At 38.4% G+C, this 1153433-nt stretch overlaps 2 long non-coding RNA genes and 2 other non-coding genes across 4 annotated transcripts; 2 read left to right on the plus strand and 2 right to left on the minus strand.

Moving 5' to 3' along the window:
- Positions 1–54335: 54335 nt before the first annotated feature.
- LOC136794242 (uncharacterized) lies at positions 54336–634004 on the plus strand. The gene is made up of 3 exons (XR_010840673.1): positions 54336–54657; positions 440329–440397; positions 633943–634004. It is a non-coding gene; the product is annotated as an uncharacterized lncRNA (long non-coding RNA).
- Positions 634005–714752: 80748 nt separating this feature from the next.
- On the minus strand, positions 714753–714856 carry LOC131757854 (U6 spliceosomal RNA). The gene has a single exon (XR_009336005.1). It is a non-coding gene; the product is annotated as a U6 spliceosomal RNA (small nuclear RNA).
- Positions 714857–767168: 52312 nt separating this feature from the next.
- LOC136794243 (uncharacterized) lies at positions 767169–899231 on the plus strand. The gene is made up of 3 exons (XR_010840674.1): positions 767169–767213; positions 767420–767596; positions 899159–899231. It is a non-coding gene; the product is annotated as an uncharacterized lncRNA (long non-coding RNA).
- A 184669-nt stretch (positions 899232–1083900) lies between these two features.
- Positions 1083901–1084002, minus strand: LOC131757931 (U6 spliceosomal RNA). The gene has a single exon (XR_009336075.1). It is a non-coding gene; the product is annotated as a U6 spliceosomal RNA (small nuclear RNA).
- Positions 1084003–1153433: the final 69431 nt, after the last annotated feature.

The following is a 1153433-nucleotide window of genomic DNA, read 5'->3' on the forward strand; positions in this document are numbered from 1 at the left end:
GCAAGCTCTAAAAACTATACTAAAAAAAAGAAAAAAAAAAAAAAAAAAAAAAGGGACCAGCAGAACCCTAGGACAAATGGTAAAAGCAAAGGTATACAGAGGAAATCACACACAGAAGCATACACATACACACTCGCAAAAATAGAAAAAGGAGAAAAATATATATCATTGGTCCGAAAGTCCACCTCCTCAATTTGGGATGATTTGTTGTCTATTCAGGTATTCAACAGATGCAGGGTACATCAAGTTGATTGTGGAGATTTAATCAGCTGCTCCTGAGGTTGCTGGGAGAGATTTCCCTTTCTCTTCTCTGTTCGCACAGCTCCAGCGGTTCAACTTTGGATTTGGCCCCGCCTCTGCGTTTAGGTCGCCTGAGGGCGTCTGTTCTTCGCTCAGACAGGATGGGGTTAAAGGAGCAGCTGATTCTGGGGCTCTGGCTCACTCAGGCTGGGGAGAGGGAGGGGCACAGAGTGTGGGGCGAGCCTGCGGCGGCAGAGGCCGGCATGACGTTGCACCAGCCAGAGGCGCGCCGTGTGTTCTCCTGGGGAAGTTGTCCCTGCGTCCTGGGACCCTGGCAATGGCGGGCTGCACAGGCTCCCGGGAGAGGAGGTGTGGAGAGTGGCCTGTGCTCGCACACAGGCTTCCTGGTGGCTGCAGTAGCAGCCTTAGCGTCTCATGTCCGTCTCTGGTGTTTGCGCTGATAGCCGCGGCTCACGCCCGTTTCTGGAGCTCCTTTAAGCGGCACTCTTAATCCCTTCTCCTCGCGCACCAGGAAACACAGAGGCAAAAAAAGTCTTTTGCCTCTTCGGCATCTCCAGACTTTTTCCCGGACTCCCTCCCGGCCAGCCGTGGTGCACTAACCTCTTCAGGCTGTGTTCAGGCCACCAGTCCTCTCCCTGCGATCCGACTGAAGCCCGAGCCTCAGGTCCCAGGCCCCGCCCGTCCCGGCGGGTGAGCAGACAAGCCTCTCGGGCTGGTGAGTGCTGGTCTGCCGATCCTCTGTGCGGGAATCTCTCTTCTTTGCCCTCCGCACCCCTGTTGCTGTGCTCTCCTCCATGGCTCCGAAGCTTCCCCCCTCCTCCACCCGTAGTCTCTGCCCGTGAAGGCCCTTCCTAGTGTGTGGAAACATTTCCTCCTTCACAGCTCCCTCCCAGAGGTGCAGGTCCCGTGCCTATTCTTTTGTCTCTATTTTTTCTTTATTTCTTTTGCCCTACCCAGGTACGTGGGGAGTTTCTTGCCTTTTGGGAGGTCTGAGTTCTTCTTCCAGCATTCAGTAGGTGTTCTGGAGGAGTTGTACCACATGTAGATGTATTTCTGATGTATTTTGGGGGAGGAAGGTGATGTGATCTCCACGTCTTACTCTTCCGCCATCTTGAAGCTCCTCTGTTATACAATTTTTAAAGGTTGCTTTCGATTTACAGTTTTTACAAAACATTGGCTATATTCCCTGTTTTGTACAATACATCTTTGAGCCTGTCTTACACCTAATGGTTTGTATCTCCCACTCTGCAGACCCTATATTGCCCCTCCCCACCCTCCCCACTGATAACCACTAGTTTGTTCTCTATATCTGTGAGTCTGCTTCCTTTTTGTTATATTTACTCTTCTGTTATATTTTTTAGACTCCACATATAAGTGATATCATACATTATTTGTCTTTCTCTGACTTATTTCACTTAGCATGATGCCCTCCAAGTCCATCCATGTTGCTGCAAATGGCAAAATTTTATTCTTTTTCATAGCTGAGTGGTATATATATATACCACGTCTTCTTTACTTATATGTTGATGGACACTTGGGTTGCTTCCATATCTTGGCAACTGTAAATAATGTTGCTATGAACACATTAGGGTGCATGTATCTTTTTGAATTAGTGTTTTTGTTTGTTTTTTGTTGTTTTGGATATATACACAGGAGTGGAATTGGGTCATATGATAGTTCTATTTTTGGTTTTTTGAAAAACCTCCATACTGTTTTCCACAGTAGCTGTACCAATTTACATTTCCACCAGCAACGTATGAGTGTTCCCTTTTCTCCATATCCTTGCCAACATTTGTTATTTGTGTTCTTTTTTTAAAAATAGCTCATATTTTGTGGGGTGATAGGGATTTAATGCATTTACCATTTGAAGTGCCTCACATAAATGAGGGTAATTTTTTTATATATGTATTTATTTTTATTTATTTATTTTTGGCTGCATTGGGTTTTGTTGCGGTGTGCGGGCTTCTCATTGTGGTGGCTTCTCTTGTTGTGGAGCATGGGCTCTAGGTGCAAGCTCTAGGGCTTCAGTAGTTGTGGCTCGTGAGCTCTAGAGTGCAGGCTCAGTAGTTGTGGCACATGGGCTTAGTTGCTCCATGGCATGTGGGATCTTCCCGGACCAGGGTTTGAACCTGTGTCACCTGCATTGGCAAGTGGATTCTTAACCACTGCTCCACCAGGGAAGCCCTTTGTGTTCTTTTTGATGATAGCCATTCTGACAGGTAGGAGGTGATATCTCATTGTGGTTTTGATTTGCATTTCCCTGATGATTACCTATGTTGAGCATCTTTTCATGTGCCTGTTGGCCATCTGCATTTTCTCTTTGTTAAATTGTTCAGTTCTGCCCATTTTCAAATTGGGTTGTTTCTTTTTTTGATGTTTAGTTGTATGAGCTGTTTATATATGTGGGATATTAATCCCTTCTCAGTCATATCATTTCCAAATATTTTCTCCCATTCAGTAGGTTGTCTGTTTGTCTTGTTGATGGTTTTCTTTGCTGTGCAAAAGCTTTTAAGTTTAATTAGGTCCCATTTGTTTGTTTGCTTTTATTTCCTTTTCTTTAGAAGGCAGATCTAAAAAAATATTGCTGTGATTTATGTCAAAGAGTGTTCTGCCTATGTTTTCCTCTAGGAGTTTTATGGTATATGTTCTTATACTTAGGTCTTTAATCCATTTTGAGTTTATTTTTTTATGGTGTTAGAGAATGTTCTAATCTAATTTCATTCTTTTTTTTTTTTTTTTTTTTTTTTTGCGGTACACAGGCCTCTCACTGTTGTGGCCTCTCCCGTTGCGGAGCACAGGCTCCAGACGTGCAGGCTCAGTGGCCACGGCTCACGGGCCTAGCCGCTTTGCGGCATGTGGGATCCTCCCGGACCGGCACAAAAGCCCATGTCCACTGCATCGGCAGGCGGACTCTCAACCACTGCGCCACCAGGGAAGCCCTAATTTCATTCTTTTACACGTAGCTGTTCAGTTTTCCCAGCACCACTTATTGAAGAGACTGTTTTTTCTCCATTGTATTGGGTTGGTCAAAAGGTTTGTTTGGGTTTTTCCATAAAATGTTATGGAAAATGACCATTATATCCAAGGCAATCTACAGATTTAATGCAATCCCTATCAAAACACCCATGACATTTTTCATGCAACTAGAACAAATAATTTTAAAATTTGTTTGGATGTAAAAAAGACCCTGAATAGCTAAAACAGGCTTAAGAAAGAAGAACAGAGCTGGAGTGATCACACTCCCTGACTTCTGATTATACTACAAAGCTACAGTAATCAATACAGCAGGGTACTGGCACAAAAACAGACACATAAATTAATGGAACAGCATAGAGAGCCCACGAATAAACCCATATACTTATGGTCAATTAATATAAAACAAAGAAGGCAAGAATGTACAATGGAGAAAAGACAGTCACTTAGGGTCTTTTCTTAGGGGTCTTCTGGGCTCCTTCCTTCATTAATGGAGTTCCAGGTCTGTGAACTGACTCAGGTCTGGGCATTGGTTATTGGGTTTTGACTGTATTGTGGCAGCTCATTTTTATGCCTTTGTTCTCCAGAATAAGAAGCTTTTATTGTTTTGCTGTTATTTATTTTTGTTTTGTGTTTTATATCAAAAAAGATCTTAATGGTTTGCCCCTATATTTTTGTACTGGGAATCGTGTAACAAGTTAGCACTTATGTATCATATGACTCTTGTGATGGCCTAATTGTCTATTACTATAACCATGTCCACCTTTTCTCTTGAAGTGAAAAACTGCTGTTAGACTTCTGTCAACCAAAGGTCTGCTCATCAGAGAGCACATTTCCGTGGCAGAGTCCCTTGCCCACAGAGAATAGCACTTTTCAAAGATGCTGGCCTTCTACTTGCCAATCTATTTTTCAATGGTATGGTAAAAGGAGTTTCTTCTGGGCCACAGTGTGTGTGTGTGTGTGTGTGTGTGTGTGTGTGTGTGTGTGTGTGTGTATTCATATGTGTGTGAGTGGTTTACAAATTATAAATATTCACCAACATTCTTATCTAACCCAAATCTTTGTATTTCTTCCTGTTCATAATATCAGACAACTTCTTTTACATCTTCATTTATGGAAGACCATCACTGAATCCAGGTTTCAGTGAGCTAACTGAGCAAAACTTTAAACTCTAAATATTTGACTTAGCATATTGACTCCAGAATCTGTAGTAAGTGCATTCGTTTCAATAACTCAGACCAATCTAAATTTACATTCACTGGCCTAAGTACTAAGCTACTAATGCTGTATAACAAGCTATCCCAAAGTCAGTGCCATAAAATTTTTTTTGGTTAAGCTCATGGATTCTGAGAGTCAGGAATTCAGAAAGGGTATAGTGAAGACAGCTTTGCTCCATGACGTTGGAGGCCTCAGCTGGAGAGATTTGGAAGCTGGAGTGTGGTGGGGAGCTGAATAAAGGCCTACTAACTCACCTGTCAGGTGACTGATGCAAGACTTTGCCTGGGATTTCAGCTGAGGCCATGGGTCCAGAGCCCTGCATGTGACTTCCTCATGTGGTTGCTTGGACTACCACACAGCATGGTGTCTAGATTCTAAGGGTGAGTATTCCAAAGAAAGCCAGGTGGAAACCACTGCCCTTTATGCTGCAGCCTCGAAGTCACACAACTTTACAAAATTTCACTTCTGCCATAAGCCCACTCAAATTCAAGAGGAAGGAGAAGAGACCTAAACTCTTGATGGGAGAAGAGTCATAGAGGAGCATGTGAAATGGAGGTTATTGTTCTGCCATCACTGGAAAATCTATCTATGTCAAGCATGCTGAAAACCCATTCCCACATATATTCCCCAGATTTTTGCTGTTATATATTAGCAAAATCTTGCTTACTTGTGTGTGTGTGTGCATGCATGTATACATTCATGTATGTATGCTTTTTCCTTCCTGGTTTGACTTTGTAATTGGCCCCTGGAAATTTCTAATTATAAGTCTGTAGGCAATGAGGATTTTCAGGGGAGGAGAATGAGGAGAAGTAGATTTCCCTTACAAAGGAATTGCCTCTGTCTAGGCCATTACATACATGGAATTCACAAAAGACAGAGGCATCCTCATCAGATAGTTCAGGAAGGGCTGGTTCAGCTGGCACGGGAGTGCTCAGTGAAACTAGGCAACTTAGAGTACAGTGAATCACCAGACTCCTCCCGTATGTCTCATTCTAATTGTTAGGGGTCTGTGGGGTGGTATTACTCTTCCCTAAACAATAGCTTCATTTTCATATAAGAGAAACAATGAGACTATGAAATCAGCTGATGTAATCCAACAATCCATAGGATAATACTGTGTGTTACGTTTTCAGTTGTAACAGCACTGTGGCCACATAAGGCATTTTTTTAGGGCATATGTAGCTTTACCATCATAACTTGATCCAGGTCATGGTAAACTTTAAGTCTATTTGTACTAGTCAGAGTTCTCCAGAGAAACAGAAGCAATAGGATTGTGTGTGTGTGTGTGTGTGTGTGTGTGTGTGTGTGTGTGTGTGTGTTTATGTAGGCATACATTGACCAAATAGCTGGGTACCATGACCTAGCCTACCTGACACATAAAATTAACCATCACACTTCCTTTTTGTTCCCATAATAATTAGAAGCATCTAGACTTATCTTCAGTCTTTTCTTCCACATGCCTTCCTACCCTAACAAAACTGCAACTATTTGGTCCCTGAAAGTTTTGCATTGATAGGCTCCTCATTCCATGTGACCAAGTGGTAATATAAGTAACTCTCTCCACTGCTGCCATGGATTCTCGTTGCCTTTTAACCTGACCACATCAAATAAGCAGCCACACATTCTCATTTCGTGAAAGGTTTCTTGTCCACCATCACATCTGCCATTATTTACTGAATTGGTCAATGTTCTTATTTGCAAATAAAAGAATTCACTCAAGCTAGTTTTTACTGAAATAGATCTAATAAAGGATATTAGGTAGCTTAAGAAGTAACTGGGAAGGCAGAAGAAAACTGCTAAGTTTCCATAAGTGAAGTCTAGACCCAAACTGAAGAACCAGCCTAATGAAGGACTTGCCCTTATTGCTGCCAGCTCCAGAACCACGCAGCACAACTGGCCTGCGGAGAAGACTCCTGGGTGCCAACCCCATGAATGGAGGTATGAAAGTACAATGCTTATGGCATGTATACAAAAGTGTAGACTAGGAAGGAATGCTTAATCTCCTTTTATTCTAGTTTGATGGAACAGTCATCCTAAAGTGTTGAACACGTAACTTCAAAACAGTGCAGTGCTGACAATGATATTTCCAGATAATTAGGTAAGAATATAGGCATTACCTTTCTCTTCATAGGAAGGAATTCCTCTGAATTAAAGTAAGTATTATAGGCCTTCCCTGGTGGCGCAGTAGTTAAGAATCCTGGTCCGGGAAGATCCCACATGCTGCGGAGTAGCTAAACCTGTGCACCACAACTACTGAGCCCGCGCTCTAGAGCTCACAAGCCACAGCTACTGAGCTCCCGTGTCACAACTACTGAAGCCCGTGTGCCTAGAGCCCGTGCTCTGCAACAAGAGAAGCCACCGCAATGAGAAGCTCATGCTCTGCCACAAAGAGTAGCCCCCGCTCGCCGCAAGTAGAGAAAACCCGCATACAGCAACAGAGACCCAATGCAGCCAAAAATAAATAAATAAAATAATAAATTTTTAAAAACACAAAGCATTATAACCACTTCTCTAAGCAACAAAATGCTCTAGGTTGTTGTGACGGAAGGGATTCTGAGATGACCCCAAGATTCTGTCCCCTGGTACACATACCTTCTAAAATTCCCTCCCTCAGAGTGTGGATAGGAGCAGTGAATATGATGGGATATCACTCCTATGATTAGGTTACTAACTGACATTGAGTTATTCACAAGGGAGATTATACTGGGTGGGCCTGACTTATCAAATGAGCTCCTTACAAGAAGGTAAAGCATTAGTAAAATGTTTTCCTGCTGGTTTGAGGACAAGCAAACTGCCAAGTTGCGAGAGAAGGAGGCACATGACTAGAACCTGAAGACCCTGGCTGACAGCCAGCAAGTCATGGGGACCTACACTGCAAAGAGCTGGATTTTACCGACAATCCAAGTGAGCTTGGAAGAGGGTCCCAAGCTCCAGATGAGACTGTGGCTTGACAGACACTTTGATTTCAACCTTGTGAGACCCTGAGCTGATAACCCAGTGTGGCTTACTGGACTTCTGACCTACTGAACGTGTGAGGTGACAGTGGGTATTGTGTAAGTCACTAGTGTGTGATAATTTATTGTACAGCAATAGATAAGGAATACAGTTGTGGTTAGGAGCAACCACTGAGAGAATTTTTAATCACATAAAATGCCTCTCCAAATCTCTACTTTATTCTTTTCTACAAAAGAAGAATAAACTTGGCAACCCATCAATAAATCCACTGAACACCTCTCTTCTCCAGGCATAGGATCCTTCCGCTCTAATGATTTAGAGCAATAAAACCTAGATTTTGAAGTTAGTCAAAAGGCCTGCTTCTAAGTCCCAAGATCTACTACAGAACTCGGCCCATTAAAAATAGTAGCTATATTGCATGAACAAACCATGCAGTTTGGTCAGCTTCTGACACACTTGGATACCACACAGCAGATGATTGCTTGTTCCCTCAAGGACAATGCTACCCTCTTGATCCAGGTGCAGATAACGATGTGTGAAAACCTGTCCACAGTTGAAGGGAACTTTGTCAACATTGATGAATGGATGAAGAAACTGGAAAAGTAAGCACCTTTGGGAAATGGAGAACAGGGGTAATCCCAACCCCTTTGAACCCCATTAACACCTTACACAGGGTTTCCCCTTAATCATAACTCTCACATCCCATTTGATACTGGGGGCAAAGGGTTCTTCTTGCATGTGGGGCTTACACTCCTCCTCTGAAGAGTAGTGGAACCTGGGGCATATTAGATGGTGGTCTCCCCTCAGGCCACAGGGATGAAGACATGGGCCCAGCCATATGCCAGCTCCTGCCCTCCAGCACAGCTTCTGTGACTGATTGTAACACTGTACAACTGTTTCTGACCATTAAATGTTGTTGTACTCTGAAAAAAAAATAGTAGCAATTATCACTATTGTCACATGTACATACATATAGGAAAAACATTATTATTAGTACTTTTCCTACTTTTTTCAATTCTGTAATTTAGAGGTTCCTATTGCTTCCATTGTTAAAGCTAAGTCCATTTACTTGTGTGACAATACTACAGATATTCCTGAGCACAAGAAATCTTCATGCTAAAAATTCCCAACCTTTTTGTACTTCTTGTCAATTTCCACAGGAAAAAGAAAATCATAGTGCATGTCTTCTTTTTGATGTCCAAACTTATTTTACTGAAATAAATGGAGACTGGATGGTTGCATTAGTATTTTCGTCTTAATAACTAGATCATATTTTCAAATGATTGATCTGAATCACCAACAGATGATTTGATTTCAAATATTATTTGAAAATACCTAATGGCTATATAACAGAATGTTTAACCATGCTTTGTAGACCTATCCCAATTTTTAAGCTTCAAGATGTTGAAAACCTTTATATCCTCTGCTGCTCTTTTCTGATCACTTAGGAGTCAGAAAATTTACTTGGCTGTGAGTAATGGAAACCAGAAAAACAGAAGCTTAAACAAATGAAGGCCTTTATTTTCTTCACATTACATGATGTCTGGAGCTAGACAGTACAGGGCTGGTATGGTGGCTCCCTGCTACCAGTACAATCTTGGTTCCTTCTGTGCTTCCATTCAGCTGTCCTTAATGGATGCTCGTTACCTCATGCGCCCAAACTTACGGCATAACTCCTGGCATCACAGCTACTCTCCAGAAAGGAAGAAGGAAAGGGCAAGGGAAAATATTTTTAGCTGAGTCTGGACTGCTTTTAAAGAGGATTCTTAAAAGTCTCACCCAGTGACATCCACTTATACCTCATTGGTCAGAACACATGGCCACTTCTATGTGTTAAGAAATTTTGTTAGTTTTTGCTTTTATCAGTCAATCACTTTGTTGTTCCAAATAGAAAAAGGTGAGAATGGAGAAAATTATGAATTTTTGCCACATATAGCATACAGGAAAATTAATATTATTTAAAGAAAAGCAATTTGGACTGTCCAACTTTGAATTGTAAAGCAACAACACTATTTCAACCTTTGCATGGCAGAATTGGATACTGTAAAACAATGTGATAATACAACATGATAATATTGTCTTGACACTAAAAAGTTGTAAAATCTTTGGAATTATTCTAAGAAAACAGGGAGTTATAAATAAATTCCACTTGAAGAGCTGGCTCATAACTAAAATGATCAAAATCCAATTCAAATTTTGTGGGTTCTTTGTTAACTATTGATTCTCATTAAGTACATATTTTGAAAGATAAGTATTCACTTTTTTCTAAAACAAGGATCAATCTTAGTATTCCAGTTCTTATGGAAATTTATATGGCAATAAACCAGATGTTTTAAGGAAATAAAAACTGTGGAGTGATAATAAACAGATGAACAACATGATGAAATATTTCAACACAGAGATGTGCTTCATAAAACATGAAGACACCATTTTCCTGAACAGAACACTTGATCCAACTGAAAATAATGTGACTTTTAGGTACAAGCCCAGCAGAACTGGATAATTTATTTTTACCTGCTGAGGAAGCAGGTTAATTTCAGTGGAGTATAGTTTCAGGTGGGAGGGAAATGATGAGTGAAATGTGAATGCTCACACTTCATTAATTATCATTCAGCATACCACCAGCAAAAAGATCTCTAGACGGTGGCATTTTTCATACATACTAAAATATATTTAGTCTACTAACAAGCATGTAAAATATATTTATGCCTTTGGTTTCCTTGCCTGTAACATGGAAAAAACAATTGTACCTACTTCATATAGTTGTAAGAATTTTAGAAGAGTTAATATGTAAAAATCACACAGAATGGTGTTGGAACACAGTAAATGCTATATGAGTTTGCTATTATTCATTATTAAAGTAAATCCAAAAATAGGGTTAATAACATCCATTCTCTAGATGGAGTTAGCATAGGTTGTCAAATGGTGATTTATTCTTCCTGGTAAGGATGAGGAATGGTGATTTAAAATTAAATTTCTACCACCCAGTGTTTTTTTTTTGTTGACAATGATAAGGTCATTTCACTTTTATTCACTTGTGGGGCTTAGCAGGACTGTTGGAGAAGGATTGAGAGAGGGAGTTACATTCACTGAGTCAATAAGAATGAGCTCTCATTATCTGGACCCTCATTTCCTCTACTTATTTGTAAAGCTCCTTTTATCCTTGTTGGTTCTAAAAGATTTCTGCCTTTAAGTTTCAGGACTATAAATTCCCTTCTGAACCTACTAAAGAGAAAGAAATCATTGCTTCCAGAAAATGTGTCATGCTCTTAAGCTCCCAGGCTAAGTGAAGGTTGCTGTTGTGGTAGATGCTGATGATCATTGGACCGACAGCATTATCTTAACAGAAGCAAAATTAGTAACTATTCTGAAGAAGGAAACTACAAAAGGACATGAAATAAAATGTCACATTTCACACTGTGATATCTCTACTCTCTTATAAAGTATTCAAGTTCTGACAAAGACACCTTTAGGATGGATGAGGAGAGCTGTATGGTTAGAACACTAGATGCAAGGCTCAGCTCTGCTTCTTACTATGTTTCCTTCAAGGAACTTGGCATCTATGAGGATGGCCACTGTACTCGACAGGGCTCCACCTAAGCTTCGTAACAAACAGTACCCAACATACGTTGGCTTACACAAAGTAGATGCTTATCTCTTTCTCTGCAGAAGCCCAGAGATAGGTAGTCCACCTTTGGGTTTAAGGTGCCTGCTTTTGTTCTAGCCATGCTATAGCCATCAAGAAGGAAGTACAGGGTCAGAAACATACATCAATCTTTGTTAGGGCGAACTGAGAAAAATGACACAAAGCACTTTCTCACATTCCATTGGCCAGAACCAGTGGTCACATGACTGCTTCTAGCTTCAGGAATGGTTTGGTAAGGTAGTGGTCTTTAGCTAAGTAGCCATGTGTACAGGTAAAACTCTATTACTATGGAAGGAGAGGATGGACATCAAAAGATAACTAGCAATATGCCTTATCTGCTCCACCTACCTCACAGTGTTTGGGAGAGGATAAAATCATAACCAGATAGACAAAGCACAGGACTGGCTTTATCCCATTTTTGTGGTGCCACCAATATGCTATGTGAGCAATCCACTCAGCCTGATTGTTGTGGGTAAGAAGGCATGGGCTGCAACAAGGACATTGGGCTAAAGGGATCTATAATTCCTCTGCATAATTGTATAAAAGGGTATTTTGCTCTGGGGCTGGGAAAATTTTGCAGGTTAGGATGGCTTTAGGAAAGTGACATTTTGTTTCTTCTTGAGAGTGTGTGCATGTATGTGCATGTGTGCATATTTAAAAAGTGACCCAGATATTTAAAAAATTATAAATCACTATGTTGTACACCTGAAACTTATATAATATTGAACATCAACTATATACCTCAATAAAAATAAATACATAAATAAAGTGGCCCAGAGACAAACAGGAGTAGAGATAGAGAATAAAGAGATATAGCTTCACCTTATACTTGCAGAAATAGATAGGATATGGAAGTAGATAGGAAATAGATAGGATAGGATATGGAAATCTGGAATCTGCCCCAAACTGTCTTCATATCCCCTGCTCTCCAGTGTGGGTGATACTCTCAGAGTGCTGCTACAGATCATGTATCCTATAGACTGTCCTGAGGTACATGCATGTAGGCTGTGTACATGCATGCATGTGTGTATGTGTGTGTGTGTGTTGGGGAGCAACGTGGGTGTGGTTGAGACACACTCTAGGGTAAATGTAATTAATCTGTGGCGTGGAGGGTTCTTATTCATACAGTGAAGGATCATGGAGGGGCTCTCTTTGAAGACCTCAAGAGATAGAACCAAGGCTAGGAACCAGAGTCTTTCCATGAGGAAACCCCTATCCTGTGTTTGAAATCCCCTTTCCTTCAACTTTTATATTTGGCATCCAGTTGTAAATCTATTTCCTCTAATTATCCCCTGATCTTCATACAGTCTATTTACATAGTAGCCTGTGTTAATAGTGATGTAGGGAATTAAGGGATGATGAGGTGCTGAGAAGCCCAGTGTTCTGGGTGACCCCTTCCTTTGAGGCCAGCGTCACCAACAGCAGCATTATTCCAAATGAAAAGAGTGATCTTCTAGTTCTAAGATCAGCAGAAAAGAAATCAGAGACCAAGGCAGAGGGGTTTGGAGTCAAGTCACTGGAGAGACAGGATATAGCTACATGGTTTCTGGAAAGGAAGTCATGAGACAAACCATGAGATTGTTTGGAGACAATCTCCAGATTTTGAAAGATAAATATTTAAATTTTTTGAGACAAAATGGAAGGGGGGTAAATCTCATATACAAGTGGGGAGCATAACTGTGAATGTTAAAAGAAAGGGTGGTACCAGCAGAGTAGAGGGCTGGGATACTTCCAAGGAGCAGACCTGTGCATTCCACATATAGTTACATGGACGTGCTGGCAAGTCTAGAGTGGATAAGTGGGTCTAGCTGATCCTGGAGTCCAGGCCATATGGAGAGGAACAGCACATTGTATGAAGCATACCCATGGTTAGGGAAGGAAACAAGGACCTGAAGGAGGCCCTGTGGGCAAAGAGTAAGTTGCGTGGGAGTGCCTGAGCAAAAGCTGACAGTCGGCAAGGGAGCAGAGACCACGCCGTGAGTTGTGCTTTCCTAACCAGCTAGTCAAACATGACATTACAGAGCAATGCACCTTCAAAACCTCGTGGTCTCAAAGGTGAATGGAAATTTAATTTTTGGTTGAAGTTTTTCCTTTATGCCAGAGAACTGACATTCCTTGATTATGATGAAAAGAGAAAACTTTCCTGACAATATTGAGATCTTCTCTGGCATAGGTGATGAATGGCCCACATAGGTTTACTCTTTTTTTTTTTTTTTTTTAAATATTTATTTATTTGGCTGCGCTGGGTCTTAGTTGTGGCATGCGGGATCTTTTTTTTTTTTTTTTTTTTCCTGCTCTGAGGTGATACCTCATTCTTTTTTAAACATCTTTATTGGAGTATAATTGCTTTACAATGGTGTGTTAGTTTCTGCTTTATAACAAAGTGAATCAGTTATACATATACATATGTTCCCATAGCTTCTCCCTCTTGCGTCTCCCTCCCTCCCACCCTCCTTATCCCACCCCACTAGGTGGTCACAAACCACCTAGCTGATCTCCCTGTGCTATGCAGCTGCTTCCCACTAGCTATCCACCCTATGTTTGGTAGTGTGTATATGTCCATGCCACTCTCTCACTTCGTCACAGCTTACCCTTCCCCCTCCCCATATCCTCAAGTCCATGCTTTAGTAGGTCTGTGTCTTTATTCCCGTCCTACCCCTAGGCTCTTCATGACATTTTTTTTTCTTAGATTCCATATATATGTGTTAGCATACGGTATTTGTTTTTCTCCTACTGACTTACTTCACTCTGTATGACAGACTCCAGGTCCATCCACCTCATTACAAATAACTCAGTTTCATTTCTTTTTATGGCTGAGTAATATTCCACTGTATATATGTGCCACATCTTCTTTATCTATTCATCCGATGATGGACACTTAGGTTGCTTCCATCTCCTGGCTATTGTAAATAGAGCTGCAGTGAACATTTTGGTACATGACTCTTTTTGAATTATGGTTTTCTCAGGGTATATGCCCAGTAGTGGGATTGCTGGGTCATATGGTAGTTCTATTTGTAGTCTTTTAAGGAACCTCCATACTGTTCTCCATAGTGGCTGTATCAATTTACATTCCCACCAGCAGTGCAAGAGGGTTCCCTTTTCTCCACACCCTCTCCAGCATTTATTGTTTCTAGATTTTTTGATGATGGCCATTCTGACTGGTGTGCTTCGTTGCAGCAGGAGGGAATTTTAGTTGCAGCATGTGGGATCTAGTTCCCTGACCAGGGATCGAACCCAGGCCCCTGCATTGAGAGTGTGGAGACTTAGCCACTGGACCACCAGGGAAGTCCCTAGGTTTACTCTTTACTGCCCCTGTGAGAGGACATCCTTGGCCCATTCTATCCAGCAAGGGTTTCCCAAACTTCACTAATCACCTGGGTTTCATCCCACACCAACTGAATCAGAATCTGCAAAGAAGGGAATCTAAGGATCTGCATTTTTAACAAGGGCTTCTGTGAATTCTTGACCAGGTACATTTGGGAAATATGATGTTCTCCAAGCAGTGGTTAGAATGGTAGTGTGGTTCTGGATGCAGTAAGCAGTTGTAAGTCTATGGACTTAGGATGGGATATGAAAGGAGGCTGGAATCCAGGCAGAAATGAAAGTTAAACTGAGATGAGGAACGTAGACATTCTATAAGTAGCAGAACCACATAAGTGGATTTCCTGGTTCTTAGTCATTTTGCTTTCCGGGCCTCATTTCCTCACATGCAAAATGATAGGTTACCCCACTTTTAGAGCCCTGTTGGGAAGACCCCCTCAGGCTTAATCACAATCTCCTTTTCAACCAAAGCAAATCTGGATGGATTTGCTTTGCTCATCGGGCTTCTATATTAGAGTTCATTTAAATAAATTGTTCAGTACCATTTTCCCAAAGTTTGAAAACTGCTGCACTAAATGATTTCTAAGGTCCTTTGAGCTCTAGGATATAAAGTGTGTCTGCAGCTGCAATGCCAACAACACAGATCATTAGCACAGAAAAGGGCACCAGGGGCCTTAGGAAGCAGGCCACATTTTGAGGCCTAGTTTTTTTTTTTAAATATTGACTCCTGCTGTTCAAGCCTGCTGGCTTCCTTGTTGTGGGCTGATATTTAACTGGAGAGGAAATAATTGTGGTATCTCCATGAATTTAGCAACTCAACTCAAAGACAAAAATCTACCCCAGAGGTTGTTTATCATTGTGTAGACAAAATAATAACTGGTTAGTTGTCTGAATTTCCCCTCTTTTCACTAGTTATTTTAGTATCAAGTAGCTATAATCAAATGTTGTAAGTCCTATTGAGTGAGCTGGCATAAGACCAGCTGTGCATTTAGAAGCAGATGTAGCCAGTGGCAAGCCAGGTGACTGGTGGGAGAGCTTATCAGCAGTTTAGAGATGCCACTTCCTCTATCTGGACACTACACACCAGTAAATCTTCAGAAACAAGCATCTGTTTAAAATGCTTATAACCTTTGCCTTTCTACTTACCCTTCAACCCAGGAAAGACTGCTAAGTATATGTGGCAAAACTTGGGTTCAAGTCCAGCTCTGTACTTACTGTGTACTTTGGATAAATCACCTCTTATCTAATGTGGAGGATAATAATATCTACTTTGCAGCACTGCTGTGAGAATTAAATAAGATGATGCATGTGAAAGCATTTTGCAAATAGCACAAAGTCATATAAAGGTGCATTTATCATAATGAATAATGGCACCATATTCGAGAAAACAACATTAGGAAAAATACACTATTACATTCACAAGCTCTGGAAATGCTTTTTTTTTTTTTTTTTTTTTTTGCGGTACGCGGGCCTCTCACTGTTGTGGCCTCTCCCATTGCAGAGCGCAGGCTCAGCGGCCATGGCTCACGGGCCCAGCCGCTCTGCGGCATGTGGGATCTTCCTGGACCGGGGCACGAACCCGTGGTCCCCTGCATCAGCAGGCGAACCCTCAACCACTGCGCCACCAGGGAAGCCCTACAAATGCTTTTATATATAATCAGACAATATGTATCTATTAACATATCCATTTATTCATTCATTCACTCACTAGTTCCTGCCTGTATAGCACCAGTCCCTGTGGGAGACAAGAAGCAACTGAAGGAGGATGGTTAGATGAAAAATACACTTAGGGTTTGATGATTTGCTTGATGTTTGATGACAGTTCAATGTGTATTGAACCACTATTACGTTCCAGGAATTAGGCTTCTCCCTGTGGGAACCTAAATTGTTAAGGTCCTATTTCCCCAGTGGAGAAGCTCATAGTCACAGAAGAGAGATGGTGGCTCAGTAAGTCTGAAAAATCCAGAGGGCATCCGGAGCTGGCCCCCAGCTTGGCAAATGAATGCTGACTGAACACACATTTTATCTTAAGAGATTTTAATCTTAGGGTCACATTCCAGAATGTTCATTGCTCTCCCCATTCCCCATTTAACCACACTCAGTCATACCTTGCCTGGATGCCCAGGAGTCTCCCAAATGCCTTGAATAAATTGCACAGTATCTCTTCAGGGCTGAGCCCAGTTTGGCCTTTCAGAGTAGAATGATTAGACTCATAGACTAGTAGAGTGACAGTCCTCAGAGCTTCTTAACCTAGTGCTAAAGGGAAAATGACCTTTTTTCAAAAAAAAATAATTAATTATTATTTTTGGCTGTGTTGGGTCTCCGTTGCTGTGCACGGTCTTCTTCTCTAGTTGCAGCGAGCAGGGGCTACTCTTCCTTGTGGTGTGCGGGCTCCTCATCATGGTGGTTTCTCTTGTTGCGGAGCACGGGCTCTAGGCGTGCACGCTTCAGTAGTTGTGGGACACGGGCTCTAGAGTACAGGCTCAGTAGTTGTGGCTCACGGGCCCAGCCGCTCCGCGGCATGTGGGATCTTCCTGGACCAGGGCTCGAACCCATGTCCCCTGCACTGGCAGGCAGATTCCTAACCACTGTGCCACCAGGGAAGCCCGAAAATGACTTTTTGATAAAGAATAAAAGTCAGTGTGCCTCCCATTGAACACGTTTTTTAAACTATAGAAGAATATACTTCAATGATTTATTACGTACATGTATGGTTATGCTGAGAAAATATGCAAAATGAAATAGCAGAAATAAGTGGATCTGGGCAGCCTGTTGGCAAGTTAACTGACACTTGGTTTACCTGTGTCACATTGCACCAATTCCACCCAGGCATTAGTCACCCACATACTGATTACTGAGCTCAGTGCTTTTACTTACACACGGTTAATTCCAAACTTGCTTTTGCTTTTTTTTTTTTTTTTTTTTTTCCTTGTGGTACGCGGGCCTCTCACTGTTGTGGCCTCTCCCGTTGTGAAGCACAGGCTCCGGACGTGCAGGCTCAACAGCCATGGATCTCGAGCCCAGCCGCTCTGTGGCATGTGGGATCCTCCCAGACCGGGGCACAAACCCGTGTCCCCTGCATCGGCAGGTGGACTCCCAACCACTGCGCCACCAGGGAAGTCCATCTTGCTTTTAATAAATGCAAATAAAAACAAATGTAAGCTTGGCCATATAATGTCTTACAGGAAGGCTGAATTTGTATGGTAACTACTAGAGTTTTCCAGTCTAAGTGAAACCCTTTCCTTTGATCTCTCTCACTTCTCTCAGAAAACGATGACAATGAAGATTAAAGTTTTCCCTCTATTAAGTACTCCTCTCCCACCCCATTTCCCTCTTTCTTAAGGGCTCATAGGTCAGAGAAGAGCATGGCATATATTTTGCAATCCGAGGAGGTCAAGCAAGGATAAAGGGCAGAGTTTCCTACAGGAGGAACCCTCCAATGCCGGCAACCTTTTCTGTGAGTCTCTGTAAGATGCTCCTTGACATCCCCTGACATTCTCTGTGTCTTTGACTTTAATTAGGTCCAGTGACTCCTGTTGGGGGAACCACCTGGTGTGTATTTGTCCTCTGTGTGTTAGAAAGGCTCTCAGGCACCACGTGGTGTTGAAGTGGGTGCCTCGTGGTCCCTTATCGAATGCCTCCTTGGAGAAAGGCCATTTCCTCTTCCACAGTCTTTGGGGGTGAAAGTCCTTTTGCTCTGGACACGGTTTTGCCAGGCCTGTGGTAATGCCTGTGCCTTAGTTCCATGGTACTTTGTAGTCTCCATTTGTTTATCTAGCTGATTTTGTGGGGTTTTTTTGTGGTACGCGGGCCTCTCACTGTTGTGGCCTCTCCCGTTGCGGAGCACAGGCTCCAGACGTGCAGGCTCAGCGGCCATGGCTCACGGGCCCAGCTGCTCTGCGGCATGTGGGATCTTCCCGGATCCCTCACCCACTTTGGAATAAAAAAGGATTAAATTTGAAGAGATCAGGAATGGATGGGAATTGGAAGATTGCTTTAGAGAGTGCTGTCAGTATGCTGTTAGTACCCTTTACCCGTGGAGAGGGGAAAGGAGGTGCTTTTCACTCATCCCATGACCCGTGAGCAGGGCTTCAGGGAGACCACCTGGACTACTTGATTTGTGTCCCCTGCAGTTTGAAGAGACCCTGTGGACCTGCATCTGACTTCACTTTGAGAGATCTAGAGCCAGCGGCTGGCTTCCACCTGGAATGGCAGACTGTGGTTTAGGAAGTAACTGCACTCCCTTTGAGTGAAAGGCTAAAGGTGCATGCTTCTTGTGGACCAGATGCAGGCTTGGAAAGAGAAAGAACTAGCTTGGGGTTGCCTTAGATTCCACCTAAGAGAGCTCCCTAGGGTGGCAAGGAGACCTCAATAGAAAAGGCTGGAGGTAGGGACTGATGAAAGACTCATTAGAAACCAGTTTGAAGACATTCACTTACCTTTGTCACAGGAACAGCAAGTATAAGTCCATCATAGAGAGAGAATCTTCCAAGAACTATAACAACACCCCAGGAAAGAGTCAACTTTAAACAGTTAATAGGCCCAGTGAACATCTGTGTCACCGACGACATGAGCAAGAATTTCCTTGACTCTTTGCCTCCCCTCTTTCTCCTGACCCTTTAATTCTGGAGGTGTCAGAAACTCCATTAATTAGCTGGGGCAAAGCAAGTGGAACAAGAAGGTGGGAAGCTAAAGAATCAGCCAGCCCAAAGCCCCTTCCCCACCGGCCCCTTTGCCAGACCCAGCTTAAAGCCGTCTTCACTGGGGAGTAAAGAAGCATAAACTTGGAAAGGAGCTCAGAGTTTTGGTTACACTTAAGTCATCCGATTAATAACTGAACCGAAATTGTCTGGAGGAGTACAGTGAGCAAAGGACTTTCTTATTTTCTTGGTTAAGTCTGAGAATGACCAGAAAAGGCTGGCACTGAATTACATCCAAAGGACAGGGAACACCAGCCCCAAAGAACTGGCATGCAGGGGCAGTGAGGAGAAAGGAATAAAGTTATTTTCTGCTACCTTTCCTGGGTCCTGAATACTGAACACAATGGTAACATCTATACACTAAAAATAATGTTATTGTTCTTTGTTCCCGATAAATTGATTTGAAAAAGAGTTCTCAATTTCAAAAGCTTGAAAATCGCAAAAACTCAGTGATATCGAAAGCCACTTCCAACGCTGGCATCAATGTCAGTACAGAGTGGGAAAAAAGTGGTGGAACATTCTTTATTTTTCCCTTCCCCACTGTGTTCACATCCATGTAGATCTTATGGCATGAAATGAAAGGAATTGAAATTGTTTCCTTCTCTATGAAGAAGAGTGGACACATTTTTGATCCTGATCCCTCCCAGCTCCCCCCACCTCCCAGCACATAGACAATAATAAACCTTACATCTAAATTAGGGGGAGAATGGAAGAGGAAATCAAGAGAATGAGCGGAGCGGGCAACAAAAATGAAGTTAAGGAACAGAAAAAAAAAAGAGGAAGTGGAGGGAAAGGTTACTGTGGCCACAGAGCAGCCTTCCTGCTCAGAAAGGAAAGGGAATTCGAGCCTCCGAAGAAGAACCGGGACTGCCTCTTCCCTGACCGGGTCCCACAGCACCACTTCCTCAGCTCTGCTCCCTTTCTCCCACTTGCTGGGGGTGGGGTGAACACCCCACTTGACTGAGCCTGCCCCACAGTTACAAACACATCCTTGGCCTCCGTATAATTGCTCTGGTTCTCACCTACCTCCTCTTTCAGTGACTTTCCTCTGTCTGACTTCCTCCTTGGGGTCTTACCAAAGTCCTTCCCCAAGGCTGGCTCCTCATCCAGCTGGACAATGTGACACAGGGGCCCCTACAGCCACTATAAAGTAGTGCATCGTCTTATAGTATCGATTGTATTTGCTGTCAAGCAATAAAAATTTCCTTTCTTTTTCTGCAAAAATGCTTTATTGTTTCCATTTGGTCCACGGCTTGGGAGAGGGCTCCAAGGTGGTTAAAAAGCTGCCCAGGGGCTGCAGGGAGAGGCTCAGGCCCAAGCCCTGACACCAGGGGGATGCGGAGGGGCCCCTCAAGAGCCTCTGGGTTCCTGCGGCACTAGTTCTGCTTGAGGGTGAGCCTTTCAAAGAACTATTTGCCCCGTCCTGCCCTGGGGCCGGCAGCTCTCGAGGTCAGCCAGGTGGTCGCCATCTTCCTGATGAGTTTCACCTGTTCACCTGGGAGCGGCTCTCCCGGAAGTCAGAAGCGGGGGCCTGCGCAGCAGCGGCCGGGGCGCACAGGTCCGGAAGGGCCCGACTCAGGTTCTTCTCCAGGGCCGTGGAGGCTTTCACAGCACCCGGGCTTTCGCCCCCCTCATCATGGGACGCCGTCTGCACGTCCTGGAAGAGGGTTTCACATCGTCCTGCGCCGCGCTGGTTTTGCATCTTCAAGAGATGCTGCATGCCCTTGCGCTTCTCCTCGGCCCCCTGGTGAAGGTGCCCATGGCCAACAGAGCCTGAAGTAGAAGCGCGAGGAGAGGTAGGTGTAGGAGGCCCGCAGATGCAGGTTGACCAGGCGGTTATCCGTGGCCTTCCGCTAGGTGGAATAATTCTGACAAACCTGGGAGCTCGTGGTTGATCCACCCTAAGGAGCTAAGCTCAAAAAAAGAAAAAAAAAAAAAAAAAAAAAAGTTGTTGCCTGGTCCCAGAGGCCGAGCATGGCTACGTGCTTGGTTCTGAAGGTTGGGACTGGAAAAGAGGTTGGAGGGTGGTGGGAAGCTGCAAGAAGCGGAATCCCTGGGTCTGTGCGGCCCAAACACTGTTGAAGAAAGAGATTAGCTACCGCCGGGCACTCGGCCTAAGACAGTTTTATATTAAAGCAAACTTGAGTGGGGCTTCCCTGGTGGCGCAGTGGTTGAGAGTCCGCCTGCCGATGCAGGGGTCGCGAGTTTGTGCCCCAGTCCGGGAGGATCCCACATGGTGCGAAGCGGCTGGGCCCGTGAGCCATGGCCGCTGAGCCTGCGCGTCAGGAGCCTGTGCTCCGCAACGGGAGAGGCCACAGCAGTGAGAGGCCCGCGTACCACAGGGGGAAAAAAAAAAAAAACCAAACCAAACAAAACTTGGGTGTATTATAGTGTAGAATGTAAAATGTATATGAATGTCAAATCCAGCAGGAGACTTGATTTATCAATGTTGAGCTTTCAGCTGCTTCAAGGTCGGTTCACTCAGACCCTCGGGGTTCTCAGTTCACCCTCTTCTGCTGCTAGGGGTGTTTTCCTACAGGGGCTTGAGGAAATCTGGCCTCATTTGTTTCTCTTCTTAGGAGCATCTGTGTTGGGAATGGCAAAAAGTATTCAAGAACCAAAGAAATGGCACTTTACTGATAGAAATGAAGGTGGTTTGATGGGAGGTGGAAGAGATCCTTTGGTGGGTGTGTGAAGCAACTCTAATTTCACACACTCTGCCAAATGATGGGGCCAGCTCTTTATAAATCTCTATGTGGGCCAGGTAATACAAATAGGAAGGATTTAATGAGAGTTTATTAGATTGGCTTTCCCCAAGGTATGTTTTATGGTATTCTAGTCTGGTAAAATGCCTCAAAAAAGAAGAGTTCCATGGTACTCAGATAAGTTTGGGAGACACCATCTTGGAAATTCACCAAATACAAAGATGTTAAAGGCTATGAGAAAACATGTAGCAAAAGAAACAAGTTTGTGTGACCCAGCGTTTCCCAAATATAGGTATTTTTTCCTACGTAACTTTTTTATAACTCCACTGTAATACCTCAGAATTAGTATTTGAGGGAACATACCTATGGACACACCTTATAGGTTATATTACAGGCTAGAAGTTACCAATCTTTTCCTCACCCAGGATTCCTTTTTTGGTTTTCCCCTTTTATCTCATGTTTTGAACATTTTTCCTAGTAAATAAAACCATACTTATCTCACTCAAATGAAGTTATGTAAGCATAGGAATGTATAAGCAATATTCCCTGCTGCAGATTCCTTAGTTTTGGCTACCAACCTGTACCTGTTCCTAGGTCCATTCTGCTGTGGGTATTCAGTTTGGATATTATAACCTGATAACAGTCTGAGCCCTCAGTTTCATCAGAGAAATTCCTATGGTATCATCAATAGCCAATCAGAACTTTTGAGCAACTTGAGCTAGACAGCTGCCAGACTGAACATCTGATATGATTCTAGCCCAAAACAAAGAAGATGTTATAGTTAACTTGTGTAAATAAATGTATGGTGCATATACAGTTGTCTTTAGAAGTTGAAAAATATTTAAAATAGCCCCAGGATTTCTTGCTAACTTCACAGATCCCTAAGCATCCAGGTATTACAGATTTAGATGTACAATAGGCCATTTTACAAATGTTATTATCGCACTTCTCTGACATGTTACTTTTGTATTCAAAGTTCTATTAATGTAACGATGACTTCATATTATATAGATAAATCTCAAGATCGCCAAAAGTGATAACATATTACAAAACATATGAAGAGTAAGAAGATTGTGAAACATGAAAAACCCTTTGCTCTTTAAGCAGAAATTTTTATTCCAAGTTAATTGAATGTAAAGACTTTAGAAGAATCACATTTATGCATTGTATTTTGCAGATGACAAGGCATTTCTGCATTAATCATCTCACTTAATTCTCCCAGTAATCAGATGATGTTTTTATCAGCACACCGTGTGGCATTGGCCACATTATATAATTTTTAGAACCTTTTGGTTGCAAATGTTAGAAACCCAAAATAAATTACCTTATGCAAGAAAGAATTTGTTGGAAGGTTACTGATGGGTTTTTTTCCATCAACTTCTAGGAAGCATTGAATATCAAAACACAGGAAGAGCAGAGATGCAGCTGGGTTATAAACACTTTGAGCCAGGGACTAGAAGGCTGTCAAGATTTTTCTCAGTCTCACATGCCTCTCTGGATATTGGCTTTACTCTCTCTGATTTCAGACTGCCTTTCTCTACTCGTTGGAAGACTTGCTTACCAGAAGCATTTGAGTTTTATATCAAAGTATGGAGCCACTGGAGAGAGATTAGTTCAACTTGTACCTAATTCCAAGGCCACAGGCCACAAAAAGGACTGTGGCTCAGCTTAAGTCCAGTGCTTACCTGTAAAGGAATGAACAGTAGCCAGGGAGCTGGGGCCTAATGTACACATACAGTGGCTCATGTAGCAAAAAATATAGGTGAGGAGGAGTTGTGTCTTAGAAAAGATGGGCTAGGCAGGTGATTCCATAGGTATGTACTTCATGTCATGAACTAGTGGCCTGTCAGCAAAACCCCTAAGTCCACATTAGCTGAATTTATGCTCAACTATATCAGGGAAGGATCATATAATAATAGAAACTGCATGGGTCATTACCTTCAAGGAGGCCAAATCTTCCCCATTTCACACCAAAAGAAATTAAACCATGTTCTGTTCAGGCCTGGGGTAAACATGGCAGGGATTTGTTCTTGAGCTCCCATTTTAGGGGTAAAACTGGTTAAGAAAGAGCTGTGAGAAAATAACTCGTGATCTGAGGAAGAGAGGCATCTCTGTGCCTGAACTATTACCTTATATGACAATTGACAGTGAGATAAGGATGAGGGTTTTGGCTGGACTTTAAACGGCAATGACCTAACCCGTTACCTTCCCAGGAAGGTCTGTCTGTCCCCAGATACCTCAACCCCTCTTCCAGGAGGGAGGAGGAGTGAAAAAAGGTGTGGGAAGAAAAGCAACAATTCTAGGAATTAAAAAGAGGAATTGTTTGGTTCTCAGGCAGGTGTCAGATATATATACAACTATAAACAAGTATACAATTGCAAAACCAGAAATCTGTTTTTTTAGGAACTTAGCAACTTGTTTGAATTATCTGTAATCATTTCCTTTTATTTCTCTTGGTATTGTTCTTGAAATTGACTGCGAATTTCAGCTGTGCTAAGGGGAACTTCCACCCTCCCCACCCCTCCCCTAAACCCTCTGTGCCCAAATTTTCTGGGGGGAGCCTAATATCCCTGGAGCCGGTTTTGGTGATGGCTCTAGAATAAAGAGGCCAAGGGCCAACAGAAACTCCTCCTTTTGTGGTTGGTAGTGGTGGCAGGAGGAGGAGGCTATATTGGAAGGTGTGATGGTTAATTTTATATATTAACTTGGCTAGGCTGTGGTGCTCAGATAGTTGGCCAAACATTATTCTGGATATTTTTGTGATTTTTCTTTTTTTTTTTTTTTTTTTTTTTTTTGGTTTGGATGAGATTAGCATTTAACTTGGTGGACTTTGAGTAAAGCAGATTGCCCTCCATAATGTGGGTGGACCTCATCCAAACAGTTGAAGGCTTGAGTAGAACAAAGACTGACCTCCCTGAACAAGAAGGAATTCTACCAGCAGACTGCCTTTGTACTCTTTCCTGGGTCTTTGGCCTGCCCTATAGATTTTGGACTTACCAGGCCTCTCCAATTATGTGAATACACACACATACACATTCTGTTGGATCTGCTTCTGTGGATAGAAGTTTTTCCTACAGCCAGACTTTACATGGAGATTGCCCAGAGCTCTTCTTAAATCACGGAGGCTAATTCTGAACAACGTGAATGGAACTAGAGAGTATTATGCTTAATGGAGTAAGTCAGAGAAAGATAAATACTCTATGTTATCACTTACATGTGGAATCTAAAAAATAAACGAATGTATATAACAAAACAGACGCACAGATATAGAAAACAAACTAGTGGTTATTGGTGGGGAGAAGGAAGGGGAGAGGAGCAAGATAGGGGTGGGGGATTAAGAGACACAAGCTACTATGTATAAAATAAATAAGCAACAAGGATATATTGTACAGCACAGGGAAATATAGTCATGGTTTTGTAATAACTTTAAATGGAGTATAATCTATAAACATATTGAATCTCTATGTTGTACAGCTGAAACTAATATAATATTGTAAATCAACTTTAAAAAACAATTATGGAGGCTGTACATAGCCCTATTTTTGAAAAACATAACAAGAGACAAGAAATTAATTATCCAGATATCAGTGACTGTTTATCATTTATTAAGGGCCTCTTTCTGCTAGGTCTTTTTTTTTAAACATCTTTATTGGAGTAAAATTGCTTTACAATGGTGTGTTAGTTTCTGCTTTAAACAAAGTGAATCAGTTACACATATACACCTTCCCATATCTCTTCCCACTTGTGTCTCCCTCCCTCCCACCCTCCCTATCCCACCCCTCTAGGTGGTCACAAACCACCTAGCTGATCTCCCTGTGCTATGCGGCTGCTTCCCACTAGCTATCTATTCTACGTTTGGTAGTGTATATATGTCCATGCCACTCTCTCACTTTGTCACAGCCTACCCTTCCCCCTCCCCACATCCTCAGTCCATTCTCTAGTAGGTCTGTGTCTCCATTCCCGTCTTAGCCCTAGGTTCTTAATTTTTTTTTCTTAGATTCCATATATATGTGTTAGCATATGGTATTTGTTTTTCTCTTTCTGACTTACTTCACTCTGTATGACAGAATCTAGGTCCATCCACCTCACTACAAATAGCTCCATTTTGTTTCTTTTTATGGTTGAGTAATATTCCATTGTATATATATATGTGCCACATCTTCTTTATCCATTCATGTGATGATGGACACTTAGGTTGCTTCCATCTCCTGGCTATTGTAAATGGAGCTGCAATGAACATTTTGGTACATGACTCTTTTTGAATTATGGTTTTCTCAGGGCATATGCCCAGTAGTGGGATTGCTGGGTCGTATGGTAGTTCTATTTTGAGTTTTTTAAGGAAGCTCCATACTGTTCTTCATAGTGGCTGTATCAATTTACATTCTCACCAGCAGTGCAAGAGTGTTCCCTTTTCTCCACACCCTCTCCAGCATTTATTGTTTGTAGATTTTTTGATGATGGCCATTCTGACCGGTGTGAGATGATATCTCATTGTAGTTTTGATTTGCATTTCTCTAATGATTAATGATGTTGAGCATTCTTTCATGTGGTTGTCGGCAATTTGTATATCTTGTTTGGAGAAATGTCTATTTAGGTCTTCTGCCCATTTTTGGATTGGGTTGCTTGTTTTTTTGATATTGAGCTGCATGAGCTGCTTATAGATTTTGATTAATCCTTTGTCCGTTGCTTCCTTTGCAAATATTTTCTCCCATTCTGAGGGTTGTCTTGGTCTTGTTTATGCTTTCCTTTGCTGTGCAAAAGCTTTGAAGTTTCATTAGGTCCCATTTGTTTATTTTTGTTTTTACTACCATTTCTCTAGGAGGTGGGTCAAAAAGGATCTTGCTGTGATTTATGTCAAAGAGTGTTCTGCCTATGTTTTCCTCGAAGAGTTTGATAGTGTCTGGCCTTACATTTAGGTCTTTAATCCATTTTGAGCTTATTTTTGTGTATAGTATTAGGGAGTGTTCTAATCTCATACTTTTACATGTACCTGTCCAGTTTTCCTAGCACCACTTATTGAAGAGGCTGTCTTTTCTCCACTGTATATTCTTGCTTCCTTTATCAAAGATAAGGTGACCATATGGGCATGGGTTTATCTCTGGACTTTCTATCCTGTTCCATTGATCTATATTTGTTTTTGTGCCAGTACCATACTGTCTTGATTACTGCAGCTTTGTAGTGTAGTCTGAAGTCAGGAAGCCTGATTCCTCCAGTTCCATTTTTCGTTCTCAAGATTGCTTTGGCTATTCGGGGTCTTTTGTGTTTCCATACAAATTGTGAAATTTTTTGATCTAGGTCTGTGAAAAATGCCAGTGGTAGTTTGATAGGGATTGCATTGAATCTGTAGACTGCTTTGGGTAGTAGAGTCATTTTCACAATGTTGATTCTTCCAATCCAAGAACATGGTATATCTCTACATCTATTTGTATCATCTTTAATTTCCTTTCATCAGTGTCTTATAATATTCTGCATACTGGTCTTTTGTCTCCTTAGGTAGGTTTATTCCTAGATATTTTATTCTTTTTGTTGCAATGGTAAATGGGAGTGTTTTCTTAATTTCACTCTCAGATTTTTCCTCATTAGTGTATAAGAATGGCAGAGATTTCTGTGCATCAATTTTGTATCCTGCTACTTTACCAAATTCATTGATTAGCTCTAGTAGTTTTCTGGTAGCATCTTTAGGATTCTCTATGTATAGTATCACGTCATCTGCAAACAGTGACAGCTTACTTCTTCTTTTCCGATTTGGATTCCTTTTATTTCTGTTTCTTCTCTGATTGCTGTGGCTAAAACTTCCAAAACTATGTTGAATAAGAGTGGTGAGAGTGGGCAACCTTGTCTTGTTCCTGATCTTTGTGGAAATGGTTTCAGTTTTTCACCATTGAGGACAATGTTGGCTGTGGGTTTGTCATATATGACCTATATTATGTTGAGGAAAGTTCCCTCTATGCCTACTTTCTGCAGTGTTTTTATCATAAATGTATGCTGAATTTTGTCAAAAGCTTTCTCTGCATCTATTGAGATGATCATATGGTTTTTCTTCTTCAATTTGTTAATATGGCGTATCACGATTGATTTGCGTGTATTGAAGAATCCTTGCATTCCTGGAATTAACCCCACTTGATCATGGTGTATGATCCTTTTAATGTGCTGTTGGGTTCTGTTTGCTAGTATTTTGTTGAGGATTTTTGCATCTATGTTCATCAGTGATATTGGCCTGTAGTTTTCTTTCTTTGTGTCATCTTTGTCTGGTTTTGGTATCAGGGTGATGGCGGCCTTATAGAATGAGTTTGGGAGTGTTCCTCCCTCTGCCATATATTGGAAGAGTTTGAGAAAGATAGGTGTTAGCTCTTCTCTAAATGTTTGATAGAATTCGCCTGTGAAGCCATCTGGTCCTGGGCTTTTGTTTGTTGGAAGATTTTTAATCACAGTTTCAATTTCAGTGGTTGTGATTGGTCTGTTCATATTTTCTATTTCTTCCCGATTCAGTCTTGGCAGGTTGTGCATTTCTAAGAATTTGTCCATTTCTTCCAGGTTGTCCATTTTATTGGCATACAGTTGCTTGTAGTAATCTCTCAAGATCTTTGGTATGTCTACAGTGTCAGTTGTTACTTCTCCCTTTTCATTTCTAATTCTACTGATTTGAGTTTTCTCCCTTTTTTTCTTGATGAGTCTGGCTAATGGTTTATCAATGTTGTTTATCTTCTCAAAGAACCAGCTTTCAGTTTTATTGATCTTTGCTATCATTTCCTTCATTTCTTTTTTAATTGTTTCTTATCTGATCTTTATGATTTCTTTCCTTCTGCTAACTTTGGAGTTTTTTTGTTCTTCTTTCTCTAATTGCTTTAGGTGCAAGGTTAGGTTGTTTATTTGAGATGTTTCCTACTTCTTAAGGTAGGATTGTATTGCTATAAACTTCCCTCTTATAACTGCTTTTGCTGCATCCCATAGCTTTTGGGTCGTTGTGTTTCCATTGTCATTTGTTTCTAGGTATTTTTTGATTTCTTCTTTGATTTCTTCAGTGATCACTTCGTTATTAAGTAGTGTATTGTTTAGCCTCCATGTGTTTGTATTTTTTGCAGATCTTTTCCTGTAATTGATATCTAGTCTCATAGCTTTGGGTTGGAAAAGATACTTGATACAATTTCAGTTTTCTTAAATTTACCAAGGCTTGATTTGTGACCCAAGATATGATTTATCCTGGAGAATGTTCCATGAGCACTTGAGAAAAATGTGTATTCTGTTGTTTTTGGATGGAATGTGCTATAAATATCAATTAACTCCATCTTATTTAATGTATCATTTAAAGCTTGTGTTTTCTTATTTATTTTCATTTTGGATGATCTGTCCATTGTTGAAAGTGGGGTGTTAAAGTCCCCTACTATGAATATGTTACTGTTGATTTCCCCTTTTATGGCTGTTAGCATTTGCCCTATGTATTGAGGTGCTCCTATGTTGGGTGCATAAATATTTACAATTGTTATATCTTCTTGGATCGACCTCTTGATCATTATGTAGTGTCCTTCTTTATCTCTTGTAATAGTCCTTATTTTAAAGTGTATTTTGTCTGATATGAGAATTGCTACTGTAGCTTTCTTTTGATTTCCATTTGCATGGAATATCTTTTTCCATCCCCTCACTTTCAGTCTGTATGTGTCTCTAGGTCTGAAGTGGGTCTGTTGTAGACAGCATATATATGGGTCTTGTTTTTGTAGCCATTCAGCCAGGTTGTGTCTTTTGTGGGAGCTTTTAATCCATTTACATTTAAGGTAGTTATCAGTATGTATGTTCCTATTCCCATTTGCTTAATTGTTTTGCGTTTGTTATTGTAGGCCTTTTCCTTCTCTTGTGTTTCTTGCCTAGAGAAGTTCCTTTAGAATTTGTTGTAAAGCTGGTTTGGTGGTGCTGAACTCTCTTAGTTTTTGCTTATCTGTAAAGGTCTTAATTTCTCCATCAAATCTGAATGAGATCCTTGCTGGGTAGAGTAATCTTGGTTGTAGGTTTTTCTCCTTTATCACTTTAAATAGGTCCTGCCACTCCCTTCTGGCTTGCAGAGTTTCTGCTGAAAGATCACCTGGTAACCTTATGGGGATTCCCTTGTGTGTTATTTGTTGTTTTTCCCTTGCTGCTTTTAATATGTTTTCTTTGTATTTAATTTTTGACAGTTTGATTAATATGTGTCTTGGCGTGTTTCTCCTTGGATTTTTTTTTTTCTTTTCTTTTTTTTTTTTTGGTGGTATGCGGGCCTCTCACTGTTGTGGCTTCTCCCATTGCAGAGCACAGGCTCCAGATGCACAGGCTCAGCGGCCATGGCTCACGGGCCCAGCTACTCCACGGCATGTGGGATCTTCCCGGACCAGGGCACGAACCCGTGTCCCCTACATCGGCAGGCGGATTCTCAACCACTGCGCCACCAGGGAAGCCCCTTCTCCTTGGATTTATCCTGTATGGGTCTCTCTGTGCTTCCTGGACTTGATTAACTATTTCCTTTCCAATATTAGGGAAGTTTTCAACTATAATCTCTTCAAATATTTTCTCAGTCCCTTTCTTTTTCTCTTCTTCTGGGACCTCTATAATTCGAATGTTTGTGCATTTAATGTTGCCCCAGAGGTCTCTGAGACTGTCCTCATTTCTTTTCATTCTTTTTTCTTTATTCTGCTCTGCAGTAGTTATTTCCAGTATTTTATCTTCCAGGTCACTTATCCCTTCTTCTGTCTCAGTTATTCTGCTATTGATCCCATCTAGAGTATTTTAAATTTCATTTATTGTGGTGTTCATCGTTGCTTGTTTCCTCTTTAGTTCTTCTAGGTCCTTGTTAAATGTTTCTTGCATTTTCTCTATTCTATTTCCAAGATTTTGGATCATCTTTACTATCATTATTCTGAATTCTTTTTCAGGTAGACTGCCTATTTCCTCTTCATTTGTTAGGTCAGGTGGGTTTTTATCTTGTTCCTTCATCTGCTGTGTGTTTTTCTGTCTTCTCATTTTGGTTATCTTACTGTTTTGGGGGTCTCCTTTTTGCAGGCTGCTGGGTCGTAGTTCCCATTGTTTTTGGTGTCTGTCCCCAGTGGCTAAAGTTGGTTCAGTGGGTTGTGTAGGCTTCCTGGTGGATGGGACTAGTGCCTGTGTTCTGGTGGATGAGGCTGGATCTTGTGTTTCTGTTGGGGAGCTCCACGTTTGGTGGTGTGTTTTAGGGTGTCTGTCGCCTTGTTATGATTTTAGGCAGCCTCTCTGCTAATGGGTGGGGTTGTGTTCCTATCTTGCTAGTTGTTTGGCATAGGGTTTCCAGCACTGTAGCTTGCTGGTCATTGAGTGAAGCTGGGTGTTGGTGTTGAGATGGAGATCTCTGGGAGATTTTCGCCATTTGATATTACATGGAGCTGGGATGTCTCTTGTGGACCAGTGTCCTGAAGTTGGCTCTCCCACCTCAGAGGCACAGCACTGACTCCTGGCTGCAGCACCAAGAGCCTTTCATCCACACAGCTCAGAATAAAAGGGAGAAAAAGTAGAAAGAAAGAAAAAGATAAAATAAAATAAAGTAAGGTAAAATAAAATAAAGTTATTAAAATTAAAAATAATTATTAAGAATAAAATTTTTTTTTAAAGTAACAAAAACGGACAGACAGAACCCTAGGACAAATAGTGAAAGCAAAGCTATACAGACGAAATCTCACACAGAAGCATATACATATACACAAAAAGAGAAAAGGGGAAAAAATATATCTTGCTCTCAAAGTCCACCTCCTCGATTTGGGATGATTTGTTGTCTATTCAGGTATTCCACTGATGCAGGGTACGTCAAGTAGATTGTGGAGATTTAGCTCCTGAGGCTGCTGGGAGAAATTTCCCTTTTTTTTTTTTTTTTTTTTTTCAGTACGTGGGCCTCTCACTGTTGTGGCCTCTCCGGCTGCAGAGCACAGGCTCCGGGGCCATGGCTCATGGGCCTGGCCGCTCCGCGGCATGTGGGATCTTCCCGAACTGGGGCATGAACCCATGTCCCCTGCATCGGCAGGCGGACTCCCAACCACTGCGCCACCAGGGAAGCCCCCTTTATCTTCTTTGTTCCGACAGCTCCTGGGGTTCAGCTTTGGATTTGGCCCTGTCTCTGCATATAGGTCACTGGAGAGCGTCTGTTCTTCTCTCAGACAGGATGGGGTTAAAGGAGCAGCTGATTCTGGGGCTCTGGCTCACTCAGGCCGCGGCATGGGGGTGGGGCACAGCGTGCGGGGCGAGCCTGTGGTGGCAGAGGCCGGCGTGACGTTGCACCAGCCTGTGGTGCGCCGTGCGTTCTTCCGGGGAAGTTGTCCCTGGATTCCGGGACTTTGGCAGTGGCGGCTGCACAGGTTCCTGGGAGGGGAAGTATGGACAGTGACCTGTACTCGCACACAGGCTTTTTGGTGTCTGCAGCAGCAGCCTTAGCGTCTCACGCCTGTCCCTGGTGTCTGCCCTGATACCGCGGCTCGCGCCCGTCTCTGGAGCTCCTTTAAGCGGTGCTCTTAATCCCCTCTCCTCACACACCAGGAAACAAAGAGGGATGAAAAAGTCTCTTGCCTCTTCGGCAGGTCCATACTTCCCCTCCCGGCTAGCCGTGGCGCACTAGCCCCCTTCAGGCTGTGTTCACGCCACCAACCCCAGTCCTCTCCCGGCTTCTGACCGAAGCCCGAGCCTCAGCTCCCTGCCCACACCCGCCCCGGCGGGTAAGCAGACAAGCCTCTCGGGCTGGTGAGTGCTGGTCGGCACCGATCCTCTGCGGAAATCTCTCTGCTTTGCCCTCCGCACCCTGTTACTGCGCTCTCCTCCGTGGCTCCGAAACTCCCCACTCCGCCACCCACAGTCTCCGCCTGTGAAGGGGCTTCTAGCGTGTGGAAACCTTTCCTCCTTCACAGCTCCCTCCCACTGGTGCAGGTCCTGTCCCTATTCTTTTGTCTGTTTATTCTTTTTTCTTTTGCCCTACCCAGGTATGTGGGGAGTTTCTTGCCTTTTGGGAGGTCTGAGGTCTTCTGCCAGCGTTCAGTGGGTGTTCTGTAGGAGCTGTTCCATGTGTAAATGTATTTCTGATGTATCTGTGAGGAGGAAGGTGATCTCCGCATCTTACTCTTCCGCCATCTTCCCAGCTCTCCCTCTGCTTAGTCTTAAAATCCAGCAAGGTAGAACTTAGCTTTGGAGGGATGAGAGTGAAAGGGGCTCCAGATTAATAGAACAACTTGTATGGGGAGCATGTAGGGATGTGAGGGGGGAGTGGATGAGTTTGGTAGGTACCCAGGAAATATGAAGGGATTTTAGAAATATTATATTGGAAAAGATTTGTATGGCCTTGATTGCCAGGCTAAAGAGGCCTTTTTCTGTACAGGCAAATAGAAGCCAATGAGGATTTTTGAATGAGGGAGTGAAATATTTGGAGGGGAGGAAACTGGCAATGATGTGACATTGAGTGACTTGGAAGGAAGAGATTGGGATAAGAAATCCATTTGGAAAGTTATTGTAATTATCTCTGTATTAATTCCTTTATTCTTTTATTCACCGAATACTTATGCAGCCCCTGTTAGTGCCAGACATTGTACAGCTTACAGAGAAGTAAGATGGAGACTGTGCCTCTGAAAACTCTACCCTTCTGGAGGGATATACGAGTGGTGGAAGAAATGTAAGCAATGCTTGTGGAAATATTTCCCAGCCTCTAGTATTTAGGCCTGAGGCCTGACCCACATCAGATTTTGACACAGAACTGAGACATCAGAGTTTTTTAGCGTGCCTCATAAAGTAGTACATAGTACTTTTGTACCTTGTTTATACATGGTCTCATAATAAGAGAAGACAAAGGTCTAAATTGAAGGAGGGAAAATAATCCCAGGAATAATGGACCTGATATATATATATATATATATCTGGTAAACTTGGTGCTCCTGACTCAGATGATGGGCTCCATGAACATAAGAGATTGGACTTGGACCTGCAGCCAGAACACAGGATTTTCTTATCTTTCATCTCCACAAAGCATGTGTTATTCTTCTCTCACAAAAGCCCAGCCTAAGGTGCGCTGCCTATTTTATTAAGGAATGATTCCTTTTGCACAGCTGTGTGACCTGTAAATGCCCTCCTCTGAAGGACCAGGCATGCAGAGCAGGGCTCATGCTCTGGGAAGCTGGCCTACAGAGCGTTTCTGTGGCCCAGTGATAAAAGCAGAGTCACACCCTGTGGTGCCAGGGTTCAGTGAAGGGCTGGGAGGGGTTTTCATTTTGGTCATTCATTCACCCGGAAAGATTCAGCACAATCTCACAAACCTGTTTTCTGAGAAGTCAGGCAACCTGATTGCACTTTACAGCTTGGTCAATGATATCGTCTAAGGGCTCATAAAAATTAATCTAGACACATGCTACAAAGCTGACACCATGAAATGAAAGAATGAGCAAAGGGCTTTTTTCTTCTTGAGTCCAGGATAGGTGACACTGCGTGAGGGGCCACAGAGTGCCGAGGAGGAAAGAGGCTTCTTCTGCTGCTTTGCCTGGTTACAACTGGCATGTCTAACTCCCCTGAGAAGGGTCCATTCTGCAACCATAGACACAAATAACTGAATAGATGTCATGGGAGTGGCAAAAACTGCCTTTCGAGAGGTTTCTAGTTTCCCCCAACTGGGTTCTTCCTCCAGTTCTTCCTTTCAATGAAATGAAATAATTGTTTTGAAAGTATTAATAGCTATTATTTACTGAGGACCTAATATGTGCCAATTTATTTGCACATGTTGTCTGTTTAATGTCTCCCATCTCATATCATGTTCAGTATTATTATCCCCTAAGAATCTGATAGAAGATCTTGTCATGGTCATATAGCTAGAGAATGAGGGAGTCGGTATATTGATACAAACCTAGATCTACCTACTGCCACTTCCCACACTTTTATGAATTCAGTCTTATTTAGGACAGTATCTGGGTCATTTTAATTTATTTACTGTGGAGGTAAAATGCAGGTGCTGCAGTCATTTACGTTCAGTGGAAGGAGGTAATAGGTCTAATTTTCTTCCTTCTAAATCTTCTCTAGCTCTCTCCATTGAGAGAGAGTGCAGGGGAAGTTATGTGAAAGAATTTTGAGTCATCCTTTTAAAATACTGTGTCAAATTTTTAATAGCAAGACAATAGCTATGGAGCAACTTGATATTTTTAGAAATTGAAAATTTGTATGAAAAACAAATGAAGAATAATAGGATATATTCCCATTCCTGTTAAGATCTTTGCATGTTAGCTACTAGTATTTTTTAAAAAAGAAAAACTGCATTAGTGTTTTAAAAATAATTCAAACTATTTAGGAAAGTAAAAATGAACAGTAAGAGTGAATCAACTGGAATGCTACCATCCAGAAATTGCCACAGTTGGTGCTGGATGGACCTGGATTTTTCTATGCATACAGTCAAATAGATATACTTTATAAAAATGGCATTGTGATATAAGTGCTGTTTCTCAATTTTAAAAAAAGCCTTTGAATTTTTTAGAAAAATTTATTTATTTTTAAAAATTTATTTTTGGCTGCACTGGATCTTTGTTGCGGTGAGCAGGCTTTCTCATTGCAGTGGCTTCTTTTGTTGCGGAGCACGGGCTCTAGGTGCACGGGCTTCCGTAGTTGTGGCATGTGGGTTCTAGAGTGCACGTTCCGTAGTTGTGGCACACGGGCTTAGTTGCTCCGCAGCATGTGGGATCTTCCCGGACCAGGGCTCGAACCTGTGTCCCCTGCATTGGCAGGCGGATTCTTAACCACCGCACCACCAGGGAAACCCCAAACCTTTGAATTTAATAGAAGAAAAATCAAATGAAACACAACTGGAGGAATTGTTAAACTTCAAGTAAGTGTTTTTCTTCTTCTCCATTAGGGATATTTCCTAAATATCCCTCTAATGTTACAAAAGAAGTTGTGAAGAACATTTAAATGTATTTTCCCCCAATTTTAGGTGGTATAAAATGAAAACATGAACATCATCACTCTTCCATCTCCCCTTTGCCCATCTCTCAAATGCTGTTATATTATTTTCAAAATATCCAGATTGATAATGTTTACTTTCTGCAATTATAATTTCATTGTTTTAGTGTAACTTCTTTATTTAAATGGAAGTGTTGTTCCTCACCAGTCTTTGTACTATCATTTCTTTGATCTTTAATTCATCTCTTATTTGTTTGGATTTCATTGTCAGATAATTTTTTCAAAAGGGACACATTGGTACCATGTTCCTGGTTCTTTCATGTTTGAAAATATCTGTTGTTTTATACTAGAAAGGTATGACCGAATGAATGATACTGGTCAGTTTCTTTTCACTAGAATTTTATGGCTATTTCTCTAGTCTTTGGCTGTTGTATATTATTGGAAGACATATGAGATGAGGCCAGTCTGATCTGTTTCTTCTTTGTAGGTGTATGAGAGGTCTCCAGAGAAACAGAACTGAAAAGAGAGAGAGAGATATCCTATATATGATATTTATAGAGATTTATTATAAGGAATTGACTCATGTGGTTACGGAGCCTGAGAAGTCCCAAGTGGGAGACCCAGGAGAGCTGATGTATGGTTCCATTCTGTGTCCAAAGGTCTGAGAAGTAGGAGAGCTGATGGTGTAAGGTCAAGTCTGAAAGCCGGCAGGCTCAAGACCCAAGCAGTCAGGTAGAAGTACCCTCTTACTTAGCTTTTTTGTTCTATTCAGGTCTTCAGTTGATTGGATGAGAGGTACCCACATTGGGGAGGGCATTCTGATTTAGTTAGTCTACGGATTCAAATGTTAACCTCATCCAGAAACACCTTCACAAACTACCCAGAATAACGTTTAGCCAAATGTCTGGGGAGTCAAGTTGACACGTAAAATTAACCATCACAGTAGTAGTATGCTTTCCGGGGACATCTAAAGAATTCTTTCTTTGTTCCTGATGCTCAGTAGCTGACCAGGTAGTGTCTATATCAAATTTTCTTGGAACTGACTTGCATATCCAGTTTTTCCTTCACTTGGGGTGATGGTATGGGGGAATATTTTGCAACTATACCTTTCACCACAGCTTCTGCTTTATTTGTAGTTTCTATAGCACAGAAACACCAGTTATCATTATTTGGGATTTAAATTTTTTATTTTCTCTATATTTGTTAGTGTTGTTCTAATTGAATTTTTATTTGTCTTTTAAATTTCATATTCATTGGTGTCTATTCTTCCTTGTCGTCTCTGGTTTATCAATTAGTTTTATGATAATATCATTTCAGTTAAATCTTCCTTTTACTCTTGTGTTTTTGTCAGTTTATCTTTGAGCTCATACTTTGTTGAATGCATATTTTCCTTAAGTTATGTTATGGCATGAAGCAAATGTTAATGATTTCCTTCTAGATCTTTTCTGTCTTTTCTTCCTCCCTTCCTTCCGTCTTTCCCTGTATTTTGTTTTCAGATTTTTACATTTATTTTCAGTCTGTTCTTGCCTGGATCAGTTCTGTCCAGGCTTGCCTCTGTTACAGCATGGGAGACTTCTTGACTCAATTCCCACATGACTTCCTCTCTGAGCAAGGGTTCTAAGCTGAGTACCTTTTCTTCTGTTTAATTTATGAAGCTAATATGACTTTGAGGGTCTGATCTTAGAGTCTGTAGCTGAGTTAGACGATCTCTCTCTTGTTTCTCTCAGAATCTTCTCTCTCTTTCCCTGGCCATTAATTTTTGATATATGGAATCTGGTTACACCTCTTTCTTTTCTTGGTTGACTTTGGTGAACCTATGCCTAAAATGTTTTTGAATCTGTATTTTAATGAAATTTAATGTGTTGGGGGAGGGAAATTCTTTCTTTTGTTTCCTTTCATATCTTTTTAGAAGTCAACCCAGAAGTTGGAATAACATGAGAGGGAACTAAATGAAAAAACTGACTTGCATATAAGTCAGAGCAACTTTTTTTTTTTTAAATTAAATTGAGGGAGCACCGTCTCATTATGACATTGGAGACTGTATTATACAGGAGAAGGAGAACCAAACTGAGCATCAGGTAACCTTAAATTCTAGCCCTCAGCTCTAGCATATACAGCTAGAATAGCATATGCAGCATAAACTGGGGAAAACCCTTGATTTCTTTGACCCTGTAAAACGGGATGCCTACTTCACAGAATTGCTGTGAGGCTCAAAAGAGACAATTATGGGACTTCCCTGGCAGTCCAGTGGTTAAGAATCCGTGCTCCCAATGCAGGGGCCTGGGTTTGATCCCTGATCAGGGAGCTAGATCCTGTATGCCTCAGTTAAGAGCCCACATGCTGCAACTAAAGATCCCACATGCGACAATGAAGATCCCACATGTGACAATGAAGGTCCTGCATGCTGCAACTAAGACCTGGTGCAGCCAAATAAATAAATAAATAAATATTTTTAAAAAGAGAGACAAATAAAAGGGCTTTGTAAATAGCAAGGTGACACAATATAAGAATTTGTCATTATTTTATTATCATTATTATTATTGAATCTTTATTCGTAGAGATTATCATGAAGATGGTTAGATGAGAGTTCTTAGGAAGGGGGAGTGGGGGGGTGACCTTCTGATTAAGCTTGGGTATTTTCCCAACCATTCATATTTCCCCTGATAGGGAGAGGGAATGTGCATAGTTTGAAGGATGTTTTCAGATTATTCCATATTCCATCTCTCGTCTCCATTGAGAAGTAATAGTTTTAGACATTCATCCACCTGAAGACAGGTAACTAAATCTCTCTTATAACTCTCTGTTTTTGTAAATATTGATAAAATGTTCAAGCAATCCTTGCATTTAAACAATTAATAGTATTAATCCTACTTTAATAAATTTTTATGGTTCATTTTGGATTTCAGGAGATTTGCACTGTCGTTTTTAATTTTGATTAAGATTCTTTTCAAAACACAGGCATGAAAATTATGTTCTCTACTGACTTGAAGGAGAACTGTGAAAGCTTTGATCAAAAGTCAGACTGAGTAATAAACCTTGTTTATAATAAAGCTAAACCTGAATCATGCAAACCAAGTGGTTTATTTGCTTATGAGTTTAATTTTGAAAGCTAAAATTTTATTTATTCAATCTCAACATTACTGATATAAAAAAATTTTCCCTTTTAAAAATGCATGTTTAAAAAAAGCAGCTCATACACAGCACTAGGTTTCATATCCTCACACGTGCTGTAAGGTAAAATAAGCTCATTGACATCATTGATTTTGCATTTCACTTTATTCATGCTTTCAAAATAATCTTGGTTTGGGTAGAAGCAATATTGGATTGAAGAGTTTTAAAAGAAACTATTTATCAATATATAGTGATCACAATTTTTAGTTTTAGTTTAAAAAGTTGATAATACTGCTTTTATACTCATTTAGCCTACTCTAACGAAAAAAACCTATAAAATATTTTTTTGCTACATAACTTTGGAACTCAGTGGCAGCCACAGAAATGGAGTAGTGAGATACCAAGTAGCGGACCGAACATTTGTAAGTACTAGCTTGATATGAAATGTTAAAGCTGGTCAGAGCCTATGACTGCTCTTGTACTTGAAGAATGGCAGCTTCACTGTACACAGGTTTAGCTCTGCTGCCATCCGAAGTCACACCTGTGTTAATGAAATGGTCCTTTCAACTTAACACTTAAATGTTTACCATAGAAATAGTATTCCTACTGATATAGTTCAGAGAACCATACACTGAAATTTATAGCCAAGTTCTGCAGTATATTTTGTTGGTGTTTGTTTTTAGGGCTCATGTTATATTGAAATAAATACATCATGTTATTTGGAAATATCCCTTATATGTCTGTTTTCTTTACTACTTATCAGCATAATCATTTCAAATCTGAAACAGATTGAAATTGGAGCATTTGATTTCAGTTTACAGTAATGAAGGCCATTATCACAGAATTCATTATACCATCTTTCCACCATTAAAATGAAAAGAGAAAGGGGAGAAAGAGGCCTTTCCAGAAGAATAAGATATTTCTTCAGCCTTCAGCTGATTTGGCAGGATATGCAGGGTGTGGTGTTTTTAATTCACTGAAACTAATAAGTTGTTTTTATTTCAAATTCAGCATATCTGAAGTTCATTCCCTGGGTTGTCTTCATGTATCAGAAACCCCCAAATGTCCAATACAGATTGAAGAAAACAAATACTAATGAACATTAGTGGAAATAATCAACTCAAATACCTAACATTTACTTTTATCTTGGGTAAAAAAATAGATTTGTGGTTAGGTTTGTCAAGATACGCTCATTATTCTTTTTTGAATTTCTTCACTCTCTTTTTCTGATATAACAATTGATAGTATTCGTATGCTTCCCATATTTTTCTATTCTCAGCAGCATGGTGGAGTTAATATTGAGTAAAACAATCTAGAGTTCAGTAACAGGTCAGTAACTTGTGTGCATCACTTGGTCTTTTTATCCTCAGTTCTCCATCTGGGAAGGAGGAATTCTGGGTTGGGAGTGGGTCACGCAGAGGTGCCCTGAGCCGCTGTTGCTGCAGGACCTACTCAGGGGGACAGGCAGGGAGGAATCGAGGCTCTCCCACTCCCACTTTAACCAGAGCACTGTTACTTTTATCTATTCATTATATTCAGCTTAACTGTAAGTTTCTCTGTATAAAAGAGGTTTTGCTGAGAAAACAAATTAACAAAACTTGAAACCCGTTGTTATCTGGTTTTGATTTGCTTTTTTACTACCTTTTTTGAATTAATTGAGTATTTTTATGACAGTTTCATCCCCTTTATTACCTTATTAGCTGTATATCTATGTTATGGTATTTAAGTGGTTTCTTTATGGTTTATAGTATACATCTTTAAATTATCACCATCTACCTTCAGGTGATATGATTCTACTTCACATATAGTGTACCAACCTTGCTGCGCTATACTTTCATTTCTTTCTCCCCAGGCTTTAAAAAATGTCATATATTTAAAGTCTCCATGTACTGTATACCCACAATACACGGTTATTATTTTTGTTTTAAACAGTCAATGTCTTTTAATGATACTTTAAAAAATGACAAAAATGTTTTATATTTACCAATGTATTTTCCATTTCTGGTGCTCTTCATTCCTTTGTGTAGGCAAAATATAGTATCATTTTCCTTCTCATTAAAATGCCTTTTTTTTTTTTTTTTTTTTTGTGGTACGCGGGCCTCTCACTGTTGTGGTCTCTCCCGTTGCGGGGCACAGGCTCCGGACGCGCAGGCTCAGCGGCCATGGCTCACGGGCCCAGCCGCTCCGCGGCATGTGGGATCTTCCCGTACCGGGGCACGAACCCGTATCCCCTGCATCGGCAGGCGGATTCTCAACCACTGCGCCACCAGGGAAGCCCTAAAATGCCTTTTTTGACATTTATTGTAGTGCATGTCTGCTGATGATAAAGCTGTTTTGTGTTTGAAAAAGGTTTTATTTTGCCTTCTTTTTTGAAAGATATTTTCACTGGTAAAGTATTCTAGGTTGACCATTTTTTCTTTCAGTACTTTAATGATGATGCCCCAGTATCTTTTAGATTGTATTGTTTCCAATGAGAAATCTTTCATATATCTATGTATATGTGTATATATATATATATATATATATGAAAATGTATATTTGTTCTCATGCTTGTAATGTATTTTTTGTCTCTGGCTGTTTTTATGATTTTCTAATAATCACTGGTTTTATGTAATTTGATTATGATGTGCTTTGATGCAGTTTTATTCATGCATCTTCTACTTGAGGTTTTTTTTTCAGTTTCTGAATCTGTGAGTTAATAGTTTTCATCAAATTTGGAATTTTAGCCATTTTTTTTCCTTTCCCCCTTTCCTTTGGGAATTAGTGTATTAGTCCTGTTAAAGTTGTCCCACAGCTCACTGTAGCTCTTTTTATTTCATTTTTCAGACCTTTAAATCTCACTGTGTTTCATTTTGGAGCGTTTCTATTGTTAGGTATTCAAATTCAGTAATGTTTTCTTCTGCAGTGTCTAATCTGCCATTAATTCCATCTAGTACATTTTTCATCTCAGATACTGTAATTTTCATCTCTAGAAATTCAATTTGAGTCTTTATATATTCCATGTCTCTAGTTAATGTTTAATCATTCCTCTAGCTTCTTGAACACGTATAATACAGCTATAATAACTGTTCTAATATCGTTATCCACTAAATATGTCATCTACATGAATTGTTGGTCGATTTTGATTGATTTCTAGTCTTCATGGCCCATATTTTCTGCTTCTTTTCTTGCTTTGTAACTTTTGGTTTGATGTCAGGCATGTGATTTTACCTTGTTGGATATTTTAATATTCCTATAAATATTTGTGAGCTTTATTCTGGGTTGTGCCTAAATTCCTTTGAAATAGTAGCTACTTTTGTGGCTGGCTTTAAAACTTTGTTAAGCAGGACCAAAACAATGTTTAATCTAGGACTAGTTTTTCCCTGTTACTTGGGCAAAGCCCCGTTTAACTATTCTCATTGATGCCCCCATGAATTATGAGGCTTTCTAATTTGGCAGATGGGAACAGGCAATTTTTTCAGTCCACCTGAGAATAGGGTATTAGTCCCTTTAATATTTTCAGTTTTGTTTTGTGTTTTTAGCTTGGCCTCACCCGCATGCAGTGATCAGCACTCGGCTGAACACCAAGGGTTACACTCTGCAGATGTCCAGCTCTTTTCCCTCTGGTAATCTGCACTGTGAATTCTAGATGCTTTGGCTTCCTCACACTCACAATTCTGTCTCCTCAACTCAGGGAGACAGTGAGGCTCCACTTGGATTCCCCTCCCTGTGCCAAGCATGAAAATTTTTTCTAAGTGCAAAGCTAAGGCAGTCATAGTGCCAATCTTATTTGTTTCCTGTCTGTCAAGGATCACTGTCCTCTATTGCCTGATGACCAAAATTTTGTGAACCGTTGTTTCATATGAAGAAATGTTTATTTGTTTGAGGATAAATTCAGTTACAGGCATCCCCAGGAATGGGAATGGGTGTTCGGATTGATTCCAAGCCCCATCCCTCCTTCCTGTGGATAATACCACAATCTGTGGATTCTCAAGTTTCCTATATAAAATGGTACATCCTTCCGTATACTTTAAATCATCTCTAGATTACTTCTAATACCTAATACAATGTAAATGCTAGGTAAATAGCCGTAGTAAATACAGTGTAAATGCTGTGTAAATAGTTACCTGTGTGTGGCAATTTCAAGTTTTGATTTTGGAACTTTCTGGAATTGTTTTGCTGAATATTTTCTTTTTTAAAAAAACACCCTTTCATTTATTTGTTTACTTATTTATTTATTTTTGGTTGCGTTGGGTCTTTGTTGCCGTGCACAGGCTTTTTCTAGTTGCGTCAAGCGGGGGTTATTCTTGGTTGCAGTGTGTGGGCTTCTCATTGCGGTGGCTTCTCTTGTTGCGGAGCACGGGCTCTAGGGTGTGAGGGCTTTACTAGTTGTGTCACGCAGGCTCAGTAGTTGTGGCGTATGGGCTTAGTTGCTCCACGGCATGTAGGATCTTCCTGGACTAGAGATCGAACCCATGTCCCCTGCATTGGCAGGCGTATCTTAACCACTGTGCCACCAGGGAAGTCCTTGTTGAATATTTTCAATCTGCAGTTGGTTAAATCTTTGAATGTGGAACTCACAGTCACATGGCACCAACTATACTGTTATTTTGTGTTGGCCAGAAAGAGAAGTCTATTCAGAGTCCTTTAAAATATTATTCTTGAAAGGAAAAGATGACCTTAATAGGACAAAGTCATTGGTAATATAATAGAATATATACATTTGAGGAATGTTTCATAGGCTCTCTGGGACTTGGTATCTAATGAAGCACAGGCAGTAAGGGAAAATTTCCAGCCCTCATGATAATATGACTATGTGGATGGCAGTTGCATTTTCTGAGTTTAGGAGCCCTAAAGGAAGAAGTAGGTTGGAGGTAGGGTGGGGAAAATGAGTTCCTGTGAGTCATCCAGATGGAGATGAGCAGGAGGCTGGTAGAAATATGGATCTGGAGCTTAGGAAAGAGAGAGCATGGCTAGAACTATAGATTCTAGAGAAATCCTCAGAAAGACTAGTGCCCAACAGAAAAGAACTATTTCAAGTTTTGTGACTAGAAATTAAATGTGAATAACTTGGTAATGGATAAAATCATTCCATTGTAAAAGGATTTATTTATATCAACACTGGGTTCTGTTCACTGCAGTGTGTGTGTGTGTGTGTGTGTGTGTGTGTGTGTGTGTGTCTGTGTCTGTGTGCATTTTATTTTTCTGTATTAGGTTGGCAGGAAACAGAAACGACAACCCTAAAGATTGTAACGTCCTATCATATAGACTAGCATCTCCAAGTCTACTTTAGAATTTGTAACAATAAGTAAAAAGAGTAGGCTAAATGATCTGCTTTTCTCCCAGTTTCTAAAATTCCATGTTGGTAGGCCAATATAAATAACATATATCAAAAATTTTATAAAAATACTGAAAAAAAAGATTGTTAGGTACTTTGATATATCATGTAGCTCTTGAATTCACTGGAATTAAATGAATAAACGATACTATTATTAATATAAGTCTCATGATATTTCAAAACTTGGCTCAAGTTGAAACTTTCAGTATTATAAATTTTTACTTTCAATATTATATATTTCTCCAGTCAGTGGTTTGGAACCTGTGTCAAAAGGATGAGAAAAAGTAGGGTAAAACCTATTCATTTAAAATAGCAGTTCAACAATTTATATAGAAATTAGATATATTTAATTTAGATTATATGAGAACTTGGATCAGTGTATTTCTTTTATTAGAAGAAAAGTTCAGGACATAGTATCATACAGCTGTCAGGCCACACCAGTCAAGGATCATCTCATGTCAAGTCCACCCCGGTCATTTGGAAAATGAGCATTTTAAAGATAGTTTTGTATTTTCAGGGATGTGAAAAACTATAGGGGGAAGGTCAGTAGTCAGTGCTACCTAATATTCTTGCATTTTATTTAGCATGCAGTCCAGCTGACCTTCATTAGGCCATGCTCCCTCTCAAGTCACAATAGTCTGGGTACTAATTAGGCAAGTTTAGTTATTTGAATGAAGATAGTAGCCTGCATATTGTTCCTTCAGCTCAGTGATATCTCCAGAGCTTATTTTTAAAGGCTAATTATACTTTTCTTAGGGAATGCCCTTTTTATTTATTTATTTTTTTTATTATTATTTTTTTTTTGCGATACGCGGGCCTCTCACTGTTGTGGCCTCTCCCGTTGCGGAGCACAGGCTCCGGACGCGCAGGCTCAGCGGCCATGGCTCACGGGCCCAGCCGCTCCGCGGCATGTGGGATCTTCCCGGACCGGGGCACGAACCCGTGTCTCCTGCATCGGCAGGCGGACTCTCAACCACTGCGCCACCAGGGAAGCCCGGGAATGCCCTTTTTAAAGCAAGTTCATAATAAAGCTTAATTCTATTTCCTAATAATTCATTTATTATTTGGTTAAGAAAATCATGGGTTTGTCTCTCATACTCTTGCAGCAAAGAAATATCTCATGAAGTACTACATTTTGTGTGTGTGTGTGTGTGTGTGTGTGTGTGTGTGTGTGAGTGAGAGAGAGAGATAACTGAAGACACTTACTGAAATTTTAACAATTTAATTCACTTTGGATACAAATCATTCTAAAATGTACTACATAGTTTTGTGTCCTTTGGAACATCACAAGGAAAATGAAAAAGGATAAATTCCCCATCTCCTGCTGCATAAAAACTGATTCCATTTTTTCATTTTCTCAAACTTTGTGCCATTTTCATGCAGAGTTGTACAATAGGAATTATTTAAAATACATTTGATATGACCTAATAATCTCAGGGTAGTTCAAGATGTTTAATATGAACACCGTGTTTCAATAGGGCTTATGATTTTTATTTCAATAACATTATTACACAGGAAACACTGCAAACATTGGATTTTAATTCCAACAAGGCATTTGACAAGTCTCTTAAGATATCCTTTTGGGCAAAATGGAGAAATGTTAGTAAGACCAGGGTTAATTTAGGTGTATTTATGACTGAAGAAATGACTACAGGAGTTTCAAAAAAATTTAAATAACATTGTGTGCTATTCCTTTATTAAAAAAGTAATATGTGTTATCTGTAGACATTTTGGAAAGTACAGCCAAGTACAAGGAAGAAAATGAAAACCACAAACAACACCAAATCCAAATGTACATTTAGCCACTCTCCACACTTTGGTATATATGTTAATATAACATGAAATCATGCTGTAATCTTCTGGGAAAGTTTTTTTTTCTACTTAGTACATCTTGAGTATGTTTCCATGTCACTGTTCTCTCTTAACATCATTTTAAACAAATGCATGATATTTTATCAGGTGGAGATACTTAAATACATTTACCAGATCCTCTGTTGTTTCCAATATTTTTGTTGTTAAAGTCAGGACAACATATTGAACTTTTCAAAGACCTTTTTAGGGTCTATTAAGTTGATTAAATGATTTTTCTCCGTTAACTTTTTGTCATGGTGTGAAGTATTTTAACTTTCAAATGATTTTTGAATTTCTGAAAACTCGCTTATTTGGTCGTGGTGTTTATTTTTATTTCATTTTAGTTATGAAAATTTTCAAAGAAACTTCAAAGTGTAGAGAATAACATAACGAATCCTCATATAATCTATACCCAAATTCCATAATTGTCAACATTCTTGATGCAATTATTCTGTCCTTCCCTTTGTGGTGGAATGTTTTAAAGCAAACTCTACGACAATCTATCATTTTACCCATAAATACTATAATGTGGCTCTCTAACAGATAAGGACTTAAAAATGCAAGTTCTATGTCATTATGATATCTAACAAAAGTACCAATTAATACTGTTTTCTTAGAGACATCTAATAACCTGTCCAAGTTCAGTTTTCTCCAATTGCCACAAATATTGAGCTTTTTCTAATTGTTGGTTTAAGAAGTCTCTTAATCAACAAGATCTCTTCCTTTCTTTTTATATTTTTCATGCTTTGTTAAAGAAATGGGGTCATTTGTTGGCCTCCTTCATTCAAGATTCAATTGACTGCATCCTGTGGTTGTAAACAGTCTCCTTTCCCTCACATTTCCTACAACTGGTGGTTAGACCTACAGCCTTGATTAGACTCAAGTTCAAATTTTAAGCAAGAGTATGTCAGAGGTGATGCTGTATCCTTGATTTTGCACCACATTAGGAGGCACATGCAACTTGGTTGTCCTATGTTTAGTGATTGATCAATGGTTTCAAGTGTTGCAGTCTGTTCCCTCTATTATAAAGGTCCCCATCATTTGTGGATCCTTTCAATCCAGTGCTAGATTTGATTGACCACTATTTTATTTAGGCTTTTTTATTGACAGTTCATAAGTGAGCTAGTTCTCTTGATTTCTTTCTGTGCAATTATGTTTGACATGTACAGGCCACAGATCAAAGAGTAGGTAATCCAAAGAGGATGGTGCTTGGATGTCAGGCACCCTGGTTTCCATCTCAGAAGGCTCTAATCACCTGTCTGAGATAGGCCCAAAACTCCAAAGCCTGAGGGAGAAACTGGCAAGAGTATGATCAGAACCAAATTGGAAGCCTGTCCCGAAAAAAGGGAGCATAATTTAGAGTGATCTCCAGTGTTCAGGCAGCATTTCAGTCTCCTACTAGTCCCTGGGGTCTTCATTTCCAAATCTAGTTAGTGTTGAGAGACTCTGAGGGGAACCATGCGGGGGAGCCAACTCCAGCCTGGCTAGCTAGGATAGCCCTCCTCATATACATAAATATAAAAGGGCATTTCATTCTTTCTAAATAACAAACAATCATTTTGAATGGGTGTTATTTCAGGACTTCAACTATTCATGATTTTTTTCTCTCTGTTTTTTGTCTGAGGTTTTGTTTTTGTTTTTGTTTTCCTTTGCTAGTAATACTTTAAGAAATATTTCTCATTGGGCTTCCCTGGTGGTGCAGTGGTTAAGAATCCTCCTGCCAATGCAGGGGACACGGGTTCAAGCCCTGGTCTGGGAAGATCACACGTGCCCGTGTGGCAGCTAAGCCTGTGGGCCACAACTACTGAGCCTGCACTCTAGAGCCCGCGAGCCACAACTACTGAGCCTGCGAGCCACAACTACTGAAGTGCCTAGAGCCTGTGCTCTGCAGCAAGAGAAGCCACAGCAACGAGAAGCCCATGCACCGCCACGAAGAGTAGCCCCTGCTCGCCGCAACTGGAGAAAGCCTGCACACAGCAACGAAGCCCCAACACAGCCAAAAATAAAATAAATAAAAATAAATAAATTAAAGAAAAAGAAGTCAGCCTCTGGCAATGAGAAATATTTCCTTTTTAAAAAAATTACTTAATTAATTAATTTTTGGCTGTGTTGGGTCTTTGTTGCTGCCCGCGGGCTTTCTCTAGTTGTGGCCAGCGGGACTACTCTTCGTTGCGGTGCGCAGGCTTCTCATTGCGGTGGCTTGTCTTGTTGTGGAGCATGGGCTCTAGGCATGCGGGCTTCAGTAGTTGTGGCATGCAGGCTCTAGAGCTCAGGCTCAGTAGTTGTGGCGCACAGGCTTAGTTCCTCCATGGCATGTGGGATCTTGCTGGACCAGGACTCGAACCGATGTCCCCTGCTTTGGCAGGTGGATTCTTAACCACTGCGCCATGAGGGAAGCCTGAAGGCTGACTTCTTGATAGGAAAGACATTTTATTTTGCACACGTACGTGTGTGCGCATATAATCATGTACTTGGGGTGATCTTAGCAGTTGATATCCTAAGGCTTAAAGGAAGGGAGGTGAGAGATGGCTTTCAGAGGTAAGGTCTTTGGGGCTACAGGACACATCAAGTCAGCAGGAAGCCCTTTCCTCTATGTTCCCCTTCCTTCATCGTGTTCTTGACCTGGGGCCCCTGGCTTCTTTATCATTCCTTTTCCTATTGCTAAAATCCTGAAACTTTAGGTAATGTGCATTAACAATGTTCTGAACCAACCTCTGCCAACAATTTCATTCTGAATATCCAGGCAGGTTCATTACTGAGGTTAAGACCTAGTTTCCAAGCATGCCTCCTTTGTTCAATCATTACTTGATCATCATTCATTGAACCCTCTGGTGCCAGGCATTGGCTAATGCTGGGCATACACCAAGATGAATAGATGTGTTTCCTGCCTTCCAGCAAAGAGACAGTTTTAAGCAAGTAATTACAACAGATGTGGAAGTGGAGTATGGAGAAGGAGAAACTAATTATCTCTGGAGGAGGTGATATTTCTCTTAGGTTCCAGTGATTTTTCTGGTCCTCCCAAACCTCAAATCTCCACTCTCAGTGGCACAACCTAATCTGTTCTTCTGGTTTGGAGCAGGAAGAAGATCTAGGTAAAGTACCTCTAGAAAGACTAGCCACCTAGGAAAAGCAGTATCCTTTATCAATATTCCTGTGCTCTTTCCTCATTAAAAAAAAATCTTCCCTCTTAGACCTCATCTGTAGGCCAATGGCCAAAACAGCTGTTCTTATAATAAGCAACAGTTCACATTAAAAATGGTGGCCTTGTCCCTTTTTTAAATATTTAAAATCAGCTAGATTTATTTTTCTCCTCTTCATTCTTTTTTTCTGTAGCCTGACAATTACTAAAGCTGTGTGACTAGTAACATGACAAGTTAAAGAAGGGTCAGAGCCTCCTTTAAAATAAGAGCCCAGGGGCTTCTTTGGTGGCGCAGTGGTTGCGAGTCCACCTGCCGATGCAGGGGACACGGGTTCGTGCCCCGGTCCGGGAAGATCCCACATGCCGCAGAGCGGCTGGGCCGCTGAGCCTGTGCTTCCGGAGCCTATGCTCCTCAACGGGAGAGGCCACAACAGTGAGAGGCCTGCGTACTGCAAAATAAATAAATAAATAAATAAATAAATAAAATAAGAGCCCATTAGAAATATGCTAAGAGGAGGCCCATGATGGCAGTGTGAACGATCTTATTATCTTGATCTTGCCCATCTTATTATCTTGCTTGTTACCCATCTGCAGAAGCAAGGATGACACTAAACTCAAGTCCCAGTCTCCCAGTACAATGGAAAGTTGCCATCTCTACCTCTGTGGGATGAACGTAATAAGTAATGGAAAAGAAAATGTATTACTGAGAAGTTTTCCATTGCTTGTTTATCCACAATAAGAATTCCAATATCCATGGTTGTGGGAGCCCTCACTTTATCCTAGAGGCTCCCTTTCACCTTGCTTTTCAAAGGAGCTTCCACATGGAAACTATGTCATGTCCTTATGTACAGGTGCTGATTGGGGGTGGGTCACAGAAATAAAATGGAAAGCAAAGGAGGAACACCTTATTGTTCTGCTCACTGTGCTATTTTGAAAATACTTCAGTTGTAAAGAACTTTTAGGAAGTCTGTAAATGTTATCACATTCCCAAGGAAGAGTGTTTTTTCTCAGAAGCCAGTCCTTCACAAATTTTCTTCCAAGTAGCATTAGCACACATGTCTGCCCAAATTGCTGTTCTCATCATGACATTTGATAGAACTAGGAAGTTCACATTTCAGTCTGAAGATTGACCCACATGACCCCCACCAAAAGACAGGAAGTGGCTCACTGTGTTTTTATAGCATATGATCTGAGAAGTGGAAAGCATTCTGTGTAATACGCACATGCTGAGACTGCAATTTTTGAAAAAAGTCGTTGTTTTGACTTCCTGACAATCACATCTAAACAGTGGTTTTAGTCTCTGTTCTCAGCACTCTAGGAGGGGATATGTATCCTGTTTCTGTGTTTGAGGGAATAAGACTAGAAGCTGGGTAAAATGCCACTTGGTAGACTGTCATACAATTATGTGATCCCAAGGGAAACTGAGGTTTCACACTATCCAGGGATAGAAAGAGGTCAAATTCTGGAGGAGGTTTAATTCTTTAAAACTCAGAATAATAAAAGATGTTTATAAATATTAAATATTTTCATTTTGGCTTGTGTTGAAACATTTTTTATTATCAACTTTTAATTTATATTGTATCTGTTAGGGTCTAGTTAGGAAAACAGAAACCACAGTAGGTATTTTAAACAGAGGGGATTCAATACAAGGGATTAATAGCCTGAAAGAAAGGAAAAGGATGGTAAGCTAACCCAGAGGTCAGTAAATCAGAAGTAGCTACCACCCCTAGGGCTAGGAGAAAAAAAAAAACACAGGTAGAGACAGCAGAAGTGAGGAGCAGAGGTAAGGAGTGTGGTGGGAGAGGCCACGGCTTAGCTGTGCTGAGTTGGCTGAGTGGAGGCCATGCAGCTGTGCTCAGACCTCTGAGGCGGTACAGCTAGTGCTGGGGCTCCTGGGACTTCTGAGAGGGCAGCATGGCTGTGTCTAGCCCCTGCGGGGGTTCTGCATGGCTGTCCTGGGGTGCCAAAAGATGTGAGAGTCTTTGCTGCCTATTTGTGCTGGAGAGATGCTGACAGCTGCTGGAGGTGGGAAAAATCTCCTCTCTTCTCCTCCAGTTCAGTCTCCCCACATAATACCTCTCACTGGCAGAATCTAACTGGAACATGCTGCAAAAACAGTCTTAGAAATGTGGTCCTCATATCACCAGCCCCAGCCTCACAGGGCACAACGTAGAGAGGTGAGAGACAGTACATGAATAAAGGATCACAGATCCCCCCACCCTTTGGCTACCAATTCCCGCCACACTCTCTTCTACCCATTTTAAAACTTTTATACGACAATAACAATGTCATGCTTCTGCCTAGTAAGTTAAAACTTCCCTTTGTAAATACATACTCTCACCTTCTTACCCCCCAAAATGGACACACAAATCTCTAATGCTCTTCATGTCCATCTTCAAGTGATGTTAATTATCTTTTTTTCATTGAAGACTATTATAAATTTAATTGTCACCAACACTTTTTATATAAAATAATAGGGAGTTAAGAGAAAGAAAACGAATGGAAACAAGTGAGGAAGAAACAATTCACATCTGTAACTTTATTTCTGGAACTGGTCACAAAGCCACAGATGATATTTATAAATTCCTTTTTCTACCACCCATTCTATATTTCCTTTGCCTTCAGCCAGCTGGTCAGTGTTCTTTACCTGATGAGGTGACCCATACCTTCATTCATCAATGGTCTAAATTATTTTTCAGTCCTGTCTTTTTTTTTGCACATAATGAATGACTAAGAGATGCCTTAGAGAGTCTTCTCAGTTCTAGACCTCGTCAGATCACTGATAACCAGATCACAATTGGTGATGGGACCTCCATGTTGTTGGGCCCGTATGCAACCCCCGTTCCTGATGCTATGTCTTGTGTACGTGAACCTATCGACTAAGTACCTGAGTGTTTGGAGAAAGAAACTGACAGACATCCATTGAATAGGCTTTCTTTTCTACCTGATTATTGAGAGCTTCGTCTCTAGCATATGACTTTGTGAGCAGCCACATAACACTTAACATTCACATAAATATCCTCATGCTCTGTGAGGATTTAAGAGGTCCATCTACATACTACCTTGCAGACAATCGTTCCATCCTTTCTTTCCAAATCCACGATGATCCAGCCAAACCATTAGTCATTCCGCATGAAGCAGTGTAAGTCTGTTGTATTTGGGGCCATCTCTCAGTCCAGTCTAAGTGGGCATTGCAATATATTGCTTAAGATTTTCCTAATGAGAGCATTTCCCTTCTCCAGTGTTTTTGTTTGTTTGTTTTGTTTTTTTAAGCACACTCCCAATTGTGGCTATGGCGCTCTATTCCTAGTTTACCAGTATAATGAGAAAAAAGTCTGTAAACCAGACCCTTCTTCAGTCATTTTTTCACAGGCAGATCTCCATAAAAACCTAGCAGTGGATGAAAGAAGGATGGCAGTGCAGCAGAAGAATGTGCTATAAAAGCCTGAGCTATCCGCACTTGTGACTTCATTGTTCCTTTGGGATCTGTTTGAGCCTGATTTTACACATACCATTTCCACTGGGGGATGAAGTGCTGCTGTACATGCTTAATTTTGTGACCTAATGAATCAGATAATACCCAGTCAGTTATGGGCAGCTCAAGTCACAGGGCCAGGTGTTCATTCTCTATCAGGTCCAATAGCAAGGCAGAGAAGTTTCTCAAAAGAACAATTATCTGGAAAAGAGGGCACCTCTTTACTTCAAACCCTCAGGGTGTGCACCATGGTTATCCTTTGGGAGTTTGCCGTGAGCTCCATGCAGGATCCCTATTTACCATGGAAACATCAAGTGCAACTGGATCTGCTGGGTCATAAGGCCCATGTAGCAGTATAGCTTGTGCCAGATTAGTCTACAGTCTACATCCTGGACTAGTTGCAAAGACTTTTTTTACTTGGTCACCATGCATATCTGGCTGCATTGTGGATTATATACCAAATTGGTCAGAGGACCACACTCAAATGTGCCATATGTTGTCTCCACAATACAGAGAGTTGGGCTTCCCTGGTGGCGCAGTGGTTGAGAGTCTGCCTGCCGAAGCAGGGGACAGGGGTTCGTGCCCCGGTCCAGGAAGATCCCACATGCCGCGGAGCGGCTGGGCCCGTGAGCCATGGCCGCTGAGCCTGCGCATCCGGAGCCTGTGCTCCGCAACGGGAGAGGCCACAGCAGTGAGAGGCCCGCGTACCACACACACACAATACAGAGAGCCATCACATGATCAAAATTATTCTGGGTTATAGTTGGTGCAAGGTGCAACAACTTTTCTTTCACTTTGGAGGGAATATCCTAGTATGATCCAGAATATTGGACTCCTAGAAACATCATCTAGGTGGCTGACTCCTAGCTGTCAAGGGTTGTTACTTCTCCCCTTTGGTAAGTGTGTGTCTTAGGCATCTAATGTAGTACATGCTACTATTAGTCATCAGTTTCAAACATCATGATGTTCGCTATGCAGTGAACCAGTTTGATCTCTTGTGGGATCAAGGTCCCTGCAGATGAGATTATGCCCAGAGGCTTAACATAGCCCTAAGACAAGATGGTGAAGGCGTTCTTTGGTAGCCCTTTCATTTTAAAATTGATATAAAGTAAAAAGCATTTGTTAGATTAACAGCTGCCCAAATATAGGGCCATCATTTAGAAGTTTGGATTTGAGCATGAGAGATAATGGGAAAATAATTGGAATAAAGTTCTTCACAATTAGTAGAATGTAGGAATATGTGATATGCCATGTAGTAGTTGAGGGCAGGCATGGAAGAAAATTTTAAAAATATATCAAGATATGATTACTGGGTTTTCATTTAAAAAGGACATTCTATAACTTTTGTTCCATTCTTTGCTCATTGTAAAACACCATCACATCTTTGACAGTGTTTGAGGATGACATAGAAGATATGTGAAATAGTAATGGAATACAGACTCTATAAATAATGCAGTCATTGCTGTTTACTTTAGTCCTCATCATAGGCTTGTACATAAAATAGTCAGCCTATAGTGTATTCCCATTGTGTAGATAAGGAAACTGAGGCTTTCTGATTTTAGGTAGCTTATATGAGTACTCACAGCTGATCAGCAATAGAGTTTCAAATCAAAACCAGCTATATCAGCGTATATGATATGTTGATACAGGTGATATTGTTAGGATATGTGCATATGTTTGCATAATTGAAATGTCAATTTACATATTCTTGTTTTATTTTCTCTCCTCCTTTCCTCCTCCCCAAACCCTATCCTAGGGGAGATAGAAGCAGAGAGAAAGAGAAACTCTTTAAGACTGCGAAAGAATGGTGGTCTTTGGTTTGTTCTTCATGTAGCAGAGACGCATGCCCAGCTCCCTTGAAGCACCCTGGGGAAGAACTTGGAGAAGAAAGACTGTGTGGTGCCCCTAGACAGACTGGACTTCAGACTCTGGGCCTTTCAGCCCTGGCAAAGAGTTTTGTGCAAACTTGGCTGGAATCAGCTGCCTGAACTTAAGGGAGTGCAAGAGCTCGGACAGTGAACACATGGATGGTGATTGGTGTGGACTGAAGACAAGAGGGCTTCATCCAACTGACGTGATCTAGGTAAGTTCTCAGGGGCTTTCTCACAACACTGAGAGGCCCAGTGAGATGAGGACTTATCTTCAGATCTATTTTGATTTAGGAACAAAATGAAGTATTGGGACATTTCACATAAACCCTTCCGTATGGACTAAAAGTCATACCTCCTACTTGTATATTTGTTTTGAGGGCGCACAGAAGGCAAAAGCAGGGCAGCAGTAAGGATGGAACTGTGATTCCATCCTTAGAGAGCTTGAAAATTTGCTTCATATCACCAAGGGATTAAAGGGAAAAGAATGGCCTTCTGTGCACCTTAATATCACTCTCAACCCGATGTGTTTTTGGTTTATCATTTATATGTGCCAGCGGCTGATTCACTTAGCTGTTTGGAAGAGAGTGCTAATGAGGCCAAGGTCAGGGTTCTCATTTCCATACAGGCAAATATACTTAGTGAAAGAGAGCCTCAGCTCCAGTCACCACAGATTAAATCCCTAACCTGCACCAACTGCTTTACGGATATATGTGCTGGGAGGTCAGGTGAGAGGGTGTGAATGAGTCAGCATAAAGCCTCACCACCTCCAAGGGCAATAACTCAAAACAGATGTCTTTTACATATTCCTGAAATCTGTGTGAGTGCTTATGAAGGAGCCACCTGAACTAATTCACAAAAAGGGAATATATCAAACCAAGTTCCTCTGGTTTCTGAATAGTCTAATAGGGCAAAGGCTCTATCATTAGTTGGTTTAGTGCCATATCTGATCTGCACTAAACATTTTACTTTTATACGTATTGTGGTGTAATTTACAAAAATAATACAGATTTTAAGAAACGTAAAAAATTCTGTAATATGAAGATGAGGATCTTAAGATTACATTTTAAATAAAAATTCTGTGAAGGAATCCATAATTAGAAGATATGCAGTATTCATAAGGCTTTTTTTCTATTATTGTGGTATAATTTACATACAATGCAGTAATCTTAAGGGCTTAGTGCAGTGAATTTTGACGATTGTATATATCCATGTAATTACCACTGAAAACAAGATATTAGAACATTTCATCATCCCAGAAAGTTCCTTTCTGCTCTTTCCCAGTCAGTTCCTCTTCTACTTTCCAAGGTGACCACTGTTCTGTCGCATATATTATTTTTGCCTTTGCTTGAACTTTGTATAGATGTAATCAATCAGTATGAACTTTTTTGTGTCTGGCATTTTTCACTCAACATAATGTTCTTGAGGATCATGCATGTCGTTACATTGTATCAGAAGTTTATTTCTTTTTATTTTAGTGTAAAATTATTAGAATTCGTCCATCAACCTGTTGATGAATATTTGGGTTGTTTCTTGTTTTCAACTATTAGGACTAAGGCTGCTATAAATATTTTTCCAAAATTATTAAGATTCATGTTTAAATTACCATTTTTCATGCTAAATCTCTGAGAACAGAAAAAGTTCTTTATAGTAACTGCTACAAACTCTTTTCTAGTTCCTTCACTTTGCCGTGATTTTCTTTAATTTTTATCAAGATCCAGGAGTTTAAAAAAGCTAAGTTTTCCCAAGTGATGGATAAGTTATAGGTATAGTACCAAGAAGGACGAAACAAAAAAGCAGGTTCCCTGCACCCAGGTGGGCATCAGCTTCAACTTCCTGCCTAGTTAAATCAAACATGTATTTTTTTCCATTCTGTTTTCCAAAGCCTCTCCTATTTGTCAACATGAATTCATTCAGTTTGTTTGGTTTTTTTTTTTTTTTTTTTTTTTTTTTTAACATCTTTATTGGAGTATAATTGTTTTACAATAGTGTGTTAGTTTTCCTTCTACAACAAACTAAATCAGTTATACATACACACATGCTCCCACATCTCCTCCCTCTTGCATCACCCTCTCTCCCACCCTCCGTATCCCACCCCCCCAGGCGGTCACACAGCACAGAGGTGATCTCCCTGTGCTATGCAGCAGCTTCCCACCAGCTATCTAATTTACATTTGATAGTGTATATATGTCCCTGCCACTCCCCCACTTCGTCACAGCCCACCCCTCCCCCTCCCCATATCCTCAAGTCCATGCTCGAGTGAGTCTGTATTTTATTCCCGTCCTACCACTAATCTCTTCATGACATTTTTTTCCCTTAGAGTCCATATATATGTGTTAGCATACGGTATTTGTTTTTCTCCTTCTGACTTACTTCACTCTGTATGACAGACTCCAGGTCCATCCACCTCATTATAAATAACTCAGTTTCATTTCTTTTTATGGCTGAGTAATATTCCATTGTATATATGTGCCACATCTTCTTTATCCATTCATCTGTTGATGGACACTTAGGTTGCTTCCATGTCCTGGCTATTGTAAATAGAGCTGCAATGAACATTTTGGTACATGAGTCTTTCTGAATTATAGTTTTCTCAGGGTATATTCCCAGTAGTGGGATTGCTGGGTCGTATGGTAGTTCTATTTGTAGTTTTTTAAGGAACCTCCATACTGTTCTCCATAGCGGCTGTATCAATTTACATTCCCACCAGCAGTGCAAGAGGGTTCCCTTTTCTCCACACCCTCTCCAGCATTTATTGTTTCTAGAGTTTTTGATGATGGCCAATCTGACCGGTGTGAGATGATATCTCATTGTAGTTTTGATTTGCATTTCTCTAATGATTAATGAGGTTGAGCATTCTTTCATGTGTTTGTTAGCAATCTGTATATCTTCTTTGGAGAAATGTCTATTTAGTTCTTCTGCCCATTTTTGGATTGGGTTGTTTGTTTTTTTGTTATTGAGCTGCATGAGTTGCTTATAAATTTTGGAGATTAATCCTTTGTCAGTTGCTTCATTTGCAAATATTTTCTCCCATTCTGAGGGTTGTCTTTTGGTCTTGTTTATGGTATCCTTTGCTGTGCAAAAGCTTTGTTTGGTTTTTTATTCAATCAAAGTGTGTCAGACTCTTACTATATATTTGTTGGGCTTGTGCTGGGCTCTGCATTCATTATGGCAAGGGTTACATTGGGATCAGAACCCAGGCAATAATGCTCGGTGTGCCTAGCACAATGCCAAGCACGTAATGGAAACTAAATGTGTGTTTTTGAACGAATGAAGGAACTCCCAGTTTAGTGTGGAGATTGACCCGAATACAAATAAACTGGTATAGTGGAAGTATGGAGAGAGTACTGTGGAAATATCAAGATCATAAATAGATGTTCTTGTTTTTACCTGAGCCCATTTGATCATATTGCTCTATTGACACTTTCTCTGTTGGACTGTAATTTGTCTATTCATGGCTTTCTCCCCCATTTCAGGGCAGAACAGAGACTATTTCCTATTAGTCTTGGTAGCTCTAGCACTCAGTCCATGGCCTGGCACTCAGAAGGGACTAACTCTGTTTAGGTTTGCCAAAAAAAATTAATCAGGAAAAGGGACATTTGAGATGGGCCTTGGAGAGGAGATCCTGGTGGTAGAGGGTGGTGAGGGATGGTATTCCAAACAATAAGAAACTGTGGTCCTTTGGGTACTAATTTTTTTCTGTCTTGGAAAATGGTCCCATTTGATTTCCTGAATCACCATCATGATTTTGAATCCCTTTTAGCAATTCAGTTTTTAATTAACTTTTTAAAAGCCCTTACTACATACACATCTACATAGCAAAATGGTCCCGAGCCAAGATTTTTTTCTTACTTAAGATTATGTTCTTGTTCTTATCATTTCTTTGAACAATTATTCTGTTGAATGTCTTGAACACGAAAGAATATGACAAAAACAAAATAGTTGCCTAACATTTCAACAAAGGTTTTTATCCTGAACAGAATGAATAAAGGGAATTGTTATTATTATGATTTTTAGCCATTTCAGGTAGAAGAATGATCTATTTTTCAAATAATTAAAAAAATTAAATGGTATCTTCTTCATAATTGATGATCAAATCCAGCTAATGTAATTTATTGTTGAGGTTTATGCATCCCATTGGTTTAAAGAGAATATTAACAAATTAGAATCTCTTTATTTCATTTATTATACAGGTGGAAACTGCATAATTCAGGAAGAGTATTTTAGCATTATTTTTTTTTTTCCTTTATGCTTACAGGCTTTGAGTAAATTGCATAGGAAACTTCTCTGATTGAATGTTGGAGGTCATCTTTTAGCAAGCATGGCATAAAATGATTCTAGGCATTATGAATTCTAGGATGTAAATTACAGGAGCTTTGAAGATAGGAATGATTCTCCTAGGTAATGCATTGCACAAGGAGCAGAGTGGAAGTGTCATCATTTATGTTTTATCTTAGAGAAGATCATCCCCTCAATTCTTTCTTTTCCTACTTTGCTTTCACAGATTTTGACATAAAAGAAAACTTATATTCTATGTAGATATAACGTGGAAGTCTAATATTTCAGAATTTAGAATAAAACTTTCAATGCTTTTAATATGATCTTAAAGCATTTAAGAAACATTAATTAAGCTTTAGAAAGCAACTCTAAGATGATTTGATCAATTCAAAAACAGTCATAAAGTCTGTACTCAACTTTCAATTACTGTATGTCCCAGTGGAGAAAAAGCACAGTTAATACAAACCACAGATAATACCTGTAACACTTCTACTCAATGAACAAGGGCACAGATATTTTTTAAAATGCAGCTAGTCCAAAATCCTTTATTTTTGATCTTAGAATGAGTTACATGATTTTTAAAATGAAGTCATATGAAAATATACTATCATAGTTACGCTTTAATTAAATGGAGTCTACAGTGAATTCAGTCTCCTTGTATATATGCTGATTACTGGAAGGAAGAAATGTCTATGTGTCAGGCTATTGGTCAGAAGTGGTCCAGAGATGTGTATTTTTGCCTGTCTACAGTTTGCAAAGTGAAATCACCTACATAAGTTTGTATTTCATATTACTTTAGAGACAGGGGAGTTCTCCTCTTAGATAAACCACATCAGCATGAGACCAGCTCATCTGATAGGTAAAAATGAGGCCTACCATAGTGACAAATGACTTGCTAGCGATGGTTAATAACGTTATTATTTACAATAGAGAGGAGAGAGAGAGGGAACTAAATTTTTCACAATTAAAGAACATTTGAGTAAATTATGTCCCATCAACCTCATGTCATTCAACTACCACTGAAAAATTATAGCTAGATGGCAACAGTCTCAACTGAGACATCTCTTCTTCTAGGCTGTGTCTTCCTCTGTTTCCCATATCTGGGTTCGATGCCTCTTCTGCATTCTACCTTTGAGACTGAATATGACCTATTGTATGCATATGCTTCATTGTATTTCCTCTGAGAGATCCTAGCTCTTTGACAGCTGGGACCATGGCAATATTATTTATCATTTAATTTCCAGATCCTAGCCAGGTATCTGGCCCATGATTATGATTTACTAAATACTAGTTTCAGTCAAATAGAATGTTATTCATACAAAAAAGGAAAATCAAAAATAAATGTATTCACAACTACAAACACAGTCACCTACTCTCAGGCTTTCTCCTTTCTCTGCCCACCCTCTTCAACATTTAGCCCTGACTCTTTCCTAGTTGGTTTCCTCGCTTGTTATCCAAGCACCAGAGTGAATGACTTAAGAGTGGCAAGATGCTGGGCTGTCACAGATAAGGTACAAAGTATACATGACATTTAGATGTAGTAGTTTTGGTGGAGAAGCAGCTTTTTTTTTTTTTAACATCTTTATGGGAGTATAATTGCTTTACAGTGGTGTGTTAGTTTCTGCTTTATAACAGAGTGAATCAGCTATACATATACCTATATTCCCATATCCCCTCCCTCTTGCGTCTCCCTCCCACCCTCCCTATCCCACCCCTCTAGGTGGTCACAAAGCACCGAGCTGATCTCCCTGTGCTATGCAGCAGCTTCCCACTAGCTATCTATTTTACATTTGGTAGTGTATATATGTCCATGCCACTCTCTCATTTTGTCCCAGCTTACCCTTCCCCCTCCCTGTGTCCTCAAGTGAAGCAACTTTTTGATATTAAAAAATAAAACACTAAATTTTCAGCTTTCAAAAAGAATCAGTGAATGTGCTCAACAGACACTGTCATCCCACAGCTGAGCCTCACTTCAAACCTAAGAAAATCAGACTTCCTCAGTGACCTTAAGAGAGTGACACAGGCAACAAGGTTAGTGGTTGAGCTAGGGCCCAAGTTTCTTGACCTACAGCAGTGCCTTCTGAGTGCTCCATTGCCTTAATCAGTTCCGGCTACCACAGCACATGACCATAGACTAAGTGACTTAAACATCAGACATTTATTACTCATGGTTTTGACAGTTCTGGAGGCTGAGAAGTCCAAGATCATGGTGCTAGCAGGATCGGTGTCTGGTGAGTGTCTGCTTCCTGAATTGCAGACAGACACCTTTTCACTATATCAGAGAGAGACAGAGAGAGGGAGAGAGAGAACTCCATCATGGGGACTCCACCCTCATGACCTCCTCTAAAACTAATTGTCTCCTAAGGTTCCATCTCCAAATACCATCACATTGGAGGTTAGTGCTTCCCCATATGAATTTGAGAGGGACACATTCAAATTTGGGTGGTTGGCATCTGGAGTATTTATCTTCTGATGCCAGGTCCTCTACCACCTGACTGGGGCTTCAAGGGCTCTTAAAGTATCCTGACTTTCTCCTTCCCAGCTCTTAACACTGGTTGTAATTATACACCTATTTGTGTGATTTTATTTTTCCTGTCTCCACTTAGGCAAACACCATGCATTTTTGTCTTGTTTTGTCATTGCTACTCTATCCTCAAGCTTAGCACAGTGTTTGGCACATAATATGCACATGTATATATTTCTTGACTGGATAAATTAATTCACTCGAGTTCATTGCATGCATTCCCAGTGGACTGAGTTAGCAGGTAGAGTAATTACACAGAGCTTCATCTATGGGGAAGAAGGCAAAAACATAGTTATCAAATGAAGATGGGTTGGGGCCAGAAAAGGAAGCCACAGATGCGGAGACTCAGAATCTTTGTCTCTCCTGCCTAAGGTAACATTGGGTCTTAGGGCTTTTGGATTAGGGCTGAGCAGAGGTGTCCATAGGTGTTTCAGTAGCATGGAAGGGTCTTGGGGCTATGTTGCCTGGAAGCAACAGAGAGCTGACATAGTGTGTTTTGAACATATTTGGTTCAATTCATCACTAAGCTCAGAAGGCTAATATAGATCTCTCTCAGAATTGAGTGTATACAAGATTGTTCCCCTACCTAAATTCTTTGGTCTAGCCTGTATTGTGATATCTGAAGTTAAGGAAACACCAGCAATCATCTGAAAACGTTATCAACACCATGCCCATCCCTACTTCTCCAAACAACATTAGTGTTCTTTTGGCCTGCCCCCCCGACCCCGGCTCGGCTCGCTGGGTGGAAACCTATAGGTTTGTGCACAGAAAGCACATCGGGGAAAGCAATACTCAGGGTCCTTCCGCCTTCCTTGAGCAGATCTTCATAAAAGAGTCATTTCTGTTCCCCCTGTAGAAAGTTGTGGAGGGAGGCCTAATGGGATTCTTCTACAGTTACCCCTGTATAGAGGTGAATCGTACATCAGTCAGATCAAGACTTACATTCAGTGACTAAGGTCTCTCACGTTGTCCTCTGTCCCCTTACCCTGGGCTGATGCTCAGCGGTGGCACTCAGCCTCTCTCATTCACAGGAAGGCGGGTGCTGTCTTCCAATCAAGTTCTCTCTGCAATAAACCACTCTGCTTAGGGCTCACCCTTGTGTGATAAAACTGTGGCAGGCCTAATAATAGAAACCACAAATCCTGCCTGCCAATCCTGCATTCTAACCTCTAATCCACTTGCAGCAAGGACAAATGTTTTCAGGAAAATAAAATGACACTGCATAGAACACTGTGACACAACTGCTCCTGTTGTCAGATCTTCTACTGAAAAGCCTAGAAATAAGGGACCGGATTCCACCCTCCTCTCCTTGGTCACCATATACCTAGTTTCCATCTTCTAATTTCTAATACAGCCCGAGTTACAAAAGCAATGAAAAAGAAATGAAAAGAGGACACAGGCAGGAGGGGGAAAGAGCCATACAAGTTCATCATTGTTACAACTTACTTAATGATGGGAATTTGATTTTGTGTTTCAGTACAAGGCAAAGAGCCTAACAGAAGTTCAAAGTTAGATTAATAGGACTCTCTGGTTTGTCAAATGGAAAGTTGGCTAAGTGGGTGAATTCCTTAACTGAGTGACTGGATGGAAGATCCGAGGCAGCCAGCTCAGTGGAAAGTATCCTCAGAAAACCTAAGTGTGAGTTCCAGATCGCCACCTGCCACTCATATCTGGTTCAAAGAAACCAACTCTATCATCCCCCAAGCCTTGGAGCTCTTACCTCTAAAACAGCATTGAAAGTAACAGCCCTTTTTGCTACACGGAGCTGCTTTTGAAGCTCACTGAGAGAAAATGTATAGGAAATGCTGTGTAAACTGTAAATCTGTCTATAACTAGGAGGAATTATTATCACTGGACTCAAATCCATTTATTGTTTCTGATTGGCTGTACACATACTTCACATTCCCCAGAAAATAGCTCAGCCTTCATTTCCAGCTGTGTGTGGTACGCAGCTTCTGAACCATTCTACTCAAACCTTGCCTCTTAACCTTCAGTCTTGAGGGTCTACAGAGAGCTCTGGCTCTTTGTTAATGGTTAATGGTTACATCCTCAGCCAGCTGCAGGGCAGGAATTCCTGGTTTGATTTGTGTTTTAACCAGCTCAGCCCTTCTGCGCCTTGGCCATCAGCGTGCTTTCACAAAGACACAAACCGGAGTGGAATCAAACGCGAACTTTGGTGAGAGAGGAGTTCTGGGAGGAATCTGAGTTAACAAATGATATATGTAAACAGGACTAAGGAAGCTGTGGCTGCAGACTTCTCCTAGGAGCTTTAGCTTTCTCAGTTGTGAAACACCATGTTTGCTTTCCTGTGTGGTAAATGTCAGTGAATTAACAACATAGATTGAGATTCCTCAGCTTGTAGTGTGATAAAATTTTAAATATTATTCTCATTCAGTATCATTTTGTAATTTTCTTAGCATTAATGAAATGAATGAGAAACAACTTATGCTGCTGGGGAGGGAGGGTGACTGTATTTTCAGCCTGAGTTTTGGGGGCAGTTCAGTCTTCTCTAATTAAATGCATGACAATAGATTTATTATTGAAGAAATAAAGAGGTCAGGCAAAATTAGCAATTGATCCTTGGAAGATGGCCATTTACTTTTTTTTTTCTTTACAGATTACAATTTAGTAGTTTCTTATGTATCTTTCTGATATTTTTATACACATATAGGCAAATACAAATACATATTCATATCTCCCCTTCCCCCCACTTCTCAAAAGGTAAGTCATCCAGTCTTTTTATGTCAGAAAGTTTATAGCCCTGTTTAAATAATAATAATAAACAGCTATAAGAGGGTAGATGTTTTAGGCCTGGACTTTTGCTGGTTATAACTTCTGAATGTGAGGGTCCTAGTGGTTACAGATACATGCCTTGCTGTAGTAGCTGCTAATCAGTTTACCCTTGGTTCCCAGAGTCTACCAAATAATACACATTTGCCTTCACCCTGCTCTGCAGTGAAAATAAAATCAGAAGAGAAAGAAGAAGCTATGAAGTGGAACAATGTGGTTGGGAAATTCCCACACCTTTACCCTAGAAAAAAAAAGAAAAAGAAACTGTCTTATAAGTAAGGCCAAAGAATATTAAATGCATACTGTATGAGTCAAAGAAAATCGTATTCACATTTATTTATCAAAGTGGATCGTTGATCTTGGCTGCATATGTGAAATTTAAGAGTGGCAGCCTGGGCTCTGTGTCTGCATTTGTATCAAACCACAGGTGTCTGAGTTCTTATTGCTTAAGTGCCTAGTTTCTAGAGTGTTTTTGTTTTGGTTTTTTTTTTTCCTTGTTTTTGGCCCTTGAGGATCCAAAGAATGATTTCTTAACAAAAAATAAGACTAGCCAATAAATGAAGAAAAAATAGAAAATTCCTCCATGATTGACGACACAACTTAAATATTTTTTTTAGTTTTTTCTCTCTCCAAGCAGATTTAATGTAGAAGTATGAACCAAGAAAAATTACAACATCGTGCTCTGGCCAGCTTGCCTCACATAATGGCTTGTGTGACCGCTGGAAGTCTGGGGGGAAGGGAAATTCAGAGAGCAATGAGGAACTTCTCTGTCATCTCAGGGTTTCACAATATATGCAGGAAACATTTGTAGCTGGCTCTCTGTTAGCCCCAAAGATTAGCTAATCCCTTGTTTCACCATAAAATGCATTTTCAGCACAAGGTCCTGAACTGCAAGCAAAGACTGGGTGTGGCAGGCGCACAGTCCTCCTGGATTACAGTTGAAAGATGCTTTACACTGTACATGCAGACTTGGGCAGTCAGGAACTTGGGATGGTTCCCGGGGGTGTGCTAGGTGGACCTGAGCCTTTTCGTAGCCCACCAGTGGAGCAAGCTGAGTCCCATGTCCAGGATGCCTTGTGAATTCTGCAACAGTGTTCTCAGAGTGTATCAGATTCCTGAAGCCCAGAGATGGCTCCAGCCAAATTCCGACCCAAATTAATACATCCTGTGGATACAACCTTTCACCTCTGTATAGTGGAACTGTGACCTCCTGTTGCTCACAGAGGCAAGATAAGCAGCTACATTTTACCATGGTGGTTTCAAAATACCTTTACCACTAGCATCAGCCTGCTTCACCATTTGTGCGTTGTCCACTGGCTCTTTTTTTCTCGACATAGTCATTTATTTCAAAAATGCTTGGTGGAGTTTTTGAAATTATAATTAATTTGTATAAAGAACTCATAACAGATTTATTGTGCCAGAAGAGGCTTTAGAGATCACCTAGTCCCATGGTCCAGTGCCTTTTATTTTTAAGATAAATACATGGGAAGCCCAGAGAAAGTTAGTGCCTTGCTCAAGTTCACTCAGCTAGTTAGCCCCAGTAAATTTGCTGTGTGAACACAAGGTGAATTCCTATACTATTACCATAGGTTCCACGTTTCCACAGCTCCTCATTAAGCAAAGGCCCTAACTAAGAGAGCAGTTTTGTCACTCATGCTACACCCAGCACTCTTCACCTCTAAGACCTGGTGGGGATCCCACCAAGAATGCCACTGGCCTGAGATCAGCTCGGAGGGTCAGCTGCTCACAGAGTTTCCTCTGCACTGAGGCAGCGTGACAGCTGGGCAGTAGCTATCACATTTGTCTTTCTGAAAAACCCGCATAACTAAGCTGGAATTTAGCATAGATTCCAAATCACAAATATGACCAAATTAATGTGCTTTACCCATCTTGCACCACAAGGTTTTTTCTATATATATAAAATACAGAAATATAAAATAAACTCTAGGAACAATTAGGGTGAAGGGAAAATTGTTTTGTTTTTGATAGGAAAATAATAAAGATAGGTCGAATTTGTACACGGAGATAAATATTATAGAGTCCCTGTTCAGTGTCTGGCGAAGGGTATCAACTTTGGCTCTGAGTTGCTTAGTGGCCTTAGCAAAGTGGGACAGATGATTTATTGTAAGATTCAGAATATTCATAAGATTAAAAAAATCAATTCAAGGGAAGCATAGCTTTTACTCAGAGTGTGGGGAAAAGTTCTTCCCTTAATACCATCCTCTCAGTAGATATAACGGTGAATTTCATACAGCTGTGTCTCATTATATTCCTCAATGCAAGCCAAAGGCACAACTCATGCAAATTAGAAAACATGTTTCCAGGATATTGAATGTGGGTGCAGAACAGTGGATCTAAGTACACACCTAGACGTTTAGAAATCATTAGATTATATGTCCTTCAAGAAATCTTCTGTAGCTACTATTCCTTAAGACGTTTTTATAATAATTATTGGGCAGCAGGGAGAGAAAGAATTAAAGAGTGAGTCCAGTGAAAATATTGGTTCCTGAGGCAGAGGCTGCTCATGGTCTCTGTATGGTCAGGCCATTTGAGATGGCTGTTCTCTTGCTCTCTGTCCATCCCCTGCTTGACCAGGCCCTGCTTCACTCACATGACTCTCCAATCCTCTTAATTACAGGGCTTAATCAGTAATTGCCTGCCGTGCTTGCCCTCTGCCCCAGCTGCTGGTTTCCCTGGTAACCGGTAAGCCCACCTGACATCAATTACCCTTACAAATGGTGGCCTTCTCCCCTGAGGAGTGAAGACTGCTGCCATGGCCTGCCTGCTGTAGGCTGTACACCATGGGGGTGTCACTCCAGGACCTTTTGCTTCAGACGCATAAGATCCCCTGTCCAATAAACCCCTGATGTCTCTGTGGCTGTATCTGGGCTCTTTCTTTGGTCACACGGTTGGGCAGCTACAAGGCTTGCAGACCTGCGGGGTACGGCCCAACAGTCCCCAGTATCCGTTTCCCTGCTTTTTGGACTGCAGCTAGATTGACTACCTTTCTCAGTCACATTTGCAATAGGTGTAACCATGTGACTGAACTGGCCTGGCTCAAACTTGCTCCATTCTTTCTCTTTTCCCATATACCCTTTGAATCCGGAGGACTCCAAAGATCTCAAGGAGACCAGAGCTACAAGATGGAAGGCACCTAACTTCCCCAAACCTCAGATCCCCCATCTACAAAATGGGGATAATAGGGCTTCCCTGGTGGCGCAGTGGTTGAGAGTCCGCCTGCCGATGCAGGGGACACGGGTTCGTGCCCCGGTCCGGGAAGATCCCACATGCCGCGGAGCGGCTGGGCCCGTGAGCCATGGCCGCGGAGCCTGTGCTCCGCAACGGGAGAGGCCACTACAGTGAGAGGCCCGTATACCGCAAAAAAAAAAAAAAAAAAAAAGATTAAAAAAAAAAAAAAAAGATAAAAAAAAAAAAATGGGGATAATAACTGACCTGCTCTCAGAGTTGTTGGAGGGAGAAAGTGCTCAGCCGGGACTTAGCATCTAGCAAGCACATGATTGATGTTACTTCGTAATATTGCTGTTCTTTAAAAATGTATACTCATTTGTTGGCTTACAGGAGAAAGGCCCAAGGCAGGACAAGGTGAATCTGTGCAAAGCTGCCTAAGTTTCTAACAGAAAAGCAGTTCAGAGCATCCAGGCTGTCCTTCCCACCCCACCTTCTTCTCTGTCGCCTGCCCCTGCTTTGTCAAGCCAAGCAATAGCCCATTCAACCTTCAAACTTTGAAGCAGGCTGTCATAATATGAGACCTGCTCAATCCATCTGAAATTTTTTTGGGGGGGTGGTACGTGGGCCTCTCACTATTGTGGCCTCTCCATTGAGGAGCACTGGCTCTGGATGCGCAGGCTCAGCGGCCATGGCTCACGGGCCCAACCGCTCCACAGCATGTGGGATCTTCCTGGACTGGGGCACGAACCGGTGTCCCCTGCATCGGCAGATGGACTCTCAACCACTATGCCACCAGGGAAGCCCTATCTGAAATTTTTGAACAACTTTCATATGATCCTTCTGGAAAAAGAGGATGAAATAACAGCTATAATAATTCCTGATAATAAGTACAGGCTTTTGAGTGTATATTCTTTCTTTTCTTTTTTTTTTTCATTTAAAAAGCCTATGATGATTCTATCAGAGAATTTTTTGTTGTTGGAAAAGTCTTACAATATTCCTTGATAAGGCATGGAAAGATCATTTCTGGATCTTCTGGAAAGATCATTTCACAAAAATAGACATTTTTGTATTGAAACAGAAAATAACTCAATTTCTGCACTAGGTAAATCTTTCTTGAGGTATTTAGTGTCTTTTTTCCTTGTCCCTGACTGGAAATACAAACATAGCTAGAGTCTTGGCTAATAATAACATCACAGTGTGTACAGACCTGGCCTTCCTCAACAGCTTGCTGAGTTATTTGTGTCAGAAAGGATTTTATCATAAGTACATTTCTTCTCTTGCTATCACATGATGCACCATTGAATTTCCCATCACACAGACGTTCTAACCTCATTTACAGTCACAGAGGTTGAAAATAGATAATTAATCAGCATTCAAGTACCTTACAATCTGTAAAGTAAACGAGATATGGCAAGGCTGGAAGCAACGTGGAGCATGGCGCTAGGTCTGGACTGGGGGCTAGTCAGCTGTTAATGAGTCCTGTGACTTTCCATGGCTCCTGGATTTCTTTGTGATCCAGAGAAATTGAGTTTGTTTCTCTCAGTATCTCTCCAATCCTCAGGCAGTAGGATGAGCATCATAGTTATAAGTACTTCAGCCCAATTTATAATACTGTCTTCATTCATGATGCAAAACGGACTAGGGTCACATACAGGATTGCTGTGGCTTTTTCTGAACCTAGGAAATACAAACAGGGAGACCTGCCAGTTTCCTTATTTTTAATCTTCTTCAATTCTTCCAAATGTTCCCAGAGCAACAAGTTATACAGGAGTTGACCTGGGCTACTTTATTCCTGTTTCTTCCTCCCTTCGTCCCCCTCCACTCCTCCCTTCCTCTCTCTCTCTCTCTCTCTTCATTCATTCATTCATTCATTCATTCATTTTAACATTTAATTCCCATGGCACTAAATGAAACTTCTCTTCTGAGAATTATCTATTAGGCAAGTAGTAAACTGATCCAATGACTAAATATGACTTTAAGACCTGTTTGAGCTCCTCACCAGTTCCTTAAATCTATTTAGAGTCTAGCTATTTCCTTCATCTGACTGGTTGATAATTGACTCATTAATAGTTATTCTTTGTCATAGGATTACCCTTCACTCATCAAGTGTACTGTGAGTGTAATTGGAAACAAAGGGGCACTTGAGGATGGATTTAGAGAACTGGAGGTACCTTTACATTTGCAAGATGCTGACAAACAGAAAAATGCAAGTTGAAAAAGAATGGGGTGATTTAGAAAGCTGAAGTTCTTTGACTCAAAGAAGATGAGGCTTTACCAAGGAAAGTGGAAGGGTGGAGTTGTGTTTCCTGTTTAAGAACTGGCTGAGTCGTGTCATCTACATGCCATCTGAGAGAATGTTTTATAACAGGAGGAGCTCTGCGATGCAGGCAAGACCCAGCCTGACCAGACAGTATGTGACACCCTGACTCGAACCCAGGTCCATGCAAACCTCAGTTGTAACTTGACTCCCAGCCTGTTTGATTTCTGTCATAGTGCTCAGTGTGGTGTGCCATTTGCCAGTTTGATTATTTTGGAGGGTAGGAAGTGAACTGATAGCCAAGAGCTAATTACAGCTGCACTCCCCCATTCAGTCCCATGTACAGTGGAGGTGCTTGGTGTGCAAAGGTCTGAAGGTCCCTGTACTCTCTAGGTTTTGGTTCTGTTGTTATTGTTATTGTCCTTCTTTCTGTTTTGCCGTCAATGGTGGCAGAGGTTATTGGATAGGCCTTGGCCAGCTCTCTAGGGCTGCTGCTTTGCCCAGTGACTGTATCTTTCCTGTTAGCATACTGATCATAGTTGGAAATTATGAGTCAGTGAAACGTAGCCATGAGCAGTGGGGGGTGGGTAGATTACCAGGGAAAGTGCAGCCAAAACTTCCTGTACCAACTCAGGGTCATTATCTTTGGGGAAAGTTAGGGACTCACTCTGACAATAGGAACACCCATATTCACCTGGCATTTGCTGTGTACAGAATGGATTTAGGGAGAGTACAGGGGCACACATGAAAAAAGAAACAAAGCTGCTTTTGCAGACATCAGGGTGGAGCTTTGTGAGCCTGTTATAATATCACTGTTATTGACACCTTCCACTTGCTAGTAGTTTGTGACACTCATTAACTATTCACATTTGTCTGCCCTCATTCAACTCCTAGCAACTGCAGTTACAGTCCTATTTAAAATAATAGAGTGAGATTGGTAACATTACTGATTTAACAGGAAATTAGAGGACTTACATTCACAGAGCTTTGGTAACTGACACCAGCAGCACTTTTCTTGTAATTTATGCACTCTGATTGATTTCATTCCCCAGCTAGTCCTAAAAGAATCTCTGAAGCATATTCAGCCATCAGATTACTGTGCAAAAGAATTAAATGAGTATTACCCTGCTTGCTATCTATTCCAGAGCTGGCAAAAAGTTTCCAAGCGGTTTGGAACTCAGGAGTCAGTCTAAAATTATAACGCTAATATAAAAGAGTTCGGCCTCAGAGCATTTCTTTGTGACAGCTGGGAATGCATATGAAGAAATCTTCTTACTGATAACAAGAACACAATGAATGGGTCACTTATTTGTGCTTTTAAGAATATTTTTATAAATTTATGTAGGTATGTATTCCCTGGAATATCCTAAAAAATATTTGCACTCCAATAGTGCTGTTATAAATGATCCATTTCCAGATGTTCATTCAGCATGGTATTTGCATCATAATATATGACCAAGGGGCTTCTCTGGTGGCACAGTGGTTAAGAATCCACCTGCTAATGCAGGGGACATGAGTTCGAGCCCTGGTCCGGGAAGATCCCACATGCCGTTGAGCAGCTAAGCCCGTGCACCACAACTACTGAGCCTGTGTGCCTAGAGCCCGTGCTCCACAACAAGAGAAGCCACTACAGTGAGAAGCCCGCGCACCACAATGAAGAGTAGCCCCCGCTCACTGCAACTAGAGAAAGCCCACGTTCAGCAACTAAGACCCAGCGCAGCCAAAAATAAATAAATTTATTAAAAAAATATATATATATATCACCATGCCTCATTCCCACCCCCACATATAATTAACAATGCTGAGTATAGGACATTTGATAAATGAGGAAGAAATGCTGAATCCATGTGTTCTACCCTGGAAATCTCATGAAACTATATGGCAAAGAGAGGCAATAAACCTACAGTGTTCAAATAAATTACTACTGCTATTTTTTGGCTATTTATTTAGCAGAGTAGGCATGTCTGGGATCTACCTGCCTATTTCTATAGCTTCAAATGCCATCGTATTCCCTCATACTTTTATTCAGTCGCATGGAATGGTCCAGAATTCCTCACGCACACCACCTGTGTTATATACCGGGGCTGCTGGCCTGGCTCGTTCTTCTCCGCAGCATGTCCTTCTGTTTCTTCACTTAGTAACGACTGCTCATCCTTCAAAACTCAGCTCAAAGGTCACCGCCTCCAAAATCTCTGCAATTCCACAGTCTCTTTCAAGTCTTTGTCCTCCGTGTTCCCTTGGCAGCCTGTGATCGAACCCATCCTAACCTTCGTCACACATGGTTAGTGTGATTCATGCGTTTATCGTTCCATCAGACTGTAAGTTCCTTGAGGGCAGAGATCACAAGTTAATTAACCGTGAATAACAGCAGCTATAACAATACTGGACACAGAATGGTGGTTGATAAATGCTTCCCAAATGATTTATGAATGTAGAATGCAGTTCTTTGAGAGGCCAAGTTTAAGTGATGCTACTCTTTTCCAGTTAAACCTAAAATTCAGTCCTAAACATTTTTGTTACACGCACGCACATGCATGAGTGATTGCAGATGAGCATGCAGTTTTATTAGTGACCATATCTACACTGTCAAACTGGTTGAAATTCTCTAAGAAATTGTAGGGATGCTCAGTGCATCCCAGGTAAAATATAGTCATAGAGTTCTTGGATTCCCAGGAGTGCAGGGACCCCAGGGATACCCTGGGCTTAAGATTTTTCATTGTAAAGACCAGGGAACAAGGTGGCCTGGAGGTCTAGCAATGTCTGAAGTTTGGCATGGGGACCCTCAAACTCGCAGCAGGGGGGGCTCAAAACCACTCATCCATTCTCATTCTCATCCCTCCCTGCTTCTGGTGACTAGAAAGCTAAGAACTACATTTCTCAGAGTCCCTTGCAGCTAGGGTTCCATCAATCAGATAAACTCAGAATTTAAAGGTAAGAGATGCAGGTTTGTGGTGGGGATGGCCTGGTTCTGGAGCCACTAGCTGAGCTGTGGCCTCCTGATCTGCCAGGAAGTCTCCTGCTTCAGCACCTTCTGCACCAATGGAAACAGACTTCTTCCCATGGGGCAGAGGCAGTTGGATCTAGCATCTGGGAGTTGTGCCTGAGAGAGCAGCCCGACTACAGCAATGTTTTTCAAACTATAGGTAATAGAATCTATTTAGTGCTATGGGACAGGCATTAAAAAAGAAAGAAAGAAAGAAAATAGAATAAAGTAAAATGGAATAGAAAAAGTATCTGAGTACATTGTCCCTAGTAAAGGTTAATTTGTTTTATGCAACTAGTAGTTCAGTTTCATACGTGTGTGTACATACATTTACGTATGTGTATTCTGAGTCATAATGTAAAATGTATTTCTAGCTATGCGTTTTAGTCATGGAAGTTCAAGAACATCTGGCCTAGAGCCTTACCTCCAGCATTTTCAGTAATCTTCTTAATCCCTTCCTTTTAAAACTATCCAGAGGGGTCTTTTTTTTATTGGTAGAACATCTGTTCTGCTGCCCATCAGGTAGCATAACGGTGTACAGATTTTCTCTTTTTTTTTTAAAAGTTGTTAGTTGCAGAAAAAGGTACATGGCACTTTATTTGAACTGACAGTTTCCTCCTATGTTTTTAGGGACACTCCAATAACTTCTTTAATAAGAACAAGATAAAAGTGTAAGATACGAATATATGTTTGGGGATTCCTGATTTTTTCTGGTTTCACAGCATGTTCTTGGGACCACAGGGGGAAATTTATGCTTGAACCATCCTAACAAACTGCTTGAGAACTCCTCTTTCCTCTCTGGGCCCTCCTTGGTGAGAAGGGGCTGGGGCCCAGCCTGAGGAGACCAATCCATACCTACATGCTTCCAGGACTCTGGGGCTCCCTGTACACAGCTCAGAAGGGGGTATCCCCAGAGATGACCAGGCTCTAAGAATCCTAGGAGGGACTGACCCAGGGTAACCATCAAGGTAGTAACAGGTGTTGGGTGAAGTGGTCCTGCAAAATATTTTTAATATGATAAAGAAGCAGAATAAAGATATGACAGCCATCTGTGGAAAAGTAAAATCCTGTGAAGATTGAGACAGGAACAGGTTTAAACCCTCTCTTATTTGCTGCTTTGGGAAAAAAGTCAGCTGATTACCTAGGATCAAAAAATTAGGTACCCCAACAATTCTTCTGATTCTTTTTAATTAACTTAATGCTTCCTTTATGCCAGTCTTTTGCTCAGAGGCCATCCTGACTGGGGGCCTGGTTGTCCCCACGGAGGGGAACTGGATAGCTGGTGGACACAGGTGGAAGAGAGACTCTTCTCTCTGTCCTTTCACACTGTTTGTATTTAATATCGTATACAAGTATTACCTATTTAAAACCAAATTAAATAGCCCCAACACTTATTCTCCAATCCATATTCTCAGCTGATGACCTTGTCTTTTACTTCAGGGAGAAAACTGAACATTCAAAACACTTTCCTCAGAGTCCCATAGTCAACCAATGCTAAAACGGTGCCTGAAATGCTGTAGCCAACTCCCTACATGTATGCTGAGTGACAACAGGCTTTCTGCAACCTCCCAGGGTTCTCCCAGAGCCTGTCTTGTAAGTCTTTCCTGAACAGTCTCCACGTGCTGTCCGGAGCACATGTTTTCCATTTCTACAGACAGAGACACCCTTGCCCTATTCCAGCCATCCTCATCCTAAACACATTTTTTTTTTTTTTTTTTCTGCCGTGCCACGTAGCTTGCAGGAGGGATCAAATCCCGGGCCCCAGCAGTGGAAGCACTGAGTCCTAACCACTGGACTGCCAGGGAATCCCCCTAACCACATTCTCTAATACAGCTCCTTTCTCACCTCTCAGTTAAGCCTCTTCTATCCTTTCCAATTGCTCAACCATTTCTTTTCCTCTTAACACCTAGATATTATTTAGGACCTGTAGTGACCTCAATAAAATAAATGAGAATGGGAATTTTGTTTTATACCATGTTGCGGCTCCCTCAGCACTTACATGGTGCCCTACACATAGCAGACACTCAATAAATGCCTTTTGACTGGCTAAGGACATCTTTATAAATTCATGTAGAATTCAGCAACTGGAAATACTGTGGGAGAAACGGGGCCTAAATTCCCCCTCCCCCAGCCACCCTCATGGAAATCTGAATTTCTTAAATGAAATTTAAGAGAGCCTCAGGTTCACTCTCCTTATTTCTGCCAAGTTTTAATTATGTGTGGAATCTAAGGGGACTTCCACATATGGATTATGTGGGGTATTATGAGAGGACATTTACCAAGACAGCTGTGTGGCAGGAAGATATTTCTTCCTCAACTTTCAAAGACCTACGATTCTCTAATTTGCTTTTGGTGGAAAGATCTTTTCACTCATATGTTTCATTTGTGCTGATTGAAAAAGGAGAGAATATTTCCAAGAAAAGCAGTTTTTCTGATTAACTCTTTGCATTATTGGGATTCAAAAAAAAAATAATGAAAATTCTCAGTCATTTTCTCTGAACTATAACTGCTAAAATATTATAGTTCCTGACATTGCTAAATCTTCATCTAGCAAAAAACCAACCACTGAGTGTGTAAAAGTATCTGATTCCAAAATATTTCTAAAAATATTGATTGTTTTTTAAAAAAACCGTAACATGTGGAGTGACCATGATGTAATAGGATAAACCAGACAGACTATATTGTCTGTCCTGTGTAGTCACTTGGGAGACAACTTTCTCCAACTCAAACGTTTATTCCAACTTTGCTGTCATTGCTCAAGAAATGAGACTGGGTTGCCTTTGAAGCCACTTTTCCAGAGATATAAGGAACATCACTCATCCTTTTATAGTCACGCCTCAGTTTTTTTTTTACTCTTAATCTAAACTATATTAGCTTGATCATGTACCTCATTCAACAGATCTGGCACCAGATGATTTGGACTGTTTCCCCAAAATCAAACCAAACAATGAACATTTTCTAACATTAAAACTATTTGGGAAAAGCAAGCAACACAGGTCCTGAAGGTAATTTCAAAAGAAGAGCCACAGACGAGTTTTGAGTAATGGAAGGAGTGTATTGATGCCTGGGGTAGCTTTTATAATTGGGACAACACTCATTTTGATGTGGTAGAGTTCATATATTCCTCTAAAATCAGTCTCCTCGTTTTATAGTCACATCTGATATTTGAAAACTCACTTTGAACTAAGAATATGGTCTTAGTGGATGAAGACTCTGGGCCATTTCTTAAAATTTGGGGGAGAAATTACATGCTGCCGAATTGAAAGAAAGATGAGGAGCAGGGAAAACATCATTAAAAAGAGCCAGATGGTGGGAACTACTGGTACCACATAGACCTAGACTCAAACTTTGCTTTGCTAGAAATTGTTTGCTACTTTGGGCTTGTTATTTAACTTTCTTAAGATTCCGTTTGCTGGTCTACATGATGGTGGTCTATTAAATGGGCACATGTTAATCATTTAGTATAGAGCCTGACAAACATTTAAATGTTAGGCACTCAAAAGTTGTCATTTTCCTTCTTTTCATTGGAGAACAAAACATAATTTTTGTTTTGTTCTTCTTTTGCAGAAAGAAGACCCTCTAGGAACTTAAAAGTCCCAAGTGCTAGTCCCAGCTTATCAGCTAGGTGACCTTGAGCAAGTCATTCAAACTTTCTCGAGAGCAGTCTTCAAATTATCTTTGTAAAATTATGATATTATCTACTGTGGTGGTTAATTTTATGTGTCAGCTTGGTTGGGTCATGGTGCCCAGTTATTTGGTCAGGCATTATTCTGGATGTTTCTATGAGGATGTTTTTGGATGAGATTAACATTTAAATTGGATGGACTCTGAGTAAAGCAGATGGCCCCTGGTAAATGTAGGTGGGCCCTGAACAGAAAAAAAAATAGACTCCCCCCAGGTGAGAAGGAATTGGGCTAGCAGATGACCTTTGCACTTGAACAGCAACATCAGCTCTTCCCTGAGTCTCCAGTCTCACATCCCATCCTGCAGAGGCCTCCATAATCTCGTGAGCCACTTCTTTAAACTAAGTCTCTCTCTTCATATATACATATCCTATTGGTTCTGTTCCTTGGAGAACTCTAATACATTGACCTTAAAGATTTTTTTTTTTTTCCTATGGAGAGGAATAAAGGAAGTCACGTATGGAACACTGTCTGCCACAGGTCTGTATCGTGGCATCAGCTTTGAAAGTATCCTTTTTCTTTCCCTTTGCTGTTGAGCCTCAGTTTTCTCATCTGGAAAATGAAGAAGTTAGGCTCACTAGATAATGTCTAAAGCTGCTTCCAGCTATGGAAGTCTATGTATCTGTATGAAAGTCCTTGCTTGGGCCATGACATTCAAATACAGTCATGGCCAAACTGGGTTTCTGCCAAGGAAGAAAGGCATGCGGGGTGTACAAAGACTATTTATGTAAAAATGAACCCTTTCAGCGGTGTGCAAAGAGTTTGGGGGACTAATGGGGAACTCCTGGTAGCCCTATAAATATTCTTACAAGCCTGAATGCTTTCTCGGTGGTTGGGGGAAGCTAAGTGCGATCTCTTACTCCATGCAGAAGTAACTGGGGAAAGTACCTATTTTACCTGTTAGTGCCTTTATGTGAGTCTCTGTGAACATACTCAAGGGACTCAACTGCAGAGAGGAGAGTCATTTGATGGATTCTAAAGAACGTATGGAATCAGGTTGAACAACATCACTCACTTGTGATCTCTGAAATTTTCAGATGCAATATGGTGTTTGTTACAAGAAGAAAAGAAGTGCCCCAGATTGTGTTTTAACTATGTTCTTAGCAATTCACCAGAAAAGTTCCCTAGTGAATTTCAGGACATAAGTGTTATTTCCTTTCTTAACCTGTGAAGTGGTTAGATACTTAAACATACTGGCTAGAGTACTTTAGGTCTTTTGAGTCTTTAGATGAAATAGTTGGAAAAATCCTTTGTAAGCTCTACGGTGCTATGTAAGGGTAAGCGATTATTATTCTTACAATATATACTCCAAGTGATACCCGTAGTTCGAGGCTCAGGTGAAAGAAATCTGGTGAAGAGGGCCTCCTTCCCAACATTTGCATTCCATGTATTCTTTCTGGCACACGTGGGGAGCCCTTGTCAGGTAAGCAACGAGCAAAGTTAGCAACTGCTCACACAGCTTGAATTGAGGGGCTCAGACGAGGCTTCTTGCTCATCAGTCCAACTGCCCACAGCCTGCCACCCAGGCTCTGGGCCACCAGGCTCTACCCTACTCTTCTCCATGATGCATCCAGAGCCACTTTAGGCACATTCACTGTCATGAGAGTTCACTGCTTAAAAATGTTTAATGCTACTCCACTGCATGTAAAATAAAATCCAAACAACTTAGCATAGCGTAAGAGGCCTTTGAAAAATATGGCTTCCACTTATTTTTCCAGTCCTATCTCTGCTGTGATTATTGCCCAGTCTTCTACAGTACAGTTCTAGGTAATTAACCACTGATTATGGTAAGTGTTGTGTAGGTCACAAACTGGGTGATGTGAGATGTGGTGGTCATGAAGGCCTCTCTAGGGAAGTGACAGCTACACTGAAACCTGAAGGATACTGCTATGGACCGAATGTTTGTGTCCCCCCCACCAAATTCATGTGCTAAAGCCCTAATCCCCAAAATGATGGTATTTGGAGGTAGGGCCTTTGGGACGTAATTAGGTCATGAGTGTGGAGCCCTCAGGAGTGGTATTAGTGCCCTTATAAGAAGAGACATGAGAGAGATGCTCTCTCTCCTCTATGTGAGGACACAACAAGAAGGCTTCTGTCTGCAAACAATGAAGTGGGCCCTCACCAGACACCGAATCTGCTGGCACCTTGACTTGGACTTCCCAGCCTCCTGAACTGTGAGAAATAAATTTCTGGTGTGTAAGCCACCCAATCAATGGTAGTTTGTTATAGCAGCCAGAATGGACTAAGACAGATACAGAGGGGCCAGTCCCAGGAAGTGCCAGAAGAGTCTCCCAGTCAGAAGGAATCAAGTCCAAGAGCAGACACCTTAAGGTAGGAAGGGAAGAGGTGGTAGAAGAAGAAAAAGAGGGTCTCATGTGGCTGGAGGGTGTGAGCTGGGGAAGGTGGTGTGAATGGGAAAAGGGACCAGATTACAGAAGGTCTAGGAGGCCTGAGCAGGGGCATGAGTGAGAGGTAAGCTGTGGCAGTGTAGACCGGGAGAAGCCCATGGGTGGAGATAGCTTTTGCAGGTAAACACGCTAATGGACTGAATGTGGCGAATGGAGAAAAGAACAGAGTAAGGATTGCTTCTTTGGTGTGAGCACCAGGTGGATGTGGTACCATTACCAAGAAGAGAAAGATATCTGGAAGAGGGAGACTGGGAGATGATGTGGGGGCAGGGAGCAGAGAACTGGTTGGAAAATGTTCAGAGGGTGACATCCAGGAAGCCTCTTGAGAGTGAGTGTGTCAAGAAGTTGGACAGTCAGCCAGGTAAAGTGCTGCTGAGAGATGGTGAGGGATGGTGACAAAAAGATCATTAGTCTTCGGGTGAACTCCTCTGTAGCTCTCAAAACGTGTCTGACAGTGATTCTTTCCAGTTCTTCTCCTTCATTATTTGACAGATTGTTAGAGGTTTTGGACCTCCTTTTATAAATATAAGTTCACCTTTGTATCCCTGGGCTCAACAGGGTGCCTTGAAAACAGAGTAGACTGCATGGAGAGTTCCAGATTGAAAGTAACCCTGGGAGGAAAACACTCCAAGATGCTATCGGTTGAGAGATCAGCTGCCAGATGCCAGAGGGAGTTGGGAGGGCCCAGCACTACTCCCTGGTGTGTAACAGGTTCCACTCAGTGCTTCATAGGCTGAAAAGTGTTCTGTCTTCTTGGAGCTAGAAAGGGTTTTTCATGATAAGGCAGGGTGGGGACCTGACTCACTGACACACAATTAGCCAGCTTTTGTCTTTGGATCTGCCTGGAAGTGACTCATGGGCTGGAAAAAAAACCTTTTGGAAACAAATGAGGGGGAAAAAAAAGAGGTTAAGTCACTACAGCATTTTATTCTCTGATAAAATGTGGATCTGCTGTCCCATAAATGTTGAATACTGTACATTCTTCAGCCTCTCTCCAACAAAAACCCAGGGGGAATTATTAAGCCTGACAATTCACTCATTTTCTCCAAGATTTTTATTAAATGCAATTTAGAGGGGATAAAGTTTCTTCTCTTCTTTCTTTCTGTTCACTGGAAAAAACACTAATTACCACCAGGGCAGAATAAATGGGCTTCCAGGAGACTACAACAATAGGTAATGTTTCCCCTTTAAACGAACCACTGGAAGCCTCCCTTTCCAACAGCCACTTCCTGTCCACTCACACCTTGCTCAATTCAATAAAAAAAGCTTTAATGGAGCCCCTCCTTATGAGGTACTAACTGTAGGGCTAGGGGTGGGGGAGGTAAAAGACACAGCTCTGCCCTCTGGGGGTGTGTGGTAGAGGTGGGGAGCTAGTCTTTAACTCAACTAAGAAATGGTACAAGTTAGGCTAATAAATGCCATGTTGGTGTATTATTAGGGCTTTCTTGGTTGCAAGGACTAAACATGCAAACTGAATTAAACAACAAGAGGAATCTGTTGTAAAAACGCCTGGGTTGTCACCAAGAACCTGGGGCAGAAGCGACTGTATCAGGGGCATAGGAAGTAGCACGGCCAACGTCAGACCTCTCTGGGCCATTCAGCAGCGCTCTCCCAGCCCGTCTTTATCTCTGGCTCTCTACCTCCACCTCTGTCTTCAGATTGGCCTTTCCTCCACTTGATGGGAAACATGGTCGTAGAGAAGGCTCGCACCTTTATAACATCTTACAATTTTACCCCTGGGGAGAAACTGACTTACTAACTTCCAGTGTCAAAATTCTCCAAGAAGACTTTTTTTTTTTTTTTTAACATCTTTATTGGAGTATAACTGTTTTACAATGGTGTGTTAATTTCTCCTTTACAACAAAGTGAATCAGTTATACATATACATATGTTCCCAGTCTCCCTCCCTCCCACCCCTCTAGGTGGTCACAAAGCACTGAGCTGATCTCCCTGTGCCATGCGGCTGCTTCCCACTAGCTATCCACCCTACGTTTGGTAATGTATGTATGTCCATGCCACTCTCTCACTTCGTCACAGCTTACCCTTCCCCCTCCCCATATCCTCAAGTCCATGCTCTAGTAGGTCGGTGTTTTATTCCCATCCTACCCTAGTCTCTTCATGACATTTTTTTTTCTTAGATTCCATATATATGTGTTAGCATATGGTATTTGTTTTTCTCCTTCTGACTTACTTCACTCTGTATGACAGACTCCAGGTCTATCCACCTCATTACAAATAACTCAGTTTCATTTCTTTTTATGGCTGAGTAATATTCCATTGTATATATGTGCCACATCTTCTTTATCCATTCATCTGTTGATGGATACTTAGGTTGCTTCCATGTCCTGGCTATTGTAAATAGAGCTGCAATGAACATTTTGGTACATGACTCTTTTTGAATTATGGTTTTCTCAGGGTATACGCCCAGTAGTGGGATTGCTGGGTTGTATGGTAGTTCTTTTTAGTTTTTTAAGGAACCTCCATACTGTTCTCCATAGTGGCTGTATCAATTTACATTCTCACCAGCAGTGCTAGAGCGTTCCCTTTTCTCCACACCCTCTCCAGCATTTATTGTTTGTAGATTTTTTGATGATGGCCATTCTGACTGGTGTGAGGTGATGCCTCCTTGTAGTTTTGATTTGCATTTCTCTACTGATTAATGATGTTGAGCATTCTTTCATGTGTTTGTTGGCAATCTGTGTATTCCAAGAAGACTTCTGATTGGACTAAAAGTGTTAGCTTTTCACTTCTGGACCAATCCCATGGGGCAAGGTGGGGGAGGAGAGGATTTGGGAAAAGGCTGTGAATGGTCAACCTTCGGTCAGAGGCACATTCCCCACGCCACCCTGGCAATAAAATGGCTCGTCTCAGGGTCCCCGTCGGGGTGGGTCGGGGCAGAGGCAGCGGGCTTCAGAAAGCCCGGAGAGTAGGGGAAACAGTGGGTCCAGCACTTCAGCTGACCGCATTTTCAGAACCACCACAGGGACTCTGGCCTGACAAGTGACACTACTAATGAGGGCAAAAGACTAGAATATTCTAGGACAGGCGTCTCTTAACGAAATCCGGCTTTCATTTAATCCTCCCAACAGTGCGGGGATTACTGCTACCCTCTTTTCATGGAAGAGGGATACAGAGAGGTTAAGCACTCTGCCACACTCACACAGCTAATAAGGGGCAGTACAGGATGCGGAGCCAGGTGGCTGCACAGCCTGTGTGAGGTTTGCCCCGCACTGGGCTTCCAGAAACACAACTCCGTGAGGTGGGCGATGGGGGAGAGGGAGGCAGGAGCTCCAAGGAGGACCAGTCCAGCCCTGGGGCCTGGTGCTGAAGTTCTGCGCCGGACCTGGACTTCCTGGGAGGGTTTCAGAAGGTTTGGGAGAGGGAGTAAGGCAGCTGCGCCAGCGGGCAGAGGTCTGGGTGCCTAGTCCCAAAAGGGCGAGTAGCGAAGCCGGGTGGGCCTGAGGGAGGAGGGCGGGGTAGCAGCTGCGAGTCCTGAAAGGAAGGCCCAGGCCCAGTGGGGACGGCCACGCCTCAGTTTGGAGTGCTCCTCTTCACAAACGGCCTCTAAATGCAATTCCATTTAAGGGCAACTTTGCCTGGTTCACACCTAGCCTTGAAGACTACAACGCTCTGTGGTCAATTTGCAGGGTGAGAAAGGGAACCTACAACCCTGCAGCTGCACTTCCAGCGCCATAAAAGAAGCCAATCGCATCCCATAAAAATAGCACTACAGCTGAGGTGCAATTTCCAGGGGGGTCTCCCGCAGAGGGAAATACACCACGGCCCGCGACCCCGGGATCTGCGAAATCACCGCAGCCGGGGCGGAAGGCTCTGGTGGGGGAGGGGCAAGGGGCCCCCTTTCTTGCCCTCTGCTCCCCGCTTTGTAATCCGGCTCGGCCACGTGGTGAAAGCTTCCGGGGGCAGGGGGGTGGCTTGAGTGGTTTCTGGCGGAGGGGTGTTTGACCAAACGTAAACAGCGTAGGAGCGGGAGCCGCGACGAGGCTGGGATGCGGCGAGCAGCGACCCCGACACCGCCTCGGCGGAGCCTGAGCGCTGAGCAGCTGCCGCCCCTCCCCCACCCTGCCCGCGAGCCCATTTTCGCTTGGCCGGTCCCCGCGCTGCCGGATGGATCGCGCCCCACCCCCGCTCCTCTGCTCAGTCATTCAGACTTGGAAAGTCAATAACACGCTGACATCATCAGGGGTTTGTGTATTATTACACGGCTACTTTCCAGAGTACCTGGCATTATCTAAGAGAGGAGCACTCTGGCTGCCCAAGGAAGGACCTGGGACGCGGGCCTGGGGAGGAGCGGCTGCCCAAGCCAGGCCTTTTCCTCCCGGGGAGCATTTTCAGGGCACCGATTAGAAACAGATTATGAGTTTTTGCTGCTCTAAATGCAGATGCACTTTAGCTATCGATACACGCTTCATTTTGGCTGGGGGCGCACTTATAAATCATTCCTAAGTGACCTCTGTGTCTACCAAAGACATCCACTGGGTCTTTAAGAAGCATTTTTAGTGATCCTTACAAAGGGGGGGAAAAAGGCATATTTTATGACAGGAAGCCAAAGGCTGATTCTTTTGAGACTCTTGGGGTTTGTGTGTGTGTGAATCTCTATTATGTAATCGCCATCACGGGTGATTAGGTCTTCTCTTTCCCTGCAGGGTTGGTCTGGGTGGTTTGGTTGCTGTGTTTTTCTTAAGCCTCATGCAGAGCAAACACACACACAAAAACATGTCCCAGATTTACAGTGCAAAACTGCTCTCCAAGCAAACTGCCTTAGAAGAGTGTCTCATTTTGAAGGAGGGAAATATATGAATTTATTTTTAATTAAGACTCCTTATCTTACTACTCTGGCATTTCCTTTTCCTAGAATGAGTTTTTAAAAATCATTTTAGATGTTCTCTTCCCTCCCTCCTGCTGCAGTGGTACTCGTAATGGATTAAATAACTAATTGTATAGATTACTGCACTTTTGTTCTGTTGATACACACACCTCTCAGTTAAAATATGTAAAATTCAATAGCTTCCACAACATGGTACCTTTTCTGTTTGGCCAAACAGATTATTTCTTTTTTATTACACACACAGGGCTGATCTCATTTAAATTTTCTTAGTATTTTAAATTGCAAAAAATGACAACTGGCTGGGAACTGGCTACCTGGAGAATTACAAGGAAAATGCAGTTCTTCACTGGCCTGATCTCATCCATCTGTACCCCAGGCAGGGAGAGATCACCTATTGATATAAAAGTCTTTGGAACTCCTGGGGAGGAAGCAAGGCAGCCATGTTTCTCAGCAATGTAACACTTTCCCTCTGTGTACTTGATCGGTTCAGGAGAACTTGGAGTGGATTATGACCACTTCCCTCTAGACGGTTTGAGGAAAAATTCCCCCGCCAGGCTTGCACTTATAAAATCACCTTCACAAGCCTGCCCTACAGCTCTCCCACTCCCACCTCCAATTTTGCCCCGGAAATTTACGAGGTGTTGACAGCTGGCGAGGTCCAGCGCACCAGCCCTCCAAGGTGGTTCAGTAGGTGTTCATTCTGCAGAGCTTGGGCTGCTGAAGAGGGTTCCGGCTGGAGTTCTCCCCCCACCAGTGCAATGTTTACTTAGGAGCTTTCCCTCAACTCCTGAGAGAGGAGTGTGCAGACCCCTGAGTTTGTCCCTTTGGTTGTCAAGATGAAGAGGCTCTCAAAGCACTTCTGTTTTCTTGCCTACCGGCCCTCTGGCCTTTGTCTAAGCCCCTTCTAGGCATGACTGACCCAAATAGGGGTCCTTACTAGACAAGGAAATCAACCACCTCATTCTAGGTGTTGAGCTCTGATAGCTGGCAACCACCTTCCTACCCTGGAGCTTCTGCCTAAGCAGGGGAGTGCAAAGGTCAGAGAACCACTCGGGGACTACTTGGGCAGAAGCTCCAGGACAGGAAGCTGGTTGTCAGCTATCAAAGCTCCAGAACTAGGTGACTGACACTTTTGCTAAGCAAGGAGCCTATACTGTCTAGGAAGAGGAGAGAATTCAGTGCAATGGAACTAAGCTGGGGAGACCAGGAAGCAGGATTCTTGGTCCTAGAGGAGCTTAGTATGTTCCAAGAGGCAGACACACAAACAACAGCCAGAGAGCACGCCCAGTGCACCAAGGTGAGGGCCTTTCCTGGGTTGGTCCTTGTGTACTGGTGGAGGGAGGAGGAACTCCATGTGACCTTGTGGCATCTGGCCACTCCTCCCACAACTGACCCTGGAGGAAATTTGGTGTCCTTATGGGTTCAGGAGCAGTCCTGCAGGAGTGACATGATATTTCCCCATTCCTCTAGGGAAAAGAGGTCAGCTTCTAGGCCTTTACTGCCAGACATCTGTCAGCTGATTAGAACTGGGTACATTTTAACTCATAGGCTTTTGTAGTAATATGAAGATTCCAGAGACTAAATTCAGTTATCAAGCCCTGATTTGGTTTAGAAAGTACAGCATCTTCAAATAGACCCTTTACTTTGATGACAACAGTGGTTAAACTATCTGTGGACAAGATTTCTAATCCATTGCTCACTGATATTTTTGCTTAGAAACATTAAATAAATTACAAAATATATAAAAATACAAGACCAATTTTTATTACTAGAGAGAGAAAATTATATTCACAAAATCACTCTGTCAAACTACTGTAGATGTTTCTAAATGTTATTCTCAGTTGCTATGCACATCTCATCTGGAATGTAACAAACAGTTCTTGGATCTGGGATGTGCTTTGAGTAGCATGGAACAGAGATTGCATACTGCAGGTCTAAGGGCTAAATTCAGCTCACATTTGTGTGTAGGTTGGCCCAAACATTTTTTTTTTAAATGGATGAAAAATCCAGAGATTTTAACATAAAAATCCAGCTTTTCCTGAAAAGCTTTTTTCCTCAAGCCATGTCAACAATTGGGTAGAGCTGTCTCTTTAAGCCCAGGACACAGCCTGCTATTGGCCACAGTTCCAACCTACCCCTAGGCAGGGTTACTGATTTGAACTACAGGCTTGGCTTGGCTGCAAAAAGCATTTGAATCTGTGTACTCCTTCTAAAGGTTTCCCCTTGAAATAGGCCTCATGGGTATTTCCTAGCCTTCTCCTAGGGAAAGACCACCCTGCAAAGGTCATAGGACCCCAACCAGGGCAATGTGGTTCTAAGACTAGAGGCTGTGGTTACAGAGTTTCTGTGAATCCTTGTGTGCCTCAAACATTCTCTCTGGATTAGTGGATAATACACCTCAAATCTTTATGGGTTAAAGTCTTCAGATGCATGCAGATGCTATTTTGATGAATATAAAATTCATTTAATAATTTATAAATGTTACTGATAAGTGTTACTACTAGTTTTTTGTGACTTAATTTTTCTTGGTTAATAGACATAGAAAGTAAAACTACTAATGCCTTACTACCTTTAAAAAAAATTTTCAAGAAGGGATGCTCCCTCATGAAAAAGTTAGGGGACTGCTGTTCTATAATAGTTGTCATCTTCATGGACTTCCCTGGTGGAACAGTGGTTAAGAATCCGCCTGCCAATGCAGGGGACATGGGTTTGATCCCTGGTCTGGGAAGATCCCACATGCTGCAGAGCAACTAAGCCCGTGCTCCACAACTACTGAGCTTATGTGCCACAACTACTGAAGCCCTCATGCCTAGAGACCATGCTCTGCAACAAGAGAAGCCACTGCCATGAGAAGCCCATGCACCGCAATGAAGAGTAGCCCTCGCTCACTGCAACTAGAGAAAGAGCTTGTGCGCGGCAGCAAAGAGCCAATGAAGTAAAAAAAAAAAAATTGTTGTCATCTTCAGACTCTTGTTCATGTACCCCCTAAAAATGAAAGCTACAGTTTTGCAACATAAGTTGAAGTTGTTGTAAAGGGTATAATATCCAGTGTACTACAAAAATTTAGAATAAAGCTGTTACATCACTTAAAAAAATATATATCCAGTGGGATCCAAATACCATAGCAATCAGATACCCATCATCACTTACTTAAAAAATACATGAACAAGCTTTTCTTAAACACCGGCAGGCTTTACATATATTTTTCATTGACTTTATATGGCCATCCTTATAGGCCTAACAAAATTAATGTAGGTTTTAATTTAAAAAAATTCTATGTGATTAAATGGCTTTTAGTGTTAAATTTTTATTGATTATATATTCTAATAAGGTGACTATGGCTTTTCTTCCATTTAGCTTATTCATGGATGACTACTGCTTCTTATTACTAGAGTGAGCATTGATGCTCTTCTAGTTTTTGTTCATACACTTGTGTGTGCACAAGAACGGTTATCATGTGACCAGGTAGATGGAAATGGAAGCAGTGTTTTTAATAGTAATATCATCTTCACGTTTCTCGTTTGCTGCTTTTCATTCTTTATCTCCTTATGAATCATTTGCCAAAGATCTCATCTTGGGCTTACCAGAAAGCATCTGTGATTAGATACTACTTTGATCTTTGGGGAGCAAGAAATAAGAAGCCATGTTCTGTAGCCTGAATGTCTGTGTGTTTCCCCCACCGCCCCCCGCAATTCATACGTTGAAACCTAATCTCCAGTGTAATCATATTTTGAAGTGGTGCCTTTGGGAGGTGATTAGGTCATGAGGCTGGAAGCTTCGGGAATGATATTAGAGTCCTTATAAGAGAGACCCCAAGGAAAACCCTCACTCCTCCTGCCATGCGAGGACATCGTGAAAAGATGGCCATCTGTGAACCAAAGCAGGCTCACACCAGACACTATGTTTGCTGGTGCTTTGATCTTGGACAGCCAGCCTCCAGAACTGTAAGAAATGAATTCTGTTGTTTATAAAGCATCTAATCTATGATGTGATATTACAGCAGCCTGAACTAAGACACCACCTGACTAGCAAAGGTATTTATTTCAAGTCATTAAAATTATTTGCTTCCTCTATACCTATTCTAAGACTTAAGTCTTTGCTCTGCATATGTTGGTGCCTCAGGGCAGTGTCCCGCAGGACTGGGAACAGGTATAAGGTATGCATTTCTTTCTGCTTTTTTTTCTGGGTAGTGGAAATTTTACTTATTTACTTATTTATTATATTTCTGCTTATCTATATTGTCTAATTAAAAAAATTGAGATATAATTGACATATAGCATTATGTTAGTTTCAGGTGCAAATATAATAATGTGATGTTTGTATGTATTATGAGGTGACCACCACAGTAAGTCTGATTAACATCCACGATCACATATAGTTACAATTGTTTTTCTTGTGATGAGAACTTTGAAGATCTACTCTGTTAGCAACTTTCAAATATACAGTATAGTATTAATAACTACAGTCACCATGCTGTACATCCAAAGGACTTATTTATCTTATAATTGGACGTTTGTACCCTTTGACCACCTTCACTCATTTTCTCCACCCTCACTCCCACCTCTGGCAACCACCAATCTGTTCTCTGTAACTATGAGTTTGGTTTTTTTGTTTTGTATATTTTTAGTTTCCACATATAAGTGAGATCATATGGTATTTGTCTTTCTTTGTCTGACTTATTCACTTAGCATAATGCCCTCAAGGTCTGTCCATGTTGTTGCAAATGGCAAGATTTCCTTCTTTTTTCTGGCTGAATAATTCCTTCTTTTTTGGGGGTATGCATTTCTTTAGTAAAGTGGAAGACAGGGAGATGAAGATGTCATCTTGATATCAAGCTCTTTTTCAGCCAGATAGTACTGATAGAAGTTGACGAAATTGATGATCTTAAAACTTTTCTGTGCACCTCTTGGAAAGTCTATATGTACCTACAGGGGTATATGTATACCCCAGCTTGAAGGTGGCTGCCCTGGAAAAAAGTCAGGCCTGGGTTCTTGCAGTGAAGGGACGATACTGGGAGGTCTATGCTGCCAGTGACTGTACTAAAAACATATTCATTATGTTGGGATTGTAGGCCCCATTATATCTTGCAGCCTATTCTATGGGAGCTCCCTGTCAGGGCTCCACTAAGGAAATTGTGAAGGGCATCTTTACCGAGAGCCTCTGGCTCCTTGTGAGGGCTGCTGGTGGCTGGTAGCTGGACTATAGCACCAGCAACATGGGGTTTCATAAGTTATGCTCAGCTTGGTTCTTCCTTTTTCATGGGGAGTCTAGTGAGGATTGCTTCCCTCCACCTCACCCTTGCCCCCAGCCCTGGATTTAAAGAACAATGGCTCTTTCTTCCTAGGAGTAGTCAACTGCTTCCCCCATCCCCATCCCCTTCCCCACCCCCCATTGCACAAACTTCCTTTCCAGTTTGTTGTTGTTTTGAAAGAAAGCCAGGAATTTTTAGAGGAGATAGCTGATAATATTCAAAGAGTCCTCTTTGTTCTCCATTTCCTTTTTCTTCTCCTTTGTTCTGGTGCTTTGTGAGAATTTCACATATGAGCTAAAGTTACCTCTGGAGGGTAAACCAGTCCTCACTGCTTCTGGCCATTTAATTTAATCTCACCAATGAGAATTTTGAGGGCCTTAAGCAGTCAGGGCCACTCTTGAGGTACCCTAGGGGTTTGGGTCCATACACCTGAGAACTTCAGTCTAGGACACTTGAAACATGTGAGATAATTTTAAGCCAAATTTAATCTCTTACAGGTCTACTGGAACATTTCTCATCTGGAATCATATTGGATTTTTCTAGATATTTCATTCTGTACCAGAAGGCTTCAGTTGCCTCAAAATTGTGGGGAAAAGAGAGAATGGTGGGAAATTTTTTAAAATAAATATTTTTTTTGTTGAATTTTTTGAGCATCCAGCCTATGCCAGGCATTTTGTGCACATTGTCTCATTAAATTCTTCCAATATTCATGTGAGGTAGGTATTACTACCCCATGTTGCAGGTGAAGAAAGTCTCAGAAAGCAGGGAAGCTCAACACTTGTGCCATCCTTTGCTCTGTGTTTGCCTGATTGACCCTGGCAATACTTATTACTCAACCTTAATCGCACAATATATAAGGAAGAACAGAATTTGGGCATAGATCTACTTTATAAAATACAGTGTATGTGATTACATGTGAGTAAATCTTTCTAGGGTAATGTCAGGCTATCCCAAATTGGGGTCCATCTAATCCTTCTGGTTCCTAAAAGATATTGATTTGGATTTTTAGTGGCACTTCAGCAAGGTAGTGAATGTTACTAATATCTCTTGAAGTATTTTGTTGAACGTTTTATGTACCATTTAGGTTTGTTATGTATCTTCCAAAGTAGTTAATGAGACATTTTATTTATCTAACATGATTGACATTTAAAGTCATATGAACAGTAGGGTGAAAAGAGTGAATCTGCACTAATTAGATCAGAATAGGGATAAATAAGTATAAAACTCTTAAGATACTGAACACTTTGCCTACACTGATGCTGGTGTCCTTCAGAATAACAAAGCTAAGTAGACTTTGGCTTTATCCAACAAGATGGTAAACCCAGGAGAGAGAACAAGTTTGAACAGAGAGATGAGTCTGGTTTTAGACACGTTGAGCTTAGGTAGCTTCTGGAAGAGCCAGATGGTGATGCTTATTGGATCTAAGGTTCTAAAACTTAGCAGGAGAGCCAGACTATGATAGTCATTCACACATAAATGGTTATTGAATCTATTGGAGAGGATGACATCACTGGGAGAGTGTGTATAAGGAGAAGAGAAGAGAGCCAGAAAACACACCCAGGGATCATATTAATACTTAATACTTAAAATACATAATACTTAAAAAAAAAAAAAAAGCCAGTAAAAGAGATTGAGAAGTAGCCAGAGAAGAGTAAAAACCAAAAAAAAATTCTTTTTCCTTTTTTTTTTTTGCAAGGAAGTTAAGGGTAGTGGGAGAGTTGAACAATACTGAAAGCAGCTAAGAGATCATGGAAATAAAAACCACTCAATTTGGCCTATGGAGATCACTAGCCATCTTGGCAGGAGTGGTTCCTTGGGAGAAGTAGGGGCAGGTGTGAAACTGCCGTGGCTGAGAAGGGAGTAGATGGTGAGGCTGAGGAGGCAGTGATTGGACATAGCTTTAAAAAAAATTTTTTTATACAATTTTTAAAGGTTACTTTACATTTACAGTTATTACAAAATATTGGCTATATTCCTCATGTGGTACAATACACTTCTGAGCCTATCTTACACCTGGTAGTTTATACCTCCCACTTCCCACCCCTATACTGCACCACCCCCACTCCCGCTGGTGACCACTAGTTTGTTCTCTATATCTATGAGTCTGCTTCTTGTTTTGTTATATTCACTAGATTGTATTTTTTAGATTCCACATATAAATGATAGCATACAGTTTTTGTCTTTCTCTGTCTGACTTATTTCACTTACCATAATGCCCTCTAAGTCCATCCGTGTTGCTGCAAATGGCAAAATTTTGTTCTTTATGGCTAAGGAGTATTCCATTCTATATACATACCACATCTTCTTTATCCATTCATCTGTTGATGGACACTTAGCTTGCTTCCATATCTTGGCAATTGTAAATAATGCTGCTATGAACATTTGGGTGCATATATATTTTTGAATTAGTGTTTTTTGGGTTTTTTTGGGTACATACCTAGGAGTGGAATTGCTGGATCATATGGTAGTTCTATTTTTAATGTTTTGAGAAACCTTCATACTGTTTTCCACATTGGCTACACAAATTTACATTCCCATCAACAGTGTAGGAGCATTCCCTTTTCTCCAGATCTTGCCAACATTTGTTACTTGTGTTGGACGTAGCTTTTAATGAAGTTTGAGTTGTGAAGGGCAGTGGTTACAACAGAAATTTATTTTATTTTATTTTTTTGAAGGAGACTACATTAGCATGCTTACAATGTGATGATGGCAAAGACCCAGCAGAGAGGATGAGCTGAAAGATGTAAAGAGAGCCGGGACGTGTAATAGATTGAGGAGGGAGAAAATGTCAGAAAGGAAGCACTGGAGGACTCCTCTCTTCTTTTTACATACTGTTAAAGAACTGAATATGGCATCTTGTACGATGCTGTCACAGGTTGGTGGTCTGTCTAACTTACGAGTTTTGGAGCTGTTGCAGGAAGGCACTATACATAGTTAGCTCTGTATTTCCACTTCTTAACTCACTTCTATACTCGGTAGGCATTCTGATTATTAAGTGGAATTTTAGTCCTTACTTGTCCCATCAAAAAAGTTAATATATTTTTTTAGACAGAAGGGCAGAGCATCAGGCTGCATTTGTAAGAGAAAAAAATCCCCAAGCCAGGGAATGGAGGATGAAAGAGAGTGGTTCCTACCAAGTTTCAGGCCTGGCTGTATTTCGCCTATCCAGATGTATAGCAGTTGAATCAATCGATCAGGAAACAACCCGGGTGCATCATTAACTGACTTCACTTTCCAGGTCAGCTGTGCTGGTTTGGCTGCATACAGCCGTGATTTTAAATTTCTTATTTCCGCAGAGAAATTCAAAGACAGTGGATGTATTCAGAATCCTCGCATTACATACACACAACCCCAAATACACTGTGGAGATATTAAATTATTCTGGCTCACAAGAACAATAAGATATATTTAGATGTTCTTCACAAAATTCTTTTTTAAAAAAAAAAAATAAATTTATTTTCAGCTGCATTGGGTCTGTTGCTGTGCATGGGCTTTCTCTAGTTGCAGCAAGCAGGGGCTAATCTTCGTTGTGGTGCACGGGCTTCTCATTGCAGTGGCTTCTCTTCTCCATGCTCTGTGTGGAGCACGGGCTCTAGGTGCGTGGGCTTCAGTAGTTGTGGCTCACGGGCTCTAGAGTGCAGGCTCAGTAGTTGTGGCACGTGGGATTTGTTGCTCCAAGGCACGTGGGATCTTCCGGACCAGGGCTCGAACCCATGTCCCCTGCGCTGACATGTGGATTCCTAACCACTGTGCCACCAGGGAAGTCCCACAAAATTCTTTAGCTTGTTGTTTTTTGCCAAATGGCTTGACCCTCATAGAACCATTTTGTTATGTGCCTGTTCCTGCAGAATGTGGACTAGTTACCAATCTGCCGCATTAGGAGTATGGGCAACTGTGTAAACTGCATAAACTGTCTAAGTGAGAACACCCTGAACCATAGGGCTGTCAGGGATTTAACTGGATCCATTTATTAGCCTCTCCTGTCAGCACATGCTCCTAAAATTATGTGCAAGAATGTGAATATATATCCAGGGCTAGAAAGTTCATGATTGTGTCGATTAAAAGGAAGTTTACTGTTTTAAACTTTGATGATAGAATTCCATCCATACATTTTTGGCTAGAGTTACAGACTGACTGGCAGGATGTGTTCATTCAAATTGGTTTTACTGGTCAAATTTTCAGTTGAAGTCTGTGAGAAATCCACCCAATGAAGGGTAAAGAATCAGGTGCCATCCCAACATGTAATTTGGAAGTATCCTAACTGATTATTATTGTTTGTGGGGCAGCTCTTCAGCTGGTAACCAGGCCTGTTCAATTCTATTTTAAACTACCACTTTCATCCACTCATTTTCTCCATCCCTTCTTTTACCACCAGGTCTGTGCCTTCATATCTTACCTGCCAGTTACCTCCACAGCTCTCAGCTGGTCTCTCTAGTATCTCCCAACTTCAATCTGGCTATGTCAAGGGAATATTTTATAAATCACTACCTCCCTCATATCATTTCCATGTTTAAAAATCTAGGTGCTTTGATATTGCTTCCTGAATCAAGTAGGAATTTTTATTTTGAGTAAAAATTATTAACATAACCAGGATTGTGTGCCTTGATTAAAAGTGACATCAAAAGTAGGAACACTGGGTTCCCTCTAGACATTAAGGAACTGTAAGAAATGAAAAAGATCACAGTTCACGTTAGGGTCATCCAGGGCCTGAAGCTTATATGACTTGGGGGACTCTAAGAAAACAGAATAGAAAATATCTAATTACAAAATTAGATATAGGCCTTGGAAGGGATCAGTAAAGTGAGGGGCCTCAAAGCTGAAGCTTTATTACCTTCATAGTAAATGTATTTCTGAGTCAAACCAATGTGGCCTAATAACTAAGTTTATTTCTCTTGAATGTTCATATTTGGACCTAAGTAATGCATTCACATGTTATCAACTCAAATAGTGCAGAAGAGCTTAGGATGAGAAACAGCATTCTCTGATCTCCAGCCCTCTTTATCTTTGGTTTCATTCCCAGAGACAAGCTATTTTAACTTTATCTTTCCTTCGCTATTTACCCTCAAAGGTCTAATAATACATGCTTATATTTTTTCTCTGATTAAGCAAATGTACATAGTATCTATTGGCTCCTTGCTGTCACAGATGAGGATTTATCTTATTTTATGCCGCTTATTCCCAATATTTGGTAGTGATATTATTTTTAGTTCTAGTTTTTAGTAACTTACACTAGTGACTAACTTTTGTTTTAGTCTCATGTAATTTAGAACTCGCTCGGTAATCTCAGTCCACTGCCCCTCAGTGTGATGCATCTCTTCTCTGCTGGCTTCTTTGTTGTTTCCTTTGTACAATAGGGTCATAGTACCTCTCCCTTCTAGCCCTGCCCCCCTTTGTGTATTTCAGTCCTTGCCATCCTTCAAAGCCCAGATCAATTGTTACCTCATCCATAAATCTCAGCTGTTCCAATATACTTTGGTATCTCTCTCTGAATGCTTCTCAATTGTCTTCTGCAACACACAATTTAGCGCTTAATTATAAAGCTTATTGTTTGTTTTTGAGCCTAGCTCTCTCCTGCTCCCTGGAGCCAATCACTGTATCTCGTGCAAGGTTGGCTCTCAATAACTGTTCATTGAACTGAATCATTCTGTTCTCTAATTGTTTCAGGTTTTTGCATCTTACCTGTCTTACTAGATTAAAAATTTCATATGCTTTTGTATTTTCCCATAGTTTTAAACACAGAGTAGACACTCAACAATACATAGTAATTCTGCTCTTTTGCTTCACCCACATTAGTAGCATTTCTCCTGCATTTAGTGGAGGATAGTAGAAGGTAGGAGAAAATGGCCTGTTTAGTGTTAATTCTGGGCTATATAAAGTATATATTTTTCCTGCCTTTTCTTTGGGAGCATAATTCTTTTTCTCCAATCACTCTCTAAGCTCTGAAGGATGTTGTTAAACGTGGCTTTTTTTTTTTTTAGGTACAAAAGTGAGTACTTATGTAGACTGAGAAAAGAAATCACAATATTATAAGTTATTAAATGTTGAAAAATATCACAAATAATGCAAAATTTGAAAATAACAAAATATTTTCATTAATTAACTGCCAAGCATGCCTCTAAATGTGGCTTTAAAAAATATCCTTTAAGGCAATTTTTGTGTGCAGAAAAGATTACTCAGAGGTTTTTTTTTAAAAAAATTAATAACCCATTAATTGTTATGAATCCACAAATGTAACTCTTATTTTTTTAGCTTTTAAGTTCAGTTTAAAAATCTTATTTTTCTGTTTATAAGTCCAGCAAATTTTAATCACTTTTAAGGGGGCCTTTGACTAATGCTTGGTCCCATTTACATATTTAAATAGCCTGAAATATTTTAAATTTCATTTATAATTTAAATATGCTTGATTTTCTTTGTATAGACTATGATTTTTTTTTAACTAACAAAACTCTCCCTAAGTACTTAAATAACTATTATTAATCTCACAAATCCAATTCACAGATATGGGAACACTAAAATCTCTTAAATCTTCCAATATTATAGTATTTTCACAATCACAACTCTAAATCAATAATGCAATTACATATTTTAAATTGGAACTACAAGGTTGAACTTTATTTGAAGAGGCCAAATTGTCACATGAATATTTAAAATTTTAAATTTACTATATCAATTAATATAAAATTATAAATATTACACGTTTGATTTTATTAAACATTTATTAAATTAAATTTAAAAATTCCTGAAGATTAAAAGATGCTTATCCATTGTGGGAAAAAATGTGTTACTCAGATGAGTTTTGGGGTTTGACTTCTTTCTTGATTTTGGGACTTGCCTTCTCAGCTTGTTAAAGGTACTTAATGCCTGGAGATGTTGGCTTGGACATAAAGAAACCCTCTTCTGGGACTGAAATGGTCTGGTGGAGCCCCTTTTCATACTTAACTGGGTGAATGGCCTCCATTTGGAGTGATCTCATAGCCGATGTCCACTGGATTCAACTAAAAATTTTTCTACCTTTGTCTGTATGGGAAGTCTGCTGTTTGACTTTTGTAGATATAATTCTGTAATATCTAATTGTACCAAGCTAAAGCAAGGGCTCAGGTAGCAATCTTGCTTGACTGGACTTTTCATTTCTTTAGCCCTTAGGATATGTAAATATCTTTGCATCTAACTCTAAAGACCTTTGAACTGGAGAGAATCATGCATTCTTCTAATATATTTCTTATCTAGAAAATCCACAGTTTCTACACATATTAAAATATCATCCATTTGAATTAGGGACATGTCTTGGCTGACTGGTTTGTGGTCACAATGTCTAAGAATATTTTGTTACCAAATGTGAGCTGGGTATAGATTTATAAAATAAAGTCTAGAAGTGGGTACTTTGTACAAACCAGTGATATTACTTTGCCCAATACTTCCATGCTGCAGGGGGGAACAGAGAGCTAATGATGGAGCAGAATGTGGCCCCAACTAAGCTGTTTACAACTGTAAAACGTCTATAAAAGGGCACAGCTGTGCTGCATCTGAAACTTTGTCTAGAGGTCAGGAGAGTGGCTTATGTCCTACAGGGTAGTTTTCATAAAATGGAGTGCATGTCTGCCTTGCTTAGGGTGGTATCCTCAATGCCCAGGACAATGTGATGTAGGCTAGTAATAAAAATATTTTGAATGGATGGATGGATGCCAAGCAGGTTGCCCCAGGCAGGTCCTCTCCTTTGCATGTAAAGAACATATGTAGGAGACTGTTCATCTGGTTGCCATTTGACGTTGAGCTAGAGCCCAGTAAACTGCAAAATTCATAAGTGGAACAGAAGAAGCTGACTCCCTTGGGAAAGACTTGAGATGGTTTTATAAAAACTCAAGGTAATGCATCAGAACAATAACAATGACAACAAAGTAAAAGCCCTAGGACCTGGCTGTCATGGGCAAGGAGAGAGACCCTTAACTGTGCTCTTGACATAATGAGTATGATGTATGAATTACATTTCAAAAAAGTGATCCTGATTTTCTCCAGTCAGTCTCTCATATTTTCTTGTGAGCATAGATGAGTGTAACCTATGCCTACAACACCAGTGAGGACAGGCACGCAGGCAGGACACTTTGTCCTTGCTTGTGGTCGCTGAAATAGCAAGTTTTCAGTCTGGTTTTTCTCCCTAGACTCTCTTAAATGCCATACCAAGTTAACGCTGTAGACAGGAAGCTAAAGCAGCAATGGAGATTCTTTCTAACACAGCAGATGGGCTCCTATTTTCTTACTGTATTTCTTGCTGTATAGTTATGGGGAAAAAACAATTGAAAGAGGAACAAACATAAAATAAAATCTTTGTTATCCATAGGCAAAGAAGTACATGAATTTTGTGGGGTGTTGTGCAAAGAGGAATCATAGGAATTACATGGTAGGGTGTATGTGTAGGGGAGAGAGATTAAAAGGCATTTCTTAGGTGGACATAGGATTTTAGGAGCTGCTAAATCAGAAAGAAGATGGTGCCTTAGTTACAGGGTTGGATCTGAGGCGTTGTGGAAGGATTGAATGAATGGGGCATTGGAAGGTACAGAGGCAACTGTCGGGCAATGAGAGAACTTACTTTTGTTAAGAGGCATTAGTCTTTAATGTTGAGGGGATTGGAAAAGGCTTGGATGTTAAATCATACCAAAGAGCTAACCAACAAGTATTTTTTGGAGCACCAGTTGTGTGTAAGGAACTGGAACATTCTGTATTTTCCCCTTATGTTCACAATTGCTTCTCCCGAAATGAACGTGGGTGAAAAAAGAAGAGTTAAACTATCTCTGCGTGACTTTGGACTTTTTTGTCAAGGGAGCACAGATAGTCCAAGACTGAGCCAGCCTGGAGAAAACAATGCATTTGCGGCCTCTCCTCCATTACCGGTTTTATTCTTTTAAACTAAAACTTAAGTACTATGACATACCATATCACTCCCCACAGCTCTTCACAGTATGACAATTACTGAAATGTTTTCTTTCCCATTATGCCCCCAAAAAGCAGTGAGGTTGTGAGGTAGGCACAGCAGGAGCAAACAATATTTAATTCGGTTTAGAAGGGTGCCGTGGGAATAAAGATATCCTTCTTTTCCCCTGAGGTTTAAATACAGGGACACAACCAAAAAAGGCAGGAGTGACGCCGCACACCAAACAAGCCCACACTTCCCCACTAATTAAATCATTTTAATCTAATGAATATAAGCCACAAAATAAATTGGCACAGCAGCGACTCAGGGAGTGATTCCACTGAAGCAACTGCATAGCTGGTGCTGCCTCGCCGGGACAAGCAGAGCCTTTCCGCTTCCTTGCAAGCGATGCACTGTTTGCACTCTGGCCCTGGCTGAGGAGGCCTGAGATGGCGGCTTTGCCTGGCAGTCTCCCAAAGGCGACTGGACCTCCTGTACAGCGTCACCTCTTCCCTGGAGAAACCTGTGGCTTTTAGCAACCAGAGAATGTTGAGTGGGGTCCCCAGGGTGGTGGGTTTCCCCAGCTGGCCTAGAGTCTGGGGTAACAGACTGTTTACGAAGACAAATGCCAGGTTCCTTGATCTTGATAATGATAGATGGAAAAAGTTCACGGTGTTATTCTGTGTTGTTTTGACATGAGATCAAAGATAACCTGCATTCCATCTCAAGAGAGTGAGGGCTATTTTGGAAATGTTTCGAGAACAATTTTTCAGCCTTTACCATTTCATTTGAGTTTTCCCTTTAAAACTACCTTTTTTGCTTCCTGCCCTTGTTATAGGAATAAAAGAAAAAAAAATAGTCAGTTGACCACAACGATAGGCTAGTGCATTTTAATGTGGAAAAAACAAGACTTTTGGAGTAACAGGTTTTCCCCCCTCTCCATATGAAATTAGAGCCTGCCTATGAAAACTTTCCTAAGTCGAAATGGCGTCAAGAACCTTAGGACACACCTTGCTAACGGATACACAAAATAAATTGAGATAAAAGCCCAGATGCTCACAGACAGAGTTCAAAGCTATGGTGGCTGGATGCCGAGATGCTGAGTGTGGTGACAAATGATTTCTTCCTTCAAAGTTTGGGAGAATTTTTGTGTAAAGCCATCTGAGCCTAGTGTTTTCATTGTAGGAATATTTTAAAACGTTGTGTCAATTTCTTTAAGAGTTGTAACATTATTCAGGCTTTGCATTTTTGCTTAAAACAATCTCAGGAAGTTGTGTTTTCCTGGCTCTCAACCTCCCTTATTCCTGCATCTATTTCAAATACCTTTCAACCAGATTTCCTGCTATCTTCATTTCTTTCAATTAACATTGACTCTCAACACACTGAAAGGTGATTCTACTTCCTCTGAAGCTGCTTTGACAAGGTTGCTAATGGAACTCCAGGATGCCAACTCCAAAGGATTCTTTTTAGTTCTTTTGACTTTTATGCTTTGAGACTGTTTACTGGTCATTGCTTCCAGAAACTTTCTACTCCTTGGCTTCTGTGACAAAATTCTTTTCTGATCTCTGCCTGTCTCTGATCCTATTCTAAAAATCCCATTCATAAACTCCTTCCTCTTTCTCTCCTACCTTGTGAATATTGACACTTTCAGATTTTCATTCTAAGTTCACTGCTCTTTTCATTCTATACAATCTCCTCAGGTCATCTTATCTACTCTAATGATTTAAACATTACCCAGGGTAGGCCCAGGTTTTGTGGGGTCTGAAGCTTATACAACTTTGGGGTCTCTCTTTAAGGAAAAGAATGCAAAATTAAGCACCGGGCCTCATCCATAAAGTAAATTGCCAGAAACTTAAGCTTTATTAAAATTACAGTAAATGTATCTTTGTCTATGTCTATAGATAGATGACTCCCAAGTTGACATACCTTCTTTGACCTCATTCCTAAACTTAAGGTTTGTAAGTTAAATTACTTATTGAACTTTACTCCCACAGTGGGACTTAAGGTGTCCCACAGTGTGGAGGTTTTAAAACATGGCCCCCGAATTATTCAACATGTCTTCCATTGAGAATTGGGGTTTATGTCCCTCTCTTTGAGTCTGGGCTTTGCGACTGCCTGACCAATAGAATGTAGTGGAAGCGGCATGGTGCCACGTTCTGGGCCCAGGCCTTAAGAAACTGACAGCTTCCACTTCTCATGTTTTGGAATGTTTGCTTTTGGAACCCAGGCACCCTTTTGTGAAAAAGTCAGGTAGCCACATGAGAGCCCACTGAGGTCCTGGTAGGCAACCAGCACAGACTTGCCAGGCAAATGAGCGAGTGATCTTGAAAGTGAATCCTCCAGCTCCCTTTCAAGCTGCCCTAGTTGACACCACGTGGAGCACAGAAGAGATCCCCCCTGAGCTCTGCCCAAATTGCAGATTGGCGAGATTTAAAAAAAAGATTGTGATTTCAAAACTTTGAGTTTGGGGATGGTTTGTTACACAGCAATAGATAGGTAGAACACACAGCTACATCAACTTACTACTTCCCCTATATGCCCAATCATAATTAGTGATGGTATCAGTGACACTGTCACCCTTACATTATATGAGCATTCATTCTAAATTTTTCCTATTCCTTCTTTCCTCATATTCAATGAATCACTAAGTCATGTAGTTTCAGATTTTACCTCTTAGGTATTTTTTCCATCTACTTCCTTTTCTCTATCCCTTTGTAATGCTCTCTGTATCTCTGGATGTTTTGCAGAAGACTCCTTGTATATTTTCCAGCATCAATTTTTGTCCTGCTCAAAAGCCATTCTCTGCACTGCCACAGAAATGTTCACAAAATAAATTCCAACCATGCTACTTCTCTGCTTAAATCCTTTTGATGAAATAAATGGAAAATAATAAAGATATGGTATAATTATATCATTTCTCTACTGAAGAAAGACCTAAGTTTTCAGATTAAAAAATCACAACACTAACATATAGTTAACTTATTATAAAATTTCCTACAGATGTCCTAACCTTCATTTTGCCCTCACCTCTGCTTCCATCAAACAGCCACAACAGTAACAATGTGTTACCTACAATAGATTAAAAAGCATGGTGCCTTGGATTTCCAATCTGCCAGTGGTAGAAAATAAAAAACAACAGAACAATGTCTGTGGGATTTGAGGGGATATAGTAGTTAGTCAAAATTTTAATACCCAGCTAAATCGTCATTTGTAGGTGAGTGAAATAGAAGTGCAAGAGCTTAAAAAAGAATATCACACATAGGGCTTCCCTGGTGGCACAGTGGTTGAGAGTCTGCCTGCCAATGCAGGGCACACGAGTTCGTGCCCTGGTCGGGGAGGATCCCACATGCCATGGAGCAGCTGGGCCCGTGAGCCATGGCCGCTGAGCCTGCGTGTCTGGAGCCTGTGCTCTGCAACGGGAGGGGCCACGGCAGTGAGAGGCCCGCGTACCGCAAAAAAAAAAAAAAAAAAAAAAAAAAAAAAAAAAATCACCCACATATGCTTTTTATTTATTTATTTATTTTTGGCTGCGTTGGGTCTTTGTTGCTGTGCGCAGGCTTTCTCTAGTTGTGGTGAGCGGGGGCTACTCTTTGTTGTGGTGTGCAGGCTTCTTATTGTGGTGGCTTCTCTTGTTGCGGAGAACGGGCTCTAGGGTACACGGGCTTCAGTAGTGTGGCTCGTGGGCTCTAGAGCACAGGTTCAGTAGTTGTGGTGCATGGGGCATAGTTGCTCTGTGGCATGTGGGATCTTCCTGGACCAGGGCTCGAACCCGTGTCCCCTGCCCTGGCAGGCGGATTCTTAACCACTGTGCCACCAGGGAAGTCCCACATATGCTTTCTAGAAGTAAAAATGGTTCTCTGTATTATTTTAGTCTATCTTGTCCTATTTACAATGAAACGTTCTGTGCCCAGTTATGTCATGGGATTGGATAATATTGCAATAGCTACTATACTGTAGCAATGATAATTATAGTAGCATTAGTAAACACTTTCCAAATATCTAGTAGTTCAGCAACATTGTAAGATAAATTGAGTTCTAAAGGCTAGTTTAGGGGGACTAACTGCTATTTTAAAATCTTATTTCAATGAGAAAATTTATTTCCAACTTCCATACATCTAAGTTAATTTTTGGAGCATAATATAGAAATATCTAAAGTAATTTGTCTTTCTGTCATACAAATGATTTCTTGGGTCTGAAGATATTACAGTATAGCCAAAATTCATATTCTTGGTATTTAAAAGACACACGTATTTATGAGAATGTTAAAGAATGTTTTCTTGAAAAATATTCATTTTATTCCTTGCAATTTCTCCAAAACAGTAAAATGTTTTGAGATTGGATTCTGAGTCTGTTTCAAAGTGTGACACCCAAGAATTGGCTTCATTTTGACATTAACTGGCATTTCTTTTTGTTTCCAGGTTGCCTTGGGTCTGAATTATCATAGCAAATGACTCTCTTAAATCAGTAGGAGGCAGGTATGGAGATTTATAAAGTGATAATATTAATATTTCAACATGATAAAGAATTTAATACTTGGAGTATCAAATAACAGTTATGTATGGTACCAGTGACTTTCCCAGAATCACATTTTTTTTTAAACTTTTTTTTTTCACTTGTTATTATTTATTTTGTCTTTTTCAACAATAATAATGTCTATTTTTACATAACACTTTAAACTGCTCTTTTTTTCTATTAACATAATGTGAATTATTTCCCCATGTCATTCAATATCCTTTTGCAATATTATATTCAGTTATTCAATAATATTCCCTCATATGGCTAGAACAATTTATAAACAATTCCTTCTTGTTAAGCATTTGTCAATTATTTACCAATTTTTCTAGTATTTACTCTTTTTTATTTTATTTTATTTTTTTTTTAACATCTTTATTGGAGTATAATTGTTTTACAATAGTGTGTTAGTTTTTCCTTTACAACAAACTGAATCAGTTATACATATACATATGTTCCCATATCTCTTCCCTCTTGCATCACCCTCTCTCCCACCCTCCCTATCCCACCCCTCTAGGTGGTCACAAAGCACAGAGGTGATCTCCCTGTGCTATGCAGCAGCTTCCCACTAGCTATCTAATTTACATTTGATAGTGTATATATGTCCCTGCCACTCTCTCACTTCGTCACAGCCCACCCTTCCCCCTCCCCATACCAGAATCACATTTTAATTACAGGAATATCTGGGTATTATGCATTCAGAGTAGCTTGCAAGTAATTGCAGCGCTTAAATGGTTTTTCTTTAGGTAGAGATTTTAGCCATTTTGGTTTTTTCTCAGGTTGTTACCACAGAGGTAGTTATGTTGGAGTGTGTGTGTGTGTTTGCAGGTGACATAATTCTAAACCAGATTCCACCTCCAATCCAGAAATACTTTTACCAGGTAATCAGGTAACAGGTGTAACAGACAGGAACAAATGAAGGTGGGTACAATTACCCCCATGGTGAGGAGTGTTGTATGTAAATGGGTCGTAGATTGAACCTTACTTTTTAACTTTTTCTCTTAAAAAATTCTTCGTGTTCATAATTCTGGGAGAAAGAGGAAAAAAGAGAACTAGTTGTTTCTTAGTGTATACATCCTTTTAAAAAACATGGGAAGTTGTAAAAGCTATCGTATGTTTTTCTAAAGACTTAAGTTACTAGAAATCTTGAGAAAGTTTTGTTTTTGGAGCACTTAGTGTTTGCTCTCCATTAAACAGATGGAAAGGAGAGAAGGGTTGAAAAACTGTGTCAAATGTCAAATGACCCAACTGTTAGGGTCCTGGGTTGAAGTGGCTGCAAGGACCAGGTATTCAGCAGGCACAGCTCCTGAGTTAGGCATTGGTCTCATATTTTCCTCCTTTTTAGTTGTGAGTCTTAGAAAAAAAAAAAAAAAATCTGGGCAAGGAAGGGCCAGGCAGGACGGATCATGCAGAGAAAGGAAGATCTCATCCTACAACTTAATTTGGTTTCAACATAACCTCAGTGAAACCACAAAAGATTTATGTAACATGAGATTTCTTGTGCCTGGGGTCTGTCAGTTCCTAGTTCTATGCAACCTAGAAAAAAATCCTAAAATTCTAACATTATTTTGCTAAGTCCCCACAGTCATCTCTTTACCATAATGTGACTGCATAAAACATGAATGTTGGAGGGTTTTCCGGGTTTGTCAGCTGCGGCTCGTTTTCTTTCTTCCAATCTTCTCAGTGATCGTCATCATTATTGTCTAATCGACTCTAAGTCTTCTACTCCCTAGTCACACAAAAAGTATCTTGTAGGCAGGTTACTTGAAGACTGTGAAGCTTGAAAGTAATTATATGAATCGTACTATCTTTAACCTCACCTTATTGTGTAAGCAGCTGGATTGCTTAGCTGTTTGTTAATAGTCTAGGGTTATCCATGAGTGGTACTGTTCTGCCAAATTTTAAGCTTAATCCCCATATTATCATCTTGATGCTTTGGCCAAACTACTAGCCATGGCCTTATACTGATTTATTTCTGCCAACTCTGGACTTCCTCCTGAGTCCAGACAGTTCAAGTAACTCATTAGAGAATCTCAAAAACCTTCTTGAGGTATTCCTTAAAAATCTTAAATGGTTCAAGTAAACTTGATTAGATAAAATTCTTGTGGTTGAAATTTTGCTGCTATATAGCTCATAATTATCCAGAAAAGTACTAAGCAAATTTGTGTTTTACTGTGTGGCCCTTTAACAAAGAGACTTACCTAAGTCGACTGTGGCTTGACTGCTGAAATGGGGCTCTGCTTGGCTGAGGTAGTGTGTACAATCACAGGCAAGGCGTTATGGGGTTTAGGCATCCAATTATCAAGGGTGGGAGGAAACCTGTACTTTCTCTATGCTATTCCATGAACCATTAAAACTTATTTTCCTTGAATAAAAGGGTAACATTTTAAAAATTGGACTACAGGGTGGCAAGAGCATCCTTGATCTAGATCAGGCCGAGGGTGGGTAATAGCTGCTGTTCTCACATCTGGGGCACATACTCTGTGCCTAATAATTTGAGATTTACAAACATTATATCTAAAACTTACACCAATGTAGGTATAATCAGCACCATCTTACAGGTCAGGAGGATGGTCCCTGGAAAAGACTGGTGGAGGGACAGAATCCTGAATGTGCAAGTCATCTCTTGAAATGGCTGTAAAAAAAATTTACGGAATTAACTGGAAGTGATGAGCCAGAAGTGACTAGATCACATTTCCTGCATCAAAAAGTATGGTGCTTGACAAAGAAACAAAGGTGGGCTTTAGGGGGGAAAAAGATTTTATGTTTTGCACACCAGTGGTTGAGATTTGTGAAATTAGTATCCACAACATATATACCTTTATGTGGATCTTTACTGTGACTAAGTGGTAAGCTCATTAAATACTTATTGAGTAGCTACAATGTGCATGACATTTTGCTAAAGTAGGGGCTTTCATTAGTTCGTGGTCAAATTATTTGGAGGCCCTTTCTCTTCCCACCTGTGTGTCTGGGAACTCCTATTCGTGCTTTAAGAAGCAGCTCATCCTTCGTCTCTTTGAAGCCCTGCCTGAATGCACCAATCAGACATTAGTCAACCCCCTCGCTGTAAATTTTTGTCTATAGTACACCTTTTATGTAACTTATCTCGCTGACCATGTTCATTTGTTAACATTCCTGTCCCTTTCTGCTGGATTGTGAATTCTGTGCCACAGGGACTATTTCCTTCCCCACTCCCTCCCAGCACACACACTAATTCCCCAGTGGTTATGTCAGCCTGGCTCTTAGTAGCAACATAGCAGTTCAATAAAACTTGCTCAATGCATGAATGACTGTATACCAGTGAAGCAGAAAGTTATTCTCCTTCAAAGTCACTCACAGTTAGAAGAGGTGTCACTAACTGAGCCCTTGCTGCCCCATACTTTACCTACATTATCTAATTGAATCTTACTGCAACTCTATTAGGTTGCTGTTCTTTCATTGGCTCCTTCTACAAGGCTATGCTCACAGATACTAAGTAGTAAGCCCAACATCACTGAGCTAGTAAGTAGTAGAACAGGAAAGGAACCTAGTCTGCCTGACTCTGAAGCCATGCTTATTCCACTAAGTTACACTGAGTCTCATAAAAAAAGGATGACTGACACCTTAACAAGGTTATGATCTATTTGCTTCTTTACATTATTTCAACAACATATAATAGCGTATTGTACAAACACTGACTTTCCTAGCACTGGGAACATGCCACCTATTAGTATGTCATTGGAGAGAGAATATCTCAGTATCCTTCCAGTATAATAATATGCTCAGCATCCACCAAGCTTTCAAGCATGCTAAAGAGGAGGGCACACACAGTGTCTGAAATGTCCTTAGAGCTTCAGATTTTAGGCTCAAAAGATTCCAGGAAAATGCCCAAGTGCCTCGTGGATATGACAGGTAGATTTGAGTGTGTTTATTTTGATAAACCTTATCCCAGAAAAATCTGAGGTAAGTTCTCAGTTCCTCAATAGGGAGAGATATGCAGCCTGGAAGATAAACATGGAAGACAGATGCCCTTGTGGGAGGCTTCCTTGGGATGGAGGATATTAACTCAGGGAAATTGTGAGCTCTCATTTGGATAAAAGGCTCCCTCAGGGCAGTGATGACATGTCTCACCATAATTCCTGGCTCACAGTGTGAGGTGCTCATCACACCTGCTCCGTAAGTTTTTTGCTTACGAAGCACTATCCGTTGTCATATGCGTCAGCTAGAGCCCTATCCCAAAAGGATATTGTCATGAAAAAAAATTGACTACTACAGATTTGAAAATAAGGTATAGATTATGCTCAGGAAGCTTAAGGGAGAGGAGATGCTTTCGGAATCAGAATATCTGCATACAAATTTAGACATCATCTTTTAAAGAGATTGTAACAGCTTGGAGGAGAAATCGGCATGGCTCTATTAATAGTTAGTGAAATGGCAGGGCATACACTCTGTAGAATAGCTCCATATGGTGAGAGGGAAGACATCTTTTATTACCACACATTTCCCAACAGCTAAACTGATAGCCTTGTAGTGAAGAGCTACCAAAGGCACACTACAAAATGACAAAAGCCCCACAGCACACTGAACTGCTAGATTGTATTCTTGCTCTGCAGAGAGCAGGGAAATCCCACTTATAATGTAATCATATCCACGTGTTGTCCTATGTGTGTGAAGTTCAGCCTACCGCCTGAGATTCTACAGCTGAAATCAAAGGGAACTGGGCATATGTCTGAAGGCAGGAAAGGAAATACAAGGAGAACCACAATTTCTCATAAACCAGCCATAAAAGGTCCTTTTCCTTACCAAACCTATTAATCTATTTAGCTCTTTGAATTAATCCATTTGATTCTTTGAAACGATAAAAATGTTTAAGAATCTTGGAAGCACCAAGGAAAGGATCAGCTTTCCTTTTTAAATCAAGAATGCTAAGATCATTGCAGATATATGACATTAACATTAAATATTTTTGTTTCAAAAGCTATGCATTGTGATTTATAGAAATAATTTGAAAAGACAGGAAGTTTTAAGAAATACTGATATTCCCACCCCTAATAGATAATTACTCTTAAAAATTTGGTGAATATAATTGTGGACCCATGAAAATGGGCTTATGCTGTGAATATTGTTTTATAACATTTTTTCACTTGTAAATATATTGGGAACAAATATCCATGACAATATATGTTTTTTTAATTAATTAAGATGACATAAGACAAGCACAAATATTGTATCATATCAAGGCATGTATTTTAATGTCATTTTTAATGTCTGTATAGTATTCCATTCTATGGGTATGTCATAATGTATGTAACTAGTGTTTTTTTTTTTTTTTTTTGCGGTACGCGGGCCTCTCACTGCTGTGGCCTCTCCCGCTGCAGAGCACAGGCTCCGCACGCGCAGGCCCAGCGGCCACGGCTCACGGGCCCAGCCGCTCCGCAGCATGTGGGATCTTCCCGGACCGGGGCACGAACCCGCGTCCCCTGCATCGGCAGGCGGACTCTCAACCACTGCGCCACCAGGGAAGCCCTAGTGTTTTGGTTTTAGAAATACAAGATTTCGCTTTTCTGGTAAGTGGCTTGAGGTGACCTCCAAAAATGGTTTGCTATTCATTTGACCCAGATAACTGCACAAAATCATGCAAATCGAGAGCTTCAAATCTTCACGTTCACTTTAAAAACACTCGTGAAACTGCCCATGCCATTAAGGGTATGCATATCTGAAAAACCACCAAGTGTATGAAGGATGTCACTTTACAGAAGCAATGTGTGCCATTCTGTTGCTACAGTGATGGAGTTGACAGGTGTGCCCAGGCCAAACACTGGGGCTAGATGCAGGGTCGGTGGCCCAAATAGAGTGCTAAATTTTTACTGCACATGCTCAAAAATGTAGAGAGTAATGCTGAACTTAAGGGCTTAGATTGAGCACATCCAAGTGAACAATGCCCCCAAGGTGCAACGTGGGACTTAACAGAGTTCATGGTCAGATCAACCCATACACAAGCTCTCCCTGCCATATTGAGATGATCCTTACTGAAAAAGAACAGATTGTTCCTAAATCAGAAGAGGAGGTTGCACAGAAGGAAAAGATATCCCAGAAGAAACTGAAGAAATAAAAACTTATGGCCCAGGAATAAATGCTGCAAAAAAATAAATGCAAATAAAAGTAAAAGAAAAAAATAAAGAAGTACAAAATTTCCCCACATTTTCTCCTACTGTTATAAACAATGGGCAAAAGAATTATCAATGGACATATATCTTTACACTAATTTATTTATTTATTTATCTCTAATTTATTTCCTAAGGATTACTTACTACAATTGGCATTACTGGGTTACATGAGATGAGCTTTCTGAAGCCTTTCCTCATTGCTTCCAGAGTGGCTATGCCCAGATGTACTCCCACCCACAGTGCATGAGCATGTATGAAGGAGGGGTTGGAGTTTCATATATAAGTTTCAAAGAGTTTTTTCCTCCAGAAGTTATTTGTATTTATTCAAGAGTGAATTGCATGATTCATATCCTTTGATTTTGTTTTTTTCTATTGGGGTGTTTGCATTTTATTTTTAATTTACAAAATCTCTTTGTGTAGTGATTAATACCTTTTTCATCTGACATATATGAAGGAATTCCCATTTTGTCATTTGCTTTTGAAATGTGTGTGTTTATATACAGTCAACTTCATTATTGATGGATTCTGCATTTGCAAATTTGCCTACTCACTAAAATTTCCTTGTAACCCCAAATCAATATTTGTGGTGTTTTCTGTGGTCATTTGTGGACATGTGCAGAGCACTGAAAAATTTGAATCTCATGACTCGATAATTCCCAGCTGAGGTCCAATAGGGCAACCTTCAACCTTCTCGTTTTACATCTCATACTGTAAATGAGTGTCCTTTTCACAGTCTATTTAGTGCCATGTTTCTCACATTTTGATGCTTTTTGTTGGCGATTTCACTGTTTAAAATGGCCCCCAAAAGGTAGTGCTGAAGCGCTGTCTAGTGTTCCTCAGTGCAAGCAGGCTGTGATGTGCCTTGCAGAGAAAATACGTGTTAGATAAGCTTTGTTCAGGCATGAGTTATAGTAGCTGTTGGCCATGGGTTCAGTATTAATGAATCAACAGTGTATATTAAATAAGGTCTCTTTAAACAGTAGTATGTATAAGGTTATGTATTAATTGGTTGACAAAAATGTTGGGGTTAGAGGCTTGCAGGAACCTAGGCGTATATTTCCTCCAGGAGCAATGCTTCAGTATTTGCTAATTCAGTGTTCATGGTGACATTATAGAACATTAACTACAGGATATAGCAATAATTGAATATATATATATTTTTTTCTTCTTCTTCACATGTAGACATTTATAGTTTTTATCTACTCAAGTATTTCAATCTGTTCTTTGTGGACTGTGACTTGGTGTTGTGCTTGTTACTGGGAGAACATTTATTCTCTACTCTTCATGTTTTTCATGTGGGAGGGCCTCTACCAGAGTAGCACACCTGGCTCCTCTTTGGGCTGACACTTACCTGAGTGGTGAATTTGGGAGAAGAGACAGCTACCTTTACCCTTGGCCTTGAGTCTGTCCCCCTTCTGCAAACAGCACAATCCTTTGATCCTTGTTTTATAGGGTGTCTGCCCAAAGGTGCAGGCCTGCAGGTGGTCAGCACTGCCTGTAACTGGGAAAGTCAACTTCTGGGATACACTACGAGCATGTCCATTGTCATGACTGACTTAAACTATGTTCCCTGACATCTGCTGTATCAGTGAAAATGTTCATCATCTCTCTGACTCCGGGGTCTATCTCTCAGTTGGTTACAAACTAAAGTAGGGAAATAAGGAGTGTTTTTGTAGTAGCCCTCTTCTCTTAAAACGTTCTTTTTACTTTAAAAATGATATAAATATTCACATATTGTTTCTTCTAGTTCTTCTTTGGCTCTTTTTTTACTCTTAACTTTTCGTTTCAGAGTAGCTGATATTGCTGTTGGATTTCTCTGTTTCTAAATAAGGCACTGCCATCCAGGTAAAAGGAATCAGATCCTGTTAGCCCTGGTACCTGGAGTGGGGACTGTTCTTCTCTTGTTCCTACCAGCCTTATTTTCTGAGGTCTGAGTCCAGCTTCTATTTACCTTGGCTTGATATCAGACAGAATTTTTAATCTTGATTCTTGAAGTGTTTGACACTCAGCCTGTTTGGACATGGCCACTGTCTCTTATTCCCATTGACTCTGTTCTTTGAAATTCATGTTTCTGCCCCTCCTTTCCTGCATCGATATCCCTTAGATCTTAGGTGTTTGACTCAGATTTGAGCCAAAGTGTAGTGACTCTGTTCAAACTTAGTCTCAAAGTTCTAGATTTCTATTTCCTAAGGTCCTATTAACTTCACATTGATTTTTTTCCCTAAATGCCATCACCCATTGCTTTGTGTGCCGTGTAGCAGCAACTTGTGTACTCTTGCCTTGTAGGATATAAACATGACAAATATGCCCAGTTCTGCTCAGGTACTGCGATGGCTTTGAAGATGTCATAGATCTCGCATGGGATCCAGCTATTGGGTATGTGGACAGCTGCCCTCTCTAGCTCCTTGGGATTACCATGGTGGGTATCACCACTCCAGGGAGGGGATGGAAGGCACTAAGGCAGTACATTAAGGAAGAACAAGCTATAGGACTAGAACTCAATTCACCTGTCATTACCAATACCGATTCAGAAACCTGGCCTGTGGCACATACTTTCAGTGACACTGGGCATGGATATGCTTTTTCTGTCGATCAAACTATACTGCTGCCCAGAAGGGTCCTAAGAACACCATCATCAGAGCCATGAGTGGCTACACTCAGATTTGGGATGGGTTCCTGTGGCTTACACCAGCTTATGGACATATGAGCACTCATGCACCCCTGTGTTGGGAACAGAAAAACCAATTCAGTGGCATGAGGAATATGGGATGGATATCACTGGAACTGTGCAGTCATTCTGTCACATTAAAGGATAGTGACTGTTTGGCACTGACTGGTTGTGCTGTCCAGGTATTTATTAGGTAGCTGTGAAGGGGACCCAGTGGTTGTGTGGGACAAATCTTTGGGCATGGCTTCTACCTGGATGGTTGGACCCCTGTACCCTGGGTTTTCCCTGGGCTCAGGGGAGAATCTGCCCCACGGTAATAACAATTGCTTACCTCCCTCTCCTCAAGGCCAGATGGGCATGCGCTGTTTTCTACTGATGTGATCATTTGGCCACCATCTTTCTCCCCTCCACTGTCCCAGAGGACATTGTAGCACACATAGAAGCCCTTACTAAATTCACCCAGCAAGACTTAAATGGTAGCCGGCAAAGCTTATCCTTACTGAATGCTGAAATGTCTCTTGTGAGAAAAGCTGTCTTCCAGAATAGAATGGCCTTGGACATTATCACTGCCTTGCAAGGAGGCACCTGTGCCATTATTCAAGCAGAATGTTGTGTGTTCCCTGATGAGTCAGCTAAGGTATCATCTTTATTAAATCACATGAGGACACAGGTAAAGGCCCTGAGTGATCCAACCCCCAGCCTAGGGGACTTAATAAATCAGTGGTTCTGATCATGGGGCTCTTGGTGGAAAAAATTTTTACTGATTTTGGGAATCATTTCAATTTGTGTTTTCTCTTGCATGTGCCTGTATTGTTACTGTTGTATCTGCCTCCACTGCAGCCAGACAGCTGCCAAACAAATCATGTGGCTCAGTAGGGTTGAGAAGGGACTAGAATATCACTGAACCAAAATGCTTCAGCCAAAATTTCAAATGGCTGTTTGTCTTCATAATAAACAGCTTGGGATAAATAAACCTAATTTGTATAATATACACTGAGCTCTCTGGTGGGAGTCAGAGAGTGGGCGTATAACCTTATGTGTATATTTTCCCCTAGGTATATTAATGAATATTAAATTTGGTTTATTGAAAAAGCCTTGGAAACAACAATATTTCTTTGAAAACTGAAACCCCTAATGTGTTTTCTTTGTGTCTTCTACAGTTAAGATGTTTGTCACCTCAACGATCTGTCTTATTTTTAAATTAAGGGAAGCAACTGATTGAATAAATAAATATACTGGGAAGAAGAGACAATTCTTTCTTACAGTATAATTCCTAGATACTCTCCTCCATAAGTAATATGTGTGGACACTTCCCTCTCCAGGAGATTCTCGCCTGCCACCTCTCTTGAGTGTGGGCTGGGCTTAGTGACTCTCCTGCAAACAATAAATAAAGGAAAGGGAAAGATAGTAAAACCGAGAGTGGGGAAACTTGGCAAACTCTGCCTTAACCAAGGATGAAGGCTAATGGCTTCGGTGACATCATATGGATATCAGGTACCCCTGGTATGAAGTGATGAGAAGGGCACTTCACCTCTGTGTTATTTTTTTCTAAAACCCCATCACCCCAGTCTAATCTCAAGAAAAAAAAAATAATGAGAAATTCAGATTGTGAAACATGTGACAGGATATCTGAGCGGTATGCAAAACAGCCAACGTGATGAAAAACAAGGAAAGACTGAGAAACTGTCACAGATTGGGGAAGACTGGAGAGACGTGTAACTCAGTGCAGCATGGTACCAGAGGGTGGGTGGTGGAACAGAGAGATGACAGTAATGCAAAAGCTGGTGACATCTAGATAAAGCCTAGAGTTTAATTAATAGCAATCTATCAAAGTCAGTTTCTTAGTTTTGATGAAGGTACCATACTAATGTAAGATGTAAAAAATCGGAAACTGGGTAAGGGGTATATGGGAACTTCCTGTGTTTCCTTTACAAATTTTCTGTATATCTAAAATTATTCCAAAATAATTTATTTAAAAATAAGGGAAGCAGATGCCTTAGTCACTTAGTTTTTTAAAGCCATTGTCAAATGATATAAACACCTTCAGAGGTAGAGAGGGGAAGATGAGACTTTGTGAATTGCTTTGTATAGGGAAATTCCTGCTGAATTATAAATTAACTCCTATTGTACCAAAAACTTCCCAAGGGAAAAATCACTAAATTAGGAAAAAAATGGAAAGGAAATATACATATTTTGCAGGTTATGTAATCTATGCTGGCATTTTTACAAGGTAAAGGTGAATTTCTTTTGTGCAGTAAAGCTCAGCCACACAAGGTGGTAGATGTTTCCCTCTTTTAAAAGCACCATTGTCTTGCTTTGGGGGGTGCTTTAGTTGTTACTTTCCTGGATTTAACAATTAAGGCTTTGGTGATCTGTTAGGACAATGGGTTAAATAACGCGTTTATTCGCCAACAAGTGCAATATATATTTTGGCAAACATTAACTTTAAAAAAAATCTATTCATTTATTTTTAAATTTTTGTCAGCGTTGGGTCTTTGTTGCTCTGCGCAGGCTTTTTCTAGTTGCGGCCGGCGGGGGCTACTCTTCGTTGCGGTGTGGTGCGGTGCGGTGCAGTGCGTGGGCTTCTCATTGTGGTGGCTTCTCTTGTTGCGGAGCAGGGGCTCTAGGCGCGCGGGCTCAGTAGTTGTGGCGCACGGGCTTAGTTGCCCCGTGGCATGTGGGATCTTCCCAGACCAGGGCTCGAACCCATGTCCCTTGCATTGGCAGGCAGATTCTTAACCACTGCGCCACCAGGGAAGTCCCAAACATTGACTTTTTAATATATAATTTGGAAATTTAAAAAAAGTATGGTAGACAATTCTCTGGCGATCTACGAAGGCTCAAGGAGGGAGAAGGTGAATTTTCTTACGTACAGACTAAAAATACTTTGTCCAAATCACCATTCTAGAGATGTGATTAGGCAGAGAAGGAAATTTAACAATGTTTACCTCTTTGGTTTTTTTCATTGGCAGTCCAGCATCAGCTCAGTGTACATATCCGTTTTCATCCTTAAATGCACATGAAACCAAACCGGGGTTCCACGGAGCTCTGATTGCTGTATGATTTGATGTTACTGTGCAGTGAAGCTGTGCTAGTTAATTGTTTTTCTGACTGAATTTCCATCTCTTTTTCTCCCCCCTGCCCCCATTCTGCCCGAAGGAACCTATAAAGCAAAAAACAAACAAACAAAAATCTCTCAGAAGAGCATCTTTCACTTTCAGAAGCATCATTTGCAGTGGGTAGCAGCCTCATCATAATATGGGTGATAATGATGACGGATAATTGTAATTCTTAAGTGGTTTCAGCTTATGGTTATTCAGGGAGGGAGCAAAGTGAGGATGAGTATGTGGAAGAGAAATAGGGTTTGCTATGTTTGAATTGCTTTTTCCCCCCGAACAATAGAATGAGGAAGTCATCTCTTTGCATCTCTTGCTGATTCTATTCTAGGGTGGGTGTGTGGCTGTGGATTACAGCCCATTGGAACATTGTGTGATACGTATCATGATTACTAGAGGAAAACTCATGGAAACAAATTAGATGCTTGATTAACCACTTTAAATAATGATCGATTTATATGGCTTCCTGTACACTGCCCTTTTCACACTAATCAATAGCTCAGGCAATATATAAACAACAGCTTTCTGTAATAAATAATTGCATTGTATAATGCTAGTTAAATTTAGAAATTTCTATTTTTATTGCAGTTCTCACTCATAAAATGGAGTGCCAAAGAGTAATTGAGATTGAGTTAGAGTCTCATAATGCTTTGATTCACAATCCAATCTAGGAATTGTTTCTCTCTGAAGACCAGTAGAAAGAGACCCCCTGGGTAATGATGGATGGCTGAGGAGGACCAGGATAGGGAGGTGGGGAAGGGGGAGAAAAGAAAAAGGGTCTAAATGAGACTGGAGGGGAGCAGGGGAAGGTGCGGGGTGGTGGGGGCGGGGGAAGAAAATAAAAAGCTTGATGTGGCAGCTTGCTTCTTTTGGATCCCAGTAAACCATTTTAATATAAATGGGCGAGAGGCAAGGAAGAGCCAGTTGGAAAAGACTGAGAAGCAGGCCCTATGTCCTCAGGAGAACAAAATGTCTCAGACAATAAGATGGGAGATTTATTATGAAGAAACAGAATGTGCTGTTTTCCTCTCCCTGGTTCATCTAAAGCCCTTAGCCTGACAGGAGAATGTAGGCTCCAGTTAGCTCTAGTCGCTTCAGGAATGTCACTGGTTGCTTTGAGACTAAATGTCTACTGGCTATGAATCAATTAGCTCCTTGTCCCCATCCCCAAGGATAAGTGTATTCCCTTATTCCTCAGATACGTCCATCATCATCTCCAAGAAAAATGAAGATCTCCCACATGGCTAGAAGCAGAGAGGAAATTGGAGCTCTGTTACATTAATTTTATAATTGGAAAGTGCGCCCTCATCCCAATGCAGAGAGTGAGAAACAGCATTCCTTGTGGCAGAGCCATTTGGAAGGGTAAGACTTCCCATTGAAAAATATATGTAACTGTATTTTGAACATTCTTTACAAACCCCAATAAATGTGCTTTCAAAATTATAGATCAAAATATAACTGGGAAAGTAAGACCCATGTGGAAGGGGAAAGAATCAAATGAAGTCCGATTGGTAAATAAGGAAAGCAAAACTTTGGAGCTGCTTCTGCAAAACTATTTAAGTTGTGTGGTCTTGGAAGAATTGTGCTTCCTTTCCTGGAGTATCTGTCAGCGTCTCTTAAGACAACCAGAGTGACGAAAGAACTCTAATATTAGCTCAGAACGACTATGGCTAGTTCTGTCTACCATCTTCTTTCTCTTCTCCTCAACCTGGAATGAGCTCTCTCAGTTTTTTCTCTTCATTAAATTTTACCTCCTCTTCAAGATCAGCTCAGATTCTACCTCTGCTTTAACAAACCCCACTCTCAGTGTTCTCTTCCTTTTTGAACTTCTATTAGTCCTGCCAAATGATTTGATTATAAGGATTCTTTCATTTTTTATGAGTGTCTTATCCTTCCAACTAAAGAGTAGGTTCTTTGAGAGCAGCAAACAGGTCTTGGTTTCTTTTGTGGTTTCACCAATAAACTTGTCATAATGATGAACTCATAGGTGATGACTAAAAAATACTTGTTACTTGATTGATTCAAAAACATGAAGGCCTATCTACAAACAATAAATGTTGGAGAGGGTGTGGAGAAAAGGGAACCCTCTGGCACTGTTGGTGGGAATGTAAATTGATACAGCCACTATGGAGAACAGTATGGAGGTTCCTTAAAACACTAAAAATAGAACTACTACACGATCCAGCAATCGCACTACTGGGCATATACCCCGAGAAAACCATAATTCAAAAAGAGTCATGTACCACAATGTTCATCGCAGCTCTACTTACAATAGCCAGAACATGGATGTGTCCTAAGTGTCCATCAACAGATGAATGGATAAAGAAGATGTGGCACATATATACAATGGAATATTACTCAGCCATAAAAAGAAACGAAATGGAGTTATTTGTAGTGAGGTGGATGGACCTAGAGTCTGTCATACAGAGTGAAGTAAGTCAGAAAGAGAGGAAGCAAATACCTTATGCTAACACATATATATGGAATCTAAGGAAAAAAAGAAAAAAAAAGAAAAAGGTCATGAAGAACCTAGGGGCAAGATGGGAATAAAGACACAGACTTACTAGAGAATGGACTTGAGGATATGGGGAGGGGGAAGGGTAAGCTGTGACAAAGTGAGAGAGTGGCATGGACATATATACATTACCAAATGTAAATTAGATAGCTAGTGGGAAGCAGCCGCATAGCACAGGGAGATCAGCTCAGTGCTTTGTGACCACCTGGAGGGGTGGGATAGGGAGGGTGGGAGGGAGGGAGATGCAAGAGGGAAGAGATATGGGAACATATGTATATGTATAACTGATTCACTGTTATAAAGCAGAAACTAACACACCATTGTAAAGCAATTATACTCCAATAAAGATGTTAAAAAAAACAAAAAAAACACATGAAGGCCTTCTCCACATGTTTCCAGTCTAGCACAGGACATTTTCGTATGGCAGGTATAATCATTTAGGAAAAGTGTTGGAATGATCATGCATCATTAAGTTCCAGATTACTGCCCAGACGTGGGGTGATGTGCTTAATCAGTCTGTCAATCAGGATCCAACCAGGGGAATCTTGAACACAGAATTTAGAGTGTATTTGCTTCCACACCCTGAGCAAGGCCCTAATCAGAGCTCCTCTCAAGTGATTCCTCTTCAGGCAGATGTACCTTCCTCTTGGACATCCCTTTCCTCTGCTGACCATTTGGAATAGACCAATCAACCTGGCTTTGCTGGGGCTGTATTACTGAATCAACAATTAAAGATTTAAATAACTTGAATAGGGATAGCTTTGGGAGAATTTTGGGGTCCCTCAAAAGTGAAATCACGGGCTTCCCTGGTGGTGCAGTGGTTGAGAGTCTGCCTGCCAATGCAGGAGATGTGGGTTTGTACCCCAGTCCGGGAAGATCCCACATGCCGCAGAGTGGCTAGGCCCATGAGCCATGGCCGCTGAGCCTACGTGTCCAGTGCCTGTGCTCTGCAACGGGAGACACCACAACAGTGAGAGGCCCGCGTACCGCAAAAAAAAAAAAAAAAAAAAAAGTGAAATCTCTTAATGATTTGTAGACCTGGGATAAACTTGGTACCAAAAAGCATAATTATGTTTTGTAGTTACAAATTGCAAACCAGAGAGGCAAGCCAATGCAAACACACAGCTCAATCTTGCATGTATATAGTCATATCTTGTCGAACACTGCAGCCTAGAATGATGGACTCAAGAATGCCTAATAAGAAGGCTCAGGTTCAAGCCTTCATCAGCATCATGAATGGAAACCCAGTCCTCAAAGTTCTCTGTCATTGGCAGGGACCCCAGGATGGTTGAAATGTTTTCAGGGTAGCATTAATATTCCTCTCTTTGTTAACATGAAGTCATCATTCATCCTGTCCACTTATACCATGGCTTTGCTAGTTAAGATGTTGTTACTGCCTCTATTGAACCCTACTGATCATAGGGCCCCAGGCACTGCCTTGTTGATCAACTCTGGGCTTCCAATTTGGGATTCAGGAATTTTATAGGTGTCACACATCTCTTCCAATTCATTAAAAAAAAATAACTGATTGTTTGGCTGTTATTCATTCATGCATGCATTCATTCATTAATTCATTCAGCACCTCATTCTGTAAGAGACTAGAGACAGTGTAATAAATTAAGGAAAGAATGAAAGAAATAGCTTTGGAAATCAGAACCAAAGGAGAATATAGGTAGGAAACTAATAAAGCAAGGAGTGAGCATAGTATACAAAAAGACTTACTATGGGTATATGGTCCTGGAGAGTTTCTAGATGTGGGATATAAATTTGCCTTAATAATTCCTAATAGCCATAACAAAGATGGAAACCAAACAGGAACAGAATTTACTCTGTTCACATTTGTAAACAAAGTGACTATTTAGAAGAATACAGCTTTTCCTGATACTGAGAGTAACAGGAAATGTTTCCCCATGGGTCTTGGTAAGGAGGATACTGTGTCAAGGCAGTGGATGCTGCCTTCAACAGCGTCTTTGTGTTAGATTTGTTTTGCCCTTCAGTGTTAGATTATAATGTCCTTCAGTGTCAAGCTGATGGCTGTATAGCTTGCTAGAGTTCTTTCTTGATCCAAGGCTGAAATTTGAAATATCTGGGGGAATTGACAGACTGTATATTCTCCAGACACCCTTCCATCAATATTATTTTGGGAAAGTGCTTCCTTCCTGTCTTAACTCCTAAGAGGCAGTATAGTGAGTGGTTAAGCATGCAGGCTCTGGAATCAGACTCCCTGGGTTCAAGTCTCAGCTATACTACTATGACCCCAGTTTCTTTATTATGAAAAAAGGCTAATGTATTCCTCAGAGATGTTATCAGTATGAAATGAGATAGTGTATGAAAGTGCTAAGCCCTGGGAGTGCTCAATAAACATGAGCCTTTACGATTAGACCACAAACAGAGAGGCTTTACAGTCTCAGTGCCTCTCAGGGGGACATAGTTCACGTTTTAAATTTACCTCTCTTTTGTCCCCTCCAGTGTAGGAAGGGAAGCAGAATGCCGCCATATGGCCTTGACTCCTCTTGCTGGCATACAGCAGGGTGCCCAGACTGAGCTCACGGCCCAGATCCTTTATCCCCTCTTCATTTGGCACCCAGGGCAGGTGTTTAAGGGACAGCCCTTTTCTCCTTCTTGTAGAATTTTCAGACCTGAGTTTTTTGGTGGACATTTCCCTTCATTCTGCTTGAAGTTTGTCAGTTCCTTTTGTAAAGAAAACTCTGGCTAGTGTGCCTTGACCTACCTATATTCCTGAGTGTAAGCCTTCTTCTGAGACACCTGATAATCATAAACTGGTAGCGCACAAACCACTCTAGGCCCAGAGATTGCACTGTGGCCCCCCATTCAGGCAGCTCAGCGTCATATAAGGAACACTCTCTAATTTCCGTTGGTCCCAACATGGGTTGCATTCATGCATTTGGAGCTGTCAGAGCCATATTGGAGTTGTGGCAAAAGGAAAAACCGATATAATACTGATCCTGTCCTTACTGAAGATCTTAATATTTTGTTCAAAATGGATGGATTTTTGCATTAATTTTACTTTATTAAAACATCATTTATCTTGATTACTGAGTTTTTGGCATCCCTCTAAATTTTGCATCCAAGGCCAATGCCTCATTCTCCTCACCCAAGTCCTGGCCCTATGTGCAGATTCGGTAATTTGTTGCTGTCCTGACTCTTAGAGATATTTGACCTCTAGACCCTAGGGCAGTTGCTCCAGGAAATTCTACACGTGTGTGAACCTCTGCTCTGGGAGCTTGGTTGTCCCTCCCACCCTAGGACAGATTAGAAGGAGTATGGACCAAAGGAGTGGTGACTGGAAGTCCTTGGCAGGGGTGGGAGGTGAGGATGGTGACCAAGAGGAAACTAGGCACGTGCTAGGGATAACGGATGTGGATGGGTGATACCCTCCTATGTGTTCAACCAGGACAGGCTCTCATGGATGCAGAGGCCCAGAGGCAGCTGCCAGGACACGGAAACAGGTCAAAACCAAGAGCAAATGTTGAGCTGCAGTGGTAGAGGGGAGCTGTGTGCATGTGAATTCTCAAGAGAATTCTGCTAGAGGACCAGTTGTTTTCCAACTGGTCCGTATTCCTGCTCTCTCCTCAGAGAGATTTAAATGCACCAAGCTGCAACCTTGGAGAGATTTTCTTAGGAGAAGAAAGATATTTTCTAGTTTATCTAGTGAAGTTGTAAAACCAAGAAGGATCAGGATGAATATGGAACAATTCCTGGAAAGCTAGAGCCACAGTCTCTCATTATAGTCATTAAAAGAAGCCTAACTTAACATAGCAGGTATCAGACAAACGATACTCACCAAGGAGAGTGATAGCCTGAGAATGCAAATTAGTACCAAGGCTTGTATTTACATGAAGTTGCAGATGTTTGTCAGAATGATCTCCCTCTTTGAAAAAGTAGAGATTTTATTTTTCTTACTGTTGCTCATTATCTTTTTTTTGGGGGGGGGCGCGTTGGACATAGTTTGAAGTTGGGATCAGATGACTGGAGCATAAGTTTCGGCTTTTTCATATACTTTGGTAGCTGTATTACTTTAAGCAGGTCACAGTATTCCCTGAGGCCTCGTCTTCTTCCTCTATAAAAAGGAGTTGAATTTTATTAGATTTTCTTGAATTCCAAAATGTTATGATTTGTTGTGATTTTTATGATGACCTGGAGGGAACATATACATGTTCCTATAAAGCATTTCTTTTTGTCCCCTTTCAAGTTCAGAAAAATGCCCTGGATCAGAGCTGCCAGCAGGGGAATTTCCATCTTCAGTTTGGAAATATTTGCTGTGCAGTTTCTTATATTATTAAGTTATTTAGGACTATAAGAAGGCCGTTGAATTTCTCTGGGTCTCGATCTGCTACATCTATAAGGCCCTGTGTTCTTATTCCTGCATCACAATCTTGATGTCTTCTGGGTGAAAAAATTAACTCTTTGTTTTATATGTTAACATCAATGTTAACAAATAAATAGAGATAGCGACGCTGTGAAGTACGGTTCCCTTAGCGGGCTGTACACAACAGTACTAGCCCCAGTACCTCCCCAGGGAAATCTCTTCCATTCCGTGGACCAAAGCACCTAGAAGTGCACTATTTATTCTGTGCTTTAGGAATTTCCCCTCTCTCTGGGCTGCCCTTTAACCAGTTATGCCTTTTGATGTTTTTGTTTTTCTCCCTTTACCAGTCAAGGTGGTCTTAGTCATACATGTATCCATCACACGTGCATGGCTCTCTTCCAAAGTGCTCCTGTTCTCTGTGTGTCCTACTGATGCTATACTGAGCAGAGAGGCTGTGTTCCGCTCACCCAGAATTCCAGGTCCCAGACCATGGACATTTTCTACTGAAGAGTCTCCAAAGTTCCAAGGGCCATAAAAGTTTCAAATAAAAACACTCTCAAGAGAGGCAATTCAGAGGGTAGCTAATTCTTTAACTTGATATAGAAGAGATCACTAACATTTGACTAGGTCTGCTCCTGTTGCTTTGTGAATGCAATAAAACTCACTAGATCATAATTGTGTAGTCTTTGTCTATCTTAAGCTGACACCGTAGAAAAGATAGAATTCTCAGCACTAACTTTATATCTCATTGCTTTTTTTTTTTTTTTTTTTTTAAATAAGCTGTCTATTTTAAGAATGTATTTTCTTGACTTAGTCTTTTTCCTGGTGATAAGATGGGGGTGGAAAAAATAGTTACACTTGAACATAATATCATTTCCTAGAGGCAGCTGTTTGCCAATTAAGCAGGAGTACTGTAAAACAGCAGGTGGATATTTACCCAAAAGCAACAGGGAACTGAGGAGACAGAAAAGGGCCTCAGGAAAGAAGTTGTTATTGTCAATAAGAAAATGATCAGCGACTTGGGTTGTCTTCATGAAATGATTTTATCCCCATATTTTGCTGAAAAGTCCTAACCTGCTGTTTTCCAACTCTTCCTATATTTAAAGTAAATCCACTCATATCTTCACTTATACTTACTTTGAAGGCTCAGGAATAGCTTGTGGGTTGGAACATCTCCAGTGTTTACATCCTTCACTGAACCTGTGTTACCCTCTCTCTGAGCCTTCTCTGACTTTCCAGGCAGAGTTTGTCATTTCCTCTCTGTGCTCCCTCACTCTGTGCCTATTTCTATCATGGCACTGATCGTAGCACATGGTAATTATTTGTTTAACGTGTCTGTCTCCCTGACTATTAGCTCTTCAGGGGCAAAGAACCTGGAAGATGGAAGTTCTCAACGTTGGATGAATGAATCAATACATGAATGAATGAATGATGGAAGAGTGAGCTATCTCCTTATCAGCAGCTCCCTTTCTGAGCCACTGTCCATCACAATGGAGACCCCTCAAAATTCGGTGTTAGGCTGATCACCTCAGTTCAGCATAGTCAAAGGACTGCCCTGTGCCATGATCTACAGTGAGGCTTTAGTTGCAAATCATAAACAATCTGTTCTTACAGCTTTTTTCACAAGGGATGAGTGGGTGCATTTCCCCGCTCATTTAGCAGTCCATGGGGCATGGCCAGCTGGCTTATCACAGCCACAGCCTGCAGTGAGTCTTGACCACATCTGCACTGTGACTTGTAAGATTCTGACCCTGAGATCCACATCCCAAGGAGACTTGAGCTGTTGGGTCATGGATGGAGGGGTGTCTTTGGGAGAAGAAAGGGTCAGCTTTTCCAGTTGGCCCCAAAGAAGTTTAAAGTTCATAACTAACATAGTACCTAACACCTAACAGACACTTACTAAATATTTTAGGATGAGTGAATGAATGAATCCCAGTGCCAGACCATTGACTTCATCCTACACCAAAGCAAACTCATTCTCTCCCACGGAGCACTCAGGCATCATGATGCTTTTGCTGACTTCTTGGCTTTTATGAACTAAAGGAAGCTGATGTCCAATTTGCTCTGATATAATACAGATTCCAATGTGCTTTATGTGGGTAATGATACTGGGTAGGGAGGTGGTCGGGGGAGCCTGACTTTACCACGTAATTTCCCCTAGGGTTTCACTTGGACTCCACTCTGGATAGGCAGATCTTAGAGCAGACTACTTTGGGCCTCTGAATGGGGTTTAGAGAGCGACTGATGCCAAGAGATGCTGGGTTTTGCCTGGTGTCTCACTTAGACAAGGATAACGTGCAGGTCAGTAGGGACACAGAGGGAACATCACTGACATGAGGCAGGCTTAGCCTGGATTCCATGATCAGTTTAGACTTTGGAACAGTTCTGCTCAGAGTTCTATTTTCTGCAGAAAATTCCTCCTCTAAACCGGAGTGTCCTCTAGTTGTTTTCGACCCAACATTTAGGAGTTTTTGTGAAATTTATTATTTTTTTTAAAAAAGGAAGCCTTCTTTATTATTTAATGAGAATGGCATGTTTAACTAAAAATCAAAAACTTGTCTTATTTGTGTTAGGTCTTGAAGACCACCAAATGAGAGGGAGAAAATGGTGCCTTGGGACAAGTAACCATGAAGATTTTCTCATAAGGTTGACTTGTTTGTTGATTGATTGGCTCATTTATTGAGAGCCTTTGTACAAAGCACTAGTCAGGAAATGGGGATACAGAGAGGGGCTGGATGTGGACTCAGCCCTCAAGGACCTTATTGTTTAGTACAGCAGGTAAGGCATAGATATAGGTGACTTTTTTACAAGAGAGGTCATAGTAAGGGCCAAAGACACAAGTATAAGGTACCATGGAATTACAGAGAAGGCAGGCAAGGCTCTCTGCTGGGAAAAAGAGGGATGAGCCATGGAAGGTGCAGCCCTTGAAGGATGAATAGAAATGGTGTGCAGGAAGTTCCATGACAAAGTGGGAAAGCAAGAATGTGTGTTTTCATTTGACTTGAGTACAGTATGATTGACCAGAGGGAAGACACACACACACACACACACACACACACACACACACACACACACACACACACACACACACACACACACACACACACACAGAAATGAATCAATCGTAGGCACCTGGGACCAGAACCACTGGATTAAGTCACCACAAACCCATCCAACTTCTGTTCACCCAGTTATATGAGAAAATGTTTCCTTCTGTTTAGACCAGTTTGAGTTGGGATTTCTGTTAGTCGTTACAGAAATTATCCAAACTGATGATAAAATTTTATTGGAAAGAGAGATTGAAGCCAGACTGTTGAGGAATTTAGACACTATTTCAAAGGCAATGTGGAGCCATTTAAGCTTTTTCAGCTGAGGAATGAGGTAATTATAACTTTAAGAAGGTTAATCTGGCAGATGTACATAGGATGGTTTAGAGGAGGGAAGAGAATATCCATGAGGAGGTGGTGCCCTCCCTCCAGTAAAAGTCTCTACATGTGGAATTATAGTGATTAGAGAATCTAGTCTTCATTTTACATCAAGTGAAATTTTGCATATTAAAATGTAAAATGAATCTCTGTATAGCTAAAGAGAAACCCTAGATTATCAAACTTCCATTTGGTCCTTGCACTGATTTGCATGGTGTAGTTGTGGTTTGCCTTGTTCTAATCAGATCTGTGTATTCTTAGTTACCCTATACAAGAAAGAAAGAGCAATCTATGTCAGCAGGCTCCTACCTGCAATAGGCATCCTTTCCTCAACCAGCAGTTTTCGACTTCCAGAGGTTTCTAGATTGACCTCCAACATCAGTGGTATTCATCAGTGAACATTCGCACAAGTTTTGAAAACAGCAAACAATAAATCACAGAGTACCTGGCACCTGGCATCTGATTCTGCCACTTATTCTGTGACCTTGAAAAAATTAATTCATTCCTTAAGCCTCAGTTTTGTCAACTGTAAAATAGAGATGGTACAACACCCACTTGGAGGGTTGTTGTGAGGATTAATGAAATAATATAAGCAAACTCCAATAAATTTAGTTGTGTTTTTATTTGCTACTTGTTTTCATTACCAAGAGGCAGGGAATGGGAGATTAAAGCATGTTCCCATAGGAAGCATGAGGTCTACTAGCTTGTGTAGATTGGTGATTTTAGATACCAGTTCAGTGGGCACTGAGGAAACAAACATTTTATATCTGATTCTGAAAGGGCAAACAAAAGAATTGGGCAATAATAAAGACACTTTTGGGGGTATTTAAAATACAAAGGACTTTGATCTTTAATTTTTGTTGACTTACAGATATGACTTGAAAAAAAAAGAAGATTGTTGAGATAAAAAAAGGAATTGAACCAATGAACTGGAATGGGGAAATTATGGTTTTTGAACAGTGACAATTCAAAAGAGAAATGTTGAATGTTGGTAATATCTGTGAATGTTCTGTGGCTGTGTGCTGAAAACTAGTATGCTATGTTCCCGTATGTTTGCTTTAATCTAATTTTAGCCTAACAAGTTGTAAAACTAATATTTTCTATTCAAATAGGAGAAGGAAATATAGGACTGAGACCTTTCCTGCCTAGGCTGTCTTGGGGACTTCCCAATAATCACTAACCCCAAGTACCTAGGCTTGTCCAGTCTTGCTTTATATTTAAACTTTCTATTTTTAAATGATTTTAGATGTATAAGTAAATTGCAAAAATAGTACAGAGTTCCATATACCTTTCACCCAGCTTATTCTAATGTTACTATCTTATATAACCATGTAACCACGATCAAAACTAAGACATTAATATTAGGATAATGCTCTTAGTTCAACTACCGACTTTTTTTTTTTTCTTTTCTGTGGTACATGGGCCTCTCACTGTTGTGGCCTCTCCCGTTGTGGAGCCTGTCGAATGCACAGGCTCAGCAGCCATGGCTCATGGGCCCAGCCGATCTGCAGCATGCGGGATCTTCCCGGACCGGGGCAGGAACCTGCACCCCCTGCATCGGCAGGCGGATGCTCAACCACTGCGCCACCAGGGAAGCCCCATCAACTGCTGACTTTACTTGGATTTCCCCAGTTCCTCCACTAGTTTCCTTTAGCTCCTCTAAGAGCCAAACTAGGATCTCACATTACACTTAGTTGTCATGTCTCCTTTGTCTCTTTCAGTCTATGAAAGTTCCTTGGTCTTTCCTTATCTTTCAGAACTGGTCAGGTAGTCTACAGACTATCTTTCAATTTGAGTTTGTCTGATGTGTTCCCCACGGTGAGATGGAAGTTGTGCCTTTTTTGGCAAGAGTACTACAGAAGTCACATGTGCTTCTCATGCAGGACATCACATCAGGGGGTTCATTCATGGTGTTGATGTGTCTCATTGCTGGTCATGTTAATCTTGGTCACGTGGTCATGTTGTTAAGCTGCTGTCTGCCAGTCGTTTCCATGGTAAAGCTACTGTTTTCCCCTTAGTAATTAATAGCTGTCTTGAGGGAGATCCTTTGAGACAATGTAACTATTCTACTTGAACTTTCACCCACAAATTTGAGCATCCAGTGGTGGATCTTGCCTGCAGCAATTATTACTGTGTTTTTTTCTATCGTGATTTTCTATTCCCCTCACCCCTTCTACATTACTACTTGGTATTCTTCTGTGAGGGGATCATCTTGATTTTTGATAATTACCTGATAAAATTTACCTATGACTTCCCAAGGAGGGTTTGCACTAAAAGTGACATCGTGAAAAAATTTTTTTTGCTTATTGCAAACACAATACATATTCAATACAAAAAGCCAAAGAAATACAGGTTAAAAAAATATCTCACAGACAATGATCTTAATATCGAGTCCATCTTTTCACATATTTTGCTATGCATATATATGCATGTATAAACAAAAAGTAGATTATGCTGTGCATACTAGTTTGTAAGCCTGCTTTTTTCACTTGATGATACATTGTAAATATCTTTCTATAGCAAAATAGATATATTTCCATAACATTTTTAAAGGACAGCTTAATATTCATTATATGGGTACATCATAATTTGTTTAATGCTTCACTTATTACTAGTTTCATTGCATTTTTAGCTTTTCCCTTGTACAAACAATGGTGTGATGACCATCCTTGTACCATCATCTTTATGTACCTTGCCAGGTGTACTGGTGTGGAGCATTTCCATACTTTTATCTTCATAACAGCCTTGTGTGACGGCTATTCCTATTACCCCCATTTCTCACAGGGTGTTGAAGTTCACCTTCAGTAACTTGTCCAAAATTTCATTCAGCTCATCAGTGGAATCAGGACCTGAATCCAGATTCTACTGACATCAAGGATTGGCTCTTAACCACTACACTATATTGGTCTATCTAACTACTGCCTTAAGCAAATTTCTAGACCTCGAGTTTCTGGTTAAGAAGGTATGCACATTTTTTTTTTTTTTTTGCGGTACGCGGGCCTCTCACTGCCGTGGCCTCTCGCGTTGCGGAGCACAGGCTCCAGACGCGCAGGCTCAGCGGCCATGGCTCACGGGCCCAGCCGCTCCGCGGCATGTGGGATCTTCCCGGACCGGGGCACGAACCCGCGTTCCCTGCATCGGCAGGCGGACTCTCAACCACTGCGCCACCAGGGAAGCCCCAGTATGCACATTTTAAAGGCTTTTGATACAGAGTATATAATTGCCTTCCAGAAAAGCCACTCACATTTACATTCTAGTCCCAGTGCAGTGGTGGGTGTGTGTGCTCATTTCCCTGCCACAGTGGCAATACTGGCTTTTATAGTTTAAAAAAAAAAAAAAAATCTCGTTGTTAAGGAAGTTTTTTTAAAAGGGGCTGTCTATCTAGAGGAAAGTCTGGTGTGGTTGTTCTTGGCTTCCCAAACTTCCTCTTGGCTCCCTGATTCAGAATTCCAGGGCTTGGGGGTGTGGAGCACAAAGAAGACAGTTGTTGAGTAACTGAATGACGGAATGCATAGATACACCTGCCTCTGCTGGTGGCCTCACCTTGGCCACTTCCCACTACAGTGGCTTTGGAAGGAGACCTCAGGGAGTGGCCATCGCTCTTGCCCTGGCCTCATTGAAAGAAGGGACCTTGCCAACCTGAGGAGAGAATAAACGAAACCTAAGAGATGGCTTTTTCTTTCCCAGTCACCCACTCAGATGTGCAAAACTGTCTTATCTTCTTACAATAAATGTAATTTTTGACGCACCAGAACGTTTTGAATTTAGTCATTTCTGAGTAAACTCAAACTAATTCAGACACTTCTCAGCAAGTTCAGGTTTATAATTCAGTCACCTTCAAGTTAAAATTACCCCTCAGATTTTCTTCTTCTTCCTCCCCCTCCTCCCTGGGGTGGATTCTAATCTCTTAGATGTTGATGCAACTGCCTCGGTGATATTGGAGAAGGACACTTCTGCCTCTTCATTTCGACTGCTTTTGAACTTTTGGGGCCCTTCCTCTCCAGGCACATCCTTGGATGCCCCCGGGCTGTCCGTAGGGTCCCCTGGTCTCCTGGGCTCTTGCTCAGGTACAGTCTCACATGTGCCTAAGTGCTATGTGATCCAGAGCTGGCGCCTTCTTCAGATGAACTTCCCTCCTTCCAGCCTTAGCACTTCCTGTCAGCATCCCTGTTTTTGTAGCTTTTTTGTCATCCTAGGAGCCCAAGGCAGCCTGCTTTATAAATACATTTACAACGCAGAAAAAATATTTTCTCAAATCACATGCTCTGGGCTTCCCTAGTGGTGCAGTGGTTGCGAGTCCGCCTGCCGATGCAGGGGACACGGGTTCGTGCCCCGGTCCAGGAGGATCCCACATGCCGCAGAGCGGCTGGGCCCGTGAGCCATGGCCACTGAGCTGCGCGTCTGGAGCCTGTGCTCCACAACAGGAGAGGCCACAACAGTGAGAGGCCCACGTACCGCAAAAAACAAACAAACAAAAATCACATGCTCTGATTTTGACTCAGAAAAATCTGTTTATGATACCTATTGCTGACTTTGAAATATAGGGGGCTGTAGAGATATTGTTTCAAAGATAGATTTTTATCTATCACGTTTACACATAAATGCAACTGCATGTTTCTCTCACTTGGACTCATGTTGTCGGCACAAATGTTCATTCTGATATATGAATGCATCCTTGGCATTCATGGATTTAACATTCCCCGCTTCAGCTATTTGCAGATGACCCAGAAGATTTATGACGCATAGCAATTTGTTTTTCTGCTCAAGCACAGATTTGAATCACATGCTGTCTGGCCGCAGTGGCCCAGGAGTCACTTAGCTGGTGTGTAAACTTAGCTGGCTGCCCAGCATCCCTCTCTTGCAGGTTCACGCTTTCCATTCCTCCTTACATAGTCCATTATTTTCATTAAGCAATTCATTACAATGTTCTAGTTCCTTTCACTGAATTTAATGGGAAAAATTCTATTATATGCAATGGTAGAATTCATAGATCTAGGCGTTTGACAAGTACTCACATGTACTCCTAGGTGATACATCTACAAGGGCTGCTGCACTACAGAGTTTGCCCCCATGGCCAGCACAGGTCCCCTCCTGCCAGGAACGAGGGTGTGCTTGTAGAAATGCTCCCAGGAATCCAGGAATGTAGGAATGCAGGAGTGGCCGCCTGAGTACCTGGGAGGGGCCAGACATCACTCAACTCTCTCTGCAAGGTGAGTGGTCAGCCTGGGAACCCTGCAGCCTGGGCTTCTCCCTTCGGAAGCCAATAAAGTGCCCACAAGCCTGAGCTGAGAAGGTGAACAGGTCGGGGGGCGGGGGTGGCGGGGGCTGGTGGTTGTGGGGACAGCTTGCAGACTCCAGCCCCAGCCAACCAGGAAATTCCGGGTAGCCAGTGGCCAAGGCCAGCTTTCTGTTTACCAGGACTCCACCTGTGACTCTTACCCCTGGCTCCTAGAATCCCAGGAGGAGGTTGTTTAAAAATACAGGTACTCGAGTTTCAGTCTATCAGAGTCTCTAGGGATTAGAAAGCCCATCTTGACTTAGAAACGTCTTGACTGAAAAATTGGGAAGGATAACAGCAGGGAGAGCTGCTTCCTCCCAGGTGTCCGCAGAGTGCTTTCTAGACTTGAACCAAGACAGCTGAGAAGAGTTCTAATGGAACATGCCTGTAGAGTGGAGCTGAGTGCCCTGAGTTTGTTCATGTTCCTCAGTGATTATATGCGACTGAGAGAGCAGCTATTTTAAATACATGGGGGGAGAGCAAAAATGTTTTGGCAATTAAAATATATGCCTTAAGGAACTGTTCCAAACCATATTTTAAGTTTCTCCTTTTAAATGAAAATATTAGAAATGGATATGAATTCTCACTAATGTCATCTTTTCGTACTCCTCTCTTGACTGTCTTTTGTTTTAAATTGAATTAGGCAAGCTGCTGGTTCAGAACACCACCTAATTATTTTTGCAGTCCTTTCATTCTACAAACATTTATTAAGCACTTATTAGTTGCAAGTCACTGTGGCAAGTATAAGTGGGAGAAAACCAAATGAATAAAATGAAGTCTCAGCCCCAGAGAGATTTGCGGTTCAGTAGGAGAAATATAAAATATGATTAAAGATAACAAATATTTAATACTGGGTAAAAACCATATGGGTATGTGTGGATCTTAAATGTAAATCTGCTGAGATACTTGGGCTGTGCAAAGTGAGAAGCCGAGCCAGGATAACACAAACAAAATGAACCTTCCCCACAGATAGCAGTGCACCCCGGAGAGAGGGGTTTTCTGAGCCAGTGGTCTAAGTCAGTGTTTTTCAAAGTCCGGTTGGAAGAGTGCCCCCAGTCAGAATAACCTGGGACATTTGCTAAAAGGCACACCAGCCTCTCAGCCCGAAAGGGAAACTCCAAGGCAGGACCCAATGCTCTGCCTATGGGTTTTTCCATAAAGTGTACTTTGGTGTCCTCTGTAGCCCTGTGTATATGGGGTTCGGCATGGCAAAGGGTCTTCAAGAATCTGGAAACAGTAGCCCGAGCATTCTTATCTGGAAGCAGCCCCTGAACTATGTCTGGTATACAAGGATTTTAAAACATGATATAAGATGCATTCCTTAAGGGCTTCCCTGGTGGCGCAGTGGTTGAGAATCCGCCTGCCGATGCAGGGGACACGGGTTCGTGCCCCGGTCCGGGAAGATCCCACATGCCGCCGAGCGGCTGGGTCCGTGAGCCATGGCCACTGAGCCTGAGCGTCCGGAGCCTGTGCTCCGCAACGGGAGAGGCCACAGCAGTGAGAGGCCCGCGTATCACACACACACACAAAAAAGATGCATTCCTTAAATCTCTAAATCAAATATAAATTTCTCTGAACTCACTCTACTTTGACTGGTGGAAGACTCAAACTCTGATTGCCTTTTCTTTGAGATTGCACAGAAACTGAGTTTATTAGGGGCTTATGGGGCACAATGGGATGGGCAGCATTGGTCCATGGTGCTGCCCTTATTACTCCTTCCCGTGTTGGGGCTCATCTCCTGACTATACTGGGAGTTCAGGCAGACGTTTTGCTCCCTAGCGACTGCTCAGGGGTTCCACCCCCTGCTGTGCTCTCACAGTGTCTCCCTTCTAAAGGCACACTGTGATGTAGGAGTGATGCATAAAGAAGGACCTGTCTCTACACCATGCATGAATTCCCCACCCACTCAAAAACTCAAATCCAAAGAAAAAAGCCTTCCCGTTCTAAGGCTCTTCAACTCTCACCTCCCCAGTGCTGGATCTTGCTGCCTCAGCCTAATCAATATTAACCAATTTTCTCTGTCTCCAAATCTCACCATCCCCTCTATATTCAGGGGAGATCTCAGAGCAGTTTCTCTTCCTGAATGAAGTATAAGAGACCTGAGACATTTAGAAGTACAACACTTTCCTCTTTGAGGGACTAGGACTGAGGTGGGAGGGGCTAGGAAAAGGAGATGCAAATATCAGTGAATTTCTTTCCTAGTAACACACCCATTTGTTTCCTTCTGTACCAGTCCTTGCAAGGAAATGCCCCAGCTGCTTCGTGGTTGACATGACTCCATCCTTCTTTAGAAACTAGTTCTCTTGCTGAAGACAAAATTTAGGAAGGGATGAGTCCTGCAGAAACAGTGGATGTCCATACACTATTTGAAGAACTGTATTGGAATCCTTAGTCTTTTCAAGTAGAATCTATTTTTTTTCTTACCCATTGTTCTCCAGAGTGTTATTTGGATATGAAAAGGTAGTTTCAGACCAAATGTTGAAGGGCCTTGTGCTAAGGAGTCTGGGCTATAATTTTCTAAGCAATGGAGAGCTTTGTGCAGGAGAGCGAAACAAGTAGACTTTTATATTGGGTAACTAACTCAGGCAGCCATGAGGAGGATGGATTAGAAGAGGAGTCTGGAGGTGGAAGCCTGTTGTTGGCGGCTGCAACAATTTACACAATCCTGTTTCAGATTCTTTATGCACATACCTGCTTATCTTTCTAGATTGTGATCTCCTCAAAAATAGGGATTGTAAGGTTCAATTTTTATTCCCTCCCCCTCAACTCCCAAATTATCAAATATATTAGTTTTCACATTTTTGACACTTAATACATATTGATTAAATTAGATTGGCCCCAAATGAGCTCTTAGAATAAGAACACTGAAAAACAGAGAATCTCCATTTTCACAAGATTTTCACTGTGGTGTACTATTGGTGTGAAAGCAGGGCTCTTTATTTTGGCAGTAAAACTGATGAGAGCTGTAAACCTTTCTTCCCCTCCCCTTCCTATTAGCACCCAGAAACTAATTCTCTACTCTGATTTATAATATCTATTCATGACAATAGAATATTAAATCTATATTCCAAAGTCATAAATATTATAAACCACATTTTTACATGGTATTGCATAGCCACTGTCTTTTGTAACAATTTGGCATGGAATTACAAGTAGCGTGCATTAAATTTCATATGCTCTTTAATTTTCTTATCTCTTCATTTGCATATATATATTTTATAATCATTCATTCTAGTAATAAACCCCACAGGATTTTAAATTGAACTGAATGAAGTTCCAGATGCTTTAAAAGAATTTCTGTTGCATAATTCTACTGGTTTGCTTGAAAACAAACAATAATGTATGACTTAAATATTCTGCTCAGGAGAGGAGTCAAACTCTTCCTTAAAATTCTCTGGCTTCTATTGACTGGTGAGAAAAAGATTCCACAAACCAAAGTGAGTATAAAAATGATGGAGCAAGGGAAAGAGAGACAGTAGTGGCTTTCTGAAGATTCCACTATCTAGAACCACATACATATTTCTAGTGAAAGTATTTGTGAATTAGCCTTAGAACTTACTCCCCAGCCAGAGACGGGGAGTTAGTGTATTGACAAAAATGTTTATGGAAGGCAAAGGAGAAGAATTGTTTTTCCCCTGGTGGGACCACCTGAGTGGGCCAAGGTAGAAGAAATGTTTAGTACTTGGAGAGAATTCTCAGGGCTTGAATTTGTTATCTGTTGCTGCACAACAAATTGCACCTAAACATATCAGCTTAAAATAACAATTTTGTTTTCCTGTGGATGAGGAATCTAGGAGCAGTTTAGCTAGGTGGTTCTGGTCCTGGGTTTCTCATGAGGTTGCATGCAAGTGTTTGCCAGGGCTGCAGTCTCATCTGAACACTTGCTTGGGGGAAGGAGTCTTTTCTAAGCTCATCTGCATGGTTGTTGACAGACTGTTTCCTTGTTGGCTGTTGGCTGGAGACTTTAGTGCATCTAAAGTCTCTGTAGGCATCTACAGAGCATCTCTGTAGGCTACCCAAGTGTTTTTGTGACATGGAAGAGTGTGTGATCCAAGACAGAGAGAGAGAGAGAGAGAGAGAGAGAGAGAGAGAGAGAGAGAGGGGATGTGTGTGGGGGGAGCACACTCAAGACAGAAATTGCATTTTTAAAATAACCTACCTAGACCAATGCAGGTACAACGGGAGAGAGTACAAGAGTATGAATACTAACAGGTGGGGGTCATTGGCAGCCACCTTAGGCGCTGCCTACCCTAGTACTGGACTTGGTAGGGGCAGTGACTCAGGACCACAACCTGAAGATGGCTCTGAATCATGTGCTTGGTTGATGAAGGCAGAGAAGAAGATTGGAAAGGGTTGAGGTAATAAGAGTGCACTCAGCTGCCCTCCCTTCTCATTACCTACCCAGTGCCACATCTCTACAGCTTTTTCTCTGAGCTGTTCCTGCATAATTGGTGGAGAGAGCACTTCTTTAGGAGTTAGGTGTCATGTGATTTGGGTTTAAATGTGGCTTGACTACTAAAAATTTGGAGGCAGTAAGATATATTTTTAAACAAGTATAGACTTTGGAGTTTAATAAATTTCACTCAAAGCCAGGACTCAGCTCTCATTGGTAATGTGATCTTTGGTAAACCATAGGCAAGCCTTGTGAGGCTTAGTTTCCTTTTATAGGAAATGGGGACGACATTTTACCTTTTAGGGTAGTTGAAAAGATGAAATAAAATGCTATTTTCCTTGCCCTTTCCTTGTATGACATTAAATTCTCACTTCACTCCTCTGGATTTTTTCTCAATGGGAAAATGGCAGAGATGAGGAATTTTACCCAGTGGAGTCACTGATGTGCTCTCTGTGGTTCTGAGCTGTGCCTTACCTGGTTCTGAGTCTGAGCAGGGCACCAGGCTGGGGTGGGACACATGATCAAGCCTACATCATGGTGAAGATGGGGGTGGATGGATGCAGGGTGAGGAGAAGGACTGAGAGTTGTGCTTTTTCTCATGCATGCAAAATATTTTTGCCCAGTGCTTAAAGGGAACATAGAGGAGGAAGTATGACTGATGGTTTGTATATTGTTGGTGCTGCAGAAATAAGGAAGAAAAAATGTCTAGCAAATAAAAACCAACCAACCAAACAAGCACAAAAACTTGGGCAAAAAGGAATGGTAAATCACTCTTGTGAGAATGCATGAATGTTAGTCCATGTTTTCAATTCTTGACAGTGTTCTTTCAGACATGGAACAGATATCCACCAGCTCAAGTACAAAAAGGGAGATGGTGGAAGAAGGGGTTAAATAAGGAGCTCATAGAATCCATCTGGAGTTGGGAGTTGGAAATGAAAAATGAAGCTACTGTCATGGTTTCTGAGGAGTCTTTTTCTCTCTGTACATCCACCCTGATGTTTGTCTTGAGCAGCTTGCCCTCCTCACCTTACATGTGGCTCTGTATGACTTCAATAGCCCCAACTTTGTATCCTGGTCTCTTGGGCCCAGTACCCACCACAGACCAGCTTTATGTCCTGTTCGCACAGATTCAAAGAGAGGGGATCTTGTTGGTAATTGGTTAGGAAATGAGTTGGCTGGCCTTGGGGTAGATGTCAATCTTAGAACTGGCTGCATTGCAGTTTTCTAGAAGGGACTATGAGAGAGTCAATGAAATTGCATCTATTACATCATTTCTCCCTGGAATAGATGGTCTACTATTCCATTGTGATGCAGAAAGTGGTTACCTGGTTACCCCTTTGCATTTAGGGGATTGTGGAGGATGGAAGAGTTTGAAAAGAAAAGTTTGAAGTAGAGAAGCAGCCAATAGACTCTCTGTCCTCCCAGGAGCGACAAACCTGGGGATGCGAAAAGAGAAAGCTCCTTTTTTCTTGTACCTGAAGTAATGCACATTCTGTAAGTCAGTAGTTTCCAGACTTAGAGCGTTTACAGAGCAATAAAATTAGACAAGAGTGGGGACTGACATAAGATTGTGGACTTTATATTTTGCCAAGTAAAGACCCTAAAAAGCTCCAACAATTAGTACTTTTAAAAATCATTTCATGAAAGAAAAGATATTACCACCTCAATGAAATACAACGGACATACTCTCAGACTACAGGAGAGTCCTTTAAATTAGGTACATTTAGCTTTATGGGAAACCAGCTAGCTATATTGTCCTTCCTTATTTCCTCTCATTGTATGCAAGGTCTTGAAAGTTTCATCACAGGCTGACACTAGTTGATGGGTTGGTATTCATCAGCTGACTTGTGTTTGGGAACTGTTGCTATAGTTTAACAGGAACACATAGGTCATAAAAGGTTAGAGTGAGCCATCAAGTGACAGGGTGAGAAATCAGCATTATTTGATCATTTATTCATTCATTCATTCATTGAACAAATATTTGGTGAGCAGGACTGTGTGATTCATAGATATCAAACAACTTGTTCAAGATTACTCATTAATTTTAGTTAGTTAATTGCAGAATTGGGTAAACAATCAGTAATCTTTCTACTTTTGACTTTTCAAAAGTAATCTTTTGACTTTCAATTGGACAGATTGTGGGAGATTAAATAGAATTATTAAACATGTAGAAGCAAGACTTTGAATTTTTCAAAGAAGGAGTCATGGCCAAATTAAACCTCTAGGGGAAAAAAAAAAAGGTTAAACTAGCTATTGCTATTCAAATTTTTTTAAAAAATTGCTTTTGCCAGTGTACTAAAATGTAAAAACCTGAATCATTTTCATTAAATTAAATCTTTAATTTAACATTTCTTTCAGTTTTTTCTTCTTGATAGATATTTCTTTTATAAATGCACATATATGGAAAACATTTTTATTTCAAGGAAGACTGCTTAGATAGCTATATTTTTGTTCATAACAATCTCCCCCTCATTCTTCAAGGCATTATATCATTTCTGTGGGTGTTTGGAAAATTTCTAATTCTTAGGATTTCTGATCATGACCAAATTTCATTCAGGTGCTGTTCCTCTTCAAATAAAAAAGTTTGAATAAAACCTTTATCTTGGTTTGACAGAGAGAAAAAGTAAAGGGAGAGGTGTCCCAATTCTCTCAGTTTCCATTAACTTGAAGCAGAAGCTTTGCCTGTGGAAAAGAAGATATTCCGATGGCAAAAGGACTGGGGAGATTAAGTGGCTTTCACACCACCATGTAGGATGTCAGTCACTGAATATCTAGATAACCTGATTTCCAGATCCACCCTTCCCTACATTACAGGTAACTTACAGTGCCAGTGATTTGCACTTTAATGGAGTTGCAAAGTCTGTGAACTTCATTCCTCTGCATTCCATTCCCATTGCCTATAGCTTATATTTAATATTGTAAATGTGCTCTGGGTCACTTCCCCTTCTTAGATGCATTTATAGGATTGAAGGATTTACATGAAATTATGTTTGGCTTTAAATTATGAAAAATTTGGTAAATACAGAAAAGAACATAAATACAAATTAAAATTACCAGAAATTCAATTTCCCAAAGAAAACCACTGTTAGCATTTTGGCATATGGCCCTCTCCCTACCCCCCTGCAAAATGGAAAGAAAAAAATGCTATTTAGAATAGCAGTGACTACAGAAGCTTCTGCATTCTATAGGAGTGGCTAATTCATCTCAGGTGAGGTTTTTTTTGTTGTTTTCAATTCTGATTCTGGACATTAGAACCCAAATCAGTCCCATAGTTAAGACTTGATACATACATGAAAAAGTTGGTATTAGTCTACAAACAACTTGCAAGAAGTAAAAATTCGCACTGCATACAAGGGACAAAAAAGGAGAAGCGTAATTCATTCAAATTGCAGTATTGTGTCTGTTTAGATACACTATCCTATCGCAGCTACCTCTGTTTATTGTCATGCCCATTCAGGCTATAACAATGTTATTGCTTTTTGGCTTGCGTATTGATATACAGTGTTTTTCACTGTGATCAAGAACTGGGTGGTGGGGGGTTGGAAGGAGAGAGATTTAGCGAGCTGTGACACAACTAAGATTTTACATTGCAATGTCTCTTTGGTTTGTTGTGTTTTGTCAAAGATGTGTCTGGTATCTATTGTTTTTATTATTTCCAGCTGTCCTAATTATTTCTCTCATTTGATTTTAATTCTGCTTTCAAAGAGGAGCTGGCTTGCCAGGTGGTTATTATTTTTTCTAAACTCTTTCAGCTCTAATTAAAAAAATGTCCAAAGAAAGTCATTATTTCAGCATTTACTTGTAACATGTTTATGTCCTCATTGAAAAGGGAAGTCACATGTTCCTAATGCTGATTTCTATTGTTGGCACTGCCACCCACACCCAAGGAGAGAAGAAATAGTACAACCTTTCAGAATGTGTGTGTATTTTTTCTTAAAAGAAAAGAAAAAGCATTGTGTTCTTAACTGGAAATAAAATGTTGAAGTGAGACAAATGTTGCATATGAACACCCTTAAAAAAATAATCCTAACTAACATTGACTGCTTGTTAGTAGTTTTAGTTTTCACAAGCTAGGTTTTTTTGCATTACATTTTAATAACCCACAATTTAAGTTAGTAAAAAAGGAATAAAAGACTGAATCTTGAGGCAAAGGGAAATATGAAGCCAAGGTCAGCTCCATAGGCTTTGATGGTCAGTTTATTTTTCTGTGAGAGGTGAAGCAAATAAATGGCTGTTCTTCATGTTTTAGTGAGAGAAAAATTAAAATGCTCTTGGCAGTTTTCCTTTGGAAAACTTTGCTCCATCAACCTTTTCCCCAAACTCGCCTCATTGGCAGAAGGGACCTGGGTGACCTCAGTCCCATTTGGAGCCAGGTTCCCCAACCTTTGCCCTGTGCCCTGGATACCCCTTCACGCACTGCCCTTCACCAACTTCGTCCAGACACTCTGTCTCAGTCGAGGTCACGTCGCCTTTCACTCTTCCTCCAAGGAATTTCCAAAGCTGGCTGCTCAGCGGTGGGTGGTACCCTGAGACATGGGTGTTGCTGCTTTGAAAGTCAGCCTGCGGCCTCTCGGTGTACGCAGACACTTCACAGTGTAGTCCACAGCCTGGCTACCCCAGAGGGGCAGAGTCTGCAGGTCGCATCTGCACTGCTTCTGAAAACCTTATCAGATGCTCCTAAAATCTGTGCCGAGCACACGAAAGCGCTGATCACGTTCCTGATGCTCTCTGCCTGCCTTTCTCAAGGCACACATAGTAAAATCACTTTGCAAGAGGGGGTCATGTGAAGGTGGAGGCCCTGAGCCTTGACGTCCTCCTCCGAACATTGGGTTCCTTTTGCTGGGTGAATGCGAAGGCTCAGTGTATTTGTGAAAGTGCCAGTTACAGAGCTGTTGTCAATAAATACGAGTTTGCTGCCCTTCCTCCCCCAGGTAAATATTCCAACCCCGGATCATTTCTCTAAGGTAGGCCAGTGGAGCGTATGGGTAGAGTCTTTATGTATGACTGTTGTTACATGACGCCTGCTCCATGAGGTCCCTGCTAGATGCATCACTGGAAATGGAAGTCATGATTAAAAAACAAGTGGTGGTAGGAACAGTTTTCTAGGAATGCTTGGGCTATGATGGCCATTTTATCCTTCTTAAAAAGAAACCTAAGGCTAGAATTATGGACATGGCCTTTTTCCTTTCTGAGGAATAGGAGCACAGTTTCTGGAAGAAGCAGCACAAAGCATAAAAACTCTCCTAGACCCATAATTGTAAAATATATTTTAGAACTGGTCTAGATCTAGCTTCAATATATGCCCCCTGACACAAAAGGGGTGCCGCCTTTGTCCCTTCACTTCATGCCTCCCAGACACAGCATAGCCGCGTGCATCCACGGGCAACCATGATTCCCGCCATTTGTAGCCTGCTGTGGGCTGCTCCCCGTAGCAGCAGTGGCCAAAGCCTACCGTCTTATCTGCTCCCTTTGCTGCATTGTGACCAGGAATAGCTCCATCCTGAACCACAGAAGCTCTTCTTAACCCTAGGACTGAGAATCCTGCCTGCCCTCCCTCAGTGAGCACCCAGCTAGTGGATGGAGAGAAGGTCAGAGGTGGGTGGGTTCCAGTTATTCTTCATTTATAGAACTTGGATCCTCTCTATACAGAATAGCCAAGCACCTTGAAAACCCTATCTCCTCAACTTCCCCGCTCTCATCATTTGGAAGTGAGGGCTTCATTACCAGAATCTTCAGGTTCCTGGCACTGTGATCCAGGAATGATTCTTAGAGACTATTTCTATAGCACAGCCTAGAGAGAAATGGTTGTCTAATCCTGAATTTACATAAAAAGATAATTCTGTACACCATTGGGATTACTAAAATAATTTTTAAAAAGTGTACTTAAAGCTATTTTAGGCATCTCTATGTGCTAATGGTACAACGGCCTTTGTGAATAAAAGTGAAGTGTAATTATTTGATAATCACTTGGAGCAGCTTTCCCCTTTGTGCCTGCTTAACTCCTGCTCATCTTCAGGTCTCAGCTCTAATGTCCCCTTCTCAGGGAGGCCTTCCCGGACCCCCTGGGCCAGGTTACTTCCCTTTGCATCATTTATCTTAATTAATATTAAAGACTTATGGGTGTCAAAGAAGCAGCAAAGAGGCTCCAGAATCATATGGCTCATGTTGGAAGCTTGGCTCCGTCTCTTACTTGCTTTGTGATATTGGGCAATTTATTTAACTTTTCTGCATCTCTGTCTTAGTCCATTCGGGCTGCTAGAACAAATCCCACATACTGGGTGGCTTATAAACAGCAAACATTTATTTCTTATAGTTCTGGAGGCTGGAAGTGCAGGAACAGAATGACAGCATGGGGGTGGTTCTGGTGGAGGTGCTCTTCTGGGCCCTCCCCTTGCTGTGTCCTCCCATGGTGGAAACAGCAAGACAGCACTCTGGGGCCTCTTATAAGGGCACTAATCCCATTCATGAGGGGTCCACCCTATGACCTAAACACTTCCCCAAAGCCTCACCTCCTAATGACATCACATTGGGGGTTAGGATTTCAACATATAAATTTTGGAGGGACACAAACACTCAGTCTATAGCAATAGGCAGTGTTTCATCTTGTCACTTCACTATGTAATGGGGATTCCCTGTTACATGTCATATAAGACCATGCTCCCCAGCCTGGCTCAAACCATAGACAAATAGACACATGAAGGATGATACACATTTACATTTTTTAAAAAAATGCATGTTTACCACTAGGTATAGATTTCCTTTTTAAGAATTTGGCAGTATGAATATGTGATGACCTGAATTCTCACTAGACATTTTTTTTTCTTTTTCTGCTCATCCTAATGAGCAACAATTTAATTTTTGCCATGCTCTTTTCCTCATACATCTTTGTCTTGTTTGCCAATTTTTCTTCCCATACCTTTGGAAATGGACTTTGCTATCAGCTATTACCTTCTTTAGTTACTTTCCCAGGTGTGTTCAATTTTTTTTACTTGTTTTTAAATAGAATTGTCTGCTTTTCTTTTTCCACTTCTTGACTCCTATTACTCTTCCTAGTCAAGAGCTCTTGAGCCCAATATACCATCTGCCTCCTTCTCCTATTTTAGCCATCTCAAATCTTATATAGGCTCATAACTTCAACATGTTAGAGTTGAATGGGACCTTAGGGAACAAGGACCAGCTCCATCATTTTACAAATGAGAAATCTGAGCCTCAGAAAAAGAAGTAATTTTGCCCAACATGGTGGAGCTAGTTAGTGGAAGGGCTGGGATCAGACCTCTGGACTCTGAATCTGACACTTCTGCAATGGGCCACATCCCTGCCACTTTGCATTCACATCACTCAACTCTTTCATTTTCTTTAACACATTATAAACTCTCTTTTACTAGAGAACCTTAACATTTCCTTTAAGAAACCTAAGACTAGCTATGTTTTTCTGCTTTCTTTTCTCTTCTTTTCCCTTACTTAAGGAATGTATTTAGGTTGCTCTTTGGGTCTGAACTTGATCTATAGACTGAATTGTTTGGTGAAGTTAGACTAATATTTGGCTAGAAAATAACCAAAGCATATTGTGCAATGCTCTGCTCAGATAGTTAGCAATGATGACCCAAATTCCCAGACTAGACAGAAACACTGAGATCCAACATTTGGCCTTTCTGAAATGAATTTTAGACAGTTTTTCTCAAAATGAATTTTAGACAGTCTTTCCCTGGGTCATTCTCTCAAGGATTACTTTTATAGTTACATGGAAAAAGAAAAGGTACAATGTTACTGATTTTAAATAAAAGCTGGATTAAAAATCTGAAGCATCACCATATATTTTAGTAGGCAATTCACAAGTAGAGTAAATTTGCAAATAGAATTAACTAACTGAATGGATAAGAAACATTTATGGCCTTTGTATCAAGCATGCTATGGTATAAAGGACTAGGCTGGCTGCCTTTTAGAGAAGTTATATAAATATATGGATGAGCAGGGTCATCCATCCTCCCCAATGGCCTCATAGGAACAGGCCATTGAGAAGGAACAGGTCATCCTCAACTTATTTATAAAATGTGCCAGGAAGACATTACATTTATTAATCAACCAAAAAAAAAATCACTAATAGCATGCCATTAAAAAACCTAATAAATGAAACCTCAAAGATGTAAAGAAAAAGAGAACTTTATGGTCAAAGCATAAAATATGGTATAAGTAAGAGATTGCTAAATTTATGTAGTAGCCATTTTTTAAACTCATCTAAATGTCACAGCAGAAACACTATATCACAGCAGAAACTAATCTTTCCCCGTGCAAAATGTGACATTATCTAAGGCCCCTTTATTAGGGTATCTACTATCAGAGGCACTTGCTAATATTGTGGGTGTGTTCTTAACGGCTAATTAAAGGGGCAAAATTCCAAGCTCTCTTATAATCCAGTTGACACATGCAATATTTATTACAGAGCAGTGGGAGTTCATTATTTCATCAATAGGCTGAAAGATTGGAAGATTTTTTTTAATTGAGTCACTGGTTTACAATAATGGAATTCAATAGCAGATATGGAGCAACCCAGTGGACCCCTCTCTTTTTATAATTCCAGTTAGTTCAGTAAACAAGGTGTCAAACTTATGTGATGAACGGGATGGAAAGAGCCTGCCCTTTTAATGGCTTCCAACAGTGGTTTACCAAGTTACTTGAGACTATAAAGCAAACACTGAGAAGGCTACCCTTGTCAGATTTCTTGTTCTTATGTGGCCAGAATTTATAGCAATGGGAAAAGAAAATTAAGGCAGCTAAAAGTAGGTGTCTCCGTTGCTTTTTTCAGAGTAATTTTAACATTTTCCCCATATTACATGAATAATTTGCACTTAACAGCTGCAAATGTTGCCTCCTGCAAGTATAACTGAAGTGGTGTTGTGGATAAGCACAGTGATGCTCTGATACCTGCAGGAGCTCCCAGAAAGCAGGGGTGATAGTCAAAATATCTAACAACTAATAGGATATAGGTTCTGACCAATTCATTTGGACCCCAGCTGGGATGCTTTACCTGCCTGCTAAACAGAAGCCCTGTTGGAAGTGTCCTCTGTTGAGGTATCTTGGAATTCATGGGGCGACTATCCACAACTAATGGCTTGGAGTCCTCCTCTCTGGGTCCACCAACTTTATAAAGATGCTCAGATGATTCAGAATCTGGGGATTACCCAAGAGTTGCATATTCACTCCTGTACAGTTTTGTGTTGTGATTAAAAAAAAAAGGGGGGACAGGGACTTCCCTGGTGTTCCAGTGGCTAAGACTCTGAGCTCCCAATGCAGGGGGCCCAGGTTCGATCACTGGTCAGGGAAGTAGATCCCACATGCCGAAACGACAAATTCACATGCTGCAACTAAAGATCCTGCATGCTGCAACTAAGACCCAGTACAACCAAATAAATAAATAAATAAATAAATAAATAATTTAGAAGACAACAACAACAAAAACAAAAAACAAAACAGGGACAGCATGAGATGTTGGCAAGAGCTTTGGATTGAATGACCAAAAGATTCTGAATTCGTGTCCCAACTCTGCTGCTTACCAGCTGCATGACCGTGGATGATACCCATGGTCTCCCACTTAACTATAGAATGAAGGTACTGGACTAAATCTCCTTTCTCTTCCATGATTCATTTCACCTTAACACTCATGCCTGCTCATAGGTGATTAATAAAACCTGCCAGCTTTCTGAATTGTGAAAGTACACAGTCTCCTTTCAGTGGAAATTAGAGTTTGCTATGCAAGTCACTCCACCTTCATGAGATTCATAGTGTTGGTTGTTGAGTACTATTAAGTAAAAAATGTTGTCAGGTCAGGCATTTAGTATTCTCTTACATCTTATAGACTTCAATATCATGTTACATGAAATTGACACAGTTTCTTAAATGCAAAACATTGCATGTCTGGGGTTCAGACTATATCTCTAAAGAAGAAATGCCACATGGGCAGAAAGTTGTGAAGCCAGTGTGCTGGAGTTAGTTATCTCCTTTATATGCTGCCAGTCTTATTCTGCAGATTGTGAAAGAGGAATAAGTACACGGATTTTGTAATGTTTCATGTGTCTCTTAAAAACACCATGTTTATCCATTACTATAAGGAGGGGGAAGCAAAGACTTCTGTTGTTAATGCCTCTGGCCTAGCTGCTGTGCAGGCGACCAACAAGCACCTACCTTGCCCCTTCCTGCCACTACATTTTATTGAGAGTTTAAAATGCCCATTTCCTAAAAATTGTGGCAAGGAAGAAGCATTGTCTCTGCCTTCTTCACATGTGGGTAGGTAGACAAGGCTTGCTTGCCGAGTCAAAATCTTTGTGTGGGGTAAATTCCTCCTTACGCTGATCGTAAAGTAAGCCTCTGACATTTCCTGCAAATGCTCTATTTCTTCATACAGAATTAACCTCCCAGAAACATTGTGTTTACAATCTAAATATTTGGATCATAGGCCAAAAGGGTGGGGGAGTCTGTCTTCCTCAATATTTTGCACAGTAATGTGTCCAATAAATGTTAATTATGACAATAATAAATAATCAAAAAAGAGCATGTTGAGGGGGAAAGTGTGAGGAGTCAGGAATGGTAAATTGCATTAGTTGTGAGAATTATTTCGAGGAAAAAAATGAAAAAAATACCTCCTGACTGCCTGTCCCGCTGCAGACATTTTCCTAGTTTTGGAGCCCAAAGGACATGCTTCATACTGAGAGACAGGTGAGGATTGTAAAGATGACTGGAGGGTTTAGGCTGGAACTACAGTCGGGGGTGTGAAGCTTCCTAAAGGTCTAATGGGCATTATGTTTGGTCCAGGAGCAGATTCAAATCCCAGAGCACTGTCTCTGGAATTGGGAAAACTTGGGTTCTGGTCCAGGTTCTAATAGTTCTAAGTGATCTCTCTCCACGCCTATTTTCTCATCTGTAAAACAGAGTTAACAAAGGCTTCTGTCGAGGCTTTTATGAGTGTTAAATGAGGTTGTGCACAGAAAGTACTTGGCATGATACCTGAACATAGTAAGCACTCCAGAAATGTAGCTATGATGGTGATGATCATTGGAATTCCCCTCCTTTAATTGACAGCTACACTGGGCCTGCCCTGATGCCCTGGGCAAGCCTTCTGTCATGCCTTCGCTCCTGCAGAGGAATGCCTGCTTCATTCCTGGACCATATGTCTCTTTTTCTGAGACAGCCTCAGTTTCAAATATTCTGACCCATTGTCTCCACAAATCAATAAAATACTGAGAAATCCCAGTATTTGATAAATAGTAACTGAATGACTCAGGGCAAGTAATATAATAACAATATATGTGTCATAAAACTTGAGTCATAGGCTGAAGGAACTCAGGGATTAATGAAGATACATGTGCATGCTAGCCCACATTTAATACAGTTATGAGTATACATGTGCTGGTGTTTTAGTTGTAAATTTGGAGAATACTGTACTTATAAAATCCTGTCAAACTGGGGGCCAGGTGATGGACTGCAGTGGGGATAGGAGACAGTGACTCTTCCCAGGTGCTATTGAATGTAGTTAGGAAATTTAAAATCAGTTCAAAATTGTTTCAGAGGGTCAGAACTATTGTCTTTTAAATTTATATTTTATTTTAACATCAAAATGTGAAGCTATGGCCACAATTTGATTGGATAAGACATTTTATAAGAAATGATAAAATCAGGCCAAATTTAATCTCAGAAACTATGTCTAGAGTTTTGTTTTGAAAATTGTGGTTAACATATTGATAATCAAAATTCCTGAGGCAGAAGACTGTCAATACTGAAGACATACAAAGAAACGGGCAATGTATTTATTCCTGCACTGATGGCCACAAAGCATGTGTGACTCATATTCAATAGAATGATAATGGAGTTGCCTTCTTCAGCCAGTGACTAATTGCAACAAGCCTTAGAAAGCCACTTAAAAAGCTGTGCTTTGTCGAGAGTGTTTATTTCTTTGATTTAAAAATTGTTCTAATTGCAAAACTCTCCCAGGGCAAACATTCAAATCGTTAATACATCATTTATATGGAAAATAACCTAGAATAGCAACTAAATAATACTAACAGCAAATAGTTACCTTCATACCAACACCCTGTACAAGACCAACTAGAATAAGAAGATGTTGAACTTGAGGATTTCCTTCTTGGCATTGTGTTCACACATGGTGATAAAGTAAGGTATCCTCAGAGCTTTGTACTATAGCACCCCTCTGGGGGTTGAGATAGAAATTTCACTAATAATGATTGAGACTAACCATCTTCAGTAGTAATGGAAGGGACTGGCTGGTCTATACGTAGATGGCTGCGATTTGGAAACCTGCGAGGACAGCCAAAGTGGTTTGAGTGTGGTCTCAGCTACAATGGAATCTAGTAGCTTAACCCAAGCTGACCACATTTCATCATCTGAAGAACTAGATGTTAACAGGAGTGTGATGAGCTAAGGAGACGAGAAGACGGAGAGAGGGCCTGGGCTGCAACCTGAGCATTTGGGGCTGTTTTGTACCATCAGACTGTGATTGCTTGGAGAACCAACAGGTAGTATCCTCCCATTAGTTCCCCTTGCTTTAATTTCATGTTTGTTGAGCACTACTGATTATATAAAAAGTTTCCAGTTTAAGTTTTCAAACAGGGGACTCTGTAGCGACCCATGTTTGGAGTGTCTGATCATCTGGGCAGTTAGTGTTCTCAATGGAAATTAATTACCTGCCTGGGTGAAGGGGAGAATGAAGTGACTTATTCATGCCAAGGAGAAGCGGAGTGAAAAACAGGCTTCAGAGGGTTTGGAATCCCAGGCCCACTCTGCGACTGATCCATAACATACTTCCATTGGCCTCTAGAAGCTTGACAGATACACACATACGTCGTACATCTTCTGGCTTCTTGGTGTGCACTTGTGTGAGTGTGTGAGCTCGTGCATGTGAACATGTTGGGAGAGGATCCCCCTTCCCCTCTACCCAGCAGTTTTTCTCCTCTCTTTAGGTCTTCATAGGCAGGCCCAAGTGCCCATGGATGGAATATTGTGTACAAAAGTGAGCTGCTGAGTCGAGGGAGTGGATCATGGAGTCCAAAGCATGCTTCAGACACCAGTCACTGTATTTACTTTATACCATAATCTAACTCCCAAAAGATGTCCCATCTTCCTGGGGGATTGATTGCAGATCGTATTTATATTCTTTTAACACATTATTTACTGGTGAGGAAACAATTTATTTTCTTATTGGAAAATAAATAGACTAACCCAATAAAACCAAAGCCTCCAAACTACTGCCATTTTATTTTTAAATTGATTTTTTTTTTTTTTTTTTTTTTTTGGTACGCGGGCCTCTCACTGTTATGGCCTCTCCCATTGCGGAGCACAGGCTCCGGACGTGCAGCCTCAGCGGCCATGGCTCATGGACCCAGCCGGTCCGCGGCATGTGGGATCGATCTTCCCGGACCGGGGCACAAACCTGTGTCCCCTGCATCGGCAGGCGGACTCTCAACCACTGTGCCACCAGGGAAGCCCCTTAAATTGATTTTTATTTATTTTTTAAAGGACTTCAAAGAGCCTTTAATCAAAATATTTAGAGGATATATATTCTCCAATAATTTTAGAATCACCATTTAAAAACATTTTTTCTAAAGGATTAATTGCCAAAATATACAAGCAGCTCATGCAGCTCAATATTAAAAAAAAAAACCCAATCCAAAAATGGGCAGAAGACCTAAATAGACATTTCTCCAAAGAAGATATAGAGATTGCCAACAAACACATTAAAGGATTCTCAACATCACTAATCATTAGAGAAATGCAAATCAAAACTACAGTGAGGTATCACCTCACACCGGTCAGAATGGGCATCATCAGAAAATCTACAAACAACAAATGCTGGGGAGGGTGTGGAGAATTGGGAACCCTCTTGCACTATTGGTGGGAATGTAAATTGATACAGCCACTATGGAGAACAGTATGGAGGTTCCTTAAAACTAAAAATAGAACTACCCTATGACCCACAATCCCACTACTGGGCATATACACAGAGAAAACCATAATTCAAAAAGACACATGCACCCCAATGTTCACTGCAGCACTATTTACAATAGCCAGGTCAGGGAAGCAACTTAAATGCCCATAGACAGATGAATGGATAAAGAAGAGGTGGTACATATATACAATGGAATATTACTCAGCCATAAAAAGGAACAAAATTGAGTCATTTGTTGAGATGTGAATGGATCTAGAGTCTGTCATACAGAGGGAAGTAAGTCAGAAAGAGAAAAACAAATATTGTATGCTAACATATATATATGGAATCTTAAAAAAAAAAAAGGTTCTGAAGAGCCTAGGGGCAGGACAGGAATAAAGATGCAGACGTAGAGAATGAACTTGAGGACATGGGGAGGGGGAAGGGTAAGCTGGGATGAAATGAGAGAGTGGCATGGACATATATACACTACCAAATGTAAAATAGCTAGCTAGTGGGAAGCAGCCGCACAACACAGGGAGATCAGCTCAGTGCTCTGTGACCACCTAGAGGGGTGGGATAGGGAGGGTGGGAGGGAGACGCAAGAGGGAGGGGATCTGGGGATATGTGTATACGTATAGCTGATTCACTTTGTTATAAAGCAGAAACGAACACAACATTGTAAAGCAATTATTCTCCAATAAAGATGACAAAAGCAAAAAAAAAAACCCCCAAACCACATTTTTCTAAGCTTACTTTACCTATTCACTAAATAAATTTCTGTAGCTTAATCCAAACTAAAAACTACTGGCCTTTAAAATCCCAGTTCTACAGACTTTGGAGACTTATTGAACTATAGGCTTTCTAGTTAAAAGGGACCTTAAAAATCTTCTATTCCAAATGAGAACAAAAAGAAATACATTTTATATTGCAACCCAGTTTACACACATATGTACACAGGCAGAGATAGATATACACACATACACATAGCTGAAATAAAGTTTAATGAAATAATATTTTGCTTACTGATATTTTCTATTCTATTTCATGAAAAATATTACTGGTCACTAACATGCTAAGTTGATTTTACAGTTGATAGCGGGGTGTGTGTGTGTGACTTGCTGAGTACAACCCTTATCTTCTGCTTGAGTCCCGTCTCCAATCCTTCCCTTCCACCAATTGTAGGAACAGTGACCTGATGGGAGTTATCCAACTTATCTGTCACTGAACTGGGATGTTATGACGACTGATGCACGAGGGACACAAAGAAAGTTAGGAAGGCTGGTTTGGAAGCAGAGAAATGAAGTGAGTGCCTGAGGGCAGAAACAAGCTTGGTAGGCAGTAATGCAGCCTCAGGCAGGCATAGGAAGAATGTTTTGAGCATCCTTAGAGGTCTTCAAGGCTGTCAGCTTTCTGTGTGTCTTTGAGCTCCAATTCCATCACTCTGGGCACAGCAAGGCTCTCTAAGGGAAACTAATGCTGCTGCCTGAATGTCATGGCTGAAACCATGGTGTGCGCTCACCCCCAGGGTCACATTCTTTGTGATGTAATAATTATAATAGAAATAGCAATGATAATAAAAATAATAACTTCCATGATTTCTTGGGTGATTATTATATACAGTATGTTATGTACATAATCTAATTTAAGTTTTGCACAAATTCTATGAATTAGGCAGTATTTCCTCTATTTTTCAAACAAAGACATGGAGGTGTGTAAAGAATAAAATAGTAAGCGGCAGAGCGAGGATGTGAACTTCAGTCTGTATGATCCGATGTGTCTACTCAACCACAGTACATTTGTCTTAAGGAACGGGCCAGATGACCTTTTGATCTGAGGGAGTGCTTTCCCTAGGAGGTTGTGTCTCCCTCTCATTTCAGAATTTCCTGTGTTTTCTGGACTACTGCTTCTGAAACTGATTTAGATATCCTGTTATTCCAGAGACATGCAGAGAAACCAGACTAAAGATAGTAACCTTTCTTTCAAAGAATGCTTTTTGAAGATAATAGGGAAAGTACAAAATTTTCTACATTGAAAGCATCAATCTTTCTATTTGCATGGCACCAGCAAAGACTGGATACAAGCTAATGTTTATGGGGGGCAAAAATCCATGCATTATACATTTGCACTTCAATTTTCAGAAGATATTATTTAAGAAGAATTTTTTTGTAAATTAAAGTGTAAACAAAACTGAGCTTTTATATTGAAAATGAAAAATGGGAGATAAAAACATAAATTATGAAAGGCAGACATACTTTTATTTACTTAGTGCCATATTATAATCACTGTGATTTAGGCCATGGGCTTTACTTAAATGAAAGACCTTGGGAATGTAAGTTCAACTCTTTAATTTGCTAATTATGCTTCCCCTTGATAGAAAGAGGCTTATCATTTGTGTGGGTGGTGTTTTATTATGTTACTTTATTAATATGAGAAGAAGAGACTATAAAATGGTGTAATATTCCTGCTTAATATACAGATATTTTAAGCCTGAAGTTAGTAATTATGAATACAATTAAAGTCCATTGCATATTAGTTATAGAAAATAATATACAAATTTAATTATATCTTCTAGGTAGCAGTTGTTTATTCTGTTCCATACTATTCATCATTAGAAAAATGAAATACTTGGCAAAGCAGTAAATTTGAAAAAGATAGTGGTAGAATTTTAGGCCTTTAGAGCTAGGACAGATTATCTTAAAGGTAACCTAGTTTTTGTTATTTTGTGACAGGGAGGTAGAGGCTGAGAGAGCTCTGGTAATTCACACAGCAAGGCAGCGGAAAGATGGGAGGGCCAGCGTGTCCTTATGTCCAGGCTGGTGAGTGTCGCAGGAAGCTGTTATTCAACCAGTTAGCTTCGGCAGGCTCTGGACCATAAAGCAAAAAGGGGCTTTGATAATAGCAATCAAGAGACCAAAAAGCAAAATCACAAGTCCTTCCTGATAGAATCACACAAAAATATTTTCTCCAGTGTTTCAGTTTACATGTCCTGTGGCACTACATAAATACAATATATTTTGGGAACCAAGAGGAGTTTCCTATGCAACACATCACAAGAATGCCTGCTAGTCTTATGAGTTAACGGTGAAAGGATCACTGACCTCAGGATGGCTTGACAATAAGCACCATTAAACACCCCAACTCTTTGTAGTTATGCACACCAACATGGAGGAAAAATAATGTTCTCTCCAAGTTGATGACCTTTTTGTGAGTAAACAGAATCTCGGACAGTGAGCCTCAGCACATGGTTTTCTAGACATGTGAGCCACTGTTTTTGAAATAGAGTGACATGCTGAAAGCCTCAGGGAAAAATAGCACTTAAAATATAAAAACACAGCACTTCCTATTGAGAAATCCATCCCTATTCGTGTACCAGATCCAGAACCACATGTGTTAATGGCCTACAACGTGCACATGGGGTTATGATGGATGAGATACTGAATGCAAGTACCTCTGAAAGAAATTAAAGATGAAAATACCAAGCCAATCCTGTCCTCCCAAGAAACTCAAACCTTAAACCCCCATTGATTTTTCTCTCTTTCATAAAAGCCTCGGAATTAATAGCTACCCTTTACTGAATAGGCTTCACTGTGTACCAGGGGCATTTGTGCTACTTGTAGTGTAAGTGAGCCTCTGAGAGAGTCTTTATTACCCCAATTTTACAGATGAGGCTTGGAGAGGTTAAGTAATTTGCTACAATGTTACAGAGCTGACATACAAACCCAGGTGTGTTGAAAAACATAATCATCCTTTTAACTACACAACAAATGAAAAGTAGCATTTTTGCTTTTATTATTATTACCTTTTAGAAATAATTAACTTTAAAACGTAGTGTTTTCCCTGACATTAGATCACCAGCCTAGTCAGTAGCAGAGGAATTGATGGGCCCTGGAAACCTAATATTAATTCCATACCTCTTTCTTTTTTTTTTCTTCAGCACATTTCAATGCTTTATCAACATTTATTTATCCAACTTCACTCCAGATAGAAACGTAAATAAATTTTACTTACACAAAGTTAAGTCCAAGGGTAATTTTTAGTTTAGCATACCTCATGCTGGTGGAAACACTGAGAACAGATCAGATAGTAATTCTCTATGGAGAATCATAAAGAAAATCTCCTTGTAAAATTAGAGATAAAAAATCGTAACCCTGATGATACTAGAATTATGATAATATTATTTTTTAGTAATATATAGGACAGTGTTTGAAAACATACATTTTATCCATATATGTATTCATTCAACTGGCATATATTGAGAACCTCCTTTGAATTAACCACTGTTCTTTGTTTGGTCATTGTAGAGATGAATATGGAATAATCCCTGCCATCAGGAGGCTCAAACAGAATTATTTTACTCTCTTCAAAAAATAGATTTCTAAATAAAAAAGGGAAAAACCAAAGGTTATGGATTACATAGGAAATTACATTATAGTTACCAAAACAGAAAATAACAGCATTTACATATTTGAAAATTGCGAACATAGTAAATCTTAAAAGTTCTCATCACAATAAAAAAATTGTAACTATGTGTGGTGATGGATTTTTCTTATTTAAAAAAATTTTTTTAACATCTTTATTGGAGTATAACTGTTTTACAATAGTGTGTTAGTTTCTCCTTTACAACAAAATGAGTCAGTTATACATATACATATGTTCCCATATTTCTTCCGTCTTGTGTCACCCTCCCTCCCACTCTCCCTATCCCACCCCTCTAGGTGATCACAAAGCACAGAGGTGATCTCCCTGTGCTATGCGGCAGCTTCCCACTAGCTATCTAATTTACATTCCGTAGTGTATATATGTCCCTGCCACTCTCTCACTTTGTCACAGCTTACCCTTCCCCCTCCCCATATCCTCAAGTCCATGCTTTAGTAGGTCTGTGTTTTATTCCCATCCTATCAGTAATCTCTTCATGACATTTTTTTTTCTTAGATTCCATATATATGTGTTAGCATACGGTATTTGTTTTTCTCCTTCTGACTTTCTTCACTCTGTATGACAGACTCCAGGTCTATCCACCTCATTACAAATAACTCAGTTTCATTTCTTTTTATGGCTGAGTAATATTCCATTGTATATATGTGCCACATCTTCTTTATCCATTCATCTGTTGATGGACACTTAGGTTGCTTCCATGTCCTGGCTATTGTAAATAGAGCTGCAATGAACATTTTGGTACATGACTCTTTTTGAATTATGGTTTTCTCAGGGTATACGCCCAGTAGTGGGATTGCAGGGTCGTATGGTAGTTCTATTTGTAGTTTTTTAAGGAACCTCCATACTGTTCTCCATAGTGGCTGTATCAATCTACATTCCCACCAGCAGTGCAAGAGTGTTCCCTTTTCTCAACACCCTCTTCAGCATTTATTGTTTCTAGAGTTTTTGATGATGGCCAATCTGACCAGTGTGAGATGATATCTCATTGTAGTTTTGATTTGCATTTCTCTAATGATTAATGATGTTGAGCATTCTTTCATGTGTTTTATGGCAATCTGTATATCTTCTTTGGAGAAATGTCTATTTAGTTCTTCTGCCCATTTTTGGATTGGGTTGTTTGTTTTTTTGTTATTGAGCTGCATGAGTTGCTTATAAATTTTGGAGATTAATCCTTTGTCAGTTGCTTCATTTGCAAATATTTTCTCCCATTCTGAGGGTTGTCTTTTGGTCTTGTTTATGGTATCCTTTGCTGTGCAAAAAGCTTTTAAGTTTCATTAGGTCCCATTTGTTTATTTTTGTTTTTATTTCCATTTCTCTAGGAGATGGGTCTAAAAGGATCTTGCTGTGATTTATATCATAGAGTGTTCTGCCTATGTTGTCCTCTAAGAGTTTGATAGTGTCTGGCCTTACGTTTAGGTCTTTAATCCATTTTGAGTTTATTTTTGTGTGTGGCGTTAGGGAGTGTTCTAATTTCATACTTTTACATGTATCTGTCCAGTTTTCCCAGCACCACTTATTGAAGAGGCTGTCTTTTCTCCACTGTATATCTTTCCCTCCTTTATCAAAGATAAGGTGACCATATGTGTGTGGGTTTATCTCTGGGCTTTCTGTCCTGTTCCATTGATCCATATTTCTGTTTTTGTGCCAGTACCATACTGTCATGATTACTGTAGGCTTGTAGTATAGTCTGAAGTCAGGGAGCCTGATTCCTCCAGCTCCATTTTTCATTCTCAAGATTGCTTTGGCTATTCAGGGTGTTTTGTGTTTCCATACAAATTGTGAAATTTTTTGTTCTAGTTCTGTAAAAAATGCCAGTGGTAATTTGATAGGGATTGCATTGAATCTGTAGATTGCTTTGGGTAGTAGAGTCATTTTCACAATGTTGATTCTTCCAATCCAAGAACATAGTATATTTCTCCACCTATTTGTATCATCTTTAATTTCTTTCATCAGTGTCTTATAGTTTTCTGCATACAAATCTTTTTTCTCCTTAGGTAGGTTTATTCCTAGATATTTTATTCTTTTTGTTGCATTGGTAAATGGGAGTGTTTTCTTAATTTCACTCTCAGATTTTTCATCATTAGTGTATAAGAATGCCAGAGATTTCTGTGCATTAATTTTGTATCCTGTTACTTTACGAAATTCATTGATTAGCTCTAGTAGTTTTCTGATGACATCTTTGGGATTCCCTATGTATAGTATCATGTCATCTGCAAACAGTGACAGCTTTACTTCTTCTTTTCCTATTTGGATTCCTTTTATTTCTTTTTTTTCTCTGATTGCTGTGGCTAGAGCTTCCAAAACTATGTTGAATAAGAGTGGTGAGAGTGGGCAACTTGTCTTGTTCCTGATCTTAGTGGAAAATGTTTCAGTTTTTCACCATTGAGAACAACGCTGGCTGTGGGTTTGTCATATATGGCCTTTATTATGTTGAGGAAAGTTCCCTCTATGCCTACTTTCTGTAGGGTTTTTATCATAAATGGGTGTTGAATTTCGTCAAAAGCTTTCTCTGCATCTATTGAGAAGATCATATGGTTTTTCTCCTTCAGTTTGTTGATATGGTGTATCACGTTGATTGATTTGCATATATTGAAGAATCGTTGCATTCCTGGAATAAACCCCACTTGATCATGGTGTATGATCCTTTTAATGTGCTGTTGGATTCTGTATGCTAGTATTTTGTTGAGGATTTTTGCATCTATGTTCATCAGTGATATTGGCCTGTAGTTTTCTTTCTTTGTGACATCTTTGTCTGGTTTTGGTATCAGGGTGATGGTGGCCTCATAGAATGAGTTTGGGAGTGTTCCTCCCTCTGCTATCTTTTGGAAGAGTTTGAGAAAGATAGGTGTTAGCTCTTCTCTAAATGTTTGATAGAATTCGCCTGTGAAGCCATCTGGTCCTGGGCTTTTGTTTGTTGGAAGATTTTTAATCACAGTTTCAATTTCAGTGCTTGTGATTGGTCTGTTCATATTTTCTATTTCTTCCTGGTTCAGTTTCGGCAGCTTGCGCATTTCTAAGAATTCGTCCATTTCTTCCAGGTTGTCCATTTTATTGGCATACAGTTGCTTGTAGTAATCTCTAGTAATCTTTTGTATTTCTGCAGTGTCAGTTGTTACATCTCCTTTTTTATTCTAATTCTATTGATTTGAGTCTTCTCCCTTTTTTTCTTGATGAGTCTGGCTAATGGTTTATCAATTTTATTTATCTTCGCAAAGAACAAGCTTTTACTTTTATTGATCTTTGCTATCGTTTCCTTCATTTCTTTTTCATTTATTTCTGATCTGATCTTTATGATTTCTACTGCTAAATTTGGGTTTTTTTTGTTCTTTCTCTAATTGCTTTAGGTGCAAAGTTAGGTTGTTTATTTGAGATGTTTCCTGTTTCTTAAGGTATGATTGTATTGCTATAAACTTCCCTCTTAGAACTGCTTTTGCAGTATCCCATCGGTTTTGGGTCATCGTGTCTCCATTGTCATTTGTTTCTAAGTATTTTTTGATTTCCTCTGATTTCTTCAGTGATCACTTCGTTATTAAGTAGTGTATTGTTTAGCCTCCATGTGTTTGTATTTTTTACAGATCTTTTCCTGTAATTGATCTAGTCTCATAGTGTTGTGGTCGGAAAAGATACTTGATACGATTTCAATTTTCTTAAATTTGCCAAGGCTAGATTTGTGACCCAGTATATGATCTATCCTGGAGAGTGTTCCATGAGCACTTGAGAAAAATGTGTATTCTGTTGTTTTTGGATGGAATGTCCTATAAATATCAAGTAAGTCCATCTTGTGTAATGTATCATTTAAAGCTTGTGTTTCCTTATTTATTTTCATTTTGGATGATCTGTCCATTGGTGAAAGTGGGGTGTTAAAGTCCCCTATTATGATTGTGTTACTGTCAATTTCCCCTTTTATGGCTGTTAGTATTTGCCTTATGTATTGAGGTGCTCCTATGTTGGGTGCATAAATATTTACAATTGTTATATCTTCTTCATGGATCGATCCCTTGATCATTATGTAGTGCCCTTCTTTGTCTCTTGTAATAGTCTTTATTTTAAATTCTATTTTGTCTGATATGAGAATTTCTACTCCAGCTTTCTTCTGATTTCCATTTGCATGGAATATCATTTTCCATCCCCTCACTTTCAGTCTGTATGTGTCCCTAGGTCTGAAGTGGTTCTTTTGTAGACAGCATATATATGGGTCTTGTTTTTGTATCCATTCAGCCAGTCTGTGTCTTTTGGTGGGAGCATTTAATCCATTTACATTTAAGGTAATTATCGATATGTATGTTCCTATTACCATTTACTTAATTGTTTCGGGTTGTTCTTGTAGGTTTTTTCCTTATCTTGTGTTTCTTGCCTAGAGAAGTTCCTTTAGCATTTGTTGTAGAGCTGGTTTGGTGGTGCTGAACTCTCTCAGCTTTTGCTTGTCTGTAAAGGTTTTAATTTCTCTATCAAATCTGAATGAGATCCTTGCTGGGTAATCTTAGTTGTAGGTTTATTTCCTTCATCAGTTCAAATATGTCCTGCCACTCCCTTCTGGCTTGTAGGTTTTCTGCTGAAAGATCAGATGTTAAACCTTATGGGGATTCCCTTGTGTGTTATTTGTTTTTCCTTTGCTGCTTTTAATATGTTTTCTTTGTATTTAATTTTTGACAGTTTGATTATTATGTGTCTTGGCGTGTTTATCCTTGGATTTATCCTGTATGGGACTCTGTGCTTCCTGGACTTGATTGACTATTTCCTTTCCTATATTAGGGAAGTTTTCAACTATAATCTCTTCAAATATTTTCTCAGTCCCTTTCTTTTTCTCCTCTTCTTCTGGGACCCCTATAATTCGAATGTTGGTGCATTTAATGTTGTCCCAGAGGTCTCTGAGACTGTCCTCAGTTCTTTTCATTCTTTTTTCTTTATTCTGTTCTGCAGTAGTTATTTCCACTATTTTATTTTCCAGGTCACTTATCCGTCCTTCTGCCTCAGTTATACTGCTATTGACCCCATCTAGAGTATTTTTCATTTCATTTATTGTGTTGCTCATCGTTGCTTGCTTCCTCTTTATTTCTTCTAGGTCCTTGTTAACTGTTTCTTGCAATTTGTCTATTCTATTTCCAAGATTTTGAATCATCTTTACTATCATTATTCTGAATACTTTTGCAGGTAGACTGCCTATTTCCTCTTCATTTGTTAGGTCTGGTGTGTTTTTATCTTGCTCCTTCATCTGCTGTGTGTTTTTCTGTCTTCTCATTTCGCTTATCTTACTGTGTTTGGGGTCTCCTTTTTGCAGGCTGCAGGTTCGTAGTTCCTGTTGTTTTTGGTGGCTGTCCCCAGAGGCTAAGGTTGGTTCAGTGGGTTGAGTAGGTTTCTGGGTTGGGGGGACTAGTGCATCTGTTCTGGTGGATGAGGCTGGATCTTGTCTTTCTGGTGGGCAGGTCCACGTCTGGTGGTGTGTTTGGGGATGTTGGTAGCCTTATTATGATTTTAGGCAGCCTCTCTGCTAATGGATGGGGCTGTAGACCTGTCTTGCTCTTTGTTGGTCATAGGGTATCCAGCACTGTTCATTGCTGGTCCTTGAGTGAAGCTGGGTCTTGGTGTTGAGATGGAGATCTCTGGGAGATTTTTGCCGTTTGATATTGCATGGAGCTGGGAGGTCTGTTGTGGACCAGTGTCCTGAGGTTGGTTCTCCCACCTCAGAGACACAGCCCTGCTGCCTGGCTGGAGCGCCAAGAGCCTTTAATCCACACGGTTCAAAAGAAAAGGGAGAAAAAATATAAAGGAAAGAAAGGAAGCAAGGAAGGAAGGAGGGAGGGAGGGAAGGAAGGAAGAAAGAAAGGAAGGGAGGAAGGAAGAAAGGAAGGAAGAAATGAAGGAAGGAAGAAAGCAAGAAAGGAAGGAAGGAAGGAGGAGAGGAAGAAAGGGAGGAAGGAAGAGAGGAAGGAAGAGAGGAAGAAAGGAAGGAAGGAGGGAAGAAAGGTAGGAAGAAAGGAAGAAAGAAAGGGAGAAGACAAAATAAAGTAGGATAAAATATAGTTATTAAAATAAAAATAGTTATTAATAAGAAAAATTTCTATTAAAAAAAAAACAACAAAAAAAAGGGTCGGTCTAACCCTAGGACAAATGGTGCAAGCAAAGCTATACAGACAAAATCTCACACAGCAGCACACACATACACACTCACAAAAAGAAAAGAGGGGAAAATAATAGTATATCTTGCTCCCAAAGTTCACTTCCTCAACTTGGGCTATTTCGCTGTCTAGTCAGGTTTTCCACAGATGCAGGGCACTTCAAGTTGATTGTGGAGCTTTAATCCGCTGCTTCTGAGGCTGCTGGGAGAGACCTCCCCCTCTCCTCTTTGTTCGCACAGCTCCTGGGGTTCAGCTTTGGACTTGGCCCCGCCTCTGCATGTAGGTCGTCCGAGGGCGTCTGCCCTTCGCTCAGACAGGACGGGGTTAAAGGAGCAGCTGATTCGGGGGATCTGGCACAGGCCGAGCGGGGGGAGGGGCACGGATGCGGGGTGAGCCCGCAGCGGCAGAGGCCGTTGTGATGCTGCACCGGCCCGAGGCGCACCGTGCGTTCTCCCGGGGAAGGTGTCCCTGGATCCCGGGACCCCGGCAGTGGCGGGCTGCACGGGCTCCCGGAAGTGTGGAGAGTGACCTGTGCTCACACACAGGCCTTTTGGTGGCGGCAGCAGCAACCCTAGTGTCCCACACCCGTCTCTACTGTCCGTGCCGACAGCCGCGGCTCGCACCCGTTTCTGGAGCTCCTTTACGCGGTGCCCTTAATCCCCTCTCCTCGCGCCCCAGGAAGCAAGGAGGCAAGAAAATGTTTCCTGTCTCTTCGGCAGCTCCGCGCCCGTTTCTGGAGCTCCTTTAAGCGGCGCGCTTAAACCCCTCTCCTCGCGCACCAGGAAGCAAAGAGGCAAGAAAATGTCTCTTGCCTCTTTGGCAGCTCCAGACTTCAACCGGACTCCCTCCCGGCTAGCCGTGGTGCACTAACCCCTTCAGGCTATTTTCACTCTGCCAACTCCAGACCTTTCCCTGGGATCCGACCGAAGCCAGAGCCTCAGCTCCCCGCCCCTGCCCGTGAGCAGACAAGCCTCTCGGGCTGGTGAGTGCCGGTAGGCACTGATCCTCTGTGCGGGAATCTCTCCGCTTTGCCCTCCGCACCCTGTTGCTGCGCTCTTCTCCGCGGCTCCGGAGCTTCCCCCTCCGCCACCCGCAGTCTCCGCCCGCGAAGGGGCTTCTAGTGGGTGGGAATCTTTCCTCCTTCACGGCTCCCTCACACTGGTGTAGGTCCCGTCCCTATTCTTTGTCTTTGTTTATTCTTTTTTCTTTTGCCCTACCCAGGTACGTGGGGAGTTTCTTGCCTTTTGGGAGGTCTGAGGTCTTCTGCCAGCGTTCGGTGGGTGTTCTATAGGAGAAGTTCCACGTGTAGATGTATTTCTGATGTATCTGTGATGAGGAAGGTGATCTCCGCGTCTTAACTCTTCTGCCATCTTCTCTGATGGATGTTAACTAGACCTAGAGTTAAGGGATTTGGCTAGCATCTCAATAAGTGACCAGTTTGTCTCCAGAAATCCTGCTAGTGATGGTGGGTCTCTGGCAGAGGTGGGGGGTGGCTGTGTCTCACCAAGAGGACAAGGACACTGGCAGAAGAAGTTCTGGGAAGTACTGCTTGGCATGAGCCCTCCCAGACTCTGCAATTTGCCCCACCAAAGAGCCTGTGTAGGCTCGAGGGTTGAGTCCCATACGTCTTTCTGAACTGAACAATATTGAGACTCAGGCAGCAATCTCTATTTAGCCACTTGGATGAATGTACTGTTATTTTATAATAAAAAGTTTATATGCTTTTTTATGTCAGAAATGTGCTTAGTTATTTGGTGGCTTTCTGACTACTGGATGACGCAGTAGCTCTTCAGCTGGTTCAGACTGATTATCTCCGGTTTATAGCTCTAGAGCTTAATTAATTTGCACATTCCGTATGGAATTTGGAGAAGAAAATTCTTAAAAGTTAATGGGCTAGTTTTATATTTAGTCAATATATCTTTAGTACAATGCTGGGCAATGTTTCATGTTATATAGCTTAGTGCAATAATAATAGTCAAAGAGAGGTTGTTGACAGCTATTACTAAGGTTTACATTCTAGCTCAAAGCTTTTTCTTTCTGTTTGTTAATAATGAGCCTGATCTTCCTTGGTGGTGGAGGGATTTTTGAGGCGCGGACAAAGGTGGAGGTGGGAGGTAAAGATATGGTAAAGTGGGTGATTAGAATCTGATTGAGAAGTTTGGCTTGGTGTTAGTCCTGGGTTCAGATTCTTGCTTTGCCACTTTTTAGAGCTGTTTTACCTAGAACAGTTTGAACTGTCTGTGCCAAAGTTTCCACATCTGTAAAATGGAAATCATAATTACTACTTGATCAGGTTCTTGCAAAGACTGAATGTGCTCAGCTTGCCCTAAAGCAAGGGCTCAGTAAATGGTAGTTACTATTGGGAGGTGCTTATGTAAAAGATTTGGAAACTGCCTCTTGAAAGTGAGGGAGGCTCCAGCATCTGAAAGGAAGAAGAACCTGGACAAGAACCCATGATTGTTCTTGTCTGTTCCCCTCCCCCATTGTCCATAGAGCTCATTGCTTGGGCTGCACTTACCAGGGGCACAAAGAAATATGATGTAGATTATAAGTCCTATGATTTGGGCACAGATCTTTTCATTTTCAGATCAACTTGTGTTATATCGAGCACACCATATTTGCAGGGTAAATATGTACTGATTTTATTGAGCTATAATACAAGGCAGAGTTTCTCTTTCCTGGCTATGGGTTGGGGATGGTAATAGGTAGTTGAGTCTGCATGGTAGAGAATATGGGGCATATGGAAAGAGAAAAAGGAATGAATCTTCCCAAGAGCAAGCTTGTGAAATAAGATTTTCCTATAAACCTAATGCTGTTATAAAAATGAAAAAGTAAACCCAATAAACATCTTATTAACTAAACTAACATGAATTTGAAACTTGTGGAAATTTGATATGAGTTGAACTATACTGCACTTTGGTAACATTTAACCTCTTCAACAGAACAAAGCATTTCTGAAGCAATTATTTTCATAATAAAGCTGGGCTAATTGCACATGATTTTTATTCATTTCTCTCTACTTGGCAACACTCAGCTAAGCTAATTTGAGTTAGTGGATGCAGGATGTTAAAAACTTCTAAAGCTAGGTTTCTTTAAAATCCGAAAAATTTTAGGTTCACATAGCTTACAGTTTTGCTGTCAAAAATGAATAGAGCCTAAAATATTTCTTTCTTTTCTTTTCTTTTTTTTTTTTTTATAAAAAACACACTGATGGGTAAAAACAAAGCTACAAACACCTATAGGGGAAAGCCAACTGATTGGGTAGAGGCCAGTGGATTTTTCAAGTTTTTGTAAAGATTTCTTCAGGTGACAAACTTTATCAGAAACATGTTTTTTTCTGATTAACAGTAGTGATAGGTTTGTAGATAAACTGTAATTCAGGTGCTTACTCATACTTTAATACAACCTCTTGAAATGTTATGACTGTCTTGAGAATAGATTTCCACACTATGACATACTGAGCACTTCCTGTTTTAGGTTAAATTATAACTACCTTGAAATGATCTACTAGAAAAATTGGGGTTCTTCCAGTGCCAGGGGAAAGGACTGAATAAATTAAACATATACACAGATGTAGAAGGCAACTTGGAAAAAAGGAGAAAAGAGCAAATAAAGAACCCGATGGTCCTCTGTTTTTGAAGTGTAAGAGAATGACGTTTTAGATTTAATGTGGTTTTGCCTGAGCTCAATCAAAGAGTTCATTTATTCTACTTAAATGTAATCATTAGTTTTGGTTCTGCTGATGTTATTGCCACACGCATGGCTAAGAGTTTGCAGAAGGAAGTCATAGGGATTTCCAGGAAAGGTGAGCTCACCACAGAAGCAAGGAGGCTGAGAAAGACTTCAGGGCATGAAGTTCATGGCATGAATTCCTGTAGATATCCTCAATACTTTGTAAACAGGGCCAGACTTGCAACAGAATGGAAGCAATGAACAAAGGCAAATGTGAGACTGTGGTTGAGTCCTGTTCATTGCAACTTTGGACAAATCATTTTACTTCTCAAGGCCTTTATTTCCTTCTGACACAACGTGGCAGTTGGACTTAATGGATGTCTAAGTTTTCCTTCTCAATGTTATGCTCTGGGTGACTAGGCCAATAGTGACCCCATCGCTATTATGCAAGATCAAAGCTGAGGGCCTTGCACCACCGCCTGCTAGGGCAGCCTTTGGCTGTTAACCCTGTCCGAAAAGAGAGGATATGGTGGGAAAATTGCATAGCAATGAGGAAAATTGAAGAATAGACCTCAGTCCTCTTCAGTAAATTGGAGAATTTTTATCTCCTTGTATACTTGTATCAGCTAAAAAAATTAAGTTCTTTATTATTAATAATAAAAAGTCAACATCTCTTGAGTGGTTACTGTGAGCTAGGAGAGAGGCTATGGATTTTATGTGCTCTGTCTCATTTAGTTCTCACAATAATACTTTAAAGGAGATGCTAGCTTGTCCCCATTTTTATAGACAGAGAAAGCTTAGAGACAGAGTAATCCACCAGAGTTCCCTGGACCAGTAATGGCAGAACTCAGGTTGTAACCCAGTTTATTTGCACAGCCTGGGCTAGTAACCACTTCTTTATGCTGCCTTTTAAAGTTTCATGGTCCACCAGATGCAAGTGAAGTAGGCACAAATCACCCGATGCAATTCCATCCCTTGGCAAATAGGAAGATTATGCGTGCAACAGAGAAAATGCCTTTGTTAAGTGAAAAAATACAGTGACAAGAAAGTGTATTTCAGGGCTTCCCTGGTGGCGCAATGGTTGAGAATCCGCCTGCCGATGCAGGCGACACGGGTTCGTGCCCCGGTCCGGGAAGATCCCACGTGCCGCGGAGCGGCTGGGCCCGTGAGCCATGGCCGCTGAGCCTGCGTGCCCGGAGCCTGTGCTCCGCAATGGGAGAGGCCACAACAGTGAGAGGCCCGCGTACCGCAAAAAAAAAAAAAAAAAAAAAGAAAGTGTATTTCAGCCCCATCAGGTCCTGTGGAAAAATAATGCATGGGCACAGGCAAATGGAAATATTTTAATTCATTGGATGGCAGGATTATGGTTGATGACCCTTTCCTCTTCCACTTGGTATCCCATTACTGTTGTTCATGTACTAACATAAAAAGTAAATGATGATTTTTTTTAAAAAATGAAAGAAATGGAGTTATTGATCATTATACTCCTTGTACAAATTGGGTTTCCTGTTGCTAAGGAAGAGCAGAGAAGTTAGAGTTACCTGTAACACACACCATGGCACTCATGTCAGAGAGGAGCTCATTCACATTTCTCAACAACCCCTGTGTGCCAAGCTCTGTATATGTAAGAGAAGGACATGCAGTGTTGGGTCACTTTGGCTGGTTACCCCTTGGGTGAGCAGTATGGGTATTTTGACCGTCCTTTGGATTCTGGTTGAGACTGCTTGCCACCAGCAGCTCTTAGTAGATTGCTTTGTGGCTTATGCAGGTCTAAAGGGGACCAAAGATCATTTATCTTCAAACCAGGAAAGAGATGAAAGCAGCTAGGTAGTAAAATTTCCTGTGGAGTTAGATGAGAGCATCAAAGGGAAAAAATGTCATTGTTTCATGAAAAACTAGGAAACGTGAGTCAGTTTCTAATGTCGCAAGTATTTTCCTGTGAAGAGTTCATGTTTTTGAAAATTCTCCACTAAAGGATAAAAACAACTGAAGCAGTGAATTAGCATGATTCAAAAGCTTTACCACAAAACATGGCCTTTTCCAGAAGGTTAAAATGAAAGTAAAGGATAAAGAAGTGGCGAAAGTCATAAGCTGACTTAAGCCATTTGTAATTATTTTTCCCACGATTAAATCTATTTTTCTGCCCTTGCTTAAATATTTGAGTACTCTTCTTACTTGAAAAGGAAAAAAATATTCCTCAAAATGGATGCTTCTGTAGCTTGCACATCCTTTGTTCTTTCACATTCCTCATACGCCATGGCTTTGTGTTCATTGTTCCTCCAACTGCTCTATGCTGTCTGCTAATGTGTACCATGGTCTCTGGGTTTGTGGTATGTTGAGTCCTACTCCTACTCTCTTTAAATGTGTTCCACAGATTCAGAGATATTTAAAACACTATGATGCCTGGAGAAAAAAATTGTTGTGATCAGGCTATTTGTTACTGTGCATAGGAATATAAGATTCCCACCAGACAGAAAAGATATTATGGGTTTCTCTCTGGCTACTGTACATGCCATAAGTAAAACAATGATGCATGAAGTTGAAGTGACTGCCAAAAATAGATCAGGAAGAAAAATTTCTCCCATGACAATTGGCTGTGATCCTAGGGATTTTCCCTTTTACTCTGAAACCTTGAATAACAATATTTTTTTGTTCACTCTCTTTTTCTCTTCCTTCCTTTCTTCTTTTCTTATTTCCTTCCCCCTTCTTTTCCTCCCTCCTTCTCTCTCTCCCTTTCTTTCTTTCCCTCCCTCCCTCCCTTCCTTCCTCCCCTCCTTCTTTCCTTCCTTTCTTTTTCTTTCTTTCTTTCTTTCTTTCTTTCTTTCTTTCTTTCTTTCTTTCTTTCTTTCTTTCTTTCTTTTTCTTTCTTTCTTTCTTTCTTTTTCTTTCTTTCTTTCTTTCTTTCTTTCTTTCTTTCTTTCTTTCTTTCTTTCTTTCTTTCTTTCTTTCTTTTTCTTTCTTTCTTTCTTTCTTTCTCTTTCTCTTTCTTTCTCTCTTTCTTTCTTTCTCTCTCTCTTTCTTTCTTTCTTTCTTTCTTTCTTTCTTTCTTTCTTTCTTTCTTTCTTTCTTTCTTTCTTTCTTTCTTTCTCTCTCTCTCTCTCTCTCTCTCTCTCTCTCTCTCTCTCTCTCTCCCTCCCTCCCTCCCTCCCTCCCTCCCTCTCTCTCTCTCTCTTTCTCTCTTTCTCTCTTCCAGCACACTGACTTTTGCTTTGAAATCCTCAGCAAACTATATAGCAAAACTGGTGTGTGGATCTTATCCACTTAGTCTGAATGAAGAGCCACTGCATTGGCTTTCCAGTGAAATATGTTCTTCTCACTCCTAGTACTCAGACCTCCATTTCTGACTCAGAAGAACCTGGCAGCCTTGGGGTGATGTCATTTTTTAAAGCAATATTATTAAATAACTGGGATGAGAAAGGAGTCCTTCCAAATGTATATGCTCTACCCAGAAATATCATTATTACCCAGCCAGAGGTTTACAGCTAAACTCAGACATCAAGAACACTGAGAAAATACCACTACTACACCACTGTCATAACCCAAACCTCAAAACCAAAAATTCTACAACTCCTCAGAGCATCAATATAGGTCACTAAACTGTGCTGTCTGCAAAACTGTCATTCATAAATATATGGAGGGTCTGGAAGTTGACACCATCTGGAATTGTCCCAACTACAGTAGAAACGAAGGAGTTTGGGGACACTATGTTATGTGGGCTCTGGCAACCGATGGAACTGGGCTAGAATCTTAATTTTGACACTCACTGCATGTTAACTTTTAAGCAAGTTACTCAGCTTTGTTTTTAGTCTCAAATTCCTCATCTGTAAAATCCCTCATCCCTGTTCTGAAGCCCTAGAGGAGCTGTGATTTGTATTATCCCATTGGCTCTCTTTTCCTGCTGGTTACTTTTCTTTGCATTTATGCCTTGTCTTCCTACTAAGATTGTGGGAGCCTGTGTCTTTGTGTTCCTTAAAGTGCCCACCATGGTCCTTTCTATTTAGATTCACAGAGTGAAAGCATCAGATGAGATCTAGGAGAGAAGCGTTTTTAGTAGTTTTAAATTGTGTTTGAAACTTGTCAAACTGATTAAAAGGTGGGGATAGAATGTGAGAGAGTCTATTTGTGCTACTCCCCCAGTGTGACAACCCCAAGTGTGCCTGGAGTGGTAGAAATGATGGAGAGAAAGACAGACACATCAGTGAAGTAAGCAGGAGAATTGATAGGCTTGAGTAAGGGGCATGAAGGAAGAAAGAGGGAAAGAGGTCTGCTAGTTTAGATCTAGACAGGGAAGATGGTGGTACCTTGAGCAGAAATAAGGAACACAAGCGGGCACACAGATTCTGGATTTGCAGTTCTGAGCTTGGGGTTCAGGGAATTGTGTGGGTGTTGCTGGTTGGCAGACAGCTAAGAATGCAGATTAGGAGCTGGGGAAGAGGTCATGGTTAGAGAGACTTAGGAATCACATGTATTAGGTGAATGTTGAAGCTGTGGAATTAGATGAGATCATCTAGGGGGAGAGTAGTGAGAGAAGAAAGGTCAGAGAAAAGAACTTTGGGTGAAGCTTTTATTTAGCCAGCAAGAAGGAAAATAGAAGCCAGGAGAGAAAGTGGTTTTTGTATAACACCTCGGAGAGATTTTTCACTGTCTCTCTGGAAGGAAACAATAAATCCTTGGAGAAATGATTTCTGTAAATGGTCGTGTACCTCACTTATACACATGCCTGTATGCATTTGACAAAAAGACCGTTTTGCAGGATGCAAATGTGAAAAGTGGAGAGATTGGGAGAGGCCTTCTGGTTAACTTGCAGAAACAAAGATAGTGCTGAATGATTTTTCAGAAATGCAAGAAACAGCCAAAGGTAAAGCAGACCACTATAATGGCACAAGAGACTTCCTACAAGATCTGTGTGTAGTTGTCAAGCAGAATTAGCCATGGAACATTATCACGCATTTAAGTCCAGTTGGAGGACATGTATTTTTTTTTGCCATTCCAAAACTACCCCCTCTTATTTTGGTGAAGGGGCTTAAGTTTAGAACATTCTAAATTGTTCAAATGTTACATTTTTTGGTACTGTGTATCTGGATTGTTTTTATTGATACCTATACTAGTCTCTTTAATTTGGTTAAATGTCATATCATCCATGCGAGATAGGTGTCACCACTCATTTTTACAGGTAAAGAAGCTGAAGTTTGGACACCTGCCTAAAGTCACACGGAGCTCGCAAGTGGCTGGGCTAGGTTTGGGACACAGGTCTCCTGATAACAAATCTCAGGTCTTTCCCACCACACCTCACTGAGATTCATTAGTGATGGCTCTTGGACTTGAGCATCCATTCAGGTTATTGCTAAGGTGCAGACTTTAGTGCCAGTGAGAGCTGGTTGGAAGCCCAACTCTCTCACTTATCAGCTGTGTGCATCACTTGACCTCTCCAGGTTTCATTTTTCCATGTGTGTCAAATAGAGATAATGATACCTATTTTGTAAGGCTGTTGTGAGAATTAGAGGTTATGTATATCAAGCATGAACAGCATAGGCACTTGTTTGATGAGAAAGAACCAATTGGAAGGCTCAGTTATGGTTTTCAGGGCAGGGAGCACTCTTTCCAATGTTTTACTCCCCCTGTACTGTCTTCCCATTTTCCTCATGTGCCAACTATCAGCACACTGCTGAGGGCATAGTAGGTGCTCTGTAAATAATTAAATTCCATTAAGCTTTAATTTGATGCCATGGACTCGGCAGGTTTTGCCAGCCATGGCCTTGAGTGTGGAAATTTCAGTGTGGCACAGGGTGGGACAAGGGGAGGGAGGGGGGAGGAGGAAGAGGAGCTAGCTTTGTGTACATTTGCAGCAGAGGCGACTCCGAAGAGGGGAGCACTTTTATTTCCCCTGTGAACTGGCCGTTCATTTTGCTGGAGCAGCTGCTAATGGAATATAATAAAACCCATTTTCGTCAGGCAGTATCTGGAACACTTACAGGTCAATTCAATGCTCAAAATAGATCTTTACAGAGCACATTAGTTCGTGGTCAACATCCACTTTGGTCAGGGGATTTTTGCCATTGGAAATTGAATTTATAGGTCATGGTCTGTTATGATTCCTGAAAATCATTGAATTTTTGTAAGTTAGTGGAAGCATATAGCCAATTATAAGTGAACACAAATAATCCTTCCATTTGTTAAAGTCACAAAGGTAGCAAATTAAGCTGTGGAAGAATTGAGAACTAGGGCAGCTGCAAAAATATGACTTCACTAATATTAAACCTATGTTCTGCCTGTTAATTAAAGAATTTGGTCTCAGTTCCATAATAAATCCCATCCTGTAATACAACACCGGAAGGGAATGTCAGCACTATTTTTTTAAAGTGCTAAAGCCAATGCATGAGATGAAATTCAAGGTGTGTTTGTTTGCTGCCGCTCCCATACTTAAGTGCACTTGTGTTAGGACAATTGTTTCCAAATGCAGAGTTAAATGAAGTCAGCTGGAATTTTCAAACACAATACCCATAATGTGGTTGCCTGGTCTGGTGGAAAGAACTCTGGGCATGGGGTACTAATTTTTCTAACTGTTGGACCTTGGGCAAGCCACTTAACTTCTCTGGGCCTTCCTTCCCTCCCCTGCAATGTAAGGATTTTGGATTGGATGTTCTCTAAGAACATTTTCCTGTATATTTAAAAAATTGTTTCTTGTTTTCTTCTAATTACATAAAAGTATATATGTATTCATGGTGATCTCCCAAAATAAAGATAAGCAAAAAAAGAGAAAGTCAAACTCACATATAATGCTACAATCCAGAGATATATACAGTTAATATTTCAATGTATATTCTTCCAGCCTTTATATGTTCACACATACATATATATACATATACAAATACTTGTGTACATTTAAATCTACACACAAAAATGGAACCATTCTACATACATACCATTTTGATACCTACTCTTTTTCATTTAACAATGTGAACATCTTTCTTTCATGATTTTTTAAGATGGAATCCTAATGTATGAATAAGCCATTAAGTTATTTACCAATCCCCTACGAATAGATAACTCAGTATTTTCAATCCCTTGCAATTTTTCACAAGGTTATGATGAAAATCTTCATGGCTAAATCTCTGTAAATACTTCTTGTCTCAGGGTAAGTTGCCCAAAACAGAAGTGGTGGCTCAAAAGGTACACATGTTTCTTAGGTGTTGAATATATTGCTGAATTCAGGTAAAGTTTTAATTATATGGTGTGCTTTGTCTTTGGAGACAATGAGTTACAGCTGGACTCAGGCATCCTCTGAGTGTGAACACTCCTTTATAATAAGGCATGTCTGGGTGCACTTATACATGTACATACTTACATATGGGCAGTTTTGATATTATTCCATTTTGTGATTACTTGGGAGGAATTGCAGTGTACATTTATATGACCATCTTCTTGCTTCCTCCCAGGCGTTATTATAGAAAGAAAAAAAGTCACTATACATTTCTGAGTTTCCAGAGACTTTCCAACTGATTCTCTCTCTTTTTTTTAATAGATCTTTATTGGAGTATGATTGCTTCACAACGCTGTGTTAGTTTCTGTTGTACAACAAAGTAAATCACCCATATGCATACATATATCCCCATATCCCCTTCCTCTTGAGCCTCCCTCCCCCCCTCTCCCAACTGATTCTCTAAGACCCTTTCTCGCTCTAATAGTTTGAGAGTACTCAGTTTATCTTAACATATTTATTGAGCACCTACTATGTGCTTAGTCACGAAGCCTTTGGCATTAAGAAGCACAAAGTTTGGGAAAAAGAGAATCACACAACAATGGCAGACATACGGTGTCAGCGGCTAGTTGTGTAGGATTGGCAGCAACGCTGTAGGCACTGAGAGAAGTCAGGATGTCCCGTAAAGCAGGGAGAAAAGGAATTGAGTGATGTTGCCAAAGATGCTGTGTTAACCAGAACTCTCTGATCGCACCTGGGAGAGAAGAAGCACCTCAAGTCAGCGTAGCACATAGGGTTACACTTACTGACTACTATAATCAGCTCCCAGGAAGACCAGGGATTCTTTCTCTTTCTTTCTTTTGTTTTCTTCCCTCTGTGGGTTGGCTTCATTCTCAAAATTCTCTAAGTTAGTGGCTGGAACTAGGGCTGCTAGGTTCTTATGCTTACATCTTTAAACTCTTAAATTCAGAGGGAAAAAAGCATCTTTCCAAGCTCTAGTTTGAAAAATCTTAAGCAGCACTCTGATTGGCTTAGCCGGGGTGATGGGCCTGTACGTGGAGCAGCAGTGGGCCAAGAGGAGAAATCATGATTGGCCAACTTGTGTCAAATGTCCACAGGGGTTTGTGCTATTACCTTAAGAAAAGGGAAGAAGCTCACGTGTGTAGAATCTGAAAAAGCCGAATTCACAGAAGCAGATGTTTCTATGATAGTTACAGGGGCTGGGGGTTGGGGAGATGGGGACAAATGGTATACAAACTTCCAATTATAAGTGGAATACGTTCTAGGAATCTAATGTACAGCATGGTGGCTATAGTTAACAATACTGTACTATATACTTGAAAGTTGCTGAGAGTAGATTTTAAATGTTCTCACCATAGCAATAGTCAAAATGGTAGTTATGTGAGTTGAAGGATGTGTTAACCTTATTGTGTAAACACTTGGCAATATATACATGTATCAAATCATATTATAGGCCTTAAACATATACAATATTGTGTCAATTATATGTCAGTAAAGCTGGGGGGGAAAGAGGGAAAACAGCACTGGGCAGACTAAAACATGAACAGCATTTTAAGATGGGCAGGCTTTATATGGATAAAATGTTTAATAGACCATGTCAGTAGCAAATGACCAAAATATATGAATTGAATGAATAAACAGTTGAATGAAAGGGAGTGCATAGGAGTACAAGAGAAAGTTTCCTCTTTGATTAGCAGAATTTTACATTAATTATTCATTTCATCTTCATAAAATATTTCAGATGTATGTTCACATTTTGCAGATAAGGAAAGTAAAGAGGTTAAATCCAAGTGCTTCGTTAATAGCTAGTATGATTCTAATATAACTGATAAGATTCTTCTAAAGCCATGACCCATGTGCCCTGTCTTAGGCAGAGGTAGGTTAAAAATCAAGGAAAACAAAACAAGCAAACAACAATAAACTAATGTATAAGCGAAAAAAAAAGTTTCACAATAACTGAATCTTCTTGGGTTTCTAGAATGCCATGAAGATCAATCCCTATAACTTTCTGTGATTTCATCATGCACTAGTTTTGAGCCTCGTTTATCTCAGTGCTCCTGACCTAGTTTGTGGGACTCTAGTCTTTCTCTTCCCTGCCCCCATGCTGAGTCTGCATTCGAAAGCCCCAAATAACTAGTCTTGAAGAGTAAGACTTCCCTTGGACTTATGGGAAGACAAGCTGGAATCTGTTTTAATGGATGAGCTGGGGAAAGGCTGTGAAAATTTCTGCATTTCTAATTTGGCTACAACACACGTTTTAGTGGAGCTGTGATTCTGCCTAGGATCTCTTTCCAAGATTTGTGTGTGTGTGTGTGCGTGTGTGTGTGTGTGCATGCGTGCGTGTGTGTGTGTGTGTGTGTGTGTGTGTGAGACGCCCCTCCTCCATTCTATCTGGGGAGAGCAGTGAAATAACATGAGCAAAGTCTGATTACCCCAGGTCCTGCCTTCTTGATCTCTGCTGTACTAAAATATGAAATCTCTAGTACTTAATAAAATACCAAATGATACATAGTAATCTACATTTCTCATTGTTTTCTGTTTTACTTAGGTCAACACAGCATATGGTGTTCCCTCAGCCTGGGTACTCTTTCCCTGCTTGTCATCTGGTAAATGTCTACTTATCCCTGAAAGCCCGGCTGATGTGTTGTCTTCTCTGTGATGCCTTTGCTTAGGATTCACCGAATTCCGTGCATGTATCTTTAGTGTTGACTTATCACAGTGTGTTGTAATTACTGTTTACTCATTTGGCAACTCCGGCAATCTGCTTCTCTAGGGTGGGGACTGCACCTTATTCATCTGTGCATGCTCCAGTGTCCAACATGGCTTCTGCCACTTAGTCGGTGTGCAAACATTTTTTAAATCAATAAAAAATACTCAGTTATTCCTATGTGTAGTGGAGGGCTGTGTACCAAATGGGATGTTCAGTAAGACTAGCTGATTGATTGATCTGAGAGCAGGAGAGAGATGCTGTATGTCCTTGAGCAGAGGATGACATGGTAAAATTCATGTTTCAGAAGAATGGATGTGGCAGCAAGATCCGTTATTTGAGATTTTCAGGCCTTGAAGGTAATTGCCAGTGTTTTGATGTTCTTCTGTAGCTTTGGGGAAACAAATGAAACTAATGGGAAAGAAACTCTTCTGGGAACTTCTCAGAAGTGGTACTGATTCAGCAAAACGAGGCTTCAGAAAGGATCCTAGCATTTTACCTCACTCCCCCAGGCTCTGAGAGTATGAAGGAAGGAGCTCTTTCTTCCTGAGTTAAGTGCCAGGAATTCTGAACCAACAGATCCTCTCCTTTTGTTTCCTTGTGTTTTGTCTCCCTTCTGCTTCAAGTGTTCACTGGTGTACACTCCACAACTGAAGGTACTATTGACGCTAGGTTCTGATCTATCTTATATTTACAGTTCTACTAATTTTTCTTAATAGTAAACTGGTTCTTTTACAGCTGGCTCCATTTGACACGATAATTTCAACCATCCCGTGAGGACTCTTTAGAGTCTCCAGAGCTGGGTTACTGTTGCCTGGATCATTGCACATGAGTCCGGCCAGCCTGTCTTGGCACGCTCTAGAGTTCTGTGCCTTCTCACATGAAACCACCAAGGCAGAGTTTATAGATGGTGAAACAGAGAAAACTGAGGTTCAGTGATGTTAAATGATGGCCTAAGGTCATACAGCTCTAGGATCCCCAGATTTAAAAAAACGCATTTCAGGAGAAACTGGAAAAAGGGAGACTAGCTGAAAAATGGTGAGTTTAGAATTACATAGGGTCATTTAAAACTCAGGAAAGAGTCCACATGTCTAGTGCTCAGTATGTGCTGAATGACGCCAACCACTGAAATCACTTGAGAATCTTCTAGGACTTAAGAGTTTTGGTTTGACATACAGAAAGGCAACAGAATCAGCTTTCTCTTGGGCAGGAATGATAGTTTGTTCAATACTAATGGCCTTAATTTACACAATTTTGTGTGTGTGTTGGGCTCTTCTGGTGGTTTTTAGCTGGGTATTGTTATCTGCAAATGTGGTTTTTTTCAGATTAAAACATTAACTTAACCTGACATAATATGATCTTATGCCCCAATTTACATATCATTTATCTGAGCATTTATTTATAAAGATGAAAACATTCAATTTGGGTAATCAAGCTTTTATTGGGTGTCATTATGTGTTAGATGTGTGCCAGGGGATAAAGATACATCAGAGACCTAGGCCCTGTCCTCAAGGAGCTCTCGGTTCAGATAAAGGGTCGGAAACTTCAGTGATCATAGCAGTGACACGGTTATTATGCACAGGGAGCTAGAGAAGGGTGGAGGCGGTGAAAATAGCCCAACGTGGAAATCTGGGAGGTCACTGAGTTATGTCTTGAAGAATGTGTAAGAGTTATTTGGGTAAAGGAAGGTAGAAAGAATGTTGCACAGACAAGAACAGTGAGACAGATGTAAACAGACGCTATTTTAACATGAGTCATCAAACAAATTAACAGCAGAGGTGTTTATTTTGGGGGAAGTTTTCATTCACTTCTAGTCATATATTTTATATGTTCATGAAAACCATCTTTTCCTATTTCTTCGATCTGGTTGCCTTTGCTGTTGCCCTTTCATTTCTTCTATTCATATTAAATGTGCCTCATCAATTTTCATCAGTAGGGGAGACAGTATTACAACCAGGAAAAAAAAAAAAAAAGACAACATTGATTAACATTTCACACTGAAAAAGACTTAAGGAGGCAGTTTATTTCAGATTCGTGTAAATCTAATGCATGGAAATGATGTACCAGTCTCCAATGTGAAAAGTCAACTGGAAAATGCTTAGGTTTAGGTTTTGCCTCTGGCATTTAGTTATTTGTTTTTTGTGGCTTGCCCACTTCCCAAGGCTCATATTCCATAATAAGTTGACTATGGCTATTTTAATATTGGCAGCTACAATTTTAGGGAGGCTCATGGATTTTGGGGTTCACATAGATGTGAATTTTAATCAGTTTAACTCACTGCTGTTTGAACTTTGAACTTATAACTTCTCTGAACTTCAGTTTCCCTATTCATAGAATGGGAGAGGAATACCTAAGTCTACTTTGGGATTAAATGAAATAACGTTTAGTAATGCTAAGTACAGTACTTGAAACATAATATGTGCTAAATGAATTTCTTATTTGCTACTCTGATTCCCTCAACAGTATTGTATTGCTTAGGGAATAAATACGTGACCTCCAGAGTGTCCTACTTCATAGTTTGAAGTACAAATTAGACACTAGGGTGAGAAGCTCAGTTGCTCTGTTGGTCAGTAAGAGCAGAAAGTCTAGAAGTCCAGTCTGCCCTCTCCAATGACTCAACTCCTTCCCAGTTATATATCCCGATATTTTCTGGGTTTGTCAGTGTCTTGGGGACCACCTGGTCCAGCTTTGCCCTGTTGTGATATGCTTGCCTGGTGATTGTGGTTGTTGGTTAAAGCTAGCACCAGTAAGTTGAATGTGAAGTGGAGGAGACCTGTGAGGTTGTCAGCTGGTCAGGTGGCAGCAGCTGTGAGGGAAGCATTACCCTGCAGCAGCTGCAATACTTTCATGGGGAAGGGGTGGCTCCCATTTCCCCAGTGCTCCTGGCACTTCTCTCAGCAAAGCAGAGAGAACAACCAACCAACCAACCAAACTCAATCTTCCTCCTCACTAAATAAACAATAAATCGTTAAAACATTTTGTTGGGCAAACAAGATGCTGTAGCAGGTGCTTGGTCCCCCATGGCCCATGGCATTGCAGGAGAGCATACTTCCATTTACCGTCTCTCTTCTCCTGGAGGGGAACCAGGTTCTGGGACTTTAGGGCTTTTCAGTTACATGAATAGGAAGCACCAGCCCCTCTCTTGGCATGTTCAAGGCTTGGGATTCAATAGCAAAATGGCCTGGCAGGACCTTGACTCCATCTTTATCCTGCCAGCCCAGGGGTTATAACTGGAGAATTATTAGCTCCTCCCTTGCCAGAACTGGGGCTGGGGTCCAATCCTGGAGGGTCGTGGCTGGTATGACATGGTGGGCTTAAACTCTAACTCACCAGTGTTAATGGTTGGGGAAGATTTTGCCCCTCCTCTGGTGCAATTGGTGAGGGTGGGGTCCAAGCCTTGTAGGTGACTGAAATTGATTGCTTCAAGTGCTCAGCAGCTACTGCTTTCCATGGCTACATGCTGGTGGCCTGCTCCTCTTCTAAGAGGCCAGCTTGCAGGTAACCAGATAAGGTAACCCCTAACACTCTCATGCACATAAAATAATGACAGACTATTGGTTTTACAGTCTTATATTAAAACTGGAATTGCTTGCTTCCATTTTGTTAGCCATTAAATATAAAATTTATTTTTCCCCCTTCAAGCAAAATATAATTGGGGGCTGTAGGAGTTTCCTTGTAATCCTGATTTTGATCCTTGGGCTTGTAGTAGGACCTTGGTAGCTTCCATGGTAATCGATCTGATACTAATTCATGACACCCTTGTTAAAGATATAGAGGCAAGTCCCTGTGGACTTCAAGGTAGTCCATTCATTCATTCATTAATAAAACCTACATTTACTCAAGATCTGCTGATTACTTGGAGCAGACTTATGGACAAACACTATTTGAGGAATTAATAGTCTGCTTGGAGAGAAAGGAAGGTCAGCTCACAACTGTAACCAAGGTAAAACATGCTACAGCAGAAGCAACTGCAAAGTTCTTCTGGAACATACAGGTAGGAGTAACTAATGTGTTCTGAATAACTGGGGAACATTTCTCAGTGGATATACTATTCAAGTTAGGTCTTGAAATGTGAATAAGAGTTTCACTGGTGGAGAAGAGGTGGAAGAACTCTCTGGGCAGGCAGCATAATTTGTGCAAAGGCCTGGAGGTGGGAGAAGCCTGGCTTGGTTAGGGAGTGGTAACAGGCTGGTGGGGCTAGAAGGTTTGAGGCTCAGAGGGTGTGGAAAGAAAAGTTGAGTAAGGGTCAGCGTGGAGCTGGGAATATGGGAACATCTATAACGTGAAGAGAATGTTTAACAACGTGGGGAGAAGGTGTCCAACTATGGGAGGGAAGTCAGAAGTCTGTTTTTCTAAGACAGAATTTCCCAAAGCATATCCCATAAAGCACCAGCCCTTGAGACATTCATGGACTAATTTGCAGACAAACAAATGAACAAGTGTGCAAAACACTACAAAATACTGTACTCTGTGTGTGTGTATAACACTATTATAGAAGCTCTGACAAGTCATGTAGGAAAGAAACCTGTTTAACTCTGTTAAACCTAATGTTCTTCTGATTTCTTTGACCATGATAATATTGTTTTATGAGTTATTAATAGCATCTTGAGTAATTTCCATATTACACATGTGGGAAATGCTATTCTACAAATATGTAAACTCTGAAAGTAGGTCTGGAATGGGGAGAAGACAGATAGACCAGTCAGATCTGTTACCCAAGGACCCCAAAGACCACTTTCTCTGAAGTTCTGGGCTGATGATTAATGAGGGTGCCCAAGGTAGGTACGCAGGAGAAGTAAGAGACTGTCTTTAGTACTTAGGAGCAATGTTGAGGACCTGGCCAGAGGGGAAGTGACTTTAAGGGGGAGGCACTGGCCACTACTGCACAAGACAGTGATGTTGGACATTGATATATCTAAGTAAGAGCTGGGAACATGTTACATGAGACTTCTTATAAAGCACAGATTCTGAAGCACATCTGACTGTGAGGAGTAGGGGTAGGGTGGGGGCGTTGATGGACAAGAAGATTTGATCTTCTTGGAGCCTAGAGAACCAGGAGAACATTAAGCACCATCCAGTCTCATTCTCTTTTCTCTACAGGCTCCATGTCCATTGCTCTCATGATGGATTTCTGTCCTTAACTTGGCCTACAAGGTCCCTCCTATTCTGTTCCCTACTTTCTCCTTCAGTGCCTAGTTCCAGATTCTCACCTGATGCTCCAAAACTCCTTGTCACTCACCAGCACGTCACACCCCCTCTAGTGCTATTAAAAGTGATCACTTTTAAAATTTATTTTATTTTTATTTTTATTTTTTGCGGTACACGGGCCTCTCACTGTTGTGGCCTCTCCCGTTGCGGAGCACAGGCTCCAGACGCGCAGGCTCAGTGGCCATGGCTCACGGGCCTAGCTGCTCTGCGGCATGTGGGATCTTCCTGGACCGGGGCACGAACCCATGTCCCCTGCATGAGCAGGCAGATGCTCAACCACTGCGCCACCAGGGAAGCCCATATTTTTTGAATTTTATTTTATTTATTTTTTTATACAACAGGTTCTTATTAGTTATCTATTTTATACATATTCGTGTATATATGTCAGTCCCAATCTCCCAATTCATCCTCCCCCCCACTGCTTTCCCCCCTTGGTGTCCATATGATTATTCTCTATATCTGTGTCTCAATTTCTGCCTTGCACATTGGTTCATGGGTACCATTTTTCTAGGTTCTACATATATGCGTTAATACACGATATTTCTTTTTCTCTTTCTGATTTACTTCACTCTGTATGACAATCTCTAGATCCATCCACATCTCTACAAATGACCCAATTTTGTTCCTTTTTATGGCTGAGCAATATTCCATTGTATGTATGTACCACATCTTTATCCATTCGTCTGTTGATGGGCATTTAGGTTGCTTCCATGACCTGGCTATTGTGAATAGTGCTGCAATGAACATTGGGGTGCATGTGTCTTTTTTGAATTATGGCTTTCTCTGGGTATATGCCCAATAGTGGGATTGCTGGGTCATAGGGTAATTCTATTTTTAGTTTTTTAAGGAACCTCCATACTGTTCTCCATAGTGGCTGTATTAATTTACATTCCCACCAACAGTGCTAGAGGGTTCCATTTTCTCTACACCCTCTCCAGCATTTGTTGTTTGTAGATTTTCTGATGATGCCTGTTTAACTGGTGTGAGGTGATACCTCATTGTAGTTTTTTTTTTTTTTTTTTTTTGTAGTACGCGGGCCTCTCACTGTTGTGGCCTCTCCCGCTGCGGAGCGCAGGCTCTGGACGCGCAAGCTCCGGACGCGCAGGGTCAGCGGCCATGGCTCACGCGCCCAGCCACTCCGCGGCATGTGGGATCTTCCTGGACCGGGACACGAACCTGCGTCCCCTGCAACGGCAGGCAGACTCCCAACCACTGTGCCACCAGGGAAGGCCCCCTCATTGTAGTTTTGATTTGCATTTCTCTAATAATTAGTGATGTTGAGCAGCTTTTCATGTGTTTCTTGGCCATCTGTATATCTTCTTTGGAGAAACGTCTATTTAGGTCTGCCCGTTTTTGGATTGGGTTGTTTGTTTTTTTGATATTGAGCTGCATGAGCTGTTTATATATTTTGGAGATTAATCCTTTCCGTTGATTTGTTTGCAAATATTTTCTCCCATTTTGAGGGTTGTCTTTTTGTCTTGTTTGTAGCTTCCTTTGCTGTGTAAAAGCTCTTAAGTTTCATTAGGTCCCATTTGTTTATTTTTGTTTTTATTTCCATTACTCTAGGAGGTGGATCAAATAAGATCTTGCTGTGCTTTACATCCAAGAGTGTTCTTCCTATGTTTTCCTCTAAGAGTTTTATAGTGTCCAGTCTTATACTTAGGTCTCCAATCCACTTTGAGTTTATTTTTGTGTATGGTGTTAGGGAGTGTTCTAATTTCATTCTTTTACGTGTAGCTGTCCAATTCTCCCAGAACCACTTACCAAAGAGACTGTCTTTTTTCCATTGTATATCCTTGTCTCTTCTGTCATAGATTAGTTGACCATAGGTACGTGGGTTTATCTCTGGGCTTTCTATCCTGTTCCATTGATCTATATTTCTGTTTTTGTGCCAGTACCATATTGTCTTGATTACTATAGCTTTGTATTATAGTCTCAAGTCAGGAAGTGTGATTCCTCCAGTTCCATTTTTTTTCCCTCAAGACTGCTTTGGCTATTTGGGGTCTTTTGTGTCTCCATACAAATTTTAACATTTTTTGTTCTAGTTCTGTAAAAAATGCCACTGGTAATTTGATAGGGATTGCACTGAATCTGTAGATTGCTTTGGGTAATAGAGTCATTTTCACAATATTGATTCTTCCAATCCAAGAACATGGTATATCTCTCCATCTGTTTGTATCATCTTTAATTTCTTTCATCAGTGTCTTATAGTTTTCTGCATACATGTCTTTTGTCTCCCTAGGTAGGTTTATTCCTAGGTATTTTATTCATTTTGTTGCACTGGTAAATGGGAGTGTTTCCTTAATTTCTCTTTCAGACTTTTCATCATTAGTGTATAGGAATGCAAGAGATTTGTATGCATTAATTTTGTGTCCTGCAACTTTACCAAATTCATTGATTAGCTCTAGTAGTTTTCTGGTGGCATCTTTAGGATTCTCTATGTATAGTATCATGTCATCTGCAAACTGACAGTTTTACTTCTTCTTTTCCAATTTGTATCCCCTTTATTTCTTCTCTGATTGCCGTGGCTAGGACTTCCAAAACTATGTTGAATAATAGTGGTGAGAATGGACATCCTTGTCTGGTTCCTGATCTTAGAGGAAATGCTTTCTGTTTTTCACCATTGAGAATGATGTTTGCTGTGGGTTTGTCATATATGGCCTTTATTATGTTGAGGTAGGTTCCCTCTATGCCCACTTTCTGGAGAGTTTTTATTGTAAATGGGTGTTGAATTTTGTCAAAAGCCTTTTCTGCATCTATTGAGATGATCATATGGTTTTTCTTTTTCAATTTGTTAATATGGTTTATCACATTGATTGATATGTGTATATTGAAGAATCCTTGCATCCCTGGGATAAATCCCACTTGTCATGGTGTACGACCCTTTTAATGTGTTGTTGGATTCTGTTTGCTAGTATTTTGTTGAGGATTTTTGCATTATATTCATCAGTGATATTGGCCTGTAATTTTCTTTTTTTGTAGTATCTTTGTCTGGTTTTGGTATCAGGGTGATGGTGGCTTCATAGAATGAGTTTGGGAGTGTTCCTTCCTCTGCAATTTTTTGGAAGCGTTTGAGAAGGATGGGTGTTAACTCTTCTCTAAATGTTTGATAGAATTCACCTGTGAAGCCATCTGGTCCTGGACTTTTGTTTGTTGGAAGATTTTTAATCACAGTTTCAATTTCATTACTTGTGATTGGTCTGTTCATATTTTCTGTTTCTTCCTGGTTCAGTCCTTGAAGGTTATACCTTTCTAAGAACGTCCATTTCTTCCAGGTTGTCCATTTTATTAGCAAAGGGTTGCTTGTAGTAGTCTCTTAGGATGCTTTGTATTTCTGTGGTGTCTGTTGTAACTTCTCCTTTTTCATTTCTAATTTTATTGATTTGAGTCCTCTCCCTCTTTTTCTTGATGAGTCTGGCTAATGCATTATCAATTTTGTTTATCTTCTCAAGGAACCACCTTTTAGTTTTATTAATCTTTGCTATTGTTTTCTTTGTTTCTATTTCATTTATTTCTGATCTGATCTTTATGATTTCTTTCCTTCTGCCAGCTTTGGCTTTTGATTGTTCTTCTTTCTCTAGTTTCTTTAGGTGTAAGGTTAGATTGTTTATTTGAGATTTTTCTTGTTTCTTGAGGTCGGCTTGTATAGCTATAAACTTCCCTCTTAGAACTCTTTTTGCTGCATCCCATAGGTTTTGGATCATCGTGTTTTCATTGTCATTTGTCTCTAGGTATTTTTTGATTTCCTCTTTGATTTCTTCAGTGATCTCTTGGTTTTTTAGTAACATATTGTTTAGCCTCCATGTGTTTGTGCTTTTTACGTTTTTTTCCCCCTGTGATTCATTTCTAATCTCATAGTGTTGTGGTCAGAAAAGATGCTTGATGTGATTTCAATTTTTTTTAATTTACTGAGGCTTGATTTGTGACCCAAGAAGTGATCTATCCTGGAGAATGTTCCGTGTGCACTTGAGAAGAAAGTGTAATCTGCTGTTTTTGGATGGAGTGTCCTATAAATATCAATTAAATCTCTCTGATCTATTGTGTCATTTGAAGCTTCTGTTTCCTTATTCATTTTCATTTTGGATGATCTATTGGTGTAAGTGAGGTGTTAAAGTCCCCCACTATTATTGTGTTACTGTCGATTTCCTCTTTTAGAGCTGTTATCAGTTGCCTTATGTATTGAGGTGCTCCTATATTGGGTACATATATGTTTATAATTGTTATATCTTCTTCTTGGATTGATCCCTTGATCATTATGTAGTGTCCTTCCTTGTCTCTTGTAACATTCTTTATTTTAAAGTCTATTTTATCTGATATGAGTATTGTTACTCCAGCTTTCTTTTGATTTCCATTTGCATGGAATATCTTTTTCCATCCCCTCACTTTCAGTCTATGTATTCCTAGGTCTGAAGTGGGTCTCTTGTAGACAGTATATATATTGGTCTTGTTTTTGTATCCATTCAGCGAGCCTGTGTCTTTTGGTTGGAGCATTTAATCCATTCACGTTTTAAGGTAATTATTGATAGTATGCCCCATTACCATTTTCTTAATTGTTTTGGGTTTTTGTAGGGCCTTTGCTTCTCTGTGTTTCCCACTTAATGAAGCTCCTTTAGCATTTGTTATAGAGGTGGTTTGGTGGTGCTGAATTCTCTTACCTTTTGCTTGTCTGTAAAGCTTTGGATTTCTCCATCCGATCTGAATGAGATCCTTGCCAGGTAGAGGAATCTTGGTTGTAGGTTCTTCCCTTTCATCACTTTAAATATGTCATGCCACTCCTTTCGGCCTGTAGAGTTTCTCCTGAGAAATCAACTTTAACCTCATGGGAGTTCCCTTGTATGTTATGTCTCATTTTTCTCTTGCTGCTTTCAATAATTTTTCTTTGTCTTTAATTTTTGCCAACTTGATTACTATGTGTCTTAGTGTGTTTCTCCTTGGGTTTATCCTGTATGGGACTCTCTGTGCTTCCTGGACTTGGGTGGCTATTTCCTTTCCCATGTTAGGAAAGTTTTTGACTATAATCTCTTCAAATATTTTCTCAGGTCCTTTCTCTCTCTCTTCTCCTTCTGGGACCCCTATAATGCGAATGTTGCTGCACTTAATGTTGTCCCAGAGGTCTCTTAGGCTGTCTTCATTTCTTTTTGTTCTTTTTTCTTTATTCTGTTCCGCAGCAGTGAATTCCACCATTCTGTCTTCCAGCTCACTTATCCGTTCTTCTGCCTCAGTTATTCTGTTATTGATTCCTTCTAATGTATTTTTCATTTCAGTTATTGTATTGTTCATCTCTGTTCTTTAATTCTTCTATGTCTTTGTTAAACATTTCTTGCATCTTCTCGATCTTTGCCTCCATTCTTTTTCCGAGGTCCTGGATCATCTTCACTATCATTATTCTGAATTCTTTTTCTGGAAGGTTGCCTATCTCCACTTCATTTAGTTGTTTTTCTGGGGTTTTACCTTTTTCTTCATCTGGTACATAGCCCTCTGCTTTTCCATCTTTCTTTTTTTTTTTTTGCGGTATGCAGGCCTCTCATGTTGTGGCCTCTCCCGTTGCGGGGCACAGGCTCTGGACGCGCAGGGTCAGCAGCCATGGCTCACGGGCCTAGCCGCTCCGCGGCACGTGGGATCTTCCCAGGCTGGGGCATGAACCCATTTCCCCTGCATCAGCAGGCGGACTCTCAACCAGTGCGCCACCAGGGAAGCCCTTTTCTATCTTTCTGTGAATGTGGTTTTTGTTTCACAGGCTGCAGGATTGTAGTTCTTCTTGCTTCTGCTGTCTGCCCTCTATTGGATGAGGCTATTTGCAATCACTTATTGAATCCTTACAATGTATTAAGTCCTGTGACATATGTGATTTATCTTTATTATTTACAGTAATCCTATAAGGTAGAGTCACTTTGAAATGTATTTGGTGGTAAATAATAGAACACCCAATAACAGTGGCTTAAACATGTATGGATAATTTCTTCCATATACAAAGTCCAGAGAATGGCAGTTGTTGAATTGAGTCTCAGTGAGGCCACTGAAGTCTCCAGACTCTTTCTAGCTTCCCAGTCCATCTTCCTCAGTCTTTGTCAACTGCCTTCATGTTTTGGCCTCATGGTTGCAAAGTGGGCATTGTATCTGTAGGCATCATGTTGACATTCGCTTTGTCTAGGGTGTACAAGCTGCTTTATCTAGTACGCAAAGAGTTCCTAGAAACTTTTCAGCTATTTCTGTCTTTGTCTCACTGGCAAGAAGTGTGGCCCCATGACCTTTTCAGCAGGGAGGAGGCTGGGAAGTTGAGGATTTAGCCTTCTAGTCATTACAGTTGAGGAAGTCAAGAGTGAAACTGGGTTAGCCAACTTATAGGGCCTGCCACGGTAGGCACTGTTATCTCTGCATAGATGACAAAGTAGCTGAGGAGGCTAAGTTAACTTGCGTGGGGTCTCATAGCTGGTGTCACAGCCAGATTCTGAGCTGATTTAGTCTGACTCAAAACCCTGCATGGATTCCAGTATTCCACATAGTCCCCTTCTCAAAATTTTAAAGTTCAGTTCAATTCAGTCTATTTACTGAGCATGTACTATACTCAAAGCACTGTATTGGGATCACAGATGGACACACAGATAAACAAAACATTGTTTCTGCTTTCCAGAAATTAATCACCTTGATGGAGTGAGATGTACACATATCACCAATTCAAGGTAGATTTTAATGACTAATGGCACTGGGGCATATGTTGTAAGTTGTGGGTATGCTGGGGAGGGAGAGAGGAATTCTGCCTAGGGGATTCTGAGAAGGCTCCCTGGAGGAGGAGAGATTTTATTTGGGCCACCTGTTTGTAGATGTTTCTTTTATGAAAATTGTGGTTTTTGTTTTTTTAAACCTTGGTTAACTTTAACATCATGTCCAAGGTCATCTCAGGTATAGTTTATATACGGAAATTCACACAGAGACACAATCTTTGAAAATAAATCAACTGACTATGTTTTCTGTTTTTATTTTAGTATCTCCAAAAAACCCCATAATCTTGTACTTTAAACCAAAATGATGTCTAGTCTACCAAACTAAAATCCATGAAGTAAAACATTCCAAAACAGTAATAAACACAAGGCAATGTAATATAAGCATAACCTATTATATACTTTCCTAAACAAGTTAAAGTGTCAGGTTGCATTCCATAAAGAAAAGTTTTTATATTCTAATTACACAGGAATAAAATGACAGATGAACCATTTTTTATCCTGACACCTAAGGTAATGTAATGTATTGTTCTTTCAGTGGGAGAAAAATTAGTTCTAATGAACTTGAATGGAAGTGAAGTGAGAATATTTTAATTATAGATCTTAGCAAAAGAAATCAAAAGATAAAAGTGCAAAGGACATGATCAGAATGTTCACAAAAGAGCAAAACAAATGGGTAAAGGCATGTGAAAAATTGAGCAATAGAGAAACGCACAGTAAAACAAGAAGCCATTAGTTTCTTTTTGTCTGTTAAATTAGCAAAGAATTAAAAAGGAGAAATCCTCTGGCAAGAATTGGTAACACTGGGGTCTCATCTGCTTGTTGTAGGACTGCAAAGTGTTTTTATCTTTCCAGGAGCAATCGAATAGTTCATATCAAGAACCGAAAAACACACAATTTAACCCAGTAATTCCATATCTAGAAATAGAAATTTTCCTAAGGAAATAATTTGAAATGTGGATAAAGATGCATATACACAAAGATAGTTATTACAGAATTAATTATAATAAAAATGAAAATGCCCACGAATAGGGGATTAGTTAAGCACATCACAGTATACTTATAGGATGAAATGATCTGGCCATTATGAAAAACATCAGAATGGGGAATTTCTGATGCAATGTTAAATATATAAATAGTTCCATTACAACTGTACCAAAAAAATCCTAATTCTGGAAGGAAATATCAAAATATTAATACTTCTTACTGAGTTGTGGCATTTGGGAAATTTTGTTTTATATATTTTCTAAATTTTCTACTTGGAGTACATGTGATGTTTATGATAGAAAAGAAGAATGATAACAAGCACGGGCCCTGAGTCTGCCAGGTGAGACTGGGTGCTCTTAGTTTTCTCTGAGGCATCAGCTTTGCTGCCAAGCCTCGTAGGCAGATGACAATCTGGGCTTGAAGGTGCCTGTTCAGAGCTTTCTGCTGGGGAGGCAATGGCCGCTCCATTTATCTGACAGCACAGGGTTCTTGAAGAAATCCTCCCAGGATCGCCTGTTTCAAAGGCAAGGCAAGACAGCCTATGGCAGCCATTACTGAGACCTCTCCTGTTTCTCACTGAGGTCAGGATGCCGGCTGTCCCTGGTCTGGCCTCGCAATGGAGCAGAGTTGTGCGCAGTGTGCTCGGGATACAAACGTGCTGTGAGGCCTCCGAGCTGCTGGAGAAGGCAGCTTTGCAGAGAGTCAGCACGCGCACCTGGAGGAGGGCGTTAGCACGACGGTGTGACAGCTACACCTGGGAAGAGCTCTGCCTCCCACCAGCTGGTGAACTGTCTCGCTCTGAGCAGATGGTGCTACCACGGAGGTCACGACAGCCCTGGAGCTGTGACAGGGTAGCAGGCCTAGTATGGGCAGCACTGACTTCCCTATGTTACCGAACCCTCCCAAGTCAGTCCCCAACATGGGTCCTCCCGCCTGGTGTCCTTCAAGCCAGTAGAAGGAGACCAAGTTCAGTTCAGAAGCGAAGGAAGGCTTCCTTCTTTGATCAGATAACGGCCAAGTTTGCGCTCGCACTCCCGCTCTAGAGCACACGCTCTCCCTATAGGCGTGGGTGGGGGTGGGGGCGGGGCTGCTTTATGGGATCTCCGTGGGGGAGGGGCGGAGATCTCGCGGGGCTAGCCCAGCCGTGCTGCTCACCGCTCCAGATGGCAGTGACGGGTTTAGGCTCTCTGCACACGGCCCGCCGTGGCCATCTTGATTTCAGTGTCTTGTGCGCCGCGCTTCTGCACAAGGCCCCGGAGCTGAGGTGAACCACGCACAGCCATTTCGCACGAGGAACTCTGGTCTGAAGTAACTGGTGCCTGAAGTACCCTGTGAGCCAGCAAAACTAGACAAAGTCCAAAGGGAAAAAAAAAGGTTAGACTTTATTTTGTTACTCACATTCTATTTTTATTCTCCGGGAATTGTTAATGGACTTTGCTGGTGACAGCTAGTCTAGAGTCTGAGTGTGACTCCTCTCTAAATGGCATCAGCCAAGTTTGCTTGATAGGACTGGTTTTATTCCGTCTATTGAATCTATCCAGGCAGTTATAATAATAATGATAGTCAGCAGATATGCTAGGCCCTTTACCTATAGTATTTCATTTAATTGAAACTTTGCTTCTCTGTGGTGACTGTCATTATCCTCACCTCATAGGTGAGGAAACAGACCGAAGTCTCACTCAATTACAAGCCAGATTCAGGATTCAAGGTCAATTCCTTTCAGCTCCAAAGCCTATCATGCTTGTAACCAGTACACTGATGTTTCCCAAACTGGAGTCATTTAAAATGTGTCGCTATTTTTACCAAAGCCATGAACCATCAGTTTTTCTTTATGTCAATTAACTTTTTTCCAATTAAATTTAGCCTCATCTTAATCAATAATAGGCAGGGAATCATCATTTTAATGTGATGTGTGTGTGTGTGTGTGTGTGTGTGTTTCAAATGCATACACTTGAAAAAAAAACCCCACATAATTTAAACAGAGGCTTATCCCTAAACCTTTTAAAATACTTGCAACACCAGAGGACATGTAGCATTTTGGGAAACTAACATTCATGCTACTTTCCTTAGACTGGACCATAAGTGTTAATAGGCCACTAACCAGTTGCTATTCACTAGTCGTCTTATCTTCCTGCCTTTGGTATAATCTGACTGGCACTAACTGCTTCTTGATGTATTTATCCCAAGGCAAAGACCGTCTCCTCTGGTCTTCCTTTCGGAGCCGGGGTATCCAACGTGTGCTGCACCCAGGCCCTTGCAGCATTGCATGGGGCTGACCAGCCTGTGCACCAAGTGTGTCAGGCTTTTAGGGACAATAACAGTGGGTTTGGCTTGTTCACAGGTGGTTCACAGAATTCCTTTTAATACTGTAATTTGCAGTGTCGGTGTTAGGGAGGAGATTGGGAACCTCCTAGGACCACTTTATTTTACTTTACAGTGTGGGACCTGGCTAGATTGCTGAATGCTGTCAGTCATGCACTCAGCCATAAAACATTTATCTGCGAGAAAGTCCTTCAGGGAAAAATGAATATCACTTCACCTCTGCGCTATAAACTATGTTGGTGCTATATGCAGTCTGAGAAAAACCTGGAAAGCTGCAAACGTGCTTCCTATGCAGAGCACTGAACTAGGAATCAGCAGGCCTTAGTTCTCACCCCAGTTCTGCCAGCTGTGTGACTTCAGCAGAGTTCCATCTTTTCTAGGCTTCTGTTTACTCCTCTGTAATAATACCTCCCCATAGGGCTGCTGAGGTGTACCTTGAGGGTGTGAAAGTGAGCAGTCATTTAGAATCTTTCTGCTGAGGTAGTTACTGTGACTCATCTATAAAATAAGGGAGTCAGATCCATGAATTTTATACTTTTCCCAGGCCTAGGATGCCGACTCTGGGAAGGAGGGAAAGGGACAGAGGGTTCTGAGCACATCACCTGGGTTTGTTTGGTTAGTGGAGTAAAAAAGAGTGATGGTGGTGTCTTCTGTTTCAGAACTTGTCTGCGAGATATGGATTTGGTAACCGCACTGAGGCAGAAATAGGAGAGGAGTGAAGGAACATCAAGAATAGGCCAGGATAGGGAGGGTGGGAGGGAGGGAGACGCAAGAGGGAAGAGATATGGGAACATATGTATATGTATAGCTGATTCACTTTGTTGTAAAGCAGAAACTAACACACCATTGTAAAACAGTTATACTCCAATAAAGATGTTAAAAAAAAAAAAAAAAAAGAATAGGCCAGTCATCTTTACCCTGAGGAAAATGGAAGGAAACCTGTGTGGCCAGGAAGGGTAATAGCACCAGGGAGAACCACCAAATATCTTGGTCATTGGTCCAGAAAAACCCCAAATGTGCTGAAAAATAGGGTGGTGAGACCCAGTCATTGCAAGACTCTGTATTCTGATGAGATGGCAATAAGGAGTCATTTGAACTTTATTTGTGGTCATCCTGTCTGGAGAAATTTAACTTTGGTATCATGTTAGCCCTGAATAGCCCCCCGATTTAGGCCATGATTTTAATAATAGTTGCTATGCTTTTACTAGGAATAGCTAATGCAAAGCACTGTAACAGAGAAATTAGTTCTCTCAAATCCTTATTACCATGCTGTGGGTGGGTCGCATTACTGCCATTTTACTGACGAGAAGACAAGGGAGGGGAAGGTTCAGTGCCATTCCTGAGGCTGGCTGCTTAATACATGGCACAGCCAGGATGCAGATTTTGGTCTGTTTGACTCCACACTCAAGCTTGTTGTATGCTACTTTTCTCTACACTCAGTAATTCTTCTGGAGGTGTTAAGGTTTAAGAAACTGGTTTTTACTGACCCAAGTGCCAAGCCTTGACAGACCATTAAGAGAAGTAGGAAGAAACATGTCACTGAACAAGGAGTTTGAAGTTTATTACATTAGTTATCATCCAAATAGGTTTTGGAAATCACTTATCTAATTAGCCATTATGATTATTAGTCAGTTGTTTCTATGGAAACAACTCTATCTTATTACTCAGAATAGACAATTGTTTATGTGCTTATTTCTGTACAGTCTAAACGTCAGCATCACAGTTCTGGCAACAGGAGGAAGGATTCATATTCTTTCGGTGTGACGTCTGTAGGTTACCCTGAGCCCTGTCTTGTCTTGTTAATACTCGTATTGGACCACCTCCAGCTCAGCCCTCATCAATTTCATAGATGGAGAGCAGTGGCTCTCAAACTTGGCTACACATTGGAGTCATTTGGAAGTGATTGTCCACTCCCAGAATATCAGAATCCTGGAAGGTGAGACGCAGGTATCAGCATTCTTAAAATTCCCCAGGTGTCTCCAATGGATATGTAAGTTTGAATGCCAAGGGCTCTTAGTGTAATCAGTCACAAGTATTTCTAGGCAAATACGCACAAAATTCTCTCTCCGCAGGCATGCCAGAACATGGAACAGTGATTCTCAAACCAGGTTGTACACTAGAAGCACCTGTGGAGGAGGGGCTCAAAAACCCAATAGTGCCTGGGCCCCATTCTCACCAGATGTTTTATTAAATGGCCCCTGGAGGGGGCTGCTCAAACATCAGGATTTTAAAAAAGCCTTCCTGGCCATGCTAGTATGCAACCAGGTTTTGAACCACTGATTCACACCTACTAATCTTGGGAGGAGGCCTCTGGCCCAAGTTTATTATGTTTCTGCTACATTAATTTCCAGTAAGCCTTGATGCTTTTCACCAGACATCTTCCAGGTTCTGACATTAAGAGCTGAATAGGGAAAAATTCAATTTAAATAAGATTTTCCAGCAGCATAGGGTTGAACATCTTGCCAGCCTGAGTTACTGAATACCGATGCTAGCAATTATTGAAGAAGCAGCATAGGGGGTATCTGTGAAGGGTGGGGAAGTCTAGTTTGGTTGATCTATTTGGCCTGTTTCCTACAATTTGAAGCCTTATTTCCCTCATAGGAATGAAGGGTTTAAAACAACAAAACAGTGACCATATCACTTTATATTAGAACATTAAAAATAAGCTGCTTAATAATGTAAAATAACCATGCTTGTATTAACTATTCAATAGTAAGCAGCTATCTGTAATTTGAATTTCTTCCCATTATTTCAGCCCAGTGGTAATTCTCTCTGCTTTTAGTGTGTATAGCTTGCTTGTTTATTCCCTTTCCCTCTTCAGATTGTAATAGTTCTGAGTCCACAGTGGCCCCTTCATCATAACGAGAGAGAAGTTTTCTAATGACTCAGATTTCTAAATTGAACCTAAAATGTTTACTGTAAAGATGCCAGGCACACATTATGCATCACTGTTGCTATACAGTAATATAATTCAGATAGAAATTATCTTTGCAAACGGCAATCAATTTTTGCTACTACTTCTTGTTTTCTTAGTCTGGTCAGTGGGCTGTGGAAAAGTGCTTTTACTTGGTTACTTACACTGTTGATAATCATTGTGGGTTTTGGCAGAGCTAAGGCATTATTTCACAGACCTGCACTGCAATGGGGAATGGGTGTAACTTTAAAATACAGCCAAAGTTCCTGTGGCCTTAGCCGACACCAAGGAATGTACAAACTCAAGCACATTTCTTATGAGACTTCATTTTTTTACGGTGGTTTGCCATGGGCCAGTCCACACATGGGGACAGGGTAAGCAAATATGGAACCATGGAGGTCTGAGGTTCCCCTGTACCTCAAAGAGTCTCTTGCTGTGGAGGCCTCTGGGAACACCCTGTATATCTCATGTAATGCCCAGGACAAATATCCTTCCACTTGGAACTTTGGGTTTGAAAGGAGGGACACATGTTTTATATATATATATATATACACATATAAAATCCAAAAACCTGTGGTGACACTGTGTTATCTTCCAAAGGCAGAGAGATCCACTACTGCAGGCTGAATGCTTTATCTGGATCTAAATTTTGACAAAGAAATGAAAGAGACAGAGACACGAAATGTGGCAGATACCTTTTTGGAAGTGACATTATGAGAATAAAGAAGGATGGATGGAAGCAGAAAGAGCTATATTAAATGATTGCTTTTATCACTTTTTGCCAACTCCTATCCTTGACTTTAAAAATTTTTAAACATTTCAAGCAAATCAGCTACTCTGTGGTTGAATGCTTTTGGAAGAAAATGACTCTGATTAGTCCAAAACCACCTCAGCAGGCAACTCAAGGGCAAGAACTGGTTTAATTTCATAAAAAATCAACAAGAATATCATTTATAAAGAGGAACACCTGTCTTGCTAGAACTTAAACTAAGACCTCTAATTCCTTGTACATAAGTCATAGAACAGCTGTCAGATATGGGAACAAATTTTGGACATTTGAGAACTGTGACTTTGAACTAGTGACCTGGAGGTCCTTTGTCCTTATTATCACTCCCCTGAGCCATCTGTTCTGGCAGACCACACAGTCATTATAGAAAATGGCATCACCCAGTTTTGAGAATCCATCAACGTGTTTTCAGAATTTTCAGTATCTGTCTAGTTCAAGTGGTACTTACTTTTGATTGCTTTTGGTCTTGATGTCCCCATGCTATTTAGTGACACCACCATCCACCAAGTCATTAAAATCAGAAATCGTCATTATCTTTTAGTTGGTAAGCCTTGTTAATCTACCTCTGTGCCTCATGAATCCTTCGTCTTGTCTGTTACCGTCACCTGACTTCGGGCTTCTTGAATAGCTCAGGAGCCTTTTAGCTCATTCTCCTCCCCAGCACACATCTGTTCTTCACTTTGCTGCCAGATTTTCATCTTAAACTAGAGATCAAATCTCATTGCGATGCTAAGTTTTTCTGTGGCTCCTCAATTACGTTCCGATTCCTTATGTTATCCCTCAACCCCGTCATCTGAGACTGCTCTGGCAGCTCTGCCTCCCGACTCACGTATCTGCTCTTCTCAGCTGTAGCTCTGCTGGGTTGCCCTTTCTTCTAATAGCATATGTAGGATCCTTCCATGTTTACAGCCAGTTGCTCCTGCTACAGTTCTGCCTTTCTCTTTTTCTTGAGTGATCATAGTTCACTCCTCTTGCAAGGCCCATATCAAATGTCCCTGCTCAGAAGTCTTTCCTGTCTCAAGAGAGATGGGATACTCCTTCCTTTGTTCCTTTAACACTTAGTGTATCTATCCTCACACTCCTCCCCAGGCCAACTCATTCCACAAATATTTGTGTACTTATGTGGTTTTAACATGAGTTCCCTGGGGACTGGACATCTTTTTCACTCTTATCTTCCCAATAATTAGCACTGTATCTGTCCAAGGTAGGGGCTCAATCAACATTAGATTGAATTAGGATTATGGAGCACAGCCTTTCTGCATGGTAGCTCATGGGAAGCACTGTAGATTGGGTAACGGAGATTCCAGCCAATTCCTTATCAGGTCTGCCTTTACGTATTACATGGGTTGATCTGTGTGCCCCTTGAGTTCTTTGTGAGCTTAAAAATTGGGAATAAGCCTAAAAGTGGACAAGTATTTCTCTCCTGTACCGTTTGCTCAGTCTGGCCTCTTCATAACTCCCATACCTTCTAACCTCTTCCTCCTGTTCTCACTTTTGCTCTTGTATCGGTACTGTCACAGCCATTCCAAAGGCCAGCTCACAATGCACCTTCTACTGCCAACCTTGCTTGTGTCTTCCAGTCTGGATTTTCTCTTTTGCTGAATCTCTCTGGGACTTTAGAATCTCTTTTCCACTATTCAGCATTTTATTATATACAGTTCTGCACTGTTTGCTAGTTATTTGACTTGGTAAGTTTTTTTCTGCTCAATTCAACTGAGAACTACTTTAGTGTAGCTTGAAGTTGTTGCCAGCAGAGGCATTCCAGTGTCTTTCCTGGAGGCCCTGGCTCTACCATACCAGATATGTAACTGTGGGCAAGTTTTAAAAACTGCCTAAACTTCAAATATAAAATGGAAAAAATAATAGTGCCTATTATTTTGCCTGACAGATGTCTTCGTATGTGATAGTTACTATTATTAAGAACAGTTTTAATCAGAACCTGTTGAAACTGATTTATCTTCTTCCCAAAGCCTACATAAGTAATGACTGATACTTTGAAGTCTTTATCATGTTGCTGGACAATTAGGATGATTCGTTTGGCAAAAAGTCCCACCCTGCATGGTTCTTGGAACCATTCTTCCACAAGGAGTGCAGAACAGCCAATGCAGGCACTGACACTGTGGTTTATTCAGTGATGTCTTGTGGACCAAATGAACCACAGAGCTTATGAATTGTCCTAAAACACACAAAATGTGATTCATTAGACATTAACTAATAAACTAAGTATATTTTTGGTGCCATCATACCCAGACTATAAGGTCATTGAGATAAATCTGAGGCATATCTCCTGAAAGATGTCTAATCACTCTGCCAGAAGAAAAAAAATACAACCCTATCTCCTCAACACAATAACATAGGAAGTATTTGTTTTATAACCATTCCATTTTGCTTTCTTAATTTCTTGTATCTCATCTCAGAAACTCAGAATTAACATGGCAAAAGTCCACTGTTTTAAGTTTAGGAAAAACAATATAATTCTTCTATATCTCTCATAGACTTTGCTGGTTGGGCCAGAAGCCTGACTCATTTTGACACAGCTGTACTCTGAACTTACATCACTAGTTAACATTTCCACTTCTAGGCATTCATTTGGCTTATTTGTTCCAGAAAGTTTTCTGTTCCCTGATTAAATGTTTCGCTGTGCTGTACCCACAGATTCATAAACTATTTCAGTGGCTGATTTTTCAAGACTGTAACTTAAAGAGCCCGTGACCTATTGAAAAAGCTTCATCTTTTTTCACCATTGGAAATGAGGCCTGCCCTGTACACAATCTCAGTGTAAGTTAGGTTTTGTCTTTGGCTCTAAACTTCCTCTTATGGGGCTGTTTCCACCCCTAGGGAGCTAAATCTGCAGGATTCATCTGGTGTCCCATTCTTAATCTAGGTAGCTGTATCCTAATCCTTATTAAGGTGTTAATAGCTCATTATGAGTTGACTATTTGCACCTGAAGCTTGTGTGACTGAAATTTGTAAATATTTTAAGACACCCCCTCCAAGAATAAAATTATAATGACAGAATGAGCTGGGTGAATCAGGTTTTGTGATAGTAACAATTTTATCAGTTATAGTATTCGGGGCAACAGGACTAGATCCTTATTTCCCAAATTGAGTTTGTCTTGTTGGAATCTATACTTACTATAGACTTCTGTTGGTATGTTTCCCATGAAGAATGACCAAGAGTCAACTAGTTGGTCATTGATTTGGAGTTGTTCATTGATTAAAACATGAGTAGTACAGAAGAAACAACTCTGTCCACAGGAGAAGAGTTAAATCTGGTACTACTCACTTCAGGGTGGTGTGAGGAACTGAGAGCTGGGGCAGCACAGGAGCATGATGCTGGTGACTATAGTTGTGCTGGTGAGACATGACATCTCTGTGTGGAAACATCTCTATTTCACAGATGAAGAAACAGATTACCCTGGTTCTGGTGACCTCATGTCTCTCACTTCTCTTTGTGCTTCTATGAGATTCAGGGTATGGGAAGGATGATTTGCAAGTTTCCTTCCTTTTCACTTTGATCCATACTGTCTACTGGGACAGTTTTTGTCCAGTATACTAGAGATGCTTCTAGTATACTAGAGAGAAGCTTGCCTGTAATGGACAAGCAGGACGGGGCTGTGTGGGGCAGTGAGATTGGCTGGAAAACTCTCTGAGCTGTGTGCCAGGTTGCTCTGCTGACATCTGGCTGAGGCCAAACAGCTCTGCTTAAGGCCAGGACCCTGACTTAGGAAGGGTGGATCCTGAGAGCTCACTGCTATGACACATAGCCATCCAGGTCACTGGTTCCTTGAGTCATGTTGCCACTTGCTGCTCCACATCCAATCCTCCTGTTCTCAGGCACGCCCAACGAATGACTGGGTCAACAGTTGAGGTCTATAAATCTGGCAGACCTTTTTCAGGGATTAAAGGGCAGTCCATTCTGTGGCTACTGTGGTGCCTGGCGTGTTCCCTAGGATGGTGGTGCACAGGAAATACACTTCTACAATAGAGACTATCTAGTATTTTATGTTAACTCTGGTGTGTGGTTCCTATGGAATATTGGTAAGATGAGGAAAATAGAAGGCATGACATTTTAATACATGTCATAACATCTTTAAAGGATGAGAAAAGCCTCTAGTTAGCTAGCACCTATTTGGAATGATTCCAGAAGTCATGTGTTACCTCTCATAAGACATTGTTAGAGAGCCTGGCCAGAGTTATACTCCTGCATTTTTAGAGTACTTATAAAGTAGAGTGTTTTCTCCATGAGAATGTGAGTTACTCTGGGAGACTTGGTTATTTCTTCTTAAGAGTCTAATAGCATTGTTCAGTAGAACTTTTTGTTATAATGGAAATGTTCTATAATTAGCCACTAGCCTCATATGGCTATTGGGTGCCTTGAAATGTGGCTAGTGTGACTAGGAACTGGATTTTTAGTTTTTAAAATTTTAATTAAATAGCCATATGTGAATATTGGCTACCATGCTGTACAGCACAGGTCTAGAATACTACTGCCTGGCTTATGGGAGGCAGACTCAGTCATTGTCTGTTAAATTGAATTGAACTTACCATACTTCAGGGCACTTGCTGTGTGTTTTTCAAATTTCTAACATAATTTATTCTCAGTAATTCTAGATTTTCTATTCATATGACACTTCAACTAAAAACTTATTCTACATCTGGACCTAAACCGTCATTATTACTAGAACAGTGTTTCAGAGACCCCAGGGCTTAGGGAAAGAAGAATCCCCACAATGATGCACAACAGTTCTGCTGTTTCCATAAATATACTTTATAGATCCTCTCTGCCTTCCACAGTGCTTCCTAGATCATTTCCCAGTGAAAGTAGGAAACTGGATAGTTCATGAATATTTCCACTTTCTCTCTGCTGCTGGGGAGGAAAGAGAGTAAGTAGCACTTGCCATTCGGAGATGTCTGGGTTTGAATCCCAGATCTGTGACTTTGGAAAAATCATTTAAATGTTTATAACTTCAATTTTTCTTATCAAATGAGAATGAAAAGAATTCTTTCAGCCCTAGGTGTCTTTCAGAGTTGAAGTGTCAGAATCTTTGATTTAAAGTGTGTGCAAATCTTTCTGAGCTGTGAAACACTGTACAAATACTTATGGCTATGGCTATTGTTGTTATCTCAATTGAAACTGAAGCATTTGTATTGGCCTCCATGGCATATTTTTCCATGCCCGAAACTAATCATTCAGCCACTGCCTCTGATCGAGCCTTATCACTGAAAATACTCAGGCTCTTAATATACTACATTGTATGCCTCATAATCATGAAGTTGCATTTGTTAAATGCCAGTCTGCATGGTATAGAGCTGATCTCTGTGTAGTAGATTGGCTAAATGAAGCCAATTTTCCTATGCCAGGAGAAAATTTGAAGAGTTCCCACTCGTATTCAATATTGGCTTTATGATATAGTTGCTTCCTGAGATAGGGAGATATTTTGGTTCTGGTCCTATCTACAAGACAGATTCATTGCCTGACTTACAAAATTTATTTAATCTACTTATAGAGTGTCTAGAAAAGAAACTAAGTTTGTGATAGCAATTTTTGATCTGTCAAGTGATTGTGCCTGGATTTCTTAAATCTGCTTTTAAACTTGAAGATCAGGGGCATACCTAGTTCTTCATTCTTTCTGAAAACTGTGCTCCTGGAATCAACTGTTTAGAAGTATAGTACATTTATAGTGAATTGCTAATTTAACTCACACTACATGCAGATGCACAAGGAAAAGTGCAGCTTCTTTATTTTTCTATAGCTGACCTGATCTTTCTCTTGAACTTTTAATTTGTTTGGTAATGAAGAATGTATTAGTTATCAATTGCTGCATAACTAATTACCCTAAAGTGTAGCAGTTTAAAACAACACACTTTTATTATCTCATGATTTCTAGGTCACAAATCTGGGTGTGGCTTTGCTTGGTCATCTGGTTCAGGGTCTTTCAGAAGGCTACATTCAAGGTGTCATCTAGGGCTAGATCTAGGGTGACCAACTGTGTGGGATTGCTCAAGACTGAGTGGTTTCCTGGGATGTGGAACTTTCAGTGCTCACACTAGGAAAGTCTTGGGAAAACCGAAATGAATTTGTTACTTTAGCTGGGTTCCATCTGAAGTCTAGACTGAGGGACAATCTGTCAAGCTCATCCATGTCAGGTGGCAGGATTTAGTTCCTTGTGAATTGTAGGACTGAGGGCCTCAGTTCTTTTCTGGCTATTGTTCAGAAGCTTCCTGAGTTCCTTGCCACATGGGCCTCTCCATTGTGCAGTTTACAACATGGTATCTTGTTTAATCAGAACAAGCAGAGGAGAGAGGAAGAGAGGTAAGCAAACTGGAAACCAAATACTCTTTCAAACCAAATCTTCAAAGTCACAACCCAACAGTTTTGCTGTATTGTTTATGAGAAGCAAGTCATTAGGTCCAAACCATACTCAAGCACAAGTACAAGGCCATGAATGCTAGGAAGTGGGGATCCCTGGGAGAAATCTTTAGAAGCTGCCTACTACAAAGGGAAAAAAGTAAAATTTAGCCTGGTTTGGCAAATGTGGGTAACAGTAACTTTCGGGTAGTCATTCAGAATTTAAAAATTTTTTTCTCTTTCTTTTCTGAGATGGTTTCTCAGTATATGGCAAGAATAAGGCCTTCTGACCTGATGGCAGTGGGAAAGAGACACCTCAGACCCATCTGTACTATCCTGGCTCCTCTGCTCTCTGCAGTGATGTCCTTTTTATGCCTGGTGACGGCCGCTCAACAGCTGAAGTTAGCAGCTGGTGGACACATGCTCTGTAATCTTGTGGTTCACTTGGGGGCTTGACTGTCCTCTCTGCTGATTTGGTATCACTTCCATTCTTTTCCCTTCCATCTGACCCTCTAGCCTAGCACGCTCCCCTGTGGCCCCTTAAAGTGACCCTCTGGTAAGCTCTCCACCTAGTATCATCAGATATAGCCTGCTTCATTTCTCAGGGCATCTGGAAACTTCTAGACATTTTTGATGTCATATGAGGGCCAAGGGAGTCTCTGAAGGGTTAAACTGAGCGTCCTCCCCCTGCGTTCCCCATACAATCATGTTGTATACAACCAGCATTCCTCTGCTACAGCCATTCTGTGGCAAGTTGCTCTGAGTCCCAAATGGGAAAGGAGGCAAAAGCACCTCTCTGTCTATGTAAATCCCCTTCTAGGCTCACATCCCAGTTTTGTGGGGAGGGGTAAGCATGGGGTAGGGAGGAGGCTATGATGCTCAGTCGCATTTGCAGCCTCCTGTGTTCTGTCCTGAGTTCTCTCTACCCTAGGCCTGTGGTGAGACCCCCCCACCGCCGGTGGGCCAGGTCTGGCTCTTACTATGTTAAATGAGGTCAGGGCAACATGGAGTGGTTTTCTTTTCTTTCTTTTTTTTCTCTTTACCCAAAGCTTGGCTTTCATAACTGTTGTCTTGATGTGGATTTGTAAATGTCAGATTTATGACTCAAAGATGATCAATGGCCTGTTATTCCTTGGAGCAATAAGCTTTTTGGCTAAGCTGGGATGCCAGAGCTGCAGAGGAGCATAATTTAAGGGGGAATATATATTCAAAATGCCAAAAATACTATCCTCATTATATGCATTGGTTTTTACAGCTGCAGGTGACTTCCTGGAGTGACCAACAGCCCTGGCTTAGGGGTTCAAAGGTCTACTCATTCTAAAAACAGAGGACTTATTTTTAAAAAATGTTTTTCTAGTGGCACTGCTCTGAATCCAGTATTTTACTGCCAAAAAGATAGGTTTTCTGGGGTTAAGTGAGTAACCCCACACATTGAGAGAGCTGAAAAAAAGCATGTGTGTGTGTGGAGATGGGGGTGCTTAAAAAGGGAACAAGGACAGAAAGTGAAATGTAGTATGCAGGGAAAAGAAAAAGCATAAAATGTATGTTGTGGGAACAAAATGGTTAATAATTCTTCTCTTCCCAACCCTCCCAAGCAGCTGCATCCAGGGGAGGGAAGTTTGCCATGGAAACACAGGAAGTATCAGAGATCTGGGCAACAAGGGAAGCTTTTCTTTTACTATCCAAACTGGAAGTAGCTCTTTTCCTACCAAAATGCCTGGGGCTATACAACACTTCTCTTTGCTGTGGCACAGGATGTAGAGACTGAGTGCTATTTATGGCAGGAGGCAGCCAGAGATAGCAGTTTGTAGAACATACTTGGAGAAAGCAACCTCTGAAAAATAGAGTTGATGAGGAATTTGAATTAAAAGTGAGCTTTGAGTAGTTACAGATAGATGGCATTAAATAATTGGCATTAAGTCTTGACACGGGAGAGTGGCCACTTAAACCCAGACAGAGCAAGACACGGACACATACAGAAGGGGGCTCAGCATGGGGCAATGGATCTGAAAGAAGAAGGACATGTAAATAGGACCATGGCAGAGATACTCGCCTCAGCCACAACTGGCCAAGGGTTATGAAAAATTTCTTAGTGATGAGGGATTGTAAATTATCATCAGCCCTACATTGAATTAAATATACACTAAACTGCAAATAACATTCAGCTTAAGTTATTCAAGTGTGAATGGTTTATAGTTCGTTTTCCACAATGGGGTTTGAGTCATTCTCAATGCATTCTTTTTTATTTAATTTTTAAATGAAATCTGCAGTTAAAGACCCCTCCTGATAATGTTACATCTGATTGCTTCACAGGGAGGGTCTAAATAATAAAATTTGGGTACACAGTATGGGCCAACCAGGCCAACACCTCCCCTTACAGAAAGCAGCTAAGGGAAGCTAACCCCCACCTGGATATACCATGCTTTACAAACGCAGAGGACAAAGCGGAAGGCAAGAGATGAGAGAGACTGACCAGAATATAAAATCAGAGTAGGAAGTGCAGAAAAGAGTGAGCATGTAAAGGGTAGCGTGACTTTTGCAAGTCAGGAGAGTCTGTAAAGCCATGGATGGATCTGAGAAGAAGGAACTTGCATAAGTTGTATGTATTTTTGCTTTTGGTTGAAGAAAGAGGAAGGAATGTTTGGGTGAGGTAGGAGGGATGGTTATGGGAGTGGGCAGTGTTCTATCCTGTCTTCAAAGACTGATGGTACAAGCCCCCTGGAGAAAGAAGTTACTAGCAAAAGCAGAAGAAACTGTTTTCCTATGTGACCCAAGTGAAATGGTGAAGGACTTGAATATTGTTCCTCTCAGGCATCCTGAAGGATTGTTGCTACCGTCTCATTAGAAGACAGCCTTCTCCTGGGGGAGCACCTATGGCTGAAGTACTGATGAGGCATGGCCCTCAGGTGACTTCTGGAGGCATCTGCCAAGGGGGGGGGGCATCTGGATCAGAAGAGGAAGCTAAGGGGGGCATCCATGGTGATGTATCTGTAGGAGCTCATGTGGTACCACTTGAAAACATCTAGTTATAATTAGACCAAAGTTCCTAGGATGCTGCTTAAAAATATGGAGTCAGGTATCAGTGGTACTTTGTATATTTCTATTAATAAGCCCCTTCTGTACCAGGTTCTAGAAGCATACTGTTGTCTCCATTTCAGTAGTTAAGAAACTGAGTCTTTGCAGTTAAGTAATGCATTTACTGTATTAAAACAAGAAGTGTTAAAGCCAGGATTTAAACCCTGTTTCTCTGCCTCCAGAGCTTATTCATGTTGCCACCACACTGTAGGAGACCCTCTAGGCTCTTCTACCAAGCCAATACAGTCCCAGAAGCTGTTAAAATAAGAACTTTAAAAGGGCAGGTCATGTGCCAGATATTACACATTGAAACTTGGGATAATGGCCAGATCAACTTAGAAAGGTCAACAGAATCCTGAAAGCAGTGGCTCTGGGTACAGAACCAAAATCATCTCTGGTTATGGGAGGAGGAATTCTTTGTCTAAGCAAAACTCAAATATGGGTAAGTTTACTAATGGTTGTTCTTATGATCAAGTGTTCAGGCATTATGTGTGTTAAGGGTGGGCACTGGTTCACCAATGGTTGTTATCTTGGTCAAGTTGCTTCACTTGCCTAAAATCCATTTTCCATCTATAAGATGAAGAATGTGAAAGCATCTGTTTCGTAAGATTATTGTGAGAATTCACCACAAATAAATACTGTGGCAGATTGTATTTTCCAAAGCTGACCACACCAATATACATATCGCAATCCCACATGAATTTCTTAAATGTGACTGACATCCTCTCACTAAAAGTTGAGGTGTATATTCTCTGTTTGAATCTGGGCAGACTTGAGTTCTCTGATCAATGGATGTGGCAGGAGAGACAGCTATGTGACTTCCAAGGCTCAGTCATGAAAATGATACAGTTTCCATCTGTTCCCCTTCTTAGGACACTTGCCCTTAGAACTCAGCTACCATGCTGTGAGGAAGCACAGACTAACTCACATGGAGAGGTCAATGTGGAGCGCAAACACGGCCCCCAGTAGACAGCCACCACCAAACACCAGACATCAGTGAAGAAGCTTTCAGACAGTTTCAGCTCCTAGCCTTTGAGTTTTCCATCGGCAGCTCCAGACATCAGAGCAGAGACCAGCTGGGCCTATTGTGCCCCCATCCAAATTCCTGACCCACAGTATCAGTGAGCATGACTTGTAACTGTTCTGTGCCACTGAATTTGGGGGTAATTTGTTATGCATGCATTGGTAGTAACTGGAACAGATTTTGATACCATGCAAATAATAAAAAGAAAAATAAGATAGCCAGGGAATTTAAGTTAACTCATTTCCTGTTCATTAATTTAATACGCATTGCTAGACCAAGTGGACTCAATCAAGAGTCAATTCTGGAATCTAACAACTTAGTAACCAAATTGTCAGAGAAATACAACCAAAATAGAGAGGCACAGTGATACTTTCTATCTACAGATTAAACATGGTCCCTGGTCCCTTTTAGCTTTTGACAGAGGAAACAAACTTCTGTTTACTGATCTCTAACAAATGTTTTAGCTGAGTGCTCACTGATTTACTTTTAACTAAAGCTCTTTTCAGGAATGAGGAAATTCTAATAAGTAGCTCAGGGGTGGCTAACCTTAGCTCTTGTAATAATAATAGAACTTTATATTTATAGATGGTCTTACATGGGGTTTTTACATCCTTAATGTCAAGTGGGGTTTATTAATGCATTTGTATAGGCTTAGCATAGATGTGTACAGTAGCCATAGAATATAATCTGTGTTTGCTTCTGCTTACAGTTGTTGAGGTATGAGTTTATGCATATCAAAGAGAAATATGTGTAACTGAGGATGAAACAAAGAAACCAGTGACCACTTTTGGCACCTATGTACTTGTATTAAGAAACACAGTTCTGGGATAGAACCCGGAGAGGATCTGTAAATTGGCCCTTGCCCAGTTGCTATGTGGATACATGGCAACCATCACCCTTGGAGAAATATATACCATGGAAGCATTGGGCAGGCATAGAAAGACATTATATAACTGCCGAGGACTGTGAAGGTCTAAGATTTTACTCTGCTTGCAAGCTAACAGGTTAGCTTGCTGTGGTTTCAAGGATGCTAGTAGAGTTGAGACTGAGCCAGAGGCAAAGGACAGTATGTTACTCACAGCAGTAGCAGATGCCAGAGAATCAGCATTTTTGCACCAGTTCCCAAGCCCAATTTCTGATGGGATGTCTTGAGGAGGGCAGACAATACCTGTGAATGCAGTGGGTTTGTTACAGAAGAACAGGGTTTGTTAGGGAACCTGAATCTTGTATAATATGCAGTCAGCGTGCTTGACCTCTGCTTCAGGGGGAGACATTTTCTTTATTATACTAACTGGACAGTAAGCATGCCTGCCCTTTGCTTCATGAGAAACACTACCTCTATCTTCCAAGGCAGTAAGCAAACCTAATCTTTGCTCTAGAGGAAGATACATGTACATTTCAAGGCTGTTTGCTATATGAATATCCTTGAAAAAACAGTTCAGAGCAAAGGGAAGTCAATATCTATGCAATCAAGATCTGCAGAAATATTGAGATTCAAGGAAAATTGTCTCCCAATAATAACCCCCAGTCTTGAAAGATCCAAAAAAATTGCAAAACAACTTATGGTTTGACCAGTGATTAAAGGTCAATGACATCTATATGCATCAGGGAAAGTAGAGATAAATGTGCACCATAATTTGGATTTGCTTATTTTTTTTCCCTCTGGACTATAATATACTTCACGGTGGTCCGCATCACTGGGATAGCAAAGATAACCTTAAAAAATTCAGTTTCCCTTCAGTTCAAGTCTGTCTTTTCATACTGGTTTGGGGACTAGGTGGCTATTGACACTCTGAGCATCATAATTCACAATGACACTGTGAAATAAACAGAGTAGGTGTTTATTCTCTCCAGCTGATGGAACAGGAAATTAGTCCATGGCTCGTATGAGGGAAGAGAACACAGAGTGACAGGTTGGTAGTGGCAAATGCAGAAAGATAGTAAGAAAAGCTGAGTTCCTGAGACTTGCCTAAAAGAATCAAAGGGCCTTACTGGGGCTCAGCTGCTTTGGGTTATAGAGGATGTTAATCACTCACTGCTTTCAAATCTATTCTCCACCTTTTCACTGCTATGGTCTGCTAATTGGCTGCATCTTTGTGAAAAAGAAACTAGACAAAATGCTTATTGGCCCAGGGAGATGTCAAGAAAGATGGCTTTTTGCCTGAGCTCTTGCTGGAAACAAAACCAAAATCTCCTTGACAAATTAACATCCAAATTATACCATCTTTGTGGTCTAGAAATCATGATACTGAGAAATTTCATATAAATTATCTCTGGCTAGTGAGTTACCAGGGACCTCTGGAGAAACAAATACAAAGCCACTCTGAAGGACTACTTTCATAGCCCAGTTTGCAAAGGATTCCAAAAGATTTTGACTCAAGATGAGCTCACAATACAAAATTATGAAATAGGCAGCGTAAGAATTCACCATAAGCAGTAACTTGAGATCATAGAACATTGTGATAGAGAAAATAAAACAATTTTGCTTCAAATAATTAGATAAAAAGAAGAAATAGAACCTATAAGAAAAGAATAAGATAAAATGAAAAATATATAGGAAAAGTTGAAAAAACAATCAAATAGTTGAATTCTGCTGCTGGCCAAGATGGTATAGCCTATTTCTTAGTGATTACAGCTAATGCTCTGTACAAAGCACAAAGAACAAGTACCTGAAAACCTGAAAACTTAGCAAAAGCAGACAGATTGGGGAAGGGAGTCAAAATTTGAAGAAGTGACCTATGCAGACGTAAATTTCCGATTTTTTCCTCTTAAGTTCTGCATCTTGCATTGAGATGGGGCCCCAGTTGAAGATCTGTAGCTGCTACTTAAACAGTGAGATAAACCACATATTTCTGGCCAGCAGTTTAGAAAAAGAGGTACCAGAGAGTGTGTAGGGAATGTCAAAGGAGAGAGCTGAAGAAAGGGACCCCCAAATATGTGTTTGAACCGGACCAAATTCCAGGCTCATGCTGGAGCTGCGCAGATATGAGGCAGACCCAGAGCAGTATGGCAGCAGCTTTGAAAACTGAGCTGATAGTGGAGCCATTGTCCAGGGACAGTGAGACAGACTTGCACTCTAAACCTAACTGGGTTGATTGCCTGCAAAACAAACAAGTACTCCAGGAGTTTAGCAGGACCTAATGTCTTACAATATAACTCATTATGTCCCACATACAATTAAAAATTACACAACATACCAAAAACAAAAAAAAAGGCCCCAGGAAAATGTGATGAATTCTCAAGGGAAAAAAACAATAAAGATAAAACCCCAAGATGACCTAGAGTTTAGAGATCAAAGACTCTAAATCAGCTATTACTATGCTCCATATCAAGATAGAAATACTCAATGAATGGAAATATAGAAGTTCTATGCAGGTAAATAGGAAAATATAAAATAGAACCAAGCAGACATTTTAGACCTGAAGTACAATATCAGAAATTAAAAAAAAAAAAATCTATGGATGGGCTCAGTAGCAGAATGCAGATGATCAAAAAAATCAGTGAACTTAAAGATAGATCAGTAATAATTATCCAATCTTAACAGAGCAAAAAAAAAAAAAATCACCTAAAAAATGAATAGAGGCTTAGGGATATTGGAGACAATGGCAATATGTGTAACGTTTTCGTCATCTGAGTTCCAGAAGGAAAGGAAAGAGATTGGTGCAAAAAAAATACTGAAGAAATAATGACTGAAACCTTCCCAAATTTGAGAGACACAAATTTACAGATTTAAGAAGCTCAGCAAAACCCAAGCAGGGTAAACTCAAAGAAAAATGAGCCCGGATACATCATAATCAAATTGCTGAAAACCAAAAATAGGAAAAAAACCCTTGAAATAACACATTACATAGAGGAAGACAAGAATTCAAATAACCGAAGATTTCTCTTAGGTGATGGAGATCAGAAGACAGTGAAACTATATGTTTAAAGTGCTGAAGAAAAAAGTACTGTCAGGGCTTCCCTCGTGGCACAGTGGTTAAGAACCTGCCTGCTAATGCAGGGGACATGGGTTCGAGCCCTGGTCTGGGAAGATCCCACATGCCATGGAGCAGCTGGGCCTGGGTGCCACAGCTGCTGAGCCTGTGCTCTGGAGTCTGTGAGCCACAACTATGGAAGCCCGTGTGCCTAGAGCCTGTGCTCCACAACAAGAGAAGCCACCGCAATGAGAAGCCCACGCACCGCAACAAAGACCCAATGCAACCAAAAATAAATAATAAATAAATTAATTAATTTAAAAAAATACTGTCAATCCAGAATTCTATATTCAGTAAAAATGTATCAGGAAGCATGATAACATGAGTTTGTTACCAGCAGATCTGCTCTAAGAGAAATGTGAAAGGAAGTTAATTAGGCTGAGAGGAAATGATACTGAAGGGAAACTTGGAACTCCAGGAATGAAAGAAGAACAGTAAAAATAGTAAATATCTGGGTAAATTTAAGGCTGTCCTCAAGTTCTTTAAATTATGACAGTTGACAGCAAAAATTATAACTGATGGAGTTTTCAATACATATAGATGTAAAGCATTATGACAGCTATACTATAAAAGGGAGAAGGCAAACAGACCTATATGGTTGTAAGGCTTCTATATTTTACTTGCAGTGCTAAAATATTAAATCAAAATAGACTAAAAACTAGATATGCCATTTTGTTTGTAGGGCAGCCATGAAAAATTATGCAAAGGGCTATAGTCCAAACACCAACACAAGTTTAATTGGAATACTAAAAAAATTTAAAAATAACCAAATAAGTTTTGTAGAATTGTAAAATAGTCATTGAAATAGAAACTCAGAACATGGTTTAATCATCTGGTTAAAGACAACTAAAGAAAACATAATAAATTGAAAACTAGATATAAGAAAATTGTCCAAGATACAGCACAGAGAGATAAAGCAATCAGTTTTATTGACAAGGAGAGGCAAATGTCTTTTGAAAGGTTTAAAATTATATCTAAAGTGAAGTAATTGAATAATGTAATCATTCATCAGTCTATTCAGTTTCATCAGTTCACTGTTCATATTTTTAAAAAGATTATAAAATATTTGTTAATGCCTATGAATTTGGACCATCTGCTTGGGATAGGATTTTTATGCACTTGTATATTTGTGTACACTAGAAGGTGATAAAATGACATTGGTGTTTTGGAGTCTGCTCTGAAGTATGAAGAAAACTTGACTATGGTGTTTTATCCAAGGTGTCCTCATTTTGGTGGGCACAAATATCCATTGTTACTAATTCGAGGAAACTGATTCTATAATTTCTGCATCTACCTGCTGTGAATTGCAAAATTCCTTGGCAACACTTTAAATTCATTCAGCAGCTCAAAAAGACATGAGTCACCAGGCAGAATGTGGAGCCCAGCCAAATCTTGGTGGGATCACAGAAAATGCGCTCACCTCTTGCTTTGAGGGAGCTGCCTGCTAGGAAGAGCAGAGGAGCCCCTGGGCAGTACAACTCCCTGTGGATCTGGAGAGGGAGGCTGAGCTTAAAATGCATTGGAAACAGAATTTGTCAGTGATGAGATACTTGGTGACTTGTTGTCCAATGTTAGCAGGTTACATGGTAGTCAAACAAGAGCAAACCTTGTAATAAGAAATATAACAAATTTGCCATTTATCTAGACAAGCACTGTTCTTCTCTTTAATCCTCTCAACAACCCTGAATGGCAGGCAATATCATCAACATTTTACTGATGAGGAAACTGAGGTTCAGGGAAAGATGAAGTCAAAATTTTGTGACAGAACTTCCCTGGTGGTGCAGTTTAAGAATCCGCCTGCCAATGCAGGGCACACAGGTTTGAGCCTGGTCTGGGAAGATCCCACATGCCCCAGAGCAACTAAGCCCGTGTGCCACAACTACTGAGCCTGCGCTCTAGAGCCCGTGAACGACAACTACTGAACCCGCGTGCCACAACTACTGAAGCCCGCACGCCTAGAGCCCGTGCTCTACAGCAAGAGAAGCCACCGCATTAAGAAGCACGTGCACTGCAAGGAAGAGTAGTCCCTGCTCACCGCAACTAGAGAAAGCCACGCACAGCAACGAAGACCCAACACAACCAAAAAAAAAAAAAATTATATATATTAAAAAAAAAAAAAAAATATATATATATATATATGCACAACTGTAAATGATAGAATAAAAAAAATTATGTGACAGATCTGTCTGGCTCCAAGGCCTATTACAACCTATATAATTCTCAGCATTATTGATGTCAATGGACATCTTAATAGCTAACATTTGTTTTCTATTCAGGTGTTGATAATATATACATATATGCACACCTATAGAGGAACCCTTGAATTATATCCATGATGAAAAACATTCTTATTTGAATGAGACATAATGCAATGTGGAGTCCCACCATTGTATATGTCATAGATTCTCTTTGAAGGAGCATCTTTATACTTAAGGCTAGCTTATTTAGTGAAGGGGTCTGTGGTCAGCTTTAGGGAATAGGGTTAGGTTACATTCATTACCCTATCTGTTAGTCAGGCTTTGTGTGTGGTCCTATTGTTAGCTTATTCATCAGAGTTCATTTTACACATGTGTGTGCATACACACACACATATACACTATCACTGTCTCAGGTTCTATGAAGTTAAATAAGTCACTAGACTGCTGAGGTTAATTATCTATTTACCCTAGAACCCAAGTAAGGACAAGCCAATAGATGATCATAAACCTACGTCCTTCAGAGAACACCAGGCCCTGCTGAGCTCAGCAGCTGGTGGATCAGTCCTGTGTTTGTGCCTTATGCACAAACACAGAAAAGGGAGATGCCTAAAAGGTGTGTTTCAGGAGATACTAAAAGGCCATCTTTATAATACAACACATTCTATTGGACAAATATTTACCTAATGAGTCCTGTGTGTTAGGTAATACATCAGGCTCTGGGTGCAACAAAGATGAAGAAATCAAAGTCCATGATTTCTCAGCTCTCCCCATCCAGTCACAAAGAAGGACCAGAAACAAAATAATGGAGCTGTAACCATCAGGGTAGTAGGCTGCACAAGGACCCAGATCAGCACATACTTAATGCTGTGGTGTGAGGTGGGAGGGGAAAGCCATGGAAAGCTGTAGGAAGATATTAGAGTTGGATTTAATGGTTGAGTTAGAATTCAGGGTTACGAGAGCACAGGGCACTGCATAGGGAAGTGTGAGGGCAGAGCTGTGCCAGTGAACTTTGCTCCTGGCCAGTGAGAAGGAGTGTGTGGCTTGAGCTTGGGAGGGTTCGGAGAGGATGGGGTAGAAGTGAGGAAGCAGAGGCTGGAAAGGGTCAAAGACCACATCGCAAGGAATGTGGCTTTGTCCTGTTGGCTACAGTCAGGGTGATGATGTAATTTATTGTTTAAACTGGGACTTTTTTGAGAGTAAAAGGGAGATGCTAAAAATCATTGGAATTAAAAAATTTTGAATATTCATTGATTGTCAAATTGATTCTATTAAACTTTCTGAAGAGAAAATTCTTTCTAAAAATATAAAAAAATTTATATATTAAAACCAAAATTAAAACTCTCTATGTGAACAATAAAAATAACATGAGCGAAAATTATTCTTGCTATAGCCGTATATTTTAATCTGCTTGTTTATCTCTAATACCATGCCGCTAGTATTTTTCTTAGAATATATTTTTCAATATAATCTTATTTTTCATGTTTTAATAAAACAGCAAAAAGCTGCTTAAAGCTCTGTTTTATGGTATGTAGATTAGAATGTTTGATAACTCCAGTGAACACTTCTCTTTTCTTAATTGAGAAAATATTCTCCCTTCAGGCACTGAGAAATGTTCAAACAAATTATGCTAAATGGAGGATATTCTCAATTCAGTTTTTTTCATATTAAAGTGTGTAAACATCTCTGGCTGTTTTCTTCTCCTATTCAGTGTACCTTTCTTCAATAATTATTTTTTTATAAAATAAAACTCATCAAATAAGTTGTCTCTGTTTATGATGTTTTAGAATTTTTGCCAAATATAAATGTTGCAAATTATAGGCTTTCTCAATTTCATTCCATTTCAGAACAGAATAAAATTTATCCATTGAAAAATAGTAGCTCTACCAAATGACACTCCCTACAAGTAATATATTTTAAAGGACAATTATAGAATTTTAAAAACTGAAACTTATGTACCCTTTAAGCCCTTGTCATTTAATCAGTTTTTCCTTTACTTTTGGAGGGTAAGTTTCAATGACTTCCTTTTTGTAAGCTTTGTTTTTAGTAATCAAAATTCACTAAAAGCTTCAAAAACTGAAGTGTTTGGACATTTTCTTTATTTCCAACTAATCTTGAACAAAATGCAAACAAAAATTAGAGCACATGTTTATAAAAAAGTTCAATTCCATTGTACACTTAGGTTGACATAAAAAAACCCCACAACTATTCAAAGGCTCAAACATTTCTACCATCCAATTGAATGTAGGCAGCAAAACAAGAAAGTATGTATTGCCATGTGAAAATTTTTTTGTCTTCAGTACCTGTCATTACAAGTTTTTATGCAGTTAAATCATTTAAACTATGTATATAAGTATACATGTGTAAAATTTGAGAACTACAGTTCTCAAATACTATTGTATTTTAAAGAGTAGGATATCTTAGCTTATTTTGACAAACTTATGAACTATATGTGTACCACAATCCTGAGTTCTGCATAATTCCAATCTTTTTAATTTGTTTCTTTAGATCTTTGTTTTTAACATGATACTGGGTTCCATCAGTTTCTAATTGTTTTACCACAACAAAAACAAATAGTCATTTTTAATATTGAAAATTTTAACTCAATTTACAATAGCATCTGCAAAAATCAGTTGTTTCAACTATGCCTGAATGAACTACTTTATTTCATAAGTCGATGAAAACAGTTGAACCACTTTTGAATTAACTGATTTTTCTGTTTGAAGCTGAAGACTGATGCAAAACTTCTACTATTGAACTATTTGGGGTTTTTCTTCTAATGGAGATAGCACATTGACAACTATCACTTTATTTTTATACTTGCATAAGGAAACTTGGAATAAAAAGTGAATAATATTAATTTAGAAGAGCCATGGTGATCTAAATGAAAAGTGATGCTTTACAGTGTGTTATGGAAACTCACCTTCTATGGCTGCATGTATTAAATCACCATGTTTGGGAAAAGTCTTTTATTAACGTTGGGAAGAGTTGCTAATGTTTACTCAGAAGTTTTGTGTCTTCTGGTTTATATGTGGCCAGTGATACCAGTAGCTTACACATGGATGGTAATTCTCAACAAATATTTGGTGTGAGTTACTTTTTAATCATCAACTTTCTTAAGAAATGGAAATTTAGTCTTAATTTTTCATTAAGCTTGAATTTTCTTTTTTTAGCTATTGCCACCGAAAAGGTTTATTGCAAAATAAAAATACATTAACAACAATAAAATATATAGTTCTATATTATACAATAAATGACAAACTTTTGTAGTAAGAATATTCAGACTATTCTCTAGTTGCTCAGTCTCTATTTCTCGCACATATTTTCATTTTTATTTAACTTATTTTCATGTTTCCCACTTGACTAGCCAGCTGCTAGCCTGGTGACTTCCTATACCTTGAAGGCACTGCCCCTGAACTAGAAGGAGTTAACTGACTCCCAAATATATCAAAGTGCAGTTCAATTTATGAATGAATTATGAATGAATAATTATGAATGAATAGCCCCATATGCTGTCCTTGGAAAGGAGATATAACTTAAGTTGGATCTTGATGGGATTGGGAAGGGCAAGTTGAATTGTCACTGGTTATCTTTCAGAGTTAACCAAATGTCAAAGTAAATCTATTCATTGCACATGCTTCTCACATAGTACTATAAGAGTCTCTACAAGTATAAAGTAGAGGTCCATTAAACACATTATGGCTTATTTTAATACAAATATTAAGATCATTTTGGCAAAAAGTTAAAATCCAAGACAAGTGCTAAACGTGATGGGACACTAAGCAAGAGGCAGAAATCAAGACTGCCTTCGGCCAATGGAGACATAGTTTCTCTAGCCAGAGAGTACTGTTACTCCCTTAAGCAAGGAAATTCTATAATTAGATTTGTGCTTTATAGGATAAATTTGGAATTCAGGCAATGAGCAGTATAATTATAGTAGAAAGAATTTATAAAATACAATTTCAGAGATTTTTGGCAATAGTAAACAATTATCTGCTTCTAAATACTTTGCTATAGTTTATTGTTTGGTCAGTGTCACCTAGAAACTAGAGAATAGGATTCAACAGAAATGTAACTAGACAGGAAAGTTTTAACAGGGATTCAAGGTGAGGTTGCACTAGAGTATGCAGCAGTCTTACAGAAGTGAGAAAAAAAAGATCTCTGTCAGAGATTGCTAGTTCATCGCCAATAACCACCACCCCCTTCCTCTGTAATAGAATTCCTGGTTTTCAGCTGCAATATGTCTTCTCAACCTCTCTTGCAACTAGATAATGTCATATATCTAACCTCTGGCTAATACATGTCACCAGGAGTGCAGTACAATTCCTGGAAGTATTTTGAAAGGGAGGGTAAATGCCCCCTTCCATCCTCTTTCTCACTGGGATGCAGAGATGATCGCAGAGCTCAGGCAGCCAACCTGGATCGTGAGTAGGGGAAGTTGGGTGCTAAGAATGGCAGAGCATCAAGAGAAAAAACATCAAAAGAGTTTGGGTTGCATTCTGTGGCCATGATGGTGACCCTGGAAAGCTTCCTCCAGAATTTGTTTCACATGAGAAGGAAGTGAAATTCTGACTGTGTCATAGGTAGTGTTTAAGCCATTATCATTTTGGGCTGTCCTTTAAATTTGCTGAACTTAATTCTAACTGGCACAAGGAGATCACATAATGTTCACTTAAGAAAAGTATTATATGACTTTTAAAATTTGATCTTTATAAAACTTTTAGGCAAGTAGGGTAGGTGAACCTCCTCTTACCAGAGAGAGGAAACTGATGTTCATACATGATAATTTGCTTAGGGTCACATAGCTAGATAGGAATAGGTCCAATATGTAATTGGAGACCACTTCAAATTCAGTTGCCTTCTTAAGTGTGGAGTTGACACAACACTGATAAAAAAGAGAGGAGATTTGTAAGGGGGGGAGACCATGAAATATTAATTTTATCTAGGACTAGCGTAAAAGGGGCAACATATCAAATATGTAAAAGTTAAAAAGTGATATAGTTAATGTCTTAACTGCTTAATAAATACTGAATAAAAATGTCTATTGGTATTGTCATGACTTATTTCAGTCCTTTGAGATCCTAAAGCAGAGCATCCTGTCAGGTCAGTGTAGGCAAGTGGGTATCTTATTTAAAATTCTTGAGAGTGATAAACTTCATGTATCTTGGAGAGTTTTGTTTTTAGGTGATCTTTTATTAATTATGTACCTGTTAGAGTAGCAGTAACATTAATTTTTTACCTTGAGAGGTTAAAAATGGGTGAAGGGATATGAATCATCAATATGTACCAACATCAAACCTCAGCTGTGCTAATACATGTTAATCTAATGGTAGGCTGGAGGATCTAAAAATCCAGTACATTATTGGTTGGAAGAAATTTTAGTGATATCTTTTATAGGCTCCAGTAACCTGAAAATATGCTCTGGTTTATATTTACATATCATTTTTAAACTAGTTTGATTGAATTATGGAGCTAATTCTCTACAACATGAAGGCAGTTATTTTCATTGCCAGTAAAATTTACTTTGAAGAATCTTTAAGTTCAAACTGAAAGGTTTGTTTAGAGGCGATGTTCTCGTCAACTGTAAGATAATTAATACATGTTTTTAATGATCTGGAAACCAAAGGGTGGAAAGGGACAAGAAGAGATCTAATGTTAGTCTTCTCAGTATTTTATGGAATATTCCATGGTTTCTTCAAGGTCCTCTCAACATTCAGTTTCAAAATGTGGTAACTGTGTAAAGTCAACAATCAGTGGCCTAGAAAATACTCATTTTACTCAATTAATCAGTCCAGAGACTCTTGGGATGGCAGGTCATGAATCCATCTTCTAGGATTCTGTCAGTGCTTAACCATGCCAGCAGATCATGCAAACCCACTGAAAATTGAAGGAGAGAAGGGAAAATAAAAAGTTTCTAACCTTGCAAAATAACTATGTTGTATTATCTATTTTAAAATTATGTTTAATATGTTATATGTTTATATTTACTATGTTAATCATTATGTATTGTAATAAAATTTTCAACATGTTGGAAAGAATATTTAAGTGGGTTGCACCATTATTTCTCTTTTGAGATATATCATGCTAAATATGTCCTCTATGCTTTATAAAGCCATCACATGTCCAGGCTATAAGGTAGTTTTGAAAGAGTTAAAAGCTCCTCCAGAGAAGTCCAGTGGCTATAGTTAATTATTAGCAAGCTCTCTTCTTATCAGATGCTTTTTTAACATTAAGAAAAATCGCTCCTCCTATTTTCCTCTAATCAAAAGGCATAAAGGTTTGATGCCTCCGAATGCTGATGGTGGCCTGTGGGGAAATACAATGCCAGGACTTTCAATTTTATCATGTATTTTTGATGTATGCTCAAAGGTTACATTGTGGGCTTTAACGTCTGTTAGTATTTGCAACACAGGGGACTGCTAAGTCACCACCATTACCTAATTCTAAGTTTTCCTTCTGTTATAAACAACTCTGAGAACATAATGTTTCACTGCTGTTGGCCGAGGAAGTTACTGCTAGCCCTTTGCTGACATTTTCCAATGATAGCAATGAATGACAACAATCGGAAATAGGCTATTTTTAAATTTTAGAGCAAAATGTTTAAATGATCCTCAGAGACTAAAACTTGTACATGAAGTGGTTTGAGGAAGCTAATTTTCAGAGGAGAAAAACCCTGAACCTATAATAGAGATATGGAATTGGTCACTTTCTAGCTGAAGCCGTTAGACCCAGTCAGTAACTTTATTGGAAATATCACAGATGTTCAAGGCTTACTTGTGTTCTGTGGAAACCTTCAAGTCTTTGAGCATCTATGGAGCACCTGCTTCTCTTAGAGCAGAGGGTGTGCACACACAGGACTGTGATGATACTCTTTGTCAGTCAATGAGGGCCTGTCTGGTTTACTTGGCTCTGTCCAAAATGTGGCTGAAGTGCCTTGACCCTTGGCCCTGATGAAACCAAGGGGACTCTAGTGGCATGGTCAGGGATAGTCTCCCTCATTCTAAAACAACATGATGGGATCTGGGACCATCTTGGGGGTGGAGGGGGAGGATGGTGCTTTGAAAGAGTGCTGGCTTACTTAGGAGGAAAGAAAGTCCCAGTTTGAGTGTTTTTTTTCCGTGAAGTTGAGGGGAAGCAGCAATTTCTGTTCTCTGCCTTTTCTTCTCTTGTGACATGATACACATATGTTTGTTCAAACAGTTACAAAATGAGCATGAAGAGTTCTAATAGGGGGGCTTTCTTGCCTGTCTTCTTTACTGCCTCCCCTCACAAAAAGCAGAGGAAACAGCTAGATAGGTAATTGTAGGCTGTTGGAAGATTCAAGGCAATTGTGTGCTGTGATAGTGTGCTGTGGTCCTAACAAGGCAGAGGTGAGAGGGACGGGGAATTGGGTGGTGACATGGGAATTGCTTTGAGGTCTTCTCCAAATAGTCCCAGAGATGTGAAGTTAGTTGAGGGGCTGATCATCTCCACTGAGCCTTGTGAATTGGAGTTGGGGTTTCTCTGATGTTTCTTTCAATCACTCAAGGGGCTGAGGGTTGTAATGTATGAGTATGATGCTAGGAATATCTCCAGTCATCACAGAAAACAGTATTTTCCCCATTTATTTTCATGAAGTGGTCATCTTAAACATGCTGATAAAAATATTTCAGGAAGTCCTGAAGTCAGAGGGGAATGTTCTGCCTGGATGCTATTGCCTGACTAACCCTTACAGACCTCTGCTCACTGACTCATCTCTGTTCAGCTTTTCCTAACACCCGCCTTGTCCTTTGGAGTTAGTTATGCCCTCCTCTGTGCTCCAGAAGCACTTACCATGTTGAACACTAACTCTGTTTTTTATCTTTCTCCTATTGGATTGTGAACTGCTTGAGATCAGACACTTTTGTTTTATTTATATTTCTATAAATTATAAATATGTGGGAGTGCCTAGTAGTGCTTAACACATAGTTGGTATCAATAAGTGAATGTTCCAGAGTAACCTTTTGATATAGGTTATAATTTACTTATAAAGGAAAGGGCTTACCATAGAAAAAATTTGGAAAATGTAGATAAAAAGAAATAAAATAACTTACTATCCTGTGACTCAGGGTGAGCACTGTTAACATTGATGTGTATCCTGCCAAACTTTATTCCAGGTTTGTGACTGTAAATTGAAAAGAAAAAGGAAAAGAAAAAATGGCATTATATAATACATACTCTAAGCTGCTTAAAATGCCATTATATTGTGAATATTTTCCATATCGTATATTCTTCTACTTACAGTGTTCTTAATGATTATTGAGTTCCTTTGTATGAATGTACCATAACTTACGTGACCATTCTTCTATTTTTGGAAATTTATGTGGGTTCCAATATTTCCCATGGATAAAGACTACTACAGTGAGCACTCTATGTGCATCCCTAGTGACTTCCTTAGGATAAATTCTTGGTAGTGGAATTGCAGACAAAAATACCCAAATTGCAGATAAATACCCCAAAGTGGGATTGCTGGAATACATAGGATAGTACTATTACTAATTTTTTGAGGAACCTCCATACTCTTTTCTATAATGGCTGCATTCCCATTAACATTCCCATCAACAGTGCATAAACATTCCCTTTTCTCCACCTCCTTGCCAATGCTTGCTATTTCTTTTTGGTAATAGCTATTCTAACACTATGCATGTCAGGTGCTATCGCATTGTGGTTTTGGTTTCCATTGCTGATGGTTAATGTTGAGCATCTTTTTATGACCCTGTGGGACATCTGTGTGTCTTCTTTGGAAAAATGGCTATTCAAATCTTTTGCCCATTTTTAAATTGGATTGTTTGTTTTTTTAGTTTTGAGTTTTATGAGTTCTTTATATATTTTGGAGATTAACCTCTTATCAGGTATATGATTTGCAAATATATTATCCTATTCAGTAGGTTGCCTTTCCATTTAGTTGATGTCTCCTTTGCTGTGCAGAAGCTTTTAATTTTGATATAGTCCTACTTATTTCTTTCTTTTTTTTTTTTTTTGCGGTACGCGGGCCTCTCACTGTTGTGGCCTCTCCCATTGCGGAGCACAGGCTCCAGACGCGCAGGCTCAGTGGCCATGGCTCACGGGCCCAGCTGCTCCGCGGCATGTGGGATCTTCCCGGACCGGGGCACGAACCCGTGTCCCCTGCATCGGCAGGCGGACTCTCAACCACTGCGCCACCAGGGAAGCCCAGTCCTACTTATTTATTTTTGCTTTTTTTTGCTTTTGCTTTTGGTGTCAGATTTAAAAAATCATTGCCAAGTCCAACATCAGGAGCTTACTGTTTGTTTTCTTCTAGGAGACTTATGATTTCAGGTCTTACATTCAAATCTTTTATTTATTTTGAGTTATTTTTTGTTTATAATAAAATGTGTAAGATAGTGGTTGAGTTTCATTCTTTTACATGTGGCTGTCCAGTTTTTCCAGCACCATTTATTGAAGAGACTGTCCTTTCCCCATAGTATGTTCTTGCCTCCTTTGTTGTTTTTATGCCAGCACCATAATGTTTTGTAATAGTACCATACTATAGCTTTGTAATATAGTTTGAAATCAGGGTGCATAATGTCTCCAGATGTTTTCTCCTTAAGATTGCTTTGGCTCTTTGGGGTTTTTTTTTGTGGTTCCATACAAATTTTAGAATTACTTGTTCTATTCCTTTGAAAAATGCCATTGGAATTTTGATAGGGATCAAATTGAATCTGTAGAGTACTTTAGGTAGTATGGATCATTTTAACAATATTGATTCTTCCAATCTAGGGACAGAATATCTTTCCATTCATTTATGGCCTCTTCAGTTTCTTTTGTTAATGTCATAGTTTTCAGTATACAGATCTTTCACATCCTTGGTTAAATTTATTCCTAGGTATTTTATTCTTTTTGATGCAATTGTACATGGGATTGTTTTCTTTATTTCTCTTTCTGAGATTTTGTTATTAGTTTATAGAAATGCAACAGATTTTTGTGTATTGATTTGTATCCTGCAACTTTACTGAATTTATTTATTCTAAAAGTTTTTTGATGGAGTCTTTAGGGTTTTCTATATATATAATATCATGTCATCTGCAAATCGTGATAGTTTTACTACTTCCTTTCCAATTTCAATGCCATTTCTTCTTTCCTTTATTCCTCCCTCCCTCCCTCCCTCCTTTCCTTCCTTCCTTCCTTCCTTCCTTCCTTCCTTCCTTCCTTCCTTCCTTTTGTCTGAATATTCTGGCTATATTGAATGGAAGTTGCAAGAGTGGGCATCCTTGTCTTGTTCTTGATCTTAGAGGAAAGGCTTCAGCTTTTTACTGGTGAGTATGATGTTAGCATTGGGCTTGTCATATGTGGCCTTTATTATGTTGAAATACATTCCCTCTTCCCACTTTGTTGAGAGTTTTTATCATAAATGGATGATGAATTTTGTCATATGCTTTTACTGCATTTATTGAGATGATCATATGATTTTTATCCTACATTTTGTCAGTGTGTGGTACATCATGTTGACTGATTTGTGGGTATTGAACCATCCTTGGATCCCTGGAATAAGTCACACTTGGTCATGAAGTATGATCCTTTTAATGTATTATTGAATACAGTTTGCTAATATTGAATATTGTGTTGAGGATTTTTGCATCTTTGTTCAACAGGGATATTGACCTGTAATTTTCTTTTCTTGTGACATCCTTGTCTGGTTTTGTTATCAGGGTAATGCTGGGTGGTACATGCATTTTAAAGGTATTTGGATTACATTACAAAATTGTAATAACTTACATTCTTATCAGTAGCATTTGACAATTTCCCTTTCTCTGCATGCTTGTTATCACCAGGTGTTATTATATATACATGTAAAAAATTGTCAATTTAAAGGTCTAAAAACCACATAAAAATCAAGATGACAAAATGCTGTATCACTGAAATCACCCACAAAGGCTTAGCATTGCTGGAACCCATGAGTGTATCTGGGGGTAACAGGGGTCAGCTTAAAATCTGCTGCTGGTATAGCTACTGGCAACAAAGAAGAGGGGTTTTCTAGTCAAGGGCTGATGTAGCAGGGGAAGAGAGGTTTGGGGGAGAAGGAGAAGACAGCGGACACCTCTGGGAAGTCTAGAACCTAAATAGGCCAGGTGGTGACCATTGTAATGGCCATCTCGGAGCCCAAGGAAGAGATGCTGAGTCAGTTCAGAGAACAAGGAACTGAGGAACCAAAGAAAAGACATGTTATGCCAAATACTGAGAAGTCAGGAGAAAGACTGGAAATATATGAAAGGATTTTAAGTCTGGGAGAGAAGGTTTTAGAAGCCCACACTTGAGCTGAGAGTATCAGTTGGATCAGGATTCATGAGCAGGTGGAATGTTGATGTTGTTCTGGAGACAAGGGAGAGATGAACTTTCAGAATCAGTCAGGGCTGGCTTAGAGTTTTGGCTTTGCCACCCACTGGGTGACTTTGAGCATGGCATTGAGGCTCAGGGGTCTCAAGTTTCCCCTCTGTTTAAAAAAAGGAGGACTTAACAGTATGTTTAAAATGATCTCTAAGAGTCCTTCCAGCCCAGAAATTCTCTGCTTCTATCTCAAATGAAAATATTGCCGGGGCAGAGGGGTGTGGTGTGGTGGTGAGAACATTGTGCAACCATGGATTTAGCTTATATTTAGATTTATGCTTTGGGGTTATTACTTCTGACAACAAATCATCGCCCAGAAGTCCACTAATATGTTGAAATAAATACTCTGTTTTGAAATTCTAAACTGTGATGCCACTTCAGTTTACTTGAATGAACAGTGGTGATATAATCAGCTGCAAATATTTCTTTTCTACCCAAGACATCTGTCATGTTCGACTCCTAACAGTAATCCATAAATGTAGAAAGCTGTGCTGTTAAGCATTTTCATTTCTCTGTCACTAATGAGAACTTTGAGTTGAAAGGGACTGGAAATCTGAGGAAAGTATGGGACCAAAACCCCAGCAAATGTAAAGCGATAACTGCTTAATTTGAAGTGATGGTTTTCTGTGTTTGGCTTTTCCAGCACTGCAAGTTGGGATGTTTGCCACTAGAAAGTTAAAAATGCCTGCAAAAACAAATGCCCAGTTTTCAAATATCTGGTCTGTATCATTTATTTTTAATACTAAATGTGACATAGTGTAATGTTCTATCGATTAAATTAAACTGCATGGGTGAGGGAGATAAAATTTCAATCGAATTCTTAGATGAAAAATGAGCTGCTTGTCGCAGGGTTTTCCTGGCAGTCATCTAACATCCTGAGAGATATTGGCTGGCTCCACTTAAACAGCTGGAACCTTGCAGCCATCAAGCTATGTCTATACGAGGGGCACCCCCCCCACTCAGGGAAAAAAGTCTTGGGCCTTTAAAGAAAAGGGAAAGAATTGCTTGGCTAGTTGGGAGCTTTAATAATTGTTTTCTTTCCCCCCACGTGATTGACATCTTTTTGGAAATTTTGCATGCTTTTTTTGTGAGGTCATTATGATATGTTGCAGAGCTACAATGTATGTTTAGAAGAGGCATTTTGCACTCAATTCTTCTACCACCAACTGCCTAGGAAACAAGGAAGCCTATTCATATTGCTATCTGCTGTTTAAATAGTGTTAATGTGTTTGGGGCTGGTATCATCCAAATATGATGCTGTGGGAAGGTGTTAACAGAATTTAAGATCCTAAGGAGACTTTTCTGGTGGGATAGCAGCAGTTCAAAGGGGAATTATACTTTCTGTGTTAGTGTAATTTATTTTGTTCTTTGTCCCAAGAACATGGCATAAGAATAATGTTTTTCACAGACCTAGATTTCTGCACAAGGAAGGGTGGGGTAGGGTGAGAACCTCCTTAGTAATCTTAGCTCAGAAGTTCTTCCTTCTTGGAAACTTAGGACAAAATGAATAAAGTTCCTCTGGAACGTGATGACACCTGGGAGGCAGAGACTTTGAGAGAGATAGTATGAGGCCATTCTGGGTCCAGCAGTTATGGTCACTTGAACTAGAATATTATAACCAGTGAGGTCTCTGACTTTGTAGCAGTGCAGCTAGGGTGCAGTCCCTAGAGAACGCCCAAGGCCTGCTGCCTGTCCTTTAGGGATAGATGGTCAAAGATGAAATGCAGCCTGGAGAATCCAAAGCAAGAGCATCATGGGAAGGGAGCATGGTCAGCAAAGCCAAGTGATGGTGCATGTCTCTGGAAGCAGAGCCTGGCACAGGGGGATGAATGCACGAAGTACAGGAGACAGAGGAGACATGAGTTTCCCTGGGAGGACAGTAAGGAGGGCCCTTTCAGCTGTGTAAAGCAATGCATGAAGTGCAAAGTCAGAAAGACAAAGATAGACTGAATATACGAAAGTATAACCAGTAAAGAGCAATGGTAGTGGTAGGAACAACTAGAGCAGTCAGATCTATGCATTGGAAACTGAGCTTAAATAAATTCAGAAGGAGTAAACCATGATAAACTTGAACTCCAAAGAAAAGATGATGCAAAGAGAGAAACACATTTAAAAGAAGGTATATATGATAAACAAAATGAAAAGATAACCTGTGAACTGGGAGAAAATATTTGTAAACAATGTGACCAACATGGGCTTAGTTTCCAAAATATACAAGCAGCACATAAAACTCAATATATATATATATATATATATATGAAAAAAAAACCAAATCAAAAAATGGACAGAAGACCTAAATAGAAATTTCTCCAAAGAAGACATACAGATGGCCAACAGACACATGAAAAGATGCTCAACATCACTAATTATTAGAGAAATGCAAATCAAGACTACAATGAGGTATCAACCTCATACCAGTCAGAAGGCCATCATCAAAAAGTCTATAAATAATCAATGCTGGAGAGGGTGTAAGAAATGGGAACTCTCTTACACTGTTGGTGGGAATGTAATTAGTATGACCACTATGGAGAACAGTGTGGAGGTTCCTCAAAAAATTAAAAATAGAGCTACTATATGATTGAGCAATCCCACTCCTGGGCATATACCCAGAGAGAACACTAACTTGAAAAGATACATGCACCCCAGTGTTCATAGCAGCACTATTTACAATAGCCAAGCCATGGAAGCAAACTAAATGTCTATTGACAGATGAATAAAGAAGATATGCTATATATATATATATATATATATATATATATATATATATATATATGTATGTATATATATATAATATATATGTATGTGTTATATATATATATATACACAATGAAATATTACTTAGGCATAAAAAATGAAATAATACTATTTGCAGCAACATAGATGGACCTAGAGATTATCATACTAAGTAAAATAAGTCAAAGACAAATATGATATCACTTATATGTGGAATCTTAAAAAATGATACAAATGAACTTATTTGCAAAACAGTAACAGACTCACATACACAGAAAACAAATTTATGGTTACCAAAAGGGAAAGGTGGGGGGCAGAGGAATAAATTAGGAGTTTGGGATTAGTAGATACACACTACTATAATATAAAATAGATAAAAAACAAGGACCTACTGTATAGCACAGGGAACTATATTCAATATTTTGTAATAACCTGTAATGGAAAATAATCTGAAAAAGAAATATATACAATGTGTATATATACACATATATGTATATATGTATAACTGAATCACTTTGCTGTACACCTGAAACTAACAAAACTTGTAAATCAACTATACTTCAATTAAAAAAAACAAGATAACAGCAAAAAAAAAATGTTTGTTTTCATATAAATGTCAGACATATCTCAATTGAAAACATGTTACAGATGGTATACTATGATCAATTTGTGAAAACATGTATATGTTTGTATATATGTGTGTATGAATACATGTGTGATTGTATGCATTTATATGTGTAATATTTTTCTATGCATATATATTTTTAAGTGATATAGGGAACATTTTTGAAGTTTCCACACACCTACTAATAGTGATTTCCTCTAGGAAGCAGATTAGGGAAGGTCAAGCTGGGGCTGGGGAAAGGATAGGAAAGAATAAGAAAATGTTGCTTTTAACTTTATCTCCTTATGTTGTTTGCATTTTTTTTTACCATTAGCATGTACTACTTTAGTAGTGATAACAATATTAATGGTGATGATAATGGCAACAATAAATTACAAAGAAAGCGAACTATATAGAAAGTAAGTTGAAATTGTTTCTAGTCTAGTCAAAGGAAGCTAGAAGAATTTAACAATCGCTTAGTGACAAGTAATTCATCTAGCTGGGTGTTACTCATTAGAAAGTTCTAGAGAGTAGACTAAATTATGTTTTGAGAGTACTTGGAAATCATATTAAGTGTTTTCATCTGTCAGTAAATTTTTTTTTTTTTTTTGTGGTACGCGGGCCTCTCCCTGTTGTGGCCTCTCCCGTTGCGGAGCACAGGCTCCGGACGCACAGGCTCCGGACGCACAGGCTCAGCGGCCATGGCTCACGCACCCAGCCGCTCTGCGGCATGTGGGATCTTCCCGGACCGGGGCACGAACCAGTGTCCCCTGCATTGGCAGGCGGACTCGCAACCACTGCGCCACCAGGGAAGCCCCCATCTGTCAGTAAATTTTTTTTCTTTTTCCTGAAGTCCTGACTGCACCTTAGATGCCACCAGGGGAAATACTTTGGCAGAGTCGACCCTGGACAGCCTCGCTGCATCAATGCATGCGTCCAGATAGGGCCGTGTTGATTCTGGCTGGGGTGTTTGTAGTCACATAGATTCCAGCCACACAGCTGGTGCTTGAACAGGGTCTGTCTATGGTCTGGCTCTCCAGTTAAGTCAGTACTATATAGGGAAGAGGGGGTGCTACCAGCTCAGCAGATCACTGAAATGGGACGTGAACACAATGGAACTCTGTGGCTGTCCTCTTATCCTTTTGATGCAGGAATATCTCATTGATACATCAATGGACTTGAGTCTCCCCTTCAAGTGTGGGAGCACATGAACTACTTACATAGCTTCTTCAGCAGGAAGGAGGGAGGCACTTCTTAAAAACTATTCCTGAATGTCTTCCTCTTGTGATTAGAAGGGAGGAGGCTGGCTGGGGATGGAGGCGGATAACATTCTTCAGCTTCTGGCTGGGCTGCTAGCCCAAAAATCTTTTTTTTTTCCTCCTGCACCATATGGATACAGGAAAAATATAAAGGATATTTATATTGCCCTTGAGGAATTTATAATCTGGTTGGGGGGCAGCCAAACTGCTGCTGGGTAGGCTTGGATCAGCTGCACCATGAGCTGGTGTGATGCAGCTTGTGCTGTCCCAGCAGGCCCCAAGCTGTTCCTCTTTCTAGAGGTCCAGGCCTGAGCCAGGCCATAGGTCAGTGGGCTGCAGCGAGAGGCACTATCCTCATTTCTTTTGTTTTGTACATAGCATTGGTTTTGGCCACCAGTTACAGGAATTTCTCAAACTAAAAACTTCTGGTGAACTGTCTCTGGTTCGTTAGCAAGCCACATCATTAATAAATGGTTGTTTTTCTTGTCAGGGAAAATACAGAGAGATATAAACATACAAAAAAATACACACACACATATGCATGTACACACTAGCGACTATAAAATCGCTCCCTTTGGGGGTCCTAGCATTTTAGAATTGGAAAAGACTGTAGAAATCACCAGGTTAAGCCCTGTCATTTTAGCTTCAGAATGAGAAGCAAAGGCACGCATTCTGTTGACGATGGACATTTAGTAAATAGGTCGTATTTTCTAATTCCTAAAACAGTATTCTTTCCGATCGTGGAATTTGGGAATGCCTGCTAATGTGGACTAAGTTCGTGTTATTTCATCTTTTCTAATGAGAAGAGATGAATTTCCAAGTGATATCTTCATTTTACTTGTGTGACTACCTAATGTCCACATGGGCAGTTGGCAAAAGAAACTTAATCTCATCTGTGTTTTCATGTCTGTCAGGTATGAGAACAGAGATAAGATCGGCTAGACCAGGGATGGGGAAGGAGAAGAGCCTTGGTTTGGAGATTAGTTGACCAGTCAGAACAAGTTAGGGGCTGGCATAGGCTTATCATTGGGAAAGAGGCAGATAACAGTAAGTGGAGGGGGAAGAGGGCAGGCGCTGATGCCCAAGAGGTCTGACAGAGGCAGCAGGGAGCAGGGATCTGTTGTGAAGACAACCAGCAAGACTCCAGTTCAAAAGGAGCTGTGCCCAAGACAGGGACTCAGCAAAGGGGAATGAGGTCCAGATCCTAAAGTGGTTGGTGACATCAGGGCTTAGTTATCAGAGGTAAAACAATTATAGAGGCCTGCCTGCATCAACAGTAAGACTGACTTGATGTGGAATCTAGAATCCGTCAGCTTAAGATTCTTTTTTTTTTTTTTTTTTTTTTTGCGGTACGCGGGCCTCTCCCTGCTGTGGCTTCTCCCGTTGCGGAGCGCAGGCTCAGCGGCCATGGCTCACAGGCCCAGCCGCTCCACGGCATGTGGCATCTTCCCAGACAGGGGCACGAACCCGTGTCCCCTGCATCGGCAGGCGGACTCTCAATCACTGCCACCAGGGAAGCCCCTAAGATTCTTTAATTTCCTTCAGACCATTAAAAAATTCTGGTCTAAGGTTTAAGTTAGCAGGGGATTCCAGGCTGGTCAGTGTAGGAGGCAGTGGGGGTAATGCCCAGAATTTGGAAATGGGTAAATTAAGGCAACCTGACAGTTTAGTGAAGAAGGGACTAGAGGAGAGCAGGTCCAAAGTCAGCAAGACTTGACTTTGCAACCTGGTTCTCTAACTTAAAAATTTTCTTAAAAACTTATTAATTTGAATGGTTATTGGTCAGTGTATAGAAAATAGAACAACTTTGGAGGTCAGTAAGATTTTCATAAGTGCTATAAGAAGTCAGAGTGCTTAATTTGGTGGGGGGATTGGTGAAGGCATCTCAAAAAAAGGCAAATTCCAAATAGGGACCCAAAGGACTTGTTAGGAGTTGGGGAGAGTGTTGTGGAGAGATAAGAATGAAGGAATTTCAATGAGAAGGCTGAGCAGGGAGGTGGGGGTGTTTGTAACCCCTTCTTGGGGAGTGACCTCTGGTGGTCTACCCAATGAAGGGGGAAAGGGACTATGTTTTCTCAGGCTATTTTCAAATCCTTGAAAGCCCAGAGATTTGGCCTTTGCTTCTTTCTACCTAACACTTTTCTTCATCACTGAAGAATACATCAGCATTTATTAGGTAAAATAGGTGACAATCTGGTTGCTTAGTATGTAGAAAATACATGTTTTTTTTTTTCTCCTTGAATCAGAAAAAAAACTGAAATGAAGGATCTAAGAAGGACTTAGAAAAAGGGGTTTCTTTTCCATGACTTTGGAGTTTATGAAGTCTGTGAGTGGTTCATTGTCAATTCATGCTCTTTGCTTAAAGGGGTGAGTTGGTGAAGGATATGGTATGGAAACATAGGTAAAGAAAAATCAGCAAGTGCCTGAAAGTAAATCTCACCATGTCCATAGCTAGGAAGGTCTTGAAACCATATCAGAACATGTACATGTTTGTATTTGGCTCAGCACACTTTCAATTATTAGTACTCACATACAGGTCGTGTTGTATGATACAGCTGGATGATAGAGAGAGGCCAATTAGCCCTAGAGAATCAGTCACCTGAGGAAGATCACAGGATGAACTTTCCTTGTCATGGAGCTTGGTGGTAAAGAATGCTACACCTTTTTTTTTTTTGGAACTACATTGACAGATATCCCCTCAAATACATTAACATTCCCCTCTCTGACTCATCTGATGGGAACAATCAGTTCACAAACCAATATGTGGGCTAACCCATATGGCCAAAAATTACAGAGAATATCTTTTTTCCCCATATGCTAACAAGTGATGGGGAGAAGGGAGTCATTCCACCTACCCCACCCCCTGTCTTTTAGACATCAATTGCCCAACATTCATTGATGTTCTGGTGATCATAAATGTGCTACATATGTACTGAAATAGTAGCAGGTAGAGAACAGGGATGGAGGGGTTAGGAAGAGGAAAGGAGTGGGGAGACATTTCATTATTCAACATATTTTGCCAAAGATCACAGAATAAGTCAAAGCAGAACATTTTCTATCACAGAGACAATTATTGGACACCTTACGTTTAATACAAAATAGAAAAAAATTAATATTTTGAACACATTTGCACAAGGATAAATGTTGAAATGGTGAATTATTTATTCACATCCACCTATCTGTCTCTTTCCATGAAGAGCATTTTGGAGCCCATTAGAGATTATTTCTCTGTATCATAAGAAATTCACCAGGTGAAGACAGTAAGTTGGGCCAACTTGTATCATTAACTAGGGAAGAAATAATGTTTATACAGGCATTTGATTTATGAAATTATAAATCTTTTGCTTTACAGCTTTTATTAACTATTATTGTCCAACAAAACAAATCAGTTGGCTTTAGCTGTAGGTGGCTTGTTTACCAACTGCTTCTTTCTTCTTGTGACTTAAGAGACAAATGTAACTTAAAATGAGGATTAGAAATAACTGCCCTGAAATCCATGTAATTCTGGCTTTGCTTATGGTAAAGGTTATTGTATAATTAGCTGATTCATAATGCACTGTAAGTATCATATGGGAAAATAGAACCCTTTGGAAACAAATGACAGATGATGTACAAATAGATAGCCTAGCAATGTAAACATTAGTAGGGGGAATTTATTAAGTGTCTGTTAAAAGCATTTGACTTAATTTTGCCTATCTTTTATCAGACTTTTTTCATGTGTAAACCAAAATGACAAATGATAATTATCTTGAAGGCATGTGGCATGATAAATCTGAAAATACATGGAGTGTTTTCTCACTTTTTTACAGAATCTTTTTTTTTGTCTAGTTTGTTGTATTATAAAAAGATATGATTTTTTTTCACCCATAGTTTATCTCCTGGGAAGCACCGTAATTAAGGTCTCAAGAATTAAATAGGCTGACACAGTCATCAAGTGACAATGAGCCATTCATGGTGTTGGGACATCAATCTAATAACATAAAAACTATTGGCTTTGAAAATCTTCCTCTCTTTCAATATAATCATCATTTCCACTTGTATAAAACTGAGGTTAATTTACGATATGTTTATTTCTAGCCAATCCCACTAATGTTCCAGGACTGTCCATATTCTGTATCATTTGATATGTATTATCATAAAGCTTTTGTATTTTTCAAACACTTCAGCAATCTTATGCATTGAGTTTGTTATTAAACAACATTGTGCCACTTCATGGGATCCTATTTAAAGAAAGTTAGTAGCTAGGGAAAGAGATGAGAAACATTTATAATTTGACCCCAACCAAACTCAAGGGTAATATGGCACTTAGTAAAGAGAATTTATAAATTTCTCAGGTGCTCTTCATAAAAAATAAAGCCAAAATACAAGAATACAAAAAGCAAACCTAAGATGAAAACAAACCAAATAAAAATTTTACTTGGTAATCACTTAGTACCAGTTACTGGGTTTTATGAGTATGAAATTCTAGACCAAGGTGTCATGTTATGGAACAACCCTTCCTATATTTCACAGTTATTTAAAGTCTAGCTCAAATGTCCCTTTCTCATCTTCAAGGCAGAATTAGGGACACTTATACCCATAATATCATAGAATTTTGTTCATGTTTTTTCTCGCATGGTCATTTGGCTAGTTTTGTATATGATTGACATCCACTCGTACTGGAATCCATGAAGAACAAGGACTTTGATTTACCCATACTTGTTTTTCCAGCATCTAAGACCTGGTGCATGGAAAGAGCTCAAACATCATTTTTTTTTTTTTTTTTTTTTTTTTTTTGCGGTATGCGGGCCTCTCACTGTTGTGGCCTCTCCCGTTGCGGAGCACAGGCTCCGGACGCACAGGCTCAGCGGCCATGGCTCACGGGCTTAGTTGCTCCGCGGCATGTGGGATCTTCCCGGACCAGGGCACGAACCCGTGTCTCCTGCATCGGCAGGCGGATTCTCAACCACTGCGCCACCAGGGAAGCCCACATCATTTTTAAAATAACAGTTTTTGCAACTTCAGGTCTCATGCAATGATGACACAGTTCTTAGTAACATGAGAAGGGAAAGATCTAATTGGATCATTCCCTCCCAATAACTCCCTAAATGGTTTAGTGGCAGGATGGCTGTGTGTACATAGCAGAAATGGAGTAGAGATTTGTCATTAACTTAGTGTTTTATAAATAATGCAAACCAAGGAATTTATACAATACAGATATGTGAAGCCTTTTCCATTTGAGCCTTTCCAGGATCAAAAAGATTTGTGTAAAATTAAATTTTTTTTTACTGGAAATCCCTGTTTCCCCAGTTGTTTCAGCTACCTTTTTTTGAAGCAGTTGTAGTTGGTGTCTTCCCTGAGAAAAGGTAAGCTGGACGCTCTTTCAAGTTGGGCCTCAGCACAAGCTGTGTAGGCAGTCACTATTGTGGTAAACAATCTGAGAAATATCAAAATACTCTTGTCCCAAAATATTTCCTGGAACTCATCCCTTTGTGATGACATGCTCCTCTCTGAGGATAGAAATAGCAAGTTTTTGGATATTTTTTACTGGTCTTCAGAGTTGGTTCCCCAGCACTTGCTTGGCTCTGGTTTCTGGGTATGGCCCCTTCCGGGAAAAGATTGAATCACTGATCTGAAAGCACCCATCTGACCTTGGAGACTCTCTGTTCATCTGATCCTAACTTTAGACTTCTAAGAAGGAAGGTCTCTTGTTCACACTTGGCCACTATCACCTGTCACCTGGAGGTGGGAGTGCACACTCTAGTTCCTCCCAGTGCTGTGTCTTCCTGTCATTTTCCCCTCGGTTTGCCTCATTCTTTAAACTACTTGTTGGGCTCCTACAGGCATTTGGGTTAGCACTCTGTGCGTTGTATCTCTGACTTGTAAATCTGTTCTTTGGGACAGTCATGCTTTCCGTGTTATGGTTGCTGCCATTCATAAAATAATATTTAGACCCTAAATGGTCATACTGAAAGTGAGATAATCAACTGTTATGTTCATAGTTGAGCTTAACAGGAAAAGTATATTCTTTTAATGTTTTTCTTTTATTGAAGGAATGGTTAAGATAAAGATGAAGCTACAGTTGGCAACTGTACATAAAGATTATGCGGTTTCTGCACAATGTTGGGTGAAACCAAAACTGCAGATAGAAATAAACACAACAGGTTGGGAGAAGATGGAACTTCACACAGTGTTTGGGGAGGATGTCTGGAGAAATCGTGTCAGTGGCACCCTGGACCTTCTTTTGGTGGCTTTAATTCCCCCAGCCCTGTTCCTGAGCCAGAGAGCATCTTGAATCGATGCCTAGCAGCTCCTTTTCACCCCCTTCTCCAACAAAGAAGATACAGAGGAGAATTAGGAGGGGCATATATGCTGGTTTTCTTTTTCTTTTTAAAATCTCATTGCAATCCTAAAAGGTATGCTTTCTGTCTGTGTGATATACAAATCATTTTGCTCTCTTTTGGGAATGGCCTATTATGAGAAAAAAATTATGGTTCAATATTCTACTTTTTATTTAAGTTGAAATAATTACTCTCGGTAATTAAGGAGAATAGTTAAAAAAACAGTTTTAAATGGGCATACAGGTTAAAGAGGTGCTTTAGCAATGAAAATGGACAAAATGATTTAACTCTTTGCAAAATCACATTCTGACCTCATTCTTATACATGCCATCAGTAAATTAAGTTTGAGATGCATTCTATTTATGACTGATTTGCTCACAAGGGACACTAGAGCCTTGAAAGAAATTCTGTTTTTTGGTTCCTTTCTTTGCAGTTGAACCAGAGGGGTGAGCACAAGGACGAGAAAGACAGTTCAGGTGTGGTTTGACCGTGTCCTTTTCACTGCCTTGTTCTTACATGTGGCATTTATAAATTATGTGAGGAAGGTAATATTTAGACTGATCATTGGAAGACAGATCAGCATGTCCTTAGGAAAGTTTGCTTCTAAAAAACTTTGTAACTTGGCTAAAGAAAAGGTCCAATAGGACTTCAGACATCTTGGAGATGAGGAAGTGTCCTCTGTGGTTACCAGTATGGGTATAATTTTGATGGGTGAACGTGGTGAATGTTGTCTGGCTTCCAGAAATCCTGGACAGAAGCGGGCAAATGTACTGGGAGAAAAGAGGGTGAAGGCAGTCTTTCTGTTTTTCCTGCCTTTCCTGCTAACAGAAATTGGGTGTCTGTTGGGGAGCTCATGTATCATATTTGTGTGCAAAGATGGTAGAGAAGAATGGGTGGCATCAGGAGTGGGGAGCCTTGAGCCAGGGGAAGTGCTCCAGACAGTATCGGCTGTGTGTCAGCATTGCCTTTTGGTAGAACATGTCATTGCCACAAAAGCATTATGCCGTAAAACCTTGAGAATCCTCAGCTGTGTCAATATATTTTTTATAGTTAGTTTTACAGTTTTTAAAATTAAAAATTTTTCCTGTTGCAAGAACAATTTAATTTTATTCTTTGAATTATAAATGTGAAAGTACAGAAAAAGAAAAAGAAGGCTAAAAACACCTGTAATCCCACTCAGAAGAGTTAAGCACTGTTAACACTTTGGGGTGGATGTATACTTCCCTGCTCCAAGATTGCTTTGTAACATTTTCCATTTAATAATACATTGTGGACATAATTCCTATGGATCAGTGCTCATCTAAGTTAGATCTCAGTGCTCTATAGTTTGTTTTTCTTTTTTCTACAGAATTCAGAGACTGTTATCAATACTCTTAGACTTAGACAAGGGTAGGTGGATCTGTGGCCAGGGCAGAAAGTTGGAATAGATGATCATGGAACTATGAAATGTTAGTTTGGTGTTAATTTGAAGGCGGAGATCTTGGCTTTATCTATCTAACCCAAAAACCCTGAGCAAAAAGCTAGCAAACAAACAACAAAAAAACCCAGTCCAAAATGGGGATGTTTGGTCTTTATTGTTCTAAATCAGCTCTACCAGCTTATATGCTGCATGATCCTAGGTAAGTTACTCACTCACCTGTTTCCCCATCTGTAAAATGGGAATAATAGTTGCTCAGAGATTTTCTTATAAGAATTAAATAAGATAATCTATGTACAGTGATGAACATTGTTCCTGACACAAAAGTCTTGGTAAACTTTGCATCATTGGCCCTCAGTGTATATTTGCTAAGTGACTGAATTACCAATTGATCTCTTAGGTAGCTCAGAATTAGTACCCGTTGTATGCTCAAATGAATCTTTCTGTATTCATCTTTGTTTATAAAGTATTGTTTGGAAAGTTGAATTATATGAAATCTTGTTTCTTCATTTTTACCTTCTGTAAATAGACTGTCTGACTATATCCCTTCTCACATGTTCCCTTTGTGTTTGGATAGTAATAGTAAAACCAGTGCTAAGTGGTGACTACAAAATGAATATAAGCAGCTAGCATCTCCATAGAATTTTTTAAAAGTTCATCTGATAGCAGTGCTTTTGCCTACCTTTCCCCTGGGAAGAGAATTCAGCCTGAGGAAGGACAAGGCTCTTCTCTGAAGCCCCAGAGACAACAGCTCAGGCAGAAATAGACACAGGTCTTCTGGTGCAACCTAGTTCCACCATGAAGCAGAGCAAAATCACCTTCTTCTAATTTGTTTTCTTTTGAAAGGCAAAAGGGCTGTATTACAAATATTCAGCCATTTTCACCAATGGGGAAAAAGGTCTGTTTCTGTGTTCCGTTAACACAGGAGAAGGCTGCGGTGTTGAAATGATGACAATGGGAGTTTCTGCATTAAGTTAATAGAGATGACGATGGGCCTAAAACCTGGGTGAGGTGTCAAGAGTGGGAACAGGTTGGATGATGATGTAATCCAGTTCCTCAGATTAAAATGAGGAGAGGTTAAGGGATAAATGTCACATGCTGCCAGCAAAGAGCAGTACAGTGTGGCAGTGTGGTTGTCGAGGGCACACATCTAGAAGCCAGGCTCTTGGGACAGGCAAGCCCTGCCATCTGTCAGCTGTGGACCCCTGGGCAGTGACTTACCCTCTTTGTGTCTTGGTTTCCTTCCATGTAAAACAGGGGTAATAGTACTTACTTCACAAGTGTGGAATGAGGATGAAATCACTTAATGTGTGCAAAGCATTTAGAACTTAGGCTGATCCATGGTGATTATTCAGTATATATTAGCTGTTAGTGGTGGAAGAGGGGAAAGAGCCTGGCATTATTCCCCTCTGAAGGGAGGAGACAGGTTATCACTGGTACACAGAGAATTGCTGTTTGGGGACTGTACGGCAGTGAGGGGCCAAGGTAGGGTGGGGGTGGGAGGGATGGGCTGGAGGTGGTCCTTTAAAAGGGTAGGAGCTATGCACACGGTGTGTTTTTGAAGACTGGGGGAGATGTTCTCCCATTAAAAACTTTCTGGTGTAACAGTCCGTGAAGTCCCACCTTTGAACAACTTCTTTGGGCCTATCATGACCTCTTCTTGTCAGTTGTCATTTATAATGAAGACATTTGGCAATGGGGTTAAGGATGACCTCAAGTTATTAGCATATTAGCACAAAGCTTGAACTAGTTTATTCAAGGCTTTCAAACATTGAGACCTCTGAGGGAGGTGATGGATGCTAGAAGAATACAAAAAAGGAGGTGCCAAAGTCAACATTTACCTCCATCTCAATTTTGTTTTCCTGAACTTGCAGGGCTGAGAAGGGCAAGGGTAGGGCATGACAGGCCTCCTGGGCCCGGGGCTTGGCTTTTCTTAATGCTGACAGAGACAGCTGAGAGTGGGCTCCCCAGACTCAAGCCCTGGCCACCCCCGTGCAGCTGAGGGCATGATGATAGCTCCTAAAGCCTGAAGCACCCGAGATGCCTGGTGGTAAAAGAAATCTAGAATTTGGGGGGCGGGGGATGTATAGTTCTGCTCTTACAACTTGCTTGCCACCACTATATTTATCTGTGAATAAATTCATATAGCTGCTGTATGGTGCACAAAATGGTATTTTAGCTGCCACAAAGGATTAGAAACGGAGAATCTTCTTATTTATTCTTACAGTACATTTTAAAATTGCTAAGTCAATGCATATTCTAAATTAAGACTAGAAAGAAAAGGCTCTTTGGGTGAAGTTCTGTATGTCAGGCTTGATCAAGAATTGAAATTGTATACAGAGATTTAGAAACATCTGGTAATGTGTTATTAATAAGTTAGCAGAAATGAATCAACAGTTTCAACTGAGAAACATTAATTTGCATAAAACACTCAATTAGAAAGAATGCATAATATACATTTTTCATCATATACAATAATTGTGCAATCCAAACATTTAAAAGCATACCAACCAACCAGGAAATTTATACATTGTTGAAAACTAGATTAGATTTATAAATGAAGAGAAAAATCTGTTTGTTTTAAACATTATGTTTATTATAGCTTACAAATAAATTACCATATTAACTGTGGTACAGAATCAGATAACAAATAAATCAGTTCTAAGTCCTTTTGAAGTGAAACAATTGTTCCTTCTACAAATAAAAAGAACATGAATGCATAGTTAAAAACATAGCTCAGACTCCTATTCAGACTTACACACTGAAACGCAAGCAAAATCTGAGTTTGAGTTTTATAATCTGAGTTAGATGTTTTATAAGGAGTATGTGTATCATTTGGTTTGCATTCTAAAGCAGTGCTGAGCTTCAGAAGTCGAATGACGTGAACATGCTGTGAAGAGGTCAGCTGAGTGGCTCTGGAGTGGGTCATTCACTTCACAACATTCTAACTGTATCCAGGTGTGTGGAGCAGCACAGAAGAGCCAGCTGTGCTCATCTCTTTCCAGCTCTGCATTCAGTGATGCCACACTGGGAGCTTGTAACTGTCTGTGGTGGAAGGATTTACGCCAAGGAAAATGGCGTCATGCTATGAATTGGGATTTTGTTCCTGAAGAGCTAATTGTGAAATATTAAAAGTATTCTGTGTGACCATGAGCAAGTTGCTAAGCCTCTTTGGTCCTTTGTTTCTTCATCTCTGAAATGGAAGAAAATAATATTTCAACCTGGTGTGATTTTGATGTGGTTTAAATGAGATAATTTATATAATTCCTTAATATCTAGCACATGGTTCTTAATAAGTGTTAGTGTGATTATATTTGGGGCCTATGTCTTCTAGTGGGGAAATCAACCTGGCAAGTTCCTTTTTGGTAAATGAGATGAATCACAACAGTTAAATAATTATTGAACATTTGCTATGTGCCAGGCACAATTCTAAGTACATTCTAAATATTATATAATTAAGTCCCCACCCCAACCCAGTGAGAGAGGTACTCATTTTGTCCCCATTCCACAAATGATGAAACTGAGGTTCATCAAGGAACTTACTCAAAGATGTAAATAGTAAGTGGTAAATCTGGGATATGAACCCTGGTAATTTGGCTGTGGACCCCATGCTCTTAAGACTATACTCTTTTGCTTCTAGTAAAGTCTCATAGGACATTAGAAAAGGACAGGACCTTAGATCAACCTGGTCCAGGACGCTGTGTTTACAGATGAGGGGGGAGAGACAGACAGACAGACAGACTTATCCAGGGTCACATACAAGCTTTTGTGTTTCCTGATTCCAGTTAAACCTTCTTTTTGTTTTAAAAGGAGATAGCAAGACAAGCCTACACTCAAATATAAGTGGGAAAAACACGCACACTGGAAGGGAATCTGAAAAATAAGGAATATGTGAAAAAATGTCTGGTGTTCGTAGAGAATGGACTTGAGGACACGGGGAGTGGGAAGGGTAAGCTGGGATGAAGTGAGAGAGTGGCATGGACATATATACACTACCAAATGTAAAATAGATAGCTAGTGGGAAGCAGCCGCATAACACAGGGAGAACAGCTTGGTGGTTTGTGACCACCTAGAGGGGTGGGATAAGGAGGGTGGGAGGGAGACACAAGAGGGAGGAGATATGGGGATATATGTAAATGTATAGCTGATTCACTTTGTTATACAGCAGAAACTAACACACCATTGTAAAGCAATTATACTCCAATAAAGATGTTAAGAAAAAAAAATCTGCCTGCTAATGCAGGGGACACGGGTTCGAGCCCTGGTCCAGGAAGATCCCACATGCCGCGGAGCAACTAAGCCCGTGTGCCACAACTACTGAGCCTGTGCTCTAGAACCCGCCAGCTACTGCTATTGAAGCCTGTGCACCTAGAGCCCGTGCTCTGCAGCAAAAGAAGCCACCACAATGAGAAGCCCATGCACTGCAAGGAAGAGTAGCCCCCTCTCGCCGCAACTAGAGAAAGCCCACTGCGCAGCAATGGATACCCAACACAGCCAAAAATAAAATAAATAAATTTATTTTAAAAAAATTTCTGGTGTTTTGGGATCTGTTTCATCTGTGGCTTAATTTCCCTTCCCTGGGCTAGACAGTGAGTCTTTTAATAGCTCCAATGAGATGGGGTTGTCATTGCAGCAAGAGTCGGAAGCTGGTCAAAGGGCTTCATAGAAACTTTTAAAGACCTTACAGTAGAATCAGTGGAAATACTCAAACCTTATGTAGAAAGGAAAATGCAATGCTTTTCAGCCCTTCTGCTTGAAGGGGGAAAACTTCTCAGTGTCCAAGCATCCTCCCCTGCCAGCCCTTGATCCTTCCTAGGCTGGAGCTGCTTGTTTATGTTGGGCCTGAGGGTGTGTGTGTGCGTATGTGCACATGTATGCATGCAGTCATACATGTGCACCTACACTTAACCTCTGAAAGAAGTGTCCAGTCTCCATGTTCCCACATCTGGATGGGTGGCCTGTTTTCAGGGCCAAGAAAGCAGAGTAATCTTCACTAGGCAATTGTCCTGGCCCAGGTCATCTTATTAGATGTTAAACCATGGGTAGGCCTGCTCTTCAATGCCCTAAGGGAAGAGAGTGATGCAGGAGGGTCCTAAACTAAGGCATATTCATTCTTTTTTTAAACATAGATCTGTATTGGAGTATAATTGCTTCACAATACTGTGTTAGTTTCTGTTGAAAAACAAAGTGAATCAGCCATGTGCATACACGTCCCCATATCCCCTCCCTCTTGAGCCTCCCTCCCATCCTCCCTATCCCACCCGTCTAGGTCATTGCAAAGCACCCAGCTGATCCCCCTGTGCTATGCTGCTGCTTCCCACCAGCCAACTATTTTACATTTGGTAGTATATATATGACGATGCTAATCTCACTTTGCCCCAGGTTCGCACTCCCACCCCATGTCCTCAAGTCCATTTTCTATGTCTACCTCTTTATTCCTGCCCTGCAACTAGGTTCATCAGTACCATTTTATTTTATTTTATTTTATTTTTAGATTCCATATATATACATTAGCATATGGTATTTGTTTTTCTCTTTCTGACTTACTTCACTCTATGACAGACTCTAGGTCCATCCACCTCACTACAAATAACTCAATTTCATTTCTTTTTATGGCTGAGTATTATTCCATTGTATATATGTGCCACATCTTTATCCATTCACCTGTTGATGGACATTTAGGTTGGTCCCATGTCCAGGCAATTGTAGATAGAGCTGCAATGAACATAGTGGTACATGTCTCTTTTTGAGTTATAGTTTCTTCAGGGTATATGCCCAGTAGTAGGATTGCTGGGTCATATGGTAGTTCTATTTTTAGTTTTTTAAGGAACCTCCATACTGTTTTCCATAGTGGTTGTATCAATTTACATTCCCACCAACAGTGCAGGAGGGTTCCCTTTTCACTACACCCTTTCCAGCATTTATTGTTTCTAGAGTTTTTGATGATGGCCATTCTGACTGGTATGAGATGATACCTCATTGTAGTTTTGATTTGCATTTCTCTAATAATTAGTGATGTTGAGCATCTTTTCATGTGCCTCTTGGCCATCTGTATGTCTTCCATGGTTAAATGTCTATTTCGGTCTTCCGCCCATTTTCTAACTGGATTGTTTGTTATTTTTGATATTGAGCTCCATGAGCTGTTTGTATATTTTGGAGATTAATCCTTTGTCTGTTGTTTCATTTGCAAACATTTTCTCCCATGCTGAAGGTTGTCTTTTTGTCTTGTTTATGGTTTCCTTTGCTGTGCAAAAGCTTTTAAGTTTAATTAAGTCTCCTTTGTTTTTTTTTGTTTTTACTTCCGTTACTCTAGGAGGTGGGTCAAAAAAGATCTTGCTGTGGTTTATGTCAAAGAGCGTTTTTCCTATGCTTTCCTCTAAGAGTTTTATAGTGTCTGGTCTTATATTTAAGTTTTTAATCCATTTGGAGTTTATTTTTGTGTATGGTATTAGGGAATGTTCTAATTTCATTCTTTTAAATGTAACTGTCCAGTTTTCCCAGCACCACTTATTGAAGAGGGTGCTCCATTGTATATTCTTGCCTCCTTTGTCGTAAATTAGGTGCCCATATGTGCGTGGGTTTATCTCTGGGCATTCTGTCTTGTACCATTGATCTATATTTCTGTTTTTGTGCCAGTACCATACTGTCTTGATTACTGTAGCTTTGTAGTATAGTTTGAAGTCAGGGCGCCTGATTCCTCCAACTCCATTTTTCTTTCTCAAGATTGCTTTGGCTATTCGGGGTCTTCTGTGTTTCCATATAAATTGTAAAATTGTTTGTTTTAACTCTGCGAAGAATGCCACTGGTAGTTTGATAGGGATTGTATTGAGTCTGTAGATTGCTTTGGGTAGTATAGTCATTTTCACAATGTTGATTCTTCCAATCCAAGGACATGGTATATTTCTCCATCTATTTATGTCATCTTTGATTTCTTTCATCAGTGTTTTATAGTTTTCTGAGTACAAGTCATTCACCTCCTTAGGCAGGTTTATTCCTAGGTATTTTATTCTTTTAGTTGCAAAGGTAAATGGGACTGTTTTCTTAATTTCTCCCTCTGACTTTTTGTTGTTGGTGTAGGAATGCCAGAGATTTCTGTGCATTAATTATTTTGTATCCTGCAACCTTACAAAATTCATTGATTAGTCCTAGTAGTTTTCCGATAGCATCTTTAGGATTTTCTATGTATAGTATCATGTCATCGGCAAACAGTGACAGTTTTACTTCTTCTTTTCCAATTTATATTCCTTTTATATCTTTTTCTTCTCTGATTGCTGTGGCTAGGACTTCCAAAACTATTTTGAATAAGAGTGGTGAGAGTGGACATCCTTGTTCTGTTCCTGATCTTAGTGGAAATGCTTTCAGTTTTTCACCATTGCGTATGATGTTTGCTTTGGATTTGTCATATATGGCCTTTATTATGCCGAGGTAGGTTCCCTCTATGCCCATTTTCTGGAGTTTTTATCATAAATAGTTGTTGAATATTGTCAAAAGTTTTTCTGCATATATTGAGATGATCATATGGTTTTTATTCCTTAATTTGTTTATGTGGTGTATCACGTTGATTGATTTGCATATATTAGAGAATCCTTGCATCGCTGGGATAAATCCCACTTGATCATGGTGTGTGATCCTTTTAATGTGCTGTTGGATTCTGTTTGGTAGTATTTTGTTTACGATTTTTGCATTTATGTTCATCAGCAGTATTGGTCTATAATTTTCTTTTTTTGTGATATCTTTTTCTGGTTTTGGTATCAGGGTGATGGTGGCCTCGTAGAACGAGTTTGGGAGTGTTCCTCCCTCTGCTCTATTTTGAAACAGTTTGAGAAGGATAGGTGTTAGCTCGTCTCTAAACGTTTGGTAGAATTCACCTGGGCTTTTGTTTGTTGGAAGATTTTTAGTCACAGTTTCAATTTCAATGCTTGTGATTGGTCTGTTTATATTTTCTATTTCTTCCTGGTTCAGTCTCAGAAGGTTGTGTTTTTCTAAGACTTTGTCCATTTCTTCCAGGTTGTCCATTTTATTTGCATATAGTTGCTTGTAGTAATCTCTCAGAATCCTTTGTATTTCTGCATTATCAGTTGTTACTTCTCCTTTTTCATTTCTAATACTGTCAATTTGAGTCTTCTTCCTTTTTTTCTTGATGAGTCTGGCTAATGGTTTATCAATTTTGTTTATCTTCTCAAAGAGCCAGCTTTTAATTTTATTGATCTTTGCTATTGTTTCCTTCATTTCATTTTCATTTATTTCTGATCTGATCTCTATGATTTCTTTCCTTCTGCTAACTTTGGGTTTTTTTGGTCCTTCTTTCTCTAATTGCTTTAGGTGTATGGTTAGGTTGTTTATTTGAGCTTTTTCTTGTTTTTTGAGGTAGTATTGTATTGCTATAAACTTCCCTCTTAGAACTGCTTTTGTCGCATCCCTTAGGTTTTGGGTCATTGTGTTTTCATTGTCATTTGTTTCTAGGTATTTTTAAAATTTCCTCTTTGATTATTCAGTGATCTCTTGGTCATTTAGTTGTGTATTATTTAACCTCCATGTATTTGTATTTTTTACAGATTTTTTTCCTGTAATTGATATCTAGTCTCATAGCCTTCTGGTCGGAAATCGTACTTGATATGATTTCAGTTTTCTTAAATTTACCAAGGCTTGATTGGTGATCCAAGAAATGATCTATCCTGGAGAATGGTCCATGAGCACTTGAGAAGAAAGTGTATTCTGTTGTGTTTGGATGGAATGTCCTATAAATATCAATTAAGTCCATCTTGTTTCGTGTATCGTGTAAAGCCTGTGTTTCCTTATTTATTTTCATTTTGGGTGATGTGTCCATTCGTGAGTGTAGGGTGTTAAAGTCCCCTACTGTTATTGTGTTACTGTCGATTTCTCCTTTCATGGCTGTTAGCATTTGCCTTGAGGTGCTCCTATGTTGGGTGCATAAATATTTACAATTGTCATATCTTTTTCTTGGATTGATACCTTGATCATTATGTAGTGTCCTTCTTTGTCTCTTGTAGTAGTCTTTATTTTAAAGTCTATTTTGTCTGATAGGAGAATTGCTACTCCAGCTTTCTTTTCTTTTCCATTTGCATGGAAATATCTTTTTCCTTCCCCTCACTTTCAGTCTGTGTGTGTCCCTAGGTCTGAAGTGGGTCTCTTGTAGACAGCATATATACGGGTCTTGTTTTTGTATCCATTCAGCCAGTCTGTGTCTTTTGGTTGGAGCATTTAATCCATTTACATTTAAGGTAATCATCAATATGTGTGTTCCTATTACCATTTTCTTAATTGTTTGGGTTTGTTATTGTAGGTCTTTTCCTTCTCTTGTGTTTCCTGCCTAGAGAAGTTCCTTTAGCATTTGTTGTAAAGCTGGTTTGGTGGTGCTGAATTCTCTTAGCTTTTGCTTGTGTGTAAAGGTTTTAATTTCTCCATCGAATCTGAATGAGATCCTTGCTAGGTAGAGTAATCTTGGTTGTAGGTTTTTCCCTTTCATCACTTTAAACATGTCCTGCCACTCCCTTCTGGCTTGCAGAGTTTCTGATTAAAGATCAGCTGTTAACATTATGGGGATTCCTTTGTATGTTATTTGTTGCTTTTCCCTTGCTGCTTTTAATATGTTTTCTTTGAATTTAATTTTTGTTAGTCTCATTAATATGTGTCTTGGTGGGTTTTTCCTAGGGTTTATCCTGTTTGGGACTCTCTGTGCTTCCTGGACTTGGGTGACTCTTTTCTTTCCCATATTAGGGAAGTTTTCAACTATAGTCTCTTCAAATATTTTCTCAGACCCTTTCTTTTTCTCCTCTTCTTCTGGGACCCCTATAATTCGAATGTTGGTGCAGTTAGTGTTGTCCCAGAGGTCTCTGTGATTGTCTTCAGTTCTTTTCATTCTTCTTTCTTTATTCTGCTCCTTGGCAGTTATTTCTACCATTTTGTCTTCCAGTTCACTTATTCATTCTTCTGCCTCAGTTATTCTGTTATTGATTCCTTCTAGTGTATTTTTCATTTCAGCTGTTGTGTTGTTCTTCTCTGTTTCTTCTTTTGTTCTTCTAGATCTTCGTTAAAATTTCTTGTATTTTTTCAATCTGTGCCTCCATTCTATTTCTGAGATTCTGTATCATCTTTATTATCATTACTCTGAATTCTTTTTCAGGTAAATTGCTTATTTCCTCTTCATTTATTTGGTCTTGTAGGTTTTTACCTTGGTCCTTCATCTGTGACATATATTTTTTGCCATCTCATTTTTAAAAATTTTTATATTTTATGAGTGGGATTGTGTTCCTTCCTGTCTTACTGCTTGTTTGGCCTGAGGCTTCCAACACTGGGTTTTGAAGGCTATTGGATAGAGCTGAGTCTTTGTGCTGAGATGAGGAACTCTGTGAGACCTCAGTCTGATGAATATTCCTAGAACCTAGAGTATTCTAGGTTCTGAGATTCTCTGTTAGTCCAGCAGTCCGGACTTGGAGCTTCCACCGCAGGAGCTTCAGCCCGACCCCGGGCTTGTGAACCAAGATACCACAAGCCTCCTGGGGTGGCAAAAAAAAAAAAAAAAAAAAAAAAAAGTAAAAAATAAAATTTGACTAGGAAAGTAACAGATATGTTAGGAAGAATATAAAAATAAAAATATAGATTAACCAACAACTGGAAGGTACATCAGTACCACAATAGTAAAAAAGAGGAGGGAAAAGAAATAAAAAAGAAAAAAGGGGGAGGAAGTACTTGGCTGTGGAGGGCGGGGCCTAAGCACGGGCGAGGTTTGGGTGGTGGGAGGGGCCAGTGCTCAGGACCCACAGGGCTGGAAAAGGCCCTGGGGGCTGTGGGAGGTGGGGCTTAGGCACAAGGAACAGAAGGGGCCCAGGTGTGCCCCCCACCACTGGTCTCAGAGGGCAGGGGATCTCACTTGGGAGCCCAGCAGGCTTCCTGGGCTCTAGTGGGCAGGGCAAACACCCTCCTCTCCTGCTCCTCGGGTCTGGGGTCTGGGAGGATCCCTCCTGCCTGCCTCTCCCCATCTCCCTGGCCTCAGGGGCGTGGATCCTGTCTGGTCTCCACTTCTCCTCCCACCTCAGTCCCCCTCCGACCTACCAGTTCACTTTGGGGTTCCTCCCGTCTCCTTGGGTGTCAGAGTCCCCTACCAGGTGCCAGCAGGTGCCCTAGCTGTGGGGAGATGCTACGTCCGCGTCTTCCCACACCGCCATCTTGACTCTTACTACTACGTATTTGTTCTTCCTAGTGCACAATCTGCAGCTATGTTGGCAGAACAAAATCCAGTAAACTTTTGGTATAACATGCTCAGGAAAATAAGTTATGAATATTTTCTATTTTTATAGGTAGGTAAAATGTTATATGGTGATTGAAAATAACACCTGGCACCTTGCATAGAAGTTTGGAGTGGGTCAGGCTGAGAAGTCTTATGCAGGGGAAGTCTAGAGGCAGAGGGTGGGATGAGGTGAATGAAAAGAGTCCTGGCTCTGGGAGAACAGCTAATATCATTGTCTTAGTTTCTAGAAGCAGAGCCTGAGACAGGGATTCTTGTGTACATGATTTATTGAGGTGATTCTCTCAGGAGAAGGGGAAGAAAGCTAGGAAGGATGTTTTCAGCTGTAGCCTAACTTCACAGGGACCTATGGTGAGCTGTGGGTAACAAATTGCACCCCAGAGATGGCTGCCCCTCAAAGCAAAGGGCCAACCTTTTGTACCCTAGGTAGTCAGTCACTGGCCACTGGCATAACTTCCATAACTTCCAAGGTGAGGCAGCTCCCTTTGGCCTAGGGCAGTTCTCTGAGATGGGCATAGCTGTGCATCTTTTGCAGCCAACAGCCACTACAGCTGGGACTGGGTACATCAGCCTGGTGCAAGGAATAGGTAAGCAGCAAAGTGCAGCAAAGCATACACAGATGTGTGGTATTGGGAATTTGTGTCCAATCAAAATCGTGTTGGGGATAAAGGTTATGAGGGCCCCACTAGAAATCCTAAGTAGTGGAACATACAAGTTTCAGAACAGAATGCAGCAGCTGGAGTCTACTAGCCCCTGATGGGATTCGAGTTACCTGGGTGTTGGCAGTGAGTGGCCTGAGGGCCACGTAGGACTCCAGGTTCAGAGGTTGCCCACTTCTGTCAAGTGCTGGCTAGAAAACCGTCTTGGAGTTTACTGGCTGCTAAAGGGATCATTATTGTTTTAGGATTTGGGAATTCTCTAATGTTTTGTGGGAAGGGAAATTGAGGACTGAAAGGGGTTCAGTTTTTCCATGGGGCTGTGATGGTGCCCTTGGGGTAGTGATGATGCTGGTGCTGTGAGGGTAGAGTGGAAGGGGGAAGAAAGAGGATGGAGTTCCACTTCTGGACTTAAGAAGCTTCATCGTTGTCCTCCTAAACAGAGGCCTAAGTTCCTGTCCTGGCTGAGTCCAAGTCCTGGCCACTTAACAACGGCATGGCCTTGCTTAACCTTTCTGTGCCTCTCTTTCTCCACCACCAAAATGAGGTCAAAAACACTTAACTCGTGGTTTCTGTGAGGACTCTATAAGCTAATATATTTAAAGTTCATTGCATGTAGTCAGTGCCAATAAATTGTATCTTTATATGAGATATTATTATTAGATGTTAATGGATTTTGTTACTAGTGAAAAATTGAATCTCTCTCTCTCTCCTTCCCTCCCTCTCCTTCCTATAAATCATATACTCTGAATGTGTTCAGATTATTTTTTAATATCTAAACATAAGGGAATTCTTAAAAAAGAGAGAATTTGGAATGTCACAAAAGAACAGATATTTAACATGCATTTTTCTGCATATGTTATTGCCATCCAGTGTGGTAATCTTTTACTCTGCATGCTTGCATTTGTGAAACCAATTTGGGGGTCCGGAGAGCCCGGGAGATGAAACAGAGAGGAAGTAAGAGCTCCTTAGTTACCATGTAAGGGGCAGGCAAAATTTGACTTTGAATTAGCCAGGTTAAAATGAGCTTGTATTTTAATAAAATAACAGTAAGACAGTCTAGGCAGCTGGGGAGTGGGAATTGTTTTGAATTACATACTATTTGGAGAAAAAAGAGCTGTGATCAGAATAACAAGGTTTTACTGTACATCACATATTGTACAAATTCTGCTGTCTCTTAGAAATCCTCTTTGTGTCTTCAGTCTTTTATGATTGTTGTGCCATTCTGGGAGCCACTCAGTCCTTTGTGTTATTCTGTTGTCAGCCATAATGAAATAATTGGGATGACAATTATTTGCTTGTTTGGTTTCAAAAGTTTTCTGTGTTCAATTCCTTCTATTGTCTGTCTCATGGTACCATGGTGTGATATATCATGCCAGCCTAGTTTCCAAGAACAAAAAATCATGCTTTCCACCCGCCCAGGAGAAGTACCTCCTTAAACACACTTTAATGGAGATATATTAAAAGTACTACAGTGAACATTAAGAATAATTGCAGCCATCCATGACTCAAATAGTTTAAACATACCAAGATGGTAGATGATGTCACAGTCTTCCATGGAATTTAGCAGTCTAATTTCATAAACCTCAAATCAAATAGATAGACTGACAATGAGAGATAGGATTTGAGATTAGACTTGTTAAAAAACTCAGGAAATATGGCAGCTTGAAACACAATAATACAGGTTGTGCTCATCCCACCCTAGCCATTCAAGTGACATGTGCTGATGGTTGTGAAAGCAGGGTAACATTGGCTCCTTCTCCTTCTCTAACCTTGCCCAGAGATGTTAGGGAATTAACTAAGGTTCTAGCAGTGTAGGTTTGGATCGGCACAGGGGTGGTTGCCACTGTCACACCAGCCTGGATGACACGCACTGCGGGTGCTCCAGTGCCATTTGGAGGAGGATGGCCAGATGTGTCCCAGACAAGACAGGGTAGTGGCTTTATTATGAGGCATGTTTTGAAGCCAGACTTGTCTTCAAATACAAACATTACCACTTACCAGTTACTCAACTTTTCTGAGTCCCCTTATTTATGTAAATAAAAAAAAAATCCAAAACAAAAAGAGGGATTAGGAAATAATAGTTTTTTTTTTTTTTCTCGGATGTGGGCCTCTCACTGTTGTGGCCTCTCCCGTTGCGGAGCACAGACTCCGGACGCGCAGCCTCAGCGACCATGGCTCACGGGCCCAGCCGCTCCGCGGCATGTGGGATCTTCCCGGACCGGGGCACGAACCCGTGTCCCCTGCATTGGCAGGCAGACTGTTAACCACCTGGGAAGCCCCTAGGAGATAATAGTTTTTGCCTCATGGAGTTATTTTGAGGTTCAAATGAGATGATGCAGGTAAAAACACTAAGCCTGGTGCATAATAAGTGCTTCTTAAATAGTAACGTTGTATTTCATGATTCTTCTAGCTCAGGCTGCATTCTCCTAGGTGTGCCTGTCTACCAGCATTTGCTCAGGGTCAGAACTCTTGACTGGATTTCAGGCAGTGGGACTGCCAGTTCCATTCCTTGGCTTTACCGGGCTGACCTCTCAGTTTTGCTCCCTAGCCTGACTCTGAGGGGTGCATGGGCACAGATGGAAAAGAGCTGTAGATTGTTACAAATGTCCAGCAGGAGGTGAAGGAAGAGTCTGACCCTGCATTTTTTATTTGAAACAGTTGCTTAAATCTGTCATTTTAGAAACACATGTGCTTATGCAAACACGTGCATATACTATGCACATCCACGTGTAAAGCTCAGATATTGTCCATAGGAGAACAAAATATCTTGATGAAAATGAGTAATTCAGCTAATCACCCAGATGTGTTAGCTATGGTGCCACACAGCTGGGTGATCTAAAACAGCTAGCTGTTTGGTGACTTGCAAATAAAGCATCTAGATAATGGAATCTCCCTTTTTTCCTCCAGATTTTTGGCATCATTTAGACATAATCTAAATGATATGGCAACATATGGTAAAATCTCTCACATTCAAAGGCATGCAAGCAGCAAGCTAACACTTTCTACTAAAAGAATTTGCTCATAGGTATTTTGATGAATCTAAAATTCTTACAAAGCACATCGTTTGAAAGAAATATGGCAGCAAAACAAACTGCTGCATTCAAAGCAGGGGTGTTGAAAAGTGTCAGGCAAACATTTTTAACCTCATGTTTGTGTGCAGTCTGGTCAAAATAGAATAGATTTTCTTTTATGGAAGTAGTTTTAAAAAGGGGCTAAAAGACAAAGATTTAGTGTTTGCAGGTCCTTCAGGTTTGCCTGAGCTTCAAGAATTCCATCTTTGGCATCCACCTATTTTCATTAAATAAGCATTTTCAGTTTCTGATGTGTCCGGTTCGAAGGAACCAGTTTAATGTCATGCTTTGAAATTAATTACTGTGGAAAGTCTATTTAAATGTACTGTAAAACAGAAATTAAGTTGGACAGGAAGCAAAGTGGATGAGTGGAAAGCTAAAATAAACACCACAGCTATATGTAAGAGGTGAAAGTTTTTAGACCATCAGTATGTTAGTTTTGATTTCTAGACTCAAATCTTTAAGTGCTTTTCTCCAACTAATGGGATGATTGAAATTAGAGGGCAAGAAGAGAATCAATGTGCTGGATATTTCATTCTAGCTGCAGAGTTTTAAAGAATTATGGAGTCTAAGAACTGAATGGGATGGTAGAGAACAGCTATCCAGGGTCACAAGTGTAAATGCTCAAGAGCCCATGTAGGTAATTCATGGGAATGAAGCAGGGCAGAGAGTAGGCACATAAGCACACACTGGGCAGCTCCAGGCAAGTCTAGGGAGAGGTGAGCATACCCTGGTGCAAATAATCAGCTGTAGCCTATTGCTGCCATGCAGGAAGCTGACCCAGCATTAGGGGCTGCTTCAACTTTTCAAGAAAATCTGGAATTCTAGATTTTATGTAATGTTTCCAAAATATTTAAGATTTGACTCATTCAGTGATAAGCCTACTGATCTCTAGCTTGCTACTTTCCATCTAGTCTAACCACATATCTTATAGATGTGGAAACCAGACCCAGAGAAGTGAGTGCCATAATGAAAGTGCAATGGCTAGGTGGCAGCACTGGAACTCGAACCCAGATCATCTGCCTTTTCTCCTGCATTACTTCCACAGTGAACACAGTGTCCTACCCATAATAGGGTTCAACAAGGGCTTGTTAGATGAATTCCATGGATTCTTAAAGGTTTTAATAGATAAGCTCTAGTACACCCCTGGCAATATTCCTAAGATAATTATTTACTCAACAAATTTTGGTCATTTGTCTTTCTTTTTCTTTTAAAATTTTAATTTTATATTGGACTACAGATGATTAACAATATTGTGATAGTTTCAGGTGCACAGCAAAGCAACTCAGCCATACATATACATGTATCCATTCTCCCCCAAACTCCCCTCCCATCCAGGCTGCCACATAACATTGAACAGAGTTCCCCGTGCTATATACAGTAAGTCCTTGTTTTTCTTTGTTTTACTTCATTCAGCTCGTTTTTTTTCTTTACCTATATTTAACATTTTTTCTTTGTTGAACAATGCTTCCACATTCTCTATATTTCACATGTATCATCTAAGTTCCTATATTTGACTCTTATTCCTTACAACTCGGTCTCTCAAGGTCTGAAAGTATCTTTAACTGATTATATCTCTACTATGTATTGCTATGCATTCATCAGAGGGGATAAAATATAAATTTGTAAATCAGAACATTATATTACTGGAGTCAGTTAAGAGAATCCATTTTCCATGAAGGATGCCACTACGTATTCCGCACAGAATATAAGGAGAATATCCACCTGTCTTCAAGCCTTCAGATCTTGGACTCAACGCTTATAAGAGAAGAAACACTTATACAAAGAAGCAGACACATACTCTGGCTGGGACTTCTTTCTGTGGCTTCAAATAATATTTGGAAGAGTTTATTTCCAAAGGCATAAGGTGTAGGGAAAGGAAAACTGCTCTTGTGAGGACAAGGGGTGAAACACAGTAAAGGGTCTATTTCTATGGGATTCTTAGCCACACCCACACCATAGCACCAGACTAGGGATTCTGTTGCTCACATTTCTATTTAGGCTTGATGGGAAGCTATGCCCTGATTCTGTTACTGATAGTCTCCTACACTTGAATGGCACGTTCGTTCCCAAAGAACTTCCACATGGTGCATTTCTTATTTTATAGTGGGAAAACTGAGGCTCAGAGAGGGTGAGTAACTTGCTCAATGCCTCACAGCCAGGTCAAAGAAGAGATAGACTAGAACTTGATCAACTCCAGTGCTCTTTCTCTGAGCACTCTCTTAGCTTTAGCATTGCTCTAACTAGCCTCCAGGTCATGATGACCCATGTTAGATGACCTGCTGGTATAATTTTGCATATTTCACTACCCTAGGTAGTGCTGCTATGAAGGCAATGGCTATACATAGAAGCAATTATAAACATTAATAGAAGATCTCTAACTCTCAGACTCTCAATTATTTGTGCATGAAGTCTGTTATGGTAGAAAAGGAAGAAACGTTTTCCTGGCTGGGATTCTCATACTAGCAAATTGGCTATTCTGACTTAAATTCATATTGTTACTAATTGGTGTTCGAATTTGTGTTCTGAGCTGTGCATATGCTAAGTAGTGATTTTCCCTACTTGTTTGATTATGGAATAGTGCACACATTGTACCTTATGAAAGAAGGAAACAGCTTGTGCTGCCTCAGGAGGAGATATCTCATCTAATAATTACGCTTTGAGGCATTGGCATAGCTAAATGCTGACCCATGAGCAGGCTGTGGAAAGAACCACAGAAAAAAGTAGCTTTGTTCAGGGCTTTTTCCTCAACTGGATTTAAAAAACAAATGTCTTTAGGGCAAAGCACTGAAGGGTGAGAGGCAGCAAAGAGGCAGATTATTAAAGCATTCATCATGAAGTTACACGCGGGCCTAGGAAGGGTGCCAGTCCTGCTGGCAAGGCTGTCTGGCCGAAAATTTCTTGTAACTTTTCAAGAGTTCCCAAAAGAAATCTCTAGGCAGGAAGAAGGAAAGGGCAGAGTGACTCTCTTGCAACTCTACTTCAATAGTTGCTGAACCTGTAGCTTCAGAAACCTGTCAAGGAGAGGGTCGGTTACGTGCGGGAGGCTGAATTTTGGGGATTGGAAGACTAGATATTTAGGATTATTGCAGTGATGGTACCCTGAGCATGGATTTTTATAGACTTGTTTGATTATATGAATGAGAACTAAGCGTTTACAATGTCAGGTTCTTTTTCTTGTCTGATGAAATGATAAGAGTATGTCTTTTTGTATTTATAGATTCACTTTCTGTTTTCAGTCTGTAATTCAGTTCAGTTCCTATAGGAATATAGTAAATTTTTGCTTCAACCTTAGTACAGTGTTTGGCCAAATTGTCTATTTGCCTTTAGCTTTGGCCTTAACCCCATGACCTTTAAGGCTGAGTAACCACAGTCCTACTTCAATGTTGTTGATGACATCTCTGAACTTGGGATGATCAATGATTGAGTGATTATGTTAGTCATCATCATGTATAATCAGCATAATAAACTCAGTAATAGGTACAAAGCATGTCTATCTGAATAATCTCATTAAGATACAGGTAAATATTCTACATGTAATGTGCTTTATATATTGAAATCTCCATTTAAAATACAAACATTTATTATCATAAGAGTATTTCAATTATTGATGATAAATATTGATAATTTCATGAACAAAACAGTTAAGAACCTTCAAATAAATAGGGATATGAGTTGACAGTTAATAGATAGTAGATTATCTCCCTGGCTTTAAAGATTCATATCCTATTTGAACCAGCAAATGTTTATACACAAAAAATAATTCAAAAAAACCCCATAAGAATAGAGATTGCATTATATCATGGTTATCTTCTTTGTAGAACTGTTTGTCTGCATTGGAAAAATGAAACAAAATAAAACTTTAAGAATTATATTTGATTTTTAGTTATTTAATTCTATTTAAATATTCATTTTTCAAAAATAGTCCTACTTAGGAAATTCTTCAAAGAGATATCGTTATTCCTGCCAAACTTTAAAAATCTGATTAGTAGCATTCTTAAAGTCAGGCTTATTAATGTATGATCTATGTACAGTGAAAGCCACCCTCTGTAAGTATATAATTAGATGAGTTTTGACAAATTTAAAATAGTCATGTAATCACCATCACAATAAAAATATAGACTATATCTGTATTAGTTTCCTAAGCCTGCCACTACAAAGTACCGCAGACTAGGTAGGTGACTTAAACAGCAGAAATTTGTTTTCTCAGTTCTGGAGGCTGGAGGTCCAAGATCAAGACGTCGGCAGGTTTGGTTCTTCTGAGGCCTTGCTCGTTGGCTTACAGGTGGCACCTTCTTTCTGTGTCCTCACATGGTCTTTCCTCTGTGTAGGTATATCCCTGGTGTCTCCAGTGACCAAGTTTCCTCCTCTTATGAGGACACCAATCATATAGGTTTAGGGCCTTCCCTAATTGCCTCTTTTTAGATTAATCATCTCTTTATTTAAAGGCTCTGTCTTCAAATACAGTTACATTCTGAGGTACTGAAAGGTTAGGGCTTCAACATATTTGTGGGGGGACAATTCAGCTCATGGTATTACCATCACCCCAGAAAGTTCCCTTGTGCCCCTTTCCAGTCAGTCCCCTTCCCTGACCCCAGCCCTTGGCAACATTGATATTTCCCATCCCTATAGTTTGCCTTTTCCAGAATGTCATGTAAATGAAATCTCCAGAGCTGTCCTGAGGGATACTTGCTTGCCACATGGAAGTGGGGACATCATCCTGGTGTAGGGATCTCCCTAGTGCAGGACCACTCACATGGAGATGGTAGGTCCAGATCCCAGAACTGTCAGTGTTCTCAGAGTTGGTTGGATTGCTGAGCAGGACACACACACACTCTCACCAGGAGCAACTGTGTCCACCATGTGCCCCCTCCTGGGTTACCCAGTGCAGGGCATCCCTCCTAGAAAGAAAGGGTGATGACAGTTAGGCTGCTGGGTGAGGTGGATTAGCTGATTCTGGTCGAGGCAAGAAAAGCCTAATGGGCAGCCCTTCTCAAACGGGTGCACATTTCCAGTGTCCTGAGAGCCGGATGATCCTCGTTAGCTGTCCCTTTCCTAGAGGCCAGGAATGTCATCCTCCTTATACAAGGCTTTTCTTCAGATAGTTTACAAGGTGATTGATGAAACTATTATCTTAAATAATACTAACGGCCGTTGCCATTTGCAGACCACTCATAATATGACAGTTATCAGTTTAAACGCTTTTAGGAAAGTTATAGTGAATCCCCATAATAGTACAATTCTTTCTCATTCAGCTAGGCCTTATTCACATGTTTCTGTCTAACTTTGTATGTATGTGTTTCTCTAATTTTGGAGATACATAAATGGAAATTTAAAGTGCTTAAGGTATTTGCCAAACTCTTACATCCTTTTTACATTCAAACTTATTTTCTGATACCAAAAACCTAATGTGTAGATTGGACTTCCCAAATTTTCTCACTGTTTATTTTAAGAGGTGTCATGAAAATCATCTTCATGAACTCCCCCCATCCTCACCTTCAACAGAGGTCAAGCTGCCCTGTGCCTATGATGAGGAAAAAGATGGAGGATGAGATGTTAATGATGATAAATAATAAACATAAAGTCATTTCCTGTCTCTTTTCTAGAACATACTACAACAAACAAGGTATTCAAAAATTTGTGGTCTCATTTTATCCTCTCAGCAGAGTTTGTATTGATCTTTCTAAAGGAAACCCTCTGATACGGGTCCTGTATAACTGGAAGACACAAGAGAAATTCATTTTCTTTAATGTCATAACATTTTAGAGAGAAACATCTTAGCCTGAAGGCCATGGAATTAATAAAATTCTTTTTAAAAAAAGAACAAATGAAGAAGCTGTAGCCAGGAAAATTTCCATAACTTGATCAGAGTCACGGAAATGGCTTCCTGACTGACTGATTCTTGATTTACTGCCTGCTCTATGCCTCCACCCCTCCTCTTAGAAGTAGAGTGTCAGGTGAAATTCCCACCATTAGAGTTACATTTTTTTCTGGCCTAAGGCAGGGTTGACATATGGGATTCATTTTATGTTCCAACTTGAGTATATTTGAAATGGTTACCAAAAGCACTATGTTGAGCAGGATTTCGAATGCACATCCGGGCTTACTGGAAAAGGGTGTCATAATTGATTTCTGATGTCTGCCATGGGTATAGGTTGGGGATAATGGCAACACCTGTATCTGCCAACCCTGGGTTAAGGCATTGCCACTCTGGGAGGTTTTTTTTTAAGAAACATCTTTTAGAATAATACATCAATGTTAACAACTTGTGGTAAATATATCTTACCAGCAGTTAGTAACTACTGGAGATAGGTGAGATTGAAGAAAAACAAGACCTATGGATCTGGCGCTTGGGGTTGCTCAGAGAGGGCAGGCTCAGTTGGGGAGCTGCTGAAGTGGTAGGTGGGAGTCTGGGCCAGCAACAACTGTCAGGGCAGAATGAGGGCCTTTGATGTCTATAGCAGAGCTATGGCTAGCACCAACCAGCAGAAAGGATTCAGAAATTGGAGGTGGGAAAGCACTAGAATGACCAATTGTCCCAGTTTTAAAACAGAGGTAGTCCTGGGCAGACTAGGAGCATTGGTCACTTTACAAAGCACTAAGAAAAATTTTGCATATGTCATAGTTTATGGTGAACCATTGGTCAGTGTATTATTAAGCTATTGCTGCAATAATGCTACACAACAACCCCCCCCCCCCCCATTCTTAGTGGCTTACAACCACAAACATTTCTCTTTTGTGGCTCTGTAGATGTGCTATGGTTTGGCTAATCAAGCCTGGGCTCAGGTGGACTACAAGTCTCCCCTGTATGATTGTCATTCTGTTTGAACTCCTGTGGTTTTCAGAGCAATTTCTCCTTATAGAAATGGAGAAGACAAGAGGCCGAGGCAAATTGTGCAAATACACTTAAAGCCTTGGCTTGTGTCAAATGCACTAAAGTTCCATTGGCTTAAGCAAAGTCATGTGGCCAAGCCCAGCATCAGTGGGGTAGAGAAATATACTCCACACTTTCTCTAACGCCATATTCCTGAAGGTCATGTGGCAAAGTTCATGGATGGATATTCCTTCTATAAGGAGGGAGTGAGGAGTAGGAACAACATTCAGTCTATGAAGTCAGTAAGTAATTTGTGTCCAGATCCAAACAAATGTATCTGTCTTTCTCCAGTGCTGGCATATTAGGTGCCCCATAACTGTTTGACAAATGAATGAATACCTCTAAAATAGCATTTTCTATAATAAAGTGGTGCATGTTCCCATTTTTTAAAAAGTCACCTGGCCCCTGTATTATTAGATATTAGGAGCCTCCTGAGGGCTGCTATAGATCAGATGTCCTAAATGGCTGTTAAGAAATCTTTCCTTACTCTGACCTACAATTACCCCTTGTCTGTGAGGTTTTTTTCCCTCAGCGTTTCTCATCCTCCAGCTAGACAGCAGGCTCCTGGAAGACAGGAGAAGTATGAGAGCTGTCCTCGGCCCTTCCCATACCAGGGAGACATAGTGCCCTGCATATTCCAGGGACTGGTGTTAATTGTCTTTGATCTCTCTTGTCCCCTCCAGCTCTCTTCCTCAGCACCTCTCACCCCCCAGTGGTTGGCACATGGTTGGCTGGTGTTCCAAAAATATTTCTTGACTTGAAAGTGAGGCATGTGATTTTTAAACTTTTTTATATTTCAGAATTAAATGCAGACATTATTGCCACCCTCCCTTCCCCCACCCTATGTTCCCGTAGTCAGTGTGTGTGTATATGTATGTGTGTAGTGGATTTGATGAAATCATTCTAAATGTTTGCTATGATCCTAGCATTACATTTCTAATTTTGGATATGTTTGAATTTTTTTTTTTTACTAAGCAATGAAAAGAAGAGCTAGATGTGGGGGGGGGGGAAAGTACATGAAAAGTTAGCCTAATATTAGATGATCCTGCATGGAAGCCGAGCCTTCTCTGGCACACAAAGGAATTCAGAAGCCCCTATTTCCCTTACCAAACACTCAGGTGGTGTTCTTTTATACTTAGGGTTCAAAGTACCCAGAAAAGAGTCACAGAGCACCTCTGGTCAAACCTGGCTTTCAGCTCTGAAGACTTCCAACAAAAAAGTCTGAGCTCGTTGCACAGCAGAAGCCACAGTTTCCTTTCAAGCTAGACAATTTATTCAGAGGCTCAAAGTGAAGCCAGCTGTGCTCCCTGTATAGGCACAGGATACCAGTGTTTACTCCTCTTTACACAAAGTTGAAGGAATGCAGCCAAACACAGGTGTCTCTCCCTATTTAAAGTAGACATGTTTCTGAAGAGTTGGCTGTGTCAACATTCACTCTGAAATTTTGAAATTTTATTTGGAATTAATTGTTGCTGTGTACTAAGAAGTTGGCCTAAATAAAATCCTCCAAAGTATTAAAAAAAGAAAAGTTGGCTGTGTCATAAATTTCATCACGTAGAATTGTACTTTTTCACTGACTTCAATAAAACAGTGGAAAAGACTTTCCAAAAACATGTGGCCTCTTAATGCTGTAATACCACACGACAGAATGAGAGACTGAGAGGAAATAGGAAGTTAATTGCACTTAAAGAGAATTACAGATTATAAAGGCTTTACCTGGATGCTGATCCATAGAAGTTGTTTTATGATGTATTGCTGACACATATTAAAATCTCAAGGATGAAATTGGGGTGGGGTCAGCTCAGGGATTTGCTTTCCTTCTATTGAGGTGTTTCAGAGTTGTAATTTTTCCCTCCCCATGCTGCCTTCCTCTCCCCTTTACCTCCTATTGTTCTAGCCAGGTACACTGAGAGAAAATTTGAGTTCTTTTCAGCACTTTTGACCTTTTTTCTATCTTCAAACCTTGAGGAATATAACACATTCCTGTCATTATCAATAACCCACGGTGACTGATTTTTCACTGGGTGAATGTCTACAGGGGGTTCCTGTGTAGTTAGAAAAAAGTAACTTCCCTTCCCCCACTCCATGTGATCACTGTTTGTGACATACATAAATCAATTCCTATTTGTTTATACTGTCTCTGTTCTCTGATTAACTTGGTCAGTCACTCTTTATACCTTTATACCATCGTAAAGTGGACATAGGGATACTTGCTCTACCAAAAAGTGGGGTAGTTCTGTCTCCTACATGGCAATTAGAAATGTGTGGGATGTTGTTTGGGTGTTACAAGGACTGGGTAGCTCCTGGTATTAGTGGGAGGGGGCCAGAGATGCTAAATATCCTACAATGCACAGGAAAGTCCACATAATAACTAGTTGCAAAATGAGCAACATTGCAAACAGATATGAACATTCTGTGAGAAGTCTAAAATTGCATATGAATGCAGAGGAGTCCATAGCTCATGTCACTGTGCCAGTATTCCTGAGGGTACTGATGCCTTGTGATGAGACTGGCTTCAGCTATGCTCTTACCCATCTTCAAGAGGGAAAATCTTTCTTGCTGCTTGTTGTGAGATGAGTGAGTTCATTTTCTATTCATCTAAGCCCATTTAAGAAAATAATACTGCTAGTAATCACCATGATAAGAATAACTATTCTTAAAGGAGCACTTACCATTCTCTAGGTACAGAACCATGAAATTTTCATGCTTTAACCCATTTATTCTTCAGGACAAACCTTGGAGCAGATGATAAGATTATCTAGCACAGAGATAAGGAAGTTTTGGCTACCAAACCCTGCATACTTGATTTTGAATTAAGAACCAGATCTTCAAGGGGAGGAGAGGGTGGCTCATTGCTTGGGTAACAAAATGTGCCTCCTCTCCTTTTTTTGCTACCTCTAGCCCTTCCAAACGATAGTAAGCAAATAAACTAGTAAAACAAAGTATGAACTTCTTAGCAAAAGCATTCAGGGCTACCACTTTAGTTTGCATACGTAGTGTTCTTCCCATCTCTGGAGATCACCCAACACGTAAGGCCTAGGTGTGATTGATGCTCCCAGGAGCAGTGCAGTGTGGCCTTCCCGAGACTCCTCGATGGTATCACTTGTCTGAAATGTATATGGTCTCCAACTCCCACAGCCCCCTTTGATGTGCCATGATGATGCTTTGGGACACTCCCATCTGTACTGTGGAGGTTGCTTTTTGCTTTGTCCTGGTCTGGCAGGTGGGGTCAAAATGGCACCTAGAATTTTCGTATGTTAAAGATAACATGTATCTGTAAACACTCCTTTTGAGTGTTTCTACTCTAATTTGTGAACTGGGAGGTGTCTGTAAGTTGAGTTATTTATCATTACAAATATTTCTTTCTCTGTGAAGAGGAACCGCCTTATATGAAGATCAAATTTAATTATAAGAATCTATGATGTCATTATGATATGGGTTTGTTGAAAGCCTAATAACTGGATTATCACTGTGGGCTGTCATTAAGTAGAACGTCACGGTAGATTACAGGAGTGGCTTAACTTGAGTCATGGAGCATTTTCTGGGTTTGTTTTCCCCAGAGAGTCAGGCCACCCTCTTGTCTGAGGTAACTTTTTTTCACAGGTTGTGTACTGGGATGTGCCATGTCTGCATTTGTCCATTTTTATTCCAACAAATAAGAAAAGCTGCTTTTTAATCTGTTTAATTCATTTTCACAGATCAGTGCATTTGCAAAAGTAGAGAGCAGAGACATGAGGTGAAATGGGGAGTCTTGACAAAAGCAATTGGCAAAGGCACAATTTATAATAAATGAGAATCTTGGAATTCTATTGCCAAATTATGCAGACCTTTCCAGAAAGAGTAAGTCAAAGCAGATCAGATAACCCGCTCACAATTAACAGTGACAAAGAGCAGCATTGCTCCCGTCCTGCCCTCTCTATTGGTTTTCCCTTGGGTGTCCACGTGGAGAAGCCTCTGGGTCTTTGGAGGGGATTAGTGTGACTGGAAAGGAGGGGCTGGGTGTGAAGGGAGGAGGACCTGTTGTTGAGCCCCCTTTGAGGACTTCATTCCTGTTGCCTAGCTGCCCAAGGTCTGCTGGATGTGCCAAAAGCCAGAAGGTGCTGCAAAAATACCTTAGTTGGACCCAAGTGAATTAAAATGACTAGTTCAGTCATTATCAGGACTTCTGACAACAAAAGAGACACTCAAGTCCACACAAGGAAAAATACTCTGTGGTAGAAGGAAGAAAATCTCTGTAGTATAATCCCTATGTTTTTGCACCTGAGAGTTCAAACAGTGATGCAGTTGAGACCTGAATGACTCAAAGATGTTCCCGTAACCACACAAATGTGTACTCTGGGGGCCTGGCCATAACCTTGATATGTGAGACTGTGGCCAGTGCAGTGTTCCAACCCTGGCCTGGATCTCTGCCTCTGTGTCCTGTTGGGCTTCCGCCTGGGTCCATTCTGCCTCCTTTCATTTCTGGCACAACGCTGTTGTTTTCCAGTCCAGAACCCGATGTGGTCTTTGCAAATCGGAGTGCCATATGGATAGGAAAGGAGGTAACATTGAGCCATCTCATTTGTCCTCACAGCATTCGTTTGAGGTAGGGAAGGACAGGGATTAAAAATGACATTTTAGAGAGACACAGTGAAGCAGGAGGAAATCAAGGATGAAGATCAGGAGATGGTGGTGATGGGGGACAAAACCCAGACTTTTAACAGCCAATCTTAGACCCTTGGACTGGATGAAGCTGCTAGCGTACAACAGGGAAACAGAAAAGCTATGTTAGTAGTTTTGTTTGTTTGTTTGTTTTTAATAATCAATAGACCACATCCCAGCTAAAATTAATGGGCAAATAGAACCTATTTCTCTCTTTGTAACACTTGTCAAGTCAGATTTTTTTTTAAAGTGCCCTGCTTGGTCAAAAGCATCTGGAGAAGCAGCCAAGCCATTTCCCACTGTTTCCCTTTAGTTCTGACAAAATAGAATTGCAAACAGAATGTGCATGCCACCTCCGAGAGCATTACTGCTCTAGTCCCCAGGCCCTCAGAGCTGCCTTGTAGCACTGAGCTAGCCCTGTCTGCTCAAGATCAGTGGTCACCTGGGTGCTACCAGGCTCTGCCAGGGAAGGGTCTCAATACAAATGTCAGTCAACACAGCTCACCAACCCAGGCTCCATCCCCAAGTGCTCAGCGCAAGTGTTCTATAAAGATTCCTAGGGAGGGAGCATTTACTTGCAGAAATATTGTTGGCACAAAAGAGCCCGCTCCAAGATTTTAGGATCCTTATATATTTCACGTCTATTACAATGGTCTTGGATCTCTTCCTCTTAATTGCCATTCATTGTCTCTCCCTAGAAGCCTCTTACATTGACCCTCTTGATGGCAGAGCATTATAATGGAAAGAAAAAAATCTTTGCACTGAGAGCTCTGAGACCTGCATTCCTTTTGATGGATTTAATATATTTTTTCATTGTTAAGCCATTGGTCTGGTAGGATGAGGGATGTCTCCTGATTTTATTATGGGAAATGTCATTTTTAATTAAACATTGGTCCTAGCCTCAAGGAACTTCCAATCTAACTTAAGGAAAAAAGACATACATCATTATTCTTTAGTTACCTAAGAAATTAATATTTGCAGAATGACTTTTGGGTGGTCAGTGGAAGGGTTGCTTTTGCTTGCCAAGTTAATCCAATTTCAATGCCTTATTTTTTTTTAAACCCTATTGAAACACCTTGTTTTGTCTTTGCAGCACAGCCATTGCTTAATTGTAGACTTTCAGAGCTAAGGGGACTTGGAGTTTAGTTCTTTTTGTAGATAAGGATATTCAGACCCAGACACATCACCACATTTGTAGGTGTATAAGAGACATCCTTCCCCAGTGTATCAAAAACTTAATTGCATCTTATGAGTCATGGTTGCTGACTGAAGGAAGATGTAAATATTGAATTTGCTTTAGAGCAGTTATGTCGTCAAAAGAAAAAATACGTTATGTTGTTCATATAAGTATAGTATAATGCATTTTCATTAGAAAATTAGAAGTGAATATATAGTAATATGTAATCTGAAAAAGGTAAATTTTGAAAAATAGTTGTGTTCACGCAAGCAGTATTGCTTATCACTTCCAATAAATACGTAATGAAAGTATAGAAGATGACCCCTCCCCAGAATTCTTCAGTGAAATTATACATGCATTATGCACATGAGCAAATATGTTCAAATAACCTTTTAAAGTCTCACATAACCCAGCTGTGCTTTGCAAACACCGGGAGCCCCTTCAGAAAGAATCACTTGTAAACAATTTTCAGAACTGCTAAAAGGATTTCAAAGGTTTTTTTTTCTCCTTTACCAAAGAAAGCCATGTGAGAGGAAGAGGAGCAGGCAGGGGTGGGGAGTGTCAGAGATAAGAGCTACTGCTGCTAGAACCCCACGCCCAGTGGCTGGTTAGTGACTCAGTGTGGAGGGCAATTGACAGAGAAGCTCAGCTGGTGCCTTAAAAAAAAAAAGGGGAGTGCAAATCTGCTCTCAGCAAGTAACAGCCTCCATCACTTTAACCTGGGCCCAGTGGGAGGAACTGCCCTCCCTCACAGCCCCTGCAGTCCTCTGGCTACCCTTGACTTTCTGATTTTATCAACAGAAAACAAAGAAAGGGCACTGGGTGGAATGGTGGGAACTGCCCCAGGCTGCACCCTAGGCCCGGATCTGAATGGGAAGTGGGCTATTAGTCCCTGAAATTGCTCTCTGGGTTTGCCTTGTAACTGTACAGTTCTTTTTTGTACTTACATACTTTTTTCTTTTTCTTTTTTTAAAATAACTTGGTTTTGAATTGGCCAGTGGACCTGTCTGTTTGCTCAGCTTGATCTAAATTGGCTTTTGGTTCAAACTTCAGGTGGTTTTTCAGTTGACTATGCTCCTCTCCCTCCAGGAAGACAAGTTCGCCCCTATTTAGCATTTTTGCTGACAGAGAACCAGCAGGCTTGCTGTTTGAATCTACATCTGAATGTACTATTGGCCAAAAAAATAAAATAAAATACAAAATCACTCTTTTAGATTCGTGGAATTTGGTTGCTTTATTTTTGGCCCCAATGCTTCTCTGTCATGTTTTACATTTCTCTGGAATTCACTCTTCTGTGGCTCTTTCAGCAAATTTTCTCTGCATTGCCAGCTTTTATGAACAAATGGGAGGCAGTTTGAGTTTTGAATAGAGTGTTCATCCACCACAGTACAGTGACAGGAAGCACCTATGTAGGAGGCACCACACATAGATACTACCTCTGGAGGATTGCAGAAATTGTCTTGAAAACAAAATTATCCCTTAATCTCCTAACTCAATCAAACCTCCACACTTAGTAGTGTGTCAATGATGAACCTATGTATGCTCCTAATAAAGTAATAATTATCATTACTTTGCAGATGCAGTGTTACATATTAAGCCGGGGTAGTTCAGAACAATCCACAGAACAAAATAAAAGCTAGTAGCTCTCCTTCCCATAAGACAATTTCAAGCAACATTTTTCTGTAAACTTAATTTGGGGATTCTGTATTTGATTTCATGTTGATAAACAAGTTTGGGAGAACAGAGGTTCACAAAAATTGTGCTTTACAGAATTGCCCGGGTAATTGTGGTTATGTATTGATCTAGCTTAGAAGTTGTAAGTGAAACCAGGTGGCACGAGTGGATGGACAAAGAGAGACAGTATAAAGAATTACTGCTGTTAAAGAAAAAACACAGCTTGACAGTAAAATGGCCAAAACAGATTTTATTCAGGAACTACTGCAGTAAGGGTAAAGAGACCTCAGTATAGAACCGGACTCAATTCTAAATACACCATGGACAAGTGGGGATTTATAGCCAAGGAGCAGGATGGGGTCAGTGGATGGAAAATTACTAAGAGAAAGCATGGGGTGGGGAAGGATATTGGTTATGGGGTGGGGAAGGATATTGGTTAAACAGACCTAACAGGATTCTTGAAGGCAGGCCAGGGTGATCAGGTATCACCTGGGGAATGGTGTGGGAAGAAAATTTGATCAGATATGGAGGGTGATCAGATACTAGGATGAGGGATTCTCTCTAAATTGACTTAGCAGGATTCCTGCTAAAACTGGGCGATAGAGGCCCAAGAAAGAGGTATACTAAGGCCAAGGCCCAGAGGTATCAAAGCCTGATTAAAGTTTAGTCAAGGACAGAATTTTGTCACTGCAAAGATGTCTGATTATTGCTTTAACTGGGCTAAGCTAGGTATATTGTGGTTAAAAAAACCCAAAATTTCTTTCTTGCTGACCTTTGTATGTGGGCGGGAAAGGAAAAAGTTTGTTTATATGATCACTCAAAGAACCTAGCTGATACAATTTTTTTTAATTGAAAAAATATATATATATATATTTTTTGACCACACCATGAGGCTTACGGGATCTTAGTTCCCAGACCAGGGATTGAACCTGGGCCATGGCAGTGAAAGTGCTGAGTCTTAACCACTGGACTGCCAGGGAACTCCCTACAGTCTTATGACTGGATTTTCTGAAACCATCTGCCCCCTTTGCTTACCAGGGCAGGGAAAGAGACTAGAGAGCTGTGCGAAGGCTTTGCATTGTCTCACCCAGAAGGGACACTGCCACGTCCTCTTACAGCCCATTGGCCAGAACCAGTCACATGGTCCCATCAAATTTTAGACCCTGGGGCTGGAAAGAGTATGTGATAGGAGTATACTTAATGAGGATTGCTGTGTGTTCCACATTTACACTTAAATGTATATGCTTTACATTTCTTTTAGGAGCAAGGGCAAGAGAAATATTGCAAATATGGAGTACAAATACAGGGAAACTCTTAAATTGCCTGGGATGTTTCTTGTTGTAGTTTCAATTCAGTACAATTATTAGAACATATTTAAAGCATCAAGCAAAATAGTTACATGGAATTTCATTAATCCAGGCACAAAAATTCTCATATAATGGATATTGAGATTTCCTATTTCCAGGAGTTAGTGTCCTTTGGACTTTAGTTCCAAAAACATTTTGAAAGGGGACAACTTAGGAATATTCTTTTTAGAGTATCCCTGTTTTGGGGAAGTGCTATAGGGAGGGGTTATGAACTGTACCTGGAGCTGCAATAGACTAGCAGTATTGGTGCTTTTGGCCATATATATATATATATATATATATATATATATATACGTATGTATATATGTGTATACAGTTGACCTTGAACAATGCAGGGGTTAGGGGCACCGACCCTCCATGCAGTAAAAATCTCCTGTATAATTTACAGTCAGCCTATCACACCCCACTTCCTATGCACCTGAAGATTCAACCATCCCCAGATCGTGTAGTACTGTATTATTTTCTATTTAAAAAAATTCACATATAAATGGACCCATGCAGTTTAAACCTGTGTTGTTCAACGGTCAACGGTATATGTGTATATATATTATATATGTGTGTATGTGTGTGTATAAAATTGAATGTGTGTAGGTGGGTCGTGCTTCCTGCAGGATGGCATAGGCCCAGTGACTCCCTATTGTATACCCCAGTTCATTTCGTAATTTTGTTATCTGATGGGACTCCTGGACTTGTTTACCCCTGTGGAAATGGTTGAAGAAAGCCCCTCTGTGGGACTCTTTCTCTAGCAGTCGTTGGAAGTATGTAAAAGAACTGGTTGCCTTTTAGTAGTTTCTTAGCAAACAATAGGGAGATTTACGAGTTATTTCAGAGAAGTGAGTGAATAAATTGGACATGCAGTACGAACCATGCTAACTCTGGCAGTATTGGACATTTAAAAGGTCAAAAAAGCCTCTATTATGGCAAAAGGAAAATTGCAATTATGTAAATAAGGGGTTTCACTATATTACTTGTGTTAATCTCTTATCCCCAAAGGGGTAAATGGTTTTAGTGTATGGTGTACAACACAGAGCCATTAAGTCCATAAAAGCAGTATTTACTGGGAGAAATAGAAAAGTCTAATTTAATTTAAAATTGATACATCATGGGGAGCGTCTGGCTTTTCAATATCATGCTTCAGAGCCATGAAGTGGAGCAGATAAGGTTCCCCTGCTGCATGTGAGGCAATGAGGCCCACTCATACCGTGAGCCCTCAAAGACCCACAGGGCAGCGTCCACGTTATGATGTGTCTGGAGCCAGACCATTTCTCTTTAACCAAAACACACGATTGGGAACAGAAAATTTTTGATATCCACATGTCAAGTCGGTTAGAATTAACTAGTTTGCTGAGCAGCTGAACCAAATTTTACAAACTTGAGCTCGTTTGGGGTCCTAGATTCCTTTCCGGCATGCTGATTTTCAAGCTGGAGCCCATTATGCTGCTCGTATTAAAATGCTATGAAAGCAAAGCATTTTGTGTTGAGTAGTTGAGCAAACTCTATTATACAGTAATTATACTATCAGTATAGAATCTAATTTTATATGGAGGAGGGGGTTTTAACCAAATGAAAGAGGAAAACTAACGAACAGAATTTTTTCATTATCACTATGGGATGGTAAAATTGCAGAACTGTGCTCACTTGGGAGGCATTTTTAAGCCTATTTCTACTAAATAAAATTAACTCCAATTTTGCTGGATTTTAACAAAACTTAGCCACTATAACAATGAGTGTAAATTCCAAGGGGTTGCCTCCATTCGATGCTTATTGAGCAGGCAAGAATGTCTCTGTCAACGACCAGTCATAGGCACCATGCTATGTTAAGCATCATTGAGACTCTAGGCTTCAGGTCACAAGTGAGTAGGACCATCTCAGATGTAATTCATGCCGACTATGGGGATGTTGGAAGATGAGGGAGGGGGAGGGGAGGACCTAGTTAGCTGTAGTATCAACTGACATACTCAAATTACTTATGAAATAATAAGATTGGTTATATCATTTACTGGATTTAATTAAATACTTATTATTAAAAGCCTACCATGTGCAGGGCATCCTGTTAGGGACTGTAGGTAAGAGTAGGGAATATATAATCTACTGTATGTCATTTTATTTGTTTATTGGTTGCTATATAAATATTAGGAATTAAAGTAATTACAAAGAAAGGGATTATCCAGTATGTGGATTATCCAGGCTCTTTACTGCTCCCTTTCCTCTACTTTACAATTCAAATATACCTCTTCAGGGAGAAAGATGAAAAAATAAATGGAAACAAAACACAAAAGCTCATTTCCTGCTTGTTAGCAAACCTGGAAAACTGGGTAGTTTGGAGCAAAAGAATGTGCCAGTTAAGAGTTATAGACTAAGCAGTTTTTGTTTGTTTGATGCTTATTGACAGATAAATAAAGTATGTATTCACTTGCTATACACACAATATATGTGCAAAGACATTCATATATGCAAACATATGGATATTAAGAATATATGGTACATATCCTCACATGCTTAGGGTTGTGTGTAGCATAATGTCTATGGTCTGTTACAGCTACAGCAAGAGAAAAAGTAATCAGGTTTCAGTCTGCATTTCCACAGTAAAGGGCTATTATTTATTTGAAGCTCTACACTTGGATGCAGGGTCAACACTTTGAGTCTGTGTGCCTTCTGTGAAATGTGTGGTTTGCACAATAAAACATACTTGTGGAAAGCAGATTTTCATTTATTTAATGAGTATTAATGCATTAATATACATTGGGGACCTTAACCAAAAAAATCTTCACAATAAAATAAAATCAGAAACTGGGTGAACTCATTTGCTGCATTGTCCTTCTCTGATACGCTTCGTGGTGGTGAGTCTTCTGCCAAGAAATATGCCATTTTTTGCTGGTGTCCTTCACACTGGGTTCTACTTTTCTTTTTCAAACTTGAAGAGAAGCTCTACTTCCAGCAGGAGTTCTGAAGGTTTCCCAGTTGGCTGGAATCTCAGGGGAGGAGGGGCTACCCCTGGGGAGAGGGTCGGGACAAAAAGGGGAGGTTGCTATTACCTACCCTTTCCTTTTGCATCGAATGGCCACATCCCCGCAGAGGAAACTTGGCAAGTCTTGCAGCCAAGGGCTCTTCCTGTCAAAATTTGATCCTCTTATCTTAAGCCAGTAGTTTCCAATCTTTTGAGATATGAATGATAGCACTTTTCAACCTAAAAATGTTTGTGAACTCCTATATGATAGCAGGTTTCAAGTTTTTATCATCCTTTGAAGTCATGATCCTAGAGAAAGAGCTTCCTTCTCCCCATACTCAGGAAAGCTATGGGAACGATTTGTATTAATTTGTGTCACATATCTATTCATTCCTCAAACATCAGGTCCAGCTCTCTGATGGATCAGCCCCATCTAAACCACATGGAATGGGCCCCTGACAAAAAAGAGCAGTTTTTTAACCAGAATAAAGGAGATGGGATGATGAGCTGGCCAAAAAAGTGTATGTTTACCCACATTTACAAAAGTACTTTGAAAAATCATGAAACAATATACAAATGTATAGCGTTGGTTTCCTCCTTTTGTTCTGCTGTATATTTAAAATAATGCTAAAAAAAATCGAGCAATTATGTTAAATGTAGCATACATGTTAGCATTGTGTTGTACTTTACCAGTTTTTAATGTGTTGTAGAGTCAAATCTCTCCCTTTTCTTTTTAGTAGTTCAAATGCCCACCTGCTTTTAACAACAGAAATCCTAAAACATCTCTCTTGGACTTCCTATTAACCCCAATTTGTCCAGAATGTTCCCAAATTGGTTCTATCCAAAGAGAGTCAATCCCTGATATCCTTAGGTATTCTTCCTTGCTTTTGCTCTTATTGCCATTTAGTGTTACTGTGGAAAACCCGTCCTGCATGTCCTAATGATGTTTGTCTCTTCCTTGTGTTGGATCTGCTGCTTCACCCCTGCTTGCTGGAGCTTCAGTGGGCTGTGTCTTGGACTCCAGGGCTCCAACTCACATGCACAAATACTATTTACCAACACTTAGGACAGAAAGGACTGATTTCCAACTTCAGTTTAATGCTGTGCAGGAGCTGGCCATTTCGCATGGGTTTTTTGGCCAGCAGGATAGATTGCAAGACCATAAGCCCCTGTTTCTGGTAAGTTTTCCTCTGGAACTCTTGGGGTCCTACCTTGGCCATGCCCTGCAGTTCTTGACCAGTTGTGTCTATACCTTTGAGTCTTGGTAGGAACCTGAGTAAGTTTCTCTCAGAAGCCATATGGGCTCCTTAAGCAAATTGGTTTATCTTCTCATATACTAAAGAGAGGAACTGCTTTTCCTCCCAAGTCTTTGGGAGGGGGAAATTTTTTTCTCAGGGCAACAGGGTACTTTTTAACTTAAATTTTTACAGAACAGCCAGACTACTCTTCCAAGAACAACAACAAAATCTTCCCCAAGGAGACTTTCTCTTTCCAGATGGTAAAAGGCTGGCATAATTATTAAAAAATCTCCCTCCCTGGGAATTCTCTTAGCACAAATGTAAACCTGGATTTCTGCCTCAAATTTGCCCCTGCTGATGTGTTCCCCGTTTATGAATGAATGGCATCTCTTTCTACCCAGTTGACCAAGGCAGAAAGCTGAAAGTCAGGTTAGGCTCTTTCTCCTTTTTTTTTTCTTTTCCTTTTTTTTTTCCTTTCTTTCCTTTCCTTTTCTTTTCTTTTCCTTCCCTACTGCATTCAAGTAATTAGCAAGTGTTGTCATTTCTACTTCCTAAATATCAATTGATTCTATCCATTCCATCCTCTTTCTTAATCTTTCCTCTGGATTTCTACAGTAGGTCCTTCTGACCTAGTGTCCATACTGCAGCCTGGGCTTTCACTAAAATGCAAATGTGATCATGTGATTCCCCTATGTACAATTTACAGGTGGCCTCCCATTGTCTTTAGGGAGGATTCCAGAAGCTATCTGGCATCTTTCTCATCTCTCCAGCCTGTCTCTCACTATTTCCTTTATCACGATCTTTGTTCTGCTTATACCAAGTCCTCACTCTTACGTGAGGCTCCAGGCTCTCTGACTTCCAGACCCATTGCTGTGTAGTTCCCACTCTCTGGAATCTTTGCTCCCCAGTTCCCTGTCCTCCGTGTTATATGTGTTTCTACCTAAGTTCAGATTGTCAACATCCCCCAGCCTGGTTGAGATGCCCCTACCATGGAACCTGTATATTCTCTACCATGTCACCCTATGCACCACTGCTCTTTAAAGTACCTTTCCTGTCAAGAAGACAGCAAGCTTCATGAAGACACCCACCATGTCTGCTCATGCACTGTCAGGCTCCCAGAGGTTAGAACAGAACCTGGTACATGATGGGCACCCATTACATATTTGTTGTAGCAAATACCTTAAATACATCTTGGAAGGCAGCATGGTCCAGGGGAGAGAGTTTTCACTGACAGTCAGGAGGTGTAAATTTTTGCCACGTTTTTTTACTCCCTGTATGATTTTTACGTAAGATACTACATTAATTTTCCACCCAGAGGAGGGAACATGCCCTGTTGGGATAGAATGTGGTCCTTAGTCAGGGGCTCCTGGCAGAGAGCTGGGCTTCTGGAGGCAGCACTCAGCAACTCTTTTTGATTAACTCTCACATTTTCTACCTGTGGCTCTAGCTACTAAGGGAAAATGTGAATGCCACACAGGCACCTCAGAATATGAAAAAAAATGTATTTGAAGGCCCCTGAGTGAGATGACTGATTAGGCTAACTCTGAATTTCCAGTACACTTGAATTGAAATAATAGTCCCAAAGGTAAAATTATACAACAGGAATAATGTTGCAAGCTGATAACATCAACTTTCTGACCTAAGGATTGTCTCTTTTCCTTCTGGAAACCATATTTCCACCAATAACATTCAGAAAGCTGCTTATCTGGGCTGGAGTTCATGTGATTAGGTTAGACACAGGGTATGCTGGCAGTGGTTATATGTACTGATTTCTCCTCTTAAAAAATGCATTTAGAAAATGATTCAGTTCCTGTAAAGTAAAATACACATCTATCTTTTTACAGTGCATTTTTAAAATGGCAAATCACAAACTACTGACCTTAAGAGGAATTCAATAAATCATTAAAATGCTGCTGCTTGCAAGCCCAGTTCTGACTAATCCCTCACACTTGGCATTATCAGATACATTAAGACTTTAGTCACCCTTACCAACCACCTAAATATTGCACACCCTGGCAGCCTTCCGCTAAATGTAAGCCTCTGAAGCAGGGCGATAGGATTTTCTTTTGGTACCAGATGTATTATTTATGTGTTTATTTTCTGGGGTGGAACCCAAATCCCTGGTTTCTCTGCAGCCCGTGTGCTGGAGTGTGCCCATTTGCCGAGAGGCACTCCCGGCTGCAGGATGGCTGGTGGGCCTCTCATACAGGGAAAGTGAGTGTTAGATCCTCAACTTAATTGTTCGTACCTGAGAAAGTAATAGAAGGATTGACGGAGCCAAGACTGTCACCCTCAGACTAGTATCATTTTGAGGTGGATGTAAAGATAAATTCTTTTGTTTTACTTTTTTTTGGATGGTGGTGATTTTTAAATTTCAGTCATTTGAATTAGAAAACTAATCATCTCTCATTTTAATAATTCAAATACTGCAGATATATATAAGGTAACAAAAGTCTTCTCAAGTTGTCTCCTCGCCCACTCATATGCCACCATATACTTTTCTAATTTTTATTTTGTTGTGATTATAGGCACATGTATGGGATCTTTGTTTACTTTCTATTTAAAAATATTTATGTAAGAGGGTTATAGTAAACATACTATACTGTAACTTGCTTTTTTGTTTATTTATTTATCTATCTATTATTTATTAACTTAATATGTCATGAATTTCTCCAGTCATTCTCTCTTCTGAATTCTGTTACAAGACATCTGCTCTGTGTCATGAATCTGGCATCTGTGGACCCTGGTATGGTCCTGTGTTTACTATCTCAGTTCATGTACTTCTGTTTCCTCTCTCCAACTACGTTTAAAGACAAAGATGGCATCATTTTTCTCTTAGTGCTCACCACTCAGTAACTGATCATTTAGAGCTGTTTTTAACCAACTCTTAGGGCTGAATTTCAGTTTAAATAGATTCCTTTTTGTAGACACATGCTTTGGAGCCATGCGTTTTGTGTTCTCTGGCCGTGAACCAATTATCACACCTATGTGCAGAGCTAAATATCTGTGCAGCCAAAGTGAAGCAGATAATTATGCAATTACTCAGATAATTCAGGGAAAGAAGGGAGTCTGCCTGAATGACTCAGGTGATCCTGGCTACTGTACCTTGAATAGAAGGAAGGGAATCCTTTCCTTTAAGATGTTTCAAAGTTATGGGGATGAACCCTCTTGGGGGTGGAGTGAGTTTTGTGGATGAGCAAGAATTCTTTGTAAAGGCTTCCCAGGTAATTGTGAAAGTCACCTTCTCTATTTGAAGATTATTGTTACAGAAAGTGGTTATGTAACCTGGCATTGTGCTGGAGGTTGGGAAGGCAACGATGAGTAAAAATACTCCCTCTAAGGCCTTTGGGAAAGGACGTGTCCTTGTCTCTCCTTAGTGTCTGGAAGCCCCAGGTGTCCCTTGGATTGTGGTAGCATAACTCCAGTCTGTCTCCATCTTCACATGAACATCTTCCCTTTGTGTCTGTCTTCACAGGTGCTCTCCCTGTGTTCTGTGAGCAAAGTTCCCTCTTACAAGGACACTGGTCATGCTGGATTAAGGCCAACTCTAATGACCTCGTGTTACCTTGCTTACATTTGCAAAGTCCCTAGTCACAAATAAGATCACATTCATAGGTACTGGGTGGGTAGCACTTCAACCTATCTTTTCTGAGGGGACACAGTGAAACCCATAACAGAGTCTAAGGCTTTACTCCAGTGGGGCAGACAGACATTTACTCAAATCATCAGAGAAACAGATACAAAATAACCAAGAGAGAAGGGGAGAGAGACAGGGTGCTCCAAAATCTCACTCAATGAGGGTTAGACTTGGTCTGGATTCTGGGACAAGTATGCTTGGGCTGAGTAAGTGTTATCTAGGTGCAGAGGGGAAGGCAGAGCAATCAGCACATGCAAAAATACCTGGAGAGAAGGATGTAAGTACCAGAGCCTAGAGGGGCTGGAGTGGAGAGAGCAAAGCGCTAAGGTGAGGATGATCAGTGCCAAGAGGTTAGCTATTATCAGACCATGCAGGGCCTGGAGATTAACATTGGGCATTTGTATCCTCATCCTAAAACAAGCCGGAAACTATGAAGGGTTTAAGCTGTGCTGGAGGTTGGGAAGACAATGATACCTTAAGGGTGACCTCATCTGATTTGCATGTCATAACCATCACTCCAGCTGGAGCATGGAGAACAGCTGGGGGCAAAGCAGACTGGATGAGGGCACATTCAGTCACACAGGAAGCTCTGGCAGGTGAGAGATTGTGTAGCTTACACTGGGGAGGTAGAGCTGGAGATCTGCAGAAGAGGGAAAATTTTGAAAAAAATATTTGGAGGATGAAACAGAAATTGGGGGTTGATTGGACATGGTGAGAAGCTAGTTAAGGATGGCATGAAGGTTCTTGGCCTGGGAAGGCTGGTGATGGCTCCTCTGAGAGAGGGAGCCCTGGAAGATGACCCGATTTGGGGAGGGAAGATTATGAGAAGAGCTTCCTTTGAAGTGACATTAAGACAGCCAACAAGAGGCATCAAACAGGCAGTTGGATATACAGGGCCCTGTTTGAGGCAGGTAACACTTTGTTCAGCCCTGAACAAATATATTGGGTGGGAGTCTGGTCTCCCCTGCTCATGCCAAGGGGAGAATTCTGGGGCTTTAGGGCTTCCAAAAGAGGTTTTAAAAACACAAGGCAGATCATTCCCTTCTAGCCATAATAACTCTAATTTTGGTAGCTACCATAGGGCAATGTTTGGGAGAGTCTGCTAATTGGTAAAAAGGCCCAATGAGTGGAGTATTTTAGACATCGTTAACTGAGGGGACAGAAATGGCACACAATTCAGCAAATTTCAATTTTTCCATGAAATATATTACTAAAATAACAGGGTAAGTAATTAGTGATCTCTAATTACTGTTTTTTTGTTTGTTTTTGTCTTGTATCAGAGATCAAGAGTAAAATACTTTTGGAAAAGGCAAGTGAAGTGCCACTTCTTTTAACCTTACAAGCATCCTCTCAACTTAATATAACTTTACTTTTCTTTCTGCCTCTTGAAAACATCTACTACCTCTCACCTATAAAATTTCTCAGCATTTTCCCTCAGACTGGGAGGCCCTTGTAATTTGAGTATTAAAAAATGTTTGTTGCCCTTTTTCTTGCTGCTTGAATTCATCCAGGCTCATGGGCCAATGGCTTCCTTACTCAGCTGTTGTGCTTGGATATCACTAATTAGCCAGCTCTCTCCTGGAAGAGAGCTCATTGCTTTTTCTTGGGGATGATGTCACTCTGTGCTGGGAAGCTCTGCACCATCTTTTATTCCTAGAGCCTCTTTCTTGCACCCCACCTTCCTTTGATTATTCAGACTTTTTCCAAGACTGAAAGAGAAAAGCTGATAATATATCTCTTTCTCTAAAGGCTGGCTCTAATCCTGAGACAATTTCTTTCCAACTGGGAGGAAAGTTACCTTAGCAACTAAGCAACTAATTAACTCAATTAACTTTTCCCCTCCTCTTTTATCAATATTCAATTAATGTTCAATCACTTCTTTGCTCTGCTCTGTAGTTTTATAACCTTCTGAACAAATAGCTGAAGTGGGCCAAGGACTGCAAGGAGATGCATGAGGAATGTCTCAGAGGGGCCAAAATGTGCAGATAAAGACTCAGAACCTGAATGCATCTTCTTCATTCCCCACCTTCCCTTGGCATATTTTAAGACCCCTGCATACAATTTAGATGCAGCTGTTGGGAATGGAGGGGACAGGGACAAAACTCTGAAGTGACCAAGTTGAAGTTTCTAGCATTCAGTAGAATGGGGCTCAGGAGCAGAAATAGGTAGATATAAGGAAAAACAAAGTTACATGTTTTGAATTCTGAGTTTATGGACAGAGATTCATATTACAGTTGTCAAAAGTAATGGAGGACAATGAAGCAACACCACCACATTTTTTTTAAAAAACCTGTTTTTACTATGAAGGTCAAGAAGTAAAAAGGTAGACTTTCCCTAAAAGAATCAAAGGAGAAATGAGGTGGATACTAGCCTTATTCCTGTAAGCTGGTTTGGAAATCCACATATTTTCCTCCCCTTTTCCAAATGCAGAAACAAGTTGCTCAATTGGAAATTCTCAGGGCTACATCTATGACTGCCTTTGCTTCCTTAACCTCATTATCACCTGCCCTAGACAGTTTCTCCATCCTGAACATGGCATATACTTCTTATCTACATCCTCCTTTCTGGGAATGAATGGGGGTAAGAATAAATGCATTTATTCTATTCTATCAAATTAATCATTTAGGCAAAATGAGTGAATTGATACATAAGCAATGCAAAATCACCTCAGTGACCCTTGTTGGGTGCTTACTACCTGTCATACTCAATGTACTTTGACAATCTCATTAAGAATACCCCAGGAAGTAGATGCTATTGCCCACATTTTACAAATGAGGGAATTGAGGCTTGAATATGTATGTACCTTGGTTAATACCACACACTGAGTCACCAAAGATCTGGGATTTGGATCCAGATCAGTTGAATGCCAAAGATACTTACTCAGTTACTATGCTGTCTGCATGAGCAGGGAAGAGAAATAATTCACCTACTTAAGCACATGCCTTCAAATGCCATGTCCAGGGACACTCTGACCTTGACAAGTTATCAAGTAAAGCTTATGCTTCCAGAGGTACAAAGTCAAGTGTGTATAAAAGAGCCTGATCCTACATAAAATTCCTAGTGGTGAGGTTCATCTCTTATTGTATAAAACAGCTGTTTGTTTATGAGCAGCAACCCTGGGACTCAGGGCTGCTGGATTTAGCAAATAAAATGACAAGGTGAACATTTAAACTTCAGATAAACAACAAAAAATGCTTAGTGTAAGTATATCCTTTGCAATATTTGGGATATAATTATATTAATAAATGCATTGTTTATCTGAAATTCAAATTTTACTGGGTGTCCTGAATTTTATCAGGCAACGCTACAGGGACTAGGTTCTGTCATTGCAAAGCATGTGCTTATTCTTCACTGTCCTGCCTAATACTGAGCCCTACTACTCTGGGTAAGACCAGAAAAAAAAAAATCACACACACACACACAGCTGCTGCCAACATGCACATTGTGATCCAGAGTAGTGCCTGGGAGGGTAGCAATGTGAGGATTTTGCCTTGGGCTGGTCTTTCCCAGCACCTCTTCTCTCCCACTTGGAGATCCCTGGCTGAAGAGCCGCACAATGCGAATCACACTTGGTTCTCCTCCTTCTCTCTCATCTATACTTCCCGCCCTGATCCTAAACATACCCATCACTGCCTTCACATTCAGTACCTGGGCATACATGAGGCTGGAGTCAGAATTTAGATCTGGTAAGACTCCTGGAGGTTATTTCGCAAGCGGGGAAACTGAGGACCTCATAGACAAAAAAACCCAAATTACTTGTTCAAAGTCACACAGCTAGAAAGGGGCAGGACTGGCATGGGAACTGATGCTCAGCCAGGATTTTTTCTGCCTTGTGTGATTTTGCTTTACCACGGTGTGGGATCAAAGTTCTACCCCTCTGCTTCCTTCCACAATTGCTCCCCTTCTCTGATGGTGATGATGATAATGATTATGACAACAGTTGATTTCTTCAGTCCTAAGCATTTTACACATAGTATTTTATTTAATAATTAAAATAACCAGTAAGGTAGCTATTTGTTGCTAAGGTTGATCCACTAGGTTTTCATGCTGCTAACTCCAATTTTTACTCCCCCCAAGAATACCTCAAGAACAACAGAACCCATCTTAAAATAAGTTAAATTTTCAGAGAGTTTGGTAAGCCCATATTTGTGCTTGTTACACCTGACAACTCTTTTTGCCTCTCGTTTCCAAGGAGTGGGACGATACTGCAACTGGGGAGGCAACCTATCTAACTGGTACTGATCCAACATACATAGTCTCCAGAGCCTTCCTAAATTTCCCTCCCTTCATTTTCTATTTATGCCAACATGCTTTGCAACTTGTGTGTGTTTATTTTATTGCTTTGAAAAGGTGGAGATATTTGATTGTATATTGTTTTTAAGGAAGAATGAAGGAAGAATATAATGCAAACACTCAAGAGGAATTTCCTTTATGTTACATGTTTACAAATAGTTTTATTTGATAAGATTAATTTGGAAAGAACTTGCAATTTATTGGAACACATGGGAATATAATAATTACTACCATTTATTGAGCACTAACTATGGGCTAGACACCGTGTAAGGTGTGTTACCTAGTATACTTAGTGTCCTCCAACAACCATGGAAATAGGCTTTATTATCCTAGTTTCACAAAATAGAAAACATGAGTATCTGAGGGGTTAAGGAATTTCCCTGTGATCACATAGGAAGTGAAAATGTTGAGTATGGGACTCGGGATTGTCCAACTTGAGAGTCAATGTGCTTTCCAAATATTGTTTAAATAGAAGTGTAGTTGTATGTTTGGGAAAATACTTTATTTCCTCTTAGAGTTTCACAATGCCCACCAGCATATTAAAGAGTGAAAATTCCTGCAACAAAGAAGTCTGTTTGATTTTTTTTAAGCTTAGAGTTTGCATAATAGAACTTATTTGATCAAAGAGGGTTGTTTTTTTTTTTAAGGGTACATCTATTAACTCCCTAGGGAACCAGTTTGGAATTACTTTACCCATCCCATAGTAGGGACCATGGATATACCTAAGATTATACAGAACTTAACACGGTACCATTTGAGGCTCAGTTAATGGCTTTTAAGAGAAACTATTACAATATAGAAAAGAAAATTAAAGGGCAGAAAAAATATGATAATATTTTGAAATTCTGAAATGCTGTCATGTGAGAGACCAGATTGTGTCAAACATCCATAAAGGGTAGAAATAGAACCAATGCTCAGATGACACAGGGAGATAGATTTTGGTTCTACTTAGGAAGACTTCCTAATAGAACTGCCAAAAAATGGACTAGACCATGTGTTATTGGAAGTGAATGACTGTAGGCTCCATGGCTACTTGGTGAAAATAGCTGAGTACTTGAATTAGATAACCTTTAAGGGTTTTGCCAACTAAGATTCTGTTTTTATTTAAACTGGTTAATCTCATTCAAAATATATCCATTTAATGATGAACAGTTGATCCACCAGTTTATATTTGTCTCTATAAACATAAAAATGGCCAATTGTGTAGCAAACAACAAATTACATGCTAATTAAAAAAAAAGAAAACTCGAATTTTGGTCGTACATGCTAGAGTATATCAATGCGAAAGTTCACATTTCCTTCCAGAGATGGATGTTTTTTCTTAGTGTGTGTTTCACTTTATGAGGGGTGGGGGTGTTGTCTCTGATTTAGAGGCCTGGGATTAGGAGCAGTGCTGATGGGCTAAGGGGATGATTTTCTGTTGTGTTGGTGAGTCAAGGTGAGTGCTTTTGTTCTGTTCAGGAGTGACAAATTTCTGAGAGGATAGGTCTAGGTTAGCAGGTGAAGTTTCAAATCTCTTAGCTATATTACTTAATTAAACTCACATTAAGTATATTTATAGTGTTTTAAATTACATATGCTGTCCAAACTCTCGTAGAAGAAATTGTGAAAACATTAAAACTCTCTAGTCCCCAGGAATGTAAACACCCACCATAACCTAAAATGCTACAACACCTTCAGGGGACAGAGCATTTGGGAGTTTTGTTGCTATTTATGGAACACAATGATATGGTGATGGACATGATTCCATTAGATAAGCTACAAATAATTTCAAAGTCAGGAAGTATGCATATATTATAAAACCATGACCACAAGTATGAATATAACCCAAGCTACAAAACTGGTTTTTTCCTTATTAATGTGTGTTTGCTGCCTTTTGTTTTTTGATGTCTACTAACTTGCCCAAAGACAAGCAGTATCAGGCACTGAAGTTTTAAAAAATTATGAAAAAGACTGAGTAATCTGAGGGCCAGGTTTTCAACATTCCCTATTGTAGGAAATTCCATTCCTTCTTGGATACCTGAGGATTCCTGGAGAGTGCTTTCATGTCCTGATCATCTCTTGTCACGGTCTCCCTAACCACCCCCCAGCCATACTCTGAACTGCTGCTCCAGTCTCAGTTCTGTAGATTTTTTTTACTCAGCATATGCCCCACCCTCGCCAGTAGGTAGGGATTTCCTGGTCCCACCTCAGCCTGCTGAATCAGAATCTGAACTTCAGTGAGTTCCCCAGGGATTTGCACCTACATTACAGTTTGAGAAGCTATGTTCTGGGTCACCTTTTGGCATCTCATAAAGATGTTTTTTCCTTGTCCTTCTTTGTCCCAAGCATGGACCAGGGGCTTCCTTGTCCCTGTTCATGGGACACGGAACTAAGGGCTTCCAGGGACTAAGGAGGAAAATCAAAGAGTGGATTTAGGACATCTCTACTCCCAAGCTTGTTCAGGCATTTTATAGGGTCCTGTAGTGGCTGTCTCCCTCCTTAAACCTTAGTCTAATGCTACATTGTTTTTAAAAATTGAGATATAGTTGTTTTACAATGTTATGTTAGTTTCTACTGTACAGTGAAGTGAAGTAGGGTTCCTTGTGCTATACAGCAGGTTCTTATTAGTTAATGCGACAATTTTAGGGCGTACTTGCAGCTCAGATTAAAGTCACCTTTTTCATATATTTTCCCTTTAAAACCCCAGGACTCTAAGTCTCCTGCCTCTGGTACCCTCAGAGTAGGCCCCAAGTTAACATCATAACCACCTTTGTCCCCATTCCATTCTCCTGGGCACTTCAGCTCTCCTGGTTCAACTTCTCTGTCTAGGCCTCGGCTGCCTTTTCACAGGCATAGCCAAAAATCTCATCCCAACATTTTCCCAAGCAAAACAGCAGACTTCCTCCAAGGATAAATCATATACCGTACTGAAAGGTGGAAACAGCTACAGGAAGATTTAAATGAATATATATGTATATATGTGTGTGTGTATATATCTTGCTACACTTTAAGTAGAAAAAAACCTGTAAATCTATTTTTTTTTTTTTTACAAATTCAGAAAAGAATGCTAGTAATTGAATACCAGGTTTTATGGGGAGTATTGTTTCAAAACAATTGTCTTACTCTTTTTATCTCATTGCCTAGTTTCACTTAAGTTTAGGCCTCCAAATTTATATCTCAGGTGATTATACTAAATTATCTCAGAGTTTCTTAGGAGATAGACATCATTTTCTCATAAAAGAAATTTGAAGGTAAAATTCAGATTTCATTTCTGTTGCCTTCACATCTCTTTTTAGTGGTTCCTTTGTTCAGTTTCTCTTTAGCTAGAGTATGAGATATTTGAAGCTGGGCACTGGGTTCTTTCATTGAGTAGTTTTTGGGCTTTTTGTATGTGTCTCATTTTACATTTAATCAGTACAACATGTTTGTGATGTTATTTATTTCAAAGTCAATCAGTTAACAGATATTAATTGCACTCCTGCTGTATGCCAGAGAGTAAGACAGAGTCCTGCCCTTAAGGAGCTTACATTCAGTACACAGCCCAACTGCCTCATTTTATATGTAAAGACACTGAAGCTCCAAGAGTTTAAGTGTCTTGTCCTTGGTCAGCCAGCTAGTAAGGTCAGAGCCAGGACTGAACCTAGTCTGACTTTGAGGGTTATGCCCTCTTAATAATGCAGAATTGAGTTGTACAGACTACAGCTTCTCAGTAGATGTTTGTGTAATGAATGGTGGAGAATTTGTTTGGAAGAAATGCTTATAAGCTGCTGAGGAGTGGAAATGGAGACCTCAGCGACATATTCAAACAATAAAATATTCTAATAATTAGTTAGGAAAGGCTTCCCCCTCCCGTCCTTCTGAGAAGAAGAAAAAAAAAAAAGATGAAAAAGAAGACATAAAGGGAAATAGAGGGGGGAGGAAGGGGAGTCAACAAGGAGGCTCAGGGCAGACTCTAGGTCAGTTCCATGATTTTTAACTCCTGAAGTTTCCAGTGATGTTTGCTGAGGTATCCAGGAGCACTTGGTGTGAGAAGAGCCAGGTTCTGAGAAGCCTGAAGGTTATATAATTCCAGAGGCCTTCTTTCTGAAAAAGAGCCTAAAGTTACAAATGAAGCAAATAGGAACAGATTCTTAAAAGGGGCCTGTGTAAGTGAGAGGTTCTGAAGCTTAAGCATCATCAGCTCATCAACTTTAAGGTAAATCTACCTATGAGAGGACCTGGTGTATTTAAGCGTATGTATGCAATAGTGAAGGACTGAGCAGAATATCTGGGTTTAGGTGGGGCAAAGCAGAGACCATGTACACCTACTGAATATAGGAACCAGGAGGTGGGGAGAGGAGTTGGCATGAGAACACAGGTCTCATGCATTAACAGAAATTTGGAGAGGGCTTTGGACCTCCTTACGAAGTTGAATTGGGCGTGTGTGTATGTCGGAGGTGGGGCAGAGTTGAGTCAATAGTGTCTATAGCTCTCAAGAGACCCTTGCTATCATCAGTTCTTTTTAAAATAAATTAACAGATGAAATACTATTTATTTTCATGCCTTCTATGCTCCAATTAAATTGGAATGCTCATTATTTTAATAATGTGCCCTAATATAATTATACACCTGAACAATTCAGACTGATAATAAGATGCATTATAGGAAAGTCCCCAGTGGAGGTGAGAAAATTATTAGGGAATTTGAACTAACGGAAATGGGGACTGATTCTCAAAGTGAAGACTGGTAATAACTTTTATGGGTAGGAATTTAATGGACTGATCATTGTTAGGTGCCAAATTAATTTATACCGAAAATCTTCTTGAGCACTTAGCTGTGTTCTAGACACTAGCAATTAAAAAAAAAAAAAGAACAAGACAAAACTTCTTCCCTCAAAGAGAAGACAGACCAGTTAGTGGCTATCTCAGTGTTTTGGGGCAAGGCAGCAGGATAGGATGGAAAAATCACTGTGGTAAGGAGATCCAAAATTCTTTTAGAAATCTTGCCATTAACTAGCGGTTTGAACTTGGCAAAGTCACATTTGCAGTGGCTTCTTTCATGGAGTGACAGAGAAGTGAGAAAGGGAGGATGTGTCATGATCACTCCTGCAGGATTGTGAATCTTGTGTAGAAGACAGAGGAAGAAGAACAATTAATAGACTGTAATTATCATAGGAGCTATTGAAACTCATCATCTGGCATGTTACCATATACATGGTACCAACAGGTCAAATAACATGCTGGCAAAGGATATGTATACTTTGGATAATTGGGGCTTGGCTACTTAAATTCATTCGACATTGTAATGGAGGTTAGCTAGCTGTTACCCAAGTCTATTTCCTGTTTCTCTTGAGCACATGGCAAAACGAGGTTTCCCACCCTGTCTTGCAGTTAAATGTGCTGATGTGAATGGGTTCTGAACAATGGAAGTTGTACCCAGAAGGACTTGCTCATAAGAACCTCCCCATGCAATGCTCCATATTCTTTTTGCTACAATGGCAATCTTAAAAGCTTTGTGAGAAAATGAAGGAGCTAGGAGGTAGAAGGCATCTGTATCCCTGAATCATGACTTGGAAAGTAAAAATAGATGTCCATGAATCAAGAATACCTATTTGGGACATGTGTGAGAAAGAAAAGTCTGTTTCATTAATAACTAAGATTTTAAGTTTGTTTTTGCAGAGGCTAATTATCCTAATTCAGAGGTCGACAGACTATGGCCCACAGGTCAAATCTAGCTCATGGCTTATTGTTGCACAGCCCATATAGTTTAAAATTATTTTTTACATTTTTTAAAAAAATTGAAGTATAGTTGATTTACAATATTGTGTTAGTTTCAGGTATACCTCAAAGTGATTCAGTTATTTTTTTCAGATTATATTCCATTATATGTTATTACAAGATATTGAATATAGTTCCCTGTGCTATATGGTAAATCCTTGTTGCTTATCTATGTTGTGTGTGGTATTTTGTATCTGTTAATCCCATTCTCCTAATTTGTTCCTCTCTTCCTCTCTCTCCCCTTTGGTAACCATAGTTTGTTTTCTCTGTGAGTCTGTATCTTTAAAAGGTTGTTTTTTTAAAAAAGAATATGCAACAAGGGACCATATGTGGCCCACAAAGTCTAAAATATTTACTATCTGGCTCTTTATAGAAAAAAATTTACCAATCCCTGTTTAACCAATACAGAAATTTTATATGGCAGAGACCTTGGATTCTAGGCAGGTAAAAAGTCTTCTAATTACAAATAACTTTTCATATATAAATATGTATAATATACTGAAAAAAGAACTATAGACTTCCACTTCCAGAAAAAAAAAGGAATAACAGGGGCTAATTTTACCTTCTGAACTGAAACAATTAAAAGAAAAAAAAAAGCCTCCAAATGTATAAATGGTTTTCAAGACAACAAATAATCAGGCAATGAAGAACAGTGATCCCTGAAAGATGGGAAACAAATAAGGTGAGTTCTGTGATGGCCCTCATTTTACTGCCTGGAGAGAATTGCCACACCTTGTTACAGAGAGGGAGAACCCAGGAGATGCCTGACAGCCTCTTTGAACAGAGGAGACTAAACTGGGCACCTGAGAGGCCAAGGTGGCTTGCCTTCACAAGAGAACCAGATTGGATATAACGCTGGGGAGGAGCAGAGTCCCCTCAAGTATGTGGTTGAACACTGATTCATACATGCATGTGAGGAAATTACGTGAGTCTGAGAAAAGAACCACTCGAAAGAATTAAGGGAAATAATTCCTGAAGCTAGTGCAGGCAGAGCTGGGGATAGTTTCTATTCCCAATAGAGTAGAAAACCTCATAATACCTGGAACCTTTAGAGTACTCAGAAGGGGTTTGCCTTAAGAGTAGGGCAAAATAGTCCTAGAATACCGCTCTGGTTCTACCTCACAGAGTTTAAAGCAAGATCCAAAAGGATTAAACTTTTAACATGTAATTTACCTGCATCCCAGAACAAAACTCAAAATACTTGTAGGAATACAAAAGTAATCAATTCTAAAAAGGTAAAATTTACAATATCAGGCATTCAATAAAAAAATTACCATGTCAATTAAAAAAATGAGTTGAGAACTTTGATAGTTCATCAGAGAAGATATAGGGATGGTAACTAACTGTGTGAAAGATGTTCCAATGCATTAGTCATTAGGGAAACACAAGTTAAAACCACAACAATGTGCTGCTGTATACCTATGAAAATGTCTAAATTTAAAAGGATTGCCTATACTAAGTTTTGGAAAGGATGTAGAATAATTGGAACTCTCACATATAAAATAATATAAAGTACTGAATGTAAAATAGTACTACCACTTTTGAAAACTGGTGGTTTATTACTGGGGTGGCCAAAAAATTCATTTGGGTTTTTCCTGTACCATCTTACCAAAAACCCGAACGAACTTTTTGTCCAAGCCAATATAACACTTGCCATATGACCTAGGCCTAAATACCTTGGTATTTACCCAAGAGAAGTAATAGCTTATATCTGTACAAAGATTTGTACAGGAATTTTCGTAGTAGCTTTACTTGTAATAACTCTAAACTAGAAACAACCCATCAACAGGATAACAAAAAAATTATAGTAAATCTATATGTATTAGTTTACTAGGGCTGCCATAACAATACCACAGACCTGGTGGCTAAAACAACACAAATGTATTTTCTGACAGTTCTGGAAGCTAGAAGTCCAAGAGCAAGGTGTTGGCAGATTTGGTTTCTCTCCTTGGCTTATAGGTGGCTGTCTTCTTGCCTTGTCCTAACATGGTCTTTCCTCTGTGTGTGCGCATCCCTCTGTATATCCTAATTTCCTTTTCTTATAAGGACACGAATCATATCGGATCAGGAACCAACCTAAAGACCCCATTTTAAGTTAACTACCTCTTTAAAAGGCGTATTTCCAAATGCATTCTTGGAGCAATGAATTAATAGAGGTTAGGCTTCAACATGTGAATTGGGAAGGGAGGGGATGGGGCACAATAAGTCTGTATGCAATAGAACCCTACTTAGCAATGGAAAGAAAGAAACTATTGATACATGGCACAACATGGGTTAATCTCAAATAATTATGCTGAGTGAGGTAAATCAGACAAGAAAGAGTACATACTGTGTGACTCCATTTATCCAAAATTCTAGGAACTGCAAACTATAGTGACAGAAAGTAGATTATTTATTGTGTTGAGATTTAAGGGGGATTTGAAGAGAAGTAAGAAAGGACTACAGGGTACAGGAGGAAACTTTTGGAGGTTATGGATGGGTTCATTTTCTTATTGTAGTGATGATTTCATGGTTATACATATGTGTCAAAATGTTTCACATTATACATTTTAATATGTATAGTTCATTGCATTTCCACTATACCTTAGTAATTTTTTTTTTTTTTACAAAATGCTATAAACAGGTCATAGCTCCATTTATAACCTGTGGCAGGCTTAAATTCACATTGCCATTTTACTATAATAATAATACTAATGATACCTACTAACAAAATGACTTGTTTGCATGTACCATCACTGTTTTAGTTTTTATCTGTTGTGAGTGCCTGCTACTTTGTGCTGCACCCCCTTCTCCTTCCTTCTGGAGAAAGCACCTCCATTCTTCTGGTAATTATTTCTTTCCTTGCTCTAATTTTGGGGATGCAGGAGGAATACCTGCTCCTCTAGACACAGTTGATGGGTGGGCACTTGAATCTAGTTAGGTTACTCACTGGGGTTTTTGTTACTAAAACTGGGATGAGTTGACTCTTTTTAGAGAGAAAAGATGTAGGATGAGGGGTTTTCAGTTGTGGTATCCATGTTTTCTTCCACATAGAGGAAGTCAGTGGGGTAGAATGAAGTCACCACCTAGAAAAGCAGAAATGAGAGCTAGGGAGAGAATTGGCATTGCTTGAGGTTCTGGTTCTGGTTCCAGTTGTTCCTGAGAACCAACGATAGGCCTGACCTTTCCCTGTATTTCTTTTTTCCATTTTCCTTATATTTTGTGTGCTAATAATTTCCTCATTTATCAAGTTACTTTAAATTAGGCTTCTGTCATACTAAATACTATTAACAGTTTACTATGTATTTAAGAAGTCTGTTTCTAATTTCTCTTTCTTTCAGTGCCTGAGATCTTGGCATAGCCCTGAGTCAATAATTGGTATAGGTCTTACCAAATCAACAACTTTCCTTTAACATGTATACGAAATACCTACTAAGCCCAAGGCATTGTATTTCATGCTGAAAGACTTTCTTATCAAGAGTGCATTTAACCAGCCACTCAAATTTTGAACAGCTAAGTAATTTTGAGGCTCCCCACTGTAAATAATTTTGTGGCAAAACTCCCACGTGTACATTGCTGAAAAAAATAGATGGAGCCCCAAATTGAACTCATTAGAATTATGTGACCACAGGGAAATGAAAAGCATTAAATGATAACTTTTATCTTAGAATCCTTTGGATACTAAATCAACTGTGGACTAGAAACTGGCTCCTAGACTTTATCTTTTATGGTAATGTACACCATAATCAAGAGAGTGCTTTTTTGGTTCTGAGGAATTTTAATTTAACAAAATACTCTGAATTCAGTCATCTATTTCCCTCTATTGGTGCAAACCAGTGAGAGGTAAAGAAACTGAGCACATGTTATAGCTCTTCCTTACAGTGTTTTTGTTTTATTTATTTGTTTTGTTTTTAATTTGCCTTTTGTGTTGCACATTGCAGTTGATGGCTTATTTTTCTGAGTAGTTTAAGGAGTAAAAGTAGGTCTTTCCCTGTTACTGGAGGGTCCTTTTTCTACAGTGTAGTGGTGCTTCTTAAGAGTTAAGTGCAAAGTACCCTCTTACCCTTCATACAGGTTGAATAGTCCTGAGGAAAATGTCTTAGGAATGATTAGATCATGGCATAGTAGAGTGCTAAACAAATAATAGGCAGTTAATAAATGTCTATTAAGTGAGAAGTATTCAGAAAATCTGTAACTAATATTCACATATGAAGCTACTTCTGTGTCTAAACTTCTTAAGATATTCTTTAAACATTAATAACATAATAAAAAAGTATATGCTACTGAACAAGTTTCAAGTTTTGGTTGTTATTTTTCCTTTTTTGGAGTAAACACAAATTTGTGTCTCTACCTTTGCCTGAATAATAGTGCCTGACAAGAACTCTTGTAGCTCATCAGTCCAGGAGAAGAGCCCAGCATTTTCTATACCAGAGTATCATGTTTGTAACATTTCTCATATTTACTAAACTGTGACCCTCGGGGGAACCTTCATGATGGAGGAGGAATAAGACATGGAGATCACCTTCCTCCCCACAAATACATCAAAAATACATCTACATGTGGAGCAACTCCTACAGAACACCTACTGAACACTGGCAGAAGACCTCAGACTTCCCAAAAGGCAAGAAAATCCCCACGTACCTGGGTAGGGCAATAGAAAAAAGAAAAAAACAGAGACAAAAGAATAGGGACAGGACCTCCACCTCTGGGAGGGAGCTGTGAAGGAGGAAAAGTTTCCACACACTAGGAAGCCCCTTCACTGGGAGAGACATGGGGTGGGCGAGGGGGGAAGTTTTGGAGCCGTGGAGGAGAACATAGCATCAGGGGTGCAGAGGGGAAAGCGGAGAGATTCCCACACAGAGGATCGGTGCTGACCAGCAATCACCAGCCTGAGATGCTTGCCTGCTCACCCACCAGGACGGGTGGGAGCTGGGAGCTGAGGCTCGGGCTTCAGAGGTCAGATACCAGGGAGAGGACTGGGGTTGGCTGCATGAACACAGCCTGAAGGGGGCTAGTGCGCCACAGCTAGCCGGGAGGGAGTCCAGGAAAAACTCTGGACCTGCCTGAGAGGCAGTTGTTTTGGGGAGTTCAAGGAGAGGGGATTCAGAGCACCGCCTAAACGAGCTCCAGAGACGGGCGCAAGCCACGGCTATCAGTGCAGACACCAGAGACGGGCATAAAACGCTAAGGCTGCTGCTGCAGCCACCAAGAATCCTGCATGCAAGCACAGGTCACTATCCACACCTCCCCTCCCGGGACCCTGTGCAGCCTGCCACTGCCAGGGTCCCGTGATCCCGGGACAACTTCCTCGGGAGAAGGCATGGTGCACCTCAGGCTGGTGCAATGTCATGCTGGCCTCTGCAGCCACAGGCTTGCCCCGCATTCCACTTATAACTACTGTACCCCTCCCTCCCTCCTGGCCTGAATGAACAAGAGTCCCCTAATCAGCCACTGCTTTAACCCTGTCCTCTCTGGGTAGGGAACAGATGCGTGAGGCAGGCCTACACGCAGAGGTGGGGCCAAAACCAAAGCTGAACCCCAGGAGTTGTGCAAACAAGGAAGAGAAAGGGAAATCTCTCTGTGCAGCCTCTGGAGCAGCGGATTAAGTCCCCACAATCAAGTTGAGATACCCTGCATCTGTGGAATATAGACAACAAATCAACCCAAAATTGAGGTGGTTGACCCTGGGAGCAACTGTAGACTTGAGGTTTACTGTCCATGACTGATTAGTTTCTGAATTTTATGTTTATCTTAGTTTAGTTTTTAGCACTTGTTATCATTGATGGATTTATTTATTTGTTTGGTTGCTCTCTTCTTTTTTATTATTATTTTTTATTTTAATAATTTAAAAAAAATTATTATTATTAAAAATTTTTTTTTTTCTTTCCTTTTTTCTCCCTTTTCTTCTGAGCCATGTGGCTGACAAGCTCTTGGTGCTCTGGCCTGGTGTCAGGTCTGAGCTTCTGAGGCAGGAGAGCTGAGTTCAGGACATTGGACCTCAAGAGACTTCCCGACCCCATGTAATATCAATCAGCAAGAGCTCTCCCAGATATCTCTGTCTCAAATCTAAGGCCCAGCTCCACTCAACCTCCAGCAAGCTCCAGTGCTGGAACCCCCATGCCAAACAACTAACAAGACAGGAACACAGCCCCACCCATTAGCAGAGAGGCTGCCTAAAACCATATTAAGTTCACAGACACCCCAAAACACACCACCAGACGCAGCCATACCCACCAGAAAGACAAAATCCAGCCCCACCCACCAGAACACAAGCACCAGTCCCCTCAACCATGAAGCCTATACAAGCCAACCACAACCACTGGGGGAAGACACCAAAAACAACGGGAACTACAAACCTGCAGCCTGTGAAAAGGAGACCCCCAAACACAATAAGTTAAACAAAATAGAATGCAGAGAAATATGCAGCAGATGAAGGAGCAAGGTAAAAACCAAACAAACAAAACAAATGAAGAGGAAATAGGCAGACTACCTGAAAAAGAAATCTGAGTAATGACAGTAAAGATGATCCAAAATCTTGGAAATAGAATGAAGAAAATATAAGGAACATTTAACAAGGACCTAGAAGAACTAAAGAGCAAACAAAAATGAGGAACAACACAATAAATGAAATTGAAAACTCTCTAGAAGGAATCAGTAGTGAAATAACTGAGGCAGAAGAACGGATAAGTGAGCTGAAAGATAAAATAGTGGAAAAAACTACCACAGAGCAGAATAAAGATAAAAGAATGAAAAGAATTGAAGATAGTCTCAGAGACCTCTGAGACAACATTAAATGTACCAACATTCGAATTATAGGGGTTGCTGCAGAAGTAGAGAAAAACAAAGGGTCTGAGAAAATATTTGAAGAGATTATAGTTGAAACTTCCCTGCATGGGAAAGGAAATAGTCAATCAAGTCCAGGAAGCACAAAGAGTCCCACACAGTATAAATCCAAGGAGAAGCACGCAAAGACACATATTAATCAAACTAACAAAAAGTAAATACAAAGAAAAAAATATTAAAAGCAGCAAGGGAAAAGCAACAAATAACATACAAGGGAATCCCCATAAGGTAACAGTTGATCTTTAAGCAGAAACTCAGCAAACCACAATGGAGTGGCAGGACATATTTAAAGTGATGAAAGGGAGAAATCTACAACCAAGATTACTCTACCCAGCAAAGATCTCATTCAGATTCTATGGGGAAATTAAAACCTTTACAGACAAGCCAAAGTTAAGAGAATTCAGCACCACCAAACTAGCTTTACAACAAATGCTAAAGGAACTTCTCTAGGCAGAAAACACAAGAGAAGGAAAACACCTACAGTAACAAGCCCAAAACAATTAAGAAAATGGTAATAGGAACACACATATCGATAATTACCTTAAATGTAAATGGATTAAATGCTCCAACCAAAAGATATAGACTGGCTGAATGGATACAAAAACAAGACCCATATGTATGCTACTTACAAGAGACCCACTTCAGACCTAGGGACACAGACAGACTGAAACTGAGGGGATGGAAAAAGATATTCCATGAAAATGGAAATCAAAAGAAAGCTGGAGTAGAAATTCTCATATCAGACAAAATAGACTTTAAAATAAAGACTATTACAAGAGACAAAGAAGGAAACTACATAATGATCAGGGGATCAATCCATGAAGAACATATAACAATTGTAAATATTTATGTACCCAACATAGGAGCACCTCAATACATAAGGCAAATGCTAACAGCCATAAAAGGGGAAATTGATAGTAACACAATAATAGTAGGGGACTCTAACACCCCACTTCACCAATGGAGAGATCATCAAAAATGAAAATAAATAAGGAAATACAAGATTTAAATGACACATTAAACAAGATGGACTTAATTGATTTTTAAACGGCATTCCATCTAAAAACAGCAGAATACACTTTCTTCTCAAGTGCTCATGGAACATTCACCAGGATAGATCATATCTGGGGTCACAAATCAAGACTTGGCAAATTTAAGAAAATTGAAATCATATCAAGTATCTTTTCCAAACACAAAGCTATGATACTAGATATCAATTACATGAAAAAGCTGTAAAAAATACAAACATTTGGAGGCTAAATAATACGCTACTGAATAACCAAGAGATCACTGGAGAAGTCAAAGAGGAAATCAAATATACCTAGAAACAAATGACAATGAAAACATGACGACCCAAAACCTATGGGATGCAGCAAAAGCAGTTCTAAGAGGGAAGTTTATAGCAATACAATCCTATCTCAAGAAGCAAGAAACATCTCAAATAAACAATCTAAACTTACACCTAAAGCAATTAGAGAAAGAAGAAAAAAATCCCCTCAAAGTTAGCAGAAGGAAAGAAATCATAAAGATCAGATAAGAAATGAATGAAAAAGAAATGAAGGAAACAATAGCAAAGATCAATAAAACAAAAGCTGGTTCTATGGGAATATAAACAAAATTGATAAACCATTAGCCAGACTCATCAAGAAAATAAGGAAAAAGACTAAAATCAGCAGAATTAGAAATGAAAAAGGAGAAGTAACAGCTGACACTGCAGAAATACAAAGGATCATGAGATATTACTACAAGCAACTATATGCCAATTAAATGGATATACAAAGGATCATGAGAGATTACTACAAGCAACTATATGCAATAAAATGGACAAGCTGGAAGATATGGACAAAGTCTTAGAAATGCACAACCTTCCGAGACTGAACCAGGAAGAAATAGAAAACATAAACAGACCAAGCACAAGCACTGAAATTGAAACTGTGATTAAAAATCTTCCAATAAACAAAAGCCCATGGTCAGATGGCTTTCCAGGTGAATTCTATCAAACATTTAGAGAAGAGCTAACACCTAACCTCCTCACACTCTTCCAAAATATAGCAGAGGGAGGAACACTCCCAAACTCATTATGAGGCCGCTATCACCCTGATTCCAAAACCAGACAAAGATGTCACACAAAAAAGAAAACTACAGGCCAGTATCACTGATGAACATAGATGAAAAAATCCTCAACAAAACACTAGCAAACAGAATCCAACAGCACACTAAAAGGATCATACACCATGATCAAGTGGGGTTTATCCCAGGAATGCCAGCATTCTTCAGTATACACAAATCTGTCAATGTGGCACACCATATTAACAAATTGAAGGAGAAAATCCATATGATAATCTCAAGAAATGCAGAAAAATCTTTCAACAAAATTCAACACCCATTTATGATAAAAAATCCTCCAGAAAGTAGGCATAGAGGGAACCTACCTCAACCTAATAAAGGGCATATATGACAAACCCACAGCCAATCTCATTCTCAGTGGTGAAAATCTGAAACCATTTCCTCTAAGATCAGGAACAAGACAAGGTTGCCCCCTCTCACTGCTATTATTCAACATAGTTTTGGAAGTTTTAGCCACAGGAATCAGAGAAGAAAAAGAAATAAAAGGAATATAAATTGGAAAAGAAATATAACTGTCACTGTTTGCCGATGACATGATACTATACATAGAGAATCCTAAAGATGCTACCAGAAAACTACTAGAGCTAATCAATGAATTTGGTAAAGTAGCAGGATACAAAGTTAATGCACACAAATCTCTTGGATTCCTATATACTAATGACAACAAATCTGAATTTAAGGAAATATTCCCATTTACCATTGCAACAAAAAGAATAAAATACCTAGGAATAAACCTGCCTAAGGAGACAAAAACCTGTATGAAGAAAACTGTAAGACACTGATAAAAGAAATTAAAGATGATACAAACAGATGGAGAGATATACCATGTTATTGAATGGAAGAATCAACATTGTGAAAATGACTATACTACCCAAAGCAATCTATAGATTCAATGCAATCCCTATAGAACTACCAATGGCATTTTTCACAGAACTAGAACAAAAAATTTCACAATTTGTATGGAAACACAAAAGACCCCAAATAGCCAAAGCAATCTTGAGAATGAAAAATGGAGCTGGAAGAATCAGGCTACCAGACTTCAGACAATACTATAAACCTACAGTAATCAAGACAGTATGGTACTGGCTCAAAAACAGAAATATAGCTCAAGGGAATAGGATAGAAAGCCCAGTGGTAAACCCATGCACATATGGTCACTTTTTCATTGATAAAGGCAAGAATATACAATGGAGAAAAGACAGCATCTTCAATAAGTGGTGCTGGGAAAACTGGACAGCTACATGTAAAAGAATGAAATTAGGACACTCCCTAACACCAGACACACAAAAAAACTCACAATGGATTAGAGACCTAAATGTTAAGCCAAACACTATAAAACTCTTAGAAGAACACACAGGCAGAACACTCTATGACATAAATCACAGCAAGATTCTTTTTAACCCACCTCCTAGAGAAATGGAAATAAAAACAAAAATAAACAAATGGGACCTAATGAAACTTAAAAGCTTTTGCACAGCAACAGAAACCATAAACAAGACGAAAAGACAACTCTCAGAATGGGAGAAAATATTTGCAAATGAAGCAACTGACAAAGCATTAATCTCCAAAATATACAAGCAGCTCATGCAGCTCAATGTCAAAAAAACAAACAACCCAATCCAAAAATGTGTAGAAGACCTAAATAGACATTTCTCCTAAGAAGATATACAGATGGCCAACAAACACATGGAAGAATGCTCAGCATCATTAATCATTAGAGAAATGCAAATCAAAACTACAATGAGGTATCACATCACACTGGTCAGAATTGCCAGCATCAAAAAATCTACAAACAATTAATGCTGGAGAGGGTGTGGAGAGAAGGGAACCCTTTTGCACTGTTGGTGGGAATGTAAATTGATACAGCCATGGAGAACAGTATGGAGAACAGTATGGAGGTTCCTTAAAAAACTAAAAATGGAACTACCATATGACCCAGCAGTCCCACTACTGGGCATATACCCCAAGAAAACCATAATTCAAAGAGTCATGTACCACATTGTTCATTGCAGCACTATTTACAATAGCCAGGACATGGAAGAAACCGAAGTGTCCATTGACAGGTGAATGGGTAAGGAAGATGTGGAACATATATACAATGGAATATTACTCAACCATAAAAAGAAATGAAATTGAGTTATTTGTGGTGAGGTGGATGGACCTAGAGTCTGTCATACAGAGTGAAGTAAGTCAGAAAGAGAAGAACAAATACTTTATGCTAACACATATATATGGAATCTAAAAAAAAAAGTTTCTGATGAACCTAGGGGTAGGACAGGAATAAAGACACAGACATAGAGAATGGACTTGAGGACAGGCGGAAGGGAATGCAAGCTGGGATGAAGTGAGAGATTGGCATGGACATATATACACTACCAAATGTAAAATAGATAACTAGTGGGAAGCAGCCGCATAGCACAGGGAGATGAGCTCAGTGCTTTGTGTCCACCTAGACGGGTGGGATAGGGAGGGTGGGAGGGAATTGCAAGAGGGAGGTGATAGTGGGATATATGTATACATATAGCTGATTCACTTTGTTATACAGCAGAAACTAACACAGCATTGTAAAGCAGTTATACTCCAATAAAGATGTTAAGGGCTTCCCTGGTGGTGCAGTGGTTGAGAATCCACCTGCCAATGCAGGGGACACGGGTTCGTGCCCCGGTCCGGGAAGATCCCATATGACGCGGAGCGGCTGGGCCCGTGAGCACTGAGCCTGCGCGTCTGGAGCCTGTGCTCCGCAACACACACACACACACACACACACACACACACACACACACACAAGATGTTAACCCCAAACTGTGACCCTTACCTCACCCACGACTCTTTGGTATTATTAGAATACCTTACTTTTCCATCTCTCTCTCTTCAGTGAGAATCTAACTCTGGTTAATAAATAACTTTTTTCCCCTTAACTCATCATTTTTTTTGTATTATACAATTAATACTTTTGTCACTGTATAAATGTGAAGAAATGAACTAAAAAAAGAAAACAGAAATCACTCTTCATTTCACTGCCCAGAGATGTCTGTTGTTAACCTATTGGTAACTTAGTAACATCCTATTATTTCCTTTTCTTTCCCTTATCTTTTTCTTTCTCTTTCTCTTACACACACACACACACACACACACACACACACACACACACACACACACTCATATGTAATATGTGCCTTATTGTTTTAAACTGCAGTAGAATTGTACTCTTTATCCTATATCACGAAAAGTTTCAAAAACACACACAGTATCATTTTTAATGACAGTACAGGATTTTCTCATACTGTTATGCCTCATTGTAGCTTTAGATATACTTAAAATATTAGTGAGATGAGGTATGATTTTCCAAATGCCAGCTAATCCTTCTTTCTCAGACTTGGCTATATCATGTAGTCTCACTCTCTGCATTTCCACCTAGAAAGCAAGACACTCTAAATTTACCAAAACATTACACAGGGATGGTGTGTGGGATTCATAAATACTTGAGACAATAATTTAGGAGGTGAAAATTTAAGGATTGGCCTGAGACAAAATTGCAAAATAGGAGAGACTGATTTTGAGACTCAACTTTCCCATCTGTAATATGGCGTTAATATTAATATCATAGGAGAGTAATGAGGACAAACATTAGATAATGAATGAGAAAGAATCAACCACTGAGACTGACATCCAAAAAGATGTCAGCAAATAGTACTGTCCCATCTCTACCTTCCTGCTCTGAAGTTTTCTTTTCTGTCCTCCTTGCTTTGTCAGTTTTCTCTTTTTCCTCTGATCCCCAGGGATCCTGTGTTCTCTATCTTTCCTGTTAAAAGTGCAGCCTTCAGATTCTTCCTTCAGTGCTACATATGTCAGTAATTATTAGGTGCTTAAAGAACAGGTAGTGGGTGGAGTTCTAAGTGGAATTTCAGATGTTTGCCATTGGGCTGGGTGAGATTTACGCCCGGTTGGTGGGGATTCATTTACCGTGCTTACCATGCATGAGTCTACTATGATAGCCAGTAATAACAAGGATGATATTCAAAATATTTAACCAACTGGTTCTTCCTCATCAGCCTGGATGTTGACAGAAAACAAATGGTTTGGCCAGACTGTCTGTACTGGATGTATGTTGACCTTGGTAAATCATTTTACAGACCCTTGAGTTCTTCACTCTGTTACCTGGGCTATGCACCTTTGTGGTAGCAGCTGTGGGGTGGTGGAAAGAATGTGGGATTTGAAAACAAGACTTCTATTCAAATCCTGGCTCTGTCATTTCCTAGCTGTGTAATTTTGGCCTCAGTTTTCTCATTTCTAAAGCAGAATTATAATATCTACTTTCCAGGGTTGGTTGGTTTGTCTTTGGTGAGGCTCAAAAGAGATTTTTCTATGGGAATGTTTCATAAGGAGAGAAATTAGTTGTTATTCAGGAGTTCTAGTTCTCTGTATGTGACAAAGATAGCACCAACAATGCACCCAAACTACAACTAGGAAAGATTCCAGATTTTGTTTAAAATATTCCATATTTCAAGTCTTAGTGAGATGTATATTTCTGGATGTTTGAGGCTCTTTCTCAACTATGAAATAAGGGTTTGTCCTCAATTATTGTTAATGTTCCTTCCAACCCTTCAAACCTATGCTGTCAGGAGCCAGGGCTTTTTATTAGGCAATTTATTTGGAGGGGTGTGTGTCTTCTTTGACAGGCTGGCCAGACTCATTTTAACTGAGTACAGCTGCTTCAAGGCCAGGCTCAAATGATTCTGGTCCAAATCCATGAATGGTCCAGAAAATGAGAGATGCAGACAAAAGGTTTCAGGTTTCTCAATCAAAGTTTCCTGTGGCCTGACCAGCTATTGTGTGCTGCTTTCCCAGCTGACTCAACCCTGACCTGTCATGCTGTGCCTGATATTTATATTTCTGGAAATGGTTAGCCATATTACTAGGTAATAAGGTTGCAAATTCCAAGTCTCCCCTGTAATTCAGGTCAGATGTTGTCCTGGGAGTGGGTGGGAAGGCAGAGAGGCCAAAACTGAGGTTGCTATGCTTGAGGGCAGATGATGAGATCATGCCTGGCTGGTTGCAATATTCTGTAGTAGTTATTTGTACTTTGGGGAAGGACCTACTGAGCTCTTAGCTCAAGTTTTCTTGTTCGTGATTTAGATTTATGTCGCACTTGAATTTTTTCAATTTTTAGTACTTCATATTTAATGGAATTTGCCTTTAAAAAATAGAATATTAGTATGGGAAGAGAACCAAGAGGTTAAATAATCCAACCCTCTCTTTAGAGATGAGGGAAGACACATGGAGAAAACTTCCTTGACTTGCTCAGGGCCACAGAGCTGCTAAGTGGAAGAGTCAGGTCTAAAGGGTCCAGTTCCTGATTCCAAGTTGACTGCTTGGTTCAAAATCGCTTTTCCATCCTGCTTCCTATTGGCGTGGTTTGTCCTTGGACACCCCTGATGTTCTCAGTTGGCTTCATCCATCTGTTTGCTCTAAATAAGCACTATTATTCCCAACGTACACATCCTGGGACATGATCCACATACAGGGACCTAAAAGTGCTCAGGGTGTGGCAAAACAAGCAAACAAAACACATAAAACAAACCCTGGGAAGGAGAGGAAGGGCAGAGGAATAAAAGGGACCAGAGGGTAGGATGCTGAAGGTGACAGAATTCACACTGACACAGGTGCAGATTCAGTGGCTAAGGCAAGACAGCCACGTATTTTAAGTCCTCCCTTGGGGTGCCAAGTGTCGTGTCCCGGCTGCCTGTCTCCTTTGCTTCTCACATACTGGCACCTGGAGGGGGAGGGTTTGTCAGTCGAAAGGCACCACCAGCACCTCCCCTCAGGCCTTTCAGACTGCCAGGAACTGACTTGTAATTGCTGGAGCCAGCTAGTCAGCCTCAAGTTCCTGATGTCTGGTAATGGGTAGGAACAAAGGGTAGGAGGCTAAGTAGGGAACAGAATAGCGCTGTGGCTGGAAAGTGAAACAGCATGAGCAGTGGCTCCAGCAGGAAGATGCAGAGACACACACTCAGATGATGCACGTCCTGACATGTCCCACACTCTCATCAGTACACTCACGCCTGCAGCAGTAGGAGGAGGGGAGAGCCCACAAAGCCGTGTTACTGCCGTGCATTCCACTGCCTTGGAGTATCCACGACCCTGCTGCAGAAGAGCTCAGAGTCTAGAGGAGGGAGCCCTGGGTGGCCTGGCGGGGTTCCCAAGTCTCCCAACATGGGAATCACCTGTGCTTCTTGTTCAACGTGCAGTTTCTGCCATTTCCCAGGTCCCAGGGGAGACGGATGGGGCTTGGGTGTCTCCTTGAGCAAGTTATTAAAGTGATTCTGAGAACGAGTCATGTTTGCGGGAACACTGACAAGGAAGGAGGAGCTTTGGAATTGGACGAACTGGGGTTTTGAACGTTGTATTTGCTTTATAATCTTGAGCAAGTGTTTTCTGAACTGTAACTGAGAGGGTGTACAGTGAAGAGGTCAAGGGTGTAGCCTCTGGAGCCAGAGTGCCTGGGTTTGAGATCTTGGCTCTGTTCTTATTAGGCCTGTGACATTAGGCAAGCTGTTTAACTTCCTTTCACCTCGATTTCCAACCTGTAAAACAGGATGATGATTAGAGCACTTTTCTCATTTTTTAATGAAGACTGAGTTATTACATTAATTTCCTTGGAAAGGTACCTTGTTCGTTGTAAAGACCATATAGCACTTGCTGTTAACATTAAACAGTGGATAATGATATTATGTTTCCATCTTTTGTTAAGATTTGTGCATGTAAGATGATGTAGATAAATTACCTTTTATGAAGTTGATGTTCAGTAAACAGTATATTATGAACAGGCTACATGAGAATGTTTGCAAACATGGTCTGTATGAGACCTTATTGCTATATCGCAAACTGAGTACTGAACATCTTAAGAGACCCCAGGAAAGGGGAATGTTGAGAAGAGTCTTTCTCAAGCCCAATTTATCAGTCATGCCGCAGCTGAGAGTATCAGACACTATAGCTCCTGTAAGGGGAGATGAGTACATCCATTGTCTGAGCGATAGTGTGGATGAGCAATGCTGAAGACAATTTCAGAGGCCTGGACAACTGTTATTAGTTCAAATCAACTCAGATCCTGGTAAAAAATTAAATGGATTTTTAAAACGTAGCTCATTTGAAAACTGCTAAAACGCATGAGAATGGCTCTGGAAATCCCATCTGTTTTATATTTACAGAACTCCTCGTTCCTTTGGTCTGCGCACAACTTACTCACTTTTCATTGTGTTCCTATGACAGAGTGTCCTGTCATTTCTGAAGAAACCAGACAGCAGGTTTTGTGTGTGTGTGTGTGTGAAATGTGTGTGCTCACTCTTTCTAATTGGTAAGGCTGTCTAAGGATTTGATTACTTGTGATTTGCATGGCAAAGAGATGATATAATTTAGTAAAGTTACAAATTGTTTTTCTTCTTTTTTTTTAGTGTAAAGCAGTGATGTCTGGACCATGAACTATCCCCTTTCTTTTACTCACATATAGACCAAGGGGCTGCAGTACAGCAAAGTTTCTAAGAGTATGGGTGAGCACTTTCTAGTCAGCCTACCTAGCTCTCTCCTAGTTCCACTACTTACTAGCCATGTGACCTTGGACAAATTAATTAATTCCTCTTTGCCCCAGTTTTCTCATCTATAAAAAGGTTGAGTTAGAGTACCTGACAGTATTATTTAGGGTAATTAACACTACCTGTTGCAACAGCCTCCCAAATCTTAGAGCAGTAAATGTTTATTTTCTTGCTCACATCACAGCCTGACAGGAATCACGAGGTTCTCCTGGGTTGCTCCCTTCCAAGAGGTGATTGGATCTAGACATCTTCCATTATGAGACTTCCATCATCCACTAGGGTTATGCCATCCAATAATGGTAGCCCATTAGCCACACTTGGCTATTTAAATTTAAATTAATTAAAATAAAATATTAAAATTGAGTTACACTAGCCACATCTCAAGTGCTCAGGAACCAAATATATTTAGTGGTTACCATATTGGAAAGTGCTGTTCCAAGGGTTCCTTGGAATTCTCCACTGTATTGCTTCCATTTAGCCAGCAAGGGAGAAGAAAACCCTCCTGGAATATTGCAGGACAGAAGGAAAAGGTTTCAGGATTTTTCCTCCACTATGTCATACTAAGCTTAGGACCTGTTTATCAGTAGATGAAAGGATTCTGTTTTCTGAACATATAAGTTGTCATATAATCTGTGTTCTTTAGGCTTGCATTTTGATATTCTACAAAATTAAAGAATATGCTTTCTCTTTTCCTTGAAATATCCTTCTCTCAAGCCTATTGCCTTGATGAAAAATCCTATTTTGAATATGAGAAGCTGAATATTATCTTGATTTTTCTCTTTCCTTTCCTTATGTAATGATTTCCCTGCCACTGCCATGAAAGGCAGCCTTACTCAGCTGGAGGAGAGGATCATCTACAGGAAATGCAGAAGGGAAAAGCACATTAACATTTTTAATACTGTTACCCTGTTAACACATTTTGCCTCTTTTCCCTGCTTCTTTCACAGGAGTCACCTCTCTCTAGCTATTCTCTTCTTAAGGGTTAATACTGTGGGAATAAGACCTAAATATCTGACTGTGGCACAATGTGCCTAAGACTAAGACTGTGACCGTAAAATGAAAATAAAATTATCTTATTTAACCAATTAGGTGATAAGGAATCTATCAAATTGGTATTTTGGCACTATATATCCACTTATATGACTATTATTTCATTTGGATCATCTCATTTTTCAGGAAGTTGCATCCTGACCTCAGGGAGACAGTCTCTACTTGTCTTTCCAACATTATTTTCTGCCTTTTCAAAGTCATGACTAGAAAATATACTAGGAATTTTCCATTTAAATCATAATTTTGCCTCAACAATAGTATAATAATGTTTTTTTCTCATTTTTTTGTACGTCATTTGACTCCTCTGCCGTCATTGTTGTAATTTGATTGTATGTTGGCTCAGGCTCATGGGGAACACTAAATGAGGAGGCCATTGCCATTGCTATTCTGAGGGTAACCAGCCAGCTAAAGTCGATTTACATTTGGTGGATCCCAATTGCAAAAGAGTTGGTGAACTTGTCATTGGATCTTTTATTCTGAAGTATTGTGCAGTGTTGTGTTACCACATATTTAATTAAATCAACTAACTGAGCACTTGCTACATGCAGAGAGCTGCACAGTGGAAAGCTTAAAAAAAAGAAAAATCCTGTCACATTACCAGTTATTTCCTTCACAGCACTTATTGTATTATCTAATTTTCTTGTTTGTTTCCTTACACATTGTATATCTTGTCCACTGGAAATGCAGAGACTCCTGTCTTTTTTTATTGCTATAAAACTAGCACCTGACACATTGGAACAAAGATGTTTCAAAATACAGTTTTTTATCCGACTCACAAAATGATGCTTATATTTTCTGGTAAGAGAATATAATCTGATTCTCCCACTTTTTCTATTTTTCAAACCTCCTCTGCCCCATTAAACCACGCCTATCTGGGCCTTAAGCAGCTCTTCTCTCCTCTGATATCTCAGTGGTTACTGCTGGTCGTATTTATTCAACATGTTATTATATACCAATCTGTGCTCTCTTTTTTATTGTCACTTAATTTATGCTTCTCTTATTCATTTTCTTATTGATATGTGCAACAGCATTTTGAAAAAAGTAAAATACCTCTGCAAGTATTACTTATTATAATGGTTGTTGTAAGCTTCTTGAGGTCAGTGGAATGAGAGTATGGTTTCTCCTATGGAACCTTAGTGACTGACCCCTGTATTGTGTCAGTGAATAGTCGGATGAGTGATGACTTTATCCCTATCTCTAAGGATGAAGACCAATTATGACCTGAGCCCCATTGGAGTTTTTCCTCAACTGCACGTTTCCTTATGTAAGCCCCTGACATTGGTGTTGTCTCAGAGTTTCCCCCCTCTTGTCCCTCCTCTTGGCTTTTAAACCGACATTCATTGTCTACTGGATGTAGGGCAGGCTTGCTGTCCTGGGTCAGTGCTGTGCTTGAGATGGAAGTGGGGGCAGTTCACTTGCTGAGGGCGACTGCACTGAAGCCCTCCTGATAATCTAGGGGCCTGATCAGTCGTACGGGCCACAGGCTCTGGCTCAGGCCTTGGCCCTATCAGGGTGGCTTTGTCCGGTATATCATCTGCTGGGTGTTTTTGTAGGCACTAGGCATGGGTCCATGCCAGGACAAGGTGCAGGCCCCCAGTGCCATGGAATTGCATCCTATTTCCACAGCAAAGGCATCACGGAAGACCCCTTTACAAGGGAGTGGACTTGGCTAGAGTTTTCCTGCAGAGTCATAGGCATGTCCTCCCTGAACAGTTGGCACCAAGAATTTTGTACCAACTTGTGAAGCACAGTGCCAAGTTCTATTGCCTGAAAGCTCCTTAAAGGTTTACACAGATGTTGGCAGAAGGAACCAAAGGCATGTTTTCTGTTTATTCTTTCAGTTTTTTTTTTTCTTTTTGCAAAAGAGAACCAGAGGTGTAAATGTTCCATACCCATGGAACAGGATCATATCAAAAGCCACACCTGCCCACATACACAACTCTCATGCACATTCATTGGTTTTAATCACACAGGCTTCCTGGGCTTTCTGCCCTGCTAGGTCTGTCAGTGAGAAAATGCTGTACATGTGTGTGTTGCTTCAGGGCAACTTTCTGATGAGAAATGGAGGGACTCCCTTGGCTGGGTCATTTAGACATGTGTGGCTTGCATGTTCCAGTGTGCTCCTAGCTATCCCAGCTACTGATTTCTCCCCAGGAAGTGGGAGAAGACTTTTTGTCCATTTGTGTTCTGACAAAAGACATTAAGGCCATAATTTGAGCGGTTTTCCCGAAGTTTGGCAGTAGAGGGTTGCGATCTAACAGGATTTGGTATTGCCTAAGCCAGTTTGAATTTTTGCTCTGGCTCACTAGCCCCTTTTAAATTTGGCAGCCTAAGGAGAATGGACTCTTGTGAAAATCCATGCCTGAATCTGGGTGGTGGCTTCACCTTTCCTGTGGATGGCTTCTAGAAATGCTTCAGATGTTGCTGAATGCTCCAGGTACAATCTCACCACTTAGACTGAGGCACATCCAGACAAGCCTTTTTGACTCACTACATTGATTTCTGCTGAGAAGCTCCAAGGCTGGACTGATGACCCCAAAATGCGGTTTTGATTTCCCCTTAATTATCTATCTGGCTTCACAGGAAATGTGTGTTTGGTTACTGAAGACAAAAAAGATGCTCTCTAGCCTCATGCCTCATAGCTGGAGCCTTGCCATCATAGGCCTTTGCAGAGTCCATTAAAAACGCAGGCAGGAGTAGGATAGGATGTGTATACCTACAGGTCTCTCAAACACAGGCAGCACAATGTGCATCTTTGGTATATGGGACTGGCTTCGTGGAGGAGGTGACCCTCTAAGGTGATTCTCAGATCAAATATTGACAAACTCTGGGACTCACTCCAGTGCATCCAGCCAGACATTCTCTTAATGTCTCCGGTAGAAACCTGGCCTCCTTTACCAGGGGTCACATTTAGGGCACATTTAACTCTCAGACCTTCAAAAGCCACAGTTCATTTCCTGTTGACTTCTAGCATCCTCTACTTCCTTAAAGGTTTTCTTCTCAGTCCTACTCCTCATTAATGTGATGCTCTCCTAGGTTTTTGTAGCCGCTCTCCAGCCTGTCAGAGTTCTTTCCTGGGCTTTGAATGTTTTCATTTTTGTTTTTTTCCTGGATCATTTTTTCTAGGTTTCCTGGTCTTCCCTTCCCTGTAACCTGGTGGAGGGGAACCTACCTTCAACCTCTGCTCTTTAAGAATAGGTTTCTCATGTTTAAAACTCTACTTGCCTACTGACTTGGAAAGATTGTGTTGGAACATTTGCTCTGACGTAGTTCAATCACTTTTTGGCTGGAAATGTTTTACACATTAAAACGATGAAAGATGACTTTATTTGCCAGTCTAAGCAAAAGAGCTCTAAAATGCAAAAAAAGAAAAAAAAAGGAAAAGAAAAAATAAAAAGGTCTTTCTGAAACTACTGTATGAAAAAAACTCTTGAATATGTAAAAGTTTTTAGAACACAGCAGGGTGGGACCCTGCTGGGGTAACTGAGCCTCAGGGAAGCCTCTTTTTTTGGCCACTCTGTCTCTGACTTTAAAAGGCATTAATTTTCTCCCCAGTAGCTCTCTTGACCCTGTGCTCTTCTGGTGTATAGTCCTTTGCCTCTATCTTAGGAGGCAGGGGTCATTTAAAATGCTATCAGTTGAAAATTGAGATCATGGAAGAATAACTGCAACCTTACACATATTTTTAAGTAGGTTCTTAGTCTGCTACAATCCCAGATGGTAGCAGCACAGCCTCATTCTACCCTGTAGCAGGTTTTGGTGAACCAAGGTTGAAACTGGACCTCTTCAGTCATGAGGTGCAAACTCTGGCTCCTGCAATAATATCCTTTGGCAATATTTCCACATGTAAGTTGGGGCGTCTTTCATTTTATTCCTGGCTTCACTTTGGAGTCTGTTTAGTGAAGGACAGATTTCTGGTGACTTGTCACGGCTTTGAGATTTTTGAGAGCAGACCTCTCCAGAAAGGCTGTCCTCAAAGATAGAATGGCTTTTTTGCCCTTGGCTAGGACTGACTGCCAAATATCACCAGGTTTCACACCCAGTTGTGAAGAGTGCCAGTTCTGTTCAGCTTTGCATAGGTGACTCCATCACTCATTGCTCTTTCTCTGTCAATGCAGTTGTCTGTTTACTCATCAGACAGGATTTTCTGAACCAGCTAGCCTATTTGAGACCCAGTTTTTAATGATGCTACAACCTTGTGACAACTGGAGATATCATTGATTCTATTTCAATTCAGTTACATTGCAACTTAAATATTCTTGCCTTCCAGGTGCCAGGCTTGTCTTAGGTACTGGCAATGGGGAGAAAAAAGCATGGTCCCTACTCTCATGGAGCTTAGAGCTGAGCTTAATTTTTTGATATTTATAAACTTGGCCCTGACAAAATAAGATGGCATCAAGTAGTGCTAAAACTGCATTTCCTTCCATCCAGAGTAGTTCAATTGTATTACATGAGTGTTTTAAAACAGATTCAAGCCTGTCTGTTCTACAATCAGAAATGTAAAATAATTCATGTTATGGGTATTATGGGAAATAGGATTCAATTAATAAACAAGAATAGGAATAGGAGTACTTGCTAGTAATCAAATGTGAGAGACTCTCCAATTCTCCAGCTGTTGGAAGTAAAGATGAGGGAAGAAATGAGGTAAGGACTGAATGTAGAGCAGAGAGTGTACTGAAAAACCCACTTCAAGTAGTCATTACAAAATAGACTGGAAACTAAACAAAAAGTTCTATTTTTTGGTCTCAGAAACCATTGTTGGTTAGGGCTGTTAAGTCTGCGTCCAACTTTTTTCCTCTAGCCTGAGTTCCAGAATGCTGTTATGTTGGAAACTATTCTGCTGATTAAGTTTTTTAAACCACTCCCTCTTCTGAGGGAAGAGACATATTTTATGCACACAAGTCAGTTCTTGTTTGTTTTATGTTTTAATACTGAAGCCCTTACACGTCTTTAAATTGATGCAATAAATCCTCATTTAGGATCCTTGACAAGTGAACCTGTGATTAGAAGCAAAGGGCAGAAGAGGAAAAGTTGGTGGGAAAGAATGGAGAAAGGAGAAGAGATAGGGTGGGAGATGAAAAATAGGGAGATGCCATGTGTGGGTCTGTCCTGAGGGGTGGACTTTAGGATGGTTTGAGAATATCACACAACATTTGGGTAAAGCCCATAACAATCATTGTTTACTTTCTGCACAAGCCCACCATACCTCCCTGTGTCTACTCTACCTTTAAGAAGATTTCCATAACTCCTGACATATGTACCTGTAATGTCTCAAATGAATAAGTCTCTAAAATACCGAGTTTAAATAAATATCACAAGAAAAGAAGATTAAAAATCTATTAAACTTTGACTGTGATTTGCACTGAGGTGGAAAAGGGAGTAAGTATATGCTGTTATTCCCTCAGAATCCTCTAGAACAATTATCTGTAGAATGATCTGGAGGATGAGGGCCCCTAATGATTTGTGAGAGACTTGGGGAACGGTATCTTAGGCTGGTTTCTTTTATTACTAACTTATACGATGGCTTCTTGATCTTAATGATAATTTTATATTTTATTCATCATCTAACATGGCATCATTCTTTAAATATATTAAAACGTATAACTTTCTTCCTAAATACAGAAGTAATGTTTGCTTGTTGTACGACATTTCAGAAAAGTCCAACTAAGAAGTAAAATCACCCACAATTCCACCTTCCAGAGATACTCACTGTTAGGATTTTGTGTTTATCTTGCCAATCTATGGTTATATTTTTTTCCTCTTACCCACTTCATTTTGATGATATTTTTATCCTTTGGCTAAAATGGATAAAATGACTTTAGCTCAACCAGTGAGTTCCAAGTGACTAAAAAAGTTTATAAATTGCTTGCTCAGGAGATTTTTTAGCAGAATTAACCAATCCTTTTAGGACAAAGCATATTTCTAGATACCTGCAGTCATCATTCTTTGGGGAAATCAGTCAGATTATTCCTTTCCCCCCAACTTTATTAACATATACTTGATCTATAACATTGTGTAAGTTTAGGGTATACAGTGCGATGATTTGATACATGTATATATTGTGAAATGTTTACCACAATAAGGTTAGTTAACACATTCTTCACCTCACATAATTCCCACTTAGTTGCTGTTATTATTATGGTGAGAAAAATTTAAATCTATTGTCATAGCAGCTTTCAAGTTGTATACAGAATTATTAATGATAGTCACCATGCTGTAAATTAGATCAGTGGAATTTATTCCTCTTATATCTGGAAGTTTGTACCCATTGACCAACATCTTCTCACTCCCTCCATGCCTAGCTCCTGGCAACCACCTTTCTACTCTTTGCTTCTATGAGTTTGGCTTTTTTTCAGTCCCCATATAAGTGAGATCATATGGTATCATATGGTATTTGTTTTTTCCTGTCTGACTTATTTCACTTAGCATAGTGTCCTCAAAGGCCGTCCATGTAGTTGCAAATGGAAGCATTTTCTTCTTCCTTTTTAAAAAATATTTGGCCAAATAATAGTCCATTGTATGTATACACCACATTTTCTTTATCCATTCAACTGCCCATGGACATTTAGGTTGTTTCAATGTCTTGGCTATTATGAATAATGCTGCAATGAACATGGGAGTACATATATTTCTTTAATATAGTGATTTCATTTCCTTTGGCTATATACCCAGAAGTAGAATTTCTGGATGTTATGGTAGTTCTAGTTTTAATTTTTTTAGGAACCTGCATACTATTTTTCATAGTGGCTGTACCAATTTACATTTCTACCAATAGTGCACAAGGATTCCCTTTTCTCCATATCCTTGCCAATACTTGTTATCCTTGTCTGTTTTGATAATGGCCATTCTAACAGGTGTGTGATGATATTTCATTGTGGTTTTAATTTGCATTTCCCTGATGATTAATGAAGTTGAGCACCTTTTCATGTATCTGTTGGCCATCTATATGTCTTCTTTGGAAAAATGTCTATTCAGATCCTTTGCCCATTTAAAAATTCAGATTATTTGTTCTTGTTTGTTTGCTATTGAGTTATATGAGTTCTTTATATATTTTGGATATTAATACTTTACTGGATATAGGATTTGCAAATATCTGCTCCCATTCCATAGATTGCCTTTTCATTTTATTGATTTTTTCTTTTTCTGTGCCAGAGCTTTTAGCTTGGTGTAGTCTTACTTGTTTATTTTATTTTTAAATAAAAATAATCTTTAAAAAATCTTTTATTGCTTGTGCTTTTGGTGTCATATCCAAAAAATCACTGCCAAAGACCCATGTCAAGGAGCTTTTTCCCTATGTTTTCTTCCAGGAATTTTAGAGTTACAGGTCTTATGTTAAGTCCTAATCCATTTTGAATTAATTTTTGTGAGTAGTGTAAGATAGGGATCCAATTTCATTCTTTTGCAGGTAGCTATCCGGTTTTCCCAACACTGTTTATTGAAGACACTATCTTTTCCCCATTGAGTATTCTTGACTCCCTTGTCAAATATTAATTGAACTTATACGTGTGGGTTTCTTTCTGGGCTCTGATTTCTGTTCCATTGATCTATGTGTCTGTTTTTATGCCAGTACCAAACTGTTTTGATTACTATAGCTTTGTAATGTGCAGGCAGCATACCTTAGAGATACTGAAAATTTGGTTCTGGACCACCACAATAAAGTAAGTATCACAATAAAGTGAGTCACACAATTTCTTTTTTGTTCTCCAGTACACATAAAAGTTATACATATATATATATATATATATATTTGTGTGGTACGCAGGCCTCTCCATTGTTGTGGCCTCTCCCGTTGTGGAGCACAGGGTCCGGACGTGCAGGCTGAGCAGCCGTGGCTCATGGGCCTAGCCGCTCCACAGCATGTGGGATCTTCCCGGACCGGGGCACGAACCCGTGTCCCCTGCATCGGCAGGCGGACTCTCAACCACTGTGCCACCAGGGAAGCCACAAAATTATATTTATGTTACACTGTAGGCTGCTAAGTGTGAACAGCATTGTTTCTAAAAATGTACATTTCTTAATTAAAAAATACTTTATTGCTAAAAATGTTGACCATAATAAGCCTTCACTGAGTTGTAATCTTTTGGCAATAGTAACATCAAAGACTCCTGATTGATCACAGATCACCATAACAAATATAGTCATAATAAAAAGTTTGAAATATTGCAAGAATTACCAAAATGTGACACAGAGACATGAAGTGAGCAAATGCTGTTGGAAAGATAGTGCCAATAGACTTACTCCACATAGTGTTGCTACAAACCTTCAATTTGGAAAAAAATGCAATATTTGTGAAGCACAATAAAGTAAAGGGCAATGTAATGAGGTATGTCTGTACTTTGAAATCAGGAAGTGTGATGCTCCCAGCTTTGCTCTTTCTCAAGATTGCTTTAGCTATTTGGGGTATTTTGTGGTTCCACACAAATATAGGATTGTTTTTTTATATTTCTGTGAAAAATCCATTGAAATTTTGATAGAGATTGCATTAAGTCCATAGATGGCTTTGGGTCATATAGGCATTCTAACAATATTAATTCTTCTGATCCATGAACATGGGATGTATTTCCATTTGTTTTTGTCATCTTCAATTACTTTCATCAATGTCTTACACTTTTTGGTTCATAGACTTTTCACATCCTTCGTTAAATTTATTCCTAAGTATCTTATTCTTTTTGATGTTATTAGAAATGGGATCTTTTAAAAATTTCTTCTCAGATAGTTCATTGTTAGTGTATGGAAATGCAACTGCTTTTTGTATATTGATTTTGTATCCTGAAACTACTGAATTTGTTTATTCTAATAGTTTTTGGATGGAGTCTTTAGGATTTTCTATATACAAGATCATGTCATCAGCCAACAGAGATAATTTTACTTTTTCCGTCTTGATTTGGATGTATTTTATTTCTTTTTTCTCTCTAATTTCTTTGGCTAGGACTTCCAGTACTGTGTTGAATAGCAGTGGTGATAGTGGGTACCCTTTTTTTGTTTCTGATCTTAGAGGGAAAGCAGTCAACCTTTCACTGTTGAGTGTGATGTTTGCTGTAGGCTTGTCATATGTTAAGGTATGTTCCTTCTATACCTAGTTTGTTGAGATTTGTTAACATAAAAGAATGTTGAATTTTGTCAAATGCTTTTTTCTTCATCTATTGAGATTATTATATGATTTTTATCTTTCATTCTATTAATGTAGTGTATCACATTTATTGATTTGTATATGTTGAAATATCCTTACATATCAGGGATAAATCCTATTTGACCATGATGTATGATCCTTTAAATGTGCTGTTGAATTCAGTTTGCTACCATTTCAGTGCTGTCTCAGTCAGCTTAATGTTAATATCACAAATCAGGGACTCTATGCAAGCACCAAATACTCATTGCCTGGCTTTTAATTTTTTTCCTCAACTCTTACATTTTTCTCTGAATTGATACATTTTTATCTCTTGAAGCAATAGTAAGATAAGTTACAGTGAACTTGGAGTCAGAGAATCTGAGATTAAGTCCTGGTTAGGTGTCTTAAGAGTTTTATGACAGGCAGCCAAATGTGCAAATTTATCTGGGCCACAGATTTCTCATCTGTAAACTGGGGATGATAATGCTCACTTTAAAGGTTTTCTGTGGTAGGAGAGGGGTCAGAGCAGGGACAAGTGAGAGGACATATGTGGGTCACAAATGCAAACGGAAAAGTACTGTACTGATGGAAAGAATTCTTGTTATCTCCACCTATGAAAATGTGGACACATTTTTCTTTGGATATGTTTTAGATGAATTGCTCAAAAACATTTGATCAATTTTTGAGTGATGCTTCCCCATGTTGCAACTCCCTCTAGAAAATAGTAGCCATTTTGTTTCAGAATTTCTCACATTTCTGTCCTGATTAAAATAACTCTCTGAAGTCTAACAGGCGGAACTGGCTCAAGGGTTTAAAGGGACTGCCAAAGGCAAGTAGCTGAGTATGTTTGTGGTACCAAGAGACTTGTGATTTCTTGTTACTTGGTCCTCTTCTTAATTAACAAGCATTGTTCTTCTGTCACAGCCAGCACACACCCCTGCCAGCAAGCTGCTTTTCAGTATGAATCTGCCCTGATGGTAAGAATGTAAGAGGACACACTTCCAAACAGCACCAAAACCTAACCACTCCCAGGTAATGGGGAAATCCGTCACAGTCTCTAGAATGCATCCTGTCAGGTATAATCCCCTGATGACATCCCTTTGGGAGTATTTCTCTGAAGTCTCTGAGTCAGAGAAGCAAAGACTCCCCCATGTCCCCACATACCCCCTCCACACCCATGGTAAATGAATCCTTTCAAATATTTTTTCTGGGCTTTTCTGACAATATCAACCATTGCAGAAATAACCTGGAGCATTAGTATCACCCTGGATAATTTAAAGTTGGTATTTCTTACACTGTACATGGGCCATAGTTTAGATTTGTTACGTACAGTTTTATAGATATTGAAACTGAGATACTAGAGAGAATAAGTGACTTGCCACAGGATATAGCAGGTGATAGCTGACTCAAAATGAAGAATTCTTGATACCCTCTTCTCTTTTTGGTCCCACGTCTACCATCTAGAAATCATGAAAATGCATCCTAACCTCCACCTCTTTTAAGATACTACATTTCTCTTCCTTCTTATCTCATCATTACTTTCTCTTGTTCTTTAGTATCTGGCATTCTATATTCAGATCTCTGTTCCACTTTGGCTTTCTTCATTGTCAGATTGTCTTGTTATTTATTATGTTTCTTTCCTTCTCACTTGCCTTGTGAAATTTAACCATATTTCACTTTCATTGAACTGGGCATTTCAAGCTTCAATCTCTGTGCTGGTGTTACTTGCACAGTGACTCCAGTGAATTTAAGAAAATCACTCTGTGTGTGTATGTGTGTGCATTGGGGGTGAGTAGCAACATAACACACTTCTGTATTTATCTATGAGTGCACACTTAGAAGGATACAGGAAAGGAAAATAGAGCAGAGAACATTGGAAGAGCAAAGAATTAACTGTTCACTAATAAAAGGTTGAGTCATTGGCAAAAAAGGGAGAGATCACTCTAGAGAATCAGGGAAATAATTAGGTCCAGGGAGGCAGAAAGTCTGATCCAGATGGCGGGAGCTCCAGGGGAGGGTAAATCATGCATCAGGGAGAGATAAAAGAGGGAGGAAGGAGGATATGAAGTAGGCTAGCATCCAAAAATTGTATGCTGGGATGGTAGGAATGTAAGAGGAAATATTTCCACAAAGCTCCAAAACCTCACTGCTTTTAGGTAAGTAGGGGAAATCCTTAATACATATAGGCATGGTGTTGGAGGGTCTGGAAAGCTGGTCCTATATAGAGAGAGCTGAACTATATTTCTATAGATTCCTGTATCTTTGCTAGGTTTATTTCATGTGCTTTGGTCTTGTTGCAGCAAACTATTCTGTAAGCTCTTTGAGGTCAGGGATCATGTTTTATTTTCTTCCAAAGTCCCTAGCACAATACTGAGATCATGGTAGGAGTTCATTAAATTCTTGCTAACAGATTTAGCAATTAATTCTTATTAATGGAAAAGGGAGACATCAAATTTGCCCTTTGAAATTAGCACAAGTTATTGTTTAGAGTTTGCAGACAGCCTTTTGGCCACTGGAAACAATGAGAAAACCAGAAAAGTAAGTCCATAGGCTCTTAGCCAGCTTGGTAGAACCTGCGTTATACGTTGAGAGAGAGCCACCCCTTGCCATAACCCCTTCCTCCAAACATATGCATGGGAATAGATGAAATGAGATGGGGTGAACTGAACTGGCCTGTTGTCTAGAAAGAACTCCACCTCCACATATGCCATTGCAAACATCAGTTGACAGAATGTTTCCCAATGCCTGATACTTGATATGTTAGTTATTAGGGAGTCATGTTTGCCTGTCAAAACTTTTAAGGAATCCTAAAATAGCCAATTCAAATATGCCATTCAGTGGTTTCCTGTTACCCGCCCCCACCTCCAACTCCACTTTATAAATGTTAAGCCATATGTTTCAGAACATACAGCTGTCCTTGTTCAGAATGGCCCAAAATATCTTGATTCCCTTGCACCTCTGTGGGTGCTAAATGTATTTACATTTCAAAATGCATGAGGGAAGTGCCTGATTTTACATAGATTTTTTCCCCCTGACTGTCAGCAACTTTTCTCTTCTATAATCTTAACTTAGTTCAACTGACTAACCTAAACTTTCAGTGTAGTTCCATTCATCAGCTATTACATCTAGGTGCTCAGTCTTCCTGTCATTATCTCACCATTTCATGACTAAAAAGAACGTTCTCCATGAAGGACATGAAGAACTCTGTTGGCCCTGTGTAGAGCTGGAGAAGGCTATTTTGGTATGCAGGAGTACTCTAAACAACGATTGAAGTGATCAGAGACAGTGATGACACACTCACATGCCAGAGACACTCTTCAAATTTGACTTGCCCAGAACAAGCATTGTAAAACATCAGCAAGAACGAGGGCTCCTATATTTTTTGATTCTTCATTGGCTCAATGAACTAAGATATTCTAAATGAATACCTCTCCTTCTTCCAAATGGTTTCCTAGTGAAGTGTGGGCTCCAAGGACTAAACTGATTAAGTGAAAAATAAATGATTGTCTAAAGCTCATTGGAAAAGGAGTGCTGCAAAGACTCTATTCTGGGAGATTATCTGAGATGATGTTATGCCTGGAAATTCTGAGGGGATGCTCTGCATATTAGAGATTTTTTAATTGTTTCATTTGATATCTTACAGAAAAGGATAGGTTGTATGATTAAAGATATTTCTTTGAGAATTGACTTGAAAGGGTCACATGCTGACCATTTATTTATTGTCTCCTATGCTGTTTCCCAGTTCCACACCTCTGGACACTCTGAATGCCTCTTCTCAGAAATGGTCTTCTCTCTTTCTGCTAGTGCAAGTGCTACCCATTCCTTAATGCCAGCTCAAATCTCTCCTTCTCTAAAACTTTCTCCTACTGTGTCCCTAAATGTGACTGTTTTCCTCCTCTAAACACTTACAGCCCTATTATCCTTAGAATTCACCTGGCACTTGGCTTTTATGACATAATATTATTTAACTGATTACCTATGTTATAGTAATGTGCACAAATCTTAAGTGTCAGTGGCTGTCAGCTGGATCAAGACGTGAAACATTTCCATCCCCTATTAAAGCTATTGGCTCTATTTTCATGTTTGTTCTCCAATATGAATTGTAAAAGCTGCCAGGGCAGAGATCACATATCTCAGGATCAGGGCAGAAGACAGATGGCATACTCAAAGAGGTTTGACTGAAATAACAAAGGACCTGTCTACAGGAGTTTGGGAGTCAACGAAGAATCATGAGGCACCCAGAGACTAGTAATAGTTGGAAATGATTACTAGCATTAGGTCTGAAGGAGAAGGGGACTTTTACTTGTTGTGAGGCCCTGGTGAGAGCTTGAGCCTCTTAGAAGGGAAATGAACACCTGACAGCGACTGTAGCCTGAAGGATCACAACTATGGTCTGAACCTGAGCCAATCAGGGAGGGAACTTGGAGATAAAGACCCTGACTTCTGCCCTTGGATCTCTTGCTGGTGCCTTCCGCTGGCCACACCCAACTGTAAACCAGAGGGTGAGGGACTCACGGATGCAATCTATAGAAGTCAACCTCCCCAAGAGCAAAGCAGGACAGAGAAAGGTGGAGAATGGATTTGGGGGCATAAGGGGCAAATAGACAAGAACCAGAGAAAACCACCTTATGCTTCTTTCTGTGTCCACTCCAGCACTTGGCATATTGTCTTGCTCAAAGGGAATGATTGATTTGTTGTGTGTTGCTTGAACTATTAACAATTTATAGACAGGTAATTGCTTTTATTGAAAACTGTGGGTCATCAATAGCAAACGCCCAATTCTTTAAATGAATGGGAGCTCCCAGCTGGGAGTTCAAAGTTCATTTGGAATCATCAGACTTGAAAAAGGAAAAAGGTGAGAGGATGGCTTTTCTCCAAAACTGTGCTGCTGACTCAGGGTTTCAGAGATACCTAATGTTCTCCTTTGAAACTTGTAGTTTCAATGTAGCCTTTGTGCCACCAGTGTTAGGATCACTCAGGTTCCTCACAAATCATTAAATCCTTGTTAATGCAATTGTTGTAATAGCTCTCTTTTTAATGCAATTAAATGAAAAGCTGAAAATACTTTCTATATAACATTGGGTGGGAAAATATCATGATTTAGATCTTTTAGTGTTGTTTAACTGGTAGTGTCTTAATGTTATAATAGTGTTGAGCATGGCCCTTGACTTACTGTGGGGTTTTGATGGGAAAGCATTTAACTTCTCTGTTTGTCCACAAAATAAGGACCATGGCCTCATTTAATGCGAAATATTTCTTGTAGAATTTGTGTTCATTTTCACAAGAAGTTTTTCACTGGTATTATATAAGTGCACATCTTCTCCTGAGCATATACTTAATCAGTATTTACTGAAGAATATTAAGTGATGCCATTTTGTCCAAAATATAAATTAAACTCTTGGCAAACTTCAACATGTTTTGGAAACAGAGAGAAGGGTCTGCTGGAGGCTTCCATTTAGTTTCAAAGGAAAGCAGAACAGATCAGAATCCTAGAAGATTATACCACCCAGGAGTCTTGCCAAGCCAAGGTGAAGCTTTTGTGAATCTGGGCTCTTACATCTTATTTCCTATTCACTTGTTGCAAGGAAATCTAACTTGTCGGGAGGCTTGAAGATAATGGCTATCCCTGGTAATATCTTTTGCTGATTTTCAAGATATCTCAACTGAAACAACTGCTTGAGAAAGGAGCCAGGCAGCAACTTTACACTTAACCTTATGAAAGGAAAGCTTCTGCTGGTTCCTGTGAACCCTGGGTCATGTTGGAATGCTTTGCTTCACTTGTCACTGTCCTCATGTGGCTTTCATTCAATGCTTCTTGTTTGCAGTTGTGAACCACAGTTTAACTTTTTTCATATCATCTTAGCCCTCTTACAAGGATGACCTCATCAGCTGGGGGAGTCTTCCCCCTGCCTTGAGATCTTTCTGTCATCTCTTTATCTGCTGTGACCTTAGCCTATTCCCTGAGTTGTTTGTCTCTATCTCACAGTCTGCTCCTTCATGTTCTGATAGGCTGCTTGTTGCCTCCTTCTCTGGTTCAGCTTTGGCCTTTGCCTTGGACACAGTTCTCATGTTTGCCATTCTGTATTATATACTGAGAAAAGCTTCCACAACTTGTTTCACTGGGTCCCTTACTAGGAAAAGAGCAAAAGACTGGCCTTTCAAAAAAAAAAATCACTGTACAGACTGCTTCATTAGTTTAATTTAGGAGAAAATTTTGAGTTTTACCAACAGAGATTGAGAATTCTGCTGTGGTAGGTGATATGCTGAAAGAGAATTTCTAGATTCTTAGCTTTGAATAGGATTTACTGAGAGAGGGAGAGAAGGAAGGAGGGAGGAAGAATTGGAGGTAGGAGAGAGATAGAGAGAGGGAGAGAGAGAGAGAGAGGAATATTACCTGTTGGTGAAGCACTAAGGAGAGAACTCTTTCTAGCTCAGGTTGTTTCTGGGCTCCATTGTCTGGCTCATCAAAGGCAAACACAAAGAAATAATAATCTAAGAAAAACCCAAGGAGGCAAACATCCTTGGAAAGTATTACATGTGTATTCAAACAACTGCTTTAGATGATCTCTGCCATAGTTGCCCTGCATTACTACAGATAAACAATGGAATTGACTCCGTAGTTGATGTGTGGTAGCTGATAATTCTCCCCATGATGTGTTCACAGGACTTGGAAACAAAGTCATGTTAAATACTCTTTGACATGTAAAAAGAAACATTCTACTTATAGCTACCTGAAGAAGAAATGGTTTGTACTATTATTACTAATAAAGTACTTCTCACATCTTTAAAATGTGCAAGGATCCTAACAAGAATACATCCTGAAGAAGAAATAATTGGAGTGTAACTGAAATCTGTATTTCAGTTAAGTTGTATTTAACTTTTTGGCGTAAGTAATGGTGTATGGGTGACAGACTAATTTTCTGAGCCCTCTCCCCTTTGTATATTGGAATTTAATGAAACAGCGACTAGAGGAGAGAGGACTCTAAGGTTGGTGAGTGGACACACATATCCTTGGAATGGAGAAGAGACATTGATTAGGCTGCTGTGGTTTAATGACGTCCACCGCCTTTGTTCTATTTCTAAAATCACCAGGAAAACTTCTGAGCTGTAATTTGATTTCTTGTATTGCTCTACCTACCAGAAGGGAGTGTACAGACAGTGGCCTAGCTCCTGGACCAAGCCATGTCTCCACATTTAAATTAATAAATTGGCATCCTGTTTAGTAAATCAGACTCTGGGTTTCCTTCGCATGAATCTGACACCAGAGATGTGTCATCTCTGGAAAAGCTTAAAAATTGGTCAGTGGGATCCAGGAAAGGACTGTGTGTGTGTGTGTGTGTGTGTGTGTGTGTGTGTGTGTGTGTGTAGCAGGGACAGACATACGTGTATGTACATAGGAAGAAATCTATGGCTTTTTAAAAAATTCTCAGAGGGGACCTGAGACAGAAAGTTGAAGATCCACTCACATTATATTGAAGCTGAGACCACACCTGGGCCTGGAATGACCCTTTCCAGAAACTGACACAGGAAAGTTTCTGCCTAAAGCTATCAGTGACTCTCTCATCCCATCTCATCACATCTTTTAGATGAGGTAGATTATTCCCTTCTGGGAGTCCAAAGGGCTTGATTCAGTCTTTTAAAGGAAGTAAATTATTCCATTGCCCTGGAGCACGTTTTACAGAACTGTCCCCACAAACTCAGTGATTTCCACTAGTGTGCTATGAGCAGGCTCTCCCTGCTTATGTTAAATGCAGACTGTTTAGTTAAAAAAAATTAAAAGAAACTCCAAACTTGACAGAAGAGATGGAAAGAGGCTGGAGAGAATGGGAAAAGAAAACTTATCTAATCTGGGTAGGGAAACACACTCTGTTTCATTTCACATCTGCTCTGTGAGGTATTATTTTACTGTATAGCTTTAAGGAGTTAACCGTAACATAGGCATTTCAGTTTATGACTTTATTTTCTTAACATCACAAGACAAGCTCATCTCCTCTCTTTTAGGAAAATCATTCTGTACAAGATATATACAGATATTTTCCCATTATTATAGCGCAATGAGGAAATCCTAAAATATAAGTTCTAAGTGCTAATAACAAAAGAACAGTGAGATTCAGAAGAGAAGGAAAAACGAAACTTAAAATTCTTGTTTTATACATGTGAAAAATAGTTTTGTTAGAAAGTAGTCAAGAATCATATTAAATGCCTCATCAATTCTGGGCCCACAAGACAAAAGTAATTAATACTAATATTTTAAAAACTTGAGACTGACAGAAATTATAAAGTAGGTTGGTTAAGAAACACTAGTAATCAGTTCAGGCAAGTGTGCTGAGCACATCTTGACTGAGGAGTTTAGCTGACACACTGTAGCAGGGAAAGCAGCAAATGTTCTAGAAGAGCAGAGGAGAGAGAGTAATATTTAGGCTGCACAGCTCTTCCACGTGTGTATGTGCACAGTGATTTGTTTTTCAAGCATAAACCCAACGGCTTTCCAACCTAAAAGACCAACACATTTTCCTGGAGAAATCGAAAAATGACCAGGCTAACGACAATGACAACAAAATCTCAGCCAACAGTCCAGAATGTTTATCTTTCTTTGGAAGCAATTCAAATTGTGAGCAATGATATGGATTTCTGAATGGATACATTTATAAGATAAATGAGTGAAAACATGTCCTCCTAAACTAAGTAAATCTGAGACTTGAGTGATTTTTATAATTGAATATTAATCTTTTACTGTGGAAGTTTATGATGTAACCCTATCAAGTCTAATTCAGCTTTCTTGGAACAGTAAAATGTACCACAGAGAATGATGAAAGCTGTTGAAATTATGGTCATTTGGATTAAAAAAAATTTTTTTCCCTGAAGGGCCAGGGGTCATTTCCTCCATCTTGTTTCTCCAGGTTCAGATTGCTGCTTCCCTTCTGAGCAGTATGAAAAGTTAACTGTGGAATAACAAGTCTTTTCAAGTCAAATGCAAACAATTCGACCTTAAAATAGCCGCTCTCACCTTAAGGCAGCTTTTGGCAGCCTGCCAGAGCAGGGCATGAAAGCTGCACTTTAATCAAAAGGACGTACCTTCTTTATGCAGGCTGTGGAAAGAACAGCTGGGAAAAGACTTTTTATTGAAAAAAAAAAAAAAGACTCCTCTTCACCCCTGCTCCCACCCTTTCTAACAAACACATTTAAAATTTACTGGCAGAGAGGTTTTGTTTTTAAATTTTCTGAAACTTGTTGGAATAAAAACTTTTCCCTTTCCCAAAGCCTCATAACTTGGAAGCATTCTAATAGGGCTACCAGCTGCACCCTGATACTGCTTTTACCTCGGTTGAAACCAGGCCCAGACAACCTTAGCTAAGCAAAGATTCCCCAGGGAAAAGGGAAAGTAAAATGGTCTCAGTGGAATGCTGGGCTATTTCTTTGGGGGCTGGATGGGGCAGCCCAGTTTCAGTCGAGGATTAAGAATGGTCTGGTTTTAAGAGATAAAGATACTAAAAATCACACACAACTCTACCCCTTAGTGATGGAAATGCTTGCAGGGGCTATACGGGTGGCTGTAATTGCACATAGTTTCTACTGCTGAACCAAGAGAGAAGGAACTTGAGGGATGCATCAGATTTGGGTATATCAGCACACATTTGCAGTAATCACTAATGCCAGCAATCATTTCTGAAGACAGAGGACCACAGGATACTATAGACGTTACATTATGAGTATTAAAAATAATCTTTATAGGCTTTGAGGACCAAACAGTACATGAGGAGCAGTGTTATCACTCTAGCAGATATCATAAACCTCTTTTTTTATGTGTGAAAGCAGAGATGCATCCTGGGGGCCTGAGCGTCAAATCCAATTTTCAGACCTGTTTGGTTGGGCCTTAATACTATCCTTTAACAAGTTTTTGATTAGTGCTAACATTTGAAATTTAGGAACTCCCATACAAATCCTGCTTTTCAGCTTCTCTTGAAAGATTGGATATCTGGCACATGGGGTATATACTTCCAGATGAAAATGGTTGCTGGATCTACATAGTAGGTCCATCAGATGAGGCAAGCGGTAGGTAGAGTGACAAGACTCGCCTTCCTGCTCGTGGGGTCTGCCTGCCTAGGTCGGCATTTGAGTTTACAGCCACTGGAGCAAATTAGTTCAATTAGCAAGGAGCTATTGAGCATCGTCTACCCATGTGCAGATTCTGTTATGGTATTTTCCAGTCAAAAACTTTTCCTAGTTCTCTGCTGCCAATAGAGTAAAGTCCAAACTCTTCAGCGTGGAATGAAATTTCCTAACCTTTGGTATCATTCAGTAATTATGGGTTCTTGTCTCACATACAGGAGAATCCCATCTTCTCACTTCACTGGTTTGATATTCCTCATTCGTTCCTTGCACCCTCTTCTCTGAGTCTTGGTGCTGCTGACTGTCCTTGTCCCACCTTCTTCCAAGTATTTGGCTGTGGAAGTCCTCCCCCTCTGCAGGGTCCAGGTCAATCCTGGTTCATCTAAGACAGTGATGCCCAAATTCACTGTGAGGAAAGGCCAGTTTTCTTCTCTTTCTCTTTCTTCCTTCTTTTCCTTTCTTTTTAAAATTTCCAATCTGCTTACAGACGTACAAAGTACAAGTCATAATTTTTTTATTGTTAGGCGCAGACATAATTTTACTTTGTCAATGGCTATAAACAATTCTAAACGCTTATTCTCAATTTCTGAATTTATTTCATATGTAACCAGCACCTGTCCTTGGACCACACTTTGAATAGCTTTAATCAGATGCTCTCAGGTAAACTAATCTCCTTGTTATCTGCATCACAAAGAACTGTGTCTACACCTCCACCCCAGCAGACAGTATTAGAGCTTTTTTATTCTCTCTGCCTATTGCATTTTAAACTGCAGGAGGACAAGAGCTCTGTTGAACCTGTTCCACTCATTTTGGTTCCTCTGGGCCTATTTTTAAGGGAAAGGTCTCAGTATATGGTGAATTTTCAGCACTGTTGCCAGGAGGTGGGGTGAGAGGATTCAAATTATTTAGCTTTCACGTAGCTTATGATAATATGAAGAGAGAACTAATCTGCATAGAGCCATGGTGAATAATACACAATAAATAAGTGCTGAAGTTTGTGATACATCTTATGCAAATGGTATAGATAAATAGAAAATAGAGTGCTCAATGGGAGCTGGACCAGTCTTAGAAGATGTTAAGCTAGGAAAATGAACCCACTCTTTCAGTCACACAAACCACTTCATTATATATTTTTGAGGATGTTGGCTAGGGGAATGGTAGAATAGACACTAGGGTAGAAAGTTAGAAATGTGTGTGTTTATTTTCTCCTTCCTTCCCCACTGAGCTACTGGAACTGGTGTAGAAAGAGAAGAGCAATATGCAGCTGTCCCTTTTGGGAGACTGAAAGCCTGGGAGGAGTGTGGTTCAAAGGAAGAAATGTACGCATAGGCATTTGATAAGCATCAAAAGACCATTAGAAGCTCATTGATGAAAAAGCCACTGCAGATTTCAGTGACAACTTAAATGCTTAAATATATTTGAAGGGGGAGCCAAATGGGCAAATACATTACATACTTTTCATCTATGATTGGCATTAGAATGGAATTAAATAGTGCGAAAGAAAGTAATATTAATTTCTTCACTTTGCTTTGTAAAACTATGTACTATGTAAATAAGTTACTTGCATTATTTTCAATGCGTAAAGCTATGTTTTAGACTCGATGAATGTTTATTTTTAACTTATGAAGTGTGATTGTAAATCATTTTATGAAAGAGGCTAACACACCCTGGAGTGTATTAATTCTGGTATATCTATTAAACAGGGTATATGTTTTATCCAACGGTCCAATATTGGTGACTTACTATATGACAATTACTTGGGCCAATAATGATAGTGTAACTGAAAATGTACTTTATGATACCATGCTTCACATGCTGTTCTTTTTTTTTTTTTTTTTTTTTTTTTTTGCGGTACACGGGCCTCTCACTGCTGTGGCCTCTCTCATTGCGGAGCACAGGCTCCGGACGCGCAGGCTCAGCGGCCGTGGCTCACGGGCCCAGCCGCTTCACGGCACATGGGATCCTCCCGGACCGGGGCACGAACCCGTGTCCCCTGCATTGGCAGGCGGACTCTCAACAACTGCGCCACCAGGGAGGCCCCACATGCTGTTCTTAAATGTTACAAATTCATTTTACCTTTGTGAATACTATGTTATAATCCCATTTTACAGATGAGGAAACTAAGGCACAGGCTATTGGTATCTTAGACTTGGTTGTAGCAATGAAGTTATAGGTTTAACAAAGTTGTGTGAAAGTACAGAAGGGAATCTAGAACTTCACTGAAGAAGCAATATCTGAATTGGGTTGTGAAAGTCGAGTAGGAGTTTTCCAGACAGAGGAGGTCATATCTTTTAATAGTCTCAGTTGTGGCAAATCTTTGAATTTTAAGGTATATCTGAACATCGGAAAATATGAAAAATCATTCAGATTCAAGTTTGGTAAATGAAACCAGTCATTTTGTCAATATTGGCAAATGACTTAAAAAATACTACTAGTGTTTGTGTGTGTGTGATTTGTATATAAATAAACTCTAAGGCTAATTCCAAAGAAGTTTAAAGAATATTTTGAGCCTACTTTATAATTAGAATCGTAAATAGTATGAATATGAATCTACATATGCAAATGGAATCACCTTTCTTTTTTATTTAAAATTTTAAATTAAGTTTTAATTTTCTTCCAGTTTTACTGAGATATAATTGACATACAGCACTGTGTAAGTTTAAGTTGTACAGCATAATGATCTGACTTACATATATCATGAAGTGATTAGCACAATAAGTTTAGCAAGCATCTTTCATCTCATATGGATACAAAAGAAAAACAAGTTTCCCTTGTGATGAGAACTCTTAGGGTTTACTCTCTTTACAGCTCTCATATGTAACATTCATCAGTGTTCATTATACTAATCGTGTTACACATTACATCCTTAGTACTTATTATTCTTACAACTGGAATTTTGAAGCTTTTGAATGAAATGGGTGAGGGAAATTAAGAGTTACAAAATAAATGAGTCACAGGGATGAAATGTACAGCGTGGGAAATACAGTCAATAACAATGTAATATCATTGTATGATGACAGATGGTAGGTAGGCTTATCACAGTCATCATTTTATAATGTATAGAAATATCAGATCACTATTTTGCATCAGGAACTAACAGTGTTGTAGGTCAATTATCCTTCAAAGAACAAATAAACTCATAGAAAAAGGGATCAGATTTGTGGTTCCCAGAGGTGGGGGCAAGGGAGTTGAGGGAGGGGAAATTGAATGAAGGTGGTCAAATGGTATATAGCTTTATTTCTGAAGTGGAATGTGAATATCAGACATACTTGTCCCTTATGTCTATTATTTTACTTTGCATTAGAGGTGCTATGTATTCTCATCTAGGATGTGAGATCTCTGTAGGTAATCATCTAGTATACTCAGAAACTGGCACAGTGTCTTTGCAGTAATTTCTTGGTAAATGCTTATTTAAATGAGTTGAATTAAATAAGTGGATTTTTTTTTTTTTTTTTTGGTACGTGGGCTTGTCACTGTTGTGGCCTCTCCCGTTGCGGAGCACAGGCTCCGGCTCAGTGGCCATGGCTCACGGGCCCAGCCGCTCCGCGGCATGTGGGTTCTTCCCGGACCGGGGCACGAACCCGTGTCCCCTGCATCGGCAGGCGGATTCTCAACCACTGCGCCACCAGGGAAGCCCAAATAAGTGGATTTTGATCTTCCCATAGATGTATACAATGGGATTGGTACAACGGTGGCAAAAAGATGATTCTTTGTAAGCACCCTTCGTAGGCAAAGTGGTAATATGCTTATGAGGCTAAATAATTCAGATTCCTGTTCTCATGCTGGTTTTGATTATTGGCTATGCCACTAGCTTTCATGCATTTAACCTGTCCCTGGTAAAATTAATTTAAGGAGACGTTGCCTTAAGACAATTCATATTAAAAAATAAATTTCAGCTTGTAAAGTAAACTGTGATTATACAGAAATGTGAGATTACATCCAGCTTGATTTTAACATGTGGGCAAGAAACATGTGTTCTCACGTAATCAGTTTTGGTTTAAGTGTTTGAGTGGACTTGAATATGACCCAGAGTAGAAATGAGCTGATAGAACATTTTAAACAGTAAAACACTAAATGAATCACCATGATACTCAACGACCTTTTCTACTTTGTCCAAATCCCACATACCCTTCAAGACTCAGCTCTCAGTCTGTCTCGTTCCTGAAATCTGTCCTCACCTCTTGATTGTAATTAACATGCCTGTTCTCTGAATACCCAGAGCACCTTATCTTACCTTCCTAAGGTATGTAACACCATACCTTGTTAACACTCATATTTATGTGTCTCTTCTCTCCCTACCTGTCACCATGTATTATGCCCATGAGAGGAGAATCTATATATCTTCATCTTTGTTTCTTCCTTCACACAGTGTCTGATGCTGGACCTTCTTGATACTGGGTTTTCAATACACGATTGCTGAAAACAAATGAATGATACAGCCGTGACAAAGCAATGGAGTAATAAACAACTCCTTCCTAAGTTATGAGAGACAGATTTTTGCTTCATGAACATGCAATCGTGCAGGTCTAGAGATAGAAATGAATGTAGGTTTATTTTTGTTGTGTTTGTTTTTTTCTTAGTCAAGGCGTCTAATCTACCACACTTATTCCTTATGCACAGATGGAACCTTATCATGCATACAAGCCTCTGAAGGAAATAATTTTTGTTTAAACTTTGTCTTAGAAACTTCAAGGGAATTCAGAACAGGATTTCTTTAATGATCTGACCGTATTGTATTACTGATTGCCAAGCTGAAAAATGTTTGGCAGAACTTTTGGCTTCTGAGGTTTTGGATGCCTTCCAGTTAATCTGCCTCAGGATTTTGAAATACAAATAAATGAGTTCCAGTTCAAACTTTTTTGAATCTAAGCTGCCAGGCCTTTATTTCCCTCCCATGTGAACATTTTGGTACAGAAATACCAACCAAGCAGAAGGAAGATAATCAGTCAACATTTTCAGAGGTTATTAATGGCCTTGGTTTAGAAGAACAACATGAGAATGAATGGTTTAAAACTTCATGTTTCATAATAGTAACTGACTGTTGGCTCTTAGCATTTATTTTCCAGGATGTTTTCTCCTATTTGTATTTGGGAGAGGAGGACAAGGGTGTTGTTTGCCGCCTTGATTCTGCCAGAAGAAAGATTCTGAATGTTCCTTTGTTAAACATTACACACTTAGCTTTGTTTTACTTTTCTTATCTGGAAGCCAAGTATTTTTTAAGTCACTCAACATTCTACTGAGGCATGCTAGTCACTGAATGTGATTATAAAGCAAAGTTAACACACATTGAAAAGAGGCATGACTGGGAGTTTTGGGTGCCATGTGTACCACCCTGAATGAAGAGGCGGGATAATTTGGGTGAGTGATATAACTTGGGTCATCTCCCTAAACCTCAGTGCCAGTTCCTGGTTGAGTTCTGAGGGAAACACAATTTTTTTTTTTTAATTAAGGAAAAGATAAACAAAGCATCCACTCCCACCCGCTCTACACATACGACACACACAGACACTCCACACACATGCACATGCTCAGTAGTACATGTGGTCTCTGTATGAGTCCTTGGCTACGACACATTATCCATGTCTGGGGCTGCTGGGTTAACCTAGCAAGCATTCTGAAAAGTAGGGGCAAGGTGGAGAAGGCACAAGAGCTTTTAATTTTAAGAAATCCCTCTTACCAAGCCTCTACTGACCTTTTTCTTTGATTGTTTTTATGCATTTATAATAAAAATACAGCCCCACAATAAAATGTTCATTGTGTCATTGAAGGAAAACAATATAAACTTCAAAAATTTCCTCCAAAGTTTCAGATTAAGTGAGGTTTTCTTTTTCTTTTCCTTCATTTTGGTTTGGGAAGACCAGTACTTCTCAGAGCACAATTCAAAGATGCTAGATTAAAAAAGTCTTTCTCACTTTAATGAAATTTTGAATTATATGTATATTTTTTTTACTTAAGAAAACTTTTCAGTCCATGTAGGAGGTTTTGACAGGAAAATGCAAGTTTTTAGTGTTTCGTATGGTCTTTGTTCTTCTGAGGTGGCATTAAGCCTGTCTCCTCCCCTGAGCTCTCCTCACAGGCTCATGGGAACCCAGCAGCTTAGACCCTCAGCCATACACCCAAACTGGGCATGGTCTGGTAGGATAGGTAGGCAAGCGACCTGGTGCCTAGAAATGGCCCTGATGTCTCCACTCTGACGGGTTCTGAAGCAGCCACTCAGCTCTGGTTTCACAGCATTCTTTTTGACATCTCAGAATACAGTACGCCCTGAGGACACTGTGCTTCAGTATCTTCATCAGCAACATGATGATAATAACAGTGTCAGCTTCATAGGATTGTTGTGGGGATAAAATGAGTTAAGTCAAGTGAAGTGCTTAGAACAATGACTGGCATGTAGTAAGTTCTCAACAAACGTTAACTGTAATTGCCTCATGTAGGAGGAGTCAGACAGAATTAGGTTTGGACCCTGGCTCTGTCTTTTATCAGCCATGCTGCCCTTAGCTGTTTGCTTAACCTCGCTAAAACTCAGTTTTCCTTTTTAAAACAGAGGTCCTAACACTGCTAGGATTGTGGTAGGATTAATCACATAATGCATATAAAGTTGCTAGTGCATAGTAACCACTTAATAGATAGTGGTTTGGCTATTAGTGCTGTCAGATTATTAGTGCTGGACTTTTTCAGAGGCCTCTACTTCCTTACTCCAATGCATGGCTCATACTGGAACGTTCTGGCACTTAGCTATACAGGTGGAAAGCTGACAGCTTAGCAAGGGGGGTGTGGGGAAGGCCTTTGGGTCTCCACTCACCTTGAGACAAACATCATGCCACATTGGTGCTGCCCACTGTGTACATGTGGGGGCCTTGCATCACGTGAGGATCTCGGCTTGGACAGGGTGGGATGGAGTACCTAGGGCAGGTGCAGGTCTGGATTTTTACATGGACATAGAATGTGGGAAAGATCTGGAAGAAAGAAAAGAAATTAGTGAACTGGGAAGTCTGGCTTATGTTTGTTTCTACCTCAAACTCTCTTAGGAGTTTGAAATAGTCTATGAAACTGAAAGCACTTTTCATCACAGACATCATTTGCCATAGGCATCTGCAGCTGCCAGACTAATTTCTCTAGATGTTCTGTGAGGCTCTGACCAGCAATACCGTTTCTCAGTGTGGGACTTAGAAAGCTGAGAGGATTTGGGGACTACCAGAACTTACAATGTAACATCACCACAGAAGATAACATTTCTAATACTTAATTCTTATGGTTGAATAGACTTTTGATGATCTCATTAGTGTAATAAATTTATAATTTTCTGAGCTTCCCTTTTTTTCCTCTTTCCTCTAAGCAGCTATCTTTTCTTCCTACTTTAGATACCAAGGGACTTACGAACTACCTCTTTCTCCATTATTAAATTCTGTTGATAGGGAAACATGTGTTCCTAGGAATTTATATAAGATGTGAAGGCCTGGAAACAGATCAAAGCATATGCCCCAGCAATGGGAAGTAAACAGTTAAGGGCAAACAAACGGGGAAAAAAACTAATCTATTAAGTTTTTATGACTTCTGAGACAGAATTATGTGTCCAAGTTCATCCATATCTTTGTTTTCATCTCCTTGGACACATAGTGGCACTGCGTCTTCTAGGTAAGTCCATGTAGTAGGGTTCTGGTCAACTGGGATGATGTGTGCTGTTCTAAGAATGACCCATAAAAGCAGTCATGGGTGATCATCTCTCTTTCTCTGTCTTTCTTTCTCATCAGCTGGCTTGAAAGAGAGAACCTTAAGGGCCAATGTGAGGGTGGAACCACAAGTTGAAGGTGCCTGGGTTCATGAAAGACTGTGGAGCAGAATAAACCACCCCCCCACCAATTAATCCACACAGGGCTGTGATGTGAGCAAGAAATACAATTTTACTATGTTTAACTGCTATAATTTGGGAGTTGTTATAGAAGTTAGGCTAACTTGAATAATATAGTCCTTTTGATACTATTTAGCTGCTAAGTTTGGCAGAGACATTATTTCCTAAATCACATACTTGTTGAATTTTTAAATTATTATCAGCAACTTTTAAAGTAAGTAAACTGGGCTTCCCTGGTGGCACAGTGGTTAAGAATCTGCCTGCCAATGCAGGGGACATGGGTTCAAGCCTTGGTCCAGGAAGATCCCACATGCCATGGAGCAACTAAGCCCCTGCGCCACAACTACTGAGCCTGCGCTCTAGAGCCCGCAAGCCACAACTACTGAGCGCACATGCCACAACTACTGAAGCCTGTGAGCCTAGAGCCCATGCTCTGCAACAAGAGAAGCCACCGCAGTGAGAAGCCCACACACCGCAACTAAGAGCAGCCCCCACTGGACGCAACTAGAGAAAGCCTGCGCACAGCAACGAAGACCCAACACAGACAAAAATAAATAAATAAAATAAATAAATTTATAAAAAATAAAATAAAGAAACTGAGAAGTTACATAAAGATACAAGTTTTTTTGATAGTCAGTCCCTTTCTCTATAAACAATATGATCAAGACATTTATTCTGTACACTGACTCTGTGAAGATCTTGAGAGATAAGGAAAATGAGGTTCAAAGAGGTTACGTATTACAACATGGACAAGATCACACAGCTACTGTTTGCTTTGGATTCAGGATTAAAACTCTCTTTTTTTTTAACCACAAAGTTCTTATTTTCACTGTAAGGTGCTCCTTTTAAGAAAACAGCAGTCAAGAAAGAGAGTGTACACAGAGTAAGTATATAAGACTTTATGGAGAGGTAGCAAAACCTAGAAAAAAATATAACTGGGCACCAGGTCATACTTCAGAAACTCTATGACAGATCCTAAAACAGAAAGATGGAAAAAAAGGGTAAGAGGATAATCATGAATCCAGACCGCAAGACTGGGTTCCTAGGATCCAAGGTTCAAAATCTAGTCCAGAAGTTTTTAATGTTTCTATAATCAGTTATTAGTTTTCACTTAAATTGTTTAATAAAAAGTCATTGTTTATCCAGAATGTCTGAGGTTGTATACTCAGATTCCTTTTTATTTCAAGTTAATGGATCTAAAACCTTAAAGGTGTACATATTACTCAGGGTTTTCCAGAGAAATAGAACCAATAGGAGATTATCTGTCTATCTATCAAGAGATATTTATTTATTTATTTATTTATTTATTTATTTATTGTGGTACGCGGGCCTCTCACTGTTGTGGCCTCTCCCGTTGCGGAGCACAGGCTCCGGACGTGCAGACTCAGCGGCCATGGCTCACAGGCCCAGCCGCTCCACGGCATGTGGGATCTTCCAGGACCGGGGCACGAACCCGTGTCCCCTGCATCGGCAGGCGGACTCTCAACCACTACGCCATCAGGCAAGCCCAAGAGATATTTATTTTAAGGAATTGGCTCATGTGACTGTGTGGCTGGCAAGTTTGAAATCTTCAGGGCAGACTGGCAGGCTGGAGACCCAGCAAAAAGCTGATGTTGTTGCTTGAGCATAAAGGCAGTCTGGAGGCAGAATTCCCTTTTCCCTGTAGAACCTTGGTCTTTTTCTTTTAAGGCCTTTAACTGATTAGGTGAGGCCCACCTACATTACAGAAAGTAATGCTTTATTCAAAGTCTACTGATCTAAATGTTAATCTCATCTTAAAGGAACCTTCACAGAAACATCCAGACTGACATTTGACCAAATATCTGGGTACTGTGGCCTAGCTAAGGTGACACAAAATTAACCACCATAGGGTATTAATTACAAACAAAATATCCAAATCTAGTTAGAGCCTAATGAATATGTTCTGGTTATTGGATTGGTGGTACTGTTTCTGAATGGGATGACCGCATTTCTATCTGTCTGTTAGAAAGAAAAAGAATGGCTGCATCCTTTAAACCCACAAATATGTGCTTGATTAAGCATTGAAGCAAAACTCTAAACATTAAAGTCAAAGACATTTCAAGCATCATCCAGCAGGTGAGCAATAAATATCTTGGGCTGTGGAGGCTTGCCTGTCCTACCTGCACTGAATATTTCTTCACCAGTAGCTGCTCTGCCTTCCTTCCTGTCCCCAAACACTTCACAACACCTATTGAACTCAAAGCTGCTGCCACTTGTTTAATGCTTAATTTTTCTCCATAGTTTTTGTCCTCTCATCTTCATGTAGTTCAGTTGGAATGTACTTTTAATAATTCAAATGAGTCTTATTATGTCATGTCCCATTCCATATGAAATGTCCCATTTCATCTGTGAGTCTTTTCTGCTGTTTTTCACTCCTCTAGCAGTCATACCCCTTGTGGAACTGCCATCCTTATGCAACCTACAGATAATTTCTCCCATGGGAAATTGTCACATGTTGGCATAGTTTTTTGCACTACTGTGAATATAAAAAAATGCACCACAAGCATATTTTAGTGACGTTATAATAAAAAGTTTAATTAACAAAAAAAACCATATAACACATAAATTCATCATGAATTGGCCATATCATGTATTGATAGCCAGCCATATCTGAGAAAAACAAAAACAAAACAAACAAAAAGACTTCACCCTCATGTCTTTTTGTGTCATTTTGTGGTTCAGGAGTCACAGCCGTCACAGGACTTGCCTGAATGTCTTGATCTGAGACCCCTTTTGGCACCTCTGTATCAGAGTGTCTGCTCCACCCCTTCCTCCTTGTATCATATGCATCAAATACTGGAAGGCATGCAGCAGGCACCCTCTGAGGAACTCTGGTTTTGTTTCTGTTTTTTTAAGATGCCTTCAGCCAAGCTGTCTAAGGCTTGTGCTAAGATACTCTATAATTGTCATCTACTGATAATCTTTTATGTATAATGTAATTGTTGGATACTTACTTAGATTTTTTCCAAACATAAGGCAGTCTGTCTTTGCCAATTCTAGAAGGTAAGGAAGGGACTGATTTTATTTTGCTGGTGGTCAAACCATACTTTTCTTTGTTTTATTCTCTGGACAGTGAATTATTTACTGTTTCCATCTGTAAAATGATGAACTTTTTCATTCTAAAATACAATAAATATTATTTCCACAATGAGTTGTATTATTTTGAAATTGGGAACTGTGTTTTATATTTGTTGAGTATCTTCACAGAGCAGCATTAGCAACTCACTAAATATTTGGTGGGTGTTAGAAGCTCAATTGCTGTTTGTCCTGAAGATTTTCTGTGAAATTAATAATTGGGCAGCACCTAGGCAAAGTATGTTAAAAAAAATGTTTTCTTTCAGAATGTTAAAGCACTCAAATTTGATTGAGGGTCAGGATTTATGTAAAGGAGAAAATATCCATCAGAAAAAAATGTTTCTAATTTTATCATTTATTGATAGCCAGCCATATCTGAGAAAAACAAAAACAAAAAAAACACCTTCACCCTCATGTCTTCTTGTGTCATTTTATGATTTAGGAGTCACAGTTCCACAACCATCACAGGACTTGCCTGAATGTGATTTTGTTTTGTTTTGTTTTTTCTGTTTTTTTGTGAAGGGGAAGTACTGAAGAGTCATTCTAAGAAAATGAATTCCTCAAACCTGGTTCACCATTAGATACTCTTTAAATAAGTCTTTGAATGACAAGTATGTTCCTGGAAACACATGATTAGCTGGATGATAACTAAAGTGATCACAGGCTCAGTGGTTGTTGGCTTCACAGGGCAGGTTTAGGAGGCCAAGATCAGTGCAAACAACAGGGTAGGGGGAGTACTTTCTAGTTATAACTGTAAAGATGTCAAGAGATGAGCTTTGGGCAGAGGAGATATAGTTGTAATGGGGTGGGGTGGGTGTCAGCTGTCAGTGCAGGGCTGTTTAGCCAGTGGCTGTTAGGGGTTCTGCTCCACCAACGGTTGGCATCGCAGTGGATCTTCCCTCCCTCCCCTTCCTCTGTATAAAAGAAGCCCGGATTCTGACTGGTAGAAGATGGTTCTTTGAGACACTAGTCTGCCATCTTCTCAGTCTGCTGGCTTTCCGAATAAAGTCGTTATTCCTTGTCCCAGCAACTCCTCTCCCAATTTACTGGCCTGTCGTTGGGTGAGCAGAATGAGCTTGGACTCGGTATCACCATTATCCCTATTTTTCAGAAAAAGCAACTAATACTCCAAGACTTTTAAACACTTGCCCCATAATTTCATAACAGGTGAGTAAGGATGGAGGCTAGATTCAGTTCATCGTTTTCCCAGGGCAGTGTTTGTTCTCCTGTTCTAGACTCAATGGAGAATAACTCCAATGCCTCGATTCTCCTGAGCACATTCCCCATGAAACTGGGTTTTTCAGGGTTTTCAATAATCAAGGTGTCTCTGAAGAGGGCCTGGGGAAGTGGGAGAGACAAAAATCACCTCATACAGGGAAGAGAAAAGCCAATGGAAGAGCAGGAAAAACAAAGAGGGAGAAGAAAAAGATACACAGATGAAACATCTATTTATCTAGAATGGTTGGAAATGTTTATTTTGGCAACAGCTACACTTTATCTCATTCATGGTCAAAAAATTCTTAAAATCATCATGTAACACTAAAATTAAACTGACCATAATTTATTTTATATGATGGTCAAAGTCTTATTTTTCTTTGAGAATTTTTAAAACATCTTTATTGGAATATAATTGCTTTACAATGATGTGTTAGTTTCTGCTTTATAACAAAGTGAATCAGCTATACATATAAATATATCCCCATATCTCCTCCCTCTTGCATCTCCCTCCCACCTTCCCTACTCCACCCCTCTAGGAGGTCACAAAGCACCGAGCTGATCTCCCTGTGCTATGTGGCTGCTTCCTACTAGCTATCTATTTTATGTTTAGTAGTGTATATATGTCCATGCTACACTCTCACTTCATCCCAGCTTACCCTTCTCCCTCCCCATGTCCTCAAGTCCATTCTCTACATCTGCATCTTTATTCCTGTCCTGCCCCTAGGTACTTCAGAAACTTTTTTTTTTAGATTCCATATATATGTGTTAGCATATGGTATTTGTTTTTCTCTTTCTGACTTACTTCACTCTCTATGACAGACTCTAGATCCATCCAACTCATTACAAATAACTCAATTTCGGTTTTTTTTATGGTTGAGTAATATTCCATTGTATACAGGTACCACATCTTCGTTATCCATTCATCTGTCGATGGGCACTTAGGTTGCTTCCATGTCCTGGTGATTGTAAATGAGCTGCAGTGAACATTGTGGTACATGACTCTTCTTGAATTATGGTTTTCTCAGGGTATATGCCCAGTAGTGGGATTGCTGGGTCATATGGTAGTTCTAGTTTTACTTTTTTAAGGAACCTCCATACTGTTCCTCATGGTGGCTGTATCAATTTACATTCCCACCAACAGTGCAAGAGGGTTCCCTTTTCTCCACACCCTCTCCAACATTTATTGTTTGTAGATATTTAGATGATGGCCATTCTGACTGGTGTGAGGTGATACCTCATTGTAGTTTGATTTGCATTTCTCTAATAATTAGTGATGTTGAGCATCCTTTCATGTGTTCGTTTGTTGGCAATCTGTATATCTTCTTTGGAGAAATGTCTATTAAGGTCTTCTACCCATTTTTGGATTGGGTTGTTGTTGTTTTTTGTTTTGTTTTGTTTTTTTTAAACATCTTTATTGGAGTTTTACAATAGTGTGTTAGTTTTTCCTTTACAACAAAGTGAATCAGTTATACATATACATATGTTCCCATATCTCTTCCCTCTTGCATCACCCTCCCTCCCACCCTCCCTATCCCACCCCTCTAGGTGGTCACACAAGCACAGAGGTGATCTCCCTGTGCTATGCGGCAGCTTCCCACTAGCTATCTAATTTACATTTGATAGTGTATATATGTCCCTGCCACTCTCTCACTTCGTCACAGCTTACCCTTCCCCCTCCCCATATCCTCAAGTCCATGCTCTAGTAAGTCTGTGTTTTATTTCCATCCTACCACTAATCTCTTCATGACATTTTTTTTTTTTCCTTAGAGTCCATATATATGTGTTAGCATATGGTATTTGTTTTTCTCCTTCTGACTTACTTCACTCTGTATGACAGACTCCAGGTCTATCCACCTCATTATAAATAACTAAGTTTCATTTCTTTTTATGGCTGAGTAATATTCCATTGTATATATGTGCCACATCTTCTTTATCCATTCATCTGTTGATGGACACTTAGGTTGCTTCCATGTCCTGGCTATTGTAAACAGAGCTGCAATGAACATTTTGGTATGTGACTCTTTTTGAATTATGGTTTTCTCAGGGTATATGCCCAGTAGTGGAATTGCAGGGTCGTATGGTAGTTCTATTTGTAGTTTTTTAAGGAACCTCCATACTGCTCCATAGTAGCTGTATCAATTTACATTCCCACCAGCAGTGCAAGAGGGTTCCCTTTTCTCCACACCCTCTCCAGCATTTATTGTTTCTAGAGTTTTTGATGATGGCCAATCTGACTGTTGTGAGATGATATCTCATTGTAGTTTTGATTTGCATTTCTCTAATGATTAATGATGTTGAGCATTCTTTCATGTGTTTTATGGCAATCTGTATATCTTCTTTGGAGAAATGTCTATTTAGTTCTTCTGCCCATTTTTGGATTGGGTTGTTTGTTTTTTTGTTATTGAGCTGCATGAGTTGCTTATAAATTTTGGAGATTAATCCTTTGTCAGTTGCTTCATTTGCAAATATTTTCTCCCATTCTGAGGGTTGTCTTTTGGTCTTGTTTATGGTATCCTTTGCTGTGCAAAAGCTTTTAAATTTCATTAGGTCCCATTTGTTTATTTTTGTTTTCATTTCCATTTCTCTAGGAGGTGGGTCAAAAAGGATCTTGCTGTGATTTATTTCATAGAGTGTTCTGCCTATGTTTTCCTCTAAGAGATTTAGAGTGTCTGGCCTTACATTTAAGTCTTTAATCCATTTTGAGTTTATTTTTGTGTATGCTGTTAGGGAGTGTTCTAATTTCATTCTTTTACATGTACCTGTCCAGTTTTCCCAGCACCACTTATTGAAGAGGTTGTCTTTTCTCCATTGTATATTCTTGTCTCCTTTATCAAAGATAAGGTGACCATATGTGTGTGGGTTTATCTCTGGGCTTTCAATCCTGTTCCATTGATTTATATTTCTGTTTTTGTGCCAGTACCATACTGTCTTGATTACTGTAGCTTTGTAGTATAGTCTGAAGTCTGGGAGCCTGATTCCTCCAGTTTCGTTTTTCTTTCTCAAGCCTGCTTTGGTTATTTGGGGTCTTTTGTGTTTTCATACAAATTGTGAGATTTTTTTGTTCTAGTTCTGTGAAAAATGCCATTTGTATTTGGATAGGGATTGCATTGAATTTGTAGATTGCTTTGTGTAGTATAGTCATTTTCACAATGTTGATTCTTCCAATCCAAGAACATGGTATATCTCTCCATCGGTTGGTATCATCTTTAATTTTTTTCATCAGTGTCTTATAGTTTTCTGCATAGAGGTCTTTTATCTCCTTAGGTAGGTTTATTCCAAGGTATTTTATTCATTTTGTTGCAATGGTAAATGGGAGTTTTTCTTTAATTTCTCTTTCAGATTTTTCATCATTAGTGTATAGGAATGCAAGAGATTTGTGTGCATTAATTTTGTATCCTGCTACTTTACCAAATTCATTGATTAGCTCTAGTAGTTTTCTGGTGGCATCTTTCAGATTCTCTATGTATAGTATCATGACATCTGCAAACAGTGACAGTTTTACTTCTTCTTTTCAGATTTGGATTCCTTTTATTACATTTTTTTCTCTGATTGCTATGGCTAAAACTTAGAAAACTATTTTAAATAATAGTGGTGAGAGTGGACATCCTTGTCTTGTTCCTGATCTTAGAGGAAATGCTTTCAGTTTTTTACCATTGAGAATGATGTTTGCTGTGGGTTTGTCATATATGGCCTTTATTATGTTGAGGTAAGTTCCCTGTATGCCTACTTTCTGGAGGATTTTTATCATAAAAGGGTGTTGAATTTTGTCGAAAGCTTTCTCTGCATCTATTGAGATCATATGGTTTTTCTTCTTCAATTTGTTAATATGGTGTATCACATTGATTGATTTGCGTATATTGAAGAATCCTTGCATTCCTGGGATAAACCCCATTTAATCATGGTGTATGATCCTTTTAATGTGCTGTTGGATTCTGTTTGCTAGTATTTTGTTGAGGATTTTTGCATCTATGTTCATCAGTGATATTGGCCTGTAGTTTTCTTTCTTTGTGACACCTTTTCTGGTTTTGGTATCAGGGTGATGGTGGCCTCATAGAATGAGTTTGGGAGTGTTCCTCCCTTTGCTATATTTTGGAAGAGTTTGAGAAGGATAGTTGTTAGCTCTTTTCTAAGTGTTTGATAGAATTCGCCTGTGAAGCCATCTGGTCCTTGGCTTTTATTTGTTGGAAGATTTTTAATCACAATTTCAGTGCTTGTTATTGGTCTGTGTATATTTTCTATTTCTTCCTGGTTCAGTCTCAGAAGGTTGTGCTTTTCTAAGAATTTGTCCATTTCTTCCAGGTTGTCCATTTTATTGGCATATAGCTGCTTGTAGTAATCTCTCACGACCTTTGTATTTCTGCAGTGTCAGTTGTTACTTCTCCTTTTTCATTTCTAATTCTGTTGATTTGAGTCTTCTCCCTTTTTTTCTTGATGAATCTGGCTAATGGTTTATCAATTTTGTTTATCTTCTCAAAGAACCAGGTTTTAGTTTTATTGATCTTTGCTATTGTTTCCTTCATTTCTTTTTCATTTATTTCTGCTCTGATCTTTATGATTTCCTTCCTTCTGCTAACTTTGGGTGTTTTTTGTTCCTCTTTCTCTAATTGCTTTAGGTGTAAAGTTAGGTTGTTTATTTGAGATCTTTCTTGTTTCTTGAGGTACTATTGTATTGCTTTAAACTTTCCTCTTAAAACTGTTTTTGCTGCATCCCATAGGCTTTGGGTCGTTGTGTTTTCATTGTCCTTTGTTTCTAGGTATTTTTCGATTTCCTCTTTGATTTCTTCAGTCTTGGTCATTTAGTAGTGTAGTGCTTAGCCTCCATGTGTTTGTATTTTTTTACAGATTTTTTTTCCTGTAATTGATATCTAGTCTCATAGCGTTGTGCTCAGAAAAGATACTTGATACTATTTCAATTTTCCTAAATTTACCAAGTCTTGATTTGTGACCCAAGATATGATCTATCCTCGAGAATGTTCCATGTGCACTTGAGAAGAAATTGTATTCTGATGTTTTGGATGGAATGTCCTATAAATATCAATTAAGTCCATCTTATTTAATGTATCATTTAAAGCTTGTGTTTCCTTATTTATTTTCATTTTGGATGATCTGTCTGTTGGTGAAAGTGGGGTGTTAAAGTCCCCTACTATGATTGTGTTACTGTCAATTTCCCTTTTTATGGCTGTTAGCATTTGCCTTATGTAATGAGGTGCTCGTATGTTGGGTGCATAAATATTTTCAATTGTTATATCTTCTTCTTGGATTGATCCCTTGATCATTATGCAGTATCCTTCTTTGTCTCTTTTAATAGTCTTTGTTTTAAAGTCTATTTTGTCTGCTATGAGAATTGCTACTCCAGCTTTCTTTTGATTTCCATTTGCATGGAATATCTTTTTGAAACATCCCCTCACTTTCAGTCTGTATGTGTTCCTATGTCTGAAGTGGGTCTCTTGTACACAGCGTATATACAGGTCTTGGTTTTGTATCAATTCATCCAGTCTAAGTCTTTATGTTGGAGCATTTAATCCATTTACATTTAAGGTAGTTATCAATATGTATGTTCATATTACCATTTTCTTAATTGTTTGGGGTTTGTTATTTTAGGCCTTTTCCTTCTTTTGTGTTTCCTGTCTAGAGAAGTTCCTTTAGCATTTGTTGTAAAGCTGGTTTGGTGGTGCTGAATTCTCTTAGCTCTTGCTTGTCTGTAAGGGTTTTAATTTCTCTGTTGTCTCTGAATGAGATCCTTGCTGGGTAGAGTAATCTTGGTTGTAGGTTTTTGCCTTTCATCACTTTAAATATGTCCTGCCACCCCCTTCTGGCTTGAAGAGTTTCTTCTGAAAGATCATCTGTTAACCTCATGGGGATTCCCTTGTATGTTATTTTTCCCTTGCTGCTTGTAATATTTTTTCTTTGTATTTAATTTTTGATAGTTTGATTAATTATGTGTCTTGGCATGTTCCTCCTTGGATTTACCCTGTATGGGACTCTCTGTGCTTCCTGGGCTTGATTAACTATTTCCTTTCCTATATTAGGGAAGTTTTCAACTATAATCTCTTCAAATATTTTCTCAGACCCTTTCCTTTTCTCTTCTTCTGCAGGGACCCCTATAATTCGAATGTTGGTGCATTTAATGTTGTCCCAGAGGTCTCTCAGACTGTCCTCAATTCTTTTCATTCTTTTTTCCTTATTCTTCTCTGCAGTAGTTATTTCCATTATTTTATCTTTCAGGTCCCTTCTCCATTCTTCTGCCTCAGATATTCTGCTATTGATTTCTTCTAGATCATTTTAAATTTCATTTATTGTGTTGTTCATCATTGTTTGTTTGCTCTTTAGTTCTTCTAGTTCCTTGTTCAACATTTCTTGTATTTTCTCCATCCTATTTCCAAGATTTTGGTTCATCTTTACTATCATTACCATAAATTCTTTTCCAGGTAGACTGCCTATTTCCTCTTTATTTGTTTGGTCTGGTGGTTTTTTGCCTTGCTGCTTCATCTGCTGTGTTTTTCTCTGTCTTCTCATTTTTCTTAACTTACTGTGTTTGGGGCCTCCTTTTTGCAGGCTGCAGGTTCATAGTTCCCGTTGTTTTTGGTGTCTTACCCCACTGGCTAAGGTTGGTTCAGTGGGTTGTGTAGGCTTCCTGGTGGAGGGGACTGGTGCCTGTGTTTTTGTGGATGAGGCTGGATCTTGTCTTTCTGGTGGGCAGGACCGCGTTCGGTGGTGTGTTTTGGGGTGTTTGTGACCTTATTATGATCTTAGGCAGCCTCTCTGCTAATGTGTTGTGTGTGTTCCTGTATTGCTAGTTGTTTGGCATAGGGTGTCCAGCACTGTAGGTTGCTGGTCATTGAGTGGGGCTTAGTCTTAGCATTGAGATGGAGGTCTCTGGGAGAGGTTTCACCGTTTCATATTACATGGAACTGGGAGGATTCTGGTGGACCAATGTCCTGAACTCGGCTCTCACACCTCAGAGGCACAAGCCTGACACCCAGCTGGAGCACAAGACCCTGTCAGTCACACGGCTGAGAAAAAAAGGGAGAAAAAATGAAAGAAAGAAACAATAAAATAAAATAAAGTTATTAAAATAAAAACATTTATCAAAAAAAATTAAGAAGTAATTAAAAAAAGGAAATAAAGAAAGCAAAGAGCAACCAAACCAAAAGACAAATCCACCAGTGGTAACAAGTGTTAAAAAGTATACAAAAAAAAGAACAGAACTGTAGGACAAATGGTAAAAGCAAAGCTATACAGAAAAAATCACACAAAGAAGCATACATATACACACAAAAAGAGATAAGGAAAAATATATATATATCTATATATAAAAAAGGAAAAAGGGAAGAGAGCAACCGAATCAATAAACGAATCTACCAATGATAATAAACTCTAAATACTAAATTAAGATAAACATTAAACCAGAAACAAATTAGATGCAGAAAGCAAACCCCAAGTCTACAGTTGCTCTCAAAGTCCACCGCCTCAATTTTTGGGGTGGTTTGCTGTCTATTCATGTATTCCACAGATGCAGGGTACATCGAGTTGATTGTGGAGATTTCATCCACTGCTCCTGAGGCTGCTGGAAGAAATTTCCCTTTCTCTTCTTTGTTCACACATCTCCTTGGGTTCAGCTTTGGTTTTGGCCCCACCTCTGCGTGTAGCTCACCTGCAGATGTCTGTTCCCTGCCCAGACAGTACGGGGTTAAAGTAGCAGCTGATAAGGGAGCTCTGGCTCACTCAGCCCCGGAGTGGGAGGGGTATGGAATGCGGGGTGAGTCTTTGGCAGCAGAGGCCAGCATGATGTTGCACCAGCCTGAGGCGCACTGTGTTCTCCAGGGGAAGTTGTCCCTGGATCACGGGACCCTGGCAGTGGTGGGCTGCACAGGCTCCCGGTAGGGGAGGTGTGGGTAGTGACCTGTGCTTGCACACAGGTTTCTTGATGGCTGCAGCAGCAGTCTTAGCGTTTCATGCCCGTCTCTGGTGTCGGCGCTGATAGCTGCGGTCTCTGGAGCTTGTTTAGGCAGTGCTCTGAATCCCCTCTCCTTGTGCGCCCTGAAATAATGGTCTCTTGCCTCTTAGGCAGGTCCAGACTTTTTCCTGGACTCCCTCCCGGCTAGCTGTGGCACACTAGTCCCCCTTTAGGATGTGTTCATGCAGCCAACCCCAGTCCTGTCCCTGGCATCTGACCTCCGAAGCCCGAGCCTTAGCTCCCAGCCCCCACCTGCCCTGGCCGGCGGGGAGCAGACAAGCCTCTCAGGCTGGTGAGTGCTGGTTGGCACTGATCCTCTGTGTGGGAATCTCTCTCCTTTTCTCTCTGCACCCCTGTTGCTGTGCTCTCCTCTGTGGCTCTGAAGCTTCCCCCGCCCGCCCACCCCCGTCTCTGCCAGTGAAGGGGCTTCTAGTGTGTGGATACTTTTCCTCCTTCACAGCTCCCTCCCAGAAGTGCAGGTCCTTTTTCTATTCTTTTGTCTCTGTTTATTCTTTTTTCTTTTGCCCTACCCAGGTACGTGGGGGAGTTTTTTGCCTTTTGGGAGGTCTGAGGTCTTATGCCGGCAATCAGTAGGTGTTCTGTAGGAGTTGTTCCACATGTAGATGTATTTCTGATGTATTTGTGGAGAGGAAGGTGATCTCCACGTCTTACCCTCTGCCATCTTGAAGGTGTCCCTACAAAGTCTTATTTTAAATTCTAATTATTACTGTGAATCTTTAAGAAAATCTGGCCCTATTGATTCTGGGTAGATTGATTTTACTATATCCAGTGTATCAAGGATAGTTATTTCAGATGCCATCTGTTGTTATGAACTGTCGTGCCCTACCCTGCCCCATTGATTCCAATTTATTACTTCAACTGGAAAGAGAAAACATTTCTGTGAAAGGGGAAGCAGGAAATTCCAATGGATAAGCAGCAGTTGGAGAGCTAACCTGTCATTTGGATGGAAAAAATGCTGCTGTTGACACATTTTTTCCTTGTTTGTGACACAAATTAGGTAACTCCCTGATGTACTGTCTCTTCACAAAATTGGTGGGGGTGTGATAAATGTCTATGCAGTATATAAAGATATTCATAAGAGAGTTATGATATGAAAAATGTCCTTTTCTCACAATAGAAAGAATAACTCATATTCTACATAATATGTACCTATATATTTTGTTGTTATAAATCCTGGTTTGCTCAATAAACTGAAGTTCATTTCTTCACCATAAATCTTGAACCCAACATTGATGAATCAAAAGGATCAAATAGGAGCAAAGCTCCTCTACTTTATATATAATAGTTATACAGATCCACCTCAGTGAGTCTGTTTTAAAATGACCACTTTAGGGCTTCCCTGGTGGCGCAGTGGTTGAGAATCCGCCTGCCGATGCAGGAAACACGGGTTCGTGCCCTGGTCCGGGAAGATCCCACATGCCGCGGAGCAACTAAGCCCGTGAGCCATGGCCGCTGAGCCTGCGCGTCCGGAGCCTGTGCTCCGCAACGGGAGAGGCCACAACAGTGAGAGGCCCGCATACCGCAAAAAAAAAAAAAAAAAAAAAAAGACCACTTTAGTTAAATGCATTATTTTTTCCTCTCAAAAATAATTTTGGAATTCTGATACTTTGTAGTGTAAGACTCAAAGGGGCTTTTTATTCCTCTGTTTCCTGAATGATATCCTAGATATATGGATAATATCCTTATTTTAATAATTTTAAGATATATATTTGATATTCATTAAAATATATTTGATTTCTGATTTTGATAATTGTGTTATGCTCATGTAAGATGTTAACATTAGGGGAAGATAGATGGAGGGAATAAAAAGTTAAAAAGAAAAAAATGTATTGAACTCCCCCCATTTGCCAGGAACTGTGTGAGGCACTTGGTACCCAGTGGTGATGAAGCAGGCAGAATCCATTATTCCCTCCTCTCCTTACTTAGTTATGAAGTTGTCATTTAGTCATACCAACGTTTTTCCACTGCAATTGAAGCCTGTGTGTGTCTTATTCTTTTCTAGAAAACCTTAATTTTCCCACTTACTGAGCACTTATGCTCAGTTAAGCACTTATTCCTAGGTGTTTTCCATATTTCATTGCTTTATTCTTACAGCACACCTGTAGAATAAGTGTTATTATCCATGATTTGCATGTGAGGAGACTGAGGTGAGAATATAAGCTAAATAGCTTCCCCATAAGACAGAGTGGCTGAACTGGGACTTTCACTTGGGTTTGTATAAATGCATAGGGTGTTGTCATCTCATCTCACAGCCCTCCACTGATAAGAATCACCTCTGTGCTGGGTCCTTTCAGATCTCAATCCTTATCCTCATAGCCCTATTCTTGTAACATTTGTTACTTACCAGCAAACTGCTCTCCTACCTCTTAACCATTAGCAAAACTACAAACTGGATGAAGTTTCTAAATCATGGTTTGGCTAAGGTAGAAGGGTTTATGAGAATGGGTACAGAACTAACATTAAGGATTAGACAGTGCCAATGCTTTCTGATGGAAATCATATGTAGATAACAAAGACTGTTTGTGCCAGTGAAGTATCTACTTTTTTGAGAGTACCTCTACTTTTTTGAAACTTCCACCATCCCGTGATCAACTTATTCTCAAGCCCGGCTATGTTTCAGTTACTGTTTAAAGTCAGAAAATAAACAAATCCTTGAATAGTATTCCTCATCAGTTATAAATTTAACTTCTTAACTTTAATATGCAAAGGTTGGACCTGGGGCTGCCTAGGTTATCTGGGTTACAGAGTACATTGGTTCTTTTCATCTCAACAAGATGGAAATTTTAGGATACCAAGGGGACAGAGAGGAGACAAGGCTCTTTTTTATTCCCAAAGAACACGACGTTCTGACATTACTCACGATCTCTCAATCTTTGCATGAAGGTGGGCATTCTCAAGGCTCCTGGGCCCCAGAGTGGTTGTTGCTCCCCTAGGAATCGGGACAGATATCACCAGAAGAGGTGCCAATGGTGGTATAGTCCAGTCTCTGTTCCTAGTAGGAGCATGGGTAAATTTCTTTCTGGAATCAGTATCAGGCAAGGCTGTGGTTCTTCCAATAGGTAGATTGCTACTCTCAAAGACATTGTGAATATTTTCTCCTTTTACTTGTCTGCTAAGAAGCTTAGTTCCAAGTTTAAGTCTCTACCATTTTGTCCTCAACTTGGTTCTGGCTTTGTCTTACTTTCCCATTCTTAGTTTTCATTAATCCTGATTTTTTAATTTAAAAATCACTTTTATACTTTACTTTTATACTTCTCTGAAAGTAACCTCAAATCCCTTTGGGAATGAGGCTGAATGTAAATAATCAATGCTATTAATAAGTTATATTTTAACAGCTTCATTCTTATCTATTGAATGAAGTAATCTATTGTCTTTACTTATCTCCAAATAATTATACTGTAAAAATTCAATGAAAGGTTTTGTTGTCCAGGCAGAACCAGGACCCACCATAGTAAAATCTGACTTCAGTGATCCTTATAAAAATTTTGCAGGTTACTTTTATATCTGAGAAAAAGAACATATAGCTATATTGGACATTTTTATTGTTCTTGATATCCAATGTCTCATTCTAAAGAAATTAATAAATTATAACTGCCACCAACAATGAATGAGGTGGCCAGAATCATTGCATCTTTGCCAGAACTGGGATTTATAACTTTATTGTTCTCTGCATTAACAGTACATCCCAGTTATTACTAAGATTGGTTTCTCAAATTAGGGACCATGAATTTCTGGGACACTTCATAGATTCTGAAAAAGTTCTTGGTTTCAGAACATGATTTTGCTGGAAAAATGGAATCGGTTCTCTCTTCTGGAATCAGTCTTTAGTTATAGAATTTGAACATAGGGATCCTAATTAAGAAATAAGAACAACATTTAAAGAGATGAAAATGATGCTAATCCTTTCCAGTTAAGAGAGAAGAGGCTGAGGGATAACATATAATAAAGCTTTATGTAAGGCATTTCATACTGGTTTGTTGGATGAATTAATCAATTTATTTTTATTTTTTAAATAAATAGATAAATTTATTTATTTATGGCTGCTTTGGGTCTTCGATGCTGCGTGTGGGGTTTCTCTAGTTGCTGCGAGTGTGGGCTACTCTTCGTTGCAGTGCACGGGCTTCTCATCAAAGTGGCTTCTTTTGTTGCAGAGCACAGGCTCTAGGTGTGCGGGCTGCAGTAGTTGTGGCTCACCAGCTCTAGAGTGCAGGCTCAGTAGTTGTGGCACATGGATTTAGTTGCTCTACTGCATGTGGGATCTTCCCGGACCAGGGGTTGAACCCTTGTCCCCTGCATTGGCAGGTGGGTTATTAACCACTGTGCCACCAGGGAAGTCCCTAATGAATTTATTAATCAACTAATTTATGCTATTAAAGATCATACTTTCAAAAGTATTTATTTTTTCATTTTAGGTAAAAATAGGTAAGACCAAGTAAATCTTGTTTTGTATAGAATACATTAACATCTTATGCCTGGCTGCTTTGTTTTCAATGGGAAAGTCACAGTACAATAATATAGGACCATATCATTTTGAACCTTTATGTTTTCTATAGGAAAAATTAACCCATATGTTCTAAATTGATTTGCCCTTAAGTCATTTCAATGTGGCATTGTAAAGACTGCCTGATGTCAAAAGAAGCTTCTGGATTTTTTAAAACAATCATTTTTGTCAGTTTTTGCCAAGAATAAAATGAATTAGAGAACCAGAAGGCTTTACAGAGTGGAGCCAAATTGTTTGAACAGGTTCTACATTTGAAATTGTAAACCCTTCCATTTTTTTACCAGGACACATCTCTTAAAATGAAAATCCAAATAGAGGATTTTCAAAACATGGACAGCACAAAGTTAGTGAAAGAGTCTGTTTCTGAAGCCAATATTTTCATTATGTCATCACTTATTAATAAAAACAGTACACCTCATTCTTCTCTACTTTCCCACAGAAAGAGTCCATTTGTGAAAAGGTTGATTTAGCTCTGTACATCCTTATTGCCAAAGGGAAGTTGTACCTGGTAGAAGAGACAAACAAGGGTCAACACATTATGAATAGGTATATTATGTGCTTAAGCATTGTATTAGAGCTTCAGAGTGCTATGGGATATGGACAGGGAAAAGATTAACTTGGCAGTAAATTGAGGAAATTTTGATGGAAGTGGTGAAGGCATTAATTTTAACACCTTAGCTAAATAGCCAAGTACACGGTTTTACTGTTTGCTGGGTGAACCAGGAAGATGAAGTAGTATGGACTGTGAACTTTGGGCTTCTCCTGCCTGGAGGAGGCCACGGAATGAAGACGTGTACCTCTGGCAGGTGATGAGAGGGATTGGGGACAAGCACAGTGGGGACAAAGAGGAGATAAGAGAATGGTCAAGGTCAAGGCAGATTTCTTTGACTTTGTGATTTTACTTCTTTAATAAAGAAGACTATCTCTGTGCTTTTGTTCCAGTTTTTCTGCCACCAGTAATGATTTCCTCCACCGCCCACCTGGAATCCTGTCCAACCCATTCATTCAAGGCTGAGTTCAAAGACTGCCTATTCTGGGAAGGCTTCTCTTACCTTCCATGCAGAATTTTCTACTCTCTCCTTGATGGTTTTAACAGCACTGTAGATTTTAAATAAAGAAGATCAAAAACATCCAAATCTTGGAATTATGCCAAAAGGATTTTAAAAATTAACATATGAATTTTCCCCCAGACATGACATTACAATGACTGAATACTCATTATGCTAGAATTCCCAGCACACAATGGGTTAATCCTGTGGGCTGCCACAACCGCTTGGTGACGGAGAGGGTGCGCTGGAACCCTCAGCAAGGTCTTGGCAGTCTTCCAGGTGATGTGTGAGATAGGAAGAGTCTTGGTCATTCTCCATCACAGTGCTCCTTTGGAATTAAGAGATCTAACCTCATTAAGCCAGAGCAGGTTAACTCCTAGATATGCTATTAAAACCATCTTCTACAATATTTTGGTTCAACTTTTATTCTGCCATAGTACTTCTCACATTGTTTAAAGTGAGGTCCAGAATAGTTGCGTCTTATACGTGTATAACTTATGCATTTTGAGGAGGTGATGGGAAGAAGGTGAGGGGAGGAAGCAGACCAGAAGACCAAGAAACAGGGAAAGCAAGAGGGAGACCAAGAAAGAGGGAAGACCAATAAAGAGGGAAAGACAACTCTATTGGAAAACCGTATATCTATTGAAATGGGGAGTGGGTTTAAGTTGGGATACATGAATCTCACCCTGTGCTAGCTGATCTCAGTTTCTTGGGCTTCTGTTGGTGGGTGTCTCTCTGTGCTGGAAAAGAATCTAGTGTTTAAATGTTTACTTTTTCTCACACTATGAACCTGAAAGCAGGACAACAAACTCCTTCACCAGGGACGCAATCAAAGAATAATCACTTCTAACACTGGAGGAAAACCCAGCTCTTTCTTAAAGGATTTTTTTCAAATGAAATTTTGCATAGGATTTTTATTTCAGTTTTTGTTGTAAGAGCTGACTCTAGAAAACAACCTCAAATTAAATGCAGTTCCATTGGCATCTATTAGATGGTGAGCACTTCAAAGGCAGGGACCAGGCCTTGTTACTGGCCATTTTTGTGTTTTGTGCTCCTAGCACTTAGAAGTCTTAATTAACACTGGCTGGATTAATGAGATCATCTCTTCTACAGCTTCATAACAGCTCTCCCTTCACCCACCTTCCTCTTAAGACTTATGATAGTTATTGACCCAAGTTACCTTCTATTTGTGCATTGTGCCCTTGTGCTCTCTGAGCAGGCAGTTTGCTCCCTTTAGGCTCATCCACAAGAAATAGTTAACCTTTTCCAACCAGTGTCTTAAACATGTGCAGCTGGATTTGCTGCTTACTTTGACCAAACCTTCTGTTCCTCTCCTAACTGACTTAGAATGATGAGCTGCTCTAGAAAGAAGCAGGATACACAGCCTTTCTTTCCAAATGTGCTGAGAGGGCAGGAGTAACAAGGCAGGAGGGTGAATTTGGATGGACTCTGGAGCCTCTACTTCTTTTAGGCCTCCCTGGATCTTAGCTGAAATGAAGCTGCTGTCTGGGGCATGGAAAATGTTAACTGGCTTTCTCTTCACCTCCTCCCCCTCACTGTGAAGTGATGGTTGCTCAGGGTGCAGGCTCAGCCTGAGAGAGCTTATGTGCTCCTGCTTAATTGTTTGGAAGCTAAAAACAGACATGGAACAGTGAGAAGCAGATTGTTTCCTGGGTGCATGTTCAGTGGAGCACTGCTTAAATCACTCCAAGCTTCCCCCAATCATGTCTGAAACAAGGTGGGGCTGAAGTAATTAAGTAAATAAATGAAATCACAGAAAATCGAGAGGAAAGAAAACTGTTTTTCCTCACAATACAAATGATTTTCAGACAGCTCATTTATTAAATGCCAGGTAACCAGTTCCTTTTCAGCCTCCTTCCTCCATTACCAGCTTAGCCCCTGGGCTAAGGGATGTGGGGCGCTGGGTACCAGGCTCTCCACAGGGGTGATTCTGGCTCAGGAATTTGCGGAGCCCAGCCCCCTCCATTGCCTCCCACTGAGAACACTGCTCTAGCCTGGCAACCTATCCATGGGTGCTGTCACAGGGACTCAGACAACTGCTGACAAACATCCACCCTGGATTTGTCTAGAGCTGCAGTTGTGGAAGCCTCTGGCTTAGCAGCAACCATCAGAGGTCTTTTCAGAAACCATCTTAATGAAAAAGATTCCTGCTGTAATATTAACAGGCAACCTCTGTACATCCCATGTTTGAGAACTGTACTTGGTACCATAATGTACATTGATGGCAGCGGCTCAAGTTGTCAGATCCAGTGAAAGCCAGAAAAAGAACAGCATAATATTTACAGGCTGAATGGTTTTGAAACAAGAAATGCTTCTGGCATAAAAGGAGATGAAATTTATGCTAACAATCAAAATCATTGCAAATCTGGGTTATTCAAACCAATATTGTATTTTTTGGAAAGCCACACGAACCTAGATAACAGACTTTAAGAAGACCAAGTGATTCTAAAGGACATTAGACCAAAAGAGACGTTTAACTGTAAATTAGCATGATGGTACTGAACCAGGGTTGCTCATTTCCTCTCTGTATTTTTTATATGGTGGTTGGGGAATAAATGCTTTTTTACATGGGGGAAAACAGCAGGCTCAGAGTATATAGAAAATTCAAGTGGTGGTCATAAATACATATACCACAATTTATTTTAATTTGAAAGCATAAGCTCCGTAGGAAATGAAGCAAAAGGTTTGGATTCTTTCAGCTAGTAGATTTTGAGAAAATTTTCCGTAATTCAATCTTTTATTTTTCTTACTGGTTTTCATGTATCTGTAAGAAACCACCACTAGGGCTTCCCTGGTGGCGCAGTGGTTGAGGGTCTGCCTGCCGATGCAGGAGACGTGGGTTCGTGCCCCGGTCCGGGAAGATCCCACATGCCGTGGAGCGGCTAGACCTGTGAGCCATGGCTGCTGAGCCTGTGCGTCCGGAGCCTGTGCTCCGCAACGGGAGAGGCCACAACAGTGAGAGGCCCACATACCGCAAAAAAAAAAAAGAAAGAAAGAAAGAAAGAAAGAAACCACCACTAAACGAATTGTCTTGTACCAGCACCACTTTCATGCACATTTATTGTGTAAGGTGGAAACTCCTAAGTGTAAGAACTCTGTAGGACTGAGTAAATAAGGATGACACCAGACCCCACCACACTGACAAAGCAGAAAGGGGCATTTTCATTTGGTTTTAAACATACATTCCATTTGTTCAAGTAGACAAGAATTTTCTCACAATTGGGAAGATATTTCTATAAAATATATATATTTTTTGCCTCAGGAGAATTTATAGCCGTAAAAATGAAGAAAGGAAGTGGCCAAAAGGAAAGGATATGTATTTGCTTCCCTTCTGCCCCCAGGTATAAATATTTTCTCGTATGTGTTGTCTTTTTCTTAGACACCAGAAGTGAGGATGTACAAGTCTGACCAATGCTAGTTTACTTGATATTACCACTGCAAGATGAAGAAAACAAAGGAAAGACCCATTATGAAAAAAAAGATCACCTCCAACAATCAAATTTAAAATCCAGCAGCAAGACTACAGTGAAGTATTGCACTAAAATTTTGAGTGCTCAGAATGTCAAAGTATAATTTTCAAAAAGTTAAAATATGATGTTGATGCAAATATAGAATGAACACATGCCAAAGATATTATCCAACTCATTAATTAATGAGAAAAACAGTAAAATCATAAAGCTGGTTCAAAGAGCATTTGAGGAGCTGGTTGTTTATAGATGATGTAATAAAGGAATATTAAGTTAGATTGCTGCATTAGAATTAAGCTGTTAATCATCAACAGTACAAGAAACTGTAACATTTGAGGTTATTTTTCTCTCAGACAGAAAATATTGCTTCTGTACCGGATACAGGTTTACAAGATAACATGTAACTTCACAGAACCTGAGCCTTTAATTTATATTTTAAATATAAAAATCTAGCGATGGTAGATTATTTCAGAAAATTAAATAATCCTTGACCAAATGGGTCTGTTCAACACTGTTTCAGTGTGACTTTGAAACAATTTGCACTCATCCTCTTGTCCGTTTACAAGTTATGGATGACTTTTCTTAACAAGTGACCTAAGGAATTCTGAATTTACCACGTAATCATCTGTTACATTTTTTTTGACAGCATGTTGCTTGGTAAGAATGAAATTTTAATCAAGTATCAGTCAACCTTTTCTCACTTCCTTGATTCTTTCAATATTGGTATTTGGTGCTTGTGTACTTTGCAGCTTATGAATTAGTCTCACTGATGTTTGCAGCTCTTAGCAGCCTGGCTTGCTGAGCTGGAAAGAACCATCAGTGACAGTGAGAACTTATTCTGCAGTGACATGTGAGGGTGCTAGGATATTGTGATGTATGCCTTCTCCTTCCCCCCATTACTTACACACACACACACACACACACACACACACACACACACACACACATACAGCCTCACCCAATAGGAATGGTGAATCTTAGACAATTTTATGAGGACAGGGAAAGCATAAATCCTCCAAGAAGAAGCTAATCCTCCTTTGGGTTTCCTGATTAGCTAAGCAATAGAACTACAGACTCCTTGCATTGGACAGGACCTTAGAGGTTAACTATTCCCACTTTCCTGTCAAAGTAGGAGTCCCCAGAACAGCCTTTGCCTGTGATCTTTGTAAAATGCAAATTCAATCATGTCACTGTCCTGTTAACATCAGCCAGTGGCTCCCCTTTGCCCTCAGGATACAGTCCAAATTCCTAACATGACTTACAGGGTCTGGCCCCTCTTCTCTCCCTCCATCCTCAAACCTCTTCACTCCTCTCCTCTTGCACCTTTTTCCTTCTAGTATATGAATTTGCTTTAGTTTTTAAAATGTGTCCTGTTCTCATTAACCTCTGTGCACAGGCTGTGTCTTTTCTCTGGATAGTTCATAGTCTTCAGGGCCAGTCTGAAGAAGATCTTGTGAATTTGACCCAAAGGTCATTGTTTGCTCCTTAGCATAATATTCAATACATTTTTTTTCCTTGAGCTGGAACTATTTGTGAGACAGCAGAATTGAGTTGGTAGATCAGGAAATTACAGGAATGACAGAAATGTAGCACACTATGATTTGGGCCTGCATCTGATGAAGTCATTCATGGCCATCTTTGAGAACAACACGGAAGGATCCAGGTTGGATCATAGTGCTGAGTGAGATCTGTAACTGGTATAACACAGAACATCAAGGGGGGCATGAGTTGTCAATAACATTCTTGAGGGAGGTCTCTGTCATTGCCCTTTGCAGGCCATTATTTTCATAATGTTTTGGAGGTGAACCTCAATGGCAGGTTGCTGAAATTTTCAAATGGACTCAAGTCGGAAAAAGTTAATATTTTAGGTGAAGATTAGTTGACAAAATGTTCCTGACATATTGAAATCATGAGTTATATCTAACCAGACAAATTTTAAGTGGATAATCACAATGAAACAGCACAGTGATAGGATTCGGTGGGAATGGGAAAGAGATTTGGAACAAATATTGGTGAGTCTAGTTGAGAGTAAATTCCACACGAGTTCGCAGGGTGACATGACTTCCAAAAAATAGTAGGGTTTCTTGGCCGAATTAATGAAAGCATAGTATTTATATCAATGTGGGTTTTAGTGTCATTTTTCTCCCTGACTTGCTCAGTTCAGAGATGGGAATCTATGTTTGGATTCAGGCATTATATTTCAGGATGCAAGAAAACTGGAGTGTGTGCAGAGGAATGCACATAGGATGAAGAGGTGACTGAAAGCTTTGTGATGGGAGGGTTGGGGGAAGACATCTGCTTTATTTAGCTTGGAAACAAGAATGGGAATATAATAACTCTTTTCAAATATTTGGAAAGGTAGTGCATGGATGAAGGATTTATTTGGTGTGGCTCCTGAGGCAGAGCTAAGACCAATGAAGCAAAGTAGTAGTTAGGAAAAGTGCCTTAATATAGATAGCTCCTTTCTGATGGAGAGAGCATCATAAAACCAAGCTGTCTCAGGAAGCTATGAGTTCCTTGTCACTGAAAATATTCAGAGGCCAGACAACCAATGATTTGTTGGAAATGTAGTAGGCTTTCCAGTATTAGGGAGAGGCTGTTGAACTATCATACTTTAGTATCTTTCAAGTTTTATATAATTACTGTCTCCTTATTAAGACCTGTATTTTACATAGCACATATGCTTAAATAAATGAATATATATAAGGAGGAGCTTTTACCACAGTGGAATAATGGGAAAAGCCCACGTTCTGAGGACAAATTGTCATAACCCTGTCTAGCTGTGTGATCTTTTTTTTTTTTTTTTTTTTTTTTTTTTTTTTTTTTTTTTTTTTTTTTTGCGGTACGCGGGCCTCCCACTGCTGTGGCCTCTCCCGTTGTGGAGCACAGGCTCCGGACGCGCATGCTCAGCAGCCATGGCTCACGGGCCCAGCCACTCCGCGGCATGTGGGATCTTCCCGGACCGGGGCACGAACCCGTGTCCTCTGCATCAGCAGGCGGATTCTCAACCACTGCGCCACCAGGGAAGCCCTAGCTGTGTGATCTTAGGCAAATCATGTAATTTCTCTGAATTCCTGTTTTGTAAATTAAAAAAAAAAATACGACTAATACTTCTCATTGAGATAAAACAATGGAACAACATGAATATGGATTAAAAATATAAATAATGTTTTGAAATTAGCTAAGAGAAAAGGAATGATCAGACAGTGAGGGTCACAGAGATTCAGATGAAGGCTGGATCACTGGGAGTTGGGTAATAATAACAGCAGTTAAGTGCCAGGTACTGTTCAAAGTGCTGCTACATGCATTAGCTAATTTTATCCTTGCCAGAAACCCATGAGGAAACCTAGCCACAGAGGAGGTATGTGATTTCCAAGGTCCCATGGCCATAGCCAAGTCAGGAAATGAACCCAGGCAGTCTGGCTCCAGAGTCTGTACACTTATTTTCTTTACTGCCTATGAAGAAGACGTCACAGATGAGCAGTGTTTGACCCACAGTGCCGTTGCAATTGAGGCCAAAATCAATCCTACTGAAAGTTCTGGAGCTGAGATGGCCCTTCAGAATTGTCCCAAATTTTGAGAAGGGGGTTGGCCTTTGTATCCCTACATCAACCCAAGGTTACACCTGGGGACCACCAAAAGCCAACGAACGGCTGACAGGCCTGTACTGGAGGGCAGTTTCTAGTGAGGAAATCAGCTGGGAGAGTATAACAGCCAATCTTCCCAGCATCTGGGGGTTTGGTGCATGGGTGAAGAGGGATCCAGGCAGAGCATCACGGAATCCACTATACCCGGCATAGACCAGGCATGATGACAGTAATGGTGATGAGGATGATGATTACCAAAGCTTTCTGATGTGGCAGGCTCTGTTCTAAGTACTTTATTCACACTCATTTAATCCTTATAATATTCCTGTGCAGAGGGTGCTTCTATTTATCTTTTGAGGTAAAGAAACTGAAGCACAAAAAGATTTAGTAGCCAGGGAAAGATCATTCAGCCACTAAATGGCAGGACGGGGATTTTTTTAAAAAGCACTTATTTCTAAATTCACATCCAGTAAAATTCACTCTCTTTGGCATACATTTACATGAATTTTGACAGATGACAAGCAACATGTGGATATAGAATAGTTCCATCACCCGTCCCCTGCAAATTCTTCAGGCCTATTCTAGTCAACCCTTACACTTGTCTCCAGCTCTAGCAAACCGCTGATCTGTTTTTGCTCCTATAAACTTGCCTTTTCCAAAATGTCATTTAAATGTAATCATACAGTATATAATCTTTTGAGTTTGATTTCTTTCACTTTTTGTAATTGATGCATCTGGGATTCACACATGTTGTTGTGTGTATCAGTGCAGAGTTGGAATTAGAACTCAAGCTCTGTGACTCCAGAACCCAAGCTCTAACCACTGTGTCTACAAACTCCCCCGGGGGCAAGTTCAGTGAGTAGACAGGTGATATTGCCTCTTCTGGTGTGGACACAACTATAACTTAGTTTCTAACACTCCTTTTAGTAACTTAGAAGTTGCTGTGGATTATTCATTTGTAACAAAAAGTTACAATGAGAAAAACCATGCAGTGGGCTTTGACTGAATTAATTAACTGCTGTAGTTTCTTATTATGAAGTTGAGTCGGTTGCCCATTACTAACTTTGTATATGAGTTTACCATGATTTTTCCAAAGTGTTGTAAAAGAAGATAATTTGAATTTATGGTGTGTCTCTGATCCTGCCATTTGCTGTTAAGAAAATTTGTTGGGGAGTATCTGTTCTTTAGTGCTAGTTAAAATAAGTATGCGTGTTATAAGTTATAGTCCATAGGCTTGGATGTGCAAAGCTGAAACTTTTCTTTATACCTGAACTTTACTGTCTGGTCTCTAGCTCTGCTTTTAAAGGAAAACTTTATGTTGTCACTTCAACAACATTCACTTCTAGTTAAATCTTTGTCTCTTTTGGTTTTAAATTCAAGCTAATCCGAATTTCCCTCCCTTTCCCCTTCTACTTTCCCTTAATCTCTGGTAGATTACTATGGCGTAAGGAAAGGGCATCAGGTTTTCTGTCCTCCTCTGATCTCTCTGGTTCCCTCAGTGGGGTCTCCTTCCATTTGCTCTTTGGTCTCCCAAAGAACTGCTCTCTACAAACTCCCTGTGGCAAATGCAGTGAGTAGGCATGTGATGTTGTCTCTTCTGGTGTGGATACAACTACTATTTATTTTCTAAATCTTCTCTTAGTGACTGTATTAGAAATTGTTACGGATTATTCGTTTGTAACAAGTGCAGGGTTTAATACAATCTGTATGCTCTGCCCCAGGACAATGAGTCATCCATCACCTCCCTTCTCAGTCACTTTTATAACTATTTTTTATTTTTTACTTTTTTTGGTAGGAAGTGGGGAGCGTGCCTCCTCGGAAACTCTTGGCTGTTTTCCATGTGCTACACTGTGGAAGCCATGACTTTGGGGACTGTCTTGGGGCTCTGCAGCCTATTTTCTTCCTTCAGCCCTTGAAACCTACAGTTTGGCATCATGTTGGACACAGGGCTTTTCTGTGAGCTGTGAAGTGTCTGAAGCACATTGTGGGAAGCCAGGAAATCTTAGAGCCTCTTCTGCTCTGAGATCCCCACTCTCACCTGTGACTTCAGATGTGGACACAACTGTGGCACCCCCAGTTTCAGTCCAGATGGGGGCAGTGTGCCAGGCCACTCTTCAGGTCCTCACAGCACGTGAGCCCCTCAGACCTATCTCTAATCCAAGTGGTAGGAAAACTGCTCTTTGGCTGTCCAGTTCCCTCTTAAATGTTTCCCATTCCATAAATGCTTGTTCTGAGTCTTCCAGGATTTGGCTTTTGATATTCAAAGCCAAAGCTTCAGAATCTCCAAAAGTTTTGTTTGTTTGTTTGCCTTACGTGCCTGCCTGTGCTCATGTCATGAATGAACTTTGGAAAAAAGTACTCCATTTTCCCAGGGCATCCCCGCTTCGCTACTACAGACTATGGGGGTTGGGGGGTGGTTGGGAAGGATTGCTGAGAAGAAATGTACAAAGATTGCCATTATCTTGGGTGGGAGAGGACTTGGTAAGGTTTGCACTGGAACTGGGTTGGAGGTGGGAGGGATGGGGGTGACTGTTGGGCTGTGGAGCTTGACAAACGTCCCCATGTGATTCTAACATAGACTTGCCTCTCCCTGAGGATCTCACTTTCTGTCAGTGCTTACCATTGTCTTTTAGTGTGTGATACATTCTTAAATACGCCGTCTTGTATCAGGAAGTTGATCAAAGGTCATTGTTCCCTAATACTTCAGGGCACTCATTTTTTCCTCCTGTCCTTAATGAGTACAAGGACCATATCTGTCTCGCTCAGCATAAGTCTTCCAAACTTAGCACAGTGAGTCACATGGCAGGTACTCTGGAAATACTTATTGGGGATGGTGAGAATGACAGGTAGCTTTAGCTCTGGGAAAAAAATTATATCCAAGACAATTAAGGAAGTGATGCTATTATGATTTGGAAGGAAGGACAATTGGGGGTTCGCAAAAGGGAAGGGGAAAGGGAGAAATAGTTTCTACTTAGAGAGGCTCATATTTTGAAACCCAGGATGGCCCAGAATATTAAATTATGTTTCCGTGGGATTGGGCAGTTTCTAGGAACTTTGCTGCTTCCTGCCCACTGCGATAAGATACAAAGTCCTGGTGAATGTATGGGCACTGAGCAGAAGCTTTCTGAGCTATCCAGCTCTAGTATCAGCAGTGATCATCTACCGTCAAACTGGAGATTAGATCAGGGTCTGTAGAATGGCCTTCCTCAAGCCAGGGGCCAGCTTTCCCAAAGGAGTCTGCTTCATAGAGGCCACACACCCCAGCCTGAAGTCACCTAAAGTCACTCTACAGAGAGAGGCACAGAAGGAGGAAACAATTCCAAATGAGGAGATTGTTTTCCCAAAATAAATAATTTTTTTCTCTCATTGATTTTCTGATTATTTTCTACATTCTTAAAAGTAATAATAACCATAAAGCTGAAATGTCTGCTTGGTCAATTTCAAATCAGTTATATGAGATTTTAGGCTACTTTCTACAACAGAGGAATAAAGAGAAATTCAGTGCAAATTATTTTGAATTCTGTAGTACTCGTACGTTGTCTCTCTACTTCTTGGTTTTTGAAAGCAGTTTGGTAGTGACTTATTGGCTGTCTTAACAACCCCATGTCAGATTTTGTGTTTCCTTACAAAAAGACATCTTGTGTAATTAATTTTTCAGTCTGGAAATAATAGGGCATAAGCCACTGGTCAATGCCAAATTGGACAAAAAAATGGAAGTTTGGCCTAGTTTTTAAATGTTTTATCTACCTGAGATATTTAAATATGTTATTCTTGTTTATTTTTTGATTGCATAAGCAAAGATATTTTGCAATCTGCCATTTTTACTTATTTACAAGAAAGTTGTCGAAACTAATCTTTTTCTTTCTTTTTATGGTTGTGTGGGAAAAATGTGTTACTCTTTAAGATCATTGGAGTTTAAAATATTAGCTTGTAACTTAAAGTGTTGATGAGTTGCAATAGTTTGGCAAAAACTTTTGTGAATATTAAAAATTCAAGAAATATGGTTAATAATATGTTTCCTCATTATAATAAAATATAGATATGAAATTAATGATATTCTAATGTGGAGCTTAATTTGTTAGAAAGCATACACTCAAACCTTCTCAAGTGTTTGTTAAACCCTAACTATGAGAAGGTTAAACTCTAGAGAATAAAACAATTAACCAGATCCATATCCTGTCCTCAGTGAATGTACAATTCAGAGGGAAGATAAGGCAGAAAAGCAACTCTAATGAGAAACAAGGTGGAAATGGCAAATACCCTAAGGAATTTGGAAAAGGCATGTACCACTTTTAGCAAGAGATAAAAGTAGAATCTGAGAGGAGCTGGTGGCCTTCTAGTTATTTCTGGAGGATGATATGTGAAGGGAATTCTTCTGGAGAACAGTGTGTGAAGTATATGTAATTTAGAGACCACTTGTATTTCACTTTTTTATGGAGTAAAAGACACTTTCAGGCTTGGCCTAGGAACTTAACCAAGGATAAATCCATTCTAGCCACAAAAATCCCCTGGGACATCTTGTCCCATTCTGACCTGAGGGGTTGTTTTTGGTGGGGGCGCGGTACGCGGGCCTCTCACTGCTGTGGCCTCTCCCGTTGCGGAGCACAGGCTCTGGACACACAGGCTCAGTGGCCATGGCTCACGGGCCCAGCCGCTCTTCAGCATGTGGGATCTTCCCAGACCGGGGCACGAACCCGCGTCCCCTGCATCGGCAGGCGGACTCTCAACCACTGCGCCACCAGGGAAGCCCGACCTGAGGGTTTTTATGCTTGCTGATCGCTCTGCCCGGAATGCTTTCCCCCAAATATCTGCATGGCTGGTTCCCTCACGTCCTTTATGTCTCAAACCTATGACACACTACTGAAACTTTTAGCTGTCACTCTGGTTCCTCTTCCCTGCTTTGTCTTCACCATACTTATTACCATATAATATACTATATCACTCTCATCTGTTTTGTTTATCTGTTGCCCCTCTCTAGACCGTATGCTCAGGAAGGCATGGCTTTTGTAATGTTTCCTACCACCAAATCCTGTAACAGTGCTTGGTGCCTCATGTGTATTCAGTAGATATTTATAGCACAGTTGACTGAAAGAACAAATGTAGAGAAACACAATGGTTCCCAACATTTAAAGTTCACTTTAAAACAATTATTTTAGATGGCAATACAGTTCTGAGTATTCATGTTCTTTCCCTGTGGCAGGCAGCTTTTGTGTGATGTGAGTCAGCATTGGATAGCTGTTGTGATCACCTGTGTAACCTTGGGCAAGTCACCTGATCCCTTTGTGTCTCAGTTTCTGCACCTGTAAAATAGGACAATACAGTCCCTACCTCATAGGGTTATTGAGTTAATATGTTTACATGTGTCTGGCATATAGCAATTGCTGTGTTTACTAGGATTATTTACTTTTCTTTTATGGACTTGAGTTTGGCTCTCCTATCCACTATGTCTTCAAGGACTATGAGGACAGACCAGTTACTTTGGGCTTTTCTTCAAACACAGTTTCACTATTTCCATCTGTGTGGACTATGCAGGCTTTGCCCAAGTACTTGTCTCTAAGCCTCCCCACCTTTAGCACCTCACTCTGGTCACCTTTTATAGGTGACCTTGTCTCACCTTAACTTCCCTCATCTTCCTTTGTACCCACACTTGTGGACATGGAGTATGTGCTCAGGCAGCCTCTCTGTCCATTGTTATCCTCATCGGCTTTGATATTTCCCCTGGTGTTTCTATTTCAAGGTGTAATCTTTCTTCTGTTCTTCACTGCACCACACAGAACTGTGATCTGAATTTCATCATTCTGCAATACCCAGTCTTTGCCATATGCTTTTCTGTCCCTGACCGTGAAGTGTATTCTGTATCTATCATGCAAACAAACAAAAGGAGAAACAAAAGCTTTGCTTAAATGTTTTTAATTGACATTTTACCCACTTACACTTACCCACTTACACTTACATTTTACCCACTTACACTGAGAAAATGCCACTCTCTTCTTATTCCATCAGTTGCTTTGTTTGGCCTCCGTACTTTCATTTTCTCAGTGTAGACCTAAGAACCTAATGGAACCCTGACTGTTTCTTTCAGATGTTGGAACAAACTGTTTTCATAAAGTTGAAGTTCTTGAGTATCAGTGTGTCCAGTGGATCTTGAGCAGCAGTTCAAGCTTTGTCTCTTTCCCATCCCAGATCTTTGAGGTCTAACAGAACAGGTTCACAGAGGTTTACCTTCCAGATCGGGCCCTTCTGGTACAGGGAACTGGATGCATCCCTACGACATTTCTATCCCTGGAGCCACTGGGAGCTCAAGGCTGCTGCCCACAGTTTCTATACTTGGGATAGTGCAGAAAAGCTGTCTCTAGGTGAGAAGTGGACCCTGTTGAAGTAGCAGGGACTCATTTTGGATATTTAACAAAATGGAGAAAAATGTTAAACAAACCAATATTATTTTTACATAAAAGACCCTCTTTTTTTTGCTGTAATGCATCCTGGATTCAGCAGCCAAAAGCAGAAAAGTGAAACATGGACTTTTTCCTTATAGACTCTATGTTTACTCCATAGCTGACAGTAAGTTAGAAATACTTGGCTAGTGAGAAAGGTGAGAAATGGATGATTCAGTCCCTCCAAATTAAGAATCTGCTGCTGAAACGGAAGGCTGGTCAGATCCAGCGTTGCGAGGCATTGTTTTTAGGTTCTTTCCTACTAGATAAATTTCAAACTAGTGAGAAGCAGGGGCTGCCTGTATCGAGACATAAAAACCTTTATAAAAGTGACAAAAAATGTCAGCATGAAAATTTTGTAGAAAAACAGTTTAACTCTTCCTCATAGAAACACTAGGGAGAACACATAACATAGGAGTTCTTGTTACAAACCTGGGCCCTGTTCGCTGAACACTTTCCTCTCTTTGGGCACCTTATCTCATTTAAGATGCCATCACAGGACCTGTTTATGACCCTTGCCTGCTTGCTCTCCCACAGCTGCTTAGTTTTGGCTCCCAGTCACTCAAGGTGCTAATTGTGCCTATGAATACCTCCCAGCTATTCTTAACACATTGTTTCAAACAGTTCTCCTTGGCATTTAGAGATGAATTTTGACTTTCTTTTTCCCCAGTGCTGACACTCTAGGCTCGACTGGGTTAAGAGCTCCTACTTTTTGACTGTTAACTTCTATTTCTTCACCTCTAACACTGTTTTTTTTTTTTTTTTTTTTTTTTTGCCACAGCCAACTTCCTTTTTATTTTATTGAATCAATTTTTATTTTAGAGTAGTTTTAGAAAAATACAGAAAAAACCAAACTATAGTCCAGGGAGTTCCCCAAAATCCATGGCCCAGTTTTCCCTATTGTTAGAATCCGTCATTAGTATGGCATACTTGAACTGATATTGATGCATTACTTTTAACTAAAGTCCCTACTATGTCCTTAGATTTTTCTTAATGTCCTTTTCCCCTTCCAGAATCCCATCCAGACACCACATTACATTCAGAAGTCATGTCTCTTTAGGCTTCTCTTGACTGTGACAGTTTTTAAAAGACTCTTCTGGTTTTTGAAGATCTTGACAGTTTTGGAAAGTCCTACTCAGGTATTTTGTAGACTATCCCTCAATAAGGATGTATTTGTTTTCCTCATGAGTAGACTGGGGCTATGAGTTTTGTGAAAAAGAAAAACAAAAGCAAAACAAAACAACCAAAAAAACACACAGCAATAATACACCATACTCATCACATCTTATCAAGTATACATGCTATCAATGTGACTTATCACTAGTGTTTGCCTTAATAACCTGACTGAGGTAGTGTTTGCCAGATTTCTCCACTGTAAAGTTATTCTTTCCCCCTGCTTTCACACTATACTCTTTGGAAGGAAGTTACTATATATAGCTCATACTTAAAGAGTGAGTAGAGAATTATGTTCAACTTCCTTGAGGGTGAAGTACCTACGTAAATTATTTGAAATTCTTCTGCAAGGGGGATTTGTCTATTCTCCTCCATTCATTCATTCATTATTTAATCTTTAAAAATTTAATATTGGTATGTACACATGGTTATGTGTTTTGTATTTTTGGTTGTAATCCAATGCTTCTTTAATTTGTTGCTCAAGTTGGGAACCAACTTAAATTTTTAAAGAATAACTTGTTACTACCCTTCCCTTAACATTCTTTTTTTTTTTTTTTTTTTTTTTTTTGTGGTACGCGGGCCTCTCACTGTCGTGGCCTCTCCTGTTGCGGAGCACAGGCTCCGGACGCACAGGCTCGGCGGCCATGGCTCACGGGCCCAGCCGCTCCGCGGCATGTGGGATCTTCCCGGACCGGGGAACGAACCCGTGTCCCCTGCATTGGCAGGCAGATTCTCAACCACTGCGCCACCAGGGAAGCCCCCTTAACATTCTTGATTATTATAAGCAGAATAGTATGGTTCAGAGTTTAAACCATATCAACTCAATTCTAGACAACTGTTTACAAAGGTTTTCTTCCAGATCCTTCCCTTCTTTTCTTTTCCATAATCTTGAGACATTTACAAAAATAATTTATGCATAGAACCTTGCTGATGAAAATGCTTCCAGTTTTAGAAAGCTGCCCAAACTCACTGAATAACTGCCCACCCTAGACTCCACTTTGCCAATTTAGTTAGTTTTCATCATGTCTTCTATGCAGCATCTTGAACACTGGCACTCAATAAGTATGAAATGGTAATCAATACCAGGCAGGAAATATTCTCAGTTGAGAAATTGTTGAATAGAAACAAAAGTTATCAAGGTATAATAAAATTAATTTCCCTTCGTAGCTGGTTCATCCAGTTTGAACTTTCTAGATACAAAAGATACAACATTATATTGTCCAAAATACAATGAAAACCTATTTCCAGAAGTCTTTTTGAGGGCAAATGGACATTTTGAGCTCATAAATCTGTTGCTCATTGTAGATTTTTCTTTGTTATATTTTTCAAGTTCATCTTAAGCCAGAAATGCCTGTGTGACCCCATGTGATTGAGATTCTGAATTTTCACTTTCCTACCACATTCAAGCAGTTGGTTCCTTTGCCTGAGGGAGGGATGGCTTGTTATCATTTGAGTAAAATATTCTATTACAATGATCTTCACATATTCTTCTCTTTTGAGTTACCAGACACATGTGCCATTTCAGTTATTGGAAATGGAGGTCAGAAAATCTGTACTTACTCCACAGGAAAAAAATGCCCTTTTAAATGTCATTCCCTGGTTGATGTGAATCCAGCGTTCTTTAAGAAGGATTACCACTTTGTTCTATGGCAGTCAATGGAATGCTTTCTATAAGAGTGGAATGACTCTTGTTTCATCCTGGCTGCCTTATGGTGGGTCTCCTCAGTGTCTCTGATGCATGATGTTTGCAAAGCCAGATCACTCTTCTCAATGGGGGCTTCCCAGTTTATTACTGCTCTGGCCTAGCCCTTTCAATGCTAAAGGATGGTGTATGACACATTTACCTGCTCTGTAGTGTTGAAGTAATCATTTTTAAAATTCCATGGCTCATTTAACAAGGGAATTTAAAGTAACAGGCTTCTAGTTGGTATTTTCTTTGGGGCCCATTTATGTAAATGTTATGAGATTGCTCTCTGATTACCCACTTTTGAGCCTAGCACTGTGTGTAGAGTACACAAACATACAGCTGACTGGGTGGTATCAGAGTTAGCACTAGGAAAATGAGGATGGTGCTTGCAAAGGGGCCACAGGCATGGTGTAAGACCTCAGCACGGGTGGCTGACAGCACCTAACTTAGCGGACAACTCTTATGTTAGAGGTATATGTGCCAGCTCTCTTATTCTCAGAGGACTGGAGAAAGACTTTGGGTTTGGAATCTGTTGTTTTGAGCTCCAGTTCTGGCTTTGCCTCCAACTGGTTGTGAAATCAACCACAAGTCATTTAAACCCTCTAGATTGCTGCTGCCTTGTTTGCAACTAAGCAGATTAGACTAAGACACTTTTAAGTCTAAGTTCCTGTGATCCTTTAACAGATTTTGAAAAATGTTCACAAAAGTGCCTTATTTGCCAGGTTAACATAGGATTGTATTTCGTGCATATAAAAAAAATAAAGATAGGTTTAACCATCTCTCTTTTATTGAAAACACAGCAAGATGAAGAATAAAATGGATTTGAATACATCCCTTCCACACAGATTTGTTGAGTGCATGGTACTAAGGATACAACAGTGAATAAGACACAGTCCCTGCCTTCAAACGTGCTAAAGTTTATACATGAAGTATGTCAGTTCTTCCCCCTCTTCTCTACACTCCTACCCTATCCTGAAGGAAACCTAGGGCTGTCATCAAATCTCTGGTTGGCTTTTTCCAAAAGCTCCAATATCCCAAGGTTGCAGATGGGTGGGGCTGAGACTCAAGGGATTGCCTAAAAGTGAAAGTTCCTCTAGTCTCAGCATTGTCAGGTTTTTGTACCGTAAATCATTATCCAACCTATTTATTATCTAGTTCCCAAGCTGTTAGCATATGTAGTGCCTTTTTGCAGATAAGGTTGTATATCCTCTCTAGACAAATTGCATAAGTGTGGCTCCTCTGTGGACCAATTAGGGAAAGGCCCCCTTCCTACAGGCTCCGGCCCCTCATCAGTGTACACGGTGCCTTGAGCACATGGCATGATCTCAGCCCCCTGTCCTGCCCCTCAGAGGATGCTCCACAGAACCTGCACCACTGCCTATGGGCAACCTTGCCAGCAAATCCGTAAGAGGCTTCCTCAATACAATGCTTCTCTCCACACATTTACCAGGAAAGATGTGCTCTCTGGGAGCTGCTATCCTAACAGCACCAGGCTGTTAAGACAGTGTCTATTTCTTCATGTTTAAAATACAGCACCATATGTGTGCGTTGCCTCAGGGTTTGGGTGACAATGCATCCTATTTTTGTCAGATTGCTCTGGTTTTTACTACTTTTTTCCCCCACAGTGTCCTGAGAAGTCCTTCTGAGTAGCAACGTGTCCCCTTTGAAAAATCAAACCACCCCTGCAGGATCACAGCTCTTGAAATGAGACTCTGTAGTCGAATGTTTAGAAGCCCAGCAGCTGATGGCTCTGTGAAAGCCTGATTCTCTACCACGTGCATTCTAATTTAATTGGCCTAATGAATTTAGGCTGATGTGACTAAGTGATCGATCAGGTTTTAGTTATGAGATATTGAAAAATGAGATTAGAGAAGAAAAAGGGCATTTGGCAAATTGACTACAGGACAGGAGAGCTGCGAAGTCTTGATTTAACAAACATACTTGCTTTTTATTTTTTTCCCCATCCCTGGAATGCTAAGTCATAACAAAACCTACTTTGATGTGCTTGCTTGCTCATGTTTCATTGGAATTCATTTTGCAATTCCCCCTCTGTTTTGATTCAAAATGCTTTTCTATCAAACACAATAAGCCAGAAATTCTGCCCTGTATGAAACATTGAAGAACCAATGAATGCCTGCTATCTAGAAAAGTGAAATGTCCCTATTGAATTCTTGTTACCCTTAGACATTGTTAATATGTTCTGTGAAAAAAAAAATACAAAAGAAAACATGAGTTTTAACGTTGACATGTAACATTAGTTCCGTTTAAACATTAGCTACTCTGTTCCTGTTTGTCTGGGTAGATGGGTGATTGGCCAAGGGGGGAATTTCAGTGAGTGGATTTCCCCCCCCCTCTTTTTGAATGGTTGTTAAGTGGGAGGAAGTCCTTGGGTCATCTCAGGCCAGCAACTGAAACGGCTTGAGACAGACATTCTTCCAGCTCTGGGAAGGTTAGAAATTGGGTAAATTTATCAACTTGGCTGGTTTTCCAGTTGACTTGCTGTGTCTGAGGTAAATATGGGTACTCTGAAGCATGTGGAGTTCTGCTGTTCATTTACGAAGTTCTAGGGGCTTGCTTTTGTTTTTTAAAAGGTTGATTTTGTTTTATAACTTCAGGCAAACTTATAGAATGAGTATAAATTGGCTCCTCCACTCTGGGAGCAGGAAGTGTTATATTTCTTCATGTTCAAATAAATCTGGCTCTGTTTCCTCCTGACCCTGCAAGGTTGTTGAGAATTTAATCTCATCTGTTTTTGCCCTACAAATTCTTTTGGTCATTCAAGGAAACTGAGGGTCTTATACATTCCAGAAAATTTGAGGGAGGGCCTCTGGTCTGGCTGCTGAAGTGGCTCACTGAACAGCGTTTGCATTTGGTGGCACAGTCTGTATGTCCAACTTGGCCACTGTATCTTTGATCCCTCCTGAGCCACTGGGCCCAGGGTTTAGACCTAGACATCATGTTACCTCATTAGCAGTTCCACATTGCATGGGCATAAGGTCCACTAGGATAGAGTCATGTCTTTCAGAAACTTCTGAGCTTTTTCCATCTTGAACGATCCAGCTATTTACTTGGGAGCCTAAACTTCTGAAACTCTCTTCCTTGGGGTGACATCCAGGTTATAAATCCTTGCGCTGCCTTTGAGATGAAGGTAAAGAAAAGTAACTTTCATTCTTTCACAATAAACTCACAAAGTTAAATTCTTAGTATTCCTTGCCATATTTGATTTCTTCTTAATTTTTTTCTTTTTTATTCTTCAACTGTTGAGTTAGCTACCAGCATACATAGTTAAGGGTTAGGTCACCAGGAAATAATCTTTGATGTCTGTGATAATTTTTTTGTTGTCATTTCTTTTGCCTTTCCTTTTTTCATAAGGGAAATTATGAAGTCATCTTTCTCAATGCTATATTCTTTAAGTCCAAGAGCAAAGTACTTCAAAAGGGCAGTCTTTGTGGTTCACATGAAATGTAAATTGCTCAAATGGCCCCACTTCTAAGAAGCCTTCTTTTTTTTTCTTTTTTTTGTAACATCTTTATTGGAGTATAATTGCTTTACAATGGTGTGTTACTTTCTGCTTTATAACAAAATGAATCAGCTATACATACACATATATCCCCATATCTCCTCCCTCTTGCATCTCCCTCCCACTCTCCCTATCCCACCCCTCTAGGTAGTTGCAAAGCACAGAGCTGAACTCCCTGTGCTATGTGGCTGCTTCCCACTAGCTATCTATTTTACATTTGGTAGTGTATATGTATATACAAGCCACTCTCTCACTTTGTCCCAGCTTACCCTTCCCCTCCCTATGTCCTCAAGTTCATTCTCTACATCTGCGTCTTTATTCCCGTCCTGCCCTTAGGTTCTTCAGAACCTTTTTTTTTTTTAGATTCCATATACATGTGTTAGCACACGGTATTTGTCTTTCTCTTTCTGACTTACTTCACTCTGTATGACAGACTCTAGGTCCATCCACCTCACTACAAATAACTCAATTTTGTTTCTTTTTATGGCTGGGTAATATTCCATTGTATATATGTGCCACAACTTCTTTATCCAGTCATCTGTCAATGGACACTTAGGTTGCTTCAGTGTCCTGGCTATTGTAAATAAACCTGCAGTGAACATTGTGTTACATGACTCTTTTTGAATTATGGTTTTCTCAGGGTATATGCCCAGTAGTGGGAACGCTGGGTCGTATAGTAGTTCTATATTTAGATTTTTAAGGAACCTCCATACTGTTCTCTATAGTGGGGGGTATCAATTTCCATTCCCACCAACAGTGCAAAAGGGTTCCCTTTTCTCCCCATCGTCTCCAGCATTCATTGTTTGTAGATACTGCATGATGGCCATTCTGACCAGTGTGAGGTGATACCTCATTGCAGTTTTGATTTGCATTTCTCTAATGATTAGTGACGTTGAGCATCCTTTCATGTGTTTGTTGGTAATCTGTATATCTTCTTGGGAGAAATGTCTATTTAGATCTTCTGCCCATTTTTGGATTGGGTTGTTTGTTTTTTTTAAAATTGATTTGCATGAGCTGCTTGTATATTTTGGAGATCAATCCTTTGTCAGTTGCTTCGTTTGCAGATATTTTCACCCATTCTGAGGGTTGTTTCTTTGTCTTGTTTATGGTTTCCGTTGCTGTGCAAAAGCTTTTACGTTTCATTAGGTCCCATTTGTGTATTTTTGTTTTTATTTCCCTTTCTCTAGGAGGTGGGTCAAAAAGGATCTTGTTGTGATTCATAGAGTGTTCTGCCTATGTTTTCCCCTAAGAGTTTGATAGTGTCTGGCCTTACATTTAGGTCTTTAATCCATTTTGAGTTTATTTTTGTGTATGCTGTTAGGGAGTGTTCTAATTTCATTCTTTTACATGTAGCTGTCCAGTTTTCCCAGCACCACTTATTGAAGAGGCTGTCTTTTCTTGCTTCCTTTATCAAAAATAAGGTGACCATAAGTGTGTGGGTTTATCTCTGGGCTTTCTATCCTGTTCCATTGAGCTATATTTCTGTTTTTGTGCCAGTACCATACTGTCTTGATTACTGTAGCTTTGTAAAATAGTCGGAAGTCCGGGAGCCTGATTCCTCCAGCTCCATTTTTCTGTCTCAAGATTGCTTTTGCTATTTGGGGTCTTTTGTGTTTACATACAAATTGCAAAATTTTTTGTTCTAGTTCTGTGAAAAATGCCACTGGTAGTTTGATAGGGATTGCATTGAATCTGTAGATTGCTTTGGGTAGTATAGTCATTTTCACAATGTTGATTCTTCCAATCTAAGAACATGGTATATCTCTCCATCTGTTGGTATCATCTTTAATTTCTTTCATCAGTGTCTTATACTTTTCTGCATGCAGGTCTTTTGTCTCCTTAGGTAGGTTTATTCCTAGGTATTTTATTCTTTTTTTTGCAGTGATAAATGGGAGTGTTTCTTTATTTTCTCTTTCAGATTTTTCATCATTAGTGTATAGGAATGCAAGAGATTCGTGTGCATTAATTTCGTATCCTGCTACTTTACCAAATTCATTGATTAGCTCTAGTAGTTTTCTGGTAGCATGTATAGGATTCTCATTTATAGTATCATGTCATCTGCAAACAGTGACAGCTTTACTTCTTCTTTTCTGATTTGGATTCCTTTTATTTCATTTTCTTCTCTGATTGCTGTGGCTAAAACTTCCAAAACTATGTTGAATAATACTGGTGAGAGTGGACAGCCTTGTCTTGTGCCTGATCTTAGAGGAAATTTTCAGTTTTTCACCATTGAGAATGAGTTTGGCTGTGGGTTTGTCATATATGGCCTTCATTATGTTGAAGTAAATTCCCTCTATGCCTACTTTATGGAGGGTTTTTTTTAATCATAAATCGGTGTTGAATTTTGTCAAAAGCTGTTTCTGCATTTATTGAGATGATCATATGGTTTTTCTCCTACAATTTGTTAATCTGGTGTATCACATTGATTGATTTGTGTATGTTGAAGAATGCTGGCATTCCTGGGATAAACCCCACTTGATCATGGTGTATGATCCTTTAAATGAGCCGTTGGATTCTGTTTGCTAGTATTTTTGTGAGGATTTTGCATCTATGTTTATCAGTGATATTGGCCTGTAGTTTTCTTTCTTTGTGACATCTTTGGTTTTGGTATCTTGGTGATGGTGGCCTTATTGAATGAGTTTAGGAGTGTTCCTCCCTCTGCTATATTTTTGAAGAGTTTGAGAAGGATAGGTGTTAGCTCCTTTCTAAATGTTTGATAGAATTTGCCTGTGAAGCCATCTGGTTCTGGGCTTTTGTTTGTTGGAAGATTTTAAGCACAGTTTCAATTTCAGTGTTTGTGATTGGTTTGTTTATATTTTCTATTTCTTCCTGGTTCAGTCTCGGAAGGTTGTGCTTTTCTAAGAATTTGTCCACTTCTTCCAGGTTGTCCATTTTATTGGCATATAGTTACCTGTAGTAATCTCTCATGATCCTTTGTATTTCTTCCGTGTCTGTTGTTACTTCTTTTTCATTTCTAATTCTATTGTTTGAGTCTTCTCCCTTTTTCTTCTTGATGAGTGAGGCTAATGGTTTATCAATTTTGTTTATGTTCTCAAAGAACCAGATCTTTGCTGTTGTTTCCTTCATTTCTTTTTCATTTATTTCTGATCTGATCTTTATGATTTCTTTCCTTCTGCTAACTTTGGGGTTGTTTTGTTCTTCTTTCTCTAATTGCTTTAGGTGTAAGGTTAGGTTGTTTATTTGTGATGTTTCTTGCTTCTTGAGGTAGGATTGTATTGCTATAAACTTCCCTCTTAGAAGTGCTTTTGCTGCATCCCATAGGTTTTGGGTCGTCGTGTTTTCATTGTCATTTGTTTCCAGGTATTTTTAAAATTTCCTCTTTGATTCGTTCAGTGATCTCTTGGTCATTTAGTAGTGTATTGTTTAGCCTCCATGTATTTGTACAAGATTTTTTCTTGTAATTGATATCTAGTCTCATAGCATTGTGATTGGAAAAGATACTTGATACGATTTCAATTTTCTTAAATTTACAAAGGCTTAATTTGTGACCCAAGATATGTTCTTTTCTGGAGAATGTTCCATGAGCATGTGAGATGAAAGTGTATTCTGTTGTTTTTCGATGGAATGTTCTATAAATATCAATTAAGTCCATCTTTTTTAATGTGTCATTTAAAGCTTCTGTTTCCTTATTTACATTCATTTTGGATTTTTTGTCTGTTGGTGAAAGTGGATTATTAAAGTCCCCTACTACGATTGTGTTCTGTTGATTTCCCCTTTTATGGCTGTTAGCATTTGCCTTATGTATTTTGTTGCTCTATGTTGGGTGCATAAATATTTACAATTGTTATATCTTCTTCTTGATTTGATCCCTTGATCATTATGTAGTATCCTTCTTTGTCTCTTGTAATAGTCTTTATTTTAATGTCTATTTTACCTGATATGAGAATTGCTACTCCAGCTTTCTCTTGATTTCCATTTGCATGGAATATCTTTTTCCATTCCCTCACTTTCAGTCTGTATGAGTCCCTAGATCTGACCTGGGTCACTTGCAGACAGCACATATACCGGTCTTGTTTTTGTATCCATTCATCCAGTCTAAGTCTTTTTGTTGGAGCATTTAATCCATTTACACTTAAGGTAGTTATCGATATGTATGTTCCTATTACCATTTTTTTAATTGTTTTAGGTTTGTTATTGTAGGTGTTTTCCTACTCTTGTGTTTCCTGCCTAGAGAAGTTCCTTTAGCATTTGTTGTAAAGCTGGTTTGGTGGTGCTGAATTCTCTTAGCTTTTGCCTGTCTTTAAAGGTTTTAATTTCTCCATCGAATCTGAATGAGATCCTTGCTGGGTAGAGTAATCTTGGTTTTAGGTTTTTCCCTTTCATCACTTTAAATAAAATATGTCCTGCCACTTCCTTGTGTTTTGCAGAGTTTCTGCTGAAAGATCAACTGTTCACCTTATGGGGATTCCCTTCTATGTTATTTGTTGTTTTTCCCTTGCTGCCTTCAGTATTTTTTCTTTGTATTGAATTTTTGATAGTTTGATTAATATGTGTCTTTGTGTGTTTCTCCTTAGATTTATCCTGTGTGGGACTCTCTGCACTACCTGGACTTGATTGACTATGTCCTTTCCCATATTAGGGAAGTTTTCAACTATAATCTCTTCAAATATTTTCTCAGTCCCTTTCTTTTTCTCTTCTTCTTCTGGGATCCTTATAATTTGAATGTTGTTGCATTTAATGTTGTCCCAGAGGTCTCTGAGACTGTCCTCAGTTCTTTTCATTCTTTTTTCTTTATTCTGCTCTGTGGTAGTTATTTCCACTGTTTTATCTTCCAGGTCAGTTATCTGTTCTTCCTCACTTATTCTGCTATGGATTCCTTCTAGAGAATTTTAAATTTCATTTGTTGTGCTGTTCATCATTGTTTGTTTGCTCTTTAGTTTTTCTAGGTCCTTGTTAAACGTTCCTTTTATTTTCTCCATTCTATTTCCAAGATTTTGGATCATTTTTGCTATCATTACTCTGATTTCCTTTTCAGGTGGACTGCCTATGTCTTCTTCATTTGTTTGGTCTCGTGGGTTTTCGCTTTGCTCCTTCATCTGCTGTGTGTTTCTGTCTTCTCATTTTGCTTACCTTACTGTGTTTGGGATCTCCTTTTCGCAGGCTGCAGGTTCATAGTTCCTTTTGTTTTTGGTGTCTGCCCTTAGTGGCCAAGGTTTGTTCTTGGGTTGTGCAGGCCTCCTGTTGGAGTGTGCTGTTGCTTGTGTTCTTTTGGATGAGGCTGGATCTTGTCTTTCTGGTGGGCAAGACTGTGTACTGTGGTGTGTTTTGGGGTGTCTGTGAACTTCTTATGATTTTAAGCATCCTCTCTGCTAATGGGTGGCATTAGTTCTTGTCTTGCTAGTTTGTCATAGGGTGTCCAGCAGTATAGCTTGCTGTTTGTTGAGTGGAGCTGGGTCTTAGCAATGAGATGGAGATCTCTGGCAGAGCTTTCACAGTTTGATAGTACGTGGAGCTGGGAGGTCTCTGGTGGATCAATTTCCTTACCTTGGCTCTCCCACCTCAGAGGCCTGACACCCAGCTGGAGCACCAAGATGCTGTCAACCACACAGCTCAGAAGAAAAGGGAGAACAAAAGTAAGAAAAAATAAAGAAATAAAATAAAGTTATTAAAATAAAAAATTAAAAAATTAAAAATTAAAAAATTAAAAATTTATTTAAAAAAAGAAAGAAAGAAGAGAGTAACCAAACCAATAAACAAATCCAACAATGAGGGCTTCCCTGGTGGCGCAGTGGTTGGGAGTCCGCCTGCCAATGCAGGGGACACAGGTTCGTGCCTCGGCCCAGAAGGATCCCACATGCCGCGGAGCGGCTGGGCCCGTGAGCCATGGCCGCTGAGCCTGTGCGTCCGGAGCCTGTGCTCCCCAACGGGGGAGGCCACAACAGTGAGAGGCCCGCATACCACACACACACACACAAAAACAAACAGAAAAAACAAATCCAGCAATGATAACAAGTGCTAAAAACTATACTAAAAAACCCCCCCCCAAAAATGGACAGACCCTAGGACAAATGGTAAAAGCAAAGCTATGCCGACAAAATCACACAAAGAAGCATTCACATACACAGTCACAAAAAGAGAAAAAGGAAAAAAAATCTATATATTAAAAAAAGGAAGATAGCAACCAAATCAATAAACAAATCTACCAATGATAATAAACTCTACATACTAAACTAAGATAAACATAAGACCAGAAACAAATTAGATGCAGAAAGCAAACCCTGAGTCTACAGTTGCTCCCAAAGTCTACCACCTCAATTTTGTGATGATTCGCTGTCTATTCAGGTATTCCAGAGATGCAGCGTACATTAAGTTGACTGTGGAGATTTAATCCGCTGCTCCTGAGGCTGCTGGGAGAGATTTCCCTTTCTCTTCTTTGTTCGCACAGCTCCTGGGGTTCAGCTTTGGATTTGTCCCACTTTTGTGTGTAGGTCACCTGAGGGCGTTTGTTCCCCTCCCAGACAGGATGGAGTTAAAGGAGCAGCTGATTTGGGGGCTCTGGCTCACTCAGGCTGGGGGCAGGGAGGGGTACGGAATGCAGGGCGAGCCTGCGGAGGCAGAGGCCAGTGTGATGGTACACCAGCCTGAGGCACGCCGTGCCTTCTCCTGGGGAAGTTGTCCCTGAATCACAGGACCCTGGCAATGGCGGGCTGCACAGGCTCCTGAGAGGGGAGGTATTGATAGTGACCTGTGCCTGCACACAGGCTTCTTGGTGGCTACAGCAGCAGCCTTAGCATTTCAGGCCTATCTCTGGTGTCCATGCTAATAGCCGCGGCTTGTGCCCATCTCTGGAGCAGGTTTAGGCAGTGCTCTGAATCCCCTCTCCTCGCGCACCAGGAAACAATGGTCTCTTGCCTCTTAGGCAGTTCCAGACGCTTTCCCAGACTCCCTCCCGGCTAGCTGTGGCACACTTCAGGCTGTGTTCATGCAGCCAGCCCCAGCCCTCTCCCTGGGATCTGACCTCTGAAGCCCGAGCCTCAACTCCCAGCCCCCACCCATCCCAGCGGGTGAGCTGACAAGCCTCTCGGGCTGGTACTCACCTGTGCTGTGCTCCGCAATGGGAAAGGCCACAACAGTGAGCGGCCTGCGTACCGCAAAAAAACAAAAAAACAAAAACACAAAAATAACAAAAATCATTCAGGGGAAAACAGAATGGTGCTGAAACTCTTTTCTTCTGCATTTTAAATGCCTATCAATTTGTTCTTAACTAAGTATCAATAATAACTTTGAACTTAGGAAAATATATGGATATGGTGTAAATAGATGAATAAATGTCTAAGCATTTCCTTTATTCAAGGTGTTGGGCTAGGACTTGTGGATTACAAAGCAGTGAATTGACCTAGACTTGGTTTTAATGTGTATGGCAGGGCAGATAAGTCACATACAAACAATGAAATTTAGTTGAGATTATTCGTTTATTTATTTATTTATTTATTTATTTATTTATTTATTCGGTACGCGGGCCTCTCACTGTTGTGGCCTCTCCCGTTGCGGAGCACAGGCTCCGGACGTGCAGGCTTAGCGGCCATGGCTCATGGGCCCAGCCTCTCTGCGGCATGTGGGAGCTTCCTGGGCCGGGGCAGGAACCCATGTCCCCTGCATCGGCAGGCGGATTATCAAACACTGCGCCACCAGGGAAGCCTGTATATTTATTTTTGAGGGTTTTTTTTTTGAAGCATCACAGTAGTGGCCACTGCTTTACCTATGGGTGTGAGTGAAAATGAGATTCAAGATTTGGAGTTGTTTGAAAAGAGGCACTTGTGTCTGTCATGATTACTAAACGTCAACCAGATGGTGAGAGTGTACAATATTGGGTGAGAGTCAAAGGATGGAAGCAAAGCCTGGGTCCTGTTTTCTTCTCTGCTCAGCACCTTGTAAGATCAGATCTCACCTGGTATGCTCAGCTGGGGAGCTGTTACAACTCAGAGGAACCCAAAGGGAACTTAAGCTCTTAACTTGTTTTCTGTTATCTTTCCCTCCACTACCTTGTTCTTAAAAGAATCTATTTTTGTTTCCCTGGCTTTAAAATATTTGTACACTGTTGTTCTGTATACATTTTCATTCTGATTTGGGTTGCCTAGTTCTGGTATTTGACCTGTATTCTGTATAATGGCCTCTATTATTTTCAAACTTGCTGCTATGATAGAAGTTCTCTGATTTGTACAATTTCCCATTTATTAAGATACCGTGTGTTAGAGCATTGCCTTGAATTTCATCCTCTAGAAATTGTCCCTGGTTAAAGCTATACCAGGTCAGAAAAATCTGGCTACATGACATTTTAATAAAATATAAACGAACACCTTGGGGGTCATTGTCTACTTGTGAGATTCCAGGGTTCAGAAGTTCTGAGAGGGCTGCAGCCTTAGAGAGAGGATAATGACTATCTTAAAAACAATGTCAGGGCTTCCCTGGTGGCTCAGTGGTTGAGAGTCCGCCTGCTGATGCAGGGGACACGGGTTCGTGCCCCGGTCTGGGAAGATCCCACATGCTGCGGAGCAGCTGGGCCGGTGAGCCATGGCCGCTGAGCCTGCGCGTCTGGAGCCTGTGCTCCACAACGGGAGAGACCACAAGAGTGAGAGGCCCGCGTACCACAAAAAAAACCAAAAAACAAACAAAACAAAAACAACGTCACTCTATGCCAATGTGGAAATCAAGGGCTGAACTGAGACTACTAACAGAACATGCTGTCTTTTTACCACTGCCTTTTAATTTGGTCAAGATATGGCAGGTGAATTCTCTACACATTTACAATTTTTTAACTAGAAAGCTATAGGGAAAGAGAGAGTTCATGGCTGCCCCAGAAGCCATGGTAAACATTCAGAAACAACCTGTCTCTGAGGTTCATTTGGAAGAGGTAGAAAAGCTGCAGAAAGGACTGTAACCCAAGTTCATTGAAAGATATGACTCTGAACATTTTTCCTACACAGTTTTGTGCATCAACTTCTCATTTTTTTCAGGGTCAGTGACATTTGGGATATATGCCTGATTTCTGCTCGGCTCTCAGCCGATCTGGAATCTTTTGTCTTTGGGATGGGTTCATATCTACGGGTTAATGACAATCACAGACCCATAGCAAATTCTGGCAAAAGTTTTGCAAACATGGGCCAAATTTTAGCTTTATTATAAAATGTAAAGTCAGAGCTGGCTTTGTGTTTTGTACTAACATATCATACAAAACTAATTTACAGTTCTTCCAGTTGGGTTCAGTGTCTAAGGCATACTGCCTGCTACTCTAAAATGTACTTGGTATAGAGAATGATGATGAGGGAGGGAAAAAGTTTGTTCCTAAGTGGGGAAATATGAAGGCTTTGTGACTTATGGCAAGAAAGAGTTGGATTTTAAAAAATTACCACTGTAACAGCAGCTTTATCAAAATAGTTTCAGGGGGAAATGGCAGAGAACCAATATTTTACTGAATGACTCACACTAGGTATTGTGCTCTGTGTTTGATGTGTATTATCTTATTCGTCATTACTATAATCTGTGAGGTGGGCATCCATTTTCCTTTTAATTGGGAATTCATTTACCTCTGGATTCTGCAAATCATCTCTTTGTCTCTGTTACATATCAGATGTGTGTGTATGTGTATCCATTAAACAAAAGGATACTTTGTTGGCAAGGAGTCAAAAATATCTTCCAGTTAGAGGCTAACCCAACTTCATTATGTTTCTACTTCATGCAGGGAACTGTGGCATACAGTTGTGCACATTGCTTACTGTGTGAGTCCCTGGTCAGAGAACAAGTGAGTATAATCCAAACCCCAGGCCACTCACCAAGCTGTGTGCTTTGGTTAAGATTGTGTCTGCTGGGAGGAAGGGGTACCGCTTTCTAGTTTACTCATCTATGTTTGCAGTGACTCTGCTGATGCAGATCACTTGCAACAAATGAGCAACCCTGGAAAGGAACTTTGAAACTCTAAGTAATATCCTGTTCATCCTGGCATCCTGGGGTGTTTGTTTCTTCATTTCCCCCTTCTCTATCATGCATCTTGGGACTGTCCCTTAGAACTCCATTTGACCTGACTACTGATCTCACTCTGGGACTAGCCTGGGCAAATGGCTAGATGGAGAGTACCTGCCTCCCCCTCTCTCTCTTTCCACTTCCCACTGGGCCTGGAGAGCTGGCACTGATGCAATGCCTGTTTACCCTTGCTAGGCATTACTCTTTATAAACTGCTCAGTGAATATTCATGTTATTCTGTCCTTATATCCTTTCCCCTAAAACTGCATGGGTGGTCAGGAAAGTATATATATAACATATATATATATACATATATATGTGTGTATATATGTATATATATATGTGTATATATGTATGTATGTATGTATATATGTATATATATATAAAATTTAAAACCCCAGAGTTTCAAACTTTGGAAAATAGTTTAAAGAAAAAAATTGATTGATGTGCTGTCAGTTCTTTAGAAAATATGTTTAGTTGCTTAGATAAATGAGTTGTAAAATATACAAAAAGAAAAGGATTGTTGTAAGTTAATTTAAAAATGTTTATTAAACATCTGCTTGATTCTTAGCAGTGTGTTACATACAGGAACAGAATACAAAAAAATTTAAGATGTGAAAATGGACTTATAACTTAGTGTAAAGAGATGTGAAAACCATCAATGTTTTATATCTTGTATATAATCTAAGTGTTGGGAGACAGGGACCCCATAACACCAGATATGTTCTTCAAGCTTTGAGTCTTATGTCCCCTGCCATCCTGCAAAGTCAGATGACCTCTGGCCTTCATTTCCCTTATCTGTAGGTGAGACGCGGTGCTCTGTAATATCTTCCTCCCAGGCTATTGTGTACCTGGAATGAAATAATGGATGCATGATCCTTTAAAACTTATAAAGCTCATTATATATTTAAGGTTTAATTGTCCTTACAAAGAAAGATGAAAAGACTGCTGATAGTTTCTTTCAAAAAATATAATTTTTCCTTTTTTTTTTTTTTTTGCGGTATGCGGGCCTCTCACTGTTGTGGCCTCTCCCGTTGCGGAGCACAGGCTCCGGACGCACAGGCCCAGCGGCCATGGCTCACGGGCTTAGTTGCTCCGCGGCATGTGGGATCTTCCCGGACCAGGGCACGAACCCGTGTCTCCTGCATCGGCAGGCGGATTCTCAACCACTGCGCCACCAGGGAAGCCCAATTTTTCCTTTTTATGTAACATATATTTAGTGTGAACAATGTGGAGACACTAAGATATAAAGAAAAAGAAAAAAATCTCACAAAAATTAACTATAAGCTCCCAATGATAATCATGGTTAGTATTTTGATGTTTGATTTTTTTAAATCTTTTACAAATTTACATTAATTTATCAAAGCTGAGATACTATTATATATAATATCAGTTTAAAGATTCACAGGAAGCACATGGGCAGCTATCTTTCTGGGCTATCAGCAAATATCAGCTTTAGGTATAAATAGTTCAGTGATTTTGTCCAGTAGCACTTTCTAACATGATTTTTATTGAGTTTATACACAAAATTGACACACATCTATAGAATCATTTGTATATAAGCTCAAAATGTAGTATTTTTCCCCTTATCATTTTTAAGGTTTTTAACTTAAACATATATGTTCAGGCTTTCAAATTGTACCCTCTCCTGAGAATTGAGAAACTCAGTCTCAAGACATTCAAATAAGAATACTCTAAATGGAATGATAATACATGGAAACACTAAAAACCCTGGCCGCTTTTCAGTATTTTTGCCCCCTATTAAGTGGTGAATTTCCTCATACTGTGGTATAAATAAAACTTTTAAAACACTGGAGGAGTTCCCAAGTATCCAGGCAGTGTAAAGATTTTAGAAAAAATAATTACCTGGATGCTTAATTCTTTTGCAAAATGGGACTTTGTGTGTGTGGGGGGTGTATAGGGATATGAATGCTTTTCTTAATGCAAGGCACACTGGGAGTTTCAAATCATATACACTTAAAAAACAACTCAGTTTCCCACAGACACTGGTAAATATACATTGTCTCCTTTGGGCCATTTGATTTGTATCATTTGCCTCATCTTACTTGGTTAATCACACCAAGATTATATAATCTTATATAAATTGTCTTCGGTGACATGATACTCTCTTTTTCAACCTTGATCAAATGTAAATTGGCAAAACATTCCTTTTGGGCGTATCATTTTTCTCTTTTTAAACCAGTTCTATCTTGAAATAAAACAAATGAAATAGAGGCAGTTGCAATTACAAGTACGATAAGGTTTTATCTATCGCACCTTCAAGGATTCATGCCCCTTCTATCTAGGTCCTGTCCTGTCCTCCCCTCCCGCGTATCTGTTCCTTTTTCTGTGTAGGTCAGGTTAACAAGGAAAAAACCCTCACAAGGCTATTTAGAGGGTGAGAAAATGTTAGGATGGATCTGAATCTCTTTATTAATAGTGGGTTGCATAATAAATGCCATGGGGTTGGTAGGTTTTACTTCATCTGTTAAATATTAACAGTACTTGTACTTTCTGGGATATTGTTGAAGCTCTTGGATACTGCTCAGCCAATCACAAAGAAACAGGTTTCCATGGAAGCAATAGCACAGATTCATTTCATTCTCAATGGAATCCACACAGCAAGACAGAGCTTTAAAAATAACCCATGTAAAACTGAAGCAAAATATTTCTGGGTGTTTGTTTTATGCCTTTTGGTGTGCGTGTCTGTTTTCCATTTAAAAAATAATCTAAAAATATCTGGGCACTCAGGAGAGCTTCCAAAAAAGCTAAAGCTCTTACCCCTGCCTGGTTGGTTGTTGTTCTTCTTTCCGGCATGCATTCCTGTGTTTTTGAAGGGCACAACCCCTCCCTTGTTTACGTTCTTGAACACAATATTTTAAGATGAAAAACAGAATATTCTGAATGTGTGGTGAGCAATAGACTATTTTAAAGAAAGTTTATATATCAATAATAAAGAAACATAATGATTTTTGACTCTCCTATATGAAGAGCTTTGAAAACCCTGTAAATTAAATACTATAGTAACCCTTATTTTATAGGTGAAAACAGAATCTCAGAGAGGTCAAGTAACCTCTTTAAGGCTGCCGAATTTATAAGTGGCAGAACCTGGTTTTCAGTTCTGGTTTACCTGGTGGTATAGATGCTACAATCCCAAATTACTATGCCATGTTTTTATTATCATAAAGAAGAGCGTCAATATTGTTTAACTGTCTCTGAAGTCAAAACACATCATCTATCTCCATTCATACATACATATATTCATGTACATATATATATACACACTAAACCCTGCTCCCTCCTTTTGCTCTCATAACAAGCAGTGTATTTTTAGCTCTAACACAGCACTTATTCTACTTCAGTGACTGTGTGTTTATCTGTTTCCTCAGGGCTGGGCTCTGAGCCGTGGTGATCAAGGATGGGTTTAGGTTGATCTGGATATTTCCTGAGGCTAAGATTCTGCTTGGCACAATGGCTACTTTGTATAAACAGAGTTGATTTAAAATCTACCAGAGTTTGAATGACAAGCCAAAGATTTTTTTACATAAACCCTCAGCAAAAGCAAAATTGTTATGGGGCCAGGGGGATGTTGCTTGAATAAATGAAAAATTTTCACTGCTCTATCTGCTGAACCAAGAAGTATGCCTAGTACACTTGAATAAATGACTGAGATAAATATCTTGAAGCTTTTTAGAAGCATTATTCTTCAACTTTTAATATATTAATATAAAAACATGCTTATCTAATTCATATTTATTAAAACAGATCCTTTGAAATTAAAAATTGTCTAAGTACTTTAAAGTAACAAAAGTGGATTAAAAAATAATAGAGTAGCCTTTCAAGACAGTTTCTTCCACTATTATTTTCAATTCTTGAACTCGCTTGGCTGACACACTAACACTTCATGTGTTGATTAACATTGAGGAATCAAGTTCTTTCAATGTTCAATTTTTTAAAGATAGATTTTACATATCAAAGCTCTCTGAAAACCATTTTTAGTGGGTAATTATCTAGGGTGCTTTATTCACCTCCCTGTCTTAATAAACAGAGTCTATCAGATGTGACCTAAGCTTTCCTTTATGACTCAACACCGTCACTCTGATTATTATTTGTAAACTGTGGGGTTGCAGAGTGACATCCTCAGGTGTCAGAGCTTATAAAGTACAGCTCCTGTCTGCTTGATTTCTTTTTTTATTTCCCCTATGTCATCTCTGATCATTTGTACTGGTTTCCCTGGTCTTCTTCATAAATACAGTCCATTGTATGTCTAATTCCATGTCTTCTGTTTGCGAAGGCTGATCTTTGGTTTTCATTGGGGTACCAGATAAGTCAGTAAGTTTAATCAGCTACTGCAAGGTGAACCCCTGAATATTTCAATTAGCTCTGGCCTATAGGCTTCAGGGTGAACTCATTTATCTTCCTCTGTAAAACCCATGAGCTTGGTTTAAGTACACTCCTTATCAGTGCTAGAGTCTTTTTTCTGTTGTTATCATTGTTCAGTCTTCAAGAAGGAAAGTGTATTTGGTTGAGTTTCTATAGAGCTGTCTGCTGAATATGTGAGACTCATAATTTGCAACAAAGACAATAACCTAATTTGTTGCTATTTTGAAGAGGAGACTTTTTTTTTTTTTGTGGTATGCGGGCCTCTCACTGTTGTGGCCTCTCCCGTTGCGGAGCACAGGCTCCGGACGCGCAGGCTCAGCGGCCATGGCTCACGGGCCCAGCCGCTCCGCAGCATGTGGGATCTTCCCGGACCGGGGCACGAACCCGTATCCCCTGCATCGGCAGGCGGATTCTCAACCACTGCGCCACCAGGGAAGCCCTGAAGAGGAGACTTTTAAAAAGCAGCTTCCTTTGGGAATGTTTCTAGGAATAGTGACTTGACATATGTATGAATATATGCATGTATATATAGAGATATATGTATATATATATTTCTGTGAATTCATTTATATTCTATATTGTTTCTGAAAAGATTTAAAGTAACAGTAGTGACAATAGGAAAGGAAAAATGGGTAAAGTTCAAGGGGCTACATAACAGTTGCTAACACCTTTTATTAACTTGGCAGCCTGGTACTCTGTAGTTCTTTTTGGGCATAACTACCTTCAAACTGTTCGTGAGACTGTGGCAGGATGTCCCTCAGTTATAAGTAAACTTGGAGGCTGGCGTGGCCTGGTCACAGTTACAGTCTTGGGGAAGTTCAGTTTTGTTCTTTAAACTATCTAGGTGAATTTTTTTTGAAGGAGTGTGTAAAGGACATCACAGGCCACTGTTGTGTGTTTTTGACTATTAATTTATAAGAAGCATTTGAGATAACCAGAAATAAAGGGTCAGGGTGTCTAAAGGGAAATGACTCAGGCACTCTTTTGAAAACATATCAACGAATGCAACCATTATCTTTCTTACTGGGCTGGTGCTGAGGTTTTGCCATGAGAGGTCTTGCAATGTTGATTCAACCAGGACAGTTGCCATTTTAAAAGAGTTTGATAGCTAGGTATCCAGATCTGAAAGAAAGAGTAGCTGCCTTTCCTCGTGTGATTTAAAGGGCAGTAAAAGTTCAGTCTGCCCCATGATCTCCTCCCCAGTGGCCTTACTTCACTTGAAAATTTTCATGGTTAGAGATACTCCATTGGATAAAGGCCTTGCCTCCAGAAAGCACCAATAAACAAGACTATATTATACCTGAATATACCATTAATGCCCTTTCTGAATACATGAACAGATTAACAAATGTAGGCAGCTTTCACCAGCCTAGAGCAGAGTGTGAATGACTGAGATGCAAGATGAGAACATTTAGGTTGGGAACATCTGGAGCAAGAGGTCCTAGGAAGATGTGGGAAGTAAGGGGTGGCTGGGTGGAGAAAATACAAAGCCATTAGACACCTGGAGGTGCACTTGCTGACTGCAGGAAGATGACAAAAGGGGAGATGAGGGGGTGAGGACTACCATACAGTAGTGCTCCAGGCTGATTCTACTTTTTGGAGAAACATAAATGAGCTAGGAGTAAAGAAATCATGTCTGACTGCTCTTGACCTTTTCCAATTAGGTTGTACAATAATTTAAAAGTAATAACTTCCTCAGCTTCCTGACTCAACATCCCACCTAATTAGCTAAATCCTTTTGACCTCTACTTGGTGACTCATCTTTGCTCCTGCTTCTGAGACCACACTGGTTTACAACTAAAAACATTTAAAGAAACTTAGCATTGAATGTCTTTTCTTTGTTTTGCTCCAATCTTGTGCCCCAGTTTTAGATTTTTTTCTTTGTTATTGAGGTCAAATGATCCCCTTGCTTCCAAGATATAATAACTAAATCCCAGTTCAATTCATTTCTTCATTCACCAGATATTTATCGGATACTTGCTAGGTGTCAGATGCTGTGCTCAAAGCAAGAAACACAAAAACAAATGAAACATGGCTGTCCTTCAGAAGTTACCTTTAGTGCCAGAGAACTTGCCTTTATACTCAGGGGGGCTCCCAGGGCTCTTCACGACTGGAGTTCAGCCTTGTGTTAGGAAGCTTCTGTCTCCTCCACTCTCTTCCCTTCCCCTGAGGATGGAGATCTGCTCCAGAACCTCACCTGTTGATTGAATCCAACTTTTATACCATAGGAGTTTGTGCTTAGAATGTTTTCAGGAGAAAAAAATTAATTTAAATATATTTGGAGACTCTCCAGAAAGGCTTTGAATTGTTTCCTGTTTGTTCTAAGGGTTGTACATTTTCCCTCATTGCCATCACAGAGAAAGGTGGGTGGATTCAATTCAATAGAAGAAACAGCCATTTTAAGAAGATATCTTCATCCTTGAAATTCCAGCCATTTAAGTCTTCAGCAGATTGCTCTGTGCTTTTACGTGGTTTCTGTGAAGAGAATTTTGACAAAGAAAGCTATAAGAGACATGAACTTTGACACATGCAATTTAGACTCCAAGGTTAATAATTTGGAAGAATTTTTCTAAATGTATGTTAGAGGCATTGCCTTTTCATTAAGGTAGTCAGTGAGAGTTCCTGTACATTTTTATTTGTGATCCTCTACATTTCAAATTTATTTTCCAGTGGGCTTTGTATAGTTAAGAAAATGCAAGAAAAATGCTCAATCCCTGGTCTTTGAGAAGCAATCTTTCCCCATCTCTAACTTATAATGAAACTTTTCTTCACTTTGCTCTAGAGGGTTTCTTTCTTCTCCTTCCTTCCTCCCTCCTTCCCTCCCTCCCTCTGTCTCTGTCTCTCTTTCTCCCTTCCTTTCTTTTTCTTTCTTTCTTTCTTTCTTTCTTTCTTTCTTTCTTTCTTTCTTTCTTTCTTTCTTTCTTTCTTTCTTTCTTTCTTTCAATTCAATCATTACTTGAATATCTTCATGGGAGAGATGGCTAGTTCTTTCTTTTTTAATCTACTATATTTGACATATAACATTGAGTAAATTAAAGGTGTACAATGTTTTAACCTGATACAGTTATATATTATAATATGATTTCCATTGTGGCACTATTTAGCACCTTTATCACATTACATTATTATCCTTTCTTTTTAGTTGTTGGGATAATTAAGTTCTAGTCTTTTAGCGAGTTTGATGATTGTAGTATAATATTGTTATCTATATTTATTACACTGTGTACTAGGTCTCTATGGCTTAACTTACTAGTTGTTGCAAATTTGTACCCTTAAACAGAATTAATTTTATCCTCCCACCTCCCATCCCCTGGCAACCACCATTTTGCTCTCTGTTTTTATAAGTTTGACTTAGATTCTATGTATAAGTGGGATCATACAGTACTTGTCTTTCTCTGACTGATTTATCTCACTTAGCATAATATGCTCAAGGTCTATCTACGTTACTGCAAATGGCAGGGTATCCTCCTTTCTCATGTCTGAATAATATTCCATTATATATATATATATATATATATACCACATCTTTTTTATCCATTCATTCACTAATGGGCATTTGGGTTGTTTCCATATCTTGGCTATTGTGAATAATTCTGAAATAAACATGAAGTACATATATCTCTTTGAAATCCCATTTTCATATGCCCAGAAGTGGAACTCCTGGATCATATGGTAGATCTATTTTTATTTTTTTGAGGATCCTCCATATTGTTTTCTATAGTGGTTGGACCAATTTACATTTCCACCAACAGTGTATCAAGAGTTCCCTTTTCACCACATCCTCACCAGTCTTCTTGATAAATAGCCATTCCAGCAAGAGTGAGGTGATATCTAATTGTGGTTTTGATTTGCATTTCCCTGATGATTAGTGATGTTGAGCATCTTTTCATTTACCTATTGGACATTTTGATGTGCTCCTTGGCAAAATATCTATTTAGTTCTTCTACCCATTTTTAGATCAGATTTTTGTTGTTGTTGTTGTTAAGTTGTATGAGTTCTTTATAAATTTTGGATATTAACCCCTTATACAATATACAGTTTGCAAAATTTTTCTCCCATTCTGTAGGTTGCCTTTTCATTTTAATTGTTTCTTTTGCTGTGCAGAAGCTTTTGAATTTGATGTAGTTCTATGTGTTGATTTTTGCTTTTGTTTTTTGTGCTTTTGGCATCATATCAAGAGTCATTGCCAAGACTAATGTCAAGAAGTTTCTATTCTATGTTTTCTTCTAAGATTTTTATGATATCAGCTCTTATGTTTAAGTATTTGATATATTTCAAGTTAATTTTTGTGAGTGGTGGGAGATAGGGGTCCAATTGCATTTTTCCACGTATGTTTCTCCAGTTTCTCTAGCACCATTTGTTGAAGAGACTATCTTTTCCCTATTGGGTGTTCTTGGCACCCTTGTCAAGTACTAGTTGACTGCATATGCTGGGATTTAATTCTGGGCTCTCTATTCTGTTCCATTTGTCTATGTGTCTGTTTTGGTGCCAGTGCCATACTGTTTTCATTACTATGGTTTTGTAGTATAGTTTGAAATCTGGAAGCATAATATCTCTAATTTTGTTCTTTTTTCTCAGAATTACTTTGCTATTCAGGGTCTTTTGTGCTTCTACACAAATGTTAGGATTGTTTCTTCCATTTTTGTGAAGAATGCCTTTGGTATTTTGATGGGGATTGTGTTGAATCTGTAGATGGCTTTGGATAGTTTGGTTATTTTAACAATATTAGTTCTTCTGATCCATGAACAGAGGATGTCTTTCTGTTCATGTCTTCTTGGATTCTTTTCAGCAGCCTTGTAGTTTTCATTGTAGAGAGAGATGGGTAGTTTTTCACTACAAATGACTGACTCCTTTCAGTGGGGTAGAGCTGCTGCCAGGAGCTGGCTGCCCAGCTAGGGATCAAATATCTCAGCCTTCATGTTTATGTGGCTTCTTCTCCCAGTGGAATGACAGCAGAAGAGATGTGATCACTTCTAGGCCCTGTGGTTAAGAAGTAGGAGGCTTCTACATGCTTTCTGCTCCTGTTTATAAAGAATCCAGCACAGGAAACAATGGTCATGGGTCATCACCCATGATCACAAGATGAGAGGAGCCAGTTCCAGGATAGCCACCTCTCCTTGAAGAACACCCAATTATGGGATTGAGAAATAAACTTGTAAGGTGTCAAGTATCTAAGAGTTGGGAGTATCTTTTACTGAAGTTAGTATTTTGCACCTAATTATGTCTGCTTAGTAGAAATCCCAGACAGACCTGGCACTTCAAGGTGACACAAAGATAAGTGAGAAACATCCAGAAGTTTGAAGGAAAGAATGCAAACCTAGACGTTTGAAGGAAGGAATGCAAACAATTATAAGACAAAGCAGATTTTAATCACTTAGAATTTTAATAAGACCTCTTTGAATTGCAAGTGACAGGCATCCAATTTGAATTAGCTTTATCAAAGGGGGAATTTTATTAGCAGAATGCCCATATTATTGATAAAAAGATTGAAAAACAAAGCAAGGATGTAATTGTTTCCTGGAAGAAACTGGGATCAGGGAATTACATACTGCTAAGACTCATTCCTTACAATCAGTTATGGCCAGGGGAGCAGGGTTGTGGAAGAAATGGTAGCTCCTGTGGATACAACAGGACTAGTTGGGGGGCTGGGAGAACAATGCTCAGAAGTAAAGAAAGGCTCTTTTATTCTCAGAAGAAAGGAAAAGGTATTTAGCAGACAAAATAATTGGTTTCCTCTACTGATGGAGTAATTATTTGCAAATTCACCTTTTTTTTTTTGGTTTTGTTTAGTATATTTTGCATTGTTAACATTTCCTGTTTTTATGACTAGCTCCTGAGCTTGAATTAGATCTTTCCTTTTTGTTCCCCTGCCTTCCTCCATCCCCAGCAGTGCCTTGTATATAATAGGAGCTTAACAAATATTTTTTTATTGGCTGAGAAAATGTAATTAGAGAAATATGATGAACTTGGATCCCTTTAGATTGTCTTAATGCAGACACTCTCTTTTCATCATCAAATCGTGCTCCTCTACATGAAGCTTCAACTCCAGCCAGCTGTGGTTTCTGAACATGCCCTGCAAGTATCTGCCTCTGTTATTTCCCCCATGTTTTCCCTACTCTTGCTTCCCTTGGGAACCTAGCCTCCTCCTCCCAACCAGTCCAAAGTCCACTGTTCATGCCTGATCAAGCCCAGGGCAAATACCACCCCTGCTGTGAAGACTTAGCAGCTCATCACATGGCATAGAGGTATTGCCTCCTCTGAATTCATCACTGTGTACCATCTATTAAGTAAACATGTTACATTGTCCTTGTGTAGTTTTACAGTGTTACATTTTTTTAAACAATCATATTTTAAACAGTTAAAAATATTATTTCAATTTTAATTTTCTTCTCCAACTAGATTGTAAATTCTTTGAAGAACAGGAACAGTCTATCATGCCCTCTATAGTGGTTGATGAAATAGCTTAAATGGTAGTCTCCTGACAAGTCTTTGCAAACAGATTTAATTAATCTTTATTTTCAGTTTCAAGACAGTTACCCCATATATAACATAGCTAAGAATCTCCAAATATTCATATGAATACAGTGCTTTCTTTTTTTTTTTTTGTGGTACGCGGACCTCTCACTGTTGTGGCCTCTCCCGTTGCGGAGCACAGGCTCCGTGGCCATGGCTCACGGGCCCAGCCGCTCTGCGGCACGTGGGATCTTCCCGGACCGGGGCATGAACCCGTGTCCCCTGCATCGGCAGGCGGACTCTCAACCACTGCGCCACCAGGGAAGCCCTACAGTGCTTTCTTAAGTGAATATTCTTTCCTTTCATTTTTAAGTTAAAGGGATCTGCCAAATGGTTGAGTGGAATATATCAGAATTCTTTTTTTTTTTTTAAGATACAATCTTAGGGGACTTCCCTGGTGGCACAGTGGTTGAGAGTCTGCCTGTCGATGCAGGGGACACGGGTTTGTGCCCCGGTCCGGTAAGATCCCACATGTTGCGGAGCGGCTGGGCCCGTGAGCCATGGCAGCTGAGCCTGCACGTCCGGAGCCTGTGCTCCGCAACGGGAGAGGCCACAGCAGTGAGAGGCCCGCGTACCGCAAAAAAAAAAAAAAAAAAAAGATACAACCTTAGGAATAATGAAACCTGTTGCACAGAGAGAAACCGGTCAGGCTGCTTATTGACTGTGCAGAGAAGTAGTTTCTATAGAATTGTAAATGGTAATCATTAATTAGATTACTTTTCCTACAGTGCCCTGTGTAGTGGTGGATGGTACATGTGGTATTCTGAATGTGATATGTATGAAAAGTACAGGATGTGTGAAAGGAGGTGAGAAAAAGCTGGGATGCAGAAGATGGAAAGCTACCACCATTTCTGACAGGATGCAGTATGTGAAGATTAGAAAATACCTCAACTCTGAATGGGAGTAGAGAGGGTGGAGGCTTTCAATATTTGAAAACAGTTTCACCTCACTGTTTCCTAACCCTCAGCTGCACCACACGCCATCTGCTTCCAGGATTCTGCCCAATGTCTTGTGCTTTCTGGAATCTCCCTGCTTCCCTCATTGGCTTCTTTTCAATCATGATTGTCCCTTATTTGCAAATGACACAGAGATTAGAGACTGTTTCTTATTTTGTGGCTTTTTCACAAAATTATGAAAGGGCTCTGCCTGCAGTTGAAATAAATAACTCTTGGCTCTAGAGACACAGCTCCTCTCAACTTCTTCTCAGAAACTATTTTCATTAATTGCTAAAAATTTAACATGGAGTTTCATATTTAAGGAATTCATAGACTAATAAAAGGTTAAAAAAGAAATGACTTTAGAGTCTACCTTGTTCACGTCCCCTATTTTAAAAATTAAAAAAACTCCAAATCCATGTAGAAAAAGGGCAACAAAAAAAATGAGAAAGCAGAGTTCAAAACTAATAACCACAATTTTACAATTAAAGCCTATACCTTAAATTTGAAATTCAGTTTAAAATTAGTATGACAAATCCAACAGGTAAAAATAGTGCCCCAGATACATGCATGGTATTGTCCTATGTTTTAGTTTACTTTGTTTGTTAGTCAAAAAACAAGCAATTGAAATCACCACAGTTTTAGGGACTGTGAGTTCAGACTCCATGTGGGGTGTGGTTTTCGAATGTTAATGGTTTTCTGTCTCATTGAACACCAACCTGTTTTAATTTATTTAAAACATTGTATTTCTATGTTTTCTATTTCAAGATATGAAAGCTATTTAATTTTAGGATTTATGCTTCTCAGAGTTTCCAGGAGGGGACTAGAAGACTGTTAATTGCGCATAGGTGATGCTGATATGATGATGCGTACCACCACATCTTGTTTTTCTTTTCCAGCAACAACCGTTAACATTCATTGAATTCTTAGTCAAGAATGAGCCAAGTTGTTTGCTTATGTCACCACAGTTATTCCAGTGAGTGAGGTGCTGGTTTATTTCCATTTTACAGATGCAGAAACTGAGGCTCAGAGAGGTTACCCAGTTTACGGGGTTCGAATCTGGATAGTCTGACTCCAAGGCCACCTACTATTATGCTATAGAGACTTTTTAGGCAAAGCTCTGTTGGGATGAGAGGAATGTCATCCTTGTTTCTAACCGAGGAGCACACTGAATAGAGCACAGGTGCTCAAGGAATGCTCTGTCCTTCTGGGTGACCTGGGATAAGAAGGAGAACAGGTGTGTAGACTGTTGTCCCTTTTGAGTTGTGACTTCCTTTGACAATTCCACCCATGTCCACTGTTGCTCTGGGAGTCACCATGGAAACTCAGGGTCAGGCTCTAATTCCTCTTTGCTACTCAGATCTAGATATGCACAAAAGGATCACTGTTATAAATGATAAATATGTGTTTCCACTTTAAAAATATTTTCCTATTTCCTGCCAAATGAATGTGTATGGTAGAGTGCCTGAATTTTTCAGGTTAGCCCAATATTCTGTACTATTTTCCCTCATAGTCCCCAAAGGTCAATATTTTGGCATTCAAACTGTTATCTTAAAGATTGACTAAGGGCAGTCCCAGAAGCCATACAAAAATCTTCTGTGATATACAAGGTTTTGACTTTTGGTTTGGGAAATATATGCTTAGGGTAGAGAAACAGCCTTCATACATTCTTCTCTAGACTTGACTCTTTAGTCTGAGTTATAGGAACATCTGTTTCATTGCAGTTTCAGTTTCAGATCCAGACATCTCTGGTGTCCTGGTCAGTTCTCCTGCAGTCCTGGTGCCTGGCAAGCGGGTTGCAGATCATTAACGTATTTCCCTGGGGAGTGGGCACTTTATTTATGGGCAGTAGGGGTCCACGATGAAGAATGAAGTCTCAGTGGTTGCATTTTCTCCCTCATGTTGTTAATAATAAAGCCCATTCAAAACAGTGTTTCCAGAATTTGAACTCATGTATTCAATAAGTGGACCAGGTTCTTCCTTAGCGCCAGTGCCTTCTATTATAGACTCTCTTCATTAAGTTATTTCAGGGTAATGAGGGTGTCTGTGCCTTTCAGTAGGGGCAGCCAACAACTCTGCTTCCGTTCACTCCAGAGAAACAAACCCAGGGGCAGGTGGGGCAGGAGATCTGAAGGCAGTGCTAGCCCCACCTGATCTGCAACTGCCAGGGCCCAAGGGTAGGATAATGAGTGCGGTAGCCAGGTTCTCTTTTCCTCTTCCCTCCACGTCCAAGAGCAGGTCAATGGGAAGTCAGGTGGGATAGATGTCTGATAATCATCCCTAACACTTACACACGTTTGTGATGTTCTAGACACTTTTCCTCAGCCCTTCAAAATTTGGCTCATCCAATCTTTCTAGCTATCCGATGTGTGAGGGATGGTTACTGACGCAATTTGTAGAAGAGGCACTTGAAGCACGGAGAGGTTCAGTGACTTGCCCCAGGTCACAGAGCTGGGAAAGTGGCAGCGCTGTGATTTGATCCCAGTTGGTATAAGAGAGAGAGCCTCCTTTGTTCCCTGGGTCCTAGGGAACTATGCTGTGCCCGACCCACTGGGCTGTGGCCCTCATGCCATTTCAAAGGGAGATGTGAGCTGGGCCAGGAAGACAAAGGACTGGGGGTGTCCCTTTCACGTGACTCTGGCATGAATTCTCATGGTGCACTTCCCCTCCCCAAACACTCCAACAGCACAGGAGGTGCCCTCCTCCTGGCTGCTCCAAGCCAGGCCACAGTCTCCAGCAGAGAACTGAGACCGGCTTGTCTCTGAAAAGAGAGGACGTGGGCAGAGAGGTGGCTGGTTCCTTTCCGTGCCAAGTGAGCACAGTGCCAGCCCCTCCTGGAAGGACTCTCCCATCTTCCTTTCTCCTTGACCCAGCAGGACAAGGAAGCTGGGTCTTTAGGCAATTTTTCACTGTCTTTGAACACTGAGTCCTGTTCTAGAGAGATGAGAGCCTGCACATTTATGTTGGGGTGAACTCTGAAAGGTCAGCCTACCCTTTTTTAGAATAAAAATCTTGCTTTTTACCACATGCATGGTCCCACTGGCCTTTTGTGCGTGTGTATGTGAAGAGTGGCTGAAAGAAGAAGAAACGCCAGGAACCTAATTAGAGTTTTTAATAATATTTAGAGTTGGGTTTGCCTGTTGAAAGAATACTTGATATGGAATGGTCAAAAACAGAATGACACTCCTGTTCTGAATTTGAGGTCATTTTTTCTTAGTCAGTGGGCAGCTGCTTTTACCCATCAGGTGGGACTGAAGAAAGCACAGGGTGTGAATTTCTCTGAGAGTAGCGTCTATCTGTCTGTCCATGGGGGAGCTTCCCTTTTGCAAAGTTTACTCCCTTCACTGGAGGACGAGCCACAGGGTTTCTGCAGGCCTAACTGAATGACACAATTGTACAAAAGATGCATCTTAACATTGGGAAAAGATAGCAACTTTTCTCCCTCAGGTCTATAAAACTCTAATGCTCTAGTAAGCCACCCTGCTCCTTCAGAACAAAGGCAACCCTCAGACCCAGGGTCACGGTAAAGCCATACCTCAGAATGTCCCTCTACCATGCCAGTCGTGACCCGGGGATGCTGTTAGATATATATTTGTGTATATAAAAGTATATGTATGCATATACACAGTATATACATATATACATACATATATAAAACATATATCTGGAAGAACTAGGTTCTAAGTTTATGCAAATAGTACCAGAATGGGTGACAGACATTTTCTGTTATGAATGGGTTATGAGAAGAAAAACTACTTAATGAAAATCACAAAAGAAGAACTGAGAATGGTGTTTTCAATTTCCTTGGTGTAAAGTCATTTTCCCCAGATTAAATTGTCTGCTACAAGCTTCCTGGCTGGTTTCCCTCAGATTAGATTTCTTGGAGTACTCTTGAATTCATTTCTGTGTTTTGGATGCTTTATTAACTGTATATGGCTGACACTTAATTTTATTGCTAGAATTTGGTAAACATTAACAGATTACATGCTTCCCTTCTCCCTTTCCCCTCCGACTCCTCTCTGCTCTCCCCACCTTGGCCCCAGAGACAAGAACACTTATTACTTTGTTTTATGGTTGTCCAGAAAATAGGCCACTGGCTCCCGCATAGTGTGGTATACAGAATTTTAATGAGCACAAAGCCAGCTCTTCAGTTCTTCACTCTGATATGAGCAGGGTGACGTCAACCTATCCAGGAAATATTGAATTGATTTTAAAATTGCTTTCAGGGTGAGTAAATTGGTGGGACCGTGCATTACCCTGAGGCTGCCCTACACCCACTCACACCTCCCTGTTTATCTCAACACCAGAATTATTAGAAACCACCTGAATAGATGCCGTTCAAAATATAGGTTGAGGGATCTGGGAATGTTGGTTTTGTCTTAAGCCTCAATTTTATAAGTTGCCATTATCCTAGGTTTAAAATTGTCAGACATATTTAGCTTCCAATTTGAGTATTTTCTTTTTAATTCTAGGATTTGGTTTATTTGCTAAAACTGGGAATCATCTCTTCTGCCTCACCCTCTTCTCATTTCCCTCCTACATGGTTCTTAAAGTACATTTTGGTGCTTCAGCATAAAGGGCACTATATAATGTTTTCTTTGTATCCCATTCTGCTCTATGAAATGAAAAACCCTAGCATCCAGTGTGTGAAAAACTGGCATTGTGCACTATTTGTAAGAACAGGCAATATTTAGCAAGACACTAATATCAAAGCCAGATAAACTCTCTCCATAACAGAAAACGAACAGACACTGAAAATTCCAATGCTGATGCATCACCAAATGCATAACAACCCCTCCTTCAACTCTCTAGAATATGATTAGGTTTTTAAATTTATTTTATTTATTTTATTTTAGGCTGTGTTGGGTCTTCGTTGCTGCATGCGGGCTTTCTCTAGTTGTGGTGAGTCGGGGCTGCTCTTCGTTGCGGCCCGCGGGCTTCTCACTGCTGTGGCTTCTCTTGTTGTGGAGCATGGGCTCTAGAGTGCAGGCTCAGTAGTTGTGGCTCGCGGGCTTAGTTGCGCTGCAGCGTGTGGGATCTTCCCGGACCAGGGCTTGAACCCAATGTCCCCTGCATTGGCAGGCGGATTCTTAACCACTGCGCCACCAGGGAAGCCCTGGTTAGGTTTTTAGATTACTACTGCTACAGCCATTTGCTTTTCTTCTTGCAATCTTCTTTCTAGCTTGCTAGTTTAGCTAGTGATTAATGAGTTAATTAATCAGTAAAGATTTCTAAAGTTCTTTGAAGAATAAAAATACTACTTACTGTGAACCTGCATGATGTAACATTAGGAGATCAGTTAATTCTCTAAGCTTCTTAAAAAAACCAAAAAACAAAAAATAAAATAAAACCTTTAAAATTTAACTACAGTGACTGCAGAAATTTTGTTAACCTTTTTAATACCTAACTTCAGTAACTCAAGGTTTTGTTTTTTTGGTTTTTAGTTGATTCCATGGACACTTTCTGCTGGAGAAAATTCCCAGTAGATATTCTTTAACAATGATCATTACTATAAGCATCCCTGAGACCACCCTCCTCCCATTTCAAGGAAATCTGACTACTTAATAATTTGTTAAGCCCTATGAGGTATATACAAGGAAATGTATGCTTTACTATTTGTCCTCAAAGAGCTTATAGTACACATATTTCAAAACAATAATTCATAATATAAGACAGAATTTGATGTGTCAAAAGAATGGTATAGGAAAATCAGTGTCCTGGGAGTATGGAGAAAGATCTCATTGTGGGTTGCCATGTTTCTCAAAGGAGCCCAACAGAGGAGGCTGAACTTTAAGTTGGTCTTCGAAGGACTCAGTCTTTGTGGAAGTGGAGCATATTCCAGGTTGAAGGAGAGCCGGCAATAACAAAGGTACTCCTGACACAGGCTTAGGCGCATAGATGGGCCTGACTTGAAGGCTGGTTCATTCAAGGTTAGAGATGTTCTTTCTGGAAAGAACATCAGAGAAAAGAATACCTCAAAATACCAGGCTGAGGAAAATTGTGTTTAACTTACAAAGAATAGAATATTTCATAATACCTAGAGTTTTCAAGCAAAGAAATGATTAAATCCTGTATTTCACCACTTTGAAAATGGTGGAAGAGTAATCTTATTTGTAAAATGATTAACCAACCCAGAGCACAGGAATTATACCAGGACAAAACAAAAGGGAAATTAGGACTCAAACTGTGCCTGGTGTGGGAGCAGTATTTACTTGCTCCTCCTCCTTTTCCAATAATTACAAGGTGGTGGAGTTGGGGGGCACCTAAATCTGTCAAAATGCCTTCCACATAACAGTGTTCAATATATGCTAGATGGATATATGAATAAATAACCATCTGGTTGATGAGCACAATAAAATGAACAAGAGCCATCATGTAAAACCTGGAAGGAAATTGCCTTTATATAACTTTCTGTTTCATTAAAGATTAACTCTCATTTTTATCTATATATGACATGAGGCTGGACAAGGAAACGGATCCTTTTTACTCTACATTTAAAAGACAAATGAAGAGCACAGAGCAAACAAATGAAAGCAAGCAGAAAACCAAACCAAACCAAACAAAAACCTGACACATCCTACATGTTAACAAACTGAAATAATGTATTGTTGATTGGTTGTCCCTTGAGAGAAAAAGTAGCTAAACAACCTCTTGAAGAAGGACATTTAAATGTTTTCCAGGTGGCTTTTATTCTGTCAGAACCCATTATGCTGAATGGGGATACATATTTACAGGCTGCTAATACCCAGCTGATAAGAAACCATATCTGAATTATTTCTGAGTGTCTTGGGAGCCCAGAGGCAGCTAAAAGCATCTCTGCTCATATGTCACTTTCAATCAATTGCAGCTGTTACCTGAGTTGTCATTTACCCATTATCAGGGACTAGGACTTGAACCTGAATCAAGCTTCCATTTCCTTGCACTTGAAATTCAGCAAAACAGTCAAAAACTAAATATAGTCAGAAACTGTAATGTGATGGTTGGCCTTTTAAAGGTACTCGGTAATATAGCAATAAGTTTCAGAATAATTATTCAGGACCCAAAACGATTTCTAATCCTGAGTAGCAGTATTATTATTTGTCTGTTTTCTTTAAATATGGGTTTTCCTTCAATGAAGATTTCATTTTTGGTACAATTACTAAAATCAGAGTTTGTGTATTGTTGCCATATGTAAGCTGTTTAGTAAACTCAGGGGGCATGGACTCAATCTTAGTTTATTTTCTTAATATTGAATATCACCCATTTGTATTATGTAGGTTTCTGCTGAAGAACAAAACCCTTGAGTTGCCATTAGGAACTGGGGGCAGTTAAGCCATGTAACCTCTCTGATTTTCAGTTTTTCCATCTAGTCTATAAAATGAAGGTTGAACTAAATGATATCTGAGGCCTATTCAATTATTAGTTCTATTATTATTTATGATCCTATGATTTCAGTTGGTTTCCATCCTAACTGGTGATGACCTCTAAAGTTCAAACCTGAAAGGAGGTAGTGCATTTGCCTTGGTTCATCAGCCATACAACTGAGTGGGCTTCAACATGACAAAACTTATTTACAGGCACGCTATGTGATTCCTCTTTTCCAGTCATTGGTCCCATTTGTTTACAGTGGTTGTTCTCAAAACATGGTCCCTGGCCCAGCACTATTAGCATCATCCAGGGACTTGCTAGACATTCAGAGTCTCAGGCCCTGTCCCAGACCTACTGAATCAGAAACTCTGGAGGTGAAACCCAGCTTTCTGAGTTTTAGCAAGCCCTCTAAGTGTTGCTGATGCATGTTAAAGTTTGAAGACATGAGGTTAAAGTTCCAGGTTCAAATTCTGAAGTGTTAATTCTGTACCCTGACCCTCACCCACATTATTACAAATGTCCTTCATTGTTTATCAGAGAGATTGGATAAAATGCCTAGCTGGCTCAGCTCCATTGCAACTTGCAGATCTTGAACTATTAATTTAGATTGAAAGTGTTTTTCAGTAGGCTTAAAAGGCATCTATTGCTCTGATTCCCAGCTCTGTACAAAGGAAATCCTTTCTTTCCTGACTCCTTGTCGATACCCTGTCTTTGGTTAGACCTATTGCCTTACTGTACACTTCACTCATCCTTGTTCCTTTCCATCTACATTTCTTGGCTCATACTATTTGTTCCACTGCCTGGAATAAATTCTGGTTTTTCTCTCTACCAATCCAATTGGTCTAAACTTTCAGATAATTACTATCTCCAAGAAGCTTTTCCTTAATCTCATCCCATGGGCACTCCTCCCATTTGAAAAAAAAAAAATTCTCTCTTGAATACTCTTAAATGTATCGCCCCGAACAACATTCTTCAAATGGAGTTATATAACCTGGTCACCTGAAAGAGGTTTTTAAAAGTATAGATTCCTGGGCTTCCCTGGTGGCGCAGTGGTTGAGAATCAGCCTGCCGATGCACGGGACACGCGTTCGTGCCCCGGTCTGGGAAGATCCCACATGCCGCGGAGCGGCTGGGCCCGTAAGCCATGGCCGCTGAGCCTGCGCGTCCGGAACCTATGCTCCGCAACAGGAGAGGCCATAACAGTGAGAGGCCCGCCTAGCACAAAAAAAAAAAAAAAAAAAAAAAAAAGTATAGATTCCTATGTGCCCCTCCCATTGACCTACTGAATCAGAATCTCTTGGGTGAAGGATATGCCTTTAGCCAGGTTCTTAGGAGATCCGCATGCAGCTAGACAAGGTGTTTAGAAATCACTGAACTAGAACAGGGGTTGGGACATTTGTAAAGGGTCACATGGTAAATATTTGGGGCTGATGAGCCATGCAATCTCTCTTACAACTATTGAATTAAACTTCAATCTCATTGCAGCTGTTACAGTACAAAAGCAATCATAGACGATATTTACACAAATGGGTATGGCTGTTCTCCAGTACAACTTTATTTACAAAAATATGGCCCGGCGGCTATAGTTTTCTGATCCCTGAGCTAGATTATTATTTAATTTAATAAAAATGAACTACAAGTCTAAAAGGTTACTCTGTACTCAGTAGTTGCTTTTGGAATGAACTAATAAATAAAGGAACCCAAAGTAATGTAATTGGTAGAACATTTTAAATTTGAACTAGGCATTTATCACAAAGTAATGCTACTAGATGATCTTGACTAAAATTATGCTGACATATGGAAACTCTTGGTGGTCTGGGGAGAGGGATAATGGGAAGCATGGAATATATGAATTCTCATTCAGCCTGCTCATTTCTTGGTTTTCCATCTACAAATTATTTTCTACCTAATTGACTCCTGACAAAAGGTTGGTTGAGGAGTAATTTGTTTAATGTTTTAAAAATGCTACATAGATCCTGAGTGTTACTGCAGAACAAGGTTTCTAAGGAAGAACCAAGAATAAGCAACACTAAACCGGTTTTTTTTGATGTTTTTTTAAATTCCTAAGCAAAAGCTTTAGTTAAATGTCTCCTGGAAAGTGGCACTTTGCCCCCAACTCAAATGTCACTCTTCTCTCCCATTTTACTCAGGAAAACCTCAAATATATCGTGTGGTGATATTGAAAGACGTCAGGATCAAAGTGTATTTAAAGTTGCTAAGGGGAAGCAGATGTTCCTTTTAGCTCCACAAAAGATTCTCAGAGTTTCCAGTGAAATATAAACTTCTTGAAGGCCCCATGGGATCATGCCTTAAAATGTCATGGTTTTGTTTACTCCTCCCATATGCAAAACAGTGGTGAGATGGGTTTTTCTGGGAGAGATAGTGGAAAGTGAATGAGCTAGAAGCAATAAGGAACTCTACTTGCAAAAAAATTGGAACGGATGTTATCCTTAAAAAAACAAACAGAAAACAACAACAACAAAAAACTAGGACAAGATTAGAATAGTCATTTCCCTCAATTCTGCTTTGTATATATCTTTAAACATCTATCTCTGAATTATCCTGGTTGGCTGGATTACCAATTAGTTTTCTTTAATACTTTTTGCTCTCATGTTTTTCCAAATAGAAGTAAGTTAAGAAGTTTTTACTTATCCCCTATAGATAATGATAATTTTTCACTACAGTTGGTAACCAAGAAGTAGTTGCAAAGAAAAGAATAGTTGGTAGCTTTTAAACTTCAGCTGAAATCAAAGTGTGAAGCTAATGCTTTGAAGAGTGATCTGAATGCAGACAGTTATAATTTTCACCCAGAAAAAATGCCCAGAGACTTGTATTTCATCCTGATCACAGTGGCATCAAGTAGCTGACCCTGTGGTGCAATGCTAAACAAATGTAGTATTTTGTGTATCGTATTTTCTTAAACACTTGAGAAGAAGGTAAACCAAGGAAGGTAAATCCTACAAGGTTTGAGGCCAGCCTAAAGTTGAAAAGGGAAGAGGGGAAACAACTGGAATGTTCTTGGTTCCTGAATTGCTGTAGAATGATTTCTATGTTAAGGCCACGGTCAAGAGTGGTGAACTTTTTTATGTTAACTCTTTCTGGGTAAATCAATGAGAGATTAATTGGTCAGAATTGAAATACGACTATAATGTCTATGGATGTTTAAGCATACAATCAATGAATTTGGTTTTCCATACATTTTGTTGAAGTTTGTTAATTTAGGACTAGATCCTGGTAACATTATTGGGAACTAAGGCAGATATGAATAGGTCTAGAGAAGGAGACTATTTTTTTTTCTGTATCACTCATGGTTTTATGTATTTTGATTAAGTAATAAATCCATAAAGTTAATATAATTTTAAAGAGTGGGATATATTTTGAGGAATTGTTCCTCCTTGAAATGATGACATAAGCATCACTTGATCACACAAATATTTTTCTTACAAAGCTATTGAGCTTGGGGTCAAAGTTAAATGACATTTTCCTGGGATAATCTCCACTATTTGCTAACAGAATCACTTTCCATATTCACTTCCAAATGTCTACATCTCAACCTTTATAATCATGATCATAATTATCATCACAGCTAGCCTCCTCCTCTTCAACATTATAGACACTGTTGCTCCTGTATCAATTTTGATGTTCTATACTATACTGCCCTTTTTTGTGCATGTGCTTTTGATGCCAGGAAAGATATCTGAGAAGGAGACTATTTGCTTTCCCTGGGGCATTTATCTGAGGGATTGTAAGGAAGGCTGGCCAGTCTTCATTTTGCAAGGCAGAATATCTATTACATCTGAGTAATACAAAGGCGTCTTAGACTATAAGCAGCTCATTCTAGGAACCATTTCTTAATCACATTTTCATGTCCAGACCTTGCATAGAGATAAAAAACACAGCAAAGATTCTTTGCATGGATGAATGCCTACCACATATTAGGGCATAGAGTAGAATTAAAGGCCCATCTCTGAAATAGTAATGGTGGTTACTGGCTCGTCTTTCCACCTCATCTCAAGGAATTGAATGAATTATTCCACCTTGTTAAGTAAAGTGTCATTGAGTCAAGATTTGTGAGAGCTGGAAGGCACCCTCACTATTCCATTTTTGTAGATGAAGAAATTGAGATTCGAAGAAAAAAATTTTTTCCCGTAACACCATTTTCGTTGTTGTTTTTACAAACATCTATATAGAACTTTTCAGTTTACAAAGTTGATTCTGTTGTCATCATTTTCGTTTGATCTCTCTAAGAACCCTACCCTGTACAGTAGTCCCACTGCACCTATGGATTCCACGACTGATTGAATCTGCAGATGTGGAAGCCGCAGATACTGAGGGACAACTGTACTCTGCCATTTTATTAAGGGACTTGAGCATTCACTGATTTTGGTATCTAACTGGGTTCTGGAACTATTTCCCCCAGACACAGAGGGACGTGTGCACTGTTACGATAATAAATTCACCTTAGAGATGAGAAAACTGGGGTTTAGGGAGATGAAGCGAAACATCATCCTTGCCTTCTCCCTCTTTTCATCCGTTATGTCCATTCAGTCATTTAATCCAGTGGAGATTTACTCTTAAGTATCTCTTGAATCTTTTCATGTTTGTGTATTTCCACCATCCCTGATATTGAGCAAACTGCCTTACATTTTCCTCTTGATCAGGACAGCTCATTATTGACACACTTGATACCAGGTTTGACCCTGACTCCCACTCTATTTCCAGATATTCTAAAACAAAAATAAGATCACATTACTGCTCAATTTCAAACTTGCAGTAGGGGCTTCCCTGGTGGCGCAGTGGTTGACAGTCCTCCTGCTGATGCAGGGGACGTGGGTTTGTGCCCCGGTCCGGGAAGATCCCACATGCCGCGGAGCGACTGGGCCCGTGAGCCATGGCCGCTGAACCTGCACATCCGGAGCCTGTGCTCCGCAACGGGAGAGGTCACAACAGTGAGAGGCCCACGTACAAAAAAAAAACAACTTGCAGTAAGTCCCAGAGTGCATATCATCTATGCATGGCAGAAAACTCCTTTAGATCCTCTGCCTATGGATTTCCCCTCAGCACTTACATATCCTGTTCTTGTTCTCTTCCTCTATGTCTACATGCTGTTTTCTGTTTTACAGTTCTCAGTGGGTCAGATGATAATGGGAGAGTAACTCTTAGCAGGACAGGGAACATCTCTTTCAACTTGAAGATGCATTCCTCGAATTCACTGCAATCTCTATTAGCTAGCATTGTGCCAAATATTTGGTATTTGAGCAAATCCAAATAAATACCAAATTCAGCAAATTTTTGGATAAATACCAATTCAGCAAAGTTTTGCTGAATAAATGCATGATTGAAAGATGGGTTCCTTTAGTTCAAAGCCAAAGTTGCAGTATCTTGATTTACTGATGGCAAGAGGCATGATTTACTTTCCCCAGAATTCTTGACATATAATGTGATCAAAATGGAGGTTTTGTTTAGGGATTTTTTTTTTCCTCTAAATCTTTTCTAATATTCTTTAATCAGTTTATTATTTATAGGTATTGGTTGGCCATCTTTTATAAATTATATATGTGTATATATACATATATATCTCCCTCAAATAACTTGACTTTTTAGGGTATTTAATGAATATACTATTAATACTATTAATTTATTAAATCCAGTGTAAGTTGTGAACTTGCATGAATAAACAGTAGAAAGCCTTTTTTTCTGAGTTTGACAGGTGTTGCTTTTCTTTTGAAGTGTGAAACATTTTAATATATGGCTGTTGTTATATTGCTGATGACAATCCCATTTCATCCACTATTTGAGGTGTGAAAAGAAGGACACCTTTTTCATTAGCCTTCCATCTGGTCACGTTAACATGGACATTTACCTTTAGCAATGATTACAAAGTTCTCTTTTCTGGTGAGTATATTAATGGTGTGTTAATATATTTCTCCTTTAATCTTTTCAGGAGATAAGCTTATCAATTTGTTAACTGACCTCCAACATGCTTGAAAATTAGGAATAATAAAAACACATGCAAATTAATGCCTGTTTATATTGAACAGAAAATTCTTTGCATTGAACTGATTTTTGGCTCATATACCATTCATATAATTTGTTCCACTTTTTTTACATTAGCTTTTTCTTTATTAAAAGCTTGAAAAATTTGCATCTGCAAATCATAACTGAGAAGTATTTTTTTCCTTACAGATCTTATACCTTTGATTTTATTTTATCTACCAATTGGTTGGCATTGATATGCCTTTCATTAGTGCTTTTGTTTTCACTTCCAAAGTGTTGGTCAGCTATACTAGGCTTGAGTATTCCTCTTATGATGGTACTCTTAAAACTAATAGAGGTGAGAGTGGCAGGAAAGAAGGAGGAGGAAGGTACCCTTGGAGGGTTAACTTGGAGGACATGACCCAACCAGCTGAGTTGAATGCTGGGCAATGTTACAATCATGCATATCAGCCTGGGCCCTCTTGATTCCTGAGTAGGCGTCTCTTGGACTGGGATGGGGATGTGAAGGATAGATGGTGGCAAATCTGGCGGTGGAGCCTATACCTGATGCAGATGGTGTGTTGTATGATGTAGCCTGTATTATTATAACAGAGTCCAAGGATCAAGAAGTGTTGCTCAATTGTCTTGATGAGTAATTTCACAAATGGCGACTACTAGTCTTATTTGTGCCCTGCTAGTTCCTGAGCTAATTCTGACAGAGCAAAAGATATTTTGTTATAGCCACCTCCCCTGTGGCTACCTCCAGCCCAGATTGTGGGCTCAGATGAAGTGATTTCCATAATCGAGGTCTGCTGACCTAGCTGTGACTGAGCTATGACTCTGGTCATTTTTGTTGCCTGCTGCACACCTCTAAACTGTTCACCACCTGCACCAGGCTCTGAAGTATGGCCCGTGAAGCACAGCCCATGAGTCACACCACTTCTTACCATTCCCTCCTCCACATTATGTTCATCTGTCTGACCCTGTTGTGTGTCTGCCCAAGTTTGCATTGCTGAATCCTAATTTACTGGTTTACTTCAAACCAAGCCAGAACCGTATTGTATTCTACAGCAGGCCATTAGCCCCAGATATTTATTGGGGTCCTAACATATATACACCTGCCAGGATGATGGCTGCTGACTGGGTCTCCCAATAGTCAACTACTAAGTCTTGTCCCTTTGGATCTTCTTATCAACCCCCAGAGCTTGTTGCTACAGTTGGGTCAGTTACCCTAATCCCTGCTCTAAGTCATTAGATGTCTCTGCCAGTTCCTCCTAGCTTCCCTCCTCCCATATTCCTAAACATCCATCATGAATCCTGCCCAAGTTAGCTTAAATTCCAAAGGTTCTAAAACTCCATTAGTGTGCTTGGTTTGTCCATTGATTTGTAGGTGACAAATACGTGTCAAATGGATTTGTCCCCAGAAGGCAGAAAATAATATGTTCTAGAAGCAAAGAAACCTTTGGGAGCCTTAGGCAGGAATGAAGCTTTCAGAACCCCATGAGCTTTCTAATCTTATTTTTAACGTACAAGATTTTCTTACCTGTCATAGGACTGCTGCCATCAAAAGCTTTGTTGTTATTATGTGTCAGAGCCTTAAAAACTCAAGGTTAGCAGCAGGAGTAGAGTCATAGTCCAAACAGATAAATTAAGCACAGGCCCCTTGGATGTGAGAAAGAGGTAGAGCATAAAGTGTCATAGGCTGTCTAAAAAGCCCCTGTCTGAATGGGTATAGAGGTGGTCCGAGATACAATGACTTGTGCCTGTGTATAATGGGCCCTACAAATGACACAGGGATGGAGGATGATCATTCATCTGGATTGTGGCACTGTTCTGAGTGGAATAATGTCTGAGGTAGGTTCAGGAGGTACGGTGATTTAGATTGCTGGGAAAGATGCAAGCAGGATATAAGCGATTTGAAAGTTTCAGGTGGACACTAAAGATCAGAGAATATGCATTTAATTATTGGGAGGTGTTTTAGGCTGTATTTTTTTTTTATTTTGCACTTAACTTTGCCATCAAATTATTGTACAAATGCCCCAACAGATGGAGTTAGGAAAGTGAAGTTATTGTTTCTAGTTTAGATTTTCTGAAAGTGAATTCCAAGAATTACCTGCATCAGTATCCCCTGGGTGCTCGTAGAAATGCAGATTTTTGTGCCCCACCTGAGACCTACTGAATGAGAATATGAAGGGTGGCATCTGTGAATCTGTCCTGATCCTATGTATTCTGAAATTTGAGAATAGTTTTTGAGGACCATGTAATTTTTTTCCATCAGGGCAAGCTTTTGAGAACCTTGTATATATAACATGTAGAATGGGTTCTGTTTAGAAAAAGAAGCCAATGACAAAGTTTTAAAACATTTTGGGGTATGGGGAAATGCTTTTACTCTATGAATATACTTTTGGCCTTCAGGGATTAGAATAAGTCTAAGTCTACCATGGAGAGGGCATAAACAGACAGGTAGGCAGGGTGGATGATAGAAGATCTGGGAGCATCCTGGGTAGCCAAAGAGGCTCAGGAGGTCTTTAGGAATCAGGAAGATAGCCAAACTAGTATTTATCCTCTGCGTTTCTATTTGTTAGGTCTTGCAAGTGATGAACCCTAAAACAACTTGCCTAGGGTTAAATTTATAACTAGCCACCTCAGGATTGTTTGAGGGTTGTGTGGAGCTACTTCAGCCAGAAATTATTGTCTATGAATTTCCTCATTGAGGAATCCAAATTCATTAGAACTGGGGACTTGGAAAGCGAATAGAACCACATAGCTGGGATCTAGTGCCCTGAAACAGGGTTATGGATCCCCTGTATGACAGAAAGTAGTTTTGTGTGGCTGAGGAATGATTATCTAGATAAGCATGGTGCAATATGGTAGTTACTATCTAGTAGTAGCAGTTTAAACTTATTAAAATTAAGTAATAGTAAAATTTCAGTTCATTAAGTCACAGTAGCACATTTCAAGTGCTCAGTAGCCATGTGTGGCTATCACATTGGATAGTGTAGATACAGAACATTTCCATCATTGCAGAAAATTCTGTTGGACAGTACTAATTTAAAAGAACTAGATTTGGGACTTCCCTTGCGGAGCAGTGGTTAAGAATCTGCCTGCCAATGCAGGGCACATGGGTTCGAGCCCTGGTCTGGGAAGATCCCACATGCTGCAGAGCAACTAAGCCCATATGCCACAACTACTGAGCCTGCATGCTACAACTACTGAAGCCCACGTGCCTAGAGCCTGTGCTCCACAACAAGAGAAACCACTGCAATGAGAAGCCGGCGCACCACAATAAAGAGCAGCCCCCACTCACTGCAACTAGAGAAAGCCCATGTGCAGCAAGGAAGACCCAATGCAGCCAAAAGTAAATAAATGAATGAACGAATGGATTAATTAATCAAACAAAATAAAAGAACTATCTTTGGTGGGGATGGTAAGCAGGAATGTTTTTATCTGCTGAAAGACACTGGCTAGTACAGGGTGGGGAATGTGGACCAGGAAAACAAAGGTAGCCTCAGTGTTGAAAGGATGAAGTCTAATTCTGGGTGAACCAGATTTGGCTACTTTCAGCCTGGAAAACCTAAGCATCTATGTAGTGTCATTCCAGTTTGTATCTGGGCCAGTTCCCAAGGTGAATTCCTGATGCTGTTCTGATTCTATTGAGTCTCTGCTTCCTTATTTGAAAGGGGTGATGTAGGCGGGGTAAATTGACATGGTGGCCCACTGGGAAATGTGCCTGTGAATGTAACAGGCAGCTTGCCCTGTTAAGTTACTAACCAGGAACCAACTGGACTTTCATATTTTGATTAGAAAAGCTAAGTCCCTCTGGAGGTCCATGTAAGTACTAATCTATTCAAAGAATGCAGACTTGGGAGGAACAGGAAAGAAGGCAGGTGCTTGTTTCATCCAAGCAACCCGGAGAATCTAGGTTCTGAGACTGCGTTGGGATTAGTCAGCCAAACCAGCCAAAACCTGAAGGAAGAAAGAATCCCAGGGCAGCTGGACCAGCCAGAATTCTCCCCAGTGATGATGAAGTTGGGGAGAGAAGAGTGGAAGAAATACAAGAGGGTGAGCCAGATGTTTTTAGAAAAAATAGCTCTCTTTGTTTTTGTTCAGTCTCCTTTCTTGCCAGGACTCTGATATGAGTATATCTGAAAGGGGCTGCAGCTGGGGAGGGATGTAGCACCAGAAAATCAAAGCCAGCCTTTCCCCAGATAACTAAGACCTTCTCTTCTCAGGCCAAGCTTGTCTGACAGTCTCATTCTGTGTGAGCTCCTTCCCAGGAGACTCTTCAGTTCCTGAAGCAAACAGTCTCCTGGTAGACCTACTCTTTCAGGCAGCCAGACATGGCTAAATATTAGTAGCAAACAACGCAGCTGGAACTCCTGCTATAAGATTCATTGGCAGCCTGTCATGTGCCAGGAACTTTCAGGGATATTATTTAGTTGATTCCTCATAATGAACCTATGAGAGAGGAATTGTAATCTCCATTCTGCAAAGAACCAACCTGAGGTTCTCAGAAGTCAAATAACTTGCTTGAGGTTCCTGAACTGTACTGGTGGATAGAGGATTTGAACCCAGGTATATATGATATCAAAACCCACCTGCAGGGCTTCCCTGGCGGCGCAGTGGTTGAGAGTCCACCTGCCGATGCAGGGGACATGGGTTTGTGCCCCGGTCCGGGAAGATCCCACATGCCGTAGAGTGGCTAGGCCTGTGAGCCATGGCCGCTGAGCCTGTGCTCTGCAACGGGAGAGGCCACAACAGTGAGAGGCCCGCATACCACCAAAACAAAAAACAAAAACCAAAAAACCCACCTGCATTTCTGCTACTCAACTACATTGTCACTTGGACCTAATAGTTAGTCCTTAAAGTTTGAGGCCTAGCTCTTCCCATTGTAGGATTTTGTCATTGCAAAAAGGAAGGATTGTGAGTGGCAAGATATGATGTTTAATTTTATATGTCAATTTGATGGAATCATGGGGTGCCCAGATATTTGGTCAGACACAATTCTAGGTGTTTCTGCCAGAGTGTTTTTGGGTGAGATAAACATTTTAATTAGTAAAGCAGATTGTTCTCCATAATGTGGTGGGCTTTATCTAATCAGTTGAAGACCTGAATAGAACAAAATGAATGGCCTTCCTGAGCAAGATGGAATTCTCCAGCAGACTGCCTTCACACCTCATCTGAAACATTAGTTCTCTGGGTCTCCAGCCTGCTGGCTCACACTGCAGATTTGGACTTGCCAGTTTCTATAATCATATGAACCAATACTTTATCATAATCTCTTTATATATAAATATGCACAGCCTATTGATTCTCTTTCTCTGGAGAACCCTGATTAATGCACAAGGGATAGAGGGAGAGTGAGTCTCCTCCATATGGGACAAGATTCATGAGGCTGGGTCTTGACAGGCGCCCCTACCTTAGTTTTAGTTATTATAAATACTCCTCAAAGCACTTAAAATTAAATGTTTATACATTTAGGAATTAAAATTTAGAAATTAAAAGGAATGAGTAGAAATAATTTCAAATGGAAACCAGGTATGAATCCCTTTTGCCTAGGCGTCTGTCTTTTCCCATATGGAAGATTCAGAATTTCATGAGGCTAACCTAGATTTATGCAGATAAAATTCAAAATGATCCTACAAGCCAAAGAACAGTCTTACTTTGTGTGTGAGGTATAAAAGTTCAGTAAAAATTCAGTACATGAGAGGGCAACTGGAGCAGATTTGGAAACATCATCCAATTTGCACATTGGTCAGCACAATGCCAAGTCTGAACCAGGCCTCCAGTGAGAGCTGTAAGCAAGGTTTTCATAGCCACTCCTTTCCTAGTACAGTTGACCCTTGAACAACACGGGTTTGAACTATGTGGGTCCACTTATACGTGGATTTTTTTCAAAAGTAAATGCTACAGTACTATATGCCCTTAGTTGTTTGAATTCCCAGATGCAGAACTGTGGATACAGAGGAACCGCATACACCGAGGGCTGACTATAAGTCATATGTGGATTTTCGACCGTGAGGAGGGTCCACTCCCGTAACCCTCGCCATTGTTCAGGGGTCAACTGTAGCTTGCCTCTGCTTGTGCTGTTGTCTGGGGTCATCGTAGTGGGTCATTTACATCTTTCCGTCTCTGTGAATGTCCCACTCGAAGCAGTGATCTAGTTAAATGACTTTGTTTAATCATTTTCTAGGTTAACCAGTGAGAATTTAAATCAGCTTTATAAAACAACAACAACAATAACACAGATGGAAACTATTAAAAGTTTTGAAGAGGGATAAAACAAGAAAGAAATGCTCACTTTAAATGTATTATGAAAAGAAGAGAGACTCGTAGATTTCCATGTTTGGCACAATACATTTTTTTCCATAGAAATTTGATTATAAGTGGTATTGAGGATATAAATCTGAGAAACTTAAATAAATTTTTGTTAAACCAAAGTGCACTTTCACATGGAATAGACTAGGGCATACTTTTAGAATGTAATCCTTACATTAAATCGAGAAGAGTTTATATAAAGATATGGAGTGTGTGTGTGTGTGTGTGTGTGTGTGTGTGTGTGTGTGTGTGTGTGTGTGTATGCATATGGGAATCTTTGATGGAAACCTCCTCATCAAGCCCCACATCCAATCCATCAGCAAGCCCTGTTGCTTCTGTCCTTAAGTCCACTGACCTGTCTCTATTTCCACTGTAACTACTTAGTCCAGTTACCATTATCTTTCTAATTAGGCAATAGTCTCCTAACACGTGGCTTCTCTATCACATGCCATGTTTATTTCCTTGGTAGCACTCAGCACACTTTGTACTTATTAAATGAAATTGTTTATTCACGTGTTTGTCTGTCTGTGTATGTATACTCTTAGTTCCTTGATACAAGACTTTGCTGCTGCCTTGTTTGGTACAATAGCCTTATCTGTGGTTTCACTTTCCATGGTTTCAGTTACCCACCGTCAACTGAGGTTTGAAAATGTTAGATGGAAAATTTCAGAAATAAGCAATGCATAAGTTTTTTAAAAAATATCTTTATTGGAGTGTAATTGCTTTATAATGGTGTGTTAGTTTCTGCTTTATAAGTTTTAAATTGTATGCTGTTCCTGCTCTGTCCTGCCTGGGATGTGAATGGTTTACATTGCTTTACTCAATGTATCCCACCCGTTAGTCACTTCCTAGCCATTGGTTATCAGATTGATTGTCATTGTATCATTGTGCTTATGTTCAAGTCACCCTCATTTTACTTAAGAATGGCTCCAAAGTGCAAGAATAGTGATGCTGGCAATTCAGATATGCTGAAAAGAAGCTAAAGTGATTTCTTTAAGTGAAAAGGTGAAAGTTCTTGACTTACTAAGGTAAGAAAAACAATCGTATGCTGAGGTGCTAAGATCTACAGTATGAATGAATCTTCAGTCTGTGAAATTGTGAAGAAGGAAAAAGAAATTCGTGCTAGTTTTGCTGCTGCGACTCCAAGTGCAAAAGTTATGGCCATGGTGTGTAAATGCTTAGTTAAGATGAAAAAAGCATTAAATTTGACCAATAAGATATTTTGAGAGTGAGAGACCACATAACTTTTGTTACAGTTTATTGTTATAATTTTTCTATTTTATTATGAATTGTTAACCTCTTAGTGTGCCTAATTTATAAATTAAACTTTATTGTAGGTATATATGTATAGCAAAAAACAGTATATATAGAGTTCCTTACTCTCTGTGGTTTCAGGCCTCCACTGAGGGTTTTTTGGAATGTATCCTCTGTGGATAAGGGGTGGACTGCTGTACTATATACTTGGTGCCTGGGGCATAGTTGGTGGCCAGTAATTATTTGTTAAATGGAAAATTTATAGCACAGATAAATGAGGAAGCAGTTAGTTGTTTTTAATAAGGAACTCACCAGAAGGTTTTTTGTTTGTTTGTTTGTTTTTAATGATAGCCACATTTTGGGTCATTTAACATACTTTATACACACAAATATAATTCATATGAAAATTTTAAAGAGTTTGTGATATAACGTGAAGCACATTGGAAATTATTTTGTAGTAAGTTGAATTCTGACTTCTATTCATTTGAAATGTATACTTACACTTTTCCTGATTTAAAAAGGGAAAAAAAATACAACCATTTGTATCTTTTTCCTTCCTTCTTTCCTGCCTTCCTGTCTTCCTTTCTTTCATCTATCTATCTATCTATCTATCTTTCTATCTCCCCATAACTTATTTACACATAGAAATACCTTCTTTTATATTATACAGGTATTTAAGAAAGTTTCTTGAGCACTGAAATTTTCTAAATCAAATTATATTATGATTAATATTGTTTTATAGATACTTTATCTTACTTTCTGACTGATTTTCTACTGTATGTAATTTCTAATTACTATCCTCTATCCCACTCAAATCTGTAAAAATTATATATTTATACTTATATGCACTAGAGGAAATACTATGTAAAACAACTCAGAGTTATTTTGTTAATAAAAAATTATTAGGCAATGAGAACAATTTTCACCTCCTGCATGTATTGATGTTTGGTTATATTTAAATTTTCTTGCACCATCTTGTTTTCTGAAGGCAGATCATACCTAGCTCCTCTTTCCTTGTAGGATTTTACAACACAGATGAAAAATGTAGGTTGAGATGGAACAATGAATAAAAGGTTGAGGGTTGTGTTCTCTATTACATAGACTTAAAAAAAAAAAAAAAAGGTTCTGTATATGTTTAAATCCTCAACTTGGGGATTTGTTTGAAGTCTAATTCCCAGGGCAGTCTCAGGATGCTCTGGCTTCTGTTGTGGTTGTTGAACTGGCACAGATTCTGTATGCATTACTTATGCCTTCTTGGAGTCTGAACTGAAAGCCTCATGGATTTAGAGATGGATTAACGCTGGCATTTGGGGTATTACAGATGGAACACCATGGAACTTTATTTCAAATAAACACAATGCATATATTTCATTTGTCTTCTTTTCAGTGGTTCATGAAGGTGAAAAGGAAAAAATATTTTTCTACTTCTGTTGAAATTAAATTACAGAAATTATATGACCATGATTTTAAAGATTGAGGTTCACACATTTACATAACAGATTTGTTATAATCAACTAAGTTAATTTTAATTCTTTGAGCTAAAATGTTTTAATGTGTTTTTTGCTAAGATCTATTATTCACTGAAAAGCAAACAGGGTATCAGCTAATTGTGTTTTTTCATAGGTTTGGCTGAGCTATTTAAATGAGCTGTAGGCCGACTTATTTTATTAGTCCAAGTATTCAAACCTGATTAATATTTGGACAGTATTTAGTTAGCAGTGTGAAAAAGAATTTTGAAACTTAGCCTTGTCATATTTTAGGAAACAGTTAAAAAATGTGAAGTAGGATAACCTCTAAACTGTTTTCATAAACAACTAAAGAATTAGCTCAATTTAAAATATATTGTAAGTCAATTATGAAAGAACAGTTGAAACACACGCATGTGATATGGTTTTGTGGAAAAAACATAACCACTGAAACCAAGAGATACAGATTCAGATCCTGGCTTCACTACAGTGCTAGCGGTTCAACCCTTGTGCGAGTTATAGATTTCTCTGAGTTTCAGTTTTCTCAGCTGGAAAATGAGGTAATCATACCAATCTCATAGGCTCACTATGATGTAATGAGATACATATGTGGAGGTGCCTAGCAAGAATAGAATTGCAAGATATAAAGGAAGGCATGAAATAGGAAGTGAAAGGATGAAGGACGGAGCAGTGAAGGGAGTCTCTTCTTCCGAACTCCTAGCTTCCCTAAAACCCTTTTGCCCATGCCCTTTCCCTTTCCGTGGCTCACCTTCTTCTGTCAGCAGCTGTCTGCCTTTTCTAATATAGGGTCCGTGGGGCTTGCTCTTATTCAAATCTGTATAACAAAGGCCATGAGGAGAAGTAGGACTCCTCAGTGGCTTCCTGGTAGGGGGACAGGGCAGTACTCGGCATGGATACAACTTGCTTCCTTATTTTCCTATCTTCCTTTTTTTCTCTTTCTGAATCAGACCAGAACATGATGCCCTTCTTAATTCTTCACAAGCTGATGGCTTTTTAGTAAGAGGGTGACTGACAGGGTTTAGGCCAGAACTGTCCAATAGAAACAGAATGCGAGCCACAGATGTGAACCACATGTGTGATTTTAAATTTCCTACTAACCACATGAAAATAAAAAGTAAAAAGAGACAGGTGAGATTCGTTTTAATAATATATTATATTTAACCCAACATATCCAAAATATTTATATTTCATTATATAATCAATATTATAAAATTATTAATGACATGTTTTGCATCCTTTTTTTTTACATTTCAATTTGGACTAGCCACACTTCAAGTACTCAGTAGCCACATGTGTCTAGTGGCTACTGTATTGCATAGGGCAGGTTTAAGACTAATCCTCCCCCCCTTTCTGCCCCACCCCTACCTCTCTTAAAGCTGTCTGAGAATTTTAGGAATAAGCTAAATCACCAATTCCAAATTCTTCGTATCAGGAAAGTGAGACCCAAACAGATAGCGAATTGTCCAACATTATTGTCCAACTGGTGAGTGCCACAGCCAGAACTCAAACTTAGTTTTTCTGACTCAATTCATTGTTCTTTTAAACAACTAATTTATGAATTACAATTTATAAACAAAGCTATTGGAGCTTAGATAAATGAAGTCACAGTACAACTCACTGGGAGGAATTGATAAATTCCTCAAGGAATAAAATCACACATTTCTGACAGGATTATGTGATAGGGTGGGTAATGCGCCTTAATACCATAAGAAGCTAGTCTTCTGAATTTTTTGGAAAAAGAAACCTGGAGGCGTGGTTTGCCATGGGAAAAAAAAGTCTGTAAAAATCTGTTAATATTTCATCCTCACACTGGTGTTAATGACTCTTGCAGTACGTAGTACTATACCTGGCCCATAGAATCTCTCACAAACATTTGCTAAATCGCTTTAAGCACTTAGTAAATAGAATAGAAGATTAAAACTAGAAGAAGTATTGGGAACCATTTAATGTAAACTTTATAGAAGACAGTGGTGGCAAAGTGCCCAATAACTCAACAAATTTTAGTACTTTTCTCCTCCTTTTAATGTTTCAGATGAGAGAAGTGACTTGCTCAAGGTCACACAGCTGCTAATTTGCAGAATCCAGGTCTCTGTATACTGCCTAGTGACTTTTTTAAAGACGTAATTTTGATTCCTCTCATTAGACAGACTTGAATCTATAGCTAAGCCATGTCTTGTGAATAGAGGGAGTTTGGAATCTCAAGATATGACATCTAAATTGGAAATTTGGGAAAGCATTTACTGAGCCTGAGAGAATTGTCTGTTTCTTGAGAGTGTTGTTAAAAAGCTACAGGAATGCAATTATTTTGGATTTGTTTTAGTGCTCTGGTATTTTTAGAATTTCCCCATAAACACCTCCCTTGAGGAATATATCGCACTTGGCATGCCACGGTACCTCAGGATGCCTTTGGCAAATGCAGTTGACAACTTGACAAGACATCTGGAATCGTGCGTTTCTGAGAAAGCCCAGGTGCTTATTCAAGATATTCTTGCTTTTTGACTCTTCAGTTTGACTAATTCTTCCCCTCTTTCTTGAGTTAAAACAACTTCCTAGCACAGAACCTGGCCAACTGTCAAGATAGAGCTATTTCTGCCCAAACACACTGCTAGGCTCCAGACTGCTAGCTGTTCAACACAGACTCTGTGTTTCAGATAATTGAGGGCATATTTGTAAAGCAAGGGCCGTGGCAGCAAGGCGCTGTGGAGTGGCATCCACGCTGAGAAATTTGATGAAATCAGGATACCATATAACTTGGTCTAGCACAATGATGTTGCTCTGAGAAGTGAGGTGGAAGAAAATATCCCCAGGATAAAAAGAACAGGATGAAAAAACCTGGTTAAAAAACAAGATATGGATTTTTTTCCTTCCCAGACAGATTGTGAAATAGGCTTTACTTGTTCATTGGGGTCTGGTAATGAAAGTTGACAGGATATTAAGGTTATTTCAGGTTCTGCTGTCTCCCAGGGTCACATAGCCTTCTGTTATGCATGTTAATCCATCTCAGCATTCCTGCCAGGAGCTGCCTAAGTAGGGCAATCGGTTTAGTATGCACCCTTCCCCTTTACAGTTTCGTTGAGAGGCAAAACCTACCAATTAGCAGAATATGCATTGAAAATCAAGTGATGTTTTTCTATTCTGAAGACATAGCAACACAATTTGTGATTAATAAATGCTAAATCTAATTACTATTTCCTCAGAAAAGCAAAGCAAAAAGAAGAAAGCCATATCTCCCTCTTTTCCCTATTTATTTTTTTCATATGTGCATACGTATATGCATATACAACTAGATGGCGAATTTAGCACCATAGACTGGAAATATTGGTTGGCTCCTGCCAAGTCCAGTTTATATTCTGTCTTTCCTCCTCTTCAGGCATACTGCTTCATCTGTAAACACCACCAGCTATCCCATTAGCTGTGGAAAGGGAACAACATCACAAAGAAAATACTGGAGATGTAACTAAATCTTGGTGAAAGGAAGATTGCAGAAGTGTGATTCTAGAACTAATCCATTAGTAACTGTGTGTCCCCACCAACAGACATTATTCTGGACGATTTCTTGAAAGAGATTGTAAACTTCTTGTGGTTATAAAATAACCAGAACAACCCATTCTTGTGGTTGTTGTTATTTCAACCTTAAGCTGATTATTTTCTGCACAACTGATGACAGTAATGGCAAAGGCAAAGACTTTGGAATTCACCTGATTGGGTTAGAATCCAGCTTTACCACTTAATAAATGTGTGACCACAGGAAGTTACTTAACCTCTCTAATCCCCAATTTTCTCATATGTAAAATGAGAACAGTTGTTCTTATAGCTTAGGATTCTTATAAAGGTAAATGAGATATACTGTTTGGGTCTGTAATTGGTGATCTATTAATGGTCACTACAGTGATGATGAAGATAAATAAGTTAGTTTAGTTCTAGTGAATTGTTGCCACCTTTTGCTTGCTTCTTAAGGCTTATGACATTATACCGGAGCAAGGATGCTATGTGCCCAGACCCAAGTGGTCAGTGTAGAAGAAAAATATATCTCTTTTTGTCCACATTTATCTTTGAGTAAAGCCATAAAAATGAGTTCCATTCTCTTCTCTTTTGGTAAAAGCAAAATGTATTCACTCCTAAGTGGCTATTAGAGAGCTGATCTCTGTACAGCCCATTCTATATAATAGGTACTCAAAACTCATTCACTCTATAATGGCTTAATATTTTCTGTACATTGACTGTGGTGGTATAGGCTCCTAATAAAACATTACATCAATTCTTGAACCTCTGAATCTTTGAAGCAGATGTTTTCCTAACATCCTGTAAATACTCCAATCATCTCAAACTGCTGGCATTTCACCTTTGTACCATTTTTAGAAATGTGCCCGTTGAGTAATGGGCCTGTCTGATCTGTTTGACGTTTATTGGTGCTCAATGTGTAGCAAGGTTGGGAGAGGTAGCAGAGCACATTCTAAATAAATCAATGGAAGAAAGCAAACTAAATCACAGGGGGAAATTACAGTGTCCAAATCATTTATATACACTGGTGATTACAATTTCACCTGGGTCCAACTGATGTCACACAAAAGTCTCCAAAGGCCTAGGAATCATTCGTCAACCCGACTAAGCCTGCTCATCCATGCTTCCAGACTGCATCAACCGCGGCCGTAGAGACTTATAATATCTAGTGCAGGCAGGTTAATTAGCAAGGAGAGGAACATGTGGAGAAGAAAATGGACTAGATTTGGAGGGGTTCTGCACCATTTCTGCTATTAGCGAGCTATGTGATCTTAGGGGAGTCACTGTATATCTCTGGACCTCAGTTTCCTTAACAAGAAAATGTATGTATATCTTTGTGTATATGCATGTGTTTTTGGAAGTGTGTGTGGGAGATTGACTGGTTGTAATTTTCATAGTTTCAAAAGGATCAGAACCTCTGTTTCATTTGTTATCTAATTCAGAACTCAATATAGAAAACTGATAAAAGCAGAATTTATGTTTGGGGAGAGGGACCCAGAGAAGACTGGACATCTACCCATATCCTATGGCAACTCCAAACAGACTTTCATAGATACCTACAGTTCTCCAGTCTATGTGTGATCACATGATCTGTAAGGTCTCACCAATTCTAATTTTACTTGAGTCTGCGGCAAATTCACCTGCACAGATAAAAGGATGGACTTAGGCAAATAATTTATTAATTTTAAATTTATTAATTATTTTTCAAATTATGTAAATAATGTGTCAAATAATTTATTAAAGTAGTTGGTTTCAAGTCTCAAGAGTCTGTGGTTTAAGGTCCTGTAGTTTTTACTAATTTAAAATAAATGAATACTAATACCCTTTGTGTTTTGTTCCTACCACCTATATTACTCATGTAACAAATGGCCAAGTTGTGTTCATTTAAAACTGTAAGCTCCTTAGAGAGTCTGCTTTCAGTTAGGATGGAGAAAGTCCCCATAGACGTTGCTCTGATCCGGATAATGAGAATAAGTTGGATCATCTACTAAATCATAGGTTTGTTTTTGACCCATTAGGGACTTGAGGAATATGAACCAAATTCCAGGAAACACAAGTTCTTCCTAGGAGAGTAGAGAGAACCAGAGATGCCTTGATACTGGTGGAGGAGTGTGAGGTAGAGTGAACCTGACACAGACTGGGGTAAGGAAAAACCAGGCCAACTTTTTTTTTTTTTTTTCTTTTTTTTTTTTTTTTGCGGTACGCGGGCCTCTCACTGTTGTGGCCTCTCCCATTGCGGAGCACAGGCTCCGGACGCGCAGGCTTGGCGGCCATGGCTCACAGGCCCAGCCGCTCCGTGGCATGTGGGATCTTCCCGGACCGGGGAACGAACCCGTGTCCCCTGCATCGGCAGGCGGACTCTCAACCACTGCGCCACCAGGGAAGCCCCAGACCAACTTTTAATGAACTTTTAACAGTTGCTTTTGGGGTGGCATAATGGATTAGGATCCTGAGGACTCCAGGCATAGAGCAAGTCTGTATCTAGCCATCAGCTCTCTCCCAAGAGCTTTCACCAACTACATGGGGTACAAGTAGATTGGAGACAGAGAAGGAGAAGAGAGAGGGATCTCTCGGAGCATAGGAGTCCCGCACAAAGTGGAAAGGAGAAGGCTGCTGAAGGTTGGGGGCTAGGGCAGCAGGGCAAAGGGAGATCTCGCAGGCACAGAAAACTGGAGGTGGGACTGAAGAGCAAATCAAATTCCCCAGCACCTTAAAATTAGAGAATGGGCTGTAAAATAGAAAGAGATTTCCAGAGTCTCACAGGTCCTCGGATTTCAAGACCAGCTGAAAGGAAAGTCTCCATCCTGCCCTCAAAACATATGAAGCCAATGGTGACATGAATATAACTGTAAAAAAGGCAAGACCCAATTCAGAGATTGAACGAGCACAGAATACTAACAGCTTGACAGAAGACGAGAGACATCCTTTCTGGGGAGGGGTGGGATTCAAATAATTTTTACTTCAGAGGGGTGCGGTACAAATATTATTTACTTTAGTCTCCACTATTATTTTACATATAATGTCCAGAATTTAATTTAAAAATTACAAAATATTTGAAGAAACTGGAAACTGTTAACCAAAATCAAGAGAAAAAAGGCAGTAGAAACAAATCAACACATGTCCCAGATGCTACAATTCTTAAAAAAAAGGACTTTAGCCATGTAGAATCATAGTTTTTTTCAACAAATGGTACTGGAATAACTGGACATCCATCTGCAAAAAAAAAAAAAGAAGAAGTATATAGTCACAGAACTTATACCCTTCACAAAAATTAACTAAAAATGAATCATAGAAATGGAAAACTATGAAACTTATCCTCAAAGATAAGAGAGGAGAAAACCTAGATTACCTTGTATATGGTGATGTCTTTTTAGATACGATACCAAAGACACAAGCCATGAAAAAATAAAATTGATAAGCTGGACTTCATTAAAATTAAAACCTCTTCCCTGTGAAAGACAATACCAAGAGAATGAGAAGATGAATCATAGACTGTGAGAAAATATTTGCAAAAAGCACATCAGATAAAGGACTGATAACCAAAATATACAACAAACTCTTAAAACTTAACAAGAAAACAACCCAATTAAAAAATGGGCCAAAGACCTAAATAGGCACTTCACCAAAGAAGATAAACAGATGGGTAATAAGCACATGAAAAGATGCTCCACATCATCTGTCATCAGGGAAATGCAAATTGAAACAATGAGATACCACTTCACACCTATTAGAATGTCCTAAATCTTGAACGCTGACACCAATGCTGGCAAGGAAGTGGAATAACAGGAACGCTCATTCATTGCTTTGGAAATGCAAATGGTACAGCCACTTTGGAAGACACTTTGGTGGTTTCTCACAAAACTAATATACTCTTACCATAGGGTCCAGCAATTGCACTCCTTGGTATTTACCCAAAGGAACTGAAAACTTATGTCCACACAAAAACGTGCACATAAATATTTATAGCAGGTTTGTTCATAATTGCCAAAACTTGGAAGCAACCAAGACATCCTTCAGTAGGTGAATGGATAAATAAACTGTGGTACATACAGACAATGGAATATTATTTAGTGTTAAAAAGAAATGAGTTATTAAGCCGTAAAAAGACATGAAGGAATCTTAGATACATGTTGCTGAGTGAAAGAAGCCAATTTGAAAAGGTTACATATGGTATGGTTCTAACTATATGACATTCTGGAAAAGGCAAAACTATGGAGACAGTGAAAAGATCAGTGATTGCCAGGCATTGGGGGTGGGAGGGATAAATGGGCAGAGCACAGAGGATTTTTAGGGTAGTGAAAAGACTCTGTATGATACTTAATGATGGATACATGCTATGATACATTAGTCTAAATCAATAGAATATACAACACCAAGAGTGAACTGTAATGTACACTATGGACTTAGGGTGATTGTGATGTGTCAGTATAGGTTCACCACTTATAACAAATGTACCACTCTGGTGAGGATGTTGGTAATGAGGGAGGCTATACATGGTTGGGGGCAGAGCGCTATATTGGAAATCTCTGTACTTTCCCCTCAGTTTTGCTGTGAACCTAAAACTGCTCAAAAAATAGTCTGTAAAAAAATAGCCATGTGGGCTTCTCTGGTGGCGCAGTGGTTGAAAGTCCGCCTGCCGATGCAGGGGACACGAGTTCGTGCCCCGGTCCGGGAAGATCCCACACGCCGCGGGGTGGCTGGGCCCGTGAGCCATGGCCTCTGAACCTGTGCGTCCAGAGCCTGTGCTCCGCAACGGGAGAGGTCACAACAGTAACAGGCCGGCGTACCACAAAAAAACCCCAAACAAACAAAAAAAAAACCGATGCCTCACATATATGTGGAATCTAGAAAAATGGTACAGATGAACCTATTTGCAGGGCAGGAATAGAAACGCAGATGTAGAGAACGGATGTGTGGATGGGGTGAGGGGAAGGAGGGGTAGGATGAACTAGGAGATTGCGATTGACATATATACCCTACCATGTGTGAAACAGATAGCTAGTGGGAACGTGCTGTATAGCACAGGGAGCTCAGCTCGGTGCTCTGTGACGACCTAGATGGGTGGGTGAGTGGGTGGGAGAGAGGTACAAGAAGGAGGGATTATTGTGTACATATAGCTGATTCACTTCACTGTGCAGCAGAAACTAACACACCATTGTAAAGCAACTATACCCCAATTTAAAAAAATAGCCATGTAAATATATTAAAGTATTAATGGAAACGGTGGACAAGAAACTGAATACATACAGGGACTCTTAGCAGAGAAATGATAACAGCAACAAAAACAAATAGAAATGTTATAAATGGAAAAAATGAATAAAGAATTTATTTGATAGGCGTAACACACCATAGTGATTTGTGTTATTTTTTTTAAAGTAGTTTCTCTAGAAGTTACAGTATATGTTTATATATTATCACAGTCTACCTTCAGATCATATTAAACTACTTCACAAACAATGTTGAAACCTTATAACCATATAATTCTATTTATACCCCTCTTATTCTTTTTGCTCATGTTGTCATACATTTTACTTTTAAATATGTTAAAACCTTCAGATCATTGTTATTAATTTGTTTTAAATGGTCAACAGCTTGATTCAGGCCTTTTTAAAAAATATATCTTTCATCTTTTATTCAACATGTTCAATCTTTCCTCAAGCACCCACACGTGGAATATAGTCATCATAATTGTTTTAATCCTTGTCCTTGTCTATTAATTTTACCATGCGTCATTTCTGGGTCAATTTTAATTGATGATTTTTCCCTCTAGTTATGGATTGTATTTTCCTTCTTTGTGTGCCAGGTAACTTTTGATTGGATGCCAGACATTGTGAATTTAACCTTGTTGAGTGCTGGAGGCTTTTGTATTTTCGTACATATTATTGAGCTTTCTTCTGGAACATAGTTAAGTTACTTGGAAACAATTTGATCTTTTTGGATCTTGCTTTTAAAAAGTGGAATCAGAGCTACATTTGGTCTAGAGTGAATTTTTCCCACAGCTGAAGCAAGGCCCTTCTTAGTACTTTAACCTAGGAGTCAGTCGGCAAATGTTTCTGTGAAGGGCCAGGTGGTAAATATTTTAGGCTTTGTGGGCCATCTAATTTCAGTCCCAACTACTCAGCTCTGTCATTGTAGCATGAAAGCAAACAGAAAATATTATAGGAAACAAATGGATGTGGCTGTATTCCAATAAAACTTTATTTACAAAAATAGGTGGCAGGCTAGATTTGGCTTGGGAGCCATGGTTTGCCTTCCCCTTCTTTAATCAATCTACCATATTTTATGAGCTTTTCTCCTCTGGCTGTGGGGAACCGGCACTATTCCTGGCCCTGTATGAATTCCGGGCACTGTTCCCTTGAATCCTTTTGGGTAGTTTCCTCACTCTCATTTGCTCACCAGTGCTTGGCAAAATATTGGAGGGGAACCCACTCTCTGCAAATCTTGGAATTTTTCTGTCTGTGCAGCGCTCTCTTTCCCCAGTACTCTGCTCTGTGAACTGTTGGCACTCTGGCTTCTCTGAACTCTCTCCTCTGTTTCCTCAACTCCGACAGTCTGCCCTGCTCTGCCTGGGTTCTCCCTCCGTGCACCATAGTCTGTAATCTTTTTCCAGAGGGTAAGTTGGGGCACTCATAGTTCTCACTTTCTTTGCTTCCCAGGTCTCAGGTGTTGCTATCCTTCTTTGCTTGATGTCCAACATCTTGGGAGCTGGTCTTTCCAGCATTTTATGTGGAAGGGTAAATCTGGTCCCTGTTATTTTATCTTTGCCAGAATATATAGTCATGATGTATACTGTTCATGATACATGAAGCTACGTTTCACATGTTATTTTCCCTATAACTTGCAAATAGAACTCCCTTCTGTAAGCAAAAATAAGCGGTATCAAGCACATAAGTGATGAACTTAGCCATCTGTAAAAATAACCCTGTATTAGAGAATGATTGGGAAGTAAGTTGTTGGAGAAGGCTTGGGGAGTATGCAGGTCCAATCAAGATCACCATAGTATATCCTCAGAAATTAATGGTAACTGAAGAAGCTACAAAATGATCAATTAAGGTATAGCCTGTCTCTCTGAAGAATTTATTAATCATATTTATTTACTATTATTTGAAATCTCTGCCTTTGGCCCTAGATTTGTAACCTCCTTGATGGCAAACGCATGATTCTTTTTCCTCTCTCTTTCAATCTAGCATCTAGCATGGGCATAAGAATATTTTAAAAACTCCTCATGTAATTTTAATGTGCAGCCAGGTGATTTTAATATACCTGCATATTGAATAACAAGTAACATCTCATATAAGAAACACTCCACTTTAACTGTGGCAATCACAAAAAATTTTTTTTCATTCAGTATGTGTTTACTAAAGTCTTTCTATGTACTCAGCACTGAACAGGTGCCCAATGGGTACAGCATAAATATAAGGTATGGTCACTGTTCTCAAAATGCTTACCATCTAGTTGGGGAAACAAAACAAATACATGTGAAACAACTGAGCAAAAACACAAGCTGTGGATAATTAACTCCTGAATAGAGTGGACTGACTCTTATCTATAAAAATTCAGTAAAGCAATAAATCAGTGCAGTCTGAAGTAGTCAAGGCAGGCTTTCTCAAAAGAATTGGTATTTTTCTTCAAATAAAATATTCTGAAAGTACTAAAAAAATGGAAATTCTTACTTACTAGGGACAGATCTTTTCTTCCACATTTTAAGATGGATCAATGGAAAATGTGAGAACTAGTTTACACAGTACAGTTGATGTTAATGATTTCCTAAAAAGTGTTTCAGTAGTCAATTTACTTGTCTCTTCAATGTCTGGAAATTCTATTGTTGGCAATTAAAAAATGTTTTTTCTCCTAAAATAAGTGTATATGATACCATTATTAGTATGATATATTTTATTTGAGATGAAAAGGGAGGGATATCTAACACCTACAACTAATTTTTAAGTGTTTTATTTTTTAGAAACCCAAGAAAGTTTTGCCATAAACACATCTCCTAATTTTCAACATGTGCCTTTATTAAAAGGAAATATTTAGTCCATATGTTTCTGATTTATTTGACCTAAATAGTGTTTTGTGAAAACTCTTCAAATTTTTAAACATGTTTAGCTTTCAAAGAGCTTTTAGGTCTATCTATCTATCTATCTATCTGCCTACCTATCATCTATTGGAAGACCAAGAAATCTTTTTTCAGGAGTAGAAGCAGTTAGAGACACAAAAGATCAGATCAGAAATGTAAGCAGAGCCCTCCTCTTACCCCCATTTCCACTTCCCTCCCAAATGCCATTTGTAAGGCTTGCACTCTTGTTTAGTGGCCTTTGCCTTCTCTGACAATGGTAAGTGGAGTCCTTTTTAAAATAGAAGCAGTGGTGCAGCACATCTTGTTCAAGGAACAGCAGTGTCTAAGAAACATAGTGCCTAAAGCCCAAAGCAGCTGTCTGAGTTGCTCACCCTCAAATTGCCTTTGGATAGAAGTAAACAAACATGGACATCCAATGGAGTATATTTGAAACTGACCTCTGAGGCCATCTATTTTAAGCAGATTGTAATTTTGCAAAAGGCATGGTCCCATTCCAAATGTTTATTTAGTGTTGAATGGTTTCCAACTGGCTGGTTGCTCTGCTTTTTTGATGGTGTTGAAAACATAAGAAAGATACCAATAATAGATGCTGGATTTTCACTCATCTTGGTGTACAGCTATTCATTTAGTTGGGTGCCAGAACAAAAATTCACTGTAGAGAGAGACAGGCAAGTAAGTCTTGCTATATGGCAGCTGGTTTTGTGGCAACCAGGATGACTTCCACCCCTCACACCCCAGCGTGAACCTTGTACAGTGAAGAGCCTTCTAAGTCCCTGCCAGCACAATTCTTTTTCATAGAATGCATACTGTATGCAAAGCACTGGGCTGAGCTTTCTGTACATGATCTCTTTTTGTCCTCACAGTGACCATAAGAAGCAGGTATTATTACTGTCATTTTAGAGATGAGGAAACTGCACTCCGGAGACCTCCAACCCTAAGTTTGAAGTGAAGGTTAGACCCAAGGTTTGTCTGAGTCCAGACGTTACTCTTATTTTATTTCAAGAAAGAGCCATATTAACCAGATCCCTGTCCCCCCAGTGCATGTGCTTATGCTATAGCAATTCGTTCTTCTTCTGCCTATCCACGATATGAATTTTGGTTCCAGGCTGTGCCAAAATGGATGCCTAGGGATGAATCTTCTATGCTTTTATAAGTGGTAGCATTTATTGTCCAAGTGCCAAAGAAAGAGCCATTCAGGGGATTGTACACGTGACCATATTTTCCTACACATATTTAGAAAGAAAACTAAGAAGCAAAAGCAAAAACCAAAAAACCCCACAACTGTTCTTGCATATCATTCATCTCACTTGCCTTTGTGCACCAAATGTCAATTTACTCCTAGAAGAGACTACATGAAAGAGAAACTTGGGTTAAAACTGTGGGTTAAATTAATGGCACCTTGGCTACTGAAATTGGTCCTTGTGTGCAGGAGGGAGATTTACTCCGCCTTGTTCTCTTACCCAATTTTGGGTCTCTTTTACTAAGGCAAATGAATCGTCAATTTTGAGACAGCTCTGAGGACCTTCTGTCCCTAACATCTAGAGTTACCTCCAAATGGCAAACCATTGTAAATGAAAATACTTACAAGTCACATCCTTCTCTGTGTAATCACCTTGGAATTACTTTCACAGACACAAAGTTCTGCCTCAGTGCAAGTCTTTTCCTCTAAGCAGCACTTTTAAGAACTTGAATTGCTGAAGGTAGGGAGAAATTTTAGGAGATCTAGATCCTAATTAACTTTTCCTCTAATTAACTGTCACCATCCCTTGTAAATGCAACTGAGACTCTCAAAGATAAAGGGAAGTGCTGAGGATGGCAGCAACCCAAGTCCAAAAAACTCACAGAATTCTTCCCCTTCTCAAGATGTTGAAGCAAAAATCATCCCAGGAAAATGGGTGGCATGAGAGGGAAGGGGAGAAGTGGTGATTTTTTAAAACACAAACTGGATGGATGTTATCTTTCTCCACAGAACCAAATAACTTTTTCATATATTAGTGAATACATTTTCTCAGTATCCATCCCCATGACATCTGTGCCTTCCTTTCTATGACATTTAATAGTTTACCGCTGGATAGATGATGGTTAAATTTCCCAATGTGCCAATCAACTCTTCCTGTTTCTTTCCTCTCTTCTCCATTCTTTTTTGTCCAGTAGACTTATCTTCCCCATGCTCCTGGAATAGACTTTTCAGGTTCTAGGCTGCTCTTCACGGTGTCTGCATTATCCAGCAATGCTCAGTTCTTTCCTCCTTACCTACTGAAATCCTTCCTCTCCTTTGAGGCATATTTCAAATATCACCTCCTCTCATAAGGAGCTTTATACAAAATAGTCCTCCAGTGAATAGTCACTGATAAATTTTTTTGGTTATTCTTGCCGTAGTTAATGGTTTTCACTTTTCCAAAATAGATGGTCTTTCCATTTAATTTCAGTCTCTTCTAACTCTCATTCCAACTCTTTCTTCCTGTTTATGGATTATACCACGTGAGTGTGATCTTTCCAGTCAATGAATCTCTCTCTACTTTCCATAATTTTTCTCTTTGACTACTTGACTGTTCACTCCAAGACTGTGTTTTGAGATTTCAATGCCTTTGCCTTTGAAATCTTCTTTCTAGCACATTCTCAGGCCAATTTATTTGTACAAGGCAGACTGTAATAAATTACCTGAGTGATATTCAGGAAAGTGAAAGATGAAGTTCTCTGTGAGTGTGAATGTGTGTGTGTGTGTGTGTGTGTGTGTGTTGGGTGCAGGGTGGTGGTGATCAGGAGAGTTTGCTTGGAGGAGGTGGCATGTAGTATTGATTTGAACATGGATAGGGTCATAACCAAGGAGATACACGTTTGGACAAAGATTGAAGTTAAGTTTGGCTAGACTTGTAGTAGTATTTCTTAACAGGAAAATATTACTATTTCACAGAAGTCACTACTTCTGTGACTGTCTGGTGCCTGGGATGCTAAATGTCCTACTCAGTAAATGACATTGTGACTTCCAGTCACTGAGGCTAACAAACACAACTCTGACACAATTTCCAAATGCCTTGGGAATTGTACCATCCTCCTGTGCAAACCACCGAACCATGGATATCATATGGGAAAATCCAGAAAGATATGCTGAACTGAGGAGTTGATGCCTAAGTAGGATTGAGTGAGAAGCTACTAAAAGTCTTTCAGCATGGATGACAGACTCTAAGATACTCTTTGGAAAGAATTAAAATATTACTCTGGCAGTGAAATAGAGGACAATAAACAGGAGAGCCTGGATTGGGGGTGGGAAGAGAGGAGAGTCAGAAGCTGTTGAATAATCCAAATGAGGGAAGATAACAAATTATGTTGGATACATAGAGGTCTCCTTCATTAGGGGAGGCAACCATTTGGATGTGGGGGATAAGGGAGAACTGAGTCAACAGTGAGTCCCAGGTTTTGAACCTGATGGCTAGGAGCACAGAGGTGCCATATACAGAAATAGGGAGGGCAGAAAGAGGACTGGGTTTTAGGGTAAGATGATGAGTTCAGTTTGGAGCCTGTTGTGTTTGTGCAGCCCAGGGGGACATTGAGTGACTGGAGTGGTGCCACCAAAGACTAGCAGCTACTTAATGAATACGAATGATGCTACTTGAACGGCTATTTTTAAAAGCTCTTTAAAACAAATTGTTTCTTAACTAAGCCCATCACACACAGCCACCCCCTAGTCACTTTGCCTCAGCCAGCCTCCTCGTCTTTTCTCTTTTTTCTCTCTTCCCTCCTTCCTTCCTTCCTTCCTTTTTTCATTCTCTTTCTTTCTTTCTTTCTTTCACATACTTTCTTTCTTAACATTGAACATAAGTAACCTTCATCCCCGTTCGGGTCAGAATGCTCCCCAAATCAAAATCAGCATTTTGAATTAGTGAAAGACTGAGGTTTTTAATAAAATATTAGGTAATGGATGTACCAGGAATGAACTAAAAAAGATGTAAGCTTTTCTTAATGATTTCAGCTTTATTCCCTGGTGTCTCTCACTGAAGGAAGGTCATGAGCAACAAGGCACCAGCACACAGCATCCAGAATTGCTAAAGTAGGTTTTCTCTTCCAGCAGAGTCCCTGAGGACATTGAATCCGGCTGAGCTGTTCAAGGTTTCATATTCTTCCCCTAAGTAAATTAAATCAGGAGCACATCTCATCACAGAGACCCACACAAAAGCCTGCTATACCTTTTTGGCAAGCAGTGCTTGAAATGGAGCTTTTAGAAATACTAAAAGCCTGCCCCCTCCCGCCATCTGCGTTTGGCTGGTCCAGCTGCGTCCATGGCAGGGGTGGGGGACAGGGACATGGTGGCCAATTTCATTCACATCTGAGCCAAATAGAGCCAAGATTTTCTCTCAAATAGAGAAATAGAGCTCAACATTTTCTCTTTTGCTCTGTAACTTGGTGTAATTCTTCCCTGAAGCAGCCAGTGACCCAATTGGATATGTGCACGAAGAGAGTGGCTATCTAACCTTCCCCCCACAACTTTGAAAGTGCTTTAAATGTGAGGGTAAATGAATACAAATAGGAATGTGTTGGGAAGATACAGTAGGGAAGCCTTCTTTGGCTCTGAGAGAAGATACAAATGCCGGCTCAATTAGAAAATCAATCTTGCCGTCCAGCTGATTGATTGCAATCCTCCGCTGGAGGTGGGAAGGAGAGTCGAGTCATGACGAGATAATTTTTTCCTATTACTAAAAGGAGGCCTAATGTACCTCTGTAAGCAATTCATCATGAAGAACTTGTTAAAAACACGCCACCTTTTCCCTCTTGTTAATTGAATCTTTGGGAGAGAGGAAGAGGAATAACATAGTTTGCATTTGTGAAAACTCTTACTGTTTTTTTTTCCTAAGGATCCCTGAGATCTGAGAGGTGATTTAATAACTTTCTTCAAGAAAAATGGAAACATTTTTATAGGGAGGAGGATGGACGTCTGCTCACTACATCCATAGAACACTGGCTGAAGAGACGGAGTTTATATTACTGGAGGAAAGAGTTTACGTGTTTGACAATCAGTTCACACTTTTTGGTGTGCAGTGTACTCATCAAAACACACTGTGAGGATAAAGGTCAGATGTTATTCTGTTAGCTCAGGTGAGGAAATAGGCTGTGAAAGTTTAACCTGAGCAAGGCCACATGGATAGCAAACAGGAGCCTGGAAGAAAGGCAGTCTGTCCTCCAAACCCTTGCATTTCCCACGTACTGCTTGGCTTCTAAAGAAAGTCACCGATGGTAGCTGACCAGTTTATGTTTTCTCTCTCTTGCCTCCTATTGGTTCTGTGGTCAGATCTGCTTTTCATGCCCCAGCCTGCATACATCCTTAATCCAGAACATAAGTCTTGATTGAACAGAGTTCTCACAGCTCTGATGTGCATTTGTCACACTTCATTCTTGGAAATGCAAAGCATTCTTGCCTCAGTTGTGGAGTGACATTGACTGTCTCTCTATTGCTTTAATTCTTCTCTTTTATTTGCCATTTCACAAATCCGTATAATGATGCAGCTGTAGCTTTCTTCCACTAAGGATGATCTCTACTGATTTTTTTCCAGCAAAAAAAGCCTCTTAGAAAATGCCTACTGCAACTAAGGTTGGAAAGATTTTAGAAAACTTCCTACCTTAAAGGATACGAAGAAAAAAGAATCCAGGTCTAGGGGATGCCAGAAGAATCTCTCCCATTACTTAGAAACCCTTTCCTCAGGTTCTTTCCTGTCCCCCAGTATCTCAGTTATTCCCTATGCTTTCCCCTAGCCCACATTGGCCCTTAATCTTGAGCTAAAAAGTTTTCTCTCTCATTTCAGTGAAGTTTTGCAATTCAACCATTTCATGCACTCTTATATGTGGATTACTTTTGTACTATTTAATCATTTCCAAAAAGCCTACAACCAAGACCGACCAAGCTTATTAGTGAAATGGAACCTCCATTCTCTGGGGAGTGTTCATCCCAAACTTCATTTTTTGAGAAACATAGTGAGGCTTGCTTATTAAAATCAAGAGATATTATTTGTTTCAATGGTCAAAGATGGCCAGAATAATGAAATCATGCAAATAATTTCAAGATCTCATTTTCTCATTGTGGGTATTCACTTCAGCATAATGAACTTACTTATTATATAATGCTACAATCATTAAAATAAATCCTTAAAATTAGACTCAGAGAAGGACGTCAGCCATCATTCCATCAAACTCACCTAACTAAAAGAAAAAGAGGGGTTGTGATTCCTCTAACATCATGTGTATGGAAATCTCTGACCTACAAAGGAAACATATATTTTATAAGGAGCATTTATTTTCTCCACTCTGTGATCCTCTAGGTGTGGTGCTACAAGGCAGTGAAATGGCTTGAGTATTGGAAGCAGAAGGAAGGACTAACTCCAGAGTCTTTGAGAATGGTGTGTGTGCATGCGTGTGTGAGAATTTATGGAGAACAATAAAATTTCCGTGTATTCTGTGCATTGTAGACTGTTACCACAACTGTGTGGAACTCAGCTTGCGTATTTTTGGGTAGAGCTTAATTATTATGATTTTACTTCCTTAGCCAAAGGTCATGCAATTCAACCCAATTTACAAATGTGGAAACTGAGGCTAGAGATGGTAGATCATTTCCCCAAGGTCACACAGATAATTCATGGCAAATCCAGGAGACCATTCCTGTCTAAATTTAAAGCTGTGCTCTTAACCTGCTATGTACAGTATATTCGGTGTACTTATGAATATAGAAATACTTGAATTTGACAGTGTCTTACAAAATATGTTGCCTGTGGTTTCATGTTTTTACATAATTGTTAAGCTGTCTATAAAGAATAAGCTGAAAACTGATGATCGTTTGGGTTTCATTTGTTATGAGACTTGGTAAAGCTCATGAAATATAACTAATTCTTAGAAAAGTCTCTCCTTTAATATTGATGTATAAAAATGTTTAAAATGTGTTAAAATTCTGAGATAAATTAGCCATGGATTAATGATATGATAATAGTTTCAAATGCTCCATAATTTTATGGAGGACTTCACGTTTCAGTGATATTTCTTTAAATACAAAGAATTCCATGGAAAGACTTGAGATATGATTCCTACCTTAAGCTTTTGCCTCCTTCTTTCTGCTCTGGTTTTGAGAGACAATTGGAGTTCGCTCACTTTCTGTTATCAGTGACCTTGTAAACATACTTAAGGTAAAAATGATGACAGAATTGACTTGGAGTATTTGAATCTTAGGAGGTGGGGTTTGGCAAAAAACGTAGCCTTTTGAAGAGCAAAACTAGATGACTTTAGGAATCCCTAGTAATCCCTTGCATTGTCTGCTGGCTTAAAGAGAGAGTCTGAGGCCAATCTTGCTTAGGAAATATTTGTTAACATTTTTGGAAATGAGAGAGCTCCTTTTGGTTAGACTGGCGTTTTCTCCATTTGTGGTTTTCTGTTTATTTCTGAGTAATTCCAGATAGCAATGGTAAGTAAAAAAATCAGGCAACAAAACCTCTGAATATACTAGTTCTATGCAAATATAGATGGTATTATGAGAAAAGAATGTAGATCACTCCTGAAAAGTAAAATGAAGGTTAAACATTTCCAAGAGATCTTTAATCTCAAATGCAACTCAGTCCCCCTTCCTCTCCCGAATCCCATTTGCAATGTTTGTTGTTGACTTGGGAAATCACTAGGAAGAACTGTGGAGGTGTCATGTACCAAATAACTGCTGCAGATGGCCAGACACTTATGTTTATTTTCTCAGTGACTCTTTCCTATCACCAGTGAGTGAGGTAGGAGAGACATCACTGCTCCCATTTCACAGAAAAGTTCACAGAGATGTTAATAACATATTCAATATATGTGAATAGCAAGTGTCACCAGGATTTGACTCTAAGATTGCTTGATTCCAGAGTCCAGTCTCTTTTCACTTTTTACCACAGCACTCTACATTTCATGAACATTTTTAGTGACTATTCTATACTTGCCTCCTTTTAGAAGAATGAGTGTGAGACTGTAAGGTTTTGGATAAGAGAGTAACATTGAGTAGGCAAGGTAAGATTGAGCCATTTATAGGCTCAACTAGAGATTTCATAAATAGCCACAATTGACAGATTTCAACTGTGGACAGATGGCAGTTTTGGCCAGGATCAGCTCGATTCCTCGAAGGTAATTCTGTGCTACCAATGTTGGTCTCTTCTACACTTCTTTGGGCTCGCTCAGCATGGAATGGGATGAGGAGGATTCATCTGGCTGGCCTGAATCTTAATATTTCACAATGTCAGAACTGAAATGAAAGGAAAAGTAATATACTTTGTATGTTATTTCCTCTTCCTAAAAATATTGCCACAAAGGGACTCAGAATGTAGGTTGAAGAGAAATATATTTGAAATTCCTGTCTTCTCTCAGGGATTATTGATGCTTGTGGCCAGCACGGACTCAACTTATTTTGTGATCAGATATATAGTTGGTAAACAAATTATACTTTAGGCTTGAATTAAACTCATTTTTCCTTCCAACCTGTCCCAAACCTAATTGATCAGGCACCTTTCCACTTTATATTCTTGTTTATTTATATGGTTCACATTCACTTATACTTAACTCATCAAAGTGCTATTTGGCAATTGGCATTTGATGTCTTCTAGAAGATTTTTGAGGTGCTTTTGATAAGATTTAGCTCTTATAATCAGGAAATAGTATTATGTCTGGAGAGAAACAAAGTTCCCAAAGGGCTCTGGGTCCGTTCAAAGCTCCATTCAAAATGGGTTATGGAAGGCTGAGTTTAGAAGTGTTGTTTTGTACGATTCACTGCTCTCTGAAACAGCTAGCAGAGATTGCTGGATAAGGGGTTACTGGACTCCTCAAACAGCTTGGTTTAATGTCTGTTGTACAGCCACAAATGAACAGATTGATAGACAAACTATTTTATTTACCAAAATGTGTAACAACATGTTTTAAACATTATGTGCTCTGCATACATAGTGGAACATTTAGAATTTGACTACATATAAATTAAAAGCAAATGACTAACTGGTAAATACTATTGGCAACCAAGGGCTACTATATTTAACAAATGAAAAAGTATATTTGAAAATAGTAATGTAAACATCCCACTTGAAAAATGAATACAAAATACAAGACTAAAGGAAACACATGTAAACACACACACACACACACACACACACACACACACACACAAATGGGAAATTAACATATGCAACAATATTTGGTTTTATTAATAGTCAAATGCATGCAAATTAAAACAACGAGATATAATTTTTAAACTAGCAAATTTGCAAAACAATGTTAAAACATTAAATGCTACCAAGAATTTTTTAAAAAATAGTCTGCTGGTTGATTTGCAAACTGGTATAATTTTCCTAGAAATGCATTTATCAATATGAATAACATTCTTAAAAGAGTTCATGTCCTTTCATGCAATAATTTTACTTCTAGGAATCTATCCAAAGTTGTGGGCAAAGATCTATATGCAAAATTGTTATTTTTAATATTGAAAATAAAAAAGCGAACATTTCTAATAATAGAATTAAATTATGGTTAAATGTTAGGGTACATTGCATACGCTATTATTCATTCACTAATGTCACACTATAGCATTTAATGTCATGAGGAAATGCTGTTGTATAAATGAGAAAAAACAGAAAATGAAACTCTATGATTCCAACTTTGCAAAAATAAAACCAGACACACAAATGCATGAAAAGATATATTTAGGAGAAACCAGTTGTTATCAATGGGTGATGAGAGTGTATGTGATCTTATTTTTATTCTTTATAAATTTTTGCCTTTTAAAATATTGAGCATGTGTTAATTTTATAATCATAAAACACAATAAATATTCCTTATAATGATAGAATTCTTTGAATTTCCAATTAGTTAAAGTGGTAGAAGTAATACATTCATCAAAACTGAAATGGTGTTTTTTTGGGCCTTGTGATGACCATTAAATAACTGATTCGTTTTTTCTTTCTTATATTTTCATGGCAGTGGCATAGCCATCTTTGAAAATGTCTATGAATGAAGATTACTATTTTGTCTTCATATAAAAAAGATAATCTGGAATTAAAAGCATTCACCCTAGTTTGTCAGAAAAGTAAAAAATCTCACATTTCATGTCAGAAGAGTTTTCTGACTTCTGAATATAATTTAGGTAGGAATTTCTTTAGGTTCCTTGCTCTTTAGCTTAAAAGGAAAATAGTTTTTTGAATAAGCCAGTTATCTTAACGAAAACATCTTTTCAGAGGCATTTTTCCTATGAGTTTAGACTTCATTGGCTTGATTTATCTACCTCATTAGGTAGAAGGGAGTTTGGATGCACAGCATAAGAAGATATGGTTGAGGAATTGGAAACCTATTACAAACGTAATCTCGTCTGGAGAGGCAGCATGACGTGTGGGTGTGGGGTGAATTCAAACCTAGGGTTGCAGACTTCCCTGGTGGCGCAGTGGTTAAGAATCCATCTGTCGATGCAGGGGACACAGGTTAGAGCTCTGGTCCAGGAAGATCCCACATGCTGCAAAGCAACTAAGCCTGTGCGCCACAACTACCGAGCCTGTGCTCTAGAGCCCACGAGCCACAACTACTGAGCCCGCAGGGCTAGAGCCCGTGCTCCGCAACAAGAGAAGCCACTGCAATGAGAAGCCCAGGCACCGCAACGAAGAGTAGCCCCCGCTTACTGCAACTGAAGAAAACCTGTGTGCAGCAACAAAGACCCAATGCAGACAAAAATAAATAAATAAATTAATTTTAAAAAGTTAATCTTTAAAAAAAGAAAAGAAACCTAGGGTTGCATTTTAGTTCTGCCACCTTGAAGATGTGTGAGTTTGTTTCATCTTGTTATAGCTCTCGTCTACCTCAAAGGGTTCATGTGAGGAATACATGTAATAATATGTGAGAATTGTTATTGTTACCATACAATCTATGGATGATGGTACTAGAAATTAGGCTCTTATCTTACCTTAATATTGTTGAGTTGGACCTGAAGTTTCTTGGTTGAAGTTATTGAATAGTCACTGAAACTTTCAACCCAGGCTTTACAAAAGTCCCTAGAAGTTTTAATTTAAGCCATACCTTTGTTTGCTGGTAGCCATACTGTTTAATTGCTCTGAAAGTCCTGAAGATCAAATATTCTTGAGAATATACTCATTTTTTTATATATTACAGTATAAAAGAAATGAAATAGGCCACACATCTGTTTATTTTATAGCCACATCATGTCTGTGTGCACCTTAATTTAAAAATAAATCAACCAACTGAAATGTAATATTTGTGAAGACAGTTGTATATGTCCTCTTATAATTTTGAAAAGTTAGAAAGGAAAGCTATTCTGGATCCAGGTGTGTAGTGGAGAAACTGTGTTCTCAGACTGAGGAGCTAGTGGATGGGTTTGCAGAGAGGGACCCTCAGAGGAAGGTGGACTCTGCCTTTGGAGAAAGCAGTTGGCAGCTATGTGTCACAACAACCCCACAACAGGATTTTAAACTTCAGGCAGTAGATGTTAGACAGCCGCAGCCAAGGGAAGCTAAGAGTTATCAGTTTAAATTCATGAAGTGACAAAAACCTTTCTGGAAAAAAAATTAAACCTTTTTTCCTTAATAGCAGACTAGAAAAAATGAAGGTCAGGAACACTCATGGACACTGAGGCAGGCCAGATGTAGAGGGAAAACCAGCACCTTTTGGTTGATACTTTGTTTATGCTTCCTGTAAGTTGAATTTAGCCTTTTTAGTAAGAACTTATGTTCCGTTTAATTTTTGTTCTTACTCAGGTATTATTTTTTTATGATAAGTAAGTATAAACTTTATTATTTTCTTAATAAAGACCAATTTTTATGTATAAAACCTCAAGTGGGCCAATATTTATTTTATTCTATTTAAAAAATGTGAATTGAGTAGCCACTCAGCAAAGAGCATTGTGCTAGTCCAGAGATTCATGGTAGAGTTAGTGAGCTTCTGGAACAGTTCAGTCTAACTGCTGTTAGGCGGGGGTGAGCAGGACTGAAGAGGAAGGCGAAGTGGAGGAGTTGGAGTGGGGCTGGCTGGCAGGGGAAGTCAGAGTCTGAGTAAGGTGGGGCATCCGTGTGAGGGTGGGGGAACTGTGGTAGCATCAGGAGATTGGGTACCTATGGGGAGAATGACCCAATAAGTACATAAATTAATAATGGTTTTATACTATTTAAGAAGAAAGTTAGAAATGTAGAAAAGGAGAAAAATGGAATGAACCATATGATATTAGAATGGAATCGGAGGTATTGATGTGAACTCATTGTTACACACACACACACACACACACACACACAAACGCACACACGCACACACATGCACACACGCATCTTCTAACTTCCTAGCCCTGGCCACCGAGAGAGCCCCAGAGCACTGATATCCCAGTCACAGCAAGCACACCAAGTGGCCAGATCTTAATTTCTAAGTACCATTCTCTACTAAAAGGAACCATGATGGTTTGGAGAAATGACTGATTCCAGGACTGGGCCAGGGAAAGTATAAGAGAAGCCTGGAATATCTTATTGTCCTAGGATGTAGGAAGTGCTCAAAGGATGGTGGGAACATGACGACATAGAAGCCTCTTTGAAGGGATGAACATGAACATGGGACAATTTGAACTTCAAAATAGATGATGTTAGTAAAGTATTATAACCCATTGAATAAAATAGGATCCTTGAGTCCATACTAATATATCAATGGATAAATAAATTGAGAGAAGTGGATGCTGACTAATGAAGGTAGAAAGAATATTTACATGAGAAAATCACCATTTGGCAATGATTACAGTAGTAACCAAGCCAAGAAACATCTATGCATATTGAAACTAAGTGGGTGAAAGTTTGATGAGGAGAAAATATAGTCTCAAAGAAGTACCTACTACAAAGTATTTACATACTAAGAAAAAAGGGTAACTTGAAGAAACCTGGGAGGTAACATCTTAATCCAATTATCAAAGTTAACCTTACCAGAAAAGAGACAAAAGAAATTGTGACCACGTTATAGGAAGGCATGGAAGAACCAAATATCACTTCTCAGACATTACTGCCAAAGAGATATAACCTGAGTTATGTATCAGGCAGACTCAAATTGAGGGACATTCTACAAACATCAGGCAGACTCAAATTGAGGGATGTTCTACAAATAACTGGGATGCAATTTTTAAGTGTCAAGGGTTTGGATGTTGCAGAAAGCCTGGGGAACTATTCCATGTTGAAGGAGACTAGAGACACAGAGAACTAAATGTTTAAGTCTGCACTGGATCCTTTTGCTATGAAGAACATTATTGGAACAACTGGTGAAAATTGAATAGGGTCTGATGTTAGATGATAATAATGTATTAATGTCTGTTTCCTCATTTTGATGGTTTTATTGTAGTTATGTAGAAGAATATCTATGTCTGGAGGAAATTTATGCAAAATTGTTGAGGGGTTATATGGTAGCATGTTGGTAACTTTAAAATGGTTTAGGAAAAAACAATTTCTGTACTGTGTTTGCAACGTTTCTGTAATTCTGAAATAATTTCAAAGTAAAAATTACCTTTAGAATGAGAAAAATAAATAAGAAGAGCCCTCTGTCTTCAGGGAGGCTACTGTATAGTTGAAGGGCCAGGACAACAAAGATGAAGTCAGCAGAGTGCAGATGGAGGCAGTCTGGTGACATGGTTACCCCATGGGCTTCGGAGCCAAGCGTCCCGTCTTCAATAGTAGCCCTGCCATTACCAGCCAGGAGGCCTTAGGGGGATGGCATAAAGTTTGGGAAACTCAGATTTCTCCTCTATGAAAGGGGAATGATAACAGTATAAACTTATAGATAATATGAAGTTTATAGAGCACAGGGCAAGTGCATAATAAATGGTAGCAATTATATTATTATGATTAGTTATTGGTGATTAAGCTCATCGTTATTTATAGTTAGAGAACTGCATCTAAATTCTGGCTCTGCCACTTTCTATGTGACCTTGAGCAAGTTCTAAGGCTCAGGTTCTCCATTGAAAACAGAAGTAATTAACATGTTAATAAAAGCCAGTAACAGAGTAGGTATGAGAATTACATAAGATAATGCAAAATGCTTAGCACATTATAATCAGTTTATAAATGTGAGTTATTGCCATATAAATACAAGATGAAATATAATAAATTCTATCAGGTAAATAAAAAGCATGTGGCAGTTCTGGGGAGAAGGAAAAACCATCTGGTTGGAAGGAGGAGAAAAACACCAGGTTGTAGAATTCTCTAGAACAACTGAGAAGTTTTTACTCTAGTTAAGAGATGCTAAGGCTAGAAGTAGGAAAGGGTAAAAAGGAATATGGTGGTCAAGGGAAAAACAGGAGTCAACAGTGATCTCTCAGCATTAATAGACAACATGTAGCCAAGAAAGAAGAGCCAGTGTGGGGAAAAGACATTGGATTAAAGTGTTGAGGCGATGCTGGCAGCCAATGCAGGGGACACGGGTTTGAGCCCTGGTCTGGGAAGATCCCACATGCCGTGGAGCAGCTAACCCCGTGTGCCACAATTACTGAGCCTGCGCTCTAGAGCCCACGAGCCACAACTACTGAAGCCTGCATGCCACAGCTACTGAAGCCCGTGCGCCTAGAGCCCGTGCTCTGCAACAAGAGAAGCCACCACAATGAGAAGCCTGCGCACCGCAATGAAGAGTAGCCCCCGCTCGCTGCAACTAGAGAAAGCCCGTGAGCAGCAAAGAAGACCCAAGGCAGCCAAAAATAAATAAATAAATAAATTTATTTTAAAAATAACAAGATACTGTATTAGTTTTAGGTCATTGCTGAGTTACAAGAATGTAGAGTAGAAGCCAGACTCCAAGGGGTTAAGTGGCAAGGAAGGCATATCTGGGTAAAGGGGCAGGACTTTGAGGAACCTTCTTGAGGAAATTCTAATGCCAAGGCAGACATACCAAGAAGCAGATTATCTGACAGTTTCAAGCCCCTTACTTGCCCAGACCTTTCCCAGGCCCTAGGATGTACTAGCAGTGCCTTCCTATGGTTATGTAATCTGTAAAACTTACACATATAAGATGTTCGACTTAGTCTGTTCAGGCTGCTTTAACAAAGTTCCACAGACTGGGTGGCTTAAATAACAGAAATGTATTTATCACAGTTCTGAAGGCTGGGAAGTCTGATGTCAGAGTGCCAACATGGTCAGGTAGAGCCCTCTTCCTGGTATGCAGACAGTGTCTTCTCTCCCTATGTCCTCACAAGGTGGGGGAAGTGGGGAGTTGGAGGAGAAAGGGAGAGAGATACTCTTGTATAAAAGCGTTAGTTTCATCAGGAGGTCCCCACCCTCATGACCTAATCTAGCCCTAATTACTCCCAAAGGACCAGTCTCCAAATACCATCATATTGGGGATTAGGCTTTCAACATATGAATTTTGGAGGAAGGCAAACATTCAGTCCATAGCAATATTTAAGTGCAGTCAGTAAAGACTACTGTATCTTTCTATTCAGGCCCTCCTTCACTCACAGTTCCCCTGTGGTTGTGAATGGCATTTGAGTATCTGCTGAGGGAACTAGAGTTAGGGTTTAAGAGGGATGCACTGTGTGGTTCACATAGAGTTAATATATAGTTAAGCTACTACTAATAGTCTTGGGAATTCTACCTCCACCACTGGGGATGACTCATCTAGCAATGACACCAAGTGTGAATGTGTCTTTTGACACCTGGCATTAGGAAAAATGTGGAGGAGAAAAGGTTTGAAATGTACAGAGCCAGAAGCTAGTGTGTGAAACGTCCTTTTAATTATGAGATATGTAAAATTGCAAGAAGAGGATCTGGTTCTCATCAAGGCCCAGTCAAAATGCAAATTCTTTCCTATCAGATAAGATAACCTAAAATTCATAATATACCACTGTGATGAGACATCAAAGGCAAACTGGTTAATGGGTGTTGTCAGTTCAAAGAAGATTTAAGATTAGTCATAGCACACACACACACACAATTTAAAATGTTCTAAATTTTTAAGCTCAGAAATGAAAGAAATTTGATGAGATTTTTATAAATTTGAGGAAAAAAATTCTACAGATTTACATATTACCAATAATGATATGGGAAGCTAAAACTTTTCTAAACTATAAAAATAAACACAGTTTTAAAAAATTAACAATGCTGAAAAACAGGTTGAATCCTTGCCAAATAAAGAAGCAATCAAAGAGAATGCAGGTAAAAAATGAGGGAGGAAATGTTGTAGAGGCCAGACAGTTAATAAATAAAAATATTACATTATTTTTTAATATATTTGTAGTATTTGTTTTTTAAAAATTATAAGTTGTTGCATTTTTTCTCATTCTAAATAAATACTCACTTGCGTACTTAACCTTTTATTTATAAGTTTGAATTCTTTATTTTAAAGAGCCCTCCTGCCCCCAAATTGTACAGCCTGCAGGCCCCGCAAAACTTGGATCCTCCCTCGTGTAACAGCAGAGTATTTTTCTGAAGGTTTACTCATGCTTGAACAGAAATAACTAGGATGTCAGGTTTTGGCTAAAATAGGTATTAAATATTTCATTAATAGTAATTTTTAGACTAGGGATGACTTGAGCATTTTGTATGCAGAAGGGAAGGAGCTAGCTAAGGGAAAGATGGAAATACCACTATAACAGGGACACTTGTTGGAACAGATCTCATTTTGTAGAAAGGAATAGATTAGACAGAGTAGAGAGAACAGCTTTCAAAGGAAGGTACAGACAGCAGTGAAGAAGGAAAGTGAAGGAGTGGACTCTGAATTAGTGTGGAGGGGCGTTGGGGGAGTTCTAGTCCCGTGACCTGAATCTTCTAGTTCATGAAGGAGGCCAGGTTATCACCTCAAGTACCAAGGGAGGGTGGTTTGAGGGGTTTCCAAAGCCTGAGCACGTCACTAAGAACTGTTTTGCAAAATGAAACTGTGAAACAGCAGTGATGGACCTGCTCTCATCCAAACTCTGCCTATTAGTCCCAAGACACTGCACCCAGAGACCATCCCATGGTCTTGACAGTATCTGTCTAAGGCAAAGACAGAGTTTGGGGATAGCCCTATACTTTTCCCTATTCTAGTGTCAGACTGATCAGAGGATAAATCTGAGGTAATAACACAAGGTTGGTAAGGAGAGGGTCAGGTGGGGAACTTGAGTTGTTGCCTAGAGAAAAGACACAGGATTTATTTATATATGGACTTATTCCACACAGGATATAAGGCAGCTTACAAGAATGCATGCAGTAAAATAGCAAGATGTGGTCCATAAATAAAAAATCAAGGCTGGCAAAAGCATAAAATATGGAAGAGAAGACTTCAGATGTGGCTTGTCAGGGGTCTTCAGGTAACTGAAATGTTGCCATGTGGTTGCACATTTAGGGTTATTTGGATCAAGATCGGGGGGAAGAGATACAGTGAGGCACGTATCAGCACAACATAACGCAAAACTTTCTAACAAGTGCAGCTGCTTCACAGTGGAATGGAGGTCACAAGCTCTTCCTTCATCACAAGACACATTTAAACAGAACTAGGTAGCTCCTTTTTGGCCTGCTATGAGATCCAGCTTATGCAGTGGGTAGACTGGCCCCTGACATGCACTTAAGGTCAGCATGTAATGATTGTATGAAAGGAACTGTTCTAAACAATGCACTATAAGTAATGAACTATTCTAAAATACTCCACACAGTAATAAAAACTTGTCAACAGTCATACTGAGTATTTGTATGACCGGCAGTATCGTTGCCCACCTTTGAAGGCCATCGTAAATTGTAATCCCAAAATTTCCGAAGCAGAAATGAGTACTCTCCAAATGGGAGGAGGGGTGGAGTGAGAGGTTCCTGGGTTATGTCAGCTTCATCATTCTCCTACTGTCTGAGTTGCCATTGGCAGTTTGCAGAGCTAGTGGTATCCCTCCACACAACATTCAACAACAATGGCTCTTGTTTCCTATCATCTGTCAAGCCCAATGTTAGACCCTGGGGAGAAATAGTATGCCAAAAAGACATAGTTCCAGCTTCTACAGTGATTGTTGCTTAGTGGGAAAATGACATTAGTAAAAATAATCACCTCTATATACTTATAAAGTCTGATAGGCATTGTGAAGAAAGAGAAAAGTACTCTAGGAGAGTGGATAGCTGTAATACCTGCTATAGCATGAAAGAAGAACATGTTTTTGTATATCATCAGGTATAGGAAAGTGTGGGGCAGGGATGGGAGTTCAGAGCGAAGGAGTTTCAGGCTGAAGGGGTGATGTGAGCAAAGGTCAGAAACATGAGAGAGCATTTGAGGAATTGCATGGCCAGAGTAGCATGAATCCAGGAGGGAGGGTCCAGGCTGTGCTCAGAGGACTTTTATATTCATCCTAATGGTGAGGGAAGCCCCTTGGTTTTACCAGGGGAGAAATCGATCGTATTGGTGTTTTGCTGTTTTGTGTGTGTGTGTATGAAATCATTTTAGCTTTAGCGCAGGGTTTAGATTGGGGAGTGGGGCAAGAATAGACATAGGGAGACCATTCTGTAGGCTGCATGAGTACTCAGGGTGAGAGATGGCAGTGATTTGGGCAAGGATTGTGGTGGCAAAGATGGAGAGAAGTGAAGGTTTCCTAAAAGTGAGTGTGAGATAAGAATGAGCAGGATTTGGTGATGGATTAGATGGGAGGTAACGGTGAAAGAGAGGAAGTGTTATCAAAGACGACTCCAGCAACTCGGCAGTTGAGTGTTCCATTCACTGAAGGGGTGCATCGATAGGGCTGGTCTGAGACACTGGCTGAAAGGAAACAGAGATCTTCTCACCTTACCTGGTTCAGGGTTAGAAAAGGCAGCCAGTTCAACTGGTTCAAATTCGGTTCAACTCAGTGCCATTCCATCCTATCCAGTTCAGTTAGATTCATCTTATGGAGCAGCTACTAAATAAGGCTCCATGAGTGATCCAGACAAGTATGAGTGGCTTTCAAGGTGGTTGCATGGCCATCTCTTGTACTGGCCACATAACCAGTGGCTGGCCACATAACCAAAGCTCCCCCCAGGAAGTGCAAAGTGCCTACAGAGAAGAGATGAAATGTCGCCAGACTACAACACTTAGTGCCCCCTACAGAAGTCTTGACTGACTTCCAAGAGGATTGGACTGACTTTTTCTAAAAATGGAGATAAGACTCTATAGGGTGCCTTTGAGGTTATTGGGCAAGGGGTGAGATGAACATGGAAGAACCTCCAATTTCCCTTTGTTGCTCTACACTGACCAAGCCCTGGGGATTGGAGTATGTACACTTGTTCTTAGTGCTGATTCCCTCTCAGGTTGCTAGGTGCTTCCTGAGGGATCCTGTGCTCGTGTCCTCACTTCCATGGATAGTAACTAATCTCTAATGATCCCATCTGTATTTTACAACAGCTAACTGAAAAGTGTCTGATAGCTGGGAACTTTCCGACAAAGGTAGTGCGCAAATCTAATCTATGTATTGAGCATCTGGGGATGCTGGTTCTAGCCGCATCACTGCCCAAGGTTACAAGTGGAAAGCAGGAGCCCCAGCTTCCTCTCTCCACCTCCAGCCGTGTCAGGCAGCCTTATGCCCCTTCCTCATGACCCCTGGTGTTCCATCTCTCAAAATGCCAGTAACACCCCCCTCCAGACTCCACTCAGAATCTCAGGGTAAATACCATTGTCTAAATACAAATACTTTTGGGGGAACTCATGTACTTTATCTAATTCTGGGTCTTAATAATACTGACTAAGCCTTGCACACTCAACTCCACTTTCAAAATGTGCCTCTCTAAGTGTTTCATTTAATGCCCATACAGCTCTGTGGGGTACTATCATTATAATCATCCCCAGGGGGGCTAAGCTACTTACCCAAAGTCAGACCACTATGTAGCGGATGAGCTGGGACTCAGCATTTCATGCTCTCACCTCTCTACCAGTTGTTCCCTCTGAATAAAGCAAACAGATCCGTGTTGAGAGGGGGAGCTTGAAAATGAGAGGAGAGGATTTTCCCACTATCCCTTGAAGTCACACGACATAAGCAGCTGTCAAGTTCTCCCCACCTAATGGTAGTACAGCTGTCAGCACAATGGCTAAGAGTACAGGATGTAAAGGGAGATAGTCCTGTATTTGAATACTGATCTTTAACCTCCTGTATGTGACCTTGAGCAAATTATTACAAACTGGGAAAGTACAAAAAGGGACAGCCATCATAGGACTTTGTAAGGAATAAGTGAATTAATATATATATACGTATAGATATACACACAAATACATATATGCCATAGTTTCTGAAGCATAGTAAATCCTTTAAAAGTATTATTGTGGTGGCAGTGTTTTTGTAGTTTTATTCCAGAGCCCAACTTTCAGGTTGATCTCAATTTGAACAGGGGAGGCAAATAACTTTCAAGTGCTTTTTTGCTCCAGGTTGATTGGAAATGGCTGACTAGAATATTGTGTTGAGAAGGATTCTGAGGTTTACTCTGAGATCAGCTGAAACTAATTCATGTTCCTATATGTGAGCTGTGTAATTTCACCCTTTCTTGAGACTCATTTGCAGCATCTGTCAGTCTGTGCCTTTGCTTCTCAGCCTGATTGTCTGCCTTAGGCATTTGCTCATTTTTTTTGTCAGGACCAGTCCAGCTATGTTCAGACTAAGTGCAGTTTCCAGCTCATAGGGGCACTGCCTGCTTGGGTGAGAGCAAAGAGTTTAATGAACAGGAGCTATGTATGGATGGGTTCTGACAAGAGGGGTTAGCAGGCTGGAGATTCAAAAATAACTACACTGCAGCAACTCTGGGTGAGCAACACATGCTATATATTTCCATCCAAATAAAAGACATTTATTTTGAAGACTCTGGAACAGCTGTAACTTGAGATTCCCACAAATGCTTGGAAAACTGTCAGTCCTTTCTGAGTGGCAGTAGATATAGAAGCAAGAATGCCAGTAAGAATGTAAAACTGATTCTGAGAAACAGGGCCTGGATTAGCCTTCCAAGAAGCCAGCATTCTTTAGCACTGATCTGGCTTTCAAGTGCTTTGGGGACAGTATTTTTATGAAGCTTACTGATTAAACATTTGCTGATCTCTCTCCTGGAAGAATTAGAGATATACAATAATTATTATGAATGATCTCTTAGAGTATGGCTTATCAAATATTCCATTTTGTGATCTGCAGAGAATTCTAACTGTGCTATGTTTTTCTTTTGCTTCTTCCAAATTTATCAATGTCTCAGGTCATTATTTGTCTGATCACAACAACATCCGTTCATGAATATGTATCAGCTAAAATCCTACGATTTTATGTGTTAATTTGCTCATGTCTTTAGGTGTTTATAGCAATTAAATGAGACCTTGATAAATTTAGAGGAAATTAAAAAAGCTTTGATATTATGAGTGCTTATGTGATTGAACTGCAGGCTCTGAGATAACTTATATTTGGTGCAACTATTAACTCATTTATTGGTTTATTAAATATTTTCCCATTTGGTTACATTTCTTCTTAGGAAATAAGCAGTCTCTTTTTGACTGCATTGTTTGACCTTCTTCTTTTGTTCATTTTAGCTTGTGAATGCAACTAATCCTTAACATGGCTAATGTGAATTAGGTGTACTGTCCTATTGGGGATCTATCAGGGAGTCTGGAAATTTATTTGTAATGGGTCAGGGCAGCCACAGGGCAGGCTGCTCAAGAGTTAGAGTTCTGTCACAGTCCCACCAAATAGGAGGGGACCCAGGTGGAGAAGGGATCCAGTGATAGCAGAGGTCACCAGTGGAGAAGGGACCACTGACCAAGATTTCTGGCTACCTGAGAAAGAAAAGCTGGGAGTTTATTTATTTATTTTTTGTTTATCTGAAATTCAGATTTACCTGGGCATCCTGTATTTTATCTGGCAGCCCTAGGTGTGTATAGGGGACACTGGTCAGCACTTGTGTGCTTGAGCAAGCCTCACTTATCTGGGAATGACGGTGGGGCTGGCTGGAGGGAGGCTGGTGGTGGGGAGAGTGAGATGGAGCAGGGCTAACATGTGTCTCTGTGTGTGACAGAGAGAGAAAGAAAGAGGGACTAAGAGACTAATCCTGAATAATTATATGTTGGCTTTAAGACCCACTTATTTCCATAATTTCTCATTACTTTTTGGGGGGAGGGGTTTGTTTTGCTTTGCAAGCATAAAGTTGCACTTGGCCTGTGTCAGAGACAGGATATTTGTTGGTTTGTAACATGAAACTGGCAAAGCTGTATATACCCAAAGCAATGCCATCTCATTGAGAATGAAAATTTCAATCCTCCAAAACGGTTGTCTAGATTACAGTGAACACATGAATATTTGGAAACATCTGGATGATTGCTATCCTTTGCATAAAAAGCCACATGACTGACTATATTTTTCCATTTTTACCCAGATATTTTGGAATAATGTAGACAGCCAAAGGGACTCATCTCCAAGAGAGAGAATACATAATCATCATGAGGTAGGAAATTTTCAAAACTACTTCTTGACTTTTTTCAGTCTTTTTGATTTGCCTTTATGCCTTCTAATTATTTTATTGATCTTTGGTTCCTATCCTACCCCTTGCCCAGTGCCAAGCACAGTGTTTGGCACAGAGTAGATGCTGAATAAACTTTTTAAATGAATACATGTTTTAATGTATATATTATTCTTAAATAATTTAATCTCCAGTACAGATGTTATGCTAAGGATTGAAAAACTATTTATTTAGGAAGGAAGAGAACACATATTATTGACTGCACACTATGAGACAGGAATTGGGCCAGACAATATATATTATGTGTCTACGTACATATACACACATGTATGTAGATATATATATATATATATATATATATACTATTGCAGTCACCTTGTGAGTAACATTAGTAGCGCCATTATACATTTGCATAGACACAGAGGTCGAGTGGATTGTGAAGATCCTCTTCTAATAAGAAGTAGGGCAGGGATATGAACCCTCATCTGTCTGAGCTGAAATTGATTCCACTGATTCCATGCAGACTTCCTGGACTAATCTGAAGTCATTGTTCATGTTTTGGGAGGTCTCATATCACTTTGAGAATTTGATGAAAGCAAGATTCCTCTCCCAGAAACATGAACGTAGAAAGGAATATTCCCAATTTACAAGCACTGTGGGTTCATCAAGCATCCCTGATTAAGGACATCATGATTAGGATTCAGATTTCTTCCCACGGAGTCAGGGCTGAAGATTGGAATCAGCCTGAAACTGGTGTGGCCACAGCCCAGCTTTCTGACAGCCTGTCCACGAACCTTCCCTCATGGAGGAGAAAGGATCATTTGTCTTCTTTTCATACAAGATCTGCTCAACCCTCAGAGAGCTAATGTGCTTCTTTCATTCCTGTTGGGATTGCATAGTTCTACCAGTAAATGTATGTACTATACTTTATATTCAGTACATTAATATTCAAAAAATATAGATTTTCTAATTCCTACTTTCCCTCATTTAGTAATTAGAAAATTAATAGATAATAGTCACCCAAATAAAATTGTGTCAGGTGCCAGAAGCACAGCAGTGAGCAAAACAAATGTAGTCCCTGCCCAGAGGCAGAGTCAGCATGAAGCTAAAGAAGATTAAGCTTTGTGTCCCCACTAGCTCAGCCCCTTTTGAGGTCCTGGGAGAGGCCTGAGGAAAGTGTTCACACAATCGATTGTAAGTTTTTTGTAAAATGTGCACAGTAAGGTACTTTTGTATGTTTTTCTTAAAGAGCCAGTCCCCTCCCCCAAGGGTAGAAGCTCAGGGGCCTGCATCTGCGCCATTGCTATCCTCATGGAGCTTAGAGAGGAAGGGTTGACATTTGATGGATGAGTAGTTGCAAGACTGATGGATCTCAGGGTTGGGGGAGGGCTGGGTAGCTACTGCAAGGGGATTTAGTCTTTTGGCAGGTGACCATTTAAGCCAAGACCTGAAGGATGAACGTTTGGTTTTGTTTGTGTGTCAAGGAAGGAGCTTCATTAACAGGTGACAAGGCCCTGGGCCAGGAGGGGGCAGGGCTGGTTTGAGGCCTGTACTGGGTACCCCATGGCTGGTGGACGCGGAGAGTGAGGGGAGCGTGATGGGTGAGGAAGCTGAATAGAAGAGTGAGCAGTTTCCCTGGGACCCAGCACGGCCTGTTAAGCATTTTGAACTTTATTCTAGGTGAGAAGCTGCTGAAAGGGAGTTACATGATCAGATTTGCATGCTAAGAAAACACTCTGGTTTTAGGGTGGAGAATAGATATTTTTATTTTGTTTTGTTTTGTTTTGAACTTCTAGAAACACTGCCTGGATCACAGCTGTGAGTTGATAAACAAGTGAAATAGTCCTTGGTGCGGTGAGGGGAAATAATTCTCTCAAAGGCCATACACCTCAGTATGTGAGAGGACAGAACACCCCAGCCAGCATCTGACATACTGAATCAGAAGGACAGGTGAATCAGGGCAACAGGGAACAAGCTGGGGTATTTGTGCTGTTGGTGGGTGTGTGGCTTTTCTGGCACCCTCATTCTTTCTCCATCACAGTTGACATCAGGTTGGAAGCAGTGAGGATTGAGGGAGACTATAGAAAGCCAAACATCTCGAATCAACAGCTTGTGATGAGGATAAAGGTGGTGTCAATGCTAGTGTCAAAAATCATGACGCTCTTTAAGAAGCGTTTAGAGCAAAAGTGAGCTTTCATGTGGAAGGGCCAATAAAAACCAGTTAATCTAGCAGACTGCATTCAGCAGATTTCCAATCTTCACCAGGCCCGTTGCTCTCACCTCTTCCCAATAGCTTCCTCCATTCCTTACCTGGTTAGATTGTTTTTGCTCCAGACTTTGCTCTCTTACTATTCCTCTGGAATTGTTCATAGTTTGTTACTATCAGAGAGAAACCCTGATATTGGCTTTGTCGAGTGGTGACTCTGCCTGTGAGATGCTATTGCATGGGATGTGACAGAAAGATGCCTCATAGATTAGAGTTGCACAAGGGTCTGAAGACATTGTTTGGGGACCTACATCCTAGCCCTCCTCGACAGCACAAAATCAGTTCAGCAAAATTCAGCCACTGAAGTCCAGCTCAGTGGGCCTGGCTGAACAAGGAGCATGATAATAATTCCTAACAGGGTGTATTTATTAAGTGAAGGAATTATAGAATACATTTCAGATGAAAAAGAAGTGTTCATGATTAAAGGGTAAGGATCACTTGTCCATAAAACTAATAGATATACATTTCATTTGTGATGCTAGCTAAATAAGGAATTAAGACATTTTCAGAATTACAATAGCATTTCTTATCTGCCTGCATTAAATCAAGCTCAAGAAACTAATGCAGACTCCACATTGCCTATAGTCTAATACAAAATATCAGCATCTAGGGTTAAAAAACTTCTGGGAAGTCAGGAGTAAGGCTTTCAGTGTTCCCATCATCTATCAATCTGGAAAGCTTTTCTTAGTTTTTCTGTCTGGGGGAGGCATTTTAGATTTGTGTACCCGTCAACTTGAGCGAGGGATTGAAGAAGGAAGTCAAAGGAAAGAAAAGGAGCCGATGGTCACTGTCCTTGGGGGTGAGGCGGCGAAGGGGAGAGCAAAGGTTGGGGAAATGGAAGGGCATGGTGGTAAAAGGGGGTGTGGGGAAGGGAAGCTAACCAGAGGCTGCTATCAGCTCTAACCTGTTTCCTTCACCCCCGGGAACCGCCCCTTTCCCTGATCTCGGCAACAATGACGCTGCCTTGGAGCTGCTTTGCAGCCAACCCACACTGAATGATAGCTGTCCCTGCCGTTTTCTTAAATGTCACCAGAGGAAGACATTTTCTCTTCCCTGGATTACACATGCTCTACTCATGGATAAGTGGACACTTGATCCCATTTTCACACTTTCCAAAAATGTGTCACTGATGAGTCACAATTTTGTCAGCTTCTCTGATATGAGAAGCCATAAATGGAAGTATACAGAAATGATTTCTTTAATGTGATGCCCTTTCTACGTGGCAGTAAAATGACTTTCCTACCATCAGGAGAAACGTGTGCTCTGAATTAACTTTATAGCCATAAAGGCAGATCTGTAAAATGCTGTCTGTACCTGATAGCTCTGCTTTTATTGATTCTATTCAGAATTATATCATTCCTTGAAATGTTGGGGAATGGGAAAAAAGAACAAATATATGTTGATGGTCTGTGAGTGCTTTACAGAATTAGTTGGTGTGAATTATAATTCCTGAACCCTGTTGTCCAAGCAATATAACTTTCCACATATTCTAAAATAGCTTAATTCCTATTTTGGGCCCCTGTGTAGTGCCAAGAACTTAGTCTCAGTTAATTCAGAGCTTCTGACCCCGTTTTCCTTGGAGCGATATCTAAGCTCTTGAGGAACAATTGCTGATATGTTTCCAACATGGGGCTCTTGGATGTTGGAGAGGGGTTTGGTGTTTGGTCCTCAGCACCAGACTGAAAAGCGAAGTGACCCACATACCCAACCAGCTGCTGGGTTGTCCCTTATTCCCATTCACAAGGTCTCTTTTTGTTGCTTCTGGTCATTTTGCTCCTTTTGAGTCACTCTGGGGTGTGGGGACCCTGTGATGCTGTAGGAGTCCAGAACTACTTATTTTATCTTGACTCTAACCCTGGGTATTTGAAATATTGTTTTCCATTATGAAGCAGGGGAAATGAGATTCAGAGTAACTAAGACCTCGCCCAGATTAGTAGAGCACAATCTGCTTTCCAGACCCATGTGGCTCCCTTCATTATAGTGACTACCTGCCCAGCTTTATCCTCCCACTTCTAAGAAGCCTCTTCTTATCACCTGAGAATAATGTCTACCTCCCTAGGAATTTCACAGCCTTTGCTGTGGTCATACCTTTGGGATGACATTTAACCATCACACACCGCTTTATACGCTAGTTATCTGTGCACATGTCAAGATAGCCCTAATTAGGCTGTGGCTTTTAGAAGGCAAAGACCATTTCTTATGTTTTTCTCCATCTCTTTCACTAGTACCACACTATGTACATGCCAAATGCTCAATATAGGATTGATTAGAATAGAAATGATATGTTAATAAATAAATTAGTAAATGGATGAATGTTTACTCCCTATAACCATTTGTTCTGTTTCTGTGTTTAGACTGTGATTATACCCTAGTTAAATATAGTATAGCCCATAGACATCTACTCTTGCCCTGACCTTTTAACTCCACTGTCCCTAATCTATGCAATACACTGGAGATCATATAGATCCAGCAATGATGCAGCTTTATTGCAGGCTTCTCCTGCTCCATCTACAGAATCTACTGGTTCCCCCCACCTCCCTGACTGTTGATTTCCTAATTTTCTGACTCCATGCCCAGGCTCTAGATATAGGCCTCAGCGTCCTCCTTTGTTAAGACATGTCATTTAGACCCTTACTTTTCTCATTGGCTTTGGGAGGACCTGCTCCCCTGTCACAGGATTGACTGTCAACTCTGCATGTTCCCTTGATTGTCTTGGGAGACTCTAGGCACAGTCAGTGCCTATGCCCTCATCAGCCTGTGGTTGTCTTCACCAGTGTCCTCATCTTCCCAGAGGACGGAAGGATTATTATACTGGGAACATCGGAATAAATCCCAGTAACTATCCATTCATTCAAGAACAGAAGTCCAATTTGATTTTAATTATTTTAATTAGAAAACAGTTTAGATTAATATCTATAGTGAAAAGGGGGAAATGGTATGCTTTCCTATATATTTTATGGCAAAGTTTAATGCTCAGGGTTAATCCCCACAAAGCCGTCAGGTCTATTGGTTGTAATGGATAGAAATTCGATTCAAATTAATTTCAGCAAAAGAAGAGAACTAATTGTCCATGTAATTGCAAAGTCTGGGGCTTCAGGCACAGCGGGATCTAGGTGATATCTGACTCTTTTTAAAAAAATCTATTGACTCTGTTTTCCTTTGTTTTGGCCCCCAACAATGTCTGGTTTGGGTGCTCCTTTCATCTTGCAATCTCAGAGGCAGAGAGGTCCTTTTTATCTAAGCATCCTATTAATTCCAAAAAAGTACTCTGATTGCCACTGTTTGGGTTGTATCTACAGTTAGACTCTGATCAGCTTGGATCATGTGTCTCCCTCTATAGTTGTCAGTGCAGGACCCTCTGATTGTGAACCTCTCTAGAGTCACATGAAGTGAGGAAAAGACAGATTCCAAAATGAAGCAATGGAGCAAAGAGCAAAAAACCCAACCAATGCCCACTGTTTGGCAAGTGGGAATTTATGAGTTAGGTCCTTTGTAGCACTTTCTTTGCCATGGTAAAGTGAATCCATGCCCTAGAAAGGGCTAAAGGGCTAACATCTCTTATTAAGTTCAGGCCCTGTGCTGAGTACATTAAATGCATCATATCCTTAGCTCTTACTGGATTTAGCCCTCTTAGGAGTCATACATTGCCCAACAGGCTGAACTAGGCCTCATGTAAAAGGAGAGCCCTTACTTCCTAAGCATTCACAGCTCCCATTTCACACACTGCTCTTGATCTCTTTCTTCTGACCTCCCCCAGTGTCTATTCCACCACTTACCAGTCCAGTTTGGTTGTACCAATTGGCCATCTCCCAAAGCTTCCAGCCTACGCTCCCCTTCTGCCTGATGGCTCCAAGCACAGGAAACCCCACCCATGTTGACTTACTCTGTGGGCCATTCACACTGAGCTTTCAAGGTGCCCTATCATGGTATATTTGTTAGTTCCACACAGCTGGCATTCTCTGAGGTAGATAGAGTCATCCCAATTTCTCGTCTGAAGACACAGAGATTCCAAGAAGTAAAAGACCTTTTCCAAAGACATATGTCTAGACGTAATTAACTGAATATGGAGTTAAACCCAAAGCCTGATTATAAATTCACCAGACACTATCTTAGGTTAATATGCATGAAGCACTTGTAAGTCCTTGCAAATTTGGCAAGTCAAGATAGAATTTTTGGTCTAGTCAATAAAGATATTGAAGCTTGGTGATATTTCTAGGTAATGATCTTGCCTGAATTTTGATTTGAGAAAAGAAAAACAAAATTTAAGAATACAAGGAAACAGATTCACTGTGAAGGTTTGTGCTGTTTTTGAGAATGGAGCTTCCCAGAATTGTGCAGTATACAACATAAACAACATTGCATAGTAGCCCTGCAAGGAAAGGAATAATTAGAAACTTAATTTAAAGTAAATCACCATTTAAATTATATGATTTGCTTAAAGAAAGTTAAGCTTAAGGCTTACTTGTGTTACTTATATATGTATGTCTGTATATTAAAATTCAAAGTAACAGCATTATATCTGTTATCTGCTTGAGCCCTGCAATTTCTCGTATCTGTTGCCTTTGCCTATAGAGTATCAGATTGTTGATTCTCTGCAAAGGCGTGGCTTTCTGATTCTAAGGATAAAAACGATATAAGCATCAGAATCCAAAGGCTTCTTTTATTTCAAACAGCTCTTAACATTTTGACAAGTTAAGCACAAATGAATCATAAATGTACAGATTAAATTTCTCTTGGAATACAAATGGGTTTAAATCAGAGGAAGAAAAAGTGGTTGGTCAAATGCATCTGTATTTTGCTGAGTCAAGCACTTTTAAAAAAGAGCCTAGTGTTTGAAAAATCTAAATATGCCCTAATAAAACCACAAATGTGAATATTTCCATATTTTAGTATTCTGTTTCCATTTCAAAGTCAAAATAGTTTAATGAGCACATTTAGAAAGAAATTCTCTCCCTTTCCCTAATTAGTGGTTTTTCTTGTCTGGCATCCTTTATAGTTTTACTTGAATTTCTTTACTTTATCATCTGTAGTCAAATAAAAACATAAGCTGACTCTGCCTGATGAAGACCGTGACTGCTTCTGTGTGGGCTCCATGGTTTACCTAGACAAGAACCTTCTCTGCTTTTTTCAACCACCACATAACAGGAACACTTATTATTTGGGTCACTGAGCAAAAACTATGAACAAGATACATTGACAAGAATGGTCATCATCAAAAAATCTACAAACAATAAATGCTGGAGACGGTGTGGAGAAAAGGGAACTCTCTTGCACTGTTGGTGGGAATGTAAATTGATACAGCCACTATGGAGAACAGTATGGAGTTCTTAAAAAACTAAAAATAGAACTACCATGTGACCCAACAATTCCACTACTGGGCATATACCCTGAGAAAACCATAATTCAAAAAGAGACATGTACCACAATGTCCATTGCGGCAATATTTACAATAGCCAGGACATGGAAGCAACCTAAGTGTCCACTGACAGATGAATGGATAAAGAAGATGTGGCACATATATACAATGGACTATTCTCAGCCAGAAAAAGAAACGAAATTGAGTTATTTGTAGTGAGATGGATGGACCTAGAGTCTGTCATACAGAGTGAAGTTAAGTCACAAAGAGAAAAACAAATACTGTATGCTAACACATATATATGGAATCTTTAAAAAAAAAGGTTCTGAAGAACCTAGGGGTAGGACAGGAATAAAGATGCAGACACATAGAGAATGGACTTGGGGACACGGGGAGGGGGAAGGGTAAGCTGGGACGAAGTGAGAGAGTAGCATGGACATATATACACTACCAAATATAAAATAGCTAGTTGGAAGCAGCCGCATAGCACAGGGAGATCAGCTCTGTGCTTTGTGTCCACCTAGAGAGATGGGATAGGGAGGGTGGGAGGCAGACTCAAGAGGGAGGAGATATGGGGATGTATGTATATGTATAGCTGATTCAGTTTGTTATACAGCATAAAGTAACACACCATTGTAAAACAATTATACTCCAATAAAGGTGTTTTAAAAAAAAGGCACATTTACAAAGGGTGAGAAAAATAAATTGCTGCTTATCTGCTCCATATCTCAGGTTCTTTAATAACATGATCTGACTTGGGCTAAATGTATTGAAAAAGCAATTAAAAGGATGAAAGAAAAGTAAAATAAGTAATCCTAAGGAAACTGTTACCCATCTAAGTAAAAGAGGATAACCCTTGCAGAGACAGTGAGCGCTGAATCCCAGAAGTAGAAATCGTGTATTTACTGAACCCTCTTACAGGGTGAAACCGTCAGAGATTCATCTTCCTAGAAGATGAGCAGAACTAAACTGGTGTGTGGGCAAAGAAAGGGGGACCCGAGATAGCAAGAAAGAAATAGATGAGGATTTAGCATGGTCACATAGTCAGGCACTTAGCCCAGGTAGAGGCAGCTTGAGGAGAGCTGAGCTGTTGAATAGGGCAGAGAAGGGAGGTGCCTATGAATAAACAGTTAATTAAACAAGAGGCCCCTTTCTTGGTAGCTACAATCATTTTTCACTGATAGAGCACAATCAGTTGTGAGTATTGCAGAGCCCTTGCTGTTAAGAACCATGCTGTTAAGAGCCATGAGGTGTGATATTGTCTCAGTAGAGCAGGAAGCTTAAAGAAATATTGAGATGAAGTGCCTATCTGACAAAGAATACTGGGACAGAATCCCTATTCATTGACATCAACTTTACTACTAACTTTTGATTTTCAATATCACCTTGGAGACCAGCTATGTTATTTTCAACATCTGGGCTGATTTCTCTTTACATTTCCCAGGCAGCCTTCTGCACCTAACCTTGAGTTTTGGTTGTGTCAGTTTGAGGGCTATTAATTATTTGCGTCTGGATTCTGGGGGAATTCCAGGGGCTGGACTGGAGAGTGTCACTCTTTATTTTTCCCTCTATGTAAATTGGAGCTGAGGAATGTCCAGACTGCATTGGCAGAGCTGATTTCAGAGTCATCTTGAAAGGAAAAACCTGTTTCTGAGTTTTGGGTGGCCCGAAAGCCCTCCAGCCATCAACCTGCCTACCAGCAGGGAATCTCTCTGCCAACTCAGCATCCTGCCCTCAGTCAACCTTGTTCCTTGTACTCCTAGAATTTGCAGGTAGAGTCTTCAACAGCAAGATCATTAGACAGCTTCGAAAGGAGTAAATGTTGCTATCTGATATAAAGGAACCGTTGTACAAAGCACATTCACTTATAATTATCACACAGCCAAACAGAAAAAAATGAGCCCCTTTCCTAGAGATTTTTGAGCAAACTGCTTTGCAGATTCACCTGAGGGTAAGTGTCTACTATGACCATGTAGCCATGTGGAGGCTCATGAGTGCTTTTCTATTTATATATTTGAATAAAACTCAAGGGAAACAGTTGGGTATAATAAGCAGAACATTGGCCCTAAATGGAGCCTGATAGACATGAGTTTAAGTCCTAGCTTTGCCACTCAGTAACTCTGAGACATTGAGCAAGTTACTTTTAAACTCACTGGATCTCAGTTTTTTCATCTGTAAAATGGAGACAATAGCTATCTTTGAAGACGAGTACCAAAAGAGATGATGTAAGTGGGTCACCTGGCACCCATTGGTCTTGCAACAAAGGTTGGTTTCCTGTCCTTTCTTTCTTCCAAGTGTCCTCACTTGAAAATAATTGTTTTACCAGTGTTTTTCAAAAGGCTCAAAAATTCACCCAAACTTCATGAGCATAAAAGGACTCCACCAAACAACCCTTTAAGAAGGAGTCCCATAAAAGTATCTAGAACAGATGTATTATTTCTTTTAAAGAGCATAAGAGTTTAACAACAGAAAAGTTACAGAGAACAATGTTTTTCAAGCAATGGTTTTAAAGCGGCTAGGAGGTCAAGTCACAAATAATCTAAGGTCCCTTCCAGCTCTAAAATTCTATGGTTCATGAAATTATGACAGTGGCTGCAAACCAAGGCTGCCCTCTATGACTCAGAAAGGATTGCAGGCACTGGGCTGGCTACTTGGCATACTGAAGATTTGATTAAAAACCCACTACCCTCAAATATTAGCTTTGGGATTAACAGATCAAATAAATGCACGTTACTGCCTTGTCAGATGTAGCAAAGTTGTTTTCGTCTGCCAGTACATTTTAATGGAGAGAGTACCCAGTAGCTAAACAAACTAGCAAACAGTCCATGAAGATGAGAACAGGGAAGGGCGTGGCATTCCGAGCCCAATCTACTAATTTCTTGATTACTGATAGGCATTATCTATATGAGGGAATTTAGTTATATGTAAAATAAGAGATATAGGAAAAAATCTATAAAGGTGTCTAGTTCCAAAGCTAAGAACTCTCAAGAAAATCCAAACAAGGAAGCTGGGGTAAAAATGATTTTAATTTCTTTTAAAAATAGAATTAATTTCCATTTAGATGAATTTTTTTTTTAAATGAGTTCTAGAAAACTTGGTTTTGCAACACTAAGCATTGTTTGAAACAATTTATTTTCAGTGGCTATTTCAACATGAGAAATAGAATGTAAACACTCAAGATATGACAATATCTCTCGCAAGGAATGAGTATGTGCGTGTGTGTTGGGAGGATGTCTTCCCTTTTTTTTTTTTTTTTTTTTTAGAAGATAAAATTTTTTCCTCTTGCTTTGGGAGTTTATTCTGTTGCTAGAAAATACTGCAAACATAGATTCAAAAGTCACTTTTATTTTTCACACTGGGAGTTAGGGAGAATCTGAGTAATTAAGTAGCAAGAACACAGATTCCTAAAGACACTTCAAAATCAAGATATTCTTGCCTAGGGAAGTAACAGTCTGTAGCAACAGATAGCTGCCAAGACAAACATGTTTTAAGCACCTACTATATGCCAGGTTCTGCTTTGACACTTGTAAAGGGGCTGGAATCTTGGAGCTCTGTCAATACCCCCAGATGGTGTTCTAATTTACAGAAAAATAAAATACTTTTAGGGTGAAATGGAGTCTTCTACTCAAACCTGAGCAGATGAGAGATCTAATTTAGGTTAAACAACACTATGCAGTATTCAAAATTAGTGAAAAAGGAATTTGCTTAATTATATTAGGTTTTTTAGACTTTAGAATATTCACTTTGAGTATATTTCTGTTGAGTATCTACTATGTTAAAAGAACTGGGAGGGTATAAAAAATGATTAAAAGTGTTTCTGCCTTTTTTTATAGTCTAGAAGGGCAGAATATATATTGTTGCTTTAATTGAATGCTACATCTAATTATTAATGGTATAATTTTTTAAAAAATAAATTTATTTATTTTTGGCTGCGCTGGGTCTTCGTAGCTGTGCGGTCTTTCTCTAGCTGCTGCGAGCGGGGGCTACTCTTTGCTGCAGTGCATGGTCTTCTCATTGCGGTGGCTTCTCTTGTTGCAGAGCATGTGCTCTAGGCATGCGGGCTTCAATAGTTGTGGTGCACAGGCTTAGTTGCTCCGTGACATGTGGGATCTTCCTGGACTAGGGCTCGAACCCCGTGTCCCCTGCAATGGCAGGTGGATTCCCAACCACCACACCACCAGGGAAACCCAGTGGTATAATTTTTACAGCTAAATTTTCATAGGTATGTACGTAAGAAAACTACTTGATGATTTTAACCTTACAAAAATAAACAGAGCCACCAAAACTTAAAAAAACTCAATAAATAAATAAAACTGGAAATACAAAAAAACTGGGAGGGAGTACACTAAAATGTTCACAGTAATGTTTTTATGGTGGTGGAAACATGAGTGATTTTGGTTTTCCTCTTATTTATTTTTTAGAGTAAGCCTACATTTCCTGTATAGGTTAAAATATAAAAATTCCTTGGAAGAAGGAGATGAAGGAAGAAATAAAGTTAGTGAAGATGGGAAGGAGGAAGGAAGGAAGGAAGTGGTGAGGGAGGAAGAAAGGAAATAAATCATGCTTGAGGAAGGATACTTTTCCTTCGGCCACTCACACTTCTGAGAACCCTGGCTGTTTAGGCCATAAACCCACAGCTGCTCATTTTTGCATATGCAAGTTGTCAAGTTTTTCCCAGATGTGGCAGAGCTTAAGATATCTAACCTGAGTATTATAGGAAAAGTTAGAATGATGGAACGGGAGGCTGAGTTTGCAAGTGTTGTCCCAAATAAATTAAAAGCAAGTGAAAGTCCAAGTGAAAGGGATTGGAGCCAGGAAGTGACAAGTAGATGAGGATGGGGTCTAGTACAGAGCCCTGGGTATGAGCATTGCTCAGGGAAGGCTGGCTGGATGCCATGGGATTGAAGGGAGTGGGTGGAGTAAGTTGAAGTAAGGCTTGGGGTCTGAATCATCTGCTGGAATGACACCTAGTGTTTCTTGTGGTGCCATCAGAGACTCCTTGCCAAGTTAGAACTTCTAAGGGAAGCCTCAAGGGACCTTCATTAGGTGAAGCACCTGAGAGCACCCTGCCTGTTGGTAAAGGTTCAGATCCAGCCATATAAGTCCGTTTCTCCTGGGTGGAGGCCACCTATGTCTCATTTGTATCATTTCTGCTGGCAGTACATGATCCTTCAGATGCATTAACTGGATGTAGACTACCTTTCCAGAATTGCTGCACAAGCTGTAGTTCAGTTTTTCCCCTGAACCTAGGTTTCTGTAGAACACCGTCAGACTGAAGTTCTTTTAGCTTCCATGCTATATGTGAGCAAGGTGGTATGGTATAGAAACTGATGGATTGGAGATATATTTTAAAAATCAGAGTATTCCACAGAAAAAAAATCCAACTTTCTGATACTGTTTGACAAACTGGAAAATCTGTTAACATTAGGCCCAATTCCTGCAAACTAACCATAGGATAGAGCTAAACAATGGTGTTCATTCATTTCCTTCTTCCTGTGTGACTGGACTGTTCTCCAAAGGGATTGTTTGCTTACTGATACACAGAGACACTTAGGAGCAAACACCTCTTCTTCCTCCTCTGGATGTGAGGTTTGCATGGCTTCTGAAACTCTAACATCACCTGGGTCCATGAAGAGAGTGAACTGAGCACAAGATTCTATGCTGAGGATGGTTGAGTGGAAAGGTGAAAAGAACTTGGGTCCCTGATGACATCATTGAGCCACCGAATTAACCTGCCCTAGAGCCATCATATCTTCAGAGTTTTCTCGTTAAGTAAGATAATGTATTTTGTTAATTCTACGTTACACTCTCTTTTCATAGTTCAACATCTCTGAAATCAGAATGTATTTTGCCATGATAATATCTTACAATCACTGCTGGCCAGGGGTGGTCCTGACATAGTTGTCATTGCCTGTGCATGTGTCAATTTGATCATTATTCCCAGTGACATACTGACAGCTGCAGCCCCTTGACAGTTCAGTCAACAAACCATTGAAGGATGTTCAAGTTAGGGATCTTGTTCTCTGTCTGAATGCCTTCCATTGACATCTGGAAATATAAAAGCAAGCATCATCACTGAAACTTCCATAATGAGTATCAGTGCTTGGAAGAAATTTCAAGAGGCAATAGTGGAATAGTCTTTTAAAAAGTGCTACATCAACAACACTTTTGATGTAATAGAGGATAATATTGGGTAGAAAAAATATGGATATTGATGGCTCTGACTTTAAAAAGCAATTCAGAAGATTCAAGCTCTGAATGTGAAAATGTGTTAAGATGTGAACTATATGATTTATAGTTGTATATATACATATATTTCTGATGTATAACATATATTGTCTATGTGATATATGATAAAATATGTTTTACAATTCTCTTTCAATAGGTATAAAATAAAAATTGTAAGTCATTAGAAAGTATTGTGTCAATGCTAACTGGCAGTGGTTTTTTTTTTCCTTCTTTCTTTCTTAGTGGTTCATAAAATGATGGTGTGTGTTACAATCGGTGTCTTACATTTGACAAAATCAGTAAATTCTTTGTTGTTTAAGTTGCGGCTTTCTCTTTCTTGCAGTCAAAAGCTTCCACAATGATATAGCATACATTTTATGAATATTTTACAGGCAATAGCTTTCTTTTTAGATCCCTAAAGGAAAAGGAGTAGAATAAGTTAATATCCATGAAGTGTGGGAATCTGAGTTCTCCATCTGGTCTCTTCATAGATAGACAATAGATACAAGTAGTGACAGGGCTACTCTCTTGTTAGTATAAGAATATGATGGGTAGGGAGAGCAAAGGGGAGACTTGTCTCTCTGTGAGCTAAAAAGATATCCCTACATCCTCCCTTCTGCAAAGACTTGTCACTATTCAACAACCAGAAATTGTGCTCATGTGTTAACGAGCAGTATCTTCTGGAAATGAAAATGTGCCAGCATCATTGCTAACAGATTTCTTAATTAACCTGACGATACCCTTAGCAACTGAGTTAGCTATTGTGTTAGAAATGAATTATTTGGGTTCTTTTGTCCCACAGTACCCCCCTTTATGCTTACTATTATAGGATCATGTTGCTCTTTGATTAGCCCATCGTAATTTCCTGAAGTAAGCAAGAATTTGAGAAAATGCCCGTGGCACATTACTTCATTGCTTAAACTTGCTGCTGACTCTGTTATCCCTTAATAACTAGGTCCTTCTTTAACAATAGAATTAATTGTACCACTCATTTATTCTTTACTATGCCTTTTCTTTTGACCTGTTTCATCCTCATAGACAAGATTAGTTGCCTCTCTTCAAAGAAGCTTCACCATGGGGCATTACTTGTTGGAAGAATAAATATTTCCTGCTTTTCAACTTGTGCATGCCCCAGTCATTCATGCCTGGGAAATATTCACTGCAACATGGGTCTTACTTCTTCAAGAGTAACTAAGCCAGGGACTGAGAACTCCGTCCCTGTGATAAAGTGCACATTTCCCATTAAATGCAAATTCTTCATTTGAAAAGGTTGAATAGAATGCTATTTTAAAAAAGAATGCCAGTTGGTTAAATTTAGTGTCATAAAAAAATTCAGTCCAAGAATAGTTTCTGGCTTTGAGCCCATGTCATTTCTTTTGTTGTGAATTGGATGTATTTTCATTCTCTGTAAGCATTTCCTGCAGTGTTTGTCCTTCTGAGAACACATATTGATGGCTTTGTTGGCTTTGATAGTATTGTCTTTCCTTCTAAAATGACTTATCTAAATGTTATTATTGCCAAACAAGTAGGACCTTGTTTTTATTTTAATTTTGAAGTTTCTGTCAATTGTTTAGCCTCTTCTGACATAAATTCAGGCTGCTGTATTCCCTGCTGCCACCCCATCTCTATCTACAAGCCATGTTTGCTCCTCTCCTCAGTACCTCAAAAGAGACAGCCTTAAAAGACAAATCTCTGTATTTTTTGCTAACAGTTGATTTGATTTTAAGGACTGGACAGTTCACCAGTGTCCTGTCAGTCCCTCTGACCTGCCCTATGGTCTCCTTTAGCTTCTCCTATTGATTTCTTCCTTGGTCCCTTGATGATTGCAAGAGGGCAACTTCTGTTTCTTGAATGCCTATTTGGTGCTCCTGGACCCTGCCCTAAATGCCTTATAGACATAATACTGCTTAATCCTTCCAACTGGCTTAAAGGTAACTATTATTATCCTTGTAAAGGTAAGGAAACCAAAGACCAAAGTAATTAGACAACTAGCCTGAGGTTACCCAGCCAATTAGTGGTAAAGCTAAAGCTTAAAACCTCATTTGCCTGACTATGAAAAACTCTCTCTTGTTATGAAAGTAATATTCAGAGCCTCCTAAAGAATGTGTTAATTTTGGGGGGAGGGGGCATTTCTAGTCCACTTCACTTTCCTTATATTCCAGACACAGAAACACAAGAATGACCATATCCTTGAGCTTAATTCTCCACATATTTGATCTGTGATATTTTGGCATATTTTACTTCAAATGTTACCACACCTGAGATATTAACACCATTTTTTGGGTGTTAATTTCTAAATTAACTTTTCTCCTAAATTGTGATCAGTATATTTCTTGTCGGAATTCTGCTGTAGTATCAGGATTTCATTATAGACTGTCTTATAATCCTGATGAAAACTTTTGGCCCTCTATCAGATTTTCCTGGTACAAGATGAAACATGACAATAGTCATCTAAGAGTGCTGTGTGGGGTAGTATGCCATCTTTCAGGCTTCTTGGACCTGAAACTATATACCAAAGATAAACCTAACTTAATACAGTATGTGATATGGAAATGCTAACATCAATGTTTGTACAGGAATCAGTAGATCTGATCAGTTGATGGAGTCGCTGAGAAATGCCTTGAAAATAACAAGAGCAATGTAAATAGACCAAATTTGTCAAATTCTGCAGCAGTGTCTTCATCCAACAGGCACGACAGCTGCTGATTCCTCCTGTGATTCCTCAAACTCAGTTGAGTGTTCAGAGGTCTTTGGGATTCTATTCCAAGATAGCAAAATTATGGGATAATTTAATTCTGGGATCAGTCAGCTTCAGAATAGGAAGATCTGCTCTTGAATATTCTGAACTCCCTCCATAAGGAGGAAGGCACACTAAAGAAGAACTCTGTAACTCAGTCGCCCTAGGAAACACATCAACTAACAAATCTGGAAGAGAAAGGAGGACAATTTTTATGTGGCTTTTAACAAATTTGCTCATTATCCCTTTAATATTTTCTGGGCTGTTAAGAATGACTAGTATATCAAATTAATTCTTGGATGGTTTGCTTGACTGACTGCGTTTGGATCTCTAGGAGCAGTAAGCAAAGGCTCATCTAATCCAATTGGATCAGTTCCTTCTCTCCCAGCCTCTGTGTATCCCCTGCCTGTTCCCCTCAACTCCAGTCATTAAACATTCTTGTTTCTTGGCATTGTGTGGATCAGAGGGTATCTTACTCTGAGGTCTGCCTATGGGATTTTAAGGAAGTCTGAAAGTATATGGAAAATTAAGTGTTCATGAACAGCTAAGCATCTTTCTGGAGAGAGAGAGATCATAGCTTTCACTAGATTCTCAAAGATCCCATGACACTAATGGTAACAAACATTGGTTTAAAAAAGTACTCATTTAATGAATATTTCTCTTTTCCTCATGTTGTGTGGAAGGCTATCCACTGATAATATTAATGAGCTCAGACTCTATTCTAAGTGCTTAGGATACATCAGTGAACAAACTAGCTTGCTGTCCCTCTAACCCCCAACTTACCAGAAGCTTAAATTCAAACAGGGGAAACCATTAAAGTGGGCCAAAAACTTGCTAATAATGGTGGAGAATGAACATTGCCACTAGATTGGTGCTTACTGTCAGCTTTGTGGGGTTTTTAAAATTTGTATTTATTGATTTTGGTAAAAGCTTTTAATAAGGATTTCTTCCCCTTGGAGACAGTTGAGGAATCCCGTGGCATTTCTTTGTCACTCTACTCTGAGTTTGTGTGGATGTCCAAGTAGTCCCCAGCTTACACGTCAGTCTGTTAAGCACCTGGCTGCTGCATGCAACATGAGAGCTCACACTATCCATCCACGCTGACAAAAGAGGAAACGAGAGGCATGGACCTTGACAGGTTCTGCTGCATCCAAAAATGAAATTGATTCAGGCCACTAAAAAACTCCAAGCTCTTTCATTAATAAGCCTTGGGAAACCACAATAAATCAGCCTATTAGGGTGCAACAGGGGTGGAAATTGGTGTCTCGGTTAATGTAGATAAAGATTTCAGTGCACACTGCATATATCAAAAATTTAACACATGCTGCTTGCAGAGTTTTAATGAATACAAAAAGATCAGTTGCTGAAAACCAACACAACCCAGGCATTACTTCATTTAGCTGTCAATAAAATTGTCTCTTATTTTATTTTCTTATGGTTTATCAATACTGGTAATTTGCCACTGGTTATAGAAAGGAGGATGGGGGAAGGGAAGGAAAGGAGCCCTGCTAACTAGAAAAGAGCTTAGTGGGCCATTTTACTACATAAGTTAATGACCAGATGATGTGAGGAAGTGAAGTCTCCATTTCTTCTTAGACTACAAATATCAATTTTACTTGGAAGAAATACATTAGATCAGCAGTGCACTTTGCTCTGGAGATCTGTTATGCCTTTTGATACAGGATGTTAAGGCATTGTAATCCAGCCTCTCTTAAAGAAGTTCTGATTAAGGGGAAAATGGCTTTGCTTTATTTTTTTTTCCCCAGTGTAATACAGCTGCAGTGTGAAGTTTGCCAGCAGAAGCCAAATGCAAGGTCTCACCTGCCATAACCACTTTCTATAAAATACAGAATAAACCTAAAGCTGTTTTCTGAAGCAAGGGAGGAAACTCCATCACTGTGCCTGAAATGAACAAGTCTTGCCTATTTTCCCAGTGTAGTAAGGGAATCGCTTCTAATCATTGTTCTTACCTATATAATTACATAGGTGTAAAGAGAAGGGACACTGTTTATATTTCCCTGGCTGATATTTATGTAGTTTTTAAAAAAACAGATTCGTGATAATGAAGTAACTGTGAGAACTCATTCACTGATTGATTCATTCAATAAACGTTTGTGGCAGGCTAATGTATTAATAAGTTAATGTAGAAATTAACCTGTGCCTTACTTTATTATTATTATTATTTTCTTGCTTGAGCAGACTCATTAGAAAGAGGATGAAGAAGTAATTGTATCCTTCACCCATAGAAGAAAGGCAACCAGATTCCTGTGTTCTCGAGTTTCCACTTCTTTGCCCAGGAAAGTCTTTTCTTCTCCTGTCCTTTCCCCTCCCCTTGCCTTCCCTCCTCCTTCTTTCTTTTCTTATTTCCTTTTTCCTCTGAGGCTGGTGGGGATACACACATTTGATGACTTCTTTACTTAATCCTTCTGGGTATATTTCTAGGCACTTGAAGGAAATGAGCCTGAAATATTCTGCCTTTGGCGTAGGCCTGTCCCCTGCTCACATTTGCACCTTCCAGAGGTGATAACACCTCACAAGGAAGATGGCCACCTAGGTGATTTAGGTGGTTACCCCCAAATGCTGCAACCTTGAGAGCAAGGGGAAAGGGATCCCTGAGGGCGAGCCAAAGGCGAGTAGACAGGATGACAGCTCCCTCACCCTCCTAGAGGGGCAGAAGAAAAGTGTCCAGTGTGAGCGATACTGACAAATGCCTGAGAGTGAGCCCCCCATTTTCATGGACAGCCTGGAGCCCAAGGAAGGAGGAAGATGCCCCAATAAATGACTATGCTGTTTTTATCATCAACTGACAATTGAGAAATAGCAGCAGAACAAGGTTTGTTTTAGAAAGGTTAAGAATTGTCACACTTCTTGGAATCTGTGTTGTGGAGCAATTTCTATTTGTGACACACTTATTGAGCATTTTTTTGAGCTAGGCCTTATGTTAGGCAGACGGGGAGATCCACTGCCTTCCCTCAAGGGAATCTGAGTCTCGTGGGAAGGCAGACAAATGAGCAGAGGACTAAAGCACCACGGGAAGGATTCTCTTCTTGTGGTGTGAGCCAAAGGCAAGGAAAACACGCAGGAGGGGTGGCTGAGTCTGCTTGCACCTTGAGGAAGGGTGATAGGGAAGAGGAGAGGAAGGGCAATTCAAAGTGAGGGATCAGCATTTGCAAAGCCACAGACTTGTGGAAGGCTGCCCTGTGCCAGGGACCCGTGAGAATTTCCATGTGTGTGAGGGTGGAGCTTTAGGCTACCTGGTGGGAAATGATAAGAGCAGAGGCCCTCCCACAGCCTTGGGTAATGAGAGACATCAATTTAAAGAGCATTTCAGAGTAGTCTCTGCCCAAGGAGACATGAATGCTTGAAATCATACAACTCACTCACATATGAAAGACACTTGATAGAGGATTTCTCCAAATTTGACAAAAGTCCTAAAAATGAAATGGTATTGCTAATAATAAGTTGTGAAGGTGAAAGAAATTTTCCAAGTCACATTAATAATAAATAAATTTATTATCAATAAATAAATTTTGATCAACTATGTTATAGAGAAAACTGAATTATCTTTCTAGTCTCTATAAAAGGCTATTACAGAATTTTGTCATAAGGAGGGGCAGTCAAAGATTATGAAGCCAAAAATGTAGAATATAAGCATGTATAGAGGTTTGTCAAACAGATAAAGAAAACAAATCTTACATTGCTTTTTCCTGTTTTGTTTTTGTGTGGGGGGGTATTTCTGGTATGTGTTGGTTTTGAAAATTGGTATTTTCGTGATTTTTTTCTCACTTAAAATTTTCAAGTTACCCTATTTCTGTGTTATAATTTTGTATTATTATTCTTAAAGAAGGGCCCCCAAATTGTATAAGCTTCAGGTCCCCCCAAACCTGGGTCAGCCTCTAGGTAAGAGCAGAGATGGGAGGGGTAGACTGGGACCAGTTTGGAATCTGAGCTTCAAGAAATGCTGGAAAACCTTCATATTCACCTGAGGCTTCACATCCTCTTCTCATTGAAGAGGAAACTTGGCCCAGAGAAGTCAAGTGACTTCCAAAGTTCTCAGTCTATTGGTGGCAGAGCCCAGAGCAGGACCCCAATGCTTGCTTCTCTGTCATGTCTTCTCCTCCTTTGCCTTCTCCTCCTTCTCCTTCTTTTCCTCCCCCCCCCCATCCTCCTCCTCCTCATCATCAGGTAAAGGCAGGGGTCACAAACAAGCTGATTTATTTGTTTTGGCCAGCACAGTTTTAAAAAAATAACTCAATATCAAGACTTTTAGGTGGGGCATGCTTTCTGCTCTTCAGATGGTCCCTTCCACCCCCATCTCCTTACACTTGGGTAACAGAGGTACTTGTTCTGCATGGCTTGAAAAGACATCTGGGTTAGGGCAACAGTGCTTGGAGAGTAGAGAGGCTTTGAGGCTGCAAGCTCAAGACATGGTCTTCCTGCATAGCAGTGCTAGGAGATATGTGCTCCCATGTGAATGTGTCATAGCAACATCCATCAGTGGCTCTGGTCCTTGTGTTACTGGGTAGGGAAGGAACAAAAGTCACATTTTACCTGCCAGTCATCCTCAGGTAGTGGTGGAATCCAGCCATGCTGAGTGGTATGTGAACATGCAGTCCTGGGCAGGGGAAACTAGAGGAATGCATATTCTTTGAGGGACAACGCTGCGTGTGAGGACAGCAGGCCCAGTTAGAGAATATCTTGGCAAGGGACTACTTGTGTTTAGTTTCAGCCCTTGGCCACACCATATCGGACCATTTAATTTCCAAAGAAAATGCAATATTGCAGGTGTTCTCAAGATAACAATGGCCCAAAAGCTGGTATGTTTTCAGTTATGAAAGCAGCTAAAAATTCAATAACAAAGGACATTAATCCAAACCATTACGTTGCTGTAAAATTCTGGCTGATGCACATAGGAAACAGTCTTATTAGCTATTAGCCAGTCCACACTTGGAGATTACCTTATAAAAGTGGAATGCATTTGGCCCCTTTCCGTTCTCTTGTGATATCAGGCCCTTCTGCAAGGCACCTCAGACTATTTGCTTAGGGACATACCTAAGGATCTACGTAAGGTATTATTACCTCTTTATTGTTCTTAAGAAAGTCTATATTTATCTAAGACCTAACTACGTGCCATGTAGAATTTTATTACCTCAAATTCACATAACAATCTTACACACTTTTTATTCTATAAGTGAAGAACCTGAGGCCCAGGGAAGTTTTTACAATCCAAGGCTACACACTAATAACAGCAGAGCTAGGACTAGAACTCAGTTCTGTCTGGTTCCAAAGCCATCATATACTTCTGCCTGAGCACAACTGCCATAAAGGAAAGTCAAAGCCACCGAGTACCAGCAAGCAGGACTCCTCTAAAGGCCTACACTGCACCTAGGTAGAGTCCATGGGGCCAGGTCATCACTCTAGAGGCTGGTTCATTGCATTTAGTTCTACGTTCTGTTGTGGGCTTGCATAGGTGGGCTGGGGGCTGCTGTAATGTTCAGTGACTGCCTGCTCTTGAACATAGTTACTTCCTTCCTCCTAGGGAGATCTGGAGCATCAGGGAACAGGGTCACTGAGCCACCTTGTGACCATCTCTGGGGACTGTATGTTCCCCCCACATTTCAATATCTAAAGATTTGGGGGACCTCATCCTCCTTTGCCATCACCATTCTTGTATCCCCACCCAGTAGAGGCTTTGCCCACATACCTTCACTTTTCTTTGTCAGCCTCTCAGAACAGGAGTTGCCTATGGTGGACATACTAGCTGCTCTCTTAGGATTTGATGTATTTTATGTGAATGACTTCCAAGTATCTAAGACAGATGGTTTTCACAAATTCTAAATTCCAGGAGAAAATCAAGGCCCTGTCCCTCACAAGCCCCCACTATATAGTCTTGTAAGAAGAGGAGCTCAGATATGAATCCAAGACAAAATTGAGTCAAGGACGCATAATGTTGCCCCCAGAATTGGGAGTGAAATTTTAAGCAAAAGATGTAAAGCTATCACAAGTAAAGAAGAGGCAATATTCTCTAAGTCACTTTGGGTTCTAGCTTGCATCTTTTTTTTTAGCTAGTGCAGAAGCACAGGACAAAGACTGTGCAGTGATAAAGAGAGTGTGCTCCAAACTGGAAGTATCAGTGTGAGCTCATGATTTCCAAGCTATTTATATGTGTGTATGCATGCATATGTGCCCACATCCATGTGTATATGTATCTATACAGATATGTATATGTATGTAAATGAGTATACACATGTATTTGTATATATACATGTATATATTTCCTAGCTCTGTCTGCTGAAAGGAACTAGATGCAGAAAAACCCCAGTAGCAATGAATACACCCAGTGCTCAGATCTTGGCTTCTAATACCATTTTCCACTAAAAGACCAAGGACTCCTCAGAGCAATGGAAGAATCTATGGCTGAGGCAGGTAATGTTCTACAGGATCCTGGAACATCTTGTTATGTTCCAGAAAATAAGGAAATGTTTTAAAAAATGATGAGGATATATCATAAGCATAAGAGAAAGCTTGAAATAGCTCCCACTGGCCAAAGCTGGAACAATCTGAAAATAAATAAGGAGGGTATGAATATAAGCCACTGAAGAAAATAGAAATCCATGAAACTGTATTGATAATAAATAGATAGATAAGTAACTAATGGAGGAAAAAGGAGAGCTATTACTGCAGAATGCAAAGAGCTGATCAGTAAATGAAGGGACCATAAGACTTAGAAAATAATCATTTTTTTTAACGGAGCACAGGCTCCGGACGCGCAGGCTCAGCGGCCATGGCTCACGGGCCCAGCCGCTCCGCGGCATGTGGGATCCTTCCGGACCGGGGCACGAACCCGTGTCCCCTGCATCGGCAGGCGGACTCTCAACCACTGCGCCACCAGGGAAGCCCAGAAAATCATCATTTTATAGTCATCTTCAAGAATGGTTCAGGCAAAAATCATCAATGGATACTAAATTCAGAGGGGAATTCTGATAAGGAGGAGCAGGATAGTTTCATGTGCTTAAACTGACTCCCCACTGACTGCTTATTAGTTTCAAAGGAATAGTTGTAACTATATATTGTAGAAATCAGACAGTAATAGGTAAATAAAGTGCAATCCCCAATGAAGAGCAAATAAACATTGTGAGCTTCCAGAATGTGATACCAGGAGATCACAATATCACTTATGGATATTCTGTCCAGAAATGCATCACCTAAATGTAATTATAAGAAAACATCTGACAACTCTCAAATCAGGTATATTCTACTAGAAAAAAAAGGAGGAAGGAACTATACTTTTCAAAATGTCAGTGTCATAAAAGAAAAAGAAAGGCTGTGGAAATGTTCCTGATTAGAGGAAACTAAAGAAACATGACAACTAAATGCACCCAATCCTAGACTAACTCCTGCTCTGGAGAAAAAAATTTGCTATGAAAGACATTTTTGGGTCAACTGAAAAAATTGGATTATAGATATAGATTAGATTAAAATTTTATACTAATGTTAAATTTACTGAATTAGATAACTGTGATATTGTTATATAAGAGAACATTTCTCTAAAGGAAGATGCATTGAATTATTTAAAGGCAAAGGGGCATGATGTACTCAACTTTCTCCCAAATGGTTCAAGAAAAATATTATATATAATATCTGTTGTGCATAACATATAATATAAAATATTTATATGTAGATAGAGATGAAAAAGAGAAGGTATGCAAAAAAAAGCAAATAGGGTAACTGTTAACAATAGGTGAATCTGATTAAAGAATGTGCAAGTGTTTTTGTATTATTCCTATACTTGATAATTTTTATAAGTTTAAAATTATTTACAAATCAAAAATTGGAAGAGAAATTGAAAGGGGGGGAGGGAGAGAGAGGGAGAGAGAGATATTCAGCATTGATTATTGCAGCTCCAAATCTGGCTATTTACTAGCTATGTGATCTTAAGCAAGTTATGTAATCTCTCTGTGCCTCAGTTTCCTCAACTGGAAAGTTAAAGTAATAGCACTTCCCCTTGGTTTTTTTGTGGGAAATAAAAAGGATACTGAAAGTATTTTTTGGATGTCTTTTCATTAAAAAGTTGTCTTAGCCTTGGGAGATATATTAGGAAGTACGTGAGGCTTGGGGTGAGAGGCACAAAACAAGATATTGAGGGAGGTCCCTAGCCTGGGACTTAAGCTGAAGATGCTTGAGATACCCCTGGGAAAAGGCTCATTCCGAACATCTACATCCCAAATTCAAAGATTTAGAGCTACAGCCAGAGGTACAAATAAAGAGTGAGTGTATGTAAATACTCACTTTGAACCCAGCAGAAGTGGTAATCAGTTAGTCAGAAATTCTGAGATTCAGGAGCTTTATGATTTTTCTGGATTTAGTCCAAAAGGACCAGAGTCTTTAGAGGGTGAATATTTCCCCATAACAAAAGCAGCAGTGAAAATAAATTTGGTGCTTGGAAAAAGGACAATTATAAATAAACCTGGTACAAGTTCTCCCAAGACAGAGGTTGCTTTGTAAAAAAATCTGTCAGTTAATGGGATGCTTAAATGACAGTATCAGGCAAGAGGAGAAAAATGTTGGCAGTGTGCTTGAGAGGTTGAAGGCCGATTCTGTTGTGCCCACGTTGGTTTCCTAATTTGGGTAGTTTCTCTCACAAGCTCCTTATTTGAAGACAGCTTTGGCAGTGTTATGATTAGAAACATAATGCATTCCACATGTGCCTGGAAGCCTGAGAGGCCAAATTTCAGGGTTTTTAGTGATGACTGCCAAGGTGGCCCCCTGGAAAGCCACCTTGCTGTGACCCTGGATCAAGTCACAGCTTCCCTGGCCAGTGGTGAATAATGACTCGTAGTGGGGGCCAGGGCAGGGGCTTGACAACCCTTGTTTACTCCTGTTCTCTGTGCTCACCCTTCTTCGGGCTGGTGGAAGAGGGCAGGAGTACAAGGAAGGCTTTGGTTTGTGACTGAGGGTGTGGGGATGAGGGGGTAGAGAGTGCTCCATGGGGCTTTCCTCCTCCTTTTGGCCACCTCACTTCACCCCTGAGCTTCTCAGCTGGTGCTTTACGTTATACAGTAGAACAACCCGCCCTCCCCTGGGTAGAGCAGTGGTGAGCAAGAGGCCCAACCTTAAACTGAAAGCGCCCAGCTCAGCTGCTTACTGGCTTGGGACCTGGGGAGAACTGGTTAGCCTCTCAGCACCTCAGTTTTCTCAGCTGCAAATGGGGTCATTCTTCCAGGGTTGTTGTGAGGATGAGAGGAGGCGAGGGGCATTAATTGTTAAGAACCAAGCCTAGGTGCCCAGTGAGTGGTTGTCAGCAACATTCTTCTACCACCTGAGAAGAGACACAGCCTGCCCTTTATGACTCAGTGCCTTGTGGACACCTCCCAGGTCCTAGCAGAGTCTGCAACTATACATTCATCCTCAGAGGTCCATCAGCTGGATGACTTGTACTAACTCCTTTTCTTTATGGCTTTAATGGTCCTCACCCTCTGAGATAGCAAACACAGCCGAACCTGCTCATTCCTGACATAATTAATATTTGGCATTTCTTCAGTATGTCTCTGCTTAAAGTGTTATCTAGGTAAATCATACTCATACCTGATTTACATTTCTTTCTAGCCTTCGAAATAGCCTCACTTCTTTTTCTAGGAGTCAGACTGACCACTCCTCAGTAGATAAGAAACTCAGAGATGTTTTCAGGGTCCATTAAGGCTCATGTTATCATTCATATATACACACATATATGTGTATATATACTTAAATATATATATTAAGATATATATAGTGTGGGCTTCCCTGGTGGTGCAGTGGTTGCGAGTCCACCTGCCGATGCAGGGGACGTGGGTTCGTGCCCCGGTCCGGGAGGATCCCGTATGCCGCGGAGCGGCTGGGCCCGTGAGCCATGGCCGCTGAGCCTGCGCGTCCGGAGCCTGTGCTCTGCAACGGGGGGGGCCACAACAGAGAAAGGCCCGTGTACCGCAAAAAAAAAAAAAAAAAAAAAAAAAAAAAGATATATATAATGTTAAATATATATAGGTTATTTTCAATAAAACTGGACCTTGTGGTAATTGTTTTCATGTTTCCGGTTGAGCCTAAAGTCTTAATGGTATATATGAATTATTTCCCATCTTCTTCTTATCCTATACAACAATATGAAGCACTGTTGAGTTCATGTCTGACTTGAAATGTAGATAAAATTCCCTCATCAGCTGCCAGTCAGAAGTATTACAACAAAAGAACTTGTTTTAGAGTTAGAAGATCTTGATTTGTGTCTTGGCTTCACCACTTACTAGTTCCACAATCTCAGGCAAGTAAATTCACTTCTCTGAGCCTCAATTTCATCTAGAAAATGGAGCTAAAAAATATCCTTGACCAGGGTAGTGTTGAGGATTAGAAGTGGTACTATGGAGGGAATACTGGTAAACTGTAAAGTGCACGCCAATGTTAGATTAATTTATTGTATTTATTGATTTTTCCACTGTGCAACTGAGGATTTTCGAAAGAGAGAGAAAATATGATTTGTCTTCAACATATGGCAATTTTTAAGTTAGACCCTATACATTTTCTTATTTAGTTAGTCCTACCTTCTTAGCTGCTGACTGTGGCTTAAAACTTTATGCTTCTCTACTAATTTATTAACATAACAGCATCTGCCTCTTTTGAAAGACAAAAGAGCCAATAGTTAGGAGAACACTCTGCACTCCAGGGGGGAAATGTGTTCAGGACATCTAAGGTAGCACTCTTATTATTATTCACCTGGATCATTTTTTATGCTGATACAGTAACATCATCACCACGCAAAGTGGAAAAAAATAAATTATTGATGGCTTTGCATACTCATGCTGGGTCCAGAAAAGGTTTGTGAATACAGAAGACTTGAGCTGAACTCTCCAAAGGAACAATGAAGGGGGTTGGAGCACGGTGGAAAGGAGACCTGTGGAGATCAGATTCCAAATACATTATGGCAAAATGAATAATTCAAGAATATTGTTTTGGATCAGGTATCCTTTTCAGCATCTTTAAAAACCTCTCTTTCTACCATGGTGGGATCACATAGCTATTCAATATGATGTCAAGGATTCTTTCTTGACTGTAGTGCTGCATGATAGCAGAGTGAAGTAGGTGAATGTTTCAAATAGATTACAATATATTCATTACATCAAAATATTAATTACAGTTATGATCTCTAAACACTTGAAAGGTGTGTTTTGGATTCAAAAATGTCTAGTATTTTATTTAATTGATTTCTCATCTTTGTTGTAAGCATTAGAAGAGCAGGAAAGTAAGATCCATATGTCACACAGCCATGCACCGGATCAACTGTAAACGTTTTAGTCAGTTACAGATTTTCTAATTTCAAGCATTTTATTTTTTGTAGCCAATGATGTCGTTTATAACATTGTTTAGAAAGCTTCACTAAACTTATTTATAGTTTGCCTTTTCCAAAAAGGATTTAGGGTGGTTTAAAAAGACATAACAGGTTTTTAATAAAATATATGTGTATAAGAGAATGAAGAAATCTTATCTGCCAGCCTTTCTCTTGGGGGAGAAATGTTTGGAAGACATTGATGACCTTCCTAAATTAGAAAGAAAGATCCCAAAAAGCATACATAAATAACCAAGATGACCCCTAAACTGCCATGCACAGGCCAAGGAAGAAAATTTGTGTTGCTCCTGAAGAGACAGGAGGAATGTGAGACGGGAAACAGGGCAAGAGTTCATGACACAGGTGAGTGAAAGTCTTCAGTGATGTGTGTTGTCTGACCTGGGCTTTCCCTCTGACTCCATCATCTTCTAGCCATCTGCAGTAATAAATTTTTCCAAATGCTTAACACTGTGGGTTGGGGTTGATGGTGGCAACCAGTGATGCAAGAGGGCCTGGGTGACAGAGGGTGAAAAGGAGGGCGCTGAGCCAGAGATGCTTGGAGGCATCAGCTGATATCTGGGTTACAGAGAAACGAAAACAGAAAATGAAGTCCAAGAAAAGGCAGGAAATAAATTCCCCAATAGTTTGCAATTGTTTAGAGATGTCTGTGATTTACTTCCAACTCTGGCTTAGAGTTCTTAACAACCATGATAGAAAGGGAAGCATTATCAGTTCCATAGCTCTTGTTTTCAGAAAAAATGATCATACTATCCTCAATAAATTTTTTTTCCAAATTTAGTACTGGAAGGAGTGTCTCAGGCAAATCTTCCCACAAATGACCTCAAGTGACATAAGAAAAAAATTCCTTCAAAAATAGTTTTACAGTCAATGTAGAAACAGATTTTATGGGGCTGTTCCTAGAACTGCCCTTGATTAAGGTGGGCATGAAAGCTAATGCACAAACCTGAGAAGAACTCTTTGAGGGACTAAACTAATCTAGTCTGAGTTTGAAGCTGTGTAGTGGAAGTTTGTGGCTGGTTTGCTAGTATCGTTCCATTCCAGTTGATTAGTGTTAGCCAATCAAGGTAATTCATTTCTGCTTGCCAATGACTCCTCCTCACTCAGGCTGTGACCTAATTGTGGGCACTGAGAAGCAAGAGGAGAAAATCTAGAGAACTTCTGGGAAAGGCTTTCTCCATCTCAAGTAGGAAATGCTGAAAGACACCCTGCCTCTCCTTTCGTGGGACACTGTTGATTGTGATGTGAGAGCATGAGGATGAAGTCAATAGTAGATGGCAGAGTAGATGAAGAAAACTCTTTTTTTTTTTTTTTTTTTTTTTTGCGGTACATGGGCATCTCACTGTTGTGGCCGCTGCAGAGCACAGGCTCCAGACGCGCAGGCTCAGCGGCCATGGCTCACGGGCCCAGCTGCTCCGCGGCACGTGGGATCTTCCCGGACCGGGGCACAAACCCGTGTCCCCTGCATCGGCAGGCGGACTCTCAACCACTGCGCCACCAGGGAAGCCCAAGAAAACTCTTCTTAAGCTACTGAATGAGTCAGCCTTGGAAATCTTCTAGTCCTATGCAAGCTAATATATGTCCTTACTGTTTAAGTCAGTTTGGGTTGGGGATTGTTTTATTGATACATCTTTCAATAATTATCATTACCCAATGATAAAACAACAGAAGCCATTATAGAGGAACAAAGAAAAGCAAGTGGGTGAGGTCATGACCCATCCTTTGGCTTGCCTCTTCAATTAGCCTCACCTTTTACCGTTCTCCACCTCCTACTATACTTTTGTGCTTCAGCAATATTAAACTTGCTTTCTCTTGCCATCATTCTTTTGCACAGACTATCCTTTTCCCAGAACAGCTCTCCACCCCCTTGAGTGAGTGTGCATATACACACACACACACATCCCCCTCCATCCTAGCCTCTTCTGCTCAGCCTTTATTCTTCCAAGGTCATTCAGATGCCACTTCCTCGAGATGGGGGAGTGAGGTGCTCCTTTGACAAACACCCACAACCCCTGCTTATTTAGGGTACAGGAGGTAGGAAGTCTCTAAGTTGGCCCCAGGGAATCCCCACTTCCTGGTATTCATGCCCTTGTGCAATCTTTTTCCTTTAATGTGAGCTGGACCTGTGACTCACTTGTGATGAATGAGATACAGCAAAAGATGTGCATTCCTTACTTATGATATCACTTCCAAGATAAGGTTACAGAAAAGAAGGTGACTCTTGTCTCCAGCACCCTTTCTCACTCTCTGACTCTCTCTTGGACCATCAATTGCCAGGAGTGCCTCAAAGATCCATAGAGAGGCCTACATGGTAAGGAACTGAGGCCTGCCAGCAACCATGTCAGTGACCTTGGAAACGAATCTTTTGAGGCCTGTAAAAAATCATATAAAAGAGCTTGGAAATAGATGACACCTTATCCCCAGTTGAGCCTTTGGATGAGACTATAGCCTTTGCGTGGCTACAATCTTATGAGAGATCTTGAGTCAGAGGCACCCAATTAAGCCTTGCCTGGATTCTTGATACAAATAATTTGTGAGATAGCAAATCTTTGCTGTTTTGAGCTGCTAAGTTTTGGGATAATTTGTTATACAGCATAGGTAATGAATTTGTTCTGCAGCATAGGTAATAAATATCCTTCTCTGTGTTCCCATAGCAATCTATTTTTCCTCCATCATAGCACTTATCATTCAGTGTTGTAATTATCTGGTTATTTCTTTGACCACTTCGCTAGGTTGTATATTCTGTGAAGACAGGGACATTGTCTGTCTTGTGTGCTACTATATCTTTAGCAAGTAACCCTGCACTTGGTACATAAAATAGGCTAACACTCACTGAATAATGATAGAAGGTTGGGCTCTATAAAATATGTGGCACAGACATGATGTAGGAGTGGGAAATGGGGTCAAGGAGGTGAGTACCACAGAGAAAGGCAAAGAAATTTATAGCAAATTATAAAAGAATTATGAATCCAACAAATTTGTAAACGGACTGTGTACCATCTAAGATGGTGCCAACAGGTAAAATGGCATTTTGAATATTTTACCCTGACAACTAGCACTGAGATGCCGATCGTGGTAAAATTGTCAGTGAGGAGAGAAGCCATAAACAGATGTAAAAACACCGACCAGTTAGGTGTCAGCCCTGCCTTCCCACTGGCCACCACCTGACCTCTCTAGGCCTCAGTTACTCTCTGGTAAGGTGAAAGGCAATTCCATCTTCTTAAAGATCCCTTTCACCTCTAATATTCAACTTTATATAGAATAGTATTCAATAAACACTTATTTCAAATTATTTCAGATCACTGGTTCTCAATCTTTTGGTTTTTCTATCGATTGGATCTGAGGGGTATAACACACATTCCTCTGAAACAGTGATTTTGCAGCCTGTAAGGAGGAAAGGGACACATCACATTATGGGCCTATCAGAATTTCTGGGTAAACATGTAGTGTGAATAGATGTCCTAGATGATTCTGACCTGCTTGACACCCACTTTTGAAAATTTTTGAGGTGATGCATATTGACAGATCAACAAATTATGGTCCACACACTGGATATTCTGCTCTTTGATAAAATGAATAAGTAGAACTTAACTAAATGTTCAGTAGAAGCTTCAAAGAAACAGTTGAAAAATAAGCTAAGCAGAAAAATGTAACAAGTAACCCATTCTGGTAGAGTTGCTGTCAGAATATGGATCTTAGAAACACCATCACAAAGTTTCTTATTTTCCCAGGGACTGAGGTACTTTACACATATGACCTGGTAATCTATCATATTTTGACAATAATTTAGAAGGCAGTACTTCAAGGCATTTACCACATGACAACCTGGAGGCTTCTATATCTACAAGAGATTATTATCAATATCCTTGACTGGAAAAGCACATACTGCTCTAATTAGTTTACAGCATATTCTTTTGAGATGTAATAATAATACCCAGCATTTAATTCTTTCATTTTTCAAAAGGCTTTCCATCTGTCATTGTACCTGTTAAGTAAGCAGTGCACGTGCCATAAAAGTAATGTTTTCCCTGCAAGTTCACTCATTTCCTCATTCAATGAACACATTAATCCAGAGCCCCCTATGTGTCATGGTCTCACTGGGGATATGATTCTGAATGAGACATGGTTGATGTTTTGGGGGCTCAGAATCTAGACGAGGGAAACATGTAAGCAGATAAATACAGTGCTGTCAGGTACTTGCTTTCTTTCACCATAGTTACCTGTGAGTCTACTCCACACCTGGTGCATATCTAGAACCACACAGAAGTGATAGACCAGACAGAATTGTTCCAAGAGTGGAGCAAATATCTCTTTATTCACACACCATTCCATGAGGGAAAATAATTGTTTTTCTGTACTTTTGCTCTTTAGTTCTTTTCCAAAGAACCACAAGTTTCCAAAACTTAAGAGATGTGGCTCACTGTTTAGCAACGCCACTTCTCATAGGTACTGACATTCCTTTCACCAGTTGGAGGGTCCATTTCTTAGAAGTAGCTCTTCAGTTTAGAAACTCAATAAGCAAGATGGGGGAAGTTTTAGTCATCAGATGAGGTCAGTCGTATGCCAGAACCCATGTATACTGGCTCCTGAGGGCCAAATACACACATCTGTTCCCAATTCAGTGTTCAGAGATATCAGACTGGTAGCTGGAAGTTGTCCATGGTGGGAGTATTTTCACCACGGAAATTGGCAAACCCTACACATCATAACCGTTTTTCTCCCAGAGAGCCAGTTGTTAAACATTTACCAGCACACCACTGACTGTAGATCATTGTCCTTCACCTGGGCTTGATTAAGTTGATGCATTTACTAAATTATTCTGCATATGATATGCATAATAACCTGTTAATTTGGGTTTGAATATAATTATACAGACTGTATTAATTTCATTCCCTCTCCTCCCACATACGTGGGTTAAAATTCCCTTAATTTGGGATGTAAATTTATGCAAAATAGCAAATAATTCGGGTTTTATGCTAAGAACCTTGGAACACTAATAACACTGCAATCTTGATTTAGCAGCCACCAAAACAATGCTCATTCAAAACCACTTTCCTACATTGCCACCTACAGAAAATCTATGGGGCTAAAATGAGCTTTACTCCTATGATTGACAAATATGTATCTTTTTTCTTGTTGGAAAAAAAACCAAAAATCAAATAAGAACAGAAAAATGCAGATGTGTTCATTTCAAAGGTTTTGTAAATCATCAGTTTAGATGTCCAATTCTTTTTCCTCAATACATATCCCCAACCAAATCAGCTCTCAAGAAGGATTTCCCTATTCCTGACAATGGTCTGTTTCCCTAGTAACCACACTGGAAACATCAATGTCATCCAAGTGCTCACTACAGTGCTAGGCCCACAAAACAGGTTCAGTAAATAGATGTTGAACACATCAATTTTTAAAAATTCCTTCTTCTTTATAATCCTGTGCAATCAATCAGCAAGTCTGCAGATTTTTCTGTCAAATGTTCACTTGTCCTTCACTGCCAATACTAATTGATCTTTTCCAGCTACTTGTCTCATGCTCATCTCTCTCCACTTTCAAGCTTTTATTCAACAGGCTTTAACTGCCTGTGTGTTTTGTGGCAAGTACTGGGCTTGGGATGAAAATGAACCAGACATTTTACCTTCAAGGTGGGAGAGACAAAAATAGATGAAAAACACTGCAGTATGACAAGGGCTATACCCAGGGTAAACATAAAACACTATAAAAACAGAGGCTAGAGGTATTGGGATTATTTCAAGTGGTGGGGAGACTTGAGCTGAGTTCTGTAATATGCCTTGAATTTTGCTGTGAGAACAAGACAGGAAAAAAAAATAGCCTGAGAAGAGGGGAAATATTATGGCATATTTGATCTTGAGTAAAAGCTGACTCAGGAGGGAGATTCAGATTCTCTGAGTTAAATTCTGCTTTGGCATTCTTTGAGTGATCTAAAACAAATTACCTAAACTCATTGCACCTTAGTTGCCTCATGTGCAAAAGGGGACCATCTACCTTATAAAATTGTGAGGATTAAAGGTGCTAATGAATGCAAATTTCTTATGATAGAGCCTACCACACTTTATTTTTCTTAAAGATAAAAGAATAAAGAGCTTTAATTTTTTGTTGTCTAAGATGAAAATTTTATACTTGTGTGGAAACAAAGTGCAGCAGCCTCACTGCATTTCCTTATTTTTGGGGGGGATGCCCCAACAGATCAGAAAAGAATATAGTGTACATAAAGTAAGAGTTAGAAGTAATTAATAAAAGTGTTATAGAAATAACTATAAAGAAATAGAAATTTTTTCATTCTTCTTTGGCTCCACAATACTATTTCCATAAATGAATCCTTTTTTTTTAGCATCTTTGTTGGAGTATAATTGCTTTACAGTGGTGTGTTAGTTTCTGCTGTATAGCAAAGTGAATCAACTATATGTATACATATATCCCCATATCCCCTCCCTCTTGCGTCTCCCTCCCACCCTCCCTATCCTACCCCTCTAGGTGGTCACAAAGCACCAAACTGATCTCAGTGTGCTATGCGGCTGCTTCTGACTAACTATCTATTTTACATTCGGTAGTGTATATATGTCAATGCTGCTCTCTCATGTCGTCTCAACTTACCCTTCCCCCTCCCCATGTCCTGAAGTCCATTCTCTATGTCTACGTCTTTATTCCTGTCCTGCCCCTATGTTCATCAGAACCTTTTTTTTAATATTCCATATATATGTGGGTTAGCATACTGTATTTGTTTTTCTCTCTCTGACTTCTTTGCTCTCTGTGACAGATTCTAGGTCCATCCACCTCACTACAAATAACTCAATTTCTTTCCTTTTTATGGCCGAGTAATATTCCATTTATAGATGTGCCACTTCTTTATCCATTCATCTGTCGATGGACACTTAGGTTGCTTCCATGTCCTGGCTATTGTAAATAGAGCTTCAATGAACTTTGTGGTACATGACTCTTTTTGAATTATGGTTTTCTCAGGGTATATGCCAAGTAGTGGAATTCCTGGGTCATATAGTAGTTCTATTTTTAGTTTTTTAAGGATCTCCATACTGTTCTCCATAGTAGCTGTATCAATTTACATTCCCACCAACAGTGCAAGAGTGTTCCCTTTTCTCCACACCCTCTCCAGCATTTATTGTTTGTAGGTTTTTTGATGATGGCCATTCTGACTGGTGTGGGATGATATCTCACTGTAGTTTTGATTTCCATCTCTCTAATGATTAGTGATGTTGAGCATCCTTTCACATGTTTGCTGACAATCTGCATATCTTCTTTGGAGAAGTGTCTATTTAGATCTGCCCATTTTTGGAATGGGTTGTTTGTTTTTTTGATATTGATCTGCATGAGCTGCTTGTATATTTTGGAGATTAATCCTTTGTCAGTTGCTTTGCTTGCAAATATTTTCTCCCATTCTGGGTTGTCTTTTTGTCTAGTTTATAGTTTCCTTTGCTGCGCAAAAGCTTTTAAGTTTCATTAGATCCCATTTGTTTATTTTTGTCTTAATTCCCATTTCTCTAGGAGGTGGGTCAAAAAAGATCTTGCTGTGATTTATGTCAAAGAGTGTTCTGCCTATGTTTTCCTCTAAGAGTTTGATAGTGTCTGTCCCTACATTTAGGTCTTTAAGCCATTTTGAGTTAATTTTTGTGTATGGTGTTAGGAACTGTTCTAATTTCACTTTTTACATGTAGCTGTCCAGTTTTCCCAGCACCACTTATTGAAGAGACTCTCTTTTCTCCCTTGAATATTCTTGACTCATTTATCAAAGATAAGGTGACCATATGTATGTGGGTTTTTCTCTGGGCTTTCTATCCTGTTCCATTGATCTATATTTCTGTTTCTGTGCCAGTACTTGATTACTGTAGCTTTGTAGTATAGTCTGACGTCCAGTAGCCTGAGTCCTCCAGCTCTGTTTTTCTTTCTCAAGATTGCTTTGGCTATTCGGGTCTTTTGTGTTTCCATACAAATGGTGATATTTTTTGTTCTAGTTCTGTGAAAAATGCCATTGGTAGTTTGATAGAGATTGCATTGAATCTGAAGATTACTTTGGGTAGTATAGTCATTTTCACAGTGTTTATTCTTCCAATCTAAGAACATGGTATATCTCTCCATCTGTTTACATCATCTTTAATTTCAGTGTCTTATAGTTTTCTGCATAAAGGTCTTCTGTCTCCTTAGGTAGGTTTATTCCGAGGTATTTTATTCTTTTTGTGGCAATGGTAAATGGGAGTGTTTCCTTAATTTCTCTTTCAGATTTTTCATCATTAGTATATAGGAATGCAAGAGATTTCTGTGCATTAATATTGTATCCTGCTACTTTACCAATTTCGTTGATTAGCTCTAGTATTTTTCTGGTAGCATCTTTAGGGTTCTCTATGTATAGTATCATGTCATCTGGAAACAGTGACAATTTTACTTCTTCTTTTCTGATTTGGATTCCTTTAATTTTTTTTTTTCTTCTCTGATTGCTGTGGCTAAGACTTCCAAAACTATGTTGAATAATAGTGTTGGGAATGGGCATCCTTGTCTTGTTCCTGATCTTAGAGCAAATGGTTTCAGTTTTTCACCATTGAGAACGATGTTGGCTGTGGGTTTGTTATATATGGCCTTATTATGTTGAGGTAAGTTCCCTCTCTACCTCTTTCTGGACAGTTTTTATCATAAATGGGTGTTTAATTTTGTTGAAAGTTTTTCTGCATCTATTGAGATGATCATATGGTTTTTCTCCTTCAATTTGTTAATATGGTATATCACATTAATTGATTTCCATATATTGAAGAATCCTTGTGTTCCTGGGATAAACCCCACTTGATCATGGTGTATGATCCTTTTTTGTGTGTGAGTGTGTGGTACGCGGGCCTCTCACTGTTGTGGCCTCTCCCATTGCAGAGCACAGGCTCTGGACGTGCAGGCTCAGTGGCCATGGCTCATGGGCCCAGCCGCTCCGTGGCATGTGGGATCTTCCCAGACCGGGGCACGAACCCGTGTCCACTGCATCGGCAGGCGGATTCTCAACCACTGCGCCACCAGGGGGGCCCGTGTATGATCCTTTTAATGTGCTGTTAGATTCTGTTTGCTAGTATTTTGTTGATGACTTTTACATCTATGTTCATCAGTGATATTGGTCTGTAGTTTTCTTTTTTTGTGACATCTTTGACTGGTTTTGGTATCAGGGTGATGGTGGCCTCATAGAATGAGTTTGGAAGTGTTCCTCCCTCTGTAATATTTTCGGAGAGTTTGAGAAGGATAGGTGTTTGCTCTTCTCTAAATATTTGATAGAATTTGACTGTGAAGCCTTCTGGTCCTGGGCCTTTGTTGGAAGATTTTTCATCACAGCCTCAAGTTCAGTGCTTGTGATAGGTGTGTTTATATTTTCTACTTCTCCCTGGTTCAGTCTCGAAGGTTGTGCTTTTCTAAGAATTTGTCCATTTCTTCCAGGTTGTCCATTTTATTGGCATATAGTTGCTTGTAGTAATCTCTCATGATCCTTTGTATTTCTGCATTGTCAGTTGCTACGTCCTTTTCTAATTCTGTTGTTTTGAGTCTTCTCCCTTTTTTTCTTGATGAGTCTGGCTAGTGGTTTATCAATTGTGTTTATCTTCTCAAATAACCAGCTTTTGGTTTTATTGATCTTTGCTATTGTTTCCTTCCTTTCTTTTTCATTTATTTCTCATCTGATTATCATGATTACTTTCCTTTTGCTAACTTTGGGGTTTTTTTGTTCTTCTTTCTCTAGTTTCTTTAGGTGTAAGGTTAGTTTGTTTATTTGAGATGTTTCTTGTTTCCTGAGGTAGGACTGCATTGCTATAAACTTCCCTCTTAGAACTGCTTTTGCTGCTTCCCACAGGTTTGGGGTCATCGTGTTTTCATTGTCATTTGTTTCTAGGTATTTTTTGATTTCCTCTTTGATTTCTTCAGTGATCTCTTGGTTCTTTAGTAGTGTATTGTTTAGCCTCCATGTGTTTGTTTTTTTTCACTGTTTTTTTTCTTTTTTCCTGTAATTGATATCTAGTCTCATAGTGTTGTGGTTGGAAAAAATACTTGATATGATTTCAATTTTCTTAAATTTACCAAGGGTTGATTTGTTACCCCAGATATAATCTATCCTGGAGAATGTTCTATGAGCACTTGAGAAGAAAGTGTATTTTGTACCTTTTGGATGGAATGTCCTACAAATATCAATTAAGTCCATCTTGTTTAATGTGTCATTTAAAGCTTGTATTTCTTTATTTATTTTCATTTTCAATGATCTGTCCATTGGTGAAAGTGGAGTTTTAAAATCCCCTGCTATGATTTTGTTACTGTCGATTTCCCCTTTTATGGCTGTAACCGTTTGCCTTATGTATTGAGGTGCTCCTTGTTGGGTGCATAAATATTTACAATTGTTATATCTTCTTCTTGGATTGATCCCTTGATCATTACGTAGTGTCCTTCTTTGTCTCTTGTAATAGTCTTTATTTTAATGTCCATTTTGTCTGATATGAGAATTGTTACTCCAGTTCTCTTTTGATTTCCATTTGCATGGAATATCTTTTTCCATCCCCTCATTTTCATTCTGTATGTGTCCCTAGGTCTGAAGTTTGTCTCTTGTAGACAGCATATATGCAGGTCTTGTTTTTGTATCCATTCAGCAAGTCTATGTCTTTGGTTGGAGCATTTAATCCATTTACATTTAAGGTAATTATTGATACGTATGTTCCTATTACCATTTTCTTATCTGTTTTGGGGTTGTTTTTGTAGGTCTTTCCTTTCTCTTCTGTTTCCTGCCTAGAGAAGTTTCTTTAGCATTTGTTGTAAAGCTGGTTTGGTGATGCTGAATTCTCTTAGCTTTTGCTTCTGTGTAAAGGTTTTAATTTGTCAGTCGAATCTGAATGAGATCCTTGCCAGGTAGAGTAATCTTCATTGTAGGATTTTCCCTTTCATCACTTTAAATATGTCCTTTCACTCCCTTCTGGCTTGCAGAGTTTCTGCTTAATGATCAGCTGTTAACCTTATGGGGATTCCCTTGTATGTTATTTGTTATTTTGCCCTTGCTTCTTTTAATATTTTTTCTTTGTGTTTAATTTTTGATAGTTTGATTAATATGTGCCTTGGGATCTTTCTCCTTGGATTTATCCTGTATGGGACTCTCTTTGCTTCCTGGATTTGATTGACCATTTACTTTCCCATAGTAAGGAAGTTTTCAACTATAATCTCTTCAAATATTTTCTCAGACCCTTTCTTTTTCTCTTCTTCTTCTGGGACCCCTTAATTCAAATATTGGTGCATTTAATGTTGTCCCATAGGTCTCTGAAAGTGTCTTCAATTCTTTTCATTCTTTTTTCTTTATTCTGCTCTGCGGTAGTTACTTCCACTATTTTATCTTCCAGGGCACTTCTCTGTTCTTCTCCCTCAGTTATTCTACTATTAAATCCTTCTATAGAATTTTAAGTTTCATTTAAAATTGTGTTGTTCGTCATTGTTTGCTCTTTAGTTATTCTAGGTCCTTGTTAAACGTTCCTTGTATTTTCTCCATTCTATTTCCTAGAGTTTGGATCATCTTTACTATCATTACTCTGAATTCTTTTTCAGGTAGACTGCCTATTTATTCTTCATTTGTTTGGTCTGGTGGGTTTTTACCTTGCTCCTTCATGTGCTGCATATTTCTCCATCTTCACATTTTGCTAACTAACTTTTTTTGTGGTCTCCTTTTTGTAGGCTGCCGGTTCATAGTACCTATTGTTTTTGGTGTCAGCTCCCAGTGGGTAAGGTTGGTTCAGTGAGTTGTGTAGGTTTCCTGGTGGAGGGGATTGGTGCCTGTGTTCTTGTGGATAAGGCTGGATCTTGTCTTTCTGGTGGGCAGGGCTGCATCCGGCGGTGTGTTTTGGAGTGTCTGTGAACTTAGTATGACTTTAGGCAGCCTCTCTTCTAATGGGTGTGCTTGTGCTCCTGTCTTGCTAGTTGTTTGGCATGGGACATCCAGCACTGGAGCTTGCTGGCTGTGAGTGAATGTGGGTATTAGCATTGAGACGGTCTCTGGGATAGCTGTGACTGATTGATATTACATGGAACCAGGAGTTCTCTGGTGGTCCAATGTCCTGAACTTGGCTCTCTCACCTCAGAGGCTCAGGCCTGGTAGCAGGCTAGAGCACGAAGACCCTTTCAGCCACACGGCTCAGAAGAAAAGAGATAAAAAAAGAAAGAAAGAAAAAAAATTTTTTTAATAAAATAAGGTAAAATAATTTAAAAAAAAAATTATTTTTTTTAAAAAGTTAAAAAAAAAAAGGAAAGAGAGCAACCAAACAAATGCACAAATCCAGCAATGATAACAAGCGCTAAAAACTAAACTAAGATAAACATAAAAGTCAGAATCACGTCAGTCGCAGATAGCAAACCCCAAGTCTACAGTTGCTCCCCAAATCCACTGACTCAATTTTAGGTTGATTCGTTGTGTATTCAGGTATTCCACAGATGCAGCATACCTCAAGTTGATTGTGGGGAATTAATCTTCTGCTCCTGAGGCTGCTGGGAGAGATTTCCCTTTCTCTTATTTGTTCATACAGCTCCTGGCGTTCAGCTTTGGGTTTGGCTCCACCTCTGTTTGTAGGTTACCCTCAGGCTTCTGTTTCCGCCCAGACAGGATGAAGTTAAAGCAGCGGCAGATTAGGGAGCTCTGGCTTACTCATTTTGTGGGGAAGGAGGGGTACGGTAGTTATAATTGGAATGTGGGGTGAGCCTGCAGCGGCAGAGGCTGATGTGACATTGCAAAAGCTTGAGGCGTGCTGTATGTTCTTCTGGGGCAGTTGTGCCTGGATAACAGGACCCTGGCAGTGGTGGGCTGCACAGGCTCCCAAGGGCGTTTGTGGTGGGCATTTGGTTAGTGACCTGTGCTTGTACACAGGATTCTTGGTGGCTGTATCAGCAGCCTTAACGTTTCTTGCCCATCTCTGGTGTCCAAGCTGATAACTGCAGGTCGCACCCATATCTGGAGCTCGTTTAGGTGGTGCTCTGCCTTCTGTGGGCAGAGAGGGAAGGACTCCTCTCTCCTTGTGCACCCCAAAACAATGGTCTCTTGCCTCTTAGGCAGTTCCAGACTTTTTCCTGGACTTCCTCCCAGCTAGTGTGGCTCACTAACCCCCTTCAGGTTGTGTTCACGTGGCCAACCCCAGTCCCCTCCCTGGGATCTGACCTCCAAAGCCTGAGCCTCAGCTCCAGACCCCACCCACCCTGGTGGGTGAGCAGACAAGACTCTCAGGCTGGTGAGTGCTGGTCAGCATGGATCCTCTGTGTGGGAATCTTTCATCTTTGCCCTCTGCACCTGTGTTCCTGTGCTCTCCTCCGTGGCTCCAAAGCTTCCCCCCTGCCCACCCCCAGTCTCTGCCAGTGAAAGGGCTTCCTCATGTGTGGAAACTTTTCCTCCTTCACAGCTCCCTCCCAGAGGTGCAGGTCCTGTCCCTATTCATTTGTTTCTGTTTTTTCTTTTTTCTTTTGCCCTACCCAGGTACATGAGGATTTTCTTGCCTTTTGGGAAATCTGAGGTCTTCGGCCAGCATTCAGTAGGTGTTCTGTAGGAGTTGTTCCACATGTAGATGTATTTTTTAAAAAAATTTTTAGATGTATTTTTGATGTATTTGTGGGGAGGAAGGTGATCTCCACATCTTACTCCTCCACCATCCTGAAGGTCCACCACCTATTGTACTTTAAATGCTCAAGAAATGCTAGCTATTCTTCCTACTATTCCAGGCAAAGAGTATAGCCTTTGGAAAATTATGGGGATGAGAAACAAGTTGATCTGTTTCAGGAAGGGCAGACTTACATTATAGCTGGGTATAACACTGGGTATTGGTTGCACAGTGGTGAAATATGAGGCTGGAATGGTAGGCAGGAACCAGGACCTGAAGGACCCTATGTGCCATGCTCAGTTCTTTGGGTTTTAACCTGGAGGTGATAGGGTTCCACTGAAGTATTTTAAGGGAGAAAATTACTCTTGCTTCTAAGCTAAACATTGCTTTTATTGTCATTTTCCTGCCCAATACTGTCAAAGAGAAATAGAGCTGGATGTTTGTTAAAGATGGCAAGACAGATTTTTTTTTCAGGCTGTTGCAGTAAGGGGGAGAGACTCAATTATAAACTGAACTCAGTGCCACTGAAACTAAAGGTGAGAGGCTTTTTTTAATGCTGGAGAGTGCTAAAGGAAAAGTACTGAAAGACATTGTAGGGGTGGGGATGTGGGTTGGGGGTGGTGTTAGTTGATGTGATTAGGCCATCTGTGCTCCCTAACTGTTGCTTATCAAAGTTAGGCTCCTACCCTCCCACAGAGACTAGGCAACAGGGGCCCTGCCTTTCCTGATGATTTCATTTCAAAGGGATGACTCCTTGAAAAGGATATCCCTGGGCTGTGGAAGATATAACTCAAAGGGACAGAGAAAGGATTTATAATTCCAAGTTTTCTAAAGAAAATGCTTTAAGAAAAGGAAGGTGAGGGGTCTATAGTTAGATTTTGGCTGAAACAGTGAATTCTTGTTACAGTGTTGAGCCTTCTCAGCCAGGCATTTTAAGGGGACTGGGGTCAGCCTAGGGACATCTCCTCAGGCTTATAGAAGCCATACTAGAGTTTGTTTAAATCTCTTAGTGTGTGGGGTGGACAAAGTTGTTTGTGCTGAGAGTTTGCAGTTCCCACAGGCCAAGATTGAGGCCCAGTTGAGGAGGCAGCTCAGAGGAACCTGACTAAAATTTGGTCAAGGAACGAATACTCTTCCGTAGCTCTCTTTCCTACTGTATGACATCTAATGGCCCCTTGCTTAATCTTCTAGATCCTTCAAAATCTGGTCCTATCTGCGTTGGAAACCCAATCAATTAATCTCCCACACAATTTGTACAGTTGCTCAAGTTCAACTTGGAATAGCTCCTCCCACGTCCTGTTCCCATTTTCATCTCTGGGCTTTTACTTCTGTTGTTCCCATTCTCCCCTGCCCCTTGCATCGTTTTCACCCTTCAAAGCCTCACTCAGTAAAGGCCCTATATCTTCAGAGGCTTATTTGATATCTGTAGGCTCTTTTTAATGAACTACAAAACTTAGTCTTCTTACCAAACAAATTAACACTTAATTATCTTATATATTGTGTTTGGAACATAAAAAATTTTATTTTTTGTGGGTTTTTTTCCAGAATTATGACCGTTATTCCTTTTTTTCCCTCTAATTATTCAGTAAGGGTTACTTTAAAAAAAAAAAAAAAGGAACAGCCTCATTCTGTTAGGAGCATAAGGAGTTTTGGAAAGTGTACTGGACTTGGAGTTCAGAGGGGTTTGAATCTCAGTTTTGCTACTGACCAGCTGTTTGAACATAAACAATTCTCCTCTCTGAGCTTCAATTTCTTTATCTGTAAAATGGTGAAGATTCTTTCCAAATATTGTTATGAGTAAATTAGATGACATAATGTTTGCAAAAGTGCCTAGCACAGTGCATGGCCCAAGGATCATGTACAACAGATATTTATTGAATCTTTTATCATTTTTAAATGCATATTAACTATCTCTCTGATTTGATTTTAAGTTCTTTCAGAGCCAACAAACATGGGTTATATTCTCCTTTTCCACAATCTCAGAGTGTTGAGTATGTAGTATGCACTCAATAACACTGGTGGAAGGAATTGATTAATTGCACACTTAGAAGAGGCTGATTCTGTTGTATGTTCTGTGAAGAGTTTAACAAATGCTCAGTAAGGAAATGAGTCCTCCAGACACCTACCAAAAAGAGGCTGATATTACACAGTTCTAGGAAGTACTAGTTTAGATTAATAGTTTTTGATCTTCAAAGACTCCCCAACAGCTTTTAAAACACTAGGAAATTCTAAGCAGAAGTCTGAAAGAAAACTAGGAACCAGATATAACTATGAGTAACCCTTAAAAAAACTAGCTAAATGTCAGGCTCAGCATAAAAATGCAATCAGAACTGGGATTCCTCATCCCCTCACTCCCTTTTTGCTGGGGAAACTACCTCAGAGTAATTAGCTTCTAAACATCCTCATGTAATAAAGGAATAGAACAGCAGTTGCTGAGAGTGATTTATTTTTCATCATGAATAGCAAGTGACTGAAATAATTTAACAACCACTAATCTCTAAAAGGGACCCACTCATTTTTAATCATCTCATATGACATGAGATCACTCATTCACATACATCCCACTGAGCTCATCCTATTGCAGGGAAGACTTAACGGGCAGCAGGATGCTGTTTATGTACTTCTGTGACATAAGTGTATCATTAGGTGAATATTACAGCCTATGGGATTAGGACCATGTTTTCGTGCAGTGTGACAACTTGACACAATCCATATACATGTCAGCTTTTGCATCCTATTAGTATCGAGGGAACCCATAAATATTAATATGGCATAGTGATAATTATACGACTCAGTTCTGAGGCTAGGATTAGAAATGGCAACAACGTTGACAGATATAGATTGTGGTGGGCTTGTCTCATGAGAGAGAATGTTAAGGGAATGGTAACTTCATAATCTTTGTCATGAGAAGGAGTCTAACTGAAGCATTTCCTATTCTAATTATAATTGTTCTGCTGAATATTGTACTGTTTAGTTTTAAGTCACAGGAGAATGTAGAATCAGTATTTTTTTAAAAAATAACTTTATTTATTTTATTTATTTTTATTTTTGGCTGTGTTGGGTCTTCATTGCTGCACGTGGCTTTCTCTAGTTGCAGCGAGTGGGGGCTACTCTTCATTTGGTGCGCAGACTCCTCATTGCGGTGGCTTCTCTGGTTGCAGAGCACAGGCTCTAGGCATGCGGGCTTCAGTAGTTGCAGCACACGGGCTCAGTAGTTGTGGCTTGCGGGCTCTAGAGCACAGGCTCAGTAGTTGTGGCACATGGGCTTAGTTGCTCTGCGGCATGTGGGATCTTCCTGGACCAGGGCTTAAACCCGTGTCCCCTGCATTGGCAGGCAGATTCTTAACCACTGCGCCACCAGGGAAGCCTAGAATCAGTATTTTAATGTCTTGCATATTTGGAGAATTTCCTTTTCCTAGACTCACCATTTACATATCTAGAAATTTAAGGAAGTTTAAATCAAGCTTTACTATGATTATAAATCCACACATCCTATGATAAAGGGCAGAGGAGAAACAAAATTGATTAGGAGGCCAGTTAAATTGGCCAGTTAATCTACTTGGGCTCTGGTACAAAAATTAGTAATGATGGTTATGAATAGTGCCTACTACTTTTGACTGTCTGCTATATGCCAGGCACTGTTCACACATTTTCTTATTCAATTCTCATCACAATTCTGTGGGGTAGGCAATGTTATTCGTACATACACTTGAAGAAATGCATTCACTCAACCTTTGGCTATATCAATGTCAACAAAACAGTTTAGGAAAAAAAATTTGAATGTAATTATACAGCTTATCTTGAAAATAATAAGTTTAAAGTCATCTCCATTTTTAAAATAAAAGATCAGTCTTTGTTTTCAGATATAGGTCCAGTGGAATTATTATTCTAGACATATTAGTGTTTATATTATTATTCTATCATTATTTCTGCTACTACATTATTGTTATTTTTAGTGGAACTACTATTTCTAGTATAATCTCCAAGAAAAGGAATACTTCTTCTCTGTGCTGAGGTTCAGTAGATCAATGATTATAAATGTGTATCTGAATCACTTGGGAGGAGAGTACTTCTTAATATGCTGATTATGATTCATCAGGTCTGTGGTGGGGGCAGGATGAGATTCTGCACTTCTCATCAGTTCCACAGTGATGCTGATACTGCTGGTCTGGGGGCTCAGATGGGTGGGGATGTTAAGTGAGAGAGACTGAAAGCAATCACATCTATGAAGCAGCCATCGTTCTGGTTTTGAAATTAAAGAAGCCATAGCTTTTTAAAAACTTCTTCTTTTGTGAGGGTGGGCAAATGCTTTCTTTTTTTCTCTGTGAGTCCTGTATACCAAGGTGAAATCAACATTTTTTAAAATTGCTCTTCAGAATTTTTCACATTTAATCCAGATTCTCTTTGGTCTTTCGCATTAGTCCATTCCTGATGAGATACATTGGCCTTTAATTTGATTTTGAGTTACGGTAACAGAGTGACCTACACTCTTCCAAACTTCTAAGAAGTGTAGCGGATTGAATTAATTTGGAATAAAAAAGGATGAGTGATAAAATGAGCAGGACAGGAAAGACCATTCTGTTGGGTGTTACCAAGCCATTTGATTAGCAGTTTGACAGAGAGCACTAAGGTTTGAAACCATGTATTACTTAGAATGTTTGGATGTTATCCTTTGTGTGAAAAACACTAAACTACATATGGCTATATGGTTCCCAGGACTGGTTCTGTCTTTGACTTGAAAGTTTACCTTTAATGTAATGAAGGCTTTATATGTGTCAGAATGAGCAGCCGTGTCCTTGTGGAGGGCATTTTTATTAGCACATGCTGCTGGTGGGAACCACAAACCCTTGTGTGCCTCCTTCACATGAAAGACTTCTGTATTTTATAAGAATTTTATAAGAATTCTTGGTATTTTATACAGTTCTTTTTTTATTATGAAGCCAGTGGAGAAGGTCTGATCTTATAAAAAATTGGGTAGCGTCAGATGCCCACCGGAGCCAGTCAGTCCCCTGGAGGCAGCTGATGGTCAGCAAAAGAGAGGAAGCTCTGGCATTAAGCTGAGGCGGGTTTACACTGTGACTGTTCCTCTCCCTGGCCATGAAACGTTGGAGAATCACCATCTCTGAGCCTCCGTATCCTCCTCTTCAAAACAAGGACAAAGATCACAACTTCATCAGGTTAGTGTAGGGGTAAATGCTGTCACCTGTGTAAAGGACCTCGTCCCAAGTAAGTGCTCTATAAATGGTCGTTTTCTTCCCCCCTTTCCATGCACCAAATATGTGGGCATTTCAGATATAAATGCAAGCCACTCTTTTCCTGGTCAACCATGCCTGATTTATGAGAGGTCGATATTGCTGTACTTCATTAACAATGTTTAAACTAAACATTCTCACCCCCTGTTTATGTCAATGTCAACAAAAGCCAGTTTAGAAAAGGAAAATGGAATTCAGTCACACAGTCTTTTGAAAATAAAAAGCTTCAGATCACTCCTCCTGTTTCCTTCTCTTCCCCTTTGTTCTCTCCTCCTCTTCCTCTTCTTCTTCTCTCCTCCTCTTCTTCTTTCCTTCTTCTCTCCTCATCCTCTTCATTCTTCTTCTATTGTTTCAAAGTCATCTTTATATTTAGATTAAAATTTAGGGGAATTAGTTAATTTATAACTACAACCTATAAGAAAAATTCTCCTCTGTTCAAAAACCAAAGAAAGCTAAAAATCTCAATTGATTTTTAACATATTTATATAGTTTTCTTCATTCACAAATTATGTCCACACCCATGCAGCTCCTCACAGCAGGCAAATTCCAGTCTCCTTGTACACAATAGCACTTCTCTCAAAGGCTTCTTTCAGATTTAAGAAGACTTAAATATGAAAAGCCAATATGATGGAATAAATTCCTTTTCCTCCTTAAAAAAGTGAGAACAGAATTTGTACAGAGGATCCAAGATCATTCTTTCCATTTAAAGAACAACTATGACATCAGTTTTTCCAAGATTAGTGATTCAATAAGGCAAAAGACCTTAATCTGATATTGTTTTAGAAGCTTTTGCCATGCATTTGTCATAGTTTTTCCCTTTAGTAAACCTTAGTGATTCTGAAAACAATTTCTAGTCTGTCTTTTCTCTTTGCTGAAAATCTTTCAATTTGAGAATTCAAAATACTTGTTTAAAATGTGGACCATTTATGGAAATAGGAGAGGATTAGCATTTGGAAAAGAGGTTAAGTGCTTAAGATTTGGTTTTCTGAGGTTACTTTGAAAGGTAGAGTCAGAGCAAGAATCTGACCCCTGTCTGTATTTCTTTAACTTGACAATCAAATGATATTGCCTCTAACTGAACACTATAATGTGCTGGACCACCAAATAGGATAAAGGAATGAAATTTTATAGGTGAAGACTAAGATAAGAATGATAAAAGTACTCTGCCTAGGAGTTCAAAGAATATATCAAATCCCTTATATACTTGGGAACGTTTACTCTCCCATGATATATATGTTATTTTAAAGTTCTAATGGTCCAGGACACTTTCAATTTCTCATCTTCAGGGTCACAAGCCAAATTTTAGAACTTCATTTATATGACCAGGAGAACTACTTTCCTCTACATGTGGCTTGTCCCTTGCATACCACCTCTTAGTTTGAATGTACTCATTTGCATGTAAGAATTCTCTACTATAGGTGAAAACTTTGCTATGTTTTCATATTTTCCTTTCTGATGAGCCTCTACATTTTCCCCTCCCTGGTTCCCCATGAGGACTTGCCTTTTCTGCCTCTTTTGTGGACTTCCTTGATAGATTTTGAGTTCCTGGAAGCCTTTTTAGAATGGGGATCTGCCAGAGGCAGCTCTTAGTCCCACCTGCTTCTATAAAAGTTCTCTTGGAGGACTTCCCTGATGGCACAGTGGTTAAGAATCCACCTGCCAGTGCAGGGGACACAGGTTCGATCCCTGGTCCGGGAAGATCCCACATGCCGCGGAGCAACTAAGCCCGTGCACCACAACTACTGAGCCTGGGCTCTAGAGCCCACAAGCCACAACTACTGAGCCCATGTGCCACAACTACTGAAGCCTGTGCGCCTAGAGCCCCATGCTCCACAACAAGAGAAGCCACTGCAATGAGAAGCCCGTGCACAACAATGAAGAGTAGCCCCCACTCACCTCAACTAGAGAAAGCTTGTGAGCAGCAACCAAGACCCAATGCAGTCAAAAATAAATAAATAAATTTACTTAAAAAAAAAAAAGTTCTCTTGGAGAGTTCTCCTTTTCTATTTCTGCTTTATCCCAAACCAGTGTTTACCTCTTCCAAGGCTTTTTCCATCCAGTCAGATCCTAGCAAGAGGGGAAATTGCTCGTCTCCAGAATTATTATGTAGTTTTCCTAGGTCCTTTGTAGTGTCTCTCCAAAAACGTTTCTTTTTTTCTTGTTAATTTGTTTTTTGTTTTTAAATCAAGAATAGAGACTTTTTCAAGAATCAATCAGTCAATAAATAAAAATGTAGTTTTCTACCGTACATCATAAGGAGATTCCAAAGCCTGCATTTTGACTGCTAGCAGACATGTTAAAATAATCTTGGAACTTTCCCACATATAAGTTTAAGCACTAAAGACAGTCCTAAAACTGAAAGTTCCCTGCATTGCTGTCACAGTTATGACTTTTCAACATTTGAGTTTGACCCCTACTGAATACTTTACTTTTCCAGTCATAGTTAGCAAATCTAGTTAATTAATAGTCTTATCTTCATGGGAGTTAAGTCTGTCCTCCTCAGGCTTTATTAAGAGGCCAGTTGAGAAAAGAACAAAGAAAAAGTCTGCCTCAGGCACAGAAAAATATAAAGGATGATGACATTACTTTGAAGATGTTAAGTGGTCTTTTTTCCAGTTCCTATTTTTCCCAAATAATACATTAGCTTTTAATGAATAAGTAAGAAAATAGTAGGTAGTATTGAAGACACTTCTATTTGGGCCAGATTTTTTTTTCTATAGTAGCTGTAGGGCTTTTAAATAATTCAAATTCATGTGCTTCTCTTTACAACATTTTCCCCTTTCCAAATCATCTGGCCATTATAAGAAAAATATTTGGATAACCAGCTGTTCTTCTTTTTTAAAGGGCAAGTTTCCTATGTAAACACAGCATCTCTGATATTCCTATGGGGAAATACAAAAATGTTTATGCCAACTGTAAACCTTCCAAGTTAAAATTCCTTAGAGTATTATACAAAGCAAAAAGAAATGGATATAGAAAAAATGGCAGTGTTTTGGACAAAGACAAATAGGATTGTTCTTATTCTGGGCTTAGCCCGTGGGTTTCCAGGGTGAAAAGTTTGCTTATGAACTGCCCATTTGACTTCTAAGAATTCTTAAAATTCTAAAACTTTCTAAGAACTTTCCTAGACTAATTCATTATTACAAAAATTAGCCAAACTGTCTCACTTAGCGATAGTTGAGATTATGTCTTGTATTAGTTTCTGGAAAAATATAGATTGCATTTTTCCTTGAAAAATTATCTTTTTATCAACATGAGCTTCATATTCCTGGTTTCTCTATGATTTTTTATTTTTTCTGAAGAACTCTGGATGAGCCTTTCCTACTCACTGCAAGACTGTTTTGCTTACAGTTTAGAGAACTAACTGGCTGGGTTGAATGCATCACAAATATGTCTTCTGGTGACCAACCCTGTGATTTACTCTGGTGCAGCACAGATTTAAGCTTTGCTGTTCAGCTTCCCAACTGACAAGGAAAGACAAGGTTGGTTTGTGGAGATATTTTCATGTTTTACAGCGGAATCCTCAGTTTGCATAAATATTAAATGCTCTTCTACTACTCATGGCAGTTTTGAGAGTTAGGTTATTTCCTCCTCTCAAGGAATAAATGTAAGATTATTGATGCATTTTACTATTGAATAAAGTCAAATTTACTATCATCTTTATTAGTAGTATTAACCTTGTCCTTATCCTCAGCATCATCATATAAGTTGCCAAATACATTAATTAACAATTATTTTTGCTCATTATGTCAAGAGAATCCTATTAGAACAGGCCTACATCTTACAGCATTGTTCTCTATCTCTGAATTGCTTCTTCACTTCAGACCTGATGGCAAAAATAGGAAGTTTAGCTTGCACCATTCTTTCACTAATTTTTATTTCCACTAACATATGTTAAGAAACATCACCTAACTTGGAAGTAAAGCAGAGAGCACAGCATGCCCTTTGGACATCATATCAGAGCCTTGTTTAACAGGCTCACCCAAAGATTATTTGATCATTCAGGAAAACTTACCTTTGTTTGATTATACCTAACTATTGTTTAAAAACCCATTTTCTGTGAAGTTGCATCTTTATTTGTAGATTTTTATCTGATAGAGATGCAAATGATTTCTGCCAGGTAGAAAAGATAACCCCAAAGGTGATGGCTTTATTGCTCTGTAGGATATTAACCGGTTCTGTATCTAACCCCATTCATCCATTTTTCCTTCCATAACTGAATAACCCTTATTCTTCATTTCTCCTTTGAACCATATTTACTGTCCGACTGGTTCTCTCCTTAATGAGGTGAATAACTCTTTGACACAAACTTATTTTATATTTGTATGAGTTATGTTTTATAACTTCTTGAAAATTATACTTTGACATGTGATATTCAAGATGCATACATATAAATATATACTTTTAAATGTGATAGTTTTTGCTTGAAAGTAATCAGTCAAGGGAAGCAATCACTAATTAGTTTAGACAAATGAAAACCTTATATAAATCTATTTTAGTACCCAGCACTACTTCAAGGACAGACCAAATCTCATTATTTAAAATATTGATTTTCTAACAATATGTTAAGGAATTGTCTTGGGTTCAATGGGACAGATGGAGGATCCTTAATGCATGCTACACTTAGTAGTGCAATTAACAGAAATAGAATGAAGCAGTCATCTTTATCCAGTGAGATTTTTGAAAAAATTTTGATTACCATGGCTTGAGTGAGAAAATAAAAGTTCCTTTAATTTCTTCAACAACTACTTGGTCCATAAGTGGAAGTGAGTTCATTTGTTAAAACAAACAAACAAACCAATAATATAGCGGTACCTTTCTCCTTAAACAATTAACCGTAGAATGAGTCCTCTGTAGCCTTTTCATCATTGTTGTTGCTGTTGCTTTTATTCTCCATGTGATTAGCTTTTAAAAAATATTTAAAACTGTTTTTAATGGGTTGTAGATTATGAGCAAATGTTTAAAAAGTCAAAACCATATAAAAATGTACACAGTGAAAATTTTTGCTTTTATCACTGTCCCCATCATACTATCTCCTCCAGAGGTAACCAGTAATTAGCTTTTAAAGTAGCTGTCCAGATTTTATTTATGAAAATAATAGCAAATATGAGGATATCCTTATTTTTCTCTCACTCTACACATAAGGAAGCAAGATATACATATTGCTTGGCACCTTGCCTTTTTTACTTTAAATGAATATACTGGCCATCTTTTTATATCAATACATAAAATACTTTCTCTCTCTCTAACACAGTGTGGCCTCATCAAAGTAACACATGATAACTTTAGTAATTAAATCCCAAGTGAATGTGTAAGGTGTCATTCAATTCACTAAACTTTTAATGTAACAGTCAATATTCTAGGTGCTGGAGGTGCAAAATATGTTAAGACATAAACCCAGTCCTTAAGAAACTCACATCCTACTAGTAGAGATCAAAACATAACTAAAATACAGTGTGGTTAGTGCTATAAAAGAAGTGTTTCTTAAATACCATGGAAAAATACTTCAGGAAGTGATTAATTCTGCCTTGGAGGTGTAGGAGAGGTGTCAAAGAAAGCCAAAAACGTGACATTTGAGCAAGGTCTTGAAATAGGAATATGAAGTATAAAAGAATCATTTCTAAGTCTAAATGACTGACCCAGTTCATGATTTTTGAAAGAAGGAATTTGGCTGTGATTACCCTTTCTTAATTCTCTCCTGTTAGTATGCCCTAGGGTATCAGGACAAATAATTTTAAATCTACTTGGTATTTACATCCTTAAAGCATTTGTGGATTGTCTCATTCTTAATCACCAGTTTGCCTGATCTCACTTACAGCCTTTTTATCTTCCCTCCTGTACCAGCCACTCTTCTTGAACCAATCATGAGTGTGGCCTCTTCCAGGATTTCCAGACTGCATACCACTTTGCATTCTGAAAAACGGATGTTCAGATGCAGCCCTTTTCTAAATCTGTATATAAACAACTCCGTGGTGGTATAAGGTTCCCTACCTTTCCAATGACTCCTGCCAGGTTAATTCATTTGCACGTTTCATTCCCAATCTATTTATCCCAATGTAATAGCTTAGTCATCCAGCTCTCAGGCTAAATAAGAGCTCTTCAAATGCCAGCCCTGAGAACTCCTCCCAGTGTGAATTGCAAGCCATTTATTTTCATTTGTTCACAGGCTTTTCAATCTTTCAGGCGGCTTTTCAACCGTGAGATAGTGTCCATATAGATGTCAATTTTTATTAGGCTCCTAAGTAATTTTAAAGCCCTACACAAGATGCTTTTCTGAAGTCCTTATATATCTGATGCTCTGCTCTCTCACGATCCTTAATCATGTGATTCTCTAGAAATGACCTATCAAGTATGATGAAGCTTTTTGCTCATGATTTGCATTTTATTCCACCTCTTTTCTTCTTTTGCTGACCCAGATCTGTGCTCTGCAACCACAATGACGCTTAATGGTCAGGCTAGAATTTTGGCCACCTAATGAGGCACTGTTATTCTTCACCAACTGTAGGGACTCCATGGAGCATAATATTTTTTAAAATCTTTTTTTCCAAGATTCTCACCAGTCTGGAAATTGGCTGGAGCTCTGCTATTATTCTCGGGTCAGAGCAATCGTCAGAGAGCCTCAAATACAGAGACAGAGCACATCGCCCTCTTGAACTGCCATCTTTGATTGAAGAACAAGAAAATCTTATACAGTATAGCCAGAAAGAGCTCAAGGTAAAATTGTTTTACAAAAATCTGGCAATTTTGCCCCACACATGTCGATTTCTTTGACAGCTTCAAATAGTATTAAAATAGCCCACTGTTAAATTACAACTCCCTCATCCTCTTTTCTCTGCTTTATTTTTCTACTTAGTATTAACCCAATCTAATATGCCATATATTTCACATAAATTTTATTGTTTCACCCCAACTTGAATGGAAGCACCATGAGGGAAGAGATTTTCTGACCATCTTTCTGCATGTTCAGTGCCCAGAGAAATGCCTTACAGATAAAAAAAAAATGCACTATATATGTTAGGTAACTGAATAAATTAATATATAGTGCAGAGATTGCATTTCTGTTACTTAAATATTGTTGTTCTCCACTTAGTCTATTTTTGTTTGTTTGTTTCTGGTGATACGCTGCTGCCTTTTCCCTCCCATATGTCTTATGTACTTTTGAATACTTCCTAGATACCTCTTCCCTCTAGGAAGCTTTTCTTGAATTGCCACATAGAGTTCAAACCCCCTCAATTCTCAGTTCATTGTTTATGTTGCTTAGTCTTTGAGGATAGCAACACTTTCATATGAGGCTACCTGATGTTCCAGGGGCCCTGATACGCTTTAGAACTGGGTGGTAAGAGCAGCTTGCACTGTTATTTCTCCCATATCAACACAACCCATGGTGGGAAGGAAACCACTGTTTGGTTTCCATAGTTGAGGAGCAAAATGTGCATAAGCAGAATGGCACCTTGGTTTTAGGGTCAGTCCAGTTAGTCCTAGGTTTAAATCCCAGCAATCTTTACCATCTCTGTGATGTGAGACAGTTGTTAAAATATTCTGTGCCCTAACATCTTCATCTATAAGACAAAGATAATAATGCTTCCCTTGCAGGATGATTGTGAGGACCAGATATAATAAATACCAAACAACATACTTGGCAAATTGACATGACCACTAACTGGCTATTATTATTATTATAATCATTACTACTACCATTATTATTATATCATATGCTCTGTCCTTTGATTCCCCACTTATCTCCACTCCAATATAGGATACAAATTCAGCTATTTCAACTTGAGATTATATTTTTCATCCATTAATTCATTTAACAACATTTATTAAGAGTCTAGCGTGTGTCAAGCACAGTCCTGATTGAAAGGAATACAAAGATGAATGCATGTTAATCCCTGTACCTTTAGAGCCAACAGACTATGGTTTTCATTTATTTATTCATCAACTAGTTCAACAAATATGTATTGAGCCTCAACTGTGTCCTAGGCTGAGTTATAGAGACTAGGAGTATGTCAGTGAAAAAATCAGATGGGGTTTACATTTTAGTAAAGAGAGACAGACAATAAACAAGATAATTAAGTAAATTCTATGGTATGTTAGAATGTGATAAGGGCCATTTGAACACAGTGGAGCAGGGGGAGAGGGATCAAGAGTGCTCAGTGTGTGTTTTTGTGTGGGCTTTGTGGTTTTAAGTAGGGTAGTCAGGGCAGAATTTCCTGGAAGTACGACATTTGAGCAGAGACTCAAGGAAATGAAGGGATGAGCCACATGGATATTTGGGGGAAGAGCATTTCAGCAGAGGGAACATGAAAAGCTAGAGCAAAGCAGAGAGTAATGCATATCAAAACAGAGGGTTGATCACTGTACAGTCAGCAGCAGAGGCGAGAGTCAATTTCTTTGCTTGTTGCTGGTGTAGGTAGATTGGGATCTGAGGATGGATCATGTGAAATGGTCCTGATGGAGTTCCTTGGACAGCTGTCACAGAGTGAGGTCAGGCTTTCCTTGTGAACCATGTTTTGTTTTGTTTTTTCTTTTATTTCCCATTGCACTCATGCTGGTTCTCTAGCCCCTGGATACTTTGAATTGTGTACTCCACTTTGGGGTTCTGGAGCAGGATGTATTTCTTCAGGGTTTTCTGTCAGTCTCTTCTTACTCTAGCTGATGTCCACTTTTTCCTCCCCAGTTTAGGGGTTTAATAGTGAACCCCCCTAGTCCTCTCTCCTTCTGAAAAGTCAGGTGGTGGCTTTTCACATGCCATGTGGGCTTCTACCTCCACGGTTCTTTTCTTCCTGACTTTCCTCCCATATCCCTCTTGGAAGAGAGACTGAGGGTTCTCTGCTTCCTCCCCATCTCCATCAGTTTATTTTTGCTGTATCAGCAGAGGGAGCAGACTGTTGCGCTGCAGTGTGATTGTAATGGAAAAACATGGTGACATGGGAAAGCAGGGCACAGGAAAGATACAGAAGTGGGGTCTTCCTGCATTTTCCATTGCCCAAGTCTCAGTCATTTCCTATCATTCCTTTGACTGAACTGCCTAACTTTGCTCTCATCCTAAACTCAAGGTGGTAGTAGTATGGGTGCTTTCCTCATAGAAAGGATAGATCTGAGAATAAGAGATGGAGCAGTGTTTGATGTGTTTACTCATAACACCTAATAACCTACTTCCAGTTATTTTTTCCATTCCTGTGGCACCAGCGTTCTCTATTTTAATGATCCTTCTACCTAGTAGAAGAATGGTGTCATCAGGAGTTAGAATTAAGGCTCAGTTCACAGGAGAGTTGAAATTCCCTCCTGGCTTTCATGTCACTAGTCCAGATAGAAAAAAAGAGGAAGGAAAATGTTTCCATTCTTGCTTGGGACAGTAGGCCTGAATTTTCAGGGAACGATAGGATTGCATTGGGCAACATAAATGAAATGGAGGAATTGCTCTGGGATGTTACACAGACTACCATGTCCAGAGGTAAATTTTATTTAATGGGGAGATAAAACCTCTTTGTCACCAGCCCTTCAATCTTTCTCCTTTAAAGTCACTAACAGTGACCAAACCATTAACTTCTGCTAATATGTAAGTATGGCTCTTTATCTCAACCAAATCTCCTTTCAGGCAAAATGGACACTGATGATTTTGAAATTCTATGTACTGGTTATCTTTCTCTTCTTTTGAGTCCTAAAATTTAGGGCCACATCTGAGTACCACCACCGGCCTCTTCAGATTATTGTACAAAGCTCAGATAGTTTTTCTTCTTGGATATCTTGGGCCACTTTTCTTAACATACTTGAAATTAGCTGATTCTGTGATTGAAAACAAGACCAGTTTAACTGTAAATTCAGTCAAGGTTTAAACTGAAAAGTTAACCTAATATTTACCTTTGTTTACACTGATTTTTTTTTTTTCTCCCAGTTTTCAACCATCTATTTTCAAAGAGGAATTAGCCAGAGTGGAGCCTTTATAGTTGGGTCAATTGGATTGACTTGACATGAAGAAATTGTATGTTCTTTAATTAAAATTTTAGTCACATTTTGTTGTTAGGTTTAAGATAATCTCAAATATTCTAAAAATATTTAGGAATTTTGCAGTCACAAGATACTTTAACAAGAAGTTAACAGAAGATATTATTTTATATTTAATAGCACTTTATTAAAATATACTACAGTAAAATGCTCACATCTTAAATTACAAGTTGATGAGTTCTAACATATCTATATCTTCTTATAACCACTTATAGAAGATATAAATCATTTCCATTGTCACAGAAAGTCCCATCATGCTCCTTTCCAGGCAATGCACCATTTTAGAGGAAACTACCATTCTGAGTTTCATCCCCATGGATTAGTTTTACCTCCTCTTGAACTAAATAAAGTAATACAGTATATTTATTTATTTTTTTCTGACTTCTTTCTTTCAATTTAGCATTTCTGAGGTTTATCTATACTGGTGCGTTAGTAATTTGCTCTTTTCCATTTGTTTAGCAATTATGCTGATAGTATTCCATTATGTGGATGTACATGATATTTATCCATTCTCTAGTTCATGACCAAGATTTGGATTTTTCCAGTTTTAGGCAATGAAATAAGCTGCTATAGACATTCTTAGTAAAAGATAAATGCACATAAACATTAATTTCTCTTGGTTGTATACCTAAGAATGAAATTGTTGGATCATAGGGTGTGTTTAACATTTTAGGAAACTGTCAAATCATTTTCCAAAGTGGTTGTACTGTTTTATACTTCTATCACAATGGAAGAATGTTCTAGATGCTTTTCATACTTGCCAACACTTGCTATTGTCAGTTTTAATTGTAGCTATTCTAGTTGGAAGAATGTTTATGTTTTGAGGTACTTGAGACTATATACCTGTTACTGAAATCAAAGAAGGAAGAGCTAAGCATCAAAGAAGGACTCAAAGAAAAAAATACTGTGTTTGGGACAGAAAAGTTTCACATTTGAAGACTTTAATTAACATCTGAAAATCATACCATAACTTGTATTTTTCCCTTTAGCCATGAATTGAGACAAAGTAAGAAAATGAAAGGACAATCTAGGACTTTTCACAAAGAGTTAGTATCTAGTGTGAAGAACATTAGCTAGAAAAAAGAAAAGCCAATTTGTACTTACTTTAACTAAATATTCTTTTTTTTTTTTTTGATTCTTTGATTTTTCTCACTCTGTTCTCTCTACTGGATCCTGCTGTTCCAGCATCTCTCTTCTCCAAACTCCTAGACATAGCTCATGTATTATTTCTTATGGGCAAATTTCCTGACTCTAATTGTAAGACTGGCCCTAAACAATGCCATCCTGTACTAAAAAAATGAAATAAATTTACATTTTCTAAGAGGTGTGTTATTTTTGCATAGAGATAATACATGATCTGATATTATGTTATGAGTTAGCACTAAAATTTTAATCTGAGTTTGTTATAGTTTGTCATATTTACAAATATTTTTAACTCAAATGATCTTTTAGAGAATGTGAAAAAAAGAATGATTTTTTTAAACTAATTGAGGGGGGAAGAAAGACCCTGCCTACTATAGTTAGAATCAATGGTTGTACTAACAAAAATTACTCGCCTTTGGGTCCCTGTTGTGTCTTGTATATTTATCACGCATGTTTAACTTGTTTCTTTATGTGTCTGTTTCCATGTGCAAGTTAATGACAATCTTGATGACAGTGATTATATCCCATTCTCCATCCCCGGGGCCTAGTAGGGTATCTATTACATATTAACTGATAATAAATGTTTGTGAAAAGACTGGATTGAATGAAGAAAATGAGAGAGTCATACACACTGCTTTCAAGTGTGAAGCCCCAAGAGAAATGCATGTTACCTTTGTAGAGCTTAGTTAAGAGGAGAAAATTCAGGGTGTCTGGAGAGTTATTTTCTGCTTAATCCTGGACAGAGACATAATATCTGAATAAACACCAAGCAATCACACTAAAAATACTCATGAGACTGTACACAAATGCTTAAATGTCAAAATACTTTAAATTACTAATTATAGATTGACGAACTTTACAACTTTAATAATCCTTCCTGTGAAACAGCAAATAATTAACAGAAAAATGTTTGCTATCTTCCCTCTTATCCAGTCTAAGTTATGTTCTGCCATTGGCCTGTGATGTCAAAAATCATCACCCTCATTTATTTGATGAAAATCACTAAATCAGTTTCTATGAAGGCAGAGTGAAATAGTCTTATGAACCTAATTTATAAATTCTTGGAAAGTTCTAAAAAAATCTCTTCTCTTTAAATACAAAAGAAATGAAGCCATTCTAGATTTAATTTAAATAACTTTTCTTTTTGAAAAAGTTATTTATATGAACACTGGAAGTAAAAGCCATTATAGTCAGTTATAGAGAAAATTATTTTTCCAGATTTTTGGGCAGTGTTTTAGGTAGGAAAAAATAAGTTTTATAATGTGATTCTCTTTCCAAAATTATTCATATCTGGGTAGTGTATTTGGCAGGTACTGAACACACTCCATTGTATTTCAGAAGGGATCCACAGATAATGATGAATCAGCACAAACAGTTCCAAATTGAAACATTCAGAGAGTCATTGTATTTCCCTTGTTCTCAGATGTTTCCCTTGTTCTCAATAACACTGCCCGTCTTTATTTCAAAAATAAAATAAAGGTTTCAGGACTTTTTGAATGTGTCAACAACATGCGTTTACTCTAAACAGATTATGTTGCAATTTTTTTTTTTTTACTGATGATTCAAAATTATAAACTTAAAATTACTTAATTAAGGGCTTCCCTGGTGGCGCAGTGGTTGAGAGTCCGCCTGCCGATGCAGGGGACATGGGTTCGTGCCCTGGTCCGGGAAGATCCCACATGCCGCGGAACGGCTGGACCCGTGAGCCATGGCCTCTGAGCCTGCGCGTCCGGAGCCTGTGCTCCGCAACGGGAGCGGCCACAGCAGTGAGAGGCCCACATACTGAAAAAAAAAAAAAAAAAAAAAAAAAAAATGTACTTAATTAAAAAGATACCAAACTACAATAAACTTGCCCCAAAACTTTAGTTATGTACCTTGTCTAAAATTAGGTCATCTCATTAACCTCTCTTCATGCCAAAGACAACATTTCCTCTTAGTCTGTAAACATCTTCTAAACATTAAATGCAGTTTCTTGGTTGGTTGTTGTCATTTTGAACAATGTACTTTTTATTCTTTATGTGCTTTGGTAAATTAAGGATTTTGGTTTAAATTTGTTTTTCTTAAAAGGCTATGATTAACACAGAGAAGTTAAAGGAAAGTAGCTCAAAGAGTATCAACAAATACTGTTGAAAGTTACTCAGTTGTTTTAAATAATACTTTAGAGGTAAAATTTGTTGTGATTAATTCTCATTCTGGAGAAACTGAGTGAAGAATCTGTACTTACTACAGCTTAATGATAAATACTTAAAATATGATGAGAAATACTTCTTAGACATACTTATTTCTAGCATTTACCTGGTGTTGATAATGCATTGATAATGCTTCAATGGATTGGCATATGTTTTGGTGGATATGACAAAAATAGTATATCATTTGTTAGAGAACAAGGCTGACTTTCTTCCTCTATTTTCTCTTTTCTTTATGCAATTGATCCCACTAAACCTCATTTTCCCCATGTGTTCAATGGCAATAATAAAGCTTTCTATATTTTTTCACAGTCATGTTGGCTGTAGGGCTCACCCAAAATGATGTCTATGGATACCTTAAAAGTCATGACACGCTATATAATTATATTGGACTTATTGTTAGTGCTGAGTAATATGATACTATCGCTTACCTTAGTCTTCTTGTAGTAATTTTTACTCGCTCATTTACTCCAAATGGATCCAAGTAGGGTCTCTGTAAATCACCTATGATAGTAGGATTCTGGAAGCCAATTTATCCAAGTAGGAAGCAGAGGTTAGAAAGATTGTAACAGAGGAAAAGAGGAGGAGAGCTATTTTCCCTTATATGTAAGTTTCTTGCAAGTATTTGCTTCTAAAGAGAAGTGGATAATAACGAGGAAAGGATGTAGGACTTACTATTTCTCTAAATCTGTTTTACAAAAAAGAGAAAAAAAGTGAAAAGACGAGACCCTATTTTTCAGAGGAGATTTTACATTAACCCATAATATATAAAGGAGATAAAAGGTTTAAACAGCACTGATACCTTCTGCCATTCCTCAGTGCCAGTGACCCAAGAACTGGAAGAGGAATGTGAGGGCTCAACAGAGAACAGACTGAAATTCACTACCCTAACCATGTCTACCAGGAGATTGAGACTAGGAAGGGGGTAGAGGTATGAAGAGGGCAGGGTGGAGAATGAGAGAATGAGCTGACTTAAAAGAGCATCTGTTGTGCGTCAGACATGGTACAGAGGTCATTAGGTTTAAACTGTATGATATATATGCAAGATCATTTTGTTTAGGCCAATATAACAGATGTGAAAGTGGAAGCTCAAGGAGGTTACATTCCTAAGGTATATTGGATAATGGAACCAGTATCCAAACTAAGATATGTTTTCAAAGACTGTTCTTTGGTTGAGGCAGAAACTCAGTCATGTTTGTACTGCAGCCCCTAAAATTCTGCTTTGGGAAAAATAGGTGCTCCCCTATTGCATGTTGAGTCAAATGTCACAGCATTTAGCTGGGGAGGATAGCATAGTGTTGGTAAATTAGATGGATCCACTTTGTGTTATTAATTTCTCTTCATAAAATCTTTGTACTGCCTCCACAAGCTGTCTGGAAGGTGGGCATTGCATTTTATTTATTTGTCTTTTGGTTAAAGTAAGAAGTAAAATGTAGTTTGCCAGGTTGGCAGCATAAAATACAAATTATAGATGAGATGAGCCAACAATTCGAATGTCTCTAAATTTATGAGAGATTTTTAGTAAAAATATCTTTTGTCTTGGAATACAAGAACAGCAATAATTTTGAAGTTAGAGTTGGATAAAATATATGCAAAAATTTAATGTATTATTGCCATGAAATAACTATATTTAGACTAATACTCAACCTACACTTATCTACAGAATTGCCTGTCAGTATTACAAAATGGAGAGATTGCTTAGGTTAATTGAACCAAAGATAACAATGAAAGAGAAAAGATTTCCTATTCTGCCCCTAAAATTAGGGTGTAAATTTTTTCTTTAAAAACTAATCTCGGCAACTTCTGTTTCCATCCATGACAGAGTAACTTGTACCAATTTAACCCTCCTGCCAAAAACAACTATAAAACTGAACAAAATGTACAAGACAACTTTTTCCAGGCACTAAAAAATAGTCAGTGAAAGACTGCAAGCCCTGAGAAGTTGACCTCATCGTGGGCCCAGCTTTCCTCTGTTTCTTTCTTGCCACTGAGCAAGGAGGTGGAGCCAAGTAGAGTGGCAGTCTCAGTGACTGGTCTCCATAGTGACTGGACTGGTCCTAACATATGTGGAATTGGAATCTGAGAGAAAGAAGAGATAGAGAATGGAGTAGAAAACATATTTGAAGAAGTAATGGCCAAAAAATTCCCAAATTTCAAAGGTCCTATCAATTTACAACTCCAAGAAGCTGAACAATTACAAAAGAATAGCTACAAGTAAAACCATACTATGGCCTATCATATTCAAACTGCTGAAAACCAAAATTAAAGAGAAAAAATTATTCATACTGGGGAACAATGATCTCAGTCTTTTTCGTCAAAACTGTGGAGGCCTGAATACAATGAAATACAATTTTCAAAGTGTTGAAAAAAGGAAAAATCTGTGAAGCTAAAATTCTATAATTAGATTAAAAATTGTGGGAAGCAGAATAATGTCCCCCCTCCCCCAAATGCCCAAACCCCAATCCCCAGAACCTGTGAATATGTTACTTTACATGACAAAAGGGACTTTACAGATGTGATTAAGGTTGCAGACTTAGTGATGGAGAGAGATTATCCTGAACTATCTGGGCGGCCAAATATAATCATATATAATCAAATATGATCATCGTCCTTAAAAGCGGAAACTTTCCCAGCTATGGGGAGATAAGACTATGGAAGAAGGATCAGAGAAATGAACGTTGCTGGCTTTGAAGATGGTCATGAGCCTAGGGAATGCTGGCAGTCTCCAGAAGCTTGAAAAGGCAAGGAAGTGGATTCTCTCCTATAGCCTCCAGAAAGAACACAGCCCTTCTGACACATTGATTTTAGCCCAGTGAGGTTCATGTGGGACTTCTGAACTGTAAAATAATTTTTGTTGCATTAAGCCATTCAGTTTGTGGTAATTTGTTATGGTAGCCACAGAAAACTGATATAATACCCATCAACTATTGAAGAGAATACATATTTAGCAGACTTGCATTATAAGACATTTTCACAAAGCAAGAGGTGAGAGAGTTAGTCACCAGCAGAAATAAGCTACAAGACAGGCTAAAGGAAGTTCTTCCTGGTGAAGGGAAAAGAAACAAAATCTATGGGATTGAATGAATAGCATAAATATGTCCTTTGTTGCTGTTATTGTTGTCACTGTAGTAAGGATGGGAGTAACACTCTTCCAATTCTATATCCTGAGTAGAATCTAAAAGTCAACAGATGCCCCTTAAATGCAATAGCACAGATTGAAAGCAAAAAGACGGTAAAAGAGAATCCATGCCAAAAGCATAAGAAAGCTGGTGTGGCTACAATAACATCCAAAGTGGACTTTCAGATCAGGAGCAAGACCAGAGGTAAAGAGAGTACTTTTAAATGACAAAGGGGCCACTTTGTCAGTAAGGCCTAAAAATCTTTAATGTGTAGGCACCTAATCAGAGAACTTAAAAATATATGAAGCAAAAATCTAGCAGAACTGTAGCAGTGGAAAATGGACAAATCTATAATATCATTTAGATATTTTAGAAGCCACTCTCAGTGACTGACAGAACAAGCTGACAGAAAAATTCAGTAAGAATATAGTTACAGAAGATCTGGACAACATCACCAACCACCTGAACCTAATCACTATTCATAGAACCCTGCAGTCAATAATTGTAGGATACACACTCCTTTCAATTACTCGTGGAATAGTCACCTAGATTACATGCTGGACCTTAATAGAAATCTCAATCAATTTAAATGGATAAAAAGTTTACAGAGTATTTTTCTCTAACCAGTTTTAACTAAATTAGAACTCAATAACAACATTATATCAAGGAAACTTTCATGTATTTAGAAATTAAACAAAACACTTCCGGTAGACCTTCAAGATGGTGAAGGAGTAAGATGTGGAGATCAGCTTCCTCCCCACCAATACATCTACATGTGGAACAACTCCTACAGAACACCTACTGAACGCTGGCAGAAGACCTCAGACCTCCCCAAAGCCAATAACTCCCCATGTACCTGGGTAGGGCAAAAGAAAAAAGAAAAAAAACAGATACAAAACAATAAGGATGGGACCTGCACCTCTGGGAGGGAGCTGTGAAGGAGGAAAATTTTCCACACACTAGGAAGCCCCTTCACTGGCGGAGGAGGCATGTGGGCAGGGTGGGGGGAAGCTTTGGAGCCATGGAGGAGAGTGCAGCAACAGGGGTGCAGAGAGCAAAGCAGAGAGATTCCTGCACAGAGGATCAGTGCCGACCAGCATTCACCAACCTGAGAGGCTTGTCTGTTCACCCGCCAGTGTGGGTGGCAGCTGGGAGCTGAGGCTCAGGCTTTGGAGGTCAGATCCCAGGGAGAGGACTGGGGTTGGCTGCGTGAACACATCCAGAAGGATGCTAGTGCACCACAGCTACCCGGGAGGTTGTCCAGGAAAATGTGTGGAACTGTCTACGAGGCAAGAGACCATTGTTTCGGGGTGCATGAGAAGAGGGGATTCAGAGCACTGCCTAAATGAGCTCCAGAGATGGGTGTGAGCCACAGCTATCAACATGGACACCAGAGACAGGCATGAAACGCTAAGGTGCAGGCACCAAGAAGCCTGTGTACAAGCACAGGTCACTATCCACACCCATCCTCCTGGGAGACCGTGCAGCCCGCCACTGCCAGGGTCCTGTGATCCAGGGACAACTACCCCGGGAGAACACACGGCACACCTCAGGCTGTTGCAACGTTATGCTGACCTCTGCCCCTGTAGGCTTGCACAACATTCCGTACCATCCTTCCCCCCAGCCTGAGTGAGCCAGAGCCCCCCAATCAGCTGCTACATTAACCCCCTCCTGTCTGGGTGGGGAACAGACACCCTCAGGTGACCTATACGCAGAAGTGGGGCAAATCCAAAGCTGAACCCCAGGAGCTGTGCAAACAAAGAAGAGAAAGGGAAATTTCTAGGTGCAGACTCAGGAGCAATGGATTAAATCCCCCAAATCAACTTGAGGTACCCTGCATCCATGGAATACCTAATAGACAACGAATCAACCCAAAATTGAGGCGGTGAATTTTGGGAGCAACTGTAGACTGAGGGTTTGCTGTCTGTGACTGACTTATTTCTAATTTTTATGTTTATCTTTGTTTAGTTTTTAGTGCTTGTAATCATTGGTGGATTTGTGTACTGGTTTTGTTGCTCTCTTTTCTTTTTTTCCTTTTCATTTTTAAAAATTATTTTACCTTATTTTATTTTATTTATCATTTTTCTTTCTTTGTTTCTTTCTTTATTTCTCCCCTTTCTTCTGAGCCGTGTGGCTGACAGGGTCTTGGTGCTATGGCCTGTTGTCAGGCTTGAGCCTCAGAGGTGGGAGAGCCAAGTCCAGGACATTGGACCACCAGAGACCTCCTGGCCCCACATAATATCAAAGAGCAAAAGCTCTCACAGAGATCTCCATCTCAATGTTAAGATCCAGCTCCAATCAACAACCAGCAAGCTACAGTGCTGGACACCCTATGCCAAACCTCTAGCAAGACAGGAACACGACCCCACCCATTAGCAGAGAGACTGCCTAAAATCATAATAAGTTCACAGACACCTCAAAACACACCACCGGACGTGGTCCTGCCCACCAGAAATACAAGATCCAGCTGCATGCACAAGAACACAGTCAACAGTCCGCTCCACCCAGAAGCCTACACAACACACTAAACCAACCTTACCCACTGGAGGCAGACACCAAAAACAATGGGAACTACAAACCTGCAGGCTGCAAAATGGAGACCCCAAACACAGTAAGTTAAGCAAAATGAGAAGACAGAGAAATATTCAGCAGATGAAGGAGGAAGGTAAAAACCCACCAGACCAAACAAATGAAGAGGAAATAGGCAGTCTACCTGAAAAAGAATTCAGAATAATGATAGTAAAGATGATCCAAAATCTTGGAAATAGAATGAAGAAAACACAAGAAAGGTTTAACAAGGACCCAGAAGAACTAAAGAGAAAATGAACAATGATGAACACCACAGTAAATGAAATTAAAATTCTCTACAAGAAATCAGTAGCAGAATAACTGAGGTAGAAGAACGGATAAGTGACCTGGAAGATAAAATAGTGGAAATAACTAACACAGAGAAGAATAAAGAAAAAAGAATGAAAAGACTTAAGGACAGTCTCAGAGACCACTGGGACAACATTAAATGCACCAACATTCAAATATAAGGGTTCCAGAAGAAGAAGAGAAAAAGAAAGGGACTGAAAATTCTTGAAGAAATTATAGTTGAAAGCTTCCTTAATATGGGAAAGGAAATAGTCAATAAATTCCGGGAAGTACAGAGAATCCCATACAGGATAAATCCAAGGAGAAACATGCCAAGACACATATTAATCAAACTATCAAAAATTAAATACTAAGAAAAAATATTAAAAGCAGCAAGGGAAAACAACAAATAACATACAAGGGAATCCCCATAAGGTTAACAGCTGATCTATCAGCAGAAACTCTGCAAGCCAGAAGGGAGTGGCAGGACATATTTAAACTGATGAAAGGGAAAAACCTACAACCAAGATTACTCTACCAGGCAAGATTCTCATTCAGATTCAATGGAAAAATTAAAGCCTTTACACACAAGCAAAAGCTAAGAGAATTCAGAACCACCAAACCAGCTTTACAACAAATGCTAAAGGAACTTCTCTAGGCAGGAAACACAAGAGAAGGAAAAGACCTACAAAAACAATCCCAAAACAGATAAGAAAAAGGTAATAGGAACATACATATCGATAACTACCTTAAATGTAAATGGATTAAATTCTCCAACCAAAAGACATAGTCTGGCTGAATGGATACAAAAACAAGACCTATATATATATATATACAGTCTACAAGAGACCCACTTCAGACCTCTGGACACATACAGACTGAAATTGAGTGGATGGAAAAAGATATTCCATGCAAATGGAAATCAAAGAAAGATGGAGTAGCAATTCTCATATCAGACAAAATAGACGTTAAAATAAAGACTATTACAAGAGACAAAGAAGTACACTACATAATGATCAAGGGATCAATCCAAGAGATAGATATAACAATTGTAAATATTTATGCACCCAACATAGGAGCCCCTCAATACATAAGGCAAATGCTAACAGCCATAAAACAGGTAATCAACAATAGCACAATAAAAGTAGGGGAATTTAGCACCCCACTTTTACCAATGGACAGATCATCCAAAACTAAAATAAATAAGGAAATGCAAGCTTTAAATGACACATAAACAAGATGGACTTAATTGATATTTATAGGACATTCCATCCAAAAACAACAGAATACACTTCTCAAGAGCTCATGGAACATTCTCCTGGATAGATCATATCTTGAGTCACAAATCAAGCTTTGGTAAATTTAAGAAAGCTCAAATCATGTCAAGTATCTTTTCCAACCACAACGCTTTGAGACTAGATATCAATTACAAGAAAAAATCCGTAAAAGATACAAACACATGAAGGTTAAACAATACACAGTAACCAAGAGATCACTGAAGAAATCAAAGAGGAAATCAAAAAATATCTAGAAACAAGTGACAATGAAAACATGATGGCCCAAAACCTATGGGACGCAGCAAAAGCAGTTGTAAGAGGGAAGTTTATAGTGATAAATCCAACCTCAAGAAACAAGAAACATCTCAAATAAACAAGCTAACCTTACACCTAAAGCAATTAGAGAAAGAAGAAGAAAAAAAAAAACCCTGAAGTTAGCAGAAGGAAAGAAATCATAAATATCAGATCAGAAATAAATGAAAAAGAAATGAAGGAAACAATAGCAAAGATGAATAAAATTAAAAGCTGGTTCTTTAAAAAGATAAATTGATAAACCATTAGCCAGTCATCAAGAAAAAAGGGGAGGAGACTCAAATCAACAGAATTAGAAATTAAAAAGGAGAAGTAACAACAGACAATGAAGAACTACAAAGGATCATGAGAGATTACTACAAGCAAGTATATGCCAATAAAATGGACAACCTGGAAGAAATGGACAAATTCTTAGAAAAGCACAACTTTCTGAGACTGAACCGGGAAGAAATAGAAAATATATACAGACCAATCACAAGCACTGAAATTGAGACTGTGATTAAAAATCTTCCACCAAACAAAAGCCCAGGACCAGATGGCATCACAGGCAAATTCTATCAAACATTTAGTGAAGAGCTAACACTTAATGTTCTCAAACTTTTCCAGAGTAGAGCAGAGGGAGAAACACTCCCAAACTGATTCTCCAAGGCCACCGTCACCCTGATACCAAAACCAGACAAAGATGTCACAAAGAAAGAAAATTATAGCCCAGTATCATTGATGAACATAGATGCAAAAATCCTCAACAAAATACTAGCAAACAGAATCTAACAGCACATTAAAAGGATCATACACTATGATCAAGTGGGGTTTATCCCAGGAATGCAAGGATTCTTCAGTATACACAAATCAATCAATGTGATAAACTGTATTAACAATTCGAAGGAGAAAAACCATATGATCATTACAAAGGTGCCAAAAAAGCTTTCGACAAACTTCAATACCCATTTATGATAAAACACCTCCAGAATGAGTCATAGAGGGAACTTACCTCAACAAAATAAAGGCCATATATGACAAACCCACAGCAAACATCATTCTCAATGGTGAAAAACTGAAACCATTTCCACTGAGATCAGGAGCAAGACAAGGTTGCCGACTCTCACCATTATCATTCAACATACTTTTGGAAGTTTTAGCCACAGCTGTAACAGAAGAAAAAGAAATAAAAGGAATGCTAATCAGAAAAAAAGAAGTAAAACTGTCACTGTTTGCAGATGACATGACACTATACATAGAGAATCCTAAAGATGCTAACCCTAAAGATACTACCAGAAAACTACTAGAGCTAATCATTGAATTGGGTAAAGTAGCAGGATACAAAATTAATTCACAGAAATCTCTTGCATTCCTATACACGAATGCAGAAAAATCTGAAAGAGAAATTAAGGAAACACTCCCATTTACCAATGCAACAAAATGAGTAAAATACCTAGGAATAAACCTATCTAAGGAGACAAAAGACCTGTATGCAGAAAACTATAAGACACTGATGAAAGAAATTAAAGATGATACAAACAGATGGAGAGATATACCATGCTCTTGGATTGGAAGAATCAACATTGTGAAAATGAGTATACTACCCAAAGCAATCTACAGATTCAGTGCAATCCCTATAAAAGCACCAATGGCATTTTTCACAGAACTAGAACAAAAAATTTCACAATTTGTATGGAAACACAGAAGACCCCAAATAGCCAAAGCAATCTTGAGAAAGAAAAGCGGAGCTGGAGGAATCAGGCTTCTGGAATTTACACTCCACTTCAAAGCTACAGTAATCAAGACAGTATGGTACTGGCATGAAAACAGAAATATAGATCAATGGAACAGGATAGAAAGCCCAGAGTTAATCCCACACACATATGGTCAACTTATCTTTGATAAAGGAGGCAAGAATATACAATGGAGAAAAGACAGCCTCTTCAATAAGTGGTACTGGGAAAACTGGACAGCTGCATGTAAAAGAATGAAATTAGAACACCTTCTAACAGCATACACAAAAATAAACTCAAGATGGATTAAAGACCTAAATGTATGACCAGACACTATCAAATTCGTAGAGAAAAACACAGGCAGAACACTCTATGACATAAATCACAGCAAGATCCTTTTTGACCCACCTTCTAGAGAAATGGAAATAAAAACAAAAATAAACAAATGGGACTTAATGTAACTTAAAAGCTTTGCACAGCAAAGGCAATCATAAACAAGACAAAAAGACAGTCCTCAGAATGGGAGAAAATATTGGCAAATGAAGCATCTGACAAAGGATTAATCTCCAAAATATACAAGCAGCTCATGCAGCTCAATATCAAAAAAACAAACAACCCAATCCAAAAATGGTCAGAAGACCTAACTAGACATTTCTCCAAAGAAGATATACAGATTGCTAACAAACACATGAAATGATGCTCAACATCACTAATCATTAGAGAAATGCAAATCAAAACTACAGTGACGTATCACCTCACACCAGTCAGAATGGCCATCATCAAAAAATCTACAAACAATAAATGCTAGAGAGGGTGTGGAGAAGAGGGAACCCTCTTGCACTGTTGGTGGGAATGTAAAATTATACAGCCACTATAGAGGACAGTATGGAGGTTCCTTAAAAATCTAAAAATAGAACTACCATACGACCCAGGAATCCCACTACTGAGCATATACCCTGAGAAAACCATAATTCAAAAAGAGTCGTGTACCACAGTGTTCACTGCAGCTCTATTTACAATAGCCAGGACATGGAAGCAACCTAAATGTCCATTGACCGATGAATAGATAAGGAACATGTGGCACATATATACAATAAAATATTACTCAGCCATAAAAAAAAAGAAATTGAGTTATTTGTAGGGAGGTGGATGGACCTAGCGTCTGTCATACATAGTGAAATAAGTCAGAAAGAGAAAAACAAAGGGTTAGCTGGGCTGAAGTGAGAGAGTGGCGTGGACATATATACACTACCAAATGGAAAATAGATAGCTAGTGGGAAGCAGCTGCATAGCGCAGAGATATCAACTTGGTGCTTTGTGACCATCTAGAGGGGTGGGATAGGGAGGGTGGGAGGGTGGGAGGGAGGGAGATGCAAGAGGGAGGGGATATGGGGATATATGTATACATATAGATGATTCACTTTGTTATACAGCAGAAACTAACACACCATTGTAAAGCAATTATACTCCAATAAAGATGTTAAAAAGTGCTAACAAAGGCAAGAAAGAAAAATTAAAAATCAGTTACTTCTGGTGCTCAATAAATTATTTTTTTGTTTGTTTTTGTTTTTGCGGTACGCGGGCCTCTCACTGTTGTGGCCTCTCCCGTTGCGGAGCACAGGCTCCGGACGCGCAGGCCCAGTGGCCATGGATCACGGGCCCAGCTGCTCCGCACCATGTGGGATCTTCCGGGACCGGGGCACAAACCCGTGTCCCCTGCATCGGCAGGCGGACTCTCAACCACTGCGCCACCAGGGAAGCCCCAATAAATTAGTTTTTAATCATCATTAATGGCATCGTCTATATAGGAAGTTTGTCAAACATAGTTTAGAAAAATTTCCAAAAGATTGTACCTGTGCGGTAGGTTAATGTTACTTGTGGTATTCATTATCAATGACCATTCTTAAACTTGACAAAAAAATTTCATTAGCATAGATTCTATCTCCTGGTGAAGAGAGCAAAGTATTTGCTGCTTCAAACCTGCTTCCACCTTTTCCCTCTGCCACTGACTAATGGTATGACTCTCTGTTTTGGTTTCAATTTCCTCATCCATAAAAGAAAATATATCTGGTTTATGTATGCCAAAATGTTGCTCTATTAAATGAAACATGATTTGAGTTTAAAATGTTAAATGCCAAAACAAGTTATGGCAATTATGATCATCAATGAATGGAGCTAGAAAATATTCCTGCCTCTGTTTTTTATTTACTGCTCGTTTCATGGACGCTATCATTCTCTCTGACTTTTAAAAGTGATCTTGAACTCAATAAAGGTTCTATGAAGATCTTCTATGGAAATCACTGCAAAATTAGACCAGAAAAGAAACTAACTGGCTACTACAATGTTAGGAACCTGAGCCACCTTCATGGCCTGTGAAAACTGTTAAGTCCTATTCCCGCTCCTAGGTGTAAGTCAGGCTCTCCATCACCTGGTCTCTTTCTGTTCTCCAGTTTCAATTTACTCCACTTACCTCTAAAACTTTTGGGCTCTATTTCATGCCTTTTGAGTATGTGAACATACAGTACCCTGTGCCCTGAATGTTTTTCAAAATGTTTTATCTGGAAAACCTATTGTGACTCCATCTATTTCTAGTTCAGGCATCCTCTTCCTCAGGAAGCCTTTCCGGAATCTCCTCAAGAGCTAACTTCCCCACCCCCCTCTACTCCCACAGAATCCTGCATGGAATGCTGTCTTATAGTCCCTGACATTGTGTTGTATTGTCTATGTAAGAATCTGTCCCATCTAGCAGACTCTGAGTTCCACAAGGGAAGGACCATATTTTATTCATTTTTGTACCCTTAGGGTGTAGTAGAGCACCTAGCGCATATTAAAGACTCAATAAATATCCACTGAATTTTTAAAAATTGAGTTGAATTGCTAATATTTATGAATCTATTGAAAGTACAGTAGCAAGAAGCAAAACTTTTAAAAAGCCATAAAGAAATTATGGAATTTCAGAGTTTTTTTTAAATGTAGTTTACACTAAATATTAAAATTATTAATAAAATATTAAAATAGATGTAAGTGAAAACTCATACATTTTTCTTTAAATAAACTTGGTATATGGAAATCTTGTATTTATGTGGTTAAAATGGAAAATTTGGAAGTGATTCTTCATTTAATAAAGGAGTCTTTGTTTTACAAAATAAGGCATAAGCTTGCTTTAAATGGTGAACTGCTTGTGGACATTAACTCGACCAAAGAGAGGTTTAAAATGCCTATTTGCCAGGACATGTGATATGCACGTAGTTAAGTATATCTGTATCTTAATAGAATGTGTTGGTCATGTCTGCAAGATTTTCCTTAAACGTTAGAAGAAACATAGGATATAATATTTCAGAAAGATTATATATTATTCCAACTAAAACCTTCAAAGTGGGATTGATTGCCATGACTACTTCAACCAATATGGGGAAATTAGAAGAGTGTTCAACAGGAAAAAAGCAGAAACTGCCAAAGACCAAAAGAGAATTTGGGAGTCTTGGCCTTGATAGAATATAGAATGGGAATTTTCCCATTGCTTAGGAATTTAGGCTAAATCCAAAACTGAGGGCAACTAGTGACAGTTTTTCCACATTCTAAAGAGAGACACTAGATATGTTTCTCATAGGATGAGCTAAGATTTGGTCTGGTTGTCAACTACTGTCACTTCAAAGAACATATTTAATAGCCTGGAGAGTCATTAGAGGCTAATTTCTTACAGGAAATTTGTAGGAATAGAGAGAGCACTGCAGTGTGGGAGGGTAAGCAGCTATGTGACCTTGTCTTAAGTCAAGGGAGGAGACTACAGGAAACCTCTTTCAAGAAATGACAGTGAGGAGAGAGATGCTTGCTAGCAGGGAAGTTGCTGTCACACAGAATGTGAGAAATGTCTTGGGAGAGTTTGAAATGTGTCCTCTAGGGCAGCGTATCACAATGGACTGTTATGTTAGTTGGATAAAATTTAATAAAACTGAATTTCTAAAAAAATGAAATAAAAAACTTCACTGATCACACACCCTGTGTAGTCATGTCAAATTGTTATAAAAATTTCTAAGCAGTAAATTACTCTTAATTTTTCTATTTATTTTGTCATGAATTGGTAACAGACTGTTCAAGGATCAGCATGGAGTGCCCAGACCTCAGATTAAGTAGCACTGCTCTAGTTCAGAGGTTCACCTGGAGATCCAGTTAAAATGCCTGTTCTGAGCTCTACAGTAAGGCCAAACATCTTTATTTCTAACAGATGGCTGGGTGATGCCTCTGCTGTTGACTGGAGCACATTTTGAGCTGCAAGGCTCAACAGCAGTACCAACCAATGGAAATATCATGGGAGCCACATTATAGTTTAATTTTTTATACTAAGTCTTTGAGCTCTCAATAGCCACATTTCGAGTGCTCAAAGCCACATGTAGTTAATAGCTATAGTGTTTGGCCAGCAGCTCTAGAATTTGGGCAGCTCTTTGAAAACATGGCAGAGAAAGATGTGTTCTTTTTCTTGTGGGATTAGTGTATGCTGTGCAAGATAGCATAAGTTATCTTGAAGAGACCTCACACAAGAGGGATGCTTGCGGGAATATAGGGATCCCAAGGACTTTCCAGGCAGCAGGAGTTAAGAGTCTTCAAGAGATTAACCAGATAATATTTTCCAAGCATGAGGAATGCTGTCTGTGTGAGTCCTTTATACTCAGAATATCTGTCCTACACAGGGCATTTGACTACAAAGAAAGGTCCACAAAGAGATCCGAGCTGGGAGAAAGGAGAGAATCTTTGAATTGGAGGAGAGATGAATTATTGGTATTGATTGGATGGGATTTTTTAGCTCCCGAAAAGTTCTATAGTCCCTGAAAGTAAGCAAATTTGTGGAATATGCCCAAGATTCACTGAGTGGTGGAGAAGACAAATGTGACAGCAGGTTTGAGAAAGGTTGTGAAGACAGGGAAAAATTGGAATTTTGTTTGTCCCCGTCATGCCAATCTGTTTTAATAAACTGGCTCATGTTGCATACATGATGGTCACTTGAATGCTCTGTCAGTCACAGCTTTACTCAGCAGCCTGACACTGGTAGAAACATTGCTAAGAAATGCCAAGCAACTCCTCCAAGATACATTTCAGAAGTTAATGTTTCTGTATCATTAAATTATCTTTCTAAAATTTTCTGTGAGTTTATCTGTTTATGGCAGAAAATTTCAAGTTAAATAAGAGGGTAAGCCATTAGCTTTGGAATCTCTCTTCTGAAAGGTACGAGCTCAGAAGGTAGAGACTGTTGAAGGAAGCCAGGAGAAATTGGTTAGCATGCTTCTGGCTGCAAATAATAGAAACCCAGGTGCCAAAAGTCTTAAATGACCATAATAATAATGTCTCACATAGCTAAGTCTTAAGTAGGGTGGCCTCAAGGCTGGTTGATACCATGCCTCAATGTTATGAAAATGATATCAAGTATCTTTTTAAAAAAATAATCTTTACTGTCCTATCCTTTGAGTTTGTTTCATCTTAAGACTGACAGAAAGAAGACTGAATCAGTTCTGAGTAGCCCATTTATGCACAATAATACCCAGTTGTGGAAGAAAGAGTCTCTTCTCATGCTTCTCTTTTTTTCTAGAATCCCCCTATTAGCCTTTTCTCACATCTTCTTGTCCAAAATTGGATCACATTCCCATTCCTAAATCAATTTTTGGCAAAGAAGATAGAATTAGCCATATTCCAATGAGTTTGACCCTGGAGATGTGGTCCATAGGGAAGAAAGGTGCGTACTTAGACAAAATTAGGTTCTGCTAAAAAAAGAAAGAAGAGGGAATGGGTGCTGGTAGGTACTGATATTTTTCACCAAAGCCTATATGTAGGTTTCTAATCTTAGTGAAAATGTGCTTTCAGTGGATAGAGATCTATGACACACTGTATGATGGTATATGTATGTCTAAGGTGAACTAGGCAGTCTGTGTGAATGCAAACCAGTTACTGAAACTGCTTTCTGGATGACATGACATCATACCACATCATAAAATGGGCACAGATTATGAAAAGGGTCATACCTAGACTGATTTTAAATTAAAAGGCCTCTCTCTAAGGAGACATTATTTCAGTGGAGGGTCTTTATGAAAAAGTTGATGTCTTAGATATCTAATCGCATTAACTTTGCATTGGATAACCATGTCTGCATTAGATGTGTCACACTGAAGTTTTAAAATGCCTTCTTTTAGTTGTGTGAAACCTTTGCTTCGAACTAGGCTAGGGAAAGGAGAAATATGTTTTTATGAGTTTGTTATAAATGGCAAATTATGAACATTTCAAGAAATACTATCTTTTTAAGTGGTTAGTTGTCAAATTACTATAGTTATGCCCTGAGAGAGAGAGGAAATCTTTATAAAACCTGCAACAACTCTACAAGATTATTTAAACTTATGGGGGTTTTTTTTAGCATATTTTTCCAGCACTAATTTATTTAAACTTTTCTTGGAGCCATAATGTGTAGTTCTTGTTTTTCCAGTATAGTACCTGAGCATAATAATATGGTTGGAAATTTCATTCTATCAGATCTATTATTCTACATAGTGATAGGAATATTTAATGCCAGACTAGTTTCTTCACAAATAATGCTTGGGAAAAAATTTCACTCCTTTCACTGGCAGCTTATATTAATATTCCTCACCTTGAATGACAAATATAGAAGAAAGAGAAATTCCAAAAGAGAGACATTGTTTTCTTTCTTTCTTTGTTTTTTTTTAGAAGACATATTTTTGCTCCATAATGTTTCTTGGTTTCATGGCTTTGTTTTAAGTTCTCCTCTTCTCCATCTTTCCTTCTTGTTTACTCCAGTAATGCAAACTTGACCTTGACTTTAAGGGTAAAGCATTTTCAGACTGTGCAGTCAGCAGAGAATAGAAAAAAATCAATGTAAAACATATTAGAGAAGAAAAAAGGTAAGAGTAATGCCAAAGTGCAGGGAATTAGAAACAACTGAGGTAATACTTTAAGTACTTGAATATACTACACTGAGATTTTCTTACATGGGAGTGGGTTAGAATTGTGGTAATTTAAAGCCTAGACAATTTTCAAAGCATTTGTAGTGGCTAAAAATTACTTCTGACATGTAAAAAATGAGAGTTCTGTTTCATTCCCCGCCCCTCCCCCAAACTCCTTTTTTCCTTCCCTGATGAAGGGGAAACAATAAGCCCGTAGACCTGACATGGCACACAAGTTTAGGAGTGTTTCTGGATGCTTCATGGGTGAAAATTACACTGAAAAAATTTTGAGGCCTTTTATATCAGCATTGGAAATAAACCTAATTTTGAATGAGAACATATTTTGATTTTATAAAGATTTATACCCCATGTAAAAACAAAACGGGTTGAATAGAATCACAGTAAAATTTTTGATCAGAAAACTATCCATGTAGCCCTTTCTAGAATCCAGCTACAGACCTTGGAAAGAAAGAAAACAAAATGTTAGATCAATTGTCATTTATGACAAGGATTAACTTCTCTTTTTCCTCTTTATTTACCATTGGATTCAAACACAAATTAGACATAGGAAAAAAATCCCACTATTTGTTGAAGCTTAATATTTACTAAAACTTACTCAAGTAGAAGATGATCAGAGAAAATTTTAGAGTGATCAGAGAAAATTTTAGAGTGATCAAAGAAAATTTTAACCTTCATATATATGTATATATATACATACATATCATCTACATAGATGCAAACATAAAAAACCAAACTGGTTTTTAATTATATTACTATATAAAAATAGAGTTTGTCTGATTTTAAGTTAATTATTAAGCCCAAACAGACTCTATTGTATTATCTGGAAAATGTAAAACATTTTCTCAAAAAGAGATTAACATTAAATATATGGCAATTTCTCTAAAAATATAAATTAAATGTGTATTATAATTGAGATAGAGATAATTGTTTGATAACTCAGATTATTAGACATACATGTTGGAGATGATTATGTCTAAAGTAAAGTCTTTGTTATCTGACATTCTTTCAAAGCTTGTTAGTTTTGCACTAACCTCACATACTAAATTTTATAAATGTACAACAAGAATGCACTGAGAACAGAGCACTAGGTAGGCTCATTGATAACCGTGAATGTCAATTACTGGCAGAAATGGGTATTGATGACTTTGCCCATATCACAGTTGAAAGTGAGGAAGATTGAAAAGCATTTTTCCCCCCTTAGGAAGCATCTGAAATAATTCCCTGGAAAAAAAAAGAAATCTATATTATGGGCTAAGTAGGGGAAGGTAAAAGTTAAGCCATTACTTTGATCAGTGTAGTAAGTTCAAAGATTGTTTCCACTACATCGTAATCTTACATCTACATCTTATTTCAGATTTGACAGTCTCCCTTAAAGGGTCAAAAAGACAGCTTCTTCCAAGCTTAATCAAATATGTGCATCTTAATTCATGGAAAATCAGCAGGGAAACAAGAAAGATTCTCTCCACTAACATTGATTTTCCTTATATTTATTTTTTCAGTCTGAACACTCCAGGCAAAAATTCACTTGGCTTCAACTAATTTGCAAATACCATCATTCACTGCTGTTTTGCTACCCATTTCTCAAATCTCAATTAAATGTGATGACAGTTTACTTGCTAGAAACACAGAAAGGTTCTTTCCCAACCAGAGGTCTTCACTCATTTCCTGCTAGTGGACTTGGCAAGTGGAGTCAAAACATCCATTACTGAGGCTGAGTTTTAATTTAGAAGGTTATCACCAGAGTCAGCTAAATAATTATAAAATCGTTTAAAAAATGCAAATCACAACAGAAATGCATAATAACAGCTGAGAACAATATATATATCATAAAACCTGTTGACAATGGATTTTCAAAAGGGTGATTTTAGATTCCTACTTTCCATAACCTTCTGAGTCACCCCAAGGATGAACTAAAAAGTCTTTTCTCTCTGTAACTATGTTTCATGCTAAAACCAAAAACAACAACACAAAAAAATTACTCTGCAAGTCTTGATGCTCTGGCTCAGACTCCACATTCCTTGTAAAACTAAAAACAAGGAGCGAGACGAGACACAGTTTTTGCCTTAAAAAATGCCAATGAGGAAGGAAAGAAAATATGGCTTACTTTTCCCTTATTTCTTCTACACTAATAAATTAATATAAATATTATTAAGTATAAACTTTGGGTGGTATTATTTTGAGACAATGAGACCTAAACAAATCATAGAATGTTAGAAATATCCCTTTGTGTAACATGGGTACACACTTCATGTCAACAGGTACTCGACAAATGTTAGCCACAATGGATAAAAAACAAACTGTCAGGAGTATTTGACAGAGACCAACTGGTCAACCCTCCCCTTTGTAGCTGAAGAACTGAAGCCCAAGTGAGAGACTTGGCCCTAGCTCATACAGTGGGCCACGGGCAGCCAGGCACAGTGACTCCAATACCTTTTCACTGTCACAGAACCTCTTTGGGCCTCAGCTCATCATTTGATAACAATAGTAACTCTACTTGCCAAAGGGTTATTAATCAAAAGTAATAGAGGTTGTGGGAATTTCTTTAAAATTTTAATTCACAGTACAGTGCCTTGCATGTGGCAGGCACTTCATAAATCTCTGAGGAACGGAATTCATCGAATAGCTGTGGTCAGGGCTGGCTCTGATTCACTCCTCAAAGCTCACTGTACTTGCTTGGACTCTTTAATCAGGCATTTGTAACCAACCCCTCTGACCTTTATTACATGGTGGGTACAATCACCTGCTCTATGGGAACAGAGACAGATGGCCTTCACCTGGTCATGGACTGCCAGGATGGAGACAACTTTTCTTTTGTTCAGAAACTAGGAGTGCTCTGCTTGACCCTGGTGTGAACTCTTACTGAAATACTTAGAAACCAAACTGTCTCTGCCAATCTACCTGCCCCTGGCAACCTTCATTTTACCTGCTTTTCTCTCTAAGACAGAAAAATCAGTTGGAAAGTATTTCCCCTCCATGGTGTCTTCCAGTCCTGGAGAGAGCACTGGGGACACACTGGATGGCCCTTACTGCCTGCATGGTTCCCTGTCTGGCCTGTGTATGCTGTCTTGGAGGACAGGCTTCTACAGGAATATAGAGAAGATGTGGCAAGGGGCAACTGGCTCTGAAAATGGGGAAAAAAGAAAAGAAAATGCCAAAAACCCACTTAATACTGAAAAGTTTTGGGTGTCTTAACACCCCCTGCTCTTTGTTTCGGCTGGCCTTAAGGATACGTTGTGTTGTTTGCTGACTTAAAAAAAAACAAAAGGTGCTATGGCTTTTTTTGTCCAGTAAGTACATTACTGCATTTGGTTAATTGTATTTACACATTTTGGCTAAATGAGATTTTATAAAGGGAAGGACTCTGGGAATATTTTTAAAGAGCGTACAGTGAGTAGAGATGGGCAGGACTTCTGCCAGTTTCATTTTGCTCTATGCCTTTTCTCATATACTTTTCCCTTGTTCTCTCTCTGTTTCTCATCTTTCTTTCCCAAGTAACCACTATGCTCACAGCACCACCACTGCAGGACATCCTTGGTGCCTATCTGAAGAGAGAAGGAGGAGGAGAAGTAGAGTTAGAGGACAGGGGAAGCAAAGACACCATAACAAATAGCTTTGAAATGAGTAAATCCCTGCACATAGCTATTGGAATGACAGTCTTGTCTTTACTCCAATTAGTCCACCAACTTTAACATCATGGCTTATCAATACTCCTGAACTCCTAGAACAATTGATTAGTGCATTGTGGTTCAGTAAATGAGCACCACACAGAGATCCCTGATTTGTGGAACTTTATGGTCACTGGAGTTACATGAACTGTATGATCAATGTCAAATCTCTTGGTCTCTCTGAGACTCAGTTTCCACATCTATTAGATAGGGATGATGCCCACTCTTTTCCTCACAAAGTTGTTTTAAGAAAGAAATGAGACAAGGTTTGTGAAACCATAAAACATGATGTCAGTAAAGGATATATAGATTTATAATTTTATTTCTATTTTATCTCACAGAAGAATATGCAAACTGAATGTAGAGTTAAGCTTGAATTCTGTAGTGGATAGACATATTTTGCTGGCCATAAGCTCTATTCATTCAGACAGGCATGCCATTCCCTACAAAGTTCACCCCAGGCATTTCTGTGCACTGCAGTTGATACCTTATGTGCCTTCACAGATCCAGTCTTGGGCTCGTGCTGCTCTTTCCCACCAGCCTGTACCCATCTGAAGAGTAGAGCCTTGCCCAGCAGTCTGGCCCCAAAACCCTCCATGCTTGAGGCCCACAGGTTGGCAGGCTTCTGGGAAGTGAGTAGGGAAGAGCGTCCTGGTTTTGCTGTTACACCTAGTTAATTGGGCCCCTCTGTAGTGCAGGGGAGCATGGTGTCGTTCACACATCTAGCACTGGGGGTGGGGCTGTTGCAGTAGCACTAGGACTGGCCATTGTACCTGGATCCTCTCTCACTCTCTGTTCCATGGCTGAGGCAGGCTTGTCATGTCACATTCCTCTCTGGAACACTTTCCCTCAGAAATTCTGCAAAATCTTTCTGGCACTATAGCTTCCTTCGCCTCCTTACACCCTTAGTCCTCTAGGCATTTCTGTATGCGTTTGATCCTCAACTGGGAATATAGTTTGAAGTTTTTTAAGAGATTCTTCATCCACCACATAAGTCACCAGATTAATGCAAACAGCTTAATGACAGATTTCTTCTAAAGCTAAATGCCAGATATATCTGTACCTAAATTCCAGGTTAACTGGGACTGTCTTCTCTCACCCCATTCATATTTATTATGGTGAAACCTCCTCTGAATGGCATCATAATGAGCTCTTTACAGTTAAACAAATTAACAGAAATCTTTTAATTAGTGTCCCAGAGAAATATATAAAGTCTTTTATTTTTCTAAGACCCATATCCCTAGGGGTTTATGTATAACACGACGAATGTTTAAAATGGGGAGGATGTGAAAGCTTAATAATCTTTGAGGTTGCCAAAGAAGTAAAAAATGCCGAATCACTCGTTAATGAATTATGAAGAAGCTGGTTCCTTGTGAAATAGTATTCATGGTGTTTAAAATAAATTTTTTTTATTGGCAAAGATTTTATTTTCACGTATCTTCTAGCATATGACTTCAGTCACACATAAACCATTTTTACCATTTAACTTGAAACTGTAAATTGTTCATTCACTTGATCATATCTATATTATTCAATGTTAGCAGCACCATACAAGGTGTTAAACAGAGTCTATTCATTAGAAACTTAAAATCTATACCCAAAGAATAATTTGTGAATCAGATCACTCAGCATATATTTATTGAGTGTTTATTATGTGCTAGATGCTGGAGTGACAGGAAATGAACAAGATGTAGATCCTGCCTTGAGGGCTAGCAGGTGATTTCCTCAAGACCCTATATTAGTGTATCATAACATTCAGGAGTCAGCCAGGAGTTACACTGATCATAAATAGATAACCTCATTTCAGATCTCAAGCATAGAGATAGCAAATAAAGCCCAGGCCTGCCCTGGGCAGTATTGACTGAAGCAACAAATGACTTCTAATAGCAAGAGGCAATGAATAATTTTGCTACCAAAAGTGAAAGAAAATTCTCCTTTCTCTCTCAATCCCTTTCACTTAAATAGCATTTGGATTTCTTAAAAATCCACAAAGTTTATATTAAAGCAATATCCATTAATGCTTTATTTGGCTTAGAAGGGCAAGATCTGGGAAATGTTATCTTGGGGAACAGAGTGGGTTTCAGGGGACAATCATCTTTTACTTGCAGTGGAAAAACTGATTTCCAGTATGCCATTTCTCCTTTATTTGCCATAGTTTCTGGACAATACTGGAAGCTAACATTTCAAGGCTTTTAAGGATTTGGAGACTCAGAATAGTTGAGGCAGTGTGGCAAAATTCTTAGGACCCCAACTCTGGGAACAATTGGCCTGGGCTCCAATCCCAATTGTGTCATGTACTCAAGGTGTGATCTTGGGCAACTTACCAAACTTCTTAGTGCCTAGTTTCCTCATTACAAATATGGGATAATAATAATAGTATTATCTCTTAGGGTTGTTGTGAGGATTAAATGATGTTAAATTCTTAGTACAATGCTAGCCTATGGTAAGTGCTATAAGTGTTAGTTATTATTGTATCTTAGCTCTTAAAGTACAAAGATAATCTTGAAGACAGTTATCATTCACCTTCTCGTTCTTTTTGTCCCCATAAAGCCACTACCTAAGTTGGAAGTACGTAATAAAGAGGCCAGATGATTACATGGAAAATAAAAGATATTTCTCAAGCATGAGCAGAATTATGAATAATCTATAGGGTAATTAAAATTGTGATTTAGTAATAACAATTTAAGGAAATTTATCAGTTAACACAGTTGGGAATGATATTTAATCAAGAAAATTTTAGATTTGATATTTATTTATTTATATTTATTATATCATATATCTGTTTATTTATGTTCATGAATACCTATTTGGGCTGAAAATAATTTAAGACAGCTTACAAAGATGCATATTATATAACAAGATAATCTTAAATTGAAATTAGTAGGAAAAATTAGATAAAGGGAAAATAAAGTTATGAAATAAGGAGACAGCCTTTTGTATGTGAAATTGTACTTTGAAGAACCATGCACTTGCTATTTGTGGTCCATCAAGTTGGTTCTAAGATGTCTAGTGGACAAATTTAAGAAAAGAAATCAAAGTGATAATACGATTCATTAAGAGCACCATGTAAAACAAATAAGTTGCTCAGGCAAAAGATGATCATTATTGATACTGTGATAAGAGTGTTTCTCTCAGTTTTATTTTTATTTATTTATTTATTTATTTCAAAAAAGTAAACCATAATTTATTGATATGCATATGGAAACTCACAAAATAAGTAGTTGGTAAATGGCTAAAATTAGATGCTTATGTATCTAACTTAAGAAAGGAAAGGGAGAAGGGGATAAGAAGCTTGCATGGGAAGAATAAATGGGTTTCTAGTGGACCAAATTGGAGATAAGAAAGCGTGTGATAATCGTTGTTTATGCAGGTACAAGTGGTATTTTCCATATTTTCATGGCCATAGAACTCTCCTCGGGATGGAAATTTATGACCGTTCCATTTCTGTAAGTTTCTGCATTTAGTGAGATAAGGGAAGCTTCAAGAAAGCTTTTTTCTGCATCTTTTGAATCTCAAATGTCTTTAGTTTCAAATATTCTTCATATTAACTCTGAGGGTCCAAGTGGGTTCCTTCAATCTTATCTACATGTTCACAGAGAATTTTTTTACTAAGAAAACAAGTGATTCTGGAAAACTATTCTTTTTTCTTGCCTTCCTAGAAATTCCCATTTCCTGAATTCAAATTTATTCTGATAGTCATATACTGTAATGTTTTTTCTATTTTTTAGTTACTCTTCATTTTCCCATAATCCTTTCTTTGAATTTGTGCATTTATTTTATTTTATTAATTTGTTTTTTTAACAACTTTATTGGAGTATAATTGCTTTACAATGGTGTGTTAATTTCTGCTGTATAACAAAGTGAATCAGCTATATGTATACATATTACTTCCCTCTTGCGTCTCTCTACCACTCTCCCTATCCCACCACTCTAGGCAGTCACAAAGCACTGAGATGATCTCCCTGTGCGATGCAGCTGCTTCCCACTAGCTATCTATTTTACATTTGGTAGTGTATATATGTCCATGCCACTATCTCACTTTGTCTCAGCTTACCGTTCTCCCTCCCCGACTCTTCAGGTCCATTCTCTAAGTCTGCACCTTTATTGCTGTCCTGTCCCTAGGTTCTTCAGAACTTTTTTTTTTTTTTGATTCCATATATATGTGTTAGCGTATGGTATTTGTTTTTCTCTTTCTGACTTACTTCAATCTGTATGACTGACTCTAGTTCCATCCACCTCACTACAAATAACTCAATTTCGTTTTGCTATGGCTGAGTAACATTCCATTCTATATATGTGCCACACCTTCTTTATCCATTCATCTGTCAATGGACACTTAGGTTGCTTCCATGTCCGGGCTATTGTAAATAGTGCTGCAAAGAACATTGTGGTATATGACTTTTTTTAAAAAAAAATTAATTAATTAATTATTATTACTTTAAAACATCTTTATTGCAGTATAATTGCTTTAAAATGGTGTGTTAGTTTCTGCTTTATAACAAAGTGAATCAGCTATACATATACATACATCCCTGTATCTCCTCCCTCTTGTGTCTCCCTCCTACCCTCCCTATCCCACCCCTCTAGGTGGTCACAAAGCACCGAGCTGATCTCCCTATGCTATGCAGTTGCTTCCTACTAGCTATCTATTTTACATTTGGTGGTGAATATATGTCCATGACACTCTCTCACTTGTCCCAGATTACCCTTCCCCCTCCCAATGTCCTCAAGTCCATTCTTTACAACTGTGTCTTTATTCCTGTCCTGCCACTAGGTTCTTCAGAACCATTTTTTTCTTTCTAGATTCCATATATATGTGTTAGCACACGTTATTTGTTCTTCTCTTTCTGACTTACTTCACTCTGTATGACAGACTCTAGGTCCATCCACCTCACTACAAATAACTCAATTTTGTTTCTTTTTCTGGCTGAGTAATATTCCATTGTCTATATGTGCCATAAATTCTTTACCTATTCATCTGTCAGTGGACACTTAGGTTGCTTCCATGTCCTGCCTATTGTAAGTAGAGCTGCAATGAACATTGTGGTACATAACTCTTTTTTTTTTTTAACATCTTTATTGGAGTATAATTGCTTTACAATGGTGTGTTAGTTTCTGCTTTATAACAAAGTGAATCAGTTATACATATACATATATCCCCATATCTCTTCCCTCTTGCGTCTCCCTCCCTCCCACCCTCCCTATCCCACCCCTCTAGGTGGTCACAAAGCACTGAGCTGATCTCCCTGTGCTATGTAGTTGCTTCCTACTAGCTATCTATTTTACATTTGGTAGTGTATATATGTCCATGCCACTCTCTCACTTTGTCCCAACTTACCCTTCCCCCTCCCAATGTCCTCAAGTCCATTCTTTACAACTGTGTCTTTATTCCTGCCCTGCCACTAGGTTCTTCAGAACCTTTTTTTTTTTTTCTCTTTAGATTCCATATATATGTGTTAGCACATGTTATTTGTTCTTCGCTTTCTGACTTACTTCACTCTGTATGACAGACTCTAGGTCCATCCACCTCACTACCAATAACTTAATTTCATTTCTTTTTATGGCTTAGTAATATTCCATTGTATATATGTGCAACATCATCTTTATCCATTCATCTGTTGATGGACACTTAGGTTACTTCCATGTCCTGGCTATTGTAAATGAGCTGCAATGAACATTTTGGTACATGACTCTTTTTGAATTATGGTTTTCTCAGGGTATATGCCCAGTAGTGGGATTCCTGGGTCATATGGTAGTTCTATTTTTTTTTCTTTTGTTTTTTTCTTTTTTTTTTCTCTATTTTTGTTTTTTAAGGAACCTCCATAGTGTTCTCCATGGTGGCTGTATCAATTTACATTCCCACCAACAGTGCAAGAGGGTTTCCTTTTCTCCACACACTCTCCAGCATTTATTGTTTGTAGGTTTTTTGATGATGACCATTCTGACTGGTGTGAGGTGATACCTCATTGTAGTTTTGATTTACATTTCTCTAATGATTAGTGATGTTGAGCATCATTTCATGTGTTTGTTGGCAATCTGTATATCTTCTTTGGAGAAGTGTCTAGTTAGGTCTTCTGACCATTTTTGGATTGGGTTGTTTGTTTCTTTGATATTGAGCTGCATGAGCTGCTTGTATATTTTGGAGATTAATCCTTTGTCAGTTGCTTCATTTGCAAGTATTTTCTCCCATTCTGAGGGTTGTCTTTTTGTCTAGTTTATGGTTTCCTTTGCTGTGCAAAAGCTTTTAAGTTTCATTAGGTCCCATTTGTTTATTTTTGTTTTTATTTCCATTACTCTAGGAGGTGGGTCAAAAAGGATCTTGCTGTGATTTATGTTATAGAGTGTTCAGCCTATGCTTTCCTCTAAGAGTTTTATAATGTCTGGCCTCACATTTAGGTCTTTAATACATTTTGAGTTAATTTTTGTGTATGGTGTTAGGGAGTGTTCTAATTTCATTATTTTACATGTAGCTGTCCAGTTTTCCCAGCACCACTTATTGAAGAGGCAGTCTTTTCTCCATTGTATATTCTTGCCTCCTTTATCAAAGATAAGGTGACCATATGTGTGTGGGTTTATCTCTGGGCTTTCTATCCTGTTCCATTGATCTATATTACTGTTTTTGTGCCAGTATCATACTGTCTTGATTACTGTAACTTTGTAGTAGAGTCTGAAGTCTGGGAGCCTGTTCCCTCCAGCTCCTTTTCCTTCTCAAGATTGCCTTGGCTATTCATGTTCTTTTGTTTTTCTGCACAAATTGTGAAATTTCTGTTCTAGTTCTGTTCAAAATGCCCTTGGTAGTTTGATAAGGATTGCATTGAATCTTTAGATTGCTTTGGGTAGTATGGTCATTTTCACAATGTTGATTCTTCCAATACAAGAACATGATATATCTCTCCATCTGTTTGTATCATTTTAAATTTATTTTATCAGTGTCTTATAGTTTTCTGCATACAGGTTTTTTGTCTCCCTAGGTAGGTTTATTCCTAGGTATTTTACTCTTTTTGTTGCAGTGATAAATGGGAGTGTTTCCTTAATTTCTCTTTCAGATTTTTCTTCATTAGTGTATAGTAATGCAAGAGATTTCTGTGCATTAATTTTGTATCCTCCAACTTTACCAAATTCGCTAGTAGTTTTCTAGTAGCATCTTTAAGATTCTCTATGTATAATATCATGTTATCAGAAAACTGTTACAGTTTTACTTCTTTTCTGATTTGGCTTCCTTTTATTTCTTTTTCTTCTCTGATTTCTGTGGCTAAAACTTCCAAAACTATGTTGAGTAATTCCCCTACTATGATTGTGTTAGTGTCAATTTCCCCTTTTATGGCTGTTAGCATTTGCCTCATATATTGAGGTGCTCCTATGTTGATGCATAAATATTTACAATTGTTATATCTATTTCTTGGATTGATCCCTTGATCATTATGTACTCTCCTTTGTCTCTTGTAATAGTCTTTGTCTTAAAGTCTATTTTGTCTGATATGAGAATTGCTACTCCAGCTTTCATTTGATTTCCATTTGCATGGAATATATTTTTCCATCCCCTCACTTTCAGTGTGTATGTATCCCTAGGTCTGAAGTGGTTGCGTGTAGACAGCATATATATGGGTGTTGTTTTTGTATCCATTCAGCCAGTCTATGTCTTTTGGTTGGAGCATTTAATCCACTTAATTTAAGGTAATTATCGATATGTATGTTTCTATTGCCATTTTCTTAATTGTTTTGGGGTTGTTATTGTAGGTCTTTTCCTTCTCTTGTGTTTCTTGCCTAGAGAAGTTGCTTTAGCATTTGTTGTAAAGGTGGTTTGGTGATGCTGAATTCTCTTAGCTTTTGCTTGTCTGTTGTGGCGAGCATTGCCCTCTGAGGAAGGCACCATTAAGACCCTCATAAGCCTCAGGGCCCGATTGTACTCTCCTTGGTATGCATCCTGGACTTTATGGTATGAACGTAAAAAGGGAGATGGCCTTTGGCCAAATCACTCCAGGGACCTGCTCAGTTACTGGGAGTCCCTGGTTGTTCCCTAAAGCTAGGAAAAGCAACCCTGGAGGGGAAATTGGTGCCTTTGAGGGAGAAGCCGAGAAGCCAATCAACCAGCTGATGCCGATAAGGCGTGACTAAGCTGAGAAGCCAATTAACCAGCTGATGCCGATAAGGCATGACTAAGCAAATTCCCTGCTTTAGGGGTATATATACGGCTACGCTTTGTTGTTAAACTTGCCTTGCAACCATCAGTTGTCTGTGTCCTTCTGATCCCATACCTTGGTGCGTTCAGTTCCCTACCCCCTCTCGTCGATTGTTGCTGCACTTTGAGGACCTGCTGCGGCTGGCGGCAAGTGGCGCCCGAACAGGGACCGGACGAGAGGGACATCTGAATCTCGGTAGGTGAATCCCCAGAGTTAAGAGTGAAAGTGTGGCCACATAGTAAAGTTGATAGTAACTCGGGGCAATAGTCAGAAGTAAAAAAATATGGGACAAAAAGTATCCAAGGAGTGACCTGAGATCACTGATCAAGAGAAGGAGTTGTCCACCAGTGCTTTCCAGGCTTTCACAGCTGGAAATTATGATGTCTGTCTGCAACATCTTGCCTGCCTACAAGATATAAACAAAGAGGATTATAATATAATTTTGAATACGGCAGTAGCTGAGTTTTTCAAAAGTAACCAGACAACAACAGATAGTTTAAGACAGACACTTAACCAGTTGAAGAATCAGGAAGAAATGGATGGATTAGATGATGTTGAAAACAGTATGTTGTATTACAATCAAGCAGTCATCCTGTATCATGTCCAACAGTATATAGAAGCCATATCCGTTGGTGAAAAACTTTATCAGTTCATAGAACCTTTTGAAGAAAAATTTGCCCAAGCAGTGTGTTTTTTGCTCGTAGACCTGTATATATTAACCTACCAAGCTGAGAAAGCTTTACATCTTCTTGCTGTTCTAGAAAAAATGATTTCACAGGGCAACAATAACAAAAATGGAAAGAATGAGACTGGTAATTACAGCAACAAAGATGGGTCTAATCATAAAGCTGAAAGTGGAGCTCTAATAGAAGCTGCAAAGTCAAAGATACTATCTTTGTGTTGAAGTATATGTAGGAGGACAAGGGACTTTACTGGCTGGCCATAGTTTAAAGGTAGTTAAAGCTGTTACAAGTTTGAAGTTTCCCTCCTTTTTTCCTTCTTATTTTCCCCAATCTGATTTTGAATTCTCAAATCTGGTGCACCTTAAATTATAATAATGGTACCATTCTAATTTCTTCAGTTTCTGTTACTGATAATAGTTTGGTTTTTTATAAGCATTGGGATTTTGGGAAGTTTGCATTGTCTTATTCTTATCAACCGGTTATTACTTGTGTTACACCCTCATATGCCTTGCTAATAGGAGATTTACAGATTGAGTTTACTTCTGGTTCCTTAGGTTATAATATAACTTGTCAGAATTGTATTTTTAGTACTTGCCTTCTGCTTATGAAAGGAACTTTTTCTGTTATGATGTTAAAACAACCTTCCTATGTAATGCTGCCTGTAAATATTTCTGAACCATGGTATCATAGTACTAGCATACAAGCTTGGCTAGAATTATCTGAAGCTTTAAAAAAAGACCTAAACGAGTCATTGGAATAAGTGTATGGACTGATGGACACATTAGTTTGGACATACAAAAACTTAATGCGGAAATACAAGCAATTCAAGGAGCTCATCTACAAGATGGGCCCCAACAATTAATTCAAGGACTCTTGGATCAGCTTCAATGGTTAAACCCAATGCATTGGTTTCAAAATGGACTCACAGGATTGATTACCGTGGGGTCATGTGTATTGTTGATGTTAATTGCATTACCTTGTTTATTACGCTTTATTGTTGGCCGCCTCGCTGCTCTTCGTCAGGAGGTGTATGGGTTGAAATTGCATTATCAAGCTTTAAAAAATAAAAGAGGGGGGAATGTGGCGAGCATTGCCCTCTGAGGAAGGCACCATTAAGACCCTCATAAGCCTCAGGGCCCGATTGTACTCTCCTTGGTATGCATCCTGGACTTTATGGTATGAACGTAAAAAGGGAGATGGCCTTTGGCCAAATCACTCCAGGGACCTGCTCAGTTACTGGGAGTCCCTGGTTGTTCCCTAAAGCTAGGAAAAGCAACCCTGGAGGGGAAATTGGTGCCTTTGAGGGAGAAGCCGAGAAGCCAATCAACCAGCTGATGCCGATAAGGTGTGACTAAGCAAATTCCCTGCTTTAGGGGTATATATACGGCTACGCTTTGTTGTTAAACTTGCCTTGCAACCATCAGTTGTCTGTGCCCTTCTGATCCCATACCTTGGTGCGTTCAGTTCCCTACCCCCTCTGCACTTGTTGCTGCACTTTGAGGACCCGCCACGGCTGGCGGCAGTTTGTAAAGGTTTTAATTTCTCTGTCAAATCTGAATGAGTTCCTTTCTGGGTGGAGTAATCTTTTTGTAGATTTTTCCCTTTCAGCACTTTAAATATATCCTGCCACTCCCTTCTGGCTTGCAGAGTTTCTGCTGAAATATCAACTGTTAACCTTATGGGGATTCCCTTGTATGTTATTTGTTGCTTTTCCCTTGCTGCTTTTAATATTTTTCCTTTAATTGTTTTTTTGATATTTAATTTATTTAATATTAAAATTAAAAGTTTTTAATTTTTGATAAGTTGATTAATATGTGTCTTGGCCTGTTTCTCCTTGGATTTATCCTGTACGGGACTCTCTGCACTTCCTGGACTTTATTGACTATTTCCTTTCCCACAGTAGGGACGCTTTCAACTACAATCTGTTCAAATATTTTCTCAGACCCTTTCTTTTTCTCTTCTTCTCCTGGTACCCCTATAATTCGAATGTTTGTACATTTAATGTTGTCCCAGAGGTCTCTGAGACTGTCCTCAATTCTTTTTATTCTTTTTTCTTTATTCTACTCTGTGGTAGTTATTTCCACTATTTTATCTTCCAGGTCACTTATCCTTTCTTCTGCCTCAGTTATTCTGCTACTGATTCCTTCTTGGGAATTTTAAATTTCATTTATTGAGCTGTTCATCATTGTTTGTTTGCTCTTTAGTTCTTCTAGTTCCTTTTGAATCCTTTCTTGTGTTTTCTCCATTCTATTTTCCAGATTTTGGATCATCTTTACTATCATTACTCTGAATTCCTTTTCAGGTAGACTGCCAATTTCCTCTTCATTTGTTTGGTCTGGTTGGTTTTTACCTTGCTCCTTCATCTGTTGAATATTTCTCTGTCTGCTCATGTGCTTAACTTACCGTGTTTGTGGTCTTCTTTTCACAGGCTGCAAGTTCGTGGTTCCCATTGGTTTTGATGTCTGCCCCCAGTGGATGAGGTTGGTTCAGTGTGTTGTGTAGCCTTCCTGATGGAGGGGATTGGTGCCTGTGTTCTGGTGGATGAGGCTGGATCTTGTCTTTCTGATGTTCAAGACCATGTCTGGTGTGTGTTTTGGGGTGTCTGTGAACTTATGATTTTAGGCAGCCTCTCTTCTAATGGGTGGGGGTGTGTGTTCCTTCCTTGCTTGCTGTTTGGCATAGGGTGTCCAGCACTGTAGCTTTCTGGTCAGTGAGTGGAGCTTGTTCTTAGCATTGAGACGGAGATCTCTGGGAGAGCTCTTGCTGATTGATATTATGTTGGGCCGGGAGGTTTCTGGTGGACCAGTTTCATGAACTTGGCTCTCCCAACTCAGAGGCTCAGGCTTGACACCTGGCCAGAGCACCATGACCCTGTCAGCCACTCGGCTCAGAAGAAAAGGAAGAAAAAATAGAAAGAAAGGAAAATAAATAAAGTTATAAAAATAAAAAATAAAAAAAATATTAAAATAAAAACATTAAAAAGTAATTTTAAAAAAGAAAGAAAGAAGAGTGCAAGCAAGTTAATAAACAAATCCACAAATGATAACGAGTGCTAAAAACTATACTAAAAATAAAACCAGACAGTCCGAACCCTAGGACAAATGGTGAAAACAAACCTATACAGACAAAATCACACAAAGAAGCATACACGTACACACTCACAAAAAGAGAAAATATATATATAAAAGGAAGAAAGCAACCAAATCAATAAACAAATCTACCAATGATAATAAGCTCTAAATACTAAACTAAGATAAACATAAAACCAGAAACAAATTAGATGCAGAAAGCAAACCCAAAGTCTACAGTTGCTCCCAAAGTCCACCGCCTCAATTTCGGGATGATTCGTTGTCTCTTCAGGTATTCCACAGATGCAGGGTACATCAAGTTGATTGTGTAGATTTAATCTGCTGCTCCTGAGGCTGCTGGGAGAGATTTCTCTTTCTCTTCTTTGTTCGCACAGCTCCTGGGGTTCAGCTTTGGATTTGGCCCCAACTCTGCATGTAGGTCACCCTCTGGCATCTGTTCTTTTCCCAGACAGGAGGGGGTTAAACGAGCATCTGACTAGGGGGCTCTGATTCACTCAGTCCGTGGGGAGAGAGTGGTACCAAATGCGGGGCGAGCCTGTGGCGGCAGAGGCTGGCATGATGTTGCAACAGCCTGAGGTGCACCATGTGTTCTCCTGGGGAAGTTGTCCCTGGATCTCAGTACCCTGGCAGTGGTAGGTTGCCCAGGCTCCTGGGAATGGGAGGTGTGGATAGTGATCTGTGCTTGCACACTGGCTTTTTGGTGGCTGCAGCAGCAGGCTTAGTGTTTCATGCCCATCTCTGGTTTCCAAGCTGATAGCTGTGGCTCGCATCCATCTCTGGAACTCATTTAGGTGGTGCTCTGAATCCCCTCTCCTCGCACACCCCAAAACAAATGTCTCTTGCCTCTTAGGCAGGTCCAGACTTTTTCCCGGACTCCCTCTTGGCTAGCTGTGGTGCACTAACCCCCTTCAGGCTGTGTTCACTCAGCCAACCCCAGTCCTCTTCCTGGGATCTGACCTCTGAAACCTGAGCCTCAGCTGCCAGCCCCCACCCGCCCTGGCAGGTGAGCAGACAATCCTCTCAGGTTGGTGAGTGCTGGTCGGCACTGATACTCTGTGTGGTAATCTCTCCGCTTTGCCCTCTGCACCCCTGTTGCTGTGCTCTCCTCTGTGGCTCCAAAGCTTCCCCCTCCACCCCATGTCTCCACCAGCGAAGGGGCTTCATAATGTGTGGAAACTTTTCCTTTTTCACAGCTCCCTACCAGAGATGCATGTCCCATCCCTATTCTTTTGTCTCTGTTTTTTCTTTTGCCCCACCCAGGTATGTGGGGTGTCTTTTGCCTTTTGGGAAGTCTGAGGTCTTCTGCCAGCATTCAATAGGTGTTTTTTAGGAGTTGTTCCACATGTAGATGTATTTGTGGGGAGGAAGGTGATCTCCACGTTCTTACTCCTCTGCCATCTTGAAGGTCCCCCTGCCGTTGCTGAGTTTTAAAATTCAACCGAATCTTGGAATATGGTCATTAATAGATTCATAGAGTAACTGTTTACTTAGCCCCTACCCATAGAAATTATTGTGTTAGGTGCTACAGGGAACAGATAGATGTCTAAAACTGTCCCTGGTCCCAGAGAATATGCATCCAGTAGAGAATATGTAATACATTAATAAACTAAGTTTATGGTAGATAGTACTGATGAGTGGTACACATGTGATGTTAAAAGGACCAATTTAAGTCTAATAGCAATCTATGGATGACCCCAGGGGAAGAACAGGTACATTCTTTGTACTTTCTAATGTATTAACTATGCTAATTTCTTAAAGGTGGTTTTTAAATAGTGATTGTCCAATTGGAATTTCAAAAGCCACAGAGTGCAGTATAATGCACAGTCAAGTCAGAACTATTAAAGGTAATTGGGGGCAAGATTTGGTATAGATACTAGAAACCTATGGATAATTCTATCCCCTGACCTTGTATATGACTTAGATCATGAACTTATAAACTGGGTCTCAAGCATCACACTAATTCTTTATCACAAATTGTTAAAAACTGGTTCTACAGTTTTCAGAGCGAGCAAAGCAAAAATCCACTCTTTTTGTAAATGGCATGTGCATTCATTCTATACACTTATTCAACATTATTGGATATTTATTATGTTGTGGGGGTAGTACTGGGCATAGAAGTACAACAAAAGTGAAATTTGGTTCTTTTCTGAAGGGAAAGAATTCATTGTTCACACGGGAAGACAGATGTATAAACAAATAATTATGGCAACATGATGAGTGCCAGTAGACGTATACAAGAAGAGAAAAGGTCACATTCACCTGGCATTTGAGTTTCTTTTTGAAAGATGAGTATTTTACCATGTGGAGATTGTATGATAGGGATTATATTCATCTCCAGGAGAGGAAATGTTCTCAGACCACCTCCCGGACCATCAGTTTAATAGTTCCTGAGTACCTATCAAGGATTCAGTGTGGGGTTAGGTTGTGTGGTAATTGTGAAGAAATAGAAGACTTGCTATTAGTCTTCAGAATGTCTACTTTTAATGAGTAGATTAAATATTGCACACACTTTTTTTTTTTTTTTGGTACACGGGCCTCTCACTGTTATGGCCTCTCCTGTTGCAGAGCACAGGCTCCAGACACGCAGGCTCAGCGGCCACGGCTCACGGGCCCAGCTGCTCCGCGACATGTGGGATCTTCCTGGACCGGGGCACGAACCCATGTCCCCTGCATCGGCAGGTGGACTCTCAACCACTGCACCACCAGGGAAGCCCTCCAAACATTTTTAACAGTGATTAAGAGGTCATGACTGTAGGTCCTAAATGGTGTGTTACAACATTAATTCTGTGGATTATAGGAGAGCATTGTTATGTAATTCAGAGGAACCAGGGCAAGCTTCCCAGATAGGATAGGGCCTGATCTGTTCCTTGAAAACTGGGATGGGATTTGGATGGTAGAGGAGAGCATGGTTCAACAGCCCAGCCACAAACATCTACTGAGTGGCTACCATGTGTTAGGTTCACGAATAAGGAAGCAGCGTCGGGGTAAGAAAAAACTGGGATTGAGGATGTGTGGATCTGTGAGAAAACCTTGCTAGAGCAGTGAGTTGGGGGTAAGAAATTGTAGGGAAAGAATACAGAGAGAAACAAGATTGCGCAAAGTAACTGTAGCTGGATTAAAATGTATTATGAAAGGCAGTGGCTTTCACATTTGGAATTTATGAAAATAGGGAGTCATTGAAGGTTTTTCAGTCTGGGAGGAAGCTAATGAAACAAGTACATAAAGAAAATTAATTTTCTTCATGGAATGTAATAGCTGGAAGGGATTGTAGAGTTTTCTTCACTTACCACCCCCTCCAGTTTCCCTTCCCACGGCCACCATCAAAAGAATAAAAAAAATTAAAGCCTAAAGAGGTTATATGATGTGTTTAAGCCCAAATATAGTCATCTTGTCTCCATTTCAGGCTCCTTCTCTCTGTCCCAGCCGTGTGTGTGCTATAGGCTGGATGGCAGGGCAATAAAGGGAGGAGGAGCCTGAGTGAACCTAGCATCCTGGTTTGGGACCACACAGGCTGAATGTGGGAGTGAAGGCTAGACTCAGCCTATGTTACAGCTGTTGAGGCCTAGGGCAAGCTGCCCCCAATGTGCCTTAATGGCGTATTGATTATTTTGAATTAGTTACTTGAGAAACAGCTGATGAAAAAAATGATATTTTAAAAAAGCCTCATCCGACAACTCCCCCGCCCGCCCTGTTTCACACTGAAAGTGGGAACTAAACTTCCATGTGAAGGTATCTCCTTCTACCTGGAGGATAAAAAGCATCTTTATCACCAGAGTTAGGGTATTCAAAGCTAACAAAGCTGTATAAACTGTGTTCTTCATTAGTTTGCTACCCCAAGCACAAACCCCTTTGTTTTGTTAAATCTTCAAAAATAATTGTTTCTTTGTCTAAAAATGATTATATAAACAGCCTGCTTTGGTCACTTCGGGGTTCCCATTGCTATGAGATCTCCTTGCATACAAATTAAATTTTTTTCCTCCTGCTAATCTGTCTTGTGTCAATTTAATTATTAGACCAACTAAAAGAACTCAAGAGGGATGGGGGGGATTTCTCCCTCCCCAGTAGTTGGCATAGTTGGCAGGATATTGACTGGATCCTGCTCCCCCCTTCCCAACCCCAGGCTGCTACAGCTGAGAGGTCCTGGGACCACTAACAAAAGCCAGTAGAAAGTAAAAGTTCTTACCATGTCAGCTTCCCACTCTCTGCCTGTGGGGTCTGAAAGAAGGGAAAAGTCATCAGAGTTCTTTTTCTCTCTTTCTAAATTTAGATTAGCAGGAGAAAGTATCAATATTTGTGAAACTGGTTCCTTGGGACCTAGAAACTCTGGTATTTGGTAAATGAGTACTCTCAATTTGTATTGATCCTTTCCTCCTGGAGATGGTCACTGTTTGTCTCTGTCTGATGTGTCGTTTTTCATAAGAAGGAAGAACCATAGAGCAGAACATCAGGCATAGGCCCTTTATACATCTACTGTTCAAGCTGGCCTCACAGACGAGCGAGTTAACAGTTTCCACTGGACGTGCGTCTGTTTAGACAAACTTTGCTGTGGGTCCGCTCTGTAAAAACTATATGAGGTTTTTCCTTCCCTCTTGTTCTATGTCCTGAGAGCTTGGCTTTGTGATGATTGAGAATATTCTGTCTGATCTTTGCCATCCAGAAGGTGTACTTACTGGGATGCATCTAGTAGCCAGTTGAATAGACTGGGGTTTCATGATACAGTGTCATAAGCAGCACTCTCTCTTTTTGGCTAGTCTAGCTCTCAGGGGAATTTGTCATAAGGGGAGCTAGTCCATAAGGAGCCTTTGTCATCTCAAGCTTTGTTGCTTGTTAGTGATGCAAAAGTCCCATTCCAGTAGCACCTGCCTGGTGTCACAGATTAGCAGGTCTATGACTGGAGGCATACCACGTTCTCATGGGAAACTGGAGACACCATTTTCACTATACCATTCTTACCACCTGTAGCAATGAAGAGCTTTTACTTTTTTAAACTAACTTGGGAGTGAATTTTCTAGATCTTGCGAGGGAAAGATACACTCTTGTGACATGTCTTTTGCATCTTTGGTTAAGCCATAAAAAAAGCTTATTGGTTTGAGTTGCTATTTGAAATTAATATAAGATCCTACTTATCAATGGCCAAATGATAGATCCTTGAAATTGGCTATATTTGAAAGGAAAAAAAATTGAGAGCTCTCATAATAGCTGCCATATTGGTACTCATAGGAGGATCAAACTGAAAGGAAAACACACAGGCATAACAGCAAGTTTTAGGGAATCCCTTATTAAGATGAAAGAACAGAAATTAAACTTAAAACAAAGATCCAATGTAAATTTCCCTTCTTGAAAAAAATTCTCCATCCTCTCAGCAATTCCCCAGGCTCTTCTAAAAATAATCAAGAGAGATAGGCAGGAAGCCAAAATTCAAGGGCTAATAGAAACAACTGTCTTTGTCTTGTAGATTTCTACCGAACCACAAATGCAACTCTAGAAACAAGTCAAGTCCCACCTATCTTTACCAATACCCAAAACTTGTCTATTCCTCTCAAAATGCTTGTAGATATTTTAAAAGATTAAGATATTGGAGTAAAATTGGCCTGTAGTTAAGAAAAAAATTTTATAGTAATTACCCAAAGAATTATGATAATAGACAAATATATTCCAAAATTCCTAGGAGAAAACCTACAATTTTTTTCTCTGTTGCTTAAAGTTATAAATTTTATCACGTCTTTGAAATGTAAACATAGACCACAATCACCTGAGACTGCCCAGATTAACTCAATTGGTAGAACCTGAAGCTAAAAAAAAAAAAGAAAAAAAAAGGGAAAGAGGTCTTATTAAACACAAACTGCTAAAAGAGCTCTCTTGCCCAAACTCTAAATCACAGACTTCTTAAGATTATTTATCAGAGGCAAATATATATCGTAAAAGTCTTCCACAAATAATAAAAGATTTTAGTTATTTGGGTGAGTAAACTTAATTTATTCCAACCGTTATTTATAAACTAGTGAGTTTTTACTGATTCATGACTGAAGTTTTAAAACGAAAACTATGATATCACTGTCTGTGTCTACCTGTATTTGTGTATATTTATGGATGTACATTGTAGATATGGTATTTTTCTAACTCTGAATGGTATTGCCAAAATTAATTTGTAAAAGGCTCTATTTAATTAGCATAAAGATAAGCATCTATAAATTAAGTACAGTTGATCCTTGAACAACACAGATTTGAACTGTACGGGTCTCCTTAGATGCAGATTTCTTTCAATAAGTATATACTGCAGTACTACATGATCTATGGTTCATTGAATCCGCAGATGTGGAACCAAGGATATGGAGGGCCTATAGTAAAGTTTTACATGGATTTTTGATTTCAAGGGGCATCAGCACCCCAACCTCCACATTGTTCAAGGGTTAATGGTATTTCTAAACCTTGGAGATATAATAAAAACTAACCCCAATTTTTTTCAAGTTCATATCATGTAGGATAATTTTTGGTAAATAAAAGCAAATTTTAAGCTTTTTGCTTTAATTAATACAGAAATATCTTCAGAGTTATAAGCATCAAATATAATGCAGATAAACAACTTTTGTTCTACCTGGGTTAACTAGTCAAATGGGCTCATGTCTCTGTTGCAAAGTTTGTCAGAAAGAAGAACAACGAAACTTAAGATGATGACTAATTGTTTTAATGTCTCATGAAATTTTCATGAGTAATCTTAAATATGATTGTTAAGAACAAATGAGTTAAATAGATGTAAATGTGAAAAAAGTTTTTAGATGAGCTTTTTAGCAATGATTGTTTTATGGTATGTCTACTGAAATATTTTCTCAAATCTCTTTGGTAACTTACACCCTTAGAATTAAATTCAATGACGAGGATTTATTGAATGTCCAGATTATTTCCAAATAAGATAAAATACTGGAACATTAAATGCTAAACAAGTTTAATTTTACCTACCTTGACCTCTTATTACAGAGGAACTAAAGATATTTTGTTCTATTAACAAACACGTTTTATGCCACATTAAAAAATTCTGCTATGAGAAAATGTATGTTCTAAAAATTATGGAATTTGTCAATCTAAAGAATGCAGTAACAGACAGTTCACAGTGGCTTACTTCTTAGTTTTCATTATAAATTAAGGTTTCTAAAGGTTAAGAATTCTAATTAATGTATGCAGTTAAAGCTACTAAAAATAATATGGAAAACATCTATAGAAGGAAAAATAAGATATGTGTTTTTTGAGAAAAAATGACGAGGTATGGGAATACATTTTGAGAGGAAGGAAAGTGATTTTGTCCTAAAGCAATGCTGGTTATTTCTAAATGGGAAAGAGAACAAAGTACAGAGTAAAATAAACATAGAAAGTTGTAGAAGGTTTGTGGAAAAAGTGATCTTTAGAAAGGAATTTTATGTGTGGTTAGAACTGACTGAGACTGGAATAAATTTTATTAAGTAAATGAGTTTTAATATCAAAAGTAAGCTGGTACAAAATTAAAATTTGTTTTTTCTCTGTTAAAGGGATAAAGTTTTCTTAGACTATTCGTCTGCTTTTAATGAGAAATTGAAAACAAAGGTCTTTACTTTTAATGTAGTCTATCTATAAAAACAAAGATTATATATTTTGTCTTTATCAGATCTTTGATTACTCAGGAAAACAAAAACAACTGCGTTTTCTCAATATTAAAAGAGCTAAAGCTTTTTACAACTATTTAACTTTCTGTATTTGCCTGTGAAGTCTTTGTCACTTTGGTTAAATGGATAACTAAGTATTATTTCACAGTGACCTATGATTTTATTTGACCAAGTGTTTTACAACCTTTTTGATATCTTTGACAAACTTCCAAAAAATTGAATTCTAGAAGATGTCTTATTGACCTATAAATAACTTAGGGGTTTTCCAGAGGGCTTCTGGAACATCTCAAAATATTTGCTTTCTTTCTTTATAAAAAAGAGATACTAACCTAATTAGGGTTATTTGATATATTAAATTACATGGGAAAAAATTACATGGGAAGCATGTAATTGTCAAATAAATGATTATAAACTTTATTAGTTTATATTGTATGGGTAAATATTATTATTATAAATTTTCTAAAATTGTATAGAATTTCTAAAATTTGGATATGTCTTAATATAATGTTATCAGTCATAATTCTAGTTATTATCTTAAAATGTGCATCACAGATATAACCAAATTTCCTTGTCAGTTCCATTATGATGAATCAGACATTTAGTAATGGACATTTTAAGACTTTTATCATTTACAGTTATTGTTTTACTCATATGCTTTACAAATCTTCTTGAAAATATATATCATCTTCAGAGAAATTCATGAAAAGAACCTAATAAGTGCTCTAGAATATGAGTTCTGATGACTTTCAAATCATACCCCTGAACTAGGTAAGAATTTATAAAACCCTAATGGAGAAACTGATGGCTTCATTAAACTTCTAACAAAAGGTCAAGCAAAGAAAGAATTAATTACATGGGACTAAATGAATTGATGAAGATGATTATAATTTTTATGATTTTTAAAATTTGAAAAATTTTTAAATGTTTTGCATCTCCAAATTTAAGAAAACCTTTTTCATTTTTTTTCTTAAGCTAACTGTGACTTAGAGCAATTTGGTAAATTATACCTTTGTAAGTAGAATTGAAACATTTTTCTTTTTCTCCTTACCTGATCCCTCCAGGATTCAGAAACTCTCAATGAATATTCTTATTTTTTTGGCGAGAACATTACTTGTGTAAGTTCAATAAGAATCTGTTCTCCTATAAGAAGACACAATTAGAACCATTGATTATACTACCAAAACTTTGACTGGAATGTCATGTATGAGAGAGACATAAATAGACTCAGATATGACCAGACAGCTTTAAGGAACTAAGGTTGGCTTTATGGAGACAACAAAGTCCCTTGGAAAAGTAGCCTGCTACTTTGCTTACAGGGTTCCCAGCACCTGCCAGGGAAAAAGGAAGGTCACTTCCTTGCAGGCCCAGGAAAACCTCAGGAATTTTGAGAGACCTCAAGAAGAGAAGAATTCACTCAAATCTATAGGTATTTCAGGTGAAATCTGATGGTAAATATTTGGCTTGGCTTCTTAGTCTTGAGAGGCTATTAAAAATTCAGTCTGGAGAGTGCTCGTAAAAAGTTCCAGCAAAGAAAATTTAAAAGAGCCTATACAGGGCTTCCCTGGTGGCGCAGTGGTTGAGAGTCCGCCTGCCGATGCAGGGGATACGGGTTCGTGCCCCGGTCTGAGAAGATCCCACGTGCCGCGGAGCGGCTGGGCCCGTGAGCCACGGCCGCTGAGCCTGCGCATCCGGAGCCTGTGCCCCGCAACGGGAGAGGCCGCAACAGTGAGAGGCCCACGTACCGAAAAAAAAAAAAAAAAAGCCTATATGGCCGATCACTATTCTTACTGTACTTATGTAAATAACCAGGCCAAGTTGATTGAATGTAGACTTATTTTGGAAACAAATTAGTCTTAATATGGCTATCTTTGGTAGAACTGAGTATAATTTTATGGCAAAAAATTATGTTTCAGTAGAATCTATAGTGCACAAAAGATGTTGTTATTGGAGACCAGGATCCTTGAACTGCTGATAAACTGGCTACTTCTCCCACTCAGTTCCCAGATGTGTGTGTCTGTGTGTGTGTTTGTGTGTGCATGTGTGTATGGTGCACTGGGAGAAGAAAGCTACAGAAGGCACATAGACGATACCTCCAGAATGAGTTTGCGTCCCCATCCCAAAAGAGCCACAGTTTCCTCCATTCATCTCTCCTTTCCTCCTCCCCAGCAGGAGGCCGGTTTCTGTGTCTGTAGGGAAGAGTAGGGAATCACAGAAGGAGAGGATCATTGCTAGAATCAGAGACACAGATGACATGAGAAATATAGATCAATGAGAAAATAAAAAGGGCCTTCACGCCCTTACCCACTCTCTCTGAGCCTGATCGTGTGTGTGTGTGTGTGTGTGTGTGTGTGTGTGTGTGTGTGTGGCAGGGAGTGAGGACCATCAGCATTATCTCCTGTCTTGCCTTCTTCACTTCTGGAAGCCATGCTGTTTCCAAGAGAGGTGGGGAGGTCAGGGTCTAGCTAATATCTGGGGCTGCTGGAGAAGATACTTTTCTAAATGGCACCACACAGGAGGATGAAAGCAACTTCACCAAAACCCAGCTTATAACTTCAGCAGGGAAGGAAAAATACCTGCCCGTAGTGCAAGTGACAGCCAGTGTCCGAGATGACTGACAGAAGAGGGTCCTATTGGGACAAGCAAGGATAGAAAATGGAAGATGTTTAACAAATTCAAACACAAGAATATTTGTAAATAGTGTTAAAAGGCAGCTAGGAACAGGTATTTAGATTTGATAATTTTAAAAAGTTAACTGGCCCTTATATTAATAAAACTGTTCTGGGTAGCCTCTCCACTGCCCCTGGCGATGTGGCTTATACCTTTGGCTGTGGCTTGAACAATAAGTAATTGGACACTCACATTTTAGCCTTCAGGGATCAAATGAGACCTTAAAAAGCAATTGGACTCTAAATAACCAATAGAGGACCACAAAAAATTATTCCTTAGTATAAATTTAAAAAATGTAATTACTTTGCTCTAACTTTGGTTGTCCTTACAATTTTTGCACAGTGTGAAATTACAGAATGCATACTTAAGGCTATATATGTGCTAATATACATTATTTCATGTACATTTATTATTAATACACACATTTTTTTCTCAGTTAAGTGTATAGGTGTGTGTTTATAACAAAGATAGTGAATAACCCTAAACTCCATTCACATAACTGCACAGTATTTTTTCATTCACTTAAACTGAGATGGGATTTAAATATATGGCTTATATGATTACATTTGAGGAAGGCTAAGTAGCAGAAATATTATAACATAGACAATGGCATTAACATATTCAGATCTGCGACTCAGCCTTCACTACTTTACACATGTAATTAGGTTGTTTCCATGGTAATGATCTAATTATGGGCTTCTCCTTGGCCTTGTGTAATCACATTTGCTGCATTTTGGCAGAGATGTTTTCCTTATTTTGTTGAACTGCAACACTCGACAAGATGTTCTCTCTTAAGATGAATGATGACTTTTCTTGGGAGAAAAAAAAAAAACCAAACAATTCCTTCAAAGGTGATTTGAGAAGGATTACAGATATTTGACAAATCATGCCAGTGACCTAAATGGGAAGGAAATCCAAAAAAGAGGGGATATATGTACATGTATAGCTGATTCACTTTGCTGTACAGTAAAAACTAACACAACATTGTAAAGCAACTATACTCTAATAAAAATTAGTTTAAAAATATTTATTACCCTTGAAAGCATGATCTATTTTTGTCTTTTGTGTGTGTGTACGTGTCATTACTTATGGAGCACATAGGAGGTTCTTATTTTTAAAAATCATGCATGCTATTTAAGTATATTATTTCCACGGGGCTTAGGAATCTGAAGGAAAGGTTAGGTCAAGAAAGAAAGCTCCAGAGAGCTTGGCAGAAAGAGAACTGGAGATGTATTCAGTGAGAATATTATATTGCAATTGACAAGGCTATTCATGAAAAGATATTTGATTAAGGTTGCTATGGCAGTGGGAGACACCTGAAAAAAATCAATTAAGGCTTATTTCAGCAGGTATCCAAATGCAATCCTCTATTCACATGCAGAAGAAGACAGGAAACTAAATACTTGTGGGAAAGACGGCTTTACTGTCATGTGATCCCCTCTGAAAAACTCTGGAATATTAAAAGAATAAAAGTTTAACTCTTTTATATGTATAAAATGCCAGGGACTTCCCTGGTGGAGTAGTGGTTAAGAATCTGCCTGCCAATGCAGGGGACATGGGTTCGAGCCCTGGTCTGGGAAGATCCCACATGCCGCAGAGCAACTAAGCCTGTGCACCTACAGCCCATGCTCTGCAACAAGAAAACCATCACAGTGAGAAGCCTGCACACTGCAATCAAGAGTAGCCCCCACTCGCCACAACTACAGTAAGCCTGTGTGCAGCAACAAAAACCCAAAAATAAATACAATTAAATCTTTTAAAACACAAAAATAAGTATGTTGCAACAATTGGCCATTCATATGCAAAAAAACCCACTAAAAATGGATCATAGATCTGAATATAAAACCATAAAAAAAAGCCACTGTGCTATAAAGCATTTTTTCGTTTGTTTGTTTGTTTGTTTTGCTGTGCGCGGGCCTCTCTCTGTTGTGGCCTCTCCCGCTGCGGAGCACAGGCTCCGGACACGCAGGCTCAGCGGCCATGGCTCACGGGCCCAGCCACTCTGCGGCATGCGGGATCCTCCCGGACCGGGGCACGAACCCATGTCCCCTGCATCGGCAGGCAGACTCTCAACCACTGCGCCACCAGGAAAGCCCTATAAAGCAGTTTTTATGAGAGATCTTTATAGCCAGGAGAATGCATATACAGAGGGGTGCAGGCTGCTTACTCTGAGGGTTATCAAGGATTATGGGCTCCAATGGCACAGTGCCTGGGTACCAGTAGAAGGGGAATAGTCATTGAAAGCACTCTTCTTTAGGTATAATAGAGATGACTGTAAATCCAAAATTAGTGGATCAGAGCTCTAGGGACCCAGCATGTTGAAACTGGGTTTCATTTTGCAGGGAATAGTGTAGGTAGATATAATTTTTTTTTTGTAACCTAATTGATTAAAGGGCATAGGTATAGTATGGTGCTTGGTAATAATTATAATGGTAATAATTGATTTTCTATTTATAGCAAACTAATCCTCATAAAATATCATATGGTTTGGGTTTAGGCTTATATAATGTTATTTTTCTAGGGGGAAATGATATTAATGAGATATTTAGATATTATTTGAAGATAACAGGAATGTTTATTTCCTTCTTTAAATGTATTAATTCATTGAAAAAAATACTTATTTACTACTTATAATGCATCAGGCACTGTACAAGGTCCTGGGAATAAAGCAATGAATCATACAGACATGATTGCTGCTCTCAAGTTATTTATTATATGTAGAGAAAACAGGAAAGAAAACAGGCGAATTTCAATGTTGGGCTAAATAGTCCAATGTAGGGAGTCATAGCAGGAGATGGGAGCATAGGAGATGGGGTCTAACAGGGGTCTAACAATGGGAATGTGGACCAGCAGCTCAAAACAACCACAAGTAGGACAGCGGGATGGGAGCCTGTGCAGTGAAAGAGGGGATGATGAGAGATGAGGCTGGAGTGTATGCAGGGCCCAGAACACCACAGCACTTGTAAATCATGCCCAAAAGCGGGACCCCCAGCACAATCAGAATCCATTAAAAGGTTTCAAGCAAGGGAAAAACACGGTCTGATTTGCGATGCCTGCTGCTGCTACTTTTGGCATCCAGTTTTGAAGCAGTGATTTTAGAAGAATCAATCCAACAATTTATATTGTGAAATATGTAGACTGCAAACTGGGATTTTAATAGTGAGGTCTTAGTGAGACACTTTACCTCCTTAGCATACTGCATGATCCTCTACAAGGGCCTCCTGAGCTCTGTTCCTCTACGATGATGTGGTTTGTAGGCAGATTTGCTTATAGTGTGAATACATATGTATGAATGAGTAAATTATCTTTAATTACTCAGAACTCTGTCCTATCCACCAGCTGGCTGATCAAAAACTTTAAAACCTTCATTCTCATCATGAAGCCCTACCTCCCAGTAGGTCAAGCCAGAAGGGTGTTGGGACCTGTCATTGAGAAGGACATGGGTTTGCATGAGTCACAGTGTATGAGAGTGAATGGTGGTTTGAAGAAGTAGTCATAAAGCATTGGAAACATGGCAGTGAATGGCTTTCATCGTCTCTGCTCTTTTTTGATTACACTAAGGACAGTTTTTTATTGAGTAGCATATAGCGAGTGGCAGTGTTTTCAGTACTTTAAGGCCGCAGTTAAAATAAAGCAGCTCTTGCTCTGTTTAGTGGACAAATCTCCCAAACATGGAAAGAACAAAAACATAATTGTTGTGAGTCAGAAATATGCCTTGAAGGGAATAAGAAGGTCAGAGATCTGTTAGTTGGTTATAGAATAAATTTTCTCTTAAGGGTTTGCTGGAGAATGTAGGCCTAAAATTTGGTGTTCTCATAAGGAAATTTGACAATATATGCCACCAAACAATTTTGCTTGTTAATGACTAGCATCAACAATGTTAACTTAAAGAATTTTGTGTGTTTAATATTGGTGTATAGATAATGTTGGTGTACTGAAGAAAAGTTATTATGAATTTATTCAACAAGTGTTTACCAAGTACCTAACATCTGTCAGGTACTTGGTATAATTGGATGAAAAAACTCTTACTCAGAAGTTCATTGTAGATTGCACAATTATAAGATAGTGTAATAAGTATAATTATGCAATATGCTTAAAGGAACACAGATGAGGATATTTAGCTTAATTTTGTGGGTTGGAGCAAGAGGTAGTTAGTAGTGGCATAGTAATTGTGTCTCCAGAATTCTTAATAGTCCAAATCTAATTCTAGTAAAACTATACCATATGAAAATCTTGGAGTAACCAAGAGAATTTAGGAATTAATGGAAAATTAAATATTTAGAAGAATCCCTTGAAACTGATCATATTGACTTTTGATCTGTAAAAATAAAGGTAAGGTAATCAAATTGGTCTCTTAGTCATACATCTTCTGTATCCATTCATCTGTCAATGGACATTTAGGTTGCTTCCATGTCTTGGCTTTGTAAACAGTGCTGCTATGAACATTGGGGTACATGTATCTTTTCAAATTAGAGTTTTCATTTTTCCTAGATATATGCCCAGGAGTGGGATTGCTGGATCATATGGTAGGTCTTTCTTTAGTTTTTAAGGAAGCTCCATACTGTTCTCCATAGTGGCTGTATCAATTTACATTCCCACCAACAGTGCAAGAGGGTTCCCTTTTCTCCACACCCTCCAGAATTTATTATTTGTAGACTCTTTGACGATGGCCATTCTGACTGGTGTGAGGTGATACCTCATTGTGGTTTTGATTTGCTTTTCTCTAATAAGTAGCAATGCTGAGCATCTTTTCATGTCCCTGTTTACCATCTGTATGTCCTCTTTGGAGAAATGTCTATTTAGGTCTTCTGCCCATTTTTTGATTGAGTTGCTTGGGGTGTTTCTTCTTATTTTTTTGTTTATTTTTTATTTTTACACAATTTTTAAAGATTACACTCCATTTACAGTTATTACAAAATATTGGTCATATTCCCTGTGTTTTTTTTTATATTGAGTTATATGAGCTATTTGCATATTTTGAATATTAACCCCTTGTCAGTTGCATGGTTTGGAAATATTTTTTCCCACTCCGTGGATTGTCTTTTCATTTGTTGATGGTCTCATTTGCTGTGCAAAAGCATTTAAGTTTGATTAGGTCCCATTTGTTTATTTTTTCTTTTAACTCTTTTGCCCTGGGAGACTGATCTAAGAAAATATTGCTACGATTTATATCTGAGAATGTTTTTCCTATGCTCTCTTCTAGTTTTATGGCGTGATGTCTTATATTTAGGTCTTTGAACCATTTCGAGTGTATTGCTGTATATGGTATGAGGGAGTGTTCTAATTTCATTGATTTACATGTAACTATCCAGCTTTTCTAACACCACTTACTGAAGAGACTGGCTTTTCTCCATTGTATATTTCTTGCCTCCTTTGTCTAAGATTAATTTACTGTAGGTATGTGGGTTTATTTCTGGGCTCTGTGTTCTATTCCGTTAATCTGTATGTCTGTTTTTGTGCCAATACCACATTGTTTTGATTTGTTCTGTAGTTTTGTAATATTGTCCGAAGTCTTGGAGAGTTGTGCCTCCAGCTTTGTTCTTTTTCCTCAGAATTCCTTTGGCAATTCTGGGTCTTGCAAGGAAAATCTTAAATTGTCCCAATTAAAATCAGGCCTTTGGGTTTGGTTCTTAGAACAGAAAAGGACATTAGTGGAAAAATTGGAATTAGTAATTTAATAAAAACTGAATAAAATTTGTAATTTAGTTTATATTATTGTAGCAATGTTAATTTCTTAGTTCTGATATTTTACTATGTTTATGCAAGATGGTAACATTGGGGAAGCTGGGTGAGGGGCCTAAGGAAACTCTATGCTCTTTTGCAACTCTTCTATCAGCCTAAAATTATTTTGAAAAATGAAGCTAAACAAACCCAAAACATTTGGCCTTGGCTGTACTCTGCCTTCTGTTTTCTGTGTGTGGGTTTTTTAAAAATATCATCTTTAATCTTCTGTTTCCTCATCCCTATGAATATTACTGGTTGAGGCAGAGTGTTGTTAGACTCCCGCTTGCATGCATTACCATTCTACTCTATGTTTTCAGATGTCAAAAGCCACCTTCCTGAGCACCTGTTACATAATCATCAGAACCAGTGATTACTATTGTAGTCTTGGTCAATTCCATGAATTCCAAGGCAGAGGAGTAGAGACCTTATGGAGATGATCCCTTTCCTACACTTCCTGGGATTTTGGTTATGGATTTTGATGTTGCTCCTTATTTTGTGTCTGGATCGCAGGCTGCTGTTGTTGGAAGAGCTCTTAAGGATCATCTGGTCCAGCTCTTTCATGTCACAGATGAGGAAACTGAGGCCTGGCCAGATGAAGGGATTTGTCAGAGATCACATTCCCAGTTAGTGGGAAAGCCTGAGGTAGAAGCAGCTCTTTTGACTTCTAGTGAGGTATATTTTTTATTCCAAGCTACTTCCTAGACCCTTCAAATAGCTGAGAAGTCTCCACAGGTGACAGTTCATTCTATTATAAGCAGACCATCACCATTTGCAATATACAATATCAGAACCTGTTGGGAAGTCTAACACAAAAATTAACCCTGTGGTCAGCAGTATACGTGATTCCCAAGAAATATTGGCTGAATTAGATTGTTCACTAAAAATTGATCAAAATATTCCTTCCCTCTTCTATGATTGATTTTATATCCATCTACATGTATGGATTGACTCCAGAAATAACAAGTGCCAAAGTAGTACTATCCTACACAAGTTTGTTACCTAAGGGACTTAAATATAGCTCAAGTGTCCAGGGTATTTTTGTTTGTTTTAATGGTACTTTAGATGAGGTCCACACATCAGCAAAAGTAATATGAATTAGGCACCAAGCCTTACCAATTCTTGCTCAACACCACAAAGACTGTGTGTCAAAGAGAATGGCTGCAAATTAAAGCTGACACACAGCTGCTTGACTATAGCCAACATCTAATTCTAGTCTGTTTTCTTATCTTTCAGATAAGCTCAGTGATGTGATCCATAAATCCAGATAATTACAACTGTTGGATAAGTTAAGTGTGTTTCTTTCTGCCCCATATAATTTCCTCCCAGATATCATGGCTTTTAGTTCAGTTTTACTATGATACACATTTCTGCCAATCCAGTGACTGCCACCTTTGCCAGTGTGGTTCAACTCTGTACCCTCCCCCTGAGCCCACCTTCCTGGCTGTCACAATGCCCCTTAGATCACAGCTGCCTATGTCCACTGCAGAGTGTGGTCTCAGACGTTGGGGGAGGCCTCAGTCTGCTTTGCAGATTGTCATTTTCTTCAGGACCTATGGCCCTTGAGGAAACACTTTGCCATCTATGTACATTTTGTCTTGGATCAAATCAGTGAATAAGTGGAAGACTTCTCCAGATTTCTCTCTGGTATGGTACTTTCCTCCTGTCTTTCTTCTCCACTGAATATCTCCCCAACCTTTAGCCTCTTCCCTACCCCACATTTCCCTCTTCTACCTTTTCTCCTATATCCCGCTCCTCTCTCTCCCCCTTTTGCTTCCTCCAAATATCTCCACATAACCTTGCTGTGCCTGGAATATACAAAGGTCCTGGGCATACAAAGATAAATAGGATGAACTCTGCTTCTCAAGTGTGCACCTTTCTGGTCCCCTGGTGCCTATCCCTGCCTACAGTTGGTTGGGGGGAGGGTGTCCAGTCACCACCCCCTTGTATCCTCAAAGCTCTTCCTCTCAGTCTGCACACTGTAAACCTCTGTTTACAGCCTGTAGTCTCTAAGGTAACACACTGATGATGGATAACTGTCAAACAGCATGAAGATATTTAATGATGGTTTAAAAAGCCTGGGAGTAAAGTTGTATGAGAAATTTGTCACATGTTTAATTTAGGAAAGATTGTTATGGTATCAGGGGAGGAAAAGAAGAAAATATATTGTTCCCCATAAAAATGGAGTAAAAGATAAAGCACAAACAGCCCCACTGTTATGTTGAAATATTATCATTCTGTGAGTAAACAGAGGCAGCAAGGTGGTTTCTCTTTGGCACTTGTGCCAGGGAGGCATGGGGAAGGGAAAAAGGCATCAAGGTTGTAGGTTTGGATCTTTTCTAGAGTTCTGAGGAAATTAAAATGCGAACAAAGCACAGTGGCACAGGGATTCTGAAAGTCTTCAGAGGAGGAGTGTTGGTAGTTGGTGAGACAGATGGGCCACAGAATCAACTTAAATTTTAGGCCATTTTAACACCTCTCTGTTTTCTTCAGTTTTACAGCAGTAACAGGAAGCAAGGTCACACTATTTTTTTTTTTTCAATGTACAAAAACTAATATTATGTCTTTTCTATCCTGAGAATCTAAGAAAAGAATCATCTTGTAAATGAGTCAGCCTAGAGTGTCCAGATAGCTCAGTTGATTTTTGGCTCTGTGCTTTAGCACATTGTGTTAATAGGGTGGATTGCGCTTGTGTGTAAGCCTTCAGAAAGTGGCAGGCCTTTCCTAGTCCATCACTCATTTGAGCTATTGAACCTGGGATCAATAAATATTCCATTACTGCATTATTTATGGCCAAATATAAACAATTTTTATCATTAAATCTTTACCTTTTAGTTGTCCCTCATTAGCAAGGGGTCAATTTCAGATCCCAGTCTGGGTCATGCCCAAAATTAAAGAAAAGCAATGTGTGAGAATGTTTATCCATATGCATATTTATGTTTTATATTAAAATAGGTACATGATGAAAATTGTTTTGTGTATAACATTTTCATAGTGTTGCAGTTTTAAAAGTCACCTTGAGCTTCATTTCAGATGATGTGGTGATATGGGAAAAGCACTGGATGGCACTCAGGTTGAGTTTGCGTTCTTATCGTATATCTCCATGTCTCTAATAACCAATTGTGTGACCTGCCAAGTAAGTCATTTGTCCCAATTTCTTTATTTGTAAAATGAGTGGATTGGAATGGGTGATGCTTATGTTTCTCTCCAGGTCCTACATTCAGTGAATGGAAGAGGATTATAGAAAGGGGTGGTAGATGACATGTGGGAACAGGATTTAAATAGCATCCTTTGCTGATGTTCAGAATTCATATTAGAACAACGTTAATGAAGGTGATTGTATTAAGTCAGAGCACCTGTGGAAGATCCTCATTGGTTGTGAATGTCAGTTGATTGACTCTTACTCAGTATGGTGCAATTCTACCTGAGAAAATACAAGTTGAATCAGTGTTACAAGGTTGCCTGTGAGCTGGAGACAACTGAAGATATGTTTTATTTAGTACACAGTGTTATTTTGTTTTGTTTTGTTATTGTTTTGCTTTTGGTGGGAATTGAATGCTTGATTGGCTCATACTGTAGTTTACCAGAGTTCTAACTACTTGGCCTCCTTTACTTGATCACTCTCCCCTGGAGGTTTTAAATTGGTAGTATCCAGCTCCGGAACTGGTCAGTCAGGCAAAAGTTACTGAGCACCAGCCATGTGCCAGGCGCAGTGGGTGGCACTGGGGATGGCAGGGAAGACACTTAGGATGCAGCTCCTCCACAGTGGAGCTCATGTTCTAGTGAGGAACACTGGTACTGACATCTTTTCACAAATCCTTAAATAATGACAAGTGTGCTAAGTGCTGTGAAGGAGCCCTGCAGCGTGCTGTGCGTGCGTCTAACAGGAGAATCTAATTTCATCTCAGAGCAGAGGAAGGCTTTCCCCAAGGAAAGGATTTTTAAGCTGAGACCTGAAATACAAGTAGAAATTATTTAGTGAAGAGTATACAGGAAAATGTTAAATGAGAGATGAAGGCATGGATGTGGCGAGTCTATAAGTTTGAAAATGAAGAGTTGATGTCTTGAGTGAGATTAACATAGATTCACAAACACATATCTATGCCTATATCTTTAAAACTCATCTGTAAAGAACTGAGTGGGAAAAAAAGAGGAACTGTATGAATTTTTCCCATTGTTTCCCCTGACACTTGTGCCCTGCCCCTTACTCAACCTTCCCATTTAGGTCAGTGAGTGATTCACAGATTCTTTCAGTTATCTGGGCTAGCAAACTCAGAGGTGTCCTTGGCTGTCCCTTCTCCAGCTCACTGCACAACTCTCCAGTCTCCAAATCCCAGTCCCTCTTCCTGTGGCATGTGCTTGACTTCTTCCACTTCCTTTCCTTTCTTCTTTCTCCCATCCTTCTTGAGGACTTTGTACCTCTACAAGCCCGTAAGGGCTTCCATTCCCCACCTAGTTTAAGATGCATCTTCCTAAAGCACTTCTTCACACAGTCTGACCCTCTCAATGGATGTCTTTGGCCTCCTGTAACCTAAACAACAAAGGCTCAACCTCTTAATCTTCCACCGAGGCCCTAAACCACCATGCGAGCTTACATCCTTATTCCCCACCTGAGTTCTTCCTACTGTCCACACTGGAGAACATAGATGATCTGGTAACATGGTGAGCATTTTGAAAGAAAACACAGGTTAGCAAAAACATACATTTGGGAGAATGACAGTTCTTTTACCCGAATACCCTAGTCTGATAGTAACTTTCTCTGTATTCCTTTTGCTCATATACACATATACCTAACAAATTTTCATTAGGTGTAATAGACCTTTGAATTTTGCTTATTATGCCTTGTGGTAGACTGTATTTTGCAAGATAACTGCAACATGGTCTTCTATTCATCATGCTCTTCTTCCAATATGACATTTACACTCCTTCTATTGAGAAGTGATAATGTTCACTCCCCTTGAATTTGGGTGGGTCCGTGACTATAGCCAAAGTTATGCTATGTGACTTCTGATGCGAGGTCATGAAAAGTAATATGGCTTTTGCATGGATTTCTCAGGTGCTTGCTTTTGGAATACAAGTACCATGTCATGAGGAAGCAGAGCACACATGGAGAAGCCATGCGGAGAGGCCATGTATAGGTGTTATGGGCGAGAGCCCTAGCTGAGGTCTCAGTCCACAGCCAGCATCAACTGTGGACTCACTAGACTTGTGAGTGAGGAAGTCTTGGAAATAATTCCAGTACCAGTTATGGGCTGACTGCAACCACCTAAGAGACCCACAGAAAGAACTGTCTGGCTGAGGTGAGTCAACTGTAAAGAGTAATGAAAAAGTGATTATTGTTTTAATCCACTTAGTTTTGGGATGATTAATTATTGCAGCAACAGATACCTTAAACCAGTAAAATGTAGACGTAATTTTAAATTAGAGGTTATCCTAAGAAAAAATTTTGAAAGGCAAAAGAAATGCTTTATTCCACATATGCCAACATTATTTGTAGCCTGAAAATAATGGGGAAAGAAAACCAGATGTCTAATTTTTGTCTTGTTTTGTTTTGTTTTTGCGTATCTAGCTTTTTACCATGTAGCTTGTCAACTCCTTAAAGGCAGGGACTGTTTTATAAACTTGGCACCAAGTAGGTTCCTCTACATTCTATTATTATTTGAAAGAATGATAGATTCTATAAATATTTGTTCATAATTTATTTTCATAGCTTTTCAAGGGATATTAAAATTATTCCATTTTACTCTTTCAAAGCCTTGTCTCATTTTACAGGGGAGGTTAAGAGTCTTGCTCTAAGGTCACAGAGGTATGAAGTGGTCGCACTGGGTCAGACTTCCCGACTTTAATCCTGGAACATCTTTCACTCCACCAGAGGGGCTCTTTGTTCTCAATTTTCTTTCTAACAATATTTGTAGGAACATAATGGATATTCCTGTGGTCTGGGGAGGGCTGTGTCTTGTTCTGTAGTCTTGATGTGTTTTTGAATAGCCTTGCTGAAGCTCAAAACAGGAGTCAAAATGGGAAAAGTGCCCATTGACCTTGCTGGGGGTTATATTTTAGGCTTAGCGATAATGCATCAGAAAGGCTCCACCCTGGACTGCCTTAAATTTTCTTGTGAAACACCAAGATGGTTCGTTACTCTGGTATCTTTAATAACTCATCTTTGCAAAGATTGAGAATAAAAAGAAAGGCAATGCAAAAAGCACCAACTGCTGAGTCAGGCAGACCTGGATTTGAAGTCTGACTCTTGCTACTTACCGGTTCTGTGACTTTGAACCAGTTTACTGACCTCTCAGAGCTTCAGTTTCCTCACCGGTTAAATGGGAAACATAGTAGTTCCCACCTCACTGGGTGTTGAGAGAAAAACATGAGATAATGTATGTAAAATCCTATCTATAATGCTTGGTTCTTAATAAACACTGAATAATTAGGAGTTTTTCATATACAATAGAAAAAAGAATTCAGCAGCTTATCATATATATAACAGTCATCTTGTTTAAAAAATTTTTTTTTAATGTAAGAGCTTAAATATCACCTGGAACTGTCTAGAGATTCTCATTCAAAGTTTTTGTGTGACCTTGAGCAAATCACTTCACAACCCTGGGCCACAAGGAAGATGCGGCTAGAGAATTTCTAAGATTCCTATTTTCTGAATTAAAAACTGTGAGTTTTAAATAGTAACTTATATAACATTAAGCCATTTCAGTTTTGTTAATCTTCTAATTGGTTTCCTTATAATTACCACTTAGTTTGTCTTTCAAATACCAGGTGACCTCCTGCCATTCTGGTATTTAATTTGATTTGCTAACAGTTGGAAGATGTTTACCCTCTGCAAACATTTCATTAGTAATGACCACAATCTTTACAGTATCATTGTACATTTGCTAAGAGTTCAGTTGTTTCTCCATCCTCATGGTGCAACATTCAATTGGGCAGTGTATTTTAGAAGGTGTCAAAACCTATTCTTAAGGCCATGCTGGCTTTCTGCTGGTGGTGTCCAGCCTTGTCTACCAAATAGTGTGCCTGTTATCTTCATTTATTCAGTTGGAATTAAATAAACTAAAATCACAGATGACATGTGTGATTTATGGGGGTTATCATTTGCAAAGTGTTATATCAATAATCCTATAAATTTGATATTATTGTCCCCATTTACAGATGAAAAACTAAGCCTCAGTTTGTAAATTATAAATGCTGATAAACAGGAATAAGTAATTTCAGAGCTGAGTCTCTAAGCCTTGTCTTGGTTCTAGAGACTGCCCATTCAACCATACTGTGTGGTTCTTTGTTGGAGAGATTCAGGGTCATTCGTGCTACATGGGTTGAGGAGAAAATTACTAACCAATCTCTAAATATCTCCCTTGATTATAAATGAACATATCAGAAAAGTAGAAGTGGGGATACATCAGAAACATAGCTAGGAGGCAATCAAGGAAAGAATAATCTCTAAAAATGGTACCTCTCAACAATTAAAAAACTGGTTAACACAACAATTGTCAAAATTATGATGAGGATATTTCAGAGGCTGAACTGGCAGCAACATCAGGGGCATTAAGAGAAGGTAGTGAAAGTGTACGGCCTTCTTACCATCTTCGGACCCTGCAGGCCCCACCTTCCAGCCTGTTCCTGCCCAGTCACTCCAGGGCTGGATCTGTACAGCCTAACTCCACCTCTGGGTTAAGTGGCTGGAAGAGTAGACATGTAGGGCTTCCCTGGTGGCGCCGTGGTTCAGAGTCCGCCTGCCGATGCAGGGGAAACGGGTTCGTGCCCCGGTCCGGGAAGATCACACATGCCGCAGACCGGCTGGGCCCATGAGCCATGGCCACTGAGCCTGCGCGTCCAGAGCCTGTGCTCCGCAACGGGAGAGGCCACAGCAGTGAGAGGCCCGCGTACCGCAAAACAACAACAACAAAAAGAGCAGGCATGTAATTATTCTAGTATGGTAAATCAGAGCAATGTAGTGAGTACAGGACAACGAGGGTAACTGAGTGGCACAGGGAAAATTGCTATGGCTGGGAGGTGGGAGATCTCTCTGAGCCTCAGTTCCCTTTCTCTAACAGTCCATGATGTAACAGTAAAATGTTTCCTACTGATTATAAAGTTAGAAGTCAGTCCTCAGATTGATACTGCTGAATATGCTCAATGTGTAACATCAGATCTAAGCCTTATTTTTCCTATTTCCTTAGCCAGGAATTAGACATTGGAAAAGTTCATCTCACAAGAGATATTTCTTACGTAAACCAGGAATGAACATCTTGTCTTCTCACATGTACATTCTCAAGGAAGAGCCTTGGGATGCAACATGGATTTGAGAGTTTGGAAAGATATGAGCAGACAGACAGGGAACTGACTGAGACATGTGCATAGAATGAACAGTGGGAACCAGAGCAGCTTTGTTGAGTAGTTAAGATGTGTAATGCATTTTACACACCATTTCTAGTCTTTGTAATAGCCTTGAAAGTAAGAATTTTATTTCTATTTGACAGATATGGAAGCTGAGGTTCAGGCAGATTAAGAAATGTGCTTAAGCACCCTTAGTAGTCATCAGGAGAGCCCTTTTTTTCTATTAGAAGCAGACATCGGTTGGTAGGGGGAGTCTCTTGACTAGAGAGTGGTGTAGATGACATCTATCTCCCTCTTACCCTATGGCAGGCCTTAGTAGAGATAAGGAAAACATAATGAAAGTGAAAAATTTGAAGGGGTTGGAAAATTTGAGAGGGAGGATAGAATTTTGGCTGTTGGGATCTTTGGCCTCTTAGAGTTTTAATCACAGATTGTTGGATTGCAAGCTTTGTGGCTTCTGGGAGTGTGAACTCCTTGAACACTTTTCAGCTGAGGTGGGTCCTAGGTGACTGATTTCTTTGGGGCTAAGGAAACTTCTGGCAAGGCAGTCCTGCTTGGTTCTGCAGAGAAGAACAGGTATAAAGGCAAGGCAGGCTGGAGCATCTGCTTGGGGCAATTCCTGTACAACGTAAAGAGAGAGAGAGAGTGCTACTTAATTCACCAGGTAGGAAATCTGGGACTCAAGACAGATGCTTTGTCTAGAAATAAAACATTTGCTTTTGCTCTGCCTATAAAAAGTGAGATGTGGCCTGGACTAGGTGGAATGAGGCATCCCAGCAATGGCTACATTTATTTTAAAATGTATATTTAAAAAAAGGAAAGATACACAGAAGGATATTCAGTTGTATAGATTCAGGCTATATTGATTCATGTGCATTCTCTATGGTATAACTAACATAAAATAGTTGTTATGTACACAGACGAAGTTGAAATAATTTAATACTTATTTGGCATGTGATCTATAACATATATATATTTTTAAATGTGGGCTATTCAATTGTAAAAATAATCTGAAGCGAATGAGAAAACGAGCCATAGACTAGGAGAAAATATTTGTGAAAGACATACCTGATCAAGGACTATTACCAAAATATACAAAGAACTATTAAAACTCAATAATAAGAAAATAAATAATCTGATTAAAAAGTAGGAAAAAGATGTAAACACACACCTCACCAAAATATAAAGATGGCCAATAAGCATATGCAAAGATGCTCCACATCATAAGTCATCGGAGAAATGCAAATTAAAACAACAATGAAATACTACTACTTACCTATTAGAATTGCCAAAATCGAGAACATTGACACCAAATGCTGTTTAGAATGTGGAGCAACAGGAACTTTCATTTATTGCTGACATAAATGCAAAGTGTTACAGCCACTTTGAAAGACAGTTTGGCAGTTTCTTACTAAACGAAACATATTCTTACTACAAGATTCAGCAGTTGTGCTCCTTGATATTTACCCAAATGAGTTAGAAAAAGTGATGTCCATATGAAAACCTGCACACGGGGAATTCCCTGGCAGTACGGTGGTTAGGACTCTACGCTTTCACAGCCAAGGTCTGGGTTCAATCCCTGGTCGGGGAACTAAGATCCTGCAAGCCATGTGGCATGGTCAAAAAAAAAAAAACCAAAAAAAACCTGCACACAAATGTTTATAGTGGCTTTATTTTTATACTGCCAAAACTTGGAAGTTGTCTGTTAGTAAGTGAACAGATAAATAAACTGTGGTACGCTTAGACAATGGAATATTATTTAGCACTAAAAAGATATGAGCCATCAAGCCATGAAAAGGCATGGAGGAACCTTAAATGAATGTTATAAGTGAAAGAAGCCAATCTAAAAAGGCTACATACTGTATGATTTTGACTATATGACTTTCTGGAAAAGGTTACACTACGGAGAGAGTAAAAAGATCAGTGGCTACCAGGGGTTGGTGGGGAAGAAGGTATGAACTGGTATAGCACAGAAGATTTTTAGGGCATTGAAGCTATTCTGTATGATGGTACAATGGTGGATACGTGTCATTATACATTTGTCTAAACTCATGTTAAGGTAAGTAACTGCACACTTTAGTATATGTCTTTATCATTCATTCAACAATTATTCTTGGAGCCCTTGCTTTGTTTCAGACATTGTTTCAGGCACTGAGGATACAGTAGTGACTCAAACAAACCTAAAATCCTTACCCTGTGGAGCTTATGTTCCAGCTGGGGTGGGAAGAAACTCAGAAAATAAGTAAATAAGTATATTATATAGTATCTTAGGCATTAATAAATGCAAGGAAAGGGGAATAGGGAGGACATAGGTGAAGAGAAGGGAATAGGAGAGGGAGATAGGATGTATTCCTATTTTAAAGAGGACATTTTGGGAAGCCCCATTTTTGACACTTATGGACAAACCTGAAGGAGCTGAGAAAATGAGCCATGTAGATATTTCAGAGCAGGGTATTTGGGGCAGATGGAACAGCAAATGTTGGTTATGAGGTTTAAGAAACAACAAGGAGGCAAGCACAGTTGGAATAGAATGAGCAGGGGGGGAGATGGTGGAAGCTGGTCATAATGATGAGTTGGCTAGATCAGGTAGGGCCTTGTGCACCATTAGGATGGCTTGGTTTTTCTTTGGAGTGATGTAGGAAGTCTTTGGAGAGTTTTGAGCAAAAGAGTCACGTATTTTGACTTATGTTTTAATATGATCACTCTGTTGCTGTTTAGACAATAGACAATAAGTGGAGAGGAATAAAACATGAGGAAGAGACAATAAGGGCAGAGAGTTTAAACAGGGAGATTTAGCTATTTTAATAACCCAGATGAGCCATAATGTTTGCTTGGACTTGAATGATAGCAGTGGAGGTAGGGAGCAGTGATTAGATCCTGTTTATACTGTGAAAGGAAGGCTGATGGGATTTGCTAGTGGATTGAATGTGGGATATAAAAGTCAGTGTGGAGTCAGGATGATTCCGAGTTTTTTGGGTGAGTATCTTAAAGAATAGAGTTGGCATTAATTGAGATGAGGTAGACTCTGGAAGAATCAGGTTTTATGGGAAACAAGAGCTCAGGAGCTTGGTTTTAGAAACGTTAAGTTTGAGACATTTTCTATGCAGGTGGAGATTTGGATAGATGGGTTTGTAGTACAGGAAGAAATCTGGTCTAGAGATGTTTATTTAGTAGTTGTCAGCTTAAATAAAGTATTTATTTATTTATTTTAAAACATCTTTATTGGAGTATAATTGCTTTACAATGGTGTGTTAGTTTCTGCTTTATAACAAAGTGAGTCAGCTATACGTATACATATATCCCCATATCTCCTCCCTCTTGTTTCTCTCTCCCACCCTCCCTATCCCACAACCTCTAGGTGGTCACAAAGCACCGAGCTGATCTCCCTGTTCTATGTGGCTGCTTCCTACTAGCTACCTATTTTACATTTAGTAGTGTATATATGTCCATGCCACTCTCTCACTTTGTCACAGCTTACCCTTCCCCCTTCCAGGCCCTCAACTCCATTCTCTATGTCTGGGTCTTTATTCCTGTCCTGCCCCTACGTTCTTCAGAACCTTTTTTTTTTTTTTTAGATTCCATATATATGTATTAGCATATGATATTTGTTTATCTCTTTCTGACTTACTTCACTCTGTATGACAGTCTCTAGGTCCATCCAAATCACTACAAATAACTCAGTTTTGTTTCTTTTCATGGCTGAGTAATATTCCATTGTATATATGTGACACATCTTCTTTATCCAATCACCTGTTGATGGACACTTAGGTTGCTTCCATGTCCTGGTTATTGTAAATAGAGCTACAATGAACATTGTGGTACATGACTTTTTTCATCATTAGTGTATAAGAATGCCAGAGATTTCTGTGCATTAATTTTGTATCCTGCAACTTTACCAAATTCATTGATTAGCTCTAGTAGTTTTCTGGTAGCATCTTTAGGGTTCTCTATGTATCTTGTCATCTGCAAAGAGTGACTGCTTTACTTCTTCTTTTCTGATTTGGATTCCTTTTTCTTCTCTGATTGCTATGGCTAAAAGTTCCAAAACTATGTTGAGAAATAGTGGTATTGGGGTGATGGTGGCCTCGTACATTGAATTTGGGAGTGTTCCTCCTTCTGTGATATTTTGGAAAAGTTTGAGAAGGATGGGTGTTAGCTCTTCTCTAAATGTTTGATAGAATTCCCCTGTGAAGCCATCTGGTCCTGGCCTTTTGTTTGTTGGAAGATTTTTAATCACAGTCTCAATTTCAGTGCTAGTGATTGGTACGTTTATATTTTCTGTTTCTTCCTGTTTCAGTCTCAGAAGGTAGTGCTTTTCAAAGAATTTGTCCATTTCTTCCAGGTTGTCTGTTTTATTGGCATATATTTGCTTGTAGTAATCTATTATGATCCTTTGTATTTCTGTGGTGTCAGTTGTTACTTCTTTTTCATTTCTAATTCTATTGATTTGAGTCTTTTTCCTTTTTTTCCTTGATGAGCCCAGCTAATGGTTTATCAATTTTGTTTATCGTCTCAAAGAACCAGCTTTTAGTTTTATTGATCTTTGCTATTGTTTCCTTCATTTCTTTTTCATTTTTATCTGATCTGATCTTTATTTCTTTCCTTTTCCTAACTTCGGGGTTTTTTTGTTCTTCTTTCTTTAATTGCTTTAGGTGTAAGGTTACGTTGTTTATTTGTGATGTTTCTTGTTTTTGACATCGGGTTGTATTGCTATAAGCTTCCCTCTTAGAACTGCTTTTGCATCAACCCATAGGTATTGAGTCATCGTGTTTTCATTGTCATTTATTTCTAGGTATTTTTTGATTTCCTCTTTGATTTATTCAGTGATCTCTTGGTCATTTAGCATATTGTTTAGCCTCCACGTGTTTGTATTTCTTACAGTTTTTTTCCTATAACTGATATCTAGTCTCATAGCGTTGTGGTTGGAAAGGATACTTGCTACAATTTCAATTTTCTTAAATTTACCAAAGCTTGATTTGTGACCCAAGATGTGATCTATCCTGGAGAATGTTCTATGAGCACTTGAGAAGAAAGTGTATTCTGCTGTTTTTGGATGGAACGTCCTATAAATATCAATTAAATCCATCTTGTTTAATGTGTCATTTAAAGCTTGTGTTTCCATATTTATTTACATTTTGGATGATCTGTCCATTGGTGAAAGTCGGGTGTTAAATTCCCTTACTGTGATTGTGTTACTGTCAATTTCTCCTTTTATGGCTGTTAGCATTTGCCTTATGTATTGAGGTGCTCCTATGTTGGGTGCATAAATATTTACAATTGTTATATTTTCTTCTTGGATTGATCAGTATGTAGTGTCCTTCTTTGTCTCTTGTAATAGTCTTTATTTTAAAGTCTATTTTGTCTGATATGAGAATTGCTGCTCCAGCTTTCATTTGATTTCCAGTTGCATGGAATATATTTTTCTATCCCCTCGCTTTCAGTCTGTATATGTCCAGAGGTCTGAAGTGGGTCTCTTGTAGACAGCATATATATGGGTCTTGTTTTTGTATCTGTTCAGGCAGTCTATGTCTTTGGTTGGAGCATTTAATCAATTTACGTTTAGGGTAATTATTGATATGTATGTCCCTGTTACCATTTTCTTAATTGTTTTGGGTTTGTTATTGTATGTCTTTTCCTTCTCTTGTGTTTCCTGCTTAGAGAAGTTCCTTTAGCATTTGTTGTAAAGCTGGTTAAGTGGTGCTGAATTCTCTTAGCTTTTGCTTGTGTGTAAAGGTTTTAATTTCTCCATCGAATCTGAATGAGATCCTTGCTGGGTAGAGTAATCTTTGTTGTAGGTTTTTCCCTTTCATCACTTTAAATATGTCCTGCCACTCCCTTCTGGCTTGCAGAGTTTCTGCTGAAAGATCAGCTGTTAACCTTATGGGTATTCCCTTGTATGTTATTTGTTGCTTTTCCCTTGCTGCTTTTAATATTTTTTGCTTGTATTTAATTTTTGATTGTTTATTAATATGTGTTTTGGCATGTTTGTCATTGGATTTATCCTGTATGGGACTCTCTTTGCTTCCTGGATTTGATTGACTATTTCCTTTACTATAGTAGGGAACCTTTCAACTATAATCTCTTCAACTATTTTCTCAGATCCTTTCTTTTTCTCTTCTTCTGGGACCCCTGAATTCAAATGTTGGTGTGTTTAATGTTATCCCAGAGGTCTCTGAGAGTGTCTTCAATTCTTTTCATTCTTTTTTCTTTATTCTGCTCTGCGGTAGTTATTTCCACTATTTTATCTTCCAGGTCACTTCTCTGTTTTTCTGCCTGTTATTCTGCTATTGATTCCTCTAGAGAATTTTAATTTTCATTTAGTGTGTTGTTCATGATTGTTTGTTTGCTCTTTAGTTCTTCTAGGTCCTTGTTAAAACTTTCTTTTATTTTCTCCATTCTATTTCCAAGATTTTGGATCATCTTTACTATCATTACTCTGAATTCCTTTTCAGGTAGACTGCCAATTTCCTCTTCATTTGTTTGGTCTGGTGGGTTTTTACCTTGCTCTTTCATCCGCTGTCTGTTTCTCTGTCTTCTCATTTTGCTTAATTTACTGTATCTGGGGTCTCCTTTCTGCAGGCTGCAGATTCATAGTTCCTGTTGGTTTTTTGTTTGTTTGTTTGTTGTGCAGGCCTCTCACTGTTGTGGCCTCTCCTGTTGCGGAGCACAGGCTCTGGATGCACAGGCTTAGTGACCATGGCTCACGGGCCCAGCTGCTCCACAGAATGTGGGATCTTCCCGGGCCGGGGCACGAACCCGTGCCCCCTGCATCGGCAGGTGGATTCTCAACACTGTGCCACCAGGGAAGCCCTGTTCCCGTTGTTTTTGGCACCTGCTCCCAGTGGGTAGGGTTTGTTCAGTGTGTTGTGTAGGCTTCCTGGTGAAGGCGACTGGTGCCTGTGTTCTGGTGGATGAGGCTGGATCTTGTCTTCCTGGTGGGCAGAACCTCATCTTGTGGTGTGTTTTGGGGCATCTGTGAACTTATTATGATTTTAGGCAGCCTCTCTGCCAGTTGGTGGGGTTGTGTTCCTGTCTTACTAGTTGTTTGGCATAGGGTGTCCACCCCTGTAGCTTGCTGGTCATTGAGTGGAGCTGGGTCTTAGCATTGAGATGGAGATCTCTGGGCGAGCTTTCTCTGTTTGATATTACATGGAGCCGGGAGGTCTCTCATGGACCAACGTCCTGAACTCAGCTCTCCCACCTCAGAGACACAAGTCTGACACCTAGCTGGAGCACCAAGACCCTGTCAGCCACATGGCTATCATGGCCACTGGGCAGTTGGAGGCTCCAGACAAGCAAGGGCCTACATGAACACCAGCTCCCACCTGCGCCTCACACAAGCAGCACTCCCAGTTTAAATTGGCCAGGAAACCAAATATAGTATTTAAACCCATGAGTCTGATTGAGATCACCATGAGCTGGTACAGGGGTGTGGTGAAAGTACTGAGTCCTTGAACGCTCTAAGAGAGAGAGATCAAAGGTGTGAGAGCAATTTCTTTATACCTATTTTAATGTAATCATCTTCTAATGTGGTGTTTTAGGTTGCTCTATTTCACTTAGCAATTATATCATGAACATTATCCCATTTTAGTATATATTCTACAATATTACTTTAAAAAATAAAAATTAGTTTCTTTTCTTTTTAAAAAAATTTTCTTAACAGAGAGTTGATACAATATCACTTTTAATGGCTCTTATGAATACATCATAATATGTGCAACCAATCTCCTTTTGTCAGGCTTTTGAGTTGCTTACAATTTTCCCAAATTACAACATTTTTGGTATGTTAAATGAATATTCCTATACATACATATTAGAATATGTCTTCATTTCTTTAGGATACATTTCTAGAAGTGAAATTGTTAGATTTTTTGTTGAATTTTATCAAATTTCTCTCTCCAGAAAAGTTATAACAAGAAATTATTACAAGAAAATGCTATTTCCCTACACCTTCCCAAACTAGTTTCTATGAATCTTTGTAATCTCTGCCAATCTGAGAGGTGAAAATTCTTGATAAATATACAATTTTATTGCTTCAGTTTAGTATTTTTTATGGTTAGCAATGCAGTTGAGTATCTTTTCATGCTTATTGGCCATTCGTAGAGATGATTTCTTTTGCTTCTCAGCTGTGACCCAGTCGTAATATGTAAAGATGACCACGGAGTCCTTTCTGCCTCTCCCTTCCTCCATCAGTGCAGCTCAGCTTAAAGGTGGCTCTCAATGGTGTAAATACCAGGATCAGAGGCACTAAATGTCTTCACCTTTGTATCTCCAGTGAATATGACTGACCTTGGCAAGGCCTCTCCTTTCAAGTTTGCTGTTTACCAACCCCACCACCAAAATAGTATGTAAAAGTGTGAGGTGAATTCTCTGCTAATGTTCTGCCCAAATCTAAGTTCAGAAGTTTAGGAAGACAGGCTCTTTAAGTTAGACACAGCCAAAGATTAGTCAGCAGGAATATACTGCAATTCTTATATTTCTCCTTTTTTGCCCATTTAAGAAATTCTCTGTTGTGATTGTCCTATAGTTAACTGCTGGAGGTAATTTTAGGAAAAGTTAATACCATAATTTTTATATATTGGAGAAACAAACCACATTTGGAACTTGGCAAATGATTTCAACTATATCTCTTTTCCTAAATGTTTCAGGCAAAGCCAAAGGTATTCTGCGCCAAGCCTTCCCTCTTCAAATTCCAACTGCTGTGTATTTAAAAAGAAATCTAAGCTGCCTGAATCTGATTCCTTTACCCTTAAATTGTCAAATGCATTTTATTAAGACATGCTTGGTGTTGAAAAGAATTTAGGGCTTTCTCCTTTATACAGAACCAGGAAATCTCATTTTGTTGGCTGTAAATAGAACTTGAACCTCAAAAGGATAAAATTCAATTTGAGAATTTCAAACTCATGAGTTAAGAGAATAACCATTTTGACATTTTCCTTTTTCTAGTTATTATTTTCATTTGATTCTCAGCTTTTATTTAAAAATATAAGAAAGTAAAGTTTTATAGGAAACATATTGATCAACTATATTCCATTCATAAAGATTAGGTCAGAATTAAAAGACTGAACCTTCTGATTTTTCAAGAGGCTTCTGAGAGAACTGAAGTGAAATTATATCATTAATAGCATTTTCAAGGGGCCTGTTCCAAAACACTGGCTGACATTTTCCTTTATTACATTCTGATGATATTTGAATGATTTAGGCTTTGTGACATGTCCCCAAATAGACTTGATGAATAAATAAATTTCCATTAGTTATAGCACTTCAAGTCATTTGCAACTCTGATATACACTTAGAATTCTTAATAGTTTAATATCTTTTAATATAATTACTTGATTATTTGACTATGATATTGCTCTTTCTTAATAAACTTATGCTTAAAGAGTCAGTCTTTAAGTGGAAATCTATGAATCTTCACATACTTACCAGGAGAAATAAAAGGAAATCCTCAAAAGCAAAAAAAAAAACCAAAAAATTCATACCACCAGAACAATATTAAAAGGCAAAACTCAGGACCAGGTGGTGCTGGTACTTTTATCACATCTTTTGAACTGGATACCTTAGGCACCAATTAACTTAGTGAATTTTCCATCCTTTCTGTATTTTTTACTTAAAAAAAAATTATTTTATTGTGGTAAGAATACTTAATATGAGATCTACTCTCTTAATTTTTAAAGTGTATAGTACAATATTGGTAGCTTTAGGCATAATGTTGTACAGCCAATCCCTAGAACTTATTCATCTTGTATAGTTGAAACTTTATATCCATTGATTAGCAATTTCCCATCTCCCCTTCCATTCAGCCCCTGATAACCACCATCCTACATTATATATAAATACACACACATTATATTGTAATATGTATACATACTACATAACATTATATATATATAATCACATTTTCTTTATCCATTCATCTATTTATCAACATTTATGGCTAAAGACTTGTATAGTCATTTCTCCAAAGAAGACATACAAGTGGCCAACAAGTATATGAACAGGTGAACAACAAGTATATGATGTTCAATGTCACTGATTTTCAGGGAAATGCAAATCAAAACCACAATGAGCTACTACTCACACCTGCTAGGATGGCTATTGTCAAAAGAACACAAGACAAATGTTGGTGAGGATGTGGAGAAATTGGAATCCTTGTACACAGTTGGTGTGAATGTAAAATGGTGCAGCTGCTATGGAAAAACTGTGGAGGTCCCTCAAAAAATTAAAAATAGAACTACCATATGATCCAGCAATCCCATTCCTGGGTGTTTATCCAAAAGAATGGAAATCAGGATCTCAAAGAGATATCAACACTCCAGTGTTCACTGCAGCACTTTAAAACTTTTTTTAATTAGCAGAAATCTAACTTTACTAAAATGACAGTTTTACAGTAACATATAAAAAATGTTTTTTGTTTACTTTTTCTGTTTCAAGATGGCAGACTAAATACAATTTGTGGTCTGCCTCTTTAGTCCAAATATTTAGGAAAATAGGAAAGATTTTTGTTTGTTTATGTTAGTGACTAAATATATAGCACACACTTAAAACAATCCCAGGAGAAGGGAAACATCATAATCTACGGAGGGAAGTAATAAACAAAGAGGAAACAGAACAGGATGCTTCATAGCAGAGTTTGGGAAGCAATAGGCAGGAGGCAATCTGGGGACAGCAATGACACTGTCTACCTCCAGGTAGGAGCAAGGATTATGGCACTTTGGGTATAGAGACAAGGCAGTGCTCCTGGAGACTGGTGATGAACTAGAAATGAAAGGAAACTTCATTCGCAGAAGACCAACCATGGAGGTACTTAGCCCAGTGACACATCCACCTTTCCCGTGACCCCACTAACATATATGGAAAACACTGCTATGCAAGTTTGCAGCAAGTCTCAATCCCTCCCTGCAGACAAACTGGGCAAATAGATTCAGAATATAATTTAAAAGGGATAGGCAGCCACAAAACACAATAAATTTAATTAATATCCAGAGACATGTAAAGGATACCATTTTAAATATAAAACAAGAAAAAATCATTATGAAAAAGAACTAGAAATCTTGGGGAAAAAAACTGTAAATGTTAAAAGTTGTTGTAGGTGAGCTACAAGAAATACATGCTCATTCTAGAAAGCTGAGAAATTAGTGAAAGTTATTAAAAAGCTGGAAAGATCACCCATAAATTTACCATTCAAAGATTACTGCTGTTAATGTTTAAGCAAATTTCTTTCTAGTCATTTTCTCTTCACATTTTTACAAAATATCATACTGAGTATATTATGTCTACCTGCTTATTTTTCCCAGAACAGTTTAGGAAAAATATACTTTAAGGTGCTACTAGATACCTTTCCTACTAATTAATATATATTATCCACTGATTTTTTTTTCATACATAGAACATTTTGGAACATTTTATTATAATGCTTTACATTAACAAGGAGTCCAAACATAGGGCTTATGCTCAACTCTAGCAATCTGGTGGCTCCTTTATTGTCTTCTTTTTCACATTAAATTTGGTAAAGATGTGAGCACACACTTTCCCTTTAAATGTAGGGTATTTCTGTCATGCTTAATATTTATGACTCTTATAATTACTCTTATAAAAGATCTGCTATTACTAGAAACTTCAGCTCTTGGGTTAATAATCCTGCATTTTAATGAGCTCTAGGTAATTATACTTTGAAGTCCAAGACTTCTTTTCAAAAATTGTAAATTGAGGTTCTTCTTTTTATAACTATGTAATTTTAATTTCATGTTGAAAAGCAATGAAAATTTGTACATTATAGCACAACTGTAATTTTAGAAGGAAAAATCTAAAATAGTCTACTAAAAATAGACTAGGTAATTTTAATTCAGGTCACTTCTACACGAGGGTAGTCAAAATAAACTAAGAAAAAATTTTCTTCAGAAGCTAGAGAATTAATATACTACTCACCGTGAGAAAATAGCATGCGGATAGGAAGACCTGTGAAACAAGTTGGTTTTCTGCTTTATGAAAATGATTTTGTCGATGCCAAGTCTCACTAATGTTAAATGGAAAATAGATATTTCAGTTGCTAGTTTTTCTCTAAGCAGGTACTGCAGCCACCTGGACCCTACCAGCACCGTAAGAATTTGGAGTTGTAAAGAAGACACATCCTAACTTTCCCACATTAAGCTAATTCTGTGTTGCCAGTTGATCTCCCTTATGACAGGGGTCTCTACCTTCTTCCTCCAAAACCCCACTGTATTTTCCTGAATCTCAAGATTTAGTACTAGGTAGTTTCTAGGTATTGTGATCATGATGCCAAATTTAAATTTTTTGCCCTATTTTGAGGGCAAGGGAGTTGAATGCTTTCATGCTTCCCTTCCTCAAGTGTCCAAGAACCTCTCCTTGGAATGAGTAAAATGCTGGAGAGAGGGAGCCTTGAGATGAACCCAGTGCGCCTGGGATGGTTATGCCCTGTAGTGTTATGTCTTTACATTAGATATGAGATTATAAACAACTTGAGGCAGGAACTCAGGCTTACAGATCTTCCCTCTCCCTCTTAGCTCTTATCACAATATCTTGTGCCTAATATGGTGGACAAAAGCAAGCTTGTAAAATGTAAATTTTATGGGCTAGACTTGTGCCTCTGTAATTTGATTATCTGACCTTAAGTTATTTCACTTCTCCAAGCCTCACTTTTCGTCTCTAAAATAAGGATAATAATAGCACCTCCCCATAATTATATAATAATCCATAGTTATAATTAGAAAAGTAATATAATCTGTGTAAAGTGTTTAGCATAGTGACTTTAAGTGTTTGATAAAAAGTTATTGTTAAGTAATAATGGTATTGATTCTGCTTAGAAATACTTGCTGATGTGTTGAAAAATTTATCTTTCTTCAAAGGCTTTATGCTCCTTTATGTTGAATGTGCATTTGAAATACTCAGAAGTTATCTTTTGGTTAGATATTTTTGTTGGCATACTTTCCATATGTAAGTATTGGAAGGATTAGTTGTCACGTAAGAAATATTTAAGGAAGTCCATTCTTAACCAGCCAGGCAACTGATAGCATTCTCACTAATGCCTATAATATAGGATTGGATGAAGATCAGCTTCATAGTAAAGAGACATCTATGAGGCAGCTTAACTCTCTAGACAGTTTGCCAAATAAATGTCACTTTTTTGAGGGCAAATTAGAAAAGACATTCATATTTTGTTATCCTCTACTGAAAACATATGCTTCATTTCCTTGAGCTACCTCACTATCAGTTCACAGATCATTTACCTTTTTAAAGAGTTTTTGTTGGGGAGAGGGATTTATTTTACAGAGAAATTAACTAAAGCAAAAAATTCAATTTCAGCAGTACTGAATTTATAAATTGGCCTTTTGAGGAAAAGTAATCTCTCTAGTTATGTTGAATATTTACGAGACCTTGAACAAGATGACTATAGCTTAGTGGCTCTCTTATTAAACATTAAGAAAACTAAAATGAACAAAAAATGTAAAAAACAAATTTTATTCTATCCCCTAATCTTTCTGATGCATTTGTAGTGTGAATCAGACTGGATAAGCATGTTACATATATATTTGAGATAGCAGCCTTTGAATGGGCATTCTTAAGAGGAATATGTTTTAGGTTTTAATGAATAATGAAAAATTTACTAATGCAGGGCCTCCTATTTCTAAATGTTCCTATGTTAATTAAGTCAACTTAAAACATACTCTCATGGGATGCAAGGGAAAGCACAAACATGAAGGTTTATGTAAACTTTAATTAGGCACATGGAAAAACACATCAACATTTAAAAAAAGGAAATGTACTTAAGGAACAAATACACAATTTCTTAAAAGCTTACTCATGTTGACCCACTTAGCAATGTCAAGAGAAAGTCAAAACTCAAACCACCAGAAAACTGGGTCTGTGCCATTAGAAAATTGCTGCAATCCAAAGTGTCAAGCAGGCAGCTCTGAGCAAAGTCTGTGCTTCACATGCAATTACACCACAATAATAATAATAATAATTACGTGTTTTTATTATAATGTAACCTGAATTTTTTCAGACCTCATCAGCCTGTGAATGTAAATGAAGTTGCCTTATTAGTCATTATTCAAATTACTCTGGCTCATTGCCTCCATCTGTATAATAGACCTCTCTGAGAAGTCTTCCTCAGTTATTTCCTAGATGTGCTCACCTCCAAGCTTTGCCCTTTTGCTAAATCCTGTATCCTTCTGCTGCTCTATTATTGATGATTCCTTAAGAATTGTAGTCTCTTTCACTGTCCTGTGTGCTGCTATCCTCCTGAGTACTGTGGGTGGTTCCACTGTTCTGAGGAATTGAGCTAACACCGTGCCCAAGGGATTTCTCTTTCCCAATTGGATTGCTCTCTGTAAGTGGGGGTTCACAGTGGGCTTGATATGGCACAACTCTTCCATGGGTCTTTACGGCTTTAATGGGATGCAGACACAAGTCTGATCAGGCAGGGCCAGCAGACAATTCCAAGTAAGAGATTTGTTCAAATACTGTGTCTCTTTTTTTCCAAATCAAGTTCTCATGCACACTGGTCCTCATATGTAGTGAACTTTGAACAAGTCCACTGTACCATTATGTCTAGCCATTGTCATAAGCATTAGACAGATAACACACTGAGCACTTAGGGTGTGTCAGGGATTGCTATATAGGAATTTTATGAGTAGGTAACTATTATTATCCCCACCTTTTCAGATGAGGAAACTGAGGCCTAGAAAATTTAACTAAAATACCCAGGGGCATGGAACTAGTAAATGGTGGAACTGCGTTTCAGAGAAATCTGAATCTTAAATCTGATACAAGATGCAAAGTCCATTAGAATAATAGTGCTATTATTATTCCCTCCTTTATGTACCAAGTGCTTTACAGATACTATCTTATTTAATCATTATGAGCTCATCAAGAGGTGTTAATCTCAAGGAGTTGTAAAGATAAAGAAACACAGTGACGAGGAATAAGTAATTTTCCCAGTGTCCCCTAACTAGAGAAGGGGAGAGTCATAATACGAGTTTATGTATGTCTGCTTCTAAAGATCTTTGATATATGTGAAGTCCTTACAGAAATTACTTTTACCTCTTTTATGTGTACTTGGGGATTGGGTTTTGTCTTCTTTAAGTGTATGAACTTCTGAGTTCAGCTCTTTATACAGCAATTTATTGCTGTGTGCTCTTGAACAAGTTACTTAAGTGTTCCAAACTTGAGTTTCATCATCTGTGAAATGGGGATGATTATGACAGAACCTACCTCATAGGGCTGTTGTAGAGATCCAATGAGATAATTCTTATAGACATCACAGTTCTTGCTACATGAAAGTGCTCAGGCTGTGTTAGCTTACATTGGTGGTATTAACAAAACTAAACACTGAGTAGAATGGTACTAAAGCTGTCAAATTGTAAATAACATTTAGCAAAATCAAAGCTATCCTGTAAATCTTTAAAGAAATCTCAGATCTTTAATACCAAACAAATAGTTATCTTTAAAGTTAGTTTCCACACAAAGAAAGCAATTCTGTACAGCTAAAGAGTAGGAATCCTTTTCACAAGTTAGGATTGGGAAGGCAGGTCTGTGACCCTACCTCTAACAGAGACACTGCTCAAATAGTAGTTCTAAATAGATTGTGAGTCTTGTAGATGAGAAGGTCATGAGCTGAAAGGAAGACTTTGTAGATAAAATTTTAGCTAAATGAGGAGAGAATTTTAGCTAAATGAGGAGAATATTGAAATCATATCAAGCATCTTTTCTGATCACAATGCTATGAGATTAGAAATCAATTACAGGAAAAAGAAAGTAAAAACCAGAAACACATGGAGGCTAAACAATATGTTACTAAATAACCAAGAGATCACTGAAGAAATCAAAAAGGAAATCAAAAAATACCTAGAGACAAAGGATAATAGAAACACGATGATCCAAAACCTATGGGATGCAGCCAAAGCAGTTCTAAGAGGGAAGTTTATAGCTATACAAGCCTACCTCAAGAAACAAGAAAAATCTCAACTAAACAATCTAACCTTACAAGTAAAGGAACTAGAGAAAGAAGAACAAACAAAACCCAAAGTTAGAGAAGGAGAGAAATCATAAAGATCAGAGCAGAAATAAATGAAATAGAAACAAAGAAAACAATAGCAAAGATCAATAAAACTAAAAGTTGGTTTTCTGAGAAGATAAACAAAATTGATAAACCATTAGCCAGACTCATCAAGAAAAAGAGGGAGAGGACTCAAATCAATACAATTAGAAATGAACAAGGAGAAGTACAACAGACACTGCAGAAATACAAAACATCCTAAGAGACTACTACAAGCAACTCTATGCCAATAAAATGGACAACCTGGAAGAAATGGACAAATACTTAGAGAGGTATAACCTTCCAAGACTGAAGGAAGAAATAGAAAATATGAACAGACCAATCACAAGTAATGAAATAGAAACTGTGTTTAAAAATCTTCCATTAAAAAAAAGTCCAGGACCAGATGGCTTCATAGGTGAATTCTATCAAACATTTAGAGAAGAGCTAACACCCATCCTTCTCAAACTCTTCCAAAAAATTACAGAGGAAGGAACACTCCCAAACTCATTCTATGAGGCCACCATCACCCTGATACCAAAACCAGACAAAGATACTACAAAAAAAGAAAATTACAGACCAGTATCACTGATGAATATAGATACAAAAATCCTCAACAAAATGCTAGCAAACAGAATCCAACAGCACATTAAAAGAATCATACACCATGATCCAGTGGAATTTATCCCAGGGATGGAAGGATTCTTCAATAAACACAAATCAATCAATGTGATACACCATTTTAACAAATTGAAGAATAAAAACCATATGATCATCTCAATAGATGCAGAAAAAGCTTTTGACAAAATTCAACATCATTTATGAAAAAACTCTCCAGAAAGTGGGCATAGAGGGAACCTACCTCAACATAATATAGGGCATATATGACAAACCCACAGCAAACATCATTCTCAATGGTGAAAAACTGAAAGCATTTCCTTTAAGTTCAGGAACAAGACAAGGATGTTCATTCTCACCACTATTATTCAGCATAGTTTTGGAAGTCCTAGCCATGGAAATCAGAGAAAAAAAAGAAATAAAAGGAATACAAATTGGAAAAGAAGAAGTAAAACTGTCACTGTTTGCAGATGATGTGATACTCTACGTAGAGAATCCTAAAGATGCCACCAGAAAACTACTAGAGCTAATCAATGAATTTGGTAAAGTTGCAGGATACAAAATTAATGCACAGAAATCTCTTGCATTCCTATACACTAATGATGAAAAATCTGAAAGAGAAATCAAGGAAACACTCCCATTTACCATTGCAACAAAAAGAATAAAATACCTGGAATAAACCTACCTAAGGAGACAAAAGACCTGTATGCAGAAAACTATAAGACACTGATGAAAGAAATTAAAGATGATACCAACCGATGGAGAGATATACCATGTTCTTGGATTGGAAGAATCAATATTGTGAAAATGACTATACTACTCAAAGCAATCTACAGATTCAATGCAATCCCTATCAAAGTACCAGTGGCATTTTTCACAGAACTAGAACAAAAAAATCTTAAAATTTGTCTGCAGACACAAAAGACCCTGAATAGCCAAAGCAGTCTTGAGGAAAAAAAACAGAGCTGGAGGAATCAGACTCCCTGACTTCAGACTATACTACAAAGCTACAGTAATCAAGACCATATGGTAATGGCACAAAAACAGAAATATAGATCAATGGAACAAGATAGAAAGCCCAGAGATAAACCCATGCACGTATGGTCAACTAGTCTATGACAAAGGAGGCAAGGATATACAATGGAGAAAAGACAATCTCTTCAATAAGTGGTGCTGGGAAAACTGGACGGCTACATGTAAAAGAATAAAATTAGAACATTTCCTAACACCATATACCAAAAAAAACCTCAAAATGGATTAAAGACCTAAATGTAAGACCGGACATTATAAATCTCTTAGAGGAAAACATAGGAAGAACACTCTTTGACATAAATCACAGCAAGATCTTTTTTGATCCACCTCCTAGAGTAATGGAAATAAAAACAAAAATATACAAATGGGACCTAATGAAACTTAAAAGGTTTTGCACAGCAAAGGAAACCATAAACAAGATGAAAAGACACCCCTCAGAATGGGAGAAAATATTTGGAAATGAATCAACAGACAAAGGATTAGTCTCCAAAATATATAAACAGCTCATGCAGCTCAATATTAAAAAAACAAAAACCCAATCCAAAAATGGGCAGAAGACCTAAATAGACTTTTCTCCAGAGAAGACATACAGATGGCCAAGAAGCACATGAAAAGCTGCTCAACATCACTAATCATTAGAGAAATGCAAATCAAACTTACAGTGAGGTATCACCTCACACCAGTCAGAATGAGCATCATCAGAAAATCTACAAACAACAAATGCTGGGGAGGGTGTGGAGAAAAGGGAACCCTCTTGCACTCTTGGATGGAATGTACATTGATACAGCCACTATGGAGAACAGTATGGAGGTTCCTTAGAAAACTAAAAATAGAATTACCATATGACCCAGCAATCCCACTACTGGGCATATACCCAGAGAACACCATAATTCAAAAAGACACATGCACCCCAATGTTCATTGCAGCACTATCTACAATAGCCAGGTCATGACAGCAACCTAAATGCCCATTGACCGATGAATGGATAAAGAAGAAGTGGTACATATATACAGTGGAATATTAGCCATAAAAAGGAACGAAATTGGGTCATTTGTAGAGACATGGATGTATCTAGAGACTGTCATACAGAGTGAAGTAAGTCAGAAAGAGAAAAACAGATATCATATATTAATACATATATGTGGAACCTAGAAAAATGGTACAGATGAACCGGTTTGAAGGGCAGAAATTGAGCCACAGATGTAGAGAACAAACGTATGGACACCAAGGGGGGAAAGCAGCAGGGGGTGTGATGGTGGTGTGATGAATTGGGAGATTGGGACTGACATGTATACACTGATGTGTATAAAATGGATGACTAATAAGAATCTGCTGTATAAAAAAATAAATAAAAGAAGAAAAAAATGATACCTCACACACAGAAAAACAATCTCTCAGCAATGTTTTATAGTTTTCATTTTAGAGGTCTTGTTTAAAAAAAAAAATTGGGCAAAGAACTTGAATAGACATTTCTCTAAAGAAGACCTACAAGTGGCCAATAGGTATATGAAAAGATGCTCAACATCTCTATTCATCAGAGAAATGCAAATCAAAACCACAATGATATATCACCTCATATCTGCTAGGATGGCTATTACTTAAAAATATATTTTTTTTAAAAGGTAAATGTTGAGGAGGATGTGGAATATAGGAAACTCTTGTATACTATTGGTGGGAATGCAAATTGGTGTAGCCACTATGGAAAATAGTATGGAGTTTCCTTAAAAAATTAAATATAGAACTACCATATGATTCAGCAATCCCACTTTGTATATATATGCAAAGAAATTGAAATCAGGATGCCAAAGACATCTCTGAACTCCCATATTCATTGCAACATTATTCCCAAAACTTAGACATGGAAGCAAGCTAAATGTCCATTGATGACTGAATGGATAAAGAAAATGTTATATATATATATATATATATATACATATATATGAAAAAGAGAGAAGGGAAATGTAGAGTTATTTTATTAGATGGCAAACATAATATTTTGGAATAGGGTCATGTCTTAATCATGTTGAGGTTATTCTGAATCTAATATTGTCAGGCACACAGTAGAAGTTAGTGTATATTTGGGGGAATATGAAGTAACCAACTTTCCATGGCAACCCTATGGTTTTATAAAGACCAAATTTTACACTGTAATTATTTTTGCAAAGTTTCTTTTTTGTGTCCCAGAGCAAATTACTTAAAACATAAATTGAGCCTCAAAACAACAGGGCCAGGTTTGAGGTAGGGAGATTCAAATTGCATGTTGCTAAGAAACATTGTCTGATAATTTGGTTTCTCAATTCAAGGAGCATGCGTTTAACTTATCCTCTTTCTCAGAAATCTTAAATGAGTTAGGACCAGTTTCCATGCAATTGGCCTGCTGGTTTTCCCTTTCTTAGAATTGAATATGGTATGTGAAAAGTAAGTGGGAAGAGACCCAGTGCACTGATACAGAAGTTCATGTTGAATATGGGTAGAAATGACATTGACTAGCCTGGTTTGAAGTTATTTCGAATTCTCTTTCTCTTTATTCAATACATGTTTATTAAGGAGTGAGTTATATATTGGGTGGACCAAAAAGTGCCTTTGGTTTTTTAATTAAAAATAAAAGACATATTTTTCATTTTCACCAAGAACTTTATTGAACAATGTATTGTTCCACTACCTTCTGCCATTTTTCAGGCAGCTTCATAATTCCATCTTCCCAAAACTTTTTATCTTTTTGAGGAAAGAACTGTTCCAGGTGTCTTTTACAGTCTTCAAGGGAATTGAAATTTTTTCCATTAAGAGAATTTTGTAAAGAGTGAAATAAATGGAAATCCAAAGGTGCCATGTCTGATGGATACTGCAGATGAATCAGAACTTCCCAGCCAAGCTGTAACGGTTTTTGCCTGATCATCAAAGAAACATGCCGTCTTGCATTATCCTAATGGAAGATTATGCATTTTCTATTGACTAATTTTGGATGCTTTTTGTCGAGTGCCACTTTCAGTTGGTCTAATTGGGAGCAGTACTTGGAATTAATCGTTTGGTTTTCCGGAAGGAGCTCATAGTAGAGGACTCCCTTCCAATCCCACCATATACGCAACATCACCTTCTTTGGATGAAGACCTACTTTTAGTGTGGTTGGTGGTGGTTCTTTTCGCTTGCCCCACCATCTCTTCTGCTCCACATTGTCGTACAGTATCCACTTTTCATCACCCGTCACAATTTGTTTTAAAAACGGAACGTTTGCCTTACGTTTCAGTAGAGAATCATATGTGGAAATGTGGTCAAGGGTTTTTTTGCTTAACTTATGTGGAGCCCGAACATCAAAATAATTCACATAACGAATCTGGTGCAAATGACTTTCAGTGCTTGATTTGGATATTTCAAGTACGTTGGCTATCTCCTGCGTGGTTTAACGTTGATTGTTCTCAATTATTGTTTGGATTTGATCGCTATCGACTTCAACTGGTCTACCTGACTGTGGAGCATAGTCCAGCGAGAAATCTCCAGCACAAAACTTCGCAAACCACCTTTGACACATCTGATCAGTCACAGCACCTTCTCCATACACTGCACAAGTCTTCTTTGGCTTTTCAGCTGCGTTTTTACCTTTCTTGAAATAATAAAGCATAATATGCTGAAAATGTTGCTTTTTTTCTTCCATCTTCAATATTAAAATGGCTACACAAAAGTTCACCAATTTTGATAAGTCTTTTTAAAAAATACATTCTGATATGATAGCTGTCACATACAATCTAACAAAATTGTTTCGAATGAAGTTAAAGACAACTAAGTACTACTAGAGCCATCTGACAGAAAAAACCGAACGAACATTTTGGCCAACCCAATATAAGCAAGGTGCTCAGTGCTAGGGTCATAAAAATGAACACGGGAGGATTCCACACTCTGTGAGATCACAGACCAGTGGAAAAAAATCAAGATGAATGATTGAACAGATGATTAGTCAGTTAGTCCTATTAGTTTTCATCAATTAATTTCTATATTAATAATTGTTACCATGAATAGGGATCTGGTACTTTATAGGTATTTTACCATTTACACCCTCAGGGTAAGTATTCTCATTTCATAGCAGTGGAAACCAAGGCCTAGAGAGCATACGCCACAGACCCGGCAAGGGTGGAGTCAGGATTTGGACATATTCTGTGTGACTTCCTAGTCTGTGATCTTTCGAAGAGAGTCCACTACTACCCAAGATGGACTTTAGCCAAACTTCTCAGCCCATAACAACAATGCATAACTATCTAAACCATGCCCAAGGTAAAAAACTTCAAAGCAGCTTTCAGCTCATTTTCCCTTGCTTTGGTAATTTGTAATTTATACTTTCTTAAACTCCAATAAGTAATTACCAAATGCACAGAGGGAAAAAAAGTCAGATTTGTTTTGTGTTAGCCATGTGTTTCCATTTAAAATTTCCGTGTGAGGAGATGATGAGGATGGTTAGCAGCAGCACACATGTGGTGATTTTGCACATAACGTCACATGCTGAGTCTGTGTGCTGCTGGGGAGCCTCAGCTGCTCTTTGAAGCTGTGCTTCCTGCTTAGCAGAGTCATGAAAAGGCTTTCTTTATGCCAGCTCCATCTCCTTAACAATTAGAGTAGGTGGTTGGCTTGGGCTCTATGAGCCCTGTGTTCTGTTCAGTGTTACAAACATGTTTTGGCTCTCTACTGTGTTAAGATACTGGGTTAGGTGCTGGGGGTGCTGGGAGAGCTGTGGTTCTTGGTCCCTTGCTGTCCTGTAGCTTTCTTTCTGGTGGGGGGAGACCCTCTGATGACTAAGGGCACAGCTAAAGCTAAGAGAAGTCAGAGGGCAGTCCTATAAGAAAGTGACCTGCAGCAGCTCCAAAGGAATATTATTGGCAAAGGGGAGCTGACTTCCTGGTAGAAAAATGAAGAAAAGAAGCTGGACTTATTGACTCTGTTATGCAGGCTTCATTTGCCATTGCACCTGTTTACTCCTCAACACAACAATATGACAGATGGGCATTTTTCATTTTTTTTAATTAAAAAAATAATACAAGTATAACTAAAAGTTAAAATCATGTTAGAGCATATACATCTCACCGCACACCTCCAGTTTCCATCCCCAAGGGCAACCAGAGTAAATGGTTTCTTCATCTTTTTCTTGTAACTTCCTAATTAAATATATGTGCATTTCTCTGTGAATGCATTCTTTATTTTAATACAAAGGGGAATACATTAAAATACCCTGTTCTGGAGCTGACATTTTTCACTTAACAATATATCCCAAGGTAATTTTCATGACAATGAGTACATGTAGCTTCACGTCTTTTATTTTAATCGTTACACATTTTACAATATATGTGTTGGAACTTTGAGGGGATCCAATAAATAGCACCCCTCTTCCCCTGCCCCCTGCTCCCACATTCTGAATAACTTGAGAACAAAACAAATGGATGGCACACTGAGGCCACAGATTTAATTTTATTTCAGATAGAGGCCAGAACCAGAGGCTGGGGTTTTATGCGACTAGTCAAGTAGGCTTGTTAATACTTAACCTGCCTATGTAGAACCCATCTGTGTAGTGTAGCACAGTTCTCCAAATGAAGAGTAAATCCGACCCAAGACCTACCACTTAGATATGTTATGCCACTTTACCAGGGATGGAGGGAACTGAAGGGCAGGTGAGAGGCCATTGGGGTGCTTAAAAAAATCCCTTTCCATGGAACTCAGGAGTGGGGAGAAGGCACTCCTCTCTGACAGTATGAACAAAATATCCTTAATTGAGCTAGTCCCCTACTGATGGATGGTTCGGTTACTTCCATTCCTGCTATTGGGCGTACATGTTTGTTATTCTCTTTTTATACAAAAGGAAACAGGTTCCAAGAGGTTGTGTTCAGGGTGAGAGCTAGTGAGAGGCAGAGCCAGAACTCTGATTCATGTCTGACGTCAAGGCCAGGGCTGTTTCCATTTTCCACAGCCCCTACTCCTCACCCAATTACTAACATGTGTATGAAACATCAGTAACAGTCTATGAGTCCATTTTAGTTAAATCCTATTAGTTCCTCACAATCTTCATGTGAGGTGGCTGAGGCAGGAATTATGCTCTCCATTTTATAGAAAAGTAAACTAAGTTTCAGAGAGGTTGGTACTTCCTTACCCAGCACCACTAGTTAATGATGAGGTTTAAGACTCAACCTCCACTTTTCTCACTTCAGATTCTTCTCCACCGTAGGGAGCCTTGAACCGGGCAGAAAAATGTGGAGTGCAGACCAAGAGGAGGAAGTTGTGTTATCAAAGTCATGTTGGTGGAAAAGGGTCTAAGTATTTGCTCTAAGAATGACAAAGGATCTCCTTCTAATGTGTAGCATATGCCCTTCCTAGGTATGCCTGTGGGTGGTCTGCATGTCATAACTACCTGGGAAATGTTTAAAATACAAATTCCTCTGCATTTTGACAGGATACCTAGGATATTCTGATGAAAGATAGTCTATGAATCAGGGAAGGGATGCTTTGGGGAATTTTTTAAAGTTTTAAGTTTTTTGGGATACAGTGAATGACTCATAATCAGAATTGTTTCTTGAGGTAGTGTGTTAATGTGGAAGGAACTAGCTAAACCTATGTTGATTCCTATTACACCATCATTAGCTGAATCAACTGGGGAAAGTGATGAACTCACTGAATCTCAGCCAGCTCCCGTACAGCACAATCTGTTGTGAGGATTAAATGAGATCATATAGAAAAAGCCAGCCCTTCAGATCCTCCATAACTGTTACTTCCTCTCCATTTCTTCTAGTATTTTTTTCAATAATCTTCCCCATCTCCTCTACCTGTGACTTCTCTGAATTCCTTATCTTCCCATTGCTATTGCTTAAGGTCCCTACTACAGAAAAGAGCACAGATGCCCAACAGGGTGAGGCTTGCCTTAATCAGGCTGCTGCATTGTTGGGCCTTGTTACTCGACTTGTTCTATAAGATCCCCAGAATGGGATAAGCAAAGCACAATTACTGTGTCCCTTCTCAGAGGACATGTGCACTGATTCATTAACAAAGTGTTGCATTAAAAAGGTTTGCACTGGAATGGGATTTTTCTTGTATTCCCTAAGGGTCTTGGAGAGAGCTGGGGCTGCTGGAGTCAAGCTTCAGAGGTAGGCTGCTCTTTTTCCTGATACCTCCCTTTTCTCTGTCATGTTTACTCTATGCTACCAGGGCCCACCTGTGCAACTCTCCAGGTGGAGGTCTTTCCTCCCTCTTGCCTTGGCTTCCAGTCTGGCACCTCCTGTGTCCTCTAACCTCAGAGTCCTCCTCTAAGAAGAGTAGGGGATTTAAAATAGCCCCCAAAGGGGGTTCATACCAGTAACAGCTGGGTATGCTAATTACACTTGTTTTTTTAAAGGAGGCTTTTCAAGTCCTAAAACAAAATGAAGGAGAAAAATAGAAAACTTGTGTATTTTAGTAGTTTTAGGATGGCAACAGGGGAGAGGGTGAAGTTCAAAGGAAACCAAGAACTGAGAGATTACATAACCTGCTGACATGATACAAACATAGTCGTCTTTAACAGGCAGAAAGCCAAGATACATAAATAGAAAGAGACAAATATTCTTATGGAAACAAGGTAAAGAAATATTTAAAATCAAAATTGTACTAGATATATGGTCCTAGAACCAATTGATGTGAAATTATATTTTCAATTTTGCAAACCTCAATGTGCAATTGACCTGAATTTTTAATCTTACAGAAAATAATTCACTTGTCATGAACAATCATTTTAAAAGAAAAATAGCAAAAAGAAAGTACGCGTATAGAAATTACATTTTTCTTGTAACAAAACTAATACACATTTGTAGTTGGATATTTAGAAAACATGAAGAAAAGGAGAAAATGAAAAGCACAGAGAAAATAAAAAGTCCCAAGAGATCATCACTGTGTACGCTTTGATGTATCTATCTACTCATTGAGTAAATCTGGAGGAGCCAGAAATGGAATCATAATGCACATACTTTTATTTTGCTTAAAAAATATAGCACACACCAGTACTCCTCAAACTTTAATGTGCATAGGAATCATTTGGGGGCTTTGTAAAAATGCAGATTCTGATTCAGTAGGTCTGGGCTGGGGCCTGGAACTCTGCATATCGCCTATCTAACAAGTTCCAGGGAATGCCCGTGCTGCCGGACTAGGGAGCACCCTTTGAAAGGCAGCAGGTGTGTACACCAGTCTGTGGCATAACTGATTCCCTACCAACAGAGTTTTAATTGCTGCAAGTATTCCATTATACCATATATGTAACTCAACAAGCCATCTTGTCTAGTTAGGTTTATTCCTTGATTTTTATTATATTATAGAAGGAACTATGATCAACATTCATAAAGAGAAATCTTAACGCAACTACACTGAGATTTCTTTCAGGTAATTTCCTTAAAATGGAAGTGCTTCATGAAAATTATTCTGAATTTTAAGGCAATTCATACATATCGCCAGCTAGCTGTTAGGGGGGAGAAAGTAGTTTTGAAAAGTGAGTGTTAACTAATTAGTTATATTACCCTGACCTGAAATATTTTTCAGCTTGTCCCCTTATCCTTTCCCTAGGGAGCAGTCATTCCCATCTCCATGGTAACCCCATCACTTTCTCTTCCATCTTTCTCAGTATTCTATTATTATTTTTGTGTGTGTGTGGTACGCGGGCCTCTCACTGTTGTGGCCTCTCCCGTTGCGGAGCACAGGCTCTGGATGCGCAGGCTCAGCGACCATGGCTCACGGGCCCAGCTGCTCCGCGGCATGTGGGATCTTCCGGGACCGGGGCACGAACCCATGTCCCCTGCATCGGCAGGTGGACTCTCAACCATTGCGCCACCAGGGAAGCCCTATTATTTTTTTAACATCTTTATTGGAGTATAATTGCTTTACAATGGTGTGTTAGTTTCTGCTTTACAACAAAGTGAATCAGTTATATATATAAATATGTCCCCATATCTCTTCCCTCTTGCGTCTCCCTCCCACCCTCCCTATCCCACCTCTCTAGGTGGTCACAAACCACCTAGCTGATCTCCCTGTGCCATGCTGCTGCTTACCACTAGCTATCCACCCTACGTTTGGTAGTGTATATATGTCCATGCCACTCTCTCACTTCGTCACAGCTTACCCTCCCCCCTCCTCATATCCTCAAGTCCATGCTCTAGTAGGTCTGTGTTTTATTCCCATCCTACCCCTAGTCTCTTCATTACATTATTTTTCTTAGATTCCATATATATGTGTTAGCATACGGTATTTGTTTTTCTCCTTCTGACTTCACTCTGTATGACAGACTCCAGGTCCATCCATCTCACTACAAATAACTCAGTTTCATTTCTTTTTATGGCTGAGTAACATTCCATTGTATATATATGCCACATCTTCTTTATCCATTCATCTGTCAATGGACACTTAGGCTGCTTCCATGTCCTGGCTATTGTAAATAGAGCTGCATTGAACATTTTGGTACATGATTCTTTTTAAACTATGGTTTTCTCAGGGTATATGCCCAGTAGTGGGATTGCTGGGTCATATAGTAGTTCTATGTGTAGTTTTTTAAGGAAACTCCATACTGTTCTCCATAGTGTCTGTATCAATTTACATTCCCACCAGCAGTGCAAGAGTGTTTCCTTTTCTCCACACCCTCTCCAGCATTTATTGTTTCTAGATTTTTTGATGATGGCCATTCTGACCAGTGTGAGATGATATCTCATTGTAGTTTTGATTTGCATTTCTCTAATGATTAATGATGTTGAGCATTCTTTCATGTGTTTCTTGGCAATCTGTATATCTTCTTTGGAGAAATGTCTACTTAGGTCTTTTGCCCATTTTTGGATTGGGTTGTTTGTTTTTTTTATTGAGCTGCATGAGTTGCTTATAAATTTTGGAGATTAATCCTTTGTCAGTTGCTTCATTTGCAACTATTTCCTCCCATTCTGAGGGTTGTCTTTTGGTCTTGTTATGGTATCCTTTGCTGTGCAAAAGCTTTTAAGTTTCATTAGGTCCCATTTGTTTATTTTTGTTTTTATTTCCATTTCTCTAGAAGGTGGGTCAAAAAGGATCTTGCTGTGATTTATGTCATAGAATGTTCTGCCTATGTTTTCCTCTAAGAGTTTGATAGTGTCTGGCCTTACATTTAGGTCTTTAACCCATTTTGAGTTTATTTTTGTGTGTGGTGTTAGGGATTGTTCTAATTTCATTCGTTTACATGTAGCTGTCCAGTTTTCCCAGCACCACTTATTGAAGAGGCTGTCTTTTCTCCACTGTATATTCTTGCCTCCTTTATCAAAGACAAGGTTACCATTCTCAGTATTCTATTACTGGTGTTTTCTGACAAAGTGTGTCTGTCCCTAGCTGGCCAATGTATTAGCCTCAGTGCCGAGCACCATGGTAGACATTCAAGAAACGATAGAAGAGTGAACAGTCAAATTAAAGCATATGTCTTTCAATATATAAGTACTTGTTAGAGCACTATAATGGGGGAAGTATCAATTTCTTTTCTAACACAATCGATACTTTGATATTAAAACCCAAACATGAGAAATTATTTGCTGCTTTTTATGGAAAATCACCCACAGCAGCCTTTGGTGTTAAATGATTTCCTTTTATAAGGCAGCCCATGTCTGTGCATATCTGGTTATAGTTTCAGAGCTGTATGCACCAAAACCTGTGGGCTATTATCTTACTGAGAGCTTTGTTAACAGCATTATGTAGTAACACTCATATAATATTTTGATATAATATTGCTCATGATATAAAAATGCTCATATAATATTTTGCAAATCTATCCCATATGGATTGTGTCCTTATAATTGTTTATCATGGATTTTTTTGCATTTTTTTATTTTATTTATTTTTTTTTTTTTGCGGTACGCTGGCCTCTCACTGTTGTGGCCTCTCCCATTGCAGAGCACCGGCTCCGGATGCTCAGGCTCAGCGGCCATAGCTCACGGGCCTAGCAGCTCTGCGGCATGTGAGATCTTCCTGGACCGGGGCACGAACCCATGTCCCCTGCATCGGCAGGCGAACTCTCAACCACTGCGCCACCAGGGAAGCCCGCATTTTTTGATTTTTAAGAATATTGCATTAAATATTATTTACCTTGATTATCAAGGTTTTTTGCACCCCTTTAAATTGTATACCCAAAGTGAGTGCCTCTTTTCCTTCACCCTAGTTCTGGTCCTATAGGTTAACTGTAACTTCTTAAAATTTTGAGTGGGTAAGTGAAATTTATAACTTAAAATTTGTACACTTTTAAGTAATATCACTCATTCAATATTTGCTTGATTTATCACTTGTCTATTTAATTATTTTTATTCTAGGTGTTCCTATCTAATCGGGCACCTGTTCAAATCACTGTACTTGTGGGGTTGGCTGGAACTGGTGCTTGCTTTCTATAAGCAAGAAAAGGGGACATTTTTGAGACAGAGCTATTCATACTAATACTTACCTTTATCAATTCCGGGTTCTTCCTTTTGTTCAATTACTGACTTATGAAATGTTTTGACTTCTGTTGTGTGTGGTAAGAACTGTGATAGGTAAGTGTTATGTATGAAAAAAGAGTAAAATGTAAGTAATATTTACCTTCAAGTTGCTCCCCATTTGATAGTGGAGCCAGTCACCTTAAGATAAAATTAAATCCAGAGTTTAAATGGGAGCAGGGAGGAAAGGCAGGGACACCTGGAATGCAGGGAAGATGCCTTGGTCATGCCTAAGTGGTCTCTTCCAGAAGAAGTGGGTTTTGTGCTCTCTAACCCTCAAAACGAATTCCCTCTTTCTCTCTCCCCCCTCCCCCCATTTAGTCTATAGCCATTATCCTGGGAGGACTTTAGACGCTTAAATGGGCCAGTGCCCATTTAATCTAAGTTAAGTTTTACAAAACAAAACATGGAATGTATTTGTATAAGCAGGAAGTATTGCTGTATTGAAGCCCATATGGCATCATGTGTACGTTGAGAATCACCATGTCTGCTGAATTATGTTATCACTGACTTTGAAGTTATCATTGATGAGCAGCAGCTGTTGCCAGGAATAGTAAATCACATCCTATGATTTTATAAGAAATGGTATTATGGCTTTTCAAAGAACTCAGTTTTAATAGAAGGAACAAGCCATCACCCCCACATTATTTATTGGAAGGGTATAGATTGATTTATATTATTTATTTTTGGCAATATTAATTTGATTTTAAAATATTTATTGAGTGTTCACTATGTGCCCAAATCCCTATTTTCAAATAGCTTAAAATCCATTTGGGAAGAATACATGTCCACAGCCATCCAGAGTTCAAAGCTCAATGTTTCATATGGTTTCAAGCAGTTTGGATGGAGAGAGGGGGGTAAACAATTAAGTTTAGACTGGTGATGGGGAAGAAAAGAGGACTCTGTAAAGAAGACGGCATTTGAGTTGGGCTTTGATGACTGTGTAGGTTTGGTTTTGTCTTGTTTTGTTTTAGAAGGTAAAGTAGGGAAAGGAATTCGATGCTAGGAAAATAACATGGGCATAGGAATCATGAAAATAAATGTCAGTTCATGGAACTGAGAAGTATCAATAAATAAGTGTTGCTGTTGATCAGTTCTTCTTAATCTTGGCTGCACAGTGGACTCACCTGGGGAGTCTTAAGAATGCTGGTGCCTGAGTTTCACCCCCAAGAGGTCCTGATTTAACTGGTCTTTGGTATGGCTTATGCACTGGGATTTTTAAAAGGTCCTCAAATTATTCTAATATGCAGCCAAGGTTCAGAACTTCTTCTGTAGAGTAATATATTTAGGATGGTGCTATGAGGCAGAAAAAAAAAGAAAATAAATTATATTTTCTTGGGCTGAAATATCTTGTACTGTAATTCTTACAAAGGATCACAGAGAATTTAAAAGAATATGCTTATTAAATCTGTGTGCAAGAAGTTAAGGGTCAGGAATCAAATTTACATTTACAAATGAAAAAATGAGATAGTCAAAGGAGGCTTGTGACTACAGTAACAGGACAAGTCCCTAGAACTCACCATGAGACAGGACAGGGTTTGAGGTAAGGAGAGAGAAATTTGATTAAAGAAGCAAAGGAATGTTAATGAAATGAGAAGTCAGTTCTTTGGTTTTTCTAATGGCTGTCTTTGGCTTGAATTGTGAATGTATGGAAATTTCACCTAAAATGACTCCTTTTACCCCTTCTTTCTGTCAACTACCAAATGTGTACATGGGATAAGTACACAGAAAAACAGTGAATCGTCTTGGTGGGTGGTCTTTTTTCAGAGTGCATGGTGGGGAAGGACTAAGCCACAGTGATATCCTTCTCACACCATTACTCTCCAGGACCAAGACTTCCTGGAGTCTTGAATGGGTCCTGCCTCCTCACCATGCAAGTCCTATCAATTCTGCCTCACAATAGATCCCACATTCTGTCAGAAGAAACAAAATGAAAACTCCTCCTCCCAAAATTGGATAAATAAAAGTGCCCACAGGGGAATCTTTTTCTCTCAAAAGATAAATACTTCCAAGCCAGTATATCTTAATTTTTTAAACTGTTCTAACACTCAACCATGCTTCAAATCCATTCATTCATACCATGTGCTCCCCATTCCCTGCCCTAGTTACAATTCACCACACTCTACTGTGGACTTTGTAAGGTCTGGATGGCACCTAGCACAGTGATTGAAAATTACCCTACATGCTTCCCAGCACATAGTTCCTATTTTGTTTCCCTTTCTGCCTGTCTTTTCAACATGTGACTTCTGAGTAACACTTTGACATCTGGACCCCAGGATCCTGTTTCCACAGACTTGTGGCATTTGATTGAAAGAGCGAACCTTTTGAACACTTAATTTTCATTAGCTTTCTGCCTTTCCAACATAGTATCCTCCTACTTCATTCTGGTTCCCAAGTAAAAGAAAAATTTAGTGTATATATACGTATATATATATTTTTTTCTATAGTAAATACCTGAGTTCTAATGAGTGAGTCGCCCCTTGCAGGAAATATATCAGCATCGACCAGTTGATCTACCTCTGAAACAGTCTATGACAGAACATCACTCCAAAGGGCCATCCTACTTCCACACATAAAGCGGTGGCTTTGCCCATCACAGTAAAATGATACATTGGCCATGACAGAAAGAATGAGCTTGCCTCTAGCTTCTCTTTTCTATTCTCACTATTTCTCTTCAGGTCCTACTCAATACCACTGTTCTAAAGAGATCTCTTCCTAATTTCCCTACTTCCTAATGTACCATGTCTTCCTTCTTCTTAAAATATGTAACTGCCAGATAAATTTTTCTTAAACATAGTTATGATAGTCATTTTCTTACTCCAAATATTTCAGTGGCTCTCTGTTTATAACTCAAATATGTCTGTCTGACTTGGGTATTTATAGGAATCTCATATCTGAGTCAATTTTCCTTCCAGACTCTTATCTCACTGACTTCTACTACATAATGCTCACCCACAGGTGCCTACTTGGTGTACTTTTTGTATAGCACACTCCATCATGGGTTTGTCCTTTGGTTTGTCCTCGCCACTTCTTCCTTATGAACTATCTGCATTCCCATCAAGAACATTTACCCATCCTTAAGGGTTCAAAATCACCTCTTTCATGAAGCTTTCCCTAATTCCTACAGATGAGCACGATTCCTCCCATCCTCTAATCTTTTCATTGAATTTTCTTTGTATTTCTCTCAAGTCCCTCAATCTGGCTTATTTTTTAAATATCTATGATTATCCTACAGTGTTTCCTGAATGGTAAGTACCTTGAGGCTCTAGCACTGTGAATTGAACACAGTGGATGTGTCACAAGTATTTAAGATGTTTCATTAAAGTGTAGTAAAAGATTAAGGCTGAGAGGAATGAGATGCATTCTCATATATCTGAAGTATTGAAAAAGGAGGACTGATGGGGAGACACAGGAATTGTCTACATAATATTTAGAGGGCTTTTATCTTTATAATTTTGATCTCTAAACTCTCTATTTTGTCCGTGCACCAGTTGTCACCTTCACACCTCTATATACACACTCACTACACACACACATGTGTATAGATGGGACTTTTGTTCAGCATGAAAGATAAGCAGGATTAAATTCACTATGATTATTCTGAGGTGGGCAAAAAAAAAAAATCTAACATCAGTTACATGCAAATAGCATTTAGTGAGGAAGAAAAAAATCATTAACATTTCTGTATAGCAAACTGTTATAATTCCTTTACTGTGCTACAAAACTGTGTGCTGAAAAAAATTTAAATATATGATTGTGTATTTAAGGAGAAAAAAATGTGTTCCAGTTATACCTGGTAGAACGTGAAATAAAAAATAATCTGGACATATTGAAAAATTAAAGAGATGAAAAAAAGCCTGAACAGCTTCTGTTCTGTACAAGGCAAAACTATGAACATTTGAACATTTAGTGACATCTGGACAAAAAGAGTAAGCTGGAAAAACAATCTGTCTTTTGTGACACATTTTTGAGATGGATCCAAGGAGCAACTTTTAGGGACAGAATAGCAAATGAGTGTTTTATGTTGGACAGAGTATTTTATTCCTCCTTTTGCAGAGCTGCAACTCAGTAACTACATCCCCTGTAATTACTGGTACTTAACTCTCAGCAATACTCCACTGGTTGAGTGACATGGCTCATCTGGAAACTTCCCCTTGACGACTACCATTGCTGCTGCTGTTTGTGTTGCTCTTAATGTTAGTTCTAGTAAAAGTCAAGTGTCTTTGATGTGTAATGTTAACAACTGAAAATGCTATTTCTAACATCTTCTGCACGAAATAGTGAAAAGAGCTAAAGGGGCTTCCTTTCAGTTATCCCAGGTATGTCAGTGATTTGCCTTTGCAGCTTTTTGTTATTGATAAAAACAAAAACAAACTAAATACTGAATTTACTAAAAAAACAAAAACTTCTTGATGCCGGGACCAGGTATTAAGCTGCCTAATGAGACCAGAAGAGAACGAAGAATAAACCAAGATTGAATTTATAAGGTGATTTTACTTTTTAAATCACCAGCACATTAGCCTATACAGATCTTCCTCGACTTACGATGGGGTTACATCCTGATAAACCCATTGTAAGGAAAAACTATCTAGAGACAAAGAAGCATTTAATATACCTAAACTGCTGAACATCACAGCTTAGGCTAGTCTACCTTAAACGTACTTAGAACACTTGCATTAGCCTACAGTTGGGCAAAATCATCTATCACAAAGCCTATTTTATAGTAAAGTGTCATGTAATGTATTGAATACTGTACTGAATGTGATAAACAAACTAGTTGTATGGGTACAGAATGGTTGTAAGTGTATCAGTTGTTTCCGCTCATGATCGTTCGCTGACTGGCAGCTGCGGCTCGCTGTCCTGCCGGCATCACAAAAGAGGATATTTCCGTACATACATCACTAGCCTGGGAAAAAGATCAAAATTCAAATTCAAATGACTGTTTCTACTGAATGTGTATTGCTTTCGCACCATCATAAAATCGAAAAATTGTAAGTCAAACCATCCTAAGTCAGGGAGCGGCTGTACCTACTTTTAAGCTGTATGCCCTCCTCATTGGCACTCCTCTGCATTGACTCGAGTCCTTGGATGGTGAGAATGACTACCACAGCCTCTGCATGCATCTCTGCCTCTCGCCTCACCCTCCTCAAACCCACCCTCTACTTTGCTGCTATCGATGCCTCAAAAAGTAGGTTGAGTCATGTCATCTGTTGAAATCCTTCTGAAGCTTTCTCCTCATCAGGCCATACAGGCCTGTGAAGGTCTGACCCTGCCTTAGCTCTCACGGCTTCCCCTCCTGCTCCCCTGGCACCAGCCATAGTCACCCTGGACAGTGTCCCCCTAACCTACAATACTCTCTTTGGCTTTTATGTCCTCTCCTGAAAGTTCTTCCCTTTCCCCTTGCTTCCAGTTAACTGCCTTGCTCTCCAACATGTATCCACAGCGTCTTGTGATTCTTCCCTCATACTTCGTACCACGTCATCATGGCGCACTCCTTGTCTCCCCAGATAGGCAGTGAGCTCCATGAGGACCATTTGCGATACCTTTTTTGTCTTTCTATCAACATTTCCTGGCACAGGACCATTAACTGGGGAGGGGTTGATGTGTTTGTTAACATAAGCTCCGTTCTAAATTCCTTAAAAGTAATTCATACATTTTATACAATATCCTCCCTTCTTCTTTTAAACCACCCCTCTTCTGTACCCAATTCAAAACAAATAAAAGAGTTTTGGGGTATTTTTTTAACCATCCAGGAGGAATATATTCAACAGGTTTACATGGGGCACAAGACCACAAACAACTCACCATTTAAGTGACTTTGTTCATTTTCTCATACACAGCAAATATCGCTGAGCTCAGTAGCAGAACCGTTCTGATCAATTCATTTCAGTTGTTACTTTCGATCAAATTGATCAGCACAGACTACACTCAATGGAGGCGTGATCAGAAAAATTGGTACTTGTGTGTCTCTGATGAAAAATAGTCTAACCTCTTCAGTATATAATCTCAAGTTACCTTGAGAGTGTCTTGGAAAATTGTTCTGTGGCTGAGTCTGCAGTCATAGTCCACAGCCTAGAGAGGAAATTGCATATTTAGAGACTGTGCTCCGAGAAGTATTATTGATGGTGATGAAAATGTTCTCAGAGAGAGCAATAAATCAGGGACTATTTGACCCACTTCATGAACTGCACTCCATGTTAGGTTTCTACAATAAATACTCCTCCATGTGTTCGCCATCTTTTCCCATTCTCCAAGACACTCATATGCACAGGTACACGCACACAGACACACTCCGGCAAGATTTCAGTAGGAAATAATCCAGCCAGGAGAGATGGCTATGGTGAAAACAGAGATTTTATTTTCATAAAAGCCCTGAAACTTGCAGGCAGAAATGACACTAGGGAAAGCAACTGTTGCTTTTTGATTGAGTGAATTGACTATTAATTAATAAGAAAACCACTGTTGGTATTTTGAACACAGGGTATTATTATAATTAACAGTTGCCTCATTTGTAAGGAAATAAAACTGTAATTCTTAGCAGTGAGTTAAGGTTGACCGATGAAGAAGCTAGCTCTCACATTCAGTTACGAAAAAGATAACTAAGGATTTATGTTTGTTATTATATACGTCCTCTCTCTTGGTAAGTCCTTTCCCGTTAGGTTCTAGGTTCCTTGAAGACAGACATGAAAGTATCTATAGCTACTGTGCAGCACTGGTCAAAATTCTGTTCCCCATGTAAGTGGCTTTTTCTAGATTGAGACATTTGTTATCGTAAAAAAAATGTGAACCTGGCTCAAATAGTGTTTTGTTTGAGGCACAGTCATTTTTTGGAGTGGATCTATTTCAAAGGGGTTTTACTGAAGTATCAAAAAGGATTCATTTTAAGGCTGTCTGATCTTCCCCTGATGTGGCAGAATTACGGGGAGTCTTTGATGAACTGAGCACCCAGCAGCTGTGGAGGTGGAGAAGAATGGCTGGTCAGGGCTGGGCACAGAGATGGGAAGCAGCCAGAAGGTGATGTTTTAGGTATCTCTCATGTCCCAGGCACCAAGAGAGAGGGGCTTTCCCATGGTTTCTTTCATTTTATGTAATCCTCACCAGAAGCTTGCAATAGAAATTGTGTTGTTCCCTTTTATACGTGAAGAAACAGAGGCTCCTGGAGGTTGAGAGATTTGTTCACACAGGACTTGCTTGGCAAAGGCAGGGCTTAAATCCAGGTACTCGAAGCTGTACTCTTCCTTACCTCCTACAACATGTGGCATTTTCCACAGCAGACTTGGGGGTCCCTGTACCAGGGTTTCCTTCAGCTCTGACATTGACTAGGTAACACTGGGCAAGTCACTTAACCTCTCAGGGTTTGTTTCCTCAGCCCTCAGAACAGGTTACAATGCCTCCTCTGTGTTCCCTGTAGGGGTGCGCTGATGGCCCAACCAAATAGCACACGTCAGAAATCACTAGTAAATTACAAAGCATCAAAAGAATATAAAGGGTTATTATCAGACATACATTCCTTGGCCCACACCTGAAGAATGGGATATCAAGAAAAAGTAAAGCACTTTGAGAGACACTGGTTTTGGGGTCCATAAATTTGCACTCACAATTGCATAAAGATTTCTTTGCTGTGAGAGTTGATTAATTATAGCTTCCATTCCTCAGTGCATGGCTTATCTTACATATAATTAATTATTCCATAAATCAAATAAGCAACTTGTTGGCAAATGACATCTGCAACCTTTGAGCTGACAGCAGAATATATTGTGTACCATAAATATCACAAGCCCACTTTTATTTTCTAGACATTTTGGTGCTGGTACCCAGGAAGAGATTGTTACTATGGAAAAACACTTGTGCTTTCTGGTGATGCCAGAACGTGCCCAGTCCTCTCAGCAACTCAGGGGACAGCTCTTTAAGTTCTGACCTCAGGCCACCAGGCCCATTTGACAAGTTAAAACAGAAGTGGAATAATTGAGCCTTCTTTGAAATAATTTTGTCAGGACCAACTAACACACTTTGTTCTGAGAACTACAATCTCTGAATACTATTTTACAGATCTTATGGGACCCTGGTTGCTTCTTCTGTTAACAGCACCTGAAATAGTGCCTGACACATAGTAGGTACACAACAAATATCTACCTCAGGCTCCAATCATAAGCCATCTCAGCGCTGTTGACTGATTGCTTCTGCTTTTGCAACTGCACTTGACTTCCAGGGTACTGAACCATGTGCAGACCTTGCTGTGTAACCATCTACATTGAGCCTTAGCCAAGGGTCCTGGTTGTCTCCTAGGCTTCCAGTTGGCTCACAGATTATAGTTTTGCACATATTCCTGGCTCTCTGAATCTCTCTACCCTCCACAGGAAGCACTTTATCCAGGGTGATGCTTTGGGTATCAATAGTGGTTCGTTGAAGTTGATGGAATATAGTCACTCTCGGTGTCTTGAATTCATGTATTTTAACATCACTCATAAAATATCTTTTTCCACTTCTCAACAAGGTCAGAACTTCTTAATAGGGAAATTTACAATGTAATCTATTCTTGACATAGAGAGGTATAAATAGTTTTCAGTTATTTAATTTGGTAACATCCATGTATTGGTAAATTATAAAATATCTCTTCCAGTCTTTTACCATTCTATTATCCTTTGGTACTTTTCTCTTTACACATTAGCATGTCAGTTAATATGGAAATGTTAATATATTTGAAACTTTCAATTTTTCTCTAAAAACTATAAACTACTCTATATGGCCATGCATGACATCATGAAAAGATCATACCATTACAATCTATCATGACATGTATTTCATCGATTCTAACATGCACAACTTTTTCCATGTTACTTTCTTTGAAATTACCTGCATCTTACAATTGAAGGCATCTTCGTAATGGATAGTATTTTTTCTTTCTTAGGAAAATGGTATATCATGCAACTAATGGTGCTTTATAATTGATGAAAAGTGATTTAAAGCTAATCATAGCTAATATTTAAAATTCATATTTGGTAGATATTGTGTAATATCTGTTCAATCTCATTCCATTTGTCTTTTGCTGTGCTTCTCTGTACTGCATAAGCTTCAATGCTTAAAAATTTTCCAGACTTCCATGTAGCTGGAGTTCTGGCTGAAAATTGGGTTTTGCAAAATAGATGAGCACACAAAACTTGGCAGGTGAAACTGAGACAAAGGGTGACTTCCTGTTCCCTTCGTGTGTGTGTGTTTCTGGCAAACAGGGTGTTGAAGACAACATGCTCCTTTGCAAGAGCACTTCCAATGACTTTTTCTCAGCTCCCTGGGACTGGAGACATCTGTGGAGCAGGAGCCGTAGCTTCGGTGGGTTCCTGATTCCAGCTTCCTGGTGTCCGGACATTACTCTGCAGTGTGCTCAATAGTTCTAGTGGTAGGATTGGAGTCCCTGGTAGGTGAGTTCTGTGGTATTCTGGGAGCAACTTCTGGAGACCTAGCCTAGAATCCACAATTTTATAAACACCCTATTCCCTGTACTGGATAACTTCTTGCTTAAAATACTCAGAGTGATTTGGTTTCCTCTACTGGGGCGACTGACAGTTATATCAGATTATTAAATACACTCTAAAGCAAATCAGGGTATCAAAGAAATGAGGACCTTTACCTATTTTCTTTAGATCAATTCTAGCTATTTTTTAGACCTGCTTTAGAAGAATCAGGCTTTGTCATGATGGTTAAGTAAGCAATGTAATGCAAATGATTTTCTTTAGAGAAACCACAGCACTTAGTGTTTTCATAACCTCATTATATGACTACAGAAGAAACATTATTGTTTCAGTAACATACTCAGTTTCTTTATTTAAGGCTGAGGAGTGTAAGCAAACAAGTAGGTGGACATATAGATAGATCATTAAATTATGGAAAAAAGAATGACACAATCACATTTATCTCCTCACTTGTCGTTCAAAGAAATAGAGTTTAAAAAAAATCACTTTACTATACAGGATATCAACATGAACCTTCAGTCTGACCTTAAATAAGTCATTTCATTTTGTTCTGACTCAGAGGTTTTTCCTATAAAATATGGAGAATAAGACTTGTCACTCGCCTGGGTTTCAAGGATATTGTCAAGAAGAATATTAGACAATGTCTTTGCATATAGTTGGGAAAAATCTTGTAAGTGTTGGGTATTATTAAACTTGGATTGTGTACGCTTAGTATTATTCTTATTGCTAAGACTTCATAAAGCATCACCAAAGTTTGAAATTAAATACATATAGGAGATTGATCTTATTAAATAGAGCACATCTCTTTCAGAATTGTAGTTTCAGTCTACATGGTAAAGAGCTCTGACCATAGACATGATAATAAAATATATCCCAAGGTTAAACCAGGACTTCTCTCAGAGCCATTAGGGATCAGTTCAAAGCTAAAAATGATTTACTAATAAATGCTCCTCACTTGAAGTTTCCTTCTCAGAAATGATTAAAAGGTACATCTTAGAGACCAATAATTTTCAGGTTGACTTTCACAATTTTATCTAAGATCTTTTAACCTTTTTTAGTTCGTAGAACTGTTATATTTAAACCACATATCAATGTGCTTAGTGAAAACTTTTCTTTAGGAAAGTGTATCAGTAATATTGAACAAAGGGAGAAAAGTCAGCCACATATCTTTTCCTTAAAGTTATATTTTCATTTCTATTAAGGCTGTTATAAAATCAAGCTGGTGCCTCGTGTTGGTATTCCCTGTGTGATTTTTCATTGGTTCAACCAGGGCTAGATATCAAAGGAGTTGATTTAAATATAAGGAGAAAAGTAATTTAAACTTTAGTGTTGGACTGTTTCCCTATTTCCAATGTGAGAACAAATGTGTTTATTTCAATCTGCAGTTATGGAAGAGACATATTACTTGAGTGATATCTATTTTTAAGGAGCAAGAATAGAAATTCCAAAAAGGTTGCGTTTCTATTGTGAATGCTTGCAATGTAGTTTAATGTGATAGTTAGATGCACAAACTCTGCAAATGACTGTGTGAGCTCAATTTAGCCACACCAATGTATTAATTAGTTGGATGACTTTGGACGAGTTATATAATTCTGCTGCATTTCTCAGCTTATAAAAAGAGAAAATAATAATTACTTTTTAGGGTCTTCATTGGCATTAATTGAATTAATCCATTTAAGAAAAATCTTGAAACAAAGCCTGCCTCATGCAAGTGCTCAATAAGTTATTATCACTTCCTGTAGTGGAGTCACTTTTTATGGTATATGATACTGTCTTACTTCCTTGTCTCCATGGCCTGTCATATTTAGAAACTTGACTTCTCATATAATCAAGGCCAAATGAAAATTATTTCTTCTACTTCAAACATAACAGATTATATTATATAACAGAAATCATAACAGTATGAAATAATCACAAATGAGTAAGCGCAAGGATTAGATTTGACCTTTATATTTCTACAAATATATGCCTATGACTTTCTGTGCAATCAGCATACATGAAAGGCATTAAAATAAATCTAGATATTGCTAACACTGTAAACATATGGATTTGAAAACATTCAACCACTTGGTTACATACCTCAGCTTTCATACAGCGGATCGCTAAATTGCTGAGATGTAGACAGAGCACTTTCTCCCCAAAGCTGTATCCATTAAACTTTAACCTCTTAAGATGTTCCATGAAAAAAAGTGTGAGGGAAAGGGTTCCACAGTCAAATAATTTAAATTACTTGAGGAAAATTGCATACTGTCTCCTTTCTTGCAAATTTACATTATTTATTAGTACTTTAAAGTCTTGAAATAAAGAAACCTATTTAGCTATGTTTAACCGATTTCCCCCAAATATTTTATCATAAGATATTTGTCCTTGTTACTTTCCTGGGGAACCTGATATGGATTATCAAAATCCATGGACTATCTGCTTGTTATAGTAAGGCCATTGCCTGATTCCTCCCCAAAGCAGCCAAGTCCTGGTCCTCACAGTGAGATATTTTATTTTTTGTTTATCTTTTATTTTGCTTTTAATTGAATGGTTGACTGATATTTTAAATTGTTGTCTGGTTTCTCTTCCCCCTGGGTCTTAGTTCATCAGGATGAAAGGATCCTGACCATAAGAAAGTATGGAGCAGGGAACTTAACTGGGAATGTCCATGCTTGGGAAATCAAACTCTTGTAAATACTTTTTATTTGTCACAATTTTGTCTCTGATTTGGAACTTGATGCTTAACTCCTTTGAGTTTCTTTCTTTCATATGTAAATTGAAAGAGATAGAAAAGAAGGCAATCCTCTCTCCCTTACAGGTGCTTTAGAATTAAATGAGGTAATAAATGTTAAATTGCTTTAATAGTAGAAAAAAATCAATGAAGTGTTCATAGTACAGATGCCATTCTTTCTGTTGCAGCTGCAGCCACAGTGGTGAACAAGGCTGTGTCAGGTGAGAAGTGACAGTAATCGTGTTACCTTGGGGTGGCTATGATAGAAGAGCCATTGAAGGGTGTTCAGATCATCCCAGGTGTGAATATAAAACCTTTCACTTTGCCTTTTTCAGTTAGAAAATATTAATATGTGGCATCGCTCTAGATGGCTTTAGGTATGTGCAGCGTTTTTCTAAAATTAAGTGTAGTCTTTCTTTCTCCTAGTTCTTATGGTCTAGTGATTTGCTGTGGTTCCATTTCATTTATTTGGTAGTGGTGTTTCTGATATTCCTTTAGGTTTTTTTTTTTCCCTCCCACTCAGAGTCTGTCCATCACATCATGGGGCCTTTAATAGCTGTGATGTAGTCAAGAAAGTCCTGGATTTGATGTCAGAAATACTGAATGCAGGGCTTCTATCTGTGGTATGCCCAGATTCACTTTGATAAAATGTAATGAAAGCACAGTGAATTTCAAAGTGCCATCGATATTTAAAGTTTTTTGTATCTTCAATAATATATGCCAAATCCACCTACATTAACCACTTCTGGGTAGAAATCAGACCATTTGGAATGTTCACTAAGTCTTTTAGAATGCCATTTAGATCCTAATCTTAAAGTTTAGTATATATTCCAAGATAGTATGCATGATAGACTAAATATAATCTATTGAAACTTTAAAAAATGAATAAAGAAAAATGTGATAGGGCTGCTACATAGTGACACACTAGAAAAAAGAAAGTACTATAAATGCCACCCATGTATGTTTAGTGAATATCCTCTATGTGCTGGACTAGTCTAGGTCTTGAGGATATAAAGAAGTATAAGACTTACACTTATATCTTGAAAAGGTAGAGAATTACCAAGCCTAGAAAGAGATGGGAGTAGGGAATTCCAGACATGGATAAAGGTGTAGAGGTGGAAATACGTATGTACCACTCAGAGTCCATAAGTTTAGGTCCTTTATTTTTTTCCTTAGGAATTATTGGGAAAGGATAGCTTATAATTATTTTATTTATTTTGGGAGAGATAATTATTTTATTTTTTTGAACTTCCCGAGCTTCATAAAAATAATAAAGGATTCATGAACTATGGATAAACATGGTTCAGAAGCAGAAGATTTTTAACCACTTGCTCCTTCCTTTGAAAACATTGAGGGGCGGCACTTTTGATGTTTCCATAAAATTGGAGTAGTGGGCAAGAGAGCTATAATTAAGGAGGAGCCATGCTCTAGGATTGAACCAAGGTTTTATATTAATAGCAGCATTCTGTTTCATCCTAATTAGTGTAACGTATTCATCCCACAAACACGTATTGAACTTCTGAAAACAAGGCTCACTTTGCTGTCACTAAGATTTCCACATACCAAAGAAAAATCCCAATTCTAACTATATTAAAACTTGTTTTGAAATAACATATCAAGAAAGGGTAAAAACAAAACAAGACAAAACAAAACTTTTGGTTCATATAGGCATAGATCCCTACAATTCCCTGAATGTGAAAATTGGAAGATTCCGTGTAGATTTTCTACTCCGGTGGCCTCACTTTAAAGACAAGAGAGCCCAGAGAAGGGAGGCCACTTCTCAAATCTAATACTAGTCACAAAATCAGTAAAAGACTGATTTCATTAGATTTCTAGTCCAATTGCATTTTTTTAGTGCTACACAACCACTGTTAATAACAAACAAGCTGTTTAATACATTTAAATCCAAGGCATCTTCGGTGCTTCCTGTGTGCTTGGGTGGGGGTAGGGAGGAAAGGAGAGACTTGGGAAGCAGTGGAAGACAGTGGAAATTTGGTGGTCCTGTTTGTACTGAATGCTTTGCTAGGAGCTTCCGTTCCTGAATTCTAAATCCTTGTAACAACTCTGAGAAAGTCAGATAAAAGTCATCGCCATTTTCTAGACGAGGAATGTGAGGCCCAGAGAAGCTAAGAAATGTAGCCAGATGCACACATTTTATGAGTGATGGACTTAGGATCTAAACTTTTTTCTGCCTCCAAATTCTTTGCTCTTTTCACTGTACCTTAATTATTGCCTGTTTTAGAGAATGTTGTGCATTTCTTCATAAATGAGTCCAATTTTTGCCTGCCACCTGGTTTTTATGACTGTCCAGATTGATTTTTCTTTTAAATTTACATTTCGCAACTGTGGGCTTTTTTTCCTTTCCATTTATCTCTTGTCTCAGTCATGAGGTTGGAAAAAATGAGAAGTATGCTGGCTTTGTTTGGACTGAGAACATTCCAAAATATTTGGCTGCACCTCAAAACCCTGCTAAAATAATATTATTTATAACTTTCTGCTTGGTCAATTTTATTTTAAGTTGGGCTATTTCCCACAGGAGACTGTTCTTTCTCCTTGATGGTAAGTTTGCTGCTTGAAAGCTTTAATACAAAACATTTCCCAAGTAAGACTCAGGTCCTTGCCTTCATGATGAATGGAAACTTGTTAAATGATAGCCTCAACCACTGTGAAGCAGTTAACTGCAGGATCTCACCCTCAGGAGCTGTGGGGGTGGAGTGTCGGTGTGGAGAATGCCATCTGTTTACATGTTAGCCATTGACTCACAAAGCATGATCTGTCCAGCCCATGATAGGTCGCATTTCAGAGCTGGGCTTTGATGTAGAATGCTGTTTCCCAGAATACCTTCTGAGGACCACAGTTAATTTCTTCTACATTTCTCCTCAGTAAGGCTACTATTGTTAGCAGATGATTTGATTTGGGGGCAGAGATGAGGGAAGAGGCAGCTAGCAGAATCATTACAATGGAACACCCACCACAAATCGTGGGGAGGCAGGCTTTTGACAAGGGCGGACCTGAAAGGGAAGACTTGTCTTTCACTAGATGTATAATTGAACACTGTCTAAAACTGATGGCAAAGCAATGTGAATCATAGAGACCAAAGATTTGTTATTTAGAAACTTAAACAAATATGGCTTCTCTGAAAGACCATTCGTTTTCTGACAAAACGATGGTCAGTGAAGAGGCAATTGTCACAGTGAAATAACAATGCTTTGCTCCCAGGGACAACTCATCTAAAGGGAATATGAGCAGAGAGACTGAATAAATAACCCAAAAAGTGATTATGTTACTGCTTACATTACACAACTTGCAGACTTGTGGCTTCATTTCAGCCTTTTGAGACATTCCTATCCCAGTAGTTGCTAGTGGCCACCATGTACGTTGCTTCATCTCCCTGTCTCCCTGGTAGCTAAATGTCTATTGATTTTCCCAGGACCCCAAGCTCTCTCCGTAATAGGAAGATTTGGTGGACATCATGTCAAATACAAAGGAAAGCCTCTGCCAGACTGAACATTAGAACACGGTGTTTTAAAAGAAATGTGAAATATCGATGCAGTTATAAATCAATGAAAACTCCAGGGGAAAGAGAATCTCATTTGAGAGAAGATCTTTAAGTTTTCTCTTTTTTTTTTTTCCCTTGTAAAGAAAATTTGGATCAGGGAACCAAATTTATGAGGTAAAAACTGTCAACAAAGTATTCTTAGCTGTTGCTGTGGCTGAGAAAAAGAAAGCCAAATCATGCATGCAGTGTGAGTATGTAAAATGACACATTTTAATATATTAGTTAGGGGGTCAAAAATACCTCCCCTCTTTCACTTACGTTTTTGGCTGTTACCCCAAATTGTTATTATTTTAATTATTTTGCTCATGCTTTCCTCTTATGTTCTTTTCCAAATTCCATGTTTTCTCCTAATTTTGCCTCCTGTATCCTAGAGATATTTGTGGATTTCCAGGGTACATTTTGGGGTCCTAAAAGCTCATGCTAGTTTGCTTAACATAACTGCTACAACTCATGCTACAACTCTCCAGCTGGAGAACTATGTCGTACCAGGGCTGCAGTGCCTCCACTAAGGCACATGGCCAAGTTGGAGACTAAGTGAGAGAGCATCACTAGTGGGAGTAAGGAGTAACGTAGTAAAAGGCATAAAAAGTTGCACAGAGATTAAAGTCCGTTTAATTGGGTGGGGCTGCAGCAAGCCAATTTATCAAGCACCATAGTCTGGATCTGCCCTTCATCATGGCAGAGTTGTTTCTTATGCTGGACGGAGATAATCGCTGCCAACTTCTTATAGAAATTCTGAACTTGCTGAAGGAAAATGCAGAAGCATGAGAGAAGGAAGGGGAGAAGGAAGGAAGTGGGAGAGAAATGGAAAATGGTTGGAGACTGTTGGAATAGGAGAAAAATATCTTAGTTTTTGACATTTTCAAGGAATCACAGTTATGGAGACAAAAATTTAATGATCACTTATCATGATCACAGTTATGACAAAAATTATGAGATTTCCTATCCAAGTAATATAAAGATAAGAAGGTATGAACATATACAATCACAGCTGTGATGGTAGTAAGCATCCCTGCATTATCACCTATGCTGTGTGTCAATGTGCTCATAGTTTTTCTTTGTTTCTTTTTCTATGTCAATTAAAAAAAACTGGTGCATTTTAAAATAATCAAGATTAATAATTATAACTTACCTTTCACAGTTTATTTAGTTGATTCATGTGCTTTTGATATTTATCTCATGTTTGTAACTACATCTTACTTTGGACTTCTAGAAAGTTCAAAGGAAGGGAGAGTCCATGTACTGACCTGTCACCAACTCCCACAACCCTACCTCTCCTACCACACCTGCCCTTTGTACATCACTCTACTTTTGGCTTATAACCTGATGGAAAATGAGAGGTGCTGTATCCAGTTCCAGAAACTTCCTTAGAAATTTAACCATCATGGGCAAAAATAAAAAGATATTCCCTAAATTGGGACTTTGGTAGTATGAGGAAGGGGTACTTTTCATCTTCTTTTGCCTCCTGCTTATTTAGGATTTTTATGTATTATTACCTTTCATAAAAACTGTAATACAATTGTGCGAGGAATGATTGTTAAAATACGGACTGTGAGGGGGAAAAGATGGCACCTGGTTTGATGTAATAGAGACCGCAAGGATCTAACAAATGGAATATTTATAAAAATTATAATCTGTACTCTTCTGAAAAGCTATAGTTAATGCAAGAACTAAACATTCTTAGATATTATATAGTGACTTTGTTTTAGAAAATTTGTTCTGAGTAGTTCACAGAAATTTCATAGGTATCTGAGTCAGGATGTTGCTGCAGAGTAAAGCAGAATATACAATCCTGAGTCTACACTAAAATCTGAAGTAAATAGGTCTGTCCTTATGGTGGAGGCAAATGGAACATAAGGATTGCTTTTATATTTGTAATTTCAAATGGAAACATCACTTAATGAAGCCAAGTTTGCCAAAGGCCCACTTCATGATGTTTACTTGGCTTAGGAAAATAGTATAAGAGACCCATTTACCTTGGAAGGCTGGGAAGGAATTAAAATTGAAAAGCATTTGCACTTCCAAAGGAAATTATCTGGTTGTCTAGATCTGGAATTTTTAGATAATGATACTGTATTCTCTGAAGTGACTGAGTCATGTAAATCTAAATTCCCCATGGAAAATGGATTTAGACATATCCTGAGCTATTTAGAAAGAAGCTCAATACTTCTATTACTAAAGAAGGGTATATAGGAGACCTTATATAGTCAATACCGAGTGCAATAGTAACTATCTACCAAGAAGTTGGAAATAACATCACCTTCAATGAGTTGGCCTGATAAAATCTGCACATAATGGATTTGATTAGCACTCCTTCTGGGTAAACTAAAAGACACCTGTAAATGTAGCACTGAAAAGTTTTGATAACACCTAAAACTCTAATCAGGGAGACTTCTTAGAAAAGCAGAATTGGAATGTGATTGTGATGTAGTAATCTTAAATTTAACCAATTTTATGATACACGTTTATAGAAAGACTATTAAAAGAAGAGAGATGGTTATCCTGGAATAATTTAAAAGAAGTGTCAAGAAGCAACATTTGTTGGAATATCTCCTGTACTCTAGGGGAAAAGAATGTTCTTGCTAGTCCTTCAAATACCCCAGACCTTTTGGCAGGCAAATACAAGTGTGTGGATAAATGCATCTGACCTTTATAGTCTGATGACACACATTAAGACCAACTACCTCAATCAAGTTACTAATTATTATTTAGCTTCCCATGCATATTGTCTTATAGAAGAATGTCTGACTGACTGATGTGAACTTTCTTGTCTTTTTTTGTTAGATCTTTTTGTCTTCGTAGATTGGCAGTTAACTTGCTAGCTGTTAATGGTTTGATTAGTGGGAGTTGGTTCCCCTGAGCCAGATCACTTCTAGGTGCAATGACAACATTGAGTTTTACAGTTAAAGTGCTGGTGATCCCATAGAGATACCAACACTCTTTGATCTTCCCTAGGTGGCCAGGAGGCTTTCCTGATGTTAGTGTTATTTAGTCTTTCACTGAGCATCAAGTATTGTCAAGCTCAGTAAAGTGGTTTCCCAGTGAAGAAAACAGAGAGAGACTGAAGTAACATAAAACTGTTTGAGAAAAACCAAATGCTAAGGGAAAAGACATTGTGAGACAAAAAAACATTGGATAAAATAAAAGAAGAAAAGAATTTTTATTACACTTTATATTCTTTTTACTTTCAACATTATATTTTTATATTTTCTGGGTTACATGTAATGAAAATACATTGCAATTGGAATGTCAAAATTTAAATCAAATCAGAATGCTGAAATAAACAGAATATTTTTGCTTGATTCTTTCCTGTCCTTAATCATCCTAACCTTCTATTTACACTGAGATCTCCTGAGTGATTCAGATATAATTAACTTTTACTGAGTACCTAACATGCGCAGGTACCATGACTGGCATGTTATACACTACGTTTCATAGAATTTGATCAAAACAACTGGTCAGTTTAGCCAAAGCAGTATTTAGAAGGACTATTGTCCTTTAATCTTGAGACTATCTTTTAAATGGAGCTCAAAAGAACTAATTAATTTAGTTCTTCTTTCCTAATGCCCACAAAATGGAATATCAATACCTTATTTTATTTTTTTCAATGAGGAAACAGTAAAATGTCTGACTGGATCCTTCACTTTCCAAGGGATTGACTGTTGCAACACCTCAATTGACACAGCCCTAGAAGGGGTTAAGTACTCACTAAAGAGCCCAAGTCAATACCTCGAGAGCCTCAGGCAGGGACAGTTTTTCCTCCCTTTCTAATAAAGAAGTAACAGTTTTCATTTACCCTTCTTCTGTGTCTAATTATTAAGTTAATGAGGTTTTAAAAATATCTCCTGCAAGTTTGGTCAGTGTCCTCCTTCCCTCTGTTTAGGTGACTTGATCCTTCCAGGGGTATTGTTCTTTGTTTCATAGCCGGCAGTCTGCCTGTCCAGCCAGTTTGTCTGGAGGTCCATCTTTGCTCCAGGCATTATGGTTCTCTTTAAGTCAAGCTGGTTTCTTCCTCCCACCCTACTTCTATTTAGACATATCCTATTTTAAATACTGATTGCCTTCTTGGTAATTTGTGAGTTTTATGTTTTCATTATTTTGTATCACAAAATCCTTTTAGATCAAATTATATTTATTGGGGAAGGAGACAAATAATAGGACATTATTAAATTACTTTAATCAGACTAATTGTCTTAATGAATATGGTCTCAATTATGGCAATTTTTTAAAACATAGCTTTTGAATCTGTAGATTGCCTTGGGTATTATTGTCATTTTAACAATATTAATTCATCCAAGCCATGAACATGATATATCTTTCCATCTGTTTGTGTCATCTTCAATTTCTTTCATCAGTGTTCTGAGTATAGGTCTTTTACCTCCTTAGTTAGATTTATTACTAAGTATTTTATTATTTTTGATGTGGTTGCAACTGAGATTGTTTTCTTAATTTCACTTTCTATTAGTTCACTGTTACTGTATAGAAATGCAAAAGATTTCTGTATATTTATTTTGTATCCTGCAAACTTACTGAATTCATTGATGAGCTCTAGTAGTTTTTTGTTAGCATGTTTAGGATTTTCTACGTATAGTATCTGTCATCTGCAAACAGTGACAGTTTTACTCCTTCCTCTCCAATTTGGATTCCTTTTATTTCTTTTTCTTGTCTCATTGCTGTGGCTAGTACTTCCAGTACTATGTTAAACAGAAGTAGCAAGAGGTAGGCATCCTTGTCTTTTTCCTGATCTTAGAGGAAAACCTTTCAGCTTTTCACTGTTGAGTATGATGTTAGCTGTGGGTTTATGATATATGGCTTTTATTATCTTGAGGTATGTTCCCTCTATACTCACTTTGTTTAGAGTTTTTATCATGACTGAATGTAGAGTTTTGTCAAAAGCTTTTTCTGCATCTACTGAAATGATCATATGATTTTTATTCTTCGGTTTGTTAATATGCCTTATTACATTGATTGATTTGTAGATACTGAACCAGCCTTGCATCCCTGGGATAGATCCCACTTGATCATGGTGTATAATCCTTTTAATATATTGTTGAATTCAGTTTGCTAATATTTTGTTGAAGATTTTTGCATCTATGTTCATCAGTGATATTGGCCTGTAATTTTCTTTTTTTGTGATATCTTTGTCTGGTTTTGTTATCCGGGTGATTCTGGCCTCATAGAATGAGTTAAGAAGCATTCCTTCCAATTTTTTGGAACAATTTGAGAAGGGTAAGTGTTAACTCTTCTCTAAATGTTTGGTACAATCAATCTGTGAAGATATCTGCCCCTGGACTTTTGTTTGTTGGGAATTTTATTTATTTGTTTTTTTATTACTGATTCAATTTCATTACTGGTAATTGGTCTGTTCATATTTTCTATTTCTTCCTAGTTCAGTCTTGGAAGACTGAACATTTCTAGGAATTTGTCCATTTCTTCTACGTTGCCCATTTTATTGGTGTATAGTTGTTCATAGTAATCTCTCATGATCTTTTGTATTTCTGTGGTGTCAGTTGTAACTTCTCCTTTCTCATTTCTGATTTTATTAATTTGGGCCCCCTCTCTGTTTTCTTGATGAATCTGGCTAAAAGTTCATCAATTTTGTTTATCTTTTCAAGGAACCAGCTCTTAGTTTCATTGACCTTTTCTATTTTTTTTAGTCTTCTTTTCATTTATTTTGGCTCTGATTTTTATTATTTCTTTCCTTCTACTAACTTTGAGTTTTGTATGTTCTTCTTTTTCTAGTACCTTTAGGTTCAAGAATACGTTCTTTATTTGAGATTTGTTTCTTTGATTCCTGAGGTAGGCTTGTATCACTATAAACTTCCCTCCTTAGAACTGCTTTTGTTGCATCTTATAGATTTTGGATCATTGCGTTTTTGTTTTTATATGTCTTAAGGTGTTTTAAAATTTCATCTTTGATTTTTTTCAGTGATCCATTGGTTGTTTAATAGCATATTGTTTATCCTCCACATGTTTATATTTTTTGTAGTTTTTTGCTTGCAGTTGATTTCTAATTTCCTGGCGTTGTGGTCAGAAAAGATGCTTGATATGATTTGAGTTTTCTTAAATTTACTGAGACTTGCTTTGTGGCCTAGCATGTCATCTTTCCTGGAGAATGTTCTATGTGCACTGGAAAAGAATGGGAATTCTGCCACTTTTGGATGGAATGTCCTATGTAGATTTATTAAGTCCATTTGGTGTAATGTCATTTAAGGCCAGTATTTCTTTATTGATTTTCTGTCTGATTGATCTGTTCATTGATGTTAAAGTGTTAAAATTCCCTACTGTTATTGTGTTACTGTCAATTTCTCCCTTTATAATTGTTAATATTTCCTTTATGTATTTAAGTGTTTCTATGTTGGTTGCATATGTATTTATAATTGTTATATCTTCTTCCATATATATAGATATGTAAAATCCCCAAAATAAAAAAATGAACAAACATAATAAAACAGAAGCAGTTAAAGATACAGAGAACAAACAGGTGGTTACCAGAGGAGAGGAGGGTGGAGGGGAGGAAAGAAATAGGAGGAAGATTAAAAGATACAAATTTCCAGACAAAATAAATGAGTCACAGGTATGAAATGTACAATGTGGGGAATATTGTCAATAACTGTGGTACCATATTGTAACTAGACTTACCATGATGATCATTTTGAAATGTATAGAAATACAAAATCACTATGTCAGGTAACAGGAACCAACAAAGTGTTGTAGGTCAATTATACTTCCAAAACAAACAAACAAACAAACTTATACAAAAAGAGATCAGATTTGTGGTTACCAGAGGTGGGGAAGGGACAGGGAATCAGATGAGGTAGCCAAAAGGTACAAACCAGAAAAAAATGCTTTTGAATTGAAATCCTTTTGTAAAAATAAGACTATTTACTGTGGGGGAAAAGCAAGGAATATTTTTATTCTCACTTTGAAACACACTCAAATTTAAGTAGCACTGCTGTGATAGAAGTGGTTTGGAATTCAGAGATCTAGGCTCCAGTTCTAATTTTACTCCTAAGTGATAGTAAGGTGATCACTTTAACTCTCTCTTTTTTAGTTACCTTCCCAAAAAGGTGGGACTGAACTAAACGATTTTTTAGGATATCTAGCAGTTCTAAGACTCTCTAAGGCACTCTGTTATATATTAAAGTCCTTTCAACTTAAATAAAAAATATTCTGAAACTACAATTGTGTAGTTTAGAGAGGCATCAGTATTCATCTAGCATTAAATAAATTGGTATGGAGCAACATTACTATCTTGAACTCAGATGTTGTATGTATGATTATATGCTATAATGAGCTTCAAATAGCATCAATGAAGCTGTATTGAGAAGGTGCATTCTCTCATCTTTTGTTGAAAGCAATACTATCCAATAAATATAATGTGAGCCATGTATATAATTTATAATTTTTAGTAATCACATTAAAATAAAAATTAATGAGATTAATTCTGCTATTTATTTTATTTAACCTGATATATCCAAAATATTATTTCTTGAACATGTAATCAATATAAAAATTTTAATGAGATATTTTGCATTTATAAAGAAAAAAAAACTGAGTCTTAGAAGTCTGGTGCATACTATATACTTACAGCACACCTAAATGGTATTACACTCATTTTTTTTTTCTTTTTAAAAATTTATTTATTTTTAACATCTTTATTGGAGTATAATTGCTTTATAATGGTGTGTTAGTTTCTGTTTTATAACAAAGTGAATCAGCTATACAGATACATATATCCCCATATCTCCTCCCTCTTGTGTCTCCCTCCCATCCTCCCTAACCCACCCCTCTAGGTGGTCACAAAGCACTGAACTGATCTCCCTGTGCTATGTGGCTGCTTCCCACTTACTATCTATTTTACATTTGGTAGTGTATATATGTCCATGCCACTCTCTCACTTTGTCCCAGCTTACCATTCCCCCCCCTCCCATATCCTCAAGTCCATTCTCTATGTCTTTATTCCCGTCCTTCCCCTAGGTTCTTCAGAACCATTTTTTTTTAGATTCCATATATATGTGTTAGCATATGGTATTTGTTTTTCTGTTTCTGACTTACTTCACTCTGTATGACAGACTCTAGGTCCACCCACCTCACTACAAATAACTCAATTTCATTTCCTTTTATGTCTGAGTAATATTCCATTGTATATATGTGCCACACCTTTACCCATTCATCTGTCGATGGACATTTAGGTTGCCTCCATGTCCTGGCTATTGTAAATAGAGCTGCAATGAACATTGTGGTACATAACTCTTTTTGGATTATGGTTTTCTCAGGGTATATGCCAAGTAGTGGGATTGCTGGCTTGTACGGTAGTTCTATTTTTCATTTTTTAAGGAACTTCCATACTGTTCTCCATAGTGGCTGTATCAATTTACATTCCCACCAACAGTGCAAGAGGGTTCCCTTTTCTCCACACCCTCTCCAGCACTTATTGTTTGTAGATTTTTTGATGATGGCCATTCTGACTGGTGTGAGGTGATATCTCATTGTAGTTTTGATTTGCATTTCTCTTGTAATAGACTCATTTTAAGTGTCAATAGCCACATGTGGCTAGTGGCTACCATATTGGAGAGTGTAAGTCTAGATAACTTATTTTATTCTAATCATGACTTTAAAAATTATGTACTGGGCTTCCCTGGTGGCGCAGTGGTTGAGAGTCCGCCTGCCGATGCAGGGGACACGGGTTCATGCCCCAGTCCGGGAAGATCCCACATGCCGCGGAGCGGCTGGGCCCGTGAGCCATGGCCGCTGAGCCTGCGCGTCCGGAGCCTGTGCTCCACAACGGGAGAGGCCACAACAGTGAGAGGCCAGCGTACCGCAAAAAAAAAAAAAAAAAAAAAAAGAATAAAAATTATATACTAAAAAGGTATGAAAAGAAAACTCCTTCTATCTTTGTGTTTAACTGAATTTCAATTAATCTTTTGTGATAATTGTGTTTGCCTAGGTTTTGACAGTGTGGCCAGTTTTACACAGCACAAACTGCAGTGATGTCAATCATCTTTTAGAGAATATAGGTTGTGCAACGAATTCCAATTATCCAGCCTCCATGACAGGGGCTGTGATGGCTTTGCCTGGAATTTCAAAAATGAGCTCAACTTGAAAGTAACATATTTCACTGTGTTCACTGCAAAACTGATGCCTTATCAGAAAACCTATTTTTCTACTGCCTCTAGAATATTGACCACTGCAAAAAGATTTATGTTTCAGATATACTGCACAGTTCTTTCCACAAGCCCCAAAGTAGAGAAAGTTAGTCCAGATTTGTGCTTTATTGCAAATATTTTGCACAATATTAGACTGAGAGCTTGAATGGAGATGTTACATAATAATTAGATTTTTGAGCAAAAGCATCTAAAGATACTTTCTCCCTTCTTTGCTCCATATTTCTATTTTAAAATACAAATATGAGACATTTGGGGGAAGTTCTCTGGAGAGAAGCACTAGAGCTTGGTTTGAATCAGGTTTCAAATGTGCTGAAGCTTCCATTCATGAGGTTCATATCAATTACACAGAGACTGTTTCTGTGGAATGTATCTGTCACATAACTTAGATTCATATCAAGTTCTTTGTAGAGTTTTAAAGTTGAGAGACCTTTGAAATGAATTAGTCTTCACTTTATAGGTATGTGTAAAGCTTACAATGAATGGCAAATGCAATGCATCCAAGTGAGTGAAAGACATAAGAATTCTAACCCTTCACTTCTGATCCAGTGCTAATTTCAAGACCTCAAATTCTTCAAGTACTTGACCTTCACAGGGGTTATGAAGTTTCAAGATACTTAAACATCAAAGAGTTAAACAGACATAAACTGTTAGATTTGTTGGGGACCTTTAGATTTCTTCTAGTCAGGCAATTCCTAACTCTGGTGCTCTGACCAAAACTATGCTGGTGTCATCTACAGTGCTGCTTATTAACATGGATTTCTGGCTCCTTCAAATCAGGAACTCTCAGAGCAGGTCCTGGGGCTGTAATTTTTAATCAAAGCCCTCAGGTGATCTTCTGTAGAGTCAGGTTAGAGAACCCTGTCTTGTGTTCTACAACTGAGAAAATAGAAAATGCAAGAATTTTGGGTATTTGCCTCATATCTCAGGGCCACAGATGTCGGGCCTAGGAGTAGAACCCATTTGAGTTTTCACCTAAATGACCCTGTCTCCTCTAATAATATTCAATACATATACTGAACTAATTAAGGAGGGGAAAAAAGGACATATTTTAGGCACATTTTCAACAATGAGGATTTTTAAAAATGGGTTCACTTGAATTAAAATTAGCCAAACAGATTTCCCCTAACCCACTTATTTTATTTAATCAAGCTATCAAATTTTGTAATAGCATTCTTCAGAAAATCTTACAATGAAGTTCTCTGAAATCCTTCTCTCATTTTTAAGGTATATGAAGTTTAAGATAATGTAAGAAGATGCCCATATATTTTTCTTTGGCAGCTGGAATCATTTAGGTAGGTTTATGTAAATTTTATGCAAAATTAACACATTTTATACCCCCAAACTTATGGCAATTATAACTATTTTATTCACTAAAAGTTGGCCTTCAGCAAGATCTTACTGAGGACTGATGATCTATGCAGCCTCCTTCTGCCTGGATTTTTGTGACATTTATCATCATCCTACTTGAATACTTGAAGACTTACAGTATGTGAAAATAGGGCTGAAATAAGACTGATTTTCCTCTAACCCAGGCTAAACTGTTTACCACAAACATTTAGAGGCTCATTCCTTGGAGTTTCTTTTCTAGTTCCCCAGCACAACTCATCTTGATTCATTTATGCTACAAAATAACAGTTGTTTAGATAATAATTTTACTAAGAAGACACACCCTAATATGTATGGAAAGTCTTACTAAATTTTATTAGATTTAAGGGTGACTGTTTGCCAATGGCTAAATTTAGAAAGAAGAAGTTCCTGACAATGCAGCTCTAGAGAAAATTTTAAGGGATGATCATTAATTTTCAGAGTTTTATAGCCAGCTGGCCAAGTACCATTGTGGCTTACTGCCTTTGAAATACTTTTTTTCCTTAAATTAACCTGTCTGAGTTAAAATGACACAATAGCAATAATAATGAGATAAAATTGGCCTTTTTGTATAAGCTTAAAGTATCTTTTTTTTTTTTTTTTTTTTTTTTTTTTTTTTGTGGTATGCAGTGGCCTCTCCCGTTGCGGAGCACAGGCTCCGGACGCGCAGGCTCAGCCGCTCCCCGGCGTGTGGGATCTTCCCGGACCGGGACACGAACCCGTGTCCCCTGCATCGTCAGGTGGATTCTCAACCACTGCGCCACCAGGGAAGCCCCAGCTTAAAGTATCTTAACCAACTTAAATAATAGTACCCTGAGTTTATAACTGCTGCCATGTACTCTATAAAAAGAGATTGGTATTAGGAACATTTATAGATCCCCATATTTGTTTTATCAACAAATAACACTTAAAAATTGAAGCATATATACATAAAGTAGAGTCTTCGAGCCTTAAGAAAGAATTACCCATTTAAATCATCAGTTCCTAGTTGTCCCACTTATGGTGGTGGAAAGACCACCAAGCTTGGAGCCAGAGGATCCAGATTCGGGTAATGGTCCTATCACTTTACCTATGTGAGTTTAGGCCAGTAACAGAATTTCTCTGGGCCTCTGTTTCTTTAGCTCCAAAGTGGAAACATTAATACTAATGTTGCCTTCTTCACATGGTGTCATAAAAATAAAATAATCAATGTGAGTGACAAGAGGAGAAATTTTATTCCCCAGAATTCTAAGGGGTTTGTTTCATGGAGAGGAAATAAGTCATAGTGAGTGGTTAGGCTGCAGAATATATACATCCTACAGTGTGTGCAGGGGAGGGTCCTGGATTGGGACAATCATATCTGAGCAGCAGGAGGGAAGGAGAGCAAAGAATACCAGGGAAGGGAGAACATGGGGGAAAAAGAATGTCCCGGGTGCCATGAGCATAAGCACTCCTGGGAAAGACAGGTTTAGAGGATTTTTATGAGTAAAATGAACAGATGGATGGATGGATGGTGGATGGATGGATGGATAGAAGGATCAGCAGATGGATAGATAGACAGATTAGGTAAGTCCTTGCACCAACTTTTAAAGAAAGCCATTAGTCAAGATCTAGCTTGGGGTGGCTGCTCAATGGGCAAAGGAATCCTTAGGGTGGCCCAGAATTCTTTAGGCTTAATGTGTAAAGTTTTTTGTCAGCTTTAAACTTTTGCACAAATGCCAGGTACTGCTGTTTCTTAAATATGCCCAAAGGTGTGTGAGCTGCCTACTTCAGGGGGAGCCCCATTCCATTACTAGAAGTCTTAGTCTTCTTCAGGTTGTTATTGGTGACTGCTGTCTTGGACCCTGATTCTGTCTTTAGAGTCACAAGCACTTGTTCTCCCTTTGATATGTGGTCGCACTTCTCTAAGCAATGTGCTTGATGCCTGGATAAGTGTGGAGAGCTATATTCTTTGTGTCAGCTCATGACTGTCAGCATTTAAAACCTCCATAAAACATTACAAGTCATGTTAAATTTGGAGTATTGAGCGTTAATTTCTACTTTTTCTGATGTTCTCCAACTTAAAGACCATACAAGTCATGCATTAGTCAGATTGGAGCCGAGAGCACAGCTCAGAATTTACAAAAGAGTGAAGTTCTCACTGGAGGAGGAAACAGGTCTACAAAAAGCCTATTTTATATATGATGTTAATGAAGTAGAGCACTAAGTTATTTTGTACTATCGTGTCTCTCTATAGTACTATGTTTTCATAGAAAATTGAAATTGTCATCAAAAACGTATCTTTCACATTTTCAGTGATATGAAGGATGAATCTTTTACCCAGATATTTATCATTTATTCCTTTAACATTCATCCACATCTTTCTTTATATATTTATACATCATTTATTCATCACTCACTAAGCATTTGGCTAGGTGTCAGTGCTAGAGATATGGAGTAGAGTGAGACACGGTTTTTGGCCTAAAACATGGTGGTCAAGTGTCTAAAATAAGAGGCCACGTTGAGGGATCAAGAATGGAGCTGAGAAAAAGAGCTGGGGACAAGTAATAAGTAACTGGTGGGTGAAAGAAGGAAAGTGGAATTTGAAGTAGAAATACCAAGGTGACTTGGAAGTGTCAGTATGAAGGTATGACCCACCAAAGTTATAAACCTGTAGCTTTGGAAAACCATATTGCTCTCAATTCTTTATCTACCATAAGAGAAAACTGAGGTCCTGCAGGGATATAGGGCGAGTCATGGTCCCCTGGGGACTAGGTCTTCTGAATGACTTCCCAAGATTTTGGTGTACTTCCAGATGACCTCATCTTCTTAGTGGAAGGCATCAGGAAACTAGTGACTACCTATTCCCTACAGGATTTTTTTCATTGTATTGTGATGTCATCTATAGTTGCATACCTTTTATTTCCTATTATAAACATATAATCTCCTAGAATAATAATTTATCCTTTCAACTGCTTTTTATTGATAGTTGTGTCTAGTTCTCTCCATATGAAGGCTTTTCTTCAATCTTTATTCTAATAACACTCTCTGGAAAACATCTTTAATTTTCCAGACCATTGTTCACTAATCACTATCCCAAGAGCTAAGTGTTCTATATGGCATCTTGCTAATTTTTAAACACTAAGCCTGCTAATGCAGGAGACAAGGGTTCGAGCCCTGATCTGGGAAGATCCCACATGCCGCGGAGCAACTAGGCCCGTGAGCCACAATTACTAAGCCTGCACATCTGGAGCTTGTGCTCTGTAACAAGAGAGGCTGCGATAGTGAGAGGCCTGCGCACCGCGATGAAGAGTGGCCCCCGCATGCCACAACTAGAGAAAGTCCTCACAAAGAAGCGAAGACCCAACACAGCAAAAATAAATAAATAAATAATAATTTAAAAAAAAACCCTATATGTCATTCTATGACTAATTTCAGTGAGAAACATTTAAACAAGTTTATTTTTATTTATTTTTGTATTGAAGTATAGTTGATTTGCAATATTATATTAGTTTCAAATGTACGGCATGGTGATTCAACATTTTTATAGATTTTATTCCAGATAAAACTATTACAAAATAATTTATATATTTCACTGTGCTGTGCAATATATCCTTATTGCTTATCTATTTTATACATAGTTGTTTGTGTCTCTTAATCCCATACCCCTATCTTCCCCCCATCCCCCTCCCTTTCCTCACTGGTTTCCACTAGCTTGTTCTCTATATCCATAATTCTGTTTCTGTTTTGTTATATTCATTCATTTCATTCCACCTATAAGTGATAACACAGTATTTGTTTTTCTCTGACTTATTTCACTAAGCATAATACTCTCTAGGTCCATAGATGTTGTTGCAATGACAGAATTTGATTCTTTTTTTATGACTGAATAATATATATATAATATTAATACACAATAAAGAAATATTGAGTATTAATATATTATCTAATATAATATATTAATTATTATATTATACAATTAATATATTAATTATAGAAGATAATATATTAATTATTGTTATATTAAACTATAATATAATAATAATAATATATAATATATAATATATATATGTGTATATATATATGCACCACATCTCCTTTATCCATTCATCTGTTGATGGACACTTGGGTTGCTTCCATATCTTGGCTAGTGTAAAGAATACTGCTGTAAACACTGGAGTGAATGTATCATTTCAAATTAGTTTTTTCTTCTCTTTTCCTTCTTTTCTTTGCTTTTTTTTTTTCTTTTGGATATATACTCAGCAGTGGAATTGTTGGATCATATGGTAATTTTATTTTTAGTTTTTTTGAGCAACCTCCATATTGTTTTCCAAGTGACAGCACCAGTTTACATTCCCACCAGGGTTTCCTTTTCTCCACATCCTCATCAACATTTGTTATTTGTATACTTTTAGATGATAGCCATTTTGACAGGTGACATTATGGTTTCGATTTGCATTTCTCTAATAATTAGTGATGTTTAGCAACTTTTCATGTGACTGTTAGCCATCTGTATGTCTTCTTTGGAAAAATGTTTATTCTGATCTTCTGCCCAATTCATAATTTGTTTTTTTTTTCTTTCTGATATTGAGTTGTACGAACTATTTTTATTTTTTGGATATTAACCCCTTGTAGGTCATATCATTTGCAAATATTTTCTCCCATTTTGTAGTTTGTTTTGTTGGTGGCTCCGTATGCTGTGCAAAAGCTTTACATTTAATTAGGTCTCATTTGTTTATTTTTTGCTTTTATTTTTATTGCTTTGGAGACAGATCCAAAGATATTACTACAATTTATATCAAACAATGTTCTACCTGTGTTCTCTTTTAGGAGTTTCATGGTTTCAGGTCTTACAAAATGGTATTTAATTCATTTTGAGTTTATTTTTGTATATGGTGTGAGGAAATGTTTTAATCTCATTCTTTTACATGTAGCTGTCCAGTTTTCTCAGTACCACTTATTGAAGAGACTGTCCTTCTTCATTGTATATTCTTGCCTCCTTTGTTGTAGATTAATTGACCATAGGAATTTGAGTTTATTTCTGGTTTCTCTATTCTGTTCCATTGATTTATGTGTCTGTTTTTATGCCAGTATCATACTGTTTAGATTACTGCAGTTTTGTAGTATAGCCTGAATCAGGGGTCATGATAACTCCAGCTTTGTTCTTTTTTCTCAAGAATCATTTGGCGATTTAGAGTCTTTTGTGGTTCCATATAAATTTTAGGATTCTTTGTTCTAGTTGTGAGGAAAATGTCATGGGTATTTTGGGTATTAATTCTTCCAATCCAAGAGCATAGGCTGTCTTTCCATTTTTTGTACCATCTTCAGTTTCCTTCATCAATGTTGTATAGTTTTCAAATTACAGGTCTTTTACGTCCTTGGGTAAGCTTATTCCTAGGTATTTTATTCTTTTTGATGCCATTTTAAACAGGATTGGTTTTTTGCTTTTTCTTTTTGATAATCCAATTTTAGTATATAGAAAAACAACAGATATCTGTATATTAATCTTGTATCCTGCAACTTTGCTGAATTCATTTATTAGTTCTAATAATTTTTTTGTGGGGACTTTAGGATTTTCTATGTATAGTATCATGTCATCTGCAAACAGTGACAGTTTTACTTCTTCTTTTCCAATCTGGATGCATTTTCTTTTTCTTATCTTACTGCTATGGCTAGGACTTCCAGTACTATATTAAATAGAAGTGGCAAGAGAGGGCATCCTTGTTCCTGATTTTAGAGGAATGGATTTCAGCTTTTCACCATTGAGTATGATGTTAGCTGTGGTTTTGTCATAAGAGTCCTTTATTATGTTGAGATATGGTCCTTTTATGCCCACTCTGGTGAGAGTTTTTATCATGAATTGTTGTTGAATTTTGTCAAATGCTTTTTCTGCATCTATTGAGATGATCATAGGATTTTATTTTTCAATTTGTTAATATGGTGTATCACACTGATTGATTTGAGAATATGGAGCCAAATTTGCATCCCTAGACTCAATCTCACTGGTCACAGTGTATGATCCTTTTTATATATTGATGGATTTGGTTTGCTAATGTTTTGTTAAGGATTTTTGCACCTATATTCATCAAAGTATAGGCTTATATTTTTCATTTTTTAATAGTATCTTTGTCTGGTTTTGGTACCAGGGTAATGGAGGCCTCATAGAACAAATTTGGGAGTGCTCCCTCCTCTTCAATTTTTTGGAATTGTTTGAGAAGGATAGGTATTAGCTTTTCTTTATGTTTAGTAGAATTCCCCTGTGAAGCTATCCAGTCCTGGATTTTGTTTCCTGAGAGTTTTTAAATTACAAATTCAATTTCACTACTAGTGATGGTTCTGTTCAGATTGTTTGTTTCTTTCTGATTCAGTCTTAAAAATTGTATGTTTCTAGAAATTTTTCCATCTCTTCTTGGTTGCCAATTTGTTGGCATGTAACTGTTCATAGTAGTCTCTCATGATTTTTTGTTTCTCTACAGTATTGGTTGTTATTTCTCCTCTTTCATTTTTTATTTTGTTTATTTGGGTCTGCTCTCTTCTCCTCGAACCTGGCCAAAAGTTTGTCAATTTTGTTTATCTTTAAAAAAAAAAAACTATTGGTTTCATTTATCTTTTCCAATTTTTGGTGTCTATTTCATTTATTTCCACTCTGATCTTTATTATTACCTTTCTTCTGATGAACATGGGCTTTGTTTGTTCTTCTTTTCTAATTTCTTTGCATGGTAAGTTAGTTGAGATTTTTCTTGTTTCTTGAGGAAGGCCTGTATTGCTGTAAACTTCCCTCTTAGAACTGCTTTTGCTGTATCCCACAGATTTTGGAAAGTTGTGTTTCCATTTTAATTTGTCTTGAGGTGTTTTCTGAATTTCTCTTTGATTTCTTCATTGACCCATTGGTATTTGTAGTAGCATGTTGTTTAGTCTTCACATGTTTCCCATTTTTCTTTCTGTAATGGATTTCTAGTTTCATACTATTCTAGTTTCATACTGTTGGTAAAAAAAAATGCTTGATATAATTTCTGTCCTCTTAAATTTGTTAAGACTTATTCTGTGGCCTAGCATGTGATCTATCCTGGAGAACCTTCCATGTGTACTTGAAAAGAATTTGTATTTTGCTGTTTTGGGACAGAATATCCAGTAGATATCTATTAAGTCCAATCATCCATTGTGTCATTTAAGACCATTGTTGCCTTATTGATTTTCTGTGTGGATGATCTGTCCATTGATGTAAGTGGGATGTTAAAGTCACCAACTATTATTACACTGTTGTCAATTTCTCCCTTCATGTATGATAATATTTGCTTTATATTTGTAGGTGCTCCTGTATTGGGTGCATATGTGTTAATGAATGTTAATGAATATCCTCTTCTTGTATTGATCTCTTTTTCATTATATAATGACCTTCTTTGTCTTTTTTTGCAGACTTCTTTTAAAGTCTACATTGTTTGATAGGAGTATTACTAACCCTGCTTCCTTGTCATTTACATTTGCATATAATATCTTTTCCATCTCCTCGCTATCAGTCTGTATCTTACTTAGCTGTGAAGTGAGTCTCTTGTAAGCAGCGTATAGATGGGTCTCTCTCTCTTTTTTCCAATCCATTCAGCCACTGTTGGTCTTTTGATTTGATCATTTAGTCCTTTGACATTTAAATAATATTGATAGGTATGTACTTATTGCCATTTTATTACTTGTTTTCCAGTTATTTATGTAGCTCTTCTCTGTTTGTTTCTTCTTCTTTTTGTTTCTTTCCTTGTGGTTTGATGATATTCTTTGGTAATATGCTTGTGTTCCTTTCTTTCTAGTTTTTGTATATCTATTGTAGGTTTTAGATTTGTGGTTACCATGGAGCTCCTATATGTTGACCTACAAATATAACTACTTGTTTTAAGCTGGTAGTTGTTTAATTCCAAATACATTCTAAAAGACCTATGTGTTCACCGCCTCCCCCCCATTTTATGTTTTTGATATCATATTTTACATCTTCCTGTTTATCCTTTCACTGTTCATTGTAGTTATAGTTGCTTTTACAATTTTTTGTCTTTAATTTTCATACTAGTTCATTTAAGTGGTTAATCATCAGTCCTTACTATATATTTGTCTTTCCTTGTCGAATTTTTCCTTTCCTATAAATTCTTACTTCTTCTATAGCCCTTTCTTTTCCACTTAGAGAAGACACTTTAACATATCTTTTAGGGTAGGTTTAGAATTGATGAACTCTTTTAGTTTTGCTTGTGTGAGAAGTTCTTTATCTCTCCTTCAGTTCTAATGATGGTCTCACTGGGTAGAGTATCCTAGTTTGCAGGTTTTTCCCTTTCATCTTGTTGAATATATTTTGTACTTCCTACTGGCCTGTAAATGTTCTGCAGAAAAGTCAGCTGATAGCCTTATGGGGGTTCCTTGTATATGACTCTTTGTTTTTCTCTTGCTGCCTGTAGAATTCTCTCTTTATCTTTAACTTTTGTCATTTTAATTAGGATATATTTTGGTCTGGATCTGTTTTGGTTCATGTTGTTAGGGATCCTCTGTGATTCCTGTACCTGGATATCTGTTGCCTTCTTCATGTTTGGGAAGTTTCAGCTATAATTTCATTAAATACATTTTTTATCCTCTTCCTTCATCTGGGACCCCTATGATGAGAATGTTGGTATGCCTGATGTTATCCCAGAGAACTCTTAAGCTGTTCTTATTTTTTAAATTTGTTTTGCTTTTTGCTGTTCTGACTGGATGATTTCCATTATTCTATCTTCCAGAGCACTTATGTGTTCTTCTGCATCACCTAGTCTGCTGTTAATTCCTACTAGCAAGTTTTTCATTTGAGTTATTGTATTCTTCAGTTCTGACTGGTTCCTTTTTATATTTTCTAGTTCCTTGTTAAAATTCTCACTGTGTTCATCATCTATTCTTTTCCTACGTTCAGTTAATTCTTATTACTAATACTTTAAATTCTTTATTTAGTAAATTGTTTATTTCTGTTTCATTATTTATTATTCAGGGTTTTTTTAAATTGCTCTTTCAACTGAGACCAGTTCCTCTGTCTTCTCATTTTGCTTAACTTTATCTCTATGAATTTAGGTGAAACAGTTACCTATTGCTGTTTTGAAGGGGTGTCCTTATGTGGAAGTGTCCCTATTCAGTCTGCATGTGCCTAATACCTTTGGTGGGGGAGTTGGATTTGACGGAAACACAATTCATTTCTTTCTTTAAGGTGTGCTGGCAGCTCTCACCTTGGTAGGAGGTGGGGTTGAGATGGAGGAACTAGGTCCAAACCCAGTTTGAGGTGGGGCTTCCCCTCTGCTCAGTGGCTGTCACTGCCCTGTGAGAGTTGGGATCTGATCCAAAGTTGCTGGAGCTGAAACCCTGAGGGTTGGGTCCAAGTTGGCTGTGTTTGCTTAAGTGTGTGCTCTCCCCTCTTCCAGCACCGACACCCTTGCCCCAGAGGGAAGCAGTGAAGAGAAATAGTGGCATGTGCATGCTCTCAACTTGTAAAGGGGTGCAGGCTGTGGAAGCCTGGCACAGACAGAGGTCTGGGCTGCTGTTGATGTGCTTCCTGTGCAAACACCAGTAATGGTTGTCTCTGCCTTGCTCAGAGGCAGTTTTGGGCCTGAGTCTCTTTTGTCTCTCACCGCCAATCACTCCCCTCAGCCTCTGCCACTCCTGCCCTGTTGTGGAGCCATGTTTAAGGGCAGGTGGGTCCTCACGGGCTCTTTGCATTTGTCAGGGCATGGGATGCGGTGGTCTAGCTGCCGTCAGAGATCAGGACTGCTACTGATGCACTGCCTGTGTAAGTGCCAGTAATGGCTGCCCCTGCTATGCTCTGATGTCACTTCTTATCTGAGTCCCCTCTGTGTTCCACCGCTGAGCTCTTTCTTTGGCCCTGGCAGCCCTTGCTCCAGTGTGGAGCTGCAATGTGAAGTAAGAGGGGCTGGAGCTTTTGCTTGGCTCAGGCTGGGGTGTGCACCAGGGCCATCGCAGTAAACCAGTAGTCACCTGTGCATTCTCAATCCACCCTTTTCACCCTGCTTCTGGAATAAGCAAGTGTTTGTGTGCTCCTCCTAAGCACAGTCCAGGCTTCACACAGCCCTCCTGTTAGTCCCACTGTCACACCAACCAGCCAAGTGACTTCTCTTTGTCAGACCCCAGGCCTGTGGTGCCTAATATGTGGCTGGAATAGCTTACTCCCCAGAGTAGATCTCCACCCATGTAATCTCCCTTTTACTCTGTCATCTTCCAGGAGCACAGGTCCCAACCTGATTGCTTCTCTTCCCTTCCCACCTGATTCCATGTGGATCTTTCTTACAGCCTTGGTTGTACAGAAGTCTTTCTGCCAGTTTCCAGTTAGTTTTTTAGTGAGAATTGTTCCACATGTAGATATATTTTTGATGTATTCATGGTGGGTGGTGAGTACCATGTCTCCTACTCCACCATGTTGATTTTTTGATAATCAAGTTTATTTTTTATCATATAATTAATTTTATAGTTTCCTAACAAAGAGTGATATGATCTAAATTACCAAGCAACCAAGAATTTAAATAAAGTCAAAAAAATGACCTTTTAGTCTAATCCCCATAATATCCATTTGAGCATCAAATTCCACAAGTCTTGTTTACAAAGTCTCCACTTTTCTCCCTCTCTTTAAAGAAAATATCAGCCTCAGAGTACCTAGTAAACTACTAGACCAAAGGGATTTCTAACCTTTTGATTCTTAGTCTAATTTCTCCTTACAACACCAGTGTGAACATAGGAGTCCTATGCACACATCAAAGAACATAATAAAGACCAAAAAAGGAACAATAAGAAGAAAATGAGGAAAGAAAATTGAAAAAATAATGCAGTAATCTCTCCTTTGATGAGCTCTGGATATCAATAAGGGTGTGTTAAAAAGTGAGTCATTATTCCATTGCCTACTCCTTCTGTGGGAAAGACAATGATGCTATGAAATAGATGCTGTTCAAGAGGCATTTATATAACTATTAGCCTTTGGAACAATAGACAAGCAGCAGTGTGTTGTTCTGGAAAATGTTCAAAGAGGAGGAGTCATTTTGTCCTTTTTAAAATTTAATATCTTTTTTTTTTTCTGTAACATTTGGAGGAGCCTCCATTTTTTCCTTTTCTTAAGCAAAATAAGTATTTTGCACTAGCAGGTAGTGGGTGAATTCTTCTTGCCAGCAGGAAGAAAAGGAACTTTTTGAATGCCAAAAATAAGCTCCTTTGTGTGAAAGTATCACATAGCCAAAGACATTTTAGAGAAGAAAGGAAAGATTCATGTTCTGAATTAATATTTTTTAAATATAGCAGTCAGTGAAATGTTAGCAATAGAATAAGAAGACATTGACAAATAGGCTGAGAAGAAACAAGTAATCTTTTCTACAGTCAAGACAGACCCAATGTCTGAATGTTTATCTGTTTATCCTGTTTGCAATGCTCCTGGCTTTTTATGTGGTCCCAGAATGATAATTCATCACCCAAGGTCATATCTATAGGCAATAGGTGTTTCTAATCATCCTATTTAGTTCAAGACATTTCTTTCCTTCCATTCCTTCCACTACTTGTTTCTATGCACCATTGCCAAGTAGGCAAAGCATGAGCCACCCTTGATATAGAAGATGGCCCTAAGGCTGGGGACAGAGTAGAAAAATCTCATACTTGGCTTTGTCTTTAAATCTTTAAATCACTGATACCTTTGGGATCCATACCTTCTTTGGAGTCTCTTTACCTATTATGTACATATAGTAGATCATCAGCCAGTTACAAAGAGTTTTGATAATGATGGTGGTTGTCTATTGCTTTTACCTGCCCAATATCCCTTCCTGCTTCATTTAGTAACACATGCTTTTCCTTTGAAGAATTAATGACCCTTGTTCCAAGTGATCTTGGTGGCACTGTTAGTCCAGCTGTCCTGCCTTTCTTCCCACTAGTCTATAGACATGTGACCAAGCTTGAACAGTGAGATAATCCCCCATGAATGTGAGTCTTGAGTGGAATGACACAAAAATGAAACATGGTCCTTGATTCATTTTGTTAATGGTACTCTGAAGAGAATCCTCACTGATCCATTAATCTCCTTACCTGCACTATGTGAGTTGTCCTGATTTCTTCTTTCCAAGGCCTGGCTAATCAGTTTCTTTGATTCCATCAGCTACCTCACACTATTGCAATGAATTTGATTTTTAAATTGTCCAGGATGTTTGCCAACAAATATCCTAACTACAGGAAGCAGAAATATTTCCTCAATGCGACTCATCTGGAAAGCTGTGGGGAGACAATGCTCCTACATTGGCTTATTTCTTCCCATTATATTTGGCTCAGTTTTATTCATTCATTTATTCAGTTATATACTCTTTAATCCCTTCATTTGTGAACTATATACCATTTTCTAAGTACTAAGGAAATTCTCTTCAAATCTGCATGGTTAATGCATGCAACTTTCTCATCTCCCTTAAGTCTTTGTATAAATTTGCCTTCTCAATGAGGCCTATGGAATCCTTCCTTAATCTACAGTCCCAATCTCCTTATCTGGATTTTTTAATAGCACTTTTCACCTTCTCAGGTACTATATAATTTACTTATTCACTATGTTTTGATTGTTGTCAATCTTCCTGAAATAGGGAATCAACTCCAAGAAAACAGGAATTTTTGTCTGCTTTGTTCATTTTTTTTACTCCTAGCACGCAGAATAGTTCTTGGCATTTGTTGAATAGTTAAAATAGATTAAAGTTTCTTTTAAAGTACATACATACACTATTAAAGGAGCTTATTGTGGTGGCTTTTTAATGTATCAGTTTGACTCTCTTGAACCACATTCCTCAAAATTTCTTTTTCTGTATGTTTTTGATGAGGATGGGCCATGAGACAGAATCTTTGGGAGATTTGGGGGGTAGAACTGTAGCAGTACCTCTTTTATATCTAGTACCTGTATTGCTTCTCTGCTGGCTTCTTCATTAGTGTGAAGGAGCACAGTAGCCATGTCTGCAACTGCTCTACCTTCTAATGAATCTTACTTTAGCTTTATTGACTCCTGGGCCAGGTGCATATTTTGAGATTCAGGACCTCTGGTTGCTTCAAGACACTCACACCACTAAGGTCACAGGCAATAAGAACACACAGTTTCTAAAAAAACAAAACAAAAACAAAAAACCAACACACACAGTTTCTAATAGTTTGTTTTCATGGGCTCAAGCCATGCTTGTGAATTTCAACTTCTCTTTTATCTGATCCACTTTACATCACTCTTCCCTTTCCAACTGATTACATTGGACTTCAAGCTTCAGAGTCAAACTAAAGACAACAGCCTTATGGAGGCTTATTAACCATCTCCCAGAATTGTATGATGTCAAATCTTATTTAAAAAAAAACCTATCTGTCTGTCTATGTATCTATCATTGATCTATTGATCTATCAGCTATCTAACCTATCAATCTATCTATTCTAACGGTTCCCTTTGTCTAAATGCTGCGTGAACTCTAACCCCGATTGATACAGATTTTGGCATCTGCAAGTGGTCGTGCCACAACAAAAGTTAAAATGTGGGAGTGGCTTTGGAACCAGGCAGTGTGTAGAAGTTGGAAACACTGTAAGAATTTTGAGGAGAGTGTTGATGAAAACTTCAAATGCTTTGAATATACTATTCGTAGAATTTTGAATTTTGTAGAGGCTGGTAGTGAAGACTTAAAAGAATGGGAGAAAAATCTTATTGGAAGCTGTAGTAAAGGGCAGACATTTAGCAATACTTTTGCCTGTGGTAATATGGAAAGTAAGAAATATACTGAATGAACTGGGGATCTATCTAAGGATATTTCCAAGCAAAGTGCTTAGATAACGCCTGGTTTCTTCTTGCTGCTTGAAGTAAAGTATGAGATGAAAGAGAGGGAGAGATACTCAGGGAAGGACTGTTAAAGAAAGAGAAGCCACACCATGATGGTTTGAAAGCTCTCAGACTCTTCAAAAGGTCCATGATGCTAAAATCGAAACCAAAAAAAAAGTTTCTCTGAGCAAACATCAAATCTAGGGCAACACTAGGAGAACATTGTATGAAGTAAGAGATAAAGTCCAGGGTGTAGCCACAGAATCTTCTATTAAGATCTTGAAAAGATCTAAGGTGGTACCTCAGAGAACCTTTCATCAGACTAAAGGCCCTTTAAAGAGATTAAGAGTGTGCCAAGGAGTTGCTCAAACAATAGGACTTCTAGGAAGTTTCAGGACATTGCCCTTCAGTCTACTCAGCAGAAGGCCTAGAAAGGGAGGGATTTATCCAGAAGAGGTTTGTGGGTATGGTCTTTATCTATTGGATTTGACAGCAAGAAGTTACACAGGAGACTCACAAAGTTCTCAAAAGAAATATAGGCAGAAACATCACCAGCTTGGACTGAGGGGGAAGAGACAGCATGCAAAGAGGAGAGACTGTCCTTTGAATCACTAGAATTTTAACATGTGCTACCTCTTATGAGAGTGGAGAGATGACTCAGAAGAGGGTGGAACCAGGAGCCCAGAGGACAGAGTGGAGAAAATGAAGAATTATTTCAGATATGAGACCTAATCAAGGATCTCCCAACATTTGCCTGGCTGAATTTCAGAATTGCCATGGACTAGTTAATTCCTCTGTGTCTCCCACCCACCGCTTTGAACAGGACTGTCTATAGTGGTTATTCCATGCCTGTCCCACCATTGCATGCTGGGTGAGTGTGTGGGGCATGGGGGGCAGATTGTTTCTTTTGTTTCACAGGTCTACAAGTCTCAAGGAACTATACCAAGGGATTACACTTGAGGAAACTCATCCATACTTGGACTTCATTTAGATGATGAGATTCAGGGCTTTGAGCTGATGTTGAGGTGGGATAAGAATTTTGAGGTCTTTGGGGACAGTGAGTATATTTTGCATTTCAGAGGGATATAAACCATTGGGAGCCAGAGGAGAGACTATAGGTAGTTTCTAAGGTGGCCCCCTCCAGTGATCCCTGCTTCCTGGGATTCACTTTCTTATGTAATCATACCTATTAAGTGTGGTCTGGGCTTTTTGACTCACTTCTAACAGGTAGAATACAGCAGAAGTGATAGGATCTCAGTTCTGAGGTGAGATTATAAAAGACCGTGATTTCCATGTGCAGGCTCTCTCAGTCTTTCCAATGGCTCACTCTGGGGGAAGCCAGTTCAGGAGGCAGCCCTGAGGGGAGTTCCATGGAAGTGAGCTTGAAAGTAGACCTTCTGAGGCTTGCCAACAGCCTTGTGGATAAGCCTGGATCCTCCCAGTCAATCCTTGAGATGACTGCGGCCCCAGCCAAAACTGAATGTACTTCATAAGAGAATCTAAGTCAAATCTAGCCAGGTAATCTGATCCTGGATTCCTGATCTGTAAAACCTGTTGGATAATAAATGTTTCATAGTTTTTAGCCTGTAAATGTTAGGATAATTTATTATGCAGAAATGGATTAAAATACATTTGTGTTTTAAAAGACAAACTGTACTAAAATGTTCTAATTGCTCTTATGCAATATTTTATGAAGAGGCAATTCCAATCCATTTAATAAGATGTCATTGTTAATGAATCCTTTAGTCACCATCTGAAGTATACCAACTTCAAGTCTGGTCTCCTACCTCTCCACTATCTTACTTTATATTTCGATTAATTAATTCCTTTAATTATAAAATGATAGCTAAAAAGGGCATTGGGGCATGATGTTCCCTTGTGTCCTTGGAATTCTTCCAGGTTAGAATGCTCAAAGGTAAAATAGGTTGGATTAATATTTAACAATAGCTAACCTTTATGTTATGCTTTATCTGTACCAAAAACTGTGAAAATTGCTTTATATAATCATTTTAGATAATTGTCATAACTACCCTTTGGAGTAGATATCATTATTACTCCTACTTTAGGGAGATTTGCCCAATGTCACACATTGGTAGGAGGTGGATCTGAAATTTGAGCTCAGGCTTGCCTTGTCTGCAAGGCCTGAACTCTTAATCACTCCAGGCAAAGAAGATCTCCTGCGCCTCTTTTCATAAACAGGCTAATAAACAGCATAGATAAATAGGGTGGATTCTCTTACTGGCACAATGCTGATGAAACAGAATGAGGGTTAGCCCTTTCAGTGTCTATATGGATGCAGCCTAAGATGAGTTTTGAATCCAAATAGGCCTCTTTGCCAAATCTGAGCCCATGAGTTTTTTGAAGGGAGGGGTGATTACCCAAGCTGAAATAAACTCTGTCACCAGGTTATAGCCTCTACCTCCAAGAAAACTTTGGCTGATTTTAAATGTCCAGAAAGTGGGAGATATTTGAACTGGACAGTTATATTGATTTTTAGTTTCAGGAGCACATGATCCCAAGGGCTCCATCTCAGGGTTTACAGCGACATTTGCTTTAATAGAACAAAAACCCCATGTTATGCCTGTAACCAAGACTATCACCTCTCTGTTTCTCACAAGGGAACAGGGATCTGGCATGTATTTTAAACTGTTATGTGCTAGAGCATTTATGACATGCCTTATGAATTTAGGGTCTTTCTCACAAATGCCGTTGGCTTACATGTTTGTTATTTTTTAAAGACAATTGAAATATAAAATACAATGGACTCAATATTAACAACTGTCTTTGTTCTATTTGAGAAAGAAGATCTTTGTTAAGAATTTGGCATTTAGTTCCATTTTTAAAAATGGAATTTTGGTTAAGATTCTTAACTATTTTTTATTTGCTTTTTCCTGTAATTTTCCAACAAACTTAATGTCTTTATAGTTGAATCCCTTATATCACTCACTTTTAAGTTTTAGCATAAGTTTTTTTTTGGTTTTGTTTTGTTTTTTTGCGGTACGCGGGCCTCTCACTTTCGTGGCCTCTCCCGTTGCTGAGCACAGGCTCCGGACGCTCAGGCTCAGTGGCCATGGCTCACGTGCCCAGCCGCTCCGCTGCATGTGGGCTCTTCCCGGACCGGGGCACGAACCCGTGTCCCCTGCATCGGCAGGCGGGCTCTCAACCACTGCGCCACCAGGGAAGCCCTAGCATAAGTTTTAAAAATAATTGTTGGAAAATACAGTCGTGTTTTTTGGTCCACTTTCTTGTACTCAGACTATGTATTCAGTAACAGGATGATGGTCAGGCCAAAGTTTATCTTATCACACCAGAATTTTTAGGTCATTTCCAGTTTTCTTATTTTTTCTTTTCAAAATTTCACTTGAAAAGAAAGTTAATTGGAAAACATCAGCAAAGCTTTTGTTCCTTCCTCTTTTGGCTACTCAACTGCCAATTGCCAACTCTTTCTGATTTCTTTATCAGATGTGCATGAGATACAGGGCAATTTCGACTGTGTCTGGAGCTGGCAATATTTAAATGGAATTATAGAGAATGATTCAAACCAACATGTATTTTATGGAGTCTTCTGATTACACACAGTTTTCTCTGAGACATGAAAACCTCTTGAAGGATTACCTTGCTAGAGAGAATTACCATTTTGGAAGATTTGTGTCACATTTCAATGATAAAATTATTCTCCCAAAATGCTATCTGTAAATAATCTCTAAATTCTCACAAACATTTGAGCTCTTGGGGGCCAGAATCAGGGCACAATTTGCATAGATTAAATATACACATAAACACAAGTGCATTTCATAATCCAAAGGTCTCTCAGTTGTGTTATGATTCTCTCTGGAAAATTTTATCAGAGTAACTATACCATCACTTCAGAAATCCCTGTGACACAGACAATGAAAGCACTGTTGTAGATACCATATTTTAACTACTGATTGTACTGCAGCTGTATTAAGAAAGCAGATGAGTTAACTTTGTTAAAATCTAAGTATGTTATATGTATCTTTTCCTCAATAGTCTAGTATGAAATATAAAGTTTATTTTTTTTTCACTTAATACCTTAAGGGACCTAACTCAAATATCATAAACAAATTACTCTAATGATAACTCTTCTGAATAGATTTAAATATTCTTTTATTTTCAAAATGGAATTTTGCATATTGCTATTAAGTGAGTTAGCTCATCAACGAGTTCTATGAAGTTATTTTTACCAGAATATCTAATCTGCTGACAGAAATTTTTGGTTGTATTATGCTTCTATCTTAGGATTTCAATCACAAAGTATCAGTGTCGTAAAGTAACTTAGAGAAAATTTTGTGTAATTGGTTTCTCATCAGAAACTGTCCAGAGTTTGAGTAATTTTGTATATTTAGCTAATGACAAACCACTGCAACCAAGAAACAAAATGGGACCCAAATGCTATCTTTTCTGTGAAGTTGGAGTACATGTCAAGTAAAAATCTGACTTTGGAAACTCACTTTGCAAATTAGCTCAATAGTTGTCTCTAAGGCCAAATGACATTGGCTCGCAGTGTCCCAACAAGACATCTCATAAGGAGAGGTAGTGGAGTAAATCTGTACTATTCCTCCATATCTCCTTAGGCCATGCTCCCACATTACAGCTTTCCCATCCCAATATACCCTGAGGTGACACATTTTGGAGAGGTTAGCTATGAGTATGAAATGCTCTATGACAGGAGAAATTCAGAGGATGTGCTTGTGTAAATATGAGAGCGTATTTATGTGGCTGGGATGACGGTGGGCCTGATGGAGAGGTAGGTGGAGGGGGAGAAGAGAGAGGCTGTGGTATTCCTGAAAAGAATTTGCTCCCATGTCACCCCCATAAAAGGCATCTCCCTTAAATCAGGCAGGCATAATGAATGGTGTGATAGCTGGTAGCCTGTACAATTGTAAAACATGGCCTTTCATCCTAGAGATGGCCTATTACCACTCACTAAAACAGTCTGTCACAGTGCTGCTCCAGGGCCATTCATTTTTAATGACCCTCTTGGCGACATGACTGGGATTTCCTGAAACTATGCTCAGGTCCCTACCCAATGAGTGCTCCACGTTAATACCCTCTGATTCCTTTCTTCCAAATGTTATCATGTGTTTGTTTTATGTGTGTGTGTGTGTGTGTGTGTGTGTGTGTGTGTGTGTGTGTGTGTGTGTGTGTGTTCCCCAGAAGACAAAGAAACAAACAAATGGAGTAAAGACTAAGCTTGGCTTTGCTGGAAACACAGCTTATTCAGAGTGAAGACTGGCTAAAATTTAATCTTAGGATATCAGGAAAGTTCAAAGTTTACAGTGTAATGCATAGGAGGTAAGACATTTTAAAAAGCAGTTTAAAAATTATCTCATTGCTCTCAAGGTTCAGATTTCACATCATGAAAGGCATACTTTAACATAGCAATTTCAGCAAAGCAGGGCCTTCTGATTTGCTGGCTGCTTCAAATAACAGTTGTCCCTTTGATAGTATTGACACCTATCTCCTTTCACAATCTAGTGCTTCTCCTGCACTTTGTAACATATCCCATCTGTTTTTTAAGGCCACTGTCATAAGGAAGACTGGAAGAGTGAAGAAAGGTCTGATTGATCACAAGGTCCTATCAAATGTCAAAGCTGGCCCTGGCTGACCTCCCATCTATTCAGAGCTGCTTTGATTTAATCTCCACACTGCCTGCTTCTCCAGGCTGTGAGTTCTATCTGCAACGCATGTGTCAGCATTGAGATATGACCTGCTTCACGCTCCATTCATCTCATTTGAAGGACGGAAATTAAACTGGAGGGTCGAAGAGGGGAACTGCTCAAAATACACACACATTAACTGAAGCCTTTTGTGTGTGGGTGCATTATAGGAGTTTGAACAACCATTAAAAATTATATTAAAATGAAATTGATCTTTACTCCATTGAAATGGTTTAGAACTTTTCCTCCCATCACCACCCCCTTCATCTATTCTTCTTTCTTCCCTCCCCAGTTTGTAATAACTGTGAACCTGATCTCATTAAGGTTCAGAGGAAAAGGAAAGAAAAACTTACAATCTTTGAGTTTCTTTTAAAAGTTGTTCTTTTAGAAAATTCACTTATTGCCTGCAACTTGCACAGTAAATATTCGAAAAAAATAAAAATACATAAAGCTGGTAACCAGACTAATAAACGTGTAGACTGCTTTGTTTAGCATTATTGATTTTTTTCACCTTTCAAGGTTTTAAAAATCCAATTAAAACTCAAACTTTGGGAATAGTCCTATAACTATCAGGACACAGTACCACAGTATAAACATATATATATATATATTTTTTTTTTCCTCAGTTCTATTTTTTATTTCTAAACTCCCCTTGCTCTTTTCATTGTTGCTTTTATACTATTAATCAAGGCTAGTAACTAAGTAAAACTTGATTCCTTATAGACTTGTTTCTTACAGTATACTCAAAAGTAAACTCTGTTTCATTTTCTAGAGATGTCCCAAAACTATATTTTAAGTGTGTTGGGGAAGTTAGCTATATTTATTTTTGTATTTGTTTGTTTATACATTCATGTATTTGTTATTTGAACTCTGTACTAAAATGATATCCAGTTAGAGAAATAGTTTTTTATTTAAAAATATATTATACACTTTACATTATAATAGTAGTACATATTCAATATCAAAAAAACAATAAGCAAAGACAGGTAAGGAGAGAGAATGAGACAGAGACAGAGACAAAGAGAGAGAGAAATAGAGAATAGCAAACACCCAAAATAGTAAATACTATTGACCAGAGTAACCAACATTAGTACTTTAGGGTTATCTTTCCTTGTTATTTATATTTTTTTTGTATCTGCACATTTTTTATTTCCTTTATGTGAAATCACACTGTTCCTTCCTGGGAGAAGACTGCATTTTCAGTTGTTCTGGTCATTCTCTTTTATGTCTATATAATATGACTTTGTATGGAAGTGACTATTTTGTTTTGTTAATATTGTATTGATGGCCATTTAGGTATTCTAAAATTTTTACTACTATAAATGTTATTACATAAAAATATTTTTATGCTTCCATGATTTTCTTCAAAATTCTCTACTTTTGGAAAAAGGATGTGCCCAATTTAATATTTGTAGTCAAAAATATTATCTTTTCTCCTATGGTTTTTCATTTGAATGTCCATTTGGAAACAACTTTTCTTCCTAAAGAATCATATGTGTTTTCTTTAGTATATATTATTGATTTGTTTTATATTTAATATATGTGCAAGAGAGTGAGTACCATAGTGAACAGTAATGCTGTTTCTTCATAAATCATGTCACAAGACTTATGGAAAAGCTTTCAAACTCTGGTTATATGAAGAGAAAGATTTTGAGCATCTGTGGCATTCAAAGAATGCCATTTAAGCATTCAGTTTTGCAAGTAGGGAAGTAGGAAAACGTGAGATGATTCTATTTCCCTTGTACTGCTTCTCAGTAAAATCCCTCTTCCTGCATATCCTTATGCAAATATCTTATTATCAAGGCAGAATGTGTCGGAAAAAAATGCATTTTTGTAAGTTAATTCATTCTTTACAATGCAGGGTGAAAAGTGGGTTCATTGCTTTAATACAATACTTTACAATAGAACTTTTGCAATGATGGAAGTGTTGTATATCTTCACTTTTCAAAATGGTAGCCACGGCTACCTGTGGCTATTGAACACATGAAATGCAGTTAATGCAACTGAGGAACTGAATAATTAATTTTAGGTAATTTAATTTCAAAATTTAAATCAATTAGCCAGATGTGGCCAGTGGCTATCTTGATGAACAGCACAGCTTTAATATTTATACCATTATTTGAGCCATTGTAATACTTTGTGAAGCATTGTAGATGTTTACCTAGTTACTCAAGGTCACTTCATTGAAGAATAAATGTTAGATAGTGAAGAACTAACAATCATGGGATGTAATAATAAGAAGAAAGATAAAAACTACTTCTGAACTGAGAAACATTTTTCACAATTTCTTTCAGGGAAGAGGATTGAAAATTTCAACAAGGCAAAAGTGATGAAAATGTCTTCATGGAACCTTTGGGTAAGATGGATTAGCAAAGAATAAGATGATTTGAGTTCTAAGATCTGGCTTTGACCCTAACCACCTATTGACTTGGAGTGGTTAGAACTTTGTGTTTCTTTGTTTCTTTGTCTTCACTTTTGGTGGTCTTAGCTATTTGATATTCTTAATAAGGAGGATGGAGTAAATTATTTTCTTTGTTCTTACTGTAGATAAATTATGAGAATATTTTCTGCCCTATATTCAGAATTAAATGCTACTCTTTTCCTTCATATTTTATTTATTTATTTATTTATTTTGGCTGTGCTGAGTCTTAGTTGCAGTACGCGGGATCTTCGTTGTGGCATGCAAGACTTTTTAGTTGCAGCATGAGGGCTTCTTAGTTGTGGCATGCATGCAGGATCTAGTTCCCTGACCAGGGATCTAACCTGGGCCCCCTGCATTGGGAATATGGGGTCTTACCCACTGGACCACCAGGGAAGTCCCCTCCTTCATATTTTAATGATGTGTATAAGCACCCAGAGCTGGATATCTTGTAGGTATTCCATAAGTATTTGTTGAATGAATGGATGCACTTAAGTTGTCTCCTGCAGTCAACAGCTCCTTTCACTGCCCATTCTTGTAGTTTGATACTTTTCACACTCAGACTTGACCAAAGCTTTTAGACATGGATGGTTTTGATGCAGGAGAAATCTTTTGCTACAGAGTGGTAAATGATCACTGGGCACGGCCCTCTGTTCTCAAGTTGCTAAAAACATCTATTCCAGAGATGGCAAGGAAGTGTGAGATCCAGAACTTGGCTGACCTTCCTAAAGGAAACCCCTTGGGATGCTCCCAAAGGCCTGGATCAGGTGCCCTGAGGTGATGATGGGAGGGCAGGAGAAGGGCCAGAATGTAATTGGGACACTCATCATATATGACTTGTCTGAAAAAGAATTTCCATACCTCAGCTATAATAACTACCTTGATTGCTCAAATCAAGAATAAATGTTTTTCTTTTATATTCTGACACATTATATATTTTGCTTGTAAGGTATTTAATATCACCCTCTTTGGCATATAGCTAACTTTTAATGTGATGATGTCTTTTTAATCCAACAAAACTGTTAACTTCAATAAGGACAGAGGCACTACCTTTATTCCTGGCACAGAGTTCTCTATATCTCATAAACCCCAGCCTAGTGTAATCTACTCTCCACCCCATCCCCAAGATCAAACAAATGGGAAAATATTGTCTAAACATGAAAACTGTACAGACATCTATCGTTCTTATTATGGTAAGAACTGATGTTGTAGGTAATTTAACAATTATTCTTATTTTTACTATATACTCTTCTCCAGGAATTCAGCAGCTGGTTAACATTTTCTGACCTCACTATATAGATGCCCTGAAGTCTCAGAATTTCTAGGACTTCAATCCTATAAGAGTATATAAGGAAAATTCATTATACTTTTCACTGAGAAGAGATAATATTAAAAATTAATGACCATTTCAGTCCTCTGGGATGTAATATAATTCAGGGGAGGGGAGGAGGTCTATCACTATCTTTTTCAAGGGCAATCCACAACACTTTTGAGTGATAAATTCCTGAAGCTTGACGTTTTTCTCCCCGTTGTAGAACATGAGTGTTGACAATGGCTCCTTTTAAAAGTAGCAATATTTCATTTTAAATTAGTGCATCTGTTTGAGAAAAAAAGCAGTGTATAGTAAGAGCTATATAGATGTTTCTCTCCTTTACTTTCATGAATTTCACAACTAAAACTGTGTCTTAAATAGCTTAATAGAAACAAAAATCTAAGGGAATGACTACCTTACTTGGACCTATCTATAGTAAAAAGAACTTGGAAACAATTTAGATGCCTAATATCAAGGAAATGGTTAAAGAAATTATAGTGTACTAGCAATAAAACACATTAGAAAGATGTTAACATTTAACATTTTAGAGCCTATACATATACACGGAAAAATACTTTTGCCATAAAGTCAAGTGAAAAAAAATCAGAATGCAATATTCTCAAGTACATGCAATGTTTATATATGTATGGGCAGTAACATTTCTCAAATAGAAAGAGTTGAGTCATTCAGTAGAAGGTTTATATTATCTGAAGAACACAGACTTGGGATAAGAGGTAGGTTTGAATTTCAACTCTGCCTCAAACTGTGTGACACTGGCAAATATGGAAACTCTGAATATCCATTTCCTTATTAGCTAAGCTTTTTGGTAAAAATTTCATAAGCAAATCCACTTAAAAAGTCTAGGACCTAGTAGAAGCTCAGTACTATTATTTCCCTTTCCCTATACTAAATACTTGAAACTTTCTTGGGATGAGAAATTTTATTCAAATTGATTGATTTTTATAGAAATTTCAATATCCTTGTTTTGGACCCAAATAAGAATTTTTAGTAGGCTATTAGAAATTAATGATTAATGTGGTAACTCTTATACAATTAGCCAATATTCTTTATCTTTGAATGAATTTCAGAAAGATATTAATATTCTGGATTGGAAGTCAGTTTCTATATACAATTGAAAATGTAAAGGTAAGAATGATATATTAATTGTGATGGTTAATTTTATGTGTCAGCTTCACTGGTCACAGGGTGCCCAGATTAAATAGTATTTCTGGGTGTATCTGTGAGCGTGTATCTAGATGAGGTTAGCTTTTGAAACAGTGAGCTCAGTAAAGTTGGTTGCCCTCCTCAGTGTGGGTGGCCATCATGCAGTGCATTGAAGACCTGAATAGAGCAAAAGGTGGAGGAAGGAGGAACTCATCTCTTTTAATTATTTTATCTGCCTCACTGCTAAAACCGGGATATCTCCTCTCCTCTCCTCTCATCTCCTCTGGCCCTCAGACTGGAATTTCCACCATAGGCTACCCTGGTTCTCAGGCATTTGGACTTAGACTGAATGACACCATAGCTTTCTTGGGTCTCTAGTTTGCAAATAGCAGATTATAGGACTTCTCAGCCTCTATAGTTGTATGAGCCAATTTTTCATAATCAATCAATCAATTTATATGTATATATCTCCTACAGTGTCTGTTGCTCTGGAGAACACTGACTAATACAAGTTTTGGTGTAGAGAGTCAGGAATTATCTCTTTAATCTAATTAGATTTAAAGATGTTAATGACTTTATTTTAAGTAGTAAAGACAGCACTGATGGTCCACAGTCTGAACTGTTTATAGAGATATGCAAAATACCTGCATTGGATATTCCTAATCAATCACTTATAAGAAGCAAGGAGCTAAGTGTCACTTTACATGCTACTTTTGAACATTTTTTGAAAACTAATGTATATAATAACGTTGGCTCCTAATATTGCTGACAAAGTGGCAAAAGAAAAGGATGAGTGCAGGGATTCAAATTCCTAGCTCAAGCAATACATAAATAACCTAAGAACTTCTGTGTGCCCTGAAGGACATTTATCTCTTGTACTTACAGAGCTGAAATTGTTGAAAATCAAATGCAGAACCTCATTTCTCAACTTACTGAATTACAATGCAAGTTGAACTCCAAGACTCACAGGGTGTCTCCTGTTGAAGTGAGGGCATTTATTAGGAAGTAATGGGATTATTACTTGGGATGGGGACATGTGTGACGACTCTACTGAAGCTGGGGACATTGGACCACTAAATTCTAGTGACTCTTCACCATATTCTCCTTAGGAGCCACTCCTACGACCCCTTTTTGCTTCTAGACTTATAACTAGACTCAAGTCCTGGTAGGTCCCTAAAGGTGAATTACAATGTGTGACCAATAAGAAGGTGCATTACACTCCAAAAGAACTACTTGAGTTTTCTAATTTATAAAGACAGAAATATAGGGGAAATGTATAGGAATGGACACTAAAGGTATGGGAGAATGGAAGAAAGAACATAAAGTTGGATCAGGCTGAATTCATTGACATGGGCTCACTAGGTAAAAATTCTTCCCTTGATGCTGTAGCCTGGGGAGTTAGAAGAGCTCTAACAGTTTCTTTGGTTGGTTGACTGAAATATGGACCAAAAGATGACCCACTGTAAATGAACTGAAAATGCTGGACAAGCCTAGGTTTAATGAATGGAGAGGAAGGGATTCAAAGGCTTAAGGAGATTGGAATGTTAGAGGTGATTTGTGGTTTAAGACCTGCTTATTCACACTGGAAGGGACCAGAAGACACACCTTTCACCAAAACTGTGAGGAATAAATTTGTGAAGGGAGTCTCAGAATCCTTGAAAAGGTCTGTGATCACACTTCTCTGTAGACCAGATCTCACGGGGGAATTGCAAGCACTGAACTGGGAAACCTAAATGCAACGGGAATAATTGGATCTCAGGGTGTCAGGGGCCAAGTGGTGGCTCCAACTGCCAAAGGCAAGTGGGTACCATTACCATAATGGAAAACAGAGTCAAAGCAGCAGTCAGAATAGTCTGACTCACTCAGGTCTATAGTGTTGGCTAATTGATCATGGTGTTCCTAGGTACAAAATAGATAGAAAGCCTACTAAATTCTTACGTGATCTGTAGAATCAGAAAAGTTCTAGGTCAAGTGAACAAATCTAACCTGAATTATAAAATCAGAGAGTTATGGACCCTCAATCAGGTGACAGACTTGAGCTAGTTTACAGACGCAGAATCCCTTGAGTGAAGGGGAAGGTGGGTCGCCTTGAGGTAAGACCCCTGGTACACTACCAAAAAGTTATATGGCTAATCGTTCTCCCAGGCTTTCCTAAAGGGACCTGTGACCTTTCACCAGGGCAGCTGTATATTGGGGAAAAGGAAATAATCAGACCTTTTGGGGACTATTGGACTCAGGCTCTAAACTGACACTAATTCCAGGAGATTCAAGACATCACTGTGCCTCACCAGTTGAGTGGGGAGTTTATAGAGCTCAGTTGATCAATGGGGTTTTAGCTCAGGTCCACCTTTCAGTGGGTCCATTGGGTCCCATAACCCATCCTGTGGTTATTTCCCGAGTTCCAGGATGCATAATTAAAATAGACATACTGAGTAGTTGATAGAATCTCCACACTGGTTCCCTGACCTATGGAATAAGGGATATTATGGTGGGAAAGGCCAAGTGGAAGTCTTTAGAACTTCCCCTATCGAGCAAACTAGTAAATCAAAAGCAATACTACATTCCTGGAGAGATTGCAAAAATTAGTGCCACTATCAAGAACTTGAAGGATGCAGGGATAATGATTTCCACCACATCTCCACTCAACTCTCCCATTTGGCCTGTGCAGAAAGCAGATGGATTTTAGAGAATGACAGTGGATTATCAAAAGTTTAACCATGTGTGACTCCAAATTGTAGCTGCCGTACCAGATGTGGTTTCATTCCTTGAGCAAATTAACACATTCCCTGGTACCTGGTATGCTGCTATTGATCTGACAAATGCCTTTTTCTCTATCCTAGTTTGCTTCCACCTAGCAAGGCAAGCAATACACCTTTACTCACTTCTCTACCTTGGGGTATGTCAACTCTCCAGACCAATGTCATAATTTAGTTTGTAGGAATCTTGATTTTTCCCTTCCACAAGATATCACACTGGTCGATTACACTGACAACATTATGCTGTTGGACCTAGTGAGCAAGAAGTAGCAACCAATCTACACTTAATTGGTAAGATATTTGTATGTCAGAGGGTGGGAAATAAATCTGACTAAAATTCATGGGCCTTCTATCTACTTCAGTGACATTTCTAATGATCCATTGATGTGGGGCATGTAAAGATATCCTTTGTAAGGTAAAGGATAAGTTGTTGCATCTGACCCCTCCTGCAACCCACAAAGAGGCATAGTACCTGTTAGGTCTCTTTGAATTTTGGAGATAACATATTCCTTATTTGGATGTGCTACTCCAGCCCATTTACCAGGTGACCCCAAAACTTACTAGTTTTGCATAGAATCCAGAACAAAAGAAGAGTCTGCAACACATCCAAGCTGCCCTACCACTTATGCCATATGATCCAGAAGATCCAATGGTGCTTGAATTATCAGTGGCAGACAGGGGTGCTCTTTGCCAACCAAGGTATGAAGATAGAGCTGTATCATTATAATTTATATACAATTATCTCACAATTGGAAATATATTTATGTGAAGTTTGACAAGTTAGGAAGAACAAGGCCATGCTAATCCAGAATTAATACTAAATGAGAACACTAGTATGGTTAACTTGGATCATCTGAATCACCAACAAGAAACACAAATTGATAATTTTCTGGAATTCCTATGGGTAACAATGCCAACCAGTAACAAATAAGATTCAGACCACAGAGTGCTAAAAAAAAACTAGAGCAGTATTTAAGTAAGAAATACTTAAATGGAATACTGGAAAGAATTTAGCCTAATTAATAAGTATGCTTTAAATGGACAACAGCTAAAATGTTACACTAAAAATAATTAATTACAACCTCAGTATTTCTTGTGCTTTAGAATTCTTCTTGAATTTCCTTAATATATATTGCTGCTTCTCCATATGGTTTGCTGAGGCCAATACAAGATTTAAAAGTGTACACAACTTAAGTAACTAAAACTTTGGGATCTTCTGTTCATGCAATTTCTAGTCACTGATTAGATCAGTTACAGCATCATATTTTCCTCTAGGTGATAGATACAAAGGCCTTTTAGAGGTCAAGTCATGATGGGAGAGGTCTCATATACCTAGAGGTGAATTGTAATACAGGTCTTTAGGATTTTGGAGCAAGGCCCTACCATTATTATCTGCAGATAATGACTCTTTTTTTGAGAAACAGCCCTTGGCCTGCTACTGGACCTTAATAGAGACAGAATACTTTACCATGGGCCACCAAATTACTACACAACTTAAGCTGTCCATCATAAACTGGGTGTTATTTGACCTCCAAGCCACAAAGTTGGGCATGTATGGCAATATCTGTCATCAAGTGGAAGTAATGTATGTGTGATTGGGCCCAAGCAGACCCTGAAGGCAGAAGAAAGTAGTCACATGAAAAAGTGGCCCAAATGCCCATGGTCCCCACTCCTGGTACACTGCCTTCTCTCATGCAGGACTCACAGATGTCCTGCATCTGTGAGTTCATGGGGAATTCTCTAAGATCAGTTGACAGAAGAAAAGACTTAGGCATGGTTTACAGATGGTTCTGCACAATCTGCAGGTACCACCTGAAAATGGAGAGCTGTAGTATTGTCCCTCTCTGGGACATCCCTGAATGATAGTGGTTAAAGGGAAATCCTTCCAGTGGAAGTTCCTTCTAGAACAAAGAGCAGAGCACTGGGTTGTTCACTTTGTTTGTAAAGAGAAATGGCTTGAAATTTGTTTATATACTACTTATGGGCTGTGGTCAGTGATTTGACTGGATAGTCAGGGACTTGGAAACACCATGATTAGAATACTAGCGACAAAGAAATTTGGGAAATGTATGTGGATAGACCTCTCTGAATGGGCAAGAAACGTGAAAATATTTGTCTCCCATGTGAATGCTCATCAAAGGGGTAATATCAGCAGAGGAGAACTTTAATAATCAAATGGATAGCATGACCTGTTTTGTGGTTACCAGTCAGTCTTTTTCCCCAGCTACTCTTGTCATCATCCAATGGGCTTATGAACAAAGTGGACATGGTGGCAGGATGGAGGTTATGCATGGACTTCCACTCACTAAGGCTGACCTGGCTACTGCCACCACTGAGTGCCCAGTTCCCCAGTAGCAGAGAGACCAACACTGGTAACCCGATATGGCACCATTCCCAGGGTGATCAGCTGGCTGCCTAGTGGCAGGTTGATTACACTGGATAGCTTTCATTATGGAAAGGGCAGCATTTTGTTCTTACTAGAATAGACGCTTATTCTGGTTGCAGATTTGTCTTCCCTGCACACAATCCCTCTCTGCCAAAACTGCCATCCATGGAGTTATAAAGTGCCTTATCCACCGTAATGGAATTGCACACAGCATTGCCTCTGAAAGAAACTTCACAGCCAAAGAAGTGCAGTAATTGGCCCATGCTCCTGGGATTCCCTGGTCTTGCCATGTTTCTCACCTTTGTGAAGCAGCTGGCTTAACAGAGCAGTGGAATGTTCTTTTGAAGACTAAATTACAGTACCAGCTATGTGGCAATACCTTGCAGGGCTGGGGCAAGGTTTTCTAGAAGGCTGCATTTGTTCTGAATCAGTGTCCAGTATATGGGGCTATTTCTCTGATGGCCAGGATTCAGGAATCTATGACTCAAGGGGTGGAAATGGGAGTGGCACCACTCACTATTAACCCTAAGTGACCCACAAACAAAATCTTATTCAAGCAACTTTATGCCCTGCTAGCTTAAGGGTCTTAGTTCCAGAGGGAGGAATCCTTCCACCAGGAGACACAATAATGATTCCCTTAAACTGGAGCTAAGACTACCACTTGGCCATTTTAAGCTCCCCATGCCTCTGAATCAGCAGGCAAAATAATATGCCTCAGTATAATGTAGAGGAAGGCATTCAAATAAAGGAGGCAAAGACAAGGAAATTCAAAGGCAAAGAGGGGAATCAACGTGTTGGCTCTGGTGATTGATTCCAGCTAAGGGGAAATTGGACTATTACTCTACTATGAAGGTAAGGAAGAGTATGTCTGAAATACAGGCAATGACTTAGGGCATCTCTAAGAATTACCATGCCTTGGAAGTAAGGTCAATGGAAACTACAACTCAGTCCAGGCAGGACTACAATGGCCCAGACCCTTTAGGAATAAAGGTTTGGGTCACCCCAGAAGATAAAGAACTATGACCAGCTGAGATGCTTGGTGAAGGTAAAGGGAATGTATGAGTAGTGGAAGAAGGTACTTATAAATACCAGCTATGACCACATGACCAGTTACAGAAATGAAAACTAGAATTGTCATGAGTAATCCCTTCTTATTTTGCATATATTTCTACACACATATGCATTTGTACACATGTACATTTGTGTATATGTGTGTAGAAATATAATTTTCTCTTTTATTCACTTATGTAACATTGGCTTTATATCATAACATTTAAGTACTGCTAATTTTACGTCATAATATTTAAGTTATGGGATATCAAGGAGAGCAGGAAACATCACTCGAGAAATTTACCTCCTCTTTTGGGCAAGGGATTAGTGAATTTTCGATTGTATGAAGGATAGTTATACCCTGTTAGGCACAAATATGACCATGTTATTGTCTTTATTTGGAGATTAAGTATGGTTTTAAAAGATGTGAATGGGTGCCAAGTTGACAAGGGGTGAAATTGTGATGACTAATTTTATTTGTCAACTTGACTGCTCATGGAGTGCCCAGATTAAATATTATTTCTGAGAGTATCTGTAAAAGTGTAGATGGGAATAATTCAATCTATTGGTTCTGTTTCTCCGGAGAAGCCTAATACATAACTGATCTTGACTACGAATGAGTGAAATTTGCATTTGTTTTTCCCATACTGTTGACCTTAAATCCTGGAACACTTATTATGTACTTTTCGTTAACCTTCTGGGAGTCCCTCCCCATAGATTTGAGGATAAAATGTCTCTGAAATATAAGGGAATTTTAGGATACCTAGAAACTCACTACAGAGTATAGATGACTGTTTAAAAGAAATTTCTTTTATAAATGAAAAATGAAGGTGATACAGGACAAAGTGACTTTTGCCACTTGGTAGCAGGGGCCAGAGAGACATGGAAAGATCAAACAAGAGGATTAAAATTTTTTTGTCAAGTGAGGCTATGCCTTGTACCCATGCTTCATTGCAAAAGGAAATTAGAAACAAGTACATGTATATTACTACATGTATTAATGTAGAGTTTAATTGGTTTAGAGTGAATTAATGGCTGCTTGCAATATTTCTGGCAATTTGTTATAAGCTGTGTAATTTTAAATTGTTTCTTGAAAATGCTGGATAAAACATTTTAATTCACACATTGCTTTAGGAATCGATTTGGGGATAATAAAATATAATGAAATGTGTTACCTCAGATGGATGTAAGTTCTGTTTGCTGTGCAATTTTTTTTTTTTTTAACTTTATTGCAAATAATGAGTACACTGCTAGGATATTTAGAGAGCTGTAACTGTTTGAAAGTTACTCATCTCTCTCTCTCTCCACTGGGCAAACTATAACTATTTTAAAATTCTATTTTCTTGAAGCAGTAGAGAACAAGGAAAGTCCTCTAGGACTTTGTTCTTTATCCAAGAAAAATTACATGTGAAACTGAAAGGCAACTCAGCAAAGAAATTATTATAGAAGACTAGAAATCGGAACACTTGCATTTGGGCCACTAAGGAGAAATTCTATGAATTCTCAGCTAGTTTTTGATAGCAACAGGTTTGCATATGACCAGCTGTGAAACTGAGATGATGTGAGTTGCTTCTACCTAAGTGTGAAAATTAACTGTAAGTAATTCTGGAAAAAAATGGTAGTTATTCTTCTAAGATGTTCAAGAAAAAGTAAGCAGAGGTACTTATTAGCATATTATTTTTATATTTGTGAATATTATTTTCCTGCTCTGACAGTATGTACCTGGGAGAATTTCAAACAAAAGAAGATCTGGGCTTATGAAACCACTCAAAGTACATAGAGCCCCTTCATGTCATAGAGGATCAGAATGGTATTAGAATGGTATTACCATTAGAATGGTATTGGCTTTCTTCATTCTAACTAAAATTTTCAGCTTTCAGGAATATAGTCACCCACAATTTCTCCACTCTTCTTTTGGAAACGTCTTTCGCCACTATTTTCTTCTGCAGCTGATTAGGTAGCAGTAGAACCTAAAAAAGAACTCAAATAGATTATGACCCAAATAGTCCAGAATTTGTCCCCAAATTACCAATCATAATCCTACTGGCAAAGCAATCTATTTTTTTCACACCCTTTGTTTTCTCTTTCTGTAATAGTCCTACATTTTATGGATTCCTTTCTGAGGTGTCTAATTTTCTCATGCCAATTCTTTTCTCATACCTTCAACGAGAAAGCCTGTTCTGAGAAAAGCTTTTCCCAACTCCACCTCCCTTCTGCTTGTTCTCACTGAAGTTTGCACTTCTGTTATGGAGTTAATCACATTACATATTGCAAATTTTCACATATGAATTTAATTCTGCCATTAGACTGTGAGCTTACTGACAAAGATCATTTTTTTTAATTGGTAATACGTTTTGACAAGTGAATATACATTTCATCTTGGGGGCTTGGGGCCTTAGTAAGTAAGAAGACAAGGTCTTCTTTTCTTATTTTGCTTTTAATCAGAGGAACCATTTTGCCACATCCAAAATCACATCATAAAAGCGTCTTCCTCTTCTGATACTTCTAAAGCCATCCATGGATTCCCGATTTTTTGTTTTCACTCTCACTTTTCAGCAGTTTCAGTCCTGGTTATTAGCTGGCAACATAGAGACCTTTTGGGAGTAGGAGTGGAATGGGTCTTCCTTTATTTTATTTGTATTTCTTTCTCTTTTTTTGCGAAGAGCTTTCTCCAGTGCTATTTGGCTTCTTCACTTCCACCCTTTTAAGGTGGAAGGAAAAGTACTCTTTATATTATTTCATTTTAAAAAATTGAAGTTCAGAGACTCAGTTACTTGAATTCATTGACTAAAAAAAAACCCCTGAATTTTTATCCCTACTCTTCATTCCCCCAACTCAGTACTTTTTCATTCTATAAAAACTACATAGCATGTCATCATCTTAGAATATTTTCTCAGTAAACTTTGAGGTCAAGTACCCATTATTAGGCACTATGGAATTAACTGGTTCAGTAACTATCATCCTGATCCTATTGCACTTAAAACCTAAGAGATTTTCATATCTATCAACAGACTAAGGTCCATTTGTCTAAAGTTTAAATAGTTTTTAAATTTAATTGATTTGTCAGTGCAACTGAGCTCCTTAAGTATTCTTAGCACATCAACGTAGTGATTAAAATAATAGCAATCTGTAGGAGTGCAGATTAAATATGTGTCCATTTAAATTTTTTCTATAATTCACAGAATGATTTTGGTATGCTTAGTAGCAGATAAACTTATATGACATGAGTTAAACTGCATAATCTGTGACATTGCCCTTCAGAGACACATGTCATCAATGACTAGCTTGAATTTTCAAGACCCATCCTTAGAAGGCTGTTAATAACACCTGTATTTTCATTATCCTTATAATTTAGGTATTACCATGTTCAGTGATAGATTTAACTCAATCTTAAAAAATGAAGATCATTAAGAGATTAATACATATGATACAAACATCTTTCACTTGTATGTAGCAAAACTTCACAGTATCTAAAAGAGCTAGATGAACCAAAAGATATCAGCCACAGCAAAGACAGGATATCAACCCAATATGGGAGCCTCTTCTTTCCGTTTTACTGGAATCAAGATCTTCTAGAAAGTGAACATAGCACTTCTTCCTCTTCTCCAGTCAAAAGTTGGAGGTTGATTTTCAGATGTGGATTCTAACTTTGTCTACCTCCACCAAACTTATCTACTTAAAGCCTTTCCAACCTGACCAATCCCCTGGTAACCAAACTTCTTAGGTATTGACTACCTATATCTGGGTTCCTGGATTGAGTCTGATTATTTCTTTTTCCTTTCCAGTAATGACATTACTAACAAGTTGGTTTCAGCCCTCCCCAGTCTGCAATCTCTGGTAATTTCAGAGCCCTCTTCCTTTTCTGGGCATTTGACTTTTGTCCTTTTTGGCCAATACTATTGCATTCTCCCTCTACCTTATTTAGAAATCTTTTGATTGCAATAATGAAAGCCTGATTTAGACTAGCATGAAGTAGAACTGAGTGTATCCAAGCCTGAAGAACAATCAGCACCAGAATGTAAATTGCCACAGACACTTTTTTTCTTGTCTCTGCTTCTCTTTTCACATTTACTTCTTTCTTTTTTCTTATCACAGACTTGACTTCTCTGTTTTCTAGTTGTTGTGAAAACAGACAGGAAGTAGTTTCTATAGTAATTTCCCAAGAATTCATCACTTTTTTTCCAAGTGAGCAGCTAAAATGAGGAGGAATCTATTAAAACCCATACCAGATTCCCAGAGAAGAGTGATTTGCTCAACTTGGGTCAGATGCCTACCTCAAGACCAATCAAATGTACCCAGGGGGTGGGGTTATATTGTACTATCAGGGAAAGCCCTATAGTAACCATATGGATATAGATGGCTTTGGTAGGATGAGGGGTAATTGGTAGTTTGCAGGAAAAAATGACAGTTTCCAGGGGACATCCTGTGTCCTATACAACAGCTCTCTATGACATTTTCCTCTCCATTGCTACATAATTTTTCCAAGAATCATAGAGCTTTCTAGTCTATACTAAAAGTGACCAAAAATTGAGTAGTTTGATGCTACTTTGCTTTAAATGTCTTCTAGGTAGGATTTTTAACATCTATCTTATCTTTTGAAAGTGAAATATTATTTTTTGTGTTTTCAGCTCTTATGACTAGCTCAAGAATGATAACTTCCACAGCTAACATTACTTTATCTTTCAGACAGTAAAACAAAACTCAGTTTTCTTTCTTGTCTCTCTCTCCCTCTGCTTTACCATCTCCTCTTAATTGAGGAAACATTCTAAATAAACCTCGTGGTCATTATTGTTGTCAAACTTGCTCACAAAGAAAGTATATTATATGAAATCTACACTTTATAATTTGCTAAATATTGCACTTTCACTGGGCTTTGAGGATATCACTTTTGTTTTTTTTTCCTTTTCTTCATTAGGCTTTGCCCTTTCATTTTCTGAAAACTATTGTCTGATGCTAAAATTTTAGTCACTCTTGTTTCTTCCATGGATCATTAGGTGAAAGAGAACTAGCAACATACTCACAAAATACTAATTTAATAATTGTTGATGAACTCGTTAAAATATCTTAACTTGAATTATAATTAAAGTCATGCAAACACTCAGCAATATTTTAAACACACATGGAAAATTGTACAGTTGGCTGTAGTAATTAATAAGCATAGAATTAATTATTAGAATTTTCAAGCTATAAACTCATTAAAATGAAGACAGTATTCAGGTATAAGTTAACTTTCTGATATGTTTTAGTACAGTGGTTCCCATTTCTGGCTGCATTTAAGAATTAACTGGAACACTATTTAAAAAACAGATTCTTAAACTCTACTCAAGACCTATTGAATGAGAATCTTTGGGGGAGGGATTTTAATGCTCCCTAGATCTTGATGGTCAGGTAAACTAGAAATCACTGATTTCTATAGCAGCTCTACTCCTGCCTTTAAGTGAATTCCAGGAAGTCATTTTACTCACAGATGTGACATTGGCAAAGCAGAAGTCAACTTCACTGGTAAGTCCAGATAGAGTTACCCATCAGTGTATCCTCATAATCCCAGCCCCAGGTTGTTCTGCCTTCCTCATTATTCTTTGTTTCCACTTGCCAACTTTTCAGAAAATCTTCTTATATCAGGGACTACTCCAGAAAGGTTGAGAAGAGAGAGACTGCCTCCTCTTCACACCCAGAGTCTGGGCTGACTTGAGAGAGGAGAGCCATACTATACTCCACTTGGCTGCAGAGTATCCATGGGGTAGGAGTGAGAGGAGTGCCAAGTGGCAGGGGCTGCCTGTCTCCTAGTCTCTGGGGCTTTTTCCTGTCCTCGGCCAGGACCACTTGCATCCCTGCCTGTAGCTTCAGCCCTACCTCACTTCTTAAGACCAATCTGATTTTGGACACGAACAAGGATGGAGATTTAACCTGACCTCTAGGACATCACTTCCAGCCTGGCCCTGACGTCATCTGACTCTGATAACCAGGTTTCAGCCTCACTACATGTCTGAGTCTATCTTGGCAGCCTGCTTGATACTTCAGTGTTTCCAGATCACATTTTTCAAACAGTGTGGTATGGGAAGTCCTTCACCAAAGTCTTCTGAGATACCTATAAAAAATACATATATGGTAGTTCTATTTTGAGTTTTTTAAGGAACCTCCATACTGTTCTCCATAGTGGCTGTATCAATTTACATTCCCACCAAGAGTGCAGGAGGGTTCCCTTTTCTCCACACCCTCTCCAGAATTTATTGTTTGTAGATTTTTTTGATGATGTCCATTCTGACTAGTGTGAGGTGATACCTCAGTGTAGTTTTGATTTGCATTTCTCTAATGATTAGTGATGTTGAGCATGCTTTCATGTATTTGTTGGCAATCTGTATATCTTCTTTGGAGAAATATCTATTTAGGTCTTCTGAGCATTTTTGGATTGGATTGTTTGTTTTTTTGATATTGAGCTGCACGAACTACTTGAAAATTTTGGAGATTAATCCTTTGTCAGTTGCTTCATTTGCAAATATTTCCTCCCATCCTGAGGGTTGAAGAGTCATGTACCACAATGTTCATTGCAGCTCTATTTACAATAGCCAGGACATGGAAGCAACCTGTGTCCATTGACAGATGATTGGATAAAGAAGATGTGGCACATATATACAATGGAATATTACTCAGCCAGAAAAAGAAATGAAATTGAGTGATTTGTAGTGAGGTGCATGGACCTAGAGACTGTCATATAGAGTGAAATAAGTCAGAAAGAAAAAAATAAATACTGTATGCTAACACATATATATGGAATCTGAAAAAAAAAAAAGAAAGAAAATGGTTCTGAAGAACGTAAGGGCAGGACAGGAATAAAGACGCAGATGTAGAGAATGGACTTGAGGACACAGGGAGAGGGAAATGTAAGCTGGGACAAACTGAGAGAGTGACATGGACTTATATATACTACCAAATGTAAAATAGATAGCTAGTGGGAAGAAGCTGCATAGCCCTGGGAGATCAGCTCGGTGATTTGTGACCACCTAGAGGGGTGGGATAGGGAAAGTGGGAGGGAGATGCAAGAGGGAGGAGATTTGGGGATATATGTATATGTATAGCTGATTCAATTTGTTATAAAGCAGAAACCAACACACCATTGTAAAGCAATTATACTCCAATAAAAATGTTAAAAATATATATATAGATTATGAACCTGTGTCTAAGTCCATTGAGTCAGAATCTCTAAGGCTGGAATTCAATAAGTGCATTTTTTTTTAAATTGAAGTATAGTTGATTTACAATGTTGTGTTTCTGGTGTATGGCAAAGTGATTCCGTTTTATATATATATTCTTTTTCATTATGGTTTATCAGAGGATATTGAATATAGTTCCCTGTGCTATACAGTAGGACCTTATTGTTTATCTATTTTATAGATAGTAATTTGTATCTGCTAATCCCAAACTCCTAATTTATCCCTCCCCCACCCCTTTTCCCCTTTGCTAACCATAGTCTGTTTCAGTTTTGTAAATAAGTTCACTTGTATCATATTTTAGATTCCACATATAAGTGACATCCTATGGTATTTTTCTTCCTGGCTTACTTCACTTAGTTTGACAATCTCTAGGTTCATCTGTGTTGCTGCAAATGGCAATATTTCATTCTTATTTTGTGGCTAAGTAGTATTCTATTATGTGTGTATGTGTGTATACACACACACACAAACACACACACACACAATGTATTACTGGGTCATATGAGCTATTTGTATATTTTTGAAATTAAGCCCTTCTCAGTCACATCATTTGCAAACATTTTCTCCCAGTCCGTAGGTTGTCTTTTCTTTTTTTTTTTTTTTTTTTTTTTTTTTTTGCGGTACGCGGGCCTCTCACTGTTGTGGCCTCTCCCGTTGCGGAGCACAGGCTCCGGACGCGCAGGCTCAGCGGCCACGGCTCACGGGCCCAGCCGCTCCGCGGCATGTGGGATCTTCCCGGACTGGGGCACGAACCCGCGTCCCCTGCATCGGCAGGCGGACTCTCAACCACTGCGCCACCAGGGAAGCCCTGTCTTTTCATTTTATTCATGGTTTTCTTTGCTATGCAAAAGCTTCTAAGTTTGATTAGGTCTCATTTGTTTATTCTTGCTTTCATTTCTATTGTCTCGGAAAACTGACCTAAGAAAACATTGCTATGATTTATGTCAGCGAATGTTTTGCCTATGTTCTCTTCTAGGAATTTTATGCTGTCATGTCTTATATTTAAGTCTTTATGCCATCTTGAGTTTATTATTGTGTATGGTATGAGGGAGTATTCTAACTTCACTGATTTACACGTGGCTGTTCAGCTTTCCCAACACCACTTGCTGAAGAGACTGTCTTTTCTCCATTGTTTATTCTTGCCTCCTTTGTTGAACATTAATTGATTGTAGGTGTGTGGGTTTATTTCTAGGCTCTCTATTCTGTTCCATTGATCCATATGTCTTTTTTTGTGCCAATAGCACACTGTTTTGACTACTGTAAACTTGTGGTATTGTCTGAAGTCTGGGAGGGTTGTACGCCAACTTTGTTCTTTTTCCTCAAGACTGCTTTGGCCATTCTGGGTCTTTTATGGTTCCATATACATTTTAGGATTATTTATTCTAGTTCTGTGAAAATTGTCATGGGTAATTTGATAAGGATCACATTAAATCTGTAAATTGCTTTACATAGTATGGCAATTTTAATAATATTAATTCTTCCAATTGAAGAGCATGGGATATCTTTCCATTTCTTTAAATCATCTTCAATTTCCTTTATCAATGTTTTATAGTTCTTAGCATATAAGTCTTTCACCACCTTGGTCAGGTTTATTCATAAGTATTTTATTTTTTTGATGTGATTTTAAAAGAGATTATTTTTTACTTTCCCTTTCTGACAGTTCATTGTTAATGTAAAGAAATGAACAGATTTCTGCATGTTAATCTTGTATCCTACTACCTTGCTGAATTCATTTATCAGTTCTAGTAGTTTTTATGTGAGTCTTTAGGGTTTTCTATATATAGTATCGTGTCATCTGCCTAATGACACTTTTGCCTCTTCCCTTCCAATTTGGATACTTTAAATTTCTTTTTCTTGTTTGATTGCAGTGGCTAGGACCTCCAATACTATCTTGAATAGAAATGGTGAGAGTGGGCATCCTTGTCTTGTTCAAGATTTTAGCAGGAAGGCTTTCAGCTTTTCACCATTGAGTATTATATTGGCTATGGGTTTGTCATAAATAGCTTTTACTATGTTGAGATACGTTCCCTCTATCCCCACTTTGGTAAGAGTTTTTATCCTAAATAGATGTTGAATTTTATCAAATGCTTTTTCTGTATCTATTGAGATGATCACATTGTTTTTGTCTTTTCTTTTGTTAATGTGGTGTACCACATTGATTGATTTGCATATATTTAACCATCCTTGTGACCCTGGGATGAATCCAATTTGATTGTGGTGTATGGTCTTTTTTAATGTGTTGTTGGATTTGGTTTGCTAATATTCTGTTGAGAATTTTTACATCTATTTTCATCAAAGACATTGGCCTGTAATTTTCTTCTTTGGTCATGTCTTTGTTTGATTTTGGTATCAGGGCGATTGTAGCTTCATAGAATGACTTTGTGAGTGTTCCCTCTTTTTCAATATTTTGGAAGAGTTTGAGAAGGATCAGTATAAGTTCTCCTCTGTATGTTTGGTAGAATTCTCCAGTGAAGACTTCTGGTTCTGGACTTTTGTTTTCAGGTAGTTGGTTTTTTGTTTGTTTGTTTGTTTTGTTTTGTCTTGTTTTACAGATTCTATTTCCAATAAGTGCCTTTTAAAATAAGAGGTCAGTCAAGAGTCTCACAACTTCTTTAATCTAGAAATCCTGGAATTCTATACATCTCTCTGTAGCTTATATTTCTGGTCATTTTCATTGTCATCATCATTCTGACTTGTGGGTGAGTGTGTAGTATAGGACAGTATTTGTACATTCCTCTTTTAGCAGAGACATTCATAACATATCACCCCTGAATTTGGCTGGTGATACATTATGCATATAAAATTTTGGGCTGTAGGATCTTCTAATACCCTAATCAAAATTATGTTGTGTATTGCATTCTGGGAAAAATTAATAGTGTTACTAACCATACCCATCCAGAAACATTACAAAATGCAACTAATTCTATGAAGGGCAATTAATTTTTATTATTACTATTGTAGTTATTTATTATCCTCATTAAGAGCAATTAATATGATATATTACTACTAATTATTTAAATGACTATAATAATAAGAAGAACATCTGGAATTTTCAAGGTACCTTTATTTAAAGGGCCCAAATAGGGTGAAAAATAATGAGTTAGGTTTTGAAAAATATTTCCTGTGTGTTCTTCCAGTTGCTTATTTATAGAAACATATATTTATCTACATGCTACCTATGTGGTGAAGAAATTGTTCTCTCAAAGCTGAATACAAATTAGAAAGTTAGGATAAGGGTTTTATTTTACATCAGATCAAATAGTTGTAAAATACCTTCACAGGTAGTACTAAGGACAAATAAAATTATGTTATTGCAGAACACTCAGGTCTGGCTTCAGCAATTCTCACTTACAGTGATATTAAAATTATATAGCAAAGCTAAAATTTCTGCACAATATCTTTTGCACCAGGGCTGACATGAGTTAGAATTGGTAAATCACAATGGGCATTCAACTCTAAGGCACAAATTAGAAGTGATTTATTTAAAGGTTTTAAATCTGGGAAGGAGTTTTATACCTTGATTATATGTAAAGGATGTTTCTGTTTTTATGAATGCTAATTACCAAAAATTATAACATAACTCATCTGCATTGTCACTGAACTGCCTAGAGAAACTCTCATAAATTTTCTCACCTAAGTATGCTAGTGTAGCATGCAACAATGCCAAGAGTGAATAACTAATTTTTTCAGACAAAGCTGTTGTTAAATTATAAAGGGAGATATTGAGATTCTTCCAAATTTATTGATGAATATGATAATAATATTTCAAATATGCCACAAACTAGTCTCTTTGTGGCTGGATTGCATTCTATTTATAGACATAACTATATTATTTAGATATATAGAACTATGTATATAGTCATATGTGGTTATAATAGTTATATGAGGATATAATAGTAGATATGCAGAATTATTTGAAGGAGTAGAAATGGTTCTCCAGTGGACTTGGGAGAATAACATCTAATTTTTGTAATCCTTTATATGCACCAGTTTTCTGTCCTTGAGATAATGTTTTTTTAATACCTAGGATTTTGTACAATACTATTTTCTTCAGCCATATAGGTCAGAGACCCCCACTTGCAATTACCATATTACTTATGAGTATCTATATTATGATATTAAATACTTTAATTAAAGAGGGAAGATCTGAAAGGGGAGAGCTCCATAAAACCAGATGTATATTCAAAGGTCAGCAGATACACTATGCAAATGCATCAAGGCTGAAAGAACATGACCATTGCCCCTTCAATGTCCAACCAGCAGTCCCTGGTGGTGGCACTGGTGTAGACCTCTCCATTCGTTTATCTGTTCATTCCTCAAATATTATTGACATCACCATGTGCAAGGTGCTGGGTGCAAGGGTTAAAAAGACAAGTAAGCAGTTTTTCCTTCAAGAAGCACATAGACTAGAGGGAGAGACATATATATTGATACTTCAGTGCCAGGTGGAATGTGCAATAGATACAGCATCATGATTGAGCACAGCCTTCAGAGCCAGACTGCCTGTGTTTGAATCTCAGTCATTAGTTAACCGTGTGACCTTAGAGGGAAGCTACTTGATCTCTCTTTCTTCAGTGTCATCATCTGTAAAATGGGGATGTCTATCCTCATATTTTATTGTGAAAATTAAATGAATTAATATATAGGGCATATATTAATACAGTTAAACCTTATTAGTTTTGGTGAACCATATGAAATTGATGTTTTTGTGGTCAAAAACTATTGAATAAGCAATACACCAAAAGTGCTAACCATGAAACATTCATAAACTGGACTTCATCAAATGTAAACACACTACTCATCAAAAAATGCCGTTATGAGTGTGAAACAGATGGAGAAAAACTGTCAAAAGTAGTGAAACAGCACTGATAACCTTGAAAGAGAGTCAGAAGTCCCATATGTTGAACCTACCAGGAGCAGGCAGGGACAATATCCCATGTAATGTGGGCTTTCTCATCCCAAGGCAAACAGGTCAATTTTGAAAGGAGTCCAAAGTCAGACATACAGTGCAGCTTCTGCACCAGAAACATAGATTCCTTTAGTTTGTGCTCAGTCTGTGGTGATGGATGTCTTTCCAGATCTGATGATGGTAAAATTGTGGCAATTGGGGTGGTACTGCCAGTCAGTCTCATCAAAGAGCAGGTGTTTACTGTGGCCATCTACCTGAGTGACCCACACACTTAATCAGCAGCTGTAATTTGTTTCCACAGTTCCTGGCCCCAAAGAGGAGTGTTTTTAACCTGCCAGTCTTAGTTTTCCCAGTGGCAGATGAAATAGTTAGGTTACTGGTAACAAAACAAGAGTCAGTAAAATACAACAAATTTCCTCCAGGAGATGATTGTCTAGAGTTCTGAGAGTAGCCCAGAGTTCCATAGCTGGTGCTGAGGTGGAACAGTCAGAGTAGGCCAGTGGGTACCATCACATTTGATCTTACCTGAACTATTAGTGAACTAAGCCCAAGTTTTTAGAAAAAATTTCCCTCAAAGAGATTGCCGCCACTTTTTCATGTAAAACCAAGATATCACTAGTACCATTTCCATTTGGCCAGGAAGCTTGTTGGGCCCTTCCCACCTTGTTTGCTAATGAGTCTGAGTTCAACCACTCCAAAATGAGACTATCAGGCTGGAGGCATGGATTTCCATTGGTCAGATATTCAGATGTCAGCTCTCCAGAAAAGCCCAGAAGCAAACTAATAGTTAGCTTCCAAAGGAGTATCTGGTGGCTCTGTCAGGAAGGTGGCCCCCAGAGGAACCTCCACATGAAGACTGCCTCCCCTTGTCTATGGCTTCAGTTGGTGAAATCACAGAGACTTTTTTCTCAAAGAGGTAATAGGACTATGGGGCCCCAAAGGTGGAAACTGAGCCACAGCTTGCTGGACAGCTTCCTTCATAGCCTCTTGCCTGGGGCTCCTTTCAAAAAATGTTGATTTGGAGGTTGGATGACATAAAAGACTAGGTAGAATGCCCAGATGAGTCATGTGCTGTCTTAATACCCAAAGAGTGCAATAAGGTGCTAAACTTCTCTTCGGATGGTGATGTTTGAAGGAAGACAACTTTTCCTTGACTCCCAGAGAGATTTGAGCATTGTAAATCTGCTCACATAATCTCAAGAAACTTTATTTGGTAAGCATGCTCCTGGATATTGTTTTGTTAATATTATCCCTCTCCCCCTACCTGCTGGTGGAAGTCAGGGCTATTGTGACTGAGGCTTTTTGTTCTCTAGCCAGTGGGGCATAATCCAAATGAAACCTTTGGGTAGGGTCACTTGTACTAAATCCTGGTCCACCTATTGGTGGCAAAAGACAGGAGAGTTTAGGTACCTCTGGAGGAGTACCTTGACACTAAAGGTGGGTTAGGGTGCAATGTATATGCCATACTACTACTTCTGTACATGCCACTCTTCCTGAAATGGAGGATCCCACCTGGCATTTATGAGGTAGAAAAGTAAATAACACATTGTTTTTCTACGTTCATATGTAGAAGCAAAAACATCAGTGTATTAAAATATTTCAAAGGTCCCACTCACAAGACTACTTTATCTTCCCTTTCTCACTGTACGCCCTGCCCAATCTGGGTGTCTTTAGCTTCCAAGGGTCTCTAATAGGACAGTAACTTAGTTGCCTGTCTCCAGTGGAGTTAAAATAGTTTGAATCTCTTCTCTCTCCAATCTTTGAGCCATTTTTTTATTATCTAGTAAGTCATCTTCGTCAACATTGTAAACCCAATCTAGGACATAAAGTGCCTAAATAATTGTCAGTCAATACCTCATCTATGGTTTCACATGTGTTATGCCCATGAAATTAATATGTTGAAGTCCTAACGCCTAATACCTCAGAATGTGACCTTATTTGTATGTAGGGCCTTTACAAGTATATTCAAAGTTAAAGTGAGGTTATTTGGATAGAGCTTAATCCAATATGACTGGTGTCCTTAGAAAAAGAGAAAATTTGGACCTAGAGACACACATAGAGGGAAGATGATATGAAGAGACACAGGGAGAAGACGAACATCTACAAGCCAAGGAGAGAGACCTGGAAGAGATCCTTCCCTCATAGTCCAAAGAAGGAACAACCCTGTCAATACCTTAATTTTGGACTTCTTTTGGCCTCCACAACCATGAGACAATACATTTCTATTGTTTAAGTCACTCAGTTTCTGGTACTTTGTTACAGTAGCCCTCACTGACTAATACACCATGAGGACTTGACTTTCTCCAGAAAAGCTCCTCAAGAGGGCCAAATATCCCTTATAATAGCCCAAATCCACTGTAAAATAACTCTTAAGAATTTTTACTTTTCTCTGAATAGATACAAGCTTGGCATAATAGACTGTGGAAGGGAAGTGAGCCTTAAGAGATAGTCTTTCTTAATCAACATTACTGTCCCCACCGTCTCATCACCCACTTGAACCAGTCAAATTCCCAACTAGTCACCTGGTTTCTGCCCCAAATGGTCACAGATTTCTGTCCTTTTATATGCTGTGTAGATGTATGTCTCTGTAGTTGTTATCTGAAAGAGGTGGAAACTTCTTATAATGGTATGTGTCAGAGTTAGCAGAGAAGTCCCCCTCCCAGAGGAGGGGAAACAACAACCGGGACAGCCTTCACTGAACTTACTTTCCATTACTCCTCCTGCACCCACTTCCCCATTTCTGCAATTAACAGGGAATAAAGTGGGAGACCGTTTATTGCCCACCTGTCCATACCTTTTGTTCAGTATTCTACTGATTTCCATGAACTTTCCTCATATCCCATTAATTGACCCACAAGGCCTTCATTCATCCTTTCTATTTCGGACGACAAATCTTGTCAGCAGCCTCCCATCCTTGTGCTCTCCACACACTTCAGGCTCCTGTTTTATAGGATGGTTTGGTGGCCTTATCTCCACTTCCTGAAGCTACCTCCTGTTGTTCTTTCATATTTTAGTCATCTGGTGTTCATTTGGATGTGTTTTGATTGATACCTACAACCACACATTTCGCCTTGAACATGACTTTGATGGAGTGTTAGATGTGTAAGCATAGTCTCCTTGTACATAATTTTGCCCTTGATCATTATTTGTAAATCCCTATGTATCATGACCTTACTTGGTCTCTTGATTTACAGATATGGTGATTACATCCTTTTGTAATTAAAATCTTTGGTTGGATATATTAATCTCATCATCAATGATTCCTTCTAAATTAAATGTATAATAAATAATCACTTTGATACTATTAGTCACTCAGTATATTGTTGTTCTTCTTAAGTTTTCCTCACATCAGATAATCTGTGTATAATTTCCATTATATTTCTTTTTCCTGCCCTATGAAAGCTATGACAAGCAATATTTTATAGTGTGTGTGCGCATGTGTGTGTTTTCATTGCATAGCTATCATTTGGTCTAGAAATGGGTGTTGTAATGAGGAGCAGAATTTACCTGGCAGGAGGGTGACTTTGGATAGACAACCTAATTTACTAAAATATACTAATACTTCTTGCCCATCTTCCATACCCTGACCCCTGGCAACCACCAATCTGTTCTGCTTTTTATAATTTAGTCATTTCAAAATTCTGTTACAAATGGAATCTTGAAGTAACCTTTTGGGATTGGCATTTTTTACTCAACATAATTCTCTGAAAGTTCTGCCAAGTTGTTGCATGTATCAATAGTTTGTTCCTTTTATTGGTGAGTAATATTCTGTGGTATGGCTATAGTACAGATTGTTTAACCATTCACTCTTTGAATGATATCTGGGTTATTTCCAGTTTTGAGTTATTATGAGTAAAGCTGCTATGAACATTAATGGACAGATTTGCATTACAACATACCCGAGTTTTGTTTTATTCATATATGATGAGGCCAACAGGTCAGGAGACATTGCCATTGAAATGATAGTTTATTACTCAGTTCCCAAGAGGAAGAGAGCATCCCATGCCATGCAGGGTCACACAAGAGAACACTAAGGTCAGTGCAAGGCAGAGAGAAAGTGCAGGGAAACTGCAGGAAGGCCTTTATGGTAGTTTTCAAGGGAAGGGTAGCTTAAGCAAAAGAACCAGTTTAGGAATGGGTAATTTGAATAATTTCAGTGAGCTCTAGGGTATAAAGGCTGCCTGATGCCTGGCCCTGGGGTGATTAGGGCAGGGGAATATTGTCTCAGAAATGTAAGAGCTGCCATGAAGCAGGCAGCCAAATTGGGGATTTGGCTTTTCGATTAATTCCTTTGCATATGAAAGGCAGGCTCCAGGGAGAGTGCTTTGGTCTCTGGAGAAATCTACAAACCATTAACCAACCACTGGAGGGGCAGTCCATCACTAACTAGTCAGCAAGACCCCAGATGTCAAAACATCAGACACAATGAACACAGGGGTGCATGTATCTTTTTGAATTATGGTTTTCTCTGGGTATATGCCCAGTAGTGGGATTGCTGGGTCATATGGTAGTTCTATTTTTAGTTTTTTAAGGAACCTCCATACTGTTCTCCGTAGAGACTGTCATACAGAGTGAAGTAAGCCAGAAAGAGAAAAACCAATATTGTATATTAATGCATATTTGTGCAATCTAGAAAAATGGTACAGGTGAACCGGTTTGCAGGGCAGAAATAGAGACACAGATGTAGAGAACAAACGTCTGGACACCAAGGGGGGAAAGTGGGTGTGGGGGGCAGTTGGGGGGTTGTGTGTGATGAATTGGGAGACTGGGATTGATATGTATACACTAATATGTATAAAATAGATAACTAATAAGAACCTGCTGTATACAAAATAAATAAAATTTTTTAAAAACAAAATAACCCCCATCAGACACGGAAAGTAGAAAACATGGTTAATACAAAGTTTTTGTGTGAACTTAAGTTCTCGTTTCTCTTCATTGAATGCCCAGGACTGCAATTGCTGGATCATATTGTACTTGCATGTTTAGGTTTGTGAGAAACTGCCAAACTACTTCCAGAGAGGCTGAACAATTTTACATTACCGCCAGCTATGTAAGGGAGATTCAGTTTCTCCAAACCTGTAGGTTTCAAGAAGTGTATTGTTAAGTGGGTTATTAACATTTCAGGCTTTTATGTAAGTCACTATAATGTGTTTTTTATTGGTGAGCACAATCCACAGTACTGAGCTGGGAACTATGAAAGATCCAAAGATGAACAGGAATAGGACTCTGCTCCAGGAGCCTTCATTTGCCAGTGGAAGCAAACCTATAAGTGATGAACATGAAAGAATAAAAATAGGTGATACAAGGAGGTTCAGCCAATGTGCAGTGTAGGTGTAGTGGAAGGGACCATTAATTCTGGGAGTGTCGATGGGAGGCCTGATGTAGGTAGTAATTTCTGAGCAGTCATCAAAGAGTGAGTATGATTGAAAAAGTTGAGAAAAAAAAAGTAGGAAAGCCATCCAGCATTAAAAATATTCTGTGTGCTGATCGCACCAGGAGCGCTCTGATGGGATGAGAGGACAAGGAGCATGGAGGGATGGACTGAGCAGTTAAAGTGAGAAACATACCTGAAGAAAGAACACGAGCAAACTCAAATGACCCAGGTAGGAGCTGGACCTCGTTCGGTAGCTAATGAGAAATCACTGAAGTTGGAGAGGATGGAAACAATTTGATCTGCATTTTAAGATATTATCAAAGTTATATTCAAACATTGTGAGCTCAAAAGCAGACAGGTTTGAGGAGAAGCTATTGGGATAGCTACCGGGAGAGACGCTGAGAGCATTGTACTTTCTTTCACTTTTTAAAAACGAACAAATTATGCGTGTTCCTCGCAAGTATATCAGAAAATAATGGGAAGGAAACAACAATAATTGCTCATAATCTCCTTACTCAGGGATAGCCATAATGAACATTTTGTTACATTTTTATTTTTATTTTATTATTATTTTTTGTGATACGCGGGCCTCTCACTGTTGTGGCCTCTCCCGTTGCGGAGCACAGGCTCCGGACGCGCAGGCTCAGCGGCCATGGCTCACGGGCCCAGCCGCTCCGCGGCATGTGGGATCTTCCCGGACCGGGGCACGAACCCGTGTCCCCTGCATCGGCAGGCGGACTCTCAACCACTGCGCCACCAGGGAAGCCCCTTGTTACATTTTTAAAAGATTTGTTCATAATCTGAATCTGTATGTATGTGATAATGTGTAATTTTGAGCAGATATTAGACATGTTATATGTAATGTTTATTTTTCTGTCTATAATATAGTATGTCATCTATTTTCGGTTTATAAATGTACTTATTCAGGATCACTTGAAATTATTTCCATTGGATGGAAATACCACAACTTAATCAACGCCTCCTAACTGAAGAATATTTAGGTGGTTTTGTTTTATTTGATTTTGCTTGATTTTTTGCTATTTCTAACAGTGTTCATTTTATTCAAGCACTTTGCAGATTTGGAATCAAATATAAGATTCAGTGTCTGTGGTTTCTCTCTCTTGCCCATGTCCGTGATAAAAGGAGTAGAGCCTCCAGATAAGATGTCCTGAGAGCTCAGCACTACCTTGTGCTGGTATCGACCATCAGGTTGCCCTGCCACACCTCGCAAATGCTGAAAATAGCAGGGCTTAAGTTGAGTTAGAGAGCAATAAGCTTGTGATTTTCTAGCTGCTACGAGGTTTACTCAAGGTCTTTTACCCCATGTTGACTTCCTAAAACTGAACTATGCATTAAATTATCCAGAAATCCTTTTACAAATGAAGATGCTAAAGGCCAACCATAAAAAAACTTGTGATTCAGTAGGTCTGGAATGGAGTCAGGAAACTATATTAGTTTTACCCTTCCCCAGGTAACTTGTCTATATGTCCAAGGTAAAAACTGTGGTTCTGTATCTTTCTTTCTACTCTTTTACTGGCACAACTTCCTCTGCTGGCTATGAGTTTGCTAAAGGGATGGTATATCATGCTGAGGTGAGGCTGAGTGATGGTGGCTTGATGTGTTCTTTTATGGGAGGTTTGCTGCCTTCAACTGAGAGGGAACCAGACTCCCGCCTACAACTGACAGTTTTGGGCAGTGATAATTTTGAGAAGTTTTTGTGAAAGCCTTTAATTTGGGGACTGGGCTACAATGGATCTTCTACCAGGTGTTGATATTCTGTTTTCCAAAATTATTTACTGATCTTTCTAATTGGGTGATGAAGCCTTTGATATCCCTCCTTCTTGAGGAAGTAAAAATGGACATCTAGGTATACATGACCATCTCCTTTCTGAGCCCATGATTTTTAAGGAGCACAGGCTCCAGACGCACAGGCTCAGTGGCCATGGCTCACAGGCCCAGCTGCTCTGCGGCATGTGGGATCTTCCTGGACCGGGGCACGAACCCCCGTCCCCTGCATCAGCAGGCAGTCTCTCAACCACTGCGCCACCAGGGAAGCCCTGAGCCCATGTTTTATACAGCTGGGGTTGATACTGTGATCTTGAAGGGAGACAAGAAGAAAGCACCTCAAAAGGGACAAAGCGGCACAGACAGGAAGTCTCAGGTTGCTGAGGACAGATTTTGCCTACTGGGTTATCTCCCTTGGGGAAGACTCTCAGATGCTGTACAAAGGACTTTGTCCTGAAGAAGTGTGGCCTCACACCATCAGCAGAGGCTGTGCCGTTACTGGACACTGGTCAGAGAGCTAGAGTGTGTGCCTTGTCGCATTGCCTGGCCTTTTCAGTCATCCCTGCCAACCTAGAGTAGAGATTCGTCCTCCTCACTCATGTCTCTTGTCCATGCTCCCATTAGGACAAAGGTATTTTGCAGATATCTCTGTATTCAATCCTGCTGCATCCATTGCAGCCCTGCTTTGCCTTCCTCCTGGGGTCTGGAAAATCTGACCTAGGCTGCCCCCCTTCCCTAATTCTGCTTCACTTGCCTGAGGAAACATCTCCTCCTCTATGCCCCCAAATCAGCTCCAATCTTTTGCCAGTTCCATCACAGATCTGACATTTTCTTCTGTGTGCAAAAAGGAGGAAAAAGCATACAGCTCCAGCCACATGCTTCTCCTTCAACCTCAAGTAAGTTGCTTGGCATAGGTTATTTTTCCCAGTCTCCAAAGAAAAATGCTAGCATTTTACTAACACTTACTGACACCTTTAGAGCATCAGATTAAAATAAAATAAAATTAATTATACTTTAAAGAATGGAGCAAGATTTGCAACATCAATATTCAACTCCCAAAATCTGTGTGTCAATAATGTGGCATAACAAAAACTGAAGTTATTACAAAAAAGGATGTTGTTACAAGAGAGGATCGATATGTCTAGTTTGGGAAATCAACACTGTGACTTCATCTCATCATTTATAATGTTTTAGCTAAACGGTTTAAACTGTCTCAATGAGAGATGCCTTGAGTTCTCTGCTTGAGTATTTGAAGTGGTGTAAGTAATGATAGCAACATTCATTTATTACCTACTGCTGTTGTACAGGTATTCTGCTTAAGTCACTCTCATTTAACTCCATAACATCTCTGGAAGGGAAATCATAATACCCCCATTTTACAGTTGACAAGATCTCAAAGAGAACCAGTAGTCAAAGTCAACACTAATCAGAAGATGTACCCTGGGGTCTCTGCATTTGCCCAGTGCACCCCTCCTCCACCCCCAGAGTCCCTGTGGTTCACTCATTTACACAGGCTTCTGGAGGTATGTGCTCAGTGTGCCTGCAGCTCTGCTGTTTTTTTCTTATCCTTCTCTCCTTTGTGCAACGTGAGCTGGCAATGTCGGAAGCTGGGCCATCAGCTCCCCTAGACTTGATCATCATGGCTGTTTTTGGTGGTTGTTGCATAGGTGTATACAGGTCTTTTCTTATTAAAAATAAGAAAAGACCAAACTAGACAATGAAGGACAAAGGTTGATTTGACAGATCTGAGCACCCAGAAAAGGATGTGTGTTTACAGAGTAAAATTGAGCAAATCAAGCCAGGATGGTTTTATTCTCAGCACTTAAACTGCTGTATTTTAAGAGGTCAAACACTCTTTTCAACTAAATAAAACACAGACAAGCATCTTAATAGCATTTTAAAGATATGTAAAAACAAACTATAAAGAAAAAAAGTTTACTTCCTCTCTTTCCATCAGTGTTTTAGAGTATGTTTTGACAGAGAAAGTGTGAGGGAGGGAGGGAGAGCAAGCAAGCCAGGTAGCAAGATAGATGGAAATGGAAATATTTCATAAAATAGAGATCATAGTTATACACAACTATCTTTTTTTCTCAGTTATTAGCATTTTCCCATGTCATCATCCTTAGGAAACATGTTTTTAATAAACTAATACTATTCCATTGTATGAACAAACAACTAATTTAATGCTTGCCCTATTTGGGGGTATTTACATTATTTCAAGCCTTTTTCTCCCTTTTCTATTATAAATAACACTTCAGTGGACATCCTTGAATATGTATCCTTATCCACATTTCAAACTACTTCCTTATAATAAAATCCTAGGCATATAATTATAGCTTGTTTTTTTTCACAGCTCTTGATATATGTTATAAAATTGTTTTCCAAGAATTTGTTACTGAAAAATACTACAAGCAGTGTTTAAGAATGACTGACTTAGATATTTTTATTTCAAAATATTGACAAGTGTGAAAACCATTATATAACAGTTTTACATTTTGTTTCCTTAATTACTAAGATTGAACACGGTCCTTGTGTTTAATTAGCAATTATGTCTCTTTTGTAAATTATCTGTTCATGTCTCAAGTCACTTTTATTAGTAGATTTTTCCTCCCATTGAGTCTTTGGCTATTAATTTCTTCTTGTAATTTTTTTGCCAATTTATAATTTGTCTTTCAATTTTATTTAATAGAAAATTTCAGGTATATTAGAAAGCTCAATGTAGAATAAATGGAACTAAGAAAACTCTAGGTGAATTTTGAACTACTATTTAATGGTGGATAATTTTTTTTAAAGTATAAACATAATAAAAGAAATAATGAAGAGGAAGATCAAATTGAATTGCAACCAAATGTAAACCATTTGCTTTTCAAAACAATTCCAAAATATAGTTTGTGATATGCACTTATGGAACTGAACATAAAATATAATTACCATTTTTTAAAGACAAATACATAATGTCAAATTATTTTCTAAATTAGTTATACCAGTTTATATTCTCCTTTCCCAGGAAACAATTGTGATAGTGAATGAATTACATATTGAAGAATGCTCATGGCAATGTGATTTGCAATAGTCAAAAACTGAAGAAAAAATGTTTCCCATATCCATTAAACAGGGGAATGGAGAAATCATACATTTTCGTCTGCTGGGACCATCTAGAGTAGTGACAATGAATGTGCTGGAATTGCACGCATCACTGTGTGTGAATCCCATAAACACAATGGAAACTAAAATAAAGTAAGACACACAGAATACAGACAGTATATTATATTTATATAAAGTTCACGCACAAGTAAACAGTAAACTGCTGGGGACAGATATAGATGTCATCAAACTATAAAGAAGAGCCCCCAAAATGCTAAACACAAAACACTTTTGTTTAGATTACTGCTTTTCCACCCTGGCTGCACATTAGATGTAATTGGGGAGCTTTAAAAAATATATATTGATGCCCAGGACCCAGCCCAGAACAATTAAATTAGAATCACTCTATTCAATGGCTTAGCTAAGAGTTACAGTAAACAAATACTTCCTGCATTGTTGAGGAAATGAGGGTCATCCTTTCTCAGTACCTCAAGGTCTTTGCTTCTGCAATTATTCCCTCTCTCTCCTGCAGCATTAATTTCTTCCTCACTACTGGGTTACTCTCTCTGGCATGTGCACATGCCTTAATATTAGCTATTTTAAAAGAAACAATAAAACAAAGAAATAAAAAACAGTCCGTTGACATTATGTCTTGCTCCTTTCATCTACTAACCTGTTTTTTTCTCTGCTTTTATAGCCACTGTCCTGGAAACAGTTATCTACACCTCCTCTTTCTACTTCTTTATTCCCAAGTCCTCTCTGCCCACTCTACCCAGGCTTGCATTCCCAGAGCTGCCCCCAAACAGCTTTCATTAAGATCAGCAGCAATAACCGCCATCCTACCAAACCCCTATAGTTGATTCTTTGACTTCATCATGTTCAACCCTCCTGCTTCACCGTCACTCCTTTGTGCTGGGTTCCTCTTTCTCCTCCAGACCTTGAAATATTGACTTACACCCATGGCTTAGTGCTTGGCCCTGTTCTTTAATTATTCTCTTTCCTTATATGAACTCATCCTGTCCCATGCCTTTAGGTATCGTCTACATGTTATTGGCGCTCAATCATTTATCTTCAACTTTGTTCTCTCCTCTAAATTTGAACTAAAATATCCAACTGTCTATTCTACATATTTACCTATGCAAACTAGTATTTCATTTCATCCCCAAACTAATTTCTACCATTCACCCAGTTGTTTAGAATGAAAAACAGCAACATTTAATTTATCAGCAAATATTCTTAGATAGGCCTTCAAATTATAAACTGAATGTATCACTTCCACCACATCTACTTCCACTACCTTAATGTAAGACATTTCTGAGCGAATGCAGCAGTCTCCTAACTGTTCTGTTTCCACTCTGTATTCCCTTACAGTCTTCCTAAAGCAGCTTGATTCTTTTAAAGTGTATATCAAATTCTGTGTCTCTCCTGTTAAAACCCCTCAATAGTGTCCCATGGCTGAGCTCTTCACCGTGGCCTGGGAAGACACACAAGATCTAGCCACTGGTCAGGCCTCCGATATCATTTCTTATCACTCTCACCTTGACAGTGAGACTTTAGACCTGCTCCTGTTCTTCCGTCCCTTGGCAATGCCTAGTCCCTTCAGTCTCAATATCTGTGTGCCAGCTCTTCCTTCTGCCTGGAATCCTTTCCCTTTAGATTCTGCCTTAGAGGCCTCCTTCCCAAAGGGCCTTTACTCATCATTCCAACTCATAGAGTGTCTGCCCTGACTCACCCCTACACATACTCTCCATCACATTCACGTGTTTCCTAGCTTTATTAAAATATGACTATATGAGATTATTTATTTGGGCATATGTATAGTCTCCTCCCTACCTCAATAGAATACCAGATCCTAAAAAGTAGGAACTTTGTCTCAATCTCTGCTGTATCCTTAGTATTTAGAGCAGTGCCTGATAATTAGAAGGGTCACAATAAATATTTGGAATGGATAAACAAATAATACATCAAACCAGACTTTCTACTTTTTAATGTTGTATTTGAGTGTCTGTGTTTTATACTTAGGTTGGATAAGATTTTTCAATTTTATTTGAATACCTTATCATCACATTATTGAAAATGTCACAGTTCAAATCCTGAATATTAAATATTTGATTAGCTCCAATTTTATTCCTTCATAGAAAAAACTTAACTAAGGAAATATGCATAAAACAATTTCTCCCATTTCTGAGGCCACACCTCTTAACTCGAAGTACACCTGCCTATATATCTTGCTGCTTCTGGTTTTTACCACAAACCCCCTCCTATGTATTTCCTGCCACACGGATGTTTGTAATTTACTTGTCACCCTTGCTACACTCACAATTTTCTACTTTCCGCAAATGTTACTCTTTTTTTCATCATCCTTCATGGCTCTATATAAACATGCATTCTCTTAGCATCTCTCTATGATCTGGAAGTAGGGGCACATTAGCAGAAGAATTTTTCTTTCTCTCCTATCTGACTTCCCAGGCTTTGCCATGTGGACCCATCTTTTGAAAGAAAGCTTAGGAGGTTAATATTGACAATTTGAACCAAATGGCCTGGAGACAACATGAGATATTTCACTAGCTGTAATTCTGGGCTCAATCAAGATCTTAATTAACAGCATCATTCTTATTTATTATACAATCGTCATTATGCAGTGTTAAACTGATTATACATTATACATGTGCTGTTCTTCGGGTGAACAGTTCACTTGAGTATAACGAGGAAAATACAAAATGTTATTTTAAAATATAACTGTACCTAATTTAAATGTTCCTGAAGTGAATTTAATGGCAATTTTGTGCTGTTCTTAAGAGAAAGGATTTACACCTACACTGTAAATTATAAAGCAAGCTGCAGTGTTCTTAGCGCCCACTTCATGCTGTTTCTGTTAAGAATTCCCAGAAGAGCCTCTTAGAATATACTAGCGATTAAGTGAATTACAGTACATTCTAAAGGATTTTATAATACCACAGAGAAATAAAACACAAAACATATATTTAAATTGTAAAAAAATGTTATTTCAAAAATTAGGTTGTATCTGATGGTTCATTTTTCATATTAACATAGGATTTTGGCCCCCACTCCCTACTGAGTGCTTCAAAAGGCAACATTTAATGATGCAAACTGTCTTTTTCTGGGTGGCTGAATACAAAATGTCAAAAGACCAAATGTCACCCTTGACTCAAGTATTGTGATATTTGCAAAAAAGAAATTAGTGACAGTCTAAAATATTATTATATTACCATGAAAGTAAAAATATTACTGCAACAAATTACAAAAGAAGAGATATATTATCCTTGCTCTTCATATTTTAAATAAAGTAGACATGAGATAGAGTAAAGCTTCACAGTTAATTACAGAATCATAGGAAAAGAGTCATTCCTCTGAAATCATCCTCATTCATTCCTGGCCTGCAGATCTTTGCCCAATTATTGAAGTCCTGCTCATCTTTCAAGGCCACGAGCAATGAAACTATAGACCCCATTGGCCAACAAATTGATGTCTTCCTGGATTTACTCTTTGGAATGCTTTCTTTCTCTTTTCTCTCCATCCCCCCATCTCCATTTTTGGACAGAATGCCAAAAGAGAGGGAGATAACATCTCCCTCTCTTTTGGCATTCACCACAATGTTTCCATATTTTCCCTTATCTAATGGGATCCTTCAGGGCAGAGACTGTAGTTATTTATCTTGCTATTAAGTTTGCCACCATAGGATATGCTTGTAGTAGGTGCTCCCTGAAAAATTTAATTGAATGACAGTGATTTCATTACGATTAGCTATCAATAAAATGCCTTAGCACATTCAAGGAGTTCTATAACTCTTAACTACAGAGTTCTGCAACAAATTAAGCAATAATAGTTACTGAATGCCTTTTATATTCAAGATACTAGCACCTCTGGGAAAGGAAGGACATCAAATAAATTATGAAGTCTGTAGTCATGATGGGAAAAACTTGAAGGTATAGAGGAACAAAATCTGCCACCCCAGAATGTCTTTTAAATGCATAGGTTCCTCCTACTTCATTGTTTCCTCCATGCTATTTATTTGTTGACAAACCAGGATGTTTGTCCAGTAGAGTTTCCCACAGTCTGGATTTTCTGACTGTGTCTCTATGGTATTATTTAATATGTTTTTTTCCCTATACTTTCTGTAAATTAGGTAGTTAACTCTAGAAGCTTGGCAAGAGTTGTATTTGAGATTTTAGCAAGAATAGTTCTTAGGTGGTATTCCAGCAGGGGCACATAATGTATGGTTTTTATTTTTAGTGTGTGATGTTAGTAGTCATTGATGTTCATAAACTAGAGCAAATATTTCATTAGAGTTTGCAAAATATTAATAGTGTAATTCTATTATTAGTTGGCATAATTATCTAAAGAAAAACTTCCTATATTTACTATTTGGTTCTAGGAAAGGCAGGAAAAATATTTAAGTTTTTCTTTATATTTCTTAGTTATCAAAATAGCAATTTAATCCCATAGCATTTTTCAAGGATAACCGATTCTTTTCTTAGTATCATTATAAATTCATAGATTTAAGCATATTGGATATGCATCAAAGCATCACAGTTATTATTTTACTAGTACTCAAATGTCCTCTCTTTGGCAAGTGGAAACTTCTTCAGTTGGCTCCTGAATATTTTTGATGTGATTACAGTAGACATCTTGCTTTCTCTTGTAACACAATTGTGATGCTGTGATTTAAAATAAGAAATATACATTTGGGGGCTTCCCTGGTGGTGTAGTGGTTAAGAATCTGCCTGCCAGTGCAGGGGACACGGGTTTGAGCCCTGGTCCAGGAAGATCCCACATGCTGCTGAGCAACTAAGCCCATACACCACAACTGCTGAGCCTGCGCTCTGGAGCCCGTGAGCCGCAACTACTGAGCCCATGTGCCACGACTACTGAAGCCCACATGCCTAGAGCCCGTGCTCCACAACAAGAGAGGCCACTGCAATGAGAAGCCTGCGCACGGCAGCAAAGAGTGGCCCCCGCTCGCTGCAACTAGAGGGAGCCTGTGCACAGCAACGAAGACCCAATGCAGCCAAAAATAAGTAAATAAGTAAACAAAACAAACATCTCAAAAAAAAAGAGAAATATACATTTGGTCTTCATTCTATTTCTGTCACAGAGCTCCTAAAACCCTTGAAATTTCCTAAGTGATGACAACTATTAAGATGTCTTTTGTTATGTTAATGAGGTTATTTTTGTAATGCTCCTTGGTCACAGGTCACCTAAGGATAAGGGCTGGTCATCAGAGGAAACAACAATGTGATTAGGGGGTTGAAACTTTCAGTCTCACCCCCTTGCCTCCAGAGAGGGTAAAGGGACTGGAGATAGAGTTCAATTACCAATGGTCAGTGGTTTAATCTATCACGCCTGTGTAATGGAGCCTCCATAAAAATCCAAAAGGAGGGTGTTCAGAGAACATCTGGGTTTGTGAATACGTGGAGGTGCTGGGGGAGTGGCCCACTTGGAGAGGGCATGGAAGTTCCACATCCTTTCCCCAAACCTTGCCTTATGCATCTCTTCCACCTGGCTGTTCCTGAGTTATATCCTTTTATAATAAATCAGTAATCTAGTAAGTAAAATGTTTCTCTGAATTCTATGAGCCACTCTAGCAAATTAACCAGGAGGGGGGTCATTGGAACTTCTGATAGTAGGTTGGTCACAAGCACAGGTGACAAACTGGACTTGTGATTGGTGTCTGAAGTTGGGGATGGGGGCAGTCTTATAGGACTGATATTTTAGCTCTTGAAACCTGATTCTGTCTTCAGGTAGATGGCGTCAGAGAGTTGAATTATAGGATACCCAGCTGGTGTGGGAGAATTGTGTGGTAATGTGGGTAACCTTCCAATACACACATGTTGGAATGGGGTACAGAATTTTTAACAATGTTTCAGTAATCAGTCATTTCTCTAAAAGAGACAGCCATTTCTCCATGAAAAACAGGGCTATTTGGCTGCTTTATTCACTGCTGTATCTCCAGTACCTAGAACAGTGCCTGGCAAATAATTGGTGTCACTAGAAATTACTTGACTTATATATATTTAAAAGTTAAAATGAAAGTTAAAAGACAAAAAATAAAAATCAATTCGGATTTCTGCTTTTTGCCAACATGGAATTACAGGGAGAGGATTTACCCTCCCACCTGAAATTACTAAAACGGAAACACAACTTAAATGGGCAAAATATATAAAACAATGATTCTTGAAACATTGGACAATAGACAATGAGGCACACTGATCTCTAAGAGACAGTAAGCAAACTAGGTGAGTCCTCTGATTGCCTTAGCTTACGTTTTTAAGAAAATTTCCAGGACACCGCACAGGGTTGAGGAGCCAAGAGGAGCATGACAATCTCTCTTTGTTGAGGGGCCTGAGTTGGAGGCTTGAGGAGGTAAAGGTGGTTAGAGCCCATAAGGCAGAGTGTCAGAGAAGAGGCAGAGAGGAGATATTGACCCCAAATGACACAGGTGGCAGAAATAGTAGACAAAGACATTAAAATCATTATACAATTGAATATGAGACATTTAAGGAGCTAGAGAAAAAATTCAATAGGCTAAGTAGAGAAATATATAAAAAACAGATACACATCAAACTTCTGGAGATGCAAATGACAATATTTGAGATGAAAAATACACTGAATGGAATTAGTGACAGATTATACACTGCAGAAAAAAAAAAAATTACTGACCATGAATGCATAAGGTTAGAAACCATTCAAACAAAACAGGTAGGGAAAACAAACATACAAAAGTGAACAGAGCATCCTATAAATCAGCAAAGTGCAGGGGAAATTAAAACAGCCCTCCATACATGTAATTGTAGTCTCCGAAGGAAGGGAATGAAACAGAAAATATATTTGAAGAAATAATGGCTGAAGTATTTACAAAGTTGATAAAATTATAAACACAGATTCAAGAAGCTCAACCAAACCCAAGAACAAGAAACTTGAAGAAAAATCATAGTAATCAAATTGATTAAAAATAGCAATTATAAAAATGAAAGCAGCTGGAGAAGACACATAACATTTAGAAGAACAAATATAATGGAGACAGCAAATATCTCTTCAAAAACAGTACAAGCTAGAAGATAGTCAAGCAACATCTTTAAAGTACAGAAAATAAAAACTGACAACATAGAACTTCTAACCAAGCAAAAATATTTTTCAAAAATGAAGGCAATATACTTTTTCAGACATACAAAATGTAAAAGAATTCATCTAGCAGACTCACACTACAAGAAATGTTAAAGGAAGAAAATCACTCTGGATGGGGATCTGGATATACACAAAGAGTGAATAGCATCAAAAATAGTAAAATATAATTGAATTTTAAGCAAAAGTAGTAACAAAGTACTATGGAGTTTGTAACATATGTAGAAGTTATATGTATAACAACAATAATACACATGCTGGGAGGAGAGAAATCGAGGATATTGCTGTAAGGTTCTTATAATATATGTGAGGCAATATAATATCACTTGAGGATAAATTGTGACAAGTTAAAGATGCATTCTATGAACCCTAAGGCAATGAGTAAAATAACAACAGTTATTGTTATAGGTAAGCAAAGGTATAAAATAAAATTATAAAAATTACTTAATCCAGAAGAAAGTGGTAAAAGAAAAGTGAACAAAGAGCAGAATAGATAAATAGAAAACGAATAGCAAGATAGACTTAACCCTTACCACGTATCTTATAAATGGTCTAAATATCCAAGTAAAAGGCATAGATCACCATATTGGATTAAAAATAAATAAATAAAACACGAGTCAACTACAGGCATACTTTGGAGATATTACAGGTTTGGTTCCAGACCACCTCAGTAAAGTGGATATTGCAATAAAACAAGTCACATGAAATTTTTGGTTTCCCAGTGCAAATTAAACTATGTTCACATTATACTGTAGTGTATTAAGTTTGCAATAACATTATGTCTAAAAAATGTACACACCTTAATTAAAAAATACTTTATTGCTGAAACCATCAGCTGACAATGCAGGGTTGCCACAAGCCTTCAATTTGTAAAAAAGTTTTCCCTTTAAGTTGCTCCTATTTTGCTTAGACAGTTGTTTTAATTGTTTGATCCAATAAAATCGGGTTGCTGAAGATCCTCCCCAGTTGATAATCTCAATAATCGATATGTCAATTCTAGCTCTGCATTTCAGAATCTTGGACTCAAAGGCCCATTCTTTCTCCCTTGTCAAGTCTCAGAGCTATTAACTCAATTGAAAAAAGTACTGAGCATGCACTGCGTTTGGCACCATGCTGGACACGGGCAATATCACAGTGAACAAGATAGACCTGCATCAGATGAACTCATTTTGACTTAAGTGCACAGGGCCGAAATGTACAGCAGAGCAACACTTAGTGATGAATCAAGATGAGGATGGTGAGTACATTTTCTCACCTTACTAAATTTACAAGAGAAGCTAAGGACAATCTAGCTAAGAAGTGATGCCCACATTACCCCAGGGACCTTCAGGTTCTAACTATTTCTGTGCTTCTATAACTGACAAACACTCTGTGAATAAAATATTCTGTCTTTAGAAATGTTCATACAGTTAATCTGGACTTTGTCAAGCCCTGGAGGCCTATGTGTCATTCTGTCTCTTTGAGGCAACGTTGCATATTTCTGCTCTGCTTTGATCTCTTGGTTTAACTCTCAGAGCCAGTCTTATTGTCTCATTTCCAAGTTCTTGGGGGCATCATTCTATAGCCCTCTGTATTCACAACCATCAGAGTTTGAGCTCTTTTTCTATTCCTTTATAAGAGCGGGCTTTGGCATTAATCTCTTTAAGAAAATGTCCCTGAAATGTATGATTTAACACATTCTAATATTTCTCTGTGTATCCAGCTACATAGCAATGACGGTGTTTCAACTCTCGGTCCTGTTAAAAGCTATTAGTGATGATTAGTAGAGTAGATATTGCTCCTGTGGTAGCTGTTTTTGGCCTATAGAAATAAGTAGGATTTAGGCAGTAGTTTTATGGTGATGAAATGAGACATGAATACTATTCTTAAATCTTTTATAATTACCATTGTAGCTTTATTGAGACTCAGAATTTAAATGTTCTTTTAGCAAGAGCCAATTAAGTAGTACAGAGAACATGAAATTACGTTTTATTCCAGATAGCCAAATAGATGCTTTCTGATTCTGTTTTTAAAGGATTGCTTTTAAAACAGAGTTTTGGATTGGGAGACTTGAAAGAGTCATTTGATTTAGTGTCTTGCCTCTACATATTTCTATGACCAAACAACTAGTTGTAAAGATTCTAGAGATGGAGAATTCAGGATGTCCCTGTATATTGTTTTCAAGTTCAGTTTCCTATATAGTGCTTTTGCCTTCAAGAAACTCACAGCCTTGTGGAGAAGACAAATATGTACATTCATAATTAAATACAATGAGGCACATGTTAATACAAGGATGTAGCAACTGCTCTGAGAGCAAAGGGTCAGACAAAGTTTCACAAGGGAATCTTAGGGAAATGTGGAAAGCTTTATGAATTTGCAAGTACTCCATGCAAAGGGAGGTGTAAACCTCCCAATTTTAGCACATGGGCTGTAACACCTGTTTTTTCTATGTTGTTAAGCTTGATGCTGCAGTGGGAAGAGACACTAATTTCCTCTCATCAACTTCTCTTTATAAAATTCCTTACGTGTATAGATGCATATATATCCATGCATGTTACAAAGAATAATTATAATGAATTTCTAGGTCTGTGCTGGAGAGGAAAAGAAAGGGGCTTATTTTCATCAACAGGCAATATTCAGCATGTCTCAAGTTTGAAGACTCAGCAGCTTATCAGTGTAACCAGGCCTAACTTAGCAAGAGTTGATTAAGTGAACTCTGTCATCTGAAAGTTTCTTTTCTTTTCTTTCTATTTTTTGTCAGGCTCAGAGGTACAAATGTTTGATTCCCGAAGCACTGTGACAGTGATTTCTATCTTAAAATGTCTGGGGTCTACAGCCTTGATTTGTTTATTTATTGAAGAGTTGGGTATGGATAGGGCCATAGATTCCTTCTGAAATCACCCTAAAGGCTAAGAGACCACTTCTCCAATTCAATCTTTATGCTACATTTGAGTGTCCTAAGTGGCCCTTTTCTTGCAGTATAAATGGGATTGTCTAGCTATCAGAGGATACTGCTCTTTGGTACCTAAGTAATTAGACCAATAGGGAGATTAACAGAGAATGTACTTAAGTGTTTGGGTAAACGACTCCCTCACAATCCTTTTTATCTAGTTGTCCAATATACTTTTTGGTGAGAAATAATGAATCATCTCTTTCTGACTTCATAGATTTCTTTCAATATTTTACTGAGCTCCCGTTCTCATTTTCCCAGTTATAGTTTTGTTGCCAGATACTGCTGCCTGGCAGAAATCTATCCTTGCTTTTTCATAGAACCCCACTTTGTTCATTCTGTCAATGTATGCAGCTAAAATCCACATTAATTCCCCAGGTTCCCTTATAATAAAGGGCATTCATACAACACTGTCCATTATAATGACTAAGGGGAAGTCACCAGGAAACACTGCTGGCCAGCTATTATTTTCTTGATAAGACAGTATAGATTCAGCTCACATGAGCCTTTTGTCCTTCACATTTTACCACTTCTTCTTGCTTGGAGTAAAGGATTGATGACCAGTAGAAGGGAGTCACATCTGCAGTCAAGGGAATTAAGCACATTCTAAAGAGAGTAGATCAGAAGTTATTGGAAGCCTCATTCCTCCATGACATCCTTGAGCAGCAATGCCAGTGCTGGATTTCTTGGTCTATGCAAACAACAAGTCACTATTTGGTTGAGTTATCATGGTTGAGTTTCTGTTACCTGTAACTGAAGGCACTGCTAAACCAATTGACTAATTTTTCCTTTTCTTTGGACAGGCCATTTAATATTACAGAAAGAGAATCTTTGGTGTCAGACACACCTTGATTCAAGTTCCAATTCTGCCTCTTATTAACCATGTGATCCTGGACAAGTTATTTTACTGATGAGTTAGTTTTCTTATATGTAAAAATCAAATGGTAGTACCTTGCTCTTAGAATTGTTACAATACTAAAAGAGATAGTATATATACACCAAGACATTTTAAAATAATGTATTCAATAAATGTCCTTTCTGGTGTCATCTCATTAAAACATTATTATTATCATCATACATAAATATTTATTAATTCTGGAAGGAGGGAGGGAAGGAAGAAAAACAGTTATATTAAGATGATATTTGAGGGAAAAAGTATCTACAGTGGAACTGCTCTAAAATATCCTCCTGCTGGATGACTGAGAAGGTCATTTCTGTCATGGGGAATAGTCCTGATTAGTACCCATCTTTGATGGTTTCCTGAAGGCAAATACCTGTAGGCAGTAACCTGTCCACCAATACAGGTGGAGGGAGAAACAGCACCATGTATCTCTGAGTTTGTTCCATACACTGCTACAGATGGCCAACAACCAAACAGAATGTTTTTTCACAATTGTTGCCAATTACTTGTAAACAAGGATTTTATGGAATAGCTTCTTGAGTTCAAACTATGTCATTAATGCTAAATTTTATTATCATGCCACCAAGATGAGAAAATATATTAATGGGTCTGTTGACACCTTACCATTATCCAAAATCTGTGTCTATGAAGAATGCTATTGGTAGTTCTCATTTCCTACGGGAAAACCATCTGTCAGTGTCATATGACAGGATGGGATGCAGTTTTATTAGGCATAGCGCCTTTAATGATCTGATTAGGACTTGGAAACTTGTCTTGCAGATAATATTTGTAGAGTAACTATTACTGATGAATCAGATTCCAATACAGTGTACATGTTACCCAGCCCAAGCTCACTCTGCTCGCTGCACGACAGGCCAATAAATCAGGAGATGAGCTGTTGGGGCAAGGAAGAACAACTTTAATTGGAAAGCTAGCAGACTGAGAAGATGGCAGACTAGTGTCTCAGAAAAACCCATCTTGTCCCAGTCTGAATTCAGGCACCTTTTATACAGAAGAGGGAGGGGGGAGGAGCCCACTGCAGCACTGACAAATGGCTGAGCAGGGCTGTTATAGGTTGTGTCTCCCCTGCCCCTATTACAACTCCCCACTGTCAGTGTCCATTCCACAGTCTTGTGGGAAAAAGGAGTGATGATCTTTCTGGCGACTTCCTGCTGAACAGGGACAATGAGGGGGTGATTGTGAAATGGAATTGATCAGCTTTGGGTCGGGAATATTCCTTAACATTTTTAGTAATTTTTAGCAATACAGTTCTCTTTCTTTATCTACAATTATTTGAACCAGATGAAACTCCTTCTACAATGAACTTTTAATCTCAGTGCTTATTCTTTTTGAAGAGCAACCTTAACCCTTCTAAGTATTCACAAACCCATTGCTCTCTAAGCCTCTCAGGAGTTGGGTCATTTTCTGATGACACTGGGGCTACTTTTACCCAAGTGTGATGTATCCATGGCTTTATTCCAGCTAACTTGACAGATTAGTGTGTGGTAAGTAATACCATATGTGGTCCTGTCCACCTTGTAGTCAGCTGTTGCTCAGGCCCTTGTTCTCTCCAGGTTTTAAGGAGGACTCAGTCTCCAGGCTGGAAAGGGTATAAGGCTACCTCAGTTGGATAGGCAGACCTGCTGGAAGCAAACTCATGAACAGAGGTTAGTATAGTGCCCAGAGTTTTAACATAACTGGCAACAGCAAGATCTTTCAGAGCATTTATAGATTCTCCCACATGGCAGACACCTGTAATGGCCTACCATATACTATTTCAAAGGGGCTTAATTTAAGCCTGTTTCTGGGAGTCACTCTGATCCGTAGCAGGACAACTGGTAAGGCCTTTTCCCAAGTTAAATAAGTCTGTTGACATATTTTAGCAATGCTCTTTTTCAATGTCTAATTCATTTTCTCGGTTTTTTCTGTTGATTGTGGTCTCCAGAATGAATGTAGCTTCCAATTAATTTGCAGTGCTTTAGACATTTGTTGGGTTATGCTACACACAAAAGCAGGCCCATTATCACTTTGAAGGGAATTAGGCAGTCCAAATCAGGGGATAATTTCCTTAAGGAGGACTTTAACCACTTTGGAGGCTTTTTCTGTCCTGGTGGGATATGCATCCACCCATCCTGAAAAAGTGTCCACAAATACTGGCAGGTATCTGAAATTTCCTGTGGCTCGAGGTATTTGAGTAAAGTCTATTTGCCAGTCCTTGGTGGGACAGGCTCCTCTGTGTTGAGTCCCCACCTGGGGAGGTGTGACAGCAGTCTTTGGGTTATTTTTAGCACAAATCATGCAATTTTGAGAGACTCACTGGATGGTCCTTTGTAGGTTAGGCCCCATTATATATTTTTGAATCCATTATAAGGTGGCATCTCTCCCGTAATGGATACTAGTATGAAAGTGCTGCAGCACAGTGTCCAAGAGGGCCTCAAGAGTCAAAACAATTCCTTGTGCACTACATTTCCAGGCAGGCAAAGTGTGATAGAGAGTGAATCCCCACTCTCTGGCCTCTTTCCTTGTCCTTTTCTGAATACATTGGCTGGTATTTTGCCAAGTCAATTTACAGGAGTCTAGAGGTTGTAAGAAAAAATGATTTTGTACTTCTCCTGAAACTCCTGTGACCGTGATGGATTGAGATGATTTCTGTGCCACCTTGGTGTTTACCACAGAGTATATTGCACCCGTATCTATCGGAAAGTCAATCAACTTGTTCCCCACTGTCAAAGTTACCCAGGGCTCCTGTGGAGAAATTGGAATTGGACGCCTCAAACCCAAGAGTGCCCCCAGGCATCTCCATTCATCATTAGAGTGTACCTCTCCTTCTACCATATGAGAGGCTCCCATCTTTCTTTTGTTGTTTTCTTTCTTATTCTTTAGCCTAGGGCAATCTTTTTTCCAATGCCCTTTCTCCTTACAGTAAGCACATTGTTCCCTCCCTGATGGTGACTTACCTCTCTTCAGTTACTTGCCTTCAGGGAATCCAACGCTGCTGCCAGGAAAGTGGCATTCTGTCTTGCATCCTGTTGTTTCTGTCGTTGTTCCCTGTTATTGAACACTTTAAAACCAACATCTACCAATTGAGAAAGATTCATTCCAAATGCACCATCTAACTTTTGTAATTTTCTTCTTATATCTGGGATGCTTTGCCCAATGAAGGTCATATTTACCATTCTCATATTTTCAGGGGCCTCAGGGTCTGCATCAATGTAGTGCCTATAAGCTTGATAAATTCTTTCTAGAAACTCTGATGGATCCTCATTGGGTTTTTGGTGTATCTCCTGAATTTTGTTTAAGCTATTTTGCCTAGGTACTCCCTTTCAAAGACCCACTAAGATATACTTCCTATAATGCTTTAGGAGTGGCATATCTCCATTATTAGGATCCCAGTCAGGCTCAGCAATAGGAACTGCCAGATTTGCTTTTGGAGTTCCATCTGGATCTGCAAGATGAAGCTGGTGTTCTTCCTCTCCTAGCCTTGTCAATGACCATCCTTCTTTCATCCCCAGTAAGCATCATATTCATAGAGTGTGAATGTCTGCCCAAGAGGAATAGTAAGTGGAAAAGAAAGAAGTGAAAAATTCAGTCATGTGGAGGGGGTCCTCTCAGTATGTAGGGTTATGGTTTTTCTAATTAAACAAATCTGAAGTTGAGAATGGCTTGTGCATCCATAGAAACCCAGCTGGTTGGTCATCTGCATTAAGGCCTCCTACAGGATATCAGCGCATGGGAAATTGCCCTGCTCCTGAAGTGGTTCCTTGTCCAAATTGGGTGCCCTGTCGGGTCTTAGATGGTGACACCAAACCAGGCCCATATGCCCCAGGGGTTAACGTAGAAACTTCTAATTGATTCCCATAAGTAGGGGAAACAGGAGGTAGTGAATATGTTGGTGGCATGGGGGTGGTCAGAACAACTGCTGGTACAGCCTGCTCAGCCAGTGGGGGAGCCAGGTTGGCCGGAGGGGGGTTTAAATTTTGAAATAACATGTCCTCACTCTCACTTTCTCTGCTTCCCTCTTGTAGAACAGGTTTTCCCTTTATTAGTGCTGTACCATAGGCCACAGCTGTCTGACTTCTTTTCCTCCTGATACAATAGCGTAAATGCTTCTACATATAGAATCGCATTATTTTTACCTGCACTTTCACAAAACAGTTCTAATTGCAAGATCGTATAATAATTAATTAGTGAGCCATTCAAGGGCCATCGCTTTCCTGATCCTAACATATATTGGGACCACACACTATTACAATAGAATGTCGTCTCTTCCTTAGTCATAGGCCCACAGCTATAAATTGCCCATTTATTTAAGATATGCCCCCAAAGGGCTTTCCTTAGGGACAGATAGGGTATTTCCCATGTTTATAAGTTCAAGGACAACAAAACACAAAAAGCACAAGTAAATTCCAATACCAAAAGCACAAACAGATTCTATTATGAATGAATGCAAAACAAAAGTCAATGAACTGGTTGACAAGTCAGGTAGACTCCAACAACAAGTTCCCTCTGCAACAGGGCACGCCAATCAGATGAACAAATTGGCTTTTCCCTTAAAGGAAAAAGCCCAAAGCCCGAATTGAGAGGGGAAAATGTTCCTGGTTATACACACCGTAGTGACTTATCCTACTATATGGAGCCTGTTCCTTCCCAAATGTCAATTCCTTGCTCCAACTGCCAAGCACTGGGGCAGCCAGTGCTGCTTCAGGGAATTCTGAAGGGAAGATCCTCAGGGCAAGTGGTCCCTGCAGGTGCTAGGGCCTTACCCCAAAATTCTCCAAGCAGAGCCTGCTGGTCACAAATAGCAAGGCTCCTGGCTGGCTTTGCTAAATTTGTTACCAGGCCGCACCTTGCTGTGCTCATCTCACGACAGGCCAATAAATTGGGAGACGAGTTGTTGGGGCAAGGAAGAATGACATTAATCGGAAAGCTAGCAGACAGAAAGGAGGGCAGACTAATATCTCAGAAAAACCCATCTTGTCCCAGTCAGAATTTGGGCTCCTTTTATACAGAGGAGGGGAGGGGAAGGGGCCCAGTGCAGTGCTGACCAATGGCTTAGCAGCACCACTAATTGTCCCTCACTGACAGTTGCTTGCTTGGGGGAGGGGCCCACTGTGGCACCAACCAATGGCTGAGCAGGACTGCTAGAGGTTGCACCTGCCCCTCCACTGTTACATACAGACCCCCAAAAGAAACTGCAGTGAGGAGAATCTATTTTGGAGCTTCAGTAAAAATAATGAAAATACTTCATTCCTGCTCATTATTTTTCTTAGCGGTCTTTACTCTTCTGAATTGCAACAAATTCTTGCAGTTCTACTGAGTATTTTATTTTTGAAATGATTACATTTCTTTTCCACTTACAGTTTATTTAATCTTTGATTAAATAGAGCATCCCTGACCTGACAATACCATACTTTTTTGAGGGGGGGGGATAAGGATACTTATAATGGAACTGTGAACTGAGTGCTGTTATAAAGAGGAAAAGCTTAAAAGGGCTTCGGAGAAGAGGTGCGATTTGAAGCAGATCTTTAAGATGAATAATACTCAGAGAATCTGAGAAGGCAAAATGCAGGAAGAAATAAGGACATATGCAGAGTCACAGAGCTATGATAGAGAAGGGCATGTTCACAGAGTGGTGAGAAGTAGGATGTGATTGGGGTACAGAGGACAGATGGAAGTGGAGAGACAAGGGAAGGTGGGGGGTGGAAAGATAGGCCTAAAAAGATAAATTAGAGATAGATTATGTTACTGCAACTAATCATAACAACATCAGTGACAACTACCACCATTTATTTAGCACTTATTCTACTAGGTATGATAAGCATCATATATAATTTAATATTCTTAAGCACTTCGTGAGGGCGTTATTAACATCTCCATTTGATGAGTGAGGAAGCTGAGCCATAGAAAAATTACCTCCCCAAGATCACACAGCTAGTAAGTGATGAAGTCATAATTCAGCCCAGCTCTGTGGGATTCCAAAGCCCATTTCCTTAACTGCTTAGTATATTGCTTCCAGTATGCTGTGGAGATCCTTCTGGTCTGTACCAAGCTATTTGCATATTATCCTTCAGGCATGGAAAAATCAATGGAGGGCTTCAAGCAGGATAGTGATGTGGTATAGAGGACAGTGTGGCAGTCAAAGGGACAGGAGACTGTTTCATGAGCTATCTGTATCTATATATTTATATATATTAGTATATATTCATATGTATACATTTCTATATACATATATATTCATCTATATATCTATATTCATATCTACTGTTTGATGGTGAATAAGCTAAGAGTAGATGGGGATAAAACCTTCATTTCTAAGTTGGGAGACTGGTTGAATTATAGACCATTTAACCAAGAGAGAAAATACTATAGGAGAATCAAGATAAAAAGAAGAGATAATGAAATTCATTTTGTACAGTTGAGTTGGAAATTCTTATGTAGAACTAAGGACAGTTAACGTTTGGATGTCTTTTTTTTTTTTTTTTTTTTTTTCAGTACGCAGGCCTCTCACTGTTGCGGCCTCTCCCGTTGCGGAGCACAGGCTCCGGACGTGCAGGCTCAGTGGCCACGGCTCACGGGCCCAGCCGCTCCGCGGCATGTGGGATCTGCCCGGACCGGGGCACGAACCCGTGTCGCCTGCATCGGCAGGCAGACTCTCAACCACTGCGCCACCAGGGAAGCCCTGGATGTCTTTCTTTAAGCTCACTGACTTTCAGGCTCACACTATCCAGAATCATGAAAATGTTGATTTTTTTCCCCCAAGGTCTAAACCTGGTGTCTGAAGTGAGAGGAATGACAATGCCCTTAAACATTATGATTGTCCACCTCTGAAATACATTAAGGGTCAGCGTTTTATGACTAGTGACACAGAACATGCAAAGGAATACAGCTCCTGTCTCCCTCTGGTTCCAGGACTGGTGTAAGAGAGAACAGAGTTCTCTAGCCACGTCTTTCTCACTCTGTTAGCACACAGGCTTCCTGGGACATAGAGGTGGTAGGTCAATGACTCGCTTTAGAATCAGCAGAGGAGCTTTAAAACTATCACTCCTTGAGCCTCGACTTAATGGGTTCTGTGTATCAGAATCAGGAATATATATTCTTCAAAAGTTCTACAAGTAGTAAAATAGTAACTAACATTTCTAGTAAGTTGAGCACTTATGGCAGTCCTTTTCTAAGTGCTATAAGTGGATTCACATAACTAATCCTCCGTACAACGCTGTTAGATTTTTCTAAGAATCTAGCCACTGGTGAGCTAGTTTGCTCTATCTCACCCATATCCACTTCTTTTTCTGCCATAGAAAGCATGGTAAAATGACCTTCTGAATATTGTTTGTATGTTTTTCTCATATACTTAGATTATGCTAACTGCTTAGTCATGATATACTTCTGATGGAAAATAACCACATAATGACAATAATCCATTGCCAATTTATGTTAGTGCTGCTGCCCTATGTGTATCTTTACCAACATATTCAATGAGAAACATTTATTCGTGCCTGGTATGAACTGGACTGCATGCTAGGTGCTCAGGATGCAAAAGTAAGGTAATACATGGTCTCCTTGCCCTGGAGGAACTAAACAAACAGATAATCTTTATTTCTCACTAGCTTTTATTCTCTTCCATAATTTTGTATCCCAAGGGGGTCTTTTTCTCCTGTGTCTCCCATGTGACAATCCCATCAGGAAAGGGTTTGAGGTGCTTTAACTACTAAATTAACCTTTTAAAATGTATATCATTTTCCCACCACCCACATCATTGCCATTATGGTCTCTTCTTAGTTCCTGCCCCCAGTCTCAAGCCCCAAGACACCCCAAAGGGAAATTAGAAATTATAACAAGATGTAATAGGACCAAACTGGAAAAGCTAGATCAAATAGAGTTCTAAAAGACAAATACTGATGTCAATCAAAGCCTTAATCAGGCCAAGTAGCTAAATCGGTGTGAGCAACCGAGAAGCAGCAGAATTATGTAAGGCAAAATCAAGAAATCAAGATATAGAGGGGCACAGTGGACCAAACACACAAATATGGGAGACAGGCCTTGTAATCACCTAATGGAGCCTGAGGATAGGGAATGATGGACAGGGGAAAATGACAAGGTCTTGATCCTTTCTCCGTTTGTGGCTTAATGCAGATATTCAGCTCTGATCAGAAACAGAAATTGGTGAGAAAAGGCCAAAATGCCAAATTGTATGAAAAATACTTGGCAAAACAGGACATTTCAAATAAGAATGACCAAATGGCAAAAATCCCAAGTTGCCTCTCAATGCAAGGCAAGTTTTGGCTTTGTCCTTAATTAATTCTCTGAAGGGTCAAATTGTTTTGAAGGTGTCATGGGGACAAGTAACTAGATTATTTTTTTATTATGTAAATGGGGATAGAATCCACGGAAGGGTGCCTTAAGGAAAATAGATTTCATCTTTATATAATGATAATAATAATCCTAATAAGATAGCTACATTTATTAATTTAAAATATTTATTAAATGCCTTCTGTAGGCCAAGTCCTGTTCTAGGTATTAGGGATACGCAATTAATATGACAGACAAAAATGTCTTCTCTCATAAAGTTTACACTACATTCTAGTACTGCAAGGCAGACAATAAACATAATAAATAAGTCACTTTTAGAATGTTTTGAAGGCTGATAAGTGAGATGACAAAAAAATAAAGTAGGCTAAGGTGGGTGGGGACTGTTGAGGGCAAGGAGTGATTGTAATTAAAATAGAATAGTCCCTGGAGAGAGTGAGGAAGCAGCTGTTTAGATCCCTGAAGGGAACTTATCCCAATGGAAAGAAGAGCCAATGAAAAGGACCTGAGGCAGAAGTATGTCTGGTGCACTCAAAGATAAGAAAGGAGATCAATGTGGCTGGAGGAGAGAGGGGGGGGGGGGTGATAGGAGAGGAGATTGGGAAGGGAAGGAGGGGAGGAGGAGGAAAGGGGGCAGCTCATGGGGCTGTGTATTTCCAAGGAATTTGGATGGGATGGGGGAGATATTGGGAGTTTCAAGCAGAGGAACAGTGTGATCCAACTTCTCTTTTAACACACTGGCTGTAAAAACAGCCTGTGGGAGGCAAGCATAGTGGCAGGGAGACTGGATGAGTCTCTCAGTGTTTGCTAAGCACCTGTCCCAATGTTGTGAACTTTGCATAAGACTTTGAGGTATGTGACTCCATTTTACTGCTGAGGAACCTGAGGCTTAGAGAAGTGAATCCCCCTGTCCCATAGCTGGTAAGGTCTATAGAACTCTAAACACCATGTATTTAGGTGTTTTCCACACTGTGAATTCATAGAAACATTTATGTAATAAATATGCACCTGAATCCATGTGGATCAGCTGTGAGCAAGACAAACATAGTCCATGAAGAGCCTACTAGAGAAAGTTGACATTAGAACTCTTTCAAAGTAATAAATATACAATCATAAATGATGACTAACGCTCCAGAGGGAAATGCATAGTGTTATGAAAATGCATAAAACTTTAATTTAGGTGGAAAAGTCAGAAAGGAAAGGCCTTGCAACGAAAGTGACAATCAAGCTGAAACCTAATGGAGACAAAGGAGTTATTCAGGGAAAGAGGTGAGAGAAGATGGTTTCAGGAAGATACATGGAAGCAGTAAAGAGATTAAACTGCAGAAACTAAGGAAGGCTGATGATGTGCAGAGGAAGGGAGAGTGGTGAGAGATGAGGTAGAAACAGTAGGCAGAGGCCAGATCATGCAGGGTCTGGTTGGCCATAGTGTGGAGTTGGGATTTTATCCTAAATACAATGAGAAGTTCTGAGTATGTTTTAAAGAGGAAGTGACCTGATTTGATTTGGATTTTACAAGATCATTTGCAATTTGTGGAAGGTGAGTTTTCCACTCTTTAACATCTTCCTTTTCCTAGGACCATTTTTTGAGTCCTGGCAGACCCTGAAGCTAGGATAATAAAGTCAAGATGAGGAAGAGACAGAGGTACTTTTAGGAACAGTAAGAGAAAAGCCAACTTGACAATGGAGAGAGTCTTCTAATTGATCTTCACCTGCCCTCTCCACTCCCATTCCCCCAGGCCCATCTAGGTAGATTGGATCCCAATGGAACCAAGTGAACATCACCGCATATCAGGAAATGAGGAGAAAAAGATAGGAGACTGGGGGCTGGAAGAACAGAGGTTAAAGGAAAGAGACGGTATCCATGGGGGGTTGTTTTGTAATGAATGGGAGGGATGTGTCCCCAGAACAGACATGAAAAATAGACACAGAAGGACTCCAACTTACTGAGGAGCCATAGAAGAGGATGCGTTGGAAGAGTGGAGGGGCCATTCTGGCCTCCACAGCACTGTAGAGCTGATCCGGATTGGAGGTTGTAGAAAACTAATTTGAATTGGAGGCATCTTGTGGAAATGACAACCACTATAACAAAAATAGCACTTACTGATAGTTTCCATGTGTCCAAAGCAATTTGCCTGTATTAACACATTATTCCCCGGAGCCACACTCAGGGGTAGGAACTATTACTCTTCCCACTTTACAGAGGAATTAAGGGAGGCACAGTGAGATTAGGGAACCTGCCCAAGTTCATGAAGTTAGAAAGTGGCATTTATGTAAATATCATGTTTTCTATTATCTTTGTACCGCTCCTACTGCAATTTTTTCCCCTCATTTTAGTTTCAGGATTACTGTCCATTAGTGGGCTGATTTTTCAAAATGCCACAGCTTCATTCACAACAGAATCAGGACATAGTCAAATAATGTAAAATTGCAGAAACTGTGTCCTTCACAGCCTTCTCTGATTTGCCTCCACTCCACTTCAATCAGCTATGAGAACACTTTAGTAGGATTCCTCAGGGCTAATGACGAATTACTAATATAATTGTTCATTCCTTTCAGTGACCAGTAATAGTTCTAGTGCCAGGCACATGGTACAACTCTTATAGATGATTTAGTTTTGATTAATGTTTCATCATGTTTTCATTGTTTTCAGGAAATGTATTTTAGTTTTTATATTTCCAAGGAACTGTACTCCTTAAGATCAACTGGTGAAACCATAGAAAACAGCTGCCGTGAAGATAGTCATTAGCACATAGATCTGAAATCAAGATTAAGCTCTTTTCTCCCTTATTGAAGTAAGGTTTTCTGCATTGTTTGAATGCTTCCCCAAGTCAATGCAAAATGGAGCCACTTAACCAGTGTTTTGGAAATATTTGGAACATTCAAAAACAAAACATGTTACAAGAGGCATCAGCACTTAGAAAAAAAGTACATATTTAATTTTTATAATTATAATTTTTATCCTTTTGATTTCTTTGTAATGATTTCTAATATATTTGAACTCATAGCCAACTGAATATTTTTTATTAGGAATCTGTATACTTACACAGGCATTAATGTATTTACTATGGTTCTCTAATCATTGCACTACCAACTGACATATTTGCATTTGCATCTATTATATGCAAAATAAACTATGCTTAGCATGAGGGAAATAGAGACACAAATACAGCACATCTTTAAACATGGGGTCAGGGAGCAGTTATAACAGCAAGTAGCTAAAATTTGAAACAAATGAAGTGATTCTTATAAAATAGGTTGAAGGAAAGGTCTGAGGGGCTGCAAAGAAGGTAGAGTTAAGAGAGATGGAATTTCTTGGAGGAGGTACCATTAATTAGAATCTTGAATAATGGTCTGGATTTCAAGTGTACAATATCTGCAAATATTGTAGAAGTATTTCTGAAATTTTGGCTATATGAACGTGGTTAAAAATCTAGTGGGTGGTACAGCCACTTTGGGAGACAGTTTGGCAGTTTCGTACATAACTAAATATACTCTTGCCACACAATCCAGCAATTGCAGTGCTTGGCCATTACCCAAAGAGTTGATAACTTATGTCCACACAAAAATCTGTACATGAATGCTTATAGCAGCTTTATTCTTAATTGCCAAAACTTGGAAGCAACCAAGATGTCCTATACTAGGTGAATAGATAAATAAATGGTGGTACATCCAAAGATGGAATCTTATTCAACACTGAAAAGAAATGAGCTATCAAGCCATGAAAATACATGGGGGAAACTTAAATGTATAGTACTAAGTGAAAGAAACAAATCTGAAAAAGCTGTATCATACTGTATGATTCCAACTATATGACATTGAGGAAAAGGTAAAACTATACAAACAGTAAAAAGATCAGTGGTTGCCAGGGGTGAGGGGAGGGATGAATAGGCGTAGCACAGAGCGTTTTTTAGGGCAGTGAAAATATTCTTTATGATTCTATTATGTTGGATACATTATACATTTGTCCAAACCCATAGACTGTACAACACCAAGAGTAAACCATAATGTACACTACAGACTTTAAGTGATTATGATTTGTCCATGTACATTAATAAATTGTAACAAATGTATCACTCTGCTGGGAAATGCTGATAATGGGGGAGGCTGTACATGTGTACCACTGGGGAATATACGGGAAATCTCTGTACCTGCCTCTCAATTTTACCGTGAACCTAAAACTGCTCTAAAAAATAGTTTCTTTTTTTTTAGTTGCTTTTTGTTTTTGTTTTTGTTTTTAATAAGAAAAATCTAGTGGCAAAGAAAAGACAAGGGGGAGTATTCACAGTATTCAGGAAGGGGGGCTTCCCTGGTGGTGCAGTGGTTGAGAGTCCTCCTGCCGATGCAGGGGACACGGGTTCGTGCCCCTGTCTGGGAAGATCCCACATACCGCGGAGCGGCTGGGCGCGTGAGCCATGGCCGCTGAGCCAAAGCCACTGAGCCTGCGTGTCCGGAGCCTGTGCTCCGCAACGGGAGAGGCCACAGCAGTGAGAGGCCCGCGTACCGCAAAAAACAAACAAACAAAAAACAGAGTATTTAGGAAGGGACAAATGGGAACAGCTCTAGACAGAGATCATTTCCCTGCATCCTTTTAGTAAGAACATAAACCTAGAGTGAAACTGTAAAGAAGAGTTAATTGAAATACACATTGTGACTGTCAGAAAGTGAAGAAACAATTGGCTATGGCTTGACACATTTAAGAACTGTGATTTGTGAACATAATTTAGAAGATGTGATTATTTTCTACCTTTGTCTCAGGGAATGGCTGTACTATCCATTAAGCTGGGCAAGTCAGATTCCTAGAAACTGTCCTTGGCATGTCATGAGTTCTGTTGACATTATGTTCTAGTGCTGGGAAGCAGTCCACTTCTCCACATCCCACCACCTCTAGTCTTTTTCACATTGGATTCTTAAAATTACTTCTAAATGGTTTCTCTACATCCATTCAGACTCTTAATTCTGTTCTCCACTTTGCAACCAAAGTGATCTTTTAAAAGAGCCAATCTTCTTTGCTAAAACTCTTAAGTGGTTTCTCCTTAACATGGTACAAAAATCCTTTATGATGTGTTCCCTACCTACATATCTGGTCTTATTTCACACCATTTTCATATATCATTATAAATTGTCTTTCATCAGACTAATTTTCATTTATATTTTTATATTTTGGGTAATTAATTTTTCTCTTTCTTACCAAGGGAATCCATATTCTATCAATATTTAGACACTGCCTCTGACTTTGTATCTCAATTGTGTGATTCTGAAACGTTATTTAACCTTTTAAACTTTGAACTTTATCCATCTCAGTTTCTTCATCTTAAAAAAAAAAGAATATCTAATTGAGTGGTTGAACAGATTAAGTGGAATAATAGTCACAAGAGTTCTCAGAACAATGCCTGATACATAGAAAAAGCTCAATAGATAAGACCTGCTAGATATAGAATGTACATTCTATCATTGCATGTATCAAAATCTGTTTCCTCATTTCAGCGACTTGCATGATGCCTGACACAATTGTATAATTCCTCAATAAATATTTTTATGTAAACAAATCATAAGTACTATAAGTACAAAAGTGAACACTCAGTTACACAATGGAATACCAATTCATACTCATGGAATTAAAAGGATAATATATATATCTAAAATGTTGACAAGGACTTCAGCTGATTTCTGTATTTGGGTCTTAAAAGATGATGATTTAGGTGTAACTCAGCCTTACAGGCCAAGAAACACAAATTTTGGCAGTATTTGGAATTAGCTCATTTAGGGATATTGGTTTTCCATAACTAGACTGACAAGACATGGCTATAAAAACAAGAATACTAATTTATCGATTTAGAAAGAGAAATTTAACTATATATGACAATTTATATTTTGATTAACACCTCTTTTCTAGGAAAGTCTATATGAAAGCCAAAATATTATAGAAAATGTATTTGTTAGTCATGAAATCAGAGTAAAGGGAATAGTTGGATGAAATCTGTAATTAGTGACAGTAGGCTAATCATGGAAATTGTGATCCAGCCATCTTCCCTTTATGGATACAATAATAGACGGATTACCTCCCCGTGGATTGTTCTGACCCAGTCATCCTTATGGTGATAGTGTACCTTTTGTTAGACAATATACAGACCACTTGTTTGTGTTTATTGTTTTGTTTTTTCAGATTATTGCTTGGATTTAAATTGCTATGACTATTAAGTCCTAAGAAAACAACTTGATCTTTCTTTATTAGACTTAGGCATTTTCTAAATCTTCTCAGTCATAATTCTGCAGATTGATTTTATAGTAATTTTATTGTTGTTATTACTATTACTTGGCCTTTTAACTAAGAGTTAACCTCATTCCTTGTGTTAAGGTTTTACTACTCTCATTCTGGAGAAATTTGCTGATGTCTACCGTATGCCAAATACTATCATAATATTAAATATCTGATTTTTTTCACTGTCTTTTCATTTTATGTTTAGGCTATTTTTTTTTAATATACGAAGGACAATTTCATTGTTATAGTTATTGTTTTTAATGCTTCATTGTTATGATAATCAAAAAGTAACCTTCCAAAATTCAACTTAAGGAGGTTTGTAGAATGACTGAGAAAAGGAAGGAAAAATGTGCAGACTTGGTTGGCAGCATTTTGGATACACCTGCACAGGAGATTTACTTACCTAGAAAATGAGAGGTAAGCAAGGATGCTGCTTTCTTCAATTTGTGGCAGTCATGGAATTAACTTTTATTTAAAATGAAATAAATGTTCTCTCTTTATGAATAAATCTTCACAAATTATCTTTAAACCTTTTAATTTTCCTTATCATTGGATTACAGGAAGAAGTGTCATTTTATAGACTTAATGAGTATTTATGTGAGAGTTGGCTTTAAAACTACTGATAGGTATAGTAAAATTTCCATTTATATAGACTAATCAGGGAGAATAAGCTAAGCTACTTTAAATGTAATGAAAAGTCTGAAATTATTTTTATTGTTTTCAAGCGTAGCAGTAACTAAAACAGTCTAACTCCAGGCCCTATTAATGAGACATAGAAGAGGGTTTGTAGTTAGTGTATTGGTTGCTTTAAAATACAACTAATATCCAAATAAGACTCTAGAAGACATGTTAAAACTACTTAAAAGAACAAACAGGATTCCTACTATTGATTTTTCAAACCTATTTTCCAAAATTGTACAAATTATATTTTGTCTAAAAACCATTTAAAATTGTCACACGTTTCAGATTTGTAAGGTACAACTACTAGGATTTAAACTACATTACAAACTTTGAGGGTGGAAAGTTTAAGCAGTTATTTTTTTAAAAATAGGAGCTTCATGTGTTTTATGGTCTTTTGAGTTTTTAATGCCTGCACATCCCTAATTATGATTACAATTACTGGCTCAGTTAAAGTTGAATGCATGATTATGTGGGAGTATTTCAGGTAATAAGTTAGAAATTTTAACTCAGTAATTGCCAGTGATTAATTCTATTTTTTCAGATTGTTTTTTGTTTGAATTTGAAAAGTTGGCTTATTATTTCCTTGAACTGTAATTGCCTCTAAATTATGCACAAGTCTCTAAGTTCTGAGTTAATTATATCCTAGTGAGCTCTTTTAAATCAAACTCAGAAATTTCAAGGTGCACACATCATAAGAACCCATTAAATCCCTTAACATGTGTCTGGGTAAAGAACTGCCATGCATGATTGATGACAGTGGTTTTTGAAGTTCTTTCAATTCTGTGGTGCCAATCACCAAAGGCATTGAAATTCATCTCTACTGAAGAAGTTATAGAGATTCAAAAAATTATAATTATGCTGGTGAATCTCTGGTCAATGCTTTTTATTCCAACTTCTTTAGAAAACACAAGATCCTGGTCTGAATTATGAAAAAATGTAGGCATAGAAAATGTCAGGTCACAATCATTTTATTTAACCTGCATTAAGTATATATCCAAAAATGGAAAACAAAGTAGCATAATAAAAAGAATGAGAAATCCTGAAGGCTAAAGTTGGCATATGTCATGATATTACAACTAATTTGTGAAATAAGTAAATGGCTGTAATAAAATGTCCCTTCATTTACCTGCTCATTTATTCATTTTAAAAGTGATGTGGAGTTCTGACTAAAGAGAATAAATATAAAATACTCAATTCACTTTTCATCCCTCTGACAATGTATAGAAATAAAAACTTTAAAAAAAATGTATAAACACAAACAAGACAAAAAGACAACCTTCAGAATGGGAGAAAATATTTGCAAATGAATCAATGGACAAAGGATTAATCTCCAAAATATATAAATAGCTCGTACAACTCAATATTAAAAAAACAAACAACCCAATCCAAAAATGGGCAGAAGACTTAAATAGACATTTCTACAAAGAAGACATACAGATGGCCAAGAAGCACATGAAAAGCTGCTCAACATCACTAATTATTAGAGAATGCAAATCAAAACTACAATGAGGTATCACCTCACACCAGTTAGAATGGGTATCATCAGAAAATCTACAAACAACAAATGCTGGAGAGGGTGTAGAGAAAAGGGAACCCTCTTGCACTGTTGGTGGGAATGTAAATTGATACAGCCACTATGGAGAACAGTATGGAGATTCCTTAAAAAACTAAAAATAGAATCACCATATGACCCAGCAATCTCACTACTGGGCATATACCCAGAGAAAACCATAATTCAAAAAGACACATGCACCCCAATGTTCATTGCAGCAGTACTTATAATAGCTAGGACATGGAAACAACCTAAATGCCCATTGTTAGATGAATGGATAAAGAAGAAGTGGTACATATATACAATGGAATATTACTCAGCCATAAAAAGGAACAAAATTGGGTCATTTGTAGAGACATGGATGGATCTAGAGACTGTCATACAGAGTGAAGTAAGAAAGAGAAAAACAAATATCATATATTAAGACATATATGTGGAATCTAGAAAAATGGTACAGATGAACTGGTTTTCAAGACAGAAATAGAGACACAGATGTAGAGAACAAATGTATGGCCACCAAGGGGGAAACCGGGGGGCGGGTGGTGGTGGTATGAGTTGAGAGATTGAGATTGACATATATCCACTAATAGGTATAAAATAGGAAACTAATAGGAACCTGCTGTATAAAAAAATTAAATTAATTTAAAAAAACATATAAACTCTAAACAATGAAGTGAATCATGATACAGAGTTAAGGAGTGAGAAAAGAGAGAAGCAAATTTCTGTAAGACTAAAGTCAGTTGAAGACATGATGACATGTTGAAAGGTAAAACAAAGGAAAAAGAGCCATATTTCATAATATGCACAATGAAACTTCAATGGAGTCAGAAGTCTAGCTTCCTGAGTAAAGGCCAGAGAAACTAAAACCTTGAAAACATGGGACTAATTGATTATGTCTTTTTGAACATCTGTTACAGGTGGCCTCACACACATATCCTTAATTCATCTATAAATGAAAAAAAACAACTAGTATCATACCTACTATTAGCTACACTGGATGTTGATAAAATCATTCATGTGGAACCCATTTTTAAACACAATTTTTGAGGCTCAGCTGAAGTACTGACCTAGGGTAAGAGCAAAAGAGTTATTTTAGGCATGTAAGAATTCATAAATTTTACTTTTTATCCACCATTTCTGAGAAAGTTATTTGAGAATCTAGATCAGAAAAATGGAATAAAACCAAGAAAGGAATGTTATGAAATAAAGGAACTGGCCTTGGAAGGAAACAATCGTGATACTAAAATGAGAGCTTTGAAACAGATCTGGAGAAAAAAATCAGGTATCATAAAATAAATGTGATTAAAAGAAATTAAATGGGGCTTCCCTGGTGGCGCAGTGGTTGAGAGTCCGCCTGCCGATGCAGGGGACACGGGTTTGTGCCCCAGTCTGGGAAGATCCCACATGCTGAGGAGCAGCTGGGCCCATGAGCCATGACCGCTGAGCCTGCACGTCCGGAGCCTGTGCTCCACAAAGGGAGAGGCCACAATAGTGAGAGGCCCACGTACTGCAAAAAAAAAAAAAAAAAAAAAAAAAAGAAATTAAATGAAGAGGTGGAGAATTTTTGGCAGATAAGCAGAAATTATAAAAAAGAATCTAGTGGAAATTCTGAAATGGAAAACATGACTGAAGTTAAGAATTAATGGATCTGTTTCACACCAGAATAGAAATAGCAAAAAAGGAAACTAGTGACAGAATTAGTAATCCTGATATATCAGTAGAAACTACCCAGACTAAAGCACAGGGAAATCAAAGGATGGAGCACAAGGCACAGTGGATATGATTTAAGTCTAACATATGTATAAATAGAGTCCAAGAAGAAGAGACAGAGAGAATAGGGTAAAAAAAGTACTTGAAAAGATAATGGCTGAGAATTTTCCAAAAACTGCTCAAGGACATCACATCACAGATTCAAACATTTCTGTGACCCTAAATAAAATTAAAAGACTAAACAAAACACTTAAGCTTATAAAGTCATAGTGTTGAAAAACAAATATAAAGAAATCCTTAAATCAGCCAGAGGAAAATGATATATTACATTTAAAGAACAGTAAAAATGGGAAATGACTTTGAACAAAAATGATAAAATGTATTGTATAAAAATAGAGTACAGGGCTTCCCTGGTGGCGCAGTGGTTGAGAATCCGCCTGCCGATGCAGGGGACACGGGTTCGTGCCCCGGTCCGGGAAGATCCCACATGCTGCGGAGCAGCTGGGCCCGTGAGCCGTGGCCGCTGAGCCTGTGCGTCCGGAGCCTGTGCTCCGCAACGGGAGAGGCCACAACAGTGAGAGGCCCGCGTACCACAAAAAAAAAAAAAAAAATAGAGTACAATGAAATGATATCTTCAAAGTATTGATGGGAGAGAATAAAAGCCCTCTGACCTGGAATTCTGTTATCATTGAAAATATTGTTCAAAAATGAGGGAAAATAAAGCTTTCGATAATAGCAAATGAAATACCGATATGATACAGTAGCAGTAGAATCATATTAAAGAAAATACTAAGGGGGATTCTCCCTACAGAGAAGTCATTGAGATTCTGAAAGAAAACAAGAGCAATAGAAAATATGGGGGTAAATATAAATGTTGATTTTTAAAAACAAAAATAATTTTATGGGGATATATAGTATATATAATATGTTATATATAATAAATGCACTACATATAATGTTGGATATACATATATATATAACATCCAAGAATGAAACAAAAAAATTAGAGAAAAGGATATAAAGCAATTACAATAACCTAAAGTCTTTGAAATTTTAACAGTACTAATTTCCATATAGACTTTAATAAGTCAAGAATATATGTGGGCATTTCCAGGAAAACAACTAACAGAATACTAAAAACACATAATTAAACGTTAATATGTGCAGAGATATGAGCAAAAAGTTAGTAGATATATTGCAATGTAAGTTTAAAAAATAAACAATACAAAAGTATCAGGAAAAGGAAAACAGAGGAATGAAGAAAATATTACAATCAGAAAACCAATAATAAAATGGTACATTTAATTCCAACCATATCAATGCTTATGTTAAATATTAATGGAGTAAACACTCTAATTAAAAGACAAAGATTATCAGAGTCAGTAAATTAGCAAGAACCAACTATATGCTACAAGAGATACACGTTGAATGTAGTGACACAGAGAGATTATAAGGAAATGGATGGAAAAGATATATCATTCAAACAGTAAATGTAAGAAGGGTAGAGTGGTTATAATAATGCCATATAAAATAGATGTCAACACCCAAGGATTTGGTCCATTTCATAATATAAAAGGGTCAATTCATCAAGAAGACATAAACATTATGAATGTGTGTATGTTTTCAAATGGAAGCAAAATACGTAATACAAAAGGACAGAATTATGGGAAGAAATAAATACTTGTTCAACCTCAGTGAAAAATTTTGGATAATATAGACAACTTTTTAGAAAAATACAGCTCACCAAAATTGACAGAATAAGAAATAGAAAACCTGGATAGTCTTATATCTATTAAAGAAACGAAATTTGTAATTAGAAATCACCCCACAAAGAAAATTTCAGTCACATATGGATTGACCTGTTAAATTCATCAAACATCACAGCTCTTACACAGAAAAATCTTTGAAAGATTAGGAAAAGAGGGACACTTTCCAATTTCTTTTATGAGGCAAGCACAATCTTGATATTAAACCTGATAAGGATGTCCCAATAAAGGAAAATTATGAATTAATCTCTCAAGAACAGAAATGTTAAAATCCAAATGAAATATTAGCAGACCAAATCCAGCAATATATAAGAGGATAAGTCATTATGAGCAAGTTGGATTTGTTTCAAGAATTTGTTTGGTTTAACATTTGAAATTAATCAATTTAAACCCATTAATGGAATGAAGAAGAAAATAATTTAATTAGCTAAATAGAATGAAAAAAATTTGATAAAATTCAATAAATATTTTATGACATAAAACGTTACAAAACTAGAAATAAAAGTTCACTTCCATAGTATGATACAGAGAATCTACTAAAAACAAACAAACACATGATGAACTTCATACTTAATCGTGAAATGTTTAGTTTTCTTCTGGATGTTGTGGAGAAGACAAGGGTCCCTGCTATCACCACTTTATACAGCATCACACTGGAAATCTTCATCAAGACTTAGTGAAGTCAAATACTTTCTAAAAAATTGATGGAGTAAAAAGTAAAGGTTTGGGCACAATTTGTCGAATAGAGATATCAAAAAATAACATACCTATGAAAAATTGGAAAGTATGGGAGAGAGATGGGTGTAGATTGAGGTAAATCATTGTATTTCAAATTAGAGAGTCAACAGATATTGTATTTAATTAAATAAGTAAGACCATTGAGACTAACAGAACTTATCATTAGTCTTAGAAGTAAAACCAAAGAATTTAAAGTTGACTTTAGGGTGGAAGACTGGAGTGGGGGGAAGGTGGAAGGTAATACTGTGCTTTCATTAAAAGCTCTTTTGACTTTTCATTTTATAACGTTGAAGTTTTTATTAAAATTATTTTAAAATCACATAATTATGGTATAGCTGAAAGTGTGCATGCCTTTGAAACAGGTAGCTCTGGATCCAAATCCTGCTCTACCACTTATTAATTGGTGACATTTACTATGTTACTTAAACTTCTGAGCAGAATGTTGTTTTTATAAAGGTTATTTGAAATAAGTATTCAGAACCTGTTAGTATACCTCATGTATTTTATAATCTTCTTTTACTTAACAATACTGTATAAATTATTTCTTTTTCAATAAAACAATTTTTGACATTGTTTTTAAGTGTCATAGGAACAACCCATTATATACAATTCAGAATTTGTTCATTCAATACTCTAAGTTTAGTGACATATTTAGTTTCCATTTTTTTTTGCAATTATGAAAAATGTCATAAAAAACATTCTGAAAAATAATTTTGGTTTATATCTTAGGAATATTACTTCAGGACTAAGCATTAGAACTGGAATTCTTAGACCATATAATATGTGCATTATTAAGGAGTTTATTTTGGGGAATTCCCTGGTGGTCCAGTGGTTAGGGCTCTGCTCTTTCACTGCCAAGGGCCCGGGTTCAGTCCCTGGTGGGGAAACTAGGATCCCACAAGCCACATGGCCAACAAAACAAAACAAAAACTACAGTGAGGTATCACCTCACATTGGTCAGAATGGCCATCATTAAAAAGTATACAAATAACAAATGCTGGAGAGGGTGTGGAGAAAAGGGAACCCTCCTACACTGTTGTTGGGAATGTAAGTTGGTGCAGCCACTGTAGAAAAGAGTATGGAAGTTCCCCAGTAAACTAAAAATAGAATCACCATATGATCCAGCAATCCCACCCCTGGGCATATACCTGGACAAAACTATAATTTAAAAAGATACATCCCAATGCAAAAAGATGCACCCCAACATTCATAGCAGCACTATTCACAATAGCCAAAACATGGAAACAACCTAACTGTCCATTGACAGAGGAATGGATAAAGTAGATTTGGTATATATATATACACAATGGAATACTACTCAGCCATAGAAAAGAACAAAATAATGCCATTTGCAGCAACATGGATGCAACTAGAGATGATCATACCAAGCAAAGTAAGTCAGAAAGAGAAAGACAAATATCATATATTATCATTTATATGTGTAATCTAAAATATGGCACAAATGAACCTATCTACAAAATAGAAATAGATTCACAGACATAGAGATCAGACTTGTGGTTGTCAAGGGGGAGTGGGGGAGGTAGAGGGATGGACTGGGAGTTTGGGGTTGGTAGGTGCAAACTATTACATTTAGAAAGGATATACAACAAGGTCCCAATGTATAACACAGGGAACTGTATCCAGTCTCCTGGGATAAACCATAATGGAAAATAATATTTTAAAAATGGATATATGTGTATAGCTGAGTCATTTTTCTATCTAGCAGAGATTGGCACAGAATTGTATATCAACTGTACTTCAATAAAAAAAGGAGTTTATTTCATATTGCCAAAATGCCCTCAATAAATCTTGTAAAAATGTTCCCTTCAATATTGATGCTTAAAAAGTGCCTTTATTTCTATAATATTAACACACTGAGTATTATATTTTTATATATTTTGCCAATATCATGAGTTTAAAATTATTTTCTCTTTGGAAAATTGTAAAGCACTATGGAATTTAAAGAATCATTCAATTCAAAAATAAAAATAAAGTAATTAAATTAAAAACATTTCCCCATATTAATTTATATGCATAATTTATTTTGGCATGTCAATACTTTTAATTTTATATTATGTTTTAATATACAGTCCTCATTTATCAATCTTCTCTTTCAATATATTCTTGACTATTCTCAATAACACTGACAAAAATAGTATTAAATGCATCAGGCTTTCATCAATTTATTCACTTATTCCATCAGCCATGTGGTTTGACAGGAAGATGTAATGGTGGTGTGGGTGGCTGTAGTATTTCCCAATAATGGATTAAATTTCTCTAATTATTGCAAGTATGTATAGGAAAAGGTTGAGCAGATTAAACAATAGAAATCTAGAACAAAATGTTCATTGGGGTATATTTTTCTAGATCTTGTATATTATAAAATGTGCTTCTATTACTTTTATACTTGACAAATTTATTGTTTATGAAATTCTTGGGTCCCAAACCTCATGGCCTTAATCCCTTATCTTCTAGCCTTTAGAACAATGTTAGTTTATATCCTCTGGAAAGTAGATGATGAGATAGAGTGAAGAGAGCAAGGGGTTTATTGGTAGGTAAACCTCTGAAGATAGAAGGAAGCAGAATTGGGCAGGGAAAGTATTCAGATCATGATATGGATCTGAAACTTGTGAAAGGAAAGAAGGAAGGAAACATTATTGAGCAGGGAAAGCCTCAGACTGTGATGCATCTGACAAAGTCTTGGCCAACTCAGTATGGTGCTCCAGAGCAAACAAATCCCATTAGAGGAGTCCCTGGTTGGGCAGAAATGGTCTTTTTCTCTTTTTTCCTCCATCTGTGGCTCGTCTTCTCATTCGCTTAACATGTTCTTTTGTAGAGCAATAGTTTTTCATTTTGATAAGGTCTTTCGTTCTTTCTTCCTTTCTTTCTTCCTTCCTTCCGTCCTCCCTTCCACCTTCCTTCCTTCCTTCATTTCCCTCTCTCTCTTTCTCTCTACCTCTCTCTTTTTTTATTCTATGAACCATGCTTTTTGTGTTGTATCCAAGAACTCTTTGCCTAACCCAAATGCAGCAAAGATTTTCTACTGTGTTTTCTTATAAAAATTTTATATTTTTTTCTTTTATATTTAGGTCTATGATTCATTTTTACTTAACTTTTATAAAAGGTGTGGAAAACAGGTCCAGGTTCTTTTTGTTGTTCTTGTTCCTTTTTGGCATATGGATGTTCAATTGTTCCAGCAATTACCCAGTTTTTCTCCAACTAAATTTTTCTGTCCTATACCAAGTTCCCATATGTGTAGGTCTGTTTTATCATGCCAATAAAACACTATTTCTGTTATCATAGCTTTATAATGTTTTGATATTGTAGGGCAAGCCCCCATCTCATATATTTTTCTTCAAAACTTTTTTGATTCTTCTAGATTCTTTACTTTTCTCTTTGAATTTTAAAAACATTTTGTCACGTACCATAAAAATGTCCTCTAGGAATTTCTGTTAGTCTTAACCCAAAGATGTCACAATTACAGATACTTGTCACCACATAGTTGGTGTGGATTGGAAACTTTTCCTGAAATGGGGCAGAAATGCATGTTTTCTTCCATGTAACTTAGGCATAGTATTATAAATAAATAGTTGGAAAAATAATTGAATTTTAATTCAATTAATTCTATTTAATTAATAGTGTGTGGGAATTAATGTCACTGTGATAATGAGTTTTTCCATCCATGAATTTTATGTATTTTCCATTTATTCAGGTCTGTTTTGTGACCTTCAAAAGTTTGAGAATACTCTCCCCAAAGGTCTTACACATTTTGGTAGATTTATTTCTAGATATCTTGCAGTGTTGTTGTTTGTTTGTTTTTTTAACGTCAGTCAAATCCTTTTTTTTTTTTTTTTTTTTTTTTTTTTTTTTTTTTTTTTTTTTTGCTGTATGTGGGCCTCTCACTGTTGTGGCCTCTCCCGTTGCGGAGCACAGGCTCCGGACGCGCAGGCCCAGCGGCCATGGCTCACGGGCTCAGTCGCTCCGCGGCACGTGGGATCCTCCCGGAGGACCAGGGCACGAACCCGCGTCCCCTGCATCGGCAGGCGGACTCTCAACCACTGCGCCACCAGGGAAGCCCAGTCAAATCCTTTTTAAGGTTTCATTTTCAAAATGATTATTGACAGTGTATAGAAACATTAATTTTTATGTTCATCTTGTCTTCAACAATACTGGAAAATATTCTAATTACTTCTAATAATTCATTCTAGATGCCTATTGATTTTCTAAGTTGATAATCTTGTTTTCATGAATATTCACATTTTCCGTACCTCTCCTTTTCTTATTTCTTTTGTCTACCTCCTGATCCTCCCCCTCCTTCTGTCAAATATTATAGTAAGATGTTGCTTAATAGTAACAGCAAGAGCCACAGTTCGTCCTTGACATTAGTAGGAAAGTTTCTAAAGTTTCAGTAGAAGGCATACTCTTTACTATATATTTGATTGATACCCTTTAATAGATTAGGAAAGTTCTTATCTGTTACTTGTTAGGAGTTTGTTGGTTTATCATGAAAAAATATTAAATAATATCAAATATTAAATCAACTTAGTAAAACAAAATTTAATTATATTTTTTGTGATTCCTGACAGCCTTGTTTCTATACTGTGTTTTTCTATTTTCCTTTAAAAGGATTTTTTTTTCTTTGTAAATGATATATTCCAGAGTCCATCCTAGGCCTACTGAATTGATAGCTGTTTAAAGGATAAGAGGTGGAGCAGGAATCTGTGTTAAGAAAGAGAACCTTTCCAGGTCAATTTGATGATAAGAGAGGTTATGAAACTATATCTGCAGAATGAAGTCCAAGCTCCTTGATCCTTAAAAAGAGAACAATCCCTTCATAAAGACTTTTGCTTATTGCTCCAAGCTTCATTGCTTGCCCTTCTATCCCATGTTTTGTGTTCCTGCAATGCTGAACTGTCTTGGTATATGCTGTCTCTCAGTCTAAATGCTTTTGCTTTATCAGTGCTCCCAGGATATGGCTGATATCTACGGATCTTCCTCCTCTTATGATGGGGTTATGTTTGGAAAAACCCATCAAAAGTTGAAACTATCCTAAGTCGAAAATTCATTTAAAACACCTAACCTACCCAACATCATAACTTAGCTTAGCCTACCTTAAATGTGCTCAAAATATTCACATTAGCCCACAGTTGGGTAAAGTCATCTAACACAAAACCTGTTTTATAATAAAGTGTTGAATATCTCATGCAATTAATTGAATACTGTACTGAAAGTGAAAAACAGCTGGTTGTCTGGGTACAGAATGGCTGTAAATGTATGGGTTGTTCCCCCTCCTGACTGGAAGCTGCCGCTTGCTGCCCTGCCCAGCATCACAAGAGAGTATCTACTGCATATTGCTTGCCAGGCAAAAGAGCAAAATTCAAAATCGGAATTACAGTTTCTACTGAATGCATAGAGCTTTCACACCATAGTGAAGTCAAAAAATCATTAAGTTGAACCATTGTAATAGGGGACAATCTCTAGTCATCATTTAAATGGGCAACTCAGTTGAGTCAGCTCAGGTTAGGCTGAGAATGAATCCATCTTCTGTCTCTCCATCACACCATAGGACATTAGAAATCCCTGCTCAGGGACTCTGTGATTTCTTTGAGGGAGGGACTTGTGCCTATTCTCCAGTGAGGTCCCAGTGCCTAGAATAGTGTGGACACATGCTCACCACGCAATGAAAGCTTCTGAAATGGAACCAATTCTTCCAATACAGAATGCTCAGAATTGAACTCCTTTTTTTTCTGAGCCCTCATCTGTACTATCTGGGCATGCTCCAAACTATGACATTGGGTCTTTTCCAGTGCTCTTCGGTAATGCCAAATGCTTATTTGATGTACCAGCACAATTTTTCCTCAGAGGGAGTTTGAAACATACCTCTGAAGTCAGTTAACTCTTTCGTTGCAGCGAAATCTTTGAGTGGGAACACATTCATAAGCCAACACATATCCTTTCCACAGTGGGTGTGTGTGGAGGTGGGCGAAATGGGAGAATATGTCTCTGTGTTTTTATACATAGAGGTACTGAAACACTGTTTTATTTTTTTCCTGTGACATCCATTGACAAGCATTTTGAAAAGTAGTCATATATAAAAGAATGTAACTTTAGAAAGGTAGAAAAATGAAAAGTGTGGGGGAAGAATTTTAAAGTGTTTTTAAAAATTATCGATATTTGGCTACAGATACCCAATTTCTATTTGGAAACAAAATACAACTGCACCCTTATTATTTCCTAGCTCTCATTCTGAGTTAGTGAGCCTGGCTGTTTGTGTTTCCTGCTCCATTCCCACCATGGTGTGAGGTTCTGTAAGCAACACATGCAATTCTCTTTGTCTTCATGAAGAAGCTTTTTTTAGACACTCACCCATAGCAACATGTGAACATGCACAGCAACATATGAACATGACAGTGATCAGTCACATTTAGTTATTGTGTTTCATTAAGTCCTAGCAAATCATTAAAATAGGAAATCTGCTCTTTAAAAGGTTTGATATTATTTGGTCAAGCACTTTTTAATAAGACACAGAACTAAAGCCGTTAAATAAATAACTGTTGTAACTGATGAAAAGATTTCCCAAATCAGGACCAAAGGGGAGTTTCAAATACTTACTGTTGGCTCTGCTTTCTGGAGCAGCTTTGACATTTGCTACTCTTAGCAATAATAAAAATTCCTTAAAGTTATATAGACCTTTGAAATTTACAGATTGCTCTAACATACATTTTCTTGGGTAATTCACTCAACAATTTTTTGATGAAAGCAGTTTTCATTATTTCCATTTATGCAAGTATATCTTAAGCCCCAGGGAGGTAACTCGGCCAACTTGACTCAAAAGTTTTAGTGCTAAGGTGCAAACTTGGGCCAGGTGAGCCCTGCACTGAGGCCCTTTCCATTGCATCACCACTGAACCCAAGCAACTCACGCTGTGGTAGTGGTAGTAAACTCTAAAGTTTTCAGTTTTAGATACTGTAGTATAATATACTCTAAACTATTGGTGAGAGGGTGGAAGCATGACTCACCCAGCTCTTTCTTACCCTGTGATCTGTCTTGGAATTTTCACAGGCCAGCATTCGTATAACAGTTGAAAACAAACATGTCTCTATCAAACTCTATTCACAAGAAGAACAATATGACACTAAGGACTGTGCCCCTTAACAGAGACTCTGAGACCAGGATGAGAGCCTTATATGTACTCTGCACCGTAACAAGGAAAATAGATTTACTTAGAGTTTTTGATCTCACCTAAAAAAAAAAAAAAAGATTTATATTTCCGCTAAGAGCAACATTCTCTCTGTGCACCAGTTCTATCTCACATTTATTTTATTGGCAATGCATGCAACTTCTGATGGGAACATTTATTTCTAGAATTAGTTTGACCAAATTATAAATGCCTCCAATGGAACAGCTTGTACTAATAAATAGATTTCCCTCTCACTTCAAAATCTACTGCTACAAGGTTTTTAAAGAGCATTTATCAGAAACCCCCAGACAATCCTCCAACTTCAATTGAACCAATTAATTTTATGCAATGAAAAATCTGAAGGAAGTCTCTTGACTGCCTCTTTGACACTTTATATCCTGTGATATTTTATTTTTAGCAATAAGTGATTGAGAGCAATAGACATGACTGTTTTTTAAAATGGTATATGGGACTCCAACCTACATTTTTTTTATTTGTTAGCAGTATTCTTCTGCCTAACACCCACTCACACTTTGAAATCTCACCTCATTGTGTCATAACAATGACGTGTCATTCTTCATTTTAAAAATCTGAGAAAGAAATCAAGTAATCTGGAGAAAGTGATTAAAAATATATATTACAGAATAGAATTCTGGGATATTTTTATTAACACACCTTAGCTACAAGCATCTTATTCAATTGGGAAGACAGACTTTAAAACTTAGAATAAAATGTAGATTTTATTTTTTCCATTATGATGTTGACCCTCAAAGTACATAAGACCATTTATTTTTTTCAAGAATTTTTTAAAGTACAAAAATCTATTCGTAAAATAAATATTATATTTCTGGTTCCAATGGGTGTCAGATGATATAAAGGGTACTCATCCTCCTCTTTGCCTTCTGAGAATGGAATGCCTGCCATTATTTTTATTATTATATTATTATGCAATTGTTACTCAGCAACTCCTCTATTTTGCTTTCAGCTCTTCAGAACTTACTTTATAAAAGCTATGGAACATTTAAAATCAAAACTTTAAGGAGGCAGCAGGATACTATCTAAATACTCAGCCCTATAAAAATTTACAATAAACAGTTACAGTCATCTGAGTTCATACCCACGCTTACTGCTTTTGCTCTGTTTCTACAGAAGAGGTGTCTGTCCATCAGAGTTAGACCAATTCCTCCATATGGATCTGAATCACATTTCTTCCCACTAAAACTAGCCCCAGGTCATCTTCTCTCCCATCTTTATTTCTTCTTACTAAAATTTTCATCAACTGTCTTCAACATATTCAAATTTCTCCTTAACTAAAGCCAAAAAAGGCAATTGATTCATTTTCTCATTCTAGTCCACCTAATTTTCTCCTTTATTTTACAGCCAAGATTCTCAAAAGGGTACATTATAAACTCTTTCCAGTACCTCATATATCATTTACTGTTTGTTAACACACACGGTTTTGTAGTTGATTTTTTCCAGCTTTATTGAGATATAATTGACATAAAAAATTGTATAAGTTGAAGGTGTACACTGTGATGATTTGATACACTTTATATTGAGAAATGATTACCAGAGTAGGGTTAGTTACCACCTCTGTTACCTCACTTAATTACTTTTTTATAGTGAGAACATTTAAGATCTACTCTTAGCAACTTTCAAGTATATAGTAAAATAATATTAACTATAATCACTATGCTGTAAAACAACTTATTCATCTTATAAACGGAAGTTTGTGCCCTTTGTCTGACATCTCCCTATTCTCCACCCTTACCCCCCAGCCCCTGGCTACTACCATTCTACTCTCTGTTTCTAGGAGCTCAGCTTTTTTTAGATTCCACATGTAAGTAATAACATACAGTATTTGTCTTTCTCAATTCACTTAGCATAATGCCCTCAAAGTCCATCCATGCATCCATATCACAAATGGCAGGATTTCCTTCTTTCTCATGGCTGAATAATACTCCATTTTATATATATAGTATATATAGTATACACTACATCTTCTTTATCCATTCTTTCAGTGATGGACACTTAAGTTGTTTTAGTGTCTTGGCTATTGTGAATAAAGCTTCAGTGAACATGGGAGTGCAGACAGCTTTTCAAGATCCTCATTTTATTTCCACTGGATATTTACCCAGAAGTGGGACTGCTGGATCATGTGGTAGTTCTATGTTTAATTTTTTGAAGAACCTTCATACTGTTTTCCATAGTTCCATTCCCACCAACAGTGCACAAGAGCTCCCTTTTCTCCACACCTTCAGCAACGCTTGTTATCTCTTTCTTTCTCTCTCTCTCTCTTTTTTTTTTTTTTGATAATAGCCATTCTAAGAGATATGAGGTGATATCTCATTGTGGGGGTTTTTTTTAAATTTTTATTTATTTATTTATTTTTATTTTTGGCTGCATTGGGTCTTCATTGCTGTGCACGGGCTTTCTCTAGTTGCGATGAGTGGGGGCTACTCCTTATTGCAGTGCATGGGCTTCTCATTGTGGTGGCTTCTCTTGTTGAGAGGCACGGGCTCTAGGCGTGCAGGCTTCAGTAGTTGTGGCATGTGGGCTTAGTAGTTGTGGCTCTCGGGCTCAGTTGCTCCATTGCATGTGGGATCTTCCCAGACCAGGGCTCAAACCCATGTCCCCAGCATTGGCTGGCAGATCCTTAACCACTGTGCCACCAGAGAAGCCCATCTCATTGTGGTTTTAATTTGCATTTCCATGATGATTAGTGATGTTGAGCATCTCTTCATGTACCTGTTGGTCATTTGTATATCTTCTTTGGAAAAACGTCTATTTAGTTCTTCTGCCTGTTTTGTAATTGGATTATTGTTGTTGTTTTGTTTATTTGCTTGTCTGTTTGCTATTTAGTTGTATGAGTTTCTTACACATTTTTGATATTAACCTCTTATCAGGTACATGGTTTGCAGATATTTTCTCCCATTTCTAAATTTGCCTTTTTATTTTGTTGATTGTTCCTTTTGCTGTGCAGAAGCTTTCTAGTTTGATGTAGCCCCACTTGTTTATTTTTGCTTTTGTGTCCTGTGCTTTTTTGTCATATCAAAAATTTGTGCCAAGATGCATCTTGAGAAGCATTTTCCCTGTGCTTCCTTCTAGGAGTTTTATAGTTTGAAGTCTCATGTTTAAGTCTTCAACCTATTTCAAGCTAATTTTTGTGAGTGGTTTAAGATACAGGTCCAATTTCATTATTCTGCTTGTGAATATACAGTTTTCTCAACACCATTTATTGAAGAGACTATCTTTTTTCCATTGAGTATTCCTGGCCCTTGTCAAAAATTATCTTCAACTATCTTCTAAATTGAAAAAAATAAAAAGGTTTTATATTTATGCTCATTTTTACCATTTTTAGTACTCCTCTTTACTTTGTATAAATCTAGTTTTTTATAGAACCAAAACTTCTGCCTGAAGAACTTCGTTTAATGCTTCTTCTAGCACAGTTCTGCTGGCAAAGAATTATCTCTGCAGTCGTTGGTATGAAAAGAAAAAAATTTGTTTTGTCTTTACTTTTGAAAGGTAGTTTTATAGGGTGTACAGTTCTGGATTGACAATTTCTATATCTTTAAACACTTTTAAGATGTCACTCCATTGTCTTATGCTTTGCTATATTCTTATCTTTGTTTCTTTGCATGTAATGTTTCTCTTTTCTTTGCCTTCAAGATATTTTCTTTTTATTTGGTTTTAAGCAGTTTGACTATTATATATATGTGTGTGTGTGCATGCGTGTGTGTGTGTCCTCTGATTCTTAGATCTGTGGTTTGTTTTCTTCCTTTAATCTTTTTTTTTTTTTTTTTGCGGTACACGGGCCTCTCACCGTTGTGGCCTCTCCCGTTGAGGAGCACAGGCTCTGGACGCGCAGGCTCAGCGGCCATGGCTCACGGGCCCAGCCGCTCTGCGGCATGTGGGATCCTCCCGGACCGGGGCACGAACCCGCGTCCCCTGAGTCAGCAGGCGGACTCTCAACCACTGCACCACCAGGGAAGCCCTCTTTAATCTTGAAAAATTCTCATTACCTCTTTAAATATGTCTTCTATCACACTCTGTCTCTCTTCTTTTGGGAGAAGGTGCATGATACATGCATATTAGGCCAACTGATATTGTACCACAGCTGTTGGATACTCTTTTCTCTTTCTCTCTTTCTCTCTTTTTTCTTTTCTCCATTCCTTCCCTTCCTCTTTCTTCCTCCCTCCTGTTTTTTCTTCCCCTTTCTCTTTCTTTCTTTCTTTCCTTCCTTCCTTCCTTCTTTCTTTCTTTCTTTCTTTCTTTCTTTCTTTCTTTCTTTCTTTCTTTCTTTCTTCTTTCTTTCTTTCTTTCTTTCTTTCTTTCTTTCTTTCTTTCTTTCTTTCTTTCTTTCTTTCTTTCTTTCTTTCTTTCTTTCTTTCTTTCTTTCTTTCCCTCTCTCTCTGTTGCTTCTATTTACCTTTCATTTTGTATATTTTTATTTATCTATCTTTTCATTCACTGGTTATTTTTCAGTAGTATCTGGTCTTCTGATAAGTTCAGTGAAGGAAATCTTCATCTTTGATGGTTCTTTCTTTTTACTAGTATGTACTCAACTTTTAAAAAATAATTTCTTTCTCTCTGCTATAATTTTTATCTGTTCCTATATGTGATCTATCTTTCCCACTAGATACTTTAACATATTAATCATGACTATTTTAAAGACCCATCTGATTGTTCAAATATCTGAGTCATTCCTCTGGTTCTATTAATTGCTTTAACTATTGAAATGGATTTTTTTTCTTGTTTCAGTGTGTGTCTTATAGTTTTTGACTAAATGATTAACGTTGTTAAAGAGAAGTATAGAATCTGAGATAAATAGCATATATGCCAGTGAATGGTAAAGATCCCCTCCCTGCACCTCTCTTTACTTGCCTCTTCTTCAGTAAAGCTCTAGGTGTGGGGAGTGGATTTCCATAGCTGAGCTGGGCTTGGTAAAGCTGTTCCTGCTATAGCACAGGCTTCAGGTCTTCCAGTGTTTGGCTTCCATTAGCTTGTGTTTAGTGTGGTACCTGGGAAGTTGGAAGTTCTTTCTCAGTGTTCAAATTCTAGTCTCAGGTTTTGGTAGTCCCTGCCACTAGATTTCTTGTGGGGGTAGGACATTTTACTTTCCTGGTCAGTTTTAGGTAGGTTTATGTGCCTGGGTCTCTATGGTTTGGCTTTTTCTCCATTCCTCCTCCTTTTCTCCAGTATTCTTAGGCAGAGGTTTTCTACCTTTCCTGAAGTAATAGCAGATCTCTTTTTTGAAGAGTGTAGGATGCTAGGTTCAAGGAGAAGGAGTTTTGCTTCTACTTCTAACTCAGCAAGAATGGATCTCTGGTTGTGTCCTCAGGATGATAGGCTCCCCTACCCCTTTCCCAGAGGCAGACAGGTTTTACATCTATTCCTACCTCAGAAGCAATGGATTTCTACTCATGCCCTGAGAGAAGAGAGTTTATATCCCCACAATAGCAGATTAAGCCTTTTGTTTTGTAGGAAAGAACACTTCAGGGAAGTAGGCACAGCCTTAGCCTGGTCATTAGCAGCTGTTGTCACCACCTTCACACCTGTGCCGCTGATGGGGCTCTACCTCATCACTTGTGCTGCCTCCATTTTTTTTGTAAGCCCCTGATGGAGGTCTGTGGAAAAGAGGGTATGAGTGAGTGTGAACTCCCCTTGTGTCTCACTCTACCAGCTATTCTTAACTGAAATGCAGAGTCACACTTGATATTAAGAATTTGTTAAATTTAGCTGATTTCTTTTTACCCACTTGTTTGGTGTATGTCCCATACTCTGCCTAAGGCTAATAAGTTTGTATGTCTTGGCTTCTTTTGGATGAGGCTTGTTATTTAGAATTCAGTTTACTTGATTGTCTTGTGACTTCAGCTCTCTAATGAGCTCAAGAAAAATGATTATTTTGTATATTATATGGCTTTTCTCAGGGTTAGGGAAGGAGTGCTGTTTGGATCTTTCAACATCTTCAAGGAAAAGTAAGCTTTCAGCTAATGCCATTACAGTGGGAGGTGCATAACAAACTTTCACTATTTTCCTAGCCCCCTCCTCAAGCTTGTACTACCCTTTTATTTTACTGTCTTTCCAGTAGCTATGGAGCAACTGGCTCATGGTAAAGGTAGAGTAAGGCTGTGGGCTGGGAAAGGCACTAAGTTTAAAATCACTTAAATTTATTTTATTAAAATTCTAAAGATATAATGTTTTCTTTGTCTTTTGAACAATATGGTAGATAGCTAGAGTATCAATCAAATGATAAATTAGACAAGTGTGAAAATAGAACAGATGGAAGAAAGCAGGAAAGATAGATGCTGACTCAAACTAACTTAGATGAGATAGAAGAACTGGGTAAATGAAATTTCATCAGGTTAGGCAACTCTCTCTCTGTCATCACCTTGGCAAGTGTTAGAAAAAGGGGTAATTTGATAGAATATGTCTCCAACCACAATATATAACAGCTTTGAAGATTAAGATATCTGATATCCATCTCCACAAAGGTGGTGATATGTATAAGTGACATTTAGCCCTCTTAATAACATAAATAACTCTCACGAACATGGAGCCAGATTTTCTGCTGAAAATGTAAGTTTTGGGTTTTACATGAATTTGTTAACTCTTTGCAACTAGAGATGAAAGGCAATTGACTTTCCAGGCAATATACTAGAAATATGAATCCTATGTCTGTCAAACCAGTTTGAATTATGTTTCTTGTTGTGGATGTCTCTGCTGATCACTTGGCGTCTCTCCAACAATTTTTAAATCTTGTAATGCAAGACTCAGGTAAACATTAAGCTCAGCCTGAAAGCAGAGATTCTGAATTGCAGCAGGAAGGCTGAGAGAGCTATGTAGAGGGGAAAAGAGGGTGGTCCTACTTCGTCTCTAAGAAGATCATATGCATTAGAACTTCAGGTTACTTTTCACACTGACTGGGACAGCCTTTAGCTTCTTTTCTGGTAGCCAGATGCAATCACTGCCTCTTCAGGTGTACTCCCTACTTACAACCCCTTCCACATAAAATGCTGGGACTACGTTATCATCACACTTTCTATATTCTCATTTAAGGTCTACTTGTGTTATAGCAAAACAACTTCTATAAAAGAACCATCAATCCAAGAACACAGATGTGAGCAAATTCTTCTTGGCAAAGTCATTTCTAATCACCAAAATGTTCCAGAGAACTGATTCCTTTTCTAGGCATGTTCCGAATGTAGGCTCATAGGAAGAGTTCTGTGTCTTTAAAGTAGAAAGGATGTTATTCATCTTTTAGTCTATGCACTGGCTGAATATCCTTAGGAATCTCACTCAAGCTTTATTTTGATATATCTTGTTATAAACTGACCTAAACCAATCTGGATATACAAATATTTAGGCTTCTTTGGGTAGAAATCAATAGCCAATAATTGTAAGCAGGAGAAGGTTATATACTGTTTTTGTGGCATCTTTCTAAGTAAAGAAAGCAAACTTTCTAAGTAATTAAAAATGAAAGTCTGGGCTTCCCTGTTGGCGCAGTGGTTGAGAGTCCGCCTGCCGATGAAGGGGACGCGGGTTCATGCCCTGGTCCGGGAGGATCCCACATGCCGCGGAGCGGCTGGGCCTGTGAGCCCTGGCCGCTGAGCCTGCGCGTCCGGAGCTTGTGCTCCGCAGCAGGAGAGGCCATGGCAGTGAGAGGCCTGCGTACCACACACAAAAAAAAGAAAAGAAATTCTTCTGCAAATATAGTCATTTAGTAGCCAGCATACACAAAACTGTCCTATAAACTCTACCACTCCTTGGCTTTATGTTTTTCTTTTAGGGTGCTAAGACTATACCTAGGATGAAAAATTCACTGGACAATGCAATATCATAGCAGTAGGATTCAGCTGACTACCTCGTCAGACTTGGGTCAACAGTAGTCTTCCAAGCTAGTGTTTAGACAGAGGCCTCTGTAGTAATCAAACGTAGGGGGCCCTTCTTAAAGGGAAATGTTTGGTTAGACTTTTAAACTACAGTCTTATGACAGAGTAAATGTTTCAAAAATATTTTATATTTTATATTTTTATTTTTTTATATTTGCCAATATAACATTTATTGATGTTTGGTATTTTATTTTCCTCTACTAGCATCTTTTATAAAAATAAATTAAATGTTTTTTTGTAACCAGAAATACTTGCCGCAGCTTAACTCTTAAAAAGGCCCCAATTTTCTATTAATTTTTAAAAAATATTTGAGACTCTATTTTGAAAATCACTAATTTAAACAATAAAATCTATTTCTAAATTTATTTTGCTAATCTATAAATTCTATAGTGTTGACCAGCCAATAAAGACACACAAAGCATTTGTAGTAGTCATTTCTGGTATGTGTCTCTTTGATTCTGTCTTCACTCTTTCCCACGTCAAATTATTTATCCCTCTGTTTCAATAAATGTATTTCAATGAAAATAGTAAAGGCGCTGGATAATGCATACAGGGAAGGATGATGGGTGTCAGTCTAGGCAAAGGGAGATTGAGGTCAGCTGTTCAGAGTGGGATTTCACTGGCTTCTGTGAGAAAACCACACCTTTATATTTTTCCAAATAAATGAAAAAGTTCAGATTTTTCTTATCTCTGAACAATCTATAGAATTGTAAATACATTTTTTCCTTGATATAAGGGAATATCCTGTATAAGCAGAAAAAATGGTAATAGTTCTTCAGCCTAAAATTCCATTTGGAGGGAGAGGAGCTTAAAGTACTAGTCAATAGTATAATTGTCTTCCACAGACCAACCTCCTTGAATCAGTCTCACAAAAAAGAAAAAACAAACAAAAAAACCCCCCAAAACAAAAAACACCTTCCAAAGGAAAAAAAAAAAAAGAAAAACCAGACAAACAGCAAAAACAAAAATGAACTAGACCTGGTACCGTTTTGGTGCTTTATTTTAAAGCAAGAGACCATATGAGGTCCTATGAAAGACTTGGTCTAAAGAGCCACTTTAAATTTTTTTCCTGGCCTCCGTAAAAATTCACATCAATTTCCTGTATGATCCACATCTACAAGGATATACAGAAGTAAAAAAAAAAAGAAAACACTCAAAGAAAGATTTAACTGTGTTCATTACACTAAACCTACATAAACCAGGATGTGGCTAAATCTATTCTGAAAGGATTTTCAACATTAAAGGTTAAAACAAAAAGAAGCCTCTAGTTAACCTTCAATTAACCGTAGCTGCCTGGCACTTTTGTATTAATCAAGATTTTACTCTTCTCGCATTATTTTTATGACATTCAATTTTATTTGGTTTCTTCAATATATTTCTCAGAGGTAAAATAGCTCTATTTTATGGGTGAAAATCAAATCAAAATGTGGAAGGCTTCCTGGGTGACCTTCATAAAGTCATCTCCCTGAGGTTCTTTTCTTATTTTTAAAATGACAATAATGAGGTCTCCTCCACTGTGCTTTGGAAGAATGGAACAAAATTGTCCAGAGAAGGAGGATACTGTTGAAAAGACTAAAAGTTTGGGGGCCAGATAGATGTAGTTTCCATCAGGTATGGGCTTTCAGACACTGGGCAAGGTATTAACTTCTCTGAGCTTCTGTTGCCTCATCAACAAAATAAAAATATAAATCCTAAATGGAACACTGCCATGTTAGATAAATTAATGTATGTACAGGACTTGGTATATAAAACACACACAAAAAGATAGCTGCTATGTTCTGAATGATTGTGTCTTCCAAAAGTTCTTATGTTAAATCCTAATGACCAATCCTAATACTATTTGGAGGCGAGGTCTTTGGGAGGGTAAATTTTAATATTTTTAAAAAATAATCCTGATCAGGAGTAAAGTTAGGATCTGCAGGGTCTCACCACACACTTTTTGTTTCTCTCAGAGAAATGGCAAAAGAATGTGGGTGTTAGGAGGGAAAGTCATAGTTATATTCTAAAGCAGTGATTTCCAAACCACTTTGCATCAAATTCACCTGGATAGCTCTTTAAAATTCCCAGATTCAGGATCCCAACCTCTGATTCAATAAATCTGCAATATATCAATGAAATTTGTGCTGTCCAGTGATGTTTTTGTAATTGTGGTAAAATATACATAACATAAAACTTACCATTTGAACCATTTTTAAGTGTAAGGTTCATTGGCATTAGGTACACTCACATTTTCATGCAACTATTCCACCATCCATCTCCAGAACTCTATTCGTCTTGTAAAACTGAAACTCTATACCCATGAAATAATACCTCTTCATTCGTCCTTCCTCCAGGCCCTGGCAACTATTACTCTATTTTTTGTATCTATGAATTTGATTACTCTAGTTATCTTATACAGGTGGAATCATAACGTATTTGTTCTTTTGCGACTGGCTTATTCCACTTAGCATAATGTTTCCAAGATTCCTTCATGTCTTAGCACGTGTCAGCATTTCCTTCCTGTTAAAGGCCAAATAATATTCCATTGTTTGTATATATTACATTTTGCTTGTCCATTCATCCATGATTGGACAATTCCCCAAGTGACTTTTTAAAAAATATGGAATTCTTTACAAATGTGTGGTGTCATCCTTGCCCAGGTGCTATGCTAATCTCCAATTGTTCCAATTTTAGTATGCTGTTGCCAAGCTCAGAACTCCAAGTAGTTTTGGACAGTATCAATAAGGCAGTTGTTTTTCAGCTGCACATTGGTGGAACATTAAATCAATTTAATTGAGTGACCAGTATTTTACAAAGACACAGAATAGAGGAGAATAGAACAAGTAAAAATTATAATAATAAGTAAGTGTGTTATTTCAAAAATGTTGTTTCTTAACTGTATGTGTTTGCTGCAAGGGAGGGTGGTGAGCGTGCCACATTAGGACATGAAATATATTTCTTCCAGTTGCTTTCAACCAAAAAGATGTGAAAGCCACCTGTCTAAGGACCAGAATATATTGTATAATTGATTGTATTATAAGTAAGTTAACACAATGTTCTCAGCTTGAAAGTTGCTATAGAATTACAGTAGCCATGATTTTACTTTGAATGTATTCAAAATAAGAGAAAGTGAAAAGAAAAAAAGATTGAGAAATGGCCTCTGTGAATTGATTTGGACTCCACAGTTCATCACAGAGGTCTGAATATTGCTTATTAATGAATCATTTTATAACACTGTATCAGGAGTTATACATGAATTTGGCATCTCTCTGATACACTAAGAAGTAGATAAAGAATTGCTAACAGCAGTAATGAAGAGGTGTGAATGTCACCAGCAATTGAGGGATCTGTTCCAGCTCAGGGAACATACCACCAAAATCAAAATTAATTTTCCCCCCTTTGGCATTTTTCTCAGCCATATGTGGTTTTTAAGTTATTGTGGTGACTTCTCTCACTTTATTGAAAATATACAGGATGCATTTAGCTAAGATAAATATGATTTTACTTGGTATATTTTCTGAAACATGCATCAGAAAATAAGGCAATTATATAATAACTGTTTGTGAATTGTATTTGGTTCTGCCAGAATTTATGAAAGATATATGTTTAACAGATGTAAATGTTTATATTAGATCATATGGAACATAATCATTCATCTGTCTTTTAAAGAAGTCTGGAACTCCTGTTCATCACCAGGAGAGTTATTTATATATTGCCTTAGATGTTCAGTATATGACTCCACCTCAAATCCTCTGTGAGTTGCCTGATGCTGACACTGGCATTAATACAGGCAAACATGGTATTCCCAAGTAACCAAAGTTCATGTTTTGTTTTAATTCACAGGGAAGGTGGTGGAATAGATGAATGAATGGAAAGAGATAGATAGATGATAGATGTTAATATATAAAAATAGTACAGTCTAGGGCTTCCCTGGTGGCGCAGTGGTTGAGAATCCGCCTGCCGATGCAGGAGACACGGGTTCGTGCCCCGGTCCGGGAAGATCCCACATGCCGCGGAGCAACTAAGCCCGTGAGCCATGGCCGCTGAGCCTGTGCGTCCGGAGCCTGTGCTCCGCAACGGGAGAGGCCACAACAGTGAGAGGCCCGCATACCGCAAAAAGAAAAAAAAAAAAAAAAAAAAAAAAAAAAAAAATAGTACAGTCTAAATATACAATTAAACTTTTAAAAATATAATAAATACACAGGCTTTCAAACATAATGAGAACTATATTCAGAATTATAATACTTACTAGTGCATAAGAGCACTTTATATCATGTATCTTCATTGATCCTCAGCGCTATGTGAAAAAGACCAAACTGTACACATTTTACAAAAGAGAAACCAGATACTGACATTAACCGCCTTGCCAACTCACAGGCCAGGGATGTATCAGAGGCAGGAATCAATTCCTGGGGACTGGCTTTTAGTCCAGGTCTAGTCCAGTCATTCTACTAAACTACTGTGTGAAGCAAGCAGAATTCTTCACTACTGTTTATTTTGTTTTTAAAATCGCCCAATTTCAGGATGAGACACTTCTGGCCAATTAGTTAAGCTCTGATTAAAAACTTATTATAATTACCACAAACTACTGGATAAAAAAATACAGAGCAAAAATAATTTTATTCTTTCTTATTTTGTAAACATGTTAGTGGAGGTTCCCAAGTCCAAGTGAGTCTCAGGATCAGCTACAGGGCTTTCGGACAACACAGGTTCCTGAGCAGCACCTAGACTTACGTGTTGCTCAGGAATCTCAGTTTTCCTAAAGGTCCACAGCTGACTGTGATGCTCAGGTAGGTTTGAGAACTGCTGCTTTAGAAAAATGCTTTGGAGTAATTTGGGTGAAAAACCTATCAGAAAAATCAAATAAAAGACAATACATGTTTTACTTAGATACCATAGTCCACAAGTCTGAAGAAAATGCTGGTTTTGTATAACCAGAAGTTGATAGAAATCAGGAGACTTTTTGTTTCTTTGTTTAAGAAAAAGAAAACATAGTTATGAAGACAAAATTAGTTTTTAAAAAGCGTACTTGCTAAGAATGGGAAAAGTAATCATAACAAAAACATTTTACGAAAGCTTTAAGCCACGGACATCTGCGTGACATAGTGCTGTGCTTAACAATATCCTGAAAATCCCTCTCTATTAGTTCGTAAATGTCTTCCTCATTCCTTTTAAATAAAAGAATGTCCATTGTGTGGATGTTCCATAGTTTATTCAACAACTATCTTAGGGATGGCATTTAGGATGTTTTCAATATTTTTCAATGACAGTGAAAACAATCTTGTGTATACGTATTTTCATATTATTGGAGACATATCTTCAGGAAAAATTCCTGGAAGTGGGATCACTGGGTCAAAATGTAAACACATGTGTAAGTGCTTTAGATATTGCTGAATTTCCATCCCAAAGGGTTCTGTCAATTTTCTTTCGCACCAGCAATATGTGAAAGCGCCTATGTCCCCACAGCCCTGAAAAAGAGTGTTGCTATTCTTTTTAATTTCTACCAATCTGACAGGTGAGGGGTGGCATCTTAGTGTAGTTTTGATTTGCATTTCTCATTTCTCATGAGTAAAGTGAGACTTTATTCAGATGTTTAAATGTTATTTTTATAGATTTCTTGTGAATTGATTAGACATCTTTTTAAATAGAGGACTGAAATATTCTGCTTTTTTCCCCCAAATGTGATAAATGTACTAGCAAATCCTATATGCTGATTTTTAACTCCATAAAATACATTTCACAGTGACCATAAATAGTGCAATTATATAATTAGGCTACCGATAATGGCTTGTTATTTTCTTACTGAATGATACAGCTTGAAGGTATATATCTTAACTTTCATAATTCACAAAGCCAATCCTAGGGAAGAAAAAAAAAATGAACCAATTCCATCAATAGGCATTGGCAATTCTTAATTAGGAGTATTTGCTAAGCAGTCAATCCTAAGTGGTGACATTTATTACAATATTTTAAAAACTGTTTTACGTATTTGGCCATTCTAGTATCACTGTTTGAAATGACTTCTACAAAATCTAGATTTTTTGTAGCATTGTACTAATAGGGTCACAAAATAAATGTGCCACAAAATGCCATTCCAGTGTTCTGTAGTATTACCATTTACTTGTCTTTATTTAAAACTATTTTTTGTCTGCTATTTATTCAAATAGTTTCAGTTCTAGTAATTGCATGTTTACTTTTGTGGGTACAAATGATGTTTTATGTTTTGTGGTGTGTGTGTGTGTGTGTGTGTGTGTGTGTGTGTATGTGCTATCAAGAACCTAAATGTTTTCAATCACAGATATTACATTGGTCAAAACTGATCTCGGAAGATTGGTTGTGAAACATGGAAGAGTAATAGTAAAATACTTTGTCTTTGCACTTAGAATAGAAAGGACAGTTTATACTCTCTTTGCCCATTTGAAAAAACATGTGGTGTCAAGCAAAGTTTTCTGCAATGCTCATCAAATGAAAAATCAAAATGAATGATTTGAAGCAAGTTGTGTTCTTCTAGAAAGTATTCCACTGTCACAAAGACGAATCGTAATTTTCTAATAATCATAGTAAAGCTCCCCAGTTTTGTATTTTTATCCACTTTTTAAATTTCATAAATGTAATTCATTTTATTGGGCAGGCCAGAGTTGCATTTGTTGCTCCTGAGTTGCAAATTTGATATGAGCAATTATTTTTATTTTCCCACTATTCTGATCAGCAATTAAAATATTTATTGAAGAAATCACTTGATCTATTCAAGTTGTTTATTTGATGAGAGTAATTTTTTGCTCATTTTGATCCATAATTTTTTAAATAAGAAATAAAGATTTTGTAATGTTCTGCTGAAATATGTTATGTGGTTCATTTACAAGGTCTTAATTTTCATTGTATTCAGTTATTCAAAGGTTCAACAAATTATTTCTTTGAAGTTTTAAATTTTTCCTTTACAAGATTTTTTCTTTTCTCAGCCCCATTGTATCTTCTACTTCAACCATAATTTGATGTATTAATTCACATTGATCTGAAAGATTAGAAAATAACAATATAGTTTCATTAAAAGTGTACAGAATATGAATATTTTTTCTTCAAAATGTAAATTAAATCAAATGCAAGAAAGTGAAAATTTCAAAGAATTTTTGTTTTCAAAGTAGCTCTTTACCACAAACTATTTAAAATCTCTATTAAAGTCAGACTAAATCATATTTAATGTGTATTAGACTTTTAAGTCAAAACAATTTTAACATCTGAATTTTAGAATTTAATTATAAATTTACTCTTGTAAAATACTTTTATAAAAATGAAATTCTTGGCAATTCTATTTTCCAAGGTAAAGAATCGGTATCTCCATATGCATATGCAAAATTATAACAACATAAATTGTCTAAAATTGCAAAATGTTTTTCAACCACTATGTGCACCTGCTGCAAATGTCATGTTAATTTGTCAGTAATTTCAGAAACATGATTTGGAACACCGAGAGAGGCTGAAAAATGGACATTTGGCACTACTTGGGCACTAATTCTTCATTATCTAGAGCATTCAAGCTCTCTGAGAAGGATGAATTTGTCTTTTCTTTCACCTGAGGGCAGCCACCACTCAACTCTTCCTGGTTCTCTGAAGCAGTGTCTGTCCCCTGTGCCTGCAGCACAGCACTCACTAATGGAATTCAGGTCTAACAACTTTTCGTGTTTTTTTTTTTTTTAACATCTTTATTGGAGTATAATTGCTTTACAATGGTGTGTTAGTTTCTGCTTTACAACAAAGTGAATCAGTTATACATATACATATGTTCCCATACCTCTTCCCTCTTGCTCTTCCTCCCTCCCCCCCTCCCTATCCCACCCCTCTAGGTGGTCACAAGGCACCGAGCTATCTCCCTGAGGCCATGGGGAAGAGATGTAGAGGAGACTTCCCTGGGGTCTGAGCAGCATTAGTTGCAAGAATGGCGTTAGATGTTGGTACATTTCTGTTGTACATTGCAGTCACGGGCTTCCCTAAAGTGTAGGGCCCAAAGCAGGGCCTCTCGCCTGGATCTAAGCCCAGTAATGGAGAATAAAGGGAAGAGAACATTCTCAAAATTATTTTGACTCCATGTACTTGTCACAGGAGGTCTGGAAGAATTGCTCCTTCCTTTTCACTGGAAGCTGCCTTTAATGGAACAGCAGGATTGTCCTCACCTGTCCATCTTCTCTCTAGATTTATTCTTTTGGAAGATATGTGGGCATTTACTTTGAACATGTGAGAGGAAGAAATCACATTCAATAATCAATGTTTCTTTTTTTTTCAGATAATTAACACTGTAGTTTGGAACAAATATTTTATAGTATATTTTATTCGCTCAACAGAGCTACTTTCATGTCCTTGATCTAAAATGTTTATTAATTAGACAATTTGTTTTACCTAGGGATAAAAACAAAGAATTTAGTGATGTTTTATCTCTTTCAAAAAGTTCCCTGGCCCCTGAAGTAAAAGCTGAAAGACTATTATTTTAAGGAACTCTGAAGGGAGAAAACTTAAAAAACCTTCTCTATTTAAGATGTATTCAGGTATCAGCAACCTGAAAAGAAAGATTAAAGCCAGTTAATTATTCTCCCAGGTGCTTTACACAGTGAATTTGTTGGTTAGGTTAAATAACCTGGCTGGAGCTCATTTCTTTCATATCTTTCCTTTCTAGAACTTCAAACTCCTAGTTAAACAGTTTCCACTTTTGGTGATATTTACAAATGAGTCAGTACTTAGGAGAATTGACTGATCTTAATTGGGAATCAGATCTCCAAGAGATCTGTCATTTCCACATTCTTAGAAACTGCCAACTCACCTGGGCTCAGTCACTAATACATATAATTATTTTAAATTTCTAATAATGTTCCGAATTTGAAAAAGTTAAGAATTATTCAGAATCCAAATGTGTACAGAATATCATCGTCACATTACCAGGTTCCTGCTGACACACTGAGGGCAGGGAATTGGGGCAGCAATGGAACCTAGAGTTACTATTTCTGCTGCGCTACTAGACAGAGATCAGGCGGAGTCGGTCCTCCCAGCAGAAGCAGAGTCAGGGCATAGCTATCTGTTCTGCTGCTTCAGAGTCTGCTGGCAGACTGATCCTAATCTGGGCTGAATCTTCGTGGGATTCCTTGTGGTCCCCAAAGTTTAGGACAAGGCCCTTTATTAAGAAAATGGAGGAATATTTCATGGTATTGTGCCTGTCATTGACTTGAGCTGTCACAAAGCTAAAAGTCTGTGACCTATTACTGCTATAGTAATAGTCTGCCATAAACCCACCGAATTTCCTCCAAATGTCGATTTGCAAGCCAAGAAGGAACTAAAGAGGCAACCAGTGTACCTGAGGTACATTTCAGAAGTAGCACGAAAGTGAAGGGTAGCAGAATATGCCATCCCAAAACATACCACTTTGGCATAAGGATTATATTGAGCTGAAAGTAGTTGAGAAGCAGATACAAGAAAAGCTCTCTCTGCACTCCCTCTATTTACCTAAAAGCAGGACATACATTTCTAAAGTTGTCTCCACTCCCCTCTCTACCAGAGGGGACAGAAGTTAATCACTGAAGACAACCCTAGACTCTTATCAGCCCATATACAGCACCAGAGTAATCTACATAACAGACCTTGCTAAAACTAGCCCTCACCTACCATTGTTTTCCAACGTATTTGTCCTCCCACAATTTGCCACCTCAAGATGCCCAAAGTGTTTTTCCTTTGTCTTCTGACTTTTCTTAAAATCTGTTCTTTTGTTAAGATACTATATCAGCCCATGTTCTAACCACCCTTTGAGTCACTCGTCACTAAATGCTCCCATGTGTATGCAAGATGCACATGTTAATAAACTGTTTTTCTCTTATTAATCTGTCTTTTGAAGTCTAATTTACAGAGTCCTAGCTGGAGAACCTAAGGTGGCAGAGGAAAAAGAATTTTTTCCATTGTTATGAAAGGCTCAATAGGGTACTAGTGATACATTTGAATAGAGAAGACCTGGTCCAGTTCCTGACTCAGCCACTTAGCCATGTGATCACAGTCAATCACTCAGCCATTACGAGCTTGAGTTTCCTCATCTGTAAAATGGGAACTACAAGAGCTATTGACCTATCTGGCAGGATTATTGTGAAAGATGAGATTATGCACATAAGAATATTTTATAAACTTTAAGTGATAAGGTGAAGTGTTTTTGCTTCCTCTCTGGAAGTTCCTTAAAGGCAGGAGTTATGGCTTATTCAGTGTAAAGTAGCTTTATTGTTATAGGTAACTTTCTCTTTGGGAATTCCAGTGTTTTGTTATCAATCAGACTCACTTTCTGGGACTATTGCACCTCTTTACCTCTGTGCTGGCTCTTCCCATCTCTCAAAATCTGCTTTTGAGAAATATTCAACTCCAGCCTCTTGTATCTGCATCATAACACAGGCAGACTCAGGCTTGAGACATGCTGGAAGTTCAGTGCACAGGTCACAGGGGAAGAAAAGGCTGAGCTCAACCTTTTCTAAAGAAAGTGACATAGCTATAGATGGTGAGTCAGGCCTGGAATAAGTATCCAGTGATTAAAAGAGGGTGGCAAATTAGCCTTGCTTCAAATTAATATGCATTGAAGAAGGTTCCAGGTAATAGAATATCAAAGCCTGGTGTGACAGTGCTAACATTGCCAGATGATCCATCAGCCAGAAGTGGGAGGTTCTCTTGAGGAACCAGGTCATAAGAAACCTTAAATTTTTCATGGGCCAGAGTTTAATTTTCAGAGTGCAAAGTTAACTGAAACGTTTTATTTTTAACTTAATGTTTTGTACCATTGCTTCTTGTCAACATGTTCTTGAGTTTCTCAATTTAAAAACTTGCTGGTATTTTATATGTCTTTAAAATATGCATGGTTGCCTCTTTTCATCAATAACTTTTCAAATTTAACGAATTTTTGCCCTGATTTGTATATTTTATAAAGTAATATCCCCTGTCCATTCTGTTTCGGTGTTTAGTTGAGAAATATCTTAACCTTTCTTCTTTTTTCTCACATTAATTCTTATGCATTGTTTTATAAGAGGCATCTGGTTTGATTTTGCTTTTACCCGCTGTGAAAAGTTCTTTTGTGGGGGTGGCTCAGCCTGCTCACAATTATTATATCTAATATTTTGGTCTTAATTTGCTCATCTTTTCAAATGCCATATACCTTATATCTTTATTTTTTTCTTTTTATGTATGGATTATGTTTTATTTGCTTTTACTTTCTTCTGTAACTTCAACAACAAGCTCTGTGTTTTATAATTCTGAAAGAAGGAACACCTTTGTGTATTACAAATTTCCACATTTCTATAATAATCAATCTTAAGGGTTAAATGATACATTTAAAAATATTCCATAATGAAAATGAGGAATTGATTTCACTTTAGTTCCTTCTTACTCTCCCTCATTCTTCTACCATGACTTCCTTTCCTCACTTTTTAGTATCTATTTATATAAATAGAGCTCAGATGGTTGGTAGAACATCATTCTTACATTACCTATCTTTTATTTTAAGAAATCCCTTGATATTTACTCTATCACCATATATTAAACTATTGATCAGTTTTAGCTCTATGTTTAACATGTTTGAGTGCTCATCACTCTCTTATCTGGCTCATCTTTCAGTAAGCTGGGATACACCTTCAAGAAATTTTTCTTTCAAGCAGGGCTGATAAGGGATCTATTTCCTAAATCTTTCTATATCTGAAAATGTGTCTATATTGTCTTAATCTATGAAGAGAAATTTAACTGCATATGAAATTCCTTGCCAAGAGATGTCTTTTTCTGCCTCAAATGTGAGTGCACATAATTTAATTTTCTTCTACATTTATTTTACTGAAGAAAAATTTGAAGTTTTCTTTCTTTTTTATGATAAGCAGTTTTTTAAGTATATTTTTCTTTTTTCTATTCACTTATTCAACAAATACTTATTGAGCAACTTATATATGCCAGGCTCTTTTTCTTGTCACTGGGAAAATGCAGCAGAATTAAGTCAACAAACATTCATGTTCTTATGGGACTACATTTTTTTCTCTTAAATGTTTGCATGATTTAACATTGTAATATTGTTTAATTTTCCATTCTTGGATGTATCTTGTTTCACCTATCTTTTCAATTTTCCTTGGACTAAAGCTAAGGTAGCTTTCTAAAAATGGCAGGAAATAAACTAAAAAATAAATAAATAAAAATGGCAAAAACAAATGTATTTTCAAACTCTGGACTGTTCTTTCTACTTATGCCTCAATTTTTCAAATTTTCTCCCTGGGAGGACCTAGGACTTCTGGTTGCATCTTTATTCTCCACTATTAATGTCATCTTTCCTCTAAAATTTTTTATAAACTCTTCATGTGCTTTTTGTGTTCTAAGGACTCTACAAATTAACTACTTTATATAACGTATTAGATTTCTGAGTACCAACTTTACTATTCAATGTTTTATATTCAGGTTTTATTTCTGCTTATTGTAGTTTTAGTTTCATTGCAATTTTTCATGTCACATTGAGCCTTCTTTTTATCTCTTCCTATTGCTTTTTACCCTCTGCTGATTCATTAGTGATTTCTGTCCCTTTAAATGTTGTTATTGAACTAAAATATATATACAGAAAAGTATATGTATCAAAAAATACATCCTGATGAATTTTTACATCATACACACACCTGTGAAACCAGCTCTAAGCGCAAGATTCACAACATCACCAGCCTTCAGAAATACCTTTCATGCTCTTTTCCAGTCACTATTCCCCTCCAAAGTCACGCTATATAGCCTTTTAATTTGATGCTTTTTATTTCCTTATCATCTCTTCTTCTTTTTTTAATAGATTTTATGTCTTCTTGTATCCCAGGGAGGATGCAAAATATTATTCTAAAATTTTCTCCAGGTTCCTGCAGTAGATTGTCTTCAGAGATGTGCTCCTTTACTCAATTGTTGTGACACTTTCTTTCTTTTTCATTAGTGTTTTATCATTACCCCCCTCCTTATTTTAGGAAATGAGGAAACATCTATCCAAACTCACAGTTAGCTAAGATAAAGTGTCTGGATTTCCCATGGCTTTTCATATTAGGAAACTGCCTGCTGGTTAAATCCATTTCTCATCATCATTGCTGATCATCAACAGAATCTAGCCATTCTTCATCTATTGTTTTTTTGCCCTACAGTGGTGAGATTTTCTCATTATTCCCACTGCCTTTCTGTGGTGCTGTGAACTAATAAAGGACTCAAAAATTAGAATTTCTGCTTGTACCCTGCAGCTCAGTTTTCAAAAATCCCACATGCTGTGGTTTGCTTGTTGGGTCCACACCCATTAGGGTGTATTCTGCCCCCCTCTGCCTTCACTTTCTATATCACACAGCTTCTACATCCACTCCACCAATTTGAAGTCTTGAAATTAATGTAGAATGATGAGGTTCCTGAAATAATAGTACTCTGGGCACTGCATTTTCACAAGATGACTAGAATTCCTATACACATTAAAGTTTGATTAGCAGTGACCTAGGAAACTTTTGAAAAATACTGGTGCCTTGCCTTATCCTCTAAGTTTTGTTAGAGAGAAACCACCTATTAGTGTTTTATTACTGCCATAACAAATTACCACAAACTTTGAATGGCTTACAACAACACTGATTTATTATTTCATTGCTCTGTAGATCAGAAGCCCAGCAGGCTCAGTGGGCTCCTCTGCTCCAAGTCTGCAAGGCCTACGTAAAGTTGTGGGCAGGGCTGTGTTCCTTTCTGGAGGCTCTGGGGGGAGATGACTTCTGGGCTGATTCACATTGTTGGCAGAACTCATTTCTATGCAGCTGTGGAACTGAGGACCGTGTTTCTCTGCTGGCTGTGGCTGGGGATCATACTCGATTTCTAGGGGCCTCCTGCATTCCTTGGTTCTTGGCCTCAGTCCTCACAGCCAGTAATGATGGGTTGAGTCTGTCTGGTGCTTAAGTTCTTTCTGCTCTCCATTTCTGCCTCATCTGTCCTAACTTCTCTTCTGCATTGTATCTCTGACTCTTCTGCCTTATCTGCGTTTCAGGGCCCATGTAATGACATAGGAACACATGGATTATCCAGGATAATCTCTCTATTTTAAAATTAGTTGATTGGTAACTAGCCTTAATTTCATCTAAAAAATCTTTTTACAACCATACTTACATTAGTGTTTGATCAGATAACCAGGTCATGGGAATGTTGTGTGGATATGTGTGTGTGTGTGTGTGTGTGTGTGTGTGTGTGTGTGTGTGTGTGTGGTGGGGGGGGCATCTTTAGAATTCTACCTACCTCAAGCCATCTTCAGGGGTTTCTAATATGTAACCAGGGTTGAGAATCACTAGTACAGACCTTGGATTTCTGATCTATGAAGATAGATCACCTTTCTTTCAGGAATGTTGGAGTGCTTTGTTTTATGAAGTTAAAAAAAAAGAATATATATATATTCTGTTTTTTTGTGTGTGTTTTTTTTCTCAATTGACATTGGCTTTATTTTTGGAAGGAAATGTCTCCAGGGGTTGTTTGTAAATGTTTGCATTTGGACACCATCACAGACTATGTGTGAATGGGTGTAAGCCTAACAGAAGTTGGGGAGAGGCAGTTAGCAGGCTAGCCTGGTACCAAATTAAGCCATAAATCTCCACTCCTTATTGAAGCTGAGATTTTACTACTTTAATCTGATTTTCCATTTTTCAACCAAGAAAATCAGGACTTGAAGAGATTAAAGGCTTTTGCTAAGGCACATGTATATCATGAAAGGAGTCATCTGGCCTGTTAAAACATCAGCCTTTAACATCTACCTTCTGGGGAAATGAGCTATATTTTGTGCAATCTACTTTTATTTATTTTCAATCTCTAATACATCATTTTAACTTGATGGGGGGAAAATAAGTGATCCAGTCTAAAATATGCATTTTTGACAGAGCTTGTTAAATCCCTGTGAGAATAGGGGTGTTTGAAAGTGGTGAAGCCCTGTGTGCACTTTGCAGAGTAGTTATTAGCAAAAGAGGGAAAGATGAGGTTTGAATCCAGGGCAAAAGTTCAGGATATTGAGAAGTGAGATTTCATAACCCAGGGTCAGGACTGAGCTATTCTAAGTCTCTGTATCTTAGAGACAGTATTTTAAGAGAATTATGTGTATTTTTTACTTTTTAAGATCTTTGAAAGAAAAATAAAGCCATTTTTCATGGTCCCCTTCTCCACTGGTAAGCTCTGTTTAAGTCATGATTGTCTCTGTTTTTGCTGAACTATAAATTGGCATGAATAGTGCTAATTCTTAATTATCAGCAGTAACAGGGAAATTTAGACATTTAAAATCCCCTGATAATAATTTTAGCTACACACACACAAAATTAAACTGTCCCTTCATTCCTGGTCCTTTAGACCAGGTCTAAAGGACCAGCCTGCTTATAACTCACAAATGCCAGGTCATGACTTTGGAATAACTTAGATACTTCTTCTGATTCTTTTATTTCTGGTTTATTTACCTTTACTCTTGTCTCTATGACCCTGAAGTTTGATTTCACAATTTACTGTTATATTTCAACTTCTGGTCTCCCAAAGTTAAATAATCTTTCTGACCCTCTCTCTTGTCACCTTGGGCCTTGGCACTATTGCAATTTTTACTTATTAATTTCTAATGTGTTAGTGTCTGTCTCTTATTTTCTTGGTGAGGACTTCAGACTCCACTTCTGTTTGCAGAAGATCATCTCAGAACGGTGGCTTGGCTTGGCCAGTTTTAGCCACTGTTTGCAAAGTAAAAGTGAGGAGCTGCTCAGTCATTACTAGAATTAATAAAAGGGATCTGAAGTTTATCACTTTATTCCTGTTTACGCCTTCATTATTACACTTAGTTTAGAAAACAACAGTATGAATAACGTCTATGTTGCATATTTGGCTATATTCTATCTCATAATTATAGAGATATATCCTAGGCTACCATTAGTACTGAATGCTAAAGTCACAATTTTAGAACTAAAAAGGGATTTTAGTGATTCAGTGACCTGGTCTAGTATTTGGTTCATGAGAGTTCCTTGAGATGCCCTGCTCCCTAAGGAGCTACCACTGGAAGGTAGGGTAGGAGAAAGACAGGTAAATGAAGAGTGAACTAGGAGGGAAGAAGAGCCCTCACTCCATTCCAATAGGAGCATCTCAGCTAGTACCTCTTTTGCACATGTAAATTCCAAGAAAGATTTTTGTTTGAACAAAGGCTATCATGAATTAAAAATATTGACAACTATGGACCTAGTTTAATCCATCATTCTCCACTTGAGGAAATAAGACTCAAAGAAGATAAGTGGCTAAGATCATGAGAAGGTCAAAGTCCCTCAGCTCCTAGCCAGTACTCTTCTCACTGACCCACAAACTTCATTCTATCAAATGGTTTCCACAGGCAGTTGAATGATGGCAGTCATAATCCTCATGCTTCTCTGATAAATAATAATATATGGAGTTCATATTTACAAATTGTTGAACAAATCTTCTAATTTCATGTTTATATAAGAAGCCCAGAGTATTTTTGTCAATTCTCAGAAATTAACGTATATTTCACTGTTTCTCATTCCATAAAAATTTAGGTGCAAGGTGAAGAGAATACCAAGATAAAGGAAATGTGTTTCCAGACTTTAAGTAGTTCCCCGTTTAATGACAGAATCTATTTTGGAGGAAAAAAATCACAGAACCCAAGAATCATAGACAAGGTTGTAGGCAGTTTAATATAATTTTCTTCAGTACAATTTAATCAATTTAATACAATTAAAAAAACAAATATTGTTGCATGAATGAATGAATGAACAATGTTAATATGCAATATTTCCACTTAGTTGATGACAATTTTTATAATTGTCTACAATAGCCTTAGACGTGAAATTATAAATATTTTAGGTGGTAAACATCAGGATTATATACATTTCCATTACTGGAAGCTATATCATATTTTCTTTATTCAACTTTTCTGTATTTCCTTAAAATATTTATGAAAAATAGCATTTGATTGCCTCTAAATTGCATCTCATACTTCCAAATATATGAGGCTTAATCTTGAGACAGTTGCTACCAATAGGTAATTTACATAGTTAATTCCTAAGTACAGTGGATTCACTTGGTGAAAATTTTGTATATATTTGTATATATTCATATATATTATAAGTATTGCTATTACACTAATTCTTTTACTAATTTAACAAATAATTTACTCAGATTTTGCTGCTTCCTGTGCTAGGAACCAAGTTCTCTCCTCTCAAGGAGCTCACAACCTAGTTGCAAGTTCTTCTGTCCTATGTTTTCTTCCCCAGATGAAAATAATGAATTGTGCACTGGAAAAAATATGGTATCAACAAATTATAAATGTATTAATACATAATGAAAGAAAACACTCTCATTATAAAGCAAACGTCATTCCAGAATAAAAAACACCATGGATGCCTTTTGAATTAGAAGAGAAAATATGCTCTTTTGCTGTGCAAACATGTAGGGATAAACCCTACAAATTGATATAGGATATTTAAAGAGCCATTAAAAAGGTAACTATTATATAAAATGAAATCACATGTTGGATAGATTTACCAGTCACCAAGATAAAGGTAAGAGCATCAGAATCTATAACTCAAAATGAAATCAACATATTTGCTTCTCAGTGAAGGTGGCAAAAGGAGCCTTACTGACTCATTTGCAAACTTATACATAGTAATTTCTGTTTTCATATTTGCTCTTTCTCACCTCCCTAATGTAGCATCATCTAGATTGCCTCAAGGTAATCATGCACAGGAGACCACTTTGGGGGAAGTTATCAGGCCTCCAGTGAAGGGAATCAAACTGATCAAAGGAAAGGAAGTGATGCATTGAATTGTTTCATAATGACATTCATTTCTCAGTGACCTTCCACCATGCAATCTGATTTTTTTTTTTTTTTTAAATCAGCACAATGTGCAACTCTCTCACCGAGTGTGGGGAGAAGAAAGAAATGAGGTGTTAGCAAGGAGGATTTCAACACGTTGCCTGGCCAGATTTTTAGGTCATGAGAGTTGAAATAATTTTGAGCCTTGGTGCCCTGCACTGCTATTAAACACCAGTTAGTGTGTAGATGTGTCCTCAGCTGGCAGATGAAAAGGTCTAAAGTTCAGATTGTTTCAAAAAGTCATAATGAAGCCACAAGATCCATGTTCTTTATGAGAGAAATGTCAGCTCTGGAAAGTCTCTTAAACTGTAAAGGATACTTCATTACAAAGAAGAACTGACTTAATATACTTTGCAAATGACTTCATAACATTCAATTTTGAGAATTATTTCCATTCTTTTATTCACAGTACATAGGGAAATTAGCTGAAATATTTATCTTTGCTTCTCTCTAAGTTTTATAGCACTAGTCAAAAACTAATTAGACTCTGGCAATTAAATCCTGCATGCATGCTTCTCTTTTTTCTCAAGGAGTTTTACTTGTTATGCAACTTCCTCTATTGCAGAGTTGCCTATTTAGCTTAAAGGACTTCAGGCTTTTTTTTTTTTTTTAATGTCAAGCTTATTCACTTTTTTCCTTCAGTATTTGACAGGTACTTAGGAAAAGAGGAAATGGAGAGGGCCAATCACCAGAACAAGTAAGCATCTAATAAAACATGATCCACAGAATACTAGGAAGGAAGATTTCTCATCATGTCAGGTCACTAAACAGGTAGGAGCTCTCTCAGAGATGTCCCACACACCTTCTCTCTACCTGACAAGGCAAGGACTGCTGTGGGGCAAGATCAAGTATAATATTAATCTGTAAATAGGTGTCCCTTCTCCCCTGACAAAGAGTTTCAAAGTGTGCATGTCTGCATGACTTGCTTCCCTTGTAGTTTTCCCTTTTGGAATTACTCCTTTTGTATGGTAGATGGGTCTTGGGCTACTTCCCAAAGGCGGGCACCTTCCTGTATTAGAAAGTCTCAGCAGTGTGAGAGTTAGTTTAACTCTGCTCTTAGCCCAAGAGAAAAATGCTTCCTTTCCTCTGATGATTTTTTTTTCGTGGGGGGATTCCCTATGGCCATTTGTGTGGCAAGATCATCAGGGTCAAGATTAAGATGTGAGTCTGTCATAGATCTTCCAAGGAGCCTCTTATTTATCTATTTATTTATTTACTTATTTCACCTGGGTTTTAGACTAAAGGCCAAATATTTTCACTGTGGCTTTCCAGTGATTTTGTTCATCTTACCGGAGCTGGGGGGTTCCACAGAATGGTTTCTAGTCACAGGAAGATATTTTGAAGTAGTGGGTCTTCTGTTCAAATTTCCCGTGGGAGTCTGGTGGAGGAAGATACTTACTAAATATTGCAAACCTGGAATCCCAAACAGCTCTGACTTCTTCAGATATTTCAACAATATTAATTTTCCCCACTTCAAAATAGGTGGAAACAATGAAAAAACATAATGAAACATATTAGGAAAGACAGAACACATTGACCCTGTTTTCTATTCTTTTTAATGTTTATTTTTATACTATTATTAAAGGTTACTTTCCATTTACAGTTATTACAAAATACTGGCCATATTCTCTGTATTGTACAATACATCCTTGAGCCTACCTTACGTCCCTGTTTTCTGTATCTTTACAACCTAGTCATAGACATAACTGAAGATAAGAATAGAGAGAGGCTGAGAAGTTGGAGCTAGAAACATACTCAAGTTTAGACAGTGCAAATTTTTACTTCTTAATTTAATCATTAATCAAATATTTTGGTGCCTTCTCTTTCAAGGCACGACTTGATCCTGTGAATGTTGTAGAGATAAATCAGATATGGTTCAAGGAGTTACTTGTCTATAAAGGGAATAAAATATTTACACAAATAATAAGACTACCATACAGGAAATACAGATCAAGGACTGTGGAAGGAAGAAATTTGAACTAGGCCTTGAAAGTTGGGTCAAATAGAAAAGGGGCATTTACTTAAAGACAATGTGTGTAGAGCCTATTTGTAAATGAATAGCGTTAATAAATGTTAGCACTTTTTGAAATTTAGGAAGATCTGTTTGGTTTTGTGTGGTAGGCAGATTCCGAGATGGCCACCAAGATTCCTGCTTCCTGGGTTCATGCGCCATATAATCCCCTCCTTAGAGTATGAAAGGAGCCTGCAAATACAGTAGTTGTCATTCTGTGATTAGGTTACTGACATGGGAAAGGATGAAGAGATTTTTTGCCAATGTAACTAAGGTCCTTAATTAGTTGACTTTGAGTTAATGTGCTGGTTTTCCTTTTTCACTTCCTTTTTCTTCTGTTTTGACAGAGGAAGTTCAGTTTTCACCCATTCTGAGTCTTACTCTGGTAAACTGCCCTGAGGTGAAAATACTCTGAGGTGCCAAACAGAAAACAGAACAAATGTTTGAAATACTGAGGTCTGCCAGTAATTATGCCATGGTTGGTAGAAGTAGGATTCTCCATCTTTTCCCATCTTATACTTATTTGGGTTAAGGCAAAGCTTGGCATTAGAAACAGAATATTATGGCCTGGGTCAAGGTGATAGGAATCCAGAAATTGGCCAACAGAATTGATGATGGCTCATTTTGTTCAGTAAACTAGCTTCTTCCATCTCCTAAACGTTGTCAAATACTGCATTTCTCTGAGGATTGGTCCTGGTGGTAAGAAGTACTGAAGGTTGTGGCATCTTTCTTCATCCAGCCAATAAACTCATGCCAGTGTTCAATATCTCTCTCTACCTTAGAATTAGAATAGTTAAGATTTGTAAAAAGCAAGCTGGTAAAGACCAATCTCTTGAGAGCGCTCTCGCTGCATTTTTGCCATTCTCCATCTTGAGAGCTTGGTAAGCGTTTTCATGTACCTGTGTTTCTGTCTGCATTTCAGGGGTGTATTCTGCATTATTTCCAAGAAAGAGAGAAAATGAAACTTTACTTCCAAAAGATTATTAAATATTTGAGAAAAGGAACACATATGGGAGGCAAATTGCTATGTTGTATTTCATTGAAAAGTTATTCAGAATCATAGAAGAGTATTGCCATCTACTTTGGCCAAAAAATTATCAGATTATTGAATACTTTAATATTTAATGTTTAATATTTTGTGGTCACAAGGAAAACTATATATCTAAAGTGACAGGTAGTTGTTGCAGTGACATATAATGAAATGATCAGTAAAAGACTTTCAAGCATAAAACTACATTAGGATAAAATTCTGAGGGAGAATAATGGAGATATGAATTTAAGGAAAAAAGAGTGATGTACAAATTCTGACTGTTAAAGAAGGTCATGTTTAAGTGCATTTTAAATGGGTTATGGTGATTATAAAATTATATTATTTAGATTTCATTGAATATATATACAGTAATATAATAATTATATAATAAACATTATTATAACGTTTATTAAAGACATAAATATTTAGAATTACATTTTGATAACAATTTAAACTTGTAACAAAATTTTTTCAATACCAACTTAAAAATGTATGAGAAGGAGGAGCTTCAAGATGGCGGAAGAGTAAGATGCGGGGATCACCTTCCTCCCCACAGATACATCAGAAATACATCTACACGTGGAACTGCTCCTACAGAACACCCACTGAACACTGGCAGAAGACCTCAGACCTCCCAAAAGGCAAGAAACTCCCCACGTACCTGGGTAGGGCAAAAGAAAAAAGAAAAAACAGAGACAAAAGAATAGGGACGGGACCTGAACCAGTGGGAGGGAGCTGTGAAGGAGGAAAGACTCCCACACACTAAGAGCCCCTTCACGGGCGGAGACTGTGGGTGGCAGAGGTCAGAGCTTCGGTGCCACAGAGGAGAGCGCAGTAACAGGGTACAAGGGCAAAGCGGAGAGATTCCCGCAGAGCATCGATGCCGACCAGCACTCACCAGCCCGAAAGGCTTGTCTGCTTACCCGGGACGGGCAGGGGCTGGGAGCTGAGGCTCGGGCTTCGGTCAGAAACCGTGAGAGGACTGGTATTGGCAGCATGGACATAGCCTGAAGGGGTTAGTGCGCCACGGCTAGCCGGGAGGGAGTCCGGGAGAAGTTTGGAGCTGCTGAAGAGGCAAGAGACTTTTTCTTGTGTCTTTTGTTTCCTGGTGCGCGAAGAGAGGGGATTAAGCGCAACAATTAAAGGAGCTCCAGAGACGGGCGTGAGCCGTGGCTATCAGCGTGGACGCCAGAGATGGGCATGAGATGCTAAGGCTGCTGCTGCCGCCACCAAGAAGCCTGTGTGTGAGCACAGGTCACTCTCCACACCGCCCCTCCCGGGAGCCTGTGCAGCCCGCCACTGCCAGGGTCCCGTGATCCAGGGACAACTTCCCTGGGAGGACACACGGCGTGCCTCAGGCTGGTGCAACGTCACGCTGGCCTCTGCCGCCGCAGGCTCGCCCCGCATCTGTACCCCTCCGTCCTCCTGGCCTGAGTGAGCCAGAGCCCCTGAATCAGCTGCTCCTTTAAGCCCATCCTGTCTGAGCGAAGAACAGATGCCCTCAGGGGACTTACACGCAATAGACGGGGCCAAATCCAAAGCTGAACCCCAGGAGCTATGCAAACAAAGAAGAGAAAGGGAAATTTTTCCCAGCAGGCTCAGGAGTAGCGGATTAAATCTCCACAATCAACTTGATGTACCCTGCATCTGTGGAATACCTGAATAGACAACAAATCACCCCAAATTGAGGAGGTGGACTTTCTCCTTTTTCTGTTTTTGCAAGTGTGTATGTATATGCTTCTGTGTGTGATTTTCTCTGTATAGCTTTGCTTTTACCATTTTGTCCTATGGTTCTCTCTGTCCATTTTTTCTTGTTTTTTTTTTTTTTTTTTCGGTATGCGGGCCTCTCACTGTTGTGGCCTCTCCCATTGCGGGGCACAGGCTCCGGACACGCAGGCTCAGCGGCCATGGCTCACGGGCCCAGCCGCTCCGCGGCATGTGGGATCTTCCCGGACCAGGGCCCGAACCCGTGTCTCCTGCATCGGCAGGCGGATTCTCAACCACTGCGCCACCAGGGAAGCCCCTGTTTTTTTTAGTATAGTTTTTAGAGCTTGTTATCATTGGTGGATTTGTTTTTTGGTTTGGTTGCTCTCTACTTTTTTTTTATTACTTAAAAAATGTTTTTTAATAATTATTTTTTATTTTAATAACTTTATTTTATTTTATCTTCTTTCTTTCTTTCTTTGTTTTTCTCCCTTTTATTCTGAGCTGTGTGGATGACAGACTCTTGGTACTCCAGCCAGGTGTCAGGACTCTGCCTCTGAGGTGGGAGAGCCAAGTTCAGGATGTTGGTCCACAAGAGACCTCCCAGCTCCATGTAACATCAAATAGCAGAAATCTCCCAGAGATCTCCATCTCAACACCAACACCAGCTTCACTCAAAGACCAGCAAGGTACAGTGCTGGACACTATATGCCAAACAACTAGCAAGACAGGAACACAACTCTACCCATTAGCAGAGAGGCTGCCTAAAATCATAATAAGGCCACAGACACCCCCCCAAACACACCACCAAAAGTGAACCTACCCAACAGAAAGACAAGATCCAGCCTCATCCACCAGAACATAGGCACCAGTCCCCTCCACCAGGAGTCCTACAGAACCCACTGAACCAACCTTAGCCACTGGGGGCAGACACCAAAACAACAGGAGTTATGAACCTGTACCCTGCGAAAAGGAGACCCCAGACACAGTAAGTTAAGCAAAATGAGAACACAGAGAAACACACAGCAGATGAAGGAGCAAAGTAAAAACACACCAGACATAAAAAATGAAGAGGAAATAGGCAGTCTACCTGAAAAAGAATTCAGAATAATGATAGTAAAGATGGTCCAAATCTTGGAAATAAATGAAGAAAATACAAGAAACGTTTAACAAGGACCTAGAAGAACTAAAGAGAAAACAAACAGTGATGAACAACCTAATAAATGAAATTAAAAATTATCTAGAAGGGATCAGTAGCAGAATAACTGAGGCAGAAGAACGGATAAGTGACCTAGAAGATAAAATAGTGGAAATAACTACTGCAGAGCAGAATAAAGAAAAAAGAATATAAAGAATTGAGGACAGGCTCAGAGACCTCTGGGAAAACATTAAATGCACCAACATTCGAATTATAGGGGTCCCAGAAGAAGAAGAGAAAAGGAAGGGGACTGAGAAAGTATTTGAAGAGATTATCATTGAAAACTTCCCTACTATGGGGAAGGAAATAGTTAATCAAGTCCAGGAAGCACAGAGACTCCCATACAGGGTAAATCTAAGGAGAAACACTCCAAGACACATATTAATCAAACTATCAAAAATTAAATACAAAGAAAAAATATTAAAAGCAGCAAGGGAAAAACAACAAATAACACACAAGGGAATTCCCATAAGATTAACAGCTGATCTTTCAGCAGAAACTCTGCAAGCCAGAAGGGAGTGGCAGGACATATTTAAAGTGATGAAAGGGAAAAACCCACAACCAAGATTACTCTACCTGGCAAGGATCTCATTCAGATTCGATGGACAAATTAAAACCTTTACAGACAAGCAAAAGTTAAGAAATTCAGCACCACCAAACCAGCTTTACAACAAATGCTAAAGGGACTTCTCTAGGCAGGAAACACAAGACAAGGAAAAGACCTACAATAACAAACCCAAAACAAGAAAATGGTAATAAGAACATACATATTGATAATTACCTTAAATGTAAATGGATTAAATGCTCCAACCAAAAGACATAGACTTGGTTTACGGATACAAAACAAGACCCATATATATGCTGTCTACAAGAGACCATTTCAGACCTAGGGAAACATACAGACTGAAAGTGAGGGGATGGAAAAAGATATTCCATGCAAATGGAAATCAAAAGAAAGTTGGAGTAGCAATTCTCATCAGACAAAATAGACTTTAAGACAAAGACTATTACAAGAGACAAAGAAGGGCACTACATAATGATCAAGGGATCAATTCAAGAAGATATAACAATTGTAAATATTTATGCACCCAACATAGGAGCACCTCAATACATAAGGAAAACACTAATAGTCATGAAAAGGGAAATCAACAGTAACACAATCATACATGATCTGTCCAGTGGTGAAAGTGGAATTTAACACCCCACTTTCACCACTGGACAAATAATCCAAAATTAAAATAAATAAGAAAACACAAACTTTAAATGATACATTAAACAAGTTGGATGTAATTGATGTTTATAAGACATTCCATCCAAAAACAACAGAATACACTTTCTTCTCAAGTGCTCATGGACATTCTCCAGGCTAGATCATATCTTGGGTCACAAATCAAACCTTGGAAAATTTAAGAAAATTGAAATCGTATCAAGTATCTTTTCCAACCAAAACGTTATGAGACTAGATATCAATTACAGGAAAAAAAATCTGTAAAAAATACAAACACATGGAGGCTAAACAATACACTACTTAATAACCAAGAGATAACTGAAGAAGTCAAAGGGAAAATCAAAACATAACTAGAAACAAATGACACTGAAAACACGACGACCCAAAACCTATGGAATGTAGCAAAAGCAGTTCTAAGAGGGAAGCTTATAGCAATACAATCCTACCTTAAGAAACAAGAAACATCTCAAATAAACAACCTAACCTTACACCTAAAGCAATTAGAGAAAGAAGAACAAAAAAAACCCAAAGTTAGCAGAAGGAAAGAAATCATAAAGATCAGATCAGGAATAAATGAAAAAGAAATGAAGGAAATGATAGCAAAGATCAATAAAACTAAAATCTGGTTCTTTGAGAAGATAAACAAAATTGATAAACCATTAGCCAGACTCATTAGGAAAAAAAGGGAGAAGGCTCAGATCAATAGAATTTGAAATGAAAAAGGAGATGTAACAACTGACACTGCAGAAATACAAAAGATTATTAGAGATTACTACAAGCAACTATATGCCAATAAAATGGACAACCTGGAAGAAATGGACAAATTCTTAGAAATGCACAATGTGCCAAGACTGAACCAGGAAGAAATAGAAAATATGAACAGACTAATCACAAGCACTGAAATTGAAACTGTGATTAAAAATCTTCCAACAAACAAATGCCCAGGACCAGATGGCTTCACAGGTGAATTGTATCAAACATTTAGAGAAGAGCTAACACCTAGCCTTCTCAAACTCTTCCAAAAGATAGCAGAGGGAGGAACACTCCCAAACTCATTCTACGAGGCCACCATCACCCTGATACCAAAACCAGACAAAGATGTCACAAAGAAAGAAAACTACAGGCCAATATCACTGATAAACATAGATGCAAAAATCCTCAACAAAATACTAGCAAACAGAATCCAACAGCACATTAAAAGGATCATACACCATGATCAAGTGGGGTTTATCCCCAAAATGCAAGTATTCTTCAATATACTCAAATCAATCAATGTGATATACCATATTAACAAATTGAAGGAGAATAACCATCTGATCATCTCAATAGATGCAGAGAAAGCTTTTGACAAAATTCAACACTCATTTCTAATAAAAACACTCCAGAAAGTAGGCATAGAGGGAACTTAACTCAACATAATAAAGGCCATATCTGACAAATCCACAACCAACATCATCCTCAATGGTGAAAAACTGAAAACATTTCCACTAAGATCAGGAACAAGACAAGGCTGCCCACTCTCACCACTATTATTCAACATAGTTTTGGAAGTTTTAGCCACAGCAATCAGAGAAGAAAAAGAAATAAAAGGAATCCAAATCAGAAAAGAAGAAGTAAAGCTGTCACTGTTTGAAGATGACATGATACTAGACCTAGAAAATCTGAAAGATGCTATCAGAAAACTACTAGAGCTAATCAATGAATTTGGTAAAGTAGCAGGATACAAAATTAATGCACAGAAATCTCTCGCATTCCTATCCACGAATGATGAAAAATCTGAAAGTGAAATTAAGAAAACACTCCCATTTACCATTGCAAGAAAAAGAATAAAATATCTAGGAATAAACCTACCTAAGGAGACAAAAGACCTGCATGCAGAAAATTATAAGACACTGATGAAAGAAATGAAAGATGATACAAATAGATGGAGAGATATACCATGTCCTTGGATTGGAAGAATCAACATTGTGAAAATGACTCTAATACCCAAAGCAATCTACACATTCAATGCAATCCCTACAAACTACCAAGGGCATTTTTCATAGAACTAGAACAAAAAATTTCACAATTGGTATGGAAACGCAAAAGACCCAAAATAGCCAAAGCAATCTTGAGAAAGAAAAACGGAGCTGGAGGATTCAGGCTCCCTGTCTTCAGACTATGCTACAAAGCTACAGTAATCTAGACAGTATGGAACTGGCACCATAACAGAAATAAAGATCAGTGGAATAGGATAGAAAGCCCAGAGTTAAACCCAAGCACATATGGTCACCTTATATTTGATAAAGTATGCAAGAATATAAAGTGGAGAAAAGAGAGCCTCTTCAATAAGTGGTGCTGGGAAAACTGGACAGCTACATGTAAAAAGAATGAAATTGGAACACTCCCTAACAGCATACACAAAAATAAACTCAAAATGGATTAAAGACCTAAATGTAAGGCCAGACACTATCAAACTCTTAGAGGAAAACATAGGCAGAATACTATGACATAAATCACAGAAAGATCCTTTTTGACCCACCTCCTAGAGAAATGGAAATAAAAACAAAAATAAACAAATGGGACCTAATGAAACTTCAAAGCTTTTACACAGCAAAGAAACCATAAGCAAGACAAAAAGACAACCCTCAGAATGGGAGAAAATATTTGCCAATGAAGCAACTGACAAAGGATTAATCTCCAAAATTTATAGGCAGCTCAATATAAAAAAAACACCAATCCAAAATTGGGCAGAAGACCTAAATAGATATTTTTGCAAAGAAGATGTACAAATTGCCAACAAACACATGAAAGAATGCTCAAAATCATTAATCATTAGAGAAATGCAAATCAAAACTACAGTGAGATATCATCCCACACCAGTCAGAATGGCCATCATCAAAAAATCTACAAACAATAAATGCTGGAGAGGGTGTGGAGAAAAGGGAACCCTCTTTCCCTGTTGCTGGAAATGTAAATTGATACAGGCACTATGGAGAACAGTATGGAGGTTCCTTAAAAAACTAAAAATAGAACTACCATATGACCCAGCAATCCCACTACGGGGCATATACCCTGAGAAAACCATAATTCAAAAAGAGTCCTGTACCACAATGTTCATTGCAGCTCTATTTACAATAGCGAGGATGTGGAAGCAACCTAACCTGTTGTCCATCAACAAATGAATGGATAAAGAAGATGTGACACATATATACAATGGAATATTACTCAGCCATAAAAAAACGAAATTGAGTTATTTGTAGTGAGGTGGATGGACCTGGAGTCTGTCATACGGAGTGAAGTAAGTCAGAAAGAGAAGAACAAATACCGTATGCTAACATATATATATATGGAATCTTAAAAAAAAAATGGCCATGAAGAACCTAGTGGCAAGAGAGGAATAAAGACACAGACCTACTAGAGAATGGATTGAGGATTCGGGGTGGGGGAAGGGTAAGCTGGGACAAAGTGAGAGTGGCATGGACATATATACACTACCAAATGTACAATAGATAGCTAGTGGGAGGTAGCCGCCTAGCACAGGTAGATCAGCTCGGTGCTTTATGACCACCTAGAGGGGTGGGATAGAGAGGGTGGGAGGGAGGGAGATGCAAGAGGGAAGAGATATGGTGATACATGTATATGTATAACTGCTTCAGTTTGTTATAAAGCAGAAACTAAGACACCATTGTAAAGCAATTATACTCCAATAAAGATGTTTAAAAAATGTGTGAGAAGATACATGTTTTTATAACACTCTTCTAGAGGATCTGTGAACAGAAATTTTCAAGACCAAAGGTGAGAGAGACAATGTTGGAAAGGTAATTTAGTGCTTAATTTAGCATGCTGGGGAAAAGCAGAGAAATTGTATTCAGTAAGCAAGAGTGAGTGGAAGACAGTTTGAGAAATGTAGTAATAGTTTTCATTTAGGACACCCTGATTGAGTCCCTCATATGTGCCCTACTCTCTGTAAGACTCTGTGATCAGAGCTGTGCTTCAGGAGAATCTGGGTGATGTACAAATCAAACTTCATAATATAAGTAAATGTTTCACTATTGAATTGTTTCGGGATAATAAATTTTAGAGTCATTTTCTATTGACTATATGTTTGATTACCCCTATGGGTGTATCCAACCCTTCTGAGCAATATTGAGGGCAATATTAGAGGCAAGTACCATCCCAGACCAACTTACCCAGGGAACCAGAGGAGTTAATGAGCACCCATTTACCCCAGTCCTGAATTTCTGGACACCCAAGCAGGTAAGTAGAAGAGGCTAGATGTGGAGAAAAAACAAAACAAAACTGCATAACTCTGTTCCTATACTGACTTGACCACAATCAATGGAAAAACCAAGCGGTCAGCACCCAGAGCTGAATGTCTATAGTAACCCTTTTACACAGATGTCAAATTCTTATCCTTCATTATGTCATTCTTTGTGGCACAAACCTTTCCTCCACTTTTCCCTTAAGAAAGGGCAAAGTGGAGGAAAAATAGTTCCTTTTATTAAGAAGCTTACTAGATCAAGTATCTTACTGCCTCTTATTATGTGTTCACTTATTTGCATGTGTTTTTTCTCATTATAATATCACAAATATTCTGTCATCATAATGGATAAAGATCCCCATTGTCACTATCTTGAGAGGATAACATGAGCAGTTCATCTTCAGTTGGACTTTATGCTTCAAGAGATAAAATTTATGTGCTTAACTTACCCCACTTGTATGATTGCAAACATTCTATGGTGTAACCTTCCTTATTCCGACTTGCTCTCCAACAGGTCTTATTAAATTAACATGTAACCTAGAATTCACTTTTACAAATTCTGTATCCGCTAAACCCCTTTCTCCTTTATCCAGTAATGAATTCACCTTTTGATAAAGGTGAATTATCATTTTCCAATTCTGTAAAATGAAGATGACTATAGTAGCAATCAGCCAATTTATTAGAATGTGACCTACTCATCCTATCACTTTAAGAAGAGCTATACTGGTCAAGATCAAATGAGGGATTTGGAAAGGCCTGCCAGTGAAGGCAAGTGGAAGCTGGGTTTCTCCATGAAAAAATGAGATAAATAAGTACAGTTCCCTTGGGTGATTTTCAGAGGTATGTTGCTACTCCCCATCGACCTGGAACCAAAGCATGCATCTAGAGGTTGGAAAACAGCTGAGATCCTCTAAGGAAACAAAAATGCTATTTTTTTAATGCAGTGATATCTTTCTCCCCAAGTGCTATTTATGCTTTAATATTGCAAAATGTTAAAGCATCGCTGACTCTTTAAATGTGGGTAAAAGATCTACTACTTATATAGGTCAGGGTTATTTCCTACACTGGATGATTTATCAGCTTGGTAGATTGGTTGCTCTCTGGCAGGCCCTCATTTGTCTCTTAATTTAACATGAGGCTAATCAAATATTGGTGTGTACCTATAAAAAGACTTCATCAAAGGTTTGTAACTTGGTCACATTCAGCTTAGTAAGATGGAATTCTGTAGCATAATTGGTTTGTTTCATCACAATTAGATATTCTTCAGAAATTTTCAGTGTTATTTGTTGTTCATCTTTCTATTTAGAGGTGCATTGATTGCCTTGTTTTGGGTTGTGTGCCTAGATATTCAGACAACAAAAAGAAAAAATGAGGTTATAATAATCACAATCGAGTCACCATTTGCTGCTGCGAGTATCGTTTTCTGACATTGAGATACTAAAAGTATTGCCACACAGGATATAACTATATTACATACGTGTGGGTGCTTTAAAAGAGGTGTCTATGCTTCACAAAAAGACAGTTTAAAGTAACAGTTTATTAAAGGAAAATGCAGCTTTTAGCAGAGTGCGTTGTATATAGCTGCAGATTTATATGACCTTTATTTTTCCTTGATGATACTAAGTAATGGATTGTATAGTATATATTTTGATGCTTCTGTTAAGAAGATAGATTTGAATTATTCTCAGTTACTAGTTCCCTAAAGTTTTATAGCATAATCTTCATTAGAAAACTGGAAAATCTAGTTACACTTGATATATCTGTGTCATACCAAAATTCTGTTTGCTCTCCTAAAATGGATTTGTCTTCCTGTTTCATATTTAATTTTGTGCATATTGTGGATCAAAGTTTTGCATTTTAATTGCCTAGTTATAATAGTTGATCGACTAAATAAATTCTCCCCCAAAATCCATCCCACTAATTACCTACTTTCCCTTTTGTATAAAAGTGTAAATACTCATGTTGCTGTATGAATACAAAAAGATCTACTTTCTACCCATCTGACATAAATTTGCAGCAAATATAGTTGAGTGGAGATTACAATAAATGTTTTATTTTCTAAATTCTAAAATTTAATTTGTCATTTGAAGAAGAAACTTTTTGGAATGGATTTCCTTACAGACTTAATTAGGGAAAAAAGCCCAGGATTTAAAAAGAAATGTTGAATAATAAATTAAACCTTAAAAATTGATCAGTAACAATTATTTATTATTAATTATTTAAGAAACATTTTCTTCAAACTATAGGAGAATTTTATGAATGGAAAAATTGTCAAATTCCAATATAATGTGCTGTAGGATGATGCATACATTAGATATACATTAGAATGAAATTTTATTATAATGCACGTAATGTTGAAAATTATACCAATAATTCTTTGATGCATGTGTTGAAACTGGATTTATCAAATGCAAAGGAAATCTCAAAGTCAAAGATGGTATGCAAGGAGAGACAATAGTTTTGGTACCCTATTAGGATTTTTTTCATTGGGTGTTAGAATCTTCTGGAGGGGCTTATCAGGATGGAAGAGGGAAGGAGACTTAAGAGTAATTTCTGCTTGTCCCAGGCAATAGATGATTACTTAATCCTTTCTTAAAAAAATAATAGAAGAAGAGCATGTTGCTCTTAATTAAAGAAGACCCTTTCTTGTAGATATAAACCAACATTTTCCTGTTGCGGTCAGAACTATATTTTATGTATGTATGTTAACTACGTATTTCCCCCCAAATTGTGAATTATAAGGGTACACAGACAGCGTAAGATAAAGTTAGAAGTAGGTACAATTTTTATTTTATCTACTTCTGTACTATTTGAAAATTCAGCAAGAAACAAATATTACCTTTATAACCAGTAAAAATAAAGATAGTAGCATTTCTAAGAAATAAAAATAGTAATTGCTGCTTAATGGAAAAATGGACCTTTAAGCACAGGCTAGCTGAATTTTCTTCTCTTCTGTGCTGAAATGAAATAATATACCGTTTGTTATTTTCTCTAGAGATAGCAAATGGTCCATGGACAGAGAGTAAACACTCCTTTCACAGTTGTATTCATTGTAAACAGATGCAGAAAATATTTATTACAGATCACACCTGGGTAATGTTTTGTTTTTGTTAATTTTTTTAAATTAAGCAGTAAATACCACTGGTGAACTCTTTGTTTTATAGTGACTAGTAGTACTTTGTGGGTAAGAATATTTTCTTTTAGAAACCTAAGTATGTTTCTAAACTTACTTAGGTTTCTAAATCTAAGTGTATGTCATATATATTTTTTTTAGTTAGAAAAATATCGCCAATGAATTTACGTTCTAAATAATAAAATAGCTGTCTCATTCTTTTCCTGTGGATTGGTATTTTGGAATTATCATCATCAAATAAAGACATAACAATGTAATTTTTATATTTTCTTCTGCAATTATATGAATGTATGGCATTTGCAGATGGATTAGCTTGTGAATAGCTTACACACAAATATTCTAAAATAGCTACTTTTCTTATGTGTGGATTATTTCAATATTTCCTAGTCTTTTAATGTCACATAGCCTGCTAGGTGAATTAATATCCACAGATTTTAGTGTGTGAGTGATTGATTTTAGGGGCTTAGGTTCTGGGCAAAAATTTGAATTTTTGGAAATAAGGTAGATAATTAAATATACCTAGTTATTTTTATATTTAATACCAATATAAAAGCTTTACTACTTAAAAGCATAACTTCTTTTTAAGGAAGATGGGTCCTTAAATAAAATCTAAATGTCATAGCTGACTGGGCTGCTAATAGAGCTCCTTCATGTAAACACTTGAATCAGTTTTAGATATTCAAAGGTGTTCCTGGGGCTAAGTTCAAAAGATGGGTTCAAAGAAAGATGAATATTCTAGTGAGGAGAAGCTGGATTTAGGAGCAGTCTGGGAGGGAAGGAATGGGAAACTGGAGAGAGGAATGAGGACTAAGAGAGGGGAGCCAGCAATATCACAAAAGCCTGTATGCTCTATGGGGTCATTTATATGATAGAAAATTCCCAGTTATTAGCTAAATGAAAGGTCTTCTGGAACAGGAAAATCTAATGTTCAATCTTCAGTTCTTGGCCTTGTGTAGGTAAATCCCACTTTGATCCATTATCATTTTATAACTTATGTTCACACAAAAGCTTTCTATGAGTTCTGTTTGTTTGCTTGTTAGCTTCCTGTTTTACTAATGACCATGATCAAGTACCCTGATGTGTTGATACATGAAGAAAAGGTATAACACACACAAGACAGCCAGACAGTTCTTAAAGTAATTCTGTAGAAGCAAGGGCTAGGGTTAGAGGTGTCCATGAGAAACAAGCTCCCTAGAAGTTTGCAGAAATCTTTGGTGGGACATTAGTCTTCCCTCAAGCCACCAACAGGGAAAGGGCTTGAGGCAATCACCGTTTCTTTTAAAAAGTTTGGCAACTGCAGTTGATACTTGTGTTTCATAAGTATTTAAAATCATGAGGAATCATGACATAAACAGGTTTATGAAGTTTGAATTCTACTCTCTGCAGAAGCTTCAAAAATTACTCATAGAAACCTTCCAAAACTGATGTCTTGGCATCTCATGCTAGCACTTTTCCTATTTGAAGTATGCATTCCTTCATTTGTTTGTTAAATAACTATTATGTACCTACCCTACACGAGACACTGTGTTAGGCCCTGGAAATGAAACACAAATAAGTTGTTGGTATCCTCATAAAGTTCATGGTCAATTTAAGAGAAAAACATGTACATAATTATAATGCAATGTGAAAGAATATAAATAGAGTTATATGAATAGTTTTAGTAGGATTCAGGAAATAGAAAGTAATTGTTGCTGGGACCATTGGCAAAATCTTCTTCAGATTAAAGGTTAAATTTAAGGGAGACTTCAGGTTCAAGTTGAGGGACTGAGCACATACCTTTAATACTAATCTGTTCTCAAATCTCATTGAAGTGACATAAGAAATCCACAGTAATTCTGAAGAACTGGGAAGGATGCCATCAGTAGATCACAAACTCTGAAAAAATTAGAAAAGAAAAACAGATGTGTTAGTATTGATTTTGGAGGGAGCTGTAATAGTTGAAAGACAGTACTGGAAAAGTGAGTGTTGCTTTTCCTAAAAGAACGGTGAGAAACTAAGATTAAAGTCTGCTGTTAAGCACAGGAAAATTGGCAGGTAAATCACTGAAAGATTTTTAGTTCACTATTCTTTCCAGAGTGTCTAGATTAGGTTTTGCCTCCAGACTAGAGCTAGCAAATATAGATCTCTAAATAAAATAGAGTTTGCAAAAGTGGACTCCCTGTCTGGGCATTAGGGATAGAGAACTAATCAGGACTGGTAACTCGTGGCTTTTAGAATTCATGTCAAGAAAGTGTCTTGAGCATGAAAGGAAGCTCATCTCTGTATGTTCCCTTTCCCTCCTGCCACAGTGCTCATGCAACTTTGAGGCATATTCACTGACAAGAGAAAAATGATTCTTCACAAGTGCTAAGGAAACATAGGCTATTAAACTGATTAATTCTAGACGTTCATAAGTAAAATGAGATAAGCAAAATCACTTGAAGGAAAAGGAGGTAGAAATGTAAACAAATAAAAGATCTAATCTCTGAAAAAATAGTTAATGCAGGAAACAAAAGAAAACCTTAAAGTAAGTCTATTTGATATTCTTTCAGTGTTTTATTGAGCTTTTGTATCATCCATAGAGCAAGAATAGGCTGCTGGTATGAAAGTGGGGAGGAGAATTGGAGAATAGAAAAACTTTTGGGAAATGTAAAACATATTATTATTTGAAGAGGTCAATAGAAAGTTTGAATTGAAAAAGGGACATGGCTGACAGCTAAACTATTAATCTGGAAGCTAATGTATTGAGTACTAGTGTAATAATAAACATGTTAAGTTTATGGAAAAAGAGACAAAGGACAGATCTAAAATATCTGATATCAGTTTAATAGACATTCTAGGAGAAAATATGTAAGAAAAAATAGTATATTAGAAGAAAATTTGCCTACATTGAAGAAATTCAAGTCTTTTTTTCAAATTGAAAGAGCTCTTCAAACATTTTAAGATAACTTTGTTAAAGAGGAAAATAAGACACAAATCTGATAAATTTTGGTAAAATGCTTGAATTCCAAAGTGCAGAAAAATTTAAGAGAAAGAGGTATGAACAAATGAATTATTATTTGTTAAATTGAATGCTAAAGGATTATGGAGCAATGTCTACAATTTAATAAGAGGATTTGATCATAGAATTTTATGCCAAAATGGGTAAAAACTAAAATCCATATGCTACATAGGTACTTACGGAAAAAAAGTTATTCAAGGTAATATTCCAGCAAAACAATAGCAAAAATAAATGAATTCAAGGGGAATACCTAGGATATAAGAATCAGTGGTGAGGGAGAGAAGAATCCAGTAAAACTTTAATTAAATTTAATTAGTTGATGATGATATGGCTATGAAATTTAAAATTATAGCTAAGAAGTAACTCTTTCTTATATATGAGGCAAAATAGACAGTAAATTACAATCAAAAAAAGTTAGAATTCTACATGAATTTAACAAAATATTGGCGAATAAGCAGGAAAAATGTTTGCTGGAGCCTCTATTTTGTAATATGGTAAGAGGTTATGCATATGACTGCTTTTGCAATTAAGAGGAAACATTTAAAATACATTTATATAAATTTAAAAAAACAGTCAACATAATACTGTAAATATAAGATAGAACTGCTGTATCACTCAAAGAAACCAAAAAGGTGAAAGAAAGCTTGATTAAAATTTTAAAAATTTGTCAGGAAAAGGAGTGGCCTTGATAAGAAAACAAGGCAGGAAAAACTTAGAGCAATCTCACCTATGAATGTAGAAGTAAAATTTGATTATGAAACACTGTGGAAAGAGAATATTAATCAGTTAGTGAGACATATTATGAATGCCATAGAACAGTAGAAAAAGTAATAATTTTAATGATATATGTGAAAATGTTGGTATTGTATAATGGTAAACCTAAAAATATGAATACATGAGGACAAAATAGATGCCATGAAAAGATAGTGTGTTAGAGATGAAGATAATATTTCTTACTCTTAAAATGTCTCATAGAGTTGATGTATCATCTTTCAACACAACAAAAATGAAAAAACAGCAAGTTGGGTCATAAGTAATTTATAATGCAGAAAACATTAACCAAGAGTTCATTTTTCTTCTAAAATCATATAGTTTTGAATGCTCTATTTTCATTTAAAAGAAATAAAGTGATAAATAATTACCATGAGCCTATTCTCCCTTGTGGCCATCCCATGTCCTTAGCCATGAATCATGGTGTCCTCCCATGTTTCCATGTGGGTAAACTGCTACCGAAAAGTTAAGATCTTCCCTGACACTTCTATTGTACATGGAATCATAGAAGCTTAAATTCTAAAAGAATTACAAAATGCTTCAGGATTTTGTAATTTAATCTTTTACCTAATGCTTCTGCTTGAAGATTTACCAAGATCTGTACGTCTGTTTGGTGAGGCTAACCATTTCTTGTAGGATAGTCCTAGTTATAATTTTTTCCTGCGTACTGAACCAAATCGTTGCTTCCGTATTCTCTGTCCATTGGTCCTGGTTTTGTCCTTTTTAATACAGAAAAGTGTTACTTCATCTAGTAGGCCTCTGGGTGTTTGATGCCAGTTTGATGTTGTTCTTAGCCATCTCATCTCTAGTCCCAACATCCTCAACCCCTACAACCACTTCTCATGTAACATAGCTCATCTCTCAATATTTTCTTCACCTTCCTTGATAAATACTTCAGTTTCAAAACCCAAATATGCTCTCCAGATATAGACCAGCCACTGTAGAGGCCAGCTGGAAATGTTATAAATTCTACACATAATGTTGTTTAAAATTACATTTATTTTCTTGAATAGTTTTTGGCTCATGTGGGCTTGCTGTTCATAAGTACATGTTGGTGTTTTTCGAATGAAGTACTTAAGTTATACTTCATCTGTTTTTCAATTGAGAAAATTATGTTTAAGGCTCAAAGGTGGATCTGAACTATATCTCTGACTTAGTCTTATTAGTTTTTAGTCTGTGAAGTAATTTTGAATATTGATTGACACTCAGCATATTACCTGGTTAACTCAGTTTTTATTTACCTGCAAATTTAAATGACATATCATTTAACCTTTCAAGTTGGTAACCAAAATATTTAATTGGCCAGGATCTCATTGTCATATCACTAGAGAAGAGCAGGTTGGTATGGTAGGCATGGTTGTTTAACTAGCTACAACCTAGCTCCACTGTACTCTTGTCCAGTCCACACATTATTGTGAGTCTCAAGAATATCATAAGAGACTTTATTAAATTTCCTTCTATGAGAAAAACACTTCATCAGTTGGAAGGGTTTTGGATTCTATTTTTAAAAGCAACATATTTTTTTTCAAATGTAGTCTTATATGGAATTATAATTTATAGAACGTAAAAAATGTGGAGCTGCTGTGGTTGAAAGATGGGTAGGGTAGGAAGATAGGACACCTACACTCATCACCTCCATTCCTCTCAATCCCTTCCTAAACCATGGCTCCCCACAAACCTCAGGGATGCAAGGAAAACATTTGATGACACTGATTTTTAGCATCCTATCATATCTATCGGTAGAGTCAGCTTCACCATAAAGGAAAAGAGACTATAAAGGAAAAGAGACTAAGTAGGTATGGCGTAAACAAAAGGAAAACATACTCATACTTCGGGATCCACTCTTCTATTTGAAATGCTCCTTAGATCCTGTTTACTACTTTTATTAGATAATAGAATGTCTAAGAAATACTTCCAAGCTTACTGGTTTATACATTCTCCTTTTATAATAGAGAAGTTATAATTAACGCAAAGGCTAGATCCTGGTGTCTGTTATGTCCTCTTACGACTCTAAGATAAAATACTTGAAAAGATCTGTTAAAGGACAAAAATTGCAATGGCACAGGAAACTAAAAATAAGAAAAGACCATATGCTACAGTGTGAGGGGAATTTCCATTGACTTGGAATATACATTCTAGTACAGACACAATCCACATGCTGTACCAGAATTGCATGGACAACTGCATCCCCAATGTCTGCTCCTAACTTTGTGACTTAAGGATTATGTTGAACAGAAAATCTGGCAGCCAACCAAACCCTGATGCACAAGAACTTTGGTAGAAAATAATATATCCAGGATGCTAATGCCAAAATATACAAAAGGGACAATCTACTGAGTCATTTTTGTTTAAATGAACATCTGCTTGTAAAATCACACCAATGTAATAATTGAATAAAAAGTTGGAATGATGAATGATGGTAGGATATAGGCAGACTAAATAAACAATTTGTGATGATACACAGAAGCCCAAAATATGCATACCTGATATTTTGTTGTTTTTTTTTTCTTTTTCTTGTACAAGAAACAAAAGGTATGTAATCTACGATTGATTTGGGAGATCAATTTTTTTTCCATTAAAACAAGCTTTCTGGAATTCCCTTGTGGTCCAGTGGATTTTAAATTTCATTTACTTCTTACCATATTTTATCTCATTTCCCATATTTATATGCTCAATCTATTTTTTCATGATTTTTACTTCTTTAACATTAAATTAAAATGGGAAATGTCATTAGTCTGGAATAGGCCAAGTCCTTGACATTCCAGGAGAGTGATGTTCCACTATACAATAGCATCATGCACCTTCCTCCAATTTTTCCAGCAATCCTCTTTTTCTAATTTCATTCAGAAGCTATAATTTCCAGAATAAAACATGATGGAGAGTAGAGAAAGGAGAAAGTGTTGCATTGTATCTTGTATTATGAATTTATCTCAGAAAAGCTTTGTATGTGGTGCTGGATGAGCAATAATGTGGACGATTTAAGTAGTGCACACTGATAGATGTAGTTTTTTTATGTACTTCCCTTGCACAAAAAAGAATTACAATACCTCTGACGGTTTACCATATTTAAATAGACTAATTAGAGGAAAAGGCATTTCCTTAGTGGGACAGATAACACTTCTCCCCCCCTCCCCTTTCAACACAATAGAGGCTGAACACATTATCTCATACTGAACACATTACTGCAGGCAGGTCTGGTCTGAAAACAAGAATTCACCAGTACACAATAGGCTAAGTATCTGGATAGTAGTAATACATGTATTCTGTATTCTATAAAATAAAGCAGCAGTATAGAAGTATTAAGGATGAATAAGCAGGGTAATATTAAACAGCATGACGTAGGGTTTATGGAAAGATTTTTCAGTATAAAGGCAAAAAAGAATTACCCTGAAGATTCAGAAAAAGAACATACTTCAGAAATAATTTTCAATAAGAAATGGAAAATGCTTGACAATATTTCCCTTACTCTCCTAATGAAAGTCTAATAATGTGTCCAGTATGAAGTAGAAACAGAGGCCAGTATTAATTATGTCTTTGGCTGCAATCAACAATTTTGAGGTGGGATGGCTTACACAATAAATACATTATTTTCTCAAATAACTAGAAGTATGGAGGCAAAGTGGATAGTACTGTAGGCTCATGAAACTGGTCAAATTGTCATCAGGGCCTCTGTGTTCTTCCAACCTAATTGTGTCGATTCCTTGTTTTCAAGCTGGCTTACCTCATAGTCTCAAGCAGCAGTTCCACGTGTCACATCCACACACATTAATGTGAACATGATAAAAAGAGATGACTCTTCCTAAGTCTCTTAGTTATGGGGGAAAAGCATTGTGCAAAATCTCCTAGTCAATTTCTCCTCACTTCCTCAGGCAATTACTGAAATGGGAAATAAAACAGCTATGACTGGTTTAGACAAATTATCTGGGTAGATTATGACATCCATTTCAGGACTACAGGGAGAGAAAATGATGGGATAAAGTAGTAGGTTATAAAAGGAAACTACCTGAAAGAGAAAAATTAGAATTCACATTAGAAACAGTAAAGGAATGAAATTGAGAAAGTTGAATTGGTAATAATAAGCTAAGAAGCTCTCCCAGTATGCTGAATAAAAAGACAAAGAAATTTTAGAAAGTTTAAAAATTATAGAAGACAGAGAATTGTGACTAAGAGTTGTGCTTATTATGATAAAGCAAGATAATAGCTGTGTTTAAGGACTCTGAAAATATATTCCTTATTTTCCTTTTCCTGCAGTTGAAGATATATTTTAAGTGGATAACTCAAGGTAGAGAAAAGTCTGGCATTTAACTTTGTTGAAGTTAAGTGGTAGGGACTCAAGATTCATATGCCCATCTAAGATGTCGTTCAAATGTAAAGACCACAGAAGAATTTTCTTAAGTACTAAAAATTCCATTAAATATAAGATGTATGTACTTTTTCAAAAAAACACATTCTTCAGTCCCTTTAACAAGCTAAGAATATTAATTTGGTAACTAAAAAGATGCTTGAAGTATTTAAAACGACCTAAGTGGATGAATAAAAAATAACTATAGGAGTGTGATTATTCAATAGGATGCAAAATTGAAAAATAATTATTAAAAATGGATTTCATATATTAGAACAACATATAATAATAAGCCAGATCCATAACTCTCATTAAAAAAAATAAAACTGAGAAGTGGGAGGAAAAAGAATGGCATAAGAGTGATAAATTCCTATAGTAGAGAAGTGATTCAAGTTCAAAATTTCTTTTTCTCCTTGGAAAATAGAGAAATACAGGTTTAGAAATGTATGAGAAATGTTATTAGTAAAATTAAGAAAAACAATAACTCCTCAAACTACTACAAAATAAAACAAAAAATAGACTCGCACAAATAAAAGTAAAAACAAAGTCAAGTGTATGGAAACACATCAAAATAGAAGATGTAAAATAGAAGATGTAAAACAAAATATGAGATATAACACCAATCCTTTCAGTAATGGTTATAAATATAAAGTTTAAAAAATGGTCTCTGTGCTGCTTATAACATCATGTTAAAGGATGACTATGAGAAGATAGACCAAGGATATACCAGAAAATAGGGAACCAAAAGAAGAAATTCAATTACTGATATCAGATAAAATATCCAAAACAAAAATAATTAAAGGAGATCGGGTTTTTTTTTTACATTGATAATTTTTCTACCCTAAAACAGAATAAAAATTTCAAGCATTGTATAAAGACATTTACCAAAAAATGACAATTGATATAAGGAGATAATAACAGGAGAAAATACAAATGGCTAATAAGCATATCAAAACTCTTCTACCCCACCGAGATTCAAAAGAATGCAAATCAAAATAACAAGATAACATTTTTTACTCAAGTTACAAAATCTTAAGTAATTGTGATACTAAACTCATTTGAGGATTCCATGGGAAAGCATTCTCATATATGTACATTGAATCAAACTCTGCAAATCAGTTCAATAATGTGATGGAGACCTTTTATAGAGTCATTTTACCTCAAATTTTAATAAAGGATGAATCCTGAGGCAAAATCTGGAAAAGGAACAAATATTTATATGTAGTGATGTTCATCACACTTTATTTGTAACAGTGAAAAACTGGAAACAAATATTACTTAGGAGGAAAAAAATATATATAATTTAAAAACTATATAATATTAATATTAATGTATAAATATTACATAATTATAATTTTATAACTATAATATATAATATCATGTCATGTATATAGTTATTAAGGAGATGTTTTTGAAGAGTTACCATTGCATTGAAAAATATTTATGATTTAATGCTAAAGTCAGGAAAACTCAATGAACAATAGTGTAGTCTATGGCATCACAACTACATAAAAATGCATATACAATTTCAGAAAGAAACTATGCCAAAGTGGTAATCACACTTGTCTCTAAAAGCTGAAATTATAGATGATTTCTTTTTTAATTCCTGTAACCTTACTGTATGTCCTAAATTTCCTATTTCCAACATGTATTATTTTAATAGAAAACAAAATATTAATTGAAAAGGAAAAACATTTCTTTTATTCTAATTCCAATTTTTTCTATTCTTTAGGTGTTCTCAAAGACTGGTGGTTTTGTAATCAAATCTCTACTTCTTTCACTCCTCTGAGATGTAATTTTTTTTTGAGACTGGATGATTAAAAAGGCTTTATATTTTCACACTATCTCCTTGGCTCTCTTGCTTTTCAATTTCCTCCTAATCACGTTTGCTCTCCTTTTGCCACTTTCCAGATCATTCTCTGGTTGGAGAAGATGAAAGCTAAATAGGAGTTAGTTGAGTCTTGTTTGCTGTTTGTCATCCATTAGCATTGTACCATCTGTTACCAGCAGACTGCCTTCCTTCATCTCCTTCTTGCTCTGAACTTAGCAAAAAGAAAAAAGTCCACTATTTTGCGTTCAAAAAGTTTTTGCAAATGAGCTCATTTTGAGTATTCAACCTCTTTCTTAGACATCCAAACCAATCTTCTTATTTAATCTTTAATTTTATGTCCCCTCTTCCTTGAATCCCCTTCCAATGTTCCTTTACAATCTGAGCTCATCAAGAAGTGTCCTTTACAACTGTAAATGGTTTTGTATCTGTCTCCCTTTAAACCAGATCAGTTCATTTACCCATCACACACACTTGGTCCATGCATGTAAGTCACAGTTGCTAACTGCTTTTCTCTCTTCGAATATTTTCTTTCCTTTTTTTTTTTTTTTTTTTTTTGCCAACTGCTTTGGGTGTTGTGTTCTTTTCCCTGACTCTTGGTGCTTGACCATGGTTCACAAATTCAAATCCTACAATGGCCCTGCTGGTAAAAGGTGGAGAACTAGAGAACCGAAAGTTCACCTATAGAAAGAGCAGCTATTACTCATCCATCTTCAACTGACTGCCATGCAGGATTGACGGTCCACTGTGGTAGAATCCTCTGATATATATATATTTTTGATTGCACCCCACGGCTTGTGGGATCTTAGTTCCTTGACCAGGGATTGAACCCAGGCCCTCTGCAGTGAAAATGCAGAGTCCTTAACCACTGGACTGCCAGGGAATTCCCAGAATCTTCTGATTGTTTTAAAAGATGGTGAAAATACACTGTGTGTGTGTGTGTGTGTGTGTGTGTGTGTGTGTACACAATTATGGAGGCTGAGAAATCCCACAACCTGCCATCTGCAAGCTGAAAATTCAAGAAAGCCAGTGGTACAATTCAGTCCAAGTTCAATGGCCTGAGGACCAGTGCAGTCAGTGGTGTACATCCCAGTATGAGGACTGGAGAAGATGAAGTGAGATGTCCCAGCTAAGCGGTGAGGCACGAAAAAAAGGGGTGAATTCCCCCTTCCTCCTACTGTTGTTCTATTCAGACCCTGAACAGATTGGATGATGCCCGTCCACATGGGGGATCTTAATCTACTTTATTGAGTTCACCAATTCAGATGCTAATCCCATCCAGAAACACTCTTTAATCTGGGCATCAAAACTGACCCATAACTTAACCATCACACATACCACGAGTTTATTTTTCCACACCATCTCTTCTCATGTTTGGCATTTGGATTCCAACTTCCTTAAAAAGTATCTTCCATAGCTCTAAATCCTCCAAAATCTTGCTGTCACCAATTTATGTGGTGGATCTGTGTGTGGGGGTGGGTGGGTGTGGGGGTGGGTGTGTACTGTGTGTATGTGGTTACAAATATTTGTGAAGCAAAAGATAAAATATTTCACTTGTTTTCCAACAGTGTCCTCTGCTCTGGTCTGGAAACTTTTGTGATCTCATAGTCAGAATTTAGTATTATTGGTGTCAAAATCCGCATGGTCCTCAGTCATACCATATGACTAAGGACAACAACAGACTCTGGAAACATGAGGTCACAGGGGTTCAGTCTTGGGCCCTTCAGCTTCTCTCCCACCTTTGTTGTCACTTCCTCTTCTGCTCTAGAGCCCACTCGTTTCTCCATCATTTTGGCTTTATCCCAGGCCCCTATCCTGACTTCTCATCTCAGACTTGTTGACTGAATTTGGCTCCTTCCTTTTAAGGTGTGGCCTTAAAGGTGTGGCCCTCCCTTAGAAAAAGACTTTAAGTCACCTTTTGCTTCCTTCTCTTGACTACTGCAGGTTACTACATCAACCTTGGTTCAGTGCTGAATGACCTGAAAAGTGTAAGTGAACATTCTCTGACACCCAGTAAAGGGGGATCATCTCCTGAAAACCTCATTTATCCACTCCCTGTACATTAGAAAATGCACCTCCTCTACACATTTAAAAAAAATAACTTCCCTGAAATTTAAGGTACACAGTTGATATTATTATTATTATATTATTAACATATTTTAAAAATATTTTTATTGTGCTAACCACTGTCCTAAGTGCTTTACAAGTAGTAGCTCATTCAGTTATCACAGCAACCCAATGAATTAATTACTTTTATCATTCCTATTTACAGAAAAGGAAACTGAGGCATAGAGTGACTAAGTAACCTGTCCAAGGCTATCCATTCAGCTGGTGTCAGAGGTAGAATTTGAATCTTGCAAGCTGGGCTCCAGAGGTATACCCTTAATAACTGTACAATATTATCTCTCTCTTCTTACATTGTTATAAACTCAAAGATGGCATAATCATTCTCACCCCAGGTTCCCATCACCTCTATACCTTCATCAGTTCCCATTGTTGATCAGAATTAGGTGCCAACAGCATTTCCTCTCACTGCTGCCTTTATCACCTCTGCCTTTTGAGCAATGAAACTATCAGCAGGGCATGTCAAGAACTATTTGATGCTCTGCCTTTAGCAGAATAAGGCTTCCAGCAGCTATATTGATAGCTGAAGCTACTTTATCTTGCCTCAGCACCAGTTTTGTTATTTATTGATCATTTACTTTTAATCTCAAAGCTCTGAAGTGTGCTTCTAAAACAGCATCAATATCTTTTTTCTTCATTTTAGTCAGATCATATACTTCTACTTTATAAATTGTAAATTTCCATCTAGGTTAGTACTGTGTTTACATACAATGCTACTTCTCTTTCCCTTTACTTCTAAGTTTCTCTGACTAATCTCATAAGCTCACTCAAGACTTAAACTAACATTTCTATTTCCTTGATTTGAAACATCTGTATCTCTTTTTCTCAGGGTCCACGGTGAATCGCAAGCTGCAAACGTGTGTGCAAGTGACTCCTGAACATCTCCACCTTCAGGGACCTCACATGTATCTTTCCCCCATAACTTTTTTTCGTCTTTTTTTGTTTTTGGTCACACAGCATGCAGGATCTTAGTTCCCCAACCAGGGATCGAACCTGTGCCCCCTGCAGTGGAAGCTCGGAGTGCTAACCACTGGACCATCAGGAAAATCCCTAACTGTTCCTTCTTTTATCCCAAGTTTACCATCTACCCAGTTGTCCCAGCTAGAAATATTGCTCCTATTTCTCTTCTCATCTTCACAAGAAAACGTATTAACATAGTTGTTGGTTATCATCACACCCATTTTCACTTCTCGCACACTGTTCTTTGCTCAAGTAGGGTTCAGTCCTCATCACCCAAACTGACACTGCCCCTGTGAGCATCACCGACTTCCAACAGTGACCCAACAGTCACTTTTCCTTACTCACCACACTTTACCTCTTAGGCACATTTGATGCAGTTATTTAACTTCATTCTCCTTTTGGATTTTTTTTGTGGTACGCGGGCCTCTCACTGTTGTGGTCTCTCCCATTGTGGCGCACAGGCTCCAGACGCGCAGGCTCAGCGGCCATGGCTCACGGGCCCAGCCGCTCCGTGGCATGTGGGATCTTCCCGGACCGGGGCACGAACCCGTGTCCCCTGCATCGGCAGGCGGACTCTCAACCACTGAGCCACCAGGGAAGCCCTGTTTTTGGCTTCTATGATGCCATTCTCTCCTGGACTTCTTATTCTCATGTTGGTTCCTTGTTGGCAACTTTTTTGGCTGACTTTTCCTTAGGTTGGCCTCTAAATATTGAAAGTTCCCAGAACTGAGTCCTTCACTATTAGATTTTTATTGCTGCTATAAAAAATTACCACAAACTTAGTGGCTTAAGACGGCATAAATGTCTTATCTTACTGTTCAGAAGTCTGACACAGGTCTCCCTGGACTAAAATCAACATGTCATCAGGGCCATGTTCCTTTCTGAAGGCTGTCAAAGAGAACCATTTCTTATATTTTCCAGCTTGTTGCCTGCATCCCAGCTCATTTACTTTTCCCCCATCTTCAGAGATCTCTCAAATCTCTAGTCAAACCTCCTTTCGTAGTCACATCTCTCTCAAACCACAGCCAAGAAAAGTCCTACACCCACATTTACATCCCCAGCCTTGACTTCTCTGAGATTTCAACTCATATGTCCAAAGGCTTACTTAACTTACGTTCTCCCCACCTTTCTTCCCCAAATCTTCATTATTTCCACAAATGGCACCATCACACTCCCATTGGATCAAGAACTAAATTTGGTGGTCTTATCTGACTTATTTCTTTATCCCCAACTCTAATCATCTGCAGGTCTTAATATACACCCTCACTTATTTAATTCACTGTCTCCACTTCAGCCAGCCTAGACTAAGCCACAGTGTCAGTAGTTTCCTAACTCCATTCACCAGGCATTGTTAAAAAATCCTTACAAAAGAGTCACAGTAATATCTTAAAATAGTGAATTCAATTATGTTATTTCTCTGTTTAACACCCTCCAGTGGCTTCTCATTACATTTTTTTCAAGTCTGCTAGAAAGCTCCTCAGGACCTACCTCTTTCACTAAAGAGGTAGGTCCTGAGGAGCTTCTACTATTCTCTTCCTCTTGCACTGAGTTTCAGCCACACCACCAGGCTTCAGTCTATTCCTGGAGCATGACAAACTTGTCTCCTGCCTCAGGACCTGTGCACTTTGTCTGGAACCCTCATTTCCCAGATCCTTACATAGTCAGTTGATGGTTGTCATTAGGTCTTAGCTCAAACCCTTCCCCAACCATGATCTTGCCATCTGAAGTCGATTTCTCCTCTTCTCATTCTCTGTCCTATGACTCTCTTTTAATTCCTTCATAGCACTAATCACTATCTTGTTTATTTATATCAGTATCACTGAAATGAACTTTACGTAAAATAAAATACACATATTTTATGTACACAATTTGATGAGTTTGGACAAACACATACACCTGAATAGCTACAACCTCAGTTAAGAGGTTTAACATTTTCATCTCAGAAAGCTCACAAATGCTTCTTAAGGGCAGTCAAGCCTGCATGACCACCCAGGTAGCCTTTGATATGATGTTTTGTAGACACTGATCTCATCAGTTTTTTTGTTCCAGAGCATCTGTCAAATAGAAATTTAATGGGGACCACTTAGTAATTTAAAATTTTCTAGTGGCTCATATAGCTTTGTTCTAGAAGGCCAAACAGCATCATAACTCCAGAGTGTCTGTTTCCTTTTGCTCAACATAATGCGTTTGAGTTTTATCCTTGATGTAGCAATAGTTCATTTTTTACATTGATGGGTAGTATTTTATTTTATGAAAATACAATAATTTGTTTATCCATTCTCCTATTGATGGTGCATTGTTTCTAGATTTTAGCTGTTTTGATAAAAGCTACTATGAACCTCCATGCACAACTCTTTTTAAGACATTTTTATTTCTTTTAGGTGATACAATAAATTAATGTTTAAGTTTATCGGAGACTGCCTAGCTGCCTTCCAAAGTGATCCAGTTTATACTACCTCCAGTTATGTATAAGAGTTCTAGTTGCTCCACTAAAGTTGCAACTCTCCAGTACTTGGCGTTTTGGGCTTGTTTTGTTTTAGCCATTCTAGCTGTATCCTATTGGGGCTTTTATTTGCATTTGATTGATGACTGATAATGTTGAATACCCTTTAAAGTGCTTATTGGTTATTTGTATATCTTCTTTTGCAGAAAGCCTGTTGCAGAATTCTCCCTTTAAAAAATTAAGTTGTCTTCTAACTACTGCACTGTAAGTCTTCCTTATATATTTTGTATATTAACTTGTCTTCTAACTATTGCACTGTAAGTCTTCCTTATATATTTTGTATATAAGTCCTTTGTCATATATGTGTGCTGCAAATATTTTCTCCCTTACTGTTGCTTAGTTCTTAATTTTCTTAATAATGTCTTTTGAAGAACAGAAGGTTTTAATTTTGATGAAATTCAGTTTATACTTTTTCCTTTTGTGTCCTCTTCACAAAATTTTTGCCTACTCATAGTATCAAAAAGTTTCTCCACTGTTTTCTTCCTGAAATTTTATAATTGTAGCTTTTATGTTTACAGCAGTTTCTCTTTTTCTTTCTCATTTTCTCCTTTTCCTCATTTCTTTGTTCTCCTTTCTCTCTTGTATGTTCACAACAAAGTGCAAAGTAGAGCACTTTGTTTGATCTCAGTTTCTACCTTATTTTTCTTTTTCACTAATACCTATCAGCAAAACAAATATTAGTAGGAGCAAAACCCAGAAAAGATGTTTTCTTTTTTAAAAGGCAGGGAAGGTGGAATGGGAAAAGTGTAGGATTATATATGCTTCTACTTTGTTTTTCTTTCACCTCTTTTGCACAAGATATTACAAATCCATTTCAAAAGGGATAGAGCTTAGAGAGCAGAGGGCTCAGAAGTGTGTGAGAAGATGGTGAAAAGCTGGATGACTAAAGAAGGGGATGTAGACCAGACCCAGAGAGACATGACCCCATTTACAATGAATGAGCCCCAAAGAGACGATGGGTAGTTTAACATCTGGAACACATTCTGTGTTATCTGTATCTTGTTTTTATATACAACTGATTTTTCCCATGGCCAGGGCAGACCAACCTGACCAGCAGGGGAATAAAAAGTAACATCACAATTACAGTATGACTGTCTTATTTCTACCTTCTTTTTTTGACAGAATCTCCTGCTACCCTCCATGTCTCCCATTTATCTTGTAGAACTGCCCCCCCAAAATCACCTCCTTTATTGGGTTCACAGGCCCAGTCCTAATGGATATGCCATTCTCCTCTTCTGTTGTGCTAGCTCTGCCTTCATTAGGTGATGTCTGTTGCCTTTGAATCCCTTTGAAAGTGCTATCATTACTATTCACACCATTTCCCACCACAGCTGGCCAGAACAACGCTGTGCCAGCATCATGAAGTTCTGAAGCCCTTCTGCTCTGCCAACAAAATATTTCTGTGCCACTAATGCATCAGTTCTCCTGATGCAGCAAGATCAGCCTGCATTTTCTGCTCAACTAGGAAGAATTTCTCTTCCTCACCTATGTGTTATACTCCTGTATCTGGGTCCTAAAAACAATTTACCCTACACTCCCAGTTTCTTAAAGAAAACATTTCTTTCCACCGGACTTATATCTTTCTCTTTCCAGACAAGACTCCTTTATTCAGAATCTGTGGACCATCATTTTTCCCCCCCCTGAGGATACAGGTTGGGAGAATAAGCAGAGGGACAGATGATGTCCTACGCTCACAATTTTCCTCTTCCAGAGTGTGGTGCTGGGAATGGACCACATGCATAAGTCCTATTCCCTTAGGAAGAGTTCTTTGTCAGAAGCTCCTCAGCACCAAAGACTCCCCCCACCCCCACCTCCTTCCATTCATGCTCAGCCATTCCACCTCAGATTTAACTAAACTGTTTTAAAAGATGTATGCAATTCACATTCTATCACGTGGTATCAGTTGTTGCAACTAATTAATCCCTTTTGTTTTCTTGTAAAGGACTGAGTTAACAGATGATTTATTGTGTGGTTTTGGGTAGATATTTGGCTTAGAGAGATCTAAATGACAACTGTAGACAATATTCTGGTTATACTGGATAAATAGTGCCTACTGAAGGATGATGCTATCAGCTTTTTCCTTCCTTCCTTCTTTCCTTCTCCCTTTCCTCCCTCCATCCCTTCCTTCTTACTTTTCTCTTCTCTGAATAAGTTATGTGTTGAAAACAGCAGAATTCTACATTAACCGTGTCAGCCATATGAATGGTTAACACGTTGTCTCAATATGGAGTCATCTACCACCCTGTGAGTTGCATTTCCCTTGGCTGGTGATGGATAACTCCCATATGCTAGAATCTGTGGGTCATCACTATTGTCTGTGACAATGTTGAAGGAAGTCAGTGTTTCTTCTAAGGTTGAACTTCATGCTCTATGATCTGTTTCTCAATTTTTTTTCATTATCACACTCCCCTTCCAGACTTCCACCCACCAGGAGCCTTTTCAGTTCAGTTTTTTTTTTTTTTCCTACTTACCTCCTCCGACCTCTGTGATATTTTATTACCACCGATATACTGTTTATCTGTTTGTGCACCATGGTCCTCCAACTATTGTGATAACTAAGGTTTCTTTCACACCCCCACCACGGAACTGATTTTTACTATTGAGGCAATATCAGTCCCCATGTAGAATTCATGCTCCATGAAAAGAAATGGCATGAGCGCTGGACAGCTCTGATAATGCTGAGTATCTTTTCTTTTCTTTCCTTTTTTGGAGGAAGGCAGTTTGACATAATAGAATGATTAGAGACTTGAGAGTCACAGAGATGGGAGTCCTGCTTTTGCCATTACCAGTTGTGTGATCTTAGGAAAACTTATCTGAACTTTATTTCATCGAAAGTAAAATGTAGGGCTTCCCTGGTAGCGCAGTGGTTGAGAGTCAGCCTGCCATGCAGAGGACACGGGTTCGTGCCCCGGTCCGGGAAGATCCCACATGCTGCGGAGCCGCTGGGCCCGTGAGCCATGGCCGCTGAGCCTGCGCGTCCGGAGCCTGTGCTCCGCAACGGGAGAGGCCACAACAGTGAGAGGCCCGCGTACCACAAAAAAAAAAAAAAAAAAAAAAAAAGACAGTAGTAAAATGTAGGAAAATATACTTTGTTCATAAGACTGTTTGGGGATTACACTTTAAAATCCTTATGCAATTTTTAGCACAATCCTTCTCATGTAAGTTTAATTCCCTAGTAATTATTTTAGTTTATATTGGTAAACTCATTAATTTATTGATGCCAATTACCCTCCATCTTCTTGAAATCACACTTCCTCCTGGATTATTTCATACACTGTCTGTTATGTCCAATTCCATAAAATGCTACAACTTATACAGACCTTGAAGCAGGTTCATTTTCCCTTCTGGAAGGGAAAACAGCTTATATTTACAGCTTTCCCAACCCAAATCATGTCAGATAGAAAGTCAAATGGAACACAGGCAGGTTAAGGAAACAGTTCCAAAGGTATTCATGTTTCCTCGATCTCAAATTGAACAATAACTTTTTGGGTTTCCACTAGAAATTTTGGAGTTTGCTCAGTAAAATTCATTTTTATACTTCAAAAAGCTATTTATAGTATTTTTAAATACTTATTATTATAGTACTTTTTAATACTTCAAATAACTATTCACCAGAGGTTCTTGGGAACTTTCTTTTAAGCTTACGCTTACATTTAAACCTTTTATTTTGGCGATATGCGGGCTGCTCACTGTTGCGGCCTCTCCCGTTGCGGAGCACAGGCTCCGGACGCGCAGGCTCAGCGGCCATGGCTCACGGGCCCAGCCGCTCCGCGGCATGTGGGATCTTCCTGGACCGGGGCACGAACCCGTGTCCCCTGCATAGGCAGGCGGACTCTCAACCTTTGCGCCACCAGGGAAGCACCATTTAAACCTTCTTAATCCTTGCTAGTCAAACTATGATCCACAGACGAGCAGCTCCGCTATCCCCCGGGAGCTCGTTAGAAATAGAGTCTCAAGTCACACCCAAGATCTACTGAATCAAGATCTTCATTTCAATAAGATTCCCAGCTGATCTGTATGCACAGTAAAGTTTGAGAAGCATTTTGCATAATCACTTTTCTTCCTCTAACTGCATCCAATGATTACTAATCTTTTAATAACCCATAACGAATGCTATTTGCAAATATTCTTATTACATATTCATACCTATTAACACTATTAACTAAGTAGCACTATTAACTAAATGCTAAGCCTAGCCTTCTTCAGTAAACATATTATTCTTTGACCACACCCACAGAGTAATCATAAACTTTAGTATGTTTATGACTCACCCGGAAAGCCTGCCAAAAATTCAGGAGACTACTCACAGAGACAAGGATTCATTAGATCTGAGATGACGTCCAAGGATCTGAATTTTCCACAATTACTTAAGATTTTCCTTATGCAAATGGTCCACTGACCATAGTTTATGAAAAATGGTATTATACTCTAACATTTGTTAATGACAAAAAAAGTCCCTTTCCCTTTCTTATCCCTCTAATCATGCTAATTGATAGGAGTATTTGGTCACTGGTATAGAGGTATACATTAGGTGTGTAGAAAGGCCATGAAACATACACCAAGTCAGCCTTTGTAGAACACTTCCTGGTCTCATCCTGATATTCTTCTCCCTCTCTCTGTTTGATCTTGTAACTCTGCTCTGGAAAAGAACATGTGAGAGTGACTGAGGCTGCAGAGAATATATTGCAGTGCTTATTAATGAAGGAGAGTGACTTCCATCACTTACTCTCTTTCTAATCAATGAGAATTGCAAAGATCACTAGTATTTATTATAATATTTATAACTATTTTTATAACTGTGAGGGAAAGGAGAAGAGTAAAGTTAGAAAAAAATTAGATATGTCACGATGCTTGGAGGAGAATTTTAAAATAATTCCTAACCTAGCAGTATAGGCTATTTTGTGTATGTTGGGCAGTAAATAGTTAATTCATAGCCATAGCATACTGCTTGTTCTTGACACCAGAATCAAGGTAACCAGTATATATTAGAAGTCTTTCAAAAGTGGATGTACAAAGAAGAAAAGACATTAATCAAAGTACAATGTACAATTTTAAAGATAGCAGATAACCTTCCCCATCTTCCTTGAGAAACAGGAGCTGAATAATCATCAGCTTACACAGAAGTGTCTTTCAGAAAGACTAAATGCTTTGCAGTGGCTGTTACTTGGAGGTTGAAATAGAAATATAGTAGCAAAAGTTAGTAGCACATATTATATGAAAGGATTAAATAATCCTCTGTATATACAATACTATATAAAAGGCTTTTATGTTCAATAGGAAAGCTCCATCAGGTAAGTAAAACCATGGCTAGTGGGAATGCTTGCAATTGAACCCTGTTGAAATTACCTCTTGGGGGCACATATTGCAAATTTGACTTGAGATGCTAGCGCTAGCTTTGGAGATTCCTTTTGGAGAATAGGATCTTCTTCAACACTAGACTTAATCAGAAATTATGGATATGAGAATTAATTTTGAGTATTTATCTATCTCTATATCTGGAGGAAATGTAAATACCTTTAAGATCTCTTCTCCATTTAAATCCAATTCGATTCACAAGATTCTATGTGGGCACTTCTGGAAGCTATCTTATAGGTAATACAGCAAGTAATGAAAGTAGGATGACACCACAGGAAGCGATGTAGGACAGAGTCAAAAACCTGGGGGTCACAAGGAAGGACAGATATAGGAAGGAGACTATAAACCCTGAGAAAGGATTTGTTTCATCATTAGTTGTTAATAGAAAGCAGTTTCCATGATCTGTCCTCATCAGGAAAGCATGCTTACTTTTCTATAAAGAGGTGGTTATTAAAAGTAAGATTAGTGGCAGTACATCCAAGGGACTATAGCAAATTCCCCTAATCCTTGTAATGTGATTGGTAAAAAAATCACATGGGGTGCTGGGGAAATGATTAGATTGACATTTCCTCTGGCGTACCTTTGTTAAAATTTTTGGATCAGCTTTAAAGGAATTGTGTTTTATTTTGGCTAAGCAGAGAGACAGTGTTTTCTTTTCATTTTCCAGGGTACATTTTTTTCCTTGCCCACATCTGGTCCCACACAGAACGATCACTCACATTATCCTTTTGGATTTTTTAAAATATTATTATGTACACATTCCAAGCAATTCTTTATGTTTATAGGTAGACTAACAGTGGGGAGCTTAAGAGTGAATTCTTTCTGGGCCTCTCAGCTGCCCTTGTATCCTAGTTATCAGAGATGCCTAATGGACCCCAGTAGATTGTGCTGACATGGCTTTATTCGAATTGTAGCAATGGGAAATCTTCCTGAACAGAACATGGTCACGCCAGTTATAGATGTGAACATCTGCTGCATTAGTTGGATCAATACAGAAGATAAAGCAAACTCTTTTTGTTTTTTGTTTTTGAAATATATGGGTAAGGAATAGATTTAATGAAGCCTGGATAAAGAAGTTAGAGTTAGGTTTTTAGTTAGACTGGGTTTGTTTAGAAGGTTCTTAGAATTAGAGTGACCTACTGAATGAATTTAAAAATAAAAGTAAGATAAGATTGGATAGTATCCAAAAAGAAACAGAGCAGTGAGACTGAGATCCATAGAAAAATTTAGAACATTTCGATAGCTGTTATATAGAAATTAGCTTGGCAAAAAAAAGTAGAGTTTCTCCTACAGTTATTGACATTGTTCCAGAATCAGAAGCAAGGAACTCTTTGAATTTCAAGAGAGAGAATTGCTTAGGGTTATGGTTGCAATGGAGCCTCTGGAAAATAGTAACACTTATCTTTTCTAACAGGGGGTGAGATGGCTCTGGGATATCCATCTATAGTTGGATATCAATGTTTTATAGGGAATACTTTAAGACAGAGACATGTTGTAATGCTCAGTGTTCACCCTGAGGTGTGGGACCTAAAGGTGAGGATGTTTAAACTTTTTTTTTTTTTTTCGCTACATGGGCCTCTCACTGTTGTGGCCTCTCCCGTTGCAGAGCACAGGCTCCGGACGTGCAGGCTCAGCGGCCATAGCTCACGGGCCCAGCCGCTCTGCGGCATGTAGGATCTTCCCGGACCGGGGCACGAACCCGCGTCCCCTGCATCGGCAGACGGATTCTCAACCACTGCGCCACCAGGGAAGCCCTGTTTAAACATTTTTGAGAGAGATAAAAGAGAAGTCAAGCTAAGGTCAGTATGAGCAACTAAGGCTATGGCCCATGGTGTATAAAGAAACTGAGAATGAAAAAGTTACTACAAAGTAAGCTGCATTGCAAGGCTACACGGCTCTATTAAAGTATGCAAATGATATTAACTGCATGGAGTATTTTATATAATATAAAATTATTGCATGCCATTATTTAAATCTGATATTTTTCCCCACATTTAATTGGTAGTTTTCTGCAGGGAGGATCGGCAGTACATGGTTAACATGGTCTTTAGCAAGCCAGAGCCATTGAGAACAATAGTTGGTACCTTCCATTAAAATTAAGGAACTAGGCAAAGCCCCAGAATGCTTTCACAAGAAGGGACTAAGAAGCATAAGCCTCATCAGTGAGAACCACCTTATCAAGGTAAGAAATATATGTATTCATCTTTACTATCTTTGGTGCCTAGTGCCATGCGTGGTACATAGGTTTTGTTTTTTGTTTGGTTTGGTTTGGTTGGGCAATGAGTTTTGTGTGTACATGCCCTAGGACGGACCAGTATAATGGTTTCTTGTTAATGATAAATTGAAGTCTTCGTGTAATATCCTTCAAACATTCTTTGTGCTCCTCCTTTTCCCCAAAAAAGCTAAAATGGGAAATATTTAAATTTTAAAAAGGAAAATAAATTAGAGTAGCAAAAGGAAAAGCAATACAAACCCCAAATAAGAATAAGTTCCTGGACAGGAAAAAAAGCCAAAGGAATAATAACAGGAGCATTACATACCTAATTAAATATGATACTTAAAATTGGGGCAATGGGTTAAATTGGAACATTGATATTTGGCAAAAGGAATTCATTTGCATGAAGAAATTGGTGTTGTCATCAACTGCTGTTATAGTTTTAGTAAGCCTTTAAATTTCCACCTTTTCCCTTTGTACTTTTCCATTACACACAGCACATTATAACCAGATCAGTGGGGTAGCCAAGAGAGCAGAAGTTATATTTCAAAATGAACGTTGATAGTTAATAGCTTAGCAGCATAATGAGCTACGTTTCTGGTGGAGAGTCCAAGCTTATACAGATTGTTCAAGTCGAAACAGTGACCCTCCCGAGCTTGATGATCTCCTTAGTCATCCCAGATGGCCCATGCCATGGAAGGCATCATAAATCAACCCTTGCTATAACTGCTGCTGCTGGGAATGAGGAGAAGCAGCCATGTAGGTTTTCCTCTGTGACACTGAAGATGGCCCCGTACCCCCCAACCCCCCGCCACTTGGCTTACAGCGTGATTCCATTCATGGTGAAATTGGGTACGTGCAAATCACCTTTTCCTCTTATTAGCATTCGTAAGCCAAATCCATGTTTTAAAATCAAGCATTTTGCCCTAGCATAGATAATTTGTGTTTTCTTCCACAATGGAGAGCACAGGCATGAGAAATATAATAGTGAAGGGTGATATTCCTGGTAATGGCAATAGCTTAAGTTTATTAGATGCTTTCTGAGTGCAAGGCATTCAGTTAAGCCCCTTTCATGCAGGATGCCATTTAATCCTAACAAAATTCTAGTGAGTTAAAAACCTTTATAATCCTCATATTAATGAAAAAGAAAGTGAGGTTTATAAAGGTTAAATAACTTGCTCAAGTAGCAGAGCTGAGATCTGAACTCAATTCTTATCTGATGCCAGCTCCCATGTTTTTAACCACAGTACATTGGCTTTACTTTAAAATGTAAAGGAGCAAAAGAGACCTAAAATTTGTTACTAAGGTCTCTCTGGGCAATACTTCAATGTCTTGCTTTACTATAACATGCTTCTTCAAACTAAGACCCATTTGGTAGACTCCTTTCTTTTTCCAGAGAAAGGAAGGGATTGAGCATGAAAGCTCTTCAGCAGGACATGATTGTATGCCTTGCCTCTCAGCATTTGACCCACATTTTCAGGCTCAAGGGAAATGTCCTCTTCTTGAGCAAACTTTTCTAGAAGAACCCTCACCCCCAAACTCAGTATTAAGCACTCTTTCCTGCATATTCACCACCACACTTCATGCATATTATTTCCTCTCTTCTCTGTACTTCTTTAAGATTTCTAGAGGGCAAAATCTATATCTTATTTGTAGCTTCATTTCCAAAGCACAGCTCCAGGGTGAGGAGAGATTGTAGAACTGAGTTAAATTTCATTTAAAACATTTTGCTTCTGTTTCATATATTTAGATGTTTTTATTTACAATTAAAGTACCTAAGAAAAGGAAAGAACAAAGGCTTAGTCAATTGATTAATTTGTATAAAATAATTTGAGCTCGGACCAGGTGCCTTTACCCAGGTGAGTCATTTGTCATATGGGTACCAGGTGAGAGACAACTGTGTTCAAATTCCCAGTAGAGTAGAGAAGTACCACAGGCACAAGGCTTGCTGCTGTTGATGGACCAGCACCTCATCTTTCATATTTGCCAGAGTTAATTCAAGCAGTTAATTCAAGTAGTTAGTTCAAGCATTAATGATGTGAATTCAAAAAACATCATTTGTATATTGCACACTCAAAGTTGGATAGGAATCAGAAGACTGAAGTGGTTTTCAGGAAAGGTAAATTACAAAGATAAACATAATGGCAAAAGTCCCTGTTTTCAAAGGACTCATTTTCTATTACAGAAAACATGCAGAATTTTGCTCCTACCTATATTTAGCATTTATTTTGTTCTGACTTATCACAAAAGCAATTTTTTATTTTTATAACACTTGACAGTATATGAAGCACTATCACACTCATTTATTGTTTCATTTTATGTTCAAGATAGAGCCCCCAAGGAGCATCCTGCTGATGCTGACGACTGAACACACTTTGTTATTTCTTGTATCCAGTTACTGGGAATTAGAGGTGACCAGTGGATGGTCATGCTAATTTAAGATCATGCTGATGTCATAGAGAAGAGGCTGAGCTTTCGTTATAGACGTTAAAGGAGTGTGTCTTAGGCTAGACTTCTCTATTGTAATAAATCAGTCCCTTGTTCCATTTTTCGCTCTTAGTCTAAAGGAAAAAATAAAATATTTCCTATCTTAAAAAACACCCATATTGAAACTACACAAGCTCTTTTATGCTCTATCACAACTTATCATTGTGCTGCCATTTTCCTGTTGAGATGCTGCACCTCAGGCCACTCCTGCACAATTGTAACCAACTGTCATCAATAAAGTCAAGAAAGCAGGGCAGAAGATATTTTTTTTACTGTGGTTGTTGTTTCGTTTTTAAGAAAAAGCAGAAGACAAATAACTTTGACAACCAGAAAAAAGCTTTTACAGATAAATGGCATGTTTACATCCATTTTTTTTCCTATCATAAAAGCACCCCAAAATCAGTTTCCTTCTAATTGATAAAAGTTGATTGTATTTGAGAGAACAGCACATGGCTTCAAGGATCAGTTGAGTCAATTTTATTCAGGCCTAAAGGGGTGAAAGGAGATTAATGTTTGCCTTCTTAGGACTGGCTGTGCCAGCCTCCTCCCGAGAAGGAAGCACAGTATAACTCTTTGAACAGAGACAGTAAAGATGTGTTCTGCAACCAGTTGTACCCTGAGGGTCACACACCCCAGTGACAGCACTGTCAATGCAACCATATCCCTCCTCATACTAATGCAGTCTAAAATTTAGGGATGGCTCCAGGCCCAATCATTTCTCTTGTGAAATGGCAATTGACTCACCAACGTTGGGAAAAAAAAAGAGAAATTTTGGAAGAAAGCCAGAAAGTTAAGGCATATGCTTGCTCAACAGTGAATATTCTCCTCCAAAGTAGAAATGACCCGTCAGTACAATTAGAACCAAAATATTCCCCACCACCCAAGTCCTAGTAAAGAAGTAAAAATATTGGCAAAGGAAAGGTGGTGCATCACCTTTCATTAAAAGAGGAACAGGTAAAAGGGAGTATCCAGGTTTTTGATTGGTTTGTTTCCACTTTACAAGTCCAAAGAAACTAAAAGGCTACGAAATGCTATCATTTGATTAGATAGGAAGGCTTGCCAGACATTCAGCTCATGAAATATCAGTTGAAAAGCAATAATTAAATTATTTCCATTTTAAAACGTCATTTCCTGTATGAGGAATAACATTCTGAGGATGGTGACCTTTCCTCTCTCATTAGGTTCAGAGAAAATAAGCTGATAGAACATGAGCTTTTTAGATTAGAATAAGGAAGACTTTCTTGATGAGGAGAGGACATTAAATGACTAGGAAAAATTTTATCTCATAGTTTTGAAAAATAGGCTGTTTTCTGTTAGAATGGGTCCAATTGCAGTTCTAATTAAGTAAGGATGAAGACGCTCCTTTTTTAAAAGAATATTTTAGCCCCATAACCCTTTTTAAAATTAATCTTTCTGTTTTGAGATAATTATGGATTCACATGCAGTTGTAAGAAATAATGCAGAGGTACCACCCTTTACCCAGTGTCCCCCAGTGTTAAGTAACATCTTGCAAAACCGTGCTCCAATATCACAACCAGGGTTGTATATTGATACAGTCAAGGTGCAGAACAGTAACGTCACCACAAGGACCCCCTCTGTTGCACTTTTATAGCCACATTTATCTTTTCCTCCCTTACTGTCCCTGACCCCTGACAACCACTAATTTCTTTTCCATTTCTAAAATTTTGTGATTTCAAAAGTGCTACATAAATTGAATCATGCATGATGTAGCCTTTGGATATTGGTGTTTTTCACTCAGCTTGATTTCCTGAAGATTCATCCAAGTTGATGTGTATATCAATTGTTTGTTCCTTTTAATTGCTGAGTAATATTCTGTGGTGTGGATGTGCCACAATTTTTATAGCCGTTCACCCATCAAAGGACATCTGGGTTGTTTACAATTCTAGGCTATTATGAGTAAAGTTGTTATGAGCATTCAACTACAGATTTTTACATGAACATAAGTTTTCATTTCTCAGGGGTAAATGCTCAGGAGAGCAATTGTTGTATAGTAGTTGGGCATTTAGTTTTACAAGAAACTGCCAAAATGTTTTCCAGGGTGACTGTACCATTTAAATTTTCACCAGCAGTGTATGAGTGATCCTGTTTCTCTACATTTACTGCTGTCACTATTTTTTCTTTCAGCCATTCTCATAGGTGTATAGTGATATCTCATTGGGGTTTTAGTCCTTATTTCCCTAATGGCTAATGAGGTTGAATATATTTTTAGCTTATGTGAAACATCATGTGTATATCTTCTGGCGAAATATTTGTTCACATCTTTTTCCTACTTTCTGATTGGATTGTTTGCTTTTACTGCTGAGTTTTTAGAGTACTTTATATATTCTAGTTACTAATTCTCTGTCAGATATGTAATTTAAAAATATTTTCTCCAGGTGGTTAGCCTGCCTTCATTCTCTTAACAGAGTCTTTGGAGTGCAAATGTTTTAAAGTTTTGCTGTGATTCAAGTTATCAATTTTTTCCTTTATGGTTCATGTCCATGAACACTTGTTCTAGCTCTAGATCCTGAAGAGTTTCTCTTATTTTTTTCCTAAAAGTTTGACAGTGTAAGATTTTACATTTAAGTCCATGATTTGTTGTGAGTTAATTTCTGTATAAGGTGTGAGGTTTTGGTGGGAGTTCACTTTTTGCCTATGAATATTGAATTTTCTAGAACCGTTTGTTGAAAAAACTATCTTTCCTCCATTGAGTTACTTTTGTAACTTTGTAAGGCCATAACTTTTAACAACAAAGAAGACACAAACTTAGCTAAATTTTCATATATTTAAGGTAAATACTTGTTCATGCTTAGAGAGTACTAATTCTGAGTTTAGGCATTGTTCTCAGCTCTTTACGTAACTTTACTCATTGCCTCAATAACTTATAACTCATTTAATTACCTTAGTAACTCCTTGAGGTAGGTATTATTGTTCCCATTTTACAGATAAGGAACCTGAAACATTGCCAGGTTAAATGATTTGCTCAGGGCTTCCCTGGTGGCGCAGTGGTTGAGAATCCACCTGCCGATGCAGGGAACACGGGTTCGTGCCCTGGTCCGGGAAGATCCCACATGCCGCGGAGCGGCTGGGGCCGTGAGCCATGGCCGCTAGGCCTGTGCGTCCGGAGCCTGTGCTCCGCAACGGGAGAGGCCACAGCAGTGAGAGGCCCGCATACCGCAAAAAAAAAAAAAAAATGATTTGCTCAAAATCACAAAGCTGGTAAGTTGGTAGCTAGGATTTGAACCCAGACAATGTACCCCTAGAGGTTGTGCTATTAACCTTTGTGAGAACTGTGTTATTTACAGTGTGCCGACGTTTAGCAAAGTATTGAACATTTTCCCATTTTCCTCACTGTTATCCCAAGGTATTTCAACTAGTGTAGGAATGAGACTCTTTCCACACATCCCTCTTTTTAGGTATCATGTGTCTGATGTATTATTCATATTAAAACCCTCATGTCCATGAAAATACAACTCAAGAATCAAAAAGCATCCCATTATTTTTTAAATTTGGAGTCTGTTACACAAGTTGAAACTCTCAGTGTTGACACCTTGACCTTCCTGTTTCTTGCCAAACAACTCTTCCCCAAGGGGCTTAAAAAAAGAAAAAAACCCCACATGAATCCACTGGGGAATTCCAGTGCTATTGTCATTAGTCAGTAACAGAGCTTGGGACTGGCTACTAAAATCAACTTTAAAAAAAAAATATTTATCCTTTCAAGTTTGTTTCCTGGTTTCATAGGATAAACACAGCCAGTATTCATGAAAAATGAAGGCAGTGTGGAAGGAAACAATGTTAGCAATGTTGTCAGGGAAAAATGAAAGAAAAATGGTGATGCAGAATTCCCCATTTTGTTTCAAACGCAGAAAGGAAAATGGGATTTTAAAATATAAACCATGACAAATTATTTTTTTAAAATGTACTTTTAGTAAAAAACAAAATACCTTGTTGTAGTGTAAGGGCACTTTGGAATTTTTATTTCAAAAAACATTTCTGAAGTTGCATAACCTGACACAGATGAAGGCCAGCAGCTCCTTCTCAAATGTGAAATCAAATTGATATGGGTTACAGAAAAGCTGCTAAACTGAATTTGAAGAATTCCTTATTATTCTGTTTATTTATGAAGTAACTTCTTGTGTTCTCCTCTTGAGTGAGAGGCACTGCCCTAAGAATGGTGCTTGTGGTATTTTGCCTCATTGAGAACAGGAAAATGGGATAAAGTCTAGTTGGAAAGTTTTTGAAGTCTCAACAAGAAAACTAGTTGGTATGATCCTAAGGTCCCAAGATGTTTTAAAGTTTTCATCTTGATTTTCAAATATGTCTCCAAATTAGATTTCCAAACCACCTGAGATGTTTCTGTCACTAAAATTGGATAGATTGTGTATGTTATATATCTGAGAGATTGTTTAGAAATTTCAGGGTACTATGTCTACAATTGATGAAGCTGCTATAAGGTACTGGTGATGGGGTTTATGGAATATAAACCACATAATTAGGTTCTTCTGAAGTCATGGATAAATGATATAAAATATAGCACTTTGGAATCTTGAATCTATTTCCTGCCCCTCCTTTTCCCTTCCCCCCACTTCTCAGCACTCTTTCTCCTACTCTTTTTTGTTCCCTGCCTCACCTTCCATATGTGAAGAATTCATGCCACATATGAAAATAACACTTATAATTACATTTTAGATTTATCTATATTTATATGTAAGAGAAATTCTGAATTACAAATCCATTTATTGTAAGGGTCCTTGGTGAAGCAGAAAGAGCAAACATTATATTTTATCATTTTTAAAGGATTCCCAGAACTGTAGAGAAAACAAAGTCAAAACTGTCCTTACTGGTTTAGGCTATAGGAAATGTAGGGCATTAGGAAAAGGCCAGCTTTTTTTTTTTTTTTTAGATCAGATAGAAGGGATTTTTAAATAATTAATTAATTCAGCTGCATTGGGTTTTCATTGCTGTGCATGGGCTTTCTCTATTTGCGGCTAGCAGGAGCTACTTTTCATTGCAGTAAGTGAGCTTTTCATTGCGGTGGCTTCTCTTGTTGTGGAGCATGGGCTCTAGGAGCGCAGGCTTCAGTAGCTGTGGCACGTGGGCTCAGTAGTTGTGGCTCATGGGCTCTAGAGCACAGGCTCAGTAGTTGTGGCTCACAGGCTTAGTTGCTCTGCGACATGTGGTATCATCCCAGACCAGGACTCGAACCTGTGTCCCCTGCATTGGCAGGTGGTTTCTTAACCACTGCATCACCAGGGAAGTCCCAGCTTTTTTAAAAATTAATTTTCTCTATGTTTTCCTTCTCTTCCAGTAGAAAGGCTCAATATTGCAGCAAGACATTTTAACTGTGTAGGTCATTTGTGTTTTGAATTTCATTATGAAAATCTAAAAGGGCAGAAGTAGAATGTAGTACACAAATCATCAGTGTCTCTGAGATACTCAATGGTGAGACAATTTCACAATAAAGAGTAAATCAGATAATTGCCTGTTTTTCTTTATGAAATGTTGATAGTTATGACCTTCCAAATAGCCTCCTTGCTTTGGTAAAGTCTAGGCTTTTATAGGACCCCTGAGTGGCCCTTTTAAAATGTAAACCAGATCATGTCAACTTAAAACCCTCCAATGGCTTTCAGTCTCACTCAGAACAAAATCCAAAGTTCTTTCAATGGCCTTACAGGTCCCATATAGTGTGTATATCATGTTCCTCTGATCTCCCTTTCTCTCCCTTAGCATCTTCAAGTTCGCTAATCCATCTGCCTGGGCTGTCCCCCCAAACCCCCTCAAGATGTCCCCATGGCTTGTTCTTTCATCTTTTTCAGGTTCTTGGTCAGCTGTCCCTTTCTCAGGGCAACTTCCTTGGCTGTTTCACACAACCACCCTCCACCGTGACTCCTACCATTTCTTATTTCCCTTGGCCTTATTTTTCTCCTTAGTACTTTTCAAAATATAATATTATCATCAAATATATTATATATTGGGGCTTCCCTGGTGGCGCAGTGGTTGAGAGTCCGCCCGCCAATGCGGGGGATGTGGGTTCATGCCCCGGTCCGGGAAGATCCCACATGCCACAGAGCGGCTGGGCCCATGAGCCATGGCTGCTGAGCCTGCGCGTCTGGAGCCTGTGCTCCGTAACAGGAGAGGCCACAACAGTGAGAGGCCCGCGTACCGCAAAAAAAAAAAAAAAAAAAAAAAAATTATATATTTATCTTGTTTTTGGTTGTTTGTGTTGTTTTATCTTTTCTATTCCTTGCTAAAATATAAATCCAAGAATTGTAGCAATTTCTAGCTTATTAGTAAAATAATGTTTTTAAGCATAAAAACAGGTCCTGGCACATAGTATAGTCTCAGTAGACATTTGTCGGTGAATACTTAATAGAGGAACTAGTCTTCTTTCAACAGAAGCTGAAAGCAACCTACCATTTCTCACTTGATATTTATAAGGAACTATGGACAGAGGGCAGCAGAACAGACAAGATCACTGGTTGAATATCTATAATTAAAATTTCAGGGCTTCCCTGGTGGCGCAGTGGTTGAGAGTCCGCCTGCCGATGCAGGGGACGCGGGTTCGTGCCCTGGTCCGGGAGGGTCCCACGTGCCGCGGAGCGGCTAGGCCCGTGAGCCATGGCCGCTGGGCCTGTGCGTCCGGAGCCTGTGCTCCGCAACGGGAGAGGCCGCAGCAGTGAGAGGCCCGCATACCGCAAAAAAAAAAAAAAAAAAAAAAAAAAAAAAAATTTCAAAAAAAGTATATTCATGTAGTTTCCTATTTTGGGGTGTAATTATGAGAGAGGTCTACAGGTCTACCTAAATTAGTAAGTCAACTAATTGAAATTTCTATTTCTATTTTGCTGCAGGAGCCAATACAGTTACAGTATCTCAATCCACAGAACAGTGCCAACAGTGATTCAATAAATCAGAATTTGGCTTGAAGGGAGTTTTGCCCTACACATGCTAGATGAGAAAAACTATCTAAGCAGCTTTGAAGTTGGTCAGATTGGGTTTGATTCCCAGCCAGTAATTATCTATGTGAATGTGGCTAAGTTGATAGCCCTGTCTTAACTTCAGTTTTTTCTTCCGAGGGCTGCTGTAACAAACTACTACAAACTTGATGGCTTTAAAAAAATCGAGAAATGTATTCTCTCACAATTTGGGAGGCCAGAAGCCCCAAATCAGTATTTCTGGTCTGAAATCAAGGTGTTGACAGGACCATGCAGTCTCTGGAACTCTAGGATAGAATTGTTTCCTGCCTCTTCCAGCTTCCTGTGGTTGTTGGCATTCCATTGCTTGTGGCCACCTCACTGTATTGTCTGCCTCTATCTTCATATTGCCTTCTTTCATTTTGTCTGTGTAATCTCCCTCTTCTCTCTTATAAAGAAGCATGTGATTGCCTTTAGGGTCACTCAGATGATCTAGAATAATCTCATCATCTCAAAATCCTTAATTTAGTCAAATCTGCAAAGACCCTATTTCCAAACAAGGTAACATTTATAGGTTCTAGGGATTAGGATGTGGAACTGTTTGGAGGGACCACTTTTCAGCCTACTGCAGGAATCTTATGATTGTTTTATAATGCCTGGCATATTTTATGAATTTCATAATCTTCCCTTTCCTGTTCCTTTTCCTTTTCCCTCTCTTTCTCCAAGTTTCCATAACCATCTTCCATAGCACCACCTCCCACCCCCAAGCTCCATAAAACTGAAACAGGCTATGCCTGCCTCTGGCATCCCTGCTGCCTTTCAGTCTTTCCTTCCATTACTAGTCCAAAACATTTATTTATGAGTTACTAAATGCAGTGCCCTTGACTTTGGGGGATTAGAAAAAAAGAAGAAACATTTTCTATCTACAAGTAGCTTACACTCTGGTGTGGGAGATGGATAGTTAAACAATCATTTGTAATAAGGGAAGGAGAGTAGGTATATGATTTGCACAGAAGTATCAGTAATGCACTGCAAGGTAATAAAAGAATTAGCAATTGTTATTGAGAGGTAGGAGCTAGAGAAACTATCTTGAAGCCAATGAACTGGGCCTTGAGATCAGAAGGATATCCATGGATTAATAATGTCAGAAGAATTTTCCAGACAGAAGAAGGCACAGAGGAGAACGTTCTCTATTTTCTCTGGAAAATCAGTAACTTTCCACTTCCCTCTGGCTGCCCTAAATAGTCCCCCTGGATCAGTCCATCCAAACCTGCTTTTGCTTCAGTGCAACACATGGGAAAATATTCTCTTCTCTCAATATCTCCCCAATCAGCTGCTTTAATCTAGATGTTGACAGGAAAATAATGTGATTAATCTAATTCACTATAAGGTATGTGTGTCTGAGAGCTCCTCAAATCTCCTAGAACAAAAAGAGGAGTTTCTTAACATAAATACATTTCTGTTGGGATTTTATGCCATGTGTAAAATTATATCCAGGAAGAGTGTGTTGCTAAATCACTTGTATTAAAAAGATTACTCTAAACTAAGAAAATAATAAGCACAGGAAATATTTCAAATGAGAAAAATGCCTAATTAAGCAGCAAAGATTCTGAGCTGTAGAAGACTACTTCATTAGTTTTTATTCCCCATCATGCCAATGTTACCAGGAGAAAAGAATTCTGACTCCCAATCTCATTCCTATCCCATCCTCCAAAAAGAGGAAAGGAAAAAAATAAACCTTATTTTTAATTTTCTCTTCACATTTTCTAAGAGGCAACTTGCGAAGCAATGGACAGAAACAAATCACGCAAGCTTCCCCTTTTTTTCAGCTAATTCAGAATGAATTGGATTTACACAAGCAACAGTGCTTAAGCAAAACCGTTCCTATGGTTACACAGAAGGCTTTCTAAATGTGGCACAAGATGCAGGCAGCCAAAATGACTTGACTGTTTATGTTAAATATGAAGTCTATTCCCTATTGAAATTTAATGATCTACTAGCTGCATTTTAGCAGCTTGCACCCTGATAAAATTAGCATTTCGAATACATTTGGAGAGATAAATTGCTGTAGCAATTGGCGAGTATTCACTCATTTTTATTTGATCACATCAGTGATTCAGATGAAAGCATTTCACCCTGTACCATTAGAAATTGGGTCTACAAATTATCCTCATCTCTGGGCCTCTAAGTCCCCAAACACATTTTATTATCTTTTTGCAGTTTAGCTGGTACCAGATGTTAGACCTCACACTTGGGAAGAGAGCTCAGAAAAAATATTTTTTTTTCCTTTATAGCAACCAGGCAGAATCAACACTGAATTCTTGTGGCATCTCTTGAGCCATCTAGTAGGTCTCAAATCCAAGGTGAACAGTTCAGACAGGGTGAAGTCTGTTCCCCCCCTCCTCCTACTTCTCCTGAATGAGAAAGACAATCTGTTTGTTTTGAAAAGCTGACAGGAAATTGGAGCTAGGAAAGATATATTCTCTGCATATTTTAGCTGACACCATTCAAATGTATGACATAAAGGCATTCCTTGATGTCTTTTAGTAGGAACCTCCCATTCAGGAAAAACAGAAAATGAAAACAGCCTACAGGATGCCCCCCTCATGTATTTATTTATATATTTAATTCAATTCAACAAATATTTATTGAGCATCTTCTATAGACTAAGCATGATATAAAGGACTATGGCCATAGAAATAAAAGACACAGTTCCTGAAAACAAACAGCCTTTGGTCAAGCAGAAGAAATAAGTGATAAATCATGATATGCCGAGTCTTTCTTCCCAACAGTTGACTATGTATATCCCCATATCATCTTCACCATCTTCCACCAATGAAATCACACCAAACATGAATTTTACTAATGTCTGAGTTGTTAGGTAAGGATTACTGTACACATATCACTTGGAGTAGAAGATCCTGACACTTTCCCCCTAAATCTCTCCTCTTTAAGGTCACTCACAGGAGGATTTCTTCTCCCTTCCCTCTTTCTTCATAGGGCCCCACTTCACTGTTGTCTGTCTCTTTCTCTCAGGACACCTCCATCAAAACAGATTCAGGCTCAGAAAAAGTGTCTGCTTTTCTGTATAATACCCAAGTCTTCATTTTCTATAACCAAGAAGTATGAACCTTGGATCTTAGTAGATAAATTCTCTGAAATCCAGCTACAACACATTTAAATCCCTGAAACACAACTTTATCAAACCTTTTCTAGCCTTCCCTTGTAAGAGGCAAAATATTTTATTCTAAATAGAAAACTAGACAAGCTGGACATTTAACAATAGTTTAATTATAATTTATCTCTTGAGATGAATGTACTTAATAAATCTGACACTAGAGAATTTCAATGTTTGAGGAAATTTATTTTGAATTGGCAAGTAGAAAGACATTCATCACATATTGATTCCCTTGTCAGGTTAATCCCCGAATTTAAGTTACCTCTTAGAGTGCTTTAATTAGTCATTCTATAAATGGTTCATTATGATCAGTTATTAATATTTTTGTTGAAAATTTTAGTAAATTTCTCCCTTTAGAACATTCATTGAGTGAATAAAAGATGCAAATGTGTCCTTTTATTTTTGAAGAAAAAAGCTTTAAGAATCTATTTGTTCTTTCAGAATAAGTTTCAAGGGACTAGTACCCAAAATACGAGAGGCTTACTGAAATATGTTTGTCTGTAGATTTTATGGATGATGTCCTGAAGTCTGACTGATGCTGAAGTGAGTTTCAAAGGTGATCAATATCTTCATGAGAGAGTATGTTCTAACAGCTGAGCATAGTTCAGAGGAATTCTAGTTTGTGTTTTACAGCTTGGGGCATATTTTAGAGGAAACCTACTGCCCCACCCCATTCTTCTGAGAATATGAGGATTCCTGAGAAGGACCTGAGAGTTTGTTAGGTAAAATAAGAATAGTCTTCCCAAATCCAGCTTCTAGGCCATCAATTATTCAGCAAAAATCCTTCCTTTTATTCCTTTTTTTTTGTTTGTTTATAATGAGTCCAAACTCTGCTAGAGTATAGTTCTGATTAAAAATTAATACCTAGATCAAGAGTTGAGCTAGATGCAAGTTACTTTTTCCTCAGAGAATTCGCTTTTCATACAGAGCTCCATAACGGTAGACCTAGGACATAAAGCTACAGAGTTGGATCTTCATTCTGTAAGAATGGCTTATGTAGGGGATGTGAGAATTTTTTAGTAGAAAAGTGAAATTATCAAACTGGATTTTGGACAGGTTGGGAGAAGATTACAGAGGATGTCACAAACTTGACGACATGGGGTTATGAACATGAATGCCATGCCAAGTCAGTCAGCTACACGGTTTTCACTGCAGGAGACAGATTCATTTCTATGTAACCAAATGCCAAGAAGAGCATAGGTCTACAAAAAAAATGTTTTTCCAAGAAATGATGAATCATTTTACTGTCCGAAATTCACTGTTTCAAACTCAAACAGGAATATTTATTATGCAGTATCTTGGTAGACATATCTGCTCTTTCCACCCTTGTCCTCTTTGCCCTTTTTATTTTAAAAAAGTGGGGGAGGAGAAAGAAAAATGATATCAGTGAGTGCCAGATGGATTTAAAAATAATGAATCTAAACTATTGATGCCTCCAGTACAAACATAGGGAACTTTATTTAATAATTATTTCTGATATGCAATTTACAAAATTTAAGTAATATTTTCATGGGGTAGAAATAGTTAATTCTCCAGGACTGATTTCCAGAGTTCACATCAACAGTCCAGGCATAACATTACATAAGATGCATTTAAATACCCAAAAGTAATTTCATCAGGCAATGAACCACAGTGTCTTTCCCATTTGTTTTTACTCAGAACACACTCACTGGTTCACTCAGCATCCATCACTTTTATTTTGTATCAGATACTCATTGTCTGAAGTAATAATGGATAAGTGATCCAAAGAATAGAGTATTGCTTTGAACTGCTGACACATTGCAGAATGCTGTGTTATGCAGGACTGTACTGCTAGCCAAAATAGCCACGTTCAGCTCAGAGCTCTTTGCAGAAAGCATGCCACTACTCCCACATTTCTGTATAAAAGATATTCTATAGTGGGTGATTAAACATGGAAGCCTTTCTCATTTTGTTCAATAGAATAAGAAATGGCATCTGATGTGTTTAATTGTAATCATATCACTACATAGACACATTTCTGCATGATGTTTGAAATCTTGATTTTTATTTCTTTGATGGAAAATATCTCAAAACAGTAACCAATCTGAGACAAAAAATAAGAGTTCTTTTATATTTTTATGTGAACTGTTTGGGATGCAAACTTTCATCAAGTAAAATTAAATCCTTCCAGGAAAAAAAATCTATCTCACCAAAATGCCACTGGTTAATCAATAAAGAAGAGTGTCAAAGAAGCATCTTTTATTTTGCCATTTAAGCAAGATTCTGCATATGTGATTATTTTCAAATGCATCCACATTCAACACAAGAACACAAACCTGGGAGAGGTCTGTCTATAACATGAGGCCATTGCATGAATGTTGTGGTGAGGTGGACACAGTCTACTACAGAACACAAATAGGCATTTTGTTCTTGTTGCCCACACAGGCAAAAACATAGGTGTATTTTGAAATGCTGGAGAGATATATATATAGATATGTATATGTGCATGTATATATATAACCCTATATATGTAGATGTATGTAAGTATCATTTCTAAGAGATATAGATGCTAGAGTTTCAATTAAATGGAGTCTTCAATTCAGGGAGGAGGTAGGGTATATTGGTTAACTGAATTTGTAAGTCACCAGATTGTAGGTGAGAATTTCATTGGCCTTATGGAGTTGTGTGTGCTCTCTTCTTACACATGGTTAGACACAATGTATTAGTTTTCTCTGCTGCTTTATTGCATACAGTATAGAGCCTAAGTCTGTATCTTTGATGATTTGGAAACTTGAATTTCTTCAGGGTAATAACTGGATCCAGTAGCCTAGATCCAAGTTTCCCTTTTCAAACTACAGAGCAGACCTGGGAAATGAAGGGAATTGGGAAAAAGACCAAGCTACAACTGTTGTGCTGAGTGGATGCAATGAAAAAAGATGTGCAACATTGTAAAATTATCTGGATATCTGAAAAACATTGGTCTCTAGACTTAAAGTTGTGGAAGATTACATAAAATGCTTGGTAACCTCATGGCATTTTTGCTTGCTTTTACTAGCTATTAGTATTATAATTTGCCATTCCACTCTACAGATTGTGTCCGTTATCCCAGTGTGGCTTATTGAAAGTTCTTTCTAGCTGAGCTGTAGACAGTTGAAGCTTTTCTATAATATTACTTATAAAAGGTCATAAACATCCTTTATCACTGCTTGGAAATGCATTGAATATCTTCTAGAAATTTGTAATAGCAGTAGACATTTAGGTTTCAAACATACAAACTTATTTCTTGACCTGTGATATTAGCTAAGATTTTAATTGGATATTTTACTGCATGATAACATAAAATGAATATATTCCATTAATTTTGGTGTTGACACTATTGGAATATTCGAACACACTTCCTGCTGAAATTCACTCACATTCAGCACTCAACAGCTACTGTCTTTCTCTCTGGTGAAGAAAATTCTGCTGGCCTTTATATTAGAAGAGAATGACATGATTGCCTTCCCATCACATGAAGATTCTTACTTGTTTTTCCATTACAGTGAATGGATTCACATTGATCCATTTGCACTCTCCTACTTTGTCTCCCTTTTGATTGAAGGTACCATTTCTGAAACGTTGACCAAGGTAAAGGAGCAGTGTAGATAGCTGAGCACTGCCATGTTCTCTGCTGGAAAGTGATCAGGCTCTGATATTATCTAGTTATTTGGATGGATCACTTAACCAGTCAGCCCTCAGTTTTCTCCTCTGAACTGGGTAACTTGGAATGGATTATTCTATGTTCATATAGAATTTTTTTTTTTTAACATCTTTATTGGAGTATAATTGTTTTACAATAGTGTGTTAGTTTTTCCTTTACAACAAACGGAATCAGTTATACATATACATATGTTCCCATATCTCTTCCCTCTTGCATCACCCTCTCTCCCACCCTCCCTATCCCACCCCTCTAGGTGGTCACAAAGCACAGAGGTGATCTCCCTGTGCTATGCAGCAGCTTCCCACTAGCTATCTAATTTACATTTGATAGTGTATATATGTCCCTGCCACTCTCTCACTTCGTCACAGCCCACCCTTCCCCCTCCCCATACCCTCAAGTCCATGCTCGAGTAAGTCTGTGTTTTATTCCCGTCCTACCACTAATCTCTTCATGACATTTTTTCCCCTTAGAGTCCATATATATGTGTTAGCATACGGTATTTGTTTTTCTCCTTCTGACTTACTTCACTCTGTATGACAGACTCCAGGTCCATCCACCTCATTATAAATAACTCAGTTTCATTTCTTTTTATGGCTGAGTAATATTCCATTGTATATATGTGCCACATCTTCTTTATCCATTCATCTGTTGATGGACACTTAGGTTGCTTCCATGTCCTGGCTATTGTAAATAGAGCTGCAATGAACATTTTGGTACATGAGTCTTTCTGAATTATGGTTTTCTCAGGGTATATGCCCAGTAGTGGGATTGCTGGGTCGTATGGTAGTTCTATTTGTAGTTTTTTAAGGAACCTCCATACTCTTCTTCATAGCGGCTGTATCAATTTACATTCCCACCAGCAGTGCAAGAGGGTTCCCTTTTCTCCACACCCTCTCCAGCATTTATTGTTTCTAGAGTTTTTGATGATGGCCAATCTGACCGGTGTGAGATGATATCTCATTATAGTTTTGATTTGCATTTCTCTAATGATTAATGAGGTTGAGCATTCTTTCATGTGTTTGTTAGCAATCTGTATATCTTCTTTGGAGAAATGTCTATTTAGTTCTTCTGCCCAGTTTTGGATTGGGTTGTTTGTTTTTTTGTTATTGAGCTGCATGAGTTGCTTATAAATTTTGGAAATTAATCCTTTGTCAACTGCTTCATTTGCAAATATTTTCTCCCATTCTGAGGGTTGTCTTTTGGTCTTGTTTATGGTATCCTTTGCTGTGCAAAAGCTTTTAAGTTTCACTAGGTCCCATTTGTTTATTTGTGTTTTTATTTCCATTTCTCTAGGAGATGGGTCAAAAAGGATCTTGCTGTGATTTATGTCATAGAGTGTTCTGCCTGTGTTTTCCTCTAAGAGTTTGATAGTGTCTGGCCTTACATTTAGGTCTTTAACCCATTTTGAGTTTATTTTTGTGTGTGGTGTTAGGGATTGTTCTAATTTCATACTTTTACATGTAGCTGTCCAGTTTTCCCAGCACCACTTATTGAAGAGGCTGTCTTTTCTCCACTGTATATCCTTCCCTCCTTTATCAAAGATAAGGTGACCATATGTATGTGGGTTTATCTCTGGGCTCTCTATCCTGTTCCATTGATCTATATTTCTGTTTTTGTGCCAGTACCATATTGTCTTGATTACTGTAGCCTTGTAGTAGAGTCTGAAGTCAGGGAGCCTAATTCCTCCAGCTCCATTTCTCGTTCTCAAGGTTGCTTTGGCTATTCGGGGTCTTTTGTGTTTCCATACAAATTGTGAAATTTTTTGTTCTAGTTCTGTAAAAAATGCCAGTGGTAATTTGATAGGGATTGCATTGAATCGGTAGATTGCTTTGGGTAATATAGTCATTTTCACAATGTTGATTCTTCCAATCCAAGAACATGGTATATTTCTCCACCTATTTGTATCATCTTTAATTTCTTTCATCAGTGTCTTATAGTTTTCTGCATACAAGTCTTTTGTCTCCTTAGGTAGGTTTATTCCTAGATATTTTATTCTTTTTGTTGCAATGGTAAATGGGAGTGTTTTCTTAATTTCACTCTCAGATTTTTCATCATTAGTGTATAAGAATGCCAGAGATTTCTGTGCATTAATTTTGTATCCTGCTACTTTACCAAATTCATTGATTAGCTCTAGTAGTTTTCTGGTAGCATCCTTAGGATTCTCTATGTATAGTATCATGTCATCTGCATACAGTGACAGCTTTACTTCTTCTTTTCCTATTTGGATTCCTTTTATTTCTTTTTCTTCTCTGATTGCTGTGGCTAGAACTTCCAAAACTATGTTGAATAAGAGTGGTGAGAGTGGGCAACCTTGTCTTGTTCCTGATCTTAGTGGAAATGGTTTCAGTTTTTCACCATTGAGAACGATGCTAGCTGTGGGTTTGTCATATATGGCCTTTATTATGTTGAGGAAAGTTCCCTGTATGCCTACTTTCTGCAAGGTTTTTATCATAAATGAGTGTTGAATTTTGTCAAAAGCTTTCTCTGCATCTATTGAGATGATCATATGGTTTTTCTCCTTCAGTTTGTTGATATGGTGTATCACGTTGATTGATTTGCGTATATTGAAGAATCCTTGCATTCCTGGGATAAACCCCACTTGATCATGGTGTATGATCCTTTTAATGTACTGTTGGATTCTGTTTGCTAATAGTTTGTTGAGGATTTTTGCATCTATGTTCATCAGTGATATTGGCCTGTAGTTTTCTTTCTTTGTGACGTCTTTGTCTGGTTTTGGTATCAGGGTGATGTTGGCCTCATAGAATGAGTTTGGGAGTGTTCCTCCCTCTGCTATCTGTTGGAAGAGTTTGAGAAGGATAGGTGTTAGCTCTTCTCTAAATGTTTGATACAATTCGCCTGTGAAGCCATCTGGTCCTGGGCTTTTGTTTGCTGGAAGATTTTTAATCACAGTTTCAATTTCAGTGCTTGTGATTGGTCTGTTCAAATTTTCTATTTCTTCCTGGTTCAGTCTCGGCAGGTTGTGCATTTCTAAGAATTTGTCCATTTCTTCCAGGTTGTCCATTTTATTGGCATACAGTTGCTTGTAGTAATCTCTAATAATCTTTTGTATTTCTGCAGTGTCAGTTGTTACATCTCCTTTTTCATTTCTAATTCTATTGATTTGAGTCTTCTCCCTTTTATTCTTGATGAGTCTGGCTAATGGTTTATCAATTTTATTTATCTTCTCAAAGAACCAGCTTTTAGTTTTATTGATCTTTGCTATTGTTTCCTTCACTTCTTTTTCATTTATTCCTGATCTGATCTTTATGATTTCTTTCCTTCTGCTAAATTTGGGGTTTTTTTGTTCTTCTTTCTCTAATTGCTTTAAGTGCAAAGTTAGGTTGTTTATTCGAGATGTTTCCTGTTTCTTAAGGTATGATTGTATTGCTATAAACTTGCTTCTTAGAACTGCTTTTGCTGTATCCCATAGGTTTTGGGTCGTTGTGTCTCCATTGTCATTTGTTTCTAAGTATTTTTTGATTTCCTCTTTGATTTCTTCAGTGATCACTTCGTTATTAAGTAGTGTATTGTTTAGCCTCCATGTGTTTGTATTTTTTACAGATCTTTTCCTGTAATTGATATCTAGTCTCATAGCGTTGTGGTCGGAAAAGATACTTGATACGATTTCAATTTTCTTAAATTTGCCAAGGCTAGATTTGTGACCCAATATATGATCAATCCTGGAGAATGTTCCATGAGCACTTGAGAAAAATGTGTATTCTGTTGTTTTTGGATGGAATGTCCTATAAATATCAATTAAGTCCATCTTGTGTAATGTATCATTTAAAGCTTGTGTTTCCTTATTTATTTTCATTTTGGATGATCTGTCCATTGGTGAAAGTGGGGTGTTAAAGTCCCCCATTATAATTGTGTTACTGTCGATTTCCCCTTTTAAGGCTGTTAGTATTTGCCTTATGTATTGAGGTGCTCCTATGTTGGGTGCATAAATATTTACAATTGTTATATCTTCTTCATGGATCGATCCCTTGATCATTATGTAGTGTCCTTCTTTGTCTCTTGTAATAGTCTTTATTTTAAAGTTTATTTTGTCTGATATGAGAATTGCTACTCCAGCTTTCTTCTGATTTCCATTTGCATGGAATATCTTTTTCCATCCCCTTACTTTCAGTCTGTATGTGTCCCTAGGTCTGAAGTGGGTCTCTTGTAGACAGCATATATATGGGTCTTGTTTTTGTATCCATTCAGCCAGTCTGTGTCTTTTGGTGGGAGCATTTAATCCATTTACATTTAAGGTAATTATCGATATGTATGTTCCTATTACCATTTACTTAATTGTTTCGGGTTGTTCTTGTAGGTCTTTTCCTTCTCTTGTGTTTCTTGCCTAGAGAAGTTCCTTTAGGATTTGTTGTAGAGCTGGTTTGGTGGTGCTGAACTCTTTCAGCTTTTGCTTGTCTGTAAAGGTTTTAATTTCTCCATCAAATCTGAATGAGATCCTTGCTGGGTAGAGTAATCTTGGTTGTAGGTTTTTTTCCTTCATCACTTTAAATATGTCCTGCCACTCCCTTCTGGCTTGTAGAGTTTCTGCTGAAAGATCAGATGTTAATCTTATGGGGATTCCCTTGTGTGTTATTTGTTGTTTTTCCATTGCTGCTTTTAATATGTTTTCTTTGTATTTAATTTTTGACAGTTTGATTATTATGTGTCTTGGCGTGTTTCTCTTTGGGTTTATCCTGTATGGAACTCTCTGTGCTTCCTGGACTTGATTGATTATTTCCTTTCCTATATTAGGGAAGTTTTCAACTATAATCTCTTCAAATATTTTCTCAGTCCCTTTCTTTTTCTCTTCTTTTTCTGGCACCCCTATAATTCGAATGTTGGTGCGTTTAATGTTGTCCCAGAGGTCTCTGAGACTGTCCTCAGTTCTTTTCATTCTTTTTTCTTTCTTCTGCTCTGCAGTAGTTATTTCCACTATTTTATCTTCCAGGTCACTTATCCGTCCTTCTGCCTCAGTTATTCTGCTATTGATCCCATCTAGAGTATTTTTTATTTCATTTATTGTGTTGCTCATCGTTTCTTGCTTCCTCTTTATTTCTTTTAGGTCCCTGTTAACTGTTTCTTGCAAATTGTCTATTCTATTTCCAAGATTTTGCATCATCTTCACCATCATTATTCTAAATTCTCTTTCAGGTAGATTGGCTATTACCTCTTCATCTGTTAGGTTTGGTGTGTTTTTATCTTGCTCCTTCATCTGTTGTGTGTTTTTCTGTCTTCTCATTTCGCTTACCTTACTGTGTTTGGGGTCTCCTTTTTGCACGCTGCAGGTTCGTAGTTCCTGTTGTTTTTGGTGGCTGTCTCCAGTGGCTAAGGTTGGTTCAGTGGGTTGAGTAGATTCCCTGGTTGGGGGGACTAGTGCCTCTGTTCTGGTGGATGAGGCTGGATCTTGTCTTTCTGGTGGGCAGGTCCTCGTCTGGTGGTGTGTTTGGGGATGTTGGTAACCTTATTATGATTTTAGGCAGCCTCTCTGCTAATGGATGGGGCTGTAGACCTGTCTTGCTCTCTGTTGGGGATAGGGTGTCCAGCACTGTTCTTTGCTGGTCCTTGATTGAAGCTGGGTCTTGGTGTTGAGATGGAGATCTCTGGGAGATTTTCGCCGTCTGATATTACGTGGAGCTGGGAGGTCTCTTGTGGACTAGTGTCTTGAGGTTGGTTCTCCCACCTCAGGGACACCGCCCTGGTGCCTGGCTGGGGCGCCAAGAACCTTTAATCCACACGGCTCAAAATAAAAGGTAGAATAAATAGAAAGGAAAGAAAAGGAAGGAAGGAGGGAGGGAGGGAAGAAAGGAAGAAAGGAAGGAAGGAATGAAGGAAGGAAGCAAGAAAGGAAGGAAGGAAGGTGCAGAGGAAGAAAGGGAGGAAGGAAGAGAGGAAGGGAGGAAAGAAGGGGGGAAGGAAGGAAGAAAGGAGGGAAGGAGGGAAGAAAGGAAGGAAGAAAGGAAGAAAGAAAGGGAGAAGACAGAGTAGTATAAAGTATAGTTATTAAAATAAAAAATAATTATTAAGAAGAAAAATTTCCTTTAAAAAAAAAAAAAAAAACAGAAAAATGGGTCGGTCTAACCCTAGGACAAATGGTGAAAGCAAAGCTATACAGACAAAATCTAACACAGCAGCACACACATACACACTCACAAAAAGAAAAAAAAGGGGAAAATATTAGTATATCTTGCTCCCAAAGTCCACCTCCTCAACTTGGGATGATTCGTTGTCTATTCAGGTTTTCAACAGATGCAGGGCACTTAAAGTTGATTGTGGAGCTTTAATCCGCCGCTTCTGAGGCTGTTGGGAGAGACCTCCCCCTCTCCTCTCTGTTTGCACAGCTCCTGGGGTTCAGCTTTGGACTTGGTCCCGCCTCTGCGTGTAGGTTGTCTGAGGGCGACTGCCCTTCGCTCAGACAGGACGATGTTAAAGGAGCAGTTGATTCGGGGGCTCCAGCTCACTCAGGCTGGGGGGAGGGAGTGGCACGGGGGCGGGGCGAGTCCGCGGCGGCAGAGGCCGACGTGACGCTGCACAGGCCCAAGGCGCGCCGTGCGTTCTCCCGGGGAAGCTGTCCCTGGATCCCGGGACCCCGGCAGTGGCGGACTGCACGGTCTCCCGGGAGGGCCGGTGTGGAGAGTGACCTGTGCTCACACACAGGCCTCTTGGTGGTGGCAGCAGCAACCTTAGCGTCCGACACCCGTCTCTACTGTCCGTGCCGAAAGCCGCGGCTCGCACCCGTTTCTGGAGTTCCTCTACGCGGTGCTCTTAATCCCCTCACCTCACACCCGAGGAAGCAAAGAGGCAAGAAAAAGTCTCTTGTCTCTTCGGCAGGTCCGCGCCCGCCCCTGGGGCTCCTTCAAGCGGCGCACTTAATCCCCTCTCCTCGCGCCCAGGCAGCAAAGAGGGAGGAAAAGGTCTCTTGCCTCTTCGGCAGCTCCAGACTTCTCCCGAACTCCCTCCCGGCCAGCCGTGGCGCACCAGCCCCCTTCAAGCTGTCTTCACTCTGCCAACTCCAGACCTTTCCCTGGGATCCGACTGAAGCCCGAGCCTCAGCTCCCGGCCCCGCCCGCCCAGGCGGGCGAGCAGACAAGCCTCTCGGGCTGGTGAGTGCCGGTCGGCACCGATCCTCTGCGGGAATCTCTCTGCTTTGCCCTCCGCACCCCTGTGGCTGAGCTGTCCTCCGCGGCTCCGGAGCTTCCCCCTCCGGCGCCCGCAGTCTCCGCCCGCGAAGGGGCTTCTAGTGTGTGGGAGTCTTTCCTCCTTCACGGCTCCCTCCCACTGGCGTAGGTCCCGTCCCTATTCTTTTGTCCCTGTTTATTCTTTTTTCTTTTGCCCTACCCAGATATGTGGGGAGTTTCTTGCCTTTTGGGAGGTCTGAGGTCTTCTGCCAGTGTTCGGTGGGTGTTCTATAGGAGAAGTTCCACGTGTAGATGTATTTCTGATGTCTCTGTGAGGAGGAAGGAGATCTCTGCGTCTTACTCTTCCGCCATCTTTAAGCCGTCTCTAGAATTTTTTTTAAGACTGTGTATGGACCATATTTTTGTCTCTTCCACCCCAAAAATGTTATTAAGAAAATCTTCATAAAGATGATAAAAGAATAATACAATGATCACTTTTATACTCCTCACAGACTCAAAAACTATTAATATTATTCCATACCCACTTTATTTTTATGAACCATTTGAAAGTAATTTGCAGACATAGTGACACTTAAGAATTTCAGCATGAAACCTGTAAGACTAAGGGCATTGTTCAACATAACTATAATATACAACTTTAAAATTATAATATACAACTTTTAAAAGTATAATACACAACTTTAAAAAATAATTGCCTAAAAGCTTCTCTTATCCAAGTCATATTCAAATATCTCCATTTGTCTCAATATTGAATATTATAGTTCCCTTCCCCCACCGCCACTAAGGATCTAATTATGTTCCCCACATTGCATGTAATTATTACTCAAGGCAACTTGTAGTTTCATAAATTGCATGGGCTTTAACATAACAGTAGTTTTTCATTCAGAACCAGCTGATTAAGAAAATGCATAATGGCAAAAATAAAATTAGTGAATAAGGATACCTAGTACATGGTAGTTGTTTAACATTTCCTTGCTACATACATGAATTTAGTAATGTTTTTAGCCGACATTGCATTTTACTAAGCACAACTGCAACTGAATATATTTATAAAACAATAAGATATTACTGTGTGAGAGGCATTTTATAGTTCATTCTATAGACTCTAATAGTTGCTAATGTGATTTCATCATTTATTTTGTACCTGGTGTGGAGCCAAGCACTGAGTATTAGCTCATTTAATCTTCACAACAAGCCCATGGGATACGATTTTATAGACGAAGAGACTGGGCAAATTAAGTATTTTGCTAAAGATTTCAGAGTTAATAAAAGAAATAATCTCTATATAAATGATCTTGAGGGCTTATCACATACTATAGTGCTTTGCAAGGCACTGTTGACTGAGTGAAGGGGCGTCATCTGTCCTCCTGCAATTTTTTCTCAGCTCCATCAAGCAGATAGGTTTCTATCTGTCTATTCACGCAAACATCCAAGCAGAAACACTATCAAACATTCTGCTTAATTATTGCTGTGGCCTTAAGGGAACTTATATCTCTGTGAGGAAGCTCTTTGAAATACAAAGGATCAGTACACAGTTTTTTGTTCAGAGAGAGCTTTGAGTAAGGTCATGTCTGTTTCCTGAATGGGCAGGGTTAGGATAGGAAAACTGGAGAGTTTCCCAGTTTGAAGAGAGCCAAGTTTTCACTGTGTCATTTCATTATTCTCTTTGAAGTAAATTCCCAGAAAATCAGACACACCCATATCCAAACTTAAATACAAAGCACATCCTAAAGCCAACTGGGCATGATTCAGGGAGTTTGCCACCATTTTGGAATGCCTGTACTTTTGTTCCTTATTATTAGTGAAGATAATCGCATATTTCCTGTAACTTCAGGGAATGCAGTTTAATCCAGCCCAGGCATTTTACTGCAAAGGACTCTGAATTGTAAAGAGGATAAATCAGAAAAAGTAAGAGATCAACTTTACCAAACACCTGGTCCTACCATAGCTGTAGAGTTTAGTTTGGTCTGTTTTTTTCAACTTGCTAGTATAGACTGTTTCCTATTTTTATGGCTTCATTTCCCATGAAGTGAATGTTTTATTATTGATTCTGTAAATTTGTGGTATGCTCATTTAAAATAGATATAGTCATACTCTTACAGAGAAAGTCCTTCCTAAAAATATGAGTAGATGGATTAAAAAACAAAATAGCCCCCAGAAAAATATCTGGCCTGTAGTTGGTCTTCTTTGTGGGATTAACTTCAAATCTGCTAGCACATTAAAAAAAATAAAAACACACAAATGAACTAAATTAAATGTCAATAAAAAGTCAAAATTAATCATAAGTGTGATCAATACTATGTGTGAAAAAGAGTTATTCTAATGGACATAAAAACTCTGTATGAGACATGTTTTTCAAGATGCCTTATAAACTAAACTTATGGAGAAGAAATCAAGCAAGCTTTCACCACAAATGAAATGTGGAAACAGTCCCATGACTTTCTAGTCAACCAGTTTGTAAATGCTCTAAATGCCTCTCATTCTGAGCCTTCAATAAGTGCTAAACAGGGGCATCAATTTCCTTTCCTGTCTAGTCAGGGTGTCATTACTTCTGTAAAGTCTCTGAGCTGGTGAGCTCATAGCAAAACACAAACTACCACCACTTGAAATAAGCCATTTGCTCTCCCACCTCCTCTTTACCTTATGACCTAAATTGCTGTGTAACCTACTGAAAATCTAAGAATATTAGCTCTCAGTTACCACTTATTTAACCTTCACCTTTCCTCTCCCAAATGCCAAGAAGTTCTAGCAGGTCTAATCAGCATATTTGATTTTGCCCTTTTCCATAAGCTGTTTGATGTTGATTTGCTGCTAAAGGAAGTTTAAAAAGAAAATCCACCAGCTTTGGAAAGTATGTCAGTCCCTTAGGGAAAATGGCATTTTATGTCACTGCTTGTCAGGGTGTTTTCAACAGTTGTTTTCCCATTTTGGAAGTCCTTCGGGAAAGTTCACTTGTACCATTCACATGTCTTTCATTTATTACAATACAAAATAAACACAAGTTATTAATGTCCAAATACTTATTACCCTTGGCATCCAGCGTTCTTTCATGCTACTGAACAGCCATTTCTGTCACTACACACCATGATATAAGTCCTATGAGAAAACATTCACTTGGCTTCCACGTAGCCACACTCATTTTTCTGTGACGTCATTGGCTTTTCCTTTTCAGCCTCCTTAACTGACTTCTCCTTCTCTCTCTGTCCTCTAAATGTCAGAGTGGGTTAGCACTCAATTCTATATCTTCTCTTCTCTAGGGACATCCACTCCTTGGGAGAGCTCCTCATTCTTATGTCATCTCATATCCTAATGCTGATGGGTCTCAAATTTTTATCTCATTTGGAGCTCTGAGCTCCAGATTATTACATCTACCACCTTATTCAACATCTTAGCTAGGCTATCTGTAAGGTTTTACAAAGTTATCATGACAAAAAGAGAGCTCTGGATATTTTCTCCAGAAGTTCTCTTTCTCTAAACTTCTAATTTTAATAAAATGTACCACCATTCAACCAAGTGGTCAAGCCAAATCATATAGGCATCCTTGATTCCTCTATGTCCTTTGTTTTCCATATACAGTACAAATCTTGCCATCTCTACTTCCACATTGTGTCCTGAGGTTGTCCCCCCCATCTCCACTGATATGACCTTCACCCAGACTCTGTTGTCTCTTCCCATAGACTACTGAATTAGCCCAAAGGCTGGTTGCTAGCTCCCAATCTTTGCCCTCAATCATCTATACTTTACACAACAGAGTGGTTTAAAAAATTAATGTACGTACGATGATGTAACTTTCCTGCTCAAAACTCTAAATTAGCTTCCCATTAGCAAGCAGTCAAAGAAAATATTACCTCCTGACTGTAGCCTACAGAGCCCTGCACATCCCCCGCCTCTCATTTCCTACCACTTTCCCCTCACTCACTCTGCTGCAGCCACTCTGCTCTACCTGCTTTTCTTCAAACACGCCAAGCTGTCCCTGCCTCGTGGACTTACACTCGCCTCTTTCCTCTGGTCTCCATGTGGCTCCTCCTTCATGTCATCCAGGACCCTCCCTATTCAAATACCATCTCTGAGAACTTTTTCCTGCTCCCACCCCCTTTAAATTTGTCTCTCCAGTTAATCTCAAACTCCACAAGTGGCTTTACTTTTCTTCATGGCATTACTGCAGCTTGAAAATATTATTTATTTTTGTAAGTTGTCCACTGCCTGCCTTCTCCACTAGCATGGGAGCTTAGTGAGGACAGTGACTTTGCCTGTCTTGTTCACACAAAGACCCTGTGTCTCCAACACCAGGAGTGGTGCCTGACATATAATAGTCACTTAACAGTATCTGTTGAATAAATGAATAACCGGTCAGGAGTCCTGGGTAAATTGGATTATTTAATCCATCATATGACTTGTTTTGTTGCCCTTGACAAATCATCATTTTTGTTTTTGTTTTTATATCAGTGGTTTACTCACTTAAAAAAAGGATGTATCTATACTGTTACAGAGAAACCCTTATTAAAAGTTTGGGTAGATGTGATTTTTAAAAAACTATCACTGAAAAATTGGATTTACATGGTCACTTACTTACATGAAAAGTTTTTTTATTTTTTGTACAAATCTTCAAGGGATTATGGCAATGAGCCTTAAACTTTAATGTTTATAACAATCACCTAGGGCAGCTATATAGTAAATCTGGTATTTGGTTCTAAATCCTGATTTGTTAAAAAAAAAAAAAAAAAAAAAAGCCCCAGGTGACCTTGATGCAGCTGCTCTTTGAACTGCGTTAAGAAATATTGAGCTTCAAATTTTGTAATTTCTTTCATAACGTTGAGAAAAGTAGATACATACCTGTCTGACTTACCTTTAACAGAGAATCAGATTTTGTCACTTAGGTGCCGGTTGCTGGGTTCCTGGAGACCACAGCTCACTCCTGTGAGATATCAGTCAACCATGAGGAAGCCCAGGGGATGAGTAAATTGATATTGAAAACTTCTTGACATTCTGTTGTCAAGACCAAGTGGAAAGCATAGGCAAGAAAGTAGAGACATAGCCAAAGAAGCCAGAAGACCAGGAAGACAATTAGAGTGGGACAAGTGAAGCTTAGGATGGGAGCAGAGATTTTCCTGAATGGAACTAGAGTTCTTCAGAAATTGCCTGGGTCAGCCTCACTTTGGTTAATAGGTAAAGTACAGGGGCAGGTTAAACCTCCCAGTTAGTGCATAAGAAATAAGCTGTAATGATATGTAGTAGAGACCCCTGTTATGGTCAGAAAGCTCTCCACCCACCCTAATTCCCAGGTCCACAGAGTGAGAATTGGACTAAGAGTTTTAGCCAGTTAGACAAGGTCATGGATTTTTGCAGCATGCACACGTACTGTGAAGCAGTAGGCAAACTGGGAGTCAGGGGGGCACAGAGGAAGGGGATTTTTCAGCTTGACATATATTCTGCAATTTTAATTCTTGACAGTATGCTGTCTTAGTTTTGTTAATAACACTTATCCTCATTTTCCAATTCCATAAATTTAGATGGAACAATTTAATTACTCCTTATCTCTGCTTTCATATTATGGCAAAAATTTCCTGATTATCTGTTTTTGGTCCTTTGTAGTGTAATAGTAATTTTTTTTTTTTTTTAAATCCCTGTTCCCTCAGCTACTCTTTTATTTATTTATTATTATTATTATTTTTGCGGTACGCGGGCCTCTCACTGCTGTGGCCTCTCCCATTGCGGAGCACAGGCTCCAGACGCGCAGGCTCAGCGGCCGTGGCTCACGGGCCTAGTCGCTCCGCGGCACGTGGGATCTTCCCGGACCGGGACACGAACCCGTGTCCCCTGCATTGGCAGGCGGACTCTCAACCACTGCGCCACTGGGGAAGCCCTGTAATAGTAATTGTAATCAAAGTTATTGCTGATATTCATTGAAAGCTTGCAGATGAGGAAACTGAGGCTCAGGGAACTTGAGTCATTTTCCCAGGGTCATATAACCATTAAATATCAGAACTGGGATTCAAAACTAGGTCCGTCTGATCAAAATCTGTGCCTTGGACGAGCTGCCTGGACTCAGTGCTAGCAGTCAGCCTTGCTCCTCAGCTCTGCCGACTACCAGTTTGCCCTCCACCACAAGCTGGGGGGGTGCCAGAAGCACACCGCCCCAGGAGAAGTCCCATCTAGTTACAAAACTGTTGAATTCTAGGAGTGAGGAGGGGCTATACACAGAGGTGCTGAGCCTGTACCCCTTGGTTGTGGAGGTGAATATTCTGGTCACTTGGTGATGTGGGCATCAGACTCAGGCCTTGCACCTGCCCCACAGTGCTTGGCCACTCTGTCTGATTGGACTTTTGACTGCCTCTTTATTCCCTCTCATTCCCACTCTGAAAACTGAGCCAAGCCCAGAACTCCAGTTGTTGAACTTTGGTTACCTGACACTCCTGCCCAGTTCTTGATAGTTATTTTCCTTGGTGATAGTCACTGGTTCCAATATAATACCAATGACTCCATAATGACTTTCCTTATCTATACCTTGGACATCTATGGGTTGCCAGTAGTTAGCCCTTCTAGAAATTCTGACACTACCCTTATCCTACTCTATCAAGATATGACATTATCCCACTCTGCACAGGATTCCCTACACTTTCTGGACTACTGTGATTTGCATTAGGGACACCTGTGCCTTTAATACTGATTTGTGGACAAGAAGGTCAAATATGGGGTCTTGGTTACTGTTTACAGCTAACTTGCCCGAGAAAATAGGTCAGTCTCACTCCTTTCAAAGACTTAGGCCAACAAGGATAGGGACCTGGAACATGAAAGGATTTTACAATCAAGTTAAAGGTGAGTTCAGATTTCTGGGTAAGATACACTTCAAATAGTGCTTAAAGCTAGCCGGATGTCATACTCAGGAAACTGAGTTGGGGAGAAACCTGCTTCCTTCCATTGCCTGGCTAAATAGATAGGACATCAAAGGAAATCCTGGTATAGAACTACGCCTGGTGCAGAGGAGCATAGAATCCTGAATGGAAAGTAGAGCAAGACTTTTCCATTTTTTCATCCCCCCCTTATCCTTTAGCAAAGTTTATTGTAGTGATTTGTTTAATTGTCAGCCTTCTATGTGATAGTGTGACCCTGGGAGTGCATCAGGTCTCTTCCGCACCATTGTATCCCGTGCTGGATATAAAGCATATGCTCTTTCATTGTCAGTTACTGGAAGTAATGCATAAGTGAATGTTTAAAGGAACAAAAGACCTACAAATTAGCAAATAAACTGTATAGAAGAAAAGCTAGGTCCTGACTCAGTTCTCAAATAGTAGATGTGATGCCCTTAAGTCTTGTTAAGACCATCTACACAATCATTATGAGCCAGGATGATAATGATAAGCAATAGATCTTTGCTCTTCACACACACACTACACTTTTCAAATGACAAGTGTAAAATTTCTCGCTAAAGTCCTTAAACCCCAGAAATAGTTATATTTGAGGTCTATGACAAAAGAATGGATAGATTTAATACATTACTGGCTAAAAGCCATTGAAAGAGTCCCCTTTTATTTTTCCCCTCACCCTTCTCTCTATCCATGTAAGGGAAGACCAGGAACCATGGTGCAAAATTCTACTATAATATCAGTCCTGGAATTACCTGGCTTTGGTGCATTTGTACTTAACAGTTCTAATGTAACAGCAAGAATTTTTCCCCTCTTGTTTATTTCTCTGAAGCTGTAATAAGCAATCCTGTGTGACACTGCCTGTGGAGCGGTTGCCAGGCAGCAGAAAGAGATCTGCAGCAGGAGGCGGGAGAGCTGGGGGAAGAGGAGAGAAGGCAAGAGAGGAGGAAGGGAGGAGAGCTGAGCAGGTGCGGGCTGGGCGCTGAATCTGCTGAGCCAGAATTCCATCCCCTTGTCATCCTTCAAGTTCCAGGCACAAAAGCTAAACCTTAGAGGAGAAATAAAGATGGAAAAGAAACAGTTGAGCATTGTCATTAAATAGGGTGTCAGAAATGTTTCTCATTTTATGAAGAAAGGCTCTCAGATTGTTGTTTTCTACAGAACTTTGCTTCTTTGTAAACGCAGCTCTACAAATATCATAAAAGGGCTGGCTTCTCAGGGGGCCTGCTTTGCTCTAAAGCAACAAACAATTAGTGCGTACTATCTTCCAGCACTGTATATGGGGAGCATACACATTAGAACTTGAAAGGTTTCAACTTCTCTCATGGTGTGGAAAAGTAAAACATAGAGAAAGATACTCAACCTTTTATGGAATATGCATTTTGGGGAAGCTTCTTTGTGCCTAAGAGCCAGGAAGTCATTCAAGGTGTCTCAAGAAACTGGCCTTCTCATTGTGAGCTTTTCTGTAGTTGGTGAAATTGGGAGCTGCAGCTAAATTGCATCTCTTGGCTTTACAATATTCTTGCTCTAATGAGATTAAAATCTCATTTTAATCCCAGATTGGACTGGGATAGGAGCAGAGGGGTGGGGGCAGATGGCATACAGGTCCTGGCATGCTGGCCTGGATGTCCCACAGCACAATGTGTCTTGCCTTTTGCCAGCCTTCCAAGCTGTCTACAACTAATTGGACACTCTCCAGTGGTAACAGACAATGATTTTTATTTAGATGTTTGATTATTCTTGTTAATCAAATAGAACCAGAACAGAAGGTTTGTTCAAAACAAACAATGTATTTACGGATAGCTTTGTTTGGTGGATGCACATTTTAAGCCTCTGAAGTTGCTTCTCGGAAGATGCAACCCCACCATCTGGGAGAAAAAAAATGGGACAAAGCATGTTAAAATGGCAAGATGATCAGAATGAACTTGGATTCATGTAAAGATGACCAAGTTTCTTTTTCGCTTTATCAGTGGGAGCTGGGGGTGGGAGGGGAATGTAAAATGAGGGTGAGCAGCTCTGAAGATTGTGAGGAATAATAGCTGAGATCCCTCCCTGGCCCCCAACTGCATAGTTAGGCTTATTTCTCCTGTTCAATGGCTTGGCTTTTTCATCCCAGCTAAGGTCATGGATGAATCAATCAAGGGTAATCAGTGATATTTCTGCACATTCTAGGAGGAAGATCATGCGTCAGAAGAAAAATACTCTTTAGCATAAGCCACACAAAGAGATAAGAAGGAAATACAGATGTGGGACTAATCAGAGAGATGAAATGACTGAAAATAAACAAACCAAATCCACTGGAGAACCAGGGCTGGATGCAGGGACAGGCTCTCTTTGCTGTATCTCAGAAGGCCAACACTTTTTCCTAAGGAACTGCAAAACATTTATAGACACCTGACAGTTCTCTAGGCAGCACAGTTGGAGCGTGGACACTCGAGCTCTCTGGAATGTCCTGTGATTGAGGTTTTGTCTCTACTGCCCAGCAGGAGAAATTAATCAGGGAAGCTGCTGGTTCGCCCCACCACACTGGTTAATGACGGTCTCCACAGAGCCTACTTGGAAACTGGAGTTGAAATATCACACTATTTCATGTGAAATTGTACTTTTAATCAAAGTAAAAGGATAAAATACTCTCTAGTCAGTCTCATAGTGGTGCCACAATGGAAATTTCTACCAAAGTCTATAATCATTCTTCATTTTATACTCTGTATAGATTTTATCATTTATAATCTAGTTTTAATTATATCAAAGTTACACATGAGTTACAAAATGTTGAGGGGACTTCTCTTAGTCTCATTTGAGATCCCAAAGAGCAATGGATGATAAAATCCCCATATTTTAATGAGAGAAGATAGACGATATATGTAGGCCTTGCTAGAGGTGGTCAAAACCCAATATGGTGACCTTTGCACCATCATCTACCTCCTGCCCAGATATGAGAGATTGCTCACATAACAAGAGGCCATTTTTATAATAGAGTTGACTGTCTAACGTGAATCTTCTAGCATTGCTCCTTCATTTCCCCATTCTTCTTCTCAAACCATGTAGGAGTGTTCCATGAGACTTAACATCACCATGGGAATGGAACATTAGGAGGGAATTCTTGGGGGAAACGGACCTGTGTTCCCTGGAGTTCGGGAAGCCACGTGTTGGAGAGCAGCATCTTTTGGCATCGTATTTTTCCAAAGCAAAACGGAGGCATCATCCTGGATCATGAAGGAAGTAACACAAAAGGATGGAAAGGACAAATTACTAACATTCTATTACTAAGACAAAGGTTTTGGTCCAATTAAAATTCAAAGTGAATTCCATTTGATGGATTTAATTCAATTGGAACAGATTAGACAGATTCCATTTTCTACATGCCAGTAATGCTTAGGGAAGGACTAAGGAATGGAAGAGATCAACTGCATAGCATCCTTATAAACATACCTGTGCACAGTGCATATAACGTACACATAATAGCACATCTTTCCTCATGAGGTTTAGATTGTCGAAAGGGAGTTAACACAATTTACAATGGGGCTGTGTTTTTTTTCTTATTTGCAGTGCAAATAGGAAAATACTTTTCATCCAAAACCTTTCCAATGCAGAAGTAAGACATAATTTTCAGAGTAGGTAGGATAAAGAAAATGGAATCTGCATCTTCCTTTGAAGAATCCAGCCCTAGCCACCAAGAATAACAGAACAAATAGATTCCTGTGAGGGGATAAGCACCTCTTCGATCCAGGGGCTTTGTCATTTTTCAAAACTAGCACATTTTTCATAGTTTGCCACAGTGATCTTCAAGTGGATAAATGATATGGCAAGTTAATTCCCACCTAGTCCCTTTTTTAAGGATAACAGATATCCTCAAAGAGAAGTGGCAGAAGACAATGGTAGATGAAGGTAATAAACGCACAGTCTGAAAGTGAATGGATTCAGAAACCAATTAAAATAAAACATGGCTTTAAAAGATTTCTGATATTATTCACATATCACACTACTGGAAAAACAATGGTTTCTCTCAGCCATTCCTTCTTAAATGTTTTGTTTTTGTTTCCAGAAATAACAGGTTTAATTAAATGTGCCAGATACGCAAGTGATCCAGACTAATGCACACAGGGATTTCGAAGTCACTTAGCAGATTTTAGGAAGGATTTTGACTTGCCAGGCTCAGATACTAATGGAGAAAGCTGGTCTTCGGGGAAAGAGCATAAGCGCTGTGTATGGCTCTGTTACGGCTGTCAAAGCCAGTTATTATATTATTGGGAAAGAATGGTTTCAAAAGTAGCAAACATTAAGTAAACTGGAAAGGAAATTAACTTTATTAAACTCCTTATATGTGCCAGGCTACTCTCACATGCATTATTTCAATTAAAACTTAAAACCACCCAGAGGAAATGGATATTATTGCTCTATTTTTAAGATTCATAAGTCAAGAATCTGAGGAAGCCAAGAATAGTAGGGCCTCCAAACCCAGGGCACCTGATGGCAAATACAGTGCCCTTTCCATTACATTGACTTATCCTCTGTGCTAATGAAGATGCATGATCAGTAAATGCTGCCCCTGATCAGGAGATCAAAGTGCCTTGTGATGCACTAAAAATATTCTACCCTTTTAATCCAGAACAATACTATCCTTGAACAGCCCTGTTAGAACACATGTATCTGTTAAGGATTATAAGGCAACATCCAGCCTTCAACAGGATTCAGTAGGAACGGTCACAAAATGTTGACAAGTGTGATTTACTGAACTTGAATACAAATGCTAGTTTCAGGAACACATAATGTGACCTTAAGAAGTGTTTTTATATGAGAGGGAAAAAAAAGAGAGAAAGATTGAGAGTTGCAAATCAGTCAAAGCCACTGGAGCTACTTCAAAAGGTTGCTATGTATCTGTGATTAGAAATTTGAAAGCAAACTAAATAAAAGTCTTAAGCTTTAAAAGGAATAAATGCATTATACATTTCACAGCTAGTACTGTCTTTTTCTACGAGCCACAAAGATAATGGATGCAGTTTAGCACATACTGTAAGTAGGTTAGACTAGCCTCTATTTTATTGGTTATACAGAATAGTACCCTGGCAAGTCACTTGGGTGTTTAGCACTGGACTTTGAGTCAGGAGACTTGGGCTAAAGTCCTGTTGTCACCATTAAGGTCAGATTTTTCAAGTGAATTTGTCATTCTTGGCTTTAGTTTCTTAGATGCTATATGAAAATGTGCTTTAACATATATTAGCATTTATGAGAGTTAAGTGCATTCACAATACGTGTTGTTAAATGAATTTGTAGAATAATGAGTTGGGCTAGATTTTTTTCTAAGGACCCATAATGTTCTAACTTTTTGTTAACTGGGATTTATTGAACATGTCCAAGTACCAGATTCTTCCAGAAGATGTTATTCCAAATTAAATAACAAGGATAAGTGAGCTTTCCTCAGAGTTCTCTGCCAAGAACACATAGCATGTCAAACTTTTTCAGCTAAACAAATGTGACTGGAAATAGGATATAAAATGTGAAGAGAAAGGAGTATAGATTTACAAATAAGCTAAAGCATCTATATACTACTTCCAGTTAATAACATGTCATGTTATAGAAAGGGTGCTGGGCCAGGAGTCAGCAGATAAATTGGATTTATTACTGGTTCTAGCACTAAATAGCCCCATGCCTTTGGTTGTCATTTATTTTCTCTGGTTCTTGGTTTCCTCAGCTGTAAAATGAACTGCAGCATTGTACTGTAGAGGTAAGATGAGGGAATGGACAAAATGTCAAACAGCCAAGAAAAAGTAGACATTTAAGGAAAGTCCACATTGTGAGAAAAAAAAAAAGCACCATATTCAACGAAACAGAAAGATTGACACCCATGTAATTACATTAATATAGCAAATAGAAGGAAAATTTCCAATAATTTTATATTTATAAAATAAGGATGAAATAGTGTGAAAAAAATCAGAGATCTTTGAAATTACTCCATATATTCTTCTTAGTCTGAGTTGACTTACACAAACAACAGGGATTCAGAATAACCACATTGCAAGAAACTGGGTAAAAACAAATCAGGATGAGATGGCAGATACAAATTTAAATATTATTCAACTACTATAAAAAGATGAAGGTATAAGTACACTGATATTGAAAGATGTTTTTAAATATAGTATTACATTTAAATACATCTTATAGAGCAATACATAGTCAGGTGTATTTGGAAATATATTCACAATTCTGGAAACTGGTCCCCACCAGGAAAGCTATTAGGATTGGATATTTGGGTGAGGGAAGTGATATGAAAGAGATTTCTACATTTATTATATATGCTTTGCATTGTGTTAATTGTACCCAGTGAGGACATTACATTGTGTCATTAAAAAAAATAATTTTAGACACACAAAGAAAGAAAGAAAAAGAACATGGGCTACAGAGTCAGATAGCACTGGGATTTATCCTAACCCTATTCCTTGTTAGCTCTGTATATTTTAATAAGTATATTAACTTTTCTCACTAAAGTTTTCTTATCTATAGAACAGAGATAAAAATAACCACCTCACAGTGCTGTTGCAAAGATTAATGTATGTAAAGCACCTGGAACATATTCAAAATTTAATAAATTGTAATCATTATATGAAGATAGAGGAGATACTCTTGGTTTTATTCTATGGATCAATGAAATGAATTCTTATTAGAATCCTTTATTGCCTGATACAAACTCCTTTCCTCCTTCCCATCTCCCCAGTTAACAAAGAAATCAGAGAACTGGAAAGAAGAGGGCTAGAAGAGGCGATGACAGAAGAGATGTCCCATCCTTCCTGAAGCTACAAAGCCTTCTCTGGCAGCTCTATATGCTGCATATCATAGAGGAAATGCAAAAGTTTAAGGGTCTTTGCTCTTGAGAAACCTGTAGGCAGCAGGTGGAAGAAGTTCTGAAAACATGTGTAGAGTCTAGGAAGCGCCATAGAAGCAGATCTCAGCATCTTGTTGCACAATTCCATCCCTCACCCTTATGGCATTTCCCTCCCCTTTCCCCCATTCCTTTTTGGAGATGAACTCAGCAGGAAAGGAGGCTGTGATGTGAGGTAGCTGGTCATCCAACCCACAGGTCTCAGCTAACCCATCAAGATCAAACCATGTCAAATACCTTTCAATCTTTGAGACAGTCCCAGCAAGAAAAGCAAATACAACACAACTGACAGCAAAGTGAAGAGTCAATAGGTACCCCACCTCCTGCAAATTATTGTAATGATGGCTCAGAAGAAAGATTAGAACTTTAGTGGAAGAAAGAAAAATGGTTTCAATGTCAAGGGAACAAATAGCTGTTTTGGTGTGAGTTTTTAAAAACCTACAAATGAATATGGCTCAGAGGCCCTTTACTTAAGAACAGGAGATGATGATCCAGGTGTGTATAATGGTGAGTGCCCTCTGGAACTCTACACCTCCCTGTTTAGGATTAGGGTCACAGATGTACTTTTAGTCAAATTTCTTATCTGATTCCAACTTATTCAGGGTCACCCCTAGCATCCCTAGTATGTAAAGAAAAATGCACTTCTTCTTGCAGGGAGGAAGGCTTATACAACAGAATATGGCCTGGTTTTCAGCCTCACTTGCCCCTTTGGTCTGGCATTTTTGTGCAGTGAACAACGTGCACAACTCTGTACAGTTAACCTACTGTCATATATCCAAAGTGCCAATCAACCTAGAATACATGCTCTGTTTTCCCATCTTCTTATCTTTGTTTCTGTCATTTCCTTCCTCTGAGCTCAAAACTGGCCAATTTTTGCAAGACCTAATAGAACTATGGTAAATGTTTTAAAATTAATCCTCCAAAAAATCCTGTGAGTTAGGTACTATTGTCATCATCCACTTCTTCCAGATGGAAAAAAACACAAAGTTTGAGAATCACTTAAGCTACTTACCCAAGGTCACACAGCTAGTTAGTAACAGGCCAAGATTTGAACCCAGATTGGTATGGCTTGGAAAGCCAATTTTTAACACTACTTTTTAGTCCCATTCTAATGACAAGATGTGATTAACATTCAAGCTGTTTAAAGTAAAGTAATTAAAATTTCATCTACATATTTGATTTGAGTAAGAGGAAAACTCTCTAACTACTAAGAAATCATTTGAATTGCCCAAATAAAAGTCATTATTGGAAGTAATCAGAGCACATAGACATTTTATAGATATTAAATGGAATTCCTGCAGCCAAGTTCAGTGATAGAAAGTGGTTACAATATGAACCTGTCTCCCATTCAGAATTCAGATAATTCTCTCTGCCATCATCTGAGACACTCGGGTGAATTGACCTCCAGTCTCTGAGTTAAGTACTACTCTGTGTGAACATCCTGACCCTCATGTTGGCTGACAGAAATAAACCCTCCATGTGAGCTACTTCTTAACTCGAAGTCCAGGAAGGACATGAGATGGTAAAATGAGCTTCTTGAGTTGGAGAAAAATCTGCTCTATACCTTATCCTTCATCAAAACTCACTCTGACAATAAATTATTAAATAAGCTATTGGGATATGAAGAGCCTCAGGAAAAAAACAAAAAAAAAAAGCCTAATTTCCAACTCAAGATCAAAGAAACTCACTCAGCCAGAAAACAGATTGCTAGGACAATGCTTGAAAGCAATTCTCCATCTGGTCTGCTTTGGAAAGATTAGCAAATTAATCACATGGAAGTATGAAGGGACAGAAAGTATGAAGCTACCCACAACAAACAAACATACAAAAAGACACTTTTAAACACAAAACCAGAAGCCAAAAGAATCAAGGTAAGTGCAGGAAAAACTTTACCCTAAAATACCTTTTTCATATGAAATGGAAACTTTTTAGAAAATAGAGGTTATCTTATCTTGCAGCAATGAAGAAAGTGAGGTGAGTTTTGTGGCAATTGCTAGTACTGTTTGCCAGATATTTTCCGGTCTCCACCTTCCTGTGCACTCCAAAGGTCTAAGTTACCACTCTGTACTTGGATGGAGGCATGTATCTAGATTGGGCCCATGAATTCTGCTCAGAAGATGCATTATTTGGGGGCTCAATCACTTAAGTGACAATGACAGACCTTGTCAAGCTCTCATTTTCCTTTAGTACAGATCTAGCAATGTTGGCAGGTTTGCCAGTCTGAGTCCCTGTGTAGCTACAATGAGCAAGACCCCACTAACAACCTAAGGCAGTCATGCGCAGTAGGCAAGAAATAAATTTTATTTTAAGAAATTGGGGGCTTCCCTGGTGGCGCAGTGGTTGAGAGTCCGCCTGCCGATGCAGGGGACACGGGTTCGTGCCCCGGTCCGCGAAGATCCCACGTGCCGCGGAGCGGCTGGGCCCGTGAGCCGTGGCCGCTGAGCCTGCGCGTCGGGAGCCTGTGCTCCTCAACAGGAGAGGCCACAACAGTGAGAGGCCCGCGTACCGCAAAAAAAAAAAATAATAAAAAAATAAAGAAATTGGAATTTTGGTATTTGCTACTGCAGTAAAAACTAGTCTATCCTAACAAGACAAACATTAAATGAGATCAAACTGCTATGAAAACAGCAACTGAACAACTGAAATCATTGTTGCACTTAGTAGTTATTAGAAATATGACATAAAACAATAAAAACAACAGAGCACCCTAAAATGCAAGACAAAAAGACAAATATGGAAGATGGAACCTGGAAACAATTTGTGAAAAATAAGAATTACTGGTAAAGACAAAAACGTGGAAAAATAATAAATTTAACTAAAGTAATCTTTTAGGTATAAGAAATGAAGACTTTTGGGGAAAAAGTCTCTTCATATACCAAGAGAAATTATTAAACATAAAAAGCAACAATGTGGCTTACTAAAGTCACACATTAACCAACCAGGAAAAAAAAAAAAGGCAAAAATCTGAGATTGGGCAGAAGTTTATCAATAAACCATGAACATATTTTAAACATCTAAAACAATCTAAGTATTTTAAAAAAGGGGAATGTTAAATAAATAATGATGCTTCTACTTTATGCAGTATTATGTATCCATTAAAATTACTATTTTGAAGATTAAGTAAAAATGGTAAAATTGTACCATCTAATGTAAAATTTTAAAAATGGAATCCATAGATTTATGTTTCTCTATAAACAAAAGTTTGTATAAATTTTGCATTTTAAATGGACAAGAAAGTAAAATTAAAAAAAATTGTTGTGTTAGGGCTATGGAACTAGAAATTATTATCACAATATTTATTATAACAATAAACTATAGTGAACATTTAAGTTAGTATACCAAGACTCAGGAGCATAAAGGCCTCTCTATTTTTGAAGACGATTTAAATGAGACAGGTATTATGCCCAAGTATTATACTTAAGCAATATGATAAAGCCTAAAATTTCCTAAGAAATTATTTCCAACTTTTCTTCCTGTAAGAGGCATATTCTATAACTATTATTGTTTATTCTGAATTAGAGAAATATGAATGTGTAAGAACTTATTATAATAAAATTTATCAATTTTAAGGGAAAATAATTCATATGGAAACTATTTAATCATTTTTGCAGTGTTTCTGCTACCATTATATTTAGTCTAACACATTATATTTTTTCATTACAGGATGACCTAATTCCTTTTAAGAAGGTTATTCATTTGGGGAGGTGGTGTTGGTGGTGCCATGTTCCACCAATGTGTTTGACCTCTGTCAAAATTGTTTCCTTTTGAAGAGTAAAGCTTATTGTTGATGCAAGCTGAAACCCCAGAAAGCCACAGAAGCTAGATGAAGACAGTAGTTGTTGGATTTTTTGATCCTGAGGTTATATACAATTTCTACATTTGCTTTAGGCTTTTAAGTAGAGTCACATCCTTAAGCACTTAAAATATATGCTACCTTCACTATTACTGATAATATCTTTAATGAGTACTGAGCACACAAATCCAGTGCTCGCCAGCTACAAAGATAAATATGCTTTGGTCTAGCAGCCATAATAGATTGCAAAGACTGCATCATATACCTCAAAATAGATCACTGACTTCAAAATCAAGGCTAAATGGCTCCTCTGCTCGTGACATAATGTGATGTACATTCAACATAATTTCCTTTTACTGAAAAAATTTATATTATGAATAAATACATTACATGGTGGAAGGAAATGCACTAAAATTTAAATGTGGATGTTACTGGGAAGTGACTTTTACTTCCTTCTTCATTTGTTTTACCGATTTTCTGTAACAGCTATAAAAGCATGAATTACTTTTGTGATAAAAAATTAAAATTAGGCTACAAAAATATTCAACTTATAAAAGAAAAGAAAGTTATCAGTGCTATTTTTTTTAGAATTTATTTTATATAATTTTACTGAAATAAATATATATATGGTGCAATTATCATTTCAGATTGTGGGATTAGACCTAAATAAATCATTTTTACACATAAAATACTTTTTTAGTATTAACACTTCCTCCTGCACACCCACTCCCACTCCCCACCTTTGTCTAGCTGCATAGAATGTTTGGTATTTCATTACATCAAGAGGGCTGGTGAGCAAAACTACATAGGTAGAATCCTTCACTAAGTTTTATCTTAGTAAAGCTTCTTTCTTTCACGTAATGCTGCACAGATATGCTCTCACTGGCTTTCTATCCCCTGCAGTCATCTTCAAGAACTTAGTATTGACTGTGACCTCTTCCCCCTGTGAATATGGAAAATTTATTTCAGATTGCACTCTTGTCATTTTCAGTGATTTTAATGAATTATGAAAGTTTAATCTTACAATACTCCTTCCCCCACATCTTCCCCCAGCTCCCCACACTTTGCATTTCCCATTGCCTCTGGGCCTGAAGTTTCATTCATTTGAAAACTATTCTTGGAAAGATGTCCCCTTCTCCAGCTGTTAATCTGTCATTAATGGACCATAAGTCATTCAGATATACTGCACTATTATGAAACCTCAACAGAGTGGAAAAAATCATTTGCTTTACTGTCAATGTAAGAACTTTTATCTTCTTTGACAGTTTTATTCAGAAAACCTCAGCTTTATTTTAATTTGATTCTAATGATGGTTTTCAGAAAATGATTTGTATAAGTAAAAGTTTAGTGCAATGACAGCTGTCATGATTTCTGTGGTGGTTTTTTTCAAGGAGTATTTATTGAAAAGATGCATTTCAAATACAGTGCATCATTTTTGGCATAGTGGATGGAAGTTAATTATTCAGAGCTGGTAATGTGGTAGTATTTACTCAGTCGGGAATTTAAATGAGGAAGGCCCATTTGTTTTATCGCCTCTCTTTCCTAGCCAGAACTTCCTTGAGCAAAACAGATTAACAGATATCCCCATTGCTTTGAACTTAGAGCAATTGTTTTTGATTGTCCTTACAAGGTAAAATGAGCTTCACATTTTTTATTCATAAAAATAATGACCTGAAATGCATTCAGAATGCAGTGGACTAATGAAATGGCTTTTTGCTCCATTTTTACTCTGAACTGCTGTGTTAAAACAAAGGATGAAGGTATATATAACAATCTGAGATTGCTTTATTTGGGAAGTACATTAACAGAATTAAGCATAATTATGGTTCTCCATGCATTTTCAAACTCATTTTCATTTAGTGGAGAAATGTTAACCACGTTTGACTTTACAAATCTGTAATGAATTTATGCTTGCTTGGTAGTGGTTAAAATACAAAGACCAAACCTATATTCTGAAAAGAATTTTATTTGGAAATATTTACATCAGCTTTTCACAAAGCAATATGACCAGCTGAAATTTTCATTAGTCCAAATAATGGACTATTTAATGGCAGTTCATTGGGTTACCAGCAATTTTGCTGTAGAATATGCTTCTTGGAAATAAGGGTAGTGATAGCTGAGGAAGCAAAACTATGACATCTGCACATTTTCAGTATTAAGAGATCTACGTATAAGCAAGCTGAAAAATCCATCACCATACAACAGCTAAATTAATAACACTTTAAGTGATTTTAAGACTGTCTTGTGGTTTCAAAGGAATAGCTAACCAAGATTAGCTCAGGAATGAACATTTAATGTAAAAGACAAGATGGACTCTTTCTCTCAAAGCTTATTTTATTTCACAGTTGCAATGATACAAAACAGACAAAAAGTAAAATGCCAAAGAGGAACAGTTCTTTTGTTTGTTTTGCTTATTTACCTGGATGGAGGCAAGGTGAAGGATGGCTGCTGTGGGAATGCTGAAGATGAAGCCTTGAAGAGGAATGTCTTCCAGTATTACAGAGATTTGTTTCAAATAGTTACTTGCATCAATGCATTGTCTCTGGGGAAGTTGACATATTCCAATAAAAGATGACACTAAATATTAAGTTCTATATCTTGCAATTTCATTATTAGGAATTAAGCAAAAAGGGAGAAAGTTCTTTCCTTTTCGTTCTTTTCATTTATTTTTTTTTCCAGATTGCATCTTATGCTAAATTCCTCAGCCTTCACTGAGGAAAAAATACATTAGTGAGATGATTATGTTCCCATTCCCCCCTAATTATTTTAAACTGAAAAGTTCAAATCAAACAAGGAAGCTGTTCTAAATATGAAAATGTTTCCAATATAAAGATCTAAAGGCACTAATAGTTTATAAGCTCTGCCTGCATAATTTAGGCAGGATGGTGAACACAGCTTAGAGAAATTTTAAGTCATGCTTTTTAGACAGCATTAGCTTTTATCCTCACTAGATGGAATCTTATAATACCTTGCTGAATTGTTCCATTGTATTTAAACAAAACATACAGATTTAGCAAATGTTAAAAAGAACATTAATTTCACCATAGTTAAGAAAAGATTTAACAAATTCACTACTTAACAAAAAGTTATACATTGGACAACCATCTAATTCTTGTAGATAAATATTTTGTTAATTAACACAAGTGGAAGTTTCCTTAGCAAAAATCTAATGAGTGGTGTGGTATTCCATCAGAGTAACCTAGAAAAGAGGTACTTTGATGTCAGCTATAATTTGTATGCTTTTTTTGTTTAACTACTTACATTTAATATCTTTTTGTCTGTTTAGCTTAGGTGTGGGCAATTTATCATTGCACCAAATGTCCCTCCTCTACAGGAGGGTTGGGCTCTGCAGAATCAAACCTCTGGACCTCATTAGCGAAATCAGATGGAGTGAGAGGGAGGAGGGAGAATCATTCCTTCTCATGCACAGGCATGGATGTTACCCAGCTGTGGTCCCTGCAGACATCACAACAGACACACCAGCTCCCAGCTGAGCATTTCCATGGTCAGAGCCAGCAGACATATAAAAGATAAATACTTGTTAACCATCCAGTCCTTCGGGACCGATTCCATATTTACTTACACAGCAATTGCAAACAATCATATTGTTTTGATTCATTCTGGGAGGACTTTAAAAATGTTATTTAGAGGTCTTGAGAGCCTGTTTAAATACTTACAGATTTTTCAGTCCCTTTTGCCTTTGTGATTTTTCAGAATTTGTTTTCAGTTAGTTTGGGGAGTGAAAATCTGGTTTTGAATTTATGCATTCTTGAAGAGACTACTCAGCTGTTCACTGCCAATGTATATATATTTTAAAACCACAAAACAAAAGGGCTTGTTGGAAGAAGCACCTTTAAATAAACAGATTATTTTCAATGTATAAATAGAATTGCTTGGAATAATCTCTTTGAGGTAATGTAGTGTTCATTCTAGTCTTGATAATTCTCTGCTCTACCTTAAAGGATGTTATCTTTCTTTTTCACAGTTAGACCAGCATGAAGAAATATAATAAAAATTATTACAATTTATTTAACAGGCACTGTATATACATTACTTAATTCTAATAACAAATATATGACACAATTTTTTATCTCTGTTTTACTGATCAAGAAACTGAGTCTCAAAGAAAGATTTGATGGAAGTCTGCCTGGCTCCAAAGATTGGACTTCTAATAATCCACTCCACAGTGTTTGAATATAAAAAAATATCCTGCTAAATGATGGAAGCCTTCCATCTCGTCATCCCCAAGCTTTCTGCATGCCTGGTGACAGGTGTAGCACTTTAGCTTTCTTTCAAATGGGTGACAATAGCACAGAGTGAGTAAAGACATGGTACTTGGAGTTTGGCTGAACCTAGGTTTGAATTCCAGCTCTTCTTCTTACTGGCTCTGACCTTGGATGAGTTACTTAATTTTTCTAAGCTTCAGTTTCTTGGCCTTTAAAAAGGGGGATTACAATTCTTGTCTCCCAGGGTTGTTTTAAAGATCAGTAAGATAATGTATGCAAAGCATTTAGCACAGTGCCTTGTACATGATAAGCCCTGAATAAATAGTAGCCAGTTTTTTAATACAATATAATTTTAAACATTCGTGTCTCTTATGACTCCAATCTCACCCTTTTTCTACTGTCAATGCATTTGCTATATGTCTCCCGTTTCTAATCTGGAACTTGCATTCAAAGCCATTATCTCTCAATGCCAAGAGGGTAGCCCCACATGGGTGATTAAAGTACTTAAATTCAACATGCCCAGAACTGAAACCAGTAAATTCAGTCACACCCACAGTCCATCCATCCAAGGGACCATGTTCTGGCAGTCATCTAAGACTCCTCACTATCTTCAGCCCCCATCCATGATTAGTCACCTTGTTGATTCTAACTTCTAATACTCATTTATTTTATCACCACTGCTACAACCTTAGGTCAGATGCCAGACTTCTCTATTTTGCCCCACTGTTTCCTCTTGACTGGAATTCCTGCCTCAAATTTCACCTTGCTTCATTCTTTTGTCCACTCTGCTATGAGAGAGATAAAAATTATGACATATCTAATTCTATTACTCTTTCTTATAATGGCTCTCCAGTCTCCTGTGGGTTGCACACATTTTATGAAACATGAAAGTATTTGCTGTGACGATGTGAGAGAGTGGCAGGGACATATACACACTACCAAATGTAAATTAGATAGCTAGTGGGAAGTTGCAACATAGCACAGGGAGTTCACCTCTGTGCTTTGTGACCACCTAGAGGGGTGGGATAAGGAGGGTGGGAGGGAGGGTGACACAAGAGGGAACAGTTATGGGAACATATGTATATGTATAACTGATTCACTTTGTTGTAAAGGAGAAACTAACACACTATTGTAAAACAGTTATACTCAAATAAAGATGTTAAAAAAAAAAAGTATTTGCTGGGAGCTAAGAAGAAAATACTGTTTTTCTTTTTGTTTTTTAATTTTATTCTGTCTAACATTATTTTGTAGATGTTTATAAAGTATATATTTTATAATGTATGTGATATAGTACACATGAGTAATGGTTAATTTTATGTGTCTCCTTGGCTAGGCCACAGTACACAGATATTTAATCAAATATGTCTGGATGTTACTGTGAAGGTATTTTTTAGATAAAATTAACATCTAAGTTAGTAGATTGACAGTAAAGCAGATTACCCTCCATAATGTGGGTGATCCTCATCCAATCCGTCAAAAGCTTTAAGAAAAAAATTGACCTCTCCCGAAGGAGGGAGAATTCTGCCAGCAGACTGCTACAATATCAAATCTTCCCTAGTATCTAGCCTGCCAGTCTGCCCTGCAAATTTTGGACTTGCCAGCCTCCACAATCATATGAGTCAATTCCTTAAAATAAATCTCTCTCTTTTTCTTATGTATACCTATCCTTTAGGTTCTGTCTCTCTGGAGAACCCTGACTACCACAATATTTTAAAAATATATACAATGTTCTCAAAAGTTTTTCAAAATCAATGTTAGAAAGCCTTTTTTACCTTTTTTTTTTTTCCCTAGGCATTTTAGAATTTCAGGTCTTCCATGTAAGTCATTAATCCATTTTGAATTGGTTTTCCTGTATGGTGTAAGATATGGTCCAGTTTCACTCTTTTGCATGTAAATTTACAGGTTTCCAACACCATTTGTTGAGACTCTCTTTTCCACATTTTGTATTACTGATGCTCTTGTCAAAGATCAGTTAACCATATAGGCACACATTTATTTCTGGCTCTCTATTTGGTTCTGTTGGTTTTTATGTTTATCTTTATGTCAGTGTCATACTAAGTTGATTACTGTAGCTTTGTAATATATTTTGAAATAAGGAAATGTGATGCCTCCAGCTTTGTTCTTATTTTTCAGGCTTGTTTGAGGTTTTCATTGTACTTTTGGTTTCATATAGATTTAGAAATCATTTTCTATTTCTGTAAAAATGCCATTGGAATTTTGAAGGGGAACACACTGAATTTGTAGATTGCTTTGGATAGTGTGAACATTTTAACAATATTAAGTCTTCCAAACCATAAACACATGATGTCTTTCTATTTGCTTGTGTCTTCTTTAATTTCTTTTATCAATGTTTTGTACTTTTCGGTATAGAAGGATTTTCCTCCATAGTTGTTTATTCCTAAATAATTAGTTCTTTTTGGTGCTGTGTAAATGCAATTGCTTCCTAATTTCCTTTTCAGATACTTTGTTGTTAGTGTATAGAGGTGCAATTGATTCTCATATATTGATTCTGTATTTTGCAAATTTATTGAATATGTTTATTTGTTTTAAACAGTTTTCTTACAGAGTCTTTAGGGCTTTAATATATAAGATTATACTGTCTACAAATAGGAAATATTTTACTTCTTCCTTTCCAATTTGGATTTTTTTTTTCTCTTTCTTGTCTAATCTAATTGCTCTGTCTAGGCCTTCCAGTACTGTGTTGAATATATGTGAGCATTCATCCCTTGTTCCTAATCTTAGAGAAAATTTTTCAATTTTTCATCATTGGGTATGATGTTAGCTGCGGGCTTTTCATAGGTGGCCTGTGTTATATTGAAGCACCTTTCTTCTCTGTTCTTGGAATCTTGAGATGCTTTATCATGAGATGTGCTAAATTTTAAATGCTTTTTCTGCATCTACTAGGATTATCATATGACTTTTATCCTTTATTCTGTTAGTGTTACATGGTATATCACATAACACTGAGCTCAGCAAAGATTTCATGGATATGACACTAAAAACACAGGCAACAAAAGCAAAAATAAACAAGTGATATTGTATCAACTTAAAAAGTTTCTGCATAGCCACTAAAAACACAGGCAACAAAAGCAAAAATAAACAAGTGATATTGTATCAACTTAAAAAGTTTCTGCATAGCAAAGAAAACAATCAACAGAGTAAAAGGCAACCTATGGAATAGGAGAAAATATTTGCAAACCATATATCTGAAAAGAAATTAATCTCTAAAATATATAAGGAATCCTACAACTCAATAGCAAAATAACTAATAATGGGATTGACAGATACATACTACTATATAAAAAATAGATAACTAATAAAGACCTACTGCACAGCACAGGGAACTATACTCAATACTCTGTAATGGGCTGTATGGGAAAAAATCTAAAAAAGAGTGTATATATGTATATGTATAACTGATTCACTTTGCTGTACACCTGAAACTAACACAACATTGTAAATCAACTAGACTCCAATAAAAAAACTGGGCTAAGAACTTGAATAGACATTTCTCCAAATACATATATTTGGAGAATACAAATAACAACTGTTGGCAAGGATGTGGAAAAGTTAGAATCTGTACATTTTTGGTAGGAATACAAAATGGTGCAGCCACTATGGAAAACATTATGGAGGTTTCTCAAAAAATTAAAAGTAGAACTACCATATGATCCAACAATCCCACTTCTGGGTATTTAGCCAAAAAAATTGAAATCAGGATCTGGAAGAGATACTAGCACTTTGTGTGAATAGCCAAAATGTGGAACCAGCCTAATGTCCATCAGCAGATGAACAGATAAAATGAGGCATATGCATACAATAGAGTATTTTTTCAACCTTAAAAAAGAAGGGAATTCTCAATATGTAACAGTATTGTGAACTTCAAAGACATGCTAAGTGAAAAAACCAGTCACAGAAAGACTAATGCTTCATGATGTCACTTATGTGGCGTATCTAAAATAGTCATATTCATAGAACTGAAAAGTGGAATGGTGGTTTCCAGAGGATTGGGGAGGGGGGGAAATGAGAATTACTAATCAACAGATATAAAGTTTCAGGTAAGCAAGATGAATAAGTTATAGAGATCAGCTATACAGCACTGTACCTATAGTCAGCACTACTGTATTATATACTTAGAAGTTTTTTAAGAGGGTAGATCTCATGCTAAGTGTTCCTACCACAATAAAATACAATATATATTTTTTAAAGACTTATTGGCATTTTCATTGAGGGAATGGTTCGCTTAAGGGAATTGGCTTTGTTGAATTTTTTTTATTCAAGAAGAAGGTATACTCTTCTATTTGCCCAAAACTTTTGAGTCCCCAGTAGTATTTTAGAATTATTTCTTCAAACAGATCTTTCACATTTCTTATTCAAACTATTCTTATGTATTTTTGTTGCTGTTTTGATATTTAAATAGGGTTTTTCTTCCATCCTATCTTCTAATCCATTGCTGTTTTTTAAGATTGTTGATTTCTATATATTCATTTGTGTCTAGCACCTTGCTAAATTCTTAAAAATTTTATTTTTAGTTTTTTAAAATGTATGATGGTATGCTTAAGAATTTTACTTATGGGTCTATATGATGAAGTCTGACCTCCTTAGTATGAAGGCCTTTCATGGGCTGACCCTTTCTGACTCCCTAGTCTCACGGGCCACCATGCCCCCACACTCAAGCTGAACCCTTACATTCAAAAGTGCTTGTGGTTATCTAAATATAAATGATTCTTGAATGCTTTTTATTTACTACAGTTTTACTCTGCCTGTAATTCTACTCCCAAACTCCTACTGGTGCATTTGTTTAAAGAACTCGTCACCGTTTTTGGACTCAGCTCATGTACCCCCCTCTTCTGGGAAACCTCCAAATCCCCCAGACACACTCAGTTTCTCCCTTATTTCTGGTTTCATTGTGCCCAGTATGGACCTAATTTATTTCAATTATACTATTAGTTTGTAAGTAGTTATTGTAATGTCTTCTTCATTAGATTGTGAAGTTCTTAAAAAGAGATTGTTTTCTTGTTTGTTTTTATATTTCCAATATCTAAATATAGTAGATAACAAATATATGGTGAATTGACTCTCATAGGTGCATTACTGTATAATGTTCACCGAGATACTTGATTTTGCATGGAAGTGAGAAACAGTCTAAAGCTGAAAAAGCTGTAAACCTAAACCCTTCAGCTTACATATGAGGATAATTAAGACACAGAGGGGTAACTTGCCTTAAATCACAAATCCGGGAAGGGGCAGAGCCAGAAAGGGAATACCGTTTGTTTTTTGTGTTATCCAGATCTCTTTCCACTACTCCACAAGGTTGAATGGATGTATTTCCAGGTGTGCATTCATTTGCAAAACCTTGCTCTCTGAAAATCTGCATATTCCTAAAATATATACACAGGAGCATGGAATATGTAATCACACACCTGTCAATACTCATGAGAAAATAGTGAAAACCTAAGTGCTATCCTGCTCATCACCAGAGAAACAGCTGTTGTAATTTCTTACCCTATTCTCCCAAGGGAGATGAAGCTGTATAGACAAGCTGATCCTTTTTGGTACTAATATTCTCTCTTAGTTATGCTATTTTCAAAGGATAGAGCCAAGAAGGAGTGATACCTGATTATTTTCTAAAGAATAATTTTTCTTTTCAGCATTACAGTTTTGAGTCACAAGAAGACTCCTATAGAAACATTTAGTGAATATGCACAAACAACTACAGTTTACCTAAAAACTTAGGCCCATTACTCAAATGGTCATTCATTCAGGAGCTTCATTTACTCACAGAAACTCAACTCTGTATCTCAAACCGTTGTCTCAAACCACTCTGCACCCAAATAGCCAACAGCTTTTTGGATATTTCTCCAGTCATACAGAGCTAATCGCATTTCCTTTTCTCCAATATTAATTTCTCTCCCTGTGTTTGTTCTTTTCAGGATCTCCTCAGCTCAGTTCAGGTCATCACCAACTAGTTTCTAAGTGAGTGAGTATATGCCTGAACAATGAAGCCAACCTCTTTCCTTTCTACCATCCCTCCAGTATAGACTCCCTTTCATAATAATTTTCTCATTTACACAAGTGGCACCATTATTATCTCAGATTGTCAAGAAAATCTTGGAATTAGTTTTCCCCACCAAGATTAGATATAAAACTCAGTCCCTCTGACACTTCCATATACATTGCTCTCAAACCATTTTTTAATCTGTATATGATCCTGTGATTGTTGGTGGTGTTCCCTTTATGACTCAGGGTACAAAGTCCCTCTGCTGATATTTTTGGGGATGGAGTCTTCTGCCCTTTCTGACCAAGCATCCACCTCTATTTCTATCTCTTCTAGATATTTTGCCCATCACTTGAGGGAAAATTTGCTGATGTGATTGGTCAGAGCTTAGGGCATTGCTGCAGCCACAGTTATTATGAGCATGGCTATTATGTCCTAAAGATTGACATTTTGAGAGGTATTCCCTTTTGTACTTACTTGTCTCATGTGACAAGTATACTTAGTCAGGGCATTAAGTCTTGGGGTAGGCTTGGCTAAGTGTCTCTTTTTTCTATGCTATCTCTTCCATGCTAACAACTGAATAGAGGGTTAAGCTTTGGTCTGTGTTACAGACAACCATCTCAGCTAGAAAGAGAAGGAAATCAGTGGTCCTGCTTTAAGCCATATGTAAAAACTCATTTTTACAAGGACTCTGGATTTTTAAAAAATATTTTTTAAAATTTATTTTTCCTTCCAGTTTTATTGAGATTCAACTGACATATGGCACTGTATAAGTTTAAGGTGTACAACATAATGATTTGACTTACATACATCATGAGATGATTATCACAATAAGTTTAGTAAACATCTATCATTTCATATAGATATACACAGAAATGGAAAAAAATTGTGTGTGAGAACTCACTCTCAACAAATTTCATATATAACACATATCAATGTTAATTACATTATCATGTTGCACATCACATCTCTAGTACTTATTTATCTTATAACTGGAAGTTTGTAGTAAATTTTGACCACCTTCATCCAATTCCCCTTCCCCCCACCCCCAGTTCTGGTAACCACAAATCTGATCTCTTTTTCTATGAGTTTGTTTGTTTGCTTTTGAAATATAATTGACCTACAATACCATGTTAGTTCCTGTTACACAACATAGTGATTTTTTTCTATACATTTCAAAATGGTCACCATGATAAGTCTAGTTACTATATGTCATCAGAGAAAAATAAGACTTAGTTATTGACTATATTCCCTATACTGTACATTTCATACCCATGACTCATTTCTTTTGCAACTAGAAGTTTGTACCTCTTAATCTCCCTCACCTATTTCTTCCCTACCCTCTGGCAAACACCTGATTGTTCTTTGTACCTATAACTCTGTTTCTGTTACATTTGTTTGTTTTGTTTTTTAGATTCAAATCATGCAGTATTTGCCTTTCTCTGTCTGACTCTGGCTGCAGGGTCTTAGGGATCCCGGAGTTGGTATTTTGGCCCGCTGGTGGGCCGGCCAGGGCCCAGGGGGGTCCTGGGGCTGGTGCCTACCCACTGGTGGGTGAGGCTGGTCCTGGAGCTAATGCCAGCCCACTGGTGGGCGGGGCGAGTTCCTGGGCCCTCAGGTGGACAGGGCCAGGTCCCAGTCTGGGACAGCTGTGGGTTCAAGGGATCTTAGGGCAGCAAGCCTGCTGATAGGTGGGGCTGTGTCTCTACCTGGCTAGTTGATTGGCCTGAGGCATCCCTGTGCTGGTGGCTCACAGGCTGGTGGTGAGGACGGGTCCCGGCACCTGATGTGGGGCTCAGACAACTTGCTTCTTGGGGAGAACCTCTGCAATTGTAAGTATCCTCCCTTTTGTGAGTCATCCACCTGTGGGTATGTGTCTTAATTATACTGCCTCTCTGCCTCTCCTACCCATCTTGTTGTGGTCCCTTTTTTTATATCTTTAATTGTAGAAGATCTTTTCTGCTGGTCTTTTGGTTTTTTCATCAATAGTTTCATCAATAGTAAATAGTTATAATTTTGGTGTTCCTGTAAGAGGAGATGAGCTCAGGGTCCTCCTACTCTGCCGTCTTGGCCACACCCTCAGGACTCTGTATTTTGAATTCAGGGACTGATTTAGCTATTGTTGATGTAATTTTCCAAATCTGCTGAAAATGCTAACAAATGAATCCAAGAGGCTAAACAAAACCCAATTTGAGATAACACAAAGTAGCCAAGATATCCATTATCAAATTTCTGAAATACAACTATATAAAACAAAATCTTTAAAATACCCGTAGAAAAAAAGACATATTACATACAAGGGAACAATGATTCAAATGAGGTCTGAATTCTTATGTGAAACAATGGAGGCCAAGATACAATGGAATTACATCTTAAAATGTTGAATGAAAAGAGGAACTACTGTCAGCCTAGAATTCTATATCCAGTGAAAATATTCCTCAAGTCTGAAGGCAAAATACAGTCATTTTCAGACAAACAAAAGCTGAGAGAATCTTCATAGCACGTGAACGTTAAAAGAAATGTTAAAGGAAAATTTTCAGGCAGAATAAAATATATAGTAGATGGAAACTTGGATCTGCAAAAAGAAATGTGGAGTTCTGGAAATGATAAATATATGAGTAAGCACAGTTTAAAATTTTTTTTTTTTACTTTAAAAGATAATTAACTTTTTAAAAACAAAACTGAAAAAAGTATATTGTGGCTTTAAATATATAGAGAAGTAAAATATGTGCAACAAATGCACAAAAAAGGTGAGGCAAGAAAAGAACATATATTGTGTAAGGTCTGTATTTTATAATTGAAGTGATGCAATAATATTTGAAGACAAAATATGATAAGGATACATGTTGTAAATACTAGAGGAAACTCAAACACACACAAAAGGCAAAGCAACATAAAGAAGTATAACTAAATATCAACTGAGGAGTGAAATGGAGTATTGAAAAACACTCAATGCAAAATAATGTTGTAAAGGAAGAGAAATAGCAAAGAACACATGCACAAATAGAAAACAAATAAATTGTCAGGCTTAAACCAATCATAGTAACAATTGTATTAAAAGTAAACAGACTAGGGGCTCTTCTGGTATGACTGATCAGTTCCTAAAGGATGGTGCTGCCTCATAGATAACCTCTATAAGCTCTACACAAAATACAAAACAAACAAACAAAAAATAGTGCCTGAAGGCAATGAAGAGCTAACAACAAAAGTAGCCAGATTCTGCAGGCAAGTAGACACTTGAAAAAGGCAATAGTACAGGGTGAGTTACAGGGTTTTACATCTTTTATCTTGAGGGTAGGTGAAATTTGGCACTGCATGGGGTGACTAAATCTTTAATTTAAAAATACATAGCCTTTCTAACCTGAAGAACCTGAGGATAGAGTTTGGGGAAATCCCAGCTACCTAGAAAAAAGTGTGAATTCGGATCAAGAGAGATGTAGTAGAGGCCCTGACTTGCTGGTGTGAACTCTACCAAGATCTCTCACTTACCTCTGAAACATGTATGTGAAACAGACCAGTTAAGGACAAAAACTGAACTAAGATTTGAGGTGCTACCAAGAAAGAGAGTTTGTAATTTAAGACAAACTTGGAAATTCCAGAATCCAGATTTTCCACAATATGACATTCAAGATACCTAGGACTTAAAAGAATGCAGGAAAACGTACCCATGAGCAAGATAAAACAGCAATCAATGAAGACCAACCTTGAAATGACTCAGCTCTTGGAATTAACATACATGGATGTCAAAGGACTATTATAATTAACCTCAAGGACGTAAAGAAAAGCATGTTCAAGTGAATGAAAAGAGGACTTCTCAGCAGAAAATAAAAAGTAAAATAATAGGGGCTTCCCTGGTGGCGCAGTGGTTGAGAATCCGCCTGCCGATGCAGGAGACACGGGTTCGTGCCCTGGTCCGGGAAGATCCCACATGCCGCGGAGCACCTAAGCCCGTGAGCCATGGCCGCTAGGCCTGCGCGTCCGGAGCCTGTGCTCCGCAACGGGAGAGGCCACAACAGTGAGAGGCCCGCATACCAAAAAAAAAAAAAAAAAAAAAGTAAAATAATAAATGGAAGTTGTAGAACTGAAAAATACAATATGTTAAAATAAAAAAAGGTCACTGATGGGATGATCAGTAAAAAGAAGATGACAGAGTAAACAGACAATAAACTTGAAAATAGAGAAATAGATATTATATATTTTGAAGTCTAGAGGAAAAAAAATAACATGTTAAGAACAGGCCTTCACAGACCTTTAGAACAATATCAAAGGACTAACATATGGAAGTAGAATCCCAGAAGCAGGGGAGAGTGGGAAGAGGACAGAGAAAATATTTAATGAAATAATGGCTAAAAATCCTAAATTTTGTAAAAAGGATAATTTATAAATTCAAGAAAACTACCAATCCCAAGCAGGACAAATACAAAGAAAATCATACCTACAAGCTTCACAAACATCTAAAAACCCTAAATAAAGAGACAATCTTGAAGTAGCCAAAGAAAAATGACACTTTGTAGAGTGAACAATAATTGGACAAATGAAGACCCAAATGCAGTAGGAAGCATCTTTAGAGTGCTAAAATATGAAAAAAAAAACCCCAAACAGAAACTGTCCACTCAAAATTCTATATCCAACAAAATGCCTATCAAGAAAGAAACAAAAAAGACATTTTCACAGGAAAATAAAAACTTACAGAATTTAACCTCAGTAGACCTGCACTACAAAAAAAAATGGTGAAGGAAGTTCTTCATACAAAATAAAATAATACCAAATGTAACAAAAAAGAAACAGACTCACAGATGTAGAGAACACACTAGTGGTTACCAGTGGGGAGAGGGAAGATGAAAGGGGCAACATAGGGGTATGGGAATAAGAGATACAAACTATCATGTATAAAATAAGTTACAAGGATATATTGCACAACACAGGGATTATAGCCAATATTTTATAATAACTATAAATGGAATATAACTTAAAAAATAATACCAAATGAAAACTCAGATCTTTAGGAAGGAATTGAGATTGTCATAAATGATAAATATCTTGGTAAATTAAAAAGCCTATTCTTTTTTAGCTTAATTTCTTAAAATACTTAGGACTCATTAAATTAAAAATATAATATTGTGAGGTATTTAATGGATTTAGCTGTAATGCATATGACAACTATAGTATGAGGGACTAGGGAGAAGAAAACAGATCTACAATAAAATACACTGCAAGGTTTCAAGAACTATTACAATATTCACTCTGAGTAGACTGTGCAAAGTCAAGAATATATGTTGCTATTCCTAGAACACCCACTAAAATGAATGCAAAGAGGTATAATTAAAAAGTCAAAAGATAAATCGAAATTACTTTCCAAAAATGTGAGTAGGTTAAATACTCTAATTATAGGACAGAGATTATCAGATGCAATAAAGAAGGTAAACACAAAAATTTTTCCACTTATAAGTGTCACACATTAAGTATAAAGACAGATATATTTTTTAAAGTACCTTGCAAAAACTAATTATAAGAAAGGTAGAGTAACAATATTAATATATCAGAGAAAATAGATTTCAGTGAAAAGAGGAGTACTTGAGATAAAGAGGAATATTTCATGATGATAAAAATAACAATTCATCAGGAAATCCTAGAAATAATAAATATGTATGTATCTAATAGCAGTTTCAGAATAATTGAAGCAAATATTGACAGAAGGTAAAGGAAAAACAGGTTAATCTGCAGTTATAGTAGAAGATTTCAAAACTCCACTCTCAGTAAATGATAGAACTAATTGAGAAGTAATCAGTAAGAACATAAAAAAGTTGAAAAACTTTATCAACCAACTAGATCAAATTGACCTTTATGGAATGCTGCATCTTACAACCTGCAGAATACAAATTTCTTTCAAGTATACACAGAACACTCATCAAAATAGAACATATCCTAGGCCATTTGAAAAGTCTCAATTCCAAACATTGAAATTATACCAAATATGTTTTCTTACCGCTCTGGAATTAAAGTAGTAATCAATAAAAAATGACATCTAGAAAAGCCTCAAATATTTGGAAATTAAGCAACTCAGGTCAGAAACATATGGGTTAAAGAAGAAATCAGAAAGAAAATACAAAATATTCTAAGTTGACTTAAATTTCAACATAAGAAGCTTAAAAAAAGACAAGCAAATTCAAATCAAAGTAAGTAGAATAATGAAAATAATAAAGAGAGGAGCAGAAATTAATTAAATAGATAACAAACAATAGAGAAAATCAATGAAATCAAATGGGGTTCTTTGAAAATGTTATTAAAATTGATCAACTCCCTATCCATATTCACCAAGAAAAAAGAGAATACATAAATTATCGAAGTCTGGAATGAAAATGAGGATGCTAGTGTAAATCTTATAAGTATTAAAAGGATTAAAAGAAACATTGAGAACAATTTCAACCAATAAGCTCAGCAATTTGGATGAAATAGACAAATTGGGGGAAAAAATAAGATTAAAGATTAAAGAAAAAAACATAAAATTTGAATAGCTAAGTATCTATTAGTGAAATATAATTGGTAAGTAAAAACATTCCCCAAAAGAAAATTCCAGGCCCACCGTGTGTCACTTAAATTTCCACAAAAATTTAAGCAAGAAATAATGCATATCCTATATAAATTCATTCACAAAATAGAAGGGAACACTTCACAATTTATTTCATAAAGTCAGCATTACCCCAATACCTAACACAGATAAAGACATTACAGTGAAATAAATCTACAGACTGAAATTCCTCATAAGAAAAATTCTTTAACAAAACAATAGGAATATACACATGCACACACATACCAGTGGGATTTATCCTATTTATGCAGTTCAACACTCAAGAGTCAGTGTAATTCACAACTTAAACAGAACAACTCAGAGCAATCTAGAAAATATATAAGCAACACAATAAAAGCATAGAAAACATTTGACAAAATCTAAAACTCATTTGAATCAAAACTCTCGCTAAACTAGGAAGGAAAAAAAAATGACTTCATTTTGATGAAAAGAAGAAAATACAGCTTGCATCATACCTAATGATGAACACTTTTCCCTTAAGATCAAGAATAAGGCCAGGCTAATGGCTTTCACCACTTGTATTCTACATTGTAATTTAAGTTGTAGCCAGTGAAATAAGCCGAGAAGAAAAAGAGTCATGTAGATTGGAAGGAAGAAGTAAAACTGTTTTTATTTCTAGACAATATGATAGTATATGTATAAATTCTAAGTGATCCACAAGCAGCTACTTGAACTAATAAGTGAATTTAGCAAAACTATGGGATACAGGGTCTGTTTATTTCTATATGGTAGCACCCAATGGAAATTGGTTAACAATATATACTATTTACACTAGCATTAGAAAATATAAACTACTTAAGATAAACTTAACATTAAAGTAAGTTCATAGCTTTATACTGAATACTGCAAAACACTACTGAGAGAAATTATAGACTTAGAGATATATATTATGCTTATATGTTTTGAAAAATTTAGAACTGTTAAGATGTCAATTCTCCCCAAACTGAACTATAGTTTCAGCACAATCTTAATCAAAATCCGATCATTTTTTTAAAACGGAAATCAACAAATTGTTTTTAAAATTTACATGGAAATGCAAGACTTAGAATTCTTTTAAATCTTGAAAAAGAAACCAACAATAAAACTTGAGTACTTACAAATGATTTGAGACATTAAAAAACTAAAAAGAGTATGCTTTTTTTTTTTTTTTTTCATAGATCTTTACTGGAATATAATTGCTTCACAATACAGTGTTAGTTTCTGTTGTACAACAAAGTGAATCAGCCATATGCATACATATATCCCCATATCCCCTCCCTCTTGAGCCTCCCTCCCACCCTCCCTATCTGACCCCTCTATGTCCTCTCAAAGCACCGAGCTGATCTCCCTGTGCTATGCAGCTGCTTCCCACTAGCTAACTATTTTACATTTGGTAGTGTATATATGTTGAGAATGCTGTTGATATAAAAAGAGACAGATCACTGGAGTAGATTGGAGAGCCCAGAAACAGTCATACTTTCATTGTGAAGTTTCACTGACTCCAAATCAATCCAATGGGGAAAGAAGTGTCTTTTCTACAAATGGCGTTGAAATAAAAGGATTGTGATATGGGGGAGAAGCTTTGCTTCATACGTCACTTCATATTTAAAATCTAACTTGAGGGTTTCCCTGGTGGCGCAGTGGTTGAGAGTCTGCCTGCCGATGCAGGGGACACGGGTTCGTGCCCTGGTCCGGGAAGATCCCACGTGCCGCAGAGTGGCTGGGCCCGTGAGCCATGGCCACTGAGCCTGCGCGTTCGGAGCGTGTGCTCCGCAACGGGAGAGGCCACAACAGTGAGAGGCCTGCGTACCGCAAAAACAAACAAACAAAAATAAAATCTAACTTGAGATGGATCTCAGAACTAAATAGAAAAGCTAAAACTATGACGCTTCTGGAAAAAAATTGAATAATATTTTCAATAACTTGAGACACAAAATATTTCTTTGTCAGGACATAAAAAGCAATAATCATAAAAGAAAAATTGTTAAAGTACACATCGTCAAAATTAAACACTTCTGCTTATCAAGAGACACTGTTCAGTAAATGTATACATAAGCCACAGACAGGCAGAAAATATTTGCAGTGCATAAATCTGACAGAATTTATATCCAAAATATACCCAAAACTCCTACAATTCAAAAAAAAAAAAAATAAAGACAACTAGTCCAATCAAAACATGAATAAAATAGTTGTGGTTGTCGTCACTGGGGGATGAATTTATTATTAACTAAGTTTTTTATGGGGTGTTAAAATGGTATACATCTTGATCTGTGTGGATTACATTCACGTATACCATTGTGAGAACTCATCAAATGATACTCTTAAGATCTATGCCTCTCTTTTTGTAAATTGTACATGAATAGAAAAGAAGTGTTACTTAAAAAAAATTTGCTACAATACCATTCTGTAATGATTTCCTCTTTTGCATCACGAAAATTAATCATAAGTCAAATAATTTATTTTAATAAAAATGCAGCTCATTTTAAAAGGTCATCAACGTGACAATAGGTGTTTAAATCCAGAAAGCCTATGTGTAGGGAACAAAACTATCATCGAGCTTAGGTTATGGTAAATACTACTGTTTTGCTGTGGTTAATGAAAGGGCTTTCTTTTCATTGAATTAGTAAAAAATATATACCCATTAATTTTTCACCCGCTTATGTAATAATAAGGTAGCATTTTAAGATGATGAAAAATGATTCTTTCAGGCAGCATGATGTAGCAAAGAGAACCATAGACTGAAGTCAGGAGGTCTGAACTGTATTCTTGGCACTGGCACTTTATAACTGTGCATTGAACTCGGGAGAAGTCCCCAGCGTCTCCCGCCTTCCCTTTCCTCATTTACAAAATGAAGTGATTGAACTGAATGACCTCCAAGGCCGTTCCTCCTTCTAACATTCTGTGATCTATGATCCATCCCTGGAACTGTGACCATAGGTGTCCTCTGCTTTGACATTTTAATATGTCATGGAACTTACGCTTGTTTTCATTCATTATATTACTATTCAAAGTTCAAATTCAGGAAGCTATTTTAAGAATGTTAGAAAAATAAATTAATTTTAGTTGATGTTTATTCTCCTGTTAGCATATTATTTGTTATTAAGGTCACATAAAGAACTAATCATTCCCAATCTGATTCCAGAGGCATAGTGTATATTACAATAACATAAATCATATTAATGTGAATGTGAGATTAATTTCAAAAAGAGACAAATTACATACTTTGCTTAGTATTTACATATTGGATGCTATGAATTTATTTCTTATCCATGGTAATAACTTTAATTACAATAAATTTGGTTTATATTCATGTAGATGTCACACACTTCTGGAATTTAGCATTTATAATACATGAATAAATGGCCACTAGCCTTTTACTCTCACATTTCAAATGAAGTTACTCAAATGAATAATCACAAAATTAACAAACTATGAAACCAGGAAAAACAAACTGGTACTTGCATTTTATTGATTTTGTCACAATATCAAAATATGTAATTTCTTACCTCTGGCATTTATTTAGTAATTTGATGTAATGAATTATTTATTAACAGCCAATGGCCTAACTGGAAATTATTTTGATCTACGTTCCACACTTGAAGAAGCAGTTTTAAGAGGGCTGGGTACTCAGTGAAATCAGCGTTCCTATTAACATATAATCTGGCTCCATGTTTATGCCCCTCACCTCTCCTACATTTTTTTCTTTCTCTTCAATTGTTTTTTTTATTGAAGTAGAGTTGATTTACCATGTTGTGCCTATCTCTGCTGTACAGCAAAGTGACTCAGTTATATACATATATACATTATTTTTCATATTCTTTTCCATTATGGTTTATCACAGGTTATTGAATATAGTTCCCTGTGCTATACATTACGACCTTGTTTATCCATTCTAAATGTAATAGTTTGCATCTACCAACAGTCCACCCTTCTCCCTCCCCCCACCCCTTGGCAACTGCAAGTCTGTTCTCTATCTCTATGTGTCTGTTTCTGTTCTGTAGATAGGTTCATTTGTGCCATATTTTAGGTTCCACATATAAGTGATATCATATGGTAGTTCATTTCTCTATCTGATTTACTTCACTTAGTATGATAATCTCTAGTTGCATCCATATTGCTGCAAATGGCATTATTTCATTCTTTTTTATGGCTCAGTAATATTCCATTGTAGATATGTACCACATCTTCTTTATCTATTCATCTGTTGATGGACATTTAGGTTGTTTCCATATTTTGGCTATTGGGGAATGTAAACTGGTACAGCCACTATGGAATTCAGTATGGAGGTTCCTTAGAAAACTAAAAATAGAATTACCTTATGATCCAGCAGTCCCACTCTTATAACTCCTATGGACAAAAATTTAATTCAGAAAAATACATGCTCACCTCTCCTAATTTTGATGAGAGATAATGTGATATGATGCAAAGGATTAAAATTAAAAACTCAAGCCACCAAAAAACTGGAGTTGAAATCTCACTGCTACCACTTAAAACAGGCTTATTTTAGGCAAGTTTCTCAATCTCCTTATATCTGTAATATGTAGATAACTTTCAAATGTGGTTCCATTTGTGAATATACTTGGAACTCTATAGGCAATCAATAAATATTACTTGGATATGGATTTGAATCTTGTCTTCAGTCTAATGCCTACCTTCTGTTTTCTTAATCCCTTCACTTTATAATTGCTCTATTAGATGAAAAACTCTTCCTTTATTGCCTTGCCATCATTTGTATTGGCCTTGATTCATTCCTGAGTCACTCCTGATGTCATTCCCTGGCTCAAGACCTTTATTGACTTCTTATGGCTAACATGAGAAACTCTAAATTTATTATATGAGTTTAAAGGCCTCCAATAATCTGGTCCAAATCTACCTTTCTAATCTTTATATCTACTTGCAAATCTTTTATTTTAGTCAAACCAAACTGTTGCTTGTATGCCTTCCTTCTTTCTATCTTTGTAGTCATGTTCACATCCTCTCTACCAAGAATCCTTTTTCTCCTAACTCCACATGACCAAATGATACCCATTTGTCACATATAAACTTAAATTCCACCCCTTCCTGAAGTTTTCTTGGACCACTGCTAGAAATAATCTCTTTCCACAGCATGTTGGTTCTGCCCCTTTCACGGCCCTTACAACTTTCCACATGCACCTATCTATTGAGATAGATGTATTATCTCCCTATGTATTTCTTGATTGCAGAACCCATATATTATTCAGTTGTGACTGCCTAAAAACATAGCACAATGGTTTACAGAAAACAATTTCTTCAAAAAATGAATTAAAGAAAATAGGTCTGTCTTATTAAAACAAAACATTTTCTCATAAACTTTGCTGAAAAGTTATTTGCTGCAGGAAACAGAAATTTATTCTATAAAAGAATCCCAGTGGAGCTAAATTTGGCAAAAAGTGAATTTATTATGAAGGTAGAGGACATTTCAAGTACTGTATGGGCTGTGACTAGCAGGACTCAGGGATGAACTGTAACCAAAGGCTGATACACCTGGGGAGACTGGGAAATCATTTCTCTCCATCTCTCATTTACGATTCTCTCTGAGTGTCTGATATTATTTGATCTCTCTCCAAAAACTGATTTATTTTTTTCTTTTCAGCCCATAGTTCAGATCTTGGCTGCAACGACTTTCAAATTTTCACTTCTTCTATTAAAAAATATCCATACTGCAACTCAAATCTCTTAGTTATAATTCTACATTCCTAGTGAAGGACTTTAATATACCTGGCATGGATCAAGTGCCCATCTTTAATCCTGTCATTTTTGATTAGAGAGCAGAGCCACATTATCAGATGTGTCTGGAGGAACTGCCCTTCTTTTCCCAAAATGCAGATGATTATAGTTTGTACCAAGTTGCCCTGTTGCACTCAAGAATGTCTATAATCATTTGCATCTTTTAAGAATGAGTAGCTCCTTCAGAATAGTGTGTGCATGAACAAGCAACCCAGTGGGTTGCCACATTAGTGGCTAGACTTCTAAAGCAGTCTACAAAATATAAAAATTTATAGGCAACTATTCTGTAGTTTTGCATGGCTGCTAGTCCCTCAAAAATATTTTTCTGAAGTACTGTCCCTTTGCATTTTGTTCCAGAAGCATTAATTCAATCACTGGAGCCATTACTATTGGAAATTTCAAGTCAGAGTTATAGTTTTTGATGAAAACTCATGAAATCATTTTGACTGCTTGAGGCTGTTTATCTTTGAAATTGGCAGAAGATCACTTTTGTCACTGAACCAGTTCCAGAAGTAGCCCCTCATCTTAAAGTGAAGATAGAATCATCCAGCAAGGTGTAAAGAATAATTATTCTTCCATAAGCTAGAGGACAACGGACCTCCAGTGTAGGATTCCACAGTTTTGAAAAGGAAGATAAACTGGTCTATTCTAAATACAAGTTATTTTGGTCATTAAGTGTCCTTTGGTTTGACAGCTAGTTTCTGGCATGATTGGAAAGTGCTTTTTTACCCCTAAATCTGTCTGATCCCTTTCTCTGGCCAGAAGAAAATTAAGTGAGATGAAGTGACCCAAGAACCCAAGTGTCAGAGGAAGGCAGGGGCAAGTGCTTCTTACATGAGGTTGAGGTGCGAGGCAAGGAAGAGAGGGCAGGTTCAGAAGTTGTTTCCTGAAGTTGGGAGAAGTCAAAGGAAGGAGAGCAAGTCTCAGCTGGGATTAGGTGAAGGGCTAGATCCTGGGTGGGACTGAATATTGCTGACGGAGGGAACTGGGGATGAGGGGGAGGCGGGCAATGAGGAAATCTGAGAATGAGGGGTAAAGGAGCCAGCAAATGGATGGCGGTCTATAGAAAACACAGTGGGATGTTATTGACAATTTAATAAAATTATAATATCCAAATTTCTGTTTAGTCCTTTATATCAGTTAGTAATTGATTCAGTTGCAACAACTGAAACTCTCAAACAGGAGTTGCTTTCTCTCTATAAACACAAACTCCAATGTGGACAAACCAGGGCTGGTGACAGTTCAATGATGCCATGTGGGATCCAAGGTATTTCTGCCTTTCCCCTCGGCCATCCTGAGAGTATAGGTCTTTGACTCATGATGGTCACCTGTTGGTTGCAAAGTGGATGCTGTACCTTCAGAAACTGTATGTCTGCATTCTAAGCAGAAAAAAATAAGAAAGACTAAAGAGCTGAGTCTGTGAATACCCTAAATAGAATTACGGCACTGTTAATTAGCAAGAAGAGAATAAAATTAGAGGAGGTAACTGGAGATATTTGTCTTACTCTTCCCTTGATCAACTAAATCTGTGTCTTTTTTTTCATTAAAAGATCAAGGTGATTATGAAATGAGGTTAATATATGTCTTATAACCTGTCTTGGGAAGTGAGGTTTGACATCGCCTGGGTTCAGTTGACCTAGTCTCTACTTGATTTTTCAAAGGCAGGTAAGTATGTTGCACTACTGATAGTTTATACAAGGCCTGAAAGTCACTACAACTAAATCCCCTGCACATTAGACTTGAAAGAGGAAGAGGGCAGAAGGTCGATAGGAAATAAAGAAACACAGGTGTTCGGGAAAGAAATAACCTGTTGTGTGGTGTGACTGATATGCATAAAGCTGTCAGGTAAGTGATAAGACAGGAAGCCATAGTGCTGGGAAAAGGTGAATTATAGAGGACAATGTCTATGGTGCTAAGTGTTTTAGACCTTTTCTATAGCAACAGAGAACTTGTGAGGGGGTTTTGAGCAGTAAATACATGAAGAGCCAGAATCCTGAAGAGGTCATGAGGTGATGGCAAAGAGCACTCACATTTTTTCATCCGTGAACTAGCTCTGAACATTTGAACTCAGAGTGAAAAGTTAAAATATAAAATGCCCTTGTTATTAAAGTTACCACATTAGACTTCATAGAATGTCACAATTTATGAATCAGATATTCTTGTGTTATGTCAGAGTAGTTTTTCTTTATATCCTTACCTGAATTTAAAGTATTTTTTTCTTTGTCTACAGAAAGAATCACAGCTTGAAACTCGTTAATATCCGATGTAAAATTATTCAGTTTGGTGCATAATTAGAGGACAAATTGGAAGAAAAATCATGCATTAGAAAGATCTCTGTTCCACCAGCAGCTTGAATTTACACAAGTGCTATAACTATGTCTGATCTGGGGCCCAGTCTTCATATTAAGGAATTTGTTACTTTCTGTTCCAGAGACTGGACAAACTACAAACTCTACTGTGAAGAAAATTACTTCCTATGTTTGAAATTGCCCAAACAGCAGGGGTTGACAAGACAAAGACACATTGCCTTTTCCCCAAAGGAAGCAAAGGCCCAGATCTTTACACCAAGCCAAGATCCATTAAAAAGGATCAAATGAGGGCTTTTATCACTTTAGGTTTCTTTTCTGAGAGAGAAGTTGAACACATTGCCGTCACTTGAATTTTAATTTAAGAACAGAGTACACAAAACTTTATTTAATAGTTTATTTTGTTTACTGCTAGTATTCAAGAAGATGTGTAATTCTCTGGGAGGCTGTGACAGTTACCTGGAAAAATATTATGTTGAGAATAAAAATCAGCTCAATTCAACAGATGTAGATTTCTAATCTGCCACTTTTATGGTACAAACTGTGTTAACTCAGGAACTTAACAATTTTCTGGGACTTTGGGTTTTATCTATGAAATGGAATAATTTTTTTGCCTCCATTCAAGAATCTCTTTGTTTCTTTCAAGAAAGATTCAACTTTATCTTTGAAACTACTCAGTCAAAGTGTGAACAGAGAAAGCAATTTCCTAAATAATGTGATCTAAAAAATAGAATAGATTCCTCTGGATATCTGAGTATGTAGTCAGCTGAAATACATAACTTCAATAATTATAAATCCATTCAAATTCCAAGCAACACAGTATGTTTTATGTGACCCGGAGAGTGATGCTGAGAGCAAACAGGCTTCATGTTCAAAAATACCCTTACTGCCTTTTGTTGCATTTTATTCTTTTGGATCAATTAATTATCAATTAACACCTTAGTCTAGTTTTACTGATAACAAGATACATAAAATAAACAAAACTTGGGAAGATGAGAAACCAGAATACATAATGTTTCTGATGAGATTAGTCAGTGAATAAGAAAAAGGCCTCTTGTTTTCACCTTTAGACTCTAACACTTGTGTGTATGCTCTTAATTTTCTCAGATACAAAGTAACAATGACATTTCTCCAAATATTGTACTGTGTTTTTTAGACCTTTCAGCTTTATGCTATTCTCACCAAGATGGTTGTTCCCAATGGCTCAGCGAAATTTCTGTGAAATTTGTCTAAGCTACAGGAAACCAATAGCAAGAAAGGATTTTTACCAGCATTTGTAGAGGCATTCATGTTTATTTGCCCTAATAGTATTTCTCCTAAAAGAGGGCTAGAAAGCAAAATGATGGCTCCTCAATTTCTCGTGGGGAAAGAGAAGGAAAGATGTTTGAAATTGCTTTTTTAAGTGTAGTAACTTTGCAATAAAACAAGAGAGCTTATCGTCTGCTGATGCCTTTAAAACCCAGGATAGTCCTTTTGAAAGCAACATGGCAACATAAGCCAACTCCCAAAGTGTCGCCTACCTTTCCCTCTAGTGAGGCCATCTAAAGGAAATCATCTAAACCAGACCCACAGCTCTATGTATGAAGATATTTACTACAGGATTAGCAGGAATGGAAAGTGGCTAAAGGAAACCTTGGAAAAAACCTAACTGTCAAAATGTTTGAGAATGCATAGTTTTTTGTTTGAGAATTATGATACTTCTATTCTATTAAATATTATTTATTAAAAAAGAAAGTCTACTTAAACAGGTTTCCACATCAACAATAAAACTTAGCAATCCTTTTATTGTGTATGTGCTGCTTTCTGGATATCATAATGCTCAGAAAAAATGGCCACAAGTGTGGTGTGTATGTGTGTGCATGAGAAAGAGAGAAAGAGAGAGAGAGAGAGAGAGAGAGAAACTGTTGATGGTATGCTTAATTCTATGAAATGCCAGCAAAATATTATATACAGGGTGGTAATTGGTAAATACTGAGATATGCATAATGGTGTTTTTTTAAAAAAAATATGTTCTTATTTCAGAGAATCCAAAATCCAAAACTTCTATAGCGCAGAAGTTTTACAATGTGATTTGAGGAGAGACACCACACATTTCTATGGGTTTGGCCATCTGTCATCCCCTGTACTGTGCTTCTGAACAGAAAGGTCCTAAGGTTAAGGGGACAGTGAATGGAGCCCAGGAATATCTAAAACCCCTGTCTATCAGCAACCTCATTTTTCATAGACTTTCTCTTTTTTAAGATGAGTAGAATGATAAAATGCAAATGAGAGTTATGAAAAATAATGCACATGAAGCAAGAAGAAACATTATTCTGAAGAATCAAAGAGAAAAGCAGATCTCTGAAATTGATCAACTAAAAGAACCAGAAGAAACCCTTCTGGGTCTTCACAATAGAATAAGCAAAAATGGTAGGTGCTGAGATTCAAACTAACAGTTAAAAAGAGAGAGAAGAGTAAGCTAAGAGATATTGGCATGAAATTTTCAGTAGGATACTAAAACTCTGTGTAGCAAAAGTTATCTAGTCAGCATAACAGAAAAAAAAAAAATGAGTTATGTCAAAGTATAACTTGCATGCTATCTCAAAATAATGAAGAAAAGAAGAAAGGAATATAAATAGTAATAGAATATTAAAGGGAGAGAGAATTTTAAGGTGTAAACATTGTAGATGTTCCCCAGATATGACGGATAAAATAAGACAAAACCCAAGAATAAAAATACAAATTTAAAACACTGGATACCATAATTAATAGTTTTGAAGAGAGAAAGAGATAATCAGATTGCACAGATGAGTCATATTTTTTTTTCAAGTATGTCATTTTTTTAATTAGTCATCCATATTATACACATTAGTGTATACATGTCAATCCCAATCGCCCAATTCATCACACCATCATCCCCACCCCCCGCTGCTTTCCCCCCTTGGTGTCCATAGGTTTGTTCCCTACATCTGTGTCTCACTTTCTGCCCTGCAAACCAGTTCATCTGTACCATTTTTCTATGTTCCACATATATGCGTTAATATACGATATTTGTTTTTCTCTTTCTGACTTACTTCACTCTGTATGACAGTCTCTAGATCCACCCATGTCCCTCAAATGACCCAATTTCGTTCCTTTTTATGGCTGAGTAATATTCCATTGTATATACCTACCACATCTTCTTTACCCATTCGTCCGTTGATGGGCATTTAGGTTGTTTCCATGAACTGGCTATTGTAAATAGTGCTGAAATGAGCATTGGGGTTCATGTGTTTTTTTTTTTTTTTTCTTTTTTTGGCTGTGTTGGGTCTTTGTTTCTGTGCGAGGGCTTTCTCTAGTTGTGGCAAGCGGGGGCCACTCTTCATCGCGGTGCGCGGGCCTCTCACTATCACGGCCTCTCTTGTTGCGGAGCACAGGCTCCAGATGCGCAGGCTCAGTAATTGTGGCTCACGGGCTTGGTTGCTCCGCGGCATGTGGGATCTTCCCGGACCGGGGCACGAACCCGCGTCCCCTGCATTGGCAGGCAGATTCTCAACCACTGCACCACCAGGGAAGCCCCCATGTGTTTTTTGAATTATGGTTTTCTCTGGGTATATGCCCAGTACTGGGAGTGCTGGGTCATATGCTAATTATATTTTTAGTTTTTTAAGGAACTTCCATACTGTTCTCCATCGTGGCTACATCAATTTACATTCCCACCAACAGTGCAAGAGGGTTCCCTTTTCTCCACACCCTCTCCAGCATTTGTTGTTTGTAGATTTTCTGATGATGCCCATTCTAACTGGTGTGAGGTGATACCTCATTGTAGTTTTGATTTGCGTTTCTCTAATAATTAGAGATGTTGAGCAGCTTTTCATGTGCTTCTTGGCCACCTGTATGTCTTCTTTGGAGAAATGTCTATTTAGGTCTTCTGCCCATTTTTGGATGGGGTTGCTTGTATTTTTCATATTGAGCAGCATGAGCTATTTATATATTTTGAAGATTAATCCATTGTCCATTGATTCACTTGCAAATATTTTCTCCCATTCTGAGGGTTGTCTTTTCATCTTATTTATGGTTTCCTTTGCTGTGCAAAAGCTTTGAAGTCTCATTAGGTCCCATTAGTTTATTTTTGTTTTTATTTCCATTACTCTAGGAGGTGGATCAAAAATGATCTTGCTGTGATTTATGTCAAAGACTGTTCTGCCTATGTTTTCCTCTAAGAGTTTTATAGTGTCTGGTCTTACATTTAGCTCTCTAATCCATTTTGAGTTTATTTTTGTGTATGGTGTTAGGGAGTGTTCTAATTTCATTCTTTTATATGTAGCTGTCCAGTTTTCCCAGCACCACTTATTGAAGAGACTGTCTTTTCTCCATTGTATATCCTTGCCTCCTTTGTCACAGATTAGTTGACCATAGGTGTGTGGGTTTATCTCTGGGCTTTCTATCTTGTTCCATTGACCTTTGTTTCTGTTTTTGTGCCAGTACTGTATTGTCTTGATTACTGTAGCTTTGTAGTATAGTCTGAAGTCAAGGAGTCTGATTCCTCCAGTTCCGCTTTTTTCCCTCAAGACCGCTTTGGCTATTTGGGGTCTTTTGTGTCTCCATACAAATTTTGAGGTTTTTTTGTTCTAGTTCTGTAAAAAATGCCATTGGTAATTTGATAGGGATTGCACTGACTCTATGGATTGCTTTGGGTAGTATAGTCCTTTTCACAAAATTAATTCTTCCAATCCAAGACATTGGTATATCTCTCTATCTGTTGGTATCATCTTTAATTTCTTTCAGCAGTGTCTTATAGTTTTCTGCATACAGGTCTTTGTCTCCCTAGGAAGGTTTATTCCTAGGTATTTTATTCTTTTTGTTGCAATGGTAAATGGGAGTGCTTCCTTAATATCTCTTTCAGAATTTTCATTATTAGTATATAGGAATGCAAGAGATTTCTGTTCATTAATTGTGTATCCTGCAACTTTACCAAATTCATTGATTAACTCTAGTAGTTTTCTGGTGGCATCTTTAGGATTCTCTATGTATAGTATCATGTCATCTGCAAACAGTGACAGTTTTACTTCTTCTTTGCCAATTTGGATTCCTTTTATTTCTTTTTCTTCTCTGAATGTCTTGGCTAGGACTTCCAAAACTATGCTGAATAATAGTGGTGAGAGGGGACATCCTTGTCTTGTTCCTGTTCTTAGAGGAAACGCTTTCAGTTTTTCACCATTGAGAATGATGTTTGCTGTGAGTTTGTCATATATGGCCTTTATTATGTTGAGGTAGGTTCCGTCTATGCCCACTTTCCAGAGAGTTTTTATCATAAATGGGTATTGCATTTTGTCAAAAGCTTTTCCTGCATCTATTGAGATGATCATATGGTTCTTATTCTTCAATTTGTTAATATGGTATATCACATTGATTGATTTGTGTATATTGAAGAATCCTTTCATCCCTGGGATACATCCCACTTGACCATAGTTCTTGATCCTTTTAATGTGTTGTTGGATTCTGTTTGCTAGTATTTTGTCGAGGATTTTTGCATCTATATTCATCAGTGATATTGGTCTTTAATTTTCTTTTTTTGTAGTATCTTTGTCTGGTTTTGGTGTCAGGGTGATGGTGGCTTCATAGAATGAGTTTGGGAGTGTTCCTTCCTCTGCTGTTTTTTGGAAGAGTTTGAGAAGGATGAGTGTTAGCTCTTCTCTAAATGTTTGATAGAATTCACCTGTGAAGCTATCTGGTCCTGGGCTTTTGTCTGTTGGAAGATTTTTAATCACAGTTTCAATTTCGTTACTTGTGATTGGTCTGTTCGTATTTTCTGTTTCTTCCTGGTTCAGTCTTGGAACGTTATACCTTTCAAGAAATTTTGATGAGACGAGAACCACATCGGGACACTTGTGCATAATTAAGTTAAAGATAAAATTCTACAGATATCTAGACAGAAGAAACACAGAAACAACCACCACCACCAAATAATAAAAAACAGTTTACCTAGACTTGGTTTTTTTCCTTTGCTACTAGGTGTCTCAATAGTACTATTGAGAAACTATTGTGAAAAATCAGAATTTGAAGGATAAAAGTCACAAGTCAAGCATTTATTTTAAACTAATTTGATCCTTGTGGTAAGGCAACAGGAAAAAAATCATCAAACAATATATAAAAACTCAGAAAAGACAAAACACACCTGAATTTCTTGAAAAACTTAGAGGAGGTAAACAAATACAGTTTAAATTCCTTGTCTGCAGAGTAGTCAAGGGGTACAGTTTCATTCTAAACTCCAAAAGTAAGGTTTAAATATGGCTCTTGTAAAGCTTATAGGTAATTACAAATGGATTATTAATGGAATAGGTTATGGTATGTTCATTTTAGATTTAAACATCCTTCTGTTGGCCATTTTGATGATATGATTTTTCTATTATAACTCATGCTGAAATGAACCTGTCATAGAAGTCTCATAATTATAATTTTGTTATAATTAATTATAAAAATTGATCACAAATTAAATTTTAATTTTTGTTGACTATTTAATGACATAAAACCATATTCATGACATGATGTTATGAACAAAACCAGAACACAAGAGGCCATAAAAATCACAACCTGTAAAGTGTGCTTGTAAACACACAGACACACAGACACACACTCACACACACACACAAAGAAAAGCATCCCTAAAAAGTGTCTATCTGTTGATCATGGGATTGGGGGTTATTTTTATTATTCTTATCTTTTTAAAATTTTACAGTCATTACAGTCATTTTACATTTGAGAATACTGAATTTCAGAGAGGTTAATAAACATTACCATGTTACATAGCTAATAAATGGCAGAGCTAGCACATACACACACACTTATACATAATTATTTAAATACCCATAGATAAATTTGTATTAAAATATATGTTGTTACCCTTCTGGCATCCCTGAAATTAATATTAATATCTTTATTTCACACTGTTCTATTATACAGAATACTAATTCTCAGAGAGTTTGAGTAACTTGCCACTGTCACAAACATCATAAACTGTAAAACCAGGATTCAGACTCAGGCCTTTTTCCCACCATGTCAAGCCTATAACCTGTGTGAAAGCAGTAGGGCTTTTATGAATAACCCTGGAAAGTCATTATAAAATAAAAAGTAGGTCAGGTGCCTGATACTCATCTATCCTAGAGTATAAATGTAACAGTAACCATAAGGTTACTCTAATCCTATCCTTTATTTGTGTGCCTTATATATCTATTTTCTATTCTTCTTAACTTCCCTGTGAAATAGGCTAAGCAGCTGGTATTATCTATCTTTTATAGATGAAAGAACAATTGTTTAGAGATAGAAAGTACTTCACTTGAGATCACCAGGCTAACTACATGGTGGAGGAAGGTTCCCTGGCTGAGCCCAGAGTTGCTTTTGTACCATATCACACCAAGCTGCTTTCAGATTTATTTTTCATATCCCCACTCTTCTATCTGTTGACCAAGAATAACAATCCAATCCATTCCATTTATTGGATGCATTAATTCTGAAGCTTTTCCAACCAGCCCCTGAAAAGGTGTCTACAAGAAGCACAAGAAGCATGTGTCATAGTCATGGCCTGACTGGTAATACTGCTCTGTACAAAGTTCCAGTCAGGAGTCTAGATTCTAAATAACTGAACCAGCGCTAATTTAAATGGAATAAGAATGTATTAGAAGGATACAAACAGTTGGGAAAGATAAAGAACTGGACTCAAGAAATAGCCTTGAACCACCAAAAGCCACCAAATCAAGAACCAAACCAGAGTCATGCTTCAGGCAATGTGTGGTGTGGACAGCACTGCTTGATGCACAGCCATTGATGATTACTACCTCAACCATGTTCTCTGTTCTCCACCATTAGTGACATGAATAATCTCTAAGTCTCTCTAAAAGCTCTCCTTCAAGGTTCTAAATCCTGGGTGGAAAGATCCCCTTTTCTGATCCTAAATCAAATATTATTTTTCTAGCTTCCAAGAGGGCAGAGGTGGAAATTTACCCTCTTTGTTTTCTCTAGTGTGATGGGGCCTCATCAAGAATCAAACAGTAGATCATTGGAAGTTAAAGTAAAAACAGACAAATTCCATGACTTTCACAAAGAACAAATTTTTACATCTGATAAAATCTTGTTTGTAGTGAAGTTAAACACCTAGAGTTTAAAATTCAAGAAACTTAATCTCCCTCATCTTCCAACATAGATACACACACATATACACATATTCTGAAATGTATCATGTGACTGAGCATTAGAAAACAGGCACTTTATTACTGGTCACCCCCTAACAGGGAGGTTAGAAGGATTTATGGCCACAATGATTTTGAGCACCTACAAATTAAAAGAAAAATGCTCTAAGGTAGATGAAAAGTGTTTCTCATTTTATAATTTTGAGGCACAGATGCTGTCTTGTAACTTCTTCAAAGTTCTTAACTTAAAAATATTTTTCCATCAAGATATTAGAACTTGCTTGCTGTAGTGAAAGAGGGTTCTATAAAAGCCAGAAGTGTGGAACTGCATGAGACACATCACTCTAAAGTAAAGCTCAGCCTTGGAAAAATCAGTCCTGATGTGTTGCTGGGCTTGTGTACACATGGTAAGGTAAGCCATGGGTGGGGGCACCTCAGGACTACTTGGCAGCCCTGCTCTATCCAAGCTTTTATTCATTGTGTTCTTAAATTCTGGTTCAAATATTGATGACTGAACTGTTTACAAAGATGCTCTTCTCTTAATTCATGCAAATATCATTAATGAATGAAGCAAATGAAAAGATATATTCTGAATTTAAAATACCATGATTTTTCTAAACAAAATAAAACGAACAGAATTCACATATATATCCCTTGGAAAAATGGAGGAAGTGAGGAAGAAAAAGGTTACAATGCATTGTAAAACAGTAACTTGACTATGGAACATATTTATGATCACATAAAATTTTTAAATAGCGTAAGAGCTTATTCTTCTGTACATGACAGTCTGAGGACATTTACAATTTTATTTTAAAAAATAAAAAGCTACTGTGTAACCAAAGATATCCTGAAACCTCAATAAAATATCTATTTTTACACTTTTACATGGGAGAGAAAAGATTGAAAAGAATATATAGATCATATAATACCAGAACCAACTTGCATATATGAGTTGTAAATATCTTGAATAGGTGTTCCTGAAAAGGACACAAATGGAATTGTCAGTTGCTGAAGCCAAGGCAGGAAACACACTATCGAGCTCCATTGGTTGGTATAATTCCTTAAAATTTATAGTAATATTCCCCATGTCACACTCCCAAAATGTAGTCTGTTGATGTTTCTTGGCCCAGAAGGGAGATGAAATAGTCTTAATCAAAAAGTCCTCTTCCTTTTTCTAACAGTTGGCTTCCTAGCCAGGATGAACCATTTATGAAAGGGACAACTTTAGGATAAAATTTTCCCTTCCTACAAAATATGTAGATTCAAAGTAAACTGTGTCTTAACAGGACCCCCAAAATTTGAACACACTTTGTTTGAAGATATTTTAATGCTTGTTGGTGAAAACACTAGAGCTGGAGCCTAAACACTCAGTCACTGCCACAAGACAGGAGTAAATACAGAATTAGAGAAACCAGGTTTGAGACTTTCAAGATGGATGTCTTAGAGCTGCTAACACTCAGGATTTGAACAGGGGATCTACTGGAAGAAATTTCAGTGAGACCCTAAATTGGGTACATGTAGTTAAATTTCAAATAGTTGGTCTTCAGACCCAAAGTTTGATTTAGATACACAAATATGAAGACCTTTGCTAAAAGAGTTGGGTAAACTGTTACTATTATTGTGCTAATGAAAGAAAATAATGAAGAGAGAATTAGCATGAGTGTAAAACCTGATTTATATGTACATCTTTGTTTAATAACATTGATAACTTAAAGACTTTTTATATCAATTCAATCCATCAAAAAATATTGAGGCAAAGATGACCTAAGCCAACTCTTTCTCCTCAAAGAATTTACAATATGATGTGCAAGAAAAAATTATACAAATACCTATAATGTAATGAGGTGGTTTTATACTAGAGGGATAGGAAATAGACAATATTAATTCTCACTACAGGAATGAAGGATAACTTCATCCAATAGGTATTTACTTTGGACTTTGAAAGCTGAATAGAATTTTCATAGATTTGAGGATTATGTGGAAGAAATCAGGGAGGGAGAAACAATGTGATCAAAGACATAGACATAAAAAACGTCGTTGGTATGTTTGAACAAAATCTTAGGTAGTTCAGAATAGAAGGTGAAAAATATAGTAAGAAATGCTGTTATACTGACATAAGTTAAGTCCTGATGGTAGAGATATTTCAATTCTATGTTAATGAGTTTATCTAGGGAGAATAAACTCATTAACATAGCTTTGAAACAGCAAGTCATTGTAGTGCTTAGAGGTCATAAACACATAGTTTCTGTAAATTTTATCAAATATATATGTAAAATGACTGAGCATATTGTGCTAAGTTAAAAAGAAAAAAAAAACTATATATGAGGTGTGAACCTTTAAGCAAAGTAGTTCTCTCTAATCACCACAACGACCCCCCCTAGGGCAAGTATTGTTCATTATACTGAGCAGTGGAGGGGACCCAGAGGGTCAGAGAAGTCAGTTACCTGGCAAGTAGCAGAGCCAAGATGCAAACTCAGATTCTGTCTCATTCAAAGACCACGCTCTACATCATGGAGCAGGTTTGCCTCTGCAGAAGTTGAAAGGAAGTGTGACAACAATGCCCTGAGAGTCATTTGGGAGATAAGATCGCAAGGCTCTGGTTGGTGGCACCTGAACATCATCCCTAGTAGCCTACAAACTATAACCAAAGGAATAGGCTTTCCAACCACACTTGGGCAGCTTCATACAGCATAGGAAGTTCAAGAGTACTTGCTTGTGGGAAACAGGAAAATATTTCTCTTCTTCCTATAGGAAAACACAATTATGAACTCAAATAATAGTGGGAATTCTAACAGATCTTCCAATGTGCTGCATGAAGCTCGCAGGAATGATTGGACGTTAAGAGTGTTCCATTCTATTCCAAGGGAAACAAAATCTTTCTTGCTTTAAAACATTTTGCAATCACTGCAATAAAATAAGAAAACACAGCAAACTGTACATCTGCATTGTCATTATATATACACTTATGTTAATATATATGTTGGATAAGCAAGAAAGCTATGTCTTAATTAAGCACTCCAAAAAGGCATAAATTGCAATTTATATATTTTCAGAAATTGTGGCATTAATTGTCTAAATATTTCATCTTAGGGATAGATAGCTTTTTACTTTTCTCTTTCCAACAGACAAAATTAATCAGAATATGACAGCAGGGAAAGGATATACACTAAGATGGAAAAGTTAGGAAGTTAAAAAAAAACATGTCAAGTAACAAAAATTTTTAGTAGTTATTAGCTGATGGCATTTTTTGGTATTTTAACAATAAATTTTAAAACAAATTCTTAGATATGTCACACAAACTCATTATAAAGATATAGGTGTGAAATAAATAATGGTATGTGTGTGTGTGGAAATGCACATGTGTGACAGCACTCGGTGTCATTCTATTTCTCTTTCTTTCCAGGGTGATGTTGACTCATCTTCTCCAATAGATTACTATTCCATTTCTCCCTGATTTAATTGATGGGAACACCTCAGTCCTTTGTCAGAGATTGGATAATTAACATGACCCAATGATTAAAACTTAGAGAGTGTATCTTTGTGTTTTACATTGAGAAAATTAGAGAAAGCAGAATCCTTTTTGTTTCTGTCTTATTTCCCCCATTTTATCACATGACCTAATAAGTATAATATAATAGCTTCACATTACACTTAAAATAAAATTTAAACCTACTACCATGACCTAAAAGGCCTATATGATCTGGCGCCACTTATATTTTTGACCTCATCTCCTTTTTTGCTTTTCCTTGTTCCTTGAACAAGCCAAACGTGGACATGGACATGTATGTGTGGACTTACTATCTACTTTGCTTGCTCCAATCTTTCCCTAGTTAAGAAGTCTACTGTAACTGCATATTAGAATCACCTTGAGAACTATTCAAAATACAAATGTCTGAGCCCTATCACCAGACATTCTGTTTTTTTTTTTTTTTTTTTTTTGCGGTACGCGGGCCTCTCACTGCTGTGGCCTCTCCCGTTGTGGAGCACAGGCTCCGGACGCGCAGGCTCAGCGGCCATGGCTCACGGGCCCAGACGCTCCACGGCATGTGGGATCTTCCCGGACCGGGGCACGAACCCGCGTCCCCTGCATCGGCAGGCGGACTCCCAACCACTGCGCCACCAGGGAAGCCCGACATTCTGGTTTAAATGATTTTGAATGGGGCTTATGCATCAGTGTTTTTAAAAGTCTCCTTAAGAAGTACAAACTATTATGTATAAAATAAGCTATAAGAATATAATGTACAACATAGGGAATATAGCCAATATTATATAATAACTATAAATGAATTGTAACTTTAAAAATTGTCAATCACCATAGTGTACATCTGTAACTTACATAATATTGTATATCAACTATATGTCAATTTTAAAAAGTTTTAACACTCTGTAATTCACCCTATGCTTATTTTTCCTAACCATTGGATGTGTTTATATTAAGAATAAAAATATTTTACAATAGGAGAATAACTGAGGCAGAAGAACGGATAAGTGACCTGGAAGACAGAATGGTGGAATTCACTGCTGCGGAACAGAATAAAGAAAAAAGAATGAAAAGAAATGAAGACAGCCTAAGAGACCTCTGGGACAACATTAAACGCAACAACAGTTGCATTATAGGGGTCCCAGAAGGAGAAGAGAGAGAGAAAGGACCTGAGAAAATATTTGAAGAGATTATAGTAGAAAACTTCCCTAACATGGGAAAGGAAATAGCCACCCAAGTCCAGGAAGTGCACAGAGTCCCATACAGAATAAACCCAAGGAGAAACATGGCGAGACACATAGTAATCAAACTGGCAAAAATTAAAGACAAAGAAAAATTGTTGAAAGCAGCAAGGGAAAAATGACAAATAACATACAAGGGAACTCCCATAAGGTTAACAGCTGATTTCTCAGCAGAAACTCTACAAGCCAGAAGGGAGTGGCATGATATACCTAAAGTGACGAAAGGGAAGAACCTACAACCAAGATTACTCTACCTGGAAAGGATCTCATTCAGATTCAATGCAGAAATCGAAAGCTTTACAGACAAGCAAAAGCTAAGAGAATTCAGTACCACCAAACACCCTCTACAACAAATGCTAAAGGAACTTCTCAAAGTGGGAAACACAAGAGAAGAAAAGGACCTACAGAAACAAACCCCAAACAATTAAGAAAATGGCCATAGGAGCATACAAATTGATAATTACCTTAAATGTGAATGGATTAAATGCTCCAACTAAAAGACACAGGCTTGCCTAATGGATACAAAAACAAGACCCATCTATATGCCATCTACAAGAGACCCACTTCAGACCTAAGGACATATACAGACTGAGGGTGAGGGGATGGAAAAAGATATTCCATGTCAATGGAAATCAAAAGAAAGCTGGAGTAGCAATATTCATATCAGAAAGTAGAGTTTAAAATAAAGAATGTTACAAGAGACAAGGAAGGACACTACATAATGATCAAGGGATCAACCGAAGAAGAAGATATAACAATTATAAATATATATGCAACAAACATAGGAGCACCTCAATAAATAACACAACTGCTAACAGCTATAAAAGAGGAAATCGACAGCAACACAATAATAGTGGGAGACTTTAACACCTCACTTACACCAATGGACAGAGCATCCAAAATGAAAATAAATAAGGAAACAGAAGCTTTAAATGACACAATAGACCAGATAGATTTAATTGATACTTATAGGACATTCCATCCAGAAACAGCAGAATACACTTCTCAAGTGCACACATAACATTCTCCAGGATAGACCACATCTTGGGTCACAAATCAAGCCACAGTAAATTTAAGAAAATTGAAATCATATCAAGCATCTTTTCTGACCACAACACTATGAGATTAGAAATGAATTACAGGGAACAAAACGTAAAACACAGAAACACATGGAGGCTAAACAATACGTTACTAAATAACCAAGAGATCACTGAAGAAATCAAAGAGGAAATCAAAAAATACCTAGAGAAATGACAATGAAAACACCACAATCCAAAACCTATGGGATGCAGAAAAAGCAATTCTAAGAGGGAAGTTATAGCAATACAAGTCTACCTCAGAAAACAAGAAAAAGCTCAAATAAACAATCTAACCTTACATCTAAAGGAACTAGAGAGAGAAGAACAAACAAAACCCAAAGTTAGCAGAAGGAAAGAAATCACAAAGATCAGAGCAGAAATAAATGAAATGGAAACAAAGAAAACAATAGCAAGGATTAATAAAACTAAAAGCTGGTTCTTTGAGAAGATAAACAAAACTGATAAACCATTAGCCAGACTCATCAAGAAAAAAAGGGAGAGGACTCAAATCAATAAAATTAGAAATGAAAAAGGAGAAGTTACAATAGACAGTGCAGAAATACAAAGCATCCTAAAAGACTGCTACAAGCAACTCTATGCCAATAAAATGGACAACCTGGAAGAAATGGACAAATTCTTAGAAAGGTATAACCTTCCAAGACTGAACCAGGAAGAAATAAAAAATAAGAAAAGACCAATCACAAGTAATGAAATTGAAACTGTGATTAAAAATCTTCCAACAGACAAAAGCTCAGGACCAGATAGCTTCACAGGCGAATTCTATCAAACATTTAGAGAAGAGCTAACACTCATCCTTCTCAAACTCTTCCAAAAAATTGCAGAGGAAGGAACACTCCCAAACTCGTTCTATGAGGTCACCATCACCCTGATACCAAAACCAGACAAAGATACTACAAAAAAAGAAAATTAAAAACCAGTATCACTGATGAATAAGATGCAAAAATCCTCAACAAAATACTAGCAAACAGAATCCAACAACACATTAAAAGGATCATACACCCTGATCAAGTGGGATGTATCCCAGGGATGAAAGGATTCTTCAATATACACAAATCAATCAATGTGATACACCATATTAACAAATTGAAGAATAAGAACCATATGATCATCTCAATAGATGCAGAAAAAGCTTTTGACAAAATTCAACACCAATTTATGATAAAAACTCTCCAGAAAGTGGGCATAGATGGAACCTACCTCAACGTAATAAAGGCCATATATGACAAACTCACAGCAAAAATCATTCTCAATGGTGAAAAACTGAAAGCATTTTCTCTAAGATCAGGAATGAGACAAGGATGACCACTCTCACCACTACTATTCAACATAGTTTTAGAAGTCCTACCCACGGCATTCAGAGAAGAAAAAGAAATAAAAGGAATCCAAATTGGAAAAGAAGAAGAAAAACTGTCACTGTTTACAGATGACATAATACTATACATAGAGAATCTTAAAGATGTCATCAGAAAACCACTAGAGCTAACCAATGAATTTGGTAAAGTTGCAGGATATGAAATTAATGTACAGAAATCTCTTGGATTCCTATACACTAATGGTGAAAAATCTGAAAAAGAGATTAAGGAAACACTCCCATTGACCATTGCAACAAAAAGAATAAAATACCTAGGAATAAACCTACCTAGGGAGACAAAAAACCTGTATGCAGAAAACTATAAGACACTGATGAAATAAATTAAAGATGATACAGTAAGAGCTATTAGAGCCCCAATTTCTAGAGGGGGTCATAGGCAAAGAGATTTAGCTACTGGTTAGGGTTCACACTCACATGTTACCTCCAGAACCCCACTCTTTTTTTTTTTTCTTAAAATTAACATATAGTTGTTTTACAATGTTGTGTTAGTTTCAGGTGTACAGCAAAATGATTTGGTTACATATATATATTCATATATCTGTTCTTTTTCAGATTCTTTTCCATTATAGGTTATTTTAAGATATCAAATGTAGTTTTCCTGTGCTGTACAGTAGGTCCTTGCCATTTATCTATTTTATATATCTGTTGTGTCTGTTAATCCTGAACTCCTAATGTATCCCTCCCCCTACTTTCCCCTTTGGTAACTGTAAGTTTGTTTTCTATGTTTATGAGTCTATTTCTGTTTTGTAAATAAGTTCATTTGTATCATTTTTTAAGATTCCACATATAAGTGATATCATACGAAAAAAAAATAAAGATGATACAAACAGACGGAGAGATATACCATGTTCTTGGATTGGAAGAATCAATATTGTGAAATTGACTACACTACCCAAAGCAATCTACTGATTCAATGCAATCCCTATCAAATTACCAATGGCATTTTTTACAGAAATAGAACAAAAAAATCTTAAAATTCATTTGGAGACACAAAAGACCCCAAATAGCCAAAGCAGTCTTGAGGGAAAAAAACGGAGGTGGAGGAATCATACTCCCTGACTTCAGACTATACTACAAAGCTACAGTAATCAAGACAATATGGTACTGGCACAAAAACAGAAACATAGATCAATGGAACAAGATAGAAAGCCCAGGGATAAACCCACACACCACACACCACATAGTCAACTAATCTATGACAAACGAGGCAAGGATATGCAATGGAGAAAAGACAGTCTCTTCAATAAGTGGTGCTGGGAAAACTGGACAGCTACATGTAAAAGAATGAAATTAGAACACTCTCCTAACACCATACACAAAAATAAACTCAAAATGGATTAGAGAGCTAAATGTAAGACCGGACACTATAAAACTCTTAGAGGAAAACATAGGCAGAACAGTCTTTGACATAAATCACAGCAAGATCATTTTTGATCCACCTCCTAGAGTAATGGAAATAAAAACAAAAATAAACAAATGGGACCTAATGAAACTTCAAAGCTTTTGTACAGCAAAGGAAACCATAAACAGGACGAAAAGACAATCCTCAGAATAGGAGAAAATATTTGCAAATGAATCAACGGACAAAGGATTAATCTCCAATATATAGAAACAGCTCATGCAGCTCAACATTAAAAATACAAATAACCCAATCCTAAAATGGGCAGAAGACCTAAATAGACATTTCTCCACAGAAGACATACAGATGGCCAAGAAGCACACGAAAAGCTTTTCAACATCATTAATTATTAGAGAAATGAAAAAAAAAAAAAAAAAAAAAAAAGGGCTTCCCTGGTGGCGCAGTGGTTGAGAATCCGCCTGCGGATGCAGGAGACACGGGTTCGTGCCCTGGTCCGGGAAGATCCCACATGCCGCGGAGCAACTAAGCCCGTGAGCCATGGCCGCGGAGCCTGTGCGTCCGGAGCCTGTGCTCCGCAACGGGAGAGGCCACAACAGTGAGAGGCCCGCATACCGCAAAAAAAACAAAACAAAACAAAACAAAACAAAACACACATGCACCCCAATATTCATTGTAGTACTATTTACAATAGCCAGCTCATGGAAGCAACCTACATGTCCATCGACAGACGAATGGATAAAGAAGCTGTGGTACATATATACAATGGACTATTACTCAGCCATAAAAAGAAATGAAATTGGGTCATTTATAGAGACGTGGATGGATCTAGAGACTGTCATACAGAGTGAAGTAAGTCAGAAAGAGAAAAACAAATATCATATGTTAGTGCAAATATGTGGAACCTAAGAAAATGGTACAGATGAACTGGTTTGCAGGGCAGAAAGTGAGACACAGATGTAGGAAACAAACCTATGGACACCAAGGGGGGAAAGCAGCAGGGGGTGGGGATGGTGGTGTGATGAATTGGGTGATTGGGATTGACATGTATACACTGATGTGTATAAAATTGATGACTAATAAGGACCTGCTGTATAAAAATAACATAAAATTAAATTTAAAAATTAAAAAAAATAAAAGAATAAAAGTATTTTACACATGAAGAAAATGTCTCCCAGAGAATGCTAATCTACAGACAAAGTTGCAAACCATTGCACTAGATCTTCAAATAAGGGTTTCAGGTCTCTGTTCAAATAGCTTCCCAGAGAGATCTTTCTTATGTCCATGTAAAGAAACTCCAACCTTATAATATGATCATTATTGGAAATCATACCATTATTTTTTTACTTGTTTATTATCCATCTCCTCTACTAGAATATTAGTTTGATATTAGCATGGACTTTGTGTATTGCTCATAATTTTATTCCTAGTACAATAATTACTCAATATTTGTTTAATGAATGAACATCTGGCTGATAAAGATAAGGCAAAAAAGGGAGGAAGGTTAGAAAATTTATGGTTTATCAAAATACTTTATTTATATATATATATATACATTTGTTGGAATGTATAAGTTTATGAGGATTTGTGTGCATGTGTGTGCATGCATATGCAATCTGCAAATATCTAGGCCTTGCTAGAATATGGATATAAATAAGATCACAACAAGATTAATAATACAGTTTTTCTTGGTCATTAACTCTACCTATTTGGGTAAAAACACTAGGGGCCTGAAAATTGTCTGGAAGCATTCCAAAGCATTCTGGAGTCTTACATGTTGTCTTGAACCAGCCCACCAGCTGGTGTGCTTATTTATACACTACCATTTTTATACTGTATTCCTTTTTCGCTCTTAGATCATTACTGGTCTCCTAGGACTTATGGACCTCTCTGATGATAACCTTGCCGTTGCTGCTCCTGTGCACCATGAGAACGACTATCCTGGTCAAGGCACCCTTTCCTGATATCCCCAGAGCCGCCAGCCCTCCAGCCTCTCCACAAACACAGACCAGTTTGTGTTCTGTGCAGAGATGAGAAAAATGACCCTCTTCCCCCCTGGTTCAAGTCTGGGCTTCTGGAAGGCCTCCTCATTTTTTCTGTGTCCTGATGTCATACAAAGTCCTATGTGAAAGAACACCTCCTCAGCCTCCGTCTACACACCCACTTTTCCTAACTATGAGATTTGAAAATCAAAGCTTGTGGTCGGCAGAGGCCTGTTGTCCTCCAGTTCCTCACTTCTCTATCTCTTCCTGTGGCACAAAAGAGCCCATCTCAAAGGGTCCCTTCTCGGTGCTTCACGCAATAGAGTCTCTGAGGCGAGGTCATGTTGAGATGCAGTGCTTCCACTGGGGTAATATGAGCTTGGGCTTATATTATACACATACTCAAACACAGTGCTAGATATACATAATATGTGTACATACATATACACATATGTATACGTATGTGTGCTTGGCTATGCGTGTACTAACTATAAATTCAGAGTTATAGATTTGAGGCGTGGATCGCCTTTTACCAGTTGTGTAAATCTGGGCAATCACTTAGTCTGTCAGAATATCAGTTTCTTCATCTGTAAATGGGGAATTTCAGTAGCTCCATAGTATTTACAAATTTAATGTTCATGGAATCAAGCCTGTGCAAGTGACCATGATGGACCATGACATGTGGTGATTTGTAATCTTACCGAGGCATGAAATTGAGAAGTTGAAGCTTGTGTACTAAGGGGCTGTTGTGCAGAAATGAGCCAGTTAGCTGGGGCATGAGCTTCATTAACTGCTCAGCAGGCAACTAGCCACATGGTTCGTTGTTTTCTGCTTGACCCTGGGTACAAAGTAAGTCTCTTGAAGCAATTAAAAAAGAAGTATGTGGCTTTCTGGGAGGAAAAAAACATAACCAGCTGCTGATGCTGGTGGATAGAAATGAAAAAATACATGAAGATGTTCAATCTAATGATGTCTTTCAATGAAAAGCAGAAATCTTCAGCAATTTTTTCCTATGTATTCCCTAAAAGAATGTTGAAAAATTATGTGCCCCTCACACATTTTAAATTGACATGTAAAATTTTATGTCATAAGTTTAAATACTTGAAAAATGTTGTAATTTTTAGCAAGCTATAAATATTGGCAATTTTAAATAAAATTATTATGTCATTCTTAAATTGGTTCCAAAGAATCCTTATATCATAATGACTTGATAACCACCATTAGTCATTACAAAAATACATGAACAAGATCTTTTTAAGGGATGTTGCATCAATTTTACCTCCTTAAACTCATATTTTCATTTCATGTACCCTCAGAATTTTATCTTAATTACATTTTATGTTTGAAAGTCAAATACTGATCACTCTATCATATTTCTTTATAATAAAAATGTTTGCACTTAATTTTTTATAAACTTCCTGGGACTATAAAGTTCTATTTAAAAAATATTTTGAGTTTAATTATCATTATAACTTATAGTAGTATGCAATAGATAGAAGCAACATAGCTATATAATATAGTTTGATATGTTATTAGTATAAAAGAAAAAAATTATTGGGAATCTGTATCTTACGATAAACAAAGCTTATATCTGTGGATGAATATGACTTTCTACTAGACTGAGCCAAGATTCAGCATTAACTCTACTCCTATTTTTGTTTTTATAGATGTAAGTGGTAAAAAATGTTGTCCGCATAAAAATATTGAAGGAAATGGCGAGCGTTTTATTATACATATTGACACACAAGTCTTAGAACACTTTCCAAGTTATGTGCCTGATGATTTATCATTAAAAATTATTTTAATAACATATCAGCCAACAACTCAAATTTTGTAGAAAGACACAAGTACTGGATTTGAAAAGAATTATTGCCTATTAACTTAGATCATTCACTTTCCCAATACCTACAATGATATTTCAAATTGTCCTAATATTAGACTCTCAGATTTTTCTATTCTATAACAATGTATCATGATAATATTAGGAGTAAGTGAGAGGCATGCTTTTCTTTCATAAAGTGAAAAATGAGTGATTATAAAAGACAAAATTGGAGAGAAGACTTGTTTGAGATATCAGTTGTCAGGGAAATTAACTTTAGGAAACGGTGTCTATGGAAGTTTATGGTCTGGAAATTGTTTTCCTAAAACTATCAAGTACCCACACATTCCTTGGGAAGTCTCCACACACCAGTTTGAAAACCTCCAATATCAGTTAAATATTAATAATAGAGTATATTGTAATAACTTTATATGTGGCACTTACTCTGTACTTATATAATTGCTTAAAAATTTTTACTGCTTCTTTGCATTTTATGGCTGCAATGTGATGCTATATGAGATTCTCAACTATGAAATTCCCACAAATCTTAGGAGGTATCCCTATCGAATGTCGTACCTACTGCCCCACCATAAAGCGCTCGTATGAGATAAGTAAGTGGGTGGAAGTGCTGTGTCAATTGCAAAGCACCATAAAAGTGCTCTGACGTGAAAGAATTGGCCTGCTCTATGAAGGAGAAGAAACACTGATTGCTTGGGAGGACCTGTGCAAATGAGGTAAAAGCTCTAGGAAACCATTTAGCAGCTGATGGGTACAAGCAAAGATGTTACTTCAGGACAATAACTACAGAAGCAGGAAGTAAATATGCATCTGGCAAACCAAATAAGAAATAATTAAGTCTGTTTTTTTGTTTTTTTTTAAGGATTAGGGCTGTGTTTTCTGGAACCCAACCTGAGTAGCTGAACCGTCTGTGCCTAGTTCTGAGGTAGGAGAAAATCTATGCTTGGAAGTACAGCGAGTTTCCATTATTCTACATTTTCTTTTTAGTTTGTGTTTCCCTTATGGTTTTCTTGTAAATGTCTAAATATGCTTTTACTGAAGTCAGAAGAAAATGGCTTTATATCCTTTGAAGCCCATATTACATCAGAGATCAGAGTGCCTCTAGAGAGCAGACACCAGTAATCTCCTCACTGGCTCTGCGTTTCCTCTCTCATCTCCTTCCAACCTATTCTCCACACAGCTGCATGGATGAGCTTTTAAACGTGAAAATATAATACATTTTCTCCTCTTCTTAAAGCCTCCTTTCCACACTGCACTTGGATAAAGCTTAATATGCTATGTGGCCTAAAGTAGTGTTGTGTTGAGATTGGTTTGTACAGGCCTACAAGATTATTGGTAAATTACTGTTAAATTTTGTAAGCTGATGGTTAAACTCATCGTCATTAAAAATAGAATTACATAGCCTTACAATTAAATAAATCATGTAAAAAGAAGGAAAATGAACAGTCAGAATTCATCACTCTCTAATTATTTTACTCTGACTCTTACCTATGTTCTTAAGGTTATGTAAGTTTATTGTATTTGTATGGTAGAAGTACTATATATTAATGTGCGGCTGCATGTCTCTCCCCACCTCTGCATTCAGTGACATCAGTTGTAGCTTCACATCAGTGATGTGGTTTTATTTATGCCAAGGGAATCTGGAACAGTGTAAGTGAGGACTTGTTCCCCCAGAGAGCTAGTTGTTAAATATTTACCAGCACACCACTGGGGAGATATGACTTGAACATGGATTAAAGTATGGGAAGGCCAAATTGAGTTATCCTTGAATATTTTGCTGCATTTTTGGGGGGCATTTTTTTCTCAAAAACATTTTCCAGATGATAAATTAAATCCTTTTAAATTGATGAAATTTGTTTATTTGTACTAAATACAAATTTAATTTGTATTTAATCTTTGAATTTATGTTCTCTGAGCAACTTTTGCCCATCATGTTTCATGAGACCTAGCACAAAATTCATATCCTTTAAGAACTTTACTTCTCTGGGAGAAGGGTACTGGGAGACTTTTACTTCTTCAGTATTTAAGTGTGTAGGGTGCCTGACAGTATTCTCTATTCATAATCGTTCTTATTGTTCTTATTGATTAAAATCTTTTAAAACAACAAAGTAAATTATGAAGATAATATTTTTTTTAGATACCCAGTAGCACTTGTGAAATAAACAAAACACCCAGGTATTTTAAGCTTAATATTCTCTGAGTCCAATTGTTATAATATCTATAGAACTTTTCCTGAACTGAATCAAGGGATCTGAAATTTAAATTAGGTTCTTTTCGGCACTGCCAGTAATAAGGCTTTGACAATCATAATCTGTCAATTTGCTTGATAGAACATAAGGCAGAATAGCATCCGGTTGTTTTTCTATTTCAGTATTGACTTTAAGATCTTCTTTGAGAACAGGCTATGCTTTACCAGCCCATCTGGAGTAAAAATACAAAACCATTTTGTAGCCATTTTTTCCACAGACTTTCCTCACACCTTTGGGGTAGAATTTGAAAGAAAAGACAAAGATGTTTGTACACTTATTAGATTCTAAGTAGGAAATAAAGCTTTGGCTAACTTAAAATCAAGACTGTTTTCAAGTATTCTTAACAACAACAAAAAAACCTGGAAAACAAAGAACAAAACCCAATCCTACTAAAACAAAACCCAAGATGCATATTAAATACACTCCACTCCAAATAGTAAGGAAATTTTAAATATTGTTGATATAGCCATTTTAATTTTCTGGGTCACCACAAAGGTAACTTATCTGAACATGTGAGATTCATATAAGAGCTAAGGAAAATCCTTAAGTGAAAAGTAGACCACAAGCTTCAAGGGGTTGTATACACGAGACAATGTTAAGAAGATGGAAAGTGAAAGATCTGTCTCTTGGTCTACCTGGTGATTGCCTTTTTATGGCATCAGACAGGTTTATTTAATAGATTCAAACATGTGTGGCTCTGAAAAAGAGATAATGTTCTTGAATTTCATCAATATTATCTTTGACTTCAAACAGAAACATGGGTTTGAAGATTTTGTGAAACCTAAAGTTTAACAATTTGAAGGGCCCTATTTTTTATTACAGGGTTACAGAAACAAAAGTATGTTCAAGAATGAATATTTATTTAGAAGAAAAAAGATATTACAATAATTATCATAGGACAATGGTTTTGAAATATTTTCTATAGACAGAAGATAAAGATAACTCAGTCCTCTAATGAGCTGATCAAATTTTGGTTTGATTGTAGATAATTTGGGGATGCATAAAACATATGACATAACAGAGATGTCCTTCATGTTTGTATTATTAGCTGCATATTTGTGCCTTATAAAGAGATTCTGATAAATTCTGTTGTGCTTAATTCTTGTCAAAAAAAGAAAAAACAATTGTGTGGTGCATTTAGATTGTGTATGCTGCATTATCAAATATATTCCTGCTAGGAGGAAACTTCTATTTTGTCTAAGCATTAATAGGAATCAATTCAACCTATGCAAAAATTGGGAGCACTTTTCACAGATTAACTTCTGTTTCCATGTACTTTATATATTGATTCTCCTCCTTCCATAGCCTCCACTGCCAGTAAGACTCTTTCATGTTGAAATGCACCCACCAACCAACCCTACACTTGCGTTGTGTGGTACAGTGAGCAGCAATATTCATAGTAGATATCTGTCCAACAGAATTCTTCATGGAAGTTACTACAAGCCACTACATCCCACTAAACTTTTATTAAATATAGTCCCAACTCAACTTACAATAGCTGGATCCAAGGGCCCTCTAAGGCCACCCACTTAAGGAAAGCTTAAGGAAATTAGGAAACAATTTTAACCAATATGGTAGAACTTCAAATGTTATAGAAACATATGAACACATTGCCAAGACTCTTTTTTGGACCTTAGTAGGAGCCAATGTCTGTGAGAGGTTCTAAAGGTTAAATTTTATTAAGCCTCTTGGAGAGAACATGTCTCTGGACAGTCTAGGGTGCACTGCCAGGAGGTCTCCACTATAAAGAATTCTGGGAGTCGATCAAGGGGAATTGGAGTTAGCTGCATACTAGCAAAGTAGGAGACAAGCACCAGAACTGAAATCTTAATACAAATGTGGGTAATCCAAACCATGAAAAAAAACATGCTTCTCCTTCAGAATTTCCATTTCAGGAAATGAATAATCTTGATTTCTCTCTTTTCCTCAAGATTGCCTTCTTTCTATCAGCAAGTCCTGTGGACTATGCCTCCAAATTCTATCAAGAATCTATCTGTTATTCTCCATCTTAATATTACTAGCTTTGGTCATGTCACCCTCATCTGTTGCCTGGCATCAGCTAGGATGCATGTAACTGGCATCTGAAAGACCTTATGATTTCCCCAAGACCACATCTGAATTTTATTCGCCACAGAGAAGCCATGGGGATTGTCTAAAAATATTAATCAGATAGTGTTACTTTTCTGTCTAAAATTATCTAATATCTTTGCATTGCCCTTCGGATAAAATACAACCTCTGTGCTGTGGTTTACAAGGACCTACAAAATTTCGTTCCTACTGACTTTTCTACCTTGAATTATCTATCCACTCCCTCCATTTCTTTGTCTTATCCAGACTCATTCTTCTTTTTGTTTCTCTAATTTGTCAATTTCATTCCCGCCTTGGAGCCTTTGCACTAGCTGGTCAGCTTCCCAAATGCTGTAGCTCCTGATCTTTGCTTGGATGACTCTTTCTCAGCAGCTGAAATCTTAGGTCCTCTAACAGGCACCCTGAAACCATTGTATAAAAATGTTCTTTCTTGGTATCAAATTACCTTATTTAATTTTTGTATTATTTCTTACATAAAACTATTTATTTATTTTTGTTTATTGTCTTTTCATGTAGAATGTATAGTCCACAAGAACAAGAAGTTTGTAGGTCTTAATCATTTCAGTCAGAATATACAGTGTCCAAAATAGTTTCTTGCAAATTCAAAGACTTCAAATCTACTGGGTGACTGTGTTAAAAAGGAAAAGGAGGTGAAAAATGTGGGTTCTGATCTGTGGAAAACTAGCAGCCTGGAAAGCATAGAACAATGATGACAAGGATGTTGGGTACTGAATTATGACATTTCTAAGAAGGAAATTGGGAACCAATAGTAGACAGGCTTTCCTAGGTCTTACATCATTGTCTTTTGGGATCCTGAGAAATGCCAAGTACCAAAAAAGCTACACAGAAAGAAAACAGAAAGGTGACCTGCCTTTCAAGGAGCATTTGAGAAGAAATTAGGGAATATTCCAATGGACCAAAAAGGTGCCTGGCTTTGTCATTTGGGGGCACAGTGTTAGCACCTGGTATGTTTCAGGGCACAGGTTATTATCTAGTACCCCACTGCCCACCATTGTTTCTAGGAGAGCCAAAGAGTTAGCCTAAAGCTAACTTGATGTTTATTCTGAACATATCTGATCCAACTTTGTGGATCAAAGTTGAGGTATTACACTAGACTCTGTGGTTGAAACATTTCTACTAAAATATGTAATTTGGCTTCAGCGATTTTAGTGAATTTCCTAACATTTGTCATGCTTTATAGAATATTAGGTCGTTTGTTAGTCATGAGCTACCTAAATTATGTAGTCGATTAACTGATTTTTCAATTCTCATTCAGCTATTTTGACCAGTCCAAAGAATGTTTTTCTCTAATCAATGCTTTTTCCCTGTTATCCTGTACTATCTGTAACGAGCAATTCTATCTACTAAAACTGGATAATATTTCTTATTCTCTCCTTATTTCTCAGAACCCACAAGGCTGTTGCCTAAGGAATGCAGTAGAATCTCTTCCTAAATGTGTGAGACTGAATTTTTAAAAGCCATGCATCGATTATTTCTATTTTTTCAACACTGGTGGATTTTATTATAACAAGAGGATCACATAAGTATTTTCAGCTCATCTAAGTATTGTCAGAATTTCATCCTTTTTCCAAAGCAACCGTTTGAGTTAGGAGCTAGACACATTAAAATATGTACAGCGCCATCTTTTGATGACAATCACTGGAAAAAAATTTATAATCACTGACATCCGTCGCTTTAGCTTTTGCTAGCTTTTAAAAAATGATGACAACCTACAGCCCTCTCAGACATAGACTAGTATTTTCCCCCAGTCACATTGACACTTGCTTTTTATTGTTGTTTTTAGGTGAGACCAGCTGCCTCGTGATCACTGAAATGTCAGGGGAAAAAAATCACTTTCCACCAGAAAGAGAAAAAATTAAATATTCTAAGTGGGACAACTCCCTCAGAAGTCTTGAAAAAGCTAAAGAAGTGATTCTCTGCTTGATGACACCAGGATCACGTGGATGACTTTCATTAGTGTTAATGGTAGTTTTGGACACACTGACAGGCACGGTTGTTCACAAAAGGTTCCGTCTGTTTTCTCTGATTTGTATGAATAGAGCAAAGACACAGACAATGGCCATTAGTTATAAAAGAAAAAATATAAAATGCAAGGAACTATTTTATCTAGTACAAATACTTTATCTCTGCATGACCATAGATAAATGACAGAGCCTCTCTGGGCATTACTCTCCTCGCTTCCTAAGTTAACTGGATAATTTTTTTTTTTTTTTTGCGGTATGCGGGCCTCTCACTGCTGTGGCCTCTCCTGTTGCGGAGCACAGGCTCTGGACGCGCAGGCTCAGCGGCCATGGCTCACGGGCCCAGCCTCTCCGCGGCACGTGGGATCCTCCCGGACCGGGTCACGAACCCGTGTCCCCTGCATCGGCAGGCGGACTCTCAACCACTGTGCCACCAGGGAAGCCCTGGATAATTTTTTTAAAAATTCCTTTCACCTAGGAAGTTCTATGATCTGGTCTATTGTTATTAAATTATCACAATGTTAAGCACCTTAACTGTATCAAATGGAAAAGCAAATGTCAATTTATCATTACATCACCAGTTTGATAAAAATGACCACACCTGTAAGAAGAGCCAGAGAGAGATGGAAAGAAGGATAGATCATTTTTCCTCAGTAATTCCAAGGGAGCCAAGAATTACTCTTTGTGGGACCACAGGAAGTTTTTGGGGTGGTAAAGGGAAGGAATAAGTTCCTTTTTGAGATAAATTTTAAAAAATATTTTCTACTCCAAATAGCATGAAGGATTAGGACCCACGCAGAAAGCAGCAGTCTTCCTAGGCTGTGGAAAAAGAGATCTGAGTTTAGAAAGAGAGGTGAAAGAGAATGAGAAACAAGCAAATATTGAAAGAGATACTGGTTTAGAATATTCAATTTTAAAAACTAAACAAAGGGACTTCCCTGGAGGTCCAGTGGTTAAGACTCCACGCTTCCACTGCAGGGGGCACAGGTTCGATCCTGGTCCGGGAACTAAGATCCCACATGCCGCATAGAGTAGCCAAAAAACAAAAAAACCAAAACAAACAAACCCAAAAAGTAAACAAAGGCATTGAACTATGTATTTAAGAACCCCTATGAAAACAAGTAAATGTGAATAAAACCAAATAAGCATGTCATAGTCAAACTGCTAAACAGAATAGACAGAGAGAGAAAAAAACACATATTACCTTAGAGAAGTAGCAATAAAACTGAAGGCTAAATAAAACTGCTGAGCCTGTGCTCTGGAGCCCGTGAGCCATGGCTGCTGGGCCTGCGTGCCACAACTGCTGAGGCCCACGCCTAGAGCCCATGGTCCGCAATGAGAGAGGCCACCACAGGGAGAAGCCCATGTACCGTGGCAAGGAGTGGCCCCCACTCGCCACAGTTGGAGAGAGCCCACGTGTAGCAACGAAGACCCAGTGCAGCCAAAAATAAATAAATAAATTAATTAATTAATTAATTAATTTGAAAAAGAAATATGGATCTATTTTTTAAAAAAGGAAAAGTATTAGAATAAATGAAAGTAAAATACAATGTTTTATTTTTCTTATTCTTAATTGAACTGATAACTGTGTGTTCAACGTAATAGTAGCAATAACGTATTAGGTGATTATAGTATATGGATAAGTGACAGGAATGACACAATCATATAAGGGACAGGAAGGAAGAATTGAGACTACTTTGTTATAAGGTACCTGTTCCATCCATTGAACAGTATAGCATTCCATGGAAGTGAACACAGATTGGTTGTGAATGCGTATCGCTAACTCTAAGGCAACCACTTAAAAATCAAAAATAAAGCATAAAATGGGAGAGAAAATAGAATCATATACAGTGATTAACTAAGAGAAATGCAAATCAAAACTACAATGTGGTATCACCTCACACCGGTCAGAATGGTCATCATAAAAAAATCTACAAACAATAAATGCTGGAGAGGGTGTGGAGAAAACGGAACCCTCTTGCACTGTTGGTGGGAATGTAAATTGATACAGTCACTGTGGAGAACAGTATGGAGGTTCCTTAAAAAACTAAAAATTGAACTACTATACAACCCAGCAATCCCACTCCTGGGCATATACCCTGAGAAAACCATAATTCAAAAAGAGTCATGTACCACAATGTTCATTGCAGCACTATTTATAATAGCTAGGACATGGAAGGAATCTAAGTGTCCATCGACAGATGAATGGATAAAGAAGATGTGGCACATATTTACAATGGAATATTACTCAGCCATAAAAAGAAATGAAATTGAGTAATTTGTAATGAGTTGGATGGACCTAGAGTCTGTCATACAGAGTGACGTAAGTCAGAAAGAGAAAAACAAATACCGTATGCTAACACATATATATGGCATCTAAAAAAAAAAAAAGATTCTGATGAACCTAGGGGTAGGACAGGAATAAAGACACAGATGTAGAGAATGGACTTGAGGACACGGGGAGGGGGAAGGGGAAGCTGGGACGAAGTGAGAGAGTAGCATTGACATATATACACTACCAAATATAAAATAGATAGTTAGCGGGAAGCAGCTGAATCGCACGGGGAGATCAACTCCGTGTTTTGTGACCACCTAGAGGGGTGGGATAGGGAGGGTGGAAGGGAGACGCAAGAGGGAGGGGATATAGGGATATATGTATACATATAGCTGACTCACTGTTATACAGCAGAAACTAACACACCATTGTAATGCAATTATATTCCAATAAAGATGTTTAAATAAGTGATTAATTAAAATCAGAGAAGTTAGAAAGATAGTTTAAAAAGAGAGAAACAAAGAGCAGTGCAATGAATAGAAAACAGTTACAACATGGTCGATATTAATCCAACTACATCAATCGCTTTAAATGTGAATGGTCTAAATACACCAGTTTAAAAACAGAAACTGCCATAGTGGATAAAAAAAACACAACCCACCTACAGGTTGTCTATGAGAAATTCACTTTAAATATAAAAACAAAATAGATTGAAAATAAAGGAATGGAGAAAGATATGCCATGTTAACGCTAATTAAAAGAAAGCCAGAATGGCTCAATTAATTTCAGACAAGGCAGAATTCAGAATGAGAACAATTATCAGGGATAAATAGGGGCATTACATAATGGTAAAGGGGTCAACTCTCCAAGAAGGCATAATGATTTTTAATATGTATGTGCCTAACAACAGAACATCAAAATAAGTGTAACAAAAACAAACTGCAGATCGAAAGGCAAATCCACTCACAGTTGGACACCTGAATACCTATTTATCAATAATTAGTTGATTCACAGGCATTAAATCAGTAAGAATATTGTTGAACTGAACAGCATCATTAATCAACTAGATATAATTGACATTTATTAAAAAAATACATCCAACCACAACAAAATATAAGTTCATCTCAAAATCACAGGAAAGATTCACTATGATTTGACCACATACTGGGCCACAAAACACACCTTAACAAATTTAAAAGAGCAGAAATCATACAAAGTGTGCTGTCAGACCACAATGGGTAGAAACCAGTAATGGAAAGATACGTGGAAAATCCCCATGTAAAGATAATTAGAGAAGAAACCAGTGAAATTTAAACAAAAAAATCAATGGGGAAAACCAGTGAAATCAAAAGCTGTTTCTTTAAAAAGATTTTTCTTTTAATTGATAAACCTCTAGCTAAGTTAATCAACAACAACAAAAGACACAAATTGGTGATACCAGAAATGAAAAAGGAGTATCACTACTTATTCCCTGGACACTAAAATAATAAAAAAAGAATGTAATTAACAACTCTATGCCCACTGATTTGATAACACAGATGAAGTAGACAAATTCCTTAAAATATACACACTACCAAAACTTACACAAGGAGAAATAGACAATCTGAGTAGGCTTATATCTACTAGCAAAATTGAATTAATAATTAATAACTTTTGAAAAAGGAATCCACAAGGCTAAGATGGTTTCATGAATGAATTCTACCAAGCATTTAGTAATTGATACCGATTCTCTACAATCTCTTCTAGAAAACAGAAGCAAGGAAAATATTTCCTAACATTCTATGAGGTCAGCATTTTACTAATATCAAAATCAGATAAAGACTTTATAAGCAAGGAAAACTGCAGACCAGTATCTCTCATGAACATAGATACAATACACCTCAACAAAATAACATCAAATCAAATCCAACCATATATTTAAAAAAATATGCCAAAAGAGAGATTTATTGCCAAAGAGAGATTTAGTTCAGGTATTCAAGGTTAGTTCAACATTCAAAAATCAAATAACGTAATCTACCACATCAATACTTTAAAGAAAAAATCTTCTGATCATATGATAAAGAAGAAAAATCATTTGATCAATAATCAATAGATTCAGCAAAAGCATTTGACAAAATCCAACATCCATTCATGATAAAAACCCTCAGTGGGGATTCCCTGGTGGCACAGTGGTTGAGAATCCGCCTGCCGATGCAGGGGACACGGGTTCGTGCCCCGGTCTGGGAAGATCCCACATGCAGCGGAGCGGCTGGGCCCATGAGCCATGGCCGCTGAGCCTGTGTGTCCGGAGTCTGTGCTCCGCAACGGGAGAGGCCACAACAGTGAGAGGCCCGCGTACCGCCAAAAAAAAAAAATAAAAAAAGAACAAGGCAAGGATATCCCCCTCTCACCACTTTATTCAGCACTGAACTGGAAGTTCTAGTAAATTCAGTAACACAAGAAAATAAAGTAAAAAGTATATATATTGGGAAAGAGGAAATAAAACTTTGTTTGCAGATGACATGATTGTAGTAAATAACAAAGAATTAGCAACAACTAAAGAACCCCTGCTACTAATAAGTGATTACACCAACCTTGCAGTATACAAAATTAAAATACAAAAATCTGTTACTTTACACCTGCAATGAACAACTGGGAAATTAAAAACACTATACCATTTAAATTAGCACCAAAAAAAGAAACAAATACCTAGGTACAAACCTAATAAAACATGTACAGAATCTATAACGAGGAAAATTCCAAACTGATGAAAGGAATCAAAGAGGATTTAAATAATTGGAGAGATATTCCAGGTTCATGGACTAAATATGAATTCTCCATATGGACACATTGGAGATGTACGTACTAAGATATCAATTCTTCCCAGTCTATAGATTCAGTGCAAACTCAATCAAAACTCCAGCAAGTTATTTTGTGGATATGGAAAAAATGATTCTAAGTCATATATGGAAAAACCAAAAACCCAGAATACGCAGCATAATACTGAAGAAGAATAGTGTGGGAAGACTGACACTACCTGACTGGAAGACTTACTGCCATGCTATAGTAATCAAGACAGCATGATATTGGGGAAAGAATGGTCAAGTAGGCCAATGGAACAGAATTATGAGCTCAGAAATAGACCCACACAAATACTATCAAGTGATCTTTGACAAAAAAGCAAAGGCAATTCAGTGTAAAAAGATGAACTTTTCAAAAAATGGTGCTGGAACAATTTGAACATCAATACAAAAAAACCCAACTCAATAAAGAACCTACAGTTTTCACAAAACTTAACTCAAAATGGATTACAGACCTATACGTAAATTTAAAAACTATAAAACTTCTAGAAGATAACATAAGAGGAATGATAGAGACAGCAGGTTTGGTGATGAGTTTTTAGATATAATACCAAAAGTATAATCCATGAAAGAAAATAATGATAATTTGGACTTTATTAAAATTAAAAACTTTTTCTCTGTAAAGGACACAGTTATAAGAATAAAAAGAGAAACCACAGATTTGGAGAAAATATTTGTAGAACACATATCTGATAAAGGACTGTTATCTAAAATATCAAAAGAACAGTTAAAACTCAACAATAGGAAAATGAACAACCTGATTAAAAAAACTTTCAAAAGACTTGAACAAACATCTTGCCAAAGAAGATATATGGATAGCAAATAAGTATATGAAAAGATGCTCTACATTATACATCCTTAAGGAATTACAAAATAAAACAACAAACAGACACCACTACGCAACTTAGCCAAAACCCAAAACATTGAAAACACCAATGAAGATGTGGAGCTACAGGATTTCTATTTGTTGCTGATGGGAATGCAAAAGGGTACAGCCATTTTGGAAGATGGTTTGGCAGTGTATCACAACACTAAATATAGGTTTATCATATGATCCAGCAATCGTTCTCCTTGGTATCTACCCAAATGAGTTAAAAACTTATGTTCACACAAAAACATGCACACAAAATTTTACAGTAATTTTATTCATAATTGTCAAAACTTGGAAGCAACTAAGATGTCCTTCAACAGGTAAACAAACTATGGTATATCATACAATGTATATTATTCAGAGATAAAAAGGTATGAGCTATGAAGCAACAAAAAGACATGAATCTTAAATACTTTTTGCTAAGTGAAAGAAGGCAGTGTGGAAAGGATACATACTGTAGGACTTCAACTATGCAACATTCTGGAAAAGGAAAAACTGTAGAGATAATAATAAGATCAGTAGTTTCCCAGAGTCCAGGGAGGAGGTAAAGTGGGGAGGAAATGGAGAGGTGAAGTACATAATGAGGTGACTCATTATGCATGAGTCAAAACTCATAGATCTATACAACAAGAAGAGTGCAAAAAGAGTACAATGTAAAATATGAACTTTAATTCATAAATATGTATCAATATTGATTCATTAATTGTAATGTGTTGCATGCTAATTCTAGAAGTTAACAATAGGGGAAATGTGTGTGTGTGTGTGTGTGTGTGTGTGTGTGTGTGTGTGTGTGTTTTGGGGGAAGTATATGGGAATACTCTGTACCATCTGCTTAATTTTTTATTTTTTATTTCTTTTTTGTGTGTGTGGTACGCGGACCTCTCACTGCTGTGGCCTCTCCCGTTGCGGAGCACAGGCTCCGGATGCGCAGGCTCAGCGGCCACGGCTCACAGGCCCAGCCGCTCCGCAGCATGTGGGATCCTCCCGGACCGGGGCACGAAACCGTGTCCCCTGCATCGGCAGGCGTACTCGCAACCAGTGCGCCACTAGGGAAGCCCTATCTGCTTAATTTTTATGTAAATTGGCAACTCTTCAATAAAATGTACTAAAAAAATTGGTAGGGAAATATCATTCTATAAATGGAGAGAATTATACCTGAAGTAACATAAACATTAAGCTTTTGATTTGGCACATAACATGAAAGGTGAAATTTATTCCTAGAAAAATGCTCTATATTTTTCAATGTGGAGAAAATAACAGTCACTATAAAATTTACATAAATAGAATTTAAAGTAAACATGCTACATACTTACTTTACAGAATGGTTTATTTTCAGACACTATTTAACACAGAGAGAAATAATAGTTGCTACGTTACCATGCACTGTTTAATTTTACTACTAAGCTAAAATATAAATGCAGTGAGATTGAACATCAATCCATATAAAACACAGTACTCTTTCAAAGTAAACAGTATTTGCTTTTACTCAGTATTAGCTAATTGTCCAATTCAATCTGGTTATGAAAGAGCATAATGTGGTTAGCAGATTTTCCTACCTACTCCAAGAGCCAGACTAAAGTTCCTCATAGAATTGAATTTGGGTATTAGGTAACAGGAAATGTGGCTGCTGATAACTGAGTTACTTTAAACCCTGAAGCAGTCACTGGGACATTTTGTCCATTAAGTTTACAGATGGCAAAGTAGATATGTTATTCACAGCTGCATTCATGAGGACATGACATTTTTGTCTATATTAATCTCATGGATCGCTTGACATGACTCATTTAACCTCTCTTTCTATTAATGAAAAGGAAGCTAACTAGCAAAACTTATGATGCCTTTTAAATAGATCCACACACTGTCCCTATCAACTCTTAAAAGTTTTAGAGAGAAATAGAAATACTCATTTCATTTTACCAAATAATTGGGCCAAACAGAAGTTACATTTTGTGATTTAATTATCCTTCATAATCATAGTAAGGCAGTCAAAGATTAAATCTAAAATAGTGCAAATATGCCAAAAAAGAGTGTACTTGATGCATGTGTTCCTGACAAGAGTTGTTATCTTCAGTGGCAATAGGCAAGATACTAAAAGTTATCATGGAAATTGAATTTCAGGAAAATGCATTGGCTGGAATTATTCAGAATCCGGGGGGGGGGGGGGGCGGGGAACAACTTCAGAAGAGCTTAATCATTTATTTTGTTTGAACCCTATAATCATGAGCCAACAGTAAATGAGGAAATCTTCTCAACCATCTGTGTCTGACCTATAAGTTTCAATTGTCACAAATCTGTGTGCTGTGATAAACATCCAAGGTTATAGAACAAAGTCATGATGGGCATATTCAGTGAGGCAATATGAGCTGCATTCCACAAAGACATCTAACCAGAATTGATAGGACGGTTATCAATAGATAAGATAAAGCACAAATAGGGATGCCTGGTATATATGAAACAGCATAAGCATGCAACGCAAGCCTTAAACAAAAGGAGAAGCATTTTTTGACCAAGAACTTTGAACAACCCACTGAGAACTTGGAGGATTCTAGAGACTTCAAGGAGCCCTGAAGCAAAACTTGAAAACTCTATTCTGAAAACTGGGAGCTGAGTTCTCACATTTGAGAGCCATGCATGAAAAAAAAATGAATCTTAAACTGCATAGACTTGAGCTGAGAGATAAGGTCTGAAGGTCTGTGTCACGCTCAAAGGCATCTTCTCTTTCTATGCAGATTAGGATGCACTTTAAAGATGTTTAAGCCTCTTAAACAAAAATCACTTGATCTCTAAAAATACTTTTAGATGATGAGCAACTCAGCATAGCCCTACAAGCTCGTTTTTTAAAAATTACATTCATCTATTTACACGGTCTATTTCTGATGTCTGTTGCCACAAACCCAAAAAGTTAAAATTTTCATTGACTTTTATCTTCAAAATTTGACATATTGGAGGGCAATCCAGGGCAATATTTAAATTTTAAATAGGAGGAGAGTTCACACTCTAATACACAGAGGGAAATAAGTGGTGAAATAACACTTACAGGCTTATAAATGGCAAATGTGTCTGAAGTGGGCAGAGCACGCTGCTTTCATATCCTGGGAAAGAAATAAAAATGTGCCAACAAAAATAGCACGAAGAATGCCTGAAGGGTGGAAGCACTGGTATTAGTAAAAGCATTTTGCTGCCCATTAAGCAAGTACCAATTAGGTTCATGGAATCTAAGAGATGAAAGAAGGTGTAAAGATGATCTCAGCAGTCATTCTCAACCTTCATGAGAATAATGACTGTTAGAGATAGTTTCCAAAGGTGCTCTCCTCAAAAAACATGCCTCCTGAAATTTACAACCTCATGTGGTCCTCTCCCACAAATGGGATGTGGAGTATCTAGCCCAGCTGCTTCAGCTGGTGCCACTTTGAGCCCTTCTTGAATACCTGATCCACAAAATCATGAGCAATATAAGATGGTTGTTTTAAGCTAGCAGCTTTTGGAAAGGTTTGTTTTGCAGGAAAAAAAAACAAAAACAAATCAATGACTTTTCTAAGTTCAAAATATACCTTGCAGACCTATGTGATCCTTGTATTTTTAACACTCATTCACTGAAAATATGCATAATAAAAAGAAGAAATGCTTTTTAAAAATTCTAGTAATAATAATTGTGACAATTGTAATGGCTAACCTTTGTTTAATATTGTTTATTTGCAAAGTGCTCTTCCAAGAGCTTTCCTTATTTATGCTATTTAATAGTCATAACATACCTATGAAGATGGTATTGTTATTATCATCCCCATTTTATAGATGAGGAAAGTGAGTCACAGAAAGATTAAAAAATTTTCCCCACTGTTGCCTAGTAGTAAGGAATTATTATGTATTTAATTTATTACAATAGTAAATATGTATCTTGACACATTGTAGTTCACAGGTGTACAAACATGGTATTTATACACAATGCACAGTTTATTGATAAATTCACAGTCACTATATCATAACTCCAGGGTCTCCAAGGAATTTATGGACCACAGTTTGAGATCCATTGTTCTACACCAATCCTCCTGACATTTCTTAGATGAGGAAACTGAGAGCCACAGAAGTTAAATGAATATCCTAGGTTTATACAATTAGTGACCGAGTCAGAGCTACAACTCCTTCCTACTCATTTCCACATTAATGTCTTTATATTAATCCTAGGTGGTCTTTAACTACCTTTTGGGTCTTCATTTCTTTGTGTCTTTCTGTCAGAAATATATTGACTTTAGATCCTATTTGTTAAAAATCCTCAAAATCCTCTCTTGTGACTTTTTAGTTTTTAAAATTTCACATTTTCACATTTGTATGATTATGAATTATTATGTTTTCTTTTTATTCTAGGTAGTGTAAAAGCCTGAAGAAATAACATTATACCTTTAAAAAACACCAAAGGGGGAAAGCAGCAGGGGGTGGTGGTGGTGGTGTGATGAATTGGGTGATTGGGATTGACATGTATACACTGATGTGTATAAAATTGATGACTAATAAGAACCTGCTGTATAAAAAATAAATAAAATAAAATTCAAAAATTAAAAAAATTCAAAAAAAATTCCTGAGATGCTCCTTTATTCAAACTGACTTTATCACAAATCAGTGTTTTACTGTTTATGCGAAACTGACTTAAAAATAAAGCTAAATAGGAAACTGTTCCTATCTAGGTTTCACATCTACTTAATACTGTCTACTGTATTTTGCTGCATCAGCTTTGTTCTGTACGTGGTGGGAATTATCAGTGGCCAAGTAACCCAACTCTTTTTCTATTCGCTCATTGCCTTAACCTTTTTTACATTCCAAGGGTGATCAATGCAAATACCTTGACAAAGTACATTTCTTGTGCATGTTACTGCTAAACATCATTCATTCATTTGAGTGAAAAGCTTTACAGGAGTTCATCTTAGGTGAAACTGAATACGCCCATTTTTCTTTTAGAGTGGAATGAAGAGTTAGTTCCAAACAAGTCATAAAACTGTAAAAGCAATTTCAAGAGTCCATCCTAATTGTTCCCACTGTGAAATAGAAAGAAGCATCGGGGTTTCAAAAACATTCCTGTACTCAAGGATATATCAGTAAATATTTATTGAACATTCCTGCAGAAAATATTCTGCAGACTGGGGAGAACTCTGCACTGGTCCAATGCGTTATTTACAGAGGTCTCAAGGCAGGCTGTTGTTATTCATTCTGAATATGAGTTACCTAACAGTAAATCCAATAGTATCAAAAAGTAATTTAAGGCAGAACTCTCCTATTTATTGTTAGTATTACAACCATTGGGTCCATATAATCATACAATTATAGTTCTGAAAAAGACTTTACTTCCCTCATTTTATCTACAAGAGGATATAAACCCAGACACAAAGAAAGTCACTTTCTGTGACTTTTTTTTTTTTTTTTTTTTTTTTTTTTGCGGTATGCGGGCCTCTCACTGCTGTGGCCTCTCCCGTTGCGCAGCACAGGCTCCGGACGCGCAGGCCTAGCGGCCATGGCTCACGGGCTTGGTTGCTCCGCGGCATGTGGTATCTTCCCGGACCAGGGCACGAACCCGTGTCTCCTGCATCGGCAGGCGGATTCTCAACCACTGCGCCACCAGGGAAGCCCTCTGTGACTTTGAATGATTGGCAGGGTGGAGTTTAGATATCAGACCTCTTAATGCCAACCGTGGGTTTATTCTTTTATGTCTAGTACACTGTTGCAAAGAGCAATGGTAATTAGTTAGTGACAGGAAATAATAAAAACAAACAAAACCAATTCTTGGATATTTGGGGTTATGCAAAGGACTTAAAAGTAAAAATATGGCCTTCCCCGGTGGCTCAGTGGTTGAGAGTCCGCCTGCCGATGCAGGGGACACGGGTTCGTGCCCTAGTTGGGGAAGATTCTTCCCACATGCCGCGGAGTGGCTGAGCCCGTGAGTCATGGCCGCTGAGCCTGCATGTCCGGAGCCTGTGCTCCACAACGGGAGAGACCACAACAGTGAGAGGCCTGCGTACCGCAAAAAAAAAAAAAAAAAAAAAGTAAAAAAAAAGTTTGAATAATAGGTAGTTTCCTAAACCATATTTTATAACATCACAGATTGTGTATTCTGATTAACCACACTGTCCTTTGGTAAAGGACAGTGCTTTCAAGGAACTCCAGCAACACTAATCACAATAATTGCAATGCCTAACCTTTATTCAGTGTTGCCTCTGGATCAAAGTCTCTTGTGTAAGGTAATAAAAACACTCTACTTTGTCTATGCATCAGACTTCTATGGGGATGACATAAAATAACTTTCTTGAAATACAAAGAAAATTATTTATTCATATAAATGAATAACATATAAATGGTGTTAATTGGCAGCCAGAGGGATAAGTCCAAGAGGAGTGTACTTACAATTCTAAAGACAGCGACTGTTCTTCAGTCTCTACTCTGTGGCAGGGCCCATTTGTTGTTTTCTTTTCTTTTTTGAATTTTATTTTATTTATTTTTTTATTCAGCAGGTTCTTATTAGTTATCTATTTTATACATATTAGTGAATATATGTCAATCCCAATCTCCCAATTCATCACACCATCACCACCACCCCCGTCACTTTTCTCCTTTGGTGTCCGTTAGTTGTTTTCTGTAAACTGTATCTAATTCTCACGTCATTCTTGTGGTTTAGCTATTATTTATTTTCCTTGCTGATGTATGAGGAAACTGCATACAAGAGAGATTAGAAACTTGCCTAGTGTCAAATGTTCAGAAAGTGTTGGAGACAAGGAGTGAACTCAAGTCCGAATTTAAAGTCCAAGCTATTTTCGCATGATGCCAAGCAGCCTCGACCAATCTCAACCTAAATAGTTAACCTTATCGACTACTTAGCAGGCAGTTTGTATTTATATTTCTCTACCTTTGAAAAGACGTCTCCAGAGTCAGCTGAAATTAATTGTCCTCCTGTTAATTCCTAGCCTTTGTAATGAGAAGAGTAAAAAAGTCCAGAAAAAATGTCCACTCATATGTGAAAACTTGATTTATGAAAAAGGCGACTCATACAGTGGAGGTTACAATTAGTGTGTTTTTTTAATCAATAAATAAAATTGCGTCAATTGAATATCTATATAAAAATTATCTGTATCTCACACTGAATCCAAAAATAAATATTAAAAATGATAGCTATCATAGAAGAATGTGGATATCATAGAAGAACGACATTGGAGTAAGTAGAGATTTATTGAATGGGACATATAAGTAGTAATCATAAAATTTTAATAAACTAGAATATATTAAAATTTAAATCTTTTTATTAAAAGAAAAAATTATGAAATAAATAGGTAAGGCACAGATTTGGAGAAGACATATGCAATGTGTTTAACTAACAAAGCCCTTCTACTCAGAATATATACGATCTATAAAACTTCATAAGTAAAAGACAGCCAAATATAGTTCTGGACAGTAGTCTCGGACATCTACTTTATGAATGAGGATATTCAAATGGTCAGTAAGCCTATGAAAAGTGCCCAATATAGTAATCAGGGAAATGGAAATTAAACCTAAAGAAGATACCAATACACACCCTAGCCAAAATAATTTTTTATTTTAAAGTAAAGAAAGAAAGTGTTAGTGAGAATGGATATGGCATAACTGGAATTCTCATCCAATGCTGTGGAGATCATAAATTGGAAACCGTTTGGTTATATGCACCAAACAAAGCTAAATATATACATACTTTATCACCCTTTAATTCCATTTAAAATAATATCCACAAGAAATGTGTACATTTCTACACAAAATACACTAATCATAACTGTCCCAAATAGGAAACAATCCAAATGTAAATCAGCAGTAGAATGGAAAAACAAGTTATGGTCTACTCAAACAACAGAACACTGTACAGAAATGAAAATAGATAAAATTTCCTATGTGCAACTATGTGGATAAATTTCGCAAAAATAATGTTGAACAGAAGAAGCCAGACTCCAAGAGTATATACTGTTATGATTATATTTATAAAAGTTTCACAAACAGGTACACATAACTGATGGAGTTAGAAGTCAGGACAATGGTTTATCTTGGGGGAGGAAGGGAGTGTGAACCCCTCACAGTAGGAAGGACATAAGCAGATTCCATGGTGCTGCCAGTATTGTATTTTTTTTTAATCGAAGTATAGGTGATTTACAATGTTGTATTAGTTTCTGGAGCACAACAAAGTGAATCAGTTTTAAATATATATATATGTATATATATATATATATATATACACATATATATACACATATATATATATACATATATATACACATATACATACACATATTCTTTCTCATATTCTTTTCCATTATGGTTTCTTACAGGTTATTGAATATAGTTCCCTGTGCTATAGGATCTTATTGTTTATGTATTTTATATACAGTAGTTTGTATCTGGTAATCCCAAACTCCTAGTTTATCCCTCCCCCACCCCTTTTCCCCTTTGGTAACCATAAATTTGTTATCTATATCTGTGAATCTGTTTCTGTTTTATAAATAAGTTCACTTATATCATATTTTAGATTCCACATAAGTGGTATCATATGATATTTGTCTTTCTCTTTCTAACTTACTTCACTTAGTATGATAATATCTAGGTCCATCCATGTTGCTGCAAATGGCATTATTTTATTGTTTTTTATGGCTGAGTAGTATTGTACTTCTTGATAAGGGTGATCATAATACAGCCATGTTTGCTTTGAAAACTTCATCAAGCTATATAATTATGGCATGTACACACACACATGCACGTGTCGTATGTTAATAAAAATGTTTATTAAAAATAGAAGAATCAGACTCCATGAGACTCTAGTGTTAAAAAAAAAAAAACTACCCAATTTGTTTTGCCTACTTATGTATGGAACTAGTCCATTATGAATTGGATGTCTCAACACACCTGTTGAAAGTCCTGGTCTATTTTAAGAATTGGAAATGTAAGTTCATACTCTTCTTGGTAAATGTTTCCATTTGTTTCCAAGTAGGGCAGGCTAGTCAGACTAACTTAGAACTGTAGGCTTTAATTTATGCTAATAAATGTTGAAATATGTAGTCTGAAGTCTTAATTTATTGGTAAATAAATTTATCAGACATTAGGTATTCACAGAGTTTGTTTTCCCACTGTGAATGTTAGGAATTAGTTGATCTGCATATAAATTCTGAATCAGGATTATTATTTTAACATCCTGTCAAAGAAACCCCCCCACAGTGGCTAAAATAAATAGGCATTATTTTTCTCACATAACAGGAAGTCTAGACAAAGCAAGACTGCAGAAGCTTCATCTGAAGTTATCAAAGTCCTGTTTTCCTTCTAGCTTTTTACATTACAACTCTTTACATGCTTTCATTCTTATGCTTGAATCCTTAGTATCCAGTCTTCTATCCATATTCTAGGCGGGAAAAAGAATATAGAATGAAGGAGGATGGAAGGAACTCCTGAATTAGGATAGTAAAAAATTTCTCAGAAATTCACCATCTCCTGCTCCAGCCCCAAGTGTAAGGCAGTGAAGAAAGGTGTTATTTTGGGGGGCTCAGTGCTGTTCCAAACAAAACTAGGTTCTTTTGGTGACAACGAAGGAGTGAGCAGATATTGGGTAGGCAACGAGCAGCATGTATTATAGCCATGTTTTCTTACTCCCCCAAACCAAAAGGAATTTCTGACAGTGTCTCTCACGATCTGACATTAGGGTGAAAATCTATTTTTTATTAGTTTCAAAGAGCAATTTGAATATGGAATAATTTGGTTTTACTTTCTACAGAAAACCTGACTCAGACCCTTTTTCAGATGTAATTTTTTGGAGAGTGGTATATTTTAAATGCTAATGATAGCATTATAGCAATTCTGTTTGCCTGTGACATTTTGAAGGGAACATTTTTTCCAAGTAAACATTAATGGATCATTTACATACACAGCAACCAAATAACTACACTGTTCCATTTAAAGCAGTTTCTCCCAACCTATAATAAATTGCTATTTTAAATTAAAGTTTAAGTTTAATAAAATCTAAGGGCATTTTTGTAAAATGTGCTGAGTTGGTAAAAGATTAGTTAATAATTCAAGAGTATATTAAGATTTTTTCTACCTCTGCTAAAATAGTTTTAGTTAGTAATCTAAAAAGAAAAAGTATTTGTGTTTTCATGTTTTCAGGGAATAAGCTAGCATCACCATTTATATGTAACTTGCATACCCATATCATACCCGAGGAACCTATTTAAAAGTTTTGATGATTTACAAAGATGATTAATGAAATGATTAATAAAGCTTGGGTTGTATATGGGGAAGAGAAAGAGTTTTGTGAGACCAAATTGTCCTCTCAGAACTAAAACAAAGAAATATCTATGTTTTGGAAAACGTATAATTTCATGCTTCACACATGCATTTTCAAAGAAAATAGCTCTCCTTAGATTAGTAAGAATTTCTTTTAAAATAATTGCTTATACAACAATTTAAAAATGGATGTGTGAGGTACTGGGTCAAAGACCTCGATCTACTTGAATTAGGAAACTTTCCAAGAGAGTTAAATATCCACACAGTATGTCTGCATCCCTCATGGCTGTGCTCTGGTCCAGACTCCTGATTTGTATCCCTATTCCCCTAAAGCTGAAGCTCACCTAATTATCTAGGTTTTTCCTCCTGCCTCCTCTCCAGACCTTGGATCCACTTGCTAAGTTCCTGAGTAAATCTGGCAAATATCCTAACAACCCTCATGCCACCAACCAACCACCTAAGTCAAAGAAGGAGGAGTACTTTTCCTAAATGAACATTAGTGTCACATGGCAACAGGGCTACAACTCAGTGAGCTTGCAGGAGACTCGCCCACTATATACCTGCTTCAGAACGAGATTTTTGCCAAACCTAACTGACAGAATCTTCTTATCTTCTCTCATAGCATCCTCTTTTTTCCTTCACACAATTATCGAAATTTGGATTCTGTACTTAGTGTGTGTCTCTCTCGTAGACTTAGGTCCCTTTGTTGTGCATGGAGCATTCTCCCTTTGGACCAGTCCAGCCTCATGGGTTGTGGCAAGTGCAGTTACACAGGGCCCTGTTCTCCGGAGTGCCCCACACTTGCTTTAAAGCTGTGTGGCCAGCCTATTGAAATTTTGAATAATTCTACCTTTGAACCTGGGTTTTGTAAATGAGGTCTGATAGGGAAATGGGGCATGAACGTGAGCAGGGACATAACCCAGGTAGCAGACATGCAGGCTCAGGCCCAGGGCATCGTGGGCAGCGCCAAGCGCTGAGAATTGACATGGTTGCCCAGCCCATATGCACTTGTCTACGGGCAGTGCATATGCGCTGGGAAAAGAGGGGTCCAGAGTGACGACAGTGGCAGTGGCCACAGAAGCAGAGGCAGCGCAGCAGTAACAGCCATGGGCCAGAGGAAGGGCTCTGCATGGGAGCAGCCCCGGGACTCACGGTGGGAGGCTTGCCCCAAAGCCTGTCTCTACAGCACATGTACCAATATTAACTCTGCAGACTGCGCAGCGCCAGGAACAGCAGATGCTTGGGCAGTAAACTTTGTCAGTAAATTATTACAGAATAACAACAGGTACATGGACATGTGTGTGTCAATTACTCAGGAAGTAAATAACTCAGGGAATTATTTGAACTCTTCAAAGAGTTTAGAATCTCCGGCTTTGAAAACAGCCACAACATTGCAAAGCAAATTTCCACAAGCTTAGAAATATAAATTCAGTGTGATTGTTGCATTTGAAAGAAAAGAACTCTATTGTTATACAAGGCTTTGAATGAACTAATTTTAACATGGAAGATAATTTTATAATTAAGTGTTCCTTATAACTGAAGATACAACAATAGAATATGGAAAAAGGTGTTTTGAATTCTATACAAATCATGAAGCCACTTTTGATTTCTTGCATAGACAGTTATAAGAAATGTCAGAGGAAACTTTAAAATGCCATTGTATAAATTTATATTTAAAATTAAGTTAGGATTATATATAAAAGTGATTTTTACGAAGAATTAAATCTCTTTAGAAAAATTGCTCCAAAAGAATTATTAGTTCTATATGTAGTAAAATTTACATTTCAAAATAACTTAGAAATTTATCCCAAAGTTGTCACAATCTATAAAATATGTTGCATCAGAAGAATCTTCTCAAAATTAAAAAATTACTAAAAATTATTTATAATCTTGCATTTGACAAGAGCACTGACACAGTTTTCAATTATGTCATTTGAAAACAAAATTATTAAAAAAAAATAAAGCTTTAAGACAGCAAAAAAAAAAAAAAAATTTACAGGAATATTTAAAAGGAAATACGTACCTACTTAAGAAAGCTGTTTTTTCACCATTTTAGGAAGTCTCTTTCACCATTTAGGAAGTTTCACCATTTTAGGAAGTCTACATACACATGATTGAATTCCATGTAAACTAAAGCTAACAGGCAAATAATTTAAGCACATTTAAATCTGTTGTTGAGTGCAGAATGTCTACTGAACAACATTTAACCAAATGCAGCCACAGGCACTTAGCCTTAAAATTGTATTTGTTTATGGGTATAATCTATAGCAGAAAAATTGTTCTGAATTGAGAAAATACTTCTCTCCAATAGGTCAGAATTACTGAGGGGTTTTGATAATCTTAAATTTATTTTTGCATTTATGTGGTTATATTGTCAAGACTAGGAGTGGCTTTATCTTATGTTCCTTCCAAGATGTGGCATTCTCCGGGACCACATTCTGCATATGGTAGGTATCCAATAAATATTACTAGTATGCATGCAGGAATAAAATAAAATGTTCATAATTACTTTTGAAAAAGAAAGTATATATTTTGATGGCTTTACAAAAGAATTTGCAGAAAAGTAAGACAGAAAAATCTTATGATAAATGAAGATAACACATTTTAAAAGTCTCATTTGTTAAATTAATTTTTATTGGAGTATAATTGCTTTACAATGTTGTGTTCACTTCTACCTCACAGCAAAATGAATCAGCCATACATATACATATATCCCTTCCATTTAGGACACTACAGTGCATTAAGTAGATTCTCTGTGCTATACAGTACCATTCCCATCAGTTGTCTATTTTATGCATAGTATCAACAGTATATATGTGTCAGTCCCAACCTCCCAGTTCCTCCCACCCCACCCCTTTCCCCCTTGGTTTCCATACATTTGCTCTCTACATCTGTGTGTCTATTTCTTCTTGGCAGTTAAGGTCATTTGTACCATACTTCTAGATTCCACATATATGCATTAATATACGATATTTCTTTTTCTCCTTCTGACTCACTTCACTCTGTATGACACGTTTATGACACATCCATGCACGTCTCTACAAATGACCCAATTTCGTTCCTTTTTATGGCTGAGTAATATTCCATTGTATATGTGTACCACAACTTCTTTATCCATTCCTCTGTTAATGGACATTTAGGTTGCTCCTGTATTTATAATATTATATAAAATTACAAAATAAATTTTACTATTTATATGCTAATGCTGTTATTCATGCATCGCTATTACCGCCTTATGTTACATAAGTAACAACATATTTTAAAGGTAAAAGCTTTGTATTCTAGTATCTCTAATGGCACTGTTTTCCTGCTTTTTGAACAAGGGGCCCACATTTTCATTTTGCTCTGAGTCCTGCAAATCCTGTAGCCACATCTGCTTTGAACACTATGATTTCAGTTCTGTACGCTTTCTCCTGTTCCACACCTCCACTCTCACAGCCCTGGGAGCTGCCTATCCCTCTTTCCTCCTAACCTTGCACCTTCATGATTCACTCCTGCCTTCTTGCCTGCCAGCCATTTGAGTCACAGCATGTTATTCTGGCTATAATGGCATATTTACAATCATTTTGAACACTTACCCTTTGCTAAATCCTTTACATATCGTACCTAATTAGTCGCTGCAATCACTCTGCAGGGTAGGTATCTTAGCTTAATTTTATATTCAGGGAAGTAAAGGCTTAAAGTGATTAAATAATTTCTAATGTCACACATCTCAATGGAGTTTGAAACCTACCAGTAACATGACAGGAACATTAGATTCCAATTTCTTTGTTTTTTGTATCAGGCATGACTGTAGTGGCTCATAAATAGTGATCTGTTCCTTCCAGGGTCCTCCTTCTCTGCTTTACTGAGTTCCTTTTCTAAGGGTTTCCTTGTCCTTTTAATGTCTTCCATACCTCCAGATGCTCTTGTCCTAATCACTGAGATCCTACCAGGTCCATCTGACATATCTTTCCCACACTTTCCACTGAGTAAATACCTTGTTATTTTCCAAGATGTGCTCAAATATGCACCTACTTGAAATGGGAACCCTCCTACACTGTTGGTGGGAGTGAAAATTGGTGCAGCCACTATGGAGAACAGTATGGAGGTTCTTTAAAAACGAAAAATAGAGTTACCATATGGTACAGCAATCCCTGGGCATATATCCAGAAGACACAAAAACTCTAATTCAAAAAGATACATGCACCCCAATGCTCATAGCAGCACTATTTACAATAGCCAAGACTTGGAAGCAACTTAAATATCCATTGACAGATGAATGGATAAAGAAGATGTGGTATATATATACAATGGAATACTACTCAGCCATAAAAAAGAAGGAAATAATGCCATTTGCAGCCATGGATGGACCTAGAAATTATCATACTAAGTAAAGTAAGTCATACAGAGAAAGGCAAATATCATAAGATATTTATATGTGGAATCTAAAAAAGTGATACAAATGAATTCATTTACAAACAGAAATAGACTCACAGTCAGAGAAAACAAACTAATGGTTACCAAATGGGAAGGGGTGGCAGATAAATTAGGAATTTGGGATTAACAGATACACACTACTATATATAAAATAGATAAATAACAAGGACCTACTGTATAGCACAGGGAACTATACTCAATGTCTTGTAATAACCTATAATGGAAAGGAATCTAAAAAAGAATATTTATATAGATATATATGTGTGTGTGTGTGTATGTACATATATGTATACAACTGATCAGTTTTCTGTACACCCGAAACATTGTAAATCAACTGTACCTCAATTAAAAAACATGCACCTCCTTTATGAAGTTTTGCCTGACCTCCTCTCTCTCACATCATAAAATTGACCACACCCTTCCTAGCCCAGTGTTCATCATGCATTGTTCTTTCACAGATTGAAAGAACGCCAGTCGCCAGTCGGTTTAAACAGATACACAATAATCTCTAGCATAGGATGATGAGTCTCTCACAGATAACAACTATCTTAGTTTGCCTTCATATTCTCAGCACTTAGCCTAGTTCAATCAATGAATAAATGATGAACAAATGAACCAACAATAAAAGGGAGAAATATGCCCCCCTTATACTGGTGAATTATTACTACTCTTACTGCACTAATTTAATAGATACCATTTTTTAGTCCAATTCTGAGTGCTCCTTATATAACAGTCCATTTATACCTGAAAACAATGCCATGTTCATGATGTTGTTATTTCCTTCAGCACCAGCGAAAACGGAGAGTTAGAGAGATGAAGTAAATTGTCCGCTTTTATGCAGTTACTTCAAGAGAGAGCTGTAATTTGAACTCAGATACTTCTAACTCCAAAGGCTGTGCTCTTCAAAAATATGTTTATTTCATGTACTCTTCATTTATTAAAGCACTTGTCCCATGTCATATAGCCCTCATATTTAAGTCACTATATAATTCAGCTTTTCTGTCTTAGAGAATTGGCTGAGGTTCAATGGGACTAAAATACAGTACATGTGTCTCCTTCCTGTGTCAAATCAGAAATCGCCTCTCCCATCTAATTACTAACTACTTTCCCTGGATCCAAGTTTGCATGTTTTTGTCTTTAGCTCTGTACATAGTCATGGAATCTTAGCACGTAAGGAAAGGGGAGGAAAGCCAGCATCATCCTTAAAAGGCCCATTCAGATTCTCCCCAGCAGACAGCATCCGGGCATATTCAGAGACCTCTGAATTCTCAGTAGTTTCACAGATTCCCCGCTCCCCCTGGTTCCTTCCCTACATTCTGTATTCTCTCTCTCTCTCTCTCTCTCTCTGGAGCAGGTACAGTAGACAGAAAATAGCTGAAAACGTGTTTAATTTTAATTTTGGATACATAATAGCTGACTTTCAGAAAATCTACAATTTATTTGTGGTTGAATAAGAGACATAGAAAGAAGAGAGAAGGAAAGATACAGAGAGAGTCCAGGCTCTCTCTACCATGAGAATTCAAATTTGTAATTGACATGACCGCTTTAGCTAGTTTCTCTTGAAATCTTCCGCTATGACATTTGATTTGAAATTTGGTAATAAATCTCTTTTTTAATATTGAATTGGTTAAGTAGTGTATTTAAGGAAGCTTCTCAAAGGACAAATCATCTACAATTCTCTTAATGTTTCTGAGATACTAATAAGGGGTAAATTTGCAATTAAGGCTGTATTTTATATGAATTTAAATACAAGACTAATATTTATATGTAGTGAGAGCAATTCCTCCTTTCGAATGGTAATTCATTTTTTTCACTGAACAGCTGAGCCTCTGTAGTGCCCTACATCATTTGTCAGATTTAACAACCTAGAGTAAATAGCTCTCTGAAAAGTAACTACAGGTCCATCTTGTTGATCCCAATTTGTCAAACGTTGCAATGAAGAAAGTGCTAACCCTTCAGGAAGGGTGTGAGGAATTTGTAATTTACCCGAAACTCTAGACCAAAACTCAGAAATAGATTTTCTATCTTGCATCTATATAGTTTCTCTTGACAGAAGAGTAGGATTTGTTATATTATTTGTCACAATTGAACTTTCCAAGCCTTCTGCCTGTCTAATATTATTTTTCAATGAGGATACATTGAGAGGAATATTTTTAAACTGTTTGTGCCTTTTTTCTGAGGCATCAAAGGCACAGAAAGAGTAAAATATATTACACTAAACCATAAACAGTTTATAGAAAAGGCAAGATTAGTGTTCATAAATGATTGGCAACCCACTTTGCTTTATACCAAATCATGGAAACAAGAATGACTGAAGATACAGTAGTCAGAGATAATGTCTACATAATGCCAAATAATAGCTAGACAACACTTTTAAAACTTAGTCAAGATTTGGATGTTTTTATATGTTTGCAAATAAGAAGCAACTCTTAGTAAGCTGATTTGACTCGTTGATTTTCTAATTTCAGTTATCTGAAATTAAGGTCTTTCTTGGTTTACTAGTTATTACTTCCTGCTAATAAGAAAATGTGCTTTACTGAGTATATATGAATTCTATCTGTCATTCAAAGTCTCCCAGTAGTGACCAGTTATTGTCTCTCTGATACCCTCATATATTTCCCCAGCAAAGCCAAGGAAATCACTTAAGGTTCAGTAGACTATTTTTCACAACAGAACTATAAACAGAATATAGCATTGGTAAGTTTCTACAGACAACAAGCCAAGCTCACCTTTATTATATAGACTTGTTTTTATACACGTTGAGAGAATCAGGATTGAAAGTAGGGCAATATTGAACAGAGAAACTAATATTTATCTTAAGTTGGACATAATAGTGTTTGTAAAATACAGAAACTGCAGCTGAATTAATAAGAAGTAAAACTGCTATTTAGGGATCTATTTCATATATATATATATATATATGATGAGTACTGTTCATATATGTGTATGAACTTCATATATATATATATCATGGGTACAGTTAGATTCTGTATCACCACCAACCCCTTCTCAATAGAATCTATAAAACCCTAGGGGCTCAAAGACTGTTTTCTTCACTCAATCTCTTACTAAAAAATTTAAAGGCATTTCATGGGCCAGGCACAAAAGACAATGGGGATCATAAAAATGGAGACAGCAAAATTAATATAGAAAAGGCATAGATATAATCTAGTAGAAGAAAGAAAGTAGGGCCACAATACAAGGCAAAAACAGGAAAAAAAGAACAATTAAAGTGCTGTAGATATTTAGGTGAGTGAGAGGACTTCTGTTGGATGATAGTGGTGGATTAAAAATAGAACATGAAAACAATAGAGTTTTAAAACAATTGATGTGATGCATGTGAAAAACTAATTGGATTAAATACTTGTTTAAAAATTAACAGAACACATTTAAAATCAGGACAGCTTGAATTTATAATTAGTAAACTTATGACTATCTAAAAAAATACTCAGAAGCCTAGGACTATAGTTGATAGTACTATATTGTATACTGAAATTGGTAGAGTAGATCTCAAATGTTCTCACCACAACAAAACATGGTATCTTAGAAACTATGTGAGGGGATTGATATGTTAAGTAACTTGATTGTGATCATTATTTCACAAAGTAAACATTTTGCATCAAAACATCACATTGTATACCTTAAAGATACACAATTTTTATTTGTCAATTATTCCTCAGTAAAGCCAGGAAAAAAATGAAAAGTCCAAGAAGGGAAACGGGAATGAGCAGAAATTGTTGGTGATTCAGGGGTGGGAATTGACAGAGCAGGAATGGAGGTAAGTCAAGGAAAAAAATTCTTGGGTGATGTCAGGTGATTGTTGAGCTGAGTAGATGTGAGGTGCCTGGGTTGGAAAACACGTGAGCCTAGAAGAGATGTGGGAAAAAATAGAATAAGCAAAGGCTTGTGATTATATGAAGATGAAGAACAGGTTCTGTGATAGTGACAACAGGGTGAAGAAGTGGAAGATTAGAAAGTTATCGTTATAAGGGTAGGCTTCTCCTCACATTTCCCAGGATAGAGGTAACTCATGTCACAGAAGGAAAACTTGTAGAAGGAATACTTTTTATTCTTCTCTCAAAGGAAGAACAGCAACTTATTTCATGGTAAGATCAGGAAAATAGCCTTTTGGCACAGCTCCTTCCATGGGGCTCTTGAGAAACGAGAATTCTTTTTTCATTTGGAAGGACTTCATTTCTGGGAGGGAAGGTTTTCATTCATGAGGAAAAGCAGTAGGAATCCCATTATGCCTAAGCCCATGCTACATTCTCCTTTGGCACCAACAATAATAAATCTTCACCTGTCTGATACCTTTATAAATTTCTCACCTGATTCTGAACTTTGTTGGAAAAACAGGATGTAATTATTACCTCCCTAAATACCAAGAGCCATGGTGAAAAAAGTTTTGAGGTGGAGAAATTGTGTGAGCAGTGATGATATTCAATGGATGGTCAGTGAGTAGATGACCTGTGATAGAGAGGAAGATCATTGAGTAGGAGGAAATCAAGACTCTCTAAACTAATTAATATGTAGAAAAATTATTAACATGATGCTAAAGTCCCAGAGGAAGATTCCAGGAAATAGGCAGATAAAGAAATATGGGAGTGTATTTAGATGATGGACAGAAAAGAACAAATAAAATGCTGGTGAGGGTGTGAAATAATGAGAAATACATTTGTGGTGAGAATATAATCTGATACAATAAGGTTTGGTATTACTTGGCAAAACTAAAGGTGTGCATATCCTATGACCCTGTAGTTCTACTTCGAGGTATCTATCCTCAAGAAATGCCTGCACATTGAAGCAAAATACATGTTCCAGTACATTCAAAGAAGTTTTCTTAGTAAAAGTAAAAAAAAAAAAAAAATTGCCAAACGCTGCACTATTAAATTGTAATACTATGGACTATTATACAGCATAACAGTGAACAAACCTCAACTGTACTTAACAGCATAGTTTTGAACTAAAGAAGCAAGACATAATATTGAGTATAATTTCATTTAAAAAGTTAAAAACAGGCAAAATAAATCTATATTATTTATCAATCACCCTTGATGTTTGCTTTTTTCCATTACCACTTCTGGGGTTCTCAATATTCTTTAAGAAGGTCACAAATCTATAGATTATAAATTCAGGCTGTCATTTTAATGTGCTCTCATCATTGTTTAACCTATTATCATGAAAACTATAGTTTATGTAAAAAAATTATCTGAGATAAAGAAAATTAATGAAACAAAACAAAGGAGATGAGAGTTACACTATTAAAGCAATTTAGTCATTTATCTCTAAAATTGTTAAGTGATTTTCCCAAGATTACACAGCTGAAATGGACAGAGCTAAAATTTAATACAGGCAGCTTTGCTCTTTATCAATGGTTCTCAAACTTTAGTGTGTGCAGTAGAATCACTTGGAGATCTTGTTCAACTCAGAATGCTGTGTTCATCCCCAGAGTTTCTGATTCAGTGGGTCTGACACAGGGCCTGAGATTTTGAACTCCTAACAGGTTTCCAGGTAATGCTGATTCTGCTAATCTGGAGACCACACTTCAAAGAGAACAATAATTTAGATAATGAGAATAATAAGAGTTATTTTACAGGACATACACATGCACATATATTTAAAAGATTAATGACTTTAAACAGGCAAAATACTTAACACAGTGACAGGTACATAATATTTATTGAATAAATGTCACTTTTTATTATTACTACTATCCTCTAAAAGCAACTTTCAGTGAGTATTGAGTTTACTTTGAATGGTCAGGTGGAAAGTCCCCCATGGCATTTCACCATCCTCCCTTTTCCTACTGCATCTTCGTGGGGTCTTCATCTTTTTGATGAAGATGGGCTGGTTCCTTTTCCCCTGGATCTTCTCATTTTTCAGAATGGAGAATCGAGGAGATCCACAAACTGCTCTCTTGCTACTACAGATTGCCTTCCATGGAATATCTTTGACATGTTGCTGTTAAACAGCAACCTTCCAGCAAGGCTGAGGATGAGAAGAGCTAAAGGATTGAAAGGGTCAGAGCCCCATCCTGCTGCATTAAAATTAGCATTTGATCAAACCACCGCCTTGTTAAAAATCCTTCAATAGCTGTGGATTACTCTCAGGAGAAAGACTCATTTTTCATGTAACTTGCCTTTACTAACATTTTCAGCCTCATCACACACCCCTTTCCTGCTTCCCAGCCTTCCTTGGATCCCTCTGAATCTAGGGGTCCCTCCTGCTTCAGGACCTTTGCTCACATTGTTCCCTCTGGCATGACCACTCTTTCAATCCATGGCTACTTTTTTTTCCTACTCATCCTTCCACTATAAGGTCAACCATTATTTCCTTAGGAAAGCCTTCTATCATACCCTAGATTAGTTCAAATCACTTTGCTTTATGCTCTTGAAGCACCTTTATCTTTTATTTCAGAGCATTTATCACGGTTTGTAATCATGTATTTATATATGTGATGATTTGATTACTATATAGTTCTTTTACTACCAACATTACTTAATAGAATTTTCTATGATAATGGAATTGTTTTGTAATATAAAACACTTAAGAATGTGAATAATGTGACTTAAGAACTGAATTTTAAGTTTTATTTAATTTTAATATCTACATGTGACTAATGGCTACCATACAGGTCGCAGAGTGCTCGACTGTGAGTTCCATAAGGAAAGGAACACTGACAATGCAGTCCATTTCTCCATTACCAGCTTCTATCACGTGTCTGGCAAATAATATGATCTCTGTAAATATTTGTAAAGTGAATGATCCCTCCAATGTTCATATATTTTAATACTCTAAAAGGGTTGCGAGCCTTTTTTTTCTTTTTCCATCAGTTATTCTTTCTGGGTTGTTTTTTTTTTTCCCCATAGGAAATCAAATAAAACATTTGCAACACTAAGAAATGATTTTTGTGCGAAGTTCTGAACTGCCTAAACCTTGTAAAAGGGAAGTATGGCTGATATATAAATAACATCTACTGCTCCAGTCCACTGAGAATACATTTTAAGATTCTCTAAAATTAAACAAAGTTTTTTTTTTTGCAATTATTTTTTTCTCTTGAATTAGGCTTTTCCTTTAAGAGGTTCCTATTTCTCAGTTCTTCAGATAGAACATTTTATAATTTATACCATCATTTGAAAATTTAAAATTATTTCTTCTTTTTGAATAAAGAATTAATTTGGGACACACAAAGAATGTGAAAGTAGAAAAATTGTCATATATGATTATAATTTGTAAGTAAGAAATTCTTTACTTTCTGGATATTGTACTGTGTTTACATTTCTAAAAGTTATCTAAAAGCATTCAATGATAAGGAGATTACTTGGATTAAAAATGCTCAGTCTCAATTTTTGAAACCTAATTGTTATTATGTGCATGGGTGAACCTTGAGGTAACAATCCAAAGATGTCTGAACTAACCCCTGAGTCACATTCAGACTATTGTGTGAATTTGTCCATTAGTACTACTGCCTGTCAGGAATATACAGAAAAAGTAAATGCCTTTCCCCCTAAAAGGAAGATTACCTAATAAACTCACTGTTCCTAGCTTCCTTGAAGACTCTGAGGTTCAGGAGGCCACCACTTACTTTGGTGGCAGAGGTTTGTCTTGGCAGGACTTCTAAAGAAACACTCATCTTCTTGCTTATGACTGTAACTGTTTCCTGAGTTTGAGACTGGGGTGAGAGGGATTCTGCTGAAGACTGTTTATTAGGGAGGTAGGACTGTGTGCGACTACTTATGATATTTCTGGGTCTGTTCAGTCTACTTAAAGGTCATCTTCCTTAGCTTCCTGAAGGAAGTCAGCCAGAAAAAAAAAAAGATCTTAAATTCTCAAAAATCTCTCTTTTTTTTTCATTTTCTTTGAACCTCTAAAAAAGTGCCTTTCTGTACCAGTGTGTCTTTTATTCATATACCTAAAATTTGTTTTCAGAATATGGACCATAGGAAGGTTATCACCATGAAGATTAAATATTACAAAATAAGATTAATGTGAAAGGTTAAACTTTAAGATCAAGATATAACAGATCAATCAAAGGTGTGTAGAGTCAAATTGAACAGACAGATTTGTTCTAAGTTAGGCAAGAATGGATTATCCTCAATTAAATGGTCATTTTAAATATAAAATGTAATGTACCAGTCAGAATAGAATCCATGAAGACTGAGAAAAAGGAGAACTATAGAAGCAAATGTTGGCAGTGCCCATCCCAGGGAGCTGAACTCTACCATTTCCTTGGCTCAGCACCCCTCTACGAGGGGAGAACTTGCTCACCAAGAAACAATCAGGTGTTTAAAATGGTTTCATATTCAACTTGCCTCCAGGGGAGAATGTATAGATAGCCTGGTATGGCTATCTAGCTCTCCTGACAGCTACTTTCCTAACAAGTAATAAATGACTTGGCCCACTGTCTGTGCCAACAACACCAGGTTTCTGAGCTTCAATCTTGACAGTCAGTTCTGAAACAAGTATATTTCCCTAGTCAATAGGGTTGCCAGATTCAGTAGATAAAATACAGAGTACCTATTAAATTTGAATATCAGATAAATAACAAATAATTTGGAGCATGTTTATATGAAACAATGATTCATTGTTTATCTAAACTTCAAACTAAACTGGGCATCCTGTATTCTGTCTGGTAACCCAACCTGGTGAGGGTCTGTATGGCATCTAATGAAACTTAAAAGCTTTTGCACAGGGCTTCCCTGGTGGTTGAGAATCTGCCTTGCAATGCAGAGGACATGGGTTTGAGCCCGGGTCTGGGAGGATCCCACATGCCACAGAGCAACTGGGCCTGTGAGCCCCAACTACTGAGCCTGCACATCTGGAGCCTGTGCTCCGCAACAAGAGAGGCCACGACAGTGAGAGGCCCACGCACCGCGATGAAGAGTGGCCCCCGCTCGCCACAACTAGAGAAAGCCCTCGCACAGAAATGAAGACCCAACACAGCCAAAAATAAATAAATAAATAAATGTATTAAGAAAAAAAAGCTTTTGCACAGCAAAGGAAACCATAAACAAAATGAAAAGACAACCCTCAGAATGGGAGAAAATATTTGCAAATGAAGCAACTGACAAAGAATTAATCTCCAAAATATATAAGCAGCTCATGTAGCTCAATATCAAAAAACAAACAACCCAATCCAAAAATGGGCAGAAGATCTAAATAGACATTTCTCCAAAGAAGGTATACAGGTTGCCAACGAACACATGAAAGGATGCTCAGCATCACTAATCAGTAGAGAAATGCAAACCAAAACTACAATGAGGTATCACCTCACACCAGTCAGAATGGCCATCATCAAAAAATCTACAGCCAATAAATGCTGGAGAGGGTGTGGAGAGAAGGGAACTCTCTTGCACTGTTAGTGGGAATGTAAACTGATAGAGCCACTATGGAGAACAGTATGGAGGTTCCTTATAAAACTAAAAATAGAACTGCCATATGACCCAGGAATCCCACTACTGGACATATAACCCGAGAAAACCATAATTCAGAAAGAGTCATGGACCACAATATTCATTGCAGCACTATTTACAGTAGCAAGGACAAGGAAGCAACCTAAATGTCCATTGACAGATAAATGGATAAAGAAGATGTGGTACATATATACAATGGAATACTACTCAGCCATGGAAAAGGACAAAATAATGTCATTTGCAGCGATATGGATGCAACTAGAGATTATCATACTAAGTGAAATAAGTCAGAAAGAGAAAGACAAATACCATATGATATTACTTACATGTGGGATCTAAAATATGACACAAATGAACCTATCTACAAAACAGAAACAGACTCAGGGACATAGAGAACAGATTGGAGGTTGCCAAGGAGGAGGGGGTTGGGGGAGGGATGGACTGGGAGGTTGGGGTTAGTGGATGTACGCTATTATATATGGAATGGATAAACAAGGTTTTACTGTATAGTACAGAGAATTATATTCAGTATCCTATGATAAACCATAATGAAAAGAATATTTTTCAAAAGAATGTATATATATGTATAACTGAATCACTTTGCTGTACAGCAGAAATTAACACAACATTGTAAATTAACTATACTTCAAAAAAATAAAAGCAAAACAAACAAAAATATGCCTGCAAGCAAACTTTTGGACTTGACAAACCTTGGCTTTGGCACCAATGAGTATGTTTATTTTCTAATTCAGAAGTCCTTTCTTCCCTACCTTTCCCCAAGTACTGAAGATTCCCAAGAGTGATGGTCCAACTTTTCTTTCTAAACTGTTTTTTGTTTTTTCAAGAAAACACCCTTTAGCTCAAATGATCTAAAGTAAAAAGCACTGAATAATGGGCTGAAGTTAAATGAATGCATGTGGGCAGTTTGTAGGGAAGAATGTTATGGTACTTTGCTGTTTAGAATGTGGTCATTTCAACTTCTTTGAAAAGACTGACATTAGATCACTATGTAAGGTAGAAGATTCTAGAAATACCTGTAAAATTCCTTTATAATTATTTAGATAGATAGATGACAGAATGAGCATGAAGCATCAAAGGCAGTGAACCCTCTCTGAGCAGGGAGCATGACACAGAAGAGGACAGCGTGATTCAGCTTTTTTGCAGGAAAGTTAAATTAATATGCAGCCTGTGGGTCTATTGAGAAGCAGGATGTGTGGCTTCACTGTCTGAAATCTGTCCCTAGTTCTAATGACTCATTTTGTGACTCTATGCAACTTATTAACTTCTCTTTATTCTAATCTCATTCGCTGGAAAGGAGATTTAATAATATACAATTCACAGGAGGTTATGATCCTGAGTCATTAATGCCAGAATCTGTAGAGAGAATATATTATCAGCTGGTAGAGAGGGGATGATAAAAGTACTTCTGAGAGGCAACATTTGGAAATCTGGAGACAGTAACAAAATAAATTTGTAGTATCACAATTCTGGTTTAAAAACTTAGAATCAAGAAATGAGTTAATGGAGACATAGTCAGTGGAGAGCCTTTGTAGGGAGCAGGGACAAAGCTAAGCCATACGGCGGCAGGTGGCAGACTTGTTTCCACTGCCACTGCACTCCTTCCTAGGACCTCTGCCCCTTTGTGTCTTTCCTCTACCTCCATATACCCCATTCTACTGAGGATTTCCTCTCTTTCTCTTTGCCACCCTGAGCTGAAAACTTGTTCTGCAATGTTTTATTTATGCTAAAGTAGTAAGTCGAAAAGGGTGTTATTTTATAAGCTGGTACCAGAATTCTGTCTGAGAAAAGAATACTTTTGGTTTAACATTGTAGAAAGAAAGGTGAAGCTGGGGAGAATAGGTAGGAGGGAGACAACTACTTTTCAAAGACATGACCTTGTGAGGTAAAGAAGGAATTGGGGAGGCAGGAGAAGAGGAGGAAAACAGGGCTGGAGAAAAAGGAAAGCCAGCATCCAGGTTGGTCGAATAACAGAAATACTCCGTAAGAACTTAGATATCTAATAGTCGTTCTGAAGCTGTTCACATTATTGTGTTATAGAACCACTGGCACCAAGGCCTTTGGTGTTTTTATCTGTGTGTGGAAATGAAAGAAATGGGTCTGAGATGAAGCTTTAGGTCACAACAGGAGAACCTGGACAGCTGGTGAACGAAGGTGAAATGATGTGTAAACTGAATTAATTCAGAGAAAATAGGCTTTTGAAGCTAAAGATGACTAAGAAAAAATGTAACTAAGTACTTTACCTCCTCCGGAATTTCCTGAATGGCTGGAAAGAGCAAGGTTTTCACAAGGTTTTTTTTTTTTACCACCAACAGCAAAGAGTTTAAGCACATTGTGCTTTAATCACAGATTGGATACCTCAGCAACTTTAGGATTTAACTTGGGCCATCAGGCCTCTCTCTGGGACTGTGGGATGTGAGGCAGAAAGCTGGTGGTCCACCCCGCCCTTCTGCATCTTTGCAATCTGCATCTCCCCTGATCTGCTCCTAGTGGCAATTCCAAAAGAGAGGTCCTTTAACTTTGAATTGTGCAGGTGGAAAAAAAAAAACAATTGTTTTGAACATTTGGAAAGTCATTCACCTAAAGCCTCACTTCTTCCAGGGTTATTTTTATTTTAACACAGATTTGAATAAAATGATAAAGTCTTTATGGGATAATTTCATGAGCAAGTCTTTCCAGGGTCATGGATGAACTTGCAAGAGCGTTTGGGGGGTGAGCTGGAAGGTGGTAAACTAGGCGAGGAATCCACGGGATAACGCCAGCGGTCTGAAGTCCTCCCAATAGCCCAAGACATTCCCCAGAGGAACATTTTTTAAATTACATTTTAGAAGAAAAAGAGAATATATTTTAAGAAAAACTGCATAATATGAATTCTATTGGTGACCTTTAACATTGCATTCTGCCACCAGAATATCTCAAAGACCTTAATGCCTAATAAAAAGATTTAAATATTATTATACCGTACACTGAAGATATAACAACCATGACATATACTAAGTATTGTTTTTAGGCTTATACTAAGTTTTGTTTTTTTAAGAAGAGGTATTAGATTTTGCTGAGGAATGCTAATAATTTCCTAAGGGAGATGTAAGACAGAGGTTCCCAGAAACTCTTCTCTTCATACAAGAAAAGGTATAATTTTTCGCTTAAAAAAATTAAGATTTTATTCTCGTTCCTTCACTCCCTTCAAATTGCATTTTTTAGAGGCTACTTAAAATTTCTTAAGCTTCTTTTTCAAAGATGATGTCTTTGAGAACTGAGTTCAGGATTTTCAAATTTCTCTTCTATCATTCAGTGCGGGCAGAGATCACCTCACTTTCAAAAACAATTTTTAAATGACAACCTCGCAGCTGATTTTTAAACAGCCTCTTTCCATTTCTGAGGAATTGCCTTGAAGTTCAAACCAAATGAGTCACCCAAGGGAAAAAAAAAATCACAAGCCATTTTTATTCATCATCCAGAGCAGAAATTTAATTTAACGGCACTGATATAGGAGAGCTCCTTCATGAAGCAATTTTAAAAGTCTGTTCCTTTCCTTTTATGACAGCAACACGTTTAGTTCTCTATGCAGATAAAATAATCATCAATGGTGAATAATGCTGGTGCACGTGTAAGTCTGGGAAGGAGGGCTACTGGCAAGGAAAGAGAGGTAGACATACTACCACAGGGAAAAGTCATTCTAGACTCTAATTTGACTGCCGTCGCAGCCTCACTTCACAGCTTTTGCCTCACCCTCTGCCTTTTGCTTGGAAGGCTTTCCCTATGGGAAAGTGGAAGGTGGTAAATCAGGAGCTTGACATAGTTCAGACTTTCTTTAAAAGTTCAAACTGGTTACCGCCACCACATCTGTTATCTTCATGTTACAGAGAACATCTCAGGGCGCAGACTTCTGATCTAAGCCCTGCTGACCCCTTTCGGCCGTGAGGGCCCTTTCTTTGACTCCCACGCCCGAGGACACATTCCTTATGGACAGCAGGTTTCTATGTGCCCCTTCAGGTTCCCACTTGCCTCGAGAAGAAAACGTACACTTTTAGACTAAGCAGCAATACTGTTCCATGGGCTCTCTGTCCCATTTTGAAATGATCTCTTCTGGGTTCCCTATTTTATTTCCTCAACAGGACACATTCTAAAAATATTTGGCACATGAAACTATAGCTAAGAGATACTTGCATTCTACAGCATTAGCGTCCTGGTTAAGACTGCTGACTCTGGAGCCAAACTGACCACCAGGTCTGTCTTCCACCAGGTTCATCTTCCATCTTGCTGAGTGTCCTTGGAAAAGTCTCTGTGCCTCAGCTTCTTCATCTGTAAGATGGGATGCTACTTTGTGGTAATGAAAACTGAACAAGTAAATAAATATATATAAAGTGCTATTTGATAATAAATGAGAGCTGGTTATTATTATTGTTATTATTATTACCCCAGAGTTGAGCATGAATTAAATCCTTTGATTATGTTCACAGACATAGCTATTAACAGTTTTCAAGTCATTTCAATATACATTAGCCCTTCAGATATTCACAAATATCAAGTAAGTGTACCTAGGACCTATGTGTTTATTCCCATTTTATAGAATCCTAAGGTAAACCAGTAAATAGTGGAGCCAGGATTTAGATTCAAATCAAGGTATTTTGATTTGATTTCAAGATCTTCTCTATTAGAGACAGCTATGAGTAATAATACCTCCAACAATATCACCTTTAAATTTTAAATAAAATTGAAAAGTCTTTACAGGACAATTTATACAAAGCAATGGAGATAAACAGAATATAATCAAGGAAAAATAATATGGAAAGAAACAAACCTCCCTATTGGCATGATTAGGACAACTACTAAATGGTGTTCTTTAAAATGTTTTTGTTAATAATTTCGTGGAAAAAGAAAAATGCTAACATAATAATTAAAACTTTAGATAAGAACGTCAAGTGTGTGTGTGTGTGTGTGTGTGTGTGTGTGTGTGTATGTGTATACATGGATAAATTAAATTTTGTGCAGATTGAAACCACAATACAAAGATGCTATACATAGCTACCATACCTCATCACTGACCCCTTGTCTGAATTATACTTATCATCTGGATCTTAGAAAAAACATTAAATTAATAATTTATAAAATGCCTAAGATTAACTCAAATAAAATCAGAAAGCTAGGCTATTTTCTTTAGAAAAGCATTATTGTTTGAGCATAATTTTCCAGCTTCTCCTTAAATATTCATAACAGGAAGGATTATAAGAAAGCTTTGGTGAAACTCATGATAACATCTGCCTTTTATGTAAGCAGTACACACCCTTGGAGCAAGAAGCTGCCTCTCTAGGACTCCTCTTGGTTAGTAGAACCAATGGGGCCCAGCTCCCCTTGCTCTCAGGTGTGCAGTCTCACCTGAGGTCTACAGAAAAGAGATCCTGGAAGGAAAGGTTTACTCATGAGGACTGACAAGTACTGGAATGTCAGTGGCTTTTTCTATCTTCCTAACTTGTACTCATGCAGGGAGCATCTGGCCTTAATCCTATGTCTCACCTTGTCTTCATTGCTCTACTGGACTTTCATCTGGATGTTTCTTCCTGGGATTTTTGACCTTCCATAGCAGAGAGAGCAAATTTTAAAAAATGCTTATAACTTGAGGACATACAAGCATGTATGCTATTAAGAACATATAAGCATGCTCCTCTCTCTGCCCATGTGACACTCTTCCTGTTCTACTTTCCCCTGTCCCCTGCCCCCACCCCATCCATCCGGTCCACCTTCTCTCCACCACTTGGGATTATGAGAAGGAAGAACTGCAGAAGGGCAGCCTGTGATAATACTGGACAGCCTCCCATCACCGAGGAAGATATAAGCAGAGACTCTGGAGGCCAATTCCAAAAAATAAAATCACTGCTTCTTGGGCTATGACATATTAAGCTAGAAAAGGAAGTTATAAATCACGAGTCAATGAAGAGCATGGTGATGGGAAGTTGGTAAAGGAAAAATGGAAGTGAGAAGGATGACGTACGCTGAACAAGGCAGACAGCCGTGTCATAAGGTGGTATGGTTGCTCCAAAATGAATCTCCTGGTCATTGGATTCTGACGGCTGTACCCCCGTCAGGCCCCCTCTAGACTTTATATTACACCACCGTGAGGTAGGTAAGTCCTGTTATTACCCCATATACGTTTTCTAGGGCTGCCATAATAAATTACCACAAACTGAGTGGCCTAAAACAACAAAAATGTATTCTCTCACAGTTCTGGAGGCCAGCAGTCTGAAATCAACGTGTTGACAGGGCCATGCTCCCTCTGAAGGCTCTAGGGAAGAATCCTTCCTCGCCTCTTCTAGCTTCTGGTGGTTGCTGGCAATCCTTGGGCTTCCTGGGCTTGTAAATGCATCATTCCCACTTCTCCCTCCATCTTCACAGATCCCTTTCCTCTGTATGTCTATGTCCAAATTTCCCTTGCCTTATAAGGACACCGGCTCTTGGATGAGCGTGCACTCTAATCCAGTATGACCTCATCTTAACTTGATTACACCTGCAAAGACCCTACTTCTAAATAAGGTCACATCCACAGGTTCTGGATAGATATGATTTTGGGGAGGACGCTACTCAACTCAGCAAACCCTGCTTTTAGAGATGTGCAGACTGAGATCTAGATAGGCTAAGTGATTTTTTCAGATCATTCAGAGGAAAAACCTGGAATTTAAAACCAAGTCTTCTGACTTCAATTCTGTGTTGTTTCTACTGTACCATAAAGTACGAAAAAAAGTTTTCTGATATAACATACTCGTTTGATCCCCCGTATAAAGCTGGTAAAAAAAAAAAGGTAACATGGGTATTACCTATATTTTCACTAAGGAACAAAACCATGACTTCCTTGAACTTCCTACCCCTTTTATTTGTTCCCATAGCAACCTGATATATGTCTTTAATAAGTGTTATCACTTTATTGTATTTGCCCGATTATTTATCTGTTTCTACTAAAAGCTGGGAAACACAGCATTAACTAGTGCTGGTTCTGGTTAATGAGACTGAGAGGGAGGTAAAGGTCTTGCCTGCATCACACCGGTTAGATGCAAAGCTTGGACTTGAACTCTCAGTCACCTTTTCATCTTACAGTATCTCCTCAAAGAATCCAACCTCTCCCCCTGTGCTCAGAGCCACTCATCCCTTGGTATCATCAGGCACAGTGCCTATGATTGATAGACTTTATAAAGGCCAACAAAATGTTTGAGACTTGGAAAAATTCTACCAGCTAAAAAATAATAAAAGAACATTGCAAAACTAAAAGTAATAAGTATTCTAATTAAATATAAAATATAACATGTTAACTAAATAACTACAATTATTACAGAAATAAATATGTAAATTTGGATTGATCTGGGACCAAGGTGCATTTTAATTTATTTATTACATAATGTGGGATGGGAGTGTGTCTCCAACAGTAAGAATGCTTTGGGCCTATAAAGACCCTAAAAAAGGCTCTGATGACCACATTAAAGTCAACCCTATTTATGAGGGTAAAAATAACTCCCAGATTGTCTGGTATATGAGATGGAAGAGTGTGAACAGTCCTTTTTTTTCTTTCATCACAAGTAAAGCAGCTTCTTCTTATTGTTATACAACCATCTTAGTCAGGTTCAGTAATGTGGCATTCAGTGAGGTCATTGTGTACTATTTGTGGCTCACTTAATCCCAGTGTTCCCCCGGGGGATAGGCCTAACAGAGAAATGTTTCATCTTGGTGTTTTTCCTGTGAAATATTTGATTCAATTATCTTTTAATCTTTCTCCACACAGTGTGTTGGGCAGACAACTTAGCAGCGAGGGCCCTTGTCTATAATGACAATTAGCCCAAGAGACAAGAGAGCTGAAAATGTTTTAAATCAAAGAAAGTAATTCTGAACAGGAGAAAGCTTTATGATTTACTTAATTCTCTCTTCCAGATGATACCCAGATAGAAAGAATAACTAGATTTTAAGGATGTTATCAATTTTCTTAGTGAGAAATGATTTTAGTTCTAGCTCCCCCCTGTTCTCCCATCCATGGAATAATAGTCTTGTTATTCCTTTTGCCTTAAACATTTCATAACATTCAAATCTCCAACATTGAAGTGGATAACACTGTTCCCATATTGGGGAATCTTATGACTCTCATTGGCAATGAGAGTTCAGTTTGTTTAACCACAGTAAAAGCCAAGGATGTAAAGTGATGCCACACTATCCTTACAATGTCTCAGCCCTTTCTTGACCTCGCACCCTTCCTTCTCCAGGCTCATCTCCTTAGGCCATGAGTTCTCTCATCAACCTCCTCAACCCTTTGTCCTCCCTTCATGCAAACTCTGCAAATACTCTCAGGATCTGTTACCTGCTTCAACACAAAGTCAACAGACCAGCACTGCAGAAATTCACTGAAAGTTACCACTGGCAATTTGCCTTGGGGAGTCCTGCTTCTTTTAAACCCTCTAATTTATCTTCAGTCCGCAGCCTATCTCATTCTCTGCGTATCCAAGCTTTCTCTTCAAGTCCTCGGCCCCATATTCATTCTCATCAGATAACTTAACCACCTGCGTATCAGGATCAGGCCTGAACCCCCTCAAGGTTCCTTCCCAATTCCCAGAGCTCTCTCCAGAGCCACACCTCTCCCTTCAGTCTGAGGAAAAGGTGTCACACCCCTTTGTCACAGTAAAGCTCCCATGTGTGCCCTTCATGACATCCACCCTTGCATTTTTCTGTATGCCAGTCACTGAAGTTGCAACCAAATAAACTATAAAATGCTTGCTCCGAGGGTAGTAAGAAAGACAGGCAAGAGAACAGACATCTGTAACAAACATAGTAGGTGTCATTTTGCTCTTTTTTCTTTTTTCTTCAACTCTAGAATGCTGGGACCAGAAAATTGTCCCAGAGAAGACAATACCTGAACCAAACAATGCAGGATAAGGAAGAACTAATCTGGATTTAAAAAAGGGAGAAAAGACCATCATGCAGAGTGAGCAGAAATTATGATGGCACAGAATCTTGAAAACAAGGGAGAGCTGATCTAAAGCTGAGTTATATAAGTTGAGTGCAAAAGATGTGAAGTAGGGTAAGTATTCAGTGATACGACTCCAAAATATGGCATATAGAATAAGAAGCTTATGTTTTTATACTGATGACCCCGGGGAGCCACTGAAAGTTTCTAGTTCTGAGAAGGGCACAATCATATTTGCATTTTAGAAAGAACATTTGAATGCAATATGTGAGATAGATTGCAGTGGGACAGACCTAGCGGCTTGAACTTGGAGGAGGAGCAGTTACTAAACCTACAGTAACCCAGGCTGAGAAGGACAGTAGGGTGAGGTAGTGCCTTGCTGCCTTGGAGTAGTAGTAGGAGGGAAGCCCTCACACGGGCACCAGTGCCCTTGAGTGTCAGGCACTAAATTACAAAATCTCTGGTATGGACGTCAATACCAGTGCCTTGGCCTTGTGAAGGTTCAGCAGCAGATGCCACTGCCAAAAGCCAGAGCAAAAGAAAAGAAAAATTGTAAACCCCACAGAGGAACCAAAATTACTCTGGGCTTCTAAGTCTACCTGAAAAACTGACAGGGTCCATTGTGAGTGACTACACGTGTGTGTGTGTGTGTGTGTGTGTGTGTGTGTGTGTATGGGGTGTAGAGATTAACAGACGGGGCTGATGTTCCCTCAGAAACTGTTGAGGCATAGGGAGGAGGGAGTTACAGCAGCTGACCTTATATTTATTTACATTTTTTTCTGGGGCATACCCTCTGAAGAAGGAAAAGAAGGTATGTCAACCAGTCTAATCTCCTTGTTGACTAAATATTCAAGTAGATAGACTAAAAATATATGCCAAGAGGAGGAGAACTTGACTTCAGAATGTCCTTAATAGGATGTCCTTAGCTAAAGATTTACCTATCATAAATAAACCAGAACCTCTGGATTTACAAGACATGACTCTCTACAGAATTTCACATAAGCTCTACCACCCTGAGGTATAAAATGGGAATTTTTCATAGTTTTCATGCTCTCTGCTGTGTGAAATAACAGTCACACTTACAGACCACACTTCTGAGCCAGAGGTACCTGTTTGCTGCAGGAAGAAAGGACCTGGCTGGCCACCCTTGATGTCCGAGGTCCTTCCCTGTCCTCTCCGTGCCTCTTGACAAGCTTTACCCTTGAAATTAATAGTAAAGCTTGAGGGCTTCCAAGGGCTTCCGAGGGCTTCCGAGGGCTTCCCCGGTGGCGCAGTGGTTGAGAATCCGCCTGCCGATGCAGGGGACATGGGTTCATGCGCCGGTCCGGGAAGATCCCACATGCCGCGGAGCGGCTGGGCCCGTGAGCCATGGCCACTGAGCCTGCGCGTTTGGAGCCTGTGCTCCGCAACGGGAGAGGCCACAACAGTGAGAGGCCCGCGTAACGCAAAAAAAAAAAAAAAAAAAAAAAAAAAAAAAATAGGAAAGCTTGATATTGGGTAAGATTTGTGAGTCTAGTTTAACAATCCAATCCTGTGCAATCCAATCCTGTGCATTACATCAGAACTAGTGAAATATTTTTCATTAATCTTGTTATGTGCCTAGTTTTACCTACAGAATTTTTGTTTTGGCACAACAGTTTATACTTAACTTGTCTGATCTAATCTGTTTGACCAAATTAAATGATTTTTTTTGAATTTTTGAATTTTATTTATTTATATGGCAGGTTCTTATCAGTTATCTATTTTATACATATTAGTGTATACATGTCAATCCCAATCTCCCAGTTCATCACACCCCCCCACCCCGCCACCCCCACCCCCACCCCCGCCTCTTCCCCCACTTGGTGTCCATACGTTTGATTCTTATCTATTCAGATATTTCTGACTGATCCGATCAATAGAATGTGAGTTTTTATCTATAGCACCTATTAAGCTATCTCCACTAACCTGGACCAGTGGACCAGTGAAGGTAGTTTCTGGCCCCTCCCTTCAACAAGATAATCCCTGACTTGTTTTCAATGCATTACCAGTGAAAACAAAATATACTTAAGTGCATGTCTTTTTTTTTGTGTGTGTGTGTGTGTTACGCGGGCCTCTCACTGTTGTGGCCTCTCCCGTTGCGGAGCACAGGCTCCGGACGCGCAGCCACTGCGCCACCAGGGAAGCCCAAGAGCATGTTTTCATAATCTTGTTTTCATGTCCCAACTGGAAGGAGTCACATGGATTAGAGTAAAGATATCTGTAGAAATTCTCTTCGATGCAAAGCAAGTATAGACACTGCTTTAAATCTGCAAGATAAAGCAAGCAAAGCTATGCTTTCTTCTCTAGGGCAAGTTAGTCTAACGGTAAAGCAGTTACTGCCTGTAGCAGAAGAAAGCTGTCCCCACTAGTAAGCAGCTGGGGAGCTGTGAATTGGCTTTTCAATACCCGAAGCATAAGTTAGAGAAAGATAATGGCTCTGCTTTGAGAATAATAAGAAAAGCCTGGGGTTAGATGAGGTCCCTTTCTTCACAGTAATTTTGCACATTTTAATAATTAGTAGTACATCGACATTTATGTTATCACAATAAAGAGGCATGTTTGAGGGGAAATGTTCGATCGTGTGCATATTCTATTCACATTCGTCCAGGACTGTGTCAGGGTAGGGACATTTCCTCTGTGAAGGCTTTCTAAATCAGTGCATACTGCCTGGCAGAAATTAGGCCACTTCTAAAGTGCTAGCCTGGCAACTCTTGACCTAAAATATAATGCTTATCTTTAACTGTGTGCGCATTTCATGGAGCTATGCCCGGTGATATTTTAAGTGCATTATTGAAGACTACAGGGTATTCCTGATATTATCTACTTCGTGGTTTTCAAACATTAGTGTCCATCGGATTCACTTGGGGTCCACCCCGTCCTAATTCAGTAGGTCTGGGGTGGGGTGCCCAAATTCACATTTCTAACAAAAGGTCATGCTGCTTGTCCAGGAGCTACACTTTGAGAAACATGGGTCTGCTGCATATTAATCAGAGTTCCCTACTATTGTTGCACTTGAGTATTACCTGGAGGGCTTTTAAAATTCTAATGCAACTAACCTAAAAGAGGTCCCAATGGCCAAAGCTAGAATAATTTGAGTAACAAAATGTAGTTTGGTTTTATAACCCAAAGTATAAAGACCCATATCCATGAGTCTGTATTTATATAAATAAAGGGTTAAGTAAGTAAATGAATGTGGGAGAAGAGACAAATCCTCCTAGTGAAAAAACTGCAAACAATTTATATCGATATTCCCCCTGCAGGCAGTGAACCCAAACTCCTCCCCCACCCACTCTTAGTGGCTTACCTTCAAAAACTAGAATACAGGAAGGTGAAGGGGGTCGAGAATAACTTTACAATAGAGAAACTGGCAAACACCACCTTGGGCAGGTGATCCGAGGTCCAGTCCTTGTCCTCAGTGGGAAGTCATGCTTATGGGATTTACTTTCAGATGTATGAGGGAGGCACTTTACCTCTGTGATATTCTTCCCCAAAATGCATGACCCCAGTCTAACCAAGAGAAAATAATCAAAAAGCCCAAATTGAAGGACATTGTTCAAAATATCTGGTCAATACTCACCAAAAGCTTCAAGGTCATGAAAAACAAGGAAAGACTGAGAAACTATCATAGACCTAATAAGACGAAGGAGACATGATGACAAAATGTAATGTATCCTGGATGGGATTCTGGAACCAAACAAGGACGTGAGTGGAAACGATAATGAAATCAAATAAAGTCTGGGGCTTCCCCGGTGGCGCAGTGGTTGAGAGTCCGCCTGCCGATGCAGGGGACACGGGTTCGTGCCCCGGTCCGGGAAGATCCCACATGCCGCGGAGCGGCTGGGCCCGTGAGCCATGGCCGCTGAGCCTGTGCTCCGCAACCAGAGAGGCCACAACAGTTGCGAGGCCCGCGTACAAAAAACAAGAAAAAAAAAAAAAAAGATATCCTAGTCTTTCCTGCCTTTAGTACTCAAATAAAGATGTATGGGGCTTCCCTGGTGGCACAGTGGTTAAGAGTCCGCCTGCCGATTCAGGGGACGCGGGTTCGTGCCCCGGTCCGGGAGGATGCCACCCGCCGCGGAGCGGCTGGGCCCGTGAGCCGTGGCCGCTGAGCATGCGCGTCCGGAGCCTGTGCTCCGCAGCGGGAGAGGCCACAGGAAACACCACAGACAAATTAAATCAGAATCTCTGGGGTAGAACCTGGGTGTTGGTATTGTTTTAAGCCCCCAAATGATTCGCATGTGCAGTCAAACTGGGGAACCACTGATTTAGATGGAACTAAATTAATGACTTTCCCATGAAATCTAACTTTTACTTGGTCTGCATGGTAGTTGGAACTGAAACAATTAGCCATTTTTGTGTTTCTCAAGAAAACATTTCTTTCAGTTTGAATTAATCAGCTCTGCAAAATGTTAGTAACAGGCACTTAAAATAAAAAGGAAAGTAGAAACAGAATAAATTCATACAGTGGTATGTAAAAATTACATTCTAGAGGATATCCTGAGGTCCATATGCATCCTATCTATTCTTTTACAGCATCTTTAAACTTCAGCAGGAGAGAGCTGTGGGACCTGGCAAGAATTTTGTGACAAACAGAATTTAGGCAGTTTAATTCCATGGGAACCCTCTGTACCTGGCAGGTCATATGCAAGTGAAGGGTGTGTCTCTGTGATACATCTATAAAGTCTCTACCCCAAGCGCAAACTCTCTTTTCTAATTCCTGTTAATTTTGAAAGGAATTAAGGCTCAATTGTAGCATCTGTCCCATTTTCCATCTCTATATTGTGTGAATAAATCTTCCCAATATGGATATGCCAAAAGCAAAGAATAATTCTATCAGAATAAGAGAATCATTTTAACTTTTAGTTTAAAAAAGGACTTTTTACACCAAGAGAGCTGATGTTGGAAAGACTCAAGCTATTCAATTGGCTCTTTGAGCATCTCCAATGCTTCCTCTTTCCTAGTAGCTATATGGTTTTTCAGACCCAGCCTTTGACCTGTGGAGAGGTATGAGGAAAGAAATTAGTCGTTGAAATTCTTCCAATGAAGTGGAAAATTTTTATGGTCCCTGGCCTGCCAGTGCCAGTCAGTTCACTTGGGTAGTCCAGTTTTTTATTTTTCTGCAGGTCTGGAGGACATCATGCAAAATGACCCCCATTCTACCCCACACCCTTTGGCTAATCTTTGTAGATTATACATCCACTGGCAATTTGGAGGAAAGGATGAAGTCTGTAATTGTTGGGACTACAGATAGTATCAGAAAGTCTGACATTTGTGTCCATGGCAACTTTTATTGGCATCACAAGCAAACACAGGAATATAGAAATATCCCAGGGAGTTGCATCATCCAAGGAGTGAAGGTCTAGGAATACAATGTACCTTTTTCACATTTAATGTATTCTTTATCTCTTGAGAAGATGTTTCCCATAACCCTTGAGGACAATTAAAAGCATAGTTATAGTTTTAGGGAGCATTACTATGGCTTCTAGGCAATCAAAGAGAGAGGGAGAGAGAGAGGAAAAAGTCAACATATTTTGTACGCAGAAAACCCCTTAGTCAGTTTTCATGCCTTATTCAAGACCCAGGCTTAGGGATTCTGTTCCCTTAGCAGGTCATGTGAACTCACCCCAACCCTGTTGCCAGACATTATTGATTGAGCCTGAAAGAGGACATCTGGTTCAAGGCGGCTTACTAATTTCCTTTCCTAGAAATCTGTAATTTGGATCCAGAAGTTCGAGTTAGCGTCATAGGAGCTTGAAGTGTGCTGCCTCCCATGTTCACTCAGAAGCAGAAAGGCAGAGAAGAAGAGGTGGATGCTCAGAAAGAGGCCAGGGACGGACTGGGTGGTAGATGTGCATATGGAGCGGGTGGGGAAGAGGGGCAAGAGTGGGAGGCAGACTGGTGGAGACTAAGTTGGCCCCTAATGGCTTGCTTCTTGCATTTCTTGCACTTAACTTCCACAAATTACCCTTGTATGCTAGTAAAATTTATTTCCTACTGTGTTTTAATCCAGTCTACATGAGTTTGTTACTCTCAGCAAATGATTCTTTTTTTTTTGGCTGTGTTGGGTCTTCGTTTCTGTGTGAGGGCTTTCTCTAGTTGCAGCAAGTGGGGGCTACTCTTCATCGCGGTGCACGGGCCTCTCACTATCGCGGCCTCTCTTGTGGAACACAGGCTCCAGACGCGCAGGCTCAGTAGTTGTGGCTCACGGGCCTAGTTGCTCCGCGGCATGTGGGATCTTCCCAGACCAGGGCTCGAACCTGTGTCCCCTGCATTGGCAGGCAGATTCTCAACCACTGCGCCACCAGGGAAGCCCTCAGCAAATGATTCTTAAAAGAATATGCATATATCTGGTAACTGAAGCATTCCTTCCAAACTGTGACATTGCCTGTTATATAGTAATTGATAACATTTTTGATGAATAAATTAAAGTTTCTATGCATTTAGCAACAAATGTCTATTGTCCACTTACTACATATATGTATATGAAATATGTATATACGTATGTATGTGTGTACATGTGTGTGCCTATGTGTGTATATCCCATTTTTTTAGGGAACCCCCCTCAAAGAAATTCAACTAGTTAAATTTAACTATTAAATAAGTTAATTTATGTGCAGAACTTGGAACCATTTCTCACCTATGACATATAATAAGCATTCAAAACTATTATAGCTTATTATAATTATTATAATATATAATAAGCATTCAAAGCTATGGTTATTATCAATATCATTATTATTAGAAAGGTGGTTTAGTCCCTGGAGAACTTGTTAAAAGAGGGAGCTACAAACTTGAAAGAGCAAATCTACCCTTTCAAGGACCATTAAACTGTTTATACTTAGAAAACAAATCAGCCAAGATCAACATACAAAAACACTAAGCTTAGAATGAGATTTTCTTCCACTGGGGAGCCAGGTAAGTGGTGGAATATGTTGTTGAAGAAGGTTGGGCAAACCTGAGTTTAAGTGCTGCATAGATGTTGTTTGGCAACATAAGAGGACATTGACCAAGACCCTGTGACCCCAAACACCTGGTACTTTTTCATAAAAAGCTATGAAGAGACTGTTGGGCATCCCCTTTGGAAGATGTATGAGAACAACATGGGATCGAGGGTTGATGTGGCCAGAAACCTGAGAAATATGAAGAAGTGTTTGAGTCAAATGCTTTTCGATTTTTTTTTTTTTTTTTTTTTTTTTTTTTGCAGTACGCGGGCCTCTCACTGTTGTGGTCTCTCCCGTTGCGGAGCACAGGCTCCGGACATGCAGGCTCAGCGGCCATGACTCACGGGCTCAGTCACTCCGTGGCATGTGGGATCTTCCCCAACCAGTTCACGAACCCGTGTCCCCTGCATCAGCAGGCGGACTCTCAACCACTGAGCCACCAGGGAAGCCCATGCTTCTTGATTTTTACTAAGGCTATGAGTGTGGCCAAAGAAACAAGGATTATAAGAGTGTATCCTTTTCATTATACAGCCATTTAAATTTACTTTCTTAACCCTAAGAGTACTTAAGATAACCATGTATTATTATTTACTGTGCTTCCTAAGGAGTTTAAGAATGTCTTAGAATAAATGTGGGTAAATGTTCTGTAAACTATCAGATAGTAAATACTTTAGACTTTGTGAGCCATTGTTTCTCTTTCACAGCTACTCACCTTCTCATGCTATGGTAGCACAAAGCAGCCTTAGACAACGCCTAAGTGAATGTGGCTGGGTTACAATAAAACTTTAGTTACAAAAATCAGTGATGAGCTGGATTTGGCTTATGCAATATAGTTTGCCAATCCTTGTCTTAGAAAATTTCAACCACTTTTCCCCTAAAACTTTCATTCCCAGTGAGTACTTACAAAGGAAATCACTATAAACTTCAAAATATACCTCTTCTTAGATTTGAGGCCCCAACACAGAGCCTGCACTCAGAAAATGCTTAACAAATGTTTGTTCAAGGGTATCCAATCAAGTGGCAACAAGGAATACGATGCAACCAGAGCAACAGGGGATTCAGGTGGTGGTCATCATTAGACATTTTGTCTACATGTAGAAGATGTCTAGTTCAAAAGATGGCAACATAAGAACAGAGTCTAGTCCTAGAAAGTAGAAAAACAAAGGCCAAGCAGAACCTTGTGAACAGCTTGGGGTGAAGAATAGGATTTCAGTCTTCAGAATGAGGGCTAGCTAGAGCAGTAGATAAAATGAGGAGGAAACATCCTGGCAGAACTCCAGATCAGGCCAGCACTGAAAGAGGAAGCATCATAGGAATTAATGTGTCTTGGGAAAATACAGGCACTTTATGTCTACAGTACTGGATTCCTAACCTGGTTGATAACAAATGGGATTTAGAGGGGATCCAAAGGAAGTCAAATAAGGGATCCTTTAGACATGACTGAAACACTGACTTCTAAACCTAGAAGAGATTCTTAGCTCCAAAACTCAGTAAAGTCAATAATATATTATCACAGTTGTCAGGGCTGATTATCAGGGAAGAACAGAGTTTGTAGACATGTCCTATGCATATAGCCAATAGTTAGGATAGAGGTTGAGAAGTTGAGTTACTAAAATATAGTATAATCACTAAGATCATGGACCTTAGAGTCTGATAATCCTGGATTTGAATGTTGACTCTGCCACTTATTGACTCTACCACCTTTAGCTTTGCTCTTAACTTATTTAACATATTTATCCTAAGTTGGCTTTCTTGTGAAATGGGTATAATAATAGTATCTATGTCATAAGATTGCTGTGAAGACTTGAGGAAAATATGCAGTGTTTTATGTCTGTCTACATAGTAACTGATCAATAAAGTAAAGACTTTACGAAGAAAAAAACTAGTAGGGATATGAGATTGGCATTTCTTACCTTCGTAGTTGTCAAAGCACATCTAGATTTCTGAAAGCACAAGTCTAGGAGCACTAAGCCCCATTTTTACATTCTCTTTACTACTTTGGCAAGAGTCCACACTCTTGGACTTAGCAACTTTTGCTAAAGGCAATTTCCAGGATATATTGAGCACCTCTAGTGAATCAGAAACCAATCTATGGGTTTGAGTTGAAGCTTAGAGGCTGCTCCACCACAGGGTAGACTGTCAAATTTCCAGCTTGAAGAAAAAACAAATGAGCTCCATATTGCAAGGAGAAACTCTTTTCCCCCCTAAAACTTTCTCAAAATCAGCAATTTCTCTCTCAGATTTTTCCTAAAGCCATGAAATGAGCCAAGCATGAAATGGTTGCCTTAGAAGGCTATTTGTCAGAATAGTTCTCCTAGTCCTGTTACGGATGTAAACTGAACCTTTGGAGAAGTCAAAAGAACACCAGCGTGTCCCAGTATTCAATGTATCAGTGGATTCATCAAACTGCAGCTTTTATTCTTTAGGATTTTCTGGGGCACCGTGACCCCCTCCAACCAACGGGTCCAACTGGATATAAGATAGAGGAGATTGCAATATGGGGATAGCGTTCTCAGTCTCCCACACCTCCCTGAACACCTCAAGCTTCAGAGACTTACTTCATAGAAAATGTTCTTTATTTTGTCTACCAAGTAATTAATCAGAGAGTAAATAGTAAATGACATTGCCTGATGCCAACTGCCTTTTGGAGAAAATTAAAACCAGAACTCAAGTGCTATGAAATCTTGTGACAAATGGCATTTTCTTTTTTCCATATTTTTCTAGATGTAAGGTGGTTTGGGCTTCCAACTAAGCTCCATTAAACATGTCAAATATGTCTTCATTGTGATTATAAGGCAGTTAAAACATCTTCCAAGCTACCTTTGTGATAATATGTAATTCATGCCAAATTTAAATATCATCTTCTTTAGTCTCTTGAATTGAGAGGGAAAAAGTTCAAATGAGAAAGAAACCAAAACTTTTAGTTTCCATGTTCACTTATTTGAAATGATTGAACACAAGACCCACATAGCCCCAAGGAATTGTGACACAAAAATAATGCTTTCAATCTTGCAGGGTCACAATGGTCATTTGCCATTAACCAGTCACTCAAAAGGAAAATATCAACAGCACAAGGACATTTCATCTGAATTTTCTCTTGGACCTCCTTTATCAGAATCAATAGGAATATTGCTAAAAAATGGTCATAGCTTGGCCCCACTTAAAACTTAATTAATTAGAATATCTGGAGTTGGGACTCAGGAATCTTCTCCTTAACAAATATTCTATCTGATTCTTTTTTTTTTTTGCGGTACTCGGGCCTCTCACTGTTGTGGCCCCTCCCATTGCGGAGCACAGGCTCCGGACGTGCCGGCTCAGCGGCCATGGCTCACGGGCCCAGCCGCTCCACGGCACGTGGGATCTTCCCGGACCGGGGCACGAACCCTTGTCCCCTGCATGGCAGGTGGATTCTCAACCACTGCGCCACCAGGGAAGCCCTATCTGATTCTTGAACACTATAAAATTGGAGAGCCAAAATCAGGGATTATGTTCTGACACTAGATTCAATAGTTAAAGAATGGGATTTTAAAAACAGAATTACATAAAATTTACAATTTATTTTTGTCCATAATTTTTGACATTATAATTAAAATATTGTATTAGTAATCGATATTATTGTTTTATTATTACAAATTATTTTTTTATTATATTAAAATATTGTATTACTAATTTCTTTTTTTAATCTCCTCCCTCTTACGTAGATCAAAGTTTTAAACAAGATAGGATTAAGAGTTAAAGTGGGGAAGACCACACTGGTTTAGGCAAGATAGAAGAGACTCATTTCTTTACATATCTAAGTTGTAGTAGGAGTGAATAAAATATTGTATTACTAATTTCTTAAAACCAGATAATTTTTTAAAATTCTGAATCAAATAGGCAATGTATGTATCTTTTCTTATTGGTGCCATATATATTACACTTAACTTGAAATTTCAAAAAATAATTACCTTTCTTTCACTAAAAAACTGGGAAAATTTAATAAAAATATATGAAACTATGATCAAGCACTGAATCAAGGTACTCATCCTTCACAGAAGAAGAACAAAGAGAGTGAGCGCTAGAATTTCCCCAGCTTTACTTCAGTAGGTACTTCTAAGAACTCAGTGCTGAGAGGATGGAATGAAGCTGAGCAAGGTAGTTTTGTTGATTGAGGAAATATAGATTCCAGTGTGAGAATGTTGAGGCAGGAAGAATTTTCAGGTCAGGGAACCAGAAGGAGTGAGTTATGCAGAGAAAGTACTCCAAAAATCTGTGCAGGGGTCTACTTGGGTCTGTTGCTGAATACCAAGCTGTATGTGCATCAAGTAAAGCTTCCGTAATGCCAAACAAAAATGAGCCAACTGAACCAAAAACTATCAGCTATCAGGGAGGTAGTCAGCTACATAATTCCTGATCTCACACATGGGTAAGAGGGATTCCTCTTCCAACCAGCCAGAGTGAAAACGCAGGGTACTCATTAGAGACCACAGAGGATCAGATCTTGATTGTAATGCTGAACTAGTCCTGGAAAAAAGGATGTTCTAAAACCTTCCTAACAAAGATTAAAACTAATCTAAAATGATCAAGTTGATTGGCAAGTAACTTACCTGCTTGCCAAAATAAACTTCAACAATTTTTAAAATATGACAACAAAATCCATATATGTCCATATGGATTTTTATCTACCTATCATCTAGCTAGCTAGCTATCTATCTAGCTAGCTAGCTAGCTCTCTAGCTCTCTAGCTCTCCAGCTCTCTAGCTCTCTATCTCCATACAACATCATAATGGCCAGAATCTGATCCAAAATTAATAGACATGTGAAGACATAAAAAACCAAAATCTGTACATGAAAACAGACATAGAAATGACAGGAAAAAAAGCCAAAATGGGAAATAGTAGACAGGGACTTTAAAGTTGTATATATAAGATGAAAAAATTAAATGTGTGGACTTAATAGCACACTTGTATTTGACACTGAACAGATCAGTGAACTTAAACACATCATAGAAACCATCTAAACTGAAACACAGGCAGAGAAAAATAAAATGAAAAGAAAAGAGAAGGAAAGATAAGACAAGAAAAGAGAAGAAAAGGAAAGAAAGGAAAAAGAAGAATAGAAAAGAAAAAAGCCTTAGTGATTTGTAGAGCAATATTAAGTGGTCAATATACATGGTATTTAAGTACAGATAAAAAAGAAATAGAGGATCAAAACAATGTGTAAAAATATAATGGCTAAATTATTTTCAATTTGATGAAAATCCAGGAAGCTTGAGGCACTCAAAACAAGATAAACAGAGAGAAAACCATACCAATGAATGTGCTGGAAAACAGTGATACGGTACACAGAAAACTTCAAAGCTGCCAGGGAAAGAAGTCACGATACATAGTGGAGAATAAAGATAAGAATTATCTCTGACTTTTTGTCAAAAAGAAAAAAAAAAAAATACTAAATCTGCAGACAATGGAAAATCAATCTTTAAATTGCTAAACACAATCATTCAGAATTATACATGCAGCAAAAATTTTCTTCAAAATTAAACTAAAAACATTGTCATACAAACAATCCCTAAGAGAATTTGGTGTCAGCAGATTTGCACTATAAGATGTATCAGAGAAAGTTCTTCAGATGGAAGCTGGATGTTCATAAAGGAATAAAGAGTGTGAGAAATGTTAAAAGTGTGAAAACATATTTTTTCTCATTTTAAAAATTCTTTAGATTTGAGGCTATAGCATAAGACTTATAATAATGAATTATAAGATATATGATAAAATTTATAACAGTAGCACAAAGAATAGGAGGGGGAAATGGAAGTATATTGTTGTAAGATTCACACATCATACATGAAGTGCTATAATAATATTTGAAGATAGACAATGATATATTAAAATTGCATATTGATTAGAGCAACCACTAAAAAGCAAGACAGAGATACAGTGTATAAGTTCAAGAATAGACATAAAACTAAATAATTAAAAGTACTCAATCTAAGAAAAGAAGAAAAGGAAAAAAGTGAATGAAGAACAGATGCAAAAAATATAAAACAAATACTGTAGAATGATTCTAGACAAACACATTCAGATCAAAAAATAAATATAAAGAGTTTATGTACTCCAAGTAAAAGGCAGTGATTGTTAGACTGATAAAAAGGCAATATCCAAATGCGTTCTGTTTATAAGAAATGTATTTAAATATAGAAGACATTTTTTAAACTAAAATGATGAAAAATTATATATAATACAATTAACTAATCATAGGAAAGTGGAAGTAGCTATTGAATATTAGAAAAGTAGACCTCAGGGCAAGGAATTTGACCATTCTTAAAGAGACATGTTTAATAACAATAAAAGGGTCAATTAATTAAGAAGAATAAAAATCCTAACAGAAAACCTCCAAAATTTGTGAAGCAAATACTGAACAGCTGAAAGGAGAAATAAACAAATACACAATCAGAGTGTGGATCTTCAACACTCTTTTCTCAGTAAAATAAGCAGCCAGTATATCAACAAGGGTATAGATTATTATAACAGTACTCTCCAAGCACGGCCTAATGGACAATTACAGAACACTTCACCCAAAAATAGCAGAATACACATTCTTTTCAAGTGTACACAAAATTTTACTAAGGTAGATAATGAGTCATAAAAAAAAAAATCTCAATAAATTTTAAAACAATTGAATTGACACAATATTTAATCTGACCATGGCGGAAATAAATTATAAATTTTAAGAAAGATACATGAAAAATTCCCAAATATGTGGAAATCACTTTTTGAGATAATAGATATGTTCTATACATTTGTGAAACATGTTGACTTACATGTTAAAGTCGGTGCTTTTATTGTATATAAAAAACAGTTTTACTAATTTGATTCAATATTAACTAAAAGTATAAAAAAATTACTTATTTGACCTTTTTAAGGTACAGTTGGGCCTCTACATCCACGGAATCTGTGAATACTTAGGGTCGACTGCACTAGCCATGTTAAATAAAGGACTTAAACCTTCTGAGATTATGGTGTTTGCAGGGGGTCCTGGAACCAATTCCCCAGTGGGTACTGAGGGATGACTACAATACAAGCTTTTTGTTACTGGTCTTATCTTCTAAAAACGGTTATGTATATCCTTCCCGCAGCTCTACCTTCAACATCTGGCTAAAATTTAGTTTATGCTGGAGAAGATACTAGAACCCCTGCTTGGGGCAATCTTGGGAGCAGGCCACTTACCAGAGGAAGTCCTCTGAGGGGAATGATGGTGGAGTAAAGGAATGATCACACAAATCTTCATGTGTTAAGGTTAAATCACAAACCCAAACGTTTTACTATTTCTCACCTATTATTAAGCTCTTCTTGGTGTTTTTTCTTTTTTTCTTTCTAGTCATCTGATATCTTCCACTGACTAATTTTCCTATTTGCTAATCTTTTCTTCTGCTGTTTTAATCTGCTATTAACACCCATTTTGAGCTCTTAATTTAGATTATTTACTCTTTATGTCTAGAACTTTCATCTTAATCTCTTTTATTTTTTTTATTTTTTTTTAATTTTAATCTCTTTTAAAATAAATTCTTCTCTGGTGAAATATTTTGTCTTGTCAAATGTTTTCTTGAACGTATTAATTAGAGTTCTTTGAAGGTCCATTCCTGTTTACTCCAAAAAAAAAACAGGTCACGTATATGTCTGTTTTTAATATATGTATAAATGTATTTTTTAAAAAAGAATCTAATCTACAGTGATAATAGATCAGTGGCTGTATGTGTATGGCCAAGGGTAGGTGGAGAGAAATGACTATCAAGAGACATGTGGAAATATTTTGGGGAGAAGAATATGTTCTCTATCTTGATTATGGTGGTTGTTACATTTGCAGACTTTTCTTTTGTTCCTATACATTTTAGTTATTAATCTAATGTTAGATTTTTGGATAAAATACCACTAAGCTACTCATTTATTCATTCACTCATGCATGCATGCATTCATTCCAACAATATCAAATGCTTACCACATGCCAGTTCTTTCACTAGGAATCCACCAACAAACAGGACAGGTACAGCCTCTGCCTGTAGAGCTTTCAGTCCCCTGGTGGTCCTAGTTTCATAATTCTTTGGGCTTTCGAGTTTTCCCACACTCTTTTATTTACAAAGAATGCCGTGTTCCTCTATCTGTATATTCAAATTACAAACACATTTTTCAAAGTCAACTTTAAATGCCACAGCTCCCATGAATCCTTACTGTGTTTGAAGTAATGTTAGCCTAGTCTGAGCTCCCATGTTAAATTATCTGTTCCTCTAATGGTATTTGTCTAACCTACTTTGCATTATTCATGAGGTAGCACATCTGACTAGACTGCAAACTCTTTAAGTGTAAGGATCTTGTCTTACTAACTCTTCTACATACTCCAGAATTTAGAAAAGTACCTGGGTCATAGTAAATAGATATTTATTAAATGATAAATACATAAATATGTCATGATAATATGTATAAAATCATGGTCTGCATTTAATATTCTATAATTCACCAGATTCTATACTTCTAATTATGGAGCTTGAGTCACTTATAACCCTACCACGTCTAATTCTAGCTTGCAGCTTCTATGATGCTCTATGCTTACAAGCCAGATAATCAAGCTTATTAAGGACTATGTATTAAAAATGTAATTAGGCACTTAGGGAGGGTATAATGACTTTTCATACATTAAAGCATGGCTTGAGAGTTTGGGCTTTAAATCTAATTGACTAGGAGGACTATTTTGTCAACATCCACATTTGGGGCTATATTTTGAAGACTAGACAATGGTTTCCAGAAGTCTGACCTCCGTAAAAATAGGGTATTGCATTACTAGAAAAAGCATTCCTTTTATAGAAAATAGCCATTCTAACACTGGATATGTGTCCTCTCTGACAAATGAATTCTGGTGTTCAGGACTCAGAACCAGACAGCTGTCACAGCACCACTGAGGATTACTCTAAATTGCAGCAGATGGTGCTACTTATTTGGCCATCTAATGCTATTCTCAAGTATCAGTTGGCCAACTGCTGTGGTGGAGGTATGAAAATAGGAGATGTATTTAGAGCCAGAGGATATATGCACAAATGTTTTGGGATACAGAGTTTAAACTGATATGCAAAAATTGTATCCAGCAAATTGCCAAGCCAGATCCATTAGAGGGTGTGGTTGAAAGCCCCTTCCCTCAAATGAAAGCAGTCTTGGAAAATACAACTTCTTTGGCCAGCTGTATGATAATCTCTTCCATGCCCTTTTCCCCTGAGACGCACACATGCTCGCGGGCAAACTCACACATGCACACACACACAGCACACATTTTCCTACACATACAGTTGCTAGTTGCTAACCGGTCTGCAATTTAAATTTAACACTACTTAGGAGCCATCTGGGTCACCTGTGGCTGGTCTGTGGAAATATGCACAGCATGTGTCAGTGGCTTACATCAGAAGCAGGAGCCTTTCTGGTTTCTGTCTTTAAGGTAGCAGCTGCAGTCCTATGTAGCTTTTATCAATGTACAGAAATCTGGCTTTCTGCGTCACAAAGATATCGAATATTCTGGCCATGTCTTTGGCCATCTCCATAGCTGCTATGGATCACTCCTTATCAGAATTAAATCTGTTTAATAAACACCCTGCTTATCACTGTCCAGAGTACAATTTTTAAGTACTTTCTTAACTCTAATTTATATCATTAACTGTTTACATATAAAGTTTAAAGATAGCTTACAATAGATATTAAATAGAATACTGGTGCATTGTAAACTCTTTTTGTAAAGTCAATAAATTCCTACTATGTGTAAAGTGAGCTTCTTACTTGAGAAAAATGGACTAATTAAATTATTCAACTGAACAGCAGTTTAAAGTGGTGCACTATATTACATAAAAGATGGTAACTTAAAAAGTGAAAAATGCACAGAAAACTTGGAGATTATTTCCAGATCTCTGTATTGGAGGCCGAGCATATATGTGGCTAATGAATTAGAAATACTAAAATGCAAATTGAAATGATATCTATAAAGAAACCTAAATAAATAAATGGATCAGCTTTGCATGACTTATCAATAAAAGCAAGTGAGACTTTCATGGAGATAAAGCCTTTAAAGCACAGAAGGAGTGCTTACCATGAGGAAGAAGACCTCAAAATTCATCAAGATCAAAGGCAAACTAAAATTTAAAACAGCAAGAGATACATATACATGTACATATGTACATACAAAGACTCATGATAAAATTGACAATTATCCCAGAATGAACTCACGGAATGAAATGAGTAAAGCGTTTTTAAACGAAACCAAGGGAGGATATCAGCTCCAGAAGAGATGTGGGAGGACCCTCAGGATCAGAGCATTCAAAGTGCCTTGGGGACCAGTGAGCTGGAAGCAGATAGGCATGTGAATGCTTTTCTCCTCATGGGAGAAAATATTATCAAGGATCTCTCTACCAAATTATCTTTCCAGCAAGTTCTAAATCCTTGAAATGCCTGTACAGAAATTTAGGGGTCAACGTGCCATCTGTACTATTAGGACAATAAGAGCCAGCAGAAATAGCAGCACTCTTAGTTGTCAGCATTTATCAACACAGTCTCTTGTCTGACAGCCACTGTCATAACGGATTCTCTTTCATCCCAGGTTAACTCTTGGCCCTGACTTGAGATTTATGGTTCAAATTGTTTAAATCCTATTCATTTCTTTTCATGGAAAAATCTATTGCTGACTTGCTGCCTAGCTTATTCGATCCCCACCTCATCTCCCATGCTTTGCTACCATCCACCTATCCAATACTTACACAGTGAATTAGACCTGTTACCCAATATGTAAACTATCATTTACACTTCTGGTTTCCATTTATATTTCAAACTGCTTAACTATGCCTCTGTTAAAGTCCATTCCACGCTATCCGGAAAAAACTAATGTAGATACAGGGCCAACAATAGTAAAATCACAGTATACTCAGATAAAATTAACAACCTAAACTTACAAAATCTGTGTTGTAATGGTAAATAATTATGGAGTCCTAAGGGAGAAACTCTGTTTTCAACACTTTACATACTTATTTAATCCTATAACAACTCTTTGACCTAAGTAACAACAACCTCATTTTACTAAAGAAGAAACTGAGGAACAAAGAGGTTAAATGATATACCTACTAATATACTTACTGCTGCTAGAAAATAGCAGACCTAGGATTTGAACCCAGGCAGTTTGGGGTCAGAGCTCACCTTTTAAACCATTATTCTGTGTGATATCTTCTTAAGAGTTTAAAAACTTTAAGAAAAAAGATCATGGCTGCTATTAGGAATGTGTAAATTATCATTACAAATTATAATTTTCAAGAACATCTATGGATTACTAATATAACAAACCATCTATGTGCTCATTAGGAAATTAGATTCTACAATGAGTAACAGATTGATGAGTCTGCAGTTACTTATATATAGATTGAATAGGAGAGAATCTCTAACAACAGGTAGAATCCCAGAAAGCTTCCAAAGTTTTGAGTAAATTGAAGTGGCAGTCTATTTTTCAGGTGTAGCTTTAGTTCCATTCCATCCAAAGTTTCAAAGCAAGGCAGATGTCCACAGAAATTATATGACCATTGGATAGTTTAGCTATATAATTGGGATTCCTGTTCATAGCAAAGGAATGGACAGTGTTATTGTGCTACATATAGTGAAAAACCATATCTGACTGATGAGGGAAGTACTAATGAAACACTGCATTGAATTAAGCAAGAGAACAAGGTTATATGGTGGGTTTTAGTAACCTTAAATTAATTAATAACTAATTATTATTGTAGCTCATTGTATAAATACCTTGCAGCAATTCTAATTTCTAGGGATGAGGGACAGTCTTAGAGAAAGGGCAGGATGATAAATGTAGTTGGACATAAACAAGTAAATATTTTGCATGATGGTTCATATGGTTTGAGTGCTTGTGTTCCCCCCAAATTCATATATTGAAAACCTAATGCCTTATGAGATGGCATTAGGAGGTAGGATCTTTGGGAGGTGATTAGGTCCTAAATTAGTGCCTTTATTAAAAGAGGACCAAGACAGCTCCCTTGCCCCTTCCACCATGTGAGGATGCAACTGAGAAGTCAGTAGTCTGCAACTTAGAAAAGGGCCCCTAACCTTGGACGTCCAGCCTCCAGAACTTTGAGACAAATTTCTGCTGTTTATAAGGCACCCTGTCTATGATATTTTGTTACAGTAGCCCAAATGGACTTAAGACAGTGGGCAATCAATTTTTACTTATGTTTTTCATATAGCAAGGTGCTTTGTAAGTCTGCCTTCATGTCTTGGAGTTATCCTAGGTAGTCACCTCATAAAGGGAGTGCATTGCTAGGATTGATACTAGAACTATTGTTGAATCAGGAATATACTTGGAGGGAATGAGGTTGCTCCCAGTTGATAGTAGATGGCATTGTGAGGAAAATATTCATATTTTCATGTTTTTGCCTGCTCAGGTATTTGTGAACCAAGATTGCCAGCAACATGTGTTAAAGAATTGAATAGCAATCCTATAGAAAAATAAATAAAATCCACTAGAAAAATATAGAGATTTATTTTCCTTAACGCTTGCATTTACAATTCATAGAGTGATAGTATCTGGAGCCATTTGTTTACATTTTAAAGCATTGCTGTTATAAATACCTGGGGATCTTCCCCATCTCCTCCAAGGAAGAATTTGTTTCCATTAGAGAGCAAAATTTTCTCCCCTTGTCTCTGGGAGAGAAGTTCCTATAGAAGCTCTGAAATCTATAGTTTTGGAATTCCTCAACTATAGTGTAAAATCCCCTTCTGCACATTCAGGTAACATCTACCCCAAGTGGAGGAAAGAGTACTAATGCTGAGATTGCTTTGTGAGTAAAATCATTTGCTTTTCTCTGATGCAGAAACCTCTAGCATTAAAAATGAAGATATTAAAAACTTACCAGTTATATTATAAACAATAGAATACCAAGGTCTGACTAGCCAGTATGTTTGCTCTACATGAATGCCTCCTAGAACAAATACTTCCCAGATTGTTTGTGCAAGATGTTAATAAGTGTTGCATAAGTAAAAGGGTCACATAATTAAATAAGTTTGAGAAATGGGGTATACCACATCTCTCTCTGGGATATGTACGAACTGGGTTCTGCAAACTTCTATAGTAAAGAAACATGTTCAATTTTGATTTAGGATTTACAAATTAGAAATACCATTGTAGAATGACTTCATAGCATCTTTTTAGTCCTCTTAGATGTGCTAAAAGAACAACCAGAAATTAGTGCCATATTCATAGATATATTTTCTGCCTAAATCTTGTCCCATTGTCCTCAAAGTCTTAGAAGTCATTCTATTGACCCTCTAGAAAGCAACTACTATTCACAAAAAGCAGTGCTTTTCAACGTTGACAGAACATGAGAATCATCCAGGCAACTTAAAAAAATACAAGTGCCCCAAACCACACCAATTAAGAGAGCCTCTGAGGATGTCTGGGAATCTGTAAGATTTAAAATCTTCCCAGGTGGCTCTAATGTGCAGCCAGGTTTAAGAACCACTGACACAGAGAAGTGGTTCTCAAACTTCAATGAATGCAGGCATCACCCGCATATGAATGCAGATGTCTGCAAAGCTTATTATTCAGCAGGCCTGGGGTGGGCTAGAAATTTTTTTAAAAACAAATACTCCAGATGATTCTGATGCAGTTTGAGATGGCCTCGATGGCCACACTTTGAGACACATTGCTATGAGCTGAATCTACCATTCTACCTGCTTCATGACAGTTAATCAAGAATCCCATCTTCTAGAAAACAGTAATATTCCAATTCTGTCCATGGTACTCCCTAATCCACCTCTATTTTCAGACACAAGGGGTTTTAAATTACTTTAAAATTCTGAGAGCAATATCCTGACTCATTTTACATGTCTCCGGCAAAACTCTGGATGGAGGTGAGCAAACTACCCTCCAGCAGCTGAAAGCTGCAGGAAGGAAAGCCCAGCCACTATTGGAGTTTTTTCCCTTGACAGTTCATAAATCTGGAGTCTCAGGGTACTTACTCCACCTGTAAAATACCTTCTTTACATGTCAGTCGCAAATGAGGGAAAGTCAGACATACACAAATATGCATTTCTATCAGAAAACATGGTTAAACTTCCACTCTTACTAAGGACTGAGTAGCTCCTATCAGACCAAGCTCCTATAAATAACAACTATACACTCTGGACAGAATAATATAAAACAACTACCCAAGGCACCAGAGAGAAAATGACATTTGCCAGATAGCAGAGGGCAGTCAATAGGTAGAAAAAAGAAATAGTATAAGGTAACTTTCCCATTTTAATGGCTTTTAGCCTAAGAGTAGGATACAGTTGGCATGCAAAGTGGCTAAAGCCCACAAGGATATACCAGATTATTGAGGAACCAGAATACAGAATATGGGGCATCCATAGTAACTGGACAGTGAAGTGGAGAATCTTAGGAAGAAGAGAGGGAGAGAAGAGGCCCAAATTCTGTAAATAACTCTGCTCAAATCTCTGGCTCACCCCTGAACTACACATTCAAAGGGCAGCTTCTAAGCAGCACATTTAAGGCTAAAAACAAAAACAAAAACTAAACTATGAATTCAGAGCTTGAGTTTGAGTTCTCTTTATAGAAATATAACAGAATCCAAAGTCTGTACCACACATGATTCATAATATCCAGTATATATTCCAAAACTACATGATATATTAAAAGTAGGAATATATGACTAGTTTTCAAGGGTAGGACAATCAACAGAGCCCAAACTCAAGATAATGCAGATGTTGTTATTACCAATCAAGGGTTTTTAAGTAGCTATTTTGAATATGCTCAACAAAGTAAGGAAAAATATGCTTGTATTGTGTGAAAAAGGAGGAAATCTCATCAGAGAAATAGACATATAAAAAGAACCATCTCCCTACCTGTGACTTGCATGAGTGGCACCTCCAGTGGAATCCAGTGGGACATGATTCATTTTCCATTTGGATAGGAATCATCAAAGCAAAAACTGCAATGGACAGAGTTATAGAGCTGTGTGGCTGACAGGGTCTTGGTGCTCTGGCCAGGTGTCAGGCATGAGTCTCTGAGGTAGGAGAGCCAAGTTCAGGACATTGGTCCACCAGAGACCTGCTGGCCCCTTCTAATATAAATCACTGAGAGCTCTCCCAGAGATCTCCATTTCAATGCTAAGACCCAGCTCCACTCAGTGACTAGCAAGCTCCAGGGCTGGACACCACATGCCAAACAAATAGCAAGACAGGAATACAACCACACCCATTAGAGGAGAGGCAGCCTAAAATCATAAGATCACAAACATCCCAAAACACACCATCAGACACAGTAATGGCCACCATAAGATCCAGCCTCATCCACCAAACATAGGCACCAGTCTCCTCCACCAGGAAGCCCTACTCATCCACTGAACCAACCATAGCCACTGGGGGCAGACACCAAAAACAATGGGAAATACAAACCTGCAGCCTGTGGAAAGGAGACCCCAGACACAGTAAGTTAAGCAAAATGAGAAGACAGAGAAACACACAGCAGATGAAGGAGAAAGATAAAACCCATCAGACCAAACAAATGAAGAGGAAATAGGCAGTCTACCTGAAAAAGAATTCAGAGTAATGATAGTAAAGATGATTCAAAATCTTGTAAATAGAATGGAGAAAATACAAGAAACATGCAATAAGGATCTAGAAGTACTAAAGAGCAAACAAACAATGATGAACAACAAAATAACTGAAATTCAAAATCCTCTAGAAGGAATCAATAGCAGAATAACTGAGGCAGAAGAACGGATAAGTGACCTGGAAGATAAAATAGTGGAAATACTACCGCAGAGCAGAATAAAGAAAAAAGAATGAAAAGAATTGAGGACAGTCTAACAGACCTCTGGGACAACATTAAATGCACCAACATTGGAATTATAGGGATCCCAGAGAAGAAGAGAATAAAAAACAGACGGAGAAAATATGTGAAGAGATTATAGTTGAAAACTTCCCTAATATGGGGGAGGAAAGAGTCAGTGAAGTCCAGGAAGCACAGAGAGTCCCATACAGGATAAATCTAAGGAGAAACACGCCAAGGTACATAATAATCAAACTATCAAAAACTAAATACAAAGAAAAATTTATTAAAAGTAGCAAGGGAAAAACAACAAATAACATACAAGGGAATCCCCATAAGGTTAACAGCTGATCTTTCAGAATAAACTCTGCAAGCCAGAAGGGAGTGGCAGGACATATTTAAAGTGATGAAAGGGGAAAACCTACAACCAAGATTACTCTACCCACCAAGGATCTCATTCAGATACGCTGGAGATATTAAAAACTTTAAAGACAAGCAAAACCTAAGAGAATACAGCACCACCAAACCAGCTTTACAATAAATACTAAAGGAACTTCTCTAGGCAGGAAACACAAGAGAAGGAAAAGACCTACACTAACAAACCCAAAACAACAAAATGGTAATAGGAACATACATACCGATAACTACCTTAAATGTAAATGGATTAAATGCTCCTACCAAAAGACACAGACTGGCTGAATGGATACAAAAACAAGACCTGTATATGCTGTCTACAAGAGACCCATTTCAGACCTAGGGACACATACAGATTGAAAATGAGGGGATGGAAAAAGATATTCCATGCAAATGGAAATCAAAACAAAGGTGGGAAGCAGTTCTCATATCAGAAAAAATAGGCTTTAAAGTAAAGACTATTACAAGAGACAACATAGGACACTACACAATGATCAAGGGATCAATCCAAGAAGAAGATATAAAAATTGTAAATATTTATGCACCCAACAGAGGAGCAACTCAATAAATAAGGCAAATGCTAACAGCCATAAAAGGGGAAAGTGACAGTAACACAATCAGAGTAGGGGACTTTAACACCCCACTTTCACCAATGGACAGATCATCCAAAATGAAAATAAATAAGTAAGCACAAGCTTTAAATGATACATTAAATAACATGGACTTAATTGATATTTACAGAATATTCCATCCAAAAATAACAGAATACACTTTCTTCTCAAGTGCCAATGGAACATTCTCCAGGATAGATCATATCTGGGGTCACAAATCAAGCCTTGGTACATTTAAGAAAATTGAAATCGTATCAAATATCTTTTCCGACCACAATGCTATGAGACTAGATATCACTTACAGGAAAAAAATCTGTAAAAAATACAAACACATGAAGGCTAAATAATACACTACTCAATAACGAAGAGATCGCTGAAGAAATCAAAGAGGAAATCAAAAAATACCTAGAAACAAATGACAATGCAAACACGACAACCCAAAACCTAAGGTATGCAGCAAAAGCAGTTCTTAGAGGGAAGGTTATAGCAATATGATCCTACCTCAAAAACAAGAAACACCTCAAATAAACAACCTAACCTTACACGTAAAGCAGTTAGAGAAAGAAGAACCAAAAAACCCCAAAGTTAGCAGAAGGAAAGAAATTATAAAGATCAGATCAGAAATAAATGAAAAAGAAATGAAGGAAACAATAGCAAAGATCAATAAAACTAAAAGCTGGTTCTTTGAGAAGATAAACAAAATTGATAAACCAGGAGCCAGACTCATCAAGAAAAAAAGGGAGAAGACTCCAATCAATAGAATTAGAAATAAAAAAGGAGAAGTAACAACTGACACTGCAGAAATACAAAGGATCAGGAGAGATTACTACAAGCAACTATATCCCAATAAAATGGACAACCTGGAAGAAATGGACAAATTCTTAGAAAAGCACAACCTTCTGAGACTGAACCAGGGAGAAATAGAAAATATAAACAGAACAATCAGAAGCACTGAAATTGAGACTGTGATTAAAAATCTTCCAACAGGGCTTCCCTGGTGGCGCAGTGGTTGAGAGTCCGCCTGCTGATGCAGGGGACATGGGTTCATGCCCCAGTCCAGGAAGATCCCACATGCCATGGAGTGGCTATGCCTGTGAGACATGGCTGCTAAGCCTGCGTGTCTGGAGCCTGTGCTCCACAATGCGAGAGGTCACAACAGTGAGAGGCCTGTGTACCACACACACACAAAAAAATCTTCCAACAAACAAAAGCCTAGGACCAGATGGCATCACAGGTGAATTCTATCAAACATTTAGAGAAGAGTTAACACCTATCCTTCTTGAACTTTTCCAAAATATAGCAGAGGGAGGAACACTCCCAAACTCATTCTATGAGGCCACCATCACCCCTATACCAAAACCCAACAAAGCTGTCACAAAAAAGAACTCTACAGGCCAATACCACTGATGAACATAGATACAAAAGTCCTCAACAAAATACTAGCAAACAGAATCCAACAGCACATTAAAAGGATCATACACCATGATCAAGTGGGGTTTATCCCAGGAATGCAAGGATTCTTCAATATATACAAATCAGTCAATGCGATAAACCATATTAACAAACTGAAGGAGAAAAACCATATGATCATCTCAATAGATGCAGAAAAAGCTTTTGACAAAATTCAACACCCATTTATGATAAAAACCCTCCAGAAAGTAAGCATAGAGGGAACTTACCTCAATATAATAAAGGCCATATATAACAAACCCGCAGACAACGTCATTCTCAATGGTGAAAAACTGAAACCATTTCCTCTAAGATCAGGAACAAGACAAACTTGTTCACTCTCACCACTATTATTCAACATAGTTTTGGAAGTTTTAGCTGCAGCAATCAGAGAAGAAAAAGAAATAAAGGGAATCCAAATCAAAAAGAAGAAGAAAAGCTGTCACTGTTTGCAGATGACATGATGCTATACATAGAGCACCCTAAAGATGCCACCAAGAAATTACTAGAGCTAATCAATGAATTTGGTAAGGTAGCAGGATACAAAATTAAGGCACAGAAAATTCTTGCATTTCTATACACTAATGTTGAAATATCTGAAAGAGAAATTAAGGAAACTATCCCATTTACCACTGCAACAGAACAAATGAAATACCTAGAAATATACATACGTAAGGAGACAAAAGACCTGTTTGCAGAAAACCATAAGACACTGATGAAAGAAATTAAAGATGATACAAACAGATGCAGAGATATAACATGTTCTTAGATTGGAAGTATCAGCATGTGAACATGACTATACTACACAAAGCAGTCTACAGATTCAGTGCAATACCTATCAAACTACCAATGGCATTTTTCACAGAACTAGAATAAAAAATTTCACATTTTGTATGGAAACACAAAAGTCCCGAATACTCAGAGCAATCTTGAGAAAGAAAAACGGAGCTGGAGGAATCAGGCTCCCTGACTCCAGACTATACTACAAAGCTACAGTAATCAAGAAGTATGGTATTGGCACAAAAACAGAAATATAGATCAATGGAACAATATAGAAAGCCCAGAGATAAACCCACGCACATATGTCACCTTATCTTTGATAAAGGAGGCAAGAATATACAATAGAGAAAAGACAGTCTCTTCAATAAGTGGTGCTGGGAAAACTGGACAGCTACATGTAAAAGAATGAAATCAGAACACTCCCTAACAGTATACACAAAAATAAACTCAAAATGGATTAAAGACCTAAATGTAAGGCCAGACACTATCAAACTCTTAGAGGAAAACATAGGCAGAACACTCTATGACATAAATCACAGCAAGATCCTTTTTGACCCAACTCCTAGAGATATGGAAATAAAAACAAATATAAACAAGTGGGACCTAATGAAACTTAATAGTTTTTGCACAGCAAAGGAAACCATAAACAAGACGAAAAGACAACCCTCAGAATGGGAGAAAATATTTGCAAATGAAGCAACTGACGAAGGATTAATCTCCAAAATATACAAGCAGCTCATGCAGGTCAATATCAAAAAAACAAAAAATGCAATCCAAAAATGGGCTGAAGACCTAAATAGACATTTATCCAAAGAAGATATACAGATTGCCAGCAAACATATGAAAAGATGCTCAACATCACTAATCATTAGAGAAATAAAAGAAAATACAAATCAAAACTACAGTGAGCTGTTAACTCACACCAGTCAGAACGGCCATCATCAAGAAGTCTACAAACTATAAATGCTGGAGAGGGTGTGGAGAGAAGGGAACCCTCTTGCACTCTTGGTGGGAATGTAAATTGACACAGCCACTATGGACAACAGTATGGAGGTTCCTTAAAAAACTAAAAATAGATCTACCATATGACCCAGCAATCCCACTACTGGGCATATACCCTGAGAAAACCATAATCCAAAAAGAGTCATGTACCACAAAGTTCATTGCAGCTCTATTTACAGTAGCCAGGATTGGAAGCAACCTAAGTGTCCATCGACAAATGACTGGATAAAGAAGATGTGGCACATATATACAATGGAATATTACTCAGCCATAAAAAGAAACGAAATTGAGTTATTTGTAGTGAGGTGGATGGACCTGGAGTCTGTCATACAGAGTGAAGTAAGTCAGAAGGAGAAAAACAAATACTGTATGCTAACACATATATATGGAATCTAAAAAAAAAAAGAGAAGTCATGAAGAGCCTAGGGGTAAGATGGGAATAAAACACAGACCTACTAGAGCATGGCCTTGAGGATATGGGGAGAGGGAACGGTAAGCTGTGACGAAGTGAGAGAGTGGCATAGACATATATACACTACCAAACATAGGGTGGATAGCTAGTGGGAAGCAGCCACATGGCACAGGGAGATCAGCTAGGTGGTTTGTGACCACCTAGAGGGGTGGGATAGGGAGGGTGAGAGGGAGGGAGACGTAAGAGGGAAGAGATATGGGAACATATGTATATGTGTAACTGATTCACTTTGTTGTAAAGCCGAAACTAACACACCATTGTAAAGCAATTATTCTCCAATAAAGATGTTAAAAAATTTTAAAAAAATAAAGAAGATGTGGCACATATATACAATGGAATATTACTCAGCCATAAAAAGAAATGAAATTGAGTTATTTGTAGTGAGGTGGATAGACCTAGAACCCGTATACAAAGTAAAGTAGGTCAGAAAGAGAAAAGCAAATACTGTATGCTAACACATATATATGGAATCTAAGAAAAAAAATGGTTCTGAAGAATCTACGGGCAGGACAGCAATAAAGACACAGATGTGGAGAATGGACTTGAGGACACAGGGAGGGGGAAGGGTAACCTGGAACGAAGTGAGAAAGTGGCATGGACAAATATACAGTACCAAATATAAAACAGATAGCTAGTGGGAAGCAGCCGCATAATACTGGGAGATCAGCTCGGTGCTTTGTGTCCACCTAGAGGGGCAGATAGGGAGGGTGGGAAGGAGACACAAGAGGGAGGGTATATGGGGATATATGTATACGTATAGTTGATTCACTTTGTTATAAAGCAGAAACTAACACACCATTGTAAAGCAATTGTATTCTAATAAATATGTTAAAAAAAAGAACCAAATGGAATTTCTGAAATAAAAACAGAAACACAGTATCTAATATAAAACATGCAATGAATGTGCTTAATAGCAGAATAAAAATTGCTAAAGAAAGAGTCATTGAATTCAAAGATATGGTAATAGAAATGATCTGATATGAAGAAGTACAAGAGAAAAAAAAGATTAGTAAGTTATTAGTTTCTCAGGAGTCTATGCAAGAATACCAAAATGTATGAAATACATATTATTGGAGTCCTAGAGGGACTTTCAGGTAAAATATTGGAAGATATAAGAGCCAAAGATCTCCCAGATTTGGTGAAAGACATATTTATAAAGATTTAAGCAGAGTTAATACCAAAAAATGTCTCCAAGTACATCAGTCATACTGTTAATGACCAAAGATAAAGAAAAAATAAAACCTTGAAAGCAGCCAGAGAGAAATGACACATTGAATGCAGAAAAACAAAACTTCAATCAAATACTAGCTTCTTATCAGAAAAAAACTGAGACCCAAAGAGAGATGACATGTGCAGAAGATGGTCCAGAAACAGACATGGGAGTGAGAATAAAAGAAAATACAATAATTTAACAGAGTCATAGAGGTGATAATGGAGAAAATATTGGACACTCAAGATTGTATGCTGCAATCAAACATTACAGACAAAGATGAGATATGAGAGGAAATTTCACCATGAGTCATGAAATAAAATACAGAATGATGCATAATATTGTGGCACATATTATCATAGGGTAATATGCATATATTATGATATAGTCATACCTGAATTTGAACTTGCACAAACTATGTTTCTCCCATATGTAGTACAGATTAAAAAGTCCATGTTTCTATACCTACTATGCTTCCCAAACTATACAAACACTTTCATCTATCTAATAAGAGTAGTTCTCTAGTGCTAGTCTGCTCCATTTTTATAATATAGCTATGTACTTCAAAAGCCTCTAAAATATTTATGTGCTTTAACACAACAATTTCAATTTGATTAATTTAGTCCAAGAAAATTATAAGAAATGCAGCCAAGTATTTACACTCAGGATATTCATCAGAGCTTTACTTATACAATATTTTTAGGCATAATATTAATGGCAGAAGTACAGGCATGATTCTGGGAGATTTACAATGACTATGGGAGATTTACAAAGTGAAACAACCTACCACTAAAAAATGATGTGTGTCAATGTTTTTTCATGATATATGAAAATACTTATGACATAAAGTTGAATTTTTAAAAATATTCCCATTAACATTGTCTGAATTACGTTAAAAAAAAAAAACTGGAAAGAAAATGCCAAAATGTCCATACTGCTTGTCTCTGGGTTGTGGATTTATTGTTTGGCTTTGTTTAGTTCTGATTCTTTCTACTTTATGGGTAATTTTCAAATATTTCACAAGAACCATCTATTATTTTATGACTACAAAAAAGAAGAAATGTATAAAAAATAAACTTAATTCCTAGAAAAACCAACAGTGTGTCCATCCGTGAGCTGCAACTGAAGTAATGGGGTGTGAATGGGAAGTTGGAGTCAGATGCAGCAGTGGGTCAGCTACTAGACCGGGAATCAAAAATGCAGGCATATACTGCTAGTAATGTAAGAGTCAAGACACTCATGATTTAGAGAAAGCAGAAAACTGTCAGTCATGGACCAAAAACATATAAGCAAAGGAAAATCAGATGGATAAAACAGGATAGGTGGTCATATATTCAAGGGGAAAGCCAGAAACAAGAGAAGAATAAAAATCACAAGGTGGGGCAAGGAGAGGCAAGGAGATGTTGAGGGTGAGTTTCCTCAACAAAGACTTCATATGTGCTTTGGGTTAGAATAGAAACCAGTCTGAGGATGTGGCCAGTTCAGAATCCATATAGAAAAGCAGGTAGATTAGCAAACCCAACAAGAAAGGATAAAGAGGTGGTGTGTATTTCAGTAATCTCTTGTGTAGCCTACACCACAGAAGAAAGCGGGGAGGGGAGAGGAAGAAAAAGAGAGAGAATGAGCTTAAGGGTCCCTGAAAATTGTTGGATAAAGGAGCAAACCAGTGCAGAAATCAGAGCACTGGGACTCTACAGATCTGTAACGTAGTTTATTCACAAGCTTATGATCTAAAATGTTATTATAAATGAAAGAAGGATATGTTAAACCCTAGATTATATGTACTTAATATCTGTAGTAAATACAATGCTTACTATCTATAAAACATTCCTTTTACTTTTCAGCAGAACAATCTATATTCTATTTCCATTATGGGAGTTATAGACATTTACTATATTTTTCAGACTGCAGTTCTCTAAAATACTTCCAATTATTTCCTTGCTAACATTCTATTTTAGAAGTGCCAAGTATTAGAACTTGCTGACTACAAACTCTTTTTTTTTTTTTTTTTTTTCAGTACGTGAGCCTCTCAACTGTTGTGGCCTCTCCGGTTGCGGAGCACAGGCTCCGGACGCGCAGGCTCAGCGGCCATGGCTCACGGGCCCAGCCGCTCCACGGCATGTGGGATCTTCCTAGACCGGGGCACGAACCCGTGTCCCCTGCATCGGCAGGCGGACTCTCAACCACTGCGCCACCAGGGAAGCCCGTGACTACAAACTCTTGATCTATCACAAATGTCTGCTACAAATTCATCCTTTGAAAGGCTCACAATCACACAACTGAAAATTTACAATCTATTATTCACCTACAACTAATGCAAAGTGAATAAAGTATCTATAGATATTTTTCCATGTCTTCACAGCTTTTCACAAATACAGAGAGACACCCTGGCCCCAGTATTGCACCTGTAAAATACCTACTTCCCTCCTGCCAATGTTAACAACAGAATAAAGTCCCTATGACAATTTCTTTCAATTTGGAGTTTATCTCAGTCAAACATATTAATAGTTCTATTCAGTTCATTTAAAATTAACCACATCTTCTCTTCAAATGCTGCTGGAATTGACCTAGCATGTCTGCAGAGATAATAAGATTAAGGTGAATGTAGTAATAAATAGTACAACACGGCCTAATTATATACCATACCGCCATTCACCTTAATTTGAGAAAAAGCAGAAACTGGATGGACTTCAAAAGGCAGCAGATTGAAAATGGATAAAAAGACTTTTTATGTGGTGCATAATCAGCTTTCAGAATTCACTGCTGCAGGATATTTCTCAGGCTAAAATTTAGTAAATTTTCAAGATAAGAATAAGAATGGCATCTGTGGGTACACTAGCTGGATGTGAATTTATGGAAGCTATCAGTCCTCATGCTGGTAGCCATAAAATCATCACCAGCTGGTGCTGGGATGGAAACCCTCCCTGTGGTGTCCCACTGCACAATTTGCCAGATGCATGATGTGCTGTAGTTGTTGTACAAAGACAAAAGAACCCAGAAAGCCTTAGGCATTAGGCTTTGCCAAAGGAAGGATTGTGCACGTGATGGAAACTTTCAAGCCAGCCATGATCTGTGCTCGTGAGTCTCACAGTACCCTCCCCTATGTTTTTTGATCAAATGGCATTTCCCCCATCATGGTAAAACACAATAATTCCTCTTTTCTGCGGAGTTTATTCAGTGTTATCACGGAATTAGCGTGTACTTTATTTGTTAGAAATGCAAGTAATCTCTGCTGTGGATATCCAGACCACCTTTCATTTAAAAGTGGCCTGTCCCAAAATGTCACCCTTTTAAAGTGGTAACAATGGCAATGGTGGTGACTGGGGGCTTTTGTTAATGGACAGCATGGCAGGTCTATTTGTTGGCATTCTCCCTGACATCCTGAGCCCTTTAATTCTGTCTGACAGATTCAGGCCATGCCCCAGATCTCACAAAAGAGGTGAGAGAGAGTATTGATCTGCCTGTTATTGTTGGTGATTTACTGTTCCATTCCTTTAGCAAATTTAAACACACATGCACACATACAAACCCTCACCACCGGGTCACAGCTGCTAGATGGCAGAGTAATGAGTGATTATTTTTTTATCTCTCCTAAGCTCTGTAAGTAACTTCTCTTGTGGATTCATGACAGTCCTGCAGATTTAAACCAAATAAATAATATCTTCTCACTCTAAGGTCAAAGGGTTCCTAAACATGGTAATAAATATCTGCTTAAAATAGAAACACATACATATTGAAAGCTTGCAAAATGCTTTTTTTGAGCATTCTATAGGCTACAACAAATTTGAGGCATGTAATTTTGGAGCAGTCTAACATTGTGTTATCAAAAGGGTAAATAATGAACAAGATATAGCTCTAAAATCATGAAACTGTTTCCTCCCCAGAGCCCAGATGGTCATCATGGAGATTGCTCCTCTTAAATGGAACTACACTGGGACATACTACTGACTCTAAGCATGTTGTCATTGTACAAAATGCTTTTGAACTTATTTCTCTCCTTCCCCAAATTCCTTTTTTTCATTGTTTTATGTATTTACATCATTTTTACCCTCGAAACATGGTATAAGCAAGTTATGTTATTGTACTAGTGTGCTTACGCTGCCATAACAAGATAGCACAGACTGGGTAGCTTAAACAACAGAAGTTATTTTCTCACAGTTCTAGAGGCTGGCAGTCTAAGATCAAGGTTCCAGCAGGGTTGGTTTCTAGTGAGGCCTCTCTTCCTGCTTTGCAGATAGTCACCTTCTTACTGTGTTCTCACATGGCCTTTCCTCTGTGTGTGCACAGAGAGAGAGTGAACTCTGGTGTCTCTTCTTCTACTCAGATTAGGACTCCACTCTTATAACATCATTTAATATTAATTACCTCCTTAAAGGTCCTACCACCAAATATAGTTTCACTGGGGGGTTAGGACTATAAAATGAATTTTAGGGGACCACAGATCATAGTTCATAGTAGCCATCTTATTTATTTGACTTAATCTCCCCAAATTTATTTTGCCTGTATAAAAAAATATCAAACTTCCTCTTGACATAGAGGTCACTCACTATTTAGATAAGTGTCAGTTCTTAGTAAATTAAAAAATATATTACAGGTTCTTAAGGCAATTTCAAAAGAAGTTCTAGACATGTGTTGAAAAAATGTAGCATTTGCCAGATTAAATAAATAGCTTCCTAAGATGACTATATTCTTATCTAGAGAGAATAAGTTATAAGAATTAATTATGTTTATTTGTTCATTTAAAAAAGTCATACCCTACCAATGCTTCATTATTAAATAGAAAAAATGTTGATGTCCCTCTGCTAATAGCAACTATAAACCCTGGACAAAATACTAAAAGCAATATCTTGAGGTCTCTGGAGAAGAAATAAGGCAGGCAGATTCTGAAAAAAAGTTGTCACTAGAAAAATGGAAATAATACTGTGTATGTTTTCTGTCCCTAGGGATTTGGCTCAATGAGGAGTGGCTAAAATTCTAATATTCTGATAAAAGTCCACTGTCTTTATGTCCTGAGAAATCAGGGAATAAAGCCAGAAACCAGAGATGATGGAGAATGGGAGGGAATCATGGAAAAGAGAGAGCTGGACAAGGGAATCTTCAAATTGTGTGAATAAACTCTGCCCACATCTCTGGAAGATCCTGAACTGTGTATGCATGGGGAAAGCTACCAGCAGACCAGCCAAATATAAAAGAATTAAAATTAGATTTGAGATGTCACCCACCACGGTTGAGCCAGAGTTTGCAGTTTGAATCTGACCAACTTAATTCACTGCAACAACAAAACACCAATATACTTTAAGGGATATAGCAGAATCTAGAGCCTACATTTACAATGTTTAAGATGCAATCCAGGGCTTCCCTGGTGGCGCAGTGGTTGCAAGTCCGCCTGCCGATGCAGGGGACACAGGTTCGTGCCCTGGTCCGGGAGGATCCCACGTGCCGTGGAGCGGCTGGGCCCGTGCGCCGTGGCCGCTGCGCCTGCGCGTCTGGAGCCTGTGCTCCGCAACGGGAGAGGCCACAGCAGTGAGAGGCCCGTGTACCAAAAAAAAAAAAAAAAAAAAAAAGATACAATCCAAATTACGGTATGTACAGACAACCAAGAAAATATGATCCATTTTCATGGGTAAAAACAATCAACAGGGCCCAATCCTGAGATGATTCAAAGTTGGAATTATCAGACAATGACTTTAAAGCAGGTGATATAAATATATATTCAACGAGGTAAAAGAAAATACTCTTGTAATAAATGCAAAGATAGGAAATATTAGCAGAGAAATAGAATACATAAAAAACAACTAAATAGAAATCTTAAAAGCAAAACATAAGTTAGAAATTCAAATGTCACTAACTGAATTTAATAATAGAATGAAGATTACAGAGAAAAATAATTCAGTGAACTTGAAGATAAGGCAATAGAAGTTATTCAATCTAAAGAAAAGAGAGAAAATAGGTTAAAAATAAAAATAAACAGACACACAAAGACCTGTAGTAGATCAAAATATCTAATATATGTGAAGTTTTAGTCCCAAAAGAAAAGGAGACTGAAGTGGACAGAAAAAAGTCTAAAAAATAATTGAAAAGTTCAAACATTTGGTAAATGGCAGATTCTAGAAGCTCAGCAAATTCCAAGCAGAAAGAGTACAAAAAAAACCCCCCACCACTCCTCACCTGCCAAGTACATCATAGTCAAACTGGTGGCAAATGAAAGATAAGAAAATAAATCTTGAGAACCAAAAACATGAATACAAACAAGGAATTGTGGTTAAAAATCCCATAGAATTTTCATCAGAAACTTTGGAGGACAAAGACATTGAACAATGTCTCAAAGCAAAACAAACAAACAAAACAATAACAACAAATGCAGAATTCTATATCCAGCAAAAATATCTCCCAAGAATGAAAGACAAACACATTTTATATAAAGGAAAACTAAGAGAATTAATCTCCAGTAAACCTATACTGGAAGAAATTTTAAAAGCAAGTTCTTCAGGCTGAAAGGATATGAAGCTGAGGAGAAACTCAGATCTTAAGGAATAAATGAGGAGCACCAGAAATGGTAAATATGTTAGTAAATAACAGGCTATTTCTTTAGCTTAATTTCTTTAAAATACACATGACTATTTAAAGCAAATTTATAATGGACATCAGAAGGGTAGGGAAGAAATGGTCTAAATTTCAAAGTTTCTACATTTCATGTTAGTTTTAACTCCAACTAGAGAAAATATTTTGAGTGAAAGTAGAATTTTCCTCACTAAAATATTCATCCATTTACCAACATGATTTTAGAAATTTCCACCCACATTTAATACATTTGTGTTTTATTTCGTTTTAAAATTGTGTGTGCTCCATCAGCATATACACTAAAATTCTAGTGATACAATGGTAATTTTCCTAACTTTGGGGCAAGGATAACACATTTACAAATAATTTAATAATTTACAAAAACTAATGGAAAAAAATATATATTTGGATTCTCCTAAATCTCTCTCTCTCTCTCTCTCTCTCTCTCACACACACACACACACACACACACACATCAATGGCAGCCAGATTAAAAGTGTATGAGAAGGGATGGAAATTTTCTACCTTTCAAATGAAAACACACGTCTTGTTTTAAAATGAGACACAGCACTAAAAATGAAATGAATTAAGAAATAATGGATAAACAAGCATTTAAATTAGAATGTTTTTGCATCAAAAATATTATAAAATACATAAAAGGTAATTCACAAACTACGCAAAGAAAAGTAAACCTATTCCTTAAAATCAGCAAGTAAAAGAAATAGTTCAAAGGAAAAGATATGAACAGATACTAATAGAAGAGAAAACAAAAAATGGTCAATAAAGGGCAAATATATGTTATTTATTAATAATCAAGGAGGTTCAAATTAGGCCACAGTAAGATAACATTTTATTCTCATCAGATTAGCAAATTAAAATACCTGACAATACCGTATTTTAGTAAGGATGAAGATTAATGGAACTCAGATATTGCTGTGAGAGGTAAATTGGTAAAACACATCAGATAGCAGTTTTACAATATTAAAGATGCAAATATGCTACTCTTTAGCAATTTTATTTACAGATGTATACCTAGAAAAATTCTTTTACAAATGTATAAAGTCATATGCATAAGAATAATTATTACAAGATTGTTGATAATAGAAAAACATCAATGAATTGGATTAATCTATTATGGTATCTTCACAAAAAATTATATGACAGTGAAAATAAAAATTAAAACAGGTGCTTTTATAGATCAACATAGGTGTATCTCACAAGCATAATGTTAAACAAAAACAAAACTGCATTTATATAAAATTTCAAAACACATATAGTAAAACCATACAGTTGGCCCTTGAACAACATGGGCTTGAACTGCATAGGTCCACTTATATGTGAATTTTTTTCAATAAATTCATTGGAAAAACTTTTGGACATTTGCAACAACTTAAAAAAAAAACCTCATAGATGAATTGGTGTAGTCTAGAAATATTTTTTAAAAATTAAGAAAAAGGTATGTCATGAATGCATAAAATATATGTAGAAACTAGTCTGTTTTATCATTTGCTACCATAAAATATACACAAATCTGTTATAAAAAGTTAAACTTCATCAAAACATGCACACAAACACAGACTGTACGTGATGCCATTAACACTCAAGAGAAGTGTAAACAAGTGTAAAGATGCAGTATTAAATCATAGCTGCATAAAGTAACTGTAGTCCATACTGTACCACTGTAATAATTTTGTAGCCACCTTCTGTTGCTATTGTGCTGAGCTCAAGTTTTGGGAGTAACTGCTTATAACGTGGTGTGATGCTAACAATCTCCATGTGAGCAGTTTGTCTATCCAGGAAATTGAATATGGTAGTAAAAAGTGATCTCTCATGGTTCTTGCATATTTTTCATTATGTTTGGTGCAATACCATAAATCATGAATAACACCATGGAACCCATAGAAGTGCCACTAGTGATGCTGGTGTTCCCAAAAAGCAGAGAAAAGTCATGACATTACAAGAAAAAGTTGAGTTGCTTGATATGTAATATAGATAGAGGTCTGCAGTTGCATTTGCCCACCATTTCAAGATAAATAAATCCAGTGTGAGGACCATGTTAAAAAAAAGAAAAGGAAATTCATGAAGCCATCACTATAGCTACTCCAGCAGGTGTGAAAACTTTGCAGTTTTGTGAAATACATTTTTATCTTGTATTGAAAGTGCAACATTTATGTGGGGGCAGGATTGCTATAAGAAAGACATACCTATGGACTCTAATATAATTTGAGAAAAAATGAAGTCATTATATGACAAACAGCAAAAGGAAAGAGAAGGATATAAAGCTGGGGAATTTAATGCTACCAAAGGATGGTTTGATCATTTTAGAAAGAGGTTTGGCTTAAAAAATGTCAAGATAATAGAAGCATCTTCTGTCGACTAAGAGGCAGCAGAAGAGTTCCCAGACGCCATTAAAAAAATCATTGAGGACAAGAGGGGAAAGCAGGGGTGGGGTGGGGGGGCAGGTGGTGGTAGGATGAATTGGGAGATTGGGATTGACATATATGCAATAATATGTATAAAATAGATAACTAATAAAAAAATCATTGAGGGAAAGGATATCTGCATGAACAGATTTCTAATGCAGATGAAAGTGCCCTATTCTGGAAAATAATTGCCACAAGGGCATTTGTTAGTAAGGAAGAGAAGTGCACACCAGGATTTAAGGTAGGAAAGGATAGGCTAACTTGGCTGTTTTGTGAACATACAGTTGGGTTTATGATCCAGACCACCCTTATCTATAAAGCTGCTAACTAACGCCTGAGCCTTGAAGGAAAAAATTAAACAACAGCTGCGAGTCTATTGGTTGTACAACAAGAAGGCCTGGACAATGAGAACCCTTTTTCTCGAATGGTTCCATTAATGCTTTGTCCCTGAAGTCAGGAAGCATCTTGCCAGTAAGGCATTGCCCTTTAAAGTTCTTTTGATATTGGACAATGCCCCTGGCTATCCAGAATCCCATGAGTTCAACACAAAAGCCATCAAAGTGGTCTACTTGCCCCCCAAATAACCTCTAATTTAGCCTCTAGATCAGGGGGTCATAAGGACCTTTAAGGCTCATTACACATGGTACTCTATGGAAAAGATTGTCAATGTTATGGAAGAGAACACTGACAGAGAGAATATATGAAATTCTGAAAGGATTACACCATCACTGAAGATGCCATCATTTTTATAGAAAAAGCTGTGAAAGCCATCAAGCCTAAAACAATAAATTCCTGCTGGAGAAAACTGTGTCCAGATGTTGTGCATGACTTCACAGGATTTACGGCAGAGCCAATCAAGGAGCTCATGAAAGAGATTGTGGATATGGTATTTAAAAAAAAAAGTGTGTGTTGGAGGGAAGGGTTTCAAGATATTCATCTTGGAGAAATTCAAGATCAAATAGAAACCACTCTAGAGGAATTAATAAAGATGACTTGATGGAGATGAGGGCTTCTGAACCAGTGCCAGACAATGAGGAAGAAGATGTAGAAGAAGCAGTGCCAGAAAACAAACTGACATTAGACAATCAGGCAGAAGGGTTCCAATTATTCAAGATTGCTTTTGACTTTTTTTATAACATGGACCCTTCTGTGATATGGGCACTGAAACTAAACCAAAAAATGGAAGGAGAATTGGTACCATCTAGAGACATTTTTAGAGAACTGAAAAAGCAAAAAGTCAGACAGAAATCACAATCTATTTCCAAAAAGTTATACCAAGTGTGCCTGCCTCTCCTGTCTTCCTTCCCATCTCTTCCACCTCTTCCACTCTGCCACCCCTGAGACAGCAAGACCAACCCCTGCTCTCCCTCCTCCTCCTCAGCCTATTCAAAATGAAGATGATGAGGTTGAAGACCTTTATGATTATCCACTTCCACTCTATGAATAATAAATAATTATCATGCCGTACAGTTAATAAAATTATCTGTCATGTATATGTGTGTCTTCATGTGAAAATCTAATAACTGTATGGCAAGAGCAGTATGAGGCATTTTTGCGTCATCATCGTTATCACCTAAGTATTCATCATGTAGAACACTATGCAAGATTTGCACTGAAATGGATAGCCTATCCTTCCATAGGTGTAAGGTGAGTGATATTTAATATAAATTAGTAATGTGTTATTTTTCTTACTGTTTTGTAATTTTGCTTTCAAAGAATTACATTACTGTACAGCATGCCTCTCTCTCTTGCAATGGAGAGACTACATATCAGCCTATCATTATAGGTAAGTGGTTTTTTTTTAATGTAACAATGTTTCTAATACTGTATTCCATAAAAATTTTATAACAACTCATTCATTAATGTATAGGCTAGGCTACCATAAAATAATCATGTTGCTGTTTCTTCACTGTCAATGCATGAATCATTATACCTGTAAATAAACATGAATTTCTTTTTCACATTATCTTTTCATTTTTGATGTCTAGTGTTAGTAATACATATAACATCTATAATGTTTGTACCATGTAAGATGATATTGATGTATTGACAGACAATTCATCTTATAAACAGATGATGTAAACTTATATCAATAAATATAAAATTAAATACCATACCATAACTATAAAAATAAATACCATACAGTATTATAAATGTACTTTATGATTTTCTTAATAACATTTTCTTTTCTCTAGCTTACTTTATTATAAGAATACAGTATATAATACATATAACATACAACATATGTGTTAATAGACTGTTTATGTTATCATTATGGTTTCCAGTCAATCGTAGGCTATTAATGGTTAAGTCTGGGGGGACTCAAAAGTTATATGTGGACTTTCAACTGTACAGGAGTCAGCACCCCTAACCCCTGCGTTGTTCCAGTGTCAACTATATATTGTATGTGTGCCCTTGTATCTATAGTAAAATTATCCACAAATCCATAAAGTTGTAATAATAAACACTAAATTCAGTATAGTGATTTTTTTTGAAGGATGCTGATGCAATCAGGGAAGGAGTCATATCATAGAAGGGAGAATAGTCAAGAGGCTATTACGCCAGTCGTCACAAGATAAGATCTCTTGAACTAGAAAATTATAGAGCTGAGATCTAAATCCTGCTTTTTTTCAAAAAAATTTACCAGTTGAATCTAATCTGTTAGAGATATCATACTTGATGAACAAATGTGTCACTCTTCATTGTGTGAATATCCTCAGACTGAGGCTACACTTCCCTCATTATCAGACAAAAGGAGCACCTATCACCTCACCTTGTTAAAAGGCTATAGAACAGTACTCATCTATCTTCAGTTTTTATAACTAAACAAACCACAGAGTTATTTATGTAATGTTCACACAAAGTAGCAATGAGAATACATATCAATGTAGTAGATTTGATGAAAGCTTAACTTTTGCTGAATATTTGAGTCATAATTTTGGCAACTAAAAAACTTTTTCTGCATGTTTTTCTTTCTCTAATATATAGCCCTGAGAAGTGAGACTTCATTAATATCATCTGTAAACTCAATATCTGGATACATCTTTTCTACCAACATTTCATTTTAAATAGCACACTTTACATCTGAAAAATTGTTTATCTTGATATGATTTCCTAACAACAATTCTCTGCACATATTTCAGTGTGATGACTGTCATCCTAGGATCTCAGAATATTTCAGTCATGTCAACACACTAAACATGTATATATATATATATATATATATATATATTTTTTTTTTTTTTTTAGTAAAATTTTTTGCAAGATACTCAAAATTCTTTAGACAGTAGTGTACAAGTTTTCTTCCTTAGAACTGATGTTTGGGGAGAAGTGCCTCAAAATTTACTAGAGGTAAAATAGAAAAGCAAAGAGGTTAAAAGAAAAAAAAGCTCTTAGTCTTGTTCCTTTCTCTTTATAAAGAAAAGCTCAGATATTTGATTACTGGGGTTTCCTATATGAATTTGAATAAATTGATTTTCCAGTGAGAAAAAAAAATTAACAACCACTACTCTGCACATGCAACTGGAGCTCCAGCTTAAATTTTAAGCATAAGAGCTTATTAAGAGCATAGCATCTTGTGGGTCAAGATAGACGCCAATAGGTAATTATCCTAAATGAAGCTTCACTATTGGGAAAAATGTTTTGAAACTCAGCCCTAAAACAAAAATTATAGAGCACAGAAGGAAGACAAATGCAGAAGAAAAAAAAACAAAAAAACAAAACCTCACAGCAATAATTTGAAGAACTTAACAACAATGGAATGGAGCTGTTATATGTATTTTAAATCCCTAATTAATGAATACATCCAAGAACACAAAATTAGATGCATAAACAAAAATAATTGGTTTTAAAAAGAATAATGTGAAACCAAGTGGAAAAAAATAGTCATAAAAATAAGACTTCAGTAGACTATACATAGGAGAATGGCACATATAAAAAGAAAAGTTATACTTGGACCAAAAGACTGAAAAAAATCTTTCAAAATGCATCACAGAGAGATAAAATACTAGAGAAAAATAAAGAAAAATTTGAGCCACTGAAGATAAAAAGAGAAGTTTCAGATCCTTCTAGAGGCAGTCCCCAGACATATGAATAGAAAGAATGGGATTGAAGTAAAAAGATAATATATATTAATTTTCTTGAGATAAATCAAAATATGTATCCTCAAATTGAACTGTCTTATCATGTGCCAAGCAAGACTGAACAATAAAGGAAGGAAGGAAGGAAGGAAAAAAGAGGGGCCTAGACATATTACAGTAAAACTGTGGAATTTTAAGAAAAATCTTAAAGAAAAAAGACATATAATCTAAAGAGAAGTTAAAATCTTGTTACATATATATTGATGTTCTCTCACCTCCAACTCACTCTTTATCACCTGATATGTAAAAATAGAGATGACTCTGTAAACAGTTTTCTTTGCCAGCTGGCATGATACTAAAAGTTATCAGTAAAGGCACTGGAGAGGTATGGCAGGAAATAGAGGTTTGCTTCCTGGTTCACTGTGCTATCTTGTCAGGCTTCTGTAATACAGCCCAAGTCCTGCAATGCAGAGGGCTTCCCCAGAAACTGGCCCCTGCAACAGCTGCAGCTTCCCCAGATCCCAGATTTTGCAGTGCAGTGCAGGTACCTTCTTCAGTGTTGCACTCCTACATCACAGATGGCTTCACCAGCACCCAGCTTCTGCAGTGTCCAGTTGTCAGCAGCACCCAGTAGCCAGAAGCTTCCCTTGGCATGCCTCTTTGGTGGTGCAAAGTTAGGGAACAATTCACAAGACTATTCTCACTTCTGATAGCAACTGCAGAATCTGGGGCCCCCAAGACCACCCTCACTTCTTATACCAACTGGAAGTCAGTCTGGGGATCTCCAAGACCACCTTCAGATATGATCATTCACAAGAAGTACTCACAGAACTCACTAAAAGCTGTTAAACTCACAACTATGGCTTACTGCAACGCAAGGATACAGATTAGATCAGCCAAGGGAAGAGATGCATGGGGCAGATTCCAGGAGAGTTCTAAACACAGATATTCCAGGGTCCTCTCCTAGTAAAGTCGTGGTCACTGTTACCTCTTCTCAGCCATGATGTGTGATAATATGCTGTGAGTATCACCAACCAGGGAAGTTTACTCAAGCCTTGGTGACCAGAGATTTTATTGGGTCACATAGACATAGTTGATCATCTGTGTGATTGAACTTCTAGGCTTGAAGCTGATAACACATGGCCCAAAGCCCCATGATACTTCACATTGTTAGACTATCCATTACAGTAAACAAAGACACTTTTGTCAGGCAGCTCATTCCAGTCTTAGCGAATATATATCCCAAGAACCAAGAGCAAACCAGACCTTTGGTAAGGTTAAATTTTTACTACACTGATGATTTCATAGCAGAGTACCACTGATGACATAATTCCTATGAACAGCTTTCTCCAGCACTCTAGAAAGCAGATTTACAGAAAGTTCCACCAATGTGGCACCATTAAAACTTCTCTGTCAGGAGTTCCCTGGTGGGATAGGGGTTAGGATTCCAAGCTTTCACTGTGGTGGCCCAGGTTCAACCCTTGGTAGGGGAACTGAGAACCTGCAACCAGCATAGCATGGCCAAAAAAACAAAAGCAACCTCTCTGTCACTCAATGAGTCATGGGTGTGCACATTTCAACAAAATTCTGAATGTCAACCTAGCACTAGAAACTGCTTCTTATTTGCTATTTCGGGATTTCTTTTCCATTTTTTTTTTCCTTTGCTTTTCTTCTCACTATTCAATCCCTTGATATTCCAATCCCTTGTCAAAGTTAATGACTCTTTATATTAAACTTTCACTATTCAAATTGCTGTGTGGGTTCTGGATCCTGAGGACATATAAAGTACTGATTAAGTACAGACTACATATCTGTAATGAAAGCCTCCAGAAGAGAGTGGAAAATATTTTCAAAATGCTAATTAAAATTAAAATTAGCCATCAAGGAATGCCAAGATTCTTCACTATATGCAGATCAATCAATGTGACAAACCATATTAACAAATTGAAGGAGAAAAACCATATGATCATCTCAATAAATGCAGGAAAAGCTTTTGACAAAATTCAATACCCATTTATGATAAAAACCCTCCAGAAAGTAGGCATAGAGGGAACTTACCTCAACATAATAAAGGCCATATATGACAAATCCACAACCAAAGTCATTCTCAATGGTGAAAAACTGAAACCACTTCCTCTAAGATCAGGAACAAGACAAAGTTGTCTACTCTCACCACTATTATTCAACACAATTTTGGAAGTTTTAGCCATAGCAATCAGCGAAGAAAAAGAAATAAAAGGAATCCAAATCGGAAAGAAGAAGTCAAGCCTTCACTGTTTGCACATGATATGGTAATATACATAGAGAATCCTAAAGATGCTACCAGAAAACTACTAGAGCTAATCAGTGAATTTGGTAACGTAGCAGGATACAAAGTTAAGGCACAGAAGTCTCTTGCATTCCTATACACTAATGATGAAAAATCTGAATGAGAAATTAAGGAAACACTCCCATTTACCATTGCAACAAAAAGAATAAAATACCTAGGAATAAATCTACCTAAGGAGACAAAAGACCTGTATGCAGAAAACCATAAGACACTGATGAAAGAAATTAAAGATGATACCAACAGATGGAGAGATATACCATGCTATTGGAATGAAGACTCAACATTGTGAAAATGACTATACTACCCAATGCAACCTACAGATTCAATGCAATCCCTATCAAACTACCAATGGCATTTTTCACAGAACTAGAACAAAAAATTTCACAATTTGTATGGAAACACAAAAGACCCCAAAGAGTCAAAGCAATCTTGAGAAAGAAAAATGGAGCTGGACGAATCAGGCTCCCTGACTTAAGACTATACTACAAAGCTACAGTAATCAAGAAGTATGGTACTGGCACAAAAACAGAAATATAGATAAATGCAACAGGATAGAAAGCCCAGAGATAAACCCATGCACATATGGTCACCTTATCTTTGATAAAGGAGGCAAGAATATATAATGGAGAAAAGACAGCCTCTTCAATAAGTGGTGCTGGGAAAACTGGACAGCTACATGTAAAAGAATGAAATCAGAACACTCCCTAATGCCATATATAAAAATAAACTCAAAATGGATTAAAGACCTAAATGTAAGGCCAGACACTATAAAACTCTTAGAGGAAAACATAGGCAGAACATGCTATGACATATATCACAGCACGATCCTTTTTGACACAGCTCATAGAGAAATGGAAATAAAAACAAAAATAAACAAATGGGACCTAATGAAACTTAAATGCTTTTGCACAGCAAAGGCCATAAACAAGACGAAAAGACAACCCTCAGAATGGGAGAAAATATTTGCAAATGAAGCAACTGACAAAGGATTAATCTCCAAAATTTACCAGCAGCTCATGCAGCTCAATATCAAATAAACAAACAACCCAATCCAAAAATGTGCACAAGACCTAAATAGACATTTCTCCAAAGAAGATATACAGATTGACAGCAAACACATGAAAGGATGCTCAACATCACTAATCATTACAGAAATGCAAATCAAAACTGCAATGAGGGATCCTCTCAAAGCACTCAGAATGGCCATCATCAAAAAACCTACAAACAATAAATCCTGGAGAGGGTGTGGAGAAAAGGGAACCCTCTTGCACTGTTGGTGGGAATGTAAATTGATACAACCACTAGGGAGAACAGTATGGAGGTTCCTTCAAAAACTAAAAACAGAACTACCATATGACCCAGCAATCCCATTACTGGGCATATACTCTGAGGAAACCACAATTCCAAAAGAGTCATGTACCAAAATGTTCATTTCAGCGCTATTTACAATAGCCAGGACATGGAAGCAACTTAAGTGTCCATCAACAGATGAATGGATAAAGAAGATGTGGCACAGCTATATAATGGAATATTACTCAGCCATAAAAAATGAAATTGAGTTATTTGTAGTGAGGTGGATGGACCTAGAATCTGTCATACATAATGAAGTAAGTCAGAAAGAGAAAAACAAATACTGTATGCTGACACATATATATGGAATGTAAAAAAAAAAAAAAAAAAAAGGTTCTGAAGAACCTAGGGGCAGGACAGGAATAAAGACGCAGACGTAGACAATGGATTTGAGGACATGTGGAGGGGAAAGGGTAAGCTGGGACGAAGTGAGAGAGTGGCATGAACATATATACACTACCAAATGTAAAATAGATAGCTAGTGGGAAGCAGCTGCATAGCATAGGTAAATCAGCTCGTTGCCTTGTGACCATCTAGAGGGTTGGGATAGGGAGGGTGGGAGGGAGATGCAAGAGGGAGGAGATATGGGGATATATGTAAATGTATAGCTGATTCACTTTGTTATACAGCAGAAACTAACACATCATTGTAAAGCACTTATACTCCAATAAAGATGTTAAAAAAATTAGCCATCAACATCAAATTCTATGCCAAGCTAAATTATATTTTGAGAATGAATTAAAATATTTTCTAACATTCAAAAACTAGAAAATGTTATTAAAAATAGACTCTTACTGTATGAGCTACTAAAGAACTTACATCTATAATGAGGGAATAAAAGCCAAAAGGGAAGACTATGATGCAAATTGCAATAGTAAACAGAGAAACAATTTTATATTGTTGGTATAGTTAAGTCTGTCTCACTCTCTCACTGCCTTTCTCTTTCTGTGTGTGTCAATGTGTGTGAAAATAGGCTGGAACTAAACTTGGAAACAATCTAATTCTAAAAGTCATAGATTGATATAAAGGACAAAGAATAGCGAAAATAATTTTGAAACACAAGAACAATGTTGAATGGCTAACAACTGATTTCAAAATTTATTTTAAAATAATGATGGTAATAAAAATAGTGTGATCTTGGCAAAAGACAGAAAAAAGATGAATGGCACAGAATTGAGAGCTCAGAAGTATGCTTACACATATCTGGACAATTGATTGTTGACAAAAATAATAAATCAAATCAACAGAGGAAGAATAGTCAACTGACTATAAATAGAATATTTATATAGCATTATAAAAAAAGAAGCTCAACTTCTCCCTCACACTATATCCAAAAATTAGCTCAAATTGGATAACAGACCTAAATATAAAATCTAAAACCAAATTTCTAGAATAAAACCAGACAAAATCATCCTGACCTTGAATTAAACAACAATTTATTAAATGCAACAGCAAACTCATAATACATAAAAACTAATTGAAAATTGAACCTTATCAAAATATGAAATTCCTGCTCTTCAAAAGACTTTCTTAAGAGAATGAAAAGATAAGCCAGATATCTTATCTAGCATATATAAAACAAATGACTTCTATTCAGAATATATAAAGAGCTCTCCAAAAGCAAACAATGGAAAACTAACAACCAAATTAAAAAATAGACAAAAGATTTCATCAGACACTGAACCAAAGAAGATATACAAATGGCAAATATGCACATGAGAAATTGGAACTTTCACTTCTAGGAAATGGAATAGATGGACTTTTCCCTTTTCCTTCTGCTAAGTATAACTGAAAACACTAGACATAATTTATAAAAGAAACTTCAGAGACTCTGAAAGGTGGAGAGAAGAAGGCAGACAGGCTGGGAACCTTGGGACCTGAGGAACAACACGGTAAGGAGTTCCCTGGGTTTCCTTTTTAATTCATAAAAAGTCTTGGAAGCCAGTAACCTGGAAATATCTAAAAGCACCAACTAAAACAAAAGCTTCCATGAGAGGCTGTTCCTTCTAACAAAAGGACAGGAAATGGATAACCTAGCAAGACAGAAAACTTCAAAATTATAACCACTCTACTTTAAGCAAACAACACTGAAACAGCCGTGCACCTACCTGCACCGTTACCAGCAAAGGCCAAGTGTGAAGTTTAGACTTCTACTTTCAAGGAAGCTGTAATGAGGCACCCAATACCTTGCCAAGTTGGTATAAGAGAAGACCAAGTAGGAAGCCTGGGCTTTCATCCTTTTTAGCTGGTAGCAAGGCAACATTCCCTTTCTCTAGTATTAGTGGGACCATGTGGGGAGCCTGGAATTCCACCATCACCCAGGAGTAATCTGATACTCACTGTGGGTTTGTGTCACAGGAAGCCTGGTAAACAGTCAGGACTTTCCGATCACTCAGTGGTAATGAGGCCACCCTGACCACATTGTCAGTGGAGACTACAAAGGAGGCCAAAATTCCCAACCACAGAATTTCTTAGGTATTAATGGAGGTTGAGTAGGGAATCTGCACTTCTTTTGCCATCTGACATTAATGCAATAGCACCCCCACTATAGAGACACACTCAAAAGCAATATAGATAAATGAAAATGTAATTGTAAATAATATTCAAGTTACCCAGGGTAAGACAGAAAAGAGAAAATAGAGATGAAAAGTAGAAAAAAAAAAAAAAAAGCAGGCATAAGCCCTAACATCCCAATAATTACCAGTGTAAATCATCTAAATACACCAATTAAAATATAGAGATTGGGCTTCCCTGGTGGCGCAGTGGTTGAGAATCCGCCTGCCGATACAAGGGACACGGGTTCGTGCCCCGGTCCGGGAGGATCCCACATGCCGCGGAGTAGCTGGGCCCGTGAGCCATGGCCGCTGAGCCTGCGCGTCCGGAGCCTGTGCTCCGCAGCGGGAGAGGCCACAGCAGTGAGAGGCCCGCGTACCACACACACACAAAAATATATATATATATATATATATAGAGAGAGAGAGAGAGAGATTGACAGAGCAGATTAGAGTGACATGGCTCATCTATATGTTGTCTCTAAGAAACTCACTTCAAATATAACAATATAGGTAGGTTTAAAAGTAAAGAATGCAAAAAGATATATCACACAAACATTAATCAAAGGAAAGTAGGAGTGGCTATATTAAAACCAGACAAAGTGACTTCAGAATATGAAAATTACCAAATACAGAGAGAGGCAGAATATATAATAGAAGTTTTAATCCACTGAAAATACATAGCAATCTTAAATCTGTATGCACCAAAAATAGAGCTGTAAAATATATGAAATAAATACTGATATAACTGGAAGGAGAAATATAAAAGTTTACAATTATAGTTAGAGACTTCAATACCCTTCACTCAAGAATTGATAGAACAAATAGAGAGATAATCAGCAAGAATATGGAATAACTCAACAACACCATCAAACAACATCTAATTGACATACAATATTCTACCCAACAACAGCAAAATACATTCTTGTCAAGTTCCATGGAACATATCCCAAGATAGACTATATGCTGGATCATAAAACAAATCTCAAACAAGAGTGTTCTCCAACTATCATAGAATCAAACTAGAAATCAGTAAGATAAAGATAACAGGAAACAAACACTTGGAAACAAAACAACACACTCTAAGTAATCCATAGCTCAAAGAGGAAGTCTCAAGGGAAATAAAATACTTTGAATGAATGAAAATTTCAGTGTGCAGGACACAGCTAAAGTAGTGCTGAGAGGAAAATTTATAGCACTAAATGCATACATTAGACAAGAAGAGAAGACTCAAATCAATAATCTAACCTCCCACCTCAAGAACCTAGAAAAAGAAGAGCAAAATAAAGCCAAAGCAAGGAAATAATAAACATAAGAATAGAAATCAATAAACTTTATAGCAGAAAAATATTAGAGAAAATCATGAAACAAATGGTACTTTGAAAAGATCAATAAACTGACAAACTTCTACCAAGACTGACAAAGAAAAAAAGAGAGAATACACAAGTTAATTTCCGGAATGAAACACTACAGATTCTGCAGACAAAAAAGGAAGGCTATGAACAACTCCAAAAGGACAAAAAATGACAAAAAAGGAAGGCTATGAACAACTCCACATAAATAAATTTGACAACTTAGACAAAATGAGCCAATTCCTCAAAAAATACTAACTACTATATCTCACCCAATTTGAAATAGATAACTTAAATAGCCTTATTAAGGAAACTTAATATGTAATTTAATACGTAGTACATTCATTAATTTACTTTGCATATAGAAAAGAAGTAGACAAATATGACATTATTTTTTAATGATCTTTGTTCTTTTTATTTATTTGCTTATGTATTTATTTTTGACAATGATTTTCACAGCTTGGGACACTAGCAGTTTGTGCAAACATAACATGGGAAGTATAGAGTTAAGTTATATTATTTCAAATAATATACTTCTCTACCGTTAGAGAAATGGTGACCATGTGAAATAAAAAGTTCTCCTCAAAAAGAACAAAATTCTCCAACAGACAGTCTCTTCTATGGGTCCATTCCTTTGCTGTTGCTTTAAAAAACCATTAACTACACCTTGTTTCTTATGGTTGCTTACTTTCAAATAAACCAGCAGATGCCCTTTCAGCCCCTGTTCATGGTGAGACTGGGATTTCGCAGAAGTCTATTATCTGGAAGCCTCTTTATCAGTGCCACAGTAAATGCCTGGACCGTATTATCATTGTCTCCAGGCTGAGGAAAAATGGTCAACAGTAACAGCTAAGTTTGAAGTTCTTAAAAGTCTTTTAAAGTTACAGGCAACCACATTCCTAAAACAAAACGTAACAGCAACCCACACATCCTTTCATATATTCTGGCAAGAATAGCAGAAACAAAATGTCATGCACTTAACTGGTATGTGGAATCCTAGAATGTAAATATGAAAAGTGTAAGAATTTTTATAGCTTTCAAACTATAGGAGAGAAGTAATATCTTTGTAATGTGAAGAGTGACATTTTCATTATCACAGGGCCTTGACAAGTAGCTTCCCACACAGCTTATCAAGTGGAATGCCACTAATACTGCCAGAATACTGATTCTGTTCATGCTTTTGTTATGTCTGAAGGGAGAATTTTATGCAGTTGGTTAAATAAATGCACTGACAAACTGATAGGTCTCCGAAATGGCTATTGATAAAAAACAAGTTTGATAAACAGATTCTCAGCTTTCTGTTTCTACATTGCTTTGGGAACACTTATTTTTCACGATGATAGGAATTATTGTCATTTCTATGTCCTTCCTGATAAAGCCACACTCCATTTTACTCTCACCAAATCACGACTTCTGACCTCAGTCTGTCCTACAAAGGAAACTCTTTCCACATATCCTAGGCCTGGTCAGGTTTAGTCATCCATAAATACCAATGTTAAGGATATGAAAACCTATATTTGAGTAATGTTTGGTCCTTTACAAACTGCTTTCACGTACACTATCCTGTCTTATCCCCCCTGCATCTGTGAACTGGGACCTATTATCTAATTTAACAGATGAGGAAACTGAGGGAGTAGAGATGTCGAGCCACTTACCTAAGATCCCACATCTCCTTCTGTGTCTTCTGTTTGTTTGCATGATTTTTGTTTCCTTGTTTTTATAGGGAGTCGCCTGGCTACAATGGGAACCTAGAAACTTTGTAGGTACAGCTCAGCCATGCTGTTATTCCACTGACTTCTTTGGTTTGCTTGAATCTAATATTTTCAACACATCACCTTTTGACCTCATGACCCCACTTCTTTCATTACAGACTGTCTCTATAACAATCCTGGCATACCAGAAACCCTGGATATGTATTTGCTGAAAGAAAATTTAAAAAAAAAAAAAAAATGGATGGATGAATACAAATATATAACAGGTAGTTCATGTGTTTATTTAGATGCTTAAGGATCAGGTGCTCTTACTCTGATTCAATAATTACTATTTGTCCTTAAGATGTTGTTGTAGAGGTCAATGCAATTATATGGTAAATGGTTAGAAAATAACATAAAATGTTACCAAATAAAACATCATCACTTTATATGATAAAATATTTTTTTTTGTCTACTTTGCCAAAATCACAGTTTAGAGTAAAAGGGGGTTTGGAATTCTTATTTATTTTGCTCTACAGAAGTCAAAAAGAATATAAATCATGCAAATGCACTGACACGCATGCAACTCCAACTATCCTATGTACTTTTCCATTTTCCCTTCTGAAATTGTTTCTGTCAATATTTTGATTTAGATCCAACCAAAAGGGGAGAAAGAGAAAGATTTAATCAGAGGATTGTCAAATGCCTGCATATGCCTAAGAAGTAGTGGATATTATAGTATTTGAAGTCTGATTAGTATAATTCTTGGAGATGTATCTTTTATAGGCATTTTTTTCTAGAAATTTCTTTACTTACAGGAATTTTAGATACAATTTCATATTTTCAGCAATTACCTATTCGTGTTGTCTATGTGTGTGTGCAGTCCTTCCCGAATACCAGTCTATGGACTGAACATTAAATAATATGAAGAGCTATTTAAAAAAATTAAACACCGAATTTAAAAAATGAGATTGGGAACATTACAGACATGGAACTGGACTATTTAAACAATGAAAAGCACAGGATTCTTTCAGGCTACTTGTAGGCACAAAGGTTTAAGGTTTTCATCAGTTAATGTGTATCTTAAACTTCAATTTTGTGGAATCTTGAGGGTCAGTGAGTTGCCTTATCTCTAGGAAGGAGGATATGGTTCTTCCTGTGCTTAATGATGTTGATGGTAACTTCTTCTGATGACTCATTATTAAAGTCTATTCCTGAAAATTGTGCCTTTAAATTGTGAGTGATTTAAAGGTTTACACAGCCTGGTTTCACATTTCCTTACCAGCCTTATCTTCTTCCATTCCACATATTCACACTAAGCTCCAGTTAGACAAACCACAAGCCATTCCTCTGCTATTAAATGGTTAGCCAATTGTACTGTTTATTTGAGATATGTATCATTTCCCTCTACATGTCTTTCTCCAGTTATATATCTTTCTTTACCGTAACACTCCGGAAGGGCAAAGATTAGATCTATATATTTAGCTCCTTCTTTCTAAAATCTAACCTCCCTCCAGCTTAGACTAGTTATTTTAAGGTATAGTAAGAGTTCAACAGTTAAGTAAAGCTCCATACATTTGTGATATATGAATAAACAAATACGATGAATAAATTATAATTCACTATACCAGAAATGAATAAAACCTATAAACAGTTCATCTTTGGTTTCTCTCTAGAACAGAATGGGTCAGAACAGGGCATTTAACATCATGTTCCCCATCAAGCAGGTGATTGATTAAATGTTTCCTTTTTCAACCAGTTTAATCTGCCTATTTTTATAGGGACTGAATTCTGAAAGTCAAATGATCTCTTTTCCTACTTGTCTCCTCAACACGGTCTCATAGCAGTGGTGGGGGAGAGCGATGTGATTCTTATTCTACTAAAAGGAATTAATTGTTGATTTCAGAGGAAAGGGGGCAACTTGGTAAAAAAAAAATTTTTTTGCTTCTTATTCATCAACTGAGAGTGAGGAAGTAATTCCGGAAAGGTGCTTAGGGACAAGTGAGTTGCACTGAGGCATTTTCAGCAGGTATGGATTAGAAATTGAAATTAAAATTAGAAGTAAAAATAGTTCATTACGTTAAAGGGAAACAAGAAAAGGAATACTAGGTATTTGGTTGTGTTTTACATTGTGTAAAACTATTATATGAAAATATAAATTGCAAAACAGATAAAAAGTAGAGATCTTTATTGGCATTGTGAAATATCACTTTTAGATACCATGGTGGGGTCATGATCACAGGGATTTATTAGAAGTCAGATTGAATAAATAAATCAACAAATATTTTTGGAGTTTTACTCTAATTATTAAATAATATTTAAATTAAATGATGCATACACACACACACACACCTCAAAAATATATTTTAAACATCATGAATCAGTTAATTTATTTTGTTTAACAACATTTTTGTTTAGCTTAGATTTAGTATAATATTTATGATACAGATAATAATATTCCCTTCTTTTTTGTCTGTTGTGTATGTTATATACTTTATATATGTTTTATTTAATCTCCAGCTATCAATTCTATAAGGTAGGAGGTAACATCCTTACTTTATGGCTGAGAAAATGGACATGCAGAGATTTAAGACTCTCATTTAAGTTCATCTGACTAGTAAACATCAGATCTGGACTTGAATCCATGTTGTTCTGACCTGATTTAAAAACCAGAGTCTGTCCAATGTCATGCTTCCTCTCCGTGGAGGAAGTGTTAGTACTACCAGATTTCGGTCACAAAATTATATAAATACTAGTTTTAATGGTCTAAAACAGGTATGTCTGGATCAATAAATATCTAGATGGATAAAATTATTTTAAAGTAAATCTAAGGAGATGCATCTGATTGCCATAATTCCATGTTAAAAGATGATTTGCATGTGCATATTTTCTAGTTTAAGCAAGATAGTGTAATAATTACTTGGATGACAAACTTCATTAAATATGTTTTAAATAACTGGATAACATTTGGCTAGAACACTATGTAATAAATGTCTTATTGAATTTAAATTAATTCCTATTTGAGCACCAAATTTAAATTACAATCTGGCTAATGAAATAGGAAAACTTAAATTGTAATGGGCTAGCATGCAAAATTACTCTATGGGATCTGAGATTCTGCATTTCTAACAAGAAACTGATGCTGCAGAGGTGAGGACAGTACTCTGAATAGCAAAGCCTTACAACTTACCTATAATTTTTCTACATGCCAGGCTCTAACTTCTTACCTTCCACAAGGGTTTTCCATGACCTCCAATTTGAATGCCCTCTATCTTGACTTCTACTTATTGAAATTCCATCCATCTATCCAATCATCCAATCATTCATCTATCCATCCAACTATCCATCCAATTATCCAACACCATTTGTCCAAGGGTGCATTTCTTGGTCATTTCTTCATAAAAATATTCATACTGACCCTAATAACTTCCTACATTTGTATGTGATTCATCTGAAAAGTTGCTCAGGTTAGTTCCCTAGCTAATCTCCAGACTGTTCTACAAACAGGAGGTTCAGATGATGAGTGGTCCTCAGCTCTGGCTTCTTATTAGAGTTCTTTAAAACATAAATCTAGGACTCATCCTGCAAAGTCCGGTTTAATAGCTAGGTATTAGGAATACCTAATTTAATAGCTAGGTATTAGCTGGGAATAAAGCACAGACATTGATACTTAAAAAAAAAAACTTTCACTGATTCAAATGTGAAGCCAAGATTAAGATAAATTGATTAGTCTATGTGACCACACTAATCTTGATTTAGATTCCAGTCTTGGTGTTTGGAAAGACATTTTCACAGTAGTATATCATGGTGGTTAAGGTAAGTTTCATACACTCTACAGACATTAGAATTGTCTGTTGAGCATTTAGCACGTTCAGCTGCATGCCTGGATGCACCTCTAGAGTTTACAATTTATTACATTTTGTAAAAAATCAAGTTAATAAAAGTTATTTTTAAAGAAAGGAAAGAGGGGCGGAAAGGACAAGACCATACCAATCCTTGCAAGAGATTACAAAATAGTACCAGCCACCTTTCTATATTATATTATTCTGTGGCCCAGCAATGACTCCCAGACTATGAATAGCTTCCAGATTCCCTTGTACAGTGCAGTATCTCATGGAGTTAGTCATGGAACATGGAACATGGATCACAGTTAGCTGTCGTCTTATAGATTTCTGTGGTTAGTCATGAAATACATCAAGTAATAAATACAAATGCTATAAGAAAAGAAGGGAAACTAAGTTGTAAGAGCAAGAAGGTCCAGAATGTCAGCTAGTTGATGGAGAGAAGGGAGCAGTGTAGGAGCTGGTAAGGAATTCCTGTGCTTGGGAGAGCCCATGAAGACAATGAGGTGTGTGTGTGTCCAAGGCAGGCAGAAGGGCTCTATAGGGGTACTCCAAAGGATAAGGATCCTAGACTTGATCAAATACTAACATCCCACTTCTAATGTACCAGTCACATCTAACCCTGTTGTCCCTGATAAATTTCCAAGATACAATACACAACCTAGTCCATTGCAATTTACATTTCTGACTATTATAGCACTACATTATTCTGTCTTTTAAAAATGATTCTTTCCATATCTCTTGCACTAAAGTGCAAGAATAAGAAAGGGTCTATGTCTCACTCAACTTTGGATATGTCGAGGTACTTGGTTCAGTGTGTTTCATATAATTGGTGTGCCATAAATATTGTTCTGCACCTCTGTAAATATTATATCACAATAACTTTTGATTTGGACATCTACGCCTTTCCTTCCTTGTACTTTTTTTTTTTTTTTTTTTTTGTGGTACAGGGGCCTCTCAACTGTTGTGGCCTCTCCAGTTGCGGAGCACAGGCTCCGGACGCGGAGCACAGGCTCCGGACGCGCAGGCTCAGCGGCCATGGCTCACGGGCCCAGCCGCTCCGAGGCATGTGGGATCTTCCTGGACCGGGGCACGAACCCGTGTTCCCTGCATTGGCAGGTGGATTCTCAACCACTGCGCCACCAGGGAAGCCCCTGTACTTTCTTTTTTTTTTTTTTTTTACATGATCTTTTTCAAGACTGAAAGGCAACTGTCCCAAAACAAAATAGAACTCTCTTCCTTCCCATTCTTGCCTGGCAAACTCTTACGGATCCTTCAAAATATAATCACATTTGTCCTCCTCTGTAAAGCCATCTCTAGCACCTAAGTTAAAATCCCTTCCCCGAGTACCACAGCTAGATCTTGGATATGCATCAGTTGGTGGAATATCATATTTTATGTTAATTATTTAAATATATGTCAATGTCCCACTAAGCTGTCAGTTTCTGGGGTAAAGGGACCATTTCATTCACTACAGCATTGCTAGTACCTGGCAAAATTCCTGGAATATGGTAGATACTCACAAGTGTCTACTGAATTGAAATGAGTATCTTTGTATAAAACACACACCCAGCTCTGTGCATTGTATGTAGTGGATGCTTCACTAAAATTTATTACATGAAGCTTGGAAGAAAGGTAAAAAGTTTTAGTAATCACTAGAAAGCAACTTACCCATAATTAACACATGCTTCCCTGTGTTGTTGATGTTCATTTTTGCTACATAAATAATAGAACTTTGGTTTTGCTCTTAAATCTTGACTCTAATGAGAAAATGGAACAATCTCTCTATATTGTGGTTACTATAGTGGTAAGATTCACGAGAAAAAATTTCTTCTAAATCAGCCAGGACATGGGCTAAGATGTATTTGCATCTATTAACTTTGGGTTAAGTTCTTCTTGCATTACTAGACAGGTGGTAACTGCTTTTGTGCTCCTCTGAATATGAACAGCTTCTAAAATTTAATTCTCAAGTGATGTTTCAGTCTTTCCTGGGTGACTGGCAGTTAACAGAAAGAAGAGTTCACTTGCCAAGGGTGATGGATTCAACGAAACTATGAAGCATCTTTAAGAAGACATGGCCATTTTCCATGTCATTAGATAACTCCCTACTGCCAACAAGCATTATTTCCATCCTGCTTAGAATGGGTTGCTGACCATTTTCTTTCATAAAGATGATCCTCTTAAATAGACATAGCAATGTGAACCTACATATAAAGGAGAAATAGTGAGTGAAATACAGATGAAGTTATAACCAGAAATACCCCTAAATATCTGTCTATTTTCTCTCTTAAATGCTGGTTTTCAGGGCAGGTCTTAAGAGAAGGTAATATGGTTATCTAAGTAGAGTGGATTCTGCATAGAAGGGAAGACACCTTTTCTCTCCAGTCTCTGTACCACATTCATAGTTCACACTCAATTCCCCTTTAAAAAGTGAATGGCTCTGGAAGAGGAGACAAATTATGCCTTATTAGTGTTTTATACTTTCTTTAGGCATTACTCTTTCACACAATTTTACGAGAACTACTCTTGATGATAAAAGTAAGAAGATCATACAATCGTATCAAATTCCCAGCAAAATGAGATGAGATGAACATACTCTGCAGAGGGGAGGAAAGAGGGGGTGAAAATGTAGGAGGAGGGCTTTGATAAACTTCTATTATTTTACAATCCTACTAGCAGCCAATCTTCTTATAAACAAACAGTAACAGTAATGTGCTTTAAAATTCATTTCCTTGGAATATATTGCTTTTTCTATAAGCTAAGTCTCACAGAATTCTCAGGGGGAAAGAACAAAAGAAATCCCACTTATAAAAGCTAAGTCATAATAAATAGCTTTCATTGAGCACTTACTTAATGCCAGGCAAAGTACTTTACATGAATTATTTTGTAAATGAGTAGGCATTCATTCATGTAGTTCACCTGTTCTAGATACCTACACTACATTAATGAGCAGAAAAGATAATCAAAAGCCCCTGCTCTTGTGGATCTTAGGTAATAAATCATAAACTTAAGTACATTATGTAGTATGTCAGAGGTAGTAGTGCTATGGAAAAAAAAAATCATTGTAGAACAGGGTAAGGATGATCAGGATTAAGAAGGAAGATTTGACTAGAATGTGAAAGAAGTGAGGGAAGAAGCTGAGAGGACATCTGGGAGAATTGTGTGCCAGGCAGAGGGAAAAGCTAGGGCAAATGTCCTAAGACAGGACATACCTAGTGTGTTGGAAGAGAACTAGGAGGCGAGAGTGGCTGGCTCAAGATGATCCGTGAGCAAGGCAGGTAGTAGGAAAGGAAGACAGTGGGAGGGGAGGGGAGATGACACAGGGCTGTGTAAGCCTTTGAAAGTAAGGATTTTGCTTTTACTCTGCAGTAAATGGAGAACTTGCAGGGTTTTCAGCAGACACATTAACATGAACCATCTTAAGTTTTATATGAGGTGAGAGGTGATGACTTCTAGGACCAGGATGATAGCAGGAGACATGTTTGGATCCTGGTTATATTTGAAAGTGGAACCAATATGATTTCCTGGTGGATGCAAGATAGGAAACTACAAGATGACTTCAAGTCCTGAGCAACTAAAGGGAGGAGTTTCCATTGATTAGATGGTGAAGGTTACAAGTTTTAGATAAAAATCAGAGTCAGTTTCGGACTTAAGTTTGAGCTGCCTACTATACACCCAAGTGGAGGTATCAAGCAGGCCAGTGAATATTCAAGTCTAGAGTTCAAGAAAGAGGGTTGGGTTGGAAACAAAAATTTGTAACTATTTCTTCTATGACCTGTGTGTATAAACCTATGAGATGAGGGCAGAGAAGAGGGCTGAGTACTGAGTCACAAGCACTCCATGGAGAAAGGAGAAATTAACTATGTTAAAGGCTGCTTTTGAATTAAAGTAAGATGAAAACTAAGAAATGACCTTCATCTTTAGCATCATGGAGGTAATGGATGTCATTTCTGAGAGCAGATTTGATGGAGCAAAAGAAGAAATCCTCATTGGAGGGCTTTAAGAGAATTCTTTCTATATTTATGGCCCATAAAGTATGTATTAAATAAAGATGTTCTTGTAATTGAAGTAGGAGGAAAATTAAGAGTGTTTCATTTATCCTGAGGTAGCGATCTGATCTGCATATTGTATGAGAAACATTGTAACATACTGGTTAAGGGCACGAGTTCCAGAGGGAACAGCTGCCAGGCTCCCCCAGGTAATGGCTCCACTATTTACTGGCTATAAACAGTAGTCAGATTCCTTAATCTGACTGATATGCTGCACGGTAACAGCACCCCTCCCATAAACATTAGCTATAGGCAGTAGCCCATGTGCAGTGTAAGGTTTCTCTTTTGTGTGCATTCATTAAGATTTAAGGGACAACCAATATAACTGAAATCTGTGTATTGATTTTTATCTTGCAATATTACTATAAACTTACTTATTAGTTCTAATAGGGTTTTGAAAAATAGATTTCTTAGAATTTTCTATCTAGAAGATTATATTGTATGCAAATAAAGACAGCTTTTTTTTCCTTTTCAAAAAAAAATTTTTAAGTGGCAACCACTTTTTTTTTTTTTTTTTTGCGGTACGCGGGCCTCTCACTGCTGTGGCCTCTCCCGTTGTGGAGCACAGGCTCCGGACGCGCAGGCTCAGCGGCCATGGCTCACGGACCCAGCTGCTCCGCGGCACGTGGGATCCTCCCGGACCGGGGCACGAACCCGCGTCCCCTGCATCGGCAGGCGGACTCTCAACCACTGCGCCACCAGGGAGGCCCAGCAACCACTTCTTTACATGATGAAACTTACACAGTAGTGCCCATGCCTGTTGATATTTAATATGAAGCAAAAGATGATCTGGGCTAGAGTGTTTATGAAAGCAGAAGTCATGAAACATTGACAGAAGGAGTTGGTGCCTAAAACAGTTCAAGTGCATATGCACATTAGACTGCAACTACATTCAGAAATCACTATATGTATGCTTTTGCACGACCTAAAATTCTGTCTCATAGCAGCCTGCATATTAGTTATCTGTGAACTTAGGTTAAGCATTCAAAGAGAGTCCTCACATCTATTCCCAACTATATGTCCAGTATCACAATGCAAATGATGCTACTGAGATACTACTGATACACTCAGAATGGATACAAAGTAATTTAATAGGTTGTACACCAAAACAAAGTATTAATATTCATCTCATTCCTTTCAAAGTTCAATCTCAATTATACTTTAAAATATAAGTTTTATTACAAATATCTCCTCTGCATAAGGAATATGGGGCTTCTGACTTGATCAACATTAGGGTCTTTCTGCATGAAGATAGTTCTTGAAGGGCTGCATTTTTTTTCTTGATAAAAGTAAAAAGCATCTTCCTCCTCAGAACGAGGCTTTGGAAGGAGGATCAATAGATCAATCCCAGCCACATGCAATTTTCATTTATCCTTGCCAATAACCCTGGGTTCAAGGCTATCCAAAGACTGCCAGACTGATTTGGTGAATCTCTGTCAAGGGAGAGATTATGATTTTTACAGTTCAGCTAGAAAAGAAGCCAAGTTTATTATTTATCTATCCTGCTAGGTAACAAACTGTCTATAATATTCATCTTTCTCTCTTTTACAATCGCTCTGTGCTGTTTTCAGTGAAACTGGTAACAAATTTCTGCTATCTGACAGTTCCTGAGTTCTTCTAATTTCAGCAAAATCCGTCACCATATTACAGGGCTGGAAATTTACAGAACCATGGCATAGACACAGGCTGAATTCGTGTCTTCTGAACTTCAGCATTGCTTCTGCTGTAATAGGAGGAGGAAATTAACAGTAATTACCGTCTAAATTAGTCATATAATACTGTGTGCATCTCATGAGTACATAATGTTCTGAGCAGGCAAAGAGAATAAAGTCATCCAGAAAATAGAATAGTTTTGAAGCAGGTGGGCTAAACCTGATTCATGTGACCAGGGGGAAGCAAATAAAGCAAGAGATTCTTCCTCGAGTAAAATATGTGTATTAAAAATTAGCTTAGTAGATTGTTTGCAGTTAGTCTGGTTCTCCTCTGTAGACTCTATGCACAATGGGAACAGAATGATCTGTCTAGTAAATTGAGGAAGTGTATGAGACATCTAAATTTTATACATTTTAAGGTCAAAGAGAGGGGAGCGGAGAACATTAGGACCTTTTAGTCTGGACTTCTCATTTTGCAGAATACTGAGGCTTGAATACTGAATTCACTTGACTTGATTCCTGGAAATATTCTATTTTTTTAGTGTCACTCAGAGAATAATAGAGTCTTGACAAATCCATTGCTTCTTAGAGAAAGAATCAGAAAAGCTTTCCCCTGTTATCCTAATTCACAAATTCCTGGTATTATTTCGAATCCTTGGACCTCAAACATGTTTTTGCATCAGTCTCCAGATCAGGCACCCACTCTTCCAGGCATGCACCTGAGAGATCTTACTACTCTCCTCTCTATGACGGAGAGTCTGAGCCTCTATTCTATGCTTTCTGTACATTTTGTTGGCTTTAAAAACTTTCTCTATGCCAATGACTTGAAAATGGCTACCTGCAGCCCAAATATTGCCTTTGAGCTCCTATCACAGCTACTTAACTTGACATTCATTACTGCTTGGAAGTTTCACAGGCATCTCAAACTTCACATGCCCCAAACTGAGCTCCCTTTACTCCACCTTGGTTAACAGCTCTCAGAGAATCATGAATCATTATGTCCAATTTCTACATTAAAAAAAAAAAAGAATGGTAAATAGATTTATTCATTTGTAGCAAAATTATTTAATAAAAAGACAGTCTTTGTATTTCACATTTTTCTTTTGCAGTCAGACATTCCCTCTTCAGACAATGTAAAATCTTCATATCTGGTATCTCTTCCTTAATAAGTTTATTGGTACCTCTTTCCAGTTCAGGGCCTTTTGTTCTTGAGTCCTCTTTTCTTTCAAAATGTATCTATTTGGGTGAGTATTTATTGAATGAATATATATTACCCTTCCAGATAGTATTCTATGAGCCACTTACAGTGCCCTGCTTGACTCTTAGGTACCTTGTAAGCCATAGTGACAATACTTTTATGTAGTATGTAGGTGGCATATTATTCAGTCCCTTAATTCATTTAATGGAAAGATCAGTCTAAATATGCAGATAAAAATGAAACTTGATAAATGCTTCAAAGCTACAAAAAAAAAATTTAGAATAATCAGGGTACTTGATTCATCTGATTCTATATACCAAGAGATGAGCCTTAAAGGAAATAAGCCTTTTAAGTACAGCCACATAAAACTTTCTGCTTAACCTTTAAATGACCTTTGTATTTGCAACCATGCTCATAGTCATCCAAGGATCGTAAGAAATCATTTAACACACAGAGATTCAGGAAGCAAATACCAAGTATGAGCTTCAGGAGAAAAAGTACTTCAGGTCAACATTTTTGTGGTAGAGAAAAATAAGGCACTGAAAAGTGTGGAGGTAATTAGCCTTCCTGTTTTGAACTTCGTGTTGTAAGACTCTCTCTAAACTCCATGTGGGTGGAAAAGCAGAGGTTCAGACTGAACAGGAACTGCAATTCTCTGCAATCCTGCACAAGAACATCTTGTTTTTCATTTCAGAATTTGGTAAACAAGTTTGCTCCTGCATTAAATAGACACTGGTGACAGTGCCTTGCAGGAATTCTGCTGCAGATGTTTGAAAACGCACAGACCTTCAAAGTCATACATAAATCACACTCCCTCAGAAACTAATAATATTGTATTACTTAGAATCATGTCCTGCTTCTTATTTCAATCTTCCTGGCCTATTGTAAGAGATGGGTGACTTTTCACATTTACCTTGGAGAGAAATAGAAAAAGGTGAAGAGGAAACTAAGCTGAGTCTTAGCTTTAAAATTGCCACCTAGAAATTGTTCCCTAGGAGCCAACTAAATACCTTAAAGTTGTTTTCTATGCTGCCCACAATAATTAGCTGAAAATGAAAATGTTGGTCAACATACTAACTGCTTTGTTTTTATTTTGCCAGTGTTCGTTCAAAAATAAGGAGCAGCAACATTAGCAACTGTATGTTGAGTGACTTAGCTTGCCCGGCAACACCCTTGGCATCTTAAATACATTATTTAACTTAATCCTCAGAATAACTTTACAGCATAAATGACAACGAAGTTTCAGAATGTGGTGCAGTAGAGACATAATGCTATCTCATGAAAATTTGCTGAACTTTTAAGAAGGCCCTTTAAACTTCTATTTGGAATAAATATTTTATAGAGAGGCTTCTATGAAACTAAACATAAAGAGAGCATTGTTTTATCACTAAAATGTCAAGACAGTTGGGATGAGAAAATTATACTATGCCTTACTTGATGTCAAAGAAATTTTTGAAAGCACAGAATGTCATGAAAAGTTTAATAACTATCTCATGATGCTGGCTCATGAGACAAAAAGTGGAAAAAGGTGGAAAATTTTCACCCCAAACTGCCTCCTTTTCCCTTGATATTTTAAATATTTAGTTATGTATCAGATGTTTTTTATATGGAAATGAGATAATAACTAATGAGATTTATCTCATCAATAGTGGAAAGTAATTAATAGCTCATATAGGTTTTAGAAAGTATGGAAATAGGAAATCTGGCTTTACTCATGACTATTTATAGACAAAAATGTGACTAAATCATATTCAGTCTTTTTATTTTTTTAGTCAGGGGTAGGCCGTGTAATAGGAAAGAAAGGTAACAAAAGAATCCAAGGGTCAGAACTCTAGAGAAAGGGAGAGCAAAAAAAGAAGTGGTACTGCCTCCTGTGTGTGTCTGTGTGTGTGTTTGTGTGTATTCAACGTTCATATTATTAAAGAGTGTAAACCTTGGGAGTTGGTGGGATTGGTAGAAACTTCAGAGTACCTTTTTTGGACATTGTCTCCACTCAAGGCTATCCATTATGTTTATGAAAAAAAAATGTCGTGGCATAGAAGTGTGTGGTGGGAACAGAGTAATTTTCCATTATTTTTCAAATATATCATACATATTAATTATGGGAGTACACATTAGAAAAAAGAAAAATAATTCATTTGTAATTTTCCATCTGCTGATAGCACTTATTAGTCTTTTGCTATATTCCCTCCAGTTTTATACCTTCCCTAATAGTAGATGGCAAGTTGATAAGTAATCTTTTCATGTTTATAAATAATCATTTAAAAATATTTTAATGCACGCATAGCATTTCAATTTCAGTATGTGGGTGAACTCTAATTTACTGATTGACTCTGTTGTTAGATACTTAGATTATTTCAAATCTTTTTTATTATATAAAAATGTTCTGATGGCTAAATCTTCTTGCATAGCCATATTTGTTTTCTTAGGATAAATATGTAGATCCAACTTTACTAGGTCTGAGTATATGTACACATTAAGGTTTTGTTATCTGTTGGAAATTATCTTCTCAGAATACCCAAGCCATGAATTCTCCTTACACTGGTATGTAAGAATCACCTGTACCGATCTTCATTTTATCTACATTCCCCATACTGGTAAAATGAAACAGCGTAGCGTTTGTTTTTAGTGGCAATTTAAATGTAACACAGTTTGAATTAATGAATATTTTTCAATAATCTGAGAGGCAAAAACACACCAGACAGTGTATGGTCTGCAACTCGATTTGTATTTTAGCACCTTTATGGGATTGCAGCATCTTATCTGTGCTGTGACAGAAAAGAAAGTGTGTGAGACAAGAACAGGGGTCAGCAAACTTTTCTGCAAGGGGCCAAATCGATATTTTAGGCTTCAGAGGCAACACGATCTTTCTCATTCCTACTCAACTCTACCATTGTCCTGTAAAAGCGAAGTAGTCACAGATAGCATGTATACAAATGGGCTGGCTGTGTTCTGATAAAATTCTACTTATGAGAAGATGCTACAGGCAGCATTTGGCCTTCAAGTCATAGTTGACAATCTCTGCAATAAAATATGGGACTCCTCATATATGAATCTCAGGGTGTTGAATGACCCAGGAAAATGAAACTCAAGAGAATTACTTTACTTAATATTAGACTGTGTTTCTCTGGATGTCTAGTCTCAACAACCTGGAAGGAAATACAATGTTGTCTCATGTTCTGTTCATTAGTTAGCTCTCCACTGGACTCCACCTGAATAGCTCCTCTGGGACTCAGCTCTCTACAACAAGTACCTTTAAACCAAAAGCTTTCAAAAAAATCCTGGGCCCATGCCCACAGAAGACTGTTCAATACACCTTCTAATACAACTTTATCCTTTACTTTCACTTGCTCACCAGCCCAATTTACAGATCTCCAGCTCTTTTAGTACATTTAGTTTAGAATTCTACCAACTTTGCTATTTTATCTCATAACTCCCCTTGTATATTTTCCTCCACTTTTTTATTTTTTAAATGCCAGTCTTCTTAAATTTTACCATTCCATTTGTCTTGGCTCTTCATAACATAGTAACCTGCCAACAAAAATTTTTGTAGAATTTAATTGAATGTAAAAAAATTATTAAGTCTTAAGTCTTTCCATGCTGAGGAGTAAGTTTTTATTCACTCTTTCTACAGACATTATGGGACCCCCATGTGTGAGATCCACTGCCACCTGTACAGGTGTCATGGAAATATAAGACTCAGTCCTATTCTTTGAAAGGTTATAGTTAGTGGAGAGCCAGCCAATAAACCATTTGTTAGAAGGGAATATAAGTGCCATGATATAAATACACACAAACACAAAAGGAAGGTGCACAATTAACTCAAATTGGGAATTTGGGAACATTTCCTGGAGCAGAAGATGCTTAATATGACTCCTGAAGAATAAATAGGATTTAGGGTAAAGGGACTTCCAAGCAAAGGGAACTTTAAGCCCAAAGGCCCAGGAGAATATTAGAGAGAATGACCCTGTTGTGGAAATGAATCTGGATGATAAAGCTGAAGTAAAGACCTGTAGATTGAGCAGTAGGGTTAGTCAATCAAGGAGGGCAGTAGTACATCTGTGCCAGCTTGAGGAATATGTACTTTACCTCAAAGACTATAGAGTGCTGTCTCTACTAACCTAATTAGTAAGATAAAAAAGAATTTAAGACCTTGTATTTAACTGACACAAATGGGCAAAAAGCCAAAAGTAAATTGGCTCTACACAGGTCTCGGGATATTACTGGTTCTGCTGAGCCTGCGTTATAAAAAGCTTTTCAAATCAAAGTGAACAGGAATGATTTCCTGAAGTTTTGAGTTCCCTCAGCAAACTACTACTAGCTCAAATATTTTTCATTTATCCCCCCATTAGTCTGTGACCTCTTTCAAAGCTGTGCCCAGGCCTGACTCAGAGAAGGCATTCATTAAACAGTTATTGATTGAATGCTCTACTTCTTTCACTATTGTTTTAAGATTATTCATAATCTCTATCCACACCTCCCTCTACTCAGCAGTGTTCTTGATTTTCTCCACAATTTCTTTTTAAGTATAAAAGGCAAGTGAAATAAAAGAAGGGGGGGGGGAGATTCTAGAATAGAATTACAGAGGTTTAGTAATTGAAGGCCCATCTAAATTTGCAGATGAGAAATTTCATCCAGTGGTGTTGAGCATTTATCAAAGTTCCATGACCAAATACAACAGTAGTGACACTTAATCATATTGTGCACCAAACACTATGTGCTACGTCATCTCATTTTACACTACAACAATCCTGGCAAATAAGTGGGACATGGAGAAGTTAAGTAATTGATCTAGGTTCACAGAGCTACTAAATAGCAGAGCCAAGACTTGAACCTAGTCCTTCTCTGATTCATATGTTCTTTATCTAAAGGGGTGCTCTTCATGATGTGGTTCATAGACTGGAAACACCAGAAAGCTTGTTAGAGATTCAATGTCTTAAACCAAACCTCAAATGTAATGAATTGGAATCTATATTTTAACAAGATCCCCAGGTGATTTCACTTGCTCAGAAAAATTTGAGAAACACTGTTCTAAACCACTATACTACACAACTGGGATTCTTAGCTAAAAATGCCAAGTTAAGAAATGGATATTATGATAAAAATTTATAAGGTTTTATATATTGATCTTGGTAGTGTTCATATATATATATGTCACTTTATGCACTTTATCATGTATGTATATAAATCAAAATAATAAATCTGTCAGCATATTTATTAACTAAACAACTCTTTTCAGAGTGTGTATGCTGAAAGAGTCCTGTGCTAGACACTGAGGTTTAAGCGCTAAAGAGAGGAAGGGAGGGGGAGAAAGAGAGAGATATGGAGAAAGAGGAGGCCTTTCCTCATGGAATATATTGTCAGGAAAGGGAGAAAGGTAACACAAAAAATATTATAAAACAAGTTTATAATTATAATTGGAATAAGTGCTATGAAAGGAAAGAACATATATACAGCATGTAACAAGAAGTTCTAATTTAGCTTGAGAGAGTCAGAAAAGGTCTCACTGAAGAAATGACATTTAAAATGAGATCTAAGATATAAACAGGAATTATCTTGATGAATAGTCTAGGAAATAATTTTTCCAGCAAAAGGAGTGACATTTTTGCAGGTGCTGAGTTGGGAGAAGTTGTGGGGCATTTGTGCACACATAAGAAGGCCGTGATATGTAAAGTACAGTGAGTAAGGAGAGAATGGCCAGAGCTGATGTTGAAGAGATAGGCAGGGGACCAGCACCTACAAATGTTTGAAGAACACCATCATAAGGAGTTTAAGGACTTTTTCTAACTTAACAGGCACTTTTGAAGGTTTTTTAAAGCTGGAAAGTAATATTATATAGTTAACAGTTAAAAAAATTCACTCTGGCCACTGGCTAGAGGATATTTTGGGGAAAAAACAATAATGGAGAGGGAAGAGCAATTAAGAAGCTATGTAGTATCCTAGGCCATATTATTAGTGGCTTGAATTTGAATTAGGGTGTTTGACATAGAGATGGAGAGATCTAGATGAACTCAAAATATGTTTTGGAGGTATGCTCAATAGCTCTTGGTGACTGAATGTGGGTGGTAAGAGAAACATAAGAGTTAAGGAGCCCAAGGTTTCTGGAGTGTATTGGAAGTGGTTGAGGGATGGAAAGTACAATTTTAGTTTGATATATGTTAAATATGAGATGCTCTTAAGAAATCTAAGTGGAGAGCCAAGTAGACAGTTGGATAGATGAGTTTGGAGCTCAAAAGAGAAATCTGAATTGGAATATAAATTTTCAAGTTGTTAGCCTAAGGGGGGAGGGGTAATGAAGTGAAAATGGAAGAAGGCCTATAATCAATACATAGGTAAAAGTAGCTACCTGCTAACCTTTAAAACACTTTAGCTACCTGATGCATATTACCCAAGACATATGAATTAAACCAGTTAACTAGAACTCTAAAGCCAACAATCTGGCAGAGTATAAAAAGTCAAAATCTGAAACTAAGAAGAGTTTATGCATAAAATCTCTAGACTGTAGGCTTCTTGAGGACAGGCAGCCATATAATTCCCTGCATGTTTCCTTGCATATGGTAAACTCTCAGTAAATATAATCAAACAAGCAAACTAAGAAATCTGTCAATACACAACAGTGTAATGGTAAATTGAAACCAGTGTGACAGGCTATCATCCTGGCATTGCTACTAATTTGGGGCAAGTCACTTAAAATGTCTGAGTCTCAGTTTTCACATTTGGAATATATTGGGAATAAACCAGAAGAACTCTGAGATCCTGCCCAGTTATAAGATTCTACAGCTTAACAGTATCCTGCGTGAATAGTGCTGCACCATATTTTCTCTCCTCCATAAATCTCTAGGACATGAGGAGGGCATACACAAACTGGGATATAGGAGATAGAATATCTTAGAGCTGTCTAAGGAGATAGAATAACTTAGAGCTGTCTAATCTACTCAAGAAATATGTGGCAAAGGATCAGATCCCAGCCACCCCGGTGCCTAGTCCTGGTGCTTTCTACTATCCACAGCCTGGTTGTCTTTCAAAGGCCCATTAAATAGCAATCAGGAAATTATTTTCTGGGCAGTCAGGCTCTAGGACCTGTGAAATACAGTCAATCCTCATCATTAACAGATTCTGTATTTGAAAATTTATCTACTCACTAAAATGTATTGTGACCTCAAAATCAATACACTTGAGATATTGAGGTCCTTTGCAGAAGTGCGTACAGTGGTGAAAAACTTGAGTCACCTAACTGGTACATTCCCAGGTGACCTGGGACAGGACGATGCTCTGCCTTCTTGTTTCAGCTCTTACATTGTCTATTTAGTGCCATGTTTTTCACATCTTCATGCTTTTTGTTGGCTACTTTGCTGTTTAAAGTGGCCCCCATGTACAGTTCAGAACTGGTGTCTGTTGTTTCTAAGCACAAGGCTTTGATGTGCCTAACAGAGAAAATACCCTTATTAAATTACTATTGTTCAGACATCAATTACAGTGCTATGTATTATGAGTTCATTGTTAATGAATCACAACTTTTATTAAATAAGGCGTACTGAAACAGAAACATATAAAACAAGGTTATATATTATTTGGTTGATGAAAACACTGTGACCAGAGTCTCTCAGGAATCTAAACCTGTATTTTTTCCAAGACCAATTTTTCAGTATCCACTAATTCGGTGTTTGCAGTGACTTTACAGAACAAAACTACTGCAAACAATAAGAATCGACATTCCTGTGTGCCACTCACTTGTATGTGGCATTTAACAGGTACAGGGAAGCCTCTGTAGTTGTACGAGTTCACAATTCCCCCAGCAGGTTGCAGTTAGAGGTATGGTTTGTGGTACTTTCCTCAAATGAATGAGTACTATGTGATATGCTCATGTGAGTCCATGGGGACTCAATTGTCATCAACACAAAGAGTGTCCCTGTCTTCAAGGCACTGACAGTGTGGTGCGTGATACAATTAATAGGAAACCATGATAGAGTGTTGTTACGTCTAAGTCCTTGAGATGGTGAGCTATCAAGTGTGGCTACTACAAAAGGACATTATTTCAGCAGCCCTGGTGATGGGGAGAAGAGATCTCTTAAAAACACTGAAGGAGGAGATGAGTGAAGAGAAGCCCATAGGGCAACCACAAAATTCCAGAACTGAACACAGTTTTACTTATTTCTGAAAAGTGTTTGAAGTTATTTCTACTGCTAGGCCTCTAAACTACAGAAAGGGTAACTGTGAAAAAAGAAATTGATCTGGGCTTTAATCAATAATTATTCTGAAGGAGACCTTCAACATGGCAGAGGAGTAAGATGTGGAGACCACCTTCTTCCCCACAAATACATCAGAAATACATCTACATGTAGAACAACTCCTACAGAACACCTACCGAACACTGGTAGAAGACTTCAGACTTCCCAAAAGATATATATTTTTTTCCCTTTTTCTCTTTTTCTGAGTGTGTATGTGTATGATTCTTGTGTGATTTTGTCTCTATAGCTTTGTTTTTACCATTTGTCCTAGGGTTTGGTCTGTCCAGTTTTGTTTGTTTGTTTGTTTGTTTTTAGTATAGCTTTTAGCACTTGTTATCATTGGTGGATTTGTTTTTTGGTCTGGCTGCTCTCTTCTTTCTTTCTGTCTTTATTACTTTTTAATTATTTTAATTTTTCTTTTATTTTTTATTTTAATAACTTTCTTTTCCCTTCCTTCCTTCCTTCTTTCCTTTCTCTCTCTCTCTCTTTCTTTTCTTTCTCTCTCTCTCTCTCTCTCTCTCTCTCTCTCTCTCTCCTCTCTCTCTCTCCTCTCTCTCTCTCTCTCTCTCTCTCTCTCTCTCTCTCTCTCTCTTCTTTCTTTCTCCCTTTTCTTCTGAGCTGTGTGTCTGACAGGGTCCTGGTGCTCCAGCCAGGTGTCAGGCCTGTGCCTCTGAGAAGGGAGTGCCTCTGAGAAGGGAGAGCCGAGTTCAGGACACCGGGCTACCAGAGACCTCTCAGCTCCATGTAATAACAGTGAAACCTCTCCCAGAGATCTCCACCTCAGTGCTAAGACACAGCTCCACTCAACGATCAGCAAGCTACAGTGCTGGATACCTTATGCCAAACCACTAGCAAGACAGGAACACAACCCCACCCATTAGCATAGAGGCTGCCTAAAATCATAATAAGATCACAGGCACACCAAAAACACCACTGGACGCAGTCCTGCCCACCAGAAGGACAAGATCCAGCCTCATCCACCAGAACACAGGCATCAGTCCCCTCCACTAGTAAACCTAAAAACTCACTGAACAAACGTTAGCCACCAGGGGCAGACACCAAAAACAACAGGAACTACGAACCTGCAGGCTGCGAAAAGGAGACCCCAAACACAGTAAGTTAAGCAAAATGAGAAGACAGAGAAACACACAGCAGGTGAAGGAGCAAGGTAAAAACCCATCAGACTAAACAAATGAAGAGGAAATAGGCAGTCTACCTGAAAAAGAATTCAGAGTAATGATAGTAAAGATGATCAAAAATCTTGGCAATAGAAGGGAGAAAATACAAGAAAGGTTTAAAAAGGATCTAGAAGAACTAAAGAGCAAACAAACAATGATGAACAACACAATAAATGAAATTAAAAATTCTCTAGAAGGAATCAATAGCAGAATAACTAAGGCAGAAGAACAAATAAGTGACCCGGAAGATAAAGAGTGGAAATAACTACCACAGAGTGGAATAAAGAGAAAAGAATGAAAAGAATTGAGGACAGTCTCAGAGACCTCTGGGACAACATTAAATGCACCAACATTGGAATTATAGGGGTCTCAGAAGAAGAAGAGAAAAAGAAAGGGACTGAAAAAAAAATTGAAAGATAATAGTTGAAAATTTCCCTATTATGGGAAAGGAAATAGTCAATCAAGTCCAGGAAGTGCAGAGAGTCCCATACAGGATAAAACCGAGGAGAAACATGCCAAGACACATATAATCAAACTATCAAAAATTAAATACAAAGAAAAAATATTTAAAGCACCGAAGGAAAAACAACAAATAACATACAAGGGAATCCCCATAAGGTTAACAGCTGATATTTCAGCACAAACTGTACAAGCCATAAGGGAGTGGCAGGACATTTTTAAAGTGAAAAAAGGGAAAAACCTACAACCAAGATTACTCTCCCCAGCAAGGATCTCACTCAGATTCAATGGAGAAATTAAAACCTTTACACACAAGCAACACCTGACAGAATTCAGCACCACCAAACCAGCTTTACAACAAATGCTAAAGGAACTTCGCTAGGCAGGAAACAGGAGAAAACCTACAATAACAAACCCAAAACAATTAAGAAAATGGTAATAGGGATATACATATCAATAACTACCTTAAATGTAAATGGATTAAATGCTCCAACCAAAAGACAAAGACTGGCTTAATGGATACAAAAACAAGACTCATATATATGTTGTCTACAAGAGACCCACTTCAGACTTAGGGATACAAACAGACTGAAAGTAAGGAGATGGAAAATGATATTCTATGGAAATGGAAATCAAAAGAAAGCTGGAGTAGCAATTCTCATATCAGATAAAATAGACTTTAAAATAAAGAATGTTACAAGAGACAAGGAAGAACATGACATAATGATCAAGGGATCAATCCAGGAAGAAAATATAAAAATTGTAAATATTTATGCACCCAACAGAGGAGCAACTCAATAAATAAGGCAAATGCTAACAGCCATAAAATGGAACAGTGACAGTAACACAATCATAGTAGGGGACTTTAACACCCCACTTTCACCAATGGACAGATCATCCAGAATGAAAATAAATAAGAAAACACAAGCTTTAAATGATACATTAAACAAGATGGACTTAATTGATATTTATAGAATATTCCATCCGAAAACAACAGAATATACTTTCATCTCAAGCCTTGGTAAAATTAAGATAACTGAAATTGTATCAAGTATATTATCCACCACAATACTATGAGACTGGATATCAATTTTAGGAAAAAACCTGTAAAAACTACAAACACATGGAGGCTAAACAATACACTACTCAATAACCAAGAGATCACTGAAGAAATCAAAGAGGAAATCGAAAAATACTTAGAAACAAATGACAATGGAGACACGAGGACCCAAAACCTATGGGATGCAGCAAAAGCAGTTCTAAGAGGGAAGTTTACAGCAATACAATCCTACCTCAAGAAACAAAAAACACCTCAAATAAACAACCTAACCTTAAACCTAAAGCAATTAGAGAAAGAAGAATCAAAAAAACTGAAAGTTAGCAGAAGGAAAGAAATCATGAAGATCAGATCAGAAATAAATGAAAAAGAAATGAAGGAAATGACAGCAAAGATCAATACAACTAAAAGCTGATTCTTTGAGAAGATAAACAAAATTGATAAACCATTGGCCAGACTCATCAAGAAAGAAAGAGAGAAGACTCAAATCAATAGAATTAGAAATAAAAAAGGAGAAGTAACAACTGACACTGCAGAAATACAAAGGATCAGGAGAGATTACTACAAGCAACTATATGCCAATAAAATGGACAACCTGGAAGAAATGGACAAATTCTTAGAAAATCACAACCTTCTGAGACTGAACCAGGAAGAAATAGAAAATATAAACAGGCCAATCACAAGCACTGAAATTGAGACTGTGATTAAAAATCTTCCAACAAACAAAAGCCCAGGACCAGATGGCTTCACAGGCAAATTCTACCAAACATTTAGAGAACAGCTAATACCTATCCTTCTCAAACTCTTCCAAAAGATAGCAGAGGGAGGAACACTCCCAAACTCATTCTACGAGGCCACCATCACTCTGATACTAAAACCAGACAAAGATGTCACAAAGAAAGAAAACTACAGGCCAATATCACTGAGGAACATAGATGTAAAAATCCTCAACAAAATACTAGCAAACAGAATCCAACAGCACGTTAAAAGGATCATACACCATGATCAAGTGGGGTTTATCCCAGGAATGCAAGAATTCTTCAATATATACAAATCAATCAATGTGATAAACCATATGAACAAATTGAAGGAGAAAAACCATATGATCATCTCAATAGATGCGAAAAAAGCTTTTGACAAAATTCAACACCCATTTATCATAAAAACCCTCCAGAAAGTAAGCATAGAGGGAACTTACCTCAATATAATAAAGGCCATATATAACAAACCCGCAGACAACGTCATTCTCAATGGTGAAAAACTGAAACCATTTCCTCTAAGATCAGGAGCAAGACAAACTTGTTCACTCTCACCACTATTATTCAACATAGTTTTGGAAGTTTTAGCCGCAGCAATCAGAGAAGAAAAAGAAATAAAGGGAATCCAAATCAAAAAGAAGAAGAAAAGCTGTCACTGTTGGCAGACGACATGATGCTATACATAGAGCACCCTAAAGATGCCACCAAGAAATTACTAGAGCTAATCAATGAATTTCGTAAACTAGCAGGATACAAAATTAATGCACAGAACTCTCTTGCATTCCTATATACTAACAATGAAAGATCTGAATGAGAAATTAAGGCAACACTCCCATTTAACATTGCAACAAAGAGAATAAAATACCTAGGAATAAATCTACCTAAGGAGAAAAAAATCCTGTATTCAGAAAACTATAAGACACTGATGAAAGAAATTAAAGATGATACCAACAGATGGAGAGATATACCATGTGCCTGGATTGGATCAATCAACATTGTGAAAATGACTATACTACCCAAAGTAATCTACAGATTCAATGCAATGTCTATCAAACTACAAATGGCATTTTTCACAGAACTAGATAAAAAACTTCACCACTTGTATGGAAACACAAAAGACCCCATATACCCAAAGCAATCTTGAGAAAGAAAAACAGAACTGGAGGAATCAGCCTCCCAGATTTCAGACTATACTACAAAGCTAATCAAGACAGTAAAGTACTGGGATAAAAACAGAAATATAGATCAATGGAACAGGATAGAAAGCCCACAGATAAACCCACATACATATGGTCACCATATTTTTGATAAAGGAGGCAACAATATACAATGGAGAAAGACACCCACTTCAATAAGTTGTACTGGGAAAACTGGATAGATACGTGTAAAAGAATGAAATTAGAACACTCCCTAACACCATACACAAAAATTAACTCAAAATGGATTAAAGACCTAAATGTAAGGCCAGACACTATAAAATTCTTAGAGGAAAACACAGGCAGAACACTCTATGACATAAATCACAGAAAGATCCTTATTGACCCAGCTCCTAGAGAAATGGAAATAAAAATAAAAATAAACAAATGGGACCTAATGAAACTTAAAAGCTTTTGCACAGCAAAGGAAACCATAAACAAGATGAAAAGACAACCCTCAGAATGGGAGAAAATATTTGCAAATGAAGCAACTGACAAAGGATTAATCTCCAAAATACGCAAGCAGCTCATGCAGCTCAATATGAAAAAAACAACAACCCAATCCAAAAATGGGCAGAAGATCTAAATAGACATTTCTCCAAAGAAGATATACAGATTGCCAACAAACACATGAAAGGATGCTCAACATCACTAATGATTAGGGAAACGCAAATCAAAACTACAGTGATGTATCCTCTCACACCAGTCAGAATGGCCATCATCAAAAAATCTGCAAACAATAAATGCTGGAGAGGGTGTGGAGAATTGGGAACCCTCTTTCACTGTTAGTGGCAGTGTAAATTTATACAGCCACTATTGACAACAGTATGGAGTTTCCTTATAACACCAAAAATAGAAGTAACATATGACCCAGCAATCCCATTACTGGGCATATACCCTGAGAAAACCATAATTCAAAAAGTGTCATGTACCACAATGTTCTTTGCAGCTCTAGTTACAATAGTCAGGACATGGAAGCAACCTAAGTGTCCATCAACAGATGAATGGATAAAGAAGATGTGGCACATATATACAATGGAATATTACTCAGACATAAAAAAAACGAAATTGAGTTATTTATAGTGAGGTGGATGGACCTACAGTCTGTCATACAGAGTGAAGTAAGTCAGAAAGAGAAAAACAAATACTGTATGCTAACATATATATATTGAATCTAAAAAAAAATAAGGTTCTGAAGAACCTAGGGGCAGGACAGGAATAAAGACGCAGACATGTAGAATGGACTTGAGGACATGAGGAGGGGGAAGGGTAAGCTGGGACGAAGTGAGAGAGTGGCATGGACATATATACACTACCAAATATAAAATAGATAGCTAGTGGGAAGCAGCCGCACAACACAGGGAGATCAGCTCAGTGCTTTGTGTCCACCTAGAGGGGTGGGATAGGGAGGGTGGGAGGGAGACGCAAGAGTGAGGAAATATGGAGATATATGTATACGTATAGCTGATTCAATTTGTTATAAAACGAAACTAACACACCATCGTAAAGCAATTATACTCCAATAAAGATGTTTAAAAAACAATAATTATTCTATGAAAAATTTAAAAATTACTTTGGAGAATTATTATAGGAATAATAATTTTTTTGATACATGCAAAGCACTTTGTGACCTGCAAAGGCTTTATGGCATCAAAATAGTTTTCTCTTTAAATAGGCTTTATTATTTTTGAGAATAGTTTTAGATTTACAGAAAAATTAAGAACGTATTTCAGAGAATTTCCATATATTCAACACTGAGATTCCCCAACAATTAACATCTTCGATTACTATGGTACATTTTTTATAATTAATAAACCAATAATGAAACATTATTGTTAAATCCATAATTTATCCAAATTTCCTTAGTTTTAATCTAATGTTCTTATTTTGTTCAGTATCCCATCTAGTTTTCTACATTACATTTAGTTTTTGCATCTCCTTACCTCTTGGCTGTAGAAGTTTCTCAGACTTTCCTTGCATCTGATAACCATACCAGTTTTGCGGCATACTGGTAAGGTATCCTGTAGGATGCCTCCACTACTGGAATTTGTTTGATGTTTTTTTCTCATGATAAGACTGGAGTTATTGGTTTTTGGGAGAAAGACAGATTGTTTTATACATTTGTAATACAGTTAGATTGTCTTGTTACACACTGCATTCCTTCCTGAGATCCTCTGACTTCCTACATGATTTTTTCTTAAATTGCATACATTAAGGTTCACTGTGCTGTAAAGTTCTATAGGTTTTGACAAATGCACGTCATGCATCCACTGTGACAGTATCATACAGAATACTTTCACCACCCTAAAAAATCCCCTGTGTGTTATTTACGAACCTTTCTTCTGACTCCCCTTGAACCATGGGAACTACTCATCATTTTACTGTCTCCATAATTTTGTCTTTTACAGAATGTCACATAATTGGAATCACACAATATGCAGCCTTTTCAAACTAGCTTCTTTCAATAACAGTATGCATTTAAGATTTCTCCATGTTTTTTCATGGCTCAATAGCTCATTTTTTCTTATTATTGAATAATATTGCATTGTCTGGATATATCACAGTTCATTTATCCATTCACCTACTGAAGGACATCTTGATTGCTTCCAAGTTTTGGCAATTATTAATAAAGCTTCTTTACACATTTGTGTGTAGGTTTTTGTGTAGACATAAATTTTTCATTTCACTTGGGTAAATACCAAGGAGAATAATTGCTGGATCATATGGAAAGACTGTTTAATTTTACAAGAAACTGCCAAGCCATCTTCCAAAGTGGCTGTACCACTTTGCATTTGCTTCAGAAATGAATGAAAGTTCTTGTTACCTTTCATCCTTGTTAGCATTTAGTATTGTAGGGTTTTTTTTTTTTAAATTTTAGCCATTCTGATAGGTAAGTAGTGTTATCTTATTGCTTTAAGATTGCAATTGATTGATGACATGATATTGATCTTTTTATATGCTTATTTGCATCTACATGTCTTTGGTGAGATGTCAAGATCTTTTGCCTGTTTCTAAATTGAGTTGTTTGGTATTTTATTGTTGAGTTTTAAGTCTTCTTTTTATATTTTGTGTAAAAGTTCTTTATCAGAAGTTTGGTGTGCACACATTTTCTCCCAGACTGTGTCTTGTCTTTATTCTTTTAACAGTATCTTTTACAGAACATAATTTTTTATTTTAATAAAGTCTAATGTATCCATCTTATCTCTCATGGGTTATACTGTAAGTTTTGTATCTAAAATCACTGTCAAACCCCAAGTTACAAATTAATTTTCTTCTTCTTTTTCCTTCTAGAAGTTTTATAGTACTGATTTTTATATTGAAGCCTATGGTACATTTTGAGTTAATTTTTGGAAAGGTGTAAAGTCTGTGTCGAGATTCTTTGTTCTGGGTTTTTTGTTTGTTTCTTCGTTTGGTATGGACATTCCAGTTATTCCAGCATCATTTATTTTGTTTCTCCATTGAATTGCCTTTGCTGCTTTGTCAAAGATCATTTGAATATATTTGTGTGTATATTTCTTCCATTAGTCTATTAATTTAATTTAATCTACTAATCTAATTTATCTACTCTTTTGTCAATAGCATGCTCTCTTAATCACTGCTGCTTTATAATAAGTCTTGAAGTCAGATAGTATCTGCCCTCCATCTTTGTTTTTCTTCAGTATTGTGCTGTCTATTTTAGATCTTTTGCCTCTCCATATAAACTTTAGGATAAGTTTGTCAATATCCACAAACTAGCTTTCTGGAATTTTGATTGGAATTGCATTGAATCAATACATCAAGTTGGAAAAAAAACTGACATCTTGAAAATATTGAATCTTCCTAATCATGAATACAGAAAATCTCTCCACTTATTTAGACCTTTGGTTTCTTTCATCAGTTTTATAGTTATTAACATGTAGATTCTGTACATATTTTATTACATTTATACCTGAGTAGTTAATTTTTTTTGGTGCTATTGTAAATCATAATGTATTTTTTATTTCAAATTCCAATTGTTCATTTCTGGCATATAGAAAAACAATTAACTTTTGTATATTAACCTTATATCCTACGACCTTGCTATAATCACTTAGTTGCAGGAGATTTTTTGTCAGTTCTTTCAGATTTTCTTTATAGACAATCTGCCATCTGTGAACAAAGACAATGTTACTTCTTTCTAATATATATACCTTTTACTTTCTATTTTTGTCCACTGTGCTAGCTAGTACTTATAGTGTGATGATGAACAGGAATGTTGAGAGGGGACTCAAAATAGTGTTTTTTTTCCTTTTTTTTAAAAAAACAACTTTATTGGAGTATAATTGCTTTAGAATGGTGTGTTAGTTTCTGCTTTATAACAAAGTGAATCAGCTATACATATACATGTATCCCCATATCTCCTCCCTCTTGTGTCTCCCTCCCACCCTCCCTATCCCAGCCCTCTAGGTGGTCACAAAGCACCGAGCTGATCTCCCTGTGCTATGAGGCTGCTTCCCACTATCTATCGGTTTTACATTTGGTAGTGTATATATGTCCATGCCACTCTCTCACTTTGTCATATATATATGGAATGTAAAAAAAAAAAAAAAAAAAAAATTGGTCATGAATAACCCAGGGGCAGGATGGGAATAAAGACACAGACCTACTAGAGAATGGACTTGAGGACACGGGGAGGGGGAAGGGTAAGCTGGGACAAAATAGTGATTTTTACTATTTGTAACTGGAGATCCAGTATTATCTTCAGAGTTGAATTTTGAAAGATGTTATTTTAAACAATTATTTTAATAAGGGCATTACTCTTGCCAATCACTCAACATACCTTATTTCATATATTTCTAATAAAAATTTATTTCTGAAATGATTTATCTTTTCTTTTGTGAAATTGTTTTCTACCTGTGTGAATTTTCAGGAAAATGCTTTAGTTTCTTTTACGAGTCTATTCTGCTGTGATGAATTTTTCTATAGCAACTATTAATTTTGTCCAAGTCTCTTTAAAAGTCTGTTGATAAAATGATTTATATCCTGTTATTAGATGGTATATGTGTGACTGATATAGATGCAAAAAAGTAACAAAGAGATGGAGGTGTTTGTAGGCACTTGAATGTTTTAGGAGGAAACTAAGGTAGAGATTCCAGGCCCTTTGTTTTCCTATAAAAAGTGTATTGGTCACCAATTAAGTGGAATATTAAGCTACACAGAACACACTATTCCACAGTTATTTTAAAAGTTATGGGGCTTCCCTGGTGGTGCAGTGGTTGAGAGTCCACCTGCCGATGCAGGAAACACGGGTTCGTGCCCCGGTCCGGGAAGATCCCACATGCCACAGAGCGGCTGGGCCCGTGAACCATGGCCGCTGAGCCTGCGCGTCTGGAGACTGCGCGTCCGGAGCCTGTGCTCCGCAAAGGGAGAGGCCACAACAGTGAGAGGCCCGCGTACCGGAAAAAAAAAAAAAAAAAAAAAAAGTTTAAAAGTTATGAACTACATTCTTAATCTAGGATAGTATCAGTTTATGATTATAAACTCTGATCAAAAATAAGGATTTTGGAGATTCTACCTAAATTGTCTTTAAGAAATGAACATTGATAAAAATCTATCTATATATAATTTGAAAGAGCTGACATGATGGTTCTTTCCTGTCAGTCTGTAGCTTTATATATTAAAAAAAAGGATACAGCAGTTGCCATGGCAAAATTCTGGCTCTGTTGAATACTGGAAGCTAGTGTATAAGCCTAGGATTTGATGAAACTATGTAATTTTGAAACAAACAGGCATATTTTACAGTCATTCACCTTATGTTGGTTTAGATTCTAGAATGTACAGCTATTCCATTTCACACAAAAGAACAGACATTTGAGTTTAAGAAATACTACATATTCTTGAAATCACAGTCTTAATTTTTAATATCATGAATCTAACATTTTAGGGCATATAAATTATTGAGCAAGAATTTAAGGAAATTAACTATGCCTCTTTTCCAGAAGCTGATTTTATAAGAAAAGTCATCATCACATTAATAAAAATATAATGCTTCATTGAATTTACATCATAGATTACAAAATGTAGTTTCAAATCTCTTTCAGTAACTTGAGGTACATTGCATATATATCCACAGCTATCCAGTTGGGGTAACTTTTAAAGTTCCTTGGTCATTGGAATTCATTTCTATTCATCTCAATATTCAGGAGTATAATAAATGCATGGTATTCATGTTGATGACATATACTCCATAAAAGTTTGTCATTCTGCATTAATTAAGCCTGAATTAATGAACACTTTCAAAGTTTTGCAACAGTTGAATCACCAGTTCCCATCAAGCATGACTGAAGCTGAATTAGCTCATTCTGAATGTTAAAACTACACACACACACACACACACACACACACACACACACACACACACACACACAAAGAGCAATACACAGAATCTCAGTCAATTAAAATATTGAGGTAGCTGAGCGCATTGGCAGAAATGCCAAATTCCAGGCAGAACTTAAATCTAAGATCAATATCTTTTGCTTTTAATTCTGTTGTAAGTAGACTAATCTTTTTCACACAATTTTCATCATTATGTAAAAAGTTTTGAACACTGTAGCATGAAACTTGCCTACATTACACCACGCTGGGAAAGGTGTCTACATTAAAGGTTGAATTTCTGACCAGTTTAGGGGTGGTAGGTGAATGGGCTTGATGGGGTTCAGGATACACTACCCCAAAATACGGCATTTTGGCATAATGAATATTTTAAGCCGAAGGAATTTCAGAAATGGCATGTAAAGGAGGCACTTTCTGAACTTCCCCTGAAGCAGATCATAAAACCCTCATGTAAGAGGTGCCCTTCTTACGCCTAGAAGAAGGGAGTATCCTCATTTTCAAGATGCCAAGAGGAATCTGAATCAACAGGCCTTGCTGTTTCCCCCAGTTTACTGCACTTAACTCATACCCTTTTATTTGTCCTATCACATTTTCCCACAAATTTCCACTCTTTATCAAACCTAGTGTAAAAACACTCAGGCTTAACCAATTCTTTGGTTCTTCATTTCCTTATGAAGGCTCCCATGTCACATAAAATTTATATTAAATAAATTTGTATGCTTTCTCTTATTAATTTGTCTTTTGTTATGGGGCCCCTTTCTAAGCCGAGAATTTAGAAAAGTAGAAGAAAAAGATAGTTTTCTCCCCTATATGATCTAGGATAAACTAACGCTGAAATGCTAAAACCCTTTCTCATTTAATTCCAGTGCCAACCCTTAAAGGGAAACATGGTTTCCCTTTCTAGAGGCATCAGAAGTGAGATTTAAAGGGGTGCAGTGACTCATCCAAGTTGCCAAAGGCAGAAACTGGAAGCAGATGCAGTATTTCTTATTCTAAATGTAATCACACCCTCCCCACTGGATAACTAATCCTGGCTTTGAATAACACAGAAAGGATAATTGAGAATCAAAACCATCTACACAGTCTACTGTCTACATTAACATGACTTTACTATGTCATTGTCCTCATCAAGGAAACTTTAGTATTCTAGCAAACTCTTACTCAAGAAGATAAAAGTTGTACATCCCTTTATTGTTCATTCCAAGAACTTCGAGTTTTCAATAGAAAGCATCAACCACAGTTTGTACTCTGAATCTGAGTCACTGCAATGCAAAATCCTCTTCTTCCTGTGTCTACCAATTCTAAGCTATTAATCATGATCTTAACTGAATCCTAACAAAATATGCCTCCTCCACACCTCTTTCCACATGGAAAGACAAGTCTTTCAATGTGATTTTAGGATAATGCACCAGACTTCAGAATCTCAGTAAATATCCCAATGCTGTTCTTCTCCCCTCTGAGATGCTACTAAAATTGTTGTGGTGGTATTCTCCCTTACCATGGTAAGCAATAAACAATTCTGTCTTATCAGCAGGTTATTTTGGGCAGCTAGATTTTGACAGACAGGTGAAGTTGACTTAAGTTAAACCAGAAGAAAACATGAGTTTATTTCAGAGATACTGAATTTGAGTTCCAGGTGGAACTTACAGATAGAAATGGTTATTTGCCTTTCAAAGTTATCTCAAGAATGATGGTGCTTCCTCTAATCTCCTACTCCAAAACTTTATTACTCCTACCCAAGTTCTGAATTAGAACATCACCATTAGCATTCAGCATACCTGAGGCAGGCTCCTGTCTCATCTCATCCTGCTGCTTCTCCCAGCCCCTAGTGATAACAATGTCCTATCTTGTCATTAAGAGCTACTTTTTAAACAAAATTTAAAATAACTTTATCATATATGTATGTCTGTCTCTATAATGTTTTTTAAGTTCCTTTCAGCCTGTAGAAAAGGGAATCACATGCTTTTCCTCCCTTTTACACTGAATGTGATGTTGCCAAGACTTACCTGAGCTGTAGATTGCTATAGTACTTTCATTTTGACTGTTGTTTCCATAGCATTTTTCACACATGACAGAAGAGAAACAAGTTATAATTAAGCTTAAGGTGATTGCCCTAGAAAGATAAGAATTCTTCTTAGGGAGAAAAAAACGTACTTTTCTTTAGGAGGATACTCTGACTGACCTTTGTTAATTACGAAAAGAGAGACCTCTGTGCAAGACCAGGAAAGGGGAGACTGAGACAAAGGAGCTACATTGCTTTGCTTGTGCTGGGATGGGAAGGTAGGGACTGTGGACCAAGGCTGGAGAGGGATAGCACCATAGCAGACAGGAAGTCCCCAGCACTAAGCTGCAGGCTGAGACCTGTGGAGAAAGATACCAAGGAGAAAACATCTGCAAAGCACCATAGCTCACTGTTTCTCCTTCTAGCCTTCTTCACTTCTGCCCCATTTATACCTAACCCTTGTGTAGAAGTCTGTTACTGGCAGGAGCCTGTGTTTGTAGGCCTTAGGGAAATAAAATAGGAGAGGAGAGGCAGTAACGATCCCTAGGACAAAGCTGCATGGAAACAGGACAGCAGCTTCAGGAGGGAACATGAGGTCATTAACACTAGGAGGGAATTTGGAGCAAGTACTCACCAGGTATATGAAAGAGCCCTAGGACCTCTCAAAACTGGGGGGTGAGGGGGGGTTACCAAACATCCCACGATATGTAGGATGAGGGCTGAAGCCATATTGTCTAGAGATTTTTTGTTTGTTTGTTTCGGTACGCGGGCCTCTCACTGTTGTGGCCTCTCCCGTTGCGGAGCACAGGCTCCGAACGCGCAGGCTCAGCGGCCATGGCTCACGGGCCCAGCCGCTCCGCGGCACGTGGTATCTTCCCGGAACAGGGCATGAACCCGTGTCCCCTGCATCGGCAGGCGGACTCTCAACCACTGCGCCACCACGGAAGCCCTTGTCTAGAGATTAAAGGAAAGTGTGAGTTAGGCTCCAAAGTGCTAGGGGAATTAGGGACTAACAATTACACAGCGAATTGAAAATACTGGGTTTTCTATCTTCCTCACTGGAACTCTAAGGACTGTTTATCCTTGCTCTCTCCTTATGTCTCTGTATTGATATATCATGAATAAATGAATGAATGAGAGGAATAAATAACCTCTGGAACAGAAACAAATACTTAAGAAAGATCAAAGCTGAAGATACAGATATGGAGGTCATCTACCTAGAATTTAAAATGAGTTGCAGATTAAGAGGAAAAGGCCATACTGGGAGGAGGAAGGGGGCCTTCATGTTGGGGAAGGGAAAGACTCCACGTTCTGCATTCCCCATACAGAATCCACCAGTTCTGGTGATTTGACCATCAGGCTGGCTCTTGCTCTAACCTCTGATTCATGGAAACTATTTGCGTTGAGTCATTCTCCACTGAACAGATTTTCTTGGCTGCCATGGTAAGACAGGGAAGAAATATCTGAATCCAAGTGGAGCTGCTAACCACCCATTATAATCTTAGTGCCTCTGCTGCGTCTTCCCATGACTGAATTTGCAGGTTACCAATCCCAAATAGGTTTTGAGTTTCCTCGAAGAGTTTTCATTTTGTTTCTATTCTTAAACCTTGTTGTCTCTACATCCCCTATTCACTTTGATTCCTGAAAGAGGATTTATGATACCATCTCCTTGATCATCCTACCTGGCCAGTGTCCAACTCCAAATGGAATATTCAAAATTGAAGACACATCAGAGGAATAATTACACATTATAGAGAATAAAATATCTGCTGTCTTGATCTCCAAAGAAACAGATATTCACCTCCTCAGAGACAAAACAATCAGAATGTTCTCTAGAATACAGTCAGCTTAAACCTTGCATTCAGACTTCACACAGAGGAAATCTCCCCGGGTTTGCTCCCTAAGTGTGATCTGTGGGCTAGTAGCACTGGTATCACCTGGGAGCTTGTTAGAACTGCTGACTCCCAGATCCCATCTGAGACCTACTGAATCAGGATCTTCATCTTTATAAAATTCCCAAGTGATTAGTACGCACACATATATTTACGAAGCTTTATTGCAGAGTACTGAGGAGCAACCTCAGGGCCTACCTTGGGGACAGTGAAGGCCTATGGAAGACCCCAGGCAGGGACGGATTGTCTAACTCAACACCAGAACAGTTTAGCTTTGGTCTGATTGTTTTAAGTGTTGATGTTTTACGTTAAACTTTTAAAATGTAATCTCTTGCTTAGAGAAAATATGAAAACCATCACTCAGTGTGGCAATCAGAACCATGGTGAGTCCAAATTCACCCTGGGGTGTTTCCCAACCTGCAGCCTGGAGCTCCTGGTGGATAGATCCAAATATATCTACACCTGTTTTGTCTAGAGTCTTGATTCTTAATATCTTACACTAATTTTATAATATATGTAGGTGCTATTAAAATTAATGAAACACAGATTCATTTAAAAGTAGAAATTTTAAAAGGAAGAAAAGGGGAGCTAATAAAAGCATGATAATGGTCAGCAAATGGAGAAACAGAGAAGGAAAAATACTAACTCAAATCTAAATCATAGAAACTGGAAGAAGAAAGGTTTTCCACTTGCAGATGGTCAGCGGCAGTAAATATTCAGAGAGGAGAAGCAGGAAAAAATGTGTTCTAGGAGATGTTGCAATGTGACTTCTAGGCATTTCTGTAGCTGTCGGTTTATTTGTCTGTCACAGGAAGCAGTTTGGTGGATTATGTCATTTTATAGCCATAATAATGTTCTGAGACAAACCAGCTGCCTCGGCCTGTTGCTGTGACCTCAAATGCAGCAGATGAGGACTGAGAAAGGAACATTAGATTTGGCAATTAGGCAGTTATTGGTGACCATGGAGAGAGCAGCTTTAATTGAGTAATAAGGATGAACACCAAACTGCTACGGGGTGAGAAAGGGAAGCTAGCAGGATGGCAAATTTAGACACTCTTTCACTCTAAAGAAAATTTGCTAAGAGAAAGAGAAAAAAAGAGTAATTCGAAGAGACACCAGATTTAAGGATGAATGTTTTTAAGGTGGTGGAAAACTAAGCAAATTTTTAAACTGAGGAAAACAAAAACGATAGAAAGATTGAGAGGTAAAAAATAAGGGAGTTTATGATGGAACTAGTTCTCACAGGAGTTTCAATGACATGGGTGGAAAGAACAGGATCATTTCTGCTCTATTCTATGGATACCAACTATCTTATTATGAATTTTTTTAACATATAGTGAAATTGAAATAATTTTTCAGTGAATATCTGTATACTCACCACTATTTCTACCACTAACATTTTACCCTGTTGTTTACATGGCTGTCCATCCTTCTACCCGCTCAATTCTTCCATTTATTTTTGATACATTTCGAAGTAAACTGCTTTCCCCTAAAAGCTGAATCATGAATTTTATTGATTAAAATAAATCCACTTTCTCCAAATCCTCTCCCTTATTTGATATTTTTGGTCTTGCTATTCAACTGGGTGTATAGTAGTATCCCATTGTGCTGACAATTTGGGGGGTGAGTGTTTATTTTTTGGTATCAGAAGGTACCAAAGGTACCTTTCATAACACTCATAAAACAATATTATAGCACTTTTAACAGAAGATTGCAATTGTTAGTCTATAGATTTGTCTCCTCACCTAGCATAAACTCCTTATAGACAGGAGCTATGTTGCATTGTTCTTTATTTTTGCCTAGCATTCAGCCCAGTGACTGTGTTCAATAGATGCTGGTTTAATTTAATTGAATCAAATGTGTTCCCGCTGGCAATTCTATCAGTGTAGAAGCCAGTATGGAAGCCTCTCTCTCCCCTTCTTTTCAGTTTTTAGGGGATCAGTTGGCCAGTGACAGTATGAGTACAGAGAAGAATGACAGTCACAGTGGGGAAAAACAGCATGGTATGTTCCCACTGAAGACAGATACGTACTGGCAGTCTACTCTACCTAATATTTAGACATATACTGCAGAGCAAAAACTTGCATATGAGATAAAAGTTTCAAGTTGTTTTTATCAATTTTATTTCAGCCATCTAGACTTCTGCTAATAGATATTACAGACAACCATAAAGTGGACAATAATCAGAAAGTAAAGCACAACTTCCAGGGAATAACAAAGTATTCATTTCCTTAAAAACAGCATGAAGCTGTATGCTAAAGGCTGTTTTATTTGTATGCAGTAATTCCCAAGAAATGTAATGAAATACTTGAAGCATATTATTGCTCTAGCGACATATTAAACACACACCCAAATACATACACACAACAACATAGCTTTGGCTCAGAAGCATCCTAAAATAGTCATGTCCCATGCTTCTGAATTCATTCATATAGGACTGAAGTATTCTTTTGTCAATTCACTTCCAAGAGCACTTGGATGAATAGCAAACTTCATAAAAAGGTATAAAGATGATAAATACAGAATGGTTTGTGATATTAAATCAAGAAATTATTTTGCTATAACAATGAAATGCATGGATTGTCAGAAACATTTTCAAGGAAAAATATTATTATTGGTATCAAACTTAAATACTTCTAGTCCACTCCATACTAGAACAGTATTTTTCAAGCACTTCCTAGATATTAATATATACCCATGTACCAATGTCTTATGCATGCCTTTCAGAATATTATGTCTAAGAAAGAAGCAACTTTGCCTAGCAGAGGAGTGTTTTTGATGTTTCTTCTCATTCCGCTGTTAGGACCTGAAAGATGGAGTTCTAATCAGGAAAGGGGGGAAGTGGTAATGAAAAAATGTTGAATGCCTACTATGGTAGGGTCTGTTGCTAGTCCACAAAAAGGTTTTGTTTTCTGGAATGGCCTCTGTTGATGAGACAAGGGCTGTATTTGGTAGCCCTCCTTGTATCCAAGAATAAGCAGATGTTGATTCTCAGCAGAAGAATATGAACAAAAGGCCAAGAATTCTAAAAAGAAGATAAGGCTTCTCTGCTGTCTTCTTTTCCCTAGACCAGAGTGCAGGGGATTCCAAGACCCTAAGATTGTATAGCTGCAAGGTGGAAGAAGCAAAGTTCCCAAATCACATGGAGTGAAAAGCAGCCTCTTTAACAGGAACTTGCCTTGGACTGTGAGGACTTTTATTTAGTTAAGCTCCTGAAGTTTTACCGATTATAAAACTAGTTACCTCAATGACTCCAATAACTTGATCAAATGCACACATCGAGGAAAAGAAAAGCGGAGAAGGGGACTAGGATTTTGACCCAGATTTGCCTAGCTCCAAAATTGAGACCCTACCAATCCACCCCATATGTCCCTGTTAAGTCGTAACATAAACATTTCACAAGTGTAATGCACTTTAGAGATAAATAAGTCCAAACTTGCTAACTTTGTAAAAGAAAACTGTGGTAAGTGATTTAGCTAAGGTCACAAAGGTCTTTAAGTAACACATTAGGGAAAGTAGATCCAATATTCCTTTCGCTATACCATAATATAGAAGTGAGCAATATTTATTAAAATAATGCTCAACTCATACGTCAGTTAATGCAAGGAACCAATTCTCATTCTATTTAGAGTTTATCCTTTACTTCATTATAAACATTTTGCCATTGTTCACTCATCTAGGATGGGAGGAGTCGTGTATATATATATATATATATATATATATACTTTCTCTGTTTGTTTATCTTGTGTGTCTTCTGTTTTCTATATTTGGATATCTTCCACTCATTTGAATCCGTTACTTTTTGCCATTAAGTTTTCATAATGCATAAATGTGGTAGAGTAAAAACAAAGCTCTTCAACACAGAATCATAAATTGTAGGCCATAGGAAAAAGTTTATAGTTCTTATAAACTTCTTACTTTACAGATAAGGATACTGAAGCTTAGAGATTTGAAACAATTTTTCCAAATGTATAAAACTAATTATTAACAAAGCTGAAACTATATCACAAATAATATCTGCCCATTTTTTCCACTTTATGGTCTCAAGTGAAAAATCAAATCCTAATTTTAGAACTTTTTTGATAACATAAATACACTAAAGTCAAAATCAAGAAATTATAGAAATTGGGAGAAATAATAGGGCAGTGCTTGTCAATTTAGATATTCTTCATGATAAAGAGGAAGCCATAGTAATCAAAGTATGAGAAAAGTTATGTAAAATTGGCATTAATATTCACTAATAAATGTTTAGTATAAAACTAGTTCCATTACTAACATTAAATAACACTATCTCTATTACGTTCATGATTCTGTTGTGCTTAAAGAATTTTCAAATCTACTAAAAGAAGACTTTGTTCTATCTACTAGAAGTATGAGCCTCATTATTTTTTTTCCTCACACAATTCCCATGAAGTATCATCAAAACACACTGTGTTGGAAAGAACAAAACCTCCCACAAGGCTCGTGCTCATTGTGCAATTACCAAAAAAAGTGGTAGAATCTATGTGCAACATTTGTTTCCAATTTCAATTTAAGGAAGCAGGATGTGAAGTCATAAACCATGAGTCTCCGTAACCATCTTGCTGGATGCACACCAGCAGGACGAGTCCTGGAGTGCTCAATTAGTCCAAAGCTTCAGCTGCTTGGGATTCACATGGTTACCCAACAGTGGCTATTTGATGGGAAAAAAGGCTTTCCAGAGGCTTCTGAAAACGCCACTGCTAAAACACCAAGGATATAATAAATGCACGTATTGGTCTTCCAGACTGAAAATACAGTTATTTCATCCTATTATTGAAAGTCTGACAGATACAAAGAAACAGGCAACCATAAGAGTTTTGTGATTGGGCATAGAAAATTGGAATAGGAGAGATGAGAAGGATTTCAAGAAAAAAAGGGGACTGAACTATAAAATTGCCTATCACAATTAGGCATATCTTTCTTTTCAGCTCACTTAGTTTGGTGGACCTAAAAGCGCATGTTGAAAGGCACTGTTTTTGGTGGATTTTGTTTAAGAAATAGAGAAACTAAGTACAAAAAAGGCATAAGAGTGGATATAATTAAGGCTATGAAGAGTCCAATTAAACCGGGATGGAGAATCCTCAATGAAACCAAGCTCTAACTTTATAAGGCCATAATTTGATAATTTAGTAGGGGAAAACAGCCAAAATACCAGGGTCAAATTTGGTTGTGATCTATGCTGCAAAACGTGAGGCTCCATTATCTACTTTCCATTGTACTGTATTTATGAAGAAGAAAGTTATTTTTCAGTCATAGCTGAAGCTAGAAACTTCCAACTTGGAACTCAGAGAGTACTTAGTTGCACCACCTTCCCAAAAGGACAAAGATTTTGGGTAGAAACAGGGCACCGCAGAATGTTCAATAGTTACTGGTCTGGAAGAGTCAATCAGGAAAACTTGTGTTATCGCATTCTCTCATTTTAGTTTTCTGGATTCAGGTACTTTCCTAAGGTAGGCTCTTCTGCTACTCTATCTCTCTACCGTGCAACAATTTTAATATCTTCTTAATACAGCTGTTTATCTTAAGGAGCTACAGAGTCTGAGGGTCCCAATCTCTACTTTCACAGACATCCCTCCTCTAATATTCAAGTTATAAATTACTTCCATCTAACTCACATATAGTAGTTTTTTTTTTAAGAAAGGGTGGAGATTTGAAACTTCAAGACCATTAGGACCTTTAGAAATTTGAGTACACTGCCAGTGACTATAAAAGGAGCAGATGTAAGGGTTCCCAAAACTTCAGAAACAATGTCTTGCCTATAAACAGAGCAATAAAAAGTGGTCTACCCAGATGTTTGGCTCCCAATGGCCATTTCAACACTTTGTGTTAAGTCATTGTTGGCTAACTACATAGCCACAGAGCAGGCCTGACTAATCACCCGATTCTGAAAGCGAGTAGGAATGGCAAAGGGAAAGCACCTGCAAGTTATCAGTAAGCTCTTGCCTCCATTAATTAGACATCTCTCTTTTAATAAAGACTAAAAACAAAACCCCCCAAAATTCTGGCCTCCTCAGCTGTGTTACACACAACACCCACTGGGGAAAAAATGTAGAATAATATATCCAACATATCAATGTGATCATGAAATAATGTAATGGGAGTTGGATACTTTTACAAGTTTAATTGTCCTTATGAGATATGATTCCATGAATTTGAAAATAGAAAGTGACTGCCATTATCTTGTTAAATGCTTTGGTTAATACAACAGGATGCTTACTTTCATCTGAGCATCACGGATTGTTTTGATGCAACATGACGCTGGAACACAGATGTCAGGCAAATTATGCCTTTAGATCTGGCCCAGGCCTTTCTAAGTTCCATGGAAATGTGGGCTGATTTTTCATTCCAAATTGGCTAGAGCAAAGCAGGGAGGATTCTGAAGGAGGCATCTTTGCAAGAAGAGTGTCTCTCACGATTTAATTTCCATAGCAATTTAAGGAAAGCTTCTGGGGGCGGGGACAGGCAGTGAGTTGGTAGAATAATTGCTCAGATTTGACAGGATGTGAGAAAGCTGAAACACACAGCTTCATGTGCATAATACTAACCTCCACTCATTTCCAAAATGGCCTCTTTATTTTCAAATATATTCTCAACATCTGTGAATAGTTACTCTGAAGCTGAGTGGCATCATGACAGGTCAGAAAATGCCACAGGGCATAACAATATACATTTTTCATACCTAATCTCAAGTTCCTTGTAACATCAAGTAAGGTGGTTTTAAAATATATACTGACATCTCTCAAAGATTATAAATTTGTGGTTACTTCTGCCTTCTGTTTTATTAGAAATTCAAGGTGACAATAGTCAAAATAAAATCAGACTATGGCTATACACTAAGATGAATTTTTTCTTATATTGAAACATGGAATTCAAATGTCTTAAAAATGGTGAGAATTTGGTTGTTAGAATTTAGCCTTTATAAGATAGTCTTTGTCAACATGGATGTATGTGTTACACAGAAGATATGAAGTAGAAAATATTTCAAATAATAAACACGAGGCTGGGTGAAAAAGGGACTAAAGTGTTAGCTTTGAAATCAGATGCTTGGGGTGCTGATCCCAGCTCTGCCGCACATCAACAATGAGAATCGGGTGAATCACTTTGCCTCCTGGGATTTCATTTCTTCATCTGGAACAGCAGTAATAATATCACCTTACAGGATTACCATGAAACTCAGCAACAATATAAGTGAGGCTTTTCTCACAGGACTAGATTATTGAATGCACTTGATAAATGCTTCCTATTATGTATTATCATCTATAAAGAACCATATACTTTTTTTTCATTCTACCTACCTTGTACAGCTTGGAAAAAACATTACAATTTATTAAGTGGATCAATTTGTGATTTCTATTTTTTCTATCATAAAAAAATTATCAACTTTAGGTGAAATAATGTTGACCAAATTACAATTCTTAAGTTAATAATGTAACATATTTGCTGATTCACTAGCTCTTTGTGTGCTCTAAACACAACCTGAATCTTTCTGAGACCAATAGCTTGAAACCTAAATTCAAAATTAGATAAAAAGGTATTCTGCTCATGATTTTTTTTAATAAATTTATTTTTATTTATTTATTTTTGGCTGCGTTGGGTCTTCATTGCTGTGTGCAGGCTTTCTCTGGTTGTCGTGAGCAGGGGCTACTCTTTGATGTGGTGAGCAGGCTTCTCATTGTGGGGGCTTCTAGCGTTATGGAGCACGGGCTCCAGGCGCGTGGGCTCAGTAGTTGTGGCACATGGGCTCTAGAGCACAGGCTCAGTAGTTTTGGCGCACGGGCTTACTTGCTCTGCGGCATGTGGGATCTTCCCAGACCAGGGCTCGAACCCGTGTCCCCTGCACTAGCAGGCAGATTCTTAACCACTGCACTACCAGGGAAGTCCCTGATTTGCTCATTATTAAATGAACATTGATTGAATAAATCAAAAGACCTTTAAAAAACAGATTCAAGGAAACAAGCTTTAAAGAAATAAAATTTTAGGTGAATGACTTTTAATTTTTGGAAGAAAATAAAGCTCAACTTGGATCACTCCATTCCTCTGGTTTAAGTGGCTATAGGACTCTCCATTGCATATGGAAAAATCTGTCCAAATTCTTACCGGGACATTCATGTCTGCCCATATGTTTGTCCCATTGGGCTTCCTAGCTCTATTCCTCACAAATCGTTCATATACACCAATGTCTCTCGAAATGAGCTTCTCACTTTATACACATCTTAATTTAAGACCTCTGTCGATGTGATAATTGTGTTTAACTTTTTCCAGAATCTCCTTTCCCATTATCATGCCATATCCACGTTTGAAACATATAAATTTCTACAACACCAGTAGAAATATCACCCTTCCCACAATTCCATACTAAATTCATGTCCCTTCTCTGAACTCTTTATAGAGTTCCCTGTATCTCTCTTATGATGGATCATGATTAGAGATTATATCTCTTTTCCTTGTGTTATTTTATTTATGTGTCTGTCTACTAAATTATGTCTTTCTACTAAATTACTCTTTCAGAGCAGGAACTGTGTGACTGATCTTGATGTGAAGGGGTATTGTTATTTTCATTACCATATAGAGCTCCTGGTTTAAAAAATGTTTTATTACAGATGAAGGAATGAGTAACTGAATGAACAAATGAATGAATAAAAATGAGTGTATAAACACCAAAAAATTATTAGAATAGAGCCAAAAGAAAACAGAATTTAAATATATATATAATACTATCAACATGTACCTGGTCGTTTCATTCCCCAGTATGTACCCTTTTGTTCTGATTGAATGGTGGAAATATTTTTTTAACTTTAAAAAAAAAAATTTATTATTATTTTTTTATACAGCAGGTTCTTATTAGTTATCTATTTTATACATATTAAGGTATATATGTCAATCCCAATCTCCCAGTTCATCACATCACCACGAGCCCACCCCTGCTTTCTCCCCTTGGTGTACATATGTTTGTTCTCTACATCTGTGTCTCTATTTCTGTCTTGCAAACCGGTTCATCTGTATCATTTTTCTAGATTCCACATATATGTGTTAATATATGATATTTGTTTTTCTCTTTCTTTTTCTTTCTTCTTTTTTTTTTTTTTTGTGGTACGCGGGCCTCTCACTGTTGTGGCTTCTCTCATTGCGGAGCACAGGCTCGGGACACGCAGGCTCAGCAGCCATGGCTCATGGGCCTAGATGCTCTGCGGCATGTAGGATCTTCCCGGACTGGGTCACAAACCCGTGTCCCCTGCATTGGCAGGCGGACTCTCAACCACTGCGCCACCAGGGAAGCCCTGTTTTTCTCTTTCTGACTTACTTCACTCTGTAAGACAGTCTCTAGGTCCACCCACATCTCAACAAATGACCCAATTTCATTCCTTTTAATGACTGAGTAATATTCCATTGTATATACGTACCACATCTTCTTTACCCATTCGTCTGTTGATGAGCATTAAGGTTGGTTCCATGTCCTGGTTATTGTAAATAGTGCTGCAATGAACATTGGAGTGCATGTGTCTTTTTGAGTTATGGTTTTCTCTGGGTATATGCCCAGTAGTGGGATTGCTGGGTCATATGGTAATTCTATTTTTAGTTTTTTAAGGAAACTCCATACTGTCTCCATAGTGGCTATATCAATTTACATTCCTACCAAGAGTGCAAGAGGGTTACCTTTCCTCCACACCGTCTCCAGAATTGGTTGTTTGTAAATTTTCTGATGATGCCCATTCTAACCGGTATGAGGTGATACCTCATTGTAGTTTTGATTTGCATTTCTCTAACAATTAGTGATGTTGAGTAGTTTTTCATGTGCCTCTTGGCCATCTGTATGTCTTCTTTGGAGAAATGTCTATTTAGGTCTTCTGGCCATTTTTTATTGGGTTGTTTATTGTTTTAGTATTGAGCTGCATGAGCTGTTTATATATTTTGGAGATTAATCCTTTGTCTGTTGGCTCGTCGGCAAAATACTTTCTCCCATTTTGAGGGCTGCCTTTTCGTCTTCTTTATGGTTTCCTTTGCTGTGCAAAAGTTTTTAGTTTCATTAGGTCCCATTTGTTTATTTTTGTTTTTATTTCCATTACTCTAGGAGGTGGGTCAAAAAGATCTTGCTGTGATTTATGTCATAGAGTGTTCTTCCTATTTTTTCCTCTAAGAGTTTTATAGTGTCCAATCTTACATTTAGTTCCGTTATCCATTTTGAGTTTATTTTTGTGTATGGTGTTAGGGAGTGTTCTAATTTCATTCTTTTACATGAAGCTGTTCAGTTTTCCCAGCACCACTTATTGAAGACACTGTCTTTTCTCCATTGTATATCCTTGCCTCCTTTGTCATAGATTAGTTGACCATAGGTGTGTGAATTTATCGCTGGGCTTTCTATCCTGTTCCATTGATCTATATTTCTGTTTTTGTGCAAGTACCATATTGTCTTCATTACTATAGCTTTGTAGTATAGTCTGAAATCAGGGAGTCTGATTCCTTCAGCTCTGTTTTCTTCCCTCAATATTGCTTCGGTTATCCGGGGTCTTTTGTGTCTCCATACAAATTTTAAGATTTTTTTGTTCTAGTTCTGTAAAAAATGCCATTGGTAATTTGATGGGGATTGCATTGAATCTGTAGGTTGCATTGGGTAGTATAGTCATTTACACAATGTTGATTCTTCCAATCCAAGAACATGGTATATCTCTCCATCTGTTTGTATCATCTTTAATTTCTTTAATCAGAAATTTCTTTATAGTTTTCTGAGTACAGGTCTTTTACCACCTTAAGTAGGTTTATTCCCAGGTATTTTATTCTTTTTGTTGCAATGGTGAATGGGATTGTTTCCTTAATTTCTCTTTCTGATCTTTCATTGTTAGTGTATAGGAATGCAAGAGATTTCTGTGCATTAATTTTGTATCCTGCAAATTTACCAAATTCATTGATTAGCTCTAGTAGTTTTCTGGTGGCATCTTTAGGATTATCTATGGATAGTGTCATGTCATCTGCAAACAGTGACAGTTTTACTTCCTCTTTTCCAATTTGTATTCCTTTTATTTCTTTTTCTTCTGATTGCCGTGGCTAGGACTTCAAAAACTATGTTGAATAATAGTGGCAAGGGTGGACATCCTTGTCTTGTTCCTAATCTTAGCGGATATGCTTTCTGTTTTTCACCACTGAGAATGATGTTTGCTGTGGGTTTGTAGTATATGGCCTTTATTATGTAGGTTCCCTCTATGCCCACTCTCTGGAGAGTTTTTATCATAAATGGGTATTGAATTTTGTCAAAGGTTTTTTGCATCTATTGAGGTGATCATATGGTTTTTATTCTTCAATTTGTTAATATGGTGTATCACATTGATTGATTTGTGTATATTGAAGAATCCTTGCATCCCTGGGATAAATCATGATCATGGTGTATGATCCATTTAACGTGCTGTTGAATTCTGTTTACTAGTATTTTGTTGAGGTTTTTTGCACCTATATTCATCAGTGATATTGGTCTGTAATTTTCTTTTTTTCTAGTATCTGTGTCTGGTTTTGGTATCAGGGTGATGGTGGCCTTGTAGAATGAGTTTGGGAGTGTTCCATCCTCTGCAATTTTTTAGAAGAGTTTGAGAAGGATGGGTGTTAGCTCTTCTCTAAATGTTTGATAGAATTCACCTGTCAAGCCATCTGGCCCTTGGCTTTTGTTTGTTGGAAGATTTGTAATCCCAGTTTCAATTTCAATTTCATTACTTGTGATTGGTCTGTTCATATTTTCTCTTTCTTTCTGGTTCAGTCTTGGAAGTTTATACCTTTCTAAGAATTTGTCCATTTCTTCCAGGGTGTCCATTTTATTGGCATAGAGTTGCTTGTAGTAGTCTCTTAGGATGCTTTATATCTCTGTGGTGTCCACTGTAACTTCTTTTTCATTTCTAATTTTACTGATTTGAGTCCTCTGCCTCTTTTTCTTGATGAGTCGTGGTAAAGGTTTATTAGTTTTGTTTATCTTCTCAACGTACCAGCTTTTAGTTTTGATCTTTGCTACTGTTTTGTTTCTACTTCATTTATTTCTGCTCTGATTTATGATTTATTTCCATCCACTAACTTTAGGTTTTGTTTGTTCTTCTTTCTCTAGTTCCTTTAGGTGTAAATTTAGATTATTTATTTGAGATTTTTCTTGTTTCTTGAGTTAGGATTGTGTTGCTATAAACGTACTTCTTAGAACTGCTTTTGCCGCATCCCATAGGTTTTGGATCATCATGGTTTCATTGTCATTTGTGTCTAGGTATTTTTTTATTTCCTCTTTGATTTCTTCAATGATCTCTTGTAACGTACTGTTTAGCCTCCATGTGTTTGTGTTTTTTACGTTTTTTTCCCTGTAACTGATTTTTAATCTCATAGCATTGTGGTTTGAGAAGATGCTGGATATGATTTCAACTTTCTTAAATTAATCAAGGCTTGATTTGTGACCCAAGATGTGACCTATCCTGGAGAACGGTCCATGTGCACTTGAGAAGAAAGTGTAATCTGCTGTTTTTGGATGGAATGTCCTATAAATGTCAATTAAATCTATTTGGTCCATTGTGTCATTTAAAGCTTGTGTTTCCTTATTAATTTTCTATCTGGATGATCTATCCATTGGTGTAAGTGAGGTGTTAAACTCCCCCACTATTACTGTGTTACTGTCAATTTCCTCTTCTATAGCTGTTAGAATTTGCTTTATGTATTGAGGTGCTCCTATGTTGGGTGCATATATATTTATAATTGTTATATCTTCTTCTTGGATTGATCCCTTGATCATTATGTAGTGTCCTTCTTTGTCCCTTGTAACATTCTTTATTTTAAAGTCTATTTTATCTGATATGAGTATTGCTACTCCAGCTTTCTTTTGATTTCCATTTGCATGGAATATCTTTTTCCATCCCCTCACTTTCAGTCGGTATGTGTTGCTAGGTCTGCAGTGGGTCTCTTGTAGACAGCATATAGATGGGTCTTGTTTTGTATCCATTCAGGAAGCCTGTGTCTTTTGGTTGGAACATTTAATCCATTCACGTTTAAAGTAATTATCGATATGTATGTTCCTATTACCATTTTCTTAATTGTTTTGGGTTTGTTTTTGTAGGTCCTTTTCTTCTCTTGTGTTTCCCACTTAGAGAAGTTCCTTAGCATTTGTTGTAGAGCTGGTTTGGTGGTGCTGAATTCTCTTAGCTTTTGTTTGCCTGTAAAGCTTTTGATTTCTCTGTCAAATCTGAATGAGATAATTGCCAAGTACAGTAATCTTGGTTGTAGCTTCTTCCCTTTCATCACTTTAAATATCCCATGCCACCCCCTTCTGGCTTGTACACTTTCTGCTGAGAAATCAGCTGTTAACATTATGGGAGTTCTCTTGTATGTTATTTGTTGTTTTTCCCTTGTTACTTTTAATTATTTTTCTTCCTCTTTAATTTTTGTCAATTTTATTACTATGTGTCTCTGCATGTTTCTCCTTGGGTTTATTCTGCCTGGGACTCTCTGTGCTTCCTGGACTTGGGTGGCTATTTGCTTTCCCATGTTAGGGAAGTTTTGACTATAATCTCTTCAAATATTTTCTTGGGTCCTTTTTTTCTCTCTTCTCCTTCTGGGGACCCTATAACGTGAATGTTGGTGTGTTTAATGTTGTCCCAGAGATCTCTTAGGCTGTCTTCATTTCTTTTCATTCTTTTTTCTTTATTCTGTTCTGCAGTAGTGAATTCCAGCATTCTGTCTTCCTGATCACTTATCTGTTCTTCTGCCTCAGTTATTCTGCTATTGATTCCTTCTAGTGTATTTTTCATTTCAGTTATTGTATTGTTCATCTCTGTTTGTTCTTTAATTCTTCTAGTCTTTGTTAAACATTTCTTGCATCTTCACAATCTTTGCATCCATTCTTTTTCCAAGGTCCTGGATCATCTTCATTGTCATTATTCTGAATTCTTTTTCTGGAAGGTTGCCTATGTCCACTGCGTTTAGTTGTTTTTCTGGGGTTTTATCTTGTTCCTTCATCTGGTACATAGTCCTCTGACTTTTCATTTTGTCTATCTTTCTGTGAATGTGGTTTTCGTTCCACAGGCTGCAGGATAGTAGTTCTTCTTGCTTCTGCTGTCTGCCCTCTGGTGGATGAGGCTAAGAGGCTTGTGCAAGCTTCCTGATGGGAGAGACTGGTGGTGGGTGGAACTGGGTGTTGCTCTGGTGGGCAGAGCTCAGTAAAACTTTAATCCACTTGTCTGCTGATAGGTGGGGCTGAGTTCCCTCCCTGTTGGTTGTTTGTCCTGAGGCCACCCAGCACTGGAGGCTACAGGCTCTTTGGTGGGGCTAGTGGTGGACTCTGGGAGGGCTCATGCCAAGAAGTACTTCCCAAAACTTTTGTTCCCAGTGTCCTAATCCCCTAGGTGAGCCACAGCCTTCCCCCACCTCTGCAGGAGACCCTCCAACACTAGCTGGTAGGTCTGGGTCAGTCTCCTGTGGGGTAACTGCTCTTTCTCCCTGGGTCCTGATGTGCACACTACTTTGTGTGTGCCCTCCAAGAGTGGAGTCTCTGTTTTCCCCAGTCCTGTTGAAGTTCTGCAATCAAATCCCACTAGCCTTCCAAGTCTGATTCTCTGGGAATTCCTCCTCCTGTTGCCGGACCCCCAGGTTGGGAAGCCTGATGTGAGGCTCAGAACCTTCACTCCAGTGGGTGGACTTCTGTAGTATAATTGTTCTCCAGTTTGTGAGTCACACACCCAGCAGTTATGGGATTTGATTTTATTGTGATTGTGCCCCTCCTACCATCTCATGGAGGCTTCTCCTTTGTCTTTGGATGTGGGATATCTTTTTTGGTGAGTTCCAGAGTCTTCCTGTTGATGATTGGTCAGCAGTTAGTTATGATTCTGATGCTCTCACAAGAGGGAGTGAGCGTATGTCCTTCTACTCCACCATCTTGAATAAATCTCCCACCCTGAGTGGTGGAAATTATTATGTTCAAAGTAGTTTAAGTTGTTGTGATTTTCCCATTTCATTGTTTGGGAGCTGTGAGATAATGAAAGAAATAGGCATTCTACTCTATTGTCCGTGGGCTCTTTTGAAGTGATAACTAACTAACTACAGACTAATTTTGCTATCTTTCTTTCAGATAATTTAATTTTTAGGTTTTTGCAATAATGAGCATTGATCTTTCCATTTAAGAAAGTGTTTTGGGGCTTCCCTGGTGGCGCAGTGGTTGAGAGTCCGCCTGCTAATGCAAGGGATGCGGGTTCATGCCCCGGTCCGGGAAGATCCCACATGCCGTGGAGCACCTGGGCCCATGAGCCATGCCTGCTGAGCCTGCGCATCCGGAGCCTGTGCTCTGCAACGGGAGAGGCCACAACAGTGAGAGGCCTTCGTACCACCAAAAAAAAAAAAAAAAAAAGAAAGAAAGTGTTTTGCATATCACACCACTTAAAATGCCTTGTTAATGACTTCTCATCAGTATAAATTACAAAATATTTCCCAACAACAGAAGGAATTGTTGCAATATATTTAGACAGGAAGGTGCCAACTGCTTAACTGTAGGTGACTCAATATCAAATACCAAAATAAATTCACTTTTAAAAATACCAAATCGTGCATAGCTAGCTAAAGTCTGGTAACTAAATATTGCCTGACAAAGATCAGTAAATTAGTAAATGGTTCTGTTAAAAGTTTTATCTCCAAGATGACACTTTTAATGAACTGATGAGGACTATTATCAACTAACATGTGTTAAATGTAGCTACAAAAGTAACGAGCCTTGGGGACCAAAGATTAAATATAAGCAAAACTTCACCTGTTTACCCAACAATGTGGATGTGAAAATAGTTCTTAATGAGGATAACTTGAGGACTTAACAACTGTGAAAATTAACCTTCTGAAAAAAAAAATTGGTTGTGCCACTTTAAAAATGTGTAATTGTCCCCATGCTTACTATGTGCCAGGCTCTATTCTAATTATCTTACACCTATTAATTCACTTAATGTTTACAACCACCTATGGAATATAGGTATTAGTATTTCCATTTTAAGATTTGGAAAGTGACATACAAAGAGGATCATTTCCTGCATGAAGTCCCATGGCTAAGAAATTATGGAGCTGTTAATTAATAGCTATTAATAAACAAATATTAATAATGTCCATTTTAAAAAGGAATAAATTTTCATTGCCAGTCTAGCCTCTTGTGTTGTACACTAGTAGTCCCTTAGGTAAGATCTCTTCTTCCTGCCCATATGACCCCCAGCCTTATGTCTCATACTCCTTCCAACACCTCCTCAAATTCTCTATCTGTATTGATAAATTTCTACAAGGATTCCTCTCATGGTATTTGCATTATCAAGAAAAAGAAAAAGTGCCTGGATATAATCAGTGTAGTTTTAAATACTAACAGATGAGGTAGGGAAGAGCATCCATGATTATCCATGGGAAAGGGACATTTCTAGGGCTTCTGAAATCACATGCTTAAACTACAATCCTTGACCTACACATTCAGTTAGCTAGCACCTCAGCCGTTACTGTGTCACACCCCACAATATGGAAATAATATTATAATTAAAGACGACATCTATTATTAAAAGATCATTATGACAATAAGCAGTTTCATTGCCCACATGTTTGCCTCTGACAGGGGAGTTGCCTCTATCCAGCCCACAAGTGGATGTATGAAGACAGGACACAGGAGTGTGAGCAAAGATGACTCCTGACCCAGAGTACACACAATTAAGAGCCCCTGCTGGTCAGTGCAGACCCCACATCTGGCATTTTCCTCAAAACAACCCTAAACCCGATAGGTTTAATTAATTTACCTAAGAACCCACAACTAATTTTAAGAGGCATTTAAAAACCTTGTCTATCTGACTTTAATACCTGTGGGAACCAAGGCTTCTTGATGTCTTTCTCCAAAGTCCCTTACCTTTGATACATACCAAGATACAATCACCTTGGTGTATTAAAATAGCATAATTAGTGTGACCCTGACATATTTAGTAAGTTACATAATATTGTGAAGCTGTATTTGGGCCTGAAAAAAAATAATGAAAACATTTCCTATGCTAGCACTAAATATTTCACTTTGTTCCATTTCACTTCGGTCGTACTTTCAAAGTCCTCTTGAAATTTGGGGCACTGGCTTGAAACTGATTTGATTATGGGATATACGGTTAATTGGTTTTTGCATGTGAATTAATTGCATAAATGTTAAAAGAATTTTTAAAAGAATTGTGCTCAGTTAAAATTGATGCCATAGGAGACATCACAGTTTTTAATATGAACAGTATTATTGTATTTCTAAAGAGATTTTCCTCACTTCAAAACCTTTGGATATACAAGCCTGTGAAAAATTCTGCTTCTCATGGTGGCTCTCAGTCAGGTAAAGCTGCATCACATGTTCTAAGGCAAATGTCTTTGTAGATCCATTGATTGCAAACATCAAGAGTCTACTAAAAACTGGAATGAAATAGCTATGAAATAACAGATACTTGTTTTATCTTTCTTCAAGCAGACACCATTGTAGCTTATAACTCTCTTTGAAATAACTATAGCATCACGCTCTAATTAATTCACCCAACTCTCAAGAACAATATATGTGACTTAAATATGAAAGGCATTATAATATCCATTTTGCAGATGAAGAAACTGAGCTTTATAAATGCTGAACAAGTTGTTCCTGACCATAAAACTAGTCAATGAAATGAATCTACTTATTATATAATAGGTTGTGGACACTGGCATATAACAATCACAGTTTTAACTATTCACAGGTCCTCAAGAAAAGACACAATTTGTACAAATTTATAAATTTTTTGGTTAAAACCTTGAAAACACCGTGTGTGCTAAGAGAGGTGTAAGCTGGTTACTAGTGATTGGACCGAGTTACTGCCCAGAAGCTGCATCTCAACTTAATATTTTATTTCTGTTATTTGCTGCTAATTTCATAAGGCTTCAAATAAATCAAATACATACTTTGGGTCATTCATTCTCCAAAAGTAGACTCTGTACCAAGGCTGTGCTAGATATGGGAGATGCAGTAGTGAGCAAGGCTGACTCAATCCCTGAATTGAAGGAGCGTGCAGCTAAGGACCAGCCATTAGGTAAAAAATTAGTAACAAAGCATTATGAGAATTATAAGAAGTGATTTTCAGGGAGCTGTGAGATCTAACCTAGGTATTGACCAGAAAATTTCTCCCTTGGGAAAGCTGAGACATGAAGAATAAACAGAAGTTGGGCAGTTTAAAGAGAGGAGGGCAAAATAATATGTTTCATTTTTGGTTTTGCTTTACTGCTTTATTGGGAAAAGAACATAGTATATATAATAATAGTGTTTATAAATTTAGGAATTTGTGATGGTCTCAGGATGTACCATTGTGAATGTCTAGATTCTAACCTGAGCTTTCCTCTACCTACTTAACTAGATTGCTTAGAATATGATGCACTTTCAAAGTCAGAAATTTTATTGCATTCTTAAATGATGATGTTTTCCCCTGTCCCAAGTATGCAATTTGTGATCATAACTCTGTCATAAGAAAGATGGCCTAAGAGAATGTGTATGGAAGGGAAAATTTTCATTGCCAATGCTGGGGGGAAAAAATGTGTTTGAAGTACAGATGCTAGTTACATCATATACTTTTCTGTTTACCTTAAAGACATCAGCTTATTATACAGTTTATATACATACCATAAAAACACAGTCTTATATTTCTTTCTGCAGTGTTTGAAACAAAAAATTCATGTTAATTTGTATTGCTTCTTAAAATGTTCTAATTTTTTTCAAAGTGTCACTAAGAATTTTTGCAAGTTTGCACTATACGTCTGAATATTCAGTAGTTATAATACTATATTTTACATAACATCTGTTGGAAATATTATGTAGCATAGTGCAAATCTAACTGATTGATTTTTAAAAGTCAAATCTAAATTTAAAATTTCTTTTCTGAATAATGGACAATACCAGCTCAACACCAAGGATTTCAGTCAGGGAAAGAGAGTACAGTTAACACAAATCACAAAATGATATGTGCAAAAGAATTTATATTTTTAACATATACCTCAAATTATTAATATTGTTCAAAATATTTGACTTAAAAATCCTAGAATGACCCTTCAGAATATCAACAAATTTGTAAAAATTATAGAATGTCAAAGTTGGATGTAACATTTTTTAAGGTCAACTCTCTCATTTTATAAATGAGAAGACTGAGGTTCAGAAATGAATGACATAACTAAGCTCACAGTATTGGTTAACAGTAATGTTGAGACAACTCACATATCTTGACTCAATATCTAGTTGTTGGGAGTCACAATACTACCAGCTTTATGTTTCACATAATGTTAAAAATATTTCCAAGCAGACTTTTAAATGATTCTTCCACCATTTTGAATGCATGTCTGTTTGTATAGTTTGTGTATAACAGCAGAAAAGATAACAAAGCACAACTAAAGAAAACTCAAATCATGTTGATCATTGTTTTTGACCTTTGTTGATACGAGGATAGTTACAAAAATGTTTGAGAGTCATTGCAAAGATATCTTATGTCCCATTATTGATGAATAGGAAATGGACAAAACTGATGGGAAGTCAGAGATATCAATGTTCTTGATTACTCTATGTCTATCTACCTCTTTATCCGTCCATCTATCTGTCTGCCTGCATGCTATAATGAGCAGTTTACAAGGAAATGAAATTATTGTATCGCAATGTGTAGAAAAATAGTTATTGTAATTTTCTAAACTGAGTAGCTAAATCATGTCTTTTGATGGCTATCATGAAAGCCAGGGGATCATAATTTTTGTTTTTTGGTTCTTGTTTTTGGCCATACAACATTTCAGCAGGTTATTTGGCCCATCTTTATTGTTGCATGGAATAAGTGGAAGTAGCATTCTTCAATGCAGGAAAAGGAAGACACTGGATCTGGCCAAAGCATTGACATGTAAATTGTTTGTAACTGCTGTTAGACAAAAGCCATCCTGAAAGTTGACATGCTAAAGTAAACAACAACAACAACAAAAACTCAAGATAAAGCAGCAGAATGCCTTGCGTGTGGATGGGAAGTATGGATGGAGACTTTAGCTGGCAACACTATTCTTAGAAGACCTTTCAGATAGGAGGGCAGAGCACTGCACTTGTGACAAGCATGCAGCCATAGGCCAGTCATCAGGCTGAGGGAGGGCGGAATGCAGGTCTGAGACAGAGGCTTTTGCTGCACATCTAGTAAGGACTAGGCATCAGAAAGGTATAGAACAAGGTCTTAAGAGTTATGAGACAAAAGTCCAGTAACTAAAACTGCAGTACAACAATAAGAAGGGGGAGGTGAGCTGAGGTTTAAGAAAAGAGGAGGGTTCCTGGCAATAGAACTGCCTGAGACAAGCCCCAGGGCAAAGTATATGCTCAGATAGGTGGGATTTAGCTTGCTCTACCCTCACAGCTTTGTGTCTAAATCATTGTGCCAAAGAATGGTACCCATTCATAAATCTATCTCTATCTTATACACAAGTCATGTGGATATGTGTCTGTGTATACATTTGCACCTAGGATTACCTTTCCCTTAATCTCAATTTCTTTATATTTTTCTTTAGAGTTTTATAGGTCCCCTTTCTGTCTTATATCTGACAATAGTCACCATCTATAAACACCAATTTGAAAATTGGTTCTAAAGCTATCCTGTAATTCATTTTGTGAATGGAATTTTCTTTACCCCTACTAGTTATTTGGTGAATTAAATTTGGTAACTGTGTTGATATAAAAAAAAAGGACTGAATCCAGGATGACTACATTTAAAATTACTCTCTGCTGTGTAATATTTACTGACCACAGTCTAACAAATACCTCAATGACATATGGCTTTAAGTAGATAAATTGTAGTATCTTTTTCTTAACATGACAATCAGAAACAAATAAACTACAACACATAGGAAATAGAAAAACATGTTCCTGAGTTTCTGAGTCATACTTTAATATGACTACATTATAATTTTAAATGTGTAAGTTAGGTCAAGGGTACTAACTTGTAGATGTAATTTCTAGAGCAAGTTGGTCACACAAGGTAATATTAAGATATTTCTCCAAAGAATTCAAGGCAATTTTTTTTCACTGAACTAAGCCTTTTTCAAGAGATGTAGGAAATGAATATAAGCATTCCCACTATAAGAATAAAAAGATGAAACCTACAAAGTATTTATATAGTAACAATTCCAAATCTAGATAAATGCATAAGGCTAAACCAATTCAAAATGTAACACTCAACTGCATTTTTAACTTTTTATAAACTAATTGATTTATAAACCACTGGATCACATTGCCAATTGGAGATAAAATATTTCATGTCTTTTCCTGCTGTAGCTCAGACTCAATGTAAAGGATAAAAAGGGAGCATTTATTTGAGTAAAAGAAATATTTAAAATCATATATAAAGGTATCATTTTTCCTATTCAATTAGCAAAATATTTTAAATCGTAATAATGTAAGTACATGAGAAATATACACATATACAATCGTGGTTAAAGTGTAATTAACACTTTTTTTGGAAGAGCAATATTCTTAAGTCTATAATGTTCAATCCAGTAATTTTACCTCAGGTTGTAACCTTAGAAAATAATAAGACATGCAGACATGGATCTATATAAAAAGATATTCACTGATGTGTTATTTAATAACTAACAGTAGAGGTTTGGTTTTTAAAAATTCTGATACATCCATGTGATGGGATATTATTAAAGCATTAAACATTTTTATACCATGTAATAAAATGATATAATAATAACAAAAACAGGATATAAAATAGCATATGCATGAGTTATGTTTCTTTGGTTGCAAGCAACAGAAACAAATGTTAGCTAATTTAAGCCAAAGATTATGATGCAGAAAAGAGAGCAAGGGTGTGGGGAGAGTTGGAGAAGGAGGAGGAGGAGGAGGGATAGGCAAAGGGAGCTAAAGAATCAGACTCAGAAGAAGCAGTTTTGGAAACCAGGGAGTGAAAGCTAATTGTCAGCTGCATCTGTTTACCACTACATGGCTCAAATCATTTTTTTTTTTCTGTCTTTGAATCACTGTATTCAAAGTGTGAAGAAAGAGTCAGATTGGTGCAGTATGAGTCAAGCATCTATCACTTGGCTAGAGAAACTTCACTGGCAGTTCTATCAATCCAGTGTATTATGAACAAAGTTTTGTTTTGTTTTATGAAACAACTGGAAACCACCCCCAAAATAAAGGAATTAATGTGATAATACTTGTTTTCTTCCTTATTTTTTGTTTTCAAGTTTCGTACATTGAGTATTATTTTGTTTGCAGAAAAGTAACATTACTTTATTTTAAAAGAATGGTTCATGGAACAGAGCAAGGCAGGCTTAGGTAGGAGTTGTGTTTATTCCTTGCTTTCCCTAAAACTCACCAGCCAAGCATATTCCTGAATGTGGAAACCCATATTTATTATATTCTTTTTTTTTATTATTGGAGCATAATCGCTTTACAATGTTGTGTTAGTTTCTGCTGTACAACGAAGTGAATCAGCTATACGTACAGTACACATATATCCCTTCTCTCTCGGACCTCCTTCCCACCCCCCCATCCCACCCATCTAGGTCATCACAAAAGGAAACCATAAACAAGACAAAAAGACAATCTTCAGAATGGGAGAAAATATTTGCAAATGCAAACGAAGCAACTGACAAAGGATTAACCTCCAAAATATACAAACAGCTCATGCAGCTCAATAGCAAAAAAACAAACAACCCAATCAAAAAATGGGTGGAAGATCTAAATAGATATTTCTCCAAAGAAGACATACAGATGGCCAAGAGGCACATGAAAAGATGCTCAACATCACTTAGAGAAATGCAAATCAAAACTACAATGAGGTATCATCTCACACTGATCAGAATGGCCATCATCAAAAAATCTATTATATTCTTTTAATGATGGAGGTTATTCTTTTGTCTAAAATCAGTACTACATAAAAAAAGTCTCACTAATAATTCCTTTGCCGTTTCTCTTATATGTTCCCAAGCTGTTCTTTTTTCTTTTGTTTTTAATGTACAATTGAAATGTGATGTTTTATTTTGCAACCAGCATGTTAACCTTTCATTTAAAAGTTTCACTGCTAAATTGAGATACAGTAAAGTACAGCTTTTTTTCATCTTTAAAATGCATCTTTTGTTAAATACCAATTGATTACTAGAATATTTCATAGAAAATAACTTTATTTTTAATTAACTGTGGGCAGTTCTTCAAATAATAATACTTTTTTTCAGGTTTAGCTTTGGGGTTGATTTTGATACATTTTGATCATGATACATTTGCTTTTTTCATTAGACAAGGAACACAGCAGTCAACTCAAAAACAAATTCCTAAGGAATCTGACAGGATTTGAAAACTGTTTTTGAAGTTTATTGGAAAGAAATCTCTTAATCCAGGATCATGGCCTTAGGTGATTGCGAGAAAGATGACTAGACTATGAGGAATCTAGAGAGGGAAGTAATAAAAGGGTTGTTTTTCCATCTTTTGAAGGATTGGAATGGAAGGAGAAAAAATATTTACGGATAAATAATTGGAATTGATCTACATGGAACATTTTTAGAATCTATTTTTTATCTTTTAGACATATAGAATTTGCTCAAAGTCAGGAATGGGAACATTAACAGTAGTTATAGCTATTGGTTAAGATATTTTTTAACCATTAGGCATTTTTAATCATTAATTATAGAATGATAATTCTATAATTATAATTTTTAAACATTAAAATTCTTCATGCTATTGAGCAAGTGTTATATTGATATGGTAGAAGTATCACAGACCAGAAGTCCAAATAATCTTATTCTTGTCATTCTGCCATTTTTCTGGCTTGATCACCTTGGATTATTTACGTAATCTTGTAAATAGTTTTGTTTAGTAAAAAAAATAAACTGGCTGTGCCATTCACGACTCATACAGTAATTATGTGGATTAGATGAAATGTAAATATGAAAGTGTATGAAAAGCTGTAAATTTCATAGACATATAAGATGATAATACTGCCATTGTCATTATTATTATTATTATTAAGTGTAAAATGGGAAACATAAGTTTCCAAATTATCTTTGGTTTCTGAACTACAGATATTTATCTTTGTAGACTCTAGCACTTTAAAACTGAAGGAATTGAGCATCAATAATAGTGGCCTTGATATCGATGAGGGAAGATATTATGCAAATATGAGTTTTGATTTGTATACATTTTTTAATGGATTAAAAAGCTTTCTTTCAAAAATCTATGAGATTTTGAGCAGCTTCCTATAAATTCTGTATGATTTTAGTGCTCATGAAAGGAGAGAGACTGACAGTGCCAGTAACTGTTTATCTTCAGGAAAAGACATCAGCAATTAAAACTTCTAAAGGCCTTGGTGAAGCACCGCCTCACAACAGAAAGACAGTGGTCTGGTCTTCACGGGCTGTTTAATTCTGCAGGGGTGCCTAGAAAGGGCCTCATTTGCACCAGTGGTTTTCACGTCACAACCCATTAAGAGCTGAAATGGAGTCTGCCAATGTGCTTTATAGGCTGCGGGACAATGCTGGATAGCAACAGTGAGACAGAGTAAGCCCTGGAATGGAAGGACTTCTGCCAAGTCAGGCTGCCTGGGGCTGAGGAATAAACAAGGTCATCTCTGGGGGGCCTGTCTTACAGACCGGGGGATAGCAAGCTTTTTCTGTGAAGGGCCAGATGGTAATGAGTTTAGGCTTTACAGGCATCATACAGCCTCTGTCCCATATTCATTATCTCTCTCTCTCTCTTTCCACCCCCCACCCCTGCTGTGTATGTGTGTGTTTTTACAGCCCTTTCAAAATTTAAGAACCATCCTTAGCCAGAAGTCCTATAGAAACAGGTCATGAGAGTTAGCTCCATTATGTAAATCCATTACAACACCAACCAGAACAAATCAATATTCTACCGAACAACCAAATAGAGGGACAGGTAGGAATATCTTCTGTGCATTTTTTAATGACATACTGGATGAGCCTAACACAAACCATGTAATACAGTAGCTGTCTGGAAGCTACTAGATAAGCAGAAGAACAGAGCTAGGTCATAGGTCTGAAACTGTCTTTTAGGGTAGAATTTGGCCCACTGCCTAGTCTGTGGACCCCTGTGATAGACAAAGACATTTGTCCATGTAAGGTGTGACTTAGTGACTCCCAAAACATGCTGTACCTCCCTCCAATCTCCTCAAGCCTCTTCAAACTAATGATCACAGATCCATATATTTTAATAGTTAGAGCTTCATACTTCTGGTTTCAATTTCCCTTCCTAAAATGAAGATTGTGCATCAGTAAAAAATTTAAAACCTTTACCTTCACCTGTGATTTAAATGTATCCATTATATATATTTTTTTAATTAAGCCTGCTCACACCTCACTCTGTCCCCGTACTGTCCCCTGGTTGGGACATAAAAGCAAAGTGAGTCACATATAACTGAATATCCCAGACAATCATGGAGCCCTTTTCCTCACCTCTCTGCTGGAGCCTGGAGCTTGCCTCCTTTCTCAGGTCCTGAATCCTAAAACCTTTCTTCCCATATCTGAAGCTCCTTTGATTCAGTCATTCTTTGTCTCCTATGTTTCACTTTTGGTCCATGACTCTTAGGCTGTCTCCTTGAAATTTATCTTGTCTTCTCTGGATTTGGCATTTCCTAAAGTCCTAAATGAGACTCAAATAGTAGAATCCACCTTATCAAATAATATGGAAACTAAATGAGATCATCAAAGTTAGGGGCCAGCATATAGGTATCCAAAAATCAATATTTATCAATAGGATAAAAAGAACTTCAGGGTGCCAAATGTCAACAAGGTAGTGGTGGGAAGTTTTCTGCATTCACTCCTCCTTTGTTGGGGTGCAAAAGCAGAAGAACAGAGAAAATAATTATTTCCATATTTCTCTCAGGGTCATCCCGGTCTCTGGCTCTGGTATCCAAATTAGTACCAATAAGTTCTGTACAAAGAGTAGAAAAAGTTTGCCTAGTTGTCTAAGGACTATAAATACAAACTTTTAAAGAATCTAGAGTAGCAGCTACAATGTACTTCTATTAAAAAGGTCTTTGTTATCTCTTCCAGATCCTCATTTCAATTATTTTGGATATTTATCCAGAAGTAGGATTGCTGGATCATATTTGAGCTCTATTTTTAATTTTTTGAGGAAACTCCATACTGTTTTCCATAGCAATTGCCCCATATTATGTTCCCACCAACAGTGTACAAGGGTTCCAGTTTCTCCACATCCACACCAACCCTAGTTACCTTTTGATTTTTGATAATATTTATGATGTTATGGCCCTCTGTAAGTAGCAGAAGACTGCCCAAACAATCTCTGTAATATGTGACCCTTGGAGACTAATGAAGTCTGGAAAGAATCACATAAAGTTATGGTACCTTGATAGCTCCCCCACTTCCTCCACTCTAGAGGGTTGAGTACAGGTGTTCCCCAAGACCTCTATGGCTCCCTGCAACCCACGTTAATACATGGTCTTTAAGCTGGAGGAGTAGGTGCTTGCTGAAGAGCAGCCACCCACTGTGAAGAGAGTTTCTTATGATTCTAGTCATCACTGGGAGGCACAAGGGCAAGGCGGAGCAATTCTGGATCATTGTGAGGAACGTGACTCTCAACAGACTCTCATCCCCCCTCCCCATATGAACTGTATAAGAAGTCAAGTAAACTGTGAGTTGCGTGGCATTTGCAAAAGAGGAGCTCTTCCTCGCAAGAGATGTTAATTTGTGATCAATAAAGGTAAAAGTGCCTCTTCCAGAAAGTTAAAGTGGAACTCAGTAGGTAAATCTACGCACTACTCTCTCATTTCCTGTCACAAAATGGTAAACCTAAATATTCAGTACATTTACTATACCCTCTGCAAAGAATACTCTTCCATTTCTTAACCCTTTTTTATTTACCTGGTAAAATATTCTTCTTTTAAAGCCTAATTTAAATGCCTCCAATGTCTGAGAACTCTTTTCTGACTCTCTAAGGCAATAGTTACCCTTGTTTGTATTCTTACACTACCTTATATCTCACTTTGCATTTTAGTTATCATAAATATTTATGTTTCCCCAACATTATAAAGCCCTCTGTGATTAAGACATGTGTAACAGAGATATTTAAATCTGTGTCCTAACCTAGGGCCTGACTCATTATAGAAATGCAATATATATTTAGCTTACAAATAAAATAATCTACATAAAATGTACCAAAATTGAGGAGGAATTCCCCCAAATCTCAGAGATTCAGTCAGCGTCACAGAAGTCATAAACCTCAAGGATAACTATAGTTTGCTTTCAAAAGGTTGCATTGGCCAAGGATCCTCTTACCCCAATCACCAGCTATTGTTTTAAGATAAAACATAGCACATTTCATGATAAAATAGCTTATTTTGAGGCATGTTTATTATATAATGGAATCTCTACTAATATGAAGGTTTAGAATTGTGTTCTCATAAAATAAAACAGGACAAGGAATAAAGAACTGCGTGGTTTTGACAATGCGAGTTAATGACCCAGATTCCTTTTATTACTAGATACACAGAACTTCATCACTCAGTGAGTGCTATAGAAAGAGAAACCTGAGGAGATCTGATGCCATAACAGGTCAGCTGGCCAATGTTTCAGCTTCAAACTTTTCCCAGTATCCTTAACCAGTTCAGAGAGTGTTTAATAACACTAGTCATTTAGCACTTGTTGTCTCTAAAGCTCTTTAAAACACTAAATAATCGATCATCTCCCAACTCCCTGCAAGATGGGGAAGAATAATCATTCTGCCTTTACAGATGGAATATTTGAAATGTAAAATAGCATATTCAAGGCCAGACAGGAACTCAGCACCATGATTAAATAAAAACTCTGAGTTCCCAACATCCAAGCCTTGGCAAAGGAATTCGTCACATTGCCTTTTTATAGAGAAAGCATGGAAACCCGGGAGGGGGGTGCAGAAGAGAGAACCATGAATTTTAAAGCAATATGGAAATCTATTTCATTTAGGTTGAAGTTAATAGGTAATCAGCTCAATTCCTCCCCCTCCTGCCCATGAGTATCGGGCTGTCAGACCAGCAGTTTAGGTGACTTGAGGGACCAACATAGGCTGAATAGTGATAGAGGGGGTAAGAGAAAAATTAAGGGACAGAGAGGTCTTACATGTTCTCATCTGTGCCTTTGGGGAACTTAAAAAAAGTATTAGCACTAGCAAGGCATTTACCTACTTTGGGTTATTCTGTACACTGAGAATAGTGTTTTATGACCCATGGCAGAATTTTAGAACCGATTTAAGGAGGTTGTTCATCCAGGAGGTCTTCTTTGCTCTAGGCTCCTGGATTCACATTCCTGGTAGCATGTGCTTATGTCACTCTGACTCTGTTTAATGACGAACCAATGAAAAACTAGGTGTGTCCCACAAATCAGCCCTAGACAAGAGTTTGCATCTTCCTTGCCTCACGTAAGTCAAAAGTTCATTCTACAAATTCATCATTGAGGGAAACGAGTTCTGATAGCAAGGACAGCCTATATCCCCAGGAAGTAATTTATCTTCCCACAGACATGCTCTGGCTTTAACAGCTGATAACAGAGCTGTGGGATAAGGAGAGCATTAGCCATAAATGAAATGTTCTCTTCTGGTGTTCCTCTTTTGGGCACTATTTAACTTTCAGTGCTTTCTGATTCTGTGACATGAGGTGGAATCACTAGAGGAGCAGAGTGAAGGGACCTGAAAGGAAGTCACAGTGGCTTTCTGTTCAGGTGATTTGCAAATAATATCAAGAAGGCAGGAAGCTGACTCTCCTCAGAGTATCCCTCTCACTTGCCTGCTCACTTGACACACCTTCACAGTCACTAAAGGGAGAAATGGATAAGATGGAGCTGTTGCCTCCAGGTGGCCAGAGGTGGGAGGCTCACATAGTTATCTGACCCTCACTGACAGATTAGATAGGGATGGCAAAAATGAGATTATGCCTCCCATGTCTAAGAGTGTCACAGTTTGCACAGCATTTTCAGACACATTCTTGAAGAAGATCCTCCTTACAACCCTGTGAGGGAAGCAGGGCAGGGATTATTATCTCCATTTGTTAGATGAAGAAACGAAGGCCCATTGGCATTCTGTGACTTTCCCAGAGTTGTATAGGTAGTTAGTGGTTGAGCCAGGATGGAACTTCAGAACTTCCAATGATGCCATCTTGTTTCTGTGCCCAGGCATGTCAGTGCAATTAGCTATTCATCCTGTTCTTACCTCCAAATCAAAGCAACCTATGTTCTATCAAATGAGAGAGAGATCTAAATAACCTCTTGGGATCGTTTCAGTGCCAGATATCCATCACCACACTGGTAGCTATAGCCCTCTGAGAATCAACATAAGAATTTAGGAAATGTGTTTCCACATCTTTTCCAGATCACTTTGGAAAGACCAACAATTAGGGCCTTTTGGTGGGGACCAAGACATCATACTCCATGAGGAATTATGAATTGTCATAACACTCAATATCTATTTTTTTATTCAAGTACTATGTGCCAGGAGTGAGGAGCTCACAGTACAGCAGGGAAGACAAGCACTAAATGAATAAGTGCACAATGACTTAACTCCAAAAATGATATTTAATAAATAGCAATGCCCTGGATACTGGCCAATATGTGATGAACTTCTTATCAATAAACAAACCCCAAGCTGTAAGAGAAAATCACAGAAGAAAGTATAATCCCCTTTGTGGACAATGATTTTCACTATTTGTGGAATTGATAGAAAAAAATAGTTAGGAGAGGCTATAAGCTATCTTAAAAAATCTGAAAAAAGACCCTGTGGCCTCCATGACACTTGCCCCTTAAGGAAGTAAGGTTTTTCCAGACCCTCTATCACACTGGACCAGTGACTGACTTACAGCTCAGGTGTGCATTTGCCTGCTTAAATCTGCCACTGTTCCAAACAGCTTGCCATGCTCTATATATAGAGATGACTTCACCCTCTATTGGAATGCAGCAGCTGTTCAGCAGTGCACACTGATATGCTACAAAGACTTAGGCCATATCTAATTGAGCACTTCAATACTGCAGAGATAGGCGCCTTGGAAATATTTAGATAAAATGCCTTTAGCCAGATGGAAGCTGGCCAGGACACCAGGATAAAATCTTCATCTCACAGAGCTGCCAGTACATCTTGGCAGCGGGGGGGGCTCCATGGAGGGAGGTGGCATCAGGAGAGATGCTGCTCTGTCCCATCCACCCCTCCTGCTATAAACAGGACATAAAAATTAACTGGGGATAGAAGAAATTGACATTTTGCTGCTTCCTCCTCCCCATGGCAGACCAAACAGAACCTACCCTCTGTGAAAACAATCTGAATGGTGATGGTGCCCACATGTCAGAAAGGTGCCCAGTTTTAAGATTCCTCCCCAAGACTGTGCCCCTTCCAGCTTCCAGCTTTCCCAACCCTTGAAGTTAATTGGTGAATATTATTAGATCAGGTGTTGCCATCCCACTGTTTCTAAATGAACTGGTTGTTCAAAACACTTTTATAAACTTATTTTTAAAGCTTAATATCAGAAAACATTTCAAAAAGTGATAAAAATTGCAATTCCTTTTTAAAATGTGAAAGAAAACTCCTCAAAGTAGACAAAAAGTTACTGTTGACCATTCTAATATTTTAAACCAAAAATAAAGTTGTAAAGTTTCCCAGTAACATTTTTTGTCACATCCCATAAATCATTCAATAAGTGTTTTCCAAAGAAACAGGAGAACACCACAAGATGAAACCCACGAACAAAGGTAAATATCATCATCTGTGTGTGAATGCTGAGGGACACTAAAAAGAGCAAAACCCAGTGAAGATTAAGAAAAACATAATGGGTTTAATTATATTTAAAAGGTCCATTGTTATTGATGCTAAAAGAAGGTGGACATGTATTCTCTCCACTGGGGATTAGCATTTGAGGTAAGACAAACATATTTTGTATCCACATATCCTCAAGCGTTATCTTTCAATTCTCACCAATACACTATGTGATAGATATTATCAGCTCCACTTTAAAGTCAAGGAAAAAAGAACCAGAAAGGCTAAATAGCTTATTCAGAGTCCTGGCATTTATTATAGAGTCCAGGTTTGATTCCAGACCACTTGATTCCAATACCCCCCGTCCACTGCCTATTTTTGTACAGCCTAATAGAGCAAGGCTTAGTAGAAGGCGGAGAAGGTGGAGCCATAAACACTGACAGAATTTGGATTTGAACACAAAGTGGGGAATCCTCTCTTCTGATACTTGAGAGAGGAAGTGATTTTTATGGCAGATATAAATTAGCCTGTAGGGCTTTATATGAGAGGGACTCAGAGTCTATCATAGCTATGGCCTTGGTTTTCTAGACTAAAAATAAGATGTAGAGGGTGAATAGGGGTTTGAGAAGACCAGTGATTTTTGTAAAGTGTAGATACTCCCAACGTGGAGTCAAGCGTTTCCTTCCTTTATTCTCCTGTCACTATCATTTAAACACCATGTAAGCATCCTAGAATCTCAAAGGTGACTTTCTCACCGTGACCTCAAATATCTGTTCCTATTTAATCTGATGCTTCTTCATGACTTTCTTTCATTTTATCTTTTTTTCGTACATTATTTTCCACCTTCTGCTTATAATACGTTACTGTTCCCAAGATTATGTAACTTTAGGGAATTATTTTGTTCATGTAATTCAGTCACCAACCTCAATCATTTCTTAATTCCCCCTGGATATTCTGTTTTGGATTATCATCATTTTACAAGTGCCTTTTTGTGGTTGGAGAGTTCTTTTATTCAGTCTTATGCGAGATGCAGATTTAAAGGCCTTGTTTTTAAGATCTTATCATGAAAAAAAATCTTCCATTTTTAACATTATACTGACCTCTAGAGTGCAAAACTTGAATATCACTAACAGAAAAAAAAGGAAAAAAAAACCCAGCAAGATAATTGGCATTGACATGGAAAGCCTTATTTTCAAAACTCTAGTAATCCTTATTAAGGGATGCATTTAGGAGAACATTGTTTTTACTTAAATACATAACTGAAATAAATACTTGAATTTTCATACATGGTCACATAGGAAACATACCAAGAGAATCTCTACATAGTCTTAGCCACAGTATATTTTAGAACAAGACTGGCTTATAAATAAATAGCATAGCATTCTATTTCACATTTACACAGTGTCTTTTCTCTAAAGGAATTCAAGGTCTTAAAAAGCAAAACAAGAAAGGAAGAAAAATTGTCCAATTTTACAGAGCTATGAAGAATGAGAGAAAAAAGGGAGTTAGGACAGTCACGTAGAATCAAGATTTAATAATAGAAAAAGAGAGCTAAAAAGTAGATTGGAGAACATTCTGTCACCATTTCTCTCTATCCCTCATTTTACAAATATGAAATTAGAGGCCCAGAGAAGACTTTACGATTTGCAAACTCAGATCTCCTAACTCCTAATTCAGTGTTTTCCTTGTATAATGCAGCCTCTCCTACTAGAAAGAGAATTGGGAGAGAACTGCTGAGCTTCCCATTGACAAGAGGTAGTTCCAACGACAATGCGAAGGTGTATATATGTCCAGCTTAAGCTTCATGATGCTCTGTGAAAATACCACTTCAAGATAGAACTAGGGCCAACCATATGCTTTCTGAACTCTGCTGCCCGGCAAGCCCTTTTTCTCAGGGAGCCCCAGGGCCATGAAGAGATCATAGAAATGGCTTATATACTCGTATACTCGTATACCAGATGCCCAGAAAATTTCAAGTGCCATTTAGCTAAAAAGACCAAATCATACCTTCTTAGTATACCAAACATATTAACATACATTTAATTTAGCCTTCTCAACAATCAAAAAGCTAAGTATTGGGCTTCCCTGGTGGCGCAGTGGTTGAGAGTCCGCCTGCTGATGCAGGGGACACGGGTTCGTGCCCGGGTCCGGGAGGATCCCACATGCCGCGGAGCGGCTGGGCCCGTGAGCCATGGCCGCTGAGCCTGCGCGTCCGGAGCCTGTGCTCCGCAGCGGGAGAGGCCACAGCAGTGAGAGGCCCGCGTACCACAAAAAAAAAAAAAAAAAAAAAAAAAAAAAAAAAAAAAGCTAAGTATTGATATCCCTGTTTTACAAATGAAAATTTAAAGGAGTTAAATAATATAGGCTTCACACTGACTTGAAATGATAAAACTGGCATTTGAACCCATGCTATCTTGTTTTTAAGTCTCATCTACCCACTCTTCCTTTAGCAGGGAATATCTCCTATTGAGAGTATTTCAACACTCAAGCAAGACTTATGACTAATGATGATATGTTTAGTGGTGAGTTCTGTTTCTTTTCTGAACTCTCTTTCATATTTACTAGGTCTGAAATCACCCACTAGATGAACTCCTAAACCACTGGGTCATTTATTGGTCTTGACGGGACAGGGATGATTATCAGTATGAAGTAATTTCCCATGGGTATACCCCAAGGCTATTCCAGAAGTTTGGCAGTAGGAAGCCAGTCTTTCAAAATGATGTCAGTCTCAAAGTGAGACATCATTTTAAAGTGTATTTGATTTAAGTAAAACCAGACTGATCTTACTCTTTCTTTTTCTTCAACCATCAAATAGCACACCGTTCATATCCTTGCACCCAAATTGTTACTTCCCCACACATGTATACCTTGAAATCATTCACCGCATCCTCAGACTGGGCAACTATGGTTGCAGGGTCAACCCTGGGCATGAGCTGAAGTGGGTAACATTTGTCTTGACCCTCTACCACCTACATTTTCTCTTCTTTTCTTCCATATTGATACCATACAAGGTCTCATAAACCAATGCATTCTGATTCTGACCCTTATAGATCCATCTCACAAAGTTTCGATTTATGCTAAAATGTAAATGGCAGACAACAGCATCAGCTACTACTCAACCCAGAAGAATCTATATCTTACAGGTATCAATTCTTTTAAGTAAAAGAGAAAAAAATCCATCATGGTGATTGTGGCTTTTTTATGGAGATGACAAGCCTTAATGTCATCTTCTACAGGGCAGGCTCTCTCCCATTATCTCAATGACTCCAATGGGACATAAGAGCTCTATTCCAAAAAATGTCTAAAAGAAGAAAAGATCTTATTTTCTAAACTGAGAGTTAGAAGACAAATGAAAGATAAGAATCCCCCGTTTTTGCCCTATATACTTCAGGGGAAATAAAAGAGAAACCCAATATTTATTGGGTGCCTGTTATAGGTCACTCACTCTAATAACTCTCCCATAGGTGCTATCTGATTCGTCTCATTTTTCTCTTCCTTCAAATCCTGTGATAGAGGTAATTTATCTTGTAATTTTTTGGAACCATGCAGGGTTTGAATGTCAGAGTTGAAAATGGAATTCAAAATGGTTGTCAACCCTGTTTTCACTAATGCCATCTATAAGTGAACTAGTGGGTTTCTCTGTTGATATCCTTGCATCTGAAAAATCTCAGCACGATCTTCCAGAGTACTGGCTCTAGACTCAAACTTCCTGGGTTCAGCCCCAGCTAAACTGGCATGACTCTGTGCAAGGTACTTAAACTCTTTGAGACTCAGACCCCATTCTTTGTAAGGAAGGAGTAATAATTCTACCCACTTTATGAGGTTGTTGTGAGGATTAATTGCAATAAACCACATGAAATGATTGGCATGGAGGCTCAATAACTTAGATATCATTACCATTACCCCTAGGTCAGGGGTGATCTGTTGGCTTTTCTCACATGCTAAGTCTGACTGAGTGGAGTGGCTGCAGGAACATCGTGCTAAGAATTCACAGGACGCCTCTGGGGAAAGAGTGCTGTGCCTGATTCTGCCCTCAGAGCAGGAATGGGGCTGAAAACACCAAGTGTTCAGCAAATAGGCTTTCCTGGACCTAGGTGATGACTATCTCCCCTAGTGTTTTGCACAAAATTGTGCTTTAAAATAAATAAATAAATGATTAAATCAAGTAAATAGATAAATGAATTAGGGAATCACTATTAAGAACTGCCTAGTACGGATCCTATATTAGCTGAACTTAGTCCCTCCTGACGCCTATTTCTCAGCTTCCTAATAACAGCTCACAATGAACACTTTCTCTAAAACTTCAGTAGACCTCAGAGGAAAGGCATTTTTTAAATGCAATCTCCTTAGCTAGTGGGAAGCAGCCACATAGCACGGGGAGATCAGCTCAGTGCTTTGTGACCACCTAGAGGGGTGGGATAGGGAGAGTGGGAGGGAGACACAAGAGGGAGGAGATATGGGGATATATGTATATGTATAGCTGATTCACTTTGTTATAAAGCAGAAACTAACACACCATTGTAAAGCAATTATACTCCAATAATGTGTTTAAAAAATGCAATCTCTTTCTTAGCATCCAGTGTAATAGGCCAAGTGGATCTGCAGCTCTAAAATTCTATGACTCTAAGATTGGAACATGTTTTACTTCAATCAGTCACTCCAAATGGAACCTGTTTGTGGGATGTTGGACATAGCATTGTGCATAGAAGCAGAGCCATGTAGTTCACCTCTAGAACATCAAACATGTGGCTTGTCCACAGTAAGTTCAAGCCAGAGTATTGAGTTTTCAGTACAAAAATAAAAATAATCTTTTCTAGCCTTTGAGCTTTGTCTTCCACCTCTGAAAAGTTGTCAAGTTAGTTCCAGAGGGAGGCATATATTTTTCAAAAGAGAAAAAAGATCTTTACCTAGAAGATATATAAGTTTCAGACTCATGATGTAAATAAAGACCTTAGATTGAAGGGATTTGGGAAAATAAGGGAATTTAGAAAAGTCTCTTATGAGCAATGTTAGAGAAAATTATTGAAAATGCTATTTAAAAAAAAAAGGAATCCAGCAATAAACTGAGCTGTTTGGATAAAAAACAAATCAATAGACTACAGCTTTAGTTGCTCTTTTTACTTCTTTTTCCAAGACTAGGAAAAAACTAAATTGTTTCATAACCATTATTATTCCTTGTACTGTATGTGTACACCTAGAGGAGAAAGGTGCCATGGTGTAGGCTGAGGTTCAAGACAGAAGAATGAAAAGAATAAACCAGATGGAAGTTAATCCAGGAGACATTCAGGAAAAGCAACATATATACTTTTGCAATTAGAGTTGAATACAAAGAGGTATAGTAAGTCATGTTGTAGGACCGTGAGCCTCACAAAACAGAAAATTATGAGCCGTATGTCATTATTGACCAAGAAGAGCATCTAGCAAGGCTCAGTGACTATTTTGGAATAAAATGTGCCCCCAAAAGACCTAAAGTCCACTTTTCAGAGAATATCTGTGGCATTAGGTTTCCACGGAGCACACTTTGGGAACCAGTGGTATATTGTTATGTGACTATGATATTAAATTTCTAGTGATATGTGAGTATAAAATAACAACTCTTTGTATACTTTTAGGGCTTACCATTCATTTTCATGTGCTTTTGCTCATTTAATTCTCAAAATTACCCTACTGGGTCAATATTAATTTCAAAGATATAGAAACAAAAACTGAAAAAGGTTAAATAATTTGCCCAAAGTCTCACAAGTAATTATAGACAGAGCCAGGACTCAAGGCTAGACCTTTAGGCTTAAATCTGTGCTATTTCCAGCAATGACAGCACAGATTAAGCAGGAAAAGAAGGTTTGCGGATATATAGCCCCTATCTTCTAAGGAGTATAACTATGTTATGTGCACAGTCTCATTACTCTCTCAACATTTCAGAAGGGAGACAAATTATTGCATTTCCATTTTTCAGCAGTCCTTCTTCTGTTTCCCTTCACATTAGACTCCAAACAATATTTGCTGTTCCTTAAAGAATGCACAGTCTACAGATCCTATTAAACTGAATGATCCTTTTGTCCACTGCTTATGGATTAAGCTGAATGCCCTTGAATGGCTGAAACAAGCAGTGGACAAATTGGTCCCCCACGCTGATGTTACTGACAACATTCACCTGCTGAAGGGATATAGCCCTGACCTGCTTTAGTTACTTGGAGTCAGATCCTGCTTCTGTTGTCAAAGTTCTCCAGGAGGACGAAGAGATCACTAGGCTAAGTTTTAAATGACTTTAATGAGAACAACAACTGTAATCTTTTAAAAATTAGTAACAAGATGGAGGTTCTTTGGAAAATAAAACCCAAACAGAATTGGTCCAGAAACGTTTGAGGATTCTGCAGCTGATGACCAGGTGTGAAACAAAAACCAATCAGATTGATCTTTCTGTAGTTTGCTTTTTGAGCAAACTGCTTCTCATCTCTAAATCCAATTCCCCTTCTTTAAAACACAGGTCTTGATGTCTATTCACCTTGTGGAGTTGTGAAGATTAAGTGAAAGCATGTGTGGTACCCAGTAAATGTCCAGGACCCTCTTTGTTTCATTTTTCTTGATACTCGGGATCATCCCTCGAGAATATTGTCACTGAATTTCAGCCAAATGCCTTGATATGATGATGAGTTTTGCCTCCATCAGAAACTGAATGCTCTAAACACTGCATACTGTGGGGGATGGGGGAGCAGGGAGAGGAGTTTACATTGGTGGTGATGATACTTTTTCATTCTGATTTTCTGCAGCAGAGACTGTAGAATCCGAAAAGATTTTATAATCTGTTAGTGCCTCATGTCCAAGATTCTTTGGATCTCTGAAAGCCATGAGTGTTTATACCTAAATAAGAATCTGAAGCTAGCCTAGAGATTCTGAAGCTGAAGGGATCAGTTTTCTTCTATTTAGTCTCCAGTGGGAACAGAGGAGCCCAGCAAACCTTTGCAGAATATTCCCTTTCCCTGATAGTGCAAAAAAAAAAAAAAAAAGAAAAAAAGCAGAAATATCAGTAACACAATCTTGAAACCTGAACAATGACCTTTAGGAAATGTCAAAGTGAGAGCGACATAGAGGAAAGAGAGGTACTCTTGTGAATGGGTTTTTTTTTCCCCCCAAAAATCATACTTTGAAACATGAGATTAAAGCAATGAGTTTTGTGATCACAAAATAAAAATTTTATGCCACGAGCATAGCATTAAAGGCTAGATGTGGTGAGAATGAGAGAAATTTTAAAACAGTATTATATGTTCCTTAGTTGTCAAGATACATGAGCTTTCATCTGATTACACAGATGGCCAATTTCAAAATGCCTATAAAATGGATTCCATACAATTTATTTCCAAACTTCAGAATTTTATATTTTTGTTAATTAAAGAATGAGAATATATGTGAAAAGACATAACAGGTATGACTGCGGGGTTTGCTGTGACATATGCATATTTAACTCATTTTTCTAGATAGTAAATTCCTCAGTTTAAAGTAATTAGGATCTTACATGGATCCCATAGGAGAGCATTTTCTGTTTCTTTGGGAATATTAGAGGTCAGTTCATAGCTAGAATTAATGCATAAAGATTTCTTTTACTCTACATATTATTCAGTTCTTTTTTTAAAATAAATTTTAATTTATTTATCTTTGCTGTGTTGGGTCTTCGTTTCTGTGCCAGGGCTTTCTCCAGTTGTGGCAAGCAGGGGCCACTCTTCATCGCGGTGCGTGGGCCTCTCACTATCGCGGCCTCTCCTGTTGCGGAGCACAGGCTCCAGACACGCAGGCCCAGTAGTTGTGGCTCACGGGCCCAGTTGCTCAGCGGCATGTGGGATCCTCCCAGATCAGGGCTCGAACCCGTGTTCCCTGCATTAGCAGGCAGATTCTCAACCACTGCGCCACCAGGGAAGCCCAATTCAGTTCTTAAGTATAGAGAAAGCATTGCTGTTTCTGCCTACCTTATCCCATACAAATGAAGCTTCAAATATAAGAAAATATTTCAAAATATAAGTTTTATCAATTTGCAAAGTGATTGCTTTGGTGATAATAGATTCTTATTAAACTCCAAACCAAGCTATCTGACAGAAGTCCCTGGCAATTAAAGAGTATGAATATCTGAAGGGGAAGAGAAAATACAGAGAAAGGGCTTCAAACCCAGCAGAGGAGGAAAGAGAGTGCAATGGCCATTATATCTTTTTTTTTTTTTTTTTCATTTTTAACTCTGCTTCTCTTTGGTCAAGGGTTAAAGGCATTTTCTTTGAGTGTTCAGGGTTTCTAAAATGATTAAGGATGAGATAAATTCTCCTCCTCTTAACTATCACAGTGTAAAAGTACACATTCACAGTGATCATTACACCGTCAAAAGCCAGAGAAAGCACTTTTGATGTAGAAGTATTTACTGTAAGCAAATTCAAAAAGCCTTATTTCTGTGGGTCCTGGATATTACTTTCAAGTTAAAAGAATTTCAAGTCAATAAAATGTATATCCCTAATAAAAAGTTCACTAATCAGAGAATAGGATCTGCTCTGTTTCCTCCAGAACTCAGAACCAAGATGCCCGGCTGTGAATGTGAGCTGAGTCTTAAGACCACCAGTAAGCTGTGAAAATCAAGATGGCAGAGCTCAACTCCCCGACAACACATCAAAAATACATCTACATGTAAGAAACGCTTGCAGAAAACAAACTGAAAATGGGCAGAAAGGCTCTTCGACAACAAAGGCTATAAAGAAAGATCACGGAGTTCGCTAAGGAAAAAGAAATACCAGGCGAGGACCTGCACCCCTAGCAGGGGACCCACAAGAGGAGAGGGATACAAGCGCTCCAAGATTCTCCCCGCGGAGTGAGGGGTTTGAGTCACATTTTGGGATCCCATCGCTGGGATCCAACATCAGGGTGATGAGTCCCTTTAGCTGGTTTGAAAACCAGTGAGACTTACCTGGGGCTATACGAAACCCAGACTCCATTTGTGAAAAGCGCGCGCGCGCGCGCACACACACACACACACACACACACACACACACACACACACACACACACACGTTTACTCCCGGGAACAAAGAGGAGGAAGCAGATTGAAAATGGCTTGGGGCTCCAGTTTCCTGCAACGACCCCAGCGCACACCCCGACCCCCAAAGCGAGCCTGCTCCAGCCCCTCTTGATCCAGCCCAACTCTGTATTAGGGCAAAAGCTGCCCTTGACTAGGAAAGTGCATGCTTGAGAGGGATGGAGCTGGCTCGGACCCAGTCCTGCATCTGAATAGGACCAGGGAAGCCATTGCCAGGGTGGGTGGAGGTGGTGGCTGGAGAGTAGCCTGGGGCTCTGACTGGACCGTGTGCCAGGATGGCTGAGTGCACAGCCCAGGGCACCTCGGGTGCCTGCTCCAGCCTCCCTTGCTCCAATCCTGCTCCCTACAGGGGTAAAGGTGCCATTGCTAGGGGAGGTGTATGCACTTGGAGGAAGCAGAGTCAGCTCGGACACCCAGTCTCTGCACTGGGAGAGGGCAGTGGATCAGAAACAGCCTGGGGCTCTGACTGGCTCGCTGGGACTGTCCCAGCATGCACCACGGCCCTCACCTGTCGCCAACTCCAGCCTCTCTTGCTTTGATTTTTCCAACTATTTTTTTAAACATAGGTGCTACATTTATATCTGCCTGTTTAAATTCTGTTTTATTTCACCTCTAGCCTTCTAGTGTGGCAAATCACTGCTCTCCACTACTGTGGAGGTATCTTTCCAGGCGGGAGAGTGCACGCTTAGAGAAAATGGAACCAGCTCGGACCCAACCCTCAGGGCTTCTGTTTCAGCACCTTGGGTCCAGACCCCTCCCCCAATAGGGCAGTGATGGCCCCTGAGCACAGGAGAAGCACTCATACCTGGCTGTGGCTCTAGCCCCCTCATATCCAGCCACACCCTCCACCACGGTGGTTGCCAGCACACCCTGGGGGAAGATGTGGTCCATGCTCTCTTCAGATCCAGCTCTCCCACCAAAGCCACTGGGCACATGCAGACTGTATAGGAGCATTCCCACACAGGGACACCCATTCAAGATCAGGATAGGTAAATGATTTACCAAACTTCATAGAGACAGAGAAAGTTAAACAAAATGAGAAGACAGGTATTTGTTTCAAATGAAAGAACAAGGGAAAAAAACCTGAAAAAAATCCCCTAATGAGACAGATATAAATAATTTACCATTAAGAGTTCAAAGCATGATTAATAAGAATGCTAACTGAACTTGGGAAAAGAATAGATGAACCGAGTGGAAATTTTAATGAGGAACTAGAAAATATAAAAAAGAACCTGTCAGAGTTGAAAAATACAATAACAAATGACAAACACACTAGAAGAATTAACAGCAGACTAAGTGATACAGAATAACACATAAGTGATATGGGAGATAGAATAATGGAAATCTCCCAATTATTAATAGAACAGCAAAAAGAAAAACAATTCTTTTAATGAGGATAATTTAAGGGACCTCTAGGACAACGTCAAGCATACTAATATTCACACTACAGGTTATTCCAAAAGGAGAAGAGAGAAAGAAAAGGGTAGAAAATGTATTCGATGAAATTATGGCTGAAAACTTCACAAAGCTGAAGAAGGAATCAGATTTCCAGGTAGAGGAAGCAAAAAAATAAAGTCTGAAACAGGATGAACCCAAAGAGACCCACACCAAGACATAACTAAAATTACAAAAGTTAAAGAGAGAATTTTAAAGTCAGCAAGAGAAAAATAAAGAGTCACATATAAATGAACCCTCCTGAGGCCATCAACTGATTTTTCTACAGAAATTCTGCAGGCCAGAAGGGAGTGGCCATGATGTATTTAAAGTGCTAAAAGGGAAAAGCCTGCAGCCTAGGATACTCTACCCAAGGTTATCATTCAGAATTGAAGGAGAGAGAAAGAATTTCTCAGACAAGAAAAAGTCCTAAACTGACCCTGTAAGAAATGTTAAAGGATCTTATCTAAGTGGTAAAGAAAAGGCTACAACAAGAAATAAGATTTACTAGAAAGGAAAAGAATACCACTAGTAAAGGCAAATATACAGTAAAGGCTGTGGATTAACCACTTAAATATTCTATTCAAGGTTTTCTTTAACAGACAAAAGAGCTATTCAGGTTATCTGTTTCTTCCTGAGTAAGCTTAGATAGTTTATATCTTTCAAGGAATTTGTCCCATGTCATCTAAGTTCTCAAATTTGATAGCAGAAAGCTGCTCAAAATATTTACACATTATCCTTGCAGTGGCTATAAGATCTGTTATTATGGTTTCAATCTGAAATATCTTCTATATTCCTTTGTGATTTTTTCCTTGACCCATAGATTATTATATTATATTGTTTTAGTTCCAAATATTTGAGGTTTCCTAAATTTTTTGTTATGGATTTCTAATTTAATTCCATTGTAGTCAGAGAAGTTATGCTGTATGATTTCATTTCCATTTATTGAGGCTTGTTTGATAGCCCAGCACATGATCTATCTTAGTGACTGTACCATGTGTTCTTGAAAAAAAGTGTATTCTAGGGTTTGTTGGGTGCTGTGTACTACATATATCAATTAAGTCAGGATGGTTGATAGTGCTGTTCAAATCATCTTAGGTTTTTTTTTTTTTTTTTTTTTTTTTTTGTGATACGCGGGCCTCTCACTGTCGTGGCCTCTCCCGTTGAGGAGCACAGGCTCCGGACGCGCAGGCTCAGCGGCCATGGCTCACGGGCCCAGCCGCTCCGCGGCATGTGGGATCTTCCCGGACCGGGGCATGAACCCGTGACCCCTGCATCGGCAGGCGGATTCTCAACCACTGCGCCACCAGGGAAGCCCCATCTTAGGTTTTAATGATATTTTTGTTCAGCTTTCCCACCAGTTTTTGAGAGAGAAGTGTTTAAATGATTGTCAAATTGTGTATTTCTTCTTTTAATTCTGCTGGGTTTTTCTTTATAGGTCTTCTGGCTCACTCTTACTTTTCAATGCAACTCTTCCAGGTTCTGACTCAATGTAAGGGAACCCCAGCACTAGGAGGCTGTCAAATGGGCCATCCATTCTCTCGCGCTTTTGGCTGCCCTATAGATTTTACACCTGCTCCCAGGTGAAATATAGCTCAAATGCCAGTCTTAATTTCCAGGCCTCAGTCTTCCAATATATCCTAGCCTGATCACTTTTCACTATCATGCTGTCTCTCTATTGTTTTCAAACAAGTGTTTATATTTTGCCCAGCTTTTTGTTTAAACTCAGAAAGTGGTTTGGAAAGATTTACCTAGTCTGTCGTACTGGAAGACATCAAAAGTTGCATAATTTGTTAAGATTATAAGAGGACAACATAATATTTAACTATAGTATTATCATTCAATGGTTAATTCCAGAAAGTCAGAGAAACAATCAAATATTACCTATTCCAATCAAATTAATTATATTATGTACTTCAGCACACTTTTTATTATTTTGACATATATACTATTTATTATTTTCATAAGAAAGGATATTTTCCAAAGCATTATTTCTAAATACTAGAGACAATTTTTTGATGTAGATGTATCACAACTTATCCCCAGTACCCAACTTTTATAATAAATATTCTCATACATAAATGGTTATTAGATTTGCTAATAGTTTGTTTTATAGATTTTTTCTTCTTGTAGAAAAATGGCTCTTGTAATAACAACAAAGTCAGCATATTTCCATTGCTCTATTCTTACTTGTTAATTTATACTTTTATCATTATTATTATCACCCTTTTGTTTTCCCTTAAGTTTGACTGATTATTTTTTCTAACATTGCGTCTTAACTGCTTGATTCACATATATTTACTTTTAAAATTTATACAAAAGTTTTTAAGGCCACAACTTTGTCATGGTCACATCATATCCATGTTGTTAATTCCTAATATAATTCATCATGTTATATGTTATATCTTATGTTTATATGTTCATTTCTAAATATTCTACAATTACAATTGTGTCTGGTTTACTCTTTAACCTGAGGTTACGTTAAATTTAGAGTGGGTATTTTTTTCCCATTTTTCAGGCTCAACTAAAACATACAAGTTACTTGCAATTTTTGATGAGGTATTAAAAATCATGTTCTTCATATTCTGACACTCCTGACCTATGACTACACAAAATAGGCATGAGATTTGGGATTATCATTTGGAAGTAAATGCATCATTTTGTTTAGAGGGTAAAATGTTTACTCCAACCTTTCACCCTCCGGGGCTATTTTTATTTTGCTCTTTTATATTGCTTGCTCTTGGTGAAGCCAATTGCAATGCCATAAGTGGGCTTAGAAGTGGATCTGAGACCTTCCAACAGCCAAAAAAGTGAGCTCAAAAGTGGATCTTCTTGCATTTGAGCTTCGAAATGACTGCAGACCTGGCCAACACCTTGATTACAACCTTGTCCAAGACCTTGAACTGGGACCACCCAGCTAAACTACCCGGGATTACTGACTCACACAATCTACGACATAAAGAATGTTTGTTGCTTCAAGCCACTTCAGTGTGAGAGTAATTTGTTACTCAGAAATAGATAACTAGAACACCTCCCATTTCTTTCTGACAAATATCAAATAATAGTAAAAAATAAATCCCAAGTGATAAGGCAATGTATGCGAAAAAGAGAATAAGACTAAACCAAGTATGGTTAAAATAAAATTATGGTCAAGGGCTTCCCTGGTGGTGCAGTGGTTGAGAATCCACCTGCCAATGCAGGGGACACGGGTTTGTGCCCCGGTCCGGGAAGATCCCACATGCCACAGAGCGGCTGGGCCCGTGAGCCATGGCCGCAGAGCCTGCGCGTCCGGAGCCTGTGCCCTGCAACGGAAGAGGCCACAACAATGAGAGGCCCACCTAGCACACACACACAAAAAAATTATGGTCAAGTCTCAATTGTCTTTAAGTAGAGAAATCAGATGTACTGGTCTCCTAAGAGGAGGCGATAAGAACCCTGGCTACCTGTCCCTGTGATCAGGAAGAGAAGATCCAATGCTGGGAACTAGAGGAGATGAATGGAGTCATGTGTATACTCTATGGCCCCCAAAACACTGCTCTACACAGGAACCAAATCCATGGCCATGGCTTCACCTTCACAATCCTATGTCTCAGTGATCTGTATCATGGAAGTGTCTGGCTTCCTTACAGACTGTCAACTGACATCTGCTCTGCAATTGAGCTTCAGGTTCATGGCAGTGCTCTGTATTCCAATCTGTTTTGTCCTTACATGTATTTATCAGGAATTATGGTTTTAATTGGATCCAAAAGCTAAGATTTCTGCGAACGATATTTATTTAAAACCACACATGAAGTGCTATGCTCTATCAAATCCTTTGGGAAGAATATTCAAGAGAATTACACTTCCTGCCGCGTGTTTTATCTCTTTCACAATATAAAAGATGGGATTTTTTTTCCTTCTGGAGTGTTTTAAGATCTCTGACATCTCGTTTTAGAAAGTGATGAACGTGCAACTTTAGTAATATCTTGCTTTAGTCATAGACAACATCAATTGACGGAGCTATGCCTGTGATGTTCATACTAGTGCACTCTATCATAGCCACATTTTTCCTGTTAAAATTTGGATTTGTTCCTGTCACTTGACTTGTAGAGAATGGGTTATCTTGTTTCAAAAATATCTTTGCCAACTATCGGTCATCATTAGTGGAAACATCTTTTTTTCTTCCTGCCTCATCCTAATAATTCAATAAGCATACTTTCTCAATCACATCTTTGTTGTCTTTTCTCTGCTTATTCTGCTTCGCTCCAATTTTTCATTTTAGTGTAGCTGCTCCCAATTCTGGTGCCTTTGGAAAAATTGACATAAAGCTTCCTTCCCTCTCTGCTTTCTTTCTCTTCACTTGGCAAAGGAAGGATCCTGAAGCCCAGAATAGACACACTTTACTTCCATTTGTAAAAGGCCACCTATGAATATCTATAGATGTGCGATTGTAAACAAGAGAAGTATTTGGGGAAATGTTCATTAGCCGGTTGTTCCCAAAAGGCAGTAGGGCATACTACAAAAGCGCTCAGGCTTTGACACAGGTGGAACTGGGTTTTCACTCCAATTTTGCTATTTAATTGTGTGGCCTTAGGGAAAGTTTTAAATGCTTTCTGAGTATCAGACTCCTTACGTATTAAATGGTATTTACCTAGGATATTGCTTTGAGTTTTAAATGCAATAATGTATGGTAAGTGCTTTAAAAAGAGCCTGGAATATAATAAATGCTCGATAAGTATCAGCACCGTTTCCCCCCAAAAAAGTTGGTTTGCCAACTACACTGTAATATTATAGGCTTTTCTGTAATAATGAGGTAGATATTTTCTCCGTCATTAAATATACAAGAAGGGAATTCAGCTGCAAAACAACCATATTTAGGGAATTATGCAGCCCTTTTAACAGGGTGTACTTCAGGTATTTGTGGACACACAGTTGGCTGATGAATAATGTATAACCACCTGTTATTAAATGTGTGCTCTATTATCAAGAAATGCATAATGGCCACTACATAGAGAGATGGATAGATAGATAAAATCATAAGATCACAAAATTTGAAAAATGAAAAAGACCTGAAATAATTTGTAATGCAACCCCTAAATTTACAGATAGAGAGGGGAGGGATGAAGCTGAATTTACAAGAACACAGTTCTCCCAAATTCCATTCCTGTGCTATTTCCACTATGCCAGTAGGTGGTCTGTAGATGTTTCCATAGAATCCTGCAATCAAATAACACCAAAGAATTTATAATCCTTTGCAACTCTTTGTACAACAAAAAACATTTAAAGAATTTGAATTCGTAAGTCTACTTATAGGAGATCATTACAGATTAGCTGCTTTTTTGATACAGCCAAGCATTTTGCTGGAACTATATCCACACCTCATTGACTCCTTTTGATCACTGTGGGTAGGACAATAAATGGTCTTTGGAGATAAAAATGGATTTCCTACTTAAATCATTCAACCACACACAATCAAAATGTGTTGAAAGTAATAAGGTCACTTATCAAGTAAAATTCCCAAAGTGTATAACCTTGTCTAGGCCAGTATGTTAAGCCTTTTGGCAGAGTTTATTAGCACTTTAAATACACTAGAATGAAACAAAGAAAAGTCTCCCTGATTTCAGATTCAATTAAAATGTACTGAATATCAACTATGTTTTAGGGACTTTAAGGGACACTTTTACACACATAATCTTAGTTAATTTTATAACTCTGTAGGACAAGTGGAATTTATATTTAACTTTTGATGAAACTAAGGTTCACCAAATTATTTGTCTACAGTGACATATGTACAAGTGAGAGAGCTAAGTTTCCAACCTGAATTTCAATTCTAAGTGCAATGCATTATACTATAGTTGCCTCAGAAAGCCTCTTGGGTATTTTGTTTATGTACTTGTTTTTACCAAGAAAAAGCAATATTAAAAAATGTTCAGCAAAATGAAAACAAATCAAATATAATACTATTACTCTGGTATATTTTTCTATGTTTTTGTGTGTATTCCCCAATGATACTTATCCAAAAGCATTCATAATTTTATGAAGCTTTAATCCCAATGTCTGCTTGTTTTTATTATCATTTTGACTTGAACATGTAACCATGTTTTTGGAAATGCTTTTTACTATTTTTATGATTGTATATTTAATCACTTTGTTGGACAATGATTTATTCCTTATTCCACTAATATTGGATATTTAATACAATAATAAACAATTTGTGAATATAGCTTTTTAATTTTGTTTGAATAATTCTTTGTGATACATTTCCACTAATTAGAATCCTGGGTTTAAGAATATGGATTTTTTTCTCTTTGTATTTTTTTACATATTGCTTTCAAAAAAGATTTTATAAATGTATACTACATTGTTCACCAATCTTGCTCTAATATCTACAACACTGGGAGAATACTTTATGAAAAATAATCTAAGAATAGAATGGAAAAGTGCATTCATTTATGGGAGTGGACACCGTGCAGTTGTAGAGGACCACACACGCAAAGTGTTACAGTGCTTGGTTTAATGCTCTGCTGTTGCCGTCTTCAAATTTTTAATAACTTCATTTTTGACCTTGTGTTTTGTAAGTTAAGTCCAATGGGGCAATCAAGCAAAAGAGATACGAACAAAAGGTAGCATGTCTGAAATTCCTTGGGCCCTCATTTGTACGTAGTGTTCACAGTGTCCTATGAGCACAAAGTTTTGATGCACCCACAATGTGTAGGAGCTCTGTGAGATTCAAAGTAAAGGTAAGCCGCTAAGCTTATGCCTGAGTGAGTGGGGATACTAACAGCCCTGAGAAACCACATTTTTCAGTGAAATCAGAATTTGCTTCAAATGCAGAAAGAAGGCAGTACATTCTAAGAAAGATGAACCACGTAGGAACTCTATCATATCCTTTCTTATCAGTGTTCGTTTCCTGTAATATCCAACCATTTTCACTGAAAATCATGACCATAAGAAACGAAAGATAGGGCAAACCATAGTTCCTTTTCTTTTTAGACCTTCCTTAGTCATAAATAAACTGAAGATGGTGTTGACAGAATGTACAAATGTCAAGAAATGAAATAAAAACAGTTACTTAGGGTTGTGCATCATTTTCACCCTTCTGGTAAAAACAACGAAAAATGCATGTATGAATGATGGAAATACATATTGTGCAATTTTTGTGAGTTGCATATAAATCAAATGTTCTTATATTTGTATATAAAACTGGCATTGCATAATATAAACAGTGAAATTCATGCTAGTAACTTAAAATTTTAATTTTCTTTACTTAGAACAACATTAAGTAGCAAATAAAAAAAGAAAATGCTTTCTATTTTAGTACCTTTAATGGCACTTTTTTCCTGCTTTTTGAACAAGGAGCCTTATATTTTCACTTTGCATTGAGGTCTGCAAATTATGTAGCCAGCCCTGTCTTTAAGAACTGAGAAGCTGTCAAGTTTATGGTAGTGGATACATGTTTTCAAAATTCTGATTTTAACTTGAAAGCTCCGTTTTTATCATTGGCCACAAATACTGTCAGTTGTTTGCCTTGAAGTGACAGGCTCACTTCATTCTTTTTTGAGAAAACGTCTGCCGAGCACTCAAGTCTGAATAACCATAGTTTCTTTCAAGCAAAAACAGTATTTCATTTTGAAAAAACGGGGAGAGTTCAGCACTCAACAATTGCCCAATGAGACAGCCATCACCTTTTGTATACAGCAGAAGTGCTTTGTACATATTTTGTCCCACACAATATTAAAAAGACTGGTACTCAAAAATCAAGATTGAGGGGACTTCCTTGGTGGTGCACTGGTTAAGACCGAACGCTCCCAATGCAGAGGGCCCATGTTCAATCCCGGGTCCGGAAACTAGATCCCACATGCATGCCTCAACTGAGTTCGCATGCCACAACTAAGGAGCCCACGTGCCGCAACTAAGGAGCCGGCCAGCCCCAACTAAGGAGTCCACCTGCCACAACTAAGACCCGATGCAACCTAATTAATTAATTAATTAATTTTTAAAAGTTGAGATTGAATAAAATTAATAATTTTTACTGCTCCATCCAAGGCTTTTTCCCCCTTTCCTGTACATGTATGACAATGAAGAAATGTCTACCAGTATGGTTTATTGCTACTACTGTGATTCCTGTTAAGACTTTAGCAGTTTGTCCTGTCATGGCATTTGCATCATCTGTATAAATGTCAACACAGTAAAAAAAAAAAAAAAAAAAAAAAGTAAATAATTTCTTAGTATTATTATGACAATAATTTTGATCACATGGACCTCTAGAAAGAGGGTCTCTGGTGCCTCCACAGACCACATTGAGAATAACTACACTAGCTGATTGGTTTGTGAGGTAGAAAAAATATCATACATTCTTTGAAATGTAATTTGTATTTAAAACAAATAAAGTAATTAACCTTTACTAAATAGTTAATACACAAGTGGACACCAGAACCCTCATTTCTGCATGTCAAATGATTATCTATCACACATAATAGGTAAAATATACTAAGGGAACAATGAGATTTCCTCAGTCCAAAGAGGTTGACAGTGGTGACCTAACTCATTTGTTCTTTTATATTTTGATTTATGATGTCAAGTGGATTTGTCTATTCTATAATGCTTTTGAGCTAGGCTAATTCCCACAAAAATGGTCAAAGACCTTTAAATATTTCTGCAAAGAAACAAGAGGCTAAAACTAATAAAGAAAACAGCTCTTAAATGGTAGAGCCGGCACTTCTACTCCTGAAGTGAGCTCATAATTTGTCAAACTATTAGGTTAAAATCAGTGATGAACTAATCAAATATGACAAGAAGTCAGTCAAAAATGTACAAAAGTATCACAAAGACGATTTGATAATGAAGGATGATGAATCTAACCCTAAAAAGTATATACTCTATTTGAAACATTAAAGAGAGAGATATATATAAAACACCTATATACAGCATATTCATGAGTGTTCTTAATTATTAAAAAGTAGATAAATTCAGGGCTTCCCTGGTGGTGCAGTGGTTGAGAGTCTGCCTGCCGATGCAGGGAACATGGGTTCGTGGCCCAGTCCCAGAAGATCCCACATGCCACGGAGCGGCTGGGCCCGTGAGCCATGGCCGTTGAGCCTGCGTGTCCGGAGCCTGTGCTCCGCAACGGGAGAGGCCACAACAGTGAGAGGCCCGCATACCGCAAAAAAAAAAAAAAAAAAAAGTAGATAAATTCAATAAAATTATGTATATACAAATAAAAAGACTATCAATTATGATAGTTCATTAGGAGTTCATAGAGAAGAAAGAAGAGTACTCCAACCAAATAATAACCAAAAGAAAACAAAAAGCTGGTCTAATAATACCAATGTTAGACAAAATAGAATTTAAGAAAAATTGTTAATAGAAATAAAGAACATAAAATCATGATAAAAGAATAACCCATAAAGAAGATATAATAATCACAAATGTGTATCACTGAAACTATGATCTTGAAATGTATGAAAGAAAATTAACACAATGGAGAAAGTGACAAATCCACAAAATGCAAAATGTTTTACATCCCTCTTTCTGAAACTGACAGATAAAACAAGTTAAAAATAATAAGGGACATCAGAAAAGTGATCAACACTATTAATTAGCGAGTGTTAATAAATTTGGTAATATCTAATAAAATTAGACGTACAGTTGACCCTTGAACAACATGCAGGTTGGGGTGCTGACCCTTTGAGCAGTTGAAAGTACACCTATAAATCAGTCAGCCCTCTGCATCTGTGATTCCTCCACCCTCTCAGATGCAACACCATGTAGGACTGTAGTATTTACTATTGAAAATAATCTGATTATAAGTGGACCCGCAGCGTTGAAACCCATGTTGCCCAAGGATCAAGTGTATTCATAGTTTTCTACTCAGCACTACCAAATGGGTATTCATTTGACTATTATAATAAAGAAAAAATTGAAACAACTTAAATGTTCACTAAAAAGAAACAAGATAAAAAACATACATCCACTAGTAAAAATAAACTTATACTGTTTCAATATTTTTAAGTGAAGAAAAAATGAAGACAGAACAATACATATAGTTTAACATGTGTATGTAAAAAAATCACATACATACACACATATCAACAAAATGTTTGAAAAATGGATTTATAAAACACGTGCTAACCAAACTATAGAGAATAATTACCCTTGAGAAAGGCAAGGAAAAGATTTATATTTTATTCACCTGCATAAGCATTGTTTGAGATTTTTTATGATAAGAAAGTATTTAAATATAATGTATGTAACAAAGATAGAGAAGAAGAGAATGTAGACATCCCTGGGTAACGGCAGGATGTTGCAGCAGAAAAAATAGAAAGGTCTGTATTGTCAAGAGTGTGGAGAAAGAGGTGTTTTCATAAATTGTGGAAGTGTAAATTGATATAAGAGAAGGAAATTTGTTAGTACCGATGATCCCTGACATCATCCAAATGTTTCCTGGTTAATGGTTGCACATCAAGCTGTGTTAAATCAAACTCATTTGCTATAGACACAAAAATCAATTTATAAAAGATTAAAATTGACGTCAGTAAAACAAAGGATTTGTACAATTAGTAAATACATGTAAGTTATAGCATAAATGCATTTTTGTGTGTGTGTGTGTTTTGTTTTGTTTTTTTTTTTGTGGTACGCGGGCCTCTCACTTGTTGTGGCCTCTCCCCTTGCGGAGCACAGGCTCCGAACGCGCAGGCTCAGCGGCCATGGCTCACGGGCCCAGTCGCTCCGAGGCATGTGGGATCTTCCCGGACTGGGGCACGAACCCTTGTCCCCTGCATCGGCAGGCGGATTCTCAACCACTGCGCCACCAGGGAAGCCCGCATAAATGCATTTTGAAGGAGTAGGGTGGGGAAGGGTTCTTTTGAGAAATGGAATGCCTCCGACTTCATGCTACACAAATCCAGTGAAATTTGGAATGATTATTTTCCCAGAAGATACTCCTTTAGCAGGAATTACTCATTGCTCTGAAGATGCCCAAATAATTTCTAAAAAATAGGGTTTTAGTCTCAGTTGATTGGCTGTACATGAATAACTTTGAAAGACTTTGAGTGATTAACATAGGAAGAGACCATTTTTTTAAAAATTAATTAATTTATTGGCTGCATTGGGTCTTCATTGCTGCCCGTGAGCTTTCTCTAGTTGTGGCGAGCGGGGACTACTCTTCGATGTGGTGCGCACAGGCTTATCATTGCAGTGGCTTCTCTTGTTGCGGAGCACAGGCTCTAGGTGCGCAGGCTTCAGCTGCAGCACGCAGGCTCAGTAGTTGTGGCTCATGGGCTCTAGAGTGCAGGGTCAGTAGTTGTGGCGCACAGGTTTAGTTGCTCCGCGGCATGCGGGATCTTCCCGGACCAGGGCTTGAACCCATGTTCCCTGCATTGGCAGGCGGATTCTTAACCACTGAACCACCAGGGAAGTCCCAGAGACAATTATTAATGGCAGCATCTTCAACCAACGTTTACTAGCCAAAGGGGATATGTCTCTAGGAAGAGTGACAAAGGATGGTTGGTATTAGATTCAAAATATTCTTGTGAAGAAACCCATTTTCCCCTGTAAAATACATGAAAAATATCTTTCGGAGACGTGCCATGAACAGTGATCCAGAGAAGAAAATAAATTGTAATATCACTAACAATATTTACCTGGCTTTATGGGGCTTCCCTGGTGGCGCAGTGGTTAAGAATCCACCTTCCATTGCAGGGGACATCGGATCGAGCCCTGGTCCGGGAAGATCCCATGTGCTGCAGAGCAACCAAGCCCCGTGCGCCACAACTACTGAGCCTGCGCTCTAGAGCCCACAAGCCACAACTACTGAGCCGGTATGCCACAACAACTGAAGCCCGCATGCCTAGAGCCTGTGCTCTGCAACAAGAGAAACCACCACAACAAGAGAAGCCACTGCAATGAGAAGCCCGTGCACTGCAACGCAGAGTAGACCCTACTCGCCAAAACTAGAGAAAGCCCACGTGCAGCAACGAAGACCCAGAGCGGCAAAAAACAAAACCAAAAATTTACCTGGCTTCAATTCATCATTGTTTCATTTAAAATGTAATAAACAGGCATCAAAGAGCTAGTTAATTAGTCAGTCATTATTATATCAAAATAACTGTTTACTATTGCTTGAATCTGTATTTGAGGACTACTGGAGAATAATCTTAAAGAAAGAAAAGGTCAAAGGTATTTCGAGAAAAGGATTGAGAGCATGAGAAAATAAAATAATTATTTGCCTCTATACACAGAGCAGGAAAAAAAAAGATTAATGGAACCAAGTCCAGAAAAAAAAAAAAGAAAGAAAATAAGTTCTAGTACACCTGCATAAGCCAAACGCATTCAAACAGCCAAAATTTCAAAAGACATTCATAGAAAATTTAGGAAACAAAACTCGTGAGCTTTTAAAATAAAGATATGGAAAAGAAAATATTAAATGATAGTTGGGAAAATATGTATTATCAACAGGGGATGCTACATTAAAACTTGATTTCAAGGAAACAAACAGATACTGACTTCATGCACAGATGTTTTGGAAAAATTGATAGGTCACAAACTGTTATTTGCCTAAACTGGCCCTTTCTTTGAATTGAAAACCAACTAGTGTAAGCCTGCCAGAAAGGAGGACTCTTAATAAATGAATAAATAAATAAATGGAAGAATGCAAGAATGGATGGATGCATGAATGGATATATGAAGGTGAATACCTCTTCAAGTTCAATTAGAAATTAAATTAAATCTATAATTAAATTAGAAATTAAATATAGAATAACAACAAAACTGTTTCTTTCATAATAATCCCTAAATAAGAACCAACATATAATTTGGAATACACAGATGGTACAGGGCATTACTGACGAATACAAATAAATAAGGCAAAGAAAAGAATTGATTTAGATATAAGGGGAAAGTAATAGTTAGGCACTACACAAAATAAAGGAAACCAAGTTCTGTATTTAACCCAGATCTATTTTTTTCTATTTAAATTCCAAACTAACTGAGAGTTAGGGCTTCTGATGCAGTAATTGATGAACACAGATCAGAAGGATTTGTAAGTAATGGGAATGTTCTGACAGCCCAAGATGACAGCTGAATATGACAGAAATGCCAAAGGAAAAAGCTCAAATTTCTTGCATCTCTAAACACTGAAATGGCTGACTGTTTCCTTCTCAGCATGAGCATGTTTAGATGTCTGAGAATTTATTTCACAGATATAAATACAATCCTTTTTTCTCAGTTGGCATTAAGGAAGGGAGAATCTCTCATATAGGGCTAATTCTAATTTTCTTCATCTCAAGGCAATGAGTCTTAATTATTCCCTGTAAATTAATTATTTTATTTAAAAAAATAACATGCAGTAGTGTGTGCCACAGGGACTGGATGCTGGGAAGAGTTAATGGGCAGCTGGCCTATTACCAGTGAAGGAAGAAAGCCTTTGGCCTGAGTCCTTAGACTTTATCCAGCTCACTTGTTAAATCCTGTTTTAAAAAAAAAAAAAATCAGAGAAGCATGGAAGTTATGTAGCATATGCAGAGGGAATATTTATGATACAATGTTGTTTTTAAAATTCCAGAAGAAAAAATAGCATATACACTATGATGACAGGCATGCAAGGATGTAAGTGTGAAAAAAGACTGGAAGAAAATACAGAAAACTGTTAACTAATTGATTGGATTAGTGGGATTATGTACCTTTTTTTCTTTTCAGTACTTACCAAACTTTTTTGATGGTGTAATATAATTATTAAATTTTTTATATTACATGCAAAAGACATTTTAAATCAGATTTTTTAGATTGAAGGAGACTATTTATTGTTCATTAAAAAAATACCAGTGTGCAACTTGAATTCTCTCCAAAGGGCTCATATTTAAAGACAGACAAAACTAACAAGCACATGTTTCCAATCATCTAATGATGGAATCTTGACTTGTTACTTGTTATTCACATTGCTTAAAATAAAAATTAGTCAGTAGAGTTATAGTTGTTTTTAGTTTTTTATTTTCTCTTACTGTGAAGCTAGAGATGCTAGACAAACTGGTAGACATTATAATTTTTTACCCATATGGAGGTATTAGTGAGAATAAAAGTCATAAAATAATGGCAAGCAAAATGCTAAGCCTTGTAGTACTACTAGAGAATAAAATAGTAGCAAAGCTTCATTCACAGACTCTCCACCTATAAATTTCCTTAGATGGAAACAGATCTGAGTACCAGGGCAACTATGTCCATCACCAACAGATGTCTATGCAGTTGTACCTAATAATTTTCACCTCTCTGTTTATTTACCTAATGGCCTGTATGCCTGCTGTATTTGTGTTTATTTTGGGTGGTATGTTACAAATATCATTAACATTTTTATAAGGTACAGTAACTACTATGTATAAAATAAATAAGTTACAAAAGATATATTGTGCAGCACAGGAAATATAGCCAATATTTTATAATAGCTATAAAATAGTATAATCTATAAAAATTTTGAATCGCTATGCTGTACACCTGAAACTAGTATAATATTCTATGTCAACTATACCTCAATTTTTAAAAGGTAGTAAAATATTGTAAGTGGTAGGAGGAGGTACTAACAGTGTTATTATGATTTAGTAAATGGATTCCTGAATAGTCTTTCAGATAACTATCTATTAATAATAGAAGGACCCAATTATATAGCACAGTTACTGAGTGCAAAAAGGAGGTAGAGAAAGATAAGCTATTGGTCTGGGAAAAACAGGAGATATGAGAGATAGAAAATGAAGCTAGGAGGAAGTTAAATTCACACATGTAGGGTAATGACAGAGGAAGACAGTAAAATCATGGGAAGACCTATCTGAAAGTGCACCGGGCTCTGTCATTAACTCCACGCATTCGTACTTATGCGAGGACTGGTGATACAACCTGAAATGAGGATGAGGAGAAATGGAGCATTCTTAAAGACAAAACTGAGAAGTTTGGTTATAGTCACACTGAATTTTTCAGTTTTGAAGAAACTTCCAGGGAAGCTTTCTTGTAGGATGTTTGAACTAAAGGGCTGGAGCTTGATGGAGAGATTTGGTAAACGATTAGGACTTAGGATGAATTGATTTATATATAGATGAAAATTTAAAACAGAAATAGAGGATAGTCGCTTTCACAAATAAAGTTTTAGAACAGAGGACCAAGAAATGAATTTGGGAGCTTCTGAAGGTCGATGGACTGGAGGAGAAAGAGGAGTTGGAGATAGTGGAAAAGCAGAAGAAAAAGTGAAGAGAAAGGCAAAGGGAAGTTTGGGAAAGACTGAATTTGTCAACAGAACCATATCACCGAGATGTTAAGGAATAAGAGGACTGAGGAGAAGAGTTCACAACTGATTAATAGGGCATCATAATGCCATTGAAAAAACTGGGTCTAATTCAATGATAGAGGCAGAAGCAGAGGGAGAGGGTGATCAGAAGCTGGATCCTAGCAGTCTGGCCTCTAAGAAAACAATGTAAGGCAGGTCAATGACGACTAAGCACTGCAGAGGTAGTGAAGAGTCTTTGTTTTTACTTGGATGGAAAACTGAGTTTTTAATATATAAACAATGAGATCAGGAAACAACAAAGGAAGATTGGTAGCTATAAAGAGAGGAAGAAAAGTATGAATGGGATGTCCATCAGAGAAAGAGACAGATCGGGTCTGTAGAAAGAGCACGAACAATATGGTTAGCTTCAGAGGGGAAGGGGCATAGAACACAGAAATGACGAAACATAAGGGGGCTTAGAAAAAACTAGGCTTTGTTTTAAAAAGTCAAGAGCAGTTATCCGATGTAAATGATGATGACGATAGAAAAAACAGGTACATATAATATGAAGACAGATAAAACAGAGTGCCTACCAAAGGGACACATAAAAAAATCTGTTGAGAAACACTAATGAAGTTTGACTAACACTGACTCTTCAAAGACTGAATTCATGTCTTGTTTCATCCAGGAAGAGAAGGAAAAGCAAGTTGGGAGACAGGCATGTACAAAGTCCTTGAGTGTGACAAGGCCTGTGTTTAGGGTAAGGTAAGGAATTCAGTGTGGCTGGAGCGTAAGGTGTGTCTCAGAAAATGACATATTCAGGAAAGAAAGCAAATGACACCTTCCTTAAAAAGGATTTTACGTTAATGGCAGGAATCACTTTTGTTTCTCACCCTAGTAATAGCTTCTGTGAGAGCTAAATCACGTTATATGCCCCAAGACATAGTCCCATATTCCTCTCCAGGCAACCCCTCCCCCTCCACTGCCCCTACTTGATGTGTGTATTGACAATAATTAAATAGAATTGAATCTTGACACAGCTGGTTGGGTGCCAAAGCACTTTCTATTATGCAAACCTCTCCTTGCCAGTGATTATCCATCCAACATAAATTGAAGGGCTAGTTAAGCATTTATATAATAAGTAGGGGGAGTCAGCCAATGTAATTCTGAATCTCTTTTTTAAAATATTTTTGAAACTAAGGGATAGCCTTATTATAATTGTTTGGAGAAGTGTTCTCCAACTTACACCTTTCTTTTAAATATATAATAAAGTATCAAAGAGTCTTCTCTTGCAGGCAAAATCTCTGCTTCTAGCTATAAGATACTAAAGGTAAAGTTATTTTATTTCCTGTGAATACATTTGAAATTACTGATAGTTGCTGGAAATTTTTTCTTACCAAGTCTCTTGCCAATTCATTTATATATTAATTCAATGACATTTTACCAGGAACCATGCTATGTACCTGACATAATAGGCAGTGAAAACAGAAACAATCCCTAGTCTCACTGAGCTTAAAATCAAATAACACGCAAATAAACACATAAACATTGAAGTAAGTTTTTTGTAGGAAAGAAATATATAATTTTATAAGAGTGTAACACATACACAAAAAAATTAATCTGGATTAGAGATTGGTGAAAGCCTTCCTGTAAAAAATGATACTTAAGTTAAAATCTAAACATTGAGTAAGCATTAAGTAGAAGGAGAAATAATAAGACTCTTTCAAACAAAGACTACTGGGAGTTTGCTAAGACAGTAGATTTCAGGTGCTCTCACCACACACAAAAACAGATAACTATGTGAGGAAATGATATATCAACTAGCATTACCGTTGTAATCACTTCATGATGTATATCTGTATCAAACCATCATGCTGTACACCGTATATATACATTTTCTTTTAAAAAAGAATAAGTGAGGAGCATGAGGACACGGGGACGGGGGAAGTGGAAGCTGGGGCAAAGTGAGAGTAACATTGATATATATACACTACCAAATGCAAAATAGATAGCTAGTGGGAAGCAGCAGCATAGCACAAGGAGATCAGCTCGGTGCTTTGTGACCACCTAGAGGGGTGGGATAGGGTGGGTGGGAAGCAGACGCAAGAGGGAGGGGATATGGGATATATGTATATACGTATATACGCATGGCTGATTCACTTTGTTATAAAACAGAAACTAACACTGTATTGTGAAGCGATTGTACTCCAATAAAGATGTATTTTAAAAAATTTAAAAATAAAAAAGAATAAGTGGGAAGACACTGTGGCAAAAGGAAACCTGCAGAGTCATCTCTACATGCTTATCCTCATCATATGCCCACATAATTGGGGTGCAGAAGGATGTGGTAGAACCCCCTATGGTCTTCTAAGAAGTATTATGAATCAGAGATAATAGGATAAATTGGTTTCACCTTGAGAGAGGAGTCAGATTACTTCCTGCCAGTAAATCAAGGAAGAGTTATCTTTCTTTAAGGAATTCCATAGGGATACTCTACCAACTCTGTTCCCTTGAAGTCTTCATTCTTAACAAAGGAATGAATCGAGCAAAAGTCTCCTGCCAGGACACAGAGAGCAGGAATATTTCTTTGGTGGTTTCCAAAAAGGAAAATGTTAGTAGGGGACCGCATCAAATGATTGGTTTGAAACGTTTTTTTAAATACCTTGTCCTAGACTAAATAAGAATGAGGCACTGTAAGGCAGTAAAAACACCTAACTTTCTCAGGTTTATGAATGAGGGCTCAGAGCAAGAGAATTAATGAACAGTCCAAAGATGTAGTCTAAGCCTTTTTATGGGAGGAGGACTCTGGCACAAGGAAATATATTATCCTTTCCTTCAGAGACTGACAGAGAATGATATTTTCTGACTGCCTATTGAATTTATTTCATTTTCTTAATGTAGTGTCTCTCAGTATATGGTTTCACATTTGTTTATGCTCATGTAGCCAACTGTGCATTTCTACAAAAAGGAATCCGAGCTCTGAAAAAGAAGCAACATTTTTCACCACAATGTAAATTCCTGAACAGATCACTCTTCCCTGAAATATAAAATGTGAATAACACTTTTTCTTTTAACATTTTGTAAAAGACTTGTAATAGTTATCTCTCAAGCAGCTCAACAAAAACGGGGTTCTGTTTACAGATCAAATCACTTTAATAAGCCGAGCAGAGCCTCAGAAATGTCAGTAATCGCTATCCTTTCATCTCCAGTCCTGTTTTGATGGGTTAAAAAAAAAAAAGTAAATCAAACTAGTCTCCAAAATCTCATTAAATAAAATCAGTCAAATGTGGTAGCCAAAATGGTATTATGGAATCCATGTTTTCATTTTGATTAAAGTTTACATAAAGCTATTCAGAATCCAGACTTACTGCTGTCTAAATTCTAGTCATCCAAATGCTATTGTGCATTGAGTGTGCTTGCACACAAATGGACAGGCTAAAAGAGCCATATTCCCTGTGACAACTGGTCCTGTGAATTCTTAAATGAATGCAAATAAGAATTTATATTGATGTATCTGTGGCCCCAAACCCCTACTGTGTGGGTGTCCTATGGATTTGTAGCAATCAATTCACCAAGTAGACAGAGTAAAGCATTACATTATTTCTCAGAATTTTCTTCTTCTTGCTTACACTTTTTTTCTGCTATTATTTGATAGTGATAGTTTTTCCTTCATTAATAGTTCACATTTAATTCTAATGCTCCTTGTAGTAAAGATTCTCTTGCAGCCAGGCTGTTAAAAGGAGTGGAACGCACATCAGGCAATGCTTGCTTCATTCCCTGTGAGCATCAAACAACTTTCATTCTGCTAAATGAGTTGTCATTAGCAGGCAGAGCCTTCTGGAGTCACACAGAAAGAAATCTAACTGAAGCAATGACTGTTGCAGGAGCCCTGGTAGGGTTTAGAGTCTTAGGGGTCCCCTTCCCCCATTCCCCTATCCAGTGCATTAAGCTGTCTTTCTAGAGTGGGGATATTTGGCTTGGGACTGGTGACCTAAAATTACCTCTGAAATCTGGCACAGTATGTCAACTCTAGCATGAATATTCTCTCCTCTCAGCCAGCATAATTGGTAGGCAGCTCATACACTGCCAAGCATATACCAGAGTTGGGAATGATGAATACGTTAGGGTGACTTGCAAATATAAATTAGTAATGGTTTCCTTTATTCAGGTTAGAATTTCTGTGGGGAATTATGGCCTCAGCTTCCTTGGTCTTCCTTTATTATGGGGATTTCAATACTTTTCCCCAATTCAGACCTTATCATACTAATGAATGTTCAACCCCCAGACACCTGTCACTGTCTCTCTGTCTTTCTTCCGTATAAATAATACATCTTCATGTGCCCATATTCCATTTTCTCATGCCAAAATTTGTATTTTTGTGATTTATTGCTTTTCTATTGAACTCCTAAATTTGGACAAAATGAAAAGATAGTCATATTTGTGAAGTGACTGAACTTTTCTAGAGACAAGAGGTTATTACTCATTGATTTAAAAAACATGAATTAGATCCCGCTGAGAGTAGTTGTTCCCCACTTGAAATCCCTTACTTGAAATCTCTTAGGGGCTCACAAAGCTATTAATGGAAATCTTCAAGTTACTTTAAATATTTCAAAAGTTAAAATAGAAATCATGTACTTGCTCATAATAAGACTGCATGGCCTAACTAAAATGTCAAGTTTATTTGCTTTGGCTGGAGTTACATCATTCCTTCGACATTCCCAAAGTGATCTCAGCAATTTCATGATTCCTCCCCATGGATACATTATAGTTATAATATCTACTGTTATGCTATATATTATAACTAAAGATATATCTTTACATATTCTTAATTAATTTTTGAATTTTTGATTATAGCTATCTGCATAAATTTTCACACATCCCCCAATAAACTCTAAATTTCATCATGTAGCATAGTCAGGATAAGAACATTAACCTTGAATATGGATGAATTTGTGAAAAAACAAAGTTTGTAATCCATCTACAAGAGTCATCAACTGGTTAATGAAGAGCAGAGAGCAGCAGCACTGCCTGTAAATGAGGAGCTGGGCTGTCACCCAGGCTCCCCTTCCAGCCCCTTCATCAATTTCTCAACATTCATCAACTTCACAATATTCAATGCAAATATAAATCTGGGCAAAATGTCTCTACATCATGTACTTTTATGAATGTTTATCTCAGACTGGTGATAAGCTCTTACTGGCCTTCATGCTTTTTAAAAGAAAAGTGAGGAAGCGAATTATATTAAATAAATGTAACTTGTTGAACAAAATCTTTCAGAGTATAAAATCCACTAATGAGTGATTAAGAATAATAAAAGTGGTCTTGGAAGGTGGAAAGTGTGAGATTCAGCCTTCTAATCTATTCCTTAATGATCATTTTTATTTTTTATTTTAATTGAACTATAATTGACATGTAACATTGTGTTAGTTTTAGGTGTACAACATAATGATTTCATATATGTATATAATGCAAAATGATTACCGCAATGACTTTAGTTAACATTAATCAGCTCACATAGTTACAACTAGTTTTCTTATGATGAGAACATTTAAGGTCTATTCTCTTAACCACTTTCCAATATACACTACAGTATTGTTAACTATAGTCACCATGCTGTACATTACATCCCCAGGACTCATTTATCTTATAACAGGAAGTTTGTACATTTTGACCACCATGAAATGAATGAAGGTGGTTAATGATCATTTTTATCTTTAATTTTTTTTTCTTGATAAGGTGGAAAAAATACAGCAAACTACAGAAAGGAATATAACAACCTATAGGTAAACCCTCCCTGGATGAGTAAAATTTATATTTTACTTAATATAAAGCTTAATTTAATTCATAAAAGAAACAAAGCTTTATAGTTAACATTGAAGCCTTCTTTGATCTCTTCCCCAATCCCAAGCCCTACCTTCTCTTCTGAAACTCAACTATTGTCATGAATTTATATCTTCCTAATCCATGTTTTAATGCTTTTCTTAAATATATTCATGTTTCCATAAATAGAATATATTATCATTTTGTGTGAATTTTAAAATTTATACAAATACTATCATATTCTAGATATCACTTGGCACCTTGCTTTCTTTAAACTCAACATTGTATTTTAAATCATTTAGGTTTAGTTTCATTTTACTATTGAATAGTTTTCTGTTATATAACTATACCACAATTTCTTTATCTTAATGTCCTTACTGATGGACATTAAGGTTATTTCCTACTTTTTGTGGTTACAAACAATACTGCACTGAAAATAGTTACGTGTGTCTCCTGACACACATGTATAGAAGGCAAGATTCTTAGGTAAAAACACAACAAATTGAAGGTTTTCAAATGGTTCTAGGGTAAGGTCTACAAGGTCTGGATGATAAAGAGAGCTCAATCAAGCAAGCATGAGAGAGGAACACCAGGATCTCTTTTGCTAACAGAACACCTTGTTGATGAGGAGGTTAAAAGTTTTATTTTTTTTATTTATTTTTTTGAAGTTAATATGTTTTAAATGGTATCTTTACAAAATATATTTACACAGAACTAAGAAAAATTACATTTAATTTTTGATTGCAGGATAACACTACTTTACTTGAGATAAAATTCTTCAAAACAGGTAAAGTGATTGCAGACGTATTCAGTTGCTGACAAGATAGTGTTCTCACCCCTGCATCCTCCCTTCTGGATCTGGTCTGAGCTCTGAATCTTTAACATCAACTCTCCAGCGTGGTCCCTCCACTCTAGCCAAACCGCCCCCCTTACCACACTCTACACACAACTTCTATTTTTCCTCTTCCATGCCTTTGCTCCTGCTGTGCCCAGCCTGGAGAGCCCCTGCTCTGGTTTATGGTATTCTTTCTCTCCTCTCCGTTCCTATAATACTTAGTGTGAGCATCTCACTCATACTTAATTGCTGGCATCCTTGTTGCAAGTGACATATGTTTTGACATAATGCAAATCAGGTCTTTAAGATCTCAGCCAAGTAATTTTCAGATTCTGCTGCCTTCAAGTTCCAAGTTATGTATAACAATGATACATTTATCCTAGTCTTTTTTCTCAGAGGTGGAACTTTTCTTTCAAGGTTTAATGAGTCATAACAATAGTACCCATGTTAATGAGACTATTATAATAAAAATAACCAGCACTTGTGAACAGTTTACTATGGATCCGGGTCTGTGCTAAACATCTGATATGTACTGTCTCATTAATCCTTAAATGGCTCTGAATAAATGAAAGGCACAGAGAGATTAGGTGAGTTGTTTTAGGTCACACAGCTGGTAGGCTTCAAACACAGTTGAGTCAGGCTTCAAACCCAGCTCTGTCTCATTCCACAGTCTGATAACATTAAATTGCCTTCCATTTTAATAACTAGAGAAATACATTCCTTTTCTCTACAGAAAGCTAATAAAAACCACGATATCCAGGGAAGGAAAGGCAGTAGGGAAGAGTATAAAGAGTGTTGAATCTGGACCCACTTCACCTTGAGTTCAAGCTCTACCTCTATTTTTTACTAGTAGCAAGGAAAGTTATTGCTTACAGTCCTAGTTTCTTTAAGATAGAATGTCCCCTGAGATCCTTGTCTGTTGATACACAAATGATAGTCTTTGTAGGTTTTCTTATTCTGTATTGTCATAGCATTTGGTGTATGTCTCTGTTTCAGCAGCTACATTGTTATTCTTTTATGTATTTCTTCATAATATCCATTTATCAGCACCTACTTGATATGCCATGCCCTATTCCAGATTCAGGAACACAGTGGTAAAATTCACACAATAGCCCTGCTCTCATAGAACTTAGATTCCAACAGAGAGAGAGAGAGAGAGAGAGAGAGAGAGAGATAATAAAATATACATAGATAAAATAAATACCTTTATAAAAATATAAAGCTAGATAACTTCTATACAAAGAGCTAAAATTGGATGATAGAGAGCAACTGGGTATATTTTAGACTGGGGACTAAAGAAAGACTTCCGTGAGAGACTGAAATTTAAGCTATTAAATGAATCACAAGAAGGATTCCAGCCTTGCAAATATTGGGGGAAAGGAAGCCTCAAGCAGAGGAAAACGCTAGTACAAAGAACCGAGGTTCCTTCCCTACTAGACCATGGGTTCCACCCAGAACCACTTTTATGTGTTTCTGATTGTTTCCCTATGGTGTATTTTAACATGTTACTCTATTCCTTCTGTATTAATGAGCCATTGCTGCAATAATGCTGTGTGCAATAAATCATATAATTTCTCTGCTTAAAATCTTTCAGTGACATCTTACTGGATACAGAATCATATCCAAAACTCTAAAGTGAAAGCTTCACAAAGATAAGAATCACATACGTCTGGTTTGCCATGTCTCCAGTATCTGACATGAAGTAGATGCTTGTACTCATAGCATAACAATAAATGAACATGTGAAGGAACCTGGGCTCTGTATCCCAGTCCTTCAGTTCCCCTCAAGGGATTACAACTCACTTTCCACTTTATATTTTAAACCACTCTCTTACCCTTTGCCATTTAACATATACATTTTTTCTCCCGGAAAAACAAAACCAACTGACAGTAAAAACAACAAAACCTTTCCTTTTCCTTTCGCTGCCACATTCTTCATTCTTAAGTGACACAAATTCACTTGTCGTTCACATTTGGAATGTTGCTTCTACACACATTTGTAAGTTGCTCCTAACATACATAACCACCTAAGTCAATGGACATATTTTTTCTTCACCTTATTAGACTACTGGACTTCCTCTGGTGCTGTCAATCTCATGTTCCTGTAAATATTTCACACAGCATTGCTTCTGATCAAGAAACTCACTTCACAGCAAAAGAAGTACAGCAATGGGTTCATGCTTGTGGAATTCACTGGTCTTACTATGATCACCACCCTGAAGCAGATGGTTTAAGAGAATGGTGAAATGGACTTTTGAAGACTCAGTTACAGTGTCATCTAGGTGACAATTCCTTGCAAGGCTGGGGCAGAGTTCTCCAGAAGGCTGTATATGTTTTGAATCAGCATCCAATATATGGTGTTATTTTTCCAATAGCCAGGATTCAGGGGTCCAGAAATCAAGGAGTGGAAATGGAATTATTACCCCTAGTAAACCCACCATCAAAATTTTTGCTTCCTGTGACTTTATGTTCTGCTGGCCTAGAGATCTTAGTTCCAGGGAAGGAATGCTTCCACCAGGAGACACAGCAGTGATCCATTGAACTGTAAGTTAAGACTGCCACCTGGCCACTTTGGGTTCCTCATGTCTCTGAATCAACGGGCAAATAAAGGAGTTATGGTGTTGGCTGGGGTGATTAATCCGGATTACTAAAAAGAAATTGGACTGCTACTCCATAATGGAGATAGGGAAGAGTGTGCCTGGAATATAAGAGATCCCTTAAGACATCTCCTAGTATTAACATGCCCTATCATTAAGGTCAATGGAAACTACAACAACCCAACAGGAAGGACTACAAATGGCACAGACCCTTCAGGATTGAAGATTAGAATCACCCTGCCTGGTAAAGAATAATCAGTCAAGGTGTTTGCTGAAGACAAAGGGAATACAGAATGGGTAGTAGAAGAAGGTAGTTATTAATACCAGCTAAGACTATGTGACCAGTTACAGAAATGAGAACTATAATTGTCATGAGTATTTCCTCCTTATTTTGTTATGCATATGCTTGTGCGTATATATATGTATATTAAGCAGCCTTTGTTTTCTTTCTTCTCTTATTCCCTTATGTAACATAAAACATATTGTCTTTATATCAGTATTTAAGTATTATTAATTTTACATCATAGTATTTAAGTTATGAGATATCAGGAGAAGAGTAAACATCATTCAAGGACTTTACTTCTTCTGGCAAAGCGATTAGTGCATTTTCAGGTATATGAAGAATAGTTGTATCATGTAGGAGGAATTATGACCTTGTTATTGTCTTTATTTGGAGATTAATACAGTTTAAGGAGATGCATATGGGTGCAAAGTTGACAAAGAGTAGACTCATGATGGTTACTTTTACAAGTCAACTTGATTGGGCTAAGGTATAGCTGGTAAAACACTAACTGGGGATGTGTCTGTAAGGGTGTTTCCAGAAGAGATTAGTGTTTGAATCAGTCGACTGAGTATAGAAAATCACCCTCATCAATGTGGGCTGGATCATCCAATCCATTGAGGGCCTAAATAGAGCAAAAAGATGGAGGAAGGGTAATTTGGGTTTTTTTGGCATGAGCTGGGACATCCTTCTCTTCCTGCCCTTGGATATAAGTATTCCTTGTTTTCAGGACTTTGGACTCAAGACAGTTTTTGAAAGATCAGCCCCCAGATTTCTCAGGCCTTTGGAATCAGACTTATATCATCAGCTCCTGTCGTTCTCAGGTCTTTGAACTCAGACTGAATGACAACACGAGCTTTCCTGGTTCTTCAGCTTGCAGAGGGCAGACTGTGCAAGTTCTTGGCCTCCACAATCGCATGAGCCAATTCCTACAGTAAATCTCCTCTTTTATACACACACACACACACACACACACACACACACACACACACACACACACACGCATACATCCTATTGTTCTATTTCTCTGGAAAACCCCAACTAACACACTCCCTCTTTCCTAAACTTTTGATTTTCTTTCTATTCCCCAGCCACCCCTTAATCTTCCTCATGGGCTGTTTACTCCTCACCCTCCCACCCTAAATGGTTTATCCTCACTTCTTTGTTCTTTTTCCTTTATGCCTAATACCTGAAGAAATAAACCCAAACTCATAGCAACACCTAATACCTATATGACTATGATACTCATGTCTTATTGTTACCCTAGATATCGCTTGCCCATAACAGACCTATATGATAATGGCCATTATTTGCTGTTTGCTTATCACAACATAGGAACTGAGCTTAAAACTTTACAAATGTTGTTTATTTCTCCAAACTTTTCAAGTAGATAATTATTTTCATTTTACATAGGAGGAAACAAGAGCTTTGACAGGTTAAGTGTTTTTCCCAAGACCACACAAACAGTGTCAAATCTGGGCTTTGAATCCAAGTTGCCTGACTCCAGAGTCCATGGTTTTAAACACTATATTATATTGCTTCATATTCAAGGGTTATTTAAGTTAGTTACTTTCAAGCATCTTAATTGCTAATTGTGTTGAATATAATTCATCGGGATCCAAACTGAATATCATGTATTCAGAGAAGGTTTTCCTAAAAATATGCTTTCTGCCTAGAAAACCTTATGTCTTACTGTTCCATTTGTTAAAAATTGCTTATCTGTACATTTCTTCATGAGGTTTCTCTGGGAAGAAGAAGAACTTTCAGGATGAAACAAAACATATTAAAGCACAGAATGTATCTGCTTTGATCAATTGTTCAAGGCTAAAATTTCTAGCTTGAATTTTTGTTTTGTTTAGTTTTATTTTGCTTTGCTTTTGGTTAATGCTCTAGTGGGCTCTTTACACCAGGAAATGGTGGAAAATCAGTTTATTAATGGCTGGATTTCTTTTCTTTAAGGAACTAGATGAGACAGACATTTGGAGAAGAGATGTTTAACCAGGTTATTAGACAAATGGATCAAACATTCAAATGTTTAAAGGCCAACACAAAAAGCTGAAACAGAGAATGGTTAAGGGCATGGGGCTGCAATCAGATGATATGAGTTCTGCACCCACCTTGAAATTTGGCCATGGGAAAGTCATTTAAACAAGCTAGCTCTATATTTCTCATATGTCATATATCTCATATGTAATAATAGTAGTAACTACCTCTTGAGATTCTTGTGAGTGGTAATAAGATCTGCTGTGGGTAGATCTGCTGTGACAGTGCCTTACATACAGTAAATATTCAACCAAAGTTGGCTGGATTATTATTACCTATGCTTTCTTCATGTCTACCTGCTCCACCACAAGATCACACGCCAGACACTCATGGCTGCAGTCCATAGTGTTGCAGTGCATTCTCCCAGGCATGCCAATCTGGTTTAGATAAGGACATCAGTATATGTTTTTAATTCCACCTTAAAAGAGGAAGCAGGCTAGTGAGCCATGACTGCTTAATGACAGGAAAACCACCTGGGATTTCTACACACTTGGCGAGGTGCTGCAACATCTACCAGTTTGTGTGGAATAGAGAAAAATTAGATTTAACTCTACCTTTTGTCACTCTCATACTTGACTTAAACTGTCTGAATATGTATATCAATAAATAGTATGAAGATTGAAAGGCAAGCCCAGGGGTATCTAGAGGAATATTTTGTATTTTTACATAGGATGTTTAATGCTTTGAGGAAATTGGAGGAGACAGATCTTACCTAGATGTTTTGGAGTGTGTTATAGGTAAACTACATCATGGAAATTAATTAGAAGCTTCAGGGAGATGCTTACCACTTTCAGATTCTAATTTAGTGGGGTGTGGTAGAATGGTAATACAAATTTACCTAAGATAATTATATTTCACATTTGTATTTACCGCGTATGGTACTTTTTCTGTCCATAATAGCTAATTTGATCCTTATAAAAATACTGTAGGTTAAAGAAGCTATCATTTACCTATCACTATTTTGTATATTCTAAATATTGTTACTTATGGAAGGTTGGTATAAATTTTCTGATTCCATGGTTGGTGTGCCACAAATAGTACTCAACCCAAAGCTGCCTCATTAACTATGACCAGGATACATTTATGCTCAATAAAGTCCTAATTTATGGATTTATCCATTTACTGTACAATAGTGATAGTGTGAGGTTGTGCAAATCCCAGAGCTGCATATTAGGGAGAGTCCGCACGTATCTTCCCATCCTGTTTACATTCTCTAGCCCCAGAACACCTTTAGTCATGAGCTTCATTATTAAAACGTGGTCTCTCAGAAATAGCTTGCAAAATGTGAAAGGTATAAAAGGAGGAAAGAGGTAACTGATGGCTCAAGGAAAAATCGTCCAACTTTCTTCCTTCTCTCCACTTGTGCCATCCTTTCCATTTTCTATATAGTTTCCCCACAGAGGCCCTCATGTTACCGAACCAGGTTCGTTTTGTTTTGCCCAACACACGGCAAGAAGTCAAAATGCTGAGACACCAGGTTTGTAGCAAAGAGAGGGTTTATTCAAAAGGCAGCCAAGTGAGGAGACAGGAGTACAACTCAGAGGCTCGGGGGTCTTGTGGGATACACAATGAAGAAGCAGGGGGTCTGAGGTGTGGAGAGCATGAGAAAAGGTGATTGGAAAAAGGTGCAGAATCTTCATTCTACACAGGCTTAACTAAGCTATAGGCCTCTGCACGTCCAAAAGATCACTACACAGACAGGCATGCCCAATTGAAGGGTCAGTGGTGCCATCCACTCTTAACCAGCTCAGCTCCAACAAGACACAGCTGACTCCAAGTTCCGAAGAAACAACTCAGGCAAACAACTTGTTTAGGCTGGGTGCTACTTGGAGGACATGCAAGTCTTTTGTAGCAACAATTAAAGTCACCTTGATTAGTGAAGACAGGTTACAGGTGAAATGGATTTCACTAATGATTACCCATGGTTTCACCCATGCTGGCAGCATTATAGCCCCTCTCCTAGGCATGACCCTCATTTAGCTAAAATACAAGATGCCCCTGACTACGCATCGCTGAGGTCCACACAGTTCTGTAAAAATAACTGACTAGGGACCATTTGGCAGGATTGTTAAAGGTGTTCTCAGCAACGTGTTTGATATCTCGCCCGCGGAGCCCACAGACAGATCTCTGTGGCCTGTGACATCCTCCCTCGAATGCAGCTACAGCTTTGTCCATCTCCTTAGGTGAGGAGGTGCCTCACACCCATCTGTTCCTTCAGTGTCTCTCTGACCTTGATCTGGGTTACAGATCAGTGAACCTATCTTGCATCCCTCAGTGCACCCAAGTTCCAGGGCACCTGCACAAAATCAGGAAGAGAACTCAGTGTTCTTTCACACATTTTGAGCAAAAGTAAAGCACTCAACTTCGTACATAGTAAAAAAAAATGCAAATCTTCCCCAAATCTAATAAACGCAAATCTTTCTCAATCTAGTAAACCTATATTTGAGAGAAAAAGTAAGTTCATCCAAATGGATGTTTATTTTAAAATCACTGAATGCATATGTAAAACCACTGTTTTCTCACACTCTAGAAAATTCTATAATTAATATTATCAACATCATTTGGAGTTCAAGTTTACTAATATGCTATTTACTCTTGCACAAAAACTCAAAGCCCCACTCTGACAAGGTTGGAAGTGATTTTTTATAGAATAGATTAATTATATTTACATAAGGAAAAAGAAAACATTAGCATGACATTTTCCCCTCTACTGGAAATTCACTTTTCATATAACTGTATATGACTCTCTCCTTTTAGGGTGTCAGTGCAATTCTAAAAGATTTCAGCTAACTCACAAAAAAGTGTCATTGGGTTCAATTAAAATGTGTTAAAATTAACACACTATTTTTTTCTTTATCTCACTCTGTGTAATAGGATACTAATGAGTGACCCTGTGGGCTTTGGTCAAGAGGGTGCTGTCTTAGATCATTTAATATCTGGAATGAAGGCACAGAGTGGTGGACTACCTAAAGTTGCTTTAGTTTCCACAATTATCTTTATCACCTTTTCCCCTGAATAAAGATACAGTCTAAGTAGAAAGTTTGCTTTATATTCGAAGACAACTTCACTACAACCCCCATAGCCACACCCTTCCTCCAGTGCGTTCAACCAGATTACCACTCCTAAACTTCTTATAGAAATTTTGAGACCATCACTTGGTCCTTTATATTGCAATTAATTCTTCTTCAATTCCTAGGGAAGGGTTATATCCCACCCTGGAATAGTCCACAATATGCTATGTAGGTAGTTATGAGAGAGTGCAAAGCAGAGATCCAATTCTCAGTTATGGACAAAGGAAAGTTTATACAAAAATTAGACCAAGGAGTTGAGATGGGAAGTGGGGAAGAGGGCAGAGGAGAATTGGGGAAGCCATGGAATGTTAATAGGAAGCTTCCCTAATAAAACTCAAGAACAGATGTACAAGGTCAGATTCCAGGAGGTAAAATTCACTAAGGAAAAATAAATCATTTGGGGGAAAAAAAAGTTCAAAAATGGCCTTATTACAGTGACTACTTGGGGCAAAAATAAAATCAGAAGAGGAAAAGAGCTAGCAGGTTTTCATATACTACAAAGCCTAAATTAGCTTTCAGTTTGGGAGAAAGTGCACTAACAGATGCCAGGTCCAACAGAAATGTCTCTGGCAATGGCAGAAACACTGACAAAGGCAACCTGCAGCTAAGGAACAAATGGCCAGGGCATTAAACAAAGAGACATCCTCTCACACCGGCATGTTCAAAAAGACTGATGTCTACACGCTGGGACATCACAGGAATTTTCCACGTGAAATGTGATTTCATGAGATCCATAAAGCTGCCACAAACCAAATCTGTTCTAGGTCCTAGAACTATAAACAAAATAAAAATAAAATAAAATGTTTATAGCACTTGAAGCTACCTAAGCAAACGTTAAGCTTAAAATTTATTTAACTTGCCCTGGGATGGTTTTCCCCACACACTTCAAGGAACAGGGGCATATGTGCACAAGAATTTTGTTCTGGTAAGAAAACACAACCGATTTGGTAAAATTATTTAAATGGTCATGAAAAGGATCAAGTGTCTCATTCATTCATTTATGCCCTCAAATATTCAATAAACACCTACTATGTACCTGTTGAGCTCTGTGCTGGACACTCGGAATACAAAAACATATTTGATTTTTTTGAATGATTCCTCTCAGTATACCCTATGTTGATTGAATCTGACTCAGAATTTGCAGTTGGTTTGGAGCCCCAGGTTCTGATAAACCACAGAGGGAATCAGGAAAGTTCTGAAAATAGCATCATGGGAGGAGCAGTTGCACGACTAGGAATGGGAAGCTTGGAGATCCTGTAGGCACTTGATCTCTTCAAACATTTAAAGAGCCGACTTGTCAAAGAGAGGGTAGATGTGTGCTCTCAGTCTCCAGAGGACAGAGCCACAGAAGTCATAGGGATGTTTTGACTTAATAAAAATAAGGAGCAGATGGGAATTCCCTGGCAGTCCAGTGGTTAGGACTCCACGCTTTCACTGCTGAGAGTTTGGGTTCAATCCCTCGTCGGGAACAGCTAAGATCCTGCAAGCCAGGTGGTGCAACCAGCAACAAAAACAACACTTAACTGTCTTAAAAGAAAAAGGGGGGTGGGGGTGGTGGCAGGATGGGCTGCCTTAGAAAAGTGAGCTTCCTAACTCTGAAAATATTCAAATAGAGGCAGAATAACCATGTTATTAGAGATATCCTAAGGGGGCTTTCATCTCTTGTATAAAGTTAGATTAAATCTATTAATCTGAGATAGCAGAGCTGGTTTTGGAAGAATCAATCTTATTGATTCTTTTTATATTGAACATCATAAGATTAGCCTTTCATAACTTTAAAATTATGCTTTGTTATCTATTTGGGGATTTTTTACTGATAAGATTATAAAAAGGTGGACACATGGGGACCAATAAATATGCTCACCTTTAGGGATTAGGGTAGAGTTCGTGTCTAGTTTCTTAAGCTCCTAATGGAGCCTGGGTCTTAGAAATTTCTTCAAAAGTCCGTTTCTCCTACTGTGACACAAGTTTCACTCTGAAAAAATAGTAAGGGTATCAATGATGTATCCTCCAAGTGCAGGCCTGAGCCTCCTTGCAATTAGGTACCTTGTGGTCACTGGAGGTACACTGCTTTTTAAACAGAAATAGTTCATTACCACTGGTTGGTCATGAAATACACGTTTTTGAGTACCTTATGGCCAAGTATTCATCATTTGTATGAATGTTATCTATTTTAATTGAATGTCTGGTCAGTCAGTAGTTATTTTGGTCCTGGGTTTTACAAGGAAGCTTTATGGAGGCTATCAAATTGCTTTCCAAATCTGTTGAAGTGGCAGTTGTTATGGATTAACTGAATCAACAGAGTCTAGAGAATCTGGAGTTGAATCAGAATTGGATTCCTCTACTAAATAATCTTTATCCTCTTTGGAATCATCCAAAAAATCTTTAATACTCTTGTTTCTCCTTATAAGAGTTGTTTCTTTAACACTAAGATCTTGTTACTCTTTTGCTGGGTGTTTTTTTTTTTTTTTTGGCACTTTAGTTTCCTCCTATAGTTGGATAAATAAAAAGTAGAGTAGAAACACATAAAAATGGGTGATGGGGTGAGATAGTATTTCTCAGATATTGATTGTAATTTAGAACTATAATATTTGGACAGCATGATGCAAAGTGTAAGAACAGACTAGTTTGAAACAAAAACATGTGGAAACGTTTAGAATATAATCAAAAGGTACCCCTATAAGTGGTACTGTGAACACTGGCTAATTGCTTGGGGGAAAAATTTAGATTCCTACCTCTTACCATTATATACTTATCAAGATTTAAAAATTTATATATAAAGAGAGTAAGCCATACTGATAGTAGGAGAAAATAAATTTTTATTTTAAATGACATCACGGTGGAGAAAGTCTTTTTAGGCATGACACCAAAAGCAGAAGCCAAAAAAGTAAGAGACTGATAAATGCAATTACCTAAAAATTAGAACATCCCATATAATGACAAAAGAAATAATTAAATGCAAACATAAACTGGGAAAAGTATTTGCAACATATTTGAGGTGAATATATAAATGTTCTTAAAATGAATATGAAAAAGAGAAAAAAGTAGCCCCCCAAAATGACCTTAGGACATGAAGAAGTTACCAGTAAAGAAGAAATAAAAATGGCCTATGTTTTAAATGTCCTGACCCATTAATAATCAAATAAATAAACATTATAAAGACAATAAAATGTAGCATTTATCTATTAGAGTGGCGGCAAAAAGGATATCAAAGAGGTAAAGAAATAGGAACTTTCATACTCTGCTGGTTGGGAGTATAATTTTTAAAACATTAATCATTTAAACAATTAATTTAAATGTTTAAAAACTTTTCTGGCAGGCAGATTGCAAAATATATTGAATCAATTATTATATCCTTGACACAGAAATTCTCTTTCTAGGAATTTAGCCTAAGGGAAAAAATTAGATGTACATAAAAGCATAAAATGAAATAGAATCCATTAAGGATTACAATGTAAGCATACATTATTTTCATGGAGAGGTATTTATGTGATTTCCATAATTTCCTGTTTTAAAGGATACTATAATAAATTTGCTTCTACATATATTGATATATTTATTCACAATGAGAGTTTCTTTGTCAAGTGAGATTAGTCATCCAATGCCCTTACCTTCTCTATACATAGGTGTCTCATTTGCCTCACACAAATTCCACATCTTCTCCCTTTGGATCTGTCATTGAGGATTCTTTCCTTTCTCTCTTTCTCCCTTTCTTTCTTTCTTTCTTTCTCCCTCTCTTTCTTCCTTCCTTCCTTCCTTCTTTCCTTCCTTCCTTCTCTCTCTTTCTTTCTAAAATAGTCTAATCTGGAATTAATGGTGCAATTAGTGCGCTATTGCCCATCCTGAGCGACAGCCATCAGATGAAGAGCCAACAGAATGGTATTAGCCTTTGGACCAACAAATCAGTTCAAGCATATGTGTAAATATAGGAGAAACACCTCTACCATTATGTCCGCCTTCACTTTGGATCATCTAAGGGGCACATTGAGAACATAGCTCCATTCCCCCACCTAAATAACCAACAATCGGTGCCCAGCAGATAAGTTGTTGCAGTTCCTCATGTTGAGATGTTCCTTAAGATTTTCAAGCATAAGTATTGGCCCCTTCATGCTTTACCATCAGATATCTCTTAGCTATCACTGGTGGAAAGACTTGAAGAACTTGAGGAAAATTTTAAAAGTGGGAAAAGACACGAAGCTTATTCAGTTTTCCACACTATCCATAAAACATCTTAGTGCCCAAGATTTAAGTTAACTACTGCCACTCTTCCTTACCTCTAGCCTCTGCTTTACCCACCTGAGTCTACCTGTACACTGGTATTGAGAACTTTTATACCTGCAGTGCCTTCCCCTATTCTCATTTCATCTTCTCTTTTATCATCTTTGCCAAATCCCTTAACCAGCTTGTGTATTCTTTGAAGATAGAGGCCTGTCTCCTAGTGCTGCCTTACTTGCTGGCCAAAGAATGCTCCTTCTATATCCCACCACTTTGCAGAATTTGGAAAAGCCAAATTTAAGGGTAAGGAGACACCTAAGATAGCTAATAATCTCATGTCCTGCTATTAATAATGAGTCTCACCATGGGAAAACCAAGTGTGAGGACAAAATGGAGCTCCTCTGGGGTGTCTCCTTTATAAGAGGGTCAGGATAAAACAAACAAGGAGGCACAAATGCATTTGAATCTTAATGCTCAGCAGCTGGGGTCTCCCCTCCCACAACCTTGTCCAGGTAAAATTCTTTCCCTGAGTTTCTCTTTCTCTGAAATCCTCATTCTACCATTCATCTACGATAGGCAGAATTCTTGTCACATTTGTTGAGTTCGCCCAGACCCTACACAGACCCTGACATGCAATATGCACTCAACAGTGTGATGATTTAATACGAAGGAATAAGCTAACTTCTCTCTCTTCTTTTGGGATTTCATGAGAGGAAAAGCATCCAATTTTGTAAAGATAATTATAAAATTTATACATCTAGTAAGGAGTTCAGTTGTATCTAGAATAAGCTTCCTTTCCCTGAAGCTGAAAGGCTACATATCAGTGCAAGACCCGTGTGCCTAAATTTACATTAGATGCTATAGGGAGTTTCAAAGATAATAAAAGACAGACTATGTCTCGGAAGAGATTATAATGTAATAAGAGACAAGTGAATTTCTAACACATACATGACACTGACGCAAAATAATAAAAAATATATAGAAATACGTGCTTTCAAATTTAAAAGGAGGTTACTGGAATCATTAGGAAAGCTGATGGATGGTAGGCTAGAGAGAGAGTCCACACTTTGTACCACTCTGGGCCCTGCTCCTTGGCTGTTTTCCACCACAATTAGTTATCTGGCAACCTTGTAAGATCTTAATAAAAATAACTCATAAGATTTAGTCACATCAGGAAGGCCATCAGAATGAGTGATCACAAATGTTTTGAAAGGGTCACAACCTAAGTCAGCATATAGGATACACTTTGGAAAAAAAAAAAAAGCCTTATCTCTTTCATCTCCAAAGAAAACATTAGAAGGCTACTGTTACAACCCTGGCACTCTCATTCCATTCCCCCCAAATCTATTAGTATCACATTATGAAGTTTGTGCCATTGCCAGGGGGTCTGATAAAATCCCACAGCATTTCTTTCGTTTTTTCTTTCCCAGAGGAATAAATTTTTTCTAATACTGTTCTACACATTGCCACGCTTTCTAACCTAGTTCATACCAGACGTATTTTTACCTGCAATTACTTCAGATTTCACGACCCAAAGGACTTTTAAAAAGACATAACTACAATATTTATATTAAAAATTACACTCAGATTGTGTAAAGCACCTCACAGTTCACAAACCCATTTACCCACAGGTGTTATCATTTTAAACTTAAAACCACCCCTATGAATTGTTTGGGCAGGTTGTGGGATTTTTTTTCCCATTTTTAAGGAGGAAAAAATGGAAGTTTAGAAAGGTTAAAGCAAATTCTCAAGGTTAACATAGCACATATAATAAAGTAATTCTTGAAAGTCATGTGTCTGCCTCCAAAACTGTGATCACCTGTATCTATAGGTAGGATGCACAGCTGGGGAAAAGAGGGAGAGCAGTTGTGTAATCTTTCCTAGCACCCCTAGCATAGGGGTCTGGAGGTCACTGATTTACTAAACTCAACATACCTTCATAACAAGAACTCCATTAATCACATTTTCCTTGTTATCCTACCTTTACCATCAGGAATGGCACTTCTCAGGTAAGATCGGTTACATAATTTTCAGGAACCAATGTCCTTGTTCTTAGGGTCTTCCCCGTGCGAAACTGAAAAAGATTGAAAAATGCTTTCCTGAGATTTATTATAAACTCAATGTAACCCTCTTAATTTTTGGATACTTCTGTTTACCTCATACCTCCAGACTTCCATTGTTTCCTCAGGCTCTTACTATCCAGAACAATCCATCAGATCTACCCTCTCTGGGAAGAACCCTACACACTTTTCTGCCATCTTTCCCATGACATTAGAAAGAGGAAAATAAATGATTCACAATAAGACATTAATGATAGTAATCTGATGAGTGGATTTCTCATCTGATGGCAAAAGTATTTCTTTTGTGAATCTATAATGGAGTCACTTCAGACATTAGTGATCAGCCACAAGGGGAAAGAGAGGAAAAATTTGGAAACGGTTAGTCTTACTAGCAACTGCTAGCCTTAAGCCTCACCATAACTATTAATCTGGATATTCTCAAGTATACAATCCTAGGTTTACATAAATAACTTATCCATATTGCTTTTTAAATAAATAATTACATTTTTTAAATGTTCAGACTATTACACTGAAATACTGTCCCAATGAAAATAATGAACTGTCATTCACAAATATATACTTTCACTGTCAACATGTTATAAGAGAAAACTGTGAAAGAGTAAAGGAATTGAATTCTGTGGAAGTTCCCCAGTGGATCTTCCAAGGTAAATAAAATGTCCTCTTTCTCTGAGCCGTTTTAAGCCTTGATTACATTAACTTTTAAAAAATGCACAGAGGAAATACTATTTTAGAGAAGGTTCTGAAATTGCCATATTTTTTGGAACTCTGGTACCTCACGATGACAGCATATGTCACTGTTAACCTTGTGTTATATGGCTGAACCAGTGTCCAGCACAGCCTCTGAGGCCACCTGCTTTTTATGGTTGTCAGCCCTGAAAATAGCCAGAGATGGCTGAATCCCTGGAACACATTTTTCCTACTGTTTGGATTAGAATAGCACTTCCACCCTAATCAATCTCTCTATTTTAACTCAAGCATGTATTTGACAAACTTGCTAGGTTTGATTCTTTAGTATACACAGTAGATTTTAATATCCCAGGTGATATTTGACATGGGGGAAGTTTCAGTGCCCATGCAACAAAATGCTAGTCACATTTGCTTTGCTCTCTGTTCATCGGGGCAAAGAACATGTACTAAATAAAACCACAAGAGCAGGGATATTAGGAAGCCCTTGTTCTGGTATTTTCCTCGAGTTAACACTTGCACTATCCTCCATACTCATTTAGATACTTCTGGTTATATAATTTTCCTATATCTATTATGATTTCTTGACTCTCTGCATAGCTCTTTGTTGCTCTCCTGACTATCTGTGTCTGATGGCTGAGGCACACCATCAAAAATGTGTGCTCAGGGACGGCTTAAAGATGGCGGAAGAGTAAGACGCAGAGATCTCCTTCCTCCTCACAGAGACATCAGAAATACACCTACACGTGGAACTTCTCCTACAGAACACCCACCGAACGCTGGCAGAAGACCTCAGACCTCCCAAAAGGCAAGAAACTCCCCACGTACCTGGGTAGGGCAAAAGAAAAAAGAATAAACAGAGACAAAGAATAGGGACGGGACCTACACCAGTGGGAGGGAGCCGTGAAGGAGGAAAGACTCCCACGCACTAGAAACCCCTTCGCGGGCGGAGACTGCGAGTGGCGGAGGGGGAAGCTCCGGAGCCGCGGAGGACAGCTCAGCCACAGGGTGCGGAGGGCAAAGCGGAGAGATTCCCGCAGAGGATCGGTGCCGACCGGCACTCACCAGGCCGAGAGGCTTGTCTGCTCCCCCGTCGGAGCGGGCGGGGGCCGGGAGCTGAGACTCGGGCTTCAGTCGGATCCCAGGGAAAGGTCTGGAGTTGGCAGAGTGAAAACAGCCTGAAGGGGTTAGTGCGCCACGGCTGGCCGGGAGGGAGTCCGGTTGAAGTCTGGAGCTGCCGAAGAGGCAAGAGACATTTTCTTCCCTCTTTGCTTCCTGGGTGCGAGGAGAGGGGATTAAGCGCGCCGCTTAAAGGAGCTCCAGAAACGGGCGCGGAGCCGCGGCTGTTAGCACGGACAGTAGAGACGGGTGTGGGACGCTAAGGTTGCTGCTGCCGCCACCAAGAGGCTTCTGTGCGAGCGCAGGTCACTCTCCACACCGCCCCTCCCGGGAGCCTGTGCAGCCCGCCACTGCCGGGGTCCCGGGATCCAGGGACAGCTTCCCCGGGAAAACGCACGGTGCGCCTCGGGCCGGTGCAGCGTCACGCCGGCCTCTGACGTCGCAGGCTCGCCCCGCATCCATGCCCCTCCCTCCCCCTGGCCTGAGTGAGCCAGAGGCCCTGAATCAGCTGCTGCTTTAACCCCGTCCTGTCTGAGCGAAGGGCAGACGCCCTCTGATGACCTACACGCAGAGGCGGGGCCAAGTCCTAAGCTGAACACCAGAAGCTGTGCGAACAAAGCGGAAAGAGGGAGGTCTCTCCCAGAAGCCTCAGAAGCAGCGGATTAAAGCTCCATAATCAGCTTGAAGTGCCCTGCATCTGTGGAAAACCTGAATAAACAACGAATCATCCCAAGTTGAGGAGGTGGACTTTAGGAGCAAGATGTACTATTATTTTCCCCTTTTTTCTTTTTGTGAGTGTGTATGTGTGTGCTGCTGTGTGAGATTTTGTCTGTATAGCTTTGCTTTCACCATTTGTCCTAGGGTTAGACCGACCCGTTTTTCTTTTTTTTAATAGAAATTTTTCTTCTTAATAATTATTTTTTATTTTAATAACTATACTTTATCCTACTTTATTTTGTCTTCTCCCTTTCTTTCTTCCATTCTTCCTTCCTTTCTTCCCTCCTTCCCTTCTTTCTTCCTTCCTCCCTTCTTTCCTCTCTTCCTTCCTCCCTTTCTTCCTCTCCACCTTCCTTCCTTCCTTTCTTGCTTTCTTCCTTCCTTCATTTCTTCCTTCCTTTCTTCCTTCCTTCCCTCCCTCCCTCCTTCCTTCCTTCTCTTTCCTTTCTATTTTTTCTCCCTTTTATTTTGAGCCGTGTGGATTAAAGGCTCTTGGCACCCCAGCCAGGCACCAGGGCTGTGTCTCTGAGGCGGGAGAACCAACCTCAAGACACTAGTCCAGGGCTTCCCTGGTGGCGCAGTGGTTGAGAATCCGCCTGCCGATGCAGGGGACACGGGTTCGTGCCCCGGTCCGGGAAGATCGCACGTGCCGCCGAGCGGCTGGGCCCGTGAGTCATGGCCCCTGAGACTGCGCGTCCGGAGCCTGTGCTCCGCAACGGGAGAGGCCACAACAGTGAGAGGCCCGCGTACCACAAAAACCAAAAAAAAAAAAAAAAAAAAAAAAAAAAGACACTAGTCCACAAGAGACCTCCCAGCTCCTCGCAATATCAAACGGCGAAAATCTCCCAGAGATCTCCATCTCAACACCAAGACCCAGCTTCACTCAAGGACCAGCAACGAACAGTGCTGGACACCCTATCCCCAACAAAGATCAAGACAGGTCTACAGCCCCATCCATTAGCAGAGAGGCTGCCTAAAATCATAATAAGGCTACCAACATCCCCAAACACACCACCAGACGAGGACCTGCCCACCAGAAAGACAAGATCCAGCCTCATCCACCAGAACAGAGGCACTAGTCCTCCCAACCAGGGAACCTACTCAACCCACTAAACCAACCATAGCCACTGGGGACAGCCATCAAAAACAACGGGAACTACAAACCTGCAGCCTTCAAAAAGGAGACCCCAAACACAGTAAGATAAGCGAAATGAGAAGACAGAAAAACACACAGCAGATGAAGGAGCAAGATAAAAACACACCAGACCTAACAAATGAAGAGGAAATAGGCAGTCTTCCTGAAAAAGAATTCAGAATAATGATAGTAAAGACGATTCAAAATCTTGGAAATAGAATAGACAAATTGCAAGAAACAGTTAACAAGGACCTAGAAGAAATAAAGAGAAAGCAAGCAATGATGAGCAACACAATAAATGAAATGAAAAATACTCTAGATGGGATCAATAGCAGAATAACTGAGGCAGAAAGACGGATAAGTGACCTGGAAGATAAAATAGTGGAAATAACTACTGCAGAGCAGAAGAAAGAAAAAAGAATGAAAAGAACTGAGGACAGTCTCAGAGATCTCTGGGACAACATTAAATGCACCAACATTTGAATTGTAGGGGTCCCAGAAGAAGAAGAGAAAAAGAAAGGGACTGAGAAAATATTTGAAGAGATTATAGTTGAAAACTTCCCTAATATAGGAAAGGAAATAGTCAATCAAGTCCAGGAAGCACAGAGAGTCCCATACAGGATAAACCCAAAGAGAAACACGCCAAGACACGTAATAATCAAACTGTCAAAAATTAAATACAAAGAAAACGTATTAAAAGCAGCAAGGGAAAAACAACAAATAACACACAAGGGAATCCCCATAAGGTTAACATCTGATCTTTCAGCAGAAACTCTACAAGCCAGAAGGGAGTGGCAGGGCATATTTAAAGTGATAAAGGAAAAAAACCTACAACCAAGATTACTCAATCCAGCAAGGATCTCATTCAGATTTGATGGAGAAATTAAAACCTTTACAGACAAGCAAAAGCTGAGAGAGTTCAGCACCACCAAACCAGCTCTACAACAAATGCTAAAGGAACTTCTCTAGACAAGATACACAAGGGAAGGAAAAGACCTACAAGAACAACCCGAAACAATTAAGTAAATGGTAATAGGAACATACATATCGATAATTACCTTAAATGTAAATGGATTAAATGCTCCCACCAAAAGACACAGACTGGCTGAATGGATACAAAAACAAGACCCATATATATGCTGTCTACAAGAGACCAACTTCAAACCTAGGGACACATACAGACTGAAAGTACGGGGATGGAAAAAGATATTCCATGCAAATGGAAATCAGAAGAAAGCTGGAGTAGCAATTCTCGTATCAGACAAAATAGACTTTAAAATAAAAACTATTACAAGAGACAAAGAAGGACACTACATAATGATCAAGGGATCGATCCATGAAGAAGATATAACAATTGTAAATATTTATGCACCCAACATAGGAGCATGTCAATATATAAGGCAAATACTAACAGCCTGAAAAGGGGAAATCAGCAGTAACACAATTATAGTAGGGGACTTTAACACCCCACTTTCACCAATGGACAGATCATCCAAAATGAAAATAAATAAGGAAACAAAAGCTTTAAATGATACATTACACAAGATGGACTTAATTGATATTTATAGGACATTCCATCCAAAAACAACAGAATACACATTTTTCTCAAGTGCTCATGGAACATTCTCCAGGATCGATCATGTATTGGGTCACAAATCTAGCCTTGGCAAATTTAAGAAAATTGAAATCATATCAAGTATCTTTTCTGACCGCAACGCTATGAGACTAGATATCAATTACAGGAAAAGATCTGTAAAAAATACAAACACATGGAGGCTAAACACTACACTACTTAATAACGAAGTGATCACTGAAGAAATCAAAGAGGAAATCAAAAAATACTTAGAAACAAATGACAATGGAGACACGAAGATCCCAAACCTATGGGATACAGCAAAAGCAGTTCTAAGAGGCAAGTTTATAGCAATAAAATCATACCTTAAGAAACAGGAAACATCTCGAATAAACAACCTAACTTTGCACTTAAAGCAATTAGAGAAAGAAGAACAAAAAAAACCCCAAATTTAGCAGAAGGAAAGAAATCATAAAGATCAGATCAGAAATAAATGAAAAAGAAATGAAGGAAACAATAGCAAAGATCAATAAAACTAAAAGCTGGTTCTTTGAGAAGATAAACAAAATTGATAAACCATTAGCCAGACTCATCAAGAAAGAAAGAGAGAAGACTCAAATCAATAGAATTAGAAATAAAAAAAGGAGAAGTAACAACTGACACTGCAGAAATACAAAGGATCAGAAGAGATTACTACAAGCAACTATATGCCAATAAAATGGACAACCTGGAAGAAATGGACAAATTCTTAGAAAATCACAACCTTCTGAGACTGAACCAGGAAGAAATAGAAAATATAAAAAGACCAATCACAAGCACTGAAATTGAGACTGTGATTAAAAATCTTCCAACAAACAAAAGCCCAGGACCAGATGGCTTCACAGGCAAATTCTACCAAACATTTAGAGAACAGCTAATACCTATCCATCTCAAACTCTTCTAAAAGATAGCAGAGGGAGGAACACTCCCAAACTCATTCTACGAGGCCACCATCACTCTGATACTAAAACCAGACAAAGATGTCACAAAGAAAGAAAACTACAGGCCAATATCACTGAGGAACATAGATGCAAAAATCCTCAACAAAATACTAGCAAACAGAATCCAACAGCACGTTAAAAGGATCATACACCATGATCAAGTGGGGTTTATCCCAGGAATGCAAGGATTCCTCAATATATACAAATCAGTCAATGTGATAAACCATATGAACAAATTGAAGGAGAAAAACCATATGATCATCTCAATAGATGCAGAGAAAGCTTTTGACAAAATTCAACACCCATTTATCATAAAAACCCTCCAGAAAGTAAGCATAGAGGGAACTTACCTCAACATAATAAAGGCCATATATAACAAACCCACAGCCAACATCGTTGTCAATGGTGAAAAACTGAAACCATTTCCTCTAAGATCAGGAACAAGACAAGGTTGCCCACTCTCACCACTCTTATTCAACATAGTTTTGGAAGTTCTAGCCACAGCAATCAGAGAAGAAAAAGAAATAAAAGGAATCCAAATAGGAAAAGAAGAAGTAAAGCTGTCACTGTTTGCAGATGACATGATACTATACATAGAGAATCCTAAGGATGCTACCAGAAAACTACTAGAGCTAATCAATGAATTTGGTAAAGTTGCAGGATACAAAATTAATGCACAGAAATCTCTGAAATTCTTATACAATAATGATGAAAAATCTGAGAGTGAAATTAAGAAAACACTCCCATTTACCATTGCAACAAAAAGAATAAAATATCTGGGAATAAACCTACCTAAGGAGACAAAAGACTTGTATGCAGAAAACTATAAGACACTGATGAAAGAAATTAAAGATGATACAAATAGGTGGAGAAATATACCATGTTCTTGGATTGGAAGAATCAACATTGTGAAAATGACTCTACTACCCAAAGCAATCTACAGATTCAATGCTATCCCTATCAAATTACCACTGGCATTTTTTACAGAACTAGAACAAAGAATTTCACAATTTGTATGGAAACACAGAAGACCCCGAATAGCCAAAGCAATCTTGAGAACGAAAAATGGAGCTGGAGGAATCAGGCTCCCTGACTTCAGAATATACTACAAGGCTACAGTAATCACGACAATATGGTACTGGCACAAAAACAGAAATATAGATCAATGGAACAGGATAGAAAGCCCAGAGATAAACCCACACACGTATGGTCACCGTATCTTTGATAAAGGAGGGAAGGATATACAGTGGAGAAAAGACAGCCTCTTCAATAAGTGGTGCTGGGAAAACTGGACAGCTACATGTAAAAGTATGAAATTAGAATACTCCCTAACACCACACACAAAAATAAACTCAAAATGGGTTAAAGACCTAAATGTAAGGCCAGACACTATCAAACTCTTAGAGGAAAACACAGGCAGAACACTCTATGACATAAATCAAAGCAAGATCCTTTTTGACCCATCTCCTAGAGAAATGGAAATAAAAACAAAAATAAACAAATGGGATCTAATGAAACTTAAAAGCTTTTGCACAGCAAAGAATACCATAAACAAGACCAAAAGACAACCCTCAGAATGGGAGAAAATATTTGCAAATGAAGCAACTGATAAAGGATTCATCTCCAAAATTTATAAGCAACTCGTGCAGCTCAATAACAAAAAAACAAACAACCCAATCCAAAAATGGGCAGAAGAACTAAATAGACATTTCTCCAAAGAAGATATACAGATTGCTAACAAACACATGAAAAAATGCTCAACATCATTAATCATTAGAGAAATGCAAATCAAAACTACAATGAGATATCATCTCACACCGGTCAGATTGGCCCTCATCAAAAACTCTAGAAACAATAAATGCTGGAGAGGGTGTGGAGAAAAGGGAACCCTCTTGCACTGCTGGTGGGAATGTAAATTGATACAGCTGCTATGGAGAACAGTATGGAGGTTCCTTAAAAAACTACAAATAGAACTACCATACGACCCAGCAATCCCACTACTGGGTATATACCCTGAGAAAACCATAATTCAGAAAGACTCATGTACCAAAATGTTCATTGCAGCTCTATTTACAATAGCCAGGACATGGAAGCAACCTAAGTGTCCATCAACAGATGAATGGATAAAGAAGATGTGGCACATATATACAATGGAATATTACTCAGCCATAAAAAGAAATGAAACTAAGTTATTTATAATGAGGTGGATGGACCTGGAGTCTGTCATACAGAGTGAAGTAAGTCAGAAGGAGAAAAACAAATACCGTATGCTAACACATATATATGGACTCTAAGGGAAAAAAATGTCATGAAGAGATTAGTGGTAGGACGGGAATAAAACACAGACTTACTCGAGCATGGACTTGAGGATATGGGGAGGGGGAAGGGTGGGCTGCGACGAAGTGAGAGAGTGGCAGGGACATATACACACTATCAAATGTAAATTAGATAGCTAGTGGGAAGCTGCTGCATAGCACAGGGAGATCACCTCTGTGCTTTGTGACCACCTAGAGGGGTGGGATAGGGAGGGTGGGAGAGAGGGTGATGCAAGAGGGAAGAGATATGGGAACATATGTATATGTATAACTGATTCAGTTTGTTGTAAAGGAAAAACTAACACACTATTGTAAAACAATTATACTCCAATAAAGATGTTAAAAAAATAAAATAAAATAAGTAAGTAAAATGTTTAAAAAAAAAAAAAAAAACTACAATGAGATATCATCTCACACCGGTCAGATTGGCCCTCATCAAAAACTCTAGAAACAATAAATGCTGGAGAGGGTGTGGAGAAAAGGAACACTCTTGCACTGCTGGTGGGAATGTAAATTGATACAGCCACTATGGAGAACAGTATGGAGGTTCCTTAAAAAACTACAAATAGAACTACCATACGACCCAGCAATCCCACTACTGGGCATATACCCTGAGAAAACCATAATTCAAAAAGAGTCATGTACCAAAATGTTCATTGCAGCTCTATTTACGATAGCCAGGACATGGAAGCAACCTAAGTGTCCATCAACAGATGAATGGATAAAGAAGATATGGCACATATATACAATGGAATATTACTCAGCCATAAAAAGAAATGAAACTGAGTTATTTATAATGAGGTGGATGGACCTGGAGTCTGTCATACAGAGTGAAGTAAGTCAGAAGGAGAAAAACAAATACCGTATGCTAACACATATATATGGACTCTAAGGGAAAAAAATGTCATGAAGAGATTAGTGGTAGGACGGGAATAAAACACAGACTTACTCGAGCATGGACTTGAGGATATGGGGAGGGGGAAGGGTGGGCTGCGACGAAGTGAGAGAGTGGCAGGGACATATACACACTATCAAATGTAAATTAGATAGCTAGTGGGAAGCTGCTGCATAGCACAGGGAGATCACCTCTGTGCTTTGTGACCACCTAGAGGGGTGGGATAGGGAGGGTGGGAGAGAGGGTGATGCAAGAGGGAAGAGATATGGGAACATATGTATATGTATAACTGATTCAGTTTGTTGTAAAGGAAAAACTAACACACTATTGTAAAACAATTATACTCCAATAAAGATGTTAAAAAAATAAAATAAAATAAATAAGTAAAATGTTTAAAAAAAAAAAAAAAAACTATAATGAGATATCATCTCACACCGGTCAGATTGGCCCTCATCAAAAACTCTAGAAACAATAAATGCTGGAGAGGGTGTGGAGAAAAGGAACACTCTTGCACTGCTGGTGGGAATGTAAATTGATACAGCCACTATGGAGAACAGTATGGAGGTTCCTTAAAAAACTACAAATAGAACTACCATACGACCCAGCAATCCCACTACTGGGCATATACCCTGAGAAAACCATAATTCAAAAAGAGTCATGTACCAAAATGTTCATTGCAGCTCTATTTACGATAGCCAGGACATGGAAGCAACCTAAGTGTCCATCAACAGATGAATGGATAAAGAAGATATGGCACATATATACAATGGAATATTACTCAGCCATAAAAAGAAATGAAACTGAGTTATTTATAATGAGGTGGATGGACCTGGAGTCTGTCATACAGAGTGAAGTAAGCCAGAAGGAGAAAAACAAATACCGTATGCTAACACATATATATGGACTCTAAGGAAAAAAAAATGTCATGAAGAGATTAGTGGTAGGACGGGAATAAAACACAGACTTACTAGAGCATGGACTTGAGGATATGGGGAGGGGAAGGGTAAGCTGTGACGAAGTAAGAGAGTGGCAGGGACATATATACACTATCAAATGTAAATTAGATAGCTAGTGGGAAGCTGCCGCATAGCACAGGGAGATCACCTCTGTGCTTTGTGACCACCTAGAGGGGTGGGCTAGGGAGGGTGGGAGAGAGGGTGATGCAAGAGGGAAGAGCTATGGGAACATATGTATATGTATAACTGATTCACTTTGTTGTAAAGGAAAAACTAACACACTATTGTAAAACAGTTATACTCCAATAAAGATGTTTAAAAAAAAAAAAAATGTGTGCTCAGGGCTTCCCTGGTGGCGCAGTGGTTGGGAGTCCACCTGCCGATGCAGGGGACGCAGGTTCATGCCCCGGTCCGGGAGGATCCCGCGTGCCACGGAGCAGCTGGGCCCGTGAGCCATGGCCGCTGAGCCTGGGCGTCTGGAACCTGTGCTCCGCGACGGCAGTGAGAGGCCTGCATACCACACACAAAAAAAAAAAGGAAAAAAAAAATGTGTGCTCAGACAAATGGTGAAAACAGAACATCTGAAAATGCAGGACTATTTCATGCAGATTCATGACTCAAACGGATCATCTTTGTCCCAATTAAGCAAGCCTACTGGAAGAAAGATGGCTGAAACATTGTTTTTATAAAGAGAGATTTTTTAAAATGTCCCAAATAAAGCTAAAAGAAAAAGAACATAGGAGAAGATACAGGAAGAACATTACCTACTAAGTCGTTGCATTTAGAAATCTTGGAAACACGCATTAAACTGCTCTGTTTCTGAACCGGATGGAGCTCTGTGGAAATCCTCCTGTGACTTCTCTCACTGCCTTCATTCAATTTTATATTGTTTTGAAGGTCCAGGCAGAGAGGATATGTAATTGGACATTTGGTGAATGCAGAGGAGTGAAACTGTGTCCAAAGTTATTAGTTTATCTCTGTTTGAAGAGCAAGGAGAACATTTTATTGCATCTAACTTTTTTATAGCCATCAATTAATCCTTTGCTTCAAGGATGACAACAGAATGCCTTTACTCATTCTCATGGAAACGCTGACATCTAGTGGGTCACTGTATTAATGCAGGGCAGCACGAAGGCTAGGGAAACTACTCCAAGTTCGGGGATATTCAATGTTTTATGCTCTATTTGATTAATTAATTTGGCCTATTGACCTCTCTAGCTAGCTCCTGCTTAAAATTGTGGATAAAAAAATTAAAATTCAGGGCTTCTCTGGTGACGCAGTGGTTGAGAGCCCGCCTGCCGATGCAGGGAACGCGGGTTCGTGCCCCGGTCCGGGAAGATCTCACATGCCGCGGAGTGGCTGGGCCCGTGAGCCATGGCCGCTGAGCCTGGGCGTCCAGAGCCTGTGCTCCGCAGCGGGAGAGGCCACAACAGTGAGAGGCCCGCGTACCGCAAATAAATAAATAAATAAATAAAATAAAAATTCAAAGAAAGTTATAGAAAACAAACTTAGCACACACCTAACCAATAGCCTTCAGACACCCTGTAAATAAATTCTTAAGGACTATTTTAGTAGAAGTTTTAATTATTATTCATATGAACCAATATTAGCAACGGTTCACCGAGCTTTAATAATGATAGAAACTAATACTTAGTATTTGGAGACCTATATAGTCTGTCACAGTAGTTCCTAAACTTTATTTCAGAGCTGATATTGATGGGCAGTATGAACACGCTGCCACACTAAGTTCTGTACTCAGTTTCAAGGGGTTCATAGAACCAGTGAAGTCTGGGCTTCTCAAGAACTCCTGAAGTACTGATTACAGTTGAAAACTTTCATATAGCCTTTACTATGTACCAGACACTGTTCCAAGTTCTGCTACTGTATTAACTCATTTAATTATCACAGCTTTTCTAAGTATATATTATTATTACCCTTTCCTTTTCTCAGAAAAGGAAATTGAAACACAGAGAGATGAAAATATTTGCCCAAAGCTACACAGGCACTAGGAGGTGTAGTTAAGATTCAACTGACCAGGGAAGCTGACCTCAAAGTCCATGCTCTGTTCCATTGCCTAGGGCCTCTCACAGAAGAGGCACTGCAGAGATGGCTACCTGGGCAGACAGAAACCTTACATATTGCTCTCATCATGGCCAATCTCTTTAAGCAATCTCTTCAGACTACTTATTTATATTCCTCGGTTGCCCAGAGTTGCACCACAGCAAATAAATATGCACTACCTAATTGGGAGAGAAGTAGGAAGGTGGAGAAGTAAGGCACTATGCTTTGGAGCCTTTAAAAGGGAGATGTAGTACAACTCTGAGTCACTAGGTCCTTCAGGTCTTACAGCATTGGGCTGACAGCCATTGGGATTATAAAAGACTAGTATATCAATTCCAAAAACATTGAACTTGAGCAAATAATGTCGATTCTGGGAGCCAGAGATGTGACAGATCTTCTTTGTCCTATATGACCTTTAATCTTTCACTTTCATATCTTGTATTCCATAAAGCTCTTTCAAAGCAAACTACCTGGATTAACTCTTCTGTGGTCAAACCAGGAGAGAAGGACTATAACGTCCGCTCTCTAGCATGCAGTTCTCCTGGGAGGCAATGAGGTTAGGAACCAGGGTGTATATACTGGATTACCATCCTCCAAGAGGTCCCTTAATCCAGCCCTGGACCATCCTACCTGCATTCCTCCCCAGAGGGTGGAAGGAGATGAGGGGAAGAGGCTGTTGGACAACAATAAACCTGCTTCACTAGAGCCCTTCCCCCACACCCCAGAGCACTCAGCTGTCCTTTGGAATCCATTTTCAGGTGGTAAGAGAGGGAGGTCTTTGAAAAGATCTGCTTATTTCCAGTGCTTCCTTTATAAAGTAGGCACTCTAGTTCTTTGACCTTGCCATGCATCTTTCCTTTGAAATGGAAGCAGTGAAGACTTTAAAAACATTATCTCGGGCTTCCCTGGTGGCGCAGTGGTTAAGAATCTGCCTGCCAATGATGGAGACATGGGTTTGAGCCCTGGTCCGGGAAGATCCACATGCCATCCTGCGGAGCAACTAAGCCCGTGCGCCACAACTACTGAAGCCCGCGTGCCTAGAGCCCATGCTCCGCAACAAGAGAAGCCACTGCAATGAGAAGCCTGCGCACCGCAACAAAGAGCAGCCCCCACTCACCGCAACTAGAGAAAGCCCACGCACAGCAACGAAGACCCAACACAGCCAAAAATAAATAAATAAATTTATTTTTTAAAAAAACAAAAAACCCACATTATCTCCTATTCTAGAGAGTTTTCCTTTTTCCACCCTTGGCCCAAACACTGAACCAAGCTAGAAATAGGGACTGCGTCACACAAATACAACTGGGTTTGTTAACACAGAACTTCTAATGCAGATAAGGAGGAACAGACGTGAATGTTCATGGATGGTAAAATGTTTTCTCCAGGGTATCCTGATGAATCTAAAAGAGAAGCACACATGTTTCCCAATTAAGAAAATGCCTGCCAAACAATGGGTAATACCATATGTCTATCCTCTTAAATGAAAATGAATGGCCAAAAGCTTTTTGATAAAAAAGAAAAGAATTATTTGTATGTGTGGCCTGGTATTCTGAACTTCCAAAGTATCATCTTTGCATTTTGGTTATCTCCACTTTTATCTTAAGTATACTTGGACTATTTGATGGTGCTGTTGTAATTCTACAATTAATCTGGGGATATTTACCCTCCTCTCCTTTGTCTTTAAAAACACCATTTCTCATTTAAGGAGAGAACTCGGTGCATTCCCAGTATAGTTTTAAGTAATTTTTAATATTCAGTGATAAAGGTCTGTGCTTCATACTTCACCACTGGCTATCAATTTCTCCTCACAAACTCCTGAGGGATCAAATAAAAAAGCTTTTGAAAAATCAGAATAAATTCCATCTACTAACTCACGTTTTCCTTAATCTTTTCTGAGAAATTTGAAAGACTTGCTCAATAAATGATAAAAAGTAATAAAGGTCAGAGAAAGTTCATAATTTCTTTCTAAGAGGAACATTTTAAGTTCATCAAACTGGAATTTTCTAACTATAGGGGAAATAAGTAGCCTCATTAAGAGAGAATTCTGCTTTCATTTGTCCATTCAGTGTACAGAATTGTGTTCTCCTGATCTAGGTATCTATATTTAACTTTATACTTTGTAAAAATGAGAGCAGAATTCATTGCAAAGAACTGAAACTTGCAATACAATGATAACCAGGCATAGATTATAACACATAGGACACGACTAACAAAGAATATTAAGTTGGTTCTGAGATGTAGAATACCTCTTTGTTAAAGACTAACGAAGCTCCTTTACCAGTGGGATTAAGGGTATGAGCTCTCTTCAGTCTCATTCCAACTCCCTGGATGCCATATGGCTCTCGCTCCACTAGGGTGTTGTCAAAATATTTAAAACTCAGATTTGAACTTTGCTTAGGTACTTGTTAAATTAATAAAAATAATCTATATTGTTATAGTATACATATATGATTTTATAATAAATGTAATATATATAATATCATTCATTCAGGGTTTACTCTTCTAAGTGTCCTACCAAACACTGCATTGTTTTTGTTTCATTTAGTTCTCCTCTAATGAAACATAAACTCCATAAAGGCAGGGACATTTTTTTCCTATTCACCACTTTATCACCAGTGACTGAAACAGTGCCTGCTATGTAATGTGTCAAATAAATGTATGAATGTTGAAAGTATTATGATAAATATGTGACAGATGAAAAAACTAAAGCTCAGCAAAGTCGCCTTGTCACAAAACTATCAAAGAACAAGTCCCTTATCCAAGGTCAAACAGTAAGTTTTGAGGCTGAAGTATAACCCAGTTTTAACTGACTTCAAAAGCCAAAAGATATATTTCAGAGTAATAAAGTCTACTACTATAAAAAGCACTGCTTTTTTCCATATGCTGTCAGTGAATTGTTAGCTTTGTCCCTCTAATCTGAGTGGGACACTTGGTTTCTTGGTGTTCTTTGTAGGACCACTCTCTCCTCTGCTATTAAGATAGGAAGCATTAAAGCCCTCTGTAGGAATACTGTTCCTACTTGGTGCCAAACTGAAAAGTGGTCTCCCATATGGGCAGGAAGGTGATACTTCCCACATACCACAATTACACACAGCTCACAGCAATAGCTCAAGACAGTACATACATTTTAATACCAAATATCATATAGTTTGTATTGGGTCCCTCTATTCTCTCAGCCATTTACCTTCTTTGCATTGGATATTTACAATTTTCCTGCTTTTCCCCAAATTAGCTTCCTATCCTCAATTTTTTAAGATACAGGCTGCATTCAGAAACTGAACGATACTCATATTAGAATCTTGTGTTCAAGACTGAGTAAAAACTAGGAAGCTGTAAAACATGGATGGACCTTGAGGGTATTATGCTAAGTGCAATAAGTCAGATGGAGAAACACAAAAACCATATGATTTCACTCATATATAAATATAGAAAACAAACAAATAAACAAAATAAAACAAAATAAATGAACAAACCAAACCAAACAAAAACAAACTCATAGATACAAAGAACATAGTGGTGGTTACCAGAGGGGAAAGGACAGGGAGGAGGATGAAATAGCTAAAGGGAGTCAACTGTATGGTAACTGATGGAAACTAAATTTTTGCTGGTGAGCATGCCGTAGCAAATACAGAAGTAGAAGCATAATGTTGTACTCATGAAGCTTGCATAATGTTATAAACCAGTTACCTCAATAAAAAAATCAATCAAACAAATAAATAAATAAAATTAGTGTTAAAAACGTGCTTCCTTGACTGTTTGTTTGTGGGTCTCTGTTCCCCACTCCTTGAAGAGGAGCATTCTTGTGTAGCTGAGGGAGTCCTGGCTGCACCGTTTCTAGCCATGTGATTTGGGGCAGGTGTTTTATCCCCGAAACTTTCATTTTCTCAATGTGTAAATCTTGGGATAAGTTAAAACTTACCTTAAGGGCTGTTATTTGATCACTGAAATTTTTTAATTTGTTGTTTTACTCTGCAGGTAATAATATAAGCACATGTTACAAAATTCAAAAATACAAAAGAATATTGAGTGAAAAGTAAATATCTCACCCAACCTTGCCTTCCAACTGAAACTAAGAACTGTTTCCTATGAGTCCTACCAGAGAAATCCTTTGCATATTCAAACAAATGTAATTTTTATTAGTGTTTTAACAATATACCTGGTGTTTTGCCTTTCTTTTTTTAAAAATCTATCAACATTTCCTTAAGGTCTTTCCATATAGGAGAGTTCACCAAAATCTTACTCATACTTTTGAAAAGCTGTATAGGATTATTTCTGTACCATAAAAAATTATCTTTTGATTAATACGGAAGAACAAATAGGTAAAAACATTCAAGACATTTTGAAAAGAGAATAATGATAAAGAGAGAATTAGCCTACCCAGCTATCTAAATGTCAAAATAAATTCTGAAACAGTAAGTAAAACAGTGCAATACTAGTGCAAAACAGACCACAAACAGAAAGAATATTAAAAAGACCTAGTATACATTTTAAAAATTGGTATATGATAAAAGCTATGTAATTGTTTGGATATTTGGAAAAAGTTGAATTATATAACTATCACATCCCATATATATTCCAAATGGATTAAAGAGTTAAATATAAAAGAAAAAAATGAAACCATAAAAGAAGTAAAAGAAAATGTAGGTAAGCATCTATTTGATCTTGGAGTTAATAAGGCCTTTTTAAGCAAAAGATGAAACTATATCAAAATCAACCATACCAAAAAAACTATAGCAGAATCAAAAGAAGAAACTATAAAGAAAAGTGATAGATTTCTATGATTTCTATTTCTATAAGTTTGACTGTGTGTAGAGTAGAAATTTCATTACATGAGAAAAATTAATAGGCAAATTACAAAAAGAAATATTTTGGAACATATATGACAGACAAATGGCTAACAACCTTTATATTGAAAGAGGTCTCACTGATAGTAAGAAAAATAAAAACCATCCAATATAACTTTAAGCAAAGTACATAACATGACAATTCACTAAAGAAAAGCTTATACAAATGGCCAATAAACATTTTTAACCTATATCTAACTTGCCAGTAATACAAAATGGAAAGTGATGCTACATGAACAATGAAGTGTCTTTTTTTTTTCCATTTGTAAAGTTGAGAAAGATAAATGCACAATTCTCAGTACTAGCAAATGTTCAGTAAAATCGATGCTTTCATATTCTTACTACCTTTCTGAAGGGTAATTTAGTATGTTATTCAAAAGCCCTAAAGTTGTGAATTTTTTGTCTTGTATTTCTTTTTATAAGAAGTTATTCTGGTAAAATGATCAGAAGTGCACAAAAAGATTTATGTGTGAGAATGTCCATAGAACATGGAGAAAAGTTTCAAACAACTTATATGGCCATCAGTGGTATGTTAGTATATACATATTTTGCTACACTAGGCAATTGTTAAATTTACATTTTATAGAAAATGTAATGAGAAAAAAAGTTCTCAATAGTTAGATGAAAATCAGATTATAAAAGATTGTATGCAGTCCATTTTAAACATGTGTACATAAATGTATACAAACATATATATATGTCCTATAAAAAAGATAGTTTTATACAAACTGATACTTTTCTGAGTGAACTGATAAAGAATAATTTCCTTAAATTTATACAGAGAAGTATCATCTTTATAATCAGAAAAAGTCAAAAAATGTCATTTTAAAATTAGAATCAGAGCAAACATCCCTGAGTTAGATATCTAACCATTATTGTGTCACATTATTTGTATCAGACCTTACTGAATGTTGCTTGGATATAAGTTTTCTTTAAAACAATGCAAACAAATAAATACTATTTCAGATCATCTTTAGGCAATCTCTCAGCTCTAAGACTAAAGTCCAAAATATCCCGAGAGGCTCTAAATATTATTAAAATATTTTTATATTTTATGTTTCTGCTTTGTGTTGAAGCAGTTGTTTAGATAAAAAAGTAATTGTATAAACAAACACTGCTGAAGCCTAATTAAGAAACTAAAATACCAGTAAGTGTGACCATGTAGGTAAAAGCACTAGGATAGTTCCTGTTGTTATATGCAGGCATCAGCCATGGAATTTGCAAAGATAAGTCTGCCCTACCCAGCAACAACTATGACATCATATGTTCAAGTTCTACCATTGGCACAAAAAACAAGAATCAGGCTAGTAATCTAGGTCAAGAATTCATTTCAGCATGAATCACAATTTTTTAAGAGTGATTTGCCAATAATTTTTCAGTTTCTTTTCATGGTTTTCTGAGAAAGTCCAAAGCCATGATTTAGTTACATTACTTGAACTGACAACAAAGCTAGTCATGCATGAGAAAATCATTACTAATGTGTTTAATCACCCTTAAATCTGTTTCTATTTCACTTCTCCCATGCTATTAGGACAATCAGCTCCACTCTAGTTTTCCAGTATTTCTAATCAGGGTTCAATTCCCAAAATCAGAGGACTACTTTAATTATCTAGAGATCTTCCAAGATACCCAAAAATGTCTTTTGATGCCCAGTTACCCAAAAATGTGTCAGCACCAAGAGTAGCAATACTTGCAAGTCCGTTTTACATAAAACTTTTTAGCTAGCATTTCTTGATTGATTGATAGCTGATAGATAGCAGTATATATCAATCCAAAATAGACTGTGGTAGATATTACTTTAAAATGGAAGAAATGGATTTTAGCACACCAATGCTGCCACTGAGAACAAGAAGAAAAACCAAGATAAAAGATGGTAATCATGTGTTTGAAGTCAGCAGACTGCAGCAACAGAAAAGAGAATTGGAAGAACCATACTCCAGAGAGGGAAGAACATAGCAGAAGTAAATGGACTTTTGCAGTCACTTTTACGCTAGAGGCATTTGCCAATTCTGTGAATAGACACAAGGATGAGAATTCATTTCATACCCAAAAAAGGATGCTACTGGAGGACGGAGAAAGAAAAAAATACTAAGTCTTTGGTGGAGATCTGTGGGGGGAGCCTCAGGCATACTGCTGGTTTTCCTCTCACAGCAGTTACCAATTTCTGGAGCAGTAGCAGGCAGAAAACTAAACCTTAAACAGAAAGTTTCTGAAAGACTAGGTAAAGCTTTGGCAGTCTCATAAAAATATACCATTAAATAAGTGAAAAGTCAACCCACAAAGTGAGAGAAAATATTTGCAACAATATATCCAACAAAGATTTATAGCTAAAATATGCAAAGAATTAAGTATCATTATCCTACTAAGTGAAGTAAGTCAGACAGAGAAAGACAAATATCATGATATCTTTATATGTGGAATCTGAAAAAAAATGATACAAATGAACTTATTTACAAAACAGAAACAGATCACAGACTTAGAGAACAAATTCATGGGGCTTCCCTGGTGGCGCAGTGGTTGAGAGTCCGCCTGCCGATGCAGGGGACACGGGTTCGCGCCCCGGTCCGGGAAGATCCCACGTGCTTGCGAAGCGGCTGGGCCCGTGAGCCATGGCCGCTGAGCCTGCGCTCCGCAACGGGAGAGGCCGCAACAGTGAGAGGGCCACGTAACGCAAAAAAAAAAAAAAAAAAAAAAACCCACAAATTTATGGTTACCGGTGGGAAGGGGGGGCAGAGCGGGTGGGGAGGGATAGATTGGGAGTTTGGACATGTACACACTGCTATATTTAAAATAAAATGCCTTTCCATTAAATGAATAAATAAATGAATAAATAAATAAACTTTTGTTACATTAAGCCATCGCTGGGGGAGGTGGAGAAATTTTTCTGTTAGTACATTTCCTTTGTAATGTAAAAATACATGTGCATTTTCTCTCACCATGATGATATTAGCCATAAATTGTCTGTTTTATGATTCACTCATTTAAAAATCACTCTTGGATTTGTCTAAACTGCTGTTTTTGTTTTAAAATGAATTAAGTTTTTGAATAAATTTTTAAATACTGAAAAATAAATAGAAGGGAGCCCATCTAGGACTTCCTAAGAAGTCAATAAAGACAACCTATAGAATGGGAGAATATATTTGCAAATGATGTGACCAACAAGGGATTAATTTCCAAAACATACAAACCACATACTGCTCAATAACAAAAAGACAAACAACCCAACCAATAAATGCACAATAAAGCAAATAAATGTAATCAAGTGATCTAAAGCATTGTAATGAAAAAAATAAATAAAAAGAACCCATGATATAATCTACTCAGAAAAAAATGGGCCACAGAGGTGAATAAGCACTTCACAAAAGGACAAATCCATTTGGATAATCATCATAAGGAAAGGTGCTTAACTTCATTAATCATCAGGAAAGTGAGAATTTAAATCACAAAGCCATTACCACTACGCATCTACCAAGAAAGCTAAAAATAAAACAAACAGAACAATTCCAAATGTTGGTGAAGATGTAGAGCAACTGGAACTCTCATACATTGCTGGTGGATCTATACACTGGAAAAATGCTTGACAGTATCTACTAAAGCTAAGCATACACATCCTTGGTCCAGGTATTCCATTCCTTGGTAGATAAAGCTAAGGATATACACATTCTTGATCCAGGTATTCCATTCCTTGATAGAAACTCTACAGAAATGTATAGGAGACATATATGTCTCCTGACACATATATAGGAATGTTTACAATGGCACTGTCATAATATCCCCAAATTGGAAACTACCCAACAATTTACCAGTAGACTGGATAAATAAATAGTTGTATATGTATACAATACTGTTTAGCAGTGAGGATGAACAAATTATAACTGTATACAACAACATGGATAAATCTAATGGACAGTAAAAGAAACTAGATCCAAAAGAGTACAAATGTTACGATTTTACTGATAAAAGTATCCAAAACAGACAAACTTAGCCTATGGTGTCAGAAGTCAGGAGAGTGGTTACTCTTAGAGGCTTAACAACTATAAGGGGACAAAAGAGGGCTTCTGGGATCTGGACAGTGTTCTGTTTTTAATCTGGGTGCTGACCACATGGGTTTGTTCACTTTATAAAATTTATTCTGATACACACTTTTATTCTATACTTTTTGAAGATATATTTAAATTAAAAGTTTGCATCAAAATCTATATGCATATAGAAAGAGGAGCTGCCATTAGCTAGATTAAGATAACTGTCTTAGACTGAGATCCGTATCAACACCCCAGTGTGTATTAAATTCTTCTGTTGGATGCAATTGATTTCTACATTTGTGACTATCAAACTACTGAACAAATATTACTTAAATGCCTAATTGCTATGTTAGTGGTAAAAACTTAAGTCGAAGATATGATATGATCCCCAACTTCATTTTACAAAAATACTTTGTATTTACAAAGTATTTACAGTCTGTTTGGGGAGATAAGATTAGAGACAAAATTAGCAAACAATTTGAAGTTGAAGTCTAAACTCCTCTTGAATCTTGGGAGTTTTCAGCTGATTGAGTTTGGGAAATTGCTCCAGCCACCAAGATATCCTTTGAGGATCACATTTTCTGCTCGCAGAATATGATGTTTATTTTTAAGGTTTTTTGCATCTATGTTTACGAGGAATATTGACTTATAGTTTTCTTTTCTTGTAATGTCTTTGAGTAACACTGGCCTCATAACCTAGGAAGTATTTCTCCTTCAAATATCTGGAGGAGTTTTTGTAGCATGGTACAAACATTAGATATAATTGGTAAGTGAAGACATCTCACTTGGAAGGTTCTTTGTGCATAGGTTATCTTTAATAGATAGTAGACTATTTAAGTTATCTAATTATTGTTTTTCCAGTTTTATTGAGAAATAATTGACATATATCACTGTAAAAGTTTAAGGTATACAGAATGATGGTTTGACTTATATAAATTGTGAAATGATTACCACAATGAATTCAGCTAACATTTGTCTTCTCATAGAGATACAATAAAAAGAAAAGAAAGAAAAAAAATGAAAATAATTTTTTTCAAAATTATGGAATACTTCATGAATTTGCATGTCATCCTTGCGCAGGGGTTAATCTTCTCTGTATCATTACAATTTTAGTATATGTGCTGCCGAAGCAAGCATGTTATTTAATTTTTGAATTAGCTTTGGTAGGTTGTGACTTCCTATGAATTTGTCTTCTGCTGGTAATAAATTATCTCTGTATTCATTTGGGAAAAAATATTTATTTTGCCTTCAGTTTTGAAATATTTTCACTAGGTACAGAATTTTAGGTTGCTATGTTTCTACTTCAAACACTCCATTATCTTTTTTCTTGAATGGTTTCTGATGAAAAGTTTGCTATAATTCAGATTTTGTTCCACTTTTTTACTGTTTCACCTTATTAAACTGCCTTCAAGAATCCTTAGTTCTGGTTTTCAGCAGTTTGCCTATGATATATACAAATATGTTTATATTATATTCTGTGTGGGGTTTTCTGAGCTTCATATATCTGTTGTTCATTATTGTTTATTAATTTCATAAATTCCCAACCATTATCTATTCAAATATTTATTCTACTTCTGTTTCTTTTGTCCTGGGAATTCAATTATTTATATTTTTAGACCATTTGCTGTTGACCCACAGCTCTTGAATATTATGTTTGCATTTCTAACTCTTTCATTCACTTTGCATTTGATTTTGGATAATTTCTGTTGACCTACCTCCATATTTAGTCATTCTTTATCAACGGCATCCAGTCTGCTAATCAGGCCACTGAAAGAAATCTTCCTTTCTGATATCCTATTTTTCTTAATTTCTAATATTTTAATTTATCTCTTAAAATAATTTTTATCTCTCTGCTTCAAGTCCCCATCTGTTCCTGTATGTTGTCCACTTTTTTCACTAGATTTTTTAACATATTAATCAGAGTAATTTTAAACTCTTGTCTAATTGATCTAACATGTATATCATCTCTGTGTCTGGTTCTGTAGATTATTTTTTCTTCTTACAATGAGTCTTTTTTTTTTTTCTATTTTATGTGTATTATGCAACTTTTGATTGACTATTGAACATCACATATCAAAAATAGTAGAGTCTGCTCTTTGAGGCAAATAGCTTTTATTCCCAAAGATGGGCATGACACTTCTCTCAGTCTATTAGTGGAAGTAGGGTTTGATTCAATCTAGTCAATAACTGAATTGGGTTTGGTTTTGTTGTTATTGTCATTATCCTCAGGGCATTATGGAATTCAAATACCTTCAGTGTTGGATTGCCACTACCTTCTTAATGTAGAACCAGGGCTCCTGGGCCCACACAAAGCAGAAGGCTTCTAGTGTTCTTATTCTACCCCACACTTTCAGAAATCCCTGAACGTCTGAATCACAGAAAGAGTCTCTCTACACTCTTGTCCACTGGGTTGCTTCTGCTTGTTACTTGGTGCTAGGTTTATGGTGGGGGTGAAAAGGGTGCTTAGTTCTCCTTGTCCAATCTCAGGCTCAGGCAAGGCTTGTTCACATGGGCCTTGTGGGTGAAGCATTTTCAGCGTTTCTTCCTTTTCTCCCTCCCATAGAAGCCAGACTTTTAAAAATATCTGCGTCAGATTTTAGGCAGGAGATCATTTTCTGGCCCTTCACAAGTGGTAGCAGATCTTGGGTTGTACTGATGCAGAATTTTACGACCAAGAGGTTTTTCTGCCCCTGCAATGGCATACTTGATGGCAACTGTTTTGTATCTTCCCCCAGTGGCTTAAGAATTTTGTTTCATATGAGAGAAGGATCTGGTGAAGTAAGCTGTGATTTTTGCTGTGTTTTGTCGCCCCGTGTTATCAAATCACCTCCTGTATATCTGAGTTAGGAGGTAGAGAGGGGTTCTCCAGTCTCCTGCCCTACACCCAGTCTCTCTTTGAGCGTTTATTGTATTGATGGATCAGTAAAGAAGAGTTTGTGAGTGAAGACAAATTTTCCTTCTCTCTGGGGATTTCAGTTTTTTTAAACTGAAATCTTCACCTACTCTTGGCCTTTAAGAACTATTTACAGTACTGACTGGTTTTTTTCTTACATACTTTTATGACAGCAAGTATTCTTCCCACGCTCTGCCAAAGTTGAAAAGATTTGTGTCTGCTTTCCTCCTGCCAAGGGATCTGTCACTTTTCAGAATTCAGTTTTCTTGGTTGTCTTTTGACCTCAGCACTCTGATAGCTTTGGGATAAGTTATAATTTTGTAGATCATCTGCTTTTTCTCATCATTAGTATGGGAGCAAAATTCTTTTGCAGCTTTCAGCATCCTAAGTTGAAGAGCCACCTGTTAAGATTTTCATTGGGATCAAAATCTACAGAACAATGTTGTAAGAATTTTCATCTATGCAATATGAGTATTTTAATCCACTTAATTTAGTATAAAATTTTTGAGTGGTTAATTTATAGCAATCATGGGTTTTATCATTGTCATAATATAATACTGTTAAGTATCCACCCTTGCTGAAAATTACCCTTACTGAAGTCCACATCTCTTCTGGTGGCAAAGGCAGGGAGCAAACGTGAAAGGAAGATAGTGATATCACCTTTTTTCTCCTTTCACAGGGCATAATAACACCCATTCAAAGTCAAACAGCTACTAACTGATTACAGATATGTCTATAACCCCGATCTTATTGACCCCAGTCCACGGGTCTTTCCACTACACACTTTTCAAATTTTTAATTTCTGTTCCTATAGCCAAACCTTTCAACTTTGGATATTTGTGCTGAATCTTTTGAAGAAAGGAAGGTCTTTCCTTCTACAGAGTTTTTTTCATATTCATCTTTATCAGTGCTTTTATCCAGGCCTATCATTTTTGTCACTTTACTTCCTATATACATTTGTATTCTTGGTAGTCTCTGGGATTTCATCACTTGAAGTTCTTTCTTTCATCAAAATTAGAAAAAAAAATAAACTTATAAAATTAAATAATCTAGCAGATAGGCCTTGCCATTCTCTACTTGAATTTGAAGTCCTGAAATTGGAAGACTAAGGCTGGATTTTAAGTTAGTTAGCTAGTCATCTTATAACTCAAATAAACATGGCCATTGTCATGGAGCTGGAAATCAGGATCCAGATATGAGAGAAGGGGGTCATTAGAACTAGGGATGGAGCAAATTACCCTATAGAAGGACAGTGGTAACAGCATTCAATGCAGTAAAATAAAATAGGTGTTGTCTGAAGTTTTTCCCAGACTTACTGCTTTCTTTCTACACTTTATGTATATGTATAGACTTCTGATGGACTTCTCCTGGAAGGAGAAGAAGAGTTCAACAGAACTTGATAGTAAATAATTGTATTAATTTCAAAAAAACAGTTAGTTACGGAACAAGATTTCAATCAGGTTGTCTAACTCTGCAGCAGGGTTCAGCAAAATAAGGCCCACAGACTAAGTCTGACCTGCCATTTGTTTTTATAAATGAAGTCATATTGACACAGTCATTTCTACTCCACCCTCCTTGTGCAACCAGAGAGATATTTTAAATCACAAATTTAATCTTGTACTTCTTACTAAAAACCTTCTAAAGGCTTCCTATTGCTCCAAAACTCTTGATATAGCATATGAAACTACTCATAATATGACCCCGGCTTACCTAAGCAGACTCCACATTTATCTCTATTTCCCATCTTATAGTCTGTATTTCAATTGTGCACTTACTATATCTCTTGCCTCTGGGCCTTTGCACATACTTATCTTTGGCCTCAATCAACTCATCTTATCTCATCCTTCTGGTCCCAACATAGAAGTTCTCATTTCCTTGGGAAAGACCCAGACACCCAAAAGTTCCATGTACTCCCACAGAACCCAGAAAAACTGCTACCAACAGTGATCATACTGTTATCTATTTTGTTTGTGGTATATATCAGGGGTTGGTAAACTATACCCCATAAGCCAAATTCAGACTACTGTCTGCTTGTATAGTCCATGAGCTAAGAATAGTTTTCACTTTTTAAGAAAAGTGATATTTTATGACATGCCAAAAAATTATACAAAATTCAAATTTCATTGTCCATACATTCAGTCTTATTGGATCCCAGCTACTCTCATTTATTTACATATTGCCATTCACTAGGGAAGGTGTGGCAGATATAAGGATAAAAGAGAAAATACTATCTCAGGCCCCCCAGCTTACAGCAACCACAATACCTTTCCCAGTGTGTGGCCCATAGAAAGCACTCAATAATTATTTATGGCATTAATAATGTGTGAATAAGTAAGTAAAACTATTTTGCCCAGGAATCGGCTGCAATTAAGCATAGAATCTAGCCATATTTTTCAATCCCTAGCTGAGTACTCTCTGCAACTAGGTCAGGCCTCCTTCCCTATGATTTTAGAACAATATTACTCTTAGAGTAATCATGGAATTAAAATTCCTTCCAGTTGCTACATAGTCTTAGATAGTCCCTAGAATAGAGTTCTAATATGCTGAAGTGTTCCTAAGAAAACCTCCCCTGTTATGCCCACAAAGAGTAAATAATGATAGAGGATCACTTCTCTTCAGAGCTCCACTTATTTAAAGCAGCATTTTGATAAGTTCAGGCATACCTCAAAAGCACAGCTTATACGGAAAAAGTACATAAAAGCAAGCACTGTGATTAACCCTATCCAGATGGGAGAAAAAATGTGTTGACATTTCAGCAAGAACCATCTTCAGTTCAAGCCAAAAAAAAATCACTAGTTATACTTTCTAGTCAGCCAAAATTTCCAGCTGCATGGATTCTCTGGTGAACAAACAGTCCAGTGCACAGAATAAGGTCACTGAAGAATGTGGCAGTAATCACAGACTGTAATTAAGCAGTAATGACCTCAACCTGAAGCTTTCTTCAGGATTAATGGATACCTGAGAAGCCAGGGGCCTGAGGCAGCCCTCATTCCATCCAGAATGCACTGGGATAAAGTGAGCATTAAAAACAAAATGTGTTTCCCGTCTAAATCACTCCCCAAAGTTACCTTTTCCACTATTATGTCACAGAGTTGGATTTTTTATGACACTCATTGTGGGGGAAAAAAAAAGATGAAGTTTAATCAAGAAAAGAGAAAGAAAGTTTGGAATTCAGAAACAGTAGGGGATTTCTCTGGAGTGGGGAGGTGGAGGTGAATGTGAACTATATTTAGTATATTCAGCTTTAATTTTCAGTTTAGCTCTGAATCATAGGAATAAGAATACTTATTATGTGCCAGATGATGCCAATAAATTTACCACTTTAGTAAATGTGAAGTAAAATAATGATTAATATCAATAACTGTTATAGTTATCATTACTATGGCTTTTTATGCCTTGGCTTAACTGATGAGAAGAGAGGAAACAAGCAGACTATCAGGTTAGTAAGGTGACCATCAAAATACTAGCCATCATTTACTTGCTGCTTACTCTATGGCAGGCACCTAATGGATATTCTGTCTCTTCCCTTAGAGGCTGAACATCATTATCTCCTTTTCATAGATAAGGAATCTGAGAACCAGAGAGGTTAACTAATTTGTCCTAGGTCATTCTAATCAGTGTAGGGGTTGGGATTCAAGCCTGGGTTCCTCTGACTCCAAGGCCCAAACCTGAAATCACTATGTGCTATGAGCCCGCTGATCTGAAAGTTCTCTGTCAATCATTTAGAAGTAATGAGATAGGATTGTCAGGATGAATGTCAATGGGGAAACTGAAATGGTAGTAGAAGATCAAAGTCATTAACAAGCTACTAAAAAGTCCTTTTATGTGTATCAGGAATGTTGGGAAAACTCAAGAGTGATGAGGATTTTAATGTGGAGTCTGTTCTTTGTGCCATCCTCAGGGCTTGGTAGCATTTCCATGTCTAGATATGAATGCAGGAGCCCCATTGTAACCATAGGTTCCAAAAGGTACACTACAGTCACACTAGCCAACCTCAGTCCACCACATCAGAAATTTGTTCAGTAAACGACTAAGGTTTATTTTTTAAATGAGAGACTTAATTGTAAATATGCCTGAGAGAGTTACTGGTTGTGACTTAAATCCATCCTGAGATGGGAAAAACTGCTATTGGTACATTTCTTTTTTTTTTTTTTTTTTTTTTTTCGCGGTACACGGACCTCTCACTGCTGTGGCCTCTCCCGTTGAGGAGCACAGGCTCTGGAAGCGCAGGCTCAGCGGCCATGGCTCACGGGCCCAGCCGCTCCGCGGCATGTGGGATCCTCCCGGACCGGGGCACGAACCCGTGTCCCCTGCATCTGCAGGCGGACTCTCAACCACTGCGCCACCAGGGAAGCCCGGTACCTTTCTTAAAGATAAGAGCAGGAGGCTAGTTTTATAGCTTGAGGAAGTAAATACTGTATTGGATTATAAAAAATCTTTTATACGAATACTAAAATAAGGAAAAGGAGAGGTGGGAAAGGGCATATTTATTTGTCTGCTGCAGACAAACATGGAAAAGATAAAGTAACCAGATGCCTACCTCCCTATTCTCACCGCCTGGTCCCAAATTGGGTAGCCAGGCATACCTTCTTCCTTAGGATAGATGGGTCTGATGAACGAGAAAACATGAAAGATGTTTTGGACAACTGTTGGGTTGGCCAAAACGTTCATTCTGGTTTTTCCATGAGATGTCGTGGAAAAGAGTAACAATAGTTGACTTCACTGAGACTTTATTTTCAGGTATGTCTTATTCTTTTAAGAGAAATGAAAGCCTATAGTGGGGTCGCAGAGCCTCCTCCAAAGACACAAAATGTGACGTGTCCATTCCACTCATGGACTGTTCCTCAGTGTGAGAAGCAGACCTGATCCTAGTGGTCCCTTTCTTCCTTGTTGTTACATCACTATGACCTCAACTGATTTACCTTACTTATTAGGAAGACAACATTTGGCAATATTCAAGCAAACAAAACCTTGGCAGCCAGGTCTCAGATACTAGAGTAAAATTATGTTTGGACTATGGTATTTATAAGCCAAAACATACTCCGTTCTTAAACTAAACTTTTATGACCTCTGCCTTCCTTTTTTCAAGGGGAGAAATATTTAAGACTATTTGGGAGGAAATTCTCAACACTTTGAGACCATTTGCTTTACCTTTCCTAATTTTCAAGTTCAGATAATCACAAACACAACTTGAAAAATCTCCTATTTGGCCATGAGCTACCAAATTCAGAGAGTAAAGTAGAGTGAACAGAAAGAGAAGAGTGAAGAAGCTATAGACATGGATGACTAACTTTACTTAATTTGTAATAAATAGAAATCTTGCAAACTTTTCAAAGCAGAAAATTATCTTACATTCAAACACAATGGCCAAGATTGGGACAGAAGAGTGTCAACTTCTGAATGAGTAAGAAACCTGTTTGCAAACTGATGCTAATGCAATAATAAGAGAGAGGAGAGGAGAGGGTGAAGAGGAAAGGAGAGGGGTACGTGTGTGGGAGAGGGAGAGAGAGAGTGGGCGATGGGGGCAGGGAGGAGGAGAGTTACTGAATAAAGAGTTCAATGAAGAGTCACTAAATTTAATAACTTTTCTAAATTATGAATAATTTACAATCTAAGGTCTAGTCCCATTCAAGTCCCAGTCTGGGCTCCCCAGTACAAGATGACTGTTGAAAGAAGGAATGAAAAGGAGATAATAAAATCCATTCTCAGCTTCTGGTCATAGAATATAGAGGAAAAGAAGCACAATGATTCTATGCCTCTCTGCTGATATTGTTACCTAAAAGACATTTCCCTCAACCACAACTGGTTAGCTGTTAATTTTGGAAATAGTAAAAGACCCCAGGTGGGAATTAATTAGCTGGTTTTCCAGAGGATTCAGTGAGTAAAAATTTTGTCATTTTTGCATTTGTAGACAATTATTCCATCCCACTTAACTTCATTCTCTAAGCTACTTCTAATTTGATGATTCTCAATCAGAAGTATGCATCTGAACCATCTGTAAAACTTTTTAAAAATGCATATCCTCTCCTCATTCCAGGTCTAAGGAGTAAGAATCCTTAGCTGGAGGGGCACCCATATGTGTATTGATTCAAATGTTAAGAGCATGCTATCAAGGCTGTTTCAGATCAACTAAGTAATCACCTCTACCTCTTTCCAAAGTGAGAGATCAATAAAAGAATTCATAAGAAAAAATAGGCATCAATAACTTGGACACTCCCCAGGTCAGAATCACAGAATCACCTTATCCACTATGATATATCCTCTTGCTATGTAATGTTTCTCCTTTAAAAAAGTCATGCTAGAAAGATTTTATAGCTCTTAGAGGAAATAGTTATGAGATTTACTATCATGAACCAATTTATGTTGGAGCCCTACTGAAACTATGGGTAATTTATTATTGAATTAAAATAAAAATGATGCCACAGACCTTAACATCCATCCATCCATCCGTTCAATCATTGGATACTTACAGAACACTAGCTGTGCATCAGAAAGGCACTATGCTGGCATGGAAGATAAAGTGATGACCAAGATAAACCTATTCCCTTACTTCAAAGAGCTAACAGTCAAACAGAGAAAGACAGACATTAAAGGAGAAATAGTTTAAAAATTATCCTATCTGTACTACTGAGGAATCCTCCTACTACATTATAATCCATTACTTTGACACAATTTGAAGAGAACTGTCTAGTAAACATTGTTGAATTTCAAACTGCTTGTGGGTCCACATATTTGAGAGGCATATAAAGAAACTAAATTGTTTTAAGAGAGCACATCCTGGATGCTAAGGTGACTTGAAATCATGCTTTATGAAGAACAAGAAAAGGAATAGTAATAATTAGTCTAGAGAAGGCAGACATTTTAGTAATCATCAGGCCTCTGAAGTTTGAAATGTGGCAAAGGAAGATGATCTAGTTCATAGGGTCTTTGAGAGTTGAAAAGAGAACAATAGATAGAAGCAAGAGAAGGCAGATTCCATCTCAGAAAAAGAAATTTCTTTATTTGATTTTCTTGATCAGGATTGTATCAAGATCATATGGGTTTCTAAAGAAACAATGAGATTTCTGTCAGTGGCATATTGCTTCATCTCTTAGCAAGGATACTGTAAAATTTTCAACTGAAAAATGGGCAGTTGGGGTATGGCCAAGATGGCAGAGTAGGAAGACCCTGAGATCACCTCCTCCCATGGGCACAGCAAAATTACAACTATTTACAGAGCAACTGTCTATGAGAACAACCCGAAGACTAGCAGAAAAGATATTCCACAACTAAGGATATAAAAAAGGAACTGGGCTTCCCTGGTGGCAAAGGGGTTGAGAATCCGCCTGCCAATGCAGGGGACACGGGTTCGAGTCCTGGTCCAGGAAGTTCCCACATGCCCCAGAGCAACTAAGCCCATGCGCCACAACTATTGAAGCCTGCGTTCCTAGAGCCCGTGCTCCACAACAAGAGAAGCCACCGCAATCAGAAGCCCATGCACCGCAATGAATAGTGGCCCCCGCTTGCCGCAACTCAACTAGAGAAAGCCCGCACACAGCAACGAAGACCCAATGTAGCCAAAAATAAATAAATAAAATAAATTTTTTAAAAATAAAAGGGAACCACAAGAAGACAGGTAGGAGGAACAGAGACACAGATCCATACCCATGAATGTGACCCACAAACAGGAAGACAATCACAATTGCAGAGATTCTCCCCAAGGAGAGAGAGGTTACAGTCCCATATAAGTTTCCCCAGCATGGGGGTCCTGCACTGGGAAGATGAGCTCAGAGAATAACTGGCTTTGAAGGACAGCAGGGCTGGCATATGGGAGAGCCAGAGGACTGTAGGAAACAGAGACCCTTAAAGGGTGTTCACAAATCACACACGCTCCAAGACCCAGCAGAGAGGCAATAATTTGAAAAAAGCCTTGGTTAGACCCATTTGCTAATCTTGGAGAGCCTTCTGGAGAGACAGGAAGCAATTGGGATTCTCTCTGGGCACATACATACTGGCAGCGGCCATTCAGGGGAGCTTGTTCTACCACAAGGACACTGGTGATGGCAATCACCATTTTGGAGTCCTCCCTTTAGTCTATTAGTGCCAGGGGCTTACCCATCCACCAGCGAGCCAACACCAGTCCTGGGACCCCCTCGGGTTCCACAGTCAGCTATTCCAGGACCTGGCCCCATCCCCCAGTAGGCCAACCCCAGGACACCCCAGGTACTACTGCCAGCCACTCTAGGATCTGGCCCTATTTACTAGTGGGTCAGCAGCCTCCACACAAGGCAGGGCCTGGCAGCCAACTGGGCCTGGGGCCAGCCCTGCCTATCACTGGGCCCAAAGTAGTCACCCCTGACCACACAGCCAACATAACAGGCACTCTCTAGAGCATATACCTCTGGTGACCAGAGGGAAGTGTGCTGCTGTGTCCCATAGGACATCTTCTACATAAGGCCACTTCTTCAAATGGGGAAATGTAACCAACCTACCTAATACATGGAAATAAAAACAGAGAATTAGGCAAAATGTGGAACAGAGGAATACGTTCCAAAAAAGAAACAAGAGAAAACCCCAAAAGAACTAAGCAAAATGGAGATAAGCAATTTACCCAAAAAGTGTTCAAGGTAATAATCATAAAGATGCTCAATAAATTCAGAAGAAGAATGGATGAACACAGTGAGTTCCAAATAATTCTCCTCCTACAGCTATATTTTTGCCTTTTCCAAGGATAAATGACCTTGTCTTTCTATATAATATCATCCAAATCTTTTGTTAATATTTCATTTCAGGAATTGCTTAACCTTTTTTCATGGAGAGGATGTATCTAAATCACCCAGCAGCCTTTAAAAAACCATTGAGGATTCACTAGATCTCAGTAGATCCTGGGAATCTCTATTTTGAAAAAAGCTGCTTCCAGTTTTTATGATGTCAGACCTAGTGAGGGAATTTCTGCTTTGTCATCTTATTCCAAGCCACACTTTTGTCCTCATCCCCTCCCTTTCATGAGCACAAATTCCCATAAGGAAAAAGCACAGAATTTCAAATCCTGAATATATAGATTTAAATCCCAGACAATCTATTAACTAGTTGTCTTTTAGGCAAGTTGCAATATCTTCAAGGCTCTTCTTGACAGGGATATATTAATAGTTAATCTGAAGGACTGTTTTAAAAGCTAAATTAGATTATGTACATAAAGCACCTATCATAGTCACTGGCACGTATGAGTTTCATAGAAGGAAGCACTTATTGTCAATTTCTCATCACTATTCAACTCTATACATGTTGAACATGATTCCTCTAATAATCTATTAAATCATAACTGAACTTGAAGGACCACAGGTATACACAGAGAACCTCAAACTCCTCTTATTATTCTCAACAACACTGACCACCATCCAAGTGAACTTGGTCCCTTGAAAATGGTCAAATAGTATTGAGATATATGAGAATATTTGTGCTTAGAAGGTCAAAATAGAATCTTCAGCAGATGAATAATTTGTTGTACTTTGAAAAAGAGTATGAAAGGAATTTTAAGAATTAAAAAATGGATAATTTCACAATCTAATTTTAATATTATTCTCCCTGAATAAGATCTTTGCGTTCTGAAAGGCATCCCTCTTTGTAGGGAAGGGTGCAGTTAATGCCATGTCATAAATTTTGAACTTCCCTTCCTTTAATCCTAGGGCGGACAAATTTTTGTAAAGGAAATTTACCCCTTAAGTTCCTGGCTCTCCTGAAATAAATATTGAGAGTATCAGAGTTCAGAAATTTCTAAAATGGGCTTGCCTTTAAAAACTTCAGCTGACTCAAAACAAAATTTTTGTCCACACTTGCCACCAGTCTAAATGTAGGACAAACCAGAATATGTATGCTTGATCATCATTCTTGCCATAGCTCTCTTGCTGGACACCTGCAATCTTATTTCTTATAGGGTTGCTCCTATCAGGGTTTCTAGTTAACTCCCAACCTGGAACATAGTACGTGTTCAATAAATATCTATTTAATCTATGGATGAGTGAATGGGTATTATGTGGACATAAGGAACAGGTATTTAACACAGTTTGTAAAAAAGAAAGAAAAGCTTTGGGGAGAGATTAAATTGAAGTTTAGTCTTGAGTGATGAATGGAAGTTTGTTGGGAGTAGATGTGGAATGTGTGGAAAAACAGCCAGGCAGAGAGAACTATATGACTTAAGAAACAAAGAGAAGAAAGAGCATCTTCAATGTGAGGACCAGCGAGTTGCTTTTCAAAGCAATAGTTAGAGATAAGCCTGAGGAGTAGGCAGGATTCAGGTCATAAATGAATTTGATATCACATTTAAAAATTTAAACTTGACTCTGTAGGTGATGAATAGTTACTTAATACAGAAGAAACTTTTTAAGAAAGAAAATAACTGAATCAAGTAAATCAAGTATATATATACATATAAATATATGTATATATATATATATATATTTAAATGGGTCACTGTGGTAGATGCATACAGGATGGATTTGAAGAGGGCAGGGGTCGAAACTTGAGTCTGGGAGACCAAACCACAGGATATTCAATACATATTTGTTGAAATAATGATGGTGAAAATGAGGAGAGTAGTGATATTAATAATTACAGGCATAACTATGCTAATGATGATGATGATTATATACCCAACTTTTGTCAAAGGCTTACTATACATCAAGTCTTATGCTGAGCATTTTACATTGTTACCTTATTTAATCATCACAACAGATCTATGAGTAAGGCACTTATTTCGTTTTACAGATAAGGAAATTTATACTTGAAGAGGTTTAAAAAAATATGTCTCATCACCCCTGTGGTATTCTTCCCCAAACACCTAACCTCAGTCTAAGAAGAGAAAACATCAGACAAACCCAAATTGAGGATAAGTCTCCAAAATACCCAAACAGTACTCTTCAAAACTGTCACATTCATGAAAGATAAGGAAGGATGGAAGAATTGTTTGCTTTAATAACTATATTATTGTTAGATAAGATGTCAATATTAGGAAAAACTGGGTGAAGTTTATATAGAAACTCTCTACTATCTTTGCAAATCTTTTGTATGCATAAAAATATTTCAAACTAAAAAATTTTTAAAACTTCTATGTGCCCATAGAATGTAGCAGGCAAAATATAAGATAAGTCTGAAGTATTCTGTAGTGCTAGAAGGTAAGGTAGTTTAAAAATTTTTTTTAAAGATACAGGATCCCTGGGCTTCCCTGGTGGCGCAGCGGTTGGGAATCCGCCTGCCGATGCAGGGGACACGGGTTCGTGCCCCGGTCCGGGAAGATCCCACATGCCGCGGAGCGGCTGGGCCCGTGAGCCATGGCCGCTGAGCCTGCGCATCCGGAGCCTGTGCTCCGCAATGGGAGAGGCCACAACAGTGAGAGGCCCGCGTACCACAAAAAAAAAAAAAAAAAAAAAAAAAAAAAAAAAGATACAGGATCCAATCTGAAGGAATTCCCAATAGCCACAATTTGAGCAACATGATAAATAACAGAAAAGATGGATTACAAGCCAAAGAATAAAATAAATATCTATGTGTCCATACTAATATAAAGAAATGATTGGATGTATAACTAAATCGGGTTTAAGAGACAAATCTTAGTTACAAAAGAATTCCAAATAATAAATGTAGAAGAAATTGGGAAAATGGAAAATCACCACTAGAACACCACATGATAATTGTTGCAGACAATATCTACTGGAAAATGTTAAAATTAGTGGGTAGTGGACTACCACTACACTACAGACTACACTACAAAGCTACAGTAATCAAGACAGTATGATACTGGCACAAAAACAGAAATATACATCAATGGAACAGTATAGAAAGCCCAGAGATAAACCCACACACATATGGTCACCTTATCTTTGATAAAGGAGGCAAGAATATAAAATGGAGAAAAGACAGCCTCTTCAATAAGTGGTGCTGGGGAAACTGGATAGCTACATGTAAAAGAATGAAATGAGAACACTCCTTAACACCATAAACAAAAATAAACTCAAAATGGATTAAAGACCTAAATGTAAGGCCAGAAACTATAAAACTCTTAGAGGAAAACATACGCAGAACACACTGTGACATAAATCACAAGAAGATCCTTTTTGATCCACCTCTTAAAGAAGTGGAAATAAAAACAAAAATAAACAAATGGGACCTAATGAAACTTGAAAGCTTTTGCACAGCAAAGGAAACCATAAACAAGATGAAAAGACAAACCTCAGAATGGGAGAAAATATTTGCAAATGAAGCAACTGACAAAGGATTAATCTCCAAAATATACAAGCAGCTGATGCAGCTCAATATCAGAAAAACCAAACAACCCAATCAAAAAATGGGCAGAAGACTTAAATAGACATTTCTCCAAAGAAGATATACAGATTGCCAAAAAACACATGAAAGGATGCTCAACATCACTAATCATTAGAGAAATGCAAATCAAAACTACAAGGAGGTATAACCTAACACCAGTCAGAATGGCCATCATCAAAAAATCTACAAACAATAAATGCTGGAGATGGTGTCGAGAAAAAGGAACCCTCCTGCACTGCTAGTGGGAATGTAAATTGATACAGCCACTATGGAGAACAGTATGGAGGTTCCTTAAAAAACTAAAAATAGAACTACCATATGACCCAGCAATCTCACTACTGGGCATATACCCTGAGTAAACCATAATTCAATAAGAGTCATGTACCACAATGTTCATTGCAACCTTATTTACAATAGCCAGGACATGGAAGCAACCTAAGTGTCCATTGACAGATGACTGGATAAAGAAGATGTGGCTCATATATACAACAGAATATTACTCAGACATAAAAAGAAACGAAATTGAGTTATTTGTAGTGAGGTGGATGGACCTAGAATCTGTCATACAGAGAGCAGTAAGTCAGAAAGAGAAAAACAAATACCGTATGCTAACACATATATATGGAATCTAAAAAAAAAAAAGTAGTTCTGAAGAACCTAGGGGCAGGACAGGAATAAAGACCAAGACGTACAAAACGGACTTGAGGACACAGGGAGGGGGAAGGGTAAGCTGGGACGAAGTGAGACAGTGGCATGGACATATATACACTACCAAATGTAAAATAGATAGCTAGTGGGAAGTAGCCGCATAGCACAGGGAGATCAGCTCCCTGCTTTGTGACCATCTAGAGGGGTGGGTTAGGGAGGGTGGGAGGGAGACGCAAGAGGGAGGAGATATGGGGATATATGTATAGCTGATTCACTTTGTTATAAAGCAGAAACTAACACACCATTGTAAAGCAATTACACTCCAATAAAGATGTTAAAAAAAAAAGAAATTAGTGGGTAGAACTCCAAGGAGAAACAGGGTATTTTCATACCTACAAAATATCTCCACAAAAATATTTTTTAATTACTATGATGGTTTTAACACATATCCACCAATTCTTTTATACTTTCCCTCTGAGGTGGAATATAATTCTCCTTCCTTTGAGTGTGGATAGAACTTACTTACTTTTAATGCATAGAATATGGAAGAGGGGAGGGAAGTAATTTTATAGTGGAGAAACCTGGAAGAAACTGCCTTAACCAAGAGATCAAGGTCACATCACCAGTTATAAGTCATACTGATATCATATACCTCGTATATGATATAATGCGAAACACTTCAGCTCTGTGATATTTTTTCCAAAAATCTGAGTTTCCAATAACTCAGTCCAATCATGATAAAACATCAGGCAAACCTAGGGGCACTCTACAATACTCTTCAAAAGTTTCAGTGTCATGAAAAATAAAAGAAAAGACTGGAAAACAGCTAACAGATTGATTAGAAGAGACTAAAGAGACAGGACAACTACATGCAATGTAGTGGTCTGGATTGAATTTTGGACCAGAAAAAAATAATATTAGTGGGAAAACTGGTGAAATCTGAACAAAGCCTATAGTTCAGTTAGGAATATTGTATCAATGTTAATATTGTTCCTAGTTTCAGTGAATGTACTACTGTAATATTAAATGCTAACATATGAGAGGCTGAGTGAAAAGCAGATGGGAACTTTCTGCACTACCTTCACAACTCTTCTGTAAATCTCAACTTTTTTCAAAATTATAAAATAATTGTAAGTACCCCCAGTCAAAAGACATTAATAAAGTGTTGATGGAAAATAAAAGAGAAATGTAAATGGTCCCATAAGAAAACAGGATTAACACCACTCATAATAAGAGGAAATCAAATTATCCTGAGATACCATTACAGTTGACCCTTGAACAACAGGGGTTGAACTGGGTGGGTACGCTTATGTGTGGATTTTTTTCAACAAACACATATAGTAATACACATTTGGTAGCTGGTTAAATACATGGATGCAAAATTTCAAATGCAGAGTGCCAACTAGGTAGGGACTTGGACATCATGCCACTTGGTATCTGCAGCAGGTCCTGGAACCAATGCCCCTGTGGATACCAAGGGTCAACTGTAGTTCACCTATGGAAAGTCACATAAATGATCAAATTTAGCATCCTTCATAGAGGAGCCATCTTAGATTATATGTCTCCTTATGTTATGCAATATGAAAAACACCATACTTATGAAATATTTTGCCAAAGTGTTTAATCTGAATCTAATCAAGACTTTAACTCCCAGTTTATTAAAGATACAGGAAAAAGAGGAACTGTTAATGACCCAAAGAAGAAGCAACCAGATAAATCCAGAATTGGGGGCATTCTAAGGAACAATTGGTTGGACTCAAAAACTCTAGTAATGGGGGGAAAAGTGAAGGGATTGTTCTAGTTTAAAAGATACTAAAGACATCAAATAAATGCAATGCAAACTTTATTTGAATCCTAGTTTGAAAAAATACTTTAAAAGACATTTTTGCTACAATTTGGGTACAATTTAGGTAACTGTGTATAGAGACTAAACGTTAAATACTACCATGTTAGTGCTACTTTTCTGAGGTTAGATAATGGCATTACGGTTGAGGAGACTGTCATTATTTGGGGGAGATTCATGCTGAAATATTTAGGGATAAAGTCTACTGATACCTGAAACTTAATATAAAATGGTCAAGCCAAAGAAAAAGAGAGAAAGAGAAAGAAATAATGCAAAATTTGACAAAATGTTAAATACTCTAATCCAGGTCTAGATATTTGGATATTTTTGTACTATTTTTCTTCCAATTTCTCTGTATATTTGAGAATTCTCAAAATAAAAAGTTGGGGAAAAATACACTAAACCTGACTCGAATATATATAAGGGCTGGGCAATACCCCCACATTTTTAAGTTGTAAATCAAGCTAGCAAAACGTTGAACAAAGTATACCCTAACAAGTGGATCTTTATACATTTTCAAGGCCAGATTTTTATTTAAAATTAAAATTATTTGCCTCCTTGGAGTTGTGCACCTGTAAGGTACAGGTAGAAGTAGGCTTCTACCCCAACCTTCAGCTCCCTGACTCACCCTCCTTCTCTTCCCATCTCAGGATTCCATGGATATTCAGTAACATTCTAGCCCAGTCCAAGCTGTCTCCACATCTCTTACAAACAGCCACTCCTGGTCACCTTTTCAGACCCACTTAGTGGTCCTGAGAAAAGGCCCACATGAGTCCTGGAAGCAGGCTTGGGGACATTTAGAAAGGCACTCAGGGGTCCTAGGAAACAGAAGCATGATCTAAAAATGAGGATACAGGTGAAAGCACTTACCTTTGGCCTTATGAAATCATCATCTAGGAGTGACATTCTTGTTTTATACCAGGGTCTAAGGGTAGTATTCGTCCAAATTTCCAGCGACTAGCGAGCAGTAGAGCAATAGCCTAGAAGTAAGATCCTCAAACTTGTAGGAAGCCAAGGGTCCTCACATGGAAATAACTGGGGGAAGTGGTTTTCACCTTGTGAACATATCCCCACTTTGTAACTCTTAAGTCTCTAGAAGTCACCCTCTTTGGGGATGAAGCACAGAGTAGTATCCACTAACCAGGTTAACTGATCCACTCCTACTTGTCCACTTCCTAGCCCACAAGACTGTGTACCACTTTCACACCCAAACACTCCTCCATCTTCTGCTAACATGAAAACCAAAGGCTCCTGTGCGTATCAAAGGATGCAGATGGGCCAGTATCTTTGCTGGTGATTACAACGATGTCACTTATTGGTCTTTGCAGGAGGAGGGAGATAGAATGCAATTTAGAATCTAGAAAACAATGTTTAAATGAATACATTATTTGATGGATGTTTTTTTCATTTATTTCCAGGCATATTACGTTACATTAACAAAACAATCTTGAGAATCCTTCTGTTTAAAATGACACGCACAGGAATAAATCCACAACAAAATACCTTTTCCTGTTTAAAAGTTAAAACATTGCTTTTTCATCTTATTGTACATGGATGTAGATGTCAAAGATGCCAATCGTTTCAAAGCAGTGAAACTGGTTAATGTTTTTCTTTCTGGGTGACCTCTTCTCAGAACCAACTAGTTTGCCTATAGGCTCTTTTTCCAGGGCTTTCAGCCAGAAATTGCTATAAAAGTGGGCTTTTACAGCAACAAGTCTGTTTTATAACTTGAGTTGAAAACCAGACTAAACCATTTCTAACAGTTACTGAAACAAACAGCAGGTTACATTTTTATGCCCCTTATACTACTCTATATAATTCAGAGATGTCAACAAGCTATTTTCTTTGCACACTGTATGCTGTGTTAGTGTATAAGTGTATGATATGCCTCATTTATGCAAATAATGCACAGGCAAAAGAAAAAAAAAAAGACTGGTTTCAGTATGTCCCTGGGCTTAAGTAAGAATTTCAACATCTAAAAAGCATGTCTGTATATACACTGCCAAATGTAAAATACATAGCTAGTGGGAAGCAACCGCATAGCACAGGGAGATCAGCTCGGTGCTTTGTGACCACCTAGAGGGGTGGGATAGGGAGGGTGGGAGGGAGACGCAAGAGGGAGGAGATATGGGGATATATGTATACATATAGCTGATTCACTTTGTTATACAGCAGAAAGTAACACACCATTGTAAAGCAATTATACTCCAATAAAGATGTTAAAATAAATAAATAAATAATAAATAAATTAATTAATTATTTTAAAAAAGCATGTCTATCTGTGAGTTCATTATGCTAACATAGGTTGGAAATCAAGGGACAGTTCCAGAGGAGGAGCCCTCCCTCAGCTCTCTCTGTTGCCATTAGCACAGGTCTTCAGGGCACATGTTTTTTCCTGGGTTTCTATGTTTGTTTTTACTCACTGCTTTCCCGTTCCTCTGCTTAAGTCAATTTTATGAATAAGCCAGAAAATGCTTGGCACAGAAGCCTCCCTACCACCTGAAAAATGGGCTTTAACTTCAAACATCACACAGATATAGTAAAGTAAGTCATCTTTTTTAATGATCATTAGAATGATTTTTAAAAGACGTAGTGTTACTGTATTATAGGATATTCCTATTGGGATATTGGCCTAACTTTTCCCACTTCTCAACAGGGAAATATGACTTAACTATAGTATGAAAACAAAAAATCGTGTGTGAGCATTTGGTAAAGTTTACAAAAATACTTTTTCCCCTTTATTTATGCAAAAAAAAAGTAAAAATTATAAGAAAACTTAAAGGCAATCAAATGAGTTAATTATTTATACCTCAAACTTACAAGTTAGTCTTTTAACCTTTTACTTACTGTTATATTAGGTAGAATTGCATTTGATAAAAAAAGTTGAATTTTTACTCCAAGGTCTTGCTCTTGTATCCCATCATTTAATATCAGCAATAATCAGGTACTAGAACCAAAAATGACCCATGTTATTAAGGAAATGGCTATCTATTCTAGTGGAAATGTCCAAGCATGACAAATAAATTTCAGAATAGGTTAACTTGAACAATCTTTCTTTAAAATCATTGTCCTCTGATTTATCTTGAATAATATTTGAAACAGTATTGAGAAGTTAAGTAAATAAATGTATTTGGTTAGAACTCACCATGAAAATTTAGGTAAATAAGCCTCAAACCAAAATTATGTGTTTCTTTCAAGTCTCAAGACAGAACGAACTTAAAGTGAGGGCCTGGCCCCCAAACATGTGAAAAGACTTTGTGAAAAGACTTTTTTTGTGTGTGTGTGCTAGGTGGGCTTCTCACTGTTGTGGCCTCTCCCGTTGCGGAGCACAGGCTCCGGACGCGCAGGCTCAGCGGCCATGGCTCACGGGCCCAGCCGCTCCACGGCACGTGGGATCCTCCCGGACCGGGGCACGAACCCGCGTTCCCCGCATCGGCAGGCGGATTCTCAACCACTGCGCCACCAGGGAAGCCCTGAAAAGACTTTTATTCACATTTTCCAGGGCAATGAAGAAGATCACCTCTTTTATTAACCTCCCTTACCATAAAAGGCAGCAGGTGAACAAATAGAATGGTCATCGTGGAAGAGCAAACGATAGAAAAAAAATGTATATTTTTGAAATGTATATGCATATTGAAAATGAAAATGTATACTTAGGAATTGTCTCCAATCTCCTAATAATTTGTATCTAATACACCGCTGACAATATCTGTACGAGTTTACCTAGGAAATGATGTAATGCCAATGGGTCTTAATACAAGACTTCAATATCTGTAACGATATAATTTGGATCCCCTCCTTTATACAATGTTAGAATCCACCCCTCCTTTATAACCCATATACAAAGCAACTTTCTGACATATGGATTCTTTGGGCAATCTTAATATGATACATAGTAAAACTAGGAAATTATCTACTGGATTTTTATAAATATGTTTCTTTTCTGCATCTAGATGTTATTTTTTTAATAACTTAGAAATGTTTTGTATAGAACGTGCTGTTATTTTCCATAATAGTTTAAAAGTGCTAAATGAGATTTTTCAATTTATTTTTTAATTCTATAAGAAGCCTACTAAAGAAATCATTTATAAGTGTAAATCCCCAAATTGGCAACCAGTAAAGTATAAATCCATTCTAGTGGATTTTTGCTAGTGATCACCCATAATGAATCTTAAGATATAACTCTTTATAGATATAAAATTCATACATTCTCAAATGCCTTCAAAGTATTGTGTAAAATGTAACAATAGTATTCTGCTTCAGTTTTAATTATGAATTCTTTCCTGAAAAAGCAAAAGAACCTCCCAGTGCTGGGCATTTAATCCAAAAAAAAATCCAAATCTAGACAGATTGAGTTTTCCCTAGATTGAATTTGCTTAAACTGCAAATTGAGTCAGCTTTGAATAGTTAATTTATTTTTAAGCATGCACACTTCTTCTACTATAAAGTCCCCCAATTTTGTTTATCTGTTTATTTTGTTTGTTTTAAATAAGTGAAACAAAAATAATCATAGCTCAAGCTTTCTCTGTGTACTTCAAACAGAAGAAAGAGGGTACATCATGGTGCCAGTCTGGTAATCATGGATGAAAAAGCATCAGGAAACAGCAGTCACATTTATCTGTTCAAGGAAACCTGATCCTAGTAAGCAACATTTTACAGACCTGAAGTCCCACTTATGGATTAAAAAAAATCAGTATACATTCTACCCAGCATGTTTTCTGTAACTGCACATATTGTGGACCATGCACTATCACTTCCTCTTGCCTGCAGTGCTTGTTTCAAATATGTGTACATTCCTCTCTGAGCACTAAGTAACAGAATCATTACCATCATAATAATCAGTTTAGGATTTGCTACATGTAACCTTATTTAGTAGCACATTCCACTGGAAATTATAACTGTACTTTAGTAAAGTGCATTCTTCTCTTTGGAAAATTCATTTTTAACAACAGAGCTTGCAGTCACTAATGTGTGACTGCACATATATGACTTCTTAATCATGAAATTAATATGTACAGAAAGGATCAAAAGAAATCTTCTAATAAACATGGATTTAGCTTCTGTGTCTAGAGATGGATACTAAAAAGTATAAAGCATGATCCCTGGTGTTTAGGAGTTTGTGATCTAGCTGGAGAAACTGAGGGAAATATACAGGAAACAGTGAATAACAGGTGACGATAATGCCAAAACAAGAGACAACAGTAGTTCCAAAGGAGGTTTATAAAGTGTTGACACCTTAGGCATTTTAGAGACATTGCACCACTGGATGGATGCCTGAACAGGATCTGGAATGATTGAAGAGGAGAAGAAGATCTGTTCAAATGTCACCTCCACTTTCCAGTCTTTCCTGAACGCCTTGGACAAAGCTATGGCTTTTTATATTCCCAATAAACCCTTTACAAGCAGTGGCATTTGTTGCACTGTATTATAATTAATTACTTATTTGTCTCCCCTCCTTAATTACCTTCGAGCTAGTAAGGGCGAAGCAGGATCTTCTAAATTTTTATATTCTCCTTGCCTTGAAAGTGCTCTACAAGTGTTTATTGAATGCATATTTGAATGACTGGGGAGCCATATGAGCAAAGGTACCAGGCAGAAATAAGCACAGCACGTCCAAGAAAGAACTGGCTGTGTAGAAGAAGGATTTTTATGTTTAATAAAAGATCAGGGGCTTCCCTGGTGGCGCAGTGGTTGAGAATCCGCCTGCCGATGCAGGGGACATGGGTTCGTGCCCCGGTCCGGGAGGATCCCACATGCCGCGGAGCGGCTGGGCCCGTGAGCCATGGCCGCTGAGCCTGCGCATCCGGAGCCTGTGCTCCGCAATGGGAGAGGCCACAACAGCGAGAGGCCTGCGTACCACACACAAAAATAATAATAATAAAATAAAATAAAAGATCAGTTTAAATGATTAGAGAGAAGACCTAGAAGGGTCTTTCTTGGTCTGGACTGGCATTATCTTCTCTTGGCCAGACTCACAATCCTAGTTTCTCTTGGTCATTTAGGTCCATCATTTCCCAGCCCTCTGTGATTAAAAGATAGCACTGGGCTTCCCTGGTGGCGCAGTGGTTGAGAATCCGCCTGCCGATGCAGGAGACACGGGTTCGTGCCCTGGTCCGGGAAGATCCCACATGCCGCGGAGCAACTAAGCCCGTGAGCCATGGCCGCTGAGCCTGCGCGTCCGGAGCCTGTGCTCCGCAACGGGAGAGGCCACAACAGTGAGAGGCCCGCATACCACAAAAAAAAAAAAAAAAAAAAAAAAAAAAAAAAAAAAAAAAAAAAAAAGATAGCACTAACCAGACTTGAGATCCTTCAGCGTTAGTCCTTAAGAGTTCATTCTGCCCAATATTGAGCCTGTGACATATACAAAATGAATTTTATAAAGGTTAAGCCAGTTGAGTGTAGGATGAATTAGAGGACTAAGAGACTACTGAAAAAGTTCTGTCTAGAAAAAAATACCAGTGGAGGTTTAAAGGAAACTACACTAAAGAGGAATGATGGAAAGAAATTGGTATTGATACATGGTGAGGGAGGATGTTGAGGAAAGGGGAAGGGTTAAATATGACTACACAGTTCTGGGCGAGGATAATTGCACTGTTGAAAGAAATAAACCTAGGGAGTGACATCTAATGGGTTTGTTACAGGGAAAATACAATCAGTTTATGTAACATGTTGGGGGAGATGGTGAGATACATAGTGAGAATATTTTAGAAATATGAGAGAGGACTTCTGGAAATTAAATGGCAATCTAAAAGTAGTGAGAGTTGATGCTGTGAGTGTGGGAAAGATTTCAAAGGCAGAAGAGAGCTCTGGACCAGGACCTGGAAAACGTTTGAGTGTCTTTGAGTAAGTAACTCAATCTCTTCCCTTCTATAAAAGGAGGATAATACATTGCTCTTTATTGCATGGGGAAGAAGTAAAGGAGGACAAGACTGCAAAGTGGTTTTGAAGACATAAGTCATTATACAAACATATATTGTTATTTATCTTCCTATTTTATTCCCTATCCTTCCAATAATCATTTTTCATAATAAAAATAAATCAATGTATGATACAGTAATAATTTTAAAAACTAAGTAATGACACAAAAATCTCATATACTGTTACTGATGTGAAGAATTAATCTAATTTACATTCCACCTTCTATCACAGAGATAGTGTAAGAAGAAATATGAAATAATGTAATAAAAAACATATAATTTTATTTCTGTAGTTTATTATGTGCCGATTGTTGTTCAGTGAGAATCAGTATGGGATATATGGCACAGAGCATTTAAGTAACTGGTCTACAGTTCACATAGCTAGTGCCATATCAGCATCTAATCTGAGATGACAGTACCATTATTGTTTTATCTACCATGCATAGAGGAGAAAAATGCAGCCAATTAAACTACAATATGTCATCAATTCCAATTTGGGCCCCAATTTCAGAGACGTTAAAGTGTAGAGGAAAGAGTACATCTTATAACTGATGAAATATTGAAAGTGATATATACTAAATGCTTTTTTGTTTCTAACCACTGTGCAATACCACCTCCCATAGGAAAGGTGATCTATAAATCCCTGTTGCAAGGGCATCACCATTTCTTTGATGCTTGGAGGCACACTCAGTTAAATTTGGAGTATGGTCCTATGAGTTTAAAGGAAAGCAAGAAAGGAGACAAATACTGCTCCAGCTATTTCCCGTTCCTTTCCATGGTCTCTCCTGTTGGGAAGAATCATGGCAGGACCTGAGGACCTTCAAGATTCCCTGAAAATAAGACCATTGCTGACATCACTCAGTCTTTGGGACTCTAGCCAGAACATCTCTACTGTGATAAGAATGAATTAAGTGTTCTGCAGATTTTCAAGAGACTGCAAATTCTTCTTCACATGGAAGAGAGACCATAAAACCCAAATCAGTTGTAAAACAGACTAGTTGGCCTCATAAGAAGTCTTATGATCAATGAGAATTCAAATGCATTTCATTGCCTTGCTAATATAAGTTTTTACTCTACGAATTTTGCCCCAAACAAAGAGTTAGTACCTAAACAGTACAAGGCACATTTTGTTTGGTTCCACAATGTGTACTGAAAATTACTTCTGTTGTTTCATCCATATGTATATCTTTATTTTGAGGTTATTCCTCAAATTAATTAATAAATATAATACTGAAACCACTTATGAACCATATTCCTCAAACCAGAAATTGCAGTTTAAGTAACTAATAAAACATTCTTTTAAAATGCTTTAATTATCTTCTGTTCTCTAGTGCCATTCCCAACCTCCAGTCCTAAAGATCTCTCTAAGGCCATATATTAGCATCATATGATTAGCGGAGGCAAGTGACACCTAAGAATCCACCACTAAGCCCAGTCCACTTTAGGTCCTTTGGATGTGAACCCCAAAAGGCTATGGGACAAACCAACAACCAAAGGTAAAGGGAAGGGAAACACACTCATCACAGTTTTTTTCAATGAGTTTAAAATTTTCAGATAGAATCACAGGTGGTTATCTGATCCACATAAGACTGTGAACCCACAGAGAGCAGTACTGGGACTCACTCATCTCTGTATTCCCAGAGCTTAACTATGGAGATGACACAATAAATGTTGAATGGATGAATGAACAAATGAAAAAAAAAGGCAAATCAGTGATCCTCCATAATGAATTAGATATCAACCCAAGTTAATTAACCATGTGTCACACCATCAGGTTTTTCAGCTTTGGGGCAGTGTGTGTGGGTGTGATGTTGTTCATGGCAGCCAAAAGAATGGACTGGATTACTTCTCACTGGGTGCTGTGAAGCACTGAAAGGTCAACATAGTGCTTTGGTCAGACAGTTGGGGAATCACTTTTTAGCAGAGAATAAAGAGAGAAGCAGAACATCAGGGTTGGTCAAGAAGCTCACAGGGGAAAGCTGAGTGGTCAGGAAAGGATCTGGAAGCCCTAGATGCAAGATAAATGAGGAAACCAAGGACTAGGAGAAATTTTATTAGGTAATATTTACAGACAGAAGTAAACCATGTGACAACAGATTTCTATAGAGGACATAGCTTTCATGGATGTATACTGTGTGGGCACTAAAATTCTGACTTTTGTAGTCAGATAGGGGCCATTCAACTCAGTTTCATGTAATTAGCCATACATAACTTACAGGGATTTTTGACCAGGGGATCTATGCCAAAGGATTTACTAAGAATGACTGGAGTCACACCTTTCAATGAGAATGATACAAAGCATACCAAATACATATTTATACAATAAACTCTAAAGGATACCTAAAAGATATTCAGTTGATTATACTATCAAACTTCAAGTTCTCTTCCACATGGATATAGTGATAACTAAAATAGCAGCGGAGTAGCTATGGTCCTCTCATAGTTCCCAAGCTGTTATCTGGTTTGATTGTGAGCAATTGAGATGTACAGTCTTGATTCCAGAGGCCCTTGTTACTAATTCTTGGTTTTATTTACTTGCTTTTAGTGTTTAAGTATTAAATTTTATCACATTTTTGAAACATCTTATTCCCTTTGCTATACATTTTGTTCACAGTACTTGGGATGTAATTGGTGTCTTGATAAACATTTTTTGAATGTAGGAATAAACAAACAACCATATCAGTGCTATCAAATACTCATTACATGCTGAGCTGAAGACGAGAACCACAGCTTGGTAAAGTGTGCAATGTCTACTAAAAAACATTCTGTAGGAGCTTTATGGTTCAAAATGTATTCTTCTGGGCATCATTTCATTCTTAGCCCTTTACTGACATGAATATAAATGAATTACATCATAGTGAATGGCAGTAAGTATGAGGGACAAAAGAAGGAATGATTGACTCTATCTGGAAGGGTCTGGGAAGGCTTTCTGTAGGAGTTGACCTATGAACTGGGTTTTGAAGGCGTAACAGGATTTTTCAGGTAGGGCTGAGGAGGATAAATATTCCAGGCAAAGGACTAGCACATTCAAAGGCAGAGCAGCCATCATTATCCTCATTTACTAAGGGCTTGATGCCCAGTAAGAGTTTGAAACCAGTTCTAATTTTTAAGTCTTGTCTTATTTCCACTACAGCCTGCTGTCTCTCTGGCTAATGAGGGACTAAACAGTCAGTCAGAATATCCTGAAAGATAGAAACTGTAATGCAGCTACAAGCTTCCTAAGAAATAACTCCCTGGGTCTTAAGAGTGGTATCTATAAAGATGGAAATCCAAAGATAAGTAATACTCTGTGAAAATGAATCTGGAACACAACAGGAAATAATGACCCAGCATCCAAGGCAACCAGCTGAAAAAGAAAGGAAACCAAGCACCTGATAGATGCCCCAAGTACACATAGTAACAATAATGATGTTGACAATAATAAAAGCACTTTAAATCTCCCACATTGGAACACACCCCAGAAGATTAAATTAGTCACCATGAAAACAGACTGTTTCTGATGTCACTGAAAGGAAAAAAAATGAAAAAAAAATAGCCAAGTCAGATAAATAACTATTTAAAAAATAAGATAAAAAGAGGCAACAGAATAAGACTTATGAGGAAATTAGTACCTAGAATCCACTCTTCCAAAATAATAAGAAACATAATTTTGGACAGACTCATACTAGTTGTTGACTATATCTGTGTAGAGACCACAGATGAATGGGACAGTCCTAAGTGGTCATGAAAAATGAAACTCATACATGCAAGTTGCAATGAAAGCTTGTGTAGTAGATGCCCGGGTCTTAAAATCAGAGCCATTTGGCAATGAAACTATTCTGTATGATATTGTAATGGTGTATACACATCATTACATATTTGTCAAAACCGACACCGTGTACAATACCAAGAGTGAACCTTAATGTAAACTATAGACTTTAGCTAATAATAATGTAAAAATATTGGGTCATCAATAGTAATGAATGTAGCACACTAATTTAGCAAGATGTTAGTAATAGGAGAAACTGTTACAGGGAAGGGGTATAAACGAATTCTGTACTTGCTGCCCATTTCTCTGTTAACCTAAAACTACTCTAAGAAATAAAACCTATTAATTAAAAAAAATTAGGGCCATTTTAAGGTTGGTGTAGGCCCTAAGGTTATATCTCACATTATATCAAATTTATTGAAATGTCCCCACATCCCACAGTAAATATTATTTTTGCTATGAAATATTTTCAGAAAATATTTTATAATTTTATAGTATTTTTATAATTTTGCTTTTTAAATTACTTGAGGCTGACTAACTCATTTGATGTGTGATCCTCAATTATCTAGCAATCATGGTATATACTCAAGTATTCTTGTGATGTGAAGACATTTAACCCACAAATTGTTCAAATATAATAAATGTTTATGAATATTAATCAACTATGGGTCCTGTTTATGTAATGTTATATTTGGAGACAACTAGATATTTTAAGTTTAATTTACCATGACTTTTTATATTTGAGGGCCAGTAAATTTTACCTTTCAACTCCTAACATTTTGTAGACCCTAAGAAGCCATTAATCCCTGGCATTATATCTATATATCCATATTCCCAGAGCGTAAAATGGACCTACTTAAAAGATATATATATATGTGTACATGGTATATAGATCTAAAGTAATAAGGCTAAGTTACAGGCATGATGCATAAATATATTTATTTTTGTTATTATACTTCATATTTATTATATTTCATTTTTATATTTTACCTGATCTCCGTAACAAATTCTAATCTTAAAAACAGCATCTAGGCATATTATTGCAGCTTCTTTTCTAATGGTATGTAACATTTTCAAACCTAGACTTGATCTTTTGTCATTTACATAACTCTACATAGGGATCGTATGATACATACGAGACTTGTCATATTGCTGCTTCCCAGCACAAACTATCAGGAATTTAAACAGTTTTAAAGTGCTCAATTTAAAAAAATACTAAATAAGATGAAGTGGAATAAAATGAAATAAGAAAGGTAACCATTTTATATTTTCCAGGAAACACTGTGTCAGTAATCTTGCCTTCAGCCTTCCCTAATAGCTTTCTTCCAGAAGCACAGGGTAGGAGACTTTAGCTAAAGAAGGGAATTTAATCTAGCTATAAATGAGATTAAGTCTTATACCTCATTATACATCTGAGCATATTTTGTGAAGGAGGAGCTTTTCTCAAGGAAATACCTTATTCAAAGAATGAAGATATTCAAGTTTGAATACTTTAAAATAGTGTTCTCAGATTAACCTAAAAAACCAATTCTCATAAAACACCCAGGAAATCAGTGTGGAGACAGGCATCAAAATCAAGCCACCAATCTTTTTTTCTTTTCATCCTAGTTATTTTATTTTCCTTCTAACTTTGTCTGATCAAAATTGGAGCAATAAAAAAAAAATGGCTTGTCTGGGTAAATCTTTCCATCAGGCTTATATTGGAGCCCTATAAGGTGATAGGGGGATAAAGAATAAGCATTCAACATAGGTGATGGTAACTCGATTAATATATATTCATCTATTCATCCACTTATTGCACATTGATAGTAAGAATGTGCCCCCTTCTTGACTCTCAGGATACAGAGATGATAAGTGAACATTTTTGCTCTAAAGAAGTGCAAAATCTAGTAAAAAGCTATGAACAAAATTTTTACAAATGTAAATCAATATATTACAATAAAGAGTGATGGTTGGCAGACATTTGGTCCTGTCCAAAAGGTCCATTAGACATTTGGTCCACACCAAAAGGTCCTTGATATTTGTTTTTGTCCAAAACTATTTGGCATGGACCAAATATGCTTATAGATATTTTGGATAGGACCAAATTTCAAGGACCTTTAGGCATGGACCAAATGTTTTATGCACCAAATGTCTTGTGGACATTTTAAACAGGATTAAACGTCCTGCAAAGAAGAGGGATAAGTATAAAATAGAACTATGTACAAAGTAGTGGCAGAACAGAGAAGAAAGAGATTAGTAACATCTCTTGCAGAGATTAGTAACATCTCTTTGCAGAGAGTTAAGAGAGAAGTGATGGAAAAAGGATATTTGTGCTGGGTTTTTCAAGATGAATAAGAGTTTGCCATATCGGAGAAAGTTCATTCTGGGCAGAAATAAAGAACAGCATGTGTAAAGGCATGTGCATGGAAACAAAAGTCTTATATTGGGGAACTTATATGTGGCTTGAGACTCCTAGAGCTGGGACTACATGTGTCTATTGAGCACTTGAAGTGTGTGTAGTGCCAAATGTTAAAATGATAATACTCTGGGTTACCTATTGTTGTTTTAGGGTATTTGGTTGGTTGGTTTATTTGTTTTTCCTATTTTAATGTGGCTACTAGAAAGTTTAAAATTACATATTTCTATTGGACAATGATGCCTAGAGTGCTGAAAACAAATAATTAATTATGAGATAAGCCTGGATAAATCTTCAGGGGCCAAGTCATAAAGACTATTTTGTGACATAGAAAATAGTCTCGACTTGCTCCTTAGGAAAACCCCATATAATAATCAAAGAGCAGTCACGGGAGGTGATGTGGTAGCAACTATAGGGAACATCGTAGGAATAGGAAAAAGAGGGAAGTCTTCTGGGGAGGAGAAAGGGAGCATTGAGGTGAGACTCCAAAGCTAACCAGAATCCAAAGCCCCTGAGAAAAAGTCTTTTCCTAAGCAGAGCGATACGGCCAAAGCATAGAGCTGGACCAAAGAGCAATCTAATGACGTAGGTGGTTAGATCTGTACTTGTGAGAAGAAGATTGGCTGGACAGAGCAACCAACAGCCAGAGCACAGCACATGTTGTTTTTCAGTGGCTTGCATCAGAAGCTCCTAACAACCAATTGTGTTCCAAAGGAGGCAGGAAATAGCGTCTGGCTGCCTTCGCACTGTAAATGCAGGCTGTGCTGGACCTGGTAACTTGGCAATGCGACCTCACTTAATGAGCACTCTTCCCGTCATTTAATACCTCCCTACAGCAGACCCTACCTTGGCCAGTATCTGGTCCTGCTCTCTGGGAATAAGCAGTAAATTTCAGGAAGTAATGTTTTCAAGGCAGCAGATGGCACTCTCTCCTATGCGACAGTACTGAAAGTTTTAATGATAGGAGAGGCTGTCTTTTACAGAGACTCAAAGATTTAAAGACTATAGTATTCTGCAGGAAAGTTAGGGGTACTTAATTCTAAAGTCTAATCTACATAGAAATTCTCACTCCCAATTCTAGAAATCTATCCCAAGGAAATCGTTTGAGAGAATGAGGAAGTAGGAAATATATGGGCAAAGATGCAAATTGCAACATCATTTATAAACTTAGAAGCAATCTAAATACTCATAGATAGGAGAATGGGGAAATTTTTGTCTATCCAATCTATAGAATATAATTCAACCAACAAAATGATAGATGTGGAAAATGCTTCTTAGCTAAGATTCAGTGAAAATAGTGTAATGGACAGTATTTCCATAATACAATCTTTGCTCTGTAAAATATACATGAACATTAGACTGGAAATTCTGTACCAAAAGAAAAAATGAAGACAGTTGCTTTAGGGTGCTAGGATTATGAACACCTGTTTTTGTTTTTCACATTTTAAGTAAAATGTAATTGTCTAAGTATGATAGGGTCGCTTCCCCTCCTAAGAGAGCCTAACCTAGAAAGCGCCTGGGTAGTCTGTGCTTTGGTTAATTTTGAAATATAGGGAAAGCGGGTTAAAGTAGCGTGAGGCTCACCAGAGCTCTGCCTGGTGGTCTGACATTGGGAAATTTTTCCTACTGTATTCTTTACAGCCTGTTTTGTTCTGTTTTGGTTTCCTAAACTTTCCCTTTAGACTTGTTGTTGGAGCTGACACAGAATTCATTACATTCCTGGGGGAGCTCTAAGAGCTGGCCACTCTGAAGTGAGACACTGGTGTTGGATTTCCGGGGCTTGCACCAAGAGTGCAGGAGGTTGTAATGATGGATAGCTGTTGGAATAGTCTTTTTCTCCCTGGCCCCTGCAGAGGGAGTCGTGGCTCTGCAGTAGGAAGAGAGATGGTTGCTTTGTTCCCACATCTGCAGTGTGACTCAAGAAAGAACCTACTGCAGCAGTCCCCTTAAGGAAAGATGTGACACAGTCTCCAACAGGCCATGGGGGGTTCCTGCAAGATTCATTCCCCCTTAAGAGAGGCAGGAAAGGCCGACTGCAATGCGTAACTACCATTTACTGAGCCACAGTGTTAAGCCATCTTTGTGCTGGGTGCTTTATGCCTGTTCCCGCCCTTACCTTCACAGTAACTCTACGCAGATGCTACAGCCCCATTCTACACAGGAGAAAACTGAGACACAAAGAGACTGGGTATTTTATCCAAGGTTTCTCAGTATGGAAATTGCTGAGGTGGAATCAAATCCAATCATCTGACTCCATGCTCTTTCCACTATATCTGAATGCAGATGGTCTCCTGTCCTAGGACTTGGACACAGTTGCCGCTGGAGAAGCTTCTCCTTCACTGTAGACAGTGAGGGGTTAGAGAAATGAGAGTACAATAGACTATTGCAATTGGAGTCACTCAGAACACCCTCAGGAAAGCTTCTTTGTTTTTACAAACTGGAAAATGAAATTTAAGGAGTTAAGATTCTTTTTTAAAACAATATTTGTACAGTGCTTTAAACACAACTTTTATGGGCTGAATTATCTACCCAAAATTCGTATCTTGAAGCCATAGTACCCAATATCTCAGAATGTGAACTACATTTGGACATAGGGTCTTTAAAAAGGTAATTCTGTTAAAATGAGGTTATTAGGGTGGACCCTAATCCAATACGAGTGATGTCCTTTTAAGAAGAGGCAATTTGGACACAGACAGATACAGAGGGAAGGTCACATGAAGACACAGAGAGAAGCAGCCACCTAAAAGTCAAGGAGAGAGGCCTCAGAAGAAATCAACCCTGTCAATACATTGATCTCAGACTTCTAGCCTCCAGGACTATGAGGACATACATTTCTGTTGTTTAAACCACCCAGTCTGTGGTACTTTGTTATGGCAGCCCTAGCAAACTAATACAACTGTTTCCACTTCTGTTATGTCCTTAAAATAATTCTGTAAGGGAAATTGATAGCATTATTATTATTATTTTTACTGATAACAGAAAATGTGGCCTGGAAAGAAAAGGCAAAGGCACTTGGGAGTCCCCAAAACATTTAGGTTAGTTTTTATCAAACAAGAAGGTTATATGATGTCAGAGGACAGACCTTCATTCTAAAGGTGGTTCTTTCTCCTTTCTGAGGCTATGCTGAGAAAAATATCTTTAGAGTAGAATCACAGAATATTAGAGAGTGCTTTTTGAGATTATCCTCTCATTTTATAGATGAATAAATTGAGGCTAGAAGAGTTTTTTGTGTGTCTCTTGTACCACGATTTATTCCTTCCTGCAATGCAATTGAGGGGACTAGAAATCAACAAGTAATTGGCAGCAGTACAGCTGATAAGTTGTAGTACAGCTCTTAGGCACTTAGCTGTAAACAGAATGGCCTTAATGTTTTCTTTACGTAAAAAAGAAACACGAAAAGCAAAATGTTATTCTTGTGTCATGATAAAAATTCTTTGTCTATTCCCCCCCAATTCACAAATAGCACAAGGGTTTATAAAAGCTTGACAGAACCCGCAGGATCATTTTTTTAAATGCTTTAATCTTCTATTGTGATTTTTTCTGTTACATCCAGTAGCTGGCACCACTTTAACCACACAAGGCAAGAGAGCTGTTAAAAGGCTACAACGCTTGTTGTACAGATCAGTGGTTCTCAAAGCTTGGTCTCTAGACCACCAGTATCAGCAACACCTGGAAACTTGCAGATTTTCCTGTGTCCCACCCAATTTAATTATGATCTTTGGAGGTGAGGGTGCTAGCAATCTGTTTTAACAAGTCATCTAGGAGATTCTGTTGCATACTAAATTGTGAAAGCCACTGATAAAGATTATTCACAGAAAACCAGGTTTGCATGAAAATCAGGCAATAGTTTTCTACATTGAGGCAACATGAAAATATGCAACATTAAATATGTTATTTCCTAATAGATCCAATGCTCTCTTTTCAAATTTGATAGGATGGGCAAATCTCATCAGTGTCTCTGCTATTAGCCCTATGATTAATTGCCTACTATGGGCCTAGCCCTTTACATGCATCAACTCATTTAATCTTCACAGCAACCCCACATGGGAAGTGTTCTTACCTCTCTTTTTATAGATGAGGAAACAGAGGTTCTAAGGTCATAAAACTGCCTCATTTACACAGCTAGTAAATGACAAGCCAGGACTTAAAGTCAGCTCAATTTTAATGTCAAAGCCCAGACTTTTTTCTTTATGCCCATTTAGGGTCGTCAGATTTAGCAAATATAAATATAGGATGCCCAGTTAAATTCAAATTTCAGCTAAACAACACATTGTTTTTACTATAAGGATGTGCCATGCAATATTTGGGACATATCAACAAAGTACTGTTTGTTTGAAATTCGATTTACCTAGGAATCTTGTATTTAATCTGGCAACCCTATCCCATCATTTCCTTCAGTCTGTCTGCTTTCCAACCAGTTGAAGAAAAAGAAACTGGAAAAGGGTCTTCCCTGAGGGTCATTAAGACTAAACTGGAGCCTGGGTCTCACTCCAGAAGCTGCATTTTAACACAATGCCCAAGTGATTTATATGAACACTACTGTTCAAGAAGCAATGAATTAGAATGCTACAGTCCAAAATGATTTTGATCTGGAGCTAGGGACGACATTCAGGGCCCCCTCTAGACCTGAGATTCTATGATTCTATCAGAAAAGATGATGTGAGGTAGGTTATCAGTTTACTTTTTTTTTTTTTGCTTTTATTTGAAATACTTATATAAATCTACACAAGACAATGAGAAATGTTGAAAAGTCAATAAATATTTCATTTACAGAATTATCATTATTGATTAGGTTTTTGAGGGTAGGGGTAACATTGAGAAGAATTTCATAATTATTAAAGTATCACCAAAAATGCCTTTAATATTGGATTTCAAATCTCTCATTCAAGTAACTAATGGGGGGGGTCACAGCAGAAGCAAGTCTACTCATTTACAAATAAGAGTACATTCTTTAGCCATCAAATATGAGACACAAAGGGAGAAAAATAATTTCCCAAATGATACTTTTACACACTCAATCATAGTTTATTAAACACCTGGGGGAAGTAAAAGTCCTTCTCCCATTATGACAGACATACACAATTTGTGTAAGATGCCATAACATTCTTTCATGAAAAACTATAAATGAGTTTTTGGAGGAATCAGCCTCAAGCTCCCTAAGACAAAAATGGCATCCAACAGCTCCTACTACTGTGCCTATAAAAATCATTATAACTCAAATAAATGTATGAATTAAACACACATTAATTTCCTACTATGTGCTGGGTTTGGAGGATGGGCTTACATGTAAGAAAAAGGGGACAGGAAAATCCAGGTATGTGCAATGATTCAGAGGAATTCAAGCAATGACACTGTCTAGGCCAGGACCTTGAAATGGAGAGAGACAGGGTAGTATGTATGCATAGGAGGTGGTGAAAAGGGGTTGGATATAAGGCCAGGAAAGCAGGCTGTGGGGGTCTTATCAGAAAATCTGTGCAGTCTCCAATCTTGAGCTTGTTGTTATTGACCTATATCTATCTTCAATTAAGCAAAAGTAATACATTTCCATCTGTTTGGTTTCATGTAACAGAGTTTTTCTGCTTTAATAAATATTTATCTGATATATTATTTTGCTCTTTGACATTAATTCACACCTGGCTTAGAAAAAAGTACTTTATTAAATAATAACTATGGCACTTAAGAAGTCTTGGATCTCCAAATTACTAGTAATATCAAGCAAATATATACCAACCTCTCTTCATGTTTGGCCCGCAGAGGTTCCCATTATGAAAAGAGTTTTAGTGATTTATTTGTTCTCAGGTCCTCAGGTGCTATTTTTCACAAATTCCTATAAGCAGTCTACAAATTAGATACTGAACAAATGTATGTTGCACTATTCCACTGAGTCTACAAGGTTATTAAAATGTCTATTTATTCCTAAAACACTAATCAAGGCTCAAGCACTTGAATAGGAATCTCTCCGGGACCTGTCTCTCCTTTGTGCAGGGGGAAGCGCCTACAAGTGGAGTATGTGTGCCTGTCTGGAAGGAATAGATAGTAGCTTATGCTAAGTCATGGGTGAGTTCTTCCGTCGTTTTGTGCTGTGCTGCCAGGACTTTTCAACACCAGTGGAGTCTTCTGTGTCTTAATCACTGTCTGGAGGAGTTCAAGACTATCTTAAGAGACATGGGGGGTTGGGGGGAGCTAGGGACAAATCATACCATCTGACTCTTCTTCCTCTACCAGGTTATTAACCATAATAGTGCCCCACTCTGGGCTGAGGCCTCGACTAGATACTTAACATTTTGTCATGTTTTTCCTTACAAACCTACGTAATATGTGAATATTATGAATATGTGAAATTCACATATTATGAATATGTGAAATGTGATTTCAATATGTGAGATCTCCACTTGACAGAGGAAAACATAAACCCAAGGTCAGTGAATGGCAAGCAGTATCTAACCCAGATATGTCTAAGTCGAAAAGTATGTTCTGTGTTCACTAAGATGCACTACTTCCCTACCCCATGTAAAATGTGGTTTAAAAGAGTAAATAGCAAAAGCACACTTAGAAGGAAAAGAAGGGGTAAGGGTGTGGGCAAGGGAAAGGTTAGGGAGTTTGGGACTGACATGCACAAGCTGCTATATTTAAAATGGATAACCGGGGCTTCCCTGGTGGTGCAGTGGTTGGGAGTCCGCCTGCCGATGCAGGGGACACGGGTTCGTGCCCCGGTCTGGGAGGATCCCACATGCCGCAGAGCAGCTGGGTCCGTGAGCCATGGCCGCTGAGCCTGCACGTCCGGAGCCTGTGCTCCGCAACGGGAGAGGCCACAACAGTGAGAGGCTCGTGTAAAGCAAAAAAAAGAAAAATAAAATAAAAATAAAATGAAATGGATAACCAACAAGGACCTACTGTATAACATAGGGAACTCTGCTCAGTATTATGTAACAACCTAAACGGGAAAAGAATTTGAAAAAGAATAAATACATGTATACGTATAACTGAATCACTTTGCTGTACACCTGAAAGTAACACAACATGTTAATCAACTATACTCCAATATAAAATAAGAAGTTAAAAAAAAAAAAAGAAAGAAGAAGAGGAGAAGAAGAGGACTGTTGTGTATGCACAACTTTAGGCCTGAGTGTGGAGCAGGGTGGAGCTCAGAGCAGTCAGTCAGGCCCACCTCCAGGTTCTGTAAATGTTAAGTGTATTCCTGCCAGTGCTGGTTAATCTCCATTTGCACCAGGAGTCAGGGCAATTCTCTACAGCATTTCTGCCAGTCTTGTGAGAGCTTTGTACAGGATGATCTTTTCAAGGATGCGTGCATGGCAAATAGCCTTGGAAGGTAGACAGTGTCCCCCCTTCAGGGCAGAAAGAAGACTTGCTTTCTGACCAGGATGTCGATAATGTCTTCCCCAGGGGACAAAGGTTGCGCATGTTGCTGGCATCCCTCTGAGGGGTCTCCTAAGCTCAGTGTTCCTCAGCGGTGGCACAGCTCACAGTGTGCACGGTATCCACGAGGACCCACTTCCACATGGCCCTCACTAAACTTGGGGACAAGGGAACTCATGCAGACACCAAGCTCAGGCCATCTGTCATGCCCTGAGTAATCAACTATCTAAGTCCATCTGTACTCCCTGCCACCTTACCAACCGAACCCACACAGCCATCGAGCTGACCCAGCAGCTGTCCACTGCTGCTTATGGGCTGCTTAACAGCATCATCTGCTCTGCACCCCATCCATTCTCCACACTCTCCTGTCCTGTTCTGAGCCTGACTCCTAATAACCGCATCCCCCTCCTCCTTTGCCTCTGGCTTCCTGGTTAGGATGGGCCAATGGGAGGTGCCAGGGGAAGTTAAAGACAGAGAGGTCAGGGTATTTATTTCTCTTCATCCTTCTCTGACGCTCTGGCTATGGTTTCTGTTGGCAGTCTCTCCTTCATAGCCACTCTGGCTCTCCCTTCTCCACTCTCAGACCCAGGGAGGAAAAGAGTGTGTCACTCTTGCTAGACCTTGACTATGTCACCATCCCTTACTGGATCCTTAGAGCCAGCCCAAGTCTCTGTAAACAGACTTCAGGAAAGCTATCTGCAGTTAAACTCTTTTGAACGTGCCTCCTTGCTTTCAGAAATAATTTAAAGGAGTTGTTTTTTATGTGGAACACAGGTTATACATATTTACATGCAAGACTGCCTTTTAAACGTTAAATTACCTCTTCTTCTTCACCTTACCAAGTCATTACAGCCACCTTGGACTTAGAGCAGCCAGGGACCTCCATAAAGGCAAGGATGGTGGCCTTGATTTCCAGTATTCTAAGGATGGTTCCAACTGAACTGGGTTAAAAATGCATTTTCCCCTGCTCTTAGCTATATTGTTTTGATTATAGAAGTGCTGTGGATTGGCATGTTGGTGGACACAATAAAGATGTTCTCTTTGCCAGTATGCAGTTCGCTGCACCTCTTCTGGCAATAGTTATGATTCCCAGTGTGTACATAGTACACTCTAAGCTTTGGTTTAGTTAAATAAATGCACAGAAAATTAAATAAGGGCCACAACATATAACCACCCTACATAAAATTGGATCATTTGGGGAATCACAGTTTTTACTTGGAAGAATCGTTAACAGAACTCTTTCATTTGATAGTTCATTCAATTCTAGAAAAATTTTAGAAGAAATATTATTTAAATTCATTTTAGTTTCTGTCAAAATCATTTCATTTTCCTTTTTTTTTTTTTTTTTGCAGTACGCGGGCCTCTCACCGTTGTGGCCTCTCCCGTTGTGGAGCGCTGGCTCCGGACGCGCAGGCTCAGTGGCCATGGCTCACGGGCCCAGCCGCTCCGCGGCATGTGGGATCTTCCCGGACCGGGGCACGAACCCGTGTCCCCTGCATCGGCAGGCGGACTCTCAATCACTGCGCCACCAGGGAAGCCCCTCATTTTCCCTTTTAAAATATTATTTCTACAACTCATCAGAAAAAAAAAAAAAAAAGCTACAAGAACAGTTCTAAAATTCCAAACTGACAGAAAAGCATGTTATCCCAATACCACATATAGGAGAAACTTAGTAAGTAAAGTGTTTCCTTTTGTTAATAATAATGATGACAATGAGTGAACTAGGACATGATGTTTGCACTTTGTCTTAAAGTATAGGCAGGTGTTAGCCAGGAGGATGGAGCTGTGCAAGGGCAACTCAAGCAGAGGAGACAACCCAGGCAAAGGCCTGGAGCTGAGAAAGAAGTTAATGTAGCTCCTGTGAGCTATATCCTAGCAGTTCAGAGTTACAGGAGCATAAAGGGTAAGCTAGCATTAAGAAAAACAGAGGAATCTGCTTCAGCTGTACAGCTTGGGTCTTCTCACTATAAATGCCACCCAGCTCAAGGCTGGAGAATAGCCATAATCAATGAAATCTAGGTTCTCAATTGACCAAACAATCATGATCAACCATTTGGGGATCCCTATTTCCACTGAGTCAAGAGTTATTTAGCATTTGTTATACTCTAAGCACAGTGATAAGTGATCCTATCAAAATCCTAAGTCATTTTAACTCAAATTAAATCGTCATTATGAACCAAGGTCAATGCATCTATTGAACCATCTCCACCACTTTTGTCCCTTCCAAGAACTGGTTTTTGATTCTCTTCCAAGAAGTCTGAATCCACAAAGCATCTAGAACAATATAGTTCAAAGTAAAACTGGGCTCTACACTGATGAATGTGAATCTAAACAAGGGGTAGCTTGTAGATAATTTAGCCCCTCTGTTATCTTCATCAGTAACCCCCCCCGACCTCTCCCCCAAATAATCACACAAGTAAGTAAAAGCAGAATGCTTATTACATTAACACAACTTCAAGACCATCACCTATCACTCAGCACAGCTAGACTATCTTCTCTAAACTTCATCTACATAGAAATGTTACCTAAGTAGAATTTCTGCCTAAAGTGTTGTTTTATTTCTAATGTGGGAGCTTTGGGGAAGGGAGAACAGTCTCAGAAATTGGAATAAAAGGTAAGAAAGAAAAAAAGAAATGTTTCTGCTAGCAAAGAATTTATATTGTAACTAGATTATTTTTAAAAGTACTTAATAAGAGACAGTCATAAGGGCCCATGCTTAGAAGAGCCACCCTTGGTTTAATGCACTGCTGTCACCATTTTGAAATTCTTTATGATTTTTGAACAAAGGGTCCAATTCATTTTAAACTGGGCTCAACGAATTAAGTAGCTGCTCTTGCCTGTGGGTGACATAGGAGTCCTCAGATGTGTGGTCATTGAGTGTACAACTGCTCAGAAAAAGCAAATGGAGAAAGACTTATGCCAGGCTTACAGTAATATTCTGGAGTCAAATAATTTCAGATAATATTCTTTCTAGGAAAACACCAAATAAATAAATAATACCAATAAATTAAAATTAAATTCTGAAATAATCTCCCAAGATGGTTCAAAAATATTAAATTAACCTACTTTTGCTCTGCCCATTCTTCTTTGACTTAAGTACCTGGTAAATTACCTTCAATCTTTGTCACTGATTCAGCCTCTAGAAAGATTTAGTACCACAGAGAAACAAAGAAATAAGCACCTAGTTGTCTGAGAATTCCACAAGGTGTCATCTTTGAGCTAAAATGATAAATCCAATACTGGAAGATAGTTTTCATTTAAAAATTGAAGATTCTAAGCCTCCATTTTGAACTCCGTGGGTTTGGATCTATAGTAATACAGCAAGTCCCATTTGTTGCATACTTAGTATGTGCTAGGCACTTAACATACATTATTTCTAATCTTTAAAATAACCTTGTATTGATTTAAACTGGCATTTTACAACAGAAAAAGCCAAGATTCATAGAAGTTAAGTCAATTTCCCAAGGCATGCAGCTAATAAGTGCCAGAGTCAATATTCAAAGACAGAACTAGCTGAGCCCAAATTCTGTGCAATTTTTGCTTCACTGCACAGCCTCAAAGTATCAAACAAAGAAAACAGGCAAAGGCGTTCAAAGAGTGAACAAAAAACAAACTCAGGGATCTCTCTCCTGTCCAGCTTCTATTCTACCCTAGCTAAGTAGCAGCCAGAGTGCCGCACAGGGCCCAATAAGCATCAACCTAGCAGTTGCCCTCTCCTGAGTTTTTGAGCACAAGAGGGGCACACACCAGGGTCACTCCCAGGGGTATATAAGTCCTGCAAAGGGCATTCCAGTAAAATCCCATTTGTTTTGATCATCGTGTTATTTTTATATAGATGATGTTCAGAATAAATTATGGATGTTAATACTACTGTTGCCTCCAGATGTTCCTAACTGGGAAGTCATCTGCAAGGCTTCCTGCTGTCAGGAGCCTCTCTACACCTGTGATTTCTTGACCAGACCTGTAAAATCTTCCCCTCCCCTCTAAAGCTCTAGGGCCATTCTTCCCTTACTTTCAAGGTAATCCAACATTAAGTTCACTCTGCTGGTTGTTCTGATCAGCACTGTAGCTGAGCCTTATTCCCAAGATAAAATGCCTCTCTGTATCAGATTCTTGTCATTTGGATCCATTGTTTTGTTGTCCTGAACCTGAACCTCTTTCCTTGGGAAGGCAGTAAAAAGCACAAGGATAAATATCTCAGGCTCTGAGTTTGTGTCCTGGTACCATCACTTTTACGGCGACCAACTATCCTGGTTTTGCTTGAGACTCTCCTGGTTTTAACATCAAAAATCCAGTGTCCCAGGAAATCCATCAGTCAAGGGCAAACTCAGATGGTTAGTCACCTTAAATTCCTTCCTAACTTAGGCACCTTGAACAAGTTACCTAGCCTCTCAACACCTGACATGTAAAATGCACAAAATACTAATATTTACCCCATCAGGTCATTGTGAAGATCACATGAGGTGTGTACACAGTACTAACATACAATAAGCATTCAAGACACTTTAGGTGATATTACTCTTGACCAACTCAGCCCATAATTATTTCAGAGCATCCAAGGCTGGAGGGCTGCCCTGCTCTTGCCAATACCTTCCCAAAGAGAGAATTCCTGCTCCAGGGCCTGAGACTTGGGGCCCATCTAGATCTCGCCATCTCTTGCTTTTTCCATATTGCTTGTCCCTGTACCATCATCCTACCTACTTAAAAAGCCTCGGGGAGCTCCTTGTTTTTAAGCATCAGTAAACATTTTGACAGCTCACACTCCCCAAAGCCTCAATGACCACGAGAATGTCCCTCTGAAGGAGGCACAGCCAGTGATCATGGGGGACAGTAAGGAAGGTCTACCCTGGTGGTGCCTAAAACTTGAGAGTGGCTGAAAATGTACCCCTTAATTCCATTCACTTGTATAACATGGATCTAACCTCGAGAATAATTTTGTTGACTTGGTCAATAATTCTTTGCAATCCAACTGTATCTAATGTCCTGTGTAATTAAAGATCTTTCTTCAACCAAGCATTTAATGGCTGTCATGTTTGACTACACTTTGACACATTTATCTTCATCATCATTGCAAAGATTGCTTTTCACTCGTTTATAGAAGCACTGTGCATAATTAGATTCTGTTTCATATTATAAAATACATTTTTCTTTGCAACAAGAAAAAGCAAAACATGGTTAAAAGTATTGCCTGCTGTATTTTCTTTATCCATCCTGTGTACACTTGTGTTTATGTTCAAACACGTTAAAAATATATGTACATATTGCTTCACTTTAGGACAGCTTGCCAAGACATTCTGGCTATATGTTATCTACTACTCATGAAATCATAACCAAGAGTCTATAACTGAAAATTGTATGCTTTATTTCTATCTTCTAAAGAGATACTTGGAGGTTATATACCCTTTTTACAGAATACCATCTCTTACTAAATTTTTAGACTTTGCCATTTTAAGTAAAATCAATACCTTGGGACAGTAATATCTGTATTTGGTCCTTTGTTTCCTCATCCAAAATGTCTTAGCATCAGCTGAATGCCTGATTTGCACAGGAAAGCCCGTTTGGATGGTCTTCAATGCAGATTTCTGTGTAGCTCAAGTATACCTTCTTCACAAGTCGTGACTGATGTTCTCACAAGATTGCAGAGTAGACTTCATTCTCCCCCTCCACCCAATCTCTAATCCCTCTCTGAGAGAGGAATACAAGACAGCTCCTCTGAGAGCTGCAGTCCCCACTGACTCTGAGGGAGAGACTCACCTATCTACACAACAGCTAGGCCTGTTCTCCAGGCTGGCTACATAGAAGCAGTCCAAAGGGGCACCTCAGGATTAGTACAGTTGTTGAGGCTCCAACTGAAGTATGTGCTTCTGATGAAGCATCTGAATCTGGATTCTTGATCCACATGTCACACAATTTAACAGAAACTCTCAGAAAATTAAGGTATCACAATATATCTCCCTATTAACTTCCAACCTTCAGATTTCATGACACAATGATTTAATTGGAGTTTGGACCTAAACTATGTAAATCACCTTATACATGGTGAAGAATAAGCTTGTAATACTGAAATCATTTGACAGTTAGGCTCTGGTTTCTGAAAGAGTCAATCAGGAAACTGCATAGCAAAGATAATGATGGCAGGAGCTTGAGGGTGCAGTGAGAGAGGAGAACTTCAAGATACTTTCCTTTGACATGTTCCAAGCTGACTCTGTCAGTGTTACTCAGCAGTCAAGATTGCCAATATACTGTCAGGAGCACCAGAGACAACCGAAAGCACCCACCTAATGGAATATAGTCTTATAGTCTAATTCTAAGTCAACCAATCAATTCATTAAAGACTCCTATAAAAGTGACTGTATCAACACTATACCATGCATATTTTTCTTGTCATGAACATGTATTCTTTAGATATCCCTGGAAACGAAGCTTCCTGGGACACAGAATTCTAGACCCTTAGAATATCAGAGCTAAGGACCTGTCCAGCCCTCTCATTTAACAGATGAGAAAACAGTACAAATTGTGAAGTGCAGGTTTATCCAGATAGGTCTTAAACTCTCCAGCAGGGTTCCAGAAATAAGAGTTTTCAATAGTAGAAATAAGAGAAGGGGGACTTCATAGGCTTTCAATGTGATCATCATCAGTAAAAAATACCCATTGCTCTTGATCTCTGAATTATTGTACTAAGATCAACTAAGATCATCATTAAGTTTGAACTTAAACCCAAAAGGGACAAAGAAAGCTACATGATCTCAAAAAGAGAAATACATGGAAAATTTTCCAACTCATCATCCATGACCTATTATGCATCCATAAATCCTAATTTTACTTCTGTGACCTATATCAGCACACTCCATTTGAAGTGGCTCTCATTATTATCTTAGATCCAGCACAGAGTTCCTAAAGTACCTCTATTTCTAGAGGACATGGAAAGTTTCTAAAAGTCAGAAAGTTTTGTGCAATCTCACACTGGTCCATTAACATCATTGTTTCAACATTAGGGAGACAGATTCAGACAATTTAAGACGTTTATGTATACAAATAGCTCCCTAACAGTCCCCTTGACCAGACAGCATAGAAAAAAACATTGATTTACTGCCCAGCACCATCTTATCACTAACCAAAGGAGCTTCAACTTCTTTAAACTGTTGCTCAAATGTGTTGCCATTCTGCCTATAATTTCTCTCCTGAAGAAATTCTATTCCATTTATTCAGAAATTATAACATTTTCATATATCACCTCTGCTAGGAATAATTAGTTACTAAGAAAATTAGTTGCTCACTCTTAAGAACAACTTAAGGAACTGGCAACACCAATTGTAACAAGTATCCCAACCTTTAACTCTGTGGATTAATCACTACCAGAAAGAAACACAATCCCACACTGGATAACGTGTAACTAACAATGATATAATTAAGCTTTAGATCTTTGTATAATCTTATTCCACTTCCAGATTTGTTATATGACTTATTTCCAAGTCAGAAGGTCATCTCTGCCAACAAAACCAAAGTTGATAGCTTCCCCCCAAAATAGGAACATCAAAAAAGCCCTGGATCCCTCAAGGGTAATAATGGAATAAGTTGATGTAGAGTAGAACAAAACTTGCCTACATCTGACTTATCGGAAATGTTTCCTTTCAGGGACCCATTTATTCATTCTTTAATTCATTTAACAAACTTTTAGTGAGCACCTACTCTCTTCCAGGCACTAGGTCAACATCAGGAATTCAAAGACAAGTAAGGTACGTTCCTTCTCTCAAGAAGCTCATCATCAAACAGACAAGTTAACAAATAATTACATTGCTTTACTCACATCTACAACCTACAGTAAATGCCTATGTAATTGATGAGCAGACTGCCTAGATCAACCTTCAACCATTTCAGTACTTATTGAATTGGTATTATAATCTTTGCATATCTTCTCAGAGTCTAACAATTTCACACTTTAGATGATTCTTTCAATAGCATCTAGCCTTTTATTAAAATAATCAGTCCCTTACCACAAAGGTGCCCCAAGTTATTGATCATCCAATTTCATATCTTACAGGAATTTATAACACACCCCCTTAAACACACATACATTCAAACACACACACAGCCTTTGTCTAATAGCCTGTCTACTGAGGGACTCTCTTGAGCGCTACGTGTTCCTCCAGTCTTCAGACACCACACCAAGAAAAGGAGTAGACAATGAGTTCACTTGTCACTCAATACCCCGAGTACACTTTGGAAACAACAGCTAGGCCTGATGATCTCAGGAAGACTAATAATAGTTAGATAAAACCTCATCCATAGGACTGGGGTTTAGAGGCATGAATCTTTTACTTGTAGAGATGTTATAAGATCTAGAAATAGTTATTGCTATTGAGCCCTTATTATGAGCCAGGAACTGTGTGTTGAGTATTTAGCAGGTATTATTTAATCCTCACAAAAATGCTATTATCCCCATTTTAGAGATAAGGCAACTGAGGCCAAGTAACTTGCCTAAGGTCACACAGTGGTAAGTGGTGAGAGACTGATCAAAATCCAAACAAGCTGACTTCATAGCCACTCTATAACAGGACAAAGTTAGAGAAACTGGAATCCAAGATCTTAGGATGGCATTGTGTTAAGATACTTGAATAGTGAACTTAACATATTTCCTTTGAGGACAAGATTGTCCTTAGATTTTGGTGAAAGCCACGTGTCATGGGAAATATCCATTAGCCACACAGTTTTGTCTTTACCTTAGTAGATCATGATTTACACAGAGTCTGCTTCTAAATTCTGCTCTTTCTTCTGTACCATGATGCCGGTTTATAAAGCTTATCTGTGGTACAGATATAGAAGAGAGTGAAGAGTTCTGAAAAGGTTGGACTATAAAACTGGACTATAAAAAATAGATGTTCAGGGGTCTTCCCTGGTGGCGCAGTGGTTGAGAGTCCACCTGCAGATGCAGGGGACGCGGGTTCGTGCACTGGTCCGGGAGGATCTCACGTGCCGTGGAGCGGCTGGGCCCGTGAGCCATGGCCGCTGAGCCTGCGCGTCCGGAGCCTGTGCTCCGCAACGGGAGAGGCCACAACAGTGAGAGGCCCGCGTACCGCATAAATAAATAAATAAATAAATAGATGTTCATGTTTCATAATAACTGGCTTATTAAAGTTAACCAATTGCTTTCAGCTAAATGTGGATTGTCTGGGTGCACTGGAAGAACATTTTTATTCTGCCTCTGAAACTTGTAATACCGTGTCTATTAATGAGGATATCGTTCTGAGTGCTGCGTGTTTAAGCTAGTACCAACCCCTATTCATTACCCTGAGTTTCCACTAAAGTGAAGCCAGAGCCAACCATCTTTAACATCCAGAAATGAGCCTCACAGACACATAGAACTGTGTCTAGTTGAGAGCTGCGTGGCAGACAGTCACAGGGCCCCACCGTGGTTAATGACACCAATATGAAGTCTCATGTCTGTCATCTAGGGGAAATGTTTGTGATGATGGCATATTTCTCCTTTCAATTCTCACTTTCCTCTTAAGGAAGACTGCTCATTTATATCCTCTGAGGATGCTCCTAACAAGATGGATGTACCATCATATGTTTAAGGAGGGAGAAAAAAAGGCAGGAGTTCAAGAAAAAAATTAAAGCTGAATCATTCCCAGTAATCTCCCAAATTTATATCCCTCGGTATCACAAAGTGAATTACTTCTATAAACATTAGTTTAGAAAACGAACTTTTCTCTTACAGCTGCATGGTGAAGAACTACATCACATCCATACAGTAAGGATTTTATTTTCAATCTAATGTGTCAGTGGCAGTTTCCAACAAGAAAAAGCAATTCGCTAGTCTAGCCAATTACAATTTGTCCTTGGATGAAGATGACAGCAAAGTCTGTGCCTTTGGTTCATTGAAAACATCAGAAAGATATCCCCAAAACTCAGTCTGTTTCCCTATAAAGTTAAGCATTAAGGAGGTGATTAAAATTCAGTTTAACTTCGGTAGCAAATCAAGGGAAAGGCATTGCTATCTGATGGTAGGAGGTTTTCAGAATTGTCCAAAGCAACAGTGGCATGCATTTCAGTGCCTCCAGTTATATTCTCACCAGGAAGCCTTTATTCTGTACCCTAAGTGTATAGGGCTACTTAAGGTAACTACACTACCATACATGGGTATATTTAAACATACAGCCCTTGCTTTATTTGATACCTCTTTTACCAAAAGATGACCCATAACTAAAAATGAGAGGTTTGGAAAAGAATGACTCCTGACCATGCCATTGATTTCCTATGTCATGATCAGAAAATAATTTTGCCTCTTTTTGCCCAAGCCATAATGTTAGAACACATCTGAAAGCTGATTTGTGAGGTTGCTATGATGATAGGATTAGATAAGAGAAGCAGATCCAGGATATTTGCCATTAATAGGCTTTTAAAGATGAGTAAACTGATGACTCTTGAATAATTAATTATCCAAGACAACACTTTTGAAATTAATCTACCACTATTATATCAATGCAATACCAGATTATTAGTGTGAGGACATAGGAAACTTTGATTGATAATTAAAGACCTTTCCTATATCCTGGCCCTGGATTGATGAACAGTAAATTAAGTCTAAATTATTTCCCCCAGTTCAAGCATCAGACAAAAGTCCTGGGGAGAGACATGATCTGGTCATTCATTTACTAATTTAGCAAACCTTCATTGAATGTTTACTCTGCCTCGCTCAGGTGCACTAGAGGAACAAAGATGATTAAGACTTGACTCCTGCCTCAGAGGATTTACAGAAGAGTGAAGGGGACTCACCTGCTCTCAATGCTCTAGACACATGTGCCCTCACCTGGATACTCACTCTCTATGTGCCTGCCTACCAGCTCTCTGTGCTGGTCTTTCTGTGTGGACCCACTCCATTTCATTCTTTACCTAAGTCACCCCTATTCATCATTTTAGCTTTATGCCTGGTACATGGTATTTGCTCAGTAAGTATTACTGAATTCATTATAATACAATATGAGAAATTCTCAAATAGAGGAGGAAGCAAAACATCTCTGGGGCACTGAGACCATGGTAAGGCTGCCAAGGAAAGCTACAGAGAAGGCATGTGAGTTGGTAATATTTGAGATGGATTTGGAGGATGAGTATAGGTGAAGGGTGAATAGGGACAACATGAGAAGAGAGCTGTAAAATGGTGAGACAGCATTAAGGAAAGTTGTACCAGACAAAGGGAACACCATCTTTACATGCATGAAGATATAAATGAAGATGAAACATTTGCAGTTTTCAAGTTCAAGGTGACTAAAACATAAAGCACATTGAGGACAGTACAGAATGGAATGTACATTTGAGCTTTAGGTCAAAGGCCTTACTTGTCATGGTTAGAAGTATAGATATTTTTCCTAAGGTGATAGGAAGTTATTGAAAGTTTAAATGTATCAATTGAGATTTAGAGGCAAACCAAACACATGAAAAAAGTAACCACTCTAGCTTAAGGTGATAAAAAAGAATTTATTAAAGAATATTAAGTAGTTCAGAGGCACTCTGGAATGGACAGAGTGTCTAGACTTGGAGGTTCAAGCCAAGACTACTCACCTCCACTGAGCACATACTCCAGCTGCCACACCAATGACCCTGGGCACTCATTGACACAACTTCCTCCAGCCCTTTCAAGAAAGCCATTTCCAGGTGCTCCCATCCTCATAAGCACTTGGTATTGTTATTTTTTTAAGCCATTCTAATAGGTGTCTACTAGTACCTCATTGAGGTTTTAATTTTCCTAAATACTAGTGACATTGAAGATCTTTTCATATTCTTACTTGCCTTTAAAATATCGTTTTGTTAAAAATCTTCAAATATCTTGCCCATTGTTTTTCAGTAAATACTTAATTAATTTATAATAAACTGATATTAGGGATATTTAGAAAAATAAAATAACCTCCACCTGGTATAACTGGACATTGCTAATGAGATAGAAGGGAGGCATTGAGGATGATACCAAACTTTTAGGTGAATGTTGGTTAAGAAAGTTTAACTGACTGACTTAGTAAGCATAACCAAAGGTGGCTATTCCAATGCCCTCAGATTAATTATTGTCATTCAATAATCTGTAGTCAAATCTAAACTACATGGAATAATGCTCTTCTTAAGTTTTCTGCATTTGCAAAAACAAATGAACCTCAATTGTTTTGCATCTTCTGCTTATAAGAAGATTTTAGATTTTGAGATTTTGAGATTTGAGATTTATAAATAAATCTCAAAATCCAATCCCATATCATTCCCCAGAAAATCCTGGCAGTGGCTCATTTCTTTGCCCTCCAAAATAGTACTAAATCAAAGAAAGAGGAATATGAAATGGAGAGCTGTGGGCCCTGGAAGTTAATTAAATGGCTGATCCTTTGTAATCACCTCCTCTACAGTGAAGAATGCTGAAAAGCAATGTCAGGAGATGGTACTTTTTTGCCTCCTGAGTCACTGAAGAACCAAAGGTTCTTAGATAGTACGGGGTAGGTGGTAACTGATGGAGGAAGAATTCCTTTCTTTCCATGGAACTGCCAGATTGTGAATATAACACTGTGAGTTGCATTTGAGCCAAGAAAAATCAGCACTACACCAGGCCTTTTGCTGCAGCTGGGATGAAGCTTACCAAATGGCCAGAGCAGGTGACAGTCAAGGGAAGCTGGAGCCAAAGGATGAACATGGGTCTGCCAGGATTGGGGTGCTTCATCAAGGATCAACTAACCTTGGTCTCCAGTTCACATAGTTCTGGTAGGACATGAGATACCAGGGTAAACCAAGAGGAGAAAACAAAATATGGAATAGGCAACAGAGCATTACTGTGGAGAATAACATTGGTTGAAAAAAATACACTGTGCCTTGAATAAGCCCAAGAAATATTATGAAAAGGCTGGTGGGCATGGCTTCTCTCCATTCTCAAGTGATTCTTCCACTGGGGGAAACAATAGTGTGAGGACCTCAAAGACATTGATTCCAGCCTCCACCCCCTCAATATACAAATGACAGAAGGGCGTAGGAGAGATTTATGACTCCCCTATGCATAAGAAGTTGTTTAGTGGCATCACTAGAATTAGAAATTAGATCTGGTGATTTGCTACTCAGTCACTCGGCCAGAAATGTCAGCTGGGAAGAATGCAGCCTCAGCAGAGGTTCAGTGCCTGGCACTTCCTAAAATTTTGTTCAAGTCTCTTTTTTTTTTTCTTATCTATTTATTTATTTATTTAGGCTGCATTGGATCTTCGTTGCTGAATGCAGGCTTTCTCTAGTTGCAGCAAGCAGGGGCTACTCTTTATCACGGTGTGCAGGCTTCTCATTGTGGTGGCTTCTCTTGTCGCAGAGCACAGGCTCTAGGCACATGGGCTCAGTAGTTGTGGCGCACAGGCTTAGTTGCTCTGCAGCATGTGGGATGTTCCCAGACCAGGGCTTGAACCTGTGCCCCTGGCATTGGCAGGTGATTCTTAACCACTGCGCCACCAGGAAAGCCCCTTGTTCAAGGCTTTTGATGAAGTTTTGCTTTACCCCAACTCCATCTGTGCTACCAAAAAATTAAGTCTTATCAAAGAACTTATTAATAATTTTTAAAACACATTTTATACTTAGTATGAAGAACATTCTACTTAGTGCAAAGGCAAGAGAAAGGAGAGGCAAGAAAAGAAACAAAATTAATAGAGAAGAATCTCTGTAGGATGGTCTGGTGGAAATGACTGCTTGTGTCCCAGATTTGCCATATGTTAGTTCATGAACTTTGGCAAATTATTTAATATTCTTGAGGTTCAATTGGTTTTCCTCTAAAATTGATGTAATAGTACCTTCCTTGTAGGGTTATTTGATGGCTTCTCTGAATCTCCAGAATTGTGCACATCCTGGGCCATACTACCTGAGCAAAGAATCAGAAGCATCTGTAAGAGAGAAATTTCCCTCTTGGAGCATCTGTTTTGGTCTGTATTAAGTAACTTTAATTATTATTATATATCAAAATAAATACACAGAAAATGGATAAAAACGCAAAATTCAGAAGACTTTTATAATATAAATTACAGGGTTTTCAAACATTTAGAGGTCACAGCAAGTCACTTTACCAATGCCCTCAGACATATTCACTTTCACACAGCAATTAAAAAAAAAAAAATCACACTCAGGTATTGTGGCCATTCAGTAAAGTGGTGAATGTGGTGGTATTCATTCAGTAAAAGGCTTGGGAAAGGAAATGCTCTGCTTAGCACGTGGCATCCATACAGCTTCTTTCCTTCCTCTGGCAAGCTGTTCTAATGCGGGAGACTAAATGTGTTGTGTGAACTTGACACGGCTTAAAAATTACACAACTAATTAAAATTGCAAAATGACAGCACGAATGGAATCACAGGCCATAAGAGAGCCACAGAAAGTGAGTGGGTACAATTTCCAGACGAGGTAGAGGTCTGGTGAGCTTTCAAGCTGTTCTCAGACTGGAACAGGGACAGGAATACACAGAGAGAAGCCCATAGTTGGTGGTGCTTGGCTCACAACAGAAATAACAGTTTAAAGATCTACAACAGTCCCCTGTTAGTGAGAGGGCATAGTTTCATACCCACAAGGGCTTGCCCCTGAACTAGACAACTGCCCACGTTATTCTTCTTTGGTAAATCAAAGCCATCAATTACCACCTCCTAGAGCAGCTGCTCTAGGTGCTGCAGGACAGACAGGGCTGAAGAGAAAAATCATTGGTTGCGTGTGGTTCCTTCTGGAATTGTCTACTGCCAGTAATGGTGTCAGACAACTGATGAAGGCACTGTTTAATTCCTGCCCCATACCAAGCTTGGACCCCAACCGAAAGCTGTCCAGGGCCTGCCCTTCATCACCCGGCCACAGGCATCTGACCCTGAAAGACTTTTGCACAGCCTTCATGGAGGTGTAGAAACAGGATTCCCTTGATCTGCGGCTGGTTCTGCAGTAATTAAAGCTTCCTTCACTACTCCCTCGTATTAGTCTCTCCGTTTTTTTTTTTTTTTTTTTTTTTGCGGTATGCGGGCCTCTCACTGTTGTGGCCTCTCCCGTTGCGGAGCGCAGGCTCCGGACGCGCAGGCTCAGCGGCCATGGCTCACGGGCTTAGTTGCTCCGCGGCATGTGGGATCTTCCCGGACCAGGGCACGAACCCGTGTCTCCTGCATCGGCAGGCGGATTCTCAACCACTGCGCCACCAGGGAAGCCCCAGTCTCTCCGTTTTAATGATACCACAAACACAGGTGGGTGTAATGACCAAACTCAGAATAAACGTGCTCCTGTAAGCACCCAGATTAAGCTAGCAATTTCTAGAAGATAATTATGCAATGAAAGGTTTAAAAAAAGATAGTCTTGTAAGCAGAGGTTTGAATTATTGACAAATAATTATTGACAAATAGTTGGTAATAACTATTAGAAAACATTTGTTCAGACAACTAGTATTGATTACTGCTTTAAGCCAGGCACGGTTCTAAACTACACCCCAACGAACATGAAAGAATCATAGGTGTTTTAAGAGTAAACAATTTATACATGCTTGTAAAGAATAGGTTCAAAATACTTGAGAAAATGAAAAGTATGTCTTTCCCAGGATCATCACTCCCATCCCACTATCAGTAATCTAATAATTCTCCAGTCAATTTTCTCTCTGTGTGAAATGTGTGCTTAAATATAAACTAAGTGCTGTTCTTTTCTTTTGACAAAACGTTGTTATACTATACACCCATTTCCTTAACCTAATGTTTTCATTTAATAATATATATCGTGGACTTTTGTCCATAAATCATATATTTCTTTTTTTACTCTTTTACAGCTATATGATATTACACTAAATTAATTTAGCATATTCAATTTCACAGTTTCCTCTATCAATGCAGATTTATGTTGTTTCCAATTTTTCTCTATTACAAATAAGCCATCCATGAGCACCCTTGTATTTATAGCTTGTGTACTTGTGCAAATATCTCTGATGGATGGCTTCTAGAAGTGAAGTTGTTGAGACCATGAGTATGCATAATTTAAAATTATTTTTATATGTTATATAAAGAGTACTAAACTGTCCCTCAAAATAGTATACCACTTTATACTCTGACCAATATTATAAGGAAGAGCTCAATTCCTCCCACCCATTTTAACACTGGACACTATATATTTTGTGAAAATTTTGCCAGTCTAAAATTTTTTTTAAATACATGTCTTAACAAGCATTTTTGTTGTCCTAAATAATATTTTCTAATCACTATTGGAGGTTGGTCATTCTTTCATTTGTAGGCCATTTTAATGTTTGTTCTATAAGTTACCAATCTGTATCATTGGCTCTTCCATTGGGCTGAGCTCCAAGAGACAAAGCTTTATCTTTTCACATTGATTTGTAGGAGCTTTGTGTAAAGTAGAGATATTTGCCTTTAGTCTGTCTGTTCCATTTAAAAGCAAGTCATTTTAAAACCAACTAGAAGCTCTGGATATAGAGGTGGGACTGCCAAATGGTGGACTTCATGGCAAGACCCTAAGGAAAGGTGGTTTTCCCTTGGAGAATCCCCAAATGTCAGTACATTCAGGCCTTTTCTCTGAAGCTGTCCAGTTTTCCCAGAAAACAGTCTGTTGTGTCTGCTTGGAAGAACTGGTGAGGTCAAAGATTTTCACAAACATCCTGGAAGCCCATCAGGGGAAGTGGGCTTGAGATTTTACTTTTCCGTATTCAGACATTTATCTAATTCCCCTGTTTTCAGCCTGGGGTCTTACCACTACCTGATCTCCCTAAGTCAAGAGTGGGATCTCTGGCCAATTTCTCCAGAGTATAAGCCCACCATCTCCTACTGAATTGAGGAGGTGTATTCATCTGGCTGCAAAGACTAGGGGTGGGAACCTGGGGGTCTGACTATCCTGTTGGGACCCTTCAATCAAATCTCTAGGATTCAGCCCATACCTCACTCTAACCCAGCGTGGTCCCTGGTGCCTCTATTCCAGAATCACTATAACGCTTTTCAAGACGAATTCCCATGCATGTGGTTGGCAGCCCATTCTGAAAGCACGTAGGTTTTTAACCACTCTCCAGCTGTCTGATTTCCATCTTCTAATCACTTACTAAAATCTCATGTCCACTATTGTTTCCTCTTCTTTTTGTTCTCATGGGTTTATGCCTTTTAAAATCCTCTACTGTTGTTTTAGGAAAATGAGGTAGGAAAAACGTTAAGGTTCTGTGTCCAATTTTCCCTAACTGGAGTTTTCTCATGTAAATTGTCTTAAATGCAGATGTTCCTGAGAGTCTTTACCAAGCAGAAATCATTAGCAATTCTCTTTAGTTTATTTGTCTCATTGATTTATGTAATAATTTTTTCTCTTTGTTTTTTATTGGAGTATAATTGACTTCATAAAAATATTATATTAGTTTCAGGTGTACGACATAGTGATTTGTTATTTTAGACATTACAAAATGATCACTGTGATAAATCTAGTTACCACCTTTCACCATACATAGTTATTACAATATTATTGACTATATTCCCTCTGCTCTACATTATATTTCCCATGACTTATTTATTTTATAGCTGGAATTTTGTACCTCTTAATCTCCCTCACCCATTTCACTCATCCCCTCATCCCCTTTCTCTCTGGCAACCACCAGTTTGTTCTATTTATGACTCTGTTTCTATTTTGTTATGTTTGTTCATTTGTTTTATTTTTTAGATTCTGCATATGAGTGAAATCATATGGTATTTGTCTTTCTCTGTCTGACTTATTTCACTCAGCATAAGACCTGCTAAGTCCATCTGTGTTGTGTGACAACTTTTCTTAAGGAATCCTTAATAAATGAACAGGGAAATGTTGGGACTAATAGGAAAAACTCTGAGCTGGATTCAGGATACAGCCTTCAGTTTTGATTCTGCCACTAATTAGCCCATTTTCTTAAAGAAGTCTCAGAGACTTGGTTTCTGCATCAGCAAAACAAGAGGGTTTAACTACAGGAGTGCTAAGGTGATGGGTTTTCGAATGAAAGATGTTTGAGACTGGTGGCAGGATGATTCTGGAACACAGGGAATGCCTCAAAGAAGTAAGGGACTCCCAGGGCACTGCAGTTTAGGATGCAGCTTCACCAGGAGGCAAAACAGTGCTGTAGAATTTGGGAATTTGGAATCAGAGAGCCCTGTGTTCAAATCCTCAATGCATAAGATACAGCTGTGTGACAGCCGTGCAACTGCTGACACTCTCATTTTTCTCATCTTAAAATGTAATAATAATATTTTATAGGACTGTTGTGTAGATTCAGGAATAAAGTACCTGGCACATAGTATATAATTGGTAACACTGGTTGGTTAGTTAGTTAGTTAGTGTTTAATCCATCCTTGATGATTGCCATTTGGAATTCCCCCTGCAGATACTTCTGAACAACTTTTCTGATACACCTCTACGTTCTGAAGCCTGAGATTCTCTCTCTGTGGTCTGATGCACAGGAACCCAACCTAACTCAGGGTGGGAGCTTGGTTACAAGGTATGCTGGAATCATTAAAATATTTGTGCTGCTGGAAAACATGGGGGGAACTGCACGTCAGTGGGCCTGGAGCTAAAGAAATGGATGTGGTGATGGAGCTGCCCCCTGAGGGTCAGCATCCAAAGGTTTTGGCCAATCTGATTGGTCTGCTGTCAGCATCAAAAGGTCCAATTCAATAGGTGAGGCACAGCCCCAGAGGTACAGACAATGCATGAGCCTTGGAATCAGGGGTGCAGAGACTCAGAGTAGGCAAGGCTATTGGGAGCCTTGTCAGCCTTTCTCCTAATATGGTGACTAGGGATTAAAAAATCAGTGTCTGAGGAAGGAGCAAGCGAGAGCAAGGCAGAAGGCCAGGTCACAGCCAAGTGTGCTGAGGCTCTGAGGACAGGGTTGTGGTCGTGACAGGAACTTAGAGGTCCAATAAAATAAACTGAAGCAGAAGACCAGCCAGTCAGGGTGGGCTCAATAACTGGGTTAAGAGAAGACAATGGCACATTATGCTTGCGCATGTTCAGGGCTCCCAGGAGATTCACTTCATAGGAGACATGCAGCCAGGACTAAAGCCCCTTTCCTTTGGGTCCAGCGTGCTGCCTGCCTTGCCCTGGATCGTTCACTCGCAGTGCGGGGCTATACCTGCGGAGCCGGCTGGGTCGGTCTGGGCCAGGCAAAGGACAGACAGAACCATTACACCTGTGTTGACTTTGCTGCTCAAACAGAGCACAGCAACAGGTAACTGCATTTTACCAGAAAGTGAGGGAGGACCCTGAGAAAGGACTGTGACTGTTTCAGGTGCTGCACAGCATACTTAAAAGAAAGAAAAATTGTTAGGGGAGACTGCTTCATGCTTACCCTTTGCCTGGTAATTCTCTTCTCCAAAAGAGGAGTAGCTGAAAGAAGAAAATAGCTAGCTCAATGTACTGAATAAGAAAATTTCAGAATTTGAAATTAGAATTTCATGGAAGAGTATGATCCCCGGCTCATAAGTTCACTGAGACTAAGCTCAGAAGCAGCCGGTCTGTCTGGGACTTTATCAGCGGCTCCAAATGTTCAGTTTCGTGGGCATCAGGCTTCCGATGGAAACAGGAAAGGGTGTTTATTTTAAAAAAGAAATTTTCTTTTAATGCTGGTAATCAAGTTTATTAACATTCTCAAAGTTCATTTAAAAATGGAATTTCAAAGAGCTGCTTCTTTTTCAATTACTCAAGCTGACAGACCCATTTTTGACGTGTCATTGCTGATGGATTAGGTCAGTCAAATTGCACTAGATTGTAAGTGCGGCTCAGCACAGCATTAGTCATGTAATTGAACAGGACATACATATCAGTGATGAGTATACCAGAGATGCTGTTTTCTGGAAGACTTATGCATCTAAACATCTATTTCTCATCTCTAATTGTTTTTCTCAAACTTCATTTTCTTAGTTTTGCTTTTCCTCATATTTCTCTTGGTTTCTTAAAAGCTTTTCCTGCATAGTTGACTTCCTCTAGTTTGTCCATTCCCCAGAGACAACTGATAGTGAAAAAGCTTCTTTCCCTAGCTTACCTTGCTCAGGTTCAATGTGAACACTGAAGGACAACAGTGCATACATGAATGGCTTGGCTTACCTCGTCAAAACTCAAATAGCATGACTGGAGTTTCCAAGACTTCTACTGCTAAACCTACTTCACTTGAGGTTATTTCCCTTTAAACAACAAAAATTGATACAGGTTATCTTTTTTAAAGAAAAGCCCAGTGGTATAATATGCGGTAACTCGGGGCGTTGAAAAGACAACTAAAGAATCAGTCTTTGAAAAAGAACAAAAGGTCTTTTGAGGTGTACATTGTGGGGATGTGACTCTCATAGTAGCTCCTTCGTTTAAGGTGTTCTGCTCTATGTGCTAATTCCAGAGAGAGGTCTGGTGGTCTTAGTTGGGTCTTTTCCCACTATTTCAATAAGGGGGAAAAAAGGGCTTCTTGATTCATCATCCTACCAAGTCTGTATTCATTGGAAGACAGGTGGTTCCCAAAGTGGAAGAGATGAGCTGCTTGGTCTGCAAACCCTCAGATATTCACTGCAGCCCCAAAGGAGCTGGTTCCCATGAAACCAGATCTGGCAAATAAAATGGTGTGCTAGAATCTCAGTCCCACATGAAAACAATGAAGCCATCACTAAAAGTACTAAGTGATAAGAGAAGCTGAGGATAAGCACCAGGTCACAAACACCAAATGAAGATGATAGCAATACCTACTTCTATATAGTATGTGTGAGGAATACATGAGATAATGCCAGCATACTGGTGTATAGTATAACACCCAATACTTAGTAAGCAGTCATGGGTGTTATCCTTCTTAATACAGTCCCCAGATCGTCAAGTGGACATTATTTCTCTATAACTTATTCCTTTCAGATGTTCATACTCCATCTCTCTTATCATGGAAGTTTTCCTGCCTAAGAGAAGCTGTATTCAGAAGCCCCTGTTAGATGTCTTCATGGTTAGGGCTGGAGTACAAAAGAAACAAAATGGTTCACTTTGCCCCCTCTACATTAAACTTGACCATTGCCATGCTAAGCACACTTCCTTCCTGTCTATCTGTTACTCTGGACTTCAGGGCACCATATAGAGTAAAGATGTGGAACAAACATTTGACTGAGGTGGGAAGAGAGGAAGGGGAAGAGGAGATGAAAGTGGATGAGACCAGGAGTAATGGGCATGGTGAAAGCTCTTTGAGAGTTTGCAGATTCTTAGAAGCCAAGAGGAAAAGTAAACCTGCTCAAAAGTGCCCCTGACCCACAATCCTTAAGAGTCCAGCATCCTCTGGCCAGGACACTTTAATGAGCAATGGTCATTGAAGGCACCAGACTTATAGGACCAAGACATATGGAGCTTCCCAGCTGCCCAGTTTCAACCTAAGAACTGCAGAGAAATGCTTGGTTCCTCAGCCTCAATTAGCCTCAGGCTGTTAAAATTCTACTCTGCTGATTGGAGAATTGCTAACAACTTTCTCTTCTCCAAAGGCCATTTAAACTTTTAGGAGGTTGTACTTCTACCAGGTCAATATTAATTGAAGCTGGTGCTGACATCGGTAGGTATTGGAGTGACAGGCATCACAGTGACTCCTGGTCTTCCTTCTGATCTCATCCAGAAATATGTCTTTCCCTTGAGAATAACAGTTCTTACCTTCTCTTTCTCTATGACTGATTATAAAATTTCGCTCATTATTGTGTTACATGGTGCTGTAAAATATCTGGGCAGAAAGTTCATATTATAGCTTGTCTGAAACCCAAACAATATAAAGCATTGTTCTTGGCAGAGGAGATACAATTATAGTGACTGAATTCAGGAGACAGCATGTTTTTCATAGTCTAGGGAGAAAGTACAATCTTAGGCTTTATGAAATTTTAATTAAATGAATATATAGGCACAAATAATATAAAGCAGACACAATACATACAGACTTCCAATTGATCCCCAGTGAATTTCCTGTTCTCAAGATGCCAGAAAGGGAAATACTTGACAGATGGGCCATCTATGCAACACATGACACTGACACCCTCAATTTGTTTCATATACTACAGGGAAGTTGAATCCAAAACTACGGTTGTATGATATAACTGAATGTGCATGTAGTTATTTAAATAATATACATATATAATCAAGAGAACCCTAAATACAAAACAGTTTTTAGACCGAAGTTCCTTAAATGTCCAGGATTTAATTTGTAACTTAATTCATAATAACTTTGCTATTTTGTCACATTTGATAACCTGTTTCACAGGCTGCATCTTGTAACTAAATTATAGAAATCAAAACTTGGCAACCATTATATCTAAGTGGAATGTCTAAATGGGCATCAATTCCATTACCAATGAGAAAACTGGATTTCCCCCAAGTTTGTGTAGTCTACCTGAAATCTTTCAAAAGATTGACTTTAATAATTAATTGGACATCATGAAGACAATCTAGTCTACATAGCAACAAAGATTCAACTCTACAAATAGTAAAGATGCTACTTTTTAATCATTATTAATCTTCCTATTTTAAAAATGAAAGACACAGTCATATGTTTTAGAAGGCTTCTTTGCTTCCAAATAGGGGTTTATCAAAAAAGTATCTGGATTATTTACTGAAAATTTTACTTGTCCTAATATTTTGGCACAAGGAAGATAGCCTCACATGATATACTCTACAACTGCATCAACCCTGCCTCATTTCAGAAAAAGTATTTGATCAGGAGTTTGGAGCCCCCTTGCTCCTGTCACAGCTCTAACTTCCAGTCCCGGTCACTTTGGATAAATCAATAAGCGTTATCTAGACCCTGCTTCCTTCAGCTATGAAGGGAGATAATAATACCTCCTCTGCTAAACTGAGCTATGGTGTAAGAGCCAAAAGTGATCAGAGATGGAAATTCACCTGACAGTGATTATGGGCTGTAAAGCAAGTGAATCTACATTTGCAACCACAATTCCTAGTTGTTGCAAAGCTCTCCAGATTGTCTGGCTACCCTATTACCACCCAATAATGTAAAGCCTTTTGCTCTGAAAAGCTCTTACAGGTCTTCATTTTCTCAAGAGATAATCTCTCCAGGCTTCTTGGTATGGCAAATCAGTGGAATTCTGACATTTCCTGGTGTGAAGACAGTGTACTAAGTTTTATGAGGTTGAAAGCTTGTCTCCCAGACAACACTGACTTCTTCGCATCTTGCTCCCCCAGGCCCTGGCCCTCCCCCTTCTCAAATATCAATAGAACCTCACAGCTCTCAGAGAGGGAAAGCTGTCGAGGCCTATGCAATAGCTTGAGAACCAGTCACTTTATGTGTCAACGTGACATGTCTAGACATAACTGGCTTTATTGTTTGGAACTGACTTGGAGATGGGGCACTGAGTGCCTTCTGTACAGGTGGTAGGTGCTAATGAATGAGTTGGTTGCCACGCAGATAAACTAGGCTGGCAGGGAGAACAACTAAAGCGATCTTGTCGCAATGCTAATGTTATTTTAAAATTTAATCATGCTGTAGGGTGGCTTAATGGGAATTTCTTTTCCATAATAAAGAAACCAAGCCAGATGCCCATGCTGTGAATGAGCTTCTATCTACATGACACAAAGCAAGATGCTGTTTTGATAATGAATCACATTAATTCATAAATGTAGACAGTAAAGCAGCGTAATTTAGAACCCAAGGCTGGGTTTTCTCACTCTGATTTATTCCATTAAGTCTGTACCTTAGTGAAGCCAACCCAGTAATTACAAAATGTCTTCACTTTTACTATAAAGACTCAGCCTGAAGAGGGTTATACCATGGTTAAGAGTGAGAGAAATCGAACACATGGGAGAACTATAAGAACCAACTGAGCAACTTTTAACTTCTAAACCAAAAGAAAATAGTTCTAATAAGCCGCATTTTCTGATCATAATAATTAGTGTGGTCCTAAGTAGAATAAAAACGAGTGATCTGGGACTTCCCTGGTGGCGCAGTGGTTAAGAATCCGCCTGCCAATGCAGGGGACACGAGTTCGATCCCTGGACCGGGAAGATCCCACATGCCTTGGAGCAACTAAGCCCGTGCGCCACAACTATTGAGCCTGCGCTCTAGAGCCCGCGAGCCACAACTACTGAGACCGCGTGCCACAACTACTGAAGCCTGCGCCTAGAGCCCATGCTCCGCAACAAGAGAAGCCACGGCAATGAGAAGCCCACGCACCGCAACGAAGAGTAGCCCCTGCTCCCCACAACTAGAGAAAGCCTGCGCAGCAACAAAGACCCAACGCAGCCAAAAATAAATAAATAAATATATATATATATAAATTTATTTTTTAAAAAAAAGAGGGAGTTATCTTTACTAGGTAACACCATTAGTATGAGACTAATTGATTTTTCACTTTTCGGTATGTGCAAATGAGTAGGAGCACAGAGGCTAAGATCTTTCCCTATAGAACAGGAATCAGCAATCTGTGTATGGCCTCAGGGCCAAGTGTGGCCCACTGATTGTTTTTATACAGTCCATATGTTAAAAATATTTACTACATTTTTAAATGGTTTTTAAAAATCAAAAGAAAATAATATTTTGTAATAGATGAAAATTATATAAAATTCAAATTTAAGTGTCTGTAAATAACAGTTTATTGGAACACAGCCACACCCATTCATTTATGTATTATCTAGGGCTGCTTTTTCACTACAGCTGTAGAGGTGAACTGCAACAGAGACACATGGCCCTCAAAACCCAAAATATTTACTATCTGAAGATTTATAGAAAATGTTTGCTAAACCAATGTCCTAAAATCATCCTGCTGAGGTTCAAATCCTGCCCTACCACTAATTAGCTGGGTGCCCTTGGGCAAGTTAGACTTCCTATGCCTTAGCTTCCTCATCTGTAAAATGAGAATTACACTGTAGCTACATATGTTATTTGTGAGAGCTAAGTAAGTCAAATGTGTAAGATGTGCTTAAAATAGTCTGTGGCACATAGTATTCTACAAGTGTTATTTGTCATTGTTATTATATTTTGTCTTCTAAAAAGTTCAATGATTACATATTATGCTGGTTTGGAAAACTGTCAGGAAAAGTCTTTATTAAGTAAGAAAATAATTGAAAATATGAAATTGATTATAAACATTGTTTTATGTAAGTTCGGCAAATAAAAATGTATAGGAAAAAATAGTATATGTGTGTTTATTATTCATGCCACCACCCTGCAATGTTCTTAGCCAAAAATCCTAGTATAATTTTGAAGCCCATTGATCAAGACTGAAAACTATAATGATGCAAAAACAGTTGGATTGGCACATTGGCTATATTCCTTAAAGATAGGATTAAGTCTCCTGGAATTATTTCCCTAATAAAATACATAATTAGGTATTGATTACTTGGCTAAAACACCAGTTGCAATTTAAAGAGTTATGATCAATTGTGTCAGCTCATTGTGCTACCTTAAATATTATAAAACATAGGACAAGTGCCTGGAAAGCTAAAGATATTTTAATTTCAAATCTTGCACTAGAGGCTTTTAAGCACACATTGTCTTTATTCCTATCTTGAAGCAAATTTAATCTAGGTTGAAAATATATATGTTTAAGAAAAAACAGCAAAGCAAAGGTGATGGTGGAATATAATGGTCAACATTAAAAAGTTCTTTGAAATTATTAATGAGTGAAGAATTACAAATGGGTAGAGAATATAAATGTCAAAGAATGCAAATGATAAATCAAGAAAGAACATAAATGGTATATAAATAATAAATCACTGTTTTCATGACTAAATTAATTCAGATTAACATAAGAGACACTTGCTTATGGACTGGAAAAGATTTTTCCTAAGTGATGATAATGCTGGGTAGAATAATTACAGCAAAGGCTGATGCAGTGTTTCCTGGGGACCATTGTTTTCTAAATTCTTTATACATATCAACTCAAGTGAACCTCAGAACAACCACCTAAATTCCGTATTATTATTAGAAGTATTCTAACACTATTTTACTAAAATAGAAATGAGGGCCCAAGATAATATACCTAGTTGGAGGTAGAGCTGGTATTTGAACCCAAGCTGTCTGGTTCCACAACTGTTGCTTCCAACCAGTATGCTATTGCTGCAATGATATGGATACACTTATACTTTTTCAGAGAAAAAAATATAGCTGTGAACTAAGGACAGGTAAAGAGGAAAAAGGATGGTCTCCATTGATTTCCCCTCCATCTTAACCTCTTCCAAGAGAATATGTATTCTTATTTCACAGCTCCTCCTAGACCAATGGTAAATATGTTTTCAATGATATTATTAAGACAATATAACAAAAGTCTTGCCAAGATATATAATAGCAGTTTCTGTCAAGTCAGAAATGCTACACAAATACACTCTGGTTGTTCCTAGGTTTAGGCCAGAAGAGCAATCACAAATTAAAGTTACAGATGAATTTTTCGTGTGTTGATATGCACACAAAGAGGGGAGGGACAAGTATTTATAGATACTAATACTATAGAGATTATAGTTTAATCTCTATACCATGAGGAAGTGGAATTCTGATATGTGTTGTTGGGAGCTGGGGTACAAAGCCAGGAGAGTGTGGAAGGAGGAACAAATATAAGAGCAGTAAAGAGCACTTGAGCAGAAAAGGGAGAGGACAGCCTGGATAAACACTGGGGTCAGGAATTAGAGCTCACAGTTGGTTTTATGTGTTCCTTTAGAATGACATGTAAACAGAGAAGATCAAAGGGTTGAAGACAGGACACATTGCCTAAAACTTATCATTAATATGTTGGGAAGCAGCACAGAGTGGATCCACATCATGTGGATCCACTCTATGTTTACACAGCTGAAACCTGATGAAAATACACATTAAAAACACCTATAAACGAGAATGTAAATAAACACCTGGCCACTAGGTAGAGCCACAGAGAGGAGCAGGATGCAGATTTTCAAGAAGGGGCAAGACTCTGGCATGTGGTGAAAGATGGCAGCATTAAAAAGTCAAGCTAATGGTGGGAATCCTGCCTAGTCAGTAGAGCTGGGAGGTAGACGCAACCAGCAGTCAGTGCCAGAGAGCCTGCCATGAGTGGCCAGCGTCTCATGATGGCAAGAATTTGGGTCAAGAGAACAGAACAAGACCCAGGCAGAGGTAAATGAAATTATAGGCTGATTGTTATAGCTCTCTTAAAACACTTTCACAAGCTCTGTCCATATACAATGATGTGTCTGACACATCTCTCTCACTAGACTAGGAACTCTTTGAAGACAGATACTAGGATTTATCCATCTTTAAATACTCAGACCCTAACATTGTAGATTTTAAATAAACATTTTATGAAGAATGTAGAGATGAATGAAAAGAATTTAATTACATGAATTTGATGGAAAAACCACTTACTATGGTCGAGTCACAGAGTCCAGAATAAGCTTAGCAGTCAGGCTGACTGGCTGCTGAATCACAAGAGCTATCAAAATCGACCTCCTCAGAGTCTATTGACCAGGGTCAGAACTGTTCCAATGGCCCTGCAGGGATGGATCCTCAAGTGGGGCTACTGGGCCACAGTAATAAGACAGGAGGGTTGTGAAGGCAGGGAGCCAGCAGGTGGAATTTCACCAGTTCAAAGCCATTGCTGTTAACTGTGGATTAACTGGATAAACTGGAGCAAATCCAGAGAAATGAGGGCACAGTGATGAGGAGACAGGCTGGGACATACTGGGAGCAGAATAATGAAAAAGCTAGGGCTATATCACTAGAAGAGAGAAGAATTTGTGGGGACAGTTCAGCTCATTTCAAGAAGATTTTTTTTATGTGTAGTATTCTAAGGCAGACCTGAGACCAATGAGTGGAAAATAGACAGGTTGACTTCACTTGCTTGTAGCACGCATGGCAGGGAAATTACAGGTGTCATTCCTAATGGACAAGAATTGGTGAGATTGGGGTGTGGAACCACATGACCTCCAAGGTCTTTTCTTATCCCCGGTTCTGTACCTCTGATTTTATGTGTTTTGAGGAAACTCATCAAAGCCTCGGAAAGACAAAAATCATGTTTAGGAACAACTGGAGAAAGAGAGTGGGAGGGAGAGAGGGACACAGAGAAAATGAGAGAGACAAGTATATGGCATCCAGAGCTGGTCTGTCTGTGTAGTTTTTAAACTGGATTCAATAAATATTAGTAATAATGCTCTCATTCTAAACAACACAAGCTTTTAAAGCTTTGTGCTACTTCACTGAAGTAACAAGTTGCTGGTCATCATTTGCTCTTTAATCCTAAAAATACTGAATCTCAAATTTCATCCATGTAATAGTCATGCTTTTACTTTTGAAATATTAACTAATTTCCTTTAATGATCTTACTCGTTACCCCCTTACTTCTGTGAAATAGTATGTCATACAAATTAATTAGCTGATCCCCCCCATGACAAATATTATCCCTCCCCCTCAACTTCAAAGCTAATTTTAATTGCCCAGAGTCGCACTGTGAGTCAGCGGCAGACCCAATACATGAACTTGGAACTCTGACATCCAAAATGGGTGCCCTGCCCTTAAAGTGTAAGGATGATGCCAGTAGCCTGCTGACAGCAGGATGTGACTTAGTGACTTTTGTTTTCTTTAGACGATGAAGCTGTATAGAATCAGCAGCACTCTCTGATCCAATCATTCGTTCATTCACTTATCCACTATGCTCAGCAAATCCAAGAGTAAAACAGTCTTGGGCCCTACTTTCCCGGAGTCCAGAAACATTTCCCAGTATTTGGAAAAAATGGCCATGATCATAAATTGAAACATAAGAAAAAAGAGATTTTTCTAGGTGGGGGAAGATCTAGCACATAACTAGATACATTCGACAAAATGTCTAATTGGAATGGCAAGGCATTGTGATGATGCTAAACGAAGCACACGTTAAAGACTGGATTAGTTGCCTCAGCACATTCTGAATCACTAAAACTGTAAGGGCCTTTAAACTGCATGGGAACTCAAATTCTTAAACCTTCATGGCACAACTTTTCAGCTCAAACTAGTTTTGAGTTTTTACCATGTGCCAGGAAATTTTGCCTGAGTGCCACTAAACCCCCAAATAATCCACAAGGAATGTACATTCAAAGAATATCTCAGACTCCAAAAGGCAAGAACAAAATGGCAGAGGTAGGATGGAACCCAGAGCTCTTGGGCTTCAAAGCCCATGCTTTCTTCACTTCCCCAAGCTACTCCCCTTACAACAGGTGAATTACATTTGAGGTGGGGAAGTACGTCTCCTCAAGTACTTGGGTTTAATGCTGACTGGTTGTAGAAGTTAATGTGGTTAATTCCAGAGGCCCACTGGGACTGTGCTCAGGGATTTGGTCTGCTCTATGAGAGTCTATTTGTGTACCATCATCACAGCAGTCAGGTTCTAGTAATGGCTAGAGGAGAAGGAGACTAGGAGGTTGTTTCCTTTGTACTGGTACATAGGAGATTGAGGCATCCAACATCTTTACAATAATCTACATTCAGAGGGGATGTGTTTGGAAGCCATTTCACTACATTATGCTTCAGGTTACACAATGGCCTTAAATGCGTGGGAATGACCTGATGGCACCTTAAAATAAATATAAATAATGCAAAAAGCACTACACAAACCCTAGAGCATTATTTTGCTTTTAATATTTTAAGATTATCTGTAAAATCCAAGGCTTGTCAGATGCCTACTCAGGAGGGTCACTTGTATATCCCAGATCCAGGCAGGCTCTGTACCCTGTATTGCAGCCCACCCATCTACCTCCAAATATGCAGCTCATAACTAAGGATAAGACTTAGTTATCAGTATTTTCCATCTGACTGCACAATTATGCATTGATTAGAAAGTCTCTTTTTAGCTCATTCATATCTCCAGGGTAGAAAGAGAATTAGGTAACTGTAATTGCAGAGGCCGGAGAAAGTATAAGGCTTTGAGATGGTGTATATGAAACAAGAAGGAAAAAAAAAAACACCCCAAAGTTGTCCAGTTATATTAGTGTGAATTTTTATTCACTTGTTTTTAATTCTCTATTACAGCCCTGGAGGCTCATAAACAAATTTTCATGTAGTCTCCTTTTTCTCCTTCTCTCCACACGTGCATTCATGTATTTTTATATAAAGATGAATTATCTCTAGCCAAGATTAATCTCCTTAAATGTATTTATTCCTAATGCAGTAACTGGCTAGAACACTGAAAGATTATCTCTGAGTCATACACTGTGATCAAAGTCATATGCAGAGACCTAAATCTGCAGAAATGAAATCTTGACATCTAGAAACTTCTCTTGAGATGTAGCTTAAAGAATAAAACACAGCCCAAGAAGCACAGAGAGTCCTAAGAAAATGGCAGAATTTGACCCTATTTTATTCTTGCTCATACCCAGTAGATTAAAATAGTATTTTAACTTGAAATAAACAAATACGTGTATCTTTTTTATTCCTCCCTATCCCCCCAAAAGATAAGGGCAAAATAAAGTTATCTTTAGTTTGCAGCTGCTACCGGAACCATCAAGAGATAGCACTGGTAAGTAATGCAGCCACACAAAAGCTTTGAAGCCCACAAAGATGCTCTTCCTTTGTGAGGGGTAGGGCAACAGCACTAAGTGAACAGAATGAGAAACAGCAAAGCCCATCATTCCTAGTGACAGTCTGTGCATCTGTCCATGACACAGGTTCTTAGAAATATGAATCCCATTATTTTAGTTGCTCTGCTCACCAAGAAATCATTAATTTAGCAAATACATATCAGGGTTTACTTTGAACTAAGCAGGTGTGTTTTAATAACAATATGAGCACCGGGGAAGCAAGTACGCCTGTCCAGGTAAGTCAGAGAAGGTTTCTTAAAGGAAGTGACATTTTATGAGCTAAGTGAGCAAGTAAACAAATGTGGACATATGTTCCAAGGAGAGGGGATAGCATGAGTAAAGTCTTAAAGATATACAAGTGCATGGAAGACTAAAATTATGGGTAAAAAACTCCAGTGTAGCTGGAGCATAGGGTACTTAGCAGGGATGGGTAGAAGATGGTGCTGGAGAAATACATGGGGACAGATTGTAAAAGCTCATATTGGAAGCTAAGGAATTTAAACTTTAACCGGAACGCTGTGGAGAACCATTTGAGGTTTCTATGCAGGAGGGTGACATCATCAAAGCAACGAGAGTTTTGTTTATTTTGTAAATTTTGTTGAAGTATAATATAGACCATAGAATATAGATTAAGTGTACACTTGTATTTCACAAAGTGAACACAGCCATGCAACACAGTACCAGTAACCAGTAACTACCTAACAAGTAACCAAGTAACCAATAATCAGGTTAAGAAACACAGAACTGCCAGCTCTGCAGAAGACCCCCTCATTCTCCCTTCCTGTCATTGATAGCCCCCTCTTCCACCAAAGGTAACCATTATCCTAACTTCTAATACTATTGATTAATTTTGTTGGTTTTTGAACTTCACATGAATGGAACACTATGGTACATGTGCTTTTGTGTTTGGCTTCTTTTGCTCACTATTGTGTTTGTGAGATTCGACCATATTGTGGTAGGATTGCAGTTCATTCATTTCTATTGCTGTATAACACCCATTGTACTAATATGCTACAATTTAACACTTGTAACATTGAGAGAGACATTTGGGCTATTTCCAGATTTGGGCTATTAACAGTGTTCTTATGAACATCTCATACACCTTCTGGTATGTGTGTTCATTTCTGTTGAGTACAGTAGGAGTGCATTTGCTGGGTCAAAGTGTATGCCAATGTTCAACTCTAGTAGATACCGCTAAACATTTGCCCAAGACCTGTTCCAGTTCACACTCCCACCAGCAGTCTATGGAAAGGCCCAGTTGCTCCACAACCTCACCAATCTTGGTGTTATCTTTTTCATTGTAGTCTTTATCCTTGTATATGGTAGTATCCTGCAGTGTATTTTGAACAGTGTGATAGTGGAGACTAGAGGTGACCAGTTAGAGAACTGTGGAAGTAATCTAGGAATGAATAGGCGTGGATCCAGGACAGAGCCAGTAAGAAAGTAGCATCCCTTTTTGTCACCTATCATGCATACCCAGGTGAAAATAATACCAAAAGTCTATGTGAAATGCTTCTCACCATCTCATAAATACCTGCACTTTCTACTTTCAATAAGATAATTTCCATTTATATGAGATCCTTATTCCCAAAGCCCTTTCAAACGAAGCAAAAGAAATGCAGCCCAGTCCATGCCAGTTAGCAGAACAGTGAAAACAGAAGGCCCAGGTGCACCTTTCCCACCAGCCTGGTGAGGGGCCAGGATGCAAGGCTTGCCAGGCTGGGGAGCAACCGTCCCCAGCCCCCTGCCTGCCCGTACCCCAGGCAGCCTTGTGCCCAAGCGCCAGCCCTTCATCGGCCATCCTGGAGGGTGGCAGTGAGCTTGTGGGGAGACCTAAGAGAGAGATTGCACCCAGCTGAGCCTCCTTCTCCAGGGAGGCCGGGTTAGGACAAGGGGAGTCCAGCCAAGGCACCTGTAGACAAGAGAGGGGATTTCATTGTCCTCTGAATAGCTTGACTAATGATGATCACTTGCTATGG

This window comes from Kogia breviceps, chromosome 5 (assembly GCF_026419965.1).
Source record: "Kogia breviceps isolate mKogBre1 chromosome 5, mKogBre1 haplotype 1, whole genome shotgun sequence".
Taxonomy (NCBI): Eukaryota; Metazoa; Chordata; class Mammalia; order Artiodactyla; family Physeteridae; genus Kogia; species Kogia breviceps.